General features: G+C 46.9%; 5 protein-coding genes and 1 non-coding gene across 27 annotated transcripts; 2 read left to right on the top strand and 4 right to left on the bottom strand.

Moving 5' to 3' along the window:
• Positions 1-133,551: 133,551 nt before the first annotated feature.
• Positions 133,552-133,624, top strand: TRNAF-GAA (transfer RNA phenylalanine (anticodon GAA)). The gene has a single exon. It is a non-coding gene; the product is annotated as a tRNA-Phe (tRNA).
• A 60,517-nt stretch (positions 133,625-194,141) lies between these two features.
• On the top strand, positions 194,142-230,501 carry LOC140901315 (homeobox protein SIX6-like). Of its 4 annotated transcripts, XR_012155819.1 has the most exons (6): positions 194,142-194,282; positions 205,798-205,871; positions 206,507-207,187; positions 207,607-207,770; positions 209,737-210,027; positions 230,391-230,501. XR_012155819.1 is itself a non-coding variant. In XM_073319935.1 (5 exons), exons 3-5 carry the CDS (start codon positions 206,846-206,848, stop codon positions 209,888-209,890), a joined length of 660 nt encoding a protein of 219 aa, XP_073176036.1. In that variant the 5' UTR covers positions 194,142-194,282; positions 205,798-205,871; positions 206,507-206,845; the 3' UTR covers positions 209,891-213,413. The 4 variants fall into 4 exon arrangements, 2 of the variants coding, with proteins under 2 accessions (XP_073176036.1, XP_073176037.1); XM_073319935.1 differs by lacking the exon at positions 230,391-230,501 and having other exon boundaries at positions 209,737-213,413; XR_012155820.1 differs by lacking the exons at positions 206,507-207,187; positions 230,391-230,501 and having other exon boundaries at positions 209,737-213,413.
• A 44,132-nt stretch (positions 230,502-274,633) lies between these two features.
• LZTR1 (leucine zipper like post translational regulator 1) lies at positions 274,634-573,338 on the bottom strand. 7 transcript variants are annotated; one of them, XM_073319623.1, is made up of 21 exons: positions 573,105-573,338; positions 572,271-572,333; positions 539,664-539,720; positions 538,734-538,813; positions 534,767-534,875; positions 505,701-505,784; positions 476,937-476,994; positions 446,416-446,555; positions 443,777-443,978; positions 416,600-416,749; positions 395,482-395,592; positions 393,998-394,090; positions 390,860-390,955; positions 362,727-362,910; positions 361,821-361,990; positions 347,793-347,949; positions 315,767-315,893; positions 312,082-312,231; positions 303,651-303,756; positions 296,325-296,405; positions 274,634-279,291 (listed from the first exon to the last, which is right to left on the bottom strand). In XM_073319623.1, the coding sequence occupies exons 1-21, from the start codon at positions 573,329-573,331 to the stop codon at positions 279,175-279,177; spliced, it is 2,562 nt and encodes an 853-aa protein (XP_073175724.1). In that variant the 5' UTR covers positions 573,332-573,338; the 3' UTR covers positions 274,634-279,174. The 7 variants fall into 7 exon arrangements, with proteins under 7 accessions (XP_073175724.1, XP_073175728.1, XP_073175723.1 ...); XM_073319627.1 differs by lacking the exon at positions 416,600-416,749; XM_073319622.1 differs by lacking the exons at positions 572,271-572,333; positions 573,105-573,338 and adding an exon at positions 541,809-541,963.
• Positions 573,339-582,966: 9,628 nt separating this feature from the next.
• IPO9 (importin 9) lies at positions 582,967-787,229 on the bottom strand. Of its 6 annotated transcripts, none has more exons than XM_073320212.1 (24): positions 787,021-787,225; positions 763,603-763,664; positions 736,821-736,907; positions 734,660-734,861; positions 723,978-724,066; positions 723,410-723,496; positions 720,720-720,839; positions 698,927-699,027; positions 691,812-691,870; positions 691,053-691,204; positions 687,413-687,511; positions 687,117-687,223; positions 677,400-677,539; positions 667,553-667,712; positions 657,937-658,163; positions 652,943-653,091; positions 650,187-650,315; positions 647,619-647,894; positions 644,888-645,054; positions 632,726-632,859; positions 627,343-627,462; positions 619,171-619,272; positions 617,669-617,745; positions 582,970-583,342 (listed from the first exon to the last, which is right to left on the bottom strand). In XM_073320212.1, the coding sequence occupies exons 1-24, from the start codon at positions 787,151-787,153 to the stop codon at positions 583,157-583,159; spliced, it is 3,165 nt and encodes a 1,054-aa protein (XP_073176313.1). In that variant the 5' UTR covers positions 787,154-787,225; the 3' UTR covers positions 582,970-583,156. The 6 variants fall into 6 exon arrangements, with proteins under 6 accessions (XP_073176316.1, XP_073176313.1, XP_073176315.1 ...); XM_073320214.1 differs by lacking the exon at positions 582,970-583,342 and adding an exon at positions 601,239-601,355 and having other exon boundaries at positions 787,021-787,224; XM_073320213.1 differs by lacking the exon at positions 582,970-583,342 and adding an exon at positions 610,970-612,080 and having other exon boundaries at positions 787,021-787,224.
• A 41,270-nt stretch (positions 787,230-828,499) lies between these two features.
• Positions 828,500-1,007,979, bottom strand: KDM5B (lysine demethylase 5B). 8 transcript variants are annotated; one of them, XM_073319608.1, is made up of 28 exons: positions 1,007,605-1,007,953; positions 974,393-974,470; positions 965,266-965,388; positions 964,463-964,633; positions 962,826-962,882; positions 945,274-945,408; positions 936,498-936,585; positions 935,642-935,748; positions 933,886-934,044; positions 933,111-933,230; positions 932,291-932,449; positions 919,464-919,645; positions 906,525-906,687; positions 904,369-904,488; positions 901,027-901,221; positions 900,178-900,359; positions 897,200-897,324; positions 896,433-896,583; positions 882,005-882,119; positions 880,982-881,337; positions 878,263-878,401; positions 874,578-874,757; positions 866,290-866,448; positions 848,074-848,559; positions 845,349-845,460; positions 833,613-833,767; positions 832,746-833,072; positions 828,500-829,381 (listed from the first exon to the last, which is right to left on the bottom strand). In XM_073319608.1, exons 1-28 carry the CDS (start codon positions 1,007,740-1,007,742, stop codon positions 829,250-829,252), a joined length of 4,614 nt encoding a protein of 1,537 aa, XP_073175709.1. In that variant the 5' UTR covers positions 1,007,743-1,007,953; the 3' UTR covers positions 828,500-829,249. The 8 variants fall into 8 exon arrangements, with proteins under 8 accessions (XP_073175709.1, XP_073175708.1, XP_073175710.1 ...); XM_073319607.1 differs by lacking the exon at positions 962,826-962,882 and having other exon boundaries at positions 1,007,605-1,007,976; XM_073319609.1 differs by lacking the exons at positions 962,826-962,882; positions 964,463-964,633; positions 965,266-965,388; positions 974,393-974,470 and having other exon boundaries at positions 1,007,605-1,007,979.
• Positions 1,004,658-1,007,593, bottom strand: LOC140901202 (uncharacterized). The gene has a single exon (XM_073319616.1). The coding sequence runs from the start codon at positions 1,007,573-1,007,575 to the stop codon at positions 1,007,081-1,007,083; it is 495 nt and encodes a 164-aa protein (XP_073175717.1). The 5' UTR covers positions 1,007,576-1,007,593; the 3' UTR covers positions 1,004,658-1,007,080.
• Positions 1,007,980-1,057,271: the final 49,292 nt, after the last annotated feature.

The following is a 1,057,271-nucleotide window of genomic DNA, read 5'->3' as shown; positions in this document are numbered from 1 at the left end:
CCTCTACTCATACAGATACTACCAATACAAAACCAAACACACAAAACTACCTTCTCCTCCAACAGAACTCCCTCTCAAACTCCCCTGTTTACAGCTCAGTTTGCTAGCTCCTGTTCCGCTGCAGCTGTCTGTGCCCCTGCCTGACTGGCTGCTCCCTTTATAGGACCCGTAGTCAGTGAAGCCCCGCCCCCTAATCAGGGCTCAGCTTTTCTCCCAGCACAAAGCCCCTACACATACAGATACTACCAATACAAAACCAAACACACACAAATACCTTCTCTTCCAACAGAACTCCCACTCAAACTCCCCTGTTTACAGCTCTGTTTGCTAGCTCCTGTGCCGCTGCCTGACTGGCTGCTCCCTTTATAGGACCCCTCGTCAGTGAAGCCCCGCCCCCTAATCAGGGCTCAGCTTCTCTCCCAGCACAAAGCCCCTCCAAGCCTCTACACATACAGATATCAACAATGCAAAACCGAACACACACACAAATACCTTCTCCTCCAACAGAACTCCCACTCAAACTCCCCTGTTTACAGCTCTCTTTGCTAGCTCCTGTGCCACTGCAGCTGTCTGTGCCGCTGCCTGACTGGCTGCTGCCTTTATAGGACCCCTAGTCAGTGAAGCCAGCCCCCTAATCAGGGCTCAGCTTCTCTCCCAGCACAAAGCCCCTACACATACAGATACTACCAATACAAAACCAAACACACACAAATACCTTCTCCTCCAACACAACTCCCACTCAAACTCCCCTGTTTACAGCTCTGTTTGCTCGCTCCTGTGCCGCTGCAGCTGTCTGTGCCGCTGCCTGACTGGCTGCTACCTTTATAGGAACCCTAGTCAGTGAAGCCCCGCCCCCTAATCAGGGCTCAGCTTTTCTCCCAGCACAAAGCCCCTCCAAGCCTCTACACATACAGATACTACCAATACGAAACCAAACACACACATATACCTTCTCCTCCAACAGAACTCCCACTCAAACTCCCGTGTTTACAGCACTGTTTGCTAGCTGCTGTGCCGCTGCCTGACTGGCTGCTACCTTTATAGGACGCCTAGTCAGTGAAGCCCCGCCCCCTTATCAGGGCTCAGCTTTTCTCCCAGCACAAAGACCCTACACATACAGATACTACCAATACAAAACCAAACACACACAAATACCTTCTCCTCCAACACAACTCCCACTCAAACTCCCCTGTTTACAGCTCTGTTTGCTCGCTCCTGTGCCGCTGCAGCTGTCTGTGCCGCTGCCTGACTGGCTGCTACCTTTATAGGAACCCTAGTCAGTGAAGCCCCGCCCCCTAATCAGGGCTCAGATTCTCTCCCAGCACAAAGCCTCTACTCATACAGATACTACCAATACAAAACCAAACACACACAAATACCTTCTCCTCCAACAGAAGTCCCACTCAAACTCCCCTGTTTACAGCTCTGTTTGCTAGCTCCTGTGCCGCTGCCTGACTGGCTGCTCCCTTTATAGGACCCCTCGTCAGTGAAGCCCCGCCCCCTAATCAGGGCTCAGCTTCTCTCCCAGCACAAAGCCCCTCCAAGCATCTACACATACAGATACCAACAATACAAAACCAAACACACACACAAATACCTTCTCCTCCAACAGAACTCCCACTCAAACTCCCCTGTTTACAGCTCTCTTTGCTAGCTCCTGTGCCACTGCAGCTGTCTGTGCCGCTGCCTGACTGGCTGCTGCCTTTATAGGACCCCTAGTCAGTGAAGCCAGCCCCCTAATCAGGGCTCAGCTTCTCTCTCAGCACAAAGCCCCTACACATACAGATACCACCAACACAAAACCAAACACACACAAATACCTTCTCCTCCAACGGAACTCCCACTCAAACTCCCCTGTTTACAGCTCTGTTTGCTAGCTCCTGTGCCGCTGCAGCTGTCCATGCCGCCGCCTGACTGGCTGCTCCCTTTATAGGACCCCTAGTCAGGGAAGCCCCGCCCCCTAATCAGGGCTCAGATTCTCTCCCAGCACAAAGCCTCTACTCATACAGACACTACCAATACAAAACCAAACACACAAATACCTTCTCCTCCAACAGAACTCCCTCTCAAACTCACCTGTTTACAGCTCTGTTTGCTAGCTCCTGTGCCGCTGCAGCTGTCTGTTCCCCTGCCTGACTGGCTGCTCCCTTTATAGGACCCCTAGTCAGTGAAGCCCCGCCCCCTAATCAGGGCTCAGCTTCTCTCCCAGCACAAAGCCCCTCCAAGCCTCTACACATACAAATACTACCAATACAAAACCAAACACACACAAATACCTTCTCCTCCAACACAACTCCCACTCAAACTCCCCTGTTTACAGCTCTGTTTGCTCGCTCCTGTGCCGCTGCAGCTGTCTGTGCCGCTGCCTGACTGGCTGCTACCTTTATAGGACCCCTAGTGAATGAAGCCCCGCCCCCTAATGAGGGCTCAGCTTCGCTCCCAGCACAAAGCCCCTCTAAGCCTCTACACATACAGATACTACCAATACAATACCAAACACACACACAAATACCTTCTCCTCCAACAGAAGTCCCACTCAAACTCCCCTGTTTACAGCTCTGTTTGCTAGCTCCTGTGCTGCTGCCTGACTGGCTGCTACCTTTATAGGACCCCTAGTCAGTGAAGCCCCGCCCCCTAATCAGGGCTCAGCTTTTCTCCCAGCACAAAGACCCTACACATACAGATACTACCAATACAAAACCAAACACACACAAATACCTTCTCTTCCAACAGAACTCCCACTCAAACTCCCCTGTTTACAGCTCTGTTTGCTAGCTCCTGTACCGCTGCAGCTGTCTGTGTCGCTGCCTGACTGGCTGCTACCTTTATAGGACCCCTAGTCAGTGAAGCCCCGCCCCCTAATCAGGGCTCAGCTTTTCTCCCAGCACAAAGACCCTACACATACAGATACCACCAACACAAAACCAAGCACACACAAATACCTTCTCTTCCAACAGAACTCCCACTCAAACTCCCCTGTTTACAGCTCTGTTTGCTAGCTCCTGTGCCGCTGCCTGACTGGCTGCTAGCTCTATAGGACCCCTAGTCAGGGAAGTCCCGCCCCCTAATAAGGGCTCAGCTTCTCTCACAGCACAAAGCCCCTCCAAGCCTCTACACATACAAATACTACCAATACAAAACCAAACACACACAAATACCTTCTCCTCCAACACAACTCCCACTCAAACTCCCCTGTTTACAGCTCTGTTTGCTCGCTCCTGTGCCGCTGCAGCTGTCTGTGCCGCTGCCTGACTGGCTGCTACCTTTATAGGAACCCTAGTCAGTGAAGCCCCGCCCCCTAATCAGGGCTCAGCTTTTCTCCCAGCACAAAGCCCCTCCAAGCCTCTACACATACAGATACTAAAAATACGAAACCAAACACACACAAACACCTTCTCCTCCAACAGAACTCCCACTCATACTCCCCTGTTTACAGCTCTGTTTGCGAGCTCCTGTGCCGCTGCCTGACTGGCTGCTACCTTTCTAGGACCCCTAGTCAGTGAAGCCCCGCCCCCTAATCAGGGCTCAGCTTTTCTCCCAGCACTAAGACCCTACACATACAGATACTACCAATACAAAACCAAACACACACAAATACCTTCTCTTCCAACAGAACTCACACTCAAACTCCCCTGTTTACAGCTCTGTTTGCTAGCTCCTGTGCCGCTGCCTGACTGGCTGCTACCTTTATAGGACCCCTAGTCAGTGAAGCCCCGCCCCCTAATCAGGGCTCAGCTTCGCTCCCAGCACAAAGCCCCTCCAAGCCTCTACACATACAGATACTACCAATACAAAACCAAAAACACAGAAAAATACCTTCTCCTCCAACAGAACTCCCACTCAAACTCCCCTGTTTACAGCTCAGTTTTGTAGCTCCTGTTCCGCTGCAGCTGTCTGTGCCCCTGCCTGACTGGCTGCTCCCTTTATAGGACCCCTAGTCAATGAAGCCCCGCCCCCTAATGAGGGCTCAGCTTCGCTCCCAGCACAAAGCCCCTCTAAGCCTCTACACATACAGATACTACCAATACAATACCAAACACACACACAAATACCTTCTCCTCCAACAGAAGTCCCACTCAAACTCCCCTGTTTACAGCTCTGTTTGCTAGCTCCTGTGCTGCTGCCTGACTGGCTGCTACCTTTATAGGACCCCTAGTCAGTGAAGCCCCGCCCCCTAATCAGGGCTCAGCTTTTCTCCCAGCACAAAGACCCTACACATACAGATACCACCAATACAAAACAAAACACACACAAATACCTTCTCTTCCAACAGAACTCCCACTCAAACTCCCCTGTTTACAGCTCTCTTTGCTAGCTCCTGTGCCACTGCAGCTGTCTGTGCCGCTGCCTGACTGGCTGCTGCCTTTATAGGACCCCTAGTCAGTGAAGCCCCGCCCCCTAATCAGGGCTCAGCTTCTCTCGCAGCACAAAGCCCCTACACATACAGATACCACCAACACAAAACCAAACACACACACAAATACCTTCTCCTCCAACAGAACTCCCACTCAGACTCCCCTGTTTACAGCTCTGTTTGCTAGCTCCTGTGCCGCTGCCTGACTGGCTGCTACCTTTATAGGACCCCTAGTCAGTGAAGCCCCGCCCCCTAATCAGGGCTCAGCTTCGCTCCCAGCACAAAGCCCCTCCAAGCCTCTACACATACAGATACTACCAATACAAAACCAAACACACACAAATAGCTTCTCCTCCAACAGAACTCCCACTCAAAGTCCCCTATTTACAGCTCTGTTTGCTAGCTCCTGTACCGCTGCAGCTGTCTGTGTCGCTGCCTGACTGGCTGCTCCCTTTATAGGACCCCTCGTCAGTGAAGCCCCGCCCCCTAATCAGGGCTCAGCTTCTCTCCCAGCACAAAGCCCCTCCAAGCCTCTACACATACAGATACTACCAATACAAAACCAAACACACACATATACCTTCTCCTCCAACAGAACTCCCACTCAAACTCCCCTGTTTACAGCTCTGTTTGCGAGCTCCTGTGCCGCTGCCTGACTGGCTGCTACCTTTATAGGAACCCTAGTCAGTGAAGCCCCGCCCCCTAATCAGGGCTCAGCTTCTCTCCCAGCACAAAGCCCCTCCAAGCCTCTACACATACAGATACTACCAATACAAAACCAAACACACACAAATACCTTCTCCTCCAACAGAACTCCCTCTCAAACTCCCCTGTTTACAGCTCAGTTTTGTAGCTCCTGTTCCGCTGCAGCTGTCTGTGCCCCTGCCTGACTGGCTGCTCCCTTTATAGGACCCCTAGTGAATGAAGCCCCGCCCCCTAATGAGGGCTCAGCTTCGCTCCCAGCACAAAGCCCCTCTAAGCCTCTACACATACAGATACTACCAATACAATACCAAACACACACACAAATACCTTCTCCTCCAACAGAAGTCCCACTCAAACTCCCCTGTTTACAGCTCTGTTTGCTAGCTCCTGTGCTGCTGCCTGACTGGCTGCTACCTTTATAGGACCCCTAGTCAGTGAAGCCCCGCCCCCTAATCAGGGCTCAGCTTTTCTCCCAGCACAAAGACCCTACACATACAGATACTACCAATACAAAACCAAGCACACACAAATACCTTCTCTTCCAACAGAACTCCCACTCAAACTCCCCTGTTTACAGCTCTGTTTGCTAGCTCCTGTGCCGCTGCCTGACTGGCTGCTAGCTCTATAGGACCCCTAGTCAGGGAAGTCCCGCCCCCTAATAAGGGCTCAGCTTCTCTCACAGCACAAAGCCCCTCCAAGCCTCTACACATACAAATACTACCAATACAAAACCAAACACACACAAATACCTTCTCCTCCAACACAACTCCCACTCAAACTCCCCTGTTTACAGCTCTGTTTGCTCGCTCCTGTGCCGCTGCAGCTGTCTGTGCCGCTGCCTGACTGGCTGCTACCTTTATAGGAACCCTAGTCAGTGAAGCCCCGCCCCCTAATCAGGGCTCAGCTTTTCTCCCAGCACAAAGCCCCTCCAAGCCTCTACACATACAGATACTAAAAATACGAAACCAAACACACACAAACACCTTCTCCTCCAACAGAACTCCCACTCATACTCCCCTGTTTACAGCTCTGTTTGCGAGCTCCTGTGCCGCTGCCTGACTGGCTGCTACCTTTCTAGGACCCCTAGTCAGTGAAGCCCCGCCCCCTAATCAGGGCTCAGCTTCGCTCCCAGCACAAAGCCCCTCCAAGCCTCTACACATACAGATACTACCAATACAAAACCAAAAACACAGAAAAATACCTTCTCCTCCAACAGAACTCCCACTCAAACTCCCCTGTTTACAGCTCTGTTTGCTAGCTCCTGTACCGCTGCAGCTGTCTGTGTCGCTGCCTGACTGGCTGCTCCCTTTATAGGACCCCTAGTCAGTGAAGCCCCGCCCCCTAATCAGGGCTCAGCTTCTCTCCCAGCACAAAGCCCCTCCAAGCCTCTACACATACAGATACCAACAATACAAAACCAAACACACACACACAAATACCTTCTCTTCCAACAGAAGTCCCACTCAAACTCCCCTGTTTACAGCTCTGTTTGCTAGCTCCTGTGCCGCTGCCTGACTGGCTGCTACCTTTATAGGAACCCTAGTCAGTGAAGCCCCGCCCCCTAATCAGGGCTCAGCTTCTCTCCCAGCACAAAGCCCCTCCAAGCCTCTACACATACAGATACTACCAATACAAAACCAAACACACACAAATCCTTCTCCTCCAACAGAACTCCCTCTCAAACTCCCCTGTTTACAGCTCAGTTTTGTAGCTCCTGTTCCGCTGCAGCTGTCTGTGCCCCTGCCTGACTGGCTGCTCCCTTTATAGGACCCCTAGTCAATGAAGCCCCGCCCCCTAATGAGGGCTCAGCTTCGCTCCCAGCACAAAGCCCCTCTAAGCCTCTACACATACAGATACTACCAATACAATACCAAACACACACACAAATACCTTCTCCTCCAACAGAAGTCCCACTCAAACTCCCCTGTTTACAGCTCTGTTTGCTAGCTCCTGTGCTGCTGCCTGACTGGCTGCTACCTTTATAGGACCCCTAGTCAGTGAAGCCCCGCCCCCTAATCAGGGCTCAGCTTTTCTCCCAGCACAAAGACCCTACACATACAGATACCACCAATACAAAACAAAACACACACAAATACCTTCTCCTCCAACAGAACTCCCACTCAAACTCCCCTGTTTACAGCTCTCTTTGCTAGCTCCTGTGCCACTGCAGCTGTCTGTGCCGCTGCCTGACTGGCTGCTGCCTTTATAGGACCCCTAGTCAGTGAAGCCCCGCCCCCTAATCAGGGCTCAGCTTCTCTCGCAGCACAAAGCCCCTACACATACAGATACCACCAACACAAAACCAAACACACACACAAATACCTTCTCCTCCAACAGAACTCCCACTCAGACTCCCCTGTTTACAGCTCTGTTTGCTAGCTCCTGTGCCGCTGCCTGACTGGCTGCTACCTTTATAGGACCCCTAGTCAGTGAAGCCCCGCCCCCTAATCAGGGCTCAGCTTCGCTCCCAGCACAAAGCCCCTCCAAGCCTCTACACATACAGATACTACCAATACAAAACCAAACACACACAAATAGCTTCTCCTCCAACAGAACTCCCACTCAAAGTCCCCTATTTACAGCTCTGTTTGCTAGCTCCTGTACCGCTGCAGCTGTCTGTGTCGCTGCCTGACTGGCTGCTCCCTTTATAGGACCCCTCGTCAGTGAAGCCCCGCCCCCTAATCAGGGCTCAGCTTCTCTCCCAGCACAAAGCCCCTCCAAGCCTCTACACATACAGATACCACCAATACAAAACCAAACACACACACAAATACCTTCTCCTCGAACAGAACTCCCACTCAAACTCCCCTGTTTACAGCTCTGTTTGCTAGCTCCTGTACCGCTGCAGCTGTCTGTGCAGCTGCCTGACTGGCTGCTCCCTTTATAGGACCCCTAGTCAGTGAAGCCCCGCCCCCTAATCAAGGCTCAGCTTCTCTCCCAGCACAAAGACCCTACACATACAGATACTACCAATACAAAACCAAACACACACAAATACCTTCTCTTCCAACAGAACTCCCACTCAAACTCCCCTGTTTACAGCTCTATTTGCTAGCTCCTGTGCCCCTGCAGCTGTCTGTGCAGCTGCCTGACTGGCTGCTCCCTTTATAGGACCCCTAGTCAGTGAAGCCCCGCCCCCTAATCAGGGCTCAGCTTCTCTCGGAGCACAAAGCCCCTACACATACAGATACCACCAATACAAAACCAAACACACACAAATACCTTCTCCTCCAACAGAACTCCGACTCAAACTCCCCTGTTTACAGCTCTGTTTGCTAGCTCCTGTGCCCCTGGAGCTGTCTGTGACGCTGCCTGACTGGCTGCTACAATCATAGGACCCCTAGTCAGGGAAGCCCCGCCCCCTAATCAGGGCTCAGCTTCTCTCCCAGCACAAAGCCCCTCCAAGCCTCTACAAATACAGATACCACCAATACAAAACCAAACACACACACAAATACCTTCTCCTCCAACAGAACTCCCACTCAAACTCCCCTGTTTACAGCTCTGTTTGCTAGCTCCTGTGCTGCTGCCTGACTGGCTGCTACCTTTATAGGACCCCTAGTCAGTGAAGCCCCGCCCCTAATCACGGCTCAGCTTTTCTCCCAGCACAAAGCCCCTACACATACAGATACTGCCAATACAATACCAAACACACACACAAACACCTTCTCCTCCAACAGAACTCCCACTCATACTCCCCTGTTTAGAGCTCTGTTTGCTAGCTCCTGTGTCGCTGCCTGACTGGCTGCTACCTTTCTAGGACCCCTAGTCAGTGAAGCCCCGCCCCCTAATCAGGGCTCAGCTTTTCTCCCAGCACAAAGACCCTACACATACAGATACTACCAATACAAAACCAAACACACACAAATACCTTCTCTTCCAACAGAACTCCCACTCAAACTCCCCTGTTTACAGCTCTGTTTGCTAGCTCCTGTACCGCTGCAGCTGTCTGTGTCGCTGCCTGACTGTCTGCTCCCTTTATAGGACCCCTAGTCAGTGAAGCCCCGCCCCCTAATCAGGGCTCAGCTTCTCTCGGAGCACAAAGCCCCTACACATACAGATACCACCAATACAAAACCAAACACACACAAATACCTTCTCCTCCAACAGAACTCCCAATCAAACTCCCCTGTTTACAGCTCTCTTTGCTAGCTCCTGTGCCGCTGCATGACTGGCTACTACCTTTATAGGACCCCTAGTCAGAGAAGCCCCGCCCCCTAATCAGGGCTCAGATTCTCTCCCAGCACAAAGCCCCTCCAAGACTCTACACATACAGATACTACCAATACAAAACCAAACACACACAAATACCTTCTCCTCCAACAGAACTCCCTCTCAAACTCCCCTGTTTACAGCTCAGTTTTGTAGCTCCTGTTCCGCTGCAGCTGTCTGTGCCCCTGCCTGATTGGCTGCTCCCTTTATAGGACCCCTAGTCAGTGAAGCCCCGCCCCCTAATCAGGGCTCAGCTTCGCTCCCAGCACAAAGCCCCTCCAAGCCTCTACACATACAGATACTACCAATACAATACCAAACACACACACAAATACCTTCTCCTCCAACAGAAGTCCCACTCAAACTCCCCTGTTTACAGCTCTGTTTGCTAGCTCCTGTGCCGCTGCCTGACTGGCTGCTACCTTTATAGGACCCCTAGTCAGTGAAGCCCCGCCCCCTAATCAGGGCTCAGCTTCGCTCCGAGCACAAAGCCCCTCCAAGCCTATACACATACAGATACCACCAATACAAAACCAAACACACACAGAAATACCTTCTCCTCAAACAGAACTCCCACTCAAACTCCCCTGTTTACAGCTCTGTTTGCTAGCTCCTGTGCCGCTGCCTGAATGGCTGCTACCTTTATAGGACGCCTCGTCAGTGAAGCCCCGCCCCCTTATCAGGGCTCAGCTTTTCTCCCAGCACAAAGACCCTACACATACAGATACTACCAATACAAAACCAAACACACACAAATACCTTCTCTTCCAACAGAACTCCCACTCAAACTCCCCTGTTTACAGCTCTGTTTGCTAGCTCCTGTACTGCTGCAGCTGTCTGTGTCGCTGCCTGACTGTCTGCTCCCTTTATAGGACCCCTCGTCAGTGAAGCCCCGCCCCCTGATCAGGGCTCAGCTTCTCTCCCAGCACAAAGCCCCTCCAAGCCTCTACACATACAGATACCAACAATACAAAACCAAACACACACAAATACCTTCTCCTCCAACAGAACTCCGACTCAAACTCCCCTGTTTACAGCTCTGTTTGCTAGCTCCTGTGCCCCTGGAGCTGTCTGTGACGCTGCCTGACTGGCTGCTACAATCATAGGACCCCTAGTCAGCGAAGCCCCGCCCCCTAATCAGGGCTCAGCTTTTCTCCCAGCACAAAGCCCCTACACATACAGATACTACCAATACAAAACCAAACACACACAAATACCTTCTCCTCCAACAGAACTCCCACTCAAACTCCCCTGTTTACAGCTCTGTTTGCTAGCTCCTGTACCGCTGCAGCTGTCTGTGTCGCTGCCTGACTGTCTGCTCCCTTTATAGGACCCCTCGTCAGTGAAGCCCCGCCCCCTAATCAGGGCTCAGCTTCTCTCCCAGCACAAAGCCCCTACACATGCAGATGCTACCAATACAAAACCAAACACACACACAAATGCCTTCTCCTCCAACAGAACTCCCACTCAGACTCCCCTGTTTACAGCTCTGTTTGCTAGCTCCTGTGCCGCTGCCTGACTGGCTGCTCCCTTTATAGGACCCCTAGTCAGTGAAGCCCCGCCCCCTAATCAGGGCTCAGCTTCTCTCCCAGCACAAAGCCCCTACACATACAGATGCTACCAATACAAAACCAAACACACACACAAATGCCTTCTCCTCCAACAGAACTCCCACTCAGACTCCCCTGTTTACAGCTCTGTTTGCTAGCTCCTGTGCCGCTGCCTGACTGGCTGCTACCTTTATAGGACCCCTAGTCAGTGAAGCCACGCCCCCTAATCAGGGCTCAGCTTCGCTCCCAGCACAAAGCCCCTCCAAGCCTCTACACATACAGATACTACCAATACAAAACCAAACACACACACAAATAGCTTCTCCTCCAACAGAACTCCCACTCAAAGTCCCCTATTTACAGCTCTGTTTGCTAGCTCCTGTACCGCTGCAGCTGTCTGTGCCGCTGCCTGACTGGCTGCTACCTTTATAGAACCCCTAGTCAGTGAAGCCCCGCCCCCTAATCAGGGCTCAGCTTCTCTCCCAGCACAAAGCCCCTACACATACAGATACCACCAACACAAAACCAAACACACACAAATACCTTCTCCTCGAACAGAACTCCCACTCAAACTCCCCTGTTTACAGCTCTGTTTGCTAGCTCCTGTACCGCTGCAGCTGTCTGTGCAGCTGCCTGACTGGCTGCTCCCTTTATAGGACCCCTAGTCAGTGAAGCCCCGCCCCCTAATCAGGGCTCAGCTTCTCTCCCAGCACAAAGCCCCTACACATACAGATGCTACCAATACAAAACCAAACACACACAAATACCTTCTCCTCCAACAGAACTCCCACTCAAACTCCCCTGTTTACAGCTCTGTTTGCTAGCTCCTGTGCCCCTGGAGCTGTCTGTGACGCTGCCTGACTGGCTGCTACAATCATAGGACCCCTAGTCAGCGAAGCCCCGCCCCCTAATCAGGGCTCAGCTTCTCTCCCAGCACAAAGCCCCTCCAAGCCTCTACAAATACAGATACCACCAATACAAAACCAAACACACACACAAATACCTTCTCCTCAAACAGAACTCCCACTCAAACTCCCCTGTTTACAGCTCTATTTGCTAGCTCCTGTGCCGCTGCAGCTGTCTGTTCCCCTGCCTGACTGGCTGCTCCCTTTATAGGACCCCTAGTCAGTGAAGCCACGCCCCCTAATCAGGGCTCAGCTTTTCTCCCAGCACAAAGCCCCTACACATACAGATACTACCAATACAAAACCAAACACACACAAATACCTTCTCCTCCAACAGAACTCCCACTCAAACTCCCCTGTTTACAGCTCTGTTTGCTAGCTCCTGTGCTGCTGCCTGACTGGCTGCTACCTTTATAGGACCCCTAGTCAGTGAAGCCCCGCCCCCTAATCACGGCTCAGCTTTTCTCCCAGCACAAAGCCCCTACACATACAGATACTGCCAATACAATACCAAACACACACACAAACACCTTCTCCTCCAACAGAACTCCCACTCATACTCCCCTGTTTAGAGCTCTGTTTGCTAGCTCCTGTGTCGCTGCCTGACTGGCTGCTACCTTTCTAGGACCCCTAGTCAGTGAAGCCCCGCCCCCTAATCAGGACTCAGCTTTTCTCCCAGCACAAATACCCTACACATACAGATACTACCAATACAAAACCAAACACACACAAATACCTTCTCTTCCAACAGAACTCCCACTCAAACTCCCCTGTTTACAGCTCTGTTTGCTAGCTCCTGTACCGCTGCAGCTGTCTGTGCAGCTGCCTGACTGGCTGCTCCCTTTATAGGACCCCTAGTCAGTGAAGCCCCGCCCCCTAATCAGGGCTCAGCTTCTCTCGGAGCACAAAGCCCCTACACATACAGATACCACCAATACAAAACCAAACACACACAAATACCTTCTCCTCCAACAGAACTCCCAATCAAACTCCCCTGTTTACAGCTCTGTTTGCTAGCTCCTGTGCCGCTGCCTGACTGGCTACTACCTTTATAGGACCCCTAGTCAGAGAAGCCCCGCCCCCTAATCAGGGCTCAGATTCTCTCCCAGCACAAAGCCCCTCCAAGACTCTACACATACAGATACTACCAATACAAAACCAAACACACACAAATACCTTCTCCTCCAACAGAACTCCCTCTCAAACTCCCCTGTTTACAGCTCAGTTTTGTAGCTCCTGTTCCGCTGCAGCTGTCTGTGCCCCTGCCTGATTGGCTGCTCCCTTTATAGGACCCCTAGTCAGTGAAGCCCCGCCCCCTAATCAGGGCTCAGCTTCGCTCCCAGCACAAAGCCCCTCCAAGCCTCTACACATACAGATACTACCAATACAATACCAAACACACACACAAATACCTTCTCCTCCAACAGAAGTCCCACTCAAACTCCCCTGTTTACAGCTCTGTTTGCTAGCTCCTGTGCCGCTGCCTGACTGGCTGCTACCTTTATAGGACCCCTAGTCAGTGAAGCCCCGCCCCCTAATCAGGGCTCAGCTTCGCTCCGAGCACAAAGCCCCTCCAAGCCTATACACATACAGATACCACCAATACAAAACCAAACACACACAGAAATACCTTCTCCTCAAACAGAACTCCCACTCAAACTCCCCTGTTTACAGCTCTGTTTGCTAGCTCCTGTGCCGCTGCCTGACTGGCTGCTACCTTTATAGGACGCCTCGTCAGTGAAGCCCCGCCCCCTTATCAGGGCTCAGCTTTTCTCCCAGCACAAAGACCCTACACATACAGATACTACCAATACAAAACCAAACACACACAAATACCTTCTCTTCCAACAGAACTCCCACTCAAACTCCCCTGTTTACAGCTCTGTTTGCTAGCTCCTGTACCGCTGCAGCTGTCTGTGTCGCTGCCTGACTGTCTGCTCCCTTTATAGGACCCCTAGTCAGTGAAGCCCCGCCCCCTAATCAGGGCTCAGCTTCTCTCGCAGCACAAAGCCCCTACACATACAGATACCACCAATACAAAACCAAACACACACAAATACCTTCTCCTCCAACAGAACTCCCAATCAAACTCCCCTGTTTACAGCTCTGTTTGCTAGCTCCTGTGCCGCTGCAGCTGTCCGTGCCACCGCCTGACTGGCTGCTCCCTTTATAGGACCCCTAGTCAGTGAAGCCCCGCCCCCTAATCAGGGCTCAGCTTCTCTCCCAGCACAAAGCCCCTACACATACAGATGCTACTAATACAAAACCAAACACACACACAAATGCCTTCTCCTCCAACAGAACTCCCACTCAGACTCCCCTGTTTACAGCTCTGTTTGCTAGCTCCTGTGCCGCTGCCTGACTGGCTGCTACCTTTATAGGACCCCTAGTCAGTGAAGCCCCGCCCCCTAATCAGGGCTCAGATTCTCTCCCAGCACAAAGCCTCTACTCATACAGATACTACCAATACAAAACCAGACACACACAAATACCTTCTCCTCCAACAGAACTCCCTCTCAAACTCCCCTGTTTACAGCTCAGTTTGCTAGCTCCTGTTCCGCTGCAGCTGTCTGTGCCCCTGCCTGACTGGCTGCTCCCTTTATAGGACCCGTAGTCAGTGAAGCCCCGCCCCCTAATCAGGGCTCAGCTTTTCTCCCAGCACAAAGCCCCTACACATACAGATACTACCAATACAAAACCAAACACACACAAATGCCTTCTCCTCCAACAGAAGTCCCACTCAGACTCCCCTGTTTACAGTTCTGTTTGCTAGCTCCTGTGCCGCTGCCTGACTGGCTGCTACCTTTATAGGACCCCTAGTCAGTGAAGCCCCGCCCCCTAATCAGGGCTCAGCTTCGCTCCCAGCACAAAGCCCCTCCAAGCCTCTACACATACAGATACTACCAATACAAAACCAAACACACACACAAATAGCTTCTCCTCCAACAGAACTCCCACTCATACTCCCCTGTTTAGAGCTCTGTTTGCTAGCTCCTGTGCCGCTGCCTGACTGGCTGCTATCTTTCTAGGACCCCTAGTCAGTGAAGCCCCGCCCCCTAATCAGGGCTCAGCTTTTCTCCCAGCACAAAGACCCTACACATACAGATACTACCAATACAAAACCAAACGCACACAAATACCTTCTCTTCCAACAGAACTCCCACTCAAACTCCCGTTTACAGCTCTGTTTGCTAGCTCCTGTACCGCTGCAGCTGTCTGTGTCGCTGCCTGACTGTCTGCTCCCTTTATAGGACCCCTCGTCAGTGAAGCCCCGCCCCCTAATCAGGGCTCAGCTTCTCTCCCAGCACGAAGCCCCTACACATACAGATACCACCAATACAAAACCAAACACACACAAATAGCTTCTCCTCCAACAGAACTCCCACTCAAAGTCCCCTATTTACAGCTCTGTTTGCTAGCTCCTGTACCGCTGCAGCTGTCTGTGCAGCTGCCTGACTGGCTGCTCCCTTTATAGGACCCCTCGTCAGTGAAGCCCCGCCCCCTAATCAGGGCTCAGCTTCGCTCCCAGCACAAAGCCCCTCCAAGCCTCTACACATACAGATACTACCAATACAATACCAAACACACACACAAATACCTTCTCCTCCAACAGAAGTCCCACTCAAACTCCCCTGTTTACAGCTCTGTTTGCTAGCTCCTGTGCCGCTGCCTGACTGGCTGCTCCCTTTATAGGACCCCTAGTCAGTGAAGCCCCGCCCCCTAATCAGGGCTCAGCTTCGCTCCGAGCACAAAGCCCCTCCAAGCCTATACACATACAGATACCACCAATACAAAACCAAACACACACAGAAATACCTTCTCCTCAAACAGAACTCCCACTCAAACTCCCCTGTTTACAGCTCTGTTTGCTAGCTCCTGTGCCGCTGCCTGACTGGCTGCTACCTTTATAGGACCCCTAGTCAGTGAAGCCCCGCCCCCTTATCAGGGCTCAGCTTTTCTCCCAGCACAAAGACCCTACACATACAGATACTACCAATACAAAACCAAACACACACAAATACCTTCTCTTCCAACAGAACTCCCACTCAAACTCCCCTGTTTACAGCTCTGTTTGCTAGCTCCTGTACCGCTGCAGCTGTCTGTGTCGCTGCCTGACTGTCTGCTCCCTTTATAGGACCCCTCGTCAGTGAAGCCCCGCCCCCTAATCAGGGCTCAGCTTCTCTCCCAGCACAAAGCCCCTCCAAGCCTCTACACATACAGATACCAACAATACAAAACCAAACACACACACAAATACCTTCTCCTCCAACAGAACTCCCACTCAAACTCCCCTGTTTACAGCTCTGTTTGCTAGCTCCTGTACCGCTGCAGCTGTCTGTGCAGCTGCCTGACTGGCTGCTCCCTTTATAGGACCCCTAGTCAGTGAAGCCCCGCCCCCTAATCAGGGCTCAGCTTCTCTCGCAGCACAAAGCCCCTACACATACAGATACCACCAATACAAAACCAAACACACACAAATACCTTCTCCTCCAACAGAACTCCCTCTCAAACTCCCCTGTTTACAGCTCAGTTTGCTAGCTCCTGTTCCGCTGCAGCTGTCTGTGCCCCTGCCTGACTGGCTGCTCCCTTTATAGGACCCGTAGTCAGTGAAGCCCCGCCCCCTAATCAGGGCTCAGCTTTTCTCCCAGCACAAAGCCCCTACACATACAGATACTACCAATACAAAACCAAACACACACAAATGCCTTCTCCTCCAACAGAAGTCCCACTCAGACTCCCCTGTTTACAGTTCTGTTTGCTAGCTCCTGTGCCGCTGCCTGACTGGCTGCTACCTTTATAGGAACCCTAGTCAGTGAAGCCCCGCCCCCTAATCAGGGCTCAGCTTCTCTCCCAGCACAAAGCCCCTCCAAGCCTCTACACATACAGATACTACCAATACAAAACCAAACACACACAAATACCTTCTCCTCCAACAGAAGTCCCACTCAAACTCCCCTGTTTACAGCTCTGTTTGCTAGCTCCTGTTACGCTGCAGCTGTCTGTGTTGCTGCCTGACTGGCTGCTCCCTTTATAGGACCCCTCGTCAGTGAAGCCCCGCCCCCTAATCAGGGCTCAGCTTCTCTCCCAGCACAAGGCCCCTACACATACAGATACTACCAATACAAAACCAAACACACACAAATACCTTCTCCTCCAACAGAACTCCCACTCATACTCCCCAGTTTAGAGCTCTGTTTGCTAGATCCTGTGCCGCTGCCTGACTGGCTGCTATCTTTCTAGGACCCCTAGTCAGTGAAGCCCCGCCCCCTAATCAGGGCTCAGCTTTTCTCCCAGCACAAAGACCCTACACATACAGATACTACCAATACAAAACTAAACACACACAAATACCTTCTCTTCCAACAGAACTCCCACTCAAACTCCCGTTTACAGCTCTGTTTGCTAGCCCCTGTACCGCTGCAGCTGTCTGTTTCGCTGCCTGACTGTCTGCTCCCTTTATAGGACCCCTCGTCAGTGAAGCCCCGCCCCCTAATCAGGGCTCAGCTTCTCTCCCAGCACAAAGCCCCTCCAAGCCTCTACACATACAAATACTACCAATACAAAACCAAACACACACAAATACCTTCTCCTCCAACACAACTCCCACTCAAACTCCCCTGTTTACAGCTCTGTTTGCTCGCTCCTGTGCCACTGCAGCTGTCTGTGCCGCTGCCTGACTGGCTGCTACCTTTATAGGAACCCTAGTCAGTGAAGCCCCGCCCCCTAATCAGGGCTCAGCTTTTCTCCCAGCACAAAGACCCTACACATACAGATACTACCAATACAAAACCAAACACACACAAATACCTTCTCCTCCAACACAACTCCCACTCACACTCCCCTGTTTACAGCTCAGTTTGCTAGCTCCTGTTCCGCTGCAGCTGTCTGTGCCCCTGCCTGACTGGCTGCTCCCTTTATAGGACCCGTAGTCAGTGAAGCCCCGCCCCCTAATCAGGGCTCAGCTTTTCTCCCAGCACAAAGCCGCTACACATACAGATACTACCAATACAAAACCAAACACACACAAATACCTTCTCTTCCAACAGAAGTCCCACTCAAACTCCCCTGTTTACAGCTCTGTTTGCTAGCTCCTGTGCCCCTGCAGCTGTCTGTGACGCTGCCTGACTGGCTGCTACAATCATAGGACCCCTAGTCAGGGAAGCCCCGCCCCCTAATCAGGGCTCAGATTCTCTCCCAGCACAAAGCCTCTACTCATACAGACACTACCAATACAAAACCAAACATACAAATACCTTCTCCTCCAACAGAACTCCCTCTCAAACTCACCTGTTTACAGCTCTGTTTGCTAGCTCCTGTGCCGCTGCAGCTGTCTGTTCCCCTGCCTGACTGGCTGCTCCCTTTATAGGACCCCTAGTCAGTGAAGCCCCGCCCCCTAATCAGGGCTCAGCTTTTCTCCCAGCACAAAGCCCCTACACATACAGATACTACCAATACAAAACCAAACACACACAAATACCTTCTCCTCCAACAGAACTCCCACTCAAACTCCCCTGTTTACAGCTCTGTTTGCTAGTTCCTGTGCTGCTGCCTGACTGGCTGCTAGCTTTATAGGACCCCTAGTCAGGGAAGTCCCGCCCCCTAATAAGGGCTCAGCTTCTCTCCCAGCACAAAGCCCCTCCAAGCCTCTACACATACAAATACTACCAATACAAAACCAAACACACACAAATACCTTCTCCTCCAACACAACTCCCACTCAAACTCCCCTGTTTACAGCTCTGTTTGCTCGCTCCTGTGCCGCTGCAGCTGTCTGTGCCGCTGCCTGACTGGCTGCTACCTTTATAGGAACCCTAGTCAGTGAAGCCCCGCCCCCTAATCAGGGCTCAGCTTTTCTCCCAGCACAAAGCCCCTCCAAGCCTCTACACATACAGATACTACCAATACGAAACCAAACACACACATATACCTTCTCCTCCAACAGAACTCCCACTCAAGCTCCCGTGTTTACAGCACTGTTTTCTAGCTGCTGTGCCGCTGCCTGACTGGCTGCTACCTTTATAGGACGCCTAGTCAGTGAAGCCCCGCCCCCTTATCAGGGCTCAGCTTCTCTCCCAGCACAAAGCCTCTACACATACAGATACTACCAATACAAAACCAAACACACACAAACACCTTCTCCTCCAAGAGAACTCCCACTCATACTCCCCTGTTTACAGCTCTGTTTGCTAGCTCCTGTGCCGCTGCCTGACTGGCTGCTACCTTTCTAGGACCCCTAGTCAGTGAAGCCCCGCCCCCTAATCAGGGCTCAGCTTTTCTCCCAGCACAAAGACCCTACACATACAGATACTACCAATACAAAACCAAACACACACAAATACCTTCTCCTCCAACAGAACTCCCTCTCAAACTCACCTGTTTACAGCTCTGTTTGCTAGCTCCTGTGCCGCTGCAGCTGTCTGTTCCCCTGCCTGACTGGCTGCTCCCTTTATAGGAGCCCTAGTCAGTGAAGCCCCGCCCCCTAATCAGGGCTCAGCTTTTCTCCCAGCACAAAGCCCCTCCAAGCCTCTACACATACAGATACTACCAATACAAAACCAAACACACACAAACACCTTCTCTTCCAACAGAAGTCCCACTCAAACTCCCCTGTTTACAGCTCTGTTTGCTAGCTCCTGTGCCGCTGCCTGACTGGCTGCTCCCTTTATAGGACCCCTCGTCAGTGAAGCCCCGCCCCCTAATCAGGGCTCAGCTTCTCTCCCAGCACAAAGCCCCTCCAAGCCTCTACACATACAGATACCAACAATGCAAAACCAAACACACACACAAATACCTTCTCCTCCAACAGAACTCCCACTCAAACTCCCCTGTTTACAGCTCTCTTTGCTAGCTCCTGTGCCACTGCAGCTGTCTGTGCCGCTGCCTGACTGGCTGCTGCCTTTATAGGACCCCTAGTCAGTGAAGCCAGCCCCCTAATCAGGGCTCAGCTTCTCTCCCAGCACAAAGCCCCTACACATACAGATACTACCAATACAAAACCAAACACACACAAATACCTTCTCCTCCAACAGAACTCCCACTCAAACTCCCCTGTTTACAGCTCTGTTTGCTAGCTCCTGTGCCGCTGCCTGACTGGCTGCTAGCTTTATAGGACCCCTCGTCAGTGAAGCCCCGCCCCCTAATCAGGGCTCAGCTTCTCTCCCAGCACAAAGCCCCTCCAAGCATCTACACATACAGATACCAACAATACAAAACCAAACACACACACAAATACCTTCTCCTCCAACAGAACTCCCACTCAAACTCCCCTGTTTACAGCTCTCTTTGCTAGCTCCTGTGCCACTGCAGCTGTCTGTGCCGCTGCCTGACTGGCTGCTGCCTTTATAGAACCCCTAGTCAGTGAAGCCAGCCCCCTAATCAGGGCTCAGCTTCTCTCTCAGCACAAAGCCCCTACACATACAGATACCACCAACACAAAACCAAACACACACAAATACCTTCTCCTCCAACAGAACTCCCACTCAAACTCCCCTGTTTACAGCTCTGTTTGCTAGCTCCTGTGCCGCTGCAGCTGTCCATGCCGCCGCCTGACTGGCTGCTCCCTTTATAGGACCCCTAGTCAGTGAAGCCCCGCCCCCTAATCAGGGCTCAGCTTCTCTCCCAGCACAAAGCCCCTACACATACAGATACCACCAACAAAAAACCAAACACACACAAATACCTTCTCCTCCAACAGAACTCCCACTCAAACTCCCCTGCTTACAGCTCTGTTTGCTAGCTCCTGTGCCCCTGCAGCTGTCTGTGACGCTGCCTGACTGGCTGCTACAATCATAGGACCCCTAGTCAGCGAAGCCCCGCCCCCTAATCAGGGCTCAGCTTCTCTCCCAGCACAAAGCCCCTCCAAGCCTCTACAAATACAGATACCACCAATACAAAACCAAACACACACACAAATACCTTCTCCTCAAACAGAACTCCCACTCAAACTCCCCTGTTTACAGCTCTATTTGCTAGCTCCAGTGCCGCTGCAGCTGTCTGTGCCGCTGCCTGACTGGTTGGTACCTTTATAGGACCCCTAGTCAGGGAAGCCCCGCCCCCTAATCAGGGCTCAGATTCTCTCCCAGCACAAAGCCTCTACTCATACAGACACTACCAATACAAAACCAAACACACAAATACCTTCTCCTCCAACAGAACTCCCTCTCAAACTCACCTGTTTACAGCTCTGTTTGCTAGCTCCTCTGCCGCTGCAGCTGTCTGTTCCCCTGCCTGACTGGCTGCTCCCTTTATAGGACCCCTAGTCAGTGAAGCCCCGCCCCCTAATCAGGGCTCAGCTTCTCTCCCAGCACAAAGCCCCTCCAAGCCTCTACACATACAAATACTACCAATACAAAACCAAACACACACAAATACCTTCTCCTCCAACACAACTCCCACTCAAACTCCCCTGTTTACAGCTCTGTTTGCTCGCTCCTGTGCCGCTGCAGCTGTCTGTGCCCCTGCCTGACTGGCTGCTCCCTTTATAGGACCCCTAGTGAATGAAGCCCCGCCCCCTAATGAGGGCTCAGCTTCGCTCCCAGCACAAAGCCCCTCTAAGCCTCTACACATACAGATACTACCAATACAATACCAAACACACACACAAATACCTTCTCCTCCAACAGAAGTCCCACTCAAACTCCCCTGTTTACAGCTCTGTTTGCTAGCTCCTGTGCTGCTGCCTGACTGGCTGCTACCTTTATAGGACCCCTAGTCAGTGAAGCCCCGCCCCCTAATCAGGGCTCAGCTTTTCTCCCAGCACAAAGACCCTACACATACAGATACTACCAATACAAAACCAAACACACACAAATACCTTCTCTTCCAACAGAACTCCCACTCAAACTCCCCTGTTTACAGCTCTGTTTGCTAGCTCCTGTACCGCTGCAGCTGTCTGTGTCGCTGCCTGACTGGCTGCTCCCTTTATAGGACCCCTAGTCAGTGAAGCCCCGCCCCCTAATCAGGGCTCAGCTTCTCTCCCAGCACAAAGCCCCTCCAAGCCTCTACACATACAGATACCAACAATACAAAACCAAACACACACACACAAATACCTTCTCTTCCAACAGAAGTCCCACTCAAACTCCCCTGTTTACAGCTCTGTTTGCTAGCTCCTGTGCCGCTGCCTGACTGGCTGCTACCTTTATAGGAACCCTAGTCAGTGAAGCCCCGCCCCCTAATCAGGGCTCAGCTTCTCTCCCAGCACAAAGCCCCTCCAAGCCTCTACACATACAGATACTACCAATACAAAACCAAACACACACAAATACCTTCTCCTCCAACAGAACTCCCTCTCAAACTCCCCTGTTTACAGCTCAGTTTTGTAGCTCCTGTTCCGCTGCAGCTGTCTGTGCCCCTGCCTGACTGGCTGCTCCCTTTATAGGACCCCTAGTCAATGAAAGCCCGCCCCCTAATGAGGGCTCAGCTTCGCTCCCAGCACAAAGCCCCTCTAAGCCTCTACACATACAGATACTACCAATACAATACCAAACACACACACAAATAACTTCTCCTCCAACAGAAGTCCCACTCAAACTCCCCTGTTTACAGCTCTGTTTGCTAGCTCCTGTGCTGCTGCCTGACTGGCTGCTACCTTTATAGGACCCCTAGTCAGTGAAGCCCCGCCCCCTAATCAGGGCTCAGCTTTTCTCCCAGCACAAAGACCCTACACATACAGATACCACCAATACAAAACCAAACACACACAAATAGCTTCTCCTCCAACAGAACTCCCACTCAAAGTCCCCTATTTACAGCTCTGTTTGCTAGCTCCTGTACCGCTGCAGCTGTCTGTGTCGCTGCCTGACTGGCTGCTCCCTTTATAGGACCCCTCGTCAGTGAAGCCCCGCCCCCTAATCAGGGCTCAGCTTCTCTCCCAGCACAAAGCCCCTCCAAGCCTCTACACATACAGATACCACCAATACAAAACCAAACACACACACAAATACCTTCTCCTCGAACAGAACTCCCACTCAAACTCCCCTGTTTACAGCTCTGTTTGCTAGCTCCTGTACCGCTGCAGCTGTCTGTGCAGCTGCCTGACTGGCTGCTCCCTTTATAGGACCCCTAGTCAGTGAAGCCCCGCCCCCTAATCAAGGCTCAGCTTCTCTCCCAGCACAAAGCCCCTACACATACAGATACTACCAATACAAAACCAAACACACACAAATACCTTCTCCTCCAACAGAACTCCCACTCAAACTCCCCTGTTTACAGCTCTGTTTGCTAGCTCCTGTGCTGCTGCCTGACTGGCTGCTACCTTTATAGGACCCCTAGTCAGTGAAGCCCCGCCCCCTAATCACGGCTCAGCTTTTCTCCCAGCACAAAGCCCCTACACATACAGATACTGCCAATACAATACCAAACACACACACAAACACCTTCTCCTCCAACAGAACTCCCACTCATACTCCCCTGTTTAGAGCTCTGTTTGCTAGCTCCTGTGTCGCTGCCTGACTGGCTGCTGCCTTTATAGGACCCCTAGTCAGTGAAGCCCGCACCCTAATCAGGGCTCAGCTTCTCTCTCAGCACAAAGCCCCTACACATACAGATACCACCAACACAAAACCAAACACACACAAATACCTTCTCCTCCAACAGAACTCCCACTCAAACTCCCCTGTTTACAGCTCTGTTTGCTAGCTCCTGTACCACTGCAGCTGTCTGTGCAGCTGCCTGACTGGCTGCTCCCTTTATAGGACCCCTAGTCAGTGAAGCCCCGCCCCCTAATCAGGGCTCAGCTTCTCTCGGAGCACAAAGCCCCTACACATACAGATACCACCAATACAAAACCAAACACACACAAATACCTTCTCCTCCAACAGAACTCCCAATCAAACTCCCCTGTTTACAGCTCTGTTTGCTAGCTCCTGTGCCGCTGCCTGACTGGCTACTACCTTTATAGGACCCCTAGTCAGAGAAGCCCCGCCCCCTAATCAGGGCTCAGATTCTCTCCCAGCACAAAGCCCCTCCAAGACTCTACACATACAGATACTACCAATACAAAATCAAACACACACAAATACCTTCTCCTCCAACAGAACTCCCTCTCAAACTCCCCTGTTTACAGCTCAGTTTTGTAGCTCCTGTTCCGCTGCAGCTGTCTGTGCCCCTGCCTGATTGGCTGCTCCCTTTATAGGACCCCTAGTCAGTGAAGCCCCGCCCCCTAATCAGGGCTCAGCTTCTCTCCCAGCACAAAGCCCCTCCAAGACTCTACACATACAGATACTACCAATACAAAATCAAACACACACAAATGCCTTCTCCTCCAACAGAACTCCCACTCAGACTCCCCTGTTTACAGCTCTGTTTGCTAGCTCCTGTGCCGCTGCCTGACTGGCTGCTACCTTTATAGGACCCCTAGTCAGTGAAGCCCCGCCCCCTAATCAGGGCTCAGATTCTCTCCCAGCACAAAGCCTCTACTCATACAGATACTACCAATACAAAACCAAACACACACAAATACCTTCTCCTCCAACAGAACTCCCTCTCAAACTCCCCTGTTTACATCTCAGTTTGCTAGCTCCTGTTCCGCTGCAGCTGTCTGTGCCCCTGCCTGACTGGCTGCTCCCTTTATAGGACCCGTAGTCAGTGAAGCCCCGCCCCCTAATCAGGGCTCAGCTTTTCTCCCAGCACAAAGCCCCTACACATACAGATACTACCAATACAAAACCAAACACACACAAATGCCTTCTCCTCCAACAGAAGTCCCACTCAGACTCCCCTGTTTACAGTTCTGTTTGCTAGCTCCTGTGCCGCTGCCTGACTGGCTGCTACCTTTATAGGAACCCTAGTCAGTGAAGCCCCGCCCCCTAATCAGGGCTCAGCTTCTCTCCCAGCACAAAGCCCCTCCAAGCCTCTACACATACAGATACTACCAATACAAAACCAAACACACACAAATACCTTCTCCTCCAACAGAAGTCCCACTCAAACTCCCCTGTTTACAGCTCTGTTTGCTAGCTCCTGTGCCGCTGCCTGACTGGCTGCTACCTTTATAGGACCCCTAGTCAGTGAAGCCCCGCCCCCTAATCAGGGCTCAGCTTCTCTCCCAGCACAAAGCCCCTACACATACAGATACCACCAACACAAAACCAAACACACACAAATACCTTCTCCTCGAACAGAACTCCCACTCAAACTCCCCTGTTTACAGCTCTGTTTGCTAGCTCCTGTGCCACTGCAGCTGTCTGTGCAGCTGCCTGACTGGCTGCTCCCTTTATAGGACCCCTAGTCAGTGAAGCCCCGCCCCCTAATCAGGGCTCAGCTTCTCTCGGAGCAAAAAGCCCCTACACATACAGATACCACCAATACAAAACCAAACACACACAAATACCTTCTCCTCCAACAGAACTCCCAATCAAACTCCCCTGTTTACAGCTCTGTTTGCTAGCTCCTGTGCCGCTGCAGCTGTCCTTGCCGCCGCCTGACTGGCTGCTCCCTTTATAGGACCCCTAGTCAGTGAAGCCCCGCCCCCTAATCAGGGCTCAGCTTCTCTCCCAGCACAAAGCCCCTACACATGCAGATGCTACCAATACAAAACCAAACACACACACAAATGCCTTCTCCTCCAACAGAACTCCCACTCAGACTCCCCTGTTTACAGCTCTGTTTGCTAGCTCCTGTGCCGCTGCCTGACTGGCTGCTACCTTTATAGGACCCCTAGTCAGTGAAGCCACGCCCCCTAATCAGGGCTCAGCTTCGCTCCCAGCACAAAGCCCCTCCAAGCCTCTACACATACAGATACTACCAATACAAAACCAAACACACACACAAATAGCTTCTCCTCCAACAGAACTCCCACTCAAAGTCCCCTGTTTACAGCTCTGTTTGCTAGCTCCTGTACCGCTGCAGCTGTCTGTGCAGCTGCCTGACTGGCTGCTCCCTTTATAGGACCCCTAGTCAGTGAAGCCCCGCCCCCTAATCAGGGCTCAGCTTCTCTCCCAGCACAAAGCCCCTACACATACAGATGCTACCAATACAAAACCAAACACACACAAATACCTTCTCCTCCAACAGAACTCCGACTCAAACTCCCCTGTTTACAGCTCTGTTTGCTAGCTCCTGTGCCCCTGGAGCTGTCTGTGACGCTGCCTGACTGGCTGCTACAATCATAGGACCCCTAGTCAGCGAAGCCCCGCCCCCTAATCAGGGCTCAGCTTCTCTCCCAGCACAAAGCCCCTCCAAGCCTCTACAAATACAGATACCACCAATACAAAACCAAACACACACACAAATACCTTCTCCTCAAACAGAACTCCCACTCAAACTCCCCTGTTTACAGCTCTATTTGCTAGCTCCTGTGCCGCTGCAGCTGTCTGTTCCCCTGCCTGACTGGCTGCTCCCTTTATAGGACCCCTAGTCAGTGAAGCCCCGCCCCCTAATCAGGGCTCAGCTTTTCTCCCAGCACAAAGCCCCTACACATACAGATACTGCCAATACAATACCAAACACACACACAAACACCTTCTCCTCCAACAGAACTCCCACTCATACTCCCCTGTTTAGAGCTCTGTTTGCTAGCTCCTGTACCGCTGCAGCTGTCTGTGTCGCTGCCTGACTGGCTGCTACCTTTATAGGACCCCTAGTCAGTGAAGCCCCGCCCCCTAATCAGGGCTCAGATTCTCTCCCAGCACAAAGCCTCTACTCATACAGATACTACCAATACAAAACCAAACACACACAAGTACCTTCTCCTCCAACAGAACTCCCTCTCAAACTCCCCTGTTTACAGCTCTGTTTGCTAGCTCCTGTGCCGCTGCAGCTGTCTGTGCCCCTGCCTGACTGGCTGCTCCCTTTATAGGACCCCTAGTCAGTGAAGCCCCGCCCCCTAATCAGGGCTCAGCTTCTCTCCCAGCACAAAGCCCCTCCAAGACTCTACACATACAGATACTACCAATACAAAACCAAACACACACAAATACCTTCTCCTCCAACAGAACTCCCTCTCAAACTCCCCTGTTTACAGCTCAGTTTTGTAGCTCCTGTTCCGCTGCAGCTGTCTCTGCCCCTGCCTGACTGGCTGCTCCCTTTATAGGACCCCTAGTCAGTGAAGCCCCGCCCCCTAATCAGGGCTCAGCTTCGCTCCCAGCACAAAGCCCCTCCAAGCCTCTACACATACAGATACTACCAATACAATACCAAACACACACACAAATACCTTCTCCTCCAACAGAAGTCCCACTCAAACTCCCCTGTTTACAGCTCTGTTTGCTAGCTCCTGTGCCGCTGCCTGACTGGCTGCTACCTTTATAGGACGCCTAGTCAGTGAAGCCCCGCCCCCTAATCAGGGCTCAGCTTCGCTCCGAGCACAAAGCCCCTCCAAGCCTATACACATACAGATACCACCAATACAAAACCAAACACACACAAATACCTTCTCCTCGAACAGAACTCCCACTCAAACTCCCCTGTTTACAGCTCTGTTTGCTAGCTCCTGTACCGCTGCAGCTGTCTGTGCAGCTGCCTGACTGGCTGCTCCCTTTATAGGACCCCTAGTCAGTGAAGCCCCGCCCCCTAATCAGGGCTCAGCTTCTCTCCCAGCACAAAGCCCCTACACATACAGATGCTACCAATACAAAACCAAACACACACAAATACCTTCTCCTCCAACAGAACTCCGACTCAAACTCCCCTGTTTACAGCTCTGTTTGCTAGCTCCTGTGCCCCTGGAGCTGTCTGTGACGCTGCCTGACTGGCTGCTACAATCATAGGACCCCTAGTCAGGGAAGCCCCGCCCCCTAATCAGGGCTCAGCTTTTCTCCCAGCACAAAGCCCCTACACATACAGATACTACCAATACAAAACCAAACACACACAAATACCTTCTCCTCCAACAGAACTCCCACTCAAACTCCCTTGTTTACAGCTCTGTTTGCTAGCTCCTGTGTCGCTGCCTGACTGGCTGCTACCTTTATAGGACCCCTAGTCAGTGAAGCCCCGCCCCCTAATCACGGCTCAGCTTTTCTCCCAGCACAAAGCCCCTACACATACAGATACTGCCAATACAATACGAAACACACACACAAACACCTTCTCCTCCAACAGAACTCCCACTCATACTCCCCTGTTTAGAGCTCTGTTTGCTAGCTCCTGTGTCGCTGCCTGACTGGCTGCTACCTTTCTAGAACCCCTAGTCAGTGAAGCCCCGCCCCCTAATCAGGGCTCAGCTTTTCTCCCAGCACAAAGACCCTACACATACAGATACTACCAATACAAAACCAAACACACACAAATACCTTCTCTTCCAACAGAACTCCCACTCAAACTCCCCTGTTTACAGCTCTGTTTGCTAGCTCCTGTACCGCTGCAGCTGTCTGTGTCGCTGCCTGACTGTCTGCTCCCTTTATAGGACCCCTAGTCAGTGAAGCCCCGCCCCCTAATCAGGGCTCAGCTTCTCTCCCAGCACAAAGCCCCTCCAAGCCTCTACACATACAGATACCAACAATACAAAACCAAACACACACACGAATACCTTCTCCTCCAACAGAACTCCCACTCAAACTCCCCTGTTTACAGCTCTGTTTGCTAGCTCCTGTACCGCTGCAGCTGTCTGTGCAGCTGCCTGACTGGCTGCTCCCTTTATAGGACCCCTAGTCAGTGAAGCCCCGCCCCCTAATCAGGGCTCAGCTTCTCTCGGAGCACAAAGCCCCTACACATACAGATACCACCAATACAAAACCAAACACACACAAATACCTTCTCCTCCAACAGAACTCCCAATCAAACTCCCCTGTTTACAGCTCTGTTTGCTAGCTCCTGTGCCGCTGCCTGACTGGCTACTACCTTTATAGGACCCCTAGTCAGTGAAGCCCCGCCCCCTAATCAGGGCTCAGATTCTCTCCCAGCACAAAGCCTCTACTCATACAGATACTACCAATACAAAACCAAACACACACAAGTACCTTCTCCTCCAACAGAACTCCCTCTCAAATTCCCCTGTTTACAGCTCTGTTTGCTAGCTCCTGTGCCACTGCCTGAGTGGCTGCTTCCTTTATAGGAACCCTAGTCAGTGAAGCCCCGCCCCCTAATCAGGGCTCAGCTTCTCTCCCAGCACAAAGCCCCTCCAAGACTCTACACATACAGATACTACCAATACAAAACCAAACACACACAAATACCTTCTCCTCCAACAGAACTCCCTCTCAAACTCCCCTGTTTACAGCTCAGTTTTGTAGCTCCTGTTCCGCTGCAGCTGTCTGTGCCCCTGCCTGACTGGCTGCTCCCTTTATAGGACCCCTAGTCAGTGAAGCCCCGCCCCCTAATCAGGGCTCAGCTTCGCTCCCAGCACAAAGCCCCTCCAAGCCTCTACACATACAGATACTACCAATACAATACCAAACACACACACACAAATACCTTCTCCTCCAACAGAAGTCGCACTCAAACTCCCCTGTTTACAGCTCTGTTTGCTAGCTCCTGTGCCGCTGCCTGACAGGCTGCTACCTTTATAGGACCCCTAGTCAGTGAAGCCCCGCCCCCTAATCAGGGCTCAGCTTCGCTCCGAGCACAAAGCCCCTCCAAGCCTATACACATACAGATACCACCAATACAAAACCAAACACACACAGAAATACCTTCTCCTCAAACAGAACTCCCACTCAAACTCCCCTGTTTACAGCTCTGTTTGCTAGCTCCTGTGCCGCTGCCTGACTGGCTGCTACCTTTATAGGACGCCTCGTCAGTGAAGCCCCGCCCCCTTATCAGGGCTCAGCTTTTCTCCCAGCACAAAGACCCTACACATACAGATACTACCAATACAAAACCAAACACACACAAATACCTTCTCTTCCAACAGAACTCCCACTCAAACTCCCCTGTTTACAGCTCTGTTTGCTAGCTCCTGTACCGCTGCAGCTGTCTGTGTCGCTGCCTGACTGTCTGCTCCCTTTATAGGACCCCTCGTCAGTGAAGCCTCGCCCCCTAATCAGGGCTCAGCTTCTCTCCCAGCACAAAGCCCCTCCAAGCCTCTACACATACAGATACAAACAATACAAAACCAAACACACACACAAATACCTTCTCCTCCAACAGAACTCCCACTCAAACTCCCCTGTTTACAGCTCTGTTTGCTAGCTCCTGTACCGCTGCAGCTGTCTGTGCAGCTGCCTGACTGGCTGCTCCCTTTATAGGACCCCTAGTCAGTGAAGCCCCGCCCCCTAATCAGGGCTCAGCTTCTCTCGCAGCACAAAGCCCCTACACATACAGATACCACCAATACAAAACCAAACACACACAAATACCTTCTCCTCCAACAGAACTCCCAATCAAACTCCCCTGTTTACAGCTCTGTTTGCTAGCTCCTGTGCCGCTGCAGCTGTCCGTGCCGCCGCCTGACTGGCTGCTCCCTTTATAGGACCCCTAGTCAGTGAAGCCCCGCCCCCTAATCAGGGCTCAGCTTCTCTCCCAGCACAAAGCCCCTACACATACAGATGCTACTAATACAAAACCAAACACACACACAAATGCCTTCTCCTCCAACAGAACTCCCACTCAGACTCCCCTGTTTACAGCTCTGTTTGCTAGCTCCTGTGCCGCTGCCTGACTGGCTGCTACCTTTATAGGACCCCTAGTCAGTGAAGCCCCGCCCCCTAATCAGGGCTCAGATTCCCTCCCAGCACAAAGCCTCTACTCATACAGATACTACCAATACAAAACCAAACACACACAAATACCTTCTCCTCCAACAGAACTCCCTCTCAAACTCCCTGTTTACAGCTCAGTTTGCTAGCTCCTGTTCCGCTGCAGCTGTCTGTGCCCCTGCCTGACTGGCTGCTCCCTTTATAGGACCCGTAGACAGTGAAGCCCCGCCCCCTAATCAGGGCTCAGCTTTTCTCCCAGCACAAAGCCCCTACACATACAGATACTACCAATACAAAACCAAACACACACAAATGCCTTCTCCTCCAACAGAAGTCCCACTCAGACTCCCCTGTTTACAGTTCTGTTTGCTAGCTCCTGTGCCGCTGCCTGACTGGCTGCTACCTTTATAGGAACCCTAGTCAGTGAAGCCCCGCCCCCTAATCAGGGCTCAGCTTCTCTCCCAGCACAAAGCCCCTCCAAGCCTCTACACATACAGATACTACCAATACAAAACCAAACACACACAAATACCTTCTCCTCCAACGGAAGTCCCACTCAAACTCCCCTGTTTACAGCTCTGTTTGCTAGCTCCTGTGCCGCTGCCTGACTGGCTGCTACCTTTATAGGACCCCTAGTCAGTGAAGCCCCGCCCCCTAATCAGGGCTCAGCTTCGCTCCCAGCACAAAGCCCCTCCAAGCCTCTACTCATACAGATACTACCAATACAATACCAAACACACACACAAATACCTTCTCCTCCAGCAGAAGTCCCACTCAAACTCCCCTGTTTACAGCTCTGTTTGCTAGCTCCTGTTCCGCTGCAGCTGTCTGTTTCGCTGCCTGACTGTCTGCTCCCTTTATAGGACCCCTAGTCAGTGAAGCCCCGCCCCCTAATCAGGGCTCAGCTTTTCTCCCAGCACAAAGACCCTACACATACAGATACTACCAATACAAAACCAAACACACACAAATACCTTCTCTTCCAACAGAACTCCCACTCAAACTCCCGTTTAAAGCTCTGTTTGCTAGCTCCTGTACCGCTGCAGCTGTCTGTTTCGCTGCCTGACTGTCTGCTCCCTTTATAGGACCCCTCGTCAGTGAAGCCCCGCCCCCTAATCAGGGCTCAGCTTCTCTCCCAGCACAAAGCCCCTCCAAGCCTCTACACATACAGATACCAACAATACAAAACCAAACACACACACAAATACCTTCTCCTCGAACAGAACTCCCACTCAAACTCCCCTGTTTACAGCTCTGTTTGCAAGCTCCTGTACCGCTGCAGCTGTCTGTGCAGCTGCCTGACTGGCTGCTCCCTTTATAGGACCCCTAGTCAGTGAAGCCCCGCCCCCTAATCAGGGCTCAGCTTCTCTCCCAGCACAAAGCCCCTACACATACAGATGCTACCAATAGAAAACCAAACACACACAAATACCTTCTCCTCCAACAGAACTCCGACTCAAACTCCCCTGTTGACAGCTCTGTTTGCTAGCTCCTGTGCCCCTGGAGCTGTCTGTGACGCTGCCTGACTGGCTGCTACAATCATAGGACCCCTAGTCAGCGAAGCCCCGCCCCCTAATCAGGGCTCAGCTTCTCTCCCAGCACAAAGCCCCTCCAAGCCTCTACAAATACAGATACCACCAATACAAAACCAAACACACACACAAATACCTTCTCCTCAAACAGAACTCCCACTCAAACTCCCCTGTTTACAGCTCTATTTGCTAGCTCCTGTGCCGCTGCAGCTGTCTGTTCCCCTGCCTGACTGGCTGCTCCCTTTATAGGACCCCTAGTCAGTGAAGCCCCGCCCCCTAATCAGGGCTCAGCTTTTCTCCCAGCACAAAGCCCCTACACATACAGATACTACCAATACAAAACCAAACACACACAAATACCTTCTCCTCCAACAGAACTCCCACTCAAACTCCCCTGTTTACAGCTCTGTTTGCTAGCTCCTGTACCGCTGCAGCTGTCTGTGTCGCTGCCTGACTGTCTGCTCCCTTTATAGGACCCCTCGTCAGTGAAGCCCCGCCCCCTAATCAGGGCTCAGCTTCTCTCCCAGCACAAAGCCCCTCCAAGCCTCTACACATACAGATACCAACAATACAAAACCAAACACACACACAAATACCTTCTCCTCCAACAGAACTCCCGCTCAAACTCCCCTGGTTACAGCTCTCTTTGCTAGCTCCTGTGCCACTGCAGCTTTCTGTGCCGCTGCCTGACTGGCTGCTGCCTTTATAGGACCCCTAGTCAGTGAAGCCCGCACCCTAATCAGGGCTCAGCTTCTCTCTCAGCACAAAGCCCCTACACATACAGATACCACCAACACAAAACCAAACACACACAAATACCTTCTCCTCCAACAGAACTCCCAATCAAACTCCCCTGTTTACAGCTCTGTTTGCTAGCTCCTGTGCCGCTGCAGCTGTCCTTGCCGCCGCCTGACTGGCTGCTCCCTTTATAGGACCCCTAGTCAGTGAAGCCCCGCCCCCTAATCAGGGCTCAGCTTCTCTCCCAGCACAAAGCCCCTACACATACAGATGCTACCAATACAAAACCAAACACACACACAAATGCCTTCTCCTCCAACAGAACTCCCACTCAGACTCCCCTGTTTACAGCTCTGTTTGCTAGCTCCTGTGCCGCTGCCTGACTGGCTGCTCCCTTTATAGGACCCCTAGTCAGTGAAGCCCCGCCCCCTAATCAGGGCTCAGCTTCTCTCCCAGCACAAAGCCCCTACACATACAGATGCTACCAATACAAAACCAAACACACACACAAATGCCTTCTCCTCCAACAGAACTCCCACTCAGACTCCCCTGTTTACAGCTCTGTTTGCTAGCTCCTCTGCCGCTGCCTGACTGGCTGCTACCTTTATAGGACCCCTACTCAGTGAAGCCACGCCCCCTAATCAGGGCTCAGCTTCTCTCCCAGCACAAAGCCCCTACACATACAGATGCTACCAATACAAAACCAAACACACACACAAATGCCTTCTCCTCCAACAGAACTCCCACTCAGACTCCCCTGTTTACAGCTCTGTTTGCTAGCTCCTGTGCCGCTGCCTGACTGGCTGCTCCCTTTATAGGACCCCTAGTCAGTGAAGCCCCGCCCCCTAATCAGGGCTCAGCTTCTCTCCCAGCACAAAGCCCCTACACATACAGATGCTACCAATACAAAACCAAACACACACACAAATGCCTTCTCCTCCAACAGAACTCCCACTCAGACTCCCCTGTTTACAGCTCTGTTTGCTAGCTCCTGTGCCGCTGCCTGACTGGTTGCTACCTTTATAGGACCCCTAGTCAGCGAAGCCCCGCCCCCTAATCAGGGCTCAGCTTCTCTCCCAGCACAAAGCCCCTCCAAGCCTCTACAAATACAGATACCACCAATACAAAACCAAACACACACACAAATACCTTCTCCTCAAACAGAACTCCCACTCAAACTCCCCTGTTTACAGCTCTATTTGCTAGCTCCTGTGCCGCTGCAGCTGTCTGTTCCCCTGCCTGACTGGCTGCTCCCTTTATAGGACCCCTAGTCAGTGAAGCCCCGCCCCCTAATCAGGGCTCAGCTTTTCTCCCAGCACAAAGCCCCTACACATACAGATACTACCAATACAAAACCAAACACACACAAATACCTTCTCCTCCAACAGAACTCCCACTCAAACTCCCCTGTTTACAGCTCTGTTTGCTAGCTCCTGTACCGCTGCAGCTGTCTGTGTCGCTGCCTGACTGTCTGCTCCCTTTATAGGACCCCTCGTCAGTGAAGCCCCGCCCCCTAATCAGGGCTCAGCTTCTCTCCCAGCACAAAGCCCCTCCAAGCCTCTACACATACAGATACCAACAATACAAAACCAAACACACACACAAATACCTTCTCCTCCAACAGAACTCCCGCTCAAACTCCCCTGTTTACAGCTCTCTTTGCTAGCTCCTGTGCCACTGCAGCTGTCTGTGCCGCTGCCTGACTGGCTGCTGCCTTTATAGGACCCCTAGTCAGTGAAGCCCGCACCCTAATCAGGGCTCAGCTTCTCTCTCAGCACAAAGCCCCTACACATACAGATACCACCAACACAAAACCAAACACACACAAATACCTTCTCCTCCAACAGAACTCCCAATCAAACTCCCCTGTTTACAGCTCTGTTTGCTAGCTCCTGTGCCGCTGCAGCTGTCCTTGCCGCCGCCTGACTGGCTGCTCCCTTTATAGGACCCCTAGTCAGTGAAGCCCCGCCCCCTAATCAGGGCTCAGCTTCTCTCCCAGCACAAAGCCCCTACACATACAGATGCTACCAATACAAAACCAAACACACACACAAATGCCTTCTCCTCCAACAGAACTCCCACTCAGACTCCCCTGTTTACAGCTCTGTTTGCTAGCTCCTGTGCCGCTGCCTGACTGGCTGCTCCCTTTATAGGACCCCTAGTCAGTGAAGCCCCGCCCCCTAATCAGGGCTCAGCTTCTCTCCCAGCACAAAGCCCCTACACATACAGATGCTACCAATACAAAACCAAACACACACACAAATGCCTTCTCCTCCAACAGAACTCCCACTCAGACTCCCCTGTTTACAGCTCTGTTTGCTAGCTCCTGTGCCGCTGCCTGACTGGCTGCTACCTTTATAGGACCCCTAGTCAGTGAAGCCACGCCCCCTAATCAGGGCTCAGCTTCGCTCCCAGCACAAAGCCCCTCCAAGCCTCTACACATACAGATACTACCAATACAAAACCAAACACACACACCAATACCTTCTCCTCGAACAGAACTCCCACTCAAACTCCCCTGTTTACAGCTCTGTTTGCTAGCTCCTGTACCGCTGCAGCTGTCTGTGCAGCTGCCTGACTGGCTGCTCCCTTTATAGGACCCCTAGTCAGTGAAGCCCCGCCCCCTAATCAGGGCTCAGCTTCTCTCCCAGCACAAAGCCCCTACACATACAGATGCTACCAATACAAAACCAAACACACACAAATACCTTCTCCTCCAACAGAACTCCGACTCAAACTCCCCTGTTTACAGCTCTGTTTGCTAGCTCCTGTGCCCCTGGAGCTGTCTGTGACGCTGCCTGACTGGTTGCTACAATCATAGGACCCCTAGTCAGCGAAGCCCCGCCCCCTAATCAGGGCTCAGCTTCTCTCCCAGCACAAAGCCCCTCCAAGCCTCTACAAATACAGATACCACCAATACAAAACCAAACACACACACAAATACCTTCTCCTCAAACAGAACTCCCACTCAAACTCCCCTGTTTACAGCTCTATTTGCTAGCTCCTGTGCCGCTGCAGCTGTCTGTTCCCCTGCCTGACTGGCTGCTCCCTTTATAGGACCCCTAGTCAGTGAAGCCCCGCCCCCTAATCAGGGCTCAGCTTTTCTCCCAGCACAAAGCCCCTACACATACAGATACTACCAATACAAAACCAAACACACACAAATACCTTCTTCTCCAACAGAACTCCGACTCAAACTCCCCTGTTTACAGCTCTGTTTGCTAGCTCCTGTGCTGCTGCCTGACTGGCTGCTACCTTTATAGGACCCCTAGTCAGTGAAGCCCCGCCCCCTAATCACGGCTCAGCTTTTCTCCCAGCACAAAGCCCCTACACATACAGATACTGCCAATACAATACCAAACACACACACAAACACCTTCTCCTCCAACAGAACTCCCACTCATACTCCCCTGTTTAGAGCTCTGTTTGCTAGCTCCTGTGTCGCTGCCTGACTGGCTGCTACCTTTCTAGGACCCCTAGTCAGTGAAGCCCCGCCCCCTAATCAGGGCTCAGCTTTTCTCCCAGCACAAAGACCCTACACATACAGATACTACCAATACAAAACCAAACACACACAAATACCTTCTCTTCCAACAGAACTCCCACTCAAACTCCCCTGTTTACAGCTCTGTTTGCTAGCTCCTGTACCGCTGCAGCTGTCTGTGTCGCTGCCTGACTGTCTGCTCACTTTATAGGACCCCTCGTCAGTGAAGCCCCGCCCCCTAATCAGGCTCAGCTTCTCTCCCAGCACAAAGCCCCTCCAAGCCTCTACACATACAGATACCAACAATACAAAACCAAACACACACACAAATACGTTCTCCTCCAACAGAACTCCCACTCAAACTCCCCTGTTTACAGCTCTCTTTGCTAGCTCCTGTGCCACTGCAGCTGTCTGTGCCGCTGCCTGACTGGCTGCTGCCTTTATAGGACCCCTAGTCAGTGAAGCCCGCACCCTAATCAGGGCTCAGCTTCTCTCTCAGCACAAAGCCCCTACACATACAGATACCACCAACACAAAACCAAACACACACAAATACCTTCTCCTCCAACAGAATTCCCACTCAAACTCCCCTGTTTACAGCTCTGTTTGCTAGCTCCTGTACCGCTGCAGCTGTCTGTGCAGCTGCCTGACTGGCTGCTCCCTTTATAGGACCCCTAGTCAGTGAAGCCCGCCCCCTAATCAGGGCTCAGCTTCTCTCGGAGCACAAAGCCCCTACACATACAGATACCACCAATACAAAACCAAACACACACAAATACCTTCTCCTCCAACAGAACTCCCAATCAAACTCCCCTGTTTACAGCTCTGTTTGCTAGCTCCTGTGCCGCTGCCTGACTGGCTGCTACCTTTATAGGACCCCTAGTCAGTGAAGCCCCGCCCCCTAATCAGGGCTCAGATTCTCTCCCAGCACAAAGCCCCTCCAAGACTCTACACATACAGATACTACCAATACAATACTAAACACACACACAAATACCTTCTCCTCCAACAGAAGTCCCACTCAAACTCCCCTGTTTACAGCTCTGTTTGCTAGCTCCTGTGCCGCTGCCTGAGTGGCTGCTTCCTTTATAGGAACCCTAGTCAGTGAAGCCCCGCCCCCTAATCAGGGCTCAGCTTCTCTCCCAGCACAAAGCCCCTCCAAGACTCTACACATACAGATACTACCAATACAAAACCAAACACACACAAATACCTTCTCCTCCAACAGAACTCCCTCTCAAACTCCCCTGTTTACAGCTCAGTTTTGTAGCTCCTGTTCCGCTGCAGCTGTCTGTGCCCCTGCCTGACTGGCTGCTCCCTTTATAGGACCCCTAGTCAGTGAAGCCCCGCCCCCTAATCAGGGCTCAGCTTCGCTCCCAGCACAAAGCCCCTCCAAGCCTCTACACATACAGATACTACCAATACAATACTAAACACACACACAAATACCTTCTCCTCCAACAGAAGTCCCACTCAAACTCCCCTGTTTACAGCTCTGTTTGCTAGCTCCTGTGCCGCTGCCTGACTGGCTGCTACCTTTATAGGACCCCTAGTCAGTGAAGCCCCGCCCCCTAATCAGGGCTCAGCTTCTCTCCCAGCACAAAGCCCCTCCAAGCCTCTACACATACAGATACCAACAATACAAAACCAAACACACACCCAAATACCTTCTTCTCCAAAAGAACTCCCACTCAAACTCCCCTGTTTACAGCTCTCTTTGCTAGCTCCTGTGCCACTGCAGCTGTCTGTGCCGCTGCCTGACTGGCTGCTGCCTTTATAGGACCCCTAGTCAGTGAAGCCCGCCCCCTAATCAGGGCTCAGCTTCTCTCGGAGAACAAAGCCCCTACACATACAGATACCACCAATACAAAACCAAACACACACAAATAGCTTCTCCTCCAACAGAACTCCCACTCAAAGTCCCCTATTTACAGCTCTGTTTGCTAGCTCCTGTACCGCTGCAGCTGTCTGTGTCGCTGCCTGACTGGCTGCTCCCTTTATAGGACCCCTCGTCAGTGAAGCCCCGCCCCCTAATAAGGGCTCAGCTTCTCTCCCAGCACAAAGCCCCTCCAAGCCCCTACACATACAGATACCACCAACACAAAACCAAACACACACAAATACCTTCTCCTCCAACAGAACTCCCACTCAAACTCCCCTGTTTACAGCTCTCTTTGCTAGCTCCTGTGCCACTGCAGCTGTCTGTGCCGCTGCCTGACTGGCTGCTGCCTTTATAGAACCCCTAGTCAGTGAAGCTCTGCCCCCTAATCAGGGCTCAGCTTCTCTCCCAGCACAAAGCCCCTACACATACAGATACCACCAACACAAAACCAAACACACACAAATACCTTCTCCTCGAACAGAACTCCCACTCAAACTCCCCTGTTTACAGCTCTGTTTGCTCGCTCCTGTACCGCTGCAGCTGTCTGTGCAGCTGCCTGACTGGCTGCTCCCTTTATAGGACCCCTAGTCAGTGAAGCCCCGCCCCCTAATCAGGGCTCAGCTTCTCTCCCAGCACAAAGCCCCTCCAAGACTCTACACATACAGATACTACCAATACAAAACCAAACACACACAAATACCTTCTCCTCCAACAGAACTCCCTCTCAAACTCCCCTGTTTACAGCTCAGTTTTGTAGCTCCTGTTCCGCTGCAGCTGTCTGTGCCCCTGCCTGACTGGCTGCTCCCTTTATAGGACCCCTAGTCAGTGAAGCCCCGCCCCCTAATCAGGGCTCAGCTTCGCTCCCAGCACAAAGCCCCTCCAAGCCTCTACACATACAGATACTACCAATACAATACCAAACACACACACAAATACCTTCTCCTCCAACAGAAGTCCCACTCAAACTCCCCTGTTTACAGCTCTGTTTGCTAGCTCCTGTGCCGCTGCCTGACTGGCTGCTACCTTTATAGGACCCCTAGTCAGTGAAGCCCCGCCCCCTAATCAGGGCTCAGCTTCGCTCCGAGCACGAAGCCCCTCCAAGCCTATACACATACAGATACCACCAATACAAAACCAAACACACACAGAAATACCTTCTCCTCAAACAGAACTCCCACTCAAACTCCCCTGTTTACAGCTCTGTTTGCTAGCTCCTGTACCGCTGCAGCTGTCTGTGTCGCTGCCTGACTGTCTGCTCCCTTTATAGGACCCCTAGTCAGTGAAGCCCCGCCCCCTAATCAGGGCTCAGCTTCTCTCGCAGCACAAAGCCCCTACACATACAGATACCACCAATACAAAACCAAACACACACAAATACCTTCTCCTCTAACAGAACTCCCAATCAAACTCCCCTGTTTACAGCTCTGTTTGCTAGCTCCTGTGCCGCTGCAGCTGTCCGTGCCGCCGCCTGACTGGCTGCTCCCTTTATAGGACCCCTAGTCAGTGAAGCCCCGCCCCCTAATCAGGGCTCAGATTCTCTCCCAGCACAAAGCCTCTACTCATACAGATACTACCAATACAAAACCAAACACACACAAATACCTTCTCCTCCAACAGAACTCCCTCTCAAACTCCCCTGTTTACAGCTCAGTTTGCTAGCTCCTGTTCCGCTGCAGCTGTCTGTGCCCCTGCCTGACTGGCTGCTCCCTTTATAGGACCCGTAGTCAGTGAAGCCCAGCCCCCTAATCAGGGCTCAGCTTTTCTCCCAGCACAAAGCCCCTACACATACAGATACTACCAATACAAAACCAAACACACACAAATGCCTTCTCCTCCAACAGAAGTCCCACTCAAACTCCCCTGTTTACAGTTCTGTTTGCTAGCTCCTGTGCCGCTGCCTGACTGGCTGCTACCTTTATAGGAACCCTAGTCAGTGAAGCCCCGCCCCCTAATCAGGGCTCAGCTTCTCTCCCAGCACAAAGCCCCTCCAAGCCTCTACACATACAGATACTACCAATACAAAACCAAACACACACAAATACCTTCTCCTCCAACAGAAGTCCCACTCAAACTCCCCTGTTTACAGCTCTGTTTGCTAGCTCCTGTGCCGCTGCCTGACTGGCTGCTACCTTTATTGGACCCCTAGTCAGTGAAGCCCCGCCCCCTAATCAGGGCTCAGCTTCGCTCCCAGCACAAAGCCCCTCCAAGCCTCTACTCATACAGATACTACCAATACAATACCAAACACGCACACAAATACCTTCTCCTCCAACAGAAGTCCCACTCAAACTCCCCTGTTTACAGCTCTGTTTGCTAGCTCCTGTTCCGCTGCAGCTGTCTGTGTTGCTGCCTGACTGGCTGCTCCCTTTATAGGACCCCTCGTCAGTGAAGCCCCGCCCCCTAATCAGGGCTCAGCTTCTCTCCCAGCACAAGGCCCCTACACATACAGATACTACCAATACAAAACCAAACACACACAAATACCTTCTCCTCCAACAGAACTCCCACTCATAGTCCCCTGTTTAGAGCTCTGTTTGCTAGCTCCTGTGCCGCTGCCTGACTGGCTGCTATCTTTCTAGGACCCCTAGTCAGTGAAGCCCCGCCCCCTAATCAGGGCTCAGCTTTTCTCCCAGCACAAAGACCCTACACATACAGATACTACCAATACAAAACCAAACACACACAAATACCTTCTCTTCCAACAGAACTCCCACTCAAACTCCCGTTTACAGCTCTGTTTGCTAGCCCCTGTACCGCTGCAGCTGTCTGTTTCGCTGCCTGACTGTCTGCTCCCTTTATAGGACCCCTCGTCAGTGAAGCCCCGCCCCCTAATCAGGGCTCAGCTTCTCTCCCAGCACAAAGCCCCTCCAAGCCTCTACACATACAGATCCCAACAATACAAAACCAAACACACACACAAATACCTTCTCCTCCAACAGAACTCCCACTCAAACTCCCCTGTTTACAGCTCTCTTTGCTAGCTCCTGTGCCACTGCAGCTGTCTGTGCCGCTGCCTGACTGGCTGCTGCCTTTATAGAACCCCTAGTCAGTGAAGCCCCGCCCCCTAATCAGGGCTCAGCTTCTCTCCCAGCACAAAGCCCCTACACATACAGATACCACCAACACAAAACCAAACACACACCAATACCTTCTCCTCGAACAGAACTCCCACTCAAACTCCCCTGTTTACAGCTCTGTTTGCTAGCTCCTGTACCGCTGCAGCTGTCTGTGCAGCTGCCTGACTGGCTGCTCCCTTTATAGGACCCCTAGTCAGTGAAGCCCCGCCCCCTAATCAGGGCTCAGCTTCTCTCCCAGCACAAAGCCCCTACACATACAGATGCTACCAATACAAAACCAAACACACACAAATACCTTCTCCTCCAACAGAACTCCGACTCAAACTCCCCTGTTTACATCTCTGTTTGCTAGCTCCTGTGCCCCTGGAGCTGTCTGTGACGCTGCCTGACTGGCTGCTACAATCATAGGACCCCTAGTCAGCGAAGCCCCGCCCCCTAATCAGGGCTCAGCTTCTCTCCCAGCAGAAAGCCCCTCCAAGCCTCTACAAATACAGATACCACCAATACAAAACCAAACACACACACAAATACCTTCTCCTCAAACAGAACTCCCACTCAAACTCCCCTGTTTACAGCTCTATTTGCTAGCTCCTGTGCCGCTGCAGCTGTCTGTTCCCCTGCCTGACTGGCTGCTCCCTTTATAGGACCCCTAGTCAGTGAAGCCCCGCCCCCTAATCACGGCTCAGCTTTTCTCCCAGCACAAAGCCCCTACACATACAGATACTGCCAATACAATACCAAACACACACACAAACACCTTCTCCTCCAACAGAACTCCCACTCATACTCCCCTGTTTAGAGCTCTGTTTGCTAGCTCCTGTGTCGCTGCCTGACTGGCTGCTACCTTTCTAGGACCCCTAGTCAGTGAAGCCCCGCCCCCTAATCAGGGCTCAGCTTTTCTCCCAGCACAAAGACCCTACACATACAGATACCACCAATACAAAACCAAACACACACAAATACCTTCTCCTCCAACAGAACTCCCAATCAAACTCCCCTGTTTACAGCTCTGTTTGCTAGCTCCTGTGCCGCTGCCTGACTGGCTGCTACCTTTATAGGACCCCTAGTCAGTGAAGCTCCGCCCCCTAATCAGGGCTCAGCTTCGCTCCCAGCACAATGCCCCTCCAAGCCTCTGCACATACAGATACTACCAATACAAAACCAAACACACACACAAATAGCTTCTCCTCCAACAGAACTCCCACTCAAAGTCCCCTATTTACAGCTCTGTTTGCTAGCTCCTGTACCGCTGCAGCTGTCTGTGTCGCTGCCTGACTGGCTGCTCCCTTTATAGGACCCCTCGTCAGTGAAGCCCCGCCCCCTAATCAGGGCTCAGCTTCTCTCCCAGCACAAAGCCCCTCCAAGCCTCTACACATACAGATACCACCAATACAAAACCAAACACACACACAAATACCTTCTCCTCCAACAGAACTCCCACTCAAACTCCCCTGTTTACAGCTCTCTTTGCTAGCTCCTGTGCCACTGCAGCTGTCTGTGCCGCTGCCTGACTGGCTGCTGCCTTTATAGAACCCCTAGTCAGTGAAGCCCCGCCCCCTAATCAGGGCTCAGCTTCTCTCCCAGCACAAAGCCCCTACACATACAGATACCACCAACACAAAACCAAATACACACAAATACCTTCTCCTCGAACAGAACTCCCACTCAAACTCCCCTGTTTACAGCTCTGTTTGCTCGCTCCTGTACCGCTGCAGCTGTCTGTGCAGCTGCCTGACTGGCTGCTCCCTTTATAGGACCCCTCGTCAGTGAAGCCCCGCCCCCTAATCAGGGCTCAGCTTCTCTCCCAGCACAAAGCCCCTCCAAGCCTCTACACATACAGATACCAACAATACAAAACCAAACACACACACAAATACCTTCTCCTCCAACAGAACTCCCACTCAAACTCCCCTGTTTACAGCTCTCTTTGCTAGCTCCTGTGCCACTGCAGCTGTCTGTGCCGCTGCCTGACTGGCTGCTGCCTTTATAGGACCCCTAGTCAGTGAAGCCCGCCCCTAATCAGGGCTCAGCTTCTCTCTCAGCACAAAGCCCCTACACATACAGATACCACCAACACAAAACCAAACACACACAAATACCTTCTCCTCCAACAGAACTCCCACTCAAACTCCCCTGTTTACAGCTCTGTTTGCTAGCTCCTGTACCGCTGCAGCTGTCTGTGCAGCTGCCTGCCTGGCTGCTCCCTTTATAGGACCCCTAGTCAGTGAAGCCCCGCCCCCTAATCAGGGCTCAGCTTCTCTCGGAGCACAAATCCCCTACACATACAGATACCACCAATACAAAACCAAACACACACAAATACCTTCTCCTCCAACAGAACTCCCAATCAAACTCCCCTGTTTACAGCTCTGTTTGCTAGCTCCTGTGCCGCTGCCTGACTGGCTGCTACCTTTATAGGACCCCTAGTCAGTGAAGCCCCGCCCCCTAATCAGGGCTCAGCTTCGCTCCCAGCACAATGCCCCTCCAAGCCTCTACACATACAGATACTACCAATACAAAACCAAACACACACACAAATAGCTTCTCCTCCAACAGAACTCACACTCAAAGTCCCCTATTTACAGCTCTGTTTGCTAGCTCCTGTACCGCTGCAGCTGTCTGTGTCGCTGCCTGACTGGCTGCTCCCTTTATAGGACCCCTAGTCAGTGAAGCCCCGCCCCCTAATCAGGGCTCAGCTTCTCTCCCAGCACAAAGCCCCTACACATACAGATGCTACCAATACAAAACCAAACACACACAAATACCTTCTCCTCCAACAGAACTCCCACTCAAACTCCCCTGTTTACAGCTCTGTTTGCTAGCTCCTGTGCCCCTGGAGCTGTCTGTGACGCTGCCTGACTGGCTGCTACAATCATAGGACCCCTAGTCAGCGAAGCCCCGCCCCCTAATCAGGGCTCAGCTTCTCTCCCAGCACAAAGCCCCTCCAAGCCTCTACACATACAGATACTACCAATACAAAACCAAACACACACAAATACCTTCTCCTCCAACAGAAGTCCCACTCAGACTCCCCTGTTTACAGTTCTGTTTGCTAGCTCCTGTGCCGCTGCCTGACTGGCTGCTACCTTTATAGGAACCCTAGTCAGTGAAGCCCCGCCCCCTAATCAGGGCTCAGCTTCTCTCCCAGCACAAAGCCCCTCCAAGCCTCTACACATACAGATACTACCAATACAAAACCAAACACACACAAATACCTTCTCCTCCAACAGAAGTCCCACTCAAACTCCCCTGTTTACAGCTCTGTTTGCTAGCTCCTGTTCCGCTGCCTGACTGGCTGCTATCTTTCTAGGACCCCTAGTCAGTGAAGCCCCGCCCCCTAATCAGGGCTCAGCTTTTCTCCAAGCACAAAGACCCTACACATACAGATACTACCAATACAAAACCAAACACACACAAATACCTTCTCTTCCAACAGAACTCCCACTCAAACTCCCCTGTTTACAGCTCTGTTTGCTAGCCCCTGTACCGCTGCAGCTGTCTGTTTCGCTGCCTGACTGTCTGCTCCCTTTATAGGACCCCTAGTCAGTGAAGCCCCGCCCCCTAATCAGGGCTCAGCTTCTCTCCCAGCACAAAGCCCCTACACATACAGATGCTACCAATACAAAACCAAACACACACAAATACCTTCTCCTCCAACAGAACTCCGACTCAAACTCCCCTGTTTACAGCTCTGTTTGCTAGCTCCTGTGCCCCTGGAGCTGTCTGTGACGCTGCCTGACTGGCTGCTACAATCATAGGACCCCTAGTCAGCGAAGCCCCGCCCCCTAATCAGGGCTCAGCTTCTCTCCCAGCAGAAAGCCCCTCCAAGCCTCTACAAATACAGATACCACCAATACAAAACCAAACACACACACAAATACCTTCTCCTCAAACAGAACTCCCACTCAAACTCCCCTGTTTACAGCTCTATTTGCTAGCTCCAGTGCCGCTGCAGCTGTCTGTGCCGCTGCCTGACTGGTTGGTACCTTTATAGGACCCCTAGTCAGGGAAGCCCCGACCCCTAATCAGGGCTCAGATTCTCTCCCAGCACAAAGCCTCTACTCATACAGATACTACCAATACAAAACCAAACACACAAATACCTTCTCCTCCAACAGAACTCCCTCTCAAACTCACCTGTTTACAGCTCTGTTTGCTAGCTCCTGTGCCGCTGCAGCTGTCTGTTCCCCTGCCTGACTGGCTGCTCCCTTTATAGGACCCCTAGTCAGTGAAGCCCCGCCCCCTAATCAGGGCTCAGCTTTTCTCCCAGCACAAAGCCCCTACACATACAGATACTACCAATACAAAACCAAACACACACACAAATAGCTTCTCCTCCAACAGAACTCCCACTCAAAGTCCCCTATTTACAGCTCTGTTTGCTAGCTCCTGTACCGCTGCAGCTGTCTGTGTCGCTGCCTGACTGGCTGCTCCCTTTATAGGACCCCTCGTCAGTGAAGCCCCGCCCCCTAATCAGGGCTCAGCTTCTCTCCGAGCACAAAGCCCCTCCAAGCCTCTACACATACAGATACCACCAATACAAAACCAAACACACACACAAATACCTTCTCCTCCAACAGAACTCCCACTCAAACTCCCCTGTTTACAGCTCTCTTTGCTAGCTCCTGTGCCACTGCAGCTGTCTGTGCCGCTGCCTGACTGGCTGCTGCCTTTATAGGACCCCTAGTCAGTGAAGCCCCGCCCCCTAATCAGGGCTCAGCTTCTCTCCCAGCACAAAGCCCCTACACATACAGATACCACCAACACAAAACCAAACACACACAAATACCTTCTCCTCCAACAGAACTCCCACTCAAACTCCCCTGTTTACAGCTCTGTTTGCTAGCTCCTGTACCGCTGCAGCTGTCTGTTTCCCTGCCTGACTGGCTGCTCCCTTTATAGGACCCCTAGTCAGTGAAACCCCGCCCCCTAATCAGGGCTCAGCTTTTCTCCCAGCACAAAGCCCCTACACATACAGATACTACCAATACAAAACCAAACACACACAAATACCTTCTCCTCCAACAGAACTCCCACTCAAACTCCCCTGTTTACAGCTCTGTTTGCTAGCTCCTGTGCTGCTGCCTGACTGGCTGCTACCTTTATAGGACCCCTAGTCAGTGAAGCCCCGCCCCCTAATCACGGCTCAGCTTTTCTCCCAGCACAAAGCCCCTACACATACAGATACTGCCAATACAATACCAAACACACACACAAACACCTTCTCCTCCAACAGAACTCCCACTCATACTCCCCTGTTTAGAGCTCTGTTTGCTAGCTCCTGTGTCGCTGCCTGACTGGCTGCTACCTTTCTAGGACCCCAAGTCAGTGAAGCCCCGCCCCCTAATCAGGGCTCAGCTTTTCTCCCAGCACAAAGACCCTACACAGACAGATACTACCAATACAAAACCAAACACACACAAATACCTTCTCCTCCAACAGAACTCCCACTCAAACTCCCCTGTTTACAACTCTGTTTGCTAGCTCCTGTACCGCTGCAGCTGTCTGTGCAGCTGCCTGACTGGCTGCTCCCTTTATAGGACCCCTAGTCAGTGAAGCCCCGCCCCCTAATCAGGGCTCAGCTTCTGTCGGAGCACAAAGCCCCTACACATACAGATACCACCAACACAAAACCAAACACACACAAATACCTTCTCCTCCAACAGAACTCCCACTCAAACTCCCCTGTTTACAGCTCTGTTTGCTAGCTCCTGTACCGCTGCAGCTGTCTGTGCAGCTGCCTGACTGGCTGCTCCCTTTATAGGACCCCTAGTCAGTGAAGCCCCGCCCCCTAATCAGGGCTCAGCTTCTCTCGGAGCACAAAGCCCCTACACATACAGATACCACCAATACAAAACCAAACACACACAAATACCTTCTCCTCCCACAGAACTCCCAATCAAACTCCCCTGTTTACAGCTCTGTTTGCTAGCTCCTGTGCCGCTGCCTGACTGGCTGCTACCTTTATAGGACCCCTAGTCAGTGAAGCCCCGCCCCCTAATCAGGGCTCAGCTTCTCTCCCAGCACAAAGCCCCTACACATACAGATGCTACCAATACAAAACCAAACACACACAAATACCTTCTCCTCCAACAGAACTCCCACTCAAACTCCCCTGTTTACAGCTCTGTTTGCTAGCTCCTGTGCCCCTGGAGCTGTCTGTGACGCTGCCTGACTGGCTGCTACAATCATAGGACCCCTAGTCAGCGAAGCCCCGCCCCCTAATCAGGGCTCAGCTTTTCTCCCAGCACAAAGCCCCTACACATACAGATACTACCAATACAAAACCAAACACACACAAATACCTTCTCCTCCAACAGAAGTCCCACTCAAACTCCCCTGTTTACAGGTCTGTTTGCTAGCTCCTGTGCCCCTGGAGCTGTCTGTGACGCTGCCTGACTGGCTGCTACAATCATAGGACCCCTAGTCAGCGAAGCCCCGCCCCCTAATCAGGGCTCAGCTTTTCTCCCAGCACAAAGCCCCTACACATACAGATACTACCAATACAAAACCAAACACACACAAACACCTTCTCCTCCAACAGAACTCCCACTCATACTCCCCTGTTTAGAGCTCTGTTTGCTAGCTCCTGTGCCGCTGCCTGACTGGCTGCTATCTTTCTAGGACCCCTAGTCAGTGAAGCCCCGCCCCCTAATCAGGGCTCAGCTTTTCTCCCAGCACAAAGCCCCTACACATACAGATACTACCAATACAAAACCAAACACACACACAAATAGCTTCTCCTCCAACAGAACTCCCACTCAAAGTCCCCTATTTACAGCTCTGTTTGCTAGCTCCTGTACCGCTGCAGCTGTCTGTGTCGCTGCCTGACTGTCTACTCCCTTTATAGGACCCCTCGTCAGTGAAGCCCCGCCCCCTAATCAGGGCTCAGATTCTCTCCCAGCGCAAAGCCCCTCCAAGCCTCCACACATACAGATACCAACAATACAAAACCAAACACACACACAAATACCTCCTCCTCCAACAGAACTCCCACTCAAACTCCCCTGTTTACAGCTCTCTTTGCTAGCTCCTGTGCCACTGCAGCTGTCTGTGCCGCTGCCTGACTGGCTGCTGCCTTTATAGGACCCCTAGTCAGTGAAGCCCGCACCCTAATCAGGGCTCACCTTCTCTCTCAGCACAAAGCCCCTACACATGCAGATACCACCAACACAAAACCAAACACACACAAATACCTTCTCCTCCAACAGAACTCCCACTCAAACTCCCCTGTTTACAACTCTGTTTGCTAGCTCCTGTACCGCTGCAGCTCTCTGTGCAGCTGCCTGACTGGCTGCTCCCTTTATAGGACCCCTAGTCAGTGAAGCCCCGCCCCCTAATCAGGGCTCAGCTTCTCTCCCAGCACAAAGCCCCTACACATACAGATGCTACCAATACAAAACCAAACACACACACAAATGCCTTCTCCTCCAACAGAACTCCCACTCAGACTCCCCTGTTTACAGCTCTGTTTGCTAGCTCCTGTGCCGCTGCCTGACTGGCTGCTCCCTTTATAGGACGCCTAGTCAGTGAAGCCCCGCCCCCTAATCAGGGCTCAGCTTCTCTCCCAGCACAAAGCCCCTCCAAGCCTCTACACATACAGATCCCACCAATACAAAACCAAACACACACACAAATACCTTCTCCTCCAACAGAACTCCCACTCAAACTCCCCTGTTTATAGCTTTCTTTGCTAGCTCCTGTGCCACTGCAGCTGTCTGTGCCGCTGCCTGACTGGCTGCTGCCTTTATAGAACCGCTAGTCAGTGAAGCCCCGCCCCCTAATCAGGGCTCAGCTTCTCTCCCAGCACAAAGCCCCTACACATACAGATACCACCAACACAAAACCAAACACACACAAATACCTTCTCCTCGAACAGAACTCCCACTCAAACTCCCCTGTTTACAGCTCTGTTTGCTAGCTCCTGTACCGCTGCAGCTGTCTGTGCAGCTGCCTGACTGGCTGCTCCCTTTATAGGACCCCTAGTCAGTGAAGCCCCGCCCCCTAATCAGGGCTCAGCTTTTCTCCCAGCACAAAGCCCCTCCAAGCCTCTACACATACAGATACTACCAATACGAAACCAAACACACACATATACCTTCTCCTCCAACAGAACTCCCACTCAAACTCCCGTGTTTACAGCACTGTTTGCTAGCTGCTGTGCCGCTGCCTGACTGGCTGCTACCTTTATAGGACGCCTAGTCAGTGAAGCCCCGCCCCCTTATCAGGGCTCAGCTTCTCTCCCAGCACAAAACCTCTACACATACAGATACTACGAATACAAAACCAAACACACACAAACACCTTCTCCTCCAACAGAACTCCCACTCATACTCCCCTGTTTACAGCTCTGTTTGCTAGCTCCTGTGCCGCTGCCTGACTGGCTGCTACCTTTATAGGACCCCTAGTCAGTGAAGCCCCGCCCCCTAATCAGGGCTCAGCTTCGCTCCCAGCACAAAGCCCCTCCAAGCCTCTACACATACAGATACTACCCATACAAAACCAAACACACACAAATAGCTTCTCCTCCAACAGAACTCCCACTCAAAGTCCCCTATTTACAGCTCTGTTTGCAAGCTCCTGTACCGCTGCAGCTGTCTGTGTCGCTGCCTGACTGGCTGCTCCCTTTATAGGACCCCTCGTCAGTGAAGCCCCGCCCCCTAATCAGGGCTCAGCTTCTCTCCCAGCACAAAGCCCCTACACATACAGATACCACCAACACAAAACCAAACACACACAAATACCTTCTTCTCCAACACAACTCCCACTCAAACTCCCCTGTTTACAGCTCTGTTTGCTAGCTCCTGTACCGCTGCAGCTGTCTGTGCAGCTGCCTGACTGGCTGCTCCCTTTATAGGACCCCTAATCAGTGAAGCCCCGCCCCCTAATCAGGGCTCAGCTTCTCTCGGAGCACAAAGCCCCTACACATACAGATCCCACCAATACAAAACCAAACACACACACAAATACCTTCTCCTCCAACAGAACTCCCACTCAAACTCCCCTGTTTACAGCTCTATTTGCGAGCTCCTGTGCCACTGCAGCTGTCTGTGCCGCTGCCTGACTGGCTGCTGCCTTTATAGAACCCCTAGTCAGTGAAGCCCCGCCCCCTAATCAGGGCTCAGCTTCTCTCCCAGCACAAAGCCCCTACACATACAGATACCACCAACACAAAACCAAACACACACAAATACCTTCTCCTCGAACAGAACTCCCTCTCAAACTCACCTGTTTACAGCTCTGTTTGCTAGCTCCTGTGCCGCTGCAGCTGTCTGTTCCCCTGCCTGACTGGCTGCTCCCTTTATAGGACCCCTAGTCAGTGAAGCCCCGCCCCCTAATCAGGGCTCAGCTTTTCTCCCAGCACAAAGCCCCTACACATACAGATACTACCAATACAAAACCAAACACACACAAATACCTTCTCCTCCAACAGAACTCCCACTCAAACTCCCCTGTTTACAGCTCTGTTTGCTAGCTGCTGTGCCGCTGCCTGACTGGCTGCTACCTTTATAGGACGCCTAGTCAGTGAAGCCCCGCCCCCTTATCAGGGCTCAGCTTCTCTCCCAGCACAAAACCTCTACACATACGGATACTACCAATACAAAACCAAACACACACACAAATACCTTCTCCTCCAACAGAAGTCCCACTCAAACTCCCCTGTTTACAGCTCTGTTTGCCAGCTCCTGTTCCGCTGCAGCTGTCTGTGTTGCTGCCTGACTGGCTGCTCCCTTTATAGGACCCCTCGTCAGTGAAGCCCCGCCCCCTAATCAGGGCTCAGCTTCTCTCCCAGCACAAGGCCCCTACACATACAGATACTACCAATACAAAACCAAACACACACAAACACCTTCTCCTCCAACAGAACTCCCACTCATACTCCCCTGTTTAGAGCTCTGTTTGCTAGCTCCTGTGCCGCTGCCTGACTGGCTGCTATCTTTCTAGGACCCCTAGTCAGTGAAGCCCCGCCCCCTAATCAGGGCTCAGCTTTTCTCCCAGCACAAAGCCCCTACACATACAGATACTACCAATACAAAACCAAACACACACAAATACCTTCTCCTCCAACAGAACTCCCACTCAAACTCCCCTGTTTACAGCTCTGTTTGCTAGCTGCTGTGCCGCTGCCTGACTGGCTGCTACCTTTATAGGACGCCTAGTCAGTGAAGCCCCGCCCCCTTATCAGGGCTCAGCTTCTCTCCCAGCACAAAACCTCTACACATACGGATACTACCAATACAAAACCAAACACACACAAACACCTTCTCCTCCAACAGAACTCCCACTCATACTCCCCTGTTTACAGCTCTGTTTGCTAGCTCCTGTGCCGCTGCCTGACTGGCTGCTACCTTTATAGGACCCCTAGTCAGTGAAGCCCCGCCCCCTAATCAGGGCTCAGCTTCGCTCCCAGCACAAAGCCCCTCCAAGCCTCTACTCATACAGATACTACCAATACAAAACCAAACACACACAAACACCTTCTCCTCCAACAGAACTCCCACTCAAACTCCCCTGTTTACAGCTCTGTTTGCTAGCTGCTGTGCCGCTGCCTGACTGGCTGCTACCTTTATAGGACGCCTAGTCAGTGAAGCCCCGCCCCCTTATCAGGGCTCAGCTTCTCTCCCAGCACAAAACCTCTACACATACGGATACTACCAATACAAAACCAAACACACACACAAATACCTTCTCCTCCAACAGAAGTCCCACTCCAACTCCCCTGTTTACAGCTCTGTTTGCCAGCTCCTGTTCCGCTGCAGCTGTCTGTGTTGCTGCCTGACTGGCTGCTCCCTTTATAGGACCCCTCGTCAGTGAAGCACCGCCCCCTAATCAGGGCTCAGCTTCTCTCCCAGCACAAGGCCCCTACACATACAGATACTACCAATACAAAACCAAACACACACAAACACCTTCTCCTCCAACAGAACTCCCACTCATACTCCCCTGTTTAGAGCTCTGTTTGCTAGCTCCTGTGCCGCTGCCTGACTGGCTGCTATCTTTCTAGGACCCCTAGTCAGTGAAGCCCCGCCCCCTAATCAGGGCTCAGCTTTTCTCCCAGCACAAAGCCCCTACACATACAGATACTACCAATACAAAACCAAACACACACAAATACCTTCTCCTCCAACAGAACTCCCACTCAAACTCCCCTGTTTACAGCTCTGTTTGCTAGCTGCTGTGCCGCTGCCTGACTGGCTGCTACCTTTATAGGACGCCTAGTCAGTGAAGCCCCGCCCCCTTATCAGGGCTCAGCTTCTCTCCCAGCACAAAACCTCTACACATACGGATACTACCAATACAAAACCAAACACACACAAACACCTTCTCCTCCAACAGAACTCCCACTCATACTCCCCTGTTTACAGCTCTGTTTGCTAGCTCCTGTGCCGCTGCCTGACTGGCTGCTACCTTTATAGGACCCCTAGTCAGTGAAGCCCCGCCCCCTAATCAGGGGTCAGCTTCGCTCCCAGCACAAAGCCCCTCCAAGCCTCTACTCATACAGATACTACCAATACAATACCAAACACACACACAAATACCTTCTCCTCCAACAGAAGTCCCACTCCAACTCCCCTGTTTACAGCTCTGTTTGCCAGCTCCTGTTCCGCTGCAGCTGTCTGTGTTGCTGCCTGACTGGCTGCTCCCTTTATAGGACCCCTCGTCAGTGAAGCCCCGCCCCCTAATCAGGGCTCAGCTTCTCTCCCAGCACAAGGCCCCTACACATACAGATACTACCAATACAAAACCAAACACACACAAACACCTTCTCCTCCAACAGAACTCCCACTCATACTCCCCTGTTTAGAGCTCTGTTTGCTAGCTCCTGTGCCGCTGCCTGACTGGCTGCTATCTTTCTAGGACCCCTAGTCAGTGAAGCCCCGCCCCCTAATCAGGGCTCAGCTTTTCTCCCAGCACAAAGCCCCTACACATACAGATACTACCAATACAAAACCAAACACACACAAATACCTTCTCCTCCAACAGAACTCCCACTCAAACTCCCCTGTTTACAGCTCTGTTTGCTAGCTGCTGTGCCGCTGCCTGACTGGCTGCTACCTTTATAGGACGCCTAGTCAGTGAAGCCCCGCCCCCTTATCAGGGCTCAGCTTCTCTCCCAGCACAAAACCTCTACACATACGGATACTACCAATACAAAACCAAACACACACAAACACCTTCTCCTCCAACAGAACTCCCACTCATACTCCCCTGTTTACAGCTCTGTTTGCTAGCTCCTGTGCCGCTGCCTGACTGGCTGCTACCTTTATAGGACCCCTAGTCAGTGAAGCCCCGCCCCCTAATCAGGGGTCAGCTTCGCTCCCAGCACAAAGCCCCTCCAAGCCTCTACTCATACAGATACTACCAATACAATACCAAACACACACACAAATACCTTCTCCTCCAACAGAAGTCCCACTCAAACTCCCCTGTTTACAGCTCTGTTTGCCAGCTCCTGTTCCGCTGCAGCTGTCTGTGCCGCTGCCTGACTGGCTGCTGCCTTTATAGAACCGCTAGTCAGTGAAGCCCCGCCCCCTAATCAGGGCTCAGCTTTTCTCCCAGCACAAAGCCCCTACACTTACAGATACTGCCAATACAATACCAAACACACACACAAATACCTTCTCCTCCAACAGAACTCCCTCTCAAACTCCCCTGTTTACAGCTCTGTTTGCTAGCTCCAGTGCCGCTGCAGCTGTCTGTGCCGCTGCCTGACTGGCTGCTACCTTTATAGGACCCCTGGTCAGTGAAGCCCTGCACGCTAATCAGGGCTCAGCTTCTCTCCCAGCAAAAAGCCCCTACACATACAGATACCACCAATACAAAACCAAACACACACAAATACCTTCTCCTCCAACAGAACTCCCACTCAAACTCCCGTGTTTACAGCACTGTTTGCTAGCTCCTGTGCTGCTGCCTGACTGGCTGCTAGCTTTATAGGACCCCTAGTCAGGGAAGTCCCGCCCCCTAATAAGGGCTCAGCTTCTCTCCCAGCACAAAGCCCCTCCAAGCCTCTACACATACAAATACTACCAATACAAAACCAAACACACACAAATACCTTCTCCTCCAACAGAACTCCCACTCAAACTCCCCTGTTTACAGCTCTGTTTGCTCGCTCCTCTGCCACTGCAGTGTCTGTGCCGCTGCCTGACTGGCTGCTACCTTTATAGGACCCCTAGTCAGTGAAGCCCCGCCCCCTAATCAGGGCTCAGCTTTTCTCCCAGCACAAAGCCCCTCCAAGCCTCTACACATACAGATACTACCAATACGAAACCAAACACACACATATACCTTCTCCTCCAACAGAACTCCCACTCAAACTCCCGTGTTTACAGCACTGTTTGCTAGCTGCTGTGCCGCTGCCTGACTGGCTGCTACCTTTATAGGACGCCTAGTCAGTGAAGCCCCGCCCCCTTATCAGGGCTCAGCTTCTCTCCCAGCACAAAACCTCTACACATACAGATACTACCAATACAAAACCAAACGCACACAAACACCTTCTCCTCCAACAGAACTCCCACTCATACTCCCCTGTTTACAGCTCTGTTTGCTAGCTCCTGTGCCGCTGCCTGACTGGCTGCTTCCTTTATAGGACCCCTAGTCAGTGAAGCCCCGCCCCCTAATCAGGGCTCAGCTTCGCTCCCAGCACAAAGCCCCTCCAAGCCTCTACACATACAGATACTACCCATACAAAACCAAACACACACAAATAGCTTCTCCTCCAACAGAACTCCCACTCAAAGTCCCCTATTTACAGCTCTGTTTGCAAGCTCCTGTACCGCTGCAGCTGTCTGTGTCGCTGCCTGACTGGCTGCTCCCTTTATAGGACCCCTCGTCAGTGAAGCCCCGCCCCCTAATCAGGGCTCAGCTTCTCTCCCAGCACAAAGCCCCTACACATACAGATACCACCAACACAAAACCAAACACACACAAATACCTTCTTCTCCAACACAACTCCCACTCAAACTCCCCTGTTTACAGCTCTGTTTGCTAGCTCCTGTACCGCTGCAGCTGTCTGTGCAGCTGCCTGACTGGCTGCTCCCTTTATAGGACCCCTAGTCAGTGAAGCCCCGCCCCCTAATCAGGGCTCAGCTTCTCTCGGAGCACAAAGCCCCTACACATACAGATACCACCAATACAAAACCAAACACACACAAATACCTTCTCCTCCAACAGAACTCCCAATCAAACTCCCCTGTTCACAGCTCTGTTTGCTAGCTCCTGTGCCGCTGCAGCTGTCCGTGCCGCCGCCTGACTGGCTGCTCCCTTTATAGGACCCCTAGTCAGTGAAGCCCCGCCCCCTAATCAGGGCTCAGCTTCTCTCCCAGCACAAAGCCCCTACACATACAGATGCTACCAATACAAAACCAAACACACACACAAATGCCTTCTCCTCCAACAGAACTCCCACTCAGACTCCCCTGTTTACAGCTCTGTTTGCTAGCTCCTGTACCGCTGCCTGACTGGCTGCTACCTTTATAGGACCCCTAGTCAGTGAAGCCCCGCCCCCTAATCAGGGCTCAGCTTCGCTCCCAGCACAAAGCCCCTCCAAGCCTCTACACATACAGATCCCACCAATACAAAACCAAACACACACACAAATACCTTCTCCTCCAACAGAACTCCCACTCAAACTCCCCTGTTTACAGCTCTCTTTGCGAGCTCCTGTGCCACTGCAGCTGTCTGTGCCGCTGCCTGACTGGCTGCTGCCTTTATAGAACCCCTAGTCAGTGAAGCCCCGCCCCCTAATCAGGGCTCAGCTTCTCTCCCAGCACAAAGCCCCTACACATACAGATACCACCAACACAAAACCAAACACACACAAATACCTTCTCCTCGAACAGAACTCCCTCTCAAACTCACCTGTTTACAGCTCTGTTTGCTAGCTCCTGTGCCGCTGCAGCTGTCTGTTCCCCTGCCTGACTGGCTGCTCCCTTTATAGGACCCCTAGTCAGTGAAGCCCCGCCCCCTAATCAGGGCTCAGCTTTTCTCCCAGCACAAAGCCCCTACACATACAGATACTACCAATACAAAACCAAACACACACAAATACCTTCTCCTCCAACAGAACTCCCACTCAAACTCCCCTGTTTACAGCTCTGTTTGCTAGCTGCTGTGCCGCTGCGTGACTGGCTGCTACCTTTATAGGACGCCTAGTCAGTGAAGCCCCGCCCCCTTATCAGGGCTCAGCTTCTCTCCCAGCACAAAACCTCTACACATACGGATACTACCAATACAAAACCAAACACACACACAAATACCTTCTCCTCCAACAGAAGTCCCACTCAAACTCCCCTGTTTACAGCTCTGTTTGCCAGCTCCTGTTCCGCTGCAGCTGTCTGTGTTGCTGCCTGACTGGCTGCTCCCTTTATAGGACCCCTCGTCAGTGAAGCCCCGCCCCCTAATCAGGGCTCAGCTTCTCTCCCAGCACAAGGCCCCTACACATACAGATACTACCAATACAAAACCAAACACACACAAACACCTTCTCCTCCAACAGAACTCCCACTCATACTCCCCTGTTTAGAGCTCTGTTTGCTAGCTCCTGTGCCGCTGCCTGACTGGCTGCTATCTTTCTAGGACCCCTAGTCAGTGAAGCCCCGCCCCCTAATCAGGGCTCAGCTTTTCTCCCAGCACAAAGACCCTACACATACAGATACTACCAATACAAAACCAAACACACACAAATACCTTCTCTTCCAACAGAACTCCCACTCAAACTCCCGTTTACAGCTCTGTTTGCTAGCTCCTGTACCGCTGCAGCTGTCTGTGTCGCTGCCTGACTGTCTGCTCCCTTTATAGGACCCCTCGTCAGTGAAGCCCCGCCCCCTAATCAGGGCTCAGCTTCTCTCCCAGCACAAAGCCCCTCCAAGCCTCTACACATACAGATACCAACAATACAAAACCAAACACACACAAATACCTTCTCCTCCAACAGAACTCCCAATCAAACTCCCCTGTTTACAGCTCTGTTTGCGAGCTCCTGTGCCGCTGCCTGACTGGCTGCTACCTTTATAGGACCCCTAGTCAGTGAAGCCCCGCCCCCTAATCAGGGCTCAGCTTCGCTCCCAGCACAATGCCCCTCCAAGCCTCTACACATACAGATACTACCAATACAAAACCAAACACACACACAAATAGCTTCTCCTCCAACAGAACTCCCAATCAAACTCCCCTGTTTACAGCTCTGTTTGCTAGCTCCTGTGCCGCTGCAGCTGTCCTTGCCGCCGCCTGACTGGCTGCTCCCTTTATAGGACCCCTAGTCAGTGAAGCCCCGCCCCCTAATCAGGGCTCAGCTTCTCTCCCAGCACAAAGCCCCTACACATACAGATGCTACCAATACAAAACCAAACACACACACAAATGCCTTCTCCTCCAACAGAACTCCACTCAGACTCCCCTGTTTACAGCTCTGTTTGCTAGCTCCTGTGCCGCTGCCTGACTGGCTGCTACCTTTATAGGACCCCTAGTCAGTGAAGCCCCGCCCCCTAATCAGGGCTCAGCTTCGCTCCCAGCACAAAGCCCCTCCAAGCCTCTACACATACAGATAGTACCAATACAAAACCAAACACACACACAAATAGCTTCTCCTCCAACAGAACTCCCACTCAAAGTCCCCTATTTACAGCTCTGTTTGCTAGCTCCTGTACCGCTGCAGCTGTCTGTGTCGCTGCCTGACTGGCTGCTGCCTTTATAGGACCCCTCGTCAGTGAAGCCCCGCCCCCTAATCAGGGCTCAGCTTCTCTCCCAGCACAAAGCCCCTACACATACAGATACCACCAACACAAAACCAAACACACACAAATACCTTCTCCTCGAACAGAACTCCCACTCAAACTCCCCTGTTTACAGCTCTGTTTGCTAGCTCCTGTACCGCTGCAGCTGTCTGTGCAGCTGCCTGACTGGCTGCTCCCTTTATAGGACCCCTAGTCAGTGAAGCCCCGCCCCCTAATCAGGGCTCAGCTTCTCTCGGAGCACAAAGCCCCTACACATACAGATACCACCAATACAAAACCAAACACACACAAATACCTTCTCCTCCAACAGAACTCCCAATCAAACTCCCCTGTTCACAGCTCTGTTTGCTAGCTCCTGTGCCGCTGCAGCTGTCCGTGCCGCCGCCTGACTGGCTGCTCCCTTTATAGGACCCCTAGTCTGTGAAGCCCCGCCCCCTAATCAGGGCTCAGCTTCTCTCCCAGCACAAAGCCCCTACACATACAGATGCTACCAATACAAAACCAAACACACACACAAATGCCTTCTCCTCCAACAGAACTCCCACTCAGACTCCCCTGTTTACAGCTCTGTTTGCTAGCTCCTGTACCGCTGCCTGACTGGCTGCTACCTTTATAGGACCCCTAGTCAGTGAAGCCCCGCCCCCTAATCAGGGCTCAGCTTCGCTCCCAGCACAAAGCCCCTCCAAGCCTCTACACATACAGATATTACCAATACAAAACCAAACACACACACAAATAGCTTCTCCTCCAACAGAATTCCCACTCAAAGTCCCCTATTTACAGCTCTGTTTGCTAGCTCCTGTACCGCTGCAGCTGTCTCTGTCGCTGCCTGACTGGCTGCTCCCTTTATAGGACCCCTCGTCAGTGAAGCCCCGCCCCCTAATCAGGGCTCAGCTTCTCTCCCAGCACAAAGCCCCTCCAAGCCTCTACACATACAGATCCCACCAATACAAAACCAAACACACACACAAATACCTTCTCCTCCAACAGAACTCCCACTCAAACTCCCCTGTTTACAGCTCTCTTTGCGAGCTCCTGTGCCACTGCAGCTGTCTGTGCCGCTGCCTGACTGGCTGCTGCCTTTATAGAACCCCTAGTCAGTGAAGCCCCGCCCCCTAATCAGGGCTCAGCTTCTCTCCCAGCACAAAGCCCCTACACATACAGATACCACCAACACAAAACCAAACACACACAAATACCTTCTCCTCGAACAGAACTCCCACTCAAACTCCCCTGTTTACAGCTCTGTTTGCTAGCTCCTGTACCGCTGCAGCTGTCTGTGCAGCTGCCTGACTGGCTGCTCCCTTTATAGGACCCCTAGTCAGTGAAGCCCCGCCCCCTAATCAGGGCTCAGCTTCTCTCCCAGCACGAAGCCCCTACACATACAGATGCTACCAATACAAAACCAAACACACACAAATACCTTCTCCTCCAACAGAACTCCCACTCAAACTCCCCTGTTTACAGCTCTGTTTGCTAGCTCCTGTGCCCCTGGAGCTGTCTGTGACGCTGCCTGACTGGCTGCTACAATCATAGGACCCCTAGTCAGCGAAGCCCCGCCCCCTAATCAGGGCTCAGCTTCTCTCCCAGCACAAAGCCCCTCCAAGCCTCTACAAATACAGATACCACCAATACAAAACCAAACACACACACAAATACCTTCTCCTCCAACAGAACTCCCACTCAAACCCCCCTATTTACAGCTCTGTTTGCTAGCTGCTGTGCCGCTACAGCTGCCTGTGCCGCTGCCTGACTGGCTGCTACCTTTATAGGACCCCTAGTCAGTGAAGCCCCGCCCCGAATCAGGGCTCAGCTTCTCTCCCAGCACAAAGCCCCTCCAAGCCTCTACACAAACAGATACCACCAATAGAAAACCAAACACACACACAAATACCTTCTCCTCCAACAGAACTCCCACTCAAACTCCCCTGTTTACAGCTTTGTTTGCTAGCTCCTGTGCCGCTGCCTGACTGGCTGCTACCTTTATAGGACCCCTAGTCAGGGAAGCCCCGCCCCCTAATCACGGCTCAGCTTCTCTCCCAGCACAAAGCCCCTACACATACAGATACTACCAATACAAAACCAAACACCCACAAATACCTTCTCCTCCAACAGAACTCCCACTCAAACTCCCCTGTTTACAGCTCTGTTTGCTAGCTCCTGTGCCGCTGCAGCTGTGTGTGCCGCTGCCTGAATGGCTGCTACCTTTATAGGACCCCTAGTCCGGGAAGCCCCGCCCCATAATCAGGGCTCACATTCTCTCCCAGCACAAAGCCCCTCCAAGCCTCTACACATACAGATACTACCAATATAAAACCAAACACATACAAATACCTTCTCCTCCAACAGAACTCCCACTCAAACTTCCCTGTTTACAGCTCTGTTTGCTACCTCCTGTGCCGCTGTCTGACTCGCTCCTACCTTTATAGGACCCCTAGTCAGGGAAGCCCCGCCCCCTAATCAGGGCTCAGCTTCTCTCCCAGCACAAAGCCCCTACACATAGAGATACTACCAATACAAAACCAAACACACACAAATACCTTCTCCTCCAACAGAACTCCCACTCAAACTCCCCTGTTTACAGCTCTGTTTGCTAGCTCCTGTGCCCCTGCAGCTGTCTGTGCCCCTGCCTGCCTGGCTGCTACCTTTATAGGACCCCTAGTCCGGGAAGCCCGGCCCTAATCAGGGCTCAGCTTCTCTCCCAGCACAAAGCACCTACACATACAGATATTAACAATACAAAACCAAACACACACAAATACCTTCTCCTCCAACAGAACTCCCACTCAAACTCCTCTGTTTACAGCTCTGTTTGCTAGCTCCTGTGCTGCTGCAGCTGTCTGTGCCGCTGCCTGACTGGCTGCTACCTTTATAGAACCCCAAGTCAGTGAAGTCCCGCCCCCTAATCAGGGCTCGGCTTCTCTCCCAGCACAAATCCCCTACACATACAGATACGAACAATACAAAACCAAACACACACAAATACCTTCCCCTCCAACAGAACTCCCACTCAAACTCCCCTGTTTACAGCTCTCTTTGCTAGCTCCTCTGCCACTGCAGCTGTCTGTGCCGCTGACTGACTGGCTGCTGCCTTTATAGGACCCCTAGTCAGTGAAGCCCCGCCCCCTAATCAGGGCTCAGCTTCTCTCCCAGCACAAAGCCCCGCCAAGCCCCTACACATACAGATACTACCAATACAAAACCAAACACACACACAAAAATACCTTCTCCTCCAACAGAACTCCCACTCAAACTCCCCTGTTTACAGCTCTATTTGCTAGCTCCTGTGCCGCTGCCTGACTGGCTGCTACCTTTATAGGACCCCTTCTCAGGGAAGCCCCGCCCCCTAATCAGGGCTCAGCTTCTCTCCCAGCACAAAGACTCTACACATACAGATACTACCAATACAAAACCAAACACACACAAATACCTTCTCCTCCAACAGAACTCCCACTGAAACTCCCCTGTTTACAGCTCTGTTTGCTAGCTCCTGTGCCGCTGCAGCTGTCTGTGCCGCTGCCTGACTGGCTTCTCCCTTTATAGGACCCCTAGTCAGTGAAGCCCCGCCACCTAATCAGGGCTCAGCTTCTCTCCCAGCACAAAGCCCCTGCACATACAGATAATACCAATACAAAACCAAACTAACACAAATACCTTCTCCTCCAACAGAACTCCCACTCAAACTCCCCTGTTTACAGCTCTGTTTGCTAGCTCCTGTTCCGCTGCCTGACTGGCTGCTACCTTTATAGGACCCCTAGTCAGTGAAGCCCCGCCCCTAATCAGGGCTCAGCTTCTCTCCCAGCACAAAGCCCCTACACAAACAGATACCACCAATACAAAACCAAACACACACAAATACCTTCTCCTCCAACAGAACTCCCACTCAAACTCCCCTGTTTACAGCTCTGTTTGCTAGCTCCTGTGCCGCTGCAGCTGTCTGTGCCCCTACCTGACTGGCTGCTCCGTTTATAGGACCACTAGTCAGTGAAGCTCCGCCCCCTAATCAGGGCTCAGCTTCTCTCCCAGCACAAAGCCCCAACACATACATGTACTACCAATACAAAACCAAACACACACAAATACCTTCTCCTCCAACAGAACTCCCACTCAAACTCCCATGTTTAGAGCTCTGTTTGCTAGCTCCTGTGCCGCTGCACCTGTGTGTGCCGCTGCCTTACTGGCTGCTCCCTTTATAGGACCCCTAGTCAGTGAAGACCCGCCCCCTAATCAGGTCTCAGCTTCTCTCCCAGCACAGAGCCCCTACACATACAGATAATACCAATACAAAACCAAACTAACACAAATACCTTCTCCTCCAACAGAACTCCCACTCAAACTCCCCTGTTTACAGCTCTGTTTGCTCGCTCCTGTGCCGCTGCAGCTGTCTGACTGGCTGCTACCTTTATAGGACCCTTAGTCTGTGAAGCCCCGCCCCCTAATCAGAGCTCAGCTTCTCTCCCAGCACAAATCCCCTACACATACAGATACGAACAATACAAAACCAAACACACACAAATACCTTCCCCTCCAACAGAACTCCCACTCAAACTCCCCTGTTTACAGCTCTCTTTGCTAGCTCCTCTGCCACTGCAGCTGTCTGTGCCGCTGACTGACTGGCTGCTGCCTTTATAGGACCCCTAGTCAGTAAAGCCCCGCCCCCTAATCAGGGCTCAGCTTCTCTCCCAGCACAAAGCCAGGCCAAGCCCCTACACATACAGATACTACCAATACAAAACCAAACACACACACAAAAATACCTTCTCCTCCAACAGAACTCCCACTCAAACTCCCCTGTTTACAGCTCTATTTGCTAGCTCCTGTGCCGCTGCCTGACTGGCTGCTACCTTTATAGGACCCCTTCTCAGGGAAGCCCCGCCCCCTAATCAGGGCTCAGCTTCTCTCCCAGCACAAAGCCTCTACACATACAGATACTACCAATACAAAACCAAACACACACAAATACCTTCTCCTCCAACAGAACTCCCACTCCAACTCCCCTGTTTACAGATCTGTTTGCTAGCTCCTGTGCCGCTGCCTGACTGGCTGCTCCCTTTATAGGACCCCTAGTCAGTGAAGCCCCGCCCCTAATCAGGGCTCAGCTTCTCTTCCAGCACAAAGCCCCTACACATACAGATACCACCAATACAAAACAAACACACACACAAATACCTTCTCCTCCAACAGAACTCCGACTCAAACTCCCCTGTTTACAGCTCTGTTTGCTAGCTCCTGTGCTGCTGCAGCTGTCTGTGCCGCTGCCTGACTGGCTGCTCCCTTTATAGGATCCCTAGTCAGTGAAGCCCCGCCCCCTAATCAGGGCTCAGCTTCTCTCCCAGCACAAAGCCCTGCCAAGCCCCTACACATACAGATACTACCAATACAAAACCAAACACACACACACAAATACCTTCTCCTCCAACAGAACTCCCACTCAAACTCCCCTGTTTACAACTCTCTTTGCTAGCTCTCTGCTATTGCAGCTGTCTGTGCCGCTGCCTGACTGGCTGCTGCCTTTATAGGACCCCTAGTCAGGGAAGCCCCGCCCCCTAATCAGGGCTCAGCTTCTCTCCCACCACAAAGCCCCTACACATACAGATACGAACAATACAAAACCAAACACACACACACAAATACCTTCTCCAACAGAACTTCAACTCAAACTCCCCTGTTTACTGCTCCGTTTGCTGGCTCCTGTGCCGCTGCCTGACTGGCTGCTACCTTTATAGGACCCCTAGTCAGTGAAGCCCCGCCCCTAATCAGGGCTCAGCTTCTCTCCCAGCACAAAGCCCCTACACATACAGATACGAACAATACAAAACCAAACACACACACACAAATACCTTCTCCTCCAACAGAACTCCTACTCAAACTCCCCTGTTTACAGCTCTGTTTGCTAGCTCCTGTGCCGCTGCAGCTGTCTGTGCCGCTGCCTGACTAGCTGCTACCTTCATAGGACCCCTAGTCAGCGAAGCCCCGCCACCTAATCAGGGCTCAGCTTCTCTCCCAGCAGAAAGCCCCACACATACAGGTACAACCAATACAAAACCAAACACACACAAATACCTTCTGCTCCAACAGAACTCCCACTGAATCTCCCCTGTTTACAGCTCTGTTTGCTAGCTCCTGTGCCGCTGCAGCTGTCTGTTCCGCTGCCTGACTGGCTTCTCCCTTTATAGGACCCCTAGTCAGTGAAGCCCCGCCCCCTAATCAGGGCTCAGCTTCTCTCCCAGCACAAAGCCCCTACACATACAGATACGAACAATACAAAACGAAACACACACACACAAATACCTTCTCCTCCAACAGAACTCCCACTCAAACTCCCCTGTTTACAGCTCTGTTTGCTAGCTCCTGTGCCGCTGCCTGACTGGCTGCTACCTTTATAGGACCCCTAGTCAGTGAAGCCCCGCCCCCTAATCAGGGCTCAGCTTCTCTCCCAGCACAAAGCCCCTACACATACAGATACGAACAATACAAAACGAAACACACACACACAAATACCTTCTCCTCCAATATAACTCAAACTCAAACTCCCCTGTTTACAGCTCTGTTTGCTAGCTCCTGTACCGCTGCAGCTGTCTGTGTCGCTGCCTGACTGGCTGCTCCCTTTATAGGACCCCTAGTCAGTGAAGCCCCGCCCCCTAATCAGGGCTCAGCTTCTCTTCCAGCACAAAGCCCCTCCAAGCCTCTACACATACAGATACCACCAATACAAAACCAAACACACACACAAATACCTTCTCCTCCAACAGAACTCCCACTCAAACTCCCCTGTTTACAGCTTTGTTTGCTAGCTCCTGTGCCGCTGCCTGACTGGCTGCTACCTTTATAGGACCCCTAGTCAGGGAAGCCCCGCCCCCTAATCACGGCTCAGCTTCTCTCCCAGCACAAAGCCCCTACACATACAGATACTACCAATACAAAACCAAACACCCACAAATACCTTCTCCTCCAACAGAACTCCCACTCAAACTCCCCTGTTTACAGCTCTGTTTGCTAGCTCCTGTGCCGCTGCAGCTGTGTGTGCCGCTCCCTGACTGGCTGCTACCTTAACAGGACCCCTAGTCAGTGAAGCCCCGCCCCCTAATCAGGGCTCAGATTCTCTCCCAGCACAAAGCCCCTCCAAGCCTCTACACATACAGATACTACCAAAACAAAACCAAACACACACAAATACCTTCTCCTCCAAGAGAACTCCCACTCAAACTCCCCTGTTTACAGCTCTGTTTGCTAGCTCCTGTGCTGCTGCAGCTGTCTGTGCCGCTGCCTGACTGGCTGCTTTCTTTATAGAATCCGAAGTCAGTGAAGTCCCGCCCCCGAATCAGGGCTCAGCTTCTCTCCCACCACAAAGCCTCTACACATGCAGGTACCACCAATAGAAAACCAAAAACACACAAATACCTTCTCCTCCAACAGAACTCTCACTCAAACTCCCCTGTTTACAGCTCTGTTTGCGAGCTCCTGTGCCGCTGCCTGACTGGCTGCTACCTTTATAGGACCCCTAGTCAGGGAAGCCCCGCCCCCTAATCACGGCTCAGCTTCTCTCCCAGCACAAAGCCCCTACATATACAGATACTACCAATACAAAACCAAACACCCACAAATACCTTCTCCTCCAACAGAACTCCCACTCAAACTCCCCTGTTTACAGCTCTGTTTGCTAGCTCCTGTGCCGCTGCAGCTGTCTGTGCCGCTGCCTGACTGGCTGCTCCCTTTATAGGACCCCTAGTCAGTGAAGCCCCGCCCCCTAATCAGGGCTCAGCTTCTGTCCCAGCACAAAGTGCCTCCAAACATCTACACATACAGATACTTGCAATACAAAACCAAACACACACAAATACCTTCTCCTCCAACAGAACTCCCACTCAAACTCCCCTGTTTACAGCTCTGTTTGCTAGCTCCTGTGCCGCTGCAGCTGTTTGTGCCGCTGCCTGACTGGCTGCTACCTTTATAGGACCCCTAATCAGTAAAACCCCGCCCCCTAATCAGGGCTCAGCTTCTCTCCCACCACAAAGCCTCTACACATGCAGGTACCACCAATAGAAAACCAAACACACACAAATACCTTCTCCTCCAACAGAACTCTCACTCAAACTCCCCTGTTTACAGCTCTGTTTGCGAGCTCCTGTGCCGCTGCCTGACTGGCTGCTACCTTTATAGGACCCCTAGTCAGGGAAGCCCCGCCCCCTAATCACGGCTCAGCTTCTCTCCCAGCACAAAGCCCCTACATATACAGATACTACCAATACAAAACCAAACACCCACAAATACCTTCTCCTCCAACAGAACTCCCACTCAAACTCCCCTGTTTACAGCTCTGTTTGCTAGCTCCTGTGCCGCTGCAGCTGTCTGTGCCGCTGCCTGACTGGCTGGTACCTTTATAGAACCCCAAGTCAGTGAAGCCCCGCCCCCTAATCAGGGCTCAGCTTCTGTCCCAGCACAAAGCCCCTCCAAACATCTACACATACAGGTACTACCAATACAAAACCAAACACCCACAAATACCTTCTCCTCCAACAGAACTCCCACTCAAACTCCCCTGTTTACAGCTCTGTTTGCTAGCTCCTGTGCCGCTGCAGCTGTCTGTGCCGCTGCCTGACTAGCTGTTACCTTTATAGGACACCAGTCAGTGAAGTCCCGCCCCCTAATCAGGGCTCAGCTTCTCTCCCAGCACAAAGCCTCTACACATACAGATAATACCAATACAAAACCAAACACACACAAATACCTTCTCCTCCAACAGAACTCCCACTAAAACTCCCCTGTTTACAGCTCTGTTTGCTAGCTCCTGTGCTGCTGCCGCTGTCTGTGCCGCAGCCTGACTAGCTGCTACCTTTATAGGACCCCTAGTCAGTGAAGCCCCGCCCCCTAATCAGGGCTCAGATTCTCTCCCAGCACAAAGCCCCTCCAAGCCTCTACACATACAGATACCACGAATAGAAAACCAAACACACACACAAATACCTTCTCCTCCAACAGAACTCCCACTCAAACTCCCCTGTTTACAGCTCTGTTTGCTAGCTCCTGTGCCGCTGCCTGACTGGCTGCTACCTTCATAGGACCCCTAGTCAGGGAAGCCCCGCCCCCTAATCAGGGCTCAGCTTCTGTCCCAGCACAAAGCCCCTCCAAGGCTCTACACATACAGATACCACGAATAGAAAACCAAACACACACACAAATACCTTCTCCTCCAACAGAACTCCCACTCAAACTCCCCTGTTTACAGCTCTGTTTGCTAGCTCCTGTGCCGCTGCCTGACTGGCTGCTACCTTCATAGGACCCCTAGTCAGGGAAGCCCCGCCCCCTAATCAGGGCTCAGCTTCTGTCCCAGCACAAAGCCCCTCCAAGCCTCTACGCATACAGATACGACCAAAACAAAACCAAACACACACAAATAGCTTCTCCTCCAACAGAACTCCCACTCAAACTCCCCTGTTTAGAGCTCGGTTTGCTAGCTCCTGTGCCGCTGCAGCTGTCTGTGCCGCTGCCTGACTGGCTGCTACCTTTATAGGACCCCTAGTCAGTGAAGCCCCGCCCCCTAATCAGGGCTCAGATTCTCTCCCAGCACAAAGCCCCTCCAAGCCTCTACACATACAGATACGACCAAAACAAAACCAAACACACACAAATAGCTTCTCCTCCAACAGAACTCCCACTCAAACTCCCTTGTTTACAGCTCTGTTTGTTAGCTCCTGTGCCGCTGCAGCTGTCTGTGCCGCTGCCTGACTGGCTGCTACCTTTATAGGAACCCTAGTCAGTGAAGCCCCGTCCCCTAATCAGGGCTCAGCTTCTCTCCCAGCACAAAGCCCCTGCACATACAGATACTAACAATACAAAACCAAACACACACACACAAATACCTTCTCCTCCAACAGAACTCCCACTAAAACTCCCCTGTTTACAGCTCTGTTTGCTAGCTCCTGTGCCACTGCAGCTGTCTGTGCCGCTGCATGACTAGCTGTTACCTTTATAGGACACCAGTCAGTGAAGCCCCGCCCCCTAATCAGGGCTCAGATTCTCTCCCAGCACAAAGCCCCTCCAAGCCTCTACACATACAGATACTACCAAAAGAATACCAAACACACACACACAAATACCTTCTCCTCCAACAGAACTCCCACTCAAACTCCCCTGTTTACAGCTCTGTTTGCTAGCTCCTGTGCCGCTGCAGCTGTCTGTGCCGCTGCCTCACTGGCTGCTCCCCTTACAGGACCCCTAGTCAGTGAAACCCCGCCCCCTAATCAGGGCTCAGCTTCTCTTCCAGCACGAAGCCCCAACACATACAGGTACTACCAATACAAAACCAAACACCCACAAATACCTTCTCCTCCAACAGAACTCCCACTCAAACTCCCCTGTTTACAGCTCTGTTTGCTAACTCCTGTGCCCCTGCAGCTGTCTGTGCCGCTGCCTGACTGGCTGCTACCTTCATAGGACCCCTAGTCAGCGAAGCCCCGCCCCCTAATCGGGGCTCAGCTTCTCTCCCAGCACAAAGCCTCTACACATACAGATACCACCAATACAAAACCAAACACACACAAATACCTTCTCCTCCAACAGAACTCCCACTCAAACTCCCCTGTTTACAGCTCTGTTTGCTAGCTCCTGTGCCGCTGCCTGAATGGCTGCAACCTTTATAGGACCCCTAGTCAGTGAAGCCCCGCTCCCTAATCAGGGCTCAGCTTCTCTCCCAGCACAAAGCCCCTACACATACAGACACCACCAATACAAACCCAAACACACACAAATACCTTCTCCTCCAACAGAACTCCCACTCAAACTCCCCTGTTTACAGCTCTGTTTGCTAGCTCCTGTGCCGCTGCCTGAATGGCTGCTACCTTTATAGGACCCCTAGTCCGGGAAGCCCCGCCCCATAATCAGGGCTCACATTCTCTCCCAGCACAAAGCCCCTCCAAGCCTCTACACATACAGATACTACCAATATAAAACCAAACACATACAAATACCTTCTCCTCCAACAGAACTCCCACTCAAACTCCCCTGTTTACAGCTCTGTTTGCTAGCTCCTGTGCCGCTGTCTGACTCGCTCCTACCTTTATAGGACCCCTAGTCAGGGAAGCCCCGCCCCCTAATCAGGGCTCAGCTTCTCTCCCAGCACAAAGCCCCTACACATAGAGATACTACCAATACAAAACCAAACACACACAAATACCTTCTCCTCCAACAGAACTCCCACTCAAACTCCCCTGTTTACAGCTCTGTTTGCTAGCTCCTGTGCCCCTGCAGCTGTCTGTGCCCCTGCCTGACTGGCTGCTACCTTTATAGGACCCCTAGTCCGGGAAGCCCGGCCCTAATCAGGGCTCAGCTTCTCTCCCAGCACAAAGCCCCTACACATACAGATACGACCGAAACAAAACCAAACACACACATATAGCTTCTCCTCCAACAGAACTCCCACTCAAACTCCCCTGTTTACAGCTCTGTTTGCTAGCTCCTGTGCCGCTGTCTGACTGGCTGCTCCCTTTATAGGACCCCTAGTCAGGGAAGCCCCGCCCCCTAATCAGGGCTCAGCTTCTCTCCCAGCACGAAGCCCCTCCCAGCCTCTACACATACAGATACCACCAATACAAAACAAACACACACACAAATACCTTCTCCTCGAACAGAACTCCCACTCCAACTGCCCTGTTTAGAGCTCTGTTTGCTAGCTCCTGTGCCGCTGCAGCTGTCTGTGCCACTGCCTGACTGGCTGCTACCTTTGTAGGACCCCTAGTAAGGGAAGCCCCGGCCCCCAATCAGGGGTCAGCTTCTCTCCCAGCACAAAGCCCCTACACATACAGATACTACCAATACAAAACCAAACACACACAAATACATTCTCCTCCAACAGAACTCCCACTCCAACTCCCCTGTTTACAGCTGTTTGCTAGCTCCTGTGCCGCTGCAGCTGTCTGTTCCGCTGCCTGACTGGCTGCTACCTTTATAGGACCCCTAGTCAGTGAAGCCCCGCCCCCAATCAGGGCTCAGCTTCTCTCCAAGCACAAGGCCCCTGCACATACAGATACCATCAATACAAAACCAAACACACACAAATACCTTCTCCTCCAACAGAACTCCCACTCAAACTCCCCTGTTTACAGCACTGTTTGCTAGCTCCTGTGCCGGTGTCTGACTGGCTGCTACCTTTATAGGACCCCTAGTCAGGGAAGCCCCGCCCCCCAATCAGGGCTCAGCTTCTCTCCAAGCACAAAGCCCCTACACATACAGATACCACCAATACAAAACCAAACACACACAAATACCTTCTCCTCCAACAGAACTCCCACTCAAACTCCCCTGTTTACAGCTCTGTTTGCTAGCTCCTGTGCCGGTGTCTGACTGGCTGCTACCTTTATAGGACCCCTAGTCAGGGAAGCCCCGCCCCCTAATCAGGGCTCAGCTTCTCTCCCAGCACAAAGCCCCTACACATACAGATACTACCAATACAAAACCAAACACACACAAATACCGTCTCCTGCAACAGAACTCCCACTCAAACTCACCTGTTTACAGCTGTTTGCTAGCTCTTGTGCCGCTGCAGCCGTCTGTTCTGCTGCCTGACTGGCTGCTACCTTTATAGGACCCCTAGTCAGTGAAGCCCCGCCCCCTAATCATGGCTCAGCTTCTCTCCAAGCACAAAGCCCCGCCAAGCCCCTACACATACAGATACTACCAATACAAATCCAAACACACAAACACAAATACACTTCTCCTCCAACAGAACTCCCACTCAAACTCCCCTGTTTACAGCTCTGTTTGCTAGCTCCTGTGCTGCTGCAGCTGTCTGTGCCGCTGCCTGACTAGCTGCTACCTTTATAGGACCCCAGTCAGTGAAGCCCCGCCCCCTAATCAGGGCTCAGCTTCTCTCCCAGCACAAAGCCTCTACACATACAGATACTACCAATACAAAACCAAACACACACAAATACCTTTTCCTCCAACAGAACTCCCACTCAAACTCCCCTGTTTACAGCTCTGTTTGCTAGCTCCTGTGCCGCTGCCTGAATGGCTGCTACCTTTATAGGACCCCTAGTCCGGGAAGCCCCGCCCCCTAATCAGGGCTCAGCTTCTCTCCCAGCACAAAGCCCCTACACATACAGATACCACCAATACAAAACCAAACACACACAAATACCTTTTCCTCCAACAGAACTCCCACTCAAACTCCCCTGTTTACAGCTCTGTTTGCTAGCTCCTGTGCCGCTGCCTGAATGGCTGCTACTTTTATAGTACTCCTAGTCCGGGAAGCCCCGCCCCCTAATCAGGGCTCACCTTCTCTCCCAGCACAAAGCCCCTCCAAGCCTCTACACATACAGATACTACCAATATAAAACCAAACACATACAAATACCTTCTCCTCCAACAGAACTCCCACTCAAACTTCCCTGTTTACAGCTCTGTTTGCTAGCTCCTGTGCCGCTGTCTGACTGGCTGCTACCTTTATAGAACCCCTAGTCAGGGAAGCCCCGCCCCCTAATCAGGGTTCAGCTTCTCTCCCAGCACAAAGCCCCTACACATACAGATACTACCAACACAAAACCAAACACACACACACAAATACCTTCTCCTCCAACAGAACTCCCACTCCAACTCCCCTGTTTACAGCTGTTTGCTAGCTCCTGTGCCGCTGCAGCTGTCTGTGCCGCTGCCTGACTGGCTGCTCCCTTTAGAGGACCCCTAGTCAGTGAAGCCCCGCCCCCTAATCAGGGCTCAGCTTCTCTCCCAGCACAAAGCCCCTACACATACAGATACTACCAACACAAAACCAAACACACACACACAAATACCTTCTGCTCCAACAGAACTCCCACTCCAACTCCCCTGTTTACAGCTCTGTTTGCTAGCTCCTGTGCCCCTGCAGCTGTCTGTGCCGCTGCCTGACTGGCTGCTACCTTTATAGGACCCCTAGTCAGTGAAGCCCCGCCCCCTAATCAGGGCTCAGCTTCTCTCCAAGCACAAGGCCCCTGCACATACAGATACCATCAATACAAAACCAAACACACACAAATACCTTCTCCTCGAACAGAACTCCCACTCCAACTCCCCTGTTTACAGCTGTGTTTGCTAGCTCCTGTGCCGCTGCAGCTGTCTGTTCCGCTGCCTGACTGGCTGCTACCTTTATAGGACCCCTAGTAAGGGAAGCCCCGCCCCCAATCAGGGGTCAGCTTCTCTCCCAGCACAAAGCCCCTACACATACAGATACTACCAATACAAAAGCAAACACACACAAATACATTCTCCTCCAACAGAACTCCCACTCCAACTCCCCTGTTTACAGCTGTTTGCGAGCTCCTGTGCCGCTGTCTGACTGGCTGCTACCTTTATAGGACCCCTAGTCAGGGAAGCCCCGCCCCCCAATCAGGGCTCAGCTTCTCTCCCAGCACAAAGCCCCTGCACATGCAGATACCACCAATACAAAACCAAACACACACAAATACCTTCTCCTCCAACATAACTCCCACTCAAACTTCCCTGTTTACAGCTCTGTTTGCTAGCTCCTGTGCCGCTGTCTGACTGGCTGCTCCCTTTATAGGACCCCTAGTCAGGGAAGCCCCGCCCCCCAATCAGGGCTCAGCTTCTCTCCCAGCACAAAGCCCCTGCACATACAGATACCACCAATACAAAACAAACACACAAATACCTTCTCCTCGAACAGAACTCCCACTCCAACTCCCCTGTTTACAGCTCTTTTTGCTAGCTCCTGTGCCGCTGCAGCTGTCTGTGCCACTGCCTGACTGGCTGCTACCTTTATAGGACCCCTAGTAAGGGAAGCCCCGCCCCCTAATCAGGGCTCAGCTTCTCTCCCAGCACAAAGCCCCTACACATACAGGTACTACCAATACAAAACCAAACACACACAAATACCTTCTCCTCCAACAGAACTCCCACTCAAACTCCCCTGTTTACAGCTCTGTTTGCGAGCTCCTGTGCCGCTGCCTGACTGGCTGCTCCCTTTATAAGACCCCTAGTCAGTGAAGCCCCGCCCCTAATCAGCGCTCAGCTTCTCTCCCAGCACAGAGCCCCTGCACATACAGATACCACCAATACAAAACCAAACACACACAAATACCTTCTCCTCCAATATAACTCAAACTCAAACTCCCCTGTTTCCAGCTCTTTTTGCAAGCTCCTGTACCGCTGCAGCTGTCTGTGTCGCTGCCTGACTGGCTGCTCCCTTTATAGGACCCCCAGTCAGTGAAGCCCCGCCCCCTAATCAGGGCTCAACTTCTCTCCGAGCACAAAGCCCCTCCAAGCCCCTACACATACAGGTACTACCAATACAAAACCAAACACACACAAATACCTTCTCCTCCAACAGAACTCCCACTCAAACTCCCCTGTTTACAGCTCTGTTTGCTAGCTCCTGTGCCCCTGCCTGACTGGCTGCTACCTTTATAGGACCCCTCGTCCGGGAAGCCCCGCCCCCTAGTCAGGGCTCAGCTTCTCTCCCAGAACAAAGCCCCTACACATACAGATACTACCAATACAAAACCAAACACACACAAATACCTTCTCCTCCAACAGAACTCCCACTCAAACTCCCCTGTTTACAGCTCTGTTTGCTAGCTCCTGTGCCGTTGCAGCTGTCTGTGCTGCTGCCTGACTGGCTGCTACCTTCATAGGACCCCTAGTCATTGAAGCCCCGCTCCCTCATCAGGGCTCAGCTTCTGTCCCAGCACAAAGCCCCTCCAAGCCTCTACACATACAGATACCACCAATAGAAAACCAAACACACACACAAATACCTTCTCCTCCAACAGAACTCCCACTCAAACTCCCCTGTTTACAGCTTTGTTTGCTAGCTCCTGTGCCCCTGCCTGACTGGCTGCTACCTTTATAGGACCCCTAGTCAGGGAAGCCCCGCCCCCTAATCACGGCTCAGCTTCTCTCCCAGCACAAAGCCCCTACACATACAGATACTACCAATACAAAACCAAACACCCACAAATACCTTCTCCTCCAACAGAACTCCCACTCAAACTCCCCTGTTTACAGCTCTGTTTGCTAGCTCCTGTGCCGCTGCAGCTGTGTGTGCCGCTGCCTGACTGGCTGCTACCTTAACAGGACCCCTAGTCAGTGAAGCCCCGCCCCCTAATCAGGGCTCAGATTCTCTCCCAGCACAAAGCCCCTCCAAGCCTCTACACATACAGATACTACCAAAACAAAACCAAACACACACAAATACCTTCTTCTCCAAGAGAACTCCCACTCAAACTCCCCTGTTTACAGCTCTGTTTGCTAGCTCCTGTGCCGCTGCCTGACTGGCTGCTACCTTTATAGGACCCCTAGTCAGTGAAGCCCCGCCCCCTAATCAGGGCTCAGATTCTCTCCCAGCACAAAGCCCCTCCAAGCCTCTACACATACAGATACGACCAAAACAAAACCAAACACACACAAATAGCTTCTCCTCCAACAGAACTCCCACTCAAATTCCCTTGTTTACAGCTCTGTTTGTTAGCTCCTGTGCCGCTGCAGCTGTCTGTGCCGCTGCCTGACTGGCTGCTACCTTTATAGGAACCCTAGTCAGTGAAGCCCCGTCCCCTAATCAGGGCTCAGCTTCTCTCCCAGCACAAAGCCCCTGCACATACAGATACTAACAATACAAAACCAAACACACACACACAAATACCTTCTCCTCCAACAGAACTCCCACTAAAACTCCCCTGTTTACAGCTCTGTTTGCTAGCTCCTGTGCCACTGCAGCTGTCTGTGCCGCTGCCTGACTAGCTGTTACCTTTATAGGACACCAGTCAGTGAAGCCCCGCCCCCTAATCAGGGCTCAGCTTCTCTCCCAGCACAAAGCCTCTACACATACAGATACTACCAATACAAAACCAAACACACACAAATACCTTCTCCTCCAACAGAACTCCCACTCAAACTCCCCTGTTTACAGCTCTGTTTGCTAGCTCCTGTGCTGCTGCCGCTGTCTGTGCCGCAGCCTGACTAGCTGCTACCTTTATAGGACCCCTAGTCAGTGAAGCCCCGCCCCCTAATCAGGGCTCAGATTCTCTCCCAGCACAAAGCCCCTCCAAGCCTCTACACATACAGATACTACCAAAAGAATACCAAACACACACACACAAATACCTTCTCCTCCAACAGAACTCCCACTCAAACTCCCCTGTTTACAGCTCTGTTTGCTAGCTCCTGTGCCGCTGCAGCTGTCTGTGCCGCTGCCTCACTGGCTGCTCCCCTTACAGGACCCCTAGTCAGTGAAACCCCGCCCCCTAATCGGGGCTCAGCTTCTCTCCCAGCACAAAGCCTCTACACATACAGATACCACCAATACAAAACCAAACACACACAAATACCTTCTCCTCCAACAGAACTCCCACTCAAACTCCCCTGTTTACAGCTCTGTTTGCTAGCTCCTGTGCCGCTGCCTGAATGGCTGCAACCTTTATAGGACCCCTAGTCAGTGAAGCCCCGCTCCCTAATCAGGGCTCAGCTTCTCTCCCAGCACAAAGCCCCTACACATACAGACACCACCAATACAAACCCAAACACACACAAATACGTTCTCCTCCAACAGAACTCCCACTCAAACTCCCCTGTTTACAGCTCTGTTTGCTAGCTCCTGTGCCGCTGCCTGAATGGCTGCTACCTTTATAGGACCCCTAGTCCGGGAAGCCCCGCCCCATAATCAGGGCTCACATTCTCTCCCAGCACAAAGCCCCTCCAAGCCTCTACACATACAGATACTACCAATATAAAACCAAACACATACAAATACCTTCTCCTCCAACAGAACTCCCACTCAAACTTCCCTGTTTACAGCTCTGTTTGCTACCTCCTGTGCCGCTGTCTGACTCGCTCCTACATTTATAGGAACCCTAGTCAGGGAAGCCCCGCCCCCTAATCAGGGCTCAGCTTCTCTCCCAGCACAAAGCCCCTACACATAGAGATACTACCAATACAAAACCAAACACACACAAATACCTTCTCCTCCAACAGAACTCCCACTCAAACTCCCCTGTTTACAGCTCTGTTTGCTAGCTCCTGTGCCCCTGCAGCTGTCTGTGCCCCTGCCTGACTGGCTGCTACCTTTATAGGACCCCTAGTCCGGGAAGCCCGGCCCTAATCAGGGCTCAGCTTCTCTCCCAGCACAAAGCACCTACACATACAGATATTAACAATACAAAACCAAACACACACAAATACCTTCTCCTCCAACAGAACTCCCACTCAAACTCCCCTGTTTACAGCTCTGTTTGCTAGCTCCTGTGCTGCTGCAGCTGTCTGTGCCGCTGCCTGACTGGCTGCTACCTTTATAGAACCCCAAGTCAGTGAAGTCCCGCCCCCTAATCAGGGCTCAGCTTTTCTCACAGCACAAAGCCCCTACACATACAGATACGACCAAAACAAAACCAAACACACACATATAGCTTCTCCTCCAACAGAACTCCCACTCAAACTCCCCTGTTTACAGCTCTGTTTGCTAGCTCCTGTGCCGCTGTCTGACTGGCTGCTCCCTTTATAGGACCCCTAGTCAGGGAAGCCCCGCCCCCTAATCAGGGCTCAGCTTCTCTCCCAGCACAAAGCCCCTCCCAGCCTCTACACATACAGATACCACCAATACAAAACAAACACACACACAAATACCTTCTCCTCGAACAGAACTCCCACTCCAACTGCCCTGTTTAGAGCTCTGTTTGCTAGCTCCTGTGCCGCTGCAGCTGTCTGTGCCACTGCCTGACTGGCTGCTACCTTTGTAGGACCCCTAGTAAGGGAAGCCCCGGCCCCCAATCAGGGGTCAGCTTCTCTCCCAGCACAAAGCCCCTACACATACAGATACTACCAATACAAAACCAAACACACACAAATACATTCTCCTCCAACAGAACTCCCACTCCAACTCCCCTGTTTACAGCTGTTTGCTAGCTCCTGTGCCGCTGCAGCTGTCTGTTCCGCTGCCTGACTGGCTGCTACCTTTATAGGACCCCTAGTCAGTGAAGCCCCGCCCCCAATCAGGGCTCAGCTTCTCTCCAAGCACAAGGCCCCTGCACATACAGATACCATCAATACAAAACCAAACACACACAAATACCTTCTCCTCCAACAGAACTCCCACTCAAACTCCCCTGTTTACAGCTCTGTTTGCTAGCTCCTGTGCCGGTGTCTGACTGGCTGCTACCTTTATAGGACCCCTAGTCAGGGAAGCCCCGCCCCCTAATCAGGGCTCAGCTTCTCTCCCAGCACAAAGCCCCTCCCAGCCTCTACACACACAGATACTAACAAAAGAAAACCAAACACACACACACAAATACCTTCTCCAACAGAACTCCCACTCAAACTCCCCTGTTTACAGCTCTGTGTGCTAGCTCCTGTGCCGCTGTCTGACTGGCTGCTACCTTTATAGGACCCCTAGTCAGGGAAGCCCCGCCCCCTAATCAGGGCTCAGCTTCTCTCCCAGCACAAAGCCCCTACACATACAGATACTACCAATACAAAACCAAACACACACAAATACCGTCTCCTGCAACAGAACTCCCACTCAAACTCACCTGTTTACAGCTGTTTGCTAGCTCTTGTGCCGCTGCAGCCGTCTGTGCCGCTGCCTGACTAGCTGCTACCTTTATAGGACCCCAGTCAGTGAAGCCCCGCCCCCTAATCAGGGCTCAGCTTCTCTCCCAGCACAAAGCCTCTACACATACAGATACTACCAATACAAAACCAAACACACACAAATACCTTTTCCTCCAACAGAACTCCCACTCAAACTCCCCTGTTTACAGCTCTGTTTGCTAGCTCCTGTGCCGCTGCCTGAATGGCTGCTACCTTTATAGGACCCCTAGTCCGGGAAGCCCCGCCCCCTAATCAGGGCTCAGCTTCTCTCCCAGCACAAAGCCCCTACACATACAGATACCACCAATACAAAACCAAACACACACAAATACCTTTTCCTCCAACAGAACTCCCACTCAAACTCCCGTTTACAGCTCTGTTTGCTAGCTCCTGTGCCGCTGCCTGAATGGCTGCTACTTTTATAGTACTCCTAGTCCGGGAAGCCCCGCCCCCTAATCAGGGCTCACCTTCTCTCCCAGCACAAAGCCCCTCCAAGCCTCTACACATACAGATACTACCAATATAAAACCAAACACATACAAATACCTTCTCCTCCAACAGAACTCCCACTCAAACTTCCCTGTTTACAGCTCTGTTTGCTAGCTCCTGTGCCGCTGTCTGACTGGCTGCTACCTTTATAGGACCCCTAGTCAGGGAAGCCCCGCCCCCTAATCAGGGTTCAGCTTCTCTCCCAGCACAAAGCCCCTACACATACAGATACTACCAACACAAAACCAAACACACACGCACAAATACCTTCTCCTCCAACAGAACTCCCACTCCAACTCCCCTGTTTACAGCTGTTTGCTAGCTCCTGTGCCGCTGCAGCTGTCTGTGCCGCTGCCTGACTGGCTGCTCCCTTTAGAGGACCCCTAGTCAGTGAAGCCCCGCCCCCTAATCAGGGCTCAGCTTCTCTCCCAGCACAAAGCCCCTACACATACAGATACTACCAACACAAAACCAAACACACACACACAAATACCTTCTGCTCCAACAGAACTCCCACTCCAACTCCCCTGTTTACAGCTCTGTTTGCTAGCTCCTGTGCCCCTGCAGCTGTCTGTGCCGCTGCCTGACTGGCTGCTACCTTTATAGGACCCCTAGTCAGTGAAGCCCCGCCCCCTAATCAGGGCTCAGCTTCTCTCCAAGCACAAGGCCCCTGCACATACAGATACCATCAATACAAAACCAAACACACACAAATACCTTCTCCTCCTACAGAACTCCCACTCAAACTCCCCTGTTTACAGCTCTGTTTGCTAGCTCCTGTGCCGCTGTCTGACCAGCTGCTCCCTTTATAGGACCCCTAGTCGGGGAAGCCCCGCCCCCTAATTAGGGCTCAGCTTCTCTCCCAGCACAAAGCCCCTCCCAGCCTCTACACATACAGATACCACCAATACAAAACAAACACACACACAAATACCTTCTCCTCGAACAGAACTCCCACTCCAACTCCCCTGTTTACAGCTGTGTTTGCTAGCTCCTGTGCCGCTGCAGCTGTCTGTTCCGCTGCCTGACTGGCTGCTACCTTTATAGGACCCCTAGTAAGGGAAGCCCCGCCCCCAATCAGGGGTCAGCTTCTCTCCCAGCACAAAGCCCCTACACATACAGATACTACCAATACAAAACCAAACACACACAAATACATTCTCCTCCAACAGAACTCCCACTCCAACTCCCCTGTTTACAGCTGTTTGCGAGCTCCTGTGCCGCTGTCTGACTGGCTGCTACCTTTATAGGACCCCTAGTCAGGGAAGCCCCGCCCCCCAATCAGGGCTCAGCTTCTCTCCCAGCACAAAGCCCCTGCACATACAGATACCACCAATACAAAACAAACACACAAATACCTTCTCCTCCAACAGAACTCCCACTCCAACTCCCCTGTTTACAGCTCTTTTTGCTAGCTCCTGTGCCGCTGCAGCTGTCTGTGCCACTGCCTGACTGGCTGCTACCTTTATAGGACCCCTAGTAAGGGAAGCCCCGCCCCCTAATCAGGGCTCAGCTTCTCTCCCAGCACAAAGCCCCTACACATACAGGTACTACCAATACAAAACCAAACACACACAAATACCTTCTCCTCCAACAGAACTCCCACTCAAACTCCCCTGTTTACAGCTCTGTTTGCGAGCTCCTGTGCCGCTGCCTGACTGGCTGCTACCTTTATAGGACCCCTAGTCAGGGAAGCCCCGCCCCCTAATCAGGCCTCAGCTTCTCTCCCAGCACAAAGCCCCTACACATACAGGTACTACCAATACAAAACCAAACACACACAAATACCTTCTCCTCCAACAGAACTCCCACTCAAACTCCCCTGTTTACAGCTCTGTTTGCTCGCTCCTGTGCCACTGCCTGACTGGCTGCTACCTTCATAGGACCCCTAGTCAGGGAAGCCCCGCCCCCTAATCAGGGCTCAGCTTCTCTCCTAGCACAAAGCCCCTCCAAGCCTCTACATATACAGATACCACAAATAGAAAACCAAACACACACACAAATACCTTCTCCTCCAACAGAACTCCCACTCAAACTCCCCTGTTTACAGCTCTGTGTGCTAGCTCCTGTGCCGCTGTCTGACTGGCTGCTACCTTTATAGGACCCCTAGTCAGGGAAGCCCCGCCCCCTAATCAGGGCTCAGCTTCTCTCCCAGCACAAAGCCCCTACACATACAGATACTACCAATACAAAACCAAACACACACAAATACCGTCTCCTGCAACAGAACTCCCACTCAAACTCACCTGTTTACAGCTGTTTGCTAGCTCTTGTGCCGCTGCAGCCGTCTGTTCTGCTGCCTGACTGGCTGCTACCTTTATAGGACCCCTAGTCAGTGAAGCCCCGCCCCCTAATCATGGCTCAGCTTCTCTCCAAGCACAAAGCCCCGCCAAGCCCCTACACATACAGATACTACCAATACAAATCCAAACACACAAACACAAATACACTTCTCCTCCAACAGAACTCCCACTCAAACTCCCCTGTTTACAGCTCTGTTTGCTAGCTCCTGTGCTGCTGCAGCTGTCTGTGCCGCTGCCTGACTAGCTGCTACCTTTATAGGACCCCAGTCAGTGAAGCCCCGCCCCCTAATCAGGGCTCAGCTTCTCTCCCAGCACAAAGCCTCTACACATACAGATACTACCAATACAAAACCAAACACACACAAATACCTTTTCCTCCAACAGAACTCCCACTCAAACTCCCCTGTTTACAGCTCTGTTTGCTAGCTCCTGTGCCGCTGCCTGAATGGCTGCTACCTTTATAGGACCCCTAGTCCGGGAAGCCCCGCCCCCTAATCAGGGCTCAGCTTCTCTCCCAGCACAAAGCCCCTACACATACAGATACCACCAATACAAAACCAAACACACACAAATACCTTTTCCTCCAACAGAACTCCCACTCAAACTCCCCTGTTTACAGCTCTGTTTGCTAGCTCCTGTGCCGCTGCCTGAATGGCTGCTACTTTTATAGTACTCCTAGTCCGGGAAGCCCCGCCCCCTAATCAGGGCTCACCTTCTCTCCCAGCACAAAGCCCCTCCAAGCCTCTACACATACAGATACTACCAATATAAAACCAAACACATACAAATACCTTCTCCTCCAACAGAACTCCCACTCAAACTACCCTGTTTACAGCTCTGTTTGCTAGCTCCTGTACCGCTGCAGCTGTCTGTGTCGCTGCCTGACTGGCTGCTCCCTTTATAGGACCCCTAGTCAGTGAAGCCCCGCCCCCTAATCAGGGCTCAACTTCTCTCCGAGCACAAAGCCCCTCCAAGCCTCTACACATACAAATACCACCAATACAAAACCAAACACACACAGAAATACCTTCTGCTCCAACAGAACTCCCACTCCAACTCCCCTGTTTACAGCTCGGTTTGCTAGCTCCTGTGCCCCTGCAGCTGTCTGTGCCGCTGCCTGACTGGCTGCTACCTTCATAGGACCCCTAGTCAGAGAAGCCCCGCCCCCTAATCGGGGCTCAGCTTCTCTCCCAGCACAAAGCGCCTCCAAGCCTCTACACATACAGATACTACCAATATAAAACCAAACACATACAAATACCTTCTCCTCCAACAGAACTCCCACTCAAACTTCCCTGTTTACAGCTCTGTTTGCTAGCTCCTGTGCCGCTGTCTGACTGGCTGCTACCTTTATAGGACCCCTAGTCAGGGAAGCCCCGCCCCCAAATCAGGGCTCAGCTTCTCTCCCAGCACAAAGCCCCTACACATACAGATACTACCAATACAAAACCAAACACACACCAATACCTTCTCCTCCAAGAGAACTCCCACTCAAACTCCCCTGTTTACAGCTCTGTTTGCTAGCTCCTGTGCTGCTGCAGCTGTCTGTGCCGCTGCCTGACTGGCTGCTACCTTTATAGAACCCCAAGTCAGTGAAGTCCCGCCCCCTAATCAGGGCTCAGCTTTTCTCACAGCACAAAGCCCCTACACATACATATACTACCAATACAAAACCAAACACACACAAATACCTTCTCCTCCAACAGAACTCCCTCTCAAACTCCCCTGTTTACAGCTCTGTTTGCTAGCTCCTGTGCCGCTGCAGCTGTCTGTGCCGCTGCCTGACTGGCTGCTCCCTTTAGAGGACCCCTAGTCAGTGAAGCCCCGCCCCCTAATCAGGGCTCAGATTCTCTCCCAGCACAAAGCCCCTCCAAGCCTCTACACATACAGACACTACCAAAACAAAACCAAACACACACAAATACCTTCTCCTCCAACAGAACTCCCACTCAAACTCCCCTGTTTACAGCTCTGTTTGCTAGGTCCTGTGCCGCTGCAGCTGTCTGTGCCGCTGCCTGACTGGCTGCTACATTTATAGGACCCCAGTCAGTCAAGCCCCGCCCCCTAATCTGGGCTCAGCTTCTCTCCCAGCACAAAGCCCCTACACATACAGATACTACCAATACAAAACCAAACACACACAAATACCTTCTCCTCCAACAGAACTCCCTCTCAAACTCCGCTGTTTACAGCTCTGTTTGCTAGCTCCTGTGCCGCTGCCTGACTGGCTGCTACCTTTATAGGACCCCTAGTCAGGGAAGCCCCGCCCCCTAATCACGGCTCAGCTTCTCTCCCAGCACAAAGCCCCTACACATACAGATACTACCAATACAAAACCAAACACACACAAATACCTTCTCCTCCAACAGAACTCCCACTCAAACTCCCCTGTTTACAGCTCTGTTTGCGAGCTCCTGTGCCGCTGCCTGACTGGCTGCTACCTTTTTAGGACCCCTAGTCAGGGAAGCCCCGCCCCCCAATCAGGGCTCAGCTTCTCTCCCAGCACAAAGCCCCTGCACATACAGATACCACCAATACAAAACCAAACACACACAAATACCTCCTCCTCCAACAGAACTCCCACTCAAACTCCCCTGTTTACAGCTCTGTTTGCTCGCTCCTGTGCCACTGCCTGACTGGCTGCTACCTTCATAGGACCCCTAGTCAGGGAAGCCCCGCCCCCTAATCAGGGCTCAGCTTCTCTCCTAGCACAAAGCCCCTCCAAGCCTCTACATATACAGATACCACAAATAGAAAACCAAACACACACACAAATACCTTCTCCTCCAACAGAACTCCCACTCAAACTCCCCTGTTTACAGCTCTGTTTGCTAGCTCCTGTGCCGCTGCCTGACTGGCTGCTCCCTTTATAGGACCCCTAGTCAGTGAAGCCCCTCCCCCTAATCAGGGCTCAGCTTCTCTCCCAGCACAAAGCCCCTCCAAGCCTCTACACATACAGATACTACCAGTACAAAACCAAACACACACAAATACCTTCTCCTCCAACACAACTCCCTCTCAATCTCCCCTGTTCACAGATCTGTTTGCTAGCTCCTGTACCGCTGCAGCTGTCTGTGTCGCTGCCTGACTGGCTGCTCCCTTTATAGGACCCCTAGTCAGTGAAGCACCGCCCCCTAATCAGGGCTCAACTTCTCTCCTAGCACAAAGCCCCTCCAAGCCTCTACACATACAGATACCACCAATACAAAACCAAACACACACACAAATACCTTCTCCTCCAACAGAACTCCCACTCAAACTCCCCTGTTTACAGCTCTGTTTGCTAGCTCCTGTGCCGCTGCCTGAATGGCTGCTACCTTTATAGAACCCCAAGTCAGTGAAGCCCCGCCCCCTAATCAGGGCTCAGCTTTTCTCCCAGCACAAAGCCCCTACACATACAGATACTACCAATACAAAACCAAACACACACAAATACCTTCTCCTCCAACAGAACTCCCTCTCAAACTCCCCTGTTTACAGCTCTGTTTGCTAGCTCCTGTGCTGCTGCAGCTGTCTGTGCCGCTGCCTGACTGGCTGCTCCCCTTACAGGACCCCTAGTCAGTGAAACCCCGCCCCCTAATCAGGGCTCAGCTTCTCTTCCAGCACGAAGCCCAAACACATACACGTACTACCAATACAAAACCAAACACACACAAATACCTTCTCCTCCAACAGAACTCCCACTCAAACTCCCCCGTTTACAGCTCTGTTTGCTAGCTCCTGTGCCCCTGCAGCTGTCTGTGCCGCTGCCTGACGGGCTGCTACCTTCATAGGACCCCTAGTCAGCGAAGCCCCGCCCCCTAATCGGGGCTCAGCTTCTCTCCCAGCACAAAGCCCCTCCAAGCCTCTACACATACAGATACTACCAATATAAAACCAAACACATACAAATACCTTCTCCTCCCACAGAACTCCCACTCAAACTTCCCTGTTTACAGCTCTGTTTGCTAGCTCCTGTGCCGCTGTCTGACTGGCTGCTACCTTTATAGGACCCCTAGTCAGGGAAGCCCCGCCCCCTAATCAGGGCTCAGCTTCTCTCCCAGCACAAAGCTGCTACACATACAGATACTACCAATACAAAACCAAACACACACAAATACCTTCTCCTCCAAGAGAACTCCCACTCAAACTCCCCTGTTTACAGCTCTGTTTGCTAGCTCCTGTGCTGCTGCAGCTGTCTGTGCCGCTGCCTGACTGGCTGCTACCTTTATAGAACCCCAAGTCAGTGAAGTCCCGCCCCCTAATCAGGGCTCAGCTTTTCTCACAGCACAAAGCCCCTACACATACAGATACTACCAATACAAAACCAAACACACAAATACCTTCTCCTCCAACAGAACTCCCTCTCAAACTCCCCTGTTTACAGCTCTGTTTGCTAGCTCCTGTGCCGCTGCCTGACTGGCTGCTACCTTTATAGGACCCCTAGTCAGGGAAGCCCCGCCCCCTAATCACGGCTCAGCTTCTCTCCCAGCACAAAGCCCCTACACATACAGATACTACCAATAAAAAACCAAACACCCACAAATACCTTCTCCTCCAACAGAACTCCCACTCAAACTCCCCTGTTTACAGCTCTGTTTGCTAGCTCCTGTGCCGCTGCAGCTGTCTGTGCCGCTGCCTGACTGGCTGCTGCCTTTATAGAACCCCAAGTCAGTGAAGCCCCGCCCCCTAATCAGGGCTCAGCTTCTGTCCCAGAACTAAGCCCCTACACATACAGATACCACCAATACAAAACCAAACACACACACAAATACCTTCTCCTCCAACAGAACTCCCACTCAAACTCCCCTGTTTACAGCTCTGTTTGCTAGCTCCTGTGCCGCTGCCTGACTTTCTGCTACCTTAATAGGACCCCTAGTCAGTGAAGCCCCGCCCCCTAATGAGGGCTCAGATTCTCTCCCAGCACAAAGCCCCTCCAAACCTCTACACATACAGATACGACCAATACAAAACCAAACACACACACAAATACCTTCTCCTCCAACATAACTCCCACTCTAACTCCCCTGTTTACACCTCTGTTTGCTAGCTCCTGTACCGCTGCAGCTGTCTGTGTCGCTGCCTGACTGGCTGCTCCCTTTATAGGACCCCTAGTCAGTGAAGCCCCGCCCCCTAATCAGGGCTCAACTTCTCTCCGAGCACAAAGCCCCTCCAAGCCTCTACACATACAAATACCACCAATACAAAACCAAACACACACAGAAATACCTTCTCCTCCAACAGAACTCCCACTCAAACTCCCCTGTTTACAGCTCGGTTTGCTAGCTCCTGTGCAGCTGCAGCTGTCTGTGCTGCTGCCTGACTGGCTGCTCACTTTATAGGACCCCTAGTCAGTGAAGCCCCGCCCCCTAATCAGGGCTCAGCTTCTCTCCTAGCACAAAGCCCCTCCAAGCCTCTACACATACAGATACCACCAATAAAAAACCAAACACACACACAAATACCTTCTCCTCCAACAGAACTCCCACTCAAACTCCCCTGTTTACAGGTCTGTTTGCTAGCTCCTGTGCCGCTGCAGCTGTCTGTGCTGCTGCCTGACTTTCTGCTACCTTAATGGGACCCCTAGTCAGTGAAGCCCCGCCCCCTAATCAGGGCTCAGATTGTCTCCCAGCACAAAGCCCCTCCAAGCCTCTACACATACAGATACTACCAATACAAAACCAAACACACACAAATACCTTCTCCTCCAACAGAACTCCCACTCAAACTGCCCTGTTTACAGCTCTGTTTGCTAGCTCCTGTGCCACTGCCTGACTGGCTGCTACCTTCATAGGACCCCTAGTCAGGGAAGCCCAGTCCCCTAATCAGGGCTCAGCTTCTCTCCCAGCACAAAGCCCCTACACATACAGATACTACCAATACAAAACCAAACACACACAAATACCTTCTCCTCCAACAGAACTCCCTCTCAAACTCCCCTGTTTACAGCTCTGTTTGCTAGCTCCTGTGCTGCTGCAGCTGTCTGTGCCGCTGCCTGACCGGCTGCTCCCCTTACAGGACCCCTAGTCAGTGAAACCCCGCCCCCTAATCAGGGCTCAGCTTCTCTTCCAGCACGAAGCCCAAACACATACACGTACTACCAATACAAAACCAAACACACACAAATACCTTCTCCTCCAACAGAACTCCCACTCAAACTCCCCCGTTTACAGCTCTGTTTGCTAGCTCCTGTGCCCCTGCAGCTGTCTGTGCCGCTGCCTGACTGGCTGCTACCTTCATAGGACCCCTAGTCAGCGAAGCCCCGCCCCCTAATCGGGGCTCAGCTTCTCTCCCAGCACAAAGCCCCTCCAAGCCTCTACACATACAGATACTACCAATATAAAACCAAACACATACTAATACCTTCTCCTCCAACAGAACTCCCACTCTAACTTCCCTGTTTACAGCTCTGTTTGCTAGCTCCTGTGCCGCTGTCTGACTGGCTGCTACCTTTATAGGACCCCTAGTCAGGGAAGCCCCGCCCCCTAATCAGGGCTCAGCTTCTCTCCCAGCACAAAGCCCCTACACATACAGATACTACCACTACAAAACCAAACACACACAAATACCTTCTCCTCCAAGAGAACTCCCACTCAAACTCCCCTGTTTACAGCTCTGTTTGCTAGCTCCTGTGCTGCTGCAGCTGTCTGTGCCGCTGCCTGACTGGCTGCTACCTTTATAGAACCCCAAGTCAGTGAAGTCCCGCCCCCTAATCAGGGCTCAGCTTTTCTCACAGCACAAAGCCCCTACACATACAGATACTACCAATACAAAACCAAACACACACAAATACCTTCTCCTCCAACAGAACTCCCTCTCAAACTCCCGTTTACAGCTCTGTTTGCTAGCTCCTGTGCCGCTGCAGCTGTCTGTACCGCTGCCTGACTGGCTGCTCCCTTTATAGGACCCCTAGTCAGTGAAGCCCCGCCCCCTAATCAGGGCTCAGATTCTCTCCCAGCACAAAGCCCCTCCAAGCCTCTACACATACAGACACTACCAAAACAAAACCAAACACACACAAATACCTTCTCCTCCAACAGAACTCCCACTCAAACTCCCCTGTTTACAGCTCTGTTTGCTAGCTCCTGTGCCCCTGCAGCTGTCTGTGCCCCTGCCTGACTGGCTGCTACCTTTATAGGACCCCTAGTCCGGGAAGCCCGGCCCTAATCAGGGCTCAGCTTCTCTCCCAGCACAAAGCACCTACACATACAGATATTAACAATACAAAACCAAACACACAAATACCTTCTCCTCCAACAGAACTCCCACTCAAACTCCCCTGTTTACAGCTCTGTTTGCTAGCTCCTGTGCCGCTGCCTGACTGGCTGCTACCTTTATAGGACCCCTAGTCAGGGAAGCCCCGCCCCCTAATCACGGCTCAGCTTCTCTCCCAGCACAAAGCCCCTACACATACAGATACTACCAATAAAAAACCAAACACCCACAAATACCTTCTCCTCCAACAGAACTCCCACTCAAACTCCCCTGTTTACAGCTCTGTTTGCTAGCTCCTGTGCCGCTGCAGCTGTCTGTGCCGCTGCCTGACTGGCTGCTGCCTTTATAGAACCCCAAGTCAGTGAAGCCCCGCCCCCTAATCAGGGCTCAGCTTCTGTCCCAGCACAAAGCCCCTCCAAGCCTCTACACACACAGATACCACCAATACAAAACCAAACACACACACAAATACCTTCTCCTTCAACAGAACTCCCACTCAAACTCCCCTGTTAACAGCTCCGTTTGCTAGCTCCTGTGCAGCTGTAGCTGTCTGTGCTGCTGCCTGACTGTCTGCTCCCTTTATAGGACCCCTAGTCAGTGAAGCCCCGCCCCCTAATCATGGCTCAGCTTCTCTCCAAGCACAAAGCCCCGCCAAGCCCCTACACATACAGATACTACCAATACAAATCCAAACACGCACAAATACCTTCTCCTCCAACAGAACTCCCACTCAAACTCCCCTGTTTACAGCTCTGTTTGCTAGCTCCTGTGCCGCTGCCTGAATGGCTGCTACCTTTATAGGACCCCTAGTCCGGGAAGCCCCGCCCCCTAATCAGGGCTCAGCTTCTCTCCCAGCACAAAGCCCCTACACATACAGGTACCACCAATACAAAACCAAACACACACAAATACCTTCTCCTCCAACAGAACTCCCACTCCAACTCCCCTGTTTACAGCTGTTTGCTAGCTCCTGTGCCGCTGCAGCTGTCTGTGCCGCTGCCTGACTGGCTGCTCCCTTTAGAGGACCCCTAGTCAGTGAAGCCCCGCCCCCTAATCAGGGCTCAGATTCTCTCCCAGCACAAAGCCCCTCCAAGCCTCTACACATACAGATACTACCAAAAGAAAACCAAACAAACACACACATTCCTTCTCCTCCAACAGAACTCCCACTCAAACTCCCCTGTTTACAGCTCTGTTTGCTAGCTCCTGTGCCGCTGTCTGACTGGCTGCTCCCTTTATAGGACCCCTAGTCAGGGAAGCCCCGCCCCCTAATCAGGGCTCAGCTTCTCTCCCAGCACAAAGCCCCTCCCAGCCTCTACACATACAGATACCACCAATACAAAGCAAACACACACACAAATACCTTCTCCTCGAACAGAACTCCCACTCAAACTCCCCTGTTTACAGCTCTGTTTGCTAGCTGCAGTGCTGCTGCCGCTGTCTGTGCCGCTCCCTGACTGGCTGCTACCTTTACAGGACCCCTACTCAGTGAAGCCCCGTCCCCTAATCAGGGCTCAGCTTCTCTCCCAGCACAAAGCCCCTACACATACAGATACTACCAATACAAAACCAAACACACACAAATACCTTCTCCTGCAACAGAACTCCCACTCAAACTCACCTGTTTACAGCTGTTTGCTAGCTCTTGTGCCGCTGCAGCTGTCTGTTCTGCTGCCTGACTGGCTGCTACCTTTATAGGACCCCTAGTCAATGAAGCCCCGCCCCCTAATCATGGATCAGCTTCTCTCCAAGCACAAAGCCCCGCCAAGCCCCTACACATACAGATACTACCAATACAAATCCAAACACGCACAAATACCTTCTCCTCCAAGAGAACTCCCACTCAAACTCCCCTGTTTACAGCTCTGTTTGCTAGCTCCTGTGCCGCTGCCTGACTGGCTGCTACCTTTATAGGACCCCTAGTCAGTGAAGCCCCGCCCCCTAATCAGGGCTCAGCTTGTCTCCCAGCACAAAGCCCCTGCACATACAGATACTAACAATACAAAACCAAACACACAAACACAAATACACTTCTCCTCCAACAGAACTCCCACTCAAACTCCCCTGTTTACAGCTCTGTTTGCTCGCTCCTGTGCCGCTGCCTGAATGGCTGCTACTTTTATAGTACTCCTAGTCCGGGAAGCCCCGCCCCCTAATCAGGGGTCACCTTCTCTCCCAGCACAAAGCCCCTCCAAGCCTCTACACATACAGATACTACCAATATAAAACCAAACACACACACACAAATACCTTCTCCTCCCACAGAACTCCCACTCCAACTCCCCTGTTTACAGCAGTTTGCTAGCTCCTGTGCCGCTGCAGCTGTCTGTGCCGCTGCCTGACTGGCTGCTCCCTTTAGAGGACCCCTAGTCAGTGAAGCCCCGCCCCCTAATCAGGGCTCAGATTCTCTCCCAGTACAAAGCCCCTCCAAGCCTCTACACATACAGATACTACCAAAAGAAAACCAAACACACACACACATTCCTTCTCCTCCAACAGAACTCCCACTCAAACTCCCGTGTTTACAGCTCGGTTTGCTAGCTCCTGTGCAGCTGCAGCTGTCTGTGCTGCTGCCTGACTGGCTGCTCCCTTTATAGGACCCCTAGTCAGTGAAGCCCCGCCCCCTATTCAGGGCTCAGCTTCTCTCCCAGCACAAAGCCCCTACACATACAGGTACTACCAATACAAAACCAAACACACAAATACCTTCTCCTCCAACAGAACTCCCACTCAAACTCCCCTGTTTACAGCTCTCTTTGCTACCTGCAGTGCTGCTGCCGCTGTCTGTGCCGCTCCCTGACTGGCTGCTACCTTTACAGGACCCCTAGTCAGGGAAGCCCCGCCCCCCAATCAGGGCTCAGCTTCTCTCCCAGCACAAAGCCCCAACACATACAGATACCACCAATACAAAACCAAACACACACACAAATACCTTCTCCTCCAACAGAACTCCCACTCAAACTGCCCTGTTTACAGCTCTGTTTGCTAGCTCCTGTGCCGCTGCCTGAATGGCTGCTACCTTTATAGTACCCCTAGTCCGGGAAGCCCCGCCCCCTAATCAGGGCTCACCTTCTCTCCCAGCACAAAGCCCCTCCAAGCCTCTACACATACAGATACCACCAATACAAAACCAAACACACACACGAATACCTTCTCCTCCAACAGAACTCCCAGTCAAACTCCCCTGTTTACAGCTCTGTTTCCTTGCTCCTGTGCCCCTGCAGCTGTCTGTGCCGCTGCCTGACTGGCTGCTACCTTTATAGGACCCATAGTCAGTGAAGCCCCGCCCCCTAATCAGGGCTCAGCTTCTCTCCAAGCACAAGGCCCCTGCACATACAGATACCACCAATACAAAACCAAACACACACAAATGCCTTTTCCTCCAACAGAACTCCCACTCAAACTCCCCTGTTTACAGCTCTGTTTGCTAGCTCCTGTGCCGCTGCCTGACTGGCTGCTACCTCTATAGGACCCCTAGTCAGGGAAGTCCCGCCCCCTAATCAGGGCTCAGCTTCTCTCCCAGCACAAAGCCCCAACACATACAGTTACTACCAATACAAAACCAAACAAACACAAATACCTTCTCCTCCAACGTAACTCCCACTCAAACTCCCCTGTTTACAGCTCTGTTTGCTAGCTCCTGTACCGCTGCAGTTGTCTGTGTCGCTGCCTGACTGGCTGCTCCCTTTATAGGACCCCTAGTCAGTGAAGCCCCGCCCCCTAATCAGGGCTCAACTTCTCTCCGAGCACAAAGCCCCTCCAAGCCTCTACACATACAGATACCACCAATACAAAACCAAACACACACACAAATACCTTCTCCTCCAACAGAACTCCCACTCAAACTCCCCTGTTTACAACTCGGTTTGCTAGCTCCTGTGCAGCTGCAGCTGTCTGTGCTGCTGCCTGACTGGCTGCTCCCTTTATAGGACCCCTAGTCAGTAAGCCCCGCCCCCTAATCAGGGCTCAACTTCTCTCCCAGCACAAAGCCCCAACACATACAGGTACTACCAATACAAAACCAAACACACACAAATTCCTTCTGCTCCAACAGAACTCCCACTCCAACTCCCCTGTTTACAGCTCTGTTTGCTAGCTCCTGTGCCCCTGCAGCTGTCTGTGCCGCTGCCTGACTGGCTGCTACCTTTATAGGACCCCTAGTCAGTGAAGCCCCGCCCCCTTATCAGGGCTCAGCTTCTCTCCCAGCACAAAGCCCCTCCAAGCCTCTACACATACAGATACTACCAAAGGAAAACCGAACACACACACACACAAATATCTTCTCCAACAGAACTCCCACTCAAACTCCCCTGTTTACAGCTCTGTTTGCTAGCTCCTGTGCCGCTGTCTGACTGGCTGCTACATTTATAGGACCCCTAGTCAGGGAAGCCCCGCCCCCTAATCAGGGCTCAGCTTCTCTCCCAGCACAAAGCCCCTACACATACAGATACTACCAATACAAAACCAAACACACACAAATACCTTCTCCTCCAAGAGAACTCCCACTCAAACTCCCCTGTTTACAGCTCTGTTTGCTAGCTCCTGTGCCGCTGCAGCTGTCTGTGCCACTGCCTGACTGGCTGCTACCTTTGTAGGACCCCTAGTAAGGGAAGCCCCGGCCCCCAATCAGGGGTCAGCTTCTCTCCCAGCACAAAGCCCCTACACATATAGATACTACCAATACAAAACCAAACACACACAAATACATTCTCCTCCAACAGAACTCCCACTCCAACTCCCCTGTTTACAGCTGTTTGCTAGCTCCTGTGCCACTGCAGCTGTCTGTTCCGCTGCCTGACTGGCTGCTACCTTTATAGGACCCCTAGTCAGTGAAGCCCCGCCCCCAATCAGGGCTCAGCTTCTCTCCAAGCACAAGGCCCCTGCACATACAGATACCATCAATACAAAACCAAACACACACAAATACCTTCTCCTCCAATAGAACTCCCACTCAAACTCCCCTGTTTACAGCACTGTTTGCTAGCTCCTGTGCCGGTGTCTGACTGGCTGCTACCTTTATAGGACCCCTAGTCAGGGAAGCCCCGCCCCCCAATCAGGGCTCAGCTTCTCTCCAAGCACAAAGCCCCTCCCAGCCTCTACACATACAGATACTACCAAAGGAAAACCAAACACACACAAACAAATACCTTCTCCAACAGAACTCCCACTCAAACTCCCCTGTTTACAGCTCTGTGTGCTAGCTCCTGTGCCGCTGTCTGACTGGCTGCTACCTTTATAGGACCCCTAGTCAGGGAAGCCCCGCCCCTAATCAGGGCTCAGCTTCTCTCCCAGCACAAAGCCCCTCCAAGCCTCTACACATACAGATACTACCAAAGGAAAACCAAACACACACAAACAAATACCTTCTCCTCCAACAGAACTCCCACTCAAACTCCCCTGTTTACAGCTCTGTTTGCTAGCTGCAGTGCTGCTGCCGCTGTCTGTGCCGCTCCCTGACTGGCTGCTACCTTTACAGGACCCCTAGTCAGTGAAGCCCCGCCCCCTAATCAGGGCTCAGCTTCTCTCCCAGCACAAAGCCCCTACACATACAGATACTACCAATAAAAAACCAAACACACACAAATACCGTCTCCTGCAACAGAACTCCCACTCAAACTCACCTGTTTACAGCTGTTTGCTAGCTCTTGTGCCGCTGCAGCTGTCTGTTCTGCTGCCTGACTGGCTGCTACCTTTATAGGACCCCTAGTCCGGGAAGCCCCGCCCCCTAATCATGGCTCAGCTTCTCTCAAAGCACAAAGCCCCGCCAAGCCCCTACACATACAGATACTACCAATACAAATCCAAACACGCACAAATACCTTCTCCTCCAAGAGAACTCCCACTCAAACTCCCCTGTTTACAGCTCTGTTTGCTAGCTCCTGTGCCGCTCCCTGAATGGCTGCTACCTTTATAGGACACCTAGTCCGGGAAGCCCCGCCCCCTAATCAGGGCTCAGCTTCTCTCCCAGCACAAAGCCCCTACACATACAGATACCACCAATACAAAACCAAACACATACAAATACCTTCTCCTCCAATAGAACTCCCACTCAAACTTCCCTGTTTACAGCTCTGTTTGCTAGCTCCTGTGCCGCTGCAGCTGTCTGTGCCGCTGCCTGACTGGCTGCTCCCTTTAGAGGACCCCTAGTCAGTGAAGCCCCGCCCCCTAATCAGGGCTCAGCTTCTCTCCCAGCACAAAGCCCCTACACATACAGATACGAACAATAGAAAACCAAACACACACACACAAATACCTTCTCCTCCAACAGAACTCCCACTCAAACTCCCCTGTTTACAGCTCTGTTTGCTAGCTCCTGTTCCGCTGTCTGAATGGCTGCTACCTTTATAGTACCCCTAGTCAGTGAAGCCCCGCCCCCTAATCAGGGCTCAGCTTCTCTCCCAGCACAAAGCCCCTACACATACAGATACGAACAATACAAAACCAAACACACACACACAAATACCTTCTCCTCCAACAGAACTCCCACTCAAACTCCGCTGTTTACAACTCGGTTTGCTAGCTCCTGTGCAGCTGCAGCTGTCTGTGCTGCTGCCTGACTGGCTGCTCCCTTTATAGGACCCCTAGTCAGTGAAGCCCCGCCCCCTAATCAGGGCTCAGCTTCTCTCCCAACACAAAGCACCAACACATACAGGTACTACCAATACAAAACCAAACACACACAAATACCTTCTCCTCCAACAGAACTCCCACTCAAACTCCGCTGTTTACAACTCGGTTTGCTAGCTCCTGTGCCGCTGCAGCTGTCTGTTCCGCTGCCTGACTGGCTGCTACCTTTATAGGACCCCTAGTCAGTGAAGCCCCGCCCCCTAATCAGGGCTCAGATTCTCTCCCAGCACAAAGCCCCTCCAAGCCTCTACACATACAGATACTACCAAAGGAAAACCAAACACACACACACAAATACCTTCTCCTCCAACAGAACTCCCACTCAAACTCCCCTGTTTACAGCTCTGTTTGCTAGCTCCTGTGCCGCTGACTGGCTGCTACCTTTATAGGACCCCTAGTCAGGGAAGCCCCGCCCCCTAATCAGGGCTCAGCTTCTCTCCCAGCACAAAGCCCCTCCAAGCCTCTACGCATACAGATACGACCAATAAAAGACCAAACACACACACACAAATACCTTCTCCTCCAAGAGAACTCCCACTCAAACTCCCCTGTTTATAGCTCTGTTTCCTCGCTCCTGTGCCACTGCAGCTGTCTGTGCCGCTGCCTGACTTGCTGCTAGCTTTATAGGACCCCTAGTCAGGCAAGTCCCGCCCCCTAATCAGGGCTCAGATTCTCTCCCAGCACAAAGCCCCTACCCATACAGATACTACCAATACAAAACGAAACACGCACAAATACCCTCTCCTCCAACAGAACTCCCACTCCAACTCCCCTGTTTACAGCTCTGTTTGCTAGCTCCTGTGCCGCTGCCTGACTGGCTGCTACCTTTATAGGACCCCTAGTCAGGGAAGCCCCGCCCCCCAATCATGGCTCAGCTTCTCTCCCAGCAAGAAGCTCCAACACATACAGATACTACCAAAGGAAAACCAAACACACACAAATACCTTCTCCAACAGAACTCCCACTCAAACTCCCCTGTTTACAGCTCTGTTTGCTAGCTCCTGTGCCGCTGTCTGACTGGCTGCTACCTTTATAGGACCCCTAGTCGGGGAAGCCCCGCCCCCTAATCAGGGCTCAGCTTCTTTCCCAGCAAAAAGCCCCTCCCAGCCTCTACACATACAGATACCACCAATACAAAACAAACACACACACAAATACCTTCTCATCGAACAGAACTCCCACTCCAACTCCCCTGTTTACAGCTGTGTTTGCTAGCTCCTGTGCCGCTGCAGCTGTCTGTGCTGCTGCCTGACTGGCTGCTCCCTTTACAGGACCCCTAGTCAGTGAAGCCCCGCCCCCTAATCAGGGCTCAGCTTCCCTCCCAGCACAAAGCCCCAACACATACAGGTACTACCAATACAAAACCAAACACACACAAATACCTTCTCCTCCAACAGAACTCCCACTCAAACTCCCCTGTTTACAGCTCTGTTTGCTAGCTCCTGTGCCGCTGCCTGACTGGCTGCTACCTCTATAGGACCCCTAGTCAGGGAAGCCCCGCCCCCCAATCAGGGCTCAGCTTCTCTCCCAGCACAAAGCCCCTGCACATACAGATACCACCAATACAAAACCAAACACTCACAAAAATACCTTCTCCTCCAACAGAACTCCCACTCAAACTCCCCTGTTTACAGCTCGGTTTGCTAGCTCCTGTGCAGCTGCAGCTGTCTGTGCTGCTGCCTGACTGGCTGCTCCCTTTATAGGACCCCTAGTCAGTGAAGCCCCGCCCCCTAATCAGGGCTCAACTTCTCTCCGAGCACAAAGCCGCTCCAAGCCTCTACACATACAGATACCAACAATACAAAACCAAACACACACAAATACCTTCTCCTCCAACAGAACTCCCACTCAAACTCCGCTGTTTACAACTCGGTTTGCTAGCTCCTGTGCAGCTGCAGCTGTCTGTGCTGCTGCCTGACTGGCTGCTCCCTTTATAGGACCCCTAGTCAGTGAAGCCCCGCCCCCTAATCAGGGCTCAGCTTCTCTCCCAGCACAAAGCCCCAACACATACAGGTACTACCAATACAAAACCAAACACACACAAATACCTTCTCCTCCAACAGAACTCCCACTCAAACTCCCCTGTTTACAGCTCTGTTTGCTAGCTCGTGTGCCGCTGCAGCTGTCTGTGTCACTGCCTGAGTGGCTGCTCCCTTTATAGTACCCCTAGTCAGTGAAGACCCGCCCCCTAATCAGGGCTCAGCTTCTCTCCCAGCAAAAAGCCCCTACACATACAGATACTACCAAAACAAAACCAAACACACACACACACACAAATACCTTCTCCTCCAACAGAACTCCCAATCAAACTCCCCTGTTTACAGCTCTGTTTGCTAGCTCCCATGCCGCTGCCTGACTGGCTGCTACCTTTATAGGACCCCTAGTCAGGGAAGCCCCGCCCCCTAATTAGGGCTCAGCTTCTCTCCCAGCACAAAGCCCCTGCACATACAGATACTAACAATACAAAAACACACACACACAAATACCTTCTCCTCCAACAGAACTCCCACTCAAACTCCCCTGTTTACAGGTCTGTTTGCTAGCTCCTGTGCCGCTGGAGCTGTCTGTGCCGCTGCCTGACTGGCTGCTACCTTTATAGGACCCCTAGTCAGTCAAGCCCCGCCCCCTAATCAGGGCTCAGCTTCTCTCCCAGCACAAAGCCCCTGCACATACAGATACCACAAATACAAAACCAAACACACACAAGTACCTTCTCCTTCAACAGAACTCCCACTCAAACTCCCCTGTTTACAGCTCTGTTTGCTAGCTCCTGTGCCGCTGCCTGACTGGCTGCTACCTTTATGGGACCCCTAGCCAGGGAAGCCCCGCCCCCTAATCAGGGCTCAGCTTCTCTCCCAGGACAAAGACCCTATACATACAGATACCACCAATACAAAACCAAACACACACCAATACCTTCTCCTCCAACAGAACTCCCACTCAAACTCCCCTGTTTACAGCTCTGTTTGCTAGCTCCTGTGCCGCTGCCTGACTGGCTGCTACCTTTATAGGACCCCTAGTCAGTGAAGCCCCGCCCCCTAATCACGGCTCAGCTTCTCTCCCAGCACAAAGCACATACAGATACTAACAATACAAAACAAACACACACAGATACCTTCTCCTCCAACAGAACTCCCACTGCAACTCCCCTGTTTACAGCTCTGTTTGCTAGCTCCTGTGCCGCTGCAGCTGTCTGTGTCGCTGCCTGACTGGCTTCTCCCTTTATAGGACCCCTAGTCAGTGAAGCCCCGCCACCTAATCAGGGCTCAGCTTCTCTCCCAGCACAAAGCCTCAACACATACAGATACCACCAATACAAAACCAAACACACACAAATACCTTCTCCTCCAACAGAACTCCCACTCAAACTCCCCTGTTTACAGCTCTGTTTGCTAGCTCCTGTGCCGCTGCCTGACTGGCTGCTCCCTTTATAGGACCCCTAGTCAGTGAAGCCCCGCCCCCTAATCAGGGCTCAGTTTCTCTCCCAGCACAAAGCCCCTGCACATACTGATACTACCAATACAAAAACAAACACACACAAATATACCTTCTCCTCCAACAGAACTCCCACTCAAACTCCCATGTTTACAGCTCTGTTTGCTAGCTCCTGTGCCGCTGCAGCTGTCTGTGCCTCTGTCTGACTTTCTGCTACCTTAATAGGACCCCTCGTCAGTGAAGCCCCGCCCCCTAATCAGGGCTCAGATTCTTTCCCAGCACAAAGCCCCTCCAAGCCTCTACACATACAGACACTACCAAAACAAAACCAAACACACACAAATACCTTCTCCTCCAACAGAACTCCCACTCAAACTCCCCTGTTTACAGCTCTGTTTGCTAGCTCCTGTGCCCCTGCAGCTGTCTGTGCCCCTGCCTGACTGGCTGCTACCTTTATAGGACCCCTAGTCCGGGAAGCCCGGCCCTAATCAGGGCTCAGCTTCTCTCCCAGCACAAAGCACCTACACATACAGATATTAACAATACAAAACCAAACACACACAAATACCTTCTCCTCCAACAGAACTCCCTCTCAAACTCCCCTGTTTACAGCTCTGTTTGCTAGCTCCTCTGCCGCTGCAGCTGTCTGTGCGGCTGCCTGACTGGCTGGTACCTTTATAGAACCCCAAGTCAGTGAAGCCCCGCCCCCTAATCAGGGCTCAGCTTCTGTCCCAGCACAAAGCCCCTCCAAACATCTACACATACAGGTACTACCAATAAAAAACCAAACACCCACAAATACCTTCTCCTCCAACAGAACTCCCACTCAAACTCCCCTGTTTACAGCTCTGTTTGCTAGCTCCTGTGCCGCTGCAGCTGTCTGTGCCGCTGCCTGACTAGCTGCTGCCTTTATAGAACCCCAAGTCAGTGAAGCCCCGCCCCCTAATCAGGGCTCAGCTTCTCTCCCAGCACAAAGCCCCTCCAAGCCTCTACACATACAGATACCACGAATAGAAAACCAAACACACACACAAATACCTTCTCCTCCAACAGAACTCCCACTCAAACTCCCCTGTTTACAGCTCTGTTTGCTAGCTCCTGTGCCGCTGCCTGAATGGCTGCTACCTTTATAGAACCCCAAGTCAGTGAAGCCCCGCCCCCTAATCAGGGCTCAGCTTTTCTCCCAGCACAAAGCCCCTACACATACAGATACTACCAATACAAAACCACACACACACAAATACCTTCTCCTCCAACAGAACTCCCTCTCAAACTCCCCTGTTTACAGCTCTGTTTGCTAGCTCCTGTGCTGCTGCAGCTGTCTGTGCCGCTGCCTGACTGGCTGCTCCCCTTACAGGACCCCTAGTCAGTGAAACCCCGCCCCCTAATCAGGGCTCAGCTTCTCTTCCAGCACGAAGCCCGAACACATACACTTACTACCAATACAAAACCAAACACACACAAATACCTTCTCCTCCAACAGAACTCCCACTCAAACTCCCCTGTTTACAGCTCTGTTTGCTAGCTCCTGTGCCCCTGCAGCTGTCTGTGCCGCTGCCTGACTGGCTGCTACCTTTATAGAACCCCAAGTCAGCGAAGCCCCGCCCCCTAATCAGGGCTCAGCTTTTCTCACAGCACAAACCCCCTACACATACAGATACTACCAATACAAAACCAAACACACACAAATACCTTCTCCTCCAACAGAACTCCCTCTCAAACTCCCCTGTTTACAGCTCTGTTTGCTAGCTCCTGTGCCGCTGCAGCTGTCTGTGCCGCTGCCTGACTGGCTGCTCCCTTTAGAGGACCCCTAGTCAGTGAAGCCCCGTCCCCTAATCAGGGCTCAGCTTCTCTCCCAGCACAAAACCCCTACACATACAGATACTACCAATACAAAACCAAACACACACAAATACCTTCTCCTCCAACAGAACTCCCACTCAAACTCCCCTGTTTACAGCTCTGTTTGCTAGCTCCTGTGCCGCTGCCTGACTGGCTGCTACCTTTATAGGACCCCTAGTCAGGGAAGCCCCGCCCCCTAATCAAGGCTCAGCTTCTCTCCCAGCACAAAGCCCCTACACATACAGATACTACCAATAAAAAACCAAACACCCACAAATACCTTCTCCTCCAAGAGAACTCCCACTCAAACTCCCCTGGTTACAGCTCTGTTTGCTAGCTCCTGTGCCGCTGCAGCTGTCTGTGCCGCTGCCTGACTAGCTGCTGCCTTTATAGAACCCCAAGTCAGTGAAGCCCCGCCCCCTAATCAGGGCTCAGGTTCTGTCCCAGAACTAAGCCCCTACACATACAGATACCACCAATACAAAACCAAACACACAAATACCTTCTCCTCCAACAGAACTCCCACTCAAACTCCCCTGTTTACAGCTCTGTTTGCTAGCTCCTGTGCCGCTGCCTGACTGGCTGCTCCCTTTATAGGACCCCTAGTCAGTGAAGCCCCGCCCCCTAATCAGGGCTCAATTTCTCTCCCAGCACAAAGCCCCTCCAAGCCTCTACACATACAGATAAGACCAAAACAAAACCAAACACACACAAATAGCTTCTCCTCCAACAGAACTCCCACTCAAACTCCCCTGTTTACAGCTCTGTTTGCTAGCTCCTGTGCCGCTGCCTGACTTTCTGCTACCTTAATAGGACCCCTAGTCAGTGAAGCCCCGCCCCCTAATGAGGGCTCAGATTCTCTCCCAGCACAAAGCCCCTCCAAGCCTCTACACATACAGATACCACCAATACAAAACCAAACACACACACAAATACATTCTCCTCCAACAGAACTCCCACTCAAACTCCCCTGTTTACAGCTCTGTTTGCTAGCTCCTGTACCGCTGCAGCTGTCTGTGTCGCTGCCTGACTTTCTGCTACCTTAATAGGACCCCTAGTCAGTGAAGCCCCGCCCCCTAATGAGGGCTCAGATTCTCTCCCAGCACAAAGCCCCTCCAAGCCTCTACACATACAGATACCACCAATACAAAACCAAACACACACACAAATACCTTCTCCTTCAACAGAACTCCCACTCACACTCCCCTGTTAACAGCTCGGTTTGCTAGCTCCTGTGCCGCTGTCTGACTGGCTGCTCCCTTTATAGGACCCCTAGTCAGGGAAGCCCCGGCCCCCAATCAGGGGTCAGCTTCTCTCCCAGCACAAAGCCCCTACACATACTGATACTACCAATACAAAACCGAACACACACAAATACATTCTCCTCCAACAGAACTCCCACTACAACTCCCCTGTTTACAGCTGTTTGCTAGCTCCTGTGCTGCTGCAGCTGTCTGTGCCGCTGCCTGTTAGCTGCTACCTTTATAGGACCCCTAGTCAGGGAAGCCCCGCCCCCTAATCAGGGCTCAGATTCTCTCCCAGCACAAAGCCCCTCCAAGCCTCTACACATACAGATACTACCAAAAGAATACCAAACACACACACACAAATACCTTCTCCTCCAACAGAACTCCCACTCAAACTCCCCTGTTTACAGCTCTGTTTGCTAGCTCCTGTGCCGCTGCAGCTGTCTGTGCCGCTGCCTCACTGGCTGCTCCCCTTACAGGACCCCTAGTCAGTGAAACCCCGCCCCCTAATCAGGGCTCAGCTTCTCTTCCAGCACGAAGCCCCAACACATACAGGTACTACCAATACAAAACCAAACACCCACAAATACCTTCTCCTCCAACAGAACTCCCACTCAAACTCCCCTGTTTACAGCTCTGTTTGCTAACTCCTGTGCCCCTGCAGCTGTCTGTGCCGCTGCCTGACTGGCTGCTACCTTTATAGGACCCCTAGTCAGTGAAGCCCCGCTCCCTAATCAGGGCTCAGCTTCTCTCCCAGCACAAAGCCCCTACACATACAGACACCACCAATACAAACCCAAACACACACAAATACCTTCTCCTCCAACAGAACTCCCACTCAAACTCCCCTGTTTACAGCTCTGTTTGCTAGCTCCTGTGCCGCTGCCTGAATGGCTGCTACCTTTATAGGACCCCTAGTCCGGGAAGCCCCGCCCCATAATCAGGGCTCACATTCTCTCCCAGCACAAAGCCCCTCCAGGCCTCCACACATACAGATACTACCAATATAAAACCAAACACATACAAATACCTTCTCCTCCAAGAGAACTCCCACTCAAACTCCCCTGTTTACAGCTCTGTTTGCTAGCTCCTGTGCTGCTGCAGCTGTCTGTGCCGCTGCCTGACTGGCTGCTACCTTTATAGAACCCCAAGAGAGTGAAGTCCCGCCCCCTAATCAGGGCTCAGCTTTTCTCACAGCACAAAGCCCCTACACATACAGATACTACCAATACAAAACCAAACACACAAATACCTTCTCCTCCAACAGAACTCCCACTCAAACTCCCCTGTTTACAGCTCTGTTTGCTCGCTCCTGTGCCCCTGCCTGACTGGCTGCTACCTTTATAGGACCCCTAGTCCGGGAAGCCCGGCCCTAATCAGGGCTCAGCTTCTCTCCCAGCACAAAGCACCTACACATACAGATATTAACAATACAAAACCAAACACACACAAATACCTTCTCCTCCAACAGAACTCTCACTCAAACTCCCCTGTTTACAGCTCTGTTTGCGAGCTCCTGTGCCGCTGCCTGACTGGCTGCTACCTTTATAGGACCCCTAGTCAGGGAAGCCCCGCCCCCTAATCACGGCTCAGCTTCTCTCCCAGCACAAAGCCCCTACACATACAGATACTACCAATACAAAACCAAACACCCAAAAATACCTTCTCCTCCAACAGAACTCCAACTCAAACTCCCCTTTTTACAGCTCTGTTTGCTAGCTCCTGTGCCGCTGCAGCTGTCTCTGCCGCTGCCTGACTGGCTGGTACCTTTATAGAACCCCAAGTCAGTGAAGCCCCGCCCCCTAATCAGGGCTCAGCTTCTGTCCCAGCACAAAGCCCCTCCAAACATTTACACATACAGGTACTACCAATACAAAACCAAACACCCACAAATACCTTCTCCTCCAACAGAACTCCCACTCAAACTCCCCTGTTTACAGCTCTGTTTGCTAGCTCCTGTGCCGCTGCAGCTCTCTGTGCCGCTGCCTGACTGGCTGCTACCTTTATAGAACCCCAAGAGAGTGAAGTCCCGCCCCCTAATCAGGGCTCAGATTGTCTCCCAGCACAAAGCCCCTCCAAGCCTCTACACATACAGATACCACGAATAGAAAACCAAACACACACACAAATACCTTCTCCTCCAACAGAACTCCCACTCAAACTCCCCTGTTTACAGCTCTGTTTGCTAGCTCCTGTGCTGCTGCAGCTGTCTGTGCCGCTGCCTGACTGGCTGCTCCCCTTACAGGACCCCTAGTCAGTGAAACCCCGCCCCCTAATCAGGGCTCAGCTTCTCTTCCAGCACGAAGCCCCAACACATACACGTACTACCAATACAAAACCCAACACACACAAATACCTTCTCCTCCAACAGAACTCCCACTCAAACTCCCCTGTTTACAGCTCTGTTTGATAGCTCCTGTGCCGCTGCCTGACTGCCTGCAACCTTTATAGGAGCCATTGTCAGGGAAGCCCCGCCCCCTAATCAGGACTCAGCTTCTCTCCCAGCACAAAGCCCCTACACATACAGATACCACCAATACAAAACAAAACACACAGAAATACCTTCTCCTCCAACAGAACTCCCACTCAAACTCCCCTGTTTACAGCTCTGTTTGCTAGCTCCTGTGCCGCTGCAGCTGTCTGTGCCGCTACCTGACTGGCTGCTACCTTTATAGGACCCCTAGTCAGTGAAGCCCCGCCCCCTAATCAGGGCTCAGCTTCTGTCCCAGCACAAAGCCCCTACACACACAGATACTACCAATACAAATCCAAACACACACAAATACCTTCTACTCCAACAGAACTCCCACTCAAACTCCCCTGTTTACAGCTCTGTTTGATAGCTCCTGTGCCGCTGCCTGACTGGCTGCAACCTTTATAGGACCCCTAGCCAGGGAAGCCCCGCCCCCTAATCAGGGCTCAGCTTCTCTCCCAGGACAAAGCCCCTACACATACAGATACCACCAATACAAAACCAAACACACACAAATACCTTCTCCTCCAACAGAACTCCCACTCAAACTCCCCTGTTTACAGCTCTGTTTGCTCGCTCCCGTGCCGCTGCAGCTGTCTGTGCCGCTGCCTGATTGGCTGCTACCTTGATAGGACCCTTAGTCAGTGAAGCACCGCCCCCTAATCAGGGCTCAGCTTCTCTCCCAGCACAAAGCCCCTCCAAGCCTCTACACATACAGATACTACCAATACAAAACCAAACACACACACACAAATACCTTCTCCTCCAACACAACTCCCACTCAAACTCCCCTGTTTTCAGCTCTGTTTACTAGCTCCTGTGCCGCTGCAGCTGTCCTTGCCGCTGCCTGACTGGCTGCTACCTTCATAGGACCCCTAGTCAGTGAAGCCCCGCCCCCTAATCATGGCTCAGCTTCTCTCCCAGCACAAAGACCTTCCAAGCCTCTACACATACAGATACTACCAATACAAAACCAAACACACACAAATACCTTCTCCTCCAACAGAACTCCCACTCAAACTCCCCTGTTTACAGCTCTGTTTCCTAGCTCCTGTGCCGCTGTAGCTGTCTGTGCCGCTGCCTGACTGGCTGCTCCCTTTATAGGACCCCTAGTCAGTGAAGCCCCGCCCCCTAATCAGGGCTCAGATTCTCTCCCAGAACAAGGCCGCTACACATACAGATACTACCAATACAAAACCAAACACACACAAATACCTTCTCCTCCAACAGAACTCCCACTCAAACTCCCCTGTTTACAGCTCTGTTTGCTAGCTCCTGTGCCGCTGCAGCTGTCTGTGCCGCTGCCCGACTGGCTGCTACCTTTAAAAGACCCCTAGTGAATGGAGCCCCGCCCCCTAATCAGGGCTCAGCTTCTCTCCCAGCACTAAGCCCCTCTAAGCCTCTACACATACAGATACTACCAATACAAAACCAAACAAACACAAATAACTTCTCCTCCAACAGGGGAGTTTGAGTGGGAGTTCTGTTTACAGCTCTGTTTGCTTGCTCCTGTGCCGCTGCCTGACTGGCTGCTACCTTCATAGGACCCCTAGTCAGTGAAGCCACGCCCCTAATCAGGGCTCAGCTTCTCTCCCAGCACAAAGCCCCTACACATACAGATACTACCAATACAAAACCAAACACACACACAAATACCTTCTCCTCCAACACAACTCCCACTCAAACTCCCCTGTTTACAGCTCTGTTTGCTAGCTCCTGTGCCGCTGCAGCTCTCCTTGCCGCTGCCTGACTGGCTGCTCCCTTTATAGGGCCCCTAGTCAGTGAAGCCCCGCCCCCTAATCAGGGCTCAGCTTCTCTCCCAGCACAAAGCCCCTACACATACAGATACCACCACTCAAACTCCCCTGTTCACAGCTCTGTTTGCTAGCTCCTGTGCCGCTGCAGCTGTCTGTGCCGCTCCCCTTATAGGACCCCTAGTCAGTGAAGCCCCGCCCCCTCATCGGGGCTCAGCTTCTCTCCCAGCACAAAGCCCCTACAAGCCTCTACACATACAGATACTACCAATACAAAACCAAACACACACACAAATACCTTCTCCTGCAACAGAACTCCCACTCAAACTCCCCTGTTTACAGCTCTGTTTGCTAGCTCCTGTGCCGCTGCAGCTGTTTGTGCCGCTGCCTGACTGGCTGCTACCTTTATAGGACCCCTAGTCAGTCAAGCCCCGCCCCCTAATCAGGGCTCAGCTTCTCTCCCAGCACAAAGCCCCTACACATACAGATACCACCAATACAAAACCCAACACACACACAAAAATAGCTTCTCCTCCAACAGAACTCCCACTCAAACTCCCCTGTTTACAGCTCTGTTTGCCAGCTCCTGTGCCGCTGCCTGACTGGCTGCTACCTTTATAGGACCCCTAGTCAGTGAAGCCCCGCCCTCTAATCAGGGCTCAGCTTCTCTCCCAGCACAAAGACCCTCCAAGCCTCTACACATACAGATACTACCAATCCAAAAAAACACACAAATACCTTCTCCTCCAACAGAACTCCCACTCCAACTCCCCTGTTTACAGCTCTGTTTTCTAGCTCCTGTGCCGCTGTCTGACTGGCTGTTACCTTTATAGGACCCCTAGTCAGTGAAGCCCCGCCCCCTAATCAGGGCTCAGCTTCTCTCCCAGCACAAAGCTTCTACACATACAGATACTACCAATACAAAAACACACACAAATACCTTCTCCTCCAACAGAACTCCCACTCCAACTCCCCTGTTTACAGCTCTGTTTGCTAGCTCCTGTGCCGCTGCCTGACTGGCTGCTACGTTTATAGGACCCCTAGTCAGTGAAGCCCCGCCCCCTAATCAGGGCTCAGCTTCTCTCCCAGCACAAAGCCCCTCCAAGCCTCTACACATACAGATACTACCAGTACAAAACCAAACACACACAAATACCTTCTCCTCCAACAGAACTCCCACACAAACTCCCCTGTTTACAGCTCTGTTTGCTAGCTCCTGTGCCGCTGCAGCTGTCTGTGCCACTGCCTGACTGGCTGCTCCCTTTATAGGACCCCCAGTCAGTGAAGCCCCGCCCCCGAATGAGGACTCAGCTTCTCTCCCAGCACAAAGCCTCTCCAAGCCTCTACACATACAGATACTACCAATACAAAACCAAACACACACGAACACCTTCCCCTCCAACAGAACTCCCACTCAAACTCCCCTGTTTACAGCTCTGTTTGCTAGCTCCTGTGCCGCTGCAGCTGTCTGTGCCACTGCCTGACTGGCTGCTACCTTCATAGGACCCCTAGTCAGTCAAGCCCCGCCCCTTAATCAGGGCTCAGCTTCTCTCCCAGCACAAAGCCCCTACACATACAGATACCACCAATACAAAACCCAACACACACACAAAAATAGCTTCTCCTCCAACAGAACTCCCACTCAAACTCCCCTGTTTACAGCTCTGTTTGCCAGCTCCTGTGCCGCTGCCTGACTGGCTGCTACCTTTATAGGACCCCTAGTCAGTGAAGCCCCGCCCTCTAATCAGGGCTCAGCTTCTCTCCCAGCACAAAGACCCTCCAAGCCTCTACACATACAGATACTACCAATACAAAACCAAACACACACAAATACCTTCTCCTCCAACAGAACTCCCACTCAAACTCCCCTGTTTACAGCTCTGTTTTCTAGCTCCTCTGCCGCTGCAGCTGTCTGTGCCACTGCCTGACTGGCTGCTACCTTTATAGGATCCCTAGTCAGTGAAGCCCCGCCCCCTAATCAGGTCTCAGCTTCTCTCCCAGCACGAAGCCCCTCCAAGCCTCTACACATACAGATACTGCCAATACAAAAAAACACACACAAATACCTTCTCCTCCAACAGAACTCCCACTCAAACTCCCCTGCTTACAGCTCTGTTTGCTACCTCCTGTGCCGCTGTCTGACTGGCTGCTACCTTTATAGGACCCCTAGTCAGTGAAGCCCCGCCCCCTAATCAGGGCTCAGCTTCTCTCCCAGCACAAAGCCCCTACACATACAGATACTACCAATACAAAACCAAACACACACAAATACCTTCTCCTCCAACAGAACTCCCACTCAAACGCCCCTGTTTACAGCTCTGTTTGCAAGCTCCTGTGCCGCTGCCTGACTGGCTCCTACCTTTATAGGACCCCTAGTCAGGGAAGCCCCGCCCCCTGGTCAGGGCTCAGCTTCTCTCCCAGCACAAAGCCCCTCCAAGCCTCTACACATACAGATACTACCAATACAAAAACACACACAAATACCTTCTCCTCCAACAGAACTCCCACTCAAACTCCCCTGTTTACAGCTCTGTTTGCTAGCGCCTGTGCCACTGCAGCTGTCTGTGCGGCTGCCTGACTGGCTGCTACCTTTATAGGACCCCTAGTCAGTGAAGCCCCGCCCCCTGATCAGGGCTCAGCTTCTCTCCCAGCACAAAGCCCCTCCAAGCCTCTACACATACAGATACTACCAATACAAAACCAAACACACACAAAAACCTTCTCCTCCAACAGAACTCCCACTCAAACTCCCCTGTTTACAGCTCTGTTTGCTAGCGCCTGTGCCACTGCAGCTGTCTGTGCGGCTGCCTGACTGGCTGCTACCTTTATAGGACCCCTAGTCAGTGTAGCCCCGCCCCCTAATCAGGGCTCAGCTTCTCTCCCAGCACAAAGCCCCTACACATACAGATACCACCAATACAAAACCAAACACACACAAATACCTTCTCCTCCAACAGAACTCCCACTCAAACTGCCCTGTTTACAGCTCTGTTTGCTAGCTCCTGTTGCTGGCACCCAGTGCCGAGAGCCTGAACAACAGCTTGAGTTGGTTCGTTACCCGGTGTGCTACACCCAATAATTACAACCGGGTGGAGAAGCAGAAAAGTTTATTTGAAGCTTTAAAAAGCTACAGGGAGATTTGAAAAATCTTGTGGTCTTCCAGCCCCTTGAGTTACCTAGTGGCCATGCCCCAGTGTTCCCAACAACTCCCCCCTTTGAGAACACTCAACAGCCTTGGCTTTGAGTTTTTTTACTCGGGCTACTTATTTTTTTATAATATAACTTTGCATAAGCACTTTGTGATAGCCCTGAAGAGAATGACTTATTAACTTTTGCAAAAGGGCCCTGACACATGATACCGCACAGCATAATACCAGTAATACAAGCAATACAGGAAAGAGAAATTTCAATAGCAGGCTAAATAAACCACCAAGCCAAGACGACAAACCCCAGCCCGCAATTTGTGTTTTTTAAACAGTAGCTTTAGCCCGAGATTGTCACTAGATGAGGAGTCAGCAGGTTGGACGGTCCACGGTTCTGCTGACGAGGGGGCAGGTACTGCCTTCAGACGAGAGTGATGGATCCAGTTCTTGTGTTTTTTTGATTTTTGCCGCTGTATGGGAAATCAGCAGGATGGTATAGGGTTCTTTTTACTTTTTTTGGAGAGGCTCTTTTTTTTAGGTGCGAACAAGCACAGAGTCACCGGGCTGTAAGGAGTGGACGGGAGAGTCCAAGGGGAGAAGCTGGGAATCCTTGGTATACCTGTGAAGAGACAAGAGAACAGCAGACAGGGAACACATATACTGTGACAAAAAAACATTACCCAACTTTCATTCCCCTGACAGAACCGGGGTGCCATTCATGGGCCATGCCCTTTCAAACATAATTTCAAAGGGACTGAGCCCTAATCTACCCTTTGGGAGAAAGTGGATACGGAGTAGGACGAGGGGCAAAGCATCAGGCCATCGCAGTGAGGCTTCTTGGCACACTTTTGAGAGATGCCATTTAAGGGTCTGATTGGTACGCTCCACTACCCCACTGGCTTGCGGTCTCCAGGGCGTATGGAGTTTCCAGGGGATCTGTAAGGCATGTGAGATGCTTTGAATGATTTTTGATGTGAAGTGTGTCCCATTGTCAGATTCCATTCACAGGGGGAGTCCAAAGCGAGGAATGAGCTCCTTAACAAACTTGGGGGGCCACTGTCCTGGCAGTGCAGTTACGGCATGGGAAGGCTTTTGGCCATCCGCTGAACCGATCCACTATAACAAGGAGATATTTGAACCCTTGGCTCCGGGGAAACTTAGTAAAGTCTATTTGCCACATTTGTTCGGGGCCCGGAGTGGGTTCTAGGGCAGCTGGTGGCACAGGATGTCCCGGTCGGGGGTTATTCTTTTGGCAGACTAAGCAGTCCGCTTGTACCTGGGCAGCCAGCGGTCAGAGTCCGGAAGTGATAAAGTATTTTCCCATTAGCTGGATAAGTGCTTTTCTGCCAGCATGAGTGGTTTGATGTAGGTTCTGCAGCACCGGCTGGATTAGGCCCTTTGGCTGGAGGACCTTCCCTTCTGGGGAATGGAGCCATCCCTCCTTTTCCCGGAGACCGAGTTTGTCAGTTAGCTGTCTTTTTTTCCCAGAGTACTGAGGGGTTGGAAGCTCCCCTACTGATGGGATAAGGGCATGCATATGGGCGTTCTCAGTCTGAGGGGATGGCAGGGTGGCAGCATGCTTAGCCTCTCTATCTGCCCGGGCGTTACCTCTGGCCACATCTTGATTCTCCCTTTGATGGGCTTTACAGTGTACCACCGCCACTTCCGAGGGGAGTTGTACAGCTTCTAGGAGCCGGAGGATTTGGGGCCCGTACTTGACTGGGAGCCTTGGGCTGTCAGCATTCCCCTTTGCTTTTATAGGCTAGCATGAGCATGCAGCACACCAAAAGCATACTTTCAATCAGTAAAAATGTTGACCCGCTTTCCTTTTCACAGTTTAAGTGCACGGGTCAGGGCTATTAGTTCGGCAAGCTGGGCAGAGGTCCCAGCAGGCAAACCTTCAGCTTCCACAGTGTCATGGAGGGTCACAACAGCATAACCCGCCCTTTTTTGCCCATCTATTACAGTACTGCTACCATTAGTGTACCACTCATAATTTGCATTTGGGAGAGGTACATCCTTTAAATCCGGACGGCTGGAGTACTGGACATTTATGATTTTTAAACAGTCATGTTTCTGTTCCTCTGTTTCTGGCAAGAGAGTGGCTGGGTTAAGGGAGGGGCAAGGCTGTAAGGTGACTTCAGAGTTCTCTAACAGCTTAGCCTGGTACCGAGCAATCCGAGCCTGGGTGAGCCAAAGCCCTCCCTTTGTATTCAATAAGGCTCGGACCATATGGGGAGTATAGATTTGCGTAACCCCTTCCAATGTTAGCTTCTCGGTTTTTTTAAGCAATAGGGCAGTAGCTGCGACCGCCCGTAAACATGCCGGCCAACCCTTTGCAACCTGATTCAATTGCTTAGAAAAATAAGCCACAGGACGCTTCCATGCTCCTAACAGCTGTGTAAGCACTCCTAGCGCCACCCCCCTTCGTTCATGTACATACAACTGAAACGGCTTAGAGAGATCTGGCAGGCCCAGAGCCGGGGCTTTTATTAATTTTTTTTTTTAGGATTTTAAATGCTTTGTTAGCCTTTGGGGTCCAATAGAAGGGGTCATGATTTGCTCCTTTTACACAGTTGTACAGGGGTTTAGCCCACAGTCCAAACTCTGGGATCCATATTCTGCAAAAGCCTGCCATACCCAGAAATGCCCTGAGCCGCTTAAGGTTACTTGGGGTAGGAACTTGACAGATAGATTTTTTTTTTGAAAGCTGACGCTCCCCTTGCCTTAGCTGTAACCTGATTCCTCTTCACTTTAGACAACAGGGTTCTCAGGAGGACGTTACAATTATTCCAGTCCGGCTTGTGACTACTGAGGCACCCCTTAAAGACTGATATAAACCTGCTTGGGTTGGTGGAAAACTCTTTTGCCTGTGCTTTGAAAGCAGCCAAATCCACAGGATTAAAGGGCACATGAGTATAAACCTGCATAGTTGTGGCAGGACGCCTGTCTGATTCAGACCGGGCGACTTTAGTTTCAGTGATTAAGGAGTATAGGCCAACCATTGGGGACTTACAAGGTGTGGGTGTAGGGGCCGAAGGGGACACCGGCTCTGCCATTACAGTGGGGGTGGGGGTCTGGGGACTAACATTAGCTGCTACCAAACCAGTTGGAGTCAGATTACAGCGCTGTAAAATATCTGGTCGAGTACATAAAGTCAGAAACAAATGCGCATACATATGTTTATTCCATTTTCTTGTTTTTTGACAGAACAGAAGTAACTGAAGGATCGTGTTGTAATTAATTGACCCTCCTGGTGGCCACCACTCCTGGTCCTTTAGTTGATATTGAGGCCAGTCAACTGTACAGAATTGCTTTAATTGGCTTTTAGTTATTGGATTCGCACCAAATATCTTCCAGTTTGCTAGAATGCACTCTAGGGGCGTACACCGTGCCCTAACCTCTGAGCTCTGTCCCTGTCCCATACCTACAGGGTAACTCTGGGCGTCCCCAGGTTCCAACAGAGCATATAATCCGGATTTTAAAAGGATCCTACCTTATCCAAGGAACCGGTTCTTCACCGTGGCCTGCAGCTGCTCCTCCCCCACGTCTAAGGGACGGGTTCTTCACCGTGGTCCACAACAGCTTCTCCACTATATGAGTGCGTTGCACCGTTGTGCCCTCTGGGGTCGATCAAATCGCGTCTCCTCCGAGGCCCCCGATGAACTCACCGGTGCGCACTGGGCGTCGGTTCTTGCCGCAATCCTTGACCTCCAGGAGGGGTCCGGGCAAGGCTAAATTGCAGCCTCGAGCCCACCCAGGGACGCCAAAAGCTGTTGCTGGCACCCAGTGCCGAGAGGCTGAACAACAGCTTGAGTTGGTTCGTTACCCGGTGTGCTACACCCAATAATTACAACGGGGTGGAGAAGCAGAAAAGTTTATTTGAAGCTTTAAAAAGGTATAGGGAGATTTGAATTTCAAATCCTGTACCACAGAGCAGGAAGTTACACAGGCTTTTATACATTTTTTTTAGCATATTTATTTAATAGCAAGCTGCTCCAAGTATCTATAGAGCCAGCCAATCCAGTTCCCAGCTAGTTTTTTAATTTTTTGTATTATTTGTTAAACTATACATAAAGCTGCTTTATTTAGCATTGTTTTTTATATTTTTTTTGTTTGGCCTTGCTTAGTTTTAAGCAGTTTAACTCTGCAACATACTGTTGCAAATTTTCAGCATAATTGCTGTGTGTGCCCCCAGGCGGGGGGCCAAGGACACTTGGGCCTAGCACGCAGAGCTGCTGTAAGTGCCTCCAGGCAGAAGGGGGGGGCAAGGACACTGGGGCCTAGTGCGAGGGGGCTTCATCGACACTCGTGGTCTTCCATCCCCTTAAGTTACCTAGTGGCCATGCCCCAGTGTTCCCAACACTCCTGTGCCGCTGCAGCTGTCTGTGCCACTGCCTGACTGGCTGCTCCCTTTATAGGACCCCTACTCAGGGAAACCCCGCCCCCTAATCAGGGCTCAGCTTCTCTCCCACAATAAAGCCCCTCCAAGCCTCTACACGCACAGATACTACCATACAAAACCAAACAGACAAAAAATACCTTCTCCTCCAACAGAACTCCAACTCAAACTCCCCTGTTTAGAGCTCTGTTTGCTAGCTCCTGTGCCGCTGCCTGACTGGCTGCTACCTTTATAGGACCCCTAGTCAGGGAAGCCCCGCCCCCTACTCAGGGCTCAGCTTCTCTCCCAGCACAAAGCCCCTCCAAGCCTCTACACATACAGATACCACAAATACAAAACCAAACACACACACAAATACCTTCTCCTCCAACAGAACTCCCACTCAAACTCCCTGTTTACAGCTCTGTTTGCTAGCTCCTGTGCCACTGCAGCTCTCTGTGCCGCTGCCTTTATTGGACCCCTAGTCAGGGAAGCCCCGCCCCCTAATCAGGGCTCAGCTTCTCTCCCAGAACAAAGCCCCTACACATACAGATACTACCAATACAAAACCAAACACACACAAATACCTTCTCCTCCAACAGAACTCCCACTCAAACCCCCCTGTTTACAGCTCTGTTTGCTAGCTCCTGTGCCGCTGCAGCTGTCTCTGTCGCTGCCTGACTGGCTGCTACCTTTATAGGACCCCTAGTCAGTCAAGCCCCGCCCCCTAATCAGGGCTCAGCTTCTCTCCCAGCACAAAGCCCCTCCAAGCCTCTACACATACAGATACTACCAATACAAAAACACACACAAATACCTTCTCCTCCAACAGAATTCCCACTCAAACTCCCCTGTTCACAGCTCTGTTTGCTAGCTCCTGTGCCGCTGCCTCACTGGCTCCTACCTTTATAGGACCCCTAGTCAGTGAAGCCCCGCCGATAATCAGGGCTCAGCTTCTCTCCCAGCACGAAGCGCCTACACATACAGATACTACCAATACAAAACCAAACACACACAAATACCTTCTCCTCCAACCGAACTCCCACTCGAACTCCCCTGTTCACAGTTCTGTTTGCTAGCTCCTGTGCCGCTGCAGCTGTCTGTGCCGCTCCCCTTATAGGACCCCTAGTCAGTGAAGCCCCGCCCCCTCATCGGGGCTCAGCTTCTCTCCCAGCACAAAGCCCCTACAAGCCTCTACACATACAGATTCTACCAATACAAAACCAAACACACACAAATACCATCTCCTCCAACAGAACTCCCACTCAAACTCCCCTGTTTACAGCTCTGTTTGCCAGCTCCTGTGCCGCTGCCTGACTGGCTGCTACCTTTATAGGACCCCTAGTCAGTGAAGCCCCGCCCTCTAATCAGGGCTCAGCTTCTCTCCCAGCACAAAGACCCTCCAAGCCTCTACACATACAGATACTACCAATCCAAAAAAACACACAAATACCTTCTCCTCCAACAGAACTCCCACTCCAACTCCCCTGTTTACAGCTCTGTTTTCTAGCTCCTGTGCCGCTGTCTGACTGGCTGTTACCTTTATAGGACCCCTAGTCAGTGAAGCCCCGCCCCCTAATCAGGGCTCAGCTTCTCTCCCAGCACAAAGCTTCTACACATACAGATACTACCAATACAAAAACACACACAAATACCTTCTCCTCCAACAGAACTCCCACTCAAACTCCCCTGTTCACAGCTCTGTTTTCTAGCTCCTGTGCCGCTTCAGCTGTCTGTGCCGCTGCCTCACTAGCTGCTACCTTTATAGGACCCCCAGTCAGTGAAGCCCCGCCCCCTAATCAGGGCTCAGCTTCTCTCCCAGCACCTCGCCCCTCCAAGCCTCTACACATACAGATAATACCAATACAAAAACACACACATATACCTTCTCCTCCAACAGAACTCCCACTCAAACTCCCCTGTTCACAGCTCTGTTTGCTAGCTCCTGTGCCGCTGCAGCTGTCTGTGCCGCTGCCTGACTGGCTCCTACCTTTATAGGACCCCTAGTCAGTGAAGCCCCGCCCCCTGATCAGGGCTCAGCTTCTCTCCCAGCACAAAGCCCCTCCAAGCCTCTACACATACAGATACTACCAATACAAAACCAAACACACACAAATACCTTCTCCTCCAACAGAACTCCCACTCAAACTCCCCTGTTTACAGCTCTGTTTTCTAGCTCCTCTGCCGCTGCAGCTGTCTGTGCCACTGCCTGACTGGCTGCTACCTTTATAGGATCCCTAGTCAGTGAAGCCCCGCCCCCTAATCAGGTCTCAGCTTCTCTCCCAGCACGAAGCCCCTCCAAGCCTCTACACATACAGATACTGCCAATACAAAAAAACACACACAAATACCTTCTCCTCCAACAGAACTCCCACTCAAACTCCCCTGCTTACAGCTCTGTTTGCTACCTCCTGTGCCGCTGTCTGACTGGCTGCTACCTTTATAGGACCCCTAGTCAGTGAAGCCCCGCCCCCTAATCAGGGCTCAGCTTCTCTCCCAGCACAAAGCCCCTACACATACAGATACTACCAATACAAAACCAAACACACACAAATACCTTCTCCTCCAACAGAACTCCCACTCAAACGCCCCTGTTTACAGCTCTGTTTGCAAGCTCCTGTGCCGCTGCCTGACTGGCTCCTACCTTTATAGGACCCCTAGTCAGGGAAGCCCCGCCCCCTGGTCAGGGCTCAGCTTCTCTCCCAGCACAAAGCCCCTCCAAGCCTCTACACATACAGATACTACCAATACAAAAACACACACAAATACCTTCTCCTCCAACAGAATTCCCACTCAAACTCCCCTGTTCACAGCTCTGTTTGCTAGCTCCTGTGCCGCTGCCTGACTGGCTCCTACCTTTATAGGACCCCTAGTCAGTGAAGCCCCGCCCCCTGATCAGGGCTCAGCTTCTCTCCCAGCACAAAGCCCCTCCAAGCCTCTACACATACAGATACTACCAATACAAAACCAAACACACACAAAAACCTTCTCCTCCAACAGAACTCCCACTCAAACTCCCCTGTTTACAGCTCTGTTTGCTAGCGCCTGTGCCACTGCAGCTGTCTGTGCGGCTGCCTGACTGGCTGCTACCTTTATAGGACCCCTAGTCAGTGTAGCCCCGCCCCCTAATCAGGGCTCAGCTTCTCTCCCAGCACAAAGCCCCTACACATACAGATACCACCAATACAAAACCAAACACACACAAATACCTTCTCCTCCAACAGAACTCCCACTCAAACTGCCCTGTTTACAGCTCTGTTTGCTAGCTCCTGTTGCTGGCACCCAGTGCCGAGAGCCTGAACAACAGCTTGAGTTGGTTCGTTACCCGGTGTGCTACACCCAATAATTACAACCGGGTGGAGAAGCAGAAAAGTTTATTTGAAGCTTTAAAAAGCTACAGGGAGATTTGAAAAATCTTGTGGTCTTCCAGCCCCTTGAGTTACCTAGTGGCCATGCCCCAGTGTTCCCAACAACTCCCCCCTTTGAGAACACTCAACAGCCTTGGCTTTGAGTTTTTTTACTCGGGCTACTTATTTTTTTATAATATAACTTTGCATAAGCACTTTGTGATAGCCCTGAAGAGAATGACTTATTAACTTTTGCAAAAGGGCCCTGACACATGATACCGCACAGCATAATACCAGTAATACAAGCAATACAGGAAAGAGAAATTTCAATAGCAGGCTAAATAAACCACCAAGCCAAGACGACAAACCCCAGCCCGCAATTTGTGTTTTTTAAACAGTAGCTTTAGCCCGAGATTGTCACTAGATGAGGAGTCAGCAGGTTGGACGGTCCACGGTTCTGCTGACGAGGGGGCAGGTACTGCCTTCAGACGAGAGTGATGGATCCAGTTCTTGTGTTTTTTTGATTTTTGCCGCTGTATGGGAAATCAGCAGGATGGTATAGGGTTCTTTTTACTTTTTTTGGAGAGGCTCTTTTTTTTAGGTGCGAACAAGCACAGAGTCACCGGGCTGTAAGGAGTGGACGGGAGAGTCCAAGGGGAGAAGCTGGGAATCCTTGGTATACCTGTGAAGAGACAAGAGAACAGCAGACAGGGAACACATATACTGTGACAAAAAAACATTACCCAACTTTCATTCCCCTGACAGAACCGGGGTGCCATTCATGGGCCATGCCCTTTCAAACATAATTTCAAAGGGACTGAGCCCTAATCTACCCTTTGGGAGAAAGTGGATACGGAGTAGGACGAGGGGCAAAGCATCAGGCCATCGCAGTGAGGCTTCTTGGCACACTTTTGAGAGATGCCATTTAAGGGTCTGATTGGTACGCTCCACTACCCCACTGGCTTGCGGTCTCCAGGGCGTATGGAGTTTCCAGGGGATCTGTAAGGCATGTGAGATGCTTTGAATGATTTTTGATGTGAAGTGTGTCCCATTGTCAGATTCCATTCACAGGGGGAGTCCAAAGCGAGGAATGAGCTCCTTAACAAACTTGGGGGGCCACTGTCCTGGCAGTGCAGTTACGGCATGGGAAGGCTTTTGGCCATCCGCTGAACCGATCCACTATAACAAGGAGATATTTGAACCCTTGGCTCCGGGGAAACTTAGTAAAGTCTATTTGCCACATTTGTTCGGGGCCCGGAGTGGGTTCTAGGGCAGCTGGTGGCACAGGATGTCCCGGTCGGGGGTTATTCTTTTGGCAGACTAAGCAGTCCGCTTGTACCTGGGCAGCCAGCGGTCAGAGTCCGGAAGTGATAAAGTATTTTCCCATTAGCTGGATAAGTGCTTTTCTGCCAGCATGAGTGGTTTGATGTAGGTTCTGCAGCACCGGCTGGATTAGGCCCTTTGGCTGGAGGACCTTCCCTTCTGGGGAATGGAGCCATCCCTCCTTTTCCCGGAGACCGAGTTTGTCAGTTAGCTGTCTTTTTTTCCCAGAGTACTGAGGGGTTGGAAGCTCCCCTACTGATGGGATAAGGGCATGCATATGGGCGTTCTCAGTCTGAGGGGATGGCAGGGTGGCAGCATGCTTAGCCTCTCTATCTGCCCGGGCGTTACCTCTGGCCACATCTTGATTCTCCCTTTGATGGGCTTTACAGTGTACCACCGCCACTTCCGAGGGGAGTTGTACAGCTTCTAGGAGCCGGAGGATTTGGGGCCCGTACTTGACTGGGAGCCTTGGGCTGTCAGCATTCCCCTTTGCTTTTATAGGCTAGCATGAGCATGCAGCACACCAAAAGCATACTTTCAATCAGTAAAAATGTTGACCCGCTTTCCTTTTCACAGTTTAAGTGCACGGGTCAGGGCTATTAGTTCGGCAAGCTGGGCAGAGGTCCCAGCAGGCAAACCTTCAGCTTCCACAGTGTCATGGAGGGTCACAACAGCATAACCCGCCCTTTTTTGCCCATCTATTACAGTACTGCTACCATTAGTGTACCACTCATAATTTGCATTTGGGAGAGGTACATCCTTTAAATCCGGACGGCTGGAGTACTGGACATTTATGATTTTTAAACAGTCATGTTTCTGTTCCTCTGTTTCTGGCAAGAGAGTGGCTGGGTTAAGGGAGGGGCAAGGCTGTAAGGTGACTTCAGAGTTCTCTAACAGCTTAGCCTGGTACCGAGCAATCCGAGCCTGGGTGAGCCAAAGCCCTCCCTTTGTATTCAATAAGGCTCGGACCATATGGGGAGTATAGATTTGCGTAACCCCTTCCAATGTTAGCTTCTCGGTTTTTTTAAGCAATAGGGCAGTAGCTGCGACCGCCCGTAAACATGCCGGCCAACCCTTTGCAACCTGATTCAATTGCTTAGAAAAATAAGCCACAGGACGCTTCCATGCTCCTAACAGCTGTGTAAGCACTCCTAGCGCCACCCCCCTTCGTTCATGTACATACAACTGAAACGGCTTAGAGAGATCTGGCAGGCCCAGAGCCGGGGCTTTTATTAATTTTTTTTTTTAGGATTTTAAATGCTTTGTTAGCCTTTGGGGTCCAATAGAAGGGGTCATGATTTGCTCCTTTTACACAGTTGTACAGGGGTTTAGCCCACAGTCCAAACTCTGGGATCCATATTCTGCAAAAGCCTGCCATACCCAGAAATGCCCTGAGCCGCTTAAGGTTACTTGGGGTAGGAACTTGACAGATAGATTTTTTTTTTGAAAGCTGACGCTCCCCTTGCCTTAGCTGTAACCTGATTCCTCTTCACTTTAGACAACAGGGTTCTCAGGAGGACGTTACAATTATTCCAGTCCGGCTTGTGACTACTGAGGCACCCCTTAAAGACTGATATAAACCTGCTTGGGTTGGTGGAAAACTCTTTTGCCTGTGCTTTGAAAGCAGCCAAATCCACAGGATTAAAGGGCACATGAGTATAAACCTGCATAGTTGTGGCAGGACGCCTGTCTGATTCAGACCGGGCGACTTTAGTTTCAGTGATTAAGGAGTATAGGCCAACCATTGGGGACTTACAAGGTGTGGGTGTAGGGGCCGAAGGGGACACCGGCTCTGCCATTACAGTGGGGGTGGGGGTCTGGGGACTAACATTAGCTGCTACCAAACCAGTTGGAGTCAGATTACAGCGCTGTAAAATATCTGGTCGAGTACATAAAGTCAGAAACAAATGCGCATACATATGTTTATTCCATTTTCTTGTTTTTTGACAGAACAGAAGTAACTGAAGGATCGTGTTGTAATTAATTGACCCTCCTGGTGGCCACCACTCCTGGTCCTTTAGTTGATATTGAGGCCAGTCAACTGTACAGAATTGCTTTAATTGGCTTTTAGTTATTGGATTCGCACCAAATATCTTCCAGTTTGCTAGAATGCACTCTAGGGGCGTACACCGTGCCCTAACCTCTGAGCTCTGTCCCTGTCCCATACCTACAGGGTAACTCTGGGCGTCCCCAGGTTCCAACAGAGCATATAATCCGGATTTTAAAAGGATCCTACCTTATCCAAGGAACCGGTTCTTCACCGTGGCCTGCAGCTGCTCCTCCCCCACGTCTAAGGGACGGGTTCTTCACCGTGGTCCACAACAGCTTCTCCACTATATGAGTGCGTTGCACCGTTGTGCCCTCTGGGGTCGATCAAATCGCGTCTCCTCCGAGGCCCCCGATGAACTCACCGGTGCGCACTGGGCGTCGGTTCTTGCCGCAATCCTTGACCTCCAGGAGGGGTCCGGGCAAGGCTAAATTGCAGCCTCGAGCCCACCCAGGGACGCCAAAAGCTGTTGCTGGCACCCAGTGCCGAGAGGCTGAACAACAGCTTGAGTTGGTTCGTTACCCGGTGTGCTACACCCAATAATTACAACGGGGTGGAGAAGCAGAAAAGTTTATTTGAAGCTTTAAAAAGGTATAGGGAGATTTGAATTTCAAATCCTGTACCACAGAGCAGGAAGTTACACAGGCTTTTATACATTTTTTTTAGCATATTTATTTAATAGCAAGCTGCTCCAAGTATCTATAGAGCCAGCCAATCCAGTTCCCAGCTAGTTTTTTAATTTTTTGTATTATTTGTTAAACTATACATAAAGCTGCTTTATTTAGCATTGTTTTTTATATTTTTTTTGTTTGGCCTTGCTTAGTTTTAAGCAGTTTAACTCTGCAACATACTGTTGCAAATTTTCAGCATAATTGCTGTGTGTGCCCCCAGGCGGGGGGCCAAGGACACTTGGGCCTAGCACGCAGAGCTGCTGTAAGTGCCTCCAGGCAGAAGGGGGGGGCAAGGACACTGGGGCCTAGTGCGAGGGGGCTTCATCGACACTCGTGGTCTTCCATCCCCTTAAGTTACCTAGTGGCCATGCCCCAGTGTTCCCAACACTCCTGTGCCGCTGCAGCTGTCTGTGCCACTGCCTGACTGGCTGCTCCCTTTATAGGACCCCTACTCAGGGAAACCCCGCCCCCTAATCAGGGCTCAGCTTCTCTCCCACAATAAAGCCCCTCCAAGCCTCTACACGCACAGATACTACCATACAAAACCAAACAGACAAAAAATACCTTCTCCTCCAACAGAACTCCAACTCAAACTCCCCTGTTTAGAGCTCTGTTTGCTAGCTCCTGTGCCGCTGCCTGACTGGCTGCTACCTTTATAGGACCCCTAGTCAGGGAAGCCCCGCCCCCTACTCAGGGCTCAGCTTCTCTCCCAGCACAAAGCCCCTCCAAGCCTCTACACATACAGATACCACAAATACAAAACCAAACACACACACAAATACCTTCTCCTCCAACAGAACTCCCACTCAAACTCCCTGTTTACAGCTCTGTTTGCTAGCTCCTGTGCCACTGCAGCTCTCTGTGCCGCTGCCTTTATTGGACCCCTAGTCAGGGAAGCCCCGCCCCCTAATCAGGGCTCAGCTTCTCTCCCAGAACAAAGCCCCTACACATACAGATACTACCAATACAAAACCAAACACACACAAATACCTTCTCCTCCAACAGAACTCCCACTCAAACCCCCCTGTTTACAGCTCTGTTTGCTAGCTCCTGTGCCGCTGCAGCTGTCTCTGTCGCTGCCTGACTGGCTGCTACCTTTATAGGACCCCTAGTCAGTCAAGCCCCGCCCCCTAATCAGGGCTCAGCTTCTCTCCCAGCACAAAACCCCTCCACATACAGATACTACCAATACAAAACTAAAGACACACAAATACCTTCTCCTCCAACCGAACTCCCACTCAAACTCCCCTGTTTACAGCTCTGTTTGCTAGCTCCTGTGCCGATGCCTGACTGGCTGCTACCTTCATAGGACCCCTAGTCAGGGAAGCCCCGCCCCCTAATCAGGGCTCAGCTTCTCTCCCAGCACAAAGCCCCTACACATACAGATACTACCAATACAAAACCAAACACACACAAATACCTTCTCCTCCAACCGAACTCCCACTCAAACTCCCCTGTTTACAGCTCTGTTTGCTAGCTCCTGTGCCGCTGCCTGACTGGCTGCTACCTTCATAGGACCCCTAGTCAGTGAAGCCCCGCCCCCTAATCAGGGCTCAGCTTCTCTCCCAGCACAAAGCCCCTACACATACAGATACTACCAATACAAAACCAAACACACACAAATACCTTCTCCTCCAACCGAACTCCCACTCAAACTCCCCTGTTTACATCTCTGTTTGCTAGCTCCTGTGCCGCTACAGCTGTTTGTGCCGCTGCCTTTATTGAACCCCTAGTCAGGGAAGCCCCGCCCCCTAATCAGGGCTCAGCTTCTCTCCCAGTACAAAGCCCCCCCAAGCCCCTACACATACAGATACTACCAATACAAAACCAAACACACACAAATACCTTCTCCTCCAACAGAACTGCCACTCAAACTCCCCTGTTTACAGCTCTGTTTGCTAGCTCCTGTACCGCTGCAGCTGTCTGTGCCGCTGCCTGACTGGCTGCTACCTTCATAGGACACCTAGTCAGCGAAGCCCCGCCCCCTTATCAGGGCTCAGCTTCTCTCCCAGCACAAAGCCCCTCCAAGCCCCTACACATACAGATACGACAAATACAAAACCAAACACTCACAATACCTTCTCCTCCAACAGAACTCCCACTCAAACTCCCCTGTTTACAGCTCTGTTTGCTAGCTCCCGTGCCGCTGCAACTGTCTGTGCCGCTGTCTGACTGGCTGCTACCTTTATAAGACCCCTAGTCAGTGAAGCCCCGCCCCCAAATCAGGGCTCATCTTCTCTCCCAGCACGAAGCCCCTACAAGAATCTACACATACAGATACGACAAATACAAAACGAAACACACACAAACACCTTCTCCTCCAACAGAACTCCCACTCAAACTCCCCTGTTTACAGCTCTGTTTGCTAGCTCCTGTGCCGCTGCCTGACTGGCTGCTCCCTTTATAGGACCCCTAGTCAGTGAAGCCCCGCCGATAATCAGGGCTCAGCTTCTCTCCCAGCACAAAGCCCCTCCAAGCCTCTACTAGTACAAAACCAAACAGACACAAACAGCTTCTCCTCCAACAGAACTCCCACTCAAACTCCCCTGTTCACAGCTCTGTTTGCTAGCTCCTGTGCCGCTGCAGCTGTCTGTGCCGCTGCCTGACTGGCTGCTACCTTTAGAGGACCCCTAGTCAGTGAAGCCCCGCCCCCTAATCAGGGCTCAGCTTCTCTCCCAGCACAGAGAACCTACAAGCCTCTACACATACAGATACTACCAATACAAAACCAAACACACACAAATACCATCTCCTCCAACAAAACTCCCACTCAAACTCCCCTGTTTACAGCTCTGTTTGCTAGCTCCTGTGCCGCTGCCTGACTGGCTGCTACATTTATAGGACCCCTAGTCAGTGAAGCCCCGCCCCCTGATCAGGGCTCAGCTTCTCTCCCAGCACAAAGCCCCTACACATACAAATACCACCACTCAAACTCCCCTGTTTACAGCTCTGTTTGCTAGCTCCTGTGCTGCTGCAGCTGTCTGTGCCGCTGCCTGACTGGCTGCTACCTTTAGAGGACCCCTAATCAGGGCTCAGCTTCTCTCCCAGCAAAAAGCCCCTCCAAGCCTCTACGAATACAAAACCAAACACACACAAATACCTTCTCCTCCAACAGAACTCCCACTCAAACTCCCCTGTTCACAGCTCTGTTTGCTAGCTCCTGTGCCACTGCAGCTGTCTGCCGCTGCCTGACTGGCTGCTACCTTTATAGGACCCCTAGTCAGGGAAGCCCCGCCCCCTAATCAGGGCTCAGCTTCTCTCCCAGCACAAAGCCCCTACAAGCCTCTACACATACAGATACTACCAATACAAAACCAAACACACACAAATACCTTCTCCTCCAACAGAACTCCCACTCAAACTCCCCTGTTCACAGCTCTGTTTGCTAGCTCCTGTGCCGCTGCAGCTGTCTGTGCCACTACCTTTATAGGACCCCTAGTCAGTGAAGCCCCGCCCCCTCATCAGGGCTCAGCTTCTCTCCCAGCACAAAGCCCCTACAAGCCTCTACACATACAGATACTACCAATACAAAACCAAAGACACACAAATACCTTCTCCTCCAACAGAACTCCCCCTCAAACTGCTCTGTTTACAGCTCTGTTTGCTAGCTCCTGTGCCACTGCAGCTGTCTGCCGCTGCCTGACTGGCTGCTACCTTTATAGGACCCATAGTCAGGGAAGCCCCGCCCCCTAATCAGGGCTCAGCTTCTCTCCCAGCACCTAGCCCCTCCAAGCCTCTACACATACAGATACTACCAATACAAAAACACACACAAATACCTTCTCCTCCAACAGAACTCCCACTCAAACTCCCCTGTTCACAGCTCTGTTTGCTAGCTCCTGTGCCGCTGCCTGACTGGCTGCTACCTTTATAGGACCCCTAGTCAGTGAAGCCCCGCCCCCTAATCAGGGCTCAGCTTCTCTCCCAGCACAGAGAACCTACAAGCCTCTACACGTACAGATACTACCAATACAAAACCAAACACACACAAATACCTTCTCATCTAACAGGACTCCCACTCAAACTCCTGTTTACAGCTCTGTTTGCTAGCTCCTGTGCCGCTGCAGCTGTCTGTGCCGCTGCCTGACTGGCTGCTACCTTTATGGGACCCCTAGTCAGTGAAGCCCCGCCCCCAAATCAGGGCTCAGCTTCTCTCCCAGCACAAAGCCCCTTCAAGCCTCTACACATACAGATACTACCAATACAAAAACACACACAAATACCTTCTCCTCCAACAAAACTCCCACTCAAACTCCCCTGTTTACAGCTCTGTTTGCTAGCTCCTGTGCCACTGCAGCTGTCTGTTCCTCTGCCTGACTGGCTGCTACCTTTATAGGACCCCTAGTCAGTGAAGCCCCGCCCCCAATCAGGGCTCAGCTTCTCTAGCAGCACGAAGCCCCTACAAGAATCTACACATACAGATACTACCAATACAAAACGAAACACACACAAACACCTTCTCCTCCAACAGAACTCCCCCTCAAACTCCCCTGTTTACAGCTCTGTTTGCTAGCTCCTCTGCCGCTGCCTGACTGGCTGCTCCCTTTATAGGACCCCTAGTCAGTGAAGCCCCGCCGATAATCAGGGCTCAGCTTCTCTCCCAGCACGAAGCCCCTACACATACATATACTACCAATACAAAACCAAACACACACAAATACCTTCTCCTCCAACCGAACTCCCACTGAAACTCCCCTGTTCACAGCTCTGTTTGCTAGCTCCTGTGCCGCTGCAGCTGTCTGTGCCGCTGCCTGACTGGCTGCTACCTTTAGAGGACCCCTAATCAGGGCTCAGCTTCTCTCCCAGCACAAAGCCCCTCCAAGCCTCTACAAATACAAAACCAAACACACACACAAATACCTTCTCCTCCAACAGAACTCCCACTCAAACTCCCCTGTTTACAGCTCTGTTTGCTAGCTCCTGTACCGCTGCAGCTGTCTGCCGCTGCCTGACTGGCTGCTCCCTTTATAGGGCCCCTAGTCAGTGAAGCCCCGCCCCCTAATCAGGGCTCAGCTTCTCTCCTAGCACAAACCCCTACACATACAGATACGACCAATACAAAACCAAACACTCACAATACCTTCTCCTCCAACAGAACTCCCACTCAAGCTCCCCTGTTTACAGCTCTGTTTGCTAGCTCCTGTGCCGCTGCAGCTGTCTGTGCCGCTACCTTTAGAGGACCCCTAGTCAGTGAAGCCCCGCCCCCTAATCAGGGCTCAGCTTCTCTCCCAGCACAAAGCCCCTCCAAGCCTCTACACATACAGATATTACCAATACAAAACCAAACACACACAAATACCTTCTCCTCCAACAGAACTCCCACTCAAGCTCCCCTGTTTACAGCTCTGTTTGCTAGCTCCTGTGCCGCTGCCTGACTGCCTGCTCCCTTTATAGGAACCCTAATCAGCGAAGCCCCGCCCCCTAATCAGGGCTCAGCTTCTCTCCCAGCACAAAGCCCCTACACATACAGATACCACCAATACAAAACCAAACACACACAAAAATGCCTTCTCCTCCAACAGAACACCCACTCAAACTCCCGTTTACAGCTCTGTTTGCTCGCTCCTGTGCAGCAGCAGCTGTCTGTGCCTCTGCCTGACTGGCTGCTACCTTTATAGGACCCCTAGTCAGTGAAGCCCCGCCCCCTAATCAGGGCTCAGCTTCTCTCCCAGCACAAAGCCCCTACACATACAGATACCACCAATACAAAAACAAACACACAAATACCTTCTCCTCCAACAGAACTCCCACTCTATCTCCCTTGTTTACAGCTCTGTTTGCTAGCTCCTGTGCCGCTGCAGCTGTCTGTGCAGCTGCCTGACAGGCTGCTGCCTTCATAGGACCCCTAGTCAGTGAAGCCCCGCCCCCTAATCAGGGCTCAGCTTCTCTCCCAGCACAAAGCCCCTACATATACAGATACCACCAATATATAAACAAACACACAAATACCTTCTCCTCCAACAGAACTCCCACTCAAACTCCCCTGTTTACAGCTCTGTTTGCTAGCTCCTGTGCCGCTGCCTGACTGGCTGCTACCTTTATGGGACCCCTAGTCAGGGAAGCCCCGCCCCCTAATCAGGGCTCAGCTTCTCTCCCAGCACAAAGCCCCTCCAAGCCTCTACACATACAGATATTACCAATACAAAACCAAACACACACAAATACCTTCTCCTCCAACAGAACTCCCACTCAAGCTCCCCTGTTTACAGCTCTGTTTGCTAGCTCCTGTGCCGCTGCCTGACTGCCTGCTCCCTTTATAGGAACCCTAATCAGCGAAGCCCCGCCCCCTAATCAGGGCTCAGCTTCTCTCCCAGCACAAAGCCCCTACACATACAGATACCACCAATACAAAACCAAACACACACAAAAATGCATTCTCCTCCAACAGAACACCCACTCAAACTCCCGTTTACAGCTCTGTTTGCTCGCTCCTGTGCAGCAGCAGCTGTCTGTGCCTCTGCCTGACTGGCTGCTACCTTTATAGGACCCCTAGTCAGTGAAGCCCCGCCCCCTAATCAGGGCTCAGCTTCTCTCCCAGCACAAAGCCCCTACACATACAGATACTACCAATTCAAAACCAAACACACACACACAAATACCTTCTCCTCCAACAGAACTCCCACTCAAACTCCCCTGTTTACACCTCTGTTTGCTAGCTCCTGTGCAGCAGCAGCTGTCTGTGCCGCTGCCTGACTGGCTACTCCCTTTATAGGACCCCTAGTCAGTGAAGCCCGTCCCCTAAAGGTAGCAGCCCGTCAGGCAGCGGCACAGGAGCTAGCAAACAGAGCTGAAAACAGGGTAGTTTGAGTGGGAGTTCTGTTGGAGGAGAAGGTATTTGTGTGTGTTTGGTTTTGTATTGGTAGTATCTCTATGTGTAGCGGCTTGGAGGGGCTTTGTGCTGGGAGAGAAGCTGAGCCCTGATTATAGGACCCCTAGTCAGTGAAGCCCCGCCCCCTAATCAGGGCTCAGCTTCTCTCCCAGCACAAAGCCCCTACACATACAGATATTACCAATACAAAACCAAACACACACACAAATACCTTCTCCTCCAACAGAACTCCCACTCAAACGCCCCTGTTTACAGCTCTGTTTGCTAGCTCCTGTGCCGCTGCAGCTGTCTGTAGTCCTAAAGCCTTTGCAAAAGGTTTCTGGGGCGGGCAGCCTTATTGCGTCCTTCATGGTAGGACACTTTACCACTCCAGGCCAGTAACACGTACTCGGGAATCATTGTAGAACAAAGCATTGCAGTGTATGTTTGCTGGCATTCAAACAACATCCATTCTTTATCTCTCTGTGTTATCCTCAGGAGAGTGAGATATAATTCATGGTCACCTGGTTGAAATAGAGTGCTTTTCTTCAGGGAACACTCAGAGGAGCCCATTCCTGCTGGGCTGTTTGCCTGTGGCTAAACAGAAATGTTCCCCGCTGTTAGCCACAGGGAGGGGGGAAGGTTGAGGGGGTAGTCACGCGGTGGGAGGAGGCAAAATGCGACCTTGTAACGAAAGCACATGTGCTATGTATGTAATGTTAACAGCAAGGTTTACCCTGAAAGAGTGTAGCCACTGTTTTATAAAATGTGTCTTTTTAAATACCGCTGTCCCTTTTTTTTTCTCCACCAGCTGCATGTGTTTCAATGATCACAGGATCTTCTCCTTCCCAGAGGCTAGTGAAGCTTAGGAAAAAAAAATGCACTCGCGATGAAATGTTCTCCGAGCTCATGCTGTCCTCCCACACTGACAGAGCACAGACAAATGCGTGGAGGCAAATAATGTCAGAGTGCAGGAAAGCACAAAATGACCGGGAGGAGAGGTGGCGGGCTGAAGAGAGTAAGTGGCGGGCTGAAGACAGGGCTGATGCTCAAATGTGGCGGCAGCGTGATGAGAGGAGGCAGGATTCAATGCTGAGGCTGCTGCAGGACCAAACCAGTATGCTCCAGTGTATGGTTGAGCTGCAGCAAAGGCAGCTGGAGCACAGACTGCCACTGCAGCCCCTCTTTAACCAACCGCCCTCCTCCCCAAGTTCCATAGCCTCCACACCCAGACGCCCAAGAACGCGGTGGGGGGGCCTCCGGCCAACCAGCCACTCCACAACAGAGGATTGCCCAAAAAAAAGAAGGCTGTCATTCAATAAATTTTAAAGTTGTAAATTTTTAAAGTGCTGTGCTTAAAGTGCTGTGTGGCATTTTCCTTCCCTCCTCCACCACCCCTCCTGGGCTACCTTGGTAGTCATCCCCCTATTTGTGTGATGAATGAATAAAGAATGCATGAATGTGAAGCAACAATTACTGTATTGCCTCTGCAAGCGGTAATTGAAGGGAGGAGGGGCGGGTGGTTAGCTTACAGGGAAGTACAGTGAACCAAGGGGCGGGGGGTTTCATCAAGGAGAAACAAACAGAACTTTCACACCGTAGCCTGGCCAGTCATGAAACTGGTTTTCAAAGCTTCTCTGATGCGTACCACGCCCTCCTGTGCTCTTCTAACCGCCCTGGTGTCTGGCTGCACGTAACCAGCAGCCAGGCGATTTGCCTCAACCTCCCACCCTGCCATAAATGTCTCCCCCTTACTCTCACAGAGATTGTGAAGCACACAGCAAGCAGTAATAACAATGGGAATATTGGTTTCGCTGAGGTCTAAGCGAGTCAGTAAACTGCGCCAGCGCGCCTTTAAACGTCCAAATGCACATTCTACCACCATTCTGCACTTGCTCAGCCTGTAGTTGAACAGCTCCTGACTACTGTCCAGGCTGCCTGTGTACGGCTTCATGAGCCATGGGATTAAGGGGTAGGCTGGGTCCCCAAGGATACATATAGGCATTTCAACATCCCCAACAGTTATTTTCTGGTCTGGGAAGAAAGTCCCTTCCTGCAGCTTTTGAAACAGACCAGAGTTCCTGAAGATGCGAGCATCATGTACCTTTCCCGGCCATCCCACGTTGATGTTGGTGAAACGTCCCTTGTGATCCACCAGAGCTTGCAGCACTATCGAAAAGTACCCCTTGCGGTTTATGTACTCGGCGGCTTGGTGCTCCGGTGCCAAGATAGGGATATGGGTTCCGTCTATAGCCCCACCACAGTTAGGGAATCCCATTGCAGCAAAGCCATCCACTATGACCTGCACATTTCCCAGGGTCACTACCCTTGATATCAGCAGATCTTTGATTGCGTGGGCTACTTGCATCACAGCAGCCCCCACAGTAGATTTGCCCACTCCAAATTGATTCCCAACTGACCGGTAGCTGTCTGACATTGCAAGCTTCCACAGGGCTATCGCCACTCGCTTCTCAACTGTGAGGGCTGCTCTCATCTTGGTATTCATGCGCCTCAGGGCAGGGGAAAGCAAGTCACAAAGTTCCATGAAAGTGCCCTTACGCATGCGAAAGTTTAGCAGCCACTGGGAATCGTCCCAGACCTGCAACACTATGCGGTCCCACCAGTCTGTGCTTGTTTCCCAAGCCCAGAATCGGCGTTCCACAGCATGAACCTGCCCCATTAGCACCATGATGCATGCATTGGCAGGGCTCATGCTTTCAGAGAAATCTGTGTCCATGTCCTGATCACTCACGTGACTGCGCTGACATCGCCTCCTCACCCGGTATCGCTTTGCCAGGTTCTGGTGCTGCATATACTGCTGGATAATGTGTGTGGTGTTTAATGTGCTCCTAATTGCCAAAGTGAGCTGAGCGGCCCCCATGCTTGCCTTGGTATGGCGTCCGCACAGAAAAAAGGCGCGGAACGATTGTCTGCCATTGCTCTGACGGAGGGAGGGGTGACTGATGACACGGCTTACAGGGTTGGCTTCAGGGAGCTAAAATCAACAAAGGGGGTGTCTTTACATCAAGGAGTATTTCAGGCAGGACTTCACGGAGGGTTCCAATAAGAAATGGTGCACCTAAGTTATCGTTCTTATTGGAACAAGAAGGTTAGCCTGGCCTCTGATTGATACATGGCTAGATTTACCTCGCTGCACCTTCTCTGTGAGTGACTGCAGTGTGACCTAGAAGAATGAGTCCCCTAGACAGGGGAGGGGGGAAGCAAAGGAGTACAAAACAAATCTGGTCTATTTCTTGTTTTGACCCACTCTATCTATCTTTTACATCTTTGGCTGGCAGCAGACGGTGCAGAAGGACTGCATGCCATCCACATCTCATGGCTGCTCGGCAGAAGATGGTACAGTATGACTGCTAGCCATCCTCATCTCTGGTCTGCCTGGCAGAAGATGGTACAATACGACTATTAGCAATCCTCATCTCTTGCCTGCCTGGCAGAAGATGGTACAGTACGACTGCTAGCAGTCCGTATCGCCTGCCTGCTCACCATAAGACGGTTCAATAGGACTGACTGCAGGACTAAAGAGAATGACCTGGTCAAGTCACTCCAAATTTAGTCCCTGCGCCCATGTCTGCCCAGGCGCTCCCAGCCGACGTGGCCAGGAGCACCTCGGACATGACGATGACGGCTACCAGTCGTACTGTACCGTCTGCTACCACAAGGCAAGGGGTTGCTGCTACTGTGTAGCAATGCCGTACCGTGTCTGCCAGCACCCAGGAGACATAGGGTGACGGTTACCTGAGCGGGCTCCATGCTTGCCGTGGTATGGCGTCTGCACAGGTAACTCAGGAAAAAAGGCGCGAAACGATTGTCTGCCCTTGCTTTCACGGAGGGAGGGAGGGAACGGGGGCCTGACAATATGTACCCAGAACCACTCGTGACAATGTTTTAGCCCCATCAGGCATTGGGATCTCAACCCAGAATTCCAATGGGCAGCAGAGACTGCGGGAACTGTGGGATAGCTACCCACAGTGCAACGCTCCGGAAGTCGACTCTAGCCTCGGTACTGTGGAAGCGCTCCGCCGAGTTAATGCACTTAATGCACTTAGAGCATTTTCTGTGGGGACACACACACTCGAATATATAAAACCGATTTCTAAAAAACCAACTTCTATAAATTCGACCTTATTCCGTAGTGTAGACATACCCTAACACGGCTGCTACTCTGACACTTGATACAGTTACACAATTGTTAGATGAGCTTTTTAATCCAAAGATCTATTTGAAGCCCCACATTGGAAACTTGGGAAAACTGGTATAATTACTGTTTGAAATGGATAAAGATCAGAGAGATTTGGTTATTGCTTGAAAACAAGTTCAATATAAAATGTATTTTATAAACAATTGGTTAATAATTTGGAGCTTTCCTGAAAGTTTTATTACTGGAGGCAGGCATGGCCAGTGCAAGGATGTTTTGCGCCCTAAGTGAAACTTCCACCTTGTGCCCGTCCCCCCCCCAAGCCCTGTGGCAGCTCCCCTCCGCCCTGAGGCGCCCCCCCCCGCAGCAGCTCCACCCCAGCTCACCTCTGCTCTGCCTCCTCCGCGATCATGCCCCCGCTGCCACTTCTCCCACCTCCCAGGTCTGAGGCACCAATCAGCTGTTTGGTGGGCAAGCCTGGGAGGGAGAGAAGCCGAGCAGGGCATTGCTCAGGAGAGGAGGTAGAGCAGAGATGAGCTGGGGTGGGGAGCGGTTCCCCTGTGCGCTGCCCCCTCCCCCCAGGTACTTGCTGCAGGTGGCCCTCCCCGCGCCCCCCCAGCCCCAGCTCACCTCCACTCCACCGCCTCCCCAGAGCGCACTTTTGGCCGCCCCCAACCACTTGGCGCCCTAGGCGGCTGCCTACTTTGCCTAGTGGTTGCACCGGCCCTGGAGGAAGGAAGCGTGAACCACCAAACTCAGTGTCTTCATGTTCATGGCAAGGGTCAGTGTCCATATTATTCTAAATAAGGAGGATTTTGATCACATATTTGTAGATTTATAATGAAACAAGCTATTTCCTGTCCTTACAGAGCAGCTGCGAGCTCTGGAGAAGAAAAGCAAACCGGGCAACGCGGCGAAGCAGCTTCCTACGCGTAAAGCCCCCATCCCCCCCGCCCGTGAGGGGCTCTCGGCTGGTTCCCCCGTTGGCGCTGCGGGGTGACGGACTCCCCGGCCTGGGACCCCGCGAAGGAGAAGCTTTGTGGAGGGGCTCAGCCAGCCCTACCGAGGCTGCCAACGCGGGACCCCGACTCCCCGCACCCTCTGAAGGCGGCATGTCCTGGGCCCGCAGCGTCACGCCAGACACGCGGTTCTGCTGCAGACTCGGGGGTCGGGGACTCCGCGGTGCTCGGGGCAGACCCGGGTCCATGACACGCTGGGGCCGGGGGGCGGGTGCGAACCCTGGGGCACTCGGGCACTGGGTGTCCCAGGCCGGCCCCGCCCCAGCCCCGGGAGCGGGCAGGGAGGCAGCACAGCCAGAGGCACCGCGAGTCACCCCCTGGCGGGGCCGGGCTGCAGCGGCAGGGTCTGGGTGCAGTGCCCGGATATGACTGCCTTGGCTGGGGTTTGGGGGACCCCGGGCTCCTCCCGCCTCATTCCCCCGGCCCGCAGCGCCCCTAGAGCCCCACCAGGAGCACAGACCGGAAGTGAGGGGCGGACCCGGGCGCGCAACGGACCGGCGGCAGGGAGCGGAAGTACGTTGCCCCGGTGCCCGCTCCTTTCGAGTCCCACGGGGAACTTCCAGTTCGGCAGCGACCTCTTCCGGGAATCGCTCTAACGGACCCCCAGCGGGTGAAGCGCACCCCGCCATTTCCCTGGCTGGGGAGCGAGTGGAGCAGGGACTGGGCAGAGCCGGGGAGTGCGTGGGCAGGAGGGGCAGGGCTGGGGGTCCCCGCTGCACTGCACCGGCTGGAGCCCGCCCCCCGCAGCGCGCTGGGGCGGGGCGAGGAGACAACATCTCCCCGGGGGGGGCCTCCCCAGCTTCACGGCAGCTTCTGCTTCCGGCGTCACCCTGCCGGCCCCTCGCTCGAAAGATGGGAAGGCGGGGCAGGGCCTGGCAGCGACTGGCGGGAGATGGAGGCAGGGGAGAAACCACATCTCCCATGATGCACTGGGGCCTGCAGCAGGTGGGGGAGACCCTACATCTCCCATGATGCACTGGCTCACTCCCTCTCCCCGCCCAGCTCAGGGGCAGCCTCACCCAGTTACTGAGCTTGTGGCCCCAGGATTTCCCCTCCCCTGCCCTGCGCCTCCCCCCAGTCTCCATAGGGTTTGCAGGTGGGGTGCCTTTGGGGGTTGGGGTTAGGGGAAGATGGGAGGGGCTGGGGGCAACTCAGGTTGTGAGGGTGGCCACTCACGTGTTCCCAGAATGCCAGGGAGACAGGGCGGGGGAGGTAATGACTGTTATAGGAGCAACTTCTCTTGGGGAGAGAGACAAGCTTTTGAGCCAGGCAGGGCTCTTCTTCAGGGCTGGGAGAGGGTCTCAGAGCTGCCAAGCCAGAGGGGGTACTTGGGACCTTATCAGACTGGATCAGTGAAGATGGGGTGTTGACAGACCAATACAGACGCTCTCCAGAGAATGGAGCAGCTTCCGCCCATGCAGCTAGGCAATGAGCATTTCCCACAGCCTGGAGCCAAGGGGGAGGCGGCAGCTGCTGTTCTAGCTCCTCAGGGACAGCCCTGTCACCCAACAGACACTTCTCACTCAGCCACAGCTAAGGGTGTTGGGTTCCTCTGGTGGGAGTGTGGAGCAGCCATTTGTTTTCCTGTTCGCACTCCTCTGCGGTATGAAAATCGGGGAGGGGAGGCAGAAGCCCCACTTCCCTCCCTAAATGATGTCCATTAGGGGAAGCCAGGACAACAGGGTGGGGTGGCAAGTGGTGGCCAGACTCTTGCCCCAGGGTAGAGTGTAGCTCAGGGTCCAGCTCAACTTTCTCCCTGTACCACTGGCCCCTCGTCCCCTTCCACCACTAGGTCAACCCGGGAACTAAGGCAGGAATAGAGTGAGGAAGCAAGTCAAGCTGAGCAAGGCAGGCAAAAGCGAGTCTTGCCATCATGGGCCTCTCACAACGATGTCCTTTTTGTGTGCCACAACTGACATAAACATCCCGGACAGAGAAGCAGCAGGCCAAAAGAGAGCCATGGAGCTCCCGAAGTAGCTCAGTTGGGAGAGCATTAGACTGAAGATTTAAAAGTCCCTGGTTCAATCCCAGGCTTTGGCAGGCCCTTTCCTCCTCCTTTGTGCAGGGGTGGCTTGTTTTCTGGGAGGGCATTGGCACCTTTACCTGAGGCGGGTCCCTGATTTTGAGCTTCCCAGCAGGACAACAGAGCAACAACTGGCCCACCTGACCTTTAACAGTAAGAGAAGGGAGCTGTCTTTCCCTGGCAACTTATTGGTGGACCCAATATGGCAGGAAGAGAGTGAAGTAGGGCAGCCGTCAGGAAGGGTGTGGGGCAGTGACAGGCAGGGATTGGGGTCGAAAGCTCCTCTGCACAGGTTGGGATGGGAAGGCGGGGTTAGAATTTCCCTCCAAAGCTATTTTAGGGTCTGATCCTACAAGCCTCCCACGTACCCAGTGCAGGATGGCTCCAGACTCCTCACCCAGTCCAGTGTTGGTGTATACAGCAGAGAATTGGAAGCAGCAAATCGGGGGGGTCGTATAAAGAGACTAGAAATGCAACAATTTACTTCTGAAAGAGAAGAAAAGACGACATTACCAAGCTGCATAATGGGGCGACCTGACCCTCAGAGACTGCGAAGGGAAATCTCAGGGGCTCTGCTCACCTGGCCCCAGGCCTGTGTCCTCAGGACAGGTCTGTGGGAGAAGGGAAATCACCAGAGAGAGGAGTGGGACCCAGTGTGGATTTTTGGGCTGTGGCAGGGAATTTAGGTCCTGAGACTGGAGCCATAAAGAGGGAGTGAGTGAAGGCTCCCCTCTGCTTTCAGGCTGAAGGAATCCTGGGTTGGTCAGTCTGTCCAGGGGGGGTCACATTGCTCACAGGCAAAGAGCGGAGGAGAACTGCCCCCAGAATGACACATGCAGATCCTGGAGAAAAAGAAAGAGAAAAGAGACCAGCAGCAGGTGAAGGTGGCTGAGTGGGGGATTCCCTTGCGTGTGTGACGGAGCACTTGGGAAGCTGTGTCCATTCAAACACACTGAGCTTTAATATGGAGGAAGGCCGGACTTCTGTGACTTGGTAAAGGATTTAGGTGTCATAATGGACATACAACTCAGCATGAAATCCCCGTGCGATGCTGTGGCCATCCTTGGATGCACAGACAAGGAGAATAGTGACTAGAAATAGGGCACCAGAGATATCTCTGTATACCACCATGGTCAGACCAACACCGGAATCTTGCATACAGTCGTGTTGGCCGCATTTTAAAAGGAAGAATGAAAAATTGGACAGGGGACAGAGAAAACCCCCCCCCCAAAAAAAAAGGAGCTGAAAAGTTGCCTTTCAGTGCGATACAAGAGCTGAATCTGTTCAGTTTCTCACAAAGACCAAGAGGTCACTTGATGACAGTGCGCAAATCCCCTCACAAAGAGAAACCTGGGTACGAAAGGGCTCTTTAACTGAGCAGCGAAAGGCAGAACAAGAACCAATGGCTGGAAGTTCATGCCAGAGAAACTGACATTAGAAATTTGGGACACATTTGAGATTGGGTGATTAAACATTGGAACAAGGTACCCAGGGCAATGATGGATTCTCCACTCCACGTGGAGGTGACAGGAGGGGGCAGGAGGTGCTGAAGCAAGTGCTCTCAGGTGATATAGAAAACAATTTCTCTCCGGTGCTTGGCCGGTGGGCCTTGCTTACATGCTCAGGGTCTCACTGATATCCATTTTGGGGGGTTAGGAAGGAATTTCCCCCAGGTCAGATTGGCAGGGATATTGGAGTTTTTGCCGTCCCCTGTGGCATGGGGCACAAGTGACTTGCCTGGATCAGCTGGGTGTCATGTGTCTGGGGGTCACACTGGATTATTTTGTTGTCTTGACTGGCCTGAAAATCTAGACCTGGATGTTCTGGCTCTAATGTTGCAATGTCTGACCTATGGTCACTCCAGCTCCCAAGTGCCTCTTCCGAGTCGAATCCCCAGCCAGTCTTCAGAGGACGGCAGCTGCTGCGCAAGGCAATCGGAGCTGGTGGGAGTGACTCTGGGGCAGTCACTAGCCACAGAAAACAGACCGTCTCCCAACACCCCGACTGCTGCCCCTCAGGTCTCTGGCCGTACAGGAGATGGGCCAGGCCCCCATGGGAGGAATGAGGGGGATAGAAACCCCCAGGATGCAGAGTTGTGTGTTTCAGCCATGTTGGTGCATGGGTCTCACTCAGACCCATGCACTGTACCCACACGCAGAGCCAGTTCGGACTGTTGAACCCCAGACCCATGAGGGACGTGTTCAGCTCAGCATCAGTTGGGCTTTAACCCATGAGAAATAACCCTGGAGTTATAGTGGGGTCTCAGGGCCAGAGGACCCCAGACCCCTGAGCTGTCAGCGGAGAGCCAGGTGACCCGTCAGCACGAGGCCTTGTGCGTCAGCAGGAGGCCTTGTGCGTGGGGGGAAGACACATGGCTCAGGGAAAGGGGAAGATCACACACACAGCCGGAGCCCTCACCCGGTCCTGCACCCCTGCCCCAGCCCGGTGCCCGATCCTGCACCCTGAACCCCTCATTTCTGGCTTCACCCCAGAGCCTGCACCCCCCATTAGAGCCCTCACCCCTCCTGCATCCCACCCCCCTGCCCCAGCCCAGTGATAGTGAGTGTGGGTGGGGGAGAGCAAGCCACCAAGGGAGGGAGAATGGAGTGAACTGGGGGCGGGGCCTCTGAGAAGGGGCAGGGCAGGACCTGAGAGAAGGGGCGGGGCTAAGGGGTTCGGTATTGTGCAGAAAGTTAGTAACCTGACATCAGGCCTGGCATAGGTGCTGCCTTTTGGTTTTGCCAGTAGGTCCCCCATCCCAGCTCTGCCCTCTCCCCCAAGGCCCCAGCCCCACCTCCACCCCACCCTGCTCTGCCCCCTTCCCTGAGGGCATCCCACTCAATCCTTCCTGCCCCCTCCTGCCTTAAGGTCAGGGTGTGTGTGTATTTGGAGGGGCTCAGCTCCCCCCAACTGGCAATTTTCAGCATATTCATGCACTTTTCATATTCAACCATTTGGGAGCCCTGTGGATGCGATGGGGTGTCTGGAATGGGGCGTGTGTGATCCCACGGTGCCCCTTCCCCTCTGCCTGCAGAGCTGAGGACAGATGGGTCTGAGGAGCAGAGCAGGAGCTCTGGGAAGGAGAAGAGCAATATGAAGATGGTGTCTAAGACGAGGCCAGGTGACTTCTGTGGAGGGAGACATGCTGGACAATGCCAAGGATTGGGGAGACAACCAGGTGTGAGCCCAGGGCGCAGAGAGCTGGGGAGGATGTCTGTGTCTGAAACACTTCCCTGTCCTCTCTCACAGATGGAGTCCAAGAGGGATAGGAAGGAGAGAATGAGCACCCCAGTACTCAAGAATAATAAGGTGCATCCTAGCTGGGCCCAGGGCTCTGCGGGGTTAAGACCAGTGGAAGGGACAAGAGTCTCCTGTGCAGAGTGACGATTTTGGGTGCAGGTGCACTGGGATGCTTCTAATTGTAGCTCCAAGAACATCATGGGAAGGGGGTTCAGAGTAGATCCCTGGGGTGTGGGAGATGCGAAAAAAAGAGCCCCGCCATCATGGTAGAGCGTGACCGTAACTTTTGTTTTTCCTTCTTGCATTGTGTTTGGCACCAAGGGAAAAGAAGTGTGTGTGTGTGTGTGTGTTTCTTGATGCCAGGCAAGACCTGTCCAGCTCACCCTCTCTCTCTTTTTACTGCCTCCTACCACAGGCCCTGGGCCGGAGAAGTGCACATTGATCCCCACAGGCTTGGTCTCGAGGCCTGCACCATCTGGCGGGAGGGAAAAGAATCATACCAGGTCCTGGAGGCTGGGTAGCTGGATTACCCAGCTGATATTCTATGATTCTATGATTCTATGAATTACTAGTGCTAATCACAATTGTCACATTTACAAATTCTATTCAGATCCCACGATGTGAAGTGTCAAAAGGAGGAAACACATGGACGGCTACACATGCAACCTGTGGTAATAAAGCTAATGAAGACTATGAGAATCTCCCCATAGAAAGATGTACCACTAATACTCCAACAGGAATTTGGCAGTGTCGGTATATGGTTTATGGATTAGATGGGGGAATCCCAACCAGGTGGAGAATATCAAATTTATCAGGAAATATCGCATGGTACTCCCTGGGTGCTGCCATGGTTAATGATAGTGGAAAACACAGTTACCCAGCTATGTGGTTTGTTACAGAGGGTCCAAAGAATATAACCCTCTGGTCTCCTGGAGCAAATGAACCCTCTTGGGAAAATAGGGCCCCACATTTAGGATGTGATGTTACCATATGTAACCACAATGGTACTTCCATGGAAGATAATCCCTGAAGGTGTGATTGTTATGTACATATTACATTAGGCGTAAAATCCCCTTTGGGACGCTGGGTGTATGATGAGTTAACCATTTTACAGAATGTAACCCTACAGGTGATATGGATGCCAAGTTGGAAGAATCCAAATTTAAAGTGGCCACAGCCTGGAGCCAAGAATATTCCCCGACGAGCAAATGTATGGGAGCCATTGTGGGAGCAGGTGCAGCCAGCACTTTTTAACATGTCCTTTCACTCTATTACATGGGTGGTACGCCCCAAGGAATGGTGGGTGGACCAAATCCATCCTAATTGTAGTATGTACATAAAAGGATTGAAACAACAATTCAATGCATGGGTGAGGGGACACACCTGGAATCGTCGTCGGAAAAGGGGGTTGTGGGCAGCGGGGAACACTATGCTGGGTACATGGAATCTGGGGGACGAGTGGGTAACCAAACAATTAGTAAGCCAAAATGTGAAATTTCAACAACAAATTAATGAATTAATGGCACAGCAACTATCAGCAGTTGCCACAAAGTGGAGGACAGCAGTAGAGGTAAACTTGCAGTTAACTCATTGGGCAGGGGACCTGTTGACATGGGTAGAGGATGGCTTCAGAAGACTAACATGGGGAGAAGTGTGCGTAGGTATTCAAAATGCTCAGTTAATAATGTTAATGGATATTATGAGAGATGCTTGGTCAGAACAATGGCCTTCAGTATTAAATCGGGAGGCTAGCCCATATCTATCCACAATTGCAAAAACATACCCATCTACCTGGAAAATAACATCCCCGACCTATGGGGACAGTTCTTGTGTAATTGTTACTATGATACCATGGGAAGGAAATGCAAATAAGGTGGTTCCCTTGAACCCTGTGGGAGTTAGTAGGGAAGGGGGAGCACGTTGGGAGCCACTAGGGAATAGGTGGGGGGGCTGGAATGGTGTAAATTGGACTGTCATCACATTAAGCAGTTGTATATCCAGAGGAGGAATATGGATGTGCCCCTCTTCTATGACTATGGAGGAGCAGGATCAATGGCCTATTGCAAAGGGGGGGCATTTAGGGGTAATGTATATGGGGTACGGTGTATTCTGTTGGGAATGTATGCAATCCTGCAATATAACACTAGGAGGCAAAATCCTTCCAGTGTATGACCAAATTATAAACTTCTATACACTGCCACCTGGACTATGGTGCACCAATGGATCAGTGGACTTCATAGTTGGAAACAATCGAACCGGCACCTACTACCCCATGCCGTACCAAGTAGTTGAATTGGTTTGGACAATACCAAATTTCACTGTGGATATTCAATGGACACACAATATGGACAAAAGTACACAAAGATTACAAGAGCAACTTGCTGCAAGCGCCAACAGTTGGACACACTTACAATACACACTACAGGATGGCGCTGACAAAATTTTAACCTTATCAAAGGAGGAGAAGCAGTGTTTTTGGTGGTGGCCAGGATGTTGGACCATACTGCAGTGGTCAGGACTCTCGGTGTTGCTGTGGATTATCATAGCAGCTAGTGTATTGTTAACTATATGTGTGTTACATTGCATATGGAAACGATCAAGGGGGGCACAACCCCCTAGAGAACAGCCACTAATTATAACCTATAAGTAATGTAGTAAGCCCCCCCCACCTATGTGTACTAGACAACCCGGACCCAACCTTCTCGGGCCCACTATACTGGGAAGTCTGGAACACTAATTGGAATAGGTGTAGTATGCCCGTACAAGAGAAGGTGCAGGGCATGGTACTACACAAGGGGCAGTGGGACAGATGGAGCATCGACACCTGCCACCTTGATGCCTGGCCCTATCAGGAAATGTGTCGCCATATGTCCTATGCTTTTCCAGGGATACCTGGGCAGGAGGATCCCAAAAGAAAAAGAAAAAAAGGGGTGGAGTGTTAGGATATAGATATTCAGGCCTGCCTGTAAAGGCCTGTACTTTAAGAATTTAGGTGTATTCTTATCACTTGGCTAGTTAGAGGTATAAAAGAAAGAATCAAAATCACTGTCTGCCAGTGTAAGGGCCTTCTCTTACTGTGACAGTCTGGGGCCCTGTTCTTAGGCTAAGGCCTTTGGCTAAGCGACAGAGGCAGCCATAAGCTGGGAAGCGACCGGTCACATCCTCACATTCCAAAGTAGTCACATGGAAAGAAGGTGCTATTGGGCTGTTAGGAATACAATCCTGTCCTGATAGTGCCTATCAGCTCCAGAGAAAGGGAAGTGCCTAGAAAATGTAAAAGAAAACTTAGTTTGATAGCATCCTGTCTGGCAAGAACTCACTTATCAATACTGGGATGTGAAATCCTCACTTCTGTATTGTCTTGCCATTATAGTTCCCACTTTGCTATTGTTTGTCTGTATAATCTCTGTCTGGTTCTGTGATTGTTCCTGTCTGCTGTATAATTAATTTTGCTGGGTGTAAACTAATTAAGGTGGTGGGATATAATTGGTTACATAATCATGTTACAATATGTTAGGATTGGTTAGTTAAATTTTAGTAGAATGATTGGTTAAGGTATAGCTAAGAATATTACTATATAAATTAGGGGCAAACAGGAAGTAAGTTGGGATTCGGAAATAAGGAAAAGGAACTTGTGTTTAAGCTTGCTGGAAGTTCACCCCAATAAACATCGAATTGTTTGCACCTTCGGACTTCGGATATTGTTGCTCTCTGTTCATGTGAGAAGGACCAGGGAAGTGAGAGAGTGAAGGAATAAGCTCTCTAACAAGTTGGTTGAGTTCAGGATCCTGACACAGGGAAGAAAGGTAAGCAGCAGGATACGGACCCTGGACTTCAGGAAAACAGACTTCGACTCCCTCAGGGAACGGATGGGTAGGATCCCCTGGGGGAACTAACATGAAGGGGAAAGAAGTCCAGGACAGCTGGCTGTATTTCAAGGAATTCCTGTTGAGGTTACAGGGATAAACCATCCCGATGAGTCGAAAGAATAGTAAATATGGCAGGCGACCAGCTTGGCTTAACGGTGAAATCCTAGCGGATCTTAAACATAAAAAAGAAGCTTACAAGAAGTGGAAGGTTGGACATATGACCAGGGAAGAGTATAAAAATATTGCTCAGGCATGTAGGAATGAAATCAGGAGGGCCAAATCGCACGTGGAGCTGCAGCTAGCAAGAGATGTCAAGAGTAACAAGAAGGGTTTCTTCAGGTATGTTGGCAACAAGAAGAAAGCCAAGGAAAGTGTGGGCCCCTTACTGAATGAGGGAGGCAACCTAGTGACAGAGGATGTGGAAAAAGCTAATGTACTCAATGCTTTTTTTGCCTCTGTCTTCACTAACAAGGTCAGCTCCCAGACCGCTGCGCTGGGCATCACAACATGGGGAGTAGATGGCCAGCCCTCTGTGGAGAAAGAGGTGGTTAGGGACTATTTAGAAAAGCTGGACGTGCACAAGTCCATGGGGCCGGACGAGTTGCATCCGAGAGTGCTAAAGGAATTGGCGGCTGTGATTGCAGAGCCATTGGCCATTATCTTTGAAAACTCGTGACGAACGGTGGAAGTCCCAGATGACTGGAAAAAGGCTAATGTAGTGCCAATCAAAAGGGAAGAAGGAGGATCCTGGGAACTACAGGCCAGTCAGCCTCACCTCAGTCCCCAGAAAAATCATGGAGCAGGTCCTCAAGAGAATCAATCCTGAAGCACTTAGAGGAGAGGAAAGTGATCAGGAACAGTCAGCATGGATTCACAAAGGGAAGGTCATGCCTGACTAATCTAATCGCCTTCTATGACGAGATTACTGGTTCTGTGGATGAAGGGAAAGCAGTGGATGTATTATTTCTTGACTTTAGCAAAGCTTTTGACACGGTCTCCCACAGTATTCTTGTCAGCAAGTTAAAGAAGTATGGGCTGGATGACTGCACTATAAGGTGGGTAGAAAGTTGGCTAGATTGTTGGGCTCAACGGGTAGTGATCAATGGCTCCATGTCTAGTTGGCAGCCGATATCCAGTGGAGTGCCTCAAGGGTTGGTCCTGGGCTGGTTTTGTTCAAAGTAAATGATAAATAAATGGTCTGGAGGATGGTGTGGATTGCACTCTCAGCAAATTTGCGGATGATACTAAACTAGGAGGAGTGGTAGATACGCTGGAGGGCAGGGATAGGATACAGAGGGACCTAGACAAATTGGAGGATTGGGCCAAAAGAAATCTGATGAGGATCAATAAGGATAATGCAGAGTCCTGCACTTAGGACGGAAGAACCCAATGCATTTCATTTGCCTAAAGACTTGTTGGTTTCAGAGATACCTGAGTCGCCCCTGTTCAGCACCGACACATTCTTGGTACTGATCACATCTCAGTGCCCAGACATACATGCAGTACCAATGGAGTCTCCCACAGCATCCATGACAGCTCCACCTCTTCCCAGTGTCGAGGCGGAGGAGGAGGATGACAGATTCTCCTCAGTCTCCTTGGAAGGCTCTCTGTCCCACTACCAGGGAGCGAATCACCCAGAAACCTCTGCAGAACCAGCTTACCACCATGAGAGACATGACCCACACAGTTGGTATGGACACGCTTGGGTGCACCCATCAATGCCCTTTGCACCACCCCAGTGGCCATACTGGTCTATACCCCAATTCTTGAGGGCCCCTAGTGATGCTCATCACGATAGGAGAAGACAATCTCCTACTGCTTCTCTGTCTAGGTCTCCCGATCCACAGGAGGAGAACAGGCAGTGAGATGAGACAAAGGGATTACTCCAGTGACTAACATCTCTTCATCATCTCCTGTTGAAGCTGTTATGCCTCCCCCACCAACTTTGGCAAATGACTTCAAACCATTTCAAGACTTCATCAAGAGAGAAGTGGATTTTCTACATATTCCACTGGAAGAAGTCAAGGTGTTGCAACACAAGCTGTTCGACATGCTACACTCTTCATCATCAGCCTGTATTGCACTCACTATTAACGAGGTATCGCTGGACCCAGCAAAGACTATGTGGCACAGTACATCCCACATGCAAGAGAGCGGATAAAAGTATTATGTTCCCTCTAAAGACTCGGATTTTTTATTTTCCCACCCATTCCCAAAATCCCTTGTAATCGATGCTGTAAATGAATGTGGCAGACAGCACCATGCTAAATCAACATCCTATGACAGAACTTAAAACAACTTGAAAATCATATTCTTAGGTGACCCTGCAATTTAAGGTTGCTAATTACCAAGCTCTTATGGCAAAATACAACCATATCAATTATTCTACATTAAACACCTTCATTGACCATCTCCCATTAGTTTCACGTGATCACTACTGAGGGTCAGCTTCTTGCAAGGACATTGTTGCAGGCACCTCTCTAAACACCTGACACAGCTGCCTGCTTCATCTCAACAGCAGTGGGCATGCGGAGCTTCCTGGCTTCACCTTTCTGGCTTTCCAAGGAAAGTCCAGTCTACTGTGGAGGACCTTCCATTTGAACGATCCAAATTATCTGAAGAGAAAATGGATGAATCCCTCCACATACTAAAAGACTCTAGAGCCACTTTGCATTCACTGAGAATTTATGCACCTGCACAAAGAAGAAGATATAATAAATCACAGATGACACAGAGATCCTGGCCTGATCAATTTTCTCCTCCCCAAAGGCATTATGAACCCCAACAGAAAACACAATGAATATGAAAGTGAAGATCAACTCCCCCACAGTCATCAACATCACAGCCATCTACATCTATGCACAATTTTTGATATGTTGTTTGAGGACCCGAGGTACCATCCCCATTTTAATTTGCTGCAAAAACACAAACATCACCACTACTTTGGCAACTGCCTTACTCTTTTTCATCAGAATTGGGACCAAGTGGGTTTTGGAGATCATCTCCACAGGATTTTCGATCCATTTTACCTCCCTCACTCCTGCCTACCGCTCCCCCCGACCCTCCTCAGGAACCCTTCTCATGAGCAGCTTTTACATAAGGAAACAAGCTATCTTCTGAACCTAGGTGCTGTAGAACCAGTTCCTACTCAACACAGCGGAAAGGGCTTCAACTCCAAGTACTTCCAGATACTGAAAAAGAATGGTGATTGGACACACATTGTGGATCTAAGATCACTCAACAGATTTGTAAAGATACAACGCTTCAAGAAGGTGACTTTGGCAGCAATAATCCCATCTCTGGACCATGGGGACTGGTTCTCGACCCTTGACCTACAAGATGCTTACTTCCATATCGCGAGCCACAGAAGGTTTCTAGTATTCACTCTGAGACAAGACAACTTTCATTGTCTGCACCCAGAGTGTTCTCAAAGGTCCTTTCTATTGTTGTGGTGCTCCTTCGCAAACAAAGAGTGATAATATTCCTGTATCTAGATGATTGCCTGCTCAAGGCATGCTCCTTTGATGATGCTTTGACGCCCCCACAAAAGACTGTGGACCTATTCCTCCAACTGGCTCTAAAAGTAGACATCCAAAAGACCATATTAACTCCAATATAACATCTGGAATTTATAGGGGCCTACCTAGATGGAGCAGAGGCCAAAGCCTTCCTTCTCTTATGCAGGTTCAACACCTGAGACAACTTAATCTCAACAGGACAGGCCAACCCTCAAACCTTGGTCAGAAATAGTCTTCAACTACCGGGACACATGGTGGCAGGCACCTTTGTAATAAATCACGTGAGACTCCACATGTACTGGTTTCAGTGGTGGTTCAGCACATACCAAGCACACACAGTATAAACAAACTTCTATTGATGCCCTCAACAGTCAAAAACTCCCTCAACTGGTAGAAAGACTCTCACAATGTCTGCTCAGGAGTTCCCTTCACTCAACCACCCCCAACGTTAATAATGACAACAGATGCATACCTACTGGGATGGGGAGCCCTCCTGGACACAAACATTAGTCAAGGCAAATGGTTCCCCTTCGAATCCACATTGCATATCTACTTACTGGAACCCAGAGCAGTCAGGAAAGCTTGTTCACATTTTCTCCCACTGATCAGGGGAAGCATCTAAACATTATGATACAAAACACTGCATGTATGTTTTACATAAATCACTAGGGAAGAGCAGGCTCACCTTCCCTTTGTACCAAGGCAGTGACACTCTGGACCTGGTGCATTCACCACCCCATAGAACAGCTTCCGTATGAGGAGAGATTAATCAGGCTGGGACTTTTCAGCTTGGAAAAGAGGTGACTAAGGAGGGATATGATAGAGGTCTTTGGGGCAGCTGCCTGTTAGGATAAAGATATTCAGGTCTGTCTGTAAAGGCCTATACTCTAAGAATTTAGGTGTATTCTTATCACTTGGCTAGTTATAGAGGTATAAAAGAAAGAATCAAAATCACTGTCTGCCGATGTAAGGGCCTTCTCTTACTGTGACAGTCTGAGGCCCTGTTCTTAGGCTAAGGCCTTTGGCTAAGCAACAGGCAGCCATAAACTGGGAAGTGAATGGTCACATCCTCACATTCCAAACTAGTCACATTGAAATAAGGTGCTATTGGGCTGTTAGGAATACAATCCTGTCCTGATAGTTCCTATCACCTCCAGAGAAAGGGAAGTGCCTAGAAAATGTAAAAGAAAACTTAGTTTGATAGCATCCTGTCTAGCAAGAACTCACTTATCAATAGCTGGGATGTGAAATCCTCATTTCTGTATTGTCTTCTCATTATAGTTCCCACTTTGCTATTGTTTGTCTGTATAATCTCTGTCTGGTTCTGTGATTGTTCCTGTCTGCTGTATAATTAATTTTGCTGGGTGTAAACTATTTAAGGTGGTGGGATATAATGGTTACATAATCATGTTACAATATGTTAGGATTGGTTAGTTAAATTTCAGGAAAATGATTGGTTAAGGTATAGCTAAGCAGAACTCAAGTTTTACTATATAATCTGTAGTCAATGAGGAAGTGAGTGGGTGTGGGTGGAGAGGGTGGATGGGGGAGGGAGATGGGAACAGGGAATGGGGGTAAGGAAATTGGACTCATGTTTGGCTAAAGGCAGGAATGGGAACAGGGACACAGGTGTAAGGCTCTGTGGTGTCAGAGCTGGGAAGGAGGATACTAAGGAAGGAAACTGGAATCATGCTTGCTGGAAGTTCACCCCAATAAACATCGAATTGTTTGCACCTTTGGACTTCGGGTATTGTTGCTCTCTGTTCATGTGAGAAGGACCAGGGAAGTAAGTGGGTGAAGGAATAAGCCCCCTAACACTGCCATTGGCCACTATCGGAGGACAGGATAGTGGGCTTGATGGACCTTTGGTCTGACCCAGTCTGGCCGTTCTTATGTTCTTATTTGTGGCAAGGTTTACTCATGCCCTGAGACATCATCTTGTTGTCGTCTTATGATGGAAAGGGGTGATGGCAGCGAGATGCACTTCCAGGGAGCATAGCAATAACCCTGACATTTTCAGTTCTAGGATGCAATCTACCACAAGTGGTAGTGGAGAGGATATAGGGGTAACATGTTTCCAGTCACACCAGAGCTGGAATCTCTTCCACTATTGAATAGACATGGTCTTTACTTACTCAGAGCAGGTAATTTCTAAGCGTTGGAAGCATTGAGTTGGAGAACCTGTCGATTGGGGTGATGGACCTTGCCAGTACCCTGAGAGGGGAGATGAGGAACAGGCTGCTGAGTGATTGGCATGCAAATCACCAGTTGAGTACGACATGGGAATCACGTTCGTCATGGCCACAAGGGGTCTGTAAGTGTAACCCTGGCCCTTTCTTTTCTTTCCTCAGGCAAGACCTTTGATATTAGAGGAATTGGAGGCAAGGCATAGAGGAGACCTGTGTTCCAATGTAGGAAAAGATCATCTCCGAGAGAGTGATGACCCAGGACAGCTCCGGAGCAGAACTGGGAGCACTTCTTGTCTCTGGCTGTGGGGAATAAGTCTATCTTTGGAACTCCCCAAAGTAGAAATATGCTGTGGAGAATGGAAAGGTCTATTTCTCATTTGTAATCCTGGGAAAAGTTCCTGCTGAGAGTGTCTGCAGGAGTGTTCTATGTGCCCAAGAGGTGAGCTGCTGAGATGTTGGTGTGAACATAAGAGCATAAGAACAGCCATACTGGGTCAGACCAAAGGTCCATCTAGCCCAGTATCCTGCCTTCTGACAGTGGCCAATGGCAGGTGCCACAAAGGGAATGAACAGACAGGTTATCCTCAAGTGATCCATGCCTATCACCCAATCCCAGCTTCTGGCCAACAGAGGCTTGGGACACCATTCCTGCCCATCCTGGCTAATAGCTATTGATGGACCTAGCCACCATGAATCTATCTAGCTCCCTTTTGAACCCCGTTATAGTCTTGGCCTTCACAACACCCTCTGGTAAGGAGTGCCAGAGGTTGACAGTGCATTGCATGAAAAAATACTTTCTTGTGTTTGTTTTAAACCCGCTACCTATTAATTTCATTTGGTGGCCCCTTGTTCTTCTATTATGAGAAGGAGTAAATAACACTTCTTTATTTACTTTCTCTATACCACTCATGATTTCATAGCCCTCTATCATATCCCCCCTTAGTCGCCTCTTTTCCAAGCTGAAAAGTCCCAGTCTTATTAATCTCTCCTCATACGGAAGTCGTTCTATACCCCTAATCATTTTTGTTGCCCTTTTCTGAACCTTTTCCAATTCCAATGTGTCTTTTTTGAGGTGGGGCGACCACGTCTGCACACAGTATTCAAGGTGCGGGTGAACCATGGATTTATATATAGGCGATACGATATTTTCTGTCATATTATCGATCCCTTTCTTGATGATTCCCAACATTCTGTTTGCTTTTTTGACTGCCGCTGCACACTGAGTGGATGATTTCAGAAAACTATCCACAATGACTCCAAGATCTCTTTCTTGAGTGGCAACAGCTAATTTAGACCCCATCATTGTATATGTATAGTTAGGATTATGTTTTCCAATGTGCATTACTTTTCATTTATCAACATTAAATTTAATCTGCCATTTTGTTGCCCAGTCATCCAGTTTTGTGAGATCCTTTTGTAGCTCTTTGCAGTCTTCACAATCAGATGTTCTACACTGTCATGAGACCTCAACCATGTCCTTCGGTTTCTTACAAGACTTCCCTTCGAACCCATGGCTTCCTGCTCTCTTCTATACCTCTCTATGGAAACTACAATCCTAGTGGCCATTATGTCTGCACGGAGAGTGGGAGAGATAGGGGCTCTATTGGTATACCCCCTGTTTACAGTTGTTTTAGAAGACAAGGTTACAATATGACTGTACCCCACATTCCTACTGAAAATATCTTCACACTTCCACATAAACCGGTTTATCCATCTCCCCACTTTCTTTCCAAAACCACACCAGGATAAAAGGGAGGTGACACTACACACTCTCAATGTCAGGAGAGTCCTTTTATTTGGTGAGGATTAAGCCTTTTAGGAAATCTCGCAGACTACTTCTCTCCATTGCAGACAGATCTAAGGGAGCCTCAATCACTAAACAAAGACTCTCGAGATGGATATCAGACTGCATTACCCATTGCTCTCACAATTATGGCATTCCACCTTCCTGTACGGTTCAAACTCACTCCAGGAGATCTCTCTCCACTTACACAGCCTTACATAAGAATGTTCTGATCACAGACATGTGCAGAGCAGAAACGTGGACATCTGCTCACACATTTGCTGAACAACATGCAGTCACCCACATCTCAGCAGAAGCACCTTAAAAGTGTGTGAGGGGCCCACAGGCACCTGAACTGTGGCTGCACCCCACATGCCATGCCCCGCCTGAGGCCCTGCCCCTTTCTCCCTGTGCTCACGCCACCCATTGCCCCCAAGGCCCTGACCTCACACTACCTCTTCTCCCCAAGCCCCTGACCTTGCACCAACCCTTCCCCCAAAACCCCAACATCACTCTCGCTTCCCCCCAAAACCCCGCCTGCTGCTCACTTCTCTCCCCCCACCGTTACTTGCCTTTACAGCTGGCAAAAAGTGGGGGGAGGGCCTGACCCCTTGATCCCCCCAATTCCGGCACCCCTGCATCCTCTGCTATATTTTATTCCAGTGTCTGATGCTCAGGACTAGACTCGACTCTGAAACCCCACCCCTCAGTTAAGGGTACTGCTGCAGAGTCGCCGAGACACCGCTGAAAGAAGGAGAAAGGGTTACTCACCTGGTGCCGTAACTGTGGCTTTCTGAGATGTGTCCCTGTGGGTGCTCCACTACTTGCCCTCCTTCCCCTCTGCTTTGGAGCTCTTACCTATGAGCTCTGTGGTAGAGAAGGAACTGGGGGCACTTTGTCTGAACAGCGCTATATTGACCTAATGCGGAGCACGAGATGGGGAGAGCGTATGTGGGGGCCAAACAGAAACTGCTACCTAAAATCTCCGATGTGAGCCGCAGGGCTGTGAATACACAGAGCATGGAGTAACACACACCTCGAAGAACTGCAGTTACTATGCAAGGCGAGGAACCCTTTCTTATCCCATTTTACACTCAGGGAACTGAGGCCCAGAAAGCTCAGGGCCCCAATTCAGCTAGATACAGGCTTAACTTTACATATGTGAATAATCCCATTACTATAAGTCAGTCTCTCACTGTCAGGCATTTTTTTCCAGCCCTCAAATAATTTTTGTGGCTCTTTTCTGCATCCTTTCTAGTTTTTCAACGTCTTTTTTCAAATGAGGTCAGCCAGTTGTTCCGACAGCCCCACAGCCAGCTGCACTGACTGCCAGCCACTGTTGGAGTGGCCCAGGGCAGCTGGCCCCGGGGACCACCGGACCAGCAGCCAGTGGGGCTGGCCCCAGAGAGCGCCTGAGCAGTGGTCCCTCAGGCGGCTGAAGCAGCTGCTGCTCGGTGTCCCCTGGCAGCTGGTGCCACTGGCCCTGCTCCCCCTCCAGCAGCAGCCCCGCTAAGATTTACTTAGGGGACTTATGGTATAAATCATGAACTGGTCACAGGTGGTGAATTTTTTTGTTTATTGCCCATGACCTGTCCACAACTTTCTCTAAAAATACCCGTAACTAAACTGTAACCTTAGGCCTGGTACAGCAGTGACTGAGTGAGGGTCTAAGGTCTGTGATGTACAGGAGGAACCCTTCTGGCCCTGAACTCTGTGAATCTATGATTTTCTGTAAAATGGCAGCTCTTTGCTAGTATGAGAGGGGACCATTGCCCCCCGGAATCTCACCTCTTTCACTCTTATTTCTTTAGAAAACCTGCAATCTGAAGTGGAGAAAGAGAGAGGTAAGTTCCTAGGACAAGTTCCCTGAAATAATAGTAGGAATAACCCAGTTAATGCAACAAGATGAAACCTCACCTCTTTCTTCCTTTTCTCTTCCAGAGTTTCTGCACGCTGAGCTGGAGAACGAGAGAGGTAAATGTCTGGGCTCTCCGGAGGCTTGAACAATTTTCTCGCACTGTACATAGTCAGACGCACTTTGGCTTTTGTCTCTGCACTCTCTGTTAGGAGAGGCTCTGGGAATCAAACGGACGGGGCGCTCTGACTAATCATAGAGTGGGGTAACTGCTCCATAGATAAGGTTGCTGCTCAGTTTCCATAATAAGCCTGATTTTAGCCCCTTCCTTTAAAATCTGCACACAGGGGAATGTCCATATCCAAAACTGGTGGGTCTGCCTGGGCCCATGTACCTTTTTGCTACTGAATTTAAAGGAATGGAGGGGTGGGGGGATTCTGATGCCCTGGAAACAGGGGCTCAGCGCAGTCCCAAAGTCTCCTAGCACTCTCTGACACTTTGAGGCACAAACTCAGTGAGAAGGAGCCAGCTCATGTTGCTGGGCCCATGAGCTGAGATCCAGTGTTCAGGGCCAAGGGTTAGCTCATTAAACCCTCACTTCCATGTTATCAGGGCCTAGCCCCTCACCAAGCTGCCTGGCACATGGGGAGTGTGGACACTACACCACACGTGAGCCCAGCTAGGGCAGGGCCATAGGAGCCCAGCGAGGGTCAGATGCCAAGAAGGGGAGTGTAATCGACAGTGCCCAAAGCCACTAAGAGCTCTATGAGGATGGAGCTCAGGCCAGGAGACCTCGGCGGAAAGAGGGCAGCAGAGAGTACAGTGGAGAGGGCAAAGTGGTCCTTTAAAGGCACATTCCCTAACCCAGGAGCTGTTGTAGAACTGACTGCATACCCATGTCTCTCTGTTTGCAGAGAAATCCCTGGCTGAACTTGGTAAGTGCCATGTGTCCCCTTTCCCCCACCCCATATGACATTGTGTCCTATGCTGGCAGTCCGTGCTCCGGGGAGTGCTCACCTCTTGGTGTGTTTGATTTCAGGCTGGAGTAAAGTCAGCAAAAATGCAGGTAAGTGAAGCTGGTATTTTAATGTCAGGCCCCCTGCACCACTCTGCTGCCCAGCAAATGCGCACATGCCAGAAGTCACAGGGAAAGAGCAGTATGGTCAACGAAAATGCCAGATTCGTCCCCAGTTTACTTGCATAAAACAAATGCTCACACTTAAGTATGGAGTCCCAAGCTCTCCAGTGTAACTGCAATAACTCAGAGTGCTCCTAAGGCCGGGAACTTACCTGCTGTCAATTCAGGGGGGTAGGTGCTCGCAGCAGTTGGTAATTATGGTTCAGAGTTGGGTTTTTACTGGACACATATGGTGAATTCTCATGTGTTGCGTTGTTATTAACTTCATGAACTAGAAGGGTTCTAGAAAACTGTAAATTACCTTAACTGGCTGCGGGTAATTGCCTTAATGCTTTTTGGACTCTGGTGAAATCTCTGTTTTTACGGAGTTGTCAATCAGTAGCCCTTTGGCCAATTCAGTTCAAATATGGTAGAAAAATTCTACATCAGACCTGGACCAAATCTACCAAATTTGAGTCTGATATGACTTGGTGGGTATTAGAATAGAGGGCTCCCAACTCAGGTGTAGATTGGAAACTCAGTTGCTGTCTTAGCTGTGGAGACGTGGTAGCGGCCCCACAGCACTGATTTTGTGGTAGGTGAATACTGAGTTCTTTTGATGGTTGAAATGATCTCCGTGTGTGTAACACCTGAACTCGTTCCTTACTGGGGCCTCTGTAGAGGTTACAGACAGGCCCAATGGGAGCTAGAGGCATCTCCATCTCTTCCAGGGGAACTATTTGCCCCTATTGCCTGGGAGGAGAGCTGCAGTGAAATGCAGAGAAGCAGATCCCTGGGAGTTAGAGGCGGGAAATCAGAGAGTCTCCTAGCCAAGACAGAGCTGGTGGGAGGATGGGAAACAGCCTCGATGGGCATAGGCACCAACTTCTGCTGGTGCCCGTGGGTGCTCAACCCCTCCTCTACCCCCAGCCCTGCCCTGACTCCACCCCTGCCCCGCCCCCATTCCAACCCCTTCCCCAAAGTCCCCACCCCAACTCCGTCCCCTCCCTGCCCCTATTGGACTCCTTCCCCAAATCCCCTCCCAGGCTCCGCCTCTTCCCCTGAGTGCGCCACGTTCCCGCTCCTCCCCCCTCCCTCCCAGAGCTTGTTACGCTGCTAAACAGCTGTTTTGTGGCTGCAAGCTCTGGGAGCTAGGAGAAGCAGGGACACAGCATGCTCAGGGGAGGAGGCAGAGGTTAGGTGAGGTGAGGTGGAGGCGCAGAGCTTGGCTGCCGGTGGGTGCTGAGCACCCACTAATTTTTCCCCGTGCGTGCTCCAGTCCTGCAGCACCCACGGAGTCAGCACCTATGCTGATGCTCTACCCCATCTCTGCAGCGATGATGAGTCTGGATCCGGACACGGCTCATCCCAGCCTCAAGGTCTCTGAGAATCGGCGATCTGTGGAATAGAGGGGCTTGCAGCAGGACGTGCCTGACAACCCTGAGAGATTTGACAGTGAAACCTGCGTGCTGGGTTTGGAAGGGTTTGCCTCGGGGAAACACTACTGGGAGGTAGAAGTCGGAGGTGGTAGGGCCTGGGCTGTGGGGGTGGCCAAAGAATCTGTCAGGAGGAAGGGCTGGATCAGCTTTTCTCCTGAGGAGAGGATCTGGGCCGTGGATCAGTGTGGGAGCCATTACTGGGCTTGCACCTCCCCAGAGACCCTCCTGTCCCCGACTGGGAGCCCTGGGAAGATCGGAGTGTATCTGGACTATGAGCGGGGCCTGGTGTCATTTTATCATCCTGGTATGGAGGCCCCAATCTACACTTTCACCACCTCTTTCACTGGGCAGCTCCACCCTTTCTTCTGGGTCTACTCCCCAATCACGCTGTTTCCCTGAGATATGGCACTGTGGGGATAGCACCTCTCACTGGTCAAAGATGTTTTTTGTTCTGTTGTTTTCCGAAATGGACTAATTTTTCATTTTTAAATATTTTCCATTATTTTTTTACTCCTCTCAAAACTTGGAATTTTCCAGAATGAATATTTTCAGTTTTGAAAATCCTACCGTTTGACTAAGCTGAGGGCTCAAAATTGGCAAAGCAGAAGAAATCCTGATATTATGGTGATGAGTGTGGTGGAAGAAGCTACATAGAATAGAACAGAACCCAATAAACAATACATCATAGGACCCCTCCATCCAAATAAAAGGTTTAAGTTGAAAATTTTGTAATAATGCAAGAAAAAAAAAACCCTCAAGAAAATCCAAATGTATGTATGAGCAGTATGACTGCTCAGTGCTCCGGTACGAAACTGTAGAAAAACCTGAGTGTCTCTGGATTAAGTTTAGAAGTGTGTGCAACAAGAGTGATGTAGTGGTGGGAGTCTGCTATAGACCACCGGACCAGGGGGATGAGGTAGATGAGGCTTTCTTCCAACAACTCACGGAAGCTACTAGATCGCATGCCCTGATTCTCATGGGTGACTTTAATTTTCCTGATATCTGCTGGGAGAGCAATACAGCGGTGCATAGACAATCCAGGAAGTTTTTGGAAAGCGTAGGGGACAATTTCCTGATGCAAGTGCTAGAGGAGCCAACTAGGGGGGGGTGCTTTTCTTGACCTGCTGCTCACAAACCGGGTAGAATTAGTGGGGGAAGCAAAAGTGGATGGGAATCTGGGAGGCAGTGACCATGAGTTGGTTGAGTTCAGGATCCTGACACAGGGAAGAAAGGTAAGCAGCAGGATACGGACCCTGGACTTCAGGAAAGCAGACTTCGACTCCCTCAGGGAACGGATGGCCAGGATCCCCTGGGGGACTAACATGAACGGGAAAGGAGTCCAGGAGAGGTGGCTGTATTTCAAGGAATCCCTGTTGAGGTTACAGGGACAAACCATCCCGATGAGTCGAAAGAATAGTAAATATGGCAGGCGACCAGCTTGGCTTAATAGTGAAATCCTAGCAGATCTTAAACATAAAAAAGAAGCTTACAAGAAGTGTAAGGTTGGACATATGACCAGGGAAGAGTATAAAAATATTGCTCGGGCATGTAGGAATGAAATCAGGAGGGCCAAATCTCACCTGGAGCTGCAGCTAGCGAGAGATGTCAAGAGTAACAAGAAGAGTTTCTTCAGGTATGTTGGCAACAAGAAGAAAGCCAAGGAAAGTGTGGGCCCCTTACTGAATGAGGGAGGCAACCTAGTGACAGAGGATGTGGAAAAAGCTAATGTACTCAATGCTTTTTTTGCCTCTGTCTTCACTAACAAGGTCAGCTCCCAGACCGCTGCGCTGGGCATCACAAAATGGGGAAGAGATGGCCAGCCCTCTGTGGAGATAGAGATGGTTAGGGACTATTTAGAAAAGCTGGATGTGCACAAGTCCATGGGGCTGAACGAGTTGCATCCGAGAGTGCTGAAGGAATTGGCGGCTGTGATTGCAGAGCCATTGGCCATTATCTTTGAAAACTCGTGGCGAACCGGGGAAGTCCCGGATGACTGGAAAAAGGCTAATGTAGTGCCAATCTTTAAAAAAGGGAAGAAGGAGGATCCTGGGAACTACAGGCCAGTCAGCCTCACCTCAGTCCCTGGAAAAATCATGGAGCAGGTCCTCAAAGAATCAATCCTGAAGCACTTGCATGAGAGGAAGGTGATCAGGAACAGCCAGCATGGATTCACCAAGGGAAGGTCATGCCTGACTAATCTAATCGCCTTTTATGATGAGATTACTGGTTCTGTGGATGAAGGGAAAGCAGTGGATGTATTGTTTCTTGACTTTAGCAAAGCTTTTGACACAGTCTCCCACAGTATTCTTGTCAGCAAGTTAAGGAAGTATGGGCTGGATGAATGCACTATAAGGTGGGTAGAAAGCTGGCTAGATTGTCAGGCTCAACGGGTAGTGATCAATGGCTCCATGTCTAGTTGGCAGCCGGTATCAAGTGGAGTGCCCCAAGGGTTGGTCCTGGGGCCGGTTTTGTTCAATATCTTCATAAATGATCTGGAGGATGGTGTGGATTGCACTCTCAGCAAATTTGCGGATGATACTAAACTGGGAGGAGTGGTAGATACGCTGGAGGGGAGGGATAGGATACAGAAGGACCTAGACAAATTGGAGGATTGGGCCAAAAGAAATCTGATGAGGTTCAATAAGGATAAGTGCGGGGTCCTGCACTTAGGACGGAAGAACCCAATGCACAGCTACAGACTAGGGACCGAATGGCTAGGCAGCAGTTCTGCGGAAAAGGACCTAGGGGTGACAGTGGACGAGAAGCTGGATATGAGTCAGCAGTGTGCCCTTGTTGCCAAGGAGGCCAATGGCATTTTGGGATGTATAAGTAGGGGCATAGCGAGCAGATCGAGGGACGTGATCGTTCCCCTTTATTCAACATTGGTAAGGCCTCATCTGGAGTACTGTGTCCAGTTTTGGGCCCCACACTACAAGAAGGATGTGGATAAATTGGAGAGAGTCCAGTGAAGGGCAACAAAAATGATTAGGGGTCTAGAACACATGACTTATGAGGAGAGGCTGAGGGAGCTGGGATTGTTTAGCCTGCAGAAGAGAAGAATGAGGGGGGATTTGATAGCTGCTTTCAACTACCTGAAAGGGGGTTCCAAAGAGGATGGCTCTAGACTGTTCTCAATGGTAGCAGATGACAGAACGAGGAGTAATGGTCTCAAGTTGCAGTGGGGGAGGTTTAGATTGGATATTAGGAAAAACTTTTTCACTAAGAGGGTGGTGAAACACTGGAATGCGTTACCTAGGGAGGTGGTAGAATCTCCTTCCTTAGAGGTTTTTAAGGTCAGGCTTGACAAAGCCCTGGCTGGGATGATTTAACTGGGAATTGGTCCTGCTTCGAGCAGGGGGTTGGGTCCCTTCCAACCCTGATATTCTATGATTCTATGATTCTATGATTCTATGAATGTTTTCAACAAAAACATCTCTTTTTGTAAACCGGCCAAATTTCCTCAAGATATTTTTTGAACGAAAACTTTTGTTCAGTTCTAATTAACACCTGTAATTGCACATAATCAATGAATGTTTCCTGATTCGTAGTACTGTAATTTATCAACTGACCATCATTGATGAGAGGAAGGGGTAAGAACATCTCTTAAACCCTGTCCCAAAACATCACATTATCCGAACTGGATAAAACGCTCCAAGAAAGCACATTCCTAACCAAAAACCATGTTCTGTGACATTACTGGTGAAAGAAATGGAGTCAGAGGAATGGAGGGAGCTCCGGTTCTCTGGATGAGTGTTGATCATGGGGTTCACAGCATCCAGGAAGGCTTAAGCTAAACCCAAAATGACAGGTATGTCCTACACCAGCTACATGTAGAGTTTTAGGCCAGAAGGGACCATGAGATCATCCAGTCAGACCTCCTCTATATCACAGGCCACGAACACACCCAGCACGCTCACATCAAGCCCAACATCGAAGATTAAACCAAACTATTGCAGCCCACAGGTGACTAGACTCTTACATGCCAAAGCCATGGAGCCCCACCCAGCCTGAGCGAAACAAAGCATGGGGGCAAAAACTAGATCAGTCTCATAATACTTCCCCTGCGTCATAATACTGCCCTTGAAGGGGCACTAGCCTTCGCCACCCCCACCCACCTCGGTTCCAGTGTCTCTGGTGTCTAAACAGGATTTCCTTAAATCAAAACAGCCGGCTTCTCCCACCTCCTGCTGCAGGATTAAAGGAAAGCAGTGCTTTCTTATGTTAGCCACAGGATCTGATCATCTCCTCTATTAATTGGATGATTTAAGGAGCTGATGACCCAAACCAACATCATTGTTAATCCACCGACTTATGGAGTCAGTCTTAGTTGTGACCTGGATATGATCATTGTTTTCAGAGGTTCACAGATTCCAACGCCAGAAGGGACTTTTGTGATCAGCTTGTCTGGACTCCTGTGTAACACAGGCCAGGGATCTGCCCCACAATAATTCCTGCTCGAACTAGAGCAGATATATTTTTTTTAAATCATCCACTCTTGATTTAAAAATGGTCAGTGATGGAAAATCCACCACAACCCTGGGTAAATGGTGCCAGTAGTTAATTACCCTCACTATTAAACATGTTTGAGAGGGATAGCCATGTTAGTCTGTTTCAGCAAAAACAATGAGGAATCCTGTGGCACCTTGAAGACTAATAAATTTATTTGGGCATAAGCTTTCATGGGCTGGAACCCACTTCATCAGATGCATGAAGTGGAAACTTCAAGTGGGCAGATATAGATACACATGCAAACACAGGTACAAGGCCTGTCATGTACACCGGGAGATGGTAGGTTCCAGGGCTGCTACCAGCAGGTCAGGCTCCATTGAGATTATTGAGATGCAGGCTCAACTCCCTCAGGCCGTCTTCCCCATTATTTCCACCTGTGCCCAGCATGCTTTCAAGAAGGTCCCGGATTCAGGCAAGCCTACCAAAAGCTTTGTCAGTATCCGTCAGGGTGCCTCAGAGTCCTTTTTGGATTTTACCAACAGATTGCATGAGGCTATCCTCCGACAGGTGGATAACACTGAGGCAGCTCATGAGCTCCTGTTAAAATTGGCAGTTGAAAATGCAAACGAGGATTGCCGCCGTGCTCTCCAGGCAGCGCAAGCCTCTGGTATTTTAGAGCTCTCAGACATGCTGCGGGCGTGCCAGAACGTCGGCACACAAGCCCACAAAGCTGGAGTTCTGGCTGCCGCCCTGAGAAAAACCGGGAAGGAGGGGAAGCGTTGTTACCGCTGTGGTAAGGAGGGTCATTTTCAGCGGAAGTGCCGCTCATCTAAGACACCAGCCCGACCCTCAAAGAAGTGCCCCAAGTGTGGGAAAGGTTATCACTGGGCTAATCAGTGTCGTAGCGGGTCGAGAAACCGCACGATGGGTCCCCCCCGAACCCAGGGCCAAACGGGGGTGTTTCCCACTCAGACAACCGCTCCTCTGCCTTAAAATCCGTAGACTCTATGAGGGCGGCGACTGCTGGAAGTGCAGGGCTTGATTTGATCATGCAGGAGGACACTGACTTTCGGCTGCCAGGGGAGGTCTGTGCCATACCTACACAGGTGACGGGACCTCTCCCTGCCGGCTTTGTGGGTCTTGTTCTCCCTCGCTCACATGCTGGGAAACAGGGCTTTTTTGTCATTCCAGGGGTCATTGATGCTGATTACACTGGCATTATTAAGGTTCAGGTGTGGACTCATCTTCCACAGTCGCTCCTGCGTGGACGGTCAATTGCACAATTGATTTTAGTCCCCTATCAGGTGCCAGCTGGCGAGGATCGAACTCGGAGCGGAGGCGGCTTTGGATCGACGTTGTCTCACTCGCCGTCTCACAGGGCATCTTCTCCACTTGTTGCTCTGACAATGTCAGTCCGCCCCTCAAAACCTCAGTTAACACTTCTCTTAAATGATGTTCCTTTTACAGGGCTGGTGGACACTGGAGCTGACGTTACGGTGATTCGTGATCTGGAGTGGCCGGTTAGTTGGCCTAAGGTTCCTTCTAAAGAATTGTGGGGGATCGGGGGTAGTAAACCCGGGCGCCAAAGTTTGTCTTGGGTCACAGTCTCTAAACCGGGAGGCCGTACCCTTGCTACTATCCGCCCTTTTGTACTCCCTGTCCACCTCAATATTTGGGGCCGTGATTTACTTACAAAGTTAGACACCACCCTCGATCTTAACATCTGATGGCCCAAAACCCTCCCTCACCCACCGTGCCCTCCGCATTACCCTTGGTATGGCAATCCTTAGAGCCCGTATGGATTGACCAGTGGCCCCTCCCTCTAGAAAAGCTAAAAGCGCTTCATTCGCTTGTGCAGCAGCATTTCCAAGCACAGCTATTGGAGAGCTCCACTAGTCCCTGGAACACCCCGGTGTTCGTTATTAAGAAAAAATCGGGTGCTTGGCGGCTGTTACATGATTTAAGGGAAATAAATAAATGCATCCAACCTATGGGCCCCTTGCAGTTTGGCTTACCAAATCCAAATTTAATTCCTCAAACCAATCAACTTTGTGTGTTAGATTTAAAAGATTGTTTTTTCACCATCCCCCTTTGCCCACAAGATCGTGAAAAATTTGCATTTACGGTGCCACAATATAATAATCAGCAACCCTCTCAAAGGTATCAGTGGAAGGTCTTGCCCCAGGGAATGCAAAATAGTCCAACCTTGTGTCAGCTTTTTGTGGATCAGGCACTTGCCCCTTTCTGTGCCCGGTACCCTACGCTAAAGGTCTACCATTACATGGATGACATTTTGCTTAGTGGTCCCCGGGTCACGGCACAACAGCTTGAATCTTTGTCTCAGATTCTCGGCCAAAATGGCCTGTTAGTGGCACCAGAAAAAATCCAACACTCTTATCCCTACCACTACCTCGGATATAAGGTTTTACAAACCTATGCTGCTCCGGTTCGTCCGGAATTAATTCTACCTCAACCCCTAACCCTTGTTAAATTACAACAGATTTTGGGTCATTTAAATTGGATTCGGCCCTACTTTCGTCTCCCCACTTCAATGCTGCAGCCGTTGTTTGAGCTCCTGCGTGGAGCCCGGGCACCGGGTGCAGTTATTGCCATCACTGAGGAGCATATTGCCTGCATTCAACAAATCAATGCAGCATTGAGTCAGGAGTTTGTGGACAGACTCCCAGAGGTCCGTCCCTTACGGTTCGTTCTTCTTGCCACCCCTCATACGCCAACTGCGGCTCTGTTTGTACCCCATACAGACACAGCCGTTTCTATTATAGAGTGGCTATACCTTTCATCCACCCCTCCTCGAAATATTTATCCGTATTTAGATGCCCTATCTGATCTTGTTCGTAAAGCCCGCCACCGTGCAGTGCAACTCACTGGCACTGATTTATTTGCCATTGTGCTCCCCTTGTCCCGTACTGAATTTGACTCTTTGTGCCACACCTCCTTGGCCTGGCAGGTTGCTCTTTGTGATTATGTGGGAGAGATTTCTTACAATCCTCCAAAAGATCCTCGATTGGTCATTACCCAAAAGGTGCTCCTAATTGTTCATCGTCTTAGCCGCTCTCAACCCATTGTTTCCACTGTCACTCTTTTTACTGATGGCTCTCCCCACCGAGGTGTAGTCACTTATCAGTTGGGTGACCCCCCTCGTTGGCATTCTCGTTTTACACTGCCTCAGCGTTCTGCACAGCGTTCAGAATTGGCTGCTGTTATTTTGGCCTTTCAACTTTTTGCTGATTGTCCCTTTAATTTAATTGTGGATAGCCATTATGTTTATCAGGTAATTGATCATTTACCCCTTACCCTCATTACCCCTCAGGTTGATGCGGACCTCCTTCGCCTGTTTTTGTCTTTGCAGCATCTTATTGCCACTCGTCATTTCCCTTACTTTGTTGCTCATATTCGCAGTCATACCCCTCTGCCTGGGCCACTCACTGAGGGCAATGCACGCACCGATCGCGCGTTGCGTGGTCAGGTAAATTCCCTTTTTTCTGACCCCATTGAAAGCCATGCCTTTTTTCATCAGTCTGCCTCTGTTTTGGCCCGGCAGTTTCACATTTCTGCTGATCATGCACGTTCCATTGTTCGTTCCTGCCCCCACTGTGCTGCTGCTGCTCCTACCTTTTCTTATGCCGTTAACCCCAGAGGTACCGCAGCAAATCAGCTGTGGCAAATGGATGTTACTCATGTGCCACAATTCCGCCCCTATTCGTTTTTACATGTTTCCATTGATACTTATTCGGGCTTCCTTTGGGCAACCCCACAACGTGGGGAAGCCACTAACAAAGTTATTCACCATTTGCTGGCCTGCTTTTCTGTTATGGGTCGCCCCTGCCAAATTAAAACAGATAATGCCCCAGCCTACTGCTCTGCAGCCCTCTCCACCTTTTGTGCCCGCTGGGACGTCCGTCTTAAACACGGAATCCCTTATAATTCCACGGGCCAAGTCATTGTTGAACGTGCCAATCGCACACTCAAAACCTTGCTTGATAAACAATTAAAACAAGGGGAGCTGCGTCTCCGAACCTTAGGAGACATTCAACAACAAATGCATATCCTCTTGTTTACTTTAAATAATTTAACATTGAATGCAGATCAGCAGACCCCTGCGGATTGGCATTTTCACAAATCTGAGGTACTGGAAAGACCGCGTGTCTTTTACTGTCAGCTGCCTGATCCACAGTGGCTGGGCCCAGTACCTCTAATCACTTGGGGTCGGGGATATGCTGCTGTGTCTCTCCCTGCAGGACCGTTGTGGGTTCCAGCGCGGTGTGTGTGACCGGCACTTAAACAACATGGCATGGCACCAGGGGCTGTCGAATCCCATACCAGAGTTTCAGCTGACTTTGGAGGAGACCGCGTTGCCCCCCGAGTCGACAACGACGGGACGGAAACGGAGGAGACATAGTGTCCCAAACCGGCCCGTGACATGGGGAGCAGTAAAAGCATTGGTCGCCGTGGCCCAACAAAGACTGGCAGCAGATCAACAGCCAGAGACTCCTAAGACTTTGTTTGTGGCAATTCTCGCCCAAATCACTGCTAATTCTGTGATGATTGTGTGCCTTTTGTGCCTGCTATTTCCTGTAGGGGTTGGCTCGGAAGCGCTTCCCCCGTTATGAGCCCGAATGACATATAACATATGGGAAAGATTGGCTTCAATAGCAAATGTTACCCACTTTTGTCTATCTAATTCTGTAGCAGCCGGAAATTTGTTAGGTACATGCCTTATTCCAGTATGTCATCACCCTGAGGAGATGGAAAATAAGACACTGTTTTCTCCTTATGAGAATCTTTCTTCCCAGTACTCTAGCATGGCTAATTGGGGCCCGGCCAACTATACTCTGCCTCGCACGGCTATATCCCTCCACACACTGTACCCGGCCGGGGCTGACAATGTCACCTGTGCGCGTGTAGTTAACTGCACTAGTACAAACGTGCCTTTGGGCTGTCGAAAAATTTCTCAACCCCTTTTAAATTGTTCCCATGCTGTTAAAGTTTCATACAATTATGGCCATATCATCCTACCATCAGGATGGTTTTTTACTTGCGGTTCACGCACCTTTAATTATATCCCTGCAAATTTAAGTGATGGCACCCTTTGCTGTCTTAGTAGAATGACACTTATATTGCCTTTTGCTGGTCAAAAACGTAGTAGAAGAAGTGTACACCTTTCAGATGATTGTATTGCAGATGTTGAGCTTTTTAGTCGTGCTGAGTATACTGCTTTAGCAGCCTCTATTGTTGGGGTCCCCACGCTTGCCATGTATTCAGCCAGAACTTTAAATAACCTGGCATGCTTTGCAGCAAAGGCAATTAATACAACATCCCAGGCTATTGCCTTACTTAACACAGAACAACACGAATTAAGGGATGCAATCTTGGATAACAGAGCAGCCATTGATTTTCTGCTCCTGAAACACCATCTAGGCTGCTCCACGTTTCAGCACATGTGTTGCTTTAATTTAACTGATAATAGTCGCTCCATAGAAACTAGACTGGCTGAATTGGCCAATCTTACAACACACATACGCCAAGATCTGGGGTTTGAGGGTTTTTGGAATTGGCTTACAGGTTGGCTGCCCTCTCTAGAATGGCTGCGACAGCTTTTCGGTTATGCTGTGTTTGTAATTATTGGGCTTATTTTTTGCTGCTGCTGTGTACAATGTATTCCTTCCTTGTTAAGATTTTGTGAAATTTCGCCCTGGAAAGCGCCCCAAGTTATGTCCTTGTCTGTCTGGGAGTTAAACAGCATGACAAAACAAATTGACGGCTACCATGAGATGGCCGAATATCATTAAATAAAAAACGGGGGGATGAAGGGTTCATGTTTAGTTATTCCACCTGGAAGCAGGCAGGGCACACCCTGACTGTTTTGAAGAAGCAATGCACACATTGCTCTATCCAAGGACAAGGGCTAGATATGAACCATGAGAACTTGATTGTTGGGACAGTGACTGTGGGAAGCTTTCGTAGCCTGGGCTCAAGGCCTGAGAACCAGCATTGTAGTAGATAAAAGATGGTAAATAAGTATATTAATCAACGTCATACTTTCCTTTGTGTAACTTTTTGCGGTAGCAGTGTGTAATGCTTAGGGGGGAGAAATATAATAAAAGGAGAAGGAGGAAGGCGGGGGGCAGAACTGCCCATCTCAGCTGACCAGCCTGCTTCCTTGCACAAAAGCTGTGTTCTGTCTCATCATTGAATTGCCACATCCCATTACACCTTGAGCATCCCAACCAAAATCTCCTTTTCTAACGGCACCCCACAGAGTCACTCTACTCAAGAGACTCTGGCCCCTCCCCACCTTCATCCCCCCGAGCCCCGTCCCCAGCGAGGACACCCACGGCCGGTGAGGAGGACGACAGCGAGTGCGGACAAGGAACTGGAAGCACTGACCTGGCAGCCAGGTCTGCAGAGGGCAGAGAGCGGAGGCCTGGTTCCGCCCCCTTGGAAAGAGGCCCAAGAGGATCAGGCCCCCTCCTGCCGTGTTCCCCTCCGGCGAGAGCTCCGGCACCATTCCTCGCCAGAGCCGCTGCGAAAGCCGAGCCGGAGCCCTCGCTCCACAGCGCTCGACATGTTGTAGGTCGTCTTGTGTTGCATGTGACATGTTGTGGGTTATTTTGTGTTGAGTGAGTGTGTGTTTGTGAGATGTTGTGGGTCGTGTGTGTGATGTTTTGTGTGTGATGCTTTCCGTGTCGCGGTGTGTGTGTGTCTTTGTCGTGTGTTATTTTTGTGTGTAGTGTTCCGTGCCCTTCTGTGTCATCGTATCGAAAAGCATTTTGGTGAATCATTCGAGGAGAGCTTTAGCACTAGTACTTGTCGATAATTTAAGTCTCCTTAGGAGTAATTTTCTTGAACCAATCGCTACGAACTCTCCAGGAGAGACGCTGGATTGCTGGAGTCTTTACCACTAGGTATTTGTAAAGAATGATTTTCTACCTTGAGACCTTTACACGAACCGATCTGTTCCAACGCACCAAGGGAGAATGCCTTTGCTTTTCTGCTGGATGATTCCGTGGGAAATTTATCAGAGGACGACTGAGGAATGAATTGTCTCATTCCTAGTCAGTTTCACGGACCGATTTTAGTCCAAATCTCCAGGAGCTAATTATGAATATAGTACAGAGGATGATTCCATGTGTAATTAATTGCTAACATTCATCAGAAAGAACTGCCTCCTTTTTAGTCATTTCTACCAAATCGTCAACTGATATCTACCTAATCACAAGGAGCCAATCTGAAAGGCTTTTGGAGCATGAGTCTATTTGTCATTGATTATTAGCATTGATCAGTTATAACTTTCTCTTTTTTAGCAATTTTCATGATAAATCTCTGCCAAATGCCGAAGAGAGAATAGACTTGCTTTTTGGTGGATGGTTCCATGAGAAAGACATCAGGATACCTGATTACGAAAGACGGTCTCATTTTCAGTAATTTTCGCAACCTGCTCTGTACCGTCTGACGAGAAGTGAATCCTCGGGGCTTTCAGGAAGATTCCCTCTCAAATTTATCTGTCGCACAGGTCAAAGGTGAATTTCTCTATTTTAGTATATTTCGAGAAACGATTTCTTCCAAATCACCAGCAGGGAATTGAAAAGCGTTTTGGTGAATATTCGAGGAGAAATGGATCACTAGTACTTGTCAATAATGTATGTCTCATTATGAGTAATTTTCTTGAACAGATCTCTACCAAATGATCAGGCGAGATTACGTATGGCTTTTCGAGGAAGACTGCGTGAGACATCAACGGCTACATCTGATTAGTAATGAATGTCTCATTTTTAGCACTTTACACTACCCATCTGCATGTGTGACGTGTTCTGTGTGTGTGCGAGCTAGGTGTCGTTCTGTGTGTGTTCTCTTGGGTGGCCACAACACAGGGAAATGCACAAAGCATTCCCCACCTGGAGGAAGAGTGACACGACGTGGCCACTCAGGAGTAACACACAAACAATCCCCCACCTCCCCCACCCCGGAGCAACAGTGATGTGTGTGGCCAATTCAGGCCATGCACAAAGCATTTCCCTCCTGGACCAACAGTGACACTGGGTGGCCACTTGGAGTAATGCAGAAAGCATTTCCCTCACGGAGCAATGGTGAAACTCCATGGCCAATTCAGGTAGTGCTCAAATCATTTCCCTCCCGGAGCAACAGTGACACCGGGCAGCCCCTTGGAGTAAGACACAAATCATTTCCTCACGGAGCACCAGTTGCACAAACTGAGTTTAAGAATAATAATAATAATTAATAATAAAACTAAACAAAAAATAGATAGGTAGATTTTCAGTGATTAGAAGGGATAGCAAACAGAAGAAGGCAGATTGCTAAGCAACTACGAATACGCACGCATACTGAGCCTAAGATCTACAAGAGACTGGATTCAAGAAGTAATTTCCCATCCTACATGTCTTTCGGCAACTTGAAGAGTTTCTGTAGCTTAGACTTCCCGTTGTTTCTCTTCACAGACCACACTCCTGTTTTAGGCTGGACTTCCCCCTTCTCATTTCCTTCGTCTCTTCAAGTACTTTCAGCAGCCTTTCTACTGCCCTGCATGTTTTTCGTCCGCTCCGACTTTTCCATGGCTCCCGAGACCTCACTTGTGGGAATGCACACCTACCCGCGTCCTGGGAAGGGACACGGCACGAGGACAGAAGAGCAGAGAAGAGAACGAGAGAGTTGGCCAACACAGGAGAGAAAACAGAGAAACATGAGAGCAAGGCGAGCAACTCACCACCTGGAGTCATCCTCTTGGATCCAAGCTTCAGTTGTGGAGAAGACACCGTTCCTGACCAGAGAAACGAGCAGCCTCTGAAAATGGGACCTTTTCTCCCTCGTAACCACAGATGATCAGGAACCTTTGCTTACAAACCGAACCAGAATGGACGGGGCTTCCCGACCCGGACTCAGGTGGGGCGTGAGCAGAGTCCTCACCAAACCAGACACTTCTCTCTCCGAGACTGGCGAGAGCTCGGCTCCCAGATGGAGTTCTCTTGCCTAGCATCACCAACGGTCACAGGCTCGCTGCTCTCACTCACATTCCGTCGCATGAGGGCAGTAGACTCTGAGGCTGGACTTCTTTTTCCTTGCTACTAAACCCAGCCCAAGGGGAAAAAAACAATTAAGTTACCATCTCAGTCGGCAACGTCTCGGAGGCTCCTCTCTTTGCCTCTTCCACACGGCGGGGATCCACCCTCCACTCTCGTCCCATTACACCTGGAGCATCCCAACCAAAATCTCTTTTTCTTACGGAAGCCCACAGAGTCACTCAGCTCAAGAGACTCTGGCCCCTCTCCACGTACATCCCCCCGAGCGCCGTCCCCAGCGAGGACGCCCACGGCCGCTGAGGAGGACAACAGCGACTGCGGATGAGGAACTGGAAGCACTGACCTGGCAGCCAGGTCTGCAGAGGGCAGAGAGCGGAGGCCTGGTTCCGCCCCCTTGGAAAGAGGCCCAAGCGGATCAGGCCCCCTCCTGCCGTGTTCCCCTCCGGCGAGAGCTCCGGCACCATTCCTCGCCAGAGCCGCTGCGAAAGCCGAGCCGGAGCCCTCGCTCCACAGCGCTCGACATGTTGTGGGTCGTCTTGTGTTGCGTGTGACATGTTGTGGGTTATTTTGTGTTGAGTGAGTGTGTGTTTGTGAGATGTTGTGGGTCGTGTGTGTAATGTTTTGTGTGTGATGCTTTCCGTGTCGCGGTGCGTGTGTGTGTCTTTGTCGTGTGTTATTTTTGTGTGTCGTGTTCTGTGCCCTTCTGTGTCATCGTATCGAAAAGCATTTTGGTGAATCATTCGAGGAGAGCTTTAGCACTAGTACTTGTCGATAATTTAAGTCTCCTTAGGAGTAATTTTCTTGAACCAATCGCTACGAACTCTCCAGGAGAGACGCTGGATTGCTGGAGTCTTTACCACTAGGTACTTGTAAAGAATGATTTTCTACCTTGAGTCCTTTACACGAACCGATCTGTTCCAACGCACCAAGGGAGAATGCCTTTGCTTTTCTGCTGGATGATTCCGTGGGAAATTTATCAGAGGACGGCTGAGGAATGAATTGTCTCATTCCTAGTCAGTTTCACGGACCGATTTTAGTCCAAATCTCCAGGAGCTAATTATGAATATAGACCGGAGGATGATTCCATGTGTAATTAATTGCTAACATTCATCAGGAAGAACTGCCTCCTTTTTAGTCATTTCTACCAAATCGTCAACTGATATCTACCTAATCACAAGGAGCCAATGTGAAAGGCTTTTGGAGCATGAGTCCATTTGTCATTCATTGATTATTAGCATTGAAAAGTTATAACTTTCTCTTTTTTAGCAATTTTCACGATAAATCTCTGCCAAATGCCGAAGAGAGAATAGACTTGCTTTTTGGTGGATGGTTCCATGAGAAAGACATCAGGATACCTGATTACGAAAGACGTTCTCATTTTCAGTAATTTTCGCAACCTGCTCTGTACCGTCTGACGAGAAGTGAATCCTCGGGGCTTTCAGGAAGATTCCCTCTCAAATGTATCTGTCGCACAGGTCAAAGATGAATTTCTCTAGTTTAGTATATTTCGAGAAACGATTTCTTCTAAATCACCAGCAGGGAATCGAAAAGCGTTTTGGTGAATCATTCGAGGAGAAATGGATCCCTAGTACTTGTCAATCATGTATGTCTCATTATGAGTAATTTTCTTGAACAGATCTCTACCAAATGATCAGGCGAGATTACGTATGGCTTTTCGAGGAAGAGTGCATGAGACATCATCTGGATGTGTGACGTGTTCTGTGTGTGTGTGCGTCGGTGTCGTGCTGTGTGTGTTGTCTTGGGTGGCTACACAGGGTACACACAAACAATCCCCCGCCTCACCCCCCCACCCCGGAGCAACAGTCATGTGTGTGGCCAATTCAGGTCATGCAGAAAGCATTTCCCTCACAGAGCAACAGTGACCCCGGGCAGCCCCTTGGAGTAATACACAAATCATTTCCTCACGGAGCACCAGTTGCACAAACTGAGTTTAAGAATAATAATAGTAATAATAAACAAAAAATAGATTGCTATCCCTTCTAATCACTGAAAATCTAGCTAACAGAAGAAGGCAGATTGCTAAGCAACTACAAATACGCACGCATATTGAGCCTAAGATCTTCAAGAGACTGGATTCAAGAAGTAATTTCCCATCCTACATGTCTTTCGGCAACTTGACCCTGTTCTTGGCACTGTTCCTGTATGGGGGAAATGCTTTGTGCATGACCTGAATTGCCCACACACAGCACTGTTGCTCCGGGGGCGGGGGATTGTTTGTGTGTTACTCCTGAGTGGCCACGTCGTGTCACTCTTCCTCCAGGAGGGGAATGCTTTGTGCTTTACTCTGTGTGGCCACCCAAGACAACACACACAACACGACACCGACACACACACACAGAACACGTCACACATACAGATGGGTAGTGTAAATTGCTAAAAATGAGACATTCATTACTAATCAGATGTAGCCGTTGATGTCTCATGCACTCTTCCTTGAAAAGCCATACGTAATCTCTCCTGACCATTTGGTAGAGATCTGTTCAAGAAAATTACTCATAATTGATGGGAAATTACTTCTTGAATCCAGTCTCTTGAAGATCTTAGGCTCAGTATGCGTGCGTATTTGTAGTTGCTTAGCAATCTGCCTTCTTCTGTTTGCTATGCCTTCTAATCACTGAAAATCTACCTATCTATTTTTTGTTTAGTTTTATTATTATTATTCTTAAACTCAGTTTGTGCAACTGGTGCTCCGTGAGGAAATGATTTGTGTATTACTCCAAGGGGCTGGCCGGTGTCACTGTTGCTCCGGGAGGGAAATGCTTTGTGCATGACCTGAATTGGCCACACACATCACTGTTGCTCCGGGGTGGGGAGGGAGGGGAGGCGGGGGATTGTTTGTGTGTTACTCCTGAGTGGCCACGTCATGTCACTCTTCCTCCAGGAGGGGAATGCTTTGTGCATTACCTGGTGTTGTGGCCACCCAAGACAACACACACAGCACGACACCAACGCACACACACACAGAACACGTCACACATACAGATGGGTAGTTTAAAGTGCTAAAAGTGAGACATTCATTACTAATCAGATGTAGCCGTTGATGTCTCATGCACTCTTCCTCGAAAAGCCATACGTAATCTCGCCTGATCATTTGGTAGAGATTTGTTCAAGAAAATTACTCATAATGAGACATACATTATTGACAAGTACTAGTGATCAATTTCTCCTCGAATGATTCACCAAAACGCTTTTCGATTCCCTGCTGCTGATTTGGAAGAAATCATTTCTTGAAATATACTAAAATAGAGAAATTCATCTTTGACCTGTGCGACAGATAAATTTGAGAGGGAATCTTCCTGAAAGCCCCGAGGATTCACTTCTCAAGCTATGTTACAGATCAGTTTGTGAAAATTCACATCAGAAAGTTATTCCTCCTCAGGTCTCCTGATATATTTCTCATGCAATCATGCAGCAAAAAAACAATTGTATTCTCTCTTCAGGATTTGGTAAAGCTCGCTTTGTAAAAATTACTAAACATGAGGAAATCATTCTTAACAAGTACTAGTGATAAAGACTCCAGCAATCATCTTCCAGCTGTCAAAGTCAGATTCAAGACTCACTGACTTTGTCAGACCACTCTGTATATTAGCAAAACGCATTGCCAATGCACCCAGACAGATGTGAGTCTCCTGCAAAACTCAAGCTAACTTATTTATATAGATACTCTAAACCAATTTAACATAGGAGACAAAAGGAAGCGGAAACTGAGAACTATACATACATATCTTATTTTCACAGGAACGTTTACCAATCTCCTACCTCAGTAGGAGCTCTAAGTGAATTAGTTTGAGGACCCATTGACTCACACGCCTTAATGTTTCTCTTCCTGACAACTATATTTCAACAAACCCTTCAAACAGCATATCTTTAAAGAATTATAATTTCAATACAATTTATTCTGCTTTCACACAACACTCTTTTCCAGTCTCTGAGGATGATGTGGAAGTAATCAGTTCGTCAAAATTTCTAAATATGAGAAATTCATCATCGATGTGTGCGACCGATAACTTTCTCAAAGAATCGTCTGGAGAGCCCCTAGGATTCACTTCCGGTCAAAGCTGCAGCTCAATTCCTGAAATTTACTGAACAATGAGAAAGTAATGCCTTCTCAGGGCTACTAATAAATTTCTCATGGAGTCATCCGAGAAAGCCATCAGGATTCTCGCCTGCGGATTTGGTGAATAGCGGTCAGTGAAATTTACTACAAAGGAGCCAGTTATACCTGAAAAGTGCAAGTAATTAGTACCTCATGGAATCATCCTCCAAAGGTCTTTTGGATACTCTCCTGCTCATTTGGAAGAGATGGGTAGTGTAAATTGCTAAAAATAAGACATTCAATACTAATCAGATGTAGCCATTGAAGTCTCATGCACTCTTCCTCGAAAAGCCATTCGGATTCTCTCCTGATCCTTTGGTAGAGATCGGTTCATGAAAATTACTAAAATTCAACAGTAATTACTGATCACTGCTAGTCATTAACTCCATATGGAATTATCCTCCAAAATCCTTTCAGATTTGCTTCTGGTGATTTGTTATAGGTCGAGTCTCGAAAATTCCGAAACATGAGAAATTCTGAACGGCTTAGTGGTAGTCATTCATTCCTCACATAATGAGCCTCCTTAGTACATTCCAATTCGCTCCTGTTGACTTGGAAGAAATCAGGTCCTGAAATATACTCAAAATGAGAAATTCATCTTTGAGCTGTGCGACAGATAAATTTGAGAGGGAATCTTCCTGAAAGCCCTGAGGATTCACTTCTCGTCATACGGTACAGAGCAGTTTGCGAAAATTACTCAAAATGAGAACGTCATTCGTAATCAGGTATCCTGATGTATTTCTCATGGAACCATTCACCAAAAACCAAGTCTATTATCTCTTCGGCATTTGGTAGAGATTTATGGTGAAAATTGCTAAAAAAGAGAAAGTTATAACTGATCAATGCTAATAATCAATGACAAATGGAATCATCCTCCAAAAGCTTTTCAGATTGGCTCCTTGTGATTAGGTAGATATCAGTTGATGATTTGGTGGAAATTACTAAAAAGGAGGCAGTTCTTTCTGATCAATGTTAGCAATTAATTACACATGGAATCATCCTCCGAACTCCTTTCATAATTAGCTCCTGGTGATTTTGAATAAAATCAGTTCTCAAAAATTACTAGGAATGAGAAAATTCATTCCTCATCCATCTTCTGATAGATTTCCCATGGAATCATCCACTAGAAAAGCAATCACATTTCTCTTGGTGCATTGGAACAGATCGGTTCGTGCAAATTACTCAAAGTAAGAAAATCCTTATTTACAAGTAACTTGTCCTAAAGACTCCAGCAAACTAGATTCTCTCCTGGTGAGTTTGGAGAGATTGGTTCATTAAAATTATTTTAAAAAATCAATCATTCATTACTGATCAGTGCTATTAATTAGTACCTCATGGTATCATCCTCCAAAGATCTTTTAGCTACTCTCCTGGTCTGTTGGTTGAAATAGTTTGCGTCAATTACTAAAAATGAGCCATTCATTACTAATCAACTCTAGCCATGGATGTCTTATGCACTCTTCCTCGAAAAGCCATTCAGATTCTCTCCTGATCCTTTGGTAGAGATCGGTTCCCTATGGAATTATCTTCCAAAATCCTTTCAGATTTGCTTCTGGTGATTTGTTAGAGATCGAGTCTCAAAAATTCGAAAAAATGAGAAATTCTTAACGGCTTAGTGGTAGTCATTCTTTCCTCACATAATGATCCTCCTCGGTACATTTCAATTCGCTCCTGTTGACCTGGAAGAAATCAGGTCCTGAAATCTCCTCAAAATGAGAAATTCTTCTTTGAGGTTTGCGACAGATAAATTTGAGAAGGAATATTCCTGAAAGCCCTGAGGATTCACTTCTCGTCATATGGTACAGAGCAGTTCGTGAAAATTACTCCAGATGAGAAAGTCATTCGTAATCAGGTATCCTGATGTATTTCTCATGGAACCATTCACCAAAAACCAAGTCTATTATCTCTTCGGCATTTGGTAGAGATTTATGGTGAAAATTGCTAAAAAAGAGAAAGTTATAACTGATCAAAGCTATAAATCAAAGACTAATGGAATCATCCTCCAAAAGCCTTTCAGGTTCGCTCCTTGTGATTTGGTAGATATCAGTTCACGATTTGCTGGAAATGACTAAAAAGGAGACAGTTCTTTCTGATCAATGTTAGCAATTAATTACCCATGGAATCATCCTCCGTAATATATTCATAATTAGCTCCTGGTGATTTGGAATAAAATCGGTTCGTGAAAATGACTGGGAATGAGAAAATTCAATCCTCATCCGTCTTCTGATAAATTTCCCACGGAATCATCCAGCAGAAAAGCAAAGGCATTCTCCCTTGGTGCATTGGAACAGATCGGTTGGTGCAAATTACTCAAGGTAGAAAATCATTCTTTACAAGGAGCTAGTGGTAAAGACTCCAGCAATCCAGATTCTCTCCTGGTGAGTTTGTAGAGATTGGTTCAAGGAAATTACTCCTAATGAGACTTAAATTATTGACAAGTACTATTGATAAAGCTCTCCTCGAATGATTAACCAAAATGCTTTTCGATACGATGACACAGAACGGCACACAACATCTCACACACACACTCAACACAAAATGACCCACAACATGTCACACTCAACACAACACGACCCACAACATGTCGAGCGCTGTGGAGCAAGGGCTCCGGCTCGGCTTTCGCAGCGGCTCTGGCGAGGAATGGTGCCGGAGCTCTCGCCAGAGGGGAACACGGCAGGAGGGGGCCTGAGCCGCTTGGGCCTCTTTCCAAGGAGGCGGAACCAGGCCTCTGCTCTCTGCCCTCTGCAGACCTGGCTGCCAGGTCAGTGCTTCCAGTTCCTCGTCCGCACTCGCTGTCGTCCTCCTCACCGGCCGTGGGCGTCCTCGCTGGGGACGGGACTCGGGGGGATGAAGGTGGGGAGGGGCCAGAGTCTCTTGAGCAGAGTGACTCTGTGGGGTGCCGTTAGAAACGGAGGTTTTTGGTTGTGATGCTCAAGGTGTAATGGGAGGAGAGTGGAGGGCGGATCCCCGCCGTGTGGTAGAGGCAAACAGAGGAGCCTCCGAGACGTTGCCGACTGAGATGGTAACTTACTTGTTTTTTTTCCCCTTGGGCTGGGTTTAGTAGCAAGGAAAAAGAAGTCAAGCCTCAGAGTCTACTGCCCTCATGCGACGGAATGTGAGTGAGAGCAGCGAGCCTGTGACCGTTGGTGATGCCAGGCAAGAGCCCTCCATCTGGGAGCCGAGCTATCGCCAGTCTCGGAGAGAGAAGTGTCTGGTTTGGTGAGGACTCTGCTCACGCCCCACCTGAGTCCGAGTCGGGAAGCCCTGCCAATTAGGGTTCGGTTTGTAAGCAAAGGTTCCTGATCATCTGTGGTTACGAGGGAGAAAAGGTCCCATTTTCAGAGGCTGCTCCTTTCTCTGGTCAGGAATGGTGTCTTCTCGACAACTGAAGGTTGGATCCAAGAGGATGACTCCAGGCGGTGAGTTGCTCGCCTTGCTCTCATGTTTCTCTGTCTTCTCTCGTGTGTTCGCCAACTCTCTCTTTCTCTTCTCTCCTCTTCTCTCCTCGTGCCGGTGTCCCTTCACAGGACATGGGTAGGTGTGCATTCCCACAAGTGAGGTCTTGGGAGCCATGGAAAAGTCGGAGCGGACGAAAATCATGCAGGGCAGTAGAAAGGCTGCTGAAAGTACCTGAAGAGACAAAGAAAATGAGAAGGGGGAAGTCCAGACTAAAACAAGAGTCTAGTCTGTAAAGAGAAACAAGGGGAAGTCTAAGCTATAGAAACTCTTCAAGTTCCAAAAGACATGTAGGATGGGAAATTACTTCTTGAATCCAGTCTCTTGAAGATCTTAGGCTCAGTATGCTGCGTATTTGCAGTTGCTTAGCAATCTGCCTTCTTCTGTTTGCTATCCCTTCTAATCACTGAAAATCTACCTTTTCTAGTGAAACTATTTTTTGTTTATTATTATTATTATTAATAAACTCAGTTTGTGCAACTGGTGCTCCGTGAGGAAATGATTTGTGTCTTACTTCAAGGGGCTGCCCGGTGTCACTGTTGCTCCAGGAGGGAAATGATTTGAGCACTACCTGAATTGGCCATGCACTGTCACCATTGCTCCGTGAGGGAAATGCTTTCTGCATTACTCCAAGTGGCCACCCAGTGTCACTGTTGGTCCAGGAGGGAAATGATTTGTGCATGACCTGAATTGGCCACACACATCACTGTTGCTCCGGGGTTGTGGTGGGGGAGGAGGTGGGGGATTGTTTGTGTGTTACTCCTGAGTGGCCACGTCGTGTTACTCTTCCTCCAGGAGGGGAATGCTTTGTGCATTACCCTGTGTGGCCACCCAAGACAAGACACACAACATGACACCGACACACACACACAGAGAACACGTCACACATACAGAACACACCCATACATATTTTGTGTTGAGTGTGTGTGTGTGTGTGAGATTTGTGGTCGTGTGTGTGATGTTTTGTGTGTGATGCTTTCCATGTCGCGGTGTGTGTGTGTCTTTGTCGTGTGTTATTTTTGTGTGTCGTGTTCTGTGCCGTTCTGTGTCATCGTATCGAAAAGCATTTTGGTTAATCATTCGAGGAGAGCGTTATCACTAGTACTTGTCAAAAATTTAGGTCTCATTAGGAGTAATTTCCTTGAACCAATCTCTACAAACTCACCAGGAGAGAATCTGGATTCCTGGAGTCTTTACCACTAGGGACTTGTAAAGAATTATTTTCTACCTTGAGTCATTTGCACGAACCGATCTGTTCCAACGCACCAAGGGAGAATGCCTTTGCTTTTCTGCTGGATGATTCCGTGGGAAATTTATCAGAAGACGGACGAGGAATGAATTTTCTCATTCCCAGTCATTTTCACGAACCGATTTTATTCCAAATCACCAGAAGCTAATTATGAATATATTATGGAGGATGATTCCATGTGTAATTAATTGCTAACATTGATCAGAAAGAACTGTCTCCTTTTTAGTCATTTCCAGCAAATCGTGAACTGATATCTACCAAATCACAAGGAGCGAACCTGAAAGGCTTTTGGAGGATGATTCCATTAATCTTTGATTTATAGCATTTATCAGTTATAACTTTCTCTTTTTTAGCAATTTTCACCATAAATCTCTACCAAATGCCGAAGAGATAATAGACTTGGTTTTTGGTGGATGGTTCCAAGAGAAATAGATCATGAGACATCTATGGCTAGAGCTGATTAGTAAGGAATGTCTTATTTTTAGTAATTTACACAAACTATTTCAACCAAATGACCAGGAGAGTCGCTAAAAGATCTATGGAGAATGCTTCCATAAGGTACTAATTACTAGCAGTGAACAGTAATAAATGTTTGATTTTTTCAGTAATTTTCATGAACCAATCTCTACACACTCACCAGGAGAGAATCTGGATTGCTGGAGTCTTTACCATTACGTACTTGTAAATAAGGATTCTCTTGCTTTGAGTAATTTGCACGAACCAATCTTTAAAAAAGGGAAGAAGGAGGATCCTGGGAACTACAGGCCAGTCAGCCTCACTTCAGTCCCCGGAAAAATCATGGAGCAGGTCCTCAAAGAAGCAATCCTGAAGCACTTACATGAGAGGAAAGTGATCAGGAACAGTCAGCATGGATTCACCAAGGGAAGGTTATGCCTGACTAATCTAATCGCCTTCTAAGATGAGATTACTGGTTCTGTGGATGAAGGGAAAGCAGTGGATGTATTGTTTCTTGACTTTAGCAAAGCTTTTGACACTGTCTCCCACAGTATTCTTGTCAGCAAGTTAAAGAAGTATGGGCTGGATGAATGCACTATAAGGTGGGTAGAAAGTTGGCTTGATCGTCGGGCTCAACGGGTAGTGATCAATGGCTCCATGTCTAGCTGGCAGCCGGTGTCAAGTGGAGTGCCCCAGGGGTCGGTCCTGGGGCCGGTTTTGTTCAATATCTTCATAAATGATCTGGAGGATGGTGTGGATTGCACTCTCAGCAAATTTGCGGTTGATACTAAACTGGGAGGAGTGGTAGATACGCTGGAGGGGAGGGATAGGATACAGAGGGACCTAGACAAATTGGAGGACTGGGCCAAAAGAAATCTGATGAGGTTCAACAAGGACAAGTGCAGAGTCCTGCACTTAGGACACAAGAATCCAATGCAGCGCTACAGACTAGGGACCAAATGGCTAGGCAGCAGTTCTGCAGAGAAGGTCCTAGGGGTGAGAGTGGACGAGAAGCTGGATATGAGTCAGCAGTGTGCCCTTGTTGCCAAGAAGGCCAATGGCACTTTGGGATGTATAAGTAGGGGCATAACGAGCAGATCGAGGGACGTGATCATCCCCCTCTATTCGCTATTGGTGAGGCCACATCTGGAGTACTGTGTCCAGTTTTGGGCCCCGCACTACAAGAAGGATGTGGATAAATTGGAAAGAGTCCAGTGAAGGGCAACAAAAATGATTAGGGGTCTGGAACACATGACTTATGAGGAGAGGCTGAGGGAACTGGGATTGTTTAGTCTGCAGAAGAGAAGAATGAGGGGGGGATTCGATAGCTGCTTTCAACTACAGGATGGTTCTAGACTATTCTCAGTGGTAGAAGAGGACAGGACAAGGAGTAATGGTCTCAAGTTGCAGTGGGGGAGGTTTAGGTTGGGTATTAGGAAAAACTTTTTCACTAGGAAGGTGGTGAAACACTGGAATGCGTTGCCTAGGGCGGTGGTGGAATCTCCTTCCTTAGAGGTTTTTAAGGTCAGGCTTGACAAAGCCCTGGCTGGGATGATTTAATTGGGGATTGGTTCTGCTTTTGAGCAGGGGGTTAGACTAGATGACCTCCAGAGGTGCCTTCCAACCCTGATATTCTATAATTCTATGATTCTATGAACCGATCTGTACCAACGCACTGGGAGAGAATGCAATTGCTTTTCTGGTGGATGAGTCCACTGGAAATTTATCAGAAGATGGATGAGGAATGAATTTTCTCATTCCTAGTCATTTTCACCTACCGATATTATTCGAAATCACCAGGAGCTAATTACCAAAGGAATTCGGAGGATCGTTCCATGTGTAATTAATTACTAACATTGTTCAGTAAGAACTGTCTCATTTTCAGTAATTTCCACCAAATCATGAACTGATATCTACCAAATCACAAGGAGCGAATCTGAAAGGCTTTTGGAGGATGATTCCATGTGTAATTCATTTATACCATTAATCAGTTATAACTCTCTCATTTTTAGCAATTTTCACGATAAACCTCTACCAAATGCCGAAGAGATAACAGACTCAGTATTTGGTGGATGGTTCCATGAGAAATACATCAGGATACGTGATTACAAATCTTGTTCACAGAGCTACCTGTTCAAGGACAGAGTATGACAGGAGGAGCACAGGCCCCATACTGCCCCCTCTTCTAGCGTGCGCTACACCCTAGCTGTCAGTGCTGAAGGACAGCAGTGGGTTCTCATCAGGACTCCCCAGGTCACAGCTGCAGCTTGGTGACTCATGGGACAGGGCCTTGAGCCCTCCAGCTGGCGCAGACCAGGAACTGTCCTGGATTCTTCTTTGGTTTGCCTCTTGAGCTTGAACATGGCACATGGTGGCAAGCCCTAAGAAATGGGGACTGCTGGATGAGACGTGAGAAATACCTGGCATCAGGGTGACACTTGCACTGGGTTCTCTGAGCTGGCATTGTTGGTTTAGTCAGAATCATAGAATATCAGGGTTGGAAGGGACCTCAGGAGGTCATCTAGTCCAACCCCCTGCTCAAAAGCAGTACCAATCCCCAATTAAATCATCCCAGCCAGGGCTTTGTCAAGCCTGACCTTAAAAACTTCTAAGGAAGGAGATTCCAACACCTCCCTAGGCAACGCATTCCAGTGTTTCACCACCCTCCTAGTGAAAAAGCTTTTCCTAATATCCAATCTAAACCTCCCCCACTGCAACTTGAGACCATTACTCCTTGTCCTGTCCTCTTCTACCACTGAGAATAGTCTAGAACCATCCTCTCTGGAACCACCTCTCAGGTAGTTGAAAGCAGCTATCAAATCCCCCCCCTCATTCTTCTCTTCTGCAGACTAAACAATCCCAGTTCCCTCAGCCTCTCCTCATAAGTCATGTGTTCCAGACCCCTAATCATTTTTGTTGCCCTTCGCTGGACTCTTTCCAATTTATCCACATCCTTCTTGTAGTGTGGGGCCCAAAACTGGACACAGTACTCCAGATGAGGCCTCACCAATGTCGAATAGAGGGGGACGATCACGTCCCTCGATCTGCTCGCTATGCCCCTACTTATACATCCCAAAATGCCATTGGCCTTCTTGGCAACAAGGGCACACTGCTGACTCATATCCAGCTTCTCGTCCACTGTCACCCCTAGGTCCTTTTCCGCAGAACTGCTGCCTAGCCATTCAGTCCCTAGTCTGTAGCTGTGCATTGGATTCTTGTGTCCTAAGTGCAGGACCCTGCACTTATCCTTATTGAACCTCGTCAGATTTCTTTTGGCCCAATCCTCCAATTTGTCTAGGTCCCTCTGTATCCTATCCCTCCCCTCCAGCGTATCTACCACTCCTCCCAGTTTAGTATCAACCGCAAATTTGCTGAGAGTGCAATCCACACCATCCTCCAGATCATTTATGAAGATATTGAACAAAACCGGCCCCAGGACCGACCCCTGGGGCACTCCACTTGACACCGGCTGCCAGCTAGACATGGAGCCATTGATCACTACCCGTTGAGCCCGACGATCTAGCCAACTTTCTACCCACCTTATAGTGCATTCATCCAGCCCGTACTTCTTTAACTTGCTGACAAGAATACTGTGGGAGACAGTGTCAAAAGCTTTGCTAAAGTCAAGAAACAATACATCCACTGCTTTCCCTTCATCCACAGAACCAGTAATCTCATCATAAAAGGCGATTAGATTAGTCAGGCATGACCTTCCCTTGGTGAATCCATGCTGACTGTTCCTGATCACTTTCCTCTCATGTAAGTGCTTCAGGATTGCTTCTTTGAGTACCTGCTCCATGATTTTTCCGGGGACTGAAGTGAGGCTGACTGGCCTGTAGTTCCCAGGATCCTCCTTCTTCCCTTTTTTAAAGATTGGCACTACATTAGCCTTTTTCCAGTCATCCGGGACTTCCCCCGTTCGCCACGAGTTTTCAAAGATAATGGCCAATGGCTCTGCAATCACAGCCGCCAATTCCTTTAGCACTCTTTAATGCAACTCGTCCAGCCCCATGGACTTGTGCACGTCCAGCTTTTCTAAATAGTCCCTAACCACCTCTTTCTGCACAGAGGGCTGGCCATCTCTTCCTCATTTTGTGATGCCCAGCGCAGCAGTCTGGGAGTTGACCTTGTTGGTGAAGACAGAGGCAAAAAAAGCATTGAGTACATTAGCTTTTTCCACATCCTCTGTCACTAGGTTGCCTCCCTCATTCAGTAAGGGGCCCACACTTTCCTTGGCTTTCTTCTTGTTGCCAACATACCTGAAGAAACCCTTCTTGTTACTCTTAACATCTCTCGCTAGCTGCAGCTCCAGGTGCAATTTGGCCCTCCTGATTTCATTCCTACATGCCCGAGCAATATTTTTATACTCTTCCCTGGTCATATGTCCAACCTTCCACTTCTTGTAAGCTTCTTTTTTATGTTTAAGATCCACTAGGATTTCACCGTTAAGCCAAGCTGGTCGCCTGCCATATTTACTATTCTTTCGACACATCGGGATGGAAACCTCAACCGGGATTCCTTGAAATACAGCCAGCTCTCCTGGACTCCTTTCCCCTTCAAGTTAGTCCCCCAGGGGATCCTGGCCATCCGTTTCCTGAGGGAGTCGAAGTCTGCTTTCCTGAAGTCCAGGGTCCGTATCCTGCTGCTTACCTTTCTTCCCTGTGTCAGGATCCTGAACTCAACCAACTCATGGTCACTGCCTCCCAGATTCCCATCCACTTTTGCTTCCCCCACTAATTCTACCTGGTTTGTGAGCAGCAGGTCAAGAAAAGCTCCCCCCCCAGTTGGCTCCTCTAGCACTTGCACCAGGAAATTGTCCCCTACGCTTTCCAAAAACTTCCTGGATTGTCTATGCCCCGCTGTATTGCTCTCCCAGCAGATATCAGGAAAATTAAAGTCACCCATGAGAACCAGGGCGTGCGATCTAGTAGTTTCTGCGAGCTGCCGGAAGAAAGCCTCATCCACCTCATCCCCCTGGTCCGGTGGTCTATAGCAGACTCCCACCACTACATCACTCTTGTTGCCAGTACCAGGTATCTTGTCAGTACCAGGTAGAAGTGAATCGACAAAGTCCCCTTGCTGACAGAGCCCACCCCATAACCCCATCTCTGCGGGTCAGTGAGCTGGTCTCTGAGGTGCATGGTTCATAATATGCTTCCTCCCCAAATCTGCCAAGGGGCATGGATCCTTTCTAAACCCCATCTTGACAAAGCCAGAAGACCTCAAAGCCCTAGAAAAGTAGTGGTTCTTAGTGTCAAGGGTCTTTTCCTGCCACTGAGAGTGGATCCTTCTGCAGCCTGCCCTCATATAACAACTCCCAGAGATTTAACATGCTAGAAAAACAGAGATCCTCTTGGGAACCATGTTCATTGACATTGTGAGAACATCTGGTTTGCAGCTACACCTTGTGTCTGTTTGTGAGGCAAAGGCTGGGAGCAGCCTGGAGTCAGGGACTCCCACCCCACGCTAACAACTCATGTTGAGCTTGGAGATGGCAAAATCGGGGTTCAAGCAGAGGAACCAGGTCTCCCCTATTCAGACTAGCTCTAGACCCACTGGTCTTGGCTCTACATGCTGCTGGTAGTGACTTCTCCATCCTCCATTTGGAAACCTCTCAGCACTGGCACTTGCCAATGATTTTCTCCTGATTGGTGATATGTGGCATGAACAAGGCTATTGGGACTCCTTGGCCTCTGGAGCCAAGCCTGGAAATTCCAGATTCCTCCTAACACCTGCCGAGGGTCTAGACACAGGGAACACCTGCAGATCAAGGAACAAGACATTCTTTGGGTCATGGTGGACTCTGGCCTGACCTCGCAAGCCAGCCCTGTAAGGGATAGAGCAACATGAAGAGAGGCTCAAATACCAGTTAGGACAAAGCAGTGCAATTCCCAACCTGAATTATCTGGCAAGTCACCCAGACTGTGCCAGCATGGGGCCCCACATCTGCAAATAGCCTGATCCTGAAGGAAACAATTCAGAAATTGCTCTGCTTACTCATAAGCCCCTGACGTTATTTGCTTTCTTCCAGGGAGGTGAATCAGGTGATGGTGGCGAGCCTGACTCCATCCAACCCTCTTTGCTACCTGCAATGACTTACCAGCTCCCCTGCCAGCCCCGGGAGACCCTGCGCAGAGGTACAAGAGCCAGGATGGGCAGCAGGGGGTCGCTGCAGGAGGCCCCAGAAACAAAATCTCAAAGATTGTCAGTGACGATAGGTTTCAGAGTAGCAGCCGTGTTAGTCTGTATTCGCAAAAAGAAAAAGAGTACTTGCGGCACCTTAGAGACTAACCAATTTATTTGGGCATAAGCTTTAGTGAGCTACAGCTCACTTCATTGGATGCACTCAGTGGAAAATACAGTGTGGAGATTTATATACACACAGACCATGAAAAAATGGGTGTTTATCATACACATTATAAGGAGAGTGATCACTTAAGATGAGCTATTACCAGCAGGAGAGTGGGGTGGGGGGAGAGAAAACCTTTTGAAAACAAGAACGTCTGAGGCCCGGGGTGGGGGGGAATAAACAAGGGAAAATAGTTTTACTCTATCAAGCATTCTTACAACTACAATACCCACCTGCTGAAGTGAAGAAACAGATTGACAGAGCCAGAAGAGTACCCAGAAGTCACCTACTATAGGACAGGCCTAACAAAGAAAATAACAGAATGCCACTAGACGTCACCTTCAGCCTAATCACATCAGCCACACTATCAGAGGCTCGTTCACCTGCACATCTACCCATGTGATATATGCCATCATGTGCCAGCAGTGCCCCTCAGCCATATACATTGGTCAAACTGGACAGTCTCTACATAAAAGAATAAATGGACACAAATCAGATGTCAAGAATTATAACATTCATAAGCCAGTCGGCGAACACTTCAATCTCTCTGGTCACTCGATTTCTGACCTAAAAGTGACTATTCTTCAACAAAAAAACTTCAAAAACAGACTCCAATGAGAGTGCTGAATTGGAATTAATTTGCAAATTAGAGACAATTAACTTAGGCTTGAATAGAGATTGAGAGTGGTTGAGTCATTATACAAAGTAAAACTTCAAAAGGTTTTCTCTCCCCCCCACCCCACTCTCACGAAAGCTCATGCTCAAATAAATTGGTTAGTCTCTAATGTGCCACAAGTACTCCTTTTCTTTCCGTGATGATAGACATGAAAGAGACTGAGACCTGGTGATTCTGTCCCTGAGAATGGGGTGTTTGGGCCGTGGGATGAGTGGGCAATCCCATCCCTGAGGATGTGTGGGAGGGGTTGGGGGCCCATCTCCACGAAGGAGGTTGGGGGATGCTGGGCCTGTCCCAGGAAGGTGAATGATAGATGGGTTGTGCAGGTGGGGAAGGGTGGGCTGAGGAGACAGCAATCCCATCCCCAGTATTGGGAAGGGGGATGGACTGTGGGGGAATCCGATACCATCCCCAGTAGGAGGGAACAGTGGCGGGTGGATGGTGATCCTGTCCCTGATATGGGGGAGGGATAGTGTGGCTGGGGGGATGGAATCCCATCCCTGGCATGGGGTGCACTGGGTGTGTGTGTGTACAGATGGCCTGTGGGGCATGGGGATCCCAGGGAAGTGGGGAGGGGATGGGCTGGAGAGTGATCCCATTCTAGGGAAGAGGGAGGACTGTGGGGGAGCGATCCTGCAGAAAGCCATTCACAGGGTCACCAAGATCAGTCACTGGGGCTCCCATGTCCCCTTCCCCCACTCACTGCCCCTCCCAGCTCTGCCATGGCCCCTCTGGACCCCCCAGACCTCCCATCAGTGCTGCAGAGGCACTGCAGCAGGTGCCAGTCTATTTCAGGGAGCTCCTGGATTGGCCCAATCCAGCTTATGGCTCCAGGCGGTGTCTGAGGAGTTAAGCTCTGGATCTCCGGGGCTTACTGACAAAGGCAATTAGTCTCTGTTCTTTGTATGCACTAACACAACATGCTACCGCCAAGGCTATTAGCATCAGCAGAAGGCTGCAAAGTCCAGGATAATTCCAGCTGATACATCGAGGACAGCGGCCCGCAGCCTGGCACCCGTGCTTGCCCCATCAGAGACACCACCACTGGCACAGCTGGGCCTGACATGGCTGGGGTAGGGGGAACCTTGGCATTCCCCACATGGTGATTGCAAAGATGATGGAAGAGAGGCACTCTGCAGTTTGAGCAGTGGGGACTGGGAGCTAGGACTCCTGGGTTTATCCCCAGATCTGGGAGGGGAGTGGTGTCTAATGCCTAGCATGGGACTAAGAGTCATAGGTTATAGGCCAGAAAGGACCAGGGTGATCATCTAAGATGACCTCTTGTATAACACAGCCCTTAATTAATTCCCATTTAAACTAGAGCAGATCTTTTAGAAAAATATCCAATCTGAATTTTAAAAAGAATCCTCCATGACCTTTGGGAATCTTTTCTAGTAGATCTCTCTAGGAAATATTGTGGGGCAGTTCTCTGGTATATGTTAAACAGGAGGTCAGACTAGATGATCACCATGGTCCTTTTTGGCCTTGGAATCTATGAACATATAAATTGTGCTGTTAACAAATTTTGCCTTATTTTCACTCTCCATTTGTCTAGATTTAACTTCCAACCATTGGATATTGTTATATCTCTGTCTGCTGGATTAAAGAGATCAGTACCAAATTTATTTTCCCCACATAGGTACTGATCATAGAATCATAGAATCATAGAATATCAGGGTTGGAAGGGACCCCAGAAGGTCATCTAGTCCAACCCCCTGCTCAAAGCAGGACCAATTCCCAGTTAAATCATCCCAGCCAGGGCTTTGTCAAGCCTGACCTTAAAAACCTCTAAGGAAGGAGATTCTACCACCTCCCTAGGTAACGCATTCCAGTGTTTCACCACCCTCTTAGTGAAAAAGTTTTTCCTAATATCCAATCTAAACCTCCCCCACTGCAACTTGAGACCTGATAGACCGTGATTGTCACCCTTAACCATCTCTTTGTTAAACTATACTGATTTTGCTCCTTGAGACTATCACTTTAAGGTGTGTTTTCCAATTCTGTAGTCATTCTCATGGCTCTTCTCTGAATTCTCTCCAATTTATCAACGTCCTTCTTGAATTCTGGACCCCAGAAATTAACACAGGGTTCTAGCAGCAGTTGTACGGCTCAGCCCAGCCAACAGCATGACCATTTTCTAGTGTGGGTGACTGCTGAGGCCTTTCGCTCATTTTGCTAATGTTGACCTGCTGAAATGGTGTGTCAATGGTAGGAAAACAGGGGAGTACAGATAAGCATGAGGCAGCACATGGTGAATCTCAGGCTGAACTCCCAGTAACCAACCAACAACCCCCTGTAATAAATAAAATCACCCCCACAACCCCAACCAACTACCCACTATCTCAAACTCACCCCATCCAAACACCTCCAGTAACCAACCAGCTCACCCATGGTGAGCAAACAACCAGCTCAGCCACCAATAACCAACCAGTCTATCTTCCAGTAACCAACCAGCTCACTCAAGGTTCATTAACCCCTGTTAACCAATCAACCAATTCACCCTCCTGTGAACAAACAAACAACTCAAATGCTACCAATCAATCAACCCACCCACCCACTCACCGGTAACCAACCAACCAACTCAGCCCCCTCTGAACAACCTGCCAACTCAAATGCAATTAATTGAGTGTTTGAGCACTCAAGCCTGGCAATGCCATCAGCTGAATTTCTTTGTTTTGAAGACATTTAACTCAAAGACTCCCACCTCTCTGAAACGACCAAAAGTAAATTAATTAAAAATTAATCAAAATTTCTGAAGTGGAATTCAGAGGGAGGGTGGCAAATGTCCTGACTCTTCCATTGGGATTTATTACCTGGTCCCAAGCCACCCTCAATCCAATCTAAAGCTGCCAGTCCATATCCTCCCTCAAGGTACACACATCCCTTCCGCATGAGCAGCTAGAATCAGCTGGAGCCCAATTAGCTCAAGCTGCTTTCCTAGTTCCCCAGGTGCTCACAGAAAACCCCACAAAATCCACTTACTGCCAAACTCTTAAGACTTTTTAACACAAAAGACCCTCCTAAGGTTCAGAGCAAGCACTAACTAGCCCAAAATTGCTTTACAAACCCCTATAGATTGCTTCAAATGCCACAAAAATGCAACGATCTCTGGGGCGGGTCACAGCAGCTGTTTAGTCAGGGATCCTTTGCGCCATGCTGAGATTTAGCTGTCTCTGGGAGGGGGCATGAGGGCTGTTTATACAGACATCCCTCATCTGGATGCTGGGGCTGTTTGTATGAACTCTTACTTAATCCTGGTCAGCAGCGCCCTCAGGCCATTCCCATCCATGGGCCCAGTTCTTGACAGGGTCAGAGGCCACTGTACACTCTCACTAGCTCCTCCAGGCAACCTCAATGCTGACTGTGACACAGAAGTCCATTGGTGGTTCACTACTTGTCAGCAACTCCTATAAGGCCTGGGACACTCACTACACCTAACACACTGCTTTCATAGTATTTATTTATAAAGAACATCTTGTAAGGTATTGAATAAAAACCCATGACATATTGGTCATTAATGTCATGGTAAAATGTCTGTATTAACACTATATGACCAAACACATGGAGAAACAGGTTTTTGCCCTAGACAGGAGAGAAGGCAGTTATCGACCTGTCTCCAATGTAAATGAAGCATTGTGGAACCAACACAAGGAAGCCATATTTGCATATTAAGCCCCCAGCAAAATAGGTTGAATGGGGGTAGGGCCAGGATTTGAAGACGCAGGAGACTAAAACCTGTCTCTGAGGTCAGAACAAAGAATTGAGGGGAAATATAAGGGGAAGCAAAAAGACAATTTGTTATCCATTGCTGAGAGAACAAAAAGGACAGTGCTTTTTGTATCCATGAAAGTTGTAACCTAACCCTTGGGGCTGGTGATGCAAAATGTTATTTTAGGTGAGGACCTTCTCTTAGACTGCTAAAATTCTGGTTAATCGTTTCATATTGGGTTCCGGGAAGCTGGTGGACACAAGCCCGCCCACTTCTAACCAGCCCTCCCACAGCCTATTAGAAGTGAGTTATATTCTGGTTTCATCTCTAACCATATCTGTTTCTACCACCCTTACTCAATATCACTTGACTTTCTATCTTTACTAATATATGTCTCTTTGTTTTTTGATAAGTAGAGCTCAGTGCTGTAATATTAAGTGAAGTGTGACTTCTTAGTTGAATCAAGTAAACTGGTGTTATTGCTGTCTCTTTAGAGACAGTGGACTTAGTATTTATTGAGTGCCCAGTGACAGAAGCTGGATACCACAGGGAAATGCTCTTCAAGGGGGCTCAGGAACTGGGATGCACCCAGTGTTACCTGCTGTGATAAATGAAAGGGGGGGGAAATAGCTCCCTTTTATGGACACCCAGCCAGCCAGTTAGCTATAGTTGTTCTCTACTTGCTTTACCTGTAAAGTGTTAAAAAGTCTCCCTGCATAGGTAAAAGGAAGGGAGTGGGCACCTGACCAAAAGGGCTAATGGGAAGGCTAGAACTTTTTAAAATTGGGGGAAAAACTTCCCCTTTGTCTGTCTGCGTTCTTCTCCTGAAGAGCAGAGACAGGATTTGAACTATGCTGTAAAAAGCTTTGGGCCAGGTATGTAAAATCACCACATTATACCTAGAAACTACTCATTTGAAACCCCAGCTATATAAGTAGATCGGGAAATGTCTAGGAAGATGCAATTAGGTTTATCTCTTTTATTTCTTTATGGCTTGTAGACTTCTCTTTGCTAACCCCAAGTGCTTTTGTTTTGCTTGTAACCTTTAAACTGGACCTTAAGAGAGCTATCTTGATGCTTAATCCTAGCAATTGTTTTGTTTTTGTTTTTTAAATCTAGCAAAAAGCCTAGGTTCCAAATGTATTTTCTTTCTTTTTGTTTTTAATAAAATGTACCTTTTTTTTTAAGAACAGGATTGGATTTTTGTGTCCTAAGAGGTTTGTGCATATGTTGTTTAATTAGCTGATAGCAACAGCTGATTTCCTTTGTTTTCTTTCTCAGCTCTTCCCCAAGGCATGGAGGGTGAAACGGCTTGAGGAAGGAATTCCCAAGTGCGCTTTCCTGGGTTCTCAAAGGGGTTTTTTCACTTTGGTGGTGGCAGCATCTACCTATCCAAGGTCAGAGAAAAGCTGTAACCTTGAGAATTTGATACAAGCCTGGAATGGCCAGTATTAATTTTTTAGAATCCTTGCAGGCCTCCACCTTCTGCACTCAAAGTGCCAGGGTGGGGAATCAGCCTTGACACCTGCATGTCAAAGAAAGGACTGGCAAAGTCCTGAGAAGTTTATCTGTGGTGGCTAAGAGATTGGGATGACAGGGAGCAGTCACCCAGTTTAGCACCAGCATGTCTCTCTTTTGCTAAGGCAGAGGGGTAATAAGGTCATTCATAGTCCTGAACACCCTGAGAAAGCATCACACTGACACCAGAGACTGGACTCCCCCTAGAGCCTCCGTCCAGTCTCATACGAGGGAGAGTCCCATGGAGCACTGAAGAAGGTGCACATGGCTTTGTGGGGAGATGCTCCAGCTGCAGCCCCCTCATCTCCCATTTTGTCAGAGGTGTATCCCTGTGTAGCTCCAGCAACTGGGCCATGTCTGTTTCAAGAACGTCACTTGCACACCACAGGAAAGCTGGTGTTTCACACAAATGTGACACTGTGTATTCACCTACATGGTATAGGGAAGCACAGAACCTGCCCTGGGGGCTGCAGATCTAAATATAGGAGGCCCTGCCTGAGTCTTCAACTGCCTGAAGCAACAACTGGGAGAAGTGCAAACTGGCTTGTTTCCTCAATGGAACATTAGTTCTGAACCCTAATGATAACAAACTGCTTTATCATGGGGGTGTAAAATGTACTGGTGCTAGAGCCCAGTCAATGCTGCAGGCTGGTGCCCAATTCATCAGAACCTCCCTTTTTTCAAATTGATCTCATATGTCTGTGAACTCCCACCATTTGCTATGGGTCACAGGCCCTCTCTGCAAATGGCTCACTGCATGGCTCCTACCATGGCCTTTCAGTCTCTGATGGTCCCGTTTTCACTAAGAACCCTGGGTGCACCTGGCTTTCCCAGAATTACTCTGCTCTAAGAGCCAGTTCAGCTAAAGGACACTAAGGGGGCAGCTGGAGCACCTTGTTCCTCACACCACAGGCACATTCTTCTGGTCGCCGCACGTTACTAGAAACCCGGCAACTGCAGACCAGGCCCCTTGGCCTAACATGAGCAGGTTCACCAACGGCCTAGCACACGGAATGTTTTGTTAGGACAGAAGCCTGGGAATCAGGGCTCTGGGGCTCTATCTATGCTCTGAGAGGGGAGTGGGTTCTAGTAGTTAAAACAGGGTGGGGAGCTGGCAGCCAGGGCTCCTGAGTTCCTTTTCTGTTTGTGACAGCAGTGAGCTGTTCCCCACCCACCCCATTGCCTGGGCTGGGGCTGCTCTCAGCCAGACCTGGCAGCTCAGCCGGGTGAACAGGTGTTACTTATTTAACACAGTGCAGGAATGCTAAGTGGTTGATCAGCGAGGCTGTTGTCCCCCTAATCCCTTAAGGCTCATCAATTCCTGCTTGGCTGCAAGCAGCTTGCGGCTCAGATCCTGAGAGAGGCTATTTAACACAGCTGGTGCTTTGGCTCCAACTCCTAACAGCACTGGCCTGCAAAGCCACACCATACACACACACACAGCTCTGCCACTCCCCTCACTGCCACAGCCGCCCCTGCCCCCCAGCCAGGGGGCAGCATAGGTAGGGCCCGAAGTGTCCTTCCGAACAAACCCCTCCTGAACTGAAAGAACAAAAAGGGGGATGTAACCAGGACGGAGCGACATGCTTAGACTGCAGGGCCCAGCCCTAGGGGCAGATTGTAAGGCCAGAGGGACTACTGTGATCATCTAGTCTGACCTCCTGCATAACACAGGCCATTGGACTTAGTTTAAAAAACAGCCAATCTGGACTTAAAAATTGCCAGTGACGGAAATCCACAATGAGCCTCGTTAATTACCTTCACTGTTACGAATTTGTACCTCATTTCTAGTCTGAATTTGTCTAGTTTCAGTTTCATCCATTGGATCTGGTTATACCTTTTTCTGCTAGACTGAAGAGACTTAGATAAATTTCTGTTCTCCATGTAGGTACTGTGATCAAGTCACCCCTAACCTTCTTTCTGTTATGCTCCTTTGGAGACTGAGCTCCTTGAGTCCATCACTGTAAGCCATGTTTTCTAATCATTCTCATGGCTCTTCTCTGAACCCTCTCCAGTTTACCAACATCCTTCTGGAATTACGGGCACCAGAACTGGACACAGAATTCCAGCAACGAACATAAGGACAACCTTGGGTCAGACCAATGGTTAATCCAGCCCAGTGTCCTGCCTTCCAACAGTGGCTGGTGCCTGCTGCTTCAGAGAGAGTGAACAGAACAGGGCAATTTATTGAGTGATCCATCCCCTGTCATCATGTCTCAGAATCTGGCAGTCAGAGGCTTAGGGACACCCAGAGCAAGGGGCTGTGTCCCTGATCATCTTGGCTAATAGCCATTGATGGACCTAGCCTCCATGAACTTTCTAATTTGTTTAACCCAGTTATACTTTTGGCTAGTGGTTGCATCCGTGCCAAATACAGAGCAAATATAACCTCAATACTCCTGTTTTGGACTGGGGGTGTGGTGAAGGGAAAGAGAGACGTGACTTTGGTGAATGGTGGGTTTGTGATTTGGCGTGGGGGCTGGTATTGCAAGGAGGAAGGGGACAGGGGATAGATGAGCATGGTGAGGTGGTGGAGGGGTGGGGGGCAGTGTAGATGAGTGTGGTGGAGTTATGGGGGCAGGGGTAGATAAGTGTGGCAGAGTGGGGTCTGGGGACAGGGGGTATATAAGTGTGGCAGGGTGGTGGACAGTGTAGATGAGCATAGTAGGGTGGTGGGGGGCATGGAGTAGATGAGTGTGTCTGTGGAGTAGAGTGGGTGGCAGGGGTAGATAAACATAGCATGTGGGGGTTGGAGTTGGAGGCAGGGAGTCCATAAGCAGGAGGGGTGGAGGATGGGGGATCTATGATCATGGCAAGGGGGGGTAGATGTGTGTGGTGGGGGGCAGGGAGTAAATGAGCAGGGTGGATAAATGTGTGTGGTGGGGGTCATGGGGGCTGGGGTAAATAAGCAGGGTGACGGGAGGTGGTAGATGAGCATGACGGGGATGGATGGGCTGGATGAATGGACTATAAGGTGGATAGAAAGCTGGCTAGATTGTCGGGCTCAACAGGTAGTGATCAATGGCTCCATGTCTAGTTGGCAGCCGGTATCAAGTGGAGTGCCCCAAGGGTCGGTCCTCGGGCCGGTTTTGTTCAATATCTTCATAAATTATATGGAGGATGGTGTGGATTGCATCCTCAGCAAGTTTGCAGACGACACTAAACTGGGAGGAGTGGTAGATACGCTGGAGGGTAGGGATAGGATACAGAGGGACCTAGACAAATTGGAGGATTGGGCCAAAAGAAATCTGATGAGGTTCAACAACAACAAGTGCAGAGGACGGAAGAATCCCATGCACCGCTACAGACGAAAGACCGAATGGCTTGGCAGCAGTTCGGCAGAAAAGGACCTAGGGGTTACAGTGGATGAGAAGCTGGATATGAGTCAACAGTGTGCCCTTGTTGCCAAGAAGGCCAATGGCATTTTGGGATGTATAAGTAGGGGCATTGCCAGAAGATCAAGGGACGTGATCGTTCCCCTCTATTCGACATTGGTGAGGCCTCATCTGGAGTACTGTGTCCAGTTTTGGGCCCCACACTACAAGAAGGATGTGGAAAAATTGGAAAGAGTCCAGCGGAGGGCAACAAAAGTGATTAGGGGACTGGAACACATGAGTTATGAGGAGAGGCTGAGGGAACTGGGGATGTTTAGTCTAAGGAAGAGACGAATGAGGGGGGATTTGATAGCTGCTTTCAACTACCTGAAAGAGGGTTCCAAAGAGGATGGCTCTAGACTGTTCTCAGTGGTAGCAGATGACAGAACAAGGAGTAATGGTCTCAAGTTGCAGTGGGGGAGGTTTAGGTTGGATATTAGGAAAAACTTTTTCACTAGGAGGGTGGTGAAGCACTGGAATGTGTTACCTAGGGAGGTGGTGGAATCTCCTTCCTTAGAAGTTTTTAAGGTCAGGCTTGACAAAGCCCTGGCTGGGATGATTTAATTGGGGATCGGTCCTGCTTTGAGCAGGGGGTTGGACTAGATGACCTCCTGAGGTCCCTTCTAACCCTGATATTCTATGATTCTATGGGGCGGGTGCAGAGGATAGATGAGCATGGCACGGGGGAGATGAGCATAGCAAGGGCAGGGGAGAGCATTTAAGTCACACATACTAATTAGAGGTTTCAGAGTAGCAGCCGTGTTAGTCTGTATCCGAAAAACGAAAAGGAGTACTTTTGGCACCCTAGAGACCATCAAATAAATTTGTTAGTCTCTAAGGTGCCACTAGTACTCCCTTTCTCTTTGAAGAACATCTGAGGAATGGGGGCGGGGGGAATAAACATGGGAAAATAGTTTTACTTTGTGTAATGACCCATCCACTCCCAGTCTTTATTCAAGCCTAAGTTAATTGTATCCAGTTTGCAAATTAATTCCAATTCAGCAGTCTCTCGTTGGAGTCTGTTTTTGAAGTTTTTCTGTTGAAGAATTGAACTTTTAGGTCTCTAATCGAGTGACAGAAGAGATTGAAGTGTTCTCCAACTGGTTTTTGAATGTTATAATTCTTGACGTCTGATTTGTGTCCATTTATTCTTTTACGTAGAGACTGTCCAGTTTGACCAATGTACATGGCAGAGGGGCATTGCTGGCACATGATGGCATATATCACATTGGTAGATGTGCAGGTGAATGAGCCTCTGATAGTGTGGCTGATGTGATTAGGCCCTGTGATGGTGTTCCCTGAATAGATATGTGGGCACAGTTGGCAACGGGCTTTGTTGCAAGGATAGGTTCATGGGTTGGTAGTTTTGTTCTGTGATGTGTGGTTGCTGGTGAGTATTTGCTTCAGGCTGGGGGCTGTCTGTAAGCAAGGACTGGCCTGTCTCCCAAGATCTGTGAGAGTGATGGGTCTTCCTTCAGGATAGGTTGTAGATCCTTGATGATGCGTTGGAGAGGTTTTAGTTGGGGGCTGAAGGTGATGGCTAGTGGCATTCTGTTATTTTCTTTGTTGGGCCTGTTGTAGTAGGTGACTTCTGGGTACTCTTCTAGCTCTGTCAATCTGTTTCTTCACTTCAGCAGGTGGGTATTGTAGTTGTAAGGATACTTGATAGAGATCTTGTAGGTGTTTGTCTCTGTCTGAGGGGTTGGAGCAAATGCGGTTGTATCGAAGAGCTTGGCTGTAGATAATGGATCGTGTGGTGTGGTCTGGATGAAAGCTGGAGGCATGTAGGTAGGCACAGTGGTCAGTAGGTTTCCGGTATAGGGTGGTGTTTATGTGACCATCTCTTATTAGCACCATAGTGTCCAGGAAGTGGACCACTTCTTTGGACTGGTCTAGGCTTAGGTTGATGATGGGACGGAAATTGTTGAAATCATGATGGAATTCCTCAAGGGCTTCTTTTCCATGGGTCCAGATGATGAAGTTGTCATCAATGTAGTGCAAGTAGAGTAGGGGCATTAGGGGACGAGAGCTGAGGAAGCGTTGTTCTGTCAGACATAAAAATGTTGCCTTACTGTGTGGCCATGCGGGTACCCATCGCAGTGCCGCTGATTTGAAGGTATACATTGTCCCCAAATGTGAAATAGTTATGGGTGAGGACAAAGTCACAAAGTTCAGCCACCAGGTTTGCCGTGACATTATCAGGGATAGTGTTCTTGACGGCTTGCAGTCCATCTTTGTGTGGAATGTTGGTGTAGAGGGCTTCTACATCCATAGTGGCCAGGATGGTGTTATCAGGAAGATCACCGAGGGATTGTAGTTTCCTCAGGAAGTCAGTGGTGTCTCGAAGATAGCTGGGAGGGCTGGTAGCGAAGGGCCTGAGGAGGGAGTCTACATAGCCAGACAATCCTGCTGTCAGGGTGCCAGTGCCTGAGATGAAATTTATTTGTTGGTCTCTAGGGTTCCGCAAGTCCTCCTTTTCTTTTTGTGGATACAGACTAACACAGCTGCTACTCTGAAACCTGTCAGATGTTCTTGTCAACTGCTGGAAATGGCCCACCTTGATTATCACTAAAAAGGTCCCTCCCCCCCTTGCTGGTAATAGCTCACCTTACCTGATCACTCTGGTTAGAGTGTGTATGGTAACACCCATTGTTTCATGTTCTGCGTTTAAATCTCCCCTCTGTATTTTCCACTGAATGCATCCGATGAAGTGAGCTGTAACTCAGAAAAGCTTATGCTCAAATAAATTTGTTAGTGTCTAAGGTGCCATAAGTCCTCCTTTTCTTTATACCAATTAGAGAGGAGCAAAAGACGGTGGGGACACCACTCTTCGGATTATCCCTCCCTCCATCACAGGCCCCACACCCCACTGCCAAATGTGGGTTTCCCCCGGTCATCAGCCTCACTCTGCACCCAATATCCACCCGAAGTGCCCGGAATCTGGCCCTCCCCCCAGGCCAGGGGTGACTCTGAATTGTCCCCGGAGAAACTGAGCTCCCTCCGTGTTCATTCAGTTGCCTCCCCCCCAGCCCAGCATTCGCACTCGCCTTCCTGTCCTCGGCTAGGAGCGAGACGCCTGGTCTGCGGAAACTCCTGGGCAGCGCGATTAGCCGCCGCCGCAGCCGCAGGGCACAGCGCATAGAAACCTGCGGGCTTCCGCTCATCGCGGAGCATCGCCGGTCTCGGTGGGGGAGTGCAGGGTCCTCCGGCTTTCACCCCTGAGCCTCCACCCGGAGAAATTCGTCAGCTGCCGCAGGTAACTCCCGGACGTACTGACCCTCTCTTCCAGCTTTTAGTGGTGGGGGTGTTGAAAGCTGCCCCCTGAGACCTGTCCGTGTCTCGCCCCGCTCAGTGGGGTTGGGAGCACAGTCGTGTCTCCGGGAGTGGGGACCCGGACAGGGGTAAGGGCCGGGGGCCCAGGCTTGGGCCACAGCCGGGACCCCGGGCGCGGGACCGGGAGCGGAGCCCCTTGTGAAGGCTGGGGGTGGGCGCCAAACCTTCCCGCGGAAGGGGGCCTTCGAGTGTGTGCGTTCAGGGGCGCAGGTTCATTTCACCCCTTCTCCGCTGGCACCCACCGCCTATGAGCTCCTTTCCCTGCCAAGTTTTGATCTTCGCGACTCTGAGTTTAGTCTATTTCGGAACATTTTCCTTCAACCCGAGTCACTGTTTCAGCTAAAAGATTCTTAAGAGAGGAATTTTGTTCTGAAAGGACTTGACAATTGAACAAATCAACAAAGTACGAATTTCCCTCATGCTGAGTTATTTGTAAATTTCTGAAGTGGGGCTCAGCCACCTCTCCGGGTAGCATTAGTCCAGTTCTCAGTAATAATCATTAACTCGAATAACGTCCTCCTTATTCCAGCGCTTTGGGATTGGAATGGATTCTGTCATTCCAACATTGCTGGAAAGCTGACCTGCATGTATTATTTTACTAATGAAATACATTTATGCTGTTATTTTTTTAAGTAAAGGCATTTATTATTTCTTAATTTGGATGAAAGTTTGGAACATTGTTGAGGCTTAGGATTCCTAGCGCACTTTAGAGCTCTCTTTAGTAGCAACTGGTGAGCCAGATTTCTTAAACAATTTATTAGCAGAATGCAAATGTTTTAACAGATACTGGAGGGACAGGAACAATCTTAGACTGACAAGGACCTAGAAAGACAGAGAGGAAATAGACAGACAGGGGAAGAGACAGAAAGCAGGCAGAGACACAAGACAGTGTCATCCACAAATTGGATAAACAAATAATGCTAGATTGGGGATATCCTTTTAAAGCTGCTAACTATTTTATCTTATGTGAATTTTCCCAGCAAAGACCTTCCTACATCCTTTAAAAAGATGTTACATTTGATCTGAATGTAGAGGGGTTATTGGTTTGATAAAGGCTCCAGCTGATACCAGGGACCCATCATGCTATGTCTATCTATCAATTGCCAAACACACCCATCTTTCGCTTTATCCCTCTCTTTTTCACCATTCTTTTTCCTAATTTTTGGAAACAAGTTTGACAACTGATAGGCCCCTGTATTATTATTAATAAATCCCACATTTTTTCTGCAATATAATTAGAATTTTTTGAAGTTAAAGATTTGCTAAAGCAATCCATATCCCTTATCCACAATAAATAAAGCAGCCCAGATTGTTACTTTGTTCTGATCTAAAAGTGCCCCTGCTCTAGATAGACAGATAGATGCTGTCATATTTACAGGGTAGCCACAATCCGGTCAACCTCCTTGCATCCCATCAGGTGTTTGATCTCTTGCCCTTACTTGTCTGGGTGTGGGAATCTCACAATTCTCCCACACTTAACCTGGGATCTGGGTACAACCCCGTCTGTGTCAAACCCTTCTTACTGAGCAGGTCCACCTGGCTGTCACAAGTGCATCCTCTTAAATCCAGCTACCATATTCAGCAGCAGAAACAAAACTTTGGAGAAAATTTAGGAACACACACATCCAGTCTCTTCTAATCTCACTGAGCTACTGGAACCCAATGGGTCCAGCTCACAGTCATGTAGGAAGCCATGGGGCCCATGCTAACTTCAGTCTAGCAGGTGCAGATAATGCTGGTAGTGAACATGTGGCATCATGGGCTCGCTGCCCCAGTACCAGCCTGCCAGGGATGTACTCCAGTGGCTGGCTAATGACAGGGGTCCACGCTGCTGCAACTTCTTTGTTGTTGTTACCCATGTTAGCTAGATTGAAGCTGGCATGTTATGCCTAACTGTGCCACAATCACACCTTTCTGGATCTGTAGCCATAACCTCAGCTTGCCCTGCATGTTGGTCTCCCATTTCTCAGGGAAGTTGGGTCTTTGGTCCCAATCATCCCGATGCAACTATGGTGCCAAGTCTTGCCTTTTCTTTAGGCCTTGTCTGTATGGGGAAATAGGGAGCAGATCAATGATTCTGGAATTCAGTAACATTTATTCTGTAACAGTATCCACCCAGAGAGCTGGCTTGTTCTGCCCTGTCCCATTTCCCAGGGTAGACAATGAGAATGGCAGTGGGTCAGCTGGACCATCTAGAACAGTGGTTCTCAACTAGGGTTACGTGTACCCCTGGGGGTACTCGGAAGTCTTCCAAGGGGTACAAAAACTCAACTAGATATTTGCCTAGTTTTACAACAGGCTGCGTAAAAAACACTAGTGAAGTCAGTTCAAACTAAAATTTCATAGACAGTGATTTGTTTAGACTGCTCTGTGTACTATACACTGAAATATAAGTACAATATTTATATTCAAATGTATTTATTTTATAATTGTATGGTAAAAATGAGAAAGTAAGCCATTTTTTCAGAAATAGTGTGCTGTGACACTTTTGAATTTTTATGTCTGATTTTATAAGTTTTTAAGAGGTGAAACTTGAGGGGTACACAAGACAAATCAGACTCTTAAAATGGGTAAGGTAGTCTGGAAAGATTGTGAGCCACACTTTTTGGCATCGTGTCCCCTTTTTAATTTTCAAGAAACCCTCACGCCCCCCACCTCTCCTTTACCATCATCCAACCCCCCCTTTTAACAAATTCAATTTGTAATTTAAAATTAAAAATAAGCACAAATAGTTTTTCTTGGCACAAAAATTTAATAAAAATGAAATTTAAGATAAGAAATAGCATAAACAAAACAAATTTAATGTGAAGGATGATGCTGCATTTTCTTCATGAGTTGGGAAATCCTAGGTTTGAAAGATGAAAGTGTGCAACGCAAATTGTTTTTGACATCCAGTTGATTCCTTTGTTTTGTTTTTATTATGACTAAACTTGAAAAGCTTTTTTCACAGAGGTACATGGACGAAAACGAAAGAATAATATGTAGTGCTTCTTCTCCAACTTTTCGGGTAAATTGGGAAATATTTTATCCCAAATTGTTCCAGGCTTAAGTTTTCAAAATTATCTTTTGCACTTGAATCGTATTTCATTTTGAGTGCTTGTTCTTGCAATACTTCTGGCAATGAATCGACATCAACACTGAATGGATTATGTGCTAATTTATGAACAGGGTTGCCAGAAAAGTTGTCTGGAAAATAGCAGATGAATTCGTCAGCAAGGCAGTCCAGATGAAACACAACTTTGTTCTTTGCATTCTCTTTACAAAGTTCTTGGAAACCTTCATTTTCAGCGAGTGATGAAAATGTTGGAAAAGACAAAAAGTTAGGCATCTGGGCTTGTGTTCGATGTTTCCAAAGCTTGATTTTTTCCGCAAACACTTTGATGGCACCGTGGTGCACTATAATGTTTTCAGTGTTGTTTCCTTGCAACTTCAAATTGAGATTGTTCAAAGATTCAGAAATGTCCATGACGTATGCCAGTGAAAGTTGAAACGTGTGGTCTGTAAATGCATGCTATAACTCTTCTTTTTTCTGTTGCTTGAGGAAAATTTCCACTTCATCTTTCAGTTCGAATAATCTCGAAAGCATGTTCCCTTTGGAAAGCCATCATACCTCTGTGTGAAACAAAATAATTTTATGATCCACTCCCAAATCTGCACAAAGAGCTGCAAAAAGTCTCGTATTTAAAACACTGTTCTTCACAAAATTGACAACTTTGATGGCCAAATTCAACGAGTCATGTAAGTCATCTGGAAGGGTTTTAGCAGCCAATGCTTATCTGTGTATGACACAGTGAGTCATGGTTATGGCTGGATTTTTTTTCTTTCACCAAGGTCACAAATGCAGAGCAAGAGCCAAGCATCACTGGAGTACTGGCTGTGCATACACCAACCAGTTTTTCACATGAAAGGCCATTCTCTTAAAAAAAAAGTCAGAAAACGTTTTCATAACATCCGAAGCCTTTGATGTGGTCATCAATTCCTTCGAAAAAAGCAGTTATTCTTTCACAGTTCCATCATTAATGAATCAAACGTAGACAAACAAATGACAGCATTGTACTACATCAGTGGTATCGTCGCACTGAATTGCGAAAAAAGGAGAAGCTTTCACTGCCTCCACAACTTGAAGTTTTAGATCTTTCGCCATGTCATCGATGCGATGTTTCGTGGAATTGTCAGAAAACGAAATTTCCGATATATTTTTCTTGCTTTCAGCACCAAGCACAATATCCGCTTCTTTCAATAAGCAAGGCTTCACAAGAGTTTCTCCTATTATGTGCGCTTTCTTAGCTTTAGCGATGAGCAATGACAGTTCATAAGATGCTTCTACCACTTTGGCCGACGCTTAATGAAAAGCTCCAGTAGTGTCCAGCTTCATGCATTTTAAATGTTGAAGTTTAGCAGCAAAAAGCTCTTTTGGTTTCTCTTTCAAAGCGTTGTGGCTCTTTGCCAAGTGTCACTCAAGACGACTAGGTCTCAAGGCATCATTGCTGAGAACTGCGTGGCATACTATGCATTGAGGATGATCGATCCCATTTTTTTCCATGATGGTGAAACCATACTTAATGTAGTCTTCATCATACTTCCTTTTCTTAATCGTGGCCATAATACATTATAAAAAAAATCTATAAAAATAATTTTCCTGATTCATGAATAATAACGGATGCAAGTTAATTTGAGTTGTCGCAAACATTTATTTACTACTACTACTATTACGTAGGGACGCGTGCTGCCCTATATATACCCCACCACCAGTCCGGCAAGTAGCCGATCTTGCATTGTGAGTGGTGGAGATAACCACTCCCATGATAGAACACTCTCGAAGTCTCGAGAGTCTTGAATACTCTCGCAAGTGAGCTAGGAAGTTTTTTAAAGTTCCCTTGCTTTCTACATCGTTCTTCGGCTTCCTCACCGACTGAAATGGCACTCCGACACGTCAAAAGGCAAAAAAATAAAAAATATTCCCATTTTGTGGTATGAAATTTGAAAACATTGCAGTTATATACTTTTATTTATAGTTGTAGTTTTATTATTGTACTTTATGTTATACCTTTATTCTTGTCTACTTATATTCATAATCAGAAACGAGAAGATTGTTAATACTTTATTGTAGTTAAATAATATAGACCTGTAATTGGACAATTTTATGAATACTTATTATTATGTATACATAATAATTATAATTTTGTCTGTTGGTCTATTATCTCCTTGACCCTTGACTACCCCCTCCCGGGACCCTACCCCCTATCCAACCCCCCTGCTCCTTGTCCCCTGACTGCCCTGACCCCAATCAACATCCCCGCCCCCTGACAGGCCCCCCGAGACTCCCGCACCTATCCAAACCCCCTGTTCCCTGTCTCCTGACCACCCCCCCAAAACCTCTGCCCCATCCAACCACTCCCTGTCCCCTGACTGCCCCCTGGACACTGTTCCTGGTTCGCTGTGCACGCACACACAGATCCTAAACCCCCCCGTGCACAGCGAAACACCACATGCACAAAAAATGAAATACTCTATTGGAGTCAGGCCGAAATATCATTTACGGGCGACTTTTGACACTGTTACCCTGCCATCTGTCAACACAGCCAGATTCTACTAGCTGGCAAGGGGAGAAAAGGGAAAGGAGGGCAATGAATCATACCCCTCCCTGCCAGCATTTCAAACGTGGAACATTGATCATGTTGGGAAGGTCGGACCCACACATCTCCATTTTCCCTCATTTTTTTGCCCCAGATGCGTGGGCATGATTGGAGCTATGCACAAACTTCAGGTATCCTGATCTGACTGATCTCCTGTTTGCCCTTTTGTCGAGTCACGCTGCTAAGCGCATTGAAATAGTAGCCGTATAATAAAAGTATTAATTTTAAATAAACCAATCTGGTAAAAATCAATCCCAAAATGTCACTGTCTAGAGGTCTAAAGCGTAAAAGAACAGTGACTTCATTTAAATCTGGAAGACTGGATGAGACTACAGAAACGGTTACACCGAAGTCACATAGTGTAATGCTTATGGCACCTTAGAGACTAACCAATTTATTTGAGCATGAGCTTTCGTGAGCTACAGCTCACTTCATCGGATGCATACCGTGGAAACTGCAGCAGACATTATATACACACAGAGATCATGAAACAATACCTCCTCCCACCCCACTGTCCTGCTGGTAATAGCTTATCTAAAGTGATCATCAAGTTGGGCCATTTCCAGCACAAATCCAGGTTTTCTCACCCTCCACCCCCCCACACACAAACTCACTCTCCTGCTGGTAATAGCCCATCTAAAGTGACAACTCTCTTCATAATGTGCATGATAATCAAGGTGGGCCATTTCCTGCACAAATCCAGGTTCTCTCACCCCCTCACCCTCCTCCAAAAACCACACACACAAACTCACTATCCTGCTGGTAATAGCTCATCCAAAGTGACCACTCTCCCTACAATGTGCATGATAATCAAGGTGGGCCATTTCCAGCACAAATCCAGGTTTTCTCACCCCCCTCCACCCCCATACACACACAAACTCACTCTCCTGCTGGTAATAGCTCATCCAAAGTGACCACTCTCCCTACAATGTGCATGGTAATCAAGGTTGGCCATGTCCAGCACAAATCCAGGCTTTCTTTGTGCTGGACATGGCCCACCTTGATTACCATGCACATTGTAGGGAGAGTGGTCACTTTGGATGAGCTATTACCAGCAGGAGAGTGAGTTTGTGTGTGTGGATTTTGGAGGGGGGGTGAGGGGGTGAGAGAACCTGGATTTGTGCAGGAAATGGCCCACCTTGATTATCATGCACATTGTGAAGAGAGTTGTCACTTTAGATGGGCTATTACCAACAGGAGAGTGAGTTTGTGGGGGGTGGGGGTGGAGGGTGAGAAAACCTGGATTTGTGCTGGAAATGGCCTAACTTGATGATCACTTTAGATAAGCTATAACCAGCAGGACAGTGGGGTGGGAGGAGGTATTGTTTCATGATCTCTGTGTGTATATAATGTCTGCTGCAGTTTCCACGGTATGCATCTGATGAAGTGAGCTGTAGCTCACGAAAGCTCATGCTCAAATAAATTGGTTAGTCTCTAAGGTTCCACAAGTACTCCTTTTCTTTTTGCGAATACAGACTAACACGGCTGTTACTCTGAAAGTGTAATGCTTGTTAAACTTCGTGAAATATTCACATATCATGAGGACAACGGAGTGGTTTGTGTCTATTGTCGAGACGCCAGAGCTTCAGGAGAATTTTCAACAGGAAGAATGTGGAATGATGTATGGAGGTTGGATTTCTTAAAGCGAAATCTGTCAAATCCCTATGTTCAAAATACAAAGACTTTCTTGCTGAAGAGATTGTTATAGTCAGTCAGTACAACGATTTCAAGTTTGCAGTAGCCAAAAGAATCAAAAGCCAACTGGTTTTAAGTTTCCCAGATATGGTGATATTTGCTCACCCGAACGAAGAGTTTCAGGATCTTGCAAAGTTGATGGATATTGGAGGAACATTCCTAGCATCAAGTGCAGACTGTGAGCGTGGCTTTAGCTTAATGAACACTCTAAAAAACACTACGGAATCGTTTACAAGTAGATCATTTGAACATGCAGATGTATATTAAGAGTTACCAGCTGGATGGAGGACTGATAGATCTGGACAGAGTTTATATTGAATGTGCAAATGAAAAAGATCGCAGGGAAAAACAGTAAGGTTTAGTTTAGCAGTCTTTGACATTTCAACCAATAAGAAAATTTAAAATGCATTTGTAATTACATATCTTATTCTTGGCTGATAATCATTTATTGATATTTTTTAGGAAAATTTTAAATTTAAAACACAAACTCTTGTTTTGCTTTTTTAACTTATGATGTCTCTATCTGAAAACCCATATAAATGGACATAATGGCATACTTATTAAATTCTTTATCATATGTTTATCAAAGTCTTTTCGGACATGTGTATAGAATGAAAGGTGAAAGTGGACACCAATGGGCAGAAGCCTATGGACTGATAATGATCATGATTAATATGTGCTTGATATATGCTCGTGATTGTCTATAAAAAAGATCATAAAGGGTAATGCTTAAAACTAACTTCTGCTTCATGAAGAATGGTTAAATTTCCTTTTTCTAAGTATTTAAAATGACATTTATAAAATAACATGGTGTAAAACTATTATTATTACAAATTGCAAATTAAAACTTTTTAAATGTATAAGCATTTTACTCGCTTGAGTGCATTTGCCTCATGGTGCACAAATTTGAACTCTGCTTCAAAAATTTGCACAGAAGAAATTTTTTGCACACACGGCCTGTCAAAAATTAGAGGGAACGTTGTCCCCGGGACCTCCTGCCCCTTATCCAACCCCCACCCCCCCACCCCCCTTACCAGGCCACTCAGAGTGGCAGGACTGGCTTACTGGAAAGCCTGGGAGGTGGGCGGGCACAAGCCGCGCTGCCCGCATGGTGGCATGGCTGCGAGGGGCATGGGGGCGGGGGGGACAGCAGAGGAGGAGCTGGGGGCTAGCCTCCCCAGCAGGGAGCTCAAGGGCCAGGCAGCCTCACGTTCCCCCTTGGAATTTCTTCTTGCCCCCCAGTTTAGGAACCAATGATCTAGAAGAATGCCTGTGATGGCTGTTCCATTGCTTGGCATCTGGAACAATTTAATCTAAATGGGTTAAATCACTCCTCTTATGACTGCATCTGTCTCTGAGAAAGGTGTTCAAACTGACCATTCCCTCCAGCAGGCTCAGCACCTGTCACAGAAACCCAATACATAAACCATGTTTTGGGGTACAGATCAACACTCTCACCATGGAGCACCTTCCCAGCCATCACAGATTGAAGATATGTATTGAGTGTCAGACAGATAGATACAAATTGGGGATGCACAGAGAAATAGATACATATTGCAGATGTGTGGGTGGATATGTATTGGGATGGACGGCGAGAAGTTTATTGGGGATAGAGGGATAGATGCACGTTGGGGATGGCTATGGGATTTGGGTAGATGTATGTGTATTGGATGGATAGATGTTTATGAGGGTGGATAGATAGACATGTATTTGTAGTTAATGTATGTTTTTGCAAAAAGAAAAGGAGTACTTATGGCACCTTAGAGACTAACCAATTTATTTGAGCATAAGCTTTCGTGAGCTACAGCTCACTTCATCGGATGCATACTGTGGAAAGTGTAGAAGATCTTTTTATATACACACACAGCATGAAAAAGTACCTCCTCCCACCCCACTCTCCTGCTGGTAATAGCTTATCTAAAGTGACCACTCTCCTTACAACGTGTATGATAATCAAGGTGGGCCATTTCCAGCACAAATCCAGGGTTTAACAAGAATGTCTAAGGGAGGGCGGGGTAGGAAAAAACAAGGGGAAATAGGTTACCTTGCATAATGACTTAGCCACTCCCAGTCTCTATTCAAGCCTAAGTTAATTGTATCAAATTTGCAAATGAATTCCAATTCAACAATTTCTCGCTGGAGTCTGGATTTGAAGTTTTTTTGTTGTAATATCACAACTTTCATGTCTGTAATCGCGTGACCAGAGAGATTGAAGTGTTCTCCGACTGGTTTATGAATGTTATAATTCTTGACATCTGATTTGTGTCCATTTATTCTTTTACGTAGAGACTGTCCAGTTTGACCAATGTACGTGGCAGAGGGACATTGCTGGCACATGATGGCATATATCACATTGGTGGATGTGCAGGTGAACCAGCCTCTGATAGTGTGGCTGATGTTATTAAGCCCTGTGATGGTGTCCCCTGAATAGATATGTGGGCACAGTTGGCAACGGGCTTTGTTGCAAGGATAGGTTCCTGGGTTAGTGGTTCTGTTGTGTGGTATGTGGTTCCTGGTGAGTATTTGCTTCAGGTTGGGGGGCTGTCTGTAGGCAAGGAAGTGGGTTTGTGTGTGGGGGGGGTGGGGGGGTGAGAACCTGGATTTGTGCTGGAAATGGCCCAACTGATTATCATACACATTGTAAGGAGAGTGATCACTTTAGATAAGCTATTGCTAGCAGGAGAGTGGGGTGGGAGGAGGTACTTTTTCATGCTTTGTGTGTATATAAAAAGATCTTCTACACTTTCCACAGTATGGATCCGATGAAGTGAGCTGTAGCTCAAATAAATTGGTTAGTCTCTAAGGTGCCACAAGTACTCCTTTTCTTTTTGCGACTACAGACTAACATGGCTGTTACTCTGAAACCTGTATGTTTTTGGGCACCTCATTGCTGAGCAAAAAAAAAAACAAAAAAAACCGCCCAGCAGTTTGGCAAACTGCCCTGCTTGTCCACCCCTAGAACTGACCCCGTAGACGTGTATTGGATGGATAGCTGTATATTGGGGTGGGTGGATGGTGTGGCAAGGCACCTCCTTCGCCTTGCTGGACCAAGCACTTCCCCCTCTGGTGATGGGTAAATCAGCCCCACCCTACTCCGAGGAGTGTTCATCCTCCCATTATCTGTGCTCCTTTGGCCCTACTGGGTGATCCTACACAAACAAAAGGGCAATAGTCCCATAAACATGAAAACAAAGGGATGATACCTTCCCCTGCCTCCTCACTGAGGCTGGGTGTTGCCCTGTAGCCTGCCCCAGGATGTCAGTCCTTCCCCTAGAAGGCACTCAGGCTTGTCTGCTTCCCCTATGGGGAGGAGTGTAGCCTCCCATTCTGGAGAAGCTTACTTCCCTGCTGCCACTAGCCTGGTAACAGCTTGTCTCTCTCTCCCTTCCAGTTTTAAAAGTTCTCAGGCAGCCCTTAACTGGATCCAGGTGTTCCTAATTGACCTGAGGTAACCCCTTCTCAGCTTATAGGGAAGAGGGCCTTTAACATTCTAGGGCTAACATGCCTGCCTTCCCACACCCTCTTGCAGCTGTCCAGCTGACTTTGTCACAATGACTGGATAGATAGATATGGACTGGATGGATAGATACGTTTTGGATGTATAGTGGCTGTATATTAGAGAGGGTGAATAGGTAGATCGTATTTCATAGAATCATAGAATATCAGGGTTGGAAGGGACCTCAGGAGGTCATCTAGTCCAACCTCCTGCTCAAAGCAGGACCAATCCCCAATTTTTGCCCCAGATCCCAAGTGGCCCCCTCAAGGATTGAAAATTCTTTATTATTTTATTATTATTATTAATTCTTTACTCTTTATAAAGAGTATTTTAAATTCTCTTTATTAAAACTCCTAATTATTCACTATTATGGATTGGATTGTCAAATTGTCACCATACTCTTTGAAGTGTGCACCCCAAAGCCAGATACAGGACTCATTGTTAGTCTGACTAAGGTCATATCCCAAGGGATCCCACCACTCTGCTCCTTCTTAATCGCTCTCACATGATATCGCACTAGGAGTCACTGGTCTGCTGGTTCTCATTGGGGCTCCTGAGTCCTTAGGGCCCAGAAATCGTCCCCAGCCCATATGTCTTATCTATATTCTCAGTACCTAGCTGGATGGCCTGGCGTCTGGTCCTCTTTCTAACCATCTCCAACCAATCCACCATTTGCACATGACAGGTGAGTTGCTTTCTCTGGGTCCCTGACTGGGCCAGCAGAGTCAGCCACTCAAAATTGCATGAGATTGGCTTCAAACCAAGATTTTTAAAAGTAATCCATGTTGGCTTCTTTCTTTGCTTTCTGCTTTGTGACCCTTCAGGGGGGCCTGGGGGTTGTCTCCAGCCTTTGTGGGGAGGGAGCAGGGATCACATCTCCAGCTTTCTTGAGGGGCAGGGGTCTGGTTCCAGCCTCCTTGGGGAGTTAGGATGGGCATATATCACATCAACAACTTTCGATGGGATGGGGGGGGAGTTTGAGTCCCCAGCTTTCGTGGGAGGTGGGGGTCATGTCCCCAGCCTTCTCTCTACAAACACAAAGATTAGAAAGTGCCTTTTTCCTCCATGGAGGCTGAGATTCCCCCCCACCCCACCCCCGTCTGAGGAGCTGAGGCTTTAAGGGAGTCAGCATAGCTGGTGAGTCTGGAGATCAAACCTTAGAGCTGCCATGTCATCTGGCTGAGCCAGGTGGCCCTCCATGGCACTGCCCAGGGTGCGGGGGGGTGGTGGGTGGGAAGGGAAGGACTGATGCAAAGCTCTGCCTAGTTACTGGGTAGTGGCACTAACATAATTTCTGTTATTTCTCTCTCCCATCCTCAGTTTGTCCAATTCCCTCTGTCTGCCTCCTATAGGCCTCCCCCTCAATCCTCTGCCCTGTCCCTCTCTGTTCCTCACACCCCAATCCCAGACCCATAACCCTCTGTTCCATACTCGGATTGCTTGTCCCATTCCTCTCATTCCAGCCCGACACAAAACTGCCCCATCCCCGCTCGCCCTGATTCCTGCCTCATCCCTCCTCCATCCCATACTCCCATCCCGATCCCCTGCCCTGTTCCCCTTTTCTTGCTCTATACCCTCCTGCCTCCTGCACTTTACCTCTCCATCCCATATTCAAACCTACACCTTTCTCTGCCCTGGTCCCATCCCCCCACTGGCCCTATGCCACTACCACCACCTGGTCTGTCACTCTTCCCCCCAGGGCAGGTGGCCCGAGTCTGTGAGGCCCTGCAGGAGAGTGGGGAGTTCGAGCGTCTGGCACGGTTCCTCTGGGCCCTGCCGCCTACCCTTGCCCACAGGTGCCACCAGGTGCCTCCATGGGTGCGGGCCTGCCCTGAGCTGGGGCCGCTGGGCCCCCACACCGCAGCCCTGCTGGCACCCTATTGCAGCCAGGCCTCACCCTGTGGGGCCCCAGGGACCTTGGGGGGCCTGGACCAGTACCCATCATGCAGGAGACTATCCTTCTCCAACAGCAACATCCAGCACAGGGCCAGCAGCTTCAAGGTGAGCAGGGCATCGGGTGGTGGGGCAGGAGAGGAAGAGGGTCATGAGCAGCAGATTGACAGCTCCTTGGTGAGAGAATAGAGTGTAGGGTACAATCCCCCACCCCCAGGGAATAGACTGTGGGCGATGATTAAATAGACTGCTGGGGACAGCTCTGCCCCCCCTCCCCAAGAGGAATGCTCTGTAGGGCAATCCCACCTCCTCCTCAGGTGGGACAGACTGGAGGGGATGATTCTGTCTCCCACAACCACCACCCAGTGAATAGACTGCAGTGGATTATGCTGCCCACCAGGATGGTGAATGCTCTATATGGGCCTGTGCATGGCTGGGAAGGCTCATCAGGATAGGGTATAAGGGTCTCCCTGCTGACCCCATCCCTGTGTTGATACCCATCCCACTGCCCTTCTCTCTGTCCCCAGGAGAAGACACGGAACCTGCTGCGGGAATGGTACCTGCAGGACCCCTACCCCAACCCCTCCTGCAAGCGCCATCTGGCCCATGCCACTGGCCTTACCCCCACCCAGGTGGGGAACTGGTTCAAGAACCGCCGACAGCGGGACCGTGCTGCCTCGGCCAAGAACAGGTGAGGGGCCTGAACATCCCCAGGATCCAAGATGGTGCCTGCCCCAGGCTGCAGCATACAGGCCAAGTGGGACTGGATAGGATAGGAGACATACATGAAATATTCAAGGGGTCCTGTGCTGCCTGGAGTGGGGCGGGGGCAATAAGGGGTCCTGTGCTGCAGAGAGTGGGGCGGGGTGCTTAGTAGAAGGCCCCTTGCTGCTGGGAGCGGGTGGGTCAGTAGTGTGAGCTGTGCTTCAAGGATCATGGTGGAGGCTCAGTATGGGGTGTTGTTCTTCAGGGATTGGGATAGGGTGTCAGTAGGGGGCACCAGGGTTCAGGGAGAGGGTCAGGGCCTGAATAGGGGGCGCAATGCTGTATGGAGTCGGGTGGCAGGGGTGCAGTAGAACAGGGGTTATCAACCTTTTTCTTTCTGAGGCCCCCCTCAACATGCTATAAAAACTCCAGGGTCCAGAGGGGGAGGGGAATCAGGGCTCCAGACCAAGAGTGGGCCGCTGGACATAGGCGTAGTTTGATTTCTATTGGGGGAGGGCAGGGGCTGGTGGGGCTTGGGCCAGCTCCGCACAGTGGGGTCCAGGAAGGCAGCGCCACCTCCACCCTCTGACTCACCACGTCAGGCCACCTAGCCTGTCTGGGTTGTGTGTGGTGGGGGTTCAGCTCCAAAAGTTTGAAAACTGTTCAGAGTACAGGGAGGGGGGAGCTCAGGGCTGTGGGTGGGGGGTGTAGCTCAGGGTGCAAGGAGGGGGAGCTAGGGGCTGTGTGCATGCAGGGGGTAGTTCAGGGTGCAGGGAGGGGGTAGCTGGGGGCTGTGTGCGGGCAGGGGGGGTAACTCAGGGTGCAGGGAGGGGGTAGCTAGGGGCTGTGTGCCAGGAGGGCTCCCCTGCGGTCACTGCTCCCCAAGGGCTCTGCTGGCCACAGCGCAGGGTCCCCCTGCCTGGGCAGCTCTTACCAGATGTGTGAGCTGAGGAGCCGCTGCAACCCCAGGCACCAGCAGCAGCAGACAGGGGAATGCCGTGGCTGCCTGCTCTATGAAACTAGCCAGAGCAGCAGCTGCCCGCATTGCCCAGACTCTGGCTTCCTGCTTCCAACCTGGCCAGGGGGTGGGGGCCTCAGGGGCAGGGAGAGGAGGAAGTGGGGTGGGGAGCTGCCCCAGGGACTGTCCTGCTCTGGCACTGCAGTTGGTGGGGGGGACCAGGGCTTGGAGTTTCAGCACCGTGGTGGGGGGTGCTGGGGCTCAGGGTTTCAGCCCCATGACGTAGAGTGCCAGGGCTTGGGATCTGGGTTTCAGCCACAGGGTCCCGTCCCGTCCCCCCCACGAAAGGGCGCATGGACCCCTGGTTGAGAACCGCTGCAGAAGGGGATGTAGTGCTGCAGGGAGCTGGATGGAGGTTCAGTAGGGGGCACAGTTCTGCTGGAAGTAGCTTTCAGGGCTGAAAGCCAAACTGAATCTCCCAGTAATGTGGTTTTATTATTTCCTCCAAATACAAGTGGGGCTTCAGGGTGCGCCTGCTCAGGTTCAGTCCCTGGGATCCCAGTGCAGCCCCCTTGCTTATTGGAGAAAATGTTGCCACCCTATTTCCCATGTCGTGAGGGCTGGTCCAGGAGCACCTCATGTCTGGCACATGGGATCAGGACACTTGGGTTCTATTCCTTCCTCTTCCAGAGACCTTATGCAATTCCCTACTTCTCTCAGTGCCTGTTTGTTGTCTGTGCAGTGCCCAGAACAATGGGGAACCCAGTCTAGGTTGGAGGTCTATGCAGCATTCAGCACAATGGGTCCCTGATCTTGGATAGGGTCTGGACAATATCTGGCACCAAAGAGGCCCTGATCTTGGACAGGGTCTCTTTGCATGACCATAGCATGGTACTAATAACTTGCAGAGAGGGTTTACACTGGGAGAGGGATTACTATAATTGAATGGGGCTTTTAATTCTCTAGTTGCATTATTAATTGCCCCCACACCCAGACTCCAGAAAGATTCATCATCCCAGCCTCCCAAGGCTGAGAGTCAAGACACTGTGGGCCTGAGTGACACCCCATCTCTGCAAGAGCACAGCAGTGCCCTCAGCAGGAAGAAGTATTCCACCTCAACCATCAGTGACAGCAAGAGCAGTCTATGAACAGCAGAGACCTGCACCTGGCCAGGGGTGGGTAGGAGTCATGGATTTCCCCATCCCCACCATCCCCCTTGGATGACATGGAAGGATGTGACCTGCAGGGGGATCCAGCCAGAAGCCACAGGACAAGGATTACTTGTGTAAGCAAAGGCTGAATGAACTCTCCTCTGACATCTAGCAATGAGCCAAGATGAAAAGATTTCAGGAACAGACTGTATTTTCATAAACTCACCTACTCTTTCTAGGTGCACAGCATGATGGAGCTGCTTTGCCAAAGTGATCAGTTTTTGCTAGTCTTGGGTTACAAATCACTTTATTGAATGCAGGGGTAATGAAATGTTGTTATCCCTATTATATGAGTAAAGGGCAGCAGAATTGTACTTAGCCTGCCCTGATTGAGGGGCTTACCCTAAACTGAATCTCACTTGCTATGCAGGGGGCAGGGATGCCAATACCTAGGGCAGAAGAAAGAGAGTAAGAGTGAGTGTTCATGTCTGGGGGTATGCGGTCTTACTAGGGAGTCCTAGGTATTATTTGCTACTGTTCTCTGTAGTGTTTAAAAATAGAGCTGATTAGAGTTTTTGTGTGGGTTCAGTGATCACTAGAGCTGAAATCACTGATAACTAGGTGCTGAGCGTTAGATCTGGGGTATGGTAGTAATGGACTGAAAGAAATTGCAAAGTCTGTGGTAGACGTGAGGTTCCTTCCACCTCTTAAAATCACAGAGCTGTTTTAAGTAGTAGCACCTCAGAATGTGATATCACAGCAGAGAAATGGCAGTAGCAGTGGCCCAGTGAACAGTCCTGGCCCAGTGAACACTAGCAACTATGAGACAGTTGCAATGGTGAGCACAGAAGCAGTGCTCAACGCTTTTGGGGTGAACTCATGTGAACACACCTCTGAACTATGGGTCTTTACTGATTGAGGACAGTAACTGTGAGGAGGGTGCACTGGGGAGAGTGGTGTGTTTTTACACTGCAAGATGAGAAACTGAGGCAAAGAGTACTGCCCCGTGTACTCTGAGATGGGTGTTTGCTCATGGTCATATACTTTTGAATTGTGGTGTTTTCCAAAATTAATGCTGGGTTCCTTTTCCCGTTTTACTAAAAATGTTCTTTGTTGTACACAGACTCAATGCTTGTGAGTCTACCTCTTAGAGATGCCCAGGGGTGATATTTAATTTTCCCAAATTACTGGGTGGAGGTTGAAGCTATTTCTGTTTTGTACTATTAAGAGGCATCCCTAGATATTGAACCTGGCCCTTGTTGCTGCTGACTCCACCTGACAGAAGGGTTAAACCTGAGTGAGAAAGATATGATTTTTACCCCCTTCTGAGGGGTTGGGTGAGGGTAGGGCAGCAGTGCTGAGCTGCAGAGCAGGCCTCTCTCCATTGCTTTCTCCCAGCATGCACTGGGGCCCCTCAGGGAGTCTGCACAGTCCTGTCCAGTATGCATTGGGGCTCAGCAGGCGGTGCAGCTGGGGCTCACCAGGGCCTGATTCAGGAATCTAACCTGCTATCCCCACACTCTGAATAGCTGGTGCTACAGGAAACTAAGTCAATGGGGAAGAAAAATATATGTTATGAGAGACCTGGACTTGTGTATGGCTTTAGCATAACCATGTATGCTCAGCCACCATAAGTTGGAAACAAAAACCATAGAGTCAGGACAATTTGGCCTTGTATTGCAGCGTAGGTACACCCTGTCACAGGGTGTCAGGTCACGAATGGTTAAACAGAAGGGATGTACTGCCGCCGGCTAGATTCCATAATGGTGACTGACTACCAAGCAGGTTAGTACTGTCTAGTATTTAGACTCCCTTAGACTTCCCTCACTCTCAGGCAGTGTGGCCTGATGGCCTAAGTCAATAGGTAGCCCTTCCTTACAGGGCTCTGTGGGCCAGTGGCTGGAGTCAATAAAGTGGCCCTTCCTTAACGGGCTGCATGGCCCAAGGGCCAGAGTCAACAAAGCTGCCCACCTCCATGGGGATGTGTGGCCTATTGGCCCATCAGGGAAGCAGGACACCACCTAGGAGCATGGGGTATCTGCGGTAGAGGAACTGGGATCCTTCCTGCTCCTCAGAGTCCCAAAGCAGGGCCCTGGCAGGTCTCAGACCCGGAACAAAAAGCAAAGCTACAAAAGTTGGTCCAAGACTTTCCCTCCATTTTATCTTTCCATCTAGTGCAGATGAACATTACCAGTCATCATAGACACCATTCCCAGGCAGAAGGTCTGCACCCAGCATTGCCCACTTCCCAGAAAAAGGTGGGAAGTGGTCCAGAAAGAACTTGAGGCAATGCTGGCCCTGGGGGATAATGGAAGAGTCCCAGCGTGAATGATGAAGCCCAATAGTCCTGATCCCAAAGTCTGAAGGGACGGTGAGGTTCTGCATAGACTTTAGGGCCCTGGCAATGGGGATCCTCCTGAAACATGCTGACCGGTTCCCTGGTTCTACAACTGGAGCAATGTTTCAGTCCCCTGGGCTACCTCCTACTTTGTCTTCTGCTGCAGTGGTCCACAATTCCCCTAGGTCTCTGGGGTCCTCAGCCAATGCAGCTCCTTATGGCTCATTACCCTCTCTGGGTTCTGCTGTCAGCCAGGGATCTGTCTGGGGCTCGGCGTGTGGCCCGGGCTGTTTACACCCAGTGTTGAGATGCAGCCTCCTCTGCAGTGAGGCACAGAGGCTGTTTATACAAGGATTGTTCACCTGAAGCAGAGATCAGTCCATTGCTGGGGTAAGGCACTGGGGCTGTTTGTATGTGGATCCTTCACATACACCTTTAGGCCCTGGCCCCCAGCTGTGTGTGGGGTTGACCTATTCCCTGAGGGGATGAACCCTGATCCCCAGCACTGCCCACCCCACCCCTTCACCACCACCACCAAGGCAACAGCACAGTGGGAACTGACGGGGCAGCTCTTGCTTTGGCTGAGTCACAGAGAACAGCCAGTTTGGGTGAGCCAGCTGGAGGGCTACACATATGGACATCTGTGCACAGATACAAACGTGTGTACACAAACACACACGGATGCAGCAGCCTTCTCTCCTGGAAAGAGCAGTATGTGAATCATAGAAGATTAGGGTTGGAAGAGACCTCAGGAAGTCAACCCCCTGCTCAAAGCAGAGCCAACCCCAACTAAATCATCCCAATCAGGGCTTTGTCAAGCCAGGCCTTAAAAACCTTTAAGGATGGAGATTCCTCCACCTCCCTAGATACCCATTCCAGTGCTTTACCACCCTCCTAGTGAAATAGTTTTCCCCTAATATCCAACCTAGACCGCCCCCACTGCAACTTGAGACCATTGCGCCTTGTTCTGTCATCTGCCACCACTGAGAACAGCCTAGCTCCATCCTCTTTGGAACCCCATTTCAGGTAGTTGAAGGCTGCTATCAAATCCCCCCCTCACTCTTCTTTTCTGCACACTAAATAAGCCCAGTTCCCTCAGCGTCTCCTTGTAAGTCATGTGCTCCAGCCCCCTAATCATTTTCGTTGGACTCTATCCAATTTGTCCACATTCTTTCTGGGGGGGGGGGGCGGGAACTGGACGCAGTACTCCAGGTGTGGCCTCACCAGTGCTGAATAGAGGGGAATAATCACTTCCCTCAAACTGCTGGCAATGCTTCTACTAATGCAGCCCAATATGCTGTTAGCCTTCTTGGCAAGTAGGGCACACTGCTGACTCATATCCAGTTGCTCATCCACTGCATAGGGGTTTCCATTAATCACCCCCCACAGTGGTTTTAGTTCCTGCAGAACACTCCCATGGGGACAGAATACAATCCCCAGCCTACATGAACACATACAACCTTTATACAGTTGATACCATGGCCTTGTGAGCCCAAGAGCAGGGCCAGCCCTACACCAAATCCCGCACGCCCCCCCCCTCCACCATTTGTTAAACTTTTCAATACCTTATTTATTGCCTTTGTGCCCATTTCATGACTTTGATGCACAATTTGCATGCATGATTTAGCCCTGTCATATAAGATGATAAATTAGTATGCTAGGAACTGTAAATGTGTATATATTCATGCCATTTTTAAGCAAATAAAAATTTTGTTTCAGCTAAGCTTATAGAAACTTTAATTTTAAGAATAATTGAAATTTACTAACATCAAGAAATTGATCTGTGCACCAGCACTATGTAGACCAGTATTAAACAGAGTTACACTAGGTGAGAGTATGAGAATGTTAACACTCGTTCAGAAGGCTGCTTTTCTCATCTTTGCCCTCACGAGCTGAAGCACAGCATCAGAGGAGCCAACACTTTCACAATTATATATATATATATATAAAGTTGCAGCTGGGCTCTCCCTTCACATCAGTTCATTCTTATTTCTCACTGACTGGCTGGCAACACCCCGACCCTTATGTAAGCGGGTGAATAGTCCCGCTATTGTGAGGAACCTTCCTGGCTTCTGCACTACCCCGGTGAAGTAGGCTAGCGAAAGGATCTGAGTCCTTGCTCCCACTTCCTTTACCCACTGGCCTCCCTGTCCTTAAGGACTCCCCTTCCACTCTCCTGTCTGGCAGAGTCCTCGCAACCCCAACAAGGCTGGGCCCAGGATTCCTGGGGGGCTCGACCCCCAACCCTGCTGTGGTCACCTAGGACAGGGGCTAGGGTGTCCCCACTCCGGGGTACTCTCTCTGCACTGGGCACTTCTCTGACCCACTGACCATTACATACAAGTTAAAGCAAATACAAGTTATTTAATCAACAATTAATTTTAAAAAGAATAAGGCAAAATGGGAAAGGTTAAAGGAAACACATCAGCCCGCTCTGTGGCAGGGAACACCACAAACAGTGTCTCTGAAGTGTCAGGGCAGTTCACAGTCTGCTCCTTGCAAGTCCCAGGCCTTCTTCTCAGGCCCTGGCTGTGCTGCAGGGATGCTGTGGGTTGGACACTTGCTTTGGTGGTGGCCACATGCTCTCAGACTCTAAGTGGTAGGACCCTTCTTCCCAGTGTCGCCCCCGCCCTATTGGGGTTATGATCCAAGCCTGGCCTGCAGAACCTCTTGACTGAGGAATCTCCCTGTGCTGGGCCCGCTGCCCAGGGTCCCCCTCGGTCTCCCCAGCTGCTCACTGCACCCAGCTCCAGACTGCTCCAGCCCCAGCTGCAACACTTGGTCTCTGCACTGCTGCTGCTCTGCCTCCAGCTCCCTGGGCTGCTTCTCTGGCCCCTCTGGCTCTGGTTGCTGCAGCTCTGCTCCCAGGGCAAGTCTGCTCTCTTTGGGCTGTGCCTCTGGGTTGGGGGCTGCAGCTCTGCTCCCAGGACAGGTCTGCTCTGCAGGCTGCTTCTGTAACTCTGCTCCCAGCACTGACCTGCTTCCTGGGCTGCTTTTCTGGCCCCTCTGGCTCTGGTTCCTGCAGGTCTGCTCTCTCTGGGCTGTGCCTCTGGCTTTGGGGCTGCAACTCTGCTCCCAGGACAGGGTCTGTTCTCTCTGGGCTGCTTTTCTGGTTCCTCTGGATCTGGCCCAGCTCTGCTCCCCAGCTCAGCTTGGGCCCCTGCTTTCTCCTTAGCTGGGCCCCACTCTGTCTGACCCAGGCAAATCCAGCTCACTCGGAGGACGGGACCTCCCTGGCCTCCTGACTCCCTGATTAGCCTGCTCCCCTTGTCATTCAGGCTGACCTGGAGCATTGGCCTTTCCCCATTGTTCCTGAGGGCTGTCAGTCTCAGGGTCCTGATTTCCCATTGACCCTTCCCCTTTTAGTACTGGGAGCTAGCCAACCAAAACACCCCCACTGAATGTTAGTAAGGGGGCAACAGTCCCCTTACATTCCCCCTTGCTAAAATTCTGCGACAGCCACAATATTCACACCAGTACATCCGGGCCCCATAGTAACACCATATACCCACATCGTATCATATTAAAAACCCATTAACAATTATCAAAAAGAACATTTAACATATTTGACATTTCACATCTATTTCTTCATACTATACATAACAATATTCATTAAAACACTTCATGAGGCCAGTAAGCCTCACTTCAGTCCCCGGAAAAATCATGGAGCAGGTCCTCAAAGAATCAATCCTGAAGCACTTACATGAGAGGAAAGTGATCAGGAACAGTCAGCATGGATTCACCAAGGGAAGGTCATGCCTGACTAATCTAATCACCTTCTATGATGAGATTACTGGTTCTGTGGATGAAGGGAAAGCAGTGGATGTATTGTATCTTGACTTTAGCAAAGCTTTTGACACGGTCTCCCACAGTATTCTTGTCAGCAAGTTAAGGAAGTATGGGCTGGATGAATGCACTATAAGGTGGGTAGAAAGTTGGCTAGATCGTCGGGCTCAACGGGTAGTGATCAATGGCTCCATGTCTAGTTGGCAGCCGGTGTCAAGTGGAGTGCCCCAGGGGTTGGTCCTGGGGCCGGTTTTGTTCAATATCTTCATAAATGATCTGGAGGATGGTGTGGATTGCACTCTCAGCAAATTTGCGGATGATACTAAACTGGGAGGAGTGGTAGATACGCTGGAGGGGAGGGATAGGATACAGAGGGACCTAGACAAATTGGAGGATTGGGCCAAAAGAAATCTGATGAGGTTCAATAAGGATAAGTGCAGGGTCCTGCACTTAAGACGGAAGAACCCAATGCACAGCTACAGACTAGGGACCGAATGGCTAGGCAGCAGTTCTGCGGAAAAGGACCTAGGGGTGACAGTGGACGAGAAGCTGGATATGAGCCAGCAGTGTGCCCTTGTTGCCAAGAAGGCCAATGGCATTTTGGGATGTATAAGTAGGGGCATAGCGAGCAGATCGAGGGACGTAATCGTCCCCCTCTATTCGACATTGGTGAGGCCTCATCTGGAGTACTGTGTCCAGTTTTGGGTCCCACACTACAAGAAGGATGTGGATAAATTGGAGAGAGTCCAGCGAAGGGCAACAAAAATGATTAGGGGTCTGGAACACATGAGTTATGAGGAGAGGCTGAGGGAACTGGGATTGTTTAGTCTGCAGAAGAGAAGAATGAGGGGGGATTTGATAGTTGCTTTCAACTACCTGAGAGGTAGTTCCAGAGAGGATGGTTCTAGACTATTCTCAGTGGTGGAAGAGGACAGGACAAGAAGTAATGGTCTCAAGTTGCAGTGGGGGAGGTTTAGATTGGATATTAGGAAAAGCTTTTTCACTAGGAGGGTGGTGAAACACTGGAATGCGTTGCCTAGGGAGGTGTTGGAATCTCCTTCCTTAGAAGTTTTTAAGGTCAGGCTTGACAAAGCCCTGGCTGGGATGATTTAATTGGGTATGGGTCCTGCTTTTGAGCAGGGGGTTGGACTAGATGACCTCCTGAGGTCCCTTCCAGTCCTGATATTCTATGATTCTATGAAAAAAGAAAGAACAAGAAGAGAGTGGTTAAATGGTAAAGCAGTCACATACATACAAAGACTTCAAAGTCCATATGTCAGGTTCTTAGCAGTATTGGTGAATTTGCTGTCTTGAAAGTCCCGCTGGAACACATCCACAGCTCGGATAAGTCATTCAGTCCTTTGTTCAGCGCTTCAGTTTGTAGAAAAGTTACTCCAGAGGTAAGAAGCAGGACTGAATATAAAATGGAGGTGATGCAGCTGCCTTTTATAGTCCTTTTGCCATGTGTCTGGAACTTCCTTTGTTCCAAACACAAACTTTATAGCACTTGGAAAGGCCTTAGAGTTCTCAGTTCACAGGCATGCCCCTACATGCCTTGCTGAGCCATGTATCCCCTGGCTCCTTTCATAGAATCATAGAAGATTAGGGTTGGAAGAGACCTCAGGAGGTCATCTAGTCCAATCCCCTGCTCAAAGCAGGACCAACCTCAACTAAATCATCCCAGTCAGGGATTTGTCAAGCTGGGCCTTAAAAACCTCTAAGCATAGAGAGTCCACCACCTCCCTAGGTAACTGTACCCCACTCTTGAACAATGAGGGAAAAGTAGGCTGATTGGGGAAGCAGCCACAGCTGGGGCCATGCCCCAATCAGGCCACACCTGGTCCTGTTATAAGGGATCAGGGAGGAGCTGGGTCAGTCTCCCTCTAGCTCATAAAAACATGAGAATGGCCATACTGTTTCAGACCAAAGGTCCATCCAGCCCAGTACCAACAGTGGCCAATGCCAGGTGCCCCAGAGGGAGTGAACCTAACAGGTAATGATCTAGTGATCTCTCTCCTGCCATCCATCTCCACCCTCTGACAAACAGAGGCTAGGGACACCATTCCTTACCCATCCTGGCTAATAGCCATTTATGGATTTAACCTCCATGAATTTATCCAGTTCTCTTTTAAACCCTGTTATAGTCCTAGCTTTCACAACCTCCTCAGTTCCAGAGGTTGACTGTGCACTGAGTGAAGAAGAACTTCCTTTTATTTGTTTTAAACCTGCTACCCATTAATTTCATTTGGTGGCCCCTAGTTCTTATATTATGGGAAAAAGTAAATAACTTTTCCGTATTCACTTTCTCCACACCACTCATGATTTTATAGACGTCTATCATATCCCCCTTTAGTCGCCTCTTTTCCAAGCTGAAAAGTCCTAGCCTCTTTGATCTCTCCTCATATGGAACCCATTCCAAACCCCTAATCATTTTATTTGCCCTTCTCTGAACCTTTTCTAATACCAGTATATCATTTTGAGATGAGGGGACCACATCTGTATGCAGTATTCAAGGTGTGGGCATATCATGGATTTATATAAGGGCAATAAGATATTCTCTGTCTTATTCTTGATCCCTTTGTTAATGATTCCTAACATCCCGTTTGCTTTTTTGACTGCCGCTGCACACTGCGTGGACGTCTTCAGAGAACTATCCACGATGACTCCAAAATCTTTCTCCTGATTAGTTGTAGCTAAATTAGCCCCCATCATATTGTATGTATAGTTGGGATTATTTTTTCCAATGTGCATTATTTTACATTTATCCACATTAAATTTCATTTGCCATTTTGTTGCCCAATCACTTTTTTGTTTTGTGAGATCTTTTTGAAGTTCTTCAGAGTCTGCTTTGGTCTTAACTATCTTGAGCATAGAATCATAGAATCATAGAATCATAGAATATCAGGGTTGGAAAAGACCCCTGAAGGTCATCTAGTCCAACCCCCTGCTCGAAGCAGGACCAATTCCCAGTTAAATCATCCCAGCCAGGGCTTTGTCAAGCCTGACCTTAAAAACCACTAAGGAAGGAGATTCTACCACCTCCCTAGGTAACGCATTCCAGTGTTTCACCACCCTCATAGTGAAAAAGTTTTTCCTAATATCCAATCTAAACCTCCCCTACTGCAACTTGAGACCATTACTCCTCGTTCTGTCATCTGCTACCATTGAGAACAGTCTAGAGCCATCCTATTTGGAACCCCCTTTCAGGTAGTTGAAAGCAGCTATCAAATCCCCCCTCATTCTTCTCTTCTGCAGGCTAAACAATCCCATCTCCCTCAGCCTCTCCTCATAACTCATGTGTTCTAGACCCCTAATCATTTTTGTTGCCCTTTGCTGGACTCTCTCCAATTTATCCACATCCTTCTTGTAGTGTGGGGCCCAAAACTGGACACAGTACTCCAGATGAGGCCTCACCAATGTCGAATAGAGGGGGACGATCACGTCCCTCGATCTGCTCGCTATGCCCCTACTTATACATCCCAAAATGCCATTGGCCTTCTTGGCAACAAGGGCACACTGCTGACTCAGATCCAGCTTCTCGTCCACTGTCACCCCTAGGTCCTTTTCCGCAGAACTGCTGCCTAGCCATTCGGTCCCTAGTCTGTAGCGGTGCATTGGATTCTTCCATCCTAAGTGCAGGACCCTGCACTTATCCTTATTGAACCTCATCAGATTTCTTTTGGCCCAATCCTCCAATTTGTCTAGGTCCTTCTGTATCCTATGCCTCCCCTCCAGCGTATCTACCACTCCTCCCAGTTTAGTATCATCCGCAAATTTGCTGAGAGTGCAATCCACACCATCCTCCAGATCATTTATGAAGATATTGAACAAAACCGGCCCCAGGACCAACCCTTGGGGCACTCCACTTGATACCGGCTGCCAACTAGACATGGAGCCATTGATCACTACCCGTTGAGCCCGACAATCTAGCCAGCTTTCTACCCAACTTATAGTGCATTCATCCAGCCCATACTTCCTTAACTTGCTGACAAGAATACTGTGGGAGACCATGTCAAAAGCTTTGCTAAAGTCAAGAAACAATACATCCACTGCTTTCCTTTCATCCACAGAACCAGTAATCTCATCATAAAAGGCAATTAGATTAGTCAGGCATGACCTTCCCTTGGTGAATCCATGCTGGCTGTTCCTGATCACTTTCCTCTCATGCAAGTGCATTAGGATTGATTCTTTGAGGACCTGCTCCATGATTTTTTCAGGGACTGAGGTGAGGCTGACTGGCCTGTAGTTCCCAGGATCCTCCTTCTTCCCTTTTTTAAAGATTGGCACTACATTAGCCTTTTTCCAGTCACCCGGGACTTCCCCGGTTCGCCACGAGTTTTCAAAGATAATGGCCAATGGCTCTGCAATCACAGCCGCCAATTCCTCCAGCACTCTCGGATGCAACTCGTCCAGCCCCATGGACTTGTGCACGTCCAGCTTTTCTAAATAGTCCCTAACCACCTCTATCTCCACAGAGGGCTGGCTATCTCTTCCCCATTTTGTGATGCCCAGCCCAGCAGTCTGGGAGCTGACCTGGTTAGTGAAGACAGAGGCAAAAAAAGCATTGAGTACATTAGCTTTTTCCACATCCTCTGTCACTAGGTTGCCTCCCTCATTCAGTAAGGGGCCCACACTTTCCTTGGCTTTCTTCTTGTTGCCAGCATACCTGAAGAAACCCTTCTTGTTACTCTTGACATCTTTTGCTAGCTGCAGCTCCAGGTGCGATTTGGCCCTCCTGATATCATTCCTACATGCCCGAGCAATATTTTTATACTCTTCCCTGGTCATATGTCCAACCTTCCACTTCTTGTAAGCTTCTTTTTTATGTTTAAGATCCGCTAGGATTTCACCGTTAAGCCAAGCTGGTCGCCTGCCATATTTACTATTCTTTCGACCCATTGGGATGGTTTGTCCCTGTAACCTCAACAGGGATTCCTTGAAATACAGCCAGCTCTCTTGGACTCCTTTCCCCTTCAAGTTAGTCCCCTAGGGGATCCTGGCCATCCGTTTCCTGAGGGAGTCGAAGTCTGCTTTCCTGAAGTCCAGGGTCCGTATCCTGCTGCTTACCTTTCTTCCCTGTGTCAGGATCCTGAACTCAACCAACTCATGGTCACTGCCTCCCAGATTCCCATCCACTTTTGCTTCCCCCACTAATTCTACCCGGTTTGTGAGCAGTAGGTCAAGAAAAGCGCCCCCCCCCCAGTTGGCTCCTCTAGCACTTGCGCCAGGAAATTGTCCCCTACGCTTTCCAAAAACTTCCTGGATTGTCTATGCACCGCTGTATTGCTCTCCCAGCAGATATCAGGAAAATTAAAGTCACCCATGAGAATCAGGGTATGCGATCTAGTAGCTTCAGTGAGCTGCCGGAAGAAAGCCTCATCTACCTCATCCCCCTGGTCTGGTGGTCTATAGCAGACTCCCACCACTACATCACTCTTGTTGCACACACTTCTAAACTTAATCCAGAGACACTCAGGTTTTTCTACAGTTTCGTACCGGAGCTCTGAGCAGTCATACTGCTCCCTTACATACAGTGCTACTCCCCCACCTTTTCTGCCCTGCCTGTCCTTCCTGAACAGTTTATAACCATCCATGACAGTACTCCAGTCATGTGAGTTATCCCACCAAGTCTCTGTTATTCCAATCACGTCATAGTTCCTTGTCATCACCAGGACCTCCAGTTCTCCCTGCTTGTTTCCAAGGCTTTGTGCATTTGTATATAAGCACTTGAGATAACCTGTTGATCGCCCCTCATTCCCAGTATGAGGCAGGAGCCCTCCCCTCACAGACATTCCTGCCTGTGCTTCCTCCCGGTATCCCGCTTTCCCACTTACCTCAGGGCTTTGGTCTCCTTCCCCCGGTGAACCTAGTTTAAAGCCCTCCACACTAGGTTAGCCAGCCTGCTGGCAAAGATGCTCTTCCCTCTCTTTGTAAGATGGAGCCCGTCTCTGCCCAGCACTCCTCCTTCATGGAACACCATTCCATGGTCAAAGAATCCAAAGTCTTCTCTCCGACACCACCTGCGTAGCCATTCGTTGACTTCCACGATTCGACGGTCCCTACCCAGGCCTTTTCCTTCCACGGGGAGGACAGATGAGAACACCACTTGCGCCTCCAACTCCTTTATCCTTCTTCCCAGAGCCACGTAGTCCGCATGTTTAGTATCATCTGCAAACTTTGCCACCTCATTGTTTACCCCTTTCTCCAGATCATTTATGAATAAGTTGAATAGGATTGGTCCTAGGACTGACCCTTGGGGAACACCACTAGTTACCCCTCTCCATTCTGAAAATATACCATTTATTCCTAACCTTTGTTCCCTGTCTTTTAATCAGTTCTCAATCCATGAAAGGATCTTCCCTCTTATCCCATGACAATTTAATTTACGGAAGAGCCTTTGATGAGATACCTTGCCAAAGGCTTTCTGGAAATCTAAGTACACTATGTCCACTGGATCCCCCCTGTCCACAGGTTTGTTTCCCCCCTCAAAGAACTCTTATAGATTAATAAGACATGATCTCCCTTTACAGAAACCATGTTGACTTTTGCACAACAATTTATGTTCTTCTATGTGTCTGACAATTTTATTTTTTACTATTGTTTCAACTAATTTGCCCGGTACTGACATTAGACTTACCGGTCTGTAATTGCCAGGATCACCTCTAGAGCCCTTCTTAAAAATTGGAGTTACATTCGCTATCTTCCAGTCATTGGGTACAGTAGCTGATTTAAAGGAGAGGTTACAAACTATAGTAGTTAGTTCCGTAATTTCACATTTGAGTTCCTTCAGAACTCTGGTCCTGGTGACTTGTTACTGTTAAGTTTCTCAATTAATTCCAAAACCTCCTCTAGTGACACTTCAATCTGTGACAATTCCTCAGCTGTGTCACCTACAAAAGACAGCTCAGGTTTGGGAATCTCCCTAACATCCTCAGCCGTGACGACTGAAGCAAAGAATTCATTTAGTTTCTCCACGATGACTTTATTGTCTTTAAGTGCTCCTTTTGGATCTCAATTGGCCCGGGGCCCCCACTTGTTGTTTAGCAGGCTTCCTGCTTCTGATGTACTTTAAAAACATTCTGTTATTACCTTTTGAGTTTTTGGCTAGCTGTTCTTCAAACTCCTTTTTGGCTTTTCTTATTACATTTTTACATTTAATTTGGTAGTGTTTATGCTCCTTGCTATTTACCTCACTAGGATTTGACTTCCACTTTTTAAAAGATGCCTTTTTATCTCTCACTGCTTCTTTTACATGGTTGTTAAGCCATAGTGGCTCTTTTTTAGTTCTTTTACTGTGTTTTTTAATTTGGGGTATACATTTAAGTTGAGCTCCTATGATGGTGTCTTTGAAAAGTGTCCATGCAGCTTGCAGGGATTTCACTCTAGTCACTGTACCTTTTAATTTCTGTTTAACTGACCTCATTTTTGCATAGTTCCCCTTTCTGAAATAAAATGCCACAGTGTTGGGCTGTTGAGGTGTTCTTCCCACCACAGGAATGTTAAATATTATATTATGGTCACTATTTCCAAGCGGTCCTGTTATAGTTACTTCTTGGACCAGAGCCTGCGCTCCACTCAGGACGACATTGAGAGTTGCCTCTCCCCTTGTGGGTTCCTGTACCAGCTGTTCCAAGAAGCAGTCATTTAAAGTACCGAGAAATTTTGTCTCTGCATTTCGTCCTGAGGTGACATGTACCCAGTCAATATGGGGATAATTGAAATCCCCCACTATTATTGAGTTTTTTTATTTTGATAGCCTCTCTAATCTGCCTTAGCATTTCATCGTCACTATCACTGTCCTGGTCAGGTGGTCGATAATAGATCCTTACTGTTATATTCTTATTAGAGCACGGAATTACTATCCATAGAGATTCTATGCAACATATGGATTCATTTAAGATTTTTATTTCATTTGATTCTACATTTTCTTTCACATATAGTGCCACTCCCCTTCCTGCATGACCTGTTCTGTCCTTCCGATATATTTTGTACCCCGGAATGATTGTGTTCCATTGATTGTCCTCACTCCACCAGGTTTCTGTGATGCCTATTATATCAATATCCTCCTTTAACATGACGCACTCTAGTTCACCCCTCTTATTATTTAGACTTCTAACATTTGTGTATAAGCACTTTAAAAAACTTGTCACTGTTTATTTGTCTGCCTTTTTCTGATGTGTCAGATTCTTTATGTGAATGTTTCTCGTCTGATGTGGCCCATACTTGATCCTCTTCCATCCCCTCCTCCTGACTAAAACCTTGAGAATCTCTATCAATAGACTCTCCTCTAAGAGAAGTCTCTGTCTGATCCACGTGCGCCTCTGCAGCCATAGGCTTTCCCCATCTCTTAGTTTAAAAACTGCTCTGCAATCTTTTTAATGTTAGGTGCCAGCAGGCTGGATCCACTTTGGTTTAGGTGGAGCCCATCCTTCCTGTATAGGCTCCCCCTATCCCAAAAGTTTCCCCAGTTCCTAATAAATCTAAACCTCTCCTCTCTACACCATCGTCTCATCCACGCATTGAGACTCTGAAGCGCTGCCTGCCCACCCGGCCCTGCACCTGGAACTGGAAGCATTTCTAAGAATGCCACCATAGAGGTCCTGGATTTCAGTCTCTTTCCTAGCAGCCTAAATTTGGCTTCCAGGACATCTCTTCTACCCTTCCCTATGTCATTGGTACTCTCTGGAGAGAGAAGGACCAGGCTGTCTGGGAGAGAAGGGTGCCTGAGGTAGAGTAGTGCTGGGGAAAGGCAAGAGGAGCTGGGGAGCTCCAGCCTGGTAACTCCTCAGGCTGCAGGCCTTGTGCAAGGCCTAAAGAAGCTACTGGGGCTGCAGAGGTACCATCCGGGGTTAGGCAGAGGCAGCTGGTCCAAAACCCCTTGCCAGTGATGAGTGATTTACAGACTGCAGTCTGCCCCAATGAGCAAGGTCTAGATGATGACTGGCAGCAGCCACTGAGGCAAGGTGGGCTTAGAGGGTTGGGGGTTCCCCTGGGAGTGGAGACCCAGCGTTTGGGGGTACTGCAGTGGGCAGAACCCCAGGATAAAGGGGAACTGGGGTCTGGGAGGGACATGGGTGGCCTGAGGCAGGCAAGACACTGGCCAGCAGAGGGAGCTCCAAAGCTGGTGAAGAGCTAATTCCCAAAATGACCAGCAGGAGGCGCCTCACCAGTGAGTCTTCGACCTCGCTACAATAACCCATTCCAGTGCTTCACCATCCTCCTAGTGAAATAGTTTTTCATAATATCCAACCTAGATCTCCCCCATTTCATTTTAGACCATTGCTTCTTGTTCTGTCATCTACCATCACTGAGAACAGCCTAGCTCCATCCTCTTTGGAACCCCCCTTCAGGTAGTTGAAGGCTGCTATCAAATCTCCCCTCACTCTTCTCTTCTGCAATCTAAATAAGCCCAGTTCCCTCAGACTAGCCTCATAAGACATGTGCCCCAGCCCCCTAATCATTTTCATTGTCTTCCACTGGACTCTCTCCAATTTGTCCACATCCATTCTGTAGTGGGGGCCCCAAAACTAGATTCAATACTCCAGTTGTGGCCTCACCAGTGCCAAATAGAGGGGAATAATCACTTCCCTCCACCTGCTAGCAATGCTCCTACTAATGCAGCCCAATATGCCGTTATTCTTCTTGGCAACAAGGGCACACTGTTGACTCAGATCCAGCTTCTCATCCACCGTAATCCCCAGGTCCTTTTCTGCCGAACTGCCACTTCGCCAGTTGGTCCCCAGCCTGTAGCAGTGAATGGGATTCTTCTGTCCGAAGTGCAGGACTCTGCACTTGTCCTTGTTGGCCCAATCCTCCAATTTGTCTGATCACTCTGTACCCTATCCCTACTGTCTAGTGTATCTACCTCAATGCTTTTTTTGCCTCTGTCTTCACGAACAAGGTCAGCTCCCAGACTACTGCACTGGGCAGCACAGCATGGGGAGGAGGTGGCCAACCCTCTGTGAAGAAAGAAGTGGTTTGGGACTAATTAGAAAAGCTGGACGTGCACAAGTCCATGGGGCTGGTTGCGTTGCATCCGAGAGTGCTAAAGGAATTGGCGGATGTGATTGCAGAGCCATTGGCCATTATCTTTGAAAACTCATGGCGATCAGGGGAAGTCCCGGAAGACTGGAAAAAGGCAAAAGTAGTGCCAATCTTTAAAAAAGGGAAGAAGGAGGATCCTGGGAACTACAGGCCGGTCAGCCACACCTCAGTCCCCAGAAAAATCATGGAGCATGTCCTCAAGGAATCAATTCTGAAGCACTTAGACGAGAGGAAAGTGATCAAGAACAGTCAGCATGGATTCACCAAGGGAAAGTCATGCCTGACTAATCTAATTGCTTTCTATGATGAGGTAACTGGTTCTGTGGATGAAGGGAAAGCAGTGGACGTGTTATTCCTTGACTTTAGCAAAGCTTTTGACACGGTCTCCCACAGTATTCTTGTCAGCAAGTTAAAGAAGTATGGGCTGGATGGATGCACTACAAGGTGGGTAGAAAGTTGGCTAGATTGTCGGGCTCAACGGGTAGTGATCAATGGCTCCATGTCTAGTTGGCAGCCGGTATCTAGCGGAGTGCCCCAAGGGTCGGTCCTGGGGCCGGTTTTGTTCAATATCTTCGTTAATGATCTGGAGGATGGTGTGGATTGCACCCTCAGCAAGTTTGCAGATGACACTAAACTGGGAGGAGTGGTAGATACACTGGAGGGTAGGGACAGGATACAGAGGGACCTAGACAAATTGGAGGATTGGGCCAAAAGAAATCTGATGAGGTTCAACAAGGACAAGTGCAGAGTCCTGCACTTAGGACACAAGAATCCAATGCACCGCTACAGACTAGGGACCAAATGGCTAGGCAGCAGTTCTGCAGAGAAGGTCCTAGGGGTGACAGTGGACGAGAAGCTGGATATGAGTCAACAGTGTGCCCATGTTGCCAAGAAGGCCAATGGCATTTTGGGGTGTATAAGTAGGTGCATTGCCAGCAGATCGAGGGACATGATCATTCCCCTCTATTCGACATTGGTGAGGCTTCATCTGGAGTACTTTAAGAGTAACAGCCATGTTAGTCTGTATGCGCAAAAAGAAAAGGAGTACTTGTGGCACCTTAGAGACTAACCAATTTATTTGAGCATAAGCTTTCGTGAGCTACAGCTCACTTCATTGGATGCTCATGAAAGCTTATGCTCAAATAAATTGGTTAGTCTCTAAGGTGCCACAAGTACTCCTTTTCTTTTATCTGGAGTACTGTGCCCAGTTTTGGGCCCCGCACTACAAGAAGGATGTGGAAAAACTGGAAAACGTCCAGCGAAGGACAACAAAAATGATTAGGGGTCTGGACCTCATGACTTATTAGGAGAGGCTGAGGGAACTGGGATTGTTTAGTCTATGGAAGAGAAGAATGAGGGGGGATTTGATAGCTGCTTTTAACTACCTGAAAGGTGGATCCAAAGAGGATGGATCTAGACTATTCTCAGTGATAGCAGATGACAGGACAAGGAGTAATGGTCTCATGTTGCAGTGGGGGAGATTTAGGTTGGATATTAGGAAAAACTTTTTCACCAGGAGGGTGGTGAAACACTGGAATGCGTTACCTAGGGAGGTGATGGAATCCCCTTCCCTAGAAGTTTTTAACGTCAGGCTTGACAAAGCCCTGGCTGGGATGATTTAGTTGGGGATTGGTCCTGCTCTGGGCAGGGGTTTGGACTAGATGACCTCCAGAGGTCCCTTCCAACTCTGATATTGTATGATTCTATGATACCTCTCCCCCCAGCCTAGTGTCATCCACAAACTTGCTGAGGGTACAATCCATTCCATCATCCAGATTATTAATGAAGATATTGAACAAAACCTGCCACAGGACCAACCCCTAGGTCACTCCGCTTGATACCGGCTGCCAGCTAGACATCGAGCCATTGATCACTATCTGCTGAGCCCAACGATCTAGCCAGCTTTCTATCCACCTTATAGTCCATACTTTTTGAACTTGCTGGCAAGAATACTGGGGGAGACCGTATCAAAAGCTTTGCTAAAGTCAAGGTTTATCCTGTCCACCGCTTTCCCCAAATCCAGAGTCAGTCATCTCATCATAGAAGGCAGTCAGGTTGGTCAGGCATGACTTGCCATTGGTGAATCCATGTTGACTGTTTCTGATCACCTTTCAATGGGTTCACTGTACAGTTGATGACTTCTGATAAGCCATCAAACAGGGTAGGCAATGCGGATGCCAACTGTCTGGGGGTGTCACCCAGAAATACAACACAAGTTTGGAAATACAGATATACCATACATATCTATAACTCGTAATACAAAGTTGATAAAAACATATAAACAAGATTATCATATTTGGAAATTGTAACATTTTTGCAAATATCTCATGTGGCATATCTGGTCAGATTTCTTGCAATTTTAAAATACTGGTGTCAACAATATCATGAGGTGTCTCCCATATTCCATACAGCATCACACATCTCAAATATGTCAGTTACTGCTGCATCGACAAAACGTCTGTCAGCAGAGAGGATGAATATCACATCAGCACAAAACAATGCGGGTTTATTCGCTTTGAAATAAAACAAGGAAAACAAAAGGCCAATAACTGGATGGTGAAAAGCATCAGGAAACTCATCAAAAATCAGACTAGACACCACATTTCCATCAAGTCATTCCATCAGTTTAGATATTAAAGTATCATCACATGCTTTCATATACTTATGAGTGAGGTGGTCTGCATAAGGAAGGGTTTTTGCTGCTGGACAATATTGTCACACAAAGTCACAAACAGGCCCCTCTCAGTTGTCTGGTGAAATAAAGAGCACACACAAATTCATTGACACAATTGTGCTGTGTCCTCTTTCATTAAAGCCCTAGTGAAAGCTCCTGATATTGATGGTTTATGCCAAAGCTCACTTTCTCCTTTAAACTTCTTGTGTCACTTGCTTTTGACATGGTCCTTTATTCTGTCAGCACATGCACTGCCCTGAATGGTGCAGTACTTGTAGTGCAATGCATCCTCTTCACACCCGTCTTTACTTTCCTTGAAAATTTAGCACTGATTTTCCTGTTGGTATTCAGGCATAGATTTGTAGTTTTGCCCCATTTTTACCTTATCTATATTTGTGGAGAATTGATTGTTTAAATTCAGCACTGTACTAAATGGATGCAAAGAAATAGGTGGAAAGCATCTACCTGTGATCCAATCACAGCGTGATATTAACATTGTTTGATTTTCTAACCTTCACCATGTGTGTGTTCTGTGTTTTGCACTGTGGAACTGCTTCAATCTCAGAGCTGCAGGACGTTAATGTTTAACAAAAGTAAGCACTCGAAAAAAATACTGAGTGGCTTGATAAACGGGTGTAAATCAGTAAAAACCGAACTCCTTTATTTAAAAAACCTGGTAATTTATTGGTGAAAATCAGTTAAAAACCAAAAATGAGGAATACTAGTTATACTGCAGGGTGACCTCAACACACCCACAATCCCAGCTCTTCCCCAGAAATGTATATCGTGTACTGCCCAGCCCTTTTCTGGACAGTAGAAATATATTAAGTTAATTATTCCTTTAAAGGAATAATATGCCAGTTTATTATCTTAAATGGATTTACCCAGATACTTCAATTTAAACACACTGGATTAGATAAAACAGTAAAACAAGTTATTAACTATAAAGAGAGATTTTGACTTAAGCAAATACAAATAACGAGGCATAACAGTCAGAAATGATTACAAGAAAAATAAAGATAATACACTTACTAGTAGATACTAGTACTTAAGATACTAGCTTAATTACAAGGCAAATATTTTCACCACGTGCCCCTGCAGATTATTGCCCAAACTTCAGGTCAGGACCCCTCCCCCAGATGCCAACGACTATTTTCTTTTGTCATCTCAGGTGTGGAGAATGAGTGGGGGGGACGGGACCCTTGGGGTGTTTGTCTCTTCTTTTTATAGTTTCAGTCGCACTCTTGAAAAACATTTCCAGCTGAGATCCAAGAGACAAAAAGTCAGTGTAGAAGGATGTTCTCTGTTTTTTTTCACCTGTTTGAAAAGACAGTTACCTTTTCTGTAACTGGTGTTCTTCGAGATGTGTTGTTCATGTCTACTCCACAATAGGTGTGCGTGCTCGCCACGTGCACTGCTGTCGGAAGTTTTTCCCCTAGCAGTACCCGTAGGGGAGTGCCCCTAGAGACCCCTGTAGTGGCGCCTCCTGCGTGCTCCCACCACCCTCAGTTCCTTCTTGCCAGACAACTCCGACAGAGGGGAAGGAGGGCGGGATGTGGAACAGACATGAGCAACACATCTTGAAGAACACCAGTTACGGAAAAGGTAACCGTCTTTTCTTCTTCGAGTGATTGCTCATGTGTATTCCACAATAGGTGATTCCAAGCTATATCTGTTGGAGGTCGGTAAGAGTTCACAAGCTCTCAGGACGGAGCACAGCCCTGCTGAACCTGGCGTCTTCCCTGGGCTGGGAGACGATTGCATAATGTGAGGTGAACGTGTGAATAGAAGACCATGTGGCAGCCCTGCAAATGTCCTGAATGGGGACATGGGCTAAAAAGGCAGCCGACGAGGCTTGCACCCGAGTCGAGTGTGCCCTCACGACTGACAGTGGACGGATTCCTGCCAAGTCATAACAGGTACAGATGCACGAGGTGATCCAGTTGGAGAGGCACTGAGTGGAGATCGGCCGACCCCGCATGCGTTCAGCTGAGGCCATGAACAGCTGCGAAGACTTCCTGTTCGGCTTAGTCTGCTCCAGATAAAAAGCCAGAGCCCATCTCACATCGAACGTGTGGAGACGGCACTCCTTGCTGGACACATGGGGCTTGGGGAAGAGGACTGGCAGGAAAATGTCCTGACCCATGTGGTAGGCAGAGGTCACCTGCAAGAGGAACAAGGGGTGTGGGCAGAGCTGGACCTTATCCTTACGGAACACCATGTATGGGGACTCAGAGGTCAGGGCCCTGAGTTCCAAGACCCGTCTAGCCGACGTGATTGCTACCAGGAAGGCTACCTTCCACGAGAGGTGTGACCAGGAGCATGTAGCGAGCAGCTGAAATGAGGGGGCCCGTCAGCCAGGCCAGCACCAAGTTCAGGTCCCACTGCGGGACAGGGGGCCTAGCGTATGGGAAGAGATGATCCAACCCCGTAAGGAATTGGCCAGTCATGGCATGGGAGAATACTGTGTGCCCCTGCACAGGTGGGTGGAAGGCTGATATGGCTGCCAAATGCACCTTGATGAACGAGGGTGCCAGGTCTCTAAGGTGAAGGAGGTAGTCCAAAATGAGCTGGATCAGGGCAGCCATGGGGGAAACGCATCGCTCAGCCACCGATTGGGAAAACTGAGACCACTTTGCCAAGTAGGCTTGGCGCGTGGAGGGTTGCTTGCTTTCCAAGAGGACGGGCTGGACGCCTTCCGAGCATGTTCTTTCCTCCTGGCCTAACCATTGAGCAGTCACGCCGTGAGGTGGAGCACCGCTAGGTTGGGGTGGAGGAGGTGGCCCTGGTCCTGGGAGAGCAGGTCCAGGTGGGATGGTAAAGGTTATGGTGGGGCAGACACCAGGCTCGTAAGGGTCCCGTACCAATGCTGCCTGGGCCATGCTGGGGCAATCAGGAGGACCCGGGCCCTATCCATCTTTATCTTTTCCAGGACCTTGCTGATCAGTGGGAATGGGGGGAAGGCATAGAGAACCTGGCCTGACGAGGACAGGGGAAAGGCATTGGAGATAGCGCCCCATCCTAGCCTTCCCCTGGAGCAGAACCGAGGACAGCGACGGTTCTGTCGAGTTGCAAACAGGTCCACCTGGAGAGTTCCCCACTCTTGGAAAAGCCTGTGCACCACCTCTGTGTGAAGAGACCACTCGTGCTGAGAAGTCCCTGCTGAAGCAATCTGCCCAGGAGTTCTGGGCGCCCGGTAGGTGGTAGGCCTGTAGGCAAATGTCGTGGGCTATACAGAAGTCCCACAGCTTGAGGGCTTCCAGGCAGAGGGCAGAGGAATGGATGCCTCCTTGCCTGTAGATGTAAAACTTCGAGGCCGTGTTGTCCATGAGAACCCTGCCCACCAGGTGCGAGCAGAAGGCCATGCATGCCAGCCGGACCACCCTGAGCTCCTTGACGTTTATATGGAGGGACAGGTCCTGTGCAGACCACAGACCTTGGGTCTGAACATCTCCCACATGGGCTTCCCACCCCAGATCCAAGACATTGGACTCCAGCTCCAGAGACGGGGGCCTGCCTCTGAACGGAGCCCCTTATAGGGAGTCGATCACTGGTTTGGGCACAGTGAGGACCTTGTCCATCCTGTCTCTGGCCTGGGAGAACACCAAGGCCAACCAGAGCTGGAGAGGCCTCATCCTGACGAACCACATATGTGCATGCTGACATGTGACCCAAGAGTTGGAGACACGCTCTGGCTGTTGTCACTGGGAATCTTGTGACTGAGGTGAGGAGCCCTTTCAGAGTCTCAACCTGTCTGGGGGGAGCGAGGCTCTGGCCGAGGTGGTGTCCAGGACTGCCCCAATAAACTCTATGCGTTGTACCGGGACTAACGTGACTTGGTGTTGTTTACCAACAGGCCCAGAGTGGCGCACGTGGACAGGAGGAGCGCCACGTGATCCCGCACCTGTGACTGGGAGCTGCCCTTGACCAGCCAGATAGGGGAAGATCTGGACCCAACGGCGCCTAAGGTAGGCCGCCACCACAGACATACACTTTGTAAATACCCTGGGGGCAGTGGACAGGCCAAATGGGAGGACTGTAAATTGGTAGTGTTCCTGCTCAACCGTGAAATGGAGGAAGCGCCTGTGCTCCTTGAAGATATGGATGTGGAAGTATGTGTCCTGCAGATCAAGGGCGGCGTACCAGTCCGCCAGGGAGACCATGTGGAACTTGAGCTTCACCATGTACTGGTTCAGGCCTCACAGGCCAGGATGGGCCTGAGCCCCGCTTTGGCCTTTGGGATAAGGAAATAGCGGGAGTAGAACCCCTTGCGTTCGAACTCTGCTGGCACCACTTCCACCACTCCTAGTCCAAGGAGACACCCTACCTTCTGCTCAAGCAGTGCCTTGTGAGAGGGGTCCCCCAGGAGGGATGGGGGCGGAGGGTGGTTGGGCGGGGTAGAGGTAAACTGGAGGGTGTAGCCCCAAGAAATGGTGCTGAGGACCCATCGGTCCGAGGTCAGCTGCGACCACTCGAGGAGGAAAGCACACAACTGGTTGGAGAAGGGAAGCTTTATTTGGGGTGGATCCCTGATGAGAACTGGTAGGTCGCCCCCGGGCGTCCCGTCAAAACTACCGTTTCTCTGCCTGTTTTCCTTGGAGGACCCAGGCTGGGGGGGGGGGCAGACCAAGACTGCCTTTGAGGTCATTTCTTACAGTCTCGTGACTTTTTATAAGGGGGCTCATATTTAGAGTGGGTGGCCTGGGTGGGAGCCTGCTGCGGCTTAAACTTAGATCTAGCCGGAACCGGAACATAGAGGCCTAGAGTCTTAAGCTTAGTGCGGGAGTCCTTCAGGCCAGGCAGTTTTATGTCCGTCTGTTCCACAAACAGAGCCTTGCCATCAAACTGGAGGTCCTGCAGGGAGCTCTGCACCTCACTGGACAGCCCAGACAGCAGGAGCCACCATGCCCTTCTCATGAACACCGTGAAGGCCATGGACCACGTGGCTGTGTCTGCCACATCTGCCGCTGCCTGCAGGGTTGCCCTGGCAGCTGCTGTACCCTCCTCCACCAGAGCTTTGAATTCCTTCTGTCACGCTCCTGGAGGGAGTCCTCAAACTTGGGCAGAGCCCCATAGATTGAACTTGTACCAGCCCAGGAGAGCCTGATGGTTCACCACCCATAACTGGAAGCTCGAGGACAAATACATTTTTCTCCCAAAGGAATCCAGCCTCCTTGAGTCTTTATTCTTTGGAGTAGGGGCTGGTTGGCCCTGCCGTTCTCTCTGGTTGACTGACTCAATCACAAGAGAGTTAGGGGCAGGGTGGGTGTAAAGGTACTCATGACCTTTGGCGGGCACAAAATACTTGTGTTCTGCTCCCTTAGAGATGGGGGCCAGCGAGGCTGGGGTTTGCCACAAGGCATTTGAAATTTTCCCCACCCCTTCGTGGAGTGGCAAGGGCACTCTGCCCAATACCGAGGTGGACAGGATGTTAAAGAGGGATTCTGAGGGCTCCTCCACCTCCTCTGCCTGGAGGTTCAGGTTTGATGCCACCCTTTTCAAGAGTTCCTGGTAGGCTTTAGATTCTTCCTGTGGAATGGAGGGAGGAGGCGCTGTAATCGCCTCATCAGGGGAGGGCAAGGAGACAGGCGCGGTACTTTGCGTGTCCACCTGCACCGGGGATCCATTCCCTGGTCGCTCTCTGGGCACGGTGCCAAAGACGCACGTCCCACCTTCTCCTTCCTCAGAGGCTGGGAGAGGGAGGCCTACAGCTGTTCAGAAGCTTCAGCCACCGAACAAGCCCCCACCGGGGGCTGCATCGGTGGCCACAGTGCCCACTGGTACCACTGTGCTGGCCACGGGGCCTGGTACCATTGCACCTGCTGAGGCACTGGTGGAGCAGGCTGTTTGGCCTGGCTGGCCTGACCCATCAGTGGACGACTACAAAGGGAGGCTGGGCTGAGATATGACCTGCTGCTGTCCCTGGACCAGAAGGAGCAGTGATGCCGGGAGTGATGCTGACCACGAGACCACGACCCTGACATGGAAGAATGGTACCATCCGTAGCAGCTGCTCTGTGATCAGCTCCGACGAGCAGACACGCGCCAGCGAGGCACCAGCGATTGACGCCCAGGGCTACGGGAGTGGTGCTGAGGCAGGGTCCTGGAGTGAGACGACGAACGAGAATTGCGTTGTTTGTGTCACGACTGGCTATGGTAGCCCTGCTGAGACGAGGACCTGCATCGTCATCTGCCTCGGTCCCATTGGTATCCGCTTCTCGAGGCAGAGTGGTGCCTGGAGCCTCTGTCAGGCGGAACCCAACCAGACAACCTGGTGGGGGTCAAAGGCAACCTGCGTGGACTATGCATGGGATGGTCGCTGAGTGGCATCAGGAACATTCCCTCGACCGAGACCAGTATTGAGCTGGGGGAGATTGCGGGGATCTCAGTAGCGGCTTGCCTCTGGACTGCGGGGCCAACATTGGCGGTGCTCCTGGTACCGGTTACACCTCAGCAAAACCAATATTCCCACTGTGATTACGGCTGCTACTCTGAAACTTGTTATTACTGCTTGCTATGCGCTCCACAATCTCTGTGAGAGTAAAGGGGAGACGTTTATGGCGGGGTGGGAGGTTGAGGCAAATCTCCTGGCCGCTGATTATGTGCAGCCAGACACCAGGGTAGTTAGAAGAGTACAGGAGGGCGCAGTGCGCATCAGAGAAGATTTGAAAACCAGTTTCATGACTGGCCAGGCTACGGTGTGAAAGTTCTGTTTGTTTCTCCTTGATGAAAACCTGCCCCCTTGGTTCACTCTACTTCCCTGTAAGCCAACCGCCCTCCCCTACCCCCTTCGGTCACTGCTTGCAGAGGCAATAAAGTCATTGTTGCTTCACATTCATGCATTATTTATTTATTCATCACACAAATAGGGGGATAACTGCCAAGGTAGCCCGGGAGGGGTGGTGGAGGAGGGAAGCACCGGGTGGGGTGAGGGAGGGGGGAAGGACAAGGCCACACAGAACTTTAAAGCTTATTGAATGCCAGCCTTTTGTTGCTTGGGCAATCCTCTGGGGTGGAGTGGCTGGATGGCCAGAGGCCCCACCACCGCATTCTTGGGCACCTGGGTGAGGAGGCTATGGAACTTGGGGAGGAGGGTGGTTGGTTACACAGGGGCTGTAGCGGTGGTCTGTGCTCCTGCTGCCTTTCCTGCAGCTCAACCATATGCTGGAGCATATGAGTCTGATCCTCCAGCAGCCGGAGCATTGACCCCTGCCTTTTTTCAGCAAGCTGACATCATCTACCACCTTCAGCCCGCCACCTCTCCTCCAGGCACCTCGCAGTCATATTGTGTTTTCCTGCACTCTGAGATTGTCTGCCTCCACGTATTTTGCTGTGCTCTGTCAGTGTTAGAGGACAGCATGAGGTCAGAGAACATTTCATCATGAGTGTGTTTTTTTCGCCTTCTAATTTTCGGGGAACGGCAGAGCAGTAGACAGCAGGAGATTGCCTGGGGTGAGCCCAGTGAGGCTTACATCTTGCCAGCTTCTCTGAGGAAGCTCATAGTAGGAAGGTGATATGGAGGGGGGTGTTCAGCTATTGTGACCTGCACTGGATGTGCCATGTTTGTCTTTCTTCCACAGGACAGAAGTGACTTTGTCTGTACAAAGTGCAAGATAGTATTCATATTGGAAGAGAAGATTGAAGGTCTGGAGCAACAGATATCGACCCTGTGTTGCATACGAGAATCTGAGGATTTCCTCGACAAAAGTCAGGATATGCTTCTACGGGCACAAAGCTCTAAAGATTTAGAGCAGGTTGCACAGCGGAGCCAAGAGGCCAGAGAAGAAGCTTGGCAACATGTGACCTCCAGAAGAAGAATGGGGAATGTCCGGGTACCAGCAGCGCAGACACAGGTAACAGAGTAACAGAGTAAACAAAAAAACTTCAAATCCAAACTCCAGCGAGAAACTGCTGAATTGGAATTCATTTGCAAATTGGATACTATTAATTTAGGCTTAAATAGAGACTGGGAGTGGCTAAGTCATTATGCAAGGTAGCCTATTTCCTCTTGTTTTTTCCTACCCCCCCCCCCAGATGTTCTGGTTTAACTTGGATTTAAACTTGGAGAGTGGTCAGTTTGGATGAGCTATTACCAGCAGGAGAGTGAGTTTGTGTGTGTATAGGGGTCGGGGGGATGTGAGAAAACCTGGATTTGTGCTGGAAATGGCCCACCTTAATTATGCACATTGTAGAGAGAATGGTCACTTTGGATGAGCTATTACCAGCAGGAGAGTGAATTTGTGTGGGGGGCTGGAGGGTGAGAAAAACTGGATTTGTGCAGGAAATGGCCCAACTTTATTATCATGCACATTGTGTAAAGAGCTGTCACTTTGGATGGGCTATCACCAGCAGGAGAGTGAATTTGTGTGGGGGGCTGGAGGGTGAGAAAAACTGGATTTGTGCTGGAAATGGCCCACCTGATGATCACTTTAGATAAGCTATTACCAGCTGGACAATGGGGTGGGAGGAGGTATTTTTTCATATTCTCTGTGTATATATAAAGTCTGCTGCAGTTTCCACGGCATACATCTGATGAAGTCAGCTGTACCTCACGAAAGCTCATGCTCAAATAAATTGGTTAGTCTCTAAGGTGCCACAAGTACTCCTTTTCTTTTTGCAGACATAGGTAAGTAACCATTTTCATGTTAATTTTCCTGATATCTGCTGGGAGAGCAATACAGTGGTGCACAGACAATCCAGGAAGTTTTTGGAAAGCGTAGGGGACAATTTCCTGGCGCAAGTGCTAGAGGAGCCAACTGGGGGGGGCGCTTTTCTTGACCTGCTGCTCACAAACCGGGTAGAATTAGTGGGGGAAGCAAAAGTGGATGGGAATCTGGGAGGCAGTGACCATGAGTTGGTTGAGTTCAGGATCCTGACGCAGGGAAGAAAGGTAAGCAGCAGGATACGGACCCTGGACTTCAGGAAAGCAGACTTCGACTCCCTCAGGGAACGGATGGCCAGGATCCCCTGGGGGACTAACTTGAAGGGGAAAGGAGTCCAGGAGAGCTGGCTGTATTTCAAGGAATCCCTGTTGAGGTTACAGGGACAAACCATCCCAATGAGTCGAAAGAATAGTAAATATGGCAGGCGACCAGCTTGGCTTAATGGTGAAATCCTAGCGGATCTTAAACATAAAAAAGAAGCTTACAAGAAGTGGAAGGTTGGACATATGACCAGGGAAGAGTATAAAAATATTGCTCGGGCATGTAGGAATGATATCAGGAGGGCCAAATCGCACCTGGAGCTGCAGCTAGCCAGAGATGTCAAGAGTAACAAGAAGGGTTTCTTCAGGTATGTTGGCAACAAGAAGAAAGCCAAGGAATGTGTGGGCTCCTTACTGAATGAGGGAGGCAACCTAGTGACAGAGGATGTGGAAAAAGCTAATGTACTCAATGCTTTTTTTGCCTCTGTTTTCACTAACAAGGTCAGCTCCCAGACTGCTGCGCTGGGCATCACAAAATGGGGAAGAGATGGCCAGCCCTCTGTGGAGATAGAGGTGGTTAGGGACTATTTAGAAAAGCTGGACGTGCACAAGTCCATGGGGCCGGACGAGTTGCATCCGAGAGTGCTGAAGGAATTGGCGGCTGTGATTGCAGAGCCGTTGGCCATTATCTTTGAAAACTCGTGGTGAACCGGGGAAGTCCCGGATGACTGGAAAAAGGCTAATGTAGTGCCAATCTTTAAAAAAGGGAAGAAGGAGGATCCTGGGAACTACAGGCCAGTCAGCCTCACTTCAGTCCCTGGAAAAATCATGGAGCAGGTCCTCAAAGAATCAATCCTGAAGCACTTGCATGAGAGGAAAGTGATCAGGAACAGCCAGCATGGATTCACCAAGGGAAGGTCATGCCTGACTAATCTAATCGCCTTTTATGATGAGATTACTGGTTCTGTGGATGAAGGGAAAGCAGTGGACGTATTGTTTCTTGACTTTAGCAAAGCTTTTGACACGGTCTCCCACAGTATTCTTGTCAGCAAGTTAAGGAAGTATGGGCTGGATGAATGCACTACAAGGTGGGTAGAAAGCTGGCTAGATTGTCGGGCTCAACGGGTAGTGATCAATGGCTCCATGTCTAGTTGGCAGCCGGTATCAAGTGGAGTACCCCAAGGGTCGGTCCTGGGGCCAGTTTTGTTCAATATCTTCATAAATTATCTGGAGGATGGTGTGGATTGCACTCTCAGCAAATTTGCGGATGATACTAAACTGGGAGGAGTAGTAGATACGCTGGAGGGGAGGGATAGGATACAGAAGGACCTAGACAAATTGGAGGATTGGGCCAAAAGAAATCTGATGAGGTTCAATAAGGATAAGTGCAGGGTCCTGCACTTAGGACGGAAGAACCCAATGCACAGCTACAGACTAGGGACCGAATGGCTAGGCAGCAGTTCTGCGGAAAAGGACCTAGGGGTGACAGTGGACGAGAAGCTGGATATGAGTCAGCAGTGTGCCCTTGTTGCCAAGAAGGCCAATGGCATTTTGGGATGTATAAGTAGGGGCATAGCGAGCAGATCGAGGGACGTGATCGTTCCCCTCTATTCGACACTGGTGAGGCCTCATCTGGAGTACTGTGTCCAGTTTTGGGCCCCACACTTCAAGAAGGGTGTGGATAAATTGGAGAGAGTCCAGCGAAGGGCAACAAAAATGATTAGGGGACTGGAACACATGAGTTATGAGGAGAGGCTGAGGGAGCTGGGATTGTTTAGTCTGCAGAAGAGAAGAATGAGGGGGGATTTGATAGCTGCTTTCAAGTACCTGAAAGGGGGTTCCAAAGAGGATGGCTCTAGACTGTTCTCAATGGTAGCAGATGACAGAACAAGGAGCAATGGTCTCAAGTTGCAGTGGGGGAGGTTTAGATTGGATATTAGGAAAAACTTTTTCACTAAGAGGGTGGTGAAACACTGGAATGCGTTACCTAGGGAGGTGGTAGAATCTCCTTCCTTAGAGGTTTTTAAGGTCAGGCTTGACAAAGCCCTGGCTGGGATGATTTAACTGGGAATTGGTCCTGCTTTGAGCAGGGGGTTGGACTAGATGACCTTCTGGGGTCCCTTCCAACCCTGATATTCTATGATTCTATGTTCTCTCCACAGGTACCATTGCGGAGAGTGGACCAGATGATATGTCTGGGGGGAGAAAGCAGAAGGAGGCTCCGCTGGTTGGAAGGCATGAGACGCGCTGTCCTAAGGTTGGGGGTTCCACGACCACCACTCCCAAGAGAAGGAGGCGGGTGGTGGTGGTCGGGGACTCTCTCCTCCGGGGGACTGAGTCATCTATCTGCCGCCCTGACCGGGAACACAGAGAAGTCTGCTGCTTGCCAGGGGCTAAGATTTGCGATGTGACGGAGAGACTGCCGAGAGTCATCAAGCCCTCGGATCGCTACCCCTTCCTGCTTCTCCACGTGGGCACCAAGGATACTGCCAAGAATGACCTTGAGCGGATCACTGCGGACTACGTGGCTCTGGGAAGAAGGATAAAGGAGTTTGAGGCGAAAGTGGTGGTCTCGTGCATCCTCTCTGTGGAAAGGAAAAGGCCGGGGTAGGGACCGTTGAATCGTGGAAGTCAACGAATAGCTACGCAGGTGGTGTCAGAGAGAAGGCTTTGGATTCTTTGATCATGGGATGGTGCTCCATGAAGGAGGAGTGCTGGGCAGAGACGGGCTCCACCTAACGAAGAGAGGGAAGAGCATCTTTGCCAGCAGGCTGGCTAACCTAGTGTGGAGGGCTTTAAACTAGGTTCACCGGAGGAAGGAGACCAAAGCCCTGAGGTAAGTGGGCAAGCAGGATGCTGGGAGGAAGCACAGGCAGGAACGTCTGTGAGGGGAGGGCTCCTACCTCATACTGAGAATGAGGGGCGATCAGCAGGTTATCTCAAGTGCCTATATACAAATGCACAAAGCCTTGGAAACAAGCAGGGAGAACGGGAGGTCCTGGTGAAGGCAAGGAATTATGATGTGATTGGAATAACAGAGATTTGGTGGGATAACTCACATGACTGGAGTACTGTCATGGATGGTTATGAACTGTTCAGGAAGGACAGGCAAGGCAGAAAAGGTTGGGGAGTAGCACTGTACGTAAGGGAGCAGTATGACTGCTCAGAGCTCCGGTATGAAACTGCAGAAAATCCTGAGTGTCTCTGGATTAAGTTTAGAAGTGTAAGCAACAAGAGTGATGTAGTGGTGGGAGTCTGCTATAGACCACCGGACCAGGGGGATGAGGTGGATGAGGCTTTCTTCCGGCAACTCGCAGAAGCTACTAGATCGCACGCCCTGGTTCTCATGGGCGACTTCAATCACCCTGATATCTGCTGGGAGAGCACTACAGCGGTGCACAGACAATCCAGGAAGTTTTTGTAAAGTGTAGGGGACAATTTCCTGATGCAAGTGCTGGAGGAACCAACTGGGGGGGAACTTTTCTTGACCTGCTGCTCACAAACCGGGAAGAATTCGTAGGGGAAGCAAAAGTGGATGGGAATCTGAGAGGCAGTGACCATGAGTTGGTCGAGTTCAGGATCCTGACACAGGGAAGAAAGGTAAGCAGCAGAATACGGACCCTGGACTTCAGGAAAGCAGACTTCGACTCCCTCAGGGAACGGATGGGTAGGATCCCCTGGGAAATAACATGAGGGGGAAAGGAGTCCAGGAGAGCTGGCTGTATTTCAAAGAATCCCTATTGAGGTTACAGGAACAAACCATCCCGATGTGTCGAAAGAATAGTAAATATGGCAGGCAACCAGCTTGGCTTAACAGTGAAATCCTTGCGGATCTTAAACATAAAAAAGAAGCTTACAAGATGTGGAAGATTGGACAAATGACCAGGGAAGGGCATAAAAATGTTGCTCGGGCATGTAGGAATGAAATCAGGAGGGCCAAATCGCACCTGGAGTTGCAGCTAGCAAGAGATGTTAAGAGTAACAAGAAGGGTTTCTTCAGGTATGCTGGCAACAAGAAGAAAGCCAAGGAAAGTGTGGGCCCCTTACTGAATGAGGAAGGCAACCTAGTGACAGAGGATATGGAAAAAGCTAATGTACTCAATGCTTTTTTTGCCTCTGTCTTCACTAACAAGGTCAGCTCCCAGACTGCTGCGCTGGGCAACACAGCATGGGAAGTAGGTGGCCAGCTCTCTGTGGAGAAAGAAGTGGTTCGGGACTATTTAGAAAAGCTGGACGTGCACAAGTCCATGGGGCCGGATGCGTTGCATCCGAGAGTGCTAAAGGAATTGGCGGATGTGATTGCAGAGCCATTGGCCATTATCTTTGCAAACTCATGGCGATCAGGGGAAGTCCCAGAAGACTGGAAAAAGGCTAATGTAGTGCCCATCTTTAAAAAAGGGAAGGAGGAGGATCCTGGGAACTACAGGCCAGTCAGCCTCACCTCAGTCCCCGGAAAAATCATGGAGCAGGTCCTCAAGGAATCAATCCTAAAGCACTTAGAGGAGAGGAAAGTGATCAGGAACAGTCAGCATGGATTCACCAAGGGAAGGTCATGCCTGACTAATCTAATCGCCTTCTATGATGAGATTACTGGTTCTGTGGATGAAGGGAAAGCAGTGGACGTGTTATTCCTTGACTTTAGCAAAGCTTTTGACACTGTCTCCCACAGTATTCTTGTCAGCAAGTTAAGGAAGTATGGGCTGGATGAATGCACTATAAGGTGGGTAGAAAGTTGGCTAGATTGTCAGGCTCAACGGGTAGTGATCAATGGCTCCATGTCTAGATGGCAGCCGGTATCAAGTGGACTGCCCCAAGTGTCGGTCCTGGAGCCGGTTTTGTTCAATATCTTCATAAATGATCTGGACAATGGTGTGGATTGCACTCTCAGCAAATTTGCGGATGATACTAAACTGGGAGGAGTGGTAGATACGCTGGAGGGGAGGGATAGGATACAGAGGGACCTAGACAAATAGGAGGATTGGGCCAAAAGTAATCTGATGAGGTTCAACAAGGACAAGTGCAGAGTCCTGCACTTAGGACGGAAGAATCCAATGCACCGCTACAGACTAGGGACCGAATGGCTAGGCAGCAGTTCTGCGGAAAAGGACCTAGGGGTGACAGTGGACGAGAAGCTGGATATGAGTCAACAGTGTGCCCATGTTGCCAAGAAGGCCAATGGCATTTTGGGATGTATAAGTAGGGGCATAGCCAGCAGATCGAGGGACGTAATCGTTCCCTCTATTCGACATTGGTGAGGCCTCATCTGGAGTACTGTGTCCAGTTTTGGGCCCCACACTACAAGAAGGATGTGGAAAAATTGGAGAGATCCAGTGAAGGGCAACAAAAATGATTGGGGTCTGGAACACGTGACTTATGAGGAGAGGCTGAGGGAACTGGGATGGTTTAGTATGCAGAAGAGAAGAATGAGGGGGGATTTGATAGCTGCTTTCACCTACCTGAGAGGTGGTTCCAAAGAGGATGGTTCTAGACTATTCTCAGTGGTAGAAGATGACAGGACAAGGAGTAATGGTCTCAAGTTGCAGTGGGGGAGGTTTAGGTTGGATATTAGGAAAAACTTTTTCACTAAGAGGGTGGTGAAACACTGGAATGAGTTACCTAGGGAGGTGGTAGAATCTCCTTCCTTAGAAGTTTTTAAGGTCAGGCTTGACAAAACCATGGCTGGGATGATTTAGTTAGGGATTAGGTCCTTCTTTGAGCAGGGGGTTGGACTAGATGACCTCCTGAGGTCCCTTCCAACACTGATATTCTATGATTCTATGATCACTCTCCTGAGGGTAACACAGAGAGATAAAGAACTGATGTTGTTTGAATGCCAGCAAACACCGGGACCATACGCTGCAATGCTTTGTTCTGCAATGATTCCCGACTATGTGCTACTGGCCTGGCATTGTAAAGTGTCCTACCATGGAGGACAGAATAAGGCTGCCCTCCCCAGAAACCTTTTGCAAAGGCTTTGGGAGTACATCCAGGAGAGCTTTATGGAGACATCCCTGGAGGATTTCTGCTCCATCCCCAGACACATTAACAGACTTTTCCAGTAGCTGTACTGGCCGCGAATACCAGGACAAATAAATCATTAAACACGCTTGCTTTTAAACCATGTATAATATTTACAAAGGTACACTCACCAGAGGTCCCTTCTCCACCTTCAGGGTCCGGGAGCCCGCCTTGCGTGGGTTCGGGGGTACTGGGTCCAGGTCCAGAGTGATAAACAGATCCTGGCTGTTGGGGAAACCGGTTTCTCCACTTCCTTGCTGTGAGCTATCTACAACCTCCTCCTCATCATCATCTTCCTCGCCCCCAAAACCCGCTTCCGTGTTGCCTCCCACTCCTTGGACGGAGTCAAAGCACGGGGTTGGGGTAGTGGTGTCTACACCCCTAGAATGGCATGCAGCTCATCATGGAAGCGGCATGTTTGGGGCTCTGAACTGGAGTGGCCGTTTGCCTCTCTGGTTGTTTGGTAGGCTTGCCTGAGCTCCTTAATTTTCACGTGGAACTGCTGCGGGTCCCTGTTATAGCCTCTGTCCTTCATGCTTGGAGATTTTTTCAAATATTTTGGCATTTTGTCTTTTCGAATTAAGTTCTGCCAGCACAGATTCATCTCCCCATACAGTGATCAGATCACGTACTTCCCGTTCGGTCCATGCTGGAGCTCTTCAGCGATTCTGGGACTGCATGGTCTCCTGTGATGATGAGCTCTGCATGGTGACCTGTGCAGGTGAGCTCGCCACGCTGGCCAAACAGGAAATGAGATTCAAAAGTTTGCAGACCTTTTCCCGTATACCTGGCCAGTGCACCTGAGTTGACAGCGCTGTCCAGAGCAGTCACAACTGAGCACTCTGGGATAGCTTCCGGGGCCAATACCATCGAATTGCATCTACAGTCCCCCAAATTCAACCCGGCAAGGCCGATTTCAGCACTAATCCCCTCGTCGGGGGTGGAGTAAAGAAATCAATTTTAAGAGCCCTTTAAGTCGAAAAAAAGGTCTTCGTCGTGTGGACGGGTGCAAGTTTAAATCAAGATAATGCTGCTGAATTCGACCTCAACTCGTAGTGTAGACCAGGCCTCTGTTTCCCTTCCTGCTTGATGACTTTGTTTCTTGCTTAAGTGCAAGTTAAGGTCAGCACACATTTCTTCCTTTGTTTAAGACAGACCTGACTTCTGCCTGGACAGGGCTGTGGCGTTTGGAACATGTGCTTATGACACCAGACAATGGAATCTTATAGCTTAACATTCAAGGTTGTCACACATATTTTACCAGGCCAATAAGGACTAGCAAACTATGAGTTTTCAAATGACACCATCAAGGCATACTTTGTAAACAGATTATTACACTGATGTGTAGGGTGTGAATACAAGTCTCCAGGCTCCCCAACTGCCCATTTACCCAGCTCTAGGCACCTCAGGATGTTGCAGAAGCATCACTGAGAGTGCTGGGGACAGCTCTGTGACACAGTGGGACTGTTCTTAATGTTTCCTCTGAATATTGTGGGGGTGCCTCAGTTTCCCCTATGCAGTTCTTAAGTATCTAGCTGGTGGGATAAGGTTGTATGATCGTTTTAGAGCCCAAGAGAGCAGGTGTGTGCAGGGGTCTGGACACAGAGAATGGCCAACACTCTGTTTCCTGGCAACTGATGGCCTGGGCCCTTCCCCCTGCAAGCTGATAGCTAAAGGCTTGGAGAACAAAGGAATCAGGTGACCTCCTGGCCCGGGAAAGGGACAAAGCCCAGAGGAGGAGGGGCTGGGGGGAGTTTCAGTTTGGGACTGGCTGGGGACATGGAGTGAAGTGCAGACGGGGTTGTCTGGCTCACTGCCCCCCAAAATGGACCCGGCTGAAGGATCCTGTTCTCTGTACCTACAAGCTCTGTGTTAGACCATGTTCCTGTCATCTAATAAACCTCTGTTTTACTGGCTGGCTGAGAGTCCCGTCTGACTGCGAAGTTGCGGGGCAGGACCCTCTGGCTTCCCCAGGACCCCACCTGGGCAGACTTGCTGTGGGAAGCATACGGAGGGGCAGAGGATGCTGAATGATGCAGAGACCCAGGAAGGTGGAAGCTGTATGAGCTATGTGTCCTGCAGACAGGCTGCTCAAGAGAGGAGACCTCACCAGAGTCCTGACTGGCTTCATAGGGAGCAGTTCCAGAGCATTGCCCGCGGACTCCGTGACAAGCACCACAGCAGGGACAGATGCATCACCTTGGGTACAGGGGACAGCTAATTCGTCTGGCTTATGCAATATTTTGTCCAAAGCTGTATAACTTATAGTTGACATCCCTTTATACATATAACTTCATTTAATCATAATATTAGATTTCACCAAGTTCCCTGTTTTCAACTACTGTATATGGCAACACCATATAATATCTTAATTTTTATATTAATTTAATGTTTAATTAATTCACTCATTCAGAGACAGGGAAAAATGGAAGCCTCTTTAGCTGTGCCACGGTATACTCTTGTGAAAGGCTGCAGTAACTCTGAGTTTCCTCAGCTTATTGAAGAAATCTAGACATTAGCTATGTTAGGGAGATCCTTCAGTTTGGGGTAGTAAGTACAAGTTTGGTGCCCTTTCGTCATATAATCACGATAATCACATTTCATTACCCTGCAACGTCTGAGGTATTTTGAGGAAGGGTTGTTTGTTTGTTTTCTGTCCTATTTTTTTCTGAATAGTTTTGATGCCTGGGCAATTCTTAAATAGCACTAACTCTTTAATTTTGGAGCCTTATTTACAACACTTCAACTACAAGGTCACTGTGGATAACCCCTAGGTTAATGTACCCCTTTAAGGAGTCTGATTTGTCTTGCATAGCCGCCAGGTTATACCTCACTTAAAAACTACTTGCTTACAAAATCAGACACAAAAATGCAAAAGTGTCATGGCACATTATTACTGAAAAACTGCTGACTTTATCATTTTTACCATATAATAAAATAAATTGGAATATATCGTACTTACATTTCAGTGCATAGTATAAAGCAGTGTAAAGTCATTGTCTAAATGAAATTTTAGTTTGTACTGACTTCGCTAGTGCTTTTTATGTCGCCTGTTGTAAAACTAGGCAAATATCTAGATGAGTTGATATACCCCCTCCCCCGGAAGACCTCTGAGCACCCCCAGGGGTACATGTACCTCTGGTTGAGAACCACTGCTGCAAGCCATCCTGGATGCTCACAGAGACAGTCCTGATGCTGACCTGAATGGCGTCACCAACCAGGGACGTCTGTGGGTACATCCTGTCACAGCCCCCATAGCGAGGCCTCTGACATTGTCCTGGGAGCTGGTGGTGACATTCCCAGTGCAGGCTTGATGCTCCTGGTGAGAAACAAGGTGCTGCCCCAGACAGCACCCGTGGCAAGCAACTGCCTTGGAGCCATCCCATGCTCCCCCACAAAAGGGTCCTGTATGACTCCAGGTGTCCCAGCAATGCCCACGTTGCCATCCTGGGTGCACCAGCAACACCTTTCATACCATCCCAAACACCCCTGACATGATCCAGGGAGCCCCCAGGCATGGCCTGAATGTCATCTTGGGCACCCAAGCAGTGCCCCAAGTGCCATTTTAGGTTTCCACAATATGATCCTCAGTGTCCCTGTGATGCACTTGGAGCCTCTGGCCATGATCCTGATGAGGGTCTGGGTGCCTCCATTGATGTCCCAGACACCCTCAGCAATGCAGTGGGTGTCATCCTGCACACGCCAGGTGATGGTCTTGGTACCATCTTGGGCACACCCAAGTCCACCCTGCCACTGTCCCAGGTTCTCTGGGCAACAACTCTGACACCAGGTGATCTCCCCAGCACTGTCCCAGGCAACCCCAATCAGGCCCAAGAGCTACCCTGCCTACTGCCAACAATAGCCCAGCACGCTCCCAGCACCATCTTGAACACCCCTGGTGGCACCTGGCACCCATAACGCTATGCTGTGAGCCAGAGCACTGTCACAGGACCCTGTCTGCTGATCACCTCAGGCAGAACTGCTATGCTTATGCAAGTATAGTCTGCTCCTGAGGTCCTGTCCCTCAGTGCTTATGTTCATGTTGATTTCCTTTAGTTTAAGTAACAAAATTAAGAAGTAAGACTAATGTTTGCCATCAAGCAGGCTTATGCTATCAAGTTAGTGACATACACCTGGGCTGAAAGAGGCAATAAATACAATGAACTGAAGCCAGATAGTATGTATAAGAACATGATCCCAGAATGGCATAATTGGATCTGTATCTGTTTGATAAATAATGTAGCGCCTCAGTTCACACATCACGTATCAATCACATATACCAAGGTTCCATCATTGTTAAAACAAAGAGAACAGGAATGGAAGATTTACACACCTGTTCCAGCCTGCTTGCAAACAACAATTCTTGAAGTGACTTTGCATTGTATAATCACTGTTAAAACAACTATAAAGAATATGGAGGGACTTTGTATAAATTATATGAACTTTAAACTGGATATTTCAGCAGCTAGAAAAGTGTTGATGGAAAAACTGCTACTTGAGAAGCATAACTATAAAGTTGGCCAAGGGAGGATTATAAAGGGGCCCACAGAAAGCAACTTCCAGAGGTAAGTTGCTGACTGGAGCAAACCAGCTGGTCTTCAAGGTATGTACGAATAGCTGTGGTCTAATCTTACACGAACTGGTGTGATGGATGAGTTGCACAAAAGAACTGAAAAATTCCAGTACCGGCGGCAAGAACTCAAAAGGTCTCATTCTCTGATTGGATGGGCGGAAAGGACACAGTAGAGCAGTGACACTGCCTGTTCAACAGCCCCTGTGCTGTTCAGGAAGATGAAGGTCTCAGGACAGGAAAGCATGAAGCTGGAGCAGGGAAAAACAATCGCACAGTTGGGACCCTCCTTCCGGATGATATCATGATATCATCTCCCAGTGAGGATACCCCATCCAGGGGAGGGGACCCCAATTATTAGGAAGAGATGGGTATTAGTACTGGGGGAATTTGATATTAGAATTATATATAGTTGGCTTTGGGATGACCTGGCTAATTGCATGATAAATTGCCTGCCAAGCATGAAAGTAGTGGATCTAGGAGACATCTAGATAGCCTGGTAGGCAGTGCTGGGGAGGAGTCAGTGGTTATGGTATATGTAGGTACAAATGATAGAGGGAAAGTTAGGAGAGTGTCTCAAGATGCCAACTTTAGGCTGTTAGGTAAGAGATTAAGAATTGAAATTAAAAGGACCCTAAGAAAGGTGATGTGGGAAATCAGATAAGCAGTTACTTACCTAAGGTTTGTTTTATACCCTCTATTTTAACACAGACATCCAGGATGGGGACAAATGCACTGTGGGACAGCCCAGGGTACTGGAGGGGCACGAAGAATAGCACAGGGGACATCCAGGACATTGTTGGAGACATTTCCTGGGGAACTTGCCATGGTGCCAGATGCAGCACAAGGAGTATCTGGCACAGCATCTAAGATCATAGAATCATAAAATATCAGGGTTGGAAGGGACCCCAGAAGGTCATCTAGTCCAACCCCCTGCTCGAAGCAGGACCAATTCCCAGTTAAATCATCCCAGCCAGGGCTTTGTCAAGCCTGACCTTAAAAACCTCTAAGGAAGGAGATTCTACCACCTCCTTAGGTAACGCAATCCAGTGTTTCACTACCCTCATAGTGAAAAAGTTTTTCCTAATATCCAATCTAAACCTCCCCCACTGCAACTTGAGACCATTACTCCTCGTTCTGTCATCTGCTACGATTGAGAACAGTCTAGAGCCATCCTCTTTGGAACACCCTTTCAGATAGTTGAAAGCAGCTATCAAATCCCCCCTCATTCTTCTCTTCTGCAGACTAAACAATCCCAGCTCCCTCAGCCTCTCCTCATAAGTCATGTGTTCTAGACCCCTAATCATTTTTGTTGCCCTTCGCTGGACTCTCTCCAATTTACCCACATCCTTCTTGTAGTGCGGGGTCCAAAACTGGACACAGTACTCCAGATGAGGCCTCACCAATGTCGAACAGAGGGGAAAGATCACGTCCCTCGATCTGCTCGCTATGCCCCTACTTATACATCCCAAAACGCCATTGGCCTTCTTGGCAACAAGGGCACACTGCTGACTCATATCCAGCTTCTCATCCACTGTCACCCCTAGGTCCTTTTCCGCAGAACTGCTGCCTAGCCATTCGGCCCCTAGTCTGTAGCGGTGCATTGGATTCTTCCGTCCTAAGTGCAGGACCCTGCACTTATCCTTATTGAACCTCATCAGATTTCCTTTGGCCCAATCCTCCAATTTGTCTAGGTCCTTCTGTATCCTATCCCTCCCCTCCAGTGTATCTACCACTCCTCCCAGTTTAGTATCATCCGCAAATTTGCTGAGAGTGCAATCCACACTATCCTCCAGATCATTTATGAAGATATTGAACAAAACCGGCCCCAGGACCGACCCCTGGGGCACTCCACTTGACACCGGCTGCCAACTAGACATGGAGCCATTGATCACTACCTGTTGAGCCCGACAATCTAGCCAGATTTCTACCCACCTTATAGTGCATTCATCCAGCCCATACTTCCTTAACTTGCTGACAAGAATACTGTGGGAGACCGTGTCAAAAGCTTTGCTAAAGTCAAGAAACAATACATCCACTGCTTTCCCTTCATCCACAGAACCAGTAATCTCATCATAAAAGGCGATTAGATTAGTCAGGCATGACCTTCCCTTGGTGAATCCATGCTGACTGTTCCTGATCACTTTCCTCTCATGTAAGTGCTTCAGGATTGATTCCTTGAGGACCTGCTCCATGATTTTTCCAAGATCCTCCTTCTTCCCTTTTTTAAAGATTGGCACTACATTAGCCTTTTTCCAGTCATCCGGGACTTCCCCGGTTCGCCACGAGTTTTCAAAGATAATGGCCAATGGCTCTGCAATCACAGCCGCCAATTCCTTCAGCACTCTCGGATGCAACTCGTCCGGCCCCATGGACTTGTGCACGTCCAGCTTTTCTAAATAGTCCCTAACCACCTCTATCTCCACAGAGGGCTGGCCATCTCTTCCCCATTTTGTGATGCCCAGCGCAGCAGTCTGGGAGCTGACCTGGTTAGTGAAGACAGAGACAAAAAAAAGCATTGAGTACATTAGCTTTTTCCACATCCTCTGTCACTAGGTTGCCTCCCTCATTCAGTAAGGGACCCACACTTTCCTTGGCTTTCTTCCTGTTGCCAACATACATTTCCCTTCTTGTTACTCTTGACATCTCTTGCTAGCTGCAGCTCCAGGTGCGATTTGGCCCTCCTGATATCATTCCTACATGCCCGAGCAATATTTTTATACTCTTCCCTGGTCATATGTCCAACCTCCCACTTCTTGTAAGCTTCTTTTTTATGTTTAAGATCCGCTAGGATTTCACCATTAAGCCAAGCTGGTTGCCTGCCATATTTACTATTCTTTCGACTCATCGGGATGGTTTGTCCCTGTAACCCCAACAGGGATTCCTTGAAATACAGCCAGCTCTCCTGGACTCCTTTCCCCTTCATGTTAGTCCCCCAGGGGATCCTGGCCATCCGTTCCCTGAGGGAGTCGAAGTCTGCTTTCCTGAAGTCCAGGGTCCGTATCCTGCTGCTTATCTTTCTTCCCTGCGTCAGGATCCTGAACTCAACCAACTCATGGTCACTGCCTCCCAGATTCCCATCCACTTTTGCTTCCCCCACTAATTCTACCCGGTTTGTGAGCAGTAGGTCAAGAAAAGCGCCCCCCCCAGTTGGCTCCTCTAGCACTTGTGCCAGGAAATTGTCCCCTACGCTTTCCAAAAACTTCCTGGATTGTCTATGCACTGCTGTATTGCTCTCCCAGCAGATATCAGGAAAATTAAAGTCACCCATGAGAATCAGGGCATGCGATCTAGTAGCTTCCGTGAGCTGCTGGAAGAAAGCCTCATCTACCTCATCCCCCTGGTCCGGTGGTCTATAGCAGACTCCCACCACTACATCACTCTTGTTGCACACACTTCTAAACTTAATCCAGAGACACTCAGGTTTTTCTACAGTTTCGTACCGGAGCTCTGAGCAGTCATATTGCTCCCTTACATACAGTGCTACTCCCCCACCTTTTCTGCCCTGCCTGTCCTTCCTGAACAGTTTATAACCATCCATGACAGTACTCCAGTCATGTGAGTTATCCCACCAAGTCTCTGTTATTCCAATCACGTCATAGTTCCTTGTCATCACCAGGACCTCCAGTTCTCCCTGCTTGTTTCCAAGGCTTTGTGCATTCGTATATAAGCACTTGAGATAACCTGTTGATCGCCCCTCATTCCCAGTATGAGGCAGGAGCCCTCCCCTCACAGACATTCCTGCCTGTGCTTCCTCCCGGTATCCCGCTTTCCCACTTACCTCAGGGCTTTGGTCTCCTTCTCCCGGTGAACCTAGTTTAAAGCCCTCCACACTAGGTTAGCCAGCCTGCTGGCAAAGATGCTCTTCCCTCTCTTTGTAAGATGGAGCCCGTCTCTGCCCAGCACTCCTCCTTCATGGAACACCATCCCATGGTCAAAGAATCCAAAGCCTTCTCTCCGACACCACCTGCGTAGCCATTCGTTGACTTCGACGGTCCCTACCCAGGCCTTTTCCTTCCACGGGAAGGATGGACGAGAACACCACTTGCGCCTCCAACTCCTTTATCTTTCTTCCCAGAGCCACGTAGTCCGCAGTGATCCTCTCAAGGTCATTCTTGGCAGTATCCTTGGTGCCCACGTGGAGAAGCAGGAAGGGGTAGCGATCCGAGGGCTTGATGACTCTCGGCAGTCTCTCCGTCACATCGTGAATCTTAGCCCCTGGCAAGCAGCAGACTTCTCGGTTTTCCCGGTCAGGGCGGCAGATAGATGACTCAGTCCCCCGGAGGAGAGAGTCCCCGACCACCACCACCCGCCTTCTCCTCTTGGGAGTGGTGGTCGTGGAACCCCCAACCTCAGGACATCGCATCTCATGCCTTCCAACCAGCGGAGTCTCCTTCTGCTTTCTCACCCCAGACATATCATCTGGTCCACTCTCCGCAACGGTACCTGTGGAGAGAACATGAAAGCGGTTAGTTACCTGTGTCTGTGTTACTGGAACCCGGACATTCCGCTTACCTCTTCTGGAGGTCACATGTTGCCAAGCTTCTTCACTGGCCTCTTGGCTCCTCTGTGCAACCTGCTCTATATCTTTAGAGCTCTGTGCCCCTAGAAGCATATCCTGAGTTTTGTCCAGAAAATACTCAGTTTCTCGAATGCAACGCAGGGTTGTTATCTGTTGCTCCAGACCTTCAATCTTGTCTTCCAATATGGAGACCAGCTTGCACTTTGTACAGACAAAGTCGCTTCTGTCCTGTGGAAGAAAGACAAACATGGCACATCCAGTGCAGGTCACAACAGCTGAACGCCCCCCCTTCCATATCACCTTCCTACTATGAGCTTCCTCAGAGCAGTTTGCAAGACGTACGCCTCACTGGGCTCACTCCAGGCAAACTCCCAGGCAAACTCCTGCTGTGAGCTGCTCTGCTGTCCCCCGCTGCTCAGCTGGTTCGCCGCCGCTCAGCTGGTTCGTGAAGATGTCAGTGGGGGTGTCCAGAATGACTCCAGGGGCACAATGGGACAGTGCCAGGTGTGGGCACCCAGGGATGTCCCCTGGGAGATGCAGTATTCTTGCAGGTCCAATGGCAGAGGCATCCATAATGCCACAGGCACCTAGGACGGCACTGAGGTGTCATCGGGGCATGGAGGATGGTGCTGTGTCATCAGTGTCACCTGTGAAGGTGCTGGAGATATCACCAGGGGCACTCAGAGCAGCATTAGACCATCTTCATGGATGTCTGGCAGCTCTGGGGGCATTGCTGGAACAGCACTGGGGGTAATGTTAAGGGTTCCCAGAACTGCGCGCCTGAGGTACCTGGGAACGATGCTTGGGACATTGATATGAGTACCCAGGGTGGGGTTTGGCTGCTGTAATAAATGGTTCCATTTATGTTATTAATTAGTGAGACATCAAGTGGTAAGTTTATTAAACCAGGTTGCCCTGATTAAAGAAATGACAGCGCATTACAGGAACGGGGTAACTCACTACCAATCTTGGGTCCAGTCCACAGCTCACCTGGTTCCAAAGCTGGGTAACAATTTATAGGGGTTTTTTTTATAACCCCTTATTTATTTCATATTACAATTTGCAGTTAGTTATGCAATTTACCATCAATCAATCATAATTAAATGTCATATTCTGTTATGCCTACATTTCCACTGTAACAACTTTAACTTACTTTAGCCTGACCTGAAAACATGGTTTTAACATATTTCATGTTGTCTTTTGCAGTTGGGTATAGTTTAACATTTTCCTGATTCCTGTCCCCAATAATAAAATTAATTTGCTATTAACAATGTTCTTTTACTACAGCCTTTTCTTGTGGTTTCCATTACTACATTATAATTTCGGTTGGTCAGATACAAGCTTTCAAGTTCTGTGTGGCTCAAAAACTTCTCTCTCTCACTAACAGAAGTTGGTCCAATAAAATATATCACCTCACCCACCTTGTCTCTCTATGTTATAACTTGTCATTCAAGTAGTCAGAGCTAATTAAAGGTACAAATTAATCTCAAACAGGCTGCAAAGAGGCCACAGAAAGGCCATTCATTTCTATTCTATAAGCAACAGAAGCTTATGTACTCAGAGCTTGTCTTCACTACCACACTAAATTGGCCATTGCTGTATCTGGTGAAGATGTGCAAAGTCAATAGGAGCGTGCTCTCCTGTTGACGTAATTACACCGTCATAAATATAAAGGGAAGGGTAAACCCCTTTAAAATCCCTTCTGGCCAGAGGAAAAATCCTCTCACCTGTAAAGAGTTAAGAAGCTAAATGTAACCTCGCTGGCGCCTGACCAAAATAACCAATAAGGAGACAAGATATTTTAAAAAGCTGGGAGGAGGGAGAGAAACAAAGGGTCTGGGTCTGTCTGTATGCTGCTTTTGCCAGAGACAGAACAGGAATGGAGTCTTAGAACTTTTAGTAAGTAATCTAGCTAGGTATGTGTTAGATTATGATTTCTTTAAATGGCTGAGCAACTGTAATTAAGCAACTGTGCTGAATAGAATGACTATTCCTGTCTGTGTGTCTTTTTTGTAACTTAAGGTTTTGCCTAGAGGGATTCTCTATATTTTGAATCTAATTACCCTGTAAGGTATCTACCATCCTGATTTTACAGAGGTGATTCCTTTACTTCTATTAAAAGTCTTCTTGTAAGAAAACTGAATGCTTTTCATTGTTCTAAGATCCAAGGGTTTGGGTCTGTGGTCACCTATGCAAATTGGTGAGGATTTTTACCAAACCTTCCCCAGGAAGTGGGGTGCAAGGGTTGGGAGGATTCTGGGGGGAAGGACGTGTCCAAACTACGTTTCCCAGTAAACCCAGTTAAAGTTTGGTGGTGGCAGTGGAAATTCCCAGGGCAAAGGGTAAAATTAATTTGTACCTTGGGGAAGTTTTAACCTAAGCTGGTAAAAGTAAGCTTAGGAGGTTTTCATGCAGGTCCCCACATCTGTACCCTAGAGTTCAGAGTGGGGGAGGAACCGTGACACACCCATTGACATAGTGCAGTATAGACACTGCTTTAAGTTGATGTAAATTACATTGCTCAGGGGGTTCACACCCGAGTGACATAACTTACGTCAACTTAAGTGGTAGTGTAGACCAGCTCTCAGAGCTTTGTTCTGTTTTTAGTTCCTTGACATCATTGAGATGGATGCTGGGAACTTTGGGCAACACTGGCGATGCTTGGGATGGTACAGAGTTGTTACCCGGGGCAGCTGCGATGCTGTTAAGGCTCCATGGGTTGGCACTGGGGCATCACCATGGGTATATGATGGTGCCAGAGGCATTGCTAGGGTTGCCCTACTGGGTTGGGGGGGAAGGAGTGGGGAAACACAGGAGGGAGGCATTGTTAGGGTTGCCATCATCTGTGCTGTCTCTGGGAGATTCTATCATGCTCTGAGGGCCTCACTTGGGGTGCCTGAGCTAGTGCTGGGAGCACTCAGGATGGAACTTGGGGCTTTTGGGGTGCTGCTGGTTGCCATGGTACCTGGGGGTATCTGGAATGGTGAAAGAACCATGGTAAAGGTCTTCAAGTATGTAACAGGTTCTTATAAAGAGGAGGGTGATAAATTGTTCTTATCCACTGAGGACAGGACAAGTAATAATTGGAGTAAATTGCAGCAAGGGCGGTGTAGGTTAGACATTAAGAAAAACTTCCTGTCAGGGTGGTTAAGCACTGGGGCGGTTGTGGAATCTCTGTAATTGGAGATGTTTAAAACCAGGTTAGACAAACACTGGCAGGAGACTTAGCCCTGCTTCAGTGCAGGAGACTGAACTGGATGATCTCACGAGGGCCTTTCCGGTCCTACATTATGAGGAGGATCGTGTAATCGGACTGTCATAGTACTGTTCCAGAATTTATTTTAAATTGACTTTTTAACTTTCTCACAGTACACCAGTAAAACACTGAAAAGTTGATATCTTTCTCTTGTAAATGTGGGGATGGGATGGGATGGGTGCCATCTTTAAATGGCAGGAGGGGAGGGGCAGGGAGAGAGGAAGGAAAAGTAAATAAAACATTGTAAGGAAAAAATGCAGGCACACACTTACCCAAGCTCCCTTCCCCTTCATCAGCAGGCTCATCTGCACTCTCCTGATGGGACTAGCCATTCTCCCACAGTTTCAAACAGGTCCAGTTTTATGGCATGGTTGGAGCCCTCTCCTGTGTTTCCCCACTCCTCTTCCCCCTCATTGTTCATGGCACGGGTTCAATTTTAGGCTCCTCTGATGCCTGCACAGTGGTCTGTGGGGTCACTGCAACTATGACATGCAGTTCGTTGTAAAAGAAGCAGGTCTGTAGGGCAGCACCACATCTTTTGTTGTCCTCTCTCACCTTGTGGTATCCCTGGTGAAGTTCTTTCACTTTCATGTGGTGCTGCTGCTAATCCCTGTCCTAGCCCCTATGCCTGCATCTCTTGTGCAAACTGCTCATAAATGTCCACATTACTACGGCTGATCCGTAGCTGTGCTTGCACAAACTCTTATTCCTACGGGCCCAGGAGATCCAAAACTTCTTGTCTGCTCCAGGCAGGAGTGCGTCTACTACCCCCCTGTGTGTGTGGAGCCAGCATGGTTGATTGGAAGAAAAATGACAAAGATGAGCTGCTAGATTAGCTTGCCAAGGAGAACAACCAGCAAAGGGAATTTAAAAAAACGTGTGGTTTGTAAAAGGGGTGTGTGTGTGTGGTTTCCCATCTCTGGGCAGCGGAGTTTAAAATTGTAAGCAGAGTGATCAGTGTTGTGGACATTAGAGGATTGTGAGACAGTGGCTGAAGGGCTGTTAGGGACAACACAGTCCATGCAATGTCTATACTCACACTGTGTTGACCAAAGTAGGATGAACATGGCTTTACACTGTTTGGGGAGGTGGTTTTACTGCATTGCTGTAATGGGATCCTTACCTCAGCCAGAGACAAATTTGTGTATAGACACATGCACAAACCTAACTTATAGTTGCAGAGCAGGCCTGTATTCCCTTGGGGTATGGTGGAGCTGATGCAGCAGTGTTATAAGGAAGCCCAAATTAGTATGGATATCTGGAATCTTTACTTGGCTAGCTGTCACTTGCTCTTTACTAGCGAGAGTGCTTGACGTGTGCAATCTCCCTTATACCACTAAGTCACAATCAACAGAATTGCTGCATACAAATTAGCTGTAGAAGAAGGGTAGTGACTGGCTGAGTGACCTGTGATGTCACAATGTCCACAGTTGAGAGTTACCTGAACTGTTGACAAGAGTTTGTCTGTAGTATATATAATCATAACAATTGGATACAACAATCATTAGGTTGTAATTAAGCTACATTATTAATCTATGCACAAGATTTCAAATAATTTTAACTATATGCAAAGTGTGAAGGGTCTGTGCCATTTTATTGTTAAGATCATTTGTAACAAAGAAAACACTGACAGAGATGCTACATTTTTTAAAGGTTCTGTTATTCAATTAATTATACCTCATAAATTCATTAGGTGAGTTACTTGTAAATTCTCAGAAAAATTATCCTGTACTCCAAAAGCAAATATTATAAATTTGGGGTGGATACTCTGTATTTTTTTCACAGTAAACAAAGATTAAATCCCTGCTTTAAGTGCAAAATGGAACTGACTCTGAACTATGGTACCTCCATAATAAAATAACAGACAAAATGAAAACAACTGAACTGCATGTTGATCCCAAATAATGTTTATTAGGGTTGTCATTTTTATGAGGGAAAGGGTTGTACTTTAATTAGGACATATTGTAATAACTTCATCTTGAAAGAAAGAGTATACACTGATCATAAGAGAAAACACACAGCTATTGCTGGAATGGCCTTCAGAGATCCACTGAATAGCATCGTCTGATCAGTTTAACACTTCTGGATAGCAGAAGAAGTGTGACTGGTGCTGTAACAACAGAACACACACAAGGTTCCTGCCCTGAGAAACATACAGTTCAGGGTCCCAATCCTGTAGTGTTCAAGATGTGGGTAGTCTGCTGCACTTGCATGGATAGCCCCAATGGCTTCCCCAAGGCCTGGTGCAAGTGCCACAGTCCACTTACACATCATGCATTGCAGGAGCAGAGCCTAGGTTCAATCCAACCTGACACAGTGACACTGAGAGGAGAGACTTAATTAGTTGGCATGGGATTGTGTGTCCGCCGGGGGACTGCAGACAAGAATGGCCTGTGAGGTAAGATCTGAAGGGCGATTATGCAGTGAGTGCAATGAGGGAGGACATTTTAGTCATTGGGGCAGAATGGGACACCGCAGGGAGGTGGAGGAAGAATGCAAAGGGATGTGTGAATTGCAGGGCATGCGGGGAGTGCAGGAAACAAGGGACAAAATGAAGACAAGGGCAGAGCTGGTTAGGGGCTTGAAGATGAGGACTGTGGGTCTGAGGTAGAAGAGAATGCAGAGGGGTTGGGATGTGGGGTGAGCACCAGCAGAGACAGATGTGTGGCACCTATACGATGTACAGACTGGAGGGGAGTCAGAGTCACGTAGGCCACAGGAAGGAGGCAGCAATAATCTGGTTGGGAGATCACCAAGGAAAGGTTTGGACAGGAGAGATGGAGAAGAAAGGATGGATTCTGGAGATACTATAAAGGAAGAAGCACCAAGACTTAGCAAGAGCTTGGATGGGAATGGTAAAGGAGAGACAGAAAGGAGAGATAACATTCAGGTGTCAGACCTGGAAGGGGAAAAGCAGATTCCTGACTCTCACTGCCACATTGACTCTGGCACGTTCACTGGTCTCCTGGTTTGATACATGTGGATGTTTTAAAACATGTAAACTGCATCTATTTTCGGCTTTAGGCACCACCAGAATCCATGTTATATACATTAGAGCACAACAAAATTAACAAAAAGTCAACAGAAATCATTCAAAGCCCTGCCACAGTCCTGAGCAAAACAAGAAACTTGCACACAGATTATTCCCATACCCCAGCCGTGAGAACATTCTGCCCCCTTTACTAATGTTCAAATCTGGGGCTTGTTAGAGAGCCTCTCAGCTGATCTCAGATGTCAGGGTGGTGCATGAAGAAATAGTCGATGTACACAGGAGTTAGGACTAAAACATATAGGCTTTATAGATCCAAATCAACAACTCCAATTGCATCTGGAACAAACTGGCAGCAGGTGGAATATGCTCCATGTGAGCAGCCCGCACATTCTGCCTTAAATGAACTGATCTTTGAGTGATCTTCAAGAGTAGCCCAGGCCCTGCACGTTTCAACATGACAAAGCATGGACAGCTGTGGCAAAATTCACCTCCAGGAGCAAAGGAAGCCATTTCCTCACTGAGGGAAGATGAAAATAGCTTCTGCTGCTTCCTGTTACTCCAGAAGCAGCCAAGGATTCAACAGGTCCCCTAGAATGGGCAGAGTAACCTTGAAGAGGTGTGTGCATAGGCCCTGTGTATCTCCCATAGCCAGCAGCAGGCAGAGTTCTATGGAAATGGAAAGGAGACTGCCTGCCCCATCAACACTGGAGAGACAAACTACCTGGGGGACTGCAGCAGGACCCCGATGGACAACCTGTGCAAAGCACCTACAGGCCCTGAAGAATCTGTACATGGCTGAGCCCAGAAAGGGGAAGTGCTGGCTGCAGGGGGAAGGTTACAGCACCTGGAGGAGAAGTAGCTCAGAGTTGCTCCCTAAAGAAGGAAGCACAGTTGCCAACTTTCACGCGGTAAATAAGCACCCCAAATGTCACAAAAAAGCCAAAAATCAAGCTAATCCCATTTCAAAACAAGGCCAAAACAAGCCAATCTCTAAGAACCCCAACACTCTATGGGACTAGATCCCCCTGATGTGCAGCCTGGGACTGTGATGGGCCCGCTGTGCACTCCTGACTCTCTCCCCCGCTTGCCTGTTTGCCAGGAGCCGATCAAAAAAAAAGAAGCAACAAGCTACAAGCCAAACAAGCAACAAGCTAGAAACTAGCCAACAAGCAACTCACAAGCCAATTAAGCCAAAAACAAGCCCAATTTCTGCATTTTTTTCATGGCTTTGTCATGTCTGGAAGGAAGGTGCCATTTTTGTCTCTTTTACGGAGGGCTTGAGACTGATAGCCCTCTGTGGAGATAGAGGCGGTTAGGGACTATTTAGAAAAGCTGGACGTGCACAAGTCCACGAGTTGCATCCGAGAGTGCTGAAGGAATTGGCGGCTGTGATTGCAGAGCCACTGGCCATTATCTTTGAAAACTCGTGGCGAACTGGGGAAGTCCCGGATGACTGGAAAAAGGCTAATGTAGTGCCAATCTTTAAAAAAGGGAAGAAGGAAGATCCTGGAAACTACAGGCCAGTCAGCCTCACCTCAGTCCCTGGAAAAATCATGGAGCAGGTCCTCAAAGAATCAATCCTGAAGCACTTGCATGAGAGGAAAGTGATCAGGAACAGCCAGCATGGATTCACCAAGGGAAGGTCATGGCTGACTAATCTAATCGCCTTTTACGATGAGATTACTGGTTCTGTGGATGAAGGGAAAGCAGTGGATGTATTGTTTCTTGACTTTAGCAAAGCTTTTGACACGGTCTCCCATAGTATTCTTGTCAGCAAGTTAAGGAAGTATGGGCTGGATGAATGCACTATAAGGTGGGTAGAAAGCTGGCTAGATTGTCGGGCTCAACGGGTAGTGATCAATGGCTCCATGTCTAGTTGGCAGCCGGTATCAAGTGGAGTGCCCCAAGGGTCGGTCCTGGGGCCGGTTTTATTCAATATCTTCATAAATGATCTGGAGGATGGTGTGGATTGCACTCTCAGCAAATTTGCGGATGATACTAAACTGGGAGGAGTGGTAGATACGCTGGAGGGGAGGGATAGGATACAGAAGGACCTAGACCAATTGGAAGATTGGGCCAAAAGGAATCTGATGAGGTTCAATAAGGATAAGTGCAGGGTCCTGCACTTAGGACGGAAGAACCCAATGCACAGCTACAGACTAGGGACCGAATGGCTAGGCAGCCGTTCTGCGGAAAAGGACCTAGGGGTGACAGTGGACGAGAAGCTGGATATGAGTCAGCAGTGTGCCCTTGTTGCCAAGAAGGCCAATGGCATTTTGGGATGTATAAGTAGGGGCATAGCGAGCAGATCGAGGGACGTGATCGTTCCCCTCTATTCGACATTGGTGAGGCCTCATCTGGAGTACTGTGTCCAGTTTTGGGCCCCACACTTCAAGAAGGATGTGGATAAATTGGAGAGAGTCCAGCGAAGGGCAACAAAAATGATTAGGGGACTGGAACACATGAGTTATGAGGAGAGGCTGAGGGAGCTGGGATTGTTTAGCCTGCAGAAGAGAAGAATGAGGGGGGATTTGATAGCTGCTTTCAACTACCTGAAAGGGGGTTCCAAAGAGGATGGCTCTAGACTGTTCTCAATGGTAGCAGATGACAGAACGAGGAGTAATGGTCTCAAGTTGCAGTGGGGGAGGTTTAGATTGGATATTAGGAAAAACTTTTTCACTAAGAGGGTGGTGAAACACTGGAATGCGTTACCTAGGGAGGTGGTAGAATCTCCTTCCTTAGAGGTTTTTAAGGTCAGGCTTGACAAAGCCCTGGCTGGGATGATTTAACTGGGAATTGGTCCTGCTTTGAGCAGGGGGTTGGACTAGATGACCTTCTGGGGTCCCTTCCAACCCTGATATTCTATGATTCTATGATCTGCAGCCCTCAGCTTTACGACAGAAAGACTGAGATTAATGAAGACTGAGAAGACTGTCTCTGGATTAAGTTTAGAAGTGTGTGCAACAAGAGTGATGTAGTGGTGGGAGTCTGCTATAGACCACCGGACCAGGGGGATGAGGTGGATGAGGCTTTCTTCCGGCAGCTCACGGAAGCTACTAGATCGCATGCCCTGATTCTCATGGGTGACTTTAATTTTCCTGATATCTGCTGGGAGAGCAATACAGCGGTGCATAGACAATCCAGGAAGTTTTTGGAAAGCGTAGGGGACAATTTCCTGGCGCAAGTGCTAGAGGAGCCAACTAGGGGGGGTGCTTTTCTTGACCTGCTGCTCACAAACTGGGTAGAATTAGTGGGGGAAGCAAAAGTGGATGGGAATCTGGGAGGCAGTGACCATGAGTTGGTTGAGTTCAGGATCCTGACGCAGGGAACAAAGGTAAGCAGCAGGATACGGACCCTGGACTTCAGGAAAGCAGACTTCGACTCCCTCAGGGAACGGATGGCCAGGATCCCCTGGGGGACTAACTTGAAGGGGAAAGGAGTCCAGGAGAGCTGGCTGTATTTCAAGGAATCCCTGTTGAGGTTACAGGGACAAACCATCCCGATGAGTCGAAAGAATAGTAAATATGGCAGGCGACCAACTTGGCTTAATGGTGAAATCCTAGCGGATCTTAAACATAAAAAAGAAGCTTACAAGAAGTGGAAGGTTGGACATATGACCAGGGAAGAGTATAAAAATATTGCTCGGGCATGTAGGAATGTTATCAGGAGGGCCAAATCGCACCTGGAGCTGCAGCTAGCAAGAGATGTCAAGAGTAACAAGAAGGGTTTCTTCAGGTATGTTGGCAACAAGAAGAAAGCCAAGGAATGTGTGGGCCCCTTACTGAATGAGGGAGGCAACCTAGTGACAGAGGATGTGGAAAAAGCTAATGTACTCAATGCTTTTTTTGCCTCTGTTTTCACTAACAAGGTCAGCTCCCAGACTGCTGCGCTGGGCATCACAAAATGCGGAAGAGATGGCCAGCCCTCTGTGGAGATAGAGGCGGTTAGGGACTATTTAGAAAAGCTGGACGTGCACAAGTCCATGGGGCCGGACGAGTTGCATCCGAGAGTGCTGAAGGAATTGGCGGCTGTGATTGCAGAGCCACTGGCCATTATCTTTGAAAACTCGTGGCGAACCGGGGAAGTCCCGGATGACTGGAAAAAGGCTAATGTAGTGCCAATCTTTAAAAAAGGGAAGAAGGAAGATCCTGGGAACTACAGGCCAGTCAGCCTCACCTCAGTCCCTGGAAAAATCATGGAGCAGGTCCTCAAAGAATCAATCCTGAAGCACTTGCATGAGAGGAAAGTGATCAGGAACAGCCAGCATGGATTCACCAAGGGAAGGTCATGCCTGACTAATCTAATCGCCTTTTATGATGAGATTACTGGTTCTGTGGATGAAGGGAAAGCAGTGGATGTATTGTTTCTTGACTTTAGCAAAGCTTTTGACACGGTCTCCCATAGTATTCTTGTCAGCAAGTTAAGGAAGTATGGGCTGGATGAATGCACCATAAGGTGGGTAGAAAGCTGGCTAAATTGTCGGGCTCAACGGGTAGTGATCAATGGCTCCATGTCTAGTTGGCAGCCGGTATCAAGTGGAGTGCCCCAGGGGTCGGTCCTGGGGCCGGTTTTATTCAATATCTTCATAAATGATCTGGAGGATGGTGTGGATTGCACTCTCAGCAAATTTGCGGATGATACTAAACTGGGAGGAGTGGTAGATACGCTGGAGGGGAGGGATAGGATACAGAAGGACCTAGACCAATTGGAAGATTGGGCCAAAAGGAATCTGATGAGGTTCAATAAGGATAAGTGCAGGGTCCTGCACTTAGGACGGAAGAACCCAATGCACAGCTACAGACTAGGGACCGAATGGCTAGGCAGCGGTTCTGCAGAAAAGGACCTAGGGGTGACAGTGGACGAGAAGCTGGATATGAGTCAGCAGTGTGCCCTTGTTGCCAAGAAGGCCAATGGCATTTTGGGATGTATAAGTAGGGGCATAGCGAGCAGATCGAGGGACGTGATCGTTCCCCTCTATTCGACATTGGTGAGGCCTCATCTGGAGTACTGTGTCCAGTTTTGGGCCCCACACTTCAAGAAGGATGTGGATAAATTGGAGAGAGTCCAGCGAAGGGCAACAAAAATGATTAGGGGACTGGAACACATGAGTTATGAGGAGAGGCTGAGGGAGCTGGGATTGTTTAGCCTGCAGAAGAGAAGAATGAGGGGGGATTTGATAGCTGCTTTCAACTACCTGAAAGGGGGTTCCAAAGAGGATGGCTCTAGACTGTTCTCAATGGTAGCAGATGACAGAACGAGGAGTAATGGTCTCAAGTTGCAGTGGGGGAGGTTTAGATTGGATATTAGGAAAAACTTTTTCACTAAGAGGGTGGTGAAACACTGGAATGCGTTACCTAGGGAGGTGGTAGAATCTCCTTCCTTAGAGGTTTTTAAGGTCAGGCTTGACAAAGCCCTGGCTGGGATGATTTAACTGGGAATTGGTCCTGCTTTGAGCAGGGGGTTGGACTAGATGACCTTCTGGGGTCCCTTCCAACCCTGATATTCTATGATTCTATGATTCTATGATTCTATGAGCCCCAACAGTGAGTCACTGAGCCCAAAAAGGGAGCAATAATGAGTTTTAGTACCATTGGGGTGGTACTAAGAGAGGGTTACATAGATCATCTCCATCCATCAACCCATCAATACCTTGGTCTTGTCCAGACTGAGACTCAACCATCCAGCTTTCCCGAGCCCACTCTTGGCCAGACAATAGGAAAATGGACACTACTGCTCCAGATCTGCTGTAAAGACACAGAGCTGAAAGAACTGGGATGCTGGCAGCATTGCAGCCCAGACTGCTTTACCAACTCCCTCAAAGCTGCACAAGAGCCATGAGCACTGTGCAGTGCACAGCATGAAATGGCTCTTAAGGTACCAGCCTCTGAGACCTTGGAGAGAGAGCCAGTCACACCATCAGCTACCCAGAAGTCTGTATAGTCATCTTCAGTGCCTCCTGGTCAGTGATATCTAAGGGACTTGCCCTAAAAGAATCAGCATCAACACCTGGCCTCTGCCTGTTGCTAGGAGATCATCATCCAGTGAGACCAATGTCCTCTGTACATCTGGGAGGAAAGCTGCTTGGAGAAGACACAAAAGCTGCAGTTGGGAGATGGGGGAGATAAGACTCAGCCAGGGCTACCCCTCCCTGCATCATTCCTGCAGTCCAGAATTTTGCAGACACCCACCCCGTCCCACACACACACACTTCCCCTGCACAAGTCCTTTCCTTAACACAGGGGAGAATGAGGAACAGACCAGGGCAGGGACAGCCAGAGTCTCAAGGTAGCAGGAGATGTCAGGGAGTGGCTGCTGAAGGGTCCTTTGGGCACTCACAATGTCTTACAATCATAGAAGATTAGGGTTGGAAGAGACCTCAGGAGGTCATCTAGTCCAACCCCCTGCTCAAAGCAGGACCAACACCAACTAAAACATCCCAGCCAGAGCTTTGTCAAGCTGGGCCTTAAAAACCTCTAAGGATGGAGATTCCACCACCCTCCTAGTGAAATAGTTTTTCCTAATATCCAACCTAGACTTCCCCCACTGCAACTTGAGACCATTGCTCCTTGTTCTGTCAACTGCCACCACTGAGAACAGCCTCGCTCCATCCTCTTTAGAACCCCACTTCAGGTAGTTGAAGGCTTCTATCAAATCCCCCCCCCCATTCTTCTTTTCTGCAGACTGAATAAGTCAAGTTCCCTCAGCCTCTCCTCATAAGTCATGTGCCCCAGCCCTCTAATCATTTTCGTTGCCCTCCGCTGCACTCTCTCCAATTTGTCCACATCCTTTCTGTAGTGGTGGGGGGCCAAAACTGGACACAATACTCCAGATGTGGCTTCACCAGTGCCCAGCCCAAAGGGGTCCTACTCTCATCTGGTCTCTGGGTGCTACTGCAATTATAACAACAGTAGAAACCCAATTGAATGGGACAAAGCAGACCCATGAGGAAGATGGCTGCCTAGTCCCAGACCTATTCTCTCTCTAATAATTACTTTCCTAGCAAATTGACAATAAGTTTATGTCATAAAAGTTTTAAATTAATCCTCTAGATAAACTTCAAACAGTTGACTATGGATTCCAATGAAAAAATGAGAGGCAACAAAAGCGCTAAGCCTGAATCACCTCAACAGCTGAAGGTGGAGATCTCAAGGCCACAGCAGAGCCTCACCCAGTGTATCGCAGCTCTGAAAGAATTCCCCACAGACTGGATTCAATCTCCAACGATATTCATGTAAAATCCGAAATGGCTCACTTGGAAAATGAGCTATAAAAGGCTGCCATTGAAACCAGTGAAATTAAAGAAGAAAATACATTGACTAGACAAACTAAAAGAAAAACAACTTTGAAAACAGATCTCAAAGAGCCAATCTTTGCCTCTTGGGCATTGATGAAGGTCTAGAGGAGAAGGATATTATCAACTTTCTCCAGAAGCTGCTTTCTGACATATTTAAATTGGACCCCAGCTGCCCCCATTAGATATTGAAAGGGTTCATCAAATGCCTGGTGCTAGATGGCAGGACTCTGACAAGCCCAGACCCATCATCTTCAAGCTGCTGATGTTCAATGATAAAGTAATGTCAATGAATGCTGCCAGAAAAGCTAAAACCCTTATGCAGAAAGGCCACATTTCTCTTTTACCTGTCTTCTCAACTGAGCTTACCAAAAAGAGAACTGCATTCAATGGCATAAAGCAGACCCTGACAGCGACCAGCATCAGATACAAGATCAAGTACCCTATGGATTTAGCAGGCTTCTGCAAAACACCATCTGAAGCTTTGCAGACAATTCAAAGACAGAGGCTAGACGTGATCAAAAATAGCAGAATGGTTATTCCACCATAAAAAGCATACGTCCACAAGTCTAAAAATCAGTTTGTATTCCTATATATCTTTGCAGATATGGTAATACTCACCTATATAATCTGCCAAATTCTAGCAGCTAGGCTGAAGTCTTTTGTTGACCCTCTTTGGAACTGAGCAACAACTGCGTAACACTGCAATATATAGAGTAACAGCTTAACACGAAGCTGGGGGACACAGACCCATCTACTGATGGAAGTGTTGTCTCCAACTAATCATCACAACGTGCACTGCTAGATGAAGACGTAGAATCATAGAAGATTAGGGTTGGAAGAAACCTCAGGAGGTCATCTAGTCCAACCGCCTGCTCAAAGCAGGACCAAAGCCAACTAAATCATCACAGTCAGGCTTTGTCAAGCTGGGCTTTAAAAACCTCTAAGGATGGAGATCCAACCACCTCCCTAGGTAACCCATTCCAGTGCTTCACCACCCTCCTAGTGAAATAGGGTTTCCTAATATCCAACCTAGACTTCCCCTACTGCAATTTGAGACCATTGCTCCTTGTTCTGTCATCTGCCACCACTGAGAACAGCCTAGCTTCATCCTTTTTGGAACCCCCCTTCAAGTATCTGAAGGCTGCTATCAAATCCCCCCTCACTCTTCTGTTCTGCAGACTAAATAAACCCAGTTCCCTAAGCCTCTCCTCGTAAGTCATTGCCCCAGCCCCCTAATAATTTTCGTTGCCCTCTGCCGGACTCTCTCCAATTTGTCCACATCCGTTCTGTAGTGGGGTCCCCAAAACTGGACGCAATACCTCAGATGTGGCCTCACTAGTGCCGAATAGAGGGGAACGATCACTTCCCTTGATCTGCTGGCAATGCTCCTACTAATGCAGCCCAATATGCCGTTAGCCTTCTTGGCAACAAGGGCACACTGCTGACTCATTTCCAGCTTCTCGTTCACTGTAATCCCCAGATACTTTTCTGCAGAACTGCCGCTTAACCAATCGGTCCCCAACCTGTAGCAGTGCATGGGATTCTTCCGTCCTTAAGTGCAGGACTCTGCACTTTTCCTTGTTGAACCTCATTAGATTTCTTTTAGCAAAATCCTCCAATATGTCTAGGTCACTCTGGACCCTATTCCTACCCTCCAGTGTATCTACCTCTCCCCACAGCTTAGTTTCATCCACAAACTTGCTCAGGGTGCGATCCATCCCATCATCCAGATCATTAATGAAGATGTTGAACAAAACTGGCCCCAGGACCAACTCCTGGGGCACTCCGCTTGATACCCGCTGCCAACTAGACATTGAGCCGTTGATCACTACCCGTTGAGTCCAATGATCTAGCTAACTTTCTATGCACCTTATAGTCCATTCATCCAAACCATACTTCTTTAACTGGCTGGCAAGAATACTGTGGGAGACAGAATCAAAAGCTTTGCTAAAGTCAAGATATATCATGTCAACTGCTTTCCCCATATCCACAGAGCCAGTTATCTCCTCATAGAAGGCAATCAGGTTGTTCAGGCATGACTTGCTCTTGGTGAATCCATGTTGACTGTTCCTGATCACCTTCCTCTCCTCCAAGTGCTTCAAAATGAATTTCTTGAGGACCTGCTCCATAATTTTTCCAGGGACTGAGGTGAGGCTGACTGGTCTGTAGTTGCCCAGATTCTCCTTCTTCCCCTTTTTAAAGATGGGCACTATATTTGCTTTTTTCCAATCTTCCGGGACTTCCCCTGATTGCCACGATTTTCAAAGATAATGGCCAATGGCTCTACATCAGCCAACTCCCTCAGCACCCTCGGATGCATTGCTTCCAGCCCCATAGACTTGTGCATGTCCAGCTTTTCTAAATAGTGCTTAACCTGTTCTTTCATCACTGATGGCTGCTCACGTCTGCCCCATACTGTGATGCCCAGTGCAGCAGCCGGGGAGTTGACCTTGTCTGTGAAGACGGAGGCAAAAATGCATTGAGTACTTCAGCTTTTTCCACATCATGTCACTAGGTTGCCTCCCCCATTCAGTAAGGGTCCTACACTTTCCCTGACCTTCTCCTTGTTGCTAACATACCTGTGGAAACCCTTGTCACCCTTCACATCCCTTGCTAGATGCAACTCCAATTGTACTTTGGCTTTCCTGATCACACCCCTGCATGCTCGAGCAATATTTTTATAGTCCTCCCTAGTCATCTGTCCAATCTTCCACGTCTTGTAAGCTTCCTTTTTGTGTTTAAACTCACAGAAGATTTCTCTGTTAAGCTAAGATGATAGCCTGCCATATTTGCTATTCTTTCTGCACATCGGGATGGTTTGTTCTTGCACCCCCAATAAGGCTTCTTTAAAAATCTGTTCACTAGTTCTACTGCTGATGGATCATATTATGATAACCACAGATCCTTTGGGGGCAATCAATTCCTGTCCTGTAGATTACAGCCTAAACCGTAAATAACACTAACTATTCAATTTGTGCAGGACATCTGCCATAGTATATGACATTTTTTCTTTTCCCCCATAATATTGTTGTATTTTCCATATTCAGATTTTATACTAATTTGCATTTCATTGACCAAATCAACTGTGAATATATATGTGATGACTCTGCATACATGTAGATGCATAAGGCCCTACTTAACTTGTGATACTGTGGAAATTGCGGATTCCGCAACATTAGGCTTCTCCCACAATGGGAGCCCTGGCCACCCCAGGGCTGAGAGTGAAAGCCCCCAAGTGGCCGACAGGGGAAAATTGCAGAAAAGTAATAATGGATTTTATTATTGCAAATATTATTACTTTTCCACAGTTTTCCATGGTTTGTCCGCAACTCAGTCACTTTTTTTTGACAATCATCCAGCAATTAAAATTGGGCCTCTTATATGCATATATAAGTGTATAGATGCATGTATAAAAACCTCTGGACGTAGGAATATATTATACATGTTCTAAGAATACCCAATGGTATTTACAGGCTAATATTTCATTTAAAATATATTTGCAATTACAGATGTTTAGAATATTAGATAATACGGGGAGGGGGAGTGAAAGAAATGGAAGCCATTAGGGATCTGAATGTGCGCATACTGCCTGGTTTTATGTTTGTTATTTTTTGTTTGTTTTCTGTTACAAATATACCTTGGGAGACATATGATATTTAATTATAGACCTTTTTGTATACCTGACACCCTCAGAGGTTGAATTGAAGCCATAAATTTATTCAAAACTAACCATTATCTAATATGTATATATATGAACCATTATCTTAGAGATGTGGTTTTACAATATTAACTGGGAATATATATCTTTAGAACAAGGTTATATATCTTAATGTATCTTTTAAAACTTTGCCATTAATTTTCTTAGAGTGTGTTTCTGGAATGTGAGGGGACTTAATGAACCTTAAGAGAATTAAAATCTTGAGAGCAAAATTATGCCACTTTGCTTTAGTGCAGGAAACTCACTTAGTAGAAAAAGCAGCTGATAGAATGAATATGATGTGGTTAAGTGTAGAGTATCATCCATCACTGAATTCTTTTAGAGGCACTTCCTTCTTAATTCATAAAAGTATAACTTTCCACTTTACGTAGTCTTGGTCTGATCCTGAAGGAAGACATATATCCTTTCTGAAGGCTGTTTCAACTCAAAAAGGTTAATTCTAGGAAGCATTTAAAATCTAAGTGGAGGTAATTCTGAATTCTTCAAAGATATTGAAAATATCATTTCTAATAAAAAAGATATTCCTGTAAAACTGGGAGGTGATTGGAATACTATACTAGACACACATCTGGACAAATCCAATTACAAGAGAGACAGCTGTCAAAATGCAATAGGCTAACCCTCATTATTAATGAATGAATTTGATTTAAAAGATATGGTGGACACTGAGACACCCCAAGGAGCCTGATATTTCAATACAGTACATTCATCTTCCTCCAGAGTTACCTTTTTTCTTGGGTATTCAGAACTGACTCCAGCATGACTAGAAGCAACTATTTTTAATATACTCATTTTGGATCATGTTCCAATTATACTTACCATAGATGGTAGTTCTACTTTATTAAATTCTCAGTCGAAGCTGAACACTGTGCTGCTAATAGCTGCAAACTTCGTTGCACAGTTGATTCAGTCATCTCTAACTTCATATGAGAAAATAAACAATCTGTAACCTCAGCTATGAACGCTACTGTAAGGGGTGAATGCATAAAGTGGGCCTCCCAAAAGAAGATAGAAAGACAAGTTATTCGACTCTTTAGCCAAGGAAATAGATGATTTGGAGAGAATGCACAAGACTGACCCAAATAATGAAAACCTACATTCTCTAATCAACTCGAAATATAGATATAATGAATGCTTATCCAGCCAAATCGAATTTACAGTCACAGGATCAAACAAAGATATTCTGAATGGGGAGATAAAGCAGGTAAACTACTTGGCAGAAGACTTATGAGGAAACTAGCCAGCAACAACATTTCTTCCTTCTTTCTTGAACTAATAGATATAGATACAAATAATCAATTTAAGCAATTCTATCAAGTTTCATATAAATCAGACGACCGAGCTGACCCTAACAAATTTAATCATTTCATTGAAGACCAGCCTTTTAATATCCTAACTTCAGAACAAGTGTTTTTTGGACAAACATTTGTCAACACAAGGACTCTAACACACTACTGAAAATATAAATTCTGGTAATGCCTCTGGGATGGATAGCTTTCCAAAATATTTCTACAAAACATTTTGTAATCAGTTATCTTCTGTTCTTTCAAGGGTCTTCAATTAAACATTCCCAAAACCATGGCTTGTAATATGAGAACTGTTTTAATTATTTTAATATTAAAGAACAAAGATGGTTGCAACTATGGTGACTTTTAACTCATATCTGTTGAGCACAGATTGCAAAATAATTGGAAAAATTGTAGTGACACAACTGAGTACCATCATCCCATCAGTTACACACACAAGATCAGGTTGATTTAATTAAAAGAAGATTGTTTGCTCATAATACAAGAAAAATTGCTCATTTGATCCAGCAAGTTCAGATACCAAATATTTCCTCCATAGCCTTATCTCTAGATGCAAAGAAGGCCTTTGATAGGGTGGAATTACCTTATATGATGACTTGCCTAAAAAAATTGGATTTGGATCAATATTCCTAAATTGGATTAGTATATTATACAACTTTCCCCTCCCTTTACTATCAACTAAAGGAATCTCCCCCCTGCATTTCAGCTAGAAACAGGGACATGACAGGGCTGTCCCCTCTCACCCTCCTTTTTAATCTATTTCTTGAACCACTGCCAATGTACACATGCCAGCTCTCAACCACCGAATTAAAACCACTGAAGGTGTGACCATAAACACAGAAGAATTTATATGCTGATGACATTTTTGTACTATTGACGTATCCATTGTCATCAATTCTATCATAATTGAGTACAGTTGGCATTTTTTTGAAAAAGATCTCTGGTTTTCAGATTAACTTCTATAAATCACAAGCAATGGCTGCATCCAAAAGACCAGATCCTTCTTAGTTTCAGCACCTTCCTTTTCAAATATGCAATGAAATCGCTTACTTAAGTGGATTGCACCCTCAGCAAGTTTGCAGATGACACTAAACTGGGAGGAGAGGTAGATACGCTGGAGGGTAGGGGATAGGATACAGAGGGACATAGACAAATTAGAGGATTGGGCCAAAAGAAATCTGATGAGGTTCAACAAGGATAAGTGCAAAGTCCTGCACTTAGGACGGAAGAATCCAATGCACTGCTACAGACTAGGGACTGAGTGGCTAAGCAACAGTTCTGCAGAATAGGACCTAGGGGTTACAGCAGACGAGCAGCTGGATATGAGTCAATAGTGTGCCCTTGTTGCCAAGAAGGCCAACGGCATTTGGGGCTGTATAAGTAGGAGCATTGCCAGTAGATCGAGGGATGTGATCATTCCCTTCTATTCGGCATTGGTGAGGCCTCATCTGGAGTACTGTGTCCAGTTTTGGGCCCCACACTACAAGAAGGATGTGGAAAAATTGGAAAGAGTCCCGTGAAGGGCAACAAAAATGATTAGGGGGCTGGAGCACATGACTTATGAGGAGAGGCTGTGGGAACTGGGATTATTTAGTCTGCAAAAGAGAAGAATGAGGGGGGATTTGATAGCTGCTTTCAACTACTTGAAAGGGGGTTCCAAAGAGGATGGCTCTAGACTGTTCTCAGTGGTAGCAGATGACAGAACAAGGAGTAATGGTCTCAAGTTGCAGTGGGGGAGGTTTAGGTTGGATATTAGGAAAATCTTTTTCACTAGGAGGATGGTGAAGCACTGGAATGCGTTACCTAGGGAGGTGGTAGAATCTCCTTCCTTAGCGGTTTTTAAGGCCCAGCTTGACAAAGCCCTGTCTGGGATGATTTAGTTGGGGATTGGTCCTGCTTTGAGCAGGGGGTTGGACTAAATGACCTCCTGAGGTCCCTTCCAACCCTGATACTCTATGATTCTAAGATTTGTCCCAAAATTGTTTTTTATAAAAATGGACAATTTATTTTTAAAAGTTTCTGAGGATGTAGAGATGGCATCTCCTTCCTCTGTTCTTACTTGGGAGAACAGAAGTAGCCAAAATGAATATCTGCCCAAGATTAATTTATATCATTAGCCTATTGTCTTTCAAAGTCTCTCCCATGCTCCTTGCTTGAGTAAATAGGTGTATCATGGAATTTATATGGAATAAAAAAAAAACAGTCTCATTTGTCACACATGACCCTTAAAAAATGCTGGACAACTGGAGGTACCAAATTTCCAGATTTGTATCTATATTACCTAGTGTTCCAAATGTATCTTATTGTAAGCTGGTTCCCCTCCAGTGGCTCAGTATACATACTGACTTGGTTTGAGATTGAAAAAAGCTTAGCTATGCCATTTGATTCCCTCTCTTCTTTTTTATATCTCAAGAGGCTACCCATACCCTTAAAGAAAAATCCAATCTTGGCATCTATGTGGGGTATACTACAATATGTTAAGATGATTATAGCATCTGATCTTACTAATTCTCCTCTCATACCACTATGGGATAACCTGTGCCTCAGGATCAAGACCAGTTCCAGGTTTAAGACAATTTGGATAGAAAAAGGATTAACAAACATTAAAGATATAACACAAGCTGCTAGACTGTTTAATTGGTCTCCTTCAATTAAATGTGTAACAAATAACAGCTACTGCTGTTTCACAGTTCCTTCTTTCAGTGACTATGCTCAAGTATACATGCACAAATAGGAGATAACTGGTCTGTTTAACTTTCTCTTCTCTAGAAGAACATGTTGAGAAATATGGAAACAACAGTAATTTTTTAGGAATGACTTATAGGTGGCTTAATGCTTTTCAGCACCCTCTCAATTTCAGTTTAAAAGAAAATGGAAAAAAGAACTTAGTTTTACTGTCTCAACAGAAACCTGGGAGGATGTTTGGCTTAATGTTAAAGACACTTCAAGTTCTTTATCCTTGTGATTCTTCCAGAAGAAGATATTAAACAGGTACTACTGGACTCCAGAGCGTTTGTTTAAGACTAGATTGAATCTCCAGCACTCAATGTCCATTGCCAAACAGCCACATGCCACCTTTTTCACATCTTTTATATCTGTCAAAAAATGCATGTGTTCTGGAACACTATAACCAGTGCCTCTCAAAATCTTAACAAGGAGTCTGGTGGCACCTTAAAGACTGACAGATTTATTTGGGCATAAGCTTTCATGGGTAAAAAACACTTCTTCAGATGCATGGCCATGCATCTGAAGAAGCGGTTTTTTACCCACAAAAGCTTATGCCCATATAAATCTGTCAGTCTTTTAGGTGCCACCGGACTCCTTGTTGTTTTTGGGGATACAGACTAACATGGCTACCCCCTGATACTTCTCAAAATCTTTGTGTCACTATTTTCTCTTCTCCAAGCGTGAGTATTTTAGGGGTCTGGATGAGTTGGAATTACACTTAACATTAAGAAATGGATTGCAAACTATTCTAGTGGCCAAAAGAGTATTTTGAGAAAATGGAACTCTGCAATTCTTCCCTCATACACAGACTGACTGAGTGAGCTCTCCACTACTGCATTAATGGAAAAAATTACTCTAACAGAAACACATGGAAAAAAAATACAAGGATGCCTGGTCATACATGAAACTCTTTCATACAATCACAATTTGTATTAATCCCAGATACCTGTAAACTATATTCTCACTTATTTATCTATTGAGCCACTTTTAATGCCCTGTATTACTTTTACGGGTTCTGTTTTTTGCATGTTTTTTCAGGTTTTGCAAATAATGAACATTTTGCTTTATTATTTTGTTATTTCTGCTTCATGTATAGATTTATATATGTTTTCTTTTGCTATATACATATATTTCACATAAAAACAATAAAGTTAAAAAAAAAGAAAGGGACAAAGGAAGTCTGAGGACTTCCAGTAATACTAAGACAGCTACATCACAGTTTTCTGAATAACCTTCCCTTAAAAAGGCTAGGGCATTAAGTGGTTAGGAAAGATTATTTGGACCTGGACTTAACCAGCACTAGACAAATGGGCAGCCCAATGGTAATTCTATGCTCACAAACGCAAAGTAATGAACATTGGAAGGAATTATTTAGACTACTCACATATGCCCTACTCCTGGGATTTAAATCAATGTAACCAAAAATGTCCCAGGTATCACCATAAACAACGCAATGGCAGTCACGGCTCAATGGCAGCAGTGATCAAAAAAGGAAACAAGATGTTTGTATGGATCAGTAACGACAGAAAACAGTACTGAAAATATTATAATGCCATTCTATAGATCATTGGTACGTCCCCATCTGGAATGTTGCCTTCAGTACTGGTCATCCTATCTTAAAAAGGATACAACCTACAGAAAACCCAGGGGATTCTGCGACAGAAGATAAAAATTCTTAGAGGGATGGAAAGATGTTGAAAAGATCAAGACAAGTTACTTTAAAGACACGACTCAGAGGGTACATTACAAAGGTACACAGAATGATTAATGTTATAGAGATTTATATTCCTCTTTATCCTTTTTCAAATACAAGAACAAGACGACATTTACGGAACTGAAAACTGATCAAAGGAAATACCCTTGAACACAACACATAATCAATCTGTGGAAATCACTGCCAAGATATCATTGAGACCAAGAGCTCAACAGGATTTTTAAAAGGGTTGAGGATTTATATGGATAATTAGAACCACCACAGTGAGGAGAATAAAAGGAGGTAACCCTTCACAAATTTCTGACTGGTGGGAGTTAGGGAGAAACTACTCATAAGGGCTGCTTATCCCACAGTATCCACTACAGAATTCTTGCATCTTCCTCTGAGTCAGAGACAACATACTACTAGATGAGATGCACAGCTGGTCTGATCTGGTATGGCAATTCTTATGTTCCTAGCACTCTAATAGGGTGTTGCCAATCTTTATTAATAATGGTGCTTCATTTTACCCATCAGGAGGTTCAAATAAGAGCTCCCAGCCCTAACTCACCTAGCAGGTCTAAAATCTCAGTGAGACTGGCTGAAACCCAACCTGAAAATGTCACCTTTGTTGCTGTGCTGTCAGAATGTGGGCAGTCTTGTGCACACTGTAGATCAAAATCTCCTCCATGTGAGAGACATTTGACTGTTTCCATGTAAAGGCAGCTGTAGTCAGTGTGAGACTCCCAACCAGAACAGCTCTGCTGACTGATGCTGCAGGCTATATGGTTCCATTTCGCTATAAAGTAAGTTTTACTTTGCACTTGAGATAACTAGGTCATAAGAAGAAAAGGAGGACTTGTGGCACCTTAGAGACTAACCAATTTATCTGAGCATGAGCTTTCGTGAGCTACAGCTCACTTCATCAGATGCATAAGGTCATAAGGTTTGTTGTAAAAAACCATGGGGTTGCATGTGCCTCTGAGTTCTCAGAATATAGACTCTGTGCAATGCTGACAGTCATAGGTGTGAACCACAGGTTTCAGCTTTAAATTGCCCTGAGATTCTCAGAAAGTGGAGTCGATAGGGTTAGTGGTAGTGGTGCATAAGTGCTATTTACTGGTGTGCTACTTACTGGTCAGTTTAATTTCCAAATGAAATACAGAGAGCATATACCAGAGGAATGGGTGTACATATCTGGAGATGAGGTGCATCTACTAGAGTTCAGTTCAACGCGCATGGCCTGATGTCAGGTCACTCTGCCTTCTCCAGTCAGAGCCACCTGCACATGCAGCTAGCACAAGTCCTTAACTGGGAGGACAATCTATCATTCCATAAAGCACGTCCCTTGAATTAATTGAAGGGACAACAGCATCTAAAACCCTGCTACCCAGCACCAAGGAGCTGGTGAACAGCAACTGGACATCACAAAAGCAACCACCTTTTCAGACACACACAGGAAATGGTGAAGCTAACGGTACAACACAGGCGTGTAGCTCTGGTCTGCTGGAAACAGACCTTTACTGCCCTTAACTAGAAGAGATCCAAGAATCATAGAACTGTTAGGCTGGAAAGGACCTCAAGAGGTCACCTAGTCCATCCCCCCATGCGGAGGTGGCTAGTGTATAAACATAAGCTGCCTGGCCACTGTATTTCTACTGCAGGTCTGTCCACACTCTCCAGCATGAGAGTCAAATACATTATCCCCAAAAGCCGAGGGGCTCCAAATCAATGCTCGTGAGTAGATTCTCTGGCCTCTTCTGCTCTCATTGAACCGCTCAGACAGTAGCCATTGGAGTAGAAATGATCCACAAGCCCCTGCTGAGTGCAGCTGCTTAGCCGCTCCCCCAGCTGGCCATTTGCTACATACCGGGGAAGGGAGACTAGTTTTAGTTGCTACATTATCTGCTTTGCTACTAGTAATCCCCAGCAGGCACAGAGCCAGCATATTCAGCTCCTATGCCTCCCTCCCCACAGTTCCTCTGGCACAGGAGTAATGTCAGGGTGCAGAGGGGCAGGTTGAGTGTAAGCATGGGGTAGTGGCTGGTGTACACAGTGCTGCAGCTATTGTATGGTTTCTTGGGGACCCTTGACAGTTGATGCAAGTTAGATCATGGAACTCCTGTTGTTGGTTCTCAGCTTTCCCTCCTGGCCTGCCCTGGGTGCTGTCTGGGGTAAATAAGCTGTCCTTTATGGCTGTTCACCTAAGCAAAGCCTTCTGAGTGTCTGCCCTGTTCACCTAGGCTCCCCCAGACCAGTAGCAGTGTATGCAATGAAGCCAGAGCTACTCTCTCTTCCCCTTTGATGCAGCAGGTGGCCAGAGAGGGCAGCTGCAGTAGGAGTGGGACATCGGCTGCTCACAATAAATCTTTGGGGTTGCATGAGCCGCAGTGGGAGGTGCTTTTCATAGATTATAAAGCTAGAAGGGCCCATTGTGCTCATGTGTAGAACACAAGCCATAGGATTTCCCTGAATTAATTCCTGTTTGAACTACGGCAGATCTTTTAGAGGATCCATACACCTTTCTGTAGTGACTACGGCTGATGAAAATACTTCAGTTACCAAAAAAAAAAAAAAAAAAAAAAAGTCACAGGATGTAGCTGGAAGCATACCTTCAATGGCCACAGGTTGGACACCCCTTTTCCAGTGCTTCCTTTTGCTTCATTTCCCTCAAGCTAAAACAAAGTGATTCCTGCCATGCAGGCAGAAGATCTTAGCTATTTACTAATACATTATTTCAGAAAGGCTTGACTGGAGAGGATTAATAGATTTTAAAAGTCAGAAGGGGCCATTATGACTATCTTAGTTTGGCCTCTTTCAAAACACTGTCCCGAGAATTTCACGCAGTGCTTCCCGTATCCAGCCCAATAAGGTAGTTGAAAAACAGCTTATATTTTAGAAAGACACCCAATGTAGATTTAAAGACTCCAAGTGACAGAAAATCTATAGAAAGCCTTTGTATTCTGGGCCAATTATCAATTAACTGTTATCATTGTGCATTTTACTCCCAATTTAATTATTGCTGATTTCAACTTCCAGCCACTGGATTGTGTTACAATGATAAAGCCCTTTGAATATGTTTCACTAAATGTTGTGTTTCATAATAATAATGATCCTTTTATATTTTACAAAACAAAAGCAATAGGCCAGATTCTGAACTCAGTGACACCACGGTAAATCTGGAATAAACTCATTGCCCGCAGTGATTTCAATTTTACATTGGTACGGCTGAGACCAGCTTCTGCCCCAAATACACAGATGTAAGCCATGCAGCTCTATAGGAGAGCAATAGTTCAGATTTTTATGCTCTTCACAGGTCTTCTGCTTTATTGTGTTGACATTCTGAGCAGCTCAGTATAGAGGGATTCAGCTGTAAAGTGCAGCACTTTGAGGAACAAATGAAAGAGATTTGGAAGTGTTTTATATGTCTGAACCCAGCTCTGCACATTGCTTGTCTGATATGTGATTGGCTAATGATTCTATGATGTCAAGAAGGAGCGGCTGACTGAGGGATCGCAGGTTTGGCAACTTGGAGACCTTCAGGGAAAACAAAAACAAACAGAAAAACACACAAAAAAGAAAAAAATTAAAACCATATTTTAAATATCACTGTTTAATCCCAACAGACCCATAGTAGACATATACAGGTTAGTGAAATCCAGTGATATTCCATTGTGTGGATATTGTCATGTTACTAGTAAAATGACAAGCACACAGAACCAAGATGCAAAGTTCCATGAAAATCACTACAACTGTGGTTTCTATGTAAAATAATAATTCTCCTTCCTTGTCTTCTGGTTTTAGACTGCCTTTGCTGTGGGGTGGAGTTGAAGGTATGTCAGGAAATCTGACACGAGAATGACAATAATTATTCATAATAATGATTCCATAATTAATATACAAGATGCAAACTAGTGTAGGCTAAAACATATCTTAGGCCCTTAACTAGCTTTGAAATTCATGCCGTTTGTATTTCTGCTGACATTAAGATCCACTGGAACTGGTAGCTCAGGATTTGTGCAAATAATCTATCTACTCTAAAGGAGTACTTGTGGCACCTTAGAGACTAACAAATTTATTTGAGCATAATAAATATTCCTGAGCTACAATTCACTTCATTGGATGCATGCAGTGAGATGAATTGAGCTGTAGCTCATGAAAGCTTATGCTCAAATAAATTTGTTAGTCTATAAAGGTGCCACAAGTACTCCTTTTCTTTTTGCGGAAATGGACTAACACGGCTGCTACTCTGAAATCTATCTACTTTGTTATGGTGTGCCCTGAGAAGTAGCTCAAAGTACTGCTCTATTTAGTGCACATAATATTTTTGCCTGGATCTTTCAAGCAGTTAAAGAATGCCATGAGAACTAATAATCAACACCTGCACTGAAGGTCTTAGCTAATCAACTGCTCTATAATAATGTTTATTTTCTGACAGCATCAGACTGAACGGAGAATTCACACAAACCCAAGTTTTCTCTGAAGAGCCATTTTCTGACCTTGAGAAACATCCGTATTTTACCTCATATTTTAGCCCAATCAATGGAGAATATTTGGATATCTTTTTTAAATTACTTAATATTTCCTCCTATCTTTGTAGGTCCAGTGTCTGTAGTGAAGAAACAAAGGCATTTTGTGCCTCTAGTATAAGAGTGAAATGAAGCAGATGAATCAGGCCACTTCTGGAAAGAAATCAGTACACAGAGTTATCTGTCTAAAATAAGGGGGAACAGACAATGTGCAGGGGATGGAGGGGTAGATTCCATTAACATTAGTGGGAATTAGGCACCTGCACTGAAGAGCATATTGCATTGAGATAGGATTAAGACCAAGGGCAAAGACACAGAATTATTGCAGAGTATAAACAAAAAAGATTTTTATTAGGCATTTGTATAAACCTAACACACACTGGGAGACTAATGTATAACCTTGCCCAAAGTATTACAACAATATAGTCAGCTCTCCGGTTAATATTCTCCTCTGATATTCTGAATAGGGAACAGCAACCTTTAACGAGTCAACAGAGCTGAAGGAGACTGTAATGGCCGCACGTTCATATAGTGCTGGGCAAAAAGTTACATACCAAAATCTCCAAAACACAACATAAACATTACAGCATTTGGATTTCTTGAAAGCTGCAGGTATTCTCCTACCCTAACACTCAGTCTTTCAATGATAATTTGATGAGCCTGTCCCTAGAATCACAGTTTTTAAATTACAAAACCAGAGTTAAAAGAAAAAAATTAGCAACGACAGAAATTTAACAAAATGTCAGAGCCTCAAACATTTTCTGAAATGTTGCATTTTGTTCATTTTTCTGGCCACAGTGCAACATTGCACTCAACATTAGTTTCAAGTTGTTACTGATCAGGTCTACCACAAGGAAGTCAAAACTAGAGCCCTGCAAATCTGTGGATATCTGCTTTATATCCACTTTATATTCGCGGACTATGTTTGCAGATTGTGCATCAGATGCAGATGCAAATTTTGTATCTGCGCAGGGCTCTAGTCAAGACCATGACACTGTATTAAAATAAGACAATTTGCACAGCAGTAAATGCAGCCGGACACTCTATGACTGCCAGAGCCCATCTGTATAATCTCATTTCCAAATGGAAATGCAGAATATGGAATGCTGAATCCATTAGGTTAATTCTAGCATAGATTACATCTTTCCAGATTCTTCAGTATTTCTGTATTCTTTTCAGAGATTGTACATTTTAAATATTACTTGTATGCAGTGGTCAATTGTGTCATTTTTGTCTTTTGTTTTTACCTGATGTAGTTCAGTTTTTTGAATGGAAAGAATGCAAAGATGATAGAAACAAACAACCTCCCCCTTATTTTGGGCCTGACAGTACCTAGGTAGGTGTGCAAGCGAGGTGCGCTTAGTGGACAGAAGGGACAGCCCAAGTGTTATGGTGCCAGACTCACGTTCAGCTCCCTGTTTGGCTACAGATCAATATGTGACTGTGGGTAAGTCCCTCAGGGCCAGATTTCCAAAGACATTTACGTACCTAAAGATGCATGTAGACATCTAGAGCTAGAGCGCCACAAAGGGACTTTGGTGCCTCACTGCCATTCTAGGGGCTTAAATAAAATATGCGAGTGCCGTTGAGTTTCTTAACCCTCTACTCAGCTGCTGGCCAAAGTCCATAGCTACCTACGTTTTTGCTAATAAAATTCCCTAGCTGCCTAAGTTTCTGCCAATGGCATTTTCAAAAGCACCTAAATCGATTTGGTGCCATTCACTTCAATGGGAGCTAGACGTGTAACACGCTCAGGCACATCTGAAAATCCCATTGTCTATCTGCACCTTGGGCACCTAAATACCTTTATATATCTGGTCCTTAGTCTCTTGGGGACAGATTGACAAAGGGACTTTTAGGCACACTGCCTCCCAGTAGAATTCTTAGTCTTGAGTCAGGCGCCCAGGCTCACTATACAATGCCTGGGGAGAGATACAGCTGAGCAAGGAGCCTTGCTAAGCTAGTCAGCAGAAAAAGCCGAGGCAGTTAAATGCCTAGCTCTGGGCTCGAGGGGGGGTGCCTAGCTGCATTTGGGATTCTCAGCTGTGAACCCTCTCTTGCAGCCAGGTGTCTTAGCTAGGCAAACCCCTTCTCAGGAAAAAGGAGCAAGAGAAACTAACCATAGCTGCCCACTGGCTGTGGCACTCAGCCCTGATGCAGGAGACCAGTTTTCAAACTGCCCTTATGCTTGATTCAGAGCAGGTTTGTGATCTTGATTTTCCCACATGCCAGGTGAGGTTATTCTGGGATAATTGTGCTACAGCCTCTCCCATTGGAATAAATATAAATAATGAAATATAAATTGGAACAGGGACTTGTCCCAGGTCAGTGCCTTAGCCACTGAGCTACAGTCAAGCTCTTCCCTGCTCTTTCTGCTCCAACGAATAGTTAATTATTTAATACAAAGTGGAACAGCTTTAACAGGAGACACTAAGCAAGCTCCATCCAAGAGCAGGCAATACCTGAATGATTACGACACGCTCCTTGCACGTGTGGGGCCTGGATTCAAGTCCCTGATCAAAATCAGGCAACGCAACGATTTGAAAACAAGTCTTCTCTATCCCAACTGAGTGCTCCTGTCATAAATATAAAGGGAAGGGTAATCACCTTTCTGTATACAGTGCTATAAAATCCCTCCTGGCCAGAGGCAAAGTCCTTTTACCTGTAAAGGATTAAGAAGCTCAGGTAACCTGGCTGGCACCTGACCCAAAATGACCAATGAGGGGACAAGATACTTTCAAATTTGGGGGGAGGAAAGGCTTTTGTCTGTCTGTGTGATACCTTTGCTGGGAACAGATCAAGGATGCAAGCCCTCCAACTCCTGTAAAAGTTAGTAAGTAATCTAGCTAGAAAATGCGCTAGGTTTTCTCTGTTTTGGCTTGTGAAATTCGCTGTGCTGGAGAAAATGTGTATTCCTGTTTTTGTGTCTTTTTGTAGCTTAAGGTTTTGCCTAGAGGGATTCTTTATGTTTTGAATCTGATTACCTTGTAAAGTATTTACCATCCTGATTTTACAGAGGTGATTCTTTTACCTTTTCTTTAAATAAAATTCTTCTTCTAAGAACCTGATTGATTTTTCATTGTTTTTAAGATCCAAGGGTTTGGGTCTGTGTTCACCTGTACCAGTTGGTGAGGATATTATCATCAAGCCTTCCCCAGGGAAGGGGGTGTAGGGCTTGGGGGAATAGGACTCCAAGTGGTCCTTTCCCTGCTCTTTGTCTAAATCACTTGGTGGTGGCAGCATACTGTTCAAGGACAAGGCGGAAATTGTGCCTTGGGAAAGTTTTTAACTTAAGTTGGTAGAAATAAGCTTAGGGGGTCTTTCATGCGGGTCCCCACATCTGTACCCTAGAGTTCAGAGTTGGGAAGGAACCCTGACAACTCCCAATTCTGGGCATTGGGTACATGCCCCCAGAGTTACAAATGTCCTTTGTGCAGCTTAGACAAGCTCAGAGCCTGCCTACCAGATTGGAGAACGCCTCATTTGTGAATCCATCAGGGTTTAAGTGTGAGAGAGGGCTCTGAGCAGCTTGGTGATTTCAGTGGTTTTGTGCATGCCTTCTGGCAGAAACTTAAGTGCCTTCAGTGTTAGGAAGTAGCTGAGTCGGGGTTGATGATCTCACTGGTACCTAAAAGTTGGACGTTGCCATCTGTAGTGGGAGTTACATGTTTAATTCCCTTTGTGGATCTAGCTCTCTGTGCCCTAGTTTCCCATCTATGAACTGGAGTTTACAGTGCTTCCTTACCTTGGGAATGTTGTGAGGATAAATACGGTAAAGACTGTTAGGAGCTCAGATACTAACATGACAGGAGCCATATAAATATGCCAGATTAGACATGTTGGCATTTTTTGGTCTGCGAGAGACAGTGGGAATTGCAGCCTATGATGTACATGGTTTGCAATGTCTCATGTGACTGAATAGTCCAATCTGAGATTTGCATAATCTTTGGCAGTTATTGCAAATGTCTGTATCTTGGTTGGGAACTGCTTGCTTCCTAAAGGCTCTTTTCTCTTCAAGCTGTAGGAGCCAGCTTCTGTCATGGACTTTGATACCCTGATGGAGACGATGGAGCCACGTGTTACCATCACTTGCCAAGACTTCTCACTGGCCAGGATCTTGCTTGCACGTGTCTTTATAGCGAAGCTTGGGACATCCTCTTGTTCTTGTTCCCTCCAACAGCTCCCCGTATAGCATGTCCTTGGGTATGCGTCCATTTTCCAACCTACTCAGATGGCCCAACCAGCACAATTGTCTTTGCTTGAGCAGGGCTGTTATACTTGGTAACTTTGCCCTTTGAAGAACCTCTGCATTGGAGACTTTATCTTGCTATTTGGTGTTGAGTATGCGGCGTAAACAGTGGAGGTGGAAACTGTTTAACCTTTTCTCCTGATGAGCATAAGTTGTCCATGTTTCCCCACCATACATGAGCGTGCTGAGGATGCAGGCTTAGTACACTAGCATTTTGGTCTTGATGGTAAGCTTTGAGTTGTTTCATGCTCTTTTAGTTAGTCTGCTAAAGGTGGTGGCTGCCTTTCCAATGTGAACATTTAGTTCTTCATCCAGTGAGAGGTTGGTGGTCACTGTAGAACCTAAATAGCTGAACTTTTGGACTACTTCTAGCTGATTTGCATTTAAGGTAATTGAAGGATCCTGTGGAACCCCCTGTCCTAATACAACTGTTTTCTTGATGCTGATAGTGAGAGCAAATGCCTGAGAGGCACTTGAAAGGAGGTCCATGAATCCTCGTAGTAGATCTTCACTGTGGGCTATGAGGGCATCATCATCAGTGAATAAAAATTTCTTGATTAGCACCTTTTTGACTTTGGCCTTCAACAAGTCGGGACAGGTGGAAGAGTTTGGCATCTGATCTTGTGTGGAGATACACTCCATCTTTCATGTCCTTAAACACGCCATTCAAGAGTACCGAGAAGAAGATTCCAAAAAGAGTGTAGGGGCAAGAACGCATCCTTGCTTCACTCTGCTTTTCATCTCAAAACTGTCCAAAGTGGACCCTTCAAACTGGACAGCTGCTCTCATGTTGTTGTGGAATGAACATATAAGACTTAACAGGTGCGCATCCTATCTTTTCTAGGATTGCAAATAGACCTACTCTGCTGCCTGTGTTGAATGCTTTGGTTAGGTCCACAAAGGTGATGTACAATGGTCGGTTTTGCTCTCTGCAGAGAAAATATCATGTCTACAGTTGATCTTCCATCCCTGAATCCACACTGTGATTCAGGGTAGACACAATTCGCCAGCTGTTGTAGGCACACTAAGATGACTTTTGTGAAAGCTTTTCCTGCTACACTTAGTAGCGAGATACCTCTGTTGCACCACACTTTTCACCTTTATTTTTATACAAAGTGATGATTTTTGTGTCGCGCATCTCTTGTGGTACCTCACCCTTTTTTCAGCATTTAAGTAGTAGCTGATGAAGATAGGGTAATAGGCTGTCTTTCCCAGACTTGAGGATTTCCGCTGGGATGCCATCTTTTCCAGGAGCCTTGCCACTTGATAGCAAATCCATGGCCTTGCTTAGTTCTTCTACAGTGGGCTCCACATCTAGCTCTGGCATGACCTGTAGAGTTGGTATTTGGTCCAGTGATTCGCTGGTGATGTTTCTTTCTTGTGCATATAGCTCTGAATAGTGTACAAGCCAACGACACAAGTGCTTGCTTTTATCTGTAATGATTTTGCCGCTGTGCAATTTGAGAGGGGCAACCTTGTTGACAGTGGGACCTAGAACTTTCTTCAGGCCATCATACATGACTTTGAGGTTTCCTGTGTCTGAGGTTGTCTGTATCTCTTCACGGATCTTGATCCAGTAATGATTTGCACAGTGTCTGCTTGCTCACTGCACCTCAGTTTTTGCATATTGAAGTCTCACTTTGGCGCTCTCTGTTGGCTTCTTGTTCAGTTCCAGATAGGCTGTGTTCTTAATGTTGATGAGAAATAATAGTTCCACTTCATTTTCTTCAAACCAGTCCTTTTTTGATGTTCTCTTCCCCCCCGAATGTAGCTCAAGTTGTTTCATGGATTGTTGTTCTTAAATCTTGCCCAAATTGCTCTGCACTCTCTGTTAATGATTTTCCATGTATGCTAAGTTCAAAAGCATTCACAAACTCCTGGCATTTCCTCTGTTTTTTGGTGTTAATAGCATTGATTTTGGGCTTGCTCCTAGGTTTTGCTCTACGTAGTTTCTTGGCTGTAATCTTCACTTTGCCAATAATCAAGGAGTGGTCAATGTCACAATCAGCACTGTGGAACGTGTGAGTGTTCTCCACTAAGGGTAGGTCTTTCCTCCTGACGATAACAAGGTCTAATCGGTGCCAGTGGCCTGATCATGGATGTCGCCATGATGCTTTGTGGTGATCTTTTCCTGTAAAATATGAATTGGAAATACACATTTGGTTTTGGGCGCAGAATTCAAGAACTTGTTGGCCATTCTCATTCATCTTGCCAATGCCAAAATGTCCCAGGCAATCTGGCCATGAGTAGTTGTCTGCACCGACTCTTGCATTAAAGTCACCACGGAGGAAAAGTTGCTCAGTTGATGGTATTCTTTTGATGACTTGATGCAAAGAGTTGTAAAATGTATCCTTCTCCTCGGGGATAGATTTGAGTGCTGGTGCATAGGCACTAAAGATGTTCACAGAGCCGATGGTCGTCTGAAGTTTAAGTGAGATGATACGCTCTGATTTCCCAATGGGTGTCTCTAGAGCTTTACCCACTTGTTTTTCACAGCGAAACTGACACCATGAAGAGTATTTTCTTCACTGCTTTTACCTTGCCAAAAGAAGGTGTAACTGGCCTCTTGGACAGAACCAGCATCTGCAAGTCTTGTTTCCTGAAGTGCTGTAATGTCAACATTGAGTTTGTACAGCTCATGGTCTAGCAAAGCTGACTTCCGTATACTGCTTGTGTATTGTAGGTCATCATCGCCTGTCAATCCTGGACACATGGTCCTGACATTCCAGCTCCCAAGGCAGAAAGTTCTTGGTTTCTTATTTTTGCCAGGTGCCAGATTTCCATCTGCCTTTCAACTTTTTGTCTAGCACCACGCACCTCAGGACGTGGACAGACCATGGCGGGCCAGCACCTAACTTTCTGGGGGCTGCCTGGCTTTGTGGTGGGTGGTGGCTGACCAATGGAATGCAGTGATTCTTCCCATCGTCGAAGGTGACTCTTGGAACCCTCTATGCCAATCAAGTAAGAGCTTTTTACCCATAACTGTCACCTTCTGTGTTGTGTCCAGGTTGCCAGCAAGGATGGAGTGTCCTCTCCATGTGATGTGGCTGCAATAGCTTGGGTAGTTGATATGGAGACACTGCTTTGCCCATGTGTCAGCATCCCCCTTCACTGGTTTGAACCAAAGGAAGGACGGGAGTGGATACACTTGGACTCAACTATGCTGCAGGAGTTGCCAGTGCAGAAGAGATCTTCCATCTGCCTGGCTTTCAGGGCTCCACTCCCAATGTGCATTACTTTACATTTGTCCACATTAAATTTCATTTGCCATTTTGTTGCCCAATCACTTAGTTTTGTGAGATCTTTTTGAAGTTCTTCACAGTTTGCTTTCGTCTTAACTATCTTGAGCAGTTTAGTACCATCTGCAAACTTTGCAATCTCACTCTTTACCCCCTTCTCCAGATCATTTATGAATAAGTTGAATAGGATTGGTCCTAGGATTGACCCTTGGGGAACACCACTAGTTACCCCTCTCCATTCTGAAAATTTACTATTTATTCCTACCCTTTGTTCCCTGTCTTTTAACCAGTTCTCAATCCATGGAAGGATCTTCCCTCTTATCCCATGACAACTTAATTTACGGAAGGGCCATTGGTGAGGGACCTTGTCAAAGGGTTTCTGGAAATCTAAGTATACTATGTCCACTGGATCCCCCTTGTCCACATGTTTGTTGACCCCTTCAAAGAACACTAATAGATTAATAAGATCTCCCTTTACAGAAACCACGTTGACTTTTGCACAACAATTTATATTCTTCTATGTGCCTGACTATTTTATTCTTTACTATTGTTTCAACTAATTTGCCCGGTACTAACGTTAGACTTACTGGTCTGTAATTGCGGGGATCACCTCTAGAGCCCTTTTTTAAAAATTGGCGTTACATTAGCTTTCTTCCAGTCACTGGGTACAGAAGCTGATTTAAAGGACAGGTTACAAACCATAGTTAATAGTTCTGCAATTTCACTTTTGAGTTCTTTCATAACACTTGAGTGAATGCCATCTGGTCCCAGTGACTTGTTACTGTTAAGTTTATCAATTGATTCCAAAACCTCCTCTAATGACACTTTAATCTGTGAGAATTCCTCAGATTTGTCACCTACAAAGGACAGCTCAGGTTTGGGAATCTCTCTAACATCCTCAGCCGTGAAGACTGAAGCAAAGAATTCATTTAGTTTCTCTGCAATTACTTTATCGTCTTTAAGTGCTCCTTTTTTAACTCGATCGTCCAGGGGCCCCACTGGTTGTTAGCAGGCTTCCTGCTTCTGATGTACTTAAAAAACATTTTATTACCACCTTTTGAGTTTTTGGCTAACTGTTTTTCAAAAACTCCTTTTTGGCTTTTCTTATTACATTTTTACACTTAATTTGGTAGTGTTTATGCTCCTTTCTATTTACCTCACTAGGATTTGACTTCCCCTTTTTAAAAAATGCCTTTTTATCTCTCGCTGATTCTTTTACATGGTTGTTAAGCCATGGTGGCTCTTTTTTAGTTCTTTTACTGTGTTTTTTAATTTGGGGTATACATTTAAGTTGAGCCACTATGATGGTGTCTTTGAAAAGTGTCCATACAGCTTGCAGGGATTTCACTCTAGTCACTGTACCTTTTAATTTCTGTTTAACTAACCTCCTCATTTTTGCATAGTTCCCCTTTCTGAAATTAAATGCCACAGCGTTGGGCTGCTGAGGTGTTCTTCCCACCACAGGGATGTTAAATGTTGTTATATTATGGTCACTATTTCCAAGTGGGCCTGTTATAGCTACCTCTTGGACCAGATCCTGTACTCTACTCACGACTAAATCAAGAACTGCCTCTCCCCTTGTGGGTTCCTGTACCAGCTGCTCCAAGAAGCAGTCATTTAAAGTATCGAGAAATGTTGTCTCTGCATATCAAGTGGAGTGCCCCAAGGGTCGGTCCTGGGGCCGGTTTTGTTCAATATCTTCATAAATGATCTGGAGGATGGTGTGGATTGCACTCTCAGCAAATTTGCGGATGATACTAAACTGGGAGGAGTGGTAGATACGCTGGAGGGGAGGGATAGGATACAGAAGGACCTAGACAAATTGGAGGATTGGGCCAAAAGAAATCTGATGTGGTTCAATAAGGATAAGTGCAGGGTCCTGCACTTAGGATGGAAGAATCCAATGCACCGCTACAGACTAGGGACCGAATGGCTAGGCAGCAGTTCTGCGGAAAAGGACCTAGGGGTGACAGTGGATGAGAAGCTGGATATGAGTCAGCAGTGTGCCCTTGTTGCCAAGAAGGCCAATGGCATTTTGGGATGTATAAGTAGGGGCATAGCGAGCAGATCGAGGGACGTGATCGTTCCCCTCTATTCGACATTGGTGAGGCCTCATCTGGAGTACTGTGTCCAGTTTTGGGCCCCACACTACAAGAAGGATGTGGATAAATTGGAGAGAGTCCAGCGAAGGGCAACAAAAATGATTAGGGGTCTAGAACACATGACTTATGAGGAGAGGCTGAGGGAGCTGGGATTGTTTAGCCTGCAGAAGAGAAGAATGAGGGGGGATTTGATAGCTGCTTTCAACTACCTGAAAGGGGGTTCCAAAGAGGATGGCTCTAGACTGTTCTCAATGGTAGCAGATGACAGAATGAGGAGTAATGGTCTCAAGTTGCAGTGGGGGAGGTTTAGATTGGATATTAGGAAAAACTTTTTCACTAAGAGGGTGGTGAAACACTGGAATGCGTTACCTAGGGCGGTAGTAGAATCTCCTTCCTTAGAGGTTTTTAAGGTCAGGCTTGACAAAGCCCTGGCTGGGATGATTTAACTGGGAATTGGTCCTGCTTCGAGCAGGGGGTTGGACTAGATGACCTTCAGGGGTCCCTTCCAACCCTGATATTCTATGATTCTATGATTTCGTCCTGAGGTGACATGTACCCAGTCAATATGGGGATAATTGAAATCCCTCACTATTATTGAGTTCTTTATTTTGATAGCCTCTCTAATCTCCCTTAGCATTTCATCGTCATTGTCACTGTCCTGATCAGGTGGTTGATAATAGAGCCTTACTGTTATATTCTTCTTAAAGCATGGAATTACTATCCACAGAGATTCTATGGAACATGTGGATTCATTTAAGATTTTTATTTCATTTGATTCTACATCTGGGATGTGCGAAACCTAGGGTCAGTTCCCCCTTCAGGCAGAAGGGGAGAAAGGATTTGAACAAGGATCTCCCAACTCTCAGGTGCAGGCTCTAAATACTGGGCTAAGGGACATTTTTACGTGTGCCTTCCTCAGTCTCTCCTAATAAAGCTATTCCACTCTGGATAAACAATTAAAGAACCACTAGAGCATGGGTCACCTCCCCAGTGAGTGCCCTCCCACTAGGCTACACTCCCTGGCCAATGACTCTTACATTAAGGTAACTCACAAGCCTTTCACAACTCTTGTATTGCTGCACACTCCCCTCCAGGCAGTGCATCACCCATTAGCAGATGCAGCATACTCCTCCCATTGTGTCCAGCCATCTCTGCTGCCCTTGCTCTTTACCCAGTGCCCAGACTCAAGATCTAGGTAGGTAATGCATGACTTGCATGGGTTGGGGCATTATGCTCCCTTACTCCGCCCGTAGCGCCAACTCTCAGGATGTTATTATGAAGTCTGTAAAGGGAATCGAGGGATGAGGTAACAAGCAGCAAGAATGTGTACTGAAGAATAGCATGCTTGTTAGCTCCATGAAACGTTTTTCAGGAAACGTGACCCTGGACTTCAGAAAAGCAGACTTTGACTCCCTCAGGGAACTCATGGGCAGGATCCCCTGGGAGAACAACATGAGAGGGAAAGGAGTCCAGGAGAGCTGGCTGTATTTTAAAGAATCCTTATTGAGGTTACAGCAACAAACCATTCTGATGTGTAGAAAGAATAGTAAATATGACAGGTGACCAGCTTGGCTTAACAGTGAAATCCTTGCTTATCTTAAATACAAAAAAGCAGCTTACAAGAAGTGGAAGATTGGACAAATGACCAGGGAAGAGTATAAAGATATTGCTCGGGCATGGAGGAGTGAAATCAGGAAGGCCAAATCACACTTGGAGTTGCAGCTAGCAAGAGATGTTAAGAGTAACAAGAAGGGTTTCTTTAGGTATGTTAGCAACAAGAAGAAAGTCAAGGAAAGTGTGGGCCCCTTACTGAATGAGGGAGGCAACCTAGTGACAGAGGATGTGGAAAAAGCTAATGTACTCAATGCTTTTTTTGCCTCTGTCTTCACGAACAAGGTCAGCTCCCAGACTACTGCATTGGGCAGCACAGCATGGGGAGGAGGTAACCAGCCCTCTGTGGAGAAAGAAATGGTCCGGGACTATTTAGAAATGCTGGACGGGCACAAGTCCATGGGGCCAGATGCGCTGCATCCGCGAGTGCTAAAGGAGTTGGTGGATGTGATTGCAGAGCCATTGGCCATTATCTTTGAAAACTCATGGCGATCCGGGGAATTCCCGGATGACTAGAAAAAGGCTAATGTAGTGCCCATCTTTAAAAAAGGGAAGAAGGAGGATCCTGAGAACTACAGGCCAGTCAGCCTCACCTAGGTCCCTGGAAAAATCATGGAGCAGGTCCTCAAGGAATCAATTCTGAAGTACTTAGAAGAGAGGAAAGTGATCAGGAAGAGTTAGCATGGATTCACCAAGGGCAAGTCATGCCTGACTCATCTAATTGCCTTCTATGATGAGATAACTGGTTCTGTGGATGAAGGGAAAGCAGTGGACGTGTTGTTCCTTGACTTTACCAAAGCTTTTGACACTGTCTCCCACAGTATTCTTGCCAGCAAGTTAAAGCAGTATGGGCTGGATGAATGCACTATAAGGTGGGTAGAAAGTTGGCTAGATTGTCGGGCTCAACGCGTAGTGATCAATGGCTCCATGTCTAGTTGGCAGCCGGTATCAAGTGGACTGCCCCAAGGGTCGGTCCTGGGGCCGGTTTTGTTCAATATCTTCATAAATGATCTGGAGGATGGCATGGATTGCACCCTCAGCAAGTTTGCAGACGACACTAAAGGGGGAGGAGTGGCAGATACGCTGGAGGGTAGGGACAGGATACAGAGGGATCTAGACAAATTGGAGGATTGGGCCAAAAGAAATTTGATGAGGTTCAACAAGGACAAGTGCAGAGTCCTGCACTTAGGACGGAAGAATCCAATGCACCGCTACAGACTTGGGACAGAATGGTTAGGCAGCAGTTCTGCAGAAAAGGACCTAGGGGTTACAGTGGACGAGAAGCTGGATATGAGTCAACAGTGTGCCCTTGTTGCCAAGAAGGCCAATGGCATTTTGGGATGTATAAGTAGGGGCATTTCCAGCAGATCGAGGGACGTGATTGTTCCCCTCTATTCGACATTGGTGAGGCCTCATCTGGAGTACTGTGTCCAGTTTTGGGCCCCACACTACAAGGAGGATGTGGAAAAATTGGAAAGAGTCCAGCGGAGGGCAACAAAAATGATTAGGGGACTGGAACACATGAGTTATGATGAGAGGCTGAGGGAACTGGGATTGTTTAGTCTACAGAAGAGAAGAGTGAGGGGGGATTTGATAGCTGCTTTCAACTACCTGAAAGGTGGTTCCAAAGAGGATGGTTCTAGACTATTCTCAGTGGTAGCGGATGACAGGACAAGGAGTAATGGTCTCAAGTTGCAGTGGGGGAGAGTTAGGTTGGATATCAGGAAAAACTTTTTCACTAGGAGGGTGGTGAAACACTGGAATGCGTTACCTAGGGAGGTGGTGGAATCTCCTTCCTTCGAAGTTTTTAAGGTCAGGCTTGACAAAGCCCTTGCTGGGATATTTTAGTTGGTGTTGGTCCTGCTTTGAGCAGGGGGTTGGATTAGATGACCTCCTGAGGTCCCTTCCAACCCTGATACTCTATGATTCTATGACAGGTTTCAGAGTAGCAGCCGTGTTAGTCTGTATTCACAAAAAGAAAAGGAGTACTTGTAGCACCTTAGAGACTAACAAATTCATTTGAGCATAAGCTTTCATGAGCTACAGCTCACTTCATCGGAAAGCTTATGCTCAAATAAATTTCTTAGTCTCTAAGGTGCCACAAGTCCTCCTTTTCTTTTTAGGATTCTATGACTACTCCTCTGCAGGGAGGACTAGGGTTTTCAGGCTTGTTGGAAGTAGTCTGTTTTAACGGAAGGACTTTGAAGGAGGAGAAGGTGGAGGTCCTGCAGAGCAGGTCAGGGAGGGGCCTCTGTGTGTAGGAAGCCACCTGGGGAAAGCCAGGAAGGCGGGAATGGAGAAAGGATACTAAGGACTTAGTGAATCAGACAGTTTGAGCACAGTAAGGAGGAGGAGCAGAAAGATCTGTGGGCACATGTGGGAATCACGCTGTGCAAGGCCTGAACGAGAAGACAAGGAGCTTGGCTTTGCTGTAGAAATGGAGAGGAAAGCCAGCCAAAGGATGAGGAGGGGCTTGATGCTATCAGAATAGCAGGCAAGGAAGGCATTTTGGATGGACGTGGGTGTCAGGCAGGCCAGACAGGATGCTGTTGCAGAAGTTAAGGTGACAGATGACAATAGAAGAATGGAACCCTGTGGACTTCAAGGTGGGAACAGAGAAGGATGAGCACGTTTTAGAGATGCTGTGAGGCAATCTAGCAGGATTTAGTGATAGCATCAATTTGGGGTGGGGTGGAGGGACAGAGAAGAGGAATCCAAAGTAATACGAGGGATGAGATACTGCAGCAGAAAGAGAAAAGAGAAAGCAACCTTGACAGCAAAGGGAGGGAGAAGGGAAAGCTTCAGGAGAAAGGGAAGGAGCTCAGTTTTACTCATGCTGATTTTTCTGACAGCTGGAAATTCAGGAAGGGATGGCAGAGAGGCAATCAGAAATAATGGACTGGGCAGAGCTCGGGAGTGGAGAAATGAATTTGTGAATCTTCACCAGAGAGGCAACAGCTAAAGTTGTGTAACCAGATGAAGTTGTACAGAGACAGGGAGCAAGAAGAGAAGAGGAGGGAGACAAGAATGTAGCTCTGACAGACACTGAAAGGGAGACAGAGTCCACAAAGTAGCCACTGAAGAGTGGCTGGGGGTGTAAGATGAGAACCAGAAGAGCACCAAGTCCAAGGCATTGTCTACATGGGTAAATTGCATTGGTTTAAGTTAAATTAGTGCAAACCCTTATGTGGACACTCTTGTTCCAGTTTAAAAGTGTCTCATTTTGGTTGAACTAAGCCTTTTCCTATTCAGTTTATTAGCATAAAAAGCCACTCTTATACTGAATAGTGTCGATATCGGGTTAACTGAATCTATTGAAATTCACACCATCCGTTAAACTGGGGCAATGTTATCATGTAAACAAGCCCTATAAAGCCAAGAAAGGAGAATCATTAGGAGGAGGGACTGGATCAACTGAGTTAATGGTGGTGTAAGACTGAGAAGGAGGAGAAAGGCAGCGTGGTCTTGGGATTTGGCCAGGAAGAGGTCACCGTTGACGTTGTTGAGGGCATCCAGTGGAGGTACAGATGCCAGATTGTAGGGGATTAAGAATGAAGATGGAGATGATGAGACAAAAGAAGTAAACCACGTGCTTCAGCGGCAAAAGGAAGGAGTGAGATGGGACAGCAGTTGGAGAAGACGTGCAGGAGGGAATCAAGGGTGTTTTTTTAACAATAAAGGAGATGGTATGTTAGAGACAGAGTGGTTGAGGGGGAGGTGGAAGGATGAGGTCAGTGAGGAGGATCTACCTTTGAGAAAAGAGTAGGCCAAAGGTGCTGGGTGCAGGGTTAGAGAAAGAAAGCAGGAGACATATTGCTGAGTTGAAGACTGGGATGTACGGAGAGATGGAGCAGGATGGGAACAAATGAGGGGGAGGAGTAGAAGTGGAAGCTCATGCTGAATAGTATTTGGTCTCGCCTTAAAAAAAAAAAAAGACGATCTTCAGTGGAGAAGGGAAGTCAGTGCAAGACTAGAATCAAAGGTAGAGAAGAATTAGTGCGGTTTTCCATTCTAACTCCTGTTTTCATTTGCTCATAACTTTCTAAAACGTTCACCTTTCAGACCAACGTCTGCTCTGCCTCTTGGTAGTTGGGGTTCTTTGTTTGGACACACAATGTATTGAATAACAATATTCCCATCAATAAGGGACCACATATCATATGACACAAACTAACGGGAATTTGAATTTCAGTCTTTTGACATTTTCTCACTATTTTATACAATAATCCATATTTAAGTTTCACAAATATGGAGACTGTAGAAGATCCAGCCAGAACAACTGGGGATTGGTCCTGCTTTGAGCAGGGGGTTGGACTAGATGACCTCCTAAGGTCCCTTCCAAACCTGATATTCTATGATCTATGAACATGATGATATGTTTTATGAAATTATGTAATATTACCATTACCACTACCACATAGACAGTACTTTCTTCACCAAAAAACTGAGTATCACATTTATAATTGCCAGAGAAAGAAGCTTGTACATTCAATACATGTCAAACATATCTTGTCATACATATCAAAACCCAGCACTGGTGTAGCACAGAAGGGCTAATATTTCAGAAAGAAAAGGACAAGGAAATGGTGGGAGTTCTGAATATCTGCTCTGTTTTGGTAGGTTTTCATGTCTCCAAAAAGCTGTTCCTTTAGATAAAAAAAGACAAGAAAACCAGGTATTGTCCACAGTATGCCTGTCAGTAACAATGTCCAGTTGTAAGCATAGCAAGCTGTCCTGTGAAGCAAGAAGAATTAAATGAAGGCCCAGATTAAGCTGCTCTCAGCCATGGTAGTGACAGAGGACAACAGATTCCCAGAAACCCAGAGAAGATCCAACCAACCTTGGTGAATTGGTGAACAATGATATGTAGGCAGTGCTTCTTCATGTCCAGAGCCTGTGTCTTGTCAGCTGCCTCTAAAATCTAGAGCAGAACAAAGTTAAAACTCTCTTCTCTTTCTTCTTCTGATAAAAGTCTAATCACAGACAAGTGCTGATTTTATGCAGAGAAGGTCATTTCCCTAAACTTGAGGTTGCTACCAGCTTTCCATTCTGAACTGGATTTTGGCTGTTGTGTGTGGTTCTTGTCAGAAGGTAATTTTTATGGAAAACTGGAGACGACTTAGGCTATGCATGGAGCCAGATTGTCTCAGGTGCCAGAATGAGACTGGTGCAGGCAAAGGGAAAGCAATACCCTAGGCTGTGGGTGGGGAGCAGTCAACGTAGGAGGGAGCACTGCTAACTTTTTGCCAACTGAGGATTCCCTCTACCAGGGAAATTCTTAGTTGGCTAGATTTTGGCTCTTTTGCACCACCTGGGCAGCAAAAAATGAGCAGGACCAGGGCAGAGGATCTGGTCCATGATCTTTAGGAAAAAATAGTTTATTTATGGTAACTGTCGTTCATTGAAAGTTGCCTCTATGCATTCACATTTGTGGGTTTGACGCTCCCAATGATCTGCTGATGGAACTTCTACCAAACCAGTGTCCATTGGGTCTGCATGAGCACCCCTTACTGACACTGATGTTCAACTTCTAAGCCTACAGAAGGAAGTCCAGTACCCAACCACCTCGGCTTCTTCTTCTATACCAAAGTATGATGAGAACTCTGTATGGAATGGGGACAGGAAGTGTGAATGCAGAAAGATAACTCTCAAAGAACAACTGTTATAAGTTTCTTCTTCCAGGTCCTCTGTGCATTCTCATTTGCAGGAGATTAGCGAGCAGTACCCACAGAGATGCAAGGCAGGCTGAGGAGTTTGCAGCTGAAGAGAAGTTGTAGCACTACTTTCCCAGTCTCGGCCTCCAAACAGGAGGTCAAGATTAAGGAACAGTGCTTGCTAAGATGTGATCTGAACTCTAAATGAGTGCTCTACAGAACGCCCTACTGGGCAACAGCTTGAACATGCCACACAAATGGCTGTAATGCATAATGGCAAGAGAACCTTAGTCCAAGAGTAATAGAAACAAATGGACAAGATGATCCACTTGGATAACCTGCGAGAAGAAACAACCTGTCCCTTGTACCTCTTCCCATATGCTAAATTAGCCTAGTGCTATTTCAGAAGGGCTTAGTTCTCTCTGGACAGAAACAGAGTGCCCTTCTCACATTCAATGTGTGAAAATATGCATCCTCTGGGAGTGGTGTGAGTTTTGAGGAAGAAAACCAGAAGGGATACAGACTGGTTAATATGAAAATCCATCACTGTTTTAGCAATTAAGTTTGGGTGTGGCTATAGAAATCCCTCAGCCTTATGTGTAAAACTAGGTCACCATTAAATCTGCAACTGACTGACCCTCCAAGCTGACATAATGGCATTGAGTAAGGCTTTTCTGTAAGAGATAGTCCAAAAAGCAGTTTGCCAGTGGTTCAGAGGTGTGGTTCCATGACCTTTGCTAGCACCCAGTGCAAGTCCCATGCAGAAAGAGGCTACCTCACAAGAGAAAGGTGTTCGCAAAGCCTTAGATGGAATGTGTGATTGCAGAGTGTGGAGGAAATGAACCGCCCAACCACACTAGACCCTTGCAGATGGAGTTGGCATACAGAATCTGCATCCTGATGGACTTTTGGGGATGCATCGAACAGACTGGTCTCCTTTTGGTAGTGGTCTAGAATGGAGGGGAGCACTCTAGAACAATCCTTCAGCCATTGCCCAAGTGGAGCATATCTTCCACTTTGAACACAGTACATGTGTGTCACACGTTTTCTAGACTGAAGCATCTTTCTCACTCTTGCAGAACTAGACAGGTCAGAGTTGGTTAAGAATCTATCAGCCCGGCAGTCAGATGCAAAGATACTAGATCTGGATGCAGAATTCTCTTCCAGCCTGAGATAGAAGATCAGGAGATAGCAGAACGTGACATGGTAGCTCAAAGGAGGATGCAACAGCTTGGCATACCAGTGCTCTGAGACACTCTGGAGCAATGACAAGAGTTTTTACCCTCTCTCAGGGTACGAGGTACTGCCAGGAAAGTACAAAGTTCTTGCTCCAGTCCAGGAGGAATGTGACCCTGAGAGACTCCTTCTTCCTGACCATTATTGAACAGAAAAGGTGACCCTTTCTGCCTTTATAGCAAAGCATTTTAGCACAGATGTTTACGTGCAGAAGAGATGGCAAGACAACGATGTTTCCAGAGACCACTCATGTTGGTCTAGTTGCCTTGGCCTGAATGCATGAAAGGAATTAGGTGCATAAGTCCCTATTTTAGGCATCTAAGTCCTACTTTCAGCACCACTGTGATGCACAACCCCCTGCCAAACCCTGCAAGCGCCTGAACTCACTTGGCACTCAGCTATTTGCACTAAAAGTTCCCTAGATGCCTATCTTACTGCCTGTGGGCAGGCACACTGCTGCGTTACCAGGGGTGTCCAGATGCCTAGCTCTTGCCTAAGTCCCATGAGCCTCAGAAAGAACCAGATAATTTGGCAAAGCTGATATTGCAAGGTTTGCAGAGTTTGACCGGTACTGTGAAATCTGTCTTCTGGCAGCAACATCTTGTCCACAGGTTAGTCTCAGACTGTGCCAATAAAAGTGAGGCTCTTACAAGGGCACAGTTCAACATGCCCCACTTGATTTTGAGCCCCAAAGTCTTGATTAAATGACAGGTCAGGACCAAAGAGCAGAAGAGCTCCTGCCATGATCTGGCTTTGAGAGGTCAGTTGTATAGATATGGCAAAACATATATTCCTCTTTTCCTTAGCTGGGTTGTCACCACAGCCAGGCGCTCAGTAAACACTCTTAGTGCTGTTGACAGGCTGACGGAGAACGCTGTATTGTAAAAACTTTTCTCCTATGCAAAACTTCATGCATTTCCTATGTGATTGCTTTATGTCTGTGAAAGTAGGTGTCCTTCAAATCAAGAATCATGCATCAGGGCTTGTCTATATGAGCAATGATTTGCAGCAAGCTGGGGTGAAAACGTAGTGTGCGGCATGCTAGTGTGGGGTAAGTTTCCGTAGGGCTCCTGCTGACACACCCTAAAAGTTCCCTAATGCACTTTAATCTACTCCTGTTTCAAAGTGGGGTAGATCAAAGTGTACCAGGGAACTTTCAGTGCACAGCAGCAGGGTCCACATGAATACTTAGTGAGTGGCACACTAGTGCAGGATAGATTTTCACCCCAGCTTGCTGAGAACTCAATGTTCATGTAGATAAGCCTTCAGTCTCTTTGGAATAGGGAGGGGGAATGACGAACCAGCAGGGGTTATCAAACTTTTTCTTTCTGAGGCCCCCACAACATGCTAAAAAAACTCCACGGTCCACCTGTGCCACAATTGTTTTTCTGCAAATAAAAGCCAGGACCAGCATTAGGGTAGCAAGCAGGGCAATTATCCAGGGTCCCCCACCATAAGGGGCCCCGCAAAGCTTAGTTGCTCAGGCTTTGGCATCTGCTCCAAGCGGTGGGGCTTGGGCCCCTGGATGGTAGGGCTTGGGGCCTCAGGCTTCAGCCCCATACAGTGGGGCTTCATCTTTCTGCCTAGGGCCCCAGCAAGTCGAATGCTGGGCCTGCTTGACTGAATCCCTGAAACCAGCTCTTGGCCCCCCAGTGGGCCCCGGACCCCTGGTTGAGAACCACTGCCATAGTGATCATCCTCATTTTGAAGGTTCTGATGTGTCTCTTCAGTCTTCAGGCCATCTATCTTCCAAAGGATCTGTGAAGAGGAACTGAGAAGGGGGGCTTGGAAGCAGGATGGTGAAGAACTGTATGGAGTAACCTTGATGCGTAGTCTTCAGTATCCAGCAGTCTGATGTGATTTCATACTTGGCTTTGTGAAGTCTCTAAAGGACGTGGAGGTGGTAAATGAAGAGAAGAGCGTGCAAGAAACTGGAATGCGGCTCCCAACTGTGGTGTCACCACACCAATGTCGTCAGATATCACCAGTGTGGTGCTCTGCTCTGTTCAATGTTGATAACAGTCAGCTGCATGTGTGCGTTCCCTCTTCGTGCTGCTTCAGCTCTGAGCAGGTAGCTGACACAGCAGACCCCGAGAGAATCCCCAATGACCACAGACTCTGATAAGGTACGAAGGCACCTGGCCAGGTTTATTGTCAAACGAAGCACAGTAATAGTTTCCCAGAGACTCTACAGGACATACTACAAATATGTACCCCCTGACAATGGACCTGCTTAGTCAGTGGTGGGACTCTCCATTGCCCCCTAGGCCAGACAAAGACAACCCTTCAGGGTTCAGAGTAACAGCCGTGTTAGTCTGTATTCGCAAAAAGAAAAGGAGTACTTGTGGCACCTCAGAGACTAACCAATTTATTTGAGCATAAGCTTTCGTGAGCTACAGCTCACGATACAAATAAGTTACACATTACTCTGACATATAGAGGTGCAACCCCACTATGTGTTAGGGTGCTGCCTCTCACCTTGTACATGTTGGTTCAAACAAAACAACTCTATCCATCATATTACCCTCCTGCCCCTGTCTTTAGGATGGGTCAGTATATTCCTTGTTATCTATGTGGAATGTGCTAGTACCGGAATGTTCTGGTACTGTCCTGGCACATGTTTATATTACTAGTGCTTCGTACCTTTTAGGTACATGTATATTTGCAACATTAGCCTTCTTCTTGCCAGCTCCTGTGAGCAGAGCCTGCCTCTGGATCACAGCTTAACTTGCTTTGTGTTAGCAAAGTCTTGACCATTACTTTAGTTCAGGCCTTAGGTCTCATACCGGTCTCTGGATTATGTTTCAGGGTCTCATCTTACCAAAAATCTCTAAGGTTTTGTTGATTTTTTCAGTAAAATGGCCTTAACTTTCAAATTCTGTATTCACACTTGTGATTCTGGGGCAAGGTCTGAGGAATGAGGGGGGATTTGATAGCTGCTTTCAACTACCTGAAAGGGGGTTCCAAAGAGGATGGCTCTAGACTGTTCTCAATGGTAGCAGATGACAGAACGAGGAGTAATGGTCTCAAGTTGCAGGGTGGGAGGTTTAGATTGGATATTAGGAAAAACTTTTTCACTATGAGGGTGGTGAAACACTGGAATGCGTTACCTAGGGAGGTGGTAGAATCTCCTTCCTTAGAGGTTTTTAAGGTCAGGCTTGACAAAGCCCTGGCTGGGATGATTTAACTGGGAATTGGTCCTGCTTCGAGCAGGGTGTTGGACTAGATGACCTTCTGGGGTCCCTTCCAACCCTGATATTCTATGATTCTATGATTTAATTCCTGAATATCTCTGCGGCCGTGGCTCTGTTGCAAGGGGCAGAGGTGTCATAGGCCGCATGGGGGGAATGACAGGCCATACTTCTGCTTCAGTGGCAAGATCCTTTGCTGCCTTAGCCTGATCTTTAGGAATCAACTACAGAACAATTGCATCCCAGAGGGTGTACTGTTAGTATCTTGTCACTGCCTAGTAACTGGCAATACACTTGGATCCCAACAAATATGATTTCCTACTGAGCGAGGAAATTCTGTGCCCAGGGAGCAGATTTAGTACCCTTTATCTTTTCTAATGCAGCAGAGACCACACAGTTCAAGCACCACCAAGTAGTGTCCTTAAGGCTTTGTGAAGGAATGCCATAGCAACATCTGTGAACTCCTGATATCATGGAAGACAGAGTGCTCTGTGGAACTGAAGAGGTGTATGAAGGCTGATGGTGATGGTTCACTCAAAGGGGGCCTGAGTGAAGCAAAAGGGAGATCCTGGGCATCACTGAACAGGAATTCCAGAGATGAATCAGGAGTAAGTTCCAAAGCCAAACCGTGCACCAGTGAAGCAAAAATCTTTTATGTGGACTAGTTGACCAGTCTTGGGAAAAGTTGCTGGACTACCAGGAACATGAACTGGGGAAGTCTGCAGCTGTTACAGGGCCAGTGACAACTTAGGAGCTGAGACCTTCTCCAAAATCAACCCTGGGGAATTTCTTCTTTCCTTCTTCACTTCCCCAGAACCAGACCTATGCTTTCCTTTCCTTGTTTCTTCTGTGCAGATGGTGTATATTCCTAGGATGGTGCAGCAGGTGCCATAGAAGGATCTTCAACAGCTGAGGATGTTCTCTCAATAAACGGGTCTCGAAACTAATACCATTTGGGGAGTCAAACTTATCCGCATCACAAGTGCCAATGCAGATGAAAACGCCTGATAATGCTTCACAGGGGAGGTCAGTGCTGCCTGAGGCACAGACCTGGCACTGGAACCCTTGTTAGAGGCCCAAGTTGAGGCCGGTGAAGAGGCTGGAGCCAGGTTCCAAGGCTTCACTCATTTAATAGTAGTGCATTTTTGTGCCAAGGAGGGTCATTGTGGGCCCAGATTTTATTGCCTCGTCAGCCTGATAGCAGGGCCTGTGCTGTCTGAGTGTCACTGGTTTGAAAGACAGATAGGCCTTTAGACTCAATTGCTGATCATGGCATACTCTGGGGATGAATGTGATGGAGTGTGAGCTTCACCTGAGCACACCAGACATTAAACATACATGTCTGATTTCAGATAGACTGTCAGATATTCTTACAGCCTTTCTAGGGCTCTACTCCAGCCATCTTTGCATGGACCAACACCAGATCAATCTCCTACACTATTCTCTCTTCCTTATAATTAAAGTGAATAAAAGAAAATTCAGATGGCAAAGATGGTCTATTAAATAATTAGACAAAGTCACACACAGCGAGGATCCTACTGCTTTGCACAGGAGAGGAGAAGGAAATGAAGACACTGGGGTCTGCACTGCTTTATATAGATTCAGATATTGAGCACTGACATCACTAGGAGGGCTTATGCAGCCCCACTGGATACAGCTGTAGTAGAGGTTCCATGAACTTGAAGCCAGAGGATGTCAGACCTGCAAGTAGGGATGCACAGAAGCCTCTGAAGAAGAACACAAGTATTACTTACTCTGTAAAAATTTTAATACACTTTCCCCAGTCACATCTGTATAACAGCTTGGCCTAGAAACATCAAATGTTTTAACTCATCCCCATACTTCAAATTTTGCACATTCTCGTTTACAAATTCTGTTTCAATTCCATGGCATTCTAATGCTTTTCCACCCAAAAACTATAGTATCCCTATAATCTTAACTGCAGTTTAGCCAATTATTTTTGTCTAAGAATGTGAGTAAATCACAGACCCTTCTGGCTGGTGTTGCTGGACCCTTTGAATTTCTTGAATATTTACTGTATTTAAGACTACCAATGACTAATTAAAATGGATCAGGGACAATTACCTGGAGCACATTTTCCACTGTAACATTCATTTCCAGGTTCTGCTTGCAGTATGCTTGAAGTCTGTTGTTGTAGAAACCATAATAATAAGGGGCAGAAAAGAGGTAGCTATAAAGCTAGTCAAGGAGAACAAATCTGTGTTCCAAGTTGGTAATAATTAGGGCTCCGTGTCTGCCATGGAGGTTGCGGAAGTCATGGATTCCATGACTTCTGCAGCAGCCAGTGTGGCTGATCCCAGGGCTGCCCAAGCAGCTGGCTCAGGGGCCAGCTGCTCATATAGAACAAGAAGTAATGGACTTAATCTGCAGCAAGGGAGATTTACATTAGATATTAGGTAACACTTTCTAACTATAAGGGTAGTTCACCTCTGGAATAGGCTTCTAAGGGAGGTTGTAGAATTCCCATCATTGGCAGTTTTTAGGAACATGTTGGACGAACACCTGTCAGGGATGGTCTAGGTTTCCTTGGTCCTGCCTCAGAGCAAGGGGGCTGGACTTGATGACTTCTCCAAGTCCCTTCCAGCCCTACATTTCTATGACTCTATGGTTGTCCATGCAAGCTCCCTCCAAAGATGTATATAAAGTACTTCCCCAAGAGTTGTATAGCAAGATGGTTAGTCAGTGGACCAGTCCAACATACTGAGGCATGCATACTCTCTGGTACCCATTGTGAATGACAGCAATGGCCCAAAAATATAGTGAGCAGGGATTAAGTCCTGCATAGTTGTGCTCACGCAGGGGATCTTGGCATTGCAACACTTAACTTCTAGGCACCTTGCCACACAGTGGAATTCACGTCCCGAGTTAGGTTGTCAGGCTCCCCATGCATTGTATGGGGAGAGTTAAGCACCTATGAACCGGATTCTCAGAAGCCAGCAGCTGAGCAGGGAACTGCCTGAGCTGGCCAGGAGTGAAATGCAGAGGGCTTAGGGCCCAGATTCACAAAGGGATTTACATACCAAATTGAGAGGCTGGAAGGATGCGCCTATCTATGCTCAGGATTCTTAGCCTTGAACCCTTTCCTGGATTTAGGTACCCAAACCAGGTGAGCTCTTTCTCACAAAGAATTGAAGAGACGCTCCTCTACCCCATTTTAAAATTATAGGAATGAAGGGCTCTCAAGAGGCCATCAAGTCCAGCCCCCAATAGCCCACTGCACACACCTGGGGGTGTGGGAGACCTGTTTTCATAACCCTGCTCTAACACATGTTTCCTACACTCCTGGTGCTTGCTGTAAACACCAGGCTATCAGGTGATGACTTGCTTACCCTTTTGTGTGGGTTCAGCATGCTCTGAGTGCATCAACCAGATCAGGCCCTGCACAAGTGAGATGGGCAGGGAACACCTACTTTGAGAATTCCACTGTGGCTTGGGTGTAAGAAAAGGTTACTTACTAACTCTGATTCTTCAAGATGTGATGCAGACGTGTGTATTCCACTTAGGCGTGTGTGTACCCAGTGCAGCAGAGGAAGAGAATTTTCCCTAGCAGTACCTGCAGAAGGGCAGCGCTCACGCCTCATAGCCATAGCACCACTCCAGGCTTTTGAAGGCAGTGACACCCCAACCCCACTCAGTTCCTTTGCAACGAACATCCAGAGACCAGACTCTGATGGAAAGGAGGTGGAGGGTGGGTAGTGGAATTCATGTCTGTATCACATCTAGAAGAACCAGTTACAATAAGTAACTGGTTTCTTCTTCTTCAATTACATGCAACCGAGTATTCCACATAGGTGATGCACAAGGAGTATCCACAGGAGGTGGGGCTCAGAGTGTAACTAAGGATTGCTGGACCGCCCTTTCAAAGTTTGCATTAGCTCTGGAAGATGCAGTAATGGTATAATGACAAGACATCATCTGACAACTAATGTATGGAGATACTGCTCCTCCGGAGCTGATTGCAGCTCAGGAAAAAACATGGGTACATATACCACCTTCGAGAACCCTGTATAAGGAGGCTCTCAGAGCCTGCAACTCAGACTCCCCTTCCAGATGTTATTGAAACCAGGAAAGCAGTTTTCTGACAGAAAGTAGAAAGGGTTAAGATGCCAGAGACTCAAATGGAGGTCCCATTAAGTCCACTGGGAAAGTATTAAGGTCCCACAGAGGAACTGGTTTTGAGACACTGGAGGATGGAGATGAAGAAGGCCTTTAAAGAATCTTGCTGCCATGGTACTGGAAAAGACTGATCTTCCAAGAATGGGTGGATGAAACACTGAAATCACTACCCGGTGCGACCTCAAGAGCTAAAGGCACCACCAGGCAACCGAAGACACAGCAAGTACTCTAAGATGTCCTGGATAGAGACCAGCATCAGTTGAATTCTGCGGGGCCGATGAACACACCAAAAAAATGGTTCCATTTTCTCAAACAGGTGATTTTGGTACAGGGCTTTCTATTTAATAGAACCTGCAGAATGGCTGCCAAACACCACTTTTCATTCTCGTTCAACCACAAAACAACCACACAGTGAGATGCAGGGAGCTGAGTGTGGGATGCAAGGCAACACCATGATTCTGAGTGAGTAGGTCAGGATGAAGATAAAGGGATAAAGGAGGCTGAATTGACAAGCGCAAGGTTGGAGAATCAACACTGCCTCAGCCATGCTGGTACAAGGAGGATAAGCATGTCCTGATCCGCTTTCAGTTTGAGGATGATCTGTTGTATGACTGGGATTGGGAAAAAACATACAGAAGAGCTAATGTCAGCTGAGATGGAAGGTGTCAGTCAGGGAGCCTGGACAGAATTCCCCTCGAGAGCAGAACAGATGGCATTTCCTGTTGTCCCTTGTAGCAAACAGGTTGGTTGTTGGAATGCCCCAAGCTGCAAAGATGACCTGCAGGATGCTTGTCTTCAGGGAACACTCGTGATTCAGGCAAAAATTTTTTCTGAGATGGTCTGCGAGATGATTCTGGGCCTCGGAAAAGCGATCGGCTATTAGAGTGATAGCCTCCTTGATGCAGAACTGCCATAACCTAACCACCCTGGATTGTGCTCCCCTTCTCTGTTCACGTAATGTATCACAGCAGTATCACTGGTAAATATGTAAATGATGGCTCCCCGATGCGGTTCAGAAAGGCGGGACAAGTATCGCAGATGGCCCGAAGCTCCAGTATGTTGATATGCAGAGACACTTCCTGCTCTGACCACAGACCCTGAATTTTCAAAAAGAAAAACTTGTGGCACCTTAGAGACTAACCAATTTATTTGAGCATAAGCTTTCGTGAGCTACAGCTCACTTCATCGGATGCATTCAGTGGAAAATACAGCTGGGAGATTTATATACATAAAGAACATGAAACAATGGGTGTTACCATACACACTTTAATGAGAGTGATCACTTAAGGTGAGCTATTACCAGCAGGAGAGTGGCAGGGGTGGGGGGGAAGGAGAAACCTTTTGTAGTGATAATCAAGGTGGGCCAGTTCCAGCAGTTGACAAGAACATCTGAGGAACAGTGGGGGGTGGAAGGGGGGAATAAACATGGGGAAATAGTTTTACTTTGTGTAATGACCCATCCACTCCCAGTCTTTGTTCGAGCCTAAGTTAATTGTATCCAGTTTGCAAATTAATTCCAATTCAGCAGTCTCTCGTTGGAGTCTGTTTTTGAAGTTTTTTTCTTGAAGAATTGCCACTTTTAGGTCTGTAATCGAGTGACCAAAGAGATTGAAGTGTTCTCCAACTGGTTTTTGAATGTTATAATTCTTGACGTCTGATTTGTGTCCATTTATTCTTTTACGTAGAGACTGTCCAGTTTGACCAATGTACATGGCAGAGGGGCACTGCTGGCACATGATGGCATATATCACATTGGTAGATGTGTAGGTGAACGAGCCTCTGATAGTGTGGCTCATGTGATTAGGCCCTACGATGGTGTCCCCTGGATAGATATGTGGACACAGTTGGCAATGGGCTTTGTTGCAAGGATAGGTTCCTGAGTTAGTGGTTCTGTTGTGTGGTGTGTGGTTGCTGGTGAGTATTTGCTTCAGGTTGGGGGGCTGTCTGTAAGCAAGGACTGGCCTGTCTCCCAGGATCTGTGAGAGTGATGGGTCGTCCTTCAGGAGGTTGTAGATCCTTGATGATGCGTTGGAGAGTTTTTAGTTGGGGGCTGAAGGTGATGGCTAGTGGCGATCTGTTATTTTCTTTGTTGGGCCTGTCCTGTAGTAGGTGACTTCTGGGTACTCTTCTGGCTCTGTCAATCTGTTTCTTCACTTCAGCAGGTTGGTATTGTAGTTGTAAGAATGCTTGATAGAGATCTAAAACTATTTCCCCATGTTTATTTCCCCCCTCCATCCCCCACTGTTCCTCAGATGTTCTTGTCCACTGCTGGAACTGGCCCACCTTGATTATCACTACAAAAGGTTTCTCCCCCCCGCTCTCCTGCTGGTAATAGCTCACCTTAAGTGATCACTCTCCTTACAGTGTGTACGGTAACACCCATTGTTTCATGTTCTCTATGTATATAAATCTCCCCACTGTATTTTCCACTGAATGAATCCGATGAAGTGAGCTGTAGCTCACGAAAGCTTATGCTCAAATAAATTGGTTAGTCTCTAAGGTGCCACAAGTCCTCCTTTTCTTTTTGCAAATACAGACTAACATGGCTGCTACTCTGAAACCTGAATTTTCAGTGACTCCAGATGTGCTCCCCAGCCCACCAGGGAGATGTCAGAGACAACAGACCTGGTTGGTAGGGGCTGGACAAAGGGAATGCCCTGACATATACTTTCTGGAAGCATCCACCACTACAAGGAGTCCAGGACCAGTGGAGGTAGATGGACCGATCTGTCCAAGGAATGAAGAGTCAGATGGTAAACCATCCTGAGCCACATCTGAAGGGGTAAAGGCGCAATCTTGCTAACAGAACCCTCTGCATGCAAACAGATATGTGGCCCAAGAGCCTCAGGCACATCCAAACTGCGATGGAAGGCTGAGACTGCCCAAAAGTGCATTGTGGACAGTATTGCTGCTGCTGCCCATAGCAGCACCTTTGCTCTGCCGGTGTGTACAAACCCAAGGAATGTAGGGTGGCCCTAGAACCCTTGAAGTACTGAGTCTTGTCCATCTTGTCTGAAAAAAGCACCTAGCCATTGAAAGGCAGATCATCTATAGCCTGCTGCAGGTCAGGAGCAATGCCCAAATTCTGCAGCCAAGATACCCTTCTCATGGTCTCTTGGAGGCCACAACTCTGACTGAAGAGTCCGTGATGTTCAGCATCGACTGCAGTGATGTCTTGGCCATCAAGCAGCCTTTGGTAATGAATGCCCCAAATTTCTCTCTGGAGGTTTCAGACATCTGGTCTGCAAACTTAGACATGAACATCTAATTTACAAATTTGTATTTGGACAACAATGCCTGCTGGTTTGCAATCTGCATTTGCAAAAAGGAGGAGATATAAATCTTCCTACCCATAAAGTCCATCCTTTTAGAGTCCTCATCCTTAGCAGTGGACTTAAATCTGCCCTGCTGGCCTTTATTGTTCACCACAGTTACGACCAGGAATTTGGATCCAGGTGAAAATAAAAGCCCTCAGATCCCTGCACCAGGACAAAACAGAGTTTCTCCATGTGCTTTGTCATACATGATACTGAATCATAGACTATCAGGGTTGGAAGGGACCGCAGGAGGTCTTCTAGTCCAACCCCCTGTTAAAAGCAGGACCAAGCCCCAATTTTTGCCCCAGTTCCCTAAGTGGCCCCCTCAAGGATTGAACTCACAACCCTGGGTTTAGCAGGCCAATGCTCAAACCACTGAGCAATCCCTCCAAGCTGGCAATCTCCAAAGAACATTTGCAGGCTCTAGGAGTGCATCATTAATAAGAGGAGCCACTCTCCCAGGAGCAGACAGCTGCAGGATATCCAGCAACATAATGGTGCTCTCCTGCAGGAACTCTGCCTGAAGGCCAGGGAAGCAGCCATGCACCACCAAAGGTCCTGATAGGACTTGAAATCCTCAGGTATTGAAGGCGAGGAAGAGCCCTGCCAAATTGTTCCCGATGTGGGGAGCAGTGTGGACCCCAAAATCAGTGGTGGCACCAAAGTAGCTGACGGTTCCAAAGTGGAGGGCAGTGAGAGCTGCCATGGTAACATCAGTGGTGTGAATGCAATGGTGCCAAGGAGTTTCCCAGTGCCAAAGAGATCCCTTGCACCAAGCCCATACCAGCCCTGCTTCCACAGACTGTGGAAGGGGAACATCGGAGTGTGGTGCCAATGGACCAAAAGGTTCAGTGGCCCATCCACACAATGAGGCTATAAACGACACAGCCCTGGCAAAAGCCTGGATCAATGGAGGGGTCAGGATGGAAAAGCAAAGGAGGTCTGTTGCTGCTTGATATGCCGCCGGCGTGGAAACAACTGATGCCAGCATCACTCTCGTCAGTACTGGATTCAAGAATCAGAGTCAATGGTAGAGGGTCCTGACCTCTCTGCTCAGTATCAGGAAGCTGTTAGAGGCACCCACACCCTCATGTATGCTGGCATTAACACAATGCTGGTCCACACTCTTTCTGGAGGAGGCAGAAGAGTTTTCATGAGACCTGCAGTGGTCTGGATTGGTCTTATGTGACCTCTTCCTCGGCGCATTCGATGGGGAACTCCTCCTCCATCCCTTTGGAGAGGCGCTGGCTCCAGAGCATGACATGGCAGCACTCTCAGAACCTGAGGGTGACTTCCAATCTGAGGAGGTCCTCGGTGCTTAAGCAGGCCACATGGCCTGGTCAAGCAGGTGCTGCTTTAGGCGAAGGTCCCTAGCCAGCTGAGTTCCTTTCAAGAACGACCTAGAAATTGCACACCGCTCCTTGACGTAGACGTCACAGTAAGCAGTGTGTGGGGATTGTTGTTGGGGATCGCTCTCCCCATATAACAATCTTTAAACCATGGTGAGGGCATCACCGGGGAAATACTTAACTAAATGTAATTAACACTACATTTAACTAACACTAAGGGTACTAATTATATACGACTAGAACAAACACTAGAAAAAGACAGTGAGAGATTGCATGGTTAAGAATCACACAAAGCTCTGACTCCAGCCACAGGCAGTAAGAAGGAAATGAAAGGGGTCAGGGTGGTGCCGCCTCATATAGCCAGAAGCTGTGGCAAGGAGGTGTGAGCGCTGCCCCTTTACAGACATTGCTAAGCAAAGTTCTCTGGCTCCAGAGCCCTAGGCATGCACCCACCAACACGGCTGCATCTACTCAAAGAAGCAGCTTAGGCTCTGAATGTCTTGTTAGCTGTGAGGGCAGTGTCAGGATTTAGTCAGCTTTGGGCATGCCCACCAGCAGAAATGCAGGTGCCTTTAGGGATTTAGGTGCCTACATAGTTTGGTGGCAGCTGAGTGGTGATTTTGTGAAAGTTAGTGATGTATAGGAGACACTCTTTTTGTGCATCTTACCCTAGCTCTCTAAGACACACCAGTCCTTTCACACAAACAACCCAAGACAGAGCTTGCCCCCATTACAGCCAACAGCCCAGTGGTTAGCACACACACCTGGACTGCAGGAGACCTAGATTTAAACCCTTCTCTGGATTAGCGACTTGAACCCCAGTCTCCCATATCCCAGGTGAATACCTTAAGTGGCAGGCTATTGGACATTTGGGGTGGGGACTTCTCAATCTGTCCTGTTGGAGCTGTTCCACTTTGTATAATTAAATATTCATTAGATCAGGAAAAGAGAGAAATTGCATAGATCAGTGGTCTGAAAACTCACATGGGAAAGCCAGGTTCAAATCCCTGGCTAGTTATAATTAAGGCTATGATTTTGTCATGATGGTCACAGAAAGCATGAATTTGAATAAAGTCCATCAAATGCCCTCCAAAACAACTGAAATGTGCTCAAACCAAGTGGTGTTACAAACTTGTACATGGGGTCACAGCACCACTCAGGTTTGGTCCATCTGCCCTACCATCTCCATCTAAAGCAGCATGGACTCTTCAAAACCGTTCAGCATTGTGACCCCATGTGCTAGGTCGCAAGGCCTAGAGCGGACAGCTGGGCTCAGTCCCACGGGACAGGAGTTGCCATTGTGGGGCGAGTGTGGGGTAGGGCCACTCTCCGTCTCCCACTAACCTCTTTCTGTGACATATTGTTGTTTTCCAGCACCTCTGCCATGAAATATATTTAAAAATTTCATGACAAAATCATAACACTAGTTATAGTTTAACTCAACTGAACTGTTTCATAGTCCAGTAGAAGGGCCTGATTCTCCACTCCCTCACAATGAAGGCATTTGCAGCAGTGCAGAGCAGGTGTAATATGCTTCTCTTCTGGTCTGGCATATTTTTTTTCACTCACTTTGCACAGGTGTAAATGATGACACCAGGTGCATGACATGGCAGAATCAGAGCCAACATATTAAAATATCCATAGCAAAAGAAATCCAAAGTGTCTGTTTCAATTGCATCTACAGACCTTAGGCTTCAGTAGATTTAAGGATACAGGGAATCTTCAGGAGGCATGTTCACTTCACCATAGTAAATGTATCTCAGCATAGACTCAAATGCTTGTTTACTGGGAACCATTTCACCTATAGAAATATTTACTTGTCCATCTTCTGGCATGAAGGAACGGAACATGGCTTCAAAGTAACTGGAAAAGGAAAGGTGACTGATGTAACACAAGGAGATTTTACATAACCACAAGAAAGGTTCTGCAGATGGTTTCAAGCAGTACTGTTCAAAGGGGGCTACAAAGCATTGACGCTTTCACATAAATTACTTCCTAGCTACTATGCGGAGGGGAAAACTGCCTCTAAATGCCTCCTCAAATATAGTATGCAGTGTTGTTGTAATCATGTTGGTCCAGGATATTAGAGAGACAAGGTGGGTGAGGTAATATCTTTTATTGGACCAGCTTCTGCTGGTGAAAGAGACAAGCTTTTGAGCTACACAGATCTCAGGTCTCTTCCCAAAGGGGATTTGCTAGTGTTTCCCTCTATATAGTTCATGAGTGGCTTAGAGAACATACACTCAGCTAAATTGTTTGAATCTCTGCATGCGGGTGGCTGAGTGATCACAGCACCTGGAGGTGTTTACTGCTTATCACTAGCAAAGCACTATGAGAGACAGCCCAGATTGGAGAGCTAAGGGGGAACAAGGGTCCCACGGTTCCAAGTTGTACCCCAGAGATCCAGTCACACTCAAACCTTGTCTCTCAAATGTAGTATTGTCATGTTTCAGATAAATCTGTGTGTGATGCAACAAAGCAACACAATCCCAACAATGCTATAGGATGTTATATAGGAAACAATGCCATATGGATTTTCTTTATGGCAATTAATTTTCAAAAATATAAAAATTAGGATATAATACACTGTAATAATTCATTTACTTACTTTGCATATGAAGTACTGGTAAACTTCAAACATTATGGGTCTCCTGGTTTCTTAGGGGCTAGACACTAATATAAATGGTTACCTGCCTACTGTACAAGGATATTGTGATGGTTTGTTAGATACTATTTGTAAAGTACTAAAGTATGTACATGCTAAAGATTATTAGGGCTGGCTGAAAATTTTCCTTCAAAACTTTTTTTAATGGAAAATTGGATTTTAACTAAACGAAAATTTTTGCAGAAAGTATTGCCAAAAATTAAACAAAAAATCAAGTTTTTTTTCAACAAAAAGTCAAAATTTTCTGTTGACCCCCTCCATTTTCTAATTATTATTGTATACTGAATGGAAGGAACCCATTTTCACTGGCTATAGGCATTAGTAAGTTTGCCTGTGATAGTATTAGATTGTGCTCATCTACTAACCTCATTGCACCATTAATAGATAGGTTTCAGAGTAGCAGCCGTGTTAGTCTGTATTCACAAAAAGAAAAGGAGTACTTGTGGCACCTTAGATACTAACAAATTTATCTGAGCATAAGCTTTCGTGAGCTACAGCTCACTTCATCGGATGAGCTAGATTCTAGTCTGGTTTCCCGCCTTTTCTACCCTTCCTCTCCATATAACATAACTTGCATCTACTGATGTGGCAAAGTGCTTTTCTTCACCCCACCAGGTGTACCTCTAACTCTGGACTATTGATCCAGCTCCCCCTTCCTTTTTTGAATATGTAAGAGTCAGTTTTTTCAGGTGCCTGAATCTGAATGACATGGTCACAATTTCTGGATAACAGCTTCTGAGTGCAGGTTCTTGTCACCGGTTACTGTAGACTCCTAATGGCATTCAGTATTATATTCTCTTCAACTTGTATACCTGATTAAAGCCCTTCACAATTTCTCCCTAGCAAATTCTTCATGTCACAACCAATTAGACTCGGCCTGAGATTTCTGCCACTGGCACTCTAGCTGTCTTTCTGTCTAGCTTCCTCTCCTGCTCCATCTGTCCCAGGTCATCTGTAAACCATGCTGATCAGTGAGGATGAAGCTGTATAGGGTCACCCTATCAAACCCTGAACTGAGAAGAGTTAGATGCCTCAAAAAGGGATTCCCAAAAGCCAGCATGCTGAGCGGGGAGTTGCCTAAGCCAGTCAATAGGAAATGCTGAGGAGAGGGGTGGTAGGTGGTGGTGGTGGTAGGTAAAGGGAGGAAGGTGCCTAACTTCGGTCTGAGGGAGGTGCCTCCCTCTAGCTGGGGGGGTCACAGCCATGAGCCTTCTGGAGTCAGTCACCTAAGCCGGGTCAGCCCTTTCTCAACAAAAACTGAGAAGCAGGAGGTGATGGTACTTTCCCCTTCACCAATAGTCCTGTGGCTAAAGAACTCATCCACAATTTGGGAGACTCAGGTTCAAATCCCCACTCCCCTTGATGAGGAGCAGTGTTTTGAACCCAGGTCTCTCACATCCCACACAAGTGCCCTAACCACTGGGTTTGAAGATTGAAAGGTGATTTGATTACCATGTCCCTTGTATTTTCTTCACAGGTACTAAAGGGCTCTTTATCAAGGAAGTCAGAATAAGAATCTGTGGCTGGAAGTTAAAGCCAAATGCAAATTAGAAATAATACACACAGTGAAGGTGATTAGCCATTGGAACAAACTATCAAGACAGGCGGTGGCTTCTCCATCTTTTTAAATCAAGATTGGACATCTTTTCTGGAAGACATACTTTAATCATCCACAAGTTACTGGGCTCAGTACAGTGTAAGAGGGCAAGATTCTATGGCCTGTGATATACAGGTCAGTCTAGATGATCTAATGGTCCCTTCCGGCCTTGGAATCTACGAACCATTTATCTCGCCAACAATCCCCCTCTCCTTTTCGATTACTCCCTTTACACAGTTTAACAGGCCTGCTGATTCTCCACTGGCTTCTTACTTTGATGTACAGATACAGGACTAGATCATACCTAGCTTTAACATAGCCATACACAGAGTAGATTCCCATCTCTCTCACTCAGCCAGGTTAAGGCTGCCTAGATTGCAGCTCTATGCACTGCAGAACCCAATGCCATGCACCCAATGCTCCCCCTGCAAGTGAGTGAAGAAGGTACAGGGAAGGGCAGAACCAATATCCACCTCTCCTCACTACATGTACCAGCCAAGAGAGCTGGTTGGCCGTGCCAGGGAAGAGACGTATGATACACCCTTAAACGAGTAAGTTATTTACAACTTCAACCAAGTGGGAACCCAGAGAGACCAATCTACCCCCTAATGTATTGATGTTTTTATACGTTTGTTCAATGGATTCTTAAATCTCTACCTCATAGCTTACATACCAAAGTTTAGGCTTCATTTCTATTAGCATCTCTTGAGCTGCATTTTCATTTTTAGAACATCCTTTTTGTTCTTCATGAACACTTGTTCCTTTCAAGTTCATGACAGTAGTTTTATGCGTGATTATTTGCTTCTTTTTGAAATTGTGGTAGGATACAGACCATCTGTTATTCAACTAAGGTTTTGATTTTCTAACATTTTCCTGCTGAGATGGCAAATTCATTCATATTTTAGTCACTGTTGCTTAATGGCTCTATTATGTTGAATTTCTAGGAGAAAAATCCTATGTGTTACTCAGTGAACAGAAGCCTATTCTCTTGTGTGCTTCAAAACAACCTGATCCAAGAAGCAGTCTGTGGTACTGAGAAATCATGTCCACACATGACATTTGTTATTGCTCTAGTAAATGATGACTATTTAAAAAGTTTCTAAGTTTCAGTAAATGGTTGATCAGAGTGCACACACCTGGAGCGGGCTGCCAGAATTGCCTTATGTGCTGGTCTTGGGTGGCCATCTAACAGGAGGATGATATCACAAAACTCGATCCCAGCTCCTTCTAGATAAGCCTTCATATCCTGAATCAAAGATGTTCCTGACAGAGGCAACATGGTGAAATGATTAAAAAGAAGACATTTCCAGGTAATCAGCTGCTATAAAGTTAATACACGGTTGTGCCACATCTACATACAAGTTTTCCCATGGGATTAAGGGAGTTGTTAGTAGGCAGGCACTTCATCACATTCTCAGCACTATGGGAGGCCTCTTTTCGTATGCCATGGATAAGGCCAGGCCACGATCCCTGGAAATTTGTTCTGTATGTAAGACTGATGCCCTCGGTGAGGTTTTACATCTGCATCCTTTTCCTCACCTCTGGTACATTTGCCTCAATCCACTCCTCACCCACCCCCTGTCCATTTTGTGCCAACATTGCTAACCTCACATACATTGCACCTCCACTTCTCTCGCTGTCTCTGGAACGCCATGACATATCTACAAAGATCTCAGCCACCTGTGACCTCTTCCTATCTTGCTCCCTCCAGCTCCTGGTTCTTCAAGAAACCTGGATCCCTCTACAGCTGCCATCTCTTATAGAGGCTTCTCCTTCTCTCACCCCTTCCTTCCCCGCCCCGCCCGCCTGGATCAGACTGTGGTGGGGTACGGAGCTTCTCCTGTCCCCTTGCTGCTATTTCCAATACCTCCCTCCTCCCTTCTTCTGAACAATGCTGCATTGACTTCTCTCTTCTCCCCCTCAATATTGCTGTCACCTACCATCCATCCAGCTCCTCCCCATCAGCCTTCCTCTCTGATCTCAACTCCTCGCTCTCTCTCTCTCTCTCTCCTCTTCTTACAATCTCCCACACTCAGCATCAGGGACTTCAACTTCCATGGGAACAACCCATCCAACCCCTTAGCTGCACACTTTCTTTTCCTCCCCTCTTCATTCAATCTGCAGCTCACGGTCAACTCTCCCATTCACCAAAAGGAACACTCATGGAATTTGGTCTCACCAAGCATTGCTTTCTCAGATCTCTCTTGCTGAGCTCCCTCCCTTTCAGGATCACCCATTGCTCCCCAACTCCCTCATGCCCTGTCACTTGGTCTTTCCGTGACTTCTAGTCCTTCAACATCAGTGACTTCTTATCTGCTCTCAGCATTCTCATCCTTTCTTTCACTGTTGTTGATTCGCTCCCTCCCTCCACCTTTGCCTCTTTTGCCTCTCTCTCTCAGTGCAAGATCTGCCCTACCAACCTCCAGCCCTAGCTCACCCCCAGCATGAGGAAGTTACTTACCTTATAGTAACTGGAGGGTCTTCGAGATGTGTGGTCCCTATCTGTATTCCATTAGGGATACGCATGTACTCCATGCTCCCAGAGTCAGAGAATTTTGAAAGCAGTGTCCGCTGACTCGCACATGCACCCTTACTTTCCTAGGGCCTCCACCGAAGGAGATAAAAGATGGAGCACACCAACCACCTCTCCTGTTCCTTCTCTACCATGAATCTAATCAATGTCCAAAGCAGAGGGGAAGGAGAGTGGTAGTATGTATGATAGGGACCACAAATCTCAAATAACCTGTAAGGTAAATAACTTCCTCTTCTTCTTCAAGTGCTGGTCCCTATGTGTACTCCATTGTGGGTGACTGACAGCTAGTACTCAAGAAAGAAGCGAGTGCAAGGATGTAGGTGGCAGAGTTGCATGAAGGACTGTTGCCTCATAGTATGTGTCAGCAGCAGAGTCTTCTACTAAAGCATAATGACTCAGGAACATATGGTTGGAAGTCCACGTAGCTGCTTTACAAATGTTAACCAAAGACACTACCCTCAAGCAATGCTATAGACACTGCTTGTGCTCATCCTGCGTGAGGGAAGGAAAGTGAGACAATTGATAGCAGAGTAAGATACAACCTGAGATCCACCCAGAGATCCTCAGAGGAGATAGCCTGACCGTGGACACTTTCCACCGTGGCTCAAACATTGGGGGGAAAGAATTGCATCAGAAATGTTGGTTGGCAAGTGATCTACATGTGTCCCTAAAAAGGATTTTGAATGTGATTCGTTGGTTAGATCGTCAGCTTCCTGGTATGAACCAGGTACTCATGATGTGTGCAATGAGAACACTGATCCACTACTCCCTGCCACCAAGTGGCTGCTAACAGGCACCAGAACTAGAAGTTGAATTCTGAGAGAACAGAGGACTGCAATCCTGGAATCTGCTAGGTGGAATTCGGGGGTTCTGAATGTCCCTGACTGTATTTAAAATCAAGCACAGAAAGAAGAAGTTGTCCATGTAACTGGGTTGCCCCTGCTCAGGACTGTTTCCCTTGCACTACCTGCTCCTACTACCTGACTCTGATCCCCTGGTAACCTGACCCTGCCTGCCTCCTTACACTTGACTTTCGATCTCTGGCATAACTCAGAATCTAATCTCCTGGTATCTGACCCAGCCTGGCTCCCGACTCCTGGTCTGGCCGCTAGGTCAGACTGCCCACGTCAGTTTGCATGGACCACTTAAGCCACAGGAGTGGGCTTGATGCCAGTAAAATAGACCTGGCCAAACTTCTGGAAGCACTGGACACTCCCAACTGGGCTGCCTGACTTCAGGCTGACAACTAAGCCTTGGAGGCCCAGGTCATTCAGCTGACCTCGGAGAAAAAACTGTCACCTACCTTTCATAACTGTTGTTCTTTGAGATGTGTTGCTCGTGTCGATTCCATTCTCGGTGTGCGCGCACCCACATGCACAGCTGTCAGAGATTTCTGCCTCAGCGTTATCCTTAGGGCTGGCTGTGGTGCCCCCTGGAGTGGCACTCCCATGCAGTGGTATATCAGGTGCTGCCTCCCTCCTGGCACCCTCTCAGTTCCTTCTTGCTGGCAACTCCAACAGAGGGGTGGGGGTGTGGGGGGGAAATGGAATGGACATGAGCAACCCATCTAGAAGAACAGTTAGGAAAAGTAGTTAACCGGTTTTTCTTCTTTGAGTGCTTGCTCATGTCAATTCCTTTTCAGGTGACTCACAAGCAGTATCAACAGAGGTGGGCTTGGAGTTCATAGCTTAGCGGCATGCAGTATTGTCCTACCGAAACCAGCCTTATCCCAGGCCTGCTGGGTCAGCACATAATGGGACGTAAAAGTGTAGACAGACGACCATTTGGCCACTCTATAGATGCCCTGGATAGGCACATGGGCCAGAAAGTTGCCGAAGAAGTCTGCGCCCTTGTAGAGTGGGTGGTGACGATCGCCGCAGGTGGCACCTTCGCTTGGTCATAGCAAAAGCGAATGCAGACCGTGATCCAAGAAGAAATTCTTTGAGTGGATACCTGGTGACCTTTCATCCTGTCAGCCACTGTGATGAACAATTGCATCGATTTACGGAACAACTTGGTCCTATCCACACAGAAGGCCAGAGCCCTCCTAATGTCCAGGGCACTTAGCCTGAGCTCCTCTTCTGACTTATGCGGCTTTGGAAAGAAGACCAGTAAGTAAATGTTCTGGCTCCAATGTAACGGAGTCTACTTTAGGAAGAAAAGCTGGGTGTAGCCTTAGCTGGACCTTGTCCTTGTAGAAGACCATGTACAGTGGCTCCGAGGTGAGCACCTGAATCTCGGATACCCAGTGGGCCGACATCACTGCAACCAGGAACGTGACCTTCCACGAGAGGAGGAGAGAGCAAGAAGCCAAGGGCTCAAAGGGAGGACCCGTTAGCTGAGACAGCACCAGATTCAAGTCTCACAGAGGGATGGGGTCTCTGACTTGTGGGTAGAGGCACTCCAGGCCTTTAAGGAATCAGGCCATGATTTCCTGAGCAAAAAACAGACCTACCCTGTAACGGTGGGTGGAAAGCCGAGATGGCCGCTAGATGGACCTTTATCAATGAGAGGGACAATTCCTGGAGAACCATAGAATATCAGGGTTTGGAAGGGACCTCAGGAGGTCATCTAGTCCAACCCCCTGATCAAAGCAGGACCAATCCCCAACTAAATCATCCCAGCCAGGGCTCTGACAAGCCTGACCTTAAAAACCTCTAAGGAAGGAGATTCTACCACCTCCCTAGGTAACGCATTTCCAGTGTTTCACCACCCTCCTAGTGAAAAAGTTTTTCCTAATATCCAACCTAAACCTCCCCCACTGCAACGTGAGACCATTACTCCTTGTCCTGTCCTCTTCTACCACTGAGAATAGTCTAGAACCATCCTCTTTGGAACCACCTCTCAGGCAGTTGAAAGCAGCTATCAGATCCCCCCTCATTCTTCTCTTCTGCATACTAAACCATCCCAGTTCCCTCAGCCTCTCCTCATAAGTCTTGTGTTGCAGACCCCTAATCATTTTTCAGAGTAACAGCCGTGTTAGTCTGTATTTGCAAAAAGAAAAGGAGTACTTGTGGCACCTTAGAGACTAACCAATGCTCAAATAAATTGATTAGTCTCTAAGGTGCCACAAGTATTCCTTTTCTTTTTGCTAATCATTTTTGTTGCCCTTCGCTGGACTCTCTCCAATTTTTCCACATCCTTCTTGTAGTGCGGGGCCCAAAACTGGACACAGTACTCCAGATGAGGCCTCACCAATGTCGAATAGAGGGGAACGATCACGTCCCTCGATCTGCTGGCTATGCCCCTACTTATGCATCCCAAAATGCCATTGGCCTTCTTGGCAACAAAGGCACACTGTTGACTCATATCCAGCTTCTCGTCCACTGTCACCCCTAGGTCCTTTTCCGCAGAACTGCTGCCTAGCCATTCGGTCCCTCGTCTGTAGCGGTGCATTGGGTTCTTCCGTCTTAAGTGCAGGACCCTGCACTTATCCTTGTTGAACCTCATCAGATTTCTTTTGGCCCAATCCTCCAATTTGTCTAGGTCCCTCTGTATCCTATCCCTGCCCTCCAGCGTATCTACCACTCCTCCTAGTTTAGTATCATCCGCAAATTTGCTGAGAGTGCAATCCACACCATCCTCCAGATCATTTATGAAGATATTGAACAAAACCGGCCCCAGGACCGACCCTTGGGGCACTCCACTTGATACCGGCTGCCAACTAGACATGGAGCCATTGATCACTACGCGTTGAGCCCGACAATCTAGCCAACTTTCTACCCACCTTATAGTGCATTCATCCAGCCCATACTTCTTTAACTTGCTGACAAGAATACTGTGGGAGACCGTGTCAAAAGCTTTGCTAAAGTCAAGAAACAATACATCCACTGCTTTCCCTTCATCCACAGAACCAGTACTCTCATCTTAGAAGGCGATTAGATTAGTCAGGCATAACCTTCCCTTGGTGAATCCATGCTGACTGTTCCTGATCACTTTCCTCTCGTGTAAGAGCTTCAGGATTGGTTCCTTGAGGACCTGCTCCATGATTTTTCCGGGGACTGAGGTGAGACTAACTGGCCTGTAGTTCCCAGGATCCTCCTCCTTCCCTTTTTTAAAGATTGGTACTACATTAGCCTTTTTCCAGTCACCCGGGACTTCCCCCATTCGCCATGAGTTTTCAAAGATAATGGCCAATGGCTCTGCAATCACAGCCGCTAATTCCTTTAGCACTCTCGGATGCAATGCGTCCGGCCCCATGGACTTGTGCACGTCCAGCTTTTCTAAATAGTCCCTAACCACTTCTTTCTCCACAGAGGGCTGGCCACCTACTCCCCATGCTGTGATGCCCAGCACAGCAGTCTTGATCTTGTTCGTGAAGACAGAGGCAAAAAAAGCATTGAGTACATTAGCTTTTTCCACATCCTCTGTCACTAGGTTGCCTCCCTCATTCAGTAAGGGGCCCACACTTTCCTTGGCTTTCTTCTTGTTGCCAACATACCTGAAGAAACCCTTCTTGTTACTCTTAACATCTCTTAAGCTTAAGATGCAGGAGTTAGTCCAGAATAAGCTGCACTGAAGCCCACTTGGGACGAAAAGACAATTACCTTTTCTATAACTGGTGTTCTTCAAGATGTGTTGCTCACGTCTGTTCCACAATAGATGTGTGTGCTCGCCACGTGCACTGGTGTCGGAAGTTCTTCCCCTAGCAGTATCCATAGTGGAGCACCCCTAGTGACCGCTGGAGTGGCACCTTCATGGTGCAGTATAAGGGGCGCTGCGCGCTCCCCCCACCCTCAGGTCCCTCTTGCCAGATAACTCCGGCAGAGGAGAAGGAGGGCGGGATGTGGAGTAGACATGAACAACACATCTCGAAGAACACCAGTTACGAAAAAGGTAACCGTCTTTTCTTCTTCAAGTGATTGCTCATGTGTATTCCACAATAGGTGATTCCAAGCTATATCTGTTGGAGGTCAGTAAGAGTTCACAAACTCTTGGGACGGAGCACAGCCCTGCTGAACCCGGCGTCTTCCCTGGTCTGGGAGACGACTGAATAATGCGAGGTGATCGTGTAACCAGAAGGCCATGTGGCAGCCCTGCAAATGTCCTGAATGGGGACATGGGCTAAAAAGGCAGCTGACGAGGCTTACACCCGAGTCGAGTGTGCCCTCCCGATTGATGGCGGAGGGATTCCTGCCAAGTCATAACAGGTACAGATGCATGAGGTGATCCAGTTGGAAAGCCGCTGAGTGGAGATCGGCTGACCCCTCATGCGTGCAGCCGAGGCGATGCACAGCTGCGAAGACTTCCTGTACGGCTTACTCCGCTCCAGATAAAAAGCCAGAGCCCGTCTCCAACATGTGGAGACGGTGCATGTCGCTGGATGCATGGGGGTTGGGGAAGAGGACCGGCCGGAAAATGTCCTGATCCATGTGGTAGGCGGAGACCACCTGCAAGAGGAAAGGGGTGTGTGGCAGAGCTGGACCTTAAATTTATGGAACACTGTCTATGGGAGCTCGGACATCAGGGCCCTGAGTTCGGAGACCCATCTAGCCGACGTGATCGCTACCAGGAAGGCTACCTTCCACAAGGTGTGTGACCAGGAGCATGTAGCGAGCGGCTCAAACAGGGGGCCCATCAGCCAGGCCAGCACCAAGTTCAGGTCCCACTGAGGGACAGGGGACCTAGCTTATGGGAAGAGATGATCCAACCCCTTAAGGCATCGGCAGGCCATGGTATGGGAGAATACCGTGTGCCTCTGCACCGGCGGGTGGAAGGCCGATATGGCCGCCAAGTACACCTTGACAGATGAGTGTGCTAGGCCGTGGTCTCTAAGGTGAAGGAGGTAGTCCAAAATGAGCTGGATAGGGGCAGCCATGGCGGAAACGCACCGCTCAGCCACCCATTGACCACTTTGCCAAGTAGGCTCAGCACGCGGAGGGTAGCCTGCTTTCCAAAAGGACATGCTGGACCCCTTTTGAGCATGTCCTTTCCTCCTGGCCTAACCACTGAGCAGCCATGCTGTGAAGTGGAGCGCCGCTAGGTTGGGGTGGAGGAGGTGGCCCTGGTCCTGGGAGAGCAGGTCTGGACGGGACGGAAGGCATCGGGACGGAAGGCAGGAGGGCATCGGAGATAGCGCCCCATCTCAGCCCGCCCCGGAGCAGAACTGGGAACAGAAATGGTTCTGTTGAGTTGTGAACATGTCCAATTGGGGAGTTCCCCAGTCTTGGAAGTCTGTGCACCACCTCTGGGTGAAGAGACCACTCATGCTGAGAAGTCCCTGCTCAAGCGATCCACCCGCGAGTTCCGGGTGCCTGGTAGGTGGTAGGCCTGTAGGCAAATATCGTGGGCTATACAGAATTCCCACAGCTTGAGGGCTTCCAGGCAGAAGGCGGAGGAACGGGCCACGCCTTGTCTGTCGATGTAAAACATTGAGGCCGTGTTGTCCATGAGAACCCTGATTACCCTGCCTGCCAGGTGCAAGTGGAAGGCCATGCATGCCAGCTGGATTACCCTGAGCTCCTTGACATTTATATGGAGGGCCAGGTCCTGTGCAGACAACAGACTTTGGGTCTGAACGTTTCCCACATGGGCTCCCCACCCCAGATCCGAGGCGTTGGATACAGTTCCAGAGATGGGGGCCTCCCTCTGAACGGGACCTCGTGGAGCAATTTCCCTGGTGAGGACCACCATCGTAGGGAGGCAATCACCAGTTTGGGCACAGTGAGGATCGTGTCCATCCTGTCTCTGGCCTGGGAGAAAACTGAGGCCAACCAGAGCTGGAGGGGCCTCATCCTGAGTCTGGCGTGACGAATCACATATGTGTACGCCGACATGTGACCCAAGAGTTGGAGACACGCTCTGGCTGTTGTCTCTGGAAACCTTGTGACTGAGGCAAGGAGCCCTTTCAGGGTCTCGAACCTATCCAGTGGGAGGGAGGCTCTGGCCGACGTGGCGTCCAGGGGTAAACTCTATGCATTGTACTGAGACTAATGTGGACCTGGTGTTGTTTACTAACAGGCCCAGAGTGGCGCACATGGACAGGAGGAGTGCCAAGTGGTTCTGTACTTGCGACCGGGAGCTGCCCTGGACCAGCTAGTCATCCAGACAGGGGAAGATCTAGACCCCACGGCACCTGAGGTAGGCTGCTGCCACAGACATACACTTTGTAAATACACTGAGGGCACTGGACAGGCCAAATGGGAGCACTGTAAATTCGTAGTGTTCCTGCCCAACCATGAAATGGAAGACGCTCCTGTGCCCCTCCAAGATATGGATGTGGAAGTATGTGTTCTGCAGATCGAGGGTAGCATACCATTCCCCGGGATCCAGGCAGGGGATGATGGAGGCCAGGGAGACCATGCAGAACTTGAGCTTCACCATGTACTGGTTCAGGCCTCACAGGTCCAGGATGGGCCTGAGCCCCGCTTTGGCCTTCGGGATAAGGAAATAGTGGGAGTAGTACTCCTTGCGTTTGAACTTCGCTGGCACCACTTCCACTGCTCCTAGTCCAAGGAGCCACCCCACCTCCTGCTCGAGTAGATCCTCGTGAGAGGAGGTCCCCCAGGAGGGACGGGGGCAGAGGGTGGTTGGGTGGGGTACAGATAAACTGGAGGGTGTAGCCCCAAGAGATGGTGCTGAGGACCCATCGGTCCGAAGTCAGCCGCGACCACTCCGGGAGGAAAGCACACAACCAGTTGGAGAAGGGAAGCTTTATTGGGGGTGGATCCCTGATAAGAACTGGTAGGCATCCCGTCAAAACTACCGTTTCTCTGCCTGTTTGCCTTTGGAGGACCCAGGCTGGGGGGCAGACCGAGACTGCCTCTGGTGCCATTTCTTGTAGTCCCGTGACTTTTTATAAGGGGGCTCATATTTAGAGTGCGTGGCCTTGGTGGGAGCCTGCTGCTGCTTAAACTTAGATGTAGCCAGAGCTGGAACATAGAGGCCCAGAGTCTTAAGCGTAGTGCGGGAGTCCTTCAGGCCACGCAGTTTTATGTCTGTCTGTTCCACAAACAGAGCCTTGCCATCAAACTGGAGGTCCCGCAGGGAGCTCTGCACCTCACTGGACAGCTCAGACAGCAGGAACCACCACACCCTTCTCATGGACACCACGGAGGCCATGGACCACACGGCTGTGTCCGCCACATCTGCCGCTGCCTGCAGGGTTGCCTTGGCAGCTGCTGTACCCTCCTCCACCAGAGCTGTGAACTCCTTCCTGTCACGCTCCTGGAGGGAGTCCTCGAACTTGGGCAGAGAGCCCGGAAGATTGAACTTGGCCCAGGAGAGCCTGATGGTTTGCCACCCATAACTGGAAGCTCGAGGACGAATACATTTTTCTTCCAAAGGAATCCAGCCTCCTTGAGTCTTTATTCTTCGGAGAAGGAGCTGGTTGGCCTTGCGTTCTCTCTGGTTGACCGACTCAACCACCAGGGAGTTACAGGTAGGGTGGAGGTAAAGGTACTCATGACCACTGGCGGGCACAAAATACTTGTACTCCGCTCTCTTAGAGATGGGGGCCAGTGAGGCCAGGGTTTGCCACAAGGCATTTGAAATTTTCACCACCCCTTTGTGGAGTGGCAAGGCCACCTTGCCCGGTACCAAGGTGGACATGATCTTAAAGAGAGAGTCCAAGGGCTCTTCCACCTCCTCTGTCTGGAGGTTGAGGTTTGATGCCATCCTTTTCAAGTGTTCCTGGTGGGGCTTTAGAGTTCTTTTGCGGTATGGAGGGCCCTAATCGCCTCATCATCGGTGGGCGAGGAGACAGGCACGGTACTTTGCGTGTTCATCGGCATCGGGGGATCCGTTCCCTCGTCGCTCTCCAGGCACAGTGCCGAAGATGTGCATCCCACCGACTCCTTCCTCGGAGGCCGGGAGAGGGAGGCCGACGACCGTCCAGAAGCTCCGGCCAACCGAGTGAGCCCCCACTGGGGGCTGCATCGGGGACTACGGTGCACACTGGTACCACTATGCCAGCCACAGGGCCCGGTGCACTGCACCACCTTCAGTACCAGCGGAGCAGGCAGTTCGGCTTGGCTGGCCTGACCCATCGATGGAGAACTATGAAGGGAGGGCGGGATGACATACGACCTGATGCTGTCCCTGGACCGGGAGGAGTGGCAACACTGGGAGTGATGCTGACCATGAGACCGTGACCCCGACATGGAAGAACAGTACTGCCGGTAGCAGCTGCTCTGCGATTGGCTCCGGCAGGCGAACCCGCGCCAGCGATCGATGCCCAGGGCTACAGGAGAGGTGCCGAGGAGGGGTCCTGAGGAGGGGTCCTGGAGTGAGACGACGAACGAGAACAGCATCAATGTTCGTGTCATGACTGGCTACGGCAGCCCTGCTGAGATGAGGACCTGTGTCGTCGTCTGCCTCAGTCCCATCGGTATCCGCTTCTCGAGACAGAGCGGTGCCTGGAGCCTCTGTCAGATGGAACCCAACCAGACCCCTGGTGGGGGTCAAAGGCGACCTGCGTGGACTAAGCACAGGATGGTTGCTGAGCAGTGAATGGCATCAGGAACGTTCCCTCGACCAAGACTGGTATTGAGCCGGGGGAGACTGTGGGGATCCCACAGGCGTTTTGCCTTTGGACCACGGGGCCAACATTGGCGGTGCTTCTGGTACTGGCATGGACATAACATCCTGAGTTGCTTGCAGGGCCTCTGGTGTGGAGGGCATCCAGACATCCAGGGAAGCCTGCTCCAAAGGGGCCCGGGCTACTCCGCTCGACCTGAGTCAGAGGCCGAGAGGATCAAGGACTGCCCAGCATGGGTCTAGCCTCTCCCCCAGTTTTGCTCCAGTGCTGTGGCGAACAAGGCCTCTTCTTAGCCTCCTTGGCATGTCCCATGGATGGGAAGTGGTGCAGATTGGTAGACAGTGCAGGTGGGTCATCGCATACCGACGCCCCGGTACTCGGAGCCTAATGTCTCTTTCTCTCTTGGTCCGAGGTTTAAACGACTTGCAAATCTTGCAGCGATTGCTGAGATGAGTTTCACCCAAACAGTGTAAACAGTCTGAATGCAGATCACTCACTGGTATCGGTCGCCCACAAGCATTGCACGACTTAAAACCCGGGGCCCAGGTGCACTAACTAAACTAACTCCAGGTACCAACACTGAATGAACAAGAACAGTGTTCAGTGTTCTGGGGACGAGCTGCAGCAAAGCTGGAGCAGAGCAGTTCTGAAGCACTTTCACTGGCAGCAAGAATGAACTGGGGGTGGGGGAAGTGTGCAGTGCCCCTTATACTGCGCCATGGAGGCGCCACTCCAGAGGTTGCTAGGGATGCTCACCTACGGGTATTGCTAGGGGGAAAACTTCCGACATCGGTGCACGTGGAGAGCATGCACACCTATTGTGGAATATACATGAGCAATCACTCGAAGATGATCACCTTTGTCCGCAATCCAACAGGTGAGAACCATCTCCGTTTGGCCACGTAGATCGCTCTGGTGGAGGGCTTCCTGCTTCCCAACAGAACGCGCTGAACCTCCACCGAGCACGGCTGCTCCTGCGCATTTAACCACGCAGCAGCCAGGCTGTCAGATGTAGTACCGCCAGGTTGGGGTGCAGAAGACTGCCATGGTTCTGGGACAACAGGTCCGAACTGAGCGGTAGCTGGAATGGGGTTGCTACTGAGAGGTCCAGAAGGGTGCTGAACCAGTGTTGGCATGGACACACTGATGCCATGAAGATGATCCTCGCCCTGTCTTGTCTGATCTTCATGATGACCCTGGGCAGCAACAGTACCGGAGGGAAGGTGTACATCAGATCCCGTGACCATGGGAGCAGAAAGGCATCAGACAAGGCTCCTCTGTCCATGCCTCCAATCAATCAGGAGACGTGGCACTTTCTGTTCTGTTTGGAAGTGAACAAGTCCACCTGGGGAGTTTCCCACCTGCGGAAGATGGAGCTGACCACCTCCGGATGAATTTGCGGCGAGACAAGAATGTCCTGCTGAGGCGATCTGCCAACGGGTTCTTGGATCCCAGAAGGTGAGCGGCTACGAGATGGATATTGTACTGTAGACAGAAGTCGCAGAGCCAGAGGGCTTCCCAGCAAAGGACCGATGACCTGGTTCTGCTCTGCCTGTTGATATAGAAAACTGTAGCCGTTTTGTTCGTCAGGACCCTGTACAACCCTGTCTTGTATATGAGGTAGAAAGGCCTGGCAAGCCAGTCAGACCGCCCTGAGTTCCCTGACATTGATATGAAGGGAACCATCTTGAGTGGACCAACAGCCTTGAGTGTTGAGATCGCCAAAGTGTGCTCCCCAGCCCAGGTCTGAGGTGTCGGAGACAAGGATCACCGATGAGGATGGGGCCGCAAAAGGAACACCTTCCAACCGTGACGAGGGATTCTGCCACCAGATGAGGGACGCCAGGACGCTGTCCGGAATCCTGACTACCCGGTTCATGCTGTACCAGCTGGGGACACAGACCGACGCCAGCCATGCCTGAACAGGTCTGAGGTGGAGTTGTGCATGCCAGACCATGTAAGTACATGCTGCATGTGGCACAGCAGCCTCAGGCACGTGTGGGTGCTAGTGAGTGGGTGGGCCTGCAGGCCCACAATAAGGTTTGAAATGGCCTGGAACCAAGTCTCAGGGAGGAAAGTCCTGGCCCGAGTGGAGTCGAGGACCGATTCGATTAACTCTATGCGTTGTATTTTGTCTCATTTATTATAAACCCCAGGTCGCGACAGGTGAAACAGACCAGGTCAAGATGCCTCTGCACCTGACCCGGAGACCAGCCCTTTATCACCCAGTCATCGAGGTACAGGTATATTTGGACTCCCCGACATCTCAGGTAAGCAGCCACTGGTGCTATACATTTTGTGAATACCCTCGGGGCCGACGAAACACCAAAGGGCATCGCCAAGAACTGGAAATTGCGCCCTCCCAACATGGAGTGGAAGAAGCACTGGTGTCCTGGGAAGATGGAAGTACGCGTCCTTTAAATTGAGGACGGCGTACCAGTCTCTTGGATTCAGGGCGGGGATGATGGATGCCAGGGAGACCCTGTGGAACTTCAACTTCTGGAGCTACTTCTTGAGGCGACGCAGGTGGGTCTGAGGCCTCCTTTTGCCTTCGGAATTAGGAAGCAGCGGGAGTAGAATCCTCTGCCTTCCATGTTCCGAGGAACTTTTTCCACTGCCCCCAGGTGAAGGTTTTTGATCTCCCGAATAAGGAGTTGCTTGTGAGAAGGGTCCCTGAAGAGCGACGGGGGAGTGGGAGAAGTGGTCAGCTGTAAACAGCAGGGTATAGCCCGAAGAAACCATATTTAGCACTCAGCAGTCCAAGGTGACACAGGACCAGGCCGACCGGAAAGGGCGGAGGCCGTTGAGGAAAGGGAGGGTTTGGATCCAGTACATTGGCTGGGGCACTGTCTTCGAGCGTACCCTCAAAATGACTGCTTCTAGCCTCCCTGACATCTGGGAGAGTCAGGTTGAGCAGCCGGATGGGAAGAGGATGGGTAGCGTCTCTTACACGCTTTGTCCTTGTTCTTTCTCCTGGAGGAGCCAGACCTGGGAGCCCCCCCACAACCTAGACTGCATCTGAGGAGGAGGCAGAGGGCAGAATGGCTTCTTGGACTGCTGAGAGGTGTGCAGACCCAGGGAATGGAGGGTGGCTCAGGTGTCCTTGAGCCCATGGAGCCCTAGAGTCAGTCAGCTCAGAAAAGAGCCCCAAACCCTCAAATGGCAGGTCCTGTATCGTGGTCTGCATCTCCTGAGACAGCCCAGAAGCCTGCAACTAGGAGCTGCGTCGCATGGCTACCACCAACACGACCACCCTGGCAGCCAAGCCTGTCGCATCCCAGGCTATATGGAAGATTCCCCAGGCCACCGCCGTGCCTTTGCTCACCAACGCAGCGAACTCTTGGGCACGAACCTGTGGGAGGGCCCCCGTGAACTTACTAAGGGAGTCCCACAGGTTAAAGTTATAACATCCCAGCAGGGCCTGGTGGTTAGAGACCTTAAACTGTAAGCTGGCCATCGAATAAACTTTTCTCCCAAATAAGTTGAGTCTCTTGGTCTCTTTATTTTTTGAGGGGTCCGCTGGAGTGGCCCTGTCTGTCCCTTTCATTCACCGCAGACATGACCGGTGATGCCGCGGAGGGACGAGTATACAGATACTCAAAATCCTTGCAAGGACACAGTATTTCTTTTCCGCTTTTTAGGATGTTAGCGGAATAGATGAGGGCATTTGAATGGATGAATGGACTATAAGATGGATAGAAAGTTGGCTAGATTGTTGGGCTCAACGGGTAGTGATCAATGGCTCCATGTCTAGCTGGCAGCCGGTATCAAGTGGAGTGCCCCAAGGGTCAGTCCTCGGGCCGGTTTTATTCAATATCTTCATAAATGATCTGGAGGATGGCGTGGATTGCACCCTCAGCAAGTATGCAGATGACACTAAACTGGGAGGAGAGGTAGATACGCTGGAGGGTAGGGATAGGATACAGAGAGACCTAGACAAATTAGAGGATTGGGCCAAAAGAAATCTGATGAGGTTCAACAAGGACAAGTGCAGAGTCCTGCACTTAGGACGGAAGAACCCCATGCACTGCTACAGACTAGGAAGCGAATGGCTCGGCAGCAGTTCTGCAGAAAAGGACCTAAGGGTTACAGTGGACGAGAAGCTGGATATGAGTCAACAGTGTGCCCTTGTTGCCAAGAAGGCCAACGGCATTTTGGGATGTATATGTAGGGGCACTGCCAGCAGCTTTGAGGGACGTGATCGTTCCCCTCTATTCGACATTGGTGAGGCTTCATCTGGAGTACTGTGTCCAGTTTTGGGCCCCACACTACAAGAAGGATGTGGAAAAATTGGAAAGGGTCCAGCGGAGGGCAACAAAAATGATTAGGGGACTGGAACACATGACTTATGAGGAGAGGCTGAGGGAACTGGGATTGTTTAGTCTGCAGAAGAGAAGAATGAGGGGGGATTTGATAGCTGCTTTCAACTACCTGAAAGGGGGTTCCGAAGAGGATGGATCTAGACTGTTCTCAGTGGTAGCTGATGACAGAACAAGGAGTAATGGTCTCAAGTTGCAGTGGGGGAGGTTTAGGTTGGATATTAGGAAAAACTTTTTCACTAGGAGGGTGGTGAAACCCTGGAATGAGTTACCTAGGGAGGTGGTGGAATCTCCTTCCTTACATATTTTTAAGGTCAGGCTTGAGAAAGCTCTGGCTGGGATGATTTAGTTGGGGATTGGTCCTGCTTTGAGCAGGGGGTTGGACTAGATGACTTCCTGAGGTCCCTTCCAACCCTGATAGGCTATGATTCTATGATTTGACAAACTGATTTGGCTATTTTGAGCACCCCTGAGTGGACGGGCAATGTAATTTTTGCTGGTGTGGTGGCCAAGATGACACTTCAGCAACCTCTTCGATTTGCAAGCCCAAATTCTCCATCACTCATTTAAGGAGGGCCTGGTTCTCCTTAAAATCGTCTAGGGGACCGCTGGTGTGGGAGGGTCCGACCACCACCTCGTCCGGGGACGACGATGATGATTGACTGGCCTGAGGGATGGTGTCACCCCTTTCTTTGTTGGGGGAGAGCTCCCTCGGCGCCAGAGTATGGGGTGCCGGTTCTGCTTGTGCCGCGGTGCCATGCTCTGATTGCAGCACTGGGTGCACCTCGGCCCGTTTGTCCAACGTGGCCAGGGAAGGCTAGACCAACATCACCAGCACCCCCCATGGATTCCAGGACTGCCAGCGGGGTGGGGGAGGGAGGGAGAGAGAGTGTCGGTGTCACAGTCCCTGCTGTGTTGGCACCACGGCTGGTGACGTCTCAGTCTCCTGTGTCGGAGGGGAGTCACCCTGCTTCGGTGACAAGCTGAGAAGTCACGGTCTGATCCAACCACTGCCCCTCTGGTGACCACGGCAGAGCTGTTGAGGCCTGAGTCTACCTACTGACCCTGGTAGGCAAACGACAGTGTGACAGGGAGTCGTGCCACCTGCCAGAGGAGCAGTACCAGGGCGAGTGTGACCGATGTCGAGACCCCGAGTGATGGGGACTGACAACAAGGAGACCTTCTGGGAGAAGGTGTTTGGCATATAGACGACCTATGACTCTTGGTACCAGCAGTACGGGGAGCGGCGCCATTAGTCCGGAGTCCCCGGCCTAGTAGGAGGGGAATCTCAACAGAGATCTTGGCCATCTGGCTGGTGAGCTAGGGTACGGTGCCAGGTCCTGCGGTTGCAGTGAGGGGGACTTGCATCTGTGATTTGGTGACCTCCGGTGTTCCGCCAGTCTAGGCTGCAATACACTGGTGACCTTCCCCTTCGGTGCACAAGCAGAGCCACACTGGTCACCTGGCATGGCACCTGCAGAATTGGTCGGCCTTGTCCTTGGCTGCCAAGACCACTTCGGGCACTGAAGGCCCCATCACAGGCTGGGAACCCTTGGTGCTCCCTGGGGTCGGGGGCAGGTCCTTGGCAGGGCTGCTGCATCCAACCTCTGTGGTACTCCCGTGACTCCACGTAGCAGGCGCATGGCCTGACAGCAGTCCTCTGCCTGATGCTCCCTCCAGGGGACAGAGGACTCCATTTCTTCAGCACCGGCGAGACGGAGCAGTGCTGGGCCGAGTCCGGGGCTGCGCTGCACACTGAGACCAAAGTACTGGGCATAGGTGCTGCAGTGGAGGGTTCCGATGCCGGACAGAGCAACCTCCATCAAGAATGCCCTCAAGCAGAGATCCCATTCTTTCTGAGTCCGTGGGCGAAAGTTCTTACAGATGCGGCACCTGTCCTTGCGATGGCCTTCTCCCAGACACTTAAGACAGCTATCGTGCAGATCGCTGATTGGTATCGGCATGCTACATGACGCACATGGCTTAAAGCCGTGGTAGTGGGGCAAAGTCCTAACAGGGGACTCTCTTGACTAACTAACACTATTAGCTAACTAACTATGAAACTATGTACAACCACAACTAGCAAGTCAATGGATAAACTGCTACCGTTCTTGTGAAGCAAGACAAGACACTTCAACCAACCATCACGGGCGGTAAGAAGGAATTGAGAGGGTGTAGGGCCGGTGGTGCCTGATACGTTGCCGCATGGGAGAGCCACTCCAGGGGGTGCCACAGTCAGCCCTATGGATACCGCTAAGGCAGTAAACTCCGATAACTGTGCACATGGGTGCACACGCACCAAAAATGGAATTAACATGAGCAAGCATTCAGAGAAGAACTAGGTATTGCAAGAGCAAGTCACACAATTGCATGCTGAAAACACTGCACTCCAGACATGGCTCACAGTGCCCTGTTCCCTGATATGTCTGCAGGAATGGTTTGATGGTAATCACCAGGGATTCCATAGTTTTATAAACCAGTGCTGCCTCCTGTTCATGATGCATCCTGAGTCCTACACTACTGATTGTATAAAGGTAAGCCTGGTTATCAGCCTGCTGTCCGGGGAAGCCTCTCCCCTCTTGGAGTGTGACATTTTGGTATTGTCAACTTGGGACATATTCCTGAAAGTCAGTTCAGTGCTGTTTGGAGATCTGCACCAAACTCCAAAAGTGGAGGCCGCCCTAAGAAATCTCCAACAACGGCAGAGCACTACAGGCTCATATGCAGTACAATTCTGTCACCTCATGGCTGATACAGATCGGAACGAGGTGGCGCAGCTATACCAGTTATGGTGGGAAATGTGAGACGAAATTAAAGATGAATTGTCCTGAGTGGAAACTTCCGCAAGTTTGCATGCCCTCATGGATCTTACCATCCATACAGACAATTGGTTACAGGAACAAACGGAGGGAAAAATGGGGGTCTTGCAACTATTTTATCATTTTCTCTTACTTCTTTATCAATGCTTCCTACCAAGCTGATGCAGGTGGACATGGGCTTTTGACGGCTCACCCCCGTAGACAAGAAATGACACTGCCAACACCATCTCTGCTTCTATTCTGGTGAGTCAGGTCACTCCATCTCTGCCTGTCATGTACGCCTCCAAGGTATCAGGAAAAAGAGCTCCCCCACACTTTGGTCTTGACTGGAACACACCCTGAACTCTGTCCCAGGGCTCCCCACTTGCAGGTGCTGGTCCAGTAGCTCATCCCCAGGATGACCCTGCAAACTCCTGTCTCACTAGTCCTCATCAGGTCAGCCTCACCTCAGTCCCCGGAAAAATTATGGAGCATGTCCTCAAGGAATCAATTCTAAAGCACTTAGACGAGAGGAAAGTGATCAGGAACAGTCAGCATGGATTCACCAAGGGAAAGTCATGCCTGACTAATCTAATTGCCTTCTATGATGAGATAACTGGTTCTGTGGATGAAGGGAAAGCAGTGGACGTGTTATTCCTTGACTTTAGCAAAGCTTTTGACACGGTCTCCCACGGTATTCTTGTCAGCAAGTTAAAGAAGTATGGGCTGGATGGATGCACCACAAGGTGGGTAGAAAGTTGGCTAGATTGTCGGGCTCAACGCGTAGTGATCAATGGCTCCATGTCTAGTTGGCAGCCGGTATCTAGCAGAGTGCCCCAAGGGTCGGTCCTGGGGCCGGTTTTGTTCAATATCTTCATTAATGATCTGGAGGATGGTGTGGATTGCACCCTCAGCAAGTTTGTGGATGACACTAAACTGGGAGGAGTGGTAGATATGCTGGAGGGTAGGGATAGGATACAGAGAGACCTAGACAAATTGGAGGATTGGGCCAAAAGAAATCTGATGAGGTTCAATAAGGACAAGTGCAGAGTCCTGCACTTAGGACGGAAGAATCCAATGCACCGCTACAGACTAGGGACTGAATGGCTAGGCAACAGTTCTGCAGAGAAGGACCTAGGGGTGACAGTGGACGAGAAGCTGGATATGAGTCAACAGTGTGCCCTTGTTGCCAAGAAGGCCAATGGCATTTTGGGGTGTATAAAACAGGGCATTGCCAGCAGATCGAGGGACGTGATCGTTCCCCTCTATTCGACATTGGTGAGGCCTCATCTGGAGTACTGTGTCCAGTTTTGAGCCCCACACTACAAGAAGGATGTGGAGAGAGTCCAGTGAAGGGCAATAAAAATGATTAGGGGACTGGAACACATGACTTATGAGGAGAGGCTGAGGGAACTGGGATTGTTTAGTCTATGGAAGAGAAGAATGAGGGAAGATTTGATAGCTGCTTTTAACTACCTGAAAGGTGGATCTAAAGAGGATGGATCTAGACTATTCTCAGTGATAGCAGATAACAGGACAAGGAGTAATGGTCTCAAGTTGCAGTGGGGGAGGTTTAGATTGGATATTAGGAAAAACTTTTTCACTAGGAGGGTGGTGAAACCCTGGAATGAGTTACATAGGGAGGTGGTGGAATCCCCTTCCGTAGAAGTTTTTAAGGTCAGGCTTGAGAAAGCCCTGGCTGTGATGATTTAGTTGAGATTGGTCCTGCTCTGGGCAGGGGGTTGGACTAGATGGCCTCCAGAGGTCCCTTCCAACTCTGTTATTCTATGATTCTATGATTAAGTCAGGTGCACCGACTGCTTTGCAAACACAGGTGTGGCTCAGGTTTTCAGATTCCCCTGCAAAGCAAGATCACTCCCAACCTCATAGAGACTACTGATGGTTCCCCTTAGTCTTCAGGTCCAGTAATAGAGGAAAAAACTCCCCTGGAGGCCATGATACAGGGGCACCAAGAAATGTTACAATTTAGCATGACCCTTTCTCCACACTTTCTCCTGATCCTCGGTATCTCCTGACTGGCTCTCCACAATCCACTAACGTAGTGGCAAGCACAGGAAGTCTATCTTCCACTGGATTTTGTCAGCAGCACTGTTGGGGACTAATAGATCCTGTTGCGGCACCTAAACTCAAGAGGCTCAGGTGGGGGTGGCTATCCAGGCATAACCCTCTGTTGAAACTACATTGGAATGCCCGTTGAAATACCAAGAATAGGATGAAGTTTTTGAAAAGAGGAGTGCAGAAACCCTGCCTCTACACCAAGACTCTGACTACCCAATAGAGTGCAACCAGGAGCAAAAATACCACTGTCTGGAAGGAGCTCACCACCCAGTCCAGGTATTCACTGATCATAAACATCTGCAGCACCTACATAGGGCAAAAGCTTTAAACCAACAGCAGCTTCGATGGGCCCTATTTTTCTCCCAATTTGATTTCATCATCACATATCATCCCAGGTCCAAAAATGGCAAGGTAGATGCACTGTTCTGAAGATATGGTACTAACCTGTGAGGCCCCAGCCAGGAATATCCCCTCATTTTCAAATCCCATAACTTTCTCAGTGCAGCTCTTCACCAGGATGTACTCACACTGATATGCTCTACCTCTGCCTGAGGAATTCCACCTGACAAACAAGCTATCATCAATAAGCAAACCACGTGACTCCTGGGAAGGGATCACATATATAAGGGACCATATCTATGTTCCCCCAGGACCCAAAAAAGTTGCAGTCCTGCAACTATGTCATGACTTTCCCCCAGCAGGACACTGGGGTACTTTAAGGTTCCAAAACCACTGGGCTACAACTCACAGACGGGCTCCCTAGAGTAATGGCTCCATCCAAAAACTGATGTCTATATGCTTGTGGGGTAAAACCCATCCTGACTAGGATAGCTTCCTTGACCTCCACATACAAGCCAGCCTGTTCATCAATCAGGACCTTATATGCAACTGCTTCCCCAGTCAAAAATGGGGCCATCCTGGCCTCCCAGGATGACTCTTCCCAATCAGCTGCACTAGCCACCCATTCAAATGTGCGAGGGAAGGCTTCTAGTCATCCTGCAGCCCCAATTTTTCCAATACATGGAACAGTCTGCCCATGGAACCCATCCCTGTGCTAGATTGACTCCTGGTACCCCATTTCTCTAGCTGTTGTAAGAACCATTTGTGCAGCTGTCACTGACCTCTGGCCAGTGTTGTTGTACAGGGAAATATACATCCTGCTCTTTTTGCTGGGTTTCCAGGGAATGGAACAGAAGATTCTGAATTTGTTTCTGCTGCTCCTGCTATTGTAGTGGGCCTGCGAGACTTCAGGTGTACACCACCTTCCATTTTGGATGTGAGACAGGGCCCCCTCACGACACAGCCTAGTGATACAGAAGCTCCGCCTTGCTGCTCAATCAACCCTCCTTAATGGGAGGGGAAGGGGATCTTCGGAATCCCACCACTGGTATCAATTGTTATGTGGTGCACTCACTGCCAGAGCATCCCATCACGCCAGGATTCAGCACTGCAGTGACTTCATCTTGAGTATTCCCCCTTTTGTTGGCCAATCGGTTTCTGAACTGATCTTCTGGGTCACTCAGTCCTCCAACCAGGTTGCAGTTAAAGTTCAGTCCCCTTCCAGGGTAACAAAAGTCCAATTAAAATAAAATATCCAACCAACTGAATTTCTGCCCCTCTTGGGCCTGACAGGTCTCCCACTGCCTTTCCTCCCCAAAGACTCCAGCAGCTTCACATGGGACCTGGGACCGGCAAGCTGTATCTCAGGGTGTAATGGTCCCTTGCTCTCCCGCTCGGAGGGAGGCCACTCATTCCAGTCCTGTTTGGCCAGGATTCGAGTCCGCAGGACAGCCAAGAGCCCACAATAGGGCTGGGCAATCAATAGTCATAGTCAGGCTTTAGCCTGGGTTTGGATGGCTCAAACTGTCGGCCCCGAAACAGTCTATAACTGAGCTGGGGGCCTGGGCTTGAGGAGGCTCAGGCAGCCAACAACAAACAGACTATCAGGGCTGGCTTTAGCCTGGGTGGAGCTCAGGTAGCCAGCAAACAGTTTATAAGGGAGCTGGTAAGGGAGGCTCCTTCTTCAGGGCTAGAGCTTCCCTGAACAATGTAGGGAGTCAGCCACCCCAGGGTGGGGTGACAGGGGGATGCGGGCCCACCCTACTTCACTGCTTCCCAGCTCCGGGCCCTGGCAGGGGCAGCACTGGCTGCCCCTGCGTCGGTGGGGATCCAGCCACAACACGCTGACTGAGCCACACCTGACTCTGCAGCCAGCTGCTCTGTGGCTGCCCCTGGACCACTTCCTGCTTCCCCAGGGTTCGGTACCTGTGGCCTCCAGGCCTCTTCTGGCTCCTTGGGGTACACAGCAGGCACTCCGGGCCAGTCCTTGCCAGCATCTGGGGATCGGGACCAGCCAGGCGTAGGTTCCCCTCTGGGACGTGGCAGAACAGGCAGAGTATCCTCCTCTGCAGGCTCTGCCCCAACTGTGCTGCTGAGCCTGCCTTCCAGCCACGCTCTGGTACTTCCGGTGAGGGGGGCGGGACGATCTAGGCTCTGCCCTCCAAGGGGAGTGTAATGGTCCCTCACTCTCCCACTCGGAGGGAGGCCACTCGGCCTCGCTACACGGGGCTTCCCAAAGGAGCCAAAACTGGGTTTTTATCCCAGCTTCCTTCTGATTGTGTTCTCTTATGCCCTTTTTATTGTAAGGCCTAGTATTTGCCACACTAATACACGACCCCTTCAGTCCTTCCCCTTCAGGCTGGGATGCAGTTAATTATAGCACAGGTAGGGCTAACTGAACAGGTCTCCTAGCCCTTAAAAAGGCAGACTGTGAGAATTCATTGGTCTCAAACCACAGTCTGTGGGGCTCCAAGTGGGCAGGGCTTCCACACTGCCGCCAGACAGCCTTGTTGAGCACATCATACTTCCTGGGAGACAGTCACTGTAGGAAGTGCTGCCCACAATAGAAATTATTGGCAGCCCCTCCTTCAACATCTGATTGACTCAGACCAAGTGTTTAAACAAGGCAGGAGTACCAGAAAGTTATCTGAGAAACAAAGTAGATCCCCGACATGCTGTTGAGACAGACCCTGCCTTGTTCCTGGTCCCTTGCTTGGCTCCTGGTTCCTGCTCCCTTGCCTCATTCCCAGTTTCTGCCTCCTTGCCTTGCCCTCCAGTTCCTGGCTATTGATTCTGGCTTAACCCGTGGCTATTGACTAAGGCCTGACCCTCAGCTCTGGTTCCTAGCTGCTGACTCTGGCTTACCCCTTGGTTCTGGTTCTTGACTATTGATGCCAGTTTAACCTTCAGCTTCAGCTCAGTAGGCTATTGACCCTAGCTTGACCCTAGGCTCTGGTTCCCAGTTATGGAACTTGACATGATCCTTGGCTTGACCACTCAGGACCAACTGCCTATGGCTCTAACTACTGGAACTGAATGCCCATGCCCTGGTTCCTGACAGCTTGCACAGACACCTCCGACATTCTGTGGCCAACACTCCAGCAGGAGTTGGAGGGACTAGGCATTCCATTGTCCCATAGGGGCACCGGATCTGCAGGCACAGGTCGCCCACGTACAAGCAGAGATTTCAGCTCTGTAGGCCCAGGTGCTGCAACTTTTTGCAGAAAACCCTCCACAAGCAACCCATGCATAAGGAGATACATCACACATGGTGTGAGTGATAGCGCCGCTATACAAGCCAGGACCTGTGGTTTGATGGAGACCCCTGAAAATTCCTTAACCAGTGTCTTCATTGTTTCTGCTCCACCCCCAGACCTACCCCCTCGGTCAGGCCAAGGTGGGATTGGTAATTAGTTTCTGACAGGTGAGGCACTGGTTTGGGCCTCCCCCCTGCTCCAGCAGAACAGTCCAGCACTGAGCCTTGTCTATGATTTTTTATTACCCTTGGTGCATGTGATCGCTGAAGCTGCCCTGCAGAACTTCACACAGGGACAAGGGCCAGCTGCCTTGTAGGCTGCACATTTCTGATGGCTTGTGGATGACATCAAGTGGAATGAAGTAGCCCAGATCTACCAGACTCAGTGAGGACTCAGTGAAGAGGTTCAGAATGTGTGGAAGCCACCACGGGCCTGGACACCTTCACTGATCTAGCCATCCACATTGACAATGGGCTACAGAAGCAGAGAGAGGAAAAGAGGGGTTCTACCCAGTTCTTGCCCACATCTTGCACTAGCACCCTCGAGCTCATCCCCTGAACACATGCAGGTCAACGTGGACTGCCAACGCTTGACCACCAAGGAGAAGGAGCAACCTTGGCACAAACAAGCTTGCACTACTACTGCGGTGAGTCAGAACACATACTTGCTTCATGCATCATGGACCCCAGCCAGGAAGGGATCAGGAAATGACCAAGCTTGGACTTCATAGTGGGTCTTGGCTTGGGCACAACCACAAAAATACACTCAGGACTGACCCCTGCCCTCAAGTCTTGACAGGCCCACCCAGACATTTCCTGCATCTTCAGGTTCCAAGTTAGCTGTGCCTCCGTGGCAAAACTTGACAGCTGCCATTGCTGTGGGCACTCACTGTTTCCAGGGCTACTGCCAATTTCACAAATTCCAAGACAGCCCAAGCTCTGCAAATCACCGTCTGGCAGGAGTCCATACCAGACATTTTGGAAACCAGCAATGGGACACTCTTGTCATTGGGGCCGGTAACCCAGAAGACAAATTGGAGGATTGGGCCAAAAGAAATCTGATGAGGTTCAATAAGGATAAGTGCAGGGTCCTGCACTTAGGATGGAAGAATCCAATGCACCGCTACAGACTAGGGACCGAATGGCTAGGCAGCAGTTCTGCAGAAAAGGACCTAGGGGTGACAGTGGACGAGAAGCTGGATATGAGTCAGCAGTGTGCCCTTGTTGCCAAGAAGGCCAATGGCATTTTGGGATGTATAAGTAGGGGCATAGCGAGCAGATCGAGGGACGTGATCGTTCCCCTCTATTCGACATTGGTGAGGCCTCATCTGGAGTACTGTGTCCAGTTTTGGGCCCCACACTACAAGAAGGATGTGGATAAATTGGAGAGAGTCCAGCGAAGGGCAACAAAAATGATTAGGGGTCTAGAACACATGACTTATGAGGAGAGGCTGAGGGAGCTGGGATTGTTTAGCCTGCAGAAGAGAAGAATGAGGGGGGATTTGATAGCTGCTTTCAACTACCTGAAAGGGGGTTCCAAAGAGGATGGCTCTAGACTGTTCTCAATGGTAGCAGATGACAGAACGAGGAGTAATGGTCTCAAGTTGCAGTGGGGAAGGTTTAGATTGGATATTAGAAAAAACTTTTTCACTAAGAGGGTGGTGAAACACTGGAATGTGTTACCTAGGGAGGTGGTAGAATCTCCTTCCTTACAGGTTTTTAAGGTCAGGCTTGACAAAGCCCTGGCTGGGATGATTTAACTGGGAATTGGTCCTGCTTCGAGCAGGGGGTTGGACTAGATGACCTTCAGGGGTCCCTTCCAACCCTGAGATTCTATGATTCTAAGACAGTGCCCCTGGAAGCAATAATTCAGGAACCCCATGTAATCCTGCAGTTCAGTGTGATCTATCCCCGGCATTTCAGCATTGAGCATGTCAGCAGGCCTGCCTCCATAGTAACAGTTGCACGTCCAGGGGTCAGTCCCAGGCAATACTGAGTGCACCTCCACGTGTGCTGGGGCTCACAGCAACTGGCCAAACCAAACCACGCCTGGGTCCGACCCCCCACATTCCTGATAAATACTAGGATTATGCAGGCATCTTCAAAAAAAGAATGTGGACATGTTGCCTCTGCACTGAGACTATGACTTCCTTGTTGTCCTACAACCTGGGGTGAAGGTTCCCTATGGCCATATTTACACGATGTCCGAACCAGAACCAGTAGCTCTTTTTGCAAATATTCAAGAAAACCTGGCCCAAGGGTTTATTTGCTTCTCAACATTTCCCGCAGGGACCCTGGCCTTCTTCGCAAAGAAGAAAGACAGGACTCTGCACCTCTTTAGAGACTATGAGGCTTTGAACCAATGGATAATTTGGAACTGGTACCCTCCGTCCTTAATCTCTGACTTGCTGGATGATGTAAGATACTCATGGATATTCACCAAACAAGACCTCTGGTGGGCATACAATCTAATACACATCTAGACCAGGGATAAATGGAAGGCTGCTTTGCGAACTTGTTACAGATACTTTGAATACCTGGTAATATTCTTTGGACTGAACATTTGGTAATGTCCCTGTGATCTTGCAACACTTCATCAATGATGTATTTAGGGACATTCTGGATCAATAAATTGTTGTCTATTTAGATTATATTTGTCTTTTTGGAGAATCCAGGGCAGCACAAACACCACATCAGGACCGGCCAGGAGAGGTAGCAGCAGCATAGTCTATATACAAAACTGGAAAAGTGAACCTTCAACCAATCCTCTGCAGAGCTTTTGGGGTACATGCGCTCTGCATGAAGCCAAATAAGATGAAAGCTGTCTACAACTAGGAGTACTTGGGAAGTGCAGTGTTTCCTACATTTCACCAATTTCTATCACCACTTCATTCCAGGGTTCTCACAGTGAACAGTTGGCTTGACATCCCTCCTCTGCAAGACTGTCAAATTTGTTTGGTTATCTGAGGCTCACGAAGCCTTCAAACAGCTCAAAATCAGCTTCACCACTGCTCCTATTTAGGTGCATCCTGATTCAGTTAGAGAGTTCTTAGTGGAAGCCGATGCATCTAATGTGACCATATAGGTCACACTCTCTCAGATGCACGGGCCCCAGCACCTGCTGCACATAACACTCATGGAAGCTAAAACACACAGAAAAAAAGTACAAAATCCTCTATAAGGAATTGCTTGCGATTAAATCCACATTTGAAGAGTGGAGTCACTGCCTAAAGGCAATGGATTGCACCCTCAGCAAGTTCACGGATGACACTAAGATGGGGGAGAGGTAGATACACTGGAGGGTAGGGATAGGTCCAGAGGGACCTAGAAAAATTGGAGTATTGGGTCAAAAGAAATCTGATGAGGTTCAACAAGGACAAGTGCAGAGTACTGCACTTAGGATGGAAGAATCCCATGCACTGCTACAGGCTGGGGACCGACTGGCTAAGCGGCAGTTCTACAGAAATGGACCTGGGGATTACAGTGGACAAGAAGCTGGATATGAGTCAACAGTGTGCCCTTGTTGCCAAGAAGGCTAACGGCATATTGGGCTGCAATAGTAGAAGCACTGCCAGCAGATCGAGCGAAGCTCTTTTTGTTGTTAACTATGTTAACTACCAGCAGCCTCCCCAAACCTGTCAGCTACCAACTTAGTTTAAGGATCCACCACATTCCAGAACTAACGGGGCATGTCAAGGACATTAAGAAGACTGCCGGAGACAGGAGGAACTGATCTTTTATGTAGGCCAGAAGATCTGGTTATCTGCTAAGCATTGCAACATGGGCAGGCCATCTCTCAAGCTAGACCACCAATTGCTTGGACCCTATATATTTATCAGAAAATCAACTGTTGCTTTCAAACTCCACAACCTCAAATTGTACCCAGTCTTCCATATTTCCCTCTTGAAAGCACCCACTGAAAATCTCTTCCCTGACTGAACACAGCCATCACCTTACTAGTTCCAGTTCAGGGCAACGAGGTGTCTGAGGATTGGGCTCCAGATTATTGTGGTACCTCGTAGACTGGGAAGGCTATGGCCCCAAAGAGTAGTACTGGGAGCCTGCCAGTAACATTCATGCCCCTGAACTTGTAAAAGACTTTCATTAATGTCACCCACAAAAACCTGGCATGACAATCTTTTGTCACCGTCTTTTGTAGGTGACAAATCTGAGAAATTCTCACAGATTGAAGTGTCACTAGAGGAGGTTTTGGAATTGAGAAACTTAACAGTAACAAGTCACCGGGACCAGATGGCATTCACGCAAGAGTACTGAAAGAACTCAAATGTGAAATTGCAGAACTATTAACTATGGTCTGTAACCTGTCCTTTAAATCAGCTACTGTACCCAATGACTGGGAGATAGCTAATGTAACGCCAATATTTAAGAAGGGCTCTAGAGGTGATCCTGGTAATTACAGACCAGTAAGTCTAACATTAGTACCGGGCATATTAGTTGAAACAATAGTAAAGAATAAAATTGTCAGGCACATAGAAGATCATATTTTATTAATCTATTAGTGTTCTTTGAAGGGGTCAAACAACATGTGGACAAGGGGGATCCAGTGGACATAGTATACTTAGATTTCCAGAAAGCCTTTGACAAGGTCCCTCACCAAAGGCTCTTCCGTAAATTAAGTTGTCATGGGATAAGAGGGAAGATCCTTTCATGGATTGAGAACTGATTAAAAGACAGGGAACAAAGGGTACGAATAAATGGTAAATTTTCAGAATGGAGAGGGGTAACTAGTGATGTCAGTCCTAGGACCAAGCCTATTCAACTTATTCATAAATGATCTGGAGAAGGGGGTAAACAGTGAGATGGCAAAGTTTGCAGATGCTCAAGATAGTTAAGACCAAAGCAGATTGTGAAGAACTTCAAAAAGATCTCACAAAACTAAATGGATTAGGCAACAAAATGGCAAATGAAATTTAATGGGGATAAATGTAAAGTAATGCACATTGGAAAAAATAATCCCAACTATACATACAATATGATGGGGGCTAATTTAGCTACAACTAATCAGGAGAAAGATCTTGGAATCATCGCAGATAGTTCTCTGAAGACGTCCACGCAGTGTGCAGCGACAGTCAAAAAAGCAAACGGGATGTTAGGAATCATTAACAAAGGGATTGAGAATAAGACAGAGAATATCTTATTGCCCTTATATAAATCCACGGTATGCCCACACCTTGAATACTGTGTACAGATGTGGTCGTCTCATGTCAAAAAAGATATACTGTCATTAGAAAAACTTCAGAGAAGGGCAACTAAAATGATTAGGGGTTTGAAATGGGTCCCACATGAGGAGAGATTAAAGAGGCTAGAACTTTTCAGCTTGGAAAAGAGGAGACTAAGGATGGGGATATGATAGAGGTTTATAAAATCATGAATGGGGTGGAGAAAGTGAATAAGGAAAAGTATTTACTTGTTCCCATAATATAAGAACTAGGGGCCAACAAATGAAATTAATGGGTAGCAGGTTTAATAAAACTAAAGGAAGTTCTTCTTCACTCAGCGCACAGTCAACCTGTGGAATTCCTTGTCTGAGGAGGTTATGAAGGCTAGGACTATAACAGGGTTTAAAAGAGAACTGGATAAATTCATGGAGGTTAAATCCATAAGTGGCTATTAGCAGGATGGGTAAGGAATGGTGTCCCTAGCCTCTGTTTGTCAGAGGGTGGACATGGATGGCAGGAGAGAGATCACTAGATCATTACCTGTTAGGTTCACTCCCTCTGGGACACCTGGGATTGGCCACTGTTGGTAGACAGGATACTGAACTGGATGGACCTTTGGTCTGAACCATTATGGCCTTTGTGTTCAGTGCCCCAGGGCACACCTGAAGAGGGGCAATGTAAGGATTCATGGGACTTGAAACCACATCTGCTGGAGGCCAAGCAGGTGGCCCTTCCACACTGCCAGAAGGCATCCCAGGAGACCAGTCACTGTGGGGAGTGCCACCCACGGTACTGACGACTGGCAGCCCCACCCTATATCTCTGATTGTCCCAGACCTACTATTTAAGCCTGAAGGGAGTTCCAGGAAGTTGTATGTGCACCAATCCAGATCCCTGAACTGCTGCTGAGACAGACCCCTAATCATTCTTGCTTTCTTGCCTCATTTATGGTTCCTAGCTATTGACTCCAGCTTAACCCTTGGCTACAGCTCCTGGCTATTGACTCCAGATTGATCCTAGGCTCCAGACCCCAGCTACCAACTCACCTGCTTCAGGCTCCACCACCTAAAGCTCTAACCACTGGACTTTACTGCCCATGCCCTGATTCTGGACACAGGCTATCCTGTTACATACAGGCTCTGCCACACATGCCATTGGTATAAGGGCCTCAACAGCAGGCTTATTATGCCCCATCACTCTTTTTAATCTGGTAGCAGTAATTAGTGTGCACTGACACTCCTATCCTGAAGCCTGCAGCAGGGCATAGGTCAAACCCATGAATCTTCTTAGCCCCAAAGTGGGGTTCAACCTACCACCCTGCCTCATCAGACCTGCAGCAGGAATTACCCATCCTCCTCTCCCCTCTGGAGTCTTTAACCACAAAGTTCACGCAGTGTTCCTTAAAAAATGAAAAACAGTCTCATCAGAGGAAACTTTATAAATTGCAGACTGACTTAGCTCACCCTCCCTTTCACAATGCTAAGCCCTGGCCTTTCTCTGACCACCCCACTTCTCACAGGTGTCAAGATGACAAACATTTTCCAAGGAATAGTTCTTCTGCAGAAAAGGACCTAGGGGTGACAGTGGACGAAAAGCTGGATATGAGTCAACAGTGTGCCGTTGTTGCCAAGAAGGCCAATGGCATTTTGGGATGTATATGTAGGGGCATTGCCAGCACATCGAGGGATGTGATCGTTCCCCTCTATTCGACATTGGTGAGGCCTCATCTGGAGTACTGTGTCCAGTTTTGGGCCCCACACTACAAGAAATATGTGGAAAAATTGGAAAACGTCCAGCGGAGGGCAACAAAAATGGTTAGGGGACTGGAACACATGACTTATGAGGAGAGGCTGAGGGGAGGCTGAGGGAACTGGGATTGTTTAGTCTGCAGAAGAGAAGAATGAGGGGGGATTTGATAGCTGCTTTCAACTACCTGAAAGGGGGTTCCAAAGAGGATGGCTCTAGACTGTTCTCAGTGGTAGCAGATAACAGAACAAGGAGTAATGGTCTCAAGTTGCAGTGGGGGAGGTTTAGGTTGGATATTAGGAAAAACTTTTTCACTAGAAAGGTGGTGAAACACTGGAATGCATTACCTAGGGAGGTGATGGAATCTCCTTCCTTAGAAGTCTTTAAGGTCAGGCTTGACAAAGCCCTGGCTGGGATGATTTAGTTGGGGATTGGTCCGGCTTTGAGCAGGGGGTTGGATTAGATGACCTCCTGAGGTCCCTTCCAACCCTAATATTGTATGATTCTATGAAATAAGCTGAATGGTATGGTCCACATCATGGAGCACATTTCTCTATACAGCTCTTCAGGGATACTTCAGCTAATGGAGTGCAGGGGCAAACAACATTTTAGCAGAGGGCTCCCAGCTGTGGAACATGTCACTAGGGATCAGGAGGTGTCTATCTAGGGACCTGAATGGCTTTCCATTGTAAGTATTTAAAAATAGAAGAAACTATAGCAAACTCTCTTTTCTTCCTTCTTTCCTTCCTTCCTTCCCAGCCCTTATGAGAAATAGCTGGAGCGTGCACATACATATGAGCATGGGTGAATTTAAACCTTACCGAGGGAAGGATAATGCAAAGAGATGAATTTGCATTTCTTTCCTAATTCAGTGGGTCCTGTGGTCACTCTTACCTATTGGGGGAATTAGTTCCACAACCTAGGTCTTGCTCCTGTGACAGTTCTGTCTTCTGCATTCAGGAGCCTCCCACTATTTATTACTTGATGGTTTCACTGTTCCCATGGAACACACCTTTTGCAGGAGGCTGTGGCTGTGGAAGGGGAGGTGATCTCTTAGGTACCTAGGGCCAATCCAATGGAGGACTTTCATTACCTTGAGCTGACCTTAAATGGGCAGCCAGGTTGTATTGCGACTAGCTGGAGCTTTCTCAGGACTCATTATCAGATATAGTCAGTAGAAACAATTGAGCCCAAAGGTCACAAATGGGAATCACTGTGATCAGCTCTGTTTCTGATAGAATGTCAGCAATCCTGAAGCTTAGCCGGTGCAAATATTAGCATGTCCTTGTATGCACTTAGGAGGCAATATGGGTGACGCTAGACTGAGCAATCAATGGCGAGTAATCTGCTATTCCTGAGTGTAGACAATGCCCAAGTCATGTTAGAGTCTCAAGAAAACAGTGTGATTATTAGTTCAGGAAGGAAAATACATTACCAATATCCAGAGGCTGATCGGAATGTGTTCGAAGAGGAGGTTGCTGTTTTCTTCGTACTATCTCCACTATCAGGGATGAGGAAAGATGCTCAAATTCCTTCATCATTATTACCTGATTAAAATGTGACTCTTTAACCACAAAGTTCAGGCAGTGTTCCTTAAAAAGCGAAAAACAGTCTCATCTGAGGAAATTCTGTAATTTTATACAGAACAGAAGAAAAACCATTACAAAGCATCCATTCCAAAATCCCCACTGAAGATTCCCAACAGTATTAACCATGAGAAGAGAACTCAATGGTTTTTCACCAGAATCCTGAGAAATCAGTATCACGTGATAGCATAATCTTGGTTATTCTTTCTGATATTAAATACAAAAAGCTTTGTCAATGCAACATTATTTATGCATAAAATTAAGCACTCAAAATGGAATGCCCAAGTTAAGGCTGAATGCACAACCTTGCCTCTACCCACATAAGTGTATGTGTTATGACACACTGTGCTTACACAATCACGTAATCTCTCAAATGATGCTATATTTGACATCACACATTTTTATTCCAAACCTTTAGTTCAGATGTGTAGCATCTTGTAACATATTCATCCGTGTATAAAGAATGATATCTTACGGTAACCATAGTTCTTAAAAAGAAAAGGAGGACTTGTGGCACCTTACAGACTAACCAATTGCCACAAGTCGTCCTTTTCTTTTTGTGAATACAGACTAACACGGCTGCTACTCTGAAACCTGTCATAGTTCTTAAAGAGGTGTTGTCCACCTAGATTTCACTTCCGGGGCACATGCACCCTGTATGTGTGAAATTTGATTCTTTCTGGCCAACAGTATCCATTGTCTGTGCCCTGGACATTCTCATGCCTCACACCTGAGGACATACAATACGTCTACAATGCAATGATAAACTCACAGAATTGAGTCTCAGAGCCTGGATCAACTGACTCAGGCTTATGGGGTTCCAGCTGCGGGACTAGAAGTGGCAGTGCAGACATTCAGGATCAGACTAGAGCCCAGGCCTCCCCTCTTACAGAGTCTCAGAGCAAAGGCTCTAGCCCAGGCCCAAACTTCTACCCTGCAATTTTATAGCCCCGCAGCCCGAGCCCCATGAGCCTAATTCAGGGGTCTTTTATTGCAGTGTAAATGTACCCATAAAGGACAGAGTAGGCCTAATGATCCCTCAGTTCCTTTGCCAATACACAATCCCAGAAGAGCAGGAAACAGTAGATACAGAAAGGAAGTGGATTGTGTAAGCCATGTGAATAACACACCTTGAAGGTGTGTTACAAGGTAAATAACTGTTCCTTCTTCTTCAAGTGACTGTCCACACAGATTCCACTTCTGATGACTATCAAGCAGTGACCTTACTATGGGTTCTTGGAGTCCTAATTAAATAATGAATGCAAGACAGCTCTACCAAAGTGGGAGTCTGATCTTGAAGTTTCAACTAAGGACGAGTCATGGTAAAAGTGTGGACTGATCCGCACGTCACTGACATGCAAATTTTGAAATAGGGATGTTTCATATAGAAGCTGAAGAAACCGCCTGAGCTCTGGTGGAATGAGCTCTCATGAGCATGGGTGAATGTGACCCAAGGCACACATGTATTCACATCCTAAGCATTACTGCAATAACATTTGTACAAAACATGCCTTGAAAGCTAACACCACCCTGGTCAATAATATAATTGTGAACATAGGTGCTGACTCCTTGGGTGCTCCGGGCTGGAGGACCCATGGGGAAAAATTAGTGGGTGCTCCGCATCCACCAGCAGCCAACCTCCCCAATCCTCACCTCCTTCTCCTCCCCCCACCCAAGTGCACTGCGTCCCTGCTCCTTCCCCTCCCTCCCAGCACTTCCAGCCTGCCCGTCGCCTAACAGGTGTTTGGCGGTGCTAAGGACTTTCCGGGAGGGGGAAGAATGGGGATGTGGCACGCTCTGGGGAGGAGGCCGAGAAGAGGCAGGGCAGGGGTGGGTACTTGGTGGAAGGGGGTGGAATGGGGGTGGGGCAAGGGCGGTGCAGGGGTGGGAAGAAGCAGGGCCAGGGGGTCGAGCACCCACTGGGCAGAGGGGAAGTGGTTACATATGTTTGTGAAACATATGTAACATTATATATGAAATTATAAATGTTCTCTATAATGTTATTAGAGCATGTTTAAGACCAGATGGTCTAGCCCAGGTAAAGCCAATAAACCAATTTGTCTTAGACTAACAAATTTGTTTAGCCTTAGTTTACATATTAGCACTAAACAAAGCCATCAAGCTAAATCGAGTGGGGGTTATCCTGAGACTGAACTCAGGAGACAGAACTAACATAGTTCTTGCATCCCTGAGAGAGACAGGAGACTGAATCATGGAAGTCAACGAATAGCTATGCAGGTGGTGTCGGAGAGAAGGCTTTGGATTCTTTGACCATGAGATGGTGTTCCAAGAAGGAGGAGTGCTAGGCAGAGACGGGCTCCACCTAATGAAGAGAGGGAAGAGCATCTTCGTGAGCAGGCTGGCTAACCTAGTGAGGAGGGCTTTAAACTAGGTTCACCAGGGGAAGGAGACCAAAGCCCTGAGGTAAGTGTGGAAGTGGGATACCGGGAGGAAGCACGAGCAGGAGTGTGTGAGAGGGGAGGGCTCCTGCCTCACACTGAGAAAGAGGGGCGATCAGCGGGTTATCTCAAGTGCCTATATACAAATGCACAAAGCCTGGGAAACAAGCAGGGAGAACTGGAAGTCCTGGCAAAGTCAAGGAATTATGATGTGATTGGAATAACAGAGACTTGGTGGGATAAATCCCATGACTGGAGTACTGTCATGGATGGATATAAGCTGTTCAGGAAGGACAGGCAGGGCAGAAAAGGTGGGGGAGTTGCACTGTATGTAAGAGAGCAGTATGACTGCTCAGAGCTCCGGTATGAAACTGCAGAAAAACCTGAGAGTCTCTGGATTAAGTTTAGAAGTGTGAGCACCAAGGGTGATGTCGTGGTGGGAGTCTGCTATAGACCACCGGACCAGGGGGATGAGGTGGACGAGGCTTTCTTCAGGCAACACGCAGAAGCTACTAGATCGCACGCCCTGGTTCTCATGGGAGACTTCAATCACCCTGATGTCGGCTGGGAGAACAATACAGTGGTGCACAGACAATCCAGGAAGTTTTTGGAAAGTGTAGGGGACAATTTCCTGGCGCAAGTGCTGGAGGAACCAACTAGGGGCAGAGCTCTTCTTGACCTGCTGCTCACAAACCGGGAAGAATTAGTAGGGGAAGCAAAAGTGGATGGGTACCTGGGAGGCAGTGACCATGAGATGGTCGAGTTCAGGATCTTGACACAAGGAAGAAAGGAAAGCAGCAGAATACGGACCCTGGACTTCAGAAAAGCAGACTTCTTCTGAAGTAACCAAGTTGGGCAAAGGCAAAGTGAGCCTTGTGGGCCGCTGGCTGGCTGTTGGGGTCAAAGCTCTGGACAAAAGCTGCACAGTCACAAGACACCCAGGGTTAAAAGGCAGATATTGATCAAACCCCTGTCTGGCCTGAGTGAACCCCAAAACATCCAAGTGAAATCTACCCTAGCTACTTCATAACAGGATCTAATATAGTTAGTTATCTATTTGGACAACCTTTGGGTGGAAGTGGCTTGAACCTTAACCCTATCTGAAAAGGCTACACACAGTCTGTGGGATCTTGTGAAGGATGTGATCCCATCCAGGTAGTATGTTAGAGCCCTACTATGTCAAAGGGTGTGCCATTTGGCTTCCCCCTGGTGTGAGAGTAGCACTTGAGGGAGAAAACTGGGCAGGGAAGCAACTGATTTAAATAAAAATCAGAAACAATATTAGGCAGGAATTTGGAGTGAGGCCTATCTTTATGGAATGTCATGTCAGGTGGACCATCCATAAGGGCTTGCATGTCCCCTAACCTATGAGTTGATGTAAGCAGTGTGGAAGTATAACATTATATAAGTATAGCGTTGTATAAGGGGACATGCTGGATACATTGTACATGAGAGGGCATGCCAAAACATGTTACAAAGTATCTGAGGGAGCACATGTAGGGACAGTTAGCTTTTGAATGGAGAAGCAATTAAGACAGAGTCAGCAAGTCTAAGAAGCAGGCATCAGAATGGAAGGTGTGAAGGGCAATTAGTTAAGTTAACTGGAAGCTGTTAAAGGAGATTGTTAAGGGTGGCAGGTAATTGAAGATACGTGACTGGTCTCAGGGATCTCGAAGGGTGGTGACTAAAATATTTTTTCTTCTTTTGTCTGTAACTTCTCTGTAACTTGTTCTCCAAAAACAGTATAAATTAAGAGACACAAGCCCCACTCTAAATGTATTAGCAGAGCAGCTTTGCTAATAAAACAGAGTGGTCTGATAAATTGTGAGTCTGAGTCAAACTTTGACAGCAGTCTTCATAGACAGTTGATCAAAAAAGCAGGTTGCTTGTGGCTAAAAAGGAGGTCCCACTAAACAGTTAACACTGTGTTGAGGTCCCAGGAAGGAGGAGCCCCTTGGTCTGGGTGGAAAAACATGAATAAAACCCTTACGGAATCTAGCAACTGTAGGGTGGGAAGATACAGTATAACCCTGAATTGAGGATGGTATGCAGCTATTACTGCTAAATGTACTCTTATGGATCTGATGGATGGCCCCAAATGTGTTAGAGCTAGCAGACAGTCCTGAGTAGCAGAAAGAGGAATTGACAAGGGAAATGTTTTGGAGCCCAAATAGAAAACCTCTTCCATTTTGTTTCATTTCTCAGTATAGTAGAGGTTTTTCTGCTATGTACCAAACTGTCCTGGACTTCATTTGAACAGCTCCTTTCAAAGGCAGTTAATCAGCCAACAACCACACTGTCAGATGTAATGATGAAAGAGGTGAAAGATCTCACTTCTGTTTTGCAAAATCATGTCAGATAGAACAAGTGGTGTGTTGATAGGTTCATCAGCTCAGAGTATCAGAGCTGTCTGGGCCACGCTGGGTCTAGCATAATAACTGAGGCTGAACCTTGTCCGAGTTCCCTCAGGATCCCTGGTATTAAATGAATTGGCAGAAGGCATACATGAGCCCCTCTGCCTATGAGACTACAGAAAGCCTGGACTCAAAACCCCTCTGGAGCAGAACACACGGCATTTCTTGTTCTGATCTGTGGCACATATGTCTATTTCTGGACACCATATTGCAAGGGACCATTAAAGGTGAATTGGCCTGTTAACAACCCTTCAGTCATGGGGGGAAAGGCCGGGGGGAGGCAACTTGTCAGAGAAGTTGTTAGTGGGTTGTTGGTGAGATTGTTGTAATAAGCCATAAATCTAGAGTCCTATTTAGTCCATGATTTTTAGGGTCTAGCAAAGTTATAAATTTAAGCTCCCAGTAGTCTCTTTTGAAGATGTGAAGATTTCCTGAGAAGTCAGATAGAGTGATCATTTTCTGAAAAGTGTTCACCCACGTGGTGTTTTTTTCTTTTTTTATGATTTTTCTGTTAGCTCATTCGAGAGCATAGTGCCCGCCTGGTTTCACTCACATAGTTGTTACTGGGGCATTTAGTGCACCAGATAAGGTATGCCACATGTTGCAGGACTCTCAGATCTTGAAAGGTGTATTGGGGAGGGGGTGTCAATCATCGTAGCCATGGAGATATGTCTACAGGTTTTGCATCTGTTGTTCTGGCAGGGGTCTGGTAAAGATTTGAATTGATGTGTCCTGGTCTGTGGGGAGCTTGCTTCTAATGATGATTTTGGAGAAGCTGCGGGGTTGTTTGAAGGCCAGAAGAGGGGTTCAGAAAAGATTTCTTTCAGAATGTGGACCCCATAGAGTATGGGTTGTGAATATTTAATGCTATCTTATATGGGTTCCAGTGTGGGATGGTAAGTGACAACTACTGGTGTGCAGTCAGAGGGGGTTTTATTTCTGTATTGAAGCAGGTTCTCTTGGGGTATTTATGTGGCCTGTTCCATGATGCAATCTACTTCTCTGGTGGAATGTCCTTGTTTGGTGAAGGCAGTTTTAAGTGTGTTAAGGTTTACACACACTGTAGCACTTAGTGAAGAGCTTCTCCCATCAGCGTAGGTACTCCACCTCCAGAGAGGCGATAGCTATGTTGACGGGAGAAGCCCGTACTGTTTACACCCAGATTAAGCAGGTCCCTTTTCCCTGGGTAAGGTAACAGGCAGTTCCAGAACAATCAGGAACTTGCTGGAACCAATTAAGGCAGGCAGGCTAATTAGGACACCTGGAGCCATCAACCGATACATGAGGGGACTACCGCCAGACCTTTGTGTCTGGGTAAGCCAGAATGAACCCTCCACCTATGACGAGGTTGTCGCACCAGTAGAGAGGCAAAGGACGGCAAGGGAACTGACCCAACCACTTAAGGTTAAAGCATCTTAAGGCACCCTGGGTTAAACAAGCAGCACCAAGCCCCAAAGCTTGGGCAACTGGGCCCCCAGGAGGGAATAGTGGAAAAAGAGAGAGGCTGAAGACCCATCAGAAGCCGCAAACAGTTGGAGCACTGAGGGGAAAGAGGATAGTATCATTAGACTGCCCAAACCGAGAGACTGGGCAATGCCTAGGGCCCCATACAGATGTTACACCTGAGGGAGTGGGGACACATAGCTGCACAGTGTCCCAATGCCGAGGAGCCTATGCAGTGTAACCTGGGGAACTGGGCAGACACATGCTCCCTAATTCACCTGGTGGGGGTCGCACTAACCCTGCATATATACACCAGACCAGTAAAACTAAATGTGGCAGAAACCACGGCACTAGTTGATTTGGGGAGTGCTATCACGCTTATTTCAGGGAAGCTTGTGAAGTGTTGTCATCTGCTGCAGGTAAAGCGCACTGGGGTGACATGCGTCCATGGGACAGTTAGTTATTACCCCACCATCCCAGTAAAAATTGAAATCCAGGAGAACACTACTGAGGTAGCAGCAGGTGTAGTCCCTAAACTCCCATACCCGGTGCTCATAGGGAGGGACTTTCCAGGGTTTGGAGACTTACTCCCAGTAGGGGGACTGGAGAAAGGGGGAAACCCTGAAGTTAGTGAGACATCCATAGTAGACTGTCAACCCCCAATCTTCTCTGAAATATCCCCAGATTTGTTCTCCACTCCCAGGCAGGATAGAAAGAAGAAAAGGGAAAGAAGGGCAGCAAAGGCCTTGGGAACCCAAATACTGACCCAAAGCCAGAGGGTCGCTCTCTTAGGTAGGCGGACACGAGCAGCTGAAAAGGAGGCCACCCAGGAGGGAGACGCACCCACGTCTGACCCCCACCCTAATGCCTTTGACCCAGTAGAGGCGACAGAGACTGGCCCCCTAGATCTCGGGCAGAACAGCCCCAGGAGAGAAAATTTTGGACGGGACCAGGCTGAAGACCCAAGGTATGACAACATTAGGAAGGAGGTGACCGAAATAGATGGGGTCCCCATGGAAGGGAAAACCCAGGGACCAGGACCCTACTTCATGATGAAGAAGGATCTCTTGTACCGGGTCGCACCAGTACAGGGGCAGAAGGTACAGCAGATCCTAGTACCTCAAAAACACCAGAATGCTGTATTACATCTTGCCCATAGTCATCTTTTCGGGGGGCATTTGGGGGCAGAGAAGACCCTGGCATGGGTCGTGCGACGCTTCTTCTGGCCCAGAGTACACGAAGAAGTGCGGAGGTACTGTGCATCCTGCCCAGAGTGTCAGCTGCACAGTCCCCATCCCCACTTGAGGGCACCTTTAGTACCCCTTCCCATCATAGAGGTCCCCTTCGAGCGAATAGCCATGGACCTAGTGGGACTCCTGGAGAAGACAGCCTGGGGCCACCTATACTTCTTGTTTTGGACTATGCTACTCGCTAACCAGAAGCCATCGCCCTGCGGAGCACAGCCTCTAAAATGATAGCCAAAGAGCTGGTGGGGATCTTTGCCCGAGTGGGGCTACTAAAGGAGATATTAACAGACCAAGGAACCCCATTCATGTCGAAGCTAATGAAGGACCTCTGTACCCTGCTCCATATACGTACCCTGAGAACTTCAGTCTATCATCCACAGACCAATGGGCTGGTAGAAAGGTTTAACCGAACCCTCAAGGCTATGATACAGAAGGTGGTAAGTCGGGACAGGAAGGTTTGGGACACCCTACTACCTTACCTTATGTTCGCCATATGGGAGGTATCTCAGGCCTCAACTGGTTTTCCCCCTTTGAGTTATTATACGGGTGCCACCCCTGTGGCATACTAGATATCGCCAAAGAGATCTGGGAAGAGGAACCCAATGTGGGGAGAAATATAATTGAACATGTATTGCAGATGCGAGACCAGATAGCCAGGGTCACCCCTTTTGTACAGGAACATTTGGAAAAGGCGCAAGATGCCCAGCGAACCCATTATAATCACCAGGCAAAAGTCCGACAGTTCCAACCAGGGGAATCGGGTGATGGTGTTGGTACCCACGGCAGAAAGCAAGCTTTTGGCCCGATGGCAGGGGCCCTATGAGGTGGTTGAACCCGTTGGGGAAGTAACCTACAAGATGCGGCAGCCAGGACACTGGAAACAAGAACAGATTTATCACATCAACCTCTTGAAACCTTGGCACCAGCAAGAGGCATGTGTAGTGGCCCAAGAGGCCCCGAACCAGGGAAATAACCTACATGTGCAGGTAGATATAGGCAGATATCACCTGATCTGACACCGAACCAGAAGAAGGAGCTAACTAAGATGGTATCAGGATGTGTTTTCAACCAAACCAGGCCAGACCATGGAAGCATACCACCACATTATCACAGACCCTGGGGCAAAGATAACTTTAAGGCCCTACCGGGTCCCAGCGGCAAAAAGGGAGGAGATCAAGGCAGAGGTGAAAAGCATGTTGGAACCCACAGTCAGTGGTCGAGCCCGATTGTGTTGGTGCCCAAACCTGATGGCACCACTAGGTTTTGTAATGACTTTCGCCATCTGAACGAGATATCCAAATTTGATGTATAACCCATACCCCGCATTGATGAGTTAGTTGACCGCCTGGGCAATGCCCAATTTTTGACCACCCTTGATTTAACAAAGGGATACTGGCAGATTCCCCTTGCCAAAGAAAAGATGGCACTCTCTACAGCAGAGGGTCTGTTTCAATATACTGTTCTTCCTTTTGGACAGCATGCGGCATGTGCCACCTTCCAGCGTCTTATGGACAAGCTCCTGCGGCCCCATACCAGTTATTCAGCTGCATACCTGAATGATGTGATTATTCACACCCCCAACTGGGAGACCCTCTTGGAAAAGGTGGAAGTGGTACTGGACACACTAAGACTGGCCGGCCTTACAGCCAACCCAGGCAGGTGTGCTATAGGGCTTGCCAATGCTAAATACCTTGGCTACATTGTAGGAAGGGGCATGGCCAAGCCCCAAATAAACAAACCGGAGGCTAACCAAAATTGGTCCTGGCCAAATTGGAAAAAGCAAGTCCAGGCATTTCTGGTTGTGGTGGGGTACTACTGGCAATTTATTCCCCATTTCGCCACCAGAGCAAGTCCCCTGACAGAGCTGATAAAAGCTTGGGGTCCAGACATGGTGAAGTGGACAGATGCCGCAGAGAAAGCATTCATGGATCTACAGACAGCCCTCTGCAGTAACCCCATGCTTACAGCCCCACACTTCAACAAAGAGTTCATTTTACAAACAGATGCATCTGAAGTAGGACTGGGAGCTGTCCCGTCACAGATGGTCAGAGACAAAGAACACCTGATCCTCTACCTCAGCAGGAAACTCCTCCCGAGAGAGCAGAAGCATGCAGTGGTTGAGACAAAGTGCCTTGCTGTGAAATGGGCCATGGAAACACTATGTTATTACCTGCTGGGACAACGGTTTACCCTTGTGACCAACCATGCATCCCACCAGTGGATGCAATGAAATAAAAAGAAGAACGCAAGGGTGACCAGATGGTTCCTGTCCCCAACAACCTTTTCAATTCACCAGACAACACCGGGCTGGAAGCCACATGGCAATGCAAATGGCTTGTCACGGGTACACTGCCTGACATCCCAAGTTGCCCAACCCCGCGGTGTTGAACGGGGGGAGGGGGGGGGGGGGGAAAATATGTGACAGGGTCAGGCCAGATGGCTACAGGAGAGTAACAGAAGGCAGACATATTACCCCCAGATTAAGCAGGTCCCTTTTCCCAGGGTAAGCTAACAGGGGCAGTTCCAGAACAATCAGGAACTTGCTGGAACCAATTACGGCAGACAGGCTAATTAGGACACCTGGAGCCAATTAAGAAGCTGCTAGAATCCCTTAAGACAGGCAGGCTAATCAGGGCACCTGGTTTAAAAAAAGACCTTACTTCATTCAGTGAGGGGCATGTAAGGAGCTGAGAGTGAGAGGGAGTGCTGCTGGAGGACTGAGGAGTACAAACACTATCTAGCATCAGGAAGAAGGTCCTATGGTGAGGATAAAGAAGATGTTGGGAGGAGGCCATGGGGAAGTAGCCCAGGGAGTTGTAGCTGTTACACCGGTGTTATACAAAATACTGTAGACAGCTGTGATCCACAGGGCTCTGGGATGGAACCCAGAGTTGAGGGCGGGCTCAGGTTCACCCCATTCCCCCAACTCCCTGTTGGATACAGGAGGAGTTGACCTGGACTGTGGGTTCCACTAGAGGGTATGGTCCCTGGCCTCTCCCCCGACCCACTAGGTGGATCAGCAGAGGCTGCAGGGATTGTTCTCCTTCCTTTTCCCCACGCTCGCCAGTGATGAGGTTAGCTGAGTGAACGGCAGGTTTGAGCCACTAGCAAAAGTGGCCAAACTGAGGGCTCCTGTGAATCTCTGAGGCGAGCAAAGCCACCAATAAGCGCAGGACCCACCAAGGCAGAGAAGGAACTTTGTCACAGGCAGGTATAAATTGATAGTGTAGTCCAAGCCTCCGTATCAAGGGTCTCCACAATTCAGGACAGGAGGTCCAGGAAGGCTTTAGAATCATCTATAGCAAGGGTTCTCACACTGGTGGTCGGGACCCCTCAGGGGGTCATGAGGTTATTACATAGGGGGTCGCGAGCTGTCAGCCTCCACCCCACCCCCGCTTTGCCTCTAGCATTTATAATGGTGTTAAATATATTAAAAAGTGTTTTTAATTTATAAATGGTGGGGGGGTTGCACTCAGAAGCTTGCTATGTGAAAGGAGTCACCAGTACACAAGTTTGAGAATCACTGATCTGTAGCCAGGGTGCGTGCTAGTGTCTCTGCCTTGTCTGGTGGTGAGAAGGATTCCTTGGGGGATGTCGGGGCTCACTGTTGTCTCTCTAACATCTCCTGTTCCTGTGGGCCCACCTCTCATTCCTCTGTGGATGGGCTAGTCAGCGAAGCCATCAGGAAGCATGATCTATATTCCTTTTTCTACATTGTAGAAGACGCTAAACTGCTCCTTCACATGTCAATACAGCCAAACAAGGTGGCATATTTATGGGTGTTGACCATGTTGGGGCTGGTTGGCCCATGGCACTCCAGAGCCGGTTGAGGTGGTGCTCTAAATGTGGGCTCCCCAATATCCTCCTTGAAGTCATTCTCCAATGGCACGGAAGAGAGATTTCTGTTCAATGTCAGCAAGAAGGGATACACTGGCAAGAGTGAGGAGGAATATATCTCCTCACTGAAGGAGGGTACTGAGGGACTGAATGGGGCCAACTGATGTACTTCCTTGGCTTCATCACTGGCATTGGTACTGGGATCGTGGCAGGTATCTTGTTTTGCCCAACCGTTTAAGGGTTTTTTCCTTGGAGAAACATCCCATGTCTTCCATATGGGAGTTCCCTTCGGTCTTGGAGCTAGGTTTATGCTCAGACAGGCTACATCAGTGGGCGTCCAGTTTATAAGTGGATGCAATGCCAGGTTTACTTGCTGAGTTGGAGCAGCCCGTAAGGAAGACAAAGTTCTCAGCACCCGATTTACCAATGCCAAGTCTGTCAATGCCAAGATGCATAGTGCCAAGCTCTTAAGAGGCGGTTGACATCATTAGTGTCAACTCTGCCAGTGTCCTCTTTGCCTTCTTTCCACTGCCTGATCCTGGAGTTTGAAGAGTATTCAAGGGATCACTGGTCGACGCTAATTTAACCAGCCTCACTCTGGTCATAATCGTCACATCTGGGGCCAAAGTGATCTGTATGGACTGCTCAAGTACATGTAGCTTGAACCATGCATTCCTAGACTTGGAGGTCCTGGTGGAGAAGTTCTTGCACACAAAGGAATTATTCAGGATGTGACACTCTCCTAAGCAAGAGAGGCATTTGCTTGTCTGTCCATGATAGGGACAGGATTCCCTTGTTCATTGCAGGATGGGCAGGGTTTGAACTCTGTCACAAGACATGGGAGCTGGCAAGAAGCATTTTACCCTGTTGCACATGGGGTGGGGAGATGTCACCAATCAATATCCTTTAGAGAACAAATTTGATTGTAAGAATTCTTCACTAAGCATCTTGAAAGATCTGGCTTAAAGTGTCTGAAGCGAGTTGCAGGTCAGAGATTTGCCAAATTCCTTTTCACTCCTAAGGCAGTAGGGGGAACTGAGGGGGGTTGTGGCTGCTCTGCCCTTTACACCACTGTGTGGGAGCTATTCAAAATATCTGATCTTCTGCACATGAGGCTTGTGCACACCTACCGTGGGACTACACTGACACATACTTGAAGAGCTAACAACAGAGAAAAAGAAATGAGCTTAAGAAACCAGACAAACTTTAGTAGAGATAAATTCCTGTGACAAATGTGTGAATTTTCTGTAATATTTCTGTGAACTATATGCATCTCCTCACTGCACAGGAGGCAGAAGGGTTAACATGCTTCTCCTGGAACAGAGCAGGAGGCATGAGAGGCTTGGGTCATGTGGCTGTCTGGGGTGGTAAGAATGTGCCATCAAGAGCTGGCTGGAATTAGCATAAAGCAATGAAGGGTCCAGAAAAAAAATGGGAACCTCAATGACCAAACATGAATCCTTGACAGTAGGATAGAGCTCAGAGGCAGCAGAGCAGGATGAAGCCCCGGCTCCACCAACATGGACTCTATCATAAGTCTGTCACTCTCATACTAATCCAAAGACTTTCTGTGCTCCAGGCGACTAATAAAGGTTACCTTGCTGGAGAAAGGCTGCCTGGTGTTGCTGCAGTTACTTAAGAGCACTGCACTCTGGAAGGGGAAATCTCTTGCAGAAGTCTGCCTCAGCTGGACTCCCTGAAGGGAGCCACAGGGAAAGAGAGGTGGAGTCATGGACACCATGGTCCTGCCCCTGGAAAACCCTGGGGATCCAAGGGGTCCAGCACAGTAAAGGGGACTCCCAGTAGACTGGTTAAAGGCTAAGACACAGATCAGACTCTGGGAATCCATGACAACCACCTAAGAACTGTAAAGGGATTTCAGGTAAAGAGATGTTTTTAGGGCAGTAGCTGTTCCAGCTGCTGCATTAGGGCATGTCTACACTACAAAATTAAATCGATGTATAGCCACCATAGTAATTAAAATGGTGGTTCATGTCCACCTTCTGTCGGCGGAGCGCATTCTCACCAGGAGTGCTTCCACTGACTTAACTGTGTGGGGCACTGGAGGGCACTGACACCTGGAGCTCCCCACATCCCCCACCCCAGGGCTGACAGCCAACAGACGATGTACGTAACTCAGTGTCCACACCGGCACTGCATCACCCTAACTACATCAACCTACACCTCTCGCAGAGGTGAAGTTATTAGGTCGCTGTAGTGGGTGACTTACATTGGTGGGAGCTACATTTTAGTGTAGACACTTACAGAGCTAGGTCAACGTATGCAGCCCTAGGTCAACCAAACTCTGTAATGTTAAAGACATAGGAAGCAGGAGGAAGGGAGTCTAGTTTAATGCTGATGCTGACCCCCAGGTGGAATTTTAAGTTGCTACCAATTTCAAAGTCAACGTCAAAGCCTTAAAACCCACAAAACAACAACAACATGTTTTGTCCATGAGTCAATGTCTACAGTGACTATACTGAGCTTTAATTCTTTAATTTTTATCAGTAACCTTGTTAGTGAAATTCAGTGTTTACCTTTAGTTGATCCAGTTGAAGCTTGTTAGCATTTTCACACACAATGAGCACATTCTGTAGATCTACAGATGCTTCAATATACTGGAGGCAGAGCTGTTCCAGTCGCGAGAGCTTGAAATTCAGGGCTAGTTTGTACACGTCCATGATAAGTAGTACATCCTGCACATGACCTGTACATCACAAAGGGAAACAGTGTCATTCCACAGCTCTAGAGAGCTTTCTAATATAAGGTTCTTCAAAGATGTCCAGTGGGGTCAGAAATTTTCCCAATTTCTGATGCCATCTTGAGTAATTCGGATAGCAGAACCAAGGGAGATTAGCATTATGATCATCTAGTCTGATCTCCTGTTTAACACAGGTCACAGAGCTTCCCCAGAATAGCTCCTAAAGGAGATTTTTAGAAAAACATCCAATCTTGACTTTAAAATGGTCAGTGATTAATGGTTAATTACTCTCACTGTTAAAAATGTATGCCTTATTCCTGTCTGAATTTGTCTAGCTTCAACTTCCAGCCATTGCACTGTGTTATACCTTTCTCTGGTAGACTGAAGAGCCCATTATTAAATATTTTTTTCCCTATGTAAGTCTTATAGACTGTAATCAAGGCACTTCTTAACCTTCTCTTTGTTAAGATAAACAGAATGAGCTCCTTGAGTCTATGACTACAAATCATGTTTTCAAATCTTTTAATAATTCTTGTGGCTCTTCTCTGAACCCTCTCTGATTTTTGAGCATCCTTCTTGAGCTGTGGACAACAGAACTGGACTCAGAATTCCAGCAGCGGTTGCATCAGTGATAAGTATAAAGATTTGCTCACAAATTGCTAATATTCAATTTTCATTTTCTTTTTAAAAGACCCTATGGGCCAGGTTTGGCTTGCACACAGTCCTCCTCCTCCTGTCCTACCTTTGCGTGGGTATTTTATTTTATCCGTGTACAGGAACTGCATGAGCACCTCAAAGGGCTGAGCTTCAGCTTCTCGGATTGTCACTTCCAGCAGAGGTTGCAGGCAGCACAGCTTGACATTGCCACAAATCCCCTCGTTCTGGGACAGTGCTTGTCCCTCTTCTTCAATCTCTTGCTTTGATTTCTAATGGGATAGAAAAACAGTAAACAAAGAAGCAAAGGTCTGGGTGTGTCCAAGGGCTGGTTTGCCAGGAACAAACTGTTTGTGGGTGTGCATTTGTGAGACTGATGTATGTAGCTACATGGCTTTGCACTGTACTTCCTGGCGATGTGCTGTGGAGTTGGGTCCCTTCATGCCCTGAACTGGCTTTGTGACATTTATCTTTGAATTTCCCTGCATTTCAAAATAAAGAGAGCCTCAACCACAGAGCTCAGTAATGAAGTGTCCCATCTTCCCCCTGAAGAGGTCCATCAGATGCTGGAAAATCTCCTCTGCGCTCTGTGCACAACTGCATGTACACTCGGCAAAGTGGCTGCAAGGCCCCCAGTAAACTTCTCTGGTGCAGCAGGCCCCCATGACAGACACCGCAACAGCAACACAGGTTTGGATCCTCTGGCACAGGAGGCATCTCGGGCAGATCAGAGGCAGGGGAAGGCCTGGTTGAGACAGTCCTGCACCCTGATGCTTCCCAGGTCCCACAATGTCCATGAGGGCTAAGGCAGCAAGGGGTGCAAGTTAGTGCAGCCCTGGGATTGCTTTATCCTGTTTTCTTGGACGATCTGTCCCTTATCAATCTCAGCATAGCAGAGGTACAAAGCCTACCCTCTCAACCCGGTGCTGACCTGGGAACCCAAAGGACCCCAAATCCAGATATTCTCAGACTGATCATTTCACTTCCCTGCAAAAGCACTGGTCACACCAGAAGTGAGCTCCTGGCTGAAGCTCCTGGAATCTCCTTCACCGGAGGTATCCAAAAGGGCGCTGGATAGTCATCTGTCTTGGATGGTTTAGACAGAACAAATCCTGCATTTTGGCAAGGGGTTGGCATAGATGACCCTTGTGTTCCTTTCTAACCCTATTGTTTTATGATCTATGAAGCTCCCTGTGACAGGGCATACCTACCTTGCACCAGCCCTGTCATAAATATAAAGAAAAGGGTAGCATAAGATCCCTCCTTGGTAGCTGTACTGAATCGCTTTATCTGTAAGGGGTTAAGTAGCTCAAATCACCTAGTTGGAACCTGACCAGAATGACGAATGAGGAAAGAAGATACTTTCAAATGGGGGGGGAGGGGGCGGGTTGAAGAGAATTTGTTTGTGGCTCTCTTTGTTTGTTCCCTCTCTGGATGGAGGGAGAGATCAAGCAGGTTCAACATCTCCTGAAAACATACCTGGAATGATCCATCTAAAATTACAGAATTTGTAAGTAAGACAAGAAAATGCATTAGGTTATCTTTTGTTTTGGCTTGTGAATTTTCCTATGCTACAAAGGTAGTTTTATTCCTGTTTTTGTAACTATAAAGCTGAGGCCAGAGGGGAGTCCTCTCTGTTTTAAATCCTTTTTATTACCCGGTAAAGTTACCTTCCATCCTGATTTTGCAGGTGTGATTCTTTTACTTCTTTCTTTATTATAAAGTTCTTCTTTTAAGAACCTAATTGATTTTAGTGTCCGAAAGATAAAGGGTCTGGTCTGTGCTTACATTGCTAAGGTAATTAGTTGGTATATTATTCTCAAGCCTCCCCAGGAAAGGGGGTGAAGGGGCTTGGGGGGATAGGGATTCAAAGTGACCCCTGAATTTTTGTGTAAATCACTTGGTGGTGGCAGCAATACCGTCCAAGGACAAGGAAAGGAATTTGTGCCTTGGGGAAGTTTTTAACCCAAGCTGGTAGAATATAACTTAGGGGGTCTCTCATGTGGGTCCCCATATCTGTACCCCAGAGTTCAGAGTGTGTGTGGGAGAACCCTGACAAGCCCCGAGAGGGTTAACTCTGCTTTGCAGGCTGAGGAAGCAACGTCCCTCCCACACTGATGGGCATGCCCAGCCTGGAGGCAGCATAGAATCATAGAATATCAGGGTTGGAAGGGATCTCAGGAGGTCAACTAGTCCAACCCCTTGCTCAAAGCAGGACCAATCCCCAACTAAAGCATGTAAAAGAAAGCAGCCCAGCTCAGTCTGGGCAGGCTGCTGTAGGGGAAGGACGCAGGCTGCGAGCTCTCTCCAGGAAGTTGCTACAGGCCCCAGTGGCGGGACCACAGCTTGCAGAGTTCCAGACAGACTCCAGGCTGCCCAACAAGCCCCAAGAAGGGACCGCACCACTGGGAGCCGGCCATTTGAGGACTGCAGAGACCCAGAGATACCGGGGAGCTTCGACAAGGGGGAAACTAGGTTTGCTGGGAGATGGAGACCGAAGCTCTGAGGTAAGTGGGATACCAAGAGGAAACACAAGGAGGAGGGTACAAGACGGGAAGCCTCCTGATTCATACTGAGAAAGCAGGGCAATCACCTAGTTTTCTTAGGTGCCTGTACACGAACGCAAGAAGCCTGGGAAACAAGCAGGAAGAATTGGAAGTCCTGGCACAGTCAAGGAACTATGATGTGATTGGAATTACAGAGACTTCATGGGATAACTCACATGACTGGAGCACTATCATGGATGGGTATAAACTGTTCAGGAAGGACAGATGGGGGAGAAAAGGTGGAGGAGTTGCACTGTATGTAAGAGAACAGTATATGATTGCTCAGAGCTCCAGTATGAAACTGCAGAAAAGCCTGTTGAGAGTCTTTCGGTCAAGTTTAGAGGCGCTATACTTACCTACATGCCTCCAGCTTTCATCCAGACCACGCCACACAATCCATTGTCTACAGCCAAGCTCTACGATACAACCGCATTTGCTCCAACCCCTCAGACAGAGACAAACACCTACAAGATCTCTATCAAGTGTTTTTACAACTACAGTACCCACCTGCTGAAGTGAAGAAACAGATTGACAGAGCCAGAAGAGTACCCAGAAGTTACCTACTACAGGAAAGGCCCAACAAAGAAAATAACAGAATGCCACCAGCCATCACCTTCAGCCCCTAACTAAATCCTCTCCAACGCATCATCAAGGATCTACAACCTATCCTGAAGGAAGACCCATCACTCTCACAGATCTTGGGAGACAGGCCAGTCCTTGCCTACAGACAGCCCCCCAACCTGAAGCAAATACTCACCAGCAACCACACACCACACAACAAAAACACTAGCCCAGAAACCTATCCTTGCTACAAAGCCCATTGCCAACTGTGTCCACATATCTATTCAGGGGACACCATCACAGGGCCTAATCACATCAGCCACACTATCAGAGGCTCATTCACCTGCACATCTACCAATGTGATATATGCCATCATGTGCCAGCAATGTCCCTCTGCCACGTACACTGGCCAAACTGGACAGTCTCTACGTAAAAGAATAAATGGACACAAATCAGACATCAGGAATTATAACATTCAAAAACCAGTTGGAGAACACTTCAATCGCTCTGTTCACTCTATTACAGACCTAAAAGTGGCAACACTTCAACAAAAAAACCTTCAAAAACAGACTCCAACGAGAGACTGCTGAATTGGAATTAATTTGCAAACTGGATACAATTAACTTAGGCTTGAATAAAGACTGGGAATGGATGTGTCATTAAACAAAGTAAAACTATCTCCCCATGTTTATTTGCCTCCCCCCAAAGTTCCTCACACGTTCTTGTCAACTGCTGGAAATGGCCCACCTTGATTATCACTACAAAAGGTTTTTTTTTGTCTCTTGATGGTAATAGCTCACCTTACCTGATCACTCTTGTTACAGTGTATATGGTAACACCCATTGTTTCATATCCTCTGTGTACATAAAATCTCTCCACTGTATTTTCCACTGCATGCATCCGATGAAGTGAGCTGTACCTCACAAAAGCTTATGCTCAAATAAATTTGTTAGTCTCTAAGGTGCCACAAGTACTCCTTTTCTTTTTGTGGATACAGACTAACATGGCTGCTACTCTAAAGGGTGATGATGTGGTAGGAATGTGCTAGACCACCAGACCAGAAGGATGAGGTAGACAAGGCTTTCTTGGAACAACTAACAGAAGTTTCCAGATCACAGGTCCTGGTTCTCATGGGGGACTTCAATCACCTGGACATCTGCTGGGAGAGCAATGGAGCAGTGCACAGACAATCCAGGAAGTTTTTGGAGAGACTTGGGGGAAAACTTCCTGGTGCAAGTGCTGGAGGAACCAACTAGGGGCCATGCTCCTCTTGACCTGGTGCTCACAAACAGGGAAGAATTGGTAGGGGAAGTAGAAGTGGATGGCAACCTGGGCAGCAGTGATCATGAGGTGGTCAAGTTCAGGATCCTGATGAAAGGAAGAAAGGAGAGTAGCAGAATACGGACCCTGGACTTCAGAAAAGCAGACTTTGACTCCCTCAAGGAACTGATGGGAAGGATACCCTGGGATGCTAATATGAAGGGGATAGGAATCCAGGAGAGCTGGCTGTATTTTAAAGAAGCCTTATTGAGGGCACAGAAACAAACCATCCTGATGTGCAGAAAGAATAGCAAACATGGCAGGTGACCAGCTTGGGTTAACAGAGAAATCTTTGGTGAGCTTAAACACAAAAAGGAATCTTAGAAGAAGTGGAAACTTAGACAGATGACTAGGGAGGAGTATAAAAATATTGCTCGAACCTACAGGGGTGCAATCAGGAAGGCCAAAGCACAATTGGAGTTGCACCTAGCAAGGGATGTGAGGGGTAACAAGAATGGTTTCTACAGGTATCATAGTAGCAGCCGTGTTAGTCTGTATTTGCAAAAAGAAAAAGAGTACTTGTGGCACCTTAGAGACTAATCAATTTATTTGAGCATAAGCTTTCGTGAGCTACATAAAAGCATCCAATGAAGTGAGCTGTAGCTCACGAAAGCTTATGCTCAAATAAATTGGTTAGTCTCTAAGGTGCCACAAGTACTCCTTTTCTTTCTACAGGTATGTTAGCAACAAGAAGGTGGCCAGGGAAAGTGTGCGATCCTTACTGAATGGGGAAGGCAACCTAATGACAGACGATGTGGAAAAAGATAATGTACTCAATGCTTTTTTTTGCCTCGGTCTTCACAGACAAGGTCAGCTCCCAGACTGCTGCACTGGGCAATACAGTATGGGGAGGAGGTGAGCAGCCCTCAGTGGTGAAAGAACAGGTTAAGGACTATTTAGAAAAGCTGGACATGCATAAGTCTATGGGGCCAGATGCAATGCACCCCAAGGTGCTGAGGGAGTTGGCTGATGTGATTGCAGAGCCATTGGCTGTTATCTTTGAAAACTCGTGGCAATCAGGGAGGTCTTGGATGATTGGAAAAAGGCAAATATAGTGCCCATATTTTAAAAAGGGAAGAAAGAGAACCCGAGGAACTACAGCCTCACTTCAGTCCCTGGCAAAATCTTGGAGCAGATACTCAAGGAATCCATTCTGAAGCACTTGGAGGAGAGGAAGGTGATCAGGAACAGTCAACATGGATTCACCAAGGGAAAGTCATGCCTGACCAACTTGATTGCCTTCTGTGAGGAGATAACTGACTCTATGGATATAGGGAAAGTGGTGGACATGATATACGACTTTAGCAAAGCTTTTCATACAGTCTCCCACAGTATTCTTGCCAGCAAGTTAAAAAAGTATGGATTGGATGAATGGACTATTAGGCTGATAGAAAGCTGGCTACATTGTCGGGCTCAACTGGTAGTGATCAACGGCTCCATGTCTAGTTGGCAGCTGGTATCAAACGGAGTACCCCAGGGATCAGTCCTGGGGCTGGTTGTGTTCAACATCTTCATTAATGATCTAGATGATGGGATGGATTGCATCCTAAGCAAGTTAGTGGATGACACTAAGCTGTGGGAGAGGTAGATACACTGGAGGGTAGGGTCCAGGGTGACCTAGACAAATTGGAGGATTGGGCCAAAAGAAATCTAATAAGGTTCAACAAGGACAAGTGCAGAGTCCTGTACTTAGGAAGGAAGAATCCCGTGCACTGCTCCAGGCTGGGGACCGACTGGCTAAGTGGCAGTTCTGCAGGAAAGGACCTGGGGATTACAGTGGACGAGAAGCTGGATATGAGTCAACAGTGTGCCCTTGTTGCCAAGAAGGCTAACGGCAATATGGGTTGCATTAGTAGGAGCACTGCCAGCAGACTGAGGGAAGTGATTATTCCCCTCTATTCAGCACTGGTGAGGCCACATCTGGAGCACTGTGTCCAGTTTTGGGCCTCCCATTACAGAAAGGATGTGCAGAAATTGGGGAGAGTCCAGCAGAGGGCAACAAAAATTATTAGGGGGCTGGGGAACATGATTTATGAGGAGAGGCTGAGGAAACTTGGGTTATTTAGTCTGCAGAAGAGAAGAGTGAGGGGGGATTTGATAGTAGCCTTCTACTACCTGAAGGGAGGTTCCAAACAGGATGGAGCTCGGCTGTTCGGTGGTAGCAGATGATAGAACAAGGAGTAATGGTCTCAAGTTGCAGTACGGGAGGTGCAGGTTGGATATTAGGAAAAACTATTTCACTAGGAGGGTGGTGAAGCACTGAAATGGGTTACCTAGGGAGGTGGTAGAATCTCCATTTTGGAGGTTTTTAAGACCCAGCTTGACAAAGCCCTGGCTGGGATGATTTAGTTGGGGTTGGTCCTGCTTTGAACAGGGGGTTGGACTAGATGACATCCTGAGTTCTGTTCCAACCCTAATCTTCTATGATTCTATGAAAGGGTAAGAAGCAGCCCAGGGGACTTAAAACTTTTTGCTGGTGAGTGAACTGGGGAACCAGTCTGTGTTTCGGGAGGATCACTGCTTACTTGCTGGTGAGCACCCCTACCATCGCCAAGGCACTGGGCTGGGACTCGGAGGAGCAGCGAGGGCCTGAGTCTCCTTACCCAGGGCACCCCCTGTTCCCTGAGTGGTGTCCCACTCCCCCAGTGGGCCAACACGCCAGGCACTCTCACAGAGGTGGGCTATTTTACTGACTCTGGCCCTTAGGCAACACTGCCCCGAGCAGAAGGACCATTTGCTGACCTGGACCATTGGGCCACATTGTCCTGAGTGAAAGGGCCGTTTGCTGACCCTGGCAGTTGGGCCATACTGCCCTGAGTGAAAGGGCCATCTACTGACTCTGGCCATTGGGCCACGCTGCCCTGAGCGGAAGGGCCGCTTTACTGACCTTGGCCATTAGGTCACGCTGCCCTGACTGGAAGGGCCGCTTTATTGGCTCTAGCCATTAGGCCATGTTGCCCTGTGTGGGAGTGCAACATTACTGACTCTGGCCACTAGGCTGTATTACCCTGTTTCGTAGTAAGGATCATTAGCACTGGACCTAACTGGCTCTAGCAGTTAGCCTCTTTCCTTGATTGTGTACACACGTGGCCAGACACCCTGTGACAGGGTGTACCTACCCCGCAACGCTCCCCCTCGTCAAAGAGCAAGATCTTGGAGAGGAGGTGGAGACTCTGGCTGAGCTCACAGGTCTGCTCCAATACATCTACAGGAACAGCTCTGTTTTTAGATCAGACATTCTCTACTTTGAAGCACATATATAGAGGGACCTGTAGGCATTGGCAGAGCAAAATTGTGAACTAAGCCTGCTCAGCCCTCAGTTGAAGACCCAACGGTGGCACCATCAGCAGTAACCACTGTACATGCTGAGGCCAGAGGGGGCCTGTGAGCCAAGTCTGGAAGCTGAAGCAAGACAAATTCAGAGTAGGAAAATATGATTTTTTTTTTTTTTTTAACAAGGAGAGTAATTAACCATCAATTGGAGTCTCTGAATTAAGTCTGGTGTCTCTTTCCACAAGATCCACTCTAGCCCAACCAGAAATAAATGAAAGTAAGTGCTGAATTTTCTTAAGTCCAAGGCAGGGCATCCTCTTCCTTTCTTTTGGAATAAAAAAGTATTTCAAGCAGAACCACTTCCCTTGATATGGAGCAAGAACTTCTATTGCTCCAAGGGACAAACAAGAGAGAACTGCCTAGTTTAACAGCTCCTTGTGAGGTGATTTCTGAAGAGGGATGGGGAATAAGGGGTTGGGAGTAGACCAGTATATAAATAGACAGAATATTGCATTGTAACCGTGTCCAGTACCCATTGGTCTGAAGTGATGGAAGTCCCTTACTCGATTTCCAAAACAAAGGGATGGTGGCTCTAGACCCCTGGGAATGAGTTCACCTCTCTTGACTATCCCATAAAGTATTCTGACCCAGGAGCAGGCTGCTATGTATGAGCAGCTGAAGTAGCTGGCCTCTTCTTACGGAACTGCTGCCTCTTTCTTAGAGGTTCAGAGGATCTCTGGTGGAGAAAAGGTTGTGGTGGTATTGGTCTCTGTGATGAATAACCTGGTGGTATAACACACTTCATTTCAGAGGCTGCTGTAAAGCCTGCAAGGGAACAAGGTGTGCCACATCGGGCCTCATCGGTTTTAGTAATGAATAAGCAATAAAAAAGGCAAGTCCTCTACATTGGACTGAGCTTCCTGTGGGAAGCTAGATCCCTGAAACCATAGAACTATCCTCACAACCACCATCATGGCCATGGGACTTGAAGCAGCATCTGCTGCATCAGGCGAAGCTAGTAAATTGGTTCTGGCCATGAACTATCCCACAGTCACAAGAGGCTGTTTATTTACAAACTTCAAAAGCTTATGTAACTTAAGAAGTCATATCTGGCCAACACGGCCTGATAATTTCCTACTCAAAACAGAAAACTAGCAGAAGAATAAGACTTTCAGTCCAATAAATCTAAGTGCTTTGGTTCATGCTCTTTTGGTATGATTTTAAATGGTTGTTTGGACTTCTTTTTTGTGGCTCTCACCAACAGGAATCCCACGTGGGGTTGGGGAGGAAATAACAGAATTCAGCCCCCCTGGAAGGACATGGTACTTTTTGTCCACTTTCTAGGACATAGGGACTGCTGTGATAGGAGTTTGCCATCAAATTCTTGCAGAATCCATAACAGCCTCATTCATTGGAAGGGCAAACCTACCAGAAGCAGAAAATTGGAGAATATGAGTAAGTCTCTGGGCGGGCTCCTTAACCTCTTCTACAGGGATTTGTAAAGAGTCTGACACCATTTTAATAAGTCCTGAAATGCTTTCAAATCATGTAGTTGTGGTGTACTAGGAGGAACCACACAGTCTCATCTAGAGGTGATGAAATTATGGTATGTCCCAACAAGTCTGCAGAGTGGGATCAAGTGTCCTTGCCTGAATCCTCAGGCTGAAGAGAAGGCTGTATAGGAGCTGCACAGGAGCAGCCTGAGTGGTTGAGACAGTAGAAGATGGTTCTTGTGAGGATATCATCTTTTAGGAGAAGGTTCCTGTCTCTATGGACCACAAAGAGCCCAGTAGCACCATACATGCATGCTAGGATAAGAACTTGGTGGTCCATGCCGGGCCCAGAGTCTATCATGAGATGAGTCTCTAGATTCCCTGCATGACTCATCATAACCAGGATATTCCCTTGAGGAATACATGTGAGAGTGTCCCACACAATCATTAGAAGCTGTGGAGGAAGACAAGGAAAATGAACCTTGTCATTTAAAGGTGAAGAAGTACATAAAAACGGCCACACTGTGTCAGATACAATGGTCCATCTAGCCCAGTATCCTGTCTTCCAACAGCGGCCAGTGCCAGGTACTTCAGAGGGAATGAACAGAACAGGCAATCACCAAGTGATCCATTCCCTGTCGCCTACTCCCAGCTTCTGGCAGTCAGAGGCTAGGGACACTCAGAGCATGGGGTTGCATCCCTGACCATCCTGGCTAATAGCCATTGATGGGCCTAGCCTCCATGAACTTATCTAATTCTTTTCTGAATCCAGTTATAATTTTGGCCTTCACAACATCCCCCGGCAACAAGGTTCCACAGGTCACTGTGCATTGTGTGAAAAAATACTTCCTTTTCTTTGTTTTAAACCTGCTGCCTATAAATTTCATTGGGTGATTCTCACATAATGCACATCCTTATTCACTGTCTCCGCACCATTTCCGATTGTATAGACCTTTATCCTATCCCCCTTAAACACCTCTTTTCCAAGCTGAAAAGTCCCTGTCTTTTTTTCTCCTCATACAGAAGCTGTTCCATGTCCTAATCCCCCCCCCCCCTTTGTACCTTTTCCATTTCTAAACAATCTTTTTTGAGATTGGGCAACCAGAACTGCATGCAGTATTCAAGGTGTGGGCTTCCTTACTATGGATTAATATAGTGGCATTAAGATATTTACTGTCTTATTCTCTATCCCTTTCCTAATGATTCCTAACGTTCTGTTTGCTTTTTTGACTGCTGCTGCACATGGAACAGATGGTTTCAGAAAACTATCCACAATGACTCCAAGATCTCTTTCTTGAATGATAACTAATTTATATCACATCATCTTGTATGCATAGTTGGCATTATGTTTTCCAATATGTATTATTTATCAACATTGAATTTCATCTGCCATTTTGTTGCCCAGTCACCCAGTTCTGAGAGAGCCCTCTACAACTCCTCACAGTCTGCTTTGGACTTAACCATCTTGAGTAATTTTGTATCATCTGAAAATTTTGCCACCTCATTGCTTACCCCTTTTTCCAGATCATTTATTAATCTGTTGAACAGCACTGGTCCAAGTACAGATCACTGGGGGACACCATTATTTACCCCTCTCCATTCTGAAAACTGTCCATTTACTCCTTCTCTTTGTTTCCTGTCTTTTAACCCATTACAGATCCATGAAAAGACCTTCCCTCTTATTCTTTCACTGCTGACTTTGGTTAAGAGCCTTTGATGAGGAACCTTGTCAAAGGCTTTCTGGAAGTCCAAGTACACTATGACCACTTGTCCATATCATAGAATATCAGGGTTGGAAGGGACCCCAGAAGGTCATCTAGTCCAACCCCCTGCTCAAAGCAGGACCAATTCCCAGTTAAATCATCCCAGCCAGGGCTTTGTCAAGCCTGACCTTAAAAACCTCTAAGGAAGGAGATTCTACCACCTCCCTAGGTAACGCATTCCAGTGTTTCACCACCCTCTTAGTGAAAAAGTTTTTCCTAATATCCAATCTAAACCTCCCCCACTGCAACTTGAGACCATTACTCCTTGTTCTGTCATCTGCTACCATTGAGAACAGTCTAGAGCCATCCTCTTTGGAACCCCCTTTCAGGTAGTTGAAAGCAGCTATCAAATCCCCCCTCATTCTTCTCTTCTGCAGGCTAAACAATCCCAGCTCCCTCAGCCTCTCCTCATAACTCATGTGTTCCAGACCCCTAATCATTTTTGTTGCCCTTCGCTGGACTCTCTCCAATTTATCCACATCCTTCTTGTAGTGTGGGGCCCAAAACTGGACACAGTACTCCAGATGAGGCCTCACCAATGTCGACTAGAGGGGAACGATCACGTCCCTCGATCTGCTCGCTATGCCCCTACTTATACATCCCAAAATGCCATTGGCCTTCTTGGCAACAAGGGCACACTGCTGACTCAGATCCAGCTTCTCGTCCACTGTCACCCCTAGGTCCTTTTCTGCAGAACTGCTGCCTAGCCATTCGGTCCCTAGTCTGTAGCTGTGCATTGGGTTCTTCCGTCCTAAGTGCAGGACCCTGCACTTATCCTTATTGAAGCTCATCAGATTTCTTTTGGCCCAATCCTCCAATTTGTCTAGGTCCTTCTGTATCCTATCCCTCCCCTCCAGCGTATCTACCACTCCTCCCAGTTTAGTATCATCCGCAAATTTGCTGAGAGTGCAATCCACACCATCCTCCAGATCATTTATGAAGATATTGATCAAAACCGGCCCCAGGACCGACCCTTGGGGCACTCCACTTGATACCGGCTGCCAACTAGACATGGAGCCATTGATCACTACCCGTTGAGCCTGACAATCTAGCCAGCTTTCTACCCACCTTATAGTGCATTCATCCAGCCCATACTTCCTTAACTTGCTGACAAGAATACTGTGGGAGACCGTGTCAAAAGCTTTGCTAAAGTCAAGAAATAATACATCCACTGCTTTCCCTTCATCCACAGAACCAGTAATCTCATCATAAAAGGCGATTAGATTAGTCAGGCATGACCTTCCCTTGGTGAATCCATGCTGGCTGTTCCTGATCACTTTCCTCTCATGCAAGTGCTTCAGGATTGATTCTTTGAGGACCTGCTCCATGATTTTTCCAGGGACTGAGGTGAGGCTGACTGGCCTGTAGTTCCCAGGATCCTCCTTCTTCCCTTTTTTAAAGATTGGCACTACATTAGCCTTTTTCCAGTCATCCGGGACTTCCCCCGTTCGCCACGAGTTTTCAAAGATAATGGCCAATGGCTCTGCAATCACAGCCGCCAATTCCTTCAGCACTCTCGGATGCAACTCGTCCGGCCCCATGGACTTGTGCACGTCCAGCTTTTCTAAATAGTCCCTAACCACCTCTATCTCCACAGAGGGCTGGCCATCTCTTCCCCATTTTGTGATGCCCAGCGCAGCAGTCTGGGAGCTGACCTTGTTAGTGAAAACAGAGGCAAAAAAAGCATTGAGTACATTAGCTTTTTCCACATCCTCTGTCACTAGGTTGCCTCCCTCATTCAGTAAGGGGCCCACACTTTCCTTGGCTTTCTTCTTGTTGCCAACAAACCTGAAGAAACCCTTCTTGTTACTCTTGACATCTCTGGCTAGCTGCAGCTCCAGGTGCGATTTGGCCCTCCTGATATCATTCCTACATGCCCGAGCAATATTTTTATACTCTTCCCTGGTCATATGTCCAACCTTCCACTTCTTGTAAGCTTCTTTTTTATGTTTAAGATCCGTTAGGATTTCACCATTAAGCCAAACTGGTCGCCTGCCATATTTACTATTCTTTTGACTCATCGGGATAGTTTGTCCCTGTAACCTCAACAGGGATTCCTTGAAATACAGCCAGCTCTCCTGGACTCTTTTCCCCTTCAAGTTAGTCCCCCAGGGGATCCTGGCCATCCGTTCCCTGAGGGAGTCGAAGTCTGCTTTCCTGAAGTCCAGGGTCCGTATCCTGCTGCTTACCTTTCTTCCCTGTGTCAGGATCCTGAACTCAACCAACTCATAGATTCATAGATATTTAGGTCAGAAGGGACCATTATGATCATCTAGTCTGACCTCCTGCACAACGCAGGCCACAGAATTTCACCCACCACTCCTAAAAAGGACCTCACACCTATATCTGTGCTATTGAAGTCCTCAAATTGTAGTTTGAAGACCTCAAGGAGCAGAGAATCCTCCAGCAAGTGACCCGTGCCCCATGCTACAGAGGAAGGCGAAAAACCTCCAGGGCCTTCCAATCTGCCCTGGAGGAAAATTCCTTCCCGACCCCAAATATGGCGATCAGCTAAACCCTGAGCATATGGGCAAGATTCATCAGCCAGATACTACAGAAAATTCTTTCCCGGGTAACTTGGATCTTACCCCATCTAAAAACCCATCACAGGCCATTGGGCCTATTTACCATGAATATTTAATTACCAAAACCATGTTATCCCATCATACCATCTCCTCCATAAACTTATCGAGTTTAATCTTAAAGCAAGATAGATCTTTTGCCCCCACTACTTCCCTCGGAAGGCTATTCCAAAACTTCACTCCTCTGATGGTTAGAAACCTTCGTCTAATTTCTAATCTAAATTTCCTAGTGGCCAGTTTATATCCATTTGTTCTTGTGTCCACATTGGTACTGAGTTTAAATAATTCCTCTCCCTCTCTGGTATTTATCCCTCTAATATATTTATAGAGAGCAATCATATCTCCCCTCAACCTTCTTTTAGTTAGGCTAAACAAGCCAAGCTCCCTGAGTCTCCTTTCATAAGACAAGTTTTCCATTCCTCGGATCATCCTAGTAGCCCTTCTCTGTACCTGTTCCAGTTTGAATTCATCCTCCTTAAACATGGGAGACCAGAACTGCACACAGTATTCCAGGTGAGGTCTCACCAGTGCCTTATATAACAGTACTAAAACCTCCTTATCCCTACTGGAAATACCTCTCCTGATGCATCCCAAGACGACATTAGCTTTTTCACAGCCATATCACATTGGCAGCTCATAGTCATCCTATGATCAACCAATACTCCAAGGTCCTTTTCCTCCTCCGCTACTTCTAGTTGATGCGTCCCTAGCTTATAACTAAAATTCTTGTTATTAATCCCTAAATGCATGACCTTACGCTTCTCACTATTAAATTTCATCCTATTCCTATTACTCCAGTTTACAAGGTCATCCAGATCCTCCTGTAGGGTATCCCTGTCCTTCTCTAAATTAGCAATACCTCCCAGCTTTGTATCATCTGCAAACTTTATTAGCACACTCCCACTTTTTGTGCCCAGGTCAGTAATAAAAAGATTAAATAAGATTGGTCCCAAAACTGATCCTTGAGGAACTCCACTGGTAACCTCCCTCCAACTTGACAGTTCACCTTTCAGTAGGACCCGTTGTAGTCTCCCCTTTAACCAATTCCCTATCCACCTTTCAATTTTCCTATTGATGCCCATCTTATCCAATTTAACTAATAATTCCCCATGTGGCACAGTATCAAACGCCTTACTAAAATCTAAGTAAATTAGATCCACTGCGTTTCCTTTATCTAAAAAAATCTGTTACTCTCTCAAAGAAGGAGATCAGGTTGGTTTGGCATGATCTACCTTTTGTAAAACCATGTTGTATTTTGTCCCATTTACCATTGACTTCAATGTCCTTAACTACCTTCTCCTTCAAAATTTTTTCCAAGACCTTGCATACTACAGATGTCAAACTAACAGGCCTATAATTACTTGGATCACTTTTTTTCCCTTTCTTAAAAATAGGAACTATGTTAGCAATTCTCCAATCATACGGTACAACCCCTGAGTTTACAGATTCATTAAAAATTCTTGCTAATGGGCTTGCAATTTCTTGTGCCAATTCTTTTAATATTCTTGGATGAAGATTATCTGGGCCCCCCGATTTAGTCCCATTAAGCTGTTTGAGTTTCGCTTCTACCTCCGATATGGTGATGTCTACCTCCATATCCTCATTCCCATTTATCATGCTACCATTATCCCTAAGATCCTCTTTAGTCTTATTAAAGACTGAGGCAAAGTATTTGTTTAGATATTGGGCCATGCCTAGATTATCCTTGACCTCCACTCCATCCTCAGTTTTTAGCGGTCCCACTTCTTTGTTTTCTTCCTATTTATATGACTATAGAACCTTTTACTATTGGTTTTAATTCCCTTTGCAAGGTCCAACTCTACTTGACTTTTAGCCTGTCTCACTTTATCCCTACATATTCTGACCTCAATAAGGTAGCTTTCCTTACTGATCCCTCCCTTCTTCCACTCCCTATATGCTTTCTGCTTTTTCTTAATTACCTCTCTAAGATGCTTGCTCATCCAGCTTGGTCTACAACTCCTGCCTATGAATTTTTTCCCCTTTCTTGGGATGCAGGCTTCCGATAGCTTCTGCAGCTTTAATTTAAAATAATCCCAGGCCTCCTCTACCTTTAAACCCATAAATTCTTCAGTCCAATCCACTTCCCTAACTAATTTCCTTAATTTTTGAAAGTCAGCCCTTTTGAAATCAAAAACCCTAGTTGCAGATTTATTTTTGTTAATCCTTCCATTCAATTTGAACTGAATTAGCTCATGATCACTTGAGCCAAGATTATCCCCTACAACCATTTCCTCTATGAGGTCCTCATTACTCACCAAGACCAAATCTAAAATGGCATCCCCTCTAGTTGGTTCAGCAACTACTTGTTGAAGGAATCCATCAGCTATCGCATCTAGGAAAATCTGAGCCCTTTTATTATTACTAGCACTCGTCCTCCAGTCTATATCTGGGAAGTTAAAGTCTCCCATGATCACACAGTTTCCATTAGTATTTACTTTATTAAAAACATTAAAAAGGGCTCTATCCATATCCAAATTAGATCCCGGCGGTCTATAGCACACCCCAAGCACTATCCCAGGGGAGGCTCTAATAGTTTTCTTCCCCAATTTAATTGTTGCCCAGACAGACTCAGTCATATCCATTTCATCGCTTCTTCTTTCTTTACATTCTATCTCATCATTGATATACAGTGCTACTCCACCACCTTTACCTTTATTTCGGTCTTTCCTAAACAGCACATACCCTTCAATACCTGTAGCCCAGTCATGACTACTATTCCACCAGGTCTCTGTTATACCTATAATATCTGGTTTCACTTCCTGCACCAGTAACTCTAGTTCCTCCATTTTGTTACCTAGGCTCCTTGCATTAGTGTACAAACATCTTAATTTTTGCTGTTTGGCCTCACTCACATTCTGTACCCTATTAGGCACGGTTATTTTACTACCAGTATAACCTATTAGACTTGTATCTACACTGCCCTTCCTCCTACCTACAGCTGTATCCACTCTTACTTCATTTTCTTTCCACTCTATGCTAAATTCTGGCGTGGAGATTACCTGGACATCTCCCAACCATCTCCCCCAAATTCCTAGTTTAAAGCTCTCTTAATCAGTTGTGCCAGCCTCCATCCTAGAAGTCTATTTCCTTCCCTACTCAGATGAAGTCCATCCCGAGAGAACTGTCCTCTATCCATGAATGCCTCCCAATGGCCATACATCCCAAAGCCCTCCTTATAGCACCACTGCCTAAGCCATCTATTGATAGTCATAATCTTGTCACACCTTTGTTGCCCTTCTCTAGGAGCAGGCAGAATCCCACTAAAGATCACCTGAGCCTCAATTTCCTTAAGCATCCTCCCCAGCCTAGCATAGTCTCCCTTAATACTTTCCAGCGAGAATCTAGCCGTATCATTTGTTCCCACATGAAGGATAATTAGGGGATTCTTTCCCGCTCCCTTTAGAATCCTTTTCAACCTCAGGTCTACATCTCGTATCTTAGCACCTGGAAGACAGCACACCCTCCTATTTTCTGGATCAGCTCTGGTTACAGGCCTATCTATTCTTCTCAGTAAAGAGTCCCCAATCACATAGACCTGCCTTTTCCTAGTGACGGTGCTATTCTCCAGTCTATCCCCTGTTCCCTCTGGCTGCAAGTTTTTTCCATTCCCATTCTCCCTTGTAATCCTTTTTAACCCATCCTGTATCCTCCTAGGGCTCATATTTGGTGTAATCTCCATTAACTCTTCCCCTTTTCCTATAGGACTAACCGCTCTTCTCTTCTTCCTTGCCCTGTCACCTTCAGTGACTACCTGCTGAGCCCCTTCTTCATTTTCCAACTCTGCAAACCTATTCTGAAGCTCTATTTCTCCTTCACTAGCCCGTCTTTTCCTCTGCCTAGTTCTTTCAGTCACATGCTTCCACTGACCACTTTCCTCACCCAGTCTCCCCTCAGAATTCCCTAGTCCTGCTTCCATCTGCAAGTCTGAACTTTTCCCTTCAGATACCTCATGTCTTTGCTCCATAATCTGCTCAAACCCCTTCCTAAACTCTACCAGACTTCCACCTGCATCTCCAAACCTCTGATCTTTTCCTCCATCAGCTCTATCAGACGGCATTTCATGCAGACAAAACTCTTACCAGGTGCCCCCTCCAGGATCATGTACATACCACAGCTTCCACATCCAGTCATCTTCATTGTGTCATCTGCTACATGGGTCACTCCCACTGCCACCTCTGAATCTGTCATAGCCTTCCCACCTAAATCCTGTTAATCTGGGAAACACAAACCACACCAAACCACCACCCACAGCAAAACCAAACCCCACACAAGCACCACAACACAAACTCCCCTTTCAAACTCCCACTCAAACTCCCCTGTTTACAGCTCTGTTTGCTAGCTCCTATGCCGCTGCCTGACTGGCTGCTACCTTTATAGGACCCCTAGTCAGTGAAGCCCCACCCCCTAATCAGGGCTCACCTTCTCTCCCAGCACAAAGCCTCTACACATACAGATACTACCAATACAAAACCAAACACACACAAATACCTTCTCCTCCAACAGAACTCCCACTCAAACTCCCCTGTTTACAGCTCTGTTTGCTAGCTCCTGTGCCGCTGCCTGACTGGCTGCTACCTTTATAGGACCCCTAGTCAGTGAAGCCCCGCCCCCTAATCAGGGCTCAGCTTCTCTCCCAGCACAAAGCCCCTACAAGCCTCTACACATACAGATACCACCAATACAAAACCAAACACACACAAATACCTTCTCCTCCAACAGAACTCCCACTCAAACTCCCCTGTTTACAGCTCTGTTTGCTAGCTCCTGTGCTGCTACAGCTGTCTGTGCCGCTGCCTGACTGGCTGCTACCTTTATAGGACCCCTAGTCAGTGAAGCCCCGCCCCCTAATCAGGGCTCAGCTTCTCTCCCAGCACAAAGCCTCATATGTTTGTTGACATCCTCAAAGGATTCTAATAGCTTGGTCAGGCATGTTTTCTCTTTACAAAATCAATCTTGGCTCTTCCCTAACAAATCATGTTTATCCTTGTGTCTGATAATTCTGTTCTTTACTGTAGTTTCAACTATGACACTGAAGCTAGGCTTCCCGGCCTGTAATTGCTGGGATTGCCTCTGGAGCCATTTTTAAAATTTGGTGTCACATAATAATCCTCCAGTAATGTGGTACAGAAGTTGATTTAAGTGATACTTTACATACCACAGTTAGTAGTTCTGTAATTTCATACTTGAGTTCTTTCAAAACTCTTGGGTAAATAAGTCACTTCTGGTCCTGGCGATTTATTACTGTTAAATTTATCAATTTGTTCCAAACCTCCTCTATTGATATCTCAATCCTCAGATCAGTTACCTAAGGTGTGGAAATCTCCCTCATATACTCTGCAGTGAAGACTGATGCAATGAATTTATTTAACTTTTCTGCAATGGCCTTATCTTCCTTGAGGGCTCCTTTAGCACCTGCTTTGTTCAGTGGCCCAACTGATTGTTTAGCAGACTTTCTGCTGCTGGTGTACTTAAAACTATTTTTTGCTGTTAGTTTTTGAGTCTTTTGCTAGTTGCTCTTCAAATTATTTTTTGGCTTGCTTAATTATATTTTTACACTTAACTTGCCATAGTTAATGCTCTTTTCTATTTTCTTCAGTAGGATTTGACTTCCAATTTTTAAAAGATGCCTTTTTGCCTCTAACCCAGTGGTCTCCAACCTTTTTACACCCAAGATCACTTTTTGAATCTAAGGGCAACTCAGGACCTACCCCGCCCCTTCCCCAAGGCCCTGCGCCTTCCTCAAAGCCCTGCCCCAGTCACTCCATCCCGCCCTCTCTCCGTCACTTGCTCTCCCCCACCCTCACTCACTTTCACCAGGCTGGGGCAGGGGGTTGGGGTACAGAAGGGGGTGAGGGCTCTGGGCTGGAGCCGAGGGGTTTGCAGTGTGAGAGGGGGCTCTGGGCTGAGCCTGGAGCAGGGGGTTGGGGCATAGGAGGGGGTGAGGGATGCAAGCTCTAGGAGGGAGTTGGGGTGAAGGAGGGGGCTCTGGGCTGGGGCAGAGTATTGGGGTGCAGGGGGTGCTGGCTCTGGGAGGGGGGGAGTCAGGGCTGGGGCTTGGGGTGCAGGAGGGGGTTTTGGATGCTGGCTCTGGGAGGGAGATCAGGGTGGGGCTTGGGGTATGGCCTCCCGTCAGGCAGCACTAACCTCCGGTGGCTCCTGGTTGGTGGTGGGTGCAGCGAGGCTAAGGCGGGCTCCCTGCCTACCCTGCCTCCACACTGCTCCCGGATGGGGCCAACGTGCCCCTGCAGCCCTGGGGTGGGAAGGGCGCGGGGCATGTGGCTCCGCGTGTTGCCCCTCTCCGCAAGCACCACTCCTGCAGCACTCCCGGCCAATGGGAGCTGCAGGAGCGGTGCTTGCAGGCAGGAACAGCATGTGCAGAGGGAGACCCCTGCCTCCCCTGCTCCCAGGGCTGCAGTGGCTGCTTCTGGGAGTGGTGTGGGAGCGGGCTAGCCTTAGGCAGTCACACTGCTGTGCCGCTGAAGATCACGATCAACTGGGAGATCCTCTGCGACCAACCAGATCACGATCGACTGGTTGGTGACCACTGCTCTAACTGTTTCTTTTACTTTGTTGTTTAGCCATGGTAGCACTTTTTTGGTCCTTTAAATTTTTTTTAATTTGGGGGTATACATTTAATTTAAGACTATTATGGTGTTCTAAAAACGTTCCCATACAGCTTGCAGGCATTTCACTTTTGTGACTGTACCTTTTAATTTCTGTTTAACTAGCTGACTCATTTTTGTGCAGTTCCCCTTTCTGGAGTTAAATGCTACTGTGCTGGGGCTTCTTTGGTATTCTCTCCACACACCCCCCCCACCAAGGATGTTAAATTTAATTACATTTTGGTCGCTATTGCTGAGTAGTTAAACTATTTTCACCTCTTGGAACAGATCCTGTGCTCCACTTAGGCCTAAATCAAGAATTGCCTCTCCTCTTGGGGGTTCCAGGACTAGCTGCTTCAAGAAGCATGTTGATGTTGAGCAAGAAGATGCTGATGTAGAGCAGTTGCAGGTACGAACACAGATGTGCTTGGTACTATAAGTAAAGGGGGACCCGGTACCACAGGCATTAACACAGAAGAAAATAAAGGTGATTCTGGCTTTTGTAAGACCTTATGTATATGTGGTTGGCATCTTACAGTACCATGGGGCAAAAAAAGGAGCCGGAGTGGAGACAGATGGAGTTGATGGTGCTGAAGTAATCAGCACTGTTGTCTCCTGTGCTGAAACACGTATCAGTACTGTGTGGAAAATTGCCTGCACTACTTTGATGGGTCTCGCGCTCTCTCTTCTTTGGGAGGGTTCAGGGCACCGTTTCTCACCCCTGAAATGGGGTATTAACTGCCCCACTAGTGTCCTAGAGGAGGGGAGTGCAGAGGGAGGGACCCGGGCCTGCCCTCTACTCCAGGTTCCAGCCCAGGAGCCCTACGGATAGCGGTAAACCGCTTGAACTAGCAGATCCTTCCCCTGAGCTACTTCCCTCTCCTGCCCTTCAACTTGTGGGGCTTCCTGCCCTCCCTATGCATAAACCAGGTGTCCCTTTACCTAGGGTCTTGGTCTTCTTAGCCCACCACAGCTCTTTTCCAAACTCTCCTCTGCTTCCCTCCAAACTGCTCTCTGCTCCAACACCAATCCACTCTGCTTCAACTCCTTTCCCTGTCTGATTGAAACAGGAGAGTTTTATCAGGTGACTGGCTTCAGGTGCTCTAATTGGCTTCAGGTGCTTTAATTAATCTATAGCAAATTTTCTTCCCTCTACAGGGAATAAGGCTCCCTTCTAGCCCTCCCCTGCTGCCCTCTGGCCTGGGCTTTCCTTGCGTTTTGCCCCTGCTTTAGTCCCCCCCCCCGCGACCAGGCCAGACGCTTTTTCTTCGGGTTTTTTTTGTTTTTTGCTGCCGTTCGAGTGCTGGTCGGCTGCCAGCTTGCCTGCCAGCCCCCCCCCCCCCCCCCCCACGCCTGCCCTTGGACGCTGCTATTGCTTCAGCTGCAACCCTCAGAAGAGGGGGGAGGACTGCCGACCCGCTCCCCGGAGGAGGGGAGTGGAAGCCCCCAGACCCAACCGTTTTGCTGTTTGTTTGTGGACCCGCAATTAATCATCTTCTTATCTTTGCTTGGCATTTTTGGAATGCTCCACAAAGACCGGGAGAGAAGACAGCTGACAGAGACATCGCCAAGGGAAGCTACAAATCATCGTGGAGGGGGCCGTAAGACTGAGTAGCCTTTGAACTGTACTCTCGTGTGGGGGGAGTTTGACTGTGTCTTACCTGCGTTTGTAGGGGCACAGGGGGTGTGGCAGGGAGCTGCCCCCCGATCCATCGGTGCCCCCCAACACTACTACAACCGTCACGGCCCCCCCGCTGTCCGCCCCTGCTGGCAACCTGCCGTCTGTCTCTAGCCTCAACTGCTTGCTTTTAATTCCATCATCCGGACCAGAGACAACAGCCGAACAAACGAGACTCTTTGGATAAACGCGCATGGGTCCGCGTCCCCGTCCCCCCCGCCGGACTGCCCACCCCACAGTTTGCCCCTACTACCTGACCCCAACTCCTGTTTTCCTTCCCCTGTCCAGTCCGACCCATTTGTCCACCCCCTGCCTGCAGCCCAACAGGGAGAAGTGGTTAATCTGCTTCCCCCTCCCTCCTCCTCCTTCTGGTGTCTCCCTGCTCACATGGCGGGGAATGAGAGGGGTGAGGCCCCTCTAAGAACCTCAGTTGCCCCTCCCCCACCTACCCCCCTGCCCATCCCCCAAGCCCCCCTCCCCACCACTGCTGCCAAAATACCGGCCACCGCCCCCGCTGGGGCATCGGCAGCCGGAGGCACCGGGGCGAATATTACCGCTGCTATGCCCACCGCCCCCCCCCCCCCCCCCCTGGATTCTAGGAAAGCCACCGCAGTTAGCCGGAAAGGCCAGGGTGCGAAGAAGGGGAAGGGCCCCGCCACAACCACCAAGCCCTCCATGGCAGAGGCTGCCCCCACCACTGTGGCCTCATCATCGACCAGGCGTCCCTCCCTGCTGTTCCCTCCACCAGCTCTGCGAGTGTCCCTCCCCCGGCCCCCAGGGCGTATGCCCAGGCGGTGGCAGCTACCCCCCGGCCTGTCGCCTCGTCATCTCACCCACCCACCCCCTCCGCTACCATCAATAGCGGCCGAGGCCCCTTTCCCACCATGACCAGGAAGCATGGCATCCGTTGCCTCTTGATGCCCGCCTCGCCCCACATGGAGACATACGTGCAGGCATTGCCGAGGGTGGTAGGACCCACGGCCATTGTGGCGGCCTCCAAAATGTATGGGAAGGTCATCTTTTTCTTAGCATGGGAGGCTGCCGCCCAGGAGGCAGTGGAGAAGGGCCTGGCGGTGGGGGAGGTATTTGTCCCCCTGGAGCCGCTAGAAGACCTGGGCATCCGCCTAGTCCTGACCTCCGTCCCTCCTTTTCTACCCAATGCCGCCCTGTTACCCGCTCTCTCCACCCTGGGGAAACCCATTTCCGTCATCAGCTCTCTCCCGTTGGGCTGCAAGGACCCCATCCTCCATCAAGTCCTTTCGTTCCGCCGGCAAGTGCAGCTTTTACCACCGCCGGCGGCGCGTGACGGAGAGGCGCTCGAGGGGTCCTTCCTAGTCCCCTACCAGGGAGCCCGCTATCGGGTCTACTATTCCACAGTAGAGGCCCGGTACTACCTCTGCCAATCAGCGGGGCATGTCCGAAGAGACTGCCCCTTGGCCTGGCGGGGAGGGGCACCCGAGACCCGGCAGGACATCAGCTCCGTCATTGCCGACGCCCCTGGCCGCCCAAGATCTGAAACCGCCTCTCCTCTTGCCCGGGCCCAAGAGACACCTCCCCTACAATGCCCAGACGAGCAAGGGAGCCCCGCCTTTGCTGTTAACAATCCAGCAGAGCCTATGGAGGAGGGTGCAGCAAAGATATTACCGGGCATAGGAGAGGGCCTGCCCCAAGGAAAACCGCCCCCCCCATGTTGCCTCACCGTTACCTCCCCGAGCACCTGAACCATCGCCTCTGCCCCCCGACGCGACCCCTGCTAACCAGCCGCCAGATGATGCTATGGAGGGCTGGACCCTAGTCCAGGGAAAGCGAAGCAAGCGGAAGGCTCGAGCTCCGCTGCACCCATCCGATGCGGAGGCTCCCCGGAAGACCAGGAAGGGAGGCTCCCGCAACAGGGTACAGCTAGCTCACCAGCTATGATCACATCCTCCAGGCCACAAGGGCCCTTATAAAGGAGGGTAAAGGGAAAGGAAGGCACGGCGCCGTGGCCTACAGGCGGGCCCACAGCTTCCGTGACGATTTACTCACTTACGGGATGGGTCACGGATACTTGCGCGACCCGCCGGGGGCTGCAAACACCCCTGCCAACAAGGAACCCCCACCCCCCCAGCCCTCCGCATGACGCCCCTCATTATTGCAACTTTGAACACCAGGGGCTGTAGGATGGCTCTCCGCAGGTCTCAGGTGCTCTCTTACCTTCGGGAAGGGGGATACGTTGTGGTTTTCCTGCAGGAGACCCATACGGATCCGACCGCCGAGGACAGCTGGCAGCTGGAGTGGGGGGATGGGGTCTACTTCAGCCACTTCACGATTCGACAAGCTGGAGTGGAGACCCTGTTCTCCCCCAACCTACGGCCCGAGGTGCTAGGGGTCACTGAGGCCATGCCGGGCCACCTGCTGCACCTCCGAGTCCGTATGGAGGGGCTCGTGGTCAACCTCGTCAACATCTATGTCCCGGCAACGAGCCCGAAGCGGCCGCAATTCTATCAGCGGGTGTCCGACTTCCTCAGCACCCTAGATTCTCACGAGTGCTTAGTCCTGGGAGGGGACTTTAACACCACCCTCGAGGAACAGGACCGCTCAGGGGCCGAGCTGAGCCCGGCCGCTGCGAACATTCTCCGAGAAATAGTTGAACATCACTCCCTAGTAGATGTCTGGCGTGACCACCACCCAGATGACACTTCCACGTTCACCTTTGTCCGGGTGGAGGCCCATCGGTCACACCACTCTCGGTTGGACCGTATTTATTTATCCCGTTTCCATCTTTCATAGGCCCATTCCTCCAACATTCGGCCGGCCCCATTTTCCGACCATCATCTAGCCACCATAACAGCCTCCCTCCGTGCAGAGAGCCGGGGCCGGCCTATTGGCACTTTAACAACAGCCTGTTGGAGGATGAGGGCTTCGTGACGTCCTTCCGGGAGATTTGGCTGGCCTGGCGAGAGCAGCGGCGTGCCTTTCCCTCGGCGCGGCAATGGTGGGATCTAGGGAAGGTGCGCGCCAAGCTCCTCTGCCGTGACTACACCCAGGGCACCAGCCAATGGAGAAATGCAGCAACAGAGCAGTTGGAACGGGAGGTCTTAGAGATGGAGAGGCGTCTGGCCACCAGCCCCGAGGACCCGTTCCTCTGCGGAGCGTGCCGGGAGAAGCGGGAGGAGCTCCGGACCCTGGAGGACCATCGGGCCCGAGGTGCCTTTGATCGATCCCACATCCGCCTCCTTCGGGAGATGGATCGCGGCTCCCGTTTCTTCTACACCCTGGAGAAAACGAGGGGGGCCAAGAAACATGTCACCTGCCTTCTAGCAGAAGACGGCGCCCCCCCTCACAGATCCGGTGGAGATGTGTGGGAGGTCCCGTGAGTTCTACACAAGCCTTTTCTCCCTGGATCTGACAGATCCTGGCGCTTGCAGGGTGCTCTGGGAAGAACTCCCCACGGTCAGCGTGGGCGACCGAGACCGACTAGAGCTGCCTCTCACCCTGGCCGAGTTCTCGGAAACCCTCCGTCACATGCCCACCAATAAATCTCCGGGCATGGACAGGCTGACCGTGGAGTTCTACCGCACGTTCTGGGACATTCTTGGCCCAGACCTAGCCACTGTCTGGGCTGAGTCTTTGCAGGGCGGGGTTCTCCCTCTTTCGTGCAGGCGAGCGGTGCTCGCCTTGTTGCCGAAGAAGGGGGACCTCCGCGATTTATGAAATTGGCATCCCGTCTCGCTCCTTAGCACGGATTACAAAATTGTAGCAAAAGCAATCTCACTGCGGCTAGGGTCCGTGATAGCGGACGTGATCCACCCAGACCAGACCTATACTGTCCCGGGTCGCAGCATTTTTGATAACCTATTCCTAGTCAGAGATCTTTTGGAACTCGGGCGTAGAGACGGTCTGTTGTTCGCCCTCCTGTCTCTTGATCAGGAGAAGGCGTTCGATAGAGTGGACCATGGGTACCTCCTGGGCACTCTGCAGGCGTTTGGATTCAGACCTCAGTTTGTGAGTTTTCTCCAGGTGCTGTACGCTTCCGCGGAGTGTCTGGCTAGACTCAACTGGACCCTGACCGAACCGATCAGCTTCGGGCGAGGAGTACGGCAGGGGTGCCCCGTCTCGGGCCAGCTGTACGCTCTGGCGATCAAGCCCTTCCTCTGTCTCCTCCACAGGAGGTTGACGGGGTTGGTGCTGTGGGAGCCGGAACTGCCTGCCGGTCCTGTCAGCGTACGCTGATGACGTGCTCCTCGTGGTCCAGGACCCGGGCTACTTAGCGTGGGTGGAGGCTTGCCAGGCCATCTATTCGGCAGCCTCCTCCGCCCAAGTCAACTGGGTCAAGAGCTCTGGCTTGGCGGTGGGGGACTGGCAGCAGGTGAGCTCCCTCCCACCCGCGCTTCAGACTATCCGGTGGAGCGCGGGCCCACTGCTCTACCTAGGCGTTTACCTTTCTGCCACGCACCCTTCTCAGCTGGAGAACTGGCAAAATTTTAGAAGGCGGGGTGATAGAGCGGCTCCGGAAATGGACGAGGCTACTCCGATGTCTCTCCCTACGAGGGAGAGCACTGGTGCTTAGCCAACTAGTCCTGTCCACGATCTGGTACCGGCTCAACATCCTGGTCCCGGCCCCGCGTTTCCTGACCGACCTCCGGACACCAATTCTGGAGTTCTTTTGGTCAGGAATGCACTGGGCCCCTGTTGGGGTTCTTCATCTACCCCTGAAGGAAGGAGGGCAGGGCCTGAAGTGTCTGCACACTCAGATCCGTGTCTTCCGCTTCCAGGCCCTGCAGAGGCTCCTTTGTAGTGCAGGTAGTTCGACGTGGAGCATATTGGCGCACGCCTTCCTATGCCGCTTCCTAGGGCTCCGATACGACAGGCAGCTCTTTTATCTTTGTCCAAGAGGTTTTCCGCGAGACCTCTCTGGGCTGCCGATCTTCTACCAGGACCTCCTCTGGACCTGGAAACTGTTTTCAACGACCAGGTCCGTGGCAGCCACCGTGGGGGCAGATCTCCTCGCGGAGCCCCTGCTACACAACCCACAGCTTCGTGTGCAGGCGGCGGAGTCCCACTCAGTGCGCCAGAGTTTGGTCCTGTCAGAAGTCATGAGAGTCGGAGACCTCCTGGACTATGACCGGGGAGACTGGCTGGATCCCCTGACGCTCGCTCGGCGCATGGGGCTCTCCAGATCTCATACCCCCCGGCGCGTACTTCAGGAGGTGAAGGCCGCCTTGACACCCGCTGCTTGGGCTTATCTCAACCGAGCCCTGCACGAGGGCACACCCCACCCACCCTCTACCCCAGGCCCGCCGGACCTTTCAATTGGGCCCCTACCCTGTAGATCCCAACAAACCCCTCACCCTTTCACTGCAGCCAGTCAGCTCTCATATCGTGCCACGGAAATAGCTATACACACTCACGCTTCACGCCCACACCCTGGTGTCCCGCCCCGATACAAAGTGGCGGGACCTCCTGCCACCTTTGGAGGGTGAGCAACCCCGGTGGGCGAGCCTGTATTCCACCTTAGTCCCGAGGCCCGTCGGGGACATTAGTTGGCAGCTCCTTCACGGAGCTGTGAGTATGGTGTTTTTGACACGGTTCACCCCCATCCCGGATACTTTCCCTTTTTTGCATCATCAGCTCCTTCTGCTCCCTTACCTCTGTCCTATCTCCTCTGCCCCTCTCCACACGCTTCTTTGGCTCCCTTCCCCATGCTCCCCAGACTCCTCCTGCAGTTCTGCCCCTGGTGGACCTCTGCTCTGGATCTTGTTCTCTCTAGTGATGTCTCCAGCAGACAGCAGCGGCAGAGGCTGAACGGAGACTGCTGCCTTGCAGGGGACACAGCCCCACAGCAGCCACTGCTGGCAGGACAGCAGAAGTGCAGGGATTTTCTCTCAACACTCTGTTCAGTGCTAGGAGCTCTGGCTGAGACAGCTATAAATAGCAAGTGAGAAGGCAGCACCCCTTAGTGCCTCCTCTTGGCGACAGGCCTGCTCTATAACAGCTTTACACCTTCCTTAATCCTGGGTTGTCTGAGGGCCACTTTGGCTCCCCACAGGTTAAAGCAGCCCCAGGGATGTTCCAACTTGCACCGGCTAAAAAGCCTGATAGGAACCACTAAGCCAGTACAGGATCAGTGGAGTGCATCACACATCAGCCCCTTCCCATCATGCCCTTTGCCTGCCTCAACACACACCCAATGCCTTTTGTTGAGGGAATCCTGCAGACTGGTTAAGACCAGTCTAAAACTCCTTGCACTGCTCTATTGGCCCTACAAGTCTATATCACTGATAGGAAATCGCAATCTATTTTCAATCTTTTTTTATCATTCTTTGTCTGCTGACTAATTGTTTCCAAACTTGGTCAGTTTAAGTATCAACTCACCATAAGACTATTTCTGTGAAATACTTGCCTGTTTCAATCTCTCCCTTGCCTGTATAATTTTCTTCCTTAGCCACTTACAGCGAGCAGTGACAATGGCTGCATGTCCCCGGACTCGGTCTTCCTTCTGTCAGTAATGAGTGTGAAAGAAGAACACGTGATAAGTGGACTCACAGACAATATCATCCTGGAAGACAGAAGGAGTGGAGGGTCCTTCACGCCTTCCAGGTTTGGGTCCAAGGTATGATGATTTTACTTTAACTATTAGAACATACTGTGATAGCAAACAGAGGGCACATAAATATCCACTGTACACACCGTGGGCAAAATTCCACCCTCTCTTCCTCCAAAACACTTAGTAAAATTGGTTGAGGAGATTCTTTCACCATAAGCCCTGAGGAGAAGGGTGATAACTATGTTCAGTGACCATGGGATCCTGTAGTTATATGTGATGCCCAGAAATAAGAGTAACATTTGTTTGCTGCTACTCTTAATAATTGGACCAATTTAATGGCACTCTGTGAATCCTCTGCAAAGGCTTTTATAGAAATGCACTTTGTGGTTTTTTCAAGTGCTTCTAGCTTTCTGAAAAAGTTATTCTTGAGCTCAAATTTCTCATGCTTGTTCTCAGCCAAAAAGTGAAGGTTTTTTCTTTCATGTTTGGTCTTTGTTTTAATTATTGGAGAAAGAAGGAAGTTGTTTTTTCCCATAATTTAAAACATTTTTCATATTTTTTATTTCAATAATTAAAAAATGGCTTTTAGGAAACTTGAGGCATGATACTGCAAACCGTTGACCATTATCTTTCAGGAGGTATTCACTAGCTTTGAAGTTGGAGTTCTTAAATATCACTTTTCACAATATAGCTACAGTTATCATATCTATCTTAGGTTTTTACATAGCACTTTCTCTCTCAAAATGGCTCCGTGGGATTCCATATTCGTGTCTCAATGACTTATACATTCTAAGTTTACAGGTTCTCTTTCCCTGACAGTCTGCAAATTTACCTGGAATACTGTACACTTACTGAAGCAGAATCACATTATCTTCCCGATTAATGACCCCTTGTGCTCTAGTTTTCTGGGTTGGCTGGCATAGCCACTGTACAGTTATTTCTTTTACAACAAATATGCTGTGAATATGCAAATATCTCTTCAGTGCTGGTCACTGTAGCTATGTCTACATTGCACACCACTTTTGGCAGTGTGTAGTGTACACACAGCTACATGCCCCAGGGAAAAGCACATCGCATCCACTCTGTAGTGTGTAGCTAAATGTATCAGTGAAAGGCTCTGGCAGAGGCAAGGCTGCAGAGAAAAGCTCTGGTAGAGGCAAGGCAGCGGGGAAAGGCTCAGCCTCTTCCCACTACCTCTCCTCTGCCAGAGCCTTTCCCTGCTATTGGAGCCTATGTCATGGCCAGGTTCTGGGCACCAGACCACAATCATGAGACAGAACATAACATAAGAACATAAGACTGGCCATACTGTGTCAGACCAAAGGTCCATCAAGCCCAGTATCCTCTCCTCTGACAGTGGCCAACGGCAGGTGCTCCAAAGGGAATGAACAGACAGGTTACCATCAAGTGATCCATGCCCTGTCACCCAGTTCTGGCAATCAGAGGCTAGGAACACCATTCCTGCCCATCCAGGCTAATAGCCATTGATGGATCTAACTTCCATGAATCTATCTAGCTCCCTTTTGAACCCCATTATAGTACTGGCCTTCACAACACCTTCTGGCAAGGAGTTCCAGAGGTTGACAGTGCGTTGCGTGAAAAAATACTTTCTTGTGTTTGTTTTAAACCTGCTATCTATTAATTTCATTTGGTGGCCCCTTGTTCTTCTATTATGAGAAGGAGTAAATAATACTTCCTTATTTACTTTCTCTAGACCACTCATGATTTTATAGAATCAGAGAATATCAGGGTTGGAAGGGACCTCACGAGGTCATCTAGTCCAACCCCCCTGCTCAAAGCAGGACCAATCCCCAACTAAATAATCCCACCTAGGGATTTGTTAAGCCTGACCTTAAGAACCTCTAAGGAAGGAAATTCCACCACTTCCCTCTAAGGAAGGAAATTCCACCATTCCAGTGCTTCAGCACCCTCCTAGTGAAAAAGTTTTTCCTAATATCCAACCTAAACCTCCCCCACTGCAACTTGAGACCATTAATCCTTGTTCTGTCATCTGCCACCACTGAGAACAGTCTAGATCCATCCTCTTTGGAACCCCCTTTCAGGTAGTTGAAAGCAGCTGTCAAATCCCCCCTCATTCGTCTCTTCTGCAGACTAAATAACCCCAGTTCCCTCTACCTCTCCTCATAAGTCATGTGTTCCTGCCCCCTAATCATTTTTGTTGCCCTTCACTGGACTCTTTCCAATTTTTTCACATCCTTCTTGTAGTGTGGGGCCCAAAACTGGATTCATAGAGATTCTACGGCACAGTCTGGTTCATTTAAGATTTTTACTTCATTTGATTCATTTTACTTCATTTGAGTCTATGCTTTCTTTCACATATAGTGCCACTCTCCAACCACCACGATCTGTCCTTGCGATATATTTTGTACCCTGGTATTACTGTGTCCCATTGATTATCCTCATTCCACCAAGTTTCTGTGATGCCTATTATATCAATATCCTCATTTAATACAAAGCACTCTAGTTCACCCATCTTATTATTTAGACCTCTAGCATTTGTATATAAGCACTTTAAAAACTTGGCACTTTTTTTCGGTCTGCCATTACATGATGGTCTGCAGAAGAGAAGAACACAGCTCACAGGACCCTTGATCGTCTATATTGTAGCTGGATTTTAAAAGGATTGGATAATTTTATAATCAATAACATGTAGTGATGTGCCAAACAGAGCTAACCATCCTAGCTCTTGCTTTCACAGGTGTCACGGAGGAATCTCCCACCGGTCTCCAGCCTGGTTCAAATGTCCATGTACTTTACGAAAATTCCTTAATTCTCTGTGTCTCATTACCAAGCACTATAATTGACAAATACAGCTGAAGTACAGAAGTCTCCCTACAGATTCTTGTAAGTGTTACAGAAATAATTGTCTTAGCATACAGCTGAAGAAGATGGTTTACCTTCATCTTTATGTCCACGAATGACAGACTGCTTCTCTCAAACTCAAGTATCATTTTCACTAGATTATATACCCACCTCTCCCAGAACAAACTCCAAGTCGCTGAACTGCCTGTTTTCCCACAGTCTTCCATAATCTTCATGTAAAGTGCATTTTGGGTAACAAGAAAACTGAAATAAAAAAGATTTTACACCCGTTATAGTTTATTTCAGTTTATCATTGGGGCATGCCAACAGCACCATGGCTAAGATTGCCACTGGATTTCAACGTTGACGACATCTTAACCTACAGCTCAAAAAACAAACTACAGAATGTCCTGATCAATTATATACACCTATGTACCCTCATGCATGGTAGTGACTTTGTGAAGGAGGGAGTTGGATGGGGATCTGTTGTAGGAGGCAGGAAATATATGTCCCCAAAACCCACAGGTTTCAAAATTTCAGAGCCAGAAGTATCACCAGTTTTCAGAACCAATTTGCAGAAGATAAGAATGAGGGGAGATTTGATAGCTGCTTTCAACTACCTGAAAGGGGGTTCCAAAGAGGATGGATCTAGACTATTCTCAGTTGTAGCAGATGACAGAACAAGGAATAATGGTCTCAAGTTGCAGGGGGTTGGACCAGATGGTCCCTTCCAACCCTGATATTCTATGATTCATAGACAGCGTCAGTCCCAGTAATCAGTGCCAGTAACCACTTTGGTGCAGAACACTTCTGAAAATGTCACGACTTTAAAAATCCCAAGAATGAGGGTTTTTTTATAGTAACAAGATGCCACTCTGCCAACTTGTGCATGCAGATTGTGCATGCATACACATGCTTTTTCTGCCAGGAAGGACCACAATATATCACATACATACTTACACAGAAGAGAGTATCAGCTACCTTCTGGGGTTTGCTGGCATGACGGGTAATACCAGGGAACACCAGAAGACAAAAGGGAAGCTGGGAGAACCACACTCCAGAATGGGGATGCTTCTCTATAGCCCCCTGAAGCTGTGGTGCTGCCTGCCTGCCCTCCTCCATGTTCCCTGTTGTGGCTTTAGTTTTAACCCTACCATGTAGGTGGCTGTGGGAGGTCTAGGAGCATGCTCTGTGCAGTTGGCATGTAGGAATTCCATGGGGATGGAGCACGCTCAGCAGCTGGGCCAAAGCATGCATAATGCACATGGATGATCAGTGGGATCAGATAGATAGAATGGTTTGGAGATTTTAGCAGCAAACTTCTAACAAAGCTGAGCATGTGAAAATAGTAATCTTTAGAGGCCTATAACCCACTCAAACCATCCTCCTGACAAATTTCAAGTGCCTGTTCCAAAGCATGGAGGTGCTAGAGATCCTAGAAGAAACAGTTATAAAAAATGTTTCACATTGTAAAAAGTGTCTGAACTGCTTTTGATGAAATGTTTAAAAAAATCAGCCTGAGGCAGAGACTAAGCTTAGAAAATTTCAGCCTGAACAGTTAAAGTTTAGGAACAATTAAGCAACTGAAAACATAAGCTTATAATGGATAATAGTAGGCGTGCTCCATAACCCCATGAATCAGGTTAACAAATTACCTGGAATCTGTACATTTCTCCACTTCTAATGTTATTGTCCACTGTCCCACCAAAGATGTACATGGCGTCTGAGATGACAGCTGCAGCATGGAAGAGTCTCCCACTTGGCAGCTAGGAAAACAAGCACAAAAATGTTGAGGACTATTTAAGAGGTACCTTTTCATGATTTAATTGGGGATTGGTCCTGCTTTTGAGCAGGGGGTTGGACTAGATGACCTCCTGAGGTCCCTTCCAACCCTGATATTCTATGATTCAAACAAGAATTTGTCTGGGAAAAAGCAAAAGTGAGAAAGGAAAAACAATATAATGTAAATGAATTAGCAACAAATGGCAGGCCCATCTGACAGATTTTAGGATTGCCTTGTTACCTCTACAGCCTCCCTTCCTTCCACTTTTAATGGCGCCCCTTTTGGTAAACTTTTAAAATTATTAGTATTTTACATATGCAGGGATGTATGTATTCTGTAGGTAAGAATGTTCTGCAGAATACTCCTGTTGCCAAGAAACTTTGCTTCAGAGTTCAGTTTCATTTTAAAAAACAAAGTACATTTCCATCCCTTATAGATACAGATATATCTTCCAAATGCGAACAAAATATGAACTGAGTGTTTATTCTGCAAACTGACAGCTTGAAATAAAGGTGTAAACTGACCCATTTATGTCAGTGGGTGTTAACTCTGAACCCTAATTGTGAAAATTTAAATGCAAACACTAACTCTTTCAAGTTGGTCATTGTAGCAGAATCATTCCGCTAATGTGACTGATCAAGTGATGCTGGACGCAAAGATGGATACTGTAAATAGGAGACAGTGGAGCAGCTGGTTGCTGTGAAGGAGGGTGATGGGGGAAGAAGCCCTTCTTCCCCCTTCTCCAAAATGTCCAAGAGAATGTATCTACCCCTCATTGTCTGTTGGTCAAATCACATCCTATAGCTCCTGGGTTTCAACAACATCCAGCTGCTCCCCAAACTGCTATAATTCATAGGCTCTCTATGGACAGAAGGGATCACTATGGTCATCTAGTGAATCTGATCTTCTGCATAGCAAAGGCTACACTTAGGATGGAAGAATCCAATGCACCGCTACAGACTAGGGACCGAATGGCTAGGCAGCAGTTCTGCGGAAAAGGACCTAGGGGTGACAGTGGACGAGAAGCTGGATATGAGTCAGCAGTGTGCCCTTGTTGCCAAGAAGGCCAATGGCATTTTGGGATGTATAAGTAGGGGCATAGCGAGCAGATCGAGGGACGTGATCGTTCCCCTCTAGTCGACATTGGTGAGGCCTCATCTGGAGTACTGTGTCCAGTTTTGGGCCCCACACTACAAGAAGGATGTGGATAAATTGGAAAGAGTCCAGCGAAGGGCAACAAAAATGATTAGGGGTCTGGAACACATGACTTATGAGGAGAGGCTGAGGGAGCTGGGATTGTTTAGCCTGCAGAAGAGAAGAATGAGGGGGGATTTGATAGCTGCTTTCAACTACCTGAAAGGGGGTTCCAAAGAGGATGGCTCTAGACTGTTCTCAATGGTAGCAGATGACAGAACGAGGAGTAATGGTCTCAAGTTGCAGTGGGGGAGGTTTAGATTGGATATTAGGAAAAACTTTTTCACTAAGAGGGTGGTGAAACACTGGAATGCGTTACCTAGGGAGGTGGTAGAATCTCCTTCCTTAGAGGTTTTTAAGGTCAGGCTTGACAAAGCCCTGGCTGGGATGATTTAACTGGGAATTGGTCCTGCTTCGAGCAGGGGGTTGGACTAGATGACCTTCTGGGGTCCCTTCCAACCCTGATATTCTATGATTCTACAGAATTACATCCAGAGATTCCTGCATTAAGCCCAGAACTTCTGGTTGAGCTAGAATGTAGCACTGAGAAACAGACATCCAATTTAAAACTTTGAGTGATGGAGAACTTTCCACATCCCTTGGTAAATTTGTTCCAATGGTTAATTCCCCTCACTTTTAAACATTTGCTTCTTGTTTCCCGTTTGAATTAATCTAACTTCAGGTTCTAGACACCGGATCTTGTTATGTCTGTTAGATTAAAAAGCCCTCTGCCATCAGAAATCTTCTCCTCATGTAGATACTGACAGACTGTGATCAAGTCATCTCTGAGCCTTCTCTTTGATAAACTAAATAGATTGAATTTCTTAAGTCTCTCACTGTAGGTAGGTTTTCCAAACCTCAAATTACGTTTGTAGCTCTTGTCTCATCACTTTTCAATTTCACAACTTCCTTTTTGAAGTGCGGACACCAGAACTGGACACCGTACTCCAGTAATGACATCATTAATGCTGAGTAAATGAATACCAAAAATAGCTCTACCTCCTTACTCCCACTCAATATTCCCCTACACATACATCAAAGAACTAAAGAAGTCCTTTTGCCACAGCACTATACTGAGAGCTCATGTTCAGCTGGTTATTCACCATGATCCTTAAATCCTTTTCAAAATAATTGCTTTTGAAGATATTGTCTCTCATCCTATAATCGTGACTTACAGTCTTTCTTCCTAGACATACAATCTTGCATTTCGATGAATTAAAAAAGTATGTTGATTGTTTATGGCCTATTACCAAGTGCTCCAGATCACTCTGTATATATGACCTATCCTCAGCATTATTTATCACTCCACTAAAGGCTGTTTTCTGCAAACTTTGCCAGCACTGATTTTAAATTTTCTTCCAGATCACTGATGAAGGTCTATGATACATACTGATAAAGACAATTGAATAGCACTGGTCCAAGACAAATTCTTGTTGGATCCTACTTGAAACACCCTCAATGAACAGATGAGGATTCTCCATTAACAATTTTGAGAACTATCTACAAACCAGTTTTTAATCCATTTAACATGTTATATTAATTTTACATGGTACTCTTATATTTGAATCAGTATGTCGTGGAATTAAGCCAAACATTGTATAGAAGTCCACACACTTACCTTTATCAATCAAACTGTGTATGTTATCAAAACATACCAAGCTTGTTTGACAAGACCTATTTTTAAAGAAACCCTTCTGATTGACATTATTTAGGTTCCCATCCTTTACTGACTGACTCTGGTTTTGTTCAATATCTTCATAAATGATCTGGAGGATGGTGTGGATTGCACTCTCAGCAAATTTGCGGATGATACTAAACTGGGAGGAGTGGTAGATACGCTGGAGGGCAGGGATAGGATACAGAGGGATCTAGACAAATTGGAGGATTGGGCCAAAAGAAATCTGATGAGGTTCAATAAGGATAAGTGCAGGGTCCTGCACTTAGGACGGAAGAACCCAATGCACAGCTACAGACTAGGGACCGAATGGCTAGGCAGCAGTTCTGCGGAAAAGGACCTAGGGGTGACAGTGGACGAGAAGCTGGATATGAGTCAGCAGTGTGCCCTTGTTGCCAAGGCCAATGGCATTTTGGGATGTATAAGTAGGGGCATAGCGAGCAGATCGAGGGACGTGATCGTCCCCCTCTATTCGACATTGGTGAGGCCTCATCTGGAGTACTGTGTCCAGTTTTGGGCCCCACACTACAAGAAGGATGTGGATAAATTGGAAAGAGTCCAGTGAAGGGCAACAAAAATGATTAGGGGTCTGGAACACATGACTTATGAGGAGAGGCTGAGGGAACTGGGATTGTTTAGTCTGCAGAAGAGAAGGATGAGGGGGGATTTGATAGCTGCTTTCAACTACCTGAGAGGTGGTTCCAGAGAGGATGGTTCTAGACTATTCTCAGTGGTGGAAGAGGACAGGACAAGGAGTAATGGTCTCAAGTTGCAGTGGGGGAGGTTTAGATTGGATATTAGGAAAATCTTTTTCACTAGGAGGGTGGTGAAACACTGGAATGCGTTGCCTAGGGAGGTGGTGGAATCTCCTTCCTTAGAAGTTTTTAAGGTCAGGCTTGACAAAGCCCTGGCTGGGATGATTTAATTGGGGATTGGTCCTGCTTTGAGCAGGGGGTTGGACTAGATGACCTCCTGAGGTCCCTTCCAACCCTGATATTCTCTGATTCTATGAAATAAGGGATATTGCTGAAATAAAAGCTTTGCTGACATAGCCCTGTTTGCTACAGAATTAAGATAAACTTCACTGAATTAGGTTTAATACCTTTAATGTACCTTTGGGGTACATCGGATTAAAAATGCAATTGTGCTATGTTCACCTGCACATCCACCAATGTGATATATGCCATCATGTGCCAGCAATGCCCCTCTGCCATTTACATTGGTCAAACTGGACAGTCTCTACGTAAAAGAATAAATGGACACAAATCAGATGTCAAGAATTATAACATTCATAAACCAGTCGGAGAACACTTCAATCTCTCTGGTCACGCAATCACAGACATGAAGGTCGCTATCTTACAACAAAAAAACTTCAAATCCAGACTCCAGCGAGAAACTGCTGAATTGGAATTCATTTGCAAATTGGATACTATTAATTTAGCCTTAAATAGAGACTGGGAGTGGCTAAGTCATTATGGAAGGCAGCCTATTTCCCCTCGTTTTTCCCACCCCACCCCACCCCCCCCAGATGTTCTGGTTAAACTTGGATTTAAACTTGGAGAGTGGTCAGTTTGGATGAGCTATTGCCAGCAGGAGAATGAGTTTGTGTGTGTGTGTTTCCCAGGGGGAGGGGGGGGGGGGGGAGAAAGCCTGGATTTGTGCTGGAAATGGCCCACCTTGATTACCATGCACATTGTAGGGAGAGTGGTCACTTTGGATGAGCTATTACCAGCAGGAGAGTGAGTTTGTGTGTGTATGGGGGTGGGGGGTGAGAAAACCTGGATTTGTGCTGAAAATGGGCCACCTTGATTATCATGCACATTGTAGGGAGAGTGGTCACTTTGGATAAGCTATTACCAGCAGGAGAGTGAGTTTGTGTGTGTGGTTTTTGGAGGGGGGTGAGGGAGTGAGAGAACCTAGATTTGTGCAGGAAATGGCCCACCTTGATTATCATACACATTGCGAAGAGAGTGGTCACTTTGGATGGGCTATTACCAGCAGGAGAGTGAGTTTGTGTGTGGGAGGGCGGAGGGTGAGAAAACCTGGATTTGTGCTGGAAATGGCCCAACTTGATTATCATACACATTGTAAGGAGAGTGATCACTTTAGATAAGCTATTACCAGCAGGAGAGTGGGGTGGGAGGAGGTATTGTTTCATGGTCTCTGTGTATATAATGTCTTCTGCAGTTTCCACAGTATGCATCCGATGAAGTGAGCTGTAGCTCACAAAAGCTTATGCTCAAATAAATTGGTTAATAATAATCTTGCTTCTAACCTTGCTTTTAATTTAAACAGACTGAATAAGCAAGCAGAAAATGTAAGTAAAAGCACAAGGCTGCACCACCTCTCCCCCCCAAGCTAATAGCCTTGTCTTTCAGTAACAAGAGAAGATAAGTTTCAGAGTAGCAGCACTGTTAGTCTGTATCTGCAAGAAGAAAACTGGTGCTTGTGGCACCTTAGAGACTAACAAATTTATCTGAGCATAAGCTTTCGTGAGCTACAGCTCACTTCATCGGATGCATTCAGTGGAAAATACAGTGGGGAGATTTATATACACAAAGAACATCGAAACAATGGATGTTACCATACACACTGCAAGGAGAGTGATCAGGTAAGGTGAGCTATTACTAGCAGCAGAGCGGAGGGGGGAGGGGTGGGGAAACCTTTTGTAGTGATAATCAAGGTGGGCCAGTTCCAGCAGTTGACAAGAACATCTGAGGAACAGCGGGGGAGAGGGTGAGGGAAATAAACATGGGGAAATAGTTTTACTTTGTGTAATGACCCATCCACTCCCAGTCTTTATTCAAGCCTAAGTTAATTGTATCCAGTTTGCAAATTAATTCCAATTCAGCAGTCTCTCGTTGGAGTCTGTTTTTGAAGTTTTTCTGTTGAAGAATTGCCACTTTTAGGTCTGTAATCGAGTGACAGAAGAGATTGAAGTGTTCTCCAACTGGTTTTTGAATGTTATAATTCTTGACGTCTGATTTGTGTCCATTTATTCTTTTACGTAGAGACTGTCCAGTTTGACCAATGTACATGGCAGAGGGGCATTGCTGGCACATGATGGCATATATCACATTGGTAGATGTGCAGGTGAATGAGCCTCTGATAGTGTGGCTGATGTGATTAGGCCCTGTGATGGTGTCCCCTGAATAGATATGTGGACACAGTTGGCAACGGGCTTTGTGGCAAGGACAGGTTCCTGGGTTAGTGGTTTTGTTGTGTGGAAAGAATTTTCTGTAGTATCTGGCTGATGAATCTTGCCCATATGCTCAGGGTTTAGCTGATCGCCATATTTGGGGTCGGGAAGGAATTTTCCTCCAGGGCAGATTGGAAGAGGCCCTGGAGGTTTTTCGCCTTCCTCTGTAGCATGGGGCATGGGTCACTTGCTGGAGGATTCTCTGCTCCTTGAAGTCTTTAAACTATGATTTGAGGACTTCAATAGCACAGATATAGGTGTGAGGTTTTTTGCAGGAGTGGTGGGTGAAATTCTGTGGCCTGCGTTGTGCAGGAGGTCAGACTAGATGATCATAATGGTCCCTTCTGACCTAAATATCTGTGAATCTATGTGTGGTGTGTGGTTGCTGATGAGTATTTGATTCAGGTTGGGGGGCTGTCTGTAAGCAACAACTGGCCTGTCTCCCAAGATCTGTGAGAGTGATGGGTCGTCCTTCAGGATAGGTTGTAGAATAAAGACTGGGAGTGGATGGGTCATTACACAAAGTAAAACTATTTTCCCATGTTTATTCCCCTCTACCCCACTGTTCCTCAGAAGTTCTCGTCAACTGCTGGAAATGGCCCACCTTGATTATCACTACAAAAGGTTTCCCCGTCCCCTCCCCTTTGCTGGTAATAGCTCAGCTTACCTGATCACTCTCCTTACAGTGTGTATGGTAACACCCATTGTTTCATGTTCTCTGTGTATATAAATCTCCCCCCTGTATTTTCCACTGAATGCATCCAATGAAGTGAGCTGTAGCTCACGAAAGCTTATGCTCAAATAAATTTGTTAGTCTCTAAGGTGCCACAAGTCCTCCTTTTCTTTTTAAGAGAAGATAAGGGGACCAAATCAAGCAAGGGGTTGCTATGGTAACCAAACAGCTGGCAGGTGTAAGCAAAAAACACAAAGTCTGCAAAAAAGTAACCACAAGTAACTCCGCTCCTTACCCCTCACATCAGGTACAAAAGAGGTAGTCTTAACCCGAAACCCAAGACCCCCCCCAAAACAAAACATGACCATATATTGGAAGGGGTGGTACCAGGGAAGGGGAACTATGAGTATAATTAAGTTTGCCAAAAAGAGGGAGGGAGTGCGTTGGCGTGCGGAGCTAGGAAAAGAAGGGGTTTCTATCGGTGTATAAAACAGTAGTTGGGGGAGGGGAAAAAACCCTCTATCGGTGTATAAAAATAGCCTAATTGGTGTAAAGGGCTTCAGAACACAGAAACTCTATCAGCATACAAAAATAAGCCCAACTGGTATAAAGGGCTTCAAAATATGCTTGCTTGTTTAGCCCCAATAAACCCATCAAATTGCCTGCAAACTGGACTCTGAAGTCTTATTTTCCAGCAAACTGTGTCTGAAAATTAAAAAAAAAGAAGAAAGCTGAACTGCTGCCACCAAGGAATTGTCCTACTAAAGCCCCATAGACTGGTGCTAGATCTGAGCTGAGGCTATTATGAACTTGTGACCACAAAAGAGATTCCTTTGGAGGGCTCTGTTGGCAATCACTCTGTTATTAGAAAAGGAGGACTTGTGGTACCTTAGAGACTAACCAATTTATCTGAGCATAAGCTTTCGTGAGCTACAGCTCACTTCATCGAGTGCACCCAATGAAGTGAGCTGTAGCTCATGAAAGCTCATGCTCAGATAAATTGGTTAGTCTCTAAGGTGCCACAAGTCCTCCTTTTCTTTTTGCGCATACAGACTAACACGGCTGCTACTCTGAAACCTGTCACTCTGTTATTAGTCTCTGAAAAGAAGGCCAGAGAAGCTTGCTTAGGCAGCCTGTCTTTTGCTGTGAATAACACCGTGAAGGCAGGGAACTGTTCAGCTTGGAGATACCCGTGTCAGAAGGGAGAAAAATGTGTATCTCCACCCAAGAGAGATGATGGTCAGTGGACCCAGAAGCCCGAGAATGGGCATCCTTCATGTACCACATAGGTTCTACAGGCGCAGTTGCCCTGAACTCTGACACCTGTAATTTATAGCCTATCACAGACCTAGATGACAGGTTATTTCCTTTTCTTATTGAAGCCATTTTGCATTCCCAGTATTCTTTAAGGGCTGAGGCATAGGGAAACTGAGCTCTCCTTTATTTATTAATCTGTCTTTAATGTTCAAAGATGTAATTTTACAAGAATTGGCCTGAGACAAAATCATATTGCTCAGATGAAGAAGGAGGCAAGGGCAGGAAAGAAGAATGAACATTCTTCCATTGCAAGAGATGTATTTATTTGTTTTTTTAGAGCAGTGGTTCCCAAACTTGGTTTGCAACTTGTTCAGGGTAAGCCCCTGATGGACCACAAGATGCTTTTTGTTTACTTGAGCATCCGCAGATATGTCCGCTCGCAGCTCCCAGTGGCCGCAGTTTGCCGTTCCTGGCCAATGGGAGCTGCAGGAAGCAGCGTGGGCTGGGCCACCACTTCCCGCAGCTCCCACTGGCCAGAAAGAGCGAACTGCAGCCACTGGGAGCTGCGAGCGGCCAGACCTGTAGATGCTCAGATAAACAAAGCATCTCATGGCCCACCAGGGGCTTACCCTGAACAAGCTGTGAATCAAGTTTGGAAACCACTGTTTGAGAGGGAACAATGGTATTGAGTTTAGCCTTCTTTCGGACTTGTGAAGGTACTGAGTCCAGACTGGAAGAAGTACGGTGCAGCTAGGGGGAGCTGGGAAGGACTGCAGTTAGACTCAGAAAGCTCAATCTGTTTAGCTTATCAAAGATAAGGTTAAGAGATGACTTGATCACAGGTTACAAGTACTCACATGGGAAACAGAAGTTTGATAATAGAGGGCTCTTCAATCTAGCAAGCAAAGGTATAACAAGATCCAATGACTGGAAGTTGATGCTAGACAAGTTCAGGCTAGAAATGAGATGTACACTTTTAACAGTGAGGATAACCAACCACTGGAACAACCTACCAAGGGTTGTGGGGATTCTCCATCACTGGCACTTTTTAAGCCAAGATTGGACATTGTTTCGAAAAGAGATACTTTAGTCCAGACAGGAATTAACTCAGAGAAGTTCTCTGGCCTCTGTTATACAGGAAGTCAGACTAGATGATCACAGTGGTCTCTTCTGGCTTTAGAATCTATGAACCTATGACTGATCCCCATGTGTAGAAAGAACAGTAAATATGGCAGGTGACCAGCTTGGCTTAACAGTGAAATCCTTGCTGATATTGAACACAAAAAAGCTTACAAGAAGTGGAAGATTGGACAAATGACCAGGGAGGAGTATAAAAATATTGCTCAGGCATGCAGGAGTGAAATCAGGAAGGCCAACTCACACTTGGAGTTGCAGCTAGCAAGAGATGTTAAGAGTAACAAGAAGAGTTACAGGTATGTCAAGGAAAGTGTGGGCCCCTTACTGAATGAGGGAGGCAACCTAGTGACAGAGGATGTGAAAAAAGCTAACGTACTCCATGCTTTTTTTGCCTCTGTCATCACGAACAAGGTCAGCTCACAGACTACTCCACTGGGCAGCACAGCATGGGGAGGAGGTGACTAGACTTCTGTGGAGAAGGAAGTGGTTCAGGACTATTTAGAAAAGCTGGACGAGCACAAGTCCATGGGGCAGGATGCGTTGCATCCGAGAGTGCTAAAGGAGTTGGTGGATGTGATTGCAGAGCCATTGGCCATTATCTTTGAAAACTCATGGCGATCGGGGGAGGTCCCGGACAACTGGAAAAAGGCGAATGTAGTGCCCACCTTTAAAAAAGGGAAGGAGGAGGATCCAGGGAACTACAGGGCAGTCAGCCTCACCTCAGTCCCTGGAAAAATCATGGAGCAGGTCCTCAAGGAATCAATTCTGAAGCACTTAGAGGAGAGGAAAGCGATCAGGAAGAGTTAGCATGGATTCACCAATGGCAAGTCATGCCTGACTCATCTAATTGCCTGTTATGATGAGATAACTGACTCTGTGGATGAGGGGAAAGCAGTGGACGTGTTATTCCTTGACTTTAGCAAAGCTTTTGATATTGTCTCTCATAGTATTCTTGCCAGCAAGTTAAAGAAGTATGGGCTGGATGAATGGACTATAAGGTAGACAGAAAGCTGGCTAGATCATTGGGCTCAAAGGGTAGTGATCAATGGCTCCATGTCTAGTTGGCAGCCAGTATCAAGCGGAATGCCCCAAGGGTTGGTCCTGGGGCCAGTTTTGTTCAATATCTTAATTAATGATCTGGAAGATGGCATGGATTGCACCCTCAGCAAGTTTGCAGATGACACTAAACTGGGAGGAGAGGTAGATATGCTTGAGGGTAGGGATAGGATACAGAGGGCCCTAGATAAATTACAGGTTTCAGAGTAACAGCCGTGTTAGTCTGTATTCGCAAAAAGAAAAGGAGTACTTGTGGCACCTTAGAGACTAACCAATTTATTTGAGCATGAGCTTTCGTGAGTCTCTAAGGTGCCACAAGTACTCCTTTTCTTTCTAGATAAATTAGAGGATTGGTCCAAAAGAAATCTGATGAGGTTCAATAAGGACAAGTGCAGAGTCTTGCACTTAGGACGTAAGAATCCCATGCACCGCTACAGACTAGGGACCGAGTGACTAGACAGCAGTTCTGCAGAAAAGGACCTAGAGGTTACAATGGATGAGAAGCTGGATATGAGTCAACAGTGTGCCCTTGTTGCCAAGAAGGCTAAAGGCATATTGGGCTGTATAAGTAGGAGCATTGCCAGTAGATTGAGGGATGTGATCATTCCCTTCTATTCGGCACTGGTGAGGCCTCATCTTGAGTACTGTGTCCAGTTTTGGGCCCCACACTACAAGAAGGATGTGGAAAAATTGGAAAGAGTCCAGCAGAGGGCAACAAAAATGATTAGGGGGGTGGAGAACATGACTTATGAGGAAAGGCTGGGGGAACTGGGATTATTTAGTCTGCAGAAGAGAAGAGTGAGGGGGGGATTTGATAACTGCTTTCAACTACCTGAAAGGGGGTTCCAAAGAAGATGGATCTAGACTGTTCTCAGTGGTAGCAGATGACAGAACAAGGAGTCTCAAGTTGCAGTGGGTTTAGGTTGGATATTAGGAAAAACTTTTTCACTAGGAGGGTGGTGAAACACTGGAATGGGCTACCTAGAGAGGTGGTGGAATCTCCTTCCTCAGAGGTTTTTAAGGTCAGGCGTGACAAAGCCCTGTCTGGGATGATTTAGTTGGGGATTGGTCCTGCTTTGAGCAGGGAGTTGGACTACATGATCTGAGGTTCCTTCCAATCCTGATATTCTATGATTCTATGATCCGGGAAAGGGAAAGGACTCCTAGGATTTAAAATCATACAATTAATTAATTCCTATTCATGGTCATTCATTGGAGGGAGGTCATAATAAATTTTGATAGGCAACTCTGGAGACCTGGAGAGAGTGTTGAGGGGCTATGGAAACAGCTTCCATATGAAGAGAGATTAACAAGACTGGGACTGTGTGGCTTAGAAAAGATGACTAAGGGGGACATGATAAAGGTTTATAAAATCATGAATGGTGTGGGGAAAGGAAATAGGGAAATGTTTTTACCCCGTCACATAACAGCCATGGGTCACCTGATGAAATTAATAGGCAGCAGGTTTAAAGCAAACATAAGCACATACTTCTTTATGCAACTTGCAGTCTTGCTGAGGACAATGTTCTCTCTAATTTTTCCCACACCTGTGCAGAATGAATTTTGTTATGTGCACCAATATGGAGGTGACGCGTCACACATCACCTCCATATTGGTGCATATAACAAAATTAACATGGCGTGCTGGGGCTGAGGGGTTCAGAGTCTGGGAAGAGGCTCAGGGCTGGGGAAGTGGGTTGGAGTGCGGTGGGGAGGGGGAGTGCTCCGGCTGGGGGTGTGGGCTCTGGGATGAAGGGTTTAGGGTGCAGGCTTCCCCAGGGCTACGGTGGGGAGAGAATACTCCCCCCAGCTCTCTCCCCACAGCAGCATCTGTGCTGGGAGGGGAGAGGTGCCTCTCCCCAACCTGGCAGCTCCAGGGTTCAGGTCATGGGAGAGGTGCCTCTCCCCCATCCATGGCAGGTCCGGGCCAGGGCTGGGTTAGGGCTGTGGTAGGTCCAGGGCTGGTCTGGGCTGGGGCCACGGGAGGGTTGCCCCCCCTCTGTCTGTGGCAGATCCGGGGCTGGTCTGGGTTGGGGCCGCTGGAGAGGCACTCTCCCCCCGGCTGCAGCAGGTCTGGGCCAGGGCTGGGGTTGGGGGAGAGGCATCGCTCCCCGATCCATGGAAAATCCAGGGCTGGCCTGGGGTAGGGCCATGGGAGAGGCGCCTCTCCTCCAGCTGCAGCAGGTCCAGGCTGGGCTGGGTTGGGTCCATAGGAGAAGCACCTCTCCCCCGGGCACAGTAGCTCTGGCTGTGTTGGGGCCGGGGGAGGGGAACCCCTCCCCCATCCGTGGTAGGTCCGGGGCTGCACAGGAGCCTCAGGAGAGGCACCTCTCCCCCAGCCACAGTAGGTCTGGGGCTGAGCTGAGTTGCGTCCAGGGGAGGGGTGCCTCTCCCCCATCTGTGGCAGGTCCAGGCTGGGCTGGGCTGGGGCCTCGGGAGAGGTGCCTCTCCCCCGGCAGCTCTGGCTGGGTTGGGGCCAGGGGAGGGCCGCTTCTCATCCAGCTGCGGCAGGGTTGGGGCTGGGCTGGGGCTGCGGGAGAGATGCCTCTCCCCCAATAGCGGCAGGTCCAGGGCAGAGCTGGGTTGGGGCCAGGGAATGGGAGAATCATCTCTCTCCACCACAGCCCTGAGCACCTGGGCGGCATTTAATGGGCTGCTGCGCGGCCGTGGAGCTAAGAGGGAACTTCACCTGGGGAACTCAGTTCCAGGGGAAGTTGTGAAGGCCAAAATTATAACTGGGTTCAAAAAAGAATTAGATAAATTCATGGAGGATAGGTCCATCAATGACTATTAGCCAAGACACCCTGTGCTCTGGGTATCCCTAAACCTCTGACTACCAGAACCTGAGACTGGATGACGGGGTATAGATCCCATGATAAATTGCCCTGTTCTGTTCATTCCCTCTGAAGCATTTGACATCGGTCACTGTCAAAAGAAAGGGCACTGGGCTAGGTGGCCCATTGGTCTGACCCACTATGGCCATTTTTATCTTCTAATTCAGAAATTCTGATTCTCAAATTTTACTGTCTAGCAAGTAATTGGGTATCACTGGAAAAGGGTGTATCATGCCACCCTCCAGCGACTAGTTTAGGATAACAGCTAGTAGTGGTCTGAGTTGGGGACTTGAAGGATAAGGGTTCAATCCTGGGGGGTCCTATGGTTGTACATAACAGAGTTTTCTTTCCCGTTTGCATTTTAAAAAATGGCTTACTTAATTCTCACAGTGAAAAAATGTCCTTTCTAGGTTTTATATTTAAAGGCTATTATAATCTGTCAATTAGGATGAAATGTGCAACAAAACATAGGTGTTTTCTTGTCAGTTTTCACACAGTTTGACTGCTTGTGTCATACATTGGCTGGTTTGAACACTGTGAGGTGTGGTGGAACTCTCAGTAAGTAAAGGTCATCTCATGCCAACAACACCTTGTTTAAATTGAGTTTTAACAACTGCAACATGGAGAAGTTTTTTAGGTCCTATGCCAAGACAGTGGTGAAGACCAGAAAGGGTATATTTTCTTCCACTGTAGTGTCCATTAAGTCCCAATCTGCAAAACTATTCTAGAGTATGAACAGCCTGGCTAATACATGCCATCCATTCAGAGAGATACCTAGTACTGTCTTAGTTTGAGACTTCATGTGTAAGACTGAGTAGATTCAAAACACATTACTCATGTGTATGAGTGCAGAACTCTTGTGGGAAGTGAGCAAACACGTCTTCTGTACACAAGTTTTGGATAGTGTTGCTCACTGAGATGGTGAGGCACAGATTACAATCTTCAAGGTGTTCCCATAGCTTTCTACTAAAAGTAACTAATGGAAGTATTATTGGTTGACATTATTAGAAACTCCTTATGGGAAGGCAAATGCATCACTCACATGGCTGTCGTAGCTTTGCTCAAGAAACTACAGCCCACATCCACAGGTTGTGGAGTTCCACTGACTTCAATGGAACTATGCCAATTAACACCAGCTGAGAATCTGACCCCATATCTTGATGCTGATAGTCTTGCCAACTACTACATCTATCTTAGCTACTCCTCTTGCTCCCATTACCAAAGTATCTGAGCACCTCATAATCTTTAATATATTTACCCTCACACACTCCTGTGAGGCAGGGCAGTGCTATTATCCCCATTCCACAGATGGGGAACTGAGGGACGAAGAGGTTAGGTGAGTTGCTCAAGATTTCACAAGAAGCCTGTGGCAGAGCAGGCACGTGAACCCAGGTCTCCCAAGCAGTAGCTAATCTGCCATTTTGGGGAACTTCCTGGAATCTATTGCAGTCCTCCAATTTATCTTGACTATTCTTTTCATCATGGTTTTGGGTCTGGTTTATAGGGGGAGAAGCACAGACCCCTATGTTAAGGTTGCCTGACACTTTCCACTATACAATCTTCTTGCACTCTTTATTGTTTGCAGTAGGGCTTTACAATTTGAAATGAGGTCAGAGATGCCCTTTGCTGTCCACACCAAAATCCACTCAGATGTGGTCATTTTCTAAGCTGCCATTTCCTGACTCTCTTTCACACAGCACAGCTTATTTTTGACTTGCTTCCTATATCCCTCCCTATATCCCTACATTCTATAACACTGCAAATGCATTGCCCTAATGCTTCACTTCACACGTCCACACACACATGCTGGGATTTTCAAAAAAGGGTTAAAGGAATTAGGCACCCAACTCCTACTGACTTTCAATGGGTGCTAGGCAGTGTTCCCTCTAATTTTCTCCATCCACGTGCAGAATAAATTTTGTTACGTGCACATACCTTTGTGCGCCGCCAGCAGAAACAAAAAACCTAGATATAATATATATTTTTTAAAAGTTACCATAGGGATTATTACTCCAGCCAGGACAGGTTAGGCATTTTAGAACTCACTACTCAAAGAATTAAATTTACGTGTAAGAGAAATAAAAATTATTAAATGCATAGACAAGTCAAAACACTAAAATAACACACTTTGAAAGAATAAAATAACAGAGAATATATGTGCATTGCAGGAAGTACCAAGAAGAAAGAACAATAATAAAAGTATGTGTTGGGAGATGACTGTGTGATACAGAGAGAGAGAGAGCGAGAGAGAGAGCGAGCGAGCTGTCTCTTTAAGACACTCACTGAAAGCTCTCCTGCTCTGTCCTGAGCCCAGTTGTCTCCCCTCCCTGGCTCTGCAGAGATAGGGTACATGGACAGGGGGAGGGAAAGAGAGACAGAGCTGGCTGCTGGGGAAATCTCAGAAACCAGTGCACTGTCTCTTTAAGAAAGGCACACAGCCACTCACCATTCAGACCTCAGCATCTCCGAGTCCTCCTGAGCCAGCTGTCCCCTCTGCCCTGCTTTGCGGAGATAGGGTACAGGGGCAGAGGGAGAGGGACACCCTGACATCAGCACCCTCCTCCCCTCTGTCCCCACTCTGCATCAGGAGGGTCCCAGGAGTAGCTGCAGGATGGAGCAACGTGGTGGGAGGGGCTGTGCGTGCTCTGCTAATCAGCTGGGTGGCACTTGAATCTCTCCTGCCCACAGCTTACAGGGAACACAACTCCCAGATCATCCACAAACAGATCTTCGTCCTCCTGCTGCTACCACCCACCCTGTTTCTCACCCTTGGAACGGGAAATGATGCACTATCCTGGGAACTGGAAACCATCTGTTCTATACTCTCTTCTATTAACTGATGTTAATAACTTTGTGCCCTTCATAACCCTTCTTATTGAAAAAGGTTTCACAGTTTACACAAGCTGGGAATAGAACTCTGCTCTCCATTCTCCACCATTCAGCCAACTCCTCTTAGAAAGTTGGATGCTACCATGAGAATTGGGCTCAGACACTACAGTGATAAGCAGCAGTGTGTGACCAGGTGTCAGCTCTTGCCCAAACTGCAGACATTCACTAAGAACTGACAAATTTATAACTGGAGACCAGACCTGTTCACCTCTATGTTAGTTTTGCTCAAAACAGGTGTTTAGTCTTATAAGAATGTATTCCGTGTTTAGACTCTAGGAAATGCTTCTAAGTTGCTGCATGCATTAATCTCACTTGCAATGTCTGTATTGCATGCTATAAAAAAATATGTGTTCGAAACTGTTTGCTCTGAACTTGTGAACCCAAGCACGGGAATTGTCCCCCCCCCCATCCATCCAGGAGGACTATCAAAAATTTAAGACAAAAGCTTTGTTAACTGCCCTATCTACCCATGGAGAAGTATGTGCAAAAGGCCTGGTCTCATCCCTCTGAATGGTGGAAGAGGGAAATAAAAATAGTTGATGTGAAACCAAACTGAAGACAGAGTTCCCCAAGGGTTACCTCATGGGTCTGTTTATGTTAGCTTGCTTTAACTTGTAAAAAACTCGCAGTTCTTTTTCCTAGTTAATAAGCCTTTAGATAGTTTATTACAGGATTGGCCACAGATGATGTCTTTGATGTAAGATCTAGGGTACCAACTGATCTAGGGTAAGTGACTGGTCTCTTGGGACTGGAAGCAACATGCATATGGTGTGATTTTGGTGTAAATGTTATCACTAAGTCCAGTTTGTCTGGGTGGCAAGATAGCTTGGAGAGTCTAAGGTAAGACTAAAGGAGTACTTGTGGCACCTTAGAGACAAACCAATTTATTTGAGCATGAGCTTTCGTGAGCTACAGCTCACTTCATCGGATGCATACCGTGGAAACTGCAGCAGACTTTATATACACACAGAGAATATGAAACAATACCTCCTCCCACCCCACTGTCCTGCTGGTAATAGCTTATCTAAAGTGATCATCAAGTTGGGCCATTTCCAGCACAAATCCAGGTTTTCTCACCCTCCACCCTCCCACACAAATTCACTCTCCTGCTGGTGATAGCCCATCCAAAGTGACAACTCTCTACACAATGTGCATGATAATCAAGTTGGGCCATTTCCTGCACAAATCCAGGTCCTCTCACCCCCTCACCCTCCTCCCAAAAACCACACACACAAACTCACTCTCCTGCTGGTAATAGCTCATCCAAAGTGACCACTCTCCCTACAATGTGCATGATAATCAAGGTGGGCCATTTCCACCACAAATCCAGGTTTTCTCACCCCCCCCCCCACCCCCATACACACACAAACTCACTCTCCTGCTGGTAATAGCTCATCCAAACTGACCACTCTCCAAGTTTAAATCCAAGTTTCCACGGTATGCATCCGATGAAGTGAGCTGTAGCTCACGAAAGCTCATGCTCAAATAAATTGGTTAGTCTCTAAGGTGCCACAAGTACTCCTTTTCTTTTTGAGAAGACAGACTAACACGGCTGTTACTCTGAAACCTAAGGTAAGACTGTTATAATGATCATGGACAGCAGACTTGAGAGAGATTACTGATGAACCCAGGAAACTGAGTAGCAAATACCGCCTCCTCAGCTGCCCCGGAACCTGCCTGGGGCATATGAAAAGCTTCTTTGGACGAGAGTGAGATGCTTTTCCCCATGGCAGCTTAGGGTCTGGGGAGGGGAGGCGTGGGTGTGGCTGGCCCAGGGCTCTTCCAAGCAGGTTGGAGGGGATGCTCAGGGCTTCGGCTGGCCCGGGGCTCCTTTGGGCGGAGGGGGGAGGCACTCGTGGCTGTGGCCATGAGGGAGAGGCAGGGAGTCTCGGGGCTCTGGATGCAAGCGGGGAGTGCGGAAGGGGTGGAGCCAGGGACTAGCCTGCCTGAAGGGGGGCTCCATGATAATAATCCAGAAGTTCACATTTGTTACTGGCTTGGTGAAATCTAATTATAGAACACACCAGCAGTTTGGGGTATCTGGGTCTGTTTTTGATAGTCTGCCCTGAGGTAGGCACTCACATAGAATCATAGAAGATTAGAGTTGGAAGAGACCTCAGGAGGTCATCTAGTCCAAGCCTCTGCTCAAAGCAGGACCAACCGCTACTAAATCATCCCAGCCAGGGCTTTGTCAAGCCAGGACTTAAAAACCTCTAAGGATGGAGATACTGCCACCTCCCTAGGAAACCCATTCCAGTGTTTCACCACCCTCCTAGTGAAATAGTTTTTCTTAATATCCAACCTAGACCTCCTCCACTGCAACTTGAAACCACTGCTGCTTGTTGTGTCATCTGCCACCACTGAAAAGAACCTAGCTCCATCCTCTTTGGAACCCCCCTTCAGGTAGTTGAAGGCTGCTATTAAATCGCCCCTCACTCTTCTCGTAAGCCACTTCAGACAGTGTGACAAGCATAAAACTAAGTCCAAATCTAACTAGGAGCACTTTGCTAGTGTAGCTATGCTGGTATACTACACTGGCAAAGCACTGCTACTGTGAAAACAGCTGAAATCAGCAAAACTGTGCTTATGGCAGTATAGCTTATTCCAGCCCACACCCTGAGTGAAATAAACTACACAGACAACAGTGCAGTTTCACTGATATAACTGTGTCTACACTATGGGCTTTTAAAAGTGCAGCTGTTAGGCCAAGATCATACCTCTACACATCCTGACCAACACAGCTAAGCCAGTAAAGGTTTGTAGTGCAGATCTGGTCTAAAAGATACATTTGCTGCCTGTAAAATGGGGCTACTCCTGTACAGGGAACCCACTACTTACTGCAGTGTATGTCCTCCTATAGTGGTTGGTCTCAAAAGGTAACAGCTGTCTCCTTTGACCAGCAAATATAATGATATCTTTTGCTTAGTGGTCCCCAAATTTTTGAGGGTCAAGCCCCCCTTATCCCTGTCCATGCCCCCCACCCCCTGCCTGGGGCCAGAAGGCATGGCTGGAGCAGGATGCGGACAGGGACTTGAGCTGGCCATGATGGATGGAATCACATTTGAATGACTTCATCTTTCCCCTAGGAAAATCCCAGAGCGTAGTTTTCTTGACTGTTCACCCACCTCACTGGCTCTCCTGTACATGATATTGCAGGGTTCTACTATCACTCTTCTCATTCAGAGTGCATAGGGGGCTGATGAGGAAGACAGTGAAGTTGCAGCACCATCAGCATGGTGGCACCTGTCAGCTCTAGGTCTCATTTTCACTCAATCTAATCAGTGCGATCTTCCTCACTTGGAGCCTGAGCCTGACCGAGATAGGGATCTGGATGAAACAGTGTCTGAAGTTCCACCCAGGCACAGCACATTGATCTTGGTAGTTCAGGAGAACCCTCTAGAGGAGATGGCTGCTGTAATCCTTGCTCCATCTGTTAAAGTCGTTTGCCTGCTTATTGTTAATCAGATCTACAATTTGGAGCTCCTTTAGCTCTTGGTTGAGACTTTTGCTCTCACATGCAGACTTCCGCAGTCATTTTTGCCTTTTTATCTCCAGGACGGATTATTGCTATACCCTGCTGCGGCTACTCTGAACATCATCTGCATAATTCAGCTACTGTAAAATGCAGCAACACTTTTACATTTGGGTGCTTCTTGTGAACAGAACAAACTCCACATGTGCTGTCTAGACTATACTAGTTACCAATTCTCTCCACGGTGCTGATCAAGGTACTGATTTGATGTATAAAGCCCTATACAGATTTGGGTTCTGCCTACATTCAATATAGCCTCTCTCTCCATGAGCCATCCACGCAGTTGAGATTACAGTCACATTGTGACAACTATAAAAAGAACGTAAACATTCAAAAGATGTTATAATAAACTATAATAACAAATGTTGATGGAAAAAAGCACAAAAAAGAAACAAAAATAACTAAATTAGTCTAAACCAAAAAGCCAAATCAATAAGATTCAAAGACTATTTTGAAAAGCATAATTTTAAAACAAAGGGACATAGAGCTAGAAGATAATGAGCCAAAATTGGTCTGTAAGATATATGAGGTAATTGGTGGACAAAATAATGAAGGGGGGGGGGATTCCACTCCCTTTATGGGTCCTTAAAAAAAGATGTTGTGAAAAAAGTATGAATGAACAAATTGGAAGGACAGACAGAGGCTACTAGAGCAAGGTGCCATCATGGTTGCCACCCCCATTGTTTCCTGGGACCTTGGGCCTTCACCTTCCTGATCCTGAGAGGTGTCCTGACCAGAAGAGGCCGAGAGAGAGGGACCCAGATGACATCAAAACCCCTACTGGCTCCAGTTGAATCCCAAACACCTCCTGCGATCACAAATTACCATCTTTGAGGCTGTTAAATGGGGCAGCAGGTTGGAGGGGTGGGGGGATTCCTTCTAAAACAGTCTCCAGGGAAAGGGAATAGCAGATGTTGTTAAAATAAAAGCCTTACTTAATACTTTACATGTCAAAGGCTTTAACTGTTTTTTCTTCTTTTCTGTAACTTTAATAAAAGGTTAAAAGGATGTTTAACAGTATGTTTGCCATCGGACCGAGCAGGCTGAAGCCTCTGTACGCCAAACCCCTGACCTTTTTTAATACTATTTAATGTTATTCCATCTAAATTAATACAACAATCCCCTCATTTGAATTCGATGGGTTGAAAAGTAGAGCATCTATGTGTGTTACAATTAATGAGGTTAAACCTGTCCAAATCTCCAGGTGGAGGCACTTAATTTGATTTAAACCTAGTTTACATCATTTAGCTGAAGTGAATGCCTTAAGTATTTAAAGTGAACCAGTATAAATCAGGGTTAAATTCAATTGAGAGCATCCATGCAGGAGTCTGCACTAGTTTCACTAAACTGATTTAAAACATATGCAGAGAAAATCTCTTTAAGCTTCTAAATTCATGGTTTACAACTGAGAAGCAAAATGGATCAAGTTAGTTTTCAAAGAAAGAAGGAAAAAGCTGAAAAGAGAAAATGGAAAGGCCTAGTTCTCTCTCTACTGGAGTGGAATTTAGTTTGCAGTATTTCGTTTTTCACGTGCACTCTAGTTACCTCAGAGTCTGCAGTGGGCTGTTGTTTAACTGTTGTTATGCCGAAATCTAAACCAAATACATCTCGAGATTTTTTTAAACCACGTTCTTCTGAGAAGGAAGGAGCATCTTCTGGGGCAGCTACTCTCTCAGCAACTTCTGGATGGGCCACCTGGTTACAAGATTTAAAAATAACAATGTGTAAAAGTATAGATGGGATGCATGAGAAGCTGGACAAAGACCAGGAGTCCTTCTATGGCTGAGGGTCTGAAACGTCAGGCTCACACATAAAAAACTTTCAAAATCAGCCCATTGACAATGATATAGTCCTGTTCCAGGCCTACTAGCTTTTTATCAACAAATAATATTTATTCTTCATTTGCTCTCTGCGATAACAGAGCTACCTCATGATTAGAATTTCAAACATTTAACGCAACATACACAAAGGTATTTAGGCTCCTTTCTGCATCTTTAAGAACAATTTAGGCATCACTGTGACATTCTCAAAAACACAGTGCAGTTGCTGCCAAACACTAAGGTGTCTAAGGGCTTGCCTACACTACCACTAAAGATGCTCTCCCACCGACATAGCTTCAGCCTCCCGTTGAGGTGGAGTAATTACGTTGACGGGAGAGGGCTCTCCTGCCGACTCAGCGCATCTTCATCAGGCACACTATATGGGAACAGCTGCATTGATGAAAACATGCCCTAATTTTCTGCCAGGCAGCATTCACAAAGCTCCAGCTGGAGCCCTAGGGGCCCCAGAGTAGGATTCCCAAACTAGGCAAGGGAGTGCCGATTTCCCGTGGAGCCCGTTCCAGAGCACCAACAACCTAAGAAAAAGACAACTAGGTGTGAGCAAGTCAAGAATTTTTCAACAGATGTATGTGTGTCTTCCCCGCTGGTTAGGGAGCTCACGCAGGATCTGGGAGACCCAAGTTCAAATCTCTCTTTGCCTCATTTGGGGCAGGAATTTGGAGCAGGTTGCCCACATCAGTGCCTAACCACCATGCTGCTGGATATTCTAAGAAGGGAGGCCCCACCAAATAAGTTTGAGAACCACTGCACTAGCCAGCCTACGGGTTAGGTGTTGTAACTCCTAAGTACTTCTGTGGATCAGAGCCTTAAATTATGTTGCCTTACATCCTCTGCCCATTGCTCTGCATGACCAAACTGAGGGCTTTATTTAAAGTATGCAGCAGTAAACTGCAGAATAAACAGAGTGGGTAGCGAGGTGATATTTGTCAGGCATTTTGATTGTTTGGGCCAGATTCTCCCCTGCACCATGATCTGCTTAGCGTAGGAGAGTGGGGAGCAGCCCAACAAGGAGTTGGTAGTGGTAGTATCCTGCTCTGAGCAGGGGGTTGGACTGGATGACCTCCTGAGGCCTCTTGCAACCCTGAGATTCTAGGATTCTGTGACTCCTGATATACAGGGTGGCTTGGAGCAGGTGGAATTGTTCTAACTTTAGTCAAGCTGGCTGCGTTCCCCCAAGAGACTATTCTGTAGTTGAAAACTGGTGAAGAGCAGCAGTCTCCCACCCAAGGTGCCCCCAAACCACTAATGCCATGGTATGTGGTGGGGTAGTTGATGCAGCCGCTGATTATGCCAGCTTTCTGCCAGATGAGAGTCACCCTCCCTCACCACAGGCCAACTCTCAGCTGGCCCCAGCAATGGCCAGATTGTAACTCCTTTGCACTTCTTACAACACCTCTGATTCCAGGAGGAGTATAGAGCTATTTGATTATCTTCTCATTTCTCTTTTTCAGCAACCTTTGAGAGTGAGATTATATTTTCTTAGCAGCACTCCCAGCTACCTTTGAGACACCACTGACTTCCTGAGGAAACTACAATCCATCGGTGATCTTCCTGATAGCACCATCCTGGCCACTATGGATGTAGAAGCCCTCTACACCAACATTCCACACAAAGATGGACTTCAAGCCGTCAAGAACACTATCCCCGATAATGTCACGGCTAAACTGGTGGCTGAACTTTGTGACTTTGTCCTTACCCGTAACTATTTTACATTTGGGGACAATGTATACCTTCAGATCAGCGACACTGCTATGGGTACCCGCATGGCCACACAGTATGCCAACATTTTTATGGCTGACTTAGAACAACGCTTCCTCAACTCTCATCCCCTAACACCCCTACTCTACTTGCGCTATATTGATGACATCTTCATCATCTGGACCCATGGAAAAGAAGCCCTTGAGGAATTCCACCATGATTTCAACAATTTCCATTCCACCGTCAACCTTAGCCTGGTCCAGTCCACACAAGAGATCCACTTCCTGGACACTACAGTGCTAATAAACGATGGTCACATAAACACCACCCTATACCAGAAACCTACTGACCGCTATTCCTACCTACATGCCTCCAGCTTTCACTCTGACCACACCACACGATCCATTGTCTACTGCCAAGCTCTGCGATACAACCGCATTTGCTCCAACCCCTCAGACAGAGACAAACACCTACAAGAGCCCTATCAAGCATTCTTACAACTACAATACCCACCTGCGGAAGTGAAGAAACAGATTGATAGAGCCAGAAGAGTTCCCAGAAGTCTCCTACTACAGGACAGGCCGAACAAAGAAAATAACAGAACGCTACTAGCCGTCACCTTCAGCCCCCAACTAAAACCCCTCCAACGCATTATTAAGGATCTACAACCTATCCTGAAGGATGACCCAACACTCTCACAAATCTTGGGAGACAGGCCAGTCCTTGCCTACAGACAGCCCCCCAACCTGAAGCAAATACTCACCAGCAACCACATACCACACAACAGAACCACTAACCCAGGAACCTATCCTTGCAACAAAGCCCGTTGCCAACTGTGCCCACATATCTATTCAGGGGACACCATCACAGGGCCTAATAACATCAGCCACACTATCAGAGGCTCGTTCACCGGCACATCCACCAATGTGATATATGCCATCATGTGCCAGCAATGTCCCTCTGCCATGTACATTGGTCAAACTGGACAGTCTCTACGTAAAAGAATAAATGGACACAAATCAGATGTCAAGAATTATAACATTCATAAACCAGTCGGAGAACACTTCAATCTCTCTGGTCACGCAATTACAGACATGAAAGTTGTGATATTACAACAAAAAACTTTAAATCCAGACTCCAGCGAGAAACTGTTGAATTGGAATTCATTTGCAAATTTGATACAATTAATTTAGGCTTGAATAGAGACTGGGAGTGGCTAAGTCATTATGCAAGGTAACCTATTTCCCCTTGTTTTTTCCTACCCCCCCCCCCCACCCGGACGTTCTTGTTAAACCCTGGATTTATGCTGGAAATGGCCCACCTTGATTATCATACACATTGTAAGGAGAGTGGTCACTTTAGATAAGCTATTACCAGCAGGAGAGTGGGTTTGTGGGGGGTGGGGGGGAAGAAAACCTGGATTTGTGCTGGAAATGGCCCAACTTGATTATCATACACATTATAAGGTGAGTGATCACTTTAGATAAGCTATTACCAGCAGGAGAGTGGGATGGGAGGAGGTATTTTTTCATGCTTTGTGTGTATATAAAAAGATCTTCTACACTTTCCACAGTATGCAGCCGATGAAGTGAGCTGTAGCTCACGAAAGCTTATGCTCAAATAAATTGGTTAGTCTCTAAGGTGCCACAAGTACTCCTTTTCTTTTTGGTATTAGTTAGGCTATTATCTCATGTTCTGCCTGGTTGTTATGTTGGTTTCAATATTTTTATATTATCCATATAAGAATATAAGGACAGCCATACTACGTCAGACCAAAGGTCCATCTAGCCCAACATTCTGTCTTCTAATAGTGGCCAATGCCATGTGCCCCGGACAGAATGAACAGAACAGGCAATCACCAAGTGATCCATCCCCTCTCGCCCATTCCCAGCTTCTGGCAAACAGAGGCTAGGGACACCATCCCTGCCCATCCTGGTTAATAACCATTGATGGACCTATCCTCCATTAAACTTAACTAGTTCTTTTTTTAACCCTGTTATAGTCTCGGCCTTCACAACATCCTCTGGCAAGGAGTTCCACAGGTTGACTGTGCATTGTGTGAAAAAATACTTCCTTTTGTTTGTTTTAAACCTGCTGCCTATTAATTTCATTTGGTGACCCTCTAGTCCATGTGTCCATCCCTGGTTGGGATGATTTAGTCGGGGATCTGTCCTGCTTTGAGCAGGGGTTTGGACTAGATGACCTCCTGAGGTCCCTTCCAACCCTGATATTCTATGATTCTATGATGTTATAAGGAGTAAATAACACTTCCTTATTTATTTTCTCCACTAGATACTGAGATTATATCATTTAGCAATGAAACTGTCCTTGGGTGGACTGTAGCAACTACACACAGTAACCGACCATAAGAGTTAAGGACAGGAAGGGAAAATCCTGCACCTCAAAGGAACCAGCCAATCGCAGAATATAGTTAGTGTTCCTGCATTCTCTTGCCTCATTCACTACAGATCTTATATTAAGTAAGAATAAGAATGGCATACTAGATTTTTTCCATATACAATTCTTCTACGGATGGTAGCCCAGATTCTCTTGCCCTGAACCAGATCCTTTGAAGCTGTAAGCTGGCTAAAGCTGGCCATCTGAGAATTCCCTTGCTGACAATGCCAACATATCCAACTCTCATGCCAACTACCCATCCTAGTGCAGGGGACATGATGTGAGCAGAAGAAAGCATGTCAGAGGCAGCGGTGGAGTGCATATGTGCTCCACCAATTCTCAGCTGGCAGTTTCTTGGGGACAATAAAGTGTGGCAAAAGCAGCCACTAAATGTTCAGCATTATGCTGGCCATCAATGATTGGCGCACAGAACCAGGCAGCTGTTACTGGCTCCTGGTGCCCCACTGACACTCTTCTATGCTGACCTGAGTTCAACATAAGAGACTCAGATCAGCTTTGTCTGGCACACCAATTCTTAGTACTAACAGACAACAAACGTGTAGCTAACTTTCTTAAAAACTGTGCAATATATTGTATTTGAGAAATAGTATGCAATACTGTAATCAGAGTGTATAATATTGCATCTGCACAAGGACAGAGAGCTATGTCTGGCCCCCAGCAGAAATCAGAGTAGCCCTTACACTCAGGAACACTTCCCTTGCCCCAAGGGTATTCCTCAGGGGATGTTTCTGCACCCTTAATATCACCATCCCAGTGTAAAGTGCAAGAAGCCTTCTGTCTGCAGGAGATCTCAAATTTACAAAGGCCACTAAAATCCAGTCACTATGCTGTACTCATTGGGAAAAATGAAGTTTAATTCCCAGAAGTTTCTGGAGAAAATCCCAAGATTTGAAAATGTTCCCAAGGAAAAGAATAACTCATCCAACAAGGGCCCTAATGACATCTCTGGACGTTTTAATTTCTGTTTGACATAATTTGATGGAATATACTGCATAGAGGGAAAAATGCATCAGGTTAATGCTTTAAAAAAAGGCAAAGTATAAAGAGTTATCATTGCAAAGGTCTTAATCAATTTTGATATTATCTACTGATGAGTAATTTAAATAGGATGCATTAGGAACAGTGCGTTCTCTTAACATTCTTCATTAAAGCAGTTGCAAGAACAATTCAGGAAAAAAATTTATACACACAACTTAAAAATACAATATTTTTTCTACCCAAAGTGCATGCTTAGGTGGCTCATGTATTGCTACCCAAAAGTAGAATTTAAAACTAGGTGGCCAATTTCCCACCGGGCTTGCGGCTTTATAATCTTTGCACTGCAAGTTATCACTGCAGTAGAAAGAGAGAGCCTGAGACATGAGGCCGGCTATAAGGGGCCTGGTGTAAGGCCTAAGGCCTGAACTAAAATCAGGCCCTGCTGAGGTAAAGCAAAGTTAGCAAGAGTCAAGATATGATCAAAAGTCAGGCCCTGTTACAGCACATGCCTACTTACAAGTTCACAGAACCTGGCAGAAACAGGACTGGTATTGCAAAAACACAAACACTCCTAGGCACTAAAAGTAAACACATTCCAGAAGGTTAGTGCCAGAACACCCTGATACCAAGATATGGTGTAAGCACACTCCTTGAAGTTGGTACAGGGACACACTGGACCCTCTTAAAGATAAGGTCAGGATACAGCGTGATGGATAGAGATGTTTTGATCGCACCAACTTATACATGGTAAAGAGTAGTAACCATGTCAGAAGGGCAATATGTAACTTGTTTGTATCAGTGTATAAAGAGCGGTCTTAGAGGCAATGTTTTTGTCTGATCGACGGGGGAATGGAAAGTCCTGCCATTCACTGAGCTGGTAAACGTGTTGGTGGTCCTATAGAGTCTACGGGATTCTTTGTCCACAATAAACCTGGCTGAGTGCCTTCGCTACTGAAACAAGTCTGTGGTCTTCTTGTGCAATTCAATCAAGGTCTGCTGCGTCAGCTATCTGCACAGAGCTGGCACAGCACACATCAAGAACAAACACACAGCCAACAATTGACAACAATCATTATGATCACGTAGTCTGACCTCCTGTTTAACACAAGTCACAGGAATTCCTTGAATTAATTCCTATTTGAACTAGAGAATATCTTTAAGACAACCCTCCAACCTTGATTTAAAAATGGTCAGTGATGGACAACCAACTGTGAACTCTGGTAAATTGTTCTAATGGTTAATTACTTTCACTGCTTAAAAAAAAGTGCTCCTTATTTCCATTCTAAACTTGTCTAGCTTCACCTTTCAGCCACTGAATCTTGTTATACCTTTGTGTGCTCGGCTGAAGAATCCATTATTATCAATTTTTGTCTCATATGTAGGTACTTACAGACCATGATCCAGTCACCCTTAACCTTCTTTTTTGTTAAATTAAACAGAGTAAGCTCCTTGAGTGTCTCACCATACGGCATGTTTTCTAATCCTTTAATCATTCTTGTGGCTCTTTTCTGACCTCTCTCCAATTTACCAACATCCTTCTTGAACTGCCAACACCAGTACTGAACACTATTTCAGCAGTGGTTGCACCAGTGAGAAATACAAAGGTAATATATTCTCTCTACTCAATATTCTCCTGGTTTATGTATATATAATATTTATTCACATTGGTTCTCTTTGCCACAGAGTCACACTGGAACTCATGTTCACTGAACCCAACCTAAACCTAAAGAAAATCCCCCTGCTACTCTTGTGCACTTTCCCTACTGTTCTCCACATGCTTTAGGAGGATACAGTCCTATGCTCTCTCACACAGATAAGTTGGGGGCATTGCTCAATGGGCATAAAGTTTGGGTTTTTTGTGGTGTGATATGGGAGGTACTGCCATAACTGATTTAATAATTAAACTTAATGTTTGCTACTCTAATTGTGGTTTATTAATTTTGGACCTACATTTTATTGCTTATTAGGCATTATTTTAATACTGTTTTTTATTTATATTAATAGATTTTTAGACTAATTTTTTAAAAGATTATAGTGTAATAAGTACAGATTTACAAAAACAAAATAACTATTAAAAATCAACAAAAATTTTAGTTACCTTTACATCAGCCTAAAATTATTAAAAACCCTAAATTAATTAAAAAAATAATCCTGTAATATAACAAACACTAAACAAATGTAATTCCAAATAAAAATAAATATTTAATTCAAATAAAAATAATCCAACAAGTACAAATAGCTACTCTATTATTAAAAAAAACCTAAAAATTAAGCCAAAAACTAATTCTCAAACATTTAAATAAAACACAGTTATTAAAACAAACGTCTACAAGAAATTACAAAATAAACTGCATCTTCATCAATAAAATATCAGCAAAATCTTAAACTAATATTTCTTACTTTAAAAAAAATACAGTAACTTTACAAACTCCCTAACAGCTCAGCAAAAAACTAAATATTAAACAAAAAAAACCCCCCAAATTATTTCTAAATATTATTACAAAATTTAAACAAACCAAACACAGATCAAACACAGCCTCAATATAAAAAGCATAATTTTAAGGTGCATCAAAAAATAAAATTCTCAAATACAAAGCCCTCTACTTAGACAAATAAACCCTAAAGCAAACTCAATAAGTAAAATCCTAAAAAAAGATAAAAACCTATATAACAATCCAATTCACAGCACCAGGAAATACCGTATTAATTTTACGGGCCAAAAGAGTTAAGGTTTGGGGGATTGAGGTTTTTTGTTTTGTTTTTTAAACGAAGACTTGTTGTTGGGTTTTTTTGGCAAAGAACACTCAAAAGCATTTATTTTAAATTTGGAAGATTATAGATTAAACATAAAAAACAAGGAATTATAACAAGCATTTAAATTGAAACTGAAACTGAGTAACTATGCAAAATAAACCATTAAAATACATTTTAAAAATTTTGAGGTAAAATATTAGTGTCTTATTTTCACCAACAACCATTCTTTGACAGAAAGAAAAGGGTTAATTTTACTCTCAGTCCTGTTGTGTGAAGGGTATTCACTTTTTCTGTTTTTAACAGACAGAAACACAAAGTAGAGAACAGGCGGGATAGAAAAGGGGGGGAGGGCAATACGGTTTTTGTTTATATTTTTGGAGCACTGGACAGCTGGTCAATCATGAATAGATACTTTAGGCTGGCAGGTGAGCCATGACACTTGTTGCGTGGACCCTGGCTCACATTCCACTTAGGGATCATTTTTTTTCCAAACAGGGCATCGCTGGATGGGCCTTTTATTTTGCTATTCTGGTGTTTGCAGTACAGTTTGAGGATTCGATGAAAAAGCTGAGCAAGTGAGGATAGAAGGAAACATGCGTGGTGGGTACAATAGGCCAGGGGAGGCTAATACTCGCCTAAACAAAGCCCAGACCCCGCCCATGCTCCACCCTGTCCCCCATCATAGAATCACAGAATATCACGGTTGGAAGGAACCACAGGAGGTCATCTAGTCCAACCCCCTGCTCAAAGCAGGACCAATCCCCAACTAAATCATCCCAGCCAGGGCTTTCTCAAGCCTGATCTTAAAAACTTAAAAGTAAGGAGATTCCACCACCTCCCTACGTAACGCATTCCAGTGCTTCATCACCCTCCTAGTGAAAAAGATTTTCCTAATATCCAACCTAAACCTCCCCCACTGCAACTTGAGACCATTACTCCTCGTTCTGTCATCTGCTACCACTGAGAACAGTCTAGAGCCATCCTCTTTGGAACCCCTTTTCAGGTAGTTAAAGCAGCTATCAAATCCCCCCTCATTCTTCTCTTCTGCAGACTAAATAATCCCAGTTCCCTCAGCCTCTCCTCATAACTCATGTGTTCCAGGCCCCTAATCATTTTTGTTGCCCTCCGCTGGACTCTTTCCAATTTTTCCACATCCTTCTTGTAGTGTGGGGCCCAAAACTGGACACAGTACTCCAGATGAGGCCTCACCAATGTCGAATAGAGGGGAACGATCACGTCCCTCGATCTGCTGGCAATGCCCCTACATATACATCCCAAAATGCCATCGGTCTTCTTGGCAACAAGGGCACACTGTTGACTCATATCCAGCTTCTCGTCACTGTAACCCCTAGGTCCTTTTCTGCCGAACTGCTGCCTAGCCATTCAGTCCCTAGTCTGTAGCGGTGCATGGGATTCTTCCGTCCTAAGTGCAGGACTCTGCATTTGTCCTTGTTTAACCTCATCAGATTTCTTTTGGCCCAATCCTCCAATTTGTCTAGGGCCCTCTGTATCCTATCTACCTCTCCTCCCAGTTTAGTGTCTTCTGCAAACTTGTTGTGGGTGCAATCCTTTCCATCCTCCAGATCATTAATGAAGGTATTGAACAAAACCGGCCCGAGGAGCGACCCTTGGGACACTCTGCTAGATACCGGCTGCCAACTAGACATGGAGCCATTGATCATTACCCGTCGAGCCCGACAATCTAGCCAGCTTTCTGTTCACCTTATAGTCCATTCATCCAGCCCATACTTCTTTAACTTTCTAGCAAGAATACTGTGGGAGACAGTGTCAAAAGCTTTACTAAAGTCAAGGAATAACACTTCCACTGCTTTCCCCGCATCCACAGAGCCACTTATCTTATCATAGAAGGCAATTAGATTAGTCAGGCATGACTTGCCCTTGGTGAATCCATGCTAACTCTTCCTGATCACTTTCCTCTCCTCTAAGTGTTTCAGAATTGATTCCTTGAGGACCTGCTCCATGATTTTTTCAGGGACTGAGGTGAGGCTGACTGACCTGTAGTTCCCTGGATCCTCCTCCTTCCCTTTTTTAATGTTGGCCACTATATTAGCCTTTTTCCAGTCGTCTGGGACCTCCCCCGATCACCATGAGTTTTCAAAGATAATGTCCAATGGCTCTGCAATCACATCCACCAACTCCTTTAGCACTCTCGGATGCAGCGCATCCTGCCCCATGGACTTGTGCTTGTCCAGCTTTTCTAAATAGTCCTGAACCACTTCTTTCTCCACAGAGGGCTGGACACCTCCTCCCCATGCTGTGCTGCCTAGTGCAGTAGTTGCTCACACTTCTAAACTTAATCCAGAAGCTCTCAGGTTTTTCTGCAGTTTCATACCGGAGCTCTGAGCAGTCATACTGCTCGCTTACATACAATGCAACTCCCCGACCTTTTCTGCCCTGCCTGTCCTTCCTGAACAGTTTATATCCATCCATGACAGTACTCCAGTCATGTGAGTTATCCCACCACGTCTCTGTTATTCCAATCACATCATAATTCCTTGACTGTGCCAGGACTTCCAGTTCTCCCTGTTTGTGTCCCAGGATTCTTGCATTTGTGTATAGGCACTTGAGATAACTTGCTGATTGTCCCGCTTTCTCAGTATGAGGCAGGAGCCCACCCCCTCACGCTCTCCTGCTCGTGCTTCCTCCCGGTATCCTACTTACCTCAGGGCTTTGGTCTCCTTCCCCTGGTGAACATAGTTTAAAGCCTTCCTCACTAGGTTAGCCAGACTGCTTGGGAAGATGCTCCTCCCTCTCTTCGTTAGGTGGAGCCCGTCTCTGCCTAGCACTCCTCCTTCATGGAACACCATCCCATGGTCAAAGAATCCAAAGCCTTCTCTCCGACACCACCTGCGTAGCCATTCATTGACTTCCACGATTCGACGGTCTCTACCTAGGCCTTTTCCTTCCATGGGGAGGATGGACGAGAACACCACTTGCGCCTCAAACTCCTTTATCCTTCTTCCCAGAGCCACGTAGTCTACAGTGATCCGCTCAAGGTCATTCTTGGCAGGATCATTGGTGCCCACATGGAGAAGCAGGAAGGGGTAGCGATCCGAGGGCTTGATGAGTCTCGGCAGTCTCTCTGTCATATTGTGAATCCTGGCAAGCAGCAGACTTCTCGATTTTCCGGTGGAGGAGGCAGATAGATGACTCAGTCCCCCTCAAGAGAGAGTCCCTGACCACCACCATTCGCCTCCTTCTCTTGGGAGCGGTGGTCGTGGTACCCACATCCCAAAGACAGTGCATCTCTTGCCTTCCAATCGGCGAAGTCTCCTTCTGTTCCCTTCCCTCAGATGTATCATGTAGTCCACTCTCCGCATTAGTACCTGTGCAGAGAACATGAAAATGGTTGCTTACCTGTATCTGCACTGCTGGTACATGGACGCTCCCCTTTGTTCTTCTGGAGGTCACATGCTGCCAAATTTCTTCCCCGTCCTTCTGTCCCCTCTGCGCAGTCTGCTCTGAACCTTCAGAATGTTGTGTCCGTAGAAGCATATCCTGACATCTGTCAAGGAAATCTTCAGTTTCTCTTATGCATCGATACTTGTTTCTCCAGACCTTGAACCTTCTCTTCCAATATGGAGACGAACTTGCCTCTTTGGTGCCCAAGCTGGCAGGAGCTCAGCTCTGTTGCCAGCCGGAGGTAAGAAGGCCGGCACTGGGGGCGACCCAGCACTGAGTCTGGCCAGCAGCCCAGCACTGGGGCAGACGCTGTGGCTGGCCAGTGGCCTGGAAGTAGCTCGGCAGCCTGGCGCTGGAGACTGGTGGGTGGCCCGGTGCTGGGGCCCAGCACTGAGGCCAGGCCAGCGCTGGGGGCTGATGCTGAGGCCGGCCAGTGGCCTGGCACTGGTACCGGCTGGGGTCCCATGGTGGTTCGGCCGGGGCTCTTCTGGCTGTGGGGACGCAGAGGGGAGAAAGACAGGCACTCAGGGCTTCAGCAGACAGGGGGTAGGCGTGGGGCCTTGAGCACAAGTGGCCGGGCCGCGTAGCTAGCCTCCCAGAAGGGGACCTCACATGCCACCCACGGAAGGAAATATAATTGGGCAGAAAGTAACATACAAAAAGTGAAAGGAGACAGTATAGGGTCTTATGTGACTCTGATTGGAGCCCCTGACAATTAGGTAAGAAAGTCCTTCAGTCTTGTCTACTTTTTCTTTCTCGGGGTCAGGGAAGATGAGATAAGCTGGGCTGAGACAAGTGGAGCTGAGATGCCATGGTGCTTTTTTAAAAAGTCCCCTTTTTTTTTTTTTTTTTTTTTTTTTAAAGAAGGAGGGGAAGGTACGCAGCATAGTCCATCCCCTCATTATTGTGTTTACTGATTAGGTCTACACCACTACACCAGTTTTGGTCTATTAATTTTTGGATTCACATCTTCTAACATAGTCTCTGTGTTATATTAGTACGCCTTTTTGTTTAGACTAATTTAGTCTCTTGTTTGATTTTCCTGCACCTTTTTATAACATTTTTATTGAAAATACCTTGACCAACTTTTCATGGTTAATTCCCAAGCAGGGAAAATGTTGTGGGCCAAATTGTCGCGCCAGACCAAAGTCACCATCTGGAGGATGGTGTGGATTGCACTCTCAGCAAATTTGCGGATGATACTAAACTGGGAGGAGTGGTAGATACGCTGGAGGGGAGAGATAGGATACAGAAAGACCTAGACAAATTGGAGGATTGGGCCAAAAGAAATCTGATGAGGTTCAATAAGGATAAGTGCAGGGTCCTGCACTTAGGATGGAAGAATCCAATGCACCGCTACAGACTAGGGACCGAATGGCTAGGCAGCAGTTCTGCGGAAAAGGACCTAGGGGTGACAGTGGACGAGAAGCTGGATATGAGTCAGCAGTGTGCCCTTGTTGCCAAGAAGGCCAATGGCATTTTGGGATGTATAAGTAGGGGCACAGCGAGCAGATCGAGGGACGTGATCGTTCCCCTCTATTCGACATTGGTGAGGCCTCATCGGGAGTACTGTGTCCAGTTTTGGGCCCCACACTACAAGAAGGATGTGGATAAATTGGAGAGAGTGCAGCGAAGGGCAACAAAAATGATTAGGGGTCTAGAGCACATGAGTTATGAGGAGAGGCTGAGGGAGATGGGATTGTTTAGCCTGCAGAAGAGAAGAATGAGGGGGGATTTGATAGCTGCTTTCAACTACCTGAAAGGGGGTTCCAAAGAGGATGGCTCTAGACTGTTCTCAATGGTAGCAGATGACAGAATGAGGAGTAATGGTCTCAAGTTGCAGTGGGGGAGGTTTAGATTGGATATTAGGAAAAACTTTTTCACTAAGAGGGTGGTGAAACACTGGAATGCGTTACCTAGGGAGGTGGTAGAATCTCCTTCCTTAGAGGTTTTTAAGGTCAGGCTTGACAAAACCCTGGCTGGGATGATTTAACTGGGAATTGGTCCTGCTTCGAGCAGGGGGTTGGACTAGATGACCTTCAGGGGTCCCTTCCAACCCTGATATTCTATGATTCTATGATTCAACTAGTTTCCAGAGTTTCAGTTTTCATTTTTAAAAAGTTAGTCTGTAACTGCTATTGTTGCAGAAGAAACCTTCAAAATGTAATCCAAGTGTAACCAATACATAGGTGTCCGCCTGAGTTTGCAGAGCCTGAAAAAATAGCTCTGAGGTATGCACCACCCATTCATTTCATTTCAAACATCAACATTATTAACTATTTCACTGCTCATCAAATCTTGTAAAAAAGGAGAGAAGTTTATTTTGAGATCTAAAATATAAGTAGGCCTTTAACATCACAGGATGTACTTGGAGGGAAGCACAATGAGTTTTGTTTTCCTGAATAGGATCTCAGCTTTAAGCAGCTTGGGAATACTGTTGTATTACATTTTAGGTGTCATGAATCAGGAATAGGTTCAAACAGGAATTATTTCAGGAAGTTCAATGATCTGTGCTATGCAAAAAGAAAAGGAGTATTTGTGGCACCTTAGAGACTAACCAACTTATCTGTTACCTTCGTCAGCTACAGCTCACTTCATATGAGCTGTATCTCACGAAAGCTTATGCTCAAATAAATTGGTTAGTCTCTAAAGTGCCACAAGTACTCCTTTTCTTTTTGCGAATACAGACTAACATGGCTGTTATTCTGAAACCTGTGTTATGCAGAAGTAGGGTGACCAGATGTCCCATTTTTAAAGGGACAGTCTTGTTTTTGGAGACCTTTTCTTATATAGGTGCCTATTACCGCATCCTGTTTTTTCACAGTTGCTATCCGGTAACCCTATACAGAAGGTCAGATTGGATGATCACTGTAGTCACTTAAGTGAAATGAGAGAAATGGTGTCTTATGTGACGGATTTGTTCAAGGTGAGGACTGTATGAGTGTGTACAAGGTGCTAGACAATGTATCAATAGTGCTCTAGGCTAATGTTTTTACAACAAAGTTGAGTTATCATATGCCTCATTATATACCTGTAGGTACTGCTGCAATATGTTTTGGCTCATTGTCTACAAAGATATGACCACCTTGTTAGCTTTAGATAAGCTATTACCAGCAGGACAGTGGGGTGAGAGGAGGTATTGTTTCATGGTCTCTGTGTGTATATAATGTCTTCTGCAGTTTCCACGGTATGCATCTGATGAAGTGAGCTGTAGCTCATGAAAGCTCATGCTCTAATAAATTGGTTAGTCTCTAAGGTGCCACAAGTACTCCTTTTCTTTTTGCGAATACAGACTAACACGGCTGTTACTCTGAAACCTGTCATTAGTAAAACCAGTAAGTATTAGAAACGGTAATATTGACTATAGTACTCAAAATAAAAATTGATGTAGGAATCTCCACTTTTAAAAAATATTAAATCAAATTTTGCAGTTCTCCATATTGCACGCTAACACTAAACCCTTTCTGCTCCACAGATCAGCTAATAAAAATGCTACAGAATTGGTATTGCACCAACTGAAACATTACACACAATTCAAGGCAAAAACTATAAAGAAAGAGGAACTAATATGTATAACGATACCGTTTAAAACCCAGGGAATAAATGAAAAGTAACATGCCGGGAGATGACTGCCATTTTCTGTATTCTGAGAACAAAATGATCAAGGGTCATCCAAGCCTCAGTTAAAAAAATCTCATGTCAGACCCAATTCCTTTAAATTATGCAATACAAGGCTATCTTAGACACGGGTGTATCTAAGGATGTATTATATAATGAGAAATAGCATGTAGTCGTATAATTACTATACCATAATGCCTACAAACAAGAGTATAATGTGTTTTCAATTTTTACTTTTATGTTTTCTGATTTTGTGTTTAATTGCGCATCTTTAATATTCTACTGACACTGCTTTTTGTATGAATATAGACAACTCAAAAGTTTTACACTAAGCTGGGGGGAAAAGTAGATATGCTGGAGGGTAGGGATAGGGTCCAGAGTGACCTAGACTAATTGGAGGATTGAGCCAAAAGAAATCTGTTGAGGTTCAGCAAGGACAAGTGCAGAAGAATCCCATGCACTTCTACAGGCTGGGGACCGACTGGCTAAGTGGCAGTTCTGCAGAAAAGGACCTGGGGATTACAGTGGACGAGAAGCTGGATATGAGCCAGCAGTGTGCCCTTGTTGCCAAGAAGGCCAATGGCATTTTGGGATGTATATGTAGGGGCGTTGCCAGCAGATCGAGGAAAGCGATTATTCCCCTCTATTCGGCACTGGTGAGCCCACATCTGGAGTACTGCACCCAGTTTTGGGTCCCCTACTAAAGAAAGGATGTGGACAAATTGGAGAGAGTTCAACGGAGGGCAACGAAAATGATCAGGGGGTGGGGGCACGTGACTTATGAGGAGAGGCTGAGGGAACTGGGCTTGCTTAGTCTGCAGAAGAGAAGAACATAAGAACGGCCATACTGGGTCAAAGGTCCATCAAGCCCGGTATCCTGTCCTTTGACAGTGGCCAATGGCAGGTGCCCCAAAGGGAATGAACAGACAGGTTATCATCAAGTGATCCATGCCCTGTCACCCAATCCCAGCTTCTGGCAAACAGAGGCTAGGGACACCATTCCTGCCCATCCTGGCTAATAGCCATTGATGGACCTATCTTCCATGAATCTATCTAGCTCCCTTTTGAACCCCATTATAGTATTGGCCTTCACAACACCCTCTGACAAGGAGTTCCAGAAGTTGACAGTGCGTTGCATGAAAAAATACTTTCTTGTGTTTGCTTTAAACCTACTAATTTCATTTGGTGGCCCCTGGTTCTTGTATTATGAGGAGTAAATAACACTTCCTTATTTACTTTCTCTATACCACTCATGATCTTATAGACCTCTATCATATCCCCCCTTTGTCGCCTCTTTTCCAAGCTGAAAAGTCCCAGTCTTATTACTCTCTCCTCTATGGAAGCCGTTCTATACCCCTAATCATTTTTGTTGCCCTTTTCTGAACCTGTTCCAATTCCAATATATCTTTTTTGAGATGGGGTGACCACATCTGCACGCAGTATTCAAGGTATGGGCGTACCATGGATTTATATGTAGGCAATATGATATTTTCCATCTTATCATCTATCCCTTTTTGATGATTCCCAACATTCTGTTCAGCTTTTTGACTGCTGCTGCACATTGAGTGGATGATTTCAGAGAACTATCCACAATGATTCCAAGATCACAGAATCATAAAATATCAGGGTTGGAAGGGACCTCAGGAGGTCATCTAGTCCAACCCCCTGCTCAAAGCAGGTCCAATCCCCAACTAAATCATCCCAGCCAGGGCTTTCTCAAGCCTGACCTTAAAAACTTCTAGGGAAAGAGATTCCACCACCTCCCTAGGTAACGCATTCCACTGTTTCACCACCCTCCTAGTGAAAAAGTTTTTCCTAATATCCAACCTAAACCTCTCGCACTGCAACTTGAGACCATTATTCCTTGTTCTCTCATCTGCTACCACTGAGAACAGTCTAGATCCATCCTCTTTGGAACCCCTTTTCAGGTAGTTGAAAGCAGCTATCAAATCCCCCCTCATTCTTCTCTTCTGCAGACTAAATAATCCCAGTTCCCTCAGCCTCTCCTCATAACTCATGTGTTCCAGGCCCCTAACCATTTTTGTTGCCCTCCGCTGGACTCTTTCCAATTTTTCCACATCCTTCTTGTAGTGTGGGGCCCAAAACTGGACACAGTACTCCAGATGAGGCCTCACCAATGTCAAATAGAGGGGAACGATCACGTCCCTCGATCTGCTGGCAACGCCCCTACATATACATCCCAAAATGCCATTGGCCTTCTTGGCAACAAGGGCACACTGTTGACTCATATCCAGCTTCTCGTCCACTCTCACCCCTAGGTCCTTTTCTGCCGAACTGCTGCCGAGCCATTCGGTCCCTCGTCTGTAGCGGTGTATGGGATTCTTCCGTCCTAAGTGCAGCACTCTGCACTTGTCCTTGTTGAACCTCATCAGATTTCTTTTGGCCCAATCCTCCAATTTGTCTAGGGCCCTCTGTATCCTATCCCTAACCTCCCAGCATATCTACCACTCCTCCCAGTTTAGTGTCTTCTGCAAACTTGCTCAGGGTGCAATCCACACCATCCTCCAGATCATTTATGAAGATATTGAACAAAACTGGCCCGAGGACCGACCCTTGAGGCACTCCACTTGATACCTTTCTCAGATCTCTTTCTTGAGAGGAACAGCTAATTTAGACCCCATCATTGTATATGTATAGTTAGGATTATGTTTTCCAATGTGTATTACTTTGCATTTATCAACATTAAATTTCATCTGCCATTTTGTTGCCCAGTCACCCAGTTTTCAGAGATCCTTTTGTAGCTCTTCATAATCTGCCTGAGACTTAATTATCTTGAGCAGTTTTGTTTCATCTGCAAATTTTGCCACCTCACTGTTTACCCCTTTTTCCAGATCGTTTATGAATATGTTAAAAAGGACTGGGCCCAGTGCAGATTCCTGGGGGACACCACTATTTACCTCTCTCCATTCTGAAAACTGACCATTTATTCCTACCCTTTGTTTCCTGTCTTTTAACCAGTTACCAATCCATGAGAGAACCTTCCCTCTTATCCCATGACTCTCTACTCCGGGGGACTGAGTCATCTATCTGCCGCCCTGACCGGGAAAACCGAGAAGTCTGCTGCTTGCCGGGGGCTAAGATTCGCGATGTGACGGAGAGACTGCCGAGACCCATCAAGCCCTCGGATCGCTACCCCTTCCTGCTTCTCCACGTGGGCACCAATGATACTGCCAAGAATGACCTTGAGCGGATCACTGCGGACTACGTGGCTCTGGGAAGAAGGATAAAGGAGTCAGAGGCGCAGGTGGTGTTCTCGTCCATCCTCCCCGTGGAAGGAAAGGCCTGGGTAGGGACCGTCAAATTGTCGAAGTCAACGAATGGCTACGCAGGTGGTGTCGGAGAGAAGGCTTTGGATTCTTTGACCATGGGATGGTGTTCCATGAAGGAGGAGTGCTGGGCAGAGACAGGCTCCACCTTACGAAGAGAGGGAAGAGCATCTTTGCCAGCAGGCTGGCTAACCTAGTGAGGAGGGCTTTAAACTAGGTTCACCGGGGGAAGGAGACCAAAGCCCTGAGGTAAGTGGGAAAGCGGGATACCGGGAGGAAGCACAGGCAGGAATATCTGTGAAGGGAGGGCTCCTGCCTCATACTGAGAATGAGGGGCGATCAGCAGGTTATCTCAAGTGCTTATATAGGAATGCACAAAGCCTTGGAAACAAGCAGGGAGAACTGGAGGTCCTGGTGATGTCAAGGAATTATGACGTGATTAGAATAACAGAGACTTGGTGGGATAACTCACGTGACTGGAGTACTGTCATGGATGGTTATAAACTGTTCAGGAAGGATAGGCAGGGCAGAAAAGGTGGGGGAGTAGCACTGTATGTAAGGGAGCAGTATGACTGCTCAGAGCTCCGGTATGATACTGCAGAAAAACCTGAGTGTCTCTGGATTAAGTTTAGAAGTGTGAGCAACAGGAGTGATGTAGTGGTGGGAGGCTGCTATAGACCACTGGACCAGGGGGATGAAGTGGATGAGGCTTTCTTCCGGCAGCTCGCGGAAGCTACTAGATCGCATGCCCTGGTTCTCATGGGTGACTTTAATTTTCCTGATATCTGCTGGGAGAGCAGTACAGTGGTGCATAGACAATCCAGGAAGTTTTTGGAAAGCGTAGGGGACAATTTCCTGGTGCAAGTGCTGGAGGAGCCAACTAGGGAGGGAGCTTTTCTTGACCTGCTGCTCACAAATCGGGAAGAATTAGTAGGGGAAGCAAAAGTGAATGGGAATCTGGGAGGCAGTGACCATGAGTTGGTTGAGTTCAGGATCCTGACACAGGGAAGAAAGGTAAGCAGCAGGATACGGACCCTGGACTTCAGGAAAGCAGACTTCGACTCCCTCAGGGAACGGATGGCCAGGATCCCCTGGGGGACTAACATGAAGGGGAAAGGAGTCCAGGAGAGCTGGCTGTATTTCAAGGAATCCCTGCTGAGGTTACAGGGACAAACCATCCCGATGTGTCGAAAGAATAGTAAGTATGGCAGGCGACCAGCTTGGCTTAACGGTGAAATCCTAGCAGATCTTAAGCATAAAACAGAAGCTTACAAGAAGTGGAAGGTTGGACATATGACCAGGGAAGAGTATAAAAATATTGCTCGGGCATGTAGGAATGAAATTAGGAGGGCCAAATCGCACCTGGAGCTGCAGCTAGCGAGAGATGTTAAGAGTAACAAGAAGGGTTTCTTCAGGTATGTTGGCAACAAGAAGAAAACCAAGGAAAGTGTGGGCCCCTTAATGAATGAGGGAGGCAACCTCGTGACAGAGGATGTGGAAAAAGCTAATGTACTCAATGCTTTTTTTGCCTCTGTCTTCACGAACAAGGTCAGTTCCCAGACTGCTGTGCTGGGCATCAACATGGGGAATAGATGGCCAGCCCTCGGTGGAGAAAGAGGTGGTTAGGGACTATTTAGAAAAAACTGGACGTGCACAAGTCCATGGTTGCCGGATGAGTTGCATCCGAGAGTGCTAAAGGAACTGGCGGCTGTGATTGCAGAGCCATTGGCCATTATCTTTGAAAACTCGTGGCGAACGGGGGAAGTCCCGGATGACTGGAAAAAGGCTAATGTAGTGCCAATCTTTAAAAAAGGGAAGAAGGAGGATCCTGGGAACTACAGGCCAGTAAGCCTCACCTCAGTCCCTGGAAAAATCATGGAGCAGGTCCTCAAAGAATCAATCCTGAAGCACTTGCATGAGAGGAAAGTGATCAGGAACAGCCAGCATGGATTCACCAAGGGAAGGTCATGCCTGACTAATCTAATCGCCTTCTATGATGAGATTACTGGTTCTGTGGATGAACGGAAAGCAGTGGATGTATTGTTTCTTGATTTTAGCAAAGCGTTTGACACGGTCTCCCACAGTATTCTTGTCAGCAAGTTAAGGAAGTATGGGCTGGATGAATGCACTATAAGGTGGGTAGAAAGTTGGCTAGATTGTCGGGCTCAACGGGTAGTGATCAATGGCTCCATGTCTAGTTGGCAGCCGGTGTCAACTGGAGTGCCCCAGGGGTCGGTCCTGGGGCCGGTTTTGTTCAATATCTTCATAAATGATCTGGAGGATGGTGTGGATTGCACTCTCAGCAAATTTGCGGATGATACTAAACTGGGAGGAGTGGTAGATACGCTGGAGGGGAGGGATAGGATACAGAGGGACCTAGACAAATTGGAGGATTGGGCCAAAAGAAATCTGATGAGGTTCAATAAGGATAAGTGCAGGGTCCTGCACTTAGGATGGAAGAATCCAATGCACAGCTACAGACTAGGGACCGAATGGCTAGGCAGCAGTTCTGCGGAAAAGGACCTAGGGGTGACAGTGGACAAGAAGCTGGATCTGAGTCAGCAGTGTGCCCTTGTTGCCAAGAAGGCCAATAGCATTTTGGGATGTATAAGTAGGGGCATAGCGAGCAGATAGAGGGACGTGATCGTCCCCCTCTATTCGACATTGGTGAGGCCTCATCTGGAGTACTGTGTCCAGTTTTGGGCCCCACACTACAAGAAGGATGTGGATAAATTGGAGAGAGTCCAGCGAAGGGCAACAAAAATGATTAGGGGTCTGGAACACATGACTTATGAGGAGAGGCTGAGGGAACTGGGATTGTTTAGTCTGCAGAAGAGAAGAATGAGGGGGGATTTGATAGCTGCCTTCAACTACCTGAAAGGTAGTTCCAGGGAGGATGGTTCTAGACTATTCTCAGTGGTGGAAGAGGACAGGACAAGGAGTAATGATCTCAAGTTGCAGTGCGAGAGGTTTAGGTTGGATATTAGGAAAACTTTTTCACTAGGAGGGTGGTGAAGCACTGGAATGCGTTGCCTAGGGAGGTGGTGGAATCTCCTTCCTTAGAAGTTTTTAAGGTCAGGCTTGAGAAAGCCCTGGCTGGGATGATTTAATTGGGTATAGATCCTGCTTTTGAGCAGGGGGTTGGACTAGATGACCTCCTGAGGTCCCTTCCAACCCTGATATTCTATGATTCTATGACTGCTTATTTTGCTTAAGAGCCTTTGGTGAGGGACTTTGTCAAAGGCTTTCTAAAAATCTAAATACACTATATCCACTGGATCTCCTTTGTCCACATGCTTGTTGAAGAAGAGTAAGGGGGGATTTGATAGCAGCATACAACTACCTGAAAGGGGGGGGGGGTTCCAAAGAAGATGGAGCTCGGCTGTTCTCAGTGGTGGCAGATGACATAACAAGGAGCAATGGTCTCAAGTTGCAGTTGGGGAGATCTAGATTGGATATTAGGAAACACTGTTTTACTAGGAGTGTGGTGAAACACTGGAATGCGTTACCTATGGAGGTGGTAGAATCTCCATCCTTAGAGGTTTTTAAGGCCCAGCTTTACAAAGCCCTGGCTGGGATGATTTAGTTGGGGTTGGACTAGATGACCTCCTGAGGTCTCTTCCAACACTAATCTTCCATGATTCTACTGCTTAATGAACCCAAATATCTTCAACAGTAGCTAGTCTTTCCAAGCTCCCCTATTCTCAAATTCACAGCCAGTTCTTCTTTGCTAGTAAGTACTGCACCTAGGAACATATAAACAGAGGAATTGCTTTCCAATAAGAAGTTTATAGTGGTCCGTCTAGTCCAGTATCTTCTCTCAGAGGGGCCTGCACCAGATGCTTCAGGAGAACGTGCAAGAAACCCCATTTGCTTATCATGGAATAACATCCTCACTGGGGAAGTTTCTTCCTAACCCTTATCAGTTACCAGAGGAACAGCCGTGTTAGTCTGTATTCGCAAAAAGAAAAGGAGTACTTGTGGCACCTTAGAGACTAACCAATTTATTTGAGCATGAGCTTTCGTGAGCTACAGCTCACTTCATCAGATGTTTACCGTGGAAACTGCAGCAGACTTTATATACACACAGAAATCATGAAACAATACCTCCTCCCACCCCACTGTCCTGCTGGTAATAGCTTATCTAAAGTGATCAACAGGTGGGCCATTTCCAGCACAAATCCAGGTTTTCTCACCCTCCACCCCCCCACACAAATTCACTCTCCTGCTGGTGCTAGCCCATCCAAAGTGACAACTCTTTACATAATCAAGTCGGGCTATTTCCTGCATAGATCAAGGTTTTCTCACATCCCCCCCACCCCCATACACACACAAACTCACTCTCCTGCTGGTAATAGCTCATCTAAACTGACCATTCTCCAGGTTTAAATCCAAGTTAAACCAGAACATCTGGGGGGGGGGGGGGGGTAGGAAAAAGCAAGAGGAAACAGGCTACCTTGCATAATGACTTAGCCACTCCCAGTCTCTATTTAAGCCTAAATTAATAGTATCCAATTTGCAAATGAATTCCAATTCAGCAGTTTCTCGCTGGAGTCTGGATTTGAAGTTTTTTTGTTTTAAGATAGCGACCTTCATGTCTGTGATTGCGTGACCAGAGAGATTGAAGTGTTCTCCGACTGGTTTATGAATGTTATAATTCTTGACATCTGATTTGTGTCCATTTATTCTTTTACGTAGAGACTGTCCAGTTTGACCAATGTACATGGCAGAGGGGCATTGCTGGCACATGATGGCATAGATCACATTGGTGGATGTGCAGGTGAACGAGCCTCTGATAGTGTGGCTGATGTTATTAGGCCCTGTGATGGTGTCCCCTGAATAGATATGTGGGCACAATTGGCAACGGGCTTTGTTGCAAGGATAAGTTCCTGGGTTAGTGGTTCTGTTGTGTGGTATGTGGTTGTTGGTGAGTATTTGCTTCAGGTTGCGGGGCTGTCTGTAGGCAAGGACTGGCCTGTCTCCCAAGACTTGTGAGAGTGTTGGGTCATCCTTTAGGATAGGTTGTAGATCCTTAATAATGCGTTGGAGGGGTTTTAGTTGGGGGCTGAAGGTGACGGCTAGTGGCGTTCTGTTATTTTCTTTGTTAGGCCTGTCCTGTAGTAGGTAACTTCTGGGAACTCTTCTGGCTCTATCAATCTGTTTCTTTACTTCTGCAGGTGGGTATTGTAGTTGTAAGAAAGCTTGACAGAGATCTTGTAGCTGTTTGTCTCTGTCTGAGGGGTTGGAGCAAATGCGGTTGTATCGCAGAGCTTGGCTGTAGACGATGGATCGTGTGGTGTGGTCAGGGTGAAAGCTGGAGGCATGCAGGTAGGAATAGCGGTCAGTAGGTTTACGGTATAGGGTGGTGTTTATGTGGCCATTGTTTATTAGCACTGTAGTGTCCAGGAAGTGGATCTCTTGTGTGGACTGGACCAGGCTGAGGTTGGTGGTGGGATGGAAATTGTTGAAATCATGGTGGAATTCCTCAAGGGCTTCTTTTCCATGGGTCCAGATGATGAAGATGTCATCAATATAGCGCAAGTAGAGTAGGGGCTTTAGGGGACGAGAGCTGAGGAAGCGTTGTTCTAAATCAGCCATAAAAATGTTGGCATACTGTGGGGCCATGCGGGTACCCATAGCAGTGCCGCTGATCTGAAGGTATACATTGTCCCCAAATGTGAAATAGTTATGGGTAAGGACAAAGTCACAAAGTTCAGCCACCAGGTTAGCCGTGACATTATCGGGGATAGTGTTCTTGACGGCTTGTAGTCCATCTTTGTGTGGAATGTTGGTGTAGAGGGCTTCTACATCCATAGTAGCCAGGATGGTGTTATCAGGAAGATCACCGATGGATTGAAGTTTCCTCAGGAAGTCAGTGGTGTCTCGAAGGTAGCTGGGAGTGCTGGTAGCGTAGGGCCTGAGGAGGGAGTCTACATAGCCAGACAATCCTGCTGTCAGGGTGCCAATGCCTGAGATGATGGGGCGCCCAGGATTTCCAGGTTTATGGATCTTGGGTAGTAGATAGAATATCCCAGGTCGGGGTTCCAGGGGTGTGTCTGTGCGGATTTGATCTTGTGCTTTTTCAGGAAGTTTCTTGAGCAAATGCTGTAGTTGCTTTTGGTAACTCTCAGTGGGATCATAGGGTAATGGCTTGTAGAAACTCGTGTTGGAGAGCTGCCGAGCAGCCTCTTGTTCATATTCCGACCTATTCATGATGACAACAGCACCTCCTTTGTCAGCCTTTTTGATTATGATGTCAGAGTTGTTTCTGAGGCTGTGGATGGCATTGCGTTCCGCATGGCTGAGGTTATGGGGCAAGTGATGCTGCTTTTCCACAATTTCAGCCCGTGCACGTCGGCGGAAGCACTCTATGTAGAAGTCCAGTCTGCTGTTTCGACCTTCAGGAGGAGTCCATCTAGAATCCCTCTTTCTGTAGTGTTGGCAGGGAGACCTCTGTGGATTAGTATGTTGTTCAGAGGTATTTTGGAAATATTCCTTGAGACGGAGACGTCGAAAATAGGATTCTAGGTCACCACAGAACTGTATCATGTTCGTGGGGGTGGAGGGGCAGAAGGAGAGGCCCCGAGATAGAACAGCTGCTTCTGCTGGGCTGAGAGTATAGTTGGATAGGTTAACAATATTGCTAGGTGGGGTGAGGGAACCATTGCTGTGGCCCCTTGTAGCATGTAGTGGTTTAGAAAGTTTAGTGTCTTTTTTCTTTTGTAGAGAAGCAAAGTGTGCGTTGTAAATGGCTTGTCTAGTTTTAGTAAAATCCAGCCACGAGGAAGTTTGTGTGGAAGGTTGGTTCTTTATGAGAGTATCCATTTTTGAGAGCTCATTCTTAATCTTTCCCTGTTTGCTGTAGAGGATCTTGATCAGGTGATTCCGCAGTTTCTTTGAGAGCGTGAGGCACAAGCTGTCAGCATAGTCTGTGTGGTATGTAGATTGTAATGGATTTTTGACCTTCAGTCCTTTTGGTACGATGTCCATCTGTTTGCATTTGGAAAGGAAGATGATGTCTGTCTGTATCTGTACAAGTTTCTTCATGCAGTTGATAGATTTCCACTCCATACGGCTAAATGCAGTGCCTTGCATAATGACAGGTTTCAGAGGAACAGCCGTGTTAGTCTGTATTCGCAAAAAGAAAAGGAGTACTTGTGGCACCTTAGAGACTAACCAATTTATTTGAGCATGAGCTTTCGTGAGCTACAGCTCACTTCATCAGATGTTTACCGTGGAAACTGCAGCAGACGCCACTAGCCGTCACCTTCAGCCCCCAACTAAAACCCCTCCAACGCATTATTAAGGATCTACAACCTATCCTAAAGGATGACCCAACACTCTCACAAGTCTTGGGAGACAGGCCAGTCCTTGCCTACAGACAGCCCCGCAACCTGAAGCAAATACTCACCAACAACCACATACCACACAACAGAACCACTAACCCAGGAACTTATCCTTGCAACAAAGCCCGTTGCCAATTGTGCCCACATATCTATTCAGGGGACACCATCACAGGGCCTAATAACATCAGCCACACTATCAGAGGCTCGTTCACCTGCACATCCACCAATGTGATCTATGCCATCATGTGCCAGCAATGCCCCTCTGCCATGTACATTGGTCAAACTGGACAGTCTCTACGTAAAAGAATAAATGGACACAAATCAGATGTCAAGAATTATAACATTCATAAACCAGTCGGAGAACACTTCAATCTCTCTGGTCACGCAATCACAGACATGAAGGTCGCTATCTTAAAACAAAAAAACTTCAAATCCAGACTCCAGCGAGAAACTGCTGAATTGGAATTCATTTGCAAATTGGATACTATTAATTTAGGCTTAAATAGAGACTGGGAGTGGCTAAGTCATTATGCAAGGTAGCCTGTTTCCTCTTGCTTTTTCCTACCCCCCCCCCCCCCAGATGTTCTGGTTTAACTTGGATTTAAACCTGGAGAATGGTCAGTTTAGATGAGCTATTACCAGCAGGAGAGTGAGTTTGTGTGTGTATGGGGGTGGGGGGGATGTGAGAAAACCTTGATCTATGCAGGAAATAGCCCGACTTGATTATGTAAAGAGTTGTCACTTTGGATGGGCTAGCACCAGCAGGAGAGTGAATTTGTGTGGGGGGGTGGAGGGTGAGAAAACCTGGATTTGTGCTGGAAATGGCCCACCTGTTGATCACTTTAGATAAGCTATTACCAGCAGGACAGTGGGGTGGGAGGAGGTATTGTTTCATGATTTCTGTGTGTATATAAAGTCTGCTGCAGTTTCCACGGTAAACATCTGATGAAGTGAGCTGTAGCTCACGAAAGCTCATGCTCAAATAAATTGGTTAGTCTCTAAGGTGCCACAAGTACTCCTTTCCTTATCAGTTAGTGGCTGGTTCATGCCATGGAACATGAGGATTTATTATTTTCTATGTCAAGTGTTAGCTCCTATAAACATCTTTTTTGGATCTTTTAAAAAAAAGTGCCAATGAAGAAAGTTTGAGTTTTACAAGTATCAATAATGACAGTGCCTTCTAAGGAAATTTTGTTCACTCTGTACTGACAGTATAACAGTTTTTTGGGGAAGGAGCTATAAAAAGTATAATTCAATATTAATGTTATTAATTTAAATAAAGATTCTTTGTTCTATATCATGGAAGCAAAAGGTAGATTAAAAGGAGAAAGAGGAATAATTAAACAGTGCACTCTTTACCTCACTATCTGGACTAGGCTGGATAACTTCCCAGGTCTGAGAGTCCACATCGTAGCAGTGAAGTTCATTTGGCAATGTGTTATCTGCAGCACCACCAAACACATAGAGGTGGCGATCAAAGGCAACCATGGTGTGACCGTATCTTCGCTGTGGCGGAGGAGGGGAGCCCCGAAGTAAGTGTTCAGTAGGAATTCGTGTCCAACTGAGACACAAGACATGAAACAAAGAGTAAATCTTTTACAACTCCTTTCTTCAAAATGAGTTTTGAAAATTAACTGTCTCAAAATCCCCAAAGGATTCTATCAATTAGAGATGGAGAACACATATTACAATATACCCTAACCAAACCCTACCCCCACTATTTAAATAAAATCAGTATTTTGGTAAGGGATCACAGTTTCTTAACATAATATGATGAATATTATTTGCAATCACCAATTCAGCTTTTTATTATACTTGCAGTCAGGCAGAGCCCAACTCTAGCAGACATCAGGACAAGATACAAGACTTGCACACTTCATTTAATGTTTGGATGACTGGTTGGTTTATTCTGTATTTTGTTTCATTACTGTGGTGGTTTTCATAGATTCCTAGATTTTATGTCCCATTATGATCATGTAGTCTGACCTCCTGCATAATACAGGCCTGAGAACCTCACCCAGTAATTTCTGCATCAAATAAATAACTTCTATTTGAGCAACAGCACATCTGGCTAGTGTATCTTCCTCACATGCTCAGGGTCAAACTGGTCATCATGTTTGGGGCTGGGAAGGAATTGTCCCCCAGCTGAGATTGGCAGGAACCTTGGGGTTTTTTTGATCTCTGCAGCATGGAATGTGGATTCATCTTGGGATCATCTGAGCTTATCTCACTTAATCAATTCCCTGCCATTGCAGGAGCTCTGGGCACTGGGGACACCTCGGTATCTCTTGCTCTCTGTCTGTGGCACACAATAGTTTACCCTCCAGAGGACTGAAATGCTTAAGCCTAATTAAAGTATTTGGGCTTAATATAGGGGTATCTGGGTGAAACTGAACAGCCTGTGATATTCAGGAGGTCACACTAGATGATTTAATTATTCTTTCTGGCCTTAAACTCTCAGAAACTATGAAATTAAAACAATACCCAGTCCTTTCTCTCCCCAACAAAAAGGCCATCAGTAACTGTGGCAATACTTGTAGTAGCAGTAGTTAAGCTACAGTGGCTGCTTTTTTGTTCCCCACTTTTATCTTTTTCAGAATTGTAGACCAAATTTTTCAAAACTGAGTAGTGGTTTTGGGTGCCTCAGTTTTTGGGTGCCAAACCTGATCTTTCTCAAGGGGCCAGGTTTTCAGAGGGCAGGTACTTAACACTGCCTGCTAATCAGAACCCTCAAAGATGTCTCAAGTTGGGAATCCAAAAACTGGGGCACTCAATTGCTAGTCAGATTTCAAAATTGTGGCTTGGCCTACTGTCTCTCTATTAAAAAAACAAAAGGAGGACTTGTGGCACCTTAGAGACTAACAAATTTATTTGAGCATAAGCTTTCGTGAGCTACATCGATGCATCCGATGAAGTGAGCTGTTGCTCACGAAAGCTTATGCTCAAATAAATTTGTTAGTCTCTAAGGTGCCACAAGTACTCCTTTTCTTTTTGTGAATACAGAGTAACATGGCTGCTACTCTGAAACCTGTCTCTCTATTGTGGTTCCAGACCAGTACTTTTAAAACTTCTTTCATTATACCACACTCAGATTTTTAATATTTAATAATTATCCAACTCCCAACCTAACTAACTGGTCTGTGAGATCAAAAGTTTGAAATAAAAACGTTCCCACAAAAGCTGGAATCCACTGTTTGAAAGTGCATATGTGTGTACATGTGCAGGGATTCAGGGTCAGACTGCTGCCCCCCAAGAGCTGACTAGACATTTGCTTTTCATAGTTATCTCATTTCCTTGAACTGTAGATTCATGCTGTTCCCCCTGTTAGACACATATGGTATGAAATTCCTATGAGCACTCCACATGGTGACAATGTCTAAGAAAGCAGGAGCTTTCAATTGCTGAATGAGGAAACCATGTGCACTCTTGATATTTTCCTATTGTTTGGGGCCAAATGTAACAGAGCATCTGAAAAGGCACTTGTCAAGATTTTCTAAATTGGGAGCTTGAAGTTACATTCCTAAATCCTTATACAGACACTTAAATTATCTGATTTTCAAAGATGTTGATCATCTACAACTCCCATTGACTTCAAAGGGAATTGAGGCTGCTCAGCACCTCTGAAAATCAGCCCCCTTCTAATTAGACACCTAGGTATGGACTGAGGAGCCAATCATTACACATCCAGATCCGAAAATTGTGCCCACTGCCTATTATTTCAAATGAATCAATATGAGTTTCTGTTCTTCTGTAGAAAAAATTGTCTCTATCTAGCTAAAGCATATCGTCAAGCTAATGTGTTATTGCTAACATATTATCCAAATATCAGCCTAATTAAACCTCAACTAAAAATCAAAAAAATTAGAAATGAGAAAGAACTGCCTTTCTTAGTTATGAAATACAAACTGTTCCTTCTTCAATATCGTTCATTATGTACTTTCTTCACCCTGAACAGAAATAATACATGTATTTTATTTGAATCAAATGTTAGAACTTACATTTTTTCCTTGAATTCAAACTGAAAGAGATTATTGGTGATCTTTGCTCCACTCTGGCCAGAAAACACAAACATCTTGTCTTTGCAAACAGCCACAGGAAAATTACAGCAGGAAGGAGGGATCTCACCACTCTGTTCAATCTAAAAAGTAGCAAAATCCACACTAAATTATATATTTTTCAAACTCCATTGTAAGACTGTTTGTATATGCACACTGAAGGATTAACACAACCCTACTGATCTCCTTTGGTGAAGAGAAACCATGTAGTGTGTGAACATAAATCATGTTTCCAGCTGACGATGACACACAGAGATTATAAATTTGGTTGAAGTGTGTAGACAGAGCCTTATTCACTTAATAGTGTATCCCCATTTTACAGATGGGAAATCCAGGCACAGAGGTTTGCTCAAGGGTAACACAAAAAGTCTATAGGAAAGGTGGGAACTGAACCCACATTTAAGCCCTAGCCTAGTACCTTAACCCTAAAAACATCCTTCCTCTGGTAAAGAGTGTAATTTAGGAAGAAATACTAATTAGGTGATAGTGATTGTACGAGTAATTATTTTATGAATAAGATAGGATTAAAAACAAGAGATCAAGCAAGTACCCATGCGTACAACAGGACTACTGGCTAGCAAGATACCGAGTACCCAGGTCTACTGGCTAGCAAGAGCTCGAGTTCAGAGAGACCACTCCGTTCTCAGGAAAGCATGCAACTTTTTTCAGTTCATTCCAACCCTGTGAAAGACTAACAACTAGGTGACAGGTTTCAAGCAAATCAGGTGGTGATACTTTCTGTAAGATTTAAACCTCATGCAAGCACAATTGTAGTTGTGACACCATTTGCCAAACATCAGTTGGGATCTTTAAAGGGATGACTAAGAAAAATGTGTGAGCGACAACTGATCAGCACAGAAATATAATAATTCCACCTCCAGATGTTCAAGATTCCTTAAAACAAGATGGACAAACATGAAGAATGCCTGACATTCATTCCTCCACTCCTCTGATAACTTTCTTGACATTAAAAATCGAAGTTCTCGTTTAATTAAATTTGAAAATGAATACAATTATTACAGTAGTCTATGTTATTTGTTTTGATACTGAAGTCAATTTACACCATGTACCAAACCACAGCTCACTTTGAGGAGAACAGACATGCTCATGAGACAGAGAAGCAACAAACGAGGAAAGAAAGGGCACAACAGTCCAGCCAACAACTATGTCTCCTCCAAGATAACACCTGTCACTTCTGTGGAAAAATCTGCAGGGCACAAATTAGGCTCCTCAGCCACTTAAAAACCCACCAGTGACCCCCACCACCTTGGCAGACATCATCCTTGCATCGAGGGATAGCCGAAGAATGTCAATTTATCTTATGCTGTCTCCACATTTCCCAGTTTTCAGTGTGCTGCAGCTTTTGTACTTGGCAACACAATTCATAGACGTTATCAGAGAAAATATGGATGTTTTGGCAAGTGGGTAAAGCAGGGGTGGGCAAACTTTTTGGCCCGACGGCCACATCGGGGTGTGAAACTATGTGGAGGGCTGGGTAGGGAAGGCTGTGCCTCCCCAAGCAGCCTGGCCTTTGCCTCCTATCTGCCCCCTCCCACTTCCCACCCACTGACTGCTCCCCTCAGAACCCCCCCATCCAATCCCCACCCTGCTCCTTGTCCCCTGACCGCCTCCTCCCAGGACCCCCGCCCCAACCTCCCCCGGGACCTCACCCCCATCTAACCCCCCCCCGCTCCCTGTCCCCTGACTGCTGCCCCCCCGAACCTCCAGCCCATCCAACCGCCCCCTGTCCCCTGACTGCCCCCGGGACCCCATGCCCCTTTACCAACCCCTTGGCCCCCTTACTATGCTGCTCAGTACAGCATGTCTGGGAGCCGTGCTGCCCAGCTGGAGCCTGAGACGCTGTCGTGCTGCTCTGCATGAGCCCGCAGCCCAGAGCACTGCCTGCGCAGCGGTGTCACTATGGAGGACGGAGAACAGCGGGGGAGGGGCCGGGGCCCACCTCCCAGGCCAGGAGCCAGGCAAGATGGTGCCGTGGGCCGGATGTGGTCTGCGGACCGTAGTTTCCCACCTCTGGGGTAGGGGAACTGGGGCGTTTAGCATCTGAAGAAATAATGTTAGGCTGTTTGAAATTATACAATCAGATTCACACTGTGCCACAGTGACAGACACATTTATGATCTTGTCATGAATATAAAGGGAAGGGTAACCACCTTTCTGTATACAGTGCTATAAAATCCCTCCTGGCCAGAGGCAAAGTCCTTTTACCTGTAAAGAGTTAAGAAGCTCAGGTAACCTGGTTGGCACCTGACCCAAAATGACCAATGAGGGGACAAGATACTTTCAAATCTGGAGGGGGGGGAGGCTTTTGTCTGTCTGTGTGATACCTTTGCTGGGAACAGATCAAGGATGCAAGCCCTCCAACTCCTGTAAAGTTAGTAAGTAATCTAGCTAGAAAATGCGTTAGGTTTTCTTTGTTTTGGCTTATGAAATTTGCCGTGCTGGAGGAAATGTGTATTCTTGTTTTTGTGTCTTTTTGTAACTTAAGGTTTTGCCTAGAGGGATTCTCTATGTTTTGAATCTGATTGCCTGTAAGATTATCTTCCATTCTGATCTTACAGAGTTGTTCTCTTATCTTTTTTTGTTCTTCTAATAAAGTTCTGTTTTTAAAGAATCTGATTGGGTTTTTTGGGTCTTAAAAATCCAAGGCTGGTTTGTGCTCATCTTGTTTATTCTCAAGCCTCCCCAGGAAAGGGGGTGTAAGGGTTTGGGGGGATGTTTTGGGGAAATAGGAACTCCAAGTGGTTCTTTCCCTGATTGTTTGTTAAATCATTTGGTGGTGGCAGCATTCAACTAATCCAAGGGCAAAGACTTTGTGTCTTGGGGAAGTTTTAACCTAAGCTGGTAGAAATAAGCTTAGGGGGTCTTTCTTGCGGGTCCCCACATCTGTACCCTAGAGTTCAGAGTGGGGAAGGAACCCTGACAGATCTCCAGATTGGTTATGGTAACATACCTTATCTTAGAATGAAATTAACAACTTTGAAAAACAACAAACGATTCAGAACACAGCTACCTGCAAACTCAAGCTAAAGACAGCGTATGTCCCAAGTTCTCTACTCTCTTCACAGACCTTCCATTAAATACCCCATGCAGGATGGGGGAAGGAGAAAGATGTTGAGATTCTGTGTTATGTGTTATCATTTCTGAGTGCCCAAAACTGTGGTAGGCACCTCACAGAAACAAGTACAGACATAGTCTCTGCCCAGAAAACATTAAATATAAAGAACATAAGAACATAAAAACAGCCCCACTGTGTCAGACCAATGGTCCATCTAGCTCAGTATCCTGTCTTCTGACAGTGGCCAATACCAGGTGCTTCAGAGGGAATGAACAGAAAGACAATCATCAAGTTTTCCATTCCCTATTGTCCACTCCCAGCTTCTGGCAAACAGAGGCTAGGAACACTCAGAGCATGGGGTTGCATCAAGCTTCAACTTGACACAAGTGAGAGTCAAAAAATAGATAAAAAAGAAGAGGGGAGACAAGACAAAGGACAGGGGAGTCAATGGCAAAATCATTCAGGGCACAGTCCTAGGCACAGCAGTAATAGAAATAATACATAATAATAATAGGGTTGTGTACACATTGTGATACAGCATGGCCAGAAGGCAGCTGGAGAGTGATATAGGAGAGATATGTAAGTCCCAGGATGAGGAGAAGCCTTTTTCCCTGTAGAGGGAAGAAAGGTTGCTATAGATTAATTAAAAGCACCTGAAGCCAATTAGAGCACCCAAAGCTAGTCACCTGGTAAAAAACCCCCTGCTTCAATCAGCCAGGGGAAGGAGTTGGAGCAGAGAGCAGTTTGGAGGAGTTGGAGCAGTACTGTGGCTAGCTAGAAGACCAAGATCCTAGGTAAACAGACACCTGGCTTGTGCAGAGAGAGAGAGAGAGGGCAGGAAGCCCCACAAGCTGAAGAGCAGGAGAGGGAAGTAGCCCAGGGGAAGGAAGCACTAGTTCAAGTGGTTTACCACCATCCCTAGGGCCCCTGGGCTGGGACCCAGAGTAGAGGGCGGGCCCGGGTCCCACCCTCTCCACTACCCTTCTCTGGGTTACTAGTGGGACAGTAGATACCCTAGTTCAGGGGCAGGAAACTGCACCCTGAACCCCCCGTCCCCCAAGAAGAGGAAGAGCTGGACCCATCATATTCGTACCAGCAATTTGCCACACGTGGTGTTAGAAGTGGGATCTCCGCGCTGGGGACTTAAACCAGGGTTAACCAAAACCATACCATTCCCCAAGATGGACGATGTGGCCAAGGCTCTAATACAAGCCACTGTGGCCCAGCAGGAGGCTACCCGAATCCAAGCAACCGCCCAACAGGAGGCGATTCGCGTGCAGCAGGAGACTAATCGGCTGCTGATGAATCAGGCTTGCCAGGACCAAGCTCTACTACAGGAGCTGGCAAACCAGATGAAGGCCCTTATGGAGTGGAACCACAATTGCAACGGAACCCGGACTATATGGGCCAGTCACTGCCTACAGAAAATGACACGGGAGGATGATGTAGAGGTGTACCTCCTGGCATTTGAGAGAACAGCCCTGTGGGAGGACTGGCCCCGAGATCAGCAGTCTGGAATCCTCGCCCTGTTCCTGTGTGGAGAGGCCTAGGAAGTCTATTACGATATGGCTGCAGAGACTGCGGAGGATTACCCCCAGCTGAAGGCAGAGATCCTGGCCAGATCAGGAGTAACCATAGCATTGCGAGCCCAGAGATTTCATGAATGGGAGTATACAGAGGACAAGACACCTCGATCGCAATTGTTTGACCTGATCCACCTGACCCAGAAACGGCTGCGCCCTGAGGCCCTCAGCCTCCCCCAAAAAAGATGGAGCTCCTGGTACTGGACCGGTATATGAGGGGGCGACCACCAGGCCTTAGGGCTTGGGTTGGCCAGAATGACCCCTCTACCTACGATGAGTTGGTCTCCCTCGTGGAAAGACAGCTGGCAGCCCGTGACCTGTTCCAGACCCTAGGGAGTGAGACATGGCAAACCAGGAAGACAGCCCCAAACCCATGGCCCCGGACTGTCGAGAACTACAGAAGAACCATAACTGGGAGGAAAGACACTGAGGAATGGACCGAGGCCAAGAAGGGACCTGGGGGTTTGGGAAGAAAGGGCTGGTGGGGTGGGGGGTGGGGGAGGCTGACCAAATAGCCCCAGGCAGAGGGCGGCAACCGGGATAAGAGGTCGGTGTTACGAGTGTGGGGAATTGGGACATATAGCAACCCAATGCCCCAACAGGGAAGAGTCTATGCAGTGCAATCTGGGGGATCCTGGGGAACAATGTGGCCTAATCAGCCTGGTAGGGGTCACAATGACCTCACCTGGGTATACAAGGTCAATAAAGATGAATGGTATTGCTACCATAGCATTAGTAGATTCTAGGAGTGCTGTCACACTGGTCTCGGGGAAGTTGGTGGGGCAAGACCAACTAACCCGGGCCAAAACCACAGGGGTAAAGTGCGTTCATGGCACCATAAATTTCTACCCCACAATCCCAGTATGGATTGAGATCCAGCGAAACACTACCAGGGTAACTGCAGGAGTGGTCCCTAGGCTCCTCTGCCCAGTCTTAATTGGTAGGGACTTCCCCGGGTTTGAGAACTTACTCCCCCCCAGTAGAGCCAGGGGAGGGTAGCAAACCCCAGGCTGAGATGGAGGCACCTACAGATAGCCTCACCCCAATTTTTGCCAAATTTGCCCCAGAGCTATTTTCATCCCCCCGGAAACCCCGAAAGTCTAGACAGGAAAAGAGGGCAGATAAAAGGCTAGGGACCAGGATTCTAGCAGAGAACCAGAAAGCCTCCCTGGTTGGTAAGTGAACCGGTTCAGGAGGCCAGGAGACAGTGAGGAGTCAGAGGCGGTTCCTAGCCCAAGTAAGGGCAACCCATGGGGTGGAGAAGAAATAGGTCCCATGGAGTTAGGTCAAATTGGTACCGCACGTGAGAATTTCGAGCAGGACCAAGCCAATGACCCGCTATATGCGAATGTGAGGGAGGAAGTAGTGGAACTAAATGACATACCTGTGGAAGGAAAGACCAAAGACCCAAGGCCGTATTATGTGATCAAACGTGATCTGTTGTACCGAATAGTACAAATTCGAGGGGAAGAAGTAGAGCAGCTCTTAGTCCCACGGAAACACACAAGGGCAGTACTAGAGTTAGCTCACAATAATTTATTTGGGGGACATCTAGGAGTAGACAAGATACTTGATAGAGTCCTAAGAAGATTTTATTGGCCAGGAATACACGCGGAGGTCCAACACTATTGTACCTCCGGCCCGGAATGCCAGTTGCATAGCCCCCGACCTCACTTGCGGGCCCCGTTAGTACCTTTGCCTATTATTGAAGTCCCTTTCAAAAGGATAGCCATGGGACCTAGTGGGTCCACTGGAAAGATCAACACCGGGCCACTGAAACGTATTAGTCATCCTTGACTACGCCACATGGTATCCAGAAGCCATGCCTTTAAGAAACTCCACATCCAAGGCAATAGCAAAAGAACTACTTCAGGTTTTTGCCAGAGTGGGCATCCCTAAGGAGATCCTAACTGACCAAGGAACCCCTTTCATGTCGAAATTAATGAAGGACTTATGTACCCTGCTCTGCATCCATGCCATACGGACATCAGTCTACTATCCACACACAGATGGACTGGTAGAGCAGTTTAACCACATCCTTAAAAGTATGATCCGGAAGGTGGTAGCACAGGACGGAAAAGACTGGGATACCCTTCTACCATACCTAATGTTTGCAATACGGGAAGTCCCCCAGGTGTCCACCAGTTTCTCTCCCTTTGAGCTCCTATATGGATGCCACCCATGCGGAATATTAGCTATCGCCAAGGAGGACTGGGAAGAACAACCCAACCCAGGAAAGAATGTCACTGAGCATGTGACACAGATGAGAGAGCGAATAGCTCGAGTAACCCCTACAGTACGAGAACATTTGGAAAAAGCAGGTCAGAGCAGAGTAGGGTACTATCAGAGATTCATCCCTCATTTCGCCACAAGAGCAGGGCCATTGACGGACCTGATAAAGGCTCAGGGCCCCAAGATAGTAAAATGGTCTGATGCAGCAGAAGGAGCATTCGCAGATTTAAGGACAGCCCTTTGCTGCCATCCAGTACTCATAGCCCCAGACTTCAAGAAAGAATCTGTCCTACAAACAGATGCCTCGGAAGTAGGGCTAGGAGCCATCCTTTCGCAGATGGTATGGGAGGAGGAACACCCGATCCTGTACCTGAGCCGGAAGCTCCTCCCCAGGGAACAAAAGTACGCTGTTGTTGAAAAGGAATGTCTGGCGATAAAATGGGCCATAGAAACTCTCCGCTACTACCTACTGGGACGGCGATTTACCCTGGTGACAGACCACGCCCCACTCCAGTGGATGCACAGAAACAAGACGAATGCAAGAGTGACTAGGTGGTTCCTATCTCTGCAACCCTTTCATTTCCGAGTACAGCATAGGGCCGGAAGCCAACACAGCAACACAGATAGCTTGTCATGAAAGCATTGCCTCTCGTCCCAAGTAGCCAACCCCATGGTGTTGAGCAGGGTGGGAGGATATGTGATACAGCATGGCCAGAAGGCAGCTGGAGAGTGATACAGGAGAGATATGTAAGTCCCAGGATGAGGAGAAGCCTTACTCCCTGTAGAGGAAAGAAAGGTTGCTATAGATTAATTAAAAGCATTTGAAGCAAATTAGAGCACCTGAAGCTAGTCACCTGATAAAAACCCCCTGCTTCAATCAGCCAGGGGAAGGAGCTGGAGCAGAGAGCAGTTTGAAGGAGTTGGAGCAGAGAGCAGTTTGGAGGAGTGCCATGGCTGGCTAGAAGACCAAGACCCTAGGTAAACAGACACCTGGCTTGTGTAGAGAGAGAGAAAGAGGGCAGGAAGCCCCACAAGCTGAAGAGCAGGGGAAGGAAGTAGCCCAAGGGAAGGAAGCACTAGTTCAAGTGGTTTACCACCATCCCTAGGGCTCCTGGGCTGGGACCTGGAGTAGAGGGCGGGCCTGGATCCCTCCCTCTCCACTACCCTTGTCTGGGTTACTAGTGGGACAGTAGATACCCTAATTCAGGGGCAGGAAACTGCACCCTGAACCGCCCCCCCCGGAAGAGGAAGTGCGGGACCCATCATAATCGTACCAGCAATTTGCCACAATATATTCATAATTATAGGATTTGGGTTGTTTTCACTTTTCTCCTAGGCTTCAGAGCAGAAGAAACTTTTCAGCAGCAATTCAATTGAGGAGAGGGAGGCTGCCTCACTTGGCATTCTAAAAGGAGTAAGGAGAGATTGGGGCATAGATATAGGCGTGATGTAGGAAGCAACGATAAGAAATTTAAACTTGATACACATTGCAATGGGGCACCAGTGAAGTGACTTTAGGGGGAATTATATGATCAAAGCAATGGGTAAGAAGGGTGATTTTGGCAGCAGCATTTTAGATGGATAAGAGGTGATAAGTTTAATGGCTGCTATGTTCCATTGTTCTGAGTGGAAATGAGGCCACACTACTCTCCATTAAAATGCTCACTTTCAAAATGGCCATTTCCTTCCATTGTTCCCAATGGAAGCGAAGCCAACATACAATCAGGGAAGTCGGTGGCCTCTTATGTTGCCAGGTGTCTGACATGAGTAGATGACTGGGGATCAGAGCGTTACTCACCTTGTGCAGTAACTGAGGTTCTTCGAGATGTGTATCCCTGTGGGTGCTCCACTTTAGGTGATTGCACGCCTCTAGTCAGAGAATTTCAACAGCAGTACCTGACTGGGCTGCACATGCACTCTCCCCATCTTGCGCCTGTAGCGGCAGTTGATTAGCGCTGTGTGGCCGCCCACCCCCCTCAGTTCCTTTTCTACTGTAGAGGACTAATTAGAGCTCCAAAGTAGTGGGGAGGAGGAACGATAGTGGAGCACCCATAGGGACACACATCTTGAAGAACCTCAGTTACTGCACAAGGTGAATAATCCTCTCTTCTTCTTCTTCGAGTGATGTCCCTGTGGGTGCTCCACTTTAGGTGACTGACAGTGCCCCTCAGGTGGAAGGAGGGATTCGGAGTGAATTCTGAATGGACGATAGTACCATGTGTCCCAGCCAAATGTCAGATGCTAAGATCTGGTCAATGACATAGTGTTGTACGAATGTGTGGGGTGATGTCCAAGTAGCTGTTTTGCATATGTCATTAATAGGCACCTCATTCAAGGTGGCTACTGATGTGGCTACTTCTCTTGTGGAGTGTATTCTGAGCCACGAAGGGGGTTGTAGCCCCTGTTGACAGTAGCAGAGCTGGGTGCCTGAAATCCATTTGGAAAATCTCTGCTTGGAGATGGGTTTGCCTTTGGAGTGTTCTGTAGTGGAGAGGAACAGTTTGGGAGTTTTTATGAACTTGGTCCATTCTAGATAAAAGACTAGTGCCCTTCTGACGTCCAGGGTGTGGAATGTCACCTCTTGCCTGTTCTTATGAGGTTTAAGGAAGAATGTGGGAAGATGGATGGGTTAGTTGAGGTGGAATGAAGAAGGGACTTTAGGTAAGAATCTAGGGTGAGGTCTCAGAGTGACCTTTTTCTTAAGAAAAATCATATATGGTGGTTCTGCCCTAAGGGTTCCTATTTCTCTGACATGCCTCATGGACATGATGGCTACTAGAAAGGCTACTTTCATGGAAAGGTGTAGTAGTGAGCATGTAGCCAAAGGTTCGAACAGGGCAGTCGTCAGAGGTCAAAGTACTAGGGTGAGGGCCCACGGAGGATTTGGGGCTATCGGTTCAGGGTAGAGGTTACGAATGCCCTACAGGAATCTTTTAGTAGTTGGGTGTGCAAAGACTGAAACGCTGTCCACCTTGTGGTGGAAGGTTGTAATTGCTGCCAGGTGTACCTGTAATAAATTCATTGAGAGACCCAATTTCTTATGGTAAAGTATGTAGTCCAGGACTACAGAAAGGGTAGAATTGGTGGCTTTGATTTGTTTGTTTAGAGACCACGTGTGGAATCTCTTCCATTTGTAGAGGTATGACAAACGTGTAGTTGGCAAGAAGTCTTTAACTTCCTCAGAGCAGATCATCTCCTAACCTTGGAACCACTGAGGAGCCAGGCTCTCAGGTGGAGTATCTCCAGGTTCGAGTGCAGAGTGTGAACTTTGTCCTGAGAGAGGTGATTTGGAAAAAGTGGAAGAATTTGTGGAGGGCATGCTTACATCTCTCTTAAGTATGGATACCATGTTTGCCTGGGCCACACTGTGGCTACCAGGATGACTTTGGCTTGATCGGTCCTCATCTTGTTTATGACTCTGGGCAGTGGTAGAGGGATGGGAAGGAAGGCAGGGGAGAGGAATAGCTCAGTGGTTTGAGCATTGGCCTGCTCAACCCAGGGTTGAGAGTTCAATCCCTGAGGGGGCCATTTAGGGATCTGGGGCAAAAATTGGGGATTGGTCCTGCTTTGAGCAGGGGGTTGGACTAGATGACCTCCTGAGGTCCCTTCCAACCCTGATATTCTATGACACTCTATGACACTAAGGCATACAGGATAAGAAATGCATCTCCTCTGGATTTTGGTCCCAGACCCGCTCCGGAGCATTTGCTGGGCATTTGCTGTTCCAGCTCACAGCAAACAGGTCTACTGAGGGGAACCCCCATTGTTGGAGTATGCTCTGGATCACGGAGGTGTTTCTTTCTCACTTGTGGTTATGCAAGAACTTTTGGCTTAGCATGTCCACCGTGATGTTCTGAGATCCCGGTAGGTCTGTGGCTGATATGTTGATGTTGTGTTGGATGTACCATGTCCACAACTTTACGGCCTCTGTGCATAGGGAGTGTGACCTCACTCCTCCCTGTTTGTTTATATGGAACATGCAGGCCATATTGTCCGTCATGATCTGTATGGCTTTGTTTTCAATTAGAGTCATGAAATGCTCGCAGCTCCAGAACGTTGATGTGAACTGTTGATTCTGAAGAAGACCATCTACCCTGTACTGTGAGGCTGTCTAAGTGGGCACCCCATCCCAGTAGGGAGGCGTCCATTGTAATTATCATTTCAAGGGGAGGCCAGAGGAAGGGGACGCCTGCACACACATTTTGCAAGTGAATCCACCATTGTATCAAGTCCTTGACCTTTGCTGGCATACTTAGGAGTTTGTTCAGTCTGTGTTTGTGTGGGATGTACACTGTCCAGAGCCAAGCTTGCAGGCAGTGAATGCACAGTTTGGCATGATTTACGACATATGTGGTCACCGCCATGTGTCCTAGTAGACAAAGGCAGATCCTGGCAGATACCCATGGACTGTGTATTGTGGTATTGATCAGGTTTGTCAGGGTGACGAATCTCTGAGGTGATAGTGATGCTTTCGCTTCTGTAAAGTTTAGGTGGACCCCAATAAGGTACAGTTGTTGGACTGGTGTTAGTGTTGACTTTTGAAGGTTTATTTGTAGACTGAGATCTGTGAAAAGCAACACTGTTTTCTGTGTGGCTTTGATGGTCTTTTCTCAAATATGAGCCTTGAGTAGACAATTGTCTAAATACGGGTTTATCACGACCCCTTGCTTGCGTAAGTGGGCTGCCACCACTGCTAGAACTTTGGAAGACACTCAAAGGGCCATGGAGAGGCCAAATGGTCATACCATGTATTGGAAGTGGTCCTGTCCCCATATAAATCAGATGAATTGCCTGTGTGCTGGGTGTAGGACACCGTGAAAATATGCGTCTTGTAGGTCGAGGGCTGCAAACCAATCCCCTTGCTCCAGTGCAGGAATTATTGTTGCTAAAGTAACTATCCTGAATCATTGTGTTTTGATTAATTTGTTTAGTTTCCTGAGATCAAGAATGGGTCTCCATCCCCAGACTTCTTCTGTGTTAAAAAATAATGGGAATAGAAGCCCTTCCCTCTGCATTGTACCGGCATAAGTTCTACCGTGCCTAGTTGCAGGAGGTGTTCTATTTCCTGTCTCAGAAGTGACTTACGAGAGAGGTCCCTGAAGAGGGACGGGGAGCGAGGGTGGGTAGGGGGGATGGAGAGGAACTGGATGGTCTTAATCATCCCTAGTACCTATCTGTCAGAAGTGATGGTGGCCAGACTGGGCAGAATGGTACCAGACAGTCTATAAACGGATGGTCAATGTAGTATGGCGTTACCAACAATGGTTGGGGGAGTTCTGTTAAGCCCTCGACCAAACCTTCAAATTTGGTGTTTAGGGGTCAGTTGCTGTGATGTGGAGGACAGCGAAGAATTTGATCTTCGTTTGAGTGGCCTTTGCCTATGATCTTTGAGGATCATACTCTCTCTTGTTCTGTGTGTACGGAGCCTGTCTAGGACGTTGTGATGTGTAATACCTGCCCTGTTTGCATTTAGTTGCAGGCGTATAGTTGCCTAGAGATCTAAGACTGGCTTTCGAGTCCTTTAAGGAGTGGAATGACTTGTCAGTCTTTCCAGCAAATAGCTTCGGCCCCTCGAAAGGAAGGTCCTCTACTGTAGATTGCACCTCCTTTGGAAACCCCTGACAAGTGCAATCAAGAGGCCCAGCACATTACTATGGCGGTTGCGATGGTCCTCGCAATGATGACTGGAGGGCTGTTCGAACTATACGCTGACCTTCGGAAATGAGCAACGTAAACCGCTCTCTTTTCCTCTAGTATAAATTCAATAAGGTCTGCAAATTTCAAACATGTTGTGTGGTCATATTTTGCCATGAGATCTTCATAATTGGCAATTCTAAGCTGTAATGTCACCAATGAGCAGTCCTTGTGGCCAAGTAAATGTAGCCTTTTCCACTCCTTATCATAAGGTGTGGTCCTGGAATAATGTTGCCTGCCTCCTTCATTAACAGCATCCACCACAAGAGAATTCGGTTGGGGGTGGGAAAATAAAAATTCTAGCCCCTTCGAAGGGATGTAATATTTTTTGTCCGCCCTCTGACACATAGGTGAGATTGTGGTTGGGGGGTCTGCCAGATGATTGTGGCATGCTCCATAATGGCATCATTTACGGGCAAGGCAATCTTGGAGGATGTCGACATGCGGAGCATATCCAATAGCTTGTGCTGAGATTCGGTGACCTCTTCAAGAGGGATTTGTAGTGTGTCAGCTGTCCTTTTAAACAGCTCTTGAAACTGTTTGAAATCATCTCTGGTAGTAGGGGGCAGAAGCATGATGGTCTTTTGTCAGGTAAGGAAGACAAGTTGGTTGCAGGAGTAGCATCCTGGTCTAACTCCTGCTCTGTTTCCTCAAAAGTCTATTCCTGGGAGACATCAGGTGGCATTACTGACTTTGATGAGGAATGTCTATATGTTTCCCTGATGCTTGGTGGCTTGGAATAATATTGCCTATAGGCTGCTCATGGACCCCAGAATGGCAACTGTGTTGGGAAAGGCACTGGTGAGGGTCCCCATGGGTGTCCATACCACCTTTGTATATCTGGTCTGGGATGGGGTCTAGGATGCGCTACCGGCCTGCATGGGCAAGGAGTGCTGAGATGAAGAAAGTTCCCTCTTCTCATCCTCATGCTCGTCACTGGAGAAGGGGGAGGCAGATGCAGCTGATGGTGTGCATGATACTAAAAGCGTTGACGCAGCGTTGGTACCGTGGAGGAGGGACTCACATTCCAGGGTCACTGTCAGGTTCTTCAGTACAAGGAACTGGTGTATTTTTGGTACCAGAGGAGGCGTGTGCATTTGTTGTGGTGCCGAGAATTGTTGCAGTACTGGGAAGTACTGCAGTGCCAGGGGGATAGGTGCTGACATCAACTGCGCCAAGGACTTAGGAGGCTTCAGTGGCGATGCATCAATGATGTGCAGCAGAGAGCCAGGAGGTGTTGCCAGTACCTTAGGAACTGCAGAGGCACTCAGTATGGAGGATTTTGTTACTGTCGCCGGTGCCGTAGTAGAGAGGGCAGTATTTTCTCTGCCTTCCTTTTTAGAGCCTGCTCGCTTGGGGTCTGTGGCCTTAACAGTACCAACTGTACCAGAAGTCCCTGCCAACTCGTAGGTACTTAGCCACAGTGTAGTCGGTACCAATGCAATAGATCAAGCCAGGGAACGTTTCTTTTTAGTCGCAGTTTTGGTAGGAGTGGAAGCTCTCCTGTTTGCAGGTCTTTTAGGAGACAGGTCCCTCCCATATGAAGCTGAGGAGGGGGATCTGGCAGAAGCCGTCTTTGGTGATTGGTCACTGGCAGAAGTTTGCGCTCCCAGAGCTGAGGCAGGACGGAGGGACGTCTCAATGAGAATCAGTTTAAGTTTGAGGTCCCTTCCTTTTCTTGTGTGGGCCTTCAGATTATGGTGATGAGTGCACTTTTGGGGTACATGTATTTCCCCCAGGCACCTGATGTATTGTGAGTGTCAATCTGAGATAGGAGTTGTCTCACAGGAAGAGTGGCAACATTTAAAACCAGGAGATCCTGCCATTTCAAGGAAATATCCCATGACGGTGAAATTATAAAGAAAGAATGTTTGTTGTTGTTGGGTTTTTTTTGTTTTTTTTTACAGGGAGAAGAAAAATAGAAAGGTCTTAACCAACTAATCTAACTATAGTAATAACACTAATCTAACCATTATATACGAGTACTGCTAATGATCACTTCTGAGGCAAATCAAGTGAAGGCACCACTGGAGCTCTGACTCAGACTAAGGGTGGTTGAGAAGTAACTTGGGGGCTGGGAAGGGGGGGGAGGAGCTGCACAGAACTAATCAACTGCCGCTACAGGTGCAAGATGGGGAGAGTACATGTGCGACCCAGCCAGGTACTACTGTAGAAATTCTCCGACTAGAAGTGCAGGGGCACGCAGTCACCTAAAGCTGAGCACTAACGGGGACATCACTCAAAGAAGAAACTGGCCATCTTTGCTAACGGCATCCAGTTGCCTCAGTCCCAATGAAAACAATAGGAGATGGCAGCCATTTTGAAGGTGGGAAGTTTCTCATAGAATTCTCTGAAGAACATCATACTCCTGCCTCTGCTAGAAATACTTTCAGTTATGAAGAATAAAAAATAGCCACTAATCCTAAAAATGTTGCTTATGCACAAGATTTATGTACGTTTTAACCATACAGAGAAGTCTGTTGGTTTCTGAGATCATTTACGTTAAAAAAAAAAAAAAAAGTCTGACACCAGGTGCTTAATTTCTTACAGGAGCCTTTTTTTCATTAATTTGAACTCAAACTAACAGATTTATTTGTTTGTTTCAGAGTGGTAGCCGTGTTAGTCTGTATCAACAAAAACAACGAGGAGTCCTTGTGGCACCTTAAAGACTAACAAATTTATTTGGGCATAAGCTTTTGTGGGCCAAAACCCACTTCATCAGATGCATGGAGTGGAAAATAAAGTGGGTAAGTATAAATACACAGCACAAGAAAAGATGGCAGTTGCCTTACCAAGTGTGGGGGGGTCAGAGCTAACGAGCCAATTCAATTAAGGTGGAAGTAGGCTATTCTCAACAGTTGACAAGAAGGGGTGAATACCAAAGGAGGAAAAATCACTTCTGTAGTGCTAGTGAGGCCAATGTAATCAAGGTGGCCCATTTCAAACAGTTCACAAGAAGGTGTGAGTATCATCGGGGGAAATTAGATTTTGTAGTGACCCATCCACTCCCAGTCTTTATTCAGGCCTAATTTGATGGTGCCCCGTTTGCAAATTAATTCTAGTTCTGCCGTTTCTCATTGGAGTCAGTTTTTGAAGTTTTTTTGTTGAAGAATTGCCACTTTTAAGTCTGTTATTGAGTGTCCAGTGAGATTGAAATGTTCTCCTATTAGTTTTTCAATGTTATAATTCTTGATGTCCGATTTGTGTCCATTTATTCTTTCACATAGAGATTATCCGGTCTGGCCAACGTATATGGCAGAAGGGCATTGCTGGCACATGATGGCATATATCACATTGGTAGATGTGCAGATGAACGAGCGAGCCCCTAATGGTGTGGCTCATGTGGTTAGGTCCTATGATGGTGTCCCTTGAATAGATATATGGACAGAGCTGGCAACGGGGTTTGTTGCAGTGATTGGTTCCTGGGTTAGTGTTTTTCTTGTGTGGTGTGTAGTTGCTGGTGAGTATTTGCTTCAGGTTGGGGGGCTGTTTGTAAGTGAGGACTGGCCTTTATTGGTAAATTCCTGGAAAATGCATTCTATACTGAGCATATTCTACTATTGGTCTCACTAATGCCATACTGAGAGGTAAAATCACATTTCTACTCACCAGTTACCTGGCATCTCCATAACAACAATACAGAATCAAAAAAACAAATACAGGAAAAGATCTAACAGTGTTGATCATCTAGTCCTGTCTCCTTCTGGGCAGTTCAGTACTGAAATACATTCTCTGCTTTTTCCCAACACATTTTTAAATAGCCAAAGTGAGGAGGGTTCCGCCACTTCCCTTGAAGAATATGGAAACACTCTAACATCATGAGATTACATTTCCTGATTTTCAGCATACATTTTTCTTTGCTTATTTTCATTTCATTGCTCAAAGTTTTAACTGTTGTATCTTACACCCTTATATCCTTTGGAGAAGCAGTAAATAATTATAAGAAAATGGCAGTTCCACAGAACGATCTGGATCTCATGGAAATCTGGGCTCACTGGAACATGTGTTTTAATATAGCCAGAAGTCATACATCTGGAAACAAAGAATATAGGTTACACGTACATGATGGGGGACTACATTCTGGAAAGCAGTGACTCTGAAAGGGACTTAGGGGTTATGGTGGATAGCCAACCGAATGTGAGTTTCCAGTGTGACAGAGTGACTAGAAGAGTAAATGCAATCTCTGAACATATAAACATGGGAAATATCAAATAGAAACAGCACGGTGATATTACTACTATATATGGCACTAGAGAGGCCATCACTAGAATTCTGTGTCAAGTTTTCAAATTCATAGATTTTAAAGGACAGAAGGAACCACTACCATCAACTAAACTGACTTCCTGAACAACACAGGCCAGAGAATTTCACCAAATGATTCCTGCATCAAGCTTATAACTTCTAGATGAGCTACATATCCAATTCTGACGTAAAGACTCGCAAGTGAGAGAATCCACCACAGCCCTAAGTAACTTGTTCTAATGGTGAATAACCCTCACGGTTGAAAATGTGCAACTTATTTCTAGTCTGAATTTGTCTAGTGTCAGCTTCCAGCCACTGGATCTTCTTATGCCTTTGTCTGCTAAATTAATGAATATTCTACAGCTGAAGTCTTCTCGTCTTGTACATACTTCTAGACTGTGATTGAGGTCACCTTTTAACATTCTCTTAGATTCTCTAACACAGAGAGAATACTGTGCGGCCTCCTAGAATATCAGATCAGGTGCAGTACTGATCACCTCAAAAGAGATGCTGCAGAATTACAGGGGATTCTGAGAAGGGTGATGAGACTGACTAAGGGAGAGATTGAAAAAACTAGTACAATACTTACCTTAGAAATATCTTAGAAAGGCGACAAATAAGATGGAACATGATGAAAGTATACAAAACAATTAATGGAATTTCTGTTCTCCCAGTCACATAACACAGGAAGAAGGGTTTAAGTCAAAGAAAATTAAAAGTTAGCAAATTCATAACCCATAAGAGGAAGAGCTTTTTCACACATCTCATGGAACAAAGCGGCAGAGCAGAACATTGTTGAGGCTAAGAACTTAGCAACATTCAAAAAAGAAATGGACTTCTATAGGTATAATAGAAATATAATATGAATTAATAAATCATTAATCTTACTGCATACTAAATGTAAATGCTAACAAAATTTGGAAATATCCACAGATTTCATGGATTCCAAGGCCAGAAGAGACTACTGTGATCATCTAGTCTGATCTCCTGTATAAAACAGACATAGAACTTCCCCAAAATAATCTGACAGCATATCTTTTAGAAAAACATCCAATCTTGATTTAAAAATGGTCAGTGATGGAGAATCCACCATGGCCCTTGGTGAATTGCTCCAATCATTAATTACACTATTAAAAAATTACACTATATTTCCAGACTGGATTTATCTAGCTTCAACTTCCAGCCATAGCACTGTGTTATACCTTTCTCTACTAGACTGAAGAGCTCATTATCAAATATTTGTTCTCCGTGTAGGTACTTTTAGACTGTAATCAAGTCACTCCTTTGCCTCCTTTTTAAAACAGATTAAGCTCCTTCTATAATACCATTATAAACCATATTTTCTAAGCCATTCTCGTGACTCTTCTCTGAACTCTCTCCAATTTATCAACATCTTTCTTGAATCATGGGCACCGGCACTGGACACTGTACTCCTGCAGTGGTCACACCAGTGCAAATACAGAGGTAAAATAAACTCTTTATTCCTACCAGAGTTCATGCGTCTAAAGATCATAGTCACCCTTTTGGCCACAGCGTCACACTGGAAGCTCATGTTCAGCGGATTATTTATCATGACCCCTCAGTCTTTTTCAGAGTCACTGCTTCCCAGGATAGTCTCCTATCCTGTAAGCATTGCCTACATTCTTTGTTTCTAGATGGATACATTTACATTTCGCTATGTTAAAATGCATATTGTTTGCTTGTCCTCAGCGTACCAAGCAATCCAGATTGCTCTGTATTAGTGACCTGTCCTCTTTGTTATTTACCATTCCCCCAATTTTTGTGTCATCTGCAAACTTTATCAGTGATAATTTTATATTTTCTCCCAGGTCACTGATAAAAATGTTAAATAGTCTAGGGCAAAGAACTGCTCCCTGTGGGACTCCACTAGAAACACACTTATTGATGATGATTCCGCGTTTACCATTACATTATGAGACCACAGAATGCATCTGATGAAGTGAGCTATAGCTCACGAAAGCTTATCCTCAAATAAATTTGTTAGTCTCTAAGGTGCACAAGTACTCCTTTTCATTTTGAGACCTATTGGTTAGCCATCTTATAATTCATTTAATATGTGCCATGTTAATTTTATATCATTCTAATTCTGTAATCAAAATATTGTGCAGTATCAAATCAAAAGGATCACTTAGAATCATAGAATCATAGACTATCAGAGTTGGAAGGGACCTCAGGAGGTCATCTAGCCCAACCCCCGGCTCAAAGCAGGACCAATCCCCAACTAAATCATCCCAGCCAGGGCTTTCTCAAGCCTGACCTTAAAAACCTCTAAGGAAGGAGATTCCACCACCTCCCTAGGTAACCCATTCCAGTGCTTCACCACCCTCCTAGTGAAAAAGTTTTTCCTAATATCCAACCTAAACCTCCCCCACTGCAACTTGAGACCATTACTCCTTGTTCTGTCATCTGCCACCACTGAGAACAGCCTAGCTCCATCCTCTTTGGAACCCTCCTTCATGTAGTTGAGGGCTGTTTTTTCCCCAAGTACAGAACAGAAATAGTTATTGAACACTTCTGCCTTTTCTGCAATATTATTGATAATTCTGTCATTTCCATCTAATAATAGAACAAACCCATGGTTAGGATTCTTTTTGTTCCTTATAAACTTCTCAGCTTCTTTAACTCAGAGTCTTTAACTCTGAACACAGATTTCTCCTTACATGAGTACATGGGTACTCCACAATTCCCGGTCCTGCGGGAGCAGGGAGCTGCTGCAGCCAGCGGGGAGTGCCCAGGAACACGAAGTGCCGTGGCTGGTACGGGTGCCCCAGAGCTCCGAGCCAGAGCCACCAAAGGTGCTGTGGGGTGCCTGCAGCTCCCCATTTTGTCACGTATATTTTTAGTAAAAGTCACAGATAGGTCACAGGCAATGAAGAAAAATTAACGGAAGCCCGTGACCTATCCGTGACTTTTACTAAAAATATGCCTGACAAAATCTTAGCCTTACCCATGAGTGAAGGAAACCAGAAGATTGCTTCTTCTTCAACATACTTCCAAGTTACCTGAACTCATCTATTATCTGCCAGATATCCCACAATGCAGTGTCATTAGTGCCAATATGACCCAACATGAATGGATCTTTGCCCATCAACTTCAAAAGTCTATCCAATCTTAAGAGTGATGTCTCATGTCTTTGCTCCAGGAAGGCAGCATACTACCCTGTTCTCTGCAAGTTCCTTGTAGAATGTTCTTTCTATTCATTGTGATACAGCATGGCCAGAAGGCAGCTGGAGAGTGATATAGGAGAGATAGGTAAGTCCCAGGATGAGGAGAAGCCTTACTCCCTGTAGAGGGAAGAAAGGTTACTATAGATTAATTAAAAGCATTTGAAGCCAATTAGAGCACCTGAAGCTAGTTACCTGATAAAAAAAACCCTGCTTCAATCAGCCAGGGGAAGGAGTTGGAGCAGAGGAGAGTTTGGAGAAGTGCCATGGCTGGCTAGAAGACCAAGACCCTAGGTAAACAGACACCCAGCTTGTGCAGAGAGAGGGCAGGAAGCCCCACAAGCTGAAGAGCAGGAGAGGGAAGTAGCCCAGGGGAAGGAAGCACCAGTTCAAGCGGTTTGCCACTATCCCTAGGGCCCCTGGGCTGGGACCAGGAGTAGAGGGCAGGCCCTGGTCCCTCCCTCTCCACTACCCTTCTGTGGGTTACTAGTGAGACAGGAGAGACCTGTGAATGGTTGGAGAATAATTTGTAAACAAGCTTGCTTTTTTTACAGGTGAGGCTGAGCTGCCATCCACAGGGATGTCCCATACATTTCTCCATTCCCTCGGACCATCTGTATCTTAAGAGGTATCTTCCACAATTTCCACACTGAGGTCCTGGTATCGATTGCAAACTTCTAGCTGTATGGAATTCCTCCGGTGCTCTATTCTCTAGTAGCTATAGCCTGCCCATCCTCATCTGTCTCCACCTGTGAAGAATGCTGACGTGATCTCTTGCCTTTGGTGGTTACGAACTACCAGACTTCTTATCTAATTTTCTCTCTCTCAAACTTTTTGGTGGCCAGCTCCTTTCTTTGATCCTGGGGTACTGATGTTTCCTGAACCTGGCCGCCTAGAAACTCTTCAGCTTCTCTAATTCTCAGTAGCATCTACTTCCCCCTCCAATCCAAGAATCTTTTCCTCCAGCACAGCCACCTACTTGATCTCCATGCACAGGAAGTCCCTTCTGATGTCAGGAAGGAAAAAATACATGGCACATGTGTTTCAGATCACAATCACTGTTCCATTGCTCGCCATCCTGAAATCACACGTGGACCTGAACCTTGAAGGAGAGCCTCTCTAAACTGTCCTCAAAACTCTTCTGTTCGTTGCCTCTGTTTGTGTCTCTCAAGTTCACCTAGCAAATGACTTTTTATACAAAGTCTCTTTGTTTAGCTCAGCTCAGCCCTGCCCCTCATCACCAAGGAGAGATTAGCCACTCAGAAAGGTCAACCAGCAAGGCTGAACAAAGCTCCAAGGGTCAGAGTCTCATGGCTTTACCAAGGCACCAACACACAGATCTGACTCAGCTGCTTATTCAGGGGCAGCTATGCAGCCCATACTCAGAGAGCGGACAGACAACCCACAGATTGACCAAATGTGCCACTCACCAAGTCCCATTACCTCCAAGTATGAAGTCTGCAGCTACACCCTCCAAAACTCTCCTCTTAGCTGCATCTGTTAAACCTCATATTTCAGGGCTTAAGACAATATCTACGTAAAGGGTTTGAAGAAGACATAAGAACTGCAAGCTGGATCAGACCTCAGGTCCAGCTATCTAGCCCAGGATCCTGTCTCCAACAGTTGCCAGTACCAGATAATCCAGATACTTAAGAGTAGGATATAAAAAAACCCAATAGGCGGATATGAGATAGTCTGCCCCCCACTTTAGGTCTCATCTTAATCTCTAATAGTTGGAGATTAGTTTAAGATCTGAATCAAGTTGTCTGGAGTGGCTCACAACCGTGAGTGCCAACCTCAGGGCAGACTGTTAAGAAGCAGGGCATAAGGCCCAAATTGTTTGTGTGTTCCATAATTATATTTCACTAACCAAGTATTAAGTGTGAACTCCTCAAGCACTATAACAACCTTAACATGGAGTTACAAATAGTTCCCTTGGTTTACTCCAGTATATCTTGCAACTGAAGCAAACTTTCCTTTCTGACAGATAGTCTCTGACACCAAAAATCACAATAATATTCAGGATACTCCCAGTCTCAAAAGACCAGTCACTTATCCCAGGTCAAGTGCACAGTAGACCTCTCACCAAAGACAACACTTGTAGCCAATGCTATAATAAACTAACTAAAGATTTATTAATTAGGGGAGAAAACCAAAAAAGAGTTATTTACAAGGTTAAAGCAAGTTAACTAACACGCACACACAAATGAGTTACAGTCTTAGGTTCTGTCATAAATATAAAAGGAAGGGTAACCACCTTTCTGTATACAGTGCTATAAAATCCCTCCTGGCCAGAGGCAAAACCCTTTCACCTGTAAAGGGTTAAGAATCTATGGTAACCTTGCTGGCACCTGACCCAAAATGACCAATGAGGGGACAAGATACTTTCAAATCTGGAGTGGGGAGCGGAGACAAAGGGTTCTGTCTGTCTGTGTGATGCTTTTGCCGGGAACAGATCAGAAATGGAAGCATTCCAACTGCTGTTAAGTTAATAAGTAATCTAGCTAGAAAATGCATTAGATTTTCTTTTGTTTAATGGCTGGTAAAATAAGCTGTGCTGGAGAGAATGTATATTCCCGGTTTTGTGTCTTTTTGTAACTTAAGGTTTCGCCTAGAGGGATTCTTTATGTTTTGAATCGGATTACCCTGTAAGGTATTTACCATCCTGATTTTACAGAGGTGATTCTTTTACCTTTTCTTTAATTAAAATTCTTCTTTTAAGAACCTGATTGATTTTTCATTGTTCTTAAGATCCAAGGGTTTGGGTCTGTGTTCACCTGTACCAATTAGAATAAGAATAAGCTTAGGGGGTCTTTCATGAAGGTCCCCACATCTGTACCCTAGAGTTCAGAGTGGGGAAGGAACCTTAAAAGGTTCCAAAAAGTAATAGAAGCTGCTGTAATGTGCAAGATTTATACATCCTTTAGGGCTAACCCAAGCTAAGCAGCTTAGAGATCCTTTGTTTATTCTTAGAAATATCGCCTTCTCCAAATTCCAGGCAGCACAGTGATACAGTTCCTTCTGATCAAGGATTTTTATTCCCTTCCCCCAGAGTTCGAACTGTGATGGGATCAGGGTTTATGCACATCCCCTCTTCATGGGTGTGTGGGGAGAGCGACGTAAAAAGTCTTTTTCCACTGATGTCCCACAATGGTTTGTCTGTTGTCTATAAGCCTTCTTTTGCTGGGCGGGAGATGACACGTCTTGTGGTAAACTAGTATTTCACACTTGATAATGCTTCTCTGCTGACTGTGGGGGCTTCCAGTTTCACAGCAAACACTTTTATAGTTACAAAGCACACACTTAAATTTTACCTTATAATGTGTGTGACAGGGTCGGGCCAGATGGCTACAGGAGAGTAACAGAAGGCAGATATATTAGCCCCAGGCTAAGTAGGTCCCTTTTCCCTGGGTAAGGTGACAGGGAAGGTTCCAGAACAATCAGGAACCTTCTGGAGATAATTAAGACAGACAGGCTGATTAGAACACCTGCAGCCAATCAAGAAGCTGCTAGAATCAATTAAGGCAGGCTAATCGGGGCACCTGGATTTTAAAAAGGAGCTCACTTCAGTTTGTGGTGCGCGTGTAAGGAGCTGGGAGCAAGAGGCACTAGGAGCTGAGAGTGAGAACATGGACTGTTGGAGGACTGAGGTGTACAAGCATTATTAGACACGAGGAGGAAGTTCCTATGGTGAGGATAAAGGTGGTGTTGGGAGGAATCATAGAATCATAGAATATCAGGGTTGGAAGGGACCCCAGAAGGTCATCTAGTCCAACCCCCTAGGAGGAGGCCATGGGGAAGTAGCCCAGGGAGTTGTAGCTGTTGCACAGCTGTTCCAGGAGGCAGTCTAGACAGCTGCATTCCACAGGGCCCTGGGCTGGAACTCGGAGCAGAGGGCGGGCCCGGGTTCTCCCCAAATCATCCCAACTCCTGGTCAGACACAGGAGGAGTCAACCTGGACTGTGAATTCAGAAAAACGACCAAGCTGAGGGCTGCCGTGAAGCTCCAAGGCGAGCAGATCCGCCAATAAGCGCAAGACCCACCAAGGTAGAGCAGGAACTTTGTCACACGTGGGATACAGCTATTATAAGTGAGACTAATGCAGGCAGCAACTCACTAGCATTTCATAAAGTCCAAACACTAAGCACAGTCTTATAAACCTTAGTATCTATTTTAACAATGCTAACACACAGGGGAGCCAGACACAAGTACTCCTTTTCTTTTATCTATGCATTTGTTAGTGTCAGTGAGACCTAGACATGAGCTGGCACCTGGTCTGCCAGCATCACAATCTGAATCACATGATTTAACATAGCTTTCAAGATATTTTATTAACAAGCTTGGAAGGACTATCTTTTGACAGCGTGGATACCAGAACTGGACAGAGTATCCAGTAATGCCATCATACAATAGTAATAACAGCTCACTTACTTCTAGTCAATACATTCTTCTATTCAACCCATCCTTGTTTATACATCAAAATATCGCACGTTGACAGAAAGGCCGAAAGCTTAAGCATATATCACAACTACGCTAAAGAAATCCCATAAAGCCTTGCAAGTAACGTTAAGAGAGACACACACACAATGGAAATTTACTAGTTTGATTGTTTTAAAGTAAAAGAACATAATGTACTCTCATAAGTATTGTTTTTCTACGATGCTAAAAACCACAAGAAAGGAAGACGTTTCATAGGTGAATAGAAGTTACAACTGCAAAAGGGCAAAATTTAGTAGTTGGCAAAAACATGTTTTCAGCTTATATTCAGTTGTATTGGTCAAAGTTGTTTTCATGGAAATATAACGCACAACAGAATGTTTAAACCATGTAGTCAACAAGTTTCTCTTTGCTAGAGATTGGATAATAAGTTACACAGTTAGTTGCAAATTGTAACATAATAAAAATAAGTAATGTATAAAAAAACCTATAGATTGCAAACCAAATCAGACCAGAGCAAATGGACAGCCTTGGTAACCCCATTTTGGTAAGTTTTGCCTTTCTGTGTGCCTACTGACACATTTTTAGTTAAGGCAAGTTGACTTCATAAACCGAGTTGAGCTGGTTATTCAATGACTTATCATTCAGTGCATAAACCAATGATAATTATTCACCTGACTGCTAACTCATTTTCTGAGTCACTGCTTTCCAAAATGTGGGCCCACCCCACAAATCCTATAAGAGTGATCTTCATTATTGGTTCTTAGATATACGACCTTGCATTTAGCTATATTAAAATCACATGTTGTTCAGGTGAATCCAGATTAACCAGGCAGTCCAGATCACTCAGTGGAACTGACCTGTCAATCCTTCTTTACCAACATTTTTTTATTTTCGTCCGGGTCATTGTGATGGTATGTACAAACCCCACGCTGGGCAACAAGAGGTTAAGGGATCATTTTGGACTCACCCAGCCTCGCCCCGATACTTCTGCAACAAATGCTCTATCTGCTGGAGGAATTAAAAGGCAGGGAATTAGCTCATTTGGGTGGCAGAACTGGAGGTGAGCAGATCTGCAGCCCACAGCTCCTGCAGAGCAGAGGGAATCCTAAGTCTCTGATCCAGCTGCCCAAAAGGGCACTCCCTGAGGGAAGAGAGGACCCACCCCAAAGTCCAACCAGCGAGGGAAGTATCCTCTGGACCTTGGACTTTGGTAACCCCCTTCACTTATTCTGGTTTGGGTTTCCCCACCATGGGAAAGCCTGGGACTAAACTGACCCCGAGGGGGTGAACAAGAGGAAGAAGCCCAGGGAGAACAGTCTTAAGCAGCCTTGATTACCAGACTACTGGTAGCCCAAAGGGCTCTGGGTAGGAGCCCAGTGGAGCGGGAGGACCCAGGCTCCCCTCCCCACAACCCCCTTGGCAGTCAGGAGTGGCACTGTGATCACTAGGCCATACTCCCCAAGAGAGGTCCATTACAAATTGGTGGAGAATGTGGGAAACACCCCACCCTGAGAGAAGGACAAACTGACTGACCAAGGCGGCCAAACCGCCCGACGTAGAATAACGTTGGCTGGTACGCCAGCAGAGATGGAGTCAGAACAGTTGCTGAAATGGATGACTGAGAACCAGCAGCAGTAGGCAGCACAACAGCATCAAAAGCAACAGCTCCTGCAGCAAATGGCCGCCCAGCAACTGGTTCAGGACTTAGGGTCCCAGAAACAGGAACAGCAGCAAAGTTTAATTCAACAAGTCGTGGCATTAATGAAGCCCCAAGTGTCCCCCAGAGCTTCTCCCTTGGGGGGCCTGGAACCAAACCCTGGAGCCCCACCAGTACCCACGAAGCTCACAAAAATGGGCCTTGAGAATGACCCTGAGGCTTTTCTAGTGACATTTGAGCAGGTGGTGACGGCGGTCCGATGGCCCCCTGACCAGCACGGGCCGTATACCAAGGACAGGATGCAGAGACCACCCAAGACTATCCTCAGGTCAGAGCGGCCATATTGGACTACCTCAACATAACCGAGGAGACCTTCCGCCAGATGTTCCACAGGGAGAGGTACCCTCCAGGGGCTCAACCCCGGGTTGTCACACAGAAACTGTGAGATCTATGTTGGAGATGGCTAAAATCAGAAGGGCGGCCCGGAGTAGAGGTGGCTGAACTCATCCTGGTGGAGCAGTTTGACCAAATCCTCCCAAAGAGGGGCAGGGGGACTGGGTGCTCAGACATCGACCAGAGTCACTTACCGAAGCTGTGTGATTGACGGAAAACTATCCGGCAGCTGAGAGAGCTCTAACTCCGGCATCTGAGCCATTGCTTGATGCCAGAAATACCCCTCGACAGAAGGGGGAAGCCAACCAGGGAAGTCAGAAGCTACACAGAGTGTCCCAGCCTATCAGGGGCCCAGCCAGCCCTCAAGCGCAGGAGAAACCCCAGGTCCTCCAACCTCAGCCCGAACATAAAGCCTGGGGTCCCCAAGGGACTTCCCCACTCAAAAGCCAGGAAGGATGAGGGGGCCAAGCATCTGGGGGAAGACATCCCCAGAGGCCCAGTTCCCAACAAGCAGTCCTGGGGCTAACCATGGGGGCCTGTTTCTCCTGTGGGCGTCAGGGCTAGCATTATCAGGAATGCCCCTATATGGGGTGCAGCTCTGGGCAAGTATGATGGCAGAGAGTCATGCCTGGAAGCACACCCCAGCAAAGGTAACAGTTCTTGTACAAATAAATGGGACTGAGGTAGTAGGTCTCGTAGACTATGGGTGTGGGCAAACTCTGGTCCGGGATGACTTGGTCCCCTACCCTAAAGCCCCCAGGGAGACCATCTCCCTGAAGTGCATTCATGGGGATATTAAACCCTATACCAGTGCCTGGGTCGAGGTCACCACAGGGAAGAACAATAAGCCCCCTCATAGTAGGGCTAGCCCCAACCCTAGCCTTCCACATAATCTTCGGTCAGAATTGGGAACACTTCTCCGACATATTGAGGGGATGTAGACCTGCTCCTGGGAACCTGGAGGAAGCGCCTGAGGGAACCAGAGTAGGCAGGGAACCCCAGCCCGTCACACAGGCTGGAGTATATTAGGAGCAGGACCCCAGGGCAGGGAAGGGGGGGTCCAGCCAAAAGGAAGTGCTGCCGGAAGATCCTCCTAATGAGGAGACATTACAAACCCCACTCTAGGAAGGGGACTTACTGACCCGAGAGACTGATTTCGTGAAGGACCAGAGGGAAGATGAGACCTTGAGCCATGCATATGAACAACTCCCAGTGGTTCAAAGTGAGGTCGCAGATCCCCACCAGGCTGCGTAATACACTCAAAGACCATTGGATAGGGGAAATTCAGTCACAACTCCTCATCCCTCAGTCGCATTGATGAGAAGTCATGCGACTGTACCATGCTATCCCCTCTGCAGGCCATCTTGGACAAGAGAAAACTTTGGCCCGGATCTTAGACCGCTTCTTCTGACTTGGTGTACATCAAGAAGTTAAAAACTTCTGCAACTCCTTCCCTGAATGCCAGCTAGTTGGGCCAAAAGGTGGGGTGAAAGCCCCCCTCATCCCACTCCGGTTCATCAATGTCCCCTTCAAACACATTGGTATAGACCTTGTCAGCACCCTGGAAAAAAGTGCCGCTGGATACAAACACCTATTGGTGAGTCAATTATGCAACTCACTATCCTGAGGCAATCCAACCTACGTAACACCAATGCAAAGACTATTGCCATGGAACTACTGAAAGTCCTTGCTTAAGTAGGCGTTCCTAAGGAGATGGTCACCGACCAAGGTACGAACTTCAAGTCCCACTTGATGAAACAAGTCTGTGTCAGTTTATCACCTGCAAAGGGATGGCCTGGCTGAACACTTCAACTGAACGCCAAAGCAGATGCTAAGAAGTTTTATGCCTGAAGACCTGCATCATTGGGATCAACTGATTCCATTTCCTGTTTGCCATTCAGGAAGTCCCACAAACCCCCTTGGCAGTCAGGAGTTGCAGCCGTGACCACTAGGCCACGCTCCCCAAGAGAGGACCGTTACAGTCATTGATAAAGATATTGAATTGCATTAAGCCAAGAAGAGATTCTTAGGGAACTCCACTAGAAATGCCAGCACAGAATGGTGATTCTCCATTTACAATTACTTTGTGAGGTCTACCAGTCAGCCAGTACTTAACCCATCTAGCGTGCTTTCTTCATTTTGCATATTGCTATTTTTTAAAAATCAGAATACGGAGTAGTACAAAGTCACTTCCCTTACAGAAATCTAAATATGTCAGTAAAACTGCCTTTGACAATGAAACTCGTAATCTCATCAAAAAATCAAGTTTGTTTGACACAACTTAATTTCCATCAAACCATGTGGATTGGCATGAATTACACTGCCATCCTTTAAATCTTTAGCGACTGCATCTTCTATCAGCTTTTCCATTATTTGACCCAGGATCAATGTCAAGCTAAGTGGCCTATAGTTACCTAGGCCATACTCTTTACACCTTTAGATACTAATCCTCTTGAACTTTCCCAGCATTCCAAGGATTTGTTGTCCAGTTCTGGTGTCCTCACTTAAAAAAAAAAAAAAAAGAGGCTGACAAATTTACCTGGGGTCAGAAAATACTACAAGAATGAGTAGAGGTCTGGAAAACCGCCTTAGAGTTAGATATTACAGGAGTTCCGTTTATTTACTTTATCCAAGAAAAGATTAAGAGGTGACTTGATCACAGTCTATAAATATCCACATGGAAAGAAGGGCTGTAATCTAACAGATAAAAGCATAACAAGATCCAACAGATGGAAGCTAAATCTAGACAAATTCAGGCTAAAAAGAAGACGTATATTTTTACTAGTAATAACAATTAACCATTGGAACAATACATCTACAGATGCCATGGATTCTTCATCACCTGAAGTTTTAAAACTAGGACAGGACTGGGTGTCACAGCACAGGCCAGAGAATTTCACCAAGTGATTCCTGCAGATCTTTGAGAAAATCTGCTCTAGGCTCAACCAGAAGTTATGAGCTGGATGCAGGACTCACTTGGTGAAACACTCTGGTCTGGGCTATACAGGTGATCAGACTAGATGATCATAAAGGTCCCTCCTGGCCTTCAGTATCTATGAAATGTACACAAAGGTACAAACCATACTTGGTTTTCCCAACTGAAAGGAAAAACTGAAGCTGAAATCAAATCTGCACACAGTGGAAACAAAGAAATAGTCAGTTTCCTGCTAAATATGTATAAGAACATAAGAGCGGCCATACTGGGTCAGACCAAAGGTCCATCTAGCCCAGTATCCTATCTTCCGACAGTGGCCAATGCCAGGTGCCCTAGACGGAACGAACAGAACAGGCAATCATAAAGTGATCCATCCCCTCTCGCCCATTCCCAACTTCTGGCAAAGAGAGGCTAGGGACACCATCCCTTCCCATCCTGGCTAACAGCCATTGATGGACCTATCCTCCATGAACTTACCTAGTTCTTTTTTGAACCCTTTTATAGTCTTGGCCTTCACAACATCCTCTGGCAAAGAGTTTCACAGACTGACTGTGCGTTGTATGAAAAAATACTTCCTTTTGTTAGTTTTAAACCTGCTGCCTATTAATTTCAGAGGGTGACCCCTAGTTCTTGTGTTATGAGAAGGAGTAAACAACACTTCCTGATTTACTTTCTCCACACAGGTCATGATTTTATAAACCTCTATCATATCCCCCCTTCATCATCTTTTTTCCAAGCTGAAAAGTTCCAGTCTTATTAATCTCTCCTCATATGGAAGCCGTTCCATACCCCTAATAATTTTTATTGCCCTTTTCTGAACCTTTTCCAATTCCAATATATTTTTTTTCAGATGGGGCAACCAAGATGTGGGCGTACCATGAATTTATAGAGGCAATATGATATTTTCTGAATATGAAAATTATGAAATTACACTCTGAGGAAACAATAGTGCAATCTGAAATAGAAAACACAAAATTATGTAAAAACACCAAGAGGAAGTGCTGTATTGTTGTGATTCAGGGCTTACCTCTTCCCAGCATGTTAGCTCTCTGTCCTGCAGGCCAATCGTCCACATATCATTTAACCTAGATTATATGAAAACAGTATCAGATTTAAATTTCTTTAGGTTGATTATTTTTAGTTTGTGAAGTTGTAATGAACAAAGACAGCAGTCAGCAGTCCAAACCTCAGAAGCATTCCCCGTTCTCACATGCAGCAGGAATTCCTTAGCCTAGAGACTGGTGCTTTAGCCAATCCCAAAAAAGCTAGTAATAGGCTCAAGATTTTAGCACCTTCCAGGATCATCATATGTAAACCCAGAACAGTATTACAGCATCAGTCTTGTTGCTTTTGTGCTACAATGAACAATTTCACAACAGCTTTGCTCAGAGCTTGAGGATTTGGGCTGCTAACCCGTGAGATTTTAGATGAAATCCTCCTTTTTACTGTTCTGCTTCCTCCTTCCTTTCCATCCCCCAGTGGCAATTCCAGACCCTGACCACAGGGATTAGTGATGTGGCTGAACCCAACCTCAAGGACATTTTAGATGAAGAACCCACTACCCCATCACTCTATTGGCGAGGCCAAATCTGACTATACTGCTCTAAATACCAGTAAGCCCCAGCCTCTCAGGAATGTTCCCTTCCCTGATGTTTGTCTGCCTAGGGACTCATGTTCCTCAATGAGATGCTGCTAACATGGTCACATTAAGCTGTTAGAGAGCCCTCATTCCTGGTTCTTCTGCTCAGCCAATCTTCTTGCAGCCATCCTGGAGACTCCCGGGAATAGGCCTCCTACCTAGAAATTGAGTAACTCCTCAAAATGGTCTGTTCTTCTCACCACCTCACCCAGAAAAAAGGCTCCCATTAGAGTTAAGAAAGCCTCCAGAGACACCTCCTCCTTTACCTGACTCATCTCCCAGGGACTCTGACTCCGTACCTCAACTCCAGGTTTTCAAATAAGTTATAAATATTATATATATAAAGTTATAAATAAGTTCATCAGTAAGGTTAATAAGGGCTGGAGATTCAGGTGAGGAAAACCTGAGGGCTCTGACTCCTCCGCTAAAGCTCTCACTAAGAAAAATCAAAACAACAGGGTGCTTACTTTGCCAATCCTCAAATCCTTAGAAGATACAAAAAGAAAAGGAGTACTAGTGGCACCTTAGAGATTAACCAATTTATTTGAGCATAAGCTTTCGTGAGCTACAGCTCACTTCATCGGATGCATTCAGTGGAAAATACAGTGAGGAGATTTATATACACACAGAACATGAAAAAATGGGTGTTATCATACACATGGTAAGGAGAGTAATCACTTAAGATGAGCTATTACCAGCAGGAGAGCTGGGGGTGGGAGGGTGGGGAGAGGGGGAGAAAACCTTTTGCAGAAATAATCAAGGTGGGCCATTGCCAGCAGTTAACAGGAACATCTAAGGAGCGGTGGGGGTGGGGGAATAAACATGGGGAAATAGTTTTACTTTGTGTAATGACACATCCACTCCCAGTCTTTATTCAAGCCTAAGTTAATTGTATCCAGTTTGCAAATTAATTCCAATTCAGCAGACTCTCGTTGGAGTCTGTTTTTGAAGTCTTTTTGTTGTAATATTGCGACCTTTAGGTCTGTAATCGAGTGACCAGAGAGATTGAAGTGAAGTGTTCTCCGACTGGTTTATGAATGTTTTAATTCTTGACATCTGATTTGTGTCCATTTATTCTTTTCCGTAGAGACTGTCCAGTTTGACCAATGTACATGGCAGAGGAGCATTGCTGGCACATGATGGCATATATCACATTGGTGGATGTGCAGGTGAACGAGCCTCTGATAGTGTGGCTGATGTGATTAGGCACTATGATGGTGTCCCCTGAATAAAAATGTGGGCACAGTTGGCAATGGGCTTTGTTGCAAGGATAGGTTCCTGGGTTAGTGGTTCTGTTGTGTAGTGTGTGGTTACTGGTGCGTATTTGCTTCAGGTTGGGGGGCTGTCTGTAGGCAAGGACTGGCCTGTCTCCCAAGATTTGTGAAAGTGATGGGTCGTCTTTCAGGATAGATTGTAGATCCTTGATGATGCGTTGGAGAGGTTTTAGTTGGGGGCTGAAGGTGACGGCTAGTGGCGTTCTGTTATTTTCTTTGTTCGGCCTGTCCTGTAGTAGGAGACTTCTGGGAACTCTTCTGGCTCTATCAATCTGTTTCTTCACTTCCGCAGGTGGGTATTGTAGTTGTAAGAATGCTTGACAGAGATCTTGTAGGTGTTTGTCTCTGTCTGAGGGGTTGGAGCAAATGCGGTTGTATTGTAGAGCTTGGCTGTAGACGATGGATCGTGTGGTGTGGTCTGGGTGAAAGCTGGAGGCATGTAGGTAGGAATAGTGGTCAGTAGGTTTCCGGTATAGGGTGGTGTTTATGTGACCATTGCTTATTAGCACTGTAGTGTCCAGGAAGTGGATCTCTTGTGTGGACTGGACCAGGCTGAGGTTGATGGTGGGATGGATGAGCTCTCAAAACTGGATACTCTCATAAAAAAAACAAACAATCTTCCACACAAAGTTCCTCGTGGCTGAACTTTACAAAAACTAGACAAGCCGTTTACAACACACACTTTGCTTCTCACAAAAGAAAAAGGACACTAAACTGTCTAAGCTACTACATGCCAAAAGAGGCCACAGCAATGGTTCCCTTAACCCACCCAGCAATATTGTCAATCTATCCAACTATACTCTTAGCACAACAGAAGAATCTGTCCTATCTCAGGGCCTCTCCTTCTGCCCCTCCACCCCCACAAACATGATACAGTTCTGTGGTGACCTAGAATCCTATTTTCGACGTCTCCGACTCAAGGAATATTTCCAACACACCTCTGAACAACATACTAATCCACAGAGACCTTCCTACCAACACTACAAAAAGAAGGATTCTAGGTGGACTCCTCCTGAGGGTCGAAACAACAGACTGGACTTCTACATAGAGTGCTTCCACCGACGTGCACGGGCTGAAATTGTGGAAAAGCAGCATCACTTGCCCCATAACCTCAGCCGTGCAGAGCACAATGCCATCCACAGCCTCAGAAACAACTCTGACATCATAATCAAAAAGGCTGACAAAGGAGGTGCTGTCGTCATCTTTGGGACTAGTTTCAGCAACCAAGCCACTTCAACTGTGCTTATTTGGCACCTGCTACTGGCTCCCATCAGTTCCCATGCTGGATTCTGGGGCCAGCAGAGCCCCATCCCAGCTATATCATGCACCACCATTGCCAAACTCATCATAAAACGGGCATGTCAGCAAGTTGCCCAAGGTGCAGTTCTGGTCCCTGGTCTTCTTGGACTCAGTCCTGAGCCACTTAATACACTCCTTGCACTGGTCACCAGTCCAGTAAATTTGCAACACTGCAAGATTCTTTGCTATTTTCTGATATGCAGGGTCATTCCTAGTAATTTTAGTAAAGTCAACTGTTTTCTGGCCTCACATCAGAGATTTACCAAAATCTGTCTGTGCTCCCATAACCATGAAGCAGCACACTCTGCAAAAGACTTCTGTTCAGTCTCCACTGCAAACACAGAAGGCTCTCTGAGGGCGTGTTTGCAGAATGGTGTTAAGAAGACAAATGGAGGGGTTAAACACTGACTCACTGGGCTGCTGCACTAAATCAAGGTGGGCTGCTTCCATCTTCCTGGAGCTGATGGCCCAAGGGATTGTGGGATACTTTTGGCAGCCACCCAGGACCTGAGTCAGGTAGGTTTCTTCTATCCTGCAAAGCAACAGGGCTTGAACCCTGGATCTCAGCTTGATTCTGACCTGAACCCTCCAGCCCCACAGGATCCTAGGACCAAGCCCAAGTCTGTGAGATCTGTGTACAGACAGAAGGGGGGTTTGCCTAAATTTGAGCCTGGGCTTACATTGCAATGTAGACATATCCTATGTGGCTCTGTTTGCTACAACATCCTGTGCTTCTCTGTTATGAGCAAAAGGAAACTCCACCGATTGGAAGGCATGAGATGCACTGTCCTAGGGATGGGGACTTCATGACCACCACTCCCAGGAGAAGGAGGTGGGTGGTGGTGGTCAGGGACTCCTTCCTAAAGAGGACTGAGTCATCTATCTGCCGTCCCGACCGGGAAAACCAAGAAGTGTGCTGCTTGCCAGGAGCTAGGATTCATGATGTGACAGACAGACTGCCAAGACTCATCAAGCCCTCGGATCGCTACCCCTTCCTGCTTCTCCATGTGGGCACCAATGATACTGCCAAGAATGACCTTGAGCGGATCACTGCAGACTACGTGGCTCTGGGAAGAAGGATAAAGGAGTTTGGAGGCACAAGTGGTGTTCTTGTCCATCCTCCCTGTGGAAGGAAAAGGCCCAGGTAGAGACCGTCGAATCATGGAAGTCAATGAATGGCTACACAGGTGGTGTCGGAGAGAAAGCTTTAGATTCTTTGACCATGGGATCGTGTACCAAGAAGGAGGATTGCTAGGAAGAGACAGCTTGCACCTAATGAAGAGAGGGAAGAGCATCTTCGCAAGCAGGCTGGCTAATCTACTGAGGAGGGCTTTAAACTAGGTTCACCGGGGGAAGGAGACAAAAGCCCTGAGGTAAGGGGGAAGTGGGACTCCAGGAGGAAGCAAGAGCAGGAGAGTCCAAGATGGGAGGACTCCTGCCTCATGCTGAGAAAGCAAGACGATCAGTGAGTTATCTTAAGTGCCTATACACAAATACAAGAAGCCTGGGAAACAAGCAGGGAGAACTGGAAGTCCTGGCACAGTCAAGGAATTATGATGTGATTGGAATAACAGAGACTTGGTGGGATAACTCACGTGACAGGAGTACTGTTCAGGAAGGACAGGCAGGGCAGAAAAGGTGGGGGTGTTGCACTGTATGTAAGAAAGCAGTATGACTGCTCAGAGCGCCAGTATGAAACTGCAGAAAAACCTGAGAGTCTCTGGATTAAGTTTAGAAGTGTGAGCAACAAGGGTGATGTCGTGGTGGGAGTCTGCTATAGACCACCAGACCAAGGGTATGAGGTGGATGAGGCTTTCTTCCGGCAACTAACGGAAGTCACTAGATCGCAGGCCCTCGTTCTCATGGGAGACTTCAATCACCTCGCTATCTGCTGGGAGAGCAATACAGCAGTGCACAGAAAATCTAGGAAGTTTTTGGAAAGTGTAAGATTCAATTTCCTGGTGCAAGTGCTGGAGGAACCAACTAGGGGCAGAGCTCTTCTTGACCTGCTGCTCACAAACTGGGAAGAACTAGTAGGGGAAGCGAAAGTGGATGGGAACCTGGGAGGCAGTGACCATGAGATGGTCCAGTTCAGGCTCTTGACACAGGGAAGAAAGGAGAGCAGCAGAATACGGACCCTGGACTTCAGAAAAGCAGACTTTGACTCCCTCAGGGAACTGATGGGCAGGATCCCCTGGGAGAATAACATGAGGGGGAAAGGAGTCCAGGAGAGCTGGCTGTATTTTAAAGAATGCTTATTGAGGTTACAGGGACAAACCATCCCGCTGTGTAGAAAGAATTGTAAATATGGCAGGCGACCAGCTTGGCTTAACAGTGAAATACTTGCTGATTTTAAACACAAAAAAGAAGCTTACAAGAAGTGGAAGCTTGGACAAATGACCAGGGAGGAGTATAAAAATATTGCTCAGGCATTCAGGAGTGAAATCAGGAAGGCCAACTCACACCTGGAGTTGCAGCAAGCAAGAGATGTTAAGAGTAACAAGAAGGGTTTCTTCAGGTATGTGGCAACAAGAAGAAAGTCAAGGAAAGTATGGGCCCCTTACTGAATGATGGAGCAAACCTAGTGACAGAGGATGTGGAAAAAGCTAATGTACTCAATGCTTTTTTTGCCTCTGTCTTCATGAACAAAGTCAGCTCCCAGACTACTGCACTGGACAGCACAGTATGGGGAGAAGGTGACCAGCCCTCTGTAGAGAAAGAAAAGGTTCAGGACTATTTAGAAAAGCTGGACGAGCACAAGTCCATGGGGCTGGATGTGCTGCATCCAAGGATGCTAGAAGAGTTGGTGGATGTGATTGCAGAGCCATTGGCTGTTATCTTTGAAATCTCGTGGCATTCTGTAGAGGTCCAGGATGACTGGAAAAAAGCTAATGTGGTGCCCATCTTTAAAAAAGGGAAGAAGGAGTATCCTGGGAACTACAGGCCAGTCAGCCTCACCTCAGTCCCTGGAAAAATCATGGAGCAGGTCCTCAAGGAATCAGTTTTGAAGCATTAAGAGGAGAGGAAAGTGATCAGGAACAGTCATTCACCAAGGGCAAGTCAAGCCTGACTAACCTAACTGCCTTCTATGATGAGATAACTGGCTCTGTGGATGAGGGGAAAGCAGTGGACGTGTTACTCCTTGACTTTAGCAAAGCTTTTGATACGGTCTCCCACATTATTCTTACCAGCAAGTTAAAGAAGTATGGGCTTCTTTAAAGTTAAGAATGGGCTGGATGAATGGACTGTAAGGTTCATAGAAAGCTGGTTAGATCATCGGGCTCAACGGGTAGTGATAAATGGCTCTATGTCTAGCTGGCAGCTGGTATCAAGTGGAGTGCCCCAAGGGTCAGTCCTGGGGCCAGTTTTATTCAATATCTTCATTAATGATCTAGAAGATGGCGTGGATTGCAACCTCAGCAAGTTTGCAGATTACACTAAATTCGGAGGAGTGGTAGATACACTGGAGGATAGGGATAGGATACAGAGGGACCTAGACAAATTGGAGGATTGGGCCAAAAGAAATCTGATGAGGTTCAAGAAGGATAAATGCAGAGTCCTGCACTTAGGACGGAAGAATCCCATGCACCACTACAGACTAGGGACCGAATGGCTAGGCAGCAGTTCTGTGGAAAAGAACCTAGGGGTGACAGTGGACGAGAAGCTGGATATGAGTCAACAGTGTGCGCTTGTTTCCAAAAAGGCTAATAGCATTTGGGGCTGTATAAGTAGGAGCATAGCCAGCAGATCGAGGGACGTGGCAATCGGGGGAGGTCCCGGATGACTGGAAAAAGGCTAATGTAGTGCCCATTTTTAAAGAAAGGGAAGGAGGAGAATCCTGGGAACTACAGGCCAGTCAGCCTCACCTCAGTCCCTGGAAAAATCATGGAGCAGGACCTCAAGGAATCAATTCTGAAGCACTTAGAGGAGAGGAAAGTGATCAGGAACAGTCAGCATGGATTCACCAAGGGAAGGTCATGCCTGACTAATCTAATTGCCTTCTATTATGAGATTACTGGTTCTGTGAATGAAGGGAAAGCAGTGGATTTATTGTTTCTTGACTTTAGCAAAGCTTTTGACACGGTCTCCCACAGTATTCTTATCAGCAAGTTAAAGAAGTATGGGCTGGATGAATGCACTATAAGGTGGGTAGAAATTTGGCTAGATTGTCAGGCTCAACGGGTAGTGATCAATGGCTCCATGTCTAGTTGGCAGCCGGTGTCAAGTGGAGTGCCCCAGGGGTTGGTCCTGGGGCCAGTTTTATTCAATATATTCATAAATGATCTGGAGGATGGTGTGGATTGCATTCTCAGCAAATTTGCGGATGATACTAAACTAGGAGGAGTGGTAGATACACTGGAGGGCAAGGATAGGATACAGAGGGATCTAGACAAATTGGAGGATTGGGCCAAAAGAAATCTGATGAGGTTCAAGAAGGATAAGTGCAGGGTCCTGCACTTAGGACGGAAGAACCCAATGCACCACTACAGACTAGGGACCGAATGGCTAGGCAGCAGTTCTGTGGAAAAGAACCTAGGGGTGACAGTGGACAAGAAGCTGGATATGAGTCAGCAATGTCCCCTTGTTGCCAAGAAGGCCAATGGCATTTTGGGATGTATAAGTAGGGGCATTTCCAGCAGATCGAGGGACGTGATTGTTCCCCTCTATTCGACATTGGTGAGGCCTCATCTGGAGTACTGTGTCCAGTTTTGGGCCCCACACTACAAGAAGGATGTGGATAAATTGGAGAGAGTCCAGCGGAGGGCAAAAAAATGATTAGGGGTATGGAACACATGACTTATGAGGAGTGGCTGAGGGAACTGGGATTGTTTAGTCTGCAGAAGAGAAGAATGAGGGGGGATTTGATAGCTGTTTTCAACTACCTGAGAGGTGGTTCCAGAGAGGATGGTTCTAGACTATTCTCAGTGGTAGAAGAGGACAGGACAAGGAGTAATGATCTCAAGTTGCAGTGGGGGAGGTTTAGGTTGGATATTAGGAAAAAGTTTTTCACTAGGAGGGTGGTGAAGCACTGGAATGCGTTACCTAGGGAGGTGGTAGAATCTCCTTCCTTAGAAGTTTTTAAGGTCAGGCTTGAGAAAGCCCTGGCTGGGATGATTTAGTTGGGGATTGGTCCTGCTTTGAGCAGGGGGTTGGACTAGATGACCTCTGGGGTCCCTTCCAACCCTGATATTCTAGGATTCTATGACTTCAGGCCCTGAGCAATCCTGCAAGGTTAAAAATCTTAGGGGAAGCTCTCTTGAAAAATCTATGCAGGCAGCTATCCTTGTTCCACTATTGTAGGATTCATTCAAGGTTCATGCACTTGGCAACATTCAGGGCACACCCGGAGTGTTGTGTAGGAGCAGTGCACACACAGCTCCTCTCAAGGGCATGAACCTTGGAATCTCGCCCAGATGACATGAACCGTGGGACTGGGCTCAAGGGCCGAGAGCAAGGAATGCGGGAGATAGAAACTGGTAAATAAGAATGTTAAACAAAGCCAGTGTATTCCTTTTATCTGTTGGAGAATGTAATGCGCGGGGAGAGAGAAAGAATAAAGGAGAGGGTGGAAAGCTGACAGGCCCAGTCCGTTGGCAGACCAGCCTGTTTGCTTGCTTAAAGCTTTGTGCTGTCTTGTCATTGAACCGCAACAACTGGCGCCCAAACGTGGGTCCCTCAGCACTCACCTCGCCCGGCAAGGGTTTCAGACGCGTCACTCATCCGCTTCGCGGATCCCAGTGAGTATTTTTCATTGTGGTAAGTATGGGAAGCTCCCTCTCTGCTTTGCAAGTGCAACACCGTAATTAGTTACAGTATTTGCTGCGTAAGGCTCAGCATGACTGCCCCACTCGAGAACTCGCTCTCCTGCTACAGGAGGTGAGTGCCCAATGACCGTGGTACCCTGAAGCCGGAACCCTTAAGCTAGCGGACAGGGAGCGGTTGGGCCAGACACTGCACAAAGAGCCTCGGGCACCCGTGCAGGCTTTACATGCCTGGCACCTCTGCCGCGACGTGATACAGCGTGTCACCTCGGAAAGGCCCTCTCCCGCGCCAACAGAGGGGCTGCCGATCCCGCCACCCCCGTCCGCTCCTGCAACCATCCCTCCCCCTGCTTCGCCCCCAGTGCCTCTATTACCACCGCCTCCCTTGCCTTCCCCACCGGAGCCGGTGTGTGATTACCATCCCCTCGTGGGGCCCTATGCTCTGGGGCCCCCCGGGGGGGTCGTCCGCGTCTGCTCAGGGGCTTTCGCTGGTGCAACAAATGGTTCACACAGCGAAGACTCGCTCAGATCTTACAGCAGAGGAGCTGGCTGATCTGGTCTCAGTCTGTCCGGTGACCTGGCAGGATGATGGCCAGGGCAACCAGGTTGCAAACTGGGTCAGTTTGCCTTACTCGGTGATCAGAGAGGTAAAGAAAGCGATTCGCGAGTTCGGCCTCACTAGCACATATGTACGTGGTCTCATTGAAGGGCTAGGTACTGGGTACACCCTGATCCCTGAAGATTGGAAGGCGCTGTTGTGCATGATGCTGATGCCCAGTCAGTATGTTATTTGGCTTAGTGAGCATCGGCAGATGGTGGAACGCCAAGCCCAGGTATATAGAGAGCAAGGTATCATTTATGAGCACTTGGCAGGGGAGGGCCAGTTTGCTACCGTTCAGATGCAGTCTCAACTCCCTCAGGCCATCTTCCCCATTATTTCCACCTGCGCCCAGCATGCTTTCCGGAAGGTCCCGGATTCAGGCAAGCCTACCAAAAGCTTTGCCAGTATCCATCAGGGTGCATCAGAGTCCTTTATGGATGTTACCAACAGATTGCAGGAGGCTATCCTCCGACAGGTGGATAACCCTGCGGCAGCTCAGGAGATCCTGTTAAAAATGGCGGTTGAAAATGCGAACGAGGATTGCCGCCATGCTCTCAAGGTGGCACAAGCAGCTGGCGTTCTAGAGCTGTCGGACATGCTGCGGGCATGCCAAAAACTCGGCACACAAGCACATAAACCTGGGGTTCTGGCCACCGCCCTGCGGAAAAGCGGGAAGGAGGGGAAGCGTTGTTATTGCTGTGGTAAGGAGGGTCACTTTCAGCGGGAGTGCTGCTCATCGACGGCACCCGCCCACCCCTCAAAGAAGTGCCCCAAGTGTCGGAAGGGCTATCACTGGGCTAATCTGTGTCGTAGCGGGTCGGGAAACCGCACAACGGGTCTCCCCCGAACCCAGGGCCAAACGGGGGTGTTTCCCACTCAGACAACTGTCCCTCTGCCTTAAAATCCATAGATTCCATGAGGGCGGCGACTGCCGGAAGTGCAGGGCTTGATTTGATTATGCAGGAGGACGCTGATTTTCAGTTGCCGGAGAAGGTTTGTGCCATACCTACACAGGTGACGGGACCTCTCCCTGCCGGTTTTGTGGATCTGGTTCTCCCTCGATTACACCGGCGTTATTAAGGTTCAGGTGTGGACCCATCTTCCGCAGTCGCTCCCGCGTGGACGGTCAATTACACAATTGATTTTAGTCCCCTATCAGGTGCCAGCCGCAGAGGATCGAGCCCGGGGCGGGAACGGCTTTGGATCGACGCTGTCTCAGTTGCTGTCTCACAACACGTCCTCTCCACTTGTTGCTCTAACAATGTCGGTCCGCCCCTCGAAACCTCAGTTAACACTTCTCTTAAATAATGTTCCTTTTACAGGGCTGGTGGACACTGGAGCTGATGTTACGGTGATTCGTGATCCAGAGTGGCCGGTCGGTTGGCCAACAGTTCCTTCTAACGAGTTGTGGGGGATCGGGGTAGCAAACCCGGGCGCCAAAGTTTTTCTTGGGTCACGGTCTCTAAACCAGGAGGCCGTGCCCTTGCTACAATCCGCCCTTTTGTACTCCCTGTCCACCTCAATTTTTGGGGCCATGACTTACTTGTAAAGCTGGACACCACCCTTGATATTAATATATAATGGCCCCAAATCCTCCCTCACCCACCTTGCCATCCGCATTACCATTGGTATGGCAATCCTTAGAGCCCGTATGGATTGACCAGTGGCCCCTCCCCCTAGAAAAGCTGAAAGCGCTTCATTCACTTGTACAACAACATTTGCATGCACAGCGCTTGGAGAGCTTCACTAGACCTTGGAACTAGCTGCTGTTATTTTGGCCTTTCAACTTTTTGCTGACTGTCCCTTTAATTTGATCGTGGACACGTATTATGTTTATCAGATAATTGATCATTTACCCCTTGCCCTCATTACCCCTCAGGTCGATGCAGACCTTCTTCAACTGTTTTTGTCCTTATAGTATCTCCTCACCACTCGTAATTTCCCTTATTTTGTTGCTCATATTTGCAGTCATACCCCTCTGCCTGGGCTACTCACTGAAGGCAATGCGCACGCCAATCGCGCGTTATGTGGTCAGGTAAATTCCCTTTTTTCTGACCCCATTGAAAGCCATTCCTTTTTTCATCAGTCTGCCTCTGTCTTGGCCGGACAGTTTCACATTCCTGCTGATCATGCACGTTCTAGTGTTTGTTCCTGCCCCCACTGTGCTGCTGCTGCCCCTACCTTTTCTTATGCCGTTAACCCCAGAGGTACCACAGCGAATCAGCTGTGGCAAATGGATGTCACTCACGTGCCACAATTCTGCCCCTATTCATTTTTACATGTTTCCATTGATACCTATTCGGGATTCCTCTGGGCGACCCCACAGCGTGGGGAAGCCACTCCCAAAGTTAGTCACCATTTGCTAGCCTGTTTTGCTGTTATGGGTCGCCCGAGCCAGATAAAAACAGGTAATGCCCCAGCCTATTGCTCCACAGCCCTCTCCACCTTTTGTGCCCAATGGGACGTCCGTCTCAAACACGGGATCCCTTATAATTCCACAGGCCAAGCTATTGTTGAACGTGCAAATCGCACGCTAAAAACCTTGCTCGACAAACAATTAAAACCTTAGGAGACATTCAGCAACAAATGCATATCCTTTTGTTTACTTTAAATAATTTAACGCTGAACGCAGATCAGCAGACCCCCACGGATTGGCATTTTCATAAGTCCGAGGTACTGGAAAGACCGCATGTCTATTACCGTCAGCTGCCCGATCCGCAATGGCTGGGCCCAGTGCCTTTAATCACTTGGGGTCGGGGATATGCTGCTGTGTTTCTCCCTGCAGGACCGTTGTGGGTTCCGGCCCGGTGTGTGCGACCAGCACTGAAACAGCATGGCGTGGCACCAGGGGCTATCGAACCCCATACTGGAGTTTCAGCTGACCTTGGAGGAGAATGCGGTACCACCCGGGTCGACAACAGCGGGACGGAAACAGAGGAGGCATAGCGTCCCAAGCCAGCCCGTGACATGGGGAGCAGTAAAAGCATTGGTCGCCGCAGCTCAACGAAGACTGTCAGCAAACCAACAGCCAGAGACTCCTGAGACTTTGTTTGTGGCAATTCTTGCCCAAATTACTGCTAATTCTGTATTGATTGTATGCCTTTTGTGCCTGCTATTTCCTGTAGGGGTTGGCTCGGGAGCGCTTCCTCCGTTACGGGCCCGAATGACATATAACCTATGGGAAAGATTGGCTTCAATAGCAAATGTTACCCACTTTTGTTTATCTGATTTTGTAGCAGCTGAAGAATTGTTAGGTACGTGCCTTATTCCAGTATGTCATCACCCTGAGGAAATTGGGAATGAGATGATGCTCGCTGCTTACGCGAACCTCTCTTCCCAGTACACTAGCATGGCTAATTGGGGCCCGGCCAATTACACTTTACCTTCTTAAGCTTATTTTTTGCTGTTGCTGTGTGCAATGTATTTCCTTTTTGTTAAGGCTTTGTCGAGACCCGCCCTGGCAGGCTCCACGAGTTATGACCTTGTCTGTCCGGGAGTTAATTGGCTTGCAAAAGCAAACTGACGGCTACCATGAGATGGCCAAGCACAAATAAACAAAAAAGGAGGCGATGTAGGATTCATTCAAGGTTCATGCACTCGGCAACATTCAGAGCACACCCAGAGTGTTGTGTAGGAGCAGTGCACACACAGCTCCTCTCAAGGGCATGAACCTTGGAATCTCGCCCAGATGACATGAACCCGTGGGAAGCCTCCCAGGACTGGGCTCAAGGCCCGAGAACAAAGAATGCGGTAGATAGAAATTGGTAGATAGAAATTGGTAAATAAGAATGTTAAACAAAGCCAGTGTATTCCTTTTATCCGTTGCAGAATGTACTGCGCGGGGGGAGAGAAAGAATAAAGGAGAGGATGGAAAGCTGACTGGCCCAGTCCGTTGGCAGACCAGCCTGTTTGCTTGCTTAAAGCTTTGTGCTGTCTTGTCATTGAACCGCAACACACTATCTCTAGGCTTTCTTGCCAAGGCACTCTTTCTCCCTTTATAGGACAAAAGGAAAAAATAGAAGATGCTGTAGTTCCTGGCAAGTTTCATCTGCATAACAATCATGTACATAAATGAAATCACAATTTTTAAAACTATATTTGGATTTTTTTTTTTTTTTGGTCACAGAAATGTCATGTTTGATTTTTTTTAAATTAAATCACAAGCGAACTACCCCCACACTCATGAATCGTAGCTTCACTCTATAGCATCCAGGTAGACACAGGCATCCTCCGAGAGGTCTTGCATTGGACTGCTTCGGTTCACCACTGTCTGCTCTACACAGGTCTGCTGCAGCCTTAACAACTCCACTCAGTCTGCCACTGTCAATTCTGATGCCTCCTTAGAACTGCTTCAGTCTTCTATTGTCTGCTCAGGAAAGGATGCTCAAAGCAGTTTAAGTCTCTGGGTTGAGATGTCTCCTCTACTCCCTATATTTGGTTAATGAGGGCTGATTAAAACTCTGAATAACTGCTTCCCCTTAACCACCATGGGCTCAGAGTCCACTATTTTTTTTAAACAGGAACACCACAACATCCAGTGCAAACAGATACAGTATGACAAGATCCCTGGGGTGCAACCTGGAAATAGGGTATCGCTGTGCCCCCTTAATTCTCCAACCTGGGCTGTCTCTCACAATGCTTTGCTAGTGACAAGCAGTGAACCCCTCAGCACAACAGCATGTGGAGTCTCACACTCAGCTAGATTGCATGAATGCTCCCAGAGCCACTCACAAATCACACAAAGAAAGGCACTAGTCAGTTCCCGCCAGCTCCCCTGCCTTACACCCCAGAGCTGTACCATCTTTCCCTGGTCATAAGCCTGGCCAGTGTAAGTTTATTACTCAGTCTGCCCCTCCCTCAATGTGGAGAGGTCATGCACCAGCCTTTGTAAACTGAGCTGAGATTTCCCAAGCACTTTATCTAAAACAGTATGTTTTGGTTGAAGTATAAAACAGATTTATTAACTACAGAAAGATAGATTTAAGTGATTATAAGTGGTAGGCATAAAAGGTCAGAGATCTTTACCAAAGAATATAAAAGATAAGTGCACAATCTAAACCTTAAACCTTATTAGAGTATTTAGATCAAGCAATTTTGTCACCCACTGGATGTTACAGTTCTCAATACAGAGACCTCGCCCTTAACCCTGGACCAGTCTTCTCAGTTGAAGTGGTCATCTTCTCAGCGTTCTCGTTGCTTCCAGCATAGGTGAGGGAGGAGAAAGGCAAAAGCATGATGCCATTGTCTCTATTTTATATCTTTAGTCCACGTGCCTAGAAGACACTTGCCCAGACATCCTGGTGTACTTTGCTGAGCCATTGGCTTAAGCAATCCCCCTGGCGTAGTCTTGTGCTACTGAGTCATGGGATTGAGTAGTCTCAATTGTGTTGTGCTTGCACAACTGTCATTGAATTGTAAATCCCTTGATTACAACTCCCCTGCTGATTAATGGTCGTTGAATGCCCTCCAGGGTGGGGATCACCTCCTTCGTATGTCACTAGCAAACATACAGCATATTTCAGTAACAATCATAGAGCAAAATCTCAAAGTCATACACAGTAATGATATACATATCTGGAAATATAACAATAGGTTTCAGCAGATTATGACCTTTCATACGATATCTTACATGGCGTGCTTTGTATGAAATATCACAACGATATATGAATGATGAATATGGAGGTTACAGAGTGCTATTTTGAGGTACAGTGTGTCACATACAGACAGTAGTATTTAGTGAAAGCATGGATTGAACTCAGAGCTTTACCCATGCAGGTTTCTCCTCCTCTTCCTCTCACAACTCAGGAGATGGCCATGGTCCTGACATAAATGAGATTAGGCAGAGGAGGTTGCTGGACCCAGGAAAACCAGATGCAAAAATCAATAGGAAAAGGCAGGCAAGGAGGCTTTAAGCCCCTCACAGAGACCCTTGAAGAGGACGATGTAGTAAATGCACTATAAGCTGACAGTGTTTGTCTAAACACCCTACCCTAATAGCAGATTCTGCTGGCAAAGTAGGTTCTACTGCCTCACTAATCCAGGAGACTATTACCCCATCTACATCAAGGAACTGCAAGTGGTTCTATGGAAAGAGGGGCTCTCAGGAGTGAGCTCAGCAGTCCTGAGACTGGAGCTCCAGGAGCAGACAAGTCTGAGCAGATGGTCTAAACTGAATTTATCTTATTGTTCACACCTTTGTTAATAAAGCCAAATCCTGGGGAAATATTAGAATTAAAGACAGTGTTTGCAAAGAAAGGCAGATAAAGGCGCCTACTCACATGAGCTTTCTGAAGTTTTGTATTCAGGTTAAGTAGGCATTCAGGACCCTAGGAGCATCCAAGGAATGGTAGAGGGCTTCTTCCCATCCCTTGGAGCCAGGGCAGAATGAGAAGAGGGAGCTCAGTTTCCAAGGTCAGAAGGGTCCACTGCGATCATCTAGTCTGACCTCGTGTATAGCACTGACCAGAGAAATTCCCACAATAATTCCTAGAGCACATCTGCTACACAAACATCTAATCCTGATTTTAAAATGACCATAAATGGTCTGGAAAAAGGGGTAAACAGCGAGGTGTCAAAATTTGCAGATGCTAAAAAACTACTGAAGATAGTTAAATCCAAAGCAGTCTGTGAAGAGTTACAAAGGGATCTCACAAAACTGGGAGACTGGGCAACAAAATAGCAGATGATATTCAATATTGATAAATACAACGTCAACGTAATGCACATTGGAAGACATAATCCCAAATATACATACAAATTGATAGGGTCTAAATTAGCTGTTACCACTCAAGAAAGAGATCTTGGAGTCATCGTGGATAGTTCTCTGAAAACATCCACTCAATGTGCAGCGGCAGTCAAAAAATTTAACAGAATGTTATGAATCATTGGGAAATGGATAAAAAGACAGAAAATATCATATTGCCTTTATATAAATCTATGGTACACCCACATCTTGAATACTGCATGCTGATCTGGTCACCTCATCTCAAAAAAAAAAAAAATTGGAATTGGAAAAATTTCAGAAAATGAACTCGATACGTTCATGGAGGATAGGTCCATCAATGGCTATTAGCCAGGATAGGCAGGGATGGTGTCCCTAGTCTCTATTTGCCAGAAGCTGGGAACGGGCGACAGGATGGATCACTTGATGACTACCTGTTTTGTTCATTCCCTCTGGGGCACCTGGCATTGGCCACTGTCGGAAGACAGGATACTGGGCTAGATGGACTTTTGGTCTGACCCAGTATGGCTGTTCTTATGTTCAGTGATGGAGAATCCACCTTGGTATTCCCTTGGTAAACTGTTCCAATGATTAATTACTAACACTTTTTAAAAACTGCACCTCTGATTTTTAATTTGAATTTGTCTAGATTCAACTTCCAGCCATTGGATCTTGTTATACCTTGTCAGCTAGAGTGAAGATCCCTCTATTTTCAAACTTTGTTCCCCATATCTCTTAACTTTTCTTTTGCTAAAATAAAGATATTGAGCTCCTTGAGTCTCTCACTGTAAGGCATGTTTTCTAATTCTTTAATCATTCTTTAATAAGTCTTTTCCCTAAACCATCTCCAATTTATCAACATCCTTCTTGAATTGTGGACACCAGAACTGGACAAAATATTCCAGCAAAAACAACGAGACCTTTGTGGTACCTTAAAGACTCAGGGTATGTCTACACTACCCGCCACGTCGGCGGGCAGCAATTGATCCAATGGGGGTCGATTTATCGCGTCTAGTCTAGATGCGATAAATTGACCCCCGAGCACTCTCCCATCAACTCCTGTACTCCACTGCCTCAAGAGGCGCAGGCAGAGTCAACTCACAGTAGTGAAGACACCGCGGTGAGTACGTCTAAGTTCACTGACTTCAGCTACGTTATTCATGTTGCTGAAGTTGCGTAACTTAGATCGATCCCCCCCCATGTAGACCAGGGCTAACAAATTTATTTGGGCATAGGCTTTCGTGGGCTAAAACCCACTTCATCAAATGCAGAGTGGAAAATACAGTAGAGAGGTATAAATACACAGCATATGAAAAGATTGGAGTTGCCTTACCAAGTGGGGGGGTCAGTGCCAATGAGCCAATTCAATTAAGGTGTAAGTAGGTTATTCTCAACAGTTGACAAGAAGAGAGGGAAAAAATCACTTCTGTAGTGCTAATGAGGCCAATGTAATCAAGGTGGCCCATTTCAAACAGCTGACAAGAAGGTGTGAGTGTCAGCAGGGGGAAAAGTTAGTTTTTGTAGTGACCCAGCCACTCCCAGTCTTTATTCAGGCCTAATTTGATGGTGTCCAGTTTGAAAATTAATTCCAGTTCTGTAGTTTCTCGTTGAGGTCTGTTTTTGAAGCTTTTTGTTGAAAAATTACCACTTTTAAGTCTGTTATTGAATGTCCAGGGAGATTGAAGTGTTCTCCTACTGGGTTTTGATGCAGTCACACCAGAGCCAAATACAAAGTTATTGGAATCTCTCTACTTCTACTCAATATTCCAATGTTTATAAATCCAAGGACTACAATAGTTCTTCCGGCCACAAGTGTCACACCAGCTCATTTTCAGCTGATTATCTACCACGAACTCCAAGTCTTTTTCAGTCACTGCCTCCAAGGATACATTCCACCATCCTGTAACTATGGTCTAAATTCTTTATTCCTAAATGTATGACTTTACACTTGGCTATATTAAAGCAAATACTGTTTACTTGCACATAGTTCACCAAGCAATCCAGATTATCATCAGTGATCAGCCCTGTTTATTATTTGACACAAAGATTGGAGAAGTGGTATCTGCAAACTTTATCAGCAATTATTTTATTTTTTCTTCCAGGTCATAGATAAAAGTGTTAAATAGCATAAGGCCAAGAACTGATCCCTATAGGTGGGATGCACTGCACCTCAAAGTAACCCCCTGTTGCCCCCAGTATTCATCATTCATATATGCTTGTGATATTCCATACAAAGCATGCCATGTAAGATATCAGATGAAAGGTCCTGATCTGCTGAAACTCATTGTTCTGTCAAAATTGCATATGAAGTGATGAGATTTTGCTATATGGTTGTTATTGAAATATGTTGGGAGTTTCGTAGACGCACACTGCTAATTCTCTAATTACTAAAAGGGTGGTGACCCACACCCAGGCGGGCGTTAAATGACCATTGACGAGCAGAGGAACTGTAAACAAGAGATTTATAACTCTGTAATACAGAGACAGTTGCGCAAGCACCACAGAATGGGGATTGCTCAACTCTGTGACTCAGCAAGGCACCCAGGACATGTTTGGACTAGTGTCTTCTAGGCACATGGACTAAGGATATAAAATAGAGGACAGTGGCATCATGCTTTTGCCTTTCTCCTCCCACACCTATGCTGGAGCAACAAGAACGCTGAGAAGATGACAACTTCAACAGAGGAGACTGGTCCAGGCCTGTGTATTAAGAACTGTAACCTATCTGCAACATCCAGTGAGGTGAGAAAAGCTGTTTGATTCAAATCTTGCTCAGTCTGAAAGTTTAGGATTTAGAATGCATGTTTACTTTTTATTTCTTAGGTAATTATCTCTGACCTTTATTCCTCCACTTATAATCATTTAAAATCTACCTTTCTGTAATTAATAAACTTAGGCCTTGGCTACACTTGCAAGTTAGAGCGCATTAAATCAGCCCCGGGCACCCTAACTTCTGAGGTGTCCACGCTGGCAAGGCATGTAGAGCGCCCGGACTCTACAGCTGGAGCGCTCCTGGTAATCCACCTCAACGAGAAGCAAAAAGCTTGTTGCGCCCCAGCTGAAATGCCCGGGTGTCAGTGTGGACGACGTGTTGCATTACTGCGCTGTGACTGGCCTCCGGAAACGTCCCATAATTCCTTGAAGTCGAGTGGCCACTCTTCTCATTGTTTTGAGCTCAGCTGCAAGCATACGGATATCCCCTTTCAACGCTCTGTTTCTGACAGCCGGCATGATTATCTGCTCCGGGACAAAGCAAACCACTACTACTACAGAAGCAGGCGTTTGTGCGTGTGAGAGAGAGAGAGAGGCGGGGGTGGGGGCTGATGTCGGGGTTTCCCTCTTCCCTCTGCCGCTGTCTGAACTTACAAGACAGAATACTGACACACTCTCTGCCCCACAAAACACAGTCTCTCCCCCGACATACACATAACACACTCCCTGTCACACTCCACCCACCTCCTGCCCGATTTGAAAAGCACGCTGTAGCCACTTGCACACTGGAATAGCTACCACAATGCACTGCTCTCTGTGGCGTTGCAAGAGCTACTAATGTGGCCATGCCACTGCACTTGCAGCTGACAGGGTGAACACACTGCAGCATTTTCCCTGCTGCGGTCTCCAAAGCCTGGTTTAACTCCCGGTGCTCTACATCTGCAAGCATAGCCATGCCTTTATTTTAATATTTTATCCTTACCAGGATAAAGTGCTTGGGGAATTTGCTCAGATTACAAAGGCTGGTGCATATCTACTTTCCTTTGACGAAGCATCAAACTAATTAATTCAGAGGGAATTCTGTGCCAAAAAATTAAAAATTCTGCTTAAAATATTTTAAAATTTTGCGAATTTTATTGGTCAATAAAGAAATGTGGAGGCTCCAGCATGGCAGTAGGGAGCACAGGCCACTGGCAGCACACATGTGGGAGATCACCCTGCACCCTTCCCCCCCAGGACACAGACTCAGCAGTGAAGCTGCACTCGACCCTGACAGAATAAAAGCGGGGCCTGCCCCAGAAACAACCCGGGGCCCTGCCACTCAACAGCAGATGCACCAAGATAGCAAGCGAGAGGAACGGGATCTCACATACACACACAGCCCTAGCCCCTGATCCAAGTTTGGGGCAAGCAGGCTCAGCCCAGCAGCATCCAAGTGTGGAGGGGTTAGTATGGGGGGATCCAGGTGTGAGGTGAGAGAGTTCTGTGGGGCAATCTGGGTGCAGGACAGCTGGGTGTGGGGTCCTGGTGTGGGGAGATCTGGATGCACAGGAGATCATTGGGGGGGTGGGTTCTGCAGAGGGGTCCAGGTAAAGGTGGCTGAAGCTCAGTAGGGTGGGGTCTGGGTGTGGCGGGATGGGTCTTGGTTGGGCTGTGGGGGTCTCGGTGTGTGGAGCTCTGCAGGGGAAACTTGGTCCTGGGGGAATGGGGCGTGGTAGGCTGGAGGTTCAGGGGCAGCTGATTGGGGTGAGGGTCTGATTTGGGGTGGCCCAAGTGCAGGGGGGGCTCATAAGAGTCAGGGTTCAAGTGCAGGGGGACTCAGTGGGGAGTGTCTGGATGCAGGGCTGGGGTTCGGGGCCAGGGGGAGGGGCTCATGGGGGGTCTGGATGCAGGAGAGTGGGTTCGGGTGGTGGGGGTTCAGGTGTGGGGGGCTGAGGCTCAGCAGGGGAGCTCAGGTATGGGGGGCAGGCTCTGGATGCACAGAGGTTGGATGGATGGGGAGCAGCTCCCTGTACAATGACCCCCTCCCCTCTGCGGCTAGGAAGCAATGAGGGCGGGAAGGATGGGTGCAGAGCTTCCTGCATTGGGGGAGGTATTTGGAGGTGGGTTGACCTGGCCCCAGCTGCTCCTTGAAGGGTGTGACAGGGTGCTGACCAGGAAAGGCTGAGCCAGCCCTCTGTCAGGCCAGTTCCAATTAAGGGAAGTGAATTGGAGCTGACTAGAGGAACCTGAGCCTGACGGGGTAGAGGTAGAACAGCTGCCAGACTGGGGCTGTATACAGGCTCAGAGGAAGAAAGGAAGCGGGGAGAAGCCAGAAAGTTGAAGGAGAGTCAACTGAGTCAGCAGTGTGCCCTTGTTGCCAAGAAGGCCAATGGCATTTTGGGATGTATAAGTAGGGGCATAGCGAGCAGATCGAGGGACGTGATCGTTCCCCTCTATTCGACATTGGTGAGGCCTCATCTGGAGTACTGTGTCCAGTTTTGGGCCCCACACTTCAAGAAGGATGTGGATAAATTGGAGAGAGTCCAGCGAAGGGCAACAAAAATGATTAGGGGACTGGAACACATGAGTTATGAGGAGAGGCTGAGGGAGCTGGGATTGTTTAGCCTGCAGAAGAGAAGAATGAGGGGGGATTTGATAGCTGCTTTCAACTACCTGAAAGGGGGTTCCAAAGAGGATGGCTCTAGACTGTTCTCAATGGTAGCAGATGACAGAACGAGGAGTAATGGTCTCAAGTTGCAGTGGGGGAGGTTTAGATTGGATATTAGGAAAAACTTTTTCACTAAGAGGGTGGTGAAACACTGGAATGCGTTACCTAGGGAGGTGGTAGAATCTCCTTCCTTAGAGGTTTTTAAGGTCAGGCTTGACAAAGCCCTGGCTGGGATGATTTAACTGGGAATTGGTCCTGCTTTGAGCAGGGGGTTGGACTAGATGACCTTCTGGGGTCCCTTCCAACCCTGATATTCTATGATTCTATGATTCTAGAGGGGTGGCTCTCCCCTTCTGGCTGCAAGAAAGAGAAGCCTCTAAGGTTGGAACCCCCAGAGATATGTGATGAGAGGTGGTGGGTTTGCACTGTGTAAACAAACTGCACCGGTGACTGCTGAGCCAGAAGGTCTCAGAGTGATTTTTGGAACAGAGCAGAGGCAGGACCAAGGGGGGGCCCCTGCTACGCCCCGTTACATAGGGGAACAGAAAGTTCTCTCCTCCCCTACCCTCAGCCCAGCAGGACTAGCAGCCAAGCCCAGCACAGGGTTGTAGCCACCGGCCGGGGCATCTCCAGCCCTTCCCCCACCCCAGTGGCGATTTACCTCTCCCATTACTGCTCTGGGCATCAAAACTGACACACCTGCGCTGCTGGGGAGGGGTGTGTGACCACTCTTGCAGCTTTCCTTTACTTCCCCATCATTTTCTGCAGTGAAGCAAAGAAATCTGTGCGGGACATGAATTGTGCGCACGCGCAGTGGTGCTCAATTTCCCCAGGAGTAACTAATTTAGGAGCTTGCATTGTTCAAAAGAAAGTCGTGAGCATTGTAAGACGGTACATTTCTGGGATGCAAGGTTGGAGCTACTGGCTGGTGTTTCCCTCTGTATTAGTTCATGTGTGGCACATTCGTGCAACTTAGCTGGGTGTCTCTGTATGCTGGTGGCTAAATGATGATAGCACCTGGAATAGGTTTGCTGCTTGTCACTAGCAAAGCATTGTGAGAGACTGTCCAGGAGAGTTAAGGGGCACAGCTGTCCCACAATTACAGGTCGTACTCTGGGGATCCCATCACAATAGGGTCCTACTAAAAAATATATCCGCTCAATGGACCTGTCAGTTAACCAGTCTTTAATCCAATTAATGTCTGCTGTGTTCAGCTTATATTGTTCTAGTTTCTTAATCAAAATGTCCTGTGGTACAAAGTTAAATGCTTTACAGAAGTCTAAGTTATCTGGACCCCTGATTGCTTGAACTTCAAGTAATACTATCGAACACCCTCAGTTATTGTTCAGATGGAAAGTATTTCTTCATCAGCAGCAGCCTTTTCCCCAAATACAGAGTAGAAAAGTTCTGGACACGTCTGTCTTTTCTGCATTATTATTAGGATTGGAAGGATTAAATTTGAATTAGTAAATGTCGGCAAATGTCAATTTCACAGTACAAACACAATCTCACAAATAAATATTTCCATCAATAATAATCCAAATTTACAGATAGGCAAGGTAAGAAAAATGTTGCTTGAGAATTTCATTAGAGTTTGATTTAAGGATATTTACTTTCTATATGTGGACATGCGATGTTGACAATTTGTGTTTTAGCAGTTATAAAGGTTTAATTTTTTTAATCTCACCATCTACTGTTATCAAATAATTATGGTCTGACACGGCCCCTAATTTCCCACAACTGAGAAAAAATAAATCAATACAAATAAAATTTTAAAATGCTTAAAACTCATAATTTTGTGCAACTGTGAACAATAAATTTTTAAATGCTTAGAAATAAATTATCTGTCAAAATTATTTTAAAAAATTAATTCTGCCAAGGCTAATTATTATTGACAATTCCTAACCTAATTTCCATCTAGTAAAGAACCAGTACCATTATGAGGTTTCCTTTTGTTCCTAATATACTTTACAAACTCTTTATTGTCCCTAACTCTGATGGCCATGGACTGTTCCTTGTGTCCTTTTGCTTTCCTTATCAATTTTCTACAATTCCTAGTTTTTTATTTTTATTTTTATTTATTGTTATCAATTTCCCCTTGTGTGTGCATCTTTTATTTCCCGTCTAAACCAGGCTGTTTTTTAACCAGAGTAGCTGATGACATTGACAGGATCTAGAAAAATGTTCTGAAACAATTCCCAAATATCTGTCACATTTTTCTGTTTAAATCCTCTCCCCTAACTGATTTGGCTCATGATTGTTTTCACCTTTGTGAAACTGGCCCTTTTAAAGCACCAACTATATATATTACTGTTTGCCAGAAGCTGGGAAATGGGCAACAGGGGATGAATCACTCGATGGTTGCCTGTTCTGTTCATTCCCTCTAAAGCACCTGGCATTGGCCACTGTCAGAAGACAGGATACTGGGCTAGACGGACCTTTGGTCTGACCCAGTATGGCCATTCTTATAGAATCATAGAATCATAGAATATCAGGGTTGGAAGGGACCACAGAGGGTCATCTAGTCCAACCCCCTGCTCGAAGCAGGACCAATTCCCAGTTAAATCATCCCAGCCAGGGCTTTGTCAAGCCTGACCTTAAAAACCTCTAAGGAAGGAGATTCTACCACCTCCCTAGGTAACGCATTCCAGTGTTTCACTACCCTCTTAGTGAAAAAGTTTTTCCTAATATCCAATCTAAACCTCCCCCGCTGCAACTTGAGACCATTACTCCTCGTTCTGTCATCTGCTACCATTGAGAACAGTCTAGAGCCATCCTCTTTGGAACCCCCTTTCAGGTAGTTGAAAGCAGCTATCAAATCCCCCCTCATTCTTCTCTTCTGCAGGCTAAACAATCCCAGCTCCCTCAGCCTCTCCTCATAACTCATGTGTTCCAGACCCCTAATCATTTTTGTTGCCCTTCGCTGGACTCTCTCCAATTTATCCACATCCTTCTTGAAGTGTGGGGCCCAAAACTGGACACAGTACTCCAGATGAGGCCTCACCAATGTCGAATAGAGGGGAACGATCACGTCCCTCGATCTGCTCGCTATGCCCCTACTTATACATCCCAAAATGCCATTGGCCTTCTTGGCAACAAGGGCACACTGCTGACTCATATCCAGCTTCTCGTCCACTGTCACCCCTAGGTCCTTTTCCGCGGAACTGCTGCCTAGCCATTCGGTCCCTAGTCTGTAGCTGTGCATTGGGTTCTTCCGTCCTAAGTGCAGGACCCTGCACTTATCCTTATTGAACCTCATCAGATTTCTTTTGGCCCAATCCTCCAATTTGTCTAGGTCCTTCTGTATCCTATCCCTCCCCTCCAGCGTATCTACCACTCCTCCCAGTTTAGTATCATCCGCAAATTTGCTGAGAGTGCAATCCACACCATCCTCCAGATCATTTATGAAGATATTGAACAAAACCGGCCCCAGGACCGACCCTTGGGGCACTCCACTTGATACCGGCTGCCAACTAGACATGGAGCCATTGATCACTACCCGTTGAGCCCGACAATCTAGCCAGCTTTCTACCCACCTTATAGTGCATTCATCCAGCCCATACTTCCTTAACTTGCTGACAAGAATACTGTGGGAGACCGTGTCAAAAGCTTGCTAAAGTCAAGAAACAATACATCCACTGCTTTCCCTTCATCCACAGAACCAGTAATCTCATCATTGAAGGCGATTAGATTAGTCAGGCATGACCTTCCCTTGGTGAATCCATGCTGGCTGTTCCTGATCACTTTCCTCTCATGCAAGTGCTTCAGGATTGATTCCTTGAGGACCTGCTCCATGATTTTTCCAGGGACTGAGGTGAGGCTGACTGGCCTGTAGTTCCCAGGATCTTCCTTCTTCCCTTTTTTAAAGATTGGCACTACATTAGCCTTTTTCCAGTCATCCGGGACTTCCCCGGTTCGCCACGAGTTTTCAAAGATAATGGCCAATGGCTCTGCAATCACAGCCGCCAATTCCTTCAGCACTCTCGGATGCAACTCGTCCGGCCCCATGGACTTGTGCACGTCCAGCTTTTCTAAATAGTCCCTAACCACCTCTATCTCCACAGAGGGCTGGCCATCTCTTCCCCATTTTGTGATGCCCAGCGCAGCAGTCTGGGAGCTGACCTTGTTAGTGAAAACAGAGGCAAAAAAAGCATTGAGTACATTAGCTTTTTCCACATCCTCTGTCACTAGGTTGCCTCCCTCATTCAGTAAGGGGCCCACACATTCCTTGGCTTTCTTCTTGTTGCCAACATACCTGAAGAAACCCTTCTTGTTACTCTTAACATCTCTGGCTAGCTGCAGCTCCAGGTGCGATTTGGCCCTCCTGATATCATTCCTACATGCCCGAGCAATATTTTTATACTCTTCCCTGGTCATAAGTCCAACCTTCCACTTCTTGTAAGCTTCTTTTTTATGTTTAAGATCCGCTAGGATTTCACCATTAAGCCAAGCTGGTCGCCTGCCATATTTATGTTCTGACGGTTTGCAGTTTGTACTTTGTACTTAACAAATACAATCAATACTAACTTTCTCCCATCCTTTGTATGTTTTAGTTTAGACTGCAAGTTCTTTGTGGCAAGAAATAGTTGTTATTATGTGCATGTATAATACCTAGCACAACGGGGCTTCAATCTCCACTGAACCATGTAGGGGCTTCCTGCAATACAAACTAATGAGTAGTCCCACTGACTTCACTGACTGAAATCAAATGGACTAACCATGTGCTTTGCTGGCCCGGAACCTAATACTACTTTTCAAGAAACAAAATGAGGGCTGCCAAAGCCAGGATTTAAAAGGCACTGCAGATTTCACTGAAGGCGGACCTGATCAAGTGAGCAGAAGGACACTCCATGCGCCCAGTGGATGATGGGTAAAGAAGCACATTTTCTCTTTTCTGCAGTTCTAAGGGATGGCAGAGTTGAGAGTAGGCCTTGAAATTCTATAAAGTACCCCCATCTCAGTGATGGAGAGAACAGAAAAGTCCAAGGTGGCTCTGGACCACTGATTCAGGAACAGGGAGGTCCTCCATCCCAGCACTGTGGAGGCTGTGCAAGGGGAGAGAGGCAGGACTCAGTCTGGCCTTGGTTTGGAGGCCAGATTCCCAAAAGGGCTACGGGTGGGACCTTCATGGATTGGCCCAGTAGCTGGCAGGGGATTTCTTGACAGAAAAGTGGGATGTACAATTGCAGAATCCAAGATGTCAACAACAGCCTGGTCCCCCTGAGGGAAAGTACCAGGAACCTCAATTTAAAAGTATTGGTTGGCTCCCCAGACTGGACTGATGAGAAACCATTGCTGAGTTGACTTTGTGCTGAAAAATCCAGAGATCCTGGAACTTGGGGTCTTAGCTTGTGTTTTAGTAAATTTTAAGGAGAGATGAAGCTGTACCCAGAGCAGCATGTCCCATGTCCACTGTTTTTTAAATGAAAAGGTGTACCAGGAGGTGGTGTGTCAGATGTATGAGGAGTCTCTCATTATGAAAATAGCTGCAAAAAGATCCTTGGAGATAATGAAAGCAGGGAAACCTCAGAGCACGAGCTCATATAGGGCACTCTCTGAAGAAAGAAAGGGAGATCTTGAACCTTCAGAGCAGAAAGACTTCAGATTGAGGCAGTGACCCCAGAAATAAGGTGCTCTCTCTCCGGAAAGAAGAAATGCCTTTAGGGTGTGCCTGTGTGCAGGGGAGGAGGGGTGTACTTCCTCTTACTTTCTGCTGTCCAGAACTTGATATAGCAAAAGAGCTCCAAAACATTTCAGGCACCCTGGTCACTAGCAGGGGCCCCACTAAGCCGCCAAAGGACTAGTGGGAGCCCAGCACTCAAGGGCCCCTTGCAATCTGTGCTTAGATCTAAATCCTATGACTGAGGCCTAAAGGTGGCCCTGGACATTTCATCTTCACCAAGACACAGACAGAGGATGAGGAGACAGAGTCCCTGAAAAGGGAGGGGCTGAGCACCAAATTTCATACTCTATCGCTATGTGACTGACACCAGAAGGGAAGGACCACCCACCACAAAATACCTCTAAAAACTACTAGTTCTGCTCTCTCTCAGCATTTCATCTGCCTTATAAACAAGCAGTTCCAGCATTTTTGGTTCAGCCTCTACCAATAGTAACAAGTGCCACCAAGGCATGAGACTGAACATACTGTTCCTCCTTTTATCTTTTCATGGGACTCCCCCAGAAAATTCTTGTTCTGTTCAGTGAGTTTTCAGCAGCAGCACACACTCTTGTTGCCTCTTAACATGGCAGCTAAAATATATAGCAAAGAATGCTCCTTTCCCTCACTTTGGGGAATTTCACCTGTCCCCAAGCATTACACTGGGAATATAGAGCCCATCACACGCATACTGTCAGATATCAGCTTTTTTTTTTTTTTTTAAACATTTATCTATCTGAACAAATTATTGATGAATAAAAACATGTTTACTCCATTTGAAACAAAAGACCAAACTGGGGGAAGCTCCCCTTACTGTTTATCGTAAAAGATTAGAAGATAAGGTCATCTAGTCCAACCCCCTGCTCAAAGCAGAACCAACTGCAACTAAATCATCCCAGCCAGGGCTTTCTCAAGCCGGATCTTAAAAATCTCTAAGGATGGAGATTCCACCACCTCCCTAGGGAACCCATTCCAGTGCCTCACCACCCCCCTAGTGAAATAGTTTTTCCTAATATCCAATCTAGACCTCCCCCACTGCAATTTGAGACCATTGCTTCTTGTTCTGTCATCTGCCACCACTGAGAACAGCTGAGCTCCATCCTCTTTGGAACCCCCTTTCAGGTAGTTGAAGGCTGCTATCAAATCCCCCCTCACTCTTCTTTTCCACAGACAAAATAACCCCAGTTCCCTCAGCCTCTCCTCATAAGTCATGTGCCCCACCCCCAATCATTTTCGTTGCCCTCCACCGGACTTTCTCCAATTTGTCCACATCCTTTCCGTTGTGGGGGGCCCAAAACTGGTCGCAATACTCCAGATATGGCCTCACCAGTGCCGAATAGAGGAGAATATTCACTTCCCTCGATCTGCTGGCAATGCTCCCCCACAGCGAGAAAGGATTTCTAAAGAGGTACAGTTGAATGATTGGAAAGATATTACAACACAAAAGAATTAGGAGAGCTATTTTGTTACATACCGTGCATTTCCATCATATCCTGCGAAGATCCACAGTTTTTCACTATACACTGTTGCACCATGAGCTGACCTTGCAACTGGCAATCTGCAATAAAAGATTATACTTAGCATCTAGCCTGCACAACATGTGGTATTACAGAATCTGGTTAGTACATAGCTGCGTTGCAGACCAACTACTACCCTCATAAAATAGATGAATACCCCCCAAGGACTTCCTGAAAGGTGAATTTCAGAATACAGCGAACAGTTACAGCAGAACCTCAGAATTATGAATGCCTTCAGAATGTAGGATGTTCATAACTCTGAACACAATGTTAAGATTCTTGTTTCAAAAGTTTACAACTGAACATTGACTTAATATAGCTGTGAAACTTTACTATGCAGAAAATGCTGCTTTTAACTACCATAATTTAAGTGAAACAAACACAGAAACAGTTTCCTTACCTTCTCAATACTTTTTTTTTTTAAACTCCCCCCCCCCCTTTTTTTTTTAAGAAGTTTATGTTTAAACAATACTGTATTGTATTTGCTTTTTTTGGTTTTGGTTAGTTGCTTTTGTTTGTTTGTTTTGTCTTTGCTGCTGCCTGATTGAATACTTCCAGTTCCAAAGGAGGTGCGTGGTTGACCAGTCAGTTTGTAACTCTGGTGATTTTTTTCAGAGTAACAGCCGCGTTAGTCTGTATTCGCAAAAAGAAAAGGAGTACTTGTGGCACCTTAGAGACTAACCAATTTATTTGAGCATGAGCTTTCATGAGCTACAGCTTACTTCATAGGATTTTATGGTGATTTTAACTTCATGGTGATTTTAACTCTGAGGTTGTAGTGTAATTTCTTTTAATAGCATCAGATTTTCCCAGAGCACATTTGGGTGACAGATGGTTATATAAACATCTGTACTGCAACAGGGCATGCAAAAAAAAAAAATTCATTTCCACATTCCAGATTCTGGAGTATTTTATAGACTGACTTATTTATAAAGGTGTGCTAGTGACTTTGTAGTTAAGATTGAGTAGCGCTTTCGGTTTCAGAGCCACTTTTTAAAACTGCTGTAAAACCCATGTCCATAATCAGATTGTCTAGAAAATTGCTTTGTCTCATTGAGACCCAGGGTAGGCGTGGTGATGCAAATTTCAGGACATTTTGTCAAGGAGTTCCTGAGATCAAGCATGGCCACGAAGAGTTCTCCAACTGTTCATGAAAGACAATCATTGCTACAGATTCAATGCTCAGAAGAATTGAAAGAACACTCTACAAAGCACAGGCAGACAACAGAATGGCAGGCTGATTTTCTGGAGCTAAGACATGAGACATCACTCGAGATTGGATAAACTTCTGAAGTTGATGATAGTTCATATTGTCATTATTGACACTATGTTGCAGGATAGTTCAAGAGCAGATAATAGATGAGTTCAGAGAACTTGGAAGCGTGCTGAACTAGTATGTCCTGCACCACCAGTGAAGGAAGACAGAAGGCAGAAGATTCTGGAAGTGAACTGCTCGCCAGTTGAGGGGTGGAGAATTATGGTTTGTAGAACAATAGTCACCTTATTTTGGGAGAGGGGGCTGTGACATTGCACTCCATATGATTTTATGAAAATATGCTAATGTGTGTGAATATTGAATATAATGTAATTGGATTATGCTTCATGCACAAGGTCTCTTGTAAGGTATCATTACAAAGCTTATAATCTACTGACTGTGGTCATCCTATTTGTATAAATGTATCATTCTTGTATCTGAAACTAAAAATATGAAATATAACGGTGAGGTCCTATTGTAATTCTGCAAAGTGTGGTCCACTAATGGTGGTTTGGAATCTTGATGGCTCCCATCAGCCAGGACAATTGATTGTAAATGGCTCTGTTTACTTGCAAGCCTTCCTGTGAATCAGGCCAGGAAGAATGAAGACTTAGCGGTCTCACAGGACGTGTGACCATGTCACCTGGTACTGGAATCCATCTTAAACCTGGTGCTTTTCCATTTAGAAGGAGAGGTGGGGACCCCGAGAAACAAAAGATACCAGCCTTGTGCCAAAGCTATATAAGGGAGTGAAACAGAACAAAGGAGGCTGCAGTCATGGGAAATCCCCTAGCTACCACCTGAGCTGGAACAAGGACTGTACCAGGGGAAAGGATTGGGACCAGACTAGAAAGGAGTCTAGTCTGTGAAAGAAGCTTACTGGAACATCTGAGGATGAGATTTATCTGTAATCAGTTTCTTAATGTATTAGTCTTAGACTTGCGTGTTTTTATTTTAATTTGTTTGGTAACTTACTTTGTTCTGTCTGTTATTACTTGGAACCACTTAAACCCTTCTTGTTATACCTAATAAAATCACCTTTTGTTTATTAATTAACCCAGAGTAAGCAATTAATACCTGGGGGAGCAAACAGCTGTGCATCTCTCTCTATCAGTGTTATAGAGGACGGACAATTTATGAGTTTACCCTGTATTAGCTTTATACAGAGTAAAACAGATTTATTTGGGATTTGGATCCCATTGGGAGCCGGGTGTCAGAGACAAAAGCACTTCTTGAGCTGTTTTCAGTTAAGCCTGCAGCTTTGGGGACGTGGTTCAGACCTGGGTCTGTGTTTGCAGCATGCTGGCATGTCTGGCTCAACAAGGCAGGGTTCTGAAGTCCTAAGGTGGCAGGGAAAACAGGCTCAGAGGTAGTCTCAGCTCATCAGGTGATAGTCCCAAGGGGGTCTCTGTGACCAAATCTGTCACAAGGGCCAAATTGTTTGGATGGCCTCCACCTCAGGAGAGGAGAAATCAATCTCTTTGCGCATAGGCTGGCTAAAGTACGCAGGAGGGCATTAAACAAAAGGGGATGGTAAAAAGAGGGGAGATATGACCAATCATCTAGCACAAAATCAATATGTTGAGAACAAAATGAATCAAGGAACCAAGGGGCATGAAGAGAAGAAATTATTTAGTTGCCTATAAACCAATGCTAGGAACCTGGGTAACAAACAAGAGGAACTGGAATTGCTCATTTATGAGCATAAATTCAATCTAGTTGGTATTACTGAAAACTGCTGGGATGTTAAATTCAGTGGTTATAACTAGACTTGGAAGGATTAAGTCTTGTGGCAGAGCTCTGACCTTGTCTCTGTGGGTCCCACACTTCCTGGCGGACTACGCTAGCCTCAGAGGCTCACTGTGACCCTCTACGTAGCCCTTCTCCCTCTAGAGGCAAGGGTCACAGCCTACTGAGCCATTTTCATCATAAGCCAGCAAGGAGATTGGTGAGAGAACCCCCACAGTCTCTGTTGTCCCTACGGGCTTATTCCAGAACAGTTTAGCCTCCTGTCCTGACAGGGGCCTGTCTTCCCCTCCCAGGAGGTGTTTCTGTAGTAGCAAGTTGCGGGGAACCCGGGCCCGCCCTCTACTCAGGTTCCGGCCCAGGGACCCTAATGGCAGCAGCTGTTGGCAGCTGACCTTTCACTGCCAGAGTTGTTACATTTCCCTGGGCCACTTCCCCACAGTTCTCCCACTTCTGTCTCTCAACACCTTCTTCACCCTTACCTTAGGGCTCCCTCTCCAGTAGCTTGAGGGTATCTTCATTACCCAGCCCTTCAGCCACACTTCTGCTCCCCAGCTCCCCTCAGCCTGACTGGAATGAGCCCTTTTATAGTATCAGAGGGGCCTTAATTAGAATCAGGTGTTCACATTAGCTTAACAGCCTCACCTGACTCTTTGCAGGCTAATTGGAGTCATGTGCCCACCCTAGCCTGGTCAGTCAGGGAACAGAAAACTGCTTATCCAGTAGCCAGTACATCTTCCTTCTACTACTCTGCTGTACCCAGCTGGCCTGGGTCTATCACAGTCTGTACTGGTAAATGTCAGTAATGGTCAATTTCACAGTACAAACACAACCCCACAAAAATATTTCCATCAATAATAATTGAAATTTACATATCGGCAAAGTAGGAAAAAATGTTGCTTGAGAATTTATTAGAGTTTGAGTGAAGAATATTTACTTTGTATATTTTGGCATGTGATGTTGACAATATATATTAATATATATTAATGAAAATGGAAAAAAATGGAAATGGGAAAGTTATAAAACTTTTTAAAGGTTTAACTTTTTTAATTGCAGCATCTACTATCATTAAATAATTATTTTCTGACCCCTCCTATGGGGGCTACTCCTCCCATAATTTCCCAAAACTGTGAAAAGAAATTGATTAAAAAAATACTCTAAACCCATAATTTCGCACAACTGTGAACATTGCTGGAGAGCAAGCTGCACCTTACTGCAGGAGCCACGGACATCTTCAAGGAACTCCCGCAGCTCTTCTTGCAGCATATGGGGAGCTGGGGTCACTGGCCCCCAGCTATCCTCTGGAGGGGTCTCTGACACAGCCCCATAGCCCCTGAGACGGGCAGACAAGGGGCAGACCCCCGACATGGCACTAGATGGCCGGCGCCACGCAGCCCACCTCAAACTCCAGCTCAATTGGGGGCAGCGGAGGGAAGATAGCAGCCCAGACTGAGTCAGGACAGAGAAATACAGAGGCCACCCCCTGGGGGCTATCCTCTGGGAACAAGGAGGTGACAGCCCCAGGGGCGGAAATGGCATCACGGGAGGCGAAGGGGATACGGACAAGGTTGGCATCAGGGGCAGGACAGGGATCAAAAGTAGGGGCAGGGCAGGGGTCAGGAGTAGGAGCAGGGAGAGGGTCAGAGGCAGGATCCTGGGCCCCAGTAGCCGGGCCACTGGGAGGCAGCCCCTCTCAGTCGGGCTCAGGAATCTTGGAAGGGGTGGGAAGGGGACCCCCAGTGATGCCGGGCTCTGACTCTGTAGATGGTGTGGAAGCCACAGCATCAGAAGGTGGACGGTCTGCTGTGGGGTCCCTGATCGGGAAGGAGGTCGGTTGCCCCACACCTACAAGGGATAGCCCATGGGACCCAGCCACGTGGCACTGGCCATCGCCTCAGTAGACTCGGCGGCCTTCAGCAGTGTGCCACCTGTGACCGGACAGATGGAGGACCCCAGAGGACCCTCGGGGGCAGCAGCAGAAGCAGCGATCAAGGGGAGGGAGCATGGGGAAAGGGGGACTGGGGTGAGGTTGCTTAGGTTGAGGCCCGCTGGCAGAGGGTCGTCCTCCTGCTGGGTGACCGGGGTCAGACCCAGGGCCTCGCTTGCCTCGTAAATGGAGGGGAGATCGCCTTCCACCACCCGGGGTTCTCCCTGCCAGCACCCGAAGTGGTGGTCGCCTCGGGGCTCACACGGGCTTCAGATGGTAACGGGGTAGGAGGGACTCCATCGGGGGCCTCAGAGGGGAGGGACTCTGGTGGAGGGGCAATATGACCCTGCGGTGCTGCCCTGTTTTCCCCAGCCGGCACCGATGGATGGAACGCATCCATGGGCAAGGCGGAAGGCTCCGAGTCAGTGCCCCCCTTCCTGGTCTTCCGGGGGGCCTCCGCATCTGATGGAAGGAGCGGAGCTCGAGCCTTCCACTTGCCCCGCTTCCCCTGTACTAGGGCCCAGCCCTCCATGGCATCATCTGGGAGCTGGCTAGCAGAGATCAGGTCGGGGAGCAGGGGCGATGGCTCAGGGACTCGGGGAGGTAATGGTGGGGCAACGCAAGTGAGGGAAGATTTCCCTTGGGGCGGGTCCTCTCCCATGCCTGGTGGTATCCCTGCCGCACCCTCCTCCACAAGCCCCGCCAGATTACATGTGGCAGAGGCAGGGCTCCCGCTCATCTGGGCATAGTAGGGGAGGTGCCCCTTGGGCCCAACCAGGAGCAGTGATGGGCTGGGAAGGAGGAGGGGTGGCTTCGGGCATGGGGCAGCCAGGGGCACTGGCGATGACAGGGGCACTGGCGATGACAGGGCCAGCGCCCTGCCGGGCCTCAGGGGTCGTGGATGCTCCTCCTTGCCAGGCCAGGAAGCAGTCCCTCCGGACATGCCCCATCGCCCGGCAGAGGTAGCACTAGCCCTCCCCTGTTGAATAATGCACCCAGTAACAGGCCCCCTGGTATGGGACCAGGAATGAGCCCTCGAGCGCCTCTCCGTCACACGCCGCCGGCGGCAGTTGAAGCTGCACCTGCCAGCGGAACAAGAGTACGTGACAGAGGGCGGAGTCTTTGCAGCCCAACGGGAGAGGGCTGACAACGGAAATGGGCTTCCCCAGGGTAGAGAGAGCGGGTAATAGGGCGGCATTGGGAAGGAAGGGAGAGACGGAGGTCAGGACCAGACAGATGCCCAGGTCCTCTAGTGGCTCTAGGGGGATGAACACACCCCCCACCGCCAGGCCCTTCTCCACCGCCTCCTGGGTGGTGGCCTCTGCTGCTAAGAAGACGACGACCTTTCCATACATTTTGGAAGCCGCCACAATGGCCGTGGGACGTCCAGAGGTAGGAGCTGAGGTAGATGGTAAACAGCTAGTGGGGGTGATGGAGGGGGCAGTGGTGGTGGGGGGGGGGGACACAGATGAATCAGGAGAAGCTCCACGCCACACCCCCCTGTGTCCCCACAAACACAGTCAAGACTCCCCGATCACAAGAGCACAGTTCAAAAGTTACTCAGCCCTGGTCTACACTAGGAGTTAAGGTCGAATTTAGCAGCGTTAAATCAATGTAAACCTGCACCCGTCCACACAATGAAGCCCTTTTTTTCCAATTAAAGGGCTCTTAAAATCGATTTCCTTACTCCACCCCCGACAAGGGGATTAGCGCTGAAATCGGCCTTGCTGCGTCAAATTTGGGGTACCGTGGACGCAATTAGATGGTATTGGCCTCCGGGAGCTATCCCAGAGTGCTCTACTGTGACCGCTCTGGACAGCACTCTCAACTCAGATGCACTGACCAGGTAGACAGGAAAAAGGCCCGCAAACTTTTGAATTTCTATTTCCTGTTTGCATGGTCACCTGCAGCTTGCCATGCTGGCCAGAGCTCATCAGCAGAGGTGACCATGCAGAGCTCATCAGCAGAGGCGACCATGATTGAGTCCCAGAATCGCAAAAGAGCTCCAGTATGGACCGAATGGGAGGTACGGGATCCGATCGCTGTATGGGGAGAGGAATCCGTGCGATCAGAACTCCGTTCCAGTTTTCAAAATGCCAAAACATTTGTCAAAATCTCCCAGGGCATGAAGGACAGAGGCCATAAAAGGGACCCGAAGCAGTGCCGCGTGAAACTTAAGGAGCTGAGGCAAGCCTACCAGAAAACCAGAGAGGCAAACGGCCGCTCCAGGTCAGAGCCCCGAACATGCAGCTTCTATGATGAGCTGCATGCCATTTTAGGGGTTCAGCCATCGCTACCCCAGCCATGTTGTTTGACTCCTTCAATAGAGATGGAGGCAACACAGAAGCAAGTTTTGGGGACAAGGAAGATGATGATGATGAAGTTGGTGATCATGCAGAGCTCATCAGCAGAGGTGACCATGATAGAGTCCCAGAATCGCACCCCGCCATAAACTCTCCCCCTTACTCTCACAGATATTGGAGCGCACCGCAAGCGGTAATAACAGTGGGAATATTGATTTTGCTGAGGTCTAACCGAGTCAGTAAACTGCGCCAGCGCGTTTTTAAACATCCATTCTACCACCATTCTGCACTTGCTCAGACTATAGTTGAACGGCTCCTGACTACTGTCCAGGCTGCCTGTGTACGGCTTCATGAGCCATGGCATTAAGGGGTAGGCTGGATCCCCAAGGATACATATAGGCATTTCAACATCCCCAACAGTTATTTTCTGGTCTGGGAAGAAAGTCCCTTCCTGCAGCTTTTGAAACAGACCAGAGTTCCTGAAGATGCGACCATCATGTACCTTTCCCGCCATCCCACGTTGATGTTGGTGAAACGTCCCTTGTGATCCACCAGCGCTTGCAGCACCATTGAAAAGTACCCCTTGCGATTTATGTTCTCGCCGGCTTGGTGCTCCGGTGCCAAGATAGGGATATGGGTTCCGTCTATGGCCCCACCACAGTTAGGGAATCCCATTGCAGCAAAGCCATCCACTATGACCTGCACATTTCCCAGGGTCACTACCCTTGATATCAGCAGATCTTTGATTGTGTTGGCTACTTGCATCACAGCAGCCCCAACAGTAGATTTGCCCACTCCAAACTGATTATCGACTGACTGGTAGCTTTCTGGCATTGCAAGCTTCCACAGGGCTATTGCCACTTGCTTCTCAACTGTAAGGGCTGCTCTCATCTTGGTATTCATGTGCTTCAGGGCAGGGGAAAGCAAGTCACAAAGTTCCATGAAAGTGCCCTTACGCATGCGAAAGTTTCACAGCCACAGGGAATCGTCCCAGACCTGCAACACCATGCGCTCCCACCAGTCTGTGCTTGTTTCCTGGGCCCAGAATCGACGTTCCACGGCATGAACCTGCCCCATTAGCACCATGACGCCTGCACTGCCAGGGCCCATGCTTTGAGAGAAGTCTGTGTCCGTGTCCTCATCACTCTCATCACCGCGCTGACGTCGCCTACTCACTAGGTTTCGCTTTGCCAGGTTTCTGGTGCTGCATATACTGCTGGATAATGCGTGTGGTGTTTAATGTGCTCCTAATTGCCAAAGTGGTCTCAGCGGCCTCCATGCTTGCTGTGGTGTGGTGTCTGCACAGAAAAAAGGCGCGGAACAATTGTCTGCTGTTGCTCTGATGGAGGGAGGGGTGACTGATGACTTGGGTTACAGGGTTGGCTTACGGGGAATTAAAATCAACAAAGGGGGTGGCGCTACATCACGGAGAAACAAAAACAACCGTCACACAGAATGGCCCCCTCAAGGATTGAACTCAAAACCCTGGGTTTAGCAGGCCAATGCTCAACCCACTAAGCTATCCCTCCTTCTCGTATTTCAGGCAGGACTTCAGGGAGGGAGGGGGGAGCAAATAAATACAAAACAAATCTGGTCTATTTCTTGTTTGATCCACTCCATTTATCTTTTACATCTTTGGCTGGCAGCAGACAATGCAGAAGGACTGCAAGCCATCCACATCTCTTGGCTGCTCGGCAGAAGATGGTACAATAGGACTGCTAGCCATCCATATTTCCTGCCTGCTCACCATAAGATGGTACAATAGGACTGCCTGCAGGACTAAAGAGAATGACCTTTTCGAGTCACTCCTAATTTAGTCCCTGCACCCATGTCTGCCCAGGCGCTCCTGACCGACGCGGCCAGGAGCACCTCAGACATGACGATGATGGCTACCAGTCCTATTGTACCATCTGCTTCCACAAGGCAATGGGTTGCTGCTGCTGTGTAGCAATGCAATACCGCGTCTGCCAACACCCAGAAGACATATGGTGACGGTGAGCTGAGTGGGCTCCATGCTTGCCGTGGTATGGCGTCTGCACGGGTAACTCAAGAAAAAAGGCGCGAAACGGTTGTCTGCTGTTGCTTTCACAGAGGGAGGGAGGGAAGAAGGGCCTGATGACATGTACCCAGAACCACCCGTGACCATGTTTTTTGCCCCATCAGGCATTCGGATCTCAACCCAGAATTCCAATGGGCAGCGGAGACTGCGGGAACTGTGGGATAGCTATCCACAGTGCAACACTCCGGAAGTCGACGCTAGCCTCGGTACTGTGGAAGCACTCTGCAAAGTTAATGCACTTAATGCACTTAGAGCATTTTGTGTGGGGACACACACAATCGACTATATAAAAACGATTTCTAAAAACTGACTTCTATAAATTCGACCTAACTTTGTAGTGTAGACATACCCTCAGGCTCTGAGAGCCCCCTCCACAGTGGTCCACAGAGTCCCTGTGCGCTCCCTCAGCAGCAGATGGTCCTCTTCTTCTCCTCCTTGGGGTTCCAGCAGCAACCACACCAGCAGCTCCAGCAGACAGTCTGGTGGTCCAGACAGGCAGAAAGGACCCCTCTCAGGTGATGGTGGTGTCCACAGCAGCAACGTCTGGGGCTGGGGTTCCTCACTCCCCACCTCTGGGGAGTGGACCAGCAGGCCCTCCCCCCAAGGGGCTGTAGTTGGAGCAGTAGCAGCACCCAAGGGTGGGGGGGTCCAGCAGCCAGCCAGCAACCAGGTAGCAGAGAAGGGAGGGGGGTGTCTGGCCCAGTCAGGGGAGCAGCTGGAGCAGCAGCACGGAGAGCCCAGGGCCTAGCAGGAGCAGCAACCCTCTCCCTCCTTCTCCCTCCAGGCCAGAGGGCTACAGGAGAGTGACTGAAGGGAGAGATCTTGATCCCCGATTAACCAGGTCCCTTTTCCCTGGGGAAGGGGAAAGTTCCAGAACAATCAGGAACTTTCTGGAAACAATTAAGGCAGACAGGCTGATTAGAACACCTGCAGCCAATCAAGAAGCTCCTAGAATCAATTAAGATAGGCAGGCTAATTAGGGCACCTGGGTTTTAAAAAGGAGCTCACTTCAGTTTGTGGTGTGCATGCAAGTAGCTGGGAGTAAGAGGCGCAAAAAGCTGAGAGTGAGAAGGCATACTACTGGAAGACTGAGACGTACAAGCATTATTAGATATCAGGAGGAAGGTCCTGTGATGAGAATAAAGAAGGTGTTTGGAGGAGGCTATGAGGAAGTAATCCAGGGAGTTGCAGCTGTCACGCAGCTGTTACAGGAGCCACTGTAGACAGCTGCAATCCACAGGGCCCTGGGCTAGAACCTGGGCAGAGGGTGGGTTTGGGTTCCTCCATCCCCCCAACTCCCTATATATATATATATATATATGTGTGTGTGTGTGTGTGTGCGCGTGTGTGTGTGATATGCGCCAGCAATGCCCCTCTGCCATGTACATTGACCAAACTGGACAGTCTCTACACAAAAGAATAAATGGATACAAATCAGACGTCAAGAATTGTAACATTCAAAAACCAGTTGGAGAACACTTCAACTTCCCTGGACACTCAATTACAGACCTAAAAGTCGCAATTATTCAACAAAAAAATTTCAAAAACAGACTCCAACGAGAAACAGCAGAACTGGAATTAATCCGCAAACTGGACACCATTAAATTAGGCTTGAATAAAGATGGAGTGGATGAGTCATTACACTAACTAAAAACTATTTCCCCATGCTAACTTTCCCCTTACTGTAACTCACACCTTCTTGTCAACTGATTGAAATGGACCATCCTAATTATCACTACAAAAGATTTTTTTCTCCTGCTGATAATAGCCCACCTTAATCGACTGGTCTCGTTAGAGCTGGTATGGCAACCCCCATTTTTTCATGTTCTCTGTGTGTGTATATATCTATCTTCCTACTGTATTTTCAACTACATGCATCTGATTAAGTGGGCTTTAGCCCACGAAAGCTTATGCTCAAATAAATGTTAGTCTCTAAAGTGTCACAAGTACTCCTCTTTCTAACTGTGGTATGTAATTATCATTGAAATCAGCTTCTGTACAAGCTGACTGGAGCAAAGTTTATGTGATGCCAACTTTTTAAAAAGGGTTCAGCTGCAATCCTAGTAATTATAGGCTGGTAAGCCTAACTGCAATACCAAGCAATCTGGTTGAAACTATAGTAACAAATAGAATGAGCAGGCACACAGAAGCACACAATATGTTGGGAAGAGTCAACACAGCTTTTAAAAAGGGAAATTATGCCTCAATAATCTATACAATTTTTTGAGGGTATTAACAAGCACATGGACAAGGGTGATCTAGTTGATAAAGTGTACTTGGCCTTTCACAAAACCACTGACACGGTCCCACACCAAAGGCTCTGAAGCAAACTAAACAATCATGGGAGAAGAGAGAAAGTCCTCTCATGGATCAGTAACTGGTTCAAAGATAGGAAACTACAGTAGAAATAAACAGCCAGTTTTCACAGCGATAATGGGGTCCCCCAAGGATCTGTACTGAGACCAGTGCTGTTCAACATGTCCAAAAATGATCTGGAAAAGGGAGTAAACAGTGAGGTGGCAAATGTTTGTAGATTATTCAAAATTACTCAGGATAGTTAAGTCCAAAGTAGACTGTAAAGAGTTACAAAGGGATCACAAGAATTGGACGACCAGGCAACAGAACAGCAGATGAAACTTAATGTTAATAAGTGTAAAGTAATGCACACTGAAAAAAATAATACCAAACATACATACAAAATGGAGTCTAAATTAGCTGCCACCAATCAAGAAAGTGCTCTTGGAGTCACTGTGGATAGTTCTCTGAAAACTAGGGCTGTCAGTTAATCGCAGTTAACTCAAGCAATTAACGCAAAACAAATTAACTAGATTTTAAAAAATAGTTGTGATTAATCACTGTTTTAATCGCACTGTTAAACAATAATAGGCTACCAATTTAAATTTATTATAGATATTTTTGGATGTTGACCATGTGCTTGACGACACCCTCAAATAATTAATTGTATAGATTAGTGAGGAATGATTTCCTTTTACAAAAGAAATAGTATTTTTCAATTCACTTTCAGACAAGTACTGTAATGCAATTTCTTTGTTGTAAAAGTGCAACCTACAAATGTATAATTTTATTTTTCACAGAACTGCACTCAAAAACAAAACAATGTAAAACTTTAGAGCCTACAAGTCCACTCCGTACTATTTCTTGTTCAGCCAATCACTAAGACAAACAAGTTTACATTTTTACGGGAAATAATGCTGCCAGCTTCTTATTTACAACTGTGACACACTCTATATGATTTTATAAAAATATGCTAATGAGTGTGAATATAATGTAACTGGAATATGCTTCATGCAAAAAGTCTCTTGTAAGGTATCATTACAAAACTTATAATCTACTGAGTGTGGTCATCCTATTTGTATAAATGTATCACTCTTGTAACTGAAACTAGAACTATAAAATATAACTCTGAGGACGTGTTGTAATTATGCAAAGTGTGGGCCATTAATGGTGGTTTGGAATCTTGATGGCTCCCATTAACCAGGACAATTGTCTGTAGATCGCTCTGTTTCACTTGTAAGTCTTCTTGTATACCTGTGTGCTGGCAAGTGGATAATGAAGTCTTACAGTGGCATGTGATCATGTCACCTGAACTGGAATCCATCCTTAACCTGGTGCTTTCCATTGAGAAGGAGGGGGTGGGAACCCAGAGAGGGACAAAGGATTCCTGCATTATGCAAAAGATATATAAGTGGGTGGAACAGAACAAAGTGAGGCGACCATCATGAGAAATCCCCTAGCTACCACCTGAGCTGGAACAAGGGCTGTACCAGGGGAAAGGATTGTGCCCAGACTAAGAAGGTGTCCAGTCTGTGAAAGAAACTTATTAATACATCTCTGAGGGTGAGATTTTATCTGTATTCAGTTTTATTACTGTACTAGACTTAGACGTGTGTGTTTTATTTTATTTTGCTTAGTAATTCACTTTGTTCTGTCTGTTACTACTTGGAACCACTTAATCCTGCTTTCTGTATTTAGTAAAATCACTTTTTACTTATTAATTAACCCAGAGTATGTATTAATACCTGGAGGGGGGAAGGGGGGAAGCAGCTGTGCATATCTCTCTGTCAGTGTTATAGAGGACAAACAATTTATGAGTTTTTACCCTGTATAAAGCTTATATAGGGTAAAGGATTTATTTAGGGTTTGGACCCCATTAGGAGTTGGGCATCTGAGTGTTAAAGACAGGAACACTTCTGTAAACAGCTTTCAGTTAAGCCTACAGCTGTTAGGGGACGTGGTTCAGACCTGGGTCTGGGTTTGCAGCAGGCTAGCGGGTCTCGCTCAAACCAGGCAGGGCACTGAAGTCCTAACCTGACAGGGCAGGAAAGCAGGAGCAGAAGTAGTCTTGGCACATCAGTTGGCAGCCTCCAAGGGGGTTTCTGTGATCCAACCCGTCACAACGTCACCTGAAAGTGAGAACAGGCATTCGCAAGGCACTGTTGTAGCTGGCGTTGCAAAGGTATTCACGTGCCACATATACTAAACATTCATATGCCCTTTCATGCTTCAACTTGTAGATTTTTTAACATCTTTTTTACAGTGCAAATATTTGTAATAAAAAATAATAATATAAAGTGAGCATTGTACACTCTCTATTCTGTGTTATTGATGCAGATACCTAGGTAGTCCAGGAGTGCATAGAGGGTCCGGATTGTGCGGAGAAGACTGGTCGGAGAGGGTGCAACGAGAAGCCAATAATTGAGGTAAGGAAAGAGGGAGCGCCCGAGTCAACACATAAGAATCATAGAATATCAGGGTTGGAAGAGACCCTGCTCAAAGTAGGACCAATCCACAACTAAATCATCCCAGCCAGGGCTTTGTCAAGCCTGACCTTAAAAACCTCAAAGGAATGAGATTCCACCATCCCCCTAGGTAAGGCATTCCAGTGCTTCACCACCCTCCTAGGGAAAAAGTTTTTCCTAATATCCAATCTAAATCTCTCCCACTGCAACTTGAGACCATTACTCCTTGTTCTGTCTTCTGCTACCACTGAGAACAGCCTAGATCCATCCTTTTTCGAACCCCCTTTCAGGTAGTTGAAAGCAGCTATCAAATCCCCACTCATTCTTCTCTTCTGCAGACTAAATAATCCCAGTTCCCTCAACCTCTCCTCATAAATCATATGCTCCAGCTCCCTAATCATTGTTGTTGCCCTCTGCTGGACGCTTTCCAATTTTTTCACATCCTTCTTGTAGTGTGGGGCCCAAAATTGGACACACTACTCCAGATGAGGCCTTACCAATGTTGAATAAAGGGGAACGATCACATCCCTCGATCTGCTGGCAATGCCCCTACTTATACATCCCAAAATGCCATTGGCCTTCTTCGCAAAAAGGGCACACTGTTGACTCATATCCAGCTTCCCGTCCACTGTAACCCCTAGGTCCTTTTCTGCGGAACTGCTGCCGAGCCATTCGCTCCCTAGTCTGTAGCAGTGCATGGGATTCTTCTGTCCTAAGTGCAGAACTCTGCACTTGCCCTTGTTGAACCTCATCAGATTTCTTTTGGCCTAATCCTCTAATTTGTCTAGGGCCCTCTGTATCCTATCCCTACCCTCCAGCATATCTACCTCTCCTCCCAATTTACTGTCATCTGCAATCTTGGTGAGGATGCAATCCATGTCATCCTCCGGATCATTAACGAAGATACTGAACAAAACCAGCCCCACGACCGACCCTTGGGGCACTCTGCTTGATACCGGCTGCCAACTAGACATGGAGCCATTGATCACTGCCCGTTGAGCCCAACAATCTAGCCAGCTTTCTATCCACCTTATAGTCCATTCATGCAGCCCATACATCTTTAACTTCCTAGCAAGAATACTGTGGGAGACCGTATCAAAAGCTTTGCTAAAGTAAAGGAATAACATGTCCACTGCTTTCCCATCATCCACAGAGCCAGTTATCTCATTATAAAAGGCAACTAGATTAGTCAGGCATGACTTGCCCATAGTGAATCAATGCTGACTGTTCCTGATCACTTTCCTCTCCTCTAAGTGCTTCAGAACCTATTCCTTGAGGACCTGCGCCATGATTTTTCCAGGGACTGAGGTGAGGCTGACTGCCCTGTAGTTCCCAGGATACTCCTTCTTCCCTTTTTTAAAGATGGCCACAACATTAGCCTTTTTCCAGTCATCCGGGACCTCCCCCGATCGCCATGAGTTTTCAAAGATAATGGACAATGGCTCTGCAATCACATCCGCCAACTCCTTTAGCACTCTCAGATGCAGCACATCCGGCCCCATGGACTTATACTCGTCCAGTTTTTCTAAATAGTCCCAAACCACTTCTTTCTCCACAGAGGGCTGGTCACCTCCTCCCCATGCTGTGCTGCCCAGTGCAGTAGTCTGGGAGCTGACCTTTGTTAGGATATAGATATTCAGGCCTGTCTGTAAAGGCCTATACTCTAAGAATTTAGGTGTATTCTTATCACTTGGCTAGTGATAGAGGTATAAAAGAAAGAATCAAAACCACTGTCTGCCAGTGTAAGGGCCTTCTCTTACTGTGACAGTTTGTGGCCCTGTGCTTAGGCTCAGGCCTTTGGCTAAGCAGCAGAGGCAGCCATAAGCTGGGAAGCGACCGGTCACATCCTCACATTCCAAACTAGTCACATTGAAATAAGGTGCTATTGGGCTGTTAGGCACTATCAGGACAGGATTGTATTCCTATCACCTCCAGAGAAAGGGAAGTGCCTAGAAAATGTAAAAGGAAACTTAGTTTGATAGCATCCTGTCTGGCAAGAACTCACTTATCAATAGCTGGGATGTGGAATCCTCACTTCTGTATTGTTTTGTCATTATAGTTCCCACTTTGCTGTTGTTTGTCTGTATAATCTCTGTCTGGTTCTGTGATTGTTCCTGTCTGCTGCATAATTAATTTTGCTGGGTGTAAACTAATTGAGGTGGTGGGATATAATTGGTTACATAATCATGTTACAATATGTTAGGATTGGTTAGTTAAATTTCAGGAAAATGATTGGTTAAGGTATAGCTAAGCAGAACTCAAGTTTTACTATATAATCTGTAGTCAATGAGGAAGTGACGGGGGTGTGGGTGGGGGTGGGCATGTGGGTGTGTGAGATGGGAACAGGGAATGGGAGTAAGGAAATTGGAATCATGTTTTGCTAAAGGGGGAAATGGGAACAGGGAATGGGAGTAAGGAAGTTGGAATCATGCTTGGCTAAGGGCAGGAATCGGAACAGGGACACAGGTGTAAGGCTCTGTGGTGTCAGAGCTGGGAAGGAGGATACTAAGGAAGGAAACTGGAATCATGCTTGCTGGAAGTTCACCCCAATAAACATCGAATTGTTTGCACCTTTGGACTTCGGGTATTGTTGCTCTCTGTTCATGTGAGAAGGACCAGGGAAGTAAGTGGGTGAAGGAATAAGCCCCCTAACAACCTTGTTTGTGAAGAGAGAGGCAAAAAAAGCATTAGCTTTTTCCACATCCTCTGTCACTAGGTTGCCTCCATCATTCAGTAAGGGGCCCACACTTTCCTTGACTTTCTTCTTGTTGCTAACATACCTGAAGAAACCCTTCTTGTTACCCTTAACATCTCTTGCTAGCTGCAACTCCAGGTGTGATTTGGCCTTCCTGATTTCACTCCTGCATGCCCGAGCAATATTTTTATACTCCTCCCTGGTCATTTGTTCAAGCTTCCACTTCTTGTAAGCTTCTTTTTTGTGTTTAAAATCAGCAAGGATTTCACTGTTAAGCCAAGCTGGTCGCCTGCCATATTTACGATTCTTTCTACACAGCGGGATGGTTTGTCCCTGTAACCTCAATAAGCATTCTTTAAAATACAGCCAGCTCTCCTGGACTCCTTTCCCCCTCATGTTATTCTCCCAGGGGATCCTGCCCATCAGTTCCCTGAGGGAGTCAAAGTCTGCTTTTCTGAAGTCCAGGGTCCGTATTCTGCTGCTCTCCGTTCTTCCTTTTGTGTCAGGATCCTGAACTCAACCATCTCATGGTCACTGTCTCCCAGGTTCCCATCCAGTTTTGCTTCCCATACTAATTCTTCCTGGTTTGTGAGCAGCAGGTCAAGAAGAGCTCTGCCCCTAGTTGGTTCCTCCAGCACTTGCACCAGGAAATTGTCTCCTACATTTTCCAAAAACTTCCTGGATTGTCTGTGCACAGCTGTATTGCTCTCCCAGCAAGATATCAGGGTGACTGAAGTCTCGCATGAGAACAAGGGCCTGCGATCTAGTAACTTCCTTGAGTTACCGGAAGAAAGCCTCGTCCACCTCATCCCCCTGGTCTGGTGGTCTTTAGTAGACTCCCACCACGACATCACCCTTGGTGCTCACATTTCTAAACTTAATCCAGAGACTCTCAGGTTTTTCTGCAGGTTCATACCGGAGCTCTGAGCAGTCATACTGCTTGCTTACATACATTGCAACTCCCCCACCTTTTCTGCCCTGCCTGTCCTTCCTGAACAGTTTATATGACATGTACTCCAGTAATGTGAGTTATCCCACCAAGTCTCTGTTATTCCAATCACATCATAATTCCTTGACTGTGCCAGGACTTCCAGTTCTCCCTGCTTGTTTCCCAGGATTCTTGCATTTGTGTTTAGGCACTTAAGATAACTTGCCAATCGTCCCTCTTTCTCAGTATGAGGCAGGAGCCCTCTCCCCTCTCGCACTCTCCTGATCATGCTTCCTCCCAGTATCCAACTTCCCCACTTACCTCAGGGCTTTGGTTTCCTTCCCCCAGTGAACCTAACTTAAAGCCCTCCTCACTAGGTTAGCCAGCCTGCTTGCAAAGATGCCACAACATGTAAGCTACCACAACCGTGAAGACCTTTGTGAAGACATGGGGGGGTGGCAATCCCAAAGGGGAGGACACAAAACTGATAATAGGAGGTGCCCACCATGAAGCATAAGAACTTGTTGTGACGATGTGACTCAGCAGGGAGGGGGAAGTGTTGACCTGGGAATGTGCCCTGGGGATGGGAGAAATGAGAACCTGTCACCTGAGCCGGGAGGGGGAGGTAACACCTCTGCCCAGGAATGTGAAGACAGGCTGCAGGAGAGAGCCTGCTGGGGGGGGGTTTAGTTTTCAGTTTGATGCTGGGTGGAGGAACACAGGGAACCCCAGGGCTGGGGTCTAAGCTCCCTGCTCCCGCGGAAGGACTTGACTGAGGGGTGCTGGGTGTACCCCACAAGCTCTGTTTCGGGCTGTGTTCCTGTTGTCCAATAAACCTTCTGTTTACTGGCTGGCTGAGAGTCTCAGTGAATCCCAGGAAGGGGGGTGCAGGGCCTGGACTCCCCCACACTCCGTGACACTTGTGATGCGTGGGATGGATGTTTATATGAACAAACGTCTTTCATATCAAGAACCGTGAACCAGGCGCCACAGAAAAGCCATGGAAGGATAAGGAGGAGCGTCACCATACGAAAACGGAAGTTGCACATTAATTTGTCAGGGAGAGAAGGTCCAAAATGGTGTAGAGACCACCCCCTTTCTTCGCCTTGGATGTACCACATGGCTGACGCATGCATGGGTCAACAAACACCACTATGAATCGTTCTGGTGCATATGCACACCCACATTTGGAATCCACATAGGGACCAGCAATTGAAGAAGAACGCGTAGTTGCTATCTTCACAGTATGTATGCAACTATACTCAATTGTCATTGGATCAAAAGGCATGTATTTAGCATTTAGGTGTGAATTTACTTAATAGAGAACTGTTTGGCTATCACATGGTGTTTACAAAACTGAAGCCTTCAGGCTGAAGCCTTTGATCTTCCAAGCAAGTGCCACTGGGACTTTTCACAGACTCAAGTATCTATTCTTTGTCAGAGGAAAACACATGCTGTGATGGGTTTTCTGTGAAGACACCTGGCAGCTTACTCTCTGTGCATGATAGTTATAAATATGGATTCATGGGACTAATCCAACATCTCTGATCTGCTGTACTCTAAAAGGGGAGTTTGAGCCATTGAACTGAGATCCCCAAAAACTCATTTGGGGACTCCCTGAAAAATTCATGGAAGGACTAAGAGATTTACGGAGAATTAGCAGACTTTATATCTCTGCTAATAAGTAGACTCATATAATCCAGGGAACTACAGCCTCACCTCAGTCCCTGGAAAAATCATGGAGCAGATCGTGAAGAAATCCATTTTGAAGCACTTGGAGGAGAGGAAGGTGATCAGGAACAGTCAACATGGATTCACCAAGGGCAAGTCATGCCTGAGCAACCTGATGAGAACTGGCTCTGTGGATATGGAGAAAGCGGTGGACATGATACACCTTGACTTTAGCAAAGCTTTTGATATGGTCCCACATTCTTGCCAGCAAGTTAAAGTAGTATGGATTGGATGATTGGACTATAAGGTGGATAGAAAGCTGGCTAGATTGTCGGGCTCAACAGGTAGTGATCAACAGCTAGATGTCTAGTTGGCAGCCAGAATCTAGGAGAGTGCCCCAGGGGTCGGTCCTGGAGCTGGTTTTGTTCAACATCTTCATTAATGATCTGGATTATGGGATGGATTGCACCCTCAGCAAGTTTGCGGATGACACCAAGCTGGGGGGAGAGATAGATATACTGAAGAGATGGAATAGAGTCCAGAGTGACCTAGACAAATGGGAGGATTGGGCCAAAAGAAATCTGATGAGGTTCAACAAGAACAAGTGCAGAGTCCTGCACTTGGGACGGAAGAATCCCATACACCACTACAGGCTGGGGACTGACTGGGTAAGTGGCAATTCTTAAGAAAAGGACCTGGGGATTACAGTGAACGAGAAGCTGGATATGAGTCAACAGTGTGCCCTTGTTGCCAAAAAGGCTAACGGCATATTGGCCTGCATTAGTAGGAGCGTTGCCAGCAGATCAAGGAAAGTGATTATTTCCCTCTATTCGGCACTGGTGAGGCCACATCTGGAATATTGCGTCCAGTTTTCAGCATCCCACTACAGAGAGGAGGTGGACAAATTGGTGAGAGTCCAGTGGAGGGCAACAAAAGTGATTAGGGGGCTGGGGCACATGATTTATGAGGAGAGGCTGAGGGAATTGGGATTATTTAGTCTGCAAAAAAGAAGAGTGAGGGGCGATTTGATAGCAGCCTTCAACTACCTGAAGGGGGGTTCCAAGGAGAATGGAGCTAGGCTGTTCTCAGTGGTGGCAGATGACAGAACAAGGAGCAATGGTCTCAAGTTGCCATGGGGGAGATCTTGGTTGGATATTAGGAAACACTATTTCACGGGAGCGTGGTGAAACACCGGAATGGGTTACCTAGGGAGGTGGTGGAATCTCCATCCTTAGAGGTTTTTAAGGCCCAGCTTGACAAAGTCCTGGCTGGGATGATTTAGTTGGAGTGGTCCTGCTTTGAGCAGGGGGTTAGACTAGATGATCTTCTGAGGTCTCTTCCAATCCTAATCTTCTATGATTCTGATTCAATCGTAATATATTTTCTCGGCTTTGACCTTTTAATAACTAAATTTATTTTCTTACACAATACAGTTTAGTTACTAGAGAGTTTGGCTCCAGTGTTGTTTTGGGGGAGATCCTGAACATCCAGTGACCTTCAGTGAATGACTGGTCTTTTAGGACTGGAAAAACCTAATGTGTTGTGTTTTTAATTTTAATAACCTTACACCATAAAGTCCAGTTTGTCTGGGTAATAAAAAGGGGAAGGAAGGGAATTATCTGTATTCCAGGGTAAAACTAATATAGTGGTCCAGCAGTACTCTTTATTACTGGCTTAGTGAATCTAATGACAGACTATACCACCAGTTTGGGGATGTCTGCCCTATTTTCTGACAATCTGTCCTGAGTTTGGGTATTGTCAGCTGAGAGTCACTCCAGGCACCACGACAACCCCATCTCAAAAAAGATATAGTAGAACTGGACGAAGTACTGAGAAGTGCAACAACGATTAGGGTTACAAACTTCCATACAGAGGAAGATTAAAAGACTGGAACTGATGATTAAGGCTACATTTGGTCACAGCAGTCCTGGATTCCGTGACTTTACCAGACCCCCATAACTTCTTCGGAGGCTGCAGCTAGGGCCATGCGCCCCTGCCCTGCAGCTTGCACCAGGGGCTATTACGGGTCCATGCACCCCTGCCCCGCAGCTTCCGCAGGATTTTGCGACCAGGGCAGTGTGCCCCTCCCACATGGCTTCCGCCAGGGGCTGCAGCCAGGGCCATGCACTCCTGCCCCGCTTCCGCCAGGGGCTGCAACCATGGCCGTGCACCCCTGCACCGTGGCTTCCGCCAGGGAATGCAACCAGGGCCATGTCTCCGTTTCCCCACTCCCACCCCCCAGCTTGTAGAGTTATCTTTAGTAAAAGTCACAGACAGGTCACGGGCTCCATGAATTTGTTTATTGCTCATGACCTGTCTGTGACTTTTACTAAAAATAACCATGACAAAATCTTAGCTTATTGATGAGCTTCAAAAAGAGACAACTAAGGAGGGGATATGCCAGAGGTCTATAAAATCATGAATGGTGTGGAGAAAGTGAAAGTGTTATTTACCACTTCACATAACACAAGAACCAAGGGTCACCCAATAAATTTAACAGGTAGCAGGTTTCAAACAAATGTAAGAAGTACATCTTCAGACACCACACAGTCACCCTTTGGAACTCATTGCTAGGGGATGTTGAAAAGTATAACTGGATTTAAAGAAGAATTAGGTAAGTTTGTGGAGGATAGTTCCATATATGGCTATTAGCCAAGAATGTCAGGGAATGTAACACCTTATGTTCTGGGTCTCCCTGAACCCTCTGATTGCCAGAAACTGGGACAGGGGGATGGTTCAGTTGATAATTGTCTTGTTCTTTTCATTCTCTTCATCCCCTCTGAAGCATCTTGCTCCAGCCACTGTCAGAGACAGGATACTGGACTGATTGAATTGTTGGTTTGACTCAGTATGACCATTCTTATGACCTCAGCTATATCTGACACCCAATTCCAGGGGAAGCAATATATTAAAACTTCTCACAGGGTCCGTTCAGCTCTGAAAATTGGCCTGTGGTTGCGATGCACGTCAGAAAATGCTTTACACATGCACTATGACACTAGGGCACCTGGAGCCTGGTGTGTTAAACTGTGCCAACTAACTAAGGGATGTCAGCGTGCATTACAGCCAGCTGTGTCTTACATGAAACAGGTAGTGGCTCATGAACCAAACCCTACCTAAATATTATGAGTGCCAATCCTGCCCTTTGGACAACAGATATTCTGGTATCTCCTAACTAGAGCTCTCACCTGGGGCTACAAATGCAACCAGTATTAGGGAGGAGTGATAGTAACTTCCATAGTTAATACTGAGCAGAGATTTCTGTTTATGAGCCAACTTTTCTAAGTGCAACAGGGATTGGGATAGACTTTATGGGGCACATTTAGGATTGGTTGGTCAGGATACAGTGCCCCCCTCCACAAAAATGAGCTGGTTTGAAAGTTCAGATTCTTATAACATTTTTTGCACTGGGCAAGGGGGGAAAAAAACAGCTACGGCTCAGTGCCTCAAAATTTATATTGCTGGACTGATCCTGAACTCAGCTATTCAAGGGTACCAAGGACCTGTTTAGAAATATTTCATAAGTTATTGCACTACAAAAGCTTTTAGCTACTCTGCTCATGGACAGGTCTCACCTCTGAGCTATTGTTTCCACAGAACTCCTGTGTAAGTGACACACAGAAAATGTCTACACTGCAAAGTTTCTGTGCCACAAGTTTACCACTTTTATTAAAACACTGGAATTAAACTGCCATTGCGTGTCCACACTGTGCTCCTTGTGACGCTGGAGCACATCCACATTAGCAGCTCTTGCAATGGCAAAGACAGCAGTGCATTGTGGTATCTAGCCCACTGTGCAGCTGGTCTCAGGGTGCTTTGGGAAGGGTTTGCAATGCCTCATAGGGAAAGCACAGCAACACATGGTGCAATTCTATTCTTCCATGGTCGTCCTACTACTTTGCCAGCTGCTATTCAACTAAGCAGGTGGGGGAGAAAGTGTGTGAGACAGGGAGTGTGGGTGTGGGGTGAAGGGAAGACTGTGGTTTGGGGTCAGAGAGTACATCAGCATGCTGACTTGTAAGTTCAGACAGCAGCAGGAAGCAACCAGTTCTGAGGCAGGGGGAGGGGGAAACCCCGACATCAGCCTCCGCCTCCCTCCCTGGGCTCTCTGCACAGCACTGTCTCTCTCACACACACACACAGGCACACACGCCTGTGTTCAACAGCACGAGCATTCCACAATAATAGAATCATAGAATATCAGGGTTGGAAGGGACCTCAGGAGGTCACCCAGTCCAACCCCCTGCTCAAAAACAGGACCAATCCCCAATTAAATCATCCCAGCCAGGGCTTTATCAAGCCTGACCTTAAAAACTTCTAAGGAAGGAGATTCCACCACCTCCCTAGGCAACGCATTCCAGTGCTTCACCACCCTCCTAGTGAAAAAGTGTTTCCTAATATCCAATCTAAACCTCCCCCACTGCAACTTGAGACCATTACTCCTTGTCCTGTCCTCATCTACCACTGAGAATAGTCTAGAACCATCCTCTCTGGAACCACCTCTCAGGTAGTTGAAAGCAGCTATCAAATCCCCCCTCATTCTTCTCTTCTGCAGGCTAAACAATCCCAGTTCCCTCAGCCTCTCCTCATAAGTCATGTGTTCCAGACCCCTAATCATTTTTGTTGCCCTTCGCTGGACTCTTTCCAATTTATCCACATCCTTCTTGTAGTGTGGGGCCCAAAACTGGACACAGTACTCCAGATGAGGCCTCACCAATGTCAAATAGAGGGGGTCGATCACGTCCCTCAATCTGCTCGCTATGCCCCTACTTATACATCCCAAAATGCCATTGGCCTTCTTGGCAACAAGGGCACACTGCTGACTCATATCCAGCTTCTCGTCCACTCTCACCCCTAGGTCCTTTTCCGCAGAACTGCTGCCTAGCCAATCGGTCCCTAGTCTGTAGCTGTGCATTGGGTTCTTCTGTCCTAAGTGCAGGACCCTGCACTTATCCTTATTGAACCTCATCAGATTTCTTTTGGCCTAATCCTCCAATTTGTCTAGGTCCCTCTGTATCCTATCCCTGCCCTCCAGCGTATCTACCACTCCTCCCAGTTTAGTATCATCCACAAATTTGCTGAGAGTGCAATCCACACCATCCTCCAGATCATTTATGAAGATATTGAATAAAACTGGCCCCAGGACCGACCCCTGGGGCACTCCACTTGACACCGGTTGCCAACTAGACATGGAGCTATTGATCACTACCCGTTGAGCCCGACAATCTAGCCAACTTTCTACCCACCTTATAGTGCATTCATCCAGCCCATACTTCTTTAACTTGCTGACAAGAATATTGTGGGGGACTGTGTCAAAAGCTTTGCTAAAGTCAAGAAACAATACATCTACTGCTTTCCCTTCATCCACAGAACCAGTAATCTCATCATAGAAGGCGATTAGATTAGTCAGGCATGACCTTCCCTTGGTGAAGCCATGCTGACTGTTCTTGATCACTTTCCTCTCATGTAAGTGCTTCAGGATTGATTCTTTGAGGACCTGCTCCATGATTTTTCCAGGGGAAATGGTTTGCTTTGTGTCCCGGAGCAGATCAGTACAGCACGCAATGGCTGTCAGAAACAGTGCTTTGAAAGGGGAGGGGTGCATGTCTCTAGGGCAGCAGAGTTCAAAACAATGAGCAGAGCAGTCACTTGAGGCATTATGGGACAGCTCCAGAGACCAATTACAGCACAGAAAGCAATCAAGTGTCTGCACTGACAACAGAGCGCTGGAGCCTCTGTGCAAATAGCCATTGAGGTGGGTTTTTTGCAACACTGCAACTGAGGAGTTTTTGCACAAAAAGTAGCTTGGCAGTGTGTACACGTCTGCAGTTTGAGCACAAAAAGTTGCTATACTGCGCAGAAACTTGCCAGTGTAGACAAGTCCTGAGTAAGGTGAGTTTGGAGAACAAGCACTCCCCTTAAACATATGCAGCTTGAGTTCCAATTCACTCATTGGGAGATATGTGCTGTGCACCTTAGGGCTTTCAACCAGCCTTTCCCTCAGTATCTGGGCCACAACGAAGCTCCTTTTGGAAGTGCGAGTGGTATGTGAAGTTTAGAGATGTTCAGCTCCCCACAAGTGTACTCCCAATGCCATCTACCCGCCTCCCTGGATCTTGCTCTGAGACAGTTTTGGTAGTACTCTGTCAGGGATGTGAAATCTGGTATGGTGGTATGGGCCAGGCGGAGGTGGGAGAAACTAGCTGCCACACTGAAAATAACACCAGTTTGGCCAGTACAAAAGTCCCAGTCAGGATGAAGTGGTTCTGAGCCACGAGAGGCTCACTGAACTCCTGGCCGGCAGCACTAAGCTTGATGGACTGGGTCTGGAACTGAGGCTGGGAACAACGTATGCCACAGAAATACAATGCTGAGACTGGAGAGCGTTAAAAACAGGCAAACTCTGTCCAACAGCACCGAGACCAGGAAGAGAGATCCACCACTAATATGGACATGAGCCATTTCTAACTTATGCAAGCCTCCTATGTACAGGTGGGTGTGCAGAGTTGTTTTCCCCACAGTAGTCCCTGATGTGGCCTAGGGATTCTACGTCTCCTCTCCCCTTGCTGTCTCCAGCTGCTAAATACACTCTTCACAATCCATTAGCTACAACCTTCCCTCCTGATCACGGCCTTTACAGCACTACTTGGGGCATGGTAGCTCATTGATGGTAAGATGTGCCTAGAAAGACCTCACGAGGTTCCCTCCTATGTGTTCCCACCAACTATGCCCCCCTCACTTCCACAGCATTCTCAAAAAGATGGGAAATTCACAGCCAAAAAACTTAATGTAGATGTAAGTCTACCTAGTGCTGACTTGTGCCCTTCCAGAATGTGGAGACGGGCTAAACTGAACATTTCCAAACCAGGACATGCAGAATTAAGACAACACCTCCCACAGCATTACTTCAACTCTGTATTTTCTGCTGAACGGGAGTTTTACGTTTAGCCAACCTCCACATTATAATTTAAGTTTAGCTACAATCCCACATTACAATTACAATGTAATTGTAAACATGGATCATCACTGGGTGGGTGTTTCTAGTGGGGTCCCACAGGGATTGGTTCGTGACCCTACTCTATTTAACATATTTATTAAGGACCTGGAAGAATACATAAAATCATCACCGAACATTTGCAGATCACTAAGATGGGAGGAATGATAAATAATGAAGAAGGCAAGTCACTGATACAGAGCAATCTAGATCACTTGGTAAAATGGGCACAACAACATGCATTTCAATACAGCAAAATGTAAAGTTATACCTCTAGGAACAAAGAATGCAGGCCATACTTACAGGATGCAGGACTCTATCTTGGGAAAAAGTGACTCTGAAAAAGACTTGAGGGTTGTGGTGGATGATCAGCTAAAAATTAGCTCCCAATGTCACACTGTGGCCAAAAGGGCTTGGATGTATAAAACAGCAGACAACTGAGGAGTAGGAAGATTATTTTACCTCTCTTTGCCAATGACACATCTGCTGCTTGAATACTGTGTCCAGTTCTGGTGTGCCCAATTCATAAAGGATATTGATAAACAGCAGAGGGTTCAGAGAAGAGCCACAAGAATGATTAAAGGATTGGAAAACATCCCTTATAGTGATGGACTCAATCTGTTTAGTTTAACAAAGAGAAGATCAAGGGGAGACTTGATTCCAGTTTATAAGTACCTATGCAGAGAGGAAAAGAAATTTGATAACAGAGGGCTCTCCAACTAGCAGACAAAAGCATAAGATCCAATGACTAGAAGTTGAAACTAGAAACAAATTCAGACTGGAAATAAAATCAAATTTTTAACAGTCAGAGTATATTAACCATGGAAACAATTTACAAAGGGCTGTGATGGAGTCTTCAATGCTGTCAATTTTTAACTCAAGATTGGATGTTTTTCTAAAAAGATCTACTCTAATTCAACCAGGAATTAATTCAAGGAAATTCTATGGCCTGTGTTATATGGGAGGTCAGACTACATGATCACAGTGGTCACTTCTGGCTTTATTATCTATGAAAATGGCGACTACCATTTCAGGCAGACTAAGGTGATCATTTCATTGCTTACATTCTGATCAAGTGTTCAATGTTATCTGCACAACTAATAGGCCTAGAAATGTAATTTTTTAGAACAAAGTTGAGATTCTGGAGCACAGCTCTGCAGCAAGGATAAAATCCACAGCAAATCCCATAGCTGCAGAATACACAAGGCTTTGATTATAAGGCCAATTTTACAGATGAGTGAGGTACAGATCATAGAATCATAGAATCATAGAATATCAGGGTTGGAAGGGACCCCAGAAGGTCATCTAGTCCAACCCCCTGCTCAAAGCAGGACCAATTCCCAGATACTGAGGCCTACATTTTCAAGTGCCCAATAATAAATGATCAGTCTTCACCATGGCCTCAAGGTTCTGTACCAGGCCCAATGTTGTCAAATATGTTAATTAAAGAGTGGTGAGGTAGTGAAATTTGCAGACTCAAACTCAAGTTATTTAGGTTATTCAAGTCCAGAGAAGACAAAGGAATCCAGAGGGACTTAACTGAGCTAGGTGAATGGGCAACATGATGGAAAATGAAGTTCAGGGTCCAAAAATGCAAAATAATGCACATTGGAAGGATAAAATGGAACTACTCATACACCTTACAAGTTCTGAATTAACTATAACAACTTATGCAGGCATCACTGTGGAGTTTGCATGAAGACATATGCTCAAAATGCAACAGTGGTCGAAAAAAGCAAATAAGATGCTAAGGGTATGTCTACCAACACCCGGGCGGGGTGTCAAACAACCCATCAACAGCCATTGTCCAGCAAGGAAGCTACAGTTCAATGACTCACCTGCACAAGACCACACTAGGGGAATTTCTCAACCTTTCCTGTAGACTCAGCAATGCCCCCCAGACATGCCTGGACTTGTGTTCCCCAAGCACATGGGACTGAGGGTATAAAACAGAACATAGAGGCCGATGCTTCGCCTTTCTCCTGCCCCCACCTATGCTGCAAGCAACAAAGACACTCACAGAAGATCCAACAGAGGATGCTGGCCCAGGTTTCAAGGGTGAAATCTGTATACTATGAACTGCAATATCCAGTGGGGTGAGAAAAAGTTCTTAATCTAGATGTTGTCCAGTTTAATAGGGTTGAGACTTTAGACTGCGTGCTTCTAGTTTATTTTATTTTGGTAACTAACTCTGACTTTTTGCCGATCACTTATAATCTATCTTTTGTAGTTAATAAATCTGTTTGACTGTTTATCTTTACCAGTGAGTTTGTATGAAGTGTGTGGCAAAACTGTTCAGAGTACAAAGGCTGGTGTATATCCACTTTCCATTGATGAAGTGGTGAACCAATTAATAAATTTGCACTGACTCCTGGAAAGAAAACATCACACAACAATTTTTTTTAAAACAATGCAAAACAAAAAACAACCAACCAAACAAAAACGTATTTCCCCCTCCACTGTCATACAGATTAATAGATTAAGGGATTTTTGGCAAAACTTTCGAAGAGCATTTACCTTGGGACAGTCCCTGCTTGAAAACTGCAGCCCAAAAGTTTTTGAGTCTATAACAACAAGAGGCTATAATAGAACCTGTTGTGCAAACTTAGCAATAGCATTGCCTACTACTGCCACTACAACTATTTCCTAATGGAGGCTCGTGTTCCATGACACCCAGCCCCTTACCTTCCTTCAGTCTTCCACTCTGTCCACTGGCCAGTTGCAAACTTGTACTCAAAAAGATCATTTTTATTCTTCAAATTGGAATTGGAATATATATCTCCAGTGTAGCCACCTGGATAACAACAATTTCATTAGACAAAGTTTCACACTTGGCACAATGTATACTCAGTTATTATGAACTTTAGCAAATAGCTGATTGAAAATGACATAACTCCACCGAACAGTTTATCATATAGAATAATAGAGCTATGTTAAGGTTATCTCCTCTATCTTTACATTACAAAAAAAATCTCAAGACTTTTTTTTAAAAGCTCTAGGGATGTTTGGACCTCAACTGCTGTATTTCCTAACAAGCCCTGTCTGGCAGTGGCAAAATCCTAGACTGTGATCTCCAAGCCCCCAGACAGCCAAGTGCATGTCATACATTGTAAGTCCAGAAGGGATCATTGTGATCATCTAGTCTGACCTCCTGTATAGCACAGGCCACATTCTGTCTATCCTCTTCATCTTGGAGACTCTCTCCAGAAGAGTTAGCATTGTCAGCCACTATTATCATGATGAATGGCAGGCTCTCTGGAGGTGATGCTGCCCAATCCTTCTAGAACAGATAGGGTCTTTTGATAATTCAAGGAATTTTATTATGGTCCTTTATTTCTAGACACCGCCTCAGGTCTTTTGCCAGCACAGGTTCTTGTGTTTGATACCCAATGTGGAGAGCTGCTGACACAGCCATTAGTACACTATATCTGATGACGTTCCTAGCTAGCTCTGCACATACTGCTCATCCCACAAAAATACGAAGGTACGGATGGTAGCACACTGTGATATCACTTAAAAAAATTTGTCTCTGAAAATGGCTTGCAAGTGAGCTCCACAGGGCTAGGAGGCTCCTGGACAACTTGACCCATTAACAGTGGAATGCAGAAAGGAGATCACACAGGCCACATCTGTAGTGTCTGGTACTCTGCAAGACAGTGATGGGAGGACTATTTGCACCAACTGTATTACCACGGTGGTCAGGCGTGTCCACACTGGCACTCTACTAGCTGAACTAACACTGATTAGCACTTATCCCCCATGGGGAATCAGGATAACTTAAGCCAATGGATAGCAGAAAAATAGTTGCCTTTAGCAAGTTTGTATGTGGCAAAAGAGCACTTCCCAATAATGGAAGGACACAGCCACAAGTTCCTCTACTGTAGAAAAGGCCTGTCCCTCCACCACTACAGTCCCCTGGGCACAACACTAATGGCACAGGCTCAGTGGGAAAAACCTCACCTACTGAATCATCAGCAATACTACAAACCCTTTAATCCATGTGAATCAAAGTTTTCTGAGGTAAGGTAAGGTTACAATATTTTGATCATTTGTCAATCAAAAGAACCGGTGTTTCCTCTCATATTAGAAAAGTGAATTAGCATTGGAAGGAGCCCAAGCAGAGCCCTGCTAAGTGCTGAAAATGAAGCTCATGATGTTATGTTGATAGTTAGGGCAATAGGATCTTCATAGTCAACTTTGAGAGGGGCTCGTTTTCACAGCTTTACCTGTACTAAAGGATCATTTTTAAGCCCTGGTTTAAACACTATTTCTGCAAACACAAGTTAAACACTGTTTGCCTGGTCAGTGTGGATCAGGCCCAACTATTCTAAGGTACCATTAACAATTAGGCATAATAGATTACTGATTAGGCACAACACATTTAATCGGTGTTAGCACAAACCATCTTTAAGAACAGGTTTAAAAACTATTCCCTACCATGGGTAAAACCTTAAACTAGATAAAGCAGGGTAAAGAAAAGGGACAACCCGAAGTCTCTGACAAGTAGGTGATTTAATTATTCAGCTGTCCAGCCTTCTCTTTAATGCATTGGAAGGAAGTCACTTGCCACTGGGCTATGAATGAGGAGCTCCTATTTGTTTAAAGGCTACCAATTTAAGTAGTTGAGTAGTTGTTTATTTTACACAAGTAGTAGGCATCCTTCAGTCTCGAGAGACCATGGATATGTACCTGAGAGGTAAAGAATTTACTCAATTGATTTTATGGCAGTTGTGGCTGTGACTGAAGAGACTGAATTGAGAGAGAGAGAATCTCTGCTGCATCTGACACATTTAAAGGTGGTATTTTGACCCTTTGGGCTCTGCCTTGTGCAAGCTCTTTTCTTCTCTTCCAAGCTGAACTGCTTCCTCTCATAACTCTGGAGACCTTTGTTAAGCTCTTCTTTCCAAAGGCTGCAGTCCTGAGTGTGATCTTCCCAGTTACACACATCCATTGCTTTTGAGGTCTTGCTTGCACACATCCTTGAAATTTTGGGCACCCTTTGGCTCTTTTTCCAGATGCCAGGTCACCATACAGGATATCCTTTGGGATGCACCCATCATTCATTCGGCACACATGCCCAAGCCAGTGGAGGCGTCTCTGTTTGAGGAGTGTTTGGCCCTGGGTATACTGGCCCTCTTGAGCACCTCAGCTCAGCTCAGCAACAGCTCCAGGAGATTCCAAAAATCTAACAAAGGCAACTCATAGGTAAGCTATTGAGCCTCTTTTCCTGATGACAGTGTAAGGTCCATGTCTTGCTCCTGTACAAAAGTGTGCTGATAACACACGCACAATACACACAGATCTTTGTGTTTTCTGTCAGTTTGTTGTTTTGCCATACCCTCTTGCTCAGTCAGACATTGTTGTGGCAGCTTTTCCAATGCGGATGTTGAGTTCTGTTTCAAGTGAAAGATTGACTGCAACAGTGGACCCCAGATATGTGAATTAATTCACCACTTCAAGCTCATAGTTGATGGAGGGTGCTTCTTCAATTCCTTGGCACATTATGTTCTTCTTTTTAGGCTTACGGTAAGCCCAAAGCCTTGGCAGGCATTGGAAAAAACTATCCATGAGGTTTTGGAGATGGACTTCTGTGTGGATTGTCACAGCTGCACTGTCAGCGAAGAGGAAGTGTTAGATGATGGCCTTCCAAGTCTTGGTTTTAGATCTGAGTCTTGCAAGATGGAACAAGTTTCACTCTATGCATCTGAAGAAGTGGGTTTTTTTACCCACAAAAGCTTATGCCCAAATAAATCTGCTAGTCTTTAAGGTGCCACCGGACTCCTAGTTGTTTTTGTGGATACAGACTAGCTTGGCTACCCCTGTGAAGATTGAACAGCTTTCCATCAGATCTTGTGTACAAGTCGATTCCTTCAGTTGAGGAACCAAAAGCTTGTTTCAGTAGTAAGGAGAAGATCCAAAACAGAGTTGAGGCAAGTACACAGTCTTGCTTGACCCCCCTACAAATCTGGAAAGCCTCTGAGACTGAACAGTCATATTGGACTGTACCATACCTGTTTTCATAGAAGGACCAAATCATGCTCAAGAGCTTGGGGGGACATCCAATCTTTTCTAGAAGCAAAAATAGTCTGCTTCTAAAGGCTATGTGAAGGGGCACTGTTTTCTGCATTTCTCTTCTAGTTGTCTCAGTGAGAAGATTATGTCAAAAGTAGACCTTTCGGCTCTGAAGCCACACTGTGATTCAGGATAGATTCTGTATGCAAGGGTCTGAAGTCTGTTCAGGACAACTCATGCAAAGGCTTTTCCCATGATGCTGAGAAAGTAAATGCCATGATAGTTGTTACAGTCACTCCTGTCACCCTTGTTTTTATAGAGAGTGATGTCTCTCATTTCTTGTGGTACTTCGTCTTCTTTCCAGCACAGGCAGAGCAGCTCGTGAAGGTGTTGCAGTAGAATAGGTTTTGTGCATTTTACCACCTCTGATGGTATGCAGTCTTTTCTGGGACAAAAGAAAGGAAACTCAAACCTGAAGTCCTGGCCATAAATCAGCCACAGGGAGGGACTGAACTGGAGATCTTCGACTCATGCCTACACACCTCTTAAAATTAAGGCTCCCTTTTAAAAAACAGCCCAATAAATTCTCAAAACATTCATTATTCACAGTACACAAAGCCTGAGTTTGTCACTGGCTTACCAAACACAAACATGCTGCTCCCATAGACTACCGCTGAATGGTGATACCGGGGCGCTGGAGGGGTCCCTGTGGTAAAAGCCCTGGGGGATAATACAAAAAGATAGGGTTGACTGCTGCTTCCTTTGTGTGTTTCAAGTACACAAAGAAATTATTTAACTTGGGTATGAAGATATTTGTTTTGGGAAGGCAATTAACTGAAGTCGTTATTTCAGTGTTAATAAATAAGCATTTTCATTGATTCTATATTTTCTAATCATGCTGACCATGATTTTATGGTAGATTAAGTGTTTTATTAAGTTTAATTCTTTTTTTAAATATATTATGCAAAGTTTAAATATGAATGTTGAAATAAATTCTGCAACATTATTATATAGCTACATAGTAAGATAACACACCGCTCACAGCCCAGGCTGGAGTGGGGCGAAGTTGGCTTTAACCCTTCCCAATCCTGGGCTGCTCTGGGAGCTGGACGAGTTCTCTCGGTAATGAAGACAGCCTTCAGAGGTTGTCTAAACTACAGCAGCCTCCCTTGGCTGCTCTAGGGGCAGCAGTGCTGCCCCAAATCTCAGCAGCACCACTGACATAGCCCCTGGCATGCCCCCTACACCAGGAATTGCGAGGGGATTCTCAGAAGTCAGCTCTACAACTGTCTTCCACAGTGCTTGCTGTAACTGGGGCTCTTTACACAACTCCCACCCGTTTACCTGGTGTAAAGGGGCTGAAACAGGAGTGAGGATCTCACCGAACATCAATAAATACATGAATGAGGTGGAAATTAAAATAACCTCGACTCCAGGAAAAAAAGTCAAATAATCTCCTGCTCCCAAAGAAGTTTTTACTTAAGTTAACCCATTTTGGACAGCTGTCAAGTCCAGTAGACTTCTATGGCAGGAATTAAATCAGTAATAAAAATGAGAAATATTCTCATACCTGCACCAAGAGCAATCCTTTACGTCAAATCTCAATAGGTCATTCAACATTGTTTTTCTGCAACGGAAAGAGATGGAAAAGATGTAATGAATGTTTAGCTACATATGCAGAATAAAGACAAACTACAACAGCACTAAAACTTTGTAGGAATAGGAATTGCCAGAGCAGATCACAGCAAGGATCCAGCTAGTTCAGTATGCTGTCTCTCACATAGCCAGTACCAAATGATTTAAAAAAAAAAAGAAACCCGATTGTTGGCACTTACAGAATACCGAAGAGTTTATAGCCCTTGGAAAAAAATATTTCTTCTGGCGAGTACAGCTGTGAATATTCTTAATATCCATATAAATAGATCATTCTACGATCCTACTAAGTGTTTGTCATCTGGGATGTATTGTGGCAGGAATTTCCACAGCCAAAAGAAAAGGTGTGTCTTTTTATCAGTTTTAGTGTCCTGTCTGTTATATGATGTCCCCTCTTACTTTGTATTTTGAGAAAGGGTAAACAGAAGTGCCTAATTTGTCTTCTCTATATCACTTATTATTTTATACCTCAGTCACGTCCTTTCTTATTCATGTCCTCCTTAAAACAGTCCTAGTCCTTTCAACTTCTCCTCATGCAGCAGTCTCTCCTCTTACCTCTATTCATTGTTGACACCCAATACCCACCTCTCCATCCCTTCTATTTCTGCTCTCTTGTTTTTGAGACTAGCCCTCTAGAGCATGAGCTCCAAGTGGCTGACACTCTCACAAATACAGAGCTACCAAGGCAAAGAGCCATGGCTCCAGTATAAGTCATCTATCTGAAGAGAAGAGTATTGGAACAGCAACATTTCTAAGGTCTGGCCCCAACATAAATTCTCAAGACTTTCATCATCTGGCCCTGGGGAGCTCTCACTCCTGCAGCAAATACCCATAAAAGATAGAAAAACTAAGGACCCTGATCATCATTCTTACACAGAAAGAAATGAATCATGTGCATGTGACAGTCTGTATCCTTACGTTCATTCACCCTTTTTAGAAAACTATAATGGATTTTGTACAAAGCTATCATTTGAAAATTCACAATGTACTGATCATTAGTGTCCTGGTAAAATATGCATGGCAACATTGTATGTAAAGATTTTACTGTATAACATTGCTGTAACATGCTCCAAATTCAGAAAAGCAGACACAAACCAATTCCTCAGAGACGAAAGGCAAACTGATGCCTCAGCCAGGTGTCTACAAAATCCGATGGACTATCACCTGGGTAAGCAGTCATTCTTTGGCAAGAAAAAGGGTGTGAGACAGAAATGTATATGTTGGCAAAGAAACAGCTGGAAATTCCTATCCCACAGACTGTTGCCTGAACCCCAGCTGGAGACGATTCTCAAAGTAGAGAGTTGCTATAAGAAAGGGGTACAAACTCCCCAGATTATCTCTCCCTTCATCTCTACTCACAGCATCAACAACACATGAAGGAAAAAGGAAGCATCACTGGAGTGGGGAGGGATCCTGGCTGAAAGATTCTAGTAGTCTTCTACTAGAACATATGGTGAGAGAGCCTTTTGCTTTACGTTCACTTAGCTTGTTAAGTTAGGTATCAGTTTGCATTTTACCTTTTATTTCTTTGTAACCAATTCTGACTTATGTCTCACTACTTGCAAACACTTAAAAATCTATGACAGGTTTCAGAGTAACAGCCGTGTTAGTCTGTATTCGCAAAAAGAAAAGGAGGACTTGTGGCACCTTAGAGACTAACCAATTTATTTGAGCATAAGCTTTCGTGAGCTACAGCTCACTTCATCAGAAGCATACTGTGCAAAGTGTAGAAGATCTTTTTATATACACACAAAGCATGAAAAAATACCTCCTCCCACCCCACTCTCCTGCTGGTAATAGCTTATCTAAAGTGATCACTCTCCTTACAATGTGTATGATAATCAAGTTGGGCCACTTCCAGCACAAATCCAGGTTTTCTCACCCTCCCCCCCACACACACACACAAACCCACTCTCCTGCTGGTAATAGCTTATCTAAAGTGACCACTCTCCTTATAATGTGTATGATAATCAAGGTGGGCCATTTCCAGAACAAATCCAGGGTTTAACAAGAACGTCGGTGGAGGAGGGGGGGTAGGAAAAAACAAGGGGAAATAGGTTACCTTGAATAATGACTTAGCCACTCCCAGTCTCTATTCAAGCCTAAATTAATTGTATCAAATTTGCAAATGAATTCCAATTCAACAATTTCTCGCAGGAGTCTGGATTTGAAGTTTTTTTGTTGTAATATCACAACTTTCATGTCTGTAATCGCGTGACCAGAGAGATTGAAGTGTTCTCCGACTGGTTTATGAATGTTATAATTCTTGACATCTGATTTGTGTCCATTTATTCTTTTACGTAGAGACTGTCCAGTTTGACCAATGTACATGGCAGAGGGGCATTGCTGGCACATATCACATTGGTGGATGTGCAGGTGAACGAGCCTCTGATAGTGTGGCTGATGTTATTAGGCCCTGTGATGGTGTCCCCTGAATAGATATGTTGGCAACGGGCTTTGTTGCAAGGATAGGTTCCTGGGTTAGTGGTTCTGTTGTGTGGTATGTGGTTGTTGGTGAGTATTTGCTTTAGGTTGGGGGGCTGTCTGTAGGCAAGGACTGGCCTGTCTCCCAAGATTTGTGAGAGTGTTGGGTCATCCTTCAGGATAGGTTGTAGATTCTTAAAATGCGTTGGAGGGGTTTTACTTGGGGGCTGAAGGTGACGGCTAGTGGCATTCTGTTATTTTCTTTGTTCGGCCTGTCCTGTAGTAGGAGACTTCTGGGAACTCTTCTGGCTCTATCAATCTGTTTCTTCACTTCCGCAGGTGGGTATTGTAGTTGTAAGAATGCTTGATAGAGCTCTTGTAGGTGTCTGTCTCTGTCTGAGGGGTTGGAGCAAATGCGGTTGTATCGCAGAGCTTGACTGTAGACGATGGATCATGTGGTGTGGTCAGGGTGAAAGCTGGAGGCATGTAGGTAGGAATAGCGGTCAGTAGGTTTCCAGTATAGGGTGGTGTTTATGTGACCATCGTTTATTAGCACTGTAGTGTCCAGGAAGTGGATCTCTTGTGTGGACTGGACCAGGCTGAGGTTGATGGTGGGATGGAAATTGTTGAAATCATGGTGGAATTCCTCAAGGGCTTCTTTTCCATGGGTCCAGATGATGATGATGTCATCAATGTAGCGCAAGTAGAGGAGGGGTGCTAGGGAATGAGAGCTGAGGCAGCTGTGTTCTAAGTCAGCCATAAAAATGTTGGCATACTGTGGGGCCAGGCGGGTACCCATAGCAGTGTCGCTGATCTGAAGGTATACATTGTCCCCAAATGTAAAATAGTTATGGGTAAGGACAAAGTCACAAAGTTCAGCCACCAGGTTAGCCGTGACATTATCGGGGATAGTGTTCTTGACGGCTTGTAGTCCATCTTTGTGTGGAATGTTGGTGTAGAGGGCTTCTACATCCATAGTGGCCAGGATGGTGTTATCAGGAAGATCACCGATGGACTGTAGTTTCCTCAGGAAGTCAGTGGTGTCTCGAAGGTAGCCGGGAGTGCTGGTAGCGTAGGGCCTGAGGAGAGAGTCTACATAGCGAGACAATCCTGCTATCAGGGTGCTACACGCTCTCAAAGAAACTGCGGAATCACCTGATCAACATCCTCTACAGCAAACAGGGAAAGATTAAGAATGAGCTCTCAAAAATGGATACTCTCATAAAAAACCAACCTTCCACACAAACTTCCTCGTGGCTGGACTTTACTAAAACTAGACAAGCCATTTACTACACACACTTTGCTTCTCTACAAAAGAAAAAGAGTTACCAAAAGAAACTACAGCATTTGCTCAAGAAACTCCCTGAAAAAGCACAAGATCAAATCCGCACACACACACCCCTGGAACCCCGACCTGGGATATTCTATCTACTACCCAAGATCCATAAACCTGGAAATCCTGGGCGCCCCATCATCTCAGGCATTGGCACCCTGACAGCAGGATTGTCTGGCTATGTAGAGACTCTCCTCAGCCCCTACGCTACCAGCACTCCCAGCTACCTTCGAGACACCACTGACTTCCTGAGGAAACTACAATCCAGGTTTGGGAATCTCCCTCACATCCTCAGCTGTGAAGACCAATGCAAAGAATTCATTTAGTTTCTCCACAATGACCTTATCGTCCTTGAGTGCTCCTTTAGCACCTCAGTCATCCACTGGCCCCACTGGTTGTTTAGCAGGCTTCCTGCTTCTGATGCACTTAAAAAAAAAATTGCTATTACTTTTTGAGGCTTTGGCTAACTGTTCCTCAAATTCCTTTTTGGCCTTCCTAATTGTATTTTTACACTTCATTTGCCAGTGTTTATGCTCCTTTCTATTTTCCTCACTAGGATTTAACTTCCACTTTTTAAAGGATGCCTTTTTGCCTCTCACTGCTTCTTTTACTTTGTTGTTTAACATATAAAGCAATACTTCATAACTTCACATAACATGATCATACATACAATCTAACAGGATATTCATGTTCAGCAGATCAAGACTTTTAAATTGATACCTCACAAGGCATACTTTTTGTACAAAACATATCATAATCAGATGGGAATGGTGAATATGGGATTCCAGGGTGCTACTATCAGGTACAGAATGTCACACCCGTGTTTTACAAAAGCTATTATTCAGTTTTTACTGATATTAACCTGAATTTTGGACCACCCAAATACATAAAAATACTGATTACGTTAAGAAAATTCAGTATATTACATTAGGTGTTTATGTTAATAATAAATTGGTCTAAGTGTATAAGGCTTATAAGGCTGTCTGTTCAAGTAAGGCAATGTAGTGGAAGACACACATATGAGCATGCTTGTGTATTTAAGTGATCTCTCTCTCTCCTGCCACCCATCTCCACTCTCTGACAAACAGATATATGTACGTCGGTATTCAAGTCCTAAAAAATGAAGTGTTAGAATTCCCCAGACTAAGCTCCCTGTTCCCAAAGGAGAGATGGCAGCTCTGTAACCTGTGCAGCCTAGGTAACCAAGGAACCATCGCCTTCCAGAGAAGGCCCAGAAGCAGTATTGGTGGAGGATGTAATGCAAATGGGTGGCACCCTCTATCTGTTAAAAGAAAAGGAGGACTTGAGTCAGCAGTGTGCCCTTGTTGCCAAGAAGGCCAATGGCATTTTGGGATGTATAAGCGAGCAGATCGAGGGACGTGATCGTTCCCCTCTATTCGACATTGGTGAGGCCTCCTCTGGAGTACTGTGTCCAGTTTTGGGCCCCACACTACAAGAAGGATGTGGATAAATTGGAGAGAGTCCAGCGAAGGGCAACAAAAATGATTAGGGGTCTAGAACACATGACTTATGAGGAGAGGCTGAGGGAGCTGGGATTGTTTAGCCTGCAGAAGAGAAGAATGAGGGGGGATTTGATAGCTGCTTTCAACTACCTGAAAAGGGGTTCCAAAGAGGATGGCTCTAAACTGTTCTCAATGGTAGCAGATGACAGAACGAGGAGTAATGGTCTCAAGTTGCAGTGGGGGAGGTTTAGATTGGATATTAGGAAAAACTTTTTCACTAAGAGGGTGGTGAAACACTGGAATGCGTTACCTAGGGAGGTGGTAGAATCTCCTTCCTTAGAGGTTTTTAAGGTCAGGCTTGATAAAGCCCTGGCTGGGATGATTTAACTGGGAATTGGTCCTGCTTCGAGCAGGGGGTTGGACTAGATGACCTTCTGGGGTCCCTTCCAACCCTGATATTCTATGATTCACCTTCGAGACTAACAAATTTATTTGAGCATAAGCTTTTGTGAGCTACTTCATCGGATGCATTGGATAGATTTTTCCAAGATAAATCTCATTCTTTGCTCATTTCCTTCCAGTCATTGTGTATTTCATTAACATGCTACTTACTCTCTACCAGATCATTAATAAAAATGCCAAATAAGAGATGTACTCACTAAGGCCTGGTCTACACTACAGGGTTAGGCTGAATTTAGCCACATTAGGTCGATTTTAAAATGAATGCGTTCACACAACCAACCCTGTTCCATCAACTTAAAAAGCTCTTAAAATCGAATTCTGTACTCCTCCCTGGCGAGCGGACTAGCGCTGGGTCAAATTTGGGGTAGTGCGGATGCAAATCGACGGTATTGGCCTCCGGGAGCTCCAGAGTGTTCCATTGTGACCGCTTTGGACAGCACTTTGAACTCTGATGCACTAGCCAGGTACGTAGTAGAAGGCCTGGGAACTTTTGAATTCCATTTCCTGTTTGGTCAGCATGGTGAACTCAGCAGCACAGGTGACCATGCAGTGCCCCAGAATTGCAAACGAGCTCCAGCATGCACAGAAAGGGAGACACTGGATCCAATTGCTGTATGGGGAGAAGCATCTGTACAGGTAGAACTCCAATCAAAAAGAAGAAATGCAAATATATTTGCCAAAATCTCACAGGGCAAGTTGGAAAGAGGATACAACAAGGACACACAGCAGTGCCGCGTGAAAATTAAGGAGCTGAGGCAAGCCTACCAAAAACAAAGGAGGCAAACAAACAGTCGCTCTAGGTCAGAGCCCCATACATGCCAGTTCTATGATCAGTTGCACGCCATTCTAGAAGGGGAACCTACCACTACCCCACCACTGTCTGTGGACACCTGCAAGAGGGGAGTCTCAATCAACAGGGAGGAGGATTTTGTGGCTGAGGAAAAGGAGGTGGAGGAGAAGGACGAGAATGCACAGCAGGCAAGCGGTGAATCCATGCTCCCGGCAGCCAGGACCTTTTCATCACCCTGGAACCAATACCCTCCCAAGGCGGGATCCCCAACCCTGAAGCCGGAGAAGGCACCTCTGGTGAGTGCACATTTGTAACTACAGTACAGGGTTTAAAAAGCAATAGTGTCTAATGTTTGATTTGCCCTGAAGAATTGGAATGCATTCGCAGCCAGTACAGCTACTGGAAAAGTCTATTCACATGTCTGGGGATGGAGCGGGAATCCTCCAGGGACATCTCCATGAAGCTCTCCTGGAGGTACTCTGAAAGTATTCTGAAATCATTGCAGCACAAAGCATGGCAGCAAATGGTCCTGGGTTTTGGTTGCATTCAAGCAACATTCAGTCTATATCTTTCTGTCTTAGCCTCAGGAGAGCGACATCATTCATGATCACCCGGTTGAAATAGGGGAATTTTTGTAAGGGAACAATAAAAGGACCCCGTTCATGCTGGGCTGTTTGCACTTGGCTAAAAGGGATCATCTCAGAGAATAGCCAGGCAGTGGAGTGCGGGACAGGTGTGTGCTGCACATTCACCCGAAAACCGCAGCCTCTCCTTTTAAATGTAACGCCCAACCCATTGCTTCTTATGGGTAAGGATGGCACTGCAGTTTGAAACCATTCCCACATGGTAATAAGCCAGCCCCGCGTACCCTTTGTCTTACCATGGCTGCATGGAAACCGAATTCTGTTGCTCAGCTGTGTGTGATGTGCCATCATACCGGCAGACGCTCAAAATAAAACGCAAAATGCGACCTTGTACCTAAAGCACATGTGCTGTCTGCTGTGAATTGTTTGATTCACTGTGAGTCTCCTTTTTGTTCTCAGAAATGTATCACCTTAAATTTTACTCTCCCTTTTTATCTCGCCCCAGGTGGAAATGTTTCTAGGCTCCCCCTATCATCTCCATCCCTGAGGTTACCGCAGATTACAAGGTGAAAAAAACACACTTGGGGTGACATGTTTTCCAAGCTCATGCAGTCCTCCAGCACTGACAGGGCACAGCTGAATGCATGGAGGCATTCAGTGTTAGAGGCTAGGAAAGCATTAAGTGAGTGCAAAGAGCAGAGGCAGGAGCGCAAAGAGCAGAGGCGATGCTAAGGCTAATGGGGGAGCAAACGGACATGATATAGTGTCTGGTGCAGCTGCAGGAAAGCCAATAAAAGCACAGACCCCAGCCACATCCATTGTACAACTACCTGACTTCTTCCCCAAGTTCCATATTCTCCTCACCCAGACACCCAAGAACATGTGGGGGGGGGGGGGGGAAAGAAAGGCTCCGGGCACCCAGCCACTCCACTCCAGAGGATGGCTCAAGCAACAGAAGGCTGTCATTAAAACAGTTTGATTTGTGGTGTGGCTACAATAAGCAGTGTGGCCTTGTTCTTCCCTCCTCTCGCACCCCACCCTACCCCACCCACGCTACCTTGTCAGTTATCTCCTTTTTTTTTTTTTTTAATAATAATAAAGAATGAATGCATGGTTTCAAGAAAATAGATACTTTATTTCGGAGGGTGGTTGGCCTAAAGAGAATTAAAATCAACATCAAGGAGAAATACACACAACTGTCACACCAAAGCCTGGCCAGTCATGAAACTGGTTTTCAAAGCTTCTCTGATGCGCAACACGCCTTGCTGTGCTCTTCTAATCGCCCTGGTTTTTGGCTGCTCAAAATCAGACACCAGGCCATTTGCCTCAACCTCCCACCCCGCCATAAACGTCTCCCCTTACTCTCACAGATATTATGGAGCACACAGCAAACAGCAATAACAATGGGAATGTTGGCTGCGTTGAAGTCTAAGCTAGTCAGCAAATAATGCCAGTGAGCTTTTAAACGTTCAAAGACACATTCTACCACCATTCTGCACTTGCTCAGCCTATAATTGAACTGCTCCTTACTACTGTCCAGGCTGCCTGTGTACGGCTTCATAAGCCATGGGAGCAAGGGGTAGGCTGGGTCCCCAAGGATAACTATTGGCATTTCAACATCCCCAACGGTAATTTTCTGGTCTGGGAAGTAAGTCCCTTCTTGCAGCTGCTCAAACAGCCCAGAGTTCCTAAAGATGCGAGCGTCATGCACCTTTCCCGGCCATCCCACGTTGATGTCGCTGAAACATCCCTTGTGATCCACCAGTGCTTGCAGCACCATTGAGAAGTACCTCTTGCAGTTTACGTACTGGTTGGCAAGGTGGTCTGGTGCCAAGATAGGGATATGCGTTCTGTCTATCGCCCCACCACAGTTAGGGAAACCCATTGCAGCAAAGCCATCCACTGCACATTACCCAGAGTCACTACCCTTGATAACAGAACGTCAATGATTGCATTGGCTACTTGGATCACAGCAGCCCCCACAGTAGATTTGCTCACTCCCAATTGATTCCCGACTCACCGGTAGCAGTCAGGCATAGCAAGCTTCCACAGGGCTATCACCACTCACTTCTCAGCTGTCAAGGCAGCTCTCATCCTCGTATTCCTGCGCTTCAGGGTGGGTGAAAGCAACAGTCAGAGTTCCAGGAAAGTGGCCTTACGCATGCGAAAGTTTTGCAGCCACTGTGAATCATCCCATACCTGCAACACTATGCGGTCCCACCAGTCTGTGCTTGTTTGCTGGGCCCAGAATCGGTGTTCCACTGTATCAACCAGCCCTACTGCCACCATGATGTCCCAGTTGCCACAGCCTGTGCTTTCAGGAACGTCTGTGTCCATGTGCTCATCAAAATCGTCCTCGTGCTGGTGTCTCTTAGCCCTGTTCTGCATATACTCCAGGATAATGCGCAAGGGGCTTACAATGGTCACAACAGCAGCAGTGAGCTGAGCGAGCTCCATGCTTGCCGTGGTATAACGTCTGCAGGAGAGCAGAGTTGCAGCGGAAGCAGTAGATGACGACGGATGCCACGAGAATAGATATTTATACAGAACGAGAGGATCTGAGAGGTGGATTCATGGCACCAGGAAAGCAGAGTTGCAGCGGAAGCGGTGGACGACGACAACATGGAGAAATTTGCTGTTGAGACTGAGCTCATTTACAAGAGCAGAGTTGTAGCGGACGCGGTGGATGACGGTTAGCAGTCGTACTGCACCGTCTGCTGACAGCAGCACCCAGAACACAACAGCAGGGGTGACAGTGAGCTGAGCAGGCTCCATCCTTGCCATGGTTTGGCGTCCGCATGGAAAAAAGGCGCAAAACGATTGCCTGCCGTTGCTTTCATGGAGGGAGGGGTGACCTACAACACATACCCAAAACCACCCGCGACAATGGTTTTGCCCCATCAGGCATTGGGCGCTTAACCTATAAATTCCATATTTATGGGCAGCAGAGACTGTGGGAACTGTGGGATAGCTACCCACAGTGCACCACTCCGTAAGTCGATGCTAGCCATGGTAGTGAGGACGCACTCAGCCAACTTAATGCGCTTAGTGTGGACATACGCAATAGACTGTATAAAATCGATTTCTAAAAATCGACTTCTATAAAATCGACCTAATTTCGTAGTGTAGACATACCCTAAGAAAAACATTTGGGAAGAGGATCTGGGCGGAAAATAATTAGTTTTCCGTTGTGGAATTGCATGGGAATTTTTTTCATTCTAGGCAAGATTTGTCCTGACTGTTGCAAAAGCTAGAGGTTCAACCCCCAAATCCAGCAGATCTGGAAACCATCAATATGGGGCCCTCCTATACCTTGCAGGAGGCCTCAGAGCCATTGCATCAGGTAGTAGGGTATGTTACTCCTACATTTGACCAAAATTCAGAATAGTGTGGGTTGTTTCATTTAGGAGGAGAAAATGATGATGGAGACAGGTATCTTTGAAGAAGTCATTTTATTTAGGAAGAATGTACAAAGTCTTGTTCCCCTAAACACTGCAGAACTCTAACAGCAGAAGACAGTTTCTTTGTGCACAGCTCCAAGCCCCTTCCTAGCCAACAATCAGTCGGAAAGCACTCTCTCTCTCTCGGCTTTTTCTCAGGGCCCTGCTCCTAGTGCTACTGTGGCTGTGTTTTGTACTTCTTTGGTGCCTTCCCTCTCTGCTCCTCTTTCACAGACACACAAATCTTAATAAAACTATACTCAGTGAAGCCCCTCCACCCATGTACCTGTGTTTTTGGCAGAGGATGCTATTGTTTCAGCTACTTGGTTCCAAAAAGGAGCTTAACTGGTTCTTACATGAACATCATGGTTTCTTTGACCATGGGATGGTGTTCCATGAAGGAGGAGTGCTGGGCAGAGACGGGCTCCATCTTACGAAGAGAGGGAAGAGCATCTTTGCCAGCAGGCTGGCTAACCTAGTGAGGAGGGCTTTAAACTAGGTTCACCGGGGGAAGGAGACCAAAGCCCTGAGGTAAGTGGGAAAGCGGGATACCGGGAGGAAGCACAGGCAGGAATGTCTGTGAGGGGAGGGCTCCTGCCTCATACTGGCAATGAGGGGCGATCAACAGGTTATCTCAAGTGCTTATATACAAATGCACAAAGCCTTGGAAACAAGCAGGGAGAACTGGAGGTCCTGGTGATGTCAAGGAACTATGACGTGATCGGAATAACAGAGACTTGGTGGGATAACTCACATGACTGGAGTACTGTCATGGATGGTTATAAACTGTTCAGGAAGGACAGGCAGGGCAGAAAAGGTGGGGGAGTAGCACTGTATGTAAGGGAGCAGTATGACTGCTCAGAGCTCCGGTACGAAACTGCAGAAAAACCTGAGTGTCTCTGGATTAAGTTTAGAAGTGTGTGCAACATGTAGTGGTGGGAGTCTGCTATAGACCACCGGACCAGGGGATGAGGTGGATGAGGCTTTCTTCCGGCAGCTCACGGAAGCTACTAGATCGCATGCCCTGATTCTCATGGGTGACTTTAATTTTCCTGATATCTGCTGAGAGAGCAATACAGCGGTGCATAGACAATCCAGGAAGTTTTTGGAAAGCGTAGGGGACAATTTCCTGGCGCAAGTGCTAGAGGAGCCAACTAGTGGGGGCGCTTTTCTTGACCTGCTGCTCACAAACCGGGTAGAATTAGTGGGGGAAGCAAAAGTGGATGGGAATCTGGGAGGCAGTGACCATGAGTTGGTTGAGTTCAGTATCCTGACGCAGGGAAGAAAGGTAAGCAGCAGGATACGGACCCTGGACTTCAGGAAAGCAGACTTCGACTCCCTCAGAGAACGGATGGCCAGGATCCCCTGGGGGAGTAACTTGAAGGGGAAAGGAGTCCAGGAGAGCTGGCTGTATTTCAAGGAATCCCTGTTGAGGTTACAGGGACAAACCATCCCGATGAGTCGAAAGAATAGTAAATATGGCAGGCGACCAGCTTGGCTTAATGGTGAAATCCTAGCGGATCTTAAACATAAAAAAGAAGCTTACAAGAAGTGGAAGGTTGGACATATGACTAGGGAAGAGTATAAAAATATTGCTCGGGCATGTAGGAATGTTATCAGGAGGGCCAAATCGCACCTGGAGCTGCAGCTAGCCAGAGATGTCAAGAGTAACAAGAAGGGTTTCTTCAGGTATGTTGGCAACAAGAAGAAAGCCAAGGAATGTGTGGGCCCCTTACTGAATGAGGGAGGCAACCTAGTGACAGAGGATGTGGAAAAAGCTAATGTACTCAATGCTTTTTTTGCCTCTGTTTTCACTAACAAGGTCAGCTCCCAGACTGCTGCGCTGGGCATCACAAAATGCGGAAGAGATGGCCAGCCCTCTGTGGAGATAGAGGCGGTTAGGGACTATTTAGAAAAGCTGGACGTGCACAAGTCCATGGGGCCGGACGACTTGCATCCGAGAGTGCTGAAGGAATTGGCGGCTGTGATTGCAGAGCCACTGGCCATTATCTTTGAAAACTCGTGGCGAACCGGGGAAGTCCCGGATGACTGGAAAAAGGCTAATGTAGTGCCAATCTTTAAAAAAGGGAAGAAGGAAGATCCTGGGAACTACAGGCCAGTCAGCCTCACCTCAGTCCCTGGAAAAATCATGGAGCAGGTCCTCAAAGAATCAATCCTGAAGCACTTGCATGAGAGGAAAGTGATCAGGAACAGCCAGCATGGATTCACCAAGGGAAGGTCATGCCTGACTAATCTAATCGCCTTTTACGATGAGATTACTGGTTCTGTGGATGAAGGGAAAGCAGTGGATGTATTGTTTCTTGACTTTAGCAAAGCTTTTGACACGGTCTCCCATAGTATTCTTGTCAGCAAGTTAAGGAAGTATGGGCTGGATGAATGCACTATAAGGTGGGTAGAAAGCTGGCTAGATTGTCGGGCTCAACGGGTAGTGATCAATGGCTCCATGTCTAGTTGGCAGCCGGTATCAAGTGGAGTGCCCCAAGGGTCGGTCCTGGGGCCGGTTTTATTCAATATCTTCATAAATGATCTGGAGGATGGTGTGGATTGCACTCTCAGCAAATTTGCGGATGATACTAAACTGGGAGGAGTGGTAGATACGCTGGAGGGGAGGGACAGGATACAGAAGGACCTAGACCAATTGGAAGATTGGGCCAAAAGGAATCTGATGAGGTTCAATAAGGATAAGTGCAGGGTCCTGCACTTAGGACGGAAGAACCCAATGCACAGCTACAGACTAGGGACCGAATGGCTAGGCAGCAGTTCTGCGGAAAAGGACCTAGGGGTGACAGTGGACGAGAAGCTGGATATGAGTCAGCAGTGTGCCCTTGTTGCCAAGAAGGCCAGTGGCATTTTGGGATGTATAAGTAGGGGCATAGTGAGCAGATCGAGGGACGTGATCGTTCCCCTCTATTCGACATTGGTGAGGCCTCATCTGGAGTACTGTGTCCAGTTTTGGGCCCCACACTTCAAGAAGGGTGTGGATAAATTGGAGAGAATCCAGCGAAAGGCAACAAAAATGATTAGGGGACTGGAACACATGACTTATGAGGAGAGGCTGAGGGAGCTGGGATTGTTTAGCCTGCAGAAGAGAAGAATGAGGGGGGATTTGATAGCTGCTTTCAACTACCTGAAAGGGGGTTCCAAAGAGGATGGCTCTAGACTGTTCTCAATGGTAGCAGATGACAGAACGAGGAGTAATGGTCTCAAGTTGCAGTGGGGGAGGTTTAGATTGGATATTAGGAAAAACTTTTTCACTAAGAGGGTGGTGAAACACTGGAATGCGTTACCTAGGGAGGTGGTAGAATCTCCTTCCTTAGAGGTTTTTAAGGTCAGGCTTGACAAAGCCCTGGCTGGGATGATTTAACTGGGAATTGGTCCTGCTTTGAGCAGGGGGTTGGACTAGATGACCTTCTGGGGTCCCTTCCAACCCTGATATTCTATGATTCTATGATCATCAGATCTTTGAGCAGTCCCTGTGAAGCAGCAAATGGACAATTCTCTTCTGCATTTTTTTCAGAGAGATTATGGTCTACTGTGCTGAAGTGTTCTTTAGGGATTTCTTAACACTTCTGGATTTTAATATTTCTTCTCACTGCACCTTATACATTTGATATCTTAATTCCCCCAGATGGGCTTTTCATAAGTCTAATGCCCTTGGACGGCTGCATTCTGTGATTCTATGTTACTACGATGGTAACTCATGGTCCAATCGCCCCTATCAGGTGCATTGCTACATTTGGCTATGCTGTCCGGCCACTAGGCCATTCTCGTCTCCCAAAACCAGGAATGGAACCCAAGAAACCTGATTAAAGGTTTGCTAGGACCTCTTTTTAAAGCCCAAACCGAACACGACTAGCCCAGAGCTGACCCAAATCTGACACTTCCCTCCAAACCTGTGCCAGCACTCTCGCCTCATCCTTGGGGCTCAGGCTGATAGGCGCTTCCTGCTCCCCATGCCCGAGATTTGTCTCCGACCGCCTCCTGCTATGGGGTCAGCATGGCATGTGTGCCTGCTCCTAAAAACCACTGCCACCTTCCTGCTGTGCGTGTACTGCTGAATGAGATGCATTGCAACTCATCAGCACGCTCACTCCACAGCACACAGAGCAGCGGCCAGCAGGAGTACAACATGCAGTCATCACTGTGCTGACTCCACAGGCAGGAGGAGGTGTTCAGAGTCTACCTCAGCAAGCCTGAGAGAGTTGCGTTGTTTTCACACTTGACCACGAAACTTGTAGTCAGGTTCTATCGGGTTGCAAGACTAACCCTGATACCAAGCATTCTAGTGCTAATGCACATAGCTGTATAACCAATGATAAAGTCTGTGTTTTGTCTCCATCTATGGGCTGCTGTCCATAGAAGAAAACAGCAAACCTTTCCCACTACTTTCTCCTACAGTGGAGTGAAAGAGGTGCTACATATCTGAAGACCGTGGGTTCAAAGTCAGTTGATGAGCCAAGGGGGGCTGGAAACTATGTAAATCAGTGTGAGGGCCCTGCAATGATTGCTAAAATGATTGCATATTACAAAACACTGTATTTAGGGATCAAACTGAATATTGTATTAATATTTCCTTTATTGCGGTATTTATAGTGTGTGTATTTTGATTACTGGGAGCTATCCCTTTAAGAACTGGGTGGGACACCTATTAGAGGGTTTGTCTGAAGAAGACCGAGAGCAGTGTGTTGGAAATGCTGCTTCTGTGAGCTCCAAAAAGGTCAGAACTTGACTTAATCTTATCTTTCCAGAAAACAAGCGTCACTCTGAAAGATGAAATATTAGGACTGATAGGGGAACCTACTAACTTAGAACTTTGCTTGAAATTCAGAGCATTTTGCCCATACGTCACCAGTAGGAATCCAGTTCCACTCAGTAGGGATTAGACTGATTAGGGTTTAGATTTATTAAGAACTGGGGAAACTTTTGGGAAAGGGGGAGCCTACAGAGGAAGGATGGGCTCCACCTAAACCAAAATGTTACCAGTTTGCAAGCTCTTAAAATTAAAAAGGTCTTAGAGCAATTTTTAAACTAAGGGCTGGGGGAAAGCCGACAGGTCTGGAGGAACACGTGGTTCAGACAGAGACATCCTTTAGGGGAGAATCTATTAATGGGGATTCTCTGTGTTCTAGTGAGGAGGAGAGCATGGAAGATGATAAAATACAGATAAGATCTGATGACAAACAGTCAAATGAAAAAGAGGCCCATTCAATTACACATGTAATGGCAGACAGCTAAAAAGTGACAATTTTTTTTAAGTGCTTATATACAAATGCTAGACGTCTAAATAATAAGATGGGTGAATTAGAGTGCCTTGTATTAAATGAGGATATTGATATAATCGGCATCACAGAAACTTGGTGGAATGAACACAATCAATGGGACACAGTAATACCAGGGAACAAAATCTATCGGAAGGACAGAACAGGCGTGCTGGTGGAGGAGCAGCACTATATGTGAAAGAAAGTGTGGAATCAAATGAAGGGGACAAATCTGAGGATCTGTCCTAGATTGAGGTGTCAGTAGAGGAGGTGTTGGAAATTGATAAACTAAACAGTAATAAGTCACCAGGACCAGATGGTATTCACCCCAGAGTTCTGAAGAAACTCAAATGTGAAATTGCAGAACTACTAACTGTGGCTTGTAACCTATCATTTAAACCAGCTTCTGTGCCAAATGACTGGAGGATATAGCTAATGCGACTCCAATTTTTAAAAAGGGCTCCAGAAGAGATCCTAGCAATTACAGGCCAGTAAACCTGACTTCAGTACCGGGCAAACTGGTTGCAACTATGGTAAAAAAACAATTGTCAGACACATAGATGAAGATTATTTGTTGGGGAAGAGTTAACATGGTTTTTGTAAAGGGAAGTCATGCCTCACCAATCTACTAGAATTCTTTCAGGGGGTCAACAAGCATGTGGACAAGGGTGATCCAGTGAATACAGTGTACTTAGATTTTCAGACAGCCTTTGACAAGGTCCCTCACCAAAGTCTCTTAAGCAAAGTAAGCTGTCATGGGATAAGAGGGAAGGTCTTCCAATGAATCGATAACTGGTTAAAAGATAGGAAACAAAAGGTAGGAATAAATGGTCAGTTCTCAGAATGGAGAGAGGTAAATAGTGGGGTCCCCCAGGGGTCTATATTGGGACCAGTACTATTCAATATATTCATAAATGATCTGGAAAAAAGGGTAAACACTGAAGTGGCAACATTTGCAGATGATACAAAACTACTCAAGATAGTTAAGTCCAAAACAGACTGTGAAGCGCTACAAAGGGATCTCACAAAACTGGGTGACTGGGCAACAAAATGATATATGAAATTCAATATTGATAAATGCAATGTAATGCACATTAGAAAAAATAATCCCAACTATACGTATAAAATGATGGGGTCTAAATTAGCTGTTACCACTCAAGAAAGAGATCTTGGCGTCATCATGGATAGTTCTCTGAAAACATCCACTCAATGTGCAGCAGCAGTCAAAAAAGCTAACAATGTTGGGAATCATTAAAAAAGGGACAGATAAGACAGAAAATATCATATCATATAAATAAATCCATGGTACACCCAGATCTTGAATACTGCATGCAGATGTGGTCGCCCCATCTCAAAAAAGATATACTGGAATTGGAAAAGTTTCAGAAAAGGGCAACAAAAATGACCCAATATGGCCATTCTTATTATACACTGTTCCCATCTAATAGCGCTTTGGTGGCTCCTGTACAAGATGAGTTTGGCAGGTCTCAGTTCCAGCTCCCGCATCAACAAGCTTTGCACTAATTGCAGACTCAGTAGAGAGGACAAGAAATGCCTGAGGCAGGGCAGTGTGGGGTAAGCTTGTCCTGTTACTGCCTGGGATGAAAAGAGGGATTCATTTGCCAGCACTGCACAAGCTCTAAATCCACAAAGTTTTTTAAAGCTACAGTTTACAGCTACAAGCAAGTTAGTTGCAATCATGCAAATTAACTCATTAAATAATTCCTATTCTTATTAGGTGTTCCTGTGCAAGCAACCTCTGTGTTTCATTTACCCAACCTGTAAAATGTGGAGAAGTGAAGAGAATTAAGGCCAATCGGGGAAGAGGTGGGAACAGAACTCATGATCTTCTGGCTCCCAGCCACCTATGTTCAATACCATAGGCCAGTAAGGCCAGAAAAGAAGGAAGAGGATGATGGAAATCAAAACTAAGCAAAGATTCGATGAAATATTTAGAGAGAGGCCAGTCTGGAGCTATTCAGGGGCCTAGGCAGCTCGCTAGGGAACTAGTTTTGTACGCGTGTACAGCACATCCACGTTTACCTCTGTAGTTTAATATTTCAGTGTTTCAACTACACATGCACTCAGGAAACCTTTCGATTTACTTCCCGTCCCTTTCAGAAACTTAGCAAAACATCTACTATATACTGAAGACTAGGTACATAGTTAAGCCCCTTTCTTTTCAGTTTAAATTGATTTTTACCAAAAAAATTCCTGGGTTTTACAAAAAGTATTCTTTTTATTTTCATCCTATTTTTGTATCATTCAAATATATAAAACATAACTTGTTTTATTAGGAAAATACAATACATAGCATGAGATATATGTATTACAATAATACATTAGAGACTAACAATGAAGTGAGCTGTAGCTCACGAAAGCTTATGCTCAGGAATGCATCCGATTAAGTGAGCTGTAGCTCAAGAAAGCTTATGCTCAAATAAATGTGTTAGTCTCGGAGGTGCCACAAGTACTCCTTTTCTTTTTGCAAATACAGACTAACACGGCTGCTACTCTGAAACCTGTCAAAAATAATACACAAGTCTGTGTGTATATGCAAAGCTGCCTGTTGAAGTAAGGTTATATATTAGTCTAGAACAGGGGTGGGGAACCTATGGCCCGCAGGCCGAATCCAGCCCGCTGCTTCATTTCATCCGGCCCGTAGCAAGCCAGAAACCCCAAGCCTCAGCGTCCTCCCACCCCATGCAGGGCTGGAGCTGGGAGCGCCAGCACACCCCACTGCAGGGGGAAACTTGGGTCGCCAGGCCATAAAAAGTGCAATCAGCTCCAGGCAGCTCCCGGAAAAGACCAGCATGTCCCTGTGACCCCTAGGAGCTGGGGCAATCAGGGAAGCTGCACACACTGCCCCCGACCCCAGCGCCAGCTCTCCAGCTGCTCTGGAAGCTGCATGGGTGGCACCTGCGGGTGCAGGCAACATGCGCTATCCAGAACCCCCTGACCGCTCCACCTAGGGGCTGGAGATGCCAGCCACTTGCAGAAGCAGCTTGGAGCCAGGGCAGGCAGGGAGTTTGCCTTAACCCTGCTGCACCGCAGACCAGGAGCCACCCCCCAAACCTCCTTCCCCAGCTCTGAGCCCCCTCCCACACCCAAACTCCCTCCCGGAGGCTGCACCACGAACATTCCTCCCACACCCCAACCCTCAGCCCCTCCTGCACTCCAAACCCCTCATCCCCAGCCCCACCCCAGAGCCCGCAATGCCAGCCAGAGCCCTCACCCACTCCTACATCCCAACCTTCTGCCCCAGCCCAGAGCCCCTTCCAGAACCCTGCATTTCTGGCCCGCCTCCAGAGCCTAGGGGAAGCCCCCCGCGGGGCTGTGTGTGGCCCATGACTGATTTTTAATGTGGGTCAATGGCCTCTAACGGAAAAAAAGATTCCCCACCCCAACCTACAAGATACACACAATAAACAGGCACGCATGCAAGCTCTGAAGTGCCTGCACACCTGAAGGTATTGATGGATCTCATGCCCACCACATACACATTTCAAGCTGTTAGCAGAGAACAGTTTAAAGATTTGACACACAAAATCAGGAAGAATACGAAAATCCATATCAGAATACTTTTCAGAACAGAAGGAAATATTCAAAAGTTAAAAAAAACAAAACAAAACAAAGGAGAAAGAGATGAAGTTGAGTGTGTGGGGACGTGGGATACCGGGAGGAAACATGAGCAGGCGCGCGCGAGAGGGGAGAGCTCCTGCCTCATACTGAGAAAGAGGGACGATCAGCGATTTATCTCAAGTGCCTATACACAAATGCAAGAAGCCTGGGAAACAAGCAGGGAGAACTAGAAGTCCTGGCACAGTCAAGGAATTATGATGTGATTGGAATAACAGAGACTTGGTGGGATAACTCACATGACTGGAGTACTGTCATGGATGGATATAAACTGTTCAGGAAGGACAGGCAGGGCAGAAAAGGTGGGGGAGTTGCATTGTATGTAAGCGAGCAGTATGACTGCTCAGAGCTCCGGATTAGTCTCTGGATTAAGTTTAGGTTTCAGAGTAACAGCCGTGTTAGTCTGTATTCGCAAAAAGAAAAGGAGTACTTGTGGCACCTTAGAGACTAACCAATTTATTTGAGCATGAGCTTTCGTGAGCTACAGCTCACTTCATCGGATGCATGCAATTTCCACGGCATGCATCTGATGAAGTGAGCTGTAGCTCACGAAAGCTCATGCTCAAATAAATTGGTTAGTCTCTAAGGTGCCACAAGTACTCCTTTTCTTTTTGCGATTAAGTTTAGAAGTGTGAGCAAAAACGGTGATGTCGTGGTGGGAGTCTGCTATAGACCACTGGACCAGGGGGATGAGGTGGACGAGGCTTTCTTCCGGCAACTCACGGAAGTTACTAGATCGCAGGCCCTGGTTCTCATGGGAGACTTAAATCACCCTGATAACTGCTGGGAGAGCGATATAGCGGTACACAGACAATCCAGGAAGTCTTTGGAAAGGGTAGAGGACAATTTCCTGGTGCAAGTGCTGGAGGAACTAACTAGGGGCAGAGCTCTTCTTGACCTGCTGCTTACAAACTGGGAAGAATGAGTAGGAGAAGCTAAAGTGGATGGGAACCTGGGAGGCAGTGACCATGAGATGGTCAAGTTCAGAATCCTGATACAGGGAAGAAAGGAGAGCAGCAGAATACGGTCCCTGGACTTCAGAAAAGCAGACTTTGACTCCCTCAGGGAACTGATGGGCAGGATCCCCTGGGAGAATAACATGAGGGGGAAAGGAGTCCAGGAGAGCTGGCTGTATTTTAAAGAATGCTTATTGAGGTTACAGGGACAAACCATCCCGCTGTGTAGAAAGAATAGTAAATATGGCAGGCGACCAGCTTGGCTTAACAGTAAAATCCTTGCTGATCTTAAATACAAAAAAGAAGCTTACAAGAAGTGGAAGACTGGACAAATGATCAGGGAGGAGTATAAAAATATTGCTCAGGCATGCAGGAGTGAAATCAGGAAGGCCAAATCACACCTGGAGTTGCAGCTAGCAAGAGATGTTAAGAGTAGCAAGAAGGGTTTCTTCAGGGCAACAAAAATGATTAGGGGTCTGGAACACATGAGTTATGAGGAGAGGCTGAGGGAGCTGGGATTGTTTAGCCTGCAGAAGAGAAGAATGAGGGGGGATTTGATAGCTGCTTTCAACTACCTGAGAGGTGGTTCCAGAGAGGATGGTTCTAGACTATTCTCAGTGGTAGATGAGGACAGGACAAGGAGTAATGGTCTCAAGTTGCAGTGGGGGAGGTTTAGGTTGGATATTAGGAAAAACTTTTTCACTAGGAGGGTGGTGAAACACTGGAATGCGTTGCCTAGGGAGGTGGTGGAATCTCCTTCCTTAGAAGTTTTTAAGGTCAGGCTTGACAAAGCCCTGGCTGGGATGATTTAATTGGGGATGGGTCCTGCTTTTGAGCAGGGGGTTGGACTAGATGACCTCCTGAGGTCCCTTCCAACCCTGATATTCTATGATTCTAAGTTAGCAACAAGAAGAAAGTCAAGGAAAGTGTGGGCCCCTTACTGAATGAGGGAGGCAACCTAGTGACAGAGGATGTGGAAAAAGCTAATGTACTTTTTTGCCTCTCTCTTCACAAACAAGGTCAGCTCCCAGACGACTGCACTGGGCAGCACAGCATGGGGAGGAGGTGACCAGCCCTCTGTGGAGAAAGAAGTGGTTCGGGACCGTATTGTGCTGCTCTCCTTTCTTCCCTGTGTCAGGATCCTGAACTCGACCATCTCATGGTCACTGCCTCCCAGGTTCCCATCCACTTTAGCTTCCCCTACTCATTCTTCCCAGTTTGTGAGCAGCAGGTCAAGAAGAGCTCTGCCCCTAGTTGGTTCCTCCAGCACTTGCACCAGGAAATTGTCCCCTACCCTTTCCAAAAACTTCCTGGATTGTCTGTGCACCTCTTTATTGCTCTCCCAGTAGTTAGGGCTGCATGCTCAAGTTTACCTTCTATAGTTTCTGACTTCTGAGTGCTCAACTATGCAACCTTAACACTTGTCTACATGGTACGTTACTGCATGGCAAGCCAGAGTGTCACTCTACAGCATGCTAGCTTGCTGCGTAGTAACATCTCGTGTGGATACTGCTACACCCCTGGTCTACACTATGAGATTAGGTCGAATTTAGCCACATTAGGTTGATTTTATAAGCAATGTGGCTAAAAAACAACCCCGTTCCGTCGACCTAAAAGGGTTCTTAAAATCAACTGCTGCGCTCTTAAAATCAAGTGCTAAAATCGATCTTGCTGGATCCAATTTGGGGTACTGCAAAAGACGTAGCGTTCTGCAATTCGACGGAATTGTCCTCCTAAAGCAATCCCAGAGTGCTCCAATGTGACCGCTCTGGACAGCACTTTTCAACTCTGATGCACTAGCCTGATACACAGGAAAAGCCCCGGGAACTTTTGAATTTCATTTCCTGTTTGGTCAGCGTGGCAAGCTCAGCAGCACAGGTGACCATGCAGTCCCAGAATCAAAAACGAGCTCCAGCATGGAGCGAATGGGAGACACTGGATCTGATTGCTGTATGGGGAGAAGAATCTGTGCAGACAGAACTCCGATATATATGCCAAAATCGCACAGGGTGTGGTGGAGAAACGCTACACCAGGGACACACAGCAGTGCCGCGTGAAAGTTAAGGAGCTGAGGCAAGGCTATGAAAAGACAAAGGAGGCAAATGGTTGCTCTGGGTCAGAGCCCCACTCATGCCGCTTCTATGATCAGCTGCATGCCATTTGTAGCCAGACAGCCAGCCCCCCCCTCTCAGACCAGCACTGCTGGGAACACAAGGGAGCCAAAACAACAGGGCACTTAACATCAATTCCAGCACAGCCTTTGAAGCTGTGAGAAGCACAGGTGTGCTGCTACAATGTGCCTCTGGGAACATATACAACAATTAGGCTCACAGCAGACAGAGAAGCTGTGACAGACATGGCTCTTAGCCCCTACTAAATAGCGTGATGCACACACCCCAACATCCTAGGTGGGAAAATATTTACTCTAATAAAAGGAATGTCCAGTAGTTGAAACTTGTTGTTTCTCTCCCTTGCAAGTGTAAACTACTCTTGCGAGAGCTGGCATCGCCCAGACAGACCAGCCCCAATTTGGCATAAGAAAGGAGAAAGAGAATAAAGGAGTACAGAGATTCATAGATTCATAGATACTAAGGTCAGAAGGGACCATTATGATCATCTAGTCCGACCTCCTGCACAACGCAGGCCAGTATGGGACCTACAGCACCATGATTTTTGCGTGCTTTTCACTATCTATCTGCTGGTCAGATAAGTGACAGCCTCCCAAGGCTTCTGCAGCTAAGAGGGTCCCTAAGCCTTGTCCCTTATTCGTCTTTCCGCGGAATTGAGTGACCAATCCTGGCTTGGCACCGCTGGAATCGAGAGACGCAAGGAGGGTAAGAAGCACACACACCTGATCTCCTATCTTTAGTGTACACATATTTTGAAATAGAGCTCTATACTTTGTTTTTTCTCTTTGGGATTGTGGCTTCAGTTTTGTAACTTGTTTGTGTGTGTAACATCTCTACATTTAAATAAGTAGGCACTAGCAATTTTGTAACCACATGATTAGAATCTAGTTTAATAAATTTTGGTAACCATTTGTGCATAAGCCTGACTTGTTTCTCTGGTTTACTGTAAAGCAGCCAACACAATTAAAGAACCTCAGCCGTTTTGGCTATAAAGCCTGGCCATTAGGTGAGAGTACTAAGAGCCTAGCGTTGAGTTGTGCCGCCTCCACGGGGCAAACTCTTGGGGCACCTGTCAGTCAATCCTGACTGCCCACTGCGAAGGAGCTCTGAGCTCTAGCAGTTAAAGTCACGGGTGTTTAGGACCTTGGGGCATCCGTCAGCTTAGCCTGGGCTGCCCGCCGCGAAGGGACAGTGCGTCCTAGCGGTTAAAGTCACGGATGGTATAAAACGGGCATAGCTGGCACCTCACCAAACACCCTTGGCCATCGGCTAACACCATTCTAGTGGGGGACCCTACCACTACCCCATCACTATCCATGAACACCTGCAAGGGGGGAGTCTCATGCAACACTGAGGAGGAGTTTGTGGATGAGGAAGAGAAAGAAGAGGAGAATGAGCAGCAGGCAAGCAGAGAATCTGTTCTCCCCAGCAGCCAGGACCTTTTCATCACCCTGGAGCCAATACCCTCCCAAGGCGAGTTCCCCGACCCTGAAGCCGGAGAAGGCACCTCTGGTGAGTGCACATTTGTAACTACACTACAGGGGTTAAAAGCAATTGTGTTTAATGTTTGATTTGCCCTGAAGAATTGGGATGCGTTTGCAGCCAGTACAGCTACTGGAAAAGTCTATTCACATGTCTGGGGATGGAGCAGGAATCCTCCAGGGACATCTCCATGAAGCTCTCCCGGAGATACTCTGAAAGCCTTTGTAGAAGGTTTCTGGGGAGGGCTGCCTTATTTTCTCCTCCACGGTAGAACACTTTACCATGCCAAACTAGTAGCAAGTAGTCTGGAATCATTGCAGCAGAAAGCATGGCAGCGAATGTTCCTGGGTTTTGGTCACATTCATGCACCATTCGGTCTTTATCTTTCTGTGTCAGCCTCAGGAGAGTGATATCATTCATGGCCACCTGGTTGAAATAGGGGAATTTTTGTAAGGGAACAATAAAAGGACCCTGTGCATGCTGGGCTGTTTGTGCTTGACTAAAAGGGATCATCCCAGAGAATAGCCACCCAGTGGGGTGCGGGAGGGGAGGGGTGTGCTGCACATCCACCCCAAAACTACAGCCCCTCCTTTTAAATGGCAAACTCAACCAGCATTGCTTGCTATGAGAAAGGAGGGCACTGCAGTTTGAAACCATTACCACATGTTATGAAGGCAGAAGAAGCCAACCCTGTGTATCCTTTGGCTTACCATGGCTGCCTGGAAACGGAATTCTGTTGCCCAGCTGTGTGTGATGTGTCACCATACCAGCAGACTCTCAAAATAAAAGGCAAAATGCGACCTTGTATCTAAAGCACATGTGCTGTCTGCTGTGAATTGCTTGATTCACTGTGAGTCTCCCTTTTGTTCTCAGAAATGTATCCTCTTAAATTTTACTCTCCCTTTTTATCCCCCCTGCAGGTGCAAATGTTCCTAGGCTCCCCGTATCATCTCCATCCCTGAGGTTATCGCAGATTAGAAGTCAGAAAAAAAACCGCACTCGCAATGACATGTTTTCTGAGCTCATGCATTCCTCCCGCACTGATAGGGCACAGTTGAATGCCTGGAGGCATTCGGTGGCATAGTCCAAGAAAGCAATCAGTGAGTGTGATCTGATCACGCAGGAGGCGATATTGAGGCTAATGGGGGAGCAAAGGGACATGATCAGACGTCTGGTGGAGCTGCAGGAAAGGCAACAAGAGCACAGATTGCTGCTGCATCCATTGTATAACTGCCTGCCCTCCTCGCCAAGTTCCATATCCTCCTCACCAAGACGCCCAAGAACACAGGGGAGGGAGACTCCAAGCACTCAGCCACTCCACTCCAGATGATGGCCCAAGCAACAGAAGGCTGCCAAGTGATCTCTCTCCTACCATCTATCTCCACCCTCTGACAAACAGAGGCTAGGGACACCATTCCTTACCCATCCTGGCTAATAGCCATTAATGGACTTAACTAGATAAATTCATGGAGGTTCTCTTTTAAACCCTGTTATAGTCCTAGCCTTCAACAACCTCCTCAGGCAAGGAGTTCCACAGGTTGACTGTGCACTGTGTGAAGAAGAACTTCCTTTTATTTGTTTTAAACTTGCTACCCATTAATTTCATTTGGTGGCCCCTAGTTCTTATATTATGGGAACAAGTAAATAACTTTTCCTTATTCACCTTCTCCACACCACTCATGATTTTATAGACCTCTATCATATCCCCACCCCATATCCTCTATCATATCCTCCTCTTTTCCAAGCTGAAAAGTCCTAGCCTCTTTAATCTCTCCTCATATGGGACCCATTCCAAACCCCTAATCATTTTAGTTGCCCTTTTCTGAACCTTTTCTAATGCCAGTATATCTTTTTTGAGATGAGGGGACCACATCTGAACGCAGTGTTCAAGATGTGGGCATACCATGGATTTATCTAAGGGCAATAAGATATTCTCCGTCTTATTCTCGATCCCTTTGTTAATGATTCCTAACATCCTGTTTGCTTTTTTGACTGCTGCTGCACACTGTGTGGACGTCTTCAGAGAACTATCCACGATGACTCCAAGATCTCTTTCCTGATTAGTTGTAGCTAAATTAGCCCCCATCATATTGTATGTATAGTTGGGGTTATTTTTTCCAATGTGCGTTATTTTACATTTACCCACATTAAATTTCATTTGCCATTTTGTTGCCCAATCATTTAGTTTTGTGAGATCTTTTTGAAGTTCTTCACAGTCTGCTTTGGTCTTAACTATCTTGAGCAATTTGGTATCATCTGCAAACTTTGCCATCTCACGGTTTACCCCCTTCTCCAGATCATTTATAAATAAGTTGAATAGGACTGGTCCTAGCACTGACCCTTGGGGAACACCACTAGTTACCCCTCTCTATTCTGAAAATTTACCATTTATTCCTACCCTTTCTTCCCTGTCTTTTAACCAGTTCTCAATCCATGAAAGGATCTTCCCTCTTATCCCATGACAATTTACGTAAGAGCCTTTGGTGAGGGACCTTATCAAAGGCTTTCTAGAAATCTAAGTACACCATATTCATTCAAACAGCTTTGATTTGTAGTGTGGCTACAATAAGCAATGTGGCCTTGTCCTGCCCTCCTCCCCCACCCCACCCGGGCTACCTTATCAGTGATAAAGCAGCCTTCCAGACTTAGGGTGTCCCAGGTCAGAAACAACATACTGTAATATTTTACATTTACACAGTACCTTCCAATCGAAAACACTTTGCATTGTTCTGCATGGAACTGTGCAATACATAAGCACCAGTGAACTGCAGTAGATTCTGGGGTGGGAAAGGTAACAGCCAATTGGTATACAAAGATGCCACAACAGTGTAGAGAAGGGAAATTTTGTGCAATGGCACCAGGACAGACCATAACTCTTAATGTTAAGGACGATGCACACACCAGACTTTAAGTTTAAGGGTTCAGCTATTATCTTAAATCCACAGACAAGAGAGCTTCAATATTAAGATTTACTGAGACTATATTCAGACAACCACACAGAACTCAATTTCTTTCCCTTAAAAATCAGGGTCAGAGTCAACTTTACTTAGATTTGAACTTGTCTCTTCAGGGAGAGAAAATATTTCAACTCTGGAGTTTGCACTACTAGAAAATTCTTTTAGCAGCGCCCAGAAGCAGAATTTTCCTGACAACCCCTCCTGATAACCATGAAGGACGGTAACAAAAAAATTAGGGGAAGATGTTTTTCTCCCTCTGTGGTGCTGCTTTCTGTTCTCTCAACACAAAAGCTAACATAATACCTTATATTTTCAATCCACTTTGAAGAACAAACAAACCCCATAAGAGTGGTAACTAATACCCCACTTTCGCTGACAGGGTATCTGAAAGAACGGAGAGTGGAAGTCACAGAACCACCACATTGTCAGTGTGAAGGAACCAGTAGCAACATTACCAGAGCGGGTGGAGCCTCTGCGCAGGAAGTGAGCAAGGAAGTTGGAGAGTGGATTTTGAGAGAGGGATATGGGAATTATGACAGGAAAGTCACAGGGAACTGGGAGGCGGAGGGTCAGACAAGTCTGACTAGACTTGCCTGGAGAGGTGGGTTGAGTGAAGAAGGGGTAGTAGACCTTGGAGGAGGGAACCTCAGGAGAGTGCAGTGTGGTGTCCCTAGTCCCAGAAGCTCCCCACACATGGTGGGCTTGGGAGGGGAGAGAGTCAGAGAAAATGTGGGATTTCCAAAGTCAGCCCGGTAACTCAGCAGTAAGGATTGGTGCCTAGAGGTGATGTAAGACAAAGACAAGTCATGGCACAATATGTTTGTGTAACTTTAAATAAATTACTCATGAGTTTATAAATTATTCTGCGCCAAAAAATAAAAATTCAGCACACAATATTTTAAAATTTTGCAAAATTCTGCATATTTCATTTGTCAATAAATAAATGTGGAGGCTCCAGAATGGCAGTGGACGTTACAGGCCACTGGCTGCACAGAGGTGGGAGATCACCCTGCAGCCCACCCTGGGACACGGACTCAGCAGTGAGGCTGCACCTGAACCTGATACACCACAAGAGCCAGGCTGACCCCACAAACACCCCGGGTTCCTGCCCCTCCACACCAGATGCACCAAGATAGCAAGCGATAGGGACAGTCTCACACACACACCCAGCCCTGGCCCCCGATACAGATGTGGGGCAGGCAGGCTCAGCCCAGCAGGATCCAAGAGTTGAGGGGTTTACTGTGGGGGGATCCAGGTGTGGGACGAGAGGGTTCTGTGTGGCACAATCTGGGTGCGGGCAGCTCGGTGTGAGAGACTTCCGGATGTAGGGGGAATGGGACTCTTCAGGGAGAACCAGGTGAAGTGGTTGGGGCTCAGCACAGAGGGCCTGGTGGGGGTCCGGATGGGATGGGGCTCAGCAGGGGGGACTCAGCAGGGGTGTCCAGATGCTGCGGGAGTGGGGTTTGGTAGAGTAGGGTTCTGGGTGCAGCTGGCTGGGCTCAGTGGGGTGGAGCTCCAGGAGTGGGGGGCTCGTCAGGTTGGTCCAGATGCATGGGGCTCCTTGGGGTGGGGGTTTGAGTGTGGCGGCTCAGTGGTGATGGTCTGGATGCAGGGAGGAAGGGGAGGACTTGGCAGGAAGGGGGCTCCGAATTCAAGGAGTGAGGCTCAGTGGGTGGGGGTTCAGCTGCAAGGGGCTCAGCAGGGGGAATTCTGAGTGAGGGGGGTAACGGTCAGCAGGGAGGGGTCTGGGTATGGGGAGATGCAGATGAACGGGGGTTGGACAGACAGGGGAGCAGCTCCTCATACAGTGACCCCCTTCCCCCACAGCTTAGGAGCAATGGGAGCAGGAAGCAGAGAATGTGGGGGTGTACAGCCAAGGGAGGTTTCTGGGGGTGGGTCTGACCTGGCCCAGGCTGCTCCTTGTAGGGGAAGAGGAAGTCCCAGTACAGGGTATGAGCCACCGGCAGGGGCATTGCCAGCCCCACATCCCTCTGGTCATGTACCTCTCTGCTGGCTGCTCTGAGCGCCCAAAACGATGCACCTGCGCTGTTCAGGAGGGGTGCATGACCACTCTTATGGCTTCCCTTTAGTTCCCCATCAGAAGTAATTGTTCTGCAGGGAAACAAAGAAATCTGCAGGAGACATGAATTCTGTGCATGCACAGTGGTGCAGAATTCCCGCAGGAGTAATAAAGAATAAGCTCAAGCTAGGCTTACATAGGCAGGGTAAGATGAGCAGTTGCTGTGTATTTCTCTAACACTTCCAATTCCATGTTAGATTATATTTGTTCTAAGTGTAAGAAATAAGAATTTATTTCCTCTAAGACTAAGCCTGATATGTGCCACTAAAGTATTTAGAGACCTGATTGCTGTTTCTCACAGCGACACTACATAATTACTATATGCTAGAGGAGGAGTTCTCAGGACAAATTTTTTGGTGGCTTCAGAGTGTGGCCACCAACTCTTGCTGGCGGCCACTCTCACACTTTTTCCTAGAACACTTAATTAGCTCTAGGAAAAACAAATAAATATACACATATACATGTCCAAATCATGGTAATTTATTTATTGCTAGCTAGTAAGTCTGCTGTGAAAAGTGATACTTGTATGTGTTTTAATATCACCTTTCACAGCAGACTTACCAGCTAGCATTAAACAAACATACAAGTATCACTTTTCACAGCAGACTTACTCAGCCCTGGCAAGCCTGGATTCTTTAACACCTGATACGATGAAGTTATTTCTATTTAAATTACTAAAAGCTATCTATTGAAGGCTCTAGAAACCCTAGCACACCAATAATAATAAATACAAAGCTATCTCAGCAGTATTGAAATGATTAATTAAACGGGAACTCGGCAGGCCACTTACAAGCTCCTTCTTGCCCTTTCATAGCAGTGGGGAAAACACCCTTCAGCTCTCTCCAAAAACCCTGCAGAGCAGATAGATTTTGCAGTGTGCCCAAAAGATCACTAAATTCAGCCTATTTCAGACCAACAATGGGGGGAAAAAAAAAGAGTCTCAGACTTTTCACTGAGAATTCCCTACTTGCCACTGCCCCTTCTTTAATGAGAGGCCTCCAGCTCATGCACCTCTGCTGACCCTAGCTGTAGCAATATGACCCAGGGAGAGAGGCACGCTCTCAGGTAGGCTGACCTAGACTTTATAAGTTATGATCACCTCTTGAGCGCCATCAGGAGACCAACAGACAACCAGTGAAGAGCCCAGAGCACTGACGTCACATACTCCAAATGAGGTGGCCTGCTCAATAAGCACGCCCCTGCATTCCTCACAGGCATTAGGATCTGACTGGTTTAAGGTGCACCACATATTGCAACAATCTAATCTTGAGGTGACAAAAGACTGGATAAGAGTGGCTTAGAATCATAGAATACCAGGGTTGGAAGGGACCTCAGGAGGTCATCTAGTCCAACCCCCTGCTCAAAGCAGGGCCAATCCCCAATTTGGCCCCCCTCAAGGATTGAACTCACAACCCTGGATTTAGCAGGCCAATACTCAAACCACTTCAGTCTACAACTGAAAGGAAAGGTTCCTGTTCCCTAGCTGGATGGTGATGATAAAGAGCTGACTAGTATGCTGCTATAATGCAAGTGTCAAACAGCAGCCACAGGTGTAGAATTACCACACAAGTGCCAAACCCTGGCAACCAATAGAGTTATAGGTTGTCAATCAGAAAGGCCAAATCACACTTGGAGTTGCAGCTAGCAGGAGTTGTTAAGAGTAACAAGAAGGGTTTCTTCAGGTATGTTAGCAACAAGAAGGAAGTCAAGGAAAGGGTGTGCCCCTTACTGAATGAGGGAGGCAACCTAGTGACAGAGGATGCGGGAAAAGCTAATGTACTCAAAGCTTTTTTGCCTCTATCTTCACGAACAAGGTCAGCTCCCGGACTACTGCACTGGGCAGCACAGCATGGGGAGGAGGTGACCAGCCCTCTGTAGAGAAAGAAGTGATTCGGGACTATTTAGAAAAGCTGGACGAACACAAGTCCATGGGGCTGGATGTGCTGCATCCGAGAGTGCGAAAGGAATTGGCAGATGTGATTGCAGAGCCACTGGCCATTATCTTTGAAAACTCATGGCAATCGGGGGAGGTCCCGGATGACTGGAAAAAGGCTAATGTAGTGCCCATTTTTAAAGAAAGGGAAGGAGGAGAATCCTGGGAACTACAGGCCAGTCAGCCTCACCTCAGTCCCTGGAAAAATCATGGAGCAGGACCTCAAGGAATCAATTCTGAAGCACTTAGAGGAGAGGAAAGTGATCAGGAACAGTCAGAATGGATTCACCAAGGGAAGGTCATGCCTGACTAATCTAATTGCCTTCTATGATGAGATAACTGGCTCTGTGGATGAGGAGAAAGCAGTGGACATGTTATTCCTTGACTTTAGCAAAGCTTTTGACATGGTCTCCCACAGTATTTTTACCAGCAAGCTAAAGAAGTATGGGCTGGATGAATGGACTATAAAGTGGATAGAAAACTGACTAGACCATCGGGCTCAACAAGTAGTGATCAATGGCTCCATGTCTAGTTGGCAGCTGGTATCAAGCGGAGGGCCCAAGGGTTGGTCCTGGTTTTGTTCACTATCTTCATTAATGATCTGGAGGATAGTGTGGATTGCACCCTCAGCAAGTTTGCAGATGATACTAAACTGGAAGGAGAGGTAGATATGCTGGAGGGTAGCGATAGGATACAGAGGCACCTAGACAAATTAGGGGATTGGACCAAAAGAAATCTGTTCAAGGTTCAACAAGGACAAGTGCAGAGTCCTGCACTTAAGACGGAGAATCCCATGCACCGCTACAGACGAGGGACCGAATGGCTAGGCAGCAGTTCTGCAGAAAAGGACCTAGGGGTTACAGTGGACAAGAAGCTGGATATGAGTCAACAGTGTGCCCTTTTTGCCAAGAAGGCAAATGGCATTTTGAAATGTATAAGTAGGGGCAGTGCCAGCAGATTGAGGGATGTGATCGTTCACCTTTATTCAACACTGGAGAGGCCTCATCTGGAGTACTGTGTCCAGTTTTGGGCCCCACACTACAAGGAGGATGTGGAAAAATTGGAAAACATCCAGCGGAGGGCAACAAAAATGATTAGGGGACTGGAACACATGACTTATGAGGAGAGGCTGAAGGAACTGGGGATGTTTAGTCTGCAGAAGAGAAGAATGAGGGGGGATTTGATAGCTGCTTTCAACTACCTGAGAGGGGGTTCCAAAGAGGATGGATCTAGACTGTTTTCAGTGGTAGCAGATGACAGAATGAGGAGTAATGGTCTCAAGTTGCAGTGGGGTTGGTTTAGGTTGGATATTAGGAAGAACGTTTTCACTAGGATGGTGGTGAAGCACTAGAACGCGTTACCTAGGGAGGTGATGGAGTCTCCTTCCTTTGAGGATTTTAAGGTCAGGCTATGATTCTATGAATACAAATAGCATATCCACACCATAGTATGCTAAATCTAAACCTGGGTGGTTGCATAACATACCCCTAATATTAACAGGCATAGCGAGAGGCAGGGCTAGCAGGGAAGCTGCCTGGCACCACCACAGGCCAGCCAAGGAAGTAGCACTTACCCGTTGTCACCACCAAACACGTAGATGGCATCCCGATAGGCAACCACGGTGTGTTTGCTGCGCCTGAGAGAGAGTCCGTCAGACACTCGCAAGGGGAGACCTGGCCCTGCCCCCACCCCGTGACCCAGTCACTCGATGATCCCCTCTCCGCCAGGCCACCACCCACCCCCCGACCCTCCCCCCTCTCAGCCGGGCCCCCACCCACCCCCCGACCCTCCCCCTCTCCGCCGGGCCCCCACCCACCCCCCGACCCTCCCCCTCTCCGCCGGGCCCCCACCCACCCCCCGACCCTCCCCCTCTCCGCCGGGCCCCCACCCACCCCCCGACCCTCCCCCTCTCCGCCGGGCCACCACCCACCCCCCGACCCTCCCCCTCTCCGCCGGGCCCCCACCCACCCCGTGACCCACCCCCTCTCCGCCGGGCCCCCACCCACCCCGTGACCCACCCCCTCTCCGCCGGGCCCCCACCCACCCCCCGACCCTCCCCCTCTCCGCCGGGCCACCACCCACCCCGTGACCCACCCCCTCTCCGCCGGGCCCCCACCCACCCCCCGACCCTCCCCCTCTCCGCCGGGCCCCCACCCACCCCGTGACCCACCCCCTCTCCGCCGGGCCCCCACCCACCCCCCGACCCTCCCCCTCTCCGCCGGGCCCCCACCCACCCCCCGACCCTCCCCCTCTCCGCCGGGCCCCCACCCACCCCCCGACCCTCCCCCTCTCCGCCGGGCCCCCACCCCAGCGCTGCCCCGCACACTCGGCTCTGCCCACTCTCAGCCCCACCCCGGCCACCCACGTAACCCCGTCCCCAGGCTGGCGCGGCTCCTCATCGCCTCACCTGGCCCCGACGAACTCGTCGCAGGGCGGCAGGCGGCGCCACCGATGCACCGTCTCGAAGGGCCCGAAGTTGAGGGTCAGGTACTCCACGCTGTCGGAGCAGCTGTGATCGAACTCCACGCTGGGCGCCACCTTGGAGCTCCCGGCCCCTCCGCCCGACGCGGCGCCGGCCGCCGCCATGGCCCAGCTCGCGCGGACAGGTCTGGCCCCGCCGCAGCTCACGCACATGCGCAGGGGACCGGGCGCTGGGCGGAACAGCGGGAGCACTGCCCCCTGCGGCCAATAACTCCCGGCGTGCCCCGCGCCGTCAGGGAACTACAACTCCCGGCGTGCCCCGCGCCGAGGGCTCGGGGGTTGGTGTCTCCGGCTCTTCGACCCAGCCGGGGCAGCAGCCAGATAGAAACGTCCTCTGGTTCCGCCCACCCCGGCGTCCGCCCCCGTGCCCTGGGCTCCAGCGGGCCCGGCCACCGCGGCGCAAGGAGAGCGGGAGGCGGGGTCGGTCGCTGCTCGGGCCCTGGGGCCGCCCCACGCCGGTGGTGCTGGGAGGGGAAAGACCGCAGCGGGTCAGGGGAGGGAGCTTCCGGCCCTGCTGCAGAGGCCCGCGCTTGGCTGATCAGTTCCTGGGGCAGGACCCTGGCTCTGCCTGCGGCCCCTCGGGGCTGTGGTAACAAAGAACAAGCTGGCGGCCCAGTTAAGGGCCCGCATGGGGGGCACAGTTCCATACTGGTGCTGCAAAAACAACAAGGAATCCTGTGGCACCCTAAAGACTAACAAATTTATTAGAGCATAAGCTTTGGTGGGCTATGACCCACTTCTTCAGATCTATGGAGTGAAGATTACAGTGGGCAGGCATAAATATACAACAGAAGAAACGATGGGAGTTGCCTTACCAAGTGTGGGCTGATGATTCAATCATAGACTATCAGGGTGCGAAGGGATCTCAGGAGGTCATCTAGTCCAACCCCCTGCTCCAAGCAGGACCAATCCCCAATTAAATCATCCCAGCCAGGGCTTTGTCAAGCCTGACCTTAAAAACCTCTAAGGAAGGAGATTCCACCACCTCCCTAGGTAACGCATTACAGTGTTTCACCACCCTCCTACTAAAAAAAGTTTTTCCTAATATCCAACCTAAACCTCCCCCACTGCAACTTGAGACCATTACTCCTCGTTCTGTCATCGGCTACTGCTGAGAACAGTCTAGATCCATCTTCTTTGGAACCACCTTTCAGGTAGTTAAAAGCAGCTATTAAATCCCCCCTCATTCTTCTCTTCCGCAGACTAAACAATCCCAGATCCCTCAGCCTCTCCTCATAAGTCATGTGTTTAAGACCCCTAATCATTTCGAGACCCCTCTGCTGGACATTTTCCAATTTTTCCACATCCTTCTTGTAGTGTGGGGCCCAAAACTAGACACACTACTCCAGATGAGGTCTCACCAGTGTCGAATAGAGGGGAACGATCACGTCCCTCAATCTGCTAGCACTGCCCCTACTTATACATCCCAAAATGCCATTGGTCTTCCTGGCAACAAGGACACACTGTTGACTCAGATCCAGCTTCTGGTCCACTGAAATCCCTAGGTCCTTTTCCGCACAACTCCTGCCTAGCCATTCAGTCCCTAGTCTGTACCGTTGCATGGGATTCTTCTGTCCTAAGTGCAGGATTCTGGACTTGTCCTTGTTAAACCTCATTAGATTTCTTTTGGCCCAATCCTCTAATTTGTCTAGGTGCCTCTGTATCCTATCGCTACCCTCCAGCATATCTACCTCTCCTCCCAGTTTAGTGTCATCTGCAAACTTGCTGAGGGTGCAATCCACACCATCCACCAGATCATTAATGAAGATATTGAACAAAACCGGCCTGAGGACCGACCATTGGGGCACTCCACTAGATACCGGCTGTCAACTAGACATGGAGCCATTAATCACTACCCATTGAGCCCGACAATCTAGCCGCTTTCTGTCCACCTTATAGTCCATTCATCCAGCCCATACTTCTTTAACTTGCGGGCAAGAATACTGTGGGAGACCATGTCAAAAGCTATGCTGAAGTCGAGGAACAACATGTCCACTGTTTTCCCCTCATCCACAGAGCCAGTTATCTCATCATAGAAGGCAATTAGATTAGTCAGGCATGACTTGGCCTTGGTGAATGCATGCTGACTCTTCCTGATCACTTTCCTCTCCTCTTAATGCTTTAGAATTGATTCCTTGAGAATCTGATCCATGATTTTTCCAGGGACTGAGGTGAGGCTAACTGGCCTGTAGTTCCCAGGATCCTCCTTCTTCCCTTTTTTAAAGATGGGCACCACATTAGCCTTTTTCCAGTTGTCCGGGGGCTCCCCTGATTGCCATGAATTTTCAAAGATAATGGCCAATGGCTCTGCAATCACATCCGCCAACTCCTTTAGCACTCTCAGATGCAGCGCATCCGGCCCCATGGACTTGTGCTCGTCCAACTTTTCTAAATAGTCCCGAACCACTTCTTTCTCTACAGAGGGCTGGTCACCTCTTCCCCATGCTGTGCTGCCCAGTGCAGTAGTCTGGGAGCTGACCTTGTTCGTGAAGACAGAGGCAAAAAAAAGCATTGAGTACATTAGCTTTTTCCACATCCTCTGTCACTAGGTTGCCTCCATCATTCAGTAAGGGGCCCACACTTTCCTTGACTTTCTTCTTGTTGCTAACATACCTGAAGAAACCCTTCTTGTTACTCTTAACATCTCTTGCTAGCTGCAACTCCAGGTGTGATTTGGCCTTCCTGATTTCACTCCTGCATCCCCGAGCAATATTTTTATACTCTTCCCTGGTCATTTGTCCAATCTTCCACTTCTTGTAAGTTTCTTTTTTGTGTTTAAGATCAGCAAGGATTTCACTGTTAAGCCAAGCTGGTCGCATGCCATATTTACTATTCTTTCTACACATCGGGATGGTTTGTCCCTGTAACCTCAATAAGGATTCTTTAAAATACAGCCAGCTCTCCTGGACTCCTTTCCCCCTCATGTTATTCTCCAAGGGGATCCTGCCCATCTGTTCTCTGAGGTGATTCTCAGGTTCCCTCATGTTATTCTCCCATCACGGGACCCTAGGCTTCAGGGACCATGAAGAAAAAACTCAGGGGGAAATTTCTGCTCAGATGATCTACCAAGTGATTCTGGACTCCAGGTAAGGGATTGGTCATGGGAGTAATATTTTCCCTGATGCAAAACTGCCAGAGCCTAATAGCCTCCTGACACTGCACATTGGAGTGTGTACCCCTTCCCCTCCCTCCCCCCACCTGTTCACATAAAACATTACAATGGTATTGTCGGTGAGTATGAGAATGGGTGAGTCCCTGATGTAATCTTAAAAGGTCTGACAGGCATTCTAGATGGCACGAAGCTCCAGGAAGTGTACTGTTCTGACCACACACCTTTAGTTTTCAGCAACCCTAGATGCCCTCCCCAACCTATTCAGGAGGTATCAATGACTGTATTGGTGGTTGGTGGGGATTGAGACAAAGGAACATCTTGGCATATGTTGTGCTGAATCATCCACCACTGTAAGGAGTCTAGGATCGGCAGGGGAGTCAGAGCAACCTGTCCAAGGAGTGATGATTCTGATAACGGACCAACTTCAGCCACACCTGAAAAAGGACACAGGCGCAGCCTGGCATATTGTACTACCTGTGTGTATTCATCCATATGACCTGGCAGCCTCAAGCAGACTCAGGTTGTGGCTGAGGATTGAGACTGCAGCTCCAGACATAGGTGGTAGATTGCCTGGAATTGTTCAGGCAGTAGAAATGCTCTCAAACTTGTAGAGTCTATCAGGAATCCAATTAACTTCAAGTTGGAACCAATGCTGACTGACTGCTGTTTAGGATGAGACCTAGACAATCAAGTGGACATAGTGTGACGTGAACAAGTGAGAAGACTCCCTCACTGGACTTGCCCCTCAATAATCAATCATCCAGATACAGGAAAATATGAATTTCCCTCTTCCTGAGGTACACTGTAACCACAATCATATACTAGGTAAAAACCCAGGAAGAGGAAGACAGGCCAAAAGGCAACATACCATACTGGCCATCCACAACAAACCTGAGGAACCTACTGTGGCTCAAGAGAATTGCTACATGGAAATCAGTGTCCTGCAGGTCAAGAGCAGAAAACCAGTCATCACGATTTAAGGTGAGGAAGCTAGCTGCTAAGGGGGCCATAAGAATCCCATTATCTCATGTATTTGTTAAGATCATGGAGGTCAACGATAGGTCTCATTCCTCCCTTGGACTTGGGAAAAAACAGTTACCTACCATTCGTAACTGTTGTTCTTCAAGATATGTTGCTCATGTCCATTCCATGTTAGGTGTATGCTCACCCACATGCATGGCTGCTGGGGATTTTTGCCTTAGTGATATTCGTAGGGCTGGCTCTGGGACCCCCTGGAGCTCATATGCCAGTATATTAGGCATTGCTGGCCCTGCACCCTCTCAGTTCCTTCTTGCTGTCAACTCCAACAACAGGATAGAATCATAGAATATCAGGGTTGGAAGGGACCCCTGAAGGTCATCTAGTCCAACCCCCTGCTCGAAGCAGGACCAATTCCCAGTTAAATCATCCCAGCCAGGGCTTTGTCAAGCCTGACCTTAAAAACCTCTAAGGAAGGAGATTCTACCACCTCCCTAGGTAACGCATTCCAGTGTTTCACCACCCTCTTAGTGAAAAAGTTTTTCCTAATATCCAATCTAAACCTCCCCCATTGCAACTTGAGACCATTACTCCTCGTTCTGTCATCTGCTACCATTGAGAACAGTCTAGAGCCATCCTCTTTGGAACCCCCTTTCAGGTAGTTGAAAGCAGCTATCAAATCCCCCTCATTCTTCTCTTCTGCAGGCTAAACAATTCCAGCTCCCTCAGCCTCTCCTCATAAGTCATGTGTTCTAGACCCCTAATCATTTTTGTTGCCCTTCGCTGGACTCTCTCCAATTTATCCACATCCTTCTTGTAGTGTGGGGCCCAAAACTGGACACAGTACTCCAGATGAGGCCTCACCAATGTCGAATAGAGGGGAACGATCACGTCCCTCGATCTGCTCGCTATGCCCCTACTTATACATCCCAAAATGCCATTGGCCTTCTTGGCAACAAGGGCACACTGCTGACTCATATCCAGCTTCTCGTCCACTGTCACCCCTAGGTCCTTTTCCGCGGAACTGCTGCCTAGCCATTCGGTCCCTAGTCTGTAGCTGTGCATTGGGTTCTTCCGTCCTAAGTGCAGGACCCTGCACTTATCCTTATTGAACCTCATCAGATTTCTTTTGGCCCAATCCTCCAATTTGTCTAGGTCCTTCTGTATCCTATCCCTCCCCTCCAGCGTATCTACCACTCCTCCCAGTTTAGTATCATCCGCAAATTTGCTGAGAGTGCAATCCACACCATCCTCCAGATCATTTATGAAGATATTGAACAAAACCGGCCCCAGGACCGACCCTTGGGGCACTCCACTTGATACCGGCTGCCAACTAGACATGGAGCCATTGATCACTACCCGTTGAGCCCGACAATCTAGCCAGCTTTCTACCCACCTTATAGTGCATTCATCCAGCCCATACTTCCTTAACTTGCTGACAAGAATACTGTGGGAGACCTTGTCAAAAGCTTTGCTAAAGTCAAGAAACAATACATCCACTGCTTTCCCCTCATCCACAGAACCAGTAATCTCATCATAAAAGGCGATTAGATTAGTCAGGCATGACCTTCCCTTGGTGAATCCATGCTGGCTGTTCCTGATCACCTTCCGCTCATGCAAGTGCTTCAGGATTGATTCTTTGAGGACCTGCTCCATGATTTTTCAAGGGACTGAGGTGAGGCTGACTGGCCTGTAGTTCCCAGGATCCTCCTCCTTCCCTTTTTTAAAGATTGGCACTACATTAGCCTTTTTCCAGTCATCCGGGACTTCCCCGGTTCGCCATGAGTTTTCAAAGATAATGGCCAATGGCTCTGCAATCACAGCCGCCAATTCCTTCAGCACTCTCGGATGCAACTTGTCCGGCCCTATGGACTTGTGCACATCCAGCTTTTCTAAATAGTCCCTAACCACCTCTATCTCCACAGAGGGCTGGCCATCTCTTCCCCATTTTGTGATGCCCAGCGCAGCAGTCTGGGAGCTGACCTTGTTGGTGAAGACAGAGGCAAAAAAAGCATTGAGTACATTAGCTTTTTCCACATCCTCTGTCACTAGGTTGCCTCCATCATTCAGTAAGGGGCCCACACTTTCCTTGGCTTTCTTCTTGTTGCCAACATACCTGAAGAAACCCTTCTTGTTACTCTTGACATCTCTTGCTAGCTGCAGCTCCAGGTGTGATTTGGCCCTCCTGATATCATTCCTACATGCCCGAGCAATATTTTTATAGTCTTCCCTGGTCATATGTCCAACCTTCCACTTCTTGTAAGCTTCTTTTTTATGTTTAAAATCTGCTAGGATTTCACTATTAAGCCAAGCTGGTCGCCTGCCATATTTACTATTCTTTCGACTCATCGGGATGGTTTGTCCCTGTAACCTCAACAGGGATTCCTTGAAATACAGCCAGCTCTCCTGGACTCCTTTCCCCTTCATGTTAGTCCCCCAGGGGATCCTGGCCATCCGTTCCCTGAGGGAGTCGAAGTCTGCTTTCCTGAAGTCCAGGGTCCGTATCCTGCTGCTTACCTTTCTTCCCTCTGTCAGGATCCTGAACTCAACCAACTCATGGTCACTGCCTCCCAGATTCCCATCCACTTTTGCTTCCCCTACTAATTCTTCCCAGTTTGTGAGCAGCAGGTCAAGAAGAGCTCTGCCCCTAGTTGGTTCCTCCAGCACTTGCGCCAGGAAATTGTCCCCTACGCTTTCCAAAAACTTCCTGGATTGTCTATGCACCGCTGTATTGCTCTTCCAGCAGATATCAGGAAAATTAAAGTCACCCATGGATAGGACGACGACGGGTCATGGAATGGACTTGAGCAACACATCTCAAAGAACATCAGTTACAAAAGGTAGGTAACCGTTTTTTCTTCTTTGAGTGCTTGCTCATGTCAATTCCATGTTAAGTGACTCACAAGCTTTATTCCTAGAGGTGGGATCGGAGTTCACGGACATGCTGTTTGCAACACTCCTCTGCCGAAGCTGGCATCATCCCGGTACTGCTTTGTGATGGCATAATGAGATGCGAAGGTGTGGACTGAAGACCAGGTAGTGGTTCTGCAGATGTCCTCGATTGGTACCTGCCTGAGGAAAGCCATTGATAAAGCTTGCGCCCTTGTGGAATGGGCCGTCACAATAGCCAGTGGTGACATCCCTGCTTGCTCATAGCAGAACTTGATGCAGGCAGTTATCCACAAGGCAATTCTCTGGGAGAAAACCAGCAGACCTTTCATCCTGTCTGCCATTGCAATGAAGACCTGTGTCGACTTGTGGAAAGGTTTGGTTCTCTCAATATAAAAGGCCAGCACCCTTCTAATATCCAGAGTATGCAATCTGCGTTCCTCGCTGGATTTGTGAAGTTTTGGAAAAAACACTGGTAGGAATATAAAAAGCCCACTCCTAAGCAACCAGAGGAGCTAGCAAACAGGAGTGGCTAACAAGGCAGTTTTCCGAGGGAGTTCTCCAGGTGAAGGAGGAGCGATTACGTGACCATTGGGGTAAGCTTGTTGTCCGTAGTGTGTGTCTGTGCTTGTGGTGTGCTTGCTTCTTGACTGAAATATACCGTGTGCCCTGTTTGTTTGTTTCAGGGACCGTGTGCTGACCATTTGTGTGCTGAGCCTAACAGCCTGCTAGGCAAGGCTGAGAGCTGAGAGCTTCTTAAGAAGGCTGTGAGCCCTAACCCTTTTAGCACTCATCAACCCTTAATCAGGGGGCGGGGCTACTCAGGGAGACCAGGGCTTTAAAAAGCCTGCTCCTAAGCGACCAGAGGAGCTAGTGAGCAGGAGCAGCTAACATGGGAGTTTTGTGAGAGATCTCCAGGTGAAGGAGGAGCGATTATGTGACCCTTGGGGTAAGTTTGTTGTCTGTAGTGTGTGTATCTATGCTTGCTGCTTGACTGAAATATACCATGTGCTCGGTTTGTTTGGGGGACCATGTGCTGACCATGTGTGTGCTGAGCCTAGCGGTATGCTAGGCAAGATGTGACGTTATTGACATGAACTGTGACTGTATAGATCATTCTTGCACCCAAGGTCCTGTAGTGGTACCAAATCTTGTACAAAGGAGGTCAAGTAAGATGTCTATGAAAAGGTTATGATTTCCTGGTTATGATTATGCTATCTCTATGCATGTATCATTTTTGTATTTAGTTATAAGTATTGGCTCTATATTGTCTGTATTTCAAACTTGTGCTATGCTTCTAGGTGACGCCCCAGACGATGTGGCATCAGCACTGCCTAGCCTGCTTGATGGCCCATTAAGGACCATCAGCTATACAACTGATCCATTGAGAGAAGGCAGATACACCTTGTGACTCAGTAAGGCATGCAGGAACATGCCTATGGACAGAACTCTAAGGTTTTTCCATGCCGTGGGCTGGGTAGCTTGTGTCTGGAACAAAGGAAGCACAAGCCACATGGCAAAAGGGTATAAAAGGCATCATCATCATCTCCATTTTGTCTTCAATCCTGCTTCTTACCTCTGGAGGAACTTTGCTACAAACTGAAGCTCTGAACAATGGACTGAGTGACCCATCCCAGCTGTGGATGTATTCCAAAGACTTGATTTGAACCGGCAGTTTATTCCATCGCTGCAACAAATCTGAACCAAGAACTTACTGATCTGAACCAATTAATTACTGGATGTAATTAATTCAATTTAACCAATTTTAACTCTCATCTATATTTCTTTTTATGAATAAGCCTTTAGATTTTAGATTCTAAAGGATTGGCAACAGCGTGATTTGTGGGTAAGATCTGACTTGTATATTGACCTGGGTCTGGGGCTTGGTCCTTTGGGATCGGTAGAACCTTTTTTCTTTTACTGGAGTGTTGGTTTTCATCACCAGTCGTCCCCATAAGGAGTGGTGCTTGTGGTGATACTGAGAAACTGGTGTGTCTAAGGGAATTGCTTGTATGACTTCTGGTTAGCCAGTGGGATAAAACCAAAGTCCTCTCTGTTGGTCTGGTTTGGTGTGCAAAGGACCCCCAGCCTTGAGCTGTGACTGCCCTGCTCTAAGCAATTTGTCCTGAATTGATATTCAGTAGTGTCCTACCAAACACCGCTTTGATACACAAGACTGAGAGCTTCTTAACGAGGCAATGATCCCTAACCCTATTAGCACCCATCAACCCTTAAACAGGGGGCAGGGCTACTCAGAGACCAGGGCTTTAAAAAGCCCTCTCCTAAGTGACCAGAGGAGCTAGCGAACACGAGCAGCTAACAAGGAGCTTTGCAAGGGAGTTCTCCAGCTGAAGGAGGAGTGATTACGTGACCCTTGGGATAAGATTATTGTCTGTAGTGTGTGTATTTGTGTTTGTGGTGTGCTTGCTGCTTGACTGAAATATACCGTGTGCTCTGTTCATTTGTTTGGGGGACCATGTGTGTGCTGAGCCTAGCGGCCTGCTACGCAAGGCTCAGAGCTTCTTAACGAGGCTGTGATCCCTAAGCCTTTTAGAACCCATCAACCCTTCACCAGGGGGCGGGGCTACTCAGGGAGACCAGGGCTTTAAAAAGCCTGCTCCTAAGCGACCAGAGGAGCTAGCGAACAGGGGAGTTTTGCGAGGGAATTTACAGGGGGAGTGTGAGCAGGGGCTAGAACTCAGCATTCTTTAAACATAAAAGCCAGAAACACCCCTTGATATAAACAAAACGACGACAAAGGAACCAGCTGCAGGAGGAAAAAGAGAATGCGGGCAGAAGTCCAGGAACAGAGTGGGGGCTACCCAGTTTATTGCACGAAATGCTGCATGTATGATTCCCTGCCCTATGGGCAGGAGGTGTATGTGTGCACTGGGTGCAAGGAGCTCCTGGCCCTCAGAGACCTTGTACGGGCTTTGGAGACCAGAGTGGCTGAACTGGAGGAACTGAGGGAGACAGAGAGGTACATAGATGAGACTTCCTCACAGTAGAATGGTCCCACCCCAGGTCTGACAGCCTTTGTGCTGTTGAGGAAGATGAAAGTCCCAGGGAAGGAGAGTATCTAACTGGAACAGAGGGAAATAATCCCATAGTTGGAACCCTCCTTCCAGATGATGTTGTGGTATCCTCTTGCACTGAGGATACCTCTCCGGGTGTGGGAACTCCAGCTATTAGAAAGAGACAGGTATTAGTAATGGGCAATTCAATCATTAGAAACATAGATAGCTGTGTTTGCGATGACCAGGAGAACTGCAAGGTGACTTGCCCACCTGGTGTGAAGGTTGTGGATCTCTCGAGACATCTGGATAAACTGATGTGTAGTGCTGGGGAGGAGCCAGTGTTGTGGTACATGTAGGTACCAATGACATAGGGAAAAGTAAGAGAGAGGTCCTGGAGCCCAAATTTAGGTTGCTAGGTAAGAGACTGAGGTCCAGGACCTCCATGGTACCATTCTCTGAGATGCTCCCAGTTCCACATGCAGGACCAGTTAGACAGGCAGAACTGCAGAGTCTCAATGCGTGGATGAGACAATGGTGTAGGGAGGAGGGGTTTAGATTTATTAGGAACTGGGGAAACCTTTGGGAAAGGAGGAGCGTATGCAGGAAGGATGGGCTCCACCTAAACCAAAATGGAACCAGATTGCTGGCACTTAACATTAAAAAGGTCGTAGAGCAGCTTTTAAACTAAGGGCTGGGGGAAAGCCGAAAGGTGTGGAGGAGCCATGGTTTGGACATCCCTTAGGGGAGGATCTATTAATAGAATCATAGAATATCAGGGTTGGAAGGGACCTCAGGAGGTCATTTAGTCCAACCCCCTGCTCAAAGCAGGACCAATCCCCAACTAAATCATCCCAACCAGAACTTTGTCAAGCCTGACCTTAAAAATATCTAAGGAAGGAGATTCCACCACCTCCCTAGGTAACGCATTCCAGGGTTTCACCACCCTCCTAGTGAAAAAGTTTTTCCTAATATCCAACCTAAACCTCCCCCATTACAACTTGAGACCATTACTCCTTGTTCTGTCATCTGCTACCAATGAGAACAGTCTAGATCCATCCACTTTGGAACCCCCTTTCAGGTAGTTGAAAGCAACTATCAAATCCCCCCTCATTCTTCTCTTACGCAGTCTAAACAATCCTAGTTCCCTCAGCCTCTCCACATAAGTCACGTGTTCCAGTCTCCTAATCATTTTTGTTGCCCTCCACTGGATGTTTTCCAATTTTTCCACCTCCTCCTTTTAGTGTGGAGCCCAAACCTGGACACAGTACTCCAGATGAGGCCTCACCAATGTCGAATAGAGGGGAACGATCACGTCCCTCAATCTGCTGGCAATGCCCCTACTTATACATCCCAAAATGCCACTGGCCTTCGTGGCAACAACAGCACACTGTTGCCTCATATCCAGCTTCTCGTCCACTGTAACCCCTAGGTCCTTTTCTGCAGAACTGCTGCCGAGCCAGTTGGTGCCTAGTCTGTACCAGTGCATGTTCTTCCGTCCTAAGTGCAGGACTCTGCACTTGTACTTATTGAACCTCATCAGATTTCTTTTGGCCCAATCCTCTAATTTGTCTAGGGCCCTCTTTATCCTATCCCTACCCTCCAGCGTATCTACCTCTCCTCCCAGTTTAGTGTCATCTGCAAACTTGCTGAGGGTGCAATCCACACCATCCACCAGATCATTAATGAAGATATTGAACAAAACCGGCCCGAGGATTGACCCTTGGGGCACTCCACTTGATTCGGCTGCCAACTAGACATGGAGCCATTGATCACTACCCGTTGAGCCTGACAATCTAGCCAACTTTCTATCCACCTTATAGTCCATTCATCCAGCCCATACTTCTTTAACTTGCTGGCAAGAATACGGTGGGAGACAGTGCCAAAAGCTTTGCTAAAGTCAAGGAACAACACGTCCACTGCTTTCCCCTCATCCACAGAGCCAGTTATTTCATCATAGAAGGCAATTAGATTAGTCAGGCATGACTTGCCCTTGGTGAATCCAAGTTGACTGTTCCTGATCACTTTCCTCTCCTCTAAGTGCTTCAGAATTGGTTCCTTGAGGACCTGCTCCATGATTTTTCCAGGGACTGAGGTGAGGCTGACTGGCCTGTAGTTCCCAGGATCCTCCTCCTTCCCTTTTTTAAAGATGAGCCCTTTTCCTACATTAGCCCTTTTCCAGTCGTCCGGGACCTCCCCTGATCGCCATGAGTTTTCAAAGATAATGGTCAATTGCTCTGCAATCACATCCGCCAACTTCTTTAGCACTCTCAGATGCAGCGCATCCAGCCCTATGGACTTGTGCTTGTCCAGCTTTTCTAAATAGTCCCAAACCACTTCTTTCTTCACAGAGGGCTGGTCACCTCCTCCCCATGCTGTGCTACCCAGTGCAGCAGTCTGGGAGCTGACCTTGTTCGTGATGACAGGCAAAAAAAGCAGGGAGTACATTAGCTTTTTCCACATCCTCTGTCACTGGGTTGCCTCCCTCATTCAGTAAGGAGCCCACGCTTTCTTCTTGTTGCTAACAAACCTGAAGAAACCCTTCTTGTTACTCTTAACATCTCTTGCTAGCTGCAACTCCAGGTGTGATTGTTGCCTTCCTGATTTCACTCCTGCTTGCCCGAGCAATGTTTTTATACTCTTCCCTGGTCATTTGTCCAATCTTCCACTTCTTGTAAGCTTCTTTTTTGTATTTAAGATCAGCAAGGACTTCACTGTTAAGCCAAGCTGGTCGCATGCCATATTTACTATTCTTTCTACACATCGGGATGGTTTGTCCCTGTAACCTCAATAAGGATTCTTTAAAATACAGCCAGCTCTCCTGGACTCCTTTCCCCCTCATGTTATTCTCCCAGGGGATCCTGCCCATCAGTTCCCTGTGGGAGTCAAAGTCTGCTTTTCTGAAGTCCAGGGTCCATATTCTGCTGCTCTCCTTTCTTCCTTATGTCATGATCCTGAACTCGACCATCTCATGGTCACTGCCTCCCAAGTTCCCATCCACTTTTGTTTCCCCTACTAATTCTTCCCGGTTTGTGAGCAGCAGGTCAAGAAGAGCTCTGCCCCTAATTGGTTCCTCCAGCACTTGCACCAGGAAATTGTCCCCTACACTTCCCAAAAAGTTCCTGGATTGTCTGTGCACCGCTATATTGCTCTCCCAGCAGATATCAGGGTGATTGAAGTCTCCCATGAGAACCAGGGTACATCTCACCTCAGAACAAGATGCAGAGATAAAGTTTCTTGACACCTTAAATTACTGCTTCTTGGAGCAGCTGGTCCTGGAACCCACCAGAGGAAAGGCAATTTTTGATTGAGTCCTAAGTAGAGCACAGGATCTGGTCCAATAGATGAATACAGCTGGACCGCTTGGTAATAGGACCATAATATAATTAAATTTAATATCCCTGTGGCAGGAAAAACACCACAGCAGCCCAACACTGTAGCATTTAATTTCAGAAAGGGGAACTACACAAAAATGAGGAGGTTAGTTAAACAGAAATTAAAGGGTACAATGCCAAAAGTGAAATCTCTGCAAGCTGCGTGGAAACTTTTTAAAGACACCATAATAGAGGCTCAACTTAAATGTATTCCCCAAATTAAAAAACATAGTAAGAGAACCAAAAAAGAGCCACCGTGGCTAAACAACAAAGTAAAAGAAACCGTGAGAGGCAAAAAGGCATCCTTTAAAAACTGGAAGTTAAATCCTAGTGAGGAAGATTCCCAAACCTGAGCCATTCTTTTTGGGTGACTAATATGAGGAACTGTCCCAGATTGAGGTATCATTAGAAGAGGCTTTGGAACAAATTGCGAAATTAAACAGCAATAAGTCACCAGGACCAGATGGTATTTACCCAAGGGTTCTGAAGGAACTCAAATGTGAAATTGCAGAACTACTAACTGTAGTCTGTAACCTATCATTTAAATCAGCTTCTGTACCAGATGACAGGAGGATAGCTAATGTGATGCCAATTTTTAAAAAGGGCTCCAGAGATGATGCCAGCAATTACAGGCCTGCAAGGGTCTGTACAGTACCGGGCAAACTGGTTGAAACTATTATAAAGAACAATATAGATGAACATAATTTGTTGAGGAAGAGTCAACATGGTTTTAGTAAAGGGAAATCATGCCTCACCAATCTACTAAAATTCTTTGAGGGGGTCAACAAGCATGTGGACCAAGGGGATCCAGTGGATATAGTGTACTTAGATTTCCAGAAAGCCTTTGACAAGGTCCCTCACCAAAGGCTCTTATGCAAAGTAAGCTGTCATGAGATAAGGTGCTCTCATGCATTGGTAACTGGTTAAAAGATAGGAAACGAAGGGTAGGTATAAATGGTCAGTTTTCAGAATGGAGAGAGGTAAATAGTGGTGTTCCCCAGGGGGTTTGTTCTGGGACCAGTCCTATTCAACATATTCATAAATTATCTGGAAAAAGGGGTAAACAGTGGGGTGGCAAAATCTGCAGATGATACAAAATTACTAAAGATAGTTAAGACCCAGACAGACTGCAAAGAGCTACAAAAGGATCTCTCAAAACTGGGTGACTGGGCAACAAAATGGCAGATGAAATTCAGTGTTCATAAATGCAAAGTAATGCACATTGGAAAGCATAATCCCAGCTATACATATAAAATGATGGGGTCTAAATTAACCGTTACCACTCAAGAAAGAGATCTTGGAGTCATTGTGGATAGTTCTCTGAAAACATGCACTCAATTGCAGCGGCTGTCAAAAAAGCAAACAGAATGCTGGGAATCATTAAGAAAGGGATAGATAATAGGACAGAAAATATCATGTTCCCTCTATATAAAACCATGGTACGCCCACATCTTCAATACTGTGTGCAGATGTGGTCGCCCCATCTCAAAAAAGATGTATTGGAATTGGAAAAGGTTCAGAAAAGGGCAACAAAAACTGTTAGGGGTATGGAATGGCTTCCGTTATAAGGAGAGATTAATAAGACTGGGACTTTTCATCTTGGAAAAAAGTTGGCTAAAGGGAGATATGATTGAGGTCTATAAAATCATGACTGGTGTAGAAAAAGTAGATAAGGAAGTGGTGTTTACTACTTCTCATAACACAAGAACTAGGGGTCACCAAATGAAATTAATAGGCAGCAGGTTTAAAACAAAAAAAAAGGAGGTATTTCTTTACACAACACACAGTCAACCTGTGGAACTCCTTGCCAGAGGATGTTGTGAAGGCCAAGACCATAACAGGGTTCAAAAAAAGAACTAGATAAATTCATGGAGGATAGGTCCATCAATGGCTATTAGCCAGGATGGGCAGGAATGGTATCACTAGCCTCTGTTTGCCAGAAGCTGGGAATGAGTGATAGGGGATGGATCACTTGATAATTACCTGTTCTGTTTATTCCCTCTGGGGCACCTGGCACTGGCCACGGTTGGAAGACAGGATACTGGGCTAGATGGACCTTTGGTCTGAACCAGTAGGGCCATTCTTATGTTCTAATGTTATGAAATATGTTGTGAGGTTAGCAATGCCCACAGCCAGCCTTTCAGCAGGGACAAAGGAACAGCCATCAGTGGCCAGATTGGAGTCAATGGCTCACCAAGAGGAATCCACTGTCTCGGAGGCTTCTCAGAGAAGGCACGTATACAATGGGGTGGCCTAACCCATATCACAGCAAGGATCTTTCTAGCAGCTGGAAGAAAGTATAAAAGAGTAGCAGTGACATCATCACTTGGCCTCTCTTCCCCCATCTCAACACCTGGAAGATCATCTGGAAGACAGGCTTTGAACTAGGGAGATTGGTTCCAGGCTGGAAGGAGGTCCAGGCTGTATATTGAGGAACTGTAAGCTGTCTGTATAATCTGTTAGAGTAAGAGACTGTTTGATTCAAATCTTGCGTGAATTTAGACTGCAAATTTATTTCTAAGATGACCAACTTTGATCTCTGTCTGTTAATTATAATCACTTAAAATCTAGTTTTCTGTATTAAATAAATGTGTTTTATATTTTACCTAAAACAGTGTATTTTTGGTTGAAGTGCTTTTCAGCTCAGATTACAAAGGCTGGTGTATTTTCACTTTCCTATGAAGAAGTGACAAACTTAATGAGTTTGCACTTTCCAAGGGAACCTTGAGCAGTGCAAGGTGGTATATTCCTGGGGTGCAAGGCTGGGGAGCTGAGGGGAGTTGGCTAGAGCCTCTCTATTGATGATTTGTGTGTGTCTGGGAGATCATTCTTGTAACTCAGTTGGGTGTGTCCCTGCCTGTGGATGGCTGTGTAAGTGCAATGCCTGTCAGAGGTTTGTAGCTTGACATCAGCATCCCAGTGTGAGGGACAGCCCAGGCTGGTGGGTTTGGAGGGCTCAGCTCTCCCACAGTCCAGGTTGCACCTGGGGAACCTTGTCACGGGATCCCATCACAGGGGATTTTTTGGTAACAATCAGTAAACCCCCAAAATGAAGGACCTTGCTTATCAGGAAAGGTTTACAAAACTAAATACATCTAGCTTGGGTAAATGACAACTAATGCAGGGGCTGATAAAATAATACAAATATTTAAAAGATGTTGACACCAAGAAGGGAGAGGAATGTTTAGTTTGAGGCACAGGGAGGTGTAACTAGGAGGAACTATAACTGTGACAAGTAAAGAAAGAAAGAGAACACATATGCTGAATATTGGGACCAACACCAACTAAATCACCAAAGAAAGCTGGGGTAGGGCTCAGGAAGGAGGAATGGAGACGAACTGAATGACATAACCTGATCTGACTATGCTTAGGACCCAGATGTTCATGGTAATCAAGTCCCAAACGCCATAAAAAGGAATGGGCCTGTTCCCAAACAAGGAAGATGGTGAAGGAGAGAATACCACTGGATCACTGTCCTAGACATGCATCAAAATAGGTGCTTGCCGGATCCCGGGATGGGCGGGGGTGGAATCAGCCAGCTGGTTAAATCTAGAACCAGAGAACCTTCTCCTCTGTGATAAATGGCCTTTCTGGTAGTAATCCTGCTGCCTAACAGGAAGGGAGGACTATCCAAAAAAACACTGAGTGGTATTGTAACTGACCATTATTGTGACTGTGACACTGGGAGACCAGTTGCCAGCTCATGCCAAGGCCACAGGCCTCACTGACAAATGCATAGCTGGAAACCAGTCTGGCTTACCTGTAGGTTAGTATTATTAAAATAGATATTAGTGTTATAAGAATGTGTTTAGACTTTTTGGAATTCTTGTAGGATGCTACAGCTCCTTTGGCAGGAACAAAATAATGCCTTTTTGGTATAGGGGCATAAGATGCTGGTGTGCACCAAAACATTCTGTCCAGTTCTAATATGGCCTCATTAATTGGGAGGGCCTCCCTGGTCAGTCCTTGGAGTTGCAAAATGTCCAAGAGCTGGTGTTGAAGGTCCTGGATCTCTTTCAATGGGATCTGTAGATCATTAGAGATCCATTGTAACAGCTCCTGATACTGACAGTAATTGTCTGGTGGAGAAGGTGACAAAGGAGTCTGGAGATGAAGAAGCCCCTGTTGGAACTGTCAGTATCAACAGAACTGGTTCTGGCTCTTCCTTCTCATACACCAAGGGTTCTGGCTGATGAGAGGGGGAGACGCTGTACAACTCCTGAAGGGTCTGGATGCCTGCCATAGAGGTCCCAAAAGCCCAAAAAGGCAAAAAGGACAGATCCATCATAGAATATCGGGGTTGGAAGGGACCTCAGGAGGTCATCTAGTCCAAGCCCCTGCTCAAAGCAGGACCAATCCCCCAACTAAATCATCCCAACCAGAACTTTGTCAAGCCTGACCTTAAAAATATCTAAGGAAGGAGATTCCACCACCTCCCTAGGGAACCCATTCCAGTGCTTCACCACCCTCCTAGTGAAAAAGTTTTTCCTAATATCCAACCTAAACCTCCCCCACTGCAACTTGAGACCATTACTCCTTGTTCTGTCATCTGCTACCACTGAGAACAGCCTAGATCCATCCTCTTTGGAACTCCCTTTCAGGTAGTTGAAAGCAGCTATCAAATTCCCCCCTCATTCGTCTCTTCTGCAGACCAAATAATCCCAGTTCCCTCAGCTTCTCCTCATAAGTCATGTGCTCCAGCCCCCTAATCATTTTTGTTGCCCTCCCCTGTGCTTTCCAATTTTTCCACATCCTTCTTGCAGTGTGGGGCCCAAAACTGGACACAGTACTCCAGATGAGGCCTCACCAATGCCGAATAGAAGGGAATGATCATGTCCCTCGATCTGCTGGCAATGCTCCTATTTATACAGCCCAAAGTGCCGTTAGCCTTCTTGGCAACAAGGGCACACCGTTGACTCATATCCAGCTTCTCATCCACTGTAACCCCTCGGTCCTTTTCTGAAACCCCTAGGTCCCACTGTTCCGTTGCAGTGGGCCCCATGGGTATCTGCACCAACAGACCCTGGGGGAGCTGTAAGTGAAGGGATGGTAATTGTAGGCTCTCAACGGCCTGTCAGGGGTCCTGTGCCTCCACGGAGATACTGGTGCAGCTACCTCCTCTGATTCCAAGGGTGGTTCCATTGGTAGTGGCGGTACTATAAGTATTAGGTCGCTCCGCCCCAACGGCTGGAGATGGAATTGCTCCTGAGACATCACTAACAATTCCTCCTCTAGAATAAGGATGGCCCTTAGGAGGGTAGGGCCAGAAAGCAATGGAGACTGTGGGGTGCAAGAGGAATCTATCGTCTGGTGTTATAAAGGTCTCAAATACAGGAGTCTGGAGAGTTCCAGCAGGAAGGACCCAGCTTGTCTGTTACAGCCAAATGGTCTCTAGGTTAATGAGGCAGTACTGACAATGAGCTCAGACCTGCACTTGTAGATGGGGCTGGCAAATGTTCATCTTTTTGCTTCAGTACCACAGTCACTGTTGGAACCGGCAGCTCCCTCTTTTTGCATGCCTTGACCTAGAGTCTGGGGTTTTCAGCAACACCAGTTCCGTGGGTTCTGTACATGACATCTCACCCTACCAGGCCAGCCTGGGGAGGGAACACATTTCTTCTGGATGGTGGTGACAGGTTGTATGCCACAGATGCCTGGAACCGGGGTACCACTGAGCCCTCTGACACACACACACACTCTCTCTCTCTCTCTCTCTGCGGCTGTGACAAGCTGTAGACCGCTGCCAGTCCTGCACTCACAGACACTTGCACAAGAAGGATGTGACGTTATATGATTAAAATAGGACCATGTTGATCATTGTTGCTACCACTGTTATACAATTGCAACAAATCTTGTACAAAGTATTGCATGTAAGTTGTCAATGGAAAAGTTATGATTTGCTGAATGTGATTATCCTAGTTGTATGCATGTATCATTTTTTATCTGAAGTTATGAATATTGACTATATGCCTGTATTTCAAATGTGTTTGCTCCTGTGGTAACACCCACAAGGTATTTACATCCAGTCTAGCCAGCACATTGTGAAGGGAATGTTTAAGTTGATGGTCCATCAATGAACACAATGGGCCAGAAAAGAAGCTTATCCCACCTGAGGGACTTTCCTGAGGACATTCTAGGTACAGTACAACAAGGAGTCTGGTGGCACCTTAAAGGCTAACATTTATTTAGGCATAAGCTTTTGTGGGTAGAAAACCCACATCTTCAGATGCATGGAGTGAAAATTGCAGATACAGGCATAAATATATACTGACACATGAAGCGAAGGGAAAGGAGGACTTGTGGCACCTTAGAGACTAACCAATTTATTTGAGCATAAGCCCATGAAAGCTTATGCTCAAATAAATTGGTTAGTCTCTAAGGTGCCACAAGTACTCCTTTTCTTTTTGCGAGTACAGCCTAACACGGCTGTTACTCTGAAGCGAAGGGAGTTACCTCACAAGTGGGGAACCAGTGATGACAAGACCGATTCGATCAGGGTGAATGTGGTCCACTCCCAGTAATAGATGAGGAGGTGTTAATACCAAGAGAGGGAAAATTGCTTTTGTAGTGAGCCAGCCACTCCCAGTCCCTATTCAAGCCCAAATTGATGGTGTTAAGTTTGCAAATGAATTGTAACTCTGCAGTTTGTCTTTGAAGTCGGTTTTTGAAGTTGTTTTTTGTTGAAGGATGACTACTTTTAAATCTGTTATTGAATGTCAAGGGAGACTGAAGTGTTCTCCTACTGGCTTTTGTATGTTACCATTCCTGATGTCTTTGTGTCATTTATTCTTTTACGTAGAGTCATCAATGTAGCGTAAGTAGAGGAGGGGTGCTAGGGAACGAGAGCTGAGGCAGCGTTGTTCTAAGTCAGCCATAAAAATGTTGGCTTACTGTGGGGCCATGTGGTTACCCATAGCAGTGCCGCTGACTTGAAGGTATAAATTGTCCCCAAATCTGAAATGGTTGTGGGTGAGGACAAAATCACAAAGCACAGCCACCAGGTGTTCCGTGGCCTCATCAAGGATACTGTTCCTGACAGCTTGTAGCCCATAATCATGTGGAATATTGGTGTAAAGAGCTAGGTAAAGTATAGTAATAGATACTAGGTAGAGTATAGCTAGTGGCTGCTCTGACTCATCAGAGCATGCAAGGGCATGTGACTAGATCATGTAATACTAAATTTCATCTTGTGTGCCTTACTTTCCCATAAACTAGGCTAAGGGCTTTGTTTAGGACAATGAAGTTTCTCTCCGCATGGCAGAAGCTATAAAAGGTGCTAGAAACTCCTCCATTTTGCCTCTTTCATGCTCTGATCTCTGGACTTATACTAATGAGCACATTCTAACCAAGGGACTGAAGACCTTCCAATTATTTGGAAGCAACCAGAAATGTAACAAGCCAGCACTTTATTCCATCGCTGCTCCAAACTTGATACAAGAAGTCTGCAATTGTTTTATGTATTTGATTCCTTTAATCAATTTTAACTCTTTTTATAAATAAACTTTTAGATATTAGATACTAAAGTATTGGCAACAGCATGATTATTAGGTAAGATCTGAGTTATATATTGACCTGGGTATATGGCTGGTCCTTTGGGATGAGAAGAACCCTTTGATGAAATTGGTTTTAAATAACCACTCATTAAGTCTAGTGTCTGGATATTGAATCCAGGACTGGAATACCTAAGGAAATTGCATTTCTGACTACTTATTAGCTAGTGTGGTGAGACAGAAATTTATTTTGGTTGCTGGTTTGGCATATCTTATGGAAGGATAACCACCAGTTTTGAGGTGTGTCTTCCCTATTTCTCAGCAGTTTGTCATGAATTTGGTATTCTCGGTTGTGACCCACTGAGGCACGGTGACACAGGGACACACCCAACTGCAGTTACATGAATGCTTCTACTCAGCCACTCATGAACTAACAATAGAAAGGTTTCAGAGTAGCAGCCGTGTTAGTCTGTATTCGCAAACAGAAAAGGAGTACTTGTGGCACCTTAGAGACTAACCAATTTATTTGAGCATAAGCTTTTGTGAGCTACAGCTCACTTCATCGGATGCATCCGATGAAGTGAGCTGTAGCTCACTTCAGGCTTATGCTCAAATAAATTGGTTAGTCTCTAAGGTGCCACAAGTACTCCTTTTCTTTTAACAATAGAGAGGCTCCAGCCAAACAATCACCCTCCCCCAGCTCCACAGCCTAGGACCCCAGAGCTGTACCATCTTGCCCTGGTCAAAAGCCTGACCATCCGATGAAGTGAGCTGTAGCTCACGAAAGCTCATGCTCAAATAAATTGGCTAGTCTCTAAGGTGCCACAAGTACTCCTTTTCTTTTTGCGAATACAGACTAACACAGCTGTTACTCTGAAACCAGTGTAAGATTATTACCCAGTCTGCCTCTCCCTCAACGTTGAGAGGACAATACACCAGGTTTTGTTCCTGAGCAGATTCCCCAAGCATTTCAAGCAAAACACACTATTTTAGGTAAAAATATAAAACAAATTAACTACAGAAAGATAAAGTGTTAAGTAATAGTGTATGGATCAAAGCAGATTTTCTAAAAAATAAAACAAATGCAATCTAAGCTTTATAAATTAGATAGGATTTGAATCAAGAAGTATCTCATCCTATTAGCTAGTACAAGCTGGTTATAGCTTTTGTATACACAGGCTGGAACTCTTCTGTCCTGCCTGGGACCCCCACCCGCATTGCGGTTTTTGTCCCTCAGGTGTTGTGTTGTAAGGGGAGTGAGGCCCAGTGGTGCTGTTACTTACCCTTTTTATAGCTTCTTCCATGTGGGGGGAGGGATAGCTCAGTGGTTTGAGCATTGGCCTGCTAAACCCAGGGTTGTGAGTTCAGTCCCTGAGGGGGCCATTTAGGGATCTGGGGCAAAAATTGGGGATTGGTCCTGCTTTGAGCAGGGGGTTGGACTAGATGACCTCCTGAGGTCCCTTCCAACCCTGATATTCTATGATTCCATGAATTATGTCATAAGCATATCACTATGGTGAATATGGGGTGGACAATGTCACAGGCGCTCTGTGGGGATCTCCCCTTATTGTCCATGAGAGTATTCCTTACTATCAAAGGCAGCCCTCTGGGAAGAGTCCTTGGGCTTCAGTGTTAGAGACTCCGCTCCAAGGCACCTGCTTGGAGGGGCATGGCTGAGTCAGATCTAGTAGAGTTATATACTAACTATATAAGTACCAAGCTAATACATAAAAAATATGTACACGTGTTTTAATTTACAGGTCATGTGTGGACTGAAGGGGACACAATTTTGACTCGGGCCATGCAGCAGTAAAAAGGAACTGGACAGGCATCAACCCACACTGCCTCTTATACCCTCCCTTGGGAGCATGAGGGAAGATTCTGTGAACATATCGGTCCACAGGCATTGTTTTGAAGAATCTCTGTACTTGGGCACATGGCACACCTGTGTACCCCTGTGTGGAATACACATAGGGATCATCATTCAGAGAAGAACTGTTTGATCTGATAGCCCAAGAGCAATTGTTTTGAGCAGTTAAAGATAAGGTGAAGGCAGCTATTTGTGACAAAAAAAAACCTTCCACAGTTTTGAAGGCTGCAGAAATTGCTGATATGTTGAATCAAGGGCTCATGGGAGGCGCAGAGCCCCAGGGAAGGGAAATCTCCTTGTTAAGAAGAGAAGGTGTCTGGAAATAAACCTAACCCCAACTATGATAAAAAGAAACCCTTAGGGAGCCCAGATTTTAAAACCCCTTCCCTAAGAGAAGGCAGATAGTCTGGCAGCACTGTGGGGCTCCCAGCTACATAAAGTCAAACTGCCCTAAACTGCAAATACAGTACAGTACTACTAAAAAAATAAAAGGGCAAGTTTAAAAAAAAAAATGACAAGGTTTCTATGCGTGTTTCATTTAAATTAAGATGGTTAAAAAAGAAGCATTTTTCTTCTTTATAGTAACGTTTCAATACTGTATTAAGTCCATGTTCCGTTGTCAACTAAAGAACAATCATAACATTTTGTTCAGTTACAAACAACCTCCATTCCTGAGGTGTTCATAACTCTGGGGTTCTACTATAGACTGAAAGCTTAGCATGAAAGGGAGATGGCAATGAATATGATTTGTTATGCTGATGAAGGAATGTTTACCGACTCCCTTAATTGATTTGGTCAGGGAGAGTAAGGAAGAAATTCCTCTGTAGAGCATTGAGATGTGGGAGGGTTTGAACCCCACCCCAAAGCAGGAGATGTTAGCTCTTTTGCCACACCACAGCCAGGTATTTTCCAACCAGTCAGGTTTAACTGACAAGACTGAACATTCCATTGAAACGACATGGTCCTGTCCTGCTCCAAGCAAAGCAAATCATACTAAAGGAGAAATGCAGAAGCAAATTCTGGAGGAATTGGAAAGCATGCTGGATATGGGGGTAATTACTAAAGCAAAAAGCCACTGGGTATCCCCTATTGAGATGGTACCTAAAGGGGGTTAAAACCAAGAGGAAGTTTTGTGTTGACTATAGAAGGTTAAATGCCATCACCCAACATGACCTATACTACCCCACATCCCAATTACAGGACCTATTAGATCAATTGGGAGATGCAAAATTCATAAACACACTGGATTTGATGTGAGGGTATTGGCAGATTCCTTATGTAACCCTTCTGCCCGTCAGAGTTGGCAGCAACAAGGGCCGGGTTCAATATCTAGGGGATCCATTCCAATAACACAATGCAAACCGGCTCGAGCCCCCACCCAGTGACCTGGGACAAATATATACCACCCCCGCTGGGCGCCTCCAAGAGGCAATACTTCCCCTCTCGCAAGCACATAGTCTGAGTGTAGCAAAAGCCTTTTAATAACAGAGAGAAACAATGTGGCATTATGTTGGGGAAACACCACCAACAGGATTCATAACACAACCCATGAGCAAAAAAACCCCACCCCAAGCAAATTGGGGCATGCCCTTTTCCCTTTGGTTCTTGAGTCCAGCAACCCCAAATCACCCAAAGTCCCAAAAGTCCAATGCCCCAAAAAGCCTCTGTCCCTGGTCAGGGCAGCCCCAGAGTTCGAAAGTTTATCTGCGGAGCTTTACCTCCCAACCTGGGTGGAAATGGGACAGGGGTAAGAGGCACCTTACATGATCTGAAGCTGACTGCCCCATAGCGGCGCTCCGCTCCGCCAGCCGCCCCACGAACTCCTTCGCTCCGCTCCGCCAGCCGCCCCACGAGCTCCTTCGCTCAACTGCGCTCCGCTCCGCCAGCCGCCCCACGAACTCCTTCGCTCAGCTGCGCTCCGCTCCACCAGCCGCCCCACGAACTCCTTCACTCAGCTCCACGGCCCACAAGCAGCTCCTGCCATCCACACACTGCTCCGCGTCGAACTGCTTCACCAGCCGTCCCGCAAGGCACTCCAGCCGTCCCGCAAACTGCTCCACAATATCTCTTCAGGCTCCCCCACTACTTAACACAACGCTCAGTGATTTCAGCTCTTAGGTAAATTCAGCTTGTAGTAGGGGAGCCTCAGTGCTGGTGCACTGTCAGCCCAAAGCGAGCTCAGCAGCCTATAACTAGACTTCTAATGAAATCGAAATTAGCTCTGATATTCCACAGTGGAGAGAGGAGGAAGTGCAATTAGCACCAAGGGGCCCACCACCAAGTATTAATACTTGTCCCCAGCCTCTCTCCCTTCACACAGTTTTGGAACCCATGACCCTTGCCTAGCGAGTGCTACTTAGTTGATGGTGAATCCCTCCATCATAACAAAAGGCCACGTACAGTTCCAAGCACAGTTCCCATAATCAGGGTAATAACAATTTATTCTTCCTGCCCCAATAACAGAGACACTGGGGATCCCACAGCAGCCAAAGTGACCATTTGGGCAGCTATGGTCTCATTCTAGGCGTGGTGGGTGTGCCTATGCAAATGAGATCGGCCCCTGAAGTTCTTTTCCACAACTTGCCACACCTCACCACCAGATGTCAGGGTGGAGCTCATCCTGACACTGCTTACACTTAGATGCTTATGCCCAGGAAAAATCAGCTTTTATAGTGGAATCTAGCCTGAGCTTAAGGTTATGCCTTTTGGAGTAATTAAGGCAGGGGCCACTTTCCAAAGGTTAGTCAGTGAAGCATTGCAGGGATTATAGAATTTTGCCAGGGCCTATGTATCTTTAGTGACCCCCTGACAACAGTATTTGCACCATGTGGGAATAATGTTAGAGGCTTAGAGAAGCCAATTTCAGAGTAACAGCCGTGTTAGTCTGTATTCGCAAAAAGAAAAGGAGGACTTGTGGCACCTTAGAGACTAACCAATTTATTAGAGCATAAGCTTTCGTGAGCTACAGCTCACTTCCTCAGATGCATATCGTGGAAACTGCAGCAGGCTTTATATATACACAGAGAATATGAAACAATACCTATTCCCACCCCACTGTCCTGCTGGTAATAGCTTATCTAAACCTGGATTTGTGCTGGAAATCACTTTTCTCACCCTCCACCCCCCCCCCACAAATTCACTCTCCTGCTGGTGATAGCCCATCCAAAGTGACAACTCTTTACACAATGTGCATGACAATCAAGCTGGGCTATTTCCTGCACAAATCCAGGTTCTCACATCCCCCCCACCCCCATACACACACAAACTCACTCTCCTGCTGGTAATAGCTCATCCAAACTGACCACTCTTCAAGTTAAAATCCAAGTTAAACCAGAACATCTGGGGTGGGGGGTAGGAAAAAACAAGAGGAAACAGGCTACCTTGCATAATGACTTAGCCACTCCAAGTCTCTATTTAAGCCTAAATTAATAGTATCCAATTTGCAAATGAATTCCAATTCAGCAGTTTCTCGCTGGAGTCTGGATTTGAAGTTTTTTTGTTTTAAGATAGCGACCTTCATGTCTGTGATCGCGTGACCAGAGAGATTGAAGTGTTCTCCGACTGGTTTATGAATGTTATAATTCTTGACATCTGATTTGTGTCCATTTATTCTTTTACGTAGAGACTGTCCAGTTTGACCAATGTACATGGCAGAGGGGCATTGCTGGCACATGATGGCATATATCACATTGGTGGATGTGCAGGTGAACGAGCCTCTGATAGTGTGGCTGATGTTATTAGGCCCTGTGATGGTGTCCCCTGAATAGATATGTGGGCACAGTTGGCAACGGGCTTTGTTGCAAGGATAAGTTCCTGGGTTAGTGGTTCTGTTGTGTGGTATGTGGTTGTTGGTGAGTATTTGCTTCAGGTTGCGGGGCTGTCTGTAGGCAAGGACTGGCCTGTCTCCCAAGATTTGTGAGAGTGTTGGGTCATCCTTTAGGATAGGTTGTAGATCCTTAATAATGCGTTGGAGGGGTTTTAGTTGGGGGCTGAAGGTGACGGCTAGTGGCGTTCTGTTATTTTCTTTGTTAGGCCTGTCCTGTAGTAGGTAACTTCTGGGAACTCTTCTGGCTCTATCAATCTGTTTCTTTACTTCTGCAGGTGGGTATTGTAGTTGTAAGAAAGCTTGACAGAGATCTTGTAGGTGTTTGTCTCTGTCTGAGGGGTTGGAGCAAATGAGGTTGTATCGCAGAGCTTGGCTGTAGACGATGGATCGTGTGGTGTGGTCAGGGTGAAAGCTGGAGGCATGCAGGTAGGAATAGCGGTCAGTAGGTTTCCGGTATAGGGTGGTGTTTATGTGACCATTGTTTATTAGCACTGTAGTGTCCAGGAAGTGGATCTCTTGTGTGGACTGGACCAGGCTGAGGTTGGTGGTGGGATGGAAATTGTTGAAATCATGGTGGAATTCCTCAAGGGCTTCTTTTCCATGGGTCCAGATGATGAAGATGTCATCAATATAGCGCAAGTAGAGTAGGGGCTTTAGGGGACGAGAGCTGAGGAAGCGTTGTTCTAAATCAGCCATAAAAATGTTGGCATACTGTGGGGCCATGCGGGTACCCATAGCAGTGCCGCTGATCTGAAGGTATACATTGTCCCCAAATGTGAAGTAGTTAGAGACCAATGTCACTGTCAAGGTCCCCAAGTGCAAAATGCGTGTTGCACAGGTATCTTATGTAGAACACGGGCAGTGGATTTGTTCACCCTGACCTTTTAAAAGTAGACACTGTTCAGAGTTGGCCTATCCCACAAACCAAAAATCCTTTATTGGTCTGGCCAATTATTACCGGAGGTTTGTAAAGGGGCTTAGTGACATTGTGGCCCCCATAACAGACCTTACAAAAAAGGGGAAGTCAGACAGAGAGACAGGCTTCAAGGACATAAAAGAGGCTTTGTCTAAAGAGCCAGGTTTAGCTATCCCTGACTTCAGCAAAAACTTTGTGCTGTGCACGGATGCTTCCAACACTGGATTATGTGCACTACTACCGTAAGGTTAGGGGACAAGAGGCTCCCTTTGCCTTCTTGAGTAAAAAACTGACTCCCACTGAAGAGAACTATGCTGTCATAGAGCAGGAATACTATACCATCATTTGGGCTGATAAGCAACTTAAACCTTAATTGTGTAATAAAAAAATTAAGGTTTTAACAGATCATTCCTCTCTAGTATGGTTGCCCAGAGCTAAAGGGAGCAATTCAGGTCTGTTATGCTGGAGCCTAGCACTGGAGAAATATGTTGTAGAAATAATTCAAATCACAGGGAAAGAAAATGGAGGGGCAGATGCCCTTTCATGAATGGGGGGTGGGGGTGGGGGGTTGGGGAACTGAGGCATATTAGGGAATATTACCCTTTCCTACACCAGTTTTGCACTGGGGGTGTAATGCTGGCAGACCAGGTGCCAGCTTAGGCCAAAGCCCCAGGCCTTATTGGGTAGCTGGAAACCAGTCTTGTTTACCTGTGGGTTAATACAGTAAAAATAGATATTAGTGTTCAGACTTTATGGAATGCTTGTAACACACTGCATGTATTAATCCTACTTATATCTGTATACTATGCTACAGGGTAATACTTAAGTGTTTGCTCTACAACTGTAAAATGTTTGTGCTGAAAGTCTAACTCACCCAGCAGGGAAAAAAAGTCACTAACTGCAAAATGCTGGATTGCTAGAGAAGATGTTATTGCCTGCCTATCAGGAATGACTACTGACTTCAAATGAGTCACTGTGGAACAAAGATTTTGTTGGTTTCTTCCCCCACCCACCCATGAACAAGTTACATGCAGAAGTGCTCATCCCATCAGCTTGGAATCATAGAATCATAGAATATCAGGGTTGGAAGGGACCCCAGAAGGTCATCTAGTCCAACCCCCTGCTCGAAGCAGGACCAATTCCCAGTTAAATCATCCCAGCCAGGGCTTTGTCAAGCCTGACCTTAAAAACCTCTAAGGAAGGAGATTCTACCACCTCCCTAGGTAACGCAGTCCAGTGTTTCACCACCCTCTTAGTGAAAAAGTTTTTCCTAATATCCAATCTAAACCTCCCCCACTGCAACTTGAGACCATTACTCCTCGTTCTGTCATCTGCTACCATTGAGAACAGTCTAGAGCCATCCTCTTTGGAACCCCCTTTCAGGTAGTTGAAAGCAGCTATCAAATCCCCCCTCATTCTTCTCTTCTGCAGGCTAAACAATCCCAGCTCCCTCAGCCTCTCCTCATAACTCATGTGTTCCCGACCCCTAACCATTTTTGTTGCCCTTCGCTGGACTCTCTCCAATTTATCCACATCCTTCTTGAAGTGTGGGGCCCAAAACTGGACACAGTACTCCAGATGAGGCCTCACCAATGTCGAATAGAGGGGAACGATCACGTCCCTCGATCTGCTCGCTATGCCCCTACTTATACATCCCAAAATGCCATTGGCCTTCTTGGCAACAAGGGCACACTGCTGACTCATATCCAGCTTCTTGTCCACTGTCACCCCTAGGTCCTTTTCTGTAGAACTGCTGCCTAGCCATTCGGTCCCGAGTCTGCAGCTGTGGAGTCTGGGGAGGTGGTGATAAAAGTCACTGACCAGAAGGAATTTGGGTCTTTTTACAATATTTGTACTCTAAGGGACAAAGATTTCTAAACATAAGCAAGAGATCCCCAAGACTAGCCTGGATTAGCACTAGTGGACCTAGAGAATTGGCATATTTCAGCAGCTCTATCACCATCTGAAACCTAATTCTGCACCTTATTTCTGTATGTAGAGAATCATAGAATACCAGGGTTGGAAGGAACCTCAGGAGGTCATCTAGTCCAACCCCCTGCTCAAAGCAGGACCAACACCAACTAAAATATCCCAGCCAGGGCTTTGTCAAGCCTGACCTTAAAAACTTCGAAGGAAGGAGATTCCACCACCACCCTAAGTAACCCATTCCAGGGCTTCACCACCCTCCTAGTGAAATAGTTTCCTCATATCCAACCTAGACCTCCCCCACTGCAACTTGAGACCATTACTCCTTGTTCTGTCATCAGCTACCACTGAGAACAGTCTAGATCAATCCTCTTTGGAACCCCCTTCAGGTAGTTGAAAGCAGCTATCAAATCCCCCCCTCATACTTCTCTTCTGCAGACTAAATAATCCCAGTTCCCTCAGCCTCGCCTCATAAATTATGTGCCCCACTCCCCTAATCGTTGTTGCCCTCCCCTAGACTCTTTCCAATTTTTCCACATCCTTCTTGTAGTGTGGGGCCCAAAACTGGATACAGTACTCCAGATGAGGCCTCACCAAAGCCGAATAGAGAGGAATAATCACGTCCCTCGATCTACTGGCAACGCTCCTACTTATACATCCCAAAATGCCCTTAGTCTTCTTGGCAACAGGGGCACGCTATTGACTCATATCCAGCTTCTCGTCACTGTAACCCCTAGGTCCTTTTCTGCAGAACTGCTACCTAGCCACTCAGTCCCTAGTCTGTAGCACTGCATGGGATTCTTCCTTCCTAAGTGCAGGACTCTGCACTTGTCCTTGTTGAACCTCATCAGATTTCTTTTAGCAAAATCCTCTAATTTGTCTAGGGCCCTCTGTATCCTATCCCTACCCTCCAGCGTATCTACCACTCCTCCCAGTTTAGTGTCATCTGCAAACTTGCTGAGGGTGCAGTCCACGCCATCTTCTAGATCATTAATGAAGATGCTCAACAAAACTTGCCCCAGGACCAACTCTTGGGACATTCCGCTTGATACCGGCTGCCAACTAGACATGGAGCCATTGATCACTACTTGTTGAGCCTGACGATCTAGCCAGCTTTCTATCCACCTTACAGTCCATTCATCGAGCCCATACTTCTTTAACTTGCTGGCAAGAATACTGAGGGAGACTGTATCAAAAGCGTTGCTAAAATCAAGGAATAACATGTCCGCTGCTTTCCCCACATCCACAGAGCCAGTTATCTCATCATAGAAGGCAATTAGATTAGTCAGGCATGACTTGTCCTTGGTGAATCCATGCTGACTGTTCCTGATCACTTTCCTCTCCTCTAAGTGCTTCAAAATTGATTCCTTGAGGACCTGCTCCATGATTTTTCCAGGGACTGAGGTGAGGCTGACTGGCCTGAAGTTTCCCAGATCCTCCTCCTTCCCTTTTTTAAAGATGGGCACTATATTAGCCTTTTTCCAGTCATCCGGGACCTTCCCCGATTGCAATGAGTTTTCAAAGATAATGGCCAATGGCTCTGCAATCACAGCCACCAACTCCTTTCGCACTCTCGGTTGCAGCGCATCCAGCCCCATGGACTTGTGCTCGTCCAGCTTTTCTAAATAGCCATGAACCACTTCTTTCTCCATAGAAGGCTAGTCACCTCCTCCCCATACTGTGCTGCCCAGTGCAGTAATCTGGGAGCTGACCTTGTTCGTGAAAAGAGAGGCAAAAAACACATTAGTACATTAGATTTTTCACCGCCTCTGTCACTAGGTTGCCTTCCCCATTCATTGAGGGCTCACACTTTCCTTGACCACCTTCTTGCTAACATATCTGAAGAAACCCTCCTCGTTACGCTTAACATCCCTTGCTAGCTGGTACTCCAAGTGTGATTTAGCCTTCCTGGTTTCACTCCTGCATTCATGAACACTTTATACTCCTCCCTGGTCATTTGTCCAGTCTTCCACTTCTTGTAAGCTTCTTTTTTGTGTTCAAGATCAGCAAGCATTTCACTGTTAAGCCAAGCTGGTCACCTGCCATATTTACTATTCTTTCTACACATCGGGATGGTTTGTTCCTGCAACCTCAGTAAGGATTCTTTAAAATACAGCCAGCTCTCCTGGACTCCTTCCCCCCTCATGTTATTCTCCCAGGGGATCCTGCCCATCAGTTCCCTGAGGGAGTCAAAGTCTGCTTTTCTGAAGTCCAGGGTCCATATTCTGCTGCTCTCCTTTCTTCCTTGTGTCAGGATTCTGAACTTGACCATCTCATGGTCACTGCCTCCCAGGTTCCCATCCACTTTTGCGTCCCCTACTAATTCCCGGTTTGTGAGCAGCAGGTCAAGAAGAGCTCTGCCCCTAGTTGGTTCCTCCAGAACTTGCACCAGGAAGTTGTCCCCTACACTTTCCAAAATCTTCCTGGATTGTCTGTGCACCGCTGTATTGCTCTCCCAGCAGATATCGGGGTGACTGAAGTTCCCCATGAGAACCAGGGCCTGCGATCTAGTAACTTCTGTTAGTTGCCGGAAGAAAGCCTCGTTCACCTCATCCACCGGTCTGGTGGTCTATAGCAGACTCCCACCACAATATCACCCTTCTTGCTCAGCTTCTAAACTAAATCTAGAGTCTGTCAGGTTTTTCTGCAGTTTCATACTGCCACCACTGAGAACAGCCGAGTGCCATCCTCACTGGAACCCCACTTCAATTAGTTGAAGGCTGCTATCAAATCCCCCCTCACCCTTCTCTTCTGCAGACTAAACAAACCCAATTCCCTCAGCCTCTCCTCGTAAATCATATGCCCCAGCCCTCTGATCATTTTCACTGCCCTCTGCTGGACTCACTCCAATTTGTCCACATCCTTTCTGTAGTGGGTGCCCCAAAACTGGACGCAGTATTCCAGATGTGGCCTCACTAGTGCTGAATAGAACGGAATAATCCCTTCCCTCCATCTGCTGGCAATGCTCCTATTAATGCAGCCCAATATGCCATTAACCTTCTTGGCAACAAGGGCACACTGCTGCCTCATATCCAGCTTCTCGTCCACTGTAATCCCCAGGTCTTTTTCTGTAGAACTGCTGCTTAGACAGTCAGTGTCCAGCCTGTAGCGGTTCATAGGATTCTTCCGTCCTAAGTGCAGGACTCTGCACTTGTCGTTGTTGAACCTCATCAGATTTCTTTTGGCCCAATCCTCCAATTTGTCTAGGTCACTCTGGACCCTATCCCTACCCTCCAGTGTATCTACCTCTCCCCCAGCTTAGTGTCGTCTGTGAACTTGCTGAGGGTGCAATCCATCCCTTCATCCAGATCATTAATAAAGATTTTGAACAGAACTGGTCCCAGGACCGACCCCTGGGGCACCTCGCTTGATAACGGCTGCCAAGTAGACATCGAGCCATGGATCACTACCCGTTGAGCCCGACAATATAGCAATGTATTTAACAATCTAACAATCAATGTGTGTTTATCTATTTTAACCTTGTAAATAACTCAATATCCTAGTTAATAAACCTTTAGTTAGTTTACTACAGGATTGGCTAAAAATGTGTTTTTTTTTTTGTGAGATCTAAAGTGCAAATTGAGCTGGGGTAAATGACTAGTCCTTTGGAACTCAGAGAAACCAAAATATTTTGTGATCTTTGGTGTAAAGTAACCATCTATCACAGAGTCAAGCTTTCCTGGCTAGCAAGATAGACTACAATACTTAAGGGAACTGTCTGGGACTCTGTGTTAAGGCTGTATCGTAACTGAGTTTACACTTAATATTTGGCTGATGAAATTTAATTATTGAACTCACAACCAATTTGGGGTTTGTGTCCTGCTTCATAACATTCTGCCCTGAGGTTAGTATTCTCACTTGTGAGCCACTCCAGACAGAGGCACAGTGGCATCTCTTCATGGCCAGAGCATATACTCCCAAAGAATGTAAAGTAACTTGGAGTCTTTAAAACAATGTACGGTTTTGTTGTTTTTTCTGAAAACCAAACCCAGCCATCAAAAAGTAAGTCCTCAATGGTCTGCTGCACATTGGGCACAATACCCAAATACTTCAGCTGGAAGGCCCTTCTCACTACTGATGCTATAATTCTGGCTGAGGCATTCACCATAACCACAGCTGACTGAAATGAGGTCTTGCAGACCATACAGATACAGCCTTCTGCAAGAATGCCATAAACTCTTCCCTGGAGGGTTCAGACAACTTGTCCATTAACTCAGCCACGGTCACCCAATTAACACAGTCATATCTGGAGAGCAACGTCTGCTGGTTTGCAATGCACATTTGCAGGGAAGAGGAGATATAAATCTTTCTCCCCATTAAATCCATCCTTTTGGACTCTGTCTTTAGGAGTGGATTTAAACCTTCCCTGCCATGCCGTTATTTGCTGCAGTTACCACCAGAGAATTAGGGGCCAGGTGGGAGTAGAAACCCTCCAAACGCTGCATGGGAATGAAGCACCGCTTTTCCAAATGCTTACCCTTGTACGGCAAAGAAACTGGAGTATTCTAGAAGGCCTTTGGTAAGCTCCAAAAGAGCCTCATTTATTGGGAGAGCTACTCTCCCTGGAGCTGATGGTTGGAGACTATTCAGCATCTTATGCGTATTCTCCTGCAGGAATTCCAGCTGGATGCCCAAGATAGCAGCCATATGCCTCAGGAGATCCTGATATGTCTTAAACCCCTCAGGCACTAAGGGAGAGTACTATTCTGTCACAGAGTCATCCGGAAAGGATGAAGATGTGGTTTGCTGTGCCAGTGATGGGTCCTTTTATTACACCAGAGGATCCTGTCAGAATAGTCCCAGAGATCCAGGAAGAATGGGCTCATTGGTCACTTGCAGCTCAGATGGTTTGGGAGCAGGAGCCACCATTGGGTTTGGTAATCTATTTCTGGAGCAGGTCAAAGAGTGAGACCTCAGGGACTGAGGAACGACCCAAAGATAAGATATTGGTGGCCAGTAGGCACCGGGCCAAAAGCCCGTCTTGTGGGACAGATACCAATCTTGTTGCTGACGGTGATCCGAGGGTGACCTATCGGGCTACAACCAAGGGGAGTCAACAGTCTTGCGGTGTTCAGGAGGCTGTGGATGGAAGAGGGAGGATGCGGCCCGCAGCCTCCCCCCTCCGTCCCTGCCCCTCCCTCCTGAACGCTGCAAACCAGCTGATTGCCATGGGCAGGAGGTAGGGGAGGGAGGGGGGAGGCTGCGCGCTGCGTCCTCGTTCCTCCCCCCAGCCTCCTGAATGCCGCAAGACCGCTGATTGCCGTGGGCAGGAGGAGCAGGAGGAAGGTGCTGATCCACAGGGTCTGCCAGCGGGTGGGAGGTGCTGGGGCTGGGGTGAAGAGGGGACATAGGGGAGCTGATAGGGGGGCTGCCAGCCTGTTTACTACCTGTATTTAATTGCTTCTTTAAAATGTATAGAATGCTTTTGTCTGGCAAAAAAAGATTCCCTATAACCTAACCCCCATATTTACATTAATTGTTATGGGAAAATTGGATTTGCTTAACATCGTTTTGCTTAAAGTCGCATTTTTCAGAAACATAACTACAACGTTAAGTGAGGAATGTTGCCCACTTTAACCTGTAAACAATTAATTTCTTTTCTCAGTTAGTTTACTATAGGATTGGCTACCAGCATTGTCTTTGGTGTCAGATCAAAGTACAAATTGATCTGGGGTAAGTGACTGATCTCTTGGGACTTGGAGGAACTTGAATATTTAGCAATCTTTGGCGTGCCCATTTATTACTAAGTCCATCTTGCCTGGGTGGCAAGATAGACTGGAGTGCCCAAGGGGACTGTTTGTGACTCCATGGTAAGACTGGTATAGTGCTTCGGGAGTTCACATTTGTTACTGGGTTGGTGAAATTATAGACCATGCCACCAGTTTGGGGTGTCTGCCCTGCTTCTTGACAGTCTCCCCTGAGGTTGGCACTCATGGTCATGAACCATTCCAGACAGCATGACAATCTCCTTTAACACCCATTTCAAAGAAGGAAATAAGGGCCACCCTTTAAGAATCCTGAACACATGAAGGGGAGCAAAGCGTGAAGGGGAAGGGTTTAACATCAGCATATGACTTGCCCAAGCCACTTTACTGACAGGCATTTCGGACTAGCACCACTGAGAACTACCTTCCATTCAAGTCACCCCCTTTTTTGAGCACTGTAGCCCTTACTGTCCTTAAGGTATTTTTTGTGTGGAAGGCTTCAGTCACAAGAACTTTTATTGGCAGCAAACACTTTCCAACAATAGGCACGTGTTAATAGTATTATGGACAATACCACAGGACATCTAAGCTGTTCCTGCCTCCCTTATCTGCAGAGGTCCCCAAACTGTGGGGTACACCTGCCTAAGACGATGTGGAGGGCCTGGGACAGCCCCCACAGGGGGCAGGGAGGGAACACCACCCAGCCCCGCTCGGCCCCCGGGTCCACTCCTGGCCCCAGCCGGGGTTCCGCTCCCAGCCCTGGACCCTTTACCCTGTCCACATCTGCCCCAAGAGCTGTGGCCCCACTCCTGGCCCCAGGGAGGGGGTTTGGACAGGGGCAAGAGGGGGGTGCAACCCTGAAAAGTTTCAGGACCACTGACCTACTGCGGTAGTTGAACAAAGGATGCACTAAGTTACTGAAGGGGTACACCTTCCCAGCCTTCAGAGTTTCATGCAATGTCACTCTACCCAGCAGTAGCTCTTATTGGAAATAAAGAACAAATGTCTCGTGCAATAGACATGCTAGACAGCAACAGACTCTAACCAACATAATGAAGGGCACTGAAGGGAGCTCAGAAGAAGCTCCCCCTAATTTATTCAGATGGAGATAGGCCTGTGCAGCACCAGAGAAATCCTCTAACACAAAATAAGGGATAGCCACAGTGTTAATGCCAAATTGTCTCCATGTTTCATGCTCTTGTTTAAACCTATAATCTAAATTCTTTAATGTGCTTTAAGAAGAATCAAAATATGTCAAGCAAAATTAAGGTGCATAGTGTGTAAGATCTGACTCCAGTGGGCCTCCTGCAGAGAGCATATCAACATCCCTGAAGATCCCTTAGATCAGTTGGCCAGACTTCAAGTCTGTCCATCTTCCACGCCACAAAACACACTGTTACCCTCAAACATCTGATCCTTCGCTTACCTAGAAGTGTGCATGATCCAATTTTAGAACTCAGTTTCCAATGTACAGGACATCAAACAATTAACATTTGATGGCTCTTCTGCATTCTGCAATACGCCCTGTGGTTTAGATCTGCCCTTTGCTCTTTTCCGTTTTATATTTTCAGCACCACTGTATCAGTATTCTACAAACATGCACTGTGCAGCACAGGTCCTCTCCAATATTCAGGAGCAAAACTTCATCAGCTATCATGCCAAAGTAGGGCTGCAGCATTACGTAGCCTTCCTTTACTCATAAGCAACAAGGGGTCCAGTGGCACCTTAAAGACTAACATTTATTTGGGCATAAGCTTTCGTGGGTTAAAAAAAAAACACAGAAGAAGAGGTTTTTTACCCACAAAAGCTTATGCCCAAATAAATCTGTTAGTCTTTAATCTGTTAGACTCCTTGTTGTTTTCATGGTACAAACTAACACAGCTACCCCCCGATACTTTACTCATAAGCTGATTCTTCAGCACAGCTACCTCAGGATTTCAGCCATTTATTTTTTGTTAAACTCTGAGAAAGCAAGCTTGGCACAAAAGTTAGAGTTTGTGGAAGACATCCTACTGCATCTCACAGCATTTAACCCTTTCAAATCCATTCACTTGCAATGACAGATGTGTTGGCCCTATTTCCATCATTGCTTCAGGAAGTTGGGGGCAGTCATGTTGCCTTTTTAAATTTTATGTTTGAAAAATAAAACTAACCACCAACAACCCCCAGACCTGGGGCACCAGCTTTCCCTCGGTTACTAAAAAGGAGAGTTAATTTGTTACCTCAGCTGAGGAAGAGAGAAGAGCCACATCCTAAATTAGACCAGCAAGGTTTGAGGTCACACAAGCTTTGTGAGGAGCTGTGGAGAGAAGTACAGCCTTGTATTAGGCTTCTTTGTTCCCTCTGCTTTAACAATTTAAAAGACCAACACTGGCACATGTATAGTGAGCTATTTGGCTTGCTTGCTTGCAAGGAAGGTTTGCAGATGCAGTTTGAAAGCACATTATTACTCCCTGAAAAGAGTTACCAGATGGACCCTACAGGAAAGGGGGTTTTAGTGGTTCTCATTCTGCCTAAAAGGAAATGGAAGCTGCAGAGTCAGTTACAGGGTTCCCCTCCTGCCCAGAATACTACTATGAGATGAGGCCAATAGTCTCTAGGGTACAGTTAAAGGAGAAGTTTTAAAGGGTAAATACGTATAAAATGTAATTATTTCCTTCTAGAAATCTGTTTGAAAAGAAAATACCAGTGTATATTTTAATAGTTTTATTTTCATTTTCCCCCAAAAGGGAACAAAAGGCAAAGAGGTGTTGTGAGATACATCACTCTGTACTTATGGATATTTTATTTTACCACCCTATAAAAATACACATACTAATTTGTGGACTATAGCTTACCCACTTCATATAAGTCTCAGGAGTGTGAAGGAAGCAAAGTATTTCAGAGAACTGTTTTTATGGAGTAAAGAGGAAGTTAAATACACTTTTTTTTGTAAAAAGTTATGGTTGTTTGTGTTCAGTAAAACCAGTCTTCAATAGCCACATTCCACAAGAATTGAGATTTAAGTGGTAGCTTCCTTTGAGCATGTGCATGCAAAAGCTTTAGCAAAGAACTGATGCAATGTTAGAGAGACTAGATAGAAGCCCCCTCCCACAGTACGAAACAAGATGTTCATTTAATTTTATTATTTCAGCTTCCCATCCAAATTCTTGTAAACAGATTCCATACCATTTAGGCATCTCTTTGATAAAAGTGTCTATAGTTCTATAAAAAAGTCACATGGTAAGATGAAGATATTTACCCTGTATGTGTTATGCAAGTGCGAAGAGGGACAAAACTTCCAAAGTCTCAAAACACATCCAAGCAACCTACAAAATACCTGATTCCTTCCTCGTTCTGTCCAACTGTATTGGGTGAAACTCAGTTACGTGTCTCTTCAGAGGCAAATATAAAGTTTATTTTTAAAAATATTTAAGGACACATTATTTTAAGGACCTCCTGGAAAGTTTTTTTGTGGTAAACGAAAGTGTTCCCTTGGTGAGAGCAGAGTGCAAAGCTCAGTCTTTGGAGCTTTCCCAATCATCCTTCCCTTAACAGAGTCATGATAAGACAAGGCTCAATACTTCGTGATGAGGAAGATCACATCTGTAACAACAGGTGAACACTGGAAAAAGTTTCATGTTTAATCACAAAACATGGAATAAGCCAGAAAAATATTGTCCAGATATGATCAATATGGTCTCTGCACGGTTCATATGCCAATGGCCTCAAGCACTCTTCTCTCGTTCTCATTGAGATGGTCTGAGAACATTGCATAGCAAGGCTGCTGTGCAAACTGACACAGGAAATCAGTGAGATAGGCCTAGGAGGAAGATGACAAGGGACCAAGTTAACATCTTTCAGTACATCTATCATTGCTTAACTTTGGGAGTTAAAGATTGCATAACATGAGAAAAGAAAGTGAAATGCAGCTCTAATGCAGAATGAAGGGGAAGGGGCACTGTTCAGCAAACAGGACAGGTCATGCTGCATTAGGCTTCAAAGTACATGTCAAACAGGCAGGCCAAGTACAGCCTCCAGGCCAAATGTGGTTCCAGAGCACTAGCCATGGTGTAGCCCAGAGACCACAGAGTCAGTCAGATCATTCGCTCAAGACTGAGCATTGTGTAGTCTCTGTGGGTAGCTCTGCAGTGGAGATAAGTGCTGCTACACTAGTGTTCCCTAGATTCAAAGGTAGGTCTTTTCTATCCAATTACCCACTCCATCTCCCAGCCAACCCATGATTATCCTCTCTAGCAGAAAGCATTTTGTCACATCTAGTTCTAAAAGTCACAAATGACAAAGCTTCCATCTTTTCCGGACAGACTATTCCACAACTTAATACACCTCAGTCCAGAAACTTTCCTCTTAAATACTTGCCTACTTTCCCCTTAATGAAAATTTCAAGTTGTTCTTCATCCCCACCAGCATCCCAGAAGGGAGGAGAAAGCAGGCTGATGCAGAGGGCTGAGGAATAGGGGGAGGAAACATGGTGAAAGGGAGTTACAAGAGGAGACAGAGGATGGAGAAAAAAGCAGAGGGGAAGAGGACAATAGCTGGAAGGGGAAATGCAGTGGATACAGAACCTGGTGGGGGAGGCAGCAGAAGAGGAGGGGGGTAATTCTGGTAATAAAGATGAAATATCACAGACTCAAATCTCTCCTGTCTTCCATGAGTAGGGCCCTACCAAATTCATGGTCCATTTTGGTCAATTTAACAGTCATAGGATTTTAAAAATCATAAATTTCATGATTTCAGCTATTTAAATCTGAGATTTCACAGTGTTGGAAGTGTAAGATCCCTGACCCAAAAAGGAGCTGTTGGGGCCGGGGGGTGCGAGGGGGGGGCCGTCGCAAGGTTATTGTGGGGGGGGGGGGTTTGCGGTACTGCTACCCTTACTTCTGTGCTGTTGCTGCGGCAGCGCTGCCTTCAGAGCTGGGCACGGAAAGAGACGGCTGCCGGCCAGGATCCCAGCTCTGAAGGCAGAGCTGCCGCCAGCAGCAGCACAGAGGTATGGATGGCATGGTCTGGTTTTGCCACCCTTCCTTCTGCGCTGCTACCTGCAAAGCTGGGCCCTCAGTCAGCAGCCGCCACTCTCCGGATGCCCAGCTCTGAAGGCAGCAGCGCAGAAGTAAGGGTGGCAATACCGCAACCCCCCTAAAATAACCTTGCGACTCCGACCCACCCCTGCAATTCCCTTTTGTGTCAGGACCCCCAGTTTGAGAAACGCTGGTCTCCCCTGTGAAATCTGTATAGTATGGGGTAAAAACACTCAGAAGACCAGATTTCATGGTCCATGATGTGTTTTTCATGGCCATGAATTTGGTAGGGCCCTATCCATGAGTTTTCGAAGATAATCGCTGATGGCTCAGATATCTCCTCAATCAGCTCCTTGAGTAATCTACGATGAATCTCATCAGGCCCTGCCAACTCAAACATAAGAACGACCATACTGGTTCAGACCAAAGGTCCATCTAGCCCAGTATTCGATCTTCTGACAATGGCCAATACCAGCTGCTTCAGAGGGAATGAACAGAACAGGTAATCATCAAGTGATCCATTCCCTGTCACACTCTAGCTTCTGGCAAACAGAGGCTAGGGACACCATCCTTGCCCATCCTGACTAATAGCCATTGATGGACCTATCCTCCAAGAATTTATCTAGCTCTTTTTTGAACCCTGTTATAGTCTTGGCCTTCACAACATCCTCTGGCAAAGAGTTCCAAAAATGGACTATACATTGTGTGAAGAAATACTTCCTTTTGTTTGTTTTATATCTGCTGCCTACTACCTTCATTTGGTGACCCCTACTTCTTGTGTTCTGAGGAGTAAACAACACTTTCTCCACACCATTCATGTTTATAGACCTCTATCATATCCCCCCTTAGTTGTCTCTTTTCCAAGCTGAAAAATCCCAGTCTTATTAATCTCTCCTGATATGGAAGCTGTTCCATACCCCTATGTATTTTTGTTGCACTTTTCTATACTTTTTACAATCCAATATGTCTTCTTTGAGATGGGGTGACCACATCTGCACGTAGTATTGAAGATGCGGTTGAACCATGGATTTATATATAGGCAATATGATATTTTCTGTCTTGACTTGAAGACATCTAACTTGTCTAAGTAATTTTTAACTTGTTCTTTTCCTATTTTAGCCTCGAATCTTACCTCATTTTCACTGGTGTTTGATTAGATCACTTCTAATCTTCTTGGTGAAAACAAACAAAAAGGGCATGTAACACTTCTGCCATTCCTACATTTTCTGTTATTGTCTTCCCCTTCCCCCGACCCCATTGAGCCTACCCTCACCTTGGTCTTCCTCTTGCTTCTCACGTATTTGTGGAACGTTTTCTGTTACCCTTTCTTTCGCTAGCTAGTTTAATCTCATTTTGTACCTTAGCCTTTCTAATTCTGTCCCTACATACTTGTGTTTTTTTATATTCATCCTAAGTAATTTGACCTACTTTTAACTTTTTGAAGAACTGTGAGTTTCAAATCATTGAAGATCTGGTTAAGCCAGGGTGGTCTCTTGCCATACTTCCTATCTTTCCTATGCGGTGGGACAGTTTGCTTTCGTACCCTTAATCTCTCTGAAAAAGTTGTCAATTCTCCCCCATTGTTCTCCCCCTTAGGCTTGCTTCCCATGGGATCTTACCTACCAGCTCCCTAAGTTTGCTAAAGTATTTTTTCTTGAAATCCATTTTCTTTATTCTGCTGTTTTCCCTCCCTCCATTCCTTAGACTCATGAACTCTTACCATTTCATGATCACTTTCACCCAAGCTGCCTTCCACTTTAAAATTCTAAACCAGTTCCTCCCTATTGGTCAAAATCAAATAAAGATCAGCCTCTCCCCTGGTTGCATTCTTCAGCTTCTGAAACAAAATACTGTCTCCAGTGCATTCCAAGAACTTGTTGGATAATCTGTGCCCTGATGTATTATTTTCCCAAGAGATGTCTGGGTAGCTGAAGTCCCTCACCAATACCAAGTCTTGTATTTTGGATGATTTTGTTAGTTGTTTAAAAAAAAAAAAATCTTCATGCACCTTTTCTCCTTGATAGGTGATCTATAGTAGACCTTTAATATAACATTCCTTTTTTATTTTAAAAAACATCTTTTATCCTTACCCATAGACTTCCAACAAGTCTGTCTACTATTTCCACCTCAACCTCAAATGTACTAAAAAGTTTCTCTTGATGACTGGGGGCGGGGGGTAGGGGGTGTGATTCTATGGGTGCCTTTATGAGCATAAAGCCTTACATCTCTGTTCCTGGTAAACTGGTGGAAACGATAATTAAAAATAGAATAAAACATTTGGAATATCATGCTATTGTAGGGTCTAATCAGCACAGTTTCTGCAAAGGAAGATTGTGCCTCAGTAATTTATTAGAATTCTTTAAGCATGTCAATAGATTAATGGATAAAAGAACTAGTTGACAGGAGGAACAGCAATTTGATAATAGAGGACTCTCCTCCAATCCAGAAGACAAAGGTTTAACTAATTCAATGGCTGGAAGTTGAAGCTGGAAAAATTCAGACTAGAAATAAGGCACAAATCTTTAACAGTGAGGGTAATTATCCATTGAAACAACTTACCTAGGGTTGTGGTCAGAGCTTAATTTGTGCCAGGGCTCAGCCATGACACCTCTTCTGTCAGTGGCGTGCAAGGCATGACCTCATATGTACAATGTTTGCAAGGTCACACTGTGCGTGAGCCCAAGGATCTTTTTTTTTTTTTTTTTAAACAAAATTAAACACTGGTTGTGGTGGATTCTCCACAGCTAAAAATGTTTTCAAAAAGCCATACTGTAGTTCAAACAGGAATTAATTCAGGGAAGTCCTGTGGCCTGTGTTATACAGGTCAGACTAGATGATCACAGAAGTCCCTTTGTGCTTTAGAATCTATGAATCTGTTCATCTAAACTTTTGACAGGTCTTTGAATAGCCTGTTAGGCTTATCAAAGACCTGTCAAAAGTTTAGATAAACAGAAGCAAGATAAGCAAGAGGCAAAGTATTGTCATGAATCAAACACAAAGGTTAATAGCCAAGTGCCTCAAAGTTCCACACTAGGCCCAATGTTTAATATATCAAACTAGAAAGGTGGGTGAGCACAGTGAGCTGGAAGAATTTGCAGATGACAGTTATTTAGGATAATTAAGTCAGAGAAAGCTAAGGACCTACAGAGGCACCTAACCAAGCTTCAGAGTCACAAACTATGCCAGAATTAATGTTGCACATGCAGCCTTCATTCTAGCACTTTTTTTTTTTTTTAAACTTGAGCACTTGACTTTGCAAACTTAGCAACACTTTTAACACAGGTTTTAAATCCACACTACTGTTTTTTGTTTAGGATTCTGTTATCCTCCAGACTTTTTGCAAGTTAGTTGCCGGCCCTTGGAAACTTGGCAAATTGCCAGTTTAGTACTCTTAATGTAATACCATACAAACCAGCTTTACATTTAATCTATTTGTTCCTCTTCCAAAAACCTTAACCAATTATTGAAACACTCAGAATCCCCTTGCACAGACACTTGGTTCTATATGCTACAAGGTTTAGTCACTCAAATCCAATTTCTATCTTTCACGTAAAAAAAAAAACACATTTCCAAGTCACTGGTCATTCCTGCAGCAGAGATAAGTCATAGAAAGCACCTCTTCTTCCTAGCTTGTTTCTTTGACCGCATCACCCCTCTGAATCTCCCCACTGACTCCCCCTTCTCTGTTGCATCAAATGTAAACTGCCGGTCTTCACTTTCAGGGATTTTATCCCCACCCTCCTTATCTCTCAATTGCAATCAAGCTGTGATTGCTTGCTTCCAGCTGGTTCACGATGCCAGCCTCCATTGCCCACTGGTTAAATTTTCAAACAAATGCCTTGGTGTTTTATTCCAGGCTGCCTTCTCACCTGGGAGGCACTCCCCATAAACATCTGCAAAGCTACCTCAGCCTCCTTCAAATCCCTCCTAAAACCTCTCCTTTGCACCGATAACAAAAAAAAATTAAGTTATGCTGTTGATGTGCTGAGACCACTGCCCACCATGCTGACCACTGTTTCCTCGTGCTCCCCTGTCTGTCTGTATCCATCTGTTGTCTCTGGTCTTATACTGGAAGCTCTTTGGAGAAGGGGGTGTCTTTTGGTTCTGTTTGCACAGCCCCTAGAACAATGGGGTCCTGGGTCCCTGCCTGGTTGCTGTAGTAATACAAATAATAATAGTGATAATATGCATCCTCTGGGACTTCCAGAGCAATTCCAGTAAACTGAATAAAAATACAGAATGTATTCTCCTTTCAGTGCTCAGGGGACTCTGCATTTTGTTACAGATACTATATAAGGAAGTAAAATATAATGAATAATTAGAATAAATAGGCAACAGGTATCGGACCGCAAAACTCATTTTAATACATCACCTGTAGGTCTATTTGATAAAGAGGGTCCTTTAATGCATCTGGATCATCCTCTTCATCATCATCATAGTAATCCTCATCTGGAAAGACAAAAGCACAAGTGTTTATAGTGAAGGACAAGCTGGCTACTATTTCAGGATGCATCTCACTAGGCCCCTAACTCCAGGAGATCCACAGATTTTAACAGGGATCAGAAGTGTTATTTTGGATAAAAATTCCATTTAAAAGAAACGAGCAACTTTTTTTTAAATGGGCTGAGGGCAGTGAAGAATGGCAAAATAAGGAGGGGCAGGAGCCTTTAGCCACTCACAGCTGAGACAAGAGTCCAAGTAGCACAATACAGGTGTTTATCATTCTTTTGCTCCAAACTGAGATATCCTTGGCTTACCACCTCAGCACCTGACACAAATACATCCTTTATTAGCTACATTTCATGCATTACAGTCACACAGGAAACGCTTCCACTGAATATTGAGACAAATCCCTCTCTCACTGAGACATGGTAATGTTGAAGAAAGTCTTCCTTGGGCTACAAAAGAACCTGGGTAAGTTTCCCTCTCATTAAGGCTACCTAAATGAATTTGTCTTGCCATGTTATCTGCGGCAGAGCCAATGCATCATGATAGAAGCATAGGAGACTGAAATCTGCCAGTGCAGCGAAACAATTCATTTAAGTTGCCTTAGCTGTACTAAGTAAGATTCTCTCTTCAAATTATACACCTACCTCTTCTCCTTAACCCTCCAGATCATATACCCACAGCTCCCTTTCCCTTTAAACACCTATCACTTCAGGATCACACACAACTTCTTCCTACAAGAACACAGGACTTAGTTGGGAAATTTGGGTTCTATTCAGTTCTGACGCTGTCATTTTGTGACTTCGGGCAAATATCTTCATCTCTGAGCCTCAGTTTTCCCATCTGTAAACCATATTTATACCTGCCTCATGACAGTATTGTGAAGCCAAATTAGTACTTGAGACTCACTGAGGCCTGGTCTACACTAGAAAATTAGGTCAGCAAAACTACATTGCTCAGGGATGTGAAAAATCCATACCCGAGTGGCGCAGTTAAGCTGACCAAAGTCCCCGGGTAGACAGCGCTACGTTGATGGAAGAATGCTTTTGTCAACTTAGTTACAGCCTCTTGGGGTGCTAGATTACCTATGTGGATGGGAGAATCCCTTCTGTCAGCATAGATAGTGTCTATGCTGAAGCACTGCAGTGATGCAGCATTGCCGCTGTAGCATTTTAAGTGTAGACAAACCCTGAGCCTCAAAAGGTGCTGTGGTTTGATACCTTCTAGCCTATGAACATACAGTCTCTGTTCCAGGATGTATTTTTTGCTCTTCCTTTCTCCCACCAAACCAGTGTCTTCCATTCCAGGTTATTTTCCTGCCCTCCATACTATATACTAAGTAGCTGTCAGGAGAAATGTAACTTTCAGAGCTGCATGTTCTTTACCCAATTTGATCTTTTGAACAGTGAATGTAACTGTTCTGCTTACCATATTTGTTTGTGGCAAGAATATCTGATAAAAGTTGTCCAGCTAAACCTTCATCTTCATCCTCTTCATCTTCCCGATCTTCCCACATATCATTGGAGTCATCTGTTGATGAAAAAAAAGCGTCTTAAAGCCAAATAGAAAATACCAGTTCAAGATGGATAACCATTAGCCACAGAATATGCAGTCCCTCATTGACCAGTACAGGAGCAGAAATTACTTATGCCTATGAGTACAGCTCAGGGAAGCCAGTGTATTGACATGCTTATATCTTTAAAGTTGATGGATAGGATTATAAATAGGGCCCTACCAAATTCGTGGCCATGAAAAAAGGGTCATGGACCGTGAAATCTGGTCTCTGTGCATCAAATCTTGTCTTGTGTGTGCTTTTACCCTATACTTTATGGATTTCACAGGGGAGACCGGTGTACCTCAAATTAGAGGTCTTGACACAAAAGGGAATTGCGGGGGGGTCGCAAGGTTATTTGTGGGGGTTGCAGTATTGCCACCCTTACTTCTGCACTGCCGCATTCAGAGCTGGGAGACTGGAGAGCGGTGGCTGCTGACTGAGGGCCCAGCTTTGCAGACAACAGCGCAGAAGTAAGGGTGGCAATACCAGACCATGCCATCCATACCTCTGTGCTGCTGCTGGCGGCACCTCTGCCTTCAGAGTTGGGATCCTGGCCAGCAGCTGCTTCTCTCCAGCCGCCCAACTCTAAAGGCAGCGCGGCCGCCAGCAGCAGCTCAGAAGTAAGGGTTACAGTACTGCCACCCCTACCATAACCTTGTGACCTCCCCCATGTGATGCTCTGTGCCTCGGGGGGGAACACTCTGCACCCCCATGTTCATCCTTATAATAGGACTGTGTGCTATCCAATGCAAAGTTTGTCACGCCGGGTGTCTTCAGAAGGCTCAGGATGCACAGAGCATTGTTGCAAAGAGTCCTCTGGCACCTTATAGACTAACAGATGTATTGGAGCATAAGCTTTCCCACTTTGTCGGATGCATGTTGTTACAGTAATGTTACAGGTTGTAATTTCATGTATATCGTTATGAGGCTGAAAATGTGTCCTCATGGCTTAAAACAAGCAAAACCCTCCAGGAGCAGAGGCCCAGGCATTTTGATTTTATTTCATTTGACCAAATCTGACTTCTTGTGCTTTGACTTATAATCACTTAAAATCTATCTTTTGTAGTTAATAAATCTGTTTATTCAACCTGAGGCAGTACGTTTGGTTTGAAGCATGTCAGAGACTCCCCTTGGGATAACAAGCCTGGTACATATCAATTTCTTTGTTAAATTGACAAAGTCATATAAGCGTGCAGCTTCCAGCGGGCATAACTGGAAACTGCAAGATGGAGGTCCCTAGGGTTGTGATACTGGCTAGTGTCATTCGGTTGCACAACCCAAGCAGCAGCTGGCTAAAAGTACTCACTCATATAGCTGAGGTCAGCTTTACATGCTAGAGGCTGTGCGTGAACAGCCCAGGAGTGGGGGTTCTCACAGCAGAGCAGAGTAAGTGTATGTCTACACTACGGAATAAGGTCGAATTTATAGAAGTCGTTTTTTTAGAAATCGGTTTTATATATTCGAGTGTGTGTCCCCCCACAGAAAATGCTCTAAGGGCATTAAGTGCATTAACTCGGCGGAGTGCTTCCACAGTACCGAGGCTAGAGTCGACTTCCGGAGCGCTGCACTGTGGATAGCTATCCCACAGTTCCTGCAGTCTCCGCTGCCCATTGGAATTCTGTGTTGAGATCTCAATGCCTGATGGGGGCTAAAACATTGTCGCGGGTGGTTCTGGGTACATATCATCAGGCCCCCCTTCCCTCCCTCCCTCTGTGAAAGCAAGGGCAGACAATCGTTTCGCGCCTTTTTTCCTGAGTTACCTGTGCAGACGCCATACCACGGGAAGCATGGAGCCCGCTCAGGTAACCGTCACCGTATGTCTCCTGGGTGCTGGCAGACGTGGTACGGCATTGCTACACAGTAGCAGCAACCCATTGCCTTCTGGCAGCAGACAGTGCAGTACGACTGGTAGCCGTCCTCGTCGTGTCCGAGGTGCTCCTGGCCACGTCGGCTGGGAGCGCCTGGGCAGACATGGGCACAGGGACTAAATTTGGAGTGACTTGACCAGGTCATTCTCTTTAGTCCTGCAGTCAGTCCTATTGAACCGTCTTATGGTGAGCAGGCAGGCGATACGGATTGCTAGCAGTTGTACTGTACCATCTTCTGCCGAGCAGCCATGAGATGTGGATGGCATGCAGTCCCTCTGCACCGTCTGCTGCCAGCCAAAGATGTAAAAGATAGATGGAGTGGATCAAAACAAGAAATAGACCAGATTTGTTTTGTACTCATTTGCCTCCTCCCCTGTCTAGGGGACTCATTCCTCTAGGTCACACTGCAGTCACTCACAGAGAAGGTGCAGCGAGGTAAATCTAGCCATGTATCAATCAGAGGCCAGGCTAACCTTCTTGTTCCAATAAGGACAATAACTTAGGTGCACCATTTCTTATTGGAACCGTCCGTGAAGTCCTGCCTGAAATACTCCTTGATGTAAAGCCACCCCCTTTGTTGATTTTAGCTCCCTGAAGCCAACCCTGTAAGCCGTGTCGTCAGTCGCCCCGCCCTCCGTCAGAACAACGGCAGACAATCGTTCCGTGCCTTTTTTCTGTGCGGACGCCATACCAAGGCAAGCATGGAGGCCGCTCAGCTCACTTTGGCAATTAGGAGCACATTAAACACCACACACATTATCCAGCAGTATATGCAGCACCAGAACCTGGCAAAGCGATACCGGGTGAGGAGGCGACGTCAGCACGGTCACGTGAGTGATCAGGACATGGACACAGATTTCTCTGAAAGCATGGGCCCTGCCAATGCATGCATCATGGTGCTAATGGGGCAGGTTCATGCTGTGGAACGCCGATTCTGGGCTCGGGAAACAAGCACAGACTGGTGGGACCGCATAGTGTTGCGGGTCTGGGACGATTCCCAGTGGCTGCGAAACTTTCGCATGCGTAAGGGCACTTTCATGGAACTTTGTGACTTGCTTTCCCCTGCCCTGAGGTGCATGAATACCAAGATGAGAGCAGCCCTCACAGTTGAGAAGCGAGTGGCAATAGCCCTGTGGAAGCTTGCAACGCCAGACAGCTACCCGTCAGTTGGAAATCAATTTGGAGTGGGCAAATCTACTGTTGGGGCTGCTGTGAGGCAAGTAGCCCACGCAATCAAAGATCTGCTGATATCAAGGGTAGTGACCCTGGGAAATGTGCAGGTCATAGTGGATGGCTTTGCTGCAATGGGATTCCCTAACTGTGGTGGGGCCATAGAGGGAACCCATATCCCTATCTTGGCACCGGAGCACCAAGCCGCCGAGTACATAAACCGCAAGGGGTACTTTTCAATAGTGCTGCAAGCTCTGGTGGATCACAAGGGACGTTTCATCAACATCAACATGGGATAGCCGGGAAAGGTACATGACGCTCGCATCTTCAGGAACTCTGGTCTGTTTCAAAAGCTGCACGAAGGGACTTTATTCCCAGACCAGAAAATAACTGTTGGGGATGTTGAAATGCCTATATGTATCCTTGGGGACCCAGCCTACCCCTTAATGCCATGGCTCATGAAGCCGTACACAGGCAGCCTGGACAGTAGTCAGGAGCTGTTCAACTACAGGCTGAGCAAGTGCAGAATGGTGGTAGAATGTGCATTTGGACCTTTAAAGGTGTGCTGGCGCAGTTTACTGACTCACTTAGACCTCAGCGAAACCAATATTCCCACAATATCTGTGAGAGTAAGGGGGAGACGTTTATGGCGGGGTGGGAGGTTGAGGCAAATCGCCTGGCTGCTGGTTACGTGCAGCCAGACACCAGGGCGGTTAGAAGAGCACAGGAGGGCGCGGTACGCATCAGAGAAGCTTTGAAAACCAGTTTCATGACTGGCCAGGCTACGGTGTGAAAGTTCTGTTTGTTTCTCCTTGATGAAACCCCCCGCCCCTTGGTTCACTCTACTTCCCTGTAAGCTAACCACCCTCCCCTCCTCCCTTCGATCACCGCTTGCAGAGGCAATAAAGTCATTGTTGCTTCACATTCATGCATTCTTTATTCATTCATCACACAAATAGGGGGATGACTACCAAGGTAGCCCAGGAGGGGTGGTGGAGGAGGGAAGGAAAATGCCACACAGCACTTTAAAAGTTTACAACTTTAAAATTCATTGAATGCCAGCCTTCTTTTTTTTGGGCAATCCTCTGTGGCGGAGTGGCTGGTTGGCCGGTGGCCCCCCCCACCGCGTTCTTGGGCATCTGGGTGTGGAGGTTATGGAACTTGGGGAAGAGGGCGGTTGATTACACAGGGGCTGTAGTGGCAGTCTGTGCTCCAGCTGCCTTTGCTGCAGCTCAACCATACACTGGAGCATACTGGTTTGGTCCTCCAGCAGCCTCAGCATTGAATCCTGCCTCCTCTCATCACGCTGCCGCCACATTTGAGCTTCAGCCCTCTCTTCAGCCCGCCACTTACTCTCTTCAGCCCGCCACCTCTCCTCCCGGTCATTTTGTGCTTTCCTGCACTCTGACATTATTTGCCTCCACGCATCCGTCTGTGCTCTGTCAGTGTGGGAGGACAGCATGAGCTCGGAGAACATTTCATCTCGAGTGCGTTTTTTTTTCTTTCTAAGCTTCACTAGCCTCTGGGAAGGAGAAGATCCTGTGATCACTGAAACACATGCAGTTGGAGGAGAAAAAAAGGGACAGCGGTATTTAAAAAGACATTTTATAAAACAGTGGCTACACTCTTTCAGGGTAAACCTTGCTGTTAACATTACATACATAGCACATGTGCTTTCGTTACAAGGTCGCATTTTGCCTCCCCCCTCAACACTCCCCCCTCCCTGTGGCTAACAGCGGGGAACATTTCTGTTTAGCCACAGGCAAACAGCCCAGCAGGAACGGGCTCCTCTGAGTGTCCCCTGAAGAAAAGCACTCTATTTCAACAAGGTGACCATGAATTATATCTCACTCTCCTGAGGATAACACAGAGAGATAAAGAAGGATAACACAGAGAGGTCCCTTCTCCGCCTGCTGGGTCCAGGAGGCAGCCTTGGGTGGGTTCGGGGGGTACTGGCTCCAGGTCCAGGGTGAGAAACAGTTCCTGGCTGTCGGGAAAACCGGTTTCTCCGCTTGCTTGCTGTGAGCTATCTGCAACCTCATCATCATCATCTTCTTCATCCCCAAAACCTGCTTCTGTATTGCCTCCATCTCCATTGAAGGAGTCAAACAACACGGCAGGGGTAGTGGTGGCTGAACCCCCTAAAATGGCATGCAACTCATCATAGAAGCGGCATGTTTGGGGCTCTGACCCGGAGCAGCCGTTCGCCTCTCTGGTTTTCTGGTAGGCTTGCCTCAGCTCCTTCAGTTTCACGCGGCACTGCTTCGGGTCCCTGTTATGGCCTCTGTCCTTCATGCCCTGGGAGATTTTGACAAAGGTTTTGGCATTTCGAAAACTGGAACGGAGTTCTGATAGCACGGATTCCTCTCCCCATACAGCGATCAGATCCCGTACCTCCCGTTCGGTCCATGCTGGAACTCTTTTGCGATTCTGGGACTCCATCATGGTCACCTCTGCTGATGAGCTATGCATGGTCACCTGCAGCTTGCCACGCTGGCCAAACAGGAAATGAGATTCAAAAGTTCGCGGTTCTTCTCCTGTCTACCTGGCCAGTGCAACTGAGTTGAGAGTGCTGTCCAGAGCGGTCACAATGGAGCACTCTGGGATAGCTCCCGGAGGCCAATACCGTCGAATTGTGTCCACAGTACCCCAAATTCGAGCCGGCAAGGCCGATTTAAGCGCTAATCCACTGGTCAGGGGTGGAGTAAGGAAATCGATTTTAAGAGCCCTTTAAGTCGAATATAGGGCTTCATCGTGTGGACGGCTGCAGGTTTACATCGATTTAATGCTGCTAAATTCGACCTAAAGTCCTAGTGTAGACCAGGGCTAAGGCTAGCTCCCAGAGTCAATGATTGGCATGACCTAGCAGATCTCAGGTCCAGATAACACCAGGGGAACATCAGACACCCCCACCCGCACCCCCTCCAAACTCCTTTTTGGGTCAAGACCCCTAGAATTACAATACTGTGAAATTTCACCTTTAAATAGCTGAAATCATTAAATTTATGATTTTTAAATCCTATGACCGTGAAATTGACCAAAACAGACCATGAATTTGGTACGGCCCTAATTATAAATATAAACTCCTGCCAGAAAGTCAGACCAGTGTCAGGATAGAGAGTTTAACACCCAACAAAGACAAGGGTTACAACAGAAGTGCTAATGGACTATTACCCCCAAGAAGGGGGGGTTATAATCAAGAGACAGCATTGTACTGTCTATAGTCAGAGCACTGGACTGCATGAAACTGGCCAAGGGGCAGGTACAATGAAATGGTGCCAAACCAGGGTGGAGACAGACTTGTTCACAAACAATCAGGAAAGCAGAATTCCTCAGGATGCCCAGCAGTGAGGAGGCAGCGACTCCCACTGGCAGCAGCACTCTCGTGTCTCTGCAGCCCAGGGAGGGAGGAAGCCGCAGGGTGGCTAGCTGCTAGTTGAGCTCCTCCTCTCCCCACCCCTATAGCTGCTGCGTCTCCTTCCCTGCTGCTGGAGTCCCACCACTACTTGCTTTGCAGACTGCCCATGCAGGTGAGTGGCGGCAGAGGACTCCAGCAGCCAGGAAGGAGAAGCAGCAGCTGTAGGGGTGGGGAGAGGAGCAGCTCAGCCAGTAGCCAGCCGCTCTGTTGCTTCCTCCCTCCCCAGGTTGCAGGGACACACAGATTATGAGGGGGGCGTACCCTTGCTGGTCTCCCCCTTGTCTTGCTCGCTTGTCTCCCCCTGGTCCCTAGGCATTCCCAGTTAGGTTGGCCCCTAGAATTAGTGTCTTCAAATCTGAGGTGCAATCCTCTGAATTAAGGAAACGTGAGAATGCCTCTTTTCCTGTTTCTTTCTAGGTTGGTCCTGTTCAGGAGTCCTCCTTCCTGTTCTACTTGTACTTTCCTTGGTATGAGGAGCAGCAGACAGAAGCAGAAACACAGGACTGGAATACCACCCATCAGGAGCATTCAGCACCCATTTGGTACCTTGGTCTTATGTGCTGGCACCCAGGGAAAAGGGTCAGAACCAGTGTCTTAATGCCATTCTAAGATGGATTCTCACGGTCCAGGCACTGACACCAAGGGTTCTTTGGAAACCAACATTGGGGAAGCCCCAAGTCACCTGTTTTGGTGCCAATGGCCATGCACACTTTTCCATAATGGCCTGTGTCAATTAACTCCCACTCTGAGACAGATTAGAGCTGAACATGGTTTTGGGAACCAGTATCTGGTCCAAAGGTTCCCCGCACTCCAGGGGATCAGACTTAGGGGCAGGAAATGGGCCAGTAACAGACTTTAATGCCAGAAGGGACCTCTTAGGATAATCTAATCTGAACTCCTAAATAACACAGGCCAGAGAAATTCATATGGTCATTTCTGCATCCAGCAAATACCTTCTGGCTGAGCAAGAGCTCAATAATTTTGGGTGACCCATGCAAATTTGGCCACCTCACTACTCACCCCCTTTTCCAGATCTTTATTAAAAACGAGTCTCAGCACAGAACCTTGAGGCCTGCTGCTGTTCACCTTGTGCCATGATGAGAGCTGACCATGTATTAGATCAACCACAATACTTTGCGCCTCGCCCTATAACTACTTAGTTTCTTTAGCAATCTTGTAAGATGGACCTTGTCAATGGGCTTTTTGAAAGTTTAGATTATGTCAAAGCGGTTCCTCCTTTATCCCCTACTTTGACACATTTAAAGAATTCTAACTGAGTAGTGCAGCAGAACTTTCTTTTGGAGAAACTGTGCGGGTTAGATCTTATTCTGTAATCTTCCAGATCAGTTATTCTATTTTCAAAGATCATTTTGACCAGTTTACCAGGAACATGTGTGAAGCTGGCTGATCTGTAATTTAACGAATCACTCTAGAGCTCTTTTTCAATATAGGTACAATATTTACTACCTTCCAATTCTCTAGTATAGTATAGTAGCTGTTTTTAATGAGATTGCATATTTTTGCTAGCAGCTCAGCTGCTCCATTCATTCTTCATCATCTGAAAGGAAAAAGCCACCCCTGTTTGGTACCTTGATTCCAGTCTGCAGCTGTCTGGCGTGACGCATTTGCTTCCATTGCGTTAGAAAGTTCATTTATTATTAATTTTAAGATTTTTACTAACAACGGAATGTTTGTCCAGCGTTCAGGATCTGTAAGACCAGAGGAAGGAATACATAAATAACCTTGCCTTTTAACAAACTAAATAAGAATCTTCAAAGCAAGTAAAACAATCTTGTTTCAATACAGGCTGGAAAGGTTCACTGAACAGAACTACACTTTTATATGAAAACGTTCTTCTCAGAGAGCTGCATTTAACTACCACAATCAAGCAGATATTCTGGCACCATTGAACATATATATAAACAAGACAAGTGTCAAATCCCCTGAACTAAGCAAACACTGAGGTGTAATTGTACATTATGTGAGTTAAGCAAGGACAATCTGAAACTTCAACTAGTCAATTAGCAACCACACTGAGACTTTAAGGGTCCAAGACAAAACTAAAGATGATCATTGTTCATTAAATGACTGACAGGCGAAAGATTGACGCAGTAGGTTAAAGCTATTAGCCTTTCCAACTTCACTTTTTTCTTTCCCTGTGGGTATTACTGGTGGCAAACAGTTCTCATGTTGCTCATATGTTCACTCTTTTATATAATCTCAGGTTGTGAACTCAAAAGACATATCAAACGGTCCTTGAAACAGGTTTCTTAAAGGCCACAAGAACTGTGTTCAACATTTATTTTAAAGTGTAAATATTGCCTTGGTGGGAACTATGGCCTAGAAGCCAGGTTATGGAATACAGAGCCTTCCAGATCTAAATTACTAGTTCAAATCCAGTCCAGGTCAAATCACCAAAGTAATGAATTATTTGTATTGCAGTAATGCTTAGGGGCCCCAATCATGGATCAGGGCACCTGTGCAATAGGGACTGTACAGACACAACGAAAGCAGTAACTACAGTAACTCCACGCTTAACGTTGTAGTTATGTTCCTGAAAAATGCTACTTTAAGTAAAACAATGTTAAGCGAATCCAATTTCCCCATAAGAATTAATGTAAATGGGGGGGGTTAGGTTCGGGGACATTTTTTTTTTTTTGCCAAAGACTATATTTTTTATATATACATATACACACACACACACACACACACACACATATATATACACACACAGTATAAGTTTTACACAAACAATTTAATACTGTACACAGCAATGATGATGATTGTGAAGCTTGGTTGAGGTGGTGAAGTCAGAGGTTGGAAGAGGGTGGGATTCTTCCCAGGGAATGCCTTGCTGCTAAATGATGAACTAGCACTCAGCTGAGCTCTCTAGGGTTAAACACGTTGTTAATGTAACCTCATACTCTACAAGGCAGCACGAATGGAGGGAGTGGAGACAGCATGGCAGAGACACACCGTGTGAGTGTGAGACATGTATTGCCCCTTTAAGTACGCGGTCCCCACTCTAAGTACACTGCCTTTTTAAGTAGATCAACAAGTTGAGACAGCAGCTGCTGCAAGCTCCCTCAGTTCTGAGCCCTGTCATTTCCCCCCCCCCAATCCCCGCTCTGTGGAAATGGGGTAAAGGAAGCGGGGGGACACGAAAAGGGGGACAACCTGACATTACCTCCCATTCCCCCCCACCCTCCTGCACAGCAAGCAGGAGGCTCCCAGGAGCAGCTCCAAGGCAGTGGGGGGAGGGACAGCTGAACTGTCCAGCAACTGATAGCCTGTTGGGCAGCTGCCGCACAGGGAACTTAGGGGAACAGGAAGCTGATGGGGGGGGGGGGCTGCTGGCCCACCCTGGTTCCAAGCCCCCACCAGCTCCAATGGGCTGCTCTTCCTGCAAGCAGTGGACAAAGCAGGCAGCTGCCAAACTACGTTATAAGGGAGCATTGCACAACTTTAAACGAGTATGTTCTCTAATTGATCAGCAACGTAACAACGAAACAACATTAACTGGGACGACTTTGAGTGAGGAGTTACTGTATTCCAAAAGCTTAACAATCTAAAGGGTGGAGCTAGGCTGTTCTCAGTGGTGGCAGATGGCAGAACAAGGAGCAATGGTCTAAAGTTGCAGTGGGGGAGGTCTAGGTTGGATAATAGGAAACACTATTTCACTAGGAGGGTGGTGAAGCACTGGAATGGGTTACCTATGGAGGTGGTGGAATTGCCTTCCTTAGAGGTTTTTAAGGCCTGGCTCGACAAAGCCCTGGCTGGGATGATTTAGTTGGGGTTGGTCCTGCTTTGAGTGGGGATTGGACTAGATGACCTCCTGAGGTCCCTTCCAACCCTGATATTCCATGATTCTAAAGCTTAAAACAAGCTTACTATTGGAATTGCATTGCATTGGAGTAGTATCCATATTACTATTGGAAGACTGTTTGACAGTCTATGTAGAATGTCCTACAAGTCCCCTCTTCACAAATAAGGACAAAAACAATATCCTACTTCTAAATGCAGTACATAAAGTCAGGGCTGAGCTGCGCTGGCAGGGCAGTGTGTAAGAAGCTTGCACTGCAGCTGCCCGTACAATACCTACAATACAATACAAGAGGACTTCAGTCCTCTTTCACCAATATTAAAATGTTTATTTGTCATCACAATTACTGACTAAATTTTATTAAGCTAAGATTTTCTAAAGAGACTAGTGATTTTGGGAACCCGACTTGACACACCTCAAGGGGACAAGCAGTCAGAATTTCTGAACATCGGACTCCTATAATACATCTCCAGTGGGGCAGCCACAAACTGAGGCACCCAAAGTCACTAGACGCTTTTGAAAATTCTTGTTTTGTTTCCGAAGTTGATGAAGCACCTGGAGGACAAAATCTTGTATCAACCAAATCTGAATTTCAACTCCATTATCTGCCTAACACCAGTAAAAAGTGTAAGGGCAAATACTGAAGAGTTGTAACTAATGATGGAACAAATGCATCTCAGTTCTCCATCTGTAAAATGGAGATAAAGGGTAGGGCAGTGGAAGTAATATTATATTCTCTATTTACATTGTAAGCTATTTGAAGCAGGTGCTGACTCTTCCTATGTGTTTGCACAACTGGGCTCCAATCTCAGTTGGGGTCTCAGGTGCTACTGGTAATATAAATGTGTAGCCTATTGCTTCATCTGAATGCTCTTCAGGACATTAGTTTCAAATTAATAAACCTCTTAAATACAACAAACTGAGCAGGACCAAAGTTACATCAAAATTTAACAATTGTGCACATTCAATTCTTACATGCCCACCTCCCTCTTCATGGTTATGCAACATTGATGCATGAAACAAAAACACTGAAGGCAAAAAAAAAAAAGATAGAGGAAGAACCCAAAATACTGACTAATTCTGTATCAGGCCCAAAAAATAAAAAAAACTGGGAAAAAGTTTAAGTAATAAGCATATTTTCAAGAGTTCTGTTTGATTATTAGATCATTCAAAAAAAGGGAGTTCTATTTGTATTAAATATTGGAATAAAGTTCAAGTTTCTGATTTGGATTGTAAAGTGAATAAAACTGAAAGCTTCAAAGAATAACGAGTCAGGATCTCACTTAGAGAACAGGGTCTAATGAACATTTGTCACAGTAACTTAGACACAGCAATGCTGAGAAATTGCTTTAGCTTGGCAGTCTAGAACGATGCTAAGGATCAGCGTTTGGATCCCAAACCCAATCTTCAATTTAGGGACTGAATCCTACTATTACTAAAAACCAATTAGGGTTTTGCTACTGACTTCCATGGGAGCAGGAGCTGGCATCATCACATCATTCAAATGAGTACCCGGCCAACACATAGCACAGCACAGTCACCCTGGAGCGGTAACCCTTAGTCACTAAAACACAGGGGCAGAAACTCTACAAAAATCAACGTTACTTTACCAAACAAACGTTCAAAAAATTCCTTTCCGTTCCTGTAGCTGAAGCCAGCACTATTCTCATCTCAATCCAATGCTACTTATTTATTATGCACCGATGTTGATGCCGGTTGCCCAATGTCTCAATCAGAGTTATACTGTGGGGCTAGCAAAGTGACTAGCAGACAGAGGGGGAGTGCCACAAGAACTTTCTAAAAGTACCTTTGAGTGAGGGGAGAAGGTACAATAAAACTAGTACACTTGGAGTTAAATATTAAGTTTTAGTGCCCCAGATGAGACAACTCAGCGTGACAGCCCTAGTGAGACTGAATAAATGTATGTTACATAGAGATGGTAAACTACTATCTCAACTCCTCTCTAAGAAACCAAGATCTTGTGAAACAAAGAAGTGGTGGCAGTTATTCTCTGTGATGAAGTGTTTATGCAGACAATGTTCCTGTAGCTTTTTTCGGTGAGGAGACAGCAAGTGTGTTGCAACTGCTGCTTACATCCTGTATTCCCCAGTGCAGCTCCACATGTTACTTTCTAAGATCTCAATCCTGTCACCTGTGAGCAGATCCTTGGGCCCAAAACAATAAGGTGCAGGATTGACATCTTTGATAGAGAGCTCTGTAGGGCAGGGAACATTTTGTCATGGGTGTGTAATGCCTCCCTCAACTGAGGGGCCACTAGGGGTCACTAGGGCCTACCACAATACAATTACTATGACAGATCTCTGCAAAGGAAACACACCAAAAAGCCTAGATTAGTGGTTCTTAGCCCGCAGGGCCAAATTAGCACACAGCTGCAGCCCATGTGACATCCGCAGGGCCACAGAGGTAGTACATATATTGTGTGGATGCAGCCCACATAACACAACACAGAGAGCTTCGTATGCAGCCCACACTGTTAAATAGTCTAGGCCGGTGGCTTCCCAACCTATCAGGAGAAACACTTATTTTAAATTAAATGTAATGCTGATTAAGGATGCTGGGTTTAATGCACTAGAGACTGAAGTCCTTCAGGGAGAGCATGACCATAGTGCAAGTTTCTACTAAGCTGCCCCCCAATCCCATGAGCCATGCCCCTGGTGTAAAGTATACTCTATCACCTAGTGGTGGTAACTTCAGACTCATTGGGCAAGTCAGTCCTTCATTTCCTCTACTGTGATTACCAATATTGTCCACTGAAAGCTCATTTCACAGAGTTAAATACCAAGCATCCCGATGGTATCAATTTTAGGTCCTTCAGCTAGGAATGAATTTGATCTACTGACATAGCAGTTGAAGGGCTCCACACCTCATGAGCCTTCTAATTTCCCCTAATCTTAAATTAGAAATGTAAGAGCAATGCTCCCAAACCCAAACAAGAATTTGGTAAGCAATTAATAGGTATATTAATCTTGCTAACTTTGGGAAAGTTCCAATAAAAAAAAGTCTTTTCTGTAATAGCAACATACCCAACAAAACCGCAGGAGACCTAGAAAATCTTTTAGAGGCTTTCCAAGTGTACCACGAGGTAATATTTATAGACCCAACCCTGTTAGAGCAATCTGATTACTTACTTTTGGCTGATTTGGATCGTGTGCGTATTCCCTCATCCATATTGAATATTTCTTCACCCTTCACCCTAATGTCCTGCAGGCGCTTGTCATCACTGTTGATACCATACTGGAGAAGTTTACACAATGCTACAGAGCTGAGGAGGAAAAGTGTAGAGCATGAGTTTCCCTCTGTCCTATACATAATCCAAAATTCATGAACCAAATATAACTTTATTCAGTTTACAGGCTTTATCTCAAAGTTCAGTTCACTATAGTTGTATATGAACTCAAAAATGAAAAAATATTCCACGTCCACCCGCTTATTCAGCTCGCGAAAAAGGCTGAAGTTCCAGCTGCAGATATTCAAGGACATGAGCCCCTCCTTCTTGGCTTCTTCCCCTGCTTCATCCATCACAAAGGACTCACATTACCCCTGCTTTGCCCCAATTCCAAGAGGCAAGCCCCTCTCTTAAAAATCACGGCAGACCAAAAACTTGGTCAAGGTGGTATGATGAAGATGCCTCTCAGGCAGAAATTTAGGGGTAAAAACATTGTTTAAGGTTCCCGAATCCTTTTCATAGCTATTGTCCCAACTTCTGACCCATCTACTCATTCAAAAGCCCTACTATTATACACATTGGACCCAAAATGTGTGAGGTGCTTGATAAACAAAAAGGACAGTCCCAGGTCAGAAGAGTTGACAAGTCTATAAACAGTCTTGATGTTATAAGAGAAGACAGCAACAAAAGAGAACAGGGTAGGAGGAAGAGGACCACAGCTACAAGGTATAAATGGCTGGTGGCTCTGCACACATTTGTTTTGCACTATGTTATTCATGTTCTTCAAAAATGACTAGTGTGTTAAAAAAAAAAAAAAAGTAATTCGGCCCCAACTTCTCAAAGCACTAAGGGTATAAGCTTTTCTTTTCTTTTTTTTTTGGGGGGGGGTGGTGAGATGGGGGGGGCCGACTGGAAACCCTTTGAAAATATTTCAGGCTGTGACAACCCCCGGCATACCATGCCACCCGTACTTCTGCGCAGCTGCTGGAAGCAGTGCTGCCTTCAGAGTTGGATGCCCAGCCAGCAGCTGAAGGCAGTGCTGCTGCCAGCAGCAGCGCAGAAGAAAGGATGGCAACACCATCCCATTCCATCCTTTCTTCTGCGCTGCTGCTGCCTTCAGAGCTGGGTGCCCAGCCAGCAGCTGCTGCTCTCACGATCCACCTACAACAGTCTTGTGATCCCCTTTCAGGTAGGCACCTCCCATTTGACAAACACTGGTATAGAGGGTGTAATAAATTAGCCACACAACTAAAGTGTCAATTTATTCATAACTTCAAGACAGTAACAACCCCACAGAAGTCACATGGTCACTGACATAAGTGGTTAATATCAAATGGATCAATCATATCAAATTTCCTTCTCACATGCCCTGTGTGGCAAGAACTTGCATACTTCAAAAAGAAAATTCAGTCCACAGGGATCACCCCTCATTTTGCCCTGCACCAGCCAAGGTTGCAGAAGTTTTGGGGGGCCCAAGACAAAATCTGAAACTGAGGTCCCCTGTCCTTCCAAAAAATGACCATTCAGGGGAGGTCTTGGGGGGTGGGTAGGGCTGTTGAAGAACGAGTCTGCAACACACTCAACTTGCAGCAGCAGCTTGGCTCCTGTCCTGAAAGACTGGGCTTAGGTCCCTGCTCCCAGCAAGTGGCATCATGGCATCATTCAGGTTTGGCCCAGCTGCCCCTCCATTGTGACCGAAGGGCCACTGAGCCAGACCTGAGAGGCACTGCGACCCTGTGTGCCAAGTCGCAACACCACGTGTCTTGGGAGCCTTCTCAAATTGGAGCCCGTAAAAGTTGCCCTTCCCCCCACACAACACTTTCACCTCCTTCTCCATCACAGCCCCAGTAGTCTATTGCCTTCTCTCCAACCCTAACCCCTCCACCTGCCCCAGTGATCCTATATCTTTGCCTCTCCTTACTTTTTTTTTTAAATAAGTTTTAAAGGACAATCATCTTGTCTGAATTCCTGCATAACAAGCCATAGAATTTCAACCAGTGATTGCTGCGTCAAGCGAAAACTCCTGGCTGAGCTAGAGCAGATCTTTAAGACAGACAGACATTTTTTATATAAAGATCTAAAGTGATGGAGAATCCACTGCATCTCTAGGTAAGTTGTTCCAATGGTTAGTTACCCTCACTGACAAAAATGTGAACCTTATGTCTAGTTTGACATTATCTAGCTTCAGCTTCCAGTCATTGGATATTGTTACGTCTTTGTCTGCTAAACAGCCCTCTCATCAGACATCTGCTCCCCAAGTAGGTACTTCTAGCCCATGGTTAAACCATTGTTATCCTTCCCTTTGATAAACTGAGCTTTAGTCTCTCATTGTAAGGCTGGTGTTCAGACCATAAGTCTTCTTATGGCTCTTTTCTGAATCCTTCCCCATTTTGCAATATCCTTTTTGAAATCCTGATGCCAAAACTGGACAAGTACTTCCACTGTCCCCAGGCTCACCCCATCCCTGACCCTCACAGTATAAGTCTGTCCTGCTTTTCCCTAGCCTCAAAAAGCTATCCCTCACTCTGATGTGTCTCTTTGGATACTTACCTCCCCCCTCCCCTTTACCTCTAAGCTTTGAATGTACAGTCTAAAATCAAGGCATTCACTCCCCAAGCACCACCTTGGATCCCCTGCAATATGGCTTCTGACCTCTCCACTCTACTGAAGCAGCTCTCATGACTATTTCCTAGCCAAATCTCAGGGCCTTTTACGCCATCCTCATCCTCTTTTCTGCTTTTAACACAGTAGATCCATCTTGACATCATACACTTGCTGGGATTTTGAGACACTGGGTAAAATTTTCAGAAGCACGTAAGCAACTTCCGAGCCTAAGTCCTGTTTTCAAAAGAGACTGAGTACTTAGGAGTCTAACTCTTATTGAAAGCAATGGGACTCTTGCTCCTAAGTGCCCCAGTCTTTTAAAAATGTGACCTAGGTGCTTTTGAAAGTTTTACCCATTGTTTCTTCCTGGTTTTTCCTCTTATCTCTGTTACAGTTTCTTCTCTCTCTCTTTTGGTGGATCCTCCTCACCCCGCTCACTCAGAGGGCTCTGTCCTTGGCCCTTTCTTTGCTTTTCTCACTTTCCACCCTTCCACTGGATGATCATCAGCTCACAAGGCTTCAGCTATCATTTCTATGCAGATGACTTGCAAAACTATTTCTCTACAACTGACCTGTCTCCTTCCAGCTAATCCCACAAATCTCTGCTTTTCTCCCGACATCTCCTTTTGGTTTTCTTGTTATCTTAAATTGCAGATGGCCAAGACAGAACTGCTCTTCCCTTCCAAATTCTCTCCACTCCCCTCCTTCCTCATCACTCTCCATTCTACTTAAGGTTTCCAATCTCAAGATTATTTTGATTTTTTGCCCAATATATCCTGGCCATAGCCAAACTGTTGATTCTACCTCCTCATTGTTGCTAAGATCCATCCTTTTTATTTCTACAGCCAACTCTCTAATTCAGCCCCTTGTCTCTCCTTGACTACTATTTCATCCTCCTCTCTGGACTCCAAATTAATGCTTTGCTCCTCTTAAATCCAAATGAAATGCAGCCAAAGACATTTTCTGTGACCATCAATTTGACCATGTCACTGTGACATTCCCCAGGGTACAATCTGGACTGATGGACAGCTGTGTCCCCTCAGCTCTCCAACCTGGGGTGCCCTTTTTACACTGCTTTACTGTGAGAACCACCACTCCTGGTCTGCTCTCACACAACCTCCAACATGCAAAATCACTCTCAGCTGAATATATGAGTGCTTCTAGCCAGCCACTCCTGAATTATATTGCAGAGCAAAGCCAGCAAATTCCCAGTCCCAGACTTGTCCCCAGAAATGTGCATCTTGTACTGCCCAGCTCTTTCCTTCTGTGTGGTACAAGCTCATAGCAAGTTCATCATTTAATTAATAGAAAATGATATGCACAAATCTTGTTATCTCAAATGGAGGGTCCCAAACACTTCAATCCAAACACACTGGTTTAGGTAAACAATAAAACAAGTTTATTAACTACAGAAAGATAGATTTTAAATGATTACAAGTAATGAGGCATAAAAGTCAGAATTGCTTACAAAGAAATAAAAGATAAAATACAAACTAATACCTAATTTAGAAAGCTAAATGAAGTCAAAGCAAAGGTTTTCTCACCACCATGGTTTTACTGGCTCAACTCCTTCAGTCGGGGCCACTCCCCCAGTTAAATGACGCTTCCTTTGTGTTTCAAACGTTATTGATGCCGTGCGGAGAGAGAGGTGATGTGTGTCCTCTGTTCTCCCTTACAGCATTTCTCTTCTTTGAGAATCATTTCCAACAGGGGTTCAGGTGACAGCAAGTCTGTCTGCCAAGAGGTAAATGTATTGCTCGCACCCTTCTTCCTGCCAAAGAATGGCCACTCAACCCAGCAATAGTACACTTGATTGTGTTGACACCTGGCTGAGGTGCTGGCTAACCTTTTGTCTCCGAGGGAACTGGTTTGGGCTGCTTTTCTAAACGTCACGCATGTCTCAGCAATGTAATACAGTAAAATCATACAACTTTACACACAACGTTGGTACACACATTTTACCAGGACAATAATGCTCAGTAGATGAGTTTTCAAATGACACCTCACAAGACATACTTTGTACAAAATTGATCATAGTCTTGCGAAAGTGATGTCTCCTTCAGAACCCCTCTATTGGTTCCACAAATCTCAAATTTAAATTTACCATGCCCTGCAAAGCTCAGCTCCACCTTTCCCTAATCAAGGTTCATGTTGCTCCCCTTCTCCTCTGCTTTACCAATGCTCCCAGCCTTGTCTGGCAGATTCTTACATAACCATCTACAAATCTTCTGCACAGTTCCCTCAGCATGGTAGGCTCTCCCTGGACTCATCCACAAAGCTCCTATCCTATCATAGAATCATAGAAGATTCGGGCTGGAAGAGACCTCAGCAGGTCATCTAGTCCAACCCCCTGCTCAAAGCAGGATCAACCCCAACTAAATCATCCCAGCCAAGGCTTTGTCAAGCTGCGCCTTAAAGACCTCTAAGGATGGAGATTCCACCACCTCCCTAGGTAACCATTCCAGTGCTTCACCACCCTCCTAGTGAAAAAGTTTTTCCTAATATCCAACCTAAACCTCCCCCACTGCAACTTGAGACCACTGCTTCTTGTTCCGTCATCTGTCACCAGTGAGAACAGCCAAGCTCCATCCTCTTTGGAACCACAATTCAGGTAGTTAAAGGCTGCTATCAAATCCCCCCTCACTCTTCTCTTCTGCAGACTAAACAAGCCCAGTTCCCTGAGCCTCTCCTGTCCTTGTTTAAGCCCCTCTAAAAGAACCACTTCCACCATGCTGCTTATACTGAATTGAATTGACTTGCATCTAACTTGCATATAATTTGCCTATTGTTCTTGTATCCTTTTCTAACCTCTGTCTACTTTATCCTTGGATTACATGGCTCTCTGAGAAGGGATTGTCCTTGAGTATTCAGAAAACACCTAGCACATTGTGAGCACTTCAGTAAATAACTGAGATTGGGGCCCCTTTGTGCTAAGCACCATACACACACACAGTGGGAAACAATCCCTGCCTAATGATTTTACAATCTAAAGAGACAAGACAAAGAATGGAAGGGTAAACAATGATAGAGAGAAATGAAGTAGATTTCTCAAGGTCACAGCAGGTCAATGACAGAACTGAGAACAGAATCCAGGTCTTCTGACCCAGTGCCCCATTCACTACACCAAATTACCTCCTAATCTAGTTATTCATTTGTGTGCTTTCATTTTGGACAGCATGATTTTCTTGATTATTTTAACGGTTGCCAGTTTGCCCCATAACTTTAGTGCACTGAACTTACCAGGAAAGAAAAAACGGTCACCTATCTTTTGTAACTGTGGTTATTCGAGATGCGTTGCTCATGTCCATTCCATTCTAGGTACGTGTGCGCCTGCGTGAAGTTGTCAGAGACTTTTACCTTAGCAGTATCCGTAGGGTCGGCTGTGGTGCCCCCTTGAGTGCCGCACTCATGCAGTGGTATATTAGGTGCCAACGACCTTACGCCCTCTCATTTCCTTCTTGCCAGCAACTCCGACAGAAGGGTAAGAATGGGTAATGCAATGGACATGAGCAACACATCTCAAAGAACAACTGTTACAAAAGGTAGGTATCCGGTTTTTCTGCTTCGAGTGTTTTCTCATGTGGATTCCATTTTAGGTGACTTGAAGTGTGTTCATAGAATATCAGGGTTGGAAGGGACCTCAGGAGGTCATCTAGTCCAACCCCCTGCTCAAAAGCAGGACCAATCCCCAATTAAATCATCCCAGCCAGGGCTTTGTCAAGCCTGACCTTAAAAACTTCTAAGGAAGGAGATTCCACCACCTCCCTAGGCAACGCATTCCAGTGTTTCACCACCCTCCTAGTGAAAAAGTTTTTCCTAATATCCAACCTAAACCTCCCCCACTGCAACTTGAGACCATTACTCCTTGTCCTGTCCTCATCTACCACTGAGAATAGTCTAGAACGATCCTCTCTGGAACCACCTCTCAGGTAGTTGAAAGCAGCTATCAAATCCCCCCTCATTCTTCTCTTCTGCAGGCTAAACAATCCCAGCTCCCTCAGCCTCTCCTCATAACTCATGTGTTCCAGACCCCTAATCATTTTTGTTGCCCGTCGCTGGACTCTCTCCAATTTATCCACATGCTTCTTGTAGTGTGGGGCCCAAAACTGGACACAGTACTCCAGATGAGGCCTCACCAATGTCAAATAGAGGGGGATGATCACGTCCCTCAATCTACTCGCTATGCCCCTACTTATACATCCCAAAATGCCATTGGCCTTCTTGGCAACAAGGGCACACTGCTGACTCATATCCAGCTTCTCGTCCACTGTCACCCCTAGGTCATTTTCCGCAGAACTGCTGCCTAGCCATTCGGTCCCTAGTCTGTAGCTGTGCATTGGGTTCTTCCGCCCTAAGTGCAGGACCCTGCTCTTATCCTTATTGAACCTCATCAGATTTCTTTTGGCCCAATCCTCCAATTTGTCTAGGTCCCTCTGTATCCTACCCTGCCCTCCAGCGTATCTACCACTCCTCCCAGTTTAGTATCATCCGCAAATTTGCTGAGAGTGCAATCTACAACATCCTCCAGATCATTTATGAAGATATTGAACAAAAGCGGCCCCAGGACCGACCCCTGGGGCACTCCACTTGACACCGGCTGCCAACTAGACATGGAGCCATTGATCACTACCCGTTGAGCCCGACAATCTAGCCAACTTTCTACCCACCTTATAGTGCATTCATCCAGCCCATACTTCTTTAACTTGCTGACCAGAATACTGTGGGAGACCGTGTCAAAAGCTTTGCTAAAGTCAAGAAACAATACATCCACTGTTTTCAAAGATAATGGCCAATGGCTGTGCAATCACAGCCGCCAATTCCTTTAGCACTCTCGGATGCAACGCGTCCGGCCCCATGGACTTGTGCATGTCCAGCTTTTCTAAATAGTCCCTAACCACCTCTTTCTCCACAGAGGGCTGGCCACCTACTCCCCTGTGATGGCTGTGATGTCCAGCGCAGCAGTCTGGGAGCTGACCTTGTTCGTGAAGACAGAGGCAAAAAAAGCATTGAGTACATTAGCTTTTTCCACATCCTCTGTCACTAGGTTGCCTCCCTCATTCAGTAAGGGGCCCACACTTTCCTTGGCTTTCTTCTTGTTGCCAACATACCTGAAGAAATCCTTCTTGTTACTCAGCTTGTTCTCAGCTTAGATTTAAGTTGTGCTACTACTGATCTCTTTGCATTATAGAGGAAGGTTAAACCTAACACTCACCAAACTATTAAACTTATTCTTCTTTGAGTGCTTGCTCATGTCAATTCCATTCCAGGTATGTGTGCACCCAAGTGCCAAGTTGTCAGAGACTTTTGCCTTAGCGGTATCCGTAGGGTCAGCTGTGGCGCCCCCTTGAGTGCAGGTGGGCTTGGAGTTCACAGTTTGGCAGCTTGTAGTACTGCTCTACCCAAGTCAGCATTGTCCCAGACTTGCTGGGTAAGTGGGTAGTGGGACGTGAGCGTATGGACAGACGACCAGGTGGTCACCCTAAAGATGTCCTGGATAGGCACTTGGGTGAGAAAGGCTACCGAAGAGGCCTGCGCCCTGGTCGAATGGTCCATTACAATCACCGTGGGTTACACCTTCGCCTGATCATAACAGTAGCAAATGCAGGCGGTGATCCAAGAAGAAAGTCTTTGACGACCTTTCATCCTGTCGGCCACTGCGACGAACAATTCCATTAACTTGCAGAATGGGTTGGTCCTTTCAATGTAGAAAGCTAATGCACTCCAGATGTCTAGGGAATGCAGCCTACGCTCCCTTCTCCAACTTATGTGGCTTTGGAAAAAAGACAGGTAAGAAAATGTCCTGGCTCGTATGAAACTGAGAGACCACCCTGGGCAGAAAGGCCAGGTGTGGCCTCATCTGGACTTTGTCTTTGTAAAGGACAGCACAGGGCAATTCCATGGTGAGCGCCTTAATCTCGGTGACCCAGCAGGCAGATGTTACTGCGACCAGGAACGCAACCTTCCAGGACAGGAGAAGGAGAAAGCAGAAAGCCAGAGGCTCAAAGTGGAGGACCCATGAGCCACAACAGCACCAGATTCAGGTCCCACGGAAGAACGGGGTCCTTGACATATAGATAAAAGCGCTCAAGGCCCTTGAGGAACCTGACCTTTATGTCCTGGGCCAAAACTGACCTACCCTCGAGTAGGGGAAGGGGAGAGAAAACCTTTTGTAGTGATAAACACCCATTTTTTCATGGTCTGTGTGTATAAAAACATCCTCACTGTATTTTCCACTTTATGCATCTGATGAAGTGAGCTGTAGCTCACGAAAGCTTATGCTCAAATAAATTGGTTAGTCTCTAAGGTGCCACAAGTACTCCTTTTCTTTTTAGAACATAGTTGCTGTGTTGTCTGTTAGGACTTGGACCACATTGCTTACTATGTGAGCTAGGAAGGCTTGGCAGGCCAGGCGAATCGCTTTGAGTTCCCTGATGTTGATATGGAGGAAGTGATTGTGACTGGACCAGCGACCTTGCATGCTGAGATCGCTCAGTTGGGCTCCCCACCCCAGCGCCGATGCATCGGAGATGAGTGTTACCGATGGGGAAGGAGCTACAAAGGGGACTCCTGCCAACACCGATGTAGGATCCTGCCACCAGGTGAGACAGACAGTCCACAGGCCAGAATCCGGACCACCCGGTCCATGCTGTGCCAGTTGGGGATGTAGACCAATGCTAACCACGCCTGCAGGGACCTGAGGCAGACCAAGTAAGTGCAGGCCACCATGTGTCCCAATAACCACAGGCATGTGTGAGCGGTGGTGGGAGGGTGGGCTTGCATGTACACGGTGAAGTCCGCCATGACTTGGAACTGAACCTCAGGGAGGAAGGCTCTGGCACGAGTAGAGTCTAGGACCACTCCAATGAATTCTATGCACTGCACTGTGGATAAGGTTGACTTTATCTTGTTTATTAACAGTCCCAGGTCGTGCCAGGAGGAACAGACCAGATCAAGATGCCGCCGTACCTGATCCTAGGATCATAGAACTGGAAGGGACCTCAAGAGGTCATCCAGTCCAATCCTCTGCACTCGTGGCAGGACCAATTATCTCAACCATTCCTGACAAGTGTTTGTCTAACCTGCTCTTAAAAATCTCCAATGATGGAGATTCTACAACCTCCCTAGGCAATTTATTCCAGTGCTTAACCACCCTGACAGTTGGGAAGTTTTTCCTAATGTCCAACCTAAACCTCCCTTGCTGCAATTTAAGCCCATTGCTTCTTGTACTATCCTCAGAGGTTAAGAAAAATTTTTCTTCCTCCTCCTTGTAACCTTTTACATACTTGAAAACTTATGTCCCCTCTCAGTCTTCTCTTTTCCAGACTAAATAAACCCAGTTTTTTCAATCTTCCCTCATAGGTGATGTTTTCTAGACCTTTAATCATTTTTGTTGCTCTTTTCTGGACTCTCTCCAATTTGTCCACATCCTTCCTGAAATGTGGCACCCAGAGCTGGACACAATACTCCAGTTGGGGTCTAATCAGCATGGAGTAGAGCAGAAGAATTACTTCTTGTGTCTTGCTTACAACACTTCTGCTAATACATCCCAGAAAGATGTTTGCTTTTTTTGCAACACAGTGTTACACTGTTGACTCATATTTAGCTTGTGGTCCACTATGACCCACAGATCCCTTTCTACAGTAATCCTTCCCAGGCAGTCATTTCCCATTTTTTATGTGCGCAACTGATTGTTCCTTCCTAAATGAATACTTTGTATTTGTCCTTATTGAATTTCATCCTATTTACTTCAGACCGTTTCTCCAGTTTGTCCAGATCATTTTGAAATTTTAATCCTATCCTCCAAAGCACTTGTAACCCCTCCCAGCTTGATATCATCTGCAAACTTTAAAAGTGTACTCTCTATGACATTATCTAAATCATTGATCAAGATATTGAACAGAACCAGACCCAGAACTGATCCCCGCACTTGTTATGCCCTTCCAGCATGACTGAACCACTGATAACTACTCTCTGGGAACCATTTTCCAACCAGTTATGTGCCCACCTTATAGAGGATCTATAAGGTTGTATTTCCCTAGTTTGTTTATGAGAAGGTCATGAGAGACAGTACCAAAAGCCTTACTAAAGTCAAGATATACCACATTTACCATTTCTTCCCTATCCACAAGGCTTGTTACCCTGTCAAAGAAAGCTATCAGGTTGGTTTGACACAATTTGTTCTTGACAAATCCATACTGAATGTTACTTATCAGCTTCTCATCTTCTAGATGTTTTCTCCATTATCTTTCCAGGTACAGAAGTTAAGCTGACCGGTCTAATTTCCCGGGTTGTCCTTATTTCCCTTTTTATAGATGGGCACTATATTTGCCCTTTTCCAGTCTTCTGGAATCTCTCCAGTCTTCCATGACTTCTCAAAGATAATCCTTAATGGCTCAGATATCTCCTCAGTCAATTCCTTGAGTATTCTAGGATGCATTTCACCAGGCCCTGGTGACTTGAAGACAGCCGGGACTCTAACTACCAGCTAACCTAACACTTGACCTAATGGCTAACTAAATACCTACAAACTATGTACAAAGAAGATAACAAAAGCTGTAAAGAACTGCTAATGCTCTTGTGATCTGTAAGACAAAGCGCTCCAACCGTCATGGGGAGTAATAAGAAACTGAGAGGGCGTATAGTTGGTGGTGCCTAATATACCAACGCATGAGCATGGCACTCAAGCAGGCGCCACAGCCAACCCTACAGATACCACTAAGGCAAAAATCTCTGACAACTGCATGCGGGCACGCGCGCACCCCCCCCCCCCCCCCCAGAATGGAATCAACACAAGCAAGTACTCGAAGAAAAATAAGTTTAATAATCTGGTGAGTGTTAGGTTTAACCCTCCTCTATAATGCAATGAGATCAGTTGAGGCACAACTTAAATCTAAGCTGACAACACACTTCAAGTTCTTGGATGCTGTATCAAGCACTAAAACCCAGCTTTCACTGGGAAAACAGGTGTAGAGATTGAAGTTCTGAAAAGTCAATTCTAGACAGGGTATCACATTTCAGTTGATTTTCCTCTTGTCCCTACTGATTATGTGGATTCTATTACACTATTGTGAAGACACCTAACATCTTTTGAGAAACCCTGAACAATTACCTTGTACAGTGCTTTGAAACAGTAAATATAAATGATAATCACTTCCATGAGCTGTGTTCACCAGTTCTCGCATTTTAAATCTCTCCCAACTCCTTCCCTATGAATTCTTTAAAGTACATTCTACAGTCAGCTGGGCATCTGCTCTTGCACAAAAAAGATGAGGCAGTAAGAGGAAAAAAACCCAGACTGTTTCCAGTTCTGCAATTGTTTTCCTACCTCTCCATATACAGAGCTGCCATTTAGCAAAGGAGGAAGAGATTTCAGTCCAGCATTGGAGCAGAGTTGGTTTCTTGTTCCAGCTGGCTTACAATTTACCCCACCACCAAGTGCACCTAGCTACAAAATATAACGGGGCAAGCAGCTAATATGCTGTAGAGATAGTACAAGCATTTGGCTTATGAACTATCTTACCTGACTTTGCCTTCATATTGTCCATAGAACAAATGCTGCCGACTCATCCATTCAGCCATTACAAATTCCAAAGCAGGCTTGCCAGTTGGCCCAGGGAGACTACTCAGGAACTCTAACAAGGGCTCCAGCTGGGAGTGAACCAGGTGAGCAAATACCATGATCAAGGACTACAAAAGAAAAAAGAACACTAGCTGTACATATGTAATAACCTAACAATTAAGTGTTTTCTCTTTACCAAACCCCCGGAGGCTTCATGCGTTTGCTAACACTAAAAGGCATACAGATCTCTGCAAGCCTGTCCACTAGCCAAGAAAGCAAGTGAATTAGAGTAGGAGCGAGTGCTTGCCACCTTATTTAGCCCATAGAACGAGACAGGACAAATTAAACTACTCACCTGCATCTGAAACCCATAAGCCCTCCTAAAGCAAGGACAAAAATGACTAAACCAGGAGAGCTGGCACTGGGCTCTCCACCAGAAAAAATGATATATATCACGGTAGCACCTAGAAGATGCAACAAAGATCAGGGCACCATTGTGCTGGATGCTGTAACATATAGGCAGAGACAGCCCCTACCCTGAAGAGCTTCCAACCTAAACAGACAAGAGAGACAGAGTGGGAGAAAGGCTCTCATCCCTTTTCCGGTTGAGGCATAGACATTAAGTCACTTGCCCACAGACATACACCAAGTCTATCTCCCAAGTCCTAGCCCAGTGCTTTCACCGCAAGACTATACTCATTCCCCCTTCTCATGAAACCCAACCCAGTAGCATTTCGCCAGTGGAGATGAACCACCTGGCTTAGTAACAGCTTTGTCCACCTTCCTAAAACTTTCAGTTTTTGGTTACACGGTGTAGCTTTCCAAGGTTCTGACTCAAAGACCAAGCAGTTAAAAATGAACAATATTCTTAAACTTTAATAAGAAAAGCAGGAATCTAAGTTTTTTAAATAGACTGTTTGATTAGAATGCAGCTGCACAGCTTCTTCAGATTCCCAGCGTCTTGGGACACTGACCTGAAAAGTGCACTACAGAAGTCACAGGACTACAAGTATCTCCACCTGTCCCACTTCAGTGGGCACGAGGATGAGATTTTTGCAACTGACCAACGGGAAAGGTGCTGTTAGCAACTGCAAACAAATGCTTTTACATTCTTAAAAAGGAATATTTTATCCCTCTCACTACCCTACTGCTATACTTGGGGACAGCTGTCATAAAAACACCTCCTCTCCTCCTGAGCAGGCAGCAAAATAAAGGACATTTGGCGTACACTGTATTAAGGGGCTTCAGACAGGGTAGGGTAGAGCATAAAAGTAATGACCTAGGAAGATCTTATTTTTCCTCACACTCCAGCACTAACAATGTATAGATTTTTAAGGCTAGTAGGATCATTATGATGATCTAGTTTCACAAACAGAATTTCACCTACTTATTCCTGCACCAAACCCAGTAACTTCTGGTGGAGTTAGAGCAGTGTTTCCCATGTGGAGGGTCCTGGATCCACTAGTGGGTCACAGAAGGGTCTAAGTGGGTTGCATGTGTCCTGGAGGCGCTCCCTTCCACCCTAGGGCTCTCACTTCCCCCAGATAGCAGCGTAGGGAGAGGGATCTGGGCAGTAGTAGTCCAGAGAAAGTGGCCAGAGCCAGCGAGTGGCTAGTCAACTGCCTAGTAGCAATCACAGCCCCTCTGCAGGGAGAGAGGGATCAGCTGGGGCTCCAAGAGGGGTCAGAGGTGGGAAAGTGAGAGCAATGGGGCTGGAGGAGCCAAGCAGGTGGCTTGGAGGGCTGAGGAGAACCAGGAATAATGGTGGGTCCCCCAAAAAGAACAAAATGTAGTTGGTGGGTTGCCTTAGTAGAAAGTTTGAGAACCACTGAGCTAGAGTACCTTTTAGAAACAACTCCCATCTTGATTGATGGAGAAGACATCATCCTTAGGTGAGTTGTTCTAACAGTCAATTATCGTCTGTTAAAAATGTGCACCTTATTTCTACTCTTAATCCATTTAGTCTCAGCTTCCAGAAACTAGATCTTGTTATGCATTTGAGTGCTATATTAAAAATCCAGATGCTATCAAATCTTCCTGTTTATACATCTTAGGACTGCATTAGCTCTCTTCACCAACTGAACATGAGCTCCCAATGGGATGCTGTGGCAATACACCATGATCCCTATACCCTCTGCAGAGTCACTGCTTCTAGGACACAGTCCCCCTATTCTGTGATAGGGCCTACATTCTTTTTTCTTAGATGACCTTGCATTTGGCTGCATTAAAATATATTTTAATGACCCTAGTTTACCAGCATTGTTTTGTGTAACAGATAATAAAACAAGACACAGTATTCCAGTAACGGCTTCACTACTGTGTTATATAGTGGTAACACCATCTCTTTACTTCTACTTGATATTTGCCTACTTACTGTTCTATAAGAAAACACCACTCAACTTCTAGAAGAGACTAAGAGATATTTCTAGATCTCAAGTACACCTCAACTGAAATTTCAGTAAGAAGTGCCAAAGTCAGGAGATGGCTTACAACATACGTGATGAAAGGCTTTAAATTCATATTCCTTTGATCCCTCAAGGCAGGAAACTATGTCCACAGGATAGCCATTTTTGTAGCATACCCAGAATCTGCAATTGCATAGGTAGTGGATTCGCAGGCATGTAATGTAAACTTATACTTTAGTTCCTGAAACTTGGAACCATTGTTTCCAGTGGCCTCCCAGCCTGCTCACCTGCATTACACTGAGTGTCTCTGCTTGTTGCATTTTGCTAAGGATTGCTCTCAGAATCTGGTCCAGGTTTTCTCCCAGCTCACTTCCTGCCTTGGAAATCAGTGTGGAGACTAGTCTGCCCACAAAGGCAGCTGTGAACTCTGAGGTCCGTGGATCCAGGAGTTGGCTCACCACCTGCATGACATACCACAGCCCATTGTGGCCTTGCTCATCATGCCATTGTGCAATCTGTTCTAGTGCTACTGAGACGTATGCACGCAGACACTCACCACCATTCTGAATACAAGAGAGAGAATTACTGTGTTAGAACTGTCAGACTCTCAAAACCAACTATATGTTGTGGGCACCCCCAAGTAACCAAGGAGAAAACCCATTTCACCACAGCACAAAGCACTTTAAACAGGAAGAAAGAATTAGTAAACAAGATGTGTGTGATGGGTAAAATGGTGGCAGTTGTGAGAAATCCAGTGCTCAGAAGACCTGGAGTGCAAGTATCTGCAATTCTGTTTCATTAATCTAGTATGCAGATACATTCCAAGAGAGTCCAAACAGCTAGAGTCCGGGGTAGCTAGAGAGTAGCATGAGGGGCAAACATGACCCAGATTTCTACAGTAAAGCGCTCTGTTTCAAAAAAGATTGCAGTTCAGCAATCCGGCATACCGTATTCACCTTATTCTCGCTGGAGCACTGCTCAACGTGACCTCTTTCCATGGGCCCACCCACGTGAGAAACGGAAGTTGGAACCACAAAGTTGCTTTTCTCTGTTTGAAGGTCACGGTGAGTAACTGACCCACCCTGGTCTATTCACAAACATGTTTAAGAAGCTGGAAGGCTCAAAAGGCCTTGCTTCCTATAACCCTGAAAGTCCCAATTCCTTGCTTAGAGCTGCTATGATGACCTCCTCAGGCAGCAGCAGGGGCTATCGGTAGGTGGAGCACAAAAGGTGCTCGTGCCCCTTCCCTACTCACCTGTAAAGGCTCTGGGAGTATGGTGGAGGGGCAAAGGAAGAAAATATGGTGAGGCAGGAACTGGCCAGGATGGGGGAGCGGCAGAAAAGCAACCACTACTCAGAGAGAGTTAGGTGTTCCGAGGAAATCAGGGACCAATAGCAGGCAGTGAAGCCTGCCTGAGCATTTCCACTCGCCCTGCTTCTTTAGCCACTTTCCTTTGATAAATGCTGTCAACAGGTGCAAGAGGGGAACTGGGATCAAATCTGTTTTTCCCCCTTGCCTCCTGTTTTCCCCCACTCAAATTAACAGGAGACTTGCTTACTATGAAGCAAGGCCTGGGCTCCCCAGGCTGAAGCTGCTTTGACAGAAAGCCTCTGCCAGGCAGGTTAATTACAAGAGAAAAAAGGGACATGTTCATGGCATGCTCCAGAGTCCTAAAGAGAAAAGACCAAGACTGGTCCTGCCCTGCCAGTTAAAAGGAGGGTTAGCAAAACTCACCACAGGCACCAAAATGAAGATGGCAGCAATTATTTATAAAAGATAGGAATAGCACTCAGGCTTCTGGCAAACCACCAGTGCAGCTGCTGGTGGGGTCAGACTGAGCCCCCACAAGGCAAAATGACCCCTTAAAGCAGGGGTGGGCAAACTTTTTGGCCCTAGGGCCACATCGGGTACAGAAATTGTATGGAGGGCCAGGTAGAGAAGGCTGGGGGAGGCTATGCCATCCCAAACAGCAAGATGTGGCCTGGCCCCTGCCCCCATTCCAGCCCCCCGGAACTCCCACCCCCATCCAAACCCCCCCCACCCCCCCCGGGACTCCTGCATCCTATCCAAACACCCCTGCTCTCTGTCCCCTGACCATTCCCCCGGGACGCCCATCCCCTATCCAATCCCCCCTGCTCCCCACCCCCTGACCATCCCTGGAGCCTCCCCCGCCCCCTATCCAACCCTCCCTGCTCTCCCCACCCCATGTAACCTGTGGGGTGGGGGAAAGGGGATCTCAGTCCTTTCCCTGTAGATTTCCCCTGCTTGTTTGGCTGCTCTCCCTGGTAGTTGGGCAAGGCTCTCTCCCTGTCTGGGCTTGAGTGCTGGGAACAGGGGCCAAGCATTCTGGAGGTGGATGGGGGCCCTGGTTTGCTCTGCCCCTGTCCCGGCAACAGGGGGCTTGACCATCCCCCTGCAACCCTCCCTGCTCCTCACCTCCCCGGAGCTTCCCCTGACCACGCTGCCCTGGAGCACCAGGTCTGGCCACACTTTAGCTGTGCTGCCCAGGCGGAGCTGCAGCCATGCTGCCCAGGTGCTGGGGGAACTGTGACTGTGAGGGAGGCAGGGAGGGAGGGGAGCAGAAGGGGAGGGGCCAGGGGCTAGCCTCTGCCCACTCACCATGCTTCTGGGAGTTGGGCTGGCTCTTCTGTGGTCCTGTCCTGATCCCGCTCCCTGGCAGGAGCTCAGGGGCCACAGGGAAGGGTCCTGCAGGCCGGATGTGGTCCGCAGGCCGTAGTTTGCCCCCCTCTGCCTTAAAGACTAGATAAAGCATGTCAATTGACTGACTTGTGTCATCCAACGCTTTGGACTGACATGACCCTGCAGTTCCTTGCCCCTTCCCTATAGACGTTACCTGCATGGTAGCATTGTCATCCGTGTGCAGGCTGCACTGAGCCACCGCAGGGAATGCTTGGCAGATCAAGAGCTGGGAAAGAGGAGGTTTCGTATTCCTCACAACAGTGGTTAATATATCAATAGAAGTCTGAAAGGGGAAAGCACACAAATAGAAGCTCTTTTAAACAGCAGTCACTGCACTGTAACTCAGCATTTCCACAAAGCCTGGGAGGGCAGGGTGAGATTCGAAGGCCTACCTGATAATGGGGGGAGGGCACACAACAGTGACAGTGCAGATTCTCCTGTGGTGCCTCACTCACATGGGGGGGGGGGGAGGAGAAGGGAGGGAGGGAGAGGGGTGTTTGAGTTTGTTTTCTTGAAAACTTTTCAAATGTTGGAGAAATGCTTTGGTTTCTAGTGAGTGCCGGAGATGCCACCCATCATACACACTGCAGATTGAACAGGAGTCTTATAAGGATGATTTCCTAAGAACAGAGCCTCATTTCTACCCCCAACCCACATCAAACCTCTGCTGCCAGTCACCAGCACTTGACAGATATGGAGCAGGCAGCTGAATGACAACAGATGGAGCATTCAGCAGCAGCTCTTTCCCTGTACAGGAAACACATTATTTCGGCAGCAGGTGAAGGCCAACGTTCAGCAGCAAGTAGTTTTTAAACCCCCTTTTTCAAATAAGGAAGCTTTTTAGCATCAGTTGTGTGTATCCAAGTGGATTTGATCATGCCCATTTCATAGGATGGATTACGCTTTGTAAGAAAACAAAGCAGATTTTTCAGCTTTTACCCCTGTAACATGCCTCAGAAACACAAGTACCAAGGAGGTCTGAAGATAGCAGGTAGCCCACAGCAAAGGTACTTTTCACAGTCACCCTTGACAACATACTGTTCTGCTGGTATACAGCTGCACCTGAAGTTATTTTAAAAAGCTTGTGTGGTGAAACATTTCCATTAATCTGATTCACCTAAAGGAACCAAGGCCAAACCAGAAAGGACGTTTATAAATACTGCAGGAGGACTGAATATCTCTTCCTCTCATCAACTATGCACCCTTAAAATGTAAGAGTAGGGCTCTTCAGCTTCCTCAACCAGCAGAAAGCACAAAAGGAGATTCAACAAAAATCAGTTATTTTAAAAAGTGCTTCTCAACACGCAAGCAAGTTCTCAAAAGGCTGGGCTGAGCGACATGAAAAATATGCATGTAGTCATTCCATTTGTAACTATTCAAATCACATGTGACACTACCCACAAATGCCCCTGCTCTGGCAGTTAGTGCAGAACAACTGACTCCCCTTACTAGTGAATTCAAATTTTAGTTTAATATTGGGAAGTGTGACAGTGCATATGTAAATTTATCTATGATGACACTTTATATCATTCCATTCGATTTTAAAAGGGATGATGATTAATAATGCATGTTATAATAAAGGGTTAATCAACTGTCAGAGTAAGACAGATCAATAGACTGCTCAGGCTATGTTTTAGTCATGGGTATTTTTAGTAAAAGTCCTGGACAGGTCACAAGCAGTAAACAAAAATTGACAGCCTGTGACCTGCCCACGACTTGTACTATATCCCTAACTAAAACCTGGGCCAGGAGGCCACGGATGCTCTGCGGGGGCAGTCTGGGAGTACAGCTCAGACCCCCCGCCGGTGCTGGGGGCGTGGCCTGGCCCCCCCCACTGGTTCTGGGGGGGGAGGGGAGGAGGGAGAGCAGGCAGCAGCACATAGCCCAGACCCCCACTGGTGCTGGGGGGGTGTGTGGGGGTGCATGGCACGGAACCCCCACTGGTGCTGGGGGGAGGGTTGGTGCAGCTGGCAGGCTCCCTACCCAGCTCCATGTGTCCCTGCAGCTCCTAGGGGGAGGGAAGGCAGGGGAGCTCTGCGCGCTGTCCCCGCCAGATGGGAAGGGGCAGCATGCAGAGCCCCCTGGGCCCCTGCCTAGGAGCTGCAGACACATGCCAGCTGCTTCTGGGGAGCCTCCCCCGAGGTAAGCGCCATCCTGCATGTCAACTCCCCACCCCATCCTTGAGCCCCCTCCCACACCCAAAATGCCCCACCGGCCGCTGCCAAAGTCATGGAAAATCACAGAATTAGTGACTTCCATAACCTCCGTGACAGACATGCAGCCTTATTCATAACAGCCAGTTAGAATGACATAAAACCACCTTCTACTTATGTGCTTATAACCAGGTATAACATATACTCCTCTCTGCTGGTTATTATAAATATTTTAATCATGAATTAATGCTTTATAAATGGAATCTCAATATAAAGCATGATCCTATATATTTTACATATACACAGTTACATGTGAGGTGTTTCATTGTGTACACAAAGGTGCAAACTCACATGGAAGGATATGTACAGCTTGGGTTCTAAAAACTGTGCATGTACCATGTTCATGACATGTAACATGCATTACTGGAGAATGCCCTGTTGTGAGAAAACTTACTTCCATAGGTTGCACTATTTCAAATGGTAAGAAAGAGCTAACGACACTTTGTAAGGACTGGAAGAAGGCTGACAGACAACTGAGAGATAAAAGACTATGATGTGCATTTCTTCCAAACCTGGAGATCTCTTTCCCACAGAAAGATCTCAGTCACTGAAGACATCGCTCAATAGTAGTTATGAGCTTCCTTTCTTGCTCTTTTCATACCAAAACAGGTTGATGGAATGGCATAAAGCCAATGCTTTTAATAGGTGCAGCAAGAACCCAACCTGCAGCTAAACCATCGTTTGCCATAGTACTTACTGCACAAAGCCCTGCTGGAATCTTATCAGCAGGAGCCTGCATGATGCTGACGAGAGTTGGGATTAGTCTCATCTGCATTGGACCCTGGCAGGCTTCTATCTGTGCTAGCTCCTTAAAGATATCTTGGGCGAGAGAGGCAACAACAGGATCTAGAGTGAGAAAGCACCAGTTACTAAGACAAACTAATGAGTATTGGTCTAAAATTTTGTTGCTATCATTTCAATAAGGTAAACTACAAATTTTATTACAGAAAGTTACACGAATAGTCTTTACTGGAACATCCAGTTTACTTTCAGCCTCATTAAGCAACTAGAAGTAATCGGAAGAAAATTCAGTCAGTTTCTGTATGGCTATATGGCATTTACTAAACAATTCTGTGCATGAAGGTAGACTTTCAGTATATTTGTGTCTGTAGCCAAGGAACCAAGTATCATGCTGCACAATAAATCTGATACAATAGGGAACTGGGAATAATGTGGCATTTCACCCTCACCCCTTTGCCCTTCATCGTCCCCCAGACCAGGGCAGTAAGTACAATGTTTAATACAAATGATTTTAGTATTGAACTCAATTTTATGCCATCCACAAAATTGCAGCCTTCAGTCTGGGGCAGAATTTTACAGTGACAAAGTTTAACTACACCACAGAAATTGTCAGGGGAAAGTTGGAAGTTTTGACACCTGGGTAGGGAACGCTAGCTTTGGCACCTAGAAATACACGGAAAACAGTTATGGTTTTTGGTATACAGGAAGCAGTTTAGGGCTTCAGTATTTGGAAGGGGATTTTTTTCAGAATGGGAACGAGTTAATTTAAAATTTGGCGGTGGCGCATTTGAATTCCTCATTCAGGCAACCCAAACAACTACCAGCACTCAGTTACGTCACTGGATAGCTACCCAATATCAACAATAAATAAGCAGAACAAATTGATGTTTCTGTTAAGATATTCTACAATAAAATAGTTGAAGTTTACATACAGCTATCAAACTTAATGACAGGTTAAACTTCTCTTATACATTTATCTTATACTTTATGCATCCAATGAAGTGAGCTGTAGGTCACGAAAGCTTATGCTCAAATAAATTGGTTAGTCTCTAAGGTGCCGCAAGTACTCCTTTTCTTTTTGTGAATACAGACTAACACGACTGCTACTCTGAAACTTCTCTTATACAGTTATAATGATTAAGGGTGTCTGGAGACTCAGGCTGGCATTACTACATTACAAAGCTCATATTTTAAACATTTTTATTGCAACCATAAGAGCTAGAGACGTAAATGCATAGATTTTAAGGTCAGAACGGATGATAAAGATCTAGTTTGACCTCCTGCATAACAGGTGATATAATTTAATTCAGGTTTCAGAGTAGCAGCTGTGTTAGTCTGTATTCGCAAACAGAAAAGGAGTACTTGTGGCACCTTAGAGACTAACCAATTTATTTGAGCATATATATAAGTTTATGCTCAAATAAATTTGTTAGTCTCTAAGTGCCACAAGTACTCCTTTTATAATTTAATTCAGTGATTCCTGCATCAAGTCCATAACTTTGTCATCCAATCTCAATTTAAAGATCCCCGGAGGTGGAAAATCCACTGTGTCCCTAGGAAGGCTGTTCTAATAATCACCCTCCCAGAAACAACTGTGTGCTTATTTTCAGTTTGAACTTATCTAGCTTCAGTTTCCATCCACTGGATCTTGTTATGTCTTTGCTAAGTTAAATGTATGATTGGCAAAGTTATATAAAGCAATGCATCCTGCTACTCAGTTTCTCTATCTCCACATCACAGAGATACACACCTTGCTCTCGGTCTAGGACTCTGGATTTGTGACTTGACTAAAATAATCAATTTTATATAGTTAATTTTCATGCGATTTATTTCTTACAATCTTCATTTAGATTTTACACGCTGTTGTATAATTGACCTTAAGTCACTTCAGCCTGGCGATGGCATGGCTGATCCTAGTCTTATGGAAAAGAGGGGTTTAAGCAGTGTACCTCTTGCCCCACTGTCTTTCCAGCATCTGATGCCTACACCATATGCCTCCTTTACCTTGGAGATCGACACTTTTCTGAGTGTTGCCAGCTATGTCAAAGCCTTTACACCAGGGGCTCAAAAAGAATGGCAGGCCCATCTCCAGGCCTTCCCGATGCAGTGAGCCCTTCAAGAGGGTGCCTTGGAACAGGCAGCTCATGGGTCCAGTACTGAGCATGATCACAAGAGGCCTTCTTGAGTCCTAAAAAAGGGGAAGTCTGCAGTGCTGTCCATGGTTCCCAAATCTGGTTCCAAGCCAAAACCAGACCCATCTGGGACATCCCCCTACAACATAGGGACGAATTGATCAGCGGGGCCTACAGACCCTAGTTTAAAAAACACTGCATTAGATGTTAAAAGGATCCGAGGTCCAAACCATTTAGATAGTCTCTGACCTTCTGAATAGTTTCTGACTGTGGTCTATAGTAAACAGCATCAGGGGAATACCATCTCCACTAACACACTGAGAGTGGATTAAAGATTATATAGACTTATGCCTTAGCGAGGGCCCACTCCATCATGGCTAATTCCACTTCCGTGGCTTATCAGAATGTCTTTATTGTGGAGATTTCCAGAATGGCTACATGGAATTTAATACACTGCTTGCTGGACTTGGCATCCTGTGGCAGAGTGGGAGTAGCCTAGGGCTGGCTCACCATTCTGTGCACTTCGTAAACATCCCTGCCAAACTGGGAGATAATTAATGAGGTCTGGGTGATTAACCAATTAACAAGGGGATTCAGCTGGGGATCGTTAAATGGGAGACAAAGACAGAAGGAAGGGCAAAGAAACTCGGGAACTGAGAGGTGAGATCTCTTTCCTCCTCACCTCCCTTTATCTAAGGGGGTATGTTGAAGCTTGGGAAAAGCTTTATGGAGATGGAACATGAAGTTCCATATGACACTGTAAATAAAGTACACTGCGGGCAACTTACGTAAGTGTGTGTGAGGACTGTTTACAAAAGAAAGTCAGGGTGCGGGAGCTCACCCCGTGACAAGTGGAGGCTTGTCTAGGATAACAAGGACTGTTTGTGTGCTGGCTCTGTTAAAACTCCTGGAAGGTTTTCTGTAACTCCTTTTTCTGCTCAATTACCCAGTGCAGAAGTTCCTCCATATTGCCGAGTCTGCTGTGCTTTCTCATCGGCTCCCCTTTCTGGTCCTTTGCCTACACTGGAATGAGAAATCCTGGATAAGCCCCTATTTGTCACAGGGTGGCACACCCTGAATTACTCTGTGCAAACAGTACTCATGTGCTCTTATGTAAGTTCACCAGTGTACTTTACTCCCAATATCCTATGCAGCTTAATGTCCCATCACCAAAAGGCTTTTCCCCGGCTTCGGCATACATCCTAGGCACAGGGAGGAAGGAGAGATCTCACCTCTCAGATCCTGATCTTCTTTGCCCTTTCTTCCCTCTCCCTGTCTTCCATTTAACAATCCCCAACTGATGAGCTGAATCCCCTCATTAACTGGTTAATCACCCAGTCCTAATTATCTCTCAATTTGGCCCACACAAGGACACTTACAAAGCTTACAGAGTGATGAGCCAGCCCTAGACTACTCCCACTCTGTCAGTTGCCTCCTTTTAAATTAACAGTTCCTCAGTTCACCCCTGACCTGGACTCCACTGCCTGCTACAATTTCCAAAAAGTGGCAACAAAAATATATACTAAGATAGTGAAATTGTATATGCACACTTCCTGCCTGCCTTTCCCTCTTCCTCATAATTCTTTATATGTCTCTGGACACTGCTGTGGTCATATAAGGGAATGTACTAGCTTCTGCCTCAGTTCTTTTCCCCTGAACCCCAGTCAAACATTCAACACTGAGAGGGCACCTGTGCCTCCACCAAGTGATGCAGCTTGCTAAGGAGTTCTGAGCACAAGGCAGCAGGGAGCCCAATTCCCAGAAGTGTATACATTCAGAGGTACCTCTCACAGGACTAGTTACTAATAAGTAACACCTCTTTAGTCAATTCTGACATCTATTGCACATGCCACACTCTCAGCAGAGGTTGCCTATTTATTCTACCGACTCAAACAGAATTTAGGCAGCACAGTACTTGGGTAACAGCTTAATACATTCAACACTTCAGATTATGAGAGCAACCTTAGAAAACCTGTTCTGTCCACCTTCATCAATGGATGCAGACTTGTCTACACACTAGTGACTGATGACAGTGCAATGTTAACAGAAATCTAGTAAGAGGATGGCTTCAGGCAACAAGGTATGCTGTAACACACAGCTAAGAGTAAACCAATCTGGGATTTTATTGGATAAACTCCATTTAAGGAAACAAAGGGAAACTTGAATGCAAAAATAGTACGGCTTCCTCAGAATGACTTAATACCTCAACTTATTACTTCAGGACAGTAAGAGCCATACTTTTATATACAAAATGCCCTCTTCTGACCTATGAGTCAGCCTGCCCCCTACATTATTCCTGGTGGAAGAAAGTTCTCTTTTCACACACAACTGCATATCATACCAGTTCTTATACTTCACTAATAGTGCAGAAAGCTATTGCAAAACCCTTATCAAAGAGAAGGTTAAAAGAACTTGATCACAGTCTATAAGCACTTATGTGGGTAGAAGATTTAGATGGCAGAAGGGTCTTTAATGTAGCAGACAAAGGCAGAACAAGATCCAATGGCCGGAAGTTGAAACTAGACAAACTCAGGTTAGAAATAAAGTGCAAATTTTTGGAACGACTTGCCAATGGGCTAAATACAGGAATCAACAGGCACAATTCTCTGGCCTGTGCTATACAGGATGTCAGACTAGATGATAATCGTTCCTTCTGGGCTTAATATCTAAAGATAATGTATTTCCAAAAATGTCATTCTGTACATTTTAAATACACACTTCAAATGTCAATTTTACAGGTAACCTGCAGGAGATTAATCTTGACCAGACTCCATTAGCAAAGACAGATCAATATTTAAAAGACACTTTGGGCACATACCATTACTGTACTTGAGGAAGATTGCTATGGTGAAGGGGCAAATTTTGTTCTCCACATTTGCTGTAAATGCTGGGTCTACTGTACAGACAATGCAAAGTGTTTCCATCACAAGATTGAGGACCTCTGAACTGAACTGAGCTGCCAAGTGGATCAGTCCATCCAGGATACTGGGAAGGAAAGGCTGCAATACATGGGTGCTTTCAGAGATCTTCAGCTGGTCACAGTAACTAGATAAGGAATTCATGGTACAAAACACACAAGTATAGTATTTACAATAGCACTAGAGGATCATAGATCAGAGTATTTTTTTCTTTTCTCTCTTTTAATCCCAACTGTATATTTTTTGTTTTAGCCATCTGACCCCAGTATTTCCTTTTTTCCTACTCAAACCCAAATTTTGAATTTAAAAAAAATTAAATTGCTATTAATCTTTTAGAACCAATATGGATGGATCCTCTACATTAGTTTAGATCTTTAAAATTTTGTAATTGGCAAACATGCCCTCCTTGCGTAGCTGTGGGGAAGACCCTATCAAGAGCTGAACAGTTGTGCTTCTTCAGTGAAGAAGATGGGGATTTTCACTCTCTTAAAAGCACCACGAAAATCAGCTCTGCGGGATCTTTCTGTGCCACAGTACACAGTGGTTTGTGAAGTGAACTGGGGCTAGTGCCTCAACTAAGAAAGCATAGGTATAAATAGTGCAACTATGATTTGAGTCCTACATCTATAATGTTACTGTCTACATTTTTGTTTAAGCTTTCAGTGACTGGTATTATACCTTCTAATCAAATCTTCCACTTGCACATCACTATAAAGGGCATTACATTTGAGATCCAAATTAACTTCCATTCTGCACATGCCATCCCTGGTGTTATTCCTCACATTGTACATTTATGAGAGTAAAGTGAAAAAAGCGGTTACTAACCTTTTGTAACTGCTGTTGTTAGAAATGTGTTGCTCATGTCCATTCCATGTTCTGCGTGTGTGCTCGCCACATACATCGGTGCCGGAAGCTTTTCCCTCAGTGGTATCCATAGGGGACCAGCTCTGGCGCCCATATAAGGGACGCTGCTGACCCTCTCCCTCCCTCAGTTCCTTCTCGCCGGAACTCCAACAGTGGGGAAGGAGGGCAGGTCATGGAATGGACATCAGGAATACATCTCAAAGAAAAACAATTACAAAAGGTTAGTAACCGTTTTTTCTTCTTCGAGTGCTTGCTCATGTCCATTCCACGTTAGGTGACTCACAAGCAGCATCCCCGGAGGTGGGTAGGAGTTCATGGACGTGTCAATTGCAACACGGCTCTGCCAAAGCCAGCATCATCTCTAGCCTGCTGGGTGATGGCATAGTGGATCATGAAGCTATGCACCGACGACCATGTTGCAGCCCTGCAGATATCCTGGATAGGGACTTTTGCCAGTACAGCTGCCGAAGATGCCTGTGCTCTGGTCGAATGGGCCGTCACTATCTGGGGAGGTACGACCTGCGCCAGCTTGTAACAAGTGCGAATGCAGGTGGTAATCCAAGATGAAAGTCTTTGATAGGATACTGAGAGGGCTTTCATTCGGTCAGCCGCCATAACAAAAAGTTTAGTCAATTTACAGAAGGGCATGGTATGCTCTAAGTAGAAAGCCACAGCCCGTCTGATATGAAGCGTGCGCATGCACCCCTCTTTGTTAGATGCATGAGGCTTCGGGCAGAAAACTGGGAGAAATGTGTCCTGATTAATAGGGAAAGGTGACACCACCTTTTGCAGGAAAGCCGAGTGGGAACGCAACTGAACCATGGCCTTGCAGAACACAGTGTACGGGGGCTCTGATGTAAGGCCTTTAATCTCGGAGACTCGCCATGCTGAAGCACTAGCCACAGGGAAGGCAACTTTCCACTATAGATGTGAAAGAGAGCAGGAGGCTAACAGCTCAGAGGAGGGCCAGTGAGCCTAGAAAGGACTAGATTGAGGTCCCACTGGGGGACCGGTGGAAAGAGTCTCTCCAGGCTCTTAAGGAACCTGATCATCATCTCATGCGAGAACACCGATCTGCCCTGGATGGCTGAAATGGCAGCCTGGTGCACCTTGATGGAGAAGGCTGGGTCTTGATGCTTTAAATGAAGCAGGTAGTCTAGAATGGACTGTAGAGGTGACTGGGTCGGGGAGATCCCCTGCTCCAACACCCAGCAGGAGAAGCGTTTCCACTTCGCCAGATAAGTCACTCTCGTAGAGGGTTTTCTACTTTCCACCAGTCCTCTGGGTTCAGCCATACAGCATCCACATTGTGAGGTGGAGGGAGGCGAGGATTGGGTGCAGTCACCTCCCTTGATCCTGAGAGCAGATCTGGGCAGTTGGGAAGCATTCATGGGGGCGCTGATGCCAATCCCATGAGCATGCCGAACCAATGCTGGCGGGGTCACGCTGGGGTGATCATGATGACTCTGGCTTTGTCCCTCTTCATTTTCAGGAGGGTCCTGCCGATAAGAGGGATTGGCAGAAAGGCATACATCAGGCCCTCTGCCCAAGACAGAAGAAAGCCTTCGGAGAGTGGGGATAAGAGAGATTGACGGGAAGGTGTATGTCAGGCCCTCTGCCCAAGACAGGAGAAAGGAGCCCTTGGAGAGAGCAGACACTTCCTGTTCTATCTGGTGGCAAACAGGTCCACCTGGGGAGTTTCCTACCTCTGGAAGATCTTTCTGACAACCTCCTCATGAGGGACCACTCGTGGTGAGAACAGAACAGCCTGCTAAGGCGATTTGCCAGCTTTTTTTCTGACACTAGGAAAAGGTAGTGCCTCGATGTGTATGGCGTGCCGAATGCAAAAATCCCACGGCCAGAGGGCTTCTTGGCAGAGAACCGAGGACCGTGCTCCCCCTTACCTGTTGACATAGAACATGGTGTCTGTACTGTCAGTCAACACCTGAACTACTTGATGTGATAGCTGCGGAAGGAACACTTCACAAGTCAACTGGATGGCTCTGAGCTCCCTGACATTCATAGAATCATAGAATATCAGGGTTGGAAGGGACCTCAGGAGGTCATCTAGTCCAACCCCCTGCTCAAAGCAGGACCAATCCCCAACTAAATCATCCCAGCCAGGGCTTTGTCAAGCCTGACCTTAAAAATTTCCAAGGACAGCGATTCCACCACCTCCCTAGGTAACGCATTCCAGTGTTTCACCACCCTCCTAGTGAAAAATTTTTTCCTAATATCCAACCTAAACCTCCCCCACTGCAACTTGAGACCACTACTCCTTGTTCTGTCATCAGCTACCACTGAGAACTGTGAATGTTGATGTGCAGTGAGAGCTCGTCCCGGGACCACAGTCCCTGGGTCTTCAACGATCGGAGGTGGGCCCCCCCAGCCTAGGTCAGAGGTATCTGACACTAGCACCTTCCTGGGTTTCGGGGTTGCAAAGGGTGTTCCTTTGGAAATGTTTACTGGGTTTGACACCATTTTAGAGCTGTAAGCACTTGTGGCAGAATCACGAGGACTCTGTCTGGGTGGTGCTTGGCTGGGATGTAGACTGATGCTACCCACATCTGGAGGGGCCTGAGCTGCAGACGTGAATGGCGAACTACATAAATACATGCTGCCATGTGTCCGATTAGCCTGAGGCATACTCTAGCCTTGGTGAGGTGGGCAATTAGAACTGACATCACCTCGAATCTGGGCTTTGGGAGAAAGGCTCTGGCCTGTGTAGAGTCTAGGACTGCCACTATAAACTCTATTCTTTGCACTGGGACTAATGTCAATTTGTATGTGTTTATCAACAGACTCAGTGCCTGGTACATGGCTTGCACCAACAAAATGCTGTGAAGGACCTAAACCTGTGAACAACCCTTGATGAACAACCTGGCTTTATTTTAAAGAATCCTTATTGAGGTTACAGGGACAAACCATCCCGATGTGTAGAAAGAATAGTAAATATGGCAGGCAACTAGCTTGGCTTAACAGTGAAATCCTTGCTGATCTTAAACACAAAAAAGAAGCTTACAAGAAGTGGAAGACTGGACAAATGATCAGGGAGGAGTATAAAAATATTGCTCAGGCATGCAGGAGTGAAATCAGGAAGGCCAAATCACATCTGGAGTTGCAGCTAGCAAGAGATGTTAAGAGTAACAAGAAGGGTTTCTTCAGGTATGTTGGCAACAAGAAGAAAGCCAAGGAAAGTGTGGGCCACTTAATGAATGAGCGAGGCAACCTAGTGACAGAGGATGTGGAAAAAGCTAATGTACTCAAAGCTTTTTTGCCTCTGTCTTCACTAACAAGGTCAGCTCCCAGACTGCTGCGCTGGGTATCACAACATGGGGAATAGATGGTCAGCCCTTGGTGCTGTCACTAGACTGAACGGAAGCCTGTGAACTGGTAGTGGTTTTGTCCCACTACAAACTGCAGGAACCTTCTGTGTCCATGGAAGATGGTGATATGAAAGTATGCGTCCTTGAAGTTGAGGGCGGCGTACCATCTCCTGGATGGGGATGATGGAGGCCAGGGAGACCATGCGAAACTTCAACTTCTTAAGATACTCGTTGAGGCCTCAAGGGTCCAAAATGGGGCATAGACTGCCCTTGGCCTTTGGTATGAGAAAATACCGGAAATATAAACCCTTCCCCTTCGGATGCACAGGGACATCCTCTATGGCTCCAACTAGCAAGAGGGCTTGCACCTCTTGGACGAGAAGCTGCTCATAAGAGGGTCCCAAAGAGGGATGGGGTAGAAGGATGGGAGGGAGGGGTAGAAATAAATTGTAGGGTATACCCCACCACCACAGTGCTGAGGACCCATCCGTCTGTTGTTATAGCAGCCCAAGCAGGGAGGAAGGAAAAAAGGCGGTTGGAAAAGAAAAGAGGTACAGGATCCTGCCGGTAGACTGGGACGTTGCCGTCGGGCGCACCCGCAAAACACCCGCTTGTTACCCAGGGGTAACGGGAGGAACCCAAGTGAGAAGTAGGGCTGGATTTTTGGCCTTGGCGGTGCTTATAGTCCCTGCCCTTCTTGTGATAGCACTCTGTTTGGGTTGACTGCTTGGTCTGAGGCTGCTGTGATTTGAACCGCTTTCTGGCTGGGGCCAGTGTATATAGGCCTAGGGAACATAGGGTAGCCCTAGAGTCCTTAAGCCCATGCAACCTTGTGTCCGTCTGTTCTGTGACCAGAGCCAGGCCATCAAAGGGCAGGTCATGGATCGAGAGCTGAGCCTCTGTCGACAGCCCTGAAGACATCAGCCACAATACCTGCCTCGTTGACATGGCCGTCGCAATGGATCTTGCAGCTGAGTCCGCCACATTGGAGACAGCTTGAAAGGAAGGCCCTTGCCACATTTTTCCCCTCATCTAAGATGGCAAAGAACTTGTGCTTAGAGTCGTTGGGTAGCAAGTCTGCAAACTTCATTATCGACTGCCACACATTGAAATCATGCCTCCCGAGTAAGGCCTGATGGGTTGCTACTCATAATTGGAGGTTGGCAGACGAATAAACTTTTCTCCCGAATAAGTCAAGCCTTTCGCCGTCCTTATTTTTGGGAGTTGGGTCTGGTTGCCCTTTCCTCTGTCTCTCTCTCTCGTTGGCCACCGAAACCACTAGAGAGTTCGGGGCCGGGTGAGAATATAAGTATTCAAACCCCTTCGTGGGGATGTAATATTTTCTCTCTACCCGCTTGGAAATGAGCAGGAGATAGAACGGGGTTTGTCATAAAGCTTTTACCAGCTTTACTATTCCTTCATGAATGGGGAGTGCCACCCTGGACGGGGCCACCAAGGCCAAAATATCAAAGTGTCAGAGGGTTCTGCTAACTCCTCTGCCTCCAAACCCAGGTTTGCCACCACCCTCTTCAGCAGCTTCTACTGTACCGTTGCATCGTCCTGTGGCTCTGTCAGACAAGGACGAGGAGGCGGCAAGGGCTGGCTAGAAAGCTGACTAGATTGTCGGGCTCAACGGGTAGTGATCTAGCTGGCAGCCAGTATCGAGTGGAGTGCCCCAGGGGTTGGTTTTGTTCAACATCTTTATTAATGATCTGCATGATGGAATGGATTGCACCCTCAGCAAGGTCACAGATGACACTAAGCTGTGCAGAAAGGTAGATACACTGGAGGGTAGGGATAGGGTCTAGAGTGACCTAGACAAATTGGAGGACTGGGCCAAAAGAAATCTGATGAGGTTAACAAGGACAAGTGCAGAGTTCTGTACTTAGGAAGGAAGAATCCCATGCACCGCTAGAGGCTGGGAACCGACTGGCTAAGAGGCAGTTCAGCAGAGAAGTACCTGGGGATTACAGTGGACGAGAAGCTGGATGTGAGTCAGCAGTGTGCCCTTCTTGCCAAGAAGGCCAATGGCATATTGGGCTGTATTAGCAGGAGTATTGCCCGCAGATCGAGGGAAGTGATTATACCCCTCTATTTGGCACTGGTGAGGCCATACCTGGAGGCCACACCAGTTTTGGTCCCCCCACTACAGAAGGGATGTGGACAAATCGGAGAGAGTCAAGCAGAGGGCAACGAAAATGATTAGGGGACTGGGGCACATGTCTTACGAGGAGAGGCTGAGGGAACTGGGCTTATTTAGTCTGCAGAAGAGAAGAGCAAGCAGGGATTTGATAGCAGCCTTCAGACCTGAAGGGGGGTTCCAAAGAGGATGGAGCTACGCTGTTCTCAGTGATGGCAGATGACAGAACAAGAAGCAATGGTCTCAAGTTGCAGTGGGGGAAGTCTAGGTTGGATATTAGGGAACACTATTTCACAAGGAGGGTGGTGAAGCAATGAAATGGGTTACCTAGGGAGGTGGTGGAATCTCCATCCTCAGAGGTTTTTAAGGCCCAGTTTCACAAAGCCTTGGCTGGGATGATTTAGTTCAGGTGTGGCCAACCTGTGGCTCCAGAGCCACATGGAGCTCTTCAGAAGTAAATTTGTGGCTCCTTGTATAGGTACTGACTCCGGGGCTGAAGCTACAGTTGCCAACTTTCCAATGTGCCGGAGGTGCTCACTGCTCAACCTCTGGCTCTGCCACAGGCCCTGCCCCCACTCAACCCCTTCCCACCCCTTCCCCTGAGCCTGCTGTGCCCTTGCTCCTCCCCCTCCGAGCCTCCTGCATGCCATGAAACAGCTGATTGGGAAGTGCGGGGAGGGAGGGGGAGGTGCTGATCAGTGGGGCTGCCGATAGGCAGGAGGCACTGGGAGCAGGGGGCGGGAGTGGATGGGGGGGCTGATGACATATTACTGTGGCTCTTTGGCAATGTACATTGGTAAATTCTGGCTCCTTCTCAGGCTCAGGTTGGCCCCCTCTGATTTAGTTGGTGTTGGTCCTGCTTTGAGCAGGGGATTGGACTAGATGACCTCCTGAGGTCTCTTCCAACCCTGATATTCTATGATCCTAAGGGCAGGAGGAGGGGTGGTCCCACTTCCCCCACTTGCGTAGCCTCCACTGAGGCCGGTGGAGGAAGGGTGTTCCTGGGTACCTTGCTTGGACCCTTAGTCAGAACCGGGGGGCGTGTGGGACATTGTCACCGACCTCTCGGACACTCCTGACACAGAGAGCAGTATGAGGTTTCTGTCACCTGGAGAACGCCCCATGGATTCCAAAACTGCCATGAGGCAAGCCATACACTGGCTCGTGGCCCTGGGGGACCCCCCAGATTTGGCTGGGCGCACCTGGCCCAACTGGTCCACTACCTCCTCCTACTCTGAGCCCTAGGAGAAATTTGCATTGGAGACCACTGTGGTACCAATGTAGCCTTGAAGTCTTCTTCGTGGCCGGTTATCCTGACATCTACAGAGGGGGACCAGTGCCGGGGATCCGGGTCCTGTAACTGTCTGCTTGGGGACCAGTGACTGAGCTCAGCAGATCAGCGACTGTAACCTGGCAATCCACGCCTAGAGCTCTGAGATCGGTGTAGTGAGTTCAGTGACCAAGAACAGGATGGCAAGGAGCGCTGCCTCGATCCATGTGACCAATGTCACAAGTCCAACAATCTGTGCCTCAGTGCCGGGGATGGGCCTCGCACTGGCCCAGATGGGGTCCCTCATCCTGAGGACAGATCTCTCCCTTCTGGTGACCCATGCCATTCTGGGGATTGGTAGTGCGCTGTGGCCCTGCGTCGGCCATCAGGAAAGCAATGCCATCCCATGGGGGACCGGTGCCGAAAGTCCCCCGAACAGTGTTGGGAACTTCGGTCAGTTATGGGCAGGTTGAAAGCATGTCCTGGGGGATTGTCACTTTGACGTCAACCGCCATGGTGCCGGGGAGCAATACTGCACAGATGGAGACCATGACACAGGTCCCAGTGGCAGCTTCCCCCTGGAAATGATTACATCTTGGTGGGGCGTTGGTGGCACCAGAAAAGATATGCTGTCTTTTGCAGTCTGGAAGGCCTCCAGCGTGGACAGGACTTCCAGGTGCGGGGACCTCTGCCACTATCTGGGGTGGCTGGTGGGTCTCTTGTAGGGCCTAACTGGCAACACAGGTGCCTGGCTGGCCTCTGGAGACTTGTGCCCCCTGCAAGGGCCTATGCTCATCTCTGGACTTTCCTTTTCCCCACACAGAATGTCGGGGAATGCCCTCGCCCAGCATGCTTCCTCTGCTTCTTACCTGGTTCCGGGGACTGGGACCCGGCCAGAGGTGCACTTCACACTGATGCCACCCTTCTCGGTGCAGTGTCAGATTTTGCTGGTTCAGAGACCGGCGCAAGGTCCGACTCCATGAGGAGTGCTCTCAGCCTTATGTCCAGCTCATTTTTTGCGACATTTATTGCTAATATGGGCTTCTCCCAAACATTTCAAGCAACTTTAATGGGGGTTGCTGATCAGCATGGGCTTTCTACAGCCATCACAAGGCTTGAAGCCCAGGGACCAGAGTATGCCCCATCTCTGGGCTAAGTCCCAAAGGGGACTATCTAACTTATCTACAATTCTAATTCGCTAGTCATTAAAAAAAAGAAACTACTTATCTCAATTATTTACAACAGTAAAGAGAAAAAACCACTGGGTAAGCGCTTGCTGAAGCAAGGAGATCTTCCAGTATCGTCACTGGCGATAAGGAACTGAGGAATGGAGGAGACTGGCAGCACCCCTTACATTGGCGCATATGCACACCACTCCAGAGTGCACCAGAGCCAGACCCCTACAGATACCACGGAGGGAGAAACTTCCAGCACCAGTGCATGTGGTGAGCACACACCCCTAACACAGAATAGACATGAGCAATCACTCAAAGAGGAACAGTGAAATTCCACCTTGAGGAAACACATTATATTAACCCAAGGTTTATCCTGGGTTCCAGACACACACAGTCCCAAATTTGCAGGCTGGCAGATCAAAAAAACTACAGTGTGCTTTTTGATGGAATGGAATTCCACAGATTCCATCAAATCATAACTTATGTTCAGTTAAAATTCAGTCTCAAACGTTTACTAAAAATAGTGAGATTTACTTCAGTTATTTGATGACCGATCTGTAAGTCGTTCATGTACAAGATCTGACATCAGCGACATGCAGAAAAGTGTGCTTCGCTGGAACATACATCAACTTTTCTGTTTTACCACCAACTGTGTCAAGCTCTTCCATCCTCAAATGATTCCTTTCCTCTTCCATTAGTTCACAATCCACCAAGACCCATCATAATGCATGATCAACTTACCCCCAGATAGCTCTGACTGCAGAGATCCGGACTGAAGGAGGTTGGGTCTCATGTAGACCACTGACTGTGGCCTGCAGAAATTGCTGGATTAATTCTGGAGACATAGCAACTGTGAAGCGACTGGCAGCCCAAAGAGCACGACCAAGCAGAAAAGGAGACACTGAAAGAAGACAGAATAAATGTGAATTTTAAGAAATCTAGAACTATTGCTATTCCCCCCCACCCGCAACAAAACCCTGCCATCTCAAAAAATGCAAGATTTGTCTGATATACTAATAGAGAAAGTTTCTCTATATGATAAAGAAGGCTTACAAGCAGGACCACCAAACGTCTTCCCTGTGGACTGAATCCAGCCTGCATGACAGAATAGGAAGAAACAGAGGTTACACACCTGTAACTAGATCCCTATCTGTATTATACGTGTGGGTATGCATGTGCTTCATGCACCTGAGACTAGAACATATTGAGAGTAGCGTTCATTGGTTCACACCTCTGAGCTCAGCACCAAGGGTACAAAGAGAAGTGAGGACCAACAACCTCTCCAGTTCCTTCTCTACTGCAAATCTAATCATGATGCAACACAGAGGAGAAGGAGGGTGGGTGGTGGAATACAAACAGGGACCACACATCTTGAAGAACCTCCGATTACAGGAAAGTAACCTCCATTTCTTCGAGTTCTGGTACTTAAGCGTATTCCATGCAAGGGTGACTGGCAAACAGTACTCAAATAGGAGGTGTGTGCACAGATGCAGCTGCTACAGATGTCTGTAATGCTGTGATTCTAAAGACTGTATTGGCAGAAGAGGCTTGGTCCAAAGCATAATGCTTTGTGAAAGTGTGGATGAACTCCAGGTTACTGTCTTACATCATATGCACTTTTCAAAGAGATGCTACTGAAGTTGCCTGCGCTCTAGTGAAATAGGCCCTCTCCCTGTCTGGAGGAGGGAGACGCACCAACTGATAGCAAAGGAGGATACAGACATATATCCACTTAGAGAGCTTCTGAGCAGATACTGCTTGTCCCTGTGCTCATTCTGCTACAGCAACAAACAGCTTAGGCGATTTTCTGACTGGTTTAGTTTTCTGCAGGTGGAACACCAATGCTTGTCTGACATCTTATATCACTTCCCTGATATCTGTTGGAAGACTAATACAACAAATCATAATATGTCCTGTAATGTTGTTAGCATGTATAGGGTACAACTTTCTGATACGCTAGAGGGTAGGGATAGGATACAGAGGGACCTAGACAAATTAGAGGATTAGGCCAAAAGAAATCTGATGAGGTTCAACAAGGACATGTGTAGAGTCCTGCACTTAGGACAGAGAATCCCATGCACCACTACAGACTAGGGACTGAATGGCTAGGCAGCAGTTCTGTAGAAAAGGATCTAGGGGTGACAGTGGACGAGAAGCTGGATATGAGTCAACAGGGTTCCCTTGTTGCCAAGAAGGCCAATGGCATTTTGGGCTGTATAAGTAGGGGCATTGCCAGCAGATCGAGGGACGTGATGGTTCCCCTCTATTCGACATTGTTGAGGCCTCATCTGGAGAACTGTGTCCAGTTTTGGGCCTCACACTACAAGAAGGATGTGAAAAGCTTGGAAAACGTCCAGCAGAGGCAACAAAAATGATTAGGGGCCTGGAACACATGACTTATGAGGAGAGGCTGAGGGAACCGGGATTGTTTAGTCTGCGGAAGAGAAGAATGAGGGGCGATCTGATAGCTGCTTTCAACTATCTGAAGGGGGGCTCCAAAGAGGATGGATCTAGACTGTTCTCAGTGATATCAGATGACAGAATGAGGATTAATGGTCTCAAGTTGCAGTGGGGGAGGTTTAGGTTGGATATTAGGAAAAACTTTTTCACTAGGAGGGTGGTGAAGCACTGGAATGCGTTACCTAGGGAGGTGGTGGAATCGCTGTCTTTGGAAATTTTTAAGGTCAGGCTTGATAAAGCCCTGTCTGGGATGATTTAGTTGGGGATTGTCCTGCTTTGAGCAGCGGTTGGGCTAGATGACTTCCTGATGTTCTGTCCAACCCTGATATTCTGTGATTCAGAAAGTTGAGGAAACAACAAGGGGGTCATCCATTTTGGATCTCGTTTTGATCAACAGGGATGAATTAGTTGTGAATGCAAAGGTGGTCGGGAACTTGGGAAGAAGTGATCATGATCCAATAGAATTCAAGATCCTAAGGAAAGGAGGACATGAGAACAGCAAAACAAGGCCACTGGACTTCAAAAGGGCAGATTTCAACCGTATGACTAGCTAAGACATCATAGACAATAAAGGGGAAGAGATGCAGATTGGGATAAGTAAAGAACACATCAGATCTTCTGACCAATTTGAATGAATTCAAATCAGTGGGGCCGAATGCTATTCACCATGAGGGTACTGAAGGAATTAGCTGAAGAAATCTTGGAGCCACTGGCGATAATATTTGCCAACTAATGGATGACAGGAGAGGTCCTGGAAGACCGAAGGGCTAACATGGTGTCCATCTTTAAAAATGGGTAAAAGGAAGAGCCAGGGAACTAAAGGCAAGTCAGTCTGACTTCAATACCTGGGAAGCTACTAGAGCAATTTATAAAACATTCAATTTGCAAATATCTGGAGGATGAAGTGATCACTAGCAGCCAGCATGGAATCACGCCAAACCAGCTTGATTTCCTTCTTTGACAAAGTAACTGGATAGGGGGAAACGCAGTGAAACATAATATACCTGGACTTTAGCAATGCTTTTGACACCGTCCCACATTACAGTCTCATAAATAAGCTGGAGAAACGTGGGCTTGGTGGAACTATTATTATGTGGATACGTAATTGGTTAAACAACTGCATACAAAGAATGGAAGTAGGTCTCAAGTGGGGTTCCACAGGGATCTTTCTGGGTCTGGTGATGTTTAACATCTTTATTAATGACCTGGATGTAGGAATAGAGAGCATACTGATCAAATCTGCAGATGACACAAAGCGGGGGTGGGGGTTGGTGGTTTGCAAACACTTTGAAGGACAGAACTAAAATTCAAAGGGATCTCTTGATATATTGGAGAACTGGGCTACAGACAACAAAATGAAATTCAAAAAAGACAAAATGTATGGTCCTACACTTAGGAAAGAAAAACCAAATGCACAAATACAGAATGGAGGAAAACTGGCTTGACAGCAGCACTGCTGAGAAGGATCTGAGAGTTTTGATGGATCACAACCTCAGCATAAATCAACAATGCAATGCTGTTTAAAAAAAGCAAATGTAATTTTAGGTTGCATTAACAGAGGCATAGCATGCAAGTCACAGGAGATGACAGTACCACTCTACTCAGCGCTGGTTAGGCCTCAGCTGGAGGACTGTGTCCAATTTTGGTCACCAATGTATATGATCCAGAGGAGAGCGACACAGAGGATCTAAAGGGACGGAACGCAAGCCATATGAGCGAAGGCTGAAAGAAATGGGTAAGTTTAATCTGGAAAAGAGGAGATTAAAGGGGGATATGATAATGGTCTTCAAATACCTGAAAGGCTGCCATAAAAAAGATGGAGAAAATTGTTCCCTCTTGCCACAGAGGACAAGAGGCAATAAATTCAAACTACAGCATAGCAGATATAGATTAAATCTCAGGGAAAACTTCCTAACTGTAAGAGCAGTAGGATAATGGAACAAACTGCCTAGGAAAGTTGTGGAATCTCCTTTACTGGAGGTTTTCAAAAAGAGGCTGGATAGCCATCTGTCTTGGATGATTTAGACATAATAAATCCTGCACATTGGCAGCAGATTAGACTAGAGAACCCGTGCTGTCTCTTCTAATGTTATGGTTCTATGAAGTCCCCTCCCCTCACTGAAGGGAAGAGGCTTCCTGAAAAATACCAGTAAGAAAACTGATTGGTTTATGTGGAACTTGGAAATTACCTTCCAGATGAATTTCAGGTGGAGGCAAAGGATATCTTCTCTTATGAAATGTAATGTATGGTGCGTCAACCATGAGGGCCCCCAGCTCACCCACCACCCTCCAAGGCCTACATAACAGTAACCAGGAAGGTGACCATCATAGAAAGTTGTGACATTGAACTGTGGCCAACAGTTCAAAAGGTGGCCTGGAAAGGGCTGAAAGTATGATATTGAGATCCCACTTCAGCGTTGGCTTCACTACTGGTCAGTCCTAGTCAGACAGTTTAGGAATGTGTTTGTGACAGAGAAAGTAAAAATAGAATACTACTGGAGGTGGAATGCACTGATTGCTTCTAGGTGGACCTGAAGTGAGCTAACAGAAAGACCTGATATCTTGAGTGTGAGGAGGTAGTCTAAAATTACAGAGATATCTACTAGCCCTGATAACTGGTTCTGTTCTGCCCAGGTACAGAAAAACCTCCGTTTGGCCAGAAAACATTTTCTGGTAAAATTCTTCCTGCTGTCATTAAGAATATTTTGAATGGCCTCCAATCACAAATGCTGTAGACTTGCTGGCCATTTAAATACCAAGTTGTGAGATGGAGAGTCCAGGTTGGGATCAATGTTCCCTCTAATTTATTACATCCATGTGTGGAATGAATTTTGTTATGTGCACCAATATGGAGGCGATGTGTAGCAGAGGTAGGGCTGAGGGCTGTGAGGGAATTTAGGTTGGGATGTCTAATCCAACCATTCTCCTGAGTTAGCAGATTTGGGGAGGACTAAATGCTGATGGGTTGGCAGTCACTACGTTCTAGATGAAGCTCTGACATAGATGAGGATTATCACAAAAATATTCATACTGTGGGATCTGTTTCTATCAGTGTTATTGTCAGTGCTGGTGGAAGGAAGCTCTGGCTTGCGGATGGACTAGGCGAATAAAACAAACACACACACACCCCGCTACAACTGCAACGATAAAACTAATGCAAGCAGAAAACCAAACAGCAGAGTGGAGACTATCAAGTTTATCATATTTATGGAAGGAGACAGATGTACATAGAGGAGACTTTCAGAGACACAATAGAGCGGTCCCACCCCCAGTCCGACAGCTGTTAAGGATAATGAAAGTTTCAAGGAAGGAGAACATCAAGCTGGAGTGGAGGGAAACAATCCCATAGTTGGAACCCTCCTTCCAGATGATGTCATTGTATCCTCTTGCACTGAGGATACCCTCCCGGGGGAAGAAACTCCAGTTACTAGAAAGAGCAAGGTAATTCTAATGGGGGATTCTATTATTGGAAATATATGTCAGGAATGTGTACACTTGGTCCAAGGTCCAAAGGGAAGTGAGCAACAGACCTACTGACAGTCTCTGAGTGAGGCTAGAAAGGGAAAAGAACAGTAGTGATGTTAGGGTGGGGGTCTATTATAGACACCAAATCAGGATGAGGAAGTTGATCAGTCATTCTGCAAGCTGGTAACAAGATTAGTTAACACACATGGGCTAGTATTAATGGGGGTGTAATGTACCACTGGGGCACAACCTAGACTGTGGGACCGCTGAGTCCCCTTAAACTCTTCATCTAAGGGTACGGCTTCACCACCCACTGGATTGGAGGGTAGTGATCAATCTATCGGGGCTCGATTTATCATGTCTCATCTAGACGCAATAAATCAATCCCCGAATCAAAGCCTGTACTCCACCTTGGCAGGAGGAGTAAGTGGAGTCGATGGGGGAGCCGCCGCAGTTGACTCACCGCCATGAGGATGGCCAGGTAAGTCGAACTAAGATAAAGTTGCATATCTTAGTTCGAAACCCGCCCCCCGCCCCCCCCGACAGTATAGCCCAAGCCTTGGGCTGTCTCTCACAATGCTATGCTAGTGACAAGCAGCAAACTCCTCCAGCTATCAGGTTGCTGTGATCACTCATCGATCAACAGGTGGAGAGAGATACGCAGCTGAGTTGCATGAATGGTCTCTAAGCCACTCATGAATTATACCCAGGGAGACTCCAGCCAATTTCCTCTGGCCTTGAAGCCCAGTGAGGTATTATCTTTCACTGCTCAAGATATTCTCTTGAACAAGGCAAGCTCATTAATTAGCTAGCCACTTTATCAAAGGATAGTGGACATCTGAGCAGACTCCCCAAGCACCTGATGATTGAAAGAACCACATAGCAAATTGCCAGCTGGGCACAAAGGTTGCAGATCTCAGGAGACATCTAGACTAACTTATGTGCAGAGTGCTAGGGAGGAATGGTGGTCATGGTATATGCAAGTACTAATGACAGAAGAAAAGCTAGGGGAAAGGTCCTGAAGGCAAATTTAGGCTACTAGATAAGAGATTAAAGGACCTCCGTGATAGAACTGTCTGAAATGTTTCCAATTCTATGCACAATGCCAGAAAGGCAGGGACTCAATCTGTGGATGAGACAATGGTGTAAGGAGGAGAGGTTTAAGTTTATTAGGAACTGGTGAACCTTTTGGGAAGTGAGGACCATATATAGCAAGGCCCTGAATCTCAGCATCATTCTGATCAAACCGATCTTAGTGATGGCGGGTGACACAGGCAATGTCCTGTGGAAGCCAGGTGTCAAGGATCGGAGGGAAGGAGCCTGTGCTCTGGGTTTCCTGCTGCACTTGCCAGCAAAACTCAACACAATTTAAAAACTGCAGGTCATCCCAAGGTTTTTGTTTGGATTTTTTTGTTTGCGTTTTCTTGATTGCTAACTTGTGAAATATGGTAAAAAAGATTCTATAGCAGTCAAGACAATAAGATAGTTAGACATTTGCAGGCAGCAAAGAAGACAAGGACATGGAATCACAGACCCCTCTATAGCCTTGGATATTAAGGAATGAAGAGGCCACAGGGCCTTGTGCACTGCAACTAGTCTGTAAATAAGGCAGGTTGCTTCATGCTGAACAGGAGCACAAAGTCAGCAGATCAAACTCTGAATGCTCACAGGGAACAGATCAGCAGGGTAAAAAGGGAAAAGTCACTTTTCAGAAGAGCAGCACACTTAAAATGTGATCTGCATGGAAGGGAAGAATTCTTCCTAACCACAGCCCCACACAAGTTTCCCTTCCCAGCGTGACTGATGTTCTAAATCAGACTATTTGAAAAGCAAAATTTCTCTAAAAAATTCTTAAAGAATGCACCCCAGGGAGTCCAGAGCTATTGGAGGCCCACAAAGACCAGGAATTCTCCCTTTCTGTGTTGCCCCAGATTTGAGCGGTGTGTGTACCCCACCCAGACTGTGATCAAGCTAATTGTAACCATATTATGAGCATTCAGCCTCCATGAATTATTAAAATACAACACCACATAGTATAGGGTTAATTTGAAAGCAGGATTTTAGAGGCAAGGTCAAAAGTAGCTGTCAGTTTCTGCTAATCAGAATGGGAGGAGGGGAAAGAAAAAAGTCAACAGACTGAAAACCTTGGGTGACAAGAACCTTGAATTTGAGGACCTCTGATATAGAAGTACTATAATTAAGATTGTTAGGAATGTTTGTTGATAAGTAGTTTATTGAAAGTTAGGAAAAGTGATGATTTAGTAGGGGTCATTATGACCTATGTGTTTTGCAGAAGTTAGTTATAAAAGACTAGCTAATAGAGTGTATTTTGAAGCAGTCCTCTGAAACCATCTTGAGAGATGTTTTTCCTGACACCTTTTCTCCCCAGCAGGTGAGCAACTGGCCACTGCAAACCCGCTGTTAATTACAAAATACTATTCCAGATTTTAGGAAAATATTGCTTATGTCTGTGTGTGCTTAAATCTAATAAACTGCAGTTTTAGATAGAACACGCTGACTTGCATTAATCTTTTATCAGACGGAATTGCTTTGTTCCCATTGATTCATTCCAGGCAGTGGCAGGAATAAAACAATTTAGTTACCACTGCAGTGGATTCTTAAGACCCTGGGTAACACCTGGATCACAACTGCTTCCCTTCCTGCAGTAGCCCTGGAAGTAGATAGGATCTCCGCAGAGTCAAGTTGATTAAAGAGGGATGTAAAGAGCATGAATTGTATTGTTTTGTTAGAAAACAAAAAAATCCAATATTATCCAATCCAAAAAGGGAAAAACTGATTGGCAAAGAAACGTTTCTGGAAAAGAAACAAGGATAAAAACCGTTAGAAACACTACAGTAGCTGGCAGGGAGTTTCAGACTTTGTTGCTGAATTAAACCAAATTGAACTTGAAAGCAGAAAGTCATAACTAAGAGTCTGTCTCCATCCACTACTCTGGGCATCTAAAGCCATGTCTACGCCCAGAACTAACGGACAACAGCAAAAATGGTTCCCCACCCTGCAAAACCAGAGCCAGAACTGGTAGTACTGTTTTAGTAAATTGCTTCAGTGCAGAGAAAACTTAAATGTGAATGTGATGGGGGCTCTGGGTACCGAGCTGGGCCACCCCCATTGGCCCAGTACAGGGTTGGTACACCCCATCACACTGTTGTCAGGTTTTCTTGCTAATACAGAGAGTTGCAGCAAGGTGTGCTCTGGTCCCCTGGCAGAGCCACGTAAACAAACAGTCTGTGGCCCCTGAGCCTCCGGGCTGGGACTGACGCCCAGAACTGGAGTCCTGGCCCCCTTCGACAAGACAGAACTATGATCAGTCTGTATCCACTAGTGGGGCAAAACCAACAAACAGTCTATGGCCCCTAAGCCTCCTGGCTGGGGTGGGTAGGTAGCAATTGGGGGAATTGGCCCCCTGGGCAGAGCAAAACAGCTATCAGTCTATGGCCCCTTGGCCGGGCAAAACAACCAGTCTATAACCCCTACGCTTCTGGGCTGGGACGTAGAGCAGACGAGCAGACAAGCAGTCACGCCTGGTGGCCTATGGGGCTAGTAAGGAAACCCGGCCCTGCCCTCTTCACCCAGGTCCCTATGAAGCCAGAGAACTCCCACCTAGGTGTTCAGGCATCGGCTTCTACTACCTTCCCTGGGTCACTTCCTAACACAAGTTGTGTCCTGGGCATCTCCTCAGGTGGCAGCAGCTTGGCTTCTCCGTCAGTCTTCACAGTCAGCAAGTCACCTGCAGCACAATTCGGGTCCTCAGGCTCTACCACCTGGAGTGTCGCAGGCACCTCTGCAGGAACCTGCAGTACACGTCCTTTCTCCTCCACAGTCAGCCCTGACTGAGCTGGGCTGCCTTCTTTTATCTGGCTCTTCCATCTGGAGCATGCACAGCAGGGGAAAGGGGGCATGGCCTTCTGGGCTCAAGTAATTGATCCATCCCACTGACCCAATGTGGGGTTGGTACACCCCGCCACAGTGAAATCAACACTATTGCTTATCTAGTCTCTCAAACTGCTCACTTCTCCTATAAGAGCCTGGCATATTTAACACAACACACACTTCAAACCAAGTAGGTCAAAATTACAGATTGACCTGTTTTCTTAAACATGAATCACTGGCAGTCCATTTTAACAATTCTTTACGCCTCCCTGGGAAAGTTAAGATGGGAAAGTGAGGAGATCCCCTGCATAGTACATAATCAGCTATTATTATTATTGGTTTGAATGGAGACCAAAACAGATTAATTTAAAACTAGATGTTACAGACCTCCTGGGATTATTTTAAAGTATTCAAAGGATGCTACTGACTTTTCTAACTCCTGGAGAGCTCCCCAAGATAGTATCCCTTCCACCCTCAGAGGATCCTACAAGTTCAGAGCCATCCACCTACACAAGAAGTTTCAACTGAAAGTAGACTGGCTTAGATTAAGCAAGTTTACATTGTGTGTGAAATGTGGCAGGGCATGCAAATACGATGCCCCTCTACCTGTGCAGTTTCCCCCAAATATTTCTGTGCAACAGTATTCCACCTTATCAACCATATCAGTTCCTCTACATACACTGAACACCTATATTTGGAAATGCTTTTCAATGGTTCTGGGCTACCAGATGCGCAGCCATTACCACTACTCAAAGAATTTTTGCTGACATACCTGACAGATTGAGATCTGCAAGAACAACATTTGTCAGGAATCCATGCATATCGAAATGGATTCTACCATTCTTCACACTGTCTGTGATAACAGATTTCACGGAGCCCAGTGCCAGCATACAGGCTTCATGTATCTTCCACCTACAAAAGAATTCAGATACCATTAGTTTTCTCACATTCATTCTGAATACATATAAAAACCACACACAGACACACACACACAGACAGAGACAAAATGATGAAAGTACCATCAAGGTTTTTTGATCCTAAGCGCCTTCCATCATCTCACTCCTCTCCAAACAAAAATCTGACCCACTTTACCCTAGTCCCACTTAGATCTTGAACTTCTGACCTAGAATATCTTTTCCATTATAAAAGTTCTATAGACCAATCACAAAACTTAAACTGATATGGGACTAACATGCTAACAAACTAATCGACCCACCAATAGATTTACTGTTGACATGGCATATGATCACATTTTAGCCATAAATTATGCTTAAGATAGGAAGTTGTCTTGTAAGTTTAACCTTAACTATGTCCTTTTTTTGCTAGCTACAGAATTTCTGTACAGAATTTTAACATTAAGTTACAGAGCTATCCTTGTAACTAAATTATTATTAAACAAAATTTAGTATGGAAATTTCATTCATAGATTATAAGGCCTGTTCATCTCATCTGACTTCCCAGTCAGAATCGTAGGACTAGAGGGATCTCAAGTAGTCATTTAGTCCAATCCCCTGCATTCATGGCAGGGCTAAGTATTATACAGACTATCCCTGACAAGTGTTTGTCTAACCTGCTCTTAAAAATCTTCAATGACAGAGATTCTACAACTTCCCTAGGCAATTTACGCCAGTGCTAAACCATCGTGATAATAGGACGTTTTTCCTAATGTCCAGCCTAAATCGACCTTGCTGCAATTTAAGCCCATTGCTTCTTGTATGATCCTTAGAGGTTAAGGAGAACATGTTTTCTCCCTCCTCCTTGTAACAACCTTTTATATAGTTGAAAAACTTACGTCCCCACTCAGTCTTTTCTTCTCCACACTAAACAAACCCAATTTTTTTTTTTCAATCTTCCCACTTAGGTCATGTTTTCTAGATCTTTAATAATTTTTGTTGCTCTTCTCCAGACTTTTTTCAATTTGTCCACATCATTCCTGAAATGTGGCGCCCAGAATTGGACACCATACTCCAGCTGAGGCCTAATCAGCACGGGGCAGAGCGGGAGAATTACTTCTCGTGTCTTGCTTACAACACTCCTACTAATACATCCCAGAATGATGTTACTTTTTTTTTTTTTTTTTGCAACTGCATTACACTATTGACTCATATTTAGCTTGTGATCCACTATGACCCCCAGGATCCCTTTCTGCAGTACTCCTTCCTAAGCCGTCATTTCCCATTTTGAATGCGTGCAAAAAAAGTTACCTACCTCTCATAACTTGTTCTTCCAGATGTGTTGCTCATGTCCATTCCAATTAGGTGTGCTCGTGCCATGTGCATGGCAGCTGGAAGGTTTTTCCCCTAGCAGTACCCATTGGGCTGATTCAGACACCTCCTGGAGTTGTGCCTCTATGGCACCGAATATGGCACCAACCCACCGCCACTTCAGTTCCTTCTTGCCAGCCATGATCTGACGGAGGGGTAGGTGGGTGTGTATTGGAATGGACATGAGCAACACATCTCGAAGAACAGTTACAAAAGGTAAGTAACTGTTTTTTCTTCGAGTGATTACTCATTTTGATTCCATTTAGGTGATTACCAAGCCGAAATTTGGAGGCAGGATCAGAGCTCAAAGGTTCGCTGATTACAGCAATGCTCTGCCAAAGGCTGCATCATCTCTAGCCTGCTGAGTAATGGCGTAATGCGAGGTAAAGGTGTGGACTGAGGCCCATGTCACAGCCCTGCAGATTTCTCGGGTTGGAACCTGGGCCAGGAACATCGCTGACAACACCTGTGCCCTTGTGGAGTGCACTGTCAACGCATGGGCAGGTATTTTTGCCAGATCGTAGCATGCCCGGATACAGGAAGTAATCCGTGATGAGATTTTTTGGGAGGAGACTGGAAGCCCCTTCAAACTGTTTTCTACCGCGATGAACAGCTGAACAGATTTTTGAAATGGCTTTGTCGGTTTGATATAGAAGGCTAACGCCAGGCAAATGTCCAACAAATGACGTTTTTCCTCCCTGCTACTTTGTGTAGAACTTGGGGTAGAACACTGGAAGAAAAATATCCTGATTAACAGGAAACTGGGAGACAACTTTAGGGAGGAAGGCCGGATGCGACCAAAGCTGAACCTTGTCCTTATAGAACACAGTGTACGGAGGCTCAGATGTTAGGGACTTAAGCTCAGACACCCTCCTGGCAGAAGTTATTGCTAACAGGAATGCCACTTTATAGGAGAGAAAGCACAGAAAACATGTTGCAAGTGGTTCAAAGGGTGGCCCCATTAGTCTGGAAACAACCAGGTTAAGATCCCAGGCTGGGATCAGCTGTTGTACATCAGGGTATAGCCTGTCAAGATCTTTAAGAACACGACCAACTATCGGATTGGCAAACACCGACCAGCCTCCCATTCCTGGATGGAAGGAGGGAATGGCAGCCACGTGGACCTTTATTGACAACAAAGAAAGCTCTTGCTGCTTTAGGTGCAGGAAGTAGTCCAATATCACGGATATTGACGAGAGTGCAGAAAATGGGAGATATTGCGAAGACCAAACCGTGAATCTTTTCCATTTGCCTAGGTAGGTAGTCCTAGTGGACTGTTTCCTACTACTAAGGAGGACTTCCCTAACTGGGCCCAAACAAGTCAGCTCCATTGGGTTTAGTCATGGGGCTTCCACGCCGTGAGGTGAAGAGATTCGAGATTAGAGTGCTGGAGGCGGCAGTGATCCTGAGTTATCAGGTCTTGGAGCAGCAATTAGGTGATCGGGTTTTCCCCTGACGTTTCCAGGAGAGACGTGTACCAGTGCTGACAAGGCCAGGCTGAAGCTATCAATAGCACCACGGCTTCGTCCCTTCAAACTTTGAGTAGCACCCTGTGAAGAAGTGGTAAGGGTGGAAATGCGTACAGGTGGTGCTCTTTCCAAGGAAGAGGGAATGTATCCGTGATGGAGCCCGTGCTGTGATTCAGGAAGCTGCAGAACTGCAGGCACTTCCTGTTATGTTGCGTGGTGAACAAGTCTATCTGAGGAATTCCCCACTGTTGGAAGATGGTGTTCACAACATCCAAGCGGATGAACCACTCACGGCTGTGGAAGGACCTGCTGAGACAGTCCACAAACTCATTCTGAACGTTGGAGAGCCTCCTCCAGCACACACACAGGTAGGGACACACCTAGCTTCAGAAAGACACAGACACTGACATGAGCTCTGCATGGGAAGAATCAGGTAGGGAATTGCCCAGCACTTAAGTGCACACCCCCTTTGGAGCGTAAACCCAAAATTGTATGGTCTTGCGCTGCAGAGAACTGTACAGTGTAAGTAAATAAAATTCGCTCTCCCACAATGTGGAGGAAGACGTGCACAGCTTTTTGCCCCCCAGTTACGAATTCCACAAACTGGTTTCAGAATAAACAAAAGTAAGTTTATTAACTACACAAGATAGATTAAGTGATAAGGGTTAGCAAACAGATCAAAGCAGATTACCCAGCAAATGAAACAAACACGCAAGCTAAGCTTAATAGTAAAGAAACGGGTTACAAGAAGCAATTTCTCACCCTAAATGTTGTTTTAGAGAGATTGCAGAGTTTCCTGAAGGCAAGCTGCTCTTGCTTGCAGCTGAAAACTCCAGGTATTTCTTTCACAGGCCAGACACCTTCCCAGCCTGGGCTCAGCTCTTTCCCCTTCCCCCCTTCTCCTTTGTTTCTTGGATGTTACCAGCAGTCATCCTGGGCAAAAATTCAGTGAAGAGCGACCTTGATTAAGTCACTCCCCAGCCTTAAATGGGTTTTACGTATGGCAGAAACCCTTCATTTTCCAATGTGGTTCCCCCACCCCCCTCAGTGGAAAAATACTGGTATTCTATTATCCAGTCCAGTACCATGTGACTTTGATCACGACTCTGCAGTGTCAAAGCAGCCATGAGTCAGAGGCCATTTGTAGCATCCCAGGATGGTGGGAGATTACCATGTTCAAAGACCTATTGTTTTTCCTAATGGCACATTCAGACTGATTGCATTCTGTCTGATGGCCATTCCCCAGGTGCAAACACTTTTGTAGTACAGATATATAGTCAATATTCCTAACTTTAGATACAAAAATAATACATGCATACAAATAGGATAATCATATTCAGGAAATCATAACCTTTCCAAGGATATCTCACAAGACCCACTTTGCATAAAATAATCTTAGGTATGCTATAAACATACTACAATATTTCTATGAAGAATATGGGGCATAGTGTCACATGTACTACATAGGTACAAGTGCCATGTGGCCAAGGAGCTTTAGGCAATTCCTTGCTGTAGTGATAAGGAATTGTCTGAAACCTTGTACGATGTTGCACGGGGTATGGAAATGAGACTCTGGGAGATATACTCTTGCCTGTGTTGAGTCCAACACTGTACCTATGAACTCTATCCATTGAATAGGGGACAGGGTTGATGTCTGTACATTCGATAGAAGGCCCAGGTCTTCGAAAGTTTCTCTTATGAGACTCACATGCGCCTCCACTTGCACTTTGGAGCAGCCATCGACCAGCCAGTCGTCGAGGTATGGGAACACCTGCACCTGGCGCTTGCGCAAGAAAGCAGCTACAACTGCCATGCACTTGGTAAATGCTCGAGGTACCGCTGACAAGACAGAAGGAAGGACTGTGAACTGATAGTGATTGCGGTTCACCACAAACCTGAGGTACCTTCTGTGGGACAGCATTATTGAAATATGAAAGTAAGTTTCCTTCAAGTCGAGGGCGGTATAATGGTCCCCCGGGGATAATGGAGGCCAAAGAGACCATGCGAAACTTCAGTTTATGTATGAACTTGTTGAGGTCTCGCAGGTCTAGGATGGGCCCGAGGCCACCTTTGGCTTTCGATATTCAGAAATACCGGGAATAAAAATCCCCTGCCCTTCAACTCCTGAGGGACCTCTTCTGCTGCCCCCACACTTAGGAGCATGTGCACCTCCTACATGGGAAGCTGCTCATGATAGGGGTCCCTGAAGAGGGACAATGAAGAAAGGTGGAAGGGAGGGAGGGAGATGGAGAGAGTATACCCTTTCTACTGTGCAGATCAGCCAGAGAGCTGATGTAATTCAGGCCCACGCAGGGAAAAATGGGATAGTCAGCACAGGAAGGTAGGAATGGATGGGTCCAGAGTTTGGACTGGTGCATCACCCTTGGGCGCACCTTCCAAAGGTCTGCTTTTGACCTGAGGACTGTTGCACTTGCCTAGAGCCCTGAGCCCTCCTTCTATTATTTCTGTTATGCCTCCTAGAGAAGTCCTGCCTACTGCAGATGATAGAATTGAGGCGGGGCTGCAGCTTAAAGTGCCTCCGCTGTGTAGATGGAGCATGAAGCCCCCCAGTAAATTTTTCTCCCAAAGACGTACAGCTTTTTTGCATCACAGTTTCTGGGTGATGGGCCCTGGTGTGCTTGGCGCTCCTGCTTGTTCATCACTGTTACTACTAGGGAATCCACTGGTGGGTGGGGGTGGGTGAGGGTGGTGTGGTGTATAAGAAGTTCGAATCCCTAAAATGAAATGAAATACTTTCTCTAGGTTCTCTTCGCTGTCGGTGGCAGGGGCCAGCCACAGTGTCTTGGTGGTCTCCTGTATAGTTTTTATGAGCGGGAGGGCAACCCGAGAGGGGCCAGAGGGTGCCAGAATGTTCACCATGGGATCCGATGTCTCAGCAACCTCCTCAACCTGGATCCCCAGGTTCTGGGTCACCCTGTTCAGGAGCTGATGGAGGACCCTATTGTCCCCTAGTGCAGGAGGGGGGAGGCTCCAGCCACTGCCTCGTCTGGTGAAGATCAGGACAAGGCTCTATCTGGGACCAGCGCTTGTTCCTGACCCTCAACACCGATGGGATTGTGTGGCGCTGGGTCTTCCGGTACGGTGACTGGACCTGCGCTGAGGAGGGTGGAGGAGGCACGTGGGATACTGAAGCCACCGACGCTGACCTCCAGAACTGGGGACCCCCAGCTTTGGTGGAATGCCCAGGAAGTTCAAAAAGTCCACTGGGGAGGAGCCTGCCATTGCGCAGGCCACGGCATCGGGTGGAGGAAAGCTTCCCGCTGTGGGAAGTCGGATGCCTGTTTCTGCACCCCGCGTGAGCCATGGCTGAGGTGCTGGGGCAGTCGGAGGCACCTGCTCTTGGTGCTGTCAGCACAGAGGGTAAAGATCTCACAGGAGACCCTTTCCCCTTTTGAAGGTCTCTGCGCGGAGACATTTGGACTTCCTGCCTCTTTGCCTGAGAGGGTGAAGCCGCACTCCCGGTCAGTTCCGACCTAGCAGGGGAGCATGAGGGAGAGGGTTTACTGCCCGTCTCCATAGGCAGCTGCAGAGCCTTCTCCAACAGAAGCATTTTTAGTTGCAAGTCCCTTTCATGACGAGCCCCGGTTTTCAGGTTGGTACAGTGGAGACACTTGGAAAGGACGTGTGTCTTGCCGAAGCATTTCACACAGAGTGAGTGCCCATCAGACCACAGCATAGGTTCTTTGCAGGAGCCCCACATTTCTTAAAGCCCGGGGACCCCGGCATGATGGAAGTATGATTACCCAGGGGGAAGTCTCAATGGGAGATGAACGTGAGATAAAAGGCTTTTGTTTTTGTTTTTTAAACTAATGAACTATTCTAAAGAAAGGGAGAGAACTGGGATATGTCTAGCTAACTATTTCTATTTCTTGTTATTTATTTCCTTCTGTGATCAGGGAAGAGAATAGCACCGAGTCCCGTCTTCAGCCGAGGATGGTTGAGAAGGAACTGAGTGGGGGTGCGGAACGCACGCACTCAGGCAGACCCTAATGATGCCACGAGACAGCAGCTGAGCATGTGCATCCCGACCAGGCACTGATACCAAAGATCAATGGCATTGGGAAGCACCATCACCTGGAGTGGAGCACCCACGGGGACAGCACGCGAAGAACAACTGATTGTTTCTTCCTTAGTGGAGTACTTTGCATTTGTCCTTATTGAATTTCATTTCCCTCAGACCATTTCTCCAGTCTGTTCTGTTCATTATGAATTTTAATCCTATCCTACAAAGCACTTGCAACCCCACCCAGGTTGGTGCAGTCCACAAACTTTATAAGCGCACTCTCTGTGCCATTATCTAAATCACTGATAAAGATATTGAACAGAACCAGACCCTCCTGTGGGTAATACAGGCCTAAGTTTTTTAAATAATCCTAATATGTGACAGGGCAAGTGAATCAACTCCCAGTGAGCCTTATGAAGCTCTTAGTGGCCTTCACAATGCCAACCACCCCCTGCTGGCTTCAGGAGACTTGCTGGGCCTCCCCCCACCCTCTGAATAGCAGGGGACCCCCCACAAAGATTGAGTCCCCACTGTGAGCCATAGAAAGCTCATGCTCACCCCATTAACCTAAAGATACTCATTAAAAGCCTCCTGAACTGCATGAGCCTTAGGATGCTAGTGGGACTTTGCACACACCTCCTGAAAACCTTAGTGCATTCTTCAGGGGCCAGCCAAACCACCACTGCCAACAAGCCTCACTAAGGCAGTTTGCTCCCCAATGAACCCTGAGCGTGTTAACATTGGGGCTGATTTTATTGTCACTCATTAGCATCTACCAAGCCTAATAAGGCTCCTAGGACTTTGGGGGTGGTTATGAGGAACCCCAATGAGCCTTCGAAGGTTTGCAGGGAGTGAGGTTATTTCTCCTAAGGCTCACTGATAAGCCTCTTAATATCTGTAGGAGGGGCAGAATATCCTGCTGTACTGCCTATGACCTCTTCATTGTCTCCATGTTCTCACCCGCATATTCTCTTACTCCATTGTCCCCCTTTTCCACAGCCATTTTAGGTCCCCCCCCATCCCCCAAACACAAGAGCCACTCTTTTGAACCCCATGCCCACACAACCCAAACACCCTCTTCTGCTTTTCCTCTTTAGTCCATAAGAAATGAGCACCTGAGGATGTCTGCAAGAATGGTGATACTGAGGCTACCAGGGGGTTGCAGGACAGGGGCATTTCCACCCACCTTTAAAAGATTAATCCAACAAACAACATTAGTGCTCACACTATACTTGTTCTTATGTTAGTATAAAGCAAAAATCAGAAGAATTCTCTGTGAGGAACTTATCAGGCATCTCCGTGTGATAACTCAAAATATAAACCTATCTTTCCCTTCACCAATTTTTTTTTATTTATAAATATAGTCTTGGGTGTTCTTGGCTTTTTTTTTTTTTTTTTTTTAATAATGACATTTAGGCTTTCAGCAGTTAGTTGGTGGCTTACTTTAAGCTCAGAGCCAATGACTTTCTGGACTAAGGTGAACCTACCTCAAACTCAGGCTTTATTTAACAATTTTGAGACAGCCATTGTTTTGCTGTGGGGATGGGTGGGGAACGAGAGAGGGCAATATCAGGCTTTCCAGAGAAATTCAGCTGAAAATTTAATTATGGAGTGGTTACTGCCCCTTTCTAATATCCACTAAAAACAACACTGAGCTAACACTATCTACACAACACAGGATATTTATGTGACAGTAAGTAGGTATCTATTAGACCAGGGATCTCAAACTCAAATCACCACGAGGGTCACATGAGGACTAGTACATTGGCCCAAGGGCCGCATCACTGACACCTTTTCATATAAAGATACAAAAGCCCCACCCCCACTCCACCCCTTCCATGAGGCCCCGCCCCTGCCCTGCCCTTCCCACCCCTTCCTCACCCCCATTCCAACCCCTTCCCCAAAGTCCCCACCCCAACTCCACCCCCTCCCTGCCCCTATTCCAACCCCTTCCCCAAATCCCTGCCCCTGCCCCTGCCTCTTCTCCACCTCCTCCCAAGCACATGGCTCCCCACTCCTCCCCCCTGGAAACCACTAAGCGCCGCCAAACAGCTGTTTGGTGGGGGGAAGCGCCTGGAGGTAGGCAGAGGAGCGGGGACATGGAGCACTGCGGGGGAGGGGGACGGAGGGTTAGGGGAGCTTGGGGCCACAGGAAATAACTCCGGGGGTGGGGAGCTTGGCGGGCTGCAGCCAGCCCACAGGCCGCGTGTTTGAGACCCCTGCATTAGACAGATGTATTTTCTTCCCCTTTCCCCAGCTAATACGGGCCGTTGAAAACTATTCTAAAATTGGACACATTCATGAGGGGATAATGAAAAATCCACACACAAATAAAAATTCAAGAGGGGATACCTGAATTCAGCAGCATGAAACCAATGAAGAAGTCCACCCAAATTTATTTTTATAACTCATCTGGAATTGTTGTAACCGAAAAAAAACTTTTCACTGAAAACTATTAGTACAATTTCAGTGCTGACAACTGTTAGTTTAGTCTCGGGAGAGCAGAGAACACGACTGCTATATGTAACCTGTAGATGTCTTTACATGGGTCGGGTTTTTTTACATTTTTGCTTCTAACACACAAAACCCACAAGACCTTAGTGTTACCCCAGTTGCATCACCAGAAAGAAGTTACAATTCATTTGCATTATGAATGCATTATCTCCTAATGCTGTGAGATAGGCCACCCCTTATTCCATCATCATTGTAACCCACATTGCCTGCCTCCTTACCAATGCTCAGCACCACTGTTTTTAGCCTGCTCAGCTTCCTGCAAGTGTCTCGTAGCTGCTGCAGCCAAAGCAGTTGCACTCTCATTCTGGAAATCAGCAGCTACAGCCTGGGTAAAAGAAATAACGACTGTCACACTGTTTCTTTCTACAGGTGCATTTTAAACACTCTTTTTGCAGCTGTTATACTTCAAACTACCCAGTACAAACTGTATGCAAGTTACAGTAGCAATTTTTGTAACAATCAAGTTGTAATTCAATACCATTTGGGTCCTTCAGACACAGAACACATTTCTTACCAGCAACAAGTCCTGCGCAGCAATCCTTACTGTATAGGAGAAAGTGTCATCATCTTCATCCTCCACAAATTGCTGTGGATTTGCAGTCCAGACTTTTATCTGAAACAAAAGCAGAGGGAAAAATCACAATAGTTCAGTGACATCTAGATGACCTTGAATACGGGAGTGACAAATGGAATAAAATTCAGTAGTACCAAGTGCAGAGTAATGCATTTAGGGTCTAATAAGAATTTCTGTTAAAAGCTGGGGCTCATCGGGTGTAAGCAACAGAGACCTGGGAGCGAGGGATAAATCACAGGATGACTATGAGCCACCAGTTGGTGTGGCCATGAAAAAGGTAAACACGATCCTGTGACCTATTAGGTGAGGCATTTCCAATAGAGATAGAGAAATATTAATGCCATTGTACAAGGCACTAGTAGGACCTCATTTGGAATACTGTGTACAATTCTTATCACCTATGCTCAAGAAAGATTATACTGGAACAAGTGCAGAGAAGAGCTAATACTATAAGGAGAATGGACAGCCTATCTTAAGAGAGGAGATTGAAAGAGCTTGTTTAGTCTAGCAAAACGAAGACTGGGAGGAGATATGATTGTTCTATAAACACATTAGGGAGTAAACACCAGGAAGGGTGAAGACCTATTGAAACTGAAGGACAAGAACAAATGGATATAAACTGGCCATGAAGAAATTCAGGCTGGAAATTAGAAGGTTTCTAACCATCAGAGGATGAAGTTCTGGAATAGCCCTTTAATAGGAGTCGTGGGGGTAAACCACTTATTTAACTTTGTGTGTGAGCGTGTGTGTGTGTGTGTGAGAGAGAGAGAGCACGTGCCCAAGAGCTGGACAAATTTATGAGATGGAAACTTTTTTTTAAAGACCCCATATTAGAGGTTCAACTTAAATGTATACCCCAAATTAAAATGTATACCTCAACTTATCCACAGTAAGAAAACCTAAAAAGAGCCACCACAGCTAAACAAAACAAAAGAAGCAGTGAGAGGCAAAAAGGCATCCTTTAAAAAGTGGAAGTTGAATCCTAATGAGGAAAATAGAAAGGACCATAAACTCTGGCAAATGAAATGTAGGTCCCTCACCAACAGCTCTTAAGCAAAGTGAACAGTCATGGGATAAGAGGGAAGGTTCTCTCATGGATGGGTAACTGGTTAGAAGATAGGAAACAAAGGGTACGAATAAATAGTTTTCAGAATGGAGAGAAAACTCAGCGGTGTCCCCCAGGGGTTTGTACTGGGCCCATTCCTATTTAACATATTCATACGTGATCTGGAAAAAGGAGTAAACAGTGAGGTGGTAAAACTTGCAGATGATACAAAACTACTCAAGGTAGTTAAATCCCAGGCAGACTGCAACCTCTCAAAACTGGGTGACTGGACAACAAAATGGCAGATTGAATTCAATGTTGATAAATGCAAAGTATCGCACATTGAAAAACATAATCCCAACTATATATATATAAAATGATGGGGTCTAAATTAGCTGTTATCACTCAAGAAAGAAATCTTGGAGTCATTGTGGATAGTTCTCTGAAAGCACCCACTCAATGTGCAGCGGCAGACAAAGCAAACAACGTTGGGAATCATTAAGAAAGGGACAGATAAGACGACAGAAAATATATTACCACTATATAAATCCATGGTACGCCCACATCTTGAATACTGCATGCAGATGTGGTTGCCCCATCTCTAAAAAGATATATTGGACTTGGAAAAGGTTCAGAAAAGTGCAACAAAAATTATTAGGGGTATGGAACAGCTGCCATATGAGGAGAGATTAAAAAGACTGGGACTTTTCAGCTTGAAAAAGAGATGACTAAGGGGGGGATATGATAGTTGCAGTGGGGGAGGTTTAGATTGGATATTAGGAAAAACTTTTTCACTAAGAGGGTGGTGAAACACTGGAATGCATTACCTAGGGAGGTGGTAGAATCTCCTTCCTTAGAGGTTTTTAAGGTCAGGCTTGACAAAGCCCTGGCTGGGATGATTTAACTGGGAATTGGTCCTGCTTCAAGCAGGGGGTTGGACTAGATGACCTTCTGGGGTCCCTTCCAACCCTGATATTCTATGATTCTATGATAGAGGTCTAGAAAATCATGACTGCTGTGGAGAAAGTAAATAAGAAAGTGTTATTTACTCCTCCCCATAAACACAAGAACTAGGGGTTATCCAATGAAATGAATAGGCAGCAGGTTTAAAACAAATAAAAGGAAGTATTTTTTCACACAACGCACAATCTGTGGAACTTGCCAGAGGATCTTGTGAAGGCCAAGACTATAACAGAGTTCAAAAAAGAACTAGTTAAATTCATGGAGGATAGGTACATCAATGGCTATTGGCCAGGATGGGCAGGGATGGTGTCCGTAGTCTCTGTTTGCCAGAAGCTGGGAATGTGCGACAAGGAATGGATCACTTGATTACCTGTTCTCTTTGTTCCCTCTGGGGCACCCGGCACTGGCCACTTTCGGAAGACAGGATACTGGGCTAGATGGACCTTTGGTGTAACCCAGTATGATCGCTCTTATGTTCTTATGTTTGTGACGGAGGGAAAGGGGGAGAAGTGCTTCGCAATCACCAGCAGTGGTCAGGAAGGGATTCCCTTCCCCACAGCGTATTCTGGGAGGGTTTTGTTGTTGTTTTTTAAGTCTGCTTTCTCTGAAGCATCAGGGATGGCCATGATGGGAGACAGGCCACTAGGTGGGGTGAGCCAGGGCTCTGAGATTGCATGAGCAGTCGCTCTCTCTCTCTCTCGGGTGCTTGGCTGGCTGATTCTTGCTCATAGTCTCAGGGTCTAACAGATCGCCATATAGGGGGTCAGGAAGAAATTTTCCCCCAGTTCAGAATGGCAGTGACCGTGAGGATTTTTGCCTTCCCCTCCAGTGTGGGGGTATAGGTCACTTGCCAGGATTATCTGTTCTCTCTCATTTAATCATTACCCTGCCATTATGGGGGCCTCTAGCACTGGGGCACCTTCGTCCCTCCTATTCTCTGTCTGTGGCACACAATAGTATAGTATCTTGTGGGACTCATTTACTTTGGTCTCATTTCAATTGGGTTTAGTGTGTGGTGCTGGTGGCCAGTGATATACAGGAAGTCAGACAAGATGACCTGGTGGTTCCTTCTGGCCTTAAACTCTAGGACTAAGAATCATAGGAAATAAACAGAAGACACCTATTCAGTTATCATGACTAAGGCTTCAGATCATTCACAGAAGTCACGGCTTCCGTGACCGCCAAGAATTTTGCGGTGCTGATGCAGCTGACCCCAGGACCACCCCAGCAGCTGGGGAAGCCTTGGGCCAGCCGCTGCTCTGGCAGCCAGTCCCTGGCACTGCCCTGGAGCAGTGGTCCAGGACTGCTGAGGGGGACCCCGGGCCACTCCCCCCAGCTGCAGTCTTCAGGAGTGCCCCCCTCCCAGGAGAGAAGATTTAGTCTCAGGTATTTTTAGTAAGTTGCCCATAACCTGTCCATGACTTTTACTAAAAATACCCGTGACTAAACCGTAGCCTTAATCATGACTCCTTCCCACCCAAATCCTTTCTAGTGCTTCATCTGCTAGTTTGAATCTCTCATGTGAGCAGGCTTCCACTGTTTGCCTCTTTTACTTTTTACATGTTCACTTACCTGCTCCTCTGTGATCTGCATGTAGAGAATGATGTAATATATCAGCTCTGGCAAAGCTTTCTTCACTGTGCTTTTAAATTTGTGATTTTCCAACAAGGCATGTACAAACTCAAATATGCTGAATACTAGGTTTTCAAAGCCCAATACTTCACCTGAACAAAGAAACAAGGAGGAAGTTTTACAACTGACTGTGTCGAATCATGGCCCTGCATAAATGACTGGCAAATATTAATATTACAATCTGTTAACAGGTCAGGCAGGATAATTTCTGGTCTCACTACTGGGGTAGTGAGAGCTGGGACAACTGCAGATGCAACACTGTTCCACCTTAGGAGCAGCCTGCTGCCCCTTGAATTTCATAGCACCCTCTTGGAATGATTAAGTGGCAACACTGTCCAGTTTTGACAGAAGTCCTGTGTTCTTCATGGCCAAGGAGCTAGAAAACCCCTGGCCATAGGTGTAATTTTTAACAGAGAAGGGAATGATTGAATTTTTAAAAGAATGTAACTAGTGTCCCTTTAACAATAGCCTTACTCTTCAATGCTAGCTGGAAAAATCAATAAACTACCATCCTTTGGTGTAACTCACAGAATGTCATAAACCCCACTCCACCACCACAATTGCATATAAGCGAACTGTATATACAGAAACAGGAATATAAATTTGTCTAGGTCGTTGTTCTGAAATCAGTAACTGTTGAGATGAGTTTCCCTACTCTCTCCCTACAGAGAACAGAAGTGTATCATGACTAGCACTTACCATCAGAATCCACAGGGTCCTCTACCTCTTCTGTATAATTCACTTCTGTTCTCACATAGGTATAGCAAGTAGTTAAGTAAATAAGAGCAACCGTTTATCTTACACATTACTCGAGGATTGCTTCTATTCAGTAACAAACCCACTCAAATTATTAAGTCTTTATATGATTTCCTAAAGCAAATTAGTTTTCACTTTACAGCAAAAAGTCATTGTATTTCAAGTAGAATAATTAAATATGAAATGCATAAAAGCACAAGTAACCTGTATTAAATTTTCCAAGTAGATTTGTTAAAGACAGACAATATAATTATGTTCATTGACAGATTTCGGATGACCCCTTTTGATTCATTTTAAAAATCCACTGAGGATAGTGTGTGGATGAGGGAAGGTATGATCTAAAACTTCATTCTCACTAATGAGATTTCAATATAAATGGAACCATAGGGCAGAAAAAATTTTGGTTTCTAACTGAAAATTTACACCAGCGGGGGGGGGGGGGGAGAGGGGGGGAGAGTCTAAGAGAAAGATTTAAGTTACAAGTCAAATTAAAAGTTCATCAGGGCCTGATGAAATGCATCCTAGACTACTCAAACAGCTGACTGAGGAGATATCTGAGCCATTAGCAATTATCTTTGAAAAGTCATGGAAGACAGGAAAGACACGTTCCAGAAGACAGGAAAAGGAAAATAAGGACAATTACAGACCGGTCATCTTAACTTCTGTACCTGGAAAGATAATGGAGCAAATAATTAAGAAATCAATTTGCAAACATCTAGAAGAGAATGAGGTGATAAGTAACAGTCAGCATGGATTTGTCAAGAACAAATCATTCAAATCAACCTCATACCCTGCCAAAGAAGCTAACAAGCCTTGTGGATAGGAGAGAAGCGGTAGATGTGGTATATCTTAACTTTAGTAAGGTTTTTGATACAGCCCACATGACCTTCTCATAAACAAACTAGGGAAATACAACCTAGATGGAGCCACTATAAGGTGGGTGCATAACTGGTTGGAAAATCATTCGCAGACAGTAGTTATAAGTGGTTCACAGTCATGCTGGAAGGACATAATGAGTGGGGGGGGGGGATCAGTTCTGAGTCCACTTCTGTTCAATATCTTCATCAGTGATTGCGATAATGGCACAGAGAGTACATATATAAAGTTCACAGACGATACCAAGCTGGGAGTGGTTGCAAGTGCTTAGGACAGGATTAAAATTCAAAGTGATCTGGACAAACTGGAGAAATGGTCTGAAGTAAATAGGATGAAATTCAATAAGGACAAATACAAAGTATTCCATTTAGGAAGGAACAATCAGTTGCACACATAAAAAATGGGAAATGACTGCTTAGGAAGGAATACTGTGGAAACGGATCTGGGGGTCATAGTGGATCACAGACTAAATAAGAGTCAACAGTGTAATGCTGTTGCAAAAAAAGCGAACATCATTCTGGGATGTATTAGCAGGAGTGTTGTAAGCAGACACGAGAAGTAATTCTTCTGCTCTACTCTGTGCTGATTAGGCCTCAACTAGAGTACTGTGTCCAGTTCTGGGCACCACATTTCAGGAAAGATGTGGACAAATTAAAGAAAGTCCAGAGAAGAGCAACAAAAATGATTAAAGGTCTAGAAAACATCACCTATGAGGGAAGGTTGAAAAAACTTGGTTTGTTTAGTCTGGAGAAGAGAAGACTGAGTGGGGACATGATAACCCTTTTCAAGTATGTAAAAGGTTGTTACAAGGAAGAGGGAGAAAAATTGTTCTTCTTAACCTCTGAGGATAGGACAAGAAGCAACGGGCTTAAATTGCAGCAAGGGCGGTTTAGATTGGACATTAGGAAAAACTTCGCAACTGTCAGAGTGGTTAAGCACTGGAATAAATTGCCAAGGGAGATTGTGGAATCTCCATCATTGGGGATTTTAAGAGCAGCTTGGACAAATACCTGTCAGGAATGGTATAGATAATACTTAGTCCTGCCTTGAGTGCAGGGGACTGGACTAGATGATCTCTTGAGGTCCCTTCCAGTTCTATGATTCTATGATAAAAGAGAAAGACTATGCCTGGGCTATTGAGATAAAGTAGCCTGGGGTTCTGCAATCTCTAGAAGAACCATAGACTCTCCAGTCAAAAGGGTGAGTGTGGAATTCCTTCACTCACTTCTTTAACTACTACTGAAATATGGTGTCCAGTTCTGATGTTCACACTTTTTAAAAAAAGGTACTGAAATATTAGAGAGGGTTCAGAGAAGAGCTTCAAGAAGGTTTCATGGTCTGGAAAACCTGCTTTACTAAACAAGCTTAATCTATATAATTTATCCAAAAGAAGATCAAGATGTCACGTAAGTACAGGGAAAAGCTATCAGATAGAGAAGGGGTGGCCAACCTGAGCCTGAGAAGGAGCCAGAATTTACTAATGTACATTGCCAAAGAACCACAGTAATACATCAACAGCCCCCCCCATCAGATCCCCTCCCCCACCCCATGGCACCCACCGGCAACGCCACCAATCAGTGCCTCCTCCTCCCTCCCTGCACCAACTGATCAGTTGTTTTGTGGCGTACAGGAGGCTCTGGGAGGGAGGGGGAGGAGGGAGGGCATGGCAGGCTCAAGGAAGGGGATGGAGTGGGGGCAGGGCCTGTGGCAGAGCCAGGGGTTGAGCACCACTGGCACATTGCAAAGTTGGCGCCTGTAGCTCCAGTCCCGGAGTTGGTGCCTATATAAGGAGCCGCATATTAACTTTTAAAGAGCCACATGTGGCTCCGGAGCCACAGCTTGGCCACTTCTAAGATAGAGGACTCCTTAATCTAGCAGACAAAGGCATACCAAGATGTAACTGCTGAAGTCAGAAAAATTCAAACTGGAAATAAGATGCATATTTAACAGTGAATATAACCAGCCACTGTACCAAGTTCTTGCCAGCAAGTTAAAAAAAGTATAGATTGGATGAATGGACTATAAAGTGGACAGAAAGCTGGCTAGATTGTTGGGCTCAACGGGTAGTAATCAACAGCTCGATGTCTAGTTGGCAGCCGGTATCAAGCGGAGTGCCACAGAGTTTGGATCTTTATTAATGATCTGGATGACGGGATGGATTGCACCCTCAGCAAGTTCGCAGATGACACTAAGCTGTGGGGAGAGGTAGATATGCTGGAGGGTAGTGATAGGGTCCAGAGAGACCGAGACAAATTAGAGGACTGGGCTAAAAGAAATCTGATGAGGTTCAACAAGGACAAGTGCAAAGTCCTGCACTTAGGACGGAAGAATCCCATGCAGCGCTACAGGCTGGGGATTGGCTGGCTAAGCAGCAGCTCTGCAGAAAAGGACCTGGGGATTACAGTGGACGAGAAGCTGGATATGAGTCAGCAGTGTGACCTTGTTGCCAAGAAGGCTAACACCATATTGGGCTGCATTAGTAGGAGCATTGCCAGCAGATGGAGGGAAGGGATTAATCCCCTCTATTCAGAACTGGTGAGGCCATATCTGGAGTACGGCATCCAGTTCCCCCCCTCCGCGCTACAGAAAGGATGTGGACAAACTGGAGAGTCCAGCGGAGGGCAATGAAAATTATCAGGGGGCTGGGGCACATTACTGATGAGGAGAGGCTGAGGGAACTGGGCTTTAGTTTGCAGAAGAGAAGAGTGTGGGGGGATTTCATAGCAGCCTTCAACTACTTGAAGGGGGGTTTCAAAAAGGATAGAGCTCAGCTGTTAAAGAAGTATGGGCTCGATGAATGGACTATAAGGTGGATAGAAAGTTGGCTAGATTGTCGGGCTCAATGGGTAGTGATCAATGGCTCCATGTCTAGTTGGCAGCTGGTATCAAGTGGAGTGCCCCAGGGGTCGGTTCTGGGGCCGGTTTTGTTCAATATCTTCATAAATGATCTGGAGGATGCTGTGGATTGCACCCTCAGCAAGTTTGCAGATGACACTAAACTTGGAGGAGTGGTAGATATGCTGGAGGGTGAGGGTAAGGACAGGATACAGAGGAACCTAGACAAATTGGAAGATTGGGCCAAAAGAAATCTGATGAGGTTCAACAAGGACAAGTGCAGAGTCCTGCACTTAGGACGGAAGAATCCAATGCACTGCTACAGAGTAGGGACCGAATGGCTCAGCAGCAGTTCTGCAGAAAAGGACCTAGGGGTTACAGGGGACGAGAAGCTGGATATGAGTCAACAGTGTGCCCTTGTTGCCAAGAAGGCCGATGGCATTTTGGGGTGTATAAGTAGGGGCATTGCCAGCAGATCGAGGGACGTGATCGTTCCCCTCTATTTGACATTGGTGAGGCCTCATCTGGAGTACTGTGTCCAGTTTTGGGCCCCACACTACAAGAAGGATGTGGAAAAATTGGAAAGGGTCCAGCGGAGGGCAACAAAAATGATTAGGGGACTGGAACACATGACTTATGAGGAGAGGCTGAGGGAACTGGGGATGTTTAGTCTAAGGAAGAGACGAATGAGGGGAGATTTGATAGCTGCTTTCAACTACCTGAAAGGGGGTTCCAAAGAGGATGGCTCTAGACTGTTCTCAGTGGTAGCAGATGACAGAACAAAGAGTAATGGTCTCAAGTTACAGTGGGGGAGATTTAGGTTGGATATTAGGGAAAACTTTTTCATTAGAAGGGTGGTGAAACAGTTGAATGCGTTACCTAGGGAGGTGGTGGAATCTCCTTCCCTAGAAGCTTTTAAACTCAGGCTTGACAAAGCCCTGGCTGGGATGATTTAATTGGGGATCGGTCCTGCTTTGAGCAGAGGGTTGGACTAGATGACCTTCTGAGGTCCCTTCCAACCCAGATATTCTAGGATTCTATGTTCTCAGTGGTGGCAGATGACAGAACAAGAATCAATGGTCTCAAGTTGCAGTAGGGGAAGTCTAGGTTGGATATTAGGAAAAAACTATTTCACTAGGAAGGTGGTGGAATCTCCATCCTTAGAGGTTTTTAAGGCCCGGCTTGACAAAGCCCTGCCTGGAATGATTTAGTTGGCATTAGTCCTGTTTTGAGCAGGAGGTTGGACTAGATGACCTCCTGAGGTCTCTTCCATTCCTAATCTTCTATAATTCTATGTAGTGGATTATCCCTCACAGTGAATCCATGTTGACTGTTCCTGATCACCTTTCTCTCCTCCAAGTGCTTCAAAATGGATTCCTTGAGGACCTGCTCCATGATTTTTCCAGGGACTGCAGTGAGGCTGAAATTGAGGCTAGGTGTCTCTCTAGAACAGAGATATCCAATGTGGGGCCCCCAAAATGGCTTAATCTGGACCACAGACCAGGGTGGATAAAAATCAATTATTTTTTTAAAATAAAAAATATCGATTTTTATTTAAATCAGATTTTTTGATTGCTTTTTGAGAAAAAAACCTTTCTATCTAAAGATAAAGATACATTATAGTTCAAAGATATCTCATCATGGAACAGGGATTATAAATTCTAATTTTATAGTATATGAGAATATATTCATGTAATGTTTAAGAAAAGTTTTGTAAATGAGTTCCAATAGTTCATGTATTAGGGACCCAATTTTATGGGGTTTCACAGGCTTCTGTATAGATTATTTAGGTTAATGTTTCCATCTACCCAATGGGACTCAGTGCTCAGTCTAGAAGACACCATCAGAGATGCTTCGTTTTGCAGTTCTCAAACTGTGGATTTGTGTCTCCAGAAGTAACATGCTTGTTAACAGCAAAAATGTTTTCAAATAAATATATAGAGGTGAGAAACAACAGAGCTCAACTCTAACATCCCTCTGCAAATTCGTGTACACAGTCAAAAAAGTTCAATCAATAGAAGATTGCTGGGAGTGAAATAGATCTGGACAAGGAGAAGAAATCTGGAGATAAATGTGAGAAGCGAGGGACATATGCTTGTTTTGTAAAAATATTATATGTTTGCTGTTGAAGAAAAAAATCCAGAATACTTAATGTTGCTGTTTTAGTTAAATAAAACAATTTAAATGTCTGTCTGGTGATGTTCTCCTCCTAATACAGCATGGCAAGAAAATCCTCCAAATATTAATGATCAACCTGTTGAATTGGAGATAGTTCACCTCCCAACGACTTCAAATATATCTGCTTCAATTACCTTTGGTAAATGAAATAACCAAACAATCACTAATTTATTGATATAGCTATAAAACTAATCTGAAAAGTTTTCAAAATAAATCACTGTTTAAAAATGTATAGTGTGTACCTTCTAAAAGTGAAACCTACATCTCTGAGTTGTGAAGAATATGTATTATACCATATAATATACCAACAAGAATGCACTTTTATGTAGAAAACCATGATTAAATCGAGCCTTCCTGACTAGTGATTTAAATCATGATTTAAATCAAATTCACGCTGCCACAGACTTCCCATGAATCTTCAGGCTTGTTTACACACACCCAGAATTCACACTACCAGGGTATAATTTGAGGGTACATCAGTGCGTTGTGCTTTAAATCCCCACGTAGTACCTGCTAGCATCCATTGATGTAGTCATGTCTGAAACAGGACTACATCAATGCACATTAAGGAACATTTAGTACACACCAGCAGGGTCCACACAGGGGAGACAGAGTGCAGTACTCTATAAATCATGGCCCCATAGTGCAAACTTTGGGGCCATGTAGACAAGCCCTTTATTTATTTAATTAAAATGACCATAGTCGACGTCTCATGGTCCACTCTTCATGCCAACATGAAGGTAGGTCCAATTCCAGTGAGTATCATTAGTATGAATTTAAAGACTAACCAGGATTGCTGTACAGCAATCCAGCAAAATTGGCCTGAGCCAAGTGGCAAGGTGTCAGATCAGGCACACCTTATGAAATTACTTTGACACCGCGGCTCTAGAAGAAATGCTCTAGTTTAACTACAGGTTAATGGGCATGATGCAGGAATTACTGGGTGAAATTCTAGGACCTGTGTAATGCAAGTGGTTGGACTATTGATCAAAGGTCCATTAACCAATTGGTTTTTTTTTTTTGTTTTCTGTCTGCCATGGTAAACTGATTGCTCTCCAATTTGCCTACAACCACATACAAGATCTGTGTACAATTCCTTTCTTCTTCTGAGACTCCTCAAGAGCTCTTTTATTCTACTTTAAACCACACACCATAAGGAAAAAGGATATAAGGCTGCACTTTCTGTAAGTGTATTCCAAACAATCGGCAGGATCTGCTGCATGGAGGAAACCATGTGTTTAGGATAGTTCTTCACTAGGGCTGTCACAGCCTGGAAAACAAAAACATCAATGGAGCAATTCATTGATAAATGTATTCAATGTATCAGATTAAAGAAATTAGAACAAGTCACCTTGGCAAAATACTTTCTTCAATAATCGCAGAAATATTCTGCTCACATTTGCTCTTTTGCAAGGGCTGAAAGGCTCAGAGGAGAATAGGATATGAATAGGATTGTTAATAGTATACTAGTGCTGAGATACTGTGGTAAAAAAGCACTATAAAAAGCCATTTAATGGAGACAGATTAAAAAATTATCACATTTAGATCACTGTTTTGAACATGGTTCAGGTCACTGGTTACCATCTGATGGCTATTCCATCAACTACCACGGCTAATTCTGCATCATAGAATCATAGAATATCAGGGTTGGAAGGGACCCCAGAAGGTCATCTAGTTCAACCCCCCTGCTCGAAGCAGGACCAATTCCCAGTTAAATCATCCCAGCCAGGGCTTTGTCAAGCCTGACCTTAAAAACCTCTAAGGAAGGAGATTCTACCACCTCCCTAGGTAACGCATTCCACTGTTTCACCACCCTCCTAGTGAAAAAGTTTTTCCTAATATCCAACCTAAACCTCCCCTACTGCAATTTGAGACCATTACTCCTCGTTCTGTCATCTGCTACCATTGAGAACAGTCTAGAGCCATCCTCTTTGGAACCCCCTTTCAGGTAGTTGAAAGCAACTATCAAATCCCCCCTCATTCTTCTCTTCTGCAGACTAAACAATCCCAGCTCCCTCAGCCTCTCCTCATAAGTCATGTGTTCCAGACCCCTAATCATTTTTGTTCCCCTTCGCTGGACTCTCTCCAATTTTTCCACATCCTTCTTGTAGTGTGGGGCCCAAAACTGGACACAGCACTCCAGATGAGGCCTTACCAGTGTCGAATAGAGGGGAACGATCACGTCCCTCAATCTGCTGGCAATGCCCCTACATATACATCCCAAAATGCCATTGGCCTTCTTGGCAACAAGGGCACACTGTTGACGCATATCCAGCTTCTCGTCCACTGTAATCCCCAGGTCCTTTTCTGTAGAACTGCTGCTTAGCCAGTCAGTCCCCAGCCTGTAGCGGTGCATGGGATTCTTCCGCCCTAAGTGCAGGACTCTGCACTTCTCCTTGTTGAACATCATCAGATTTCTTTTGGCCCAATCCTCTAATTTGTCTAGGGCCCTCTGTATCCTATCCCTACCCTCCAGCATATCTACCTCTCCTCCCAATTTAGTGTCATCTGCAAACTTGCTGAGGGTGCAATCCACAGCATCCTCCAGATCATTTATGAAGATATTGAACAAAACTGGCCCCAGGACCAACCCTTGCGGCATTCCACTTGATACCGGCTGCCAACTGCATATGGAGCCATTGATCACTACCCGTTGAGCCTGACAATCTAGCCAACTTTCTATTCACCTTATAGTGCATTCATCCAGCCCATACTTCTTTAACTTGCTGGCAAGAATACTGTGGGAGACAGTGTCAAAAGCTTTGCTAAAGTCAAGGAACAACATGTCCACCGCTTTCCCCTCATCCACAGAGCCAGTTATCTCGTCATAGAAGGCAATTAGATTAGTCAGGCATGACTTGATATTCAGGATGTAGAAGTGAAATATAAGCATTAATTAATGTTGTAATACTGGGCCTACATGTCTCAGACCCGCAAGATATTTAGCTTACCCAAACAAGGCCTCAGATCTGAAGATTGGTTAGCTTCTCACATCAGCCTATGTGTGACTAGGCCCTGATCTACACTAGGACTTTCGGTCAAATTTAGCAGCATTAAATCGATGTAAACCTGCACCCGTCCACACGATGAAGCCCTTTATTTCGACTTAAAGGGCTCTTAAAATCGATTTCCTTACTCCACCCCTGACAAGTGGATTAGTGCTTAAATCGGCCTTGCCGGCTCGAATTTGGGGTACTGTGGACACAATTCGACTCTATTGGCCTCTGGGAGCTATCCCAGAGTGCTCCATTGTGACCTCTCTGAACAGCACTCTCAACTCAGATGCACTGGCCAGGTAGACAAGAAAAGAACCGCGAACTTTTGAATCTAATTTCCTGTTTGGCCAGCGTGGCAAGCTGCAGGTGACCATGCATAGCTCATCAGCAGAGGTGACCATGATGGAGTCCCAGAATCGCAAAAGAGCTCCAGCATGGACCGAACGGGAAGTACGGGATCTGATCGCTGTATGGGGAGAGGAATCCGTGCTATCAGAACTCCGTTCCAGTTTTCAAAATGCCAAAAGCTTTGTCAAAATCTCCCAGGGCATGAAGGACAGAGGCCATAACAGCGACCCGAAGCAGTTTCCGCGTGAAACTGAAGGAGCTGAGGCAAGCCTACCAGAAAACCAGAGAGGCGAACGGCCGCTCTGGGTCAGAGCCCCAAACATGCCACTTCTATGATGAGCTGCATGCCATTTTAGGGGGTTCAGCCACCACTACCCCTGCCGTGTTGTTTGACTCCTTCAATGGAGATGGAGGCAATACGGAAGCAGGTTTTGGGGATGAAGAAGATGATGATGATGATGAGGTTGCAGATAGCTCACAGCAAGCAAGCGGAGAAACCGGTTTTCCCGACAGCCAGGAACTGTTTCTCACCCTGGACCTGGAGCCAGTACCCCCCGAACCCACCCAAGGCTGCCTCCTGGACCCAGCAGGCGGAGAAGGGACCTCTGGTGAGTGTACCTTTTAAAATACTATACATGGTTTAAAAGCAAGCATGTGAAAGGATTACTTTGCCCTGGCATTCGCGGCTCTCCTGGATGTACACCCAAAGCCTTTGCAAAAGGTTTCTGGGGAGGGCAGCCTTATTGTGTCCTTCATGGTAGGACACTTTACCACTCCAGGCCAGTAACACGTACTCGAGAATCATTGTACAACAAAGCATTGCAGCGTATGTTTGCTGGGGTTCAAACATCCGTTCTTTATCTCTCTGTGTTATCCTCAGGAGAGCGAGATATAATTCATGGTCACCTGGTTGAAAGAGAGTGCTTTTCTTCAGGGGACACTCAGAGGAGCCCGTTCCTGCTGGGCTGTTTGCTGTGGCTAAACAGAAATGTTCCCCGCTGTTAGCCACAGGGAGCGGGGAGGGTCGAAGGGGTAGCCACGCGGTGGGGGGAGGCAAAATGCGACCTTGTAATGAAAGCACATGTGCTATGTATGTAATGTTAACAGCAAGGTTTACCCTGAAAGAGTGTAGCCACTGTTTTATAAAATGTGTCTTTTTAAATACCGCTGTCCCTTTATTTTTTTCCTCCACCAGCTGCATGTGTTTCAATGATCACAGGATCTTCTCCTTCCCAGAGGCTAGTGAAGCTTAGAAAGAAAAAATCGCACTCGAGATGAAATGTTCTCCGAGCTCATGCTGTCCTCCCACACTGACAGAGCACAGACAGATGCGTGGAGGCAAATAATGTCAGAGTGCAGGAAAGCACAAAATGACTGGGAGGAGAGGTGGCGGGCTGAAGAGAGTAAAGTGGCGGGCTGAAGAGAGGGCTGAAGCTCAAATGTGGCGGCAGCGTGATGAGAGGAGGCAGGATTCAATGCTGAGGCTGCTGGAGGACCAAACCAGTATGCTCCAGTGTATGGTTGAGCTGCAGCAAAGGCAGCTGGAGCACAGACTGCCACTACAGCCCCTGTGTAACCAACCGCCCTCCTCCCCAAGTTCCATAGCCTCCACACCCAGACGCCCAAGAACGCGGTGGGGGGGCCACCGGCCAACCAGCCACTCCGCCACAGAGGATTGCCCAAAAACAAGAAGGCTGGCATTCAATGAATTTTAAAGTTGTAAACTTTTAAAGTGCTGTGTGGCATTTTCCTTCCCTCCTCCACCACCCCTCCTGGGCTACCTTGGTAGTCATCCCCCTATTTGTGTGATGAATGAATAAAGAATGCATGAATGTGAAGCAACAATGACTTTATTGCCTCTGCAAGCGGTGATCGAAGGGAGGAGGGGCGGGTGGTTAGCTTACAGGGAAGTAGAGTGAACCAAGGGGCGGGGGGTTTCATCAAGGAGAAACAAACAGAACTTTCACACCGTAGCCTGGCCAGTCATGAAACTGGTTTTCAAAGCTTCTCTGATGCGTACCGCGCCCTCCTGTGCTCTTCTAACCGCCCTGGTGTCTGGCTGCGCGTAACCAGCGGCAAGGCGATTTGCCTCAACCTCCCACCCCGCCATAAACGTCTCCCCCTTACTCTCACAGATATCGTGGACTGCACAGCAAGCAGTAATAACAATGGGAATATTGGTTTCGCTGAGGTCTAACTGAGTCAGTAAACTGTGCCAGCGCACTTTTAAATGTCCAAATGCACATTCTACCACCATTCTGCACTTGCTCAGCCTGTAGTTGAACAGCTCCTGACTACTGTCCAGGCTGCCTGTGTACGGCTTCATGAGCCATGGCATTAAGGGGTAGGCTGGGTACCCAAGGATACATATAGGCATTTCAACATCCCCAACAGTTATTTTCTGGTCTGGGAAGAAAGTCCCTTCCTGCAGCTTTTAAAACAGACCAGAGTTCCTGAAGATGCGACCGTCATGTACCTTTCCTGGCCATCCCACGTTGATGTTGGTGAAACGTCCTTTGTGATCCACCAGAGCTTGCAGCACTATTGAAAAGTACCCCTTGCGGTTTACGTACTCGGCGGCTTGGTGCTCCGGTGCCAAGATAGGGATATGGGTTCCGTCTATGGCCCCACCACAGTTAGGGAATCCCATTGCAGCAAAGCCATCCACTATAACCTGCACATTTCCCAGGGTCACTACCCTTGATATCAACAGATCTTTGATTGCATGGGCTACTTGCCTCACAGCAGCCCCAACAGTAGATTTGCCCACTCCAAATTGATTCCCAACTGACTGGTAGCTGTCTGGCGTTGCAAGCTTCCACAGGGCTATCGCCACTCGCTTCGCAACTGTGAGGGCTGCTCTCATCTTGGTGTTCATGCGCCTCAGGGCAGGGGAAAGCAAGTCACAAAGTTCCATGGAAGTGCCCTTATGCATGCGAAAGTTTCGCAGCCACTGGGAATCGTCCCAGACTTGCAACACTATGCGGTCCCACCAGTCTGTGCTTGTTTCCCGAGCCCAGAATCGGCGTTCCACAGCATGAACCTGCCCCATTAGCACCATGATGCATGCATTCGCAGGGCCCATGCTTTCAGAGAAATCTGTGTCCATGTCCTGATCACTCACGTGACCGTGCTGACGTCGTCTCCTCGCGCGGTATCGCTTTGCCAGGTTCTGGTGCTGCATATACTGCTGGATAATGCGTGTGGTGTTGAATGTGCTCCTAATTGCCAAAGTGAGCTGAGCGGCCTCCATGCTTGCCTTGGTATGGCGTCCGCACAGAAAAAAGGCACGGAACGATTGTCTGCCGTTGCTCTGACGGAGGGAGGGGCGACTGACGACACGGCTTACAGGGTTGGCTTCAGGGAGCTAAAATCAACAAAGGGGGTGGCTTTACATCAAGGAGTATTTCAGGCAGGACTTCACGGACGGTTCCAATAAGAAATGGTACACCTAAGTTATTGTTCTTATTGGAACAAGGAGGTTAGCCTGGCCTCTGATTGATACATGGCTAGATTTACCTCACTGCACCTTCTCTGCGAGTGACTGCAGTGTGACCTAGAGGAATGAGTCCCCTAGACAGGGGAGGAGGCAAATGAGTACAAAATAAATCTGGTCTATTTCTTGTTTTGATCCACTCCATCTATCTTTTACATCTTTGGCTGGCAGCAGACGGTGCAGAGGGACTGCATGCCATCCACATCTCATGGCTGCTCAGCAGAAGATGGTACAGTACGACTGCTAGCCATCCTCATCTCTTGCCTGCCCGGCAAAAGATGGTACAGTACAACTGCTAGCCATCCTCATCTCTTGCCTGCCCGGCAGAAGATGGTACAGTACAACTGCTAGCAATCCGTATCGCCTGCCTGCTCACCATAAGACGGTTCAATAGGACTGACTGCAGGACTAAAGAGAATGACCTGGTCAAGTCACTCCAAATTTAGTCCCTGTGCCCATGTCTGCCCAGGCGCTCCCAATCGATGTGGCCAGGAGCACCTCGGACACGACGAGGACGGCTACCAGTCGTACTGCACCGTCTGCTGCCAGAAGGCAATGGGTTGCTGCTACTGTGTAGCAATGCCGTACCGCGTCTGCCAGCACCCAGGAGACATACGCTGACGGTTACCTGAGCAGGCTCCATGCCTGCCGTGGTATGGCGTCTGCATAGGTAACTCAGGAAAAAAGGCGCAAAACGATTGTCTGCCCTTGCTTTCACGGAGGGAAGGAGAAAAGGGGGGCCTGACGATATGTACCCAGAACCACCCGCGACAATATTTTAGCCCCATCAGGCATTGGGATCTCAACCCAGAATTCCAATGGGCAGCGGAGACTGCGGCAACTATGGGATAGCTATCCACAGTGCAGCGCTCCGGAAGTCGACTCCAGCCTCAGTACTGTGGAAGCACTCCGCCGAGTTAATGCACTTAATGCACTTAGAACATTTTCTATGGGGACACACGCACTCAAATATATAAAACCGATTTCTAAAAAAACGACTTCTATAAATTCGACCTTATTCCGTAGTGTAGACATACCCTAGGTCACAAGATAAGACAGTCACAGGAATAGATGTATTAACTGCTAGTATTTAGGAAATATATACTGTAATGTACCAGTTAAAATATTTTCGAGATTTTTGCAAATACAGTAGAACCCCATTTATCCAGTCTAATTGGGACCAGAGCCAGATCAGATAATCAAAAGTGGAGTCCTGGGTGTTCGGTAAATGCAGAGAGCCGGTTAAGGGAAGGTCAGATAAACAGGGTTCTACTGTATAGGCATCAAGTTATGGTGACTGATTAATGTAAACTGTAATGAGTATAAGGGGAACTAACAAGTTAACCTATGAAAAACAGGGCACCCCAAACATAGTGAAGTGTGGAAGTTCAAATAAGGAAATGGGGTTGAAACCTCCATAAATATATATGAACCACAGTGGGCATCAGCGTAACACCTTTAAAAGCTGTATCCCAGCCTGCATGCCATGGAAATGCCACAATGAAATCCACTGGTGACTGTAACAATGAAGTTAAGGGGGAAGGCTTTCCAGCAGGAAATGTGAGTGATCACAGTCATAGGGCGAAACACTTTGCACTCACTCTATCTGCTGTTGTATTTCAGTGTTTGTGGGAGTGTTTAGCTCTTTAGTGGATTTGTTAAAAAGGGAACTTGCGGTAAAGTGCAAATTTTTTCATCTACTCCTCAGGTCTCTCATCCTAATGACACTGATAATAATTTTCCTGATACCGTAACTGCTCAGGAAACCAACCCTTATTGACCACTGCAGTCTAAGATTAATCAATACATAAACTTTGTAATGTTTCCTCAGGTAGACCAGAGGTCAAGGATGAAGCATTACAAAGTTTGTATTACCTATGTCTATGTTCTATCAACAGAGGGCTTCAGTTATTAAGTTCGTAAATCCACCATTTTCCATCAGTGCAAATCATTTCAACCTCAAAGTAGCTTCTTGTCAATTTTGTATCTCTCCCTGTCTGGTCCAGTTCCCTACCTGTAACCAGTCCCTTGGGAGTGACATCCTCCCCTGTTTAGTGTGCCGAGATCCTCACAGTTCCCCAAGGCAGGCCTGCATACTCCAAGACTCTGAAATCATGCCCTTGGACGCCGGCAATCCCACTCTCTTTCAATGGCTCTCTGGACTGAATCCAGCCAAGCCAGACCCCTATGGGAGTGCTGTCCTTTCATAGAATCATAGAATATCAGGGTTGGAAGGGACCTCAGGAGGTCATCTAGTCCAACCCCCTGCTCAAAAGCAGGACCAATCCCCAATTAAATCATCCCAGCCAGGGCTTTGTCAAGCCTGACCTTAAAAACTTCTAGGGAAGGAGATTCCACCACCTCCCTAGGCAACGCATTCCAGTGTTTCACCACCCTCCTAGTGAAAAAGTTTTTCCTAATATCCAACCTAAACCCCCCCACTGCAACTTGAGACCATTACTCCTTGTCCTGTCCTCTTCTACCACTGAGAATAGTCTAGAACCATCCCCTCTGGAACCACCTCTCAGGTAGTTGAAAGCAGCTATCAAATCCCCCCTCATTCTTCTCTTCTGCAGGCTAAACAATCCCAGCTCCCTCAGCCTCTCCTCATAAGTCATGTGTTCTAGACCCCTAATCATTTTTGTTGCCCTTCACTGGACTCTCTCCAATTTATCCACATCCTTCTTGTAGTGTGGGGCCCAAAACTGGACACAGCATTCCAGATGAGGCCTCACCAATGTCGAATAGAGGGGGACGATCACGTCCCTCGATCTGCTCGCTATGCCCCTACTTATACATCCCAAAATGCCATTGGCCTTCTTGGCAACAAGGGCACACTGCTGACTCATATCCAGCTTCTCGTCCACTGTCACCCCTAGGTCCTTTTCCGCAGAACTGCTGCCTAGCCATTCGGTCCCTAGTCTGTAGCTGTGCATTGGGTTCTTCTGTCCTAAGTGCAGGACTCTGCACTTATCCTTGTTGAACCTCATCAGATTTCTTTTGGCCCAATCCTCCAATTTGTCTAGATCCCTCTGTATCCTATCCCTGCCCTCCAGCGTATCTACCACTCCTCCCAGTTTAGTATCATCCGCAAATTTGCTGAGAGTGCAATCCACACCATCCTCCAGATCATTTATGAAGATATTGAACAAAACTGGCCCCAGGACCGACCCCTGGGGCACTCCACTTGACACCGGCTGCCAACTAGACATGGAGCCATTGATCACTACCCGTTGAGCCCGACAATCTAGCCAAATTTCTACCCACCTTATAGTGCATTCATCCAGCCCGTACTTCTTTAACTTGCTGACAAGAATACTGTGGGAGACCGTGTCAAAAGCTTTGCTAAAGTCAAGAAACAATACATCCACTGCTTTCCCTTCATCCACAGAACCAGTAATCTCATCATAGAAGGCAATTAGATTAGTCAGGCATGACCTTCCCTTGGTGAATCCATGCTGACTCTTCCTGATCACTTTCCTCTCCTCTAAGTGCTTCAGGATTGATTCTTTGAGGACCTGCTCCATGATTTTTCCAGGGACTGAAGTGAGGCTGACTGGCCTGTAGTTCCCAGGATTCTCCTTCTTCCCTTTTTTAAAGATTGGCACTACACATTAGCCTTTTTCCAGTCATCCGGGACTTCCCCCGTTCGCCACGAGTTTTCAAAGATAAAGGCCAATGGCTCTGCAATCACAGCCGCCAGTTCCTTTAGCACTTTCGCATGCAACTCGTCCGGCCCGATGGACTTGTGCACGTCCAGCTTTTCTAAATAGTTCCTAACCACCTCTTTCTCCACAGAGGGCTGGCCATCTATTCCCCATGTTGTGATGCCCAGCGCAGCAGTCTGGGAGCTGACCTTGTTAGTGAAGACAGAGGCAAAAGAAGCATTGAGTACATTAGCTTTTTCCACATCCTCTGTCACTAGGTTGCTTCCCTCATTCATTAAGGGGCCCACACTTTCCTTGGCTTTCTTCTTGTTGCCAACATACCTGAAGAAACCCTTCTTGTTACTCTTAACATCTCTCACTAGCTGCAGCTCTAGGTGCAATTTGGCCCTCCTGATTTCATTCCTACATGCCTGAGCAATATTTTTATACTCTTCCCTGGTCATATGTCTAAAACTTTCACTTCTTGTAAGCTTCTTTTTTATGTTTAAGATCTGCTAGGATTTCACCGTTAAGCCAAAGCTGGTCGCCTGCCATATTTACTATTCTTTTGACACATCGGGATGGTTTGTCCCTGTAACCTCAACAGGGATTCCTTGAAATACAGCCAGCTCTCCTGGACTCCTTTCCCCTTCATGTTAGTCTCCCAGGGGATCCTACCTATCCGTTCCCTGAAGGATTCGAAGTCTTTACTCCTTCAGGGTGCAATGATCCCTGTAAGTATTTGCAGTGACATCAGGCAGCATTTTCAAATCAAGGTAACAATGCATTAGTCACCTGGAAAACAGAATCTGAAAGTCCTCAGGTTAGCAAAGAGAGGCAATGGTTAAGACCAGAGTTCAAACTGGATACCACCAGGCCAGCTACAGTAGAACCTCAGAGTTACAAACACCATAACTGAACAAAAATTATGGTTGTTCTTTCAAAAGTTTACAAGTGAACAATTACTTAATACAGCTTTGAAACTTTACTATGCAGAAGAAAAATGTTGCTTTCCCTTTATCATGTTTAATACAGTACTATACTGTACCTACCTTTTTTTTTTTTTCCTGTCTCTTCTGCTGCCTCTGTGTCTTTTATCCCAGGTGTGTGACTGTTGTATCTGTGAGCTCCGCTCTTAACAGAGCCACATGACACCCCATTTTTCTCCTGCTCTACTTCCCTGCAAAGGAAGGGTGGGGGGGGAGAGAAAATCTCCTTCCTCTTGCTCAGAGGTGGGCAAACTACAACCCTCTTGCCTGGCCCCTGAACTCCTGGCCCAGGAGGCTAGTCCCCAGCCTCTTCCCTGCTGTCCCCCCTCCCCTGCAGCCTCAGCTCACTGCGCTGCTGCTGCCGGTGCAATGCTCTGGGTGGGGAGGGGGGCTGTGAGCTCTTGCCGGGCAGTGCAGCTGCAGAGCCGCGGCCTGACCCATGCTCTGTGCTGCACGGTGGCTCCAGTCAGGCAGCATGGCTGCCTGTTCTGGTGCTCTGGGTGGCAAGGCTGTAGCACTGCCAGTGCTCCAGACAGCATGGTAAGGGGGCAGGGGGGATTGTATAGAGGGCAGGGGAATACGGGGTGATGGTTAGGGGACTGGGGTATAAATGGGGGTTGGGGTGGTCAGAGGGCGGGGAACAGGGGAGTTGAATGGGGGCAGGAGTCCCTGGGGGGCAGTCAGGAAGGAGAGGGGGGTTGGGTGGGGTGGCGAGGGGCAGTCAGGGGCAAGGATTCTGGGGGCGGTTGGGGACAGGGAGAAGGGGTGGTTGGATAGGGCAGGGGTCCGGGGGCGGGAGGGTCAGGAATGAAAGGAGGGGGTTGGATGGGGTGGCAGGGGGTAGTCAGGGAGGCTGGATGGGGCGGGGGTCCCGGGGGGGCAGTCAGGGGGCGAGAAGCCGGGGGGAGGGGGGAGATTGGATAGGGAGTGGGGACCAGGCCATGCCTGGCTGTTTGGGGAAGCACAGCCTCCCATAACCATCCCTCCACACAATTTCAGGAACCCGATGTGGCCCTCAGGCCAAAAAGTTTGCCCGCCCCTGCTCTTGCTGATGGTAGCTAGGTGTGAACATTCAGGCCATTTGGGGTTTCCTTTGTCCTCATATCCTCCACTGACATGTGAAGACTTTACTCAGTTTGTTAATGACTCCAATCAGGTTGCCGAGTCAACACATCATCCCTCCCCCTTACAATTAGTGCACAGAAATGCAAAGCCAAGGTAGAAACTGAGGCATGCATGGGAATCAAAAATATTACTAAAATCCCCACATTCATCACACCTCTCGTCAAGTTTTGTATCTCTCCCTGACCTCTTGCTCTGCAAATGTTCCCACTCTTGCTGGTTGTTTGTCAGCCTCTAATAAAAACTTAAGTGTCTTCTTCCAAGTGGTCCCTGTAGCCAATTAGTTCATTTTATCATCCATTTATTATTGTGTTATGGTCAATTCATGCGCCATTATAACATAATCAACATATGCTCAATAGATTTAAATTGTAGGAGTACAGAAGGATACGATTGACAAGTATTTAGGAGTGATGAGAGTGTATAGAAGTATAGGTTTATAAGTAAAGCATGGCTGGAACGCAAGACCTATAGGCTGAGACCTGTAAGATTTCAGCTTAGTCAGACTAGGCCATAGGCTTAAAAACACCTGACATAAGTGGGTGATCTAGGAATAACCCTATGCCAGGAAGGTCACAAGATTAGTGTAAAAGATGTGACAATAGGTAATGTTACAAAAACTAGATTGCAATAAACTGCAAGGTATTGTCCAGGATCATGAGACACCTGATTGTAACATCATTGTATGTCCTGTCCTGACCACAGGGTATATGCTGTGCATAGATGCTAATGAGAATAAGAGGAACTAAGAAACAACTTATGAAAAATGAGTAGTCTGGTGGCACCTTAAAAAGACTAACAGATTTATTTGGGCATAAGTTTTTGTGGGCAAAAACACACTTCTTTAGATGCATATAGTGAAAATTACAGATACAGATGCATAAATATACTGGCATATGAAGAGAAGGGAGTGCACAGAGTTGGGAATCAGCCTTGACAAGGATAAAGGAGTTTGAGGCACAAGTTGTGTTCTTGTCCCTGTTGAAGAACGGTCTCCCACAGTATTCTTGTCAGCAAGTTAAGGAAGTATGGGCTGGATGAATGCACTATAAGGTGGGTAGAAAGCTGGCTAGATTGTCGGGCTCAACGGGTAGTGATCAATGGCTCCCTGTCTGGTTGGCAGCCGGTATCAAGTGGAGTGCCCCAAGGGTCGGTCCTGGGGCCGGTTTTGTTCAATATCTTCATAAATGATCTGGAGGATAGTGTGGATTGCACTCTCAGCAAATTTGCGGATGATACTAAACTGGGAGGAGTGGTAGATACGCTGGAGGGGAGGGATAGGATACAGAAGGACCTAGACAAATTGGAGGATTGGGCCAAAAGAAATCTGATGAGGTTCAATAAGGATAAGTGCAGGGTCCTGCACTTAGGACAGAAGAACCCAATGCACAGCTACAGACTAGGGACCGAATGGCTAGGCAGCAGTTCTGCGGAAAAGGACCTAGGGGTGACAGTGGACGAGAAGCTGGATATGAGTCAGCAGTGTGCCCTTGTTGCCAAGAAGGCCAATGGCATTTTGGGATGTATAAGTAGGGGCATAGCGAGCAGATCGAGGGACGTGATCGTCCCCCTCTAGTCGACATTGGTGAGGCCTCATCTGGAGTACTGTGTCCAGTTTTGGGCCCCACACTACAAGAAGGATGTGGATAAATTGGAGAGAGTCCAGTGAAGGGCAACAAAAATGATTAGGGGTCTGGAACACATGACTTATGAGGAGAGGCTGAGGGAGCTGGGATTGTTTAGCCTGCAGAAGAGAAGAATGAGGAGGGATTTGATAGCGGCTTTCATCTACCTGAAAGGGGGTTCCAAAGAGGATGGCTCTAGACTGTTCTCAATGGTAGCAGATGACAGAACGAGGAGTAATGGTCTCAAGTTGCAGTGGGGGAGGTTTAGATTGGATATTAGGAAAAACTTTTTCACTAAGAGGGTGGTGAAACACTGGAATGCGTTACCTAGGGCGGTGGTAGAATCTCCTTCCTTAGAGGTTTTTAAGGTCAGGCTTGACAAAGCCCTGGCTGGGATGATTTAACTGGGAATTGGTCCTGCTTCGAGCAGGGGGTTGGACTAGATGACCTTCTGGGGTCCCTTCCAACCCTGATATTCTATGATTCTAAGTACAAAGCCCAGGTAGGAACCATCAAACGGTGGAAGTCAATGCGTGGTTGCACAGGTGGTGTCGGAGAGAGGGCTTTGGATTCTTCGACCATAGGATGTTGTTCCAGGAAGGAGGATTGCTAAGAAGAGATGGGATCCACCTAACGAAGAGAAGGAAGAGCATCTTTGCAGGCAGGCTTGTTAACCTAGTGAGGAGAGCTTTAAAACTAGGTTCACTGGGGGATGGAGACCTAAGCTCTGAGGTAGGTGGCGGAAGTGGGATACTGGGAGGAAACACAAGGAGGAGAGTGCAACAGGGGAGGCTTCCTGATTCATACTAAGAAATCTGGGCAATCAGTTAGTTTTCTTAGGTGCCTATACACAAATGCAAGAAGCCTGGGAAACAAGCAGGAAGAACTGCAAGTCCTGGCACAGTAAAGGAACTATGATGTGACTGAAATAACAGAGACTTGGTGGTGTAACTTACATAACTGGAGCACTGTCATGGATGGGTATAAACTCTTCAGGAAGAACAGGTGGGGAGAAAAGGTGGAGGAGTTGCACTGTATGTAAGAGAGCAGTATGACTGCTCAGAGCTCCAGTATGAAACTTATTTAGAAAAGCTGGACGAGCACAAGTGCATGGGGCCGGATGCACTGCATCCGAGCGCATTAAAGGAGTTGGCGGATGTGATTGCAGAGCCATTGGCCATTATCTTTGAAAATTCAAGGCGATTGGGGGAGGTCCCGAATGACTGGAAAAAGGCTAATGTAGTGCCCATCTTTAAAAAGGGAAGGAGGAGGATCCTGGGAACTACAAGCCAGTCAGCCTGACCTCAGTCCCTGGCAAAATCATGGAGCAGGTCTTCAAGGAATCCATTCTGAAGCACTTGGAGGAGAGGAAGGTGATCAGGAACAGTCAACATGGATTCACCAAGGGCAAGTCATGCCTGACCAACTTCTATGATGAGATAATTGGCTCTGGGCTATGGGGAAATTGGTGGACGTAACGTACCTTGACTTTAGCAAAGCTTTTGATACAGTCTCCCACAGTATTCTTGCCAGCTGGTTAAAGAAGTATGGACTGGATGAATGGATTATACGGTGAATACAAAGCTGGCTAGATTGTTTGGCTCAATGGGTAGAATCATAGAATATCAGGGTTGGAAGGGACCTCAGGAGGTCATCTAGTCCAACCCCCTGCTCAAAGCAGGACCAATCCCCAATTTTTGCCCGAGATCCCTAAATGGCCCCCTCAAGGATTGAACTCACAACCCTGGCCAATGCTCAAACCACTGAGCTATCCCTCCCCTCAATCAATGGCTCAATGTCTAGCTGGCAGCGGAGTGCCCAAGAGGTCGGTCCTGGGGCCAGTTTTGTTCAACATCTTTATTAATGATCTGGACGATGGGATGGATTCACCCTCAGCAAGTTCGCAGATGACACTAAACTGGGGGGAGAGGTAGAGATGCTGGAGGGTAGGGATAGGGTCCAGAGACACCTAGACAAATTGGAGGATTGGGCTAAAAGAAATCTGGTGATGTTCAACAAGGAAAAGTGCAGAGACCTGCACTTAGGACGGAAGAATCTCATGCACTGCTACAGGCTGGGGACTGACTGGCTAAGAGGCAGTTCTGCAGAAAAGAAACCGGGGATTACAGTGATCGAGAAGCTGGATATGAGTCAGTAGTGTGCCCCTGTCGCCAAGATGGCTAACTTCATATTGGGCTGCATTAGTAGGAGCACTGCCAGCAGATCGAGGGAAGCGATTATTCCCCTCTATTCATCACTGGTGAGGCCACATCTGGAATACTGCATCCAGTTTCGGGGCCCCCACTACATCTGCAGAAAAGATGTGGACAAATTGGAGAGCGTCCAGCGGAGGGCAACGAAAATGATTAGGGGGCTGGGGCTCATGACTTATGAGGAGACGCTGAGGGAACTGGGCTTATTTAGTCTGCAGAAAAAAAAGAGTGAGGGGGGATTTGATAACAGCCTTCAACTGCCAGAAGGGGTGTTCCAATGAGGATGGAGCTCGGCTGTTCTCAGTGGTGGCAGATGACAGAACAAGGGGCAATGGTTTCAAGTTGCAGTGGGGGAGGTCTAGGTTGGATATTAGGAAACACTATTTCACTAGGAGGATGGTGAAGTACTGGAATGGGTTACCTAGGGAGGTGGTGGAATCTCCATCCTTAGAGGTTTTTAAGGCCCGGCTTGACAAAGCCTTGGCTGGGATGATTTACTTGATGTTGGTCCCGCTTTGAGCAGGGGGTTGGACTACACCTCCTGAGGTCACTTCCAACTCTAATCTTTGATTCTATGATTTAAGGAACCTTTCCCCCGATGGTTAGTTTCCATAGTTCATACTAACCCCACTCCCTCCTTGTTCTTATAATTTTGTGACAGGCTAACTGGAACTTCCAACAGGTCTTCTCTGTCTCATTTTATTGACCCCATCCTCTCTCCTGTATCTTTCCAAACCAAATAACCCCGAAGTACAGAAACAGGGATGGGAATCAGAAGTTCTGTGTTCTATTCCTGGCCCTGTCACCTTGGTGCAGCTGTGTGCAACCTTGTGATCTGCTTGTGTCATTCGACACCATAACCATTACTGGATATTAGAGTTTCCACAAATGTCACCGATTTCAAAAACTAAGCATAAACCTTCCTACTCCAACTTCACTTTCCCAAAGAGAACAACAGGAGGGAAGACAGTAATGAAGAGACAATTTTGTTTTTTAGTAGACCAGACTGTCTAAGGGGAAGTACAGGTATAATTAGATCATGGGTACTTGAACTGCAGGACAATTGTCACAGAATTGTGGCTGAGCTGTGGACAAGACATGGAAAATAGTGGAAAAATAATAATGGACCTTTATTAATTGTGATAATTTGGAAAAGCCAGAATAGACCTATTTGTTTAAGAAATATATGCTGGAACAATATAAACCATTAAGTATTGTGTTATGCCTGTGAATTTTTTTTTTTGATAAGCTGATGTTTTCCTTGCAGTCATTCAAAAAAGTGTCCGTGGTACAAAGTGGTACAATGTAAAATTCAGAAGACAGAGTCTTAACACCACTGCTGTAGAAATCGAGTCCAATCACTTTAGCCTTTTACATTTTACAGGCATTCAATGTTAGTGCAGTAAAACCCGCTACAGTGGTCTCCTTCAGACCATCTTTGTTTTGTGAAGATTTGTCCATACCGAGATCCTGAACATTCAGCATGCACAGAATTAGGCAAGATTGGTAGCAGAGATAGCAAAGCTACGACTAACTATGGAAAACACTGTAGAATTGCAGGTGAATCCCAAAACTTTCCAAGATCATTTAATGCACATTCACTTGCAAAAAAGCTGTGCTTTAGCTTCACGGCCAAACAGGGATTTCCTCCAGAGGGAGCACCTGCTCTGATAACATTCACTTGTTTCACATCAAATACCCAAACTGCTTTCATAAATGACAGTCTGTGCTGCATGAAATTTGGTCCTCATCGAGCTGGTTTGGCAACACGCTCCTCAGTGTTGCAGTAGTATTCCTTCAGTTTGTCTGCCATTTTCTTAAATACGCCTTGTAAAAATGCATTCCACTCTGCATCTTCCAGTGCTTTTCTTTTGCACTGGAGTCTGCCCAGTGTGTCAAATCCATTACAGTGTTATACAATTGATGGATTAAAAACAGAACACATCTCAAAAGATTTAATGGTTTTCATCAATGATTTGGCATTCCAAGCAATAAACTGCATGTCAAGTGGCAAAGTCATGACATTTAAAAGTGAGATAAGTCTGTCCATTACTTGAGTGTCAGGTGAAATCTGCATTTAACTTTCAATAAACTCTCAGTAGTCAGTGTGGTAAAGAACTGCTTCAAACCGCCAATTCCATCATGGTTCTAGACACAGAGGCAGTTGGTCAGGATTAAATTGCTTTTCCTGCAAAGTCAGTCTTGAAATGCAGGTTGCGAGCTGGGCCCTGTTTAAACTTTTTTTTTTTCATTGCAGCAGTGGATGTATCGACTTTAGAAAAATGACCATGCCACTGATTGCTAGCAAGACTTACAATATGCATATCACGTTACGTTCACCGAATTAGGAAGCAGCCCCTGTAGAACCTGATTATATGAACGAGTACAGTATGATGCACTGTCTGTCACTATCCCGGATACCTTATTGAAGTCTAAATCAAAACAGGTCAGGCACTTAGTGACAGCATGTGACAGCTGAATAATTTACCAGGTTAAGAACAGAAATATCCAAAAGAAAGGACTCTAGCTTTTCTAAGTCACTCATGTGGACTAGAGCAATGACATGCAGTATGCAATTATCTTTGTCATCTGTTGACTCGTCAAACACAATGCATATAGAATCAGCTTTTTTCATAAGCTCTTTCAGCTCCTTTCTGTGTACTTCAAACACTTTAGGTAAGTAATCGTGGTAAAGCTTGTTAGCAGAAGAAAGAGCACTTGTGTTTGGAATTGGTTTCTGAATGTACTCCCTTAACACTGGGTTAATAATTTCTCCATTGGTATATTTGCACTTGAGAATGCCATGAAAAGTTCAAAATATACCACTTTTTGAGCATATCGGTACTGCAATTAAACAGATACGACAGTTGTCTGATGTTTTGCTTTTGATGTCGGATCTGTCTCTGCGTCGTATTTGGTATTATGATGCCGATCAGAATTTAAATGAGTATTAATACTAGACTTATGTGTATGGTCTAACATGACATTGCAGGCTGTACAAAAAACAACTGTCCACCATCACTATGCAACCACTTGGGATACCAGTTTGCACTGATTTTTTTTTGCAGTTTTTAGCAGGATTTGCCATTTGTTTGACCTCAAAGTACTGTAATGTGTGTTTAAACAACTGTTTGTCTCCCAGCAACATATAAACGTCACAAGCTTGGATGAGTTTGTTCAATTTTGAATGACAAATTGAACAAATACAGTACACACTCGCAATAGCTTAGAACCCAAGGTTTGTTATTTGTTTGGTGTACTCAGGGATTTGTTAAAGCAAAAGGGGGCTGTGGGGGCGCAACAACTCCTCCTGTCCCGCAGCTGCGGCGGGGGCACAGACCTCTCTGCCACCACCACAGACCTGGGGCTGGAGGAGCTCTCTGCCCCCTCCCATTCCAGGTGGGACCTAGGGAGGGGTTCGGTATAGCCCAAGGTACACTATTGCGAAGGGCATTATACCAAGAGTGTACTGTATTGCCAAAGCTACCGTAATTAAGGTGGGAAGTACTAATGGGAAAAAAAAGTGTGTTGCAAACCTCAAAATGTATGCGAAATTGTGGACTGTGCAAAGTAAACTGATTTAAATCAAAATTGTAGTGGAAACCTAATATTGTGGGAACAGCAATACTGAAAGTTAAATAGGGCCTATTGTGATTTAAACAGAGATTAATCACTCTTGGAAGGCACACAAATAATGTATAGCTCCAACTATAAGACTCAGTCTTCCACCTCTGAGTGTTTCCCATCTGTAATACTGGAAAAGTAATATGCTTAACCCAAAAAGAAAAGGAGTACTTGTGGCACCTTAGAGACTAACCAATTTATTTGAGCATGAGCTTTCGCGAGCTACAGCTCACTTCATCGGATGCACCCACAATCCAAACATCACCTCCACACATCCGTAGGTGCAAAAATCAATAACTGCCCCAAGCCAGCTACCAACACCTCCGGTCCCTTCCCCCAAATTTCTACAGTGCAGCTATGTGGTCAGTACAAAGATCTGCAGGACACCAAAAACAGGAAATGGGGAAAAAAGGTAAGAAACTTAATTTACTATCCAAACCAGTACTTTCTTCTTCCCAACCTTCACCTCTAACCTAGTTAGACGGTAAGCTTTTCAAGGCATGGACTGTCTAACTATGCACCTGTATAACATCTAGCACAACAGTTCTCCAATTTCAGCTAGGGCTTAAAAATGCTACCATCATTCAAACAAAACAATAAACCAGAGGGCTTTGATACAGAATGTAGGTCCCACTTGCTATGGAATACACTGGGCCTTAACAAGTAGCACAGAGGATATGGCTTTAGTTAGAACTAAACTGGCGACCACAGGTGCTTTAGGCCACGATTCAGGAAAGCAATCCTACTCACAAAGGCACTTAAGCATGGGCTTAAATAGTTTCCTGAATAGGAATGCTCTAACACAGAGATAGGCAAACTACGGCTCATGGGCCACATCCGGCCCGCAGGACCCTCCTGCCTAGCCCTTGAGCTCCCAGCCTGGGAGGCTAGCCCTTGGCCCCTCTCCTGCTATCCCCGCCTCCCTGCAGCCTCAGCTTACCGTGCTGCCAGTGCTCTGGGTGGCGGGGCTGCGAGCTCCTGCCGGGCAGCGCTGCCCGGCCTGCCCCGGTGCTCAAGACTGTGCGGCAGCATGGATGGCTCCGGCTGGGGGCCACGGCTGCCAGTCCTGGTGTTCTGAGTGGCATGGTAAAGGGGGGGGGGGGGTTGGATAAGGGGCAGTGGGTTCCAGGGGGCAGTCAGGGGACAGTTGGATGGGGCGGAGGTTGGCGGGGGGGGGGGGGAAGAGTCAGGGAATTGGGGGGTTGAATAGGTGTGGAAATCCTGTGGGGCCTGTCAGGGGGCGGGGGTGTGGATATGGGTCAGGGCAGTCAGGGGATGGGGGGTTGGATAGGAGGTGGAGTCCTGGGAGGGGGCAGTCGGGGACAAGGAATAGGGTGGGATTGGATGGGTCAGGGGTTCTGAAGGGGGCAGGAAGTGTGAAGGGGCGGATATGGGGCAGGGGCCAGGCTCTTTGGGGAGGCACAGCCTTCCCTACCCAGCCCTCCATACAGATTCAGAACCGTAATGTGGCCCTCAGGCCAAAACGTTTGCCCACCCCTGCTCTAGCATAAGTATTTTCTTGAATTGGAGCCTTACACAAATTAAGAGCAGCTGTACAGAATATTCCGGATTCATAATCGTTCGCACTACTGCTGAGTGTCACCATTTCCTCTGCATTTGCTATATGACAGCTATGACAATGCACAGGCTCCATGATTAAGAACATGGAAATTCTGTAACATTCCTCCACATCTCTGAACACACGCTCCTGAGGCTCAGAGACTGAGTAGAAGTCATTGACACTTGTATTGCATTATGTTCTCCAGGCAGCCTGCTCAGCATTTGCAATATTGTCCAAGAACCCCAGCTCAGAACCTTCTCTCCACTGAGGGAGCTCTGAGTTAGTTTCAGCAGCTCATACTTTTGGCTCTCCAAACCTTGGCTGTTACGTTGCTCTCTAGGCAGCACAGCCTACTCTTCTAATTCTTGCCCTGCTATAAAGCTACAGCTGGATTCTTACTTTGACTCCCTTATTCAAACCAGCTTGGCTCTATGAAACAATGCAGAAAGAATGCACTGTAATCCAGTTAACTCGTTCTTGTGTGGAAACATGGAGAACCGAAGAAGGCCCTCACCCTAGTTTAGGCATTAGTGCAATATAAAGGTTAAATAATAAAGGTACAGACAAGTCTTGGCAGGGCTGAGACACAAAATGTCCAACGCCCAAAACAACAAAATTGCAACTTCCACAGCATCTTGGAAAGATGCCAATTTATCCAGACCATAAACCACAGAATCCACAGGGTTCTTCTGACTGAGAAGAGTGAGGCAGGTCAGATTTCTAAAAGGTACTGGATCCAAGCTATCTGAAAACTCAGGAAGAAAACACCATCAGTTGACACTCGGTTCACATTTTCACTGTTCCCTTTGCAACCATAAGGACCAGATTTTTTTTTAAATTAAAACATTCTGTAGCATAATTCTGCAGCAAGAAATGAATACCACAGCCTTGGAATCATGGAACACACAGGGTCCTGACTGTAATCAAAAAGCTGTCAAGATACACTGTGTACATTTGTGAAGATTCAAAATATTTGTGAAGATTCAAATCACCTTAATCAAAAACAGACATTCCCAGTTAGAATACACCAAATACCAGCTAACAAAATTAGAATCCCACCACCTATTTGTCTGCCATCATAGAGACAAGCTACAGCTCTCTCATGTGCATGCATGCGCACACACACCTGAGTCCACAGCTGACAAAGACAGCTAACCATACGCATCTACAACTCATTCAGACAAAATGGCTCATGTTAACATTGCAAGTTGTTGGAGTCACAGCACTCTGCAACTCAAAATGTGTAATGCCAACAAGGACGACATTAGCCTTGTTTTTCTGTCTCCGTGTTAAGACAACATACATGTGGGTATTAATTACTGTACCACACTATGTGCTTACCTTTAAGACCTCCATTTTAAATCCACTGTCCGATGTAGGCCCATCAGGCATCTGTAGGGCCTGAACAAAGGCCTCTGTGAACTGCTGCACTACAGGAAAGATCAGGACTTTGGCTGCACCCTAGTCACAACAAATACAAGTAGTATTGAATTCTATACATTAGTATTACCATAGCACTTGGGCGTCTCAGACATGGACCAGGACACCACTGTGCCAGGCGCTGTACAAACAGAACAAAAAGACAGTCTACAATAACTGGTAAATTTACATGCACACTATTAAAAGCTGAAGCTCACAGACAGCAATGGAAATCATACCGTTATGTTGCCCCAAAACAAAGTAGAGGCTGATGACAACTGCTGTGCATTGAGGACTCACATGCAGCTTCCGGGGGTGCCTCTTCACAATGACTGTCAAACTGACTGGCTTTTCAGTTTGGAAGCCAGCAACAATTGCAAAGCAGAGCAAGCTTTTCAAAAACTGTCTTAAGTAATAAAAGCTGGCATGAGAATTGCTGTGTTGATTTCTCTGGGTAATATATACAAAAAGCATTTTGGTTGCAATTTGCATTTTGGCTGTAAATGGTGCTAGGTGGAGCAAGATTAAAGTCTGCACTTTGGACAAAGTAAGAAAAATCAGACACATCAAAACTTACGCAATATTATAAAGGCACTGGTTGTGACTCCGTAAGAAAGACAGTTAAGTTCCACACTTAAAGCAGTACTTGTGGCACCTTAGAGACTAACCAATTTATTTGAGCATAAGCTTTCGTGAGCTACAGCTCACTTCATTGGATGCATACTGTGGAAAATACAGAAGATGTTTGCTTTTATACACACAAATCATGAAAAAAATGGGTGTTTATCACTACAAAAGGTTTTCTCTCCCCCCACCCCACTCTCCTGCTGGTAATAGCTTATCTAAAGTGATCACTCTCCTTACAATGTGTATGATAATCAAGGTGGGCCATTTCTAGCACAAATCCAGGGTTTAACAAGAATGTCTGAGGAGGGGGGGGGTAGGAAAACAAGGGGAAATAGGTTACCTTGCATAATGAATTAGCCATTCCCAGTCTCTATTCAAGCCTAAGTTAATTGTATCCAATTTGCAAATGAATTCCAATTCAGCAGTCTCTCGCTGAAGTCTGGATTTGAAGTTTTTCTGTTGTAATATGGCAACTTTCATGTCTGTAATCGCGTGACCAGAGAGATTGAAGTGTTCTCCGACTGGTTTATGAATGTTATAATTCTTGACATCTGATTTGTGTCCATTTATTCTTTTACATAGAGACTGTCCAGTTTGACCAATGTACATGGCAGAGGGGCATTCAAATCCAGACTCCAGTGAGAGACTGCTGAATTGGAATTCATTTGCAAATTGGATACAATTAACTTAGGCTTGAATAGAGACTGGGAGTGGCTAAGTCATTATGCAAGGAAACCTATTTCTCCTTGTTTTCCTAACACACCCCCTCCCCCCCAGACGTTCTTATTAAACTCTGAATTTGTGCTGGAAATGGCCCACCTTGATTATCATACACATTGTAAGGAGAGTGATCACTTTAGATAAGCTATTACCAACAGGAGAGTGGGGTGGGGGGAGAGAAAACCTTTTGTAGTGATAAACACCCATTTTTTCATGATTTGTGTGTATAAAAGCAAACATCTTCTGTATTTTCCACAGTATGCATCCAATGAAGTGAGCTGTAGCTCACAAAAGCTCATGCTCAAATACATTGGTTAGTCTCTAAGGTGCCACAAGTACTCCTTTTCTTTTTGCGAATACAGACTAACACGGCTGTTACTCTGAAACTTAAAGCAGTATTCAACATCCTCGTTATTAGTTCCATACTCAAGAAAGCAGCACAAGAAATCTAAATAAGAACACCCCAGCACACCTGAAAGGCAATGGGACAAGCTTTTAGAAAGACAGACTGATGGGGGGGTATGGGGGGGGGGGAGACAGAGACTCCGCTGAAGGAACCTGAAGACATGGGCTTTCTCAGAGCCTGGGAATGGTAAGTCTCAGGGAAAAGCTAGATATATGTAGTCTGTTTTACTGTTTTTAAGATAAATATTTCAGAGAAATCCCTTCCTCTAAATAAATAATACTTTGCCTTAAGGAGGCTCTCTCTTATCCCTGAGAGCAGAACTGCAGGGTCTGAACTTAAGTCAAACCTGCAGAGGTAATCACAGTTAGTACTAGGGGATTGCAACCCAGGGCCTGGTCTGACAATGGGAGAACAGAATGATTCCACCTGGACCCAGGTGACCGCCCAAGGCCCAAAACCTAAAGGGGGGTGCACTGGAAGAGATCAAGAGTCAGAGGTGCAATTCGCTCAGTAACTGTGACAGCCATGAGGAGGACCTCCAGAATGGACCATATGGTGCCTTCTTCCCCAAATTACAGCACTTAATCTGTGTCCTGAAAATGTTTTCTCACAAGTTCCAAGTAAATCTATTGATCAGTTTAGGAGTTAAAATTAAGTGTGAAGAAGCCAGTTGCATTGAGTTTTGCACTTGAAGTAGAGATTCGGCCACTTTGCATATAAGAGAAATATAACATTCTCCCCAAAATTACTGTAGTATAGAATAAATATTCTAAGTTTCCAAACAGATGCTAATTTTACACCTGCTCAGAATAATTTCCTGCAATATACAATGAACTCATGAACTGAAAATCAAACTTACCTTCTCCAACTCCTCCATGTTACAGATCATATGGGCACATGTGGTGAAGATCTCTACTGCACGTGATCTGGTGCGAATACCATATACCTTTTAGAAAACATATATGTCTCAGGTGTGACAAGAAAAATGCTGGTGATACCAGGGAAGCGAAAGTGTGTTTAATCACTACCATTAACCATGCTCATATGTTATCCTTAACACACTTATTTCAGAGATTTCTCTTTCTTCAGCACAGTCTAAATTTGAACAAGTCACCAGCTAATTTCTTAACACTGAACAATGAACCTGAAAACTCCTAAGAGACATTGTAGTAACCAAAACTGCAGGAAAAGGAGAGAGAGATATCAGAATCCAACACAATCTCATTCTCACTTACCTGAAATACCCTCTTAATGCATTCAGTAGGTCATCACAATATTTAATTACTTTCAAACACATGACATCTAGCTACATCTACATTTCTTTATTCCTTCAGAACAGGCACCTCCCTCCCTAACCTACTAACCGGCAATATGTTGTCATTTAGTTAGTACCACTAACAGTGAAGACAAATAGTTCTTTGCCATACCTCCGCCATTGTGAAAATTTTGTACATCTCAGGAAGAATAACAGGAGCGACGAGTGGCATCTGTGTGTCTGTCACTTCCCGGGTAAACTCTAGGAAGAGAAACAAGTAAAGAGGAGAGTCCCCATACATGTGAGCATTATCTCCCAGGTTCACACTCCAATTCAGTTCAGCCTCAACAATAGAAGTGATTTTATTCTTCGTTAAACTTTAATTTACACCAGTGTGTAGGGCCCTACCAAATTCAAGGCCATGAAAAACGTGTCACGGATTATGAAATCTGGTCTCCCCCTGTGAAATCTGGTCTTGTGTACTTTTACCCTATAATATGCACATTTCAGGAGCGGAGACCAGCGTCTCTCAAACTGGGGGGCCTGACCCAAAATGGAGTTGCAGGGGGGTGACAAGGTTATTTAAGGGGGGTTGCGGTATTGCCACCCTTACTTCTGGGCTGCCTTCAGAACTGGGTGGCCATAGAGAGGCAGCTATTAGTTGGGCGCCCAGCTCTGAAGGTAGCGCCCCGCCAGCAGCAGTGCAGAACTAAGGATGGCAATATCCTACCATGCCACTCTTATTTCTGCGCTGCTGCCTTCAGAGCTCAGTGGCTGGAGAGTGGCGTCTGCTGACCAAGGGCCCAGCTCCGCAGGCAGCAATGCAGAAGTAAGGGTGGTAATACCAAGCCATGGCATCCTTACTTCTGCACTGCTGCTGGCAGGAGCTCTGCCTTCAGAGCTGGGCCCTCAGTCAGCAGCCGCCGCTCTCTAGCTGCCCAGCTCTGAAGGCAGCACTTCCGCCAGCAGCAACGCAGAAGTAAGGGTAGCAGTACCACAACCCCCCCTACAAACTAGGTCTGCAGGCAGGCTCATTGATTTCAAGAATGTGGAGGAGTCTTGGAATTACTTTAAATCAAAGTTGCAGTTGCAGCCTGCATTCCAAGCAGGGGGAAAAAATTTGTAGGGACAAGTTGCAGACTAAACTGGATGAACAAGCATTTCAGGCAGATTATTAAGGGCAAGAAGAAAGTCCACAAGGAATGGAAAAAGGAATGGACCAACAAGGAAAGCTCTCTCTTGGGGGTGTTTCTACACTGCAATTAAAAACCCACATCTGGCCCGTGCCAGTTGACTAGGCTCACACGGCTCAGGCTAAGGGGCTATTTAATGACAGTGTAGATGTTTGCGTTCAGATGGGAGCCTGGGCTCTAGAACCCTATGAGATGGGAGGGTCCCAGAGCTTAGGTTGCAGCCCTGCAAGTCTGAGTGAGCTTGCATGGGCCACCTGAAGGTTTTTAACGGAAGTGTAGACATACCCTTGAGATCAGAAAGCATAAGGAAAAAGTGAGAACTGCCAAAAGGCAAGCAGAGCTAGCGCTTACATAGGAAATTAAAAACAGTAAAGATTTCTTTAGCCCTGTAAATAAAAAGAAAGCAAGGAAAGGTGAGACCGCTAGGCGCTGAGGACAGGGTGGCAATTAAAGATAATCTCGGTACAGTCCAACATCTGAACAAATGCTTTGCTTCATTTTTTACTAAGGAAAATGAGGAGCTTGGGGGCAGCAGAAGGGTGGTAATGGGAATGAGGATATGAAAGAATAAATTACCACATCTGAGGTGGACGCCAAACTCAAACAATCTAATGGAAGAAGCTTACAAGAAGTGGAAGATTGGACAAATGACCAGGGAAGAGTATAAAAATATTGGTCGGGCATACAGGAGTGAAATCAGGAAGGCCAAATCACACCTGGAGTTGCAGCCAGCAAGAGATGTTAAGAGTAACAAGAAGGGTTTCTTCAGGTATGTTAGCAACAAGAAGAAAGTCGAGGAAAGTGTGGGCCCTTTACTGAATGAGGGAGGCAACCTAGTGACAGAGGATGTGGAAAAAGCTGAAGTACTCAATGCTTTTGTTTTGCCTTTGTCTTCACGAACAATATCAGCTCACAGACTGCTGCACTGGGCAGCACAGCATGGGGAGGAGGTGACCAGTCCTCTGTGGAGAAAGAAGTGGTTCGGGACTATTTAGAAAAGCTGGATGAACACAAGTCCATGGGGCCGGATGCGCTGCATCTGAGAGTGCTAAAGGAGTTGGCGGATGTGATTGCAGAGCCATTGGCCATTATCTTTCAAAACTCATGGCAATCGGGGGAGGTCCCGGATGACTGGAAAAAGGCTAATGTAGTACCCATCTTTAAAATAGGGAAGGAGGAGGATCCGGGGAACTACAGGCCAGCCAGCCTCACCTCAGTCCCTGGAAAAATCATGGAGCAGGTCCTCAAGGAATCAATTCTGAAGCACTTAGAGGAGAGGAAAGTGATCAGGAACAGTCAGCATGGATTCACCAAGGACAAGTCATGCCTGACTAATATAATTGCCTTCTATGATGAGATAACTGGCTCTGTGGATGAGGGGAAAGCAGTGGACGTGTTGTTCCTTGACTTTAGCAAAGCTTTTGACACAGTCACAGTATTCTTGCCAGCAAGTTAAAGAAGTATGGGCTGATGAATGGACTATAAGGTGGATAGAAAGCTGGCAAGATTGTCGGGCTCAACGGGTAGTGATCAATGGCTCCATGTCTAGTTGGCAGCCGGTAGCAAGTGGAGTGCCCCAAGGGTCAGTCCTGGCGCCGGTTTTATTCAATATCTTCATTAATGTTCTGGAGGATGGTGTGGATTACACCCTCAGCAAGTTTGCAGATGACACTAAACTGGGATGAGTGGTAGATACGCTGGAGGGTAGGGATAGGATACAGACAGCCCTAGGCAAATTAGAGGATTGGGCCAAAAGAATCTGATGAGGTTCAACAAGGACAAGTGCAGAGTCCTGCACTTAGGATGGAAGAATCCCATGTACTGCTACGGACTAGGGACCGAATGGCTAGGCAGCAGTCATGCAGAAAAGAACCTAGGGGTTACAGTGGACAAGAAGCTGAATATGAGTCAACAGTGTGCCCTTGTTGCCAAGAAGGCCAATGGCATTTGGGGCTGTATAAGCAGGGGCATTGCCAGCAGATCGAGGGACATAGAATCATAGAATATCAGGGTTGGAAGGGACCCCAGAAGGTCATCTAGTCCAACCCCCTGCTCGAAGCAGGACCAATTCCCAGTTAAATCATCCCAGCCAGGGCTTTCTCAAGCCTGACCTTAAAAACCTCTAAGGAAGGAGATTCTACCACCTCCCTAGGTAACACATTCCAGTGTTTCACCACCCTCTTAGTGAAAAAGTTTTTCCTAATATCCAATCTAAACCTCCCCCACTGCAACTTGAGACCATTACTCCTCGTTCTGTCATCTGCTACCATTGAGAACAGTCTAGAGCCATCCTCTTTGGAACCCCCTTTCAGGTAGTTGAAAGCAGCTATCAAATCCCCCCTCATTCTTCTCTTCTGCAGGCTAAACAATCCCAGCTCCCTCAGCCTCTCCTCATAACTCATGTGTTCCAGACCCCTAATCATTTTTGTTGCCCTTCGCTGGACTCTCTCCAATTTATCCACATCCTTCTTGAAGTGTGGGGCCCAAAACTGGACACAGTACTCCAGATGAGGCCTCACCAATGTCGAATAGAGGGGAACGATCACGTCCCTCGATCTGCTCGCTATGCCCCTACTTATACATCCCAAAATGCCACTGGCCTTCTTGGCAACAAGGGCACACTGCTGACTCATATCCAGCTTCTCGTCCACTGTCACCCCTAGGTCCTTTTCCGCAGAACTGCTGCCTAGCCATTCGGTCCCTAGTGTGTAGCGGTGCATTGGGTTCTTCCGTCCTAAGTGCAGGACCCTGCACTTATCCTTGTTGAACCTCATCAGATTTCTTTTGGCCCAATCCTCCAATTTGTCTAGGTCCTTCTGTATCCTATGCCTCCCCTCCAGCGTCTCTACCACTCCTCCCAGTTTAGTATCATCTGCAAATTTGCTGAGAGTGCAATCCACACCATCCTCCAGATCATTTATGAAGATATTGAACAAAACCGGCCCCAGGACCGACCCTTGGGGTACTCCACTTGATACCGGCTGCCAACTAGACATGGAGCCATTGATCACTACCCGTTGAGCCCGACAATCTAGCCAGCTTTCTACCCACCCATGATTGTTCTTCCTCTATTCGACATTGGTGAGGCCTCATATGGAGTACTGTGTCCAGTTTTGGGCCCCACTCTACAAGAAGGATGTGGAAAAATTGGAAAACATCCAGGAGAGGGCAACAAAAATGATTAGGGGACTGGAACACATGACTTATGAGGAGAGGCTGAGGGAACTGGAATTGTTTAGTCTGCGGAAGAGAAGAATGAGGGGGGATTTGATAGCTGCTTTCAACTACCTGAGAGGTGGTTCCAAAGAGGATGGCTCTAGACTGTTCTCAGTGGTAGCAGATGACAGAACAAGGAGTAATGGTCTCAAGTTGCAGTGGGGGAGGTTTAGGTTGGATATTAGGAAAAACTTTTTCACTAGGAGGGTGGTGAAACACTGGAATGCATTACCTAGGGAGGTGGTGGAATCCCCTTCCTTAGAAGTTTTTAAGATCAGGCTTGACAAAGCCTTGGCCGGGATGACTTAGTTAGGGATTGGTCCTGCTTTGAGCAGGGGGTTAGACTAAATGACCTCCTGAGGTCCCTTCCAACCCTGACATTCTATGATTCTATGAATGGGACTAAATTGGGAAGCCTGGATAATCTCCACCCAAGAATATTAGAGGAGCTGGCACATGGAATTGCAATCCCAATAGGAAGTATCTTTTATGAATCCATAAATGTGGGGTGTCGTACCCTATGACAGGAGAACTGCAACTACAGTCCCTTCTTTAGAGAAAGGAAGAAAAAAAAAATGTGATTTAGGAAACTACAGCCCCATTAGTGTGACCTCAATTGTATGCAAGATCTTAGAACAAATTTTGAAGGAGTAGTTAAGAACACAGAGGTAAACGGTAATGGGGATAAAATACAGCATGGTTTTACAAAAGGTAGATTGTGCCAGACCAACCCCATCTCCTTCTTTGAGATAACTGATTTTCTAGACAAAGTAAATGTAGTACATGCCATCTGCCTGGATTTCACTAAAGCATTTGATACAGTTCCACATGGGAAGTTAGTTAACTTGGAGAAGATGGGGATTAATATGAGAATCAAAAGATAGCAAAGGAACTTGTTGAAGGGGAGAGTAAAACTGGTCATGCTGAACGGTGAACCGTCAGGCTGGAGGAAGTTTATTAATGGAGTTCCTCAAGGATCAGTCTTGGGACCAATCTTAGTTAACATTTTCATTAATGACCTTGGCAGAAATTTAGACATGAAATTAGGCAACAATTTCTAACCACCAGAGGAGTGAAGTTCTGGAATAGCCTTCCAATGGAAGCAGTGGGGGTAAAAACCAAACCTGTTTTAAGACTGAACTTGATACGTTTATGGAGGAAATGGTATGATGAGGTTGCCTACAGTGGCATATGGCAACTGCCACTAAGCAATATCTCCAATGACCAGAGACGGGACACTAGATGGGGAGGGCTCTGACTTACTACATAGAATTCTCTCTCAGGTATCTAATTGGTGGGTCTCACCCACATGTTCAGGGTCTAACTAATAGCCATATTTGGGGTTGAAAAGTGATTTCCCCCCAAGTCAGACTGGCAGTAACCCAAGTTTTTCACCTTCCTCTGCAGTGTGGGGCACGAGTCACTTGCTGGTTTGAACTGGAGTAAATCATGGATTCTCTGTAACTTGAGGTCTTTAAATCAAGATTTGAGGACTTCAGTAACTAAGCCAGAAGTTATGGGCCTATTAAAGGAGGGGGTGGGTGAGGTTCTATGGCCTGCGATGTGCAGATGGGTCAGACTAGATGATCATGATGGTCCCTTCTGGCCTTAAAGACTACACATCTAACATGTGAGCTGCTAACATTTTTGACAATAGTTTTGATTAATGCTCCCCATTATTTAATACAGTAGCAGTTGGTATCCAAAATTAGTGCTGAGGCTGCAGATAACATTCTGCACCAAATCCCCTTTTGAAGTAGCTCATATTTTCCATGTGGAAAATGGATGTTCCAGGGTCAGCAGGGGCATGTGCAAACAGCCCTATACTGTTGCTATCTGGAGATAACCCCACAGAAGCCTGTACTCCATGCCTTGTCCCTTCTCCCTCTGCTGCCAGGCCAAAGCTCCCCCAATGATAGAAAGATGTACAGCAACTTCCAAAGGATGGAGCAGCTTCAGCCTCATAGATACTCCCCGTGTCAGCAAGAGGTACTACGCCCAGCAGTGATTAGCCACATGACAGATAGGACATTACTGGTGAGGCTTCGCACCAATGATCAGCCAGCCCTGGATTTATATAATTTGTGCTGCTATATTTTGTAAATAAGCACCTAGATGCTATGGTGCTAGGCATGAGTCACTATAATGAATATTTTAATATTCTAGCCGGCACCAACAGTATCCAATGGAGTTAAGGCTGCTAAATAGTTTCCATTATAACCACCAGTTTTCATTGGTTTTGAGGGCAATGGGAAGTGGTAGGCATTGACAGATATTACAATTCTTTATAGAGATTTCCGTAAAAGAACATTTGGCAGCCCCGTTGCAAAAAAATTTTCAATTATGAAAAATAGCAGCAAAAATGACCAATCACCCCAAAATTGTTTTTAAAACTACCCCTTCCACTAGATCAACTCTACAAGTAATGAAACAGCGTGATGGGCAGGGAAACCCTTGGGGCCAGGAGAAAGGGAAAGCTGGGGTGTGTACAAATTGGGGGAAATGTGGAGAAATAGAGAGGGGGAAGTTAGGGTGTGCATACACCAGAGAATTACAGGGGTTAGAAACTAGGAAAAACTGGCCAGTACTTTCTGGCTGCACTGAACTGCCCCTTAAGGGAAAAAAGCCAGAGTGTACTGGTGAATATGGCACTCAGATTTAAAAGAAAATTTAAGGTTCATACTACTTATCTTAAAGTCATTACAAATCTCAGCAGTATCTTTGGGTTTCTTGTTTAGTGTTCATGTATGACACCTTTGATCATTTAAAGAAATAAATTCCTAGATAACTCTGTTAAACTGACAGGTTTCAGAGTAACAGCCGTGTTAGTCTGTATTCGCAAAAAGAAAAGGAGTACTTGTGGCACCTTAGAGACTAATTTCTCCCTACTGTTACTCGCACCTTCTTGTCAAGTGTCTGTAATGGGCCTCTCTCATTACCACTTCAAAAGTTATTTTTCCTCCCTTGGTATCCTGCTGTTAATTGATTTATCTCATTAGACTGACCTCACACTTGTTAAAGCAACCCCCATCCTTTGATGTATTTATACCTGCTCCTGTATTTTCACTCCATGCATCTGATGAAGTGGGTTCTAATCAAAGAAAGCTTATGCTCAAATAAATTGGTTAGTCTCTAAGGTGCCACAAGTACTCCTTTTCTTTCTGTTAAACTGGAGTTAAGGTTGAGTACGTATCAGTGATTTAAGGTCAAAAATATTATAGGAATATTGTAATTAACCTCAAAGAAATCAAAACATGTTAAAGTATGGAAATGAACTACCTCAAACTTTGCCCTGTAATGATACCATGAGCAAAAAAAGGGAAAAAAATTAGTGTTTTAAGAATCAGTTTAATCTGGAACTACAAACACTATTATGCACTAATCATAATTGTGCCATTATTGCTTGGTGTCACCGCAGGGATTTCTTTCAAGTTAAACAACTCTAAATTTCATAAATTAGTAATGCTTGTTTTCCTAAATTGGTAATGCTGAATTTCCTAAGTTGGTAATAGCTGAAATATTTTTAACCTTAAATTACTGACGTGTAAACTGATATCTCCACCTTAACCTAGTTTACCATAGCTTTTAGCTGGGATATATTATTCATATAGCAAGAAAAACAGGAATAGTGCATATGTGCCTACCAGCTCTGCTTTTCACTGTACAACCTTAATGCTGAATTAATAGCTTTTGCAATTTAGATTACATTAAATGCATAAAGTTATTGGATCCAGCATTATAAAGTAATGAAAATTACAAGGCCACATTCATACTTGCGCAGGGATTTCCATTTTTCTAACTTTAATTTAAAAATCTCAAATATAAAAGTTTCAGAGTAGCAGCCGTGTTAGTCTGTATTCGCAAAAAGAACAGGAGTACTTGTGGCACCTTAGAAGCTAACAAATTTATTAGAGCATAAGCTTTCGTGGGCTACAGCCCACTTCATCGGATGCATAGAATGGAACATATAGTAAGATATTAGAGATTTTATATAAAACACACACACACAGGTAAATTGGAAGTTACCATAGGAACTGTGAGAGGCTAATTACTTAAGATGAGCTATTATCAGCAGGAGAAAAAAAACTTTTGTAGTGATAATCAAGATGGCCCATTTAGACAGTTGACAAGAAGGTGTGAGGATACTTAAGGAAATAGATTCAATATGTGTAATGACCCAACCACTCCCAGTCTCTATTCAAACCCAAGTTAATGGTATCTAGTTTGCATATTAATTCAAGCTCAGCAGTTTCTCGTTGGAGTCTGTTTTTGAAGCTTTTCTGTTGCAAAATTGCCACCCTTAAATCTTTTACTGAGTGGCCAGAGAGGTTGAAGTGTTCTCCTACCAGTTTTTGAACGTTTCAGAGTAACAGCCGTGTTAGTCTGTATTCGCAAAAAGAAAAGGAGTACTTGTGGCACCTTCGAGATTAACCAATTTATTTGAGCATTTATTCAATACGCAAAAGAATAAATGGACACAAATCTGACATCGGGCATCATACCATTCAAAAACTGGTAGGAGAACACTTCAACCTCTCTGGCCACTCAGTACAAGATTTAAGGGTGGCAATTTTGCAACAGAAAAGCTTCAAAAACAGACTCCAACGAGAAACTGCTGAGCTTGAATTAATATGCAAACTAGATACCATTAACTTGGGTTTGAATAGAGACTGGGAGTGGTTGGGTCATTACACATATTGAATCTATTTCCTTAAGTATCCTCACACCTTCTTGTCAACTGTCTAAATGGGCCATCTTGATTATCACTACAAAAGTTTTTTTTCTCCTGCTGATAATAGCTCATCTTAAGTAATTAGCCTCTCACAGTTCCTATGGTAACTTCCAACTTATCTGTATATACATATATATACACACATACATATACATCTTACTATATGTTCCATTCAATGCATCCAACGAAGTGGGCTGTAGCCCACGAAAGCTTATGCTCTAATAAATTTGTTAGTCTCTAAGGTGCCACAAATATAAAAGTGTAGCTTTACTCTGAAAAAGACTACAAAATGTCTCCTTCTCCAATCTGTTTCCTGGATGTATTCAAAATACCTGCTTACTTTTGTGATAAAAGTAAATTTGTTGCGGATTTTTACTCCTGTTAGTCTTGGGAGCCCACTCACAACAACTAATGGAATCTGCACTTAGTTTTGTATATCAACAAAATGCTTTGTTGAGTTCCAAATCAATTATACCAATTCAACCCAGTGAAAACAATGAGATGTCCTGGTGTTGCTGAAGGGAGATTTTCACCTATAGAACCTTTATTACTTGTAACAACACATATAATGGAAAAACCACTGAACTCTTTGATCCAAGGTGAATTTGTAGAACTGGCAATTATAAATATGTTTTTACTTATAAAACTTGAGCACATTCAACATGCATGTCTCCAGCATAAACAGAGACCACTTCATAATATTATTTCCAAAGTCACTTTTCAGAGTAGAATTGAATATTAATGTTGCCTTGACAGTTTTTGCATTTGGTTTTCTCCAACGATACTCAGTATCTAGTGCTTGAAACTCATTTCAAGTTTACAATGCTCCACATATACCCATGTTCATACCAGTTAGAAAAATCTGATACTGATTGTTTTCCAAGAGTATAACTTTATTTGTAAACAAAATGTGTTCAAACCAAAGGCATAATTCTGTGGCGGAATCCAGGGCGCAATTAAAGTGTAAATAGCGAGTTGTGTGAGAAAAGATTTTAAAAATCCCTTAGTTCATGAATACTATCTTTCTTCAAACAGATTTTAGTATATTTGGAAAGTCTGGTTAAACACAGACCTCATCAGGTAGTGAGAACAAGCAGAAGAAATGTCAGATTAAAGTTGTAGGTACCTGAAAAATAGGATCTTATAATGGAAATTCCTTCCTAGCTGTATCCTATTAGCACAGCATACTTTCCTCTATGCCAGCAGTTCTCAAACTGTGGGTCAGGATCCCAAAGTGGGTTGGGACCACATTTTAAAGGGGTTGCGAGGGCTGGTTTAGACTTGCTGGGCCTGGAGCCGAAGCCAAGCCCGAGAACTTCAGGCCTGGGAGGAGAGGCTCAGGATATAAGCTCCCTGCCTGGGGCTGAAGCCCTTGGGCTTTCCCCCCACCCAGGACAGCAGGGCTCGGGCTCTGGCCCCTCCATCCACGGCAGCAGGGCTCAGGCTTTGGTCCTCCCTCCTAGGGTCATGTAGTAATTTTTATTGTAAGAAGAGGTCACAGTGCAATGAAGTTTGAGAACCCCTGCTATGCCTTAATGACAAGGAAGTTTAGCAGTGACTGAGCTGGAGGCTTTAATTCCTGCACCACACAGGCACCCCACTTCTGCTCCAGCTTCTTTACTTCACTCAAGAAGTGGGAATGTGGCACAATACCATCGAAGTCAAGGAAAAAACAGGACAACTGCTCAGGTCTTGTCATGCATATATACATACCTGTAAGTACTCTCATGGCTCCATGCACTGCATTCAGATCACCACTGACCAGCATCTCCATCAACAAATTGAAAAGCTGGGGCCAAGCCTCAGGCCAGTCCCAGTGGGCTATGGCTGAAACTGCATAGGCAACACTTGAGCGCACTTTACTAATAGATTCTCTCAGGCCATTGGGTAACAGCTCCCTTATGGCAACTTTTGCCTGCAGAGAATAATGATATTTAGCAAGAGAGATCACTTATCACACACAACAATAGTGTTTTCAAACTGCTCTCATCACATTCTGATATGTTTAGCAGATTCTTTTGTTGTTAGCATCAGGTTTAAGGGAAGTACCTGAGTGTGATTTCAAAACATGCACATTTGGATTCCTTTCAATTATAAAGGAGACAGAGCACAACATGCAGAAATGTATTACTCTTCCCATATAAAACACACCCAAATATAAAAGCTTTCCCAAAAGTAAAGCTGCAATTAAAGTTTAGTTTATACTTTATACACAGTTTTAATCTCATAAAATCCTTCAAAGGGAAGGAAAGGTATGAGCGCACCAAGTAATCCCAAATAAAAAAGGACCCTAGCCTTTCCTAGGAGTTCTAAATCTAGTGGTGAATATACCCAGGATGTCTGCTCACATTTAACCCAATTCCTAACACCTTTCATTTCTCCAATTAGAATTTCCCTTCCAGTGAGCCCCAATCTAGATGTGCTTGACTTTGCAACCTTAAACCAAAAAAAATGTTAAAAGAATGTTATCTCCTAGGGTGTTTGTTTTTTCTTCAAAGCAAACTACAAAACAGAACTCCCACATGCACATATTGACACACATGGTTTATTAGCTGGTTGGAACCTTCAGATCCACTGCACAGACCTCCACTGCTTGAGCTAAGGGAGTAGTTGAGAGCAGTAGTAGACTGTCATCCTCTATATGTGTCAGCACTAGAGGGAGATGAGAATTTACCGCTAGGTTCAACAAATTGTCAACAGCAGAGGAATGGCAAGATTCAGAAATTGTGGGTTCTATTCCAGTCTCTGGAGGGGAGTGCGCTTTGGTGGGAACAGACTCTTCTGCCTCCTTCCCCACAAGTTTGTCCCCTTCCCCACCCCCTCCAACCCGTCATTGTTCCATTCCTGTATCTTCCCTCACCCCTGGATCTTCAGCCCAGTCCCAGTGTTCTTGCCTAGCCAGTCCCGATCTCCTCTCTGGGGTTGCCTTTCTGAGTCAGTCTCTTCCCCACCTCTCGTTCCCAGTCTTCCTGCTAAGTCAATCCCAGTTCTCCCCCCCTGCACCCAGTTCCTTGTCGGATCTCAGTATGGTGTCCCCCAGGCCAACTAGCTCCATGCCTCTCCAGACACCTTGTCCCAATCTACTCCTTACCCTCCCCCCAGTCTGGCTCTTGTCCCCTCTGCACTTGAGTTCAGGTGGCTTCATCCTCTATGCTGCCTGGATGCCAGCAGGAGAATTGCTGAGAGCACAGAAGAGAAGCTCCCTGCTCTCAGGTCTGCTGCCTGACTCCACCCCAGCTCACAGCAACTATTACATGGAATGTCCAGCTTCACCTGTGTAGCCCTGGACTGGAGCCACTCAGCGTGAGTGACTCAGGCATGCTCAGTGAGGACCGAGTCTTTGGCAATTTTAGCTGCTAAACTCTAAGAAGCCTCTACTAAGCATGTGCAAACTGAGATTTTTCAAATGTCTATAACTTTACCAATTTTGGGCAGACTTTCAAAGGAACAGCAAAATGCACACAAAGCCTGCCCCTCTGCCAAATTTCAATTAGAAGGTCAAAAGCATGGCAGGGTTAAGTGCTTCTCAGAGAAAAGGTCACCAGAATTATTTAAACATTGAAAGACTTTTTTCACAGCCTCATTAGCAGAAACACTTGAATGGATGTAGCTGAAGTTTTTTTTGTTGTTGTTGTTTTTTAAATCAGCCCAAAGAGTTAAAGTTTGGGAAAATTATAAGCAACTGAAAACCAGGTCTTATAACAGGAAGTGTTAGACAACCTAAATAATAGGTGGCATTACTCGCTCTAATAAATCAATACCAACCACCACCCCAAAACAAGCCAACCAGAAACCTTAGCTTTCCACAATGATAAAAATCAGTTACAGCAAACAAGCAACATGCAACCAATACAGTATTAAACAGGAATCTTACCCTTTCTGTGGTCTCTGGATGCCTAAACTTGTCTGACTGAGAACACCAGTGAGTCTCCACATATTGTTTCAAAATTACAGATGCTAACTGTAAAAGGAGAGAAAGGACATGAAGCAGAACTAAAGGAATGGGTTACATTCAGAATTGATACAAATATCCCGCCTCATTCCTAAAAATGGCCTGGCCAAAATGTGAAATTCCTTATGAAAGAAACAGGACACTCTGTTGCAGAGACAAGTGGAGTGTGTAGTTATTGTTCATTGACAGCATGCCTAATGCTATAAAGAGTCTAGAGATGTTTGATGCCAGCTTCCTATTAAGCCCACCCCCATCTGAGAACCTGCTCATCACCAAAACTAGCACAATATTAGATGGTTCATTAAAACTATGCCAAGCCTAACTCAATATTACATTCCCAGAGACCTCTAATAAGTTGTCGTCTCTCAGGGCCCATGGTTTCCACCTAGCTAGACAAGAGAGATGGTTAAGAAGCAGATGGCTTCCTACGCTGTAAATTATAATGGTTCAATAATTAAAGAACTCTGGCACTTGCTATTACCCAGAGGGTTACTAACTACCAAGAAATGTCCAAATGAGAGGATCAAGGTGGGTGAGGTAATATATTTTATTGAACCAACTTCTATTGGTGAGAAAGACAAGCCACAGAGAGCTCTTCTTCAGGTCTGGGAAAAGTACTCTGAAAGACACAGCTAATTGCAAGGTGGAACAGACTGTTTAACATAAGTAGTTAGCACACACTCTAAGGGACCATTCAAGGTAGAGTGGCCTATTAAAACCTCTGCAGTCATAGGACAAAAAGAGAGGATTTGTGGGTTAAAGGTGGTTGCAATAAGCCATAAATCCACTGTCTGTTCAATCCATGATTTTTAGTGTCTAGCAGAGTTATGAATTTAAGGACTGACTGGTCAGACACAGATCTGGTCATAAGACCGGCCATACTGGGTCAGACCAAAGGTCCATCTAGCCCAATATCCTGTCTTCCGACAGTGGCCAATGCCAGCTGACAGAGGGAATGAACAGAACAGGTAATCATCAAGTGATCCATTCCCTGTCACCCATTTCCAGCTTCTGGCAAACAGAGACTAGGGACACCATCCCTGCCCATCCTGACCAATAGCCATTGATGGACCTATCCTCCATGAATTTATCTAGTTCTTTTTTGAACTCTTTTCAGAGTAACAGCCGTGTTAGTCTGTATTCACAAAAAGAAAAGGAGTACTTGTGGCACCTTAGAGACTAACCAATTTATCTGAGCATGAGCTTTCGTGAGCTACAGCTCACTTCATCAGCTGTAGCTCACGAAAGCTCATGCTCAAATAAATTGGTTAGTCTCTAAGGTGCCACAAGTACTCCTTTTCTTTTTTGAACTCTGTTATAGTCTTCGTCTTCACAACACCCTCTGGCAAAGAGTTCCACAGTTTGACTGTGCGTTGTGTGAAGAAATACTTCCTTTTGTTTGTTTTAAACCTCCTGCCTATTAATTTCATTTGGTGACCCTAGTTCTTGTGTTATGAGAAGGAATAAACACTTCCTTATTTAATTTCTCCATACTAGTCATGATTTTATAGACCTCTATCATATCCCTCCCCCTTAGTCATCTCTTTTCCAAGCTGAGATGTCCCAGTTTTCTTTATCTTTCCTCATACAGAAGCTGTTCCATAACTCCTAATCATTTTTGTTGCCATTTTCTGTACCTTTTCCAATTCCAATATATCTTTTTTGAGATAGGGCAACCACATCTGCATGCAGTATTCAAGATGTGGGTGTACCATGGATTTATATATAGGCAATATGATATTTCTGTCTTATCCATCCCTTTCCTAAGGATTCCCAACATTCTGTTCGCCCTTTTGACTGCTGCTGCACACTGAGTGGATGTTTTCAGAGAACTATCCACAATGACTCCAAGATCTCTTCCTTGAGTGGTAACAGATAATTTAGACCCCATCATTTTATATGTATAGTTGGGATTATGTTTTTCAATGTGCATTACTTTGCATTTATCAACATTGAATTTCATCTGCCATTTTGTTGTCCAGTCACCCACTTTTGTGAGGTCCCTTTGTAACGCTTCATCCTCATAGGAAACCTGCACAACTCTTCCAAAAGATGAGCCTGGGAGCTTAAATTCATAGTACGTGCTAACTATTTATGCTAAGCAATCTCTTCCACCTTGCATTTAGCTGTGACACTCTGAGTACCTTTCCCAGACCTGAAGACCACCTCTTCTTTGTGGCTCGAAAGCGTCTCTCTCTTATCAACAGAAGTTGGTCCAATAAAAGGTATTACCTCACCCACCTTGCTTCTCTAATATCCTGGGACCAACATGGCTACAACTACACTACATACAAACCAGAAGATGTATTTTTAACTAAGCTTCTAGGACATGTTATATTACCCACAAATTTCCTTTTAGTCCGTGTGTTTGCCACACCTCCAATTTTTTTTTTTAAAAGGACATTGCTGATTTTTATTAAACCAAAAACAGGAAAACGTCAATTCTATTAGGTATCTAGTAGAATTTAGGTAAGAGGATGATATTGATAAAAATGTAATCAGTTTTTGTGTTAAGCTGCTAAAATACAATACACTTGTTGATAAGCACCACACTAGACAGACTTTCACTCTATCCTCTGCCTTTGTTAAACCAACAGGGAAAGTGAATGACATGGGGTATGTCTACACTGCAACATAAGCCTGTCCTTGAGCTTGGCTCAAGCCTAATTCCCCTCCCCCCTTGCATCTACACTGCAATTGTGCTAACTGGGGGCTCAAACCCAGGGTCCCAGGACCTTGCAGCGCTGGAGGGTCAGAGCACGGGTCAAGCCAGGACACAAGGTCCGAGCCCTGTTGCTTTGCAGTATAGACGCAACCCAGCTTCACTCAGGTCCTCGGAGTCCATGAGAAGTATCCCACAATTCCATGCGACAACTTCATTAGTTCTCTCTATCCCAACAATCTGCAATCCATTCTATTAAAATGGAAGCCATTCTCCCACTTGGTGAGCAGCAGCAGATCAGGTCAGCATTTACCCATTCTCTTCTAATCACCAATCTCCAAGCACAGTATCAGAGAATCTCCTGGATTTGCAAGAGAGAGCAAATCAATCAAGCCTTTTGCAAAGTGAGCTGTTTCATGATTACAGGACCACAGCCAAATTCTGGTGAATCTCTGGTGCAAGGCAAGTAAATTGTGTATTTCAGGAAAAGCACCAGGAATGCCCATGTATACTAGTAGATAGCTAAAAAGCTGGCACCTCTGCAGATTTTCCAGACAGGTGACCAGTGCAGCAAGCACATTAAGATGCTGAAGAGCAAGTATCGGAAGACCAGAAGTAAAAACTGCACCTCAGCTACTTGTCAACAACGTTCTCATTTTATGATGACTGATGGGAGTTCTGGATGCTGTACTAAGCACAGAGACAACAGTGCTTCATGACAACCTGGTCAGCCAGGGTGGTCCCTGTTGGGCCCTGAATATCTGAGGAGAGCCAGCAGCAGGCTCTCAGTGAGGAGCACAGAGTGACTCTTAATGAAACCAGTCCAAGAGCAGGCTGTGGATCACGATCAACAGCAAATGCTTGGCCCCTATTCGCTGAGCTTACAGAAAACCAGGGGGAGACAGAAGCCGCCACCGAGTCCAGTAAATGTATGACTCAAATTTACAGTTTATTACAGTAACGGAAAGGATATCTGCTATAAGAAGCAATGCAAAAATGATAAGCCCCAAAAATGATAGGCCAGCATGTCGCCACTAATGGCAAATTTCAGAGTAGTAGCCGTGTTAGTCTGTATTCGCAAAAAGAAAACGAGTACTTGTGGCACCTTAATGGCAGATTGTATCACAGTGCCTTGGCGTACCCCCACCACGTGGAGTTCAAAATGGCAACATGGCATTTCAAACATTCATAAACAGCTGTAAACATAATTTTAACAGTTAAGTCACAAGATGATTGCTAGGGTCATTCTTGTTTTCCTTTCAGTAATAAAAAATTTGCCATTCTGTAATTACTCCTCCTGGGTCTATGGAGCCATCTGTAAACAGTGAACTCAGTGTACGTGTTTGGGAAATAGTCTTCTATTTCCAATTAGTCCATTTCAGTTAGAGGCAATCCACAGTGTCTCTGGGTCACAAAATCATTTCTCCAAAGTATGAGTGGGGTGTCAGTTTTCTCCCAGAACTGTGCCAGGTGTGGGGTGTAGGAAAGCTGAACATTTCAGAGTGTTTGTGTGCAGAAATAATAGGGTAAGCCATGAGTGAGCTAACAGCATCATGTTCATTCCTTCATGGATTCTGACCCAATCCTGAATGCTGATAGCTGCAAACATTTTGTGAAGGAGGAACTCCATATAGTTAGTCACCCTGCAGGGAAGGGCATATTTTCCATGCCCCTCTGTATAGCTAACTAGTCCACTCGACTCACAAATGTGCTGTTTGGTCACTATATGTTTAAATACTTCAGCAGTTTGGAATAACATCCCCCTCTGCCAACAGGGCACCACAAGAATGGTTACGTCTTCCAAAATATGAAAGGCCTGAAATGAGAGGAAAAAGCCTCTTGCAGCAAGGGTGCTATACATCCTCTACCATATGGCAATTAGATATGAAATTTTTATGAAACAGGAAAAAAGGTAAGGAGTACTTGTGGCACCTTAGAGACTAACCAATTTATTTGAGCATAAGCTTTCGTGAGCTACAGCATACAGCAGTATGCATCCGATGAAGTGAGCTGTAGCTCATGAAAGCTTATACTCAAATCATAGAATCATAGAATATCAGGGTTGGAAGGGACCCCAGAAGGTCATCTAGTCCAACCCCCTGCTTGAAGCAGGACCAATTCCCAGTTAAATCATCCCAGCCAGGGCTTTCTCAAGCCTGACCTTAAAAACCTCTAAGGAAGGAGATTCTACCACCGCCCTAGGTAACGCATTCCAGTGTTTCACCACCCTCTTAGTGAAAAAGTTTTTCCTAATATCCAATCTAAACCTCCCCCACTGCAACTTGAGACCATTACTCCTCGTTCTGTCATCTGCTACCATTGAGAACAGTCTAGAGCCATCCTCTTTGGAACCCCCTTTCAGGTACTTGAAAGCAGCTATCAAATCCCCCCTCATTCTTCTCTTCTGCAGACTAAACAATCCCAGCTCCCTCAGCCTGTCCTCATAACTCATGTGTTCCAGTCCCCTAATCATTTTTGTTGCCCTTCGCTGGACTCTCTCCAATTTATCCACATCCTTCTTGTAGTGTGGGGCCCAAAACTGGACACAGTACTCCAGATGAGGCCTCACCAATGTCGAATAGAGGGGAACGATCACGTCCCTCGATCTGCTCGCTATACCCCTACCTTATACATCCCAAAATGCCATTGGCCTTCTTGGCAACAAGGGCACGCTGCTGACTCAGATCCAGCTTCTCATCCACTGTCACCCCTAGGTCCTTTTCCGCAGAACTGCTGCCTAGCCATTCGGCCCCTAGTCTGTAGCGGTGCATTGGATTCTTCTGTCCTAAGTGCAGGACCCTGCACTTATCCTTATTGAACCTCATCAGATTTCTTTTGGCCCAATCCTCCAATTTGTCTAGATCCCTCTGTATCCTGTCCCTCCCCTCCAGCGTATCTACCACTCCTGCTAGTTTAGTATCATCCGCAAATTTGCTGGGAGTGCAATCTACACCATCCTCCAGATCATTTATGAAGATATTGAACAAAACAGGCCGCAGGACCGACCCCTGGGGCACTCCACTTGACACCGGCTGCCAACTAGACATGGAGCCATTGATCACTACCCGTTGAGCCCGACAATCTAGCCAGCTTTCTACCCACCTTATAGTGCATTCATCCAGCCAGTACTTCCTTAACTTGCTGACAAGAATACTGTGGGAGACCATGTCAAAAGCTTTGCTAAAGTCAAGAAACGATACATCCACTGCTTTCCCTTCATCCACAGAACCAGTAATCTCATCATAAAAGGCGATTAGATTAGTCAGGCATGACCTTCCCTTGGTGAATCCATGCTGGCTGTTCCTGATCACTTTCCTCTCATGCAAGTGCGTCAGGATTGATTCTTTGAGGACCTGCTCCATGATTTTTCCAGGGACTGAGGTGAGGCTGACTGGCCTGTAGTTCCCAGGATCCTCCTCCTTCCCTTTTTTTAAAGATTGGCACTACATTAGCTTTTTTCCAGTCATCCGGGACTTCCCCGGTTCGCCACGAGTTTTCAAAGATAATGGCCAATGGCTATGCAATCACAGCCACCAATTCCTTCAGCACTCTCGGATGCAACTTGTCCGGCCCCATGGACTTGTGCACGTCCAGCTTTTCTAAATAGTCCCTAACCACCTCTATCTCCACAGAGGGCTGGCCATCTCTTCCCCATTTTGTGATGCCCAGCGCAGCAGTCTGGGAGCTGACCTTGTTCGTGAAGACAGAGGCAAAAAAAGCACTGAGTACATTCGCTTTTTCCACATCCTCTGTCACTAGGTTGCCTCCCTCCTTCATTAAGGGGCCCACACTTTCCTTGGCTTTCTTCTTGTTGCCAACATACCTGAAGAAACCCTTCTTGTTACTCTTGACATCTCTTGCTAGTCATAAATTGGTTAGTCTCTAAGGTGCCACAAATACTCCTTACCTTTTTGCGAATACAGACGAACATGGCTGTTACTCTGAAACCAGGAAAAAAGGTTATAATTTTTAACTTACCATTGTCTCTGCACTTCTGTAACAGATTAACAAGGCTGTATCCGGAAACAGTATGAGGACTGAATCATGCCCTTCACAATGTATCAGTTCACTCTAGAAATCTTACATTTTATGTCCTGGAGATTTCACAGAAAATTGTGCTTCTAGTTTTTTTCCACAAAAAATGAACTAATTTAGACAATAACTCTGTTTCTTGTCCTCTTTCAGGACCCTCAAGCTATACTGCCTACTGTTCTTCAGGAACTCGATCCCTGGCCTCAGACATTCCAAAATTAAGCATTTCTGTGATGAAGTTATGGTCAATGTTCTTGACAGCAGACCAGCAGGTCCTGCAGCAGCAGAAGAGGGATGAAAGACTGGAACAATGGCATGCTGACAGGAAGGAGGAAAGGCGGAGTCTTGCCGTCCAGGTGGAGGACAGCGTTTCAGAGAGGGAGCAGGCACTTGCAAAGCAGTTCCTGGCACAGGAACAGCAGCTAAGGGAAGAGGACAGAGCTCAACAGAGAACAGTTTTTGCAATTCCTGTCCATAATGGCAGCAAGAGTACCATCTCTGGCTGCCTCCCCAACGACATGGCACGATCAAGCTGCAACATACCCCCCATCCAGTAGTAGCTTGGACAACTCTGTTGGGATGGCCCATGCATTCAGGACTTATGAGTGGCTGGGTAGGGCAACTAAACCCCATGCAGCCTGCCTTCTTCAACCCCTCTCCAGTGGAAGCTCCATCACCACCACCACCTGCCGCTGGTAAGTGAGGGGAAAATGTGTAAAGAAGGGAAAGGAGAACGTGAGGCCAGGGGACATGTAGTGGTAGGGAGATTGTATCATATTTTAACTATATCATGCTTTGGGGGTGGGGGGTGTAATGGCACTGGCTTGTCCAACACTGAGTGTTTTATTTTAAGACATGTTTACAAATAAAGCATGTTATGTTTTCAATAAATTTTATTGTTATCTCTGCATCACATTATCAGTCATGATTTGAGATAAAGCTAAACACATGTTCAGGAGCAATTAAGCATTAGTAAGCAAATGGTATTCTTCTATTTAGCTAGGTACATCAATTCACATTTCACTAAATTCCATCTGTAGACCCATTCTTCCCCCCCCAAACCAAATTCATTATTCATCATCATGTCATTCAGACTTACATTGCATGTCAATCAAAAGCCCACCCCCCGCAAAAAATAAGCCACTTTTCCTCCAACAAGCACATTCCTACAGGTACTACTGCTCCTCTTCCACTGGGCCATGCAAGTCTATCATGTGAGCACACGAAGCATTCCTGACTTCTGCTGTCCAGATGCAGCCAGCTCCAGCAGCGACAGCTGCACTTGCTGGCCGAGGGTACCGATCCAGCATCCCCTCGCTGCCGTAGGTCCAGTCAGGGGGAAAGGGCTCACCTCTGGCTTCACAAAGGTTGTGAAGACCACAGCAGGCCACAGTAATGCATACAGCACTGATGACACTGACATCCAAATGGGCTTGTAGACACCTCCAATGTGATTTTAATTTGTCAAAAGCATTTTCAACCATCATGCTACCTGCTAAGAATATAATTAAACTGTCTTTTGCCAGGGCCTCTGAAATCAGGCTATGACTTCGTAACCCAAGGCAAAAGGAGGAACACGGGGTCCCCCAGAACAACCATGGAGACTGCAACACCATTTATGTCAATCTCCGTTGGTGGGAATAATGTCCCAATTCTATCAATGAACGTAGACTCTTAGGCAGCAACACAGCTCTAGTTTTGTGAGCTGATCCAATACAGCCCACCTTGACATTCATAAATCTGCACTGGTTGTTTGCTGTGGCCATTTATGTACTCCTTGAGGAAGGCAAATGAGTCCCATTAATGGGCCTGGCAGTTAGGAAACCCCATTGTCTCAAAGCCAGCAATTACCTCCAGAATATCTAATGCTTGCCACACTGGGCAAAACCACTCGCCTGATTGTCTCAGTTACCTCCATCACCACTTTACCCACATACAACTTTCCAACCCCACACTCGCTGGCAATTGACCTGTAGCAGATCGGGGTAGCCAGTTTCCAGACAGTTACAGCAAGCTGTTTCTGGACCGGTGAAGATGTGTCTTTTTACGGTGGAGGCAATCTGCTCACAAAGCTCCAGAAGTGTGGCTTTTTTCATGCAAAAGTTCTAGACCCACTGCTTGTCATCCAGGTCTGCATAATGACATGGTCCCACCAGTCTGTGCTTGTGGCCCTGAGCCAGAAGCAGCAGTCTTTGTGGGGGGCAGCAGCAGCTATGTCAACTATACTGAGCAGCAGGCACCAGGACACTCCTCCAGCTCCATCAGAAAATCTATCACGTACCTATGGTGGGTCAGAAAATGCTAGCAAAATGTCCACCAGTTCCTCACTGATGCCCTGCCAGTTTCCTGACACAGGACTGAAAGCACAAGCAAGAGAAGTTAGTGAAAAGACACTTCAAGTTGCTGACTCCAGCAGTTGGGAGTGCACAGACCAAAATGACTGCTTGGCAGGCTGTTCAAACTTCCTGTAATGTACTGGGCAGGCAGTAAGTTTTCCCAAAGCGCACCACGGTCCTAGGGCTTGAGTGGCCACATTTCAGTAGAGGAGGGTGCTAGAAACTCTGGGATATGACTCAGGTCTGCGCACTGCACTGTGGACATCAGACCCCTAGGTTCAAGCACAGATTAGAAAAGTCTTAAAGTAGGGTTAAAATATAAATATAGACACTCAAGCGCAGGGTTCTTTAACATAGGTCAATTTCAAGTCCCACTAACCCTGGACTTACCCTAGGTGGAGGGCTATGAACAGATAACACCCAGCCTCCAGAACTCTCACCCGTGGAATGTTATCAATAGCAATCCATCTGATCTTAATTGAAAGGGATTCTCAGGAAGCTAGGATCCAAACCATTTGGAATTCCAGAACTTTTTTGGGAGAACAGAGATAGTTGCGAGAGGCACAGAACCTCACATACCTATTGTACTGATCCCTCAGAATACTTTAGAGATGTGAGAAGGTCACTGTTACAGCATATCTTTTATATTAAAAAAATTAAGTGAACAAGTTCTAGATTTGCAGCTTTGGAGACAAGTCCTTCCCACAGTACTGGTACAGTTCAGAAAACAGAGCTCCTATGTGCCACCCTGCCAGCATGCCACCCTGATCAGAAAGGAAGACGTAATCGATCAAGAGGACTAGTCTCTAGGCCTACACTTAGATTGTCAAGTGTGTTAAATGCAATGGTGTTTTTGGGAAATATTAATACTTGTCCACTATGCTCTGGACTAAGATCACCAATCCATTTCACAGAGATCTCTGGAACAGCCATAAGGATATACTTTTCATCAACTACTGACCTAGGCCAAAGTAGTAGTTAACCATCCACAGGCTAATTAAGTTCATTTACTTAAAAGCGAAGTTATCCATAGGGGGTAAATCTAGGACAGTCAATCTACGGAAAACAAGACATTTTGGCCAGAGAATTAGAACTTTTCAATACACCTGGCTATTTAACATGTCCCTGTAAGTGAACAATTGCCACAAATTGAAAGCCATGGTACAAACAGATACAGGATGCAGATACATCCACAATCTGTTTGTAGCATACAGCTGCCTTTTATGTCCTAGTACCTTAAGAGTTCATGTGGCACCTTAGAGACTAACAAATTTATTTGAACATAACCTTTCGTGAGCTACAACTCACTTCATCGGACGTTAGTCTCTAAGGTGCCACAAGTACTCCTTTTCTTTTTGCGAATACAGACTAACTCGGCTGCTACTCTGAAACTTAAGAGTTCAGTTATTCAGTGCACAACACAATTTTACCTTCGTACCTATTACAGTGGGACTGGAGCCAGGTGCTACCACAATACAAACAAACAAGTTAAACAGAACATTGTCAGCCTGAACCTCTATAAAGTCTAATTCTAAATCTAATAACTTCTTACTGTTTCAGGATTACAAGTGACAAAATTATTCCACTGGATTATTTATGATTATTAAAAATACCAAGGAAGCCACACATGAAAATAAGATTTTGGTGTTTTATTTTGTTGTAAAATGCTTAGAGATTAAAAGGCACTAATACAAAAGGATGTCACGCAACCAAGAATATTTTGTGGCAGAGGGAAGATTTCCATTTCCTTTCTCCTCCCGTTATACCTCTCCCAACTACAATTTTCCGGTTTTCTTGCCACCCAGTATGAAAATGGTATTTGTAAAATGAAAACCACTAAAGTAGTAAAATATTTGTATTAGAATTAGCATCACCATAACCAACAAGAGGCGATGCAATTTTAGACTTTTTTTTTTGTAAGTAGTGAGCACGTCGTAGAACAGCTGGTCATAGGAAATAACCTTGGATCGAGTGATCACGAGTTGAATTGGTTTAAATTAAATGAAAGGATAATTAAACCAGGTCAACTCTGATTTTTTATTTCTAAAGGGCAGACTTTGAGAGTTTAAGTGAATTAGTTAAAGAAGTCAGCTGAACTGAAGAGCTCAAAAACTTAAAAGTGAACAAAGCTTGCACTTTCTTAAAATCAACTACAAAAAAAAAAAACTATCTGAAATTTGCATCCCAAGTGTGATGCTGTATGGAATCTGGGGGACACTTTATGTTATCATTGATCTCATTGTAAAATTGCAAGGAATCTGGCCAGATATGCTGTGAAAGGTGTCAGTGAAAATGTTACGATTTGCAAAGTATGGTCATCTTGTTTATATGTTTGGATCACCTTTGTATTATGAGTTACAGATATGTAGGATATATCTGTATTTCCAAACTGCTGCTGTGTCTCTGGGTGACACCCCTAGACAGAACAGCATCAGCGCTGGGCCTCCTTGCTGGCCCATCAAGGGACATCAGCTGTACAATGAGCCCATTGAAAGGAGCCATGGACTATACCTTATGACTCAGCAAGGCATGCGGGGGCATGCCTATGGAGAGAACTTTTAAGGCCTTTCAATGCCATGTACTATGAGTCTGTGTTTCAGACAAAGGAAGTACCAGACACATGGCAAAAGGACTATAAAGGGCAGCTGCATCATCTCCATTTTGTCTTCAGTCCTGATTCTTACCTCTGGAATAACTTTTCTACAAACTGAAGCTCTGAAAAAAGGACTGAATGACTCATCCAAACTGTGGGTGTGTTTCAGAGGGACTTTCAAGCCAGCAAACTCTCAAATACTGCTAAGAACTGATACGGACTTTGAAGTCTTTATATGTATGTGACTGCTTTACCATTTAACAACTCTCTTCTTGTCTCTCTTTTTTCTTTATAATAAACCTTTAGTTTTAGATGCTAAAGGATTGGCTGGCAGCGTGGTATTTTGGGTAAGATCCAAACTTATAATGACCTCGTAATGTGGCTGACCCTTTGGGGTCAGAAGAACATTTTGTATATGTGAGCAGAGTTTTAAAATAACTTCTCACTGTACTGGACCTAGGTGCTGACTGGGAGCCAGAGAACTGGAAATGCAATAAAGGGGGCTGTGAGATTCCTTTTCGTGTGTGCGCGTGCATGTGCTTCTGGATAACCAGTGCGGTGATCAGAAACACAGTTTCACAGAATCACAGAATATCAGGGTTGGAAGGGACCTCAGGAGATCATCTAGTCCAACCCCCTGCTCAAAGCAGGACCAATCCCCATTTTTTGCCCCAGATCAACTAAACGGCCCCCTCAAGGATTGAACTGACAACCCTGGGTTTAGCAGGCCAATGCTCAAACCACTGAGCTATCCCACCCCCCAAGGTGGGACTTCATGAGACCACCTCTCTCTTTCCCCGCCTATGCTGAAGACAACGAGAACGCTGGGAAGATAAAAACTTTGAACTGAGGAGACTGGTCCCAGGCAGAGAAGGAAATTCAGCTGCATATTAAGAACTGGAACCTGCATTCAATATGCAATGGGGCGAGAAAAGCTATTTGATTCAAATCTTGCTTAGTCTGAAAGTTTAGGATTTAGAATGCATGTTTACTTGTTATTTTCTTAGGTAACTACTACTTATAATCACTTAAAATTTATCTTTCTGTACTTAAGAAACTTACTTTAATATTTTATCCTTACCAGTGAGTTTGTCTAAAATGCTTGGGGAATCTGCTCAGATTACAAAGGCTGGTGCATGTCCACTATCCTTTGACGAAGCAGTGAACTAATTAATGAGCTTACATTGTTCAAGAGAAGGTCTTGTGTAGTGTAAGACAGTCCATTTCTGGGGTGCAAGGCTGGGGAGATTTGCTAGTTTGTGACTGATTGAAGAGTTTAACTTCAGTGATAGCCACCAGTCTTTGGGAGAATCTGCTCTCCCTTTTGCAGCCTTGCCCTGCCCTTGGTATTTTCCGTGAGGACTCCCCAGGCACCATGGGTCACACCAAGCGGGGCGGGGGGGAACGACAACCTGCAGGGAAAGGATCCCGACTCAGCTTGATGATTAGCCTCCACAAAAAGGTTATTAAGAGCAAACAGACAACCTATAGGGAATGGAAAAAGGAGCTGATCAAAAAAAGCTGCATCATGGAGATTAGAAAATGCATGTTTCAAGTGGAAACTGCTAGCAGTCAAGCTAAATTAGCTTTCAACAAGGAAATAAAAATAAAGAGGTTTTTTAGTTATATAAATAAAAGGAATAAGGAAAGATGGGCCACTATGCAGTCTGACTGGGAAGGAAATTATCTTTAATCTAGGTATGACCCAAAAATGAAATGAATACTTTGCCGTAGCTTTCAAAAAGGATGAAAATATGGAACATGTGCATGAAGGCCGAATGCCTGATGGAAATCAGTGTCCAGAAAAGAAAATGATCACTGCTGAGATACAAGAAAAACTTTGGCTCGCACGTGAGTTTGCTCGTCTGGTAGCAATGATTTTTAATTAGGCTGTTGGAGACCCCAGGGCATGGCCACTAGTTAAGTTGAGGGGATGGAAGGCCATAAGGGTCGAGGAAGTACTGTATGACTGGAGAGTAGCTAATGTCATACCTATATTTAGGGAATAAAAAGTGATCTGGGCAATTGCAGACCTGTGAGTATGACCTCAGTAATTTGCAAGGCTTTAGAACAAATTGTGAAGGAAGAAAACAATTAAATTAAATAGAGGTAAATGGTAAAGCGGATGTAATGCAACATGGGTTTTATGTAAATAGCCAGAGCTTCGCGAACCAGCTGAGCGGCGGCGAACCAGCTGAGCAGCGGGGACAGCAGAGCAGCTCACAGCAGGAGTTTGCCTGGGACTGGTAAGTATCCGAGCATGCGTTTGTTTGCTTGCTGAGGAAGTATCCGAGCGTGCGTTTCCTGGGGGGGGCAGTGTGAGAGCCTGAGTGAGTGTTAGATTGGCTGCTAGCCTGCAGGGGGCGGGCAGTAGGGTGTCTGTCTGTTTGCGACAGGGAAGCCTGGCTGTTTAAAAATAGCCAGAGCTTCACGAACCAGCTGAACGGCGGCGAACCAGCTGAGCAGTGGCGGACAGCAGAGCAGCTCACAGCAGGAGTTTGCCTGGGAGTTCGCCTGGAGTGAGCCCAGTGAGGCTTACGTCTTGCAAACTGCTCTGAGGAAGCTCGTAGTAGGAAGGTGATATGGAAGGGGGGGGGGGGTTCAGCTGTTGTGACCTGCACTGGATGTGCCATGTTTGTCTTTCTTCCACAGGACAGAAGCAACTTTGTCTGTACAAAGTGCAAGCTGGTCTCCATATTGGAAGAGAAGATTGAAGATCTGGAGCAACAGATAACAACCCTGCGTTGCATACGAGAAACTGAGAATTTTCTGGACAAAACTCAGGATAGGCTTCTAGGGGCACAAAGCTCTACAGATATAGAGCAGGTTGCACAGAGGAGCCAAGAGGCCAGTGAAGAAGCTTGGCAACATGTTACCTCCAGAAGAGGTAAGCGGAATGTCCGGGTTCCAGTAACACAGACACAGGTAACTAACCGCTTTCATGTTCTCTCCACAGGTATCATTGCGGAGAGCGGATCAGATGATATGTCTGGGGCGAGAAAGCAGAAGGAGACTCCGCTGGTTGGAAGGCATGAGATGCTATGTCCTGAGGTTGGGAGTTCCACGACCACCACTCCCAAGAGGAGAAGGCGGGTGGAGGTGGTCGGGGACTCTCTCCTCCGGGGGACTGAGTCATCTATCTGCCGCCCTGACCGGGAAAACCGAGAAGCCTGCTGCTTGCCAGGGGCTAAGATTCGCGATGTGACGGAGAGACTGCCGAGACTCATCAAGCCCTCGGATTGCTACCCCTTCCTGCTTCTCCACGTGGGCACCAATGATACTGCCAAGAATGACCTTGAGCAGATCACTGCGGACTATGTGGCTGTAGGAAGAAGGATAAAGGAGTTGGAGGCGCAAGTGGTGTTCTCGTCCATCCTCCCCGTGGAAGGAAAAGGCCTAGGTAGGGAGCGTCGAATCGTGGAAGTCAACGAATGGCTACGCAGGTGGTGTCGGAGAGAAGGCTTTGGTTTCTTTGACCATGGGATGGTGTTCCATGAAGGAGGAGTCCTGGGCAGAGACGGGCTCCATCTTACGAAGAGAGGGAAGAGCATCTTTGCCAGCAGGCTGGCTAACCTAGTGAGGAGGGCTTTAAACTAGGTTCACCGGGGGAAGGAGACCAAAGCCCTGAGGTAAGTGGGAAACCGGGATACCGGGAGGAAGTACAGGCACGAATGTCTGTGAGGGGAGGGCTCCTGCCTCATACTGGGAATGAGGGGCGATCAACAGGTTATCTCAAGTGCTTATATACAAACGCACAAAGCCTTGGAAACAAGCAGGGAGAACTGGAGGTTCTGGTGATGTCAAGGAACTATGACGTGATCGGAACAACAGAGACTTGGTGGGATAACTCACATGACTGGAGTACTGTCATGGATGGTTATAAACTGTTCAGGAAGGACAGGCAGGGCAGAAAAGGTGGGGGAGTAGCACTGTATGTAAGGGAGCAGTATGACTGCTCAGAGCTCCGGTACGAAACTGCAGAAAAACCTGAGTGTCTCTGGATTAAGTTTAGAAGTGTGTGCAACAAGAGTGATGTAGTGGTGGGAGTCTGCTATAGACCACCGGACCAGGGGGATGAGGTAGATGAGGCTTTCTTCCGGCAGCTCACGGAAGCTACTAGATCGCATGCCCTGATTCTCATGGGTGACTTTAATTTTCCTGATATCTGCTGGGAGAGCAATACAGCGGTGCATAGACAATCCAGGAAGTTTTTGGAAAGCGTAGGGGACAATTTCCTGGCGCAAGTGCTAGAGGAGCCAACTAAGGGGGGCGCTTTTCTTGACCTGCTGCTCACAAACCGGGTAGAATTAGTGGGGGAAGCAAAAGTGGATGGGAATCTGGGAGGCAGTGACCATGAGTTGGTTGAGTTCAGGATCCTGACGCAGGGAAGAAAGGTAAGCAGCAGGATACGGACCCTGGACTTCAGGAAAGCAGACTTTGACTCCCTCAGGGAACGGATGGCCAGGATCCCCTGGGGGACTAACTTGAAGGGGAAAGGAGTCCAGGAGAGCTGGCTGTATTTCAAGGAATCCCTGTTGAGGTTACAGGGACAAACCATCCCAATGAGTCGAAAGAATAGTAAATATGGCAGGCGACCAGCTTGGCTTAATGGTGAAATCCTAGCGGATCTTAAACATAAAAAAGAAGCTTACAAGAAGTGGAAGGTTGGACATATGACCAGGGAAGAGTATAAAAATATTGCTCGGGCATGTAGGAATGATATCAGGAGGGCCAAATCGCACCTGGAGCTGCAGCTAGCAAGAGATGTCAAGAGTACCAAGAAGGGTTTCTTCAGGTATGTTGGCAACAAGAAGAAAGCCAAGGAATGTGTGGGCCCCTTACTGAAGGAGGGAGGCAACCTAGTGACAGAGGATGTGGAAAAAGCTAAGGTACTCAATGCTTTTTTTGCCTCTGTTTTCACTAACAAGATCAGCTCCCAGACTGCTGCGCTGGGCATCACAAAATGGGGAAGAGATGGCCAGCCCTCTGTGGAGATAGAGGTGGTTAGGGACTATTTAGAAAAGCTGGACGTGCACAAGTCCATGGGGCCGGACGAGTTGCATCCGAGAGTGCTGAAGGAATTGGCGGCTGTGATTGCAGAGCCATTGGCCATTATCTTTGAAAACTCGTGGCGAACCGGGGAAGTCCCGGATGACTGGAAAAAGGCTAATGTAGTGCCCATCTTTAAAAAGGGAAGAAGGAGGATCCTGGGAACTACAGGCCAGTCAGCCTCACCTCAGTCCCTGGAAAAATCATGGAGCAGGTCCTCAAAGAATCAATCCTGACGCACTTGCATGAGAGGAAAGTGATCAGGAACAGCCAGCATGGATTCACCAAGGGAAGGTCATGCCTGAGTAATCTAATCGCCTTTTATGATGAGATTACTGGTTCTGTGGATGAAGGGAAAGCAGTGGATGTATTGTTTCTTGACTTTAGCAAAGCTTTTGACATGGTCTCCCACAGTATTCTTGTCCGCAAGTTAAGGAAGTATGGGCTGGATGAATGCACTATAAGGCGGGTAGAAAGCTGGCTAGATTGTCGGGCTCAACGGGTAGTGATCAATGGCTCCATGTCTAGTTGGCAGCCGGTATCAAGTGGAGTACCCCAAGGGTCGGTCCTGGGGCCGGTTTTGTTCAATATCTTCATAAATGATCTGGAGGATGGTGTGGATTGCACTCTGGCAAATTTGCGGATGATACTAAACTGGGAGGAGTGGTAGATACGCTGGAGGGGAGGGATAGGATACAGAAGGACCTAGACAAATTGGAGGATTGGGCCAAAAGAAATCTGATGAGGTTCAATAAGGATAAGTGCAGGGTCCTGCACTTAGGACGGAAGAACCCAATGCACAGCTACAGACTAGGGACCGAATGGCTAGGCAGCAGTTCTGCGGAAAAGGACCTAGGGGTGACAGTGGACGAGAAGCTGGATCTGAGTCAGCAGTGTGCCCTTGTTGCCAAGAAGGCCAATGGCATTTTGGGATGTATAAGTAGGGGCATAGCGAGCAGATCGAGGGACGTGATCGTTCCCCTCTATTCGACATTGGTGAGGCCTCATCTGGAGTACTGTGTCCAGTTTTGGGCCCCACACTACAAGAAGGATGTGGATAAACTGGAGAGAGTCCAGTGAAGGGCAACAAAAATGATTAGGGGACTGGAACACATGAGTTATGAGGAGAGGCTGAGGGAGCTGGGATTGTTTAGCCTGCAGAAGAGAAGAATGAGGGGGGATTTGATAGCTGCTTTCAAGTACCTGAAAGGGGGTTCCAAAGAGGATGGCTCTAGACTGTTCTCAATGGTAGCAGATGACAGAACGAGGAGTAATGGTCTTAAGTTGCAGTGGGGGAGGTTTAGATTGGATATTAGGAAAAACTTTTTCACTATGAGGGTTGTGAAACACTGGAATGTGTTACCTAGGGAGGTGGTAGAATCTCCTTCCTTAGAGGTTTTTAAGGTCAGGCTTGACAAAGCGCTGGCTGGGATGATTTAGTTGGGGATTGGTCCTGCTTTGAGCAGGGGGTTGGACTAGATGACCTTCTGGGGTCCCTTCCAACCCTGATATTCTATGATATTCTATGATATTCATCACAGGCAGATCATGCCAGGCTAACCTGATTTTCTTCTTCGAGACAATAACTACTTTTTAGATAAGGGAAATGCAGTAGATCAAATACACTTGGACTTTAATAAGGTATCTGACACAGCACCCCACGGAAAATTGTTAAATTAGGTAAAATGGGAATCGGTACAAGCACTGTAAGGTGGATAAGGAACTGGCTAAAGGGCAGAAGGCAACAGGTTGTGCTGAAAGGCGAAGTATCAGACTGAAGGGAGGTTACTAGTGGAGTTCCTCAAAGATCAGTCTTGGGACCAATCTTATTCAATATTTTTATTAATGACTTTGGCACAAAAAGTAGGTGTGCGCTAATTAAATTTGAGACACAAGGTGGGTGAGATAATCTTTTATTGGATCAACTTTTGTTGACGAAAGAGACAAGCTTTTGAACTACACAGGTATTTTTCCCAGACCTAAAGAGCTCTATGTAACTCAAAAACTTGTCTCTTTCACCAGCAGAAGTTGGTCTAATAACAGATATTACCTCACCCACCTTCTCTCTCGAATATCCTGGGTCCAACACAACTACAAAAACCACTGCAAACAACTAACAAAATTTGCACGATACAATGTTGGGAAGCATCTTCAATACAGAGGAGGATCAAATATTATACAGGACCTTGTGGATGACCTTGAACACTTTGAAGTGACAGAAATGGGATGAAATTCAGTAGCACAAAGTCATGTACTTTGGGTCTAATAAGAATTTCTGCTACAAACTGGAGGCTCAGCAAGTGGAAGTAACAGAGGAAGAGAGACCTGGGTGTGGGAGTCAATCACAGGATGACTGAGTCATCAATGGGATCCAGCTATGAAAAAGGCAAATACGATCCTAGCAAATTTAGGCAAGGCATTTCCATCAGAGAGAGCGAGAGAGAGAAAAATATTAATGCCATTGTACAAGGCATTGGTAAGATCTCATTTGGAATACTGTGTACAATTCTGATCACTCATATTCAAGAAAGATTAAATTAATCTGGAACCGGTTCAGAGAAGAGCTACAAGGATGATTAGGGGACTGGAGGGCCTACCTTATAAGAGGAGACTGGAAGGGCCTGGCTTGTTTAGTCTAGCAAAACAAAGGCTGAGAGGGGATATGACTGGGGTGAGGGTAAACATCAGGGAGGGCGAATAGCTAACTAAGCTAAAGGACAATGTAGCACAAGAACAAATGGATATAAACTGGCCATGAACAAATTCAGACTGGAAGTAAGAAGATTTGTAACCATCAGAGAGGTGAGGTTCAGAAACTGCCGCGCCGACATCCCCCTCCCCCCCCCTGAAATAATAGTTGTGGGGGCAAACAATTTAATTTTAGAAGAGCGGACAAACTTATAAGTGCACTTGTATGATGGGGCTGCTTGTGACAGTAGGCAGCAGGCCACATGGGCTCACTTCCAGTCTGTGTCTTGTTTCTTACAGCTTGTGCTTCATAGTTTCAACTAGGCACCTGCAGAGTTCAGGAACGGTTATCCCCCCATCAATGTATTTTGGTAGTTTTATCACCATCAGGGATGGCTATGATTGGGGATGGGACACCAGGAAGGATGGGCCGAGGCTTTGAGATAGCACCACGTAGCCTCTCTCCCAGGTGCTTGGCTAACTGGTTCTTGCTCACATACTCAGGGTCTGATTGAACACCATTTGTGGGGTTGGGAAGTAATTTCCCCCCAGGTCAGATTGGCAGTGACCCTGTGTGGTGTATCGGGGGTGGTGATGGTGATCTTCCCCTGCAGTGTGTGGATGTGGGTCACTTTCCAGGATTTACTGGGTATATCTCATTTAATCATTTCTCTGCCATTACGGGGGCCTCCTATTCTCTGCCTGTAGCACATAATAGTCTAGTCTCCTGGGGGATGTAATACTTTGGTCTAATTCCAGTTGCTGAGTTTAATGCAGGGTGCTCATGGCCTATGATATACAGGAGATCCGAACAGATGATCTGGTGGTCTCTTCCAGCCCTAAACGCTGACTCTGAGATATGGCAATTTCCTGTTTTATCATTAAAAACCCTTTCTGAATTCAGTTTAAATAGACTTTGGAGTCCATTGTATTAAAAACATAAAGTTTATGTATTATTGTGGAATTGTATGCAACTTCTATAAGGGAGACCTTGGGAAGGGTCAGAGCTTCAAAGGACCATGTGAAATAATGGGCCAGACATGAACGAACTTTATGAACCTGTAACCTTGGAAAACCCCTTTCATGGGGCTTGAAGGCTCTGTCACCTGCCAGAGCCCTTATTTGAATGAGGGGTGGTCTCTGGTAAGCTTATTAGCATGCATGTATTTTTTTTTAAATTGTTTTTATTATGTTTTCTCTGTAATGCTGTCACCTTAAGAAAAAGCATGCTTGCTTAGAAAGAGCCGTGTACTAACTTATACCTATGGGCAATTACACTGTTTATAGCCTCTGAAGAGCACGTAAAGCAGGACTCATTAGGCAGTCTGACTTGCTGAGGAACTCACTGAAGGAAGGAACTGGACAGCCTGGAAAACCCTGGTCAGGAGGGAGAGAAACGCAGGTCTCCACGCAAGAGACATGACAGCTGAGGAGCTGGGAGCAACAAGAGGGCTCCCTCAAAGGATTACGGAGGAAGAATATCGGTGTAGCTGACCTGAACTGTAACAATTAGTATTGTCCATTGTGACGGGGCAATATAGTAAAGTAGTGAGGAACAGGTATGTTAGCCCCAGGCTAAAGAAATCCCTGGTACCATGGTAACCAAATGGCAGTTGCTCCAGGTTAATCAAGATACCTGGGGCCAATTAAGATCCTTCTAGAAAGCAGTGGCAATAGCTAGGTTGATTGGGACACCTGAAACCAATCAACGACTGGCTGGAACTAGTTAAAAGCCTCCCAATTAGTCAGTGAGGGTGTGGGTGTCAGGAGGAAGCTATTGGAAGAACTAAGTAGTACTCACCATATCAGACACAAGGAAGGAGGCCCTGAGGTAAGGGTGAAGTGGAGCCTGAAGAAGTGTGGGCTGCTGTGGGGAAGTAGCCCAGGGATTTGTATGCATCCTGTTTCTAAAAGATCAGTCACCATAGCTGATACTATTAGGTTCCCTGGGCTGGAGCCCGAAGTAGAGGGCGGGCCCGGACTCCCGCCCCCGTTGCCTCCCTGATTAATCACTGAGACTGGGAGACAACAGAGACTGTGCAAGGGAGGATAGCTTCTCCTCACCTCCCTCGCTGGCTTATGATGAAAATGGCTCAGTAGACTGACCCTTGCCTCTAGAGAGAGAAGGGCTAAGTAGAGGGTCACAGTGAGCCTCTGAGGCTAGCGAAATCCGCCAGGAAACACGGGACCCACGGAGACAAGGACAGAGCTGTGTCACACCATATTAAACTTTAAAAGGAAATGGGACATTCTTGTCCAGGTATAATGCTGACAGAATAGGGATGCTGTAGATTTGTAGCATATTTTATAGACTTTAGCTACCAAAGTGACATTCAGAATCTGCACTTCAATTTTATTCCTTGTGATTAGCCACAGCCACTTCAACACCACTTCTCACTCTTCAACACACTGTTGATCTTCTAGCAAACTAAGCACTATATATCATCTTAATCACCGAGCTGCCTGAATTTGCAATTCTTCAAGGCAGAAGTATTCAATAAATATTTCTATTCTGAATTTGGGAAAAAATGATGTAGCCATGTCATATAGAATGATGCAACACTTTACATTCTGATAGTAACTCGGGAGGATGTTAATAAGAACGGCCATACTGGGTCAAACAAAAGGTCCATCTAGCCCCATATCCTGTCTTCTGACAGCAGCCAATGGCAGGGGCCCCAGAAGGAATGAACAGAACAGGTAATCATCAAGTGATCCATTCCCTGCTGCCAACTGGCAAGCAGAGGCTAGAGACACCATCCTTGCCCATCCTCGCTAATAGCCACTGATGAACCTATCCTCCATTAATTTATCTCGTTCTTTTTTGAATCCTGTTACACTGTTGGCCTTCACAACATCCTCTGGCAAAGAGTTCCACAAGTTGACTATGCGTTGTGTGACGAAATACTTCCTTTTGTTTGTTTTAAACCTGCTGTCTATTAATTTCATTTGGTGACCCCCTAGTTCTTGTGTTCTGAGAGGGAGTAAATAACACTTCCTTATTTATTTTCTCCAAAACAGTCATGATTTTATAGACCTAAATCATATCCCCCCTTAGTTGTCTCTTTTCCAAGCTGAAAAGACCCAGTTTTATTAATCTCTCCTCACAGAGCAGCTACAAAACAACAGCTACAAAAGTTAGATATTTTTAACTCAGAAGACCAGGATAACTTGTTTCCAAGAGTTTTACAAGAGCTGCCGAGGAATTCTCTGGACTGGAAGTTGATTTTCAATAACTCTTGGAATACCGGGGAAATTCCAGAAGACTGGGAGAAAGCTAATGTCATATCAAGATTTAAAAGAGGTAAATGGGACACCTCTCAGATAATTACAGGCCTGTCAGCTTGATACTGATCCTGGACAAAACAATGAAGCAGCTGATATAGGTCTTGATTAATAAAGAATTAAAGGAGGATAATATAAATTATCACCAATCAACATGGCTTCATGGACAATAGATCTTGTCAAACTAACTTGACTAGACAGATACATAGATAAGGATTACAAGTTTGGTTGATAGAGGTAACAGTATCAGAGGGGTAGCCATGTTAGTCTGTATCCACAAAAACAATGAGGAGTCCGGTGGCACCATAAAGACTAACAGATTTATTTGGGCATAAGCTTTCGTGGGTAAAAACCCACTTCTTCAGATGCATGATGTGTTGTTGTAATATACCTAGACTTCTGTAAGGCATTTAACTTGGTATTGTATGACGTTTTGACTAAAACTAGAATGATAGAAAATGAACACATTAAATAGACTAAAAACTGGCTGACAGGTCCCAAAACATACTTGTAAACAGGGAATCATCATTAAGCAGGTGCATTTTCTGTGGGGTCCTGCAGAGATTGGTACTTGGCTCTGATCTACTTATTTTTTAATCAATGACTTAGAAGAAAAACTAAGCACTGATTAAATTTTCAGGTGATGAAGATTGGGGGAGTGGTAAATAATAGAGAGGACAGGTCACTGATACAGAGGGATCTGGACTGCTTGGTAAGCTGGGACCAAGCAAACAATAAGTGTTTCAATACAGCCAACTGAAAGGTCATACATCTAACAACAAAGAATGTAGGCTGTACTTACAGGATGAGGAATTCTAATCTGGGAAGCAATGATTCTGAAAGACTTGGGAGTCATGATGGATAATCAGCTGAACATGAGCTCCCATTGCAACACTACAGCTGAAAGAGCTAATGTGATGCTTAGATGTATCAACTGGATTACCTAGTAGCAATAGGGAGATCATACAATTACTGTATTTGGCACAGGTGCAACCACTACCACTATACTGTGTTAATAAATTGGAGGGAGTTCAGTGAAGAGCCACAATTACAGAATTGGAATACATCCCTTATACTCAAAGACTCAAGGAGCTTAATTTATCTTAAAAGAAAAAAGTTAAGGGGTCACTTGATCATAGTCTGAGTACCTACACAGGGAACAAATTTGATAATAGAGAGCTCTTCAGCCTAGCAGACAAAGGTATATAACAAGATCCCATGGCTGGCAAAGGTGCAAATTTTTAACAGTGAGGTTAATTATCTATTGGAACAATTTACCAAGGATTTTGCTGAACTGTGTTGGCAATTTTTAAATCAAGACTGGATTTTTTTCTAAAAGACCGGCTCTAGTTCAATCCGGAATTAATTCAAGGAATTCCTATAAAATCATAGAATATCAGGGTTGGAAGGGATCTCAGGAGGTCATCTAGCCCAACCCCCTGCTCAAAGAAGGACCTAATCCCTAACTAAATCATCCCAGCCAGGGCTTTGTCAAGCCTGACCTTAAAAACCTCTAAGGAAGGAGGTTCCACCACCGCCCGAGCTAATGCTTTCCACTGCATCACCACCCTCCTAGTGAAGAAGTTTTTCCTAATATCCAACTAAACCTCCCCCACTGCAACTTGAGACCATTGTTCCTTCTTCTGTCATCTGTTACCAATGAGAACAGCCTCGATCTATCCTCTTTGGAACCCTCTTTCAGGAAGTTGAAAGCAGCTATCAAATCCCCCCTCATTCTTCTCTTCTGCAGACTAAATAATTCCAGTTCCCTCAGCCTCTCCTCATAAATCATGTGCTCCAGCCCCCTAATAATTTTTGTTGCCCTCCTCTAGACTCTTTTCAATTTTTCCACATACTTCTTGTAGCGAGGGGCCCAAAACTGGACACAGTACTCCAGATGAGGTATCACCAATGCCGAATAGAGGGGAATGATTATGTCCCTTGATCTGCTGGCAATGCTCCTACTTATACACCCCAAAATGCTGTTAGCCTTCTTGGCAACAAGGGCAAACTGTTGACTCATATCCAGCTTCTTGTCCACTGTAACCCCTAGGTCCTTTTCTGCAGAACTGCTGCCTAGCCACTAGCTCCCTAGTCTGTAGCAGTGCACAGGATTCTTCTGTCCTAAGTGCAGGACTCTGCACTTGTCCTTGTTGAACCTCATCAGATTTCTTTCGGCCCAATCCTCTAATTTGTCTAGGACCCTCTGTATCCTATCCCTACACTCCAGCATATCTACCACTCCTCCCAGTTTAGTGTCATCTGCAAACTTGCTGGGGGTGTAATCCATGCCATCCTCCAGATCATTAATGAAGATATTGAACAAAACCAGCCCCAGGACCGACCCTAGGGGCACTCCGCTGGATACTGGCTGTCACTAGACATGGAGCCATTGATCACTACCCACTGAGCCCGATGATCTAGCCAGCTTTCTATCCACCTTATAGTCCATTCATCCAGCCCATACTTCTTTATATTGCTGGCAAGAATACTGTGGGAGACCGTATCAAAGGCTTTGCTAAAGTCAAGGAATAACAAGTCCACTGCTATGTCCTGTGGTATGCAGAAGGGGTCAGAATAAATTATCACAATGGCCCCTTCTGGGCTTATCTATGAACCTGTAGACCAGGGGTTCTCAAACTGTGGTACATGTACCACCTGTGGCATGTAAACTTGATGTTCCATCTATTCACTTTACAATAATTTAAGAAAGCAGTATGTGAAGCAATAAAATTTGAGACCTGCTGTTTTAAACCATTACAAAGCAGATTTTTACTACTTTGCTATCTGTTTTCTGTGTTGTGGTAACATCCGTGCTTACAATCTATAAGACCCTGCTCTGCTGTCAGCCTGGTGAGAAACTCGATGAAGCATTTAAGGCACTGCCCCCTCTCCTTAGCGGCTTGCCACACACTTCTCCCCAGAGGAAATATTCCAGAGCTACAGAAATAGAGTACATAATCCTGCATTCCCCAGCTAGCCCCTGGTTGAGCCAATCCACCCTGGAAGGTGTACTGATGTTATCTCATTATGGGAAACATTTAGCAATGTAAGAAATTTGTTTTTCTGCTATGCAGCCACAACCATTGTGCATGTGGGCTCTGATCAGCAGCACTTGGACAATCTTCCTTTCCTCCCTATATGTGGTTAGAGGCTAAGGGAAAAGGTAAGGCAATAGGATGAGCAAAACTCATCTCAGAACCTCATGTCTAAAGGCAGCATTAGCCAATAATGCCTGGTTGAGGAGGCAGTACCTAGAGACAGTGTCAACTGAGCACCAGGTAGCTCAGCAGTGTTCAGGAACAGAGGCTCCCCCCTCTCAGCCCGGAAGCCGGCTACCACTCTGGCAGAATAGGCCTTGAGCTTCTTAGGACAGGGAAGATCTGCTAAAGCATAACAATGCTAGGTATGATCCAGTAACAGGTGACATGAGATACCATTCCCTCCAACATGGAAATCCTCAAAAAGGATGAAAACTGAACAGGATTTCTAGATGTCACAGAAAGATGATAAGACAATGCTATCCTGCTCACTGATGCCACCCTGTACATAGATTCTATTCTACAGAGGTACTTATACCACCATCACCACTTTAGTGTCTGAGTATCAAATGTACCAAGCTTGAACAGCATTATGATGAGAGTTAGTCACACATGGATAAGGGTCATGTGATTTTTGACAAAAACAAATTGAAAAGAAGATGGAGTAATGCTAATTGGAAAACAATACCTATGACTTCTCCCTGCACACAAATAGCAAGAACAATGTGCTACTGAAGAAGCCAGAAAGAAAAAGTTTCCCATTCCCACATCCCCACACTAGTTCCCCAGTCCTCATATCAGTTACCGAAAAAAGCTATTATGTAGTTTTGGTTATTATAAATCTGATTAAGTGCTGAGCGCAAGAACATTCTCATTGCTACATGTTCCTACAGATTAGATTGATAGAGAAATAGTATTTAATTTTACGTTTTTTAAAAAGGAAATACAAGTGGCCAGTTTATAAAACAACAAAAGTTATAATCCATCTCTTCTCTACAGCATGCTTGGGAAGACTCACCTGACGAATGGCCAGTACTCCCTGGGGATCTACAGTCAGTTCTGCTAAATGAACGCCAAATTCTGCAAGAAAGAATATCTAAAATGAGACTAAGAATAGAATATCTAATTGAGACCAAGAATAGAATTAACATTAGCACCAAGAGATTTAAGCCAACACAGTACAAATCACAAAAAGGATTTTAGCCTGCATCTTCTGGAAGGCACAATGATGACAAAGTGAGTTACATGCATGAAGGAGAAGACAGCCCCATAGAGTAGCTTCTCAGCTGAATTGACGGCATCCACATTCTCCCTCATATTCCCTACAGATTCCACTCCTCTTCCCAATAACCTATTTCCCTCTCTCAAACAGAGAGCTTTTTTAGAACTGTTTTTATACTAAGTGAAAGACTGTATGGACAAAACAAAACAAAACCCCCACATTTTGTTATCAATTTAAGTGACTATAGATTTATGTGCAAACAATGACATGTTGCTAATGACATTAAGTGAGCACCTGCACAGAAGCTATGAAAAAGATTCACAGATGGAGCTATATGTAGGGCCCTACCAAATTCATGGTCCATTTTGGACAATTTCAGTCATAGGATTTTAAAAATCGTAAATTTCATGATTTCAGCTATTTAAACATGTATCACTTCAAGTCTTCACCAGAAATGTGGGTCACATTCTGACCTTGACCTTATTAGCCTACATCAGCTTTGTCAAACAGGCCAGATTGTTAAAATGGACCTCTCCTGAGCCAAAATTATTTAAGAGGAGAAAAAGAGGGACCATAGGCTGACCACCAAAGGGCATCCTGTGTTTTGTAACACCTCAAGTCTTGTCAAACACACACCCTGTAACTGTTTCCCTGAAGTCCTATCTAGGAAGACTGTGGGATATCCTGAAAGACTCAGAAAAAAGCTATCAGAACATTGTGAGTGAACCTACCAGGGAAGACCAGACATTGCTACTGTTGGGCTGAGTTGGAGAAAGCATGTCTTCACAATAATGCCAACATTAAAGTAGCACAAGATTTTAATACATCTAGTCCCTTTACCCAAGTGATGACTTGGTTATTTTTAATGCTTCTCAGAAAATACACAACTGAGCTGCAGTCCAGTAAATGACTTAAGCGTACAACATATACTTGTCTTTCACTAAACAGTTTAACAGCAGTTTATGAATAATGCTAAGTCAATAAGCAATTGAAAGATGAGGCTGCAGATATTGCATTACATAGCTTAACCTATGACTATCTGAAACAAGAAACTGTAAACACCACAGGACAGTTCTCAGCACAGAAAGATTCTGAATGTTTAAACAATGCTGAAGTGACACATTTTGGAAGGTGACAAGAAACTGACAGTTTCTCAGAGAAGAAAGGGAGAAACCTGGATTCATTATTAATCATAGAATCATAGAATATCAGGGTTGGAAGGGACCCCAGAGGTCATCTAGTCCAACCCCCTGCTCGAAGCAGGACCAATTCCCAGTTAAATCATCCCAGCCAGGGCTTTCTCAAGCCTGACCTTAAAAACCTCTAAGGAAGGAGATTCTACCACCTCCCTAGGTAACGCATTCCACTGTTTCACCACCCTCCTAGTGAAAAAGTTTTTCCTAATATCCAATCTAAACCTCCCCCACTGCAACTTGAGACCATTACTCCTCGTTCTGTCATCTGCTACCATTGAGAACAGTCTAGAGCCATCCTCTTTGGAACCCCCTTTCAGGTACTTGAAAGCAGCTATCAAATCCCCCCTCATTCTTCTCTTCTGCAGGCTAAACAATCCCAGCTCCCTCAGCCTCTCCTCATAACTCATGTGTTCTAGACCCCTAATCATTTTTGTTGCCCTTCGCTGGACTCTCTCCAATTTATCCACATCCTTCTTGAAGTGTGGGGCCCAAAACTGGACACAGTACTCCAGATGAGGCCTCACCAATGTCGAATAGAGGGGAACGATCACGTCCCTCGATCTGCTCGCTATGCCCCTACTTATACATCCCAAAATGCCATTGGCCTTCTTGGCAACAAGGGCACACTGCTGACTCAGATCCAGCTTCTCATCCACTGTCACCCCTAGGTCCTTTTCCGCAGAACAGCTGCCTAGCCATTCGGTCCCTAGTCTGTAGCTGTGCATTGGGTTCTTCCGTCCTAAGTGCAGGACCCTGCACTTATCCTTATTGAACCTCATCAGATTTCTTTTGGCCCAATCCTCCAATTTGTCTAGGTCCTTCTGTATCCTATGTATCCTTTGTCTAGGTCCTTCTGTATCATCCGCAAATTTGCTGAGTGCGCAATCCACACCATCCTCCAGATCATTTATGAAGATATTGAACAAAACTGGCCCCAGGACCGACCCTTGGGGTACTCCACTTGATACCGGCTGCCAACTAGACATGGAGCCATTGATCACTACCCGTTGAGCCCGACAATCTAGCCAGCTTTCTACCCACCTTATAGTGCATTCATCCAGCCCATACTTCCTTAACTTGCTGACAAGAATACTGTGGGAGACCATGTCAAAAGCTTTGCTAAAGTCAAGAAACAATACATCCACTGCTTTCCCTTCATCCACAGAACCAGTAATCTCATCATAAAAGGCAATTAGATTAGTCAGGCATGACCTTCCCTTGGTGAATCCATGCTGGCTGTTCCTGATCACTTTCCTCTCATGCAAGTGCGTCAGGATTGATTCTTTGAGGACCTGCTCCATGATTTTTCCAGGGACTGAGGTGAGGCTGACTGGCCTGTAGTTCCCAGGATCCTTCTCCTTCCCTTTTTTAAAGTTGGGCACTACATTAGCCTTTTTCCAGTCATCCGGGACTTCCCCGGTTCGCCACGAGTTTTCAAAGATAATGGCCAATGGCTCTGCAATCACAGCCGCCAATTCCTTCAGCACTCTCGGATGCAACTCGTCCGGCCCCATGGACTTGTGCACGTCCAGCTTTTCTAAATAGTCCCTAACCACCTCTATCTCCACAGAGGGCTGGCCATCTCTTCCCCATTTTGTGATGCCCAGCGCAGCAGTCTGGGAGCTGACCTTGTTAGTGAAAACAGAGGCAAAAAAAGCATTGAGTACCTTAGCTTTTTCCACATCCTCTGTCACTAGGTTGCCTCCCTCCTTCAGTAAGGGGCCCACACATTCCTTGGCTTTCTTCTTGTTGCCAACATACCTGAAGAAACCCTTCTTGGTACTCTTGACATCTCTGGCTAGCTGCAGCTCCAGGTGCGATTTGGCCCTCCTGATATCATTCCTACATGCCCGAGCAATATTTTTATACTCTTCCCTGGTCATATGTCCAACCTTCCACTTCTTGTAAGCTTCTTTTTTATGTTTAAGATCCGCTAGGATTTCACCATTAAGCCAAGCTGGTCGCCTGCCATATTTACTATTCTTTCGACTCATTGGGATGGTTTGTCCCTGTAACCTCAACAGGGATTCCTTGAAATACAGCCAGCTCTCCTGGACTCCTTTCCCCTTCAAGTTAGTCCCCCAGGGGATCCTGAGGGACTAACTATCTTTACCGCTGTTTGAACAGTTAGTTAAAAAGGCACAGAAAACTACAGGCACTGGTGAATCTATATAAAAAGTTTCCAGGATTATCACTCTAAAACCTCAAATGTCTAAGTCAGCGTGAAGCAATAAAAACAGCTGCAAGCATGGTTGACAGCTCTTTCTTCAGAATATCACCAGATTCAACCATCACTAGTATCTGTAGTCTGTTACTGTTCAATTTGCTGCACATAACCCTCTTTTACTCAAGGTGCTAGACACATCACTTGCCCTCCTCCCATATGAATACATCACTGTTGAATCCCCCTGCTCCCCAGGAATTCTCTCCCCACCCGCCCTGAACCCTGGCAATTCCTAGTCATCCCAGCTGCTTCCCACTCTCACCAGCCCTTTTACCCAGTTGGCCTCTGAGCTTTCAGATAAATAAATAAAAATTGAATGTATTTATTTTACACACACACACACACACAAACACCCCAACTAACCACATGCATCCGTCGAAGTGGGTATTCACCCACAGAAGCTTATGCTCCCAATATGTCTGTTAGTCTATAAGGTGCCACAGGACTCTGTCACTTTTACAGATCCAGACTAACACAGCTACCCTTCTGATACTTGACAACTAAGATAGAAATTCCAGAGTTTCATACTCTGGAAGTTTACATGGTTCCCCTCCTCATTTAAAAAAAAGTGTAAAAAAAGTTATTGCCATATCCCAGATAATTTACAGTTGATTTAAAGAACTAGATTCACCAGTTTGGTGTAGCTACTTTGCACTGTTCCAGTCATGCAAAGCAGACACAGAGTAACAGTACATCTAGCTCTAAAAACTTTTAAAATAAAATCAGTATTTTTAATATCTTCAACTAACTGGAGATATCACATGGTAGCAGTCTTTGGGACTTCTGTTTGTATGACATTTTAAATAACCAGGGAAACTTCTAGACAAAAAAACTGCTAACCTGGTGTTAATGTTGAGAGTATATATGAATAGTTTAAAGAATGTTGTAATTATCCCAGAAACAAGTATTTACCAACCCCTGAAGTCACAGTTTGATGTATTTTTTAAAGTTTAACCTTAGGTTAAACAAGACAACTTCAATTCTGCCCCACAGTGACACTTTGCAATAACCGCATGATTATGCGTAAGGCATTTTAGTATTTGTAGCCCCAGAGTAAATTAAACTGATTTTTAAAGGTTTTCTCCTGTGGCATCACTAAAGAACAGAGTTAAGGTTATTTGGGTGCGCCTTAACTGCCCATCTTCAGACCTTCATATATTTGGATTTCTTTTAGGTTTAACCCTAACTTTGAATTTCTGTGCCTTATGCTGCTTGTTTTGGGACATGATTAGAAGATTGCTATGATGAATATTGTAATGGTAAAACATACATAACCTCAACCTTAACTCCATCTAAACAGTTTTTTGTTTGGGAATATATAAAGAGAAGGAACTGGACATTTTTGAAATAAAACACAAAAAATTAAGTAACTTCAAGTCCCCGCACTTTATTATTAATGTTCATTAATCTTTTTCACAGTAATTATTTCTCTTTGCGGGCATACAACAAGCCAAACTCATGTCTGGCAATGAAATCCTAACTGTTCTTAATATTTAAGCTTTTCATTTGCATTCTAGCAATGAGTGCTCTAATTATAATATAAAAAACTTTTTGATCAACACAGAACGAAACTCCACTTCATAGAAAAAGTGAACAAAACCTTGCAGTTGGGGGGGTAGGGGGGTGGAGGGATAGCTCAGTGGTTTGAGCACTGGCCTGCTAAACACAGGGTTGTAAGTTCAATCCTTGAGGGGGCCATTTGGGGATCTGGGGCAAAAATTGGGGGATTGGTCCTGCTTTGAGCAGGGGGTTGGACTAGATGACCTCCTGAGGTCCCTTCCCAACCCTTATATTCTATGATTCTATGGAATTGCTACTGATTCTTCCATGAAATATAAAGATCAAATCCTTGTTTTAAACTTAGTCAGTCTGTACCCATGACAGGCCACAAGTGTCCCATTTTAAATATGTCACAATAGTTACAGAATGACCTTCACATTTCTTGTTGTGTCAATCACAAGCATGTGTACCTCCTACCAGACAGTCCCATATCCATCATTCTACTCCCCACAAGCCTTTTTATTTTAAATACATACTGCATAAAAATGACAAGCAAAATTTGAAGAATGGTATAAATAAGTATAGCATGCCTATGCCCCTTTCAGGGAAACTGATACTGCACTACTTTGATGGGATGTTTGTTTAGTGCTTTAAGAGATCCTCAGCAGGGGTGGTACGTCCCACCCAAAGGAAGCTAACGTGCTGTGGGAGTTCTAAGCAGAATTATGGAGCCATTCAGGCTAGAGGCATACCCTTAGACACCTCAACTGTAAGCTGTTTACAAGAGTATTTGTGGAACCAAAAACATGGCTAATAAAAAAAAAACCTGCACAACTAGCCTTTATCTGAGTGCAGGCTCCATCAGTTCGGCTCAGTGAATACCATATGCCAAGGAGCGAGTCTTGATCCTCCAAGGGCTCTCCTTTGCAGAAGGCCAATGTTTACACTATACTGGAAGAGATCCAGAAAATCTCAGATGAGAACCAGAAACAAACATCTGCTCTTGACTCCAAATTAATGGGATTATTTCATGACCACTAACTATTTGTACCTATGCAGACTAAGAAATACAATCAAATTTCATGCTTCCAGGCATAACCAAACATCATACAGGGGTCAAAAACAATATTCACCTGTGCCCAGCGGTAGGAAAACTTGTTAGATGTATCAAGGACCTATTCACCTTCCTCTGAAGGATCAGATATTGAACAGTTCTGAAGGCAGAATGCCAGACTAGACTGAAACTGGTTCAGCGAAGCCTATTTAAGAAGTTAATCCTACTACCGACCAAGGTTAATGTAGAAGTCCACGTGGGGGATCACAGGGCCCAGATGAGCTGGATGGAAGGCAAAGATCCCAAACTGCTAAAATAGCAAACTGTAAAAGATCCCAAACTGTATAAATAGCAACAAAAATGGGAGGAAAATCTGACATGCCCAAAAAAACCCAACAACAATACATTTAGCAAACCCACCAATCCCTGGTTATCAACACAAATTTGAAGCTCAATTTATTGTCTTCCATGGAAAATGATTACCAAGAACACTATTCCCAAGTATAAGAAACCCTTCAACACCAAGACAAACCATTTGATAGACACTAAATGAAAGACTTTTTCAACTTAAGTGTCTTCCACTGAAAACAGGAAAGAGATCAAATTCTCACTACATGGCACAATAAGACACAGAACATGAAGGATACATTCTTAACATTCTCCAGAGTGGAGCTTATCATACAAGTAAAGATGTTACCACTGCTTCCAGTGAAGGAGGCCACCATTCCACACAGGAAAGAAAAATAAAATTATGCAGGGCCACTGTTTGCAGCAAAGTTCAAGATATGCTCTCATGGCAAAAGCAGAGTTTTCTAAAATAACTAAACAGACAAGGTGCAACCTGGAATTGGGGTACTGCTGAGCCCTCTGTTTTACCAATCTAGGTTCCCTCTCACACTGTGGTATTGTGACAAGTGGCACAGCCCTCCAAGCTTGCCCTCACACAAACATCCACAGGCAAGGGCCACATCCAGCTGTGTTCATGAATGCTCTGGCCAGCCACTGCATGAACCAACAATACAGAGGTTTCAGAGTAACAGCCATGTTAGTCTGTATTCGCAAAAAGAAAAGGAGTACTTGTGGCACCTTAGAGACTAACCAATTTATTTGAACATAAGCTTTCGTGAGCTACAGCTTACTTCATCGGACGCATACTGTGGAAACTGCAGAAGACATTATATACACAGAGACCATGAAACAATACCTAAAGTCAGAAATCCCAGAAGTCACCTACTACAGGACAGGCCTAACAAAGAAAATAACAGAACGCCACTAGCCGTCACCTTCAGCCCCCAATAAAACCCCTCCAACGCATTATTAAGGATCTACAACCTATCCTGAAGGATGACCAAACACTCTCACAAATCTTGGGAGACAGGCCAGGCCTTGCCTACAGACAGCCCCCCAACCTGAAGCAAATACTCACCAGGAACCACATACCACACAACAGAACCACTAACCCAGGAACCTATCCTTGCAACAAAGCCCATGGCCAACTGTGCCCACATATCTATTCAGGGGACACCATCAAAGGGCCTAATAACATCAGCCACACTATCAGAGGCTCGTTCACCTGCACATCCACCAATGTGATATATGCCATCATGTGCCAGCAATGCCCCTCTGCCATGTACATTGGTCAAACTGGACAGTCTCTACGTAAAAGAATAAATGGACACAAATCAGATGTCAAGAATTATAACATTCATAAACCAGTCGGAGAACACTTCAATCTCTCTGGTCATGCTATTTACAGACATGAAGGTCGCTATCTTAAAACAAAAAAACTTCAAATCCAGACTCCAGCGAGAAACTGCTGAATTGGAATTCATTTGCAAATTGGATACTATTAATTTAGGCTTAAATAGAGACTGGGAGTGGCTAAGTCATTATGCAAGGTAGCCTATTTCCCCTTGTTTTTTCCTACCCACCCCCCCCCCCAGACGTTCTGGTTAAACTTGGATTTATGCTGGAAATGGCCCACCTTCATTATCATACACATTGTAAGGAGAGTGGTCAGTTTGGATGAGCTATTACCAGCAGGAGAGTTAGTTTGTGGGGGAGGGGTGTGTGAGAAAACCTGGATTTGTGCTGAAAATGGCCCACCTTGATTATCATGCACATTGTAGGGAGAGTGGTCACTTTGGATAAGCTATTACCAGCAGGAGAGTGAGTTTGTGTGTGTGTGGTTTTGGAAAAAGGGGGGGGGGGGGATGAGAAAACCTGGATTTGTGCTGGAAATGGCCCACCTTGATTATCATACACATTGCAAGGAGAGTGATCACTTTAGATAAGCTATTACCAGCAGGAGAGTGGGGTGGGAGGAGGTATTGTTTCATGGTCTCTGTGTATATAATGTCTTCTGCAGTTTCCACAGTATGCATCCGATGAAGTGAGCTGTAGCTCACGAAAGCTTACGCTCAAATAAATTGGTTAGTCTCTAAGGTGCCACAAATACTCCTTTTCTTTCAACCATAGAGAGGCTCCAGACAAAATACCCACAGCTCCCCAGCCTAGAACCCCAGAGCTGTATCATCCTGCCCTGGTCAAAAGCCTAACCAGTATGAATCTATTACCCAGTCCGCCCCTCCCTCGATGTAGAGAGGACAATGCGCCAGCCCACCCTGTTCCTGAGCAAATTTCCCTTTGCACTTGAAACACCACAGTATTTTAGGTAAAAATATGAAAGATTTATTAACTACAGAAAGGTAGATTAAGTGACTATAAATAATAGCAAACAGAGCAAAGAGAGTTACCTAAGAAATAAACAAAAGCGCAATTTAAGCCTGATTCAAATCCTACGTAGTGTGTAAGTGTCTCACCCTGTTAGATAGTACAAGCAATTTGTAGATGTTTCATACACAGGTCGGGTTTCCTTCTTTCCCGCCTCAGACCAGCATTTTCCCAGTTCCAAGCCTTTGTTATTCCAGAGGTATTTCCAGGTGTTGAGTTGTGGGGAAAGTGAGGCCCATTGGCTCCCTTTTATAGCTTCTTTCATAAGGCGGGAACCCCTTTGTCCCAGCTGAGTTTGTGGAAAAAAACAGGTACCAAAATGGAGTTCAGTATCATGTGATCTAGTCACATGCCCTTGCATACTTCGATGAGTCATGGCAGCCATTATCCATAGGCTGACTGAAACATCCCCAGAACAGTTCATCTGGTGAAGATGAGCTTTCCCCATGGCCCACTGTTTTGGTGATGGTCCATTCAACTTGAATGGGCCATTCACAGTGTGCTGTCAGACTGTGTGCATTACCCAGGTGCAAGCACATTTGAAATACAAATACATAGTTAATATTCACAACTCCAGATACAAAAATGATACATTCATACAAACAAGATACTCATAATTGACCAACCATAACTTTTCCATAGACACCTCACATGACATATCTTGTACAAGATGCAGCTTAATTAAGGCTACGATTTGGTCACAGAGGTCGTGGAAGTCACAGATTCTGTGACTTCCGCAGATCTTCATGACTTCAGCCAGCAGCGGCTGGGAGCTGCAGGCTACCCCACAGCTCCCCACCTGCTGCTAATGCAGGGGAAATCCCCCTAAGTTCCCCAGACAGCAAAGGATCCCAGGCAGCTCCTTAGCCACTGCCAGTGGGGGAATCCCCCGGAGCTCCCCAGCCCCTGCAGGCAGCAGGGGACCCCCTGCAGCTCCCCCGCCTGGGGAGGAATCCTCCAGAGCTCTCCAATTCCTGGGCAGTGGGGGATCCCCTGCAGCTCCCCAGCTGCCACAGGCAGGGGTCCCTCCCAGCTCCCAGCCATAGGCCACTGCTCCCAGCCACAGCAGGGAAGGGAGCTGGACCCTCCTCCCTCTCCGTTTTTGTCATGGATATTTTTAGTAAATCCGTGAATTTGTGTTAATTGCCCGTGACCTGTCCATGACTTCTACTAACAATGTCCATGACAAAATCATAGCCTTAATCATAATCATATTACTATGGTGAATATGGGGTCCAGAGTGTCACAGACAGATCTACCTCTCAGTTTTATACCACTGTCCATCAGAAAGAAGGCTAGAACGTTGGGCTCAATGGATAGTGATCAATGGCTCTATGTCTAGTTGGCAGCTGGTATCAAGCGGGGTGCCCCAAGAGTCGGTCCTGGGGCCGGTTTTGTTCAATATATTCATTAATGATCTGGAGGATGGCGCGGACTGCACCCTCAGCAAGTTTGCAGATGACACTAAACTGGGAGAAGAGATAGATATGCTGGAGGGTAGGGATAGGATACAGAGGGACCTAGACAAATTAAAGGATTGGGCCAAAAGAAATCTGATGAGGTTCAACAAGGACAAGTGCAGAGTCCTGCACTTAGGAAGGAAGAATCCCATGCACTGCTACAGACTCGGGACCAAATGGCTAGGCAGCAGTTTTGCAGAGAAGGACCTAGGGGTGACAGTGGACGAGAAACTGGATATGAGTCAACAGTGTGCCCTTGTTGCCAAGGCGGCTAATGGCATTTGGGGCTGTGTAAGTAGGAGCATTGCCAGCAGATCGAGGGACGTGATCGTTCCCCTCTATTCGACATTGGTGAGGCCTCATCTGGAGTACTGTGTCCAGGTTTAGGCCCCACACTACAAGAAGGATGTGGAAAAATTGGAAAACATCCAGGAGAGGGCAACAAAAATGATTAGGGGACTGGAACACATGACTTATGAGGAGAAGCTGAGGGAACTGGAATTGTTTAGTCTGCGGAAGAGAAGAATGAGGAGGGATTTGATAGCTGCTGTCAACTGCCTGAAAGGGGATTCCAAAGAGGATGGCTCTAGACTGTTCTCAGTGGTAGCAGATCACAGAACGAGGAGTAATGGTCTCAAATTGCAGTGGGGGAGGTTTAGGTTGGATATTAGGAAAAACTTTTTCACTAGGAGGGTGGTGAAACATTGGAACGCGTTACCTAGGGAGGTGGTGGAGTCTCCTTCCTTAAAAAGAAAAGGAGTACTTGTGGCACCTTAGAGGCTAACCAATTTATTTGAGCATGAGCTTTCGTGAGCTACAGCTCACTTCATCGGATGCATACCGTGGAAACTGCAGCAGACTTTATATATACACACAGAGAATATGAAACAATACCTCCTCCCACCCCACTGTCCTGCTGGTAATAGCTTATCTAAAGTGATCATCAGGTGGGCCATTTCCAGCACAAATGTGGCCCACCTGATGATCACTTTAGATAAGCTATTACCAGCAGGACAGTGGGGTGGGAGGGGGTATTGTTTCATATTCTCTGTGTATATATAAAGTCTGCTGCAGTTTCCACGGTATGCTTCCGATGAAGTGAGCTGTAGCTCACGAAAGCTCATGCTCAAATAAATTGGTTAGTCTCTAAGGTGCCACAAGTACTCCTTTTCTTTTTGCGAATACAGACTAACACGGCTGTTACTCTGAAACCTCTCCTTCCTTAGAGGTTTTTAAGGTCAGGCTTGACAAAGCCCTGGCTGGGACGATTTAGTTGGGGATTGGTCCTGCTTTGAGCAGGGGGTTGGACTAGATGACCTCCTGAGGTCTCTTCCAACCCTGATATTCTAAAATTCTATGATCACTGAAGCATACAAGTGCCTTCCATGCAAATATGATGGATAGAGTTTTATCAGTCTGCTTTCTACGTTCACTGGGAATGCAGTGCAGAACAGGCTTCTCAGAGGGTACATATTTCTGTGCTACTGCCTCCTTTTCCCTAGTCACTATGTTTAAGTGAATTCTTGCATGGAGTTTGTACTGCTTTAAATTGGCTACATGATTAGCAAGGATTATTCAGCTTTAAAGTTGCTATTACAATTTTTCTGTGGCGGTACCTGATGGACAAATGCACAGCAGTGGTCTCACCTTTGTCCCTGCTCTGTACCCTAGCCATTTGCTTCGAAACAACTTCAACCCCATACCAAAGCTCCACTCAGTGCCACAGCTCCACATCAGAGAGTAAAAGTAAAGAAGCCAAATGTGCGAAGACTGAGATTCCACCTCTTTCATAACTGCAGTAACCCAAAGAGGGGACGGAATCCAGCCTGCTGAGTGGGGGGCATCACCCCTTCTCCCAGTCTTTGGCCAGGTGAGCCACGCAAAGAATAATCAGGATGAATACAAATCAATTATTTTTTTTTAATTAAAAAATAGGTTTTTTTCCCTCAAAAAGCATTTAATAAAAAAATCCGATCTAAAGATAGTTTTAATTAAGATACATTATAGCTCAAAGATATCTCATCATGGAATAGGGATTATAAATTCTAATTCTATAGTATGAGACAATATATTCATGTAATGTTTAAGAAAAGTTTTGTAAATGAGTTCCAATAGTTCATGGATTAGGGACCTAATCTTATGGAGTTCCAGGGGCTTCTGTATAGATTATTTAGGTTAATTTTTCTATCTACCCAATGGGACTCAGTGCTCAGTCTAGAAGATACCATCAGAGATGCTTAGTTTTGCAGTTCTCAAACTGTGGATTTGTGTCTCTGGCTTGTTAACAGCAAAAATGTTTTTAAATAAATATAGAGGTAAGAAATAACAGACCTCAACTCTATTGTCCCTCTGTAAATTTGTGTACAAAGAGTCGATCCCTTACCACTCTCTAAAAGTGCAAAGTTTCAAAAAGTTTAATGAATAGAAGATTGTTGGGGGTGGAATAGATCTGGACGTGGAGAAGAAGTCTGGAGATAAATGTGAGAAAGGACAGATATACAGTAGAAACAAAAGTGAAACTGTTTGAGCAGCATATTCCAGAAGTCTTGAGGTCTTTCTGAGTGTAGCCTTCATTGATTTGAGATCTACCATACCATTATCTCACTGGAAGGGAAAACCTATAATGGCAGCAGGCTGTAAAAGAGACCCAGTTTGGGAATATTTTAATGAAGTTCCTTTACCTGTGGGTAAGAGGCATGCGTGCAAATAGTGCAACAAAGAAATGCAAGGCCTGGTTGCCCGAATGAAACATCATGAGAAGTCTTCCTTCTCAGGAGGAAGCTGCGTTGAAGATGATGATATAGCTGTAAAACTAATCTGAAAAGTTTTCAAAATAAATCACTTTAAAAATGTATCGTGTGTACCTTCTAAAAATGAAACCTACATCTATCTCTGAGTTGTGAAGAATATGTATTAAGGTTTAACAACTAACAAGAATGCACTTTTATGTAGAAATCCATGATTAAATCGAGCCTTCCTGACTAGTGATTTAAATCATGATTAACTGTGAGATAAAGTGTGTTAGTGAATTTCCTAACTTTTTGAACAGAAAGAGAAATCATCTAGGTAGGAGTTAGTGGTCATTTAGGCAATTGTAGTTATCGTGTAGGTTTGCAGTTGAGATGTTACAGTGGTTAGCTAATACATAGTAATACCTAGCTCTTACATAGCACTTTTCATGAGTAGGTCCCAAAGCACTTTACCAATCAGAGAAACATCATTATCCGAATTGTGCATTTAGGAAAACTGAGGCAGAGAGAGAGGACATGCCTGACTAACCTAATTGCCTTCTATGATTAGATAACTACTTCTGTGGATGAAGGGAAAGCAGCGGACGTGTTATTCCTCGACTTTAGCAAAGCTTTTGACACGGTCTCCCACAGTATTCTTGTCAGCAAGTTAAAGAAGTATGGGCTGGATGGATGCACTACAAGGTGGGTAGAAAGTTGGCTAGATTGTGGGCTCAACAGGTAGTGATCAATAGCTCCATGTCCAGTTGGCAGCCGGTATCTAGCGGAGTGCCCCAAGGGTCGGTCCTGGGGCCGGTTTTGTTCAATATCTTCATAAATGATCTGGAGGATGGTGTGGATTGCACTCTCAGCAAGTTTGGGAGGAGTGGTAGATACGCTGGGAGGGTAGGGATAGGATACAGAGGGACCTAGACAAATTAGAGGATTGGGCCAAAAGAAATCTGATGAGGTTCAACAAGGACAAGTGCAGAATCCTGCACTTAGGACGGAAGAACCCCGTGCACCGCTACAGACTAGGGACCGAATGGCTAGGCAGCTGTTCTGCAGAGAAGGACCTAGGGGTGACAGCGGACGAGAAGCTGGATATGAGTCAACAGTGTGCCCTTGTTGCCAAGAAGGCCGATGGCATTTTGGGGTGTATAAGTAGGGGTATTGCCAACAGATCAAGGGACGTGATCATTCCCCTCTATTCGACATTGGTGAGGCCTCATCTGGAGTACTGTGTCCAGTTTTGGGCTCCACGCTACAAGAAGGATGTGGAGAAATTGGAAAGAGACCAGCAAAGGGCAACAAAAATGATTAGGGGTCTGGAACACGTGACTTGTGAGGAGAGGCTGAGGGAACTGGGATTGTTTAGTCTACGGGAGAGAAGAATGAAGGGGGATTTGATAGCTGCTTTTAACTACCTGAAAGATGGATCCAAAGAGGATGGATCTAGACTATTCTCAGTGATAGCAGATGACAGGACAAGGAGTAATGGTCTCAAGTTGCAGTGGGGGAGGTTTAGGTTGGATATTAGGAAAAGCTTTTTCACTAGGAGGGTGGTGAAACAGTGGAATGCGTTACCTAGGGAGGTGGTGGAATCCCCTTCCTTAGAAGTTTTTAAGGTCAGGCTTGACAAAGCCCTGGCTGGGATGATTTAGTGGGGACTAGTCCTGCTCTGGGCAGGGGGTTGGACTAGATGACCTCCAGAGGTCCCTTCCAACTCTGATATTCTATGATTCTATGACATGACTTGGAAGGGTCCCTCCCATATCCTGGAACACACATAGGGGCAGGAAAAGTGACTAACAATTCCAGAGCGGCAGGGATACCCAGATTCCAGTTCACATGAGGCAGGAAGAGGAGCTCAGATTGGGCCCTCCTGAGATCTTGGCACTCACAAAGAAAAGAAAATGAGGTTGACAAGTGCCCCCAACCCTATTCCCCCAGTTTCCATTCAACCCATCTCCCTGTCACGCAATGCCTCTCCTCCCGTACCACCCATTCCCATTTATTCCCCTCCCCTCCCAGTAAGCATTTGCACGTTTAAATTTTGTTCCTTTCAAAAATAGTTTGAACACCTTTTGAATTTTCTGCTGTATTCAGACTACACTTGCCCCCAATTTAAAAAAAAAAAAAAAAAAAAAAACTCTGACAGAGGCAGTTGGCAGCAACATGATTGCATTTCATTTTTAGGTTTCTACCAATAGTGGGTTCCACCTTATGGTGCCTGGGTGTAGTTCAGCTTCAACACATAGTACATCTCCTTGAGTCACCCAGATCCTCTGAAAATGGGCTGGCTAGAAACCCTCTTACATTCTCTATCTGTTCATGCCCAGTATAATTTCTTTGGTGCATGAATGTTAGGATTGAGCATATCCGTAGAGGTTAAATCTCCACTCAGTAATGTTTACACTATTGCTTCCCAAAAGGGGTATGGGTGCCATGCACCAGCTGGGATGTCAAGCAGTTGAGACCCTTTGGGGCGGATTAGAGCCATAGTTTCACCCTGAAGTGTACACCAACACATGCTGGTAGAATAGGGTTGACCTTAAGAAATGCTGTTTTCTCAGCTGGCTGACACTTGGATGATCCCTGCTCAAATGACCTCAAATTTGTATCACTAACCCTACCCCGTATCCCTATGAGGCACATCAAATTCCAAGGCAATTCCAAGTAAGCATGCAGATTTTACAGCACTTAAGGTTTTGAAGCCCTTTCTGTTAAAAGGGTAACTCTAACTAAAGTGGAGCTGGTGCCCCCTTATAATATCACCATTTGAACTTATGTTACTTTTATTAAACAGAGATTTGGCTTTGAGCAAATAGTAAAGTAGATCAAAATTAAAAGCTCTCACGGGTAATATACTTGCAGAGAATTTAGTTTTCTGTCTCCGACTCACAAATAGTGGGCAAATCAGGGATGCAAGAAACTTGGGTTCTTAGTTACATAAAAAGTACTGCCCATTAAGTGATACTAGATAGGCTTTGCTGATTTGCAATAATTCCAACAGATAAAAAGTTAAATGTCATTGACAAATACTTTAGACTTGTGAAATGTTTTAGAAGCAATGTAAATAGAAAAAAAAATTGGTTACATAAAGGCTTTCTTCTTGCCCTGAAAGAGTTAAAGCAACAATTAAAGTGAAATTTAAATGAGGACTATGTGGAAACTCACAGAGAGTTAAAATATATTGACAGGTTTCAGAGTAGCAGCCGTGTTAGTCTGTATTCGCAAAAAGAAAAGGAGTACTTGTGGCACCAAATTTTATAGTCTCTAAGGTGCCACAAGTCCTCCTTTTTTAAAATATATTGAAAACCAGAAGAGCCATTGGGGGGTGTGATAATGTTCAAATTGCAGGGTAAGAAGAAACCCATCACCAATATTCTGCATAACACTCACTAGAATATTTAAGCTATCATCCCTTGCAGGCTGAGATTTTATTAAAAGTTAGTTCCCTGTCAGGCAGTGGTTCTCAACCAGGGGTCCAGGGCCCACTGGGGGACCTCAAAAAGGTTTCAGGGGGTCCACCAAGCAGGGCCAGCATTAGACTTGAGGTGGCCCAGGGCAGAAAGCTGAAGTCCCACTGCATGAGGCTGAAGCCTGGGGTTCCAAACCCCATTACCCAGGGCTGAAGCCAAAGCCTGAGCAACCTGTGAAGCTTCACAGGGCCTCCTGTGGCGTTGGGGTCCAGGCAATTGCCCTGCTTGCTACCCCCTAATGCTGGCCCAGCCTTTTATATGCAGAAAAACAGGTGCTGTGGCACGGGTGGGCCCTGGAATCGTTATAGCAGGTTGGGGAGGGGGCGGCCTCAGAAATAAAAAGGCTGAGAAACCCTGCTGTGGGGCGTACAGACTACCACAGGATCCGCTTGAGCAACTGCGTGGGACTTGCCAGCAAACCCACCAGAGAAGGGGAAGATAACCTCTCCATGGGAGGCATTTACTTGGATGAGCTCAGAAATTCAACTCATGGCTATATCACACAGCTTCTCCAGTTAAGCAAGACAATCCCAGACTGAGCAGAGGACCATGTGCATGTCCTTGGCACAAAAGGAGATGTGGCACACTAGAAATGTTTTGAATAATCTGTCTGTGCTCAAGCAGTCCTCAGTGGAAGACACTCAATTCCACACAAAAAGCATCAAATTCTTTGGGAAAAAAAATTTAAGGGGCATATAATACATTTGCTGCCCACTCGGTAGGTGCATTACTCCCACAGGGGCACCAAAGACTTAGCTACCCTAAACAAAAAAGTATTACAAGGAAATATGGCTTTAAATGAAAAGAACCATTTGCAGACAGCCATTTGAACAGCAGAGAACAAGTCCATAAGCTCAGATCTGGGTAAACTGGTGCCAACTATTAATGGCTTCTCCCAGTGTTGAGAGAGAGACATACAAACATGAAAGAGGGTTAAGTGCTGTTCGTCCTACTGCATTTCAAAATTCATTTCCTTAAATTTACAAGCTATCTAAAATCCCTGTTCCCAGTAATAGTACTAGATACTATGCGATAAATGTTTCTTGAATTCAAGGATATACTCATAGGGCTGGTCTACACTACACAGTTAGGTCGCCATAAGGCCATAAGGCAGCTTACGTTGACTTAATTATGTCTACATTACAGCCTTCCTCCCACCAATGTAAGTGCTCTACTACACCGACATCATAACTTCACCTCCATGAGAGGCTCGGGACTTATGTTGTTGTAGTTAAGGCGACACAGTGTACATGTAGACACTGCCTTACTTACAGGGGATGTTGGCTGTCTTGTGAATTTCATTGCAGGAGCCATGAAACTGACAAGAAAACCAGGCAGCTAGAACCCATCTGCCCCTCTACCCCCCTCCCCCACTTCCCTGGAGTAGCGAGCTGGGGCAAGAATGGACCCCGCTCCCAGAGCGTGGCTGGGGCGAGAAGCCCAGGCAGCTGCACCCCACTGGCCCCTGAGCCATGAAATTGACAAGGCTGCCTGGTGGGGAGTGGGTGGGGGCTGAGAAGCCCTGGGAGACTTTTGGCCTTCCTGTTCACAGTTGGGGGAGGGGAGAGAAGCCACGGGTGGCTCCCCACCCTCCCCGTCCTAGTGAGGACACACACCACCAACCCAAGGAGGGTAGTGTGGACATGCACGTCTGCAGTAATTACTGCAGTGGCTGTAAGTCGACCTCATATAGGTCGATTTACCTTTCTAGTGTAGATATATCCATAGTAACATAAAGCCTACTATGCATGCACGTGTACCAAAGCAGTGCTGTCAGAAAACTGTGGGGCCACAAACACACTACACTGCTGAAGCACAAGTTATGCAACAAAACAATGCCATGAAATCACTGTACCTGCAACAGATTCTTTGCTTGGAATAGATAGGCCCCAAGTTGTAGCTTGGGAATCTTAGCAGAGTTCTAAAGCACCAAATGATAAAGTTCAGATGAACATTTCCTTAATTACAACCTCAGGAAAAGAGGATATTGGAAGAACATTTACAAGACTCTTGAACACAATACTCTAACCTGGGATGTATAATCCAAAGTTCAATTCTTGAAAGGTTTATGCATACCAGTTACACACTACATTTACAAATGATTATGCAGGTCAGCCCATGCAACAGGTGATTTGATGTAAAGCTAAAGGTTCAAATTTAAAAGCAATATAAAGTGTCACAAATAAAGCAGAACTGACAGTGTCTTCTAATATAGCCTCCTGCTCCAAAAAAATCCAAAATTGATTATAGTTAAGTTTGATGAAGTACAAAACCCACCAAGGCAAAAGCAAGGAAATCTCCTGTAAAAGTAACCATATTTTGCACATCTGAACACCCTATACATGACAATAGCCAATAACGCAGACTCCAATGCCACCAGAAATCACCATACATACATAACATAAAAATCTGTGCAGACACCACAGTCCTCTAAATCATAAAAATGCAAAACTATTATGCCAATCTTGACACACAAGGTTATTTCCTGAATTATTTTTGGCATTAGTGTTTTGCATTAGAATAATTAAAATATTATTTTTGGCATTAGTGTTTTGCATTAGAATAATTAAAAGGAACAATGCATTTTTACCCTCTTATAATCCAAGGTGTGTGGTATTTTGTGGAAGAGGTGCGGTGTATATGACCATCTCTAGTAGAGAAAGGCACTTAGAGAGAGAACAAAATACCCTGTCCCCATTATTTATTCATACTACAGAATCATCTAAAGGCTTCAACTGGTATCAGGGCCACACCGTGCTCCGCACTGTATGTACATACTGTGAGGCAGCCCTTGCCATGAGGGGTTTTCCATCTAACTAGACAAGACAGACAAGGGGAGAAACAGAAGTATTACCATAATCTAACAGATGGGGAGATACAGCAGTGACACATGTCACATCAAGAGCAGTGGGGTAGTTCTGCTACCTTCTCTGCCTCACTTTCCACCACTGCTATGAAAAGTGGGTAAAAGGGAGGTCTGTGATAGCTGTCACTGTGCCAAAGAACCTGCTGTTCTTCTAAGAGGGTCATGTCCAGTGAGATCTCTATTGGAGCTGGGTTCTGCAGAGGAGGGGAGTCAGCTTTCCCTACGCCATTTATGGGGGCACGTATTATTCTGAGAATACTCTGAAGGGAGAGTAATACTTTGGGGGAGCTGGAATGGGAGGGATCAAGATGGCTGCCCTAACTCTCAGCTATCTCCCTGTACTGCCCACACTGCAGCCCCTATGCCAGTGGAAACCAAACTCTTTCCCCACAAGCCCCCTCAAGATCTACACAAGCTTCAGACTGGCTAACTCAGGAGCAGGACTAGGAGTCCCATTCCAGGCCCATCTACAGCTGTTATCCCTCTTCTCCGCTCACCTTGCCTCCCGCTTTTCGTCAGAGACGGAGGAGGTGAATGGCAGCTGCAGGCAGGTTAGAAGCAACGCTGTCAGCTTGTCTGTCTGATGAAGACCCAGCGCTAGGTAACAGGGACCTTGCTTTGGCTCAAATGACAATCCCTCATTTGGGCTGGAGCAGGACTTTGCAAGGGAGGGGAGCCATAAGGGGTGTTTGACAGGGCGTAACGAGGACTACTACTTTGGGAGAAAGAGTAATTGTGATGCAGATATGACCACTCCAACCCCTTTACATGCACCCTATAGGATTGCTCCCCAAGTCCCACCACTTACTAACTCACCTCTGCCTTCTATAATTGTCTATAAGCATGCACGCACAGAACAGATGATATCACTGGCTCCCTACAGGCTGGTATTGGAATAAAGCACAGCATAGGAGAGCAAAAGTCACTGCCAAAAGATACTCAAGGTGCCCAAGGTGAAAATAAATGAAGTTCTATTGAATAAGCTGCAATAGTTCCACTTCTCACTCCAGCTCTTTTTGGAGCAATGTAATGCTGTTTGAGCCTTACGAGAAGCATACCATTTTCAGGGGACTAACTGTTGATATTCTTAATGACATGTGTCTGAAAATTGAACTAGAACATACAGAATTTCAAAAAGGAACAATTTTTTAAAAAAAGCTCTTAAAAAGAATGATTACTTACTTTATAGTAACTGTGGTTCTTTGAGGTGTTTTGTCCACGTGGATACAGTTAAAGATGCACGCACACCACATGAGACTGGAATCTTTTGACCAGCAGTGCCTTTTGGAGCCCAATCTGCATCTTGCATATTCTTGTATCCCCCTCCAACCCCAACGGTACGTAGGGCAGAGCAGCCCCAAATGCCTCAGTTCCATCATTCAGAGTATGACTATGCTACAGCAGCACAGCTATGGCAATGAAGCTGTAGCACTGTAGACACTTCCTACATCGACAGAAGGGGTTTTTCCATCAATGAAGTTAATTCACCTATCCAAGAGGTGGTAGCTAGGTCAACTAAATATTTTTTTTTGTCTCCCTAGCTACATCTACGCTGGGGTTTAGATCAACCTAACTACATTGCACATGGTGTGAAAAATTTCACACCCCTAAGCAACAAAGCTAGGTTGATCTAATTTTTAAGTGCAGAATCCCACCATATCTGAACTCTGAAGTAGCAATGGAGGGAGCACATTGGGATCCAGACAGACAAAATATTTTGAAGAACTACAGTTAACATTCTTTCTTCGAGTCTTTGGCTGTGTGGTTCCCTCTTTTGACTAGTTAGCAATTCCCTGATGAATACAAAGGTCTGAGAAATCCTACCTAGCTATATCTAACTAAATAAGGATTGAAGAACAGGTTTCAGATTCAGCATCTGATCTAAACACCAAATCTAGGCCACAAAGCTGGGAAACGGTATGGGCTAAGCTCGAAGTGGCTGCCCTGATACAGGAACAGTTCTCAGGTATGCTGAGGAGGTTGCCTGGGCTCTAATTGAGTGCCCTGATGCTTGAAGGAAGGATCATATATGCTGCTAGTTGATAAATTGTGATCTGCTATATGTTCCACTTAGGTTTGAGCGAGAGTTGGGAAAAACAGGGAGGTTGGTAGTTTTGTTTAAATTAAAGCAGGACACCACCTTGGTGAGGAATTCAGTACCACCTTATCCTTGTGGAAGACCATATTTCGGGGAGAATAGGAGGATGTCTGCCATTAGTGCTTTAGTCTCACTAACTCTCCTACCTGAAGCAATAGCCACCAGTAAGACAGTTTTGAATGTGAGATGGTGAGGAAAGCACTTAGATAAGGAGTGTAAAGACGGGTTCCATAAGGTCCATAAGAAATATGCAAGTTCTCCATAATCAAACATGTGCAGAGCCAAAAGAGAGTTCCCACAGGATTAGGTACACCGGCCTCTACAACTGGAGCTAAGGGAAGTGCTCTGTAAACCAACAGGTAGACCTTTATATTCCTTCAGACAATCAATAAAGGACAATATTCTCACAGAAACACACACTGTCCCCACTAAAATCAATGATAGCCAGTGAAATCAAAAGAATTAGGACTGACCCCAAAGGTATCCACAACAAGAACAATAAATAAATATGGTTTACCACAATCCTACACCATCACCCCCAATACTGCCAGTGCATGAGGTTTCAAGGAGATTAAGCTATATGGAGACTATCAAGGATTAGCAACAAGATATTTATGATAATGAAAAAGAAAAGATAGTAAAGTCAAATATTTTCCTTTGCCTTCAAAGTTAATTGGGAATTTTCCAGGCAAACTCTCTGGTTCCAAAGTCAACTATGAAAAAGCTGATGTATTTCCAAAGCCTTACTTACTTTATTGACAAAAGTTGTGTTTTTACTTGACATTGACTGCACCTATAGAAGTATTTAAGTCCAACACGTCTACTAGTCCTGCACTGAAGCCTAAAACCTTGGTACAACAAACAGATTTATTTGGGCATAAGCTTTTGTGGGTAAAAAACTCACTTCTTCAGATGCATGGAGTGAAAATGACAGAACAGGCATAAACTGCCACCCGACTCCTCATTGTTTTTGTGGATACAGACTAACACAGCTACCCCTCTGATACTTTTTGTATTGTTTTATTTTTAAACATTACATGAAAGTCCCAAATGATGGGGCTATCCTTTTTGGAAAATTCAATCTAGTAAGAGAAACACAAGGAAAACCGTAAGAGCCACACTTTCCTTTTCGTAATTTCATTACTCCTAGTTTATACCCCCTCATACAAAGCAAAATGTTACACTACTTAAATAATATTTAAAAACTTCACACAAGTCTCTTTAGTCAAGCTCTACAAATTTAGCTCTTTTACTACCCCCTCTTAAATTAACACTTCCAGCCAGTTAACCCTTTGTTCCTTTTGTGTCCCAAGCCATACAGAGTTACATAATGGAAAAATATATATACACTTGTAAAAGAGATTGGGGGGGGGGGGGTGGAGAACAACATAGCTTGAAGCAAACTCCTGGAAGCAACTCAAGGGAGAAGATGAAAAGCAGCAGAGCACCCCACTTCTCAGCGGCCAGGAGGCTCTGCATCGGGGAAAAGAGACCGGAAACCCCTTTTCCCTCCCGGCAGAGGAGGATGCAGGGGCGCTGCCAGTGCCTCTGGCACAGACTAGCTAGAGCTTTATACAAAAGACGGAGGCTCCAGGCAGGGCCGAGGGGAAGCGCTCCACGAAGAGGGAGCAGGAAGCCTGGGCTCGGCGGCAGAGAGCGGGCTCCCGGCGGGAGAGCTCCGGGCGTGCGAGGCGCTGCTGGCGGGCCTGCTCCCGCAGGGCGACTGGCTGTGGCCCCGGGACGCAAGCCGGCGAAGAGCGGCGGAGGCAGCCCGGAGATGGGGGCCCGGCCCTGGCTGCCCCTCACCGTGCGGAGCCTCCGCTTGGGCCCGGGGCCGCGCCGTGCTACAAGGGAAAGGCCCGGACTCACCCTCGGTCACCTCCAGCACCTTCACCTGCTCCTCGGCGGCCGCGCGCACGCCCTGCACCGGGCACAGGATGCCGGTCAGCGTCTCCACCAGCGCCTCCTTCAGGCCCTGCGCCACCAGCCCCGCGCCCGCCATCCTGCGCCGCCGCTCCGGCCGGCGGGCTCCACAGGACGGGCCGCCGCGCGCGCCGAACGCAACACGTCACGCGACGACGGCACGCGGCGCCTCCGAGGGAAGCCGCGAGCCGCGCACAGCGCCCCCGCGGGCCGGCGGGGAGCAGCGCGGGGGCGGGGAGCTCGCGGGGGGGCGGGGCGAGCCGGCCGCGGTGTGAGGTGGCCCGGCGGGCTCCCTCACTTTCTTAAAACATCATTTTTCTTACACGTCATGTTTTAATTTTTTCAAAAGCAATTGAAAAAATATAAATTGTACCAGGCTGACCCCACCTCCGTTGTCAGATTTGCCCTTTTGATCCAGCCTCCAAACTTCTGCCACTGAGGCGAAGGGAATAATTGGCAGTGGTAGTAGACTGTCAGCCTGTGTGTGAACCTGCTGCTGTCCCAAGGGGTTTTCCTAGATAATCTGCAGACAGCAGTGGAATATTAGAGTCCCTCCTCCACGCCATAGAGGCACTAGGCCGTCTGGCTAAAATGGCTGTAAGATTTTTTTTAAAGATGGGCAAAACGATGTATTTTTCCGTAACCTCATTCTCAGAAGCAGATGAACCATTTGAGCTGGATCTTTCCGAACTCCTTATCTTGACGCATACACCTGGCTGGCATAGAAAATTTCAGCCCAATCTGCTAAAGTTGGCAACGTTATTTAAAAAAATGGAAACGTGGTCTTATAATGTGCAGTGTTGGGCAACCTTCACTAACCACAGTACTGCTGTAACCTATGTGCCTAACAGGGAGATTTCAGAGTAGCAGCTGTGTTAGTCTGTATCCGCAAAAAGAAAAGGAGGACTTTTTTATCCGCAAAAAGAAAAGGAGTTTTGTTCAATATCTTCATAAATGATCTGGAGGATGGTGTAGATTGCACTCTCAGCAAATTTGCGGATGATACTAAACTGGGAGGAGTGGTAGATACGCTGGAGGGGAGGGATAGGATACAGAAAGACCTAGACAAATTGGAGGATTGGGCCAAAAGAAATCTGATGAGGTTCAATAAGGATAAGTGCAGGGTCCTGCACTTGGGACGGAAGAACCCAATGCACAGCTACAGACTAGGGACCGAATGGCTAGGCAGCAGTTCTGCGGAAAAGGACCTAGGGGTGACAGTGGACGAGAAGCTGGATATGAGTCAGCAGTGTGCCCTTGTTGCCAAGAAGGCCAATGGCATTTTGGGATGTATAAGTAGGGGCATAGCGAGCAGATCGAGGGACGTGATCGTTCCCCTCTATTCGACATTGGTGAGGCCTCATCTGGAGTACTGTGTCCAGTTTTGGGCCCCACACTTCAAGAAGGATGTGGATAAATTGGAGAGAGTCCAGCGAAGGGCAACAAAAATGATTAGGGGACTGGAACACATGAGTTATGAGGAGAGGCTGAGGGAGCTGGGATTGTTTAGCCTGCAGAAGAGAAGAATGAGGGGGGATTTGATAGCTGCTTTCAACTTACCTGAAAGGGGGTTCCAAAGAGGATGGCTCTAGACTGTTCTCAATGGTAGCAGATGACAGAACGAGGAGTAATGGTCTCAAGTTACAGTGGGGGAGGTTTAGATTGGATATTAGGAAAAACTTTTTCACTAAGAGGGTGGTGAAACACTGGAATGTGTTACCTAGGGAGGTGGTAGAATCTCCTTCCTTAGAGGTTTTTAAGGTCAGGCTTGAGAAAGCCCTGGCTGGGATGATTTAACTGGGAATTGGTCCTGCTTTGAGCAGGGGGTTGGACTAGATGACCTTCTGGGGTCCCTTCCAACCCTGATATTCTATGATTCTATGATTCTATGACTTGTGGCACCTTCCAGACGCCTTTTCTTTTTAATAGGGAGCTATCTCTTTAAGAGATCCATTGGGGGAGGTAGGAATGAGCTGTGTCTGGGTCATTGTTGCAAGGCGGATTAAGCACACCACATCCAGAAGCTTCTGGAATTGGGTGTGGTAGTTTTGGGTCTGCTCCAATAGGTTCCCTGTTGCTGGAGTCAGACTCCAGGGGCAGCTGCTTTGTAGAAGGCCACGTGCCCTGGGTGAGTTGAGAGAAGCTGAGCCTAGGAGCCGGAAGCAGGCTGGTGTCCCTACTGCTGAAGCATTTTGCAGCTGGTTAGTGATATTGTGAACCCTCTAACAGGGAAGTATGGGCAATGCTAATTATAGCAAGGAGAAATTGGAAGGGGAAAAATAACTTCTGTTTTAATTGTATGCTTTTGATGTTGTTTTGATTTTAACCAAACTGTTCTAGTTAAATTGTCTCAACTAGCCTGGGTTACTAATGTTTCTTTAAATGTAGTAATGGGGAAGGAGTCATTTCTGTTTTGCTATTCTCAGTTTTGTATTTTCTTGTAACATGGTTTTCTTTAAATCTAAACACTTAACAGAGTGATTGGTTAATCTGTTAGCTGACTGGCTAGCAGTGATTTCAGCAGAGGAAGTCTACATGGATTCCAACTGAAGATTCCTACAAGCAAGTGGAGGAAAGATGTTGTTTTAGACTCAGCAGACTGTATAGATCCTGTAGCATCTTAAATTTGTTCAGTCTCTAGGGTGCCACAAGGATGCCTCGGTTTTTGTTTTGTTTTTTTGCTGATACAGACTAACACGGCTACCACTGAAACCTTTATAGATCTTGGTGACCAAAGACTCTAACTTACACATAGGTGAACAAAACCTAAGCTTTTGGGAGCTCTGTTTCTTCTCTCTCTATTTCTGTGGGGATTGAACCATTCCATTTTAATTTGTTTTCTTTATTTATGTATAACTGAAGATAATGTCTGTCGATTATAAAATCTTATGATAAAGAAACAAATAATATAATGTTTACAGCATGACATAGTTATTTTATAAAGTTATTTAATTAAATTCATTTCTTTAGTTCCTTTTGGGACTCGAATGGGTGGAGGTTGACCCTGTGCAATCCTTGCTAGAAATCCTTAGAGACTGAACTCTGGGTCTCCAGCTACTTTCTGTGGGAGTTGGGGGGTTTTTTTTAGTCACTGGAGATAGGAAATGAAGTGAACTCTAGCCCACCCAAAGGTTACACTACCAGCCATGCTACTGACTCTGTCTGTAATACTGTTCTAACTCTAGATATTCTTGCTTTTCATATACTTGTCTAAGACCTTCTTAAATCCTACAAAGCTCTTGCTGTCAGTGATATTTTTCACAATGATTCCACAGACTAATTGTGTGTTGTATGAAAAAGGATCATAGTGGAGCAACAGCACCACTCTAGATATGAATGAGATTAATTTACTGTTCAACAGTTGATTTTTCTAAGTGCTCTAAAATCCTTGTGCTTACTCTGCAAGCCCGAAAATTGGCTGTAGCTCATTGGGGCAATGTGTAGGGTTAGTAGTCAAAATTTAGGGTCATTTGAGCACTTGAGAGTCCCCAAATAAAGCCCTCACCAAAACATCATGTGACATCAGCGTATGGAGAATTGTTATAACGGTAATGTCTGATGCATAATTTGGACAGTAAGATTGTATTCGGGCTGGCTTCAGCCTACTTTTCTTGACAGGAGTGTAACATTGCCTTAGTGACCTTGTTGTTATTATGTATAACTGCTGTGTAGGACAAAGGGGAAGTTTTGGCCACTGTGCTTAAATTGAAGGACAACAGACACACAAAATGTGCTGCCAAAAGGCATTTAGGGAAAAGACAAGTAGAGAAAAACAGGAAAGTCCCAAAAAGTCCCTATGGCCCTATGCAGACAAAAGGGTCAAAGTGACCTGGTTAAATATGCATAATCAGCGTGTAATCAGTAGTAATAAACCAATTAGAAAAGAGACATAACATGAAAAAAGCAAGGACAGCAACAGTCATGCCAATTGAAGTTTATGCATACTTATTTTATGAGTTGCATAAGATATAGATATATACAAAATATTCATGATAATGGTAATTGCAAAAAACTAATGAATATGTAATTTGGCAGTGTATAAAATGTGGTTAATTGTAAGAGGTAGTCAAAGCTTTGTAGAAAAAAAATCCATTATGACTTGCCTGTGCCCCAGAAAAAGGTAACTGGCCATTTCCTTTTTCTGTATGTCTGTCATTTCTTACTGTAATAGTAATTTTGGTTCGAACAAAGGTTTGAATTAATAAACCTGAGTGTCTCAAACCCAAGTGTGTGTCATTCTCACCCAACAAACATTTTATGGTCTTACAACTTTTTTGTGTTCACCTAGGATTCAAACTATTGCATTTTGCTACCCCAAGTTGATGTCACCTGTGCAGGTTTCAACTCAGATAGTGTTTAGCAATCTGTGCTTTTGGGGAAGCAATATTTCAATGTTGTTTGGGATTAAAATTAGATTTCCACAGGAGTTCCAGCCTGGTTGTTGAGCTAGAGAAAGTGATTGGTGCATGCACTGTAGTGATGCTGCTCTGTGACCTTCAGTCAGGGTGCATGTTTTGGCCATTGAACCTCAGCCATACACATTGACTTGAGTTCAAGTCTACTTTTGGCAGATCTCTGAGAATGTCTGATGTGAATTGGGGAAGGGGCTTTTTTTCAAACTTTTGCACCACAAGCAGAGCTTTTTCATTAAGAACTTTTTCAGTGTTGATAAATACAAAGTAATGCACAATGGAAAACACAATCCCAACTATACATACAAAATGATAGGGTCTAAATTAGCTGTTACCACTCAAGAAAGAGATCTTGGAGTCATTGGGGATAGTTCCCTAAAAACATCTGCTCAATGTCCAGCAGTTGTCAAAAAAGCAAACGGAATGTTAGGAAATATTAGAAAAGGGATTCCTAGAATCATAGAACCATATTGATAGTACAGAAAATATCAGTGCCACTATATATATCTATTGTATGCCCACACCTTGAATACTGTGTGCAGTTCTGGTCATCCCATCTCAAAAAATATATATTTGAATTGGAAACGGTGCGGAGAAGGGCAACAAAAATGAATAAGGGTATGAAACAGCTTCCGTATGAGGAGAGATTAAAAAGACTGGGCCTTTCATCTTGGAAAACTGATGACTAAGAGGATATATGAGAGAGGCAGAGGCCCTGAGTTCCTGGGGGTTGTTTTACCCTGCTCTACCCCAGACCCCACCCCCAACTCCATCCTTTCCACCAAGCCCCTACCCCGCCTCTTCCCACCCCATTCTTCCCTCCTCCCCCCTGCCTGTTCCAGGTGATCACTGGCAGGCAGGAGGCGCTGCAGGGGGTGGGAGGGCTGGGGGGAGAGGGAGGGGCTGATCCGCAGGGCTGCTGAGCACCCACTATTTTTTTCCATGGGTGCTCCAGTCCCAGAGCACCCACGGAGTCAGTGCCTATGGATAGAGGGCTGTAAAATCATGAATGGTGTAGAGAAAGTGACTAGGGAAGTGTTATTTACCCCTTTACGTAATACAAGAACCAAGGGTTACCCAAGAAATTAATAGGCAGCGGGTTTTAAACAACCAAACAAAAGTACTACTTCATACAACGCAGTCAATCTGTGTAACTCACTGCCCAGGGATGTTGTGAAGGCCAGAAGTATAACTGGGGTCAAAAAAGAATTAGATATGGTCATGGAGAATTGGTCCATCAATAGCTATTAGCCAAGATGGTCAGGGATACAACCACATGCTCTGGGTGTCCTAAGTCTACAACTGCTAGAAGCTGGGAGTGGATGATAGTTGATGGCTCACTCCACAGGCACCAACTTCTCCTGGTGCTGGTGGTTGCTCAACCCCCTCAGCTCCGCCCCCTCCCTGCCCCTATTGGACTCCTTCTCCAAATCCCCGCCCCAGCTCTGCCTCTTCCCCACCACCTCCCCTGAGCGTGCCGCTTTCCTGCTCCTCCCTTCCACAGCTTGTTATGCCGCAAAACAGCTGTTTCACGGCAGCAAACACTGGGAGGAGAAGCGGGGATGTGGTGTGCTCACGGGCAGAGGTGAGCTGCAGCGGGGAGCTTGGCTGCCGGTGGGTGCAGAGCACCCACCAATTTTTCCCTGTGTGCTCCAGCCCCGGAGCACCCACAGAGTCCATGCCTATAGCTCACTCCATAAGTGACCTGTTCGGTTCATTCCCTCTGAAGCCCCTGGCATTGGCTATCATTGGAAGACAGGATACTGGGCTAGATGGGCCACTGTTCTGACCCTATATGGCTGTTGTTATAACTGGTGTTTCTAAAACCCTCACACATGTTCAGATTATTTGGAAAACTGCTGTGCCTCTGTGACATGATGCCCTATATTCTTCATAGAGATATTGTCATGATCTGAACATGGCCATAACTAAGATATGTTTTATGTAAGATGGATAATGTGAGGTATTCTAGGAAAGATTATGGTGTCCTAACTATGATTATCCTATTTGTATGCATATATCATTTTTGTATCTGAAGTTGGAAATATTATCTATGTACCTATTACAACTGTCTTTACACCTGGGGAACGGCCACCAAACAAAATGCAATCATCCTGGATGGGCTATTAGGGGGAACAATAGGACTTTGAAGATGCTAATCTCCCACCTTCCTGGGATGCTGCAAACAACTTTTGACTCATGGCTGCTTTGACACTGCACATGTCATGGCTGGGGGCAGCCTCTGGCTCACCTTCTGTGGTGGAAGTTTCTCTGTTGGCTGCTCGTGTCCATCTGCCTACTAGGGAGGTCTTCTGGCCCTGGGTCAGGATCCGGGTTCCCAAGGCCTTCGTGGCCTTCCTCCTCTTTTTTTTGTCTTCCGGGTCTTTTGCGGGGCTGAGAACAGATCCTGAGAAATCTCAGCGAACATCGGGGGTTGACATTTCCCAGCTGACAAGTCGCTGTCCTCAGGGTCCCCACCTCCCTCCAGCCTCTCCACGGGGAATAAATTATTCAAACCCTGGATAGTCCCTCCCCATGGGGCTCGGGTCACTTGCTGGAGGGTTCTCTGCTCCTTGAAGTCTTTAAACTACGATTTGAGGACTTCAATAGCACAGATATAGGTGTGAGGTTTTTTGCAGACGTGGTGGGTGAAATTCTGTGGCCTGTGTTGTGCGGGAGGTCAGACTGGATGATCATAATGGTCCCTTCTGACCTAAATATCTATGAATCTATATGGAAGTTTAGGAACTATGCCTACGGTCACCTCAATGGGGTTTCCCTGAACCTCTATCTCCACTGGGATGATGGGATAATGGCTCACAGCCCCATGCATGCACGTCATTGCTACGCATTTGGCTTGTAGCAGCTGACTACTTTTTACCAGCTTACCCGATATGAGGGTGATAGCACTCCCAGAGTCCACAAGGGGCTGTAGTCTCTGCTCCATTTATCCTCACTGGCCTGGTGTAATTATGCGGGGCTAATGCGACCCCCGCGAGGTGGATAAGGGAGCATGGGACCTCCTAATCCCCCAAGTTACATTGCATAGGCTTCTCGATGCTGGGACACTGTGCTGCTATGTGTCCCCACTCCCCACATGCATAACATCTATAATTGTTTTTAATCACTCCCCTATCCCGGGGGTTAGGGGGTTTAGTCCCAGGGTTCCCCCCACTCAGGCCAATCCCTTCCTCCTGGGGTCCCCGCTGGTTTTTGCGCCCCCCCCCTCCACCCAGGTCTCCCCGGGGGTTTGGCTGCCCAACCTTCCAGGGTTGCGGTTGGGTGCTTGCTTCAAAAGGGGCCTTCCTTGGGTAGTCGGGTCACTTCCCTGGCTGTCATCCATCTTTCTACCAGCGTGATTATCTCATCATACATGGATGGATTGTTCTGGCCTACCCATTTGCAGAGATCTGGCGGCAGTCCCTGCATGTAATGGTCTATGACCAGGGTCTCCAAAATCTCCTCCAGCCTGCACACCTCGGGCTATAACCACTTCCGCGCTAGGTGTATGAGGTCAAATAGCTGGGACCTCAGGGGTTTGTTCTCCTGGAATTTCCACTCATGGAACCTCTGGGCCCTTACCGCTGCCGTTACTCCTGATCGTGCTAGGATCTCTGCCTTCAGACAGGTATAGTCAGTGGCATCCATGACAGGCAAGTCAAAGTAGGCCTTCTGTGCCTCTCCACACAAAAAAGGGGAGAGAATGCTGGCCCACTGCTTGTGGGGCCACGCTGTTAGAGAGCTTATTCTTTCACTCTCCCACTTCCCTGGTCCTTCTCGCATGAACAGAGAGCAACAATCCCCAAAGCCCGAAGGTGCAAACAATTCGATGTTTATTGGGGTGAACTTCCAGCAAGCTTAAATACAAGTTCCTTTTTCCTTATTTTCGAATCCCAACTTACTTCCTGTTTGCCCCTAATTTATATAGTAATATTCTTAGCTATACCTAAACCAATCATTCTACTGAAATTTAACTAACCAATCCTAACATATTGTAACATGATTAGCTAACCAATTATATCCCACCACCTTAATTAGTTTACACCCAGCAAAATTAATTATACAGCAGACAGAAACAATCACAGAACCAGACAGAGACCAAGCCAATAAACAATAGCAAAGTGGGAACTATAATGACAAAACAATACAGAAGTGAGGATTTCACAACTACATCCATAAAGACATAAGAGTTTCCCAGCTGTGTCTACTGATAAGTGAGTTCTTACCAGACAGAAAACTATCAACCTCAATTTCCTTTTACATCTTCTAGGCACTTCCCTTTCTCTGGAGGTGATAGGAACTATCAGGACAGGATTGTATTCCTAACAGCCCAATAGCACCTTCTTTCAGTGTGACTAGTTTAGAATGTGAGGATGTGACCGGTTGCTTCCCAGCTTATGGCTGCCTCTGTCGCTTAGCCAAAGGCCTTAGCCTGAGAACAGGGCCTCAGACTGTCACAGTAAGAGAAGGACCTTACACTGGCAGACAGTGATTTTCATTCTTTCTTTTATACCTCTAACTAGCCAAGTGATAAGAATACACCTAAATTCTTAAAGTACAGGCCTTTACAGACCAGCCTGAATATCTATATCCTAACACATGCCTCACACTGAGCAGTCCTTTCGCATGAGAGGAGATATGCCTCTGTCATCTCCTGACATCATCTTTGGCAGACAACCAGTGGCCCTCAGGGTTCGCGTCCCATCAGACCCCCGGGACTGGGTGGTGAGGATCTTCAACTGGTCCACCACCCCTCTCAAGACGGCACGATCTTGTGTCACCTGGCTCATCAATAATTGATTGGTTTCCTGCTGTAGCTGCATAGACTCCTGTTGTGCCATTGCCTGAACCCGGCTGGCCTCCTGCTGGGCTGCCGTGGCTTGTACCAGAGCTCTGACCACATCCTTCATTGTGCTACAAAGCAAACAAACAAACCAAAACAAACAAAAAATCCAAAACCCCAGTGCACTTTTTTTTTTTAAAACCTCTTTCTTCCGCCACACTGTGAATGAAGTCCCACTCCTGACACCAGTTGTGACAAAGTCAAGAAAGTTAAGGAAAGTGTGGGCCTTTTACTGAATGAGGGAAGCAACCTAGTGACAGAGGATGTGGAAAAAGCTAATGTACTCAGTGCTTTTTTTGCCTTTGTCTTCATGAACAAGGTCAGCTCCCAGACTACTGCACTGGGCAGCATAGCATGGGGAGCAGCTGACCAGCCCCCTGTGGAGAAAGAAGTGGTTCGGGACTATTTAGAAAAGCTGGACGAGCACAAGTCCATGAGGCCGGATGCGTTGCATCCAAGAGTGCTAAAGGGTTGGCGGATGTGATTGCAGAGCCATTGGCCATTATCTTTCAAAACTCATGGCGATCCGGGGAAGTCCCGGACGACTGGAAAAAGGCTAATGTAGTGCCCATCTTTAAAAAAGGGAAGAAGGAGGATCCTGAGAAGACAGGCCAGTCAGCCTCACCTCAGTCCCTGGAAAAATCATGGAGCAGGTCCTCAAGGAATCAATTCTGAAGCACTTAGAGGAAAGGAAAGTGATCAGGAACAGTCAGCATGGATTCACCAAGGGCAAATCGTGCCTGACTAATCTAATTGCCTTCTATGATGAGATAACTGGCTCTGTGGATGAGGGGAAAGCAGTGGACGTGTTGTTCCTTGACTTTAGCAAAGCTTTTGACACTGTCTCCCACAGTATTCTTGCCAGCAAGTTAAAGAAGTATGGGCTGGATGAATGGACTATAAGGTGGATAGAAAGTTGGCTAGATTGTCGGGCTCAATGGGTAGTGACCAATGACTCCATGTCCGGTTGACAGCCGGTATCAAGTGGAGTGCCCCAAGGGTCGGTCCTGGGGCCGGTTTTGTTCAATATCTTCATAAATGATCTGGAGGATGGTGTGGATTGCACCCTCAGCAAGTTTGCAGATGACATTAAATTGGGAGGAGAGGTAGATACGCTGGAGGGTAGGGATAGGATACAGAGAGACTTAGACAAATTAGAGGATTGGGCCAAAAGAAATCTGATGAGGTTCAACAAGGACAAGTGCAGAGTCCTGCACTTAGGACGGAAGAATCCCATGCACCGCTACAGACTAGGGACTGAATGGCTCGGCAGTAGTTCTGTAGAAAAGGAGCTGGGATTACAGTGGACGAGAAGCTGGATATGAGTCAACAGTGTGCCCTTGTTGCCAAGAAGGCCAATGGCATTTTGGGATGTATACGTAGGGGCATTACCAGCAGATCGAGGGACGTGATCATTCCCCTCTATTCAACTCTTGTGAGGCCTCATCTGGAGTACTGTGTCCAGTTTTGGGCTCCACACTACAAGAAGGATGTGGAAAAATTGGAAAGAGTCCAGCAAAGGGCAACAAAAATGATTAGGGGACTGGAACACACGAGTTATGAGGAGAGGCTGAGGGAGCTGGGATTGTTTAGTCTGCAGAAGAGAAGAATGATGGGGGATTTGATAGCTGCTTTCAACTACCTGAAAGGGGGTTCCAAAGAGGATGGCTCTAGACTGTTCTCAGTGGTAGCAGATCACAGAACGAGGAGTAATGGTCTCAAATTGCTTTTCACAGAATCACAGAATATCAGGGTTGGAAGGGACCCCAGAAGGTCATCTAGTCCAACCCCCTGCTCGAAGCAGGACCAATTCCCAGTTAAATCATCCCAGCCAGGGCTTTGTCAAGCCTGACCTTAAAAACCTCTAAGGAAGGAGATTCTACCACCTCCCTAGGTAACGCATTCCAGTGTTTCACCACCCTCTTAGTGAAAAAGTTCTTCCTAATATCCAATCTAAACCTCCCCCACTGCAACTTGAGACCATTACTCCTCGTTCTGTCATCTGCTACCATTGAGAACAGTTTAGAGCCATCCTCTTTGGAACCCCCTTTCAGGTAGTTGAAAGCAGCTATCAAATCCCCCCTCATTCTTCTCTTCTGCAGGCTAAACAATCCCAGCTCCTTCAGCCTCTCCTCATAAGTCATGTGTTCCAGACCCCTAATCATTTTTGTTGCCCTTCGCTGGACTCTCTCCAATTTATCCACATCCTTCTTGAAGTGTGGGGCCCAAAACTGGACACAGTACTCCAGATGAGGCCTCACCAATGTCGAATAGAGGGGAACGATCACGTCCCTCGATCTGCTCGCTATGCCCCTACTTATACATCCCAAAATGCCATTGGCCTTCTTGGCAACAAGGGCACACTGCTGACTCATATCCAGCTTCTCGTCCACTGTCACCGCTAGGTCCTTTTAACTAGTTTCAGCCAGCCCCTGATTGGCTTCAGGTGTCGCAATCAACCTAGCATTCTTTTTCCCTGCCTTTTTTCTGGAAAATTCTTAATTGGCCCCAGTTGTCTTAATTCACCTGGAGCAGCTGCCATTTCACTTATCCTGGTACCAGGGATTTGTTTAGCCTGGAGCTAATATATCTGTCTCCCACTACTTTTCTATAGCCATCTGGCCTTGTCCCGTCACAATAGGTGTTCATATTACTCAATAAGGGTTTGGGGGGTATTTACATACTAACTTAGATAAAAGAGTATGAGGTGATTAACTCAGTGCTTACTTGACAATTGGGTCGAGGGGAACAAGTACCACAATAAAGAAGCCTGTTTACTCAATCCTCCTCTGGGTCCTCCTGTTCTTTTAACACAATCTTAACAAAAGAGAAGGTTAAGGTGTGTGACTTGATCGCAGTTTATAAGCACCTACATGGGCAACAGAAATTTTATAAGTGAGGGATAAATTCAGACTAGAAATAAGGTGCAACTTTTTACCAGTAAGGGTAATTTATAATTATCCATCTGAATGATTCATCAAGGTTTGTGGTGGATTCTCCAACACTGGCAATTTTTAAATCCAAATTAGCTGTTTTTCTCAGATCTGTCTTACTTCAAACAGGAATTATTCTGGAAAGTCCTGTAGCCTGTTTTATGCAGGAGGTCAGAATCAGGGAGGATAAATCTGTTTCTCCTGGCAGGGTTGGTGGGAACCTTCTGAATGGTGGTGTCTCTGGTTGAAGAAGGAGTAATGGAAGGCTGCTGAAAGTATGCCCCCGAAACATTTCCTTTTTAAACCAGCTGGTTCCAGCACCCAGCCACCCGCTCAGAGGCCTTCACCCTTTGCAAGAACCTATCAGCTTGGAACTGAAGAGGTCAGCTCCTCCCAAGGCAAGTCCAAGACCTTGGCCTGAACCTCTGCAGAGCCCTGCAGAGTACTGGATGTTTTCTCATCTTCATAAAAAAGTTCAAGGAACTTTTTCTTTCCTCCTAAGGGCTAGGATGAGCCCAAGAGGGAGTCGTGGAACACAGTGGTTGCGTGGGACCATGACACACTGATAACTGAAGGATCTGTCCAACGGTGCTCTGAAGTACATTTTCCTGTCAGCCACATCCAAATACTCCTCCTCCTCCTCCTCCCCCTGAGCACAAGATGCCTCCCCTGATTATAGCCTTCCCACTTTCAGCCACTCTCACAAAGGATCTGGGGCAGAGGATAGGATTTTAGATAGCACTCAGATGACAATAAATGAGACTTGTGCTCCCTAGTCATTTGGATGCTTTTCAAAATCCCACCCAGGCTCCTTAAAGTAGGTTGAACCTTTCCCTAGGACCCTAGCAGAGGAAAAAGACAGTTACCTTTTTTCATAACTGGTGTTCTTTGAGATGTTGCTCATGTCCATTCCATTGTAGGTTTGTGTGCTCGCCACATGCACCGGTGCCCGAAGTTTTTCACTTAATAGTATTTGTAGGGGACTGGCTCTGGCACGCTCTGGAATGGCGCCCATATGCCATGGTATAAAGGGCACTTCTGGCTCCCCCCACCCTCAGTTCATTCTTGACAGGAACTCCAACACTGGGGAAGGAGGGTGGGTTGTGGAATGGACATGAGCAACACATCTCGAAAAACACCAGTTACGAAAAAAGATAACTGTCTTTTCTTCTGCAAGTGCTTGCTCATGTCCATTCCATTGTAGGTGACTCCCAAGCAGTACTATCGGAGGCGGGTAGGAGTTCATGGCCATGTTGATTGCAATACAGCTCTGCCAAAGCCAGCATCGTCTCTTGCCTGTGGGGTGATGGCATAGGGCATTGTGAACGTATGTACTGAAGACCATGTCGCAGCCCTGCAGATGTCCTGGATAGGGACATGCACCAGGAAGGCCGCCAAGGACGTGTGAGCCCTGGTCAAGTGAACCTTAACTATAGACAGCTGCTCGGCCTGAGCCAGCTCATAACAGGTCCAGATTCAGGTCATGGTCCAATTTGGGATCCTCTGCGAGACCCTTCATCCAGTCTGCTGTCACGACAAAGAGCTGGGTCAGCCTGTGGAAGGGCTTGGTGCACGCCAGGTAAAACACTAGGGCTCGCTGGACATCCAAAGAGTGCAGCCACCTCTCCTCATTGACTGAGTGTGGCTTTGGACAGAACACTGGGAGGAAGATATCCTGGTTGATATGAAAAGGGGACACCACCATAGGCAGGAAAGCTAGATGAGGTCGCAGCTGTACCTTATCCTTGTAGAATACCATATAAGGAAACTGTGAAGTAAGGGCCTTAATCTTGGATACATGCCTTGCCGAGGTAACGACTACAAGGAAAGCAACTTTCCACGACAGATGGGAAATGAAACAAGAAGCCATAGGTTCAAAGGGTAGGCCCATGAGCGTGGAGAGGACTAGGTTGAGGTCCCATTAGGGAACTGGATCCTGGACCAGTGGGTCCATTAGGAACCTGATCGACATCTCATGCGAGAACACTGATCTGCCCTGGACACACTGGTGAAAAGCTGATATGGCTGCCAAGTGCACCTTGATGGAAGAAAGCACGAGGCTTTGGTGCTTTAGGTGGAGCAGGTAATCCAGGACAGACAGACGATGGTCAGGGAGATGCTACGCTCCAACGCCTAGCAGGAGAACTGCTTCCACTTTGCCAGGTAAGTCGCTCTTGTGGAGGGCTTTCTGCTTTCCAAGAGAACCTGCTGTACCTGGCTAGAGCAGGGCCATTCCTCTGGGTTCAGCCACACAGCAGCCAAGCCGTGAGATGAAGATAGGGAAGGTTCGGGTGCAGGAGCAGCCTGTGGTCCTGCAAGAGTAGGTTCGGTCGGCTGGGCAGTGGCCATGGGGAAGCCACTTCCAGATCCATGAGTGTGCTGAACCAGTTCTGGTGAGGTCATGTCAGGGAGATCATGACTCGCGCCTTGTCCCTTTTGATTTTCGATAGGACCCTGCTGATCAGCAGAATCAGCAGGAATGTGTACATCAGATTCTCCTGGCCATGACAAAAGAGAGGCATTGAAGAGGGCAGCCCTGCTGAGTCCTTGGAGAGAACAGAATTGATGACACTTCCTGTTCTATCTGGTGGCAAACAGGTCCACTTGAAGAGCCCTCCACTTCCGGAAGAGCACCCAGACAACCTCTGAGTGGAGCGACCACTCATGGTGAGAGAAAAAGGACCTGCTGAGGCAATCTGCCAGCGTGTTCCAGGCGCTGGGAGATGAGAAGCTTCCAGATGGATCGCATGCTGGATGCAAAAGTCCTACAGGTGAAATCCTTCCTGACAGAGAACCAATGAGCAGGCTCCCCCTTGCCTGTTGACATAGAACATCAAGGCCGTGTTGTCAGTCAACACATGCACTACTCAACCGGACAGCTGGGGAAGGAAGATGCCGCATGCTAGGTAGATGGTTCTGAGCTCCCTGACGTTTATATGTAATGCCAGCTCCGCTGGAGACCATGTCCCCTGGATCCACAGCTTACTGAGATGTGCTCCCCAGCTGAGGTCAGAAGCATCTGATATCAGGGAGACTGGGGGCCATGGATTCTGGAACAGCACTCCCTCCAGCACCACCCTGGGGTCAGTCCACCACTGCAGAGAGGTAAGTACCTTCGGTGGGATCGCGATGACCTTGTCCAGATGATACCTGGATGGGGAATAGGCTGGCTAGCCAAAGTTGAAGGGGCCACAGTCTGAGCCTCACATGGCAGATGAAATACGTGTATGCTGCCATGTGCCCCAATAGTCTGAAGCTGACCCAGGCTGTGGTGAGTGGGTGTGCTGAGATGCTGGTAATGAGATCTGATGTTGTCCTGAACCTGTCCTGCAGTAGGAATGCCCTGGCTTGAGTAGAGTCGAGTACTGCTTCGATAAACTCTATCCTTTGGACCGGGATTAATGTCATGGGGTTTTTTTTTGTTATGTTTTGTTTTTTGTCGTTTATCAGCAGGCCCAAGGCACGGCACATGGCTTGCAGCACGGTGACACTGCGCTGGACTTGGGTCCTGGAGTGGCTTTTGATGAGCCAGTCATCAAAGTACGGGTAAATGTGGTTACCCCGATGTCTGAGGTAAGCCACTACTACTGACATGCACTTGGTAAACACCCTCGAGGCTGTTGCCAGGCTGAAAGGGAGCACTGCAAACTGGTAGTGGGCAGTCCCCAACATGAAGCGCAGGAAATGTCTGTGTCCATGGAATATCGATACATGAAAGTAAGGGTCCTTTAAATCGAGGGTGGCGTACCAGTCTCCTGGATCCAGGGAAGGGATGATGGAGGCCAGGGAGACAATGCGAGACGTGAAATATTTGTTGAAGTTTCGTAGGTCCAGGATGGGTCTTAGACCAACCCCCTTGGCTTTTGGGATTAGAAAATAACAGGAGTAAAACTCCTTTCCCCTGAAATCTTGGGGAACATCCTCACAGCTCCCACCTGCAGAAGGCCCTGCACCTCCTGAGCAAACATGCTATCTCGTGAGAGGGGTCCCTGAAGAGGGATGGGGGGGAACAGAAATAAATTGAAAGGTATAACCATGAGCCTTTGGGGGGAGGGATAGCTCAGTGGTTTGAGCATTGGCCTGCTAAACCCAGGGTTGTGAGTTTAATCCTTGAGGGGGCCATTAGGTGAGGATGAAGAGGAGGCGGGCACCAGCGATTCTGCCACTTCCGTCGTCTCCTGCATGGGCACCTCCGCTGTGGCCAGGTAGCCCTGTGGAGTCCTCTCTAGAGTCACATCTGTGTCGGTGGGTGGGGTGGGCAGGAGATTGTTGCTGACCGCTTATGTGATGCCCCTGAGGCCGACGTATGCCCCTGCGAGGGATTCCAGAGGTGCCAGGGGAGGGCCACTAACCTTGAGGCCAGACTGCACAGGGAGGTGCTGAGGGAAAGGCCAGTGCCTCTGATGGGTAGCCCTGACCCGCTGGTAAGGATGACTCCTTGCTGTCAGAGCCTGAGGAGGAAGGCCCATGTCTGGAGGACCAGGACGGTGCCAAGGCCGTCTGTCTGTGCCGTTCCCGGAGCTCTGCTGAGAATTTGCACGAAGGCAGTGACCCTCGATGCCATGATCCCAGTGACCGGCATTGGCGTTCGGCAGATCAGCAATGGTAACCCAGCAATCTATGCCTTAGTGAGCGATCCATCACATGGGAGTGGGAACAGGAGTGGGGACCAACAGCGCACCAACAGTGAGCTGTTCCAGTGACCAGTAATGGGGCTCTCTGGACCAGCGGGTTGAACTGCTGGAGCGGTGCCGAACACTGGGAGAGTGACTCGGGTGTTCCTGGCACTGGGGCAGTGGGGACGAGTGCCACACCTCTGCAGGTCTGCGCCATTGCGTCTCCTCAAGCCCAAGGAGAGCTGTCCAGGGGCCGACACCATAAACTCTGATGGGTGGACTGACCTGTGTCCATGGCATGGTAGATCTGCTCTGGTGAGCACTGGCAGGACACTCTCTGTGGTGAGGAGTGGTAATGCACTGATGGGGACTGTTGGAAGGGCCCAAGGCAGCTTTTCCACTGAAGCAGGGCACCTCCGTGGCTGGCAGGAGCAGCACCAGTAGGGACAGAATGTCCCTCCTTTGTGGCCTGAAAGGCCTCCAGTGTGGACGGCACCACTAGGTGCCGAATGCTTCCGCCGCTTCCCAGGATGGTGGGCAGGTCTTGGAGTGGGCTAGCCTGTTTCTCGGGAGCTGGGGCCCGGCCTTTGTCCAGGGGTGAAGAGCTGCCCCTCATGGGTCTTTGCTCTCCTCTGGGTGTCCTTCATAGAATCATAGAATATCAGGGTTGGAAGGGACCCCAGAAGGTCATCTAGTCCAACCCCCTGCTTGAAGCAGGACCAATTCCCAGTTAAATCATCCCAGCCAGGGCTTTGTCAAGCCTGACCTTAAAAACCTCTAAGGAAGGAGATTCTACCACCTCCCTAGGTAACACATTCCAGTGTTTCACCACCCTCTTAGTGAAAAAGTTTTTCCTAATATCCAATCTAAACCTCCCCCACTGCAACTTGAGACCATTACTCCTCGTTCTGTCATCTGCTACCATTGAGAACAGTCTAGAGCCATCCTCTTTGGAACCCCCTTTCAGGTAGTTGAAAGCAGCTATCAAATCCCCCCTCATTCTTCTCTTCTGCAGACTAAACAATCCCAGCTCCCTCAGCCTCTCCTCATAAGTCATGTGTTCCAGACCCCTAATCATTTTTGTTGCCCTTCGCTGGACTCTCTCCAATTTATCCACATCCTTCTTGTAGTGTGGGGCCCAAAACTGGACACAGTACTCCAGATGAGGCCTCACCAATGTCGAATAGAGGGGAACGATCACGTCCCACGATCTGCTCGCTATGCCCCTACTTATACATCCCAAAATGCCATTGGCCTTCTTGGCAACAAGGGCACACTGCTGACTCATATCCAGCTTCTCGTCCACTGTCACCCCTAGGTCCTTTTCCGCAGAACTGCTGCCTAGCCATTCGGTCCCTAGTCTGTAGCTGTGCATTGGGTTCTTCCGTCCTAAGTGCAGGACCCTGCACTTATCCTTATTGAACCTCATCAGATTTCTTTTGGCCCAATCCTCCAATTTGTCTAGGTCCTTCTGTATCCTATCCCTCCCCTCCAGCGTATCTACCACTCCTCCCAGTTTAGTATCATCCGCAAATTTGCTGAGAGTGCAATCCACACCATCCTCCAGATCATTTATGAAGATATTGAACAAAACCTTCCCTTTACAGGCTTTGATAACTATCTACACGGAATGGCCCTGTTTACCTTTCTAACGGGTACTGGGGAGGGGGATTGATGCTGGTCGGCCGGTGGTGCGCGCCACAACAAGGCCACCATGCTGGGAGCAGAGTCCGACCTAGACGGCTGTGGTGCCGGTATAAGTGCTGACTCCCTAAGGAGTGCTTGGAGATGCATGTCCTGTTCCTTTTTGGTCCGAGGCTTTAACATTTCTACAAATGCAACACTTGTTGCTGACGTGAGTTTCCCCCAAGCACCTCAAACAGCTACTGTGGTGGTCACTGACTGGTATGGGTTTTCTGCACTAGTCACAGGGTTTGAAGCCCAGGGAGCGGAGCATGCCCAGTCCCGAGGCTAAGTCCCATCCAGGACTACAAACTAACCTAAAACTAGACTAAGGGAACTAAAACTATTAACTTTTTTTACAACTATTTACAACCAAGTTCGCAACGAGCAGTTGAGAGGAGACCACTTGCTGAGGTGAGGAATCATCCCAGCACCGTCAGTGGCGAGAAGAAGGAACTGAGGGTGGGCAGCACCCCTTATACCATGGCAGATGCCCGCCACTCCGGAGGTTGCCAGAGCCGGTCCTCTATGGATACCACAGAGTGACAGACTTCCGGCACCAGTGCATGGGGGGAGGGATAGCTCAGTGGTTTGAGCATTGGCCTGCTAAACCTAGGGTTGTGAGTTCAATCCTTGAGGGGGCCATTTAGGGATCTGGGGCAAAAATTGGGGATTGGTCCTGCTTTGAGCAGGGGGTTGGACTAGATGAACTCCTGAGGTCCCTTCCAACCCTGTGATTCTATGCATGTGGTGAGCAGACACACCTACAAGGGAATGAACATGAGCAAACACTCAAAGAAGAACTAGTTGGTTTTTGTTTTTTTTAGACCAAGCCAGTAGAAATAATGTGACTCCACACCTCTTTGACAGGTTGTGACAGAGCTTCTCTAGTAGGAGGGTTCCCTTTTCTTTCTCCATGTCCTGCAGGATGTGGAAGAGTTTATGCAGCTTCCCAGATAAAGATGCTGGAAGGAAATCAAGGCAGCTGCCATTCTGCCTATCAAATGCTGGAAGGTCCTGGTACCACTTGGGGGATTTTCAAGACAGCCTGTGGGCATCTCAGAGGACTCTCTCACCTTTTTTTTAAATTTTTTTCATTCTCTGTCTGAATCTATACCCAGGAGCATCACTGGTCTGGGTGTCCCTGTTGTCTCCTTTTATAGAGGACTGTTTTCTGTGAAGATGATGACCATAGGGCCAGAAAGCCCACGAGGTACAGTAGACACAGGTAGGACACTCTTGGTGTCTGAAGTCTTGAGTTGTTCCCCTTCCAGAACCAAGCTCCACATGAGGAACATCATGAATAAGGGGGAACCAACTTTTCTTGGTTCCAGGAACTCCATGGTACCAAGCTCAGATCTGGTAGAAGCAGAGAATCCCCATGGGTCTGCTGGTACCAGCTTGCCTCTGAGCGAGGCGCCGAATGATGTGCACAGGAGTAGGAGATACCAGGAGACTGATAGTTAGGTTTAAATGAAAGTCAGACACCAACTTCTTAGGGAATGGGTCTAAGCACTACCATATCACTGTGAAATGCAGTAGTAGGACAATATGCCATTAGCACTTCGATCTCACCAGCCTGCCAGAGGTAATCTATAGGGGCAGCAGGTATCGTAGGCGGGGGGAGGCTGTGCCTTCCCAAACTGCCTAGTATGGCCCTACCCATACTCCACTGCCAGGCCAGGCCCCCTCCTGCAGTTTCCAGTGCTTTGCCCTGGCCCAGGCTGGCTGGGGCTAGGCTGGCTTGCCTCCCGCAGAGATTCGGGGTGGCTGGTGCTAGGGCTGTGCTGCCTGCCTGGCACTCGGACTGTGCCACCTGGGCCTGGGGGCGCTGCAGCTGTGCTGCCTGGAGCACCAGGCCTGGGAGTGCTGGGCCTTGCTGCCTGGTGCGCTGGGGCTGGGTCCTCACTCCCACACCACCCGGTGCTGGGGCCAGGGGGCACAGTGGAGGTGGGGCTCTTGTGGGGGTGGAGGAATGGTGGGGGCAGAAGGGGAGTGGGAGGGGCAGGGCCTCAGGTACAAGGGGAGGGCCAGGGGCTAGTCTTCCCCAACAGCCAAGTCACCGGATGCCCATGGTAATCTGCCAGATTGCAGTTTGTTTCTGGCAGCTGAAGACGCATGGAGTTAGCCCATTAAAGTGACACCATTTCACAGTTTGATTGCTTCCTGGCAGTGGGGACGAGTGGACAAAGGAGCTTACTTATCTGTAACTGGAGGTTCTCCTAGATGTGTGGTCCCTATCTATATTCCAGTGTGGGTTACATCATGCATCCGGAGTTGGAGAATTTGAAAGTAGTGTCCATTGATCAATGCTTGTGCCCTCACTTGCCTCGTGCTTGCGATGAAAGATTGGCTAGACCGACCGCATCTCCAGTTCTTTCTCCACCATGAATCTGGAGGAACTGAAGCAGAGGGGCGAGGGTCAGGAAGTGGAATACAGATAGGAACCACACGTCTTGAAGACTTTCAAGTTACAGGTAAGTAACCTCCTCTTCTTCTTCCTCTTCTTTGAGTGATGGTCCCTATTGTATTCCATTGTGGAAGACTGACATGCAATACCTAATTAGGAGGAGGATGTGAGGATAAGTATGGAGAGCTAATGCAGAGGCATCAGCTGTGAAGTCCTGCACCAGGGGCATAGTGTGCTGCAAATGTGCACAGAATTCCACGTGGCCTCCTTACAGACATCTATAAGAGCACATCTTGCTGAGATGCCATGGTCATTGCTAGAGCTCTGGTGAGTGAGCTCGTACGCTAATGTGGGGAGGTAGATTTGAGAGCTGGTAGCAGACTCTCAAACTTAAACATATGAGATTTTGCTTTATGGTTGTTGCTGAAATAACTTCATACACACTAATGATATACATATTTGGACAGAACAATGGGTTTCAGCAAATCATGACCTTTCCTGTGATATCTTACATGGCATGCTTTGTGTAAAATATATCATACTTATGAGACAGGGTGCATTTAGGGCTATCAGGGTGCTGCTTCAAGGTACAGAGTGCCACAGTAGAGGATCATGAGGCAACACTTTGAATAATGAAACCAAACTTTATTAAAAAGGAAAATGCTTCCTTAAGGAAACAGGTATGCAATTACCACTTACACAATACTACAATTATACTTTTGCTCAAAGATGAAATAGCATATTAATGGGCGATTAGTCCACTGACAACAGAGTGATGTACAGCCTTATAATTCTGGACCCCAATGGTACAGTTTTTATGTTAATTGGAGCTGTCTCAAAATTTAGCAAGCTACTCCTTTTATAATTAATTATAATACCGGTTAACATTAAATTGTCCTTTACCATAATTATATTTCTGCTACCTTTGTATTGACTTTTACACATGATTTAAATTAACATTTGCACCAATGTCCTTCCCATACTAGACAGTATTTTAATAAAACATTTACAATTCTCAAAAACACACATTAAAAACCTTGGTTTCAGAAAAAAGAAAAGGAGTACTTGTGGCACCTTAGAGACTAACAAATTTATTTGAGCATAAGCTTTTGTGAGCTACAGCTCACTTCACACAAGTACTCCTTTTCTTTTTATTAAAAACCTTGCTGAAACTAGTGTTAACCAAAACTGTAGTATTGTGTCATGTCCTTGCTAACTTCAGTTTTTCCATCTTACTGTCTCCAGTTTATCTCTAACTTTTTCACACTAGCAACACTAATTTTCCATACTCCTCTGCAGTCAGGCTAACTTAGGCCAAAGCCTGGTTTCTACTTAACCTAAACCATCCTATAGGCTACAATGTCAAGGAGGCCACAAGGTTGAATGCCTAGTGACTGAGTGGCAATATAGCCTTATCTGGAGATTCCCTAGGGGAGGAAGGCATTGCATGTTTTGAGACCCAACAGCTTGACTCTGGGAAAAATGAGTGGGAGGAATATATTTGCCCTAGCCGAGATGCTGTCCTCTCCTTGCTAGGAAGGGAGAGTCCAGGTGCTAGGGGCTGGTAACATCAGCATTGAGGTCAGTGCCAGGGGATCTAGCTTTAAAGCTAATAGTAGATACACTGGTACCATACTGTTACCAGATCCAGTGTCATGGGTTTTTCCCATGCAGGGCAGAGGCTTGGTGCTGAGCATAATCTTGGGTATGACACACTGATTGGCCCTGCCAACAGGAGTGGAGGCACTGCCCTGCTTTAGTGGACCAAGGATAACCTGTGAAAGGGGTAAAAGTTTCCTTGCTGACACTGGCTGAGGGAGCTTTGGGTTAGAGTCTGTATGTACTGGGACACTGAAGGAAATGAATTTTTGAGAGGACAGGCCCTTTTTGGAGGCAGAGGGACATATTTCTGAACGTGGAGGTAATCTCTTAGATCCACCAGAAAGCATTTTAGCCAAGTTTCTCTCGAGCAGCAAGGTGTGTTGTCGACCTTCTGGCACAGCAAGAAATAGGCCAGAATGTGGTTCATGCTCAAAGAAAATGGCAATAATTGTGACCATTCCCTAAGACAGGTTTCAGAGTAGCAGCTGTGTTAGTCTGTATTCCCTAAGACAGTCATGGATGAGCAAGGCTTGAAGCCTCAAGGTTTGGGCTCAGATATTTGGTTGGGAAGGTGCCTTGGCATTAGAGTGAACCAGACTGATTAAAATAAAACCAAGGAGCTGCTAAAGGGCAGGAAGAGTGTTCTCTGTTGTGGGACACCAAGAAGAGAGGCTGCTATGGGGTCTTGCAGCCATAGGTAATCAGAGGGAACCGAGAGCTGATCAGGGCCACTCTACCCTATATGCCATTGGGTGGAGTGGACATGAGGATACCCAGAGTATAGCTGTAGCCCCAACAGAGACTGCTGGTCAAAAGAATACAATCTTGCCACCATGAGAGGGATCCACATGGACAAAGGCTTGAAAAAAGAACATAAAACCTTTTCATTTTAACCACTTCTTTTATTCCTTTTCACTGTAGAGGTTCTTTATATAGGGAAAACTCCTTTGCTTAATAGTCTTCATTTGGTGTTAAATGCTTCTATTGAGAGTCAGCTGTAGATGGTCCTGAGTTGTAGTCTTATTGTGATGTCTAAAACAAAACAGATGCACACACAAGAGACACAGGAATGAGAAAGAATAGCTCAGTCTCCTTCTCTCTTACGATAGATGTTTATTTAGTAATTTTACAGATCATTACCGTACAAATACCAAAATGCAATATTAACAAATACCAAAATGGACATTTTGTGAGAGACATGGTACAATGATCTGTTGAGCAGGTAGTCTTGGAACATGTGTAATTCCATGGGCAAGTTAATGATAGAAAGCTAAGGGAGGTGCCATTTGATTAATAAAAATGGACAGAATCATAATTTCAATGGGGCCACATTCTGCGATGTGGCAGGTAGGAACTCATGGCCCCCCCGCTCCACATCTTCTGGTTGGTGTGAAATTTTGATGTGTTTTCAGAAATGGGTTGATTTTAGTACCATTCAAAAGCCCTTTCTCCTATGAAGGTAATCATACCAAACCTTAGAGACTTGAACAATGATGTGAGATATATATTTGAGAAAATGTTTAAAAATCAACATTTTTAATTATACTTTAACACAGGCTTGTCAAACATGCAACTCTCCCTCAACTGACCATACCGTGTTATCAGTTAATGCACAGAACATAGCTGATTTTTTAAAAAAATGTTCCACATTACTATAAATGGAATTTATAGTATTTCTCTCTATATATAAATATAGTATTTCAAGATGATTTGCCATCATCAGCAAAAAAGGAAGTGATTCAGAGGAGTTGATTACAGTGTGTTTGTTTATTATGCCAAAAGAGTTTGTAGTGAGGCACTGGTTAAGGCATCAGCATCCAGCCAGAAATTACTGGAATCCATCCACAAATGGTACATGCATAGTTACATACCATACATTACAAAACATAATTTACTTTGGGATTATAATTATTGATTACAAAAGCCTTGTTTTTACTTTGGTCTTGATCATTTATAGGCATCAATGGGGAGATGAAGAGTACTGACTAGTAGCTGAATCTTCAGAGAATTCCAGCATGGAGGACCTGGTTAAACACACAGCTTGGTGGCACCTTACATGCTATAGGAAGTGCACCCATAAAATAAATTTGGCAAGGTTGGAGAGAGAGTAAATCAAGCACCAGGAAAAAGTTGAAGACGCTGAGACAAGTGCCAGCTGTGGGTGAGGCTCGCCTTACACTTATTATTGGCAGAGGGGTAGCTCAGTGGTTTGAGCATTGACCTGCTAAACCCAGGGTTGAGAGTTCAATCCTTGAGGGGGCCATTCTGTCTCAGACTGCTCTCCCAGCCAGGAGACGACAACAGCTTGCAGTCCTACTGTACTGTCTGCTGGTGAGCACCCAGGAGACGAAGATGGCTAGTAGTTGTACTGCACCATCTGCTGCCAGCCTACCCCTTTCTCCCCCCCTCCATGAAATCAACAGTCATTTGGGGGGAGGGATAGCTCAGTGGTTTGAGCATTGGCCTGCTAAACCCAGGGTTGTGAGTTCAATCCTTGAGGGGGCCATTTAGGGATCTGGGGCAAAAATTGGGGATTGGCCCTGCTTCAAGCAGGGGGTTGGACTAGATGACCTCCTGAGGTCCCTTCCAACCCTGATATTCTATGATTAGTTGTTGTCTACTACAGACCACAAAATCAAACTAGGAAACAGGATGACACTATATACACATGTGTTGCTTTTTCTTCAGTAAGTTGGAAACCTGAAGGCATCCATTGAGCACAGTCTCAACACAAGAGAGAGGTGAGAAACAAGGGTACACTGCTGACTCCTATCCAGCTTTTTATCCACTGTAATCTCCAGGTCCTTTTCTGCAGAACTGCGGCTTAGCCAGTCAGGCCCTAGGCTGTAGCGGTGCATGGGATTCTTCCGTCCGAAGTGCAGGACTCTGCACTTGTCCTTGTTGAACCTCATCAGATTTCTTTTGGCCCAATCCTCCAATTTTGTCTGTCTAGGTCACTCTAGACCCTATCTTTACCCTTAGGCGTATCTACCTCTCCCCCCGAGCTTAATGCTATCTGCAAGCTTCTTGAGGGTTCAATCCATCCCATCATCCAGATCATTAATAAAAATATTGAAGAAAACCGGCCCCAGGACCTGGGGCACTCCACTTGATACCGGCTGCCAACTAGACATCAAGCCAATGATCACTATTGTCTTTATCTCTCTTTAAAACTTGTAATTCCACATAGTAATCCACCTGTGAACTATTTTAATAGTTTGAATGGCTTTGCTACAGGTATTGTCTGAGAAAGGACCCACTGAATAGAGATCACAGACTATCAGATCACTTTAATCAAAATAGACATGGTGGAGTTGCCTGTCAGCATCCAGCCTGCTTTAACAATAATGGAAAGCCTTGGGCATGATCCTTTCATATCAGGTCTGCTTAAACTTTAACAGGGAAGATCTAAGCCATAGGAATGAGGTCTCCAAGTAGTTACTTGGATTGCCGTGAAATTCTCATGGAAAAACTCTAATAGACTCTCTACACCTGAACTGCCTATTGGACTATATAAGCCACTGAATTGATTCCAGACTTTTACAAATCAGCAGCCTCACCATCTCTGCTCTGAAACAGACTTAAGGACTTTACACTAATTTGTATGTATATTGATCTTTTAACCATTTATAACTTTTTTTTTCCTTTTTATTGCTAAATCTTACACACTTACAGCCAATCCTTAATAAGTATCTGAAATATTCACTGACCTGGGGAGAAATGTATCGGATCCTTTGGGATTGTAAGAACTTGATTTATCGTGAATAGGGTTTTTAATAACCTCTCCCCATGGGTGCTGAAAGGGCCCTTACACTTTTTTTGAAATTGGACAAGCCTGGTCTGTCCACTTTTCGCCCCTCCAGCCAGGCTGGCAGTTGGAGCCTGGGCTGCAGGCCCCAGCCAGAACCAAGTCAGGGTAAGAGTTGTGCAGGTCACTGTGGAAAGCCACAGACCCTCCAGTCCTGGGCGGGGAACCTGTGGAAGGGAGACACAGGCCAGGGCCTGCTTTCCTATTCTTCCCCCCTTCCCCAGCAGGTGGAGGGTCCAGGACTCTTGGGGAAGAGCCCTTGGGGAAGAGGAGGGGCAGGGGCCCTTGGTGGGTAGAAAGCTGGCTAGATTGTCGGGCTCAACGGGTAGTGATCAATGGCTCCATGTCTAGTTGGCAGCCGGTATCAAGTGGAGTGCCCCAGGGGTCGGTCCTGGGGCCGGTTTTGTTCAATATCTTCATAAATGATCTGGAGGATGGTGTAGATTGCACTCTCAGCAAATTTGCGGATGATACTAAACTGGGAGGAGTGGTAGATACGCTGGAGGGGAGGGATAGGATACAGAAGGACCTAGACAAATTGGAGGATTGGGCCAAAAGAAATCTGATGAGGTTCAATAAGGATAAGTGCAGGGTCCTGCACTAAGGACGGAAGAATCCAATGCACCGCTACAGACTAGGGGCCGAATGGCTAGGCAGCAGTTCTGCGGAAAAGGACCTAGGGGTGACAGTGGATGAGAAGCTGGATATGAGTCAGCAGTGTGCCCTTGTTGCCAAGAAGGCCAATGGCATTTTGGGATGTATACGTAGGGGCATTACCAGAGGATCGAGGGACGTGATCGTTCCCCTCTATTCGACATTGGTGAGGCCTCATCTAGAGTACTGTGTCCAGTTTTGGGCCCCACACTACAAGAAGGATGTGGATAAATTGGAGAGAGTCCAGCGAAGGGCAACAAAAATGATTAGGGGTCTGGAACACATGACTTATGAGGAGAGGCTGAGGGAGCTGGGATTGTTTAGTCTGCAGAAGAGAAGAATGAGGGGGGATTTGATAGCTGCTTTCAACTACCTGAAAGGGGGTTCCAAAGAGGATGACTCTAGACTGTTCTCAATGGTAGCAGATGACAGAACGAGGAGTAATGGTCTCAAGTTGCAGTGGGGGAGGTTTAGATTGGATATTAGGAAAAACTTTTTCACTATGAGGGTTGTGAAACACTGGAATGCGTTACCTAGGGAGGTGGTAGAATCTCCTTCCTTAGAGGTTTTTAAGGTCAGGCTTGACAAAGCCCTGGCTGGGATGATTTAACTGGGAATTGGTCCTGCTTCGAGCAGGGGGTTGGACTAGATGACCTTCTGGGGTCCCTTCCAACCCTGATATTCTATGATTCTATGATTCTCTCCACTTTTGGGATGGCTCCACGACCCCTGCATCCCACTATACAAAACCAGTTGTCTAGACGGAAACCAAAGGCTGGGATGCCTAAAGGGGGTTGTGGTTTTGGCTTCTTGTTAACCAGTATGATAACACAGAGGCACAGTTTGGATACTGGTTGGTGAATCTAATTGTAGTGTAAACTGCCAGTTTTGGGAAGTGATTGCTCCGTTTCTAACAGCCTGCCCTGATTTGGTATTTCCAGTGTGGCCTATCCTAGGTACCATTTGGGTCAGTTACATTGACCCAAAAGACATGCACACACATGACATTGCGTATCACATCGAGTGCTACACCAATACTGTATGTGATGTGTTGCGGCAAAAGGTCAAAAGAGCAGCAACAAATACTGATTTACTACTGCAAACTGTGGAATTCAGCTGGAATTGATCAAGTGGTGGCGATGGCCAATGCAGAGGCTAAGTACAGACAATATGTGCTTTGAATGGGATTGAAGAGGAACAAATGCATAGCAGAAAGGCTCCTTAAGCACTTATTTGAAGATGAACTATGGACAATGGATGTAGTTTTTAGCAGTCCTAAATGAATCACAAAACATATCCTTAAAAGTTGCAAAAGACTGTCAAAAGTGGATGAAAGAGCTGATGTCGAGTAATATGAAGGCTTTGTTTGCAGCTGCTAAATTTTTACGGAAAAGCAATTTGTCCTGCAGGAGCGTCCGGCTCCACAGCTGATGTCAAACCTGAAAAAATAATATGTGACCTGTACTACTACTTTATGAGGTGCGTCACTGGCAGCAGCGACTTTGGCACCACCAACGAAGACAGTGTGTAAGTGTAGCATGAAGCTGCCATTTTCACGCAAAGCCTCAAGTACAAGTGCTTGAGTGAAAGGCAGATTTCCAACACACATGCCAACCATGTGGTATATGTGTAATCTTCCACTACAAGTAGCTGTTGCTTTAACAATTCAGTCCAAAATCCAGAGCAAGTTCCTTATGCAGCTTATGCATAGCATTGGCTCCTCCACTGACTACAGCAAAGTAGTCTGCCTGGAGACTGGAATTGCAAATGAGGTTCTTTGCCTCGTGGAACTGAATGAGTGGTTTTATATTCTCCCAGATCTCATCAAGGGTAGGTGTAATGCCCAGTGGCTGCAGAGGGCCATGGGCAGTCCAGAGCCATGGTCAAGTTGTGCAAAGGTATCTGGTAGCTGGAGTGAAGAGTGTGAATTGGTATTGGAGGCAGTCCACAGCAATGATTGGAGTTCTCACAGGGGGTCAGTAGCCAGGTGATCCAACCCAAGGGGCCAGTTTGGCAAGATAGGTAGGTGAGGTTGGGTTAGGCAGCAAAGCAGTGACAGGACAGGCAGTCGGGCAGAGTCAGGCAAGGTGGTCTAGGCAGCAACCAGCAGGCAATGGCATGTTGCTCAGACAATTCCTCTTTCTGTTGGGGTCTTTAGTCCAGGTATCCAGTGGCAATGCTGCCTGTCCAGCCAGTCAGGAGCTTGGGGCATGGCTGCTGTGGAGCTGTAGATCCTTACCACTAAGACTGCTGGTCAGGGTGATAGTTCATTATTACTGCCAAGGCCTGGAGGTAGGGATGCCATCTAGGTGCCCAGTGGTCCTGGGTTTGATATTGGAATCTTGACATCATCCCCTCCCTTGGGGGCAGTGAGGGACGGGGCTTAGCTGGGTGGGCTCTGTGGGAGGCTCTGACTTCTTCAGGAGCATGCACATAATGGGCTGGTTCCTGGGGCTGCTCCCCCAACCTCTAACCCTACCAATCAACAAGATACCATATCTTCCCTCTTTGTGTCTAGCATCTGGTGGACAAGGTACTCTTCCTGGCATTGGACTTGGACTGTTGGAGAGGAAGATTGTTTTCGCTCAGTAAAAGGATTGTCACAGGCTGCACCTTAGGGGAGCAAGGGAGCTGAAGTTTGAAGATTACTGGGTTGACTTGCCTGCAGATCTGGTAGGGTTCTAGGTATTTGTGGTCCAGCTTGTGTGGGTCTGCTCATTTTGAGGTGTTTGGCTGATAGCCATAACTTCTGCCCTACTGCAAATGTAGGGCCCTCCTGCCAGTGACTGTCAGCATGATGTTTGTATGCTGCTTTGGTCACAGTTAACTTTTGTATCTACTCTTAGTGTTTGTTGGATTTCATGAACCAGGTCTGAGATGGTTGGAATTGTGGGTAGTGCAGGGTGGAAACATGGGTGGAAGCCATAATTGGCAAAAACTGGGCTCATCTTGGTTGAGGCATGCTCTGCATTGTTGTATGTACATTTTGATTACAGAAGCAGTAAGACCCAGTCGTTTTAGTGGTCATTCATGAAGCACTTCAGGTATTGTTACAATACCTGGCTCACTCTTTCTGACTGTCCATCAGGTTGTGTATGGCAGGCATCTGATGCATGGAGACACATCTCTAGGAGGCAGAACACTTCCCACCAAAACTAATATGAACTGGGATCCCCAGTCTGATGTGATGTGGTTTCTGAGACCATGAAGGCAGAACGCATGTAAGATGAGGAGACCAGCAGTATCCTTGGCAGTAGAAAGATATGCACAGAGAACGAAATGCACCATCTTCATTAGTTGATCCACAACTTACAGTATGGTCTGGCATCCTGCAGATAATTTGGGAGCTTGACAATAAGGTCCAGTGTAATAATGGCCCAAGGCCTTCAGAGGGTCTCAACAGGTATTAACATCCCAAAGGTTTTAGTTCTAGGCACGTTGGTACGGTAAGCCTCAATGTCAGATCACAGTTTTGGCCAGTAGAATGTCCAATGTGTCATGAGTGTGATCCTTGTCTGACCGAGGCATCCAGCCCAAAGGACGTTGTGACAAATGCATAGGGTTTCCAAACAGGGATGTCTATGAATGCATCTTTTTGTTTTGAACTTAACCTGGAGTTTGGCATTGGAAGTTAGGAATGTCTGGGCAAAAGACAAAGTATGGTCATGAATGAATTGGATAGCAATGTACCTCCAAAGAAATTACGCTGTTTCAGGATACAGGGAGGCTCCTTATTGGATTTGCTAAGATCACTGGCATATTCCCCTTGCAAGCCAGAGTGTCTGCCTTTCTACTATGGTAGGGTAGAATCAAAGAAGATTAGGGTTGAAAGAGACCTCAGGAGGTCATCTAATCCAACCTCCTGATCAAAGCAGGGCCAACCCCAACTAAATCATCCCAGCCAGGGCTTTGTCAAGCTGGGCCTTAAAAACCTCGAAGGATGGAGATTCCACCACCTCCCTAGGTAACCCATTCCAGTGCTTCACCACCCTCCTAGTGAAATAGTGTTTCCTAATATCCAACCTAGACCTCCCCCACTGCACCTTGAGACCACTGCTTCTTGTTCTGTCATCTGCCACCATTGAGAACAGCCGAGCTCAATCTGCTTTGGAACCCCCCTTTCAGGTACTTGAAGGCTGCTATCAAATCCCCCCGCCCACACTCTTCTCTTCTGCAAACTAAATAAACCCAGTTCCCTCAGCCTCTCCTAAATCATGTGCCCCAGCCCCCTAATAATTTTCGTTGCCCTCTGCTGGACTCTCCTATTTGTCCACATCCTTTCTGTAGTGGGGGACCCAAAACTGCATGCAATACTCCAAATGTAGTATCTGGCTGATGAATCTTGCCCATATGCTCAGGGTTTAGCTGATCGCCATATTTGGGGTCGGGAAGGAATTTTCCTCCAGGGCAGATTGGAAGGCCCTGGAGGTTTTTCGCCTTCCTCTGTAGCATGGGGCACGGGTCACTTGCTGGAGGATTCTCTGCTCCTTGAGGTCTTCAAACTACAATTTGAGGACTTCAATAGCACAGATATAGGTGTGAGGTCTTTTTTAGGAGTGGTGGGTGAAATTCTGTGGCCTGCATTGTGCAGGAGGTCAGACTAGATGATCATAATGGTCCCTTCTGACCTAAATATCTATGAATCTATGAAAAAAAAATGTGGCCTCACCAGTGCCGAACAGAGGGGAAGAATCACATCTCTCCATCTGCTGGCAATGCTCCTACTAATGCAGCCCAATATATTATTAGCCTTCTTGGCAACAAGGGCACACTGTTGACTCATATCCAGCTTCTCATCCACTGTAATCCCCAGGTCCTTTTCTGCAGAACTGCCGCTTAGCCAGTCAGTCTCCAGCCTGTAGCGGTGCATGGGATTCTTCCGTCCTAAGTGCAGGACTCTGCACTTGTCCTTGTTGAACCTCAACAGATTTCTTTTGGCCCAATCCTCCAATTTGTCTAGGTCACTCTGGACACTATCCCTACCCTCCAGTATATCTACCTCTCCACCCCAGCTTGATGTCATCTGCAAACTTCCTGAGGGTGCAATCCATCCCATAATCCAGATCATTAATGAAGATGTTGAACAAAACTGGCCCCAGGACAGACCCCTGGGGCACTCCGCTGGATACTGGCTACCAACTAGACATCAAGACATTGCTCACTACCTGCTGAGCTTGACGATGTAGCTAGCTTTCTATCCACCTTATAGTCCATTCGTCCAATCCATAATTTTTTAACTTGCTGGCAAGAATACTGTGGGAGACCGTATCAAAAGCTTTGCTAAAGTCAAGGTATATCACATCCACCACTTTCCCCATAGCCACGGAGGCAGTTATCTCTTCATAGAAGGCAATCAGGTTGGTCAGGCATGACTTGCCTTGGGTGAACCCATGTTGACTGTTCCCGATCACCTTCCTCTTCTCCAAGTGCTTCACGATGGATTTCTTGAAGACCTGCTCAATGATTTTTCTGGGGACTGAGGTGAGGTTGACTGGTCTGTAGTTCCTAGGATTCTCCTCCTTCCCTTTTTTTAAAGATGGCCACTACATTAGCCTTTTTCCAATCGTCCAGGACCTCCTCTGATGACCACAAGTTTTCAAAGATAACGGCCAATGGCTCTGCAATCACATCGGCCAACGCCCTCAGCCCCCTCGGATGCATCGCATCCAGTCCCATGGACTTGTACATGTCCAGCTTTTCTAAATAGTCCTTAACCTGTTCTTTCACCACTGAGGGCTGCTCACCTCCTCCCCATGCTGTGCTGCCTATTGTAGCATTCTGACCCTGTCTATGAAGACCGAGGCAAAAAAAGCATTGAGTACTTCAGCTTTGTCCACATCATCTGTCATTAGTCCCCCTAGGGGACTAACTATTTCTAACTTATGCACTAAGGGAACTAATAAATTATACAAACATTCTAAGAACTATATACAAGAGAATTCACAACTATGCACTGTTGAGTAGGTAACCTTGCTGAGGCTGGTGGTTTAAAAAAAAAAATGGAGGGAGCGTGGAGGCGGCGACGCCCCTTATACCAGGGCATACGTATGCCAAAGCTGGTCCCCTATGGATACCATTGAGGGAAAAACTCCCAGCACTGATGCATGCGGTGAGCACACACACCTACAATGGAATGGACATTAGTAAGCACTTGAAGAAGAATTGGTGTTTCTGGACCCAAAGTCCATTGTAGGTAAAGGAAAGACTTCCACAGCCACTTCGGACTAAATGGCAAAATAAATGGCCACCCTGGGATTCTGCCATTCACTGCAAAATTAGAGATTTGGAAAAAAATTGGTAAAATTTTAAGTGTAATTTAAACAATATGGGTGGTGGTGGTCGCTTATGCTTGCTTCTTCACAGCAGTGCTGCTCTTGCAACCTGAAACTTCCAAAGCTGGGCTCTCTGTGGGGATAATTATCCCCTGAATGTGACTGTGGCAGAAGCCCCTTCCCCAGCCTGAGCAGCCCTGTGTCTACTGGTGTCACAAAGGACTGGTTGCTGCCTTTTTAACAAGTGAGGGGCAGATCATGATATCTGCAGCAAGCATCTTCCAACCTAAGTACAGAGATTGAAAACTTTCTCCTCCATCCCCAAGAGTGTTTATTTCAGGAATGAAAAAGTGCTGCAGAGGCTCCCAGCCCAGCTATTGCCTCTGCCAGATCCACCTCTGCGTTCTTACTTGCTGAGCAAAGAATAGGCCAGGGAGGGGAGTGAGGAGAGGAGCAAGCAATGTTACTCCCAGCCCGCGATACTAAGCTCTGAGGTGCCCCCCTCACATGGCACCCCAGCTCTTGCCATACTTCCTATCTTTCCTGCACAGTGTGATAGTTTGTTCTTGTGCTCTTAATAAAGCCTCTTTGGAAAAACAGTCAACTTTCTTGAACTGATTTTCCCCTTCGACTTGCTTCTCATAGGCTCTTACCTAACAACTCCCTGAGTTTGCTAAAGTCTGCTTTCTTGAAATCCATTATCTTTATTGTGCAATTGTCCCTCCTACCATTCCTTAAAATCATGAACTCTACCATTTCACGATCACTTTCACCTAAGCTGCTTTCCACTTTCAAATTCTCAACTACTTCCTCCCTATCTGTCAAAATCAAATCTAGAACCACCTCTCCCCTACTAGCTTTCTCCACCCTCTGAAATAAAAAATTGTCTCCAATACATTCCAAGAACTTGTTGGATAATCTGTATTATTTCCCCAACCCTTACATGATCTGGACACCAGTTCATACCTTACCATAAAATTTCAGGATAAAGGTACATTTCTACATGTGACCTCGACCTGTTGCGGCCAGGGGAGGGATGCCTATCCTGTGGCCCCAGCCCCGGAGTTCCTGGGGTGGGGAGAGGTGCCCCTCCCCCCCCCAGCCCAGGTGCTGCTGTGGGGAGAGAGAGATGGAGGGAGTCCTCTCTCCCTGCCTTAGCCCGTGAGCACCCTCCTGCACTTCAAACCGCTCATCCCTGGACCCACCCCAGAGCCCGCAGCCAACCCTCTGCCCCTCATCCCCAGCCCCATCCCATAGCCCGCACCCCCAGCCAGAGTCCTCACACCCCTACACTCCAGAGTCCATACCCCTAGCCAGAGCCCTCACACCCCTGCATTCCAGCCCTGAGCCCTCTCCCACACTTCAAACCCCTCCCCCACCACATGGATTTTGTCACACATCACCTCCATATTGGTGCACATAAAATTTATTCTGCACCCATAGGTGGGAAAAATTAGAGGGAACACCGCCTGCTAGCCCCACTGATCATAGAATCATAGAATATCAGGGTTGGAAGGGACCTCAGGAGGTCATCTAGTCCAAACCCCTGCTCAAAAGCAGGACCCATACCCAATTAAATCATCCCAGCCAGGGCTTTGTCAAGCCTGGCCTTAAAAACTTCTAGGGAAGGAGATTCTACCACCTCCCTAGGCAACGCATTCCAGTGTTTCACCACCCTCCTAGTGAAAAAGTTTTTCCTAATATCCAACCTAAACCTCCCCCACTGCAACTTGAGACCATTACTCCTTGTCCTGTCCTCTTCCACCACTGAGAATAGTCTAAAACCATCCTCTCTGGAACTACCTCTCAGGTAGTTGAAAGCAGCTATCAAATCCCCCCTCATTCTTCTCTTCTGCAGACTAAACAATCCCAGCTCCCTCAGCCTCTCCTAATAACTCATGTGTTCCAGACCCCTAATCATTTTTGTTGCCCTTCGCTGGACTCTCTTCAATTTATCCACATCCTTCTTGTAGTGTGGGGCCCAAAACTGGACACAGTACTCCAGATGAGGCCTCACCAATGTCGAATAGAGGGGAACGATCACGTCCCTCGATCTGCTCGCTATGCCCCTACTTATACATCCCAAAATGCCATTGGCCTTCTTGGCAACAAGGGCACACTGCTGACTCATATCCAGCTTCTCGTCCACTGTCACCCCTAGGTCCTCAATCAGATCACTCAATTCAGTTAACATTCCTTAGGCAACTGGAATGCATGAGCGAATATTTCTGGAGAACTGAATCAAAATGTGTCATGACACTAGATGTGAGCCTTAACAGGTCTGTTCTATAATGTCCAATGCTGATCTTAGTGGATGGTGGATTCTACATTCTGGCTAACTGCACATCCTTCACAGCTATTTGTGTAATTGACTTCTTTGTTACTATAGCTGGAGAATTTTATACAGTGATAATACTGTGAACCTGATTCTTGAAGGGAAAATGTTGCAATGCACTATAGAAGTACACACCTGAACACTCATTGCCCTTCAAAAATGCTACTTAGATGTCTTCTTTGAAAAAGGATACTGATGTGTCTGAAGTCATTTCCCAATGGGACAGGATTTATTAAACCAGTTTCACAGTGTGTATATTCCACTCCCAGTGACCTATTGCACATGATGGAGAGCTCACAGAACAAATCAAGCAATTTGATGGGGTTGAATCTGCAACAAAATCAGCTTTTGCACTGATGACACATGAAGGTGGTTGAGTCTTCACTGGTCTTTATTAGATCTGCCAGGACTACTAATTAGAATTTGCATCTTGCAGCACTGGATTTTTCAAATACTTTTTTGCTTTAGAGTAAACCAACTATTCTGTGATGATTGTCTAGTACCTTGCGGAAATAAAAGGTGTAGAAAAGCCTGACTCTGACTTGGAGGAAATTTTGAAAAGAAAATTGGGTTGTTGTTGGGTTGCTAGTTTCCTTCTGTGTACATGGTTCAGCTGAAGCCCTACAACATGAAAACAGAGCAATGGAAATCATTGAGGGAGTGCTGGGGCCTTAACACAGCATCCAAATGCACTTTCCCAACAACCCCACAACTCCATCAAATTTTGAATGAAACATTAAGTATGGTTGGGATGACTTCCCCAGAAGTAACCAAGCACATCCACACATTAGCGGCTATTAAATGCAAAGGGACAATTTTAAAGCTACAGGATGAGCTTACAATGGCAACCTATTCTCGTATGATGGGCTAGAGCTCATTAATATCATGACGAAAATAGTCTTCAGTAATGAGATAGCTACATGTGTCAGTCAACTGGATACTTTGGGTCATGACTTGTATGAAACCTTCAAAACCCAAAGAATTATCTGAGGCTCCATCAATCTATGGGCTTCAGTGACGATGAAAAGACTCCAACTGTGATCAAACAGAGTGAAGGAGGCAGGTACAGAGCTCATCCTTGACAGGTCATTGTTTGCTCAGCTCCTTGTCATGTCCGGATCGCAGCATGATGTTGATCTACATGAGGCTTTGGGAAAGTATGAGCTCTCTATGGTACCACAATAAATGTTTGAATGAAACAGAACAATGCATCTGTGCCAGGTGAAAAGCAAATTAGTGCACTTCTTGTATGGTCTTCCTAAGCCTACTGACAATGTACCTTATGTCAGCATAGACCTTTCAGCACAGTAATCATAGATGGTATGGCTGAGGTACAAGTTCTCAACAAACCAGAAATTGTTAACTCCTGCTGAGATTTGTATGAACATTTCATTTTGAGTAGGGTGACCATATTTCCCTATACTGAATACGGGACACCTGGCAAAATTACTCTTATTCAAGTGAGTTCAATGGCAATCAGTCATAGAATCATAGAATATCAGGGTTGGAAGGGACCCCAGAGGGTCATCTAGTCCAACCCCTTGCTCGAAGCAGGACCAATTCCCAGTTAAATCATCCCAGCCAGGGCTTTGTCAAGCCTGACCTTAAAAACCTCTAAGGAAGGAGATTCTACCACCTCCCTAGGTAACGCATTCCAGTGTTTCACCACCCTCTTAGTGAAAAAGTTTTTCCTAATATCCAATCTAAACCTCCCCCACTGCAACTTGAGACCATTACTCCTCGTTCTGTCATCTGCTACCATTGAGAACAGTCTAGAGCCATCCTCTTTGGAACCCCCTTTCAGGTAGTTGAAAGCAGCTATCAAATCCCCCCTCATTCTTCTCTTCTGCAGGCTAAACAATCCCAGCTCCTTCAGCCTCTCCTCATAAGTCATGTGTTCCAGTCCCCTTTTTGTTGCCCTTCGCTGGACTCTCTCCAATTTATCCACATCCTTCTTGAAGTGTGGGGCCCAAAACTGGACACAGTACTCCAGATGAGGCCTCACCAATGTCGAATAGAGGGGAACGATCACGTCCCTCGATCTGCTCGCTATGCCCCTACTTATACATCCCAAAATGCCATTGGCCTTCCTGGCAACAAGGGCACACTGCTGACTCATATCCAGCTTCTCGTCCACTGTCACCCCTAGGTCCTTTTCCGCAGTCATACCAACATTCAAATTAACATCACGCTGACTGAGCCCCTGTTAAAAGAAATACTGCTTTTCATTTACCTTCGTATCTTTAAGGCTTTAGTGTTTACCTGGGGAAGGGTGACACCCACACCTCTACTGCCCACACGCACACGGGGAGGGGTGACACATGCACAGTCCCGTACACCTCTCTCGCATGTGGTGGGGCGGGGGTATGCGATCGACCGACCCGGTGCTCTCCACCCTCCATGCCAGGCTAGGCCCCTGGGACAGACCCACCTCTCCTGGTACCTGGCACTGCACCTTCCCGAGGCAACAGGTGTGAGGGGGAGAACACAGGGTCACATGCCCCCTCTCCCCAGATTTCTGCCAGGGTTCACACCTGAATGTGGCCGCCAGCAGCCTTTCAGCACTGTGTGGGAGGGAAGTGTGACCTGGCCCATATCCTTGCAGAGCTCATTTCCCTCCCTCCCCCGTGGCTGGAAGCAGCTTTTCCCTTCCTGCCCACACAGTGTCAAAAGGCAGCTAATGCCACCAGGCTGCTGCTGGCCACTGACATAACCCAGCCACCTCCTGTCCCTTGGCTACAGCGCTGGCAGGAATTGGTTAAGCTCAAAGGATGTATTGTGCACCAGGGCGCAGGGAACCTGACTGCAGGGGCTTCAAGGAACCCGGACAGAGAGGTGGCGCAGCAAGGGAAAGTGCCTGGGGGATGGAGCAGACCTGTCGTCTCTGGGGGCAAGAGCCAGGGTGGGATGGGGAGGGGAGGATGGTGAAGAAGGTGCTAAGCCCCTGCCTAGGGGGCTGCTGTGGAACCTGCAGGTTCGGGGTGTGAACAGGCTGGAAATCACTGTGCTCTCCCCCGCCACTCCAGAGCGCCACTCCAGAGCTTAGCTGAGGGGCGGAGAGGCTTCCCCGTGTCAGCACTGTGCAGGGCTTCGGCACGTGCAGGGCTTGGCTCCTCCTAGCCAGTGCCCCAGGTCGGAGGGTCTTCTGCTTTCCTGGGGTGCCAGCCCAGCCAGAGACAGTGGGGATAAGGTGACCAGATGTCACAGTTTTATAGGGACAGTCCCGATATTCAGGGCTTTGTCTTATGGAGGTGCCTATTACCCCTCACTCCCATCCTGATATTTCTCACTTTCTATCTGGTCACCCTAAGTGGGGGAAGAAAGGAGCCTGCTGACCAGGATGTTGGTGAGCTGAGCACTCCGACCAGGGACTGCTTCTCTGCACAGTGGTAGGAGCAGGATGCGCCCCACCAGGGGGGATATGGAGGAGCAGCGTGGGCAAAGCAGAAAGAGGAGAGCGAGAGAGGACACACGTAAAGGGCCCCAACCTCAGCCTTGTCTTCACTACCCACATCATCGGCCACTGGATCCCCCCCACTCACTCCTGGTGGGCAGGTGGCTGGCGAGTAGGGATCTGGACAGCAGCAGGACCCACCAGTACTGATTGGGGGGAGGAGACGGGACACAGAAAATATGGGACAATGTGCCCGTTTTAAGACAGTCAGGACACCTGCAGAAGGGCTTAAATATGGGACTGTCCCTTTAAAAATGGGACATCTGGTCACCCTAATTATGAGGCTACAAAGAAAATACTGGACCTATGACAAAGTCCATCTCATGTTTCACATGAATGCAGAGGAATCAATTAAAAATTAGCAGAAAAAAGAGATCCCATGGCATTGCATGTGTCCAGTACAAATTCAGTGACTCCACGAACATCTCCAGTGTCACCATGAAGAAGCTACTATCTCATATGCATCCAAAGCATCAGTTAACCCAATACTTTACAGGAAAAATGCTCCAGCATGCAAATAATTTTGTCATCCCGTAGCATAATGAAGTTGCTGCCCCACACTGTTCACTGGAGTTAGGGTTTCCATGAAGAGGCTGACGCTAGCATTGTCTTGCCTGCCATCACTGCCACACAAGGGATGTCTCCACAGCAAAGAAAAAACTGCAGCCTCTTGGGCTCGGTCTTCAGGGCTGCTTCTTGGCTGTGTAGATCTCTATGCTTGGAGCCTGAGCTCTGGGACCCTCCCACCCTGCAGGGTCCTCAAGCCGTCCGAGCCCAGAAGTCTACACAACCAGGAAACAGTCACACAGCCCATGCCCAAGTCAGCTCATAAGAGCCAGCTGCAGGTTTTGATTTGCTGTGGAGACATACCCATATAGAGGTGCTACTAACCTCCAGATATTTGCATAGGAAAATGTTCTAGTGGTCTCCATGAGCTGCTAGTCAAGATTTCTGCAAGAATCTTTTTTTTTTTGTGCTTGTTGCTGGGGAAGGGAATTGCTGTATATCCTTTAGAGATGTGTTCCTATCACTCAGACTATTAAAAGCTGTCACATTGCCAGGTTTCCACACCCTTTCAGGATGTGAAACTACTGGAAGGTTGACTCGAAAGGCCAAAATTTTCTTACTGGACAGTATTTGATTAATAGAATCATAAAACCATAGGGTTAGAAGGGACCGCAAGAGTCTAGTCTAATCCCCTGCCACGATGTAGGATTGGTTGTGACAAAACCACTCAAGACAGATGGCTATCCAGTCTCTTTTGAAAACCTCCCATGAAGGAGCTTCCACGACTTCCCTAGCCAGTTTGTTCCATTGTCCTACTGTTCTTATAGTTAGGAAGTTTTTCTGATATTTAATCTAAATCTGCTCTCCTGTAGTTTGTACCCATTTTGCCCCTGGCAAGAGAAAACAACTTCTCTCCATCTTTTTTATGGTAGCCTTTCAAGTATTTGAAGACCGCTTAATCTCCTCTTTTCAAAATAAACCATACCCAGTTCCTTCAGCCGTTGCTCACATGGCTTGCATCCATCCCTTTGATCACCTTTGTTGCTCACCTCTGGATCGTTTCCAGTTTCTCTACATCTTTTCTAGACATTGGTGACCAAAGCTGGACACCATACTCCAGCTGAGGCCAAACCAGGGCTGAGTAGAGTGGCACAGTCTCCTCCCATGACTTGCATGCTATGCCTCTGTTAATGCAACCTAAAATTGCATTTGCTTTTTTTCCTCATCACCTCTTCTCCGTCCCTCATTGGCCTCTGAAGGCAGTCCTGATAGTAGCAGTCCCTATCAAAGGTAGCTAGACTGACTCACTCTTCCTTGTTGCCAGCTGCTTTTATGGGCATCCATGCTCTTTGCTATTAAAAGCCTGAAGATGAGTAGAAGGATCTGGAAACAAGGAAGTGCCAACACCATGTGATCAGCCAGCTGTCTATAGATCACAAGCAAGTGCTCTGCTGACCCTGCTTTAGGGATAACCACTCCTTTTGACAACAGCTAGATGTGACTGGGGGAGATGAGCTGTACCACTCCAGCTTCATGCCTGTTCTCTGATGAGTCAAATGTATCTCGTACCCCCACAGCAGCAGCAGCTCCTCCCCCAACCTCTCATGCTAGAGATCCCCCTGGCAGCTTTCTCCTGACCCCTTATCTAACCCAATCTGGTAGCAAATCCTTTTGAATTGAAATAATAGACGTTTTAAAAAAAATGTATTTAGTGTGAACAATTTGATCTTGTTTTCTTCCAACACTGAAGACATAAATAGAGTAAAAAATACTGTGGCTTTTCTAGTTCACTTTTTTCCTTAACAATAAATAGATAGATAGATAGATAGTGGACTTTTCTCGAGCAAGCGGAGCCCACGAATGGAAAGACTGATCATGAAGGAAAGAGAAACTGCATTTCAAACTCTCTAAAAACATCACCATTTAATTTTATAACATAACCAGGGGTTTATTCCACAATAGAAACGGCAACATTTGATACAAGCTACCCAAAAAAGGAGAAAGCCAAAATACAGCGGTGGCAATTACTTTACAGAGCTTTTTCTGTCTTCTACCGCGCTAGTCCATCAGTGACACTAGGACCTAAACATTTGCTTTCTGTACATCAACCAATGCTAAAAGCACCAACACGCTGTTCAGAATTGTAATTCCAGTCACTGCAACCAGACACAGAAGTTATTGCTCAGATAAATAAACCTAGCCTACAAAAAAAAAAAATACAAAGTGAAAAAAAACTAAAGTTTCGGAAGAGTTAACATAGTAAACAAGGGATATCCTCAAAAGAGGATCTATTGGAATTCATGGTGCAGTTTTTTTTGCACCTAAACCAGGTTGAATTGTGTATACTGGTATATCCCAGAGAGAGGTAATTTACTGCTGTACAATAAAAGGTGCATGTTTCAAATGCCTTCCAAACTGGAGGAAACTCCTGCTAAACAGGCAGCATTTCAAACCTCAACAACCACAAATAGCTCAAGGGAAAAATACAAAAGTGTCAAAAATTGTTTGAGTTCTGAAAAACGATCCCATGAGGATAGAAATAGCACCATTTGCAGCCTGGCTCTTACACCAGCCCTGTGACTTTATGGAGAAATTCTGATAACCTTCCTTAATGGAGTCCTGAATGACTTCTGGCGAGTTTTACTTTCAATATTGAGAGTCCTTCCCAGTACAGCTGATGCAGATGTAGTCTTCCTTCTCTGCCATCTCTGGAGAAATGCCCACACACACCTGATGGAACCACTGATTGCAGCTGCCATCACACTGGACCCAATCCACCTAATTGCAAAGAGCAGAGAGATTAGCGTGCAGAGAAGGGCAGTAGATCAAGTGCAAACCTTCTGTGGTAAGTTATTTTCAAGCTCGTAGCAATCTACCTACTTGAACGGGCCAACATCCTACCCTGAGGGACTGGCTTAGTGACTGCTACAGGCACAGTCAGCTTGCAGTGTCGTCAGTTTCACAAGTGTAACTAAAGCAGTTTGGTGAAGAGCAGTGTCCTCCCACTGTACCACTGGCACACAGTTTAAAACCCTGAGGAGAGGGCTTGAATGTGGGTTTTTTGAAGTTTTTCTCCCGCCACTGTGTGCAACCCCCATAAACAGCAGGGGAACCAACACAGGCACCAAGGAGGCATGAATATACAACTCAGCCCTGCTGTGCATGTACAATCCTGGGACTGGGCACATCAGTTGCCTGCTGCCACATGGTGCTTTCCTTTGTACTGCATAGAGGGGTGCTTGTCTGTGCTCGGTGAACATGGGGGCAACAATCTCTAATGTCCTAAGATTTTTTTCTTGGGCTTCTGGTGCTCTCCCAGTCTTCTGTACAGGCAGTGGGGGTGGAATGCTCTTTGCTGCTAAATTCAGGGATGGCTCCACATGTCTCTCCAGGTCTATGCAGAATTCCCTCCTTCCAATCATTCCCAGCCCAGTGAGGGAGGCCTGTGTGAAGCCTCCACCATCCCACTCTGCCTCTCATTATGTTTGGCTATGCAGGGGCAAGAGGGAGTCTCCCATTGCTGCCCATCTGCCCAAGCCATGAATCCTTCGTATACCTTTATCCCAGGGGCATTGATGGAGAGACAGCCTGCTTGCACCCCCTGCCATTCCTTCACTGCATCACTCTGGCTCAGTGCAGACACACTCCTGGCATCTCCTCCACTCTCCTGCCAGGTTTGGTGTAGGAGTCTGAAAGGATGGGAAGATATGCTCCCCGTGACTGCTTAGCTCTCCTCTCTGACTTTGGGAAGAGTTCCAGGTGGGGAAGAGGGACCATCTTAGTTCCCATGCTCTGTGGGCAAGCTGTACTGGTGACACTCCTAGAGTGGCTGAGAAAGGGTGTAAGCAACAGACAGGGATGTCATCATGTGGGGAGTTAGGCACTAGGTGATTTTGAAAATCCCACTAGGTGCTTATTTGCATCTTTTGGCCCTTAAACATCTTTAAAAATCTGGCCCAAAGTTACCAGATGAACTGAAGGAGTTCTCTATCTAAATCACTGTTACTTTCAGAAGCTGATGTAACTTCACAAGAGCTGAGAACAAATGTACATAAAGCAATATAAAGTTTTGAATCTCCCTCTAATAAGAACAGCATAATTTGAAACCCAAAGGGATGTAGGCCAAGAAGTTGTTCGCTCTGCCCTGTGACCTTATCATGAAAATTTCTGTTTGAAAAAACCTCATTCCATATTACCTGTGAGAGATGTAGGGAGGAGCAATGGCTGAGCTCCATGCATTGTTCTTACAGCATCACTAAGGCCTTAGCTCAGTGGTTCTCAATGTGTTATGTGGGCCACAGGTTGAGAACCACAGTACGCCCCGCAACCCTCTACAGTCCCCTATGCCCAGTGCGCCCCCCTGCTCAGAGACCCTTCCACAGAGGGGGCCAGGAGTGGTGCCCTGGGCGGGGGACCCAGACCCCACGGTGTGAGGCTGGGCAGCCAGACCCCGGGACCCTGCCGCCTGGGGCCAGGTAGCCAGGACCCCTATGCTGGGCCAGGAGTGGAGCCCCAGGCAGCTAAAACCTGGCAGCTTGCAAACCCCTGGTTCCCAGCACCACCCACTCCCTCACAGCTGAGTGCTGCCCCCCCAGACAATCCTGCCCAGAGTCCCACTCTCCTGCTCCCTGCCCCCTTGCTGCACTCACCAGCCCCCTCTTGGCAGAAGCCCTCCTGCAGGCTGCCAGATGCTGTCTCCCGCTCAGCCAGCCCCACCCCCTATCAGACCAGAGCAGCAAATTTTGAATTTTTTTAGCACACAGCTGCATGGGCCACGGGTTGAGAACTGCTGCCTTAGCCACTCTCAGCGATCACACGAATTAAACTAAATTGAGTTAGAAACTGATTCAGTTAAATTAGAGAAACCCCCTTTGTGTAGGCACACAAATTGGTTTATTAGTGGTATCACAGAGCTTATACCTTTCAGAGAGTTCAGCTTTCTCCTGAGACATGGTTTCTCCCAACAACAGAGAAATTCTGGAACTTGTAGCCCAGTAACCATTAGATGCTAAAGCATGTTGACTATAAAAAGACCTGCTTTCCTCAGTCGGGGGGGGGGGGCGCGCGGGGAGAATCAGGGATATGGTAGGACTTGCTGAGTTTCTCTCTGTCAAGGAGGAGATGAAGGATGGGCAGGTGTGCTGATCTTAGCAAGAGGAAAGTGCTAAAGGAAGAAGCCTACCAAAGAAGACTTAAAGGCCCATTTGGGACCCTTGCATTAAGAGGGGAGAATCCTTGAGAAAATGAAGGTGCTCCAAGGCTCTGAGGGGGCAGTACCCAATGAATTTGGTATGGTTTGCCTTTTTGGACTCTGTCTACCCGGGAAAGGGGATTCTTTTGGTTCAGTCTGAACTATCCAGCCAGTGGGGAAAGTGAGGCATGGGTTTAGCCTGACAATGGGCAGGTCAGCTGCACCCATAATGTGACTAATATCAATTTAGTTTAATTTGGTGGCAAGCCAAACTACATTAAATTGGCATCAAACATTCTTAAACTGATTTAGGAGTGTCCACACAAAGGGGCTTGGGTTGATTTTGATATTTCAATTGAGAAACTGATTTAGATGGTGGAAATTGTGTGTGTAGACAACCTAAGATTTTTAAAAACAGCCTTTCAAGCGGCCTTTAAGGAGAAACAGTCGTAGCTTTTCTGTCAAAGAAACAGTAGGATTGTAAGAAACCCAGCATTGTAAGGACCTCCCTCCAAGCTTAATAGGAGAAAGGAAAGAAAAAAGTTGAGTTAGATTCCTGGTGGGAGAATGTGCCAGCTCAGTGGGGGGAGAACTGACCAGCTGAACAGGAGGGAGATGCAGCAAGCAGCAGCCAGCTGCCAAATGGCCCTTTTAGAGCTACTTCTGTCTACCTGAAAAGTGAGCTACTGGAGACATTGGGAGAAGTTCCTGTGAGAATGTGATTCTACTCTAAGTGGTTCCAATAGTTGCCAGGTACTCAAAGAAAAGTGCCTGTAAGGAAGAGACTGAAGGCAAGGATGAGCTCCTCAGGTTTTCCAGGTGCCCAGTGTCTGAAATAGCTCTCACTCTCTTTGTCGATAATGTTGGTCTAACAAAAGGATTAGGGAGTAGTTACGATATCACCTGCTCCCTGCATTCAGTGCCCCCACAGCAGGTTTCCCATTCACTGACCTCATCTCCTTCAGGCTGCAGGCAGTTCACCGCAGGGCAGATTGCATCTTCACCCTCCGAGTCCTCCTGCTCAGAGAATGACATATCCAAGGGAAGCAAGTGGCTTTCGCTGGAGCGCTGCGCCTCAAAGAGTCGTTCTCGCTCTCTCTCCAGTTTGCTATTGCTGAGATCCTTGGAGGGATTCAGTTTCAATTTCTTCTTTTTGGGTGTTCTCAGTTTTTTTACTCTTGCTCTCTTCTCACCACAGAAGCCCTCTCTTTCAAAGCGCCTCTTTAATTTTCTCTCCGCAGAACCAACTCCATCTCTCTTCCCCCGGCAGCACTCGTTCTAGTGAGAAGGATATTGAAGCAAAACCCTAAGGACTCTAATCCGTTATTCAGTGATCTATCTTCCCCTCCAACATATCACCCATCCATTGCTACACTGAAAGGAGGGCCGCCCTCTATGGCACACTAAACACACTCAACCTGCAGCTATTCTTAAGGGCTGAATATTGGGTCAAAGCAAGAGTTGGAATGAGTGAATGACTCCCTCCTTTCTCTCTCTCTCCTCCAAAGCAGCTTTACAAGTTTCCATTTTCCAAGGAAAAACTTCCTCTTCCCCATTGGACTCATTAGTATCTGGTTACTATTAGAATCAGAATGGCCATAATTAAGTCATACAAATGAGCAGCAAATGGAGTTTCAGGATGCAGAAATGCAGCACAAATTATATTCACAGACAGAGAAACCTGCAGAGAGTTGTACAGAGTTCCCAACCCCTCCTGAAGACACACACACATTTCTGAAGTTTATGGATTCCAGCCAGAACCTCTCTGCTTGAGAAGAGCCCCAAACAGAGGGATCTGTGGTGTTGTCAGATACCTGCCTTTTCATTTGTTGGTCCTATTGCTGACCTCTGTTCTGTTTGCAGAACAGGGCTCTGCTTTGTGAATAAGATCTGGTAGAGCTCTTGTATTTCAGGCAGTGAAACCTGTAGCAAATGGGCTTCCATCATCAGCTCATCCAGTTCTGCGCTAATGACTACAACGACAAAACAAAAATTGTAATTTTCTAATGTTATGGCTTGTGATAAATACAGAGATTTAGAAAATTCTTTCCCAATAGTACATAAATCAATAAAAAAGAAAATTTGGGGAAGATTTTTTATGCTTAACCGTCTTTGTGCAAATCATCGCTAATAAATCTTGTCAGATACTTCACTATTCATCTCTAATTATAACAGTGTAACTAAAGAAAAGATGAAGGCCTGTGCAGTAACTTGTGGACTGCCATATGGTGGTGGAGACTTTTACTGGGAATGGCCCCTCTCAAACTCTCTGGGTCACCATCATAAAAATGACTTATTCAGTGTCTGGGTTATGATTTCTGTCTCAGCTGATAGGCTGAGGGACAGGCATCTGTCTTGGCTGCTTCTTACCAATTTGAAGCAACATGAATCATAGAATATCAGGGTTGGAAGGGACCTCAGGAGGTCATCTAGTCCAACCCCCTGCTCAAAGCAGGACCAATGAGGGAGTGAGTTAAATAATGGTCCTTTGAATCAAAGGAGAAAGATTTTCAGAATCACAAAAGAAAAAGGTAAATCAGATACAAAACCATGGAGAGAATCCACAGTGAAGCCAAGTATGGGAGGGGGAAGTTACTAATACAATACTTTTGTAAATCTCTAACTGAAGCTAAAGGCTGATACCTGAAACTGTTTCTCACTGTATAATTACTGTTAAGCTTTCATACAGCAGTCTTTTCCATTGAGCTTTTAAAGCAGTTTACTCAAAATTCTTATGTAAACGCATTAACATTTTTGTACAAGGAATCTGTGCAAATGAAATGTGTACTGAATCCATAATTGACTGTGGAGTTTTAGAGCATCTCCTTGTTTAAATTTACACCATAACGTTCTCAAAAGACCGTTCTAAATTGGAGTATGCAAGTAAACGTACAATTATTACTACAGTTAAGTTCCATATTAACAGCACACAAAAGTAAAAACTAAATATAAGGCCAGACCTTGGCATCTGAAGCAGCAGATGTCTGGAGTGAAAGGCAGGAAGCAACAAGGGTGGCTTTTGAGAGAAGTGGAAAGATGCCATTTGTACTAGGCCCTATATTGGTTTGGTCCACATTAGACCATCCGTGCTAGGAAACAGATCAGTAAGATAATGGAGGTGTCATTTGATTAGTAAAAATCTACAGAAGCTTAATTTCAATGGTGTCACCCTCTACAGCATGGCAGCGGCCACTCACTGCCCACCTGGCTCCCAGGTCCAGACCCTCCGATTGATGGAATTTTTGATAATATAATGTTGTTGGAAATGGGTCAAGTTGGGTATCATTCGAAAGACCTTTCTTCCATGGACCACTGGTGCCAAACGTGACAAACCTAGAACAATTATACTTTAAAACAGGGATTTATTGCTTACATAACAAAAGAGACGTTGACTTTTGGTAAACCTAGGGAAGTCAGCCTGGTCATGTAGGACTAAAAACATTTACTCATCAAAGTCATCATCAGTGTTGTCTCGGTCTAGGGAACCACTGCTAAACATATTATCACACTGATCCTCATCCATGTTGCTCTTGCACATCTCCATACAAGGCAGGTTTCTGGCCTGACATTTGCAGAGTGGTTATCATCTGGTCTTTGCACAAGCAGTTGATTAGCTGAAAGATTGATTTAGAAGTGCATCATATTTCACACGTAACTGATACGATCAGTCCATCCTCCAAGATCCATCCATGGGAAGGGTAGTTTTGGATGCGCTAAATCATCCCAGAGCCATTCCATTGCTTGACATTTGCCCTCTTAATAGCAGGTATAATTGCACCCCGTCTTAGTGGCAATTTTTCTCAGTTTGTCTGCTTCTTGGAAAACATCCACGAACACAGCTCTGCAAGTGTCATAATCCTGGTCTTCAAATGGTAAGCCAGGCACATGAATGCCTCCAGTGCATTTATGACCTCATAAGTGACTGTCTCAGCCATTCCAAGCATCTTCAGAGCAAGCAGAGTATCTTCAGAGGCTGAATCAAATACTGTCCACTAAGATAATTTGGTCTTTCCAGTCAACCTTCCAGTAGTGTCACATCCTGAGAGGGCGTGGAAGCCTGGCAGTGCAGCGACTTTTAATAGTCTGAGTAATAGGAAAACATCTCTTACGCCTGGTCTACACTACGAGTTTATGTCGGATTTAGCAGCATTAAATCGAATTAACCCTGGACCCGTCCACACGACGAAGCCATTTTTTTCGACATAAAGGGCTCTTAAAACCGATTTCTGTACTCCTCCCCAACAAGGGGATTAGCACTGAAATCGACATCGCCGTTTTGAATTGGGGTTAAAGTGGACGTAATTCGAAGGTATTGGCCTCCAGGAGCTATCCCACAGTGCACCATTGTGACCACTCTAGACAGCACTCTGAACTCATATGTACCTGCCAGGTGTACAGGAAAAGCCCCGGGAACTTTTGAATCTCATTTCCTGTTTGGCCAGGCGAGCTCATCAGCACAGGTGACCCATGCAGTGCCAGAATCGAAAAAGAGCTCCAGCATGGACCGAATGGGAGGTAGTGGATCTGATCGCTGTATGGGGAGAGGAATCCGTGCTATCAGAATTATGTTCCAAAAGACAAAATGCCAAAACATTTCAAAAATCTCCAAGGCCATGAGGGACAGAAGCTACAGCAAGGACACAACACAGTGCCGTGTGAAACTTAAGGAGCTCAGACAAGCATACCAGAAAACCAAAGAATCAAACGGATGCTCTGGGACAGAGCCCCAGACATGCCGCTTCTACGCTGAGCTGCATGAAATTCTAGGGGGGCCCGCCACCACTACCCCACCCCTGTCCGTGGACTCCGATGATGGGTACTCTCCGCCATGCCTGAGGATTTTGTGAACGGGGAAGATGAGGAGGACGACGACGAGCTTGAGGAGAGCACACAGCACACCGTTCTCCCCAACAGCCACGATCTTTTTATCATCCTGACTGACATACCCTCCCAACCCAACGAAGCCGGAGAAGGGACCTCTGGTGAGTGTACCTTTTTAAATATAATTCATGTTATAAAAGCAAGCTTTTTTTAATGATTAAGTAGCGCTGAGGACTTGGGATGCATTCGTGGCCAGCACAGCTACTGGAAAAGTCTGTTAACATGTCTGGGGATGGAGTGGAAATCCTCCAGGGACATCTCCATAAAGCTCTCCTGGAGGTACTCTAAAGCCTTTGCAGAAGGTTTCTGGGGAGAGCAGCCTTATTCCATCCTCCATGGTAGGACACTTTACTTGCTACTAGCATGGCGTGGTAATCTGGTATCATTGCATGACAAAGCCTGGCAAAGTATGGTCCCGGCATTTGCTGGCATTCAAGCAACATCCGTTCTTTATCTCTCTCTGTTATTCTCAGGAGAGTGATATCGTTCACGGTAACCTGGTTGAAATAAGGGAATTTAATTAAGGGGACATTCAGAGGTGGGCTGTTTGCCTGTGGCTGAAAAGAAATCCTCCCCACAGTTAGCCACGTTGTGGGCGGGGGAGGGGGGGCCTTGGAGCAGAGATGTTCGCGTTTGGCCTGCAGGGATCTTCCCTGATACCAGCCACGCGGTGGGGTGAGGGGTAAAGCAATCATTCCAGAGAACTGGATGCGGGGGGTTAGTTTGGTTTCTGCTGCTGCACGTTAACAGGAAAACCGCAGCACTAAATGGCCAACAACGTGCTTTGCTTGGTATGGGAGAGGAGGGCGCTGCTGTTATGAAGGTTGCAGAAGCCAAAAGACTATAGCTTACCATGGCCGCCTGCAAGCAGAATTCTGTTGCCCGGCACTGAGTGTGTGATCCGCTGGACCAGGGGGATGAGGTGGACGAGGCTTTCATAGAATCATAGAATATCAGGGTTGGAAGGGACCCCAGAAGGTCATCTAGTCCAACCCCTTGCTCGAAGCAGGACCAATTCCCAGTTAAATCATCCCAGCCAGGGCTTTGTCAAGCCTGACCTTAAAAACCTCTAAGGAAGGAGATTCTACCACCTCCCTAGGTAACGCATTCCAGTGTTTCACCACCCTCTTAGTGAAAAAGTTTTTCCTAATATCCAATCTAAACCTCCCCCACTGCAACTTGAGACCATTACTCCTCGTTCTGTCATCTACTACCATTGAGAACAGTCTAGAGCCATCCTCTTTGGAACCCCCTTTCAGGTAGTTGAAAGCAGCTATCAAATCCCCCCTCATTCTTCTCTTCTGCAGGCTAAACAATCCCAGCTCCCTCAGCCTCTCCTCATAAGTCATGTGTTCCAGACCCCTAATCATTTTTGTTGCCCTTCGCTGGACTCTCTCCAATTTATCCACATCCTTCTTGTAGTGTGGGGCCCAAAACTGGACACAGTACTCCAGATGAGGCCTCACCAATGTCGAATAGAGGGGAACGATCACGTCCCTCGATCTGCTCGCTATGCCCCTACTTATACATCCCAAAATGCCATTGGCCTTCTTGGCAACAAGGGCACACTGCTGACTCATATCCAGCTTCTCGTCCACTGTCACCCCTAGGTCCTTTTCTGCTGAACTGCTGCCTAGCCATTCGGTCCCTAGTCTGTAGCTGTGCATTGGGTTCTTCCGTCCTAAGTGCAGGACCCTGCACTTATCCTTATTGAACCTCATCAGATTTCTTTTGGCCCAATCCTCCAATTTGTCTAGGTCCTTCTGTATCCTATCCCTGCACTCCAGCGTATCTACCACTCCTCCCAGTTTAGTATCATCCGCAAATTTGCTGAGAGTGCAATCCACACCATCCTCCAGATCATTTATGAAGATATTGAACAAAACCGGCCCCAGGACCGACCCATGGGGTACTCCACTTGATACCGGCTGCCAACTAGACATGGAGCCATTGATCACTACCCGTTGAGCCCGACAATCTAGCCAGCTTTCTACCCACCTTATAGTGCATTCATCCAGCCCATACTTCCTTAACTTGCTGACAAGAATACTGTGGGAGACCGTGTCAAAAGCTTTGCTAAAGTCAAGAAACAATACATCCACTGCTTTCCCTTCATCCACAGAACCAGTAATCTCATCATAAAAGGCGATTAGATTAGTCAGGCATGACCTTCCCTTGGTGAATCCATGCTGGCTGTTCCTGATCACTTTCCTCTCATGCAAGTGCTTCAGCATTGATTCTTTGAGGACCTGCTCCATGATTTTTCCAGGGACTGAGGTGAGGCTGACTGGCCTGTAGTTCCCAGCTTTCTTCCGGCAACTAACAGAAGTTACTAGATCGCAGGCCCTGGTTCTCATGGGAGACTTCAATCACCCTGATATCTGCTGGGAGAGCAATACAGCAGTGCACAGACAATCCAGGAAGTTTTTGGAAAGGGTAGGGGACAATTTCCTGGTGCAAGTGCTGGAGGAACCAACTAGGGGCAGAGCTCTTCTTGACCTGCTGTTCACAAACCGGGAAGAATTAGTAGGGGAAGCTAAAGTGGATGGGAACCTGGGAGGCAGTGACCATGAGATGGTCAAGTTCAGGATCCTGACACAGGGAAGAAAGGAGAGCAGCAGAATATGGACCCTGGACTTCAGAAGAGCAGACTTTGACTCCCTCAGGGAACTGATGGGCAGGATCCCCTAGGAGAATAACATGAGGGGGAAAGGAGTCCGGGAGAGCTGGCTGTATTTTAAAGAATCCTTATTGAGGTTACAGGGACAAACCATCCCGATGTGTAGAAAGAATAGTAAATATGGCAGGCAGCCAGCTTGGCTTAACAGTGAAATCCTTGCTGATCTTGAACACAAAAAAGAAGCTTACAAGAAGTGGAACATTGGACAAATGACCAGGGAAGAGTATAAAAATATTGCTCGGGGATGCAGGAGTGAAATCAGGAAGGCCAAATCACACCTGGAGTTGCAGCCAGCAAGAGATGTTAAGAGTAACAAGAAGGGTTTCTTCAGGTATGTTAGCAACAAGAAGAAAGTCAAGGAAAGTGTGGGCCCCTTACTGAATGAGGGAGGCAACCTAGTGACAGAGGATGTGGAAAAAGCTAATGTACTCAATACTTTTTTTGCCTCTGTCTTCACAAACAAGGTCAGCTCCCAGACTACTGCACTGGGCAGCACAGCATGGGGAGGAGGTGACCAGCCCTTTGTGGAGAAAGAAGTGGTTCGGGACTATTTAGAAAAGCTGGATGAGCACAAGTCAATGGGGCCGGATGCGCTGCATCCGAGAGTGCAAAAGGAGTTGGCGGATGTGATTGCAGAGCCATTGGCCATTATCTTTGAAAACTCATGGCGATCCGGGGAGGTCCCAGACGACTGGAAAAAGGCTAATGTAGTGCCCATTTTTAAAAAAAGAGAAGAAGGAGGATCCTGGGAACTACAGGCCAGTCAGCCTCACCTCAGTCTCTAGAAAAATCATGGAGCAGGTCCTCAAGGAATCAATTCTGAAGCACTTGCATGAGAGGAAAGTGATCAGGAACAGCCAGCATGGATTCACCAAGGGAAGGTCATGCCTGACTAATCTAATCGCCTTTTATGATGAGATTACTGGTTCTGTGGATAAGCGGAAAGGCGTGGACATGTTATTCCTTGACTTTAGCAAAGCTTTTGACATGGTCTCCCACAGTATTCTTGCCAGCAAGTTAAAGAAGTATGGGCTGGATGAATGGACTATAAGGTGGATAGAAAGTTGGCTAGATTGTCAGGCTCAACGGGTAGTGATCAATGGTTCCATGTCCAGTTGGCAGCCGGTATCAAGTGGAGTGCCCCAAGAGTCGGTCCTGGGGCCGGTTTTGTTCAATATCTTCATAAATGATCTGGAGGATGGTGTGGATTGCACCCTCAGCAAGTTTGCAGATGACACTAAACTGGGAGGAGAGGTAGATACGCTGGAGGGTAGGGATAGGATACAGAGGGACCTAGACAAATTAGAGGATTGGGCCAAAAGAAATCTGATGAGGTTCAACAAGGACAAGTGCAGAGTCCTGCACTTAGGATGGAAGAATCCCATGCACCGCTACAGACTACGGATCGAATGGTTCGGCAGCAGTTCTGCAGAAAAGGACCTAGGGGGTTACAGTGGATGAGAAACTGGATATGAGTCAACATTGTGCCCTTGTTGCCAAGAAGGCCAATGGCATTTTGGGATGTATATGTAGGGGCATTGCCAGCAGATCGAGGGACGTGATCGTTCCCCTCTATTCGACATTGGTGAGGCCTCATCTGGAGTACTGTGTCCAGTTTTGGGTCCCACACTACAAGAAGGATGTGGAAAAATTGGAAAGAGTCCAGAGTAGGGCATCAAAAATGATTAGGGGACTGGAACACATGACTTATGAGGAGAGGCTGAGGGAACTGGGATTGTTTAGTCTGTGGAAGAGAAGAATGAGGGGGGATCTGATAGCTGCTTTCAACTACCTGAAAGGGGGTTCGAAAGAGGATGGATCTAGACTGTTCTCAGTGGTAGCTGATGACAGAACAAGGAGTAATGGTCTCAAGTTGCAGTGGGGGAGGTTTAGGTTGGATATTAGGAAAAAAATTTTCACTAGGAGGGTGGTGAAACAGTGGAATGTGTTACCTAGGGAGGTGGTGGAATCTCCTTCCTTAGAGGTTTTTAAGGTCAGGCTTGAAAGCCCTGGCTGGGACAATTTAGTTGGGGATTGGTCCTGCTTTGAGCAGGGGGTTGGACTAGATGACCTCCTGAGGTCCCTTCCAACCCTGATATTCTATGACTCTACGATTTCTAACATGAAAGCCGCAGGCACTCCATATAAGATGCAAAATGAGACCTTGTACCAAAATCACATGTGCTATGTAATGTGAATAGTGTTGTTCACCGTGAAAGAGTATAGCCATTGTTCTATAAAATGCATCTTTTTAAATACTTCACTCCCTTTTTTCCTCCAGCAGCTGCAAATGTTTCAAGCCTCCCTCCTCCGTCCCAAAGGCTCTCTCAGATAAGGCAGTGAAAAAACGCATGCGCGATTAAATGTTCTCTGAGCTCATGCAGTCGTCCAGCACTGCCAAAGTTCAGTAGAATGTGTGGAGAGACAACAGCAGAGTACAGGAAAGTGGCTGATGAATGTGAGGAGAGGTGGCGGCAGGAAGATCAGAGGAGGCATGAGGCAAAGGTGGGGCTACTGCGGGATCAAACGGACATGCTCCGGCATCTGGTGGAGGTTCATGAACGGCAGCAGGATCACAGACTGCCGCTGCAGCCCCTGTTTAACCACCCTCACTCCTCCCCAGGTTCTATAGCCTCCTCACCCAGACGCCCAAGAACATGGGGGAGGGGAAGGTTCCAGACACCCAACCACTGCACCCCAGTGGACAGTCCAAGCAACAGAAGGCTGTCATTCAACAAGTTTTAAAGTTGCCTTTTCCTTCCCTCCTACCACACCCTACCCGAGCTACCTTGTGAGTTATCTCCCTATTTTTATAATCAATTAATAAAGAATACATGTTTTTTAAATGATAGTGACTTTATTTCCTTTGCAAGCAAGTTGTGATTGAAGGGGGGAGGGCTGGTGGCTTACAGGGAATTTAGAGTCAACCAAGGGGGCGGGTTTTCATCAAGGAGAAACTAACAGAAGTGTCACACAGTACCCTGGCCAGTCATGAAACTGGTTTTCAAAGCTTCTCTGATGCGCAGCTCTTCCTGCTGAGCTCTTCTAACCGCCCTGGTGTCTGGCTGCACATATTCAGCAGCCAGGCAATTTGTCTCAACCTCCCACCCCGCCATAATCGTCTCCCCCTTACTCTCACAGAGATTGTGAAGCACACAGCAAGCAGCAATAACAAAGGGAATATTGGTTTCGCTGAGGTCTTATGAAGTCAGTAAACTGCGCCAGCGACCCTTTAAATGTCCAAATGCACACTCTACCACCATTCTGCACTTGCTCAGCCTACAGTTGAACAGGTCCTTACTACTGTCCAAGGTGCCTGTGTATGGCTTCATGAGCCAGGGCATTAAGGGGTAGACTGGGTCCCCAAGGATAACTATAGGCATTTCAACATCCCCAACAGTTTTTTTCTTGTCTGGGAAGTAAATCCCTTCCTGCAGCCATTTAAACAGACCAGAGTTCCTGAAGATGCGAGCGTCATGAACCCTTCCCAGCCATCCCACATTGATGTTGGTGAAATGTTCCTTTTGATTCACCAGTGCTTGCAGCACCATTGAAAAGTACCCCTGGCAGTTTATGTACTGTCTGCCCTGGTGGTCCGGTCCCAAGATAGAGATATGCGTTCTGTCTATAGCCCCACCACAGTTAGGGAAGCCCATTGCAGCAAAGCCATCTAGTATGACCTGCACATTTCTCAGAGTCACTACCTTTGATAGCAGCAGCTCAATGACTGCATTGGGTACTTGCATCACAGCAACCCCCACAGTAGATTTGCCCACTCCAAATTGATTACCGACTGACCGGTAGCTGTCCAGCATTGCAAGCCTCCACAGGGCTATTGCCACTCGCTTGTGAACTGTGAGGGCTGCTCTCATCTTGGTATTCTTGCGCTTCAGGGCAGGGGAAAGCAAGTAACGAAGTTCCATGAAAGTGCCCTTATGCATGCGAAAGTTTCGGAGCCACTGGGAATCATCCCAAACCTGCAACACTATGTGGTCCCATCACTCTGTGCTTGTTTCCCGAGCCCAGAATCAGCGTTCCACAGGATGAGCCTGCCCCAATAACACCATGATCTCCAAATTGCTGGGGACTGCGGTTTTAGAGAAATCTGTGTTCTTGTCCTCATCATCGCACTGCTGTCGCCTCGTCACCTGGTTTTTCAGGTGCTGGTTCTACATAAACTGCATGATAATGCGCGAGGTGTTTACAATGGTTATAACTGCTGCGGTGAACTGAATGGGTTCCATGCTTGCCGTGCTATGGCGTCCATTCGGGCAACCCAGGGAAAAGGGCGCAAAATGATTGTCTGCTGTTGTTTTCATGGAGGGAGGGAAGGTTGACTGACGACATTTACGCATAACCACCTGTGACAAATTTTTGGCCTCATCAGGCATTGGGAGCTCAGCCCAGAATTCCAATGGGCAGCAGAGACCACAGTGCACCCCTGGGAATGTCGACGTCTGCCACGGTACTGTGGACGCACACGACTGAATTAATGCGCTTAGTGTGGATGCATGCACTCGACTTTATACAATCTGCTCCCAAAAATCGACTTCTATAAAATCGGAGTACTTTTGTAGTGTAGACATAGCCTTAGGGACATACAGCAATTTTGTTCTTCAACAGCAAGCAAAAAAAACAATCTTGCGGAAGTTTTGGGTAGTGAGAGCACTAGAACATGTGTGTCTTATACAAAAATCGGAGTTCAGCAGCACCTCTCTCTGCGGCATTGATGGCATGCAACATAATTTTAATGACAGCCTCCTGATAGGAACTATGAAGGACCACCACTGAATAGTGTGAGGAAGTAGCTTCATTACACCATGAAATGACAAAATTCTTTGAGCAATTTTTCACATGCTGGAGCGTTTTTCCTATAAAGTATAGGGTTAACCTGTCCTTCATGAGAGTATATGACAGTAACTTCTTCATTGTGAGATTGGAGATGTTCGTGGAGTCAATGATTTTGTACGGAATAGGTGCAACACCATGAAGTCTCTTCTTTTTCTTCTTCTTCTTTTTAAATATTTTTTAATTGATTCCTCTGCATTCATTTCAAACAGGAGATGGACTTTGCCATAGGTTCAGTATTTTCTTTATGTCTTCATAATGAAATGTTCAGCCAAGTCTTGGCAGGTGTTAACTGTTTGTTGAGAGCTTGTACCTCAACCATACTCTCTATGATTGCTATGCAGAAAGGCCTCGGCTGCAGTCAGGTACCAGTCACATTGTCAGTAAGTGCTGGCTTAGAAAGACCATGCAAGACATGCATTTGCTTTTGATAGTGCCACATCTTTTGGAGCTTTTAAGGATATGCACTGTTTTTCATTTCTGCAGACAGGATTGCTAAAACTGTGTCCACATCCCATAGTTCATCTTCAATAAATGCTTTAAGAAAACAAATGCTTTCTGCTAAGCATTTGTTCCTCTTCAATCCCATTCAAAGCCTATACGTGGCAACTTATCAATTCCAGCTGAGTCCCACAGTTTGCAGTAGAAAAATAAGTATGTTTCTATTTTTTTTTTAAAAACACACCACATTACATACATTCTTGGTATGACACTCAATGTGATATGCAATATCATATGCAGGGCCATCTTTTGTGTCAATGTACCACTTACCTTTATTTTCCATGCAACATTCTCACTAAAAGTGACTTGCCTCATACAGTTTCTCACCCCCCTGCGCTGAAGGTGACACCATTGAAATTATTATTCTGTAGATATTTGCCAATAAATTGACATATCCCTTACCTTTCTACCATTAACTTGCCCACAGAATTAACATGCTCCTAGACTATGAGGCCTGCCTTAGAAAGATGATGCCCATTCATCTGGCTTCCCAGCTTGTGTTTCAGCCCAAACTGTCTTTATGAACAAATCCTTCTACTCTCTATGACTCAAAAGCAAGAACTGGAGAACAAGGCAGGGCACACATGTTTATACTTCAGATCTCCCAGTCATACACTGAAAAACGTAAGTGAAATATAACAAACCATGAAAGGGAATGCAGTTCTGTCCTGAAGAAAAGGGAGCATGTAAAGACATGGTTCTGTTATCCCAGTCGTGAGGCAGAGAAAAAGACATTGCACCAATTGTCTGAGATACCTAAGGGAACAGAAATATTTATTAAACACATCTTTTTGTATAACACCTTTTGAGTTAAATGTGTCAGACATTGCAACAAAACAAACACTTATTTCTATTTGAAGTATTTTAACCTTTTAGTATTGCAACTCATTAATTCTATCAAATTCCTTGCATCCTCCTTCACCTTAAACCTGGAAATTTATTAAAAGCAATGTTGTGACTGAAGTTTTTATATGAAAATCTGTGAATTATGGATTCCACAGAGACCACGTAAAGTGGCCCCACTGCATTGATCTAGCTTCTTCGACCACTTTATATAATCTCTAATGGCAAAGTGCAGACATGTACAGTGGAGCCAAGGTATGGTCACCTGGGAATAACAGACTTTCTTGACTTTGGTGTCTGTAAAATCTCAGTCCCAGTGCTGCATTAATGTCACTTTTACAGCTAATTTCCTTCGCTTCTTAAAAATGAGAAGGGAATTCTTGCACTGAGATTCTGTACTAGTCATGGGATTAATTGCAAGGACAGTTTAAAGCATAGGTTAACATGCACCAAATGCACAGATTAGCAAAGTACTTGCATCTACTAAACAAAGGCCGTCTTCTCTCCTGAACTTTGTGTAACCTCACAACTTTCATTGACCTCAGTGGGATTTCTGCTATGAACTGAGGATAGTATATAGATCATACACTTCAATTAAATCTAGAATTCAACCTTTTCCTCCAAACAAGTCTGACACCCCAGTGTAAACAAATATTCTTTTATAGAAGGACATAGTGTGGTCCAGTGGCTAGGACATTGGCTTCGGACTCAGTAGACCTAGGTTCTATTCATATTTTGATGTCTTCAAATCCAGGTGGGATGCCTTTCTGGAAGATACGCTTTAGTGGAAACTAAATGCCTAACTGCATCTTTAGGCATCTCAACAACTTTGAAAATCTGGCCCTAAATTAATTGTTCATGACTATTTCTTAAGCAAATTTTTCAAACTAAGCTAAAATTTCTACATTCTTCACTAAAGTCATTAGCCAAAAGATTCAAACTTGGGTGGTTAAAGTCTTGTATTTAAATACGTAAGTTATCTGGTTATCTTCAATGAAAGTTGTGGTTGCTCAGCAATTGTAACAATTAGGCCAATTTTATTTAGGAACCTGAATAAGGACTTGGGTGCTTAATTTTAGGGACCTGTGGCAGGGCAGGGGTATAAACCCTTTGGATGCCCTGCTAAAGGGGTGGCTCCTCCCCTGCTTCCGGGCAGAGCAGCCGGGTGCAGGGGCCCAGACACTCAGCAAGGAGCTCAGCTGCAGACCCTAACAAGGGCAGGCTCAGGGGAATCAGCTGAGCCCACTGGAGCCAGCTGGGCTGGTGTCTGGGAGGAGACACAAGTCCAGGGAAAGGCTCAGTGAGAAGGCTAGCCAGGGGAGAAGACAGGGGGACTGCAGCTCTATTTCTACTGACTGCAGGAAGCCTCAGGGGCCAGAAGACCCAGGGAAGGGTCAGTGAGGGGGTAGGTGTTGGGGGAATTGGGGTTGCACTAAGCACTGTAAATAAAGACACGGGTGAAACAACTGAAAGAGGCATTGGGACCCCTTCTTTGACCAGCCTAAACACAAGAGCACAAGGACGCGAGGCAGGGAACCTGTGCACACCCTGCGACAGGACCCCATTTTAAAATTTTAGTCTAGATAGGTACCAAATGTGGCAAAAGTATCTGATTTACACAACTACCAAAACCAGCTGGAATATTTCTTAAAACAGAATTAGGTAGGTCAAAAGTGACCAAAATAGACAAGTCCGATATCAAACAAGGTTGGGCTAACAGGAGTAAGAAGTTTCAGCCAGTCGAGAGATTTACTTCAAGTTACAGACACCTTAAAAGTGACGTGCAAAGGAGGTTTTGTGGTTTGTTTTTGTTTTGTTTTTTGATACACAAAGACCTGAAACTTTTCTTTTAAAGTATTTTGGGGTTTGTTTTTTGCCTTAGAAAAATAAAGTCTGGTTTTGCTGAAGGAATTCTTACCTCTAGAGGTCCCATAATATGTTTGGATGTTAACGCTCACACTAAACAACAGCTATTCTGCACTTCTGAAAACTAAACCCCCCTCCTTCAGGAAAATGAAACCCATCATACACCCTGTCACCCCACCATGTGTTGTCAAAGGCCCTACTCATCTTAACATATACATCGTCTACTACATCCCTCAGCTACACCCCCATTACTCATGCGCACGCACACACAAAATGGTGCTTTAACAGGATAGGTAAGGATACTGAATCTTCAGCAGAGACTTAATCCAAAAGGACAGTCATTGAAAAGGATGCAGAATTCTCAGTTCCAGCAGGGCAGGAATGCAGCATTCCAAGTTGCTGGACAACATGGTGGATAATACACACATATTCCTCAACTAACAAGGAAAACTCCCACTTCCTCAAAGTTATACAGGGATCAACACTTGAGAATTAGCCAGCAATAAAATAATAATCTGCCATGGTAATACTTTTTTGAAGACACTAGGTGAATATATAATTAACCTGTTTCAAGTAGAATCTACAAAATACAAAGGAATTTGGCAAACTGCTCTTGCTGAACTCAGATGACTCCTACCCACTCCTAGAAGTAAATCTCACCTTGTTTGTCTCTGGCAACTGGCATGCTGTGGCTTGCCATCTATTGTACAATAATCCTGAGCCAATTTTGTCTTGTATAAGTTTTAGATTCCCTGAATATAACATTTGTTGTGCTCTGTGCTGCCAGTTCACAGTTCTCTCGATCATATACCGTAAAGCATCTCCCTCAGGAAGCCTCACGCGGATACGCTGCAGGGAAGCCAGTAAAGGGAGGATTTTTTCTAAAGGTGGCTTTTCTGATCTATGGCAGTGAGGACAGAGCCAAACACAAGGTCCCTGAAAAGTACTGGGCACTGAAACACAGCTGGTGTGGAAGACCCCTCTGCAGAGTTCACATTTTATCATTGGTGCTGCTGGCTCTTTCTGGCAAAGGCAAACTTTCATCTCTGCATCATCTTCATTAGATAGCACCTTCCCTTCATTTGCTGCTCTCAGAGAACGCAGTGCCTCCATCTCCTTTAAACGGGCTTCCCCAAGAGCGGCCATCTGCAAGGAAGTGAAAACAAATGCATTTAATTCCAGGATCGGCAAAAACAGAATCCCCTCTACATGTAGGTTACTCACTGGAGTTGTTTGAGTGACCTCTGAACATTCACACTCTTGAGATGTGCCAGTGATGCAGAATAGACCTTCCAGTAACAGTGCCAGGTGGAATGCTCTCATGATCTCTGATCCCAACATGTGGAGGGTAAGGCTGTAAGAGTGGGCCTGGTGCTCTATCTGCCTCAATTCCTTCTACCACCTTCCTTGGGTCCAGAGTTATAGCTAGGATTCCAAGGGAGAGGGGAAGGGGGATGGGGAGCATGAATGGGCAGAGTCCATCTCAAAGAACTCCGGTTACTGGTGAGTAAACTTCACTTCTTCTGCCAGTAGCCTATGCACACTTCCACTCTTGGGAGTTTGGCAAGCAGTGCTCCTCCTTCCAAACAGTGAGATGAGAAGGCCTAGTTAAACAGAGATTTTAAGACATTTTTACCAAACTGAGGATCTGATCTAGATGTCAGATCTAAGGCACAGTTTGTGGTGATGGTCTGAACTGAGCTTCAAGAGGGAGCTCTACAGACCACTAATATGGAAGCAGCCTTCACTCTAGTTGGGTGCACTCTACACACTTTTGGAAGAGGAGCACTGGCATGTTTATAACACTCTTCAGTAGAGTCTAACCCACTTAGAAGGGCAATGGGATGCAATTGCCTGAATTTCACTCTCTTCCCCATAAGAGACAGTCTAGGCAATTTCCTATATTCCTCAGACCTAATCAAATAGCAGGGTAATGTTCTTGTAACATCCAATGTGTGTAGATTAGCTTCCCCTAAGTGGGGAGTGAGGCCTGGGGAAAAATACTGGCAAGGACAGGACTGGAATTCTGTTACCTTGGAGAAATTTGGGGTGTGTGATGAAGGACCTTTTGAAAGACTGTAAGGGGGAGGGAGGGTCAGCCTGGGGAGCCTGCAGCTGAAGTGATCATAGAATATTAGGGTTGGAAAAGACCTCAAGAGGTCATCTAGTCCAATCCCCTACTCAAAGCAGGATAGCTACAATAAAGGGAGGTTTCATGAGCTAAGTACTAGACTGAGGTCTTGTGTTGCTGTGGGTTCTCTAACTAGAGGTAAATGTACTTTCGAACCCTCCAAAAACCTTTTTATTACAAAATACAGAGTTTTGCCTGGCTAAACTGTGATGAGATGAGATGAGATGGCTGTGAGATGTACTTTTACTGATGATAATGGATAGTCCCAAGGATTTAAAATGAAGTACTCCAGTATGGCTAGAACAGCAGCTGAACCTGTGTTTATTTTATTGCTGGATGCTCACAAAGAAAATCTTTTCTACTTATGATCATAACCCAGGCGAGTCCAATGCTTCCTGAAGTTTAATAGACTCTTCTGTACCTTCTCCAAACAAGGTGGTGCCAGATCTGTCAAAGTCCTATAACCCATGCTGCCAAGTGGCAAGAGTCTAAGTCTGGATGGTAAATCTGATTTCTCTTCTAGGTCAACGGGTCTGGAATTGTGGGGAGACTCTTATGAGAATGGCAGTAGATTCAAGAACCAATGTTGTGTCACCCAATCTGGGGCAATCAGAAAAGAAACACAGAAATGTAGGACTAGAAGGGATTCAGTAGGTTATCTAGTCCAGTCCTCTGCATGGAGGCAGGACTAAGTATTATCTAGACCATACCTGGCTTGTGTACAGCTAGCCTTTACATAAAAGCCTCTCGTGATGGAGATTCTACCACCTCCCTAGGTAATATGTTCCAGTGCTTACCTACTCATACAGTCTGGAAGTTATTCTTAATGTCTAACCTAAATCTCCCTTGTGGCTATTTAAGCCCATGACTTCTTGCCTTGTCCTCAGTTGATAAGGAGAACAATTTATCATCCTGCTCTTTATAACAACCTTTTACTCATCCCCCCCCACCCCCTGTTCTTTTCCAGGCTAAACAAACCCATTTTTTCAGTCTTTCCTTGTCCTGGGTTTTAGACCTTAAATCATTTTTGTTGCTCTCCTCTGTTTTCTCTCCAAGTTGTCCACATCTTTCTTAAAGTGTGGTGACCAGGACTGGACACAATACTCCAAGTTGAGACTATCAGTGCTAAGAAGAGTGGAAAAACTACTACTTCTGTCTTGCCTTCAGCACGCCTGTTAATATATCCCAGAATGTTGTTTGCCTTTTTTTCAACTGTATTACACTGTTGACTCATATTTAGTTTATGATCCACTATAACCTCCAGGTCCTTTTCTGCAGTATGCCTTCCTAGGCAGTCATTTCCTGTTTTGTATTTGTGCAATTGATTATTCCATCTTAAGTGCAGTATTTTGCATTTGTCCTTATTGAATTTCATTCTGATTATTTCAGACCAATTCTCCAATTTGTCAAGATCATTTTGAATTCTAATTCTGTCCTTCAAAGTACTTGCAAACCCTCCAAGGTTGGAATCATCCACAAACTTCATAAGTGTACTCTCTATACCATTATCCAAATAATTTATGAAGATACTTAATAGAACCAGACCCAAGAAAGATCCTTGCAGGACCCCACTTGATATACCCTTTCAGCTTGACTGTGAGCTGCTGCTGATTATTCTCAGAGTATGATTTTCCATCCAGTTGTTTGCCCACCTTATAGTAGCTGTGATTGGCCCTGTGAGCCAAAGGCAGATTGGAATGTGGATGTCTCAGAGGCTTGATGCCATGAATCTGAGCCACCACAGTAAACATGGATCAAGTAAGGAGTGATGTTTCCAAGGAAACATCAGGTGCCTCATCAGACTTATGAAGATGTTTTGAGCATGGAACAGAAGGCCTTGAACCTGGTGCAGAGTGTGTTTCTCAAAATAGGACCCTGGCCCTCAATATTACCCTTTGCTGTGACTTTGGCTTCTGAGGCTGAGGTCTTAGAGGAATGTGTTTGTACTTCAGCATATGGCACAACAAGTACTCAAGCCTTTGGGGTATGCTGTTAAGAATCAGTTCTCTAACCAGAGGTGGACACCAGCAAAGCCCAGAGTTTATGCTCAATCAGATCCTGTCTTTGTGGATTCGCAGTGGCTGACACTTTAGGTTTGGCTCCAGCCAAGGATGCAGAAACCTGCTTCAGGACTTTGCCAGGCTTTCTAATATCTTTGGAGGCTGCAACAGAGTGTGGTCTCCCAGCACTTACAGATCCCTGCATTTCAGTGCTGAAGCTGTTAATAGCTCCTTCATTTGCACAGCTTGAAGGCAATTCTCACAGTCTTTTCTGACCCTGGGAGTGAAGGTGCTGCATATGGACAAACAAGGTGAATGACCTTGCCCCAAGCAGGCCACAGGTGCCTCTGGAAGTAGGAAAATCAGGGCAAAAGATGCAACTCTTGAGCCCTGATATCATTGTCTTTGTTTCTGACATATTGGAACCAAGGATCTGCACCAGGGTGACTAAAGAACCTTAGTCAAAAAATAATAAAATAAAAATAAAGAACTAACAGCTAATGAAGGTAGAGAGGTGAATCTGGGTTGGGAGCCTGGTGAGGTTCCTGGTCAGTCTGCTATGACTGGAAGGAACTAAGGCGGCTGATGCTCCACATCTCTTTTACTGAGGAATGGGGAGGAGGGTGCTATAATGGGTGCTATAATGGGCACTGCTACTAGAAAGTTCCACTGGCTTAGCTGAACTGTTGGCACATCCCAAGAATGGGAATGTGCAAAAGCCATTCAAAGAATAGCAGCTTCTCCAGCAAAGAGCTCCACGGTAATCCGGCAAACATTCTTCCAAATTTAATGCTTATAAAATTGGATACCCTTGCAAAATAATCTTTACCCCCCCACTCCCCAAAACCCTGCCCTGCGTATAAAAAGGATTTCACTCTCACTTCCCTAAAGGTTACTTAAAGCTGAAACCAAGGTTCAAAAGCAGACATGGTATATGGATACTTTTCTCTGCACATACCTCTTTACTCTTCTGGTTTGTCTCTCTGTCGTCTGAAAACAGAGCATAGTTTGCAGGCACTCAGTGAAGTTTGTGTGCCTGCCTTAACATTTCGTCCCCTTTTTATAGTTCTTTTTGCCTAAACTTGATAAATCTTTAGTTCTACTCATCAGTACTGTAGCAGTATGGTACAATTTATCATGGAAGTTTACCTATATATTATTTAAAAAGTTAAATTTAAAAACAAAAAGTTACACTGTATTCTGGATATCTGACCCACTAAGTCAATTGCAAATTAAGAGCCAGGTTCATCACCATACTCCAGCTGCTTTGTATTGTTCTAGCAATGCAAAACTACAGTAAGCAGTGTAAACTGAACAGAGAGCTTATCTCGGACAGAAAGGATTATGGAGTTCTAAGTACAGTGAGGTTTTTGCACAGTTACTAATTCTGAGACATGCCTTTTGGAGATAATGCCTCTTAGAAAGGTAGACCTTGATGGAGAAAGAGAGAGAGAATGGGTAAGTTAGATGTCATGGGTTTGAAATGTGCTGCCTTGAGGGCTTGGATAACTGGAGATAGGTACAGTGTTGGGAGATCAGACAAAACCTGTAACAAGCACTATCTGATCAGTCTGAGGAATCTGGGTATTTGAGGTTGCTCAATCAAAGAACCAGAACACTGCATAAACACTGCTGAGGGTTGACACCAGTCTTGCTATGGTGCATTACTGCAAGGTTATCCAAACCACCCTGGAGAAGCTCTAAGCTCTAGTATAACTGGGATTCTAGCTTCCCTTGTGCCAGAAATGAAACTTGACAAGATAAATGAACAGGTTAGCGAATAGGAGCAGCTAACAGGGAAGTTTTGCGAAGGAGTTTAGAGGGAGAGCTGGGGGCTAGATACACTTAACATTCTTTAAACTTCTTTAAACTTAAGGCCAAAAACACCCCCTGATAAAAACAAAACAAACAACAAAGGAACGATCTGCAGGAGGAAAAAGAGAATGCAAGCAGAAGTCCAGCAGTAGAGTGGGGGCTATCCAGTTTATTGCACTCAGTGCAGCATGTAGGATTACCTGCCCTATGGGCATGTTACATATATGTACATTCGGTACAAGGAGCTCCTGGCTCTCAGAGAACGTGTACGGGCTTTGGAAACAAGGGTGACTGAACTGGAGGAGCTAAGGGAGACGTAGAGGTACACAGATGAGACTTTCTGGGACATAGTAGAACAGTCCCACCACCAGTCTGACAGCCTATGTGCTGTTGAGGAGGATGCAAGTCTCAGGGAAAGAACATCCAACTGGAGTGTATGGAAACGATCCCATAGTTGGGACCCTCCTTCCAGATGATGTTTTGGTATCTTCTCGCACTGAGGATACCTCTCTGGTGGCAGGAACTCCAGTTATTAGGAAGAGACCTGTATTAATAATGAATGATTCAATCATTAGAAACAGTTAGCTGGGTTTGCAACAACTGGGAGAACGACACAGTGACTTGCCTGCTTGGTGCAAAGGTTGCGGATCTCTCAAGACATCTAGATAAACTTATGTGTAGTGCTGGGGAGGATCCGGTAGTTGTGGTATATGTACGTACCAGTGACATAGGGAAGGATAGGAGAGAGGTCCTGGAGGCCAAATTTAGGCTACTAGGTAAGAGATTAAAGTACAGGACCTCCATAGTAGCATTCTCTGAAATGCCTCCAGTTCCACGTGCAGGGCCAGGTAGACAGGCAGAACTGCAGGATCTCAATGCGTGGATGAGACGATGGTGTTGGGAGGAAGGGTTTAGATTTATTAGGAACTGGGGAAACTTTTGGGAAAGGGGGAGCCTATACAGGAAGGATGGGCTCCACCTAAACCAAAATGGAACCAGATTGCTGGCACTTAAAATTAAAAAGGTTGTAGAGCAGTTTTTAAACTAAGGGCTGGGTGAAGCCGACAGGGGCGGAAGAGCACGTGGTTCGGACAGAGACATCCCTTAGGGGAGGATTTATTAATGGAGATTCTTGATGGCCTAATAACAAGGAGAGGATGGAAGATGATAAAATACGGATAGGATCTGATGAGAAACAGTCAAATGAAAAATAGTCCCATTCAATTACATCATGTAATGGCAGACTGTGCTAAAAAGTGACAAATTCTTCAAGTGCTTACATACAAATGCTAGAAGTCTAAATAATAAGAGGGGTGAACTAGAGTGCCTTGTATTAAATGAGGATATTGATATAATAGGCATCACAGAAACTTGGTGGAATGAGAAACTGTCCCAGATTGAGGTGTCATTAGAAGAGGTTCTGGAACAAATTGATAAACTAGAAACAGTAACAAGTTACCAGGACTAGAGGGGATTCACCCAAGAGTCCTAAAGGAACTCAAATGTGAAATTGCAGAACTACTTACTGTGGTTTGTAACTTATTATTTAAATCAGCTTCTGTACCAAATGACTGGAGGATAGCTAATGTGACACCAATTTTTAAAAAGGGCTCCAGAGGTGATCCTGGCAATTAAGTAAACCTGACTTCAGTAACGGGCAAATTGGTTGAAACTTTAGTAAAGAACAGAATTATCAGACACATAGATTAACAGAATTAGTTGGCGAAGAGTCAACATGGTTTTTGTAAAGGGAAATCATGCCTCACCAATATACTATAATTCTTTGAGAGGGTCAATAAGCATGTGGACAAGGGGTATCCAGTGGATATAGTGTACTTAGATTTTCAGAAAGCCTTTGACAAGGTCCCTCACCAAAGGCTCTTAAGCAAAGTAAGCTATCATGGAATAAGAGGGAAGGTCCTATCATAGATTGGTAACTGGTTAAAAGATAGGAAACAAAGGGTAGGAATAAATGGTCAGGATCAAAAGGATTGCTCAAAACTGAGTGACTGGGCAACAAAATGGCAGATCAAATTCAATGTAGATAAATGCAAAGTAATGCACCTTGGAAAACATAATCCCAACAATACATATAAAATGATGGGGTCTAAATTAGCTGTTACCACTCAAGAAAGAGATCTTGGCGTCATTGTGGATAATTCTCTGAAAACATCCACGCAATGTGCAGCGACAGTCAAAAAAGCTAACAATTGTGGGAATCATTAAGAAAGGGATAGATAATAAGACAGAAAATATAATATTGCCTTATATAAATCCATGGTACGCCCACATCTTGAATACTGTGTGTAGATGTGGTCACCCCATTTCAAAAAAGATATCCTGGCCTTGGAAAAGGTACAGAAAAGGGCAACAAAAATGATTAGGAGTATGGAACAGCTTCCGCATGAGCAGATATTAATATGATTGGGACTTTTCAGCTTGGAAAAGAGAAGACTAAGGGGAGATATGATCGAGGTCTATAAAATCATGACTGGTGTGGAAAATAAGGAAGTGTTGCTTACTACTTCTCATAACACAAGAACTAGAGGCCACCAAATGAAATTAATAGGCAGCAGGTTTAAAACAAACAAACGGAAGTATTTCTTCACACAACACACAGTCAATCTGGAACTCTTTGCCAGAGGATGTTGTGAAGGCCAAGACTATAACAGGGTTCAAAAAAGAACTAGATAAAGTAATGGAGGATAGGTCCATCAATGGCCATTAGCCAGATGGGCAGGGATGTTGTCCCTTGCCTCTGTTTGCCAGAAGCTGGGAATGGGCGATAGAATGGATCACTTGATTACCTGTTCTGTTCACACCCTCTGGAGTACCTGGCATTGGACACTGTTGGAAGACAGGATAGTGGGCTAGATGGACCTTTGGTCTGACCCAGTATGGCCGTTCTTATGTTATTATGTAACAAGTTTTCCTGCTGGAGTACTCTGTGAATACCAGAGAATAAGCACTGATAAACTATACTTCTCTTTTGATGCGTAGGCTGTCATTCACAGATAATTGGGGTCCAATGTAAAAGGACCCATAATTCACAGTCCATTCAAGTGTCATTCTGCAGTGGGTTGGCTGGCTGGCTATGTCAGGCCTGAAAACTATGCCTTCTGGGCCAGTTGGGTATTAAAAGGATGATGACATCTGTTCTCTTTTCTTCCTTCTGTTTCAAGGTACCCTTTATGTGACCCGGAGACTCTTCTCTGCCCAGAACATTATTTCCATTGCTTTCAAGAGGCCCTCTGAATTTCTAGTGTTTATTCAAGCATGCCACGGGTGGTACTATCAAAATGAACCAGCAGGTGGTGTCCTCAGAAGATATTTCTAGACCCCACTCCCCAGCCTGAGAGGCTTGCTTCTAGTGAGTATCCAAAGGTTTGGAACAAGAACAAAAGGGTTGACTTTCAGCGTGTTCTTGGGACTCAGCCATCTGCAAAGGAACATCAGAATATGGTCAGGATCTGACACCTGATTCTGCACGACTTATGGCGAGCAGTTCCACATCTTGAACAGGAACTTCCAGAAATGCCTCATATGGACTCTCACCCCAGGGATGCATGGCACTATCAATCCCAGCTACCAGAAATACTGGGATACAGATGAATGCTGCTGAGAAGCCAATGATGTTATGAAGTTTTTGATCTTCATAAAGCTTTTCTGTGATGGGAATATTTTAACTAGAACCATGAGAATTTCAATCTCAATGTGAGCAGTTCTTTAGGACTGGTGGTTCAGAGAGCTCTTCTTGATGTTCAATACAGAACACCATGGGTGTGAATTACTGCCAGGGTCTGGCGAATTTTGATAATATCTGTTCTAATATGAGCTGTGCTCATACAAACATCCTCCATAGGTAAGTGAAGGTTGGTTACTTGTAACCAGAGTTCTTTAAGATGACTGCATATTCACATTTATGGGTAACATGCCGCCCAGTGCAGCCCAACAGTAGAACTTTCTTCAATCAGTACCCATTAGAGCGCACGTGTGACTCCTTCAGCCCCTCTCATCATTTCCAAATGTTCTGAAGGCAATGCTATATAAGGGGGTACTGTGCCCTCTACCACCTCAGTTCTTTCTGCCGCTAACCCAGAGAAACCATAACAGAACTCGAGAAAGTGGAGAAGGTGGGTGGGAAATCTAAAGATGTAGAGTCATGTAGAAGAACTTCAGTTACAAGTATGGAACCTTCATTTCTTCTTCTTTGAGTGGTTCTGCAAATCCACGCATATGGATAGTTTGGCAAACAGTGGTGAAAACTCAGGAGAAGGGAATAGAGTCCTAATTAATCAATGATTAAAGCATTGCTCTACCAAATCTAGCATCTGCTCTTGAAACCAAATCCAAACCATAATATTTAGTAAAGGTAGGGACTAACTTCCAAATAGCAACCTCACTCCAGAACACAGGGTCCAGACCTAGCAATTGATCACTGATTTCTCCACAGTATTTCCTTCGCAGCCCAGGCAAACCCATCTAATTTCCCATCACATCCAGACCAAACCCAGACACCCGGTCTGCGAAAATCCATGACCCCCGTCCCCTTCCCTAAAAAAATGAGTGTAACCATGAAGCAAGAGCTTCAGTCAGCTGGGAGAAATAAAGGAGCTGTTTAGTGACTGGAGAAGCCCAATAGTTAGAGCCCTGCACAACTGCAGATATTAGCATCTGTGGATGTGAATATCCGCGGACCATGTTTGCTGATCATGGCTCTACCAATGGTGCTGGGTCCTTAACCCTGAAGGGGGCACGTGTTTTTGAAAGATTTCAGGAAAGTCTATGCTGTGTTAAAATTTAAGGCATACCCTATGCCACACATTGATGAACTGCTGGATCAGCTCGGTGAGGTGGAGTACATTACCACCTTAGATCTGACCAAAAGGTATTGGCAGATTGCACTCATGCCTGAGTCCTGTGAAAAAACTGCACTGGGCACCCATATGTGATGGGGTAGGGAGGCCCTATACCAGTAGAGAAGGGGTTAAGGGAAAGCTTATGAGCCCAGCTAGCCCAGTCCCACTACACCTGCAGCCAGTGCCAAGCCTGGCTCAGTTCAGGGCTGACTGGCCCTGAAGAAGGATGGAGCTCTGCCTGAAGGGAGCTTTGCCAGCAGGGTTGTGGAGAGATGAGCCTGTTAGCTGGAACACCCACTGGGGAGGAACAGTTAGACTCCCAAGGATTGAGTAAGGCAAAGGTACAGACTTTGGAAACTAAGCACAAAGGATAGGGCAAGGATGCCCTATGGGAGGACTGGTGGTGAACGAGTATTGATTTGGGTTTGCTTTTTACTCAGGGCCTCACTGTCCCCTCATAACCCAATAAAGCCATGGAGTCCAGGACTGATCTCCAATAGCTGGGAAACATATCCCAAAAACATATCTGTAGAATATGTCAAACTGTCCAAAAGACTGAGGAAACGCAGATTTAGGTGGCACAAGTTTTGACAGTTCAGGTCTCTTAACTCTTTTTCTACCCTCCTATAACTGATGATCCAACCTCAGATCCACTGTCGACCTCACTGGAGACAGCAAGGACGGTGGAGGATGAACAGACAAAATGTAAAACAGATCTGCCAGGTGATCCTGTAACAGTCTTTGGAGGAGGCAAAGATGGACCTGGAGAAACTCTCTTCTGCTTTCACATTTTTTCAGGTGAAGGGGATGTAGATCTAGGAGCGGATGATGCCTTTCTCTCTCTCACCCACATCAGTCCTTTACTCAGATCCAAGGAGTTCTCAGAAACAGACCATCAGCCACCACAGTAAAAGTCCTTTTCAGATCCGGGAGGGCCCCAAGTGGGAATGGATGATGACTTAGAGCCATACCCCTAGAATTTGAAGTTGTACCCAGAACTGACTTAAGTTTCAGACTCAGAACTACAGATGGAAAGCTAACATATGCAACCTAGCAATGCTAACGTTGGCCATCTTCTCCCTCACCTTTTTTTCTTCAGAACAGACACACAGCTGCTTCTGCTTTGGTCAAATGAGCCAATATTCAAGAGGTGGTGTGACACAGCTAACTGGTAGTACAAACAAACGCAAGAGTCCTCTGAATGGAAATCAGTTTGCCTTTCACCCCATCTGCAAACAAATAACTGCATTGAGGATCTTAAAGGGTCTGGTGCGGTCCAAGTGGAAGACCAGTGCTCTCTTCACATATAGCAATGAAGCTTCTGCTCATCTGTATGCGTGTGAGGCCAGTCAGCCTCACCTCAGTCCCCGGAAAAATCATGGAGCATATCCTCAAGGAATCAATTCTGAAGCACTTAGACGAGAGGAAAGTGATCAGGAACAGTCAGCATGGATTCACCAAGGGAAAGTCATGCCTGACTAATCTAATTGCCTTCTATGATGAGATAACTGGTTTTGTGGATGAAGGGAAAGCAGTGGACGTGTTATTCCTCGACTTTAGAAAAGCTTTTGACACTGTCTCCCACAGTATTCTTGTCAGCAAGTTAAAGAAGTATGGACCGGATGGATGCACTACAAGGTGGGTAGAAAGTTGGCTAGATTGTCGGGCTCAACAGGTAGTGATCAATGGCTCCATGTCCAGTTGGCAGCCGGTATCTAGCAGAGTGCCCCAAGGGTCGGTCTTGGGGCCAGTTTTGTTCAATATCTTCATTAATGATCTGGAGGATGGTGTGGATTGCACCCTCAGCAAGTTTGCAGATGACACTAAACTGGGAGGAGTGGTAGATACGCTGGAGGGTAGGGATAGGATACAGAGGGACCTAGACAAATTAGAGGATTGGGCCAAAAGAAATCTGATGAGGTTCAACAAGGACAAGTGCAGAGTCCTGCACTTAGGACGGAAGAATCCAATGCACCGCTACAGACTAGGGACCGAATGGCTAGGCAGCAGTTCTGCAGAGAAGGACCTAGGGGTGATAGTGGACGAGAAGCTGGATATGAGTCAACAGTGTGCCCTTGTTGCCAAGAAGGCCAACGGCATGTTGGGGTGTATAAGTAGGGGCATTGCCAGCAGATCGAGGGACGTGATCGTTCCCCTCTATTCGACATTGGTGAGGCCTCATCTGGAGAACTGTGTCCAGTTTTGGGCCCCACACTACAAGAAGGATGTGGAGAAATTGGAGAGAGTCCAGCGAAGGGCAACAAAAATCATTAGGGGACTGGAACACATGAGTTATGAGGAGAGGCTGAGGGAACTGGGATTGTTTAGTCTACGGAAGAGAAGAATGAGGGGGGATTTGATAGCTGCTTTTAACTACCTGAAAGGTGGATCCAAAGAGGATGGATCTAGACTATTTTCAGTGATAGCAGATGACAGGACAAGGAGTAATGGTCTCAAGTTGCAGGGGGGGAGGTTTAGGTTGGATATTAGGAAAAACTTTTTCACTAAGAGGGTGGTGAAACATTGGAATGAGTTACCTAGGGAGGTGGTGGAATCCCCTTCCTTAGAAGTTTTTAAGGCCAGGCTTGACAAAGCCCTGGCTGGGATGATTTAGTGGAGATTGGTCCTGCTCTGGGCAAGGGGTTGGACTTGATGGCCTCCAGAGGTCCCTTCCAACTCTGTTATTCTATGATTCTATGAGGCTTCAGGAAAAATGTTGAGAAGTAAATTGCCTGATTCATGTGGAAATTGGAAATGACCTATGTTAATAATTTTGGGTGAGGGCAGAGGTAAACTTTATCCTTACGGAAAAATATAAGGAGATTCTGGACTCAAGGCTCTCAATTCACCCATTCTCCTTGCTGAGATTATGACAACCAGAAATGCCACTTTCACAAAGAGGTGGAAAAAAGCAATCTACTACTCACTGGAGGGTGGAACCCTGAAATCACTGCCAAATGTACTTTAATGGAACTGTCAGGCCTTGCTTCTTTTAGGTGCAAGAGATAATCCAAAAAAATGGTTAAGCCTGCACTGGAGAGACACTTCTCTATTCAGACTGGATAGAAAAATATTTTTATTTGGCCAGGTAAGTACACCTAGTTGAAGGCTCTCTGTTGTTCAGAAGCACCTCCTCAATGTTTTTCAAGAAAGTCATTTCTAGTGGTGTTAGCCACGAAGCATCCACTCTGTCAAGTGGAAGGCCTATAGGTTGGGATGGGACAGACAGCCATGTTCCTGAGAATTCACGTCTGAATCTAACGGGATTGGTAGAGGAGGCCTTGCTAACATGGTTGAGAAGCAGTGTTGTCAAAGCCATGCTGGTGCTATTAATATGAGGCAACCATGAACCCGCTTGGCCTCAAATAGGGCTATCGGAGTAAAGGCATACAGCAGGGAGTTCATCCATGATAACAGAAAAGCATCCAAAGATCCAGTGCTGTGACCCTCTCGGGAGCAAAACTGATGGCATTTTCTGTTTGCCTTTGTTGCGAACAGGTCCACTTGTGGAGTTCCCCACAGCTGGAAGATGGATCTGGCTATGTCTGGACATAGTGACCATTTGTGGTGAGGGGAGAAAGACTTGCTTAGGTGATCTGCCAATGTTTTGTGCTCCCCTGAGAGGTAAGCAGTTTTGAGGAAACTGAGTTGGTTATACAGAACTCCCAAAGTAGAACTGCCTCCTGGCACAGTGGTAAGGAATACACCTTTCCTTGTCTGTTTAGAAAACACAGTTGCTATATTGGCCGTTAACACTAACAGATGTTTTTTGGCAGAATACAGGCAGTCCTCGGACTTACGACACAATTGATTCCTGAAGATTGCATCGTAAGTTGAAATGTCGTAACTCAGAATCACAATCCACTCCATTGCAGGACCGAGTGTCATAAACCAATTGTCGTAAGTCGAATCAGGGTGTTAATTCCAATGCCGCGGGTGCACTCTCCGGAGCTCAATCACATTGCTGTCTGGGCAAGGGGTGAACTCCACCTCTAAGCCGGAGAAGTTGTCACCCCCTGCAATCGAGGCCTGGGTCTGACAGCTCACCTTTGCTGCCGGCAACTGGTGCCGGGAGTGGTCCGACTGATGCCGGGAGTAGGGAGAGTGACGCTGGATCAGGGAGAGACCTCAAGGTCTCAGCGATGGTGACCAACAGCGCGACGAAGACTGGCGCCGAGGAGATTGTCTACGCCTGGGCGAGCCACAGTGCATAGACAGGGATTGGGTGCGCGTTGTTAATGATTCGTAGTGGCGAGCCAGAGTCCTGAGCCAACATGGAGACTAAGAACGTGGCAACCTAGGGCTCTGTCATGGCTCCGGAGATCGGTAGTGCTCGCTGTCTTGTGCGAGGCCTTGCTTGGCAGGCTTGTCCTCGCAGGGAGCCATAGCCGGTTCCATTGCTGCACACGGTGCTGGCTGTGGTGGGGGTGCTCTTAAATCTTCAGGCGCTGGGAGCTGAGAGGAGGTCAGCTGTGCCTTCAGCTTGGGCCCCTTTACCGCTCCCTGGAGTTGGTGGTGGGTCCTTTTGTGGGGAAGAACTCCGCCGGGCTGAGCCCTTTTGCGGGTCTGCAGTGGGTGTAAGGCCCAACTGGGTTCTTTACCCAGAGCCTGCTAGTCGGGCTTGCTTGGTGCCGACTTCTTTGTTTTTTCCTTCGGCACCAGCAATGGGGCTCAGTGCCGGGAAAAGCCCAGTGACAGGGGTGCGCTACACACAGAAGACAAAGTGCTGGGTGCCGTGTCAGGATGTGCCGGCTCCAAAGCTGGGCTTAGGGCAGCCTGCATCAGGAAGGCCCCGAGACACATGTCGTGCTCTCTGTGTCTGAGTTCTGTGTAAGCACAGTTCTTACAGATGCGACAGTGCTCTTTTATGTGGGATTCCCCAAGGCAGCTTACACAACTCTCATGCGGGTCACTAACAGGCATAGGTCTGTTACATGTGGAGCAAGGTTTAAAACCCAGAGACCGGGACATGCACCACCTGGGGCAATGTCTGACTAAACACTTAACAGCTACTTAACAACTGACTAACAAACAATTAAACTATTTACAGCTAGAAGAACAAGGCTGAGATAGGAGAGAAAACCACTGACTGCTTGCAAAGCAAGGGACAGAGGCGCTCCAAGTGTCCACTATGTGCCAATGGGGCCTGATACACCGCAGCAGGAGTGTGCCACTCCATAGGGCGCCACAGCCTGCCCTACAGATACCGCTAAGGCAAAAGTCTCCGATGAACACGCACATGGTCATGCACACACCTACAATGGAATCGACATTAGCAAGCAGTTGAAGAAGAATTTATATGGTGGCTAGAAGTAACAATCCAGGGAAGCACATTGGATGTTACAAGAGCAATACACTACTATTTGATAAGGGCTGAGGAATACAGGAAATTGCCTAGACTGTCTTGGCAGTCACATCCCAATATCGTTCTAAGTGGGTTAGACTCTACTGAAGAGTGTTATAAACATGCCAATGCTCCTCTTCCAGAAGTGCGTAGAGACACTTTGTTGCCGCCATATCTATTTTCTTCTTTAATGACAGGATAATCCATGGGGCTGCTGTTGTGGCTTTGAAATCTCAGAATAGGGTGCCCTCACTTAAGCTTTATAAGATCTTTTGGTACAAAGTCCCCTTCCTGGTAGTGCTACTGCTATTGAGGTTGGTAGGGCTATTGAGAATTAATACCTATGTTGTATTAATACCTAAGGTGCCACAAGTACTCCTTTTCTTTTTATGTTGTATGAAATTTCCTTTTTGTTTGTTCTAACTGGAGGTTCACATTCAGATCCTATGATGTCCTCAAAGGATGAGAGTAGGAGAAACCCTGTATTCAATAGGGTTTTGGTTTGTAAGCAAAAATATTCAATCAATGTTTAGACCTTCTTCTGTTTTGCCAGTTTGCAAACTAAACTACTGAAGTGTTCAGGCACAGGAATCTTTCCTGACTGTCCAGCTCTAGTGGTGATTCAGAGTTTGCCCTCCTCAAGAGCAGAACTCTGGGAAGAAAAAAAAAAAGAAGAGTAATGTGTGTGTGGATTTGGGTTTTTTAAGGTTTCTTAGGAGTTGCTGTCTTTCTGTCCCAACAGGGAGGGGTCCCTGTGCTTCAATGTAATTTCTCTGGAATCCACCCACCCAAGGATAGGCATTGGAGCAAATCCAGATTATGTGAAGAGCCCAATAGGGGGCTTGAAAGTCTGAAAGAAAATCTGGAAGACCTAGTAACTTGGTCTTTGTTCAGTAAATCAAGTCGCATTTTGTATATATATATGGATTTCTCACCTACTGCAGTCATCCAATGATGCATGAGAAATGGGAGTGCTTTGTTCCAGGTGGGCCTTGAGTGGGCCTGGTTGATTGAGTGGAGGGTAAGGCTTTGAGCCGGGACAACTGCTTCAAGCCAGCAGCCTTATAAAAAAAGGCAGCCAGTTGCGAACAGCGGAGAGGCTAACAGAGGGTGTTGGCCTGGGAGTTCACCTGGGGAGAGCCCACTAAGGAGTTCATCTTACAGGCTTCTCCGACCTTTCAACTACCTGAAAGGGGGTTCGAAAGAGGATGGATCTAGACTGTTCTCAGTGGTAGCAGATGACAGAACAAGGAGTAACGGTCTCAAGTTGCAGTGTGGGAGGTTTAGGTTGAATATTAGGAAAAACTTTTTCACTAGGAGGGTGGTGAAGCACTGGAATAGGTTGCCTAGGGAGGTGGTGGAATCTCCTTCCTTAGAGGTTTTTAAGGCCCGGCTTGACAAAGCCCTGGCTGGGATGATTTAGTTGGGGATTGGTCCTCCTTTGAGCAGGAGGTTGGACTAGATGACCTCCTGAGGTCCCTTCCAACCCTGATATTCTATGATTCTATGAAATGGAGATGTTATATGCTTCTTGCCTGGGCACAGATTACCCAAAGCACTCCTTGCTGTGAGGGAAACCCTTTTCTACCTCAGACTTAGAACCAGTTTCTCTGGCTGAGCTGCTGTGCCCCTACTTCGCAGGCCACAAACCAATTCATCTTCTGAACCTGAAACAGAGCTTCACAGAAGAAGCAACCTTGAATTTGGAAAGCATCTCTGATATGAACAGGAGTGGGAATCCTTTCTGAAGGAAACCTGCTGCTCTTGGTTGAGCTTGCCCACAGTGGAAGGAGGCATCATAAGGCCCTGATGTGTTGGTTTGACTCACAGCTTTATGTCCTGGCAAAAGGAAGGTCACCTAGCTAGTAGTAGGCAGAGCAGAGATTGCCCTCAGAAGCTTCTGAAAGGCAACCTCACAAATCTAGCACCTCTTTGACTTTGCTAGGAACGCACAGAGCAATTCTGCATGTGTGTGTGCTGGGTCAGGGGTGAGGGAAAGAGTGGAAAGACAAAGTCCAGTAGAGAGATGCTGCACCAGAGAGCTGGAGCTTCAGTACCCTGGTGATTCCCAGGCTGAAGAGAGGAGATATAAACTGAAATAATAGAATCATAGAATATCAAGGTTGGAAGGGAGCTCAGGAGGTCATCTAGTCCAACCCCCTGCTCAAAGCAGGACCGATCCACAACTAAATCATCCCAAACAGGGCTTTGTCAAGCCTGACCTTAAAAACCTCTAAGGAAGGAGATTCCACCACCTCCCTAGGTAGCCCATTCCAGTACCTCACCACCCTCCTAGTGAAATAGTGTTTCCTAATATCCAACCTAAACCTCCCCCACTGCAACTTGAGACCATTACTCCTTGTTCTTTCATCTGCTACCACTGAGAACAGCCTAGATCCATCCTCTTTGGAACCCCCTTTCAAGTAGTTGAAAGCAGCTATCAGAAATGAGATTGCTATCGCCCAAATACAGAAATAAAATCTAAAATATAGAAAAACAAACTAGTGAGAAAAAGCCAAATTGACTGCTTCTTCCATCGCTAGAGGCAGAACTGAAGAGGGGGCAAGACTTAGCAACACCACAAGACTCCTCAAAATTCTACACCCCCTTGTGGAGAGCTGGGAGAGAAGCTGGGCAGCAGGGAGACAGTAGAGATGCAAGTAGGATATAAAATCAAGTGGGGAAAAAGCCCTAAGAGGAGCCTGTATTTCCAAGTTTAATACATACCGCAGAGGCAGTCTCCTTACTCTCACACAGAGCTCTTTCCAGATCACAAAGACTCTCCAGCCTGGTCCCTCTCTTCTTTCCATTTGGCACTGGCTCCTTTAATTTTTTCTGTTTCCTTTTAAGATTCAGTGTTCCAATATCACATCTGGGAGACAACACCTAAGACACAGCCAAAGCACAACTGTCTGGAGCATTTCTCAGTGCATTTATTCTCGCATAACACATGGCCATGCACTCATAAGTCCATTTAAGTACCCTAAAACTTTGACTAACTAAACGTTACGTTGGGGGAAAAACAAAAGCCAGAGGACTGAAAAAACGGTTACTCACCTCTCGTAACTGTTGTTCTTCGAGATGCGTTGCTCATGTCCATTCCAATAGGTGTGTGGGCGCGCCGCATGCATGATTGCCGGAAGCTTTTCCCCCAGTGGTACCCATCGGGTTGGCAGTGGAGACCCCTAGAGTGGTGCCCTCATGGTGATGTATATATGACCCTGCCGATCCGCCACTCATTCAGTTCCTTCTTGCCGGAAGACTCCGACAGTGGGGAGGCAGGCGGGATTTGGAATGGACGTGAGCAACACATCTCGAAGAACAACAGTTACGAGAGATGAGTAACCATTTTTTTCTTCTTTGAGTGATTGCTCATGTGCATTCCCAATAAGTGACATCCAAGTGGTTACTCCAGAGGAGGGGTTGGAGTTCACCTGACTGTTGATTGAAGGACTGCCAAACCAAAAGCAGCAGCATCCCTCACCTGCTGGTAATGGCGTAATGGGAAATGAAGGTGTGGACTGAAGACCACGCTGCTGCCTTGCAGATGTCCAGGATAGGGACCTGCGCCAGGAAAGCAACAGACGTCGCTTGCGCTCTGGTGGAATGCACTGTAATAGGCGGAGCTGGAATTTTAGCCAGGTCATAGCACGTCCTGATGCAGGACATGATCCATGATGAGATAGGAAACCCCCTCATCCTTTCTGCAATTGCAATAAAAAACTGTGGTGATTTACGGAATGGCTTTGTGCGTTCAGTGTAAAAGGCTAAGGCCTGTCTAAAATCTAAGGTGTGAAACATGCGCTCCCTGCTGGTGGCATGGGGTTTAGAGAAGAACACAGGCAAGAATATATCCTGGTTCACATGAAACTGGGAGACCACTTTGGGCAAAAATGCAGGGTGCGGGCATAGCTGCACCTTGTCTTTATAAAACACAGTGTACAGGGGTTTGGAGGTCAGGGCTCTGAGCTCGGACACCTTCCTCGCAGAGGTTATAGCTACTAGGAAGGCCACCTTCCAGGACAGATAGGAGAGAGGGCAGGTAGCCATAGGCTCAAAGGGAGGCCTCATGAGAGAGGATAGGACCAGGTTCAGGTCCTAGGAGGGGGGAATGGGCCGACATACAGATGGGTAAAGTCTGTCAAAGCCCTTAAGGAACCTGCCCACCATAGGGTTACTGAATACTGATCCCCCCAGCATTCCTGGGGGGGAAGGCCAAAATGGCCACCAGGTGTACCCTTAGGGATGATATCCCCAACCCTTGGCGCTTGAGGTCCAAGAGGTAGTCTAGGACAAGGGAATTGGGGTTGATTGTGGTTCAGATCCTCTTTGTTGGGACCAAATGGAGAAACCCTTCCACTTGGTGAGATATGTGGCTCGAGTGGAGGGTTTTCTGCTTCCCTACAGGACTTCCCTGACCGAGTTCGAGCACTGAAGTTCCAAAGGGTTCAACCATGGAGTTTCCAAGCTGTGAGGTGGAGGGACCCCAGGTTGGGGTGCTACAGCTGGCCGTGGTCCTGCGAAATTTAGGGATGGGCAAATGGGGAGCGCTATTGGTGTGACCACTGAAAGGTTCAGCAATACGGTGAACCAGTGCTGGCGGGGCCACACTGGTGCTATCAGGATCAACGAGGCCCTGTCCTGGCGAACCTTGAGGAGCACTCTGTGTATGAGGGGGAATGGTGGGAATGCATACATTGCGTGCCCCGCCCAAGATAGGTGAAAGGCGTCAGCAATGGAGCCTGGCCTGTGGTTCAGGAAGGAGCAGAACCTCTGGCACTTCCTGTTGCCTTGCATGGCAAACAGGTCTGTATGGGGAAAGCCCCATTTCTGGAAAATTGAGTGGGTGATATCTGATCTGAGGGACCACTCGTGTCCCTGGAATGAGTGGCTGAGGCAGTCTGCCAGCTCGTTCTGCACCCCAGGAAGGTATGACGCCTGCAGGTGTATGGAGTGTGTGATGCAAAAAACCCACAGGGCGAGGGCTTCCCGACAGAGGGGAGAGGAGTGAGCACCACCCTGTTTGTTTATATAAAACATCGCTGCGGTGTTGTCTGTGAGTACTGATACGCACCTGTCCTGGAGACGGCTCTGGAACGTCTGGCATGCCAGGCGAACCACTCTCAACTCTCGGACATTGATGTGCAGCGACAGCTCTGCCTGGGACCAGAGCCTTGGGTTCTGACAATGCCCAGATGAGCTCCCCAACTGAGCGCCAAAGCGTCCGTAACCAGGACAATCGTCAGTTGGGGCTTTGCGAAAGGTACTCCCACACAGACCATCTGAGGATGGAGCCACCAGTGGAGGGAGCTGAGTATTCGCGGGGGGAGGGTCACTACTGAGTCCAATGGATCCCTGCCCTGCCTGTGCACCTGTGCTAGCCACGCTTGTAGAGGTCGAAGGCGGAGCCTGGTGTGTCGCTCTACGTATGTGCAGACTGCCATATGTCCCAGAAGCCCCATACAGTTTCTGGCTGTGCTGGTTGGGAAACGAAGGAGGGTATGAATAATGTCAGAGATTGCTTTGAAGTGTAGCTCTGGGAGGAATGCCCTCATGACCGTAGAGTCCAGGAGGGCTCCAATGAACTCTATCCTCTGAGTGGGGGTCAGGATAGACATGGGTACATTCAGTGTAAGGCCCAGCCTGAGGAACTTGTCCCTGATCAGGGATACATGCTGCACTACCCTTCTTTGGGATGCTGCCTTGAGAAGCCAGTCGTCCAGGTATGGGAAAACCTGGACCTGGCGCCTGTGGACAAACACTGCCACTACCGCCATACACTTGGTGAAAACCCGAGGGGCGGTAGAAAGGCTGAACGGAAGCACCCTGAACTGGTAGTGATGGCCACTGACTATGAACCTGAGAAAATGCCTGTGAGAAGGGATAACTGAAATATGGAAATACACATCCTTCAAGTCGAGGGTGGCGTACCAGTCTCCCGGCTCCATTGAGGGAATGATGGTGGCCAGAGAGACCATGTGAAACTTCACCTTTTTTTATGTATGAGTTGAGGTCTCGCAGGTCCAGGATAGGCCAAAGCCCCCCCTTGGCTTTGGGGATAAGGAAATAACGGGAGTAGAAACCCTTGCCCCTGAATTCCTGAGGGACCTCCTCTATCACCCCTAGTGCTAGAAGCAACTGAACCTCCTGTAAAAGAAGTTGCTCATGAGGGACGGGGAAGGGGGTTGGGAGTGCGGTAGGGAGCAGAATTGGATAGAATATCCTGCCCCTACCATGCAGAGGACCCAGCAATCTGACATGATCTGAGCCCAAGCCCAGTAGAAGCGGGAGAGTTGGTTCACAATGGGACGGGAAGGATCCGGTAAGGCGACTGGTGCGCCGTCCTCGTGCGTAACTTCAAAAGTTAGGCTTAGGGCCAGGGAGCTGTTTAGTCGAACGCTGGCCTTGGCCCAAAGAGGGCTGTGGGTGCCTCCTATTGTTTCTGCCCCCCCCTTCTAGGCGGGTCCCACCTAGGGGGTCCTTGGTAGAAGCGAGATGGGGGCTGAGGCCTAAAAGGTCTTCTCTGAGGTGTAGGGGTGTGATCTTAGCGTGGCCCGTGAGTCCTTGAGGCTGCGTAAACGTTTGTCTGTATTTTGGGCAAACAGGTCCTCACGGACAAAGGGAAGGTATTTTGGACCTCAGGAGGGATACCCGAGACCTGGAGCCATGCACTATGTCTCATAGTGATGGCGGTGGCCATAGCTCTAGCTGCTGAATCCGCCCCATCGAGGGCTGCTTGAAGAGCAGTTCTAGAGACCACCCTGCCTTCCTCCAGGAGGGCTCTGAACTCCCTACGTGAATCAGTCGGGAATAACTCCTGGAACTTGGCCAATACTGACCAGGAATTAAAGGCGTATCAGCCTAGCACTGCCTGTTGGTTAGCTATTCGAAGCTGGAGACCCCCAGTTGAATAGACTTTACAGCTGAAGAGGTCCAGCTTCTTTGTGTCACGTGACTTAGGAACAGAACCCAGTTGACCCTGCCGCTCCCTATGATTTACAGTGTTTACGACCAACATACCTGGCTGGGGGTGTGTAAAAAGGTGCTCACAGCCCTTTTGTGGTACAAAGTAATCTCTCTCCACACCCTCAGCCGTCAGTAGTATAGAGGCTGGAGTCTGCCAAAGCACGTTGGTGGTGGTCTGGATAGACTTTATGAGGGGCAATGCAACCCTAGAGGGACCCTCCGGGGCGAGGATATTTACTATGGGGTCTAAGTCCTTGGCAACTTCCTCCGCCTGGAGGTTAAGGTTAATTGCCACCCTCCTAAGTAGGTCCTTGACAGCCATTGGTGGTAAAGCGGTGGATGTGCCTGCCACAGCCTCATCAGGCGAAGAGGAGGAAGACGTTCCCAGAACTGGGTCCTCCTGCCCCTCCGGCTGTCTAGAGGCCAGACATGGTAACTCAGGAGGCCTGACAATGACCCGCTGAGTGGCCTCTATTGTTGGTGGAGTGGCAGCTGTGGCTGATCGACAGTCACATCCCGTGTAGGGTCCTCCGGTGCCTTAGGGGAGCGGTGTGCCGTTGATGATGCTGATAGAGGGGCACGGGGCCCCGACACCGGTCTAGACCCTTGGCCTTGTGTCTGATGATAGGCCCAGGGGGTCCAAAAGGGCCATTGTACTGTGCCTTGCCATTGGGGTGGCCAAGTGGCTATGGGCATCTCTTGCTCCACCAGCCGATGGTGCCGGGAACGATGTCAGGACTGAGATCGGTAATGACTGCATCGGGACCGTGAAGATTCGGCCTCGACTCCAATGCCAACCACGGTGGAGTGGAGCCCGATGGTGCCGGAGAACGGTAGCGAGGGGATAAACACTGGCGCCATAGCATCATGGGTTTACCACGGTGCTGGAGTAGTGGTGGTGCCATCATCGGTGCCGGCATCGCTGTCCCCAATGGTGCCGTAGCCATCGGAACCGCCATCATCGGTGCTGCCATTATAGGTACCGACATCGAAGGCAAAGTTGTTGGTGGTATAGCAGCGCCCCTCGGTGCCGGGCACTCTGCTACGGTTGGTACCAACGCCGGTAGCTGAGTCTGCAGGCCCGGATCTCACACATGCGGGGCCGGGTACTGTGACATCATATCAATGAGGTTGCAGGCTGCCTCATAGGTGTCCGGAGTGGAGGGGAGGTCAAGCTCTTCCTCCAATTGCCCATGGGTAGGAAAATTTATTCCCGCCAGACTCAAGGGCTTTGCAGCCGGGCCTACACTGACAGCGTTGGCTCTTGAGGGCCTTGCCGGGGGTGTCCAACTGGAGGACACACCCCACTGTGATCACACTTCAGCTTCCTGACAGGGGAACAGCCTCTGTCTGGCTTCTTTTTCTTATGTGGCACTGGAGAATGGGATTGGTGCCTACGCGAGGCACTGGCATTGTGTGCTGGGGAACGGTGCCAGTGGCTCCTTGCCGGGTCCTTCCTCAGTGCCGGGACATCCCGCACCGAGGCTGGCGCACTGCATACTGAGGAGACTGGAGTCGGTTCCATCTGCGGCTGAAGGGCTGACTCCACCAAAAGGAGTTTCAGGCAGTAGTCCCGCTCTTTCTTTGTTCTGGGTTTAAAGCCCCTGCAAATAGGGCACTTATCTGTTTGGTGGCCCTCGCCGAGACACTTAAGACAATCGGCATGCAGCTTACTTGTGGGCATAGGCTTCCTACACCTCTCACACGCTTTAAACCCCTGCGGCCAAGGCATGCCCCAGTGCCAGGGAGAGTAGAACGAAGGGGGGCGGGGGAACCCGCTGGGAGAACAATAACTACAACTATTAACAACTTGAATAACTATCTACACTGAAGACAAAGGAAACCACTAGGCTAAGTAACTTGCGAGCAAGCACTAAGCTGTTCCAACGACCGTCACGGGCGATAAGAAGGAACTGAATGGGTGGCGGGTCGGCAGGGTCATATATACATTGCCATGAGGGCACCACTCTAGGGGTCTCCACTGTCGACCTGATGGGTACCGCTAGGGAAAAGCTTCTGGCAATCGTGCATGCGACATGCACACACACCTATTGGAATGCACATAGGCAATCACTCGAAGAAGAATCCCATTTACTGAAATGGACGAGACTGCAAATTCATCTTTAATATGGAGTGGAGGTCCATGGAGACTCTGTTGCAGCAAACATTATTCCCTCTTGACCTTAGCAGTCAGCTCCTGGTCACACTAAGGCTCCAAGGCTGCCCACCCCCAGACACCCCCAGTTTATAAACTAGGGTCTGGGAAAAGGTTAGGAATGTTTCCAGTTGCTGCAACAGTTTAGATTCATAGCCAGGCTAACGAGCAGTGTCACAAGCACACCTCTGCTCACACTGTATTTAAGAATTTGATATGGGAAGTTTGTCTGCACAGTTAGTCTTTGTTTCTAGTTTAGTTAGTTAATGAAAATACAAAACAAGCCTCCTCCAGTCTGAAGAGAAACATGCAGTAAACTTACAATATGCAAAATGAATGAGGAGTACTTGTGGCACCTTAGAGACTAACAAATTTATCTGAGCATAAGCTTTCATGGGCTAAAGCCCACTTCATCAGATGCATACAGTGGAAGATACAGTACGAAGATCACACACACACACACACAGAACATGAAAAAATGGGGGTTGCCATACCAACTCTAACGAGAGTAACCAATTAAGGTGGGCTATTACCAGCAGGAGAAAAAAAAACTTTTGTAGTGATAATTAGGATGGTCTATTTCAGACAGTTGACAAGAAGGTGTGAGTAATAGTAGGGGGAAAATAAGCATGGGGAAACAGTTTTTAGTTTGTGTAATGACTCATCCACTCCCAGTCTTTATTCAAGCCTAATTTAATGGTGTCCAGTTTGCAAATTAAGTCCAGTTCTGCAGTTTCTCGTTGGAGTCTGTTTTTGAAGTTTTTTTTGTTGAATAATTGCGACTTTTAGGTCTGTAATTGAGTCTCCAGGGAGGTTGAAGTGTTCTTTAACTGGTTTTTGAATGTTATAATTCTTGACATCTGATTTGTGTCCATTTATTCTTTTGCGTGGAGACTGTTCGGTTTGGCCAATGTACACGGCAGAGGGGCACTGCTGGCACATGATGGCATATATCACATTGGTAGATGTGCAGGTGAACGAGCATCTGATAGTGTGGCTGATGTGATTAGGTCCTATGATGGTGTCCCTTAAATAGGTATGTGGACAGAGTTGGCAATGGGCTTTGTTGCAAGGATAGGTTCCTGGGTTAGTGTTTTTGTTGTGTGCTGTGTGGTTGCTGGTGAGTATTTGCTTCAGGCTGGGGGGCTGTCTGTAAGAGAGGACTGGCCTGTCTCCCAAGATCTGTAATCAGACATCAAGAACTGTAACATTCAAAAACCAGTCGGAGAACACTTCACCCTCCCTGGAGACTCAATTACAGACCTAAAAGTCACAATATTCAACAAAAAAAACTTCAAAAACAGACTCCAACAAGAAACTGCAGAACTGGACTTAATTTGCAAACTGGACACCATTAAATTAGGCTTGAATAAAGACTGGGAGTGGATGAGTCATTACACAAACTAAAAACTATTTCCCCATGCTAATTTTCCCTCTACTGTTACTCACACCTTCTTGTCAACTGTTTGAAATGGGCCATCCTGATTATCACTACAAAAGTTTTTTTTCCTCCTGCTGATAATAGCCCACCTTAATCGATTACTCTCATTAGAGTTGGTACGGAACCCCCATTTTTTCATGTTCTCTGTATATTTATCTACCTACCTACTGTATTTTCCACTGCATGCATCTGATGAAATGGGCTTTAGCCCACGAAAGCTTATGCTCAAATTTTAGTCTCTAAGGTGCCACAAGTACTCCTCGTTCTTTTTGCTGATACAGACTAACAGCTACCACTCTGAAATATGCACAATGCCTCTAAAATCTTTTGCAAAAACATTTAATAAAATATTAAAGCCAATTTCAGCTTTTTATGGAATTAATACCCACAGCAGTGAGGTGACAACTTAGACATGAACTCTGTGCACTTGTGGATACAGTTTAGAGTTCTTACCTCTAAAAGTGAGTAAGGGGAGTTCTCTTTCAGAAATGTATTGGCTGCACACTCCTTCCAAGCTTGAACATCTGCCACTAAAGATTCTAGCCTTGGCAGGTAGTCCAGATGCACCGGTATAGATCGACCTCTCGCCACAAGTTCCACAAGTGTGTCTAGCACGGGTACACGTCCTCCAGCCTAATGAATTAGAAATGAAGAGATGCTTGATTTGTACAAGACAAAAACAGAACAAAGACATTTGAATCAACTGGAGTGAGATTTTGTAAAACAGAATCTAGGCTCTTTATTCACCTATTGAGAACAGTCCTATTTATGATTTTTTTTTTCAATTTTTGGCACCAGTTTGTTATCTGTGTTTTTTAAATACCCTAATAATAAAAGTACATGTTCAAACTGAAAGCATTAAAAAAAGGACAACTACAAAATAACTCCAGGCAAAAAAGACTCCCGCAGCTGAAAGGTCCCAGCACCCACACCACCATGCATCCTTCTCTTCTGGAAAGCAAAGGAATTTTGTAGCATGCCCTGAAGGTAAATCAAATCCAGTCTATGAACATCCAGTCTATGCATATCATAGCAGAGTAACATTCCAAAGCAGAGCTCCCCTTAAAAGCAGCTCCTGTTCATTTAATTAGGGGTCTACAGATCAAGTGGCTCTATCAATTGGAAGCCTGGCAGAACCACATAAAGGAGAGGTGATTTCTGAAACAGGCAGAATTAAAACCATTTAGGACTCTACAGGTTACAAACACCTTAAATTTCATCCAGAAGTCAACTGACGAAAGATTGCACAGCACTGACACTATGTACTCCATATAGGAAACAATGTTCGCTGCAAGTGATTCAATCAAATTCACTATTTCTAAAAATGTAAGAGCTTAAATTAAAGGTGCTGCCACTCAACAGGGCCTTCTCTTCATACCCTTCAGTGTGTGGAATGTCAAAGCCCCCAACTTAAACATTAGAAACCAGGAAATGTTCAGTTAAGATCTCCCCACATGATAGCGCCAAAAAAGTTAGTGTTATAAGAATAAACAGAACACAGACTTACAAAACGCAGGAAACGCACACTCTCTTCATAGTTTCTGTTAAAAGGTAAATTTTGCAGCCTCTTTAAAATCTCTAAGAAAAGTATACTGGACTGAGAATTAGTGGTGAGGTCAGGGTAGAGTTTGTGGAGTAAATCTGAAGTCATCCGAAAAAAAAGTTCCCAAGACAACGCATCCTAAAAACTGAGTTATTTTGAACAGCTACTAAAGCCCTCTAGTCTTTTTTTTTTTTTTTTTTGCTCATACCAATCATTGCACCACCCTCCCCCCGAGATCTAGTACACGGTACGAAGAAGGTGGCCCATAATTTGAAACATTAAACGTGGAATGAAGCAGCACTCTTATGTTGCTAACAGAATACCACACAATTCAAAGGTACAAGGGGGAAGAGTAGAGAGCACAGGAGTCTGTGTAGTCTGCCAGTAGCACGTTAATTCCAGTCTGTAATTCTAAAAAATAAGGTCTAATAAATTATTGTATTTCACATGTTAGATGTTTTCAGTACCATGCACTAAGCTCAGCGAGGGGTGTCCAGTGATACAGGTTTCTTGTGCTTCCTATCTCTGTTTTATCCTATGTGCAAAAAAATGGTTAGAAGAATTTTGTAACTTAGAAAATAGCTCAGTTTTTGGGTTCCTGCATCTTGGCATACTACTTTATGAGATGATTTTCAACTTTCCCCAAACTCAAGCTCATCTTCCAGTTTACAGGCTGATGTAACTTTAGATGTAAAATTGTATGGATGCACAAAATTTGGCTTCTAGCAGAAGTTTTGCCACAATTTTAAGTACTAAATCTAGCTGTTCGGTACTTATCTAACCCCCATTACTGTAGAAGCCGAGCTTCTCACAATCTTTAACATAATTATCCCCACAACACCTTTTGAGGCAGGGAAGTATTGTTATCTGTATCTTACATGGCAGAGTAGGGAACTGAACCCTCGTTTAAGAGCCAGGCTACTGCCTTAACCCCCGAACCATCCTTTCCCTTAAAGGGAACATATCCCTTGTATACACTTTACAAAGGATGTTGAAAAACTGAAGAGAGTTTCTAAGTATGTACATGGGGAAAGAAGGTTTCTGACATTAGGAGGCCCTTTAAGTTTAGAAGATGACAGCACAGCAAGATCCAACACTTGACATTTGAAGCCAGAAAAATTCAATTTGGAAATAAGATGCACATTCTTAACACTGAGGATAATAAAAGTTTCCCGTGTGAAGTGGTTAATTCACGGTTGCTTTAAATCTTTAAACTGAGACTGGTTGTCTAAATGATATGTTTTAGTTTAACCACAAGTTATAAAGCAGTACAGTAGGGAAAAATAATTCCTTCTACCACAGGAGTTAACTGGATGAAATTCCGTTGTGTGTGTTTTACTGAAGGCAAGATTAGATGATCACCAGAGTCTCTTCTGGCCTTAAAAATCTATGAATCTACAATAGGCAACTCCTACTTTCCGCACTAGCAGCAATTTCTGAATAGTCTTAAGGAATAAACATCCAGATCACGTGATACTGATCTGGTAACCACTGTACAAGTTGTTCAGCCACACCATTTGAGCCAAAGATGACAGAATGTAGTTCCAACTGCCATGCTTCTCTAGTGTGGAGCAATTTTTGCCTAGTATGATAAAGTATCACATAGTAGGATATCGGCTAAGGCAGAAAGTCCAAAATTCTGGTTGTCAGCACACTGCATACTTTCAACTCGCTTGGGAAGCTCACTGTCAGTGTACTCACAAATCAATCAATTCTATTAAATACAGAGTATAAAGAAATGATAGCCATCAAGTATGGACAAAAAAATCACCAAAAGTAAAACATAGGACATAGGTCATAGGTCATAGGACAGAAGCTTCAGCCAATTCCTGACATGACTTCCAACAGTGAATACAAAATAAAATATGTAAGAGGAAAGCCATTCATACACCATTTCTACACTAGGGACATTTACCAAAAATGCCCACTGGTAGCACTTCTGGGGGAGCTCCAGTGCAGACAAAGCTCTCAAGGGCCAGACTCATTCCTACCACTGAGTCCATCAGACTTGTTTTCAGAATGTTTAACTGACACATGTATAAATGGGTCCTGTCAGAGAAGCCTTCTCTATACAAATGGGAATATTAAGAGTGTTAGAAATGAGTAAAGGATTGTAAAATCTTTTTTTTTTAACCTCACTTTTTATCTGACATGAACAGCTGCTCATGTTATCTATTATTATCACAGTAATTCCAAAATTAGTTCATGTTAGAATTCTGATGTTACTTGTCATATAATGCATATTATATATGCACAACTAGGATGTTAATTTAAGAATGACTGGGCCATAAGCAAAAAACTACACAGATACAGTATAAATATGCTTTTTAAAATAGTCATCAGACAATCTCTGAAAATAATAGGCAATCCCTAACATTAAAATAATGACCAGAGTAAGCTAGAAATAAAATAGTCTTAGCAACATGGCTTTTACCAGCGAGGATTTTTTGTAGCTAGATAATGGTACAAAAACTATAGCAGTGTTAAAATATAGTGTCATAATTGTTACCTGGTGGCTGTGAGAGACTTATATTAAGGAATGTTTTGCACTATGAATATCCCCAAATGAATAACCAACAGGAACATTTTACCTACCTGCAGGGCCTCCACTTCCTGTAGCCAATCTCTGGCCTTCTGTACAGCATCTTTCAGAGCAATGCCATTTGGGAGATAGGCAGGAATCTCCTCTATCTCCTTGACTGCTGCCGCAAGACTGCTTACTGACTGTCGTGGTCTACGTAAATGATACATACAGCCTACTCAAAATGTGATACAAAGTAATTCATTTTAGCTTTGTTATCGCAAACTACAAAACAAATATTGAACTGAATTAGGGATGAACCCTATACACACACACAATTCTAAGAATGAGACTACATTCTTACCACTATGCTGTTCAAGGAGCTGTTTCGAAAGGAGGAAGGTATACCCAACACTACCAGTCAATTTATGTCTTTGTAATATGACTAGGATTTTAATAATAATAATGTACGGCACAATACCTAATTTTTGGCTATCAAGTAAGTCATTACTGCAGTGACATTTGGGAGTGCTAACATTTTGATTTATAAATAATTCATTTAAAAAACTGGTATTTTTGTAATAGTTAAATTCAAGCTAAAACTAGGGACAATTTAAGAAAAGGACCCCACACCCCAAATCCATGCCCCTCCACAAATATCATACACTACATAAGCAAAAAAGGGCTGTTGGACTTATTCCTCTCACTTTAAAAAAAAAAAAGTTTTTTTATGCCTGAAAAAGGTGAGCAATATGGATCTCAGTCTAGGGAAAAGTAGACAGAGACCACTAGCCAGTGACTTAAATGCCAACTTGGGTCGTTGTAGCTAGTAACATAGAGGTGAAAGACTCAAAGTTACCCAGAGCACTGTAAATGAGTTTCTGTCCCAGAGCTGACTTTTTTTTTCCTTTTTTTTTTTTTAGAAAAAAGGGACTGAGCAGAGATTTCGGTTCAGCGTACCCACTACACTTGAGATATACATTTTAAAAGTGTTTTTTTCCCTGCATCTAAAAGGATTTGGCTAGGTACACTGAAGAACTTGAAAAGAAAGCCAAGGAGAGGTTGTTCACCACAGTATTTGTTTTTTAACTGTGTAAAATGTAAACATTTCACATGAGTGTCCTTCAGTGCCTGTGAAATCACTTTGGTACATTTCCTGGTACTGAATTATTGAGTATGTACCACAAGGATTTCACAGAGAGAAAAAAATGGTTGGTTGTTTAAGACTACTTAAAGCTTATCTTGGGGTGATTGCTGCCTTGCACACTCAGGCTAGGATAGTGGGGTTAGTGGGGCCATCTGGTACAAATTTATGTTTAACTCCATTGGTTTTTAATTTGTTGTTCACCTTTAGCTAAAAAGAATAAAGAGAGTAAACTCACTGTAGCAAATGAAGGTGTTAAAACCTTGTTTACTCAAAAAGCTGCTGTTTGATTCTGGAGTGCCTTATGTATTTTGAAAAGAGTTGTCCAAATTGGTTTAAAAGAAAAAGCAGTGTATTACATGCATCCTTTTTCTTCTCATCAGAGTTGCAGTGATCAATCAGGAAAATTTGGGTGTTTATTTTATAGTGTTTATACATTTCCATGAGGGAGATTTAACATAACATCTAAAATTCCATAAACCTTTGAATGAGAGCCTGAGCATCTGTCAGAAAGTTCCAAAGGCAGGAAATTTTTAGAGATACAGCAGATTCACCCTTAACTCAAACCTGTCAGCTAACAGTAGGGGCTTCAGAAAAAAATATTTATTTGTCATGATGCTATTAAATATGTATATTCTGCAATTCATAACTCAGTTTTGTTGCTTACAGGCACAATTTCACCTATAGCTCTGATTTTTTGTGGGATCAAGCCAAACTTATTCTATAGTTTGTGCTTTACCATCACAGTTCTCTTAAATAACAAACAATGTGACCAGTACAAGTGTGGTAAGAAGTGCTCGAGTATTTAAATAATTATGAAGCCAAGGAACTGGGAGCCAAATTCTGGTCTCATAGAATCTGCACTTAGCATACAGCTTTCAATTCCATCTTAATGAATGTAACAAATGTTATTTCTTCCTTTATATTAATTACGCTATATTGAGAGTGAAATGTCCAGCGGCGTCCTTTAATCACAGTGAGGAGGTATTCCATCTCAATTCCTCCTCTCTCCATCTTTAGCCCTGGTCTACATAGGAGAGTTTTACCATTTATACTGATATAATTACAATTACAGAAGTATAAACCACCCCACTTGGATACTCTTATTCCAGTATAATAGTGGGGTTTTTTTTTTGGTTTAGCTTACATCGTTTCTTAAGTAACATAAGCTAAATCAAAAAGGCCCCTATTATTCCGGTATAAGAATGTCTACATGGGGGACTGAAACCAGTAGAACCACACTGGTTTAAATTCACATCTTAGCTTATAATTCACATCTTAGCTTTATTGTGTAGACAAGCACTAAGATTTGAAACACCGATGGAGGAGTAAACAATTGAATTGATCTGAACCTTCAACTGTTTTTACAGGTCCTTTCCATCTTCCCCTCCCTTCATTTGTTCATGTAAGATATATAAACAGCATGGAATTGTCCTTCTGCATATCATCCAATATTACAAAGTTCCATGCAATACCTGATACAAACTAAGTAACGATACACTAGTATACTCATGCACTCATAAAAATGAAGAGGAAAAACAAAGGCAAGAAGGTCAGGACCACATGTGAACTGCCTGCTTTTTGGGTTACCAAGTGAAAGATGCAACACTAATTGCACCTATTCCCAAACTCTAAGACTCAGTGTCTACCTGGCCTTTATCAGATTTCTGGCCTTGTCATCCCAGTGTTCAGACACAGTAAGAAGTTCTTGCAGTTTAGCCATTGCTTTCTCAACTGCTGAATGAGGAGTCAGCCCAACGCCTGAGTCTATGAGTCGTCTCATATCATCCAGGGTAAGGGAGCTTTGATCCAAGCAAGCTTGCTGTACATCTTCCAGCCAGCGTGCCTGCTCCAGACGGATCCGCAGTTCTGCTAGCTGTGGAAGATCAACATCAAACTCAAAGCTGACATTCAATAGCTCCTGCAGTTCTGCAGCACTGGGCATTTCTTCAGAGAGAAGTTTTTGGCTATGCTGTTGGAAAGCTTCCACACGATTAAGAAGATCCTGAAACACACAACAGGAAGTATTAAAACGAAAGGTGAAAACCACTGTCAAAGCTTAAAGCTCCTATACCCAAACACCACTGCCATCTTGGCTGTACCGTGAGTTAAAGCACTGCTAGTAGAATTTGCAGGCAAACACCTCACTAAGGCCATGTCTGTATGTACAGCGTTGCAGCGGCACAGGTGCACTAAAACAGCTGTGCCACTGCAGCGTGTGTGATGAAGACGCTCTGTGCCGACAGGAGCTCTCCCATCGGCAGAAAAAAACCCGCCCCCGTGAGCAGCAGAAGTTATCCTGGCAACACAGCTTGTTCACACAAGTGCTTATGCTGGTGTAATTTATGTCAGATGGGAGGTGGTATATTCACACCTCCGGACGACATAAGTTATGCCGACAAACTATAGTGTAGGCATAGTGTATGATGCAAGGAACGCACAAGGCAAAATAACCTTGAAATGCTCATCCTGTTCTTAATACCTTGGGATTTAGAATACTTTCATAAATAGCGTATCAGCAACATTAAACAGAACTTGAGTCCTTCCACTTGTGAATTCCTGTTCTAGACTAGCTGTTCAACTGTATGCAGTCTTAAGAACATTTTATTGCTATCTTTATTATTTTAAGTGTTTTAGTTCCTCCCGCTCCTCTCTAGAGCTCTCAAAGTTACCTTCAGTAATGGAGTCTGACTGAGGACACAGGGTAGAGCATACAGCTGTCTCACAAACAACCGAAGCTCATTCACAGTCAGCTGATTTGGGGATTTTCCTCCACCAGAACGATATCTGCAATTACATATAGGCATTTCCAGATTGTCAGAGGTCACTAAAAACATACCCCAACATTTAAAATTTTAAGTCTACTCATGAATTTTCAGAAACTTTAGCTCAGAGATTATACATGAAAAGCACGATCTTCAAAGCATCTAAGTGAATTAGGACTTGTCTATATGCGAAACTGAATGGAAAAAAAAGATGCCCACCTTTTCATAACTGTTGTTCTTTGAGATGTGTTGCTCATATCCATTCCATTGTCGGTGTGCACGCGCCCATGTGTGCAGTCATCGAAGACGTTTACCGTAGCACTATCTGGAGGGCTGGCTGTTGCACCCTCTGGAGTGCTGCACTCATTCCACGGTATATCAGGCGCTGCTGGCCCTCCGCCCTCTCAGTTTCTTCTTCTCAACAACTCTGACAGAGGGGCAAGAGGGCGGGTAATGGAATGGACGTGAGCAACACATCTCGAAGAACAGTTTTTTCTTCTTCGAATGCTTGCTAATGTCGATTCCATTGTAGATGACTCACAAGCAGAATCCTCAGAGGTGGGCTTGGAGTTCACAGCCTTGCAGCTTGGAGCACTGCTCTGCCAAAACCAGCACCATCATGAGCTTGCTGGGTCAGTATATAGTGCAAAGTGAATGTGTGGACAGACGACCAGGTCATAGCCTGACAAATTTCTTGGATTGGCACTTGAGCAAGGAAGGTAACTGAGGACACCTACGCCCTAGTCGAGGGAGCCATCATGATTGCTGGCTGGTGCATCTTTGTCAGCTCATAACAGTAGCGGATGGAGGCCGTGATCCAGGATGAGATTCTCTGGGTAGACACTGAGCAACCCTTCATCCTGTCTGTGACAGCAACAAATAACTGTGTAGACTTATGGAATGGCTTCGTTCTATCTATATAGAAGGCCAGAGCCCTTCTGATGTCCAGGGTATGCAGCCTGAGTTCCTCATCTGTCACATGAGGCTTTGGACAAAGGATATGTCTTGATCTGTATGGAACTGGGAGATGACCTTGGGCAGAAAGGCCGGATGCGGACACAGTTGGACCTTGTCCTTATAGAAGATCGTATAAGGCGATTCTGACGTGAGCACCCTGATCTCTGATACCCTACAGGCCGAAGTTATAGCGACTAAGAAGGAGACCTTCCATGAGAGAAGCAGGAGGGAGCATGAAGCCAAAGGCTCAAACAGGGGTCCCATTAGCCTTGAGAGCACAAGATTCAGGTCCCAAGGGAGAACCAGGTCCCGGATATGCAGGTAAAGGAGCTCCAAACCTTTCAGGAAGCGCGCCATCATGGGATGGGCAAAGACCAACCTGCCTTGAAGCAGAGGGTGGAACGCTGAAATGAATGCCAGGTGTACCCTAACTGAAGATAGCGACAGGCCCTGGAGCTTAAGGTGCAGCAAATAGCCCAGGATGTCTTGCAGTGGGGCCTCTTCCACATGAATGTGATGATCTGAGGCCAAACACGTGAACCACTTCCACTTTGCCATGTAGGTAGCCCTGGTGGAGGGTTTCATGCTGCCCAGCAGGACCTGCTGGACACCAGCGGAAAACTGCCGCTCGTCCCCACTTAACCGCGCAGTAACCAGGCTGTCAAGTGGAGTGCTGCTAGGTTCGAATGCAGCAGATTGCCATGGTTCTGGGACAGCAGAGCCGGCCAAAGAGGCAGCTGCTAAAAGACTCAGCAGCATGCTGAATCAGTGTTGATGAAGCCACACTGGGGCTATAAGGGTGACTGTCGCTTTGTCTTGCTTCACCTTTAGCAGGACCTTGTGGATTAACGGCACCTGCAGGAAGGCATACGTCAGTGCTCCCGACCACCGGTTTAGGAAGGCGTCCAACAGGGAGCCCTTGTCCCTGCCCTGCTGAGAACACAATATGTGGCACTTTCTGTCCTGCCTGGATGCGAACATCTCCACGTGGGGAGTTCCCCACTTGCAGAAGATTAGGCTGACCACCTCTTAGTGGAGCGACCATTCGTGGTCAGAAGAGAAGGTCCTGCTGAGGAGATTGGCTAGGATGCTCTTGGTTCCAGGCAGGTGAGTGGCTACCAGATGAATGGTGCGCTGCACACACATGTCCCAGAGGCTGAGAGCTTCCCAACAAAGGGTTGAAGACCTGGCACTGCCTGCCTGTTGATGTAATACATCGCGGCAGTATTGTCCTTCAGGTGGGGCAAGAAAGCCTGGTAGGGCAGGCGAACTGCTCTGAGCTCCCGACATTAATATGAAGGGCTAAATCAGCTTGTAGCCAGTGGCCCTGGGTGTTGAGCTCCCCCAGATAGTCTGCCCAGCCCAGATCTGATGTCGCCGAGACCAGGGTAAGCGACGGAGATGGGGTTGTGAAGGGAACTCCTTGCAGCACCGACTTGGGATCCCGCCACCAGTCCAGAGACAAGACGACGTGGCTTGGCACCACTGTGTCCAGGGAGTGCCAGCTGGGGATCTAGACTGAGGCCAGCCATGCTTGCAGAGGTCTCAGATGAAGTCGGGCATAGCTGACCATGTACGTGCACACGGCCACGTGGCCCACCAGCGGCAGGCACATGTGGGCCGTGGTGAGCTGGCTCTTTATGTGGGAGATCACGTCCGCCATGGGCTGAAACTGCACTTCCGGAAGGAAGGCCCTGGCTCGAATGGAGTTGAAAACTGCCCCGATGAACTCTATGCTTTGGACTGGTGTTAATGTGGACTTCTCTGTATTTATTAACAGGCCCAGGTCGCTGCAGTCACACATCTGTTTGGTCGGAAAAAAGGTCAACACCATGAAACAAGAGGTCGTGAATACCTGGGACAGTCCGGCAGTCTGAAGCCAGGAACTGCATAGCATGACCACTGCCGAGGGTACCACCCGGGCAGCTGAATCAGCTGCGCCCCAGACCATTTGGAGGGAGCACCAAGCCACTGCAGTCTCCTCCTCCACCAGAGTTGCGAACTCTGGGCCGTCTCCTGAGACATGGAGTCCTTGAACTTAAGGAGAGTGTCCCATAAGTTAAAGTTATAGTGACCCGAAACTGGAGGCTGGCCATAGAAAAAAACTTGTGACCAAACAAATCCAGCCTCTTGGCCTCCTCATTCTTAGGGGTGGAACTGGTGGGCCCCTGTTTATCCCTCTTGTTGGCTACATCACCTTCATATTGGTGCACACAACAAAATTCATTTAGTGGGGGTGGGGCTGAGGGGTTCAGAGTGGGGGAGGGGGCTCTGGGGTTGGGCCAGGGATGAGGGGTTTGGGATGCAGGAGGGGGCTCCGGCGGTGAGAGAGGACCCCCTCTCCCTCTCTCTCCCCACAGCAGCACGTGTGCCGCAGGGGACAGGCACCTCTCCTTGCCACAGCAGCTCCAGGGCTGGGGCTGTGGGATAGGTGCCCCTCCCCCGGCAGGTCCAGGGCTGAGTTGGGGCTGAGGAAGGGGCGCCCCGGCTGCAGCAGGTCCCTTAGCTGGGTGTATAAATACTCAAACCCTTTCGTAGGAATGAAGTACTTCGTTCCCACCCTCTTAGAGGTGGGCAGGATGGAGGACCGGGGTTGCCAAATGGTCTTGGCAATTTTAAGGACCCCCTTGACATGAGTGTGACGTCGGCTGGGATGGATGCTAAGAGCACATTAAACAATGTGTCCGTCTGCTTCTCCATTTCCTCTGCCTTCAGACCCAAGTTTGATGACACCCTACGGATCAATGCCAGATGCTCCCTGAAATTGTCTGGTGAGCTAACTCTGGAGGGGCCCGCCTCTGCCTTGTCTGGGAAGGATGATGATGATTGCACCACTGTGGGAGGTCTGGCAGTGTCCTCACCCACCACGAAAGGTGGCCTCAGAGTGGGTACTGGCTCATCACCCGCAGCAGCTACTGGAGCATCCTGCACCAAACCTGGTGCCATGGGTGCTGACTTCGGCCTCTCCAACGCAGTGACTGAGGGCTGGCGGGAGTGTGGCAACGGCATGATGGGAATACCCCAGGGGTTCCAATAAGGTCATTGGGTTGGCCACTGGCCCTGCTGCCAGGCTGGCACTGATGCTGCAGATACGCCCTCTGGAGCCCAATCAAGTTGCTGTCCAGGCGAGGGGCTGAACTCCTCCTCCAAGGGGGAGACGTCGTCACCCTTCAGTGACCAAGACGGGGCAACTGGTGCCGGGAGTGGTCTGACTGGTGCCGGGAGAAGGGAGAGCAGCGCCAGGTTAGGGAGAGACCTCGAGGTCTCGGTGATGGCGACCGACAGTGCAACAAAGACCGGGTCTGAGGAGATCATCTACACCAGGTCGCGAAGACGGGGATCAGGAGCCCGGTGCTGATGATTCATAGTGGCGAACCAGAGACCTGGGCTGATGTGGAGACCAAGAACGTAGTGACCTAGGGCTCTGTCTTGGCTCTGGAGATCAGTAGTGCTCGCTTGTCTAGTGCAATGCCCTGTTGGGGGGGGGGTATAGCTCGGGGGGGGGGGGGGAGAATAGCTCAGTGGTTTGAGCATTGGCCTGCTAAACCCAGGGTTGTGAGTTCAATCCTTGAGGGGGCCATTTAGGGATCTGGGGCAAAAATTGGGGATTGGTCCTGCTTTGAGCAGGGGGTTGGACTAGATGACCTCCTGAGGTCCCTTCCAACCCTGATATTCTATGATTAACCATGTAGGCGGGCTTGCCCTCACAGGGAGCCATAGCCAGTTCCATTGCTACACACGGTGCCGGCTGCAGCAGGGATGCTCAAAACTCTCCAGGCACCAGGAGCTGAGAGGAGGTCAACTGTGGTCTCGACTTGGGCCTTTTACCGTTCCCTGGAGTAGGTGGCGGGTCCTTTTGTGGGGAGGAACTCCACGGGGCTAAGCCCTTTTGCAGGTCCAGAGTGGGTGTAAGGCCCGAACAGGGCTTGCTGGTGCCAACTTCTTTGTTTTCCTCTTCGACACTGTCGACGGGGATCAGTGCTGGGAAGAACCCGGCACTGGGGGTATGCTACATGCTGTGTCAGGCCATGCTGGCTCCGAGACGCATGTCGCGCTATCTCTGTGTCCGAGGATGAAAGTTCTTACAGATGTGATAGCGCTCCTTTATGTGGGATTCTCCGAGGCAGCTTCCACAACTCTCATGCAGGTCACTAACAGGCATAGGCCTGTTACTTGTGGAACAAGGCTTAAAACCCAGAGAGCGGGGCATGCCCTGCCTAGGGCATAGTCTGCCAGGACACTATCTGACTAAACACTTAACAGCTACTTAAAAACTGACTAACAAACAATTAAACTATTTGCAGTTAGAAGCACAAGGCTGAGATAGGAGAGAAAAATCGCTGACTGCTTGCTGAGCAAGGGACAGAGATGCTCCAACTGATCACCATGGGCAGTCAGCACCTGATACACTGTGGTATGAGTGTGGCACTCCGGGGGGCGGAACAGCTGGCTAAGGCAAAAGTCTCTGACGACCATGCTCGTGGGCATGTGCACACCTACAATGGAATCGACATGAGCAAGCACTCAAAGAAGAATAGCTATAGTGGAATAAACAATCCAGCAATAACTCTTCATGTGGACATACTATTCCAGAATAAATGTGATTTTATTTAGCTATTTCCTCTGCTTTAGAAGCACACTAATTATTCAGAAATAAAGTGACTTTTATTCTGCAATATAGTACTTCCTCGTGTGAACTCTACACAGTAGCCATAGAGGAACAGCTTTTTCCACAATGGCTATTCTGGTCAATTTCCCTATCTAGGCAAGACCAGAGGAGCACAGATCCCATTGATTCTCAATAGAACCTATACTCTTAAATCACTTAGTCACTTTTGAAAACTTTTAAGGGCTCTTATGCTGCAATCTCTACATTTTAATTTGCATTTTAAATCATCACATTCAATCAGCTGTTTGTGGGTTTTATTAGACTGGCTAGCATTTCTGCAGTCAAGCAGATAGTAACTAGGTCTGAGTGTCCTGAACGGAGTATGAAAGAAAGCTTATATACCGCCAGTTTGACTTAACTCCAGAACATGCCAGCTAATGTTCCAGTCACATCAGCATACCCTGGTGAGCTTTCCTGTTCCTCTGTTGTTAAAATAAATATTCATTTGTTTAAACTGTCTTATTTTAAATGGAGACTAATTTCCAAAAAAATTACATACAGAACAGAGTAAGTTTAAAAATCCACATTATGTTGAATGATAGGTAAGTAGCTTTTAAATTAATTCAAAGATCCATGTGTTCCAAGGGAAGCTGGACCTACACTCTGCAACTCTGTGACATATCAGACTGGAAGTTCTACAGCAGCTTCAGATAAATTCAGAAACAGCTACTTACCAGGAATTGCTCTTCTTCAAGAATCAACTGTTGATTCACACATGTGGGATTGTGCCCTGGCACCTTGAGATCACAGAACCCTCTTCAAAACAGTGTCTTTGGGGTTTCTGATGTGCCCCTTTGTAGCACCAAAAGTGCTTATAGGAGTACAGCCCCCAACCAGCTCAGTTCCTTCTTCTGAATCACAGAATCTCAGGTATATAGAGAACTCTGAAGTAAAGAGATGCAATAACTCTCAAAGAACAAACCAGTTATTAAGTATCCTTTCTTCTTCAGGGGCTTCTTGTGCGTACCCAGTTGTGGAAGATCAGTGAACAGCACTGCCCAGGTAGAATGAAGAGTTCTTAGTTGTAGTTTGTAGAATTGCTCTTCTACATTGCTCAGAGCAAGGTGCTGGCTCCAAAGGGCAGTGCTTGGCAGAAATGTGAACAAAACTCAGCTCTTGTCCTGTCCAAATAAAAGGCCAAGGTTCTCCTGATGTTGAGTGTATGGAGGATGGCTTCCATATTATCCTGATGAGGTTTGGGATAAAAAAGCCTGGAAGCTGAATAAGATGATTCATGTGAAATGAAGAAGTCACCTTGGGAGTGAACTTCAGATGTGGTCTAAGTGTGACTTTGTCAGAGAAGAACACAGTGAAAGGGGGATGCACCATCAGAGCCACTATCTCCCCTATCCTTCTTGCCAAGATGATGGCGATCAGGAATGCCATCTTCATGGAAAGGTGAGTTAATGAACAAGGGGCCATAGGTTCAAATGGCAGTCTAGTCAGCCCTTTTAGCACTAGTCTGAGATCCCATTGAGGAGTGGGAAATCTGGGTTGTGGGAAGAGGTTTGTTATGCCTTTGAGAAACCTCTTTGAAATTGGATAGGAGAAGATTGAGTAACCTACCTGCTGGTGGAAGGTTGCAATTGCTGCTAGATGAACCTTTAGTGAATGAATAGAGTCTCCATTACTTAGGTCTCAACAGGTAGTCCAAGACTACCGATAGGGTGGCTGAATTTGGGGTGACACCAGATCTGGAATCTCTTCCATTTTTGTAGCTAGGAAAGGATGTACCAACTGTGTAACAGCACCTCCTCAGAGCAAGATGTTTCTATATGCTGAAGCCATGAATGACCCATGCTTTGAGCCGCAGAATCCGCAGGCTGGGATGGAGAGTGCATCTCTCATTCTGCAACAGATGAGGAGTGATTGGAAGAGTCTTTGGTGGACATAATGCCAGATGTGACAGGTAAGTGTACCACGTCTGCCTGAACCAAGTGGGAGCAATCAGTATGATGTTTGCTTTTACACTTTTCACTTTCAACAGGACTTCCAGTAACAGAGGGAATGGGGAAAAGGTGTAAAGAAGGCCCTTCTCCCATGGAAGGAGGAGAGCGTCTCCTATGGAGAGTTGTCTGATCCCCCTCCCCCCGCTCTGGAGCAATACTGTGGACATTTCTTGTTCTGGTAAGTAGCAAACAGGTCTATTACCAGCGTCCCCCATAGTCGGAATGTGTTGTGCAGTATCCCCAAATCTATCTGCCATTTGAGATTGTGAGAGAATTTGTGGCTCCGACTGCCTGTAGTGTTGTGTATTCCTGGTAGCTAGGCCACTGATATTAAGATACTGTGGGAAATGCACCAGTTCCATAGTTTTAGTGCTTCCACACACAGGGAATGTGACCTGGCACCTCCCTGTCAGTTTATGTAACATGTGCACACTGTCCTTCATGAGATTACTTGACCCTGATGGGCATCGACATAAGTTTCTTTATACGGTCTCTGGTTTGTAAATCGAACAGTACAACGCTTGGTGGCATCTCACAGGTAGTCTGGCATGAGAAATGACTGATATGTCCACGGTCATATACTCCAGAAGGTGAAGACAGTGTCTGGCCAAGATTTGTGGGCTGGATTGTACTGTCTCTATCAGGGAGGAGCACCTTCACTTGAACAAAGTCGAGGTCAGCTCCTATGAATTCAAGTCTTTGTACCAGTATCAAAGTAAATTTTTATTGGTTGATCTGTAGGTCCAGATTTAAGAACAGGCCTCATGTGGCTTGGGTGACTCGCTGGGCTTCTGCATAAGACCAAGCCCTGAGCAGGCAATCATCCTGGGGCTGGTTTTGTTCAATATCTTTATTAATGATCTGGATGATGGGATAGATTAGCATCATCCACAAACTTGCTGAGGGTGCAAACTGGGGGCGGGGTAGAGAGGTAGATACGCTGGACTGCGGGGAGAGGTAGATACGCTGGAGGGTAGGGATTGGGTCCAGAGTGACCTAGACAAATTGGAGGATTGGGCCAAAAGAAATCTGATGAGGTTCAACAAGGACAAGTGCAGCGTCCTGCACTTAGGATGGAAGAATCCCATGCACCGCTAGAGGCAGGGGACTGACTGGCTAAGTGACAGTTCTGCAGAAACGAACCTCGGGATTATAGTGGACGAGAAGCTGGATATGAGTCAACAGTGTGCCCTTGTTCTCAAGGCGGCTAATGGCATGTGAAACTGCATTAATAGGAACATTGCTAGCAGACTGAGGGAAGTGATTATTCCCCTCTGTTCAGCACTGGTGAGGCCACATCTGGAGTAATGCGTCCAGTTTTGGGCCCTCCATGACAGAAAGGATGTGGACAGATTGGAGAGAGACCAGAGGAGGGCGACAAAAATTATCAGGGGGCTGGGGCACATGACTTACGAGGAGAGGCTGAGGGAACTGGGCTTGTTTAGTCTGCAGAAAAGAAGAGTGAGGGCGGATCTGATAGCAGCCTTCAACTACCTGAAGGGGGGGTTCCAAAGAGGATGGAGCTAGGCTCCATGTGGTGGCAAATGACAGAACAAGGAGCAATGGTCTCAAGTTGCAGTGGGGGAGGTCTAGGTTCGATATTAGGAAAAATATTTCACTAGGAGGGTGGTGAAGCACTGGAATGGGTTACCTAGGGTGGTGGAAAAATCTCCCTCCTTAGAGGTTTTTAAGGCCTGGCTTGACAAAGCCCTGGCTGGGATGATTTACTTGGTGTTGGTCCTGCTTTGAGCAGGGGATTGGACTAGATGACCTCCTGAGGTCTCTTCCAACCCTAATCTTCTATGATTCTATGAATACCCTGGGGGCCAAAGAGAGGCTAAATGGGAGGACTATGTACTGGTAGTCGTCCTGGCCCAACATAAATCTAAGTTAATGACTGTGACTTGGTATAATGGAAATATAGAAGTATGCATCTTGAAGGTCGAGAACCAATCTCCTTCTAGAGCTGCGATGATTGTTGATAGAGTGAGCATCTTGAATTTCTGCACTTTGACAAAACTGTTGAGTGCTCTGAGGTCGAGGTCCCGTATGGGCCTCCAACCTCCCTTTTTCTTCAGTATTAGGAAGTAGTGAGAGTAGAAGCCTTTGCCCCGGAGATGCATGGGTACCAGCTTTATTGCTCCTACACTGAGGAGATGGCTCAGCTCTGGGCGTAGTACACCCTTGTGAGAAGGGTCCCTGAAGAGGGAAAGGGAAGGGTGGGGAAGTGGATGGCATATCCAGTCTGGACGATTTCCAACACCCACTTGTGCCGTCAGTTGTCAGTGCCAAGCAGCTTGTACCAACGGCGATGTGGGCCTGACCATACGATCCACCAGTACTAGGTGTGCCGGAGTCAGTGCTGTTGGCTGCAATGATGTAGCCTTCCCCGGGGTGGATTTCCTATGTTTTTCACACCCTCTCAGTACCAGAGCTTCCTTGCCTGTGCCGAACGGGTCTTTGGGCTGACCGATTTGCTCTGTTGTCTTAGTACCTTGCGTGCCCTGGGCACTTGATTTACTCGGCTTCAGTGCTGATAGTACCAATGACAAATGATGGAGCCGGGGAACATTTCCAGCTCGATCTTGGCTTCCTGCAGGGACTCTCAGACTTTTTCTTAGAGGTCTTGACTGCGTGGCTCATCTCCTTGCAATCACCTGCCTTTGACGTAGAAGGTTGTGGTGATAGCTCTTGCTGGACTCTGAGGATTGAAGGGCCAACTCCATGAGCAGGAGTTTAAGCCCCTCAATTCTCTGTCCTTCACGGACCTGGATTTTAGCTCCTGGCACCAACCACATTTTTGTGGATTGTGCTGTTTCCCCCAAACAACAAACCCATTGAGAGTGTCTGTCTATTACCAGGATGGATTCTTTGCAGCTCAGACACTTCTTGAGGCCTGGAGAACCAGACATAGCTTTGTCCAGGGGGGTCCCCGCTCCTCCCCCAATGGAGTTGGCGGGAGGCAAACACTTTCTTCTTTTCTTTTTTTCCAGCAAGGCCAACTAAAAAAAGCCAAGGAACTTAAAGAAAAAAGGCAAATCTGCAAAACTATGGGGAGTTAATGATCCATGAATGGACAGCTCTCAGATTTGGCAGGGGTGGTTGAGAAGGAACTGAGAGGGAAATGCCCTTGCATGCTGGCTAGCCTCTTGGCGGGTGAGAAGCCGCATGTGCGGGACAGACTGCTATTGAAATTCTCCAGTTGGCAGCATGGGGGTCCACGCACACCTACAGTGGCGCACCCATAGGGACACTATTTGGAGAAGAATTCAACTGTGTGCCTGACACAGGATGGTGACACATGGTTCCCATGAGAGCTCTGGCAGGTCAGTATACCAGTGCTGTCTTAGAAACACTGATGCAACTGGTACTCTTGCCTGCCTCTCTGGATCTTTTAAATCACATAAGAGCGGAGAATTATTAGGGGAAATGTTTAGAGACAGGCACTGCTCCAATCTACAAGAAATGCATCTTAGAGACACTCCCTGTCCTGGAACAAAAAAAGGTAATATTTGCAGTTTTTCCTAGTGGCCAAGAGGTCCACCACAAGTGTCCACCAGTTGCTGAAAAGGAAGAGAACAACTCATGTTTTTATGAAAAACTCATATTGGTCCAGACATTTTCTGCCCAAGAAGTCTGCTTGGACATTTTGAACTCCCACTAGGTGTAGGCATGTGGAGTGAATACAATGATTTATGCACCACTGCCACCATTTCAGAGCCTTCAGACACAGTAGAGGAGATTGAGCTTTATCTTTTATGTTTAGATAGTGTCTGTTGGTGCTGTCTGTAGTAGGAAGAGGGCCTGAAACATAAGCCCTTGTATCAGAGGCCTGATCTGAGGCCTGAGGTCTGGGCTAAAGTAGTGGTCAAAGCTTTCCTGATACAAAGCAAAATCAGGCTGTGAGCTAGAGGCAGGCCCTGCTCACAGAATCTGGCAAGAACAGGGCTGATATTTCAAAAACACACATTCTTAAGAGGTGCTAGGCACAGAGCACTCACGCAAACACATTCCAGAAGGGTGGTACCAGAACACCAACATATTCCCTAAAGACAACAGGAACATGCTGACCCATCCTAAATATAAGGTCAGGATGACAATGTGATGAATAGAGATGTTTTGATTGAATCAATATGTACAAAATAATGGGTGGTAACAGCCCACATCATGGGACAGCTAACTAACCACATCCTAGAGACAATATGTAATTTGTTTGTATTGATGTATAAAATGAAGCCCCAAAGGAAGTGTCTCTGTCTGGCCTAGGGAGGAATGGAACGTCACGCCGATCACTGAGCTGGTCTATTGTCATGGGCATACATGTTTTACTGTACCTGTAACCATTGAACCGGGGCATTAGCACCATGCTTCGTTGGCAATAAAACTGACCAGGTCCTTCACTATTAAACCAAGTCTTGCGGTCTTACTGGGCAGTTCGATGGAAGCCTGCTGTATTGGCTATGTGCCCAGAGCCAGTGCAGCATGCAAAAATAACACATGCACGCAGCCAAACATCTATCAACACTGTTGTCCATCAATATCTGAAGAAGTTCCTCACCTTGTGCAATAACAATGGTTCTTCAAGATGTGCCCCCCTATGGGTGCTCCACGATAGGTGTGCCCCCATCCCTGCACTGCTGATCAGTAACAGTGTCCATTGGGCCTGCACATGCACTGTCTCTTCTCGTGTTCCACCACCAGGCTAGCCAGCACACACGGGCTAATCATCCTCAGGTCCTTCTCTACACAGAGTCATAAGCAAGAACTCTGAAATAGAGGGGAGGAGGGCAGGTAGTGGAGCATTTACTATAGGGACACACATCTCAAAGAACCATCATTACTTCACAAGGTGAGGAACTTCTTCTTCAAGTGGTGTCCCTCTGGGTGATCCACTATAGGTGACTCCCAAGCAGTACCCCTCTTGGAGGACTGAGACTTCAGTGTCGGGTTAGTCACAGGTGATAGTACTGTGGCCAAAGATGGCATCAGAGGCAGAGTCCCCGGTGATGGCATAATGTTCTGCGAAGGTGTGGACTAATGCCCACATCGCCACTCTGCAGATCTCTCAGATGGGGACGTCCTTAAAGAAGGCGACAGATGAGGAGATCCATCTCATGCAATCTGTACGGATGGAGTCTGGGGGAGCCATGTTATGAATTTGGTAGCACTGCCTGACGCAAATCAAGACCCATTTAGAGAGCCTTTGGGCTGATATCATTAAGCCCCTAGACTTTTCTGCCATCGAGAGAAAATCTAGGAGACTTCCTAAAGGTTTTTGTCCTATGGAGATAAAATGAAAGGGGCTCTCCTAACATCTAAGGTAGATACGCTAGAGGGTAGAGATAGAATACAGAGGGACCTAGACAAATTAGAGGATTGGGCCAAAAGAAATCTGATGAGGTTCAACAAGGACAAGTGCAGAGTCCTGCACTGAGGATGGAAGAATCCCATGCACGACTACAGACTAGGGACCGAATGGCTAGGTAGCAGTTCTGCAGAAAAGGACCTAGGGGTTACAGTGGATGAGAAGCTGGATATGAGTCAACAGTGTGCCCTTGTTGCCAAGAAGGCCAATGGCATTTTGGGATGTATAAGTAGGGTAATTGCCAGCAGATCGAGGGACGTGATCGTTCCCCTCTATTCGACATTGGTGAGGCCTCATCTGGAGTACTATGTCCAGTTTTGGGCCCCACACTACAAGAAGGATGTGGAAAAATTGGAAAACGTCCAGCGGAGGGCAACAAAAATTATTAGGGGACTGGAACACATGACTTATGAGGAGAGGCTGAGGGAACTGGGATTGTTTAGTCTGCAGAAGAAAAGAATGAGGGAGGATTTGATAGCTGCTTTCAACAACCTGAAAGAGGGTTTCAAAGAGGATGGATCTAGACTGTTCTCAGCGGTAGCAGATGACAGAACAAGGAGTAATGGTCTCAAGTTGCAGTGGGAGAGGTTTACGTTAGATATTAGGAAAAACTTTTTCACTAGGAGGGTGGTGAAACAGTGGAATGCGTTACCTAGGGAGGTGGTGGAATCTCCTTCCTTAGAAGTTTTTAAGGTCAGGCTTGAGAAAGCCCTGGCTGGGATGATTTAGTGGGGGATTGGTCCTGCTTTGAGCAGGGGGTTGGACTAGATGACCTCCTGAGGTCCCTTCCAACCCTGATATTCTATGATTCTAGGATTCTATGAAGGTGTGTCAGATGGCCTCCCTACTGTCTTGGTGAAGCTTGGGGTAGAAGGCAGGAAGGTGAATAGCCCATGTGCAATGGCTAGCCTCGAGGTTCAGCATGAACAGTCCATGTGCAGGCCCAACAGACATGGCTACTGAAGATCTCGGATCAGCAGCGGAGGGACACAGACACAGCTACAGTGGAGCACCCATAGGGACACTACTCGAAGAAGAAACAACTTTCCTCTGAGGAAAGTAAGAAACATTTTAAAGTGCAATGGATCACCAGGAAGTGAAAGGCGAGTGCTATTTTACATAACTTACTTAATGCTGCCTCAAATTTCATAGATTCATAGATATTAAGGTCAGAAGGGACCATTATGATCATCTAGTCTGACCTTTGGAACAGGTGGCCTTTAGAAATTTTGTAACGTTCAGGACACTTGACATATCATGTGCCAGGAAGTACCAGACCCCAGAAGTAGGACATCTTTTCAGGAGACCAGAAGGGTTGCTGTAATTTGGAAACCCATAAAACAAGTGCCTTTTCCAAATTTCCCCTCAGTAATTTGAAATAAGTGCAGCACATACCTTGTTTGTCTTTTGCCATTAAGAAGTTGCTGTGCAACTGAGGCACATTTGTCTGCATCCTGAGTAACTAATCTGAGGTGTCGCAGTAGATCATTATCTGGAAACTTTCTCATTTCTGATTCTTCTATCAAAGCCTTAAAACTGATGAGGCCTTTTAGAAGAGAATATTTTCTTGAATTAAAAATCGTTCTTTTTAGGATTGATTTTAAGTAATAGAGAAGAATACTGCAGTGCAATAATTGTATGCAACAATGTCTAATAAAAAAAACCCTGAAGCTGGTATAGAAATTTAAAAAAACCTGCACTCTCAGATATACAACATCCCCTACCTGCCAAACCCATACAACCCAACCGCCAACAAGCTTTCCTTTGGGGACTCTCCCTCTCAGTTGTGAGATGGAGTCATGGAAAGGTATATAAATATACAGGAAAAGGAGTACTTGTGGCACCTTAGAGATTAACAAATTTATTTGAGCATAAGCTTTCGTGAGCTACAGTGAAGTGATCTGTAGCTCACAAAAGCTTATGCTCAAATAAATTGGTTAGTCTCTAAGGTGCCACAAGTACTCCTTTTCTTTTTGCAGATACAGACGAACATAGCTGCTACTCTGAAACCTGTAAATATACAGATTTATTCATATGATACATAAATAAGCTTCAGAGACAAAGTTGTTGAGTTTCAGCAGTTAACAATGAAATAAGAAACATTTTGGAAACTGACAATTTTTTAGCATCTGTAGCAAATACAAGATAAGGAAAATACATACTTCTTTTATTGTTAATTTTTGCCTCCAAAGCTTCATTTACTTTTGAAGCCCATTCATTGTAGGATTCTGCACGCAATTTCAGTGCATTCATCATTGGATAGAGATCATCTAGTTTGTATCGATATCTGGAAGGGGCACAGAATTCAATCCCTTTAGTAAGGCATGAATGAACATCAAAATAAGATTGTCTAGTGTCCATATGAATCATCACTGCTTTATCTATAGAAGTTGTACTTACTATTATTCGTTATATTATTCAGTTCTCACAAGCATATTAGGCACCTCATTTTACAAATTCTAGACCAGGTTCCTGCTCTGAAGAGCTCGCAATCCAACTGAAAATATGACAGTGAAGAGATAACAAAACAGTGGAGGGGAACAGAGGATGAAGGACAGCAGCTCAGGAAAGCAACTTGATTACTCAGTTACTCAGCAAAGGCTAGAGCTGGATCATTTGATTATTAACTGTTCTGTTCATTCCCTCTGGGCAGGGCCGGACTAACTCTCCTGAAGGCCCGGGGCTATTAGATTTTATGGGGCCTGTATACAAGTCTTTTTCCTGGGAGGGAGCTTGGTGCAGGAGGGGGTGCGGGGTCTGGGAGGGAGTTTGGTGCAGAAGGGGGTGCGGGGTCTGGGAGGGAGTTTGGTGCAGAAGGGGGTGCGGGGTCTGGGAGGGAGTTTGGTGCAGGAGGGGGCTCTGGGTCTTGGAGGGAGTTTGGGTTCAGGAGGGGGATTCTGACCTGGGGCAGCGGAGGAGGAAGTGGTGCAGGGTCTGCAAGGGAGTTTGGTGCAGGAGGGGGTGAGGGCTCTGGGAGGGAGCTTGGTGCAGGAGGGGGACTCTGACCTGGGGCAGCGATGTAGGAGGGGGGTGCAGGGTCTGCGAGGGAGTTTGGGCGCAGGAGGGAGCGCCGGACTGCTGCAGAGTGTTGGAATAAAGGAGAGGGTGAGGGCTCTGGGAGGGAGCTTGGTGCAGGTGGGGGACTCTGACCTGGGGCAGCGATGTAGGAGGGGGGTGCAGGGTCTGCGAGGGAGTTTGGGCGCAGGAGGGAGCGCCGGACTGCTGCAGAGTGTTGGAATAAAGGAGAGGGTGAGGGCTCTGGGAGGGAGCTTGGTGCAGGAGGGGGACTCTGACCTGGGGCAGCGATGTAGGAGGGGGGTGCAGGGTCTGCGAGGGAGTTTGGGTGCAGGAGGGAGCACCGGACTGCTGCAGAGTGTTGGAATAAAGGAGAGGGTGAGGGCTCTGGGAGGGAGCTTGGTGCAGGTGGGGGACTCTGACCTGGGGCAGCGATGTAGGAGGGGGGTGCAGGATCTGCGAGGGAGTTTGGGTGCAGGAGCAGGCTGAGGCAGAGGCTTGGGGTGCAGGAGGGGGTGCAAGGTATAGGCGCTGGCCGGGAGGCGCTTATCACTGTCGGTTCCCGGCCGGTGGTGCAGCAGGTCTCAGGCAGGTTACCTGCCTGCCTGCCATAGCCCCACACCGCTTCCAGAAGCGGACGGCTGCTGACATGTCTCTGCGCACCCCTGTGGGGAGGGGGCCAGCGCGTCTCCATGTGCTGCCTGCACCCACAATCGCCGCTCCCGTAGCTGTGGGGATGGTGCTGGTGGTGGGGGCAGCGTGCGGAGCCTCCTCCCCCTCAGGGGCCGCAGAGACGCGCCAGCAGCCCGCCGCTTCTGGGAGCGGCATGGGGCCAGGGCAGGCAGCCTGAGCGCTCCAGAGATCACTGCCTAGGATTTATTTTTCCAGGGGCCCCAGGTTGCAGCCCCGTCAGAAGACAGGATACTGGGCTAGAAGGACCTTTGGTCTGACCCAGTGTGGCCGTTCTTGTGTAACTACTATAGCAAGATGAAACAACACTTCTTTTGGTGTACAGTTGGGGATTGGTCCTGCTTTGTGCAGGGGGTTGGACTAGATGACCTCCTGAGGTCCCTTCCAACCCTGATATTCTACGATTCTATGATATTCTACATATAAAGAATGAGCACACTAATTTATTGTAGATGTTACATGCAGTGTAGTTGTAGCCGTGTAGGTCCCAGGATATTAGAGAGACAAGGTGGAGGAGGTAATATCTTTTATTGGATCAACATCTTTCCAGCCACACACAGCTCTTCTTCAGGTCTGGGAAAGGTACTCCGAGCATCACACCTCAATGCAAGGTGGAACAGATTATTTAGCATAAATATTTAGCACATATGTGGGTGAAACCAGACAATTACTGCACTCTAAAATGAACTTATACATTCATTCATACAGATACAGGAAAATAATAAAAGACAAAAATACCCTACCACCTGTGAGTGAATACTTTTCACAAAGCAATCACTCTGTATCTGACCTACCAGTCCTCATCCTCAAAGGAAACCTGTACAACACTTTCAAAAGATGAGCCTGGGAGATTAAATTCATAACTCTGGTAGACACGAAAAACCATGGACTGAACAGACACTGGATTTATGCTTATTGCAACAATCTGTAACCCACTAACCCACCCCCCTCCCCCCACTTTTTATCCACTCTACCTTGAACGGTCCCTTACAATATGTGCTAACTACTTACACTGAACAATCTATTCCACCTTGCATTTTGCTATGATGCTCAGAGTACCTCTCCCAGGCCAGCTCTGTCTGTGCAGCTTGAAGGCTGGTCTCTCACACCAACTGAAGCTGGTCCAATAAAAGATATTACCTCACCCACCTTGTCTCTCTTGTAGGTGTTATGGCAGAAATATCTCTTGTGGGATTTGAAAAAGAAGAGTTAATGGCATTATACACCATCTCAGAAACGGTGTTCTTTGTTTGGGGCACTGTGGAAATAAGTTTGAACACAGTTTTGGGAGAAATATAAATGGCATCACTAGCAAAGCAGATGAGTGATGTGCCCCTCACCCCCACTAGATTACTCGAAAAACTAAATTTAAGAAAAGTATATCTTGTCCTCATAGACCCCCAATGAATGATACTTTTTTCTTGCCAAAACATACCCCAGTGTATATTTATAGGTGGGACAGGAGCAGAGATCTTCTATGTGATACAGGCATACCAGTAAGCCAGGTTTACATGAGCAATAGACAGCAGACATGAAGCAAGTGGTTTTACACTTTATGCACTGGCGCTCATCATCTGGCAACATTTCAAAAGCCATCCTCTCGGAATCAGTCACTCCCTACAACAGAATACACTAAAGTGACTTCACAGTATAACAAACAGAGCAGACTAGTTCAGACTGGAAGATCAGAAGTTAAGTTGATCAAAGAGATAATTTATCATGAAAGTTTAGGATTAAGATACTGGCCATATGAAAATAACCACATTTTGGTTAATGAGGGCTCAACCTCTTCAACTAAGTTACTGAAGAAACTATAAAACCTATTATTTTAAAAATGCATTTAAAAAAAAAAAAAATATCTACTAAGGGCCAGATTCTAATACCCCACTAATGTCAAGTAGTTCTTTCCTCAACTAGTCCCATTGAAATCAAAGGGTTAAAAGAGAACTAGATAAATTCCCGGAGGTTAAGTCCATTAATGGCTATTAGCCAGGATGGATAAGGAATGGTGTCCCTAGCCTCTGTTTGTCAGAGGGTGGAGATGGATGGCAGGAGACAGATCACTTGATCATTACCTGTTCGGTTCACTCCCTCTGGAGCATCTGACATTGGCCACTGTCGGCAGACAGGATACTGGGCTGGGTGGACCTTTGGTCTGACCTAGTATGGCCATTCATATGTTCTTATGGTTTAGGGTAACATTAATGCAGGACACCATGGATGAACTTCTGATCATGACTTTAAAGTTACTCCAGTCAGCATAATTTCATTTCCTAAAGCTTACCAGTTTACGCACAGCTTCTCGTAAAGCCTTTTCATCTTCAATCATAATAGCCATGTCTTTCTGAACAGTAGAAGCTACCACAACATCAAGGACATCTGCTTTGGAAGCCATTTTACATATCATCTCATCATGAGAAAAAACACAGTAGCGGTTTAACAGGCGATAATGTTCCACACACTGGCGACCCAACGGCAGCTGTATCGGGGGGCGGGGAGGGGAAAGAGAGGATGGAGGGAGTGGCAGAAAGTTTTTTTTAAATGTTATTTATGAAACCTTTAGAGGCATAATAGTGTGAAGTCACAGACTGTTTGTGCTATTAACTAATTACTATCTATCCAACCAAATGCAAGCCAATAGCAGCACATTCTAGAAACTATATTAATTTTAAATGAAAAGTATACCACATGTTAAAGAGTAAAGAAGACCATGAGCAAGTTCCTATAACTCAGGATACTGACTACTGTGTTTGGATTTAGTAGGAGCATTGCCAGCAGATGGAGGGAAGTGATTATTCCCCTCTATTCAGCACTGGAGAGGCCACATCTGTAGTAATGTGTCCAGTTTTGGGGATCCCACTACCGAAAGGATATGGACAAATTGGAGAGAGTCCAGCAGAGGGCAACAAAAATGATTAGGGGACTGGAGCACGACTTACGAGGAGAGGCTGAGGGAACTGGGATTGTTTAGTCTGCGGAAGAGAATAATGAGGGGGGATTTGATAGCTGCTTTCAACTACCTGAAATGGGGTTCCAAAGAGGATGGAGCAAGGCTCTTCTCAGTGATGGCAGATGACAGAACAAGCAGCAATGGTCTCAAGTTGCAGTGGGGGATGTCTAGGTTGGATATTAGGAAAAACTATTTCACTAGGAGGGTGGTGAAGCACTGGAATGTGTTACCTAGGGAGGTGGTGGAATCTCCCTCCTTAGAGGTTTTTAAGGCCCAGTCTGACAAAGCCCTGGCTGGGATGATTTAGTTGGGGTTGGTCCTGCTTTGAAAAGGGGGTTGGACCAGATGACCTCCTGAGGTCCCTTCCAACCCTGATATTCTATGATTCTATGACTTGGAAACTTGTTGCACTCAGGGCCAGATTAAGAAAATCCAGGGCCCTAGACAACCACAACAATCCCCAGAGCAATGAGTCTTGGAGTTAACACTCTATGAACAGGAATGGGACAGTTCACCTGTTTCACTATTTTTTTAGGCTGTCTGCAGACTGAGGCTGACATCACTGCAGTGGTTACACTCACATCACATTTTCCAGTTTATCTTTGCAACCATCAGGGCTACAGGTTTTTTTTTTTTTTTTTTTTTTTTTTTTTTTTAACATTTACATTCTGATGTAATCATATGACTCCAGGAGCTGGGACTCTGGATACAGGCCTGAAGTGTCTATACATTATTCTAGCCTCCCTTGTCATATTTATAAACAGCATTTTGAAGTCAGAGCAGCAGCATTTCCAAATGCCCCACAAGTAAATGACTGAAAATTGTTTCATAGACTGACAAAATTTGTGTTGGGAAAATCCAGAGTAATCAGAAACAATTGTACTTGAAAAGGACAGTTATGAGACCAAACAATATTTTAATCGCTGGAGATATTATTTGTTATCATGTTATAGATGTTATAAGGTGGCTGCATTTGGTCTATCTTGGAGGAACCATTCTCAGTGTATTTTGATTAAAAGCAATAAAAAGGACAGAAAATAGCTTTAATAGCCATAATCTTTGGTTTGTACAGTAGTCTATTATCTGCTGCTGCTCTGAACAGGAATCTTCTGTTTTATCATTTAGGATTAGACCACTAAGACTTCCATTAAATTAACCCTGATGTACACTCCAGGCAATGGCCTCTTGGAACAGTTCTGTCTGATTCACTGAGATGCAATTGCATAAATCTTACAGTACTTAACAACTGGTGTGTGCATGCAAGAAATGCAGTTTTCCTGGTTACTTTTTCCAAGTGAAAGCAATGTGAAAACCTCATGCTAGTGCACAGAATTTCCTGGTGAGATGGAACAAGTGGATCTCTACAGATGGTTAGAGCTATGATACGTGGTCAAGATAAAAACTAGGAAATGCCAAAGCAAACCATGTTTCACAACCTATTCTGATTTTGCTCTTATTTAAATAAGAGAGGACAGTTCCAATCTTTACCTAACAACAGAAAGTATTATCATAAAAAGGATTAAATACTGTTAAAGATTTAAAGAGTTTACAATTTGGATTTGACAGTACTGCTTAAAGGGTCCATTCAAAATCAGTGAAGTGGAGTAATAGTCCAAAAGAGTTCCATTCCACACTGATGTAACCTGAAGACAGTCACACTGATAATTATTTGTCTTATCATAGGGCCTATGAGCCCCAGTCATGGAACAGGACCCTATTGTGCTAGGTGCTGTGCAAACAAAGACAGTCCCAGCTTCAAGCAGCTTACAATTTAAGTAAATACAATTTACTGTCAAAAAATGGGCAAGAAACTTGGAGCTGCTTGCACATAATTTTTGTCTGAGACTGCAGTAAATAATTGTTCCAAGATATGCCATAAGAATCTTTTTAAAAGGTATTTGAAGCAAAGTTGGAAGAGTCCCTATGGTCGATTCTGAATAATAATTTTCCTGTAATTAGGTCAAGAATGGGGGTGGGGTGCAAAAAAGGTAGCTTTAAGCAACCTTTGTGCTTTCTGTATTCTCATGACATGCAGGGTTCTGTCCAGTCCCTAATATAAGTTAAAGCAACCCTGAGGCTGCTCTGACTTATGCTCTGCTTCCCCAGAACTGTTATGGGCACTGGGAAGCAGACAATACCCATAGTTCAGTACACTCTGGCCATACCTCCATGACCAACATGCCCTGTTCACTGCAGGCTGGGAGCAGAATCTGTGTAGAGTCTTCTGAAGTTCTGTACTGTTTGGGCAGGTCCCTTGCCTAATGGGTTTTCTCAAGGGGCTGTTTCCATGGCATAAATGGCCTTAGTGTAACTAAGGATCACAACCCATGTTAATAATAGATGTTTGATTCTTTCAGGGGAGCTGGGTGAGGAGAAAGTGTTCAGTCAGTACACTGAACTCGTTTTAAAGTTAATTTAGTATTCTGAAATCACTAAGCTATGTACAGCTAAAGCGTTTTTATTACCTACTTAGAAGTATTGCACAAAGTGAAAAATAGCAAAGTACCACTATCTACGCTGTGTTTTCTTTGGTCATTGTGCACTAGGAAAATTCTTCTTTATGCCTTCCACTCAATTGACTCAAGTGAGATTGTGCATGCAGAATAAAATTACCACCACATTACTTAGTAAGCATATACTTTTACTGAAAATTCATGCCATGTCCTTAAAACATACCCAATCAACTGTGCAGAAGTTCACAGCTTCAGCAAAATTAAAACCCTGGTTAAAGCCACTGTGATAGGCTCTTGGAAATGTAATCACAAATTCTCCAGCACACTGGTTGGTTCGGTAAACCTAATAAAAACAAGAGGCAAACCAAGTTGATTTCTAACAACGGGTGAAAATTACAGAGGTACAGGCTGAGATTTTCAAAGCAACCAAGGGGATGTGGATGCCTGATGCCCATTTATTTAGCTTAAATTACTTTAAAAACCTCAGCCAAAGAGTTACGATTTTTATTCAGAAAGTACAGGGACTAACCCTGCACTCCACAAGACTACAGGTAAACTCCTAGTATCAACAATTAGCTTGAAAAATGCTGATGAAACAACTCCCAGCACAGAGTGTTACTCAGCCTTACTGGCAGATGAAGCTACCACTCAGTCAGTATATGTACCATAAAGGTGGCAGATAGTTCGTATTTTTTTCAAACAAGAAACAGCAAATTTGGCTTTAAAAAATAAACAAATATTCTCGTGCTTGGTGGCTGATGGGTTTTTTTGTTTGATTTTGAATATATATTTTTCTTTAAAAGGTGGCAAACCAAAGGGTCATTTAGGGCAAGATCAAGTTTCCTTTCAGCTCTGAGTAAGGGACAGTGTGAAGATGTGCTGCTACAGAAAGAGCAATGGAAAGGAAGCGAGACTGAATTTGCACAGCAGGGAGGGAAGTACGCTGTATTGACTCATTACAGCAAACTCTCACCCCACAGGCCACCAACCAGAGCTGGCTGAACACAAGGGGAAGGGAGAACAGCCATGGGATCTGCCTAATTCCCAACCCCATCCAAACAACCAGATAAAAAGCAATGACTGCATTGCCCAACCTTTCAAACCAGCACATTATACCGCTCAAGTCCCTGCTGCTCTCCCCCACCCTGGACTCAGATGTAAGCGGGTTTGATGTGGCCACACAGGAGAATAAGTGGAGGCTTTACTTTCCCTAACAAGCCCCTCCAGCTGATGCAGCCCTAAACAAGGCTAAGTCACAATATAGCCTTAAACAGTAAATCTGCAGCTATCAACTAATGTGACCTCACTGATCATCTTAAATCAGGACAAGATAAACCCGCATATTCCACACATTTTTGTGGACTCTGAATTTGACTTCAGCTATCATTGCAATTCTGAGATGCATGTATTGGTCAGAGAAGTATTTAAAATGAGAGCCTTCTGTCTCATTTCACAAGTGATATATGAAAGTCACTAGGCTCTTCATAAAGAGGAATTAAGTTTAAGATTAGTGAGCTGCTGAAGTATACACTGAGATGAAGATGTTTAAAAATGCGCAGGTGGCCGAGGGGAGGAGGTTGGAAGTTACCTGTAATTTCTTGTTTTCTGAAACATCATGAGATCAATAAAGAATTCCCACAGCTTAAAACTTCTGTGTCTCTGAAATCACACTTTAGGTACCTTACACTGCCTCACTCCTTCTATGTTTCCACTGGGTTCCAAGGTCAGCTCCTTTCAAAAGCCAGTTAAGTACATGGGAAGTACATCCGTTCAAAGACTGAGAGGAAGGAGGATGGTGAGTGATGCATTTTCTTTAACAGCTAAATAATGACCCAGAATGACAGGAAATATGAGAGGAAGGATGTAGATGAGGCACTGCCAAACTATTCAGCATTATAGAGAAGATCTACAAAGAAGTCATGGTTCCCCTTCCTTTGCTGGGAAGTTGTGTTCCAAACACCACCAGAAAGGAAATAAACTTGGAACAAACAGGGGGCAGCCAAGAGCTCTAGCGTCCAACTAAAGGGCACCTGACAAGACTCCACAAGTGCCTCAAAAACTCAAACCACCTTATGTGGAACATAGGCCCAGGAATGGAAATCCACTGAGACAGGTCTCTCTGGAGAAGAGCATGTGAAATAATCATCTTAAGTAAGTCTAAAAAGCAATGGCTGCATTGCCCATCCTTTCAAAACAGTACATTATACCAGCTCAAACAAATTTAATTCATCCAATACGTTATTGCTATAGTGTGCAATACATGCATAAGCTATTGCAAAGGTGTGTTAACAATTGATTTAAATTGTCAACCTTACAGAAGAAGCCAACATAAAAGAAAAGGAGATAAATGACAATGAGCACAGAACTCCAATGACATACGGGCACTCCATGGGCCATCAGCGTATTTGGGTTCATAATGGTGACAAGCTGATGCAAAAGATCAGGTTGAGACACAAATAACTCAGGAGCCAGCTTCTTCATTACGTCTTCCAGCTGCTCAGCCGCATATCCCGGGGCTCCATACCACGTTTTCGGTTCACCCCTGCAAGTTTAAAAAAAGGGGATGCTAAATACATTCACATTTACAGGCTCTTGCTTCACAACACATTGTACAGAAAAGGATGCTAAATAAGCACTATTCAGGAGTGTACTAAGGGTTCTCTACATGGTGGAGTAACATGCTATACAGGGGTGTAATTTCTACAGCTCACTAACATGCTGTGCATTAATTCATCCATATAGACTTTACTGGTGCACTTTAAGATAGCACTGTTCGAAACAATACTGGTCACGTACACTGGGGAACCTTTAGTCTACACAGACCAATTAATGTACAGCACATTAGTGCACTTTAGAAATCACACCCCCATAGGGTGCATTACCCCATCACACAGACAACCCCTAAGACTCTATCCTAGGGGTGGGCAAACTACAGCCCATGGACCACATCCGACCCACCAGCCATTTTAATCCGACCCTCGACCTCCTGCTGGGGAGCAGGGTCTGGGGCTTGCCCTGCTCCAGCACTCCAGCCGGGGAGCAGGGTTGGGGGTCACTCCGTGCAGCTCCCGGAAGCAGCAGCAAGTCCCCGCTGTAGCTCCTATGCATAGCGGCAGCCAGGGGGCTCCGCTCCACATGCTACCCCCGCTGCTCCCATTAGCCGGGAACTGCGGCCAATAGGAGCTGCAAGGGTGGCACCTGTGGATGGGGCAACACAACTTGCCTCCATGTAGGAGCCGGAGGGACATGATGCTGCTTCCAGGAGCTGCTTGAGGTAAGCGCTGCCCGGAGCCTGCACCCCTGAGCCACCCCCCACCCCAACCCCCTGCCCCAGTCCTGATCCCCCTCCCACACTCCGAATCCCTTGGTCTCAGCCCAGAGCACCCTCCTGCACCCCAAACCCCTCATCCTCAGCCCTATCCCAGAGCCTGCACCCCAAGCCGGAGTCCTCACCCCCCATGCCCCGATCCCCCTCCCGCCCTCCAAACCCCTTGATCCCAGCCCAGAGCACCCCCCTACACCCCAAACCCCTCATCCCCAGCCCCAACCCAGAGCCTACACCCCCAGTCAGAACCCTCATCCCCCACACACACACTTCATCCCCCTTACCCTAACCTGGAGCCCCCTCCTGCACCCTGAACTCCTCATTTCTGGCCCCACTCCAGAGCCCCCACCCCCAGCCCGAGCCAGAGTTTGCCCACCCCTGCTCTATCCACTGCCATAACTCTTAACATTTAATGCTACAGGCTCTCTCTTCAGACTTAACCCGTAATTAGCTAGATTTCTGAATGTGTAATTTAAAGTATTTTGAAATTGCCTGTAAGAGTGTATTGTGGAATTCCACTTTTATTGCCTCGAGCAAATCTGTTCAGGTTAGTGTTCTTTCACTGCAAATGCAACAAATTCCACCTGGGGCCTGACAACCTCTGGCTGAGGCAGAATCGCCATAGAAGCAATATATAGCAACTCCTCACTTAATGTCCTCCCTGTTAATGTTGTTTCGTTGCTGATCAGTTAGGGAACATGCTCGTTTAAAGTTGCACAATGCTCCCTTATAACATTGTTTGGCAGCTGCCTGCTTTGTCCACTGCTTGCAGGAAGAGCAGCCCATTGGAGCTGGTGGGGGCTTGGAACCAGGGTGGACCGGCAGCCCCACATCAGCTCCCTTAAGTTCCCTGTGCAGCAGCTGCCCAGCAGGCTACCAATTGCCAGCAGTTCGGTTGTCCCTCCCCCACTGCCCTGTGCTACTCCTGTCCTCTGCCTGGAAGCTACTCTGGGAGCCTCCTGCTTCTTGTGTAGAGGGGTGGGGGAAGAGGGGTGCTACTGTCAGGGTGTCCTCCTCCCCCGTAAGCCATCTCCACAGAACAGGGGGTGGGGAGAGAGCAACGACGACACAACAGGGCTTAGGACTTAGGGAGCTTGCTGGCAGCAGCTGCTGTCTCAACTTGCTGATCTATTTTAAAAGGCAGTGTACTTAGAGTGGGATCAGTGTACTCATAGGGGCGATGCATGTCTCTCTCTCACACACACAGTGTGTGTGTGTGTCTCTCTCTGTACGCTGTCTCTCCTCCCTCCATTCCTGCTGCTTTGTAGAGTGTGAGGCTACATTAACAACAACATGTTAACCCTTGAGGGCTCAGCCAAGTGCTAGTTCATCATTTAGCAGCAAGGCATTCCCTGGGAAATATCCCACCCTCTTCCACCCTCTGACTCCACCACCTCAACCAAGCTTCACAATCATCATCATTGCTGTGTATAGTATTAAATTGTTTGTTTAAAAGTGTGTGTGTGTGGTCTTTTGCCTGGTGAAAAATGTTCTCCTGGAACCTAACCATCCCCTATTTACATTAATTCTTATGGGGAAATTGGATTTGCTTAACATTGTTCCTCTTAAAGTGGCATTTTTCAGGAACATAACTATAATGTTAAGCGAGGAGTTATTGTATAACAAATGGAAATAAATAGCAATGCATATAAAATTAGAAGGTGTGAAGTACAGAAAATTGATAAAGAAAGCTAAAAGGAAAGCTATTTTTTAAAAACATATTAGGAACAAAAGAAACCCTAGCAAGAATATAGGACCAACACTAGATAGTCATGATAAAATTGTTATTAAAGATGCAGAACAGTCAACCTGTGAAACTCTTTGCCAGAGGATGTTGTGACCACTGTTCCCTCTAAGCTGTGTGCGCGCACACAGATCTTAAACCCCGCGCACATGGCGAAACACCACGCGCACTCCGGCTTTTTTTTTGTTTGTTTTTTGCACTTCAGCAGCGGCACAGAAGAAATTGTTTGAACACACGGCCTGTTAAAAATTAGAGGGAACATTGGTTGTGACAGCCAAGACTATGACACGATTCAAAAAAGAACTCAAATTCATGGAGGATAGGTCCATCGATGGCTATTAACCAGGACGTTTGCCAGAAGCTGGGAATAGACGACAGGAAATGCATCATTCGATGATTACTTGTCCTGTTCATTCCCTGTGGGGCACCTGGCATTGGCCAGTAGGAAGACAGGATATTGGGGCTAGATGGACCTTTGGTCTGACTCAGTATGGCTGTTCTTATGTAACAGATACAAGCGTTCAAAAAGTATTCATGTTCTGTACTTGGAAAGAAGCGGGATGATATACTCGTATCAGATGAGAATGATGAATTACTTTCCAATCCATTAGTAAGGAAGGAGGATGTTAGATGCCATCCACTAGAGATAAACATTTTTAAAGTCAACAGGCCCAAATGACTTGCTACCAAAAGTCCTAAAAGAGATGGCTGATGAGATCTCCAGCCACTGTTGTTAATTTTTAATAAATCTTGGACAATAGGGGAAATTCCAGGAAATTGGATGAGTGCTCATGCCAATATTCAAAATTCAAAAAATTGATAAGATGCTCATATGAGATTCAATTGATGAAGTACTAAAGGATAGGAATATAATTAATGTCAGTTAACATGGTTTTATGGAACACAGGTGTTAATGAAAGAATTAAATCAGGTTTGTTTAAGATTACAAGTTTGGTCAATAAAGATATCTACATTGATTTCAGACTTGTTAAGACTTAGTTCCACATGACATGCTGATTAAAAAATTAACACTATGCAATATCAGTAACTGACAGATCTCAAAAGGTAGTGGCATCAAATGGGGGTGTTTCTAGAGAGGCTGTAGGCCCAATGCTAGTCAACATTTTCATAAATGATCTGGAGGTAAATATAAAACCACTGCCAATAAAATCTGCAGGTAACAAATACAGGTGGAACGGTAAATGAGGAGATGGTCAGGGCAGTTATACATAGTAACCTGGATCACATAGGTCCTTTCAAACAAAATGTGTTTTAATATAGTCAAATGCAAAATTGTGTGTCTGATACAAAATTACTCAAGATAGTTAGTTCCAAAGCAGGCTGTGAAGAGTTACAAAGGGATCTCAGAAAACTGGGTGTCTGGGCAACAAAATGGTAGTTTAAATTCAATGTTGATAAATGCAAAATAATGCACATTAGAAAACACAATCCCAATTATACATATAAAATGATGGGGTCTAAATTAGCTGTTACCACTCAAGAAAGAGATCTTGGAGTCATCATAGACAGTTCTCTGAAAACATCTGCTCACTGTGCAGCAGCAGTCCAATAGGCTAACAGAATTTTAGGAACCATTAGGAAAGGGATAGATAAGAAGACAGAAAATATCATAATGCCACTATATAAATCTACGGTACACCCACACCTTGTATACTGTAAGCAATTCTGATTGCCTCATCTCATAAAAGATGCATTAGAATTGGAAAAAGTATAGAGCAAGGCAACAAAAGTGATGAGGGGGATGGAACAGCTTCCATATAGAGCAATGTAAAAGATTGGGACTGTTCAGCTTGGACAAGCGATTACTGAGGGGGGTATGATAAAAGCGTATAAAATCATGAATGGTGTGGAGAAAATGAGTAAGGAAGTTTCATTTACCCCTTTACAGAACACATGAACCAGGGCTCACCCAATGAAATAAACAGGTGTAGTAGGAAGAGAGCCTGAAACATAAGCCCTTGTATCAGAGGCCTGGTATGAGGCAGGACCTGCTCACAGAATCTGGTAAGAACAGGGATGATACTGCATAAATACAATAGGCAGTAAACAAACAAAATAAACAAAAGAAAGTTCTTCTCACATTGCACAGTCAATCCATGGAACTTGTTGCCAGGGGATGTTGCAAAGGCCAAAACTATAATGGGGTTCAAAAAAGAATTAGGTAAGTTCACAGAGCATAGGTCCATTAATGCCTATTAGCCAAGATTGTCAGGGATGCAACCTAATGCTCAGGGTGTCCATAAACCTGATTGCTAGAAGCTGGGAAAGGGCAACAGGGTGGATCACTCAATAAAGTGCCCTGTTCTGTTCACTCCCTCTGAAGCATCTGGCACCCAACACCGTCAGAAGACAGGATATTGGGCTAGATGGATCATTGATCTGATCCCATATGGCCATTCTTATGTTCTTCTTATCTTCTTAGGAAGAAGGAAAACAAGCAATGCCTGCAGTCTGAGGGACTATGCTGGAAAGTATTTAGGGAGTCACATTGTTGACAAGCAACTTGAGATGAGTTTCCAGTGTGACAATGTAGCAAAAAGGGCTATATAAACAGGGGCGTACTGAGTACGTATCAAGTATCAGGGGTAACCATGTTAGTCTGTAGCCACAAAAAACAATGAGAAGCTCGGTGGTACCTTAAAAACTAACAGATTTATTTACACATAAGCGTTCGTGGGTAAATTTTTAAATACTTAGTCTTTAAGGTGCCACCGGACACCTCGTTGTTTGAGTAGGTATGTCTCTATATTGCATTGGTGTCACCTATACTGGAATATTGCGTACAGCCCTAGTTGTCCACATTTTAAAAAGGATGTTAAAAAAATGGTAATAATTTTTGCAACAGGAACTTGGTTAATCCTGTTGATGTATGAGGAAGAATGGAATTAAATTCCCTTTCCCATAGCCAAAGTGCTCGGAAGAATAAAAGATAAAATGTCACTAATCACAACAAATAAGATTCTGAACACTCAGAGAGAGCAGATATGCTGTTTAAGAAAGTGCCATTTCTACAGTCTCTTTAACCATACCACACTTTAAGGGATATAAATTGGCTTATGTGAAAACCTGTGAAAATTTATGACCACTATGGAAACAGACTTGGGGTGGGATGGAGGTGTGTAACATTGTGGTGCAGGCGGTGTGACCTAGTGGTCAGAACAGGAGTCAGACATACTGGTCTGATCAGAGCCAGAAGGTGGAACTGGAGTTGTGGTTGGGAGACAAGCAAATGGCTGGTGCCAGGAGTCAGAGCAGAACTGGAGTCATGGTCAGGAGATAAGCCAGTGGTTAGAGCAGAACCAAAGTTGTGGTCAGGAGACAAGCAAGTTGGTCAGAGCCAGGGGTTAGGAGAAGAGTCTGGTGCTTTTTGACCAGAAACAGGCACGGGTTTGGAGAAAGGTCCAGTAACGGAAAATGGTCTGGACCAGCTGCGGGCATGGAATGCTTTGAGCATCCTCTGTGCTGCTGTTGCTACATGGCTTAAATGATGATCTGCTGGATGTCCAATCAGGGAGCACACTCACTCTATGAGAGCTTATTGTGCCCAACCAAGCTCATTGGGTTGCCAGGTGGCTGTGCCTGCAGCCAATTGAGTTTCTGACAGTACCCCCACATGGGGTCCTCATCCCTGGCTTCTCAGGGTATCATTGGTGAAATTTCTGAAGGAGGTCAGGAGTGTGAACTTTATCTTCTGGCTCCCAAGATTACTCCTCTGGCCTGTACACTCCTTCCAGTCTATCAGATACTGGAGCTTTAACTGATCAATCTGAAATCAGTTCGCATACTTCCTCTTCCTGGACTATTACTGGGGTTGGGTCTACCCTGTCAGGGAAGAGATTGTCGATGAACATCTTGAGGGAAACACAAAAGATGCAGTGAATCTTGAGAGATTCTGGGAGCTGAAGACAACTATGTTTATTTGTTCAATGATCTGAAATGAACCCAGGCAATGGTGGTCAGTTTTCAAGTTCTGGGTCAAGACACAAATTTTATTCCCTACAGCATGGCTAGGGCAGCTCATCTCTTTTGGTTAGCTTATAAGATCCTTTAGCAGCCAGTAAGTGCTCTTTGAGGTCCTCTCCAGGACCATGGTTGCTTGGATGACAGAGCCTTCTGGTAGGTCCGGATGAAACCAGGGTGAAAACTGAAATTTGCAAAGAAGGGAGTCTGCTGAGTGGAAGCCTGGGTTAAGTTGTTGTATGCCAAATCGTCCAAACACAGTAGTGGAAGCCAATCATCCCAATGGAAATTCAAAAACCAGCAGATACTGCTCCAAGTTTCAGAGTAGCAGCGTGTTAGTCTGTATCCGCAAAAAGAAAAGAAGTACTTGTTAGTCTCTAAGGTGCCACAAGTACTCCTTTTCTTTTTGCTCCAAGTTTTGACTGATTCTTTCTATCTTGGCCATCTATCTGCAGATGGTAGGCTGTTGCGGTAAGGGGCCTGGTGCAGGGTTGGAGAAATTCCTGCCAGAACAAAGAAATAAACTGAGGACTTCAATCCAAAATTATGCATGTCAGCATGCTGATACCAGAAGACATACTCCAGGAAGACTGGTGTGGTTTTCACAGACAGATGAAATGGTGCGGCAAGGACTCAAATGGGCCATCTTGGTTAGAAGAACCACCACAGTCAGGATAACAGTGACCTTGAGAGCATGGTAATTTCACAATAAAATCCACAGAAAGAGCGAACCATGAACATGGCTATGTGGGATGGGGTTGAAGGAGGTCCAATGGCCTTGCTTGTGGTTTCTTCGTACAGGTGCAGAGTTCACATGATTGAACATAGTGTCTTAACATCTGTTTGTAGGGTTGATCACCAGCAGTACCTAGCAATCATGTTCCAGGTTTTACACTGACATAAATGACTCACCATGGGTAAGTCATGACACAGTCTTAGTACCTGAAGCCAGAAGTTGCCCTCAGGAATGCAGAGGTGATGCCCACAATAGATGTGGTCTTGTTGCAGGCAAAACCTTGAGTCTGGGGAGGCGCTGGTGATTCTTAGAGACCTGCAGATTGGGACCACAAACGGATCACCTCGTAGCCGTTTCTTGCCCCTGATCTGGGGTATTAACTGTCCCACTTTAGTATCCAAGAGAAGGGGAATGGAGAGGGAGGGACCTGGGCCCGCCCTCTACTCTGGGTCCCAGCCCAGGGGCCCTAGGGATAGCAGCAAACCACTTGAACTAGTGATTCCTTCCCCTGGGCTACTTCCCTCTCTGGCCCTTCAGCTTGTGGGGCTTCCTGCCCTCTCTCTGCTTGGGCCAGGTTTCTCCCAACCTCTTGTGTCTGTGGAGTCCCTCTGCTCTGCACAAGCCAGGTTTCCCTTTACCTAGGGTCTTGGTCTTCTGGCCCGCCACAGCACTTCTCCAAACTCTCCTCTGCTTCCCTCCAAACTGCTCTCCTTCAAACTGCTCTCTGCTCCAACACCAAACCACTCTGCTTCAACTCCTCCAACTGTCTGATTGAAACAGGGTTTTTTTTTAATCAGGTGACTGGCTTCAGGTGCTCTAATTAATCTATAGCAACCTCTCTTCCTTCTACAGGGAATAAGGCTCTCATCATCCTGGGGCTTACATATCTTCCCACTATCACCCTCCTGCTGGCCTCTGGCCATGCTGTATCACACACTTTATATCGGAGGGCACCTTCCACTTGGCGATAGCAGTCATATTCCGAGGGTCCCTGACAACTGCCACTAGGGAGATGACAAGGCCCAGAAACACCCTGGTATCCTTGTCAAATTTGTATTTCTCAGGTTTTGTGTTAAGTTGATTTTGGCAAGGCTGATCAAGAACAGTGTGCACATGGTGGTCATGGAGCTCTTGGTTCTCCCAAATTAAATGGAAGTTCCCCAGTGCTAGTTCATCTTTGATAGTCACTGAGCCCCTGCCTAAAGTCGTCACTCAATCCAGTGGGTGCCTGTGGCCAGATATTGAAATTTAACTAAATACTTAGCAATGGACCGGGGTCCCTGCTTTAGGGCATGGGGAGCAGCTTCTGCAGTATTTTCTCTATTAGAGACATCAAAGATGCCCGCCATTGCCTATACAAAGTTCTTGAAGCATTCAAAGAGAGGACTGGACCCCTCCAAGGGCCAGGACACCCACTTCAGGGCCTCTCTGATCATAGAATCATAGAATATCAGGATTGGAAGGGACCTCAGGAGGTCATCTAGTCCAACCCCCTGCTCAAAGCAGGGCCAATCCCCAATTTTTGCCCCAGATCCCTAAAAGGCCCCCTCAAGGATTGAACTCACAACCCTGGGTTTAGCAGGCCAATGCTCAAACCACTGAGGTATCCCTCCCCCCCGATGAGCAGACTAATTACTAATCCCACTTGGGACTGATCCCTGGCACACATCTGTGGCCATAACACAAACAGAAGATGGCACTGATTAAAGAACCCACAAAATTTTGCACAGTCCCCATCAAACTTACCTGCTAAGGGCACCTGGGGTTTACGGGATGAGGATGCAAGGATATGGGGAACAGGAGTCTGGGCTTGCACCTGGGACTGAAGGACTGCATTCTGGTAATGTAGCATGGTGATCTTGTTACACAGATCATACAGGACTACAACAACATTACAGAGGGCGAGTTGGGCTCCTACTAGGTACCTCTATACTGTGAGATGATGTCCCATCTTATCTTTTAGGAGGATGCTCAAACTGTCACACACTGGGGTGTAGGTACCGCAAACTAATGGTCAGAATGGGAGTCGGGTCTAGAGGTTGTAGCAGAACAGGAAGAGGGAACTGGAGTCATGAAGCCAGTGGTTACAACCAGCTGTCAGAGCCGAACCAGTCATGGTCAGGAGACAAGCCAGTGGTCAGAGCCAGGAGGTTTGGAGGAAGATAGAAACTGGGCCTGGAGCAGGAACAGTTGCGGGTTGGTGCAAGGACCAGTACAGGAAGCAGGTCCAGTGTTGCTGCAGGCACAGAATGCATTGAACAGCCACTGTGCTGCTGTTGCTACAAGACTTGAATGATGATCTGCTGGCTTGTGTGCAATCAGCACAGTCACTTAGCGAAAGAAATTGGGCTCAGCCGCTCTCATTAGGTGCCAGGTAACTGCACTTGGAGCCAGCTGAGTTCCTGACAAGAGGACCATCTTGTCCTTGTGCAGTGAGTCATATAGAGTTATAACCATCAGTGATTGCAACTCACTGCCCCTCCTGGCAGATGTGACAACTATCAGAATGGCCATTTTGTTAGACAGGTGATCCAAGGACTAACGCTGCAGGGGCTCAAAAGGGGGAGGACAGAACTCCATGAGTTTTGTTAGTAGCAAAACTCAATTCCTAGAGAGGGACAAGCTATGTCATGGAAGAAAAGAGAGTAGTCAGGCCTTTAAGTAACCACAACGAGGGTGCTTGTGGGTAACACACTAATAAAGCATATAGGTGAACCTTTATGGATGCTGTAGACACTATACATAAAGAGTTCTGGACTAAGTAGTTCAAAACTGCACAGATAAAAGAGAAATGAGGTACAAATCCTCTATCCGTTGCACAGATAGCCCCTTCATTTCTGACCACATCATTTCACAGTGGCAAGCTTTCTGGACTAAATGAGATTCTCCTATGAAGGAGATTCTCTGACAAGGGGATAAAGCAGAACTTGTCCCACCTGATCTGAAGCCCTAGAGAGTGAAACAAATGTCACATCTAGTCCACTATGTTTTCTGAGTTATGCTGCTACTATGGCAAACATTGTGTAAATATCCAGAAGGAGCATGCTTTACCTTGATAGCTGCCACCTCCACCATATTCTGAGACCCTGGGATCCACTTTACACCACTGGGTATGTGTTATTCTGGTCCCGACTGACCAGGCCAGAGCAAGGGACCCAGGTGACATTGCCACGTCCACTGGCTTTGGCTGAATCCTGACCATCGCCTGGGATGTGAGAATTTGTCCTCTCCCTAAATCATTTATGTTCTCTTCCTATCCCTCTCTTTTTTCCTTCTAATAAGAGTTTAGCTTACCCAGTCAAAACTGGTTTCAGAGTAACAGCCGTGTTAGTCTGTATTCGCAAAAAGAAAAGGAGTACTTGTGGCACCTTAGAGACTAACCAATTTATTAGAGCATAAGCTTTCGTGAGCTACAGCTCACTTACACTGCGAAGAGCCTGTGACCAAAGAGGCAGCTAAAAGTGATACCCTAAACTGCACACTGCTGGTACAAGTTTGCCAGCTGTTGGAGTGGCTGATAAAACTGTGCGCTATGTCTGTGTTTTTCCAGCAGTGAGGATGCAAGTGAAAGTCAACACCAGAGATGAAAGCTGAATTTTCTAACTTTGCTGTTCTCTTCTTTCCCCTTTTACATGCATTTGTTTTGTTTTGTCTTCTTGGAAAAGGGACTGGACTTTAACAGCAGCAATAGTTCTAGCCCATCTTAACTTTTTCGCTGTTTCCCAAAAAGGACAGTTACCACCATTGTTGATACCACCTAAAAAACTGTCAAATCCCTATAAAAAATCACTCTACATCTAAAGAAAAAGGGAATGGGATTATGGTTAAAATAAAAGCCTTATTTAATATTTTGTATTTCAAATACTTTAACATTTCCCCTTCTTTTTCTGTATTTTTAATAAAAGGTTAAGAGACTATTTAATTGTGTGTTTGCTACGGAAAATAAGTAGGCTGAGTTAAAACCAAGAAGGTCTCTGTGTCAACTCGAAAGCTCTCTCTCACCAACAAAAGTTGGTCCCATAAAAGTTATGACCTCACTCACCGTGTCCCCCCTAACATCCTGAGGCCAACATGGTTACAACACTGCATACATTTAATATTGGGCAGTTTCAGGTCACCTTTCTCTGAGCCCTATATTCCATCAAAATTAATACAGGAGATCTCTGCCCTCTTAGATACTGCAGGTGAAATAGATGGCATTATTCAGATGTCTCTGGCTGGGATAGGGAGTCCTTCACTTAGAGGGCGAGTGATCCTGTCTTTGGCCTTAACCTCCAGTTTCCAGTTGCAAGGTGTGGGCCATCCTACTGAACAGCCCCTGAAATTGCAGAAATTTGTCCAGAGGACAAGCTACCGAGGAATCTATATTTTTATCCAGCAAAGTAGCTTCAGTGATAACACCTCCTGTAGGTATCCCTTGATCATCAGAAGTCATTTCCTCATACCCTGAAGCCTCACCTCCAATGAACTGTGAAGAAGGCTGAGGAAGGACAGGTTTCTGGTGCTGGAAGTGGAAGCTGGGCCATGACGTAGCAAATTACTCTAAAGTGGATTACACACAGCTAAACACATCAACTATTGAAAATAAAGGCTAGAAAAATGTCTACAAGTGAAGACAGGACAGAGTGGTTTCTAATGTTCTCCACTGCAAAGCAGAAGGAAGCAAGGCAGTTGGAACTACATTTCTTAATATGGGTTCTGAAAGCAAACCCTAATGCCCGGGTGCGGAACTATTCTGGAAAGCTGTGACTCTCTGAAAAGGACTTGAGGAAAATGGTGGTTAGCTAAATTAAAATGAGCTCCTTTTGCAAAACTGTGGCTAAGAGGGGTAGATACGATTCTTGGACATACCAACAGAGGAAGACTGAGTAGGACTGTGGTATTATCTTTGCATGCAGCACTGGTGAGACCATGACTGGAATTATATTTCCAGTTATGTCCACATTTTTAAAAAAGGAAGTTGAAAAACTGGAAAGGGTTCAGGTAAGAGCTAGAAGAATCAGTCGAGGTGTGGAAAATGTGCCCCACAGCGAGAAATTTAAGACATTCATCTATTTTGTGGGTAAGAAGAATGGCTCCCTTCAACATTGTGTTGATTAAAGAGCTGACTTGATGATAATCAACAACTACTTATGTGGAGAGAAGATTTCTAATAGCACAAAACTCAACCTATCAGACAAAATAATACAAAGATCCAATAACTGTAAATCACAGCTAGACATATTTAAACTGGAAATTAAGTACAAGTTTTAACATTGAGGATAAGCAACCTTTGGAACAACTTAGCAAGAGATGTCTTTACATCAAGATTGGATGTCTCTAAAAGATAGACTCTAGCTCAACCACAAGTTACTGAGTTTGATGCAGGATTTCGCTGGTTGAAATTCTATGGCACGTATTATGCGGGGGGTGAGATTAGAGTACCATAAGAGTTCCTTCAGCCTTAAAAATCTATGCACTTACAACCTGGACTTAGTCCCTACAAATCAGTGGGGGCTTTGGGATTATTTCCCCCTCCTCTCCAAAACTCACCAATGCAGATAGTTAATGGAATAGCTCCAGTGGTCCTCAATATGCCAGCAAAATGAAGAAAAGCACATTCCTACATAGAGCCAGGGCAATTTCATTCCACATATATCTGCAGTGATGTGAGCAAGTACAGACTGCTCCATCACAGGCATGTTGTTCAAATTCCAGCCACTATCAAGATATTCCTAAAAGTAGAACAGAAAAAAAGAGTCACTGGTCTAAGCCACATCAAGTAAACAACAAAAATGGAAGTAACTTACCTGTTCAGTAACTGAAGTTTTTCGAGATGTGTTATTTATGTGTGTTCCACTGGAGATTGGAAGGCTTTGGCCAGCAGTGTCCATTGAGGCTATGCAGGGAGCAGATGCAATCAAGCCCTCCTGTGCTTGAGGATATATAGGGTGTGGAGCAACCAACCACCCTCAGTTCCTTCACCACTACCCAATCCAAGTATTGGACTCAGCAGTTGTGGGGAAATGAGGGTATGTTATGGAACACATACAGACACACATCCAAAGAGGTCGAGTTACTGAACAGGTAAGTAACTTCCATTTCTTCTTTGAGTGCTTGTCTATGTGTGTGCCATGTCTGGTGTCTCCCAAGCAGTATCCATAAAAGAGGGGGTGGGAAATACTGCAAATCTCATTGAACAGGGATTTTAATACATCCTTGTTAAAATCGAGCATCTGGACGTGCCGTCTCCAACAGAGTAATGTTTTGTGAAGATACATTCATTACCGCAGGAGGCAGCCCTACAAATAGCAATTAAAGGAACACCTCTAAACGAGGCTGCCTGTGCCTTGGTTGAATGTGCTCTGATGTTCCCAGGGAGCTGTAAAATGACCGTATCATAACTTTATACAACCTGACACCCATCTAGAAATTCTCTGGGTTGCAACTACCTGAGACCCTTAGATCTTTCAGCAACAGGGGGAAAAAAACCAGCCTTGGGGATGATCCAAATTATTTTATCCTTTCAGCTAAAAGGGCAAGACCCATAAGGACATCTAATGTGTGCACTGCAGCTTTACCCTTGGTTGACTGTGTTTCACAAAGGATACTGGTAAATATAGCAATTGATTTAAACGAAAATCAGACAGCACCTTAAGAAGGAATTTAGGGTGCAGTCCGAGAATAATCTTGAGTTTGTGAAAAATCGTAGACTACACCCAGCAATAAGTGCTTGCAACTCAATCACATTATGTGAGAAATGTAATAGCCATAAAACATGCTCTTTTCAGGGACAAATGCAACAAGGAACCAATGGTTTGAAAGACCTGTTATTACAACAGTGAGATCCCAAAAGGAGTAGGCTGCTGCCTAAGGGGAGAAATTCTAACAAGTCCTTAAAAAAAATTCACCAAAGGATGAGAAGAGAGACTGTATAATCCTAAACTGGACAACAATGAGCCAAAGCAGCATTCAAATTGACATGCAGAGAATTAACTGAAAGACCTGAAGTTTCAAGAATATTAGGAATTGTCATTTCCATTGAAGAAAGATTGCACTGTGTTTACACACTCAGACTTCAAGGACAGAAGGGACCATTATGATCATCTAGTCTGACCTGCACAGTGTGGCCACAGAACCTCAATCACCCACTCCTGTAATAAACTCATAATCTCTGACTCATCTACTGAAGTCCTCAAATCTTGATTTAAAGACTTCAAGTTACAGAGAATCCACCATTCACCCTAGTGCAAACCAGCAACTGACCCATGCCCCACATTGCAGAGGAAAGCAAAAAAAAAAAAAACCCCGAGGTCTCTGCCAATCTGACCTGGGGGAAAATTCCTTCCCAACCTCAAATATGGCAATCAGTTATATATATGCGCATATAGGCAAGACCCACTACACAGACAGCTGGCAAATAATTCTCTGTAGTAACTCAGAACCTTCTTCATCTAGTTTCCATCTGCAACCATTGGAGATATTTCCCAATAGCAGTCATGTGTTGGCCAAGTGCCATTGTAGGCAATCTCAATCATACTATTACCTCCATAAATTTATCAAGGTCAGTCTTGAAACAAGTTGATGGTTTTTTGACCCACTTCTCCCCTTGGAAGGCTATTCCAGAACTTCACTCCTCCAATGGTAAGAAACCTTTGTCCAATTTCAAACCTAAACTTAATAATGGTCAGTTTATATCCATTTGCCCTTCTGCCAACATTGGCCCTTAACTTAAATAACTCCTCTCCCTCCCACCCTGGTGTTTAACCCTCATGCGCATTTATAGAGAACAATCATAATTCCCCTCATCCTTTGTTTTGTTAGGCTAAACGAGCCAAGCCCCTAAGTCTCTTCTCATAAAGTAGGTTCTCCATTCCTTTGATCATCCTAGGAGCCCTTCTCTGTACCTGTTCCAGTTTGAATTCATCTTTCTTAAACATAGGAGACAAGAACTGTACACAGTATTCCAGATGAGGTTTCACAAGTGCCTTGTATAATGGTAATGACACTTCCCTATCTCTACTGGAAATACCTCATCTGATGCATCTTAGTTTTGCATTAATCTTTTTCATGGCCGCATCACATTGGCAGCTCATAGTCATCCTGTGATTCACCCAAGTATTTCTCCTCTATCTCTTCCAACTCATATGCCCCCACCTTATAGTAAAAATTCTTGTTGTTAATCCCCAAGTGCATGACTTTGCAATATTAATTTCATCCCATTTCTATTACTCCAGTTTTCAAGGTCATCAAAATCTTGCGTGATATTCCGGTTCTCTTCTGTATTGGCAATATTTCCCAACTTTGTGTCATCTGCAAATTTTACTACCACACTCCCACTTTTTGTGCCAAGGTCACTAATGAAAATGTTCAGTAAGATTGGTCCCAAGACTGATCCTTTAGGAACTCCATTTGTAGTCTCCCTCCACTCTGACAGTGCACCTTTCAGCATTACCTGTTGCAGTCTCCCCTTTAACCGGTTATTACCTACCTTTCAATTCTCATATTAATTCCCATTTTATCCAATTTGACTAATAATATCCTATGTGGAACTGTATCAAATGCAGTAGTTCTAATCTACCTGGATTTCAGTAAAGCATTTTTTTGTATAGAAACCTGGTTATCTTCTCAAAGAAAGATAAGTCTGGTCTTGCACAATCTATCTTTCATAAAACCAGGTTGTATTTTATCCCAATTACTGTTTACCTCTATGTCCTTAACAGCTCTCTCTTTCAAAATATTTTCATAGATTCATAGATATTAAGGTCAGAAGGGACCATCATGATCATCTAGTCTGACCTCCTGCACAATGCAGGCCACAGAATCTCACCCACCCACTCCTGTGATAAACCTCTCACCTATGTCTGAGCTACTGAAGTCCTCAAATCGTGGTTTAAAGACTTCAAGGAGCAGAGAATCCTCCAGCAAGTGACCCGTGCCCCATGCTACAGAGGAAGGCGAAAAACCTCAAGGGCCTCTTCCAATCTGCCCTGAAGGAAAATTCCTTCCTGACCCCAAATATGGTGATCAGCTGAACCCTGAGCATGTGGGCAAGATTCACCAGCCAGATACCCAGGAAAGAATTCTCTGTAGTAACTCAGACCCCACCCCATCAAACATCCCATCACAGGCCATTGGGCCTATTTACCATGAATATTTAATGATCAATTAATTGACAATATCATATTATCCCATCATACCATCTCCTCCATAAACTTATCAAGTTTAATCTTAAAGCCGGATAGGTCTTTTGCCCCCACTGCTTCCCTTGGAAGGCTATTCCAAAACTTCACTCCTCTGATGGTTAGAAACCTTCATCTAATTTCAAGTCTAAACTTCCCGATGGCCAGTTTATATCCATTTGTTCTTGTGTCCACATTGGTACTGAGCTTAAATAATTCCTCGCCCTCTCCGGTATTTATCCCTCTGATATATTTATAGAGAGCAATCATATCTCCCCTCAACCTTCTTTTGGTTAGGCTAAACAAGCCAAGCTCCTTGAGTCTCCTTTCATAAGACAGGTTTTCCATTCCTCGGATCATCCTAGTAGCACTTCTCTGTACCTGCTCCAGTTTGAATTCATCCTTCTTAAACATGGGAGACCAGAACTGCACACAGTATTCCAGGTGAGGTCTCACCAGTGCCTTGTATAACGGTACGAACACCTCCTTATCTCTACTGGAAATACCTTGCCTACCACATTAGCTTTTTCACAGCTATATCACATTGGCTGCTCATAGTCATCCTGTGATCAACCAATACTCCAAGGTCCTTCTCCTCCTCCGCTACTTCTAATTGATGCGTCCCCAGCTTATTATTAAAATTCTTGTTATTAATCCCTAAATGCATGACCTTACACTTCTCACTATTAAATTTCATCCTATTACCATTACTCCAGTTTACAAGGTCATCCAGATCTTCCCATATGATATCCTGGTCCTTCTCTGTATTGGCAATACCTCCCAGCTTTGTATCATCTGCAAACTTTATTAGCACACTCCCACTTTTTGTGCTGAGGTCAGTAATAAAAAGATTAAACAAGATTGGTCCCAAAACCGATCCCTGAGGAACTCCATTAGTAACCTCCCTCCAGCCTGACAGTTCACCTTTCAGTATGACCCACTGTAGTCTCCCTGTTAACCAATTCCTTGTCCACCTTTCAATTTTCATATTGATCTCCATCTTTTCCAATTTAATTAATAATTCCCCATGTGGCACAGTATCAAACGCCTTACTGAAATCTAGATAAATTAGATCCACTGCGTTTCCTTTGTCTAAAAAATCTGTTACTTTCTCAAAGAAGGAGATCAGGTTGGTTTGGCACAATCTACCTTTTGTAAAACCATGTTGTATTTTGTCCCATTTACCATTGACCTCAATGTCCTCAACTATTTTTCCTTCAAAATTTTTTCCAAGACTACAGATGTCAAACTAACAGGCTTGTAGTTACCCGGATCACTTTTTTTCCTTTCTTAAAAATAGGAACTATGTTAGTAATTCTCCAATCATACGGTACAACCCCTGAGTTTACAGATTCATTAAAAATTCTTGCTAATGGGCTTGCAATTTCATGTGCCAATTCCTTTAATATTCATGGATGAAGATTATGTGGGCCCCCCAATTTAGTCCCATTAAGCTGTTCGAGTTTCGCTTCTACCTCAGATATGGTAATATCTACCTCCATATCCTCATTCCCATTTGTCATGCTACCATTATCCCGAAGATCCTCATTAGCCTTATTAAAGGCTGAGGCAAAGTATTTGTTTAGACATTGGGCCATGCCTAGATTATCCTTAACCTCCACTCCATCCTCAGTGTTTAGCAGTCCCACTTCTTCTTTCTTTGTTTTCTTCTTATTTATATGGCTATAGAACCTTTTACTATTGGTTTTAATTCCCTTCGCAAGGTCCAACTTTACTCTATTACAGGAGAGGGTGGGTGAGGTTCTGTGGCCTGTGTTGTGCAAGAGGTCAGACGAAATGATTACGATGCTCCCTTCAAGCCTATAAACTCTAGAACACTGATATGAAGCTGGGTTTTTTTATTAGACTGTTTGGCCTTCTCTGAGATGGGCTCCCATTTCAACATTGATGCATATGTGAAAATCAACTTTTCAGGAAGTTATGGGGAGAAAGGAACTTTACAAACTTGCGGTGGATCCTTGCACCAATTGAGAGAATCCAAAACTTGCTGTGGGATCCACAGCATCATGACCATATTGTGAACCCACAAGGGGTTGTTAAGACAACGTAGATGCAGTCTCACAAATAGAGTTACCAGACTGCATGAAGCAACATGGCCCAACAGGCAAAGACGTGTTCTCACTGCTGACTGATCAGTTCTCACATGTTGTTTAACCTGGCTTGAGGCAGAAATACCTTTGCTGCTGTGGAATTTATGAGGGCCCCAAAAAATTCTATTCTTTGAGCTGGAGTTGCACAAGACTTGTCCTTGTTTATTCCGAGTCCCATGCTGGTGATCAAGAGTATGATCAATATCCAATACTTATTTCTGGGGGGAGAGGTGAGAAGAATAATCCTGCACCAACCAATAATTGAGATATGGCTAAACTAAACTGTTCCTACATCTTAAACGCACTGCAACTACGGCCAGGCATTTTGTAAAAGTCATTGGGTCTGATCATCAGCCAACAGACTGCACCCTGTACTGGTAATGCACGTTGCCCACTACAAAAACACACATTTTTCTGATGTGCCAGATGAATGGAAATATGGAAATAAGCATCTTGTAGATTGGGAGCTGTGACCCAATCAAGAGGATCTAGGACAGAAGTGTGGAAGAGAGGGTTACAATGCAAAATCTGAACTGATGTACAAAAAAAAAAAAAAAAAAAAGTATATTCCTCAGGTCTAATATTGGACGCCAGCCTCCTGATTTTGTAGGAATTAGAAATTATCAGTAATAGAATCCCTCCTCCCTTCCCAAGGGGAACCCAACTGAACCTGTTCCTGAAGTAGATTCTTGTGAGAGCGGTCCTGAAGAGGGATAGGAAAGGAGGTTGTGGGGTGGGCACATTCTTCAACTGGATAAAAGTGTCTTTTTGAACTATTTCCAGCACCATCGGTTGGTGGTGATATCCTTCCAGGCTTCCTGTAAGTAATGCAAATGGACCCCAAAAGTGGTAGAGAAAGATTGATTGACAGCTCTTGATGTAAGCATTAAATCAACTGCTTGGACAATGAGAATATTTTAGTATTAGCTATAGAGGAGGTAGAAGAAAGTGTTCTTCTAGGAGGGCACTGCTTCTTCCTAGACTCTGCTAAGGATGATAAAATGTAGTAGTGAATGACTACAGCAATTGCCTCTGACAACGGGACTTCTTCCTCTAATACTGGAGCTTAAGAAGGCAGAACAGAGGACAGCACAGCAGCTACTGAAGCAACCCAAACACACAGTGCCGGAGAATCGGTCACCGTTGGCCCCAACGAACTTCAGGTTCTCTCTTTATGAGACCCAACAGAGACTCGGGGTCATTTTAGAAGCAGATCTCTTTCAAGAGCAAGACAGTGGGGGACGTCTCCCTCTTTTTGTTTTTTTTTTTTGAGCAGTTTTAGTTGTGGACTGATCCCTAAGCTCCTTTCGGAAAAAGCGTTTACTCCCATCTGCCTGAGCAGAGGTTGAGGCCACAGCGGAAGTCATTTGTGCTGACAATTGTCCCAGACTGGGAGGATCCTGACCCTTTTCAGGGTCTGAAGCAGGCCTAACTAATTTGTTTAAGAGAAAAAGTTTTAGCCTGTTTTCTGACTGGCTAAATGGCAGTTCTGTTTGTTTGTCTTTCCTCCACAGGACAGAAGCGACTTTGTCTGTACAAAGTGCAAGCTGGTCTCCATATTGGAAGAGAAGGTTCAAGGTCTGGAGAAAAAAGCATTGACCTTGCATTGCAGAAGAGAAACTGAAGATTTCCTTCACAGATGTCAGGATATGCTTCTACGAACACAACATTCTGAAGATTCAGAGCAGGCTGAACAGCGGGGGCAGAAGGATGGTGAAGAAATTTGGCAGCATGTAACCTCCAGAACAAGAAAGGGCAGCGTCCATGTTCCAGCAATGCAGATACAGGTAAGCAACCGTTTTCATGTTCTCTCCACTGGTACTAATGCAGAGGGTGGACTAGATGATACATCTGAGGGGAGGGAGCAGAAAGAGACTCCGCCGATTGGAAGGCATGAGAAGCACTGTCCTAGGGATGGGAGTTCCACGACCACCGCTCCTAAGAGAAGGACGCGGGTGGTGATGGTCGGGGACTCCCTCCTCGGGGGGACTGACTCATCTATCTGTTACCCCGACCTGGAAAACCGAGAAGTCTACTGCTTGTGAGGAGCTAGGATTCACGATATGACAGTGAAACTGCCGAGACTCATCAAGCCCTCGGATCGCTACCCCTTCCTGCTTCTCCACGTGGGCACCGATGATATTGCCAACAATGACCTTGAGCAGATCATGGCAGACTACATGGCTCTGGGAAGAAGGATAAAGGAGTTTGAGGCGCAAGTGGTGTTCTCGTCCATCCTCCCCGTGGAAGGAAAAGGCCTGGGTAGAGATCGTCGAATCGTGGAAGTCAACGAATGGCTACACAGGTGGTGTCGGAGAGAAAGCTTTGGATTCTTTGACCATGGGATGGTGTTCCAAGAAGGAGGAGTGCTGGGCAGAGACGGGCTCCACCTAACAAAGAGAGGGAAGAGCATCTTCGCAAGCAGGCTGGCTAACCTAGTGTGGAGGGCTTTAAACTAGGTTCACCGGGGGAAGGAGACCAAAGCCCTGAGGTAAGTGGGATACTGGGAGGAAGCACGAGCAAGAGAGCGCAAGAGGGGAGGGCTCCTGCCTCATACTGAGAAAACGGGATAATCAGCGATTTATCTCAAGTGCCTATATACAAATGCAAGAAGCCTGGGAAATAAGCAGGGAGAACTGGAAGTCCTGGCACAGTCAAGGAATTATGATGTGATTGGAATAACCGAGACTTGGTGGGATAACTCACATGACTAGAGTACTGTCATGGATGGATATAAACTGATCAGAAAGGACACGCAAGGCAGAAAAGGTGAGGGAGTTGCACTGCATGTAAGAGAGCCGTATGAGTGCTCAGAGCTCCGGTATGAAACTGCAGAAAAACCTGAGAGTCTCTGGATTAAGTTTAGAAGCGTGAGCAACAAGGGTGATGTCGTGGTGGGAGTCTGCTATAGACCACTGGACCAGGGGGATGAGGTGGACGAGGCTTTCTTCCAGCAACTAACGGAAGTTACTAGATCGCAGGCCCTTGTTCTCATGCGAGACTTCAATCACCCTGATATCTGCTGGGAGAGCAATAAAGCCGTGCACAGACAATCCAGGAAGTTTTTGGAAAGTGTAGGGGACAATTTCCTGGTGCAAGTACTGGAGAACCAACTAGGGGCAGAGCTCTTCTTGACTTGCTGCTCACAAACCGGGAAGAATTAGTAGGGGAAGCAAAAGTGGATGGAACCTGGGAGGCAGTGACCATGAGTTAGTAAAGTTCTGGATCCTGACACAAGGAAGAAAGGAGAGCAGCAGAATACGGACCCTGGACTTCAGAAAAGCAGACTTTGACTCCCTCAGGGAACTGATGGGCAGGATCCCCTGGGAGAATAACATGAGGGGGAAAGGAGTCATAGAATATGAGGGTTGGAAGGGACCTCAGGACGTCATCTAGTCCAACCCCCTGCTCAAAGCAGGACCGATCCCCAATTAAATCATCCCAGCCAAGGCTTTCTCAAGCCTGACCTTAAAAACTTCTAAGGAAGGAGATTCCACCACCTCCCTAGGTAACACATTCCACTGTTTCACCACCCTTCTAGTGAAAAAGTTTTTCCTAATATCCAACCTAAATCTCTCCCACTGCAACTTGAGACCATTACTCCTTGTTCTGTCATCTGCTACCACTGAGAACAGTCTAGAGCCATCCTCTTTGGAACCCCCTTTCAGGTAGTTGAAAGCAGCTATCAAATCCCCCCTCATTCTTCTCTTCTGTAGACGAAACATCCCCAGTTCCCTCAGCCTCTCCTCATAAGTCATGTGTTCCAGTCCCCTAATCATTTTTGTTGCCCTCCACCGGACTCTTTCCAATTTTTCCACATCCCTCTTGTAGTGTGGGGCCCAAAACTGGACACAGCACTGCAGATGAGGCCTCACCAGTGTCGAATAGAGGGGAACAATCATGTCCCTCCATCTGCTGGCAATGCACCTACTTATACAGACCAAAATGCCATTGGCCTTCTTGGCAACAAGGGCACACTGTTGACTCATATCCAGCTTCTCGTCCACTGTCACCCCTAGGTCCTTTTCTGCAGAACTGCTGCCGAGCCATTCAGTCCCTAGTCTGTAGCGGTGCATGGGATTCTTCCATCCAAAGGGCAGGACTCTGCACTTGTCCTTGTTGAACCTCATCAGATTTCTTTTGGCCCAGTCCTCCAATTTGTCTAGGTCCATCTGTATCCTATCCCTACCCTCCAGTATCTACCTCTCCTCCAAGTTTCGTGTCATCTGCAAACTTGCTGAGGGTGCAATCCACACCATCCTCCAGATCATTTATGAAGATACTGAACAAAACCGGCCCCAGGACCGACCCTTGGGGCACTCCACTTGATACCGGCTGCCAACTAGACATGGAGTCCAGGTGAGCTGGCTGTATTTTAAAGAAACCTTATTGAGACTGCAAGAATGAACAATCCCGATGTGTAGAAAGAATAGTAAATATGGCAGGCGACCAGCTTGGCTTAACAGTGAAATCCTTGCTGATCTTAAACACAAAAAAAGAAGTTTACAAGAAGTGGAAGATTGGACAAATGACCAGGGAGGAGTATAAATATATTGCTCAGCCATGCAGGAGTTAAATCAGGAAGGCCAAATCACACCTGGAGTTGTAGCTAGCAAGAGATGTTAAGAGTAACAAGAAGGGTTTCTTCAGGTATGTTAGCAAGAAGAAGAAAGTCAAGGAAAGCGTGGGCTCCTTACTGAATGAGGGAGGCAACCTAGTGACAGAGGATGTGGAAAAAGCTAATGTACTCAATGCTTTTTTTTTTAGAGTAACACCCGTGTTAGTCTGTATTCGCAAAAAGAAAAGGAGTACTTGTGGCACCTTAGAGACTAACCAATTTATTTGAGCATGAGCTTTCGTGAGCTACACCTCACTTCATCGGATGCAACATGCACAACATCGGATGCATCTGATGAAGTGAGCTGTAGCTCACGAAAGCTTATGCTCAAATAAATTGGTTAGTCTCTAAGGTGCCACAAGTCCTCCTTTTCTTTTTGCGAATGCTTTTTTTGCCTCTGTTTTCACTAACAAGGTCAGCCCCCAGACTGCTGCACTGGGCAGCACAGCATGGGGAGGAGGTGACCAGCCCTCTGTGGAGAAAGAAGTGGTTTGGGACTAGTTAGAAAAGCTGGACGAGCACAAGTCCATGCGGCCGGGTGTGCTGCATCTGAGAGCGCTAAAGGAGTTGGCGGATGTGATTGAAGAGTCATTGGCCATTATCTTTGAAAACTCATGGTGATAGGGGGAGATCCCGGACGACTGGAAAAAGGTTAATGTAGTGCCCATCTTTAAAAAAGAGAAGGGGGAGGATCCGGGAATGAGTTACCTAGGGAGGTGGTGGAATTTCCTTCCTTTGAGGTTTTTACGGTCAGGTTTGACAAAGCCCTGGCTGGGATGATGTAGTTGAGGATTGGTCCTGCTTTGAGCAGGCGGTTGGATTAGATGACCTCTTGAAATCCCTTCCGACCCTGATACTCTATGATTCTATCAAAAGGATCTGGGGATTACAGTGGACGAGAAGCTGGATATGAGTCAACTGTGTACCCTTGTTGCCAAGAAGGCTAACAGCATATTGGGCTGCAATAGTAGGAGCATTGTCAGCAGATAGAGGGAAGTGATTATTCCCCTCTATTCAGCACTGGTGAGGCCACCTCTTGAGTATTGCATCCAGTTTTGGGCTCCCCACTACAGAAAAGATGTGGACAAATTGGAGAGAGTCCAGCGGAGGGCAATGAAAACAATTAGGGGGCTGGGGCACATGACTCATGAGGAGAGGCTGAGGGAAGTGGGCTTATTTAGTCTGCAGAAGAGAAGAGTGAAGGGGGATTTGATAGCAGCCTTCAACTACCTGAAGGGGAGTTCCAAAGAGGATGGAGCTAGGCTGTTCTCAGTGGCGGCAGATGACAGAACAAGGAGCAATGGTCTCAAGTTGCAGTGGGGGAGGTCTAGGTTGTATATTAGGAAACACTATTTCATTAGGAGGGTGGTGAAGCACTGGAATGGGTTACCTAGGGAGGTGGTGGAATCTCCCTCCTTCGAGGTTTTTAAGGCCTGGCTTGACAAAGCCCTGGCTGGGATGATTTAGTTGGCGTTGGTCCTGCTTTGAGCAGGGGGTTGGACTAAATGACCGCCTGAGGTCTCTTCCAATCCTAATCTTCTGTAATTCTATGATTCTTTGGATTGAGCCTGGTAAGGGACTTCCAATCCTTACATTTTCCCTAATATTTCCTTCACCCATACAATAAAGACTATTAGAGGAAGTTTCATTAAGGCTCATAGCAGCCCCAAATGACAAAAAGTTTAAAACCCTCAGGAATTTTAAGCACTGGAAAAACAAAACAAAAACCCTATCAAGGAAACGATGATGTAACCCAACTACCACAAACTAAGCTACTTACAGATAAACTAATATGGGAGTGGCCAAGATGGGACATGGCCAACCAGCTCCATCTCACAGCTTAAAGCAGTGAAAGGAACCGAGGCTTGGTTGGACGCTCTGCTCCCTTTCATTCCTTCAAGAGAAGAGGGAGCTTGAGACTACGCAGGGAGTGGGTGCAACCAACAGACACTGCTGGCTAAAGCATTCCAATCTCTAGCACATGGAGCATATGCATGTTAGACATGGATCACATATAGATAAGCAATCAAAGAAGGCAGCAAAACTTTTCCGAGGGCTACTTCTGATAGAAGAAATTAGTCTTTTTAGATTGAAAAACATACAAATAAGATCAATAAAATAATAAGAACTTTAACATCCAATGCACATGCTTCTCAAAGAAAATCTGTGTGTTAGCAATCACTGCATTAAAATTAGGCTGCTCTTTCAAGAGATATAATTTGGAAGCTGTCAACTTCTAAGATGCACATGTGTCATTTTAAAAGTCTGCTCATATATAATTTTAGTCCTCCAAGACTGCAATACCGTTTCCCTTTGTCAAAACTGTGCCAGTCACACATACAGCAGGAATACACTGTAATACAGAATTACAATAGGTTTCTTTAAACTGAAAAATCATTCAACACAAGACTTGTATTTTGTAAAACCATGAAATGGAAGTATGCACTCAGAGAGCAAATCAAGACTTACCTCTTCGTCTGGCCTAAGCTTAATTTTCCTATCTCTAACTGGAAAGCCACTGCCAAACTCCTTTGAAGCAATATCAGCCCCATATTCCACTGTGACATCCTCTTCAATGGTGCTCACAAGTCGCCAAAACTCTTTTTCAACCAGCTCTGTGGGAACCATCTGGGTATGAAACATGAGAAAGAGAAAATATAAGCCCACACAGAAGGCTGCACTTCTCACAGTGCTTATGCATGTAGAGTAACCAAAGGTACCAAACACATGAGATATATAGAAGTAGTAAATTTAAGGAGGAAGTTCACAAGCTTAAAATATTTTCCCATCATGTCACAGGGACTTTAACTAGAGTCAGAAACAAACCTGAGTACCATTGGTTACACCAGGTGTTCACGCTCTCTCTTTCTTCTCTCCCACCTCACCCTCTCAGTTAACAGTTACTTTCTCAACTTCATAGTGGAAGTTACTTATTAGTGCAATTATTAAAAACTAAACCAACACAGCAAAATGTTAGTATTGTAAAGCTCAAAAAACTACATCAAATGTTGCCTTTTGCCTTCAGTATTGAGTGACATTTGGGGCAGGAATATATTAAGGAGGAATATATTTTTGGATTGTGGCGGAAACCAGAAATGTGTGGGACAGAAACCAAAATACTAACAAAGAACAGAAGCCTTTACAAATTAACATAATATTAAAATAAGAGCTTTCCCACTTGGATTTGTTCACATTCAAAACTCAGGATTCTTCACCACTCCAAGTTTAATACTTTAATAAGCACAAAAACTGAAATCTGTAGTATAGCATAGTAAGCACATGAACATACATGTACTGGCATGTTAAAATAGTCTGACTTGAATGCATCAGCCATTTCTCCAAATGTGCGAAGTGTGTAGTCTCTTGCTGCTTGTTCAAAACCAAATGCTTCCTGTGGTTTATTACACTCCTGCAATTAAAATATGGTTATTTCTACCAATAGTTAAAAATAAGACATTTTGCACTTTAGTGCTTTTCAAACATAGACTTTAAAGTACTTTACAAAGATGGATCAGTATTATCCCCATTTTACAAACAGGGGAAAACTGGGGCACTTGATTGAAATGACTCACCCAGGATCACACAGGTAGCCATTGGAAGAGTCAGAAATAGAACCCATTGTGCCTATCAGCTCTGAGTTTAATCCACCACACCACAACAATATTTGTTTGTGAATCAGCATGAATCACTGGTGAGATCAGCATAGCTAGGATTACAGCAAATTCTGCTTCCTCTGCTATAGCAAAGCAGAAAACACCACAAAACTTGTCTACGTTGAAAACCCCAATGACATAGTGGTAAAATGTAATTATGTAAAAAGCTATCTAAAAGCCAAAGCATCCTTTCTCAGTGGTTTTAATACTACTAAAGTAGATCAAATTTGGGGCCCAGCATATGTTGTAATGTCTAACAATCTGAAATGTACCCAGTCCTTGTTTCAGTTTCATCTTCTACCACCCATTTTACAGGACTATTTTCATCATAATAAATTGCAGTTCTGAAGTTCTGATCATTAGAAGCCAGGAGAGAACAGAAACACATTTCAGCCTGATTTCTCAGTTTACCTGAGCCAGACACTGGGGACACCTCCAGTCCCCTTTGGGAACATCATGAAGGGGTGGAATTAAACAAAAAGTATGGTAACTGTCATCACAGCCATCACACAACAGGAGACGGTCTTCATCATTACCACTGCCACATAAGAGACATACATACAAATCCACCTGTAACAAGAAATTACCAAAATGGGAATTTAAGTGCTTTAAGCAGTTCATGGCAAGAGATCATTTTGGTAACTAAGTCATTTGTCACATTTACCAGTATTTATTTTTATTCTCTTTCCGTAAAAGATCAGAGACAGCGAACATTAACTTTGTTCTCCTTTGTGGTAGAAAGTATCAGAGGGGTAGCCTTGTTAGTCTGTATCCACAAAAACAAGGAGTCCAGTGGCACCTTAAAGACTAACAGATTTATTTGGGCATAAGCTTTTGTAGGTAAAAAACCCACTTCTTCAGATGTGATGCACATGTGATGCGCATCCGATGAAGTGAGCTGTAGCTCATGAAAGCTTATGCTCAAATAAATTGGTTAGTCTCTAAGGTGCCACAAGTCCTCCTTTTTATAAATCCCTTTGAAATTAAGAAATCACCACCAAAAGTGTTGAAGCCTGACCAATCTGTTTTGCTAAATAAAGAGACTCAGTTTTGTTCTTAGTACTGCTCTTTACTTTCAGACTGGTCTGTGCGCAGACACTTCAACATCCTGAGGCCAACTGCCTGGAGCAGCCACCAGAAAAGAGGGGAATTCTGGTTATGGGAGCATCCCCCTTCTTCCTCAGAGTTAGTGGACTGTACCCGAGCCCTTCACCAGGAAGGCACCAGCTTTCTAAGCAGATCCATTTGCTTTTGGAGGGGGCAGGCCTTCAGTGCTGTGTCATGAGAGCTCCACCCACATCATCTAGGAGATCCACAGAAGGGGGAGCAGGTACTCCGAAGATTCGCAGGGGCACCTGAAGGAGAGTAGGGGGGAGTTTTTTGGAGGTAGAGGAAGGAGAGCAATGAAGTCTGGTGAACAGAAGCAGGAACTTAGATAGTGGTAGGAAAAAAATGTTACTATTTAAGGCCTTGCTTAAACAAGGGACAACAGCAGTACTGCTGCAAGACAATTGAGAACAAAATAGGACTCCCAGTTCCCTTTATTTTGTGCCTCTAGGGTCTGGTGCAATCCTGTCTTCCAGTAACTGCACATTCCTCCCCCTCCTGCCTAGTAAAAGGGTATGTGTGGGAGAAGGATCCAGGCTGCGGGAAGGACTGAAAGGGCCTGTATATTGTCTTCTCCACAAGTAAAAGTCTCCCTTTCCTTTGCTTTTTAGGAAGTATCTGCTATGTTGAACCAAGTAGAGCATCTGAGTTAGAGTTCAAACAGTGGAATAAGAGGTGGGTCTGCTAGAAAGCTGGGTGCCAAAACTCTTATTACATCTCCTTTCTAACTGGTACATCTACCAAGGGAAAGATCAGCAGATCAACCCATATCCAGAGTGAGGAAGCCCTGAGAAGAACCACATTTCTTTTGACTGTTCTATCAGAGTTGCTATTTTAAGGCAGTACAGTGGGGAAGGATAGAAATTATTTCAGTTGAAACAGGGTGAAATGAAATTACTTTGTTATTTCCTGCTTATGACATGAAATCCTGATGGTACCTATGTTGAGGAATTCAGGAAACTCCCATTCCCACTTCCTATGCTATATACTACGTGCCCAGCTCTAATCCAGGACTGTCTGCAATTAAGAATTAAGTGCCAGAAGGGCAGGGAGTACTCACTGCATTAGTGCTTTTTTTAGAGCGCCCTTTTGATTTCTCTCTCTCCAAGTCTCTTTGTTCTCTTTTCTCGGCAGGTTCTCGTTTCACTGTGCCTGGCATTTCCTTCTCTGATACAGGAAAAGAAAATTAGACTATTACTGGGTTTAACAAATATTTCACAGCATAAGCAGTATTTGAAGCATGTGTTATCATATCATTATATACATTTGAAGGGGATCTTTTTATGAGTGAATCTGTTCCTATTGAGATATGGCTACTGCAGTGGCTATGCTCGTCTTTAGGTCTCTGTGCAAAGACTGACAATGGTGCCAGATTTTGTGGGGGTTGTGTAATATGGACACAAAGGACACCAAACATATTTTCATGTAACTTTAGGCAGCACTTGAACTCCTACCTGGAAAGGCTGGTATTATCAGAATAAAACAAGAATGGGATCATAAACAGATGCAGGCCGCTCTAAACATATAGTTTATTTAGCATTGATATTTTAAATAGTTTCAGTGACCCAAAAAGAAAAAAAAGACTTGAATGAAATTTCAGGTTCATAGACATGGTTGGATTATTCTTTAATGGGACATTTCACTGGGGCAGAAAACAAACAACACTATAATGTCCTATGATGATTTTCATACTTTTTTTTACTTGCAATGGCAATTGCCCCAAGATAATATCACAAAAAACTAAATAGGTACCAAAAGGAGTCTCTGAGAAAGGAAGCTCTTCATATTGCTTTCTAACAACCCCACCCCCACCTCCATACATCTGCTCAAGCAGCACAATGTCAGACTAAGGGAAAGCTGCCACAAGCAGCAGGGTCACATTTGTATTTTGTTTCATTCCCCACTGACCCACCTACCATTTGCAGGTGTACATCCCATTCTGCGCCTCAAATTATGAGTTTTGGCTTCTGGTGTTTCATCTGACTCCATTTTAATATTAGTAGCCTTAAAAAATAAATGGTCATATTCAGTAATTGAACATGATACTCAGAACCGAAGAGTTGAGGTTTGAGTGTTATATTTGTAACCCAGATACTCTTCATTACAAACTACATTGTTCAGAGGTAAAGACGACTTACTTACCTATAGCTGAAATAGATCAGTACAGACCCACACTCTCAACATATAACCACCCACTCGAAAGACCAGAACCTTCTGAAAAACTGACCCTTGGAGTCCATGTGGCCTCTGCCAAAAGCTGTGTAATGCTCCGTTGAAAGGCCACCTGAAGGGCCTTCATCATCAGTTCCTTCCACCTCCTCAGTGGCTGTTTAGGCTCTGAATAAGTGGGGATAAAGGGTGTGGAGCATTCATCTGAATCAATAACCTATCTGAAATACTTATGCTACAAGCAAGTAACTCTTCTTAGTCCTTCCAGTACTATCACTACATATCTCCACTCTTGGGAGGATCAAGAAGGCTAACATCTAAAAGACTGAAGGACCACTCTACCGAAACAGGCCTCCAACCTCACACCACATCAAGAAAGCAATGCTGCATGGAAAGGTGGAATAAGCTCCAAGTAAAAGCTCTGCAAATCTCCACAAAGGTAAGCTCAGCAGGAAGTATTGCCCAGCAGGGTCTGAGTGGCGGCCCCTCACAGCCCACTCACTGACCAATACCAATATATAAACCAGGAATTCATGATGGGGAGCTGTCTTGAGTGACAACACAGCTGCCTGATTCTACTCCAGACCTGCTTGCGATAGTCCCTAAACTCTGACTTCTGACCCTGGTTTGTCCTAGACTTCATTATTCAACTGCAGTCTGTAATTTGGCACTGACCAAGACTTCCTGGTATCCTGACCCAGTTTCACATTTTGATTGAAAAACTAAACAATATACAATTAACATGGCATATACTAAATGGATTAAAAGATGGGTAATCAATCAGTCTCAAAGTGTAATTGTAAATGAGAAAACATCATCAAACAGATGTGTTTCTAGTTTTTCCCTGTAGGGATCAGTCCTTTGCCCTATATTATTTAACTTTTTTATCAATGAGCTGGAAGAAAACATGAAATCACCACTGATAAAGTTTACAGATGACCCTAAAATTTGAGGAATGATAAATAATGAAAAGGACAAGTCACTAATACAGAGCAAGCTGGATCACTTTGTAAGCTGGGCACAAGCAAACAATGTGTGTTTTAATATGGCTAAATGTAAATAAATACACCTAGGAACAAGGAAAGTAGGCCACACTTACAGCATGGGGGACTCTATCCTGGGAAGCAGTGACTCTGAAAAAGGTTGGAGTATTGTGATACATAATCAGCTGAACATGAGCTCCCAATGTGATGTTGTACCCAAAAAGGCTAACGTGATCCTTGGATACCTAAAGAGGGGAATCCCAAGTATCAGTACAGAGGTTATTTTCCCTCTGTATTTGGCACTGGTGTAACTGCTGCTAGAATACTGTGTCTAATTCTGGTGTCCACAATTAAAGAAGGATGTGGATAAACTGGAGAGACTTCAAAGAAGAGCCATGAGAGCAATTAAAGGATTTGAAAACATGCTTTATAGTGATAAGCTAAATAGATTGAACTCCTTGAGTCTAACAAAGAGAAAGTTAAGGCGTGACTTGATTACAGTCTAAGTACCTACCTTGGGAACAAATATTTAATTAATGGGCTCCTCAAGCTAGTGGAGAAAAACAGAACACAATCCAATGGCTGAAAGGTAAAACTAGACAAATTCAGACTGGAATTACGGTGTACATTTTTAACACCATAAATTAACCACTGGAACAATTTAAAAAGGGTTGTGGTAGATTCTCCATCAATGACAACTTTTAAATCAATATTGGATGTTTTTCTAAAAGATCTGTTCTAAGAATTATTTTGGGGAAGTTCTGTGCCTGTGTCATACAGATCAGACTAGATAATCACAACTGTCCCTTCTGGTCTTAGAATCCATGAATAGAAACTCTTAAATCTCATTTTAAAAGGTATGTTTTCCAGACCTTAAAAAAAATTTGTAGCTGGTCTCTAAAAAAAGAACAGGAGTACTTGAATCTGTGGGGAATCTTTTTATAACTGTAAACATCAAAACTACATGTTGCATTTCAGTCTGGTCACATCAATGGTTTTCTCCCAGGTTTAAACCAAATTTCCTGCAGTGATTCAACCATTATCAGAAAATTGTTGAGAAATGAAAAGACATGGTTGCCTTGACTTCTTAGTTGTGCTTCCACTGCCACAAACACTTGGTAATGACCACTCGTGCAGTACACAGGCCAAAAGGTAAAACTAACTGCAATAATCTTCACAGATGCAGAAATGGAAATACTTGATGAGAGCCTAATGGGTATGTGGACGTAAGCAAGGTTTTAAGGAAGTTGTGGCTGAGGCCAAGGTAATCATCTTGGAATTAAATTAGCAAATGAACTTTTTGTGAGCCCTTAAAGTCCATGAAGGGATGAAAACTTTCAGCTCTTTTTGGAATAGCTATACCTCTCCCTTTCCACTTCTTTTGCTCCAGACTTGAAGAAGGGGGTCAACCTTTTTTCTCACTAGTTTATCACGAGAGAATTCCAAGAGTGGGGATCTGATAACACTTGGAAATGGAAGATCTGTATTTATAAATTTCATAGGAGTCTCATCTTGTGATATTCCCATACTCATATATTTTACAACCCTCCTGCAACACAAGCTCATAGAGCTAGTATTATAATTATTTACAAATCAGTCTATACATCTTCTATAAACTTTTCGCGTGTGCCCCACTACTGCAATATCTCTTCAACTCTCGAGCACACACAACTTAATATTACCTAACAGTTTCTATTATGATCAGTTTTAGAACCAACTTAAAACAGGAAGAAACTTCAACATTATGCAATACACAATTCAATGGTTGGTATCCATCTCAGGTTTTCTTTTTTTCTTTGTTTAAAGTTTAAGCAAAAATGGTTTAGCCATTTTCAAGAATGAGGTTGCTGAAAAAATAGGTATATCTCAATGATTATGAAAAAAAAGTTGAAAGTCTGAATGCATGTTCTAATATATCTGTGGGTAAAAGTAAGAAGAAGAAATTTGGCAAGGGAATAAATCCGGAGGCTAGAGGTATGTCTTTTGCTGTCCCAAGTAAATCCACCCAGATTTGAGCAGGGTGTAAACCAATGAAAATTGTTATTCGCACATGCACTTATTTACTCGCTCATATCGCTCAACTGGCACACAGCCAGAGAGCCAGACAGGACAGATATAGGCAAAACTAATTTTCCTACTCCTACTTCTGCTCCTCCCCTAAAAATATCCACTGGCCTATAGGAAGGTGCATAGGGCTAGACCATGTACTTCAGTCTCACTTCTTCCAAAGAATGGTAATAATTCTGTGCACTTCAAAACCCTGATTATTGTGCAAGGCCTCGTACTATCAATCATAAGATGCAGGCAAGCACCAGTCTGGTCCCTTCTAATTGCATTTTACAGATAAGGTAAATTAATCCTGGCATTGGTTAATTCCTCACTACTTCACCTACCAAATTTAGTTTTTTATTTCCTTTAACCTAGCTTTTTGAAAAAGCTTTACATACAAAAATCTGTGTTAGAAATGTTATTATAGTTGCAAAATCAAGCTTTGCAAAGTTAGAAAACGGAAGAATTAAGGTTGCCTTGTGAGATTTTAATTCTACCCCCTTCTGGGTACACGTGATACAGAGTAAAATTTTCAAAATCACTTAAATAATGCAAGAGCCTATATGATGTTTTAAAAAGGGATTTAGGTTCCTAATCCCTTTTGGAAATGGGACTTCAGTGCTTCTGAAAATGTTGTACATGATTGCATACTATATTTTCCCCAAAGTACTTCTGCCTCCTTTAGGGCCCAGGATAGATGATGCTCTATCTTCAGTGCGTGGCCTCATTTTATTTACTGAAAATCATCCAAAATCTGTACGGAACATGGAATTAAATTTCCTAATGAGACTTTAATCACAGATCACTACAGAATCTGATTGACTTATATATAGTAATGAATTTATTTTAAACACTCCCCTCTGAGATAGCAGAGTATTATCCCCATTTTTATAGATAGGGAACTTCTGCATAGAGAGATTAAGGCCATAATTTGCAAAAATATCCACTAATTTTAAGTGGATCAACAACTAGGCACCTAAATTGAGACATCCATGCCCTGATTTTTCTGAGTACTTAGCATTTTTATAGCATTTTGTATGTTCAAAGCACTGTACAAATAGTACCCAATATTATATACCACTTCTGTGAGGTAGAAAAGTATTACCACCCTAATTTTACAGGTGGAAAAAGTGAGACAAAAGGCAGAGTGACTTGCTCAAAGCTACCCACTGAATCAGTGACAGAGCCAGAACTGTAACTCAGGACTTCCTGGGTACGTCTACACTGCAATTAGACACCTGTGCCTGGCCCATGCCTGCTGACTCAAGGTTGTAGGGCTCAGGCTAATTGCAGTGTAGACCAGTCAGGCTCAGGCTGCAGCCTGAGCTCTGGGACCCTCCCACCTTACAGGCTTCAAGCATCAAACTATCCTCTCTTCCTGCAGTTCCCGGACTTATTCACTGGCCAACTTCTAGCAAGAAGTCTCATTCACTACACAACCCCAGTTAATCCCCTGATACAGTCCATCCCATGCAGTGAACGTAGCAAAACTTCTGTGTAAAAACAGTAGTACGTGATCATATTATCTATGCATATGTACATGGGGGCAGAATTAGGGGTCTACTGGCAACTTGAATTCTGGCCTTCAGTAGCTTTTGAGTGCTTCATTTTGAAAGCTAAATATTCTTATAAATGTTGTTGTTTTTTTAAAGTGGGAGTGAAATTTGCGTCTGCCATATTAAAAATCTGGATTTATTCCCATTGTTTAACCTTTCGGTAGGACACAGTGCCTTTCTCAATAACAACAGTGTCCTGGTTCCCAGCCCAAAGCACGTTATCTGAGCCCAAGGTAGTATGATGGAGGAGGGGGAAGAAACAGCAGCAAAAGTATCATTTTTTTCGCATTTCATTCAGTAGGTTTAGTTCTGTGGGCATAGGTGCTAGAAATGAGGGGGAGGAGGAGGAAGGAGGGTGCTGCCACACCCCCTGGCTTGAAGTTATTTCTATTATATACAGGGTTTATAGTTTGGTTCAATGGCTCTCAGCACCACCATGATACAAATTGGTCCATCACCCCTGTCTGTGAGTCATGCTGAAGGCAGGATGCCAGGGTTGTGCACATGCAGTGCTCAGGCAATATTGAGCATTTTGGTCACCAAGCCAGACAGAAGCTGCAGTGAGCATAGACAGAGGGGAAACTACAATTTTGTGTACCTTATAACTTGACTCAATCTCAATGGATTTTCATGGGGACAAAAGGCATTTCCCTGATAAATTTCCCCTGCTAAATTTCAAAGTCCTTCTGCAAACCATGAAGGAACTAGCGCTCTCCCCCAGCCCCCTCCCAAAGTCAAACATTTTTTTGATAGAAAGTGTCCGGCAAATTTAATCCATGGATTGCTTCCTCTCCCTCAATAATTAGAATAAGGCTGCTGTTGCAGGAAGGCATACATGAAGAATAAGTAGAACAGCTAATAATTACATTTAGTCTTGAATAATTACAGATAAGAATTACATTTAGCCCTGAATGTAATTAAGTTAGTATTTCATAGTCCTGGGCCAGCTGCTGTGAAATTTCTGGCTGAGATTTTCAGAACTGACTGTGTGATTTTAGGTGCCTCCATCTTTGGATATCCAACTTGAGACATCTTAAAATTTTCAGAAACTGGTGCTCAGCACTTTCAGAAAATCAAGTCCCTTAGAATTATCTCAGATTGAGAGCCCCTACATTGAATCACCTGTCAAGTCCTCTACACTTGTCTATGGTATAAAACCTAAGAATTAGCAATTATACTCTCCCAACAAACCAGACCCCTTCCAAAGAACAGATTAGTAGATTCCAAAAGGGACCATTGTGATCATCTAGTCTGACCTCCTGTATAAACACAAGCCATAGAACTTCCCCAAAATAATTCTTTTTAACTAGACTAGATGTAAATTAAAAAAAAAAAAATCCAATCCTGATTTAAAAATGGCCAGTGATAGATAATCTACCATGACCCTTGGTGAATTGTTCCAATAGTTAATTACCCTTACTGTCAAACATTTATGCCCTATTTCCAGTCTGAATTTGTCTCTCTTCAACTTGCAGCCATTGGATCTTTATATACCTCTGCTGCAAGACTGAAGAGCCCATATAAAACATTCATTCCCATTTTGGTACTTACAGACTGTGATATAGTCATCACTTAACATTCTCTTTGTTAAGCTAAAGAGAGTATTTCTAATTTACTCAGTATGGTTTAAGGACACGAAGTTACTCAGTTACCTATGTCACACACCCCACCGCTTGGATTTTATGGGTGAGATTTTTGGGATGTATTCACCTAACTCCTTTAAGTGGGTTGAAAATTCCAGCCTTTTTATTGTTTATATTATATCAATGTCTGGAAGACCTCCCAAAAATTAGGGCCTCAATGTACTAGGCACAGTACAAACACACAATAAGTGACAGTCCCTGCCTTGAAGGAATTACAACCAAAATAATTTAAATATGTTTATTAAAACCGTTTATGATCAGTGTCCGAGTTTGGACAATGAAAACGTTTAAGTCAGTTTCACTTGCTTATAGTTTGATATAAGCCGAGCAAAACAAAAACAACTTTCCATTAGAATTTTAAAGTTCATGGGAAAATTTCCATTGGATTTAGGCTTTGAGAGACTGATTTCAACAAAACGTAATTTGGGGGTAAATTTCATTAATGTCCCTGCTGTCAATAAATAAGGACAAAATTTTACCCAAAAACTAAAAATCCCAACAACTATTCATCATCCCCACCCCACATGAATAACTACACAACTGCACTGAAAGTATCGGGGATGGGGGTGTAGGCAGTGTGACCTAGCAGTCACAGCTGAACTGGGATGAGCATGTCAGGGACGGTAGTCGCTGAGCAGAAGTCAGAGGAAGCTAGAGCCAGGTTCATTAAACAAGAGTTGGAGTCAGAATCAGGCCAGAATCAGGAGGCAGAAATGAAGGTTAGAGTCAGGCTGAGATTAGGAGACAAGGTGAAGTCTGGAGTCACAACAAGCCGAAATCCGTGTGCCTGCCCACCACACAACTTCCTGGGTCAACCCCCAGCATTAAATAGGGCATCTGCCCAATCAGAGGGCTGCAGGGTATTGTCACTCTGGCTCCCTTGGGGGGGTATTTCCTGTGGCACCTACTTTCCACAGTGCACCCCAGCTGTAGCTCTGCATGGCCTCCTAGTGGCATTGTGGGAACGTCAGCCAGCCCAGGCTCTGCAGACACAGCTCCTAGTTCACAGACCCTTAAAGCAAAAGAAGTGGTAAAAGCCAATTATCAAAGCTTGTCTCTCACACCAGCAGAAGTTGGTCCAATAAAAGATATTACCTCACCACCTTGCCTCTCTAATTATCAGCTAAGATATTTTTAAATATGCTGGACAAAAAGCTTGAGAATACAAGCACTAGACGCTCATCTGGGACAACGGAGTAAGTAAACTTCGTTAATATTTCACTGCTCTAATTTCTAGGATTTAACCCCTGTATTTTGTGTGGAAACCCAATTGTTATTTAGAATTATATTAAATTTTTTAATATCTTATAAGAGCTATTTAGCACAGCTAACTTGCTTTTTCCTTTATTTGGTCTCCTAACCCTGAGATCATAACATATTAGCTAAAGCAGTAATTCAAACTCTGCACACGTCTACAGTGTAATCAGGTAACTGAGAATATATTCCTCTTCCCCAGAGAAATCTCTCAGGCTGGTATTTTCTCTGCAATTTACTTTGTTTCTGTCAGGTGCGTCTATCTTAGACATTTAACTCACATTAATTCCTCTGTCATTAATTCTTCCTATTGTCTTTAGGCAGACTTTTTTTTTTTAACCAAATTTCCAATTCTGCACTGTTCAGAAAGGGCCTACAGTTGTCATCACAGTTTTCTTAGCTCTTAACTTTTTCTTTTAAAATGTTTTATTTACCAACTGAGGTTTAGTCCTACGTATATTATAATTACATACAAAAAACTACATTCAAAGAATATTAACCTTGCAAAATCAGGCACTCAGAAGTTAGGAATTAACTGTATTAAAGATGCCTGTACAATCTTAATTTGGTCCCCTTCTGCATATGCATTTTCAAATAGTCCTTAATTACATAATCACATGCTACTTTTTCCACAGAACCACTGCTTCGTTAAGTGCACAGGATGGACAGACCCCAAGGAAAGTTGCATCAGTTTAATGTAGGTTTAACTCTTACTGAATTTCGTTTAGCTTGAATTGGTGAATTACCAAATTAAGATAAATCAAGTTAAGCAAGAATCAAGCCAGTTTAATCACTGTTTAACCTAATTCAGAATAAGGCACTCTGATTCAGTAATAAGAGTGTTGATACATTGAGTTAACCAGAATAACTCCTCATGAACAGGTTTAATAACCGGTTAAATTTATTACTGTGAATAAAAAGCTAAAATAGCTCCCCAAAGTTAATGGTTTGTGCCTTCCTGGCTGGAAAACGACTACTGCATTATGGTTTTCAAACTAAGATGCCCAACATTTATCCATTATTTATATATTCTCTCACCTCCGCTCTCATACGTTTTGCTCGGCGTGCAGGGGGACAAGTTTCAGATGGCTGAACAGACTGTCTCTGGGGAATATCATGGGGTTTGTATTCCTTGTCCTTTGTATCACTGGTAAGGTCTGGCTTCTGCAAACACTAAAATACAGGCACAATTGTGATTACTTAATTTTCTCTACACCACTAACAAAATTCCACCTCACACAAAATTGTGTAGTGCCTTTTCTGGGCTAGAGTGAAAAGAGTGCATTACTTTAACTTTGCTGTAGAAACAAAATAATGAACAGTTGTTAGCTGTAACCACTGTAACAGTATCTGCTTGAACATGTAACTCACAATATGATTTGTTATTTCATTCAGTACAATGGTGAAAATAAAATGTAAAATTATGAAGGCTGTGTTTTGTTTTGTTTTTTAAAAAGGGAAATCTAATTAATCTGTTAATGTTCATATATTGGAGCTGGTCTGAAATTCTACAGTGGAACATATTTCCATCAGAGAATAAAGAAAAGGAGTACTTGTGGCACCTTAGAGACGCTACAGCTCACTTCATCGGATGCATACCGTGGAAACTGCAGCAGACTTTATATACACACAGAGAACATGAAACAATACCTCCTCCCACCCCACTGTCCTGCTGGTAATAGCTTATCTAAAGTGATCATCAAGTTGGGCCATTTCCAGCACAAATCCAGGTTTTCTCACCCTCCACCCCCCCACACCCCCATGCTCAAATAAATTGGTTAGTCTTTAAGGTGCCACAAGTGCTCCTTTTCTTTTTGCGAATACAGACTAACACGGCTGTTACTCTGAAACCATCAGAGAATGTGGCACATTCACCAAAATCTAAAGTATGTCACAGAGACTATTCAATTTCCATGAAAGTGCACTGGAAAACTCTCAGATTTCCTGACATCTTGGCAGGCTAATGGGGAGCATCTGGTGGCTGCTGTTCAGTGGGGCTTCCAACTCCTCCACAGCTCACCAAATGCACCAGGCGCCTGCAAGCTCTGGGAGCACTGGCTCCCCAGGACCATGACTCCTTGGTAGCTCGGCCTCCCATGACAACCAGCTGTCCTCATAGACTTTAAGGCAGGGGTGGGGAACCTTTTTTCTGTCATGGGCCATTGACCCACAGGAAATAATAATAATAATGGGCCACTTACCCGCTCTGGGGGAAAGTGGTGGAGGCTTGGGGCTTCCACCCGCAGTGGGGCCATCTTGTGCTCACAGCTCCAGCCCCTTGTGGGGGCACCAGGCGCCAGATTAAATTAACCCATGGCCCAGATCCGGCCCGTGGGCCATAGGTTCCCCACCCCTGCTTTAGGGCTACAAGGAACCATCATGATCATTACTTCTGACCTACACTTCACAGCAACCTCACCCACCCATTTCTGTAAAAGGCCCATAACCTCTGGCTGAGTTACTGAACTCCTCAAACCTTGATTTAGAGACTTCAATTTACAGAGAATCCACCATTTATTCTAGTTCAAACTAGCAAGTGATCAGTCGCCACACTACAGAGGAAGATGAAAAACCCTTGCTAATCAGATCTGGATTAAAATTCCTTTCTGATCCCAAATATGGTGATCAGGTAGACCAGTGGTCCCCAAACTGTGGGGTGTGTCCTGGACGAACATTTGTGGAGACACGCAGCACGGCCTGGGCCAGCCCCCACAAGGGCCGGGGAGGGAGCGCCACCCAGTCCCGTTCTGCTCTCAGCCCAGCTCCAGCCACACCTCCGCTCTTCCCCCAACCCAGATCCAGCTGCAGTTCCACTCTGCCCTCCTTTGCCCTCAGCCAAGCTCTGCCCTCACTCCTTCTACACCCCCCAGGCCAGCTCTGCCTCGAAACCCAGCTCCTCACCCACACCTCCAGCTCTGCCCCCAGCTCTGCCTTCAGCCCAAACTCCTATGCTGAGGAAGCCTTGGCTGTGCAGTAATGGGGGCGGGGGGGAGGGGAAGGGACACATGCCACGGACAGATTCCAATACTGGTAAGAGAGGGCGCAACAGGAAAAGTTTGGACACCACTGAATTAGACCCTAAACGTGGGCAAGACCCAACACACATACTTGGGAAAGAATTCTCTGTAGTAACTCAGAGCCCTCCTCTTCATCTAGTGCCCCATCTCCAGCCACTGGAGATATTTGCCAATAGAAATCACAGAAGAATCACAGAAGATTAGGGTTGGAAGAGACCTCAGGAGGTCATCTAGTCCAACCCCCTGCTCAAACAGGACCAACCCCAGCTAAATCATCCCAGCCAGGGCTTTCTCAAGCCAGGCCTTAAAAACCTCAAAGGATGGAGATTCTACCAGCTCCCTAGGTAACCCATTCCAGTGCTTCACCACCCGCCTAGTGAAACAGTGTTTCCTAATATCCAACCTAGACCTCCCACACTGCAACTTGAGACCATTGCTCCTTGTTCTGTCATCTGCCACCACTGAGAACAGCCTAGCTCCATCCTCTTTGGAACCCTCCTTCAGCTAGCTGAAGGCTGCTATCAAATCCCCCCTCATTCTTCTCTTCTGCAGACTAAATAAGCCCAGTTCCCTCAGCCTCTCCTCGAAAGTCATTTGCCCCAGCCCCCTAACCATTTTCACTGCCTTCCACAGGAATCTTTCCAATCTGTCCACATCCCTTCTGTAGTGGGAGGACCAAAACTGGACACAGTATTCCAGCTGTGGCCTCACCAACGCTGAATAGAGGGGAATAATCACTTCTCTCGATCTGCCGGCAACACTTCTACTAATGCAGCCCAATATACTTGTTGCCAAGAAGGCTAACGGGACACACTGTTGACTCATATCCAGCCTCTCGTCCACTTTAATCCCCAGGTCCTTTTCTGTAGAACTGCTGCTAAGCCAGTCAGTCTGCAGTCTGTAGCAGTGCATGGGATTCTTCCGTCCTAAGTACAGAACTCTGCACTTGTCTTTCTTGAACCTCATCAGATTTTTTTTGGCCCAATCCTCCAATTTGTCCAGGTCACTCTGGACCCTATCCCTACCCTCCAGCGAATCTACCTCTCCCCCCAGCTCAGTATTATCCGCAAATTTGTTGAGGGTGCAATCCATCCCGTCATCCAGATCATTAATGAACTGAGAGTATACGTCTCCCATTGGAGACTGCTGTGGCTGCAAACTCTTCTTCTAGTCTATCTTGCTAGGATTTGCCAGCTTCTGATCTCAAGCAAGCAATGGGCTAGCTTGTGACAGTGTTGTGAAGGAGAAACAAAGAGTTTTTCCGGTTTCCCAGGAGAGGCACAGCATAAGTTAGAACCACGGGGGAGGGATAGCTCAGTGGTTCGAGCATTGACCTGCTAAACCCAGGGTTGTGAGTTCAATCCTTGAGGGAGCCATTTAGGGATCTGGGGCAAAAATTGGGGATTGGTCCTGCTTTGAGCAGGGGGTTGGACTAGATGATCTCCTGAGGTCCCTTCCAACCCTGACAGTCTATTCATTGGGCAGCACCTCCCTCACTGACCGCTCTTAGAAAGGAACTGGTTGGAACATTCAGGGGCTTCTGAGGTACAAGAGGCTGGAAAAAGTTCAGTAGAACAGAGCCCTTGAGCAAATCTATAGGTGTCTCAAAGGATGAAAAATCTTAACAAGGGGAATTTCATGCTGAGGCACCAGCCCCAAGAATGATGGCTTCTTTAGTGAATATCAAATTATAACTACACCTGAGGTCATATGTGCCAATGCTCAGAAAATATTACAATTCTGATACAAACCCCAGGAAATTTGAAGTTAAGGATGACAGTGTCTAACTTATACAGGGGCCTGGTCCATACTACAAAGTTTGTCGAAAGAAGCAGCTTTTCGTTGCCACACGTTTCCATGCATCCAAACCCAAATCTGAATCCTGTCAACATAACCCAGGCATTCTGTTGACAAAATAAAATCATCTCCCTGAATGACTCAAGTCCTCACCCAACATACATCTACCAGGGGGAATGCCACTGTGGGCGCTGCATTACCTGTATCAGTGAGACCAGTCCTACAATGGCCCTGTCCCTGCAACAGTGACTGCTCTGGTCACAATTCTGACCTCTGCAGCAGAGGTGTCACAGTGACAGAAATCCATACCTCCAAACTTTAAGAATTTCCAGCATGTTTTAGAAATTCCACTTTTACTGCTATCCCACCTTTGCAAGTGCAGCTAGCACACTAGATCAGCACAGTTTAGCAAAAAGACAGACCTCCAGCTAAACCTCATGCTCCTGCTTGGACCAGGAAAAATCATAGAACCATAGAATATCACGGTTGAAAGGGACCTCAGGACGTCATCTAGTCCAACCCTCTGCTCAAAGCAGGACCAACACCAACTAAATCATCCCTGCCAGGGGTTTGTCAAGCCTGACCTTAAAAACTTCTAAGGAAGGAGATTCCACCACCTCCCTGGGTAACGCATTCCACTGTTTCACCACCCTCCTAGTGAAAAGGTTTTTTCCTAATATCCAACCTAAACCTCCCCCACTGCAACTTGAGACCATTACTCCTTGTTCTGTCATCTGCTACCACTGAGAACAGTCTAGAGCAATCCTCTTTGGAACCCCCTTTCAGGTAGTTGAAAGCAGCTATCAAATCCCCCCTCATTCTTCTCTTCCGCAGACTAAACATCCCCAGTTACCTCAGCCTCTCCTCAGAACTCATGTGTTCCAGTCCCCTAATCATTTTTGTTGCCCTCTGCTGGACTCTTTCCAATTTTTCCACATCCTTCTTGTAGTGTGGGGCCCAAAACTGGACACAGTACTCCAGATGAGGCCTCACCAGTGTCGAATAGAGGGGAACGATCACGTCCCTCGATCTGCTCGCTATGCCCCTACTTCTACATCCCAAAATGCCATTGGCCTTCTTGGCAACAAGGGCACACTGCTGACTCATACCCAGCTTCTCGTCCACTGTCACCCCTAGGTCCTTTTCTGCAGAACTGCTGCCTAGCCATTCGGTCCCTAGTCTGTAGCTGTGCATTGGGTTCTTCCGTCCTAAGTGCAGGACCCTGCACTTGTCCTTATTGAACCTCATCAGATTTCTTTTGGCCCAATCCTCCAATTTGTCTAGGTCCCTCTGCATCCTATCCCTGCCCTCCAGCGTATCTACAACTCCTCCTAGTTTAGTATCATCCGCAAATTTACTGAGAGTGCAATCCACACCATCCTCCAGATCACTTATGAATAGTCTCGGCAGTCTCTCCGTCACATCACGAATCTTAGCTCCTGGCAAGCAGCAGACTTCTCGGTTTTCCCGCTCGGGGCGGCAGATAGATGACTCAGTCCCCCTGAGGAGAGAGTCCCCGACCACCACCACCCGCCTCTTTCTCTTGGGAGCGGTGGTCGTGGAACCCCCAACCCTAGGACAGTGCATCTCATGCCTTCCAGTCGGCGGAGTCTCCTTCTGCTCCCTTCCCTCAGAAATATCATCTGGTCCACTCTCCGCATTAGTACCTGTGGAGAGAACATGAAAACGTTGTATCTGCATTGCTGAGAACATGTTGTATCTGCATTGCTGGTACATAGACGTTCCCCTTTTTTCTTCTGGATCTCCTCAGCCTGTGTGAAGAAGGGGCTGTGCAAGCCCAGATGCAGGGCCACTGCAGGAACAGGGATGTTTATTCAGACAAGGCAGAGAGTATGCAAGACCTGGGCTACAGCAGGGATGAGAAGAAATGCCAGAAAGGCAAACTGTGGCAGCTGTACCACAAAGAAAATCTGAAGCCACCCCAAACTTGCCGCTCCTATGAAGAGCTCCATGCCATACTTCGCAGGAACCTCACCACCACCCTGAATGCAACTTTGGACGCTTCATGAGATTTAAGAGGAGGGAAACTCAACAGCAGCCAGCAACAACTTGCTCAGAGAAGGGTACACCGAAGGGGATTCAAACCACACAGAAAACCAGGAGCTCTTCGAAACATAGCCAAACCTGAGCCAGACAAGCCCAGAGAGGAAGAAGGGAAAACAGGAAGGGATACGCCTGCATGATTCTTTACGTGCATTTTTTCATTGTGCCCAAAACCTCCTCCACCAATACTACTCCCCTCCTTCAAAGTGACACTCATTCATGCGGTCAAAGAACAAAGGAATTGACCTTGAAAGTAGCCAATCTTTAAAATAAATTTGTACTGGCAATAAAATAAGAGACTAAGAGTAGCCAGCATGTTTTAGCAGCAAGGTAGAATTTCAGCATCATAAAACACTAACAAATTAGAAAAATCAATTATTACAACCTCACCATAAAAATGAAGTACATAGGAAATTAAAAAGGGAAGGTTACTCACCCTGTGGAGTAACTGAGGTTCTTTGAGATGGTTGTCCCTGCGGGTGCTCCACTTTAGGTGTCTTGACGCCCTGCACTTGTAATCAGATTTATAGTAGCAATGCCACAGTTGGCCATGCACATGCGGCTCCCATCTCGCACTGCTCTGAGCAGTTACCCAGCATGCGCAGCCAACCAACCCTCAGTTCCTTCTCTACCCCAGAGGATCAGCATGAAACTCCAAAGTAGAGGGGAGGAGGGGGACAGTGGAGCACTCACAGGGACAACCATCTCGAAGAATCTCAGTTACTGCACAGGGTGAGTAACCTTCTTCTTCTTCTTCGAGGAGTGTCCCTGTGGGTGCTCCACTTTCGGTGACTATGGAGCAGTGCCCCTCAGTGGAGGGGGGACTTCAGAGTTGTTTTATTGACGGTGGCTAGCATCGAGTCTCCAAACTGTGTGTCTGCAGCAGATTGTTGCTTGAGAGCATAGTGTTTAGTAAAAGTGTGGGCAGAGGCCCGGGTAGCTGCTTTACAAATGTCCGTATGGGTATATTATTGAGGAATTGTATTGATGTTGATAACACTCTGGTGGAGCGTGTGTGAACTCCTGGCGGAGCCGGGAGGTTGCTCTGCTGTTAACACAAATGGATACAGCCTGATATCCATTTACATAGTCTCTGTTTAGAAATGGTCTGACCCTTTCATCGTTCTGTTATAGAGAGAAAAGAGACAATTTTCTAAACGTTTTTGTTCTTTCTTTATAAAAGGCTAGTGCTCTGCGGACATCGAGCATGTGAAGAAAAGCCTCCCTATTGTCAGCATGTGGTTTCGGGAAAAACACAGGTAAGTATATGGGTTGATTTAGATGAAACGGCGAGGCTACCTTGGGTATGAATTTGGGGTGCAGCCATAGGATCACTTTGTCTTTATAGAATGTGGTAAAAGGTGGGTGAATCATTAGTGTAGCTCTCCCACCCTTCTTCCCGACGTGATGGCGATGAGGAAGGCCACCTTCATTGATAGATGTAGCAAAGGACAAGTCGCTACGGGTTCAAATGGTTTCTCCATGAGGCTACGGAGGAGGAGGTTAAGTTCCCACATGGGAGCAGGGTCTTTTAGCATTGGGTAGGTATTTATCATGGCTTTTAGAAAATGCTTAGTCATTGAATGAGCAAAGATAGTGGCTCCATCCACATTATCGTGTAACGAGGTGATAGCAGCTAGGTGTACTCTGATGGAGCTGTTGGATATCCCTGATTTTTTAAGACCCAATATATATTCAAGGACCCGGGGCAGTGGGGCCGACCGAGGGGAAATATGGTTATCCTCACACCAGGTGCGAAATCATGTCCAGTTGTGTGTATGTTTTTCGTGTAGTCAGTCTGAGACTGTTCAAGAGTATGTCTAACTTCCTTGGAATAGTCTTTGTCAATACCTGATAGCCATGGAGAACCCAGGCCTTGAGATGGAGAAGAGCTAGGTTGGGGCGACTGATGTGTCCTCGGCCCTGCGTCAGGAAGTGAGGTATTAAGAGGAGGGTTTAAGGTGGTTTCACTGCCGTCTGTCTCAGGTATGGGAACCATGTTTGTCTGGGCCATGTAGGCGAAAAGAGAATGACCCTGGACTTGTCTTGCCTGATCTTGTGTATAACCCGACTCAGAAGTGGGATCAGAGGGAATGTATACATTAGCGGCGATTTGCATTGTGAGCTGTTGCAAATAGGTCTATAGTGGGGAACCCCCTAGGTTGAATATGGTGGTGAGGGTTGCATAGTCCATCTCTCACTCGTGGGTTTGTGAGAAATCTGATGTACCGGCAGGTAGGATGCAGTGATGTCTACATTGTTGGAGATGCACCAATTCCAGAGGTGTATTGCCTCCATGCATAGAGGGTATGACTGGGCTCCCCGTTGGCGGTGTATGTAGAACATGCACGCTGTGTTGTCCGTAAGGACTTTGACAGTAGTGTTGTGGATTAGAGAAAGGAAATGCTCGCATGCGTTTCTGACTGCTCTTAGTTCTGGTATGTTTATGTGCAAGTTGTCTTCCACTGTGGATCAGTGACCTTGGATCATGTTGTCGCCCAGGTGAGCTCCACATCCCATGAGGGAGGCATCCACGGTGATCATTATGGTAGAAAATTTCTGTTGAAATGGGACACATGAGCAGACATTTTGTGGTTGTGTCCACCACTCAAGGAAATCCTTTACCTTGTGGGGCATGGTGAGCCACCTGTTGAGGGAGTGCTTGTGTGGTATACAGCAAGTGCGAAGCCAGGCTTGTAGGCATCTCATATGTAGTCTGGCATGTTTGACGATGAAAGTCATAGCAGCCATATGTCCCAAAATTTGTAGGCACGTCCTGGCGGACGTTTGTGGGCTGTCCATGACCATAGTAATCAGAGTGTTTAAGTTGAGGAAGCACTGTTGGGATAACCTCGCTGTTGCCGTGAGGTAGTCAAGATAGGCCCTTATAAATTCCAGTTGTTAGACAGGGACCAACATGGACTTCTGAAGATTTATTTGAAGTCCGAGTTCATAATGAGGACAATTGTGGACTGTGTGGCTTCTAGTGCTGCCTGCCGTGTTGGTGTTCTTAACAGGCAGTTATCCAGGTATGGAAAAATCATAACTCCTAGTCTGCGGAGGTGAGCTGCAGTGACAGCGAGGACCTTGGAGAAGACCCTTGGGACGGCTGACAGTCCGAAGTGTAGCACTCTGTACTGGTAATGTTGAGTGTTCTAGGGTGAAGCGCAAGAATCTTGCGTGTGCTGAGGTGAACACTGACATGAAAGTAAGTGTCTTCTTGGTCGAGGGACAAGAGACAATCTCCTTTCTCTAATGACGGAATTATCGTCGATAGGGTCACCATTTTGAATCTCTGCGTTTTCACAAACTTGTTGAGTTTGCATAAATCCAGAATGGGTCTCCATCCACCGTTCTTTTTCTGAGTGAGGAAATAATGGGAATAAAATCCCCTTCCCCTGTGTAGAGCTGGTACTGGTTCCACAGCCCCTAATTGCAGGAGGTGGGTTATTTCCTGTTGTAACAGGGGCTCATAAGAGGAGTCCCTGAAGAGGGATGGAGGAACGTGGTAGATAGGTGGGATAGAAATAAAATGTGATGGAGTAATCCTGCTGGATAATTTCCAGGACCCATTTGTCTGTAGTGATGTTGTTTCAGAATAGGTAATATGGTGACAGGCGGTCTTCGAATGACATTACAGTGTGGTTGAGACCCAGAAGTAGAAAGCACAGAGGTCTCAGGCCCTCGACCAGAACTTCAAAACAATTGCCTGGAGGTGGAAGGCTGGGATGTGGAAGTCTGGTCTTGATTCTGCCTTTGCCCCATCTGCCTCTGTTTGCGGCATTGGCTATAGTGTCTTTTGGGCTGAGATTGTGATGCAGCCCAGAATTTTTGGTTGTAAAACCTGCCTTGCTTTTTCTTGTTTCCAGGGACATAGATGCCTAGAGTCTTTAAGATGGCCCGGGAGTCCTTTAAAGCATGCAGGGACACGTCTGTGGATTCTGCAAACAATTTCTGACCCTCAGAGGGTAGGTCTTCCACAGTAGCCTGCACCTCCCCAGGGAATCCAGATAGGTGGAGCCACGATGCCAGATGCTTGACCACGGAGATCACAATGGAGCATGCTGCTGTGTCTGCAGAATCGAGGGAAGATTGGAGGGCCATCCTTGCAATGAGAGCGCCTTTGGAGATGTTGGATTTCTATGCTTCTCTCTTATCTTCCCGCAGGTGTTCACTAAAGGATGACATTTTAGAAAACAGATTGTGCGTATATTTAGCCAGCCATGCAGAGCAATTTGCAATGCAGAATTATAAGGTGGCGGAAGAATAGGCTTTGTTCCCAATTGTTTCACAATTGTTTCATCTGGGGACGACGATGAAATGCGTGTAGGTGACAAGGTGTCTCCTCCTGTTCTTCAGTCTCCTCATTTTGGGCCTCTGAAGGTGCTGGGTCCGTCGGTGAGGGAAAGCAGGGTGTTCTAGAGGCTGGTAGGTTAGGAGGCCTAATGATCTGGGCTCTATAGATGGCCCAAGTTGGGCGGCAAGGCAATAGGAGGTAGCATCCAAGGTTGAACCTGCCAGCCTCCCATGTCTACCAATGGAGAGAGGAGTGGCCAGGATTGTACATCCCTGTGTCATCGTCCTCCTAATCATCATCACTAGAGAGGGGAGGCGCTGAAGCCCCTTGAGTGAGGATCTGGCTTGGTCCAGGCCTCGCTGAGGTACCATTGATACTGAATAAGGGGGTCCCAGGAGTAGAAGAAACAACCAGGTCTGCCTGTCTGCTGAAATGCTGTGGTACCAGGAAGCTCGGTGCTGGAGACGGCAGCGCAGTCTGAGAGGAGAGGGTGAGAACTGTCGGTGCTGAGGTCTTGATGACCTGTGTATGTGCAGCAAGTGGCGCCATTGCACTAGTCGGTGCCGGGATGTTCCTCAGCCCCACAGGGGCCGCGCTAGGAAGCTTGGCTTTAGGGCGTGCACCTGACTGAGAGCATGCTCATAACAGGTCCTTGGCTCCTTGGGAAGTCTCTGTACTGGACGTTCCTATTGCCTCTCGGTCTGAGACTCTCGATGTCATCGGTACTGGGGCAGATTTTTTGCTGGGAGACCATTTTCTTTTAAAGAAAAGGAGAACTTGTGGCACCTTAGACACTAACCAATTTATTTGAGCATGAGCTTTCGTGAGCTACAGCTCACTTCATTGGATGCATACTGTGGAAAGTACAGAAGATCTTTTTATACACACATGAAAAAATGGGTGTTTATCACTACAAAAGGTTTTCTCTCCCCCCACCCCACTCTCCTGCTGGTAATAGCTTATCTAAAGTGATTACTCTCCTTACAATGTGTATGATAATCAAGTTGGGCCATTTCCAGCACAAATCCAGGTTTTCTCCCCAGCCCCCCCCCCCCCCCCCCCACAAACCCACTCTCCTGTTGGTAATAGCTTATCTAAAGTGATCACTTTCCTTACAATGTGCGTATAAAAAGATCTTCTGTACTTTCCACAGTATGCATCCGATGAAGTGAGCTGTAGCTCACGAAAGCTTATGCTCAAATAAATTGGTTAGTCTCTAAGGTGCCACAAGTACTCCTTTTCTTTTTGCGAATACAGACTAACACGGCTGTTACTCTGAAACCTGTAATTTTCTTTTAGGTGTTCTCACTGTGGAGATGAATGAGAGCGGTGTTTGGTCACCTTTTTAGGGACAAGGTTCTTAGAGGCGGTCTTAGTTGTGCCCGTCTGCCGCTGATGACCGTTGGCCTGGACTCTAGGTCTGAGGGATTTCTCCACCACTAGCAATTTAGGTTGAAGGTCCCCGGCCTTCCGTGTCCTGGCAGTCAGTTTTTTACAGTGTGGATACTTTTGGGGAATATGGGTTTCTCCAAGGCAGCAAACGCACTGAGCATGGCCATCAGAAATGGGTATCGAGAGCCTGCAGGTCAGGCAGCATTTAAAGCCAGGGGAACCAAGCATGCCTGAAAGAGGGCAGCTCTGGAGAAAAATGGAGTCAGTCCGTTTTTATTTAGTCATCACTGACGGCGGTCCGCCAGCTGGTGGGAGAGGAAAAACTACGACTAATAAAACAAATTATTATTGTTTTTAATATGTAAGAAAACAAAAACTAAAGTTAACTAAAATTAACTAGGATTTAAGGGATAGAAAGAGAAATATTGAGCTATCTACATATTTGGAGAGATGCTGCTGTCACTCTGACTCAAGCCAAAGGCGATAGAGAAGGAACTGGGGGTCAGTTGGCTCCGCAAGCTAGGTAACTGCTCAGAGCGGTGCGAGGCAGTCAATCAGGGCACTGCTGCTACATATCTCCGATTACAAGTGCAGGGCGCCAAGACACCTACAGTGGAGTACCCACAGGGACACTCCTCAAAGAAGAATATCTCTTACAAACAGCCCAGTGACTATCCAGTCAGAGCACCAGATTTTTAAGAGTAGGCATGTAATGTAAACAGCAAAAGACAGTGCTCTGATTTACAAGTCAGTTTTTCCCCAGACCAAAACAAATCCCTCTCATGCTCTGCTTGAATAGAGGTAGAGGTGGAGTCATTGGCACCAGGGTTCTTTTCTTTGGCTTCTGGTACTAGGCAATGGGAACAGCCCTTCACCCTTGAGGAGTATTTTGCTGATCTGTACACAAATGTCCCTTCCATCCTCTGGATCAATCTTCATAAATCTTCTAGGAGACACTCTCTGATCCTTTTCCAGCAAGGGTGATCTTGTTTGTTCCCCCTCAATAGGGGACGTTGGTATGCTACTCTGAGATGAGTCTAACTGGCACCATCACTGTAAACAGCCTGGTAGGATACAGGATAGGGCAGGCTTGAGACGCCTTCTTTAGGCCTTTGTCACCCTCAGGAGTGTTATCAGCCATAATCACCTCTTCCTGTCACAATTTCAGCTACTTTTTACCCAGTAACCCCCCCACTTTCATGACTATGGACTTATAACGAGAACTTCATGCTACTCACCAAGCCTAGAGCAACAGATCAGTTCCAAAGAAAGCTGAACCAAAGGCAGTATGATCACTGTATACTTTTATAAAACATCTCAATGGGGAAATTTTTAGGGAATTTTGAGGCTTATCTCTTCCTTTCTACTCCCACTGTCAATCTATAATATCTCTCTATCTTTTTGTTTATCACACTCCTTGGCTGCGGTGTCCTTGAAAGGCACCCCATTCACATCTGCTAGAAGACTGACCCTGATTAGAAGAAGTAAGAAGTAGAAAAGTGAGAATATGTTTTTGAAGCTTCTCCAGTCTAAAGAGGCTGCTGTCTGGGAGAGTACAGACTGGAGGGACCACATGGAGATCAATCAGAAGGATCAGAATTGGAAGGACCAACTATTCAAGGAAAAGCAGAGGGGCCAAAAGGTACATCAATAAGTGAACCAGGAACATGACCCTGCTCAAGCAAACAGATGTTGCAGAATTATCCAAAACATCCAAAACCCACCTCCACAACAGCCTTTGCATCTCATTCACAATTCATAGATATTTAGGTCAGAATGGACCATTATGATCATCTAGTCTGACCTCCGGCACAACGCAGGCCACAGAATTTCACCCACCACTCCTGCAAAAAACCTCACACCTACGTCTGAGCTATTTAAGTCCTCAAATCGTAGTTTAAAGACTTCAAGGAGCAGAGAATCCTCCAGCAAGTGACCCGTGCCCCATGCTACAGAGGAAGGCGAAAAACCTCCAGGGCCTCTTCCAATCTGCCCTGGAGGAAAATTCCTTCCCGACCCCAAATACGACCCCAATTCAGTGTCCACAAGACCACCCACCCCACCCACACACAAGGCACTAGCACAACCTACAGCCTTTTCCCTACAATTCTTTGATGGTGGAAAACAAGGAGAACTGAGACTATGTATACACTGACCTGCAAATAATGCAGGGTCAGGCAAACACCCAGCACTTTGCTTATTTAACACTAGTAATATAAGTGTAAAGTTTAATATTGTTATATAGGTGTCAACCCTCAAAGTTTACTGTTGCTAATAAGTTTATTCATTGTTTATTTGCACACAAAATTGTGGTTTTCTGAAAAATCACAAAATATTTATTGGGTGTCAAAGAAATGTTAAAGAGCAAAGCATCCCCTACTCTTACCAAATTCATAACAGATATTTAGAAATCATTTAAAATCCAGATTCAAGGCAAAACACAAAGTACACAAAAGTAGCACACCACAATAATATGGCACACTGCTAAAGCGATATTTTAAGGCCTCCCTCAGCCCTATAGCTCCTTGATGGGCTCTGGTTACTGCCTTTGTGTCTGGCTGTTTAAAATCAGCAGACAGTCTTTCCACTTAGAATCACAGAATATCAGGGTTGGAAGGGACCTCAGAAGGACATCTAGTCCAACCCCCTGCTCAAAGCAGGACCAATCCCCAACTAAATCATCCCAGCCAGGGCTTTCTCAAGCCTGACCTTAAAAACTTCTAAGGAAGGAGATTCCACTACCTCCCTAGGTAACGCATTCCAGTGTTTCACCACCCTCCTAGTGAAAAAGTTTTTCCTAATATCCAAACTAAACCTCCCATACTGCAACTTGAGACCATTACTCCTTGTTCTGTCATCAGCTACCACTGAGAACAGTCTAGATCCATCCTCTTTGGAACCCCCTTTCAGGTAGCTGAAAGCAGCTATCAAATCCCCCCCTCATTCTTCTCTTCCGCAGACTAAACAATCCCAGTTCCCTCAGCCTCTCCTCATAAGTCATATGTTCCAGTCCCCTAATCACTTTTGTTGCCCTCTGCTGGACGTCTTCCAATTTTTCCACATCCTTCTTGTAGTGTGGGGCCCAAAACTGGACACTTCCCCCCTCCACTCTGACAGCTCACCTTAACTGATCACTCTCGTTATAGTGGGCATGGCAACACCCATTTTTTCACGTTGTGTGTGTGTGTGTGTGTATCTATATCTACCTCCTGTATTTTCCACTGCATGCATCTGATGAAGTGAGTTTTAGCCCACGAAAGCTTATGCTCAAATAAATTTGTTAGTCTTTAAGGTGCCACAAGTACTCCTCGTTCTTTTTCCTGACAGTAAAGTTTCCCCTTCCCTTCGCTTCACAAATATTATGCATTATTCTACTATGACGAGAAGAGTTGCCTCACTGAGATCCAGCCTTTCCATGAGACATCACCAGAGGCCTTTCAACCTACCAAAAGCACATTCAACAGTCATCCTGCACCTGCTCAGACACTAGGTAACTCTCCTTGCTACTGTATGGGCATCCAGTCTATGGTTTCATAAACAAGGGACACAAAGGATAGGCTGGGTTCCCCAGAATCATTATTAGCATTTCAACCCCACCTATATGAATGTGTCAGTCTGGGAAGTATGTTCACGCTTGCATCTTTTGGAAAAGTCCAGTATACCTGAAAATGCAAGTGTCACACACACACACACACACTGTCCATCCAACAGTAATGTCAGTGAAATGTTCCCAGTGATCCATCAGTATTAGCACAGCCATGGAAAAGTACCCTTTCTCATCACGTACTCAGTGGCAAGGTGGGATGGCCCAGAACCCCAGAGTCACAATACTGTGCAGCACCAAAGGCTTCATGGCCTTGCACACCAGGATGACAACTGCCCCCACAGTAGATTTCACAATTCTGAACTGATTGCCCACAGCCCAAAAGTAGTATGAGGCTGCAAGCTTCCAGAGCATGATTGCTAGATCCTTTTCCATTGTCAAAGCAGTTCTCATTCTGGTGTCTCTGCACTGGATGGATGGGACATAGCCTCCCACATCTCAAAATTTTGCAACCACTGCTGATTGCCACAGATCTGTATCACAATGTGATGTGTTCCATCACTCAGTGCTTGTTTCTTGGTCCCTGAAATGCTGATCCACTGTGTGGAGCTGATCAACAAATGTCTGAAGCATCCTGAAGTTTCTATGCACTGTTCACATCATTCACTTATCCTCCTCAGAGCATCCTGTCTCACCTTCATCAAAGCACCACTGGTTGCTGTTACAGTGGTAGTCACTGAAGTTCTGCAAATACAGAATAATCCCATGTCCTGTCTCTAAAACCAGACACGAGAGCTCCGCATATTTCTAATAGCGAGATGGCAAAGAGAACAAAAGCAGTACAAGGAACAGTAGGAATTTTTAAAAAGGCATGAAGATGATCATCTAGAAGAAGCTTTAGGGAATGGAAGAAAGGGAATTGTGGGAACTTAACCCCAAGCTCCCATAATTCCCTGAGTGAAGTGCAGGTGTTCCACAATGCATTGCAAAAATGTTCTGCAAAGCACTGTGCTGGACAGTGATGTAGAGATATCAGGATGCTAATCCATGGCGCACCACGGCTTCTGCCAATATAACCTCTTATATGTGACACCAGCAAAAATAGCCGAGAGTGCATGTATTTTAGCAACATAGCAACATCAGCAACTGCAAGGCAGCAGAAGTTCTGGTGACAAAACATTCTAGTGTAGAGATGGCCTGAGCTGAGTTTTTAAATATAAACAAGAGCAAGACCTGGTGTATTTTTAATACCTAGGCTGCTTGAATCAGAAAATAATTTTAGGAAAAAATGTGCAGGTTTACTTAAGAGTCTTTAGAATAAGTTGCAAGGACTTTTCATTCACTAACTACAGTGTGAAGAATCATAAGCATGCTTCACATCTGCTATCCCTTACATGTAAGGCAACTTATATTTATCCATCTCCTTATATGCAATTATAGTGAGCAATACAACTGAGACACATCTAGCCCAGTGTTAAATAGGTAATGATGAATAAATTACTTCTCTGGGGCACTTCTTTAAGCACCTATTAATTTGCAGACTATAATGTCAGTTTTGCCTGTTTTGATCATCCACACACGTCTTACTTTCTGTCTCCATTTTTAGATTTTTGGATTTATTGAACCATAAATACTAAGGTTTCAACGAAAAACTACTCATTAAGCACCAAAATTTCCTGTTACACTACTATATTATGTATGCAGATGGTACAATGTAAGAAGTTCTTCAAATAGAACATTTTCCAAAAAGGCAATTAAAACATATATTTAAGGCATAAAACTCATAATAAATTCAGGCTGTGCATGGGACTGAACACATTCTAAGCTACACCGTACTAGTGAGTGAAAAAATACTCCTTTCTATACTCTTGGCTTTCACAGCATCAATGCAATATAGTAGGTGCCATCAATTACAAAGTAGTTTCACAGACTGCACATACCAGTCTTTTGTAGATGATCTTGGCTTGCTGCAAACAGAGCTTCTTTTCAAGGCTTATTGAAATATCAAAGAAAGGGAAAACATGTCTGAAACTGACAGCTGTAAAATCCAGTAGCAGTATCTTATCTAAGAATGAAATCATACGAGGCCAAGATACTCAGGAAAGAACTGAATAGATAATAAAAAGGACAGCTGTACAAGCACCATCTGGGAAACCACTGCTTACTGAGAACTTGTGACACAATGCAAAAAAGATGACCTTTGGTCAGGGATATCAAATATCAATTCAAAGGAGAAATAATTCATTGTAAAATAAACTCATTAGTTAATAGAAGGCACGTCAGCAAAAATAAAATCTAAGCAGGGTGAAAACTGAGCCCAAAGAAACATTTCTATGGATTCTCTCAGTTTTTCCATCCAATTCATAAGAAAACATTAATACCACACACAGAAAGACGGAAGGAGAATATAGTAACAATTTAAAAACAGGAACAACGTTTTTTGGGGTTTTTTTTGGTTAATAAATGAAGTTAAACATACCTTTTCCAGAACTGCATGATCCACTAAACACATCAGTTTGGAACAAATGTCAGGTGCCTAGTGCAAGAGAGAGCTTGGAAAGTTATATTTAAAAGGAAGTGTGACCTCATTAAATGAGATCACAAGCAGCCATTTGAGAATCTTTGTGTTCTTAAAATGGTCCATTACTGAGAAATAATGTATTTAACATCAGTTCTGTGAAAGACAATTGTTCTAAAGGCTTAGATTTTCAGAGCGTTTATGGTCACAGCCACCACTCTATTTTAGGACACTAAATTATATGTTCCCACCTCAAAAAAAATAAGAGAACGGGATCAGATGTGACAGAGCAAAATGTCTTCACAAAAGAGAAACCACAATTACTTTAGTGTTCAGAATGAACAAAAATGGAAAGATGCTAGTTAATACCTTATTGGAATGCTGTTGCTTTCCACCATGCAATAAGAATTATTTCAGAGGAAAGGTGAAGTGTATTTGGTAAAGATAGTTTTCCTAGACTTAAGGTTTTTCATCCCACAGATTGAAAACAATCTACATTAGCATATATGTCTAAAATCCAGTGGTCAGAATTACCATTTTTTTTAGAGCCTAAAGATATTTTTTTAAACTATTCTTCAATGTGATAACCACAAGATACATAAAGAGCCTTACATTCCAGTCTCTTCTGATTTGCTCATGTCAAATCTCTATTCTCATTTTGGCAGCTCTAACTAACAGGCACTAATATTGCTCTTTACTGTAAACTCAGACAATCCTCACAAGTTTTTTTTATTATGAAACCCACCCACGTTGAAAAGCATGTCAGGGTGGGAGTGGTTAACACGGATTAAAATGGATTTCTGCAAGTGCTACCAAATAAGTAATAAACCAACACTGATCTGAAAGAAGTCTTGTACTTGTATTAGTTTCCATCCTCATTCAACCCACTTATTAATGGCCAAAAACTAAACATGAAGATTTTAAGTTAGAAAAACTCAGCAACAACTCTGGCAGTCTACATTATGATTTCCATGGATTTGATCAAAACATCATTCACATGTCATTCTCTCTCTCTCTTCATAGTGGAGATCTTTCACCATATTATGTATAAAAAAAATGCAAAGTGAGTTGACAAATGGCTATAAAGTTACAAGACTCATTATATTCCATCCGTTATCTTTGGATCGCAATTATTCCTAGAGATATTATTCATTTATTCTCTGTCAGATGGATGGACAAATAAATGGTTTGTAAATATTTTAAAAGTCTGCAACGCACAGAGGAGTCGCAAAGAGGACATTCCAGAAAGTCTAAATACCTGCTGTAAAATAAGGCTTTTAAATACTGTAGAGAGGAAGAAATACAAACTGGTAGTGTCCAAACAGGTTTCATGTCTTCAGGTAAGAGGTTTCCTTGAAGGGGTCCTTCACAAAATTCCAGTACTTTATCTTCCATTTGATAAAGTTCTGTCTGTGGATTACTAACATACTCATCTCATGACCTTAGTATCTAAGTAACAAGATGAAGGCTATGAAACAAACAAATGCAATCTTTAAAGATTTTAGAAGTGCTGCCCAAAAAGGAAACAACCCACTAGTTGGTGAATTTATCCAGGTTTTAGCTAGCCAGGGGAAAACAAAAAACACCATACCACTCACCAGTAGACTAGCTCCAGACTGGAATAAGTTGTAAGGATAAAGAATACGTTCATAATGAGCACGGATGTGTGAACCCACTGCCTTGCCTGGAGCAAAACCCATTCTGATGGCTATTTTCGTCCATTTTCTCTCCTTACAGACTAAGTCAAATCCACCTTCTTCTGCAACTAGCTATAAAGGAAAAATACAATGGTCACATATACAAAAATAAAATCATTAGTGTATAGAGATCTACTGCTAGTAAAAAAAAAAGTTACAAAGGGAAAAGTATTTGCTATTGCAGCTGCTACCATATGCAATAAATACTTTAAATACAGCTTTCACATTAAGAGAATGCTGTAGCTTAAATCCTTTAATTAGCTAGTCAGAAAACTGAAAGACCTCTGAAAAAGCTCATAGATTCACAGATTCCAAGGCTAGAAGGGACCACTGTGATCATCTGAACTCTTGTAGAACACAGGTCACAGAACTTCTCCAAAATATTGCTTTACAATACGCACCAGAAGGGAAGATTAGATGCAGGTTTATAGTTCAGTCTAGTTGGAGGATTCTCTCAGGCTGCATTTCTAAGGCTGTACTACTGAATCAGCTTTCCAACACTACTTTTTAGTGCAATATAAACAGTTCTTGTCTTGAATCCATTTCACAGAATATGTCTCAAGGAGTTTAATCATACATTAAAAACGCTTCCAAACACAAAAACTCTATTGAAGTAGCTTACTAAAGATGACTTGACTTCAGTCTAGGAACAGAAGTAATGTGGCATCTTTTGCAGGAAAAACTATTTTAAAAAACAGTCTTACCCTATTAAGTTGAAATAAATCCAAGATCTTCCTCTCTACATGTGGAATTTTCAATGTACATCCTTGGAGCTCCCAAAACTTTGCAATCTGGTCCAGAAAATTCAGCTTCACACGGGTCTGAGCCTAACAGAAGACAGTGTGCTTTCAATAATGCAGTTCAATTTAGCTTCTACTTTCCAATGTTTTCAATATTAGAACATCTTCAAGTTCAGATCTTTGGTTATGTTCCAAAATCCCTCTTTAAATGTATTTGCACCTAGTATAATAAAGATAGACATGACTGGCTTCCTTTCATTTTTGTTTACTTGGGAAAGATGCTGGATTGACTGCATTGAAATTGAAGTTCTCCAGATATCTAGAAGGATAGCCTTGTCAATGTGTTTGAACTCTATCATAGATGGATCACATTTGTTTGGGAAAGGAAACTTCTGTCTCCACTGGGTCTTTGGCATCCCTGCTAATGTCACCAATTGTGATTTCAAGATGTATCTACCATTTGAAGGCCATGACTGGAATCAGTTATTTAAAAAAAAAAAAAAAGAGACTCGCTATTCAATCTTAAGAGCCAATGTCATCTCCTCTATATTCCCTGTGTTAGACCTGATCCATTCTCAATAATGATGTTCACTGGCTCTATGTTAGAAAACCTATCCTCTCCAAAAGACTAGATCACTGAGGCAAGAAGCACAGAAAAGGATCTATACAGTGGCAAGCCTTCCCCACTCATAGATGTGCACAGGCAAGGTGAGAGCAACCTTATGCCTCCTTTGCTGGAGTAAGAAGTTGCACCAGTCCCTCCAGTAGTAAATTCTCTAAGTAGGTCCCTGAGCATTAGAGGGCTGGGGTGACATGGCATGCCCTCACAGGACCCCTTCCTATACCCCACCCGCCCAAAGAGCTGCAGCTTCATTTCTGATGCAGATTTGTGGGTTTACCCAAATACAAATTAATGAGAGTTACTGCATAGATTCATTTTCTTCTGTGAGGGGATTCATCTTTCAAGTCATCTTCACAAATTGTCTTTAAAAGTTACCGAATCTACACTGTATTGGACACGAATGCTTCAGTGAACATTTGAACTGGTCAAAGAAACAGAACCTTTGGCTACCAAAAGTGCTTTCTCCGCTACCACATAATGCATTTGCCAGTACATGTTTTACTGCAAAACTAGCAACCAGTAACTTAAAATAAATAAATAAATAAAATCACACTCTGAATCAGACAGGTAAGTGCCAGATGAATAATGGTCCAAACTCTAATACAACCCTAATTCTATCAAAAAAACCTTTTTTTTAATTTTATCATCACAAAGTGCCTACAAGAACTGAGCTGTGATTCATTCCTATATTAGCTGGAATCAAAGCTATACCTTTGAGCTTAGAAAACATTTGCTGATATTTTAAACCCTTCATTGTTTGGAATTCTCTCTTTGAAACTTAGAATAAGTTATCCATACCAATCTGGTCCACTTCCATTTGATAAATTATTCCACTCTCAAAAAGAACTTTAACATTACATTTCTGCAGACTTCTGTGTTTAGTCACTACATCTTCACTAACATCAATGAGACCTGGTACAGAGTTACTTAAAATTCCTTCTGTTCGTTCAGCAGCATAGTATGAAATAGATCTTCTACTCTGGGCTTTTCTGAGAAATGGTAATACTATTTTAAAGTTGCAATGAACTTATGAATCCCACAGAACCCCACATATGAAATTGCCCTCTTGTTGACTATGCCTGCTGAGAATCAACTTTCCATGGCAGTTTTTAAAGATTTAAAACTCATGTCAGTTTTTAAATGCCTTTTGGCAAAGGGAATAGGCACAATCAATGCAAAAATAAACGTTTTTAAATTTAAAAGAAGTTTTCAAAAATTCAGACTAAGCAACTGGCTTCAATGTGGTGAATCGAGTGAGATAATGCAGGATTTCATTGTTTGGCCAACAAGTTTATCATACTTAATGAGATGCTATTACATACAATTCTTGGAGACAAAGTGACAGAAAATGACTAAGGGCACAGCTACACTAGAGAGTCTCCCACCGACAGCGCTATCCACACCAGTAATTATGTCGCTTGGTGGAGTGATCTATTCACACCCCTGAGCGACATACGTTATGCCGAATAGACTATGTCTACCCTGAAGTTTAAGAACATCTTCCTGGCTCATCACCAGTGTTCCCTCTAATTTTTCCCACGCATGTGCGGCATGAATTTTGTTATGTGCACCAATATGTAGGTAATTTGTTATTGGCGCACATAAAATTCATATGGCGAGGGTGGGGCCGAGGGTTGGGGTGAGGGGGGAGTGAGGGTTCCAGCTGGGGGTGTGGTCTCTGGGGTTGGGATGAGGGGTTTGGGGTGCAGGCTGCCCTGGGGTTATGGTGAGGAGAGAGGACTCCCCCAAGCTCTCCCCCGCCACAGCAGCACCTGGGCGGGGGGTGGGGGGGAAAAAGGCATCTCTCCCCAGCTGCAGCAGATCCAGGCCGGGGCTGGGTTGAGGCACCTCTTCCTGGGCCAGGCAGGTCGGGGGTGCTTAATAGGCTGCTGTGCAGTTGCGCAGCTTAGACGGAATTAAGTTCATGACTAGCTGTCTATTCCCTGCATATAATCCCTTCACTGCCTCCCTTTCTCCACCACAAACTTATTGTCCTGACCTTCAAAGCTCTCCATATAAAAGCCTTCCCTTTTCTGAACTATTATCTTTCCAAGAAGCTGAGTCCTGCCAGTTTCCCTCTGCTATCTATGCCAGCCTTGGCCACCTGCTTGTCTACTTCTCCCACAAGCACCACTGCGCTTTGTCTCCTGCAGTCCCTTACTCCCAGTGGAAAATTCTAAAGCCACCAGCTTATCCTCCCTCACGTCCCTCCTCAAAGCTACACACCTTAATGCATAAAGAATACTGCCCTCTCAAAACAGCAAAGCAGGAGATGAGATATTACTGCTACTGACCAGCTAAAAATTGCCCACAGAATTAGTCCATGCTAAATTATATTACATTTGTTATCAACATCCTTCCTCACCCCTACCCACTTGTCTTATTTTTATGAATGTAAGACCTTCAGGGGACTATATGTTTGTACAGTGCTTTAGCACAATGGGAGCATGACCTGGTTGAGGTCTCTAGGCACTACTGCAATACAAATGTTAAATAACTAGGGCTGCTGATAAATTGCAGTTAACTCACGTGATTAACTCAAAAAAATTAATCGTGATTAAAAAAATAATCACAATTAATCCCAGTTTTAATTGCGTTGTTAAACAATAGAACACCAATTAAAATTTTTAAAATATTTTTGGATGTTTTTCTACATTTTCAAATATATTAACTTCAATTACAACACAGAATACAAAGTGTACAGTGCTCACTTTATATTATTTTTATTACAAATATTTGCACTGTAAAAATAACAAAATAGTATTTTTAAATTCACCGCATACAAGTACTGTAGTGCAATCTCTTTATTGTGAAAGTACAACTTACAAATGTAGATTTTTGTTATTGTTACATAACTGTACTCAAAAAACAAAAGAATGTAAAACTTTAGAACCTACAAGTCCACTCAGCTCTACTTCTTGTTCAGCCAATCACTAAGACAAACACTAAGAGTGCTATAACATGAAATATATGTCAGAATGAGGGTAAAACAGAGCAGCAGACATACAATTCTTCCCCCAAGTAGTTGAGTCACAAATGTAATTAACGCATTATTTTTTTAACGAGCATCATCAGCATGTCTTCTGAAATGATGGCTGAAACATGAAGGGTCATACAAATGTTTAGCATTTCTGGCATGTAAATACCTTGCAATGCTGGCTAAAAAAGTGCCATGCGAATGTCTGCTCTCACTTTCAGGTGACATTGTAAATAAGAATTAAGAAGCATTACCCCCCATAAATGTAAACAAACTTGTTTGTCTTAGCCCTAGTCTACACTACAAGGTTAGGTTGAATTTAGCCGCATTAGGTTGATTTTATAAGCAATGCGGCTACACAACCAACCCCATTCCGTCAACCTCACGGGCTCTTAAAATCGACTGCTGTACTCCTCCCCAGCAAGGGGAGTAGTGCTAAAATCTACCTTCCTGGGTTGAACGTGGGGTAGCGTAGATGCAGCGTTCTGCAATTCAATGGTATCGGCCTGCTATCCCAGAGTGCTCCAAAGTGACTGCTCTGGACAGTGCTTTCAACTCCAATGAACTAGCCAGGTACACAGAAAAAGCCCTAGGAACTTTTGAATTTCATTTCCTGTTTGGTCAGCGTGGCGATCTCAGCAGCACAGGTGACCATGCAGTCCCACAATCAGAAACAAGCTCCAGCATGGACAGAAAGGGAGACACTGGATCGGATTGCTGTATGGGGAGAAGAATCTGTGCAGGCAGAACTCCAATGAAAAAGAAGAAATGCTAATAAAAATGCCAAAATCTCACAGGGCATTGTGGAGAGAGGCTACACCAGGGACACACAGCCGTGCCACGTGAAAGTTGAGCTCAGGGAAGCCTACCAAAAGACAAAGGAGGCAAATGGTCGCTCCAGGTCAGAGCCCCATATATGTCGCTTCTATGATCAGCTGCATGCCATTCTAGTGGGGGACCCTACCCCATCACTGTCTGTGGACACCTGCAAGGGGGGAGTCTCACACAACACACAGGAGTAGTTTGTGGATGAGGAAGAGAAGGAAGAGGAGAATGCGCAGCAGGCAAGCGGAGAATCCGTTCTCCCCAGCAGCCAGGACCTTTTCATCACCCTGGAGCCAATACCCTCCCAAGGCGGGTTCCCCGACCCTGAAGCCGGAGAAGGCACCTCTGGTGAGTGCACATTTGTAACTACACTACAGGGGTTAAAAGCAATTGTGTTTAATGTTTGATTTGCCCTGAAGAATTGGGATGCATTCGCGACCAGTACAGCTACTGGAAAAGTCTGTTAACGTGTCTGGGGCTGGAGAGGAAAATCCTCCAGGGACATCTCCATGAAGCTCTCCTGGAGGTACTCTGAAAGCCTTTGTAGAAGGTTTCTGGGGAGGGCTGCCTTATTTTGTCCTCCACGGTAGGACACTTTACCATGCCAAGCCAGTAGCAAGCAGTCTGGAATCATTGCAGCACTAACCATGGCAGCGAATGGTCCTAGGTTTTGGTCACATTCATGCAACATTTGGTCTTTATCTTTCTGTGTCAGCCTCAGGAGAGTGATATTATTCATGGTCACCTGGTTGAAATAGGCAAATTTTTGTAAGGGAACAGTAAAAGGACCCCGTTTATGCTGGGCTGTTTGCACTTGGCTAAAAGGGATCATCCCAGAGAATAGCCATGTGGTGGAGTGGGGGACAGGTGTGTGCTGCACATTCACCCGAAAACTGCAGCCTCTCCTTTTAAATGGCAAACCCAACTGGCATTGCTTGCTATGGGAAAGGAGGGCACTGCAGTTAGAAGCCATTCCCACATGTTATGAAGGCGGAAGAAGCCAACTATAGCTGCCTGGAAACCAAATTCTGTTGCCCAGACATGTGTGATGTGTCACTATACCAGCAGGCGCTCAATATAAAAGGCAAAATGTGACCTTATACCTAAAGCACATGGGCTGTCTGCTGTGAATTGCTTGATTCACTGTGAAAGTCTCCCTTTTGTTCTCAGAAATGTATCTTCTTAAATTTTATTCTCCCTTTTTAATCCCCCTGCAGGTGCAAATGTTTATATGCTCCCCATATCATATCCGTCCTTGAGGTTATCACAGATTAGAAGGCAAAAAAAACAAAACAAAACAAAAACCTGCACTCGCGATGACATGTTTTCAGAGCTCATGCAGTTCTCCCACATGGATAGGGCACAGCTGAATGCATGGAGGCATTCGGTGGCAGAGGCCAGGAAAGCATACAGTGAGCATGATCAGAACACGCAGGAGGCGACGCTGAGGCTAATGTGGGAGCAAATGGACATGATCAGGCATCTGGTGAAGCTGCAGGAAAGGCAAGAGCACAGACCGCTGCTATATCCATTGTATAACCACCTGCCCTCCTCACCAAGTTCCATATCCTCCTCACCCAGATGCCCAAGAACACGTTGGGGGAGGCTCCAGGCACCCAGCCACTCCACTCCAGAGGATGGCCCAAGCAACAGAAGGCTGTCATTCCAACAGCTCTGATTTGTGGTGTGGCTACAATAAGCAATGTGGCCTTGTCCTTCCCTCCTCCCCCACCCCACCCGGAGTACCTTGTCAGTGATCCCCCCCCCCCTTTTTTTTTTTTTAAAAAATAATTAAAGAATGCATGGATTCAACACAATAGGGACTTTATTTCCTTTGCCAGCTGTGGTCAAAGTGGGGAGGGGGATTGGCTTACAGAGAAGTAAATTCAACAAAGGGGGCGGTTTTGCATCAAGGAGAAACACATACAACTGTCACACTGTAGCATGGCCAGTCATGAAACTGTTTTTCAAAGCCTCTCTGATGCGCAGCGCGCCTAGCTGTGCTCTTCTAATCGCCCTGGTGTCTGGCTGCTCAAAATTGGCCGCCAGGGGATTTGCCTCAACCTCCCACCCTGCCATAAACATCTCCCCCTTACTCTCACAGATATTATGGAGCACACAGCAAGCAGCAATAACAATGGGAATGTTCGTTGCACTGAGGTCTAACCTAGTCAGCAAACAGCGTCAGCGAGCTTTTAAAAGTCCAAAGACACATTCTACCACCATTCTGCACTTGCTCGGCCTGTAGTTGAACTGCTCCTTACTACTGTCCAGGCTGCCTGTGTATGACTTCATGAGCCATGGGAGCAAGGGGTAGGTTGGGTCCCCAAGGATAAGTATTGGCATTTCAACATCCCCAACGGTTATTTTCTCGTCTGGGAAGTAAGTCCCTTCTTGCAGCTGCTCAAACAGCCCTGAGTTCCTAAAGATGCGAGCGTCATGCACCTTTCCTGGCCATCCCACGTTGGTGTCAGTGAAACGTCCCTTATGATCCAGCACTATTGACTTGCAGCACCATTGACAAGTACCCCTTGCAGTTTACGTACTGGTTGGCAAGGTGGTCCGGTGCCAAGATAGGGGGATGCATTCTATCGCCCCACCACAGTTAGGGAACCCCATTGCAGCAAAGCCATCAGATTTGCCCAATCTGAATTGATTCCAGACTGACCGGTAGCAGTCAGTCGTTGCAAGCTTCCACAGGGCTATTACCACTTGCTTCTCAACTGTGAGGACAGCTCTCATCTCGGTATTCCTGCACTTCAGGGCAGGGAAAAACAACTCAAAGTTCCAGGAAAGTGGCCTTATGCATGCAAAAATTTTGCAGCCACTGGGAATCATCCCATACCTGCAACACTATGCAGTCCCAGCAGTCTGTGATTGTTTGCTGGGCCCAAAATCGGTGTTCCACTGTATCAACCTGCTCCACTGTCGCCATGATGTCCCAATTGACACATCCTGTGCTTTCAGGAACGTCTGTGTCCATGTCCTCCTTGTGCTGGCGTCTCCTAGCCAGGTTTTGCACATACCGCAGGATAATGCACGAGGTGTTTACAATGCTCACAACAGCAGCACTGAGCTGAGCGGGCTCCAGACTTGCCATGCTATGGTGTCTGCATGCGTAACCCAGGAAAAAAGGTGCGAAACGATTGTTTGCCATTGCTTTCACAGAGGGAGGGAAGGAGGGGAGACTGACGACAGGTACCCAAAACCACCCGCGACGATGTTTTTGCCCCATCAGTCATTGGAAGCATAACTCAGAATTCGAATGGGCAGCAGGGACCGTGGGATAGCTACCCACGGTGGACCATCCATGAGTTGATGTTAGCCACGGTATTGAGGATGCTCTCCGCCGACCTACTGCACTTAGTGGGGATGTACACAATCGACTGTATAAAATCGCTTTCTAAAGATCAATTTCTATAAAATCGACTTAATTTCGTAGTGTAGACATACCCTTAGTGACTGGTTGAACAAGAGGTGTAACTGAGTGGACTTGTAGGTTCTAAAGTTTTACATTATTTTGTTTTTGAGTGCAGTTATGTAACAACAACAAAAATCTACATTTGTAAGTTGTACTTTCACAGTAAAGAGATTGTGCTACAGTACTTGTATGCAGTGAATTGAAAAATACTATTTTGTTTATCATTTTTACAGTGCAAATATTTGTAATCAAAAATAAATATAAAGTGAGCACTGTATACTTTGTATTGTTATAACTGAAATCAATATATTTTAAAAAGTAGAAAACATCCAAAAATATTTAAATAAATGGTATTCTATTATTGTTTAACAATGCGATCAACCATAATTTTTAATCACTTCACATCCCTATAAACAGTAATTAAAAAAAACAAACTCCACATCACATTTCTCACCATATTTTAATAAACTGTATAGTCGTTTAAGTTTTGTTCCAAAGCAAACAACTTTAGCACATATTTTCACTAAATACTGCTTCCTTTCTACAGAGATTCTGAAAATATTAGTTCTATTGGGCTTGATTTCCAGAGGTATCATAGAATCATAAAATATCAGGGGTGGAAGGGACCTCAGGAGGTCATCTAGTCCAACCCCCTGCTCAAAGCAGGACCAATCCCCAATTAAATCATCCCAGCCAGGGCTTTCTCAAGCCCGACCTTAAAAACTTCTAAGGAAGGAGACTCCACCACCTCCCTAGGTAACGCATTCCAGTGTTTCACCACCCTCCTAGTGAAAAAGCTTTTTCCTAATATCCAACCTAAACCTCCCCCACTGCAACATGAGACCATTACTCCTCGTTCTGTCATCTGCTACCACTGAGAACAGTCTAGAACCATCCTCTCTGGAACTACCTCTCAGGTAGTTGAAAGCAGCTGTCAAATGCCCCCTCACTCTTCTCTTCTGTAGACTAAACAATCCCAGTTCCCTCAGACTCTCCTCATAACACATGTGTTCCAGTCCCCTAATCATTTTTGTTGCCCTCCACTGGACATTTTCCAATTTTTCCACATCCTTCTTGTAGCGTGGAGCCCAAAACTGGACATAGTACTCCAGATGAGGCCTCACCAATGTTGAATAGAGGGGAACAACCTTTTGCTTCATTGCACATCCTAAAGAATAAACTACTTTGAACATATTTACTCCTTCAAGTGGATTCTAATGTTAATGGCATCAGTTTCTGACTCTACCTCCAATTCATTCAGCCTCTGGATTCGTGGAGTAAAATGAAGTTTATCGACATCACATGCAAATGGTGGCTGCCAGTCCTGGGGAAAGAGAAAAGCTTCAGTAAACAGAATAGGAAAATTCAATACATTCTTTGTGTTTACAAGCTAGATACACCAAAAGTTAAAACAAAGCCAAACCCAAAGACAGCCTCACTTCTCCATTTCAAATATGAAGAAATCTAGTATTTTCCCCAAATGATCTCACAATACACAAACACTTCAACACACACATATTCACACACTGAAGGTAAGAAAAAGCAAAGCACTTTACAATGCTGTCTTCTAAAAATTGGAAGATTTTTAATTTCAGGTTCGATTCTTTTTGCTTTCATTCAGAAATTATGTTCATTGTGTCTTTAAATAGATTGTTTTGACATGTAATGAAATAGGTCTTCCACTAATACTCTGAAACTAAAGATGTGACTCACAAAGATTAGCCTTTAATCTCACAGACAGACATACACACACACAAATTAAAAAGAAAAGAGTACTTGTAGCACCTTAGAGACTAACACATTTATTTGAGCATAAGCTTTCGTGAGCTACAGCTCACTTCATCAGATGCATGTCACAGAGTTAGGACGTTCACTGTAACTGCAAGGTCACATTCCAAAATGGGCAGGCATCATATGTCAGTTAGAGATCTTGTCTGTCAAGCAGAAATAGTAGGTGTCCTTGGCAGAGCCTACTGTGCCATTTCCTTCATACAGGAAAAGACCCTTGTGGTGGAGAGAACATAATTACAACCTCCAGACACAGCCTGTTCAAATGTTACATATGCCACTTATTTGCTTTTTCCTGTTAGGAATTTTTGCTCTCAACATATAAATTAAACAGATTCACTGGCCACAAAAACAACTGCAATGCACAGTATTGAGTGTATTCCTGAAAAGGCAATTAGCTGGAATCAGAGACTTTTAAATGCTCAGGAGAAACACAAGCACATCAGGTAAACAATTTCTTTGCTTCTCACACCTCATAGACTTTAAGATCAGAATGGACCATCGTGGTCATCTAGCCTGAGCTCCTGTACATCGCAAGGCCACAAAACCTCACCCAGCCACTCTTGTAATAGACCCCTCACCTCTGACTGAGTTACTGAAGTCCTCAAATCATGGTTTTAAAAGACTTCAAGTTACAGCGAATCCACCACTTACACCAGTTTAAACCTGCAAGTGCCTCAGACCCCATGCTGCAGCGGAAGGCAAAGAGTCTCTGCCTGATCGCCAAGCAACAGCAGCTATGTTGTCAACCAAAAATAACTACTTTAGGAGTATTTTGTTTAAAAATATTCAGAAATAGCTGAAATATATCTAACAAGAAAACACAATACACGCCACCACTCTTACTTCGACAGAGATCATCTAAAGTTGGTGGGTAGCATTTACCTAAGATTACAAAGCAATAATATCTCTCAGACCGCTAACATTTATCACATGCAGTGTAGTTATACCCATATGTGTCTAATATCCTGGGACTGACATATATATCACAGCCAGGTGGGTGCAGTAATCTCTCTTATTGGACCAATAAAGAGATTACTGTCACACCAGCTGGCTGTGATATATATGAGATGAGGTGGGTGAGGTATAGTGTTTATTTAGAAGAGCCAAATTTAGCTTAGTTTAAATCTGATACCAATTTCTTATATATCAAGGTATCTTTTTTTTTTTCTCTGTAACTATAGAAGGATAGTAATAGTAATAAGAACTTCTGATATTGAAGTGACACAGTATCAGGTGTCCAGGGAAGATCATATTTGCCTTTTCCTCAATGACTCCTTGTGGACTAGTGTTGGATCATATTAAAGAAGTTCTGTATTAAAATCACAAATGAGTTTGATTCCCCAGAGTTTAAATTCCAGGGTATTACTAATGAAGAGCTCTCTTGGTTTTTGGTGCTGTTTCTCTCCCTCTATGTGTGAAACTTGCAAGCTGCTAATTGTGTTAGTACATTCTAAGGCAGAGTCTGTTCTCAAAGCAATTCACAGAGAGAGAGACTCAAAGCAATACTCTGTAACAACAGAAACAGCACCCAGAGACTCCCCGCCCTTTTGTTGTATTAACAATTGTGATTAAAATAGAGATAGAGGATGTATGTGGATGGATGCTTGGTGTGGATATAACTGAATGATCAGGGAGGTGACAGCCTAAGAATCCAGTGTCCATCGGCTGAAGAAGGCATCAAGTGGAAATAACCAGAGGACCGCCCCCCGGAGGGCAGACTGGAATCCACCCAACAGCCTCAAGAATGGGAGAACCAAAGAACAAGATAACATCTTGGAGCCGTCAGGAATGTGCTATCTGTTGATTGATTCAGCAACAGCATGATGAAGCAATTCCCATAGACTGGCATAGGAAGAAATTCCTATAAAAATAGACTCTAAAAAGTGAGAACTTTGGGGTCTGATTCTGCAAACCAACTTCCACGAGCATCAGATGAGCATCTGACAAGGCCCTGCTCCCTCCTCATGTCCAGGCCACCTGGCCAGTGGCTTGGCATGAGCAACTCTAAGGCTGGTAACTATGATAACAACCTTGCAGAACCTGTGTGTGTGTGTTTGTATGAATGAATGTGTGAATAAATATGAGATTGAATGGAATGTTATAGCTATAACTAACTGCTTACTGAAAAGGAGTACTTGTGGCACCTTAGAGACTAACCAATTTATTAGAGCATAAGCTTTCGTGAGCTACAGCTCACTTCCTCAGAGGAAGTGAGCTGTAGCTCACGAAAGCTTATGCTCAAATAAATTGGTTAGTCTCTAAGGTGCCACAAGTACTCCTTTTCTTTTTGCGAATACAGACTAACACGGCTGTTACTCTGAAACCTGTCATAACTGCTTACTATGATTCTTTCTGTATTCACAATAAATGTGGTATTTTGCCTTTTTCCCTTTAATAAGATCCTGCTGGGTTTTATTTTATTGGTATAACACTAGGCAATATGGACATAGGTAGTATGTTTGTTTTTTTAGAGGGAACATTTAACATGAAAACTGTAATGGTCTCAAACCCAATCTCCATAGATTTTCAAGACTTTTTCACTATTACAGTGATGTCACATGCAATAGGGTTTCTTTACTATTATTACTTTTGATTTATACCCTTAATTTGGCGCAATTGTGCAGCATGAGAAGATCATGTCCAATATCACACAGGAAGCCTGTGGCAGAGCCAGAATGCTGAAAAATTGGAGCTAGTTCAGGAAGAGCCACAAGAATGATTCATAATGAGGAAAACTCACTTACAATGAGGTAACTTGCCAGGGAGCAGATTTCTAATATTAAAGAGCTCTTTGTTAGCAGACAAAGACAAAGATCCAATGGACTGGAAGCTGAAATCACCAAAGTCCAAAGTGGAACTAAGGCTATGTCTACACTTGCCATTTAAAAGCACAAAAAGTCCCTTTTTTGCGCTAAAACCAAGGGAACATCTACACTTGTTAATGACTTTTTGCAGTGAAACTCAGAAGTTTCACCGCAAAAAGAAAATCACCTTCATGAGAGGCATACAGCTCTTTCTGCACTGTTGTGAAAGTGAAGACACGTGCTACCTGTGTAAACACCATTTAGCCTCCAGAGGATATCCCACAGTTCCAAAAGTGACCACTCTGGCCAGCATCTCCTCTGCTCTGACGCCAGGTAAATGGACATCCGCCCCTCCCACTGTAAGCCCCAGGAAGTTTGAAACTCCATTTCCTGTTGTGAGTGCTCATCTGCCCAGGTGACCATGGCTGTTCCACATCCCAAACGATCCCCTGCTTGGAGCAACGCTGAGCTACTGGACCAGATCAGTGTTTGGGGAGAGGAGGTTGTGCAGTGCCAGCTGCATTCCAGCCATAGGAATTTCAATACCTATGAGCAGACTGCATGCAGATTGCAGAAAGAGCATAACAGGGACACCCTGCAGTGCAGAGCGAAGGTGAAGGAGCTGAGGAACGCATACCACAAGGCAAGGGAGGCAAACAGAGTCTGGTGCTGCACCACAAAGCTGCTGTTTTTACAGTGAGTTGGATGCAATCCTCAGTGATGACCCCACCTCCATTGCAAAGAGCCCAGTGGATACTTCTTCATGTCTGGAGTCAGTGAAAAGTGGCCCTAGCCAGGAGGAGGAGATCACAGATGAAGAGGAGGCGGCTGAGGAAGCTGTGGAGCCCATTGTTGTGTGCACTCAGGACCCCTTCTCTACTCTGGAGGTGTCTAGCCAGTGTGAGTGGCCACTGGCTGCTGAGGCAGAGGCAGGAGAGCAGAGCTCTGGAAAGTTGCTTTGCTTTGACAATGCATAAAGCAGGTTGAGGGCACAGAAAAGTACTACGATGGCTGTGTTTGTGTGCTGGGTACCCTCCCTTCATGCTAGCCCTTTTCAGAATGCGTGTATGCAATAAACCTTCTAACCCTGTGTTCCCTCACCATTGCTGGGTCCTTGTGCATCATGGATGCTTTGACTTTTGTCACCAAGAGAGTGATTTCTTACCAGTGGTGTATTGCAACATACACTGTGATTTCTGTATGTATGTTTCACAGCAATGTGTTGCTTTTGTCTCCTCAGAAAAGACTGTGGAAGACCCACCCCCCACTGTAGCAGACCGTCTGTGACGTATAAGAAAGCAACCAAGATGCACTAGGGCAGACGTGTTTTATGAGGTGATTCAACACTCCCAAGAGGAGACACATGATAAAAATAAATGGAGAGAAACCATGACAAAGTGGAAAGAGGGAGAGAACTGAGACCGAAAAGAGAATAATGCTTTCTATAGGGAAGCCACAGAGAGGCTAAACAACATTCTGGAGCGTCAGACAGATATGTTGCATTCTCTCATTACACTGCAGAGTGACCTGATTCATGCCTGCCCCCCCTTGCAGTGGGTGCAGAATTCTTTCCCATGCACTCCCCAAACTCCCACTGCACATTCTTATAGGCTCGCTGTAAATTTTTTCCATTCCTCGACAATCCACAACCACAGACAGCTTGTCAAGTGACAGCTGGAGTTATACACAGCTGTAAGGTATATGGGTGTTTTCTCTGTTTTTAAAATAAAAGCACAAATTTTTCAAAAAGAAGCTTTATTTGTGTGTTCACATTTCTGTACATGTCATCACAGCTACAAGTCAACTAGCACTTCATCTTCACTGACGTTACATACAGAACCGCCATGTAGCACAGCACATGCCGTTAACACTTCCTTTCCCAAGCACAGCAGCAAAATTTAATGATTTTCATTTGCAAAAACTTTTCCCTCAAGGCATCCCGGATCCTAACTGCCACACACTGTGCCCCTCTAATAGCCCTGGTATCCACTAGCGCCTGCAAAACCATGCAAAAGTACCCCTTACGATTTATATACTCGGTGCCAAAGTGGGCCGGGGCAACAATAGGGATGTGCGTACCATCTATCGCCCCTCCACAGTTAGGGAAGCCCATTTCTGCAAAGCCATCCAAAATGTCATGCACATTACCAAGAGTCACGGTCTTGCGCAGTAGGATGCGATTAATGGCCTTGCACACTTGAGTTACCATGGCACCAACGGTCGATCTCCCCACTCCAAACTGGTTTACAACCGACCAGTAGCTATCTGGAGTCACCAGCTTCCACAATGCGATTGCCACACACTTCTCTACAAAAAGAAAAGGAGTACTTGTGGCACCTTAGAGACTTCTATAGTGATTGCAGCTCTCAGTCTGGTGTCCTTGCAAAGTAGGGTCTGGGGAAAGCTCAGCACATTGTTCCACGAAGGTGGCTCTCCACATCCAAAAGTTTTGAAGCCACTGGTCGTAATCCCAGACATGCGTAACAATATGATCCCACAACTCTGAGCTAGCTTCCCTAGCTGTTCCACAGTACACAGCTCCTCAGTTAATGCCAAAAGCAATCAAATGTTACTTCTTTCAATTTCAGGCAGCTCATCAGGCATCTCTGACTGCAGCTCTCTTTGCAGGTTTAGGAACAGCTGCACTGCCAAGCGTGATGTGCAAGTGACAACTATCAGAGTAGTGGACAGGAGTGCCAGATCCATTCCTGCTTGTAGATGTGGCAGGGAAAAAAGCCAGACAGCAGGGGGTTTTAAAAAATGCTGCAAAAGAAACAAGGAAGCAATGGGGCTGCTGGGACACGAAGCAGTGCATCACAGGGCACTGAGCAGGGACCGGGACCCAGAATGCCTTCCGCTCACCTCCCTTCCCACAAGACCTATCAAGTGAGCTGCACTGTGGGATAGCTGCCCTATAGCGCTGCTCTCATCAGCAATGAAAGTGCTGTAATGTAAACATTCTCTGATGCCTGAGGAATTAAGTGAGTACACAAACCAGCGCTTTTCTTTCACCGGTTCCCTATCACCAATGAAATTTACAGTGCAAAAACTCTGCAAATGTAGACATACCCTAAGATATAAATGGGTAATTAACCATTGCACAGATTCCCAAGGGATGGCAAGATTTGAAGTCTTTCTAAAAGATATGATCTAGTTTCATTCCAGAAATCTTTGAACTAGATCACTTAGCTAAACTCTAAGGTCTGTAAAAAGAAAAGGAGTACTTGTGGCACCTTAGAGACTAACCAATTTATTTGAGCATAAGCTAGGGTCTGTGTTATGCAGGAGGTCAGACCAGATAATCATAATGGACCCTTCTAGCCTTAAAATATATGAAAGGGAACTTTTACACTAAGATTAAATAGAGAGTTTGTATCATTTGAATGTCTAATAACCTATACATACGTCAAGAGCAGCACTTATTCTAGGATACAAACAAAGCTGTCCATCGTCTCATAGGAATAGCATATTGACAAGTTGCATGCATGAATCCTAGAGTTCTATACACATTCCACAATGCCTATAATAGTCCTGAGCCAGTTGATCAGTTTCAGGGAGCTCCTGCTTTTAGCCAGCCAATACTTAAATACTTCCTGTACAAGTCACCTAGTCACTGTAAAACTTCTCTCCCTGGGCTAACCGTACAGTCTGTGATGATGAAAATTTCTGTTACTTAATAAAATTACGCAACACCAGAGAGCCCAAACTGTCACTATGACTGACTTTCTACAGTTTGTAGTTTTTAAACCAGAGGGGCCTGAAAAATCATGACACTTTGACACTGAAATCTTTTGGGGGCAATTTTTAACTGATACTCTGAAACTATTTAATGAAGTTTGTTTATCAAAAAAAAAATGGTTACCTACCTTCCGGAACTGTTGTTCTCCAAGATGTACTGCTCATGTCCATTCCAAGTAGGTGCCATATGCACAGTCGCTGGAAGGTTTTTCTCCTAGTGGTATCCGTTGGGTCGCCTCAGATGGTCCCTGGAGTCGCACCCTGCCGACCCTCCACCTCTTCAGTTCCTCCTTGCCAGCTAGGGTAGGCAGATGGGTCTTGGAATGGACATGAGCAACACATCTCAATGAAGAGGAGTTATGGAAGGTAGGTAACTTTTTTCTTCGAGTGCTTGCTCAGGTCAATTCCAAGTAGGTGACTCCCAAGCAGTTGAATAGGAGGAGTCGGAGCTCATTGACTCGCGGATTGCAGCACCACTCTGCCAAATACGGCATCTTCTCTAGCTTGCTGTGTAATGGTGTAATGCAAAGTGAAGGTGTGGCCAGACGACCACACTGCTACCCTCCACATTGCTACCTTTCGATCCAGATCCCTCCTGGATCGAAACCTGGGCCAGGAATGCTGCAGAGGCGGCCTAAGCCCTTGTGGAATGTGCTGTCAGCACTGGAGCAGGTACCTTTGCCAGGTCGTACCATGCACAGATACAGGACGTAATCCATGATGAGATTCTTTGGGACAAGATCGGGAGGCCCTTCAATCTGTCTGCTGTGGCCACAAAGAGCTGAGTTGACCTGCAAAATGGTTTTGTCCTCTTGATGTAAAAGGCCAATGTTCACCTTACATCCATAGAACGAAGTCTTCGCTCTCAGTAACTGGCATGCAGTCTTGGGTAAAAGACCGGGAGGAATATGTCCTGGTTCATGTGAAATTGCAAGACTACCTTCAGAAGGAAGGCTGGGTGAGGACAGAACAGGACCTTGTCCTTGTAGGAGACCAGGTTATGGAGGCTCGGATGTGAGGGCCTTAATCTCAGAAACCCTCCTGGCCGATGTTATGGCTACCAGGAATGCTACCTTCCAGGACAGATAGAGCAGCAAACATGTGCTAGGGGTTCAAACAGGGGCCACATGAGTCTCCATAGTACTAGACTGAAGTCCCAGGGAGGAACTGGTTGTTACACTTGAGGGTACAGCCTGACCAGTCCCTTGAGAAAGCGGCTGATGATTGGTGAAGACTGATCAGCTGGTGACCTGGGGTGAAATGCCGAAATCGCGGCCAAATGGATCTTGATTGATGACACTGACAGCCCTCACTATTTTAGGTACAAGTAGTCCAGAATGAAGGGTGCTGATGACTGTGTAGATGACGTGCCCTTTGCATCGACCACATAGAGAATCTTTTCCACTTAGTCAGGTACATGGCCCACATGGATGGTTTTCTGCTGCCTAGGAGGACCTCTCCAATGGGTCCTGATCATTTCAACTCACAGAAGTTTAGCCGTGATTCCATGCCATGAGGTGGAGAAACTAGAGATTCAGATGCTGAAAGCAGACATGGTCCTGGGTGATGAAATCTGCGCCAAGGGGCAGACCAATTGAAGCCTCCACTGACAGGTGTAGGAGTGTGGTGTACCAGTACTGACACGGCCAGGTCAGAAGTTATCTTCTTACTGACCTTCAGCAACACCTTGTGTAGGAGTGGAATTGTCAGGCCCCTCAATGGGAGGAGGAATATGTCTGCAACTGAACCCAGGCTGTGATTCAGGAAGGAGCAGAACTGCAGGCACTTCGTGTTGTGTCTTGTTGCAAACAAGTCTACATGGTGAACTCCCCACGATTGGAAGATTCTGTTCACAATGTTCGGGAGAATGAACCACTCGTGGTTGGAGAAGGACCTCCTGAGGTGGTCTGCCAAGTCATTCTGGGACCTCGAAAGGTAAGAAGCCTCAAGATGTATTGAGTGAGCTATGCAGAACTCCCACAGTTTGAGGGCTTCCTGACATAGGAGTGTGCTCCACCCTGTCTGTTTATATAGAACATTACTGTTATATTGTCCGCCGTGACCGATACACTTCTGCCCTCCAGGTGCACTACTCAGAAGGTCTGGCAGCCTAGGCACACCACTCTCAGCTCTCTGACATGGATATGTAGTGAGAGCTCCACCTGGGACCAGAGGCCTTCAGTCCAGAGACTACCCGGATGAGCTCCCCATCCCAGACACGTCCGTAACTAGGGACAGCGAGGGTTAAGGTCTGAAAAAGGGCACTCCTCCGCAGACAGCCTGCATATTCAGCCACCAAAGGAGGAACTCAATTACCCAATGGGACCACTGTTTAAGTGATTTCAGTTGGATATACTGAAGCCAGCCAGGCTTGAAGAGGTCCGAGTCACAGTCTTGCATACTATATGGCATACGTGCAGACAGCCATGTGACCCACAAACTGCAGGCAGTTCTGTGCTGTGGTAATGGGGTAGCTTCTGAGGCCTTTTATGATGGCACATATAGCCTGGAATCGGAACTCCAGAAGGAACACCCAGGCTTGGCCCGAGTCTAGTACTGCCCTTATGAACTCCACCCTCTGGATGGATGACAGGGTAGACTTTTGTATGTTTAACAAGCCTAACTTGTCGAATGTTGACCGTATCAAGCCAACGTCCGCCTCTACCTACTCCCTGGTGTGGTCCTTGATCAGCTAGTCCTCTAGGTTCAGGTAAACCTGTACCTTCCACTTCCTCAGGAATACAGTGACACTTGATGAACACTCAAGGGGCTGCTGATAGGCCAAAAGGGAGGACCGTAAACTGGTAGTGGATATGGCTAACTACAAACAATAGGAATCTTCTGTGTCCTGATATAAAAATATCCATCCTTCAAATCAAGGGCAGCATACCAGTCCCCCGGATCCAGGGAGGAGATAAAGGAGACCATGTGGAACCTCAGCTTCTTGATGAATCTGTTGAGGTTTTGCAGGTCCATGATGGCACTGAGACTGTTTGGCTTTCACGGTCAGGAAGTAGAGGGAGTAGAAACCCTTGCCCCTTAGCACTTGAGGGACCTCCTCTACTGCTCCCACTTTTAGGAGTGTCTACAGCTCTTGGATCAGAAGTTGCTCATGAGAAGGGTCCCTGAAGTGGTAAGGAAGGAGACAACTAAACAGTAGGGAGTATCCCAGTCATATCATGTATAGCACCCAGCAGTCTGAAGTAATCTTGGCCCAGGCACAATAATCTCGGCCCATGCACAATACAAATGGGATAAATGGTCTTAAAAACACTGGGGTGATAGATCCAGTACTTGAACTGGTGCACTGTCCTCAGGCACACTCTCAAAAGTTCTGCTTCAGCCCAGATGGCTGCTTCACAAGCCCAGGTCCTTGGGTGGATGAAGGAGGAGGAGGACACCTTATCCTATAATTCCTGCCACACTTCCTGCTATAATCTTGCCAAGGTTGAGATTGATAGAAGTGAGGTAGGGGTTGTGTTTTAAGGGTTTCCTCTGAGGAGCCAGGGTATGGAGCCCAAGTGACTTGAGAGTCTGTCTGCTTGGAGAAAAGGGAAAAGCCCAAGAAGGACGGTCCCATATGGTCTGTATGGTGCCATGAGGGCTATCAGCTCCCTAGCCACCTCAAATGTTTCCAGTGGGGAAGGTAGCTCTAGTATCTCTCCACGGCTCTCACTCGGAAGGGAGTCCAGTGGTACTGGACACAATTGACCTTTCAATGGGACCCAAGTCAACGATACTGCTCTGAGTAATACAGAGCTTGAGTAGCTTGGCGCGGTCAAACTCCATTCAAGTCCTTACACTCTGCTGGCCTCACCGTAGGCGAGCACCCGATTAGTCGTCTTTTGCTTCTTGCAAGGCACCAGTTATTGGGAGTGGTGCCACACATTTCCAGGTGGCTAAATATATAATTAATGCCAATCAACATGGTTTCATGGGAGGCCAGTTTTGTCAAACAATCTGGGTTTTTTGTGTTTTAGAGAGGATTAAAGGTCTGATTGATACAGGCAGTTGTGTTGTTACAGTACACTTTGATTTCTCAAAGGCATTTGACCTAGTTCCACATGATGTGATTTTAAAAATTGCAATATATGGAATTATAGGGCACACATTATATGGATTAAAAACTGACTCATTGACTGATCTCATAATGTAGTTGTTAATGGGGAGATATCAATGAATGGGGGCTATTTTTAGCAGAGTCCCCCAAGGATTGGTTCTTAGTCCAACACTATTAAATATTTTTATCACCAATCTAAATTATATAAATCTTTGTAAAATGTGCATAAGACAATGATTGGTGAGGTAGCAAATAATGAGAACAGGTTACTGTTACAGAGTGATCTGAATTCACCTGGTTAAACGGTCACAATCCAACAAAATGCATTTTAATACAGCCAAAAACAAGGTAATACTTTGGGGAACTAAGCATACAAGCCATACTTTACAGGATCATAGATTATCTTGGAAAGCAGTGATTCAGAGAAGGATTTAAAGGTTCATTGTAGATAAGCGCCTCAACATGACAACAGTGCAATGGCGTGACAAAACGAGCCAATGCAATCCTTGGATTTATAAAACGGGGACTATCAAGTAGAAATAGAGAGGTGATCTTAGATCCATATGCTGCATTAGCAAGCCCACCACCAAAATACAGAGTCCAGTTCCTATGTCCATGCTTCAAGAAGGATGTGGAAATACTGAAAAGAGGTCAAAGGAGGACCACAAGAATGATCCAGGAGCCGAAAAACAAGCTTTACAATATGAGATTTAAGGAGCTCAACTTATTCAGCTTTTCAAAGAGAAGGCTGAGAGGAGATTTGATCACTTTTGTACAGGTACTTAACACACAAGGAGAAAGACATCTGATATTAGGGGGAAGCTGAAGATAGACAAATTCTACCTTGAAATAAGGTGCAATTTCCTAGCACTGAAGGGTCATTAAACACTGGAACAGCTTACCATGTGAGGTGGTGGACTGACCATCAGTTGGAGTTTTAATATAAGAAAGCATATATTTTAGAACAGTATCTCAATTCAGCTTATGAGAGAAGGTCTATGACCTGTGTGCGCAGGGCCTGGGCTGGATGGTTATGATGGTGGTCCCTTCTGGCCTTGGACTCTGTCAATCTCTGAATTCCCCTGCTCAAGCCACAATCAAGGAAGAAGGCCACACTGGTTAAAAAACTGACATGGTTTAGAGGGGAAATTAAGGCAGCTCTAAAAATTAATACATAACAAAGGGGAAGTTGATACTTCTGAATATAAAGAAGAAGCCAGGAATTGTAGAAAATTGATATGGGAAACAAAGGGACAAAACAAGAAATCTATACCCAGCACAGTTACAGACAATAAGGAGGAATATAAGTATATTAGGAACAAACAGAATTCTAACAATGATATTGGTCCACTACTAAATACAAATGGTAGAATTATCAATAATAATGCAGAAGACACAAACATTCAATAAATATTTCTGTTCTGTATTTAGGGAAAAACAGATAATGTCATATAATATGATGACAACAGTCTTTCCATTCCATTAGTATTTTGGGAGAATGTTAAACAGCAGCTATTGAAGTCAGACAAGATAACTTGCATGTACTTGTTTCAAAACAGCTGGCTGAGGAGCAGCCCACTGGACCGTTAACACTGATTTTCAATAAGTCTTAGAACACTGGGGGAGTTCCAGAAGACTGGAAGAAAGCTAATGTTGTGGCAATATATAAAAAGCGTAAATGGGTAATTACAGGCCCGCCAGTCTGACATCTATCCCAGATAAGATAATGAAGTGTCTAATACTGGACTCAATTAATTAAGAATTAAAGAAAGATAAACTGTCCATAATGCAAGGATGCTGATAAATAGGTAAATAGAAAGGAGCATAAACACTGCCAAATTAAATGTAAAAATGTAATAAGAAAAGCCAAAAAGGAGTTTGAAGAACACCTAGCCAAAAACACAAAAGGTAATAAAATGTTTTTTAAGTACAACAGAAGCAGGAAGACTGCTAAACAACCAGTGGGGCTCCTGGACGATCGACATACAAAAGGAGCACTTAAAGATGATAAAGTCATCGCAGAGAAACTAAATGAATTCTTTGCTTCAGTCTTCATGGCTGAGGATGTTAGGGAGATTCCCTGAGAAACCTGAGAAAGTCAACATGGTTTCTGTAAAGGGAGATCACGTCTTACTAACCTAATTGAGTTATTTGAGGGGGTCAACAAACATGTGGACAAAATGTGGACAAGGGGGATCCAGTGGACATAGTGTACTTAGATTTCCAGAAAGCCTTTGACAAGGTCTCTCACCAAAGGCTCTTACTTAATTTAAGTTATCATGGGATAAGAGGGAAGATCCTTTCATGGATTAAGAACTGGTTAAGAGACAGGGAACAAAGGGTAGGAATAAATGGTAAACTTTCAGAATAGAGAGGGGTAACTAGTGGTGTTCCCCAAGGGACAGTCCTAGGACCAATCCTATTCAACTTATTCATAAATGATCTGGAGAAAGGGGTAAACAGTGAGGTGGCAAAGTCTGCAGATGATACTAAACTGCTCAAGATAGTTAAGACCAAAGCAGACTGTGAAGCACTTCAAAAAGATCTCACAAAGCTTATGTTATGTTCTTATAAAATGAAGAGGGTTTATGTTTAGCCATGAAAATGACTAAACATAAACATAAGAATGGTCACACTGGGTCAGACCAAAGGTCCATCCAGCCCAGTATCCTGTCTACTGACGGTGGCCAATGCCAGGTGCCCCAGAGGGAGTGAATTGAACAGGTAATGATCAAGTGATCTCTCTCCTGCCATCCATCTCCACCCGCTGACAAACAGAGACTAGGGACACCATTCCTTACCCATCCTGAGTAATAGCCATTTATGGAGTTAACCTCCATGAATTTATCCAGTTCTCTTTTAAACCCTGTTATAGTCCTAGCCACAACCTCCTCAGGCAAAAAGAAAAGGAGCACTTGTGGCACCTTAGAGACTAACCAATTTATTTGAGCATAAGCACGAATACAGACTAACACGGCTGTTACTCTAAACTCCTCAGGCAAAGAGTTCCACAGGTTGACTGTGCACTGTGTGAAGAAGAACTTCCTTTTATTTGTTTTAAACCTGCTGCCCATTAATTTCATTTGGTGGCCCCTAGTTCTTACAAGTAAACAACTTTTCCTTATTCATTTTCTCCACACCACTCGTGATTTTATAGACCTCTATCGTATCCCCCCTTAGTCTCCTCTTTTCCAAGACAAAAAGTCATAGCTTCTTTAATCTCTCCTCATATGGGTCCCGTTCCAACCCCCTAATGATTTTAGTTGCCCTTCTCTGAACCTTTTCTAATGCCAGTATATCTTTTTTGAGATGAGGAGACCACACTTGTATGCAGTATTAAAGATGTGGGCGTACCATGGATTTATATAAGGGCAACAAGATATTCTCCGTCTTATTCTCTATCCCTTTTTTAATGATTCCTAACATCCTGTTTGCTTTTTCGACTTCCGCTGCAATTAAAGGATTAGAAAACATGCCTCACAAGGATATACTCAAGGAACTCAATCTGTTTAGATTAACAAAGGAAAGGTTAAGGGGTGACTTGATCATCGGGTTGCCAACTTTTTAATTCCAGAAAACGGGACACCCTTGCCCTACCCACTGCCCCGTCCCTTCCCTGAGGCCCCATCCCCTCCTCACTCCATCTCCTCTCCCTCTGTTGCTTACTTTCCCCCACCCTCTCTCAAGTGCTCATTTTCACTGCAAGGCCCATACAGGCATATTTATTGTTTTGACAGATGTATTATACTAAGTTCAGGTTTTATTTGTTACAGGACAGAAGAGCTGGCAGCAAAATAGTCAAAAAGGTAATTTTTAAAAAATGAAATTTCACAAAGGTTTTCATGGTTCTTTCCTTCCCCTCTTCCCATTTTTTGTAACCAGCTCCATGTTTTTTGTTCACTGAAGTTATGTGTGGAATTAGGACCACACATTATCACAGCTGCTATGGGTCCATTAAAGGCCCACTCCTGAAACCCAAATACAAATCCATAGAGCACAACTCACACCTGTCCAGATACCTATATAAATAAATCTGTAGAAACTGATTCCCTCACCTACTTGCAGATACACACATGTATTCATATGTTCACATCTAGCATGCACTAACACATACTTCCACATTGTTTATTATTACAATTGTTGTTTAGTGCCTAGACACCCCAACTAAGATCAGGGCTCCAGGGTGGTAGGCGCTAGACATACACATAAAAAGAGAGAGAGTCTGCAACAAAGAGTTTATAATGTAGTTAGACAAACGTGGGGCAAAATGTATGATATATCAACTCTTTTGCAATTACTGGTCAACAACATTCACTTTTTAAGAAATAATACATTTCTTTTTGAGTTCCCTTCTTTTTTTAAAAACTTGTTATGAAATGAACACACACTTTACTGTCATCAATTTTTTGTGTGCAAGCCAGCAAAAGGAAAAAAAGTCAAAGAGTTAGGCTGCAAATTTTATTCACACAGGTATACACACACACACACAATTCACGCACCTCCCTACAAAAGACACCGTCTCACACACAATGCATGCATGCACACACTTGACTACAGAGACACTTTTTCATACACTTTTCCAGGGGCTGCCTAAATCACCCAGCTGGGAAGGGAGGAGGGTGTGCTGGAGAGGAAAAGATGCGGGGGGAAGGCCAAGGATGATAGCAGGGTGTGGGGGTTAGAGGGGGAAGTTAAGGAGAGAGGAGGGGGTTGGTGGGTATGTGCGGTGGATGGGGATACAGGTGAAGGCAGAAGGCTACAGGTGCATGAGGATGTGGGAGGCACAGGGGGAAATAGAGACATAATGGGAGTGCAGCAGTATATGGAGGTGAATGGGGTGCAGGGCTGTCGGGGGTAAGGGACATGGGGACGGTGGCTCTGGGAGGTAGAAAGGATAGGTGGGAAAGCACTGTAAGGGATACATGGCTGGGATGGGTAGGTATGGGGGACAGGACAGGACGGGACTGGGGAGGGATGCAGTGAGGGGGATGGGGGTGCAGCCCCATTCTCAGCAGTTGGAGACACATATACCTCAAACTCCTGGGCACTGACAATGGGGCGACAGACAGATGGAGCTGCACGTGCCTCAGCTAGAGCCCAGCCACATAAGGAGAGTGAGGAGAAGAGGACCGTCTGCAAGCATGGCCCTCAGCAGCTCCCAGTGTTTTGTGGCCTGCACTCAGATTACCTTGATGGGCCGCATGCGGGCCGCCCGCAGGTTGCCCACCACTGGACTAGATGATCACAATGGTCCCATCTGGTCTTGGAATCTATTAATCATACCCCTCCTTCACAGGCAATGGGGAAAATAGGATTGCCTGCACTGGCCTCAACATGCTCATAACACTTGCAGCTCTGCATGAAGATAATGACTATAATCAAATCTCATGCTTCAGGGCACCAGTGAATCACCAGCAGGGGTTAGAAAGGAATTTTTTCTTCCAATGAACAATTGGCTAGATATATTCTGGGTTCTTTCTACATGCCTTCCTCTGAAGAGTCAGAGAGAGTGGCCACTGCTCTGAGGTGGTTCAGATAATCCTCTTTTACACGTCTGGCGGGTGAGTCTTGCTCACAAGTTCATGGTCAAACTAATCTGGGGTAAGAAAGGAATTTACCAAATTAAATCTAAGCAAATTAGGTGCCTAACTCCCATTGACTTTCAGTGTAAATTAGATGCTTCTGGAATCCCACTAGGTGCTTACCTGCATCTTCAGGTGACCTTTGATGTTTGCCTGACCATGTCAATATTACAACTACAATTGAATAAACTAAATTGGAGTATAAATATACATAATATCAGCAAAATTCAATCTGAAATTCAAGTGATGTTCTTGTGAACTGAAAAAGAAAGGTTATTTACCAGTGCCTCTGTACATTCACACTAATATTTCAAGTAGCTCTCCTGACCAGTTGAATTTAACATTTTGGTTTGTCTCAAAAGATTCATAATTTTAAGGCCAAGGATGGACCATTAATTTCTTATAATTTCACAGTATATACTCCATGTTGTGGTTTAACTAGAACATTAATCAAGACTAGATATCAGTCAAAATTAAGACGCCAAGTGAACAAGAATCCACCATTTCCACCAGTCAACTATTCTGATGGTTAGTTATCCTTACTGTTAACATTTTCAATGCAGTAATCATCCCTACTCTTAGAATCATAGAATATCAGGGTTGGAAGGGACCTCAGGAGGTCATCCAGTCCAACCCCCCCTGCTCAAAGCAGGACCAATCCCCAATTAAATCATCCCAGCCAGGGCTTTGTCAAGCCTGACCTTAAAAACTTCTAAGGAAGGAGATTCTACCACCTCCCTAGGTAACGCATTCCAGTGTTTCACCACCCTCCTAGTGAAAAAGTTTTTCCTAATATCCAACCTAAACCTCCCCCACTGCAACTTGAGACCATTACTCCTTGTCCTGTCCTCTTCTACTGAGAATAGTCTAGAACCATCCTCTCTGGAACCACCTCTCAGGTAGTTGAAAGCAGCTATCAAATCCCCCCTCATTCTTCTCTTCTGCAGACTAAACAATCCCAGGTCCCTCAGCCTCTCCTCATAAGTCATGTGTTCCAGACCCCTAATCATTTTTGTTGCCCTTCGCTGGACTCTCTCCAATTTATCCACATCCTTCTTGTAGTGTGGGGCCCAAAACTGGACACAGCACTCCAGATGAGGCCTCACCAATGTCGAATAGAGGGGGACGATCACGTCCCTCGATCTGCTCGCTATGAGTTATACATCCCAAAATGCCATTGGCCTTCTTGGCAACAAGGCCACACTGCTGACTCATATCCAGCTTCTCGTCCACTGTCACCCCTAGGTCCTTTTCCGCAGAACTGATGCTGAGCCATTCGGTCCCTAGTCTGTAGCTGTGTATTGGGTTCTTCTGTCCTAAGTGCAGGACCCTGCACTTATCCTTATTGAACCTCATCAGATTTCTTTTGGCCCAATCCTCCAATTTATCTAGGTCCCTCTGTATCCTATCCCTGCCCTCCAGCGTATCTACCACTCCTCCCAGTTTAGTATCATCCGCAAATTTGCTGAGAGTGCAATCCACACCATCCTCCAGATCATTTATGAAGATATTGAACAAAACCGGCCCCAGGACCGACCCTTGGGGCACTCCACTTGATACCGGCTGCCAACTAGACATGGAGCCATTGATCACTATCCGTTGAGCCCGACAATCTAGCCAACTTTCTACCCACCTTATAGTGCATTCATCCAGCCCATACTTCTTTAACTTGCTGACAAGAATACTGTGGGAGACCGTGTCAAAAGCTTTGCTAAAGTCAAGAAACAATACATCCACTGTTAAGACTAATCTTCTTTATGGGTGTGAGACATGGATGACATACCAAAGCAATAAGCATCTGTAGTGGTACCGCCAACACTGCCGTAGGAAGATTCTCTCTATCAGATGGGAAGATCGTCACATCAATGCCAGTATTCTCTCTGCGCCAACATCATCAGTGTTGAGGCAAAAATTATGAAACATCAACTTTGCTGGACTGGCCACTGTCTGCAGATGGGTGATACTTATATACCTCTTTTCTCAATTTAGTCATGGTAAGAGAATTCACAGGGGACAGAGGAAATGCTACAAGGACACCCAAATATATCTTAAGAAGGGAGGCACTGACTCCACGAATTGGGAAGAGCTGGCTGACAATAGGGTGCAATGGCATCGCATCACCTATCAAGCTTCACCTCATTTTGAAGAGAATCGTCTTGCTCAAGAGGCTGAGAAACGGCAGAGGAAGGAAAGTGTACAACATCCTGGCCAGCAGTTGTGCTCTCTCCAAACAACCACCTGTCTTATATGTGGAAAAACCTATAGAGCACAGATTGGACTCCTGAGCCATCTTAAGTCTCTGAATGACCTTTCTCCCCGCAGTAGACATCACCCCCGTATCGAGAAATAGCCGATGACGACCAATGTAGGATTCATCCACTGCACTGAGAAACAAGGTCCAGGATCACTGGTTAATGGGTCATTGAACTGAGATTAGGTCTGGGACAGCTGGGTGATGGGCCACTGAATGAGTAAATTCACTAGCTCCGAGTACCGATAGCATCAGCTTGGACCAGACACTATCATGATACCCTACTCTGCACCCTGTTCCATCTGTTTGCCAGAAGCTGGGAATGAGCAACTTGGAATGGATCACTTGATGATCTGTTCATTCCCTCTGGGGCACATGGCATTGGCCACTGTTGGAAGACAGGATACTGGGCTAGATGGACCTTTGATCTAACCCAGTATGGCCATTCTTATGTCCATGGTACTGCATATACTAGTCATAATGTCAACTGAAACTGGTCTTTGGCACCAGAAACCTCTATGTTACTTTTGCCGAGCACAGAGCCACTCTCCATGTGATTCACCTGGGTCAGCAGTGCTGGATCCTCAGCATCAGCCTTGATTTCCCTTCAACCCCAACAGATCCAGGGACTTGAGGCTGCATATGCCAGCAGTTTTGGGTGACAGTGCCAGATCCTCAGCATCTGGCTGAGCCAGTCAGATGAGACTAGGGGGTGAAGGGGGGCCTCCTGGACACTGTTTAAACTGGGTAGAGAACAACTGCACTGAGCAAATTTCTCGGATCCAGAAGCTGGACCCACACATTGCCAGATTTATTTGACTTCACTTCAGAAGTACTGCCATCCTGGGTGAGCACCTTTTCTTTTTAAAGAAAAAGCTAGTTTCTCAGTCAGTTTTTCTAACTTAAAAACAAAAATAGCCTTGAAAGGGCAGAAGAGAAGTAGAGAAACATAAGAAAAGCTGTGTGTGATATGAGCTTGATGTACCTTTGGCAGTTCCGACTGACTACACTCTCCACTTTATACCCTCAGAATCCTCTGCAAGGGGCAGGGGATAAAGGGCCCAATGGATACCACTCAGCAGAAGATTCCAGAGGTCGTGACATAGGCACCTTAAGGAGGAACTGAAATTTGCATCTTTTTAACTGTAAAACGTACTGGTGGAAACTCACTCTGCATGTGTGACGCTTGGGGGAAGTGTTTTCCCAAGTACTGATGTATGTTGCCATTAATATTTGTAAAAGGCAGATAGAGACTCACAGGAGGACACAACAGTCCACCTCTTCCCCTCAACCACTTTTCTCTCCCCTGTATGTGCAGTACAAGTGGCTACTACCCAACCCATTCTTAACACTCTCAGTTCAGTTTCTCTGTGATTCTCAAATCCCAGCATCCCATTCCTCCCCACCCACCCACAACTCTTACCCTCGCAGGCTACTATTCCCTTTCAGCATGAAGTGTTTAGCTAAGCGTAGACAGTGGCTGACAGATTCACTGGTTTTAAAGTGAATGGGGACCATCTCATAACTAGAATCATCTAGTCTGCTCTCCTGTATGACACAGACCAGAGAATTTCACCTAGTAATTCCTGCATCAAACCTAATAATTTAGGCTTGAACTAGAGCATATAATTTAAGAAGCAATTCAATCTCAGCATAAAGATCTCAAAAGAATGCACCACATCTTTTGGTAGTTTGTTCCAATGGTTAATCACCCTCACTGTTAGAAATATACACCTTATTCCTCATTTGTATTTGTCTGGCTTCAGCTTCCAGCCATTGGTTCTTGTTACATCTTTTTCCACTAGGCTAAAGGGCCCTTTAGTATAAAACTATAACTGGGTTCCAAAAACAATTAACTAAGTTCATGGAGGAGAGGTCCATGAATGGCTATTAGCCAAGATTGTCAGGAATGCAACCCCATGGTCTCTGTGTTCCTAAGCCTCTCCGGACAGATGCTGGGACTGGACAACAAGGAGATGGATCATTCAATAATTGCCATGTTCTGTTCATTCCCTTTGAAATATCTGGCATTGACCACTGTCAGAAGACAGGATATTGGGCTAGATAGACGATTGGTCTGAGCCACTATGGCCATTAATGTATTTTGTCCCCAAGAAGCTGCTTATGATTATATATATATGAAGTCCTCTCTAAGTTTTCTTTTTGATTAGCTAAACAGATTAAGTTCCTGAAGTCTCTCACTGTAAAATATGTTTTCCAAACTTAGAATCATTTGGAGGCTCTTTGCTGTACCCTCTCCACTTTTGCAGTATTCTTTTTAAATGTGGACACCAGAACTGCACACTGTACTCCAATATTGGTCTCACCCATGCTGTATACAGAGGTAAAGTCCCCCACTCCTCTGTTTATACCTTCCAAGTATGGCATTAGCTCCTTCAACCACAGCATCCCTCCGGCAACTCATATTTAATTGGTTTTCACCACAAACCCAAATTCTTTTTCAGTCAGTTTCCAGGATAGTGTCTGTTGTGATTACTGTGCCTAGAAATTTACCCTATTTATGAGCTCAACTGTAAAAACTATGTAAAAGTTCAAAGGTGTAACAACATAACTTTTTGCCTGCTAACCACAGAAAATAGGCCAAGTTATTTCCAGTAAAGAATGTTATGAACAAGTGCAAGAAAACCAGACAGAGTCTAAATTAGTCCAAACAAAAAAGGCCTGATATATTCAAGGATTATGTTCAGATTCGAATAAATAAACAAGAAGATGTGGGTCCAGAAATTAATAGACAATCTGGTGTGGCAGCTATTAGACCTAATTTGTGGACAAACTAATGAGGGGATAAACTGTACCACTCACTTTTTCCACTTTTTGAATTCTTAAAAAGAGATTGAAAAATCTCACCTGCTCTCATCTCATCAACCCCAAGCCAGAGGGAACAGAGCAGACCAAAGGATTTTTTCCCTAGAGGAAGGCCATCAGGCCTTGCTCTTGTTTAAGGAATTTTATCTTTCACCTGTGAGTCCTGAAAGTCATATCACGACATCCAGTCCTCAGCTCATCAGTGGGGATCACTAACTGCCAGGACCACAAAGACATGTAAAAAAGGGAAGGAGGAGGATCCTAGGAACTACAGGCCAGTCAGCCTCACCTCAGTCCCTGGAAAAATCATGGAGCAGGTCCTCAAGGAATCAGTTCTGAAGCACTTAAGGAGAGGAAACAGTCAGCATGGAATCACCAAGGGCAAGTCATGCCTGACTAATCTAATTGCCTTCTATGACGAGATAACTGGTTCTGTGGATGAGGGAAAAGCAGTGGACGTGTTGTTCCTTGACTTTAGCAAAGCTTTTGACACTGTCTCCCACAGTATTCTTGCCAGTAAGTTAAAGAAGTATGGGCTGGATGAATGGACGATAAGGTGGATAGAAAGCTCGCTAGATTGTCGGTCTCAACGAGTAGTGATCAATGGCTCCATGTCTAGTTGGCAGTTGGTATTGAGTGGAGTGCCCCAAGGGTCTGCCCTCGGGCTGGTTTTGTTCAATATCTTCATTAATGATCTGGAGGATGGTGTGGATTGCACCCTCAGCAAGTTTGCAGATGACACTAAACTGGGAGGAGAGGTAGATATGCTGGAGGGTGGGGACGGGTTAACAAGGGCCCTAGACAAATTGGAGGATTGGGCCAAAAGAAATCTGATGAAGTTCAGCAAGGACAAGTGCAGAGTCCTGCACTTAGGACGGAAGAATCCCATGCACCGCTACAGACGAGGGACCGAATGGCTCAGCAGCAGTTCTGCAGAAAAGGACCTAGGAGTTACAGTGGACGAGAAGCTGGATATGAGTCAACAGTTTGCCCTTGTTGCCAAGAAGGCCAATGGCATTTTGGGATGTATAAGTAGGGGCACTGCCAGCAGATCGAGGGACATGATCATTCCCCTCTATTCAACATTGGTGAGGCCTCATCAGGAGTATTGTATCCAGGTTTGGGCCCCACACTACAAGAAGGATGTGGAAAAATTGGAAAACGTTCAGTGGAGGGCAACAAAAATTATTAGGAGACTGGAACACATGACTTATGAGGAGAGGCTGAGGGAACTGGGATTGTTTAGTCTGCGGAAGAGAAGCCTGAGGGGGGATTTGATAGCTGCCTTTAACTACCTGAAAGGGGGTTCCAAAGAGGATGGATCTAGACTGTTCTCAGTGGTAGCAGATGACAGAACAAGGAGTAGTGGTCTCATGTTGCAGTGGGGGACGTTTAGGTTGGATATTAGGAGAAACTTTTTCACTAGGAGGGTGGTGAAACACTGGAATGAGTTACCTAGGGAGGTGGTGGAATCTCCTTCCTTAGATGTTTTTAAGGTCGGGCTTGACAAAGCCCTGGCTGGGATGATTTAGGGGGGGATTGGTCCTGCTTTGAGCAGGGGGTTGGACTAGATGTCCTCCTGAGGTCCCTTCCAACCCTGATATTCTATGATTGTACGAACCTGTCCTGCCTCCCTCCCTGCTTTTCTGCTACTTTCTGTCCCACTATTTCTTTCCTCCTACCCTCTCTCTCTAGGCTTTTCATGAAATCCTGAAATTAACAGCACTGCATCAGCACAGCAAGATGAGATATCCACAAACCTGCCCCCATCTAAGGAGAAAAGGATCCAACCAGATGATGTCCCTGACCAGAATGCAAACCAGGGTCCAAGCAACAGATGTTATGGTCAACCTGCCAGTCAAAAAGCATCCATTTGTAACTGAACAACCGTCCAGTGTTCCAAAAATCATCAACAAAAGCCGTATTTGCCCCACCTTTTCTAGCCCATCTTTCATCCCCTTGTGTCTGTCTGGGGGGAAAAAAGTAGAAGTGAATAAATACCCTTCATACATCAGGATAGAGTAAAATTAAACCTGTCCTTTTCATCAAAGAAAGGTTATTGGTGAAAATAAGAGACGGATATTTTCCCTCCAAAAAGAGAGAGAGACTTAAATAGGTTTTGAATGTTATTGCATAATTCCTCAGTTTCCGTTTCAATATCAATGCCTGTTTTGATTTTTTGTTCTTTCTTGTGTTTGGTCAATAAACTTTCAAGTTTAAAATGCTTTTCTAAGCCTTTAATCATTCTTGTGGCTCTTCTTTGAACCATCTCCAATTTATCAACATCCTTCAATTGTGAGCACCAGAAAAGGACACAGTATTCCAGCAGCAGTGCCAAATACAGAGGTAAAATAACCTCTTTATTCCTATTCCAGATTTCCCGATTTATGCAGCCTGGGACTGCATTGGCTTTTTTGGCCACAGTGTCACACACATATTCAGTTGATTATCCACCACAACCCCCACATCTTTTTCGGAGTCAGTGCTTCTCAGGACAGACTTCCCCCATCCTGTAAATATGGCCTCCATTCTTTGTTCCCAGATGGATTCATTTACATTTAAACACATTAAAACACATATTGTTTGCTTGTGCCCAGTTTACCAAGCGATCTAGGTCACTCTGAATCAGTGAGCTGTCCTCTTCATTATTTACCATTCCCCCAATGTTTGTGTCCTCTGTAATTTTATCAGTGATGATTTTATGTTTTCTTCCAGGTCACTGATAAAAATGTTAAATAGCACAGAGCCAAGAAACGATCCCTGAAGGACCCCACCAGAAACATACACACTTGATGATTTCCCATTTATTGTTACATACTGAGACCAAACAGTTAGCCAGTTTTTATTCCATTTTGTGTGTGCCAGGTTAATTTTATATTGTTCTAAGTTATTTGTTTTTTAAATCAAAACGTCATGTGGTACCAGGTCAAATGCCTTACAAAAGTTTATAAGTATGTTTACGTCAACACTATTAACTTTATCAACCAAATTTGTAATCTCATCACAAAAAGATGTCAAGTTAGTTTGACAGGATACATTTTCCATAAACCAATTCTGATTGCAATTAATTACATTACCCTCCTTTAATTCTTTATAATTGAGTCCCGTAACAGCTGGTCCATTATCTTGCCCAGGACTGATGTCAAACAGACAGGCCTATAAATAACTGGGTAATACCATTTACCCTTTCTAAATATTGGCCAACATTAGCTTTCTTCCAGTCTACTGGAACTTCCCTAGTGCTCCAAGTCTTATTAAAAATCAACATTAATGGTCCAGTGAGCTCCTTAGCCAGTTCTTTTAAAATTATTGGATACACGTTATCTGGACTTGCTGATTTAAAAATAGTAGCTGCTCTTTAAGATCTTCCAGACATACTCCCTTCCTCTTGTACATGTTACTTTCTTAATGTCAGAGCTGAACTGTAAGATAGTTAGAGTATAATGTTACCTCTTGGTCTTCCCTCTGCACCTCAAATTTTTGCATCATTTCCTTGTTCTTCTACTGGAATCAGTCCTTCCTTTTCATGAATTTAAGATTCTTATCCTGCCATGACCCTTATTTTATACTCCTCCAACCAAGATTGAATCCTTGTTTGTGTACCAGTGCACCTCCATGAATAACCTCTCTCTACTTTTCCTCTTCTTAGACCTCATATTTTGTAAAGCATTGCATCACTATAGATAGTCAATCTATACTGCAATGATACTGTTCTTAAACATCAATACACCATAAAGTGTCCTTACCAACAAATCCATGGTGTTATCCAGATTATAACCCAACCACATGAATGCCAAATTTTACAATAACCTACTCCTTAAATGTATTCATCATGTAAATAAAAAGCATAATAAATAAAGCATACTCTAAACCAGAGGTGGGCAAACTATGGCCCGCGGGACTGTCCTGCCAGGCCCCTGAGCTCCTGGTCGGGGAGGCTAACCAGCACCCAGCCCCTCCCCCAGTGTCCCCGCTCCCCCACAGTCATGCCACCACGCATGGCTCCTGAAGCACTTAGAGGAGAGGAAAGTGATCAGGAACAGTCAGCATGGATTCACCAAGGGAAGGTCATGCCTGACCAATCTAATCGCCTTCTATGATGAGATTACTGGTTCTGTGGATGAAGGGAAAGCAGTGGATGTATTGTATCTTGACTTTAGCAAAGCTTTTGACACGGTCTCCCACAGTATTCTTGTCAGCAAGTTAAGGAAGCATGGGCTGGATGAATGCACTATAAGGTGGGTAGAAAGTTGGCTAGATTGTCGGGCTCAACGGGTAGTGCTCAATGGCTCCGTGTCTAGTTGGCAGCCGGTGTCAAGTGGAGTACCCCAGGGGTCGGTCCTGGGGCCGGTTTTGTTCAATATCTTCATAAATGATCTGGAGGATGGTGTGGATTACACTCTCAGCAAATTTGCGGATGATACTAAACTGGGAGGAGTGGTAGATACGCTGGAGGGCAGGGTTAGGATACAGAGGGACCTAGACAAATTGAAGGATTGGGCCAAAAGAAATCTGATGAGGTTCAATAAGGATAAGTGCAGGGTCCTGCACTTAGGACGGAAGAACCCAAGGCACAGCTACAGACTAGGGACCGAATGGCTAGGCAGCAGTTCTGCGGAAAAGGACCTAGGGGTGACAGTGGACGAGAAGCTGGATATGAGCCAGCAGTGTGCCCTTGTTGCCAAGAAGGCCAATGGCATTTTGGGATGTATAAGTAGGGGCATAGCGAGCAGATCAAGGGACGTGATCGTCCCCCTCTATTCGACATTAGTGAGGCCTCATCTAGAGTACTGTGTCCAGTTTTGGGCCCCACACTACAAGAAGGATGTGGATAAATTGGAGAGAGTCCAGCGAAGGGCAACAAAAATGATTAGGGGTCTGGAACACATGACTTATGAGGAGAGGCTGAGGGAACTGGGATTGTTTAGTCTGCAGAAGAGAAGAATGAGGGGGGATTTGATAGCTGCTTTCAACTACCTGAGAGGTGGTTCCAGAGAGGATGGTTCTAGACTATTCTCAGTAGAAGAGGACAGGACAAGGAGTAATGGTCTCAAGTTGCAGTGGGGGAGGTTTAGGTTGGATATTAGGAAAAACTTTTTCACTAGGAGGGTGGTGAAACACTGGAATGCGTTGCCTAGGGAGGTGGTGGAATCTCCTTCCTTAGGAGTTTTTAAGGTCAGGCTTGACAAAGCCCTGGCTGGGATGATTTAATTGGGTATGGGTCCTGCTTTTGAGCAGGGGGTTGGACTAGATGACCTCCTGAGGTCCCTTCCAACCCTGATATTCTATGGCTTGCGCCCGCCCACCTCCCAAGCTTTCCAATAAGCCTGTTCTGCCACTCTGAGCGGCATGGTAAGGGGGTGGGAGTTAGTTGAGAAAGGGGCAGGAGGTCACAGGAGGCAGGGAGCGGGAGGGGTTGGATGGGGCAGTCAGGGGACAAGGAGTGGGTGGGGGCTGGATGGATCGGGGGTTCCAGGGGCTCTGTTAGGGGTCAGGGCAGTGGATAGGGGTCGGGGCAGTCAGGGGGGGTTGGATAGAGGGTGGGCTCCTGGGGGGGCGGTTAGGGGCGGGGGGTCCCTGGAGGAGGCGGTCAGGGGACAAGGAGCAGGGGGGGTGGGATGGGTCAGGAGTTCTGAGGGGGGGCAGTCAGGGGAAGGGAGCCAGGTTGTTTGGGGGGCACAGCCTTCCCTACCCGGCCCTCCGTGCCGTTTCGCAATCCCGATGTGGCCCTCAGGCCAAAAAGTTTGCCCAGCCCTACTTTAAATGCATAAAAAAGAAATCTCACCACTTCACAGCATATAAACATAATACTAGTTCATATTAAATCCACTGTTCTGTATCCAATTTTCCCACTCTTAGTTTGAGAATATATCAACAACACATTTCTACTTTATGCAGTGCACCAATCACAAGCTGTGCTGCCTGTGCATAGTTTGATGCCAGTACAGCTTCCTCAGCACACCAGTATTCACAGAAAACTTCACCTTTGCTTTTCCATGTTACATAAAAAGCAGCAGGAAAACATAATAACTGCTAAAATTAGTCAATGTAGGTCAAAAATGGCAAATGTAGGTATTGCAGGGGCACCCTGAATTACAAATGAAACAAAACACAATCACTTAACAGGCTTGCCTGTGAGAACAGGGGCCTGGATTTCATGACCCAGAAGGTTCATTCCAGTTTTAAATTTAATGTCAATGCTGGTGGAAATGGGCGGGGGAGGAGGAGGAGAAGAGAAGGGAATTCCCTTTGACCACTTTAGAAAACCCAGAGTTTTGGGGAATTCTGGCATTGCCATAAGGTAGTACCCCTTCCTGTTGGTGGACTCAACTTCTTGGGGAGGCAGTATAAAATATACTCTTGAGATAAAATGGTTCTCAATCAACCTCCCCGCACAGCTGGAGCCCAGAGAACTCGGCCCTCCGCCACAGCCAGAGCCATGAGTCCCATCTCCTCCTCCCCTCAAGGAGTCCCAAGGAGCCCCGGGCCAGCCGCAGCCGTGCCTCACCTCCCCAGACTCCAAGCCTCTGTGGGGAAAAGCCTCATACTTCGTCCAAATAAGTGTTTCATATACCCGATGCAGGTTCCAGGGCAGCTGAGTAGGTGGTATTTGCTATTCAGCTTCCTGGGTTCATCAGTATTCTCTCTGGTGTCCAGGGAGATTATTGATGAACCCAGAAAGCTGAATAGCACATACCGCTGCCTCAGCCGCCCCGGAACCTGCATGGGGCATAACAAAACAACCCCCCCCCCCCCCCCAAAAGGCCGCAACCAGGGGTCTGGTAGCAGTGGCAGTGCCTCCCCTGGCCTATTATACCTGCTGCCCATGCTCTCAGCTGCTTAATCCCTCAATGATTTCTGACACACTGGCCATCTTGATCACATCCCCTGCAAAGCTTTCACCACAACAGTACCTGCCAGGGATTTATCAACACCAAACTGGTGCACCAGAAGACCAGTAACTATCACAAATGGAGAGCTTCCACTGCCATTACCATTCTTTTCCATAGCATAGGGAGCTCTCATCCTTGTGATATGGCACTGAAACGTGAGAGTTAATCTACCAAAGTGGTAAAGAAATGTCTCCTTTCTGATCCTGAAGTTATGCCGCCAATTCTGGTCATTCCAGATCACGACTACAACTAGGTTCCACCAGTCTTTGGCTGTGACTCATACCCAAAAGCCTTCTTCCATCCACTGATGATTATCCACAAGTGCAACACAAGTGATAGTGAATGCAAGACTAGTGACTGCCTTATGAATTCCATGCTCATCTGGACACTGGCAGGCAGTAATGTCTGTTTGCCTCAGAGTGAGCTGGGAGGCAGATCCTGTAAAGAATGTAGGTAAGGCTCAGAGAGGCTCATTCACCTGGATATTTTTAGATTTCAACCTTTGCTGCACTGTGTACATTCTTGGGATTTATTTCACCTCAAATAAAGGTTTCCATGTTACACCATAAGAACCAACAAAGGCTAACAAATATCCTGGTTTTAAGGAAAAAAATTCTTCCTCATCCTATTACTTCTGAGATCAGCAGGATCATACTGACACTACTGTAGACCAGGAACACAAAGCTTTTCAAATGCTTCAGCACTTTCTCAGGAAGAACCGGGAATAAGCATTCATCCAGACTCCATTTTGAGAAAAAGGACTAGAAATAGCATTGAACAGAGACTTTATAGGAATTTAAGCAAGCCTTAAAATAATGTGGACACACTGTACTACTGGTACTCTGACTGGCTCAAGTATCTAGGATAAACAACAGCTATGGGGGCCAGATTTTCATGAGGGCACAGCTTCCATTTATACATGAAGTGTTCTACACCAGGACCTCCCACTGTTCATAGGATATCAGGGTTGGAAGGAACCTCAGGAGGTCATCTAGTCCAACCCCCTGCTCAAAGCAGGATCAATCCCCAATTCTTGCCCCAGATCCCTAAATGGCCCCCTCAAGGATTGAACTCACAACCCTGGGTTTAGCAGGCCAAAGCTCAAACCATTGAGCTATCCCTCCCCCCCGTTCTCAACCTGGCTCTAAATATGTACATTAAAAACATAAGAATATACATACCAACGGTCCATCTAGCCCAGTGTCCTGTCTTCCGACAGTGACCAGTACCAAATGCTTCAAAGGGAATGAACAGAACAGGACAATCATCAAGTGATCAGTCCCAGGATCTGGCAGTCAGAGGATTAGGGGAAGCACAGGGTTGCATCCCTGACCATCTTGGCTAATAGCCATGAACTTGTCTAATTCTTTTTTGAACCAAGTTATACTTTTGGTCTGCACAACATCCCCTGACAATGAGTTCCACAGGTTGACCATGTGTTGTGTGAAGAAGTACTTCATTTTGGTTGGTTTAAACCTGCAGCCTATTAATTTCATCAGGCAACCCCTAATTCTTGTGTTATGTGAAGGGGTAAACAACACTTCATTATTCACTTTTTCCACACCATTCATGATTTTATAGGCCTCTATCATATTCCTCCCCCTCAGTGGTCTCTTTTCCAAGCTGAATATTCCAGGTCTTTTTAAATCTCTCTTCATATGGAAGCTGTTCCATATCTCTAATCATTTTGTTGCCCTGCTCTGTACTTTTTCCATTTCTAATATATCTTTTTTGAGATAGGGTATAGGGCAACCAGAACTGCACACAGTATTCAAGATATGGGCTTTATGGATTTATATAGAGTCATTATGATATTTACTGTCTTATCTATCCTTTTCCGAGTGGTTCCTAACGTTCGCTTTTTGGAACGCCACTGCAGATTGAGCAGATGTTTTCAGAGAACTATCCACAATTAGTCCAAAATCTCTTTCTTGAGTGGTAACAGCTAATTTACACCCCATCATTTTGTATGTATAGTTGGGATAATATTTTCCAATATGCACTACATTCCACTTACCAACACTGACTGTCACCTGCCATTTTGTTGCCCGGTTTTGGAGATCCCTTTGTAACACTTCAGTTTGCTTACAACTGAACTATCTTGAGTAATTTTGTATCATCTGCAAATTTTGCTACCTCACTGTTCACCCTTTTTTCCAGATCATTTATGAATATGTTGAACACTAGCCACATACAGATTCCTGGGAGATACCTTTTTTTTACCTCTCTCCATTCTGAAAACTGATCATTTACTCCTACCCTTTGTTTCTTGTCTTTTAACTGGTCACTGATCCATGAGAGGACCTTTCCTCTTATCCAACAGCTGCTTAGATTGCCTAAGAGCCTTCGGTGAGGGACCTTGTCAAAGGCTTTCTGAAAATCCCAGTACTCTATGGCTGCACTGGATCACCCTTGTCCACATGTTTGCTGATCCCCCCCAAAGAATTCCCATCAAAAAGCCAGTGAAATATATAGTCATTCATATAACCAGTATCAGTTGGATTTTGCCATTTTGGTGAGGTTTTTTGGGGGGGGGGGGGGTGAGGGTAGGAGGGACGGGTTAGATAATTGAAAACATATCTTTCTTTGGCAAGGGGACAAAGGTGCATTAAATTATTTTAGCCTGTAGAGGTCCCATCCATTTCTGACTTCCCCGTTAAGGAGCATAGCTCTTAAGAAACCATATAGAACAAAATTAATAGTAAACTAGCAAGCAAACAGCATATACATTAGTTTTGAAAAGTGGTTCTTCAAAAAGGGTATATAAAACGTCAGTTTTGATCAGTTGCTGAAAACCATAGCTGATCATATCCCATCCAGAGAGAATTATTCTACACAAATTGGGGGGGGATAATAAAAACGGTTTTATAACCTCAATTATGAAGTCGGCACTTAGCTTCACAGTACACAGGTAATACACATTTTTGCCCTTTTTCACTAATTACTGAGTTAAGAAGTGTGTGTGTGTGTGCATACATGCAATTGCAATGTTGTGGGTCCTCTTCCAAAAGACAGTATTATCTGTAGATCTTACTGTATGATGCAGCTTATTTTACTCAATCTGATTATGAACATTTATAGTCTCAGTGTGTAAAATACAGCAAGTTACTTCATTTTATTTCAGTTCACTATGTTTAAGAATGCCAAGTGTATGATCAAAAAGTTCATATATAAAACTCTTGATACTCAGAGTGCAGAGAAATTATTTCTGAAATGAAGCCCACAAAAATGTGTCTTTATCCTCACCTCTTATTGGAGGAGACTTAACTCTTTTGATCACTTAAATAAAGAGAGTAGCAGCTACTCTTCTTGTTGTTGTCACATTAGCTATTTCAAGATACCTATACCACCCTATCCTTTAGGATAAGAACACTTTCCTCAAAATAAAGACAATGTACACCCACTTTTATCAAGCTAAATCTTTATTCAACAAGACCCCTCTCACCAAAGTAATTCTAGTTCACTGTTTTACATAAAAACAAGGATTAGAACTACACTTCAAGCTTTTTTATACTAACTCCAGCCAATAAAATTTGAGAAGTGTTAACTATTCAATTAAAGAAAGGAAATTACAGGCTCATTTTGCGGCATGTTAAAGTGTCAGTTTACACGTATAGAGTGATCAAGACTTACTACTTTTCCCACTATGTATTGGATTCTAAAATGGTGGTCATGTCTGCCTATGATTCAAAAAGAAAAAAGATACCATTCAAAAGTCTATGCTGACAAGTTAGTTACATGTTGTTCAAGATAAGACAATGGGTAACTCGATTAAAAACTAAACTAAACCAAACCTCTAGGAGGGCCGCAGAAATGTCACTCTGGACTCAGAGAAAGGCAGAGAGAGGAAGCCAGAGCCCGAGCCCTCGACAATGCCAACATGGAGGGCAACACCCAGCCAGCTGCCCGGCTTGGGTCTCTACAGAGCGGCGGCTCCAGGTCCACGCACGGCAGCGGTTCCATCGCCAGGATCTGGCCGCGGTGGCAGCTTAAGGCTCGACGCAGCGGCTCGACTCGCCCCGGTCCGAGCCCGGCTCCTCGCCGGGGGGGAGCGGAGCCGAGCCCGCCCGCCGGCCCTGGGGCGAGCTCCGCTCTCCCGGCAGGTATGGAAACAAAGGCCTTCGCGTCGCCTTCACCGTGCCGGGCGGGGGGCACCGGGGCTGTCCGGGCCGCAGGACAGCCCGCCCGGGCCGCAGGACAGCCCGCCCGGCGGGGCTCGCCTCACGGCCGCGCTCCGGGCACAGCCCCGCGGGCTGCCCGCGCGCTGCTGCCACGGGAGGCCACGTCTCCGCCGCGCGTGGGCAGCGCGGGCTGCTCGGCGGGCGGGCGGCGGCCCCGCACCCCAGGGTCCGGCCGAGCCTCTCCGCCGGCCGGAGCCCTGCGCTGGGGCCAGCGGGCCGGGCTCCGTGCCCGACGGGGGCTCCCGGCTCGGCGCCGCTCCCCCGCGGGCCGCGCACAAAGGGCCGCTCCGCTCGCGGCGCCATGCGGGCGGCGCCGGGCCCTGGGCACTCACCGGCGGCGGCCGCACCTTGCAGATGCCGGTCTGCTCGGCGATGGGTCGGATCTTGTGGATGAAGGCGAAGGGGTCCGCGAACTCCTCCCAGCTGGGCTCGAACACGGGGCACTCGGGCGGCGGCAGGAACTCGGCCATGGCCGGGCTCGGGCGCCGGCAGCTCCTCAGCCAGCCGCCTCCGAACAATCCACCAACAGACGCTGGTCGCCGAGCGCCGCCAGAGCGGGCCGTGCACCTCCGCCGAGCCGGGAGAGAAAAGAGTCCGGCCGGCCGGGCGCCGTGGCGAGGCCCCCGCCCCTCCGCCTGGGGGAGCGAGCGTGCCCCAGGGGCTCCCACGCCCCGTGGGGGGGCCCCTTGTGCCAGGCGCTCCCACCCGCAGGCCAAGGGGTGCCTGGTGCTCACGGCCCCCCATCAAGGCCCCTTTCTTACAGGGAGAGGGAGACTGGGGCGCACAGGTAGTCTGTTGTAGGGGGGGCTCTGCGGCCCACAGAGTACAGGCTACTTGGGTTATAAAAATCAGAGCCCCCCCCATTCCCAGTGTTTGATGCAGTATTAATTAATTCCCTACAAGAGGCCCTGGTTGCTATCGCTTGCGGCTGCAGATCATGGTCACACTGACCCCTTTGTTGTCCAGCCCTGGGGTTCTGTCCAGAACAGGGAGTGCAGGCCACATGTCTCCGGGCGACTCCCAGCCCTCCTGCAGGGTTTCTTTCTTTCGCTGCCACCTGGAGCTCCCTTTTTCCCAGATAGCTGATTTTTTCCTGATATTTGAGAGACAAGGTGGGTGAGGAAATATCTTATATTGGAGGTGAGAGAGACAAACTGTCAATATGACAGGCATAGACTCACCCAAACCCAGGAAAGATTAGGAGCCTGCTTCTGATAGTCTAAGGGCTGCATACAGAAGAAAGGGCTAGTCTACTCTGGAAGCACTATATGGGCACAGCTGCAGTGTTTCTGCAGTGAAGATGCTCTGTGATAACTGGACAAGCAGCAGTAGCCCTTTCGACATAGCACTGTCCATACCAGTGCTTAAGTCAGTGTAACTTACATCACTCAGGGGTGGCTTATTCACTAGGGTTATCCTATTTGAACATTCAAAAAAAGGACACTCCATGGCCGGAGGCATATTTGCTCATGCACCCCTGGCCCTGGCCCTGGCCCTGCCCCAACTCCACCCCTTCCCCGCCCCATTCCAATCCCTTCCCCAAAGTCTCCGCCTCCTCCTTGCCCCATTGGACCCCTTCCCCAAATCCCTGCCCCAGCTCCACCTCCTCCCCTGAGCGCACGGCGTTCCCCCTCCCTCCCAGCTGCGCGAAACACCTGTTTCGCAGCACAAGCACTGGGAGCTAGGGGGAAAAAACAGGCACTCTCTGGAGTGATCAACATTCTTTCTCAAATGATCAACATTCACTCTCTTTCTTGAATGATCAACTCTTCTTTGGGGAAAAATAATCATGGCAAAATCCCAGACATTTTTAGATATTTAAAAATTCCTCCCAGAGGGCAATTTAAGAACCAAAAAGTCGGACATGTCTGGGAAAATATGGATGTATGGTACCCCTATATTCACACCCTGAGTGACATAAGTTATACCAAAGTAAGTGATAGTGTAGACTTGGCCTAAGATGTAAATTTAAACTGATTTAGTTAAACTAGTACAAACATTAATATGAATTCTCTTACTGGAGTGGCTTTCTTTAGTTTAGTTTACGCTGACTAAGAACTTCTAGGTAAACCCAAATAAGCTATTCTTAAACTGAAATAAGTGCACCAGTTTAATGAAATCGGTTTTAAAAATGATTTAAGCTAAACTGATGGAACTTGCCTATGTAGACAAGGCCACAGTTCTAGAGAGAAATGAGACACGCTAGTATTTGCTGAAGGAACTTCTGGTCATGAGGATATTGTACCTTATTGGCATTGCTCTCCACTCAGGTTTTATAAGGCCAGGTTACACTGAAGATACCTGGAAAGATACTGGAGCAAATTATTAATCAATCTGTAAGCACCTGGAGGATAATAGGATTATAAGGAATAGCCAGCATGGATTTGTCAAGAACAAATTATGCCAGACCAACCTAATTTCCTTATTTGACAAGGTTATTGGCTTCGTGGATAGGTGGGAAGCAGTAGAAGTGATATATCTTGATTTTAGTAAAAGCTTTTGACACAGTCTGAAATGAGATTCTCATAAGCAAGCTATTGTAATTTTATCTAGACCACATTTCCCTAAGTTGGGTGCACAACTGGTTGAAAGACCATATTCAAAGAGTAGTTATGATGATTCACTGTCAAACTGGGAGGGAGCATCTAATGGGGTACCGCAGGGGTGAGTCCAGGATTTGGTACTATTCAATATTTTCATTAATGTGTTTCATATTCTCTGTGTATATATAAAGTCTGCTGCAGTTTCCACGATATGCATCTGATGAAGTGAGCTGTAGATCACGAAAGCTTATGCTCTAATAAATTGGTTAGTCTCTAAGGTGCCACAAGTACTCCTTTTCTTTTTGCGAATACAGACTAACACGGCTGTTACTCTGAAACCATGGATAATGGAGTGGAAAGTATGGTTATAAAATTTGCAGATGACACCAAAGCTGGCAGAGGCTGCGAGCACTTTGGAGGATAGGATTAGAATTCAAAATGATCTTGACAAATTGGAGAATAGGTCTGAATTCAACAAGACAAGTGCAAAGTACTTCACTTAGGAAAGACAAATCAACTGCACACTACAAAATGGGGAATAATTGGCCTGGTGGTGGTACTGCTGAAAAGGTTCTGGAGGTAATAGTGGGTCAAAAATTGAATATCAGTCAACAGTGTGATGCAGCTGCAAAAAGCATTCTGTGGTGTATTAACAGTAGTGTTGTATGTAAGACACAGGAAGTAATTGTCCCACTCTACTTGGCACTGCTGAGGTCCCAGCTGGAGTACTGTATCCAATTTTGGACACCATACTTCAGGAAGATAGGGACAAATTGGAGAGAGTCCAGAGGATAGCAACAAATATGATAAAATCTTTATAAAACCTGACTTATGAGGAAAGATTTTTTAAAATGGATATGGTCAGTCTTGAGAAAAGAAGACTGAGGGAGAACCTGATAGCCTTCAAATACATGTAAAGGCTGTTATAAAGAGGATGGTGGCTAACTGTTCTCCATGTCTGCTGAAGGTAGGACAAGAAGTAACGGGCTTAATCTGCAGCAAGGAAGAGTTAGATTAGATATTAGGAAACACTTTCTAACTAAAAGGGTGGTTAAGCTCTGGAATAGGCTTCAAAGGGAAGTTGTGGAATCCTCATAATCGGAGGTTTTAAAAAACAGGTTGTAAAAACACCTGTCAGGGATGATCTAGGTTTACTTGGTCTTGCCACAGTGCATGAGGCTAGACTTGGTCACTCCTCAAAGTCCCCTCCAGTATAACATGTCTATGATTGTATGAAACTTGAAGAAAGATATGGTCCCTGGCCCTAAAGAATTAGCTTTCTAAAACACAGACATTAGAGCCAATACAAAGCAAAACTTTGTACTGGAATCACAAACTACACTAGACTTGCAAAATGTAGTGTCAGGCACACAATATGTCTGCTCTGGGTAAGCTGTTTATTTGTCATTATTCTCCATTGTGTAGTGTGAGGCTTGCTCATCTCTCCCTCCCCCCTCCCCCAGATTATATACAATTTTTCTTCATCATGTTTTAATGGCATTTCCTCTCAGTTCTGATAATTTGAGGGGGTTTGTTTTCTTATTTTTTGCACTACCTGTAGTCTGGATACTAGTGCAGAAAGCGCCTCTCTGTTGCACTCTCCTCCCTCACACTGGTTGCACTCCTCCTCTCTGGGCTTGCACTGTACTTTGTATTCCATTTTTGATCCCTGGTTCTGTTTTTGGTAAGTGTCCCATTTGTTCATTTTGTTTTAAATGACTATAATTGCAACAGACTGCTGCTGAAAGACTTTGCAGAAGAATCTTTAGTCCTGAGAGGCAGCCATCACCTTGATTTGTAAGGCCTGTACTCCATTAAGGTCTATGAATCTATCACAACATTGGTAGCATTTCTCTCTATTTGAGTGAACAATGGTGGCTGACTTTGTTCGTGGTTTTCTTTGTTTTGGTGGGTGTTTACTTTAGGGACTGTTGCAATTACAGATTCCCTTCACTTCTCCTGCTAAAGGGGATCCGTAGGGCCCTCTGTGGACTAGCTCCATCCAGGCAACGGCAGCCACATGGGTCCCCAAGTCACCTTCTCTCCCTTTATGATGTATGTTTACATCTGCGGAGGGATCTGCCACAGCTGACAGCCACCCCAGCATCGGCACTTTTTTTTTTAAAGAGCCTCTGTGTTCTCTGGGATAGGCTAGGGGCTGGGGCAGCGTCACAGGGGGAGCCCCCGTCGGTTTCATTGTCTCTGCAAAGGCTCAGGCCAGTGCAATGAGGAAAGTGGAAACTGCAGCAAAGTTGAACTATGTATTTCCAGCACGCTTGCTGCATGGCAGAAGGGAAAGCACCAGCATTGCTGCTGTCCATGCAAGCACCTATCCTGCATGCAGTAGGAGACCCCAGGACCACAGGGGACGGGGTCTGAACAGGGGACTGCCTGAGCTGCTGTGGATGAAGAGGTTGTGAGGCTCTCTTTAGGAGAGAAGCCATTGTGCTCTTCTGTAGGGTCAGGAACATTCCACTGAATGTATCCGATGAAGTGAGCTGTAGCTCACAAAAGCTTATACTCAAATAAATTGGTTAGTCTCTAAAGTGCCACAAGTACTCCTTTTCTTTTTGCTAGACGTTAGAATTCATTTAGAAGGTGCCACATCCCTGACTGACAGATGAAGAATATCAAAGGGATAAGAGCAACATTTCCCTCTGGGCTGGCCTCCCACATATAGAGTCTGCACTTTCCCCTAAGACAAGAGGGAACCGCCCCCTCCAAAGCAGAACTTTTATCTGCCCCTTCCACCTCCCAGGGCAGAAAATGTGATCCCCACTTAATGGGAATACCCTAAAGTTGTGCACAAACACTTAACATTTGATTATGCGATATGATGGCACTAGGGTAGGGGTTCTCTAACTTCATTGCACCGTGACCCCCTTCTTACAACAAAGTTACTACATGACCCCTGGAGCGGTATGGAACCTGAGTCCGAGCCCTGCCACCCTGGGTGGGGGGGAAGAGGGGGCAACAGCTCAAGCCCTGCTGTCCCAGGTGGGGCTGGAGCTAGGGTTCAGCCCTGGGTCCCAGCAAGTCTAATGCTGGCCCTGGTGACCCCATTAAAATAGGGTCCAGACCAGTGATGAGCTGCCAAAATCTGATGAACCGGTTCCTTCAGTCGCTCCGGGTCTTCGGCGGCACTGAGGGACCTGTCGCCAAAGTGCCACCGAAGACCCAGAGCACCACCAGGTGAGTAAAAAGGGATTCTCAAGGGGAGCCTCCCGAGCTGGGAGTTCAGGCTGGCTGGACAGGACGGTCCTGTGGGCCAGATGTGGCCCGCGGGCCAGAGTTTGCCCAACCCTTTAACAACCAGTTCTAAACCAGGTTCAAAATTTAACAACCAGTTTGCTCGAACCAGTGCGAACCGGCTCCAGCTCACCATTGGTCCCGACCCACTTGGGGTCTCGAACCACAGTATGAGAACGGCTGTGCTAGGGACAAGGCAGCTGCAGCTCCAGCTGTCCAGCAGATTCTCCCCATGCCATGTGCTCACAGCCTGCTGCAGAGCCAAGTGGGGAGAGGCCTTGCTAGGAGTAAGGGCCCAAAATCAGACACACAACCCAGGCCCTAGAGTTGCATGAATACAGTAAAGTAATTGTACATGCAAGGTAATGCCACATGGAAGATGCCATTTTATACAGAAAGGGGGGGGGGGGAAGTGAGGGGGTCATGCCACCCTTCCAAGGGCCACAGAATACATCACACAGAAAACATTTCCAGGACAACTAAGCTAGTCCCTTCAGCGTCCCACACAGCCCATGGGGCCCCCAACCCCCAGCATCCTGCACAGCCCATGGGGCCCCCAGCCCCCAGCATCCTGCACAGCCCATGGGGCCCCTACCCCGAGCGTCCCGCGCAGCCCATGGGGCCCCTACCCCCAGCGTCCCGCACAGCCCAGGGGGCCCCCACAACCTGGATGCCCTCAGCTCCCCAAAACCTGGCAGTGGCCCCCAGTACCCCAAGCCCATGCTCCCCTCTCTCCACAGAGCCCATCGCCTGTCCTGCAGGGTGGGCTCCGCTCTACTTGGCCAAAGGGCCCAGAGACCCCCAGGAGAGGCTCCTGACTCGGGCAGACAGCGGGGGCAGGACGCCCCTCCCCGTCACTCGGGGCCGAATGCAAGGCGCGCATTCTCCCTCTAGGACCCCGGGGAGCGGCAGTCGCTGCACGTAGCACACGTGTGCGGCCTCGGGAGGGGGGGGGAGGAGGGGCAGCCCGCCCCCAGCCGGAGCGGAGCTGGAAGTTCCACGGCCCGCCGTGCTGCGGGGCGCCCCGCACCCCCCTTTCTGCCTCGTCTTCCCCCTTCCTTCTGCTGCAACCTCCTCCTCCCTTTCCCATTATCTGGCCTCCCCCCATTCCCTCTACTTGCCCCCCATCCCCTATTTCCCCTGGCAGCTCCCATCCACGCTTCCCACCCTCTCCCTCTTGCTGCCTGGTCTCCCCCCATCCCCTCTGTCTGCCCCCTATCCTCCCCCTTTCCCCTGGCTGCCCTCCCCATTCTCTCTGCCTTCCCCCATCTCTGCTGCTTGGCCTCCCCCACGCCCCCTCTCTGCTGCCTGCCCCCATCTCCCCTTTCCACTGCCTGCCCCATCTCCCACATTCCCACTGCCCCCCTTGTGGCTGCCTGTCCCCATCATCCCCTTTCTGCTTCCTGCCCCTCACATCCCACATTCCCTCTACCTGCCCTCTATCCCACCCCTTCCCACTGCCTGGCCTCCCCCCATTTACTCTACCTGAACCCCCATTCCCTCTTCCTGCTGCCTGCCATCCCCCCATTCCCTCTTCCCTCTCTGCTGCCTGCCCCCATCTCTTCTGCCTGCTGCCCATCCCCCCCCCTCCCACTGGCTGGCCTCCCGGTCAGGAGGGGGGTCCTGCTGCCTGCGCCCATCCCCCACATTCCCTCTACCTGCCCCTCATCCCCCCCCTTCCCACTGCCCCCCCTGCTGCCTGCTCCCTATCCTCTCCCTTTCCCCTGCCTGTCCATCCCCATTCCCTCTGCCTGCTCCCATTCCTACTGCCTGCCCCCCATCCCTGCCTTTCCCACTGCTTAGCCTCCCCCATAGAATCATAGAATATCAGGGTTGGAAGGGACCCCTGAAGGTCATCTAGTCCAACCCCCTGCTCAAAGCAGGACCAATTCCCAGTTAAATCATCCCAGCCAGGGCTTTGTCAAGCCTGACCTTAAAAACCTCTAAGGAAGGAGATTCTACCACCTCCCTAGGTAACGCATTCCAGTGTTTCACCACCCTCTTAGTGAAAAAGTTTTTCCTAATATCCAATCTAAACCTCCCCCACTGCAACTTGAGACCATTACTCCTCGTTCTGTCATCTGCTACCATTGAGAACAGTCTAGAGCCATCCTCTTTGGAACCCCCTTTCAGGTACTTGAAAGCAGCTATCAAATCCCCCCTCATTCTTCTCTTCTGCAGGCTAAACAATCCCAGTTCCCTCATCCTCTCCTCATAAGTCATGTGTTCTAGACCCCTAATCATTTTTGTTGCCCTTCGCCGGACTCTCTCCAATTTATCCACATCCTTCTTGTAGTGTGGGGCCCAAAACTGGACACAGTACTCCAGATGAGGCCTCACCAATGTCGAATAGAGGGGAACGATCACGTCCCTCGATCTGCTCGCTATGCCCCTACTTATACATCCCAAAATGCCATTGGCCTTCTTGGCAACAAGGGCACACTGCTGACTCATATCCAGCTTCTCGTCCACTGTCACCCCTAGGTCCTTTTCCGCAGAACTGCTGCCTAGCCATTCGGTCCCTAGTCTGTAGCGGTGCATTGGGTTCTTCTGTCCTAAGTGCAGGACCCTGCACTTATCCTTATTGAACCTCATCAGATTTCTTTTGGCCCAATCCTCCAATTTGTCTAGGTCCTTCTGTATCCTATCCCTCCCCTCCAGCGTATCTACTACTCCTCCCAGTTTAGTATCATCCACAAATTTGCTGAGAGTGCAATCCACACCATCCTCCAGATCATTTATGAAGATATTGAACAAAACCGGCCCCAGGACCGACCCTTGGGGCACTCCACTTGATACTGGCTGCCAGCTAGACATGGAGCCATTGATCACTACCTGTTGAGCCCGACAATCTAGCCAGCTTTCTACCCACCTTATAGTGCATTCATCCAGCCCATACTTCCTTAACTTGCTGACAAGAATACTGTGGGAGACCGTGTCAAAAGCTTTGCTAAAGTCAAGAAACAATACATCCACTGCTTTCCCTTCATCCACAGAACCAGTAATCTCATCATAGAAGGCGATTAGATTAGTCAGGCATGACCTTCCCTTGGTGAATCCATGCTGACTGTTCCTGATCACTTTCCTCTCATGCAAGTGCATCAGGATTGATTCTTTGAGGACCTGCTCCATGATTTTTCCAGGGCCTGAGGTGAGGCTGACTGGCCTGTAGTTCCCAGGATCCTCCTTCTTCCCTTTTTTAAAGATTGGCACCACATTAGCCTTTTTCCAGTCATCCGGGACTTCCCCGGTTCGCCACGAGTTTTCAAAGATAATGGCCAATGGCTCTGCAATCACAGCCGCCAATTCCTTTAGCACTCTCGGATGCAACTCGTCCGGCCCCATGGACTTGTGCACGTCCAGCTTTTCTAAATAGTCCCTAACCACCTCTATCTCCACAGAGGGCTGGCCATCTCTTCCCCATTTTGTGATGCCCAGCGCAGCAGTCTGGGAGCTGACCTTGTTAGTGAAGACAGAGGCAAAAAAAGCATTGAGTACATTAGCTTTTTCCACATCCTCTGTCACTAGGTTGCCTCCCTCATTCAGTAAGGGGCCCACACTTTCATTGGCTTTCTTCTTCCCCCTCCTTCCCACTGCCTGCCTTCATCCCGCACATTCCCTTTGCCTGCCCCATCCCTGCTGCCTGCCCCCATGCCCCACATTCCATCTACCTGCCCCTCATCCCCCCTTCCCACTTCCTGCCCCCCATATCCCACATTTCCTCTGACTGCCCTCTATCCCCACTTTCCCCTGCCCGATCTTCCCCCATTCCCTCTGCCTGCTCCCTGCCCCCATCCCCCTTCCTGCTGTCTGCCCCTCCCCAATTCCCTCTGTCTCTCCTGTCCCCCACATTCCCTCTAACTACCCACATCCCTCCTTTCCCACTGCCTGGCCTCCCCCATGCCTCCCAATTCCCACTGCCTGCCCCCGACTCACATGTCCTCCTGTCTGCCCCTCATCCCTCCTTCCAGCTGCCTGCCTCCTTTCCCCCTGCCCCCCAACCCCCCTTCCACTGCCTGGTCTCCCCTGTCCCCCCATTCCTTCTGCCTGCCCCCTCCCCCTGTTCTGCTGCCTGCTCCCATTCCCTCTTCCCACTGTCTGCCCCATCCCCCCTTCCTGCTGACTGCCTTCCCTTTCCACTACTTTCCCTCCCCATTGCCCCTTTCCACTGCCTGCCCCCCATTCCCTCTATCTGCCCCCTTCTCCCCTTCCAGTGCCTGCCCACATCCCTCCTTTCCTACTGTCTGGCCTCCCCCAATTCCCTCTACCTGCCCCCCAGCTCCCCTTTCCTCTGCCCCAGCTCCCCTTTCCCCGCCCCCATCTTCCCCTCTCTGCTCCCGTCCTCCCCCCATCTTCCCCTCTCCGCTCCCGTCCTCCCCCCATTCCCTCTGTCTGCTCCCATCTCTACTCCCTGACGCCTTCCCACACATTCCCTCTGCCCTCCCCCCCTTCCCTCTGCCCATCCCTCCCTTCCCGCTGCCCCCCATCCCTTCTGCCTGCCACCCATCCCCCCCTCCCTGTCTGCCCCCTTTCCCGCTGCCTGCTTCTATCCCCCCATCCCCTCTGCCTGTCCCCTCTTCCCTCTGCCCGGCCTCCCCTGTCCCCCCACATTCCCTCTGCCTGCCTGCCCCTAATCCCGCTGCCTCCACACCCCCCCCCCCGATCCCCTCTGCCTGCCCCCTCTTCCCTCTGTCTGGCCTCCCCTGTCCCCCCCCTTCCCACTGCCTGGCCCCCCCCATTCACTCTGCTTGCCTGACCCCCATCCATCATCCCCCCCATTCCTGTTACCAGGCCTCCCCCCCTTCCTGCTGCTTGGCCCCCCATTCCCACTGCTGAGCCTCCCCCATCCCTCCTTCCCACTGCCTGGCCTCCCCCAATTCACTCTACCTGCACTCCCATTCCTGCTGCCTGCCCTCCCTCATCCCCCCTTCCCACTGCCTGGCCCCATTCCCCCTTCCCACTGCCAGCCCTTCCCTCATTCCTCCTTCAGTGCTGCCTGTCCGATTCCCCGCATTCCCACTGCCTGCCCCGCACCCTTATTCCCTCCTGCCTGCCTCTCATTCTTCCTTCCAGCTGCCTGCCTCCTTCCTCCCATCCCCCCTGCCTCTCCCCATCCTCCCTCTCACTGCCTGGCCTTCACAGCCCCCCCCAATTCCTTCTGCGTGCCCCCTCCTGTCTTTCTGCTGCCTCCCCCCCTTTCTGCTGCCTCCCCCCATTCCCTCCTCTACTGCTTGTCCCCTCTCCCCATTCCCTCTTCCCGTTGCTTGCCTGCGCCATCCCCACTTCTCACTGCCTGCCCCATCCCCCCTTCCTGCTGACTGCCCCTCCTTTCTGCCACCTGCTCTCCCCCATACCCCCTTTCTGCTGCCTTCCCCCCATCCCCCGTTTCCGCTATCTGCCCCCACATTCCCTGCTGCCTGCCTCATCTCCCACATTCCCACTGCCCCTTTCAGCTGCCTACCCCGATTCCTCCTTTTGGCTGCCTGCCCCCCATATTCCACAATCCCTATGCCTGCCCTCTATCCCCCCCCTTCCCACTGCCTGGCGTCCCCCCATTCCCTCTGTCTTCCCCCACATCCCTTCTGCCTACCCCCTGTGACGGGTTCGGTCATAGAGACCCCCTTGGGACTGTCATCTGATGTGGTGAAATTACCTCTGAGCCCATTTTCCCTGCCAACTTGGGACTTCCAGTACCCTGCCTTGTTGAGACAGACACGCCAGCCTGCTGCAACACAGACTTAAAGTTTGGACCATGCCTCCAAAGCTCCAGGTTTTAAGTTAAAACAGCTCAGCAGGTTACCTATTTTCAGCACCCACTCACCCAGCTCCCAATGGGGTCCAAACCCCAAATAAATCTGTTTTACTCTGTATAAAGCTTATACAGGGTAAATTTCATAAATTGTCCGCCCTCTAGAACACTGATAGAGATGCACAGCTGTTTCCTTCCCCACGTATTAATCGCTTACTCTGCATTTATTAATAAAAGTGATTTTATTAAGTATAAAAAGTAGGATTTAAATGGTTTCAAGTAATAACAGAGAGAATAAAGTAAGTCACAAAACAAAATAAAAATTAAAAAACCACGCAAGTCTAAGCCTAATACATTAAGAAACTGTTTACAAATAGCAGAAAAGGAGTACTAGTGGCACCTTAGAGACTAACCAATTTATTTGAGCATAAGCTTTCGTGAGCTACAGCTCACTTCATCGGATGAAGTACTCCTTTTCTGTTTGCGAATACAGACTAACACGGCTGCTACTCTGAAACTTGTTTACAAGTAATATCTCACCCTCAAAGAGGTTCCAATAAGCTTCTTTCACAGACTAGACTCCTTCCTAGTCTGAGCCCAATCCTTTCCCCTGGTACAGTCCTTGTTTGTTCCAGCAGACATCTCAGGTGGGAAGCAGGAACTTCTCATGACTGGCAGTCTCTTTTGTCGTGCTCCACCCCCTTTTTGCATAATTACAATAGGACCTCAGAGTTATACTTCATATTTCTAGCTTCAGATACAAGAATGATACATGCATACAAATAGGAGGAATATATTCAGTAGGTTATAACCTTTGTTATGATACCTTACAAGAGACTGTTTGCATAAAGCATATTCCAGTTATATCATATTCACACTTACAAGCATATTTTCATAAAACATATGGAGTGCAACATTACACCCCCATCTCCTCTTTCCCCCCTTCCACCTGCCTGCCCCCATCTTCTACATTCCCTCTACCTGCCCCTCATCTCCCTTCCCACTGCCTGCCCCCATTCCCTGCTGCTTGCCCCATCTCCCAGACACCCACTGCCCCCCTTTCCACTGCCTGCCCCATGATCCCCTTTCTGCTGCCTGCCCCTCATATCCCACATTCCCTCTGCTTGCCCTCTATTCCCCCTTCCCCTGCCTGCCCTTCCCCCATTCCCTCTGCCTGGTCCCATCCCTGCTGCCTGCTCCCATCCCCCACATTCTCTTTAACTTCCCACATCCCTCCTTTCCCACTGCCTGGCCTCCCCCATTCCCCACTGCCTGCCTTCCCCCTATTCCAACTGCTGGCCCCCCACCCACATTCCCTCCTGCCTGCCCCCATCCTCTTTTCCTACTGCCTTCCTCCTGCCCCCCATCCCCCCTGCCTGCCCCCTGCCTGCTCCTCATCCCTCCAATTCCCACTGCCTGGCCTCACCTGTTCCCCCCTTTCTGCTGCCTGCCCCCCTTCCCCCTTCCCACTGCCTGTCCCCTCCCCGCATTCCCGCTGCCTGCCTGCCCCCCATCCCCACTTCTCGCAACCTGCCCCATCCCTCTTTCCTGCTGCCTGCCCTCCCCATCCCCCCTTTCTGCTGCCTGCCTCCATCCCTGCTGCCTGCCCCCTTCCCCTCATTCCCTCTGCCTGTCCATCCCCCTTCTTGCTGCCTGCCCCATCTCCCCTTCCCTCTGCCTGCCCGCATCCTGCTGCCTGCCCCCCATCCTCCACATTTCCTCTGCCTCCCCCCATTCCTGCTGCCTGCCTCCATCCATTCTGCCTTCCCCATCCCCCTCCTCACTGCCTGCCCCATCTCCCCTTCCCTCTGCCTGCCCCCCCACATTCCCACTAGCTGCCCTCCTTCCCCCCCATTCCTGTTGCCTGCTCCCATCCCTGCTGCCTGCCCCTCAATGCCCCTTTCCCACTGCCTGGCTTCCCCCTCATTCCTGTTGCCTTCCCCACATCCACCCATTCCCACTGCCCACCTTCCCCACATTCCCACTATCTGCCCCCATCCCCTCTTTCCATTGCTTGTCCCCCATCCCTTCTGCCTGTGCCAATTCCTGCCCCATTCCCACTGCCTGGCCTCTCCCCATTTCAGCTGCCTGCCCCCATCCCTACTGACTGCCTCCCATTGCCCCATTCCCTCTGCCTGTCCCCTATCCCCCATCTCGCTGCTGTCCCCCATCTCCTTCCTTGCCTTCTGCTTGTCCCCATCAAGCTGCCTGCCCCCCATCTACCCTACCTGCTGCCAGGCCTCCCCACATTTCCTCTGCCTGCCCCATCCCACTCCTTGTCTGCTGCTTGCCCTCCTCCCCTCTGCCTGCCCCTCATCCCCCTCCTTGTCTGCTTCTCCTCTCCCTCTGCTTCCTCACTGGGGCTGAGGAGGTTTCACTGTAGTGCTAATGCTGCACATCATCCCTGCTTCTATTGCCAAGGGGCTCTCGACTAGTAATGAGCCTGGGCTACTTTTAATGTCAGTTCAGTGGCTGCAGGAAGAGATGCTTGGCTGGAGAGTCCAGTCCAGTTAAACTTACCAACCAGTCACAGACTGTGCTTCTGATCCCCCACACTGGTTATCAAGAAGTTAAAAACAAGGAAATTACACAGCCCCCTTATTGGATTCCAGTTCTCTGGCTCCCAATCAGCACCTAGGGCCAGTACAGTGAGAAGTTATTTAAAAAACTGCTCACTATACAAAATGTTCTTCTGAACTCCAAAGGGCCAGCCACATAGCCGGGTCAACCACATTGCCAGGCCAATATCTTACCCAAAATACCACGTTGCCAGCCAATCCTTTAGCATTTAAAACTAAAGGTGTATTGTAAGGAAAAAGGAAAGAACAAGAAGAGAGTTGTTGAATGGTATAGCACTCAAATACATACAGAGACTTCAAAGTGCATATATCAGGTTCTTAGCAGTGTTGGTGAGTTTGCTGGCTTGAAAGTCCCTCCGGAACATCCACAGCTTAGAATCCTAGAATATCAGGGTTGGAAGGGACCTCAGGAGGTCACCCAGTCCAACCTCTGCAGGACCATTCCCCAGTTTTTGCTGCAGATCCCTAAATGGCCCCCTCAGGGATTGAACTCACAACCCTGGGTTGAGCAAGCCAATGCTCAAACCACTGAGCTATCCCTCCCCCCATGCTGGGTTGGGTCATTCAGTCCTATGTCCAGAGCTTCAGTTTGTAGCAAAGTTCCTCTAGAGATAAGAAGCAGGAATGTAAACAAAATGGAGAGGATGCAGCTGCCTTTTATATTCTTTTGCCATAAGGCGTGTACTTCCTGTGTCCCTACACAAGCTTCACAGCACATAGAAAAGCCTTAGAATTCTCTGTCCATAGGCATGGCCCCTACATGGCTTGCTGACCCATCAGGTGTGGTCCCTGGCTTTTACAATGGGTTTATTGTACAGCTGGTGTCCCTCGATGGGCCATCAAGCCGGCTTAGTGCTCATGCCATTCTGTCTGCAGGTGTCGCCCAGAAACACAGCACAAGATTGCAAATTCAGCTACAAACATAAACAAGATTTTCATATTTGGCAAATTATAACATTTTCATAGATACCTTTCATTGCATATCTGGTCAGATTTCTTGCAATATTATAGTGATGATGATTGATGATTGGCGATCCCTCGATTCAAGGATGATCTCTACTATATGAGAATTACATATGGGTCCTGAGATGACTCAGGAGTCTGATCCTGGAACCACAAATCTGCCCTCAGTAGGTACAGACGTTTTGTGGCAGGCCAGCTGCCTGCTGGGAGAATGTTCTTTCTTTTTCCTTCTGTGATGAGTTCAGTCACAGAGACTTCCTTGGGACTGTCACCTGATGTGCTGAAATGACCTCTGAGCCTGTTTTACGTGCAAGCTTGGGCCTCCAGAACCCTGTCTTGTTGAGACAGACACGCTAGCCTGCTGCCACACAGACCCAGGGTCTGAGCCACGCCCACAGAGCTGCAGGCTTAACTGAAAACAGCTCAGCAGGTCACCTGTCTCCAGCACCCAGATACCCAGTTCCCAATGGGATCCAAACCCCAAATAAATCCATTTTACTCTGTATAAAGCTTATTCAGGGTAAATTCATAAATTGTCTGCTCTCTATATCACAGATAGAGATGCACAGCCGTTTGCTCCCCCAGGTATTAATCACTTACTCTGGGTTTATTAATAAACAAAAGTGATTTTATTAAGTATAAAAAGTAGGATTTAAGTGGTTTCAAGTAATAACAGAGAGAACAAAGTAAGTCACCAAACAAAATAAAGCAAAAACACACAACTTTAAGCCTAATACATTAAGAAACTGATTATAGGTAATATCTCACCCTCAAAGATGTTTCAATAAGCTCTGCCCCTATCCCCGGCAGCAGGGCCCAGGCCCCTTGACTGCCCCCCTGCAACCCCCCCGCTCCTCGCCCCACCCCCAGAACTCTCCCTGCTCCCCACCCCCTGACCGCGCCGCCCTGGAGCACCAGGTCTGGCGGCTCTTTAGCTGTGCCGCCCAGGCGGAGCTGCAGCCATGCTGCCCAGGTGCTGGGGGAACTGTGACTGTGAGGGAGGCAGGGAGGGAGGGGAGCAGAAGGGGGGGGCCAGGGGCTAGCCTCTGCCCACTCATCACACTTCCAGGGAGTTGGGCTGGCTCCTCTGCGGTCCTGTCCTGGTCCTGATCCCGCTCCCTGGCAGGAGCTCGGGGGCCAGAGGGAAGGGTCCTGTGGGCCGTATGTGGCCCGTGGGCCATAGTTTGCCCTCTGCTCTAAAAGATTGTCCAAAAGGGGAGGTGTGTCTTTCTAAAGACACTCTACAACTAAAGGGAAAGGGAATAAGGGCTATTGTTAAAATAAAAGCCTCACTTAATATTTTACATTTCAAAGGGTTTAACTGTTTTTCCTCCTTTTTCTGTATCTTTAATAAAGGTTAAAACAATGTTTAATGGTGGGTTTGCCATGGGACTGAGGTCTCTATATGCCAAACCCCAAACTGTCTTTAAAACGGTTTAATGTTGGACTGTTACAGGGTCATGTTCACACCTTTAACTCTTTGGGCCCAATATTTACGTTAAAATTACTACAAGAGAGGACAATGTCTGGAAAGATGGCCTAGCCATTAAGGTTGTGCTCTGGAGTTACAAGCCTGAGATGGAGTGCTCAATGCCTTGCAAGGTGAGGCACAAGGATGGGGCACTGTGGCTGGGGGAGGATTATGTACCACAGGTATGTGCATATCTGCAGCAACTTCAGGCACTTCACCGACCTTCCCACTCTGCTAGTTGCCCAAATAGACTCAGCTCCATGACTCTGTTGTGAACGTATTGCTAACAAACGGATGAACATTGTCCTTTGTGTACCCGCCTACAGCTTTTCCCCTGGGGCCCCACTTAGTAAGACCATGACACAATTTCTGCCCAGACATGTATATTGCAGTTTTATACCCCTGCAGCCTGAGCCCCATGAGCCCGAATCAGCTGACATAGGCCGTCTGCAAGTGTTTAATTGGAGTTTAGACATAAGTGCTGCTCCCACTTCAAAATGCTTTTATAAATATATAGTGGTATAGGTGAGGCTGGAATAAGGCACAGACACTCACGGCCTGTGTCTAGAGCCCCCTGGAGTCATGTGATTATGGAGGACTCTGAACTTTCATTTTTTTAAAAAGTAAGTTTGTAGCCCTGATGGTTGCAGAGAAAAACCTTGAAAGTCTGACCCAGTGTAACTAATGCAACACTGCCTGCCTGAGTCTACAACTGCCTGAAACAATAGCTGTGCCCTTGTTGCCAAGAAGGCTAATGGCATTTTGGGCTGTATAAGTAGGAACATTGCCAGCAGATTGAGGGACGTGATCGTTTCCCTCCATTCGGCATTGGTGAGGCCTCGGCATTAGTGTACAGTTTTGGGCCCCACACTACAAGAAGGATGTGGAAAAATTGGAAAGAGTCCAGCGGAGGGCAACAAAAATGATTAGGGGACTGGAACACATGAGTTATGAGGAGAGGCTGAAGGAACTGGGATTGTTTAGTCTGCAGAAGAGAAGAATGAGGGGGGATTGGATAGCTGGTTTCAACTACCTGAAAGGGGGTTCCAAAGAGGATGGATCTAGACTGTTCTCAGTGGTAGCAGATGACAGAACAAGGAGCAATGGTCTCAAGTTGCAGTGGGGGAGCTCTAGGTTGGATATTAGGAAAAACTATTTCACTAGGAGGATGGTGAAACACCAGAAGGGGTTCCCTAGGGAGGTGGTGGAATCTCCTTCCTTAGGGGTTTTTAAGGTCAGGCTTGAGAAAGCCCTGGCTGGGATGATTTAGTTGGGGATTGGTCCTGCTTTGAGCAGGGGTTTGGACTAGATGACCTCCTGAGGTCCCTTCCAACCCTGATATTCTATGATTCTATGATACTCTCTGGCAGGAATGCCGGTCTGGTGGGCAGAGCGGGGCAAGCCCCCGAGCCCTGACCCCATTCCCTGGCAGGAGCACTTGGTGGGGGGCTGGGATGGGGCATGCCCCTGCACTCTGACCCCATTTCCCTGGCAGGAGTGCGGGGTGGGCACTTACTCTGGCCCAGGGCCCCACAAAACTGTAGTCTGCCTCTGAATAGATCCACAGCACAAGGGCAGGGCTGTGGGGGCAAGGCCAGGGTTTCCTGTGTCGTGGTGTGCCAGGGCACCAGATTGCTTTAATCCAGCACTTTTACATTGTGTTTGCAAGGTCCCTGTAATCCTTGATCTTAACTCTTAGCAGCGTAAGGGCTGGATATTGCTTTCAGTGACCCTGGTGTAAATCTGGCATCACACTAGTTAAGTAAGTGGTGTTACTCCAGATTCATGCTGGTGTAACTTAGGACAGAATCAGGTCTGATGTGTTCAGTGTCACATGTAGGGAACACACCGCTCTGCTCTCCTTGCATTAATGGGAGCTGTTTGGTGATCTCGTGGGCATCACCCAAGTAGGTGCCTTCTCCATTGCGAAGCTCAGTTCTGTAACAGAAGAGAGTGGCAGGTGTAACTCATGTTAGGCCTATTTAGTTCCACTCAGCTCTGTTTCATTTGCCTGGTGACAAATAAAGAGCACTGGCAAGATCAGGTTTAGATGAGCCCTTTGGAGACCCCCAGGGCTGTGGCAGATCCTACAGGTCTTTGCACTGAACGGCTGAATAAATTGATTCCAGCTGCTCAGCAGGACTTGGGATAAAAATGCTCTCAGTGTTATGTCAGTCTTGGCTCCAGAGCCATCCAGAACTGACCTGAACAGTCCCTTCCATGAGAGTCAAGGTCTGCCGCAGGCCAGTAACCCTGGTGATTTACAGATGGCTTTAGGGTTGAATGTTTAGGAGGACTCAGGCCCCACAACAGGATCCTTTGAGCCAGATTCTCAACTGGGGGGAGGGATAGCTCAGTGGTTTGATCATTGGCCTGCTCAACCCAGGGTTGTGAGTTCAATCCTTGAGGGGGCCATTTAGGGATCTGGGGCAAATTGGGGATTGGTCCTGCTTTGAGCAGGGGGTTGGACTAGATGACCTCCTGACCTTCCATGATTCTATGAATCTCCATTGAAGTCAGTGCACCCATTTACACCAGGCCCAGTAAGTGTCACTACTCTGGGCTTAGAGAAGCATGGGTTGAAGGTGTGGGGAGAGAGACATGCTGAGGCTTTGAGACTCTTTAGGCAAGTAGCTTCCCGAGAACAAACAGATGGAGAAAGTAGAAACATGTGTCAGATCAAACCAAACCCGTTTTCCTGGTCAAATCAGCAGCCTGTACAGGCCTACACAGCTCGTGTTATTTCATCATCTGGGCCAGAAATGAGTTTCTGCCAGCTCACAACCTATGCCGGGATGCTGACAGCCAGCGTAATTTCTCTTCTCACCGCAAAAGGGTCATTTGGGTTGGAAGTTATATGATTTTTGTAATACTGTGACCTGAATTATTAGCATGTGCCCCTAGTTATAAGCAAGGCTGATGCCAGTGTAGGCATCCATAATGTCCCTGTTATAAGCCAAGCTCTAGTGTGTGGACTTTGTGATTGCTGACTAGTTGGCCCTAGTTTCATAGCTAGACCCCAAAAGTTCTAGCCCATGTCTGGGCTGCAGCACTGTGAAGGACAATCATGGAAAACCTCCAGTCCCTGGGGGGAAGAGCACACATGAGTATTGTTGTAGGAGCAGCAGTGGTCTGTATGCAATGTATAAACTGTATGCTCAAAAGGTCACGCCCCCCAAATCACAGGTAGGGTGAAACGGTGGCTGGGATTTCTTCCTGGAGCTCTAGGAAAAAACAGAGTTAATAAGACACATGCACCTCTACTACCAAGTACATAAAGACTAACAATATTTTCCACATCTCAAGGACAATTTTAACCAGTTGATTCTGGGAAACTTTCATGGGAGAGTGCATCAGCCACTTTGTTAGAAGCTCCTGAGATGTGTTGGATGTTGAAATCAAAATCTTGGAGAGCTAAACTCCACTGAATAAGTTTTTTGCTATTTCCCGTGGCGGTATGAAGCCACCGTAGCGCAGCATGGTCAGTTTGCAGGTGGAAACGCTGTCCACAAACGTATGGGCGTAGCTTTTCCAGAGCGTAGACAATGGTGTAACATTCTTTTTCACTGACTGACCAGTTGCTTTCCCTCTTAGACAGTTTTTTGCTGAGAAACACTACAGGGTGGAATTCTTGATCCGGTCCTTCCTGCATTAAAACTGCTCCCACACCACGCTTGGACGCATCTGTGGTTACGAGGAACGGTTTGTCAAAGTCTGGGGCCCTTAGTACAGGGTCAGACATGAGTGTCGCTTTAAGCTGGTTAAAGGCCTTCTGACACTCTTCGGTCCACTGAACGGCATTTGGCTGTTTCTTTTCAGTTAGGTCTGTCAGTGGGGCGGCAACGTGGCCCTGTTGAAGTTACAGGGACAAATCATCCCGATGAGTCGAAAGAATAGTAAATATGGCAGGCGACCAGCTTGGCTTAATGGTGAAATCCTAACGGATCTTAAACATAAAAAAGAAGCTTACAAGAAGTGGAAGGTTGGACATATGACCAGGGAAGAGTATAAAAATATTGCTCGGGCATGTAGGAATGATATCAGCAGGGCCAAATCGCACCTGGAGCTGCAGCTAGCAAGAGATGTCAAGAGTAACAAGAAGGGTTTCTTCAGGTATGTTGGCAACAAGAAGAAAGCCAAGGAAAGTGTGGGCCCCTTACTGAATGAGGGAGGCAACCTAGTGACAGAGGATGTGGAAAAAGCTAATGTACTCAATGCTTTTTTTGCCTCTGTTTTCACTAACAAGGTCAGCTCCCAGACTGCTGCGCTGGGCATCACAAAATGGGGAAGAGATGGCCAGCCCTCTGTGGAGATAGAGGTGGTTAGGGACTATTTAGAAAAGCTGGACGTGCACAAGTCCATGGGGCCGGACGAGTTGCATCCGAGAGTGCTGAAGGAATTGGCGGCTGTGATTGCAGAGCCATTGGCCATTATCTTTGAAAACTCGTGGCAAACCGGGGAAGTCCCGGATGACTGGAAAAAGGCTAATGTGTAGTGCCAATCTTTAAAAAAAGGGAAGAAGGAGGATCCTGGGAACTACAGGCCAGTCAGCCTCACCTCAGGCCCTGGAAAAATCATGGAGCAGGTCCTCAAAGAATCAATCCTGATGCACTTGCATGAGAGGAAAGTGATCAGGAACAGCCAGCATGGATTCACCAAGGGAAGGTCATGCCTGACTAATCTAATTGCCTTTTATGATGAGATTACTGGTTCTGTGGATGAAGGGAAAGCAGTGGATGTATTGTTTCTTGACTTTAGCAAAGCTTTTGACACGGTCTCCCACAGTATTCTTGTCAGCAAGTTAAGGAAGTATGGGCTGGATGAATGCACTATAAGGTGGGTAGAAAGCTGGCTAGATTGTTGGGCTCAACGGGTAGTGATCAATGGCTCCATGTCTAGTTGGCAGCCGGTATCAAGTGGAGTGCCCCAAGGGTCGGTCCTGGGGCCGGTTTTGTTCAATATCTTCATAAATGATCTGGAGGATGGTGTGGATTGCACTCTCAGCAAATTTGTGGATGATACTAAACTGGGAGGAGTAGTAGATACGCTGGAGGGGAGGGATAGGATACAGAAGGACCTAGACAAATTGGAGGATTGGGCCAAAAGAAATCTGATGAGGTTCAATAAGGATAAGTGCAGGGTCCTGCACTTAGGATGGAAGAATCCAATGCACCGCTACAGACTAGGGACCGAATGGCTAGGCAGCAGTTCTGCGGAAAAGGACCTAGGGGTGACAGTGGACGAGAAGCTGGATATGAGCCAGCAGTGTGCCCTTGTTGCCAAGAAGGCCAATGGCATTTTGGGATGTATAAGTAGGGGCATAGCGAGCAGATCGAGGGACGTGATCGTTCCCCTCTATTCGACATTGGTGAGGCCTCATCTGGAGTACTGTGTCCAGTTTTGGGCCCCACACTACAGGAAGGATGTGGAAAAATTGGAGAGAGTCCAGCGAAGGGCAACAAAAATGATTAGGGGACTGGAACACATGACTTATGAGGAGAGGCTGAGGGAGCTGGAATTGTTTAGCCTGCAGAAGAGAAGAATGAGGGGGGATTTGATAGCTGCTTTCAAGTACCTGAAAGGGGGTTCCAAAGAGGATGGCTCTAGACTGTTCTCAATGGTAGCAGATGACAGAACGAGGAGTAATGGTCTTAAGTTGCAGTGGGGGAGGTTTAGATTGGATATTAGGAAAAACTTTTTCACTAAGAGGGTGGTGAAACACTGGAATGCGTTACCTAGGGAGGTGGTAGAATCTCCTTCCTTAGAGGTTTTTAAGGTCAGGCTTGACAAAGCCCTGGCTGGGATGATTTAACTGGGAATTGGTCCTGCTTTGAGCAGGGTGTTGGACTAGATGACCTTCAGGGGTCCCTTCCAACCCTGATATTCTATGATTCTATTGCGGTATAAATTGCCTGTAATAACCGGCCAAGCCTAAGAAGGATTGAACTTGTTTCTTTGACCTTGGGACAGGCCACTTTTGGATAGCATCCACTTTGGCCTGTAGGGGGCTGATAGTTCCTTGACCTACCTGATGTCCAAGGTAAGTCACTCTGTTTAGGCCTATTTGACACTTCTTAGCCTTAACAGTTAGTCCTGCCTCCCTTATGCGCTCAAAGACTTTTTGTAGATGTTCCAGGTGTTCTGCCCAGGAATCCGAAAATATGGCCACATCGTCAAGGTAGGAGACTGCATATTCTCCTAATCCCACTAGGAGACCATCTACAAGTCTTTGGAAGGTGGCGGGTGCATTTTGCAGCCTGAAAGGGAGTACATTAAATTCATACAGCCCGACATGTGTGGTGAAGGCTGACCTTTCCTTGGCGGATTCATCTAGTGGTACCTGCCAGTACCCCTTGGTTAAGTCCAAGGTAGAGATGAACTGGGCCCATCCCAGTTTCTCTAATAGTTCATCTGTGCATGGCATTGGATAGTTGTCTGGGCGAGTTACAGCATTTAGCTTACGGTAGTCCATGCAAAAACATATCTCCACATCTGGTTTGGGAACTAGAACCACTGGAGATGTCTATGCACTTCCAGAGGGGCAGATTACACCCATCTGTAACATATCCTGGATCTCCCATTCTATAGCAGTTTTAGCTTGACGAGACACCCGGTAAGGTTGGACATTAATTGGGTGAGAATTACCTGTGTCAATGGAGTGGTATGCCTGTTCAGTCAGTCCTGGGGTGGCTGAGAACGTCGGCGTGTAGCTAGTGCACAGCTCCTTGATCTGCTGTCGCTGCATACGCCCAAGGGTCATGGAGAGGTTCACCTCTTCCACACGACCAGCACTTTTCCCTTCGTAGTAGACACCTTCAAGCCACTCAGCATCGTCTCCTCCCTGGGCTGTAAACTGACAAACCTTTAATTCTCTGGAATAAAAGGGCTTTAGAGAATTAATATGGTACACTTTAGGCTTTCGGTTGGAGGTGGGGAATGCTAGGAGATAATTAACAGCTCCCAGGCGCTTCTGGACCGTGAATGGCCCTTCCCACGAGGCTTCCATTTTATGGGCCTAGAGTGCCTTTAAGACCATGACCTGGTCCCCTACTTTGAAGGAACGCTCTCTGGCATGTTTATCATACCAGGCTTTTTACTCTTTTTGAGCATCCTGTAAGTTTTCTTTAGCAAGGGCTAAAGAGGTTCGGCGGGTGTTTTGTAGGTTGGTTACAAAGTCCAGAATGTTTATTCCTGGAGAAGGTGTAAATCCCTCCCATTGCTGCTTCACCAACTGCAATGGCCCCTTAACCTCACAGCCATATACACGTTCAAATGGGAAGAACCCTAAACTGGGGTGTGGTACAGCTCTGTAGGCAAAGAGCAACTGCTGCAACACTAGGTCCCAATCATTGGAGTGCTCATTTACAAGTTTACGTATCATGACCCCCAAAGTTCCATTAAACTTCTCCACCATGCCATTTGTTTGATGGTGGTAAGGAGTGGCAACCAAGTGATTTACCCCATGAGCTTCCCAAAGGTTTTCCATAGTTCCCGCCAGGAAATTAGTCCCTGCATCTGCGAGGATGTCGGAGGGCCAACCTACTCTGGCAAAAATGTCTGCTCGTGCCTGGCACACACTTTTAGCCCTGGTGTTGCTTAGAGCTACTGCTTCCGGCCATCGGGTGGCAAAATCCATGGAAGTCAGTATGTACTGCTTTCCTCTGGGTGTCTTTTTTGGAAAAGGACCCAGAATATCCACAGCTACTCTCTGAAATGGAACTTCAATGATGGGGAGTGGCTGGAGAGGGGCTTTGACCTGGTCTTGGGGTTTTCCCACTCTTTGGCATACTTCACAAGACCGGACATAGGTAGAAACATCCTTGCCTATTCCCTCCCAGTGGAATGACCCCCCCAAACGGTCTTTGGTCCTGTTCACCCCAGCATGGCCACTAGGATGATCGTGGGCTAAGCTCAAGAGCTTGGCCCGGTACTTAGCTGGAACTACCAACTGTCTCTGAGGATGCCAGTCTTCCTGGTGTCCCCCAGAAAGTTTCCTTGTATAAAAGTCCTTTTTCTACCACAAACCTGGATCGGTTAGAAGAGCTGAGAGGTGGTGGGTTGCTCCATGCTGCCGTCCAAGCTCTCTGGAGGCTTTCATCTGCTTCCTGTTCGGTCTGGAACTGTTCCCTTGATGCTGGAGACATCAGTTCCTCATTGGATTGTGGATTTATGCTTGGTCCCTCTGGAAGCAATGTAGGGGATGGGGCTGTTTCTGTTGACTGTGAACTGCTCTCCGCTGGGGCACTACGTTGGGGTTCAGGCTCCGGCTGAGCCTCTTGTGTAGGGTTATGGGCTGCTGTTGGTTCAGGTTCGGTGGGGCCCTCTGGTGTTGGGGTTACAAGTACTGGATTCAGTGCTGGCAATGGGTCTGGTGCTGGTTGTTCCGCCGGTTCCGGGACTGGCTCTGTCTGGGTCTCTGGGACTGGATCCACTACTGCTGTTGCAGACATTGACCCGGGGTCCGGGTCCATCACCTCTGACCGGGTCCTGGTAGAAGTTTCCGGAGCAGCGCTAGGTGTGACGGCTGGTTTAGTCTGACTGCAGGCGACCATTCCCACCCTCTTGGCTGACTTCACATGATTGGCCAAGTCTTCTCCCAACAGCATGGGGATGGGATCATCATCATAGACTGCAAAAGTCCACGTTCCTGACCAGCCCTGGTACTGGACAGGCAACTTGGCTGTGGGCAAATTGAAAGAGTTGGACTTGAAGGGTTGAATCGTCACTTGGATCTCTGGGTTGATTAAATTGGAGTCCACTAAGGAAGCATGGATAGCTGACACTTGTGCTCTGGTGTCCCTCCATGCGGTGACCTTCTTCCCACCCACACTCACAGTTTCCCTCTGCTCCAAGGGTATCTGGGCCTGAGGACCTCTGGTGTGATTCCAGTGCAATGAACTGTAATCTGTTGGGGTTCTTGGGGCAGTTGGCCTTTACATGCCCCGGCTCATTACATTTAAAACATCGTCCAGCTGACAGGTCACTGGGGAGAGGTGGGTTGCTGGAGAACGGTGTGGCGGGATGATAAGGTGGCTGGAGGGTTCCTTTTGGGGTAGGTGGGGCCTTGGGTGGCACCTGGTAATAGGGTGTGGTCTGAGGTTGTCCCTTCTGGTATCCGCTCCAACTGCGAGCAGTTTTTTTCTTCTCTGCCACCTCCACCCATTTGGCTCCAATCTCCCCCGCCTCGATTACAGTTTTGGGTTTCCCATCTAGGATGTATCTTTCTATTTCCTCAGGAACACCCTCTAAGAACTGTTCCATTTGCATTAGGAAGGGCAAATCTACTGGAGATTTAACACTTGCTCCTGTTATCCAGGCATCCCAATGTTTCACAATGTGGTAGGCATGTCGGGTAAATGACATGTCTGGTTTCCACCTTAGGGCTCTGAATCGCCGAATGGGAATGCTTGGGTGTTAGCCCCATTCTGACTCTCACCTTGGTTTTAAACAGTTCATACTCCTTCATGTGGTCCTTAGGCATTTCAGCTAAGGATCCACTGAGCTGGGGCCTCAGTTCTACCATGTATTGGTCTGTAGAGATGCTGTACCCAAGACAGGCCCTTTCGAAGTTTTCTAAGAAGGCCTCGGTATCATCGCCTGCCTTGTTGGCGAGGAACTTTCTGCGATGGGAAGTGGTACCTGGAGAAGGATTGCTAGGGTTTGTTGGTATATTCTGCAGAGCCCTTGCCTTCTCCATCTCCAGTTCATGCTTCCTCTCTTTTTCCTTTGCCTCCATAGCTCTCCTGTGAGCAGCCGCTTGGTGTTGTTCTGCCTCTTTCGCTGCCTCCCTTTCTTTGTCCTTTGCCTCCATAGCTCTTCTGTGAGCAGATTCCAGGGCTTTTTCTGCTTCTTTCACTGCCTCCAGTTTGGCTAACTCCAATCTATGTAGTGCCTTGGTGTCTGTCATCTTTATCTCTCTGTTTTTAACTAACTTTACACCCAAGGGTTAGAAATAAAACAAACAAAACTTGGCTCGTAAAATTTTGCTGTGCTGTAATAGGATACCTATATTCTCTGATAGAGATTGTCAGCATACAGAACAAACAAACCAAACCAAACCAAAACAAAAAAAACCCCCAACAACAACAATAAAAAAATTCAACCCCCCCCCCCAAAACCCTAACACCTTTGTCTCCAGGCAAATAGGCAGAAAACCCCTCTAGTTACTTTTAGGTAAAAAAAAAAAAAACTTCAGGTCTGTGAAGACTTGTGAATTTCCCTGCAGGAGGTTAACTACTCGGCCTTTAGGTAGAGAAAACTGCAATTCACAAAAGATAATTCCCTTTTGTCTCTGCTCTGGCCCCGAAGCAAGGAAAAAAAACTTCCAACTATTTCTAGTTGGAGACCTGCTTTCTAGCAGCCCAAAGGATTTTAAAAATTTCCTTTTAAAATCTGTTTTTCTGGTTCAAAAAATCTCAAATTGATCTCAAAATGGTTTCAAGTTAATCCCACCACTCTCCCACCGTGTCATGGTTCCTTCCCCACTCTGAACTCTAGAGTACAGATGTGGGGACCTGCATGAAAACCTCCTAAGCTTACTTTTACCAGCTTAGGTTAAAACTTCCCCAAGGTACAAACTATTTTACCCTTTGCCTTTGGACTTCCACTGCCACCACCAAACGTTTATCTGGGTTTATTTATCAGGAAAGCGTTGTTTGGAAACATCCTTCCCCCCAAAATCCTCCCAACCCTTGCACCCCACTTCCTGGGGAAGGTTTGGTAAAAATCCTCACCAATTTGCATAGGTGACCACAGACCCAAACCCTTGGATCTTAAGAACAATGAAAAAGCATTCAGTTTCTGAAAAGAAGGATTTTAATAGAAGTAAAAAGTAAAAAAGAATCACCTCTGTAAAATCAAGATGGTAAATACCTTACAGGGTAATTAGATTCAAAACATAGAGAATCCCTCTAGGCAAAACATTAGGTTACAAAAAGAGACACAGACAGGAATATCCATTCTATTCAGCACAGCTTAATTTCTCAGCCATTTAAAGAAATCATAATCTAACACATATCTAGCTAGATTACTTACTAAGTTCTAAGACTCCATTCCTGATCTGTCCCCAGCAAAAGCATCACACAAACAGACTTTTTGTTTTTCCCTCCCGCCAGCTTTTGAAAGTATCTTGTCTCCTCATTGGTCATTTTGGTCAGGTGCCAGCAAGGTTATCCTAGCTTCTTAACCCTTTACAGGTGAGAGGATTTTTCCTCTGGCCAGGAGGGATTTTAAAGGGGTTTACCCTTCCCTTTATATTTATGACAAGGTCTGTTACACTTTCTCCCCCATTTTGTCTCCTCTCCCTTTTTGAATACCTGTGAAGTGGGTTTCCCCCTCCCACTCCCTCCTGGAATGCTTGTGGGATGGATGGGCTGCATGAACAGCTGGAAGATCAGAAAAGCTCCCAGGTAGACAAGGTGTCTGGGACTCTAATGAGGCAGCGATCAGACACCCAATGCATGGACACTGCAGGGACACTGCCCCAGGTGGAGGGTGACCAACCAGACGCTGCCAAATCATCTCTAGTCGCAGGCCATGAGGAGCAGGTCCTTAAAAGGGGAAGGGGCCATGTGCTCAGGAGTGCACTCACAAGATAGTACTGCCTGTGAAGGCCCTTCACCTGGACCGCCTGGCCAGCGGTTCACCGCGTTGCATTCCATCGTGCCTCGGGAAGACTTACCTTCATTGCACCGTCCATCGCTGCGCTGTGGGACACTTACCTTGAAGGATCCTGACATCTCCAGTCCCGTGCCTGTCCTGGGAGCGTATGTGAGTGTGACCCCCGCCTTTCTTTTGAGTTTAGCTGTCAGTATAATAAATGTGCTGCTTTCTGCGAAACTCTGGTGGGTCATTAGTCCTCTCTAAGCTCACTAGCTGGCCCAATTTCAGGTAACAAGTATAATCTGATCCTGTGTCCTAGGTCAGAGAGCATCTTTCATGTCTGGAACCCCACAAAAACTGTGCTGCAGCACCTGAGAGGAGTATGTCTGGGTCTCATCTCTTTCCGGTAAACAGGCCTGCTCTGCATGGACGCTAAGACCTTTCTTTAACAGAGGTTGAAAATCACAGTTTGATACTGCGGAGGTCATTGGACTACCCACATAGGGCCTGAGCCTCAATTCTGTTCAGCCCCTTCATGCTAGTGCTATAAGGGGCCACAAAGCCAGTGGCAATGGCTGCTGATGAAGAATCCTGGTGTAGAGGGGTTCTGCTGGCAGCACAGACCCCGCAGGACAGCCCTGGCCCAGGAAGTCATGGCTGAGTGGTGGGGACATGGCGCTGCTAGGATCTGGCTAGTCTTGACAGTTATCAGGCTCCCTTGGGGCTGTTGCAGCTGAATATAAGTTAGAGCAGTTCTTAGGCTGTTATAACTTATGCCAGGGCCAGGCCAAGAATACATTATGGGGGAGCGGGAAGTAGGAGGGACACAATACATAGGCATAGTTTGACTGCTATATTTGGGAGAGGGGGCACGGTGCGGTGTGCACTGAAGCCAGTTCCCCTGGCTCACTGGCTCTGTCCCCCCACCTGGAGAGGCGGTACCTAGGCTGCCAGTGCTGGGAAAGCGGACGGCCTGCTTAACAGGGAAGCCTCAGATGCTGTTGCTACCGAGGGAACGCTGCATGACAGGCTCCCGCTTCCCCCCGCTTCCCCAGCCCCTCTCTTCCTCTTCCCCATCCCATCCCCCGTCCCCACCCCACTGCCCCCAGCTCCATCCCCCTCCTCACTGTCCCCTGCCCTATCCCCCTCCAGCATTCCCCTATCCCCTTCTCTTCCCCCTGCCCTATCCCATCCCCCTTCGTCCCCTACTGTCTTTTCCTCCACCCTTCTACCCTTCCCCCATTTTCCTTGTCCCACCCTGCCCCACCGCATTGCGGGCACCCACGGTTGTACAGAAAACAGGATGGTGCCCATGCAGGGCACCCAGCAGACATAGATGGGGATGCCCACTGGCGCTAGAACCCAGGAGGCGGGGTCCAGCTGCAGAGTCAGCGAGCCAGAGTGGCCACCCTCCCTTATCCAGGCAGCTCGGTGCTTGCAGAAATCATGGAGGGCAGTGGCACATGACCCCATGTGCTCCCCATGCCTTACCTTTGTGGGGGCAATATCCTCTTCTGACCCCCCTCCCCCCAAACTACACCCATGGTCCCAAATGTGTCTTCAAGGCCCTCTCCCGTTCCTGTGCTCAGCTGAATTGCTTGGGATGGAGACTTGGACCCAGACACTCCCTGGCACCTGCTGTTATGAGAGGCAAAACAGCAAACGCCAGCGAACGTGTCTGCTGCTTGTCTCTTTGCTCTGCCCTCCCTCCCCAGGCTTAGGCCCTGAGCCGCAGGACTGTGTGAACCCTGCTGAGCTCTAGCAAAGCCTAGACAGCTGCTGGCTCTTGTGATTTCCCGCCTGGCTTGCCAGCTGGAATTGCAAGAGCTGCGCAGGTTGTGCTGGGGCAGGCTGAAGGGAGAGAGAAGCAGGTAGGAAATCTGAGTCCGGCTTGTGAGCTGAGCAAGGAAGGACATCCCACAACATCTCCACACTCCTATCATAGAATCATAGAATATCAGGGTTGGAAGGGACCTCAGGAGGTCATCTAGTCCAACCCCTGCTCAAAGCAGGGCCAATCCCCAGCTAAATCATTCCAGCCAGGGCTTTGTCAAGCCTGACCTTAAAAATATCTAAGGAAGGAGATTCCACCACCTCCCTAGGTAACGCATTCCAGTGTTTCACCACCCTCCTAGTGAAAAAGTTTTTCCTAATATCCAACCTAAACCTCCCCCACTGCAACTTGAGACCATTACTCCTTGTCCTGTCCTCTTCTACCACTGAGAATAGTCTAGAACCATCCTCTTTGGAACCCCCTTCCAGGTAGTTGAAAGCAGCTATCCGATCCCCCCTCATTCTTCTCTTCTGCAGACTAAACAGTCCCAGGTCCCTCAGGCTCTCCTCAGAAAGTCATGCGTTCCAGGCCCCTACTCATTTTTGTTGCCCTCCGCTGGACTTTTTCCAATTTTTCCACATCCTTCTTGTAGTGTGGGGCCCAAAACTGGACACAGTACTCCAGATGAGGCCTCACCAATGTCGAATAGAGGGGAACGATCACGTCCCTCGATCTGCTGGCAATGCCCCTACATATACATCCCAAAATGCCATTGGCCTTCTTGGCAACAAGGGCACACTGTTGACTCATATCCAGCTTCTCGTCCCCTGTAACCCCTAGGTCCTTTTCTGCAGAACTGTTGCTGAGTCATTCGGTCCCTAGTCTGTAGCGGTGCATGGGATTCTTCCGTCCTAAGTGCAGGACTCTGCACTTGTCCTTGTTGAACCTCATCAGATTTCTTTTGGCCCAATCCTCTAATTTGTCTAGGGCCCTCTGTATCCTATCCCTACCCTCCAGCGTATCTACCTCTCCTCCCAGTTTAGTATCATCTGCAAACTTGCTGAGGGTGCAATCCACACCATCCTCCAGATTATTTATGAAGATATTGAACAAAACTGGCCCGAGAACTGACCCTTGGGGCACTCCACTTGACACCGGCTGCCAACTAGACATGGAGCCATTGATCACTACCCGATGAGTCCAACAAACTAGCCAACTTTCTATCCACCTTATAGTCCATTCATCCAGCCCATACTTCTTTAACTTGCTGGCAAGAATACTGTGGGAATATCCAGGGAATCTGTGGCACTAGATAGAGAAAGGGGCACAACTCATAAGTGTTTGCTAAGCTAAATGTCCTGGTTAGTGCAGGAAGAAGCCAGGTGCAGCCGTGACAATTCTAGGCTGAAGCCTATGATTGGCCCCAGTATTAATACACTAATAAAAGCTTCTGTAAGGTGGAGTTAATGTCACTGCCACACAACAGGCCTGCTGCTCCCTGAGCCCTTCTGGGATGTAGGATTTTAAAGTCTCAGCCCCAACCATTAACAACCAAGAAGTGCTGAGCTAAATCTCCCCACAGTTCCCTGGTAAGAATGATAAGAACAAACCCCAGCCTTACAAGAAGCTTAAAATGCAGCATTATGGTGCTGCTTCACATATAATACAACTGTCCCTCTGCCCTTTGGACCTCCACCTTTGCTGTGATGCTCCTTGCGGAGTGATTTGTCTGCAGACTCCTAAGTATGGCAACTCCAGTGCTTGTTAGCAGCTGGAAATGAGCAGGAGGAAGCTCACTGATCAGACAGCCAACAGCAACTCCTCTCCCAATTAGGGCTGCGACACAAGCCAAAGGAGGGTCGCATCGGACTGTCTGAATAGGAGTCCTAGTTTGGTGTCATGTCAAAATGTGGCTGCATCAGAATGTCCCATCTGCCATCTTAATTTTGGCAATGTACTCACTGGCTGTGTATTTTGACAGATGCGGAAATCTTTGTTGGAAATCTTTATTGCATTGGCCCTTGGTAAGCACTTCAGCCAAGTGCCTGGAATGTATTTGTGCTGCTTCATTATTTATAAATGAACACACAGAACCCTTGTCTCAGTTAGGGTGCGTTTATTCTAGTGTACCTAAAATGAGAACCTAAGGCAATGAATAGCGCAGCCCCTCCACCCAGGTACACAAGCACAGAACTCTCCCTGAGCACAGAGACCAGGCACCCTAGAGAATGCACCAGAACCGTACTCTTCCAACCCTTCCTTCCACAAATACCACCGTGACACCCTGGCACCCCCACATTCACCACTCTCATATAATTATGTTTTGTACAAAGTAGTCCTAAGTGCGGTATCATTCTAAAAGTCTTGGTCTGTTAAACATTAATATCCTGTTGGATTGTATGTGTTATCATTGTATGTGCAGTTTTGAAGTTTTGCTCTGTGTGTGTTACTGAAAGATGTTGTGAGGTTGGAAACACCTACAACTAGCCTTTCAGGTATAACAATGAAGAAGCTAAACGGTGCTAATGGCCCATCAAGAAAGACAATGGACCATGGAAAAGGTTTGTCCTCACCTTGGAACACTTCAGCCAGCCTATAAATAGTGGCTCAGCGAGGCATGCAAGAGCATGTGACCAGCCCACATGATACTGAACTCCATTTTGGTACCTATACTTTTCCACAAACTGGGAAAGGAACCTGGCTTGAAACAAAGGGGTTCCCGGCCTATGGAAAAACTATATATGGAGAAAGTGACATCATAACAGGGACTCTCTTTCCTACAGGACAACACCTGGAAACACTGGAGAAACAAACATTGAACTGGGGAAGGGGGTCCCAGGCAGGAAAGAAAGCTCTGCCTGTGTAAGGAAGCTAAAACGTGCTTGTATCATCAGACAGGGTGAGATATTGCTGATTCAAATCCTATCTAGTTTGTATGAGACTGAGATTGTGATTTTGTTTAATTTCCTAGGTAACCTGCTTTGATCTGTTTGCTATCATTTGTAATCACTTAAAATCTACTTTTCCGTAGTTAATAAACCTGTTTTATGCTTTATCTTAATCATTGTGTCTTTGAGTGAAGTGTTTGGAAATCTAAGCTCTGGTAAAAAAGGCTGTTGCATATCTTCCCCACATTGAGGGGGGAAGCGGACTAATTTAATGAGCTTCCACCGTACAGACCCCTGTTCAGTGCAAGACAGAATAATTCTGGGTTTATACTCCAGTAGGCGTGCAAGGCAGGGGAGCTGGGAAATTGTCTGGTGCCTCTGTTGTTGGTCCATGAGTGGCTTAGGTAAAGCACTCAGGTGACTCAGTGGGTTGTGTGGCGCCACCTTGCTATCATTTTGGGTGATAGTCCCCAGAGGGGCTGGCTGTGAGTCACCGGCAGAGCAGGTGGAGAGGCCAACCCAACTGAATTGTCAGGGGGCACAGTGGTTCCAACGGCTTCCAGGCTTCACACCCCATCACAACCAGCACCCTCACACTGCCATAAGCAAACCCACTACCGCCCCCTCCACGATCCCTTCCCCCTAGTCCTGGGAAGCCACAGACCCTTTAGATGGGGAAAACTAGATTCCCAAACAATTCTGGTACCCATCAAGTCACTTGTTCCTTGTCAAAAATCTTCTCTTCCATAACACAAATGTCCCATGAGTGACCACACCCATGCTCCGTTTGTCCCCATTTCAGATGTCATAAATATCATGGGAGCATATAACAAAAGGCAGTATGAAGGATGAAGTCTCCTAAGACTCAGGAGACTTGTGTGACTGTGGGTAAATCGCTTAGTCTCTCTGGGCCTCAGTTCCCTTCTTGCAAAATGCCCCACTCTATAGAGATGTGTGAGGATAAACACATTAGACTGTGAGGTGCTCAGACATTGTGGTCATGAGGCTAGAGGAGAACCTTAGATTGATTCCTCTCCTAAACCATGGCAGAGTTGGAGAATGGAATTAGCCAAGTTTTATTTTTTCTGTTGGCTTATAGTGAAGGATAAGGATTCAGTTATGATAAATAACACTAATAATTCTGTTTGTTAATTAACAAAATAACTATATAACCCCAAGGAGCCTCGCCTCTGCCCCCGCCCCAGGTGCAGGGTTATGACCTTACCTAGTCTGTCATTTCTAAGCTACATGGGCCTGTAATATCACAAGATTCTTTTCAGGTACTGGATTTTCCTGAGCAACATTTTTAAAAGCCAATTTAACTCAGAAACTAACAGATCCTCTTGAAAATGTTCAAAAAACCCAAGCTTTACTAAGAGATTATACTTGGAAAATTTGGGGCAGATACTCTGTTTTTGTTTTAAATCAACAATAAAACACAAATTGAACATCACTCCTGCCTCACTATTCTAGGTACTCAGGCAAAGCATCATCCAGTACAAATGTGGCTAAGCAAAACTCTACTTTTATTATTATGATTATTAGTTTGTGGTAGTAACCATAATTTGTGATGTACTTTTCAGACATATAAGGAACTCACAATCTAACACTGACCAGGCAAATAGCAGTCAGGAAAGGACAAAAACAACAAGGTTGTTTTACAGAAACCAGTAAGATTAGCTGTTGGCAGCCAAACAAGATGAATTTTAGGAGGGATTGAAAAGTGAGAGGAGAGAGGGTTCCTGCAGATGAGTTCAGGTAAGCTGGACCATGCATGGATGATGCAGGAAGAAAGGCACAGAGGAGGTTATTTGAGACTGACAAATGGATGGGTAAGGATGACAACACTGGCAGAGTGGTGTTGGGTAGGGGCAGTTTTGTATAGAGCCTGATAGGTGACCAGTTTAAATTTGATGCAATAGCAGAAGGAGCCAGTGGAGGGTGATCAAACACATCGGTGAGGCAGGTGAGTTCAATATGTTACTGAAATAAATCAGAATCAGTGCTTCTGAACGCATGGAGTGCAGAAAGATTTCAAACTACTTTGTCTCATATGTGGATTTTCTGATGTGTCTGGGATACACTTGATATGTGTCCATCTATGGCACCTGTCACACATGATCTATGCCAATTTAAAAAGGGTAAATGGGATGACCTGGATATTTACAGGCCTGTCAGACTAACATTGATCATGGAAAAGATAACGGAGCAGTTGATACAGGACTTGATTAATAATGAATTAAAGGAGGGTAATACAATTAATGCAAATCAACATGGATTTATGACAAACAGATCTTGTCAAACTAACGTCATATCTTTTTTTGATGAGATTACAACTTTGGCTACTAAACGTAATCGTGTTGCTGCAACATATTGAGACTTCTGTAATGTGCACAGGCACTGGCTTCCTCCAGGTCCCAGGGGTGCTCAACCCCCTGCTCCGCCCCAGGCTCCAAAGCAATGTGTTTGACTTGGTATAATATGACATTTTGATTAAAATACTATAACAATATAAAATTAACATGGTGTGACACTGCATCCCATATTCTTCAGTGATATTATGATATGATTATGGCATAATTATAATGCAAGATGGGGCATGTGAGGTGTCATTGGAAAAGTTATGATTTGCTGAATATGATTATTCTATTTGTATGCATGTATAATTTTTTATCTGAAGTTATGAATATTGACTATGCATCTATATTTCACATTATTCACACCTGGGTGATACCCACTAGGCAAAATGCTTCCAGTCTAGATAGCTGGCTGTGAAGGGCCTATTAGGGTAATGGGCCATTAGGTAGAACAAAAGGCCTTAGGAGAAGCTTCTCCCTCACTGGGTGAGCCTCCCTGAGAAGGCTCCAGACAGCCTGTAAGTAATGGCTGCTATGACTCAGCAAGTTCTGCAAGGGCATGTGACCAGGCCACGTGACACAAACTGAGTCTGGGACAAAGGGCTCCTGCCATATGCTAAAGCTCTATAAAGGCAGGGAGTGACATCATCAGTTGTTCTTCATTCCCCCACAACTGAACACCTAAGAGAAGCTCCTAAGTAAAAGGGACTTGGAACGGGAGTGAGGCTCCCAAGCTGAAAGCAAGTGCAGCTTGTGCCTTAAAAATCTGCAAGCCTGGTTGTGTCATCAGCCACGGTGAGAGATTAATTCAAATCCTAGCCTTCTAGTATGTTAAGCTTAGTTTGTGTTTTTGTTTATTTATTAGGTAATTCTGGGGGGAGGGATAGCTCAGTGGTTTGAGCATTGGCCTGTTAAACCCAGGGTTGTGAGTTCAATCCTTGAGGGGGCCATTTAGGGATCTGGGCCAAAAATTGGGGATTGGCCCTGCTTCAAGCAGGGGGTTGGACTAGATGACCTCCTGAGGTCCCTTCCAACCCTAACCTTCTTTGATCTGTTTGGTATCACTTAAAATCTATCCTTTTATAGTTAATAAGTTTGTTTTATGTTTTAATCTAAATCAGTAAGTTTGGAGTGACGTGCTTGGGAATCTTAGCCCAATGGGTAAGGGCTGTTGTATTTCCTCTCCACATTGAGGGAGGGGCAAACTCTTATGAGCTTACACTGTACAGTTCCTTGTGCAGCGCAAGATGGTATAACACTCCAGAAGGGGGGTGTGTGCCTAGGGAGCTTGGAGTTATTTTGGCTGTAGCCTCTCTATTGTTGGTTCATGCAGTGGCTGGTCAGGGACCCTGCATGTAACTGCAGCTGGGTGTGTGAATGCTGGTGGAGGTGTAGGACCGGAAGCATGTCTGCAGCTTGTCACAGCAGCACAGTGTGAGAGGGAGCCCAGGCTGGTGAGTCAGAGGGCTCAGTGGTACCCCAATTCCAGGTGGCACCCTGGGAGGAACCCGTCACACATGGCACACACTACATGAATTAAAAGATGGCTAACTGATATGTCTCTAAATGTAATTGTAAATGAGGAATTGTCACTGAGTGGGTGTGTTGCCAACGGGTTCCTTCAGGGATTGGTTCTTGGCCCTATGCTATTTAACATCTCTTTCAATGACCTGGAAAAAAGCATTAAATCCTCACTAATAAAATTTGCACATGAAGAGTGTTAAATAATGAAGATGACAGGTCACTGATTCAGAGTGAAGAGGATCACTTGGTAACTGGGCACAAGCTAACAATATGTGTTTTATTATGGCTAAATGTAAATGTATCCATCTAGGAACAAAGAACGTCGGCCACACTTACAGGATGGGGGGCTTGATCCTGGGAAACAGTGACTCTGAAAACAATTTGGGGGTTTTGGTGAATAATCACTTGAACTCAAAATGTGATGCTGTGGCCAGCGGGGCTATTACAGTTCTCGGATTAATAAATATGGGAATCTTGAGAAAGAGCAGAGAGATTATTTTAGCTCTGTATTTGGTACTAGTGCAACTGCTGCTTGAACACCACATTCAGTTCTCATGTTCACAATTCAAGAAGCATGTTGATAAACAGATGGTTCAGAGAAGAGACACAAAAAAGATTAAAAGATTAGAAAACCTGCCTTATAGTGACAGATTGAGCTCCTTGACTCTATTTACATTAACAAAGGGTTGACTTGATTACAGTCTAAGTACGTACATTGGGAACAAATACTTAGTAATGGGCTCCTCAGTCCACCAGAGAAAGGGGTAACATGATTCAGTGACTGGAAATTGAAGCTAGGCAAATTCAGTCTGGAAATAAGGCATACAATTTTTCACAGTGAGAATGATTAACCATTGAAACAACTTAGCAATGGTCGTGGTGGATTCTGCATCACTGACAATCTTTAAGTCAAGATTGGACGTTTGTGTAACAGATCTGCTCTAGGAATTATTGTGGGGCAGGTCTCTGGCCTGTGCTATACAGGAGGTCAGACTAGATGATCACAATGGTTCCTTCTTACTTTGGAACAGATGAAACTTAAATAAATGGAAGAGATCAACATTCAAAATAAAACATATCATTTGAAGACTTTATAATTTTAAATATTTTGTTACTCTGTAAAGTGCTCATGGGCCTTCAGTGTGCAGTGACCAATTGCTAAAACTGCATACTCATAGTGACTTCCTGCTGTTTTTACATTACAGTAATTTTCCGCAGCACTCAAGGGCCTGATCCTTCTAGTTATTTGCCATGTGATTGCTGTTTCCTCATGCAAGAAGTCCAGGTCACGTCAGTGATTTGTGATCAAGTCACTTCAGCAATGTCTGTGAGCAACATCCCAATCCCTGTTGTGATGCAAAGGCACAGAGCTCCTTCAGGGCCTGAAGTGGCTACAAGATTGGACAAAGAAAATATGGCAAACCAAGCTCCACTGAACAGAGCAGTGGGTAAGGATTGCTCCTAATTTGTCAGCAGAGGAGGAAAGGCAAGATGAACCTCAAATCTTAGATGATTTAGAAAAATATTTTGTGCTGAAAGGAAAAATAATATATGAAAAGTCTATTTTCAATACATCTGATAAAAAACTGAAACAAACTATAAACCAAACTTGCAATCAGGCTGTGCCCCTTAGCCTCCTCATCAGACCAGTTTGGTACACTTGCCAACAAACTTATTAGAAATCAAATACTTTTGGGCACCAAAGACAATGAAGCCAGAGAACATATGCTGTGGCAATCAGAAGTGGAACATAACCATGCTGTTGATATCTGCAAGAGCAGTGAATAAGCAAAGGGACAGCGACAATATTGAAAAAATCAGATATAGGGGAAGATAAACTCCACTTCCTCCCTCACACCCTCCTCCCCCCTTCCCCCTCCAAAAGGCAAAAGGAAGACTAAAACAAGAACTGGAGCAGCTGTCTGCAAAGAAGAGCAAGCAATGCCTGTGTGGTGGGAGAATCCATGGAGAAGACCAATATCCAGAACATGGTGCCACATGTGTTTATTGCAAGAAAAAAATCATTTTGAAAATGTTTGCAGTGACAGAAATAGCCCTCTAATGTACATGTAATTAAGTCCAAACCACTAGGTGCTCCTTGTGACCAGACATGGCATTGCAGCTCTCACACTGGACTAGTGCCCCTTGCCAATGGTCACATCTGCGCACTGGTGGTTTCTCTGCCTGGTAACTCATCCAGTGACTCAGTCTTTCGTCCACCACTTCTGGGGATGGCAGTTGTCTAAACCAGTGGTGCCCAACCTTATTACACAGGAGGACCAAATAAATCTAAGCACAGCCTTGTGTGGGCCTGTCTGATTCTGTTTCGTATGTACTTAGATAAGTTGTTTCTACGTACAGTGCATAAAACGTGTACCAGAATTATAGAAAACAGGGGGGAAGTAAAGAACACATAACTAAACTAAAATGAGGTAAACATGATGAGAAAATACTAATGAATCACCTGTTAGCATATTGTGTTGAAGCAGACCGTGTATGACCTGTGAGCCAAAGGTTGGGCACCCCGGTCTAACCAGAAGTCCAAAACTGTTTTTAACAGAAACAAAAATACTTCCACCTGCTCTGGGGCTCTTCCTCCTCCAGTCTCCATTTCAGCCTGCTGTCCCCTTGCTGGGCTCAACAATTGTTGTGGAGGGCTTCTACACCCCTCCTTGCAGCCAGTATGGGAACCCAGTCCCACCATATACTCTGTGTTCCAGCCCAGGGCCCCTTACTGCACAGCTAGCTCAGCTCCTTTACCCATACTGCAGTTTCCCTGGGCCTCTTTACTTACTCTCTGTCTCCCAGTCTCTGCCTTGTTTGATCAGGGTCTCTCCCAGGCCTTCCTGCCCGGAGACCTCCCCTGTAGCTTCCTCTCAGTGGTGACTTACCGCCTAGGCCAATGGGGCCTGTGCCCAGAGGCCCCAGCCAATTTGGCGGCCCCAGCAGAATCATAGAATCTCAGGGTTGGAAGGGACCTCAGGAGGTATCTAGTCCAACCCCCTGCTCAAAGCAGGACCAATCCCCAACTAAATCATCCCAGCCAGGGATTTGTCAAGCCTGACCTTAAAAATATTTAAGGAAGGAAATTCCACCACCTCCCTAGGTAACGCATTCCAGTGTTTCACCACCCTCCTAGTGAAATAGTTTTTTCTAATATCCAACCTAAACCTCCCCCACTGCAACTTGAGACCATTACTCCTCGTTCTGTCATCTGCTACCATTGAGAACAGTCTAGATCCAATCGCCAGAATCATAGAATCATAGAATATCAGGGTTGGAAGGGACCCCAGAAGGTCATCTAGTCCAACCCCCTGCTCAAAGCAGGACCAATTCCCAGTTAAATCATCCCCGCTCCCTGTCCTCCCCACCTCCACCCAGGCTCCTTCTCTCCCCCCCAGCCTCCCGGGGCCTCGCTGCCCTGCTTCTCCTCTTCCTTCTGAGGCCCTGACTACTGGCCAGCCCAGAAGTCAGAGCCTGGCAGCAGTAGGGTGAGTATATTCCTTCCACATGGAGCTGGCTGAGCTGCTCACCCAAACCCCTCTCACTAGCCCCCTTGCCCCTCCCCACGCATGGACCTGGCCCAAGTCTCTCTCACTGACCCGCACCACGTGGATGTGGCCCGAGCCCCTCTCCCCCGCCCAGTACTGGCCTTAGGGAAAACAAGTGCTCCTAGCCCCTGTGGGCAGGGCACACCCCACCATTCTCCCTGGTCCCTCCAGACTTTCTGCACCCTGGCCAATCCTACAACCCTAACCCCTGCACTGCTCCCCCTTTGCCCCTAATCCCTGCCCCCCAATCCCTGTACCCCTAACTTCTGCCCCCCCTCCTACACCACTAACCCCTCCACCACCCTTCTGCACCCACATGGGGAAACTGACCTGGATGCATGGAGCAGCTGGCATTGCTGCTTGCTTCCCCCTCAAATGCTGCTCCTCCTCATGGACCCCTAGGGTGATGTTAGTGGGGGGGAGAGCGAGGAGCAACACCAGGGCTCTCTTCATCCAGGTCACGTTCCCCACCTGGGCTGCATAAGGGGAGAGAAGAGAGCAGCAGCTCCTAATGCTCATCTCACAGCTCAGGTGGGAACAGCGATCTGAATGCACGGAGCGCTCAGTATTGCTCCTCAATCCCCTAGGGGGTGCAGGTCACCACTTGCTCCCCCCATGTTCCTCTGTGGGGAGGAATCATAGATTAGGGTTGGAAGGGACCTCAGGAGGTCACCTAGTCCAATCCCCAGCTCAAAGTAGGACCAACCCCAGCTAAATCATCCCAGCCAGGGCTTTGTCAAGCCAGGCCTTAAAAACCTCTAAGGATGGAGATTCCACCTCCTCCCTAGGTAATCCATTCCAGTGCTTCACCACCCTCCAGATTGATATGTGGAAGGCTGAGTCTTTTAAGTGGAGGGTAGCATACCAATCTCCTGGATCCAATGATGGGATGATTGATCCCAAGGAGACCACGTGGAACTTCAACCTCTTGAGATATCGGTTGAGTCGATGCAGGTCTAAGATGGGTCTGAGACCTCCCTTGGCTTTGGGAATCAAAAAATAACAGGAGTAAAGCCCTTAGATGAATTGGCACCTTCTCCACTGCTCCCATGCTGAGGAGGGACTGAACTTCTTGCTCTAGTAGAAGCTTGTGAGAAGGGTCCCTGAAGAGGGATGAGGAAAGTGGATGGGAGGGTGGGGTTGAAATAAACTGGAGGGTATAACCAGAACCCAGTGGCTGGAAGTGACCCGTTTCCAGGCCTCGAAGAAATGGGAGAGATGGTTGGAAAAAAAAGGAATAACTGAATCCAGATTGTGAGGAATTGGTATACTGTCCTCGATAAACCCATCAAAATGGGTTTTCAGGGCACCCGAGTGGTGCAGGGCCGACGGGGAATGTCCAGCAGAGGAGGAGGAAGGCAGAAGTGGCCTGCACCCAGAGCCCTTGTTCCTGTGTCTCCTGTGGTCAAATCAGTTCTGGTGGCAGTAGAAACAGCCATACTGCTGTGGCCTATATTGCCTTCCACGCTGAGACTGTGACTGTAAGCCCAGGGACTTCAGTGTTGCCCTGGTGTCTTTAAACCTGTGGAGCCTGGCATCTGTTTGCTCTGAAAAGAGCGAAGGACCCTCAAATGAGGGAACCCAGCTGCCTGCAACCATGAGCTCCTATGCATGGTCACAGAAGTGGCCATAGATCTGGCCGCCAAGTCCGCAGCATCAAGGGCTGCCAGCAAGGAAGCTCTGCCCACTGTCGTGCCTTCATCCATGAGGGTGGGGTACTCCTGTGGGCTGTCCTGGGGAAGTCTGTCTTTGAATCTGTTCATTGCTTCCCACATGTTATGATCATAGCCTGCTGGTTCGCTGTGCTCAACTGGAGACCCCCCATCGCATAGGCCTTCCTCCCCAGAGGGTCTATTTTCCTGGGCTCTTTTGGTTTGGGGGTAGACCCCATTTGGCCTTGGTGGTTCTTTTTGTTGGCAGCCACCACAACAAGGAACCCCAGAGGGGGTGAGAGAACAGGAACTCACAGCCTTTTGCAGGCACAAAGTATTTTCTTTCTGTTCTCTTTACTGTGGGTGGAATGGAGGCAGGAGTCACCAAATGGCTTTAATAGGTCCCCAAATGGCATTGTATAAGAGCAGGGCCACCTTCGCAGGGGTGCAGCCAACAGAATGTCCAAGAACCCATCTTCCTGTTCCTTGACTATCTCTGCCTGCAACCCAAGGTTAGAGGCCACCCACTTTAACAAGTCTTGGTGGGCCCTTAAGTCGTTCTGCAGTGGGGAGGACCCCTTGAGCATGAGCTCATCCTTCGGGGATGAGGAAGAGGCGTGCGCTGCCATAGCGTCCAGTCCAGCCTCTTCCCGAGGCACACAAACTTAGGTACCAGTACCGGCCTCAGTACCAGGGAGTACCCCTGCTTGGGCACCAGCACTGGTGCTGGCATCAGGACAGGGACTGGGGGTTGGCTCTGGAGTTTCCTTGTGCACCCCTGGTGCCGCAACAGTCTCCGAGCGCACCAAGTAGGAGCACTATAAGTTGGTCCTTTGCCTTGGTGGAAGCCCCCATGGGTTCCAAAAGGGCCATAGTAGGGGTGCTGTACCCCACAGCCCCATGGGCCAGGCGCTTTGGGTCATCCCTGTTCCCAGCACTCCCAGTGGCAGAATCATCTGTGTGGATTGACGCGGAGCCTCCCTTCAGTGCTGGCATCTTGAATAGTTGGATCCCAAGTCCAGACTTGATGAAAATGGCAATGTGGAGATGGAGGATTGCGGTGACCATGGTGGGATGGATCCTCCCGATGCTGGAGTTTGGTGTCGTGGAGAAATCTCTGGTGAGGCCATGTAGGGGGGCTTCCCCCTGGAGGTTGGGCTTGAAACCGGCTTAAAAGTGGTTGATGCCTCGGTTCCTTTGGGTGGCGCTGCTGGTGCTGCGTCCTGTCTCTCAGCCAGACTTGGTACTGATAAATTCATCAGATCCTTGGTGGTGATCCTTGGCCACTGGGGTCTGCAGCGCCAGCGACAATGCCTCTGTCAGTGGTTGCCACGGTGCTGGGGAGGGAAAGTGGCCTGCCACGGGTCTTGCTCTATCCCTATCTGCTCGCTTGTCTCCCTTCAGTGCCAGTGAGGGAGTCTTCTCCCAGTGGCCTTGGTGTTTCTTCTTTGGTACCGGTGAGGACTGGTGCCGAGAGCTCTCAGCCACCGGCAGAGCACTTTGCACTGACGCCGAAGTACTTGGTGCCAAGTCCAATCTTGGCTCCAAGGTAGGTCTCAGCGCTGCCTCCATAAGTAGGACTTTTAGCCTTGCCGCTCTGTCCTTCTGCGTGCGGGGCTTAAATTCTCAACAGATATTGCAGCATTCAGAACATAAGAATGGCCATACTGGTTCAGACCAAAGGTCCATCCAGAACAGTATCCTGTCTACTGACAGTGGCCAATGCCAGGTGCCCCAGAGGGAGTGAACTGAACAGGTAATGATCTACTGATCTCTCTCCTGCCATCCATCTCCACCCTCTGACAAACAGAGGCTAGGGACACCATTTCTTACCCATCCTGGCTAATAGCCATTTATGGACTTAACCTCCATGAATTTATCCAGTTCTCTTTTAAACCCTGTTATAGTCCTAGCCTTCACAACCTCCTCAGGCAAGGAGTTCCACAGGCTGACTGTGCGCTGAATGAAGAACTTCCTTTTATTTGTTTTAAACCTGCTACTCATTAATTTCATTTGGTGGCCCCTAGTTCTTATATTATTGGAACAAGTAAATAACTTTTCCTTATTCACTTTCTCCACACCACTCGTGATTTTATAGACCTCTATCATATCCCCACCCTTAGTCTCCTGTTTTCCAAGCTGAAAAGTCCTAGCCTCTTTAATCTTTCCTCATATGGGACCCGTTCCAAACCCCTAATCATTTTAGTTGCCCTTTTCTGAACCTTTTCTAATGCCAGTATATCTTTTTGAGATGAGGGGACCACATCTGTATGCACTATTCAAGATGTGGGCGTATCATGGATTTCCATAAGGGCAATAAGATATTCTCCGTCTTATTCTCTATCCCTTTTTAAATGTTTCCTAACATCCCATTTGCTTTTTTGACTACCGCTGCACACTACGTGGATGTCTTCAGAGAACTATCCACAGTGACTCCAAGATCTTTCTCCTGATTAGTTGTAGCTAAATTAGTCCCCATCATATTGTATGTATAGTTGGGGTTATTTTTTCCAATGTGCATTACTTTACATTTATCCAAATTAAATTTCATTTGCCACTTTGTTGCCCAATCACGTAGTTTTGTGAGATCTTTTTGAAGTTCTTCACAGTCTGCTTTCGTCTTAACTATCTTGACCAGTTTAGTATCATCTGCAAACTTTGCCACCTCACTGTTTACCCCTTTCTCCAGATCATTTATGAATAAGTTGAATAGGATTGGTCCTAGGACAGTCCCTTGGAGAACACCACTAGTTACCCCGCTCCATTCTGAAAATTTACCATTTATTCCTACCCTTTGTTCCTTGTCTTTTAACCAGTTCTTAATCCATGAAAGGATCTTCCTTCTTATCCCACGACAACTTAATTTACGTAAGAGCCTTTGATGAGGATCCCCTTATGTCCACTGGATCCCCCTTGTCCACATGTTTGTTGACCCCCTCAGAGAACTCTAAGACATGATCTCCCTTTCAGAAACCATGTTGACTTTTGTGCAACAATTTATGTTCTTCTGTGTGTCTGTATTCTTCTATGTGTCTATATATTCTTTCCTATGACCTTCTGCCAATCACTTGAGACAACTCAAGTGAGGGTCACTAGTATGCATAGGCTTCCCGCACGAAAAGCACCGTTGCCCCAATGCCCAAGGCATATCCCAGTACCAGGGGAGGGATGGAGCGCCTCACTGAGTACAGAGAGGAGTCCCAGTCCTATACTATAACTACTTAAAACTACTGAACTTACTAAACTATGAAAATCTAACTATTTACAATGTAAAAACAGTAGAAACCACTAAACCAGCACCAAGCCAACGGATACCACTTGGGGAAAAATCTCCCAACAGCTGTGCTTGGAGTGCTTGCACACCTAAATCAGAATGGACATGTGCAAGCACTCGAAGAAGAAAGGGTGTTTTTTAAGAAAAAGTTAGCTAGCATGATTTGAAAAATCCCTTCACATTTGCATCCTTTGAATATCAAAGGTGCATTTTTAAAATGTGAGCAAATATTTTAATGAACGCATTTTAAAATCTTTGATGTAGAGAGGGTGCATTATATTTAACACATTAGCTGGCTCTGGTGAACCCTAGGCCCATGTGAATTTTATTTGTAAAATGAAAATGGGTTTGATTTGGTAAATGTAGCCATGACATACATATATGGGATGTGATTGTGGTCAGAAGGGATCAATGCAGATCATAGAATCATAGAATATCAGGGTTGGAAGGGACCTCAGGAGGTCATCTAGCCCCCCGCTCAAAGCAGGACCAATCCCCCACTAAATCATCCCAGCCAGGGCTTTCTCAAGTCTGACCTTAAAAACTTCTAAGGAAGGAGATTCCACCACCTCCCTAGGTAACGCATTCCAGTGTTTCACCACCCTCCCAGTGAAAAAGTTTTTCCTAATATCCAACGTAAACCTCCCCACTACAAGTTGAGACCATTACTCCTTGTTCTGTCAACCACTGCTACCACTGAGAACAGTCTAGATCCATCCTCTTTGGAACCCCCTTTCAAGTAGTTGAAAGCAGCTATCAAATCCCCCCTCATTCTTCTCTTCTACAGACTAAACAATCCCAGGTCCCTCAGCCTCTCCTCATAAGTCGTGTTCCAGTCCCCTAATCATTTTTCTTGCCCTCCGCTGGACTCTTTCCAATTTCTTCACATCCTTCTTGTAGTGTGGGGCCCACAACTGGACACAGTACTCCAGATGAGGCCTCACCAATGTCAAATAGAGGGGAACAATCATGTCCCTTGATCTGCTGGCTATGCTCCTACTTATACAGCCCCAAATGCCATTAGCCTTCTTGGCAACAAGGGCACACTATTGACTCATATCCAGCTTCTCGTCCACTGTTAACCCCTAGGTCCTTTTCTGTATAACTGCTGCCGAGCCGTTCGGTCCCTAGTCTGTAGCGGTGCATGGGATTCTTCCGTCCTAACTGCAGGACTAAAATAATCCTAAATGCAGGATTAAAATAATCACTTAAAATCTATCTTTTGTAGTTAATAAACTTGTTTTTGCTTAATCTAAACCAGAGAGTTGGAGTGAAGTATGTGGGAATCATAACTAGGGGGAAAAGGCTGTGGCATATTCCTCTCCCCTTTGAGGGAGGGGGCAAATTTTATGAGCTTACACTGTACAGTTTCCTGAGCAGCACAAGATGGTTTAATTCTGGGTTTCTTTGCCTGAGGAGCTGGAAGTAGCCTTCCCATGCAAAGGCTGGTCAGAGAGGCTGCTTGTAACTGCAGCTGGGTGTGCCTCTACCTGTATTTATGCTGGTGAAAGTGCAGGCTCGAGGGCTCTCCAGCTTGTCCCAGCAGTACAGGGTGAGAGGAAGCCCAGGTTGGTGGATCAGTGGTACCCAAGTCCCAGGTGGCACCCCGGGGGGAACCCATCACAGAGGCTTCCTTGGATCACAGGGGAATGAGCTTTGTATAGATCTCTTGTCCAGGGAAGTGACTGGTTGTAGTTCAGGCCCAGGCACCAATCAGAAAAGGATGCAACTGAAGTTAGGGTTATTGTGATTTTGTTTCAAGGATCCAATGAGAAGAGTGGTGGGGTTCCCTGCCCAAAGTAACTGAACGTCTGGTCAGGCACCCCCACCTGGAGAGGGACCTGTACCCAAGTGGAAGTAACAAGAAAGGATTTGAGGTAGGCCAGAGGTAGATTCACTCTTGCTGTGGGGAAAATCACTCTTCCCAGACCCACAGGAACCACTACACCATAGGGGGATGGAAATCAACGTACAGGACAGATTCAGAGTGTTTCCCCTGCCAACCTGCTCCTTAGAGCTGAGAACAACGCTTAACTGCAATCTGAGCACCACAGGAACCCTGCTGTGAGGAGCTGCCTAGCATAGGGAAGAGACACTGTTTCAACACATCCTTAGCCATCTTGGCCATATCTCCTTCCCGAATTCCCCAATCCAACACTGAGGCAATACTAGCTATAGGCAGTTCTCCAGCAAAACAGATGGCAAGCTCCTTATGCAGCTGCAGCCCCTTGCTGGGCCTCTCCCCTGCCAGTGTTTTAGATGTAGCAGCACAAGCGAGGTGCCCGAGTTCAAGCGTGCTGGGGACCCTGGCTATGTACTATAGCTGCTCGCCTATGCTGATGTCTGTGCTACGAGGTCTACACTGCTATTTACTCGCTAAAGCTAGCACATACAGACCTCCCCATACTACAAACATATCTTCACCTGCAGCGCAGATGTATCCTAAATTACACCAGTAGAAGGTAGCATTATGCCTAGATCCAGGAATAGGGCTCAAGTGTCCCTGCCATGTGACAATTTCAGGAATCAGTCTACAGCCAGCTTAGGAATAGGCTGACAGTAGGGCAGTGCTTAATTTGTAATGAAAGAGGTACTGGAGCTGAAGCAATTTTTTCACTTTCATAACTAATGTGGCAAGCCCAGAGGTGCCAGGGCTATGAACCACTGAGCCCAGAAGGGTCAGGGCTCAGCCCTGGCACAAATTAAACACTGTAGTGCAAGTGTCTACGCTGCGGTTAGACATCCACAGCTGGCCCATACCAACTGACGTGGGCTTAGGAGCTGTTTAATTATGGTGCAGACATTCAGACTCAGGCTGCAGCCCAAGCTCTAGGACGCTCCCACCTTACAGGGCCCAGGACCCCAAGCTCCAACCCAAGTCTAGACACCTACACCTCAGTTGATCAGCCCCTTAGCATAAGCCTTTACAGCTAGCACAGGCCAGATCCATATTTTTAATTGCAGGGTAGACATGCCTGTATATGTCAGACTGCAGCTGCCATTGTGAACATTGGGCTTGTCTTCCTTGTTATTTTATTTCCATACTGGACTGAAATGTCAAGGTCCTGTAGTTCACAGAAGCCCCTTTGGACACCACCCAAGCCAAGTCCATTTTTGTAGTGAACTTCTGGGGAGGGAATGGTAACTAAGCATCAGATCATATGCCAAAGGGGATTGGAGCCATTTTAGAGGGTGAAGAGACCAGGAGCAGAAAGCAAAGTACTCAAGAGAGGAGACTCCATATTCTGGAGAAGCCATGAGCAAGGGACAATCTTGGATTACTTAAAATGAAGCCCAAATAATGCTCAAGAGTGGTGAGGAAACTGAGGTAGGGAGATGTATACAGGTGCTTTGTTTTGTCTAGATCTGTACATCTCTTGGACTACCAAAAGCCAAATGAGTGGATCCCTTCCAAAGTATGTTATGTGCTTGGACTATCACATGTCCCTGAACAGGTGAACTAAACAAGTCAGAGTGCCCACAAGGTTGGGGTGTGAGAGAAAGGGGTCAGTACTGCTCCCTAGGGCCTTAAGGCGCTCGACTCACTTTCATATAGGGGTAGCAGAGTCTGTATCAAGGAAGCATGCCAAAGGCTGAATCCTACTGAGACCTAAGGAAGCACGAAGTATGTGTTTAACATGTGGGAACCTAAAACACTGTGTGTGTGGTGGGGGAAGGAGGAGAGAGGGAAATCTAGGGAGGGTAGTTTTACCAGGGTTGTGACATTTAAATACTTGTGCTGATAAATCTGTTAATCTAAATTAGTTCTTGATGTTCAAATTTCATTGCCCATCTGTGAAGAATGAAGTGTAAGCTGCAGGGAAGCATGGCTGTACCATACTTAAGGCCCTACCAACTTAGGGTCCATTTTACTCAACTTCACAGAATATATCAGGGTTGGAAGGGACCTCAGGAGGTCATCTAGTCCAACCCCCTGCTCAAAGCAGGGCCTATCCCCAACTAAATCATCCCAGCCAGGGCTTTGTCAAGCCTGAGTGTAAAAACCTTTAAGGAAGGAGATTCCATCACCTCCCTAGGTAACCCATTCCAGTGCTTCACCACCCTCCTAGTGAAAGTTTTTCCTAATATCCAACCTAAACCTCCCCCCCTACAACTTGAGATCATTACTCCTTGTTCTGTCATCTGCTACATGGTCATAGGATTTTAAAAGTTGTAAATTTCATGATTTCAAGTATTTAAATCTGAAATTTCAGTGCTGTAATTTTAGGAGTCCAGACCCAAAAAGGAGTTGGGGGGCAGAGTTTGTAAGGTTATTTAGGGGGGAGTTGAGGTACTACCGTCAGAGCAGGGTGGCTGGAGAGCAGCAGCTCACAGCAGTACAGAAATAAGGATGGCATGGTGTGGTATTGCCACCCTTAATTTGAGCTGCTGCTTTCAGAGCTGGGCACCCAGCCAAAAACTGCCACTCTCTGGGTGCCCAGCTCTGAAGACAGAAGGAAGGATGGTAATAACTGCAAACCCTCCTCACCCCCCCCCCAAAAAACTTGGGAACTCCCCCCTGCAATTCCCTTTGGGGCAGGACCCCCACATTTCAGGAACACTGGTCTCCCCCATGAAGTCTATATAGCATAGGGTAAAAGTCACAAAAGACCAGATTTCCCAGTCCCTAACACATTTTTCATGGCAGAGAATTTGGTAAGGCCCTGTCATAAACATACAGCTAAGGGTAGCATAAAATCCTTCCTTTACCTGTAAAGGGTTAAGAAGCTCAGATAACCTGGTTGGCACCTGACCAAAAGGACCAATAAGGGGAGAAGATCCCTTCCCCCACAGATCTGAAAGTTTTTCTCTGTGTTCTCTTGG

Source organism: Lepidochelys kempii, chromosome 21 (genome assembly GCF_965140265.1).
Source record: "Lepidochelys kempii isolate rLepKem1 chromosome 21, rLepKem1.hap2, whole genome shotgun sequence".
NCBI classification, from domain to species: Eukaryota; Metazoa; Chordata; order Testudines; family Cheloniidae; genus Lepidochelys; species Lepidochelys kempii.
This window is presented reverse-complemented; position numbering and strand designations above follow the sequence as displayed.

Excerpts from the sequence above, each read along its gene's own strand:
- LOC140901315 (XM_073319935.1), top strand. The coding sequence starts at position 206,846 with ATGCCACTACCACCACCTGGTCTGTCACTCTTCCCCCCAGGGCAGGTG. Across the intron at positions 207,188-207,606 it reads ACAGGGCCAGCAGCTTCAAG|GAGAAGACACGGAACCTGCT; the intron begins GTGAGCAGGGCA and ends CTCTGTCCCCAG. Across the intron at positions 207,771-209,736 it reads GCTGCCTCGGCCAAGAACAG|ACTCCAGAAAGATTCATCAT; the intron begins GTGAGGGGCCTG and ends CCCCACACCCAG.
- LOC140901202 (XM_073319616.1), bottom strand. The coding sequence starts at position 1,007,575 with ATGGCGCCGCGAGCGGAGCGGCCCTTTGTGCGCGGCCCGCGGGGGAGC.
- LZTR1 (XM_073319623.1), bottom strand. The coding sequence starts at position 573,331 with ATGTGCGTGAGCTGCGGCGGGGCCAGACCTGTCCGCGCGAGCTGGGCC. Across the intron at positions 416,750-443,776 it reads AGCCTAGTCCAGATAGTGAG|GTGGCCCATCCAGAAGTTGC; the intron begins GTAAAGAGTGCA and ends TCTTGTAACCAG. Across the intron at positions 347,950-361,820 it reads TTCAACTGGATCAACTAAAG|GAACACTGCCTGAACTTTGT; the intron begins GTAAACACTGAA and ends TCGCTTTTTAAG.
- KDM5B (XM_073319608.1), bottom strand. The coding sequence starts at position 1,007,742 with ATGGCCGAGTTCCTGCCGCCGCCCGAGTGCCCCGTGTTCGAGCCCAGC. Across the intron at positions 935,749-936,497 it reads GGGATGTACACCTGCAAATG|AGAAGGAAATGCCAGGCACA; the intron begins GTAGGTGGGTCA and ends TTCCTGTATCAG. Across the intron at positions 833,073-833,612 it reads TAGGACCAACAAATGAAAAG|AACGAGTGCTGCCGGGGGAA; the intron begins GCAGGTATCTGA and ends CCTTCTCACTAG.
- IPO9 (XM_073320210.1), bottom strand. The coding sequence starts at position 787,153 with ATGGCGGGCGCGGGGCTGGTGGCGCAGGGCCTGAAGGAGGCGCTGGTG. Across the intron at positions 763,665-787,020 it reads GGTGCTGGAGGTGACCGAGG|AATTTGGCGTTCATTTAGCA; the intron begins GTGAGTCCGGGC and ends TCTTTCTTGCAG. Across the intron at positions 724,067-734,659 it reads AGCCATGAGAGTACTTACAG|AGTTTACCCGGGAAGTGACA; the intron begins GTATGTATATAT and ends TTCTCTTCCTAG.